The following is a 923,175-nucleotide window of genomic DNA, read 5'->3' on the forward strand; positions in this document are numbered from 1 at the left end:
AGGGCCACAATACATGGACCCCTCTCCAGGCAAACTTAAACTCATACCTTTAAAGCATTGCGGTGAATAACAACAAGCAGAGAACTCTCATAACTGTAACTCATGGCATTTTCGGAAGATTCAGGACCGCTCTTTTGGAGCGCCTAGCGACTCACGGCACATGTTTCGCTCTGTTCATTCACCAGTGGGATGTCCCCCACCGATGGGGACGTGAGCCCGGGATAATTTTGCCCGCTTGCGGGCATTCCAGGTTACAAAGAAAGAAAGGTACATTGTTTTATCATGGGTTCTTGAGACTCTGGTATTTCCACTCTGCGGGGGCTCGCCCCTTCCTAGGTGACATCGGAAAGCTCTTCTGCGACGGGCCCATGATTTTTCTGGATGCTTCCCCTTCTGGGCTCGCCTTGCTCGCTTGTAGGTGTTCTAGGGCCCTTTAAGCTTCATCCTCTTAAGTCATTCTAAAGTTTTCTGTCATATTTAAAGCTCAGCGAAAAAGGTGGCCCCATCGCGACCGGACCCAAGTTCCTGCAGCCGCATCGTTAGGGGACGACAACTTCTTCTCAAGTTTAGTGTGGTGGCAGAGATCTTGGTACAGTTAGACACTCGATCCTTCGAAGTCTATGGGCTTGTGGTTTCTGGAGTTCAGCAGGATCTCTTGCCTCTGTTTGTAATAGTGGCATTTCATCAGAACGGAGCACAGGCCTTTCGACGGTCCCCCGGCCCTGTGGATCCTGTCGAACTCCATAATGGGGGCAATGGGAAACGCCTCGAAGAGGGAGGTTACGAGTGCTTTCACTTTGATCTCTAGACCCGCAGGCATCTCTCCCTGTTTCTCTTCAAGGCCTATAATGCGGATGTTGGTCCGCCTCACCCGGTTTTCCAGGTTGTCGAGTTTGAGATGCACATCACAGTCTTTTTGCTCCAGATCCTGGAATCTAGCCTCTTACGCTATTGTCGTGATGTCTGCGGACTGCTTATAGTGTTCCACGGCTTCCATTCGATCTTCCATCTTGGCCATTCGAGTCTGTAGGTCTGCGACAATCTCCGTTAGGCTAGTTTTAATGGAGCAGATTTCCCCCAACAGCAGGTGAATATCTGATTTTGTGGCGCTGTCGCAGTCATTCCTCAGAATCTCTGTGGAGCTCTGGACCTCTTCTTGTTCCATGGTTTCGGGCGTGTGGCTGAACGACTGCAACCTGCACAGAGTGCGCAGATCAAGGGTCACCTGGCACTGGAGGGAACCAGCTTTGATGCCCGGGTAGTTTCTCTGTAGGGAGCGGTGGCATCTAGGGATGTAGGCCGCTGGGACGCGTCAATGTGTGGTGCACGGTGCCCTGCAGGTTGCTCCGGTGTGGAATGCTGCTCCGGGAGTTTCTCAGACTGAGGGTCGCCCGTCATCCACAGTGCTCCAATTGCCCCTCTTTGCTTCTTGGAGTTAGCTTTTCCCTTTATTGATTTCTTGTGGGCACACTCTTTGTACCTTGCGCTCAGGCCCTCCCTCACTGTGCCTGGTGGAGGCTTATGGTCATACTGTGAGATGTACTGGCGGTTGGTACGAGGTTGGGAGATAGGGCGATGGTCCCTATCCATACTGACGCTGTGCCTGCGTGCAGTGATGAATGCTGTGTCCCCAAATGGTGTCTTGGGGACATTCGTGACTGCGAGAGCACCAGTTCCCGCACTCAGGGAGATCCAGCTACTTAGGTCTCTGGGAGCACGTTTACTTTTGATGACTCCTCTGCTCCACAGAGCGTGTCGGACACAACAGCGATGTCACTTTATTTGTGTGCTTTGCCTAGGAGTGGGGGGCAGAGGTTGGAGAACTGCTGCTCGTGCGGTGGGCTGCCTGTTGGTGGTCCGCCTATTTGGAATGTTGGGGTGAGGGGGAGGCCATGGGCCGGTGGCGATGACGGGGGCCCCTCACCATGATGGCTTGTGCAAACGGGGTGCTCCTTGTGCTCCGGAGGCACCACGGGCCACTGCCATTGTGAAGCAGCCCGTTCCACCCTAGAAGTGTGGGTTAGGTAGGGGAGCAGGCCCGCTCATTAATGGGCAGAGCGCAGGTGCTGTGTGGAGCCCCTGGGGAGTTATAGCCGAGGGACGCAGCCGGCTGCCTTAGGCTCGGTTACTGTCGAGGAGGGGCAACGCTCAGTTTCGTTGTGGACATGGTCAAGGAGGCACCGTGGGGGGACAGCTCAGAGTGCCCCTCGACCCAGCGCACACACCCCCGAGATAACGTCCGAGCCCCGCTCGCCTCAAAGGGCGTCCACTCTCTTTGCTCTCGCCCGCCTCTTACCGGGTGCTCCGCCTGGATCGGGCGATGTGCCATCACTCCTGCTTGATGATCCTTGGAGGGTCCGCTCCTTCTTGTGGGCCTGGAGGGTGTGCCAGAAGGATTTTTTACCTTCGTATCATTTACTGCCGGCAACTGCCATTACAGTCACGCTGTGGCTCCGCAACTCAAATTCCCAAGTCATACTCGGTCTTCCTGTTCTGGGTCGCGGTTTCTCTTGAAACTTCGTTGTAGTGTGCCCTAGGTGTTCGAGAGCAATACCGGGCGGTTATAATGGCATAAAGCATACTTTTTGAAGTAGCAAATCACTGCAATTTTGTGCCTGGAGAGGGAGGCGAAGGCTCAGGCAGCCATTCCGTCTGCGCCCCCTGGTGGTCCGTGTATTGGTTTTTAATCTGTTTTAGATCAACATTTCTCCAGCACTAGGGCACTAGGGTTGTTTTTAATGCATATTCCGTAGTCCTTGAGCTGTGAGGTCCTGTGTGAGGTACAGTACACTGAGAAGTGAGGCTTCTTCCCGTATTGGGCGCTCAGTGAGAATGCAGTGTAAATAAGCAACAGGGGAAGAGCTTGCGCAGCATCCATGCGATTGCATCCAAGAGGAGGGCATGTGAGCAGCACGCTGTGTGCCTTCTTCATGACACTACCCCCAGGCTCGGCTGCTGCAGCTCGTTGGAAACATTCTGTACCCAGATGGGGTTTGTTCTTCCTGTAAACCAGTCTGAGCTTTCCATCCTGTGCCCGCTTCTAGGAAAGGAGTTTACGTTGAATAAATTAACATTTTCGGAAGTTTCAAGCTCGCTCAAGTTATCAAAGAAGCGCAAATACGTTTGTTTGATGATGGGCCAAAAGAGTGAAATTAAAAGTTGTTCCTACTTCTAAACAGTACTTTGTACTCTTCTTGGTTTTCAAATGTACGTTTGGAGTGCTCCACCTTGCGCACTGTGCCTGCGTGGTTAAGTTTGGGACGTAGCTTCCCTTTGAAACATCCAATGATAATTTAACTTCTCTCTCACACAAGCGCACACCTTGCATCCAACATTTTCCATCTAAGGTGACCACTTCACAAAAAGGATTTGCAGGTCGCTTTAGACATAGTAGCGCAGTGCACGCGGTTCCATACGATGGCATTCACGTCCATGCCCCTGCCCACTAGCAATGTTTAGTAACATTAGTAATATATGGCATTTTAGCACATACACAGCACCAATAATAAAACTGTAGGTCCATTATCCATGCTGGATCTGAACTGTTAGAGATCTGTCCAGGCCACATGCAAACCTCCTAATTTGCCTATGTATTCACACCAAAAGAAGTGACTTCACAGGAAAAGGCACTGCAAGGAGCATAATCAATCTTTGATAGTTACTGATAGAGCTGGACGAGCCCGGTGGGGCTTGGCCGGCCTGGGCCTAAACTGGGGCTCTGGCCTGACCCTTCTCTCGGGTCAGTGCCTGCCCATGGCAGGGGCTGATCAAGAGCTTCACCTGCTGCCCAGTAACATGGAAAATAGTTTAAACAAAATGCTCCAGGCGTGCTGGTAGCACGTTCAGGGGCCCATCACCCGACTTCCTGTTCGGGCTGCCAGACTTCCTGTTCCACCTTAGCCACATTATTGGCTGGAATGGGCCAAAGCACTTACTGGAATGATGGGGCAGAGACTGGCGGAGGAATTTAAAGGTAAGTCAAGCATCCGCCTTACCGCTACAGCGTTTTCCCCCTTGCCCATACTCCCCCAGCCTTCTCCTCACTAATAACAAAAAAAATACTGTCCACACCCCGTTCCAAGTGCCATCATCATCTTTTTCCCTGCTCCTCTGCCATCCCCAAAACAGCAGCATTGTCCCTCTCCCCGAGCACCAACATCCCCTTGTTCTCTTTTCCAGCCTGTCGACCCATACAAAAAGACTGACACCGCCACTCTAAATCTACCCTCCACCCCCACTGTGTGCCGCTATCCCCCTTGGCCTCCACCTCTGGTCCAGCCACCATGCGGCTGTGGTTCGGCCTTCGTAGGGCTTCTAGAGCCAGACCCAAAAGCTTGGTCCTGCCTCGGCCCTAACCAGTGTTCCTGCATCTGCCAGCTCTACTTAGTGGCAACATGAGAAGGGACATTACAAAAAAGTTGCAATGAGTAAGTGGAAAAACAAATATCTTTGGTGTGAAATACCTGTAGGGTCACTGCTATGTACTTAATATTTACTTGTGACAATGAACTTAAACAAGGAACTTACATACTTACTTCCTTTCTACTGTATACCAAAAAAGATTGAAAAACCAGGCACTGCCATAGTGGTATTAACTGGACGCTGATAGTAGCAGGTGCAAAGCCCACACTGTTGGCTTTGCCAATGCTGGTTTTTAATTGCGCCATTAGCCCCTGAATGGTCAACATGTGTTTCAAAGCCCCCTTTTCACTTCTCAAACTCCGCTTACTAGGAAGTAAACTCATACACGTATTACTTGTTTCATAACTTTATAAAGCTGTTTGGTCCATATCTTCTTGATGTGCAAAAGGCATGTTCAACCTGTTTCTGTGGAACTAAAAAGGATCTGAACGACATGCAGATCAACAAGATGCAAACAAGTGTCAAATACTCCAAGCAGGTTGAGATCACACCGGCTTTCCTGGGGCTTGTCCAACTCTCCTTAAAAATAATGTAGCCAATAGGACAGTTAGCATAGACCAAAAGTGTCCTATGCCTGGTACTTGTAGACCTGCAGTTATTTGTACAGGAATGCAAAATTAGATGAGCTAAAAATAAAAACATTTTTGAGGGACAAGTAGGCTATAAAGGTGGGCAGGGTTGTGTTGGTCTTACTTACTATGGAATGTTCTTATTCACCAGTGGGTTCATCTCACGTGTCCAGGTACTTACATGTGTAAATCCCTATAGACATTGGTGTAATTCCAGCAGTGATGTCTCTGCCTTTCATTCTTCACCAATCGATAAAATTAGTGCCATTTACATAGGTAATAGTAACATAAGTGTTTGCCTCTCGAATACTAAATCGTTTGACAACATGGATCATTCAAGCGGGTGCCTTTGATCGGGGACAGACTGGCTTCGTAAGAGGAGCGGGATGTGGGCTAAACCTATTAATATTAAACCTACTAAAGATGGAAGCTTTAAGAAAAGGAATAAAAATCTATGCAGCTTTCGTGGATTTAACCCACGCCTTTGACGGGGTAGAAAGATATCTATTGTGGGAGAAGATGACAAAGTTAAAATGTCCTCCAAGTCTGTTGCATCCCATAAAGGGACTACATTCGGAAACAAATGTTAGAATCCACCTTGACCAACGAGAAACCCTAAAGCAAAGGATAGAAACTACGAGAGGTGTAAAGCAAGGGTGCCCGCTGGGATCCACTCTGTTTAAATTACTAATTGCAGATGTGGGTGAAGTGCTGGAGGCAATAACGGCTTTTGCTTCAAAAATAAATGGGAACAATATAAGCTGGTTGATATATGCAGACGACATTGTTTTGCTGGACCTAACCCCAATAGGTCTCCAGAGAGAATTAATTGCGCTTGAAATCTACATACAGAAAAATGGGCTTGAAATTAATGTGAAAAAAACGGAGATCCTACAGCTATCTGACCTGAAAGGTCAAAGAAGATCAAAGAAGTCCAACAGAAATGGATCGTGGGAAATGAGATAATTAGGAGTACGTCCCAAGTGACATATTTGGGAGTCCAAATAAGTGCAGCCCTTACGGATGAACCAATGATAAGAACAATTTAAAAAAAAGTAAAGCACTAGCAGTGCAAGGAGCGGTACTTCACAAAAAATATGGGAAATTTTCATTCCAGCCCATTGTAAATTCTTATAAGGCCAAAGTCATTCCGGCACTAATGCATGGAGCGGAGGCAATGTTCGGATGTCCAGTTAGCCTCCGGTCTCCGCGCGAAAATGTGTTTTGGAAGAGGATCCTCCAAGTGCCCCAAAGTACCCCAAATGGATGTATAAAGTACGAATTGGGACTGTTGTCAATTAATGCAAGAGTACTATGGAATACGCTATCCTTGTACAGAAAGATTATTGAAACAGCAGGCTCTCCGCAGTTTGAAATACTGAAATCAGAGAGAACTATTAACCCAAATGAAATCTTTGAGATCTGAAAAGAAATTGCGAAAAAATCCTGGATCAATTGTCAACAACCAAAGAGACACTGGAGAAAAATCCCAATGCAGTGGAGAAAGGACTGGATCGAAACTATTGAACAGCGGGCAAACTATGTGTGCATGAAAGACTATGCATACGGAAACAAGGCCCTAAATGTAATTCCGAAGTATCAGAAAAAATTCACATGCCCGAGGAGAAGGCATATTTTCCTACAATTCAGACTGAACTTGGATGGAGATCAAAAACAGGAGAAAAAAGAAGGGGGAGACGATGGATCCAAATTGGCGACTGTGTAACACCGAGATAGAGATGCTAAAGCATCTAATGACATCATGCGCCAAACTGAGGGACCTAAGAACTAAGCTGCTGGGAATATAACTTAACAAATTCTCAACATACGGTGTGGAAGGACTTTGGAATAAAATGCAAGAAGGAGAGGACAGGAAACGTAGCTTCGCACTAACCTTCATCCTGGAGGAATTGGACCTCTTATTAAAAGAGCTAGAGAAGTGAAAAGTGTGGAGGTTTGAATGGGATTGTTCTTTTTTTTAAAGTTTGTAATAAACTGAACTAAAATAAAATAAAAAAAAGTAACATTTTATTTACAATGTTGTGTCACCGGAAACTGCAGTAATTGTACTGGCTACCAATCTGTGAGCGTACCACTTTCCAAACACACAAATGGCTTTCGAACTGTGCCCCAAGATACCGATCACAAAAGTTCACTAAAACACAATCTATGAGACCTACCCGTACCGCCTACACCCACTGAATTGCCACCTCAAGATTTAGACTCCAAAGAGCTGGGGAATCAAGTTTCCCGGTAATTGCCGCCAAGAAGTGGAACAATCTGCCTCAGAACTTAAGATCAGCACAATCTCATTGGGCCTTCCGGAAGCACCTACAGACTTTGCTATTCACTGCTAATATGCAACCATAAGGGGTGTCAAATACCTACCGAAGAACCAGTGCTCTTTCCATCTTGCTTGATGTTGTTATGGTTTTAACTGATGCAGCCAGCGCCTTGATGCCTCAGGGTTCACTACGCTATACAAATGAAAAAATAAATAAATCAAATAAATGTAGTGTTTGTGAACTTCAAAGGCCCATCTTATCCTAAAGCACAAACAAACGTAGAAATATACTTTTAAAACACTATCCTGCCTCTACAACCAATAGAGCTATAGCAAAGCACACAAATGAACTGATAAGAGCAAAAAATGGCAGCAGCAGAGCAGGGAAGAGGTTAAAACAGAGCTGTCGTGATGTAGTGGCAGACATGGAGCGACCAAGTTAAAGGTAGCAACAGGGAGAGTGACTAGCCCACGACAGAGGAAGAACAAAGGAAAGCAATGTGAACCAACAGATGTCATTGACAGTACAGTGAAAGATATTGCAACACAGCAACATTAAGAGGGGGCCCTGCATGATATGATATGACATTTATAACGCGCCTATACACAAGTGTTTCAAACGCAGTAAACAAAAAAGCATGTCACCATTTTTTAAAGCGCTCAACTGACTATTCTGACACAAGTGCAGCTCACAAAGTGAAATAGCCATATACATTATCTGTAGTTCTTTTCTTAATTTGCTAATGCACACCGTGCTAAAAGCACATTTGTGGGATTTCGCTTTGACTTGGGGTCAGAAGAAAATCTGACACCCAGGAGCTACTTTTCAGTTCCAGGGAATCCAGAACGTAGTATGCCGGAGGAAAAGAATAAGCAGGGGAAGGATCGAGGATAGGAAAGCAGGGGAAATAATCTTACAAAGCAAAGGGGAAAGAGTCGATGACTGAGCAGGGGGAAATATGTGGAGAGAGGCGTGTGTTGTAGTGAGTGTCTCAGGGGAAGATTTCGATGAATCATCTGTTGGTACGCAGTGTAGTGTCAGATCTGTGAGTGGCTGGTGCAACCCTGCAAGTGTGGCAGCTTAATTGCCCCGGTTTAACCATTCGTTGGTCCCACAGATCAAATTCCAGAAGTCTAATTCTGGACTTCCAAGACTGGGTCAAGCGGGACATGATCCAAGAATGGATTGTGAATACAGGTGAATGTTATTGGTAAACCGTAGGAGTGCAATGGTCAAGACTAATATTACAAAATGTGAAAAGCTTCGCCCCGTGATGTACAAAGAGATGTTATTGAGATCATGGTCATTGTGGTGACCCCCAGATCAAACAGGAGTTGGAACCTTGAATCAGATTCCTCACTTGTGGGTCATTGTGATGAAACACATAACATGTAGTGTAGAAGTGTTTTCTTAGTGGTAATATAATAGATGTATATAAAATTATGACAACAGTTGCTTATATCAGTGTGTGTGTGTGTGTGAAATGAACAGTCCAATGAGGTACGTTATCCTTTTAGCCGATCTCCAAGAGCCAAGCTACCAAGTAGGATTGTGTTGAAAACCTTCACCAGTTCTTCATTTTGAATCCACAAGTCCGATCCACACGAGACCACCAGCCCCTTCAGTGAACAGTAGATTACCAAAAACCTACATAACAATAACATGAGCAGAACCCAGCCCAAGATAAGCAGGGAGCAGGGTCTTTGTGCTACTCCTGTGTAAATAATGGAATTTGACAAGTTACGCGACATCCATGCTCTTTCTACCTACTTACCGCTTTCTACCCGCACAATAAAGCATACTCTCATAGAATGTCTATTGTTCTACGTAAGACCCAATTACTTTAAAAAGGAATGCAACATAACCTTCACAACCAGCTGTAAAGCAAAAACCAGTTTCAATACGACGCTAAACATTGCAAAGATTGCTATTGGGATCATGACTTGGACATACACAGACTTGTGACCACAAACATAAATATGCTGAGATGCATAACAACTTTAAAATAAAACAATAGATTTATTCTAAATAACCCTATATTTTGTGTTTAAAAACATTTATAAGAGTACATATTGCAGTTTCTGGATGTGGGAATGACAAAACAGATCTCAAGCTTGCAAACGTGGCTGTCCTGTTGGCCTCATTTCTGACATCTAATTCGGTATGTCCCATTTCATATTAATACACAGAATCTGTACATTCATGGACTGCAATGCGCTGATTTTTTTTGTTCAGGTAAAGACGAGGAAGAGCAGGGGTTTGCCACAGACAGTTTTAAACAAAAGAAACTACAGCAATACATACATTTGCAATGTCACTGCTGCTCTCTGCTAGCTTACAAATGCAGGTCCAAATCTTTAAAATCTCTCATTAGGCGACAGATACATTCCTAGCTGTGCCCTTGCTTGACAAATGCATTGCTTTGTCTTTGTGGGCATTACAAATTAACAAGATCGATCACAATGTTCCAACTTGATGTTCAATTTGACTGTATCATGTATGTTTTGAATTGGTCCAACAGTCTTATGTTTAAATGCCACAACCTTTTCTTTTGTCCACATCTTAATGTGCCATGGTACAATTACTATACAATCCCCCAAAAAAGACAGCCTGGACATGAAGACCACAAAATATGTCTCAGGGAAAGTAAGTCAGTAAACAAGTTCAATTGCCACGTCTCCTTACAAACCATATACACAAAACAGCAAGCACAGATTTAAATAACTAAATATGTATTTATACATATATCGAATTGAAAAAGAATATATACATTCACCCCTACTGTACGGCGAGCAAGGAGGGGAACAATTAGGTCAAATCCACAGGAAACCATTATTTGTGGAAACCGCTCAGTCCTGTAATTCTTTCAAAACTATACATTTTTTGTAAATCCAGTTTCAGGATTTTGTAGGTGTTGTACAAAATAAATCCAACAAAAACCTTTTTAAGAGGCAAACAAAATTCTACATTTTCCGTCAACATTTAAATCAATATACGCAAGGTTTTTCTTAGCTTTTCCCCATTTAAAAGTGTCAAGATGAATTAGTTAATTTTGATTTCTAAAATTGTTCTTTCTTTGACCGTTGGCATTTCCTGGTTACACTTATCAGTGATGCTAAAAGCCTTCATGAAGTCATGTCAAGGATGCCAGAATTCTGAAGTGATGTCAAATGCATAACATTGTGTCATTGCGCAGGGAGAACAGAGGGGAAATTACATTTGTTTTGCTAAGTACTCCAACGTTGTAAGATAGAGAACTAGCTAGAAAAAAATTATCTTATCTTATTATATAGCATGGGCTATAGTGTCTCTTAATTATCAGACGAACATAGGTAAGCAATGGGAAAAAGCCAAATGATCCTGTCAACTTCATGAATAGTTTACACATCTTACTCATGGACTATCTTTAACCCTATAAACCCCATTTGTTTAACAATAGGTATTTTAACATACCCTGTAAAACGCTTGCAAGAATTTGTGGAAGTTACAGCAACATCACCAATCATTTCCCCGATTCTCAGACCATCAAGAGACCGAGCTAATGATTTTGAGCTGATGTATTCAATATAGAACTCACATAAGAAATAAAATTACAATTCTTTGTTTGAGCTGTACAGTAGGGTGGGGGTCTAAAACTCAAAATATCAAACAGCACTGGTTATTTTAATAGGTTGAGGACTACTTTGATTGTAAATCACAACTCTGTCATAAACTGTTCACAGTGTTTTGATAGGAACAAAATTAATACAGAGAACACATTCTCTGCTATATAATTCAACTGAGCTTCAAGTACGGACAATTCTCGCATTATCGACATTTTTCTCTAAATTGCAGATCTATAAAGGTTTGTGGTAAATATGCACAACAGGAATGACTGAGCATTTCCGCTTCTTCGTCTTCTCACAAATACTGAAGTGTAGGATTGTTCTCGTTTTTTCATCAGATAGTCCTATGTTAAATTCTAAAATGAAAATGCAGACTTCATCTGAATCCAAGCTACTGTAGGGAGGATGTAAAGATAAACAGTAAACAGCTATGTAAAAATAGGAAGAGATTGTGAACCGTCCACCTGAGAATTGGCTCTTCCTGCCCCCTACTCCAAGACAGAGGCTACACTTTTTCAGAATAAGAGCAGCAGGTTAATGTGCAATTAGAGTCAATCACAGTGTATTCATCCCATCGTAACCCAATGTGCATCAGACAGACTCACTGCACACGGATCAGTGAGAATAAATGGCCCCTGCCCAAGACTTCCTGCCTCATGTCTGTACCAGCCAGGCTCTGCATCCGATTCAGAATCTTACAGTAAACTGAACGGCATGCAGGACATTATTCCGTTGCCCTAGAATTGTGTTTTAGGATGGCCAGATAGGAAGCGGATGAGCTTCTGTATTGAACACGTATTTATCCAGGTTCACAAGGTCCATGTCATCAGAGAAGAGAAGAAACATGTATTTCAAGGTCTCCCCCAAAAAAAAGCTTTCCATCTTGTCTTTTGGCTCTGGGTTACTTGGGTTCTGCACATTATTTATGGAGGTAAAGCCACCAGTAGAGACCTGTAAGAAAAACAGAAAAGCATTTAACATGTATACCATGTGTTTCTATAGAAAATTAAACAATGGTACAGAATAAAGTCGCTAGAGCCCCCTTGACCTCAAAGCTCTTGCTACAGATGAAAACAGGGAGAATACCTAGCTAGTCAATGTATGTTGGTAAGTAATTATTATTATCAGGGTACCACAAACATACACCAAGCCATGTTTCATATAATTTTCCAACTTGCAAAGAGTCTCCGGTCAAACATTTAAAAAGTGCGATAATATTACATCACTGAGTATGGACTTCCATGGTCCCATGGAGTTCTTGTTCTTGCTACCCTATCACTTTAGCTTCCAAAGCGAGTAATGTCAAGATATGTTTCGAAATACATGCAGCTTTGGACAGAAGCCAAAATGTTAAAGGCTGGAAGGTTATGGTGCTGAAGTCTCCTATACGAAGTGCATAGCATTTGGTGGCTTGTAAAGGATTTTCGTTGTGAGCAGGTAGAAAATCTCTGACTCAACCTAATCACCATTAAAATCCCATTCTTGGGCGACTGCTCAGCGACCTCGTCAACCCCACAAAACAATTGCTAATGCTCGACTCATGGTACTGTATAGATGGGCGACATACAGCAGGGCTTTTATATTAAGGCAATTCAAAGCAGATGCATCATCAAGTGCCAACACTGGGCCCGCAGATGTTTCGTAGCTTCCCCTAAAGGAGCCATATTGATCTCATCTTACCTTTGGCAGCACAAAATAAACAAACACCTCCTGGAGAGCCAAGAACACCTCTATGCTCTGTTCTAGGCTAAGCAGCTTATGTGGAGCTTGTTAGACTATGTCATTGTTCTAGAGAGTAAAGTTCAAACAAATCACATATAGATCAATGACAGCTATCCAATTAAAAAAAGAACACCAGTAGAGAATAATAATACAAGATGGACAGGTGAGTTCGGCCAGGCTTCAGGAATGTAGTTTCTTTACCTTTGAGAGTATTTGGCACGCTCAGGCACACATCTCTAGTGGCAATCTTGTGATAAAACAGAAACAAAAAGGAATGGGATGGCAGTACAAAATGGCTTATTCCATGAGGCAAGAATTCAAATGTCTGTGTTCTTATTGATTTATAAATTATCAAGGGCGTCCCCCATATCACCACCAGCTAAACCCATCACACCTCATTTCCAATTATCTTTTCCTACCTTTGAAGGGATACTTTACAACCGGGGGGGGCAACTGCCACAAACCCCTGAGCACCATTTCAAAACTCCTCTCCTTACCTTATTTGAACCACTCTGATCCCAGACATGAGTGATTTTTGTTCTGATGAATTTCATGATTTATTAAATTAAAGTAGCTATGTTTTTTGTTTACCAATTTTTAGTAAAAGTTGGTTTCACCTCTTCATTTTCAGTATTCTTCATTTTTCTAAGGTTATTTTTTACAATGTGCTGTCTCAAATAGAACTCATGTTCTACTTGTTTTGGACAGGACTAAGTCTCCCTGAGTATTGGCTCAATTGACCGAAAAAAAAAATAGAGAAGACTCTGAAAAAACAATATGCAGTAAAAGCTCGAGCGCTGTAGCAGAAGGACTCCCAACACTTGAACGTGCGGTAACAATCTGTAGATGCTGCCAGAGGAGGGGCTTCGGTAGAGGGCAGACATTGGCTGGGGGCAGTATGACCCAGAGACCAGTGATTGATTATTAGGAGAAAGACATATCAGAAACGAAACAAACTCATTTTTTCTTTACCAAGGATTCCCAGCCTGACAGGGAATATTCATGAGCATGTGAATCCATGCCAGCCCCCATGCTGGAGAATTAAAAAAGATACAATGAGGAACTTTTGTCCTCAATTTGCAGCCAAGTGTTGAAAACTAGACTAAGAAGGTTTGTGAAAATGCATTGGTCCAGGTGTGCAGAATGAACTGCAACCTGGGAACCAGAATTATGGCAAATTGCACATATTGTGGAAACTAGACCTTAATTGCTGGGATCAAATGAGCGATGGCCAGATGAGAGAAAATGAAAATCAGGTCACATGAGTAATCAAATAAACAAATGTCAGGCAGCCCAGGTAACACCTACTTAAATCACAAGACCACTTCATCTTTCAGCCCATGTATGAAGTCCATAACATATAAGAAACGTTCACCATCTCCTAAGAACTATTGCTCATTAATGTGCTCCATGACAAAAGACAGCTCTCCCTACCTTTGTCCTTTGGATCAGAAGGGAGTGCTTCTGCAGCCCATCAAAATAAGCTTCCCAGGATACTGCCGGAGCCGTGAGCTACCCAGATGCGGTAATAAGGTGGGACCTGCAGATCCCCCTCAAAACACATGGTTATACTCTAACCCAAGTGAGGTTTTCTCCCCACTCTAGTGCAGTATTAAACGCTTTCCTCTACAATAGATGCCCATTGCATATATGGATGTCTGCGGTGGATGGGCGGGTGGTCCGGGGGCGGGGGTCCTTGAGGGCTAAATACCATACAAACTAATACTATAACTCAGACGAACCCCAAAGAACATGGAGAACAAAGTGGCTGGGAGGAATTGGCCAGACTGTCAAAGGGATACTGATGTAAGAGGCACCCTGCTAAAAGGTCCCAAGGGGCAAGGAGAAAGACGGAGTTGAAATGCAGGAAGATAAAAAGGAGGCTAATCAAAATTACGATTTGAGCTTGAGGTGCTAGTGAGGATCCCTGCATTTGTGAACATTTACTTGCATAAAGAGATACAGAAGTGGAACAAAAACCTGCTACCTGGGGTAGCTGGGAGATGTAGAGCCAGAGTTGGGCAGGTCTTCTGTCTGACATCATGACGGCCTGGGGGGCAATTAAATATTCAGAGCAACCCACAATTGGAGGGGAAACAAGGACTGGGACAAACTTAGCCAATTTGGAGGCCCCAGTGAACTATTAGAAAGTGCATATCAATTTAACAAAAGAAGACCAACAGAGCAGGAGAACACACACTTTGAAAGGCAGTACAAGAGCAGGCTGAATCATTTCATGCTGGTGAATGCCAGGAGCAAACTGGGGCATTGCAGACTGGGGAAAGCCAAGAGCAGAACAGGGCATTGCAATTTGGAGAAGTCCAGGAGCATAACAGAGCAACACAGTACAGACAGTGGCGTGAGATGCATTTTCCCAAATGTCAAAAGCACCAATGAGGATGAAATGTTAACAAGCACAGGCCACATCCAAGTGCCCAATACGGTCCATAAGACCAACAAGGAAAAGGTTCTAAGCGGTCCAGAGTTACTTGGGAAGGCAACCCCACTGAATTTGACAGGAACTTTGGCACAGAATGAGAAGGGCATGCTGTTCTTTATGTAGAGATTGAAGGGCACCCACGTAATAGTGAACTCGGGTCAGGGAGAGGTGGATGGTCAGCTGGGCACTATATCCCTGTGACTTACCATCTGAAAGAAGCATGTGGGTGTTACATCCCTGTGGCTAGCTTGAGCAAAGAAGCAGCTAGGCGCCGTATCGTGTGACTGAGTTTTAGCCAAGAAGCGGTTGGGCACTATCCCCGAGACTGGTTAGTTTGGAGAAGCTGGGGGGGAGAACAGTACCTTCACTAGAGACAGGCTGTTGGAACTTTTCAGATTGTCCAACTATAAAATCTTTTTACTTTGGATAATGCCAGAGGAAAACCCTTTGTTGAGTCGGAAAATACAAATTCCTTAGTCCTATAGGCATTTCTCCACATTGCTTCCTTTTTTGCTTGAGAGAGCAAACTGAAGAGCCCTGGCAGAGGTATCCCTCAAGGAGGGAGACACCTCAGTCTGCAAAGGAACCGTAGAATCCATTGTTCCAGGAATCCTGGCACTATTCACACCTGGCGAAGCATGCTTAGCCAATCAGGTGGTTGGGAATGCCGGCGGAATCTGCCAGTGTCCTCACTCGTTTTTCCAGCCACACGAGCGTCTTCTCAGGTCTTGCCATCCTCCCTCAGAGAACCCCTTCCCTTACTGCCTCAGGCCACAACGGCATCCCAAACCTCAACTTTCCTACTGGCATCACGGTCGCCTTAACGCAGCAGCTGTGATTCCTCAGAGATGGCAGTCCCTTTTCTATTTCCTACAGCAGTGGACATCTTTTTTTTTGCAGATGGGAGATTGGGCTTGGGCATGCGCATTACACGTGGAGCCCAGACCACTTGCACTCTAGAGGGTGGCTTGGGGTGTGAACAGTGGTCAGTCACATTCAGAGGTGTACAGAGCGGGTAAGGGCCCTCAGCCCTTGCCAAATCCCTCGCTTCGCTTGGGCTTACCCGGGGCTTGGCATGGCAGGCCATTACAAGCTCTCTATGCCCCCCAAACATGGAGGTGATTGCTATATTTGTTGCATCCTGACAGTATTGGTTTACATGATTCCCAGTTGTGTTAATGTTAAAATTCTAGACAAACCATGTGCATGTAAACGCAATCATCGACACATTTGTGTGTCACGGTTTGCTGATGTGCCACAGCACTAAAGACTTAATTTTATGTGCTATCAAAGTAAACATTGCACAAAAAGCAATGTAAGTAGAGAGCGATAGTTTGAGTCAAGTAGAGAATTCGAGGTAAGGATACAGATATTCTAGTTTTAAAGTCAGCAACTTGTAACTTAATTAAATCTGTCTTTGAACATCAGTATGCAGAGCTATAATGCAATCATTTTTTAAGAATTCCCACACAAGTGTCAGCTAAAGCATATTTGTGTACAAGTCCGGAATCTGGTATTAGAATCATGGGCCTTATTTCATCAAAATCATAAGGGTGGTGGACATGACATCACACACATCACACACTGTACAATTCCTCAATGACATGCAACAAAGTTACTTGTTTGTTTTCCTTGCAGGAGAGTAACAAAGTTACTCACCGTAGTGACTATCTTATTCCTAGTCCATAGTCCCCTTTCCTCCATACTTGTGGGACATTCCGTCCTTTGGGATGAGAGCACTTTTGTAAAAAAAGCATAAAGCATCAAAAATGTTGTTTTTGTCCTTTTATTTTTACGCAGAGCTACCGGACGTGGCTGTAACCCCGCCCTCCTGAGCTCCACCCCACGCATCTCCTTTCAGTCCTTTTCTATCGCCAGGTCTGAGACCATTTAAGCAATAATAGAGGATACTTTTTAGAGGGGATGGCGGGCGGGCGTATGGACTAGGAGTAAGAAAGTCACTACAGTGAGTAACTTTGTTATACTCCTACGTCCCATCCCCTTTCCTCCATACTTGTGGGAGAATCCCAAGCACACACCACAGGTAGTACAGGTGGATGGAAAAAAAAAACCTTTACTGGAATATGTTCTTCAGAACAGTCTGGCCGAATTGGGCATCGGCCTTGGATCTGAGGTCTAAGCAGTAATGCTTACAAAAAGCTGATGGGGAAGCCCACGTAGCCGACTTGGCGATGGTTTCCCAAGGGACATACCAACAACAGCCGCTTTGCCACGTACAAGATGAGCATGGATGCCCTTTGGTGGTTGAAGGCCTTGAGTGCTATAAGCTTCCGAAATACATGAGGCAATCCATCAGGAGATAGTTGCCTTTGAAGCTGGTTTCCCTTTCGGGTCTCCGAATGTGACAAAGAGTTGTGAGGAGCTCCTGAGTTCACTCGTTCTATCGAGATAAAACTTCAGGGTTCGCCTGACGTCCAAGTTGTGTAAAACTCTCTCGGAATCAGGTGCTGGGTTAGGAACAAAGACCGGTAAGGAGATCGATTGGTTCAAATCAAAATCGGTAACAACCTTAGGTAGGAAAGTGAGTAACGGATGTTCCACGGGAAGAGCTTGGAGCTCACTAACTTGCCTCGCTGATGTTACTCCGATCAGAAAGGCAATTTTCCAAGAAAGGTACTTAAGATCGGTAGTGACCGTGGGTTCAAAAGGCTTATGGCATAAGGCAGAGAGGACCACATTCAAATTCCATTTGGGATGAAGGGTGCGCACCAGCAGGAAGAGATGGAAAAGACCCTGCAAAATTTCTTTTAATGACTGGATTAGTCAATGGAAAAAGAACAGCTCTCCGTGGACAGATAGGCCGCAATAGCAGAAAAGTAAGTCCTGCATGACAGAACATGAATGCCAGAAGCTGCTAGATGAGACACAAAGGAGAGAGCAGTGTCGACCGAAGCTTGCCTGAGATCGAGCTGTTTAGCTAAACACCAATGGCAAAAACTGAGCCATGTGCTCCTGTACTGAGCCCTCGTAGAAGGCTTCCTGGCCGCTTGGATAATGCGCATATTGTCTTTGGACAGATTGAACTGTGCTAAGGAACTGAACTCAGGCACCAGGCCACCAAGCTAAAGGATTGTGGGGAGGGTTGCGACAAATCTGTGTTCTGGTGAAGAAGGTTGGGAATCAGCGCCAATCTGATCGGGGGAGTACCGACAGATGCTGTAGTTCTGAAAACCAGAACCTGGCTGGCCACCAAGGAGCCATGAACAGGAGAGTGCAGTTCGATGTGCTCCTGAGCTCACAGTGACCAGTGAATCAGAGGAAATGGAGGAAAAGCATAAGCTTTCATGTTGTCCGACGGAATCTCGAGGGCATCCCCCAGGGTGGACGCTCCAAGACCGTTCCTGGATGCATAGAGAGTTAATTTCTTGTTCAAAGCAGTTGCAAAGAGGTCCACCTTTGGGGTGCCCCATTGGTGGAAAATGTTGGGGAGGACTTTGCTGTTCATCTCCCACTCGTAACTGGCTGCCGACTGAGTGAATCCGCGGCCACATTGATGTGGCCTGGGATGTGCACCGCCTGGAGCCAAACATTGTGCCGGATGGCCCAGTCCCAAATCTGTATAGCCAGATCCACAAGAAGAGGAGACTTTGTGCCGCCCTGCTTGTTGATGTATAACAACATCGCAAAAGAATTGTCCGTGTGGACACGGACTACACTTTTGCTGATAGTTGGTTGAAAAGCTTTGAGCGCTAACAACACTGCCAAGAGTTCCAGGTAATTGATATGGAACTGCCTCTCTTGAGACACCCACACATCAAACACTCCAAGGTGATGTAGCGTCGCTCCCCATCCCAGAAGGGAGGAGTCTGTATTGACTGTTACTTGTGGACAGGGCTCCTGAAAGGAGGTCCCTCCTGAAAGGTTTTTGGCGGAAGACCACCATTGTAGATCTGCCGTCATGCAGGATGGAACTGGAATCATTTTGGAATCCGAGTCCGAAGCCTGGGACCAGCAACTCTGAATAGCTAGCTGAGTGCGTCTCACCTTCAGGCGTGCAAGAGGCAGAGCCAACACGCAAGAAGTCAGGAGACCCAGAAGTCTCTGGAACCACCAAGCCGTCATGTTAGAAGACTGGAGGAAGATTTGGCATGTGGTTGACAGGTCTGCAATCCTGTCCATCGTTAAGAACACTCTGGTACGGACAGTGTCCCAACAGAAACCCAGAAAGATCAGGTCTTGAGAGACCATCATGAATGATTTCTGCCAGTTGACTGACAGCCCAAGATGGAACAGGAGCTGAAGGAGTCATTGGAGATTGGTCCTAGCCGTCCGTGGGCAAGGACTGAGCAGGAGCCAATTGTCCAAGTATGGATATACATGAACCCCCTGCAGTCTGAGAAATGCTGCGATAACCAGCATCTTTGTAAAGACACGCAGTGCTGAGCTGAGACCAAAAAGTAGTACTCGAAAATGGAAGTGTTCCCCTCCCACTGAGAACCGCAGATATTTCCGATGCAGGCTCCAAATCAGAATGGGCATTTACGCATCCTGGAGGTCCACCACACTGAATCAATCGCCCTTCCGAAGAGAGGACTTTATTTGTCAGGGCGTGATAATCTTGAGTTTCTCTTGGGGAAGAAATAAATTGAACTGGGAAAGATCGAGGATAGAGTGCAGGTCAGCCTGGTTGGGTTTGGGTACTGAACAGATGGGAGTAGTGGCACTGCCCTTGCTCCCTGAGGGCAACAGGTTCCAGCGCTCTGATGTCTAGAAGTTTCTGTGCCTCGGCTCCGAGGGAGGGCGACCCAGTCTGCAGCAGAAGCCCGCCTGAGCGATGGACAAAACCCAACCGGTCTTCAGTGATGGTCTGCAATGCCTCCAGATGAGAAGAGATTCATCCTCCCACCAGAGTTTCATGAAACCGACCAGATATATCATTTGGATGACTTGTCGTCGGGGAGACTACCTGTTCCTGGAGAGGAGGCTGCTGGCTGAGAGGAAAAACCGGCCCCCTTGCCGTTGTTGATTATGGCGGGGCCTGCCAACCGGAGCTTCAGATCGGCACACACAGCGATACTGAAAACCCCATAACCCAGAGAACCGATAAAGACTTGGTGGTTTGGGACCTGGTCTTAAGTCTTTGTGAGTTTCTCATCTGTGGAGGAATGGAACAACTCCTTGCCATCAAAAGGAAGGTCCTGCACCTCCTTTGAGAACTTTGCTGCATGGAGCCATGCTTGGAGGGAGATGTCGACCTCGGTCATAACGCCTCAAGAAGAGGTATCTCTGTGGTGTGCCGCAGCCTCCAGCAAATCCTGTGCCAACACTTTGGCGTCCGACAAAGCGGCTTTGAAGTCATCTATCCTATCCACAGTAAAGAAATTCTTGGAAATAGGCTAGCTCTCTCCTCAGCTTAAGATTGGCTGCTGCCAGGATGAGCTCAGTGTTAGCCTGATGAAGTTGGAGCACCAAATTGGAAAAGGCTTCCTTGCCAATGGCGTCAAGAAGTTTATCCTCTTTAGAGAGGATTTGGGCTTCTGCAGTGGAGGATGCAGAGGCCGGCTTGGACTGGAGGGTAACTGCTGCCACCACCATTGACGATGGCAGCGGACAAGCCGACAAGGCTATATCTTCCGAGGCGTGAAGCTTGTATCGATCGTCAATCCTCTTGTTGAGATGCAGCCCGGTATGGGGTTCGTCCCAGACCTTACGGGCCTCAGCCAAGACGTCCTTTTAGAGAACAGGCCGGTGCGATCCTGACGTGATAGAGTGAAGGCTCCAGAAAGCACCCCCTCCTGTGGAGTGGTGGCCTTGGGCACTGGATTATCAAGTAAAGCCATCACATCCAGTACCCGGTCATGCAATGCTCTAATAGAGCAGGGCTGTTCATTGCTGTCCTGGTCCGCTTGGCCCTCGTCCAGTGAAGCGGGAACAGAAGACTGATTTACTACATGTGGCGTCTCGGGGCCTAAAATGTTGTTTGGCCGATCCCCCAACGTCTTTTCTATCGGGGAAAGCGGAGGCAGAGGAGGAAGTGGTGGAGGAGTTACGGCAGGTAGAGGTGGAGGAGGTGGCACCACCGGGACCTGCGTAGGAACAGCCGGGGCCAAAGGCAGTACAGTAGGGCCCGGATACATTTCCCTAAACAGGCCCTTAAAGTATGCCTTCATGGGATCAGAGTGCATGAGCATCTAAAAGGTCCCAAAAAACACATCCTCAGACGAAAGTCTAGACGCTGGAGTTGGTAGAGGCCGCTCTTGAGGGGCATACCCCCATGAACGCAATGCGGATGGTTGCCAGGAAGGTCCACCACCGGCTGGGTCCACATAGATAAGAGGTGCGGAACCAGGGCGGGGGGAGACTGAGGCGGCATTGCCCGAGCACACCAATCGATTGAAGGGCGAAACGGGTTCTTGTTGACCACATGGCGTGGAAAAAACTGCTCAGCCCCAAAAGGAATGCTCCCAGCACCAGCCGCCATGAACGTTGGTGTAAGAGAGGTTTCCAAAATGGCCACCATAGACCGCAGAGGTTGAGCCACCATTTTGTCAAAACCAGAGGTGAACTGCGACACAGGAGAAAGTGAGGCAACTGTCTCGTCATGGGAGTCAGGGGTCTTAAGTGACATTTAAGCCTTGAAGCAAGGATCCTCAGCCGAGCCGGTACTGGCAGATCTAGAATGTTTACCCGACATCTTAGGGACTGCCCCAGAATTAGCCTCCAGCAGAGGAACCTCGGCAGAGCCGGTATCCAAAGGCCTGTGGTGCGTGACCGCCTTTTTTTGCCCCTTGACAGAACCAGTACGACCCTGAGCGTGGGAAGGTTCAGGAATGTACCTCACCATCAGGACCCTCAAAGAGGAAGCCTCAGTTCTGCGGGTACTGGATTTAGCCCCAAGAAGAGGAACCTTGGGTTCTAACCCGGGACGTTTAGCTCCTTCAAAAGTCGCAACTCGGTGTGGAAAGCTCCAGAAACTGAGACCTCAGGGCGAATCCCAGAGTCGTTGTGCAAAGCTCCAGAAATGGAGACCTCAGGGCAAAGCCCGGTATCCAGAGCCACAGATGAACTGGGCAGAACTTTAGTCCCCTCCCGGGGAACCTCAGAAGAATGTCTGGTTTTGGTCGGCCCACTTTGGGGCCCCTCAAAGGACCCTCCTGTGTGCCTATGAGGGTGATTGTGGGACACCTCAGAGATGGCCCTGGTAGTAGAACTACAAGAGCCTTTCCCAGACCTGGAAGACCCCCAGAAGGAGTCCCCTGGCCGGGGCGCCCTAAAAAGTAAAGAACTTTCCGGGCGTTTTCTTCTTCTCGTCAATGAAGAGCTGCAAATGTGGTGGAGGAACGCGTTGAAACACCTCCTCCCACCAAAGAAGACGATGCTGGAGTGCCAGGACGGAGAGGGAGTCACAGAAGAAACAGGAGTCCCACCGATGTTCCGGGCCTAGACACTCTAGGCAAAGAGAATGAGGATCCGCCCTCACGAAACGATGTTCGCAGGAAGAACAGGTCACGAATCCCAGACACTCCAGCATGGACAGAAGAGTAGATGACTGTGGAACCAGAGCAGTAGAGAAGGACAAAGGGAATAAAAAGAAAAAATTCCTGGTGATGCTAATGCGGTCCAGCCCCGACCACGCAGAGAAAAGGACTGAAGGGCGATGCGCGGGGCAGAGCTCAGGAGGGCGGGGTTACAGCCAGGTGTGGTGGCACAGCATAAAAAAAAAGGACAAACAACATTTTTGATGCTTTTACACAAAAGTCCTCTGGTCCCGCCCCGAAGGACGGAATGTCCCACATGTATGGAGGAAAGGGGACTGGACATAGGAGTATTAGAGAACACTTGGTGTGGAGGAGATGGAGAGGGGCACCTACTTCGAGATACAACCCCTGAAGCCGGCATAAGGAGGATTCACCCAGACCTCCCTGAGCCCTTCATCAGTTTAGCCCCAAGGTACAAACAGTACTTAAAATAACGAAAATACGCTAGGTCTGTAAGGGGAAATATACTTAATTGATGTAGTGGACAAGGGAGTATCCCTAATTCCTGATCCATCTCCAGTTCCGCAAAGCAAATTCTATCGTAATATCGATGTTTTTCATACATTGGACAAGGTGATTTTCCTTATTGTTGAGCATGGCCCAGTGGTAATTTGGGGGAGGGGGTTAGGGGAGGAGGGTTTACTGGACAATTTAGACCTCATGAGGTCGGCAGTGTGGAAAGAAAATCATCATGAATGCAGCAGTAAATCCGTTACCGCCACATTCCCGCACCACTGAACTACGAGATTGGCGGTAGGGGGGCAGATTTACCTCCAGTAAAAAGTGTATGCTTTTTGCATGAGTGTGACACAAGTCAAGTGTCAAGGACAGATAATACACGTGAAGGCAAAAAACAAAAAAAATGCCCTGCCACAACACTTAGATGGAACACTACTCTTGGTAACAATCCTTCGCTCACTCTCAAAATTCTTCCTCGCCATGCGCGATTGGAGAGGTCACATTTTGAGGCCTGCACTAGAGCTATGCAGAAATTGCTAGTGAGAAATTGAGAGGTATCCTCATTTAAACAGGAGTTAGTTGAGGGCTTGAATGTAAATAGGCCTTGGATTAACAGTAAATGCCAGAATTGTCAGTACCAGTTGTGGTGGTAACTTACGTACAACCCACTGATCTTGAAACAATCAGAAATATCAGCATCTCACAATCTAAATGTTTCCATGTAAAATGTGAATAAGTAGTAACGCAGACAAAGCACAATTCCAGCAGTAGAAGAAATCCAGAGTCAGGCTAAATTATCAAGTGTTTGTGTTTACCAAAACATAGCTCTGAGCCATGAAGGATGTTGCATAACAGCAGGTGGAATAGGTGTACTGCACCGTTACTGTCATTTTCAGCATACGCTGTCCAACCGATGTCGTCCTGTTCAATTCCAAAGTCTGCCCAAATCAGGACGCCTCTGGTCTTCTCCAGCATCTGCCACCCAAAAGGGGCATTGTAAAGACCCAACCAATTTTAAGAAATAAATGACAGGCGGTACATAGGTCATGTGATTCAAAAAGCTAATGGTTGGCGGAGGATTAGGCCTAGCAATTCCTGACCACCACCTCCACCCACCTTTCTTTCAGGGCTGCCACGGGAGACCCGTTTTTTGTATACCATCACGGAATCAACAGCACACTTACCAGGCACAAAATACTGTGCACGAGCCATAACTACACACTACCAGATAGCTCCAGCGGCACCAGGCTTAGCCCCTATGGCCTGTGCTAACATTGTCACCTGGCCGGTTGTCAGCTTTTGTCCTATTTCATTTAAATTGCATTACATCGTAGTGCCGCACATATTCATTCCTCAGACTATGCGAGATAGTCTATTTAAATCAGGCTTGTGGACATCTAACACCATTTTGTGGCATCATTTCGGTACGAACTCAAATGCACCATAGAAATTCGAAAGCAGGTGTACATTATTTGGGCCTGCAGGAAGAAAACACGATGAGCTGCTGATCTCCCAAATGGTAGCATTTGCTTCTACTGCATAAAAAGTTATTCGATTTATGGCAGAGAACCCTCCCTATGGGCTACTTTTCGAAATGGCGTCAGACTTCGTCCAAATCCCCATGAGAATGTGTGCTATGAAACCTTCAACAGATCGCGAGCTATAGAATTAGCACTTCATAAAAAGTGTATGAAAACCCCCACATATGTTGCCTAAACAAACCTTCCGGACAGAGGCTCCACCAAATGCACATGTTTACGTTAAACTGGTTTTACATGGAAATATCCCAGCTTGCTTGACTCGTCTGCATGCTTCTCTCTAACAAATTGCCAGCACTTTCCTGACCTCTTCAATTCTTTTAACATCACATGTTTTGTAATCCAGACAAGAAAAAACATCAACAGCTTACATTCAAGAGGTTTATATACAAAATACATAAATCTAAATGAAGGTCTGTACACCCCTGGCCCCGCGGGGCCACAGTATGCCAGCTCTATGGGTAAGCCTACGCCCTCTGAATCTGCTATGGTGATTTTGCACAGTAGAAAAGTAGATTAGCATAGCATACACCTACATCTGGAGGAGAATTTAACCCTGCCGCAATTCAAGCCCTTAACTGCCCTCCCGCTTGAGCAGAGACAAAACCAAGCCAGAGCTTCCAGCCACGTGTCGCATGGAGAACATATTTGGTTGCAATGTGCTTAGACAATCGATTGAAGAAGTAGTTTTCTCCCGACTAAGTGTGTGCCCTTGTACCAGTGGTTGGCAACCTGCGGCCCTCCAGATGTTTTGGCCTAAAACACCCGTGCTGCAGTTCTTTCTATAAAACGTGACTGCGTAGTGTTACAATAACAAGCATCACTAACTTGTGAAAGCAGGAAAATGTTTTGTAATGCGAGTAATGTTAAACCGAATTCGAATATCCACTTTAAACACTTATCTTACCATTTTAGTGTTCACCTGAACAAATATGTGCGATACCAGATCATAGGTGTCTACTGCAGGCAAAACTGTCACCGACAACTTGTCTCTGGCGCCCTGGAAACATTGGAGGAATTTAACAGCAGTATTTCCCCTCATACCGGCTCTCTGTCTGCACTAAGAAGAGAGCCCACATCCAAGCCTGCGTCTCTTTGACGTCTAACAACTTGGCCGAACACATTAAAATCTTAAAGGAGCGGGCCAATCCTGCTGCAGTCTCTACTTCTCCTGTCCCCTCCCAGGCCCTCTGGAAGGCCCTGCCTTCTCATTTCAACTCTAAAACCCAGGACATCCTGTCCACCCTCCCCATCTCTCCTACTCTCTCTCCGCTACTTCCAGCCCCCCCTGTAGCCACCTCTCCACCCTCTTTCTCCTCCTCTCCTCTGTTCTTCCCCTGACAAGATTTGCAGGCAAGTCCGATCTATGAAAGACTCATCAAAACAGGTTCTTCCCGGTTTGTCCAAAACCATCAAGACCATATTGACACCCTCGCTCCTGCCCCGGTTGACTTCTGCAACCAATCCAACACTGGAGCCTTCCCCTCCCCTCTGAACTCATTTGTGCACCATCTTCTAAAGAAACCCACTGCTGACCACTATTGCCTGGATAACTATCGCCCAATCTCTATCACTCCTTTCCCGGGAAAACTCCTGGAAAAGCTTAATCTTCACATTCTTTCCGTTGGTTGTCTCCATGACCATGAGTCTGGCTTCAGAGCAGCGAGAAGCATGGACACTGCTCACCTAACATCTGTGAAGACCTGCGCTCCAACCTAGATTCTTATCTCCCCTCTGTCCTCATCCTACTTGATCTCTCTTCTGCCTATTAATACAGTCAACCATGCCATCCTGCTCAATCGTCTCAGTGATAATATGGGTATTAGTGATCAGGCGCTGGCCTGGCTGACCACCTTCCTCTCCAACCGACCCTCCCAGAGCCAACTCGGGTAATTCCTTTCCTCTATCTCACGCTCCACTTGTGGTGTTCTGCAGGGGTTTAACCTCTCTCCCCGGCTCTTCAACCAATATCTGGCACCCCTGGCCCACCGCATTGCTTCTCTGCGCTTCAACTTTCAGTGCTATGCGGATGACACTCAGATCGTTTTCAGGCTCCCCTCTGCCACCTCTTCTCCCTCTCTCATCTCCGACTGTCTGCAATCCAGTAGTGGTGTGCCGCCAATGACCTCTGCTTTAATGCCAGTAAGACAGAGATCCTCCTCATCGGCACTCCTGCACCTTCCTTTCCTGTCACTTTCTGGCCGGCTTGCCTTGGCCCTCTCCCTGTGCCCACCTCTGAGGTTAGGAGCCTCTGGGTCATCTTTGACTCTTTCATTTTCTCCACACATCTCTGATGTCTCTAAGAAGTCAAACTACCAACTGCACCTCCTCCGAGGTATTCTTCCTTTCCTCCCCTTCCCCCAGACACTCACTGTCCCTAGAGCTCTGGTTCTCTCTCGGCTGGATTATTGCAACAGCCTCTTCCTTAATCTGCCTTCTACTACTCTTCACCCTCTGCAACTCAGCCAGAACAGGACTGCAAGACATTCCCTTGGCCTCAAGCCCAGGGATCGTATCTCTCCGGCCCGGAAATCTCTTCACTGGCTCCCAGTGGCTGCAAGGATTAAGTTCAAGACCCTTTGCATTGTCCACAAGGCCTTCTGGGGCCTGGGTGCGCAATACCTTCAACTCTCCCTTTGGAAATACCTTCCTACCCAAGCTCTTCACTCCTCCAACTCCCTCAGGGTCAGTCGCTTCTACAAGCAACGAGTTGGTGTTAGATCTCTTTCTTCAGCTCGGGCCTCCCTCTTGAACAGCCTCCCTGACCCTCTGAAACTTGGAGAAGCATCTTCGGTTCTGGAAGCACCTCAAGACCCTCCTCTTTGCTTCTGCCTTCTCCCTTCCTCTCCCCTGCTGATCTCTGTTTCGGCACCGGGCACCTGACTACCCTCTGATTTCGGGCCCAGATCCCTGCCCACCCAGCCACTCACCCGCACTTCCTCCCGGCAACTCTTGTAGTTGGGTCTGTATCTGCAACCCTACAGCCCTTTCCTACACTTATCAGACACCTGTTGTCTGCGCCCTATTCTTGCCACCTGCTGGCTGCACTACCTGTTTGTTGTTGATCACATGTTCAGCGCTTTCTACTCCTCCTCTGCCCCTTGCACTTTCCCCCTTCCCTCTTCCCTGCACTTGCATGTTCTCAATGTCACTGGGCCTAGTAAGATCGGCGTTTTGCTCCTCCCTCGTCTCATTGTGCCCTGAAACACGTGTGTATGGGCGCGATATAAATAAAATATATGTCGTCATTCCTATAGAAAATGTCACAGGTAAATACTTTCAACCATATCACGTAGTGGGCAGAAAAAAAACAGGTAGCATTTGCGAATACCACTTGTTTTTACTATTCCCACCAAGAGCCTTTGTGGCAAGAAATGCACAGTGAATATAATAGAATTAGAAATCAGTTGCCGTTTGTGACTCCCCAATGTCACGCAGCTAATAAGCAAGAAACATGACGCTGAACATAAAAGGTTTGCTCACTCGTGTGTATTTGTTGAAGCTCTGCAGTATTTCCCAGCCCCAATCCTGGTACTTCACATCGCCAGTAAATCGGTGCATGTAGAGAAGACTTTCCACAGTCTCTGGTCGTAATAAATTATGTCGATCTGCAGGCTGCAAAAAAAAAAAAAAAAAAAAGAATACGAGGTTAAACAAAAGAAAATTCCAATTATATGCATTTTTTTAAAAGCAAAGAGGGTTGCGGGTTTCTCGTTCTGCCAGCAGACAATTTTATTATTTATTAAAATAAAACAAACTAAAGATACCCACTACCTATTGGCACAGGGATACATTGTGTAATATGTTTATAAAAAGAAGTTTAGCAGTAAGTCTCTATAGTCGATAGTTGCCAAACGATTACTACATCTCAAAAGCAATGCAGCCCTGCTGGGGAAGGTTTACTGGAAGATGGCGTGTTTGGTTGAGGTGGTAATAAGACCCCACCATAGCAAGGAAGATTGCGTGAACCCATCAGACATATCCATGGCTATTCCTAGATCCATGGCGTCGGCGTATGTCGGTTGCTAGAGGACAAATGCCACACAGTACGGGAACAGCACAGAGACCATGATGGTTTGTCAGGACTCCAAACACCATTCTTGGGCCCTCAAAACATCCAGAAATTGTTGAATTATGTGTACAAATGTTCATAAATCCAATGGGCGTCAAATGCACCCACTGAAGACCATAGAAATAAACAAATGAGTCAGACGCCTGACCAGTACGCCTTTTTTCTGTAAGCGTGAAATCTATAGATGCCACACTATGTGACAATAGCAAGGAAGATCAGATGAGTTAAAACACTTAAATCCATCCCGAGGTAAACAGTACAGAGCTAGACAACCAGCAAATACTTCAGATTCATTTTTTTCTGAGCAATTTATCAGGCAGGAGAAAATACATATACCATCCCCATAAGTACTCTTAAGTTTTAGTGGTCATCAATAAGTTTCAAACTCTTTCGATAGGGGTGACTTTCAAATTAACAAATCGTAAACTCACAGGTTAGACGTCATCCACAATCGCACAACATTACCAATGGCATATTTAAAAGTAAAGAAATCTAGAGCAACTCTGTCTGGCTATACCCTCTTAGCAATACTATGAACCTTTTTCTTCACAGATGGGCTTGGCAGGGTGATCTGCCATGGTGCTTTTGGTGGGATGTGGTTGCTTGCCAGCAACATTAACGTGACTGCACCTCCTGCCCCATGGCTAGATGTGTGAAACAGTACCCACCAAGATGGTGCCCACTGTAACCTTTGTGTTTAGTGTGCCTGCGCCATGTAGTCATTTTAGTAAATACAACAATTCTCAAGCAGTGTGTGGAAAAGTGTCTACATTGGGGTTTGTGCAAAAAAAAAAAAGAGCGATTGGTTGACAAACCCTAAGCCGCGCTAGTTCCATCTAGGGTAGAAAATGATCTAGTAATAATGTCTATGCAGGTACTTGGTGCCGCAGTTTGCAGGGATGGGTAACACTAAACCTTGTGTTACTGTAGAGATTGTTCGGGTTAGAGGCTGGTACATTCCTATGCAAGGGCTCCAAGTAAAAAAGTGGACACCCAACTATATACACAACCACAACCATATAGTTTATTGAGGTAGCATACAAATTGCTGAATTTCACATAGCCACACATCGTATCCTGTGAGTATTGTGTTAGTCAGTGACAGGTATAATGTACAATTTCAACAAAGTGTTGTTGACTCCAGTTTGAGGCAATGTTATATGAGGATCAATTGCCATAACAAGGGTCCAGTCGCATGCAGACCTCCGTGGAAGTAGAAACACAGCCAGTCTCCCTTTTCAAACTGGGAGTACTGATAACACTGACCTCTGACCAAACACTTCCAGAAGAGAATTTAAAGTGTGGTCCAAGTGTATAGCCAGAGATTTTATACCATGAGGAAATCCAGAGGCCATAGAAACCTACAAACCTCAGAATGTGTGTGTGAAAAACTTAAGAATTTAAGATAATATGTATCCAAGATCCTGGATGACATCACATTTTCAAATTGACCGATATGAAACTATACAAAAGTACGCAAATATAGGAAATTGGGGAAGACCATCAGGAGGTCTATTCATTGCAGTTAAAAATGAACCAGGAATAAAAAATGGTAGAATCTGTGAATATCGCAAATGGAGCTTTGGCAGTAATCCTGGATTTTAAATTAGAACATGATCCATTAAGGGTATTGGTAATAAACATCTATTGGAATCCTCTTGGAGAACTGCTAGAACTCATAACAAAGTAAATGAATGCCTCTTAACAATGATGTTGAAATTTAGAGGGTTAGAAGTCTTTATAGTGGGAGATCTGAATGCCGAGATTAATCATGGCAGTGGACAAGCAAAAAAGCAATTTCACTTCAAAGTAAAATATTAAACCAAAAAATTGAAGGAACCCCATTAAGTAGCACAAGGAAAGAAATCCAGGGATATATCTGGAAGCAATTTTTGGAAAAATGGGGGCTGCATCACATAAATTCCCCGTCTATGAACATCAACATGATGGATACATGGACATCAGGCCTAAAAAGTTCCTGTATAGATCATATGTTTATGTCAACAAATCTGTTTGACCACTGTAAACATTTTGAGGTGGTGGACTCCAACTTAAGGGATCATAAATTCCTGCAAGTGGAGATGGAGGGACATCAATGGAAAGAGGGAATAGGCATTATGGGAAACATACCAACTCTAAATTCCCAAGGAAAACGAATTAGATGGCATGAAGGAAACGTGGAAAAATGTAAATCATTATTTGCTAAAGACCACCAAGAGAATTCATGGGCAAAAAGAAAATTAATATTCTCTGTTGCCACATTTCCAGAGTATCTGTACTCAATGCTATCTAATTCTTTTAATATCTCTCACTATAAAGTAAGCAAACCCCAAAGACATGTGTTTGATCCTCTAGTAAGACAAGGGAAAAATCAACTAAAGAAATATTAGATCAATTCTAAGAAGCGTAGGAAATCAAGAACATAAATTGGAAAATGTTATAAGCTGACAGTGAAGCTATGATTAAAACCTTGAAAGGCACCTTGAATAACAATTTTGGTTATTAAATAATTAGATTAGCTTCTCAACGGGGACATTTCTTATCAAATAGGATTTCAAAGGTGACTTGGACCTCCCATTTCCATTCCCTATATGCAGGGAAATATGCATTCCCGCAAGAACTTTTAGAAATTAGAGATTATCTGTGGGAATGTGACTTTACTATCTCAGAGATAGAAACACAGATAAAAATCTCAAATCCATTTAGGGCTTGTGGACCAAATGGTTTGTCCAATGTAAAGCTTCAGGCTAATCCGGAAACCTGGGCAAAAGCTCTCTACTTGCTTTTTTCAGATAGAACACCAAGAAGACACATACCTACCTCATGGAATATCTCCTACATAGTGCACATCTATAAGAAGGGAGATAGACAATCTCCATTAAACTACAGGCCCATAGCAATTATGGACCCAGAATCTTAAAAACATTGTAGCTTGGGCAGATTCAAATAACATTCTTTCCAAAAAACAATTTGGATTTCGTAAGGAGATGGGTACCCAAATTGGAGGTTTGATCTTCGCCTTTTATTGGAAAAGGCATGTAAAAGAGCAGCCATTCCAACATACATAGCTGCGATAGACCTTTCCCTTGCCTTTGACAAGATTGACAGAATACTGTTATGTACTATGCTTCAATATCTGGGACTACCCTCAGGGATACCGGCAATTTTAATTCATCTGTATGAATGATCAATAGTGCAGGTGAGGTTAAATTCAGAGGGACTGCTATCCTGCCCAATAAAAACCTCTAATGGATTACGTCACGGTTGTCTATTTGGGCCAACACTGTTTAATCTCTACGTATCAGATTCAGGCAGGGTTTTGGACGAAGCATCCCTAATTTTCCACAAGATAGAGGGAATAATGATAAATTGGTGCTCATATGCAGATGACTTTCTACTAATAGAAACTCTCTGCATTTTGAAAAATACACAAAAGAAAATGGATTTACAATAAATGAGAAAAAATAAAAAAAATCAATGTAAAATGGAATATTAAAAAAGAAATGTTAATGCGTACTAGGTTTATGCGTTTTCCTATTTTTGATACAAAAAGTATCTGTCTGTATAGGAATAGCATGCTAGAAAGAGTACTCAATTCTATACCGCAACTGAAAAAGATAGCAAATAAGTACTGCAGGTACTCTTTAAACCCTCTTATAAGAGCTTATATCTTATAAGCTTTAGCTTATATGTATATATCTATCTATTATAGCTATATAGCTTAAGATCTTATAAGCAAAAAATAATTCCAAAAATTGTAGATGGACTAGAACTATTACCAATCTTTTTCTGAGCTTTTTCTTAACAACTTGGAATCCAAAATATGGAGAAAGATTATCTATTTTCTTCCGAAATGTGTACCATGCCCTGCCCGGAGATACGAATTGGGACTCCAATCAATAGGATGTGAGGTACAATGGAGAAGGCTCACATTGTACAGAAATGTGTTGGGCTCCAATTGTAACAGTTTAATGTCAGATATAGGCTTGAAAATGGGGAATGGTACATCGAAATCATTATGGTTAACTACTGCTCATCTCGATTGCCGGCAAATATTGGTAAACATAGGTTCCTCATTTTCTACTTTGATGCTAAATCCTAATAAGGTAAAAATAGCACTTCAAAATACAGACTGTATAAAAACAACAGATAGTGTACGAGCATCAAAGTTGTATCATCATTTAGTCCTACATGGGAAACTTTCAGGAAATCCAGAATTGGATCTTACAAAATTTTCCTGACCCGGGTCTGTGTATTAAGTATATGCGCTTCAGTTTTAATGTTTTAATGACAGGTGAAATCCGTGGAATCAGAGAAGGTCTTGGAAACAAATGTATTCCCTGTCGTTTTTGTAAAAACCATTTAGAAATGGAGATTTTGAGACATCTTTTAATAGATTGTGACGCGATTCGCCCTCAACGTATTGAGACCTTTGTAAAATATGTGTTTAATCCTGAGAATGTTGACCTGAATGCCCTATGGATTGAAATGTTACATGGAAAATCTATAAAGCTAAAATTGGCGATTGTTAAGTTTCTAACCAAAGTGTGTGGCATTATAACATTAAATGAATATTAGATAACTGCTGTAAATGAAATTGAGCTAAACTGATCTTAATCTAAATTGACTTTTAATTTAAATTTTTTTTCAAAGGTAAATAATTGAGTTGTTGGTACATTTTTCATTTGTTTTGTTTTTTCTTTTTCTTTCTCCTTTTTATGAAAATGTATTTTTGTAAAGCTTTTGTTAAACCATATACAAAAAAAAAACCACCACCCATTCCGTAAACCATGCTACTAGGGGGCAGAAATAGAAAATGCTGGGGAATGATGAGGTGCACAAGACCAACTGACCAATGGGACCATAGAGTACAGGTCTTGCGACCGGTGAAGGGCCACTATACATTATTTGTATTTAAAGAACTGGAATGTAAATTTGATCAGAAATGACTTACAATAGCAGTTACAGATGGCCAAGGTCTTTCCCCTGAAGGGTGCCTGTGCAACAAGTCAGATGGGAAGAAGTGGTTACCAAGTAGTAGAAGGGGTCCCCCTTTTGTATTGTGACAACATTTTGACAGGTGGTCATGCCCCTGGCTTCTGGTCTAAGTCCCTCCCCTTTTGATGTGCTTTGATATAAACTTAATATGAAAAGGATATAAAAAAATTCGATACTGATTTTTATATCAACTGTACATTAGCTATAAAGTTTTGTAATGTATATCAGTTTTGATATAAAGTGAACATACCATTTTATATTTAAAAAAATATATAGAGATGGGGCTGCTGGGAGATGCGCTCGCCAATGTTAATCGATCGATCGCTGAGAGCGAAGTGAGCTCTGAAGACAGGGACTGTGAATCTAGGTTTTCGCAAAGTGACACAGTGATGACGTCACAGAGGGGTTCTGCCCCGGGTTGAAAGGAAGCTGCTATGCATTTTATATCAAATTGATAAGCCCTCCCCCAAGGTTTTTCGTTGAACCCCAATCATTTTTATATAAACTTTATAGGAAGTGGAAAATTATATCAAGCAATTTTTATATATTTTTAAATCTAAAAATGTATATACAAATATAACTTTTTTATATATCCATTTATATAAAAATCAATATAAAAAATAATTTGCGATGCAGATTTTGATATAAAAATTGATATAGAATGTTGTACAGAAAAATAAAATAATTTTTCAAAACAAATGTATATAAAACATGTTTTTGGGATATAAAATATTCAAATATTTTAAATAATCTTGCCTGAAATTTGCAAATTGTTTTATATCCATTTTTTATTAAACATCTTTTCATTGGCATTTCATAAATCTTGGTACAATACAAAACATTGGGGTCAGAGATTGCTGCAGCGTGTTGTTCCGTACACTAATTCCTGTATGAGTTGTATGCCCTTATTCGCTATTCAGCATCGGTCCTCTGTCCCCATTCCCTCCTCACCCATTAAAGACATGGTGCGCCTTAACCACCGACAGTAGCTGAACTATAAACAACCTAACGCCACGTTCACCCCTCCCCCACGAACGGTGAGTTGCTCCGAGGTCTTGTAGCCTCTGTGCCTTTGAGCTTGTCTGCTGATGTGCTTGACTTACAATCTGATTGTCCCTAGTAATATTGTGGTTGTCCACCCCGATTGTGTGTTTGTCCCCTTTCCTCTCTCACCTCTTACGTGTACAGGTCTATAAGTGTGCAGAATTGTATCACCCTAGAGTGGTTATAGGTCTGTCTTCTTGCCAGCGCTGCTAGTTCCATTCTGCATGTTTTCGATAGAAGTTCTGTGCGCTCAGTTGGTTGGGGGGGGGGCCTTAGCCTTCCAGTGGGTGATCAATAGCTTCCTAGTCGTGAGAAGTATTATACCTATGAGCCTGCGGGTCAGAGTCCTCATGCCAGTCATCCACCTCTGCCCCCAACAGCATTACCTCGGCTGTGAATGCGACCGTGGCCCTGTTGATGCCCCCCCATCTGCCTATGGACCCCCCGCCAATATTGAGAGAGCTTGGAGTAGTGCCATAGTATGTGGCCCATCGTGCCTATGGATTCTCACTCCCTCCAGCAACTCCCTCCAGCAACCCATCTGGTGAAGTGTTGTAGGGGTGTAGTATAGTTGTTGTAAGATTTTGTATTGTATCTCTCTGTTCTTGAGGTTTGTTGATATTAGGCATATGGCTGCGCAGTATACCAGGATGTCCGATACCTTGATTTTGGTGCCTAGGTCCTCGGACCAAGTGTGCGCTAGTGTTTGGTTCCACCCTAAGTTGGTTGTTATCGCGATTTGATAGAAGGTGTGTAGGTGTGGGAAGGTATCCAAGTGATGCTCCATCTCCGTCTCAGAGGGGGCCGGGGTTGGTGGCTGTGGGATCTATGCGGTGTGATGGCGAATAGTGTTGCAGATTGTGTGGTACGTGAGCCAGTCGACTGTGTTCAATCCCAGGCTAGAGTGTGCGTCTTGAAACGTCTGAAGTCGTCCCTCCTCACTTATGTCCATTAGTCGTATGGTGGCCCATTCTAGGTCTTGTTTGCGTTGGATTTTTTGCGTTAGTCAGTATGATAGTATTGCCTTGATGCTGGACCACGGTGGATCGTGCAGTGTTTGGACCCCTTGTGCCGCCCCGAGTTTGTGCCATTGGGATAAAGTGGGCCCGATAATTGGGTGTTTCTTTAAGTGTGGGGGGAGCTCGCTGGGGGGAGGGGGGTGGCCATGATTTTGATTGGGTTGAGTGGTTTCATCGTCCTGACCTCCATAGCCCTCCAGCTGGACTCGTCTGATGTGTCCAGCCACCGCTTTTTCCAACAAATATGCACTGCTTGATAGTAGTCCCTCAGGGAGGGAGCCGCAAGCCCTTAATTTGGTTTAGCTGCCTGTAGGACCGGTAGGCGAATTCTCGCCTTCTTCCCTCTCCAGATAAACTTAGCGATTGCTCTATCTAACTCTTTCAAGGAGTCAGCACTAGGGCTGACTGGGATCATAGCGATGTATGTAAGCTTGGGGAACAAGTTCATTTTTAGGGCGTTTCTTCACCCAGACAGGGAGAGGATTAGCGTGTGCCATCTTTTTAGGTCTCGGCATATGCCCGATATTTTACTGGGCTAGTTCAGGTCTCTGATTTTGTCAAACAAGGCACTTACATTGATGCTGAGGTACTTAATGTGGTGCATTTCCAAGGAGAAGGGGGCCATTCCCCCCTGGATCTCATGGGATATCTGGGAGTAGTGGCATGACCTCAGATTTGCTCCAGTTGATTGTATAGCCCGCCATTGGGCCTATTTCCTGAAGAAGCGTTCTGATGTATGTGAGGCCTTTACTGACAGAGTAGTATATTGTCTACGTAGAGGGACATGCAGTGTTCCTCCCAGCCCTCTGTGATGCCCACCCATCCCCTGTCTGCCTGGAGTTTGGTCGCTATAGGCTCTATGGATAACGCATATAGCAGTGGCGACAGCGGGCATCCTTGGCGTGTGCCTGATTGCAGATCGAATGCCAGGGAGATTATGCCATTGGTGATGACCGCCACGGTGGGGCCCGAGTATAACAATCTAATCAATTGGACCAAGCGACGGGGAAGCCGCATCGTGGTAGGACTTTGAAGATGAAATCCCACTGCACTTTGTCAAAAGCTTTTTTCCGTGTCTACGGCCAGTATTAGGACTTCTGGCTCTCTGTCTCCCATTACCAAGTGCAGCAGTCTTCTAATGTTGTAGCTCAAATGTCTATTGCGTATAAATCCTGTTTGATCTTTGGGAGGCAACTTTCTATCCATCTGGCTAGGCACTTTGCTGGTATCTTGGCATCTGCGTTAATGAGATATGGGCCTATAGGAGCCGCATAATTCGGGATCCCGCCCCTCCTTGTGAAACACCACTATGTTTGCGACGAGCATGGATTGGGGTAGGCGTCCCCGGGAGATTGCTACATTGAATACTTCCTCTAGTCGGAGTGCAATGTCTCCTCTAGTTCCTTATATAGATCAATTGGGATCCCGTCTGGCCCTGCTGCTTTCCCCGCGGATAATGCAGCTATGGCGCTTGTTATTTCTGCTGCCATGATAAGTGCTTCAAGGGCGGGTATGTGGCCGGGGGATTTTTGGGATCAGAATGGATTTTAGGAAGTGATCAATATCTGGAATCGCGGATGCATCTGGGGCCGTGTATAACTCTATAGAACTCTGCGAACCGAGCATTAATTGGTATGTCCCCCACTAGCGGTTTCCCCCCTTTATCGCGTATTGGGACTATGGCTTACGCGGCTTGTCTCCGTTTTTGGGCCAGGGTCATTGTCCTCAGGGGTTTGTCGCTTTCAAAATAATATGACTGGGACCAGCTGGTGTAAGACTTTTGGGCCCTGTCGGCGTTAACCGGTTTGTTTTTGGCGTAGTTTGTTCAGTTGCGGTTTTAGGTTTGTCTCTAGATCGCTTGTGAGCCCTCTAGGTTTTACTCAGTTCAGCTGCTAGGTGGGCAATTTCCTCCCCCCAGGTCTTACGCTTGTGCGCCCAGCGCAATTCACACTGTCCCCTTGTGTAGACCTTGACGGCGTCCCAGCACTTATGGGTTGTGTAGCCTTGTACAAGGTTGGATTCCCAGAACCGCTCGGAGTCAGCTACGAAGTGCTCCATGAGGTCTGGGTAGTGGAACATGCAGAGGTTTAGTCTCCAGGGGGAAGGCTTGGCGCAGCGTCTGGGAAGGCGATGCGTAGGAGGACCGGGGCATGGTCTGAGAGGACTGTCGGGAGGGTCTTGCGTTCAGCTACTAAGTGGAGTGTATTTGCTGGAGTCAGCCAGTAGTCAAGTCGGGAGTAGGTATCGTGTGGGTGAGAGTAGAACGTGTAGTCTTGAATATGTTTGCGTTTATCTCTCCATAGGTCTATTAGGCGGAGATCATGCATTAGTGACTTGAGAGCTGTGTGTTTCTTCAGTGTGGTGGGGGCTCCGGGGGCTGTGCCGGTCGGTCTAGTATGGGATCCAGGGTAATATTGAGGTCTCCTCCTATGAGCGTGATATTGCCCATGTACTGTGCGCATGTTGCGAACATCTTGGTGAAAAAGGATGGGGTGTCTGAGGTGGGGCATATACATTTAGAAGTTAGATGGGATGCTGGTGCAAGGGTCCCTGAACTAGAATGTATCTGCCTTCTTTGTCTACGACTGTATTTTGTACCCGGAATGGGACCCGCTTATTGAGGAGAATGGACACCCCTCTTTTCCCATGTTGTGGGGAGTAGAACGCTGCACCTACCCACCCCCGTTGCAGTTTCCCTGATTCTATGGCGCCAAGATGGGTCTCTTGGAGGAAAATTATGTCACCCTGGAGATCCTGCATGTTGTTAAGCCATCGACTGCATTTGATAGGGTGGCCCAGGCCTTGAATGTTAAGTGTTACTAGGGCGATGTTCGAGGCCATTGTCTGTATGTGTATGTCTTTGCGTATGTGCAGTTGATGTATTGTACCTGCCTTGGTGTATTCATGCCCATTATGGGAGCATGGTAGGGCCAGCATTGTTCGATGTTAAGAGCATGCAACTCAGATTGGCTCCAACCTGAGCCTTCAACAACCCTTAAATAAACAACTTGATTCTAACATTGGGTGGGCTTAACCTTTCGCCCTGCCCAAACAATGGGCACATGTGCACTTGCGCAAGGTTTGGAGGGGCCATTATTCGTGATGGCCCCTCCCTCTCCCCGTGCCGCACCCAATTTCGAGTGCTTTTCACCGCCATTTGGTCCTGACGAGGTTCTGCCGTGCCTCTTTCGGCCGGAGACAGCTGCTGCAAAGTTTCGAACTAGTTTGCTTGGTGTTCTTTTGGGGATGCGTATGTAGTGTCCAACGCATGGATCCAGGGGTTTTGTGCGTATCAAGCCCAGTTTGGGCCTAGGTGGAGGTTTGGAGTGTGGAGGTGCTGTTTGGCCTTACATTTGCAACGCTTCGGCCCCCATCCTTTGGGTCCGCGGCTGTTTTTTGACACTTCCCCCTTGTCTGTGGTCTTTCTGGATTGGGGGGTGGGGCGGCTGATCTGGTCGCTGGATCATCGGTGGTGTTTGTTCAAAGTCTGTGGTGACTATTTCCCGCTGCTGGAGGAAACGCCATGCTGTTTCCGGGTCTTCAAAAGGTGTGATTTCAACGCACCATGTTGCTGGAAATTTCAGGTAGTGGCGGTAGTCTGAGGCCTTCATAGCTTCAAAGATCGGGCTAAATTCTTTGCGTGTTCTGGAGACCTCCAGCAAGTAGTCGTTAAAAATTCGGATGTTTGCTGTTCCAACTTTAAGTGGGCTTGCCACTCTGTACGCTTTTAGGATCACCATCTTATGCTGGAAGTTGAGCAAGCGCATGGTAATAATTCGGGGGCGCTGATCGGGAGGCGACTTTGGAATTGGTACCCTGCGTACCCTCTCTATTGTGAGTTCCCAAGGGTTTTCGATTTTGAGAGAGTCCCGGAGGCGGTCATACTTGTAGGTTTCAAGGTTCGCTCCCTCAATGTTCTTGGGCAGGCCCATCACCCGTAGGTTGTTATAAAGGGAATGATTTTCTTGATCGTAGATTTTTTTTCGCCCAGCCTTTGGACTTCCCCGATGACCCCGTCTAGGTCATTATCTGTTGTTGATAGGTTGTCTTCTGGTGGGCTAATCCTTTGTTCATTGTCTGTGATGCGCTCTGCTTGGGTGGACAGGCGGGTTGAACGTCCTGGAGGTTGCGCTTAATATCCAGAACTATATTTGTTTCTTGAGTCTGTTGTCCTATGATCCGCATTTCTGCCAGGATGGTTTGGAGTTGTGTTTGGACGTCCATCTCCGCTTTGTTCCTATTGGATCTCTGCTCTGCTGTTGACTGAGTGAGGCGGGGACCGTTGCACCCTCTGACTTGGGGGCGTGACGTTTTTGCATGCCCCTGCGGCCCCTGGTGTCCGACCAGTGACTGGAGGTTGACCGTCTGGTGGGCTGTGGTTTCTGTGGTTTCAGTCAGCGGCAGTACTGCTCGCTATTCTCTGTGGAGCTTTGTTGTGGAATGAGTCAGGCTTCCCTGTCCGGTGTGGGACCTCCCGGGCACCCGGATTGATGGGAGCGCTTGTCGCTTTGCTGCGGTGCTTCTTATGCTGTTGCTGTTTTCTGCCGCTGTTCCATTGAGCTGTAGATGCAGGCGGTCTGGGGGCGTGATGCGGCCTGTGTGCGCTTGCTGGTCAGCGGCTTATCTGGGGTATTGTTTAGTTCCCTGTTGCATCGTTTGTTAGAGTGCGCAGCTGGAGGGGCGGTTGTCCCCCTGTTTGTGTGGGGAAGGGCCGACAAGGGGTCCATTGATTGGCCTTGGGCTGGCTTGCTCCCTATTTGCTGGCGCCACCTGTGTGGGATTTGCGGGTGTATGGAAGTATTCTATCCGCACCAGCAGAAAGCACAGATGGGCTTTATATTTAGAGTGCCGGAATACAGAGTTTATGTGCCAACTGTATAAACAAACCGCCCATGTGAATACACATGAACAATGTTTACCAACTAAAACCAACGGTCGTTAGCAAGGCGACTTTTAATTTATTTATCACTGGAGTCCGTCACAGCAAGCAGCTGCATGCTCTGCTTCTGTTGATAAGAAACCTATTTCTGCAAACTAAACAGAAATACATAAATCTGTGCATTGTTGATAACAGTGAGCTTTCACCCCTTTAAAAGAGGTTCTTTGACTGCAGCAGGGTTAGTGTCAACCCCAGTGTCAGAACGCCTGCCTGATGATCCCCTGCAATGGAAACTAATTGACTTGGAAGAGGTGATTGCAGCTCTATCTGGGGTGCCGTGCTTCTCAGCTAGATTTGAATGTGTCTGTAAACACTGGGAGAACTCCTGCAAAGCTTGCTTGGAATCTGCGCCTGCTGTTTATTCAGCGTTTTATTAGCAAAAAGGTGAGTTTGGAGGGGTATTTCAATACTCTTATTGTTTTTGTGGTTTTTACAATTGAATAATCTGCTGTTAATTGGACTAATACTCTGGAGAGTATGTTACCACTGACATTTATTTCATTTACCATAGTGCTGGTGTTTCTATATTATATAGACCTTATATTTACTTATTGCTTTGCTCTTTTCTAGTTGTGCACCTTTGCCATGCCCACCAGCTCCTCCCAACAACTCGTACTCCAGACCGTCCGCCACTGCGCGTGCGTCTCAAGGATTGCCTCGTGAGTGCCCGTTTGGCCTGTTTGCTGGCTTGCAGCTGGCAGAGTAAAGTTACTCTATATCTGACTTAATATTTTATCTTTTTGTCTGTTGGTTTAACTGACAAATACAGTAGGCGGGATACCACTACATCTGTTATAAAGGGCATTTTACTACATGAAGGCGGCACTCCTCTCTGCTCAATGCAGTCGGCCCTCGTACACCGGAGTTTGAAGCAGCTGGGGGCGCAGATGTATGACTACATACTATCCGCACCCCTAGTTTTCACCCCGGTAAAGAATACGTTGAAGATGACTCTTGCCACTTCCCTCCTCTCTCCTTGACCGTAGCGACTGTGATGCTGGAGCAGGGGGTTGGGGGAGATCGCCTATTCTGATAGAGTCTGGCATCCCGCTGAATGGGCTTGAGGAGTCGCCGCCTGCCTGCCCCCATCTTAGGGGATTTAGTAAATCGACAGGCGCAATCCTGGATCAGTCCTTCCTTGACACTCCGCCGGCCTTCTCGTCGGGGGAGATCTCGTCCTCGCACTGTCCCAGTATCCGCTGGGGCAGGACGGGGCAGCGGAGGACCTTGTCCCGTCTGCTCAGGTGTCGGCTGCCCCGATGGGGGTGGGGGAACGGATTTGCATTTGGACCCTGACAAATCAGGTCTTATACTGGCCGAACTCAAAACACATACTACATGTTTTATGGAAATTAGTATCCTTTTGGAAAGATTATTAGCTGTGGCAAACCACTCTCAGGCCGAGTGCATACCTCTAAGCAATCTGACATCGGTCGATCCCATTGGGGTGGGGTCGGACTCAGGGTGCTCTCATATAGAGGTGGTACCTTCTAGCTCACCACTTAAATCCCCCAATTCTGGAGGGGCGCGTCCTGAAGATAAGGTGACGGTGCTGCCGAAGAGTTCCTCTCCGGCACCACAAAAAAAAGCAATAAACACTCACGTAACCAAAAATCTTTCACAAGCAAATGCGCGAATAAACCTTCTCGTAATTCTTGGCAAACCTTAATAAGGGAGGAAGTTGCGGACAGTGCTGTTCTTGGCCATAGCCTATAGAGCTCGAGGAGGTTTCCTTGATCGATATGGGAGATGGATGCCCCGCGAAAAACACCCTTTCTGAGGAAATGTCACAAAAAAGGGACCTACAACAACAAAAATTAAAATAAAAATTCCCTCAAATTTGCCAATTATATGAGAAGCAATAACCAGTGGACTGCGCCGAAGCAAGATTCGGCGAAACGCACTGAAGCAAGAGGCGTGCATCAGCTTTTCGTTAAGAAACCTATTGACCAAGTTAAATCTCCACCCACCTAAAAGCAGGAAGGTAAACACGCAGACAGAAATTGTACCATCAATTCAAGAAGAAGATTCTTCCATCTCATCTGGCTCAGCTAGGGAACTTCTGCCCCTCCCCCAAACCAGAGTCAGAATGCTGCAATTTTACGGCTTGCAGCCATTGATGCTGCCATGGGTCAGGTAGACAAGCCTCACGTCACTCCGAGAATGTCAGCATCAAGTTTCTCTGAGGTATTACCAACTTTGCTGAATCCCATGAAATCAACTGAAGTGTATGAACTTCAATTAAAAATCCTAATTTGGAGGCCTTTACCAGAACTACGGTAGTGCAGATGATGAACCATTGTCAAAACCCATTGGGTATGCCTTCTTCCACTGAGCCGTTTGAGGAGCATGCTGAGCGCCAAGAGGGCTAGTTGAGAGAGGGGTGGTGGGGGGAGGGTTTGGGGTGGATTTGAGTCCAGGGGTAGACCCACATTCGTCAAACTCTGTTTCGGGTACTGGACTTTCGAAACCCAGGGTACATACTATTGACAACAAATGCCCTGATACCAATCACAACGATGGTATGACAGGAGTGCTAATACTGACAAAGGTGCATGGGAAGGTTCCCAACTCCCTATTCCATAGTGATCTGAAATCAATTCAGTGGAGGCAACCTCGTCACCCTGACAACCCTAGTGTCATCCTACATTATCTGTTTGACTATGGCGGGCCTGCCTCACTAAATAGAGGGCAAGTGTTGGCTCTAATAAATGAGATTCTGTTCCTGAGACTGTTATCCTTGGCCGATTTATCGCTGGTGGGTTTTATTCATCCGGAACGCTACGACCATGTACGTTTAGTATTTCACTCCCGCTCCGTTTACGATGCCATTCTATTAGAAAACCACCAATTTAATCGCCTTGGATATGATATCTTGATTTTTAGCCCGGGTTTGAAGTTGCCCAATCGGGGCATGAAAGCTCGAGGAACTTTTAATGATATACACGGGCAGGGAGGCTCCACACCTAACTCTCATAATGAATTAAAGGTAGAGGAAGATTACAGTTGGAGATGGCTGGCACTGTCATTGCGTGAATCAATCTCACTGCTGAAATCTCTAAAAAAAAAATCTTTAACTATAGCACCAACCTTTTGTTATTATCCTGGAATTCCAAGGGACATGCCCATTTGACCTCCTTTCCTGAATTATGTGCTAGTCTAATGAAATGTAACCTTGTTTGCATCTACGAAACCTGGATGACTTCGCCGTCTCACCTAGATGGGTTTGAATTAGCAAAGAATCTGTCAAGGGCCGTCCTGCGGGCAGCCTTTTAATTGCCATCAAGAACGGTGTGGGTCTACACATATTGGATAGTCTTTCCCTTACCTCTTGTGTTTTGGCAGTTGTTGTGCAAGTCTCGTCCCTCAGCTGCCCCCTTCGTATCCTGAACATCTACTGGAACCCTGCGTTAAATCTGAAGGTTAACATTGAAAAGATTGATGGTCTCATCACGGAATCAATGTTAAAGTATAAAGGGCTCCAGATTGTGGAAATGGGAGATTTAAAGCCGACATTCCATTTGTACCTTCACTGCACCTAAAGCAAGAGCCGGTTCTGGGCCTTTTGACATCGATACAAGAGAGGGAAAAAAAACAGATAACAGGGGGTCCCACAGGAAGCACTAGGAAGAGCCTACAGGGTCAGATTTGGCACACACACTCTTTAAACTGGGGCCTATCTGTAAATTCCATTTTAGGGCCCGATATGGACCCCCACACATGGACAGATGGCAGTCGGGCCGCTATAATCAATCAAATATTTATGTCACAATGACTTTTCGATGTGTGTCACTCAAAGTTGCGATATGGGTTGAACTGGACAATTCATCTTGCAGTTTTTTGCCTGTAAATTTGGAGCTAAATTGCCCTAAAAACAGAATTTCCTGGAACAATGGGAATGTGAATAAACTCAATATGGTATTTGTTTCCGATTTCCATTGCAACACACTTGATTTGAGGCGTTCTATCTTTACGCACCGTAATTCTCTCTGTATTTAGACATCTTGATCTCTAAATCCATCAAAGGTGGGGATAAGCAAACATCTAGAGCCTCACATCTCCACGTTGATGATGATTTGGTTAAGCTACACAAAAACGCATGTACAGGGAGGTGAGAAGGCTTTTAAACAGCAGCCTCTCGTGGGAACGTAAGAAGGCATGTATACGAAAACAGAAACAAAGACTGAAAAATGGGCCATAGGGCACTAATGCTTCAGGCGGATAATTAATCGATGTTAGAAGCATTGAAAGATAGTTTGTCTCGTCAATTTTGGCATTTGATAAATAGCAAAGAGTCCTCCCAAGTTTCAGCCCAAAGCAACAGTATCGCAGAGGAAGCTTGGGTAGGTCACTTTGGCAACTTATACGCCGCCTCTAGTCAGTCGTCCGACATTGGTAATTACGTTAGGAATCATAAATGGAATTGTATTTTTTCAGTTTCAGTGATCACTCATCAAATTTAAAAGTCTAGCTCGTCAAGAGCTGTCGGACCGAACAGTCTGGAAAATCCTGAAATATGGGCTAAAGCTCTAGCATTACTATTCTCCGACATTGTTAAATCTAGACTTATTCCATCTCCCTGGCACTTGTCATTCATTGTGCCAATATACAAAAAAGGGGATAGGAGCCTACCTTTAAATTATCCACCGTTATGTACTTGTCCCTACCTTTTGACCTCGTAGATCGATCTATGGTCCAAATTATTATCTTTATGGATACCTAGTGGAATTCTTGCTCCTTTAATTCATTTGCACGAATGCTCTCTAGTTCAGGTCCGCCTAAACTGTGAAGGCCTATTATCTAAGACCATGAATGGATTACGGCAGGGATGCATCTTCGCCTCAGCACTTTTTAATTTGTATGGTTCTGATGTTGGAGTTAATTTGGATAAAGCTTCCTTCATCTCTCCCAAAATTGAGGGGTTTAAATTCTGTTGGTGTGCCTATGCTGATGATTCTTTGCTCATTGATTGTACACCTATAGGTCTTCAGCATCTAATAACGGCTTTCTACAATTATATTAGCTCAAGGGGTCTAGTTATTAATGCCAAAAAAAACAGTGACCATGCGTTTAAGTAACCGGAAAAAGCCAGCTGCTTATAGTTGGTTTTTGAATAATGACAAGCTGGCATTAAGGGCTTCAATGCGATATTTGGGTTTCCCATTGATTGATAAGCCTAAGAAAGGCCATTATTAGAATCATCTATTGGAGAAAACCGGTTATTTGATAGCTCAAATGAGGAAAGTGGAACGCTAATTTTGTAAATTTTCCATTTCCACTCTTTTAAGCTTCTATAAGCTTAAAGTAATCCCTAAATTGTGCTATGGCCTGGAGTTGCTGCCCGCTAGGCTGAAGTTAGATTTGTCTAAAATTGAGTCTAAAATCTGGCGAGCCATAATGTTCTGTTTACCAAAGTGTATTCCACTACCCGCCCTGAGGTATGAATTGGGCCTCCAATCCTTTGTCAGTCTAATTGAAAGAAGACGCCATTGCCTCTATAGGAAACTTATTATGGAGACAGGCAACAGTCTATACTTTGATTTGGGAACTAAGTTAAGATCTGGGACGCTGGAATCCCATTTTATGTCACACCTGTGTATTGAGTGCCAAAACTCTCTAGAAAAGGTTGGCCTGACTAGGGATACCCTTTTGCATAATCCATTACGAGTTAAACATTCATTGAAATATGCAGATTGGTCTGATACCATGGACAATGTGTCTAACTCCAAACTTTATTATCAACTAGTATCAAACTACAAACGTTTGGGCACACCAGAGTCTTACTTGGTTCGCTTTCCGGATACGTTATGGCGGAATGCTTACATGAGATTTAGATTTAACGTTTTACCAACGGGGGAAATCACTGAGATCAAGTGTCTAGAGGATCAGTACTCTGCAGACTCTGTAAAAGTGAAAATGTACCTGAAACCCTTAGGCATCTTCTTTTAGAATGTGACCCAATTGGTCTGAAGTGCATCTCTAGTTTTGCAAAAATGTGTTACAGATACCGAGAGAGTCAACCTGGACTCAATATGGTGGGATATGTTACATGGAACCTCTGTCCCGCAAGATCGCTGTTGTCAGGTTTCTTTCAGACGTTTGTCGGTTAATCTAACTGAAATCTCAAATTTCCTTGAAGTAACTTCTTGTTTTGAAAATGAACTTAGTTATTTTAATATAGTGGAACTCAGGTTTTAAGAGTGGGCCCGCACATGGAGTTGCATTGCTTTTCTTTAATGCTTGCAGATTTTAATTAGAATTGTATATGTTGAGTTTTATTTCTCTTTGTTTCCTTTATGGAAGTATTCAGCATGTTATTTGAGTTTTTTCTTTCTTTTTTCAGTTCATTGTGAACTGTATTGGAAATTGTGTTTCAAAGTTGTAAAGATTTTTACATTTTGTATAGGTTTTAAAAATAAATAAAAAAAAAGTAAGGGCCATTTATGACCTAGTCACGCCTCCTTTGTAATTCCAGCATCAGCCTTGTGTCAGACATCAAGTCTTCAAAGGTGTGACTTACATCTTCCTATGAAGACATGGGTGATGTCGAGATGTGATTACTTGGAAGAAGGACCAGTTGCAGAGAGCCTTTTTATTGTATATTTAAGAATGTTTAGTCTGGGCTCAGAGACAGATGGAAGTTGTAAATGAGGGGCACTTGTTTTGCTTGCAAGGCCTGAAACCTGACAACCAAAACCAGGCAAAGTCAAGGTTTATGGTTCACTTCAAAGCCTTGAGCTTCATTTCCTTGGAGTAAGCCATCGCCCCATGCCCTGTAGCTTGTTGGGAGAGGTTAGCTATGTTAGCTTCTAAGCCCAAAGCTGTGGTTTGATTCAGAAATGCAGCCTCTCTTTTCTCCCTTGCATTTGCCACCTTAAACAGATCATTATATTATATGTTTTCTCTGCAATCAAACTCCCATCAAAGGTTTATATTTTTAATCTCTGTAGGCTTTATAACAAACCCTGGCAGACCGCAATGAAATGTTTTACTGTCACATAAAATGTTGTGCTTTTCATCCCACATGGGACTGTTCTTCCTTAATAAAAGGTTGCTGGATACTTTCAAGTAACTGAAAAGATTTTTTTGTGCCTGGTCATTCAATTTGGACAAATACTCTTGCCACAGATGGCATGCCGACATACCACATTTCCTTACATGCGTCTTTCCGATGGATGTTGTGCACAGGCTGCAGCTCACATGTAAATTTGTAAATGTAACGTTTTGTTTTGTATAGATTTCCCTACACGCGCATGCTGCAATGTTCGAAAACTGGCATTGTACATCAAGCAGGTGACCAGCTGAACTAGTCTAGCGAGAAATGCACATTGCAGAGGTCTTCTCAGTAGAGTAGAAGATCTAGGTTCCCGGCACAGTGTCATTTGCTGACCCAGTGCTGGTTTTTGCAGCATTCTGCAGTAGTCATCAGCTTCATCTGGTCTGCTTATATCACATAAAATGGGCTTGGGCGACACCTTGCTTCTAATAAGGACTCTGAAATATTCAAACTTGAAGGTGGAAGTCCAATAGTGGACAGCCATCCTTCCAGGAGCAGACAAGCAATATGAAAGTCCCTGGAGTAATGGGGGTTGGGGGCAGACAGCTTCCTGCCAACACACTCACCCACCCTTGCAAGAAGCCTGCCAAGGTGCATGAAGAAAGGGAGACCTCCCCCCACCTCGCAAGGTAGAAGGACGGGCCACAAAGGACAGGCCATCTTAAACTGGTCTTAAAACACAAAGGGGGGCCATTTTCAGTATATGGTCTGCTCTATTGCATTATCGCTGCTGCTAAAGCAGCCCGGGACAATGCAGCCAAAACAATGGGTAAAAAAGTAACCACTGCCATTCAATGTTCCCTCAAATAATTTTTTCCTATGTGCGGAACTGGTTTGCTGTTGTGCGCACATTATTTTCCACGTGCGCAACTGACTAATGAGGTAAGCCACTTTGTGAGCATGCGTATTTAGTGAACTACCGTCGCAGAAGAGAGTTTGGAAAGGAATTTTCTCTTCCCAGCCACTGCAATTCTTGACAAATCTTACACTTTTTCCAAACACATAGGATAAAATAGAATAGGTCATGTGATTAAACAGAAAACTCATCTACCAGTCCAAGACTTCAACATCTGCCACAGTGAAGAGAAAAGGATCAGCCTTAGAAACAGTGTAGGCGCTCCAAGTGGAAAACGTTTTGAAAGTAAGTGATAGTGGCGGTAGAGATGCTGCAACTGAGGGATGCCACAGAGGCTGACCTGGGCCTGGGAAAAAGCCCTCCTGTCGCGCTTCTCAATAAAGGTAGAGGTTGACACAGGTGTGTGAGTTTCTAAAAATATTTAGGTTTTTAATTTCTTATCGTTGGTTTAAATACACATGAGTCAAAACACAGGTTAGTTGGAAACATGAAAATGAATCACATAAGAAATGTCTGTTGTCAAAAAAGTAGAATCCAATCAGTGAAAAAAAGAAAAAGTTATATAGTGTCCTTAGTTACTATCACTAAGTCACAGTATTTGGATCGACGTTTCAAAATAAAGCAGATTGGCTGTGGCCTTAGATTCTAACCGAGATATGCTGAGGAGTGGCTATATCTAGTGCCGAGGGAACCACCCTAGCTGCATCACAACCTTCCAACCTCAAATCTTATGATTCAATTCCCCCTTCGTGCAGCTTGCTTCTGGTTGAACAGGGCAGCACCATAATGCACTCGCAGCTTCAAGAGAAATGGCAAGGTGGGCAGGGGTTGTCCGCTGGGAATTCTATGGTCAATCTAGGCTCTGCAGCCCCCTCTCACTATTCCTTCCACCACGACCGTCTACCCTTGCCCTTTATTAAAGGCCTCCCACCCTTACGCCTACAAAATTCCATGCTATACTTTGGAACATTCCCTCAATTAAAATATCAGACTTTGGGTGAACAGGAACATTAAAGTAACTTGAGGGATCAATATACATGAACATCCACGTCCAAGAGAAGCAAACTAACCAGGCAAGGGTTTCTGAAAGGTTATCACCATGCATTTCCCTACTTTATCCTTTGGACTGGTCCTGACCAGGCACCCTTCGAGACACCAGCAGATCATGAGGGATCATGTTCCTAAACAACCCAAGTGCAGAGCCAGTGTGCAGATTTGTTCATTAAGTTAATTCTAGCCTCCACCTTACCTTTTAATAGTATTGACACACCAGTCATAACCAAACTGGGGGCACAGCAGCGGAGGGGGATTTATTTTTAGGGGAGATGGAATTTCCAAGAGGATGATTAGATCAGCTTTCATCATGACCCCACCTGCCCCCAAAATAGCCATTAAGATCTCAAGCTTGATCACTTTAAGTGACTATTGTCTCACTGTCCCTGCACCGATTACTCAGGGAGGGGAAATGAATGGCAGATATAATTTCAGGGCCATTCTTATTTTTGCCAAAGCGATTGGAGCCTGGGATCAGGAATGGGGACACTCCTCCCTAGAGACAGTTTTTCCGCGTCTAGATCACCCTTTACCCCTTCCCAATCACCATGTTGGAAGCATACCGTGGGCAAATTCTGTTCTCCTTTTCCAGGGAGTGACCCTTCTGCATAAATCCTGCGACCGTACTGATACATTATCCAGCAATGCTTTTATGAGATTGATTACTTTGCTCATAAGCATCAGCTGATTTGTCTACAGCTCACAGATGTCCAGGCACCCCAAATGATGCTCCACTTCCAGTGTCATTGCATGTTCAACATCTTGCATTGTGTCCAGTATATTCCTCCATCTGTCTTCCTCACTAACGTCATTTCCCTCACGATGCATGACTGGCACCCCTATAATGGACTCCAGCAAGTCACTTGGGCTTAAAAGGTCACTAGCCAAACACCCACCCAGATGATCACCACCAATAAGAGCATCAGAACAATTAAATGAAAGATGGTAAGTCCTTGGGTTATACACATTAATTAGTCTAACTAGTCTTAATAGGATGGTAGCTCACTGCCTTTAGAAGTAGATTACATTCAACATCTGAGTCAACCTTCCTTGATCACTCCAAAAAGGTATCCATAAATACATCCACTTTCCCCCAGGTTAAGCTTTTTGAGCCCCTACATCAACCTCTCACGTACTCCTGACGCCCATCGCAAGCACTGGATTTGAGAACCACTATGCACTCTGAACAGCGTACCGATCTCAATGCCTGGCACTATCACCAGCTCCCATTGAGGGATAGAGGAAAGGACCTGCTTGCGAACGAAATGGCTATTTAGACTGGACTGCATTGCCGATCTAGCCACTTCCGAAGTCGAAACAATAGTGCACCTTACAAGTTAGAATTGCACCTTCCAGATAGGAGAGGCGCTGGTTGATTGAGGATCTGGTATACCAATCTTAGTATATTCCAAGTTTGACTAAACAACCTATGCAGCTAGTTTGACAATCCGAGTTTAGTCCTAGTTTGACTAACTTTCAATATTCTGATTGACAAATCCAGTATTATGCCAGTTTAACAAACGCAGTCTTTACCCAGTTTACTCAACTCCATTACTCCCAGAGGAAGTTCCAAAACGGACAACCCCAGTATACAGCCTGGAGGAATCTCAAATCAGCACCAAAAGTTGAGAGCAAACCATCACTTGAGAAACCTTGCCTGTGCAGATCAAACTGAAACACCACAACGTCCCAAAAACGTCATGGCAAGCACTGTAATGAGGCTTGGGACCCATCATGGTACCAAAAACGACACAAGGAGACAATAGCTTTGCTGTTGGCATCTAAAACGAATAGACAGCTTTTCAAACTACTCGGTCCTCAGCATCGCTATCTCTTCAGTTTTACTATGGATGCTTTCAGGTAACCATGGTTAGTATGAGTTATCTTGCAAGTACTTGGGTTATCAAGTTTGAGTTGAGCAGTAAATTGAAACTTTTTTGTAACGCCAACCAAATGTTCTCCCAAAATGAAAACACAGATTTACAAATGAAAATATGTTTAAAATCAGCATTAGATTCTTTACATCACCAAAATGAATTTTGCAAATAGGGAGCAAATCGTGTAATACGTTTCGGAGTGAGATAGGCCCTATATAGAACAAAAAAAGCAGTTTGAGTGAGATTAGCAGCTCTAGAGATTTAAAAAATGTGTAGTCTTATCTTTTCCCACATATTCAAAGTGTATCGACAAGCAAGACTGTTAGAACAACCATTAGCGTTAAGAGTGTCCGGTGTGAGAAGGAGTGCAATTGGAAATAAGTCATAGCAGCCTTAGTGGAAATGTTTGCTAGAAGTTCCTTTAATTCTATAGAAGGGGTTAGTTGGGAGAGGTTCGACAATGATAAAGTAATAGTGTTAGCAATGTCACTGTACACAGTGAGGTCCAAATTATCGCGCTTAAAGATATATGCTAATGTATGAAAGTAAATTACACTATTATAGTACATCACATGGTGTATGAATGAAATCCCCTTATTGTACATTCAACACCCATTTTGAAAAGCCAATTCTTATTAAACCATAAGACAATTTAATCTCGATCTAATTTACCGGAAGCAACGCTAATTAGATCTGGCCAAGCAATTTTAAGAAAACGCAATGTTGAGAAATGTTTTGAGCAAGGCCACAAGGACATGTTAAGGAATTCCGTTAACTGGAAGGGAGCCAGCAGATCCAGTTCAACCTTACACAAAGTAGGGGAGCCATCTGGTAATTCCTTAGAACGTAAGCATAAAATAAGTTGATTCAGTACAAAAACTTTATGGTAGTAGCCAAAGTCAGGGAACTTAACACCCCTGATTTCTTCTGAAGTTTGAGTTGTTGGTTCAGTTTTTGGTGTCTTCTTGTTCCATAAGAATTGAAGAACAGTCTTTGGGAAAATAAATGGGAATAATCGATAAGATGTATAGGATGACCGGAGCAAACATCATTTTTATTGCATCAAGTCTACCCCACCAAGTTAAAAACAACAGAGACCATTTAGTAACCATATTTTCAACAGATCTAATACAATCCATGTTCATTTTTAAAGAGTGAGAAATATCAATTCCAATTATAATTCAAAGGTATTTAATGCTTGTGGAACATAATGTTGATACCTGTTGGATGTCGTTACCTGAAATCAGGGAATGGTCTAACGGAAGAATTTCTTATTTATCAAGATTCAATTTTATTACCCGACACTACGGAGAGTATTTTGATGGTATCAAGTAAGTTGGGGATAGAGGATTTAGAGTTAGAAATATAAAGCAAGATTTAATCCGCATCAGCTGAGAATTTAACAGTTGTAGAAGTAATACTAATACTAACAATGTTATTATTTATTCTTATGCTTTCGAGAAAAGGTTCCAAGGCCAATACATAAAAGAGTGGAGAAAAAGGGCATCCTTGTTGAGTGCCTCTGAGAATAGGAAAGGAAGGGCTTAAGGTTTCATTAATATACATTTTAGATGGTGAAGCATAAAGGATCTTAATTGGGGTAATAAAGTTAGTAGGAAGACTATGCCAAATAAGCGACTTAAGCATGTACTGCAATGTGTGAGGAATCCTGTAGTCATCACTGATCCCCAGCCTAACATCTCCTCCCATGTGGCCAGGGGAAGGCAGTCGCTACCAAATCCAGACTCTGGGGTGGTTACATGAGGGAGGGTCACATGGGAAGAGATAGTTCGATAGTATCTGGGATAAATTAGCACACAAGTGAAGTATTACTGCTGTTTTCTAGCGTGTAACAGCAGTAATACAAACGGCGGCCAGTAGATGGCAGTCTAAGTACAATTTTCAATGCAGGACAGTGCTGCCAGATAAAATACAACTCCATGCCAGTCAGATGGTTAAAATTGTAAAATCGAGCTCAGCAATGTGTTTCTGGGCTTCGAGTTAAGAATGAATAGAAGATATTATGAGGAAATCGCCCCATAACGTATGTAGAAAAGCGGTGCAGCCATTAAAACACGAAGTCCATAGCTGAGGCAAAACTACTTGCTTTCCGCAAACTACTTCTCAAACTCTTCCGGGACAGTTCTTAACATATTGCTGCAATCAATGAGTGACAGGCGATCACTACAGCACACATCAGCAATTACGAAGTCAACATTCCATTAAAGACAGAAACGAAAATTCACTGACGCATTTCAAGTCAACTACTGAGCAAATTAAGTTAAATATGGCAAGGAACGTGTTCCGCTCTTTTGAAGAATTCCATATATGCAATCCGCGTCTGAGAAGAAAGGCGCATCAATTATATTGTGCCTTTGTGGTCATCTCAAAGTATTAATCCAGCGCCGGACTGCAAAGGAGGCTCGCTGAAGCACTGCACCCCGTCATCAATGACAGAAATGCATGTCGAAGAAAAACATCACACTCGTGTTTGCAAGCACACGCGGAATAAGAATAAAAAGGCTTGGAGAAAAAAGAACCCAGAGCGCCGTTAAATTAAAATTAAATAACTGACGTGAAGAGAGCCAATGTTAAGCAGCCATATTGTGGGGTGTCATCCCCCCAGTTCCCAATCTTAATTACAACCTCTTGTGGTTCAGACGCCTGCACGTAGAAGAAAAGCCCCGGAACTTTCACCAGAAGGTTGGAAGATAGAATGTGTCTGGGGGCTTAGTTTCTATCCTCTCGCCAACTCCCTAAATCAGGGTCGTGGCAAAATCCACCAATGTTCTAACTTGTAGCCTCTATTTCCTATCTGATTGCGCGACTCAATAACGTACCTAAGTCAAACTCTCTGATCTCTCCTATTCTTCTCTCCTTAATCTCGGTCTCTCACACACGCCTCCTCGATGCTGTGGCATCTTCTTGTTAGCAGTGTCCCAGAACCACTGCCCCGTGAGCCCCCCACTTCCCAAACACAAGACACTCAGATTCTGTGTTGATAGTGCTGGCTCCCCGGTGGCTCTGAAGCCGCCGGAACGCCCAGTTTATTTATACCCACACGCGACGGAGTGAACGTCAATCCGTCACGTATGCGCTCTTACAGGGCCAGCGCCACACTCCTTTTTCATAACAAACTGAAAAGAGAGGATCTAAACTAGCAAACATTAACAGCACACAAATGGCAAAACCCAACTGCCCCCGTTTATTGGTTCCCACCCTGGATCCCCAGATGGCACCCCACAAACAGCATGAGAGTCTCTATCACACAGCAACGCCGCTTAGTCCATCACATAGTCCGTAAAACAGGCAGGTCTCCCTCCCCCCGCCCTCAGGGGGTACCTCCTGCCTGTCTCTCTAGCCGGTGTTCCTTTGCCTGGCCCCTCCCGGGTCAGAGACTCCACCTGGGCGGGACGACCACCTCCTTCATCCGGTGCTTCCTCTGGGTCCATGTCCCCCATAGTCCCTGCCCTTGGCTCACCCAGCCTCTTAAAGAAGCTGGCGTTTCTGGTGACAGATGCTGTTCCGTCAGACACAGTTACCATAGATCCCTTGACCGACACCACGTCAAGTGGAGCCGGTTCATAGGCGAGAGACAACTTCCCCTGTGGGTGCCGATTCCTCACTAGCACCTCCTCTCCTGGGGCAAGCCTTGGTGGTCTTAGACCTCTCCTGTTTTCCATTTCTGTCCGTGCCCTTCTCTCTTTCTCCACCTGATCATTGTTGAGGACGGCCGGCTCTTGCTCCCCCACCTCCGATATTATGTCCCTCGGGCACCGCTGAAATAGTGCCTCCGCTGGTGCCACTACCGTGCATGAGCGCGTGGTGGCCCTGTATCCTCGTAGGAGCACGTATAGTGCCCTTTGTAGGCATTCACCCTTTCCTTGAGCAATCCTGAACACCTTGTTCAGCGTGCGCATCATGCGCTTCGCCTCACCGTTCGCACAAGGCCACAGCAGAGTGACCTTTCTGTGGTGGATGCCATAGTCCTTCATGAGGTCGGCGAAGCTCTCCCCTTGGAATGGAGCCCCATTGTTCGAGCATAAGACTTTAGGCAGTCCGTGGGTGGCAAAAATCTTCTCCAGTTCTACCACTACTATCAAACGCTATCGACTCCACAATTCAACCACCGGGTATCGGGACCATTCGTCCACCACCATTAGGAAGTGCGTGTCTCTGGTTGTGGATCCAAAGTTTGCGTGGACCACTTCCCACAGCTTCGTCCCTCTGGGCATCATCTCGATGGATGGCTCACATTGTGCTGGGGAGGCTGCCTGGCACCACACAGGAGGTCAAACTCTTCCACTCTCCTTTCTAGTTCAGGGAACCACACTTTCTGCCGGAGGCGAGCCTTGGTTTTGGGGGCTCCTTGGTGCCCCTGGTGTGCCAGAGCGATGACCTGCTGAATCTTGGCCTGAGGAACCACAATCCTGTCACCTCTCAGCAATAGCCCAGAGTCCGAGAATGTTAGTTCTTCACGAACGCGCTCTGTTTCCCTACTTACGGAGCCCTCCAGCTTCTTTTCCTTTGCTTGTTTGTTTGTTTATTTTATTTTATTTATACAGCGCTCTGGACCCAGGAGTAAAAGGGCGCTTAGGACAGGTTACAAGGCTCAGTACATGGTAATTAGCAGTGGTACATTGGCAAAGGTTATACACAGTATATACAGACAGTGGTAGTGAATGCCTACAATAAAGACATAGGTAAGGCATGTACAATATTTACAGATTAAGGTTAGGTCTAGCTTAAGGTTGACTTAAGGTTGACTTTTAGTCAGTAGCCACCCAATGGCGAGTTTCCTGAAAGACTGGAAGGATTTGGACGATTTAATGTTCAGGGGCAGGGTGTTCCAGAGTTGGGAGGCGAGGACTGTAAAGCTCGAGCCTCCGGTTCTTTTAGAGATAAATCTAGGCACTGTGAGGCATAAAGTGTTGGACGATCTAGTGGTTCTGATGGACGGTTTCATGGTGAATTTGTTAGTAAGGTATGGAGGGGCTAGGTGGTTGAGGGCTTTGTAAGTGAGGCAGAGGCTTTAAATCAATTTTTTGTTGAATGGAGAGCCATTTATTTGCGATTCTGGTGGCGGAGATATGCTCCCGCCTAGGAATGTTAAGTGCTGCTCGTAGCGCATTGTTTTGAAGAACCTGGAGTTTATTGATTATGGATTGGTTGGCACCTAGGTAGAGGCTGTTACAATAGTCTAGCTTAGATTGTAAGAGAGCTCTAGCTAGCGTAAGGCAGCTATTAGTGTAAAGAAAGGGTCTACAAGCTCTAATTAGTTTCCCTGTATAGGCGGTGGCTGAGGCAGTAGAGTTGACTTGTTTAGTGAGGTTAATATTGGCATCAAGATAAAAGCAGAGTGTTTTCACTTTTTTGGCAACATGGATGGTGTTGCCATCGATGAGGATATTGGAGTAGTCGGGGCTCAATTTTTTTAAGTTGTTGGGTGAACCGACAAGGAGCAGTTCAGTCTTCTCGTCATTCAGGCAGAGGCCGTGTGTGGCCATCCAGGCCTGAATGACGGCGAAGATTTTATTGATCCTAGTGACATCATCATTGTAATTGCCAGAGATGGTGAGGAGTATCTGGGTGTCATCCGCGTAGTTTGTGTAAGTGACACCCAGACGATCCAGTTTATCAAAGAGAGGCTTTGTAAAGATATTGTAAAGGGTGGGGGAAACACAAGAGCCTTGTGGGACACCACATGTGATGGGGGTGGGGTCTGCTGCTGCCACGGAGGAAAAGACCCTCATGGTTCTGTTGGCCAAGAAGGATTGTATCCACGCGACAGCAGAGGAGGAGAAATGGGCAGCAGAGGAGAGGTGGATACAGAGTATTTTATGGTCGACCAGGTCGAAGGCTGCTGAGACATCTAGGAGGAGTAGGATGGCCGCCTTACCCTTATCTTTAATGTCATCAATCTGACTTGAGATCAACAAGGGCGGTTTCTGTTGCGTGTTGGGGTCGAAAGCCAGACTGACGCAATCCAAGTAGTTGGTTGGACTCTAAGTAATTCTGAATTTGAAGGTAAGCTACTCTGTCAACGATTTTTAACAGGAAGGGAACGGTGGTGATAGGCCTGTAGTTAGTAGGAATGGCTGGATCCAGGGTCTGTTTTTTTTAGAAGAGGGAGGACCCATGACTGTTTCAATTGTTAGGTACTGAGTTAGTGGAGAATGATAGGTTTATTAGCTTGGAGATGAATGGGGAGAGGTCTCTTGCTGCATCTTGTATAATCTGTGCGGGGCAACTGTCCCCTTTGCGGTTTGAGAGAGGTTATGATTTTTTTGCACTTCTAGTATGGTTACCTTTTTGAAGGTGAAGCCGTGGTTAGTGTTAGTGGAGGTGGGTAAGCTAGGGGTAGGGGGGTTGCTACTGGAGAGTTGTAGTCTTTTGTTTACAATTTTCGTTTGCAGGCCAGCGATTTTGTTTGCAAGGGCATCTTGGATGCTCGTGCACCATAGTTGGTCTTTCACGGAGGTGTCCGTCAGTGGATTAGGGTTTTCTAGCTCCTTCAAGATGGTGAAGAGTTCTTAGTACTGGAGCTTGCATTGTTTATTCTTACATTGTAGGCTTCCTTTTTTGTACAGATTATTTCTTTTTTTTATAAAGGGAGGATGCGTTTGTGAAGTTAGTTTTGTGTTCCTCTGATGGATTCATTTTCCATAGGGTTTCCATTTTGGTTTTTTATTTCTTAATATTTTAAGTTCAGGTGTGTACCAAGAGTTAAGATGGGCTCTGGGTTTACCTTTGCGTAATTTTAGTGGGGCAACGGTGTCAATTGCTTTGGCCATGGCGTCATTGTAGGTGTCTACTAGTAGGTTGAGGTCCGATGTGTCAGGGATCGTGTTTAGGATGGGTAGAACCAGTGGAGTGATGGTTTCCATGATAATGTTGCGCTTGTTTCTAGTCAGGCATGCTGGTGCAGGGGGGCACTGTATATGGTGCGGGTTATTGGTGCTAATGTCAAATGATGATAGGAAATAGTCAGTCCATATAAGTGGTTGGGCGTCCTTGCAAATGATATTACAGTTATGGGCAGCGAGCCAGTCTATGGTTCTACCTTTCTGATGGGTAGGTAGGGTGTTGAGTTGAGTGTAGTTGTGTTCGGAGAGGGCGTTAGCAAGGGAGGACGCAGGGATGTCACGAGGATCATTGTATCCCAGGTTGAAGTCTTCTAGAATAATATTTTGTGAGTGAGGTTTGGATTTCTCTGCTATGAGGGAGGTTATATCTTCCTCGAAGGTGCCTGTGGGGCCAGGGGGTCTGTATATTAGTTCCAGGGTGATAGTATTCTTAGGGGTAGTTTGTATTTTAATGGAAAGGTGCTCACACGATTTTAGTGGAGAGGTGGTAACAGATCTAATGTCAAGCGAGGTTTTGAATATGAGTGCTACACCTCCTCCGCGAGCACTGGGTCTGTCGGCTCTGAGGATAGAGTAATTGTTAGGAACCGCAAGAGTTAGATAAGGACCTGCTGCAGCATGGAGCAGGAAGTCGAGGTCTGCTTAGCAGATGTCGGCAATTTCGGTGGGGTGAGCAACGAGGGATCTGACATTAAGTAGGGCTCCTTTTAGTGACACAGTGTTTGCATTGGCGTTGGCAATCTTGTTGGTGGCTTTAGTCGTGGGAGTACTGGGCACTTTGCAGGGTGAGGTGAGAAGTCTGCAGCCTAGTCTGTTGTTACGGGTAGTAATGTTGGGGTTGGCTGTGAGGTGATGTTTTGGTATTTGAGGTGAGTTCTGGTTGATGTCAGTAAAGACCTCTTTGGTGAGGTCGGAAGGGTTGGGTGGAGGGTTGCCTGAAGAGACGCTAATTTTAGCGGTGTGGTAAGTAGGGGCATTGTGGGAAAATGGAGGCAGGGTGGGCAGGAAGAGTGTGGGGCAGGGAATGGGGTGGTGTCTAGGGCAGCCAAGCTTGGCTAGACCATTGCTGAACGGGATGTAGCTGTTTCCACTACATGGTGTGTGATTGGGCATGACACAGAAGGGGAACATGATGAGGATGAGCCAGGCTGGCATAGTTCGGAGGCAGTGTTGGGGCGTGATGCTAAGGGGATACTAGATACTGTTGGCTGGGCTCATACATGTAAGCATAGTAGGCAGTTACAGGTGGTTAGGCGTGTACGAGTGCAGCTTGGCCTATGTAGTTTATAGGGTGGGCGGGTTAAGTTATATAGGTGGTCTAACAAGTAGCTACTTCTGGTGTGCTAGTGGCAACTAAGTGTGAGTTTGCTAGAACAGGCAACCTAAAAGCAAATGTGCTAAAACAGGCAACCTAAAAGAAAATATGCTAAAACAGGCAACCTTAAAGCAAATGTGCTAGAACAGGCAACCTTAAAGCAAATGTGCTAAAACAGGCAAATGTGCTAGAACAGGCAACCTAAAAGCAAATTTGCTAGAATCAACCTAAAAGCAAATGTGCTAGAACAGGCAACCTAAAAGCATGTTTTACTAGAGCAGGAAGGGGTGGGTGGGCTGGTGGCTAGTATATTCATAGCAGGCGACCTGAATACCGGTTCTGAAGACCAAAATAGCTGGGGCAACAGGCAAGGATAGTTGCCTAGTTTGTATGGGTGAATAAAATCAGTTCAACTAGTATTAGTCAGTATAATGACGAGCAATATTGGCAGTATGTCTCAGTGGAGCGCATTTAAAGAAGAACAGTGTAATGCATATAAGCAGGAATAGTGCCAGGCGTAAGCCACTAGAGTACTGTGCAGTACAGTTCAGAGATGGTTGTGCATAGGCGTATGAGGCATTTGCAACTATTGCAGACAATCATAAGGAAAAGTGGCGAGTGCAATCGTGTGTGAACTTGCACAGTTGGGGTTGACTTGAGGGGCACAGAAGAGTATTTGAGGGGGGATCTGGTGCTCTCATGTAGGGTCACGGAGGAAAAAGGGAGTATCAGGCCAATTATAGCATGCCTAGATGTTGGATCATCTAGATTCGATTTAGCTACATTCAGGGCTAAAGTGGAGGCAGCACCAGTTACCCTAAGCATAACATTAAATCAATTAGATTCGTTCTTTCAGCAATCAGATCAAAGCTAGTAAAAATGCAACCAGAAGGTGCAGTGATCAGGCAAGTTACAACAGTCTAGATGCAATAAACGATCAAGGTACAGGTAACTAGGTCAATCAATCAAAGGGCAATTTCCAAAGTAGTTTTAAGATAGTCCAGCAATGAGCGTTTTTTCACACTATATGCAATTTTCTGGTGTGCTGCAAGCGAATGTGGTAATAGTCAGCCGTAGGGGCATGTAGCTGGACAAAGCGCCGCAGTAATTAGGCATGTGAGCGAAAGAGATACCTGGTGTGAGACAGGCAGGGGGTCTGGCAGACGGCAGACTCGGGCACTAAGGCATCGAACAGGTGCTGGCCTTGTAGCAGTGGGCCTTGGTGAATGTGGGCCGGCTTTGCCTGCCGGCAGCCAATGGGGGCTAAAGTAGGCAGGACAGCCTATCGGAGTGGCTTGAAGGAGTGTCCTCAAGCAGGCTGGTCAGGCAATGGAAAAGCGGTCGGCCATTTTAAAACAGAGTACCTCGTGTACTCCAATGGCGATTCCGGTGTGGGAGCACTATTTCAGGCAATTTGGTGGTGTTGAAGCAGCACGTTAGCCCGATTTTGCTTCAGAAATAAGATACTTCAATAAAAAGGTGCGGGTGCAATATTCAGGTTGGGATAATTTTGGTAATGGCGCTGGTGTCTAGCGCTTACCTTAATTGTCCCATTGGTCAGGACAGCTTGTTGTTGCAGATGGGAGCAGGTGCAACTGGATCTAGGTCACCTGGCCTAAGCCCTGCCCACCTGGTACCTTCCTGCCTGCTGCTCATTTTCACCACTTAGCAAGCCCCGCCCACCTGGTGCCTTCCTTCACCATCACTGTCTTGTGGCCAATGCTGGATTTGACTTTTATTGACTTCATTCATTCATAGTACGTCACTCTTTCTCAACTCTCATGCTGGACTTCCTTTGCATCTGGTACTCATGATGGCCCTGAATCATGCTGTTCCCATCTTCATCTTGTATCCTGGCTTGCAACATTATGTGTTACTACTGACTTCTGCAATTGTATTCGCTCTCCACTCTTGCTTCTCCACTCTTGACTGCTTACTCTCTTTTCTCTCCTCCTTTCCCTTCTCCCTTTTCCTATCTCCTCCCCTTACTTTCTTCTATGCACTTACTCTATCAGAATTGTCTCTGGACCTAATATGATAGAAACCTCGTCTGTTTCCTCCACCCGCCCATTACTGTTTTTTTCCTCCCCACCACCCCGCCAGCACTATCTGAAATGTCGTCAGGCCTAGTATGATAGTCGCTTGTTTTGTTCCTCCCCTCCCTTTCTGCACCCATCTCCCTCACCTTTTGTTTTTCTCCGGCTCTACCAGAAATGTCGTCAGGCCTAGTACGGTAGTCGCCTGTGTTTCCATTTTCTTCCCACTCTCCCCCTCCCTTCCTTATCTATGTCTTAGCTCTTGCACTATCTGACATGTCGTCAGGCCGAGTATGATAGTTAATTTCACATCCTTACTGTTCATGGCCTGTAAGAATGTGGTTGTATTTTCCCTTGTTCCCTCCCTTGCCTTCAAGCGCTTTGAAACACATTGTGTATAGGCGCTATATAAATAAATGATCATATCATATCATAACCCTCCAGGGCTGTTCCAGAGCCACCTTTGCCTCATTTATTCTCCGGCCCAGGGATTCCAACACCATTTTCCAGGCTCCCTGTTCCATTGCCAACTTCAGAATCCCAAAACACTTGAGTCTTTGATGCCTGTTCTAGTTCTTCCACCTGCAACGAGTTTGGGGTGGCCGTCCCGATCACCAGCCATACATGCTCATCCGCCTCCTCCACGCACGTGGACGGCTGGATGCCCACTCTCGGGTGTCTGGAGAGGTAGTCAGCAGCGTTATTGCTCCCCGGGCGGTAGATCAGCGACACCCCATATTCTAGGAGTGCCAGCATCCAACGCTCTATCCTCACCGGTGGTTTGGAAGAGGAGCCAGCCATTATGGGAAGTAGAGGCTTGTGGTCCGTGATCACTGGATCACTGTGACTGGCTTTCCCAGGATGTACAGGCGAAAGTGTCTACAGCCCCACAGCACAGCCAATGCCTCCCGCTCAATTTGCGTATATTGCTGCTCGGTCTCGCAGAGCGCCTTGCTGGCGTAGGCTATCGGGCGGACCTCCTGGTCATTCCCCACCTGCATGAGGACCGTCCCCAGGCCGTAGTGGCTGGCATCCACGATGATCTCAGTCTGCAGGACCGGGTCGAAGAACGCCATTGTATCTTCAGCAGCAAGGGCGCCCTTGATGTCATCGAAGGCTGCCTGTTCGAGCGGCCCCCACTGCCAGGTGGTGTCCTTCGTTAGCGGGACACCAGGTTCCGGATAAAACGGCCACGATACGTGACCATACCCAGAAAGCTCCTCACCTCAGCAACATTCTCGGGTGCCCTTGCATCCTTTGTGTCCCTCACCTTGCGCGGATCTGGGGACACGCCATACGCCTTAAAGACAAAGCCGAAAAACTCAATTGTGGTCTCGAGAAATTTGCACTTGTCCCTCTGCAAAGTGAGTCCCAGGGAGCGCAGGCGCTCAAATGTCTTTGCCAGACGTGCCAGGTGTTCAGCTTCCGACCTTGCAAATCATCGCTGATAAGAACTCCTTCCAGGTCCGCAAGGGCCCCTCTGATGAGGTTTTGGAACACCTCTGCCGCTCAGGAGACCCCAAAACGGAGTCTTTTATAGCTGTACAGCCCAGGTGCGTAGTGAAGATTGTGATGTAGCGTGATTCTGGGTGCAGGACCACCTGATGGTACCCAGCTCTGAGGTCCAGCTTGGAAAAGAACCTCGCCCCCTGCAGTTCCGTTATGTCGTCAATGGTGGGGGTTCAATGCCGCTCCCGCTTTATTGCCTTGTTGGGGAGGCGCATGTCCACGCAGATTCTCACTGCATCGGGTTTCTTGGGCTTGCAGGCAATCACTATGGGAGATACCCACAGGGTGGGGCCCTCCACCTTTTCGATGATGTCCAGCCCAACAAGGTTATCCAGTTCCTGATCCACCAGATCACTGAGGTGGAAAGGCACTCGTCGATGTTTGAGTGCCACCTAGAACAGACTCTATATGCAGCCGGACAGGTTCCCCTGCCATCTGTCCTATGCCCTCAAACCGAGGAGAATGCTTGCTCAGTAGCACCTGTATGTCGTCCAGGTACACCGAGTATGCAAATGTCACAATGCCAAAGGCCTCTGCCGCAGCACAGCACAGCAGGGTGTTATTGCTCACCGGTGTGACATAGAATCTGGCCCAGACTGAGGTATCACCATATTTCACGCTTGCCACAAATGCTGTCCAGCGGGATTGGCTGTTCGCCCCCAAATGTAAAGATCCACGCCTTCGGTGCAGCCAGGACCGGTGGGGACTGCATAGTGTCACAGTGTTCCCTGGCCATCACATTGACTGACGCACCAGTGTCCACCAGCATCGGTATGGGGTCCCCATTCACCAGGACCTTGCACCTGGGCTGCCGTTTGGAGATGGATTGCAGGACACCCACACTGGACACGAAGAACACACGGGACCTCTGGGAACAACTGTCGGTGTAACCGCCCTACACATGCGGGCATAGTGGTCAGCCCCTCCACAACGGCCACACGACTTTCCTATGGCCGGGCATTCTGCTGGATGCAGGAGGTCGTACCCGCATTTCAGGCATGAACTGTTCACTGCTTGTCCTCTAGGTCCTTGGCCAACCGCCGGGCGTCTCGACCCTCGGCCTCTGCCAACAGCGCAGAGGTCTTCCATTTTGCTGGGGCGCACTCCAGCCTCCCTTCTGGTCGCCCGCAACTCAGACCTCATGGCACCTCCCCAGTTCTAGGATGCAGGGAAGGGTGATGCCCGGCTCTTGCAGGATCTGACGGCGCAATTTGCCACACACACACCCTTGGATGAGTTGATTTGTTATGTCTAGGTCATTCCATGCACATGGTACGGCCAGTCTGCGCAGCCTCCCATAGAACACATCTAGAGTCATCATCCTTTTGGCGTGCTGCACCCATCAAGAAACATTCATAATCTGCATTTGCCATGGGTAGAAAATGATTGTGGAGTGCCTCCTTGGCCGCTCTATACGACCCATCCGCTGGTTGCAGGGACAGGAATATCTCATGTACCGCAGGGCCTGCACAGTACAGAAGGGTGGCCAACTTACTGTCGTCACTAGTCTCCATGGTGGCCCTTAAGTACATCTCTAACCTGTTCATCCACATTTTCCACCTTGGCCCCAGACTCGAAGGAGTGCCCGAGATATCAAACTCAGGCATTGGCTGCAGGGCGCCAGGTGGTTTGGGTAGAGGTCTTGGCAGCAGAATGGGTGGCTGTTGTTGGCCCACTACAGGAGCAGCCTGCTGTTGACCAGAGAACGCTTGTCCTTGGCTCATGGTGGCAAGCGCACAGGCACCCCACAGATGCAAAAGAAATGGGGCCGCAACTCACCACCACAACTGTAGGTAGTCCTCTGCAGTAGACGGGCCCTGGATTTGGCCACTGGCAACCCCACAGACACAATGTTTCTCCAGTGCAGCAGAGCAGATGCAGTTCCATGACGTCGCAGATCAGATGCCAAGCAATGTAGAGGTCCCAAAAATTTAGCAGGGTGGGCCCAGGGTGTATACACACAGCAGGCCTTCCTTGGTCCCTCACCCAATCATTTGATGAAAAACAGTGAAACTGAAGAAATCACTTCCAAAACGCAGGTGTTGCTTCTAGTGGCTATCCACCACATAACTGTCCAAAAATTAAGCCTGGATGGCTCACCAACGCTTCGTAGGAAGCCCTGACCTCCCAGGGCCTATTGTACAAAATGGCCGCCAATCACGTGGATCAATCCCCTCTCCGCGGCATATTTCGTAACATGTGCCTCACACACGAACATCTGCGCACCTTTTGAAAATCACTGCCGTTCACGGGTAAAGATTTGCAGCTCGTCGTCACTGTTAACGGTGTTCGCGAACCGCCTGCCCGTGGGCCCCCCACTCCCGAAACACAAGACACTCAAGACTCTGTGTTGGTTGTGCGGGCTCCCCGGTGGCTCTGAGGCCGCCGGGAACGCCCCATTTATTTATACCCGCATGCGACGGAGTGAACGTCACTCTGTCGCGTGAGTGCCCTTAAAGGGCCAGCGCCACAATTCTTGTGCCTTCACCTTTTCCTAGGCTCACCCTTTTGGCTGGCCCTCTCTGGATCTTACTTCAACTCAATTTCAGGGGCTCTCTTAACTTATGGATACCGCATTCAACAACCATAGTTTGGAGTTTCCTTCACTCCCCCCCCTTCCAGCCTATCCAGCTTACTTCCTCTCTGATAACTTCTTCACTCTCCACATGAGGTCTTCTAGCCACTTTCCTTTCGCCTCAAACCCTCTTTTCACACCTTCTTCATGCATCCTATTTCAGCCCAATTTCTCCTCTACTCCCCAGTCCCTCTTCTGCTCCACCTCGGTTTTCCCAACTTTCTTGTCCGCTACCGAAATCTTCCCTGTGCCTCCACTTCAGCCACCTTCAAATATGTCCTCCGTGTCTCCACCAAACACTTCCATCGCTCGATATTTGAAACACCCTCACTGTAGCCGATTAGGCCCATATCTTTTACTAACCCGTAGCCTCCCTCCCCCCCGTCCCGCAGGGGTGCCCTCTGTGGGAGTGTTTGCATGATACTCAGTATCGTTCACAGACTAGGGCAGTGGTGATTGAGTGTTCCCAGTTTCCGCATTAGTAGGAAGATTCAATGGGGAAGACGACAGTTGTACATAATTACAGTGACAGTCTCCTATCGTAGACCTGGACAGACATGAGGTGTTCTGTGGGGTTTCCCCATTGTACCTCAGGCCCCACATCTAGTAGCAGTTGGAGGTACTCAGCCACTTCATCCACTAACCCCAGGTACAAGCAGTAGACCAAGTCATACTACCCTCTGCAATACATTTAAATTTGGTGTTTTAAAAATAGGAGGCCTTTAAAATTCCAAATGTTTTTACCCTTTGCACTTTATTCATAATTATGCCCTTAGATATCAACTGGAGGTTCCACAACCGTGAACCACTTACAACTGACATGCTACCACACCTACCTGTCAGTTTATTCTTTGTCTAAATCAACGGTGGGGTGTCCTGATGGAAATTCCATGTGGTTTCTATTGGTTCCAGTTGCTGAACATCTCGTAAACTGCTATGAAGAAAGTTTCGGTGCAGAATGACATGCATTACTTACTGTAATAGCATTTCTGATTATATCTGTTTAGATTCACATGCTGTGCATATAGTCTGACATCTAGTGGTAATCGCAGAGTATTGCACCTTTCCTTCGGGGATCGAACGGGGACGTCGGCATGGGCGTGCCTTTAGCACTATCCCTAACGTGATATGTAGTGTACCCAAAATCCCTCAAGCCTCGAGGTCCCTCTGATTGTGTTTTTTCTGCCATGAGGGAGCTTTATGACCAGCGTGAGTACAGAGAGAAGGTGTAAGATGTCTATGTTCCTTCTACTCCATGAGGGAAGGAAGGGTGGGCACATGTGAATCTAATCAGATACAACCATCAGAAATGCTATTATGGTAAGTAATGCATGTCTTCTTATGCTGGTTAATCTGCTTAGAATCACATCCTATGCATACACTAGCGAGCAGTACCCAGAGATGGTGGTGGGATGTGAGAAGGAACAGTAGCAAAGAGATGTCTTAGCACCGTTGTCCCACCTGAGAGTCAGACCTAGAATGTTTTGTGTAAAGGTGTATACAGAACTCCAGGATGCTGCTTTACAAATGGACTCAAGGGAACATTTGCAATGAATGCTATGGTAGCCCCTGTGCCCCGAGTAGATTGTTTCCTAGGCGTGAAGGGCAGATCTCTCTTGGCAAGAGTGCAGAACAGTGTGATGCAGTTCACTATCCACTTTGAAATAGCTAGACAGGGTCCCCTTCTCTACCAGCTGCTACTGAAACGAAAAACTGCTTTGTCTTTCTTAGTGATCTGGTCTTTTCCAAGTAATAAATCACTGCTCTCCTCACATATAGTGTGTGGAGGCTTCTTTCTGCCACGTTAGTGGGGTTCTGGAAAAAGGTGGGCAGTTCTATAAACTGGTTCACATGGAACTCTAAAATAAATGTAGGCGCAAATGGTGGGTCAGTGCGCAGGACCACTTTATCCTTGTGAATTGTGACAAATGGGTCTTGAACTGAAAGGGCTTGTAGTTCACTAACTCTCCTTATTGATGTGAGTGATTGCCACCAAGAAGGTGGTTCTGTAGGTGAGTGCTTTAAGGTTAGCCTTATGCATAGGTTCAAAGGAAGGCCCCATTAGTCTAGTAAGTACAACGTTTAGGTCCCATCCGGGAGCTGGGTTGGAAATAGGGGTTTGGGGGGAGGGGTGTGGGGGTGAATTCTCTTTACCCCCTCCATAAATGCCTTTATTACTGGTATTTTCCACCACAAGACTTTCTTCTAAGAACGTGGTGTATGCTGAAAGTGCAGGTAGGTGGACTTTTAGGGAATTGAAAACTAGTCCTTAATCTAGCAGGTGTGTCAGGTACAGGACAATATGTGTAGGTGTGCATTCAATCGGATTGATGCCCTTGCTATTGCACCAGATGACAAAACGCTTCCATTTATTGGACTAGCAATTTCTGGTGTTGGGTTTCCGTGCTTCCCCGAGTATGTCCATACATCTTTGAGGGAGTTGGAGGCGCCTGACTTGTATGAGCTCAAGAGCCAGGCAGCTAAGTTGAGAGTTTGAGGGCGTGGATGAAGTGTTTTCCCCCTGTCCTGCAACAGCATGTTGTATGGGCATGGCAGCTTCCTGGGAGGGGAGACTGACATTGCCGTGAGCTGGGAGAACCAAGATTGGCAGGCCCACATTGGGGGCACCAGAATCATTCTGCCTGGTTCCTGGTGCATCTTGTGAACTTTCCTGTTGAGCAGGGGAGTCGGGGAGGGAAAAGCGTAGACACATTTCCCTGACCATATTATCCAGAGACCGTTCCCTTTGGAGCGGTTCTGTGGGTACCTGGAGGTGTAATCTGGGCATTGTGTGTTCTCCAGAGTTGCGAACAAGTTGATCTCTGGGAAACCCCAGACTGCGAAGACGTTGAGAACAATGTCTTTGTGCAATCGCCAATCGTACTCTAGGGGTAGTGGAAAGTCTCTGCTGAGTATGTCCGCTAGAAGAATGAGTTCCCCTGGAACGTGTTGTGACAGGAGGAACATCTTGTGTTTGAGAGCCCATTTCCATATGTTCTGTGACAGTTTGGATTGCCCTGGAGAGTGAGCGCCCCCTTGTTTGTTCAGATAATACATGCCGTAGTACGGTCCGTGAGGACCAAGATTGTCTTCCCTTGGAGATGTGTTTGGAATGCCTTCAGCGCTTTGAACACTGCTAGCAGTTCCAACAGGTTTATGTGGTTGGATGCAACCGCTGGGGACCACACGCCGTGCACCGTCTGATGGAGGTGTGCCCCCACCAACCCATCAGAGAGGAGTCTATGGGGAGAGTGGCTTCTACTGCAGGGGTGGTGAAGGTTTTCCCCTGCACAAGGTTTTCCTTGACCACCACTGTAGTGACTGAAAGAGGGCTGCTGGGACAACCACTAGATCGTCCCATTGTCCGCTGGCCTGACACCACTGGCTCGAGAGCCACTCTTGCATGGGGCTCATGTGCAGACGTGCGAGTGGAACTAGCTGGATGCAGGAGGCCATCATCCCTAACAGTCGCATGGCCTTGCGTACGGTCACCTCGCGATTGGCTACATAGTGAGGGATCTGGAACAGTATGTTTTGAACCCTCTCGTTAGAGGGAAAGACGAGACCTTCCTTGATCCGAATTAGAGCCCCCAGAAACTGTTTGACTTGGCTGGGGTCCAGGCTGGGCTTTTTCTTGTTGATCGAGAACCCTAGACTGAAGAGGAGATCTACTGTGTTTTGGGTATTTGATAGGTATGTTCCGTACGAATCCCCTGTTATTAGCCAGTCGTCGAGGTAAGGTAGAGTCGGATGGACTGACTGAGCAGGAGAGCAGCTACTACTGCCAGTATCTTCGTGAACACCCGTGGGGCTGAGGAAAGGGAAGGACCTTGAACTGATAGTGCTTGTCTGCTATCATGAATCTTAGGTACTTTCTGTGCTCTGGCAACATTGAAATATGAACGTATGCATCTTTCATGTCCAATGTTGCCATGTAGTCCCCCTGCATCAGCAGGGGGATTACTTCCTGCAATATTGTCATTCTAAACTTTTGCGGTTTGACATATTTGGTCGCTGAGCGCAATTCTAACACAGGGCGCATGGTGAGATCCTTTTTGGGTACAAGGAAGTACACTGAATAAATACCCTTGTTTACTTGATGAATGGGGACGACTTCTGAGGCGCCCTGTTCCTGAAGGATCTGCACCTCTTCCAGCAGGATTTGCAGGTATGCTGGTGATGGGTGTCTGCTCTTTGGTGGATGGTGTCGACGTGGCTGGTGGAGCTTGATGCAATATCCATGGATGACGGTCTTGAGCACCCACTGGTCTGATGTGACCCCTCCCATGCGTGAAGGAAGTTTTAACTACTTATCTGTAACTAGTTCTCCAGCATTGGTAACTTTCATAGATTCAGATGCTTGAATATTCGTCGTCAGACTGGGAATCCTCTGATTTAAATAATTATGAACAATTAAATATGTATACATTATTTCCATAGAAACACAATGTAGATTGCCCATTATGGCCTATGAGCCATTCAATAGTGTAGTCCCTCCACCTCACTTTGGTCATGTATGGCCCTAACCAATGAGGTGGCAGGGTTTAAGCTCCACCCCAGACAGCGATCTTCAGATTTTGAGCCGTAGAAGACTACATGAATTTATGGCTGCTGGGAGAGTGGATCGCCTTTAGACTGGTGGCAGTGACTGATACATTGGGAAACCAACTCACCAAACTCTGCTTTGAAATGTGCTGTCCTTTAGTACGGCCAGCAAATACGATGAACCCTAGTTGAGGCATGGAACTCCTTAGTTCTACGTAATTTCTGACAGCACCTTGGGTAAGAATTTCAGATGCGTCATCAGGATGACGCGGCCCTTAAGAAACAAGGTGAATAGAGGTTCTGAATAAAGGGCTTGCAATTCGCTAATCCTCCTGGCTGACGAGATGGCTACTAAGAAAGCTGCTTTCCAGGATAAAAATATTATGTCACACCTATGGATCAGCTCGTATGGTGGCTCCATGAGCGCTGCCAGGACCGCGTTTAGGCTCCATGCAGGGATCGGTGTAGGAGTTGGTGGGAAAGTATGCATGAATCCTTTCAAGAAAACTTTGATAGCCGGTTTGATGAGCAAAGATTGTTGACCTGGGTTAGTTGTGTATGCCGATATGGCGGACAAATGCACCTTGATGGATGAAAGGGAGAGCCCTGCCTTAGCCAGGTGCAACAGGTACGGTAGTATCTGCTCGATGGATGCAGAAAGAGGGTTCACTGATGATGTTTCACACCACTTGGTAAAACGGGTCCATTTTTGAAATATAAGTGATGCGTGTGGAAGGGGCCCTAGAAGCCTTGATTATGTCCCAGCATTCTGCAGGAAGTTTCAGGTTAATTAATTTTCGCTGCTCAGGAACTACGCATGGAGTGATAGGTTCGCTGGGTCGTGGTGGAGCACCTTTTGATTCTGTTGCGTTAAGAGGCTCTGATGAACTTTGAGGCGAATCGGGGGCCATAGGACAGATGATGCAGAGTTGGGTGCCAAACCGGACCAGCCTAATCCGGCTCTATTAGGATCATTGAGCAGGCCTGTTCTTTCAGTCTGCGTAGCACTCTTGCTATGAGTGGGATCGGAGGGAAGGCATAAAGGAACTTGCCTGTCCAGTCCACTCAGAAGGCGTCCCCCATAGAGAGCTGTTTCTGATACCTGGAGGCATTTTTTGTTGGCCTTGGAGGCAAAAAGGTCGATCTGTGGATGTCCCCAAAAGTGAAAAATCCATAGGGCTTCTGCTTCGTCTAGCTCGCATTCGTGGGATGCTGAATAGTCTCCGCTTAACTTGTCTGCCAGGACATTGTCCACTCCCAGTAGGTGCTCTGCCTTGATGTGGACCTTGTGATGTAAAGCCCAGGTTAATAGCTTTTGAGCTTTCTGAGACAACAACTCTGACCTTGTTTCCCCCTTGTTTGTTCATGTAATGCATCGTGGTCACGTTGTCCGTTTGGACGGTCACCACCTGCCCTGCTAGTACCGGTAGGAAGGCTTTCAGCGCCCACTGCATTGCCCTGAGCTTCAGAACATTGATGTGCAGTTGGGATTCTTGGGTGGACCATGTTCCCTTTGCAGATCTGCCATGTGTGCCCCCCAGCCCGATAGTGACGCATCCGTCCTAAGAAGGGTTGAAGTTGGAGCTTGGAAAGGCATTCCCTGTAGCAGGTTTTGAGACTTGCTCCACCATCGGAGGGCCTTGTGAAAGGTTGCCGGTAGTTGTATGGTATCCTCCCATGACCCGATTGCCTGCTTCCATTGGCGGTCCAGGCTCTCCAGAATTAGTTTCATGTGAATCCTGAAATTTGTTATGAGGGATATACATGGGGACAACATGCCCAGAAGGGATTTGAGGGAGTGGACCGTGGTTGTCCCGTTGCTTTGAAACCATGAAGCCAGATGAATTAGCACTGATGGTCTTACTCTAGGTATGTTGGGGTTGAGTCCTGCTCCCAGGAAAAGCACTGTCTTGCTGGGAACGGGGCAGGAGTTTTCCTCGTTTATCGAGAAACCTAACTCTTTCAGGAGTTTTGTTGTTTTCGCCACTGCGATGCTTGCAAGTTTGAATGAGCTCACCTTTATTAGCCAATCGTTAAATATGGTAAGATCTCCGTTCTAGATCTTCTGAGCTTTGCCGCCACCAGTGCAAGGCACTTGGTAAATTCCTGTTGCGCTGATTTTAGACCGAATGGGATGATCTGGAATTGAACATGTGACTCCCCTATTGCGAACCCGAGGAATTGCCTGGGGGCAGGATGAATGGGAATGTGGAAATACGCATCTTCCAAGTCGAGGGTGGCCAGAAGTCGTGTTGGTTGAGCCACGGAAGAACATTCTGAAGGGATGTCATCTTGAATTTTATGCGCTTGATAAATTTGTGGAGAGCTCTCAAATCTAGAATCGATCTCCACCGACAATTGCTCTTTACCAGAAAAACACAGGAGTAGAAGCCTCTTCCAATTTGATGGTGTGGCATCGGTTCTATAGCTGCTTTTAGGAGCAGCTTGTGAACCTCCAACATGACCTGCTTCAAACAATGCACTTTGCATGGAACAGGGGCAAGAAATGGAGGTTGCCCCGGGAATTCGATGGTGTGACCTTCACGAACCACCTGCAGCACCCACTTGTCTGATGTTATTCTTAGCCAACGTTGGTAAAAACGTCTTACTCATCCTCCGACTGGGGTGTGTCGTGGGAGGGGAGGAGAGGGATTGTCAATTTTGCCTGCTCTGGGTCTTGGCCTGGTTACAGCCATGTGTACCTCTCTGGGTGTATCTGCTTGTTGACTGATGGTATCTGTCTTGAAAGGTGTTACTCTGTGTTTTTTGACTGAAGGAGGGGCAGTTGAAACCCCTGTATTTGGAAGGTGAACCTCGAAAGGATCGAAAGGATCTACGATCTTTGTCCTCGTCTTTAATAGAACTGATGGCTCATGCCGTATCGGTGTCCACCTTTATACCCTTGACCATGAGGTGGTCGTCAATCTTTTTTCCAAAGAAGTCTTGCCTATCGAAGGGCATATCTAATATCTGAGCCTGAACCTCTGGTCTAAAGTTTGTAGCCTTCATCCAGGCTTGTCTCCTCAAGACTGTACCATGGGCCATTTGTCTGAAACCTGACTGCTATGTCGACTGCCGCGTCGATCACATGGTCGCAGGTAGCCTCACCATCGATATGATTGCTTTGACTTCCTCTTGCAGTTCCGTAGGCAAGTGCTTGGTCAACTTGGACATGCAGAGCCACAGCTCACAGTCCAGCCTTCCAGTCATGGCAAGAGCGTTTCCAGCTCTAATGGTAAGAGAGGCCGACAATGATACCTTCCTGCCCATGGCTTCCAATTTACACCCATCCTTTTCAGGTGGAGCTGAAACAAAGGATGGATGATGGGTTAGCCAACCTTTTTCTGGCTGCAACTGTTCTGACTGACTCCGGTTTAGCATGCCCTCTTAAGCATAATGGTGCTGTGTCCGGTGCCTTATACTTCTTTCCTGGTCTTGAGATGAGTGGCAGTGTGGACAATGGCGTAGACAAAATCTTCGCTCCAGTGTCCCATATTGTATCCAAAAGAGGAATCGTAGTGACTGTCCTACATTTGTCTCTATGCTCATAGAGGACTGATTTTTCTCCTCTGATGCAACTTGCAAATTAAAGTGGTCTGCCGCCTTACCAATAATGATATGAAAAGACACCAGATCGTCGGGTGGTGAAGTGTCTCCTGGGGAGTCCTTCCTAGGCTTCTCTACAATGTAATCCTCCCACTCGCTTTGCGTGTCTGGCTCATGGGTAATCTCTCCTCCCTCAGGGTCTGAAAATTCCCTGAAAGGATCTTCTTGCCAGTCGTAAATGGATGCAGTGGATGGAACTATTGTGGGTTCCCTTGTGGGTGGTCTTGTGGTGTCCCTTGTTCTTTGCAGAGGTGATGATCTTGGAGGGGAAACCCTTGGTGGCGAAGCACTGAGCGTCCTGCTCCTGGACCTGTGGGGAGGTTCCGGTGAGCATGCTCTCTTATGAGGTCTGCTCCTGTTAGGAGAACTTCTTGGAGAATTATGGGGCGGTGAAACCTGCCTCTGAAGAGATCATTCCATCGGTGTAGAAGATCGGTGCCTTTCTCTCTGACACCTATTAAATTTGTCAATGATCCTCTGCATTGAACGCATGAGTTCTGGATCATATGTATTTGCGGGTTTCCCCATGGTGGGGTGCCAGGAAGGACTATTCTCCTTGGGAGTGAGGATCGGTTGCTCAGAGTTCGGAATCCGAAAAATCCCCCTGTAGAATGACGTCCGGAAGTTCTGCCATCTCTCTTACGGGAGACAGTTGGGCTCCTATTGGCAGACTGAGGGCTTCCGGGGTGTGGAGGTCCGTGTCCATTGGTTTGAATTACTCGCTTTCCTTGGACGGCGTGCCTGAAGTATCCGTTGACGGAGCCTTGGATTTATTGCTCTCCGTCGACGAGGGATTGTCGTCAACAGTGTTTTCGTAGACAGTGGTTTAGTTGGTAGCTTCGTCGACCAGGGTGTCGTTGACGAGGATTTCGTGGACGATGATGGCTTCGTGGATGGGTGATACTCTCTCTGTCTATGAGAGTTTCGTTGACGAGTGGGGAGATTCCTTTGTTGACGATTGCTTATTTGTGGCCGATTTCACCGATGTTGACTTAGTCGTAGACGAGGTTTGGAGCGTCGTCGTTCATGTCTTGAGCTTCGTTGACGGCTTGCTCATCGACGGGCCTTTATCGCTGGTGCCGCTCGTAGACAGCGTTTTCAATGACGATTGCCCCCTCACCCCCCAGAATTTTTGAAAACGGCTCCTTACCTTTGGAGGAGGTTTTCTCGTCAGGGTGCTTTTTATTTTGGTCTCCAGAACCAAGGGAAGATGTCAACTCCACCTTTTTCTTGCTCCTATGTGAAGGTGAAAAACCTCTTTCCACAGAGGAGGTCCTTCTTTTTGAAGTTTGCATCTCTGAAGGTTTCATAGACAGTACAGGGGCTGTCTTAGCCGATTCTTCATCAGACGAGTGTCCTCTTGATTCCAAACGTAGAAGGAGTCTTCTATGTCTGTCCCGGAGAGTTTTGTGAGAAACGGTCTTACAAATATCACATTCGTGAATGTTATGAGGATAGATGCAGTATATGCACTGCTCATGAGGGTCTTCCATGTAGACAAGCTTTTTCTGGCATCTAACAGTCCCTGAAAAGGGAAGGTTTCTTGGCAGTTTGCTCCTCTGACAAGGTGTGAAGAGGAGATTCACGCAATGAATTTCGAGTGAAAAAAGTGTTTTCTGAGCCCAGAAACACTGTGTAGGCAGAGCTTGATGAGGGGATCAAGATGGCTTTAATCAGCGAAGAAAAACGAAAGCTCAGAGAGCTCAGGATTCCCTCTAGTCTGTTAGACTGCAGTGAAAAATCAGAAGATGACTGTCTGGGTAGAGCTTAAATCCTGCCACCTCATTGGTTAGGGCCATTAAGGACCAAAGTGAGGTGGAGGCACTACACAATTGAATGGCTCATAGGCCATAATGGGCAATCTACATTGTGTTTCTATGGAAATAATTATTTAAATCACTGAGGATTCCCAGGCTGATAACGAGGAATATTCAAGCATCTGAATCTATGAAAGATCCAATGCTGGAGAGGATGAATTGTGTCCGTCCCGGTGCACCACCCATTGTCTCCCTGGTCATACATTTGCAGCAAATGCTCTACAAGCTCCATTAGTTTCCTTCATGCACTATTCACTACCCTTCTTTCCCACACTCCTCGTTCTGTATCACAGAAACCTGCTGCTGCCTTGCAGCTTCTACAAAGCCCATGTAAAGGGGCTTTTGCCATGGATCAATGAGTCATTCACAAAGGTGGGGGTTGGGAAGGCAGGCAGGCAGGCGAAGAGGCTCCAAGGGTATTTTGGGGAATGCAACCACCCAAAATGGTCACAAGTTAAAAATCTGCCTAAATAAGGCAACCTTTTTTGGTGCAGTCTTTAACAGTTGGGATGATTACACAGAACCCAATGCAATCTGCGTCAATGTCAACATACAGACATTCAAGATGATAGTGAGCGCATGAAACACACGCACAAATGCAAACAATTTAGTTGGTAGGTCAGTGGGGGATGAGATTTGTTTTTTCTTCTTGCTTACTGTGGCAAAATATATGGCCTCACGGGAAATAACTTCACAATCAGATTTTCAAAGTGTGTTCCATTATAGGTTGCAGTGAAATTCATCAGGCGCAGTTGCTCAGAAAATGGAACTTGCATGACTGACAACTTAAGTATTTCCTGCCCGATGAGGACATATATTTATCTATGTGGACGTTTTATATCACACATTGTTGGGCATCTGAAGTTGCACATGGTACATTGTGTGCATCTGCACCTGTAGGGTTATACATTTATACCGTACCCTATAGGGGCATTTGAGGCTACACTTGTCATATGCTTGGTCAATGCTTGCATTCTATAAAGAGGTTATTAGTGGCACATCCATCCTGGACAGCTTGTATAAGAGGACGTTTAAAAACGTGCAGTATTGAGGATAGTTGGTGTGGTCTGAAAATGAGCTTTGTTTACAGACAAGCAACCAACACTAGCTATCCAAGACCTTAGGTATGGACTTCATTATTATACAAGCTTATCAAGGAGGGTATAACAGAGGACACATTTGTTACATTTTGATGAAGTAAATATGTTGAAATCCCACTGGGATTTTGTGCGTGGAATCAGTCTGCAAAGTAGATTATGCCTGCGGTAGTACAGTTTGTTGGTCAGACATCTTATAACAACTGGTCCTCAAATAGCTTGAAGTGGATGGAGCAGCGGTCCTTGGCTTGCTTTTCAGTAGCAGCGCATGCAGCCCAATTTTTTGCCTGATCACCTTATTTTGGGCATACACTTTCATAAATCCATCAAATGCCTTTTCTTGAATGCCATTAAGAGTTAGACCCAGTTTTGTTCCTTGTATGCAAATGTTTTCTTTTAAAATCATAGTTTCATATTTTTGCTTTTTGTTTGCTTATTTAAGGACTATAGCATTGTTTGATTCACAGATTAATCATTTCCCTAGTTGTGTGTAGCTATTTACCAAACCACAAATAATGAAGTTCATATTTCATTTAAAAATGCCAATCTACAGTCAAACTCCTACTCACGCTCCAGTTTATGCAACTATAGCAGGGATTTGCAACTTGCGTCTCTCAGATGTGTTTGACTACTACTCCAATGATCACTCATCACTGGCTATGTGAGTTAGGACCGATCGAAGTTCTAGTCAAAAATGTCTGGCGAGCCAAAGGTTGCAGACCTCTTAACTAGAGCGTTAGTATTATTGTATTACTTGTGCAAATGCATCTGTACATAAAAGTAATTAAATCGAGGCCACGTTGTAAAATTGATTAGGCCGGGAGTGGTCCACTTGATGCTATTGCATCTCTACAATAAATCAATACCAGTAGCAGTCAACTTCCTCCTTGAGTTGTTAAACTTAATCTGGAGTAATTGTGATTATCAATACTTGCACCCGGTAAAACTTCAATTTTGATACACTGGTGGAAATCTTAAAGACTGATGAGCTAGTAATCAATAATTGAGTAAGAAATTAATTTAGGCCATAATAGATGATTATGCTCTCTCGTTTATCATCCAGTTATACCTACTGCATATTAGCAAATAGCTGTGATGTCTTTGCTCATGTGGAGGGAGCTGGTCATTTATCAGTGCCTGATAAATCTGAAAAATGTGTGAACATAATGTACTGTGTTAGTGGTGCTAAATTGAGGTTTGTACCGGAAAATATGTAAAGCAAAAGGGCATCTCAAAACTAAGATGCTTACTTAGAGATACAAGAATGAGTTAACAGGGGCTTCCGGTGTAATCAAAAGGACAGGACCGACCAAACACCAGCGAGTTGACACTTCACAGAGGATGCACGTACATTGAAGGATTTATCAGCAATGGTTTTAAAAAGTGACCTCTCGAATACTACGCACAGAAGAACATGAAAGCAAAAGTACCTGAAGATGCTTAACCTAAAAGACACGGTCTGAACATATATATTGGTTTCATGACTCACTATCAGCATCTTTGAGCCCAGGTCCAACAAGGCAATTGCACCAACAAAGTCACACCAACTGTTGTTGGACAATACTGTTCACGCCCCCGAATGGGTAAGGGCACAGACCGTCGACAATGGAAATTTTAGGCATCTAAACTCAAATGGCAGGCACACATTAATGAGCATGTGCCATACAGAGATAACAGACATTGCACTGTTAAAGAATGGGTAACGTTTTTTTTACATTTGCCATACTGTATCAAAGGCCACCAACCATTGTGAAGAATGAGGCATACTGCAGCAATATAATCCTAAGGGGCGGGCAAACTCAGCCATTAATGTCCCGCTGCCTAAGTTAAGGGCCAGAGCAAAGTCGCCCTGCCCGAAGGTTTCATATCGCCACTAATCCTGTGTAGCATCTCCAATGCCCATTGTAACTAAGCTTAACATGTAACAGCGCCTTGATGCCCCAGGGCTGCTTATGCGCTGTCTAAACATAAATATAAATAAATGAGCAACCATGTGGTTCCTACACGAGAGCCAAGGGTGTGCTTTTCTTTATAAAAAAATAAATAAATAAAATAAATTAAAAAAGGTTACTCTTCCAGAGTCAGTTTCAGGTTTTGATGACAATTTTCTTTTGGTTTTTAAGTTCTACACACACTTAGCGCCTGCCTGCGTCTTAACTACACAGGTGCCATGCAGAGAAGGGAAGGAGCAGCTGGGAATGGAAGAGGGCGCTGGCCAGCAGAACTCTGACTGCTCGGAAGATTATTTTTCTTAAAAAGCAATTCTAAACTTGAGATGGGGAAAAGAACATCAGTAATTTTATGAAATGACTGGGGCGCATTTTAAGACCGTCTAGCATAACCTTTAAAAACATTACCTTCAACATTTACACGTGAAAAATATTGGTCATCTATAAGTGAAAAGCTAGAAAAGGGGACTGTTTTCGAAACGTTATAAGTTCCATGCTTCCAGTAGTCGTTCTGCTCTTTTAGCTAAGACAGAACTACGAGACCTGCATTCCGTGCAAACTGTTCCTTCAGCCAATTAAGTTTTAAATGCTATTTCTTCCTCTATTCTTTGACAATTAATTGGCTAGCGTTCTTCTCTTTACCAATAATTTCAGTCTTCTCCATTTTATGAAGAAGTGTCTGGGACTTCAAAAGCTAATGCACTGTTCCAGCTCTGGACAGGATTTTCATTTACTCTAATAAAATGCATCAAAACCAGAATCTTGTGAGGTTCACTGAACGGCAAGAGAAAATGAAGACTCCATGACAAAAGAGGAGAATTTCAAAGATGGGTGCAGACTCCAGATAACAGGAGCTGTAATAACACAGCAAACCATTCACACATGTTCCTTCACCCATTCTCGAAAATGGCATGGGCTCCGTTTAATTTGGTTTAGCAGAAACATTGTGTTTCTTATCTACTGTGCATCCCTCAAGTACGACTTAATATTTACCTCTATTTTTGCGCCAGGTGGGTAAAGATAGGCCAGACTGAGCTACATAGCTGTAGTGGCTCTATGTCATTCTATAGATATGTAGAGCCCTGTAAGTATGTTTGAATGAATATGTATATGCTGAGCTCCTGGTAAACATGAAAAAAAGACAACTGCTGTTCCCATTTGATCAACTTATTGATCTTCTGGCGGACTTTTCAACAGATCCTGCTCACTGTGTTCTAGTTCTAAAAACAAAAATCTTTAGTCCGCCAAGGTCGTTTCTTTCATTGCAAATTGGGGACATATTCCATAAAATCTACAATTGCACTATACAAACAAAGAGTAGTGCCAATCTTGACTTATGCCGGTGAAACATTGATCAACCAACAATCAATGAAATGGCATCTCTATGAGGACATTCATTGGAGGAAAACTTTGGCTCTACCTAAAACCTTTCCAATGCCGAGAATTCGATTTGAATTGGCTCTTCAATCACTTCAATCATTAATTCTTTGGAAACAAATGGATCTTTTTAGAAAAATAATTTGTCAAGACCGTATTCCATCTTTAGAAATCCTAAAGGAAAAAACAACGCTTTACATGCGACAGCTATCCATCATTGGTCCAACAAAATAAAGAAAAGAATGAACGAAGAAGAAATTACTGAAGACATGCTAATTAACAGACCGCAATATGCCAAATGCAAAATACAGAGAAACGACTGGATTAAAACGACCAGAGAACAAACAAAATATAAACGTTTCCTGAAATGCACAATTCAGACGAGGGCCCTTCATGAACTTCTGGCCTACTTAGCATGCTTTCCAAACCGACTTATTCAAGATCTCTTTTTACGTTTTCGACTGAATATTCTACCAACTCGTGACTATCTAATTGTGATAAAACATCCAAACACGTTATCTGATTGTCGATTTTGTAAGATCAAGTATACTAAAGAGACTCTCTTCCATGTAATCATGATATGCCCTGCTTTGATGGAGAGAAGAAATCTGTTCAAAGATTTCTTTACAATTTCCCAGAAACAGATGACCACTCAAGAGCGATGGGCCCTTCTTCTAAAAGGCTATGACAAATACTTAATCTTAACAGTAATTACATTTTGGACTGCGATCAACAAGGACACTAATCTGCACGAGTCCGAAACAGTGTAAAGTTTATTTCTTCTTTCTATTGAAACGTTAAGGAAACACTAATGAAAAGTTTGTATAATCAAACATATCATTAAAGAAGAAAAAAATAGTGAACCAGGGGCACTTTCATCACCTACAGAGGCAGCTATGATGTTAGGTGATACATGTGCAGAAATCCCACATTTGGTAGATTAATCACCAACAATGGCCACTTCAAGTGAGGCTGAGGTTATGTTCTCCCCAATCCACACTTTCTGGCCCCTGCCTAAGAAAGTCAGAAAAGCATGATTGTATCTTCTCGTTCCAGAGGTCGGTCTGCCTGTTTCACTGGTATTCAACCCCCCGCTCCCCCCAAGATACAGTGGCATTGATGATCAAATTTTGCAGCAACAAAAGGCAAATATGGAAGCGCAAAGACGTATATTTTACAGCATTTATGCTTAAAATAGTTATAGGTAGGGCCTACATTTACAGAAGTCCATATCCTTATTGTAACCACGAAATAAAAATGCTCACAAAAGGCATTCCTTCATGTCAATGTGTGGGGCTTGCGGCCATTGTTGCTGTGAGCACTCTATATCAGAAATGGACATGGATTTGTTGATCAGACAAATTATATAGCTGGCATATGGATTATAATGCTATGTTTTGCACCTATTAAGTAGCATTTCAAACATTCTGCAGAACTATTAGAATAGACAGATTTGTACTTTTTAGCAGCAAACAAACTCACTTGGACACGCACCCGCCTAACTTCAAGGTGCAGGTCTGCACCTCTTACTTCCTCATTGCCCAAGACAATGCTCACACTAGTGTTGTAAGATGCCCCTCTAAATCTTGCACTTCCGTCACAATGATGGTTGCCAGTACAAATTGTGTTCTACAGATGTACCTCTGGGTGAATTTTGACAATTGCATTGAGAAAATCGATCTCATGCTTGAAGCTGTTCAGATCGTAGCTTCTTGGTGTAGGTTGCTTAAGGTGCAATATTTGAATTACTGGATCTCCGTTTTTCATCTCTTCTGTTTCAAATGCAAATCTGTAAGTAGGATCTTGTTAATGTATTTTTCAAGTTCCTCTATTTTTTTCAGAAGTTGTTTGCTCAGCTTCCTAACTATCAATTATTTGGATCAGCTAGTCCTGCAAACATTTCACTAATCAGCAGATCATAAAAGTGTCATGGTATGTAAAAGAAAACCTGCATTGCTGCGCAGGATGAGAGGGCATTAAAGATACCTGGCACAAACACGAAGGCTTACCAATCTCTGTGTTCTGTTAACAGAATAACATTCTCCAAAGATTGCTTAGAGAAAAACCAACTGCTCGCCTCTCAAACCACACAAAGGGCAACACATAGGAAGCATCCGCTTCCCTGTGGGGGCCCTTGTACCTAAAAGTAATGTTTGGTTTGTCACAACTAAGTCTTGAGTTAGAGTTTTGCGACTCAAGATATGCACGCACCAAAATTCACATCTGTAAATAATTGGCATTTTTTTTATTTGGCTTTTCTTTCTGCTAATAGAGAGAAAGTGGACAAAAGATACTCTACATGTGCCACTGTATAGCAAATACATTTCTTCCTCAATGTATTTTACAAGAGCATAGTTACAAGAGAAGATTACACCCTACCACCCCATCACGCAACCCTTAGGTCAAGCACTGACCTCTTACTAGTGATTCCAACCTCCAATTCAACCAGGATTGGAGGGTCCGCCTACTCAACCATGGCTCCAACTCTGTAGAACTCACTCCCTCCTCACATTCGAAACACCCAAGACTACATGGGCTTTCGTAAAGCTCTAAAAACCTGGCTTTTTCTGTAAACCATGATTTGGACCGTCTAAGGCCACCAAAATCCACCAAAATTCTACAATCGTGAGTTCAATGACATTAAATTGGAAAGTAGTACCTGACCTACAACCAGTATCCTGGCACCTAGACCTACCCTGTAACCATCCATAAACCACATCCAGGGACAAGTAAGACGCGCTCCCCGATACATAGTGCTGTGCCTAAGGAATTATGACGCTCACACCGTACAAATCATAACTTACTCCGGTCCAACCTGTGAATCTACCTCAGAGTACCACTGCCGCAAAACTTGAGGACGATCACTACCTGCTCCTCCAGACCCAAAGTAACCAGGAACTGCATGCTCCTAAGCGTAAATCATCTGTTCCAGACACTCACCTCTCCTACCACTATGCTCACTCTCCACTTTACACCAGCAAATAATAGAGCGCAGCTATACCCCTCTATCAATTTTGGCCTAGCTGCACACATACAAATAATTCTACATGAACACCTCAACAACCCGTTAGAACGCAGCTATACCTCACAAAACAAATCGGCCTAGATGTACAAATAAACGGCCTACACAGGCCTAATGCTGCCAGAATGCAGTCTTGGAGACCAACCACCTGACTGCACACATGCGACTGATCTCTCACTACCACCAAACCTAGTTTTATGATGCAGCAACCATCACACAAATCACACTGGCTGCACGCATATTGAGTGCACCCAAGCACTGTATGCTACACTACTCTCTCGACTGACCTTGACTTTGGTCCCAAAGAGCGTTCAACCCACAAGAGCCTTGAGATCATACCAATAATATATAGGGTGATATATGAATGCCAAACTAACATAACAATAACATATTTGAAATACCTCTAACTTACAAAGACCCAACTACCAGTGATTCAGTCCGATCTATGAGATACAGGATTTCCTGCTATGTTGCCTTCGAGATGCTTAGCTTCACCTCACCGAGGAGGCCCCAACAAGGCCGAAACATATGTATGGTGCTGCTGATGATACTCTTTTTCAGTAGAGAATTGCCTAGCATTTCGGTGCTGGACTGCTCTTGTGGGTGGGACCAGACCGATATGGAAATGCATTTTTCTCCTCTGTGAACGATCAGTGATCTAAAAACATAGTTTTAGGCCCTCCAGACTGGAAGAAATTATACGAACCATGTTCCTTCTCAAAGGAGCTCCCACACAGTTAAATGTTCTGAAAGTGTCAGGCTCTGCTGGCATAGTGGCTCCGCAAGTCGGATTCTGCAACTGCTTGAGGTTGTAATGGCGTCTGGGCCAATGAGGCTGCCGCACACTCCATTTCTCGAAAGGCCGCACGGCAGACCAATGTTTGATGTCATGACATCATTATGTCGCACACAATGCGAAAGAACCGCACCGTACACCATTTCAGACCTGACAGTAGGAGAGGCAGTGAAGTAGCTTTGAGTATTTATGGTCTCCTGCAAAGAGTTTTGACTCGTATTGTTTCATGGACTGCCTCTCCCTTCCATTTCTTTGCTGTTAGCATGATGTCATCACATATTGATGCACCCGGTTTCTCTTTTCTTTCCAGCCTTTGGCGCGATTCCCTGATCGTTAACCTGCCTTTTTACTCGATTTTCCTGCACTTCAGTATCTTTGTCCTTTGAGGCAGCCACATCGAGAGAAAAGTCCTCCACTCGTGGGAGCCCCGAACTAGGGGTGCTTTTAGTATTGGACCCGATATTAACACGGCTTGACAGAAAGTAAACAAAGGAACAACAGTAATCTATAAGGAATCTATCGCGGATTCACTACACCATTATCAATCTTTTTTTCAATTTCAAAAACAAAGGCGTATCCCAGTGGGTTTACTTTTCCAAGCACAGAGTTTGATGGCATGTCTCTAGTCACTAGATTACAGGCCCTTGAGGGAAATTGGCTAACTTGAGGATTCAGGGAAAGCCACCCACTCAGTGACGCGACCCCTGGTGGTCGTACATTCAGGATTCCCCAGAGCTCCTCCACTCTTCACTGGGGGACCCTAGGTTACAGCAGCTACCAAGATTAGGAAGGGAGACCCACAGTAATACAGGGGAAATGTGCATCATGAAGAAAGAAGCTGAGAGCTTAGCCCTGTGTCCAGAAGGTATATAAGCTTCCTGAGGAAGGAAACCTCAAGGGAAACAGTCACAGCAAGTTATTAGACCTTCAGTTCAGACCTGCTTGTGGCTCCATTGAGACCTGCGATCAGCACACTTCTGCTACGCAAGTGATAGCAAGGGGCGCAGACGGGTGTTAAAGGGAAGTATTACAGCAGTTGCAGAAAGACCGATTGCGTATTCATGCCCCACAAAGGACGGATGGAAACAGGGAAAAACAACTTATTTTCAATCAGGGAAAAGGGATCAGCAGACAAAGTTAGAGTGATGGCTGATCCAAATATAGCAGCCAGGTCTTTCATCATCTCCGACCGCGGGACTTCTGGCACAGGCCAATTCCAGTTAGTGAAATACAATCCCTGATAATAAGTAAAAACAGTGATAACACATGGCTTGGAAGAGGAATCATTATGGGAGAAGAACAAGTTACTTACCAAACTGGTAACGTTCTTTCGATGGGATGTTCCTCCGAAGTATTCTTTATCTTTGATAATCCATTCAGCTTGCTGTGGCCTCGGAAATTTTTGCCAGTAGAGGGCACTGCGCGTCGACGTCCCTAGAGTCGGTATCCCTCGACAGCCTCTGTATCGGCGCCGAGGTCATCAAGAGTACAAATAGACTTGCGCAGCGTCCATTGCTCAGTTCCGTTTTGAAGTTTACTTTTGCTTTGCATGAATTTGGTTAATAACCTTGAAGGAGCGTAAGCTACAACTACAAGGGAACATTTTTACTGCGGGGAAGGATGGGAGGGGCGATGAGGAATACGTCGGAGGAACATCCCATCGAAAGAACGTTACCAGTTTGGTAAGTAACTTGTTCTTCGAAGGGATTGTGTCCTCCGACATATTCCTCATCTTTGATAGACTCCCATAGCAGTAGTATATAGAGGAGGTGGGAGTAAAATGAAATATTTCCCTTTAAAGAGGTACAGAATGCAACACAGGTTTTCCAAATTTTGTCTCCTGGCTAGAGGAGGAATCAAGGCTGTAAAATTTGGTAAAAGTGTGTGCGGACGACCATGTGGCAGCCGCACAGATGTCCTTAATTGGAACTCCTCTTTGGGGCGCTGAGGAGGCTGCAATACCCCTGGTTGAATGAGCCCCAAGATGTTGAGGTGGCTCTTTTCCTGCCAATTGATAGCATTCTATGATAGTTAAAATAATCCATCTTGAAATGGTTTGTTTTGTAATTGGCAAACCTAATGTGTGCCCTGCATATCCCACAAATAATTGGTCTGCCTCTTGCAAGTCTGCTAATGTAAAAGCTTAAGGCACGCCTTGGATCCGGCCTGTGTAATCTCTCTTCCTCTTTCCCTGGATGGGGAGGAGGATAGAACGAGAGTAATGTGGAATTCTGAGACCACCTTTGGGAGAAAATTGGGCTTCACTTATAAAACAACCTTATCTTTATGAAAGATATCTTGTTTTCCCTATGACCCTGGATCATTTATTGTCACAATTAGAAGGAATACGAAACAAACAGGAAATTTCCTATGAATTAGGACACTTTTTGCAATTTGGGCGATTTTATAGCCCCTCCTGTTTCTAATTTTTCCTTTGGATTTATTCACAGAATACCCACCCATTTATATTAGCATGTATACTGTCATACAATAATGAGACTATTGAAATCCATCTGTATACTAATCATACAGTTTTCTATTTTCACCCTGTTGTATATAGTACACTTTTCTTTTGTTATTTGATGTCATTATGAATTGTTATTGTTTTTGCATATGTATGTTGCATTCTTCAGCATTGTTTTAAAAATCTATACACTATATGTTTGTTTGTATTAGCAAATAAATTATTGCTTTCCAATTTGTGTATTCTTGAACACAGTGAGCGATTTGTACAATTTATTTTGACCTCTTGCTTGGATCTGCAACTTAGCAGACCAATCCTTCCACTAAACTGTGGACCGGCTTAAACACCTGAACCGGTCCAACTAAACAATTGCCTTGAGTATTGTTCGCTAGCAAAGGCACACTCATTGGTTTTCATGTTATGCTTCACGGCTCAGTACCCTTGCTGAATTGAGCCCAACCCTACTACCCTACGGGGCCTTTCATGTTACTCCACTTATAAAACAACCTTACCTTTATGAAAGATTGTATGAGGAGGTTTGCAAGATAAAGCTTGCAATTCGCTCACTCTTCTGGCAGAAGTTAAAGCCACTAGAAAAACTGTTTAAAGAGTGAGGAACCTTAATGAACAGGAATGAAGGGGTTCGAATGGAGTTCCCATTAGGAATTTCAAGACTAGGTTTAGGTCCCACAATGGAACTTGAAAAGGTGTTGGGGGATAAACATAAGTTAATCCTTTCAGAAATTGAATTACTAAAAGGTAATTTGAAATATGAAGGCTCATCAGCAGTACGCTTAAAGATTGACAGCGCTGCGAGGTAGCCTTTGATCGTACCAACTTGAAGACCTGAATTTGCTAAGTAAAGCAAGAAAGATAACACCATCGGTGTATTACATGAAAAGGGTTCAATATTCTTTTCTCTACACCAGCTGCAAAATTTGTTCCAACAGCAGTGTATTAAAGTCTTTATTGCTGGCCTTCTGGCTGAAAGCAACACCTCCATGACGTCATCCGAGAGATTGCAATCCTTGTATCTCAACCTTTCAGAAACCAGGCGTGAAGGTTGAGGGTTCTGATATCCGGATGGAGAACTTGACCTCCCTTCTGCGAGAGAAGATCCTCTCTTTGCGGAAGACGAATCGGAGAGCAGATGGACATATCTAGAAGATCCGGGTACCACGTTCTCCTGGCCCAATCCGGGGCAATTAGGATCATGGATTTCCGGAATCTTCTGAACCTCCTGATCATTTGAGGAATGACGGGGACTGGCGGAAACGCGTACAGAAGTAGATACGCCCAGTCCACTACGAACGCGTCCCCTAGAGCTCTTCTCGGGGGGAAATTCCCTCAAGCAATACTGATCGCACTTCCTGTTGGTAATGGTGGCAAACAGATCCCTTGAGGGGTTCCTCAAAGGGTGAAGATCTCTTGAAGGACTTCCTGAGCTAGTTGCCACTCGTGGGAGACTGTGTTCTGCCTGCTCAGAGCGTCCGCCGTCAAGTTCTTCTCTCCGGCTAGGTGAACTGCCGATTCCTTCTTGAATTGCCCAAATCCAGAGCTGCATTGCCTTTCTGCACAGTGGCAGTGACCCTACGCCTCCTTTTGTTGAGGTAGTGCATGGCCACTGTGTTGTCCATCATTATCAGGACATTTTTTCCTGTACTGATGGCAGGAAAGCTTTCAGCGCTAGTCTGATCGCTCTCAGCTCCAATAGGTTGATGTGTAGTCTGGACTCCGATGGAGACCAACGACCGCTGATGGTCAAGTCGTTGGCATGGGTTTCCCACCCTGTGAGTGAAGCATCCGTGATTACTGTTATCTCCGGCCATGGTTGCCAAAACTGTTCTCCTTGTAAGATGCTCTCCCGACAGGGCCACCAATTAAGGTCTCAAGCTACTCTGTCCGGAATTAGTAGGAGATCTGACATTCTACCTGAGAATTGTGACCACTGGGTGCTTAGTGCCCACTGGAGGGATCGCATTCTCAGGCGAGCCTCTGGCACTAGGAAAATGCAGGATGCCATGAGGCCGAGCAACCTCAAAAAGTCGAAGGCTGGTAGACGTTGGGCATTTTGAAACCTAGTGACCATCTGTAGAATATCTTGAGCCCTCACCTCTGGTGGTGAGGCTTTTCCCAGGGATTTGTCCAAGACTGCTCCAATGAATTGGAGTCTCTGTGATGGTATCATCTGTGACTTCTTTAAGTTGAGGGAGAAGCCCAGCTTGTGAAGGAAGTGGCAAACATAATCTAGATGGATCTGAGATTGTTCCGGGTTATACTGCTCTGATCAACCAATCGTCCAGGTAGGGGTAGACATGAATACCTTCCCTCCTTAGACTTGCAGCCACAACCGCCATTAGCTTGGTAAAGACCCTTGGGGCAGAGGTCAGCCCAAATGGCAGAACTCGAAATTGATAATGAGAGTTGCCAATTGCGAACCTCAGGTATTTCCTGTGTTTGAGATGGATTGGCACATGGAAATAAGCATCCTGAAGGTCTAGAGATACCAACCAGTCCTGAAGCTGGAGGGCCTGAAGGATCTGAGAAAGGGTTACCATCTTGAACTTGTCTTTCCTGAGGAATTTGTTCAATTCTAGCAAGTCCAAGATGGGTCTCAATCCTCTGTCCTTCTTTGGTACTACAAAGTAAGGGGAATGCCAACCCTTGTTCCTCTCCGCTACAGTTACCGGTTCTAGGGGACCTTTCTCTAGCAGGTCTGAAATCTCCTGCATAAGGAGTGGGTCTGGAAACTTCAAAGAGTTGTTCTCTGGTGTATGACTCTGAGGAGTTTGTAGCAAAGGCAGGCAGTAACCTTGGGCAACTGTCTCCAATGCCCAAGCATCTGACGTAATAGCCTGCCATTCTGCCAGATGTTGAGTTAACCTGCCCCCTACTGGTGTCTTGCGAGGGGAGACCTCAGAGGGGTTTAGAAGCGGCTGACGCAGATGCTGAGGGTAAAGTAGCACCTGCTGACTCATCCACCACGGGTGAATCGTCTCTGGCCCCTTTGAGGTGGCTGTCCGAATGCGGAGTAAAAGCAAAAGGACTTACCCCTCCAGGATGTACCTGTGGGGCGATTTGGAGTTTGCCGGATTGCAGCCCCAAGGGATTTCGATGCTGATTTGGATGTTTGCAATTTCTCCAGGCTGTCATCAGCCTTCTTTCCAAATAGAGAAGTGCCGTCAAAGGGCATATTCAGAAGTCTGGTTTGCACATCTGGAGAAAACCCAGACTTCCAATGACTGTTTGAAGGGACTCACACATTGCATCCTTTCCATCCCTGATGATTTTTAAGAATGCTTCCCGTTCTTCCCCTTCTGAGAGACAGTCAGCCGCAGATGAAGCACACACCCAAAGTGTGTGGCTGAATCTTGCTAGCATGCAAGTGGCGTTGATAGATTTAAGCGTCATACTACATGCCGAAAAGACTTTTTTTGACATGGCGTCAAATCTTTTATCATCTCTGTCTTGTGGAATAGTGGGGTATGCCAACTTAATGTTTGATGAAGTCGCTGCCTGCACAACTAAACTCTCTGGAGTTGGATGTTTGCTTAGATATTCGGGATCTGAAGCTGATACTCTGTATTTAGCAGATAGTTTTTTATTTACTGCAGGGATAATTTCAGGAGTCTCCCAATTTGCAAATATTTTCCATTGCAGAACAGCATGAAAAGGGACAACGGATCCTCTTGGGGTCCTTTATCTAATATATCAGTAAGGTAATTTTGCTGAAAAGAAGGTGCAGGTGTAGTCCACCCCATAAATTCAATTATTCTAGCCATTAGAGCCCTATAAGGCATGTTCTCCAAGTTCTGGTTTAGCAAACTGTACTTCTGGAGATGTATCTATACCACTTGCCTCATGTAGAGGCTCCTGTAGGTATTTTAACCTATTTTCTTCAGAGATGAATTCCTCTGGAATGGGTACTGTAGTCCTTTGTAGACCAAAAGGTCTCATTGTCAGAGTCCTCCCCTTCTTCATATATGGCGGACAAGGCTCTAAAGTAATCAGACCTAGGCTATGGAGTAAAACCCATTTCTAGAGAAGGAGCCACATTTTCTTGTTACTGCCTGAGATAACGTTGTGGTTGTCGACGTGGACTTTGTAGGTGTCGAAAAAGGCCTTGATGAACTCGAGAGGATCGGAATCGTACTCGACGTTGTCGAGATTGTCTATGGCCCTCTCTATGTCATGGTCGGGGCTTTCGACACCTCTAGTGCCTGTGGCGTAGAGGCAGTTCCAGACTTATCCTTCATCGAAGTCGACGGCATCGAAGACAGCTTCGATGAGGCAGATTAATGCGTCAAAGGTCCCTTTGACAATGGCGTCGATGATGCAGATTTGTGTGCCGAAGGAATCTTCGACGACAGCGTTGATGACACAGTCTTATTGCCTTTACTCGAGGGTTCATGACGCTAGAGTATTTTTATTCGCCAGGGTCAACGACTCGCAGCGTTTTGATTTGTCGGGTCTTTCACCCATGGTATCACCTTTAGACGTCTCTGAGGGGATCGAGGCCGCTTTCTTGAAAACGCTAAGCATTTTTTTACGGAATTCCTCCCACTTAGCTGGAGCGCTGTGTTTCGTGGGGCAGGTGACCCTTTCCGGGAAACTAGGGGAAGGGGGAGATCTATGGCGCCTCTTCTTAGAATGTCTCGATCTCGAAGAATGATGGGAACCGCTTCGAGATCTCGATCGGGAATGTTTCTTTTGACGAGGAGACGAATGTCTCAACTCAGCCGAAGAAACTTTTGAAGGGGTAGAAGTTTTAAAAGCCTTACCTCTTTCTAACTTCCCCTTACGCTCCCTCAAGGCTTTCACCGTCATGGACATACAGTCATCACACTTCGAACAGTGATGCTCCGATCCCAGGCACCACAACAGATCCTGTGAGGGTCCGTTAAAGACATTTTCTTTCCACAGTCGTGACATTTTTTTAAACCGGACCGTGGAGTTGATGTTTCGGTTGAAGATGCCATCGTTATAAATTTAGATTTTCGAAGAATAAGAAGATTTTTATGAAGAATGGAACCGAGCATTACGTTTCCAAGGCTCACGAAGCGCGGAAAAACGGAAATGAGCAACGGACGCTGCGCAAGTCTATTTGTACTCTTGATGACATCGGCGCCGGTACGGAGGCTGTCGAGGGACGTCGACACACAGCGCCCTCTAATGGAATACATTTCCGAGGCCATAGCAAGCTGAATGGATTACCAAAGATAAGGAATACGTCGGTGGACACAATCCCTACGAATCTATTATTAGCCAATAGATAAAACGAGGAAACAGAACCACCAACCAGAAACAACAAAATTCGGGTAATTACTACTAAAACACACCTATAAAAAAGAGGCACGAGCCACACAGACAGAGAAGAAAGAGAAGGAGAGTCAGTCTGAACCTACATTGGCCCAGCTAAATAGTTTAACAAAATAGTTAGCACGAGGGCAGGCAGGGCCCACTCTAGAACTGGCCAGGCAGAAAGTTGGAGAGTAGGTACAACAGCCTACTAGGAACCTGGGGCAAAAGGCATTCAGGAGCCAGGTTTTAAAGAAGCCAGTGCACAGCCAGCTGAAGGATCTAGTCCGGATTCTGCTAGTAGTGCCAAAAGCATGAGCAAAATTAAAAACACTTGTAACATTTAATAACCCAGATTGGGGGTGGGGGTGGACTAAATCCTACCATGAAGTAACCATGTAGGGTGAGATTTCCTACCCGAAAGGACAGAGAATCCATTCTCTGGCAAGAGACATAATGTAGGGTTTGCCATGGTAGCAGTTTCCAGTAAACAACCCCAAAATAAAGCAACAAGATTCAAAAGTGTGCTGAGGCATTTCAAACTCCCTGAGAATAAACAATTGGTAAAACAGTTGAGCGGCGGACAACCGGAAATAGAGCTTAAATAGGGATTGGACTCAGGACCTCAGATCCTTTTAGAGTAGGCCCTTCACTGAATTGCTTACCTAAATAGGCGTTACTCCAACCAGATATCCTGCCACTGGAAAAATTAAGGTGTTGACCATTTGTGTCCTGTGTTACCTAGCAGTGATACTCTCAAAAATAACAGATTTACACATTAAGCCTGCATATATCTACACATCTTTGTCATTTTACAATATCACATATAGGCACACGTGTCTCAGTTTCCTTCAACAGGTAATAAGAGGAATTTGCAGAAGACAATATTTTTTAATAATTGCATACTGAGAATTTTATCTTTATACCTGATGGTTTCTACATCATTATATTCTGACATCTTTTGTAATATCTTAAGAGGCCAGAAACAGGTTTATGGATTGTGTAACAAATCACTGGATGTTGCCACTTCTCCCCGATTTTGGAGGGGGAGTCCTTTTCTATGAGGCCAGGGAGGTGATGCAACAACCAGATAGTCTCCCTTTGGGTGGTATAATGTGGGAGGATTCTATGGGGGATCTCCCTCCCAGGAGAAGGACGACTATCCAGGCCCTTATGAGAACATCAGACCCCCCCCACACATCAGCCTCTCCTTCTGCTAACCTCTTTTTAGACAGACCTATGAACTGTTATCAGGCCGTCTCCGTCCTTTGCAGAACATTGAGGTAGACTAACTTCAAGAACATAGGTAATCCAAGTACTGTGACGAGGTTGGACACAGGAATGATGGAAGAGCAATACAAGCAGGAACTGCAGCAGTATAGACTTCTGTAGAGGCGTAGTTCCTCCTACACCATAAAGACCAAAGAAGGACTACCTATCAGTGAGACACAGCCAACCAGGATGAGAGGCCACAACTGCCAGGAAGCATGAAGGATATGCATAGAAGGCCAGGACGGAGCTGAGAGCAGTCCGCTCCCAGAGTCAACAGGACAACGGGACTCGTTTGCCCATCTTCGTCCAGATGGTAATGAGAGGCTGGCAGATGGTGACGTGAACGCAAGAGGCAGCGTCCATAACGTCGGTCCACGAGACGGGCAGCAGATCAGCGAGGTGAAGGCACTAAGCGACAGAGATGCCTGTGCAGCATACGGAGTAGAAGAGGGACCCCAGGAAGAACCAGACCTGCATCCCGGGAACCGGAAAGGTAATGAGTGAGGATTGGGCCCGTTAGGGGCTGCAAGGTACAGAAGGCAAAAACCCAGTAGGGATAGAACAAGCAGGACTATACCCATCGTGTTAGTACTTTGCAAGTGAGGCAGCCAAGATTCCTATTGTTAAAGACCACAACATGAGTCAAGACACATTGCAGGGACGAAGGGGACAGTTTCTTGAGGGATCCTGAGTGCACCACGGGAGTGAGGCTCCCCCTACAGAGTACTACTTGAATAAGACTGTGGGTCAGTGTGCCACGACCTCCGGTTGACGAGGTTGCCTCCTGTGGACGACGAAGGGAGAGGTGGGCCCCAACCTTGGGGCATGTGCCCGCCTCCCTGGCACTGTTCTCTATAGAGCACCAAGTTCAGGTCTCCACACAGGGGCTCACCCGGAAAATAGGAGGCAGCACACTGAAGTCAGGGGTGAGTTGGAGGAGTCGACAGTGGTCTGCGCTGGGTTCTTCACCCGGGGAAGATGGTGACATTAGGGCACAGAGTAAAGGGAAGGAAGGCCCCACAGTCTTGACAGGGCTGGAAGCACACAGGGCTGAGCTGGCGATCGCTCACAACAGTACCCTGGAGATCGTCCATCAGCAGGCGCCCCCCCCCCACTTCCGAGCAGAAACACAGGACTGGAGGAGGGAGGGTCCCCCCTAAGCCGGACTAGGGTGGTGTGGGCCCCCGACTCTGGGGCATGTGCCCGCCACCTGGGTCGCAGTGGGGAGCAACATCCCAGGATGTGCATGTGATCTCAAAGGGAAGACACATAAAAGGCAACAATTACCACCCAGAGAATGTAGAGGGGGACACGCACTGGATAGCGGGAGGCAAAGCAGAAGATGTGTGTGTATGTATATATATATATATATATATATATATACATATATATATATACACATATATATACACATATACAAGCATCTGAAATACGATTACGGTGAGTAATGTAGGTGAGTATTGTGTGTGTGTGTGTATATATATATATATATATATATATATATATATATATATATATATATATACACACACACACACACACACACACACACACACACAATACTCACCTACATTACTCACCGTAATCGTATTTCAGATGCTTGTATCTGCTTAAGATTCACATGCTGTGCATAGGCCGACATCTAGTGGAAGCTGCAGAGTATTACAGTTGTTGTTTTCGAAAGTCGAAAAGGGACGTCGACAGGGCGTGCCAGTAACACTATCCCTAGTGTGACGTCCACTGTACCCATGATCCCTCACTCATGTAGGTCCCTCAGATTGTATTTTTCTGACATGAGGTAGCATGAGATGTAGCACAAGGAACAAGTTACTTACCTGTAACTGTTGTTCTCCAGCATGGGTCTGGCATGGATTCACATGCTCATGAATATTCCCCGTCGTCAGGCTGGGAATCCTCGGTAAAGAAAAAACCAGTATCAGTTTCGTTTCTGATCTGTCTTTCGTAGGAGTAACCAATCACTGATCTCTGCGTCATACTAACCACAGCCAATGACTGCCCTCTACCTAAGCCCCGCCTCTGGCAGCCATATTCAGATTTGGTAGCACGTGAAGTGGCAGTATGACCAAGTGAAGAGCCGCAGAGGGGTAGGCGGGAGGGTTCCCATGTGTCCATGCCAAACCCATGCTGGAGAACAACAGTTACAGGTAAGTAACTTGTTCCTTCTCCAGCATGGGGTCTGGCATGGATTCACATGCTCATGAATAAAGAATACATAGCAGTACACACATGCACAACCACGGGAGGTGGCAAAGGCTCAACATTAAGCATCACATCAAACTCAACATTAAGCAAATCTTACCTCCTCACCAGGCTCACCTTAGGCGAACAGGTCGCGCAGCACTGCTTGGCCGACCGTGGACTCCTCCCTGGAATCCTGATCGACGCAGTAGAATTTCGTGAAGGTGTGCGTCGACCTCCACGTAGCAGCCCTGCAGACGTCCAGCAAGGGCACACCAGATAGGAACGCCGTGGTAGCTGCGATCGCTCTGGTGGAATGGGCTCTCGGACGGCCAGGCAGGGGTCGGTTTGCCAACCGATGACAGTACATGATACAGCAGGAGAGCCATCTGGAAATGGAAGCCTTCGAGAGAGCCTTCCCCTGATTGACAGGTCCAAAGTTCACAAAGAGTTGTGACGTCTTCCGAAGAACCTTCGTGCGGTCCACGTAGAACTTCAGCGCTTTAGCCACATCCAGTGAGTGCAAAGTCCTTCCAGCCGGCGACGAAGGCGACGGGAAGAAAACAGTCAACACCAAGGGTTTTGTTGAGGTGGAAGTCCGACGGCACCTTGGGCATGAAGGAGGGTTGCGTCCTGAGCACTACCCTCGTGTCGTGAAAAGTCAAGTACGGGGCCTTGCAGGAAAGGGCCTGGATCTCTCCCACCCGTCGTGCGGAGGTGATGGCCACAAGAAACGCTCTTTTCCACGACAAGAACTTCAACGGAGCCGAGTGCAGAGGCTCGAACGGAGGTCCCATGAGCTTGGTCAGCACCACGTTGAGCTCCCACGCCGGGGCCGGAGCCTTCACCGGCGGGAACGATCTGAACAGTCCCTTCATGAACTCTTTCACCAGACGATGAGACCACAAAGACGTCCGCCCCGTGGTTCTGGTGTATCGGGAGATCGCAGCAAGATGAATCTTGATGGACGCGTGCGCCAGTCCAGCTTTGGCCAGCGTCAGTAGGTACGGCAGTACTTGGGGAGCCGTAATCCGCAGAGGGTTAATCTTCTGTGCGTGGCACCAGACAGAGAACCTCTTCCATTTGTGTCCGTAGCATTTAAGAGTTGAGGACGCCCTGGCCTTTGCAAGAACCTCTCTGCAGTCGGCCGGTATGTCGTATCCTCCAAACTCTAGCGCTGCAGGAGCCAGGCCTGCAAGTTCAGCGACTTCGGGTCGTGATGGAGGATGGCGCCTCCTTCCCTGGAGAGCAGATCCGCGTCCACTGGCAGCTTGATTGACAGGGACGCTGACAAATCCAGAAGGTCCGTGAACCATATCTGCCTCGGCCACGCAGGTGCGACGAGGATCATTCTGCACCGTGACCTCTTGAGCTGGTTGATGAGCCGGATCAGCAATGGCAATGGCGGGAACGCGTATAGAAACAGGCCCTCCCAGGGGAACGAGAAAGCATCGCCCATGCTCCTCGGCTGGGGAAACCTGCTGGCGAACCTCCGGCACTTGGAGTTCGTCGCCGTCGCGAACAGATCGATCTGGGGTGTGCCCCACCGTCGGAAGAGGCGGTCCACTAGATCCTGTCGTAGTTCCCACTCGTGGCACGAGCGCAGCTCCCTGCTGAGTGAGTCGGCGATGGTGTTTTTTATCCCTGCCAGATGAAACGGCACCAGAAACATCCTTTGGGCGATGGCCCAATGCCACAGATCCTGCGCCTCCCTGGACAGGGCTGGGGACCTGGTTCCGCCCTGTTTCCTGATGTAGAACATGGTGGTGGTGTTGTCGGTGAAGATCCTCACCACCTTGCCCTTGAGGGACGGAAGGAAGGACGTGAGGGCCCAAAACACTGCACGGAGCTCCAGGACGTTGATATGGAGGGACTTCTCCGTCGGGAGCCAAAGGCCTCTCGCGTGCAGATTTTCGGTGTGCGCTCCCCACCCTTCCAGGGAGGCATCCGTGGTCACTGTCTCCTGGTGGCCGGGGGTCTGGAAGTCCATGCCCGCCGTCAGATGTGCGCGGGTGCCCCACCACCGGATCGCTCGTCGGAAACTCTCGTCGAGTGTGATCCTCTCCTCGAAGCTGCCCGTCGTCTGGATCCGGCGTGCGTCCAGGAACTCCTGCAACGGGCACATCCGGAGCCTGTACAGGGGGATGAGGTAAATGCAAGAAGACATCATTCCGAGGAGGGACTTGATGGACCTCACTCTGGCCGCGTCCGCAACCAGCATCCGCTGCACCTTGCCCAGAATGGCCCTCGTCCTTTCCTCAGACGGAGAGGCCAGAAGCGGCACTGTGTCGAGCTTCGCTCCCAGAAACAGTGCGTCTTGCGCGGGCACCAGGTGGGACTTGGCGTAGTTTATGGAGAATCCCAGGTCCGTGAGAAGTTGGACGGTCCTTGCCGTGTGCTCCACGGCAAGCTCCCTCGTCTTGGCTCGGATGAGCCAGTCGTCCAGGTAGGGGTAGACGTGGATCCTCTCTCGGCGCAGCTGCGCCGCCACCGGTGCGAGGCACTTGGTGAACACCCTGGGTGCCGACCTTAGTCCGAAGGGAAGGGCTCTGAACTGATAGTGACGCCCTTGGACCACGAACCTGAGAAACTTTCGGTGTCCCTTTAGGATGGGAATATGGAAGTAGGCATCCTCCAAATCCAACGACGACAGGAAATCGCCCTCCTCCAGCTGACTCAGGATGTGTTGGAGGGTGACCATCCGGAACTTCTGTGCCTTGATGAATTTGTTCAGTCGTCGTAGGTCCAGGATGGGACGCCATCCTCCCGCCTTCTTCTTCACGAGGAAGTATCTTGAGTAAACTGCAGAGCCCCGAAGCCTCTTTGGGACGAGCTCGATGGCGCCCTTCCTGAGCATCGCCTTTACCTCCAAGAGAAGTTGAGGGACGTGATGTTCTTTCCTGGCCACAGGGGGGACGCGCGGGCACCTTTTTTGAAACTCGAGCGCGTGACCCTGGGCTAGGGCGTCCAGCACCCAACGGTCGGTGGAGATGGACTCCCACACGCTGACCAAGCTCGCCAGCCGGCCTCCCACCGGGGTGCTTCAGTGGGGGCCCAACCCCACATCCGGTTCAGTCCTGCTTCGACGAGGCTTTGCCGCCTTGACCTCCTTGGCGACGACGGCGGGGTCCGCCTGACTTGCCTCGTCCCTTGTAAGATCCCTGCGACGACGAACGGGCCGCTTGACGGTAGGTGGAAAATCTGCCGCCGGAACCTTTGGAGGCACCCTGTTTGCCTCCGCCGCTCCGAAAGGGCAGCCGCCGTTGCTGGAGAACCCCAAGAGCCCGGGCCGTCTCCGTGTCTGCTGTGATGGCTTGAAGGGAATCGTCCACTGTTTTCCCAAACAGGTTGTTTCCATCGAACGGCATGTCCAAGACTCTGGTCTGCACGTCTTGACGGAAGTCAGTAGCCTTGAGCCATCCACGCCGCTTAAGGCACACGCCGTTGCCCAACTGGCGAAATCCAGTGTCAACGATGTCCGTCGCAATCGTAATGGCGTGGCCAGACGCCACCTCTCCTTCCTGCAAGATCTCAAGGGCATCCGCCCTCTTGTCGTCCGGTAGGAAGTCCAGCAGGGGGGCCAGTTTGTACCACAGCTCCCTATCGTACCGGGCTACGATAGCCAAGGCGTTGGTCGCCTTAATCGTCGTCGCTGCAGACGAGATGACTCTGCGTCCCATCGTATCCAATTTCTTTCCCTCGCCGTACGGCAGGGAAGTCTATGTAGAGGCAGCACCCCCCCCGCTTTCTTCCTGGCCGCCACGGAGACGACGGAGTCCGGGGTCGGCTGTGCCCGGAGGCACAAGGGGGCCGCGTCTGGGACCCGGTACTTCTTCTCATACCGATCCCTTCTAGCCAGCGTCGTGGATGGGTTCTTGAGGAGGGCACGGAGAGGACCGTCTTCCTCTTGGCCTTGCGCCGTTGATAAAGGAAACCTTCCTTCTCTTCCGGGCAGAGCTGGAAGAGCTCGGATGCCCTGGCGATCATGGAGTGAAACAATCCGATCTTGTCGGACGGGGAAGCTGGGTGGGAGGTGACGACGGCAGATCCTCGTCGTAAACCTCGTCGTCCGTACCCGTCACGGCCGTGTCAGTCCCCGTATCATCCCCACGAGTCGTGGACGGGGAGGAGGGCTGAACAGGGCGCGATGGCTGAAAAGGAGGTGGAGGATGAATCCTTCTTCTCTTAGGGGGAGGGCTCCCAGAAGGGCCTGGCTCCGGGTCCCCCGTCGGGAGCTTCCTCTCCTGGTGGTAACGGCAGTCTCGTCCTTATCTCCGAGCATAAGGACTGTATAGCCAACAAAATGGCCGCCGAGTTGTCTTGCGGCGCTGGTTGAGGGGAGTCCGACGGGCGGTCAGGGGCCCCGTCGGCACCCTCGACGTTATCGGCGTCTCCTACGTCGGGATCCCTCCCGACGGGCTGGTCTTCTTCCACGCCAACGCCGTGGCTTAAGACCTCGATCAGCTCTTCCTCAGAGGTTGAGGCCGAATCCACGACAACCTCCTGCCCCCCCCCCTTTTTCTTCTCCGTCGGAGGTTTCACAGGGGTCCTGTCGATGGGCATAAAAGAGGACTCCCTCCGCGGTGGCAGGGAGACTCTGAGCCCCGAGGTCGCCACCACTGGTGTAGCCTCCACAGGCTGAGCCAGGGCCGCTGCAACTGTCTCGATATAGGCCTTGGCCGGATGGATTAAGGCTTTCACCACCTTGGGTGCGCTCACCGCCTTCTCCTTGGGGGGAGGGACACTGCCTCGCTCTCCCTCCGATGGGGCCTTCGAGCTCGACCGGGGCCTCTCCAGGAGCTTCGCCGGGTGCCCGGCCTTCCTCTTACCCGAACCAGAGCGTTGGCTCGTGGTTGAGTGTGCCGGGGAGGATGCGCCCTGCCTGGCGCCCGTAGAGCCTGACCGTTCGGCGCTCCCGGTGCCAGCGGACTCGCGGTGCTTGGCCTTGTGTTGGACCCCCGTCGCCGGGGCGTCCTCAAAGGTCTTAGAAGACCGCTCGGATTTCTTCTTCTTCTTCTTCTTGCCTGACGGGCTCTTCCCTTCCAGCCAGTTGGCGAGACGTTGATGGCGGTCCTTCATGGTCCGCTCTGACATATTGCCGCAAAACGCACAGTCCTTCTCCACGTGCATCTTGTCCTCATGTAGGCAGTAAAGACAAAAGGAGTGTCCGTCCTCCTTAAAGACATTCTGAAGCTGACATCCAGGGCAGACCCTGAACAGCTTTCCGGGCGTCGAGCTTCCCTTCTCCTGGGCCATGTCCGAGATGGGCCTGAGAAACTTCTGGAGTCCTCCAAAAGCGTGGCTCGACAAAATCTTCACCCTTGAGGGGCGTAGACGAATCCGACACAGGTCCCCGTTGATCGGATGAAGAAACGGTGGAGCTTGAGGCTCTTTTTGACCAAAAAAAAAATCGAAGTTTTTGAGAAAAAACGTGAAAAAATAGCACTAACGCTCGAGAGCAATAGCACGAGGATCCCAACACTTGAACGTGCGGTAAAAATCTGCAGATGGCTGCCAGAGGCGGGGCTTAGGTAGAGGGCAGTGATTGGCTGTGGTCAGTATGACGCAGAGATCAGTGATTGGTTACTACTACGAAAGACAGATCAGAAACGAAACTGATACTGGTTTTTTCTTTACCGAGGATTCCCAGCCTGACGACGGGGAATATTCATGAGCATGTGAATCCATGCCAGACCCCATGCTGGAGAAGTACAGTTGTATCCAAGCAGATACGTATTAGACAAGCTCATAAGCATCCATGCGCCTTCTCTTCGAGGGGAGGAAGGGTGGGTCGCATGTGAATCTAGCAGATACAAGCATCAGAAATACGATTACGGTGAGTAATGTATCCTTTCTGAGGCTTGTGGAATCTGGTGAGATCACATGCTGTGCATAGATTACCAAGAAGTGGAAGAAGGAAGGTTCATGAGCGAATAACTGTCTTAGAACCGCTTGTCCCACTTCTGTATCTGTCTTGGAATGGGTGTCAATGCAGTAGTGCTGAGTGAAAGTATGTACAGAGCTCCATGTAGCTGCCTTGCAAATGCTGTCTAAGGGGGCATTTGCAATAAAAGCCAGAGTGGCTCCAGTACCTCTTGTGGAGTGAGCCCTGGGCGTAAAAGGCAGTGTTTTATCTGATAGGGAATAGCATAGCTGGATACATCTGACTATCCACGTAGAGATGGCATTCTTAGAAATGCAGTCACCTTCTCTCCCTGGTGCTATGGAGACAAACGATTGATCTGTTTTTCCTAGCGGTCTGGTCTTGTCTACGTAGCAGAGGACTGCTTCACATCTAGCGTGTGGAGTTTTACCTCAGATGAGCTGATGGGTTCCTGGAAGAAAGCTAGTATCTCAACTGACTGCTTTACATGAAATTTGGAGATGAATTTAGGTGAGAACCTAGGGTGCGTACGTAAAACCAGCTTGTCTTTGTGTAGAACAAAAAGGATCCTGCGCTGACAATGCTTGGATTTCACTGACTCTTCTTATGGAAGTGATAGTCACCAAGAAGGCAGTTTTATAAGTCAGGTGATTGAGACTAGACTTGTGCATAGGCTCGAAAGGGGGTCCCATGAGTTTAGCGAGTACACATTGAGATCCCAACCTGGTGGCGCGTTAGAAATTGGAGGGTGGAGTCTCTTTATCCCTTCCATAAATGCTTTGATGACTGGTACTTTTCACCATAAGACCTTATTATGAGAGGTCGTGTAGGCTAACAAGGCTGCCAGGTGGACCTTTAGGGAGTTCAATACTAACCCAGCATCTAGCAAATGGAGCATATAAGTTAGAATGTGGGATGGAGTATATTCTATGGGGTTGATCTGTTTAGTCTGGCACCAAATTACAAATCTTCTCCATTTGTCAAAGTAACAGCGCCTAGTGTTTGGTTTTCTTGATTCTTTCAAGATATACATGCATCTCTGTGGCAGGTTAAGATGTCCGAACTCTATGACCTCAGGAGCCATGCTGCCAAGTTCATTGAGTGCGGCTGCGGGTGCACTGTTAGTCCCTCGTGCTGGGTGAGTAGGTTGTACTGGCACGGAAGTTTGATGGGATCGCACATCGCCAGTTTGCACAGATGTGGATACCATGGTTGTCTTGCCCACATAGGAGCAACTAGGATAAGCGTCATCGGTTCCTTGTGTATCTTGTTCGCCACTTTCCTCATGAGAGGGGTTGGTGGAAAAGCATAGGCAAATATTCCTGACCAGTTAATCCATAGGGCGTCCCCCTTGGAGCCTGGCTGGGGGAACCTGGAGGCGAAGTCTGGGTATCGACTGTTTTTGCTTGTGGCGAATAGGTCTATTGTGGGGAAACCACACCGAGAGAAGCAGTATTCTACGACATTTTTGTGTAGTCGCCATTCGTGTTCCTCTGGAAGGGGATACTGCTCAGAGAGTCTGCTAGCGAGTTGAGATAACCCCGGAACATGTTGGGATGACTGGTAAATCTTCTGTTTGAGTGCCCATTTCCAAATTTGTTGGGCAAGCCTGGACAGATTTTGAGAACGAGTGCCCCCCTGTTTGTTTATGTAAAACATTGTAGTTGTGCTGTCTGTAAGGACCTGCACTGACTGGTTTGCTAAGAGGGGTTTGAATGCCCGAAGCGTACTGAATACTGCTAGATGTTCCAGCAGATTGATGTGGTTTTGAGCAACCCTGCAATACCAGAGACCCTGAGCTGTGTGGTGAAGGTAGTGAGTTAAGGAGGCGTCTGTTGTGACGACGGCCTGAACCTCTGGATCGTAGAAGGGTTTCCCTTTCGCTAGATTCTCTCTTTATTAGGGGGGGACTCCCCTGTAATGAGCCAGTAGTCCAGGTAAGGGTACACTGGGATTGCCTCCCTGCGCAGGTGCGCTGCCACCACCACCAGTATTTTGGTGAAAACCCTTGGAGCCGAGGCTATTCCGAAGGGCAGCACCTTGAATTGGTAGTGCTGGTAGTGCTGGTTCGCTATCTTGAAACGCAAGAATCTTCTGTGCGCTGGGAACATTGAAATATGAAAATTGCCATTTTTCATATCCAGTGTTGCCATGTAATCCCCCCCCCCCCTTTTTAGTAGGGGATTACCTCTTGTAGTGTAGTCATGCAGAATTTTTGTGGCTTGACAGGACGCAAATCTAATACTGGGCGCAATGTGAGATCTTTCTTTGGCACAAGGAAGTAGGTTGAATAAATACACGTTTACCTGGCCGGGACGACCTCTATGGCATCCTTTAACAGCAGAGTGGCAATCTCCTCGAGGAGGATCCGCTGGTGTTCCTGAGAATGTACTTTTTACCGTGGAGGGTTGTCATGGGGGCGCTTGAGTAATTTGATGCAGTAGCCGCTGGATACTGTGGACAGCACCCATCTGTCCGAGGGGATTCCCTCCCATGCGTGGGTGAAGTTGGTAATGCGCCCCCCTTACTGGGGAAGCATGGGAGGAGACCTGAAGCGCAACGTCACTGTTTGGAAGGTGCCATACAACCTCTAGCGGGGCTGACTCTTCCCCACCCACGACCCCTGCGCTGCCCTCTTGGGTAGCCCTGGGAAGACTTATTGGTTATTCCCCCATGATGAGCTCTGATTCTGGATACAGCTAGACCCCTCTTTGGGAATTTTGGCCTTGAAAGCGGAGAAAATTACTGCTTCCCCTCTGTCCAGAGGGTTTGTTTGTGAGTTGACCAAGGGATTTTATAGTATCATACTCATCTTCCGCTGTTTTGAGGGCATCTTCGACAGCTTTGCCAAATAATAAGTTAGGCTCGACTGGCATGTCTATCAGTGTTGCCCGAGTTTCAGGCTTAAATCCTGATCGTCTCAGCCATGCATGCCTTTTAATGATCATTCCCTCAGAGATTATTCTACCGGCATCATCAGCCGCGTTGAAGTTAGTCTTAAGGAGGTAGCCAGACACTGCCTTCCCCTCGGCTGACACTTGTGCTAATTGGGATTTTAAAGGTTCTGGTGCAGAGGAGAGTAAAACAGAAACTTCCTCCCACATGTGGAAATGATAGCTCGCCAAGATGGTGGCACTTTTGGCTATCCTAGCCCGATAAGCCGCAGAGGAGGCGACTTTCCTACCTAGGCCATAAATACTCTTGCTCCCTTTATCCGGGGGAGCTTCTGAGGAAGCAAGTGGGGTGCCTGTCTCTTCCTCGCGGTGGTGACAACTAGGGAATCTGGTTTTAGTTGTCCCCTATTATATAAAGGGTCAGAGGGAGCGGCACGAAATAACTTCTCAAAACGCACGCGGATTTACTGCACGTGTGAGGGTTTGTAGAGATGGTTGAACCCAGTGCTGAATAGATTTTAGTAGCGGGATGGACTGAGTTACTGCCTTTTTGTGCCCCAGGATTTGCTCTGCAAAACCCTTGTCCTCTTGAACTTCTTGAGTATCAATTTGGAAGTGTTCAGCAGCCTTGGCCAACACCTTGTTAAGGAGGGGTTGGTTATCGACTGGAGAATCATTTACCAGCGGGTCCTTAGGAATCGGGGAGTCTAAGGTGGAAGCGTCAGCCTTATCTTCAGCCTCCTGTTCCTCATCATCCCCGTAATAAGGGTCTGCATCCTGGTAGTCATCGAATTGAGGGTCAGGGTCTTCATGGTAGGAAGCGGGGTCATAAGGCTCCACAACAAAGGGGTCTATGACTAGGCCCTGAAAGGGGGTCTCAGTGCGAGACCTCTTAGGAGGGGGTTGAGGAAACAGGTGTGGCTTTGGAACCAGATGGAGCTGAGGTGGGAGAGGTGCTCATATAACTTTGAAAATAATTTGGATCCTTTTTCATAAAAGTTGGCCATAAAGGTCATCCTCTTCATTACTCTGTCTATATCTGCAGAGCTCCATTCTTTGAAGCTTGGTATCGTAAAAGTTTGAGGGGTGAGACCCATCTCGACATCTGTGGGAGGTGTTTTTGCAGCCTTGTCATCCCCATGCTTTTCTTTAGGAGTGTGGGGATCTTTAGAGGACTTTTTATGGTGTTTACTCCCTCCCCCATGGCCAGAGGTGGTCTTCCCAGACTTTTTGGGGCCTTTGCCTGGTCCGAGGCAGCGCGTCGTCTTTCGAGGGCGGGATCCAATGCGGAGCATCAAATTTCAGATGTGGGATTATACGCGGAGCGTCTAGTCTCGGAAGTGGGTTGGGACACGGGATTGTCGTCAGACGACCGGGTCTCAACGGCAGTCTGATGGGTGACACCTTTTCTGTCCGAGGACGGCTGGGCCCTGTCGTGAGGCGACCGTGAGCGGGAACGCCCAGAAAACAGGGATTCGGTGGACCGCTCCCTAGGTGTCGACCGTTGCGGACCACTCGACACGCGTGTCGAGTCCCGGCCGGGGCTAATGTGTTTGGTGGTGGATGTACGTGTTGTGCTCTTGCTGTCGGGTCTGATTCCCACAACATGGCTGCTGGCCTGTCCTACGGGGTCGGGGGCCTGCCCCTGGGTAGCCGAAGCTGCCCTGTCGCCCCCGCCGTCCGATTCGGCAGTGTTCCTGCCATCGCTCAAAGCGCTCCCTACGTCCATGGCTTCGAGCTGCCTGGCGTAGTGGGCCCAGTGCTTCGTGGAGCGGTCCTTTAGGGTTTTAGGCTTGAAGAGTCTACAGGCCAGACAAGATGCCTCGATATGGTCTTGAGGGAGCCACAGATTACAGATCTCCCTACTGACTGGGCCGAGGCCCGGCCTTCCAAGGACACGGGTCCGTTGCGGCAGTCTCAGACGAAGGCTCTCCGATCCTCATCGACATCGTTCTTCGGCATTCAGTGGACAAAGGATTGGAAGAAATCTAACTTAGTTGAAAGTAGATAAAGGCTTTATGCCGAAAGGAACTCCGCACACATGCGTCCGACTAGTATAGCAGAAAAAACAATGAGGGACCTACACACGTGAGGCATCATGGGTACAGTAGACGTCACACTAGGGATAGTATTACTGGAACGCCCCGTCGACGTCCGTTTTCGAGTTTCGAAAACAACAAATGTAATACTCTGCAGCTTCCACTAGATGTCGGCCTATGCACAGCATGTGATCTAAGCAGATTCCACAAGCTGCAAAATATCTATATCTATATATATATATCTATATATATATATCTATATCTATATATATATCTATATATATATCTATATATATATCTATATATCTCTATATATATATCTATATATATATATATATATATATATATATATATATATATATATATATATATATATATATACACACCGAGCCGCCCCGGGCCTGGGACCCTAGTGCAGGGCACAATGGCTTTTAAAACGGAGGAATCTGCAGCAAACAAAAAGGACGTGGCAGCACTGTCGGAAGAAATAAGGAGCATGAGGGCAGATATTGGAAGCAGGGTTGACAAGATTACCCAGGGGATAGATAAAATGGAGGAGAGGCTGGAGGAAGTCTAACACAATCAAACCTCCCTTGTTACCCTAGAGGCACAAATGGATCTGCGGATGTTGGAAATGGAGCGCCGGGAGGAAGCATTTAGAATGAAAATGGACGATTTGGGAAACCGCGAAAGGTGGAACAACCTTAGGCTCTTCGGAATCCCAGACAGGGAGGGGGAGTCGGAGCAAGACTTGAAAAGAACACGTCACAAAGTCACGAAGTTGGTTTTCGATGACAGCATTGATGATGCTAAGATCGAGGGGTTACTGGGGGCCCAAAGTCAGTTCTGGCCCGGTTTCATAATTACGTGGACAAAATGAAAATCCTAGAGAAAGTGAAACAGAAAGGCCAGATCATCTACGGTATGTCCAGAGTAACAATTTTTCAAGATTTATCCTCATTGACCCTGGCACGGAGAAGGATGCATTCCCCTGACAAAGTGGCTTCAGGAGAGGGAGTGCGTGTCATGATCCTTGCCCCTGGCCCTCACTGGCAAGTCAGCCTTCCAGTTAGGGCCAGGTCTAAGGCCTTAAAACCTCATCCAAGACTCTCTTGGAGTCAGTCCAAGCTCATAACCATCATGAAGACCAACATTAGAATGAGACTATTTACTTGGGATTATTTAACTTGGGGGGGGGGGGGTTCAGCCAACATGGAGGCACACACATAGCTCAGTTACAAGGAACTGAGCTATGCGGTTTAGTCTTTTGGGTGTGGCAGGCCTGGGACTACTTTACCTGGACTACTTTGGGTGTGGCAGGCCTGGGACTATTTTACCTGGACTAGTTTACCTGAGACTATTTAAACCACACCCAAACAGCAGAACATGCTTTGCGTTATTCTGCTGTGGGCAGCGTAACACTCACAGTGTCCAGTTCTTTGATGCCAGCTTACCTGAAACCACCTGCAGAGCGAGAAAGAACACTACGAAACTTGCCTGGAACAGTATCCTGTCTTCAATCCATCGCTAACTTCATTTCCACTCACCTGAAGGTACGAACTCCATCATCCGGCAGCGCATGCATCTTGGAAGACCATAACCTGGAAAGAGGAGAAAGAAAGACAGCATCAGTAAGCGTTTACTCACGTTTCCTCCCGAATGAAGAAAGCCACACAATTCTTACCTAGGTAGTCATCTCCTGGTCAGTATCATTGCTGGAACATTACGGCGCTTGGCGAGGAACATCGCAACCTGCAAGGAGAGAAAAGACACAGGTTAGCAATATAAAAGGTGAAACAGCGCCGCGCATTACTCACCGGACAGCAACGCGCACACTGCGCTTTCACCTACCGGCCCATGCTCATATTCAAACTGCATGACAACACCAAAATACCTTTCCATACCTAAAAGGAAAGAAGCAAGACATTATTATTCGAACTAAGAGGAACATAAGAACTGCATATCAAGACTGTAAAGCAGCAAACCTACGGAGTTGCAGCAGGCCTGGATTCCCACAGGGGTGCTTGCACCAGTGAAGTAACTTGGTCGCTGCTCACCCCCCCACATCTACGCGCCCCTGCCACGAGGAGCAGGACGGAGAATCCACCTCTTATAATATTAAGGTGAGGAGAAGGCCCAAGAGGGAGGAAGGAGTTGAGGCCAAGGGAGGTGGGAAAACAAAGACAATCTGGTATTGAATCCAGCTCTCCTATATTGCAGACCCATCTTTAACCAGAGGCCTTACCAAGGGACCGATAGAGGGTTCGAGAGTGCAAATCATCCAACCAGGGCTGGGTGGCGTCCCCGTGGATACCAGGTGAGCGTAACAGTGCGGTATAGATGGGTTTCCCGTTCTCCCTCACATTTGAACTGGATGGACGCAAACATAGGCTGATGACAGAAGAAGACAATTGCAGAGACATGAGTGAGTTGCTGGTGGATCTAACACTGAAGAATCAGGGCGAAAGGTTGGATGGTAGACAGAGGCGCATCAAAGGTCCTGGAAGGAGATGTCTACTGGGATCCAGGAAATATAGGAAGCTAACCGCATCGCCCGTGGTGGATACATGAATCACACTGGGGATACAGTAATGGGGGTAATGGCCAAGGATGTGGTCTTAAATGTGGCGAAGGGGACCTAGGTGTACTCCTGTTGGGTTATGTGTGTTGGAGAGGATTTGAGGGACCCGCAGGGGCTGCTGGTAGATCAGAATGTTGCGCCTCAGACTGAGGTGGGAGGGGGAAGGGGGCTCAATGGCAATGAAGAAGGGTAAGTGACGGACCAGGAAGGAATGAGGAATGTAATTTTGAGGAATGGACAAGAGTATGAGATAGAGGGGACAAAGAGAAGATAGAGTGAGGAGGCATCGTGGGACTCTCAATGTTTAAAGGCAGTAGAGGAAAGAGGAAGAAAGGCCAGGGAACTGGGGAATCCAGTTGGGATAACTGCGGGAGGGGAGGTCACAGTAGCTGGTCACCCTCATACTGTGCCTCATTCCACAGGTCCATATCCCGGACTTCAGAAATTGCCCTGACCTCAACCCCCTCATTTCATTTCCCAGGACACAGACATTGCTACTGTGGTTAACCAAGTAAACAGGCACTGGGGATCCAAAATAAGAACAAGGTAAAAAAAAGTGGCAGCATCCACACAGCACAGTACTGGGGACCAACGATCATGATCATGGGACACAGCAAGTCTCAGATACTGGGAACTTGAAGGACTTTTTTTTAATTTTATTGGAAGAACAAGTTACTATCTTACCTGGTAACGTTCTTTCGATGGGATGTTCCGATGACTTATTCAACATCTGTGACAGGTAATCACCACAGCTGTGCTGCTTCGGAAAGTTTTCGGCATCTGCGTCCTGCGTCGATACGCTGTCATTGAGGGTCTCTGTAGAGCCGATGTTATAAGTAGGACGCACGACACCCGTAGCCTCAGTTGTAGTTTTTTCCCCAGAACGTGTGCCACCAATCTTCTGCCATAATGACTACAGAAAGACTTGCGGAAGCGAAAGCTGCAATCGCATAAGAAATTCTGTAGAGGGGCAGGTAGGGAGAGAGCGATGTGGAATACATCGTCAGAACATCCCATCGAAAGAACGTTACCAGGTAAGAAAGTAACTTGTTCTTTGAAGGGATTGATTCCTCCGACGTATTCCACATCTATGACAGACTCCCAAAGCAGTACCAACGTAAGGAGGTGGGAAAGAATTTAGAATTTTAGAATGCCCAATTAAATTGCAGAATAGAGGACCGCCTTGCCAAAGGACAGATCTTGCCCATGGATAGAATCCAAAGAGTAGTGTTTGACAAAAGTATGGACAGAGGCACATGTGGCTGCTTCACAAATGTTACGAATGGGAACACCCCTCTGCAGGGCAGTAGAGGCAGCCACACCCCTAATAGAATGGGCCCGTAAGCCTACCGGAGGGTCCTTACCTGCCAAGTGGTAACATTCAGAAATTGTCAAGATAATCCATCTAGACAAAGTCTGTTTAGTAACCGCTTGTCCCAAACTCCTTCCAGCGTAACCAATAAAGAGCTGATCCTCCACTCTGACCCAGGACATGCGTGAGATTTAGAAACTTAAAGCTCTCCTAGGATTCAACCTATGGAGCCTCTCCTCTTCCCTACCAGGATGCGGAGGAGGATAGAACGCTGGAAGAACGACCTTCTGGCTTAAATGAAATTCCGACAACTTTCAGAAGAAAAGAAGGACGAACTCTAAGGACAACTCTTTCCTTATGGAACACCGTGAAGGGTGGCTTAACGGAAAGTGCCTGCAACTCACTCACTCTGCGAGCGGAAGTGACCGCAACTAAAAATAAAGTTTGAGGTCAACAGTCTCAAAGGGCAAGAATGTAAAGGCTCAAACGGAGCTCCCATGAGGAATTTTAGAACCAGGTTCAAGTCCCAACCGGGCAACTGGAAAGGTGACGGTGGAAACACATTAGTGAGCCCTTTGAGAAACTGAGAAATCAAAGGAATCTTAAAATAAGAACACTCCTCAGACGAGCGCTTAAATATGGACAGTGCTGCCAGGTAACCCTTAATGGTACCCACTTGCAGGCCCTTGTGGGCTAAAGAAAGCAAAAAAGACAGAACCACAGGAATGACGCATGAAAAAGGATCCACATTCTTAACCCTGCACCAGTCGCAGAACTTTCTCAAATGGCAACGGTACAGGGACTTTGTTGTGGGCCTTCTGGCCGAAAGCAACACCTCCATCACATCTTCAGGAAGGTCCCAATCCTTATACCTCAACCTTTCAGAAGCCAAGCATGAAGGTTGAGGGACTTGACCTCTGGATGGAGAACCTGACCCCCCTCCCATGAGAGCAGATTGTCTTGGTAGGGAAGACGGCGTGGAGGGCAGATGGACATGTCGAGAAGGTCCAGTTACCACATTCTCCGAGCCCATGCCGGAGCAATGAGGAACATCGAACCTCAGTAATCTCCGCAGCACTTGCGGAATGACGGGGACTGGAAGAAACGTGTACAGCAGTGGGAAGGACCACTCCACTACGAACGCGTCCCCTAAGGCTCCTCTTGGAGGAAATTCCAGCGAGCAGAATATTTCGCAATTCCGGTTGGCACTGGTGGCAAAGAGATCCACCTGTGGGGTCCCCCAAAGGTCGAAAATCTCAAGGAGAATCTTATGAGCCTGCTCCCACTCGTGAGAGACCGTGCTCTGCCTGCTCAGAGCGTCCGCTGCCACGTTTTCGTCTCCGGCCAGATCAACTGCCGAGATCGTGATTTTCTGCTGGATGGCCCAGAACCAGAGCTGCATCGCCTCTCTGCACAGAGGGAGAGACCCTGCCCCCCCCACCCCTTTTTATTGAGGTAGTGCATGGCCTCTGTGTTGTCCGTCAGAATCAGGACATCCTTCCCCCGCACAGATGGCAGAAAAGCCTTCAGGGCTAGCCTGATGGCTCTCAGCTCCAACAGATTGCTATGGAGTCTGGACTCCGACGGAGACCAACTGTTAGGGAGAATTCTCATTCTATAGCTAATTTCCCTTACCTATAGAGTCCCCCAGCAGCTTTGCTGGATTTAAAGGGTTTGTTTCCTTTTACCTGGTAAGAGTGAGACTCTTTTTACCACTCTTAGGCATTTTTGCTATGTGTGTTCTAGGCTATTTTTGTGTTTAATGCCTATGGAATCTTTCTGAACCCCATAGGAACCATCTTTATTCACATGTGTTACACAGCACCCTCAGTGCAGTGACACAGGGGTGTCGTAGCGACCCCCAAACATAGACTCCATACCCTGGGACTGACTACTGTCTCCCAGGGCATGTAAAGTCCCCATTGACTTTACTAGTCAAATCCTATGAACTAAACGAGCACAATCCATCTTACTATGGAGGTACTGGAAGGGGTTCATAGTTTTTCCCCTATGTTCATTTTCGAGAGGGTACCCTACAGTCCCTCTCTCAAAAGTTTCTGGCTGGTGGCAGTGGTTACTACCATAAATATTCGACCGTGAATATTTCCCTATGGGATTTTCCCATTGTTCGAGGCTACCAGTTTTCCTGACAGCCTCTAACATACCGCTGGTGCATTTTAATATTAACTTTGCTCAGGTAGGTTTTATTTGTCAGAACTTTGATATAACTTCTTTCTCGTGTCTTTCTCTAAACTCCCAACCCAGGTCAGGGATCCTTTGTTCGTCCTTTTGGTGGGCTTCTACCGAGAAGCCCTCCTTTCGGCGCCACTGAGTCTGGGGTGGGTCCATTGTGTGGGAGGGGGAGTAGGACCCCTGGACAGGGTTGCCTCCGCAACCCATGTCGCACTCTATCCCGATAGGCTGGAAGGTCTCCCGCCAAGATGACCACTCCACTGTGTGAGTGAAAGCTAGGCTGTATGAATGGGGATCTTTCTGCATAAAAGCAGGGTCCCGAGGACTGGAAGAGCAAGACGTCGACACTGGAACTAAGAAGCCGAAGAGGAGAGAAGCCAAAGACATCTGCAACGAGTGAACCACCAGTGAAGCCCTGCTGCATCGTCTCACCACTTTTCTCCACACGACGAGAGAAGATCTTCATCTGCAAGAGCCTTCTTCCCTTTAGCTGGTGGGGCCAACCAGTTTGCCAATCGCCTTCCCAGATCTGCCTTGGTCGAATCTCCCGTACCTTGCACTCGGAGGCCGGATAGCCAGGCACCAGTCCACCCAGACCGTGATTTAAAAGGAGCGTACCTTTTATTCGTCGGGCAGCACCACAGCTGGTTTCATTCCTGGCTAGTGCAGTAACTCGAACCTTCCTCCACGACTAGAGCCTCTCTTCCTCTGCTGGATCACCCAAACTGCAGGAACTACCAGGAACAACCGCCACCGCAGAAGCCACTTCTTCATTTAAAGGTACATTGTTCCGCCAGGCCGCCCTTTCTTCGCGGTAGCACTAAAGATGTTTTAAATCCTTTACCTACCTGTTGGGTCAGCTGCCCCTCTCTCTTAACATTGTCTTTTTCAATTTCTGCAACCACCTTTTCAAATTTGTTAACCAAAGACTTTACTGCAGCTACAAGAACATTTTGCTCCTGGGCCCTTGCCCTGTACCACTGACTCTGGCACAGGCCTACTGACTCTGGTCACATTTGTTAGATCTTCTTTCTCTAGATTGATTCTCACTGAGAACTGTGTTGGTGCACCCATTTCTTACAACCACCCCTTCCTTTCCTTTTCTAATCATTGTGAAATGCCATTTTGCTCAGTTTTCATTTTATGTATTGCCTATACTGATGCACTGTCCTGCTGAACTGGTTCACAAACTGATGGGAAGTGTTGCTGGGGTGTATAAGGAACAAGTTACTTACCTGTAACTGTTGTTCTCCAGCATGGGTCTGGCATGGATTCACAAGCTCATGAATATTCCCCGTCGTCAGGCTGGGAATCCTCGGTAAAGAAAAAATCAGTATCAGTTTCGTTTCTGATCTGTCTTTCTTAATAGTAACCAATCACTGATCTCTGGGTCATACTGCCCCCAGCCAATGACTGCCCTCTCCTTAAGCCCCGCCTCTGGCAGCCATACTCAGATTTGGTAGCACGCCAAGTGGCAGTATGACCAAGTGAAGAGCCGCAGAGGGGTAGGTGGGAGGGTTTGCATGTGAATCCATGCCAGACCCATGCTGGAGAACAACAGTTACAGGTAAGTAACTTGTTCCTTCTCCAGCATGGGGTCTGGCATGGGTTCACATGCTCATGAATAGCAGTATACACATGCACAACCACGGGAGGTGGCAACAGGCTCAACATTAAGCAATACAACAACTCAACATTAAGCATCTCTTACCTCCTCACCAGGCTCACCTTAAGCGAACAGGTTGCGCAGCAATGCTTGGCCGACCCTGGACTCCTCCCTGGAGTCCCGATCGACGCAGTAGAATCTTGTGATGGTGTGGGTCGACCTCCACGTAGCAGCCCTGCAGATGTCCAGCAGGGGCACACCAGACAGGAACGCCGTGGTAGCAGCGATTGCTCTGGTCGAATGGGCTCTCGGACGGCCGGGCAGCGGTCGGTTTGCCAACCGGTGACAATCCATGATGCAGCTGGAGAGCCATCTGGAAATGGAAGTCTTCGAGAGAGGCTTCCCTTGATTCACAGACCCAAAGTTCACAAACAGTTGTGACCTCTTCCGAAAACTCTTTGTGCGGTCCACGTAGAACTTCAGCGCTCTAGCTACATCCAGCGAGTGCAAAGTCCTCTCGGCCGGCATCGAAGGGAAGACAACTGGTAACACCAAGGGCTCGTTGAGGTGGAAGTCCGACGGCACCTTGGGCATGAAGGAGGGGTGCGTCCTCAGCACTACCCTCGTGTCATGAAAAGTCAAGTATGGAGGCTTGCAAGATAGTGCCTGGATCTCTCCCACTCGTCGTGCAGAGGTGATGGCCACGAGGAACGCTGTCTTCCATGACAGGAACTTCAAAGGCGCCAAATGCATAGGCTCGAATGGGGCTCCCATGAGCCTGTCAGCACCACATTAAGCTCCCACCCTGGGGCAGGGGCCTTCACCGGCGGGAATGAACGGAATAGTCCCTTCATGAATTCCTTTACCAGGCGATGAGACCACAAGGACGCCCGTCCCGTAGTCCTGGTGTATCGGGAGATCGCAGCCAGATGTATTTTTATGGAGGCATGAGCCAGTCCAGCTTTGGCCAGCGACAGTAGGTACAGCAACACTTGAGGGGCCGTAATCCGCAGAGGGTTAATCTTCTGTTCACGGCACCAGACAGAGAACCTTTTCCACTTGTGACCGTAACACTTGAGAGTCAAGGACGCCCTGGCCTTTGCAAGAACCTCTCTGCAATCAGCCGGGATATCGTACCCTCCAAACTCTAGTGCTGCAGGAGCCAGGCCTGCAAGTTCAGCTACTGAGGGTCGTGATGGAGAATGGCGCCTCCTTCTATGGAGAGAAGATCCGCGTCCGCCGGCAGCTTGACTGGTGGAGACGTTAACAAGTCCAGAAGGTCCGGGAACCAGATCTGCCTCGGCCACGCCGGTGCGACGAGGATGCACCTGGACTTCTTCAGCTGGTTGATGAGGCAGAGCAGCGGCAACGGCGGGAGCGCATATAGAAACAGGCCGTCCCAAGGGAACGAGAAAGCATCGCCCATGCTCCTCGGCTGTGGGAACCTGCTGGCGAACCTCTGGCACTTGGAGTTTGTCGCTGTCGCGAACAGGTCGATCTGGGGTTTGCCCCATCGTTGGAAGAGTCGATCCACTTGGTCCTGGTGCAGTTCACACGCGTGGCACGAGCGCAGCTCCCTGCTGAGTGAGTCCGCACTGGTGCTTTTTATTCCTGCCAGGTGGAAGGGAACCAGAAACATCCCCTGGGCGACGGCCCAGTGCCACAGATCCTGGGCCTCCTTGGATAGGGCTGGGGATCTGGTGCCTCCTTGCTTCCATATATAGAACATCGTGGTGGTGTTGTCGGAGAAGATCCTCACCACTTTGCCCTTGAGGGACGGAAGGAACGACTTGAGAGCCCAGAACACTGCTCGGAGCTCCAGAATGTTGATTTGGAGAGACCTCTCCGGGAGCCAAAGGCCTCTTGCATGGAGGTCTCAGGTGTGGGCCCCCCAACCCTCCAGAGAGGCGTCTGTTGTCACCGTCTCCTGAAACGCCGGGAATTGAAATTCCGTGCCTGTCGTGAGGTAAGCACGGATGCCCTACCATAAGATCGCCCGACGGAACCCCTCGTCGAGAGGGATCCTGTCCTCGAAACAGCCCCTCGCTTGGAGCCAGCGGGCGTCGAGAAACTCCTGTAGCGGACGCATCCGAAGTCTGCAAAGGGGTACAAGATAGATGCATGAGGACATCATCCAGAGGAGGGACTTGATGGACCTCACCCTAGCCACGTCCATGGCTAGCAGGCGCTGCATCTTGCCCAGGATGGTCTTGGTCCTCTCCTCTGAAGGGGAGGCCAATTGTCCCACTGTATCGAGGGTCGCTCTCAGAAACATTGCTATCTACGATGGAACCAGGTGGGATTTGGGGTAGTTGATGGCGAACCCCATCTCCGTGAGCAACCGGATGGTCCTCGCCGTGTGTTCGACGGCGACTTCCCTTGTCCTTGCCCGGATTAGCCAGTCGTCCAGGTAGGGGTAAATGTGGATCCCCTGCAGATGCAGCCGCGCCGCCACTGGTGCCAGGCACTTGGTGAAAACCCCGGGTGCCGACTTTAATCCGAACGGTAGGGCCCTGAATTGGTAGTTGCGTCCCTGAACCACGAACCTGAGGAACTTCCTGTGCCTTTTTAGAATAGGGATGTGGAACTAAGCATCCTCCAGGTCCAAAGACGATAGGAAGTCGCCTTCCTCCAGCTGTCCCAGCACATGCTGGAGGGTGACCATCCTGAATTTCTGCGGCTTGATGTACTTGTTTAAGCGACGCAGGTCCAGGATGGGGCGCCAACCGCCTGTCTTCTTGACGAGGAAGTACACTCCGGAGCCCCGGAGCCCTCTGGGGACGAGCTCGATGGCACCTTTCTCGAGCATCGCCTTTTCCTCCAACAGTAGTTGAGGGACGTGATTCTCCTTCCTGGCCACGGGAGGAATGCGAGGGCACTTCTTTTGGAATTCCAGCGAGTGCCCGTTGGCCAGGGTGTCCAACACCCAACGGTCGGAGATGGACTCCCACACGCTGACGAACTTCGTCAGCCGGCCTCCCACCGGGGTGCTTTGGTGGGGGCCCGACAACCCGGCCGGGCCAGTCTTGCTTGGAGGTGGCCTTGCCGCCTTGGCCTCCTTGGCGACGGCAGCGGGAACCCCCTTGCTTGCCGCGACCTCTGTAGGCCTCCTGGGAAGAGGAGCGGGCTTCCTGGCGTTAAGTGGAGGAGCCACCGCTGGATCCTTTGGAGGCACCCTGTCTGCCTCCGGGGCTCCGAAAGGGCCGCCGCTGTTGAAGCACCCCCAGGGCCCGGACCGTCTCCGAGTCGGTCTTGATGGCCTGTAGGGACTCATCCACCGCCTTACCAAAAAGGTTGTTGCCGTCGAATGGCATGTCCAACACTCTGGTCTGGACGTACTGGTGAAAGTCTGTCATCTTGAGCCATCCTCGTCGTTGGAGGCAAACTCCGTTGCCCAGTTGGTGAAATCCGGTATAGGCAATGTCTGTTGCCACCGTTATGGCGTGATCCGACGCCACCTCGCCTTCCTGCAGAATTTCTAGGGCCTCTGCCCTTTTGTCATCAGGCAGGAAGTCTAGCAGGGGAGCTATCTTGAACCAGAGCTTCCTGTCGTAGCGGGCCACGATCGCTAAGGCATTGGCCGCCTTAATCATCATCGCCGCCGACAAGATGACTCATCGTCCCATAGAGTCCAACTTCTTGCCCTCGCTGTCCGGCAGGGAAGTGGAAGTTGAAGCCGCCGCACCCGTTGCCTTCTTCTTAGCCGCTGCCGAGACGAAAGAGTCTGGCGTGGGCTGGGCCCTGAGGCACAAGGGGGCGGCATCAGGGACTCTGTACTTCTTCTCGTACCTGTCCCTCTTGGCTGGTGTTGTGGAAGGGTTCTTGAGGACAGCAAGCCCCTCCTCCCAGATGTCGTCGAGTAAAGGCACCGCGAGGACAGTCTTCCTCTTGGCCTCTCGTTGTTAGTACAGAAACCCCTCCTTTTTCTGTTCTTCAGGGCAGAGCTGGAAGAGCTCGGATGCCCTGGTTATCATGGCGTGGAAAGAGCCAATTTCGTCGGCTGGAGACGCCCGCGGGGGGAGGGAGAGGAGGGGGTGACAACAGGATGTCTGCTGTGTCATCGCCGCCGTCATCGTCCGTCCCCGTCGTTGTATCCGTCGCCATATCCTCTCTAGGGTCCGGCGAGGGGGATGAGGGGTCACCGGTCTCGCAGGCACGAAGGGCAGAGCGGGGTGGACTCTGCTCCGCTTGTTCGGAGGGCTTCCCGACGGGCCTGGTTCGTTCTGGATCCTCCGTCGGGGTCCGTGGTAATCTCGTCCTTATCTCGGTGCATAAGGATTGGATTGCCAACAAAATGGCTGCCGAGCTATCCTGGGGCTCGGGCAATGGCTGCGACGGACGGGATGGCGTCAGCAGGGACCGCCCCCTGGGATCGAACCTCTCGTTGAGGCCTATGAACCTCTCGTTGAGGCCTAAGGACCTCTCGGTGAGGCCCTTCTCGGTTTCCACCAGTTCCTCCTCAGAGGCTGATTCCGAGTCTGTAATGGCCACCGGTCCCCCCCCCTATTTTTCAGCCGGGGGCTTCACGGGGGTCTTAGCGATGGGTTGGAAAGAGGAATCCCTCCGCGGTGGCAGGGATACTCTGGGCCCAGCGGGCGTTTCCACAGGCGTAGTCTCAGCCGGCTTCGCCAGGGTCGCAGCGCCCACTTCGGTAGAGGCCTTTGCCGGGTGGATCAAAGCCCTCATCACCTTAGGTACGTCCTGGGCCTTAGCCTTGGGGGGAGGGTCAGCACCTCGCTCCCCCTTCGAGATCGACCGGGTCTGCTCCAGCGGCCTACCCGGGTTCTCAGACTTCCGCTTCCCCGAACCAGAGCGCTGGCTTGTGGTCGAACGTGCTGGGGAAGTAGCGCCCTGCTTGGCAACCGAAGAGCCCGACCTTTCGGCGCTCGCGGTGCCCGCAGACTCGCGCTGCTTGGCCTTCTGTTGGGCCCCCGTCGCCGGGGCACCCTCACAGGATTTAGAAGCCCGCTCAGACTTCTTCGCCTTCTCACCCGCTGCGCCCTTCTCCAGCCAGGCGGCGAGGCGGGAACGACGATCTTGTTTGGTCCGTTACGAAAGGTTCTTGTAGAACGCACAGTCTTTCTCCACGTGCGTCTTGTCCTCATGGAGGCAGTAGAGACATCGCAAATGCTCGTCCTCCTTGAAAACGTTCTGTAATCCGCATCCAGGGCAGCATCTGAACAGCTTGGATCCGGGCGTCGAGCTTCCCTTGTCCTGGGCCATGTCCGTTGAGGTAGGCTGTAGATCTTCCGGAATCCTCCAAGAAGTATAAACTCAACGAAAACTTCACCGTTGAGGGGCGTAGAAGAATTCCAAAACGGGTCCCCGTTACCGGAAGTAGACACGGTGGAGCTTGAGGCTCGATTAAACCGAAAAAATGAGAAAATCTCCTGAAAAAGCATGAAAACGCAGTAAAAAAACTTGAGAGATAATTACGAGGACTCCCAACACTTGAGCGTGCGGTAAAAATCTGAGGATGGCTGCCAGAGGCGGGACTTAGGGAGAGGGCAGTCATTGGCTGGGGGCTGTATGACCCAGAGATCAGTGATTGGTTACTATTAAGAAAGACAAATCAGAAACAAAACTGATACTTTCTTTACCGAGGATTCCCAGCCTGACGACGGGGAATATTCATGAGCATGTGAATCCATGCCAGGCCCCATGCTGGAGAAGAACCCATTTCTAGATATCTTGTGCTTTCCCTTCCTTGTGAGGAATTGTTAGAGGATCCCTTGTGTGTAGTTTTCACTGTGCCGTTTTGCTCAGTTTTAACTCTGGTTCACTTGGTCTGCAATTTAACTTGGGAGTGTGTATATTTTTCCTTTGACTTAATTTAACTTGCTTGATAATTGTGATGTATGTGTTTTATAAGAAGTTTTTAAAATAAATATATAACTACTTTTTAAATACAAAGTTTTGGTCAGTGTTTCCTTGTTCCATAGTCTAGTGGGCCTATTGTGTAAACCCTGAATACTGCTCATCTCCCTCTTGAGATAAGTCTGACTGCTCAGCCACAGCTACCAAGTAAATCTTTATGGTACAGACTGATACCAAAGGGGATTTATTGCTCTCACCTGTAGTCCTAATCTTGTGTAGTGCTCCCTAAGGGAACTGCACAGGATTCTGCCTAACACCAACGACCACTGACTGTCAACTCGTTGGCATGAGCTCCCCATCCCTTGAGGGACGCGTCCGTCACGATCGTTACCACCAGCCAGGGTAGCCAAAATGGAGCTCCCGTCATCAGATTACCTTTGACGGCCCATCACAGAAAATCCTGGGCGACCGAGGGCGGCACCTGAACGGGGTCCGACATCCTGCCGGAGGACTGTGACCACTGGAGCTTGAGAGCCCATTGCAGAGATCTCATTCGCAACCTGGCCACTGGCACCAGAAGAATGCAGGATGCCATGAGGCCGAGCAACCGCAAGAACTCGAACGCCGGGAGACTCTGGGCATGTTGAAACTTGTGCACCATCTGCAGAATGTGATGAGCCCTCACCCGGGGAGGCGAACACTGCCCCAGCGATGTGTCGAGCACTGCTCCGATGTACTGGAGCGTCTGGGTAGGTGTCAAGTGGAACTTCTTTAAGGTGAGGGAGAAGCCCAGCTTGTGAAGGAAGTGGCAGGTGACAGACGGACTTGCTCGGGAGAGCACGCCCTGATCAACCAATCGTCCAGGTAGGGGTAGACGTGAATCCTCCTTTCCTGAGATACGCTGCCACCACCACCATGAGCTTGTTGAAGATCCTCGGGGCAGAGGTCAATCCGAACGGCAGGACCCGAAACTGAAAATGCGAGTCGCCAACCGCGAACCTCAGGTACTTCTTGTGCTTGGGATGAATCAGTACATGAAAGTAAGCGTCCTTGAGGCCGAGAGACACCAACCAGTCCTGAAGTTGAAAGGCCTGGAGGACTTGAGAAAGAGAAACCATCTTGAACTTCTCCTTCCTGAGCAGCTTGTTCAAACCACGCAAGTCCATGATGGGTCTCAAGCCCTGTCTTTCTTGGAAATCAAAAAATAAGAGGAATACCATCCCTTGTCCCTCTCCGCTACAGGCACCAGTTCTATGGCGCCTTTCTCCAGCAGGGATTGAATTTCCTGCCCAAGGAGCAGATCCAGACTCTTCAAAGAGAGATTCCCCGGTGGATTGTCTTGAGGCCCCTGCCGGAAAGGAAGAAAGTAGCTGTGGGTTATGATCTCCAGAACCCAGACATCTGAAGTAATGGCGCGCCACTCTGCAAGATGCTGCTCCAGCCTTACCCCAACCGGCAAACCATGGGACATGGCCTCATGACTGAGCTGAAGCGGCTGCGGCGTTGCCTGAGGGCAAATAGGCAACAGCCCGAGCGGCCTTGGCACCTCAAGTACCTCTCAAGGCTATCGTCAGCCTTGCTGCCAAAAAGATGTTCCCCGTCAAAGGGCATGTTGAGGAGACTGGCCTGCACATCAGGAGCAAACCCCGACTTACGCAGATTTGCGTGGTTGCGGATCACGGTGCTCGCCGCCATGGACCGGCTGACGCAATCTGCCATGTCCAAACCCGACTGAACGGCCTCACACATGGCATCCTTGCCATCCTGAACCATGGCAAGGAAACCATCCCGTTCGTCCCCTTCGGGAATATGTTCAGCCGCTAAGGAAATAGTTCCACAGAGTGTGCGTGAAACGTGACAAGGCACAAACTGAGTTGGCCACCTGAAGCGCCATACCCCCCTGAGGAAAACACTTTCTTCGCCCAGCCGTCAAAACGCTTGTCCCCATCAGGAGGGAGGGTAGGATACGACGCCTGCTTTGCCGGGGCCATAGCCGCCTGCACCACCAAACTCTCCGGAGTGGGGTGCTTGGACAAATAGCAGGGGTCGCTACTGGCTTGGCGGTATTTTCGCGGCAAAGACTTGCCCACTGCCGGGAGACTCTCCGAAGCAGTCCAAGCCGCCGCCACTCTCCTCTGTAGAGCCATATGCAACGGCAGTACCAGGTCAGTTGGTGGACCTTGGTCGAGGATATCCGTAAGGTCATCCTGAAGAAAATCCCCTGGGGGAGCAGACCATCCCAAGTACTCTGTGACCCTGGACATAAGGCGCCGGTACGAGGAGTCGGCATGAGTGCCAGGCTCAGGCCTACAAAACTCCACCTCCGGAGAGGTGTCCAGCCCACTGGCATCGTGCAGGGACTGCCACAGGTCCTCAATTTGGCTATAGCCCGAGAGAATCTCGTCCAGCACCGTATCCGGAACCATGCCATCATCAGAGCCCTCATCCACCTCTGAAATAAACTCAAGCTGGTGGTAAGAAGGCACAGAATATGGAACAAAGCCATGCTTGACCTTTGCCAGAGCCTTTCTAGGTGGTTCCACCGAGCCCCGGGGAACACCCATCGAAACAGCCTCGAAAGGCGTCGAATGAATCGGCGTGGACGCCAAACGCAGCATCGACAGCATCGATGGCATGGACACAGTCCTCGAGGCCAGAGCCCCGAGCGTGTCCCTCGACAGCCTGGGCGCTGATGGCATCGATGACTTCTTCGGAGGGGGGGCCTCGAAAGAGTCAGTCGACTACCTCGGCGCCACCGGCGTTGACGTCTTCCTCGAAGACACCACAGGTGCACACGGTCTCGAGCGCGTCGAGGACCGGGACCTGGAACGGGCATGACAAGAACTATTCCCCTTGTCCGAGCCGGACCTCTCCCGCGAATCGTGCCGAACACCCGAGCCCCAAGGCATGCGAGCAGTGTCTCTCGACCCATTACGACCGACCCCACTCGGAGGCGTGGATGGACCAGTGCCCTGCGATTCGAGAATCGCCAACGTTTTCTTCCCGAAGGAAGCCCATTCCTCCGGCGTCGCATGCTTGTTGGGGTAAGCGACCCGCCGAGTCCTCTGAGGAGGACGGGAAAGGTGACCGATGACGGCACTTCCGGGAGTGCCTCGAAGAGGCAGAGGAGTGGCGGGACCCACTCCGGGACCGAGACCCACTGGACTTCCGATGACGACGCGGAGAGTCGCCCCACGAATCGTCCGTCGAAAGCCCTGCAGACCTCGACTTCCGTGGCGCTGACACCTTACCTACCGATAACTTCTTGCGCTCCTGCAAGGCTTTGGATGTGAGCGACTGCCAGTCGACACAGTCCTCCGTGTCATGGGGCTCCCAGAGGCACCAGAGGCAGGCGTCATGCAAGTCCGTTACCGACATCTTGGACCCACAGTCCCCGCACTTCTTAAAGCCCGGACGCGGTGTAAGACGAGGTAGACATCACGAAGAAAGACTTCACAATACGAACAGGGTCGAAGAACCGAGAAAGAACAGAAACTCCAAAGAGTCGAGGCGCGCCGAGATCTCCGAAGCGAACACGTTTGCGGAAAAAATGGAACTGAGGCTACGGGCGTTGTGCGTCCTACTTATAACATCCAGTGACGTCGGCCATCGGAGGAGGTCCTCGAGGGCGGCGTATCGACACAGGACGCCGAAGATTTTCCGAAGTAGCACAGCTGTGGTGATTACTGTCATACATATGGAATACGTCGGAGGACCCAATGCCCTCAAAATATACGTGTTTCAAGAAACAAACATCTGGGATTCCGTTTGCTGTGGGAGACAAAAGAAGTTTGCTCATAGCCACTGTGGGCAATCAGGCCCGGGGGACGTTTGGGTCAAGGCTGGGTATCCAGGAGTTAAGGTTGATGATGATACACATGATGGGGCACCCTTTAAAACAATATCAGAGCACAGGTGTGGGATGCTCTGCGGCGGGCAAATTCTGACACACCGGACTTGCAGTCCATAATGCATTACAAAATGGAGGAAGATGAAGACCCTGCTCAGCACATTTTGAAAGTGCAGGAGTTGTGGACAGCGGAGACGTGAGACCAGTGGAAACGATCAGTTCTTCTTTTCTATTTTGTTATGAAAAGGGGATTTCCCAAACGCTCGAGAAGATAGTGGTATAGAAGTGAAGGGGTGGGCTGAGATACAGACTATAGTTATACACCATTGTAATCGCATTAAAGAGAAAGAAAAGGAAACAACACAGATTGCAGGCTGAGGAAGCAAAACTTGTACGGACAAAACCGGCGAAAATAACAATTGAAGGGGCGGTAACGACTATCACTCAAACAGACCCAGCAGGGCAGGTAGCAGGGCAGGTAGCAGTGTGGCCGGATGCAAGAATAGCAGCGCTTTGGCCAGGCGGAGGACCGGAGCAGTGGAATGGTGGACCGCAGCCGCAGTACTCTGAATGGCATCAAGGAGGTCAGCAATGCTGTGGGGGGGGTTCCAAGGGGAGGGGGGGCAGAGGTGGATTTGGAGGATGGGGCCAAGAGGGGGAACGGGACCAGTTCAGTGTTGGGGATAAGGGAAGTGGGGTCAGTTTGCCAGGGAATGCAGAAGTAGGATGGGAGCAGTATACAATCCATATGCCCCTGCCAGCCCAGTACAACAACAGCAACACTTCCATGTACCTCCGATGGCATACCAATACCAAATCAATACCATACAAAATACACCAGACATACACAGTTACCACCGCGACCCCCATAAATGCAATCACCAGCCCCGTCCGGCACCCCAAACTAGACCGCACCACTGAAACTAATCAGACAGCTCTCCCGTGCCCGGAAGCAATGCGGTCTCAAATGGGACAGTAGCACCTTATTGGGCCATGAGCGTGTTAGGAGGTAATCCTTTCACGTTCGCAGGTACCAACACATATCCTGATTAGGGCAACCTACTGAGAGCTCTTGAATGCCAGGACCTGTCCATGACTACCCACCCTGACAAGGAACACTTGGTGGGTGCCAAGACAGGAAATAATTAATCTTTATGGTTGACAAAGGTGCCACTAAGTCATGCATCAGTGAAGGAAACTTTCTATTATCAGGTGAAACTCTCGACACGCAGGGATTCTCTGGGGCTTTAGCAACGGTTCCACATACAGAAGAGTTAGCTATAATGATAGGAGGAAAAGTTGGTGCGTGCACCATTACTATACTCAGAAAGCTCCTCGGTAAATGTGCTAGGGCGTGACCTCCTCATCAAATTGAATATGACCATTTCTTTCACAGATCGCGGAATAGTGCGTGCTACCTTAGGGATGTGTGCTATGTGGGCGATGGGTATTATACATGCGATGGGAGGAGAGGTGGAGGTTCGCGGCATACCTGTCGACCTGAAATGTTTGTGTACAGGATCACAGTTGTTGTTGATGCAGTGCCCCATCGTTGGTAAGGCGTGCTGGTGTATCCCATCTTATTTATCTTTAGGCCCGTTGTGACTCCAGAGCTTGTGGCAGGGACGATTCTATAATTGGATCTGCAAAGGTTGGTGTCTGCAAAAAGGATTGTTGTAGTGGGAACTTATTCAGATGGGTGTGAGTGGCACGCTGTATTGTGTATTGAGCCAACTGTGCCCCTAAAGGTAGTGACAGATGCAGAATTGTTTGAGGATCGGGTCGATGATTGAAAAATTGTGTTGCCTATTTGCATCCCCTGTGATATAATGGTACAGTATCGTAAAGTGCAATGTTCATTGATAGCCCTTGCCACGACACCCTCCTTCACTGAGAAAGATCAAGAGCAGGTCCCAGAGAGGTGATGGACAACCAGTGCCCACGATGTAGGGCTGTTACAGGGAGTAGCCCCGTACGAATAACACTGAAGCCAGGTGCGGTATTACACCAAACTAAACAATATGCTCTGTCCAAAGAAGCAGAGGAGGGAATCCGAGCCACTATTACTCCACTCCTAAATCAAGGGATCATTATTCTAACCCCTCCCCATGCAACACAGTTATATATCTGATCAAAGGCAAACGGGAGTTGGAGGATGATCCAGATCTCTGCCCCCTAAGTGGCATTGTACAGGCAGAATTTCCTCTAGTCCCTAACCCTGCTACAATTTTGTGCCGCATCCCCAAACAGGCGACACACTTCACTGCTTTAGATTTGAAGAATAGCTTCTTTTCTATACCCCTTTATCCAGACTCTCAATACCTCACGTGTTTACGCATGGCAGAATGCGGTTCGAGCATACAAGATTTCCACAAGGATACTGGGAATAACCTAATATATTTAACAGAATACTACATGCTGATTTGGGAAACATTCACATGCCCAGTACGATCATCCAATATGTGGACTATCTGCTGGTGTGCAGTGACAATGAGCAACAGTGCCGAAGGAAACCTGTCACTCTGTTGCAGTTGTTAGCATATAACGGGTACAAAGTAGACAAAGCAATGCTGCAATATTGCCTTCAGGAAGTTCTCTACTTGGGACAACTGATATATGTCCACGGGAAGAAATCATACCAGAGCGTGCCGCGTCAGTGCGCAGTGGCCCCCAGCCAAAAACAGTCAAGGAAATGCCGAAGTTCCTGGGGTTGTGTGATTACTGCAGAGCATGGATCCTAGGCTATGCTGCTTATATTAGGCCCCTGTTACAAGGCCTCAAAGAGGCGCAAAAGAATGACAACAAAAATGCCTGGAAAGAGAACATGCTCACTAGATTCTATTAATTGAAAGGGGTAATTTCTACCGCTGCAGTTCTAGCAACCCCCGATTACACTAAAGCGGTCCACCTTTGCTCCCATTCAAACGGTCAAATGAGGACTGTGCTATTCACACAGAAAAGCACTATGGGCAACAAGCCATTGGCATATTTCAGTGGAGTGCTAGATTCAGTCATGCAGGGCTAAGTCCCTTGCAAACAGGCTGCTGCATTTGCAATTGAGAAACATTCCACAATTGTAATGGGGTGTTCAGTAACTCTGTAGGTGTAGCACGCAGTACTTGCCATCGTTGAGCGATCCAAATAAACTCTGACCATATAGCAAGCATCTGCACATGAGGTCACCTTGTCTTGCCCACATACACATAGTATGCGGCAAAACTGTAAAACCTGCCACTTTCCTCACCAAACCCTGTACTGACGAAGACCTGTTGATGCATGAGTGACATTTGAGGCGGAGGAGGAGGACATACCAAAAGCAAAAGGCAGTCCGCTTGAACGGGTGGGGGATGGAAGGTCCTCCTCTTTGACGTTTCAGAAACTATTGACCAGGGGACTGGCTTGAGGCATACTGGGGCGTGTAAGGAGGGCATGGTATCTAACAGTTAGACAGGCACAAGTGATCCCAATTCAAGGGTGTTTATTGAACTTAAACTGGGTTTGAAAAATGCATTTCTAATCCTAAATCTAAAGATGGGAGCAAGCTATGACCATCAAATAATAACGCTGTCCTAGTGGTGTTTTGTCAAAATGAAAGGCCCTATAATAATAAACCTATTGCCAATCCTTACTTCTATATACAAAAGTATGGGAAACAATGTTATGCAAAAGAAAAGTGTTCAAGAAATGATATGTTCGGATATTCAAGCCGTTGGCTTCCCTTCCCCACGTTTTCAGCACAGGACGTGGCGGCACACTACCTTGGCACACTCTCTGGCTTCTCTAGCATGAGGATGCAGCTCAAGACTTCAACATCTGGACCTTCTGTGCCTACGTGTCTATCATTCAAAGTATCTTATTTCAGATGGCCTGATGTAACACAACAAAATAGTACATTTCCTTTCTTCTTAGAATATTCACTTATACAACTTCTCAGTGATTTACTGTTCACCCCGGGTCCCCCTCTGCCGGGCACAGACCAAATTCACATACTTTTCCAAACTTTCTATATTTATTCAAAATCAAAGACTTTCGACGGTGGGCAGGATTTTGCTTGACCCGTCGCAAGACCACTTCGATTCACATTTATTCTCTTTCAATTGGCCTCCCCCTGCTGGGCTCGGACCAAATGTATCTGTTATTACTTCTCAGCTGTATATCTTACAGAGACCTTCGATTGAGCACCCACGCAGCGCCGGACCTCTCCAACAAAGGCATTGTAGCTTGCTTTAAAGTGGAATCACTCCTCAGCAGTTTAACTTCACTTGCGTCTCTTATCACACGCGTTGTATCAATGTTTTTTCCGGCGATCGCCATACAATGTTGCCGCTTGTAACCTTGGCTTCAACACAGAACAGTCTTGTATTGGTCTCCCCAACTCACGGCCTGTGTTGCTTTCACTGAAGCTTTGGTCTTGGAGCCAAGGACGGTACCACAGTGGCTGGAGATTCTCTCTGCCTTGATTATTGGCGTGGGAGGGCTGGTTTCCTGGTACTATGCTTTCTCTCAAGGTTTCGGGAAAGTAAAGGTTCCTTGTCGAAAGGGTCAACAGAATTTCCATCCTTGTGATCCCCTTCAGTTTTGCCGCCTTTCCTATCTTGCTCAGCTGCCGTCTCGAAACTGCTGTTTCCTCATGTGCTTTGCCTCGCCCAGAGTGTACTCTCGTGCTCCGTCTTTTATCCATGTGGGGAAGTGTAATGGAAGTCAGGTGCGAGTGATTGTCAAAAAATGCCTGACCTTGCCTCACAATAGTATTGGGACATGTCAGATGTACGGCTCGGTTGTTAGTCTGTTTTCCCTTAGAGTGGGCTGTCCCTGAGAATGTGTTTGTGATGTAAAAGGGGGGGCGTAGAGTTCCAAAATATCCTACCGGGTAGGATGGGGTAAAGGTGTTACAGGGAAGGGGATACTGCGTCTCACCATCCGGTGTCCCACTCCCACAAGACCCCTCACCTAGGTGATCTTCCCGCACGGGTCCACCCCAAGGAACTGGATCCAAAAGCGATGGCCATGTCCTGGCCAGCTAGATGACAGATCCCCGGGGACTAGTGGGTGAGACACCTTCTGGTTTCTCACAGGCAGCAGTTGTCCACCTGGTAGACGGAAGGTATGAAGTGATTCTGCAAAACAGGCTGCCCATGCACTATTCAGCCCAAGCAGCAGAACTCCAAGCGTTTACTGACGCACTTCTAGCATCCCAAGGTCGCCATGTGACAATTTATTTTGAATCAGCCTATGTCACCACAACGGTGCATTCAGGGCTGGCCACGATAGAAGAGCAGGGGGTTTAGAAGGGCTGACAGGTCTCCGGCACAACATTCAGCATTTTTGGATCAACTAAAAGAAGCACTTTCCCAGCCCTCCACGACTGTGGAGGTGAAATACACCGCCCACACGAATGACACTGACGAGGTCTCACCCGGTAACGCGTAACAGTACCTTCACCATTGCCTATGCCACTCACCTAGCAGTTAAGGTTAGGGAGCTGCAGTATTGGATACATATTTCCAACATCCGGAAGGCGCCCCATACCACACCCCGCACAGGTTGAATAAATGTGCAAGAACTGTTACAATGACTGATTCAATTACATATACTGATGTTGATGAGTTTCTCTACATAAGTTGCAACACCTCATTGTTTTGTAATATGTTTTTCCTTTTTGTTTTACTTCTTTCCTGCAACCTTTTTAGGGCTACAAATTATTGTTGCTGCTATGCACGATTTGCACTTTTGTTTCTATCTTCACCTTGACTTTTACAGCTCTCTATCTTTCTGTGTGACTCCTGGTGGCATGTGTTCTATGTCTTCTTTCTGTGGATTACTTCCCTCTACTGAAATAAAGCAGCTGTATACACATTTCTTTGGAAAAAAGCAATATGTACTCTTGTCTAGACACTCTGAGTTACCCATGTTTCTTCACCTATACCAGAGTTATGCATTGTGTTGCTGGACTGTTTGCCTTGTCTATGCTCAGAATGAGGATATATTCAGGATGTAGTTTTACATGGGGAGAGCATATAAAAGGGGGAACAGGGGAATCTGAATATTACCAATGTATTTTTATCACATTAATATTGTTATGTTTCCTCAACATATGAAAATGCCAACAAAGCTGTTAAAAAGCTAACCCATCTATTATAAACACAAACGCTACCCAGGAGCAAATGGGGAAGTTCACTAAACTGGCTATGACGTTGCCATGTCCGAATGTGTTTAACAGTACTGCAAATTTGAATTTTTCACATGGTACCACATCTAAACTTTTCAAAAGACAGTTCAAAAGAGCTAAGTACGATGAGTATAGGGGTTAGGTTTGGATGTGACAGAAGATTTGCAGCACCCAGAATTGAGTAACAGTTGGTACGCAGACATGAGCTTGGTGGGGAAAAAGAGGGTTAATCAGAGCTGTTACATCTATTCATTGATACCACGAGTAATGTCGCAAGAAAGCCCGCTCTTGGAAGCTCGGTGTTGGGTTCATCTGACTTTATGTTTGTTTATTTATTTATTTATATTGCGCGCCAGACCTAAAGGTATTAGGGCGCAGTGGTTACAAGACAGCTCACAGCTTAGGTTGCAAATAAATATACAGGTCAAGAAACGCAGGGATAGTTACATAATATCACATAAGGGAAGTGCAAGAAGGTACAGGTCATGCAGGTCAAGAAACGCAGAGATACAGTTACATAAAATCACATGAGGGAGTGCAAAAAAGGTATGGGCAAAAGAAGAACAAAGAGACTGAACTATTTACAGTGATACAATGGGTAACCAGGGCATTACTGGTAATTGGATTTAAGCCAGTTAGTGCAGTTATGTCTGAAGTTCCTGTATGATTGATTCGCAGGTAAGGATGGGGGCAGAGAGTTCCATAGTTGAGCAGCTTTGACAGGGAAGCTGCTGCCCCCGACCTTGGATAATTAGAAACTTGGGGCCGAGAGGCAGTTAGTATTGGCTAGTTGATGTTTTTCTGTGGAATCTTTCAGCAAGGTAGCAGGGCGCAGCATTATTTAGACATTTTTAGGTAAGCAAGGTGGTTTTTAGCCAGATTTGATCTGTAGATAGCCAATTGTTTTGTCTACTGAAATCGGAGACGTGCCCTCTCCTTTCCACGCCAAGGGCAGCTCTGAGGGCATTGTTTTGGAGTGTTTGAATTCTTATAGTGATATACTTATTGGAGCCAATGTAGAGGGAGTTACAGTAGTCCAATTTGGACAGGATAAAGGCTCTGGCGAGGATGATACAGCTGTTCTCGGATAGAAATGATTTGCCAGCTCTGATGAGTCTGCATGTGTATGCAGTGGCAGACGCCATGGAATTGATTTGTTTGGTGAATGTGAGTGGAATCGAGGTAAAAACCAAGTGTTTTTACTTCTTTGCAACTTTACTAGAGTTGCAGTCGATCATAAAGGAAGGGTATTGGAGGCAAAGTTATTTGTGGTTGGAAGAGGCGCCTAAAATAACCATGTGGATACAACCCTTCAAATCTACTCCACGAGCTAACGACTGGAGTACCATAGGGATCCTCACTGTCACCACTATACTTAACATATAACATGTAAGTTGCAAAGCACTTTCCAGGCACGGAGCATACAACTCATGATGGTGGACCCAGACAAACTGCAGTGTGCCCCCAAACCCAGAAGCACACAGTGTTTACAAAGACCATACCTGAAGCTGGAAGGTGTAAAATGTGTGGCAAACCGATGGCAAGAGACTACAATGAGCTGCATGGCGGGAGGCCTCGTGGGGTTCGGAGACGTAGTAATACAAAAGGTGAATGCAGGAATGAGCATGTGGTGAAACTCACATGGATCGAGTCATTATACATCCCAGACCTCAAAAAAGGGACAGCAGCAGTAATGGACAATTGTTGGGTCGGTGACCAGCAGCCTTTTCTGAACCTCCCGTTAGTATGGAGGGGAACCTGCCCACTGGCCTCATTGCAGTTAGCTCTCCTGGTGGTCCCCGAAGAGGACTTAATAGTGGGACCAGGTAGCTTGTCCGCCCCAACAACAGCACTAGTGTCGGATGTCATCTTTGATGTCCTGGGTGTTAGTTTTAGCAGTGCACTGTGGTGGCGCAAGTTATGGTTATTTAGCTTAACATATCTGGTGCATTTCTGAAGTTTTTTCAGTTTTACTTGTACTCATAACGTCCCTTTAACAACATTTTTCAGTGAATTTTATAGGTTTTTATTAGTGCAACTTAACCATAACGTCTCTTTAACAAAGTGTTTTTCAGAGAACTCCATGGATTTTTACCAGTGCATGCTATTTTCCTGCAACTTACTAATATCATACTTACCCCAATTTAGCAACATTTATGTCCAATTTACAATGTTTCACCTTAAAACTCTGCCGTTTCCCACCTTCTACCATCATTTTTAACACTTCTATACTTTTTCACTGTTTCTGCTTCCGTCGACGTCCGCGAACGTCTGACCTCATTGTGGACCTTCCGAACAGTGCCACGTGACCACGCGCTTGCGCATCGCATGATGACGTGTCCATGAACTTGTTTGCACTTCGCGTTCGGGTCCTTGATTCGAGGACAGTTCAGAACCTCATTTTCTACTGATCTAGGAACTTTCAAACTCAAAATGTACCGTTGCACTGCTCGTACACCTATTCTTACTCATTATCCATTAACAATCTAGTACAAAGCACATGCTTGGAAGAATAGTAGCAAAACTGCTATTATCTTAAAAATGACATCTATTGCCGTCCCTCCTTCCCAAGAGGCGCCACAACCAGCTGGAGGACCCACACAACAAAAAAAGCGCAGTATTTCCAAAGACAATGAAGAGGACCAGGAGGATGAGGTAGAGGAAGTGCCTAACTCCAGCACCCAGCGAGAATCATGGGTGTGGCAGTCCTTTACCACTGTTGGGAATGTACCGAAGGCTAAACCTACTAAAGTGAAATGCAATGAGTGCAACTTTGTACTCAGTCGCGGACTACCTGAACATTACTCCTACGGGACCACATCCATGCGCCGCCACACCAAATCCAACTACTGCAATGCTCTCAGAAATATTGTTCCTTTCTCAGTAAGTAGTAGAATGTCTTCCTCCACATCTTCCTCAAACAACACTGTAACCACACAGCCTACTTCTGTGGGACACAAAATACCACCAGCTACCTTGTAAGCAATAAAAAGAGGCTGTTGATTCAGATCTTTGGAAGGCAACAGTCCTCTGTATATACTGCAACACACAACTCTGCAGGAGGAATCAATTTCGACGTGCATTTGAAGCACACGTACAACATGTTCCCCTGTCCACCTGCCCCTCCATTTTAGTGTTTGGTGCCTCTTCCCTCATTTCCCTCCTCACCTTACATTCTAACCCCGCCCGCAAACATTTATTTTATAAAAAACAACAAAAGAATGGTTCCTTTAGGAACAATCTTTCACAGTTAAAAAATAGAACTAAAAAATAAATCTTGTATAGACTCCATCTACTTTACATTTCTCAGTAAAGTACATACACTCAATACGTGTTTTCAACATTTCCATTAGCATTTTGTGTATGCTAATGGAAATAATGTGACGTTCATCCCCTGTTCCAGGGATCCGAACAGGGGATAAGAGCCCACCAGCCCTAGTTATCGGCCCAAGCAAAGTGTGTGTGCGCGCCTTGATGCCTGCGGGCTTCAGCGCATTATAAATACAGAACGAGGGCTACGGACCATTATCCTCCATTGCAGCCCCTGCAATGGGGGAGGCCATTAGCACGCCTGGAGTGCTAAAAAATAGATTTTCTTCCTACAGCGAAATGCCTCAGCGTCCTGCTGTCGGAAGGAAAATCCTTTTCCAAGATGGCCACCATGGAAAGAGAAGGCGGTGTTGGGGAGAATTCTCTTATAAGGCTAATTTCCCAAACCTAGTGAGTCCCCCAGCAGCTTTGCTGGATTTTTGGGGTTTGTTTTCTTCTCCTGCTAAGAGTGAGACTCTTTTCCTCCCACTCTTAGGCATGATTTGAGGTATATCTGACTTTTTGTGTGCTTATAGGCTATGGGGTTTTATACTCCATAGGGTATCATCTGTTTTTGTGTATGTTACACAGCACCCTCAGTTCAGTAACACAGGGGTGTCATAGTGACCCCCAAACAGACTCCACACCCTGTGACTGACTATCTCCCAGGGCATGTAAAGTCACCATTGATTTTACTAGTCCAAAATTGTGAACAGAACCAGTACAAACCATCATATTGTGGAAGTACTGGAAGGGGTTAATTCGATTAGCCCTGGGTCTGTTTCCAAGGGGGCACTGTCCAGTCCCCCCTTCTCGGTCGAGTTTCTGGCTGGTGGCAGTGGTTACCACGCAAAATATTCCACCGGAATATTTCCTATAGGATTTTCCCATTGAGTTTAAACGCACCACTTTTTGGCGCAATGTTAAAGATACCGCTGGTTTATTTAAAATAAAATCACCGGTTGGGTCTTTTCGCCAGAACTCTTTTCTAAAATGGCGTTCGTGTCCGTCTCTGTAACTCCAACCAAGGTCGGGCCCTTTGTTCCACTTTTTGGCGGGCTTCTCTACAGAAGCCCTCCAACTGGTGCCACTCTGTCTGGGTTCCACAGGATGTGTGGGTGGGGGAATGGGCACCCTGGACTGCATTGCCTTAGCAACTCAAGTTGCACTCTATTCTGATTGGCCCAGTGGTGAGCCGCCCGGCTCACCACTTAGCATGTATGAGTGACAGCTAGGCTGTTGAATGGGGGTTTTTCTGCATAAAAGCAGGACTTTTGGGACTGGAACTTGAGAAGTCGCCACAGGACCTAAGAAATCCAAAGAGGGGAGAAGGTGAGCCATCTGCAACGACGACACCACCGGTGGAGCCCTGCTGCAACGACCTCACCAATTTCCCGACGACAAGAGAAGATCTTCTGCTGAAAGAGTCTTCTTCCTCTGAGCTGGTGGGATCAACCAGTTAGCCATTTTCGCCTTCCAGGACGTCTCTTGGTCGAATCGCCCGTGCCAAGCACCCCGGCGGCCGGATAGCCAAGCTTCACACTGTGACCGCGAATAAAAGGAACGCACCTTTTAACCGACGAACTCCGCGGCTGGTCTCTTCCCTGGGCAGTGCAACGACTCAAGTTTCCCCTTCGACGAGATCCTCTCTTCCCCTGGTCGAAACCACGAACTGCACCCGCTGCCAGGAACAACTGCCACCGCTGGAGCTTCCTCAACTTTAAAGGTACTGTGTTCCACCTGGCCTCCCTTTCTACGGTTTGCTAAAGGTGACCCTTAAATCCTTGGCTTTCCAACTGGGTTGGCCCCCAGACCTTCCAACCTTACCTTCTGAATCGACCCAACCTCTTTTGAACATTTTTACAAAGACTTGAATGCATTTCTAAACTGTGTGATCTTGGGCACATTTCACCTTGCTCCATTTAAAGTGGGCCTTGCCTATGAACTTTGGCTCTACAGTAGACTCTGCCTTCACTAACTTGTTTTGGTCTTATAAAAGTGTTGGGAACTGTTTTATTTTTATGACCTGCCTTTTTCTCTCCCTTTTATTTAATTATTGGAGTGCCATCCAAGTTACGCGCTGACATCTGTTTTGACAAATAGTGATGTTTTGACTTAGACTGGTCTAATAATTCTTAAGGGAGGTGTGTATACTTTTCTGATTGTCTTTGAACTTGCTTTGATTTATAATGCTAGTGTATTTCTTTAAGTTTGGGTTAAATAATTATATACTTTTGATACAAAGCTCTGGTCAGTGTTTGCTTGCTCTACTGTGTTTTTAGCCCTATTGTGTATCCTCTGTATACTGCCCTACTCTTCTTTAGAGAAGTCCGACTGCTCAGCCACAGCTACCAGGTAAATCTGGGTGGTACAGACCGCTACCAATTGGGTTTACTGCTTACTCCTGTAATCTTAATCTTCTTGCAGTGTTCCCCAAGGGAACTGCACAGGATTCTGCCTAACAGGCGGGGCTCCATACAAAGTCAGAACCCTATGACCATATTACCACGAGCACATTTCTTTTCCCTTTCAAACCTATCCTACTTTCGAATAACTTTACCACACAGCCGGTCCCAGGTGGACATGGCCACTTTTAACGCCATTTTTCGTCCCTCGCGGTCATGGCCAGTAGCCAGATTGTCCGGGTCATGACTTATACCATGACCGGGACAATCTGGCCACTGCCCATGGCCACAGGCTATACCTCAGTCACCAAAGGTATATCATTTTTTGTACCTACATTCTGACAATTGTCAAAAAATAAAACACAGGCACATTTGCAAAACCATGCTTTAAGGTCCTTGCCAATGCTCCTTACACAAGTTTGCTTGAAATCTGCCCATGTTTTATTCTTTCAAAAGTGTCAAAATATATGTACATACAATAGTCATATGACTTAGGCCCCACCTGACAAAATCCATTCAGTCTTTACACAAACATTGAAGGTTGGGTCTATAATCTTTCTGAAAACCTTTGTCCACATTCGTCAAACGGCAACAAAGTTATAAACCATCTAAAAATGTTGAGACCCCGCCTCTAATTTAGCCTCCTCTTGAAAAAATTCCACCAAACTTCACACAAACATTTATATCTAGATTTAAAATTGTTTTTCAAACCTTTGTGCAGATTTGTCAAATGGCACACCATTTATAAGCCTTTACAATATCTTGGGAACCCCCCTCTAAATTTGTTCCCTCTTGACAAAACAGCTCCACACTTTCCAAAACCATTCAGAATCCAATCTAGAATACAATTCCAAAATTTCATGCAGTTTATTGAGTGGCGCCAAAGTTATAAGCCATCCAAGAACTGCTTTCCACCAACACTCTAATGCAGAAATCGGCATATATGCCCCCGAACATCTGAAGTGTTCGTGAATATCACAGGACTGCCCGCGGACTTCCAGAGAGAAAAACAGTTTTCTGGCTTTTTACGGCCATATCCGATCCCATCCGCATCACCCCTCACCTCCCCAGAGATTGTTTGATATGTTTGACAAGTGCAATGTTGTGTTTTTTTATATGTTTCTACTGCGGTGTCCGTGGACACTGGCGGATGTCAGCAAATCCAACATGGAGGGCTTTTCCAAAAATCTGATGAACTTGTTTGTTTGTTTAGTATTTATTATATGCACCGGACCCTGGGGTATAAGGGTGCAGAAGGTAAGAAGATGTACAGCTTGGAGCACGGTTACAGGTTACAATGGTCATAGGTTACAGGCGAGTAATACATGTGGCAGGTAACAGGCAGGTGGGAACAAATTCATGCATTGATTTAACATTTGTTTTTGTCAACCAGCTTATCACATTTTGCCTGAATTTGGTAAAAGATTGTTCTAGCCTCGCAGTGATTGGTAGTTAATTCCACAATTGAGCAGCTTTGACTGGGAAGCTAGCTCCGCCTATGGTGGCGAGTTTAAATCAGGGTACTTGGAGGCGATTGGTGTTGGCTAGTCTTGTTCGTCTAGTGGAGTGTGTTCTGGTGAATCTGTCCTTTAAGTATTGTGGGGCTTTATTATAAAGTGATTTGTATGTGAGGGATGCGGTTTTGAGTCTGATTTTCTCGTGGGTGGAAAGCCATTTATGTTTCCTTCTTGTTTCTGAGATGTGTTCTCTCTTGGGAATGTTCAATGCTGCTCGGAGGGCATTGTTTTGCTGTATCTGAATTTTGTTAATGGTGGATTTAGTAGCTTCTATGTACAATGCGTTACCGTAGTCTAGTTTGGAGATGATTAGGGCTCTGGCTAATGTTAGAAAACTGTGCTGAGATTTCCTGCTCTGATTAGTTTACACGTGTAAGCTGTTGATGAGGCTAGGGAATTTACTTGTTTGGAGAATGATAAGGTGGAGTCAAGGTAAATACCTAACGTTTTTACTTCTTTGGCTACTTGCATACAGTTCTCATCGATAATGAAGGAGGAGTAGTTTGTATTTAGTTTATTAATGAGGGAAGGGGTGCCTAGGATAAGTAGCTCGGTTTTATCATAGTTCAGGCATAAGCCATGGGTTGCCATCCATGCCTGAACGATGCTGTAGATTTTGTTCAGTAGTGCCAAGTCCTTTTCGTAGTCCCCTGTGAGTGGGAGGAGGATCTGGGTATCGTCAGCGTAGTTAGTATACGCGATACCTAGGTGGTCCAAGTCATCAAACAGGGGCTTAGTGAAAATGTTATATAACGTTGGTGAAACGCAAGATCCCTGTGGCACGCCGCAGGTGATGGGGATGGGGTCTGCAGCTGCAGTAGGTGAGAAGACCCTCATGGTGCGGTTGCTAAGGAATGATTGGATCCACACTATAGCCTCAGTGGAGAAGTGTGCTGCTGTATCTAAGTGGTTACACAAGACTTTATGATCTACTAAGTCAAATGCGGCAGATAAATCTAATAGGAGAAGTGCTGGTTTTCCAGAATCTCATACTTTATCTATTTGGGCTTTTAGATCAATCAATGCAGTTTGTGCCGTGTAGTGGACGGAAACTGGATTGACGGGAGCCTAGTCGTTGGTTTTGTTCCGGGAAGTTCTGGTTTAGGATATATGCCACCTTGTCCAGAATCTTCAATAGGAACGGTACGGTAGTAATTCGTCTATAATTAGTGGGAATAGCCTGGTCTAAAGTTGCCTTTTTAAGGAGTGGGAGCACCCAGGACTCTTTTAGGTTGCTCGGGATGGTACCCGTGTTAAAGGAGGCATTAATCAACTTTGTGATGAACGGTGCTAGGTCTCGTGCAGCATCTTTGATGAGTTGTGCTGGGCAAAGGTCTCCTTTGCAATTGGACGGTTTTAGACCAAGTATTACCTTTTCCACCTCTAGTATAGAGACTTTGGAGAAGTGGAATTGGGTGGTTGGTTTAGGGTTGGAAAGCGTCTTAGTAGAGGGTAATGTGGCAGATGCTAAGGTCTCTCGTTTTAGTTCTATTTACTTTTGGAGGTTTAGGACTTTATTGGATAAAGCATGCTGGATTTCAGAGCACCATTTTTTATCTTTAAGGCAGTTATCTTGAGGCTTTATGGGATTTTCCAGTTCTCCGAGTATGGAGAACAATTCTTTTGTGCTTGAATTAGTTCGTGTAATTCCGTTGTTGTAAGTCTCTTGTTTAGCTGAGATGATTTCTTTTTTATATTGAGATGAAATGTTAATTAATTTCAGTTTATTTTCCGGAGTGGGGTGAGCTTTCCACGTATTTTCCCATTTCATTTTTTCTAATCGAAGATTTTTTAGGAGCGGGGTGAACCAGTTATTCAGGCGGCTCTGTGGTTTACTGTTTCTAAGCTTAAGTGGAGCGATATCATCAAGGGTTTTGTTCATAATATTATTAAATTCTTCCACTAATTTGTTGGGGTTTAGGTTGTTAGGTAGAGCGTTCAAAGTGGGCATGGTACCGGGGAGTAGTTTGTCTAGTGTCATATATTTTTTTTGTTTCTGGTAAGTGCAGGTGGTGCACATGGTTGTTGCAGTTTAGGAGTTGTAGTGTCCAATGAGAATGAAATTAGATGGTGATCTGTCCATATTTGGGGTGAGATAGTGAGGGTGGAGATTTTGCAGTTATGGTCAGCAATCCAATCTAGGGTTCTCCCTTTGATATGCATAGGCTAAAACACTCTTTGGGTGTAGCCCAGTTCAGTCAGAATATTGGAAGCTGCTATGGCTTGTGGGTCATTGACATCATTGAAGCCAATGTTAAGGTCACCAAGTAATATTGATTTGGGTATGGAGTTTGTTGGTGGGAGTGAGAAGGTTTATTGACGCTGTGGGGGTGAAGCTTTTTTCTCTATTTATTTGAAGGTTGTTATGCCTTTTGTAGTTATGAGAGCTAGGTTTGGAATTGGGTTCAGTGGCCATTTTGGTTTGAAGGTTGTTTGTTTCATATTTGGTAAGAGGATCAAAGATTCTAGGTAGTCGTGCTGGTAATCTTACATTTCTCTCGGCTATATTACATTGTGTCATAGGTTGTTGTATTGTTGTTCCTGTAAAGGGCGACATAATGTGTAGTCCCAGTAGTATGAGTAAGGTGCCCAAGTGTACTAGGTTGGCCGATATAAGGTGCATTATATAATGTGTAGGGTATCCTGTAACTAGGTGAAAGGCTAATTAGTCTAATTTTCTAGGTGGGCAGGCGAAGTAGCAGGTCATAGAAACTAAGTCTGTCGGTAAATCTAGATTTGAGAATCAATATACAGCCAAGATTGAGAATGATCTAGGCAGGCATAGCTATCTAATGCTAGCGAGGCACAAAAATTAGCTAAAAGCAATAGTCAAAAGTGGGGCACATGTGTGCTGAATGCGAGATCAGATAATCTAGATGCAGCTATCACAAGGCAGGGCACTCGTAGTCTAATGTTGCTAACAAAGGCAGGGCACATAGGCTAATGCTGCTATCAAGGCAGGGCTCACAATATCAGGTTGAAGGGTACACATATTCTAGATGCAACTATTACAGGCTATTGCAATACTGCTAACAAAGGGAAGGCCCAAAATGACAAGTTGCAGGATACACATAGTCTAGGTGCAGCTATTGCGAGGCAGGGCGCACATAGGCTAATGTCGCTAGCAGAGGCAGGGCAGGCTAATACTGCTATCAAAGTCAGGGCACTTAGCAACAACCAAAAAGTAAGGAGGCACTAGCCAAACCGGTTAGAAGCAGCGCAGGCAATCAAACACTGAGCAGTCAGCACACGTTAAATGGAACATTAGCCAAGCTTATTCAAAGCAGATTCACAAAGATGGGATGGCAGTCAATAAACGCAGGGTGGGCTAATATGCTGATAGGGCAAGTATGGGTAACCAGTGAGGGCGCAGGTTAACATGATAGCATAGTGAACGTACATTAGGATGCAAAGATCAAATGGGTCGGTTTACAGTATACCTGTGCAGACGTTGTGAGCACAGATGGTTACAATCTAGTATGGCAGGAGACGTGAGGGCATGCGCTGCGAGCTAGGATAGAATAGCAGGCACGTGATCGAGTAGATAATGCTGCAGTATAGTTCACCATATCTTGAGATCATGGGGGGGGGGGGGGTTGAGACATTACCAAAGGCACGGGAAGGCAGGCTACTTTCAGATCAAAGGCACAGCACGAACTTAATGCAGGTTAATATAATGGCATAGTGTGATCAACCACGTAACACTCGAGGAAGGAAGGTTCAGTAGCTCGTACGAGGATTAGAGATGCTCGGGCATTAAGTACTGTTCTTTGATGCAGTAGTAGTTGTGGTGCGGCGGCGAGTGTATGGGCCCGATGACGTGTTGAAATCGTTAGGTGATCGTCATTTAGCGTTGGTGATGCGAAGGTGGTGCAGCTGGGAGCCTTGACTCTAGGTAAAAATGCTGCAGGGTGGCATTGGCGAGCATATGGAGCGTGAGTTACTTAGTGCAGGGCAGTGATGTGGTGGAAGCGGGCGGACAGGGCTGATGAAGGGGGCTCACCTTGGTAGAGGGAAGGTTGGCGCACTCACAGGCGAAGCTCTCCGGAGCACTCGAGCACGGCAAGCTTGGTCAGGATCAGTCAGGAGGAGCCTTTGTCGGTTGCCTTCGACGGGGCCGGCTCTCGCTTGCCGGTGCTCCCCAATTGGCTTATGAAGGCACTGGCAGCCAATCACGGGGCAGCAGGCTTCTGGGGCTTGGTGAGGAAGCAGAATAGGTAGGACAAAGCGGTGGCGGCGGCCATCTTTAAATGGCAAAAACCTCGTGGTTTTCAAATTGCAATTCTAGGTGCAGTGGGCTTCGTTTTAGGATCCAGGATGCATAAAAAGGCTGGAATGATTCTATAGATGCTCAGCCAGAGGGCCTTAATTACAAATTGTATTTGGCGATTTCCAACTGCTGAATGGGAAATTCGTAATTGCATAAGGTGTAGCCTCCAGGCTTACCTCTATTCTATTCAACTTCACGCTTTTCACCATCCAATCAGTGGGCGCGGCCGATATCCGCAGCATGGCAGCCTCTAGGCCAATCTGATGCCTGTTAGCGGACCGAACAGCGAAGTGGGGGTTTGCGGACTGTACCCAGATATCACTAATCTTTTTGGACCTACTTTTTGGTAGTTTAAACAAAAACAAAAAAAACTACTGGGACGGTTTTACACCAAATTTACAAAAGCACACTTTCAGGAACAAGCCGTCGCTCCTGGCGCAAATTTGGTGAAAATCCATCCAGCGGTTTGGGCCGTATCCATGAGCTAAATTTCTTTCCATCATGTCTATGGAGAAAAAAAACTTTGGGGGACCCCCCTTGACGAAACCTCACCAAACGTGCCTTAAGAATTCAGACCGGGACATCTACTTTGTTTGCAAGGTTTGGTAAGAATTCGTCCAGGGGGAGCTAGTTATGTGCCGCCCAAAAAGTGCTCTTCCTACAAGTTGAGCAACTTAACCATAACTACACGGCTACTAACGCAGGCCGTGTAATGTGATATATATATATGGGATACATTACTCACCGTAATCGTATTTCTGATGCTTGTATCTGCTTAGATTCACATGCTGTGCATAGGCCGACATCTAGTGGAAGCTGCGGAGTATTACAGTTTGTTTTTCGAAAGTCGAAAAAGGGCGTCAACACAGGGCGTGCCAGTAATACTATCCCTAGTGTGACGTCCACTGTACCCATGATCCCTCACGCGTCTAGGATCCCCAGATTGTGTTTTTCCTGACATGAGGTAGCATGAGGAGTAGCGCGAGTACAGATAGTCCAAGCAGATAGACAGAAAGGTAAGACTACAAGCAACCATGCGCCTTCTCTCGGAGGGGAGGAAGGGTGGGTCGCATGTGAATCTAAGCAGATACAAGCATCAGAAATACGATTACGGTGAGTAATGTATCCCTTCTGAGGCTTGTGGAATCTGCTTAGATCACATGCTGTGCATAGATTAGCGAGCAGTACCAGAAGAAGGAGGTGGGATGTGAGAAGGGTCATGAGCAAACAGGTGTCTTAGAACCGCTGGTCCCACTTGTGTATCTGTCTTGGAATGAGTGTCAATGCAGTAATGCTGAGTAAAAGTGTGAATAGAGCTCCAAGTAGCTGCTTTGCAAATGGTGTCGAGGGGAACATTTGCAATGAAAGCCAGAGTGGCCCCAATGCCTCTAGTAGAGTGGGCCCTTGGTGTAAACGGCAGAGTCTTTTCAGAAAGAGAGTAACACAGCTGTATACAGTTGATAATCCACTTAGAGATAGCGCCCTTAGAGACGCGATCCCCCTCTCTGCCTGTAGCTACGGAGACAAACAGTTGATCTGTTTTCCTTAGCGGTCTGGTTTTATTTACATAGTATAAGACCGCCCTACGCACATCTAGGGTGTGTAGTTTCACCTCAGCCGAGCTTTGTGGGTTTTGGAAGAAAGCCGGAAGCTCGATGGACTGGTTTACATGGAACTTGGAAATGAATTTAGGTGAGAACCTAGGGTGTGTGCGTAAAACCAGTTTGTCCTTGTGGATAGTAAAGAAAGGATCTTGCACTGACAGAGCCTGAATTTCACTGACCCTTCTTATGGAGGTAATGGCTACTAAGAAGGCCGTTTTATAAGTCAGGTGTTTGAGACTACTTTTATGCATGGGTTCGAAGGGGGGCCCCATGAGCTTAGCTAGCACCACGTTGAGGTCCCATCCTGGCGGTGGGTTCGAAATAGGAGGGTGAAGTCTCTTTACTCCTTCCATGAAGGCTTTAACCACTGGTACTTTCCACCACGAGACCCTGTTATGGGATGTGGTGTAAGCCGAGAGGGCTGCCAGGTGTACTTTCAGAGAGTTAAAAACCAACCCTGCATCCAGCAGGTGGAGCATGTATGTTACAACGTTGGAAGGAGTGCAATCAACCGGGTTGATTTGTTTATTCTGGCACCAGATAACGAATCTTTTCCACTTGTCAAAGTAACAGTGTCTTCTATTTGGTTTCCTGGACTCTTTTAGAATGTCCATACACCTCTGTGGTAATTTGAGATGTCCAAACTCTATGACTTCAGGAGCCATGCTGCTAGGTTCATAGAGTTGGGTTTCTGATGCAGTGTTTGACCTTGTTGCTGGGACAGAAGGTTGTACCAGGCTGGGAGTCTGATGGGGTTGCACACCGCCATCCTGCGTAGGTGTGGAAACCATGGTTGTCTCGCCCACATGGGAGCAACTAGGATGAGCGTCATTGATTCCTTGTTCATCTTGCACACCACCTTCCTGATGAGAGGAGTTGGTGGAAAAGCGTACGCAAACCTCCCTGACCAGTTCATCCACAGGGCATTCCCCTGGGAGTCCGTTTGGGGGAACCTGGATGCAAATCCTGGGCATTGTTTGTTTTCGCTTGTGGCGAATAGGTCTATAGTGGGGAAACCCCACTGAGAGAAGAGATCTTCTACTACGTCTCTGTGAAGGACCCATTCGTGTTCTTCTGGGAGGGGGTCTCTGCTTAGAGCATCCGCTAGGGAATTGAGCTCCCCTGGAACATGTTGCGATGACAGGAAGATGTTCCGTCTGAGTGCCCATATCCATATTTTCTGGGCAAGCTTGGACAGATTTGGCGAACGAGTCCCTCCTTGCTTGTTCAGATAGAACATGGCTGTCGTGCTGTCCGTCCTGATTTGCACCGACAAGTTCAGTAGATGGGGCTCGAACGCCTGCAGCGCTCGGAATACTGCCAGAAGCTCTAGCAGATTGATGTGGTTCTTGGCTACTGAGTGAGACCAGAGACCCTGCGCTGTGTGGTGGAGATGGTGAGCTCCCCAACCAGTCAGGCATGCGTCTGTAGTAACCACTGCCTGTACTTCGGGATCGTAAAAGGGTTTCCCCTTTGCGATATTCTCTCTTGTCCACCAGTGTAGGCTCTGTACGAGTGTTGGCGAAACGACCACTAGATCGTCCCACTGACCACTTGCCTGAGACCACTGTTTCGCCAACCATTCCTGCATGGGACGCATGCGCAGACGCGCGTGGGGGACCAGGTAAATGCATGACGCCATCATGCCCAGTAACCGCATAGCTTTGCGTACTGTTATCTGTTGACCTGACTGATAATGCGGAATTTGCAGAAGTATATTCCGAATTCTTTCTTCCGAAGGGAAGGTCAATTCTCTCTGAGTATCTAGGATCGCTCCTAGAAACTGTTTTGAGGTGCTTGGCACCAGACTTGACTTCTTCTCGTTGATAGAGAAGCCTAATTCGTGGAGGAGGTCGATAGTCCTCTGAATGTTTGATCTGCAGATTCCTGGGGTTTCCCCCGTTATGAGCCAGTCGTCTAGATAAGGGTACACTGGGATCGCCTCCCTGCGTAGGTGTGCAGCTGCCACCGCCAGTACCTTGGTGAATACCCTTGGTGCTGAAGCTATCCCGAAGGGCAGTACCTTGAATTGGTAGTGGCGACTGTCCACCTTGAAGCGCAAGTATTTTCTGTGCGCCGGGAGCATGGAAATATGAAAATAGGCATCTTTCATATCCAAGGTTGCCATGTAATCCCCCTTTTTTAGGAGTGGGATTACCTCTTGTAGCGTGGTCATACGGAATTTTTGGGGCTTGACATACTTGTTGGCAGGCCATAAGTCCAATACTGGGCGCATTGTTAAATCTTTCTTTGGCACAAGGAAGTAAGTTGAATAGATACCCTTGTTTACCTGGTGTCCTGGGACGAGTTCTATCGCGTCCTTTAGGAGCAGATTGTAGACTTCCTCGAGGAGGATCTTTTGATGTTCCAAAGAGTGGACCTTTTGTCTTGGAGGGTGGTTTCGGGGACGTTGCAGTAATTCTATACAGTACCCCTTGGATACTGTCGACAGCACCCATCTGTCGGATGTTATCCCTTCCCATGCCTGGGTGAAGCTGGATATTCGTCCCCCTACTGGGGTTGCATGGGAAGGGACCCTGAAATGAGCGTCACTGCTTCGGTGGAGGCGTGCCGCCTCCTTTACTGGGGCTGCCTCTGCCTCTACCACGTCCTCTTCTACTAGCCCTACCATACCCCTGGGTAGACTGTTGTGAGTTGGTGTTCCACTGTGTACCCTGGGTGTGGGAATAGCTATTACCTCTATTGGAATTTTGGCCGCGGGGGCGACGAAAATTGCCGTTCCCTCTTTGGTTAGGTGGTTTAGTAGTTAACTGGCCAAGGGATTTGAGGGTGTCGAATTCCTCCTTAGCGTTTTTTAGTGCGTCCTCGACTGCCTTTCCAAACAGGAGATCACTTTCCACTGGTTTGTCTAAGAGTGCAGCTTGTGTTTCTGCTCTGAATCCCGACTGCCTCAACCAAGCATGTCTTTTGATGACAGTCCCCTCTGCTATAATTCTACCCGCATTGTCTGCGGCGTCTAAAGTTGCTTTTAAAATGCAGCCTGAGACGTTTCTTCCCTCTGCACAAATGCAAGCTAGCTGGCCTTTAAGGGGTTCGGGAGCGGAATCTATTAGTGCTGCCACTTCTTCCCACTGATGGCAGTTGTAGCTGGCCAACAGTGTGGTGGAATTCGCGATTCTGGTTTGGTAGCTACTTTCCTACCAAAACCATAGAGTTTCTTACTTTCCTTGTCGGGGGGAGCCTCCGAGGAAGATAATGGGGTTCCAGCTCTCTTGCGGGTGTTAGTTACGACTAGAGAGTCTGGCTTAAGTTGGCCTCTAATATATAGAGGGTCCGACTGGGCTGCTTTAAACAGCTTCTCTACTCTCGGGTTTACAGGTCTTGTCAAGTTTGGGTTGACAAGGGATGGTGCTATTCTGCGTTGAATAGATTTCAGGATGGGAATGGTCTGGGCTACTGTCTTCCTTTCCCCTATTAGTTCCTCCGCGAAGTCCCTCTCTTCTTGGACACCTTGTGTGTCTATGTGGAAGTGGTTAGCTGCCCGAGAGAGCAGTTCATTTAGGAGGGGCTGATTATCTATTGGGGAATCAGACACTGGGGCTTCCCTTTCGACTGGTGAGTCCATTCTGAAAATATCTGGGCTATTTTCTGGCTCATCCTCGTCTTCGTCCTCCCCGTAATAGTCTGACACTGCGAGATCTTCTGGTGTCTCAAAATCCTGGCCCTCTATAAGGGAAGAGTCTCCTTGGCCTGTAGGGAAAAGGCAAGAATAGGGTTGGACCTCGAAGGGTTCTGAAGCCTTTACTGGTGTCTCGACCCGGGGCCTTTTATTTGAAGGGATAGGGTCCCTTGAACCTGAGGGAGAAGATTCCTGAGGGTTTAAAGCTATTAGTTGGTCAGGGTGTCTTTCGAAGAAATTTGCTAAGGAGGACATCCTTGACATTACTCTGTCAATGTCCTCGCATGACCAGAGTTTAGAGCTTGGGGTGACCCTGCTGGAACTCTCTAAGGACTGTCCCTGAGGAGACTTGGACGGGGAAGTCAGTTCTATTGTTGTGGGGGATTGCAAGGGTTGTTTCCTTTGTTGCTTACCCCCTTCCCCGTGGGTGGAAGTGTGTTTACCCTTTCCCCTATCTTTCGACGCCTGGCGTCGAGGATCGGATGTGGAATCCCTGTGTTTCGAACTAGGCTTCGAAACTGGGCCCTCCTCACTCCCAAGAGATGTACCCTTTCCCTGGGGTGTGGGCTGGGGATGGAAGCCGTGTTCGTCTCCGGACGAGTGATCTTCCGTGATGTTAATGGGCGAGGCACTCTGTGCAAGTGTGGAGGCTTGCCTGACGTCGTGCGGCGACCTCGACTGGGACCGCCCAGAGGACGTCCTTTCGGACCGCTCCTTTTGTGCCTCTTTCCGAGGTTTCGACGACGTCGAATCTCGGGTGGGTTTTTTGTGTTTAGTGTGTGTATGTGTAACGCTCTTGTCGCCGGGGGACTTCCCCATAGTCGCCGGGACGGACGACCTTCCGAGGCCGGGGACGTGCGTTAGGCTGTCTTTCGACGCCTTGGTGCCCTTGCCGTCCGAAAGTCCGGCGTCGCTGCCGTCGCTGAAGGTACCCTCCGCCTCCATAGCTGCTAGCTTGGCGTGGTGGGCCCAACGCTTGGTGGAGCGGTCCTTAAGAGTTTTTGTCTTAAACCTGCTACAGGCCCTGCAACCCGCCTCGGGGTGGTCTCTGGGCAGGCAAAGGTTGCACGTAGCGTGCTTATCTACCCAAGGGTATTTTTTATTACACTTGGGGCAAAACTGAAAGGGCGTACCCTCCATACGCGCCTGTGGGCAGCGGGCAAGTGTGTGTAGGTAAGAAGGTGTTTCTAACCGAGTGTGGAAGTGTACCACCCCCCACTCTCCCTACTGTAGGGCCGAGGCCAGCGGCCCAGGCCCGAGCCGAGGCGGAAGCCTCAAGGCCCAATCCGTCGGGTTTCGACGTTGATCTCCTCCCCGGTTCGGCGTCGAGATGCTGGTCGACGTAGGGGTGAGAAAATGGGGCAAATTAGAATTAGTTTTAAGTGTAAATATGGCAAAGCCAGGGAACTCCGATGAAGTGCTTCCGACCAGAATGGCGGAAAAAAACAATCTGGGGATCCTAGACGCGTGAGGGATCATGGGTACAGTGGACGTCACACTAGGGATAGTATTACTGGCACGCCCTGTGTCGACGCCCTTTTTCGACTTTCGAAAAACAAACTGTAATACTCCGCAGCTTCCACTAGATGTCGGCCTATGCACAGCATGTGATCTAAGCAGATTCCACAAGCCTCAGAAATATATATATATATGACAATGCATTAGTTACCGTAAAAGCATTTCTGATGGTTGTATCTGCTTAGATTCACATGCTGTGCATAGGTCCGACATCCAGTGGTCACTGCGGAGTATTGCATTTTGTTTTTCGTAGTCGAAAAGGGGATGTCGACAAGGCGTGTCTGTAACACTATCCCTATAGTGACGTGCGTTGTACCCACAATCCCTCACGCATCGAGGTCCCTCTGTTTGCATTTTTTCTGCCCTGAGGGAGCCTTCTATACGTGAGTGAGTACAGAAAAGAGAGAGAGATGTAGAAAGATGTCTATGTTCCTTCCATCCGAGCGGGGAGGAAGGGTGGGCGCATGTGAATCTAAGCAGATACAACCATCAGAAATGCTTTTACGGTAAGTAATGCTAGCAGTGGCGAGTATTAGGTTTTCTGGCTTCCCTGAGGATGTCCATACATCTCTGCGGGAGTTGTAGATGTCCAAATTCTATGATCTCAAGAGCCAGGCTGCTAAGTTCATGGTCTGAGGGCATGGATGCAGTGTCCTGCCCTTGTCCTGTGACAGCATGTTGTACGGGCAGGGAAGTCTCACTGGGGGAGATAGGGACATCTCCATCAAGTGAGCGAACCATGGCTGCCGGGCCCACATTGGGGCCACTAGTATCATGGTAACCTGTTCCTGGTGCATCTTGTGCACCACCTTGTTGAGAAGGGGAGTCGGGGGAAAGGCGTAAACAAATTTCCCTGACCATAGAATCGACAGACCGTTCCCCTTGGACTGGTTTTGGGGGTACCTGGAGGCATAACTTTGGCATTGTGAGTTCTCCAGTGTTGCGAACAGGTCTATTTCCGGGAATCCCCATTGCGTGAAGACGTCCAAGACGATGTCTTCGTGCAATTGCCATTCGTACTCTTCGGGCAGGGGAAAGTCTCTGCTGAGTGTGTCTGCTAGCAGATTGAGTTCCCCTGGTACGTGTTGTGACAGTAGGAACATGTTGTGTTTGAGAGCCGACTTCCATATATTTTGTGACAGCTTGGACAGTCCTGGAGAGTGGGTTCCCCCTGCTTGTTGATGTAGTACATGGCTGTGGTGCTGTCTGTAAGGACCATCACTGTCTTCTCTTGTAGGTGTTCCTGGAAGGCTTTTAGTGCTTTGAACACCGCTAGTAGCTCCAGAAGGTTTATATGCTTGGATGCTACGTTCGGAGTCCAGACTCCGTGAGCAGTTTGATGGGATAGGTGAGCCCCCCATCCTGTGAGGGATGCCTCCGTGGTTAGAGTGGCCTCCACCGCGGGGTGGCAAAGGGTTTCCCTATTATCAGGTTTTCCTTTGTCCACCACCGTAGCGAGAGAACGAAGGCCTGCGAGACCACCACTAGATCGTCCCATTGTCCGCTGGCCTGACACCACTGGCTGTTGAGCCACTCTTGCATTGAGCGCATGCGCAGGCGCGTGTGAGGTACCAAATAAATACACAACGCCATCATACATAGCAAACGCATCGCTTTGCGCACCATCACCTCTCGACCTGCCACATATTGGGGGATCTGAAACAGCATGTTTTGGACCCTCTTGTTGGAGGGGAAGACGAGGCCGTCCTTTGTTCGAATTAAAGCCCCTAGGAATTGTTTGACTTGGCTGGGGTCTAAGCTGGACTTCTTCTCGTTGATGGAGAAGCCCAGTTGGAACAAAAGGTTTACAGTCTTTTGGGTGTTTGAGAAGCATGTCTCGTAAGAATCCCCTGTTATGAGCCAGGTGTGCCGCTGCCACTGCCAGTACCTTCGTGAATACCCTTGGTGCAGATGCTATGCCGAAGGGTAGCACTCTGAACTGGTAGTGTTTGCCCTCTATCATGAACCTGAGGTATTTTCTGTGCGCTGGCAACATTAAAATATGAAAGTGTGCATCTTTCATGTCCAGTGTTGTCATGTAATCTCCCTGTGATAGCAGTGGGATCACTTCCTGTAAGATCACCATACGAAACTTCTGGGGTTTGACAAACTTGTTCGCTGGGCGCAGATCTAATACAGGGCGCATGGTTAGATCCTTTTTGGGTACAAGGAAGTACACTGAATAAATACCTTCCATTACCTGCGATAGAGGCACGACCTCTATGGCTCCTTTTTCCAGCAGTTGGTCCACTTCTTGGAGAAGGATGGCGAGGTGTTCTGGTGTCATGCTGCGTCCCCTCGGGGATCTGTATGTTGGGGAACTGTTGAACTCTATACAGTAGCCGCGGGCTACGGTGGAAAGTACCCAGCGGTCTGATGTTATTCCCTCCCATGCTGGAAGAAAGGATGTTAACCGACCCCCAACCGGCGTTGCATGGGTGGGGACGCGAATCTTCGCGTCACTTGGTGGTGTTGTTGGCTTGGGAGCCTCTGGGGGTGGAACCCCGGCCTCTTCCCTTGCTACGACGTTGACCCCTCTGATTGTACTGGCCGCTATTACTCTGGTAGTTGCTGGCAGAGTACTGTTGTTGTTGGTTTTGTTGCTGGCGTTGCCCACGAAAAAAGCGCTTATTACCAAATCCCAGCCTATTAGGAGGTTTAGAAATTTGGTCTAAGGTCTTTATAGTATCAAATTCTTTTTTCGCGTTCTCCAGCGCGTCATCCACTGCTCTCCCAAAGAGGTTGGATTCCTCTATGGGTTTATTAATAAGGGATGCTTGTGTTTCCGCCTTAAATCCGGAATTGCGAAGCCAGACTTCAGTAAAATTCCTTGTACCAAAGTGCGGCCAGCCGTCTCTGCTGCATCAAGGGTATTCTTGACGATGCTTTGATTGACCAGAGAACCCTCGTTAACTGTAGCCAGTAAACGAGTTCTTAGGGGTTCGGGAGCTTCTTCAATGTCCTGTCTGAGCTTAGCCCATTGAGCATCGGCGTAGCTTGCCAATAGGGTATTATTATTGGCGATTCTGGTAGAGAATGCTGCAGAGGTGGTGATTCTCTTGGCTAGGGCATACAGCTTCTTCCCCTCTTTATCTGGGGGTGCCTCGCTAGTAGATAGTGGGACTCCTGCCCTTTTTCTGGTGTTGGTCACGACCAGGAAGTCCGGGATTGAGTGACCCTTAATATATAATGGGTCTGATTAAGAGGGAGAGAACAGTTTCTCAATCCTCGGATTGACCCCTCTCACCAATGCAGGAGTGGAAAGAGAAGGTGTAATACGTCTCTTAACTGAGGCGAGGATAGGTATAACCTGGCTAGTGGGGGGTTTTTCTTTGATAATCCTCTCCACAAAATCGGTGCCTGGGGTGACGTCTCCAGTTTCGATTTCGAAATGCGCTGCTGCCTTCTTCAGCAGTGCATTGGAGGTGGGTTGATCATCGACAGGCGAAGGGTTCCTGACTGGTGTAGTTTCAGTAGACCTGATGACTATACTGCTACTGCCTGTGTCAGTCGACCTAGCCGGTGACTGCCAGGGATTTCGGTCGCCCTCGCCTGTGTCTTCATGGAATCCTTCCTCACAAAGGTTAGTTTCCTCGTGAAAACCTTCCTCTTCTTGTTGGTCCTCAACATAGGTGAACGCCTCTTCCTCTTGGAAGAAGGTGTCTTCCTCAGTGGGATTGTAAGAGTTTATGTCCTCCTGTATGGGGTTATAAAACTTCTGGTATTTAGCCCTTCGACTCTCAAGGGGTGCCTCCCTTGGTCTCTTGGGCGCCCTCTCTTCTGGGATGGACATGAACCTATCTAGTTTGTCCATACAGGTCTGGAACCTTTCAAAGGTCCATCGAGGTCGGCCAGGACGGTCTGGGAAAGAAAAGGGGGTTTCTTCCTCCTGTAATTGTCTGGCTCTGTCCCATAACGTCGAAGAAAGAGAGCCTTTGCCTTCTGAGTAGCCTTCTTGCTGGCTAGGGCCTTCCGACGGCGTCGGGAACTGACCTGATCTGTTTTCCGGCGCCTTCGGCGTATCTTTAGCCTTGTGCGCGGTTTTCGGCGTTTCACTCGCCGTACGTCTTTGGCCGTCCTTAGATGCTATGCGCGCGAGGCTTTTGGCGATCATTCTCTCTTCCGAGGGATCGGTCACCGTCGCGATATGGAGCGTCGAGCCTTTGCTCTTCGAGTCATTGGTCGTCGAGTCCTTGTTGGCAACGTGAGCGCTCTTGCGATGCGTGTCGCCGGAAATTTTGGTGTTAGCGCCCTTATTTTTAGAGTGCCCAGTCGCCTGTCGCGGAAGCGGTGGCGGGGAGGGCTGACGACCCTTACGGTCGGTGGAAGACGTCGGTGGGCCCGGCGTCCCCGTTGGCGCTATGGCTGTCTTCGTCTTCAACAAATGTGTGCCTGGGGGTATGTGCTTTGGTGTTTTTCTGTGTGCGTCCTTGTCGCCGGGGTGTTCATCCCCATAAGCTGGGCGTGAGCTGGGCTTGTCGGGGCCGGGGACGGACGACGAGGAGCGTGAACGCTCCTTTGAGAGGTCTACAGCCTCCGTTACGGGGGCCGTGTAGTCACTATCCTCGTCACACTCGGCGGCAGCGGGCGAGGAGTCAGGCATAGACATAGCATAGGCCGCCCACCTTTTGACCCTGCGGTCCTTTAGAGTTTTGGGCTTTAGTAATTTGCAGGCCACACAGCCGTCCTCCTGGTGATCGAGGGGTAAGCAACGGTTGCACCGTTTATGCTTATCCTTCCAGGTATATTTACCCTTGCAAAGCGGGCAAAACCTAAATGGCGTCCTCTCCATAGCTGAGGGTAATAGGTGTGACTACGACCTCGAAAGAGAGGGAGGGGGAAGAGAAAGGCATTCTTAAAGAAAAGAAAGACCACAAAGCCCCACTCTCTCTACTGTGTATGGCCGGCGAGGCCAGGCCACGTGTTCGGCAGCGCCGAAGGATCTCCTCCGCTCGTCCTTCCGTCGAAGATCTTGCTCGGCGGAGAAACGGCTCTGCGTCGAGGGAGGGATCTATCGTTATTGGTATTAATAACAAACGACCAAAGGTCGAAGAAACTATTTGGCAATGTCTCTCGAGGAGCTCCGCATAAAGGCGACCAGTAGCTGGGCGGAAAAAAACAATCTGAGGGACCTCGACGCGTGAGGGATTGTGGGTACAACGCACGTCACTATAGGGATAGTGTTACAGACACGCCTTGTCGACGTCCCCTTTTCGACTACGAAAAACAAAATGCAATACTCCGCAGTGACCCCTGGATGTCGGACCTATGCACAGCATGTGATTCTAAGCAGATTAACAAACATCAGAAATATATATATCTCCCAGAACAGTACACGCAAGCAGGAGAGAGTTTGCGTTGTGTGTGCAAAACATGGATTTGGAGGCTGAGAGATTGGACCGGGAAAAGCTTACATGGCAGTTTGTTGGGGATTAACGAAAGGGGGGGCGAGGTGGAGATTTTGGGAAGCAGGGGTCTCTGCCGCATTCAGAACATCTTGGGGGTCTGCACTAAGTGTGCTGTAGATGCTTGGGGAGGTTGTAGGAGGCAGTGGGGCAAATAGAATCTGCATTATGGGTAGGGTATTACGTGACTGGGTGTAGATTGCACTAGAAAATGAAAGACCATCTTAGAAAATAGCAGCCATCTTTAAATCGAGGCCTGGCGCTGCGCTGCAGCCAGGAGAGCAGGCACAGGCACGGAACATAGATATATGTGCGTCAATGTAGGAGCATGGGCAGCAGTGGGAAAGGCAAAATCCGCGGGGACACAAACCTCTCTGTCTCATACTATTAGCACGTGCAACACAGAAAGAATACGCCCTGCAAGGCCATGAGGGGGCCGAGAGCTCCCTGGCCACAGTTATCCCATGAGAAGGAGGGCACAAGCCTCTGACCTAGCCCAACCCAAACCTTAAGTATTAGTGTTCAGATGCCCCTTTCCCAAGACCTCAGCATTCCAGAGTACAAACCGGCCCAAGATCACTGACCATTAAACTGTTATATTACCCATTTCTCAGAAATAGAACAGCAGAATATCCTGGGCCCGTGTGATTTGTGCTGCGAGGTGCCAGGGAGGAAAAACAACAAATATAAGCCTAGGATGGTAAGACTGGAAAAGCGTCTTTGAGTCTTGAATCGAGCTGGGTGTTTGTAAGATAGTGTGACCTCAAAAGTATCCTCTGAGGCCATGTCTGCGGTACCAGGTGCACATTAGGCGACAGATAGGGCATGCTAGGATTTGTGCTTTTAAATGGCAATTAGAGACTGCGAGCCCGATGACGTGCAAGGAAGAACCCCACGTGGAAGAAGACGGACAAGAGAAGCTGAGACCAATGACCTGGCATCCCATATGGAGCAGGCCGCCTATGAATAGGGTCGCACCAACCAGCTATGTGAATCTGTAACCTATGTAATGTAAGTCAGCTGTGAGGCTGTCCACCTTTATAAACAATCACCCTTGTTGATTTTGTCAGAGCATTCCGTGGCAGCAGAGTCCTTTGCTGGCATGTCTGTCTTTTTTTGTGGAAATAAACCCTGTTCTCCTTGCATGAGGTGTGCAGGGCCTTGTATCCTAGTGGGTTGTATTTTTTGTGGTGTGAGCTTTGAGGGGATTCTCTGCAAACCTCAAAGGAAGCGAACTTGAACTTTTACTTATCCTCAATTAACGGTTCTTTCATAGTCCATTAAATGATTCTAACATTCGTGTTGCACATTTATGCCTTTCAGTTTACTATATTTCTGAGTGTGTCTGTTCCTTTGAACCCGATGTGACTGCATCTACTTTAAATTCCTAATAGTTCCACTGTGTGCAGTATCGGGGAACAATTTAATATAGAGAAAACTATTGACATCCAATTCTAAAATGCAGAAAGCCTATCCAGCTATTTTTTCTCAAACCTTTTTCAATAACCAAATTAGAATTCTCATCTATTCTTCCATCTTATTGCTTCCTAATCTTCAGCTACCCACAAGAGGGACCAATCATTAGACGAAAGTAACTATTCCTCCATCATGGGATCCTCACTGACATTCATAAACACTAAACAGAATAGCAGGCCCATCCCTAACCAAGGAAGAAAGGAGAGATCCGTTAGAGTCAGTATAAACATTGAAGTATGGTTAAGTGTTCATTTCATAAACATTGAATAAAATAGCATGCTCATCCTCCACTTCTGGGGGAGCAAAAGTCAGAATCAAGAAGTAAAGAAGGAAAAAAAAATGAATATGAAAAATACTTTTAAACATATTTCTAAAACATACAGGACACAATTTGACATCCCCTTAGCATCTGAACCAAGAGCGTAACAAGCCACAAAGTTATGGACCAACCGTTACATAGCAGGATTACAAATTATAGAAAATAATTATGTTTCTTAGGATGGCTATAGTAGTACACCTTTTCCCCTTGTAGAACGACCCGTATATAGTGTCCAGGAAGATGCCTCTTAACCTTCTACTACAGTAATCCAGGATACTTTCCATCGGCCTAGGAATTACATACATTACTCCATAAAATAGTTGTTTGGATTGATTAATATTCTTACTATGTTCTACTTAAGATCTAGGAAGCCTTCTTCACATCTAGCATATGAAGTGATCTTTTCACAGGTGATGGTAGTTTTGGAAAGAACAAAAAGGTAAAGAAGTATTTTGGTTAATGTGGAAATCTGAACCCCCCACTTTGGAAGGGAGTTCTGAGGGGCATCCTATTATTATTGAACACCATAACATGTGACTTGATACAGAAAGCCTACAGATATCAAGAAGCTTCTGGATAAAGTAATGGATTCTAAAAAGATGACCTTGGGGGAGGCATTAGTTCAGCCACACTAATGATTGACCCCCATTTTAAAGTCCTGAACAAATAGCATCATGCACTTAAAGAGAGCCAATTAGCTAATATCAATACTCTTAAAGCACAAAGGTTTTATTTTTTCCCAGATGTGATGATGCTTTAAGATGAGGTTGACTCTGGTACTTCCCTGCCGGGCCCTTACCTTAACGTCGACATCCTTGCTTTCTTTGTTTGCTGCATGCATGTTGAAGTGCACAATCTCTGGACTAAGGCCAGTCTCTATCTGAGCATACATTTGGTAGCAAGTCTCCATGAGAGCAGTGGCCAGCGTCATATGATCAGTTGTCAACCCATTGTGTGAACCGAGGGCCAGCGTCCCAGGAAGAAAACACACCAGGTGATCCTGCACAACAAACCACACTTTAAAAATTAAAAACAAGTTGCAACAGAAATTGGACATCAGATTAAAAACAAATGAATAAAAGAAAATGCTACCCATCTGCTCAATCTGCACAGTCGTTTTGGTATTCCTTAAACTCACATTGTGGGGGCATAGTGCCACTTAAAGCATGTTACTGAAAACTTGCAATAGATACTTACAGTGGGACAAAAGAAGAATAACGACTGCTGTATTGTGGCCTTCTAGACAACGACAAGTACTCCGAAAACCTGGAAATGCATGTAAACCCAAACGTGAAGCGTAATGGGCGTCAAAATAGCAACAACACTTTCATTGTTGGGTTTTCCAAACAGGAGGAAAATAAACTGATTACTAACAGGTTTTCTCAACATTCTTTCCACCATTTAACAGGGTGCGAGCCCCTTCAACTCTCTGCCAGAATCGGAGGGTGATCTTGCACAGTATTCTGGGTGCAGATATTCTACTCGGGAATATTTGCATGCCGACATTCCCATGTCAATTCACACAAAAAAAGCCTCACAGAAGAGTTACTTACCTTTAACGTAGCCCTCCAAGGCCTACCAAGAAAAATGCTAGAGGTGCAAATAGAATATTCTGGAAAATCACCCTTCTCCCCAAGCATTATATGGTCTGAGACTAGCAGTCAACGAACTGTGAGGACCTACGGCGGGTGACAAATACAGGAGGAAAAGCATAACCAGGATTTGAGATTTCATGTTGGCCAGAACCTTTGAATTTTTATGTCTATAGACTAGGATTATCCTGGGGGCTAACATGACTTCTCAGGAGTAGGATATGGACTTTTGTCAGTCCCTCTTTGGAATGTTTGTGTTTTAGTATAGAGTCCCTGGAACAGGATAGGGGTTTGATAAATTTAGGGAAAAGACCTTCTGCATCCACAACTGGATTACCACACTTTGCATTTGCCCATTCGCAGCACCTTTTACACAGAAACTTCCCTTTTGTTTATAGATTCCTCCACTACTCCCTGATCGACCCTTCTCTGGAAAAGATTACAATACACTTGTTCATCACCCAAAGGAGAATTCTGTCTCTTGTCCTCCTTTCTCAATGCCCTCACCCTAACATCCTAGCACATCTGTATAAATGTCACCTTTCAGCACTTTTCCGTCTTTTCATATTTTTTCCTTTTTTCGAGAGGATCCATTAACACATTTCAATCTTGCTGAGAATGCGATTAAGCAGGGCATGTAGAAGGTTAAAACATTTCTATGAGCCGAATAATTTGAAGCTGATTGAATAAAACCACCTATCACTCACCAAGGTCCAACCAGTAACCAATACTTGGTGTTTACTCCCCCTAAAAGAGTAACCAGGGTGTAACCGCACCCAACATCCCACCTCTGCTCCACAGAAAGGAATGAACCATATGATAATGTAGTTTAATACTTTTCCCTCAAGATCAAAGACATCTCAGATGAAGACCTTGAATAGCGTCATTACCAAATTCTCACCAAAGTCTGTACAAATTGACACAATGCAAATGTCCCCCCTCTCATCTCCAACACTGGGTCCCAAAGTTCCTAGCTATTCCTTTCCCCCAAAATCACCTTCTGTGGGACTCCTAATGTCAGGTGTCCAACTTCAGCATGGATTGCTCGCCTAATCTGTTCCTTACTGAGACAAGGCTCAATGATGCATCAGCAAACGCCATCCTGCTACTCGACAACTACAGAATCATTTTAGAAAACAGGTATGTCCCTTTATTTTTTTGGTTTCGGAGAGTCTGTGGCAGACCTGTGATAAATATTATCAATATACAACAAACACCACACACTATCCCTACTCCTCTCTTTACTGGTTTCAAATTAACATATTGTGAATGAATTAGCAGTCAAACCCTCTAATCACTGCACATGGAACTCCAACTTTTTTATGAAAATAAAAGGAATATACATTTTATTTTCGGGATTCACGCATGTCACCTTTATCAACAAAAATGACTTACAATACATAAATTAAGTTAAAGTGTAAAGGTGTGCACTGGGGTTAGTTAAAGTGCCTTATGTGAAAAATACAGTACATATTAGATTTTTTTGATGCTTGTTTATCTATGCTCACATAGGGAATGTAATAGTTTATTTATTTACTTATATAGCGCACCTAACCCAGAAGTATATGGACGCTTATGTTTAAGAGATTGGTTACAGTGCTTATGGTTACAGGACAGAAAGCGCAGGAAGTGATTACATCATAGAGAATAGTACAGAAGGTAATTACATCACCGGCAATAGTGCAAAAGGAGTTCAGGTGGGCACATTCTTGCAGCCTAACCCCATATTGCAGGGTGGCTGCAACACAAAGATGCAGTAAAGTCAATCAGATGGGCACATTCCTGGAGCCTAACCCCAAACGAATCTGTTCACCTAACCTGTCTATGCTCAAACGGCCTGTATACATACTTCAACCCAATGTTCCTCTGTAACCATGGAACATGCACACCCTGTCTATAATCCTGGTATTGTTGACCAAATGATGTATTAAACTGCAATCTGTAAGCCTTCTGTAACAAGCGCCACGATGCCCCAGGGCCGCTGTGCGCTATATACATTTAAATAAATAAATGAATGAATAAATAAATAAATATATCAGGACAGCTGCAACACAGAGATGCAGTAAAGTCAATCAGATGGGCACATTCAAGGAGCCTAACCCCATATTGCAGGGCGGCTGCGACACAAAGATGCAGTACAGTCAATCAGAGGGGCAGCGTACAGGCACATTCTTCCAATAAGTGGGGGGAGTTACTTCAGGAATGCATCTAAGATGGAATAGGGGTAATATAACATACTGGAAAGCCTTTCTACTTGATGCGTAGAGCTACAATAAGCATATATACAGAATAAGAAGGGCGATACTGTACGAAACCTGTATGTCTTCTACCAGTTACAATGAACTGCACAGGCTTGTAAGCCAAGGACATGGGTAAGGGTGATAGTAGGCAGTGCCTTCTGAAATAGATGTGCGGTCACAGACAATCGCTCATGGGTAAAATAGTATTGCAGCCTCAAAACAGGTGAACTATTGTTACTTAAGTAAATCATTAATCACATTAGTTATCCGATATTGCGCAAGAGGGCGCAGATCACAGTGTCCAGCATGGATGGAGTACAGATATGAATGCGTTTAGATTTGGTTGTTCGCACAGCAGCGAAAGGAAGTTAGTGGCAGATAACGGTACACTTTGCAGGTGGTGTGAAGGATTGTACAGTGAGGATGTTGCTCGGCCGCAGTTTGATCGCCGGCAGGTGGGAACGCTCGGTAAGGAGATTGGGGCCAGAGGACGAAAGCAAACTTTGTAGATGCGTGGCTGAAGTGGCGAACAGTGCCAGGCATGAAAAGAGGGGCTGGGGAGAAGGGCCGTTAGAGGCGCTGACGTATTAAAGATGGACCCCATTGGTGGATCATTGAGGGAAGGTTTTGGTCGCAGGAGAAGTAGAGGTGATTACAATCTTACCTTCTGCGGCTGGTAGTCAGTGGAGCAGTAAAGCGTCGGGTAGCTAGACAAACGCGTAATATTGAGAACCCACACAGGCCAAGACAGGGGTAAAACAAGAGCCTTAGTGAGAGCCTTTGTGTAAGGTCGGCTCTGCCTTTCAGCTCTGGGCCGAGGATGCTATCTGAGGGAAGAAGGCCAATCAGGGTGCTCGGTGGTGGTGGGTGGCAGCGGGGCAGTGAAGCCCAAGTCGTTTGTTGCAGTTAAACAGTAGGCCATGTTTAACAATTCATGATCGCAGTCCGATGAATGCAGGCATGATTCTTATGCTTCAGGAGGTTCGCTGTTCTCGCTCTTACGCAGGTCTCGCTGAAAATAAAAGTTCTTGATATCGTTGACAAACATTCCATGCCAGCCAACATCAATGGAAACAAGACTCGCATATATCTTTACACCCAAGTGATCCTGGAAAGACGTATAATAAATACCCAGTGGTGATTGAATCACACAATGGCATCATGCTATCATGCAATTAAAGTAGGAAATTAAGGTCAATATGTATTAAACCCCTAACCACGGAATAAGATCAAAAAGATGGGGTAATTCACTGACTCGTGCCATATTAGAGGTACAGAAGAGTCACAAATGGTCGACAATCCAGTATGAGACCAATGTAGAAAATATATACACATAAATAACTGCGTGTTCATGTAAATGACATAGAATTCAAATCTAGTGAAGAAAGCACTCATGGCAGTCCACTATAAAAAAAATCAGCCTAGAAGACTGTTTTTATACAACTCCAACATGGCAGCTGATGCCGGTACATCATGATTTGCTGCGCATGTGTGGTTTACTTAAGCCAGCATTGGGTTGTGCGCACTATTAGGAAGTAGATGCAAGGACGCTGTGTCCGAATCAGAGCTAGAGGAACCCGCTAGCAAACATCGATATGTAACGGGTAAGCCGTGTTTCATTAATACAGGGGCAAGAAAGTGTGTGGGACGAGTAGGGTGGCCGTTTCTATGATAGACTACCTCTATGCCACGCATACGTAAAAGCACATTGTAAATAGCATCTAGTAAACATAAGAAGTCTTGCAGCAAGTAAAGAGCCTGCTGGAGGATTAGAACCACTATTAACTATAAGACTGGAAGACTCTTTAGACAATATGGGTTTTACACAGCATATCCTGCTACCCACCCATGAAAAAGAAAATAGCCAAGACTGGATAACATCACATAATACCAATGTATGTATATCACATTGCCCTTGGTCGGACCACTTCTTTATACACTGTACCATAAACAAAGAAAAACCCATCAAATTAAAATTACATAAAAAGTCCTCCATATTGGCTAGAAACTTAAAAAAGCTAACAGCCAAATCACTAGAACCCTGGCTAACCTATCGGGAAAATGTTCAAAGCTCAATATCACAGATCAGATTACAACTACCTATAAGCAGATAATGCAAGAGGCCACTAACTCACTTGCCCCTCTGAAATACAAACAAGTTGTAAAAAGAAAAAATAACCTGTGGTTCTCGGCTGAACTACAAAAGCTAAAAGCTATTAAACAAAAACCTTTCAATACATGGAAACTAACACAAAATGTATCTGATAAAGAAGGTTTTCGAATTGCTACCAAAGAGTTTAGACAAGCTGTGATTGAAGCAAAAAAGAAGGTTTATAATGATAGGATCATCAAGGCACAGTCAAGTTTTAAAGAACTTTTTAAAGTACTAAAAGAGTTGGAAAAGCTGTGAAAAATGAACACAGACACTATTGAAAAGAATGCTGCATGGTGTAACACGATTCAAACAGTGCATATGGGAAAAAATAGATCAATATTCTGTCTTATTGTAAGTAAAAAAAACACCCATCACCAAATAGATAACACACTGATAAATGTGGTCAGCCAACAACCTGAGAGTCTTGAACTCGGGTTTAATTTTAAACCCCATCACAGAAACTGAACTGACGGAAATTATCTCCAATCTGAAACCTACCAACTGTAAGGGTGACTCATGCCATGGTAATTAAGGAATGCACTCCACAGTTGATAGGCGTCCTCTGCAGATTTGTAAACACCTCATTTAAAGAGAACCATGTTCATGAGGACCTAAACAATTCGTAGATCACCCCAATGATCAAAAAGCCTGGTCTTTGTCCACAGACAGACTTAAATTATCGCCCAATTACAAACACACCGTTTCTGTTAACCATCTTAGACCGTGTGGCTATTTACATCTATCTATGTTTCAAAAGGAGAATGATATTCTGAATAAATGGCAATCAAGTTTTAGACAGGGAAATAGTACAGAGTCAGCCTTATTAGATTTAAAATCTCGACTACTACAGCACATGGATAAAGGACAGGTGGTGACACTGATGTTACTGGCTCCATCTGCCGTCTTTGATCTGGTAGACCATGGGAAATTGGTCACCAGATTGAGGGAGGTAGCGAGAATTTCAGATAACGCAGCTGGAGAGTATGGAGTGGGGATGGAGAGGCTACTCCCATAATTCTTAATTGTGGGGTGCCACATGGTGCGTACCTTTCGCCATCATTATATAACATATTCACAGTGCCTTTTTTTCAATCTGCTAGAAAAAAAAGAACATTTCACCAACTTGGCTGATGACACTCAATGTGTAATTGCCATGTCAGGCCAATACAACGAAGATGATAAAAGGTTAAATGAGACCTATGATATCATCCAATGGTGGATGATGGAAAATGGCCTAGCACTAAATAAAGAGAAAACCGAGCTGATGGTAATGGGCACAAGCAACAAAATTAACAAATTTGAAGAGGATTACAAACAATTTAAAATCGCAGGGTGGATCATAGAAAAAAAGTAAAGACCTTGGGGTCTTGGACTGGAAATTAAATATGAAGGCACATGTAGGTAGTTTGATGTCCTCCACAGCCTATCATGTTAAACTGTTGGCCCAACTTAGACCCTTTATTTCCCAAAACTAACTGCAAGACTATTGCTAGGGCCATTGTGGGGCCTAAGATCAATTATTGTAGTAATCTACTGGTGGGAGCAGCAAAGTCTGATATCTCTCGACTACAGACACTGCCTCCAAAACACCATGGTTAGAACCATTGTGGGCCTAAAGAAGACTGACCATGTCTCAGAGGCCAGACAGGGTCTGCACTGTCTTCCTGTTGCTGCCAGGATCCACTTTCGGCTGCTGACAATCACCCATAAATGTTTTAGGGGCTCTGGCCCACGTTATTTAACAGAAGCATTGGTAAAAAAATGTAACATTAGAACATTGAGGTCGAATAATTCTAATCCACTACAAATTCCCAAATGCAATCTTACCCAAGTTATAAAAAGTGGGTTTTTCATGGCAGCTCCTAAGGCATGGAATGATATCCCACCTGAAATTCGAGAAATCAACTCTATAGCATTATTTAGAAAGGCAAACAAGACACAGATATTCAAATAAAATAGTCTTTAGATTGCCGATTCTCTGTTATCCCACTTATGATCTCCATGACAATTTGCCGTGCCCTCACGCCTCCAGGTTTTATGGTTGCGCTATACAAATGAAATAAAGTAAAGTAAAGATGCTTATGGGGCCTCGCAATATCCAAGAAATGCGAATAAATTAGATAAGAAAGCAAAGCTTCCTATCATGCCCTGCATACCATTCACATTCATGGAAGGTGGCATAACGGATTTCCCAACTAGACAGACTTGCATGGTTTCGGGAATAATATGAATCTAGGTCATTTTGGCAGCCTTCTTTTATATGAATAAACCAGAAGTGAGGGTGAACATTGTTGACAGACATTTACCCTTTGTCTTGTAGGTGAACCTGACAAATTGGTGGCTGAAGATGGAAGACGCCCAAGTATATGAATGACAGTATTATAAAAAGGTCAGTAGTTAGAAACTAAAAGGTAGACTACTAAGGTTTAGGACCCCCGAAACAATGTGAATTGTGAATAAATTGTGTCCCACATAACAGACTGCATCATGAAAACTAATTACACAGTTTCAACGAAAAGAACTGTGCTCCCCTGAGATAAAAAGGTCTGTGGTGAACTTGTGAACACGAACACAGGCACCTGAAAGATGCCGTAGTTGGTTCTCTTTCTAATTTTAATCTTTGTATGTTTTTTATAGAATGAATAAAATCACTTTGGGGTAACAGGGAATCGCATCTGGCAAAACATGATCAGCTCCTGTCCGGATGAAGGTCTAGAAGATAATAATGAAGAGACCGCTGTGAATGGGCAAATATCAGGAAATAGCACCAAAACGCTTTGGTGTCTACATTGCTTTAATTCCATCCTGTTTGCTATACAAATGAAATTACATGGGATATTAGGTAATAACCATCCCGAAGGGAAATTGTAGAGATCCTGAGTGTCTGAGAAAAGTGAAGTGATTAGAAAATCAAACTGTCAGTCGAGAAAATACACCTCACTTAATTTGCTCTGAAAATTGAACAATATCAAAACAACTATTCCATTGCCTATGTGAGCATGTATAAAAAGGCATTAAAAAATTTCATATGCACTGTATTTTGCACTTAGGGCACTTTAACCCCATTGCAGACCTTTGTACTTTATATTAATATATGTATTATAAGTCATTTTTTAGATGAGTTGCTAAAGCTGAGATGCGATTCTCAAAAATAAAATGTATATTTTTATGTTTTCATAAAAATGTTGGAGCAACATGTGCAGTGATTAGAGTGTTGGCTGCTACATTATTCGCAAGATGTTCAATTGAAACAAGTAAAGAGGAGGGCGGTAGTGTGCACTGTTTTGTTGTATTTTGAAAACTACAGAATCATCCAAAAACACATAGAAGGGGGTGATGAGACCTGTGGTCCATCATATTACTAAAATACATCTGCCCAACATCCTCTAGTGAGAGTAACCAAGGCTCCCTTCTTGTTCACCCTCACCAATTGCAGAGTGCAGTGCATGGCTGTTGTCCTGCATGTCTTGGTTAAGGGTAAACCCCTGTACAATCAATAAAAAAGAAAGGACATGCCACGTGAACAAGCAAAGATGGACTGACATGGATAAGAGATTCACAAGTTAGGTGCCTTCTCTGTGCTGTCAGGGAGCCAGGGTGAGTCGATTGGTCACAAGCTAGTTTTGGAAGAGCTTGACAGGAAAATACACAATACAACCCATTCTATCAAATGGTGGATGAAAGATGTCAATCAATTTAAAACTTAAAAAGAACATTTGACAATAACTGGAAATTAACCCTTCAAAAAAATGTTTGGTTGGCAGAGGCAGGAAGAGAGTGTTTGAAATTAAAGTCTGATCAAATGAAGGGAAAAGCTGAAACAATGATTGGAAATATTCTGGATACTGAACCCACGCACATCCAAGGTGTCACAGATCGCTGCAGCCTAGCAAGCCCCATGTCTTCTAATTATAAACTATCCAATGTCAACTTCATAATTGCCTTCGTGAGAGGGCTCACAGGAGGGCTGTTTAAACAGATTTACTGTCATGAACATGTCAATTCTTGTGAAATACTTTACAAAACATGCTGGGGATGCCAATTGCTTCCGAAATTAACAATAAAGACATATCCGACACTGACTATTTTTCCGCAGAAAGTACCTACAGTCAGACTCGCTAATGAGATCGGCATTTTGTACAGTATTTTCATTGCCTTTGTTCCCAACTTCTGCAGCTGTTCCTCTGAAATAAAGTGGAAGAAGGCACAGAGTAGAAACGAAAGCGTGTGTTATGTCCGCCACAGCAATAAGAGAAGCAAGTGCAACGGCATGCCCCTGAAGATATGGCAGGTCCCTGTTGGAATATACACAGTTTATGGCCCATCTCCCACCTGACAATACAGTAGGCTTTCCAAAAGTTACAAAAGGGTGGTTCAGTATCAAATAAGTTGATGAGGCAAAACATGTGGCAAAGCATTTAGCTAATAGGTATTGCCACATCTTATTTAGGAGGAGGCCATCAAAGCGAATATTGGCTTAACCTAAACTGCATTCTCAAGCTAACATTTTGGACCTGCTATTTCTATATCTGTATTCGCCATCGTGCCTAGAAACACTCATGCCACACCTAGAAATACTTGTGTACAGGCGTGTTATAAATGCTATATCATATCATCATTCATGTGGATGAAATTTTAAGGAAATACCCTTAGGTGGGTAGGCATTATCCACAAAATGAAGGCTGGAAAATAATCCCTATGCGAATCCTCCAAAGAATATGTACAGCAGCATATTTCAGGCATGGTTCAAGGGGCTTGCAAATTCAGCAATGCCATTGAACCCAGAAAACACGAATCAAGAAGAAAAAATATCTGCCCAACCTAAGGAGGTAAACAACTGTCTGCACGACAGGAAAAAAACCCTGCCTGCACAAAAGACAACTGGGCTGTCCATATTGGAAAACCCAATGATTACATTCAAGTGGCAAACATTCAGCCGCACTAAACATTTAGATGGGCCAGTCCATGACTAGGACCAAAACACACAATGTACTGTCCTGATTTCAACAGGTCAGAGAGATCTACTCACTGTATGTTCTAGAACAAAAGAAAGGAGCAGCTCAGTCATGGCCCATTCTGGACTAGGAAAAGTGTAAACAAATGGATTAAAAGGATAAAATCAGGATATCGCCATTGCAACCAATCAACCCTCAACTGATAAAAGGGGACTGGATGTGCACAATACATCTTTGTGACAATAACATACAAATCCCTATCACTTAGTTACACTGCAAATGCCTGAGAATCATGGTTAAAGGAAATATTCAAGAGCAGAGGATCCTTCCGTTTGGCCTGAAGCCAACTCCATGATTCATTAACAAATGTATGACAGTGGTCGCAGCATTCCTTAGAGGGGCCAATAATTTCTTTTTCACCCATACCAGGAGGACAAGCTCACCAATGCAAGCCCATTTCTGAAAGCTCACCAAGATGTTCAGATGACATTGGAGGTCCTTCAACACCATGGTCTGCAAGTGAAAACTGCCCAGTTGACATGCAACAACATACAGGAAATTCACTACCGGAGGCTGTCTTCAACACAATCCTAAAAAAGTGGATGCTTGGAAAAGAGACTGTTCTTCTAAAAGTGCTCTCTGCTATTGACCAAGCTCCATTCAAAGGGTAGGCAGTTCACATCATTCCTAGACTTGATGGACTCTTGCATTTTCATTCTTCCCCATGCAAAGGCCAAGACAGTAGTTCATTGAGGATCAAAGGTCTCATAAAACAGCATCCTGGAAAGAGGAGCAGAAATTGTAGGAGAAAATGTAGAAGCTGTTGTGCTTGTAATGCAAGGAGAACATGCTGAAGTACTGCTTTACCGTGGTATCTGCCCATTGTGCCACAGCATACGGACCGCATTGGTCAGAGAGAGAACTTATTGCATTTTACTAAGGGAGGTTGTGAGGGTTGAGGGCAAGAGTGGTAATAGGGAGGCAAAACAGTGGGCATGGAGTGCTACCCCCCATAGAGAAAATGCTGCAATAAAATGGAATAAGCTGGCCCATGCAGTCAAATGTATCAGATACCTTTTCCACAAAGAGGTTCGTCATCATTCCAGCAGGCATATGTTCAACCTTCAATTTCACATTTAGGGCTTGTGGAAACAGCACCAATTACAATGCATTCTGTGTTGCAGCCTAACTAACTCCACCATATTCTTGAATGGGAAAAGTTGAGGCAACGTAAGAGGATACGTTCTTTTTCTATTGTTTATAGTACGAACCTCGCTCCAGTGCAGTGGAGCGCTTAACATGTGGAAGCCAGCATCGTGCATGGTGATTTTGGACAGTAGTGCAGTACCGTTGGTGGAAGGGCAAACAAAGATCTAGTCGTACAGGAGGGGTTGATGGAAGAGTCATGTTTTTAGTGTCCTGTGTAACTGATACTGAACCTGGTTTGTTATAAATCTACAGGTTATATTTGCAGTATTGCAGCAAGTTGCATTCTGATTTTATATTGAAAAGTGATTCTAGAGGTCTCTGATTTTGTAGGCTTTACTTAAGAGGTGCATTTTCCAGACGGTATACTTGAAATTAGAATCCACATTTTTTTTTAATCTGCAGGTTTTTTTGCTAAAAGTTTCTTTTTGACTGCATTTTTGAAAATGCAATATAGATGTTTCTGAACCTGTAGGCTTTACTTAAAAGTTGCTTGCTGTCTGCATTTTTGAAAATCGAATCCTTTGCTCTAAATCCTCGGGCTGTGCCAAAATGCTAAGCTTCTTATAGTTAGTTGTGAATATCAAATCGGAGTACCATTCTAAAATACTGCTGTGTCTACTTTTATGCCTTTTTACCTAAACCTCCACTATCATTCTGCATGCTCACTTTACTGGCTATGCCTTCATATTGTGAAACGTCCATTCTCCCCTCTCCTTTTGTAACGTATGCCCTACCCCTGATTACCCTTTGATGTACTTTTCATTTGCTGCATCTGACTCTTCCTCCCCTGACTTGTTGCTAGGCCGCCTGCTGAACTTCTTGTGCAGTAGCCTATGTCAACCCTAAATCTCCCTCCCCCCACTACAGCTCTCTCCATCTCCCTTTCTCAGCTCTCTCTCGAAGCCTGGAAGGAATACATTTAAGAAAGCACATCCTGGTTTCCAACGCAATATTGCCCATTGCTGACACCTATGCCAATGCGTCTTCTAGGCCAATTGATGGTGCAACCAGATGGGACATCCTCTTCGCACACTCCCTCTTCATCTAGGTGCATCATTAATGTGGCCCAATATGGCACTATCATGGCCCATGGCTCTCAATCCAACCACCTCCTTCTTGAGAGGAGTCTTCAGTCTCCCATTAACCTCCTCCAGTCTCCTGCCACTCCACTCGCTGCCACCCCTCTGGCCTCTTCACCCTCACTGACAGGTGTATCCCACCCCTGCATGCTGCCTCAGAAGACCTTTAAAGGTGGCAAACTGCTTCACCTTGCTACCCTCAACTCTCGCTCTGCTGTGAAACATTCTTCTGACATCTGTCACCTCCTTGAAGACTTTGATCTTGACGTCCTCGCTCTCACTGAGATGTTCAATGCCAGCTCTGTCACTGCTTTTGACACTTCTTCCTGAGGGGCCCTTGTCTTCCCTGAATGGGTCCCTGCTTCCATCATATCCACTCAACCCACTCTTCCTTTGAATGTCTTGTTTGCAAGCTTTGAGTCTCGCCTACCCTCTTGCTTGCTCTCACCAACACATACAGGCCCCCTGGGCCGATCTCACTCTTCTTCTCGGAGTGGGCCGAACTCACCTGTTCGCTTCTGGCCTCTAATCTTCTCCTTGTCAGAGACTTCAATATTCATCTGGATTATCCTGATGCAGCCACTTTACTCTTGCAACGTCTCACTCTTTCCCTCACCATTCTTCCTTCTGGCCCAACCCACTCAGATAGGCACACCTTGGATGCGCTCTCACTACAGGGCTGACCATGCTCTACTCTCCTCCCATCTTGAGCTCCTGGGATCCCCGGCTAAGCCTATTCCCGTACTGCCAGTCTCCTTCTCAGTCATTCAACCGACAAAGCGAGTATTCATAGCTGCTTTTGCCGCCTACTTGATTCCCCCACCTCATCCCTGCTATGGACTCTCACACTGACTCAGCCCTTGCTAACCTTCACCTTTTAATCTCCAACACCCTTGAAATCCTTGCCTTGCCATGAGGATTGGCATGAAGCCTTCTTCCAAGTGCAATAGTTGGTAATATTCTGACCTAGCTGCGCTGAACCGCAAGTGCAAAGTCGGAGAACAGCAGTGGTTGGCTTCTAGCATATCCCCTGACAAACTGGCCTGTCACCTGCTTCAAAGGCAATACAGACTCTCCATCAGCTACAAGAAACAGGCCCGTATTCAAGTCTGCATCTCTGGGGCCACAAACAACACGGCTGAACATTTCAAAATTTGTGAGGAACATGCCAATCCTACCGCAGTCTCCACTTCCCAGGCCCTCTGCATGGCTTTGGCCTCCAATTTCACATCCAAAACCTACATCCTGTGTTCTCTCCTCTACCCCCTGCCCACACCTCCCTCCCGCACCCAGGCCTCCCTTGGCCAACCTCGCTCCTTCTCCCATTCCTTCCTCCTCCTCCTCCTCCTCTCCCATATCGCCCAACAAGGTCATCAGGACAGTTTGCTCTAAAAGTCTCCTCCAAATAGGAGCTTCCCTGCTCTGTTAGAACCATCAAGGACAACATTTCCTCTCTTGTTCCCTCCTTGGCTAAGTTCTGTAACCACTCTCTTGCCACTGGCACCTTCCCATTCATTACCCCTCAAGCACTCCCTTGTGCACCACCTATTAAAAAAGTCACCTGCGGACCCTTCCTGCCTGGCTAGCTACTGTCCTATTTATGCTTCCCCCTTCTTGGGCAACCTCTTGGAGAAGTTGGTCATCTACCAACTAATCCACCACACTGAATCGGTTGGTTGTCTCCATGAGCACCATTCTGGCTTCCAAGCAGCCAGAGCCACGGAAACTGCTCGCCTGAACAACCGTGAGGACTTGCTCTCAAACCTGGACTCCAACTCTCCTTCAGTTCTTATACTCCATCTGTCCTCTGCCTTTGACACGGTCAATCACGTCGACCCTCACAAAACGGCGCCGTGATACCCTCGGCATAACAGACCGGGCACTAGATTTGTTGACCTCTTTCCTTTCAAATCGACCCTTCCAAGTTCAATTGGGCCCTTTTCTCTCTCCTCTATCTCACTATCTAATTGTGGCGTCCCTCAGGGTTCTATCAGCTCACCGTGGGTTTTCAATATTTACCTTGCCCACCTGATCTCCACCTTCTCGCCTCATTTCCAGTGTTATGCTGATGACACTCTCCTATAAGTTTCCCTCCTCTTCCTCCTCGCTTTCCTCTCTCATTACCAACTGTCTGTCGGCTATTCAGGCCTGGTGTGCTGCTAATGATCTCTGCCTTAATGCCAGTAAGACTGATCCTTCTTATTGGGACTCCTGCCCGCCTCCTACTCTCGGGCCGCCCTCCCAGGGCCCCCTACCATCACCCTTGTATGAGGCCAAAAACCTGGGTGGCATCTTCGACTCCTCTCCCTCCCCTTCTCTCCTCAAATCTCTGTCTTTGCCAAGAAGGCCCACTTCCAGCATCACCTCCTCAGAGGCATTCTCCCCTTTCTCACCCTCCCCCAGAAACTGAATGTTATCAGAGCTCTGGTTCTCTCCAGACTGGATTACTGCAAACAACTCTTAATCTTCCTCTTTCCTCCCTCTGCCCTCCTCAGCTAATCCAGAATAGGACTGCAATACTTATCCTTAGCCTCAAGTCCAGGGACTGCATCTCTCCAGCCCTAAAATCTCTCCACTGTCTCCCGGTCGTTGCAAGGATCGAATTCAAGACCCTCTGCATCATCCACAAGGCCTTTGACGAGTGGATTAGAGTAGTGATCGTCAAAGCGAGAGAGAGAGAGAGGAACAAGTACCGAAGCAGGGAAAGGCCCCTCATGACTTGAGACCAAGACACAGATGGTGCAAAATCCTGAGTTGCTGGAAGCCAGCAAAGCAAACGCTGGAAATCCAGCACCTGTGAGAGACAGAAAGAAGCGAAGCTGACAGGAGCTGGAGAATTGGTAGTGGTGTAAGCATGGCAGTATCATGGTGGGCAGGTGGCCTTTGCAGCAACGCTGATACTACCGAGGGATGGTTGCAGTCAAGGACTCCCCACTGCGACAGAGAAACTTGGAGAGAGCAAACATAAACCGACAGACGCTGGTAAACACGAGTAGGAAGCGAGATGAAGGGGCAGAGAGAAGCCATGGTCCGTCAGAATCCCAGAGACGTTCCCCAAGAATCAGGAAGGTAACAAGGAACACGGGAGGTCCAAAGAGGATCATTATATGAACCAGGATACTCATCTCAGTAAAAATGGAAAAGGCTTTAAAGTAAACCTGATAAACTTCAACTGTCTTAACAGAAGGGAGAAGGTAATAGCGGTCCTGGAAGAGGAAACAGAGAAGTGGAAAACCATTCAAAGTTGGTAACAGTGATAAGAACTTAGAAAGAAATGACAGATTCTGAACTGTCAATGTAAGAAAGGAACTAAAAAAACTCCCTGAGAAATCAAATAATGAAACGCGGATAACACAATACTGGAAAGAAGGAAAGAACATCTCTTGGCTGAAAGCAGAAAAGTGGGAGATGAGAAAGTATGGTGAACTAAAGGCCACAGAAGTTTTGTGGATAAATATCCTAAAAGAGAAACCAGATCAGAAAAACCTGAAATATAAAGGCCACAAAACCAAAAACGAAACTTTCATCAAATAAAACAAACCCCAAAAACATTGACCTAAGAATCCAAAGAGAGCTAAAGAAATGAAACTCTAGGAAAGAAAGAAAAAGTCACAATCTGATGAGTTGCATTAATACAAAGAGTCAAGAAAGACTATTTAAAGATGGGGTATTAATCTGAAATACCAAGTATAAAACGACATCTGTGGCAAGCGCCCAACAGGTGAAGGGAGTCATTCTCCTGTCCTTGGTTGCTTGCGTTAGTGATAGGGTCAGTTAGTATTAGCTTTTGGACAGTGGACTATCTTTTTTTTTGGACATTCAAAGATGACAGACGAGCACCTTAGTTAATCATAGGCAGGAGATAGTAAGGCCTTCACATTATTATTTAATAAACATACTTGAAGAGCGTCCTCCAAGAGTCTGCATCATCCTTCTGAGTCCCCATAAGCTCCCTAAACTAACATTGGGACTTGCATTAATTGTTCGAACAGAGGCCTGTGATCCTCACCTAAAGTGCAGTTTACCTTTATGGACCTTTCATGATCCGGTGAAATCTCTATGCTGCGTTTTTTCCTATATACTATGAAGTTGTTTGAATTTACTTACCAGCAAGTACTTTGTAGTAATTTCTTTGGCCCAACTTTAATATTAAGAAGACAGTTTAAAGAATATATTGTGTGGATATTCCCTTATTTTGTGTTTAGAAAAAGTGTACCTTTAAAATGACTCTCCCCTTCTGAAGAGTTGCCACGATTTCTCATGCACATTTGCACTTGAAGACTCAGGATAATTGATGAAAATGCCTGCAAGCCAGTTAGGATGAAATACGCGAACTCTTGGCATAAGAAACAAAATCAATAACCGCTGGTCCCTAAGGACCTTAGGTTCGTACGGTGTAGAATACTTAACTTCAAAACTATGAGCCTATGAGCTCCCTTGCAAGATCGAAAACATTGTGGATAACCATTTTACTATTTCAGCTGCAGCATTTTCAACTCTACCTCCTACCTAGTCGACCATCAACACCTGTTTTTCTGCTCCTCAAATCTGACTGACAATTCCACCCGAGGAAGGAAACACTTACTAGCTAGGTGTACTCTTGCCTCAGTGGTCCGACCTTGAAATTTCAGCCAGGAACCATCCAATTACTACAATGGCATGACCTGAATACCCTCTCGGTTTTATTTAGTGTTGGTTTAATTGGTCGACTTAAGCTCTGAATTTGTCATACGCTTCTTTAGAGAGGACCCTGAACGAAGACTGACTAAGAGCATATAGAAAATACCCTCCTTAGGAATGCATCATCTCAGTGATTAAGGATTTTCTGGAGGAGCTACAGAATCCCATGAACCTAAACACAGACTGGGGGTAGCTAATGTGTCCCCATTTTGAACCTATCTACAAATCTGACCTCCAACTCCAGTCCTGGAAAGTAACCTTTCTGGTAGTGAACAGATCGTGAAAAAAGGGGGAGTGCCAAGCAAGCTGTGTGCACTCATTAACTTTACTCCCATTCACCTACTTTTCCCTCAATCCATTCTCTATTGCAGAACAATCTCTGCCCTTCCACCAGGAACACCTGGCCAGACAGCAGAATTTAGTTTTCCTTTTAAACATTAGAACATTTTAATGCTATTTCTTTAGTAAATTAAAACAAATATTGAAACAAAAGAATTAGTATCTACATGTATGAAGGCAAAGGACTTGGTACACTAATGCTTGTTACTTTAAGAACTTTAGCAGTTAACTTTGAGCGAATTTGGCCAACACATGCCTTTGAATGATATTTGGTTTTCAATTGTGTGGCTGTCAAGTGCAGCAAGGTTAGAGTTGGGTCCTAGGACCATGCCTCTATTCCTCGTCTGCATGGTAGGCAACAGCATAATGTAGATTGCCCAGGAAAAAAGAAATCTGTCTGCTCACAAGAGTGCCATCATAACGGGGCACTCCCTTTGAATTTTGATTTATTGAGATGACTGATGGGATTAGATGAAACCAAGACCAAGGACAGACAGGCGAGGGCTGAGGCCGAGGACAGGCAGGCGAGGGCTGAGACAGAGGACAGGCAGGCGAGGGCCGAGACCCAGGACAGGCAGGCGAGGGCCGAGACCCAGGACAGGCAGGCGAGGGCCGAGACCCAAGACAGACAGGCGAGGGCCGAGACCCAAGACAGACAGGCGAGCGCCGAGACCCAGGACAGGCAGGCGAGGGCCGAGACAGAGTAAAAGTAGGGACACAGACTCCGAGATCTCAGCAAGCCTTGCTAAGCTACGCACTATATGCCAATAATTATGCCTGCATGAATTAGTAGGAGTAGAAATGCCTGAAGGGCGAAGTCAGCTGTCTGCTGAAAGCAAAGAACTAAAATACCTACACATTGGTGCGCAGGATCCAGGGAGTGCAAAGAACAAAAATTTCCAGAGGACAGATAAACCCTCTTTGACATATCCCAGTCAACGCAGTCGGTACCAGAAAAAAATCTTGTTTACCCAGTACGTAGCACCATTCGTTTCTGTCCTCCACCATCTCCTCTCGTTGGGTCCGTCTCGTGCTGAGGCAGCGCCATCATTGTGCAAGTAGGAAGCAGTCGGTGCCATTTTCTTCAGTTCTGCCTTTTTCACTCACATACATACATACATAAATATGCATAATAGTTTTATTAGCTTGGTATGTGGAAAGGCAATGAGGAATCTGTGGGCAGGATTTTGTACACCAGAAAGAACATTATCAAAGTTAAGTAATTTGATCTTCTAATGGACACGTTACTCCCACGAAATCCTCCTTTTTTTAAAAGACTCCCAAAGCCATACGATGTCCAAGGTGGAGGGCACAGAATTATCTTTTTAAATTAGCATAGACTGATGAACAGAGAGCTTCCAAATAACATTTGATTGTACTTATATGAAGGTTTTACTTGGGCAGTGAAAACAAGAATTCAAGAACTGTGCCCGTGGAGCATGACAATGGATCCACCCGTTTTCCCTGCACCATATTTCCAGCGACAGGCATATATCGACTTGGTTAATGGGAGTCTTGCTGAGATCATTGTGCCAAGAACCTCCTCTGAAAGATCCCAATCCTTGTAACTCAAACGTTCATTATAGAGCCATGATGATTGAGACTCCTGACAATAGGGTGAAGTACCCTGCAGCATGATTGTGTCTTTAGATCCTCCCTCCAGGGGGACTTCCAGGAAGGACATAGCATTGATTCGAGTAGGACTGTGTACCTGGTCCTCCAAGCCCAATCCTGTGCGACCAAAATCACGGTTGTCCAGCTCCACTTCCTCCGCACCCAATGCATCAATAGAAGGGAGGTAGGAGAGGAGTCAAAACCTGTAAACCAGGTTGAACACTCAGGCCATCACCAGTGCATTGACCCATGAGATCCCTTGTGGAAGCTCCTGAAGCAAAAGATGGTGCATTTCTTGTTCAAGTTGGTCGCAAACAGTTAGATTTGAGCTTTCCCCACATGGAGAAAATTGTTCACACAATCGCCCCTTTCAACTCCCACTAGTCAAAGATTTCCTAAGGTCAACCCAACACTTGGTGTTCAGACTACTGGCGAGGTACAAAGCGGTCACTGACTCTTCATTCTGGATCTTCCCAAGCTACATTAGCCTGGCCTCCCTGCACAGTTCGAGAGCCATATTGTTGATGTAGTGCATGGTGGTGGGGTCCACTGTGAGAACTTGGACAGTGAAACCCCCGATGGACGAAAGGTAGGATTGCAATGCCATATATACTGCCCCATGTTCTTAGTAAGTTGATGTGGAAGGACCTCTCTCCCAGCCGCCCACAGACCGCAGAAAGAAAGATACTGCAGATGAACTCCTCCACCCAAGAGGCATTTGTGGCAACGGTGTAATTGGGCCACATTTGTTGGCATGCCCTCCCCTGCCCCCAATCTCACCGAAAGAGTTTGGTTGTGGATGATCACCAAAGCAGGCCTAGCGGGAATACGAATAACATCTTTCATATCCCCAATTCAACTGGGATCACTGGCTTCTCAGGAAGCACTGTAGAAGCAGTATCCACGGTCTTGATTCCAGTACTATGACGATGCAGGATACCATGAGCACTAACAACCTCCGATAAACCCTTGCTTGGAGTCCCCCTTTCAGGCAGAACAACACTATCGTGGTCTGGAAGCTAGTCACTCTCTATGGTGGAGGGAACGCATCGCCCCTCTCCATATCCAGAACTACCACTATAAACCGTAGGCCCTTTTAGGGGATCAGAACAGATCTATTTAGGCTGATGGAAAAAGCTAATGTGTGCAGACTGAATGTTGCCTCCAAGTCCTGAAAGGCACCCTCTTACGATCTACTTCTCAAAAGCCATTCATGGAGGGTACGAGAAAGGTTTATTCTCCGATTCAGATGAGACACTGGTCCAAGAGTATTCACGAAGACTCTGGCGCTGGTAAAGTAAGGCTGAATGTGAGCAATGCAAACTGGGAATGAGTACCCCAACATAAAACTAAGGTCCTTCCGGAGCTTGGAGTGGATGGAGACATGGAAGCATGCGTTCTGCAAGCCCTGAGACAGCAGGCAGTCTTGATGCTCCAAGGCCTTCAAGATTTCTCCAAGAGTTACTATCTTGAATCAGTCCTCTAGTTGTGGATGGTCTGTCAAACCCCCTTTTTTGGGTGGGTTGCTGCCTCAGAGTCGGCCCTTTACTTCTTAAAGGAAAAGTGTTTGGTCTAAACCTACCGTCCAAAAGTAGTATTGGGTGTAGTTAACGTGAGACCTAACGACTATGCTCCTTGATAAGATCATTTACATTTTTGAAGGTTTTCATAAGCCTTTGTGCCAAAGAGGTCAGATCCATCAAATGGCATATCTAACCATTTAGTCTGCACATCCCTCAGTAAACTAGCTATGCAAATCCATATGTCTGTGCACTATTGTTGCTATGCCCATTGATCGTCCAATGTAGTCTGGGGTGTCTAGCCCCACTTCCAATATTTTCCTGGCAATTCCTGGCATGCACGAATTGTCTGAATGATTCTTGCACCACTTGACCCGAATCTGTAATTTCCCAAAGGGAAATTGGAATACCTGGCTATGGTGCAGGTGAAATTGACAGTTCTGAAACCTAGGCTGCCTGCAGCAAAAACATTTCTACCTCATGCATCTAATTTCTTAGATTCTCTAAACAGCAGTACAATTTGGAACATCATGGTCTTTGAACGTGCTGTTCCTGTTTGTTCACCACACTATCTGCTGAAGGATGAAGGGCCAGAAATTGAGGGGCAATACTCTTTTCCACAATGGATGAAGAAACTCATACCCTAAACTGCTATGTTAACCTCAACAGATTACCACTGAAAAAAAGGAGTGGTACCTTTGGCTCTTTAGGTTTGAGGATATCCGTAATACCATGGGAAATAACCTTCTTTGGGGTTGGAATTAAATCGAGATCAATTGCTCTTGCCACCACAGATACAAGGGAGCCCACATTTTGGCCTCTGGTGAAGTATCAAGTCCACTAACCTCTGGCAAGTGTATAGGAAGTTGCAGTAGGGAGTCTAGGGATTGTGTAACAGTTCTTCAGGCCAAGGCTGGGTTGGTATGTCCCAAGTCAGTTGGAAGCCTGGAAGAGCCTCATCTACTTGTTCCTCAAAAATGATTTCAAAAGTTCCCATCGGAGACATCATGTCTCAGAGCTTATAGAAGGAACCGTCAGGTTCCAACGGCTCAGAGATGGGCTCTTCAATTAGTCTCCTCCAAAGCGACCCCAATTCTGATGACGTTGGCGCAGATGTCGGTGTCATCATTACTATTGTTGATGGTGTTGGAGCCATGGACACAGTCCATGGAATCGGAATCCCTGCTGCATTTGACGACTTTTTAAAAATCTATTTCTTTTTTACCAGTACCTGAACTCTGAGATAGGTAGGAGCTTGTGTCTTCTCTTTTCATTTGCATCTTTATATCTTTTGTACACTTTGTGGAGCTTTTTGGAATATTTTTTTCCGCAGAGGCCTTAGGTGCCTCCCATTCCTCTTTTGAGGATGCCGTGGGAAATTCTAGCTTACTTAGGAGGAGGATGAGCAGGTTTTCCAGGACGATGAGCAGGTTTTTAAAAAGTTGTGCTACTTTTTGTTGAGTGTATTCGTCATCATCTCAACCTTTGATTTTACTGTGGTCAGTTTCAACGAGGCCATGAACAGAGTTGTCATCCGTTATTTTATCGCCTTTGCCGTCATCCGTCTTGACCTACACTCCTCGGTATAGTGACCTTTTCCTTAGGCAGAAAAGACATAAGGAGTGGGGATCAGTTACAGACATCTACCAATGACATGTTTTGCAGTTACGAGATCAGGTCGCAGCGCCGGAATCCTGCATGAGCAGACGAATAGTCCTCCAGACCCCCAAACCAGTTCGCCCAGCAGTCAATTGCAACAACTACTGAGTAACCGGGGAAGGGTCAGGATTCCTACGATACCCTTAAACGCCTGGATCTCGCACAATTCAGGAAAACCTGCAACAAATGAATCTCTGGTTAGCATCAAATAATATGTATTCAAAAACGTCATATTTCCTCTCTTCCCTCAATGTTACCTGACCTCCTCTGCTCCTAGCCTGGAGGCTACTTAGGGAATGAAAGACTTTCTTGTGGGGCTGCAATTCTCCTTGCTGCTGTGGTTTCTATTCTCTGATGCTTGCTTATATCCTTGTGCTTATGGTTGCTTACAAGAAAACCAAATGCAGTCCTGTTCAAGCTACTATGCTCCGGCTCTCCTAGGCGAAGAGATCTTTTAGTTTGACTTCCCAAACGTGTTGCCAGTTAAAGTAAATACACTTATGATTTCATATTTTTGTTTCTCTCCTTTGTTTTCTCTGACTTTTACTGAATTCAGATGTCTCTCATGCTGGGTTCACTACGTGCACTGCTGACACATCCTTGACGGAGTCCTTTTATTAACACCTGCACTCTACTGCCTGTATTCAACACAAGTATCAAATGACATGAACTACAGTCTTTGTCACTGTATGGAGTCCAGCGCTGTGACAGATTACAGAAATTGACGCGTTTAAACGTACTTCATAAAGCCCCTCTGTCGTCTGTGACGGTTATCTGCTAGCCGATCACAGTTCCTTCTGCGCAGCTCTAAGCCGAACAGAACATTAAAATCAGTTTCTCTTCACGACCATTGACTCGCCGACTCGCGACGCTAAGGCCTTTCCTCTAACGTGACTTGACCCCAACAAGTTCGCAAATAAAAAATACACATTGCAATGTTCAAAGCCTATTCGCGCGCAAGGCACAACCACATGTGGAACAACCGTTTTTTTGTGGAGGCAGATGCTTCAGCTATGGCCCTTGGGGTGGTGCTTTCAAAGAGGCATCCGGTTACTGGCCAACTTCCCCCCGTAGCTTTCTATCCTAAGAAGTTTGAGAGCCGAAAAGAAATATACCATCTCAGACAGAGAACTCTTAGCAATAAAAGCGGCCTTTGGTGAGTGGAAACACCATCTACTCAGAGCTTGACACTGTGTGACAGTTCTCTCAGATCATCGAAATGTAACCTTCTTGCATTCAGCGAAGACTTTACGCCACAGCAGCTGAGATGGTCATTATTCTTTGCTGAATATGATTTCGTAATTACGTTTAAGCCTAGGCGTCAAAATGGCAAGGCGGACGCGTTGTCAAGATGCATCACTGGAAGTACCAAAGAAGACCCGTTCACACCTGTGCCAATGTTCCAAGCTAGTAATTTTGTGGTAGCTGAGCTACAAAAGATTGGAAGCTTAGGAGAACAGATTTGGGAGGGAATGTCTGAGGAGCAAATTAGCAAATGAGTGAATGGGTTACAGAGGATCCTGCACGACTTATCAAAGAGGGCTTGCCGTTTCTGGACGCTAGATTATTTCTACCTACGGAAGAACTATGTGAGTAGGCTCTCAGACAGAATCAGGATTCTCAGTTAGCTGGGCAACCAGGTTTCAGAAAAACTTTGAAACTATTACGTAGAGAGTTTTGGTGAGAAGGAATGCATAAGAAAACTTTAAATTATGGGAGAACGTGTGAAATCTGTGCACGAGTGAAATCAGAAAATCAAAGGCCAGCTGGTTTATTGATTTCCTTACCCATAACACCACAGCCATGGCATACTATCTCTCTAGATTATATAGTTGATTTACCTCATGATCGGGCTTGCACTACAATCTTGGTTGTGGTGGATGTTCCTTCTACGGCTAGTCATTTTATCCCTATCAAGAGTGCAGCCACAGCCACCACTTTAGCCAAAGCCTCTTTGCAAAATGTAGTGAGATTACATGGACCTCCTTCTCAGGTGATTTCAGATTGGGGATCTCAATTTGTGTCAACATTTTGGCGGGCTTACTGTGAAGAACTGAAGATAGAGGTTAGCCTGACTAGGAGTTTCCATCCAGAAGCCAATGGTCAAACTGAGAGGGTGATATGGTTTGGCTCTCTATCAAGAATATAGCTCTATAGTTACTTTGAAAACGTTCACAATTCAACTAACTTAAAATATAACTTTAAACAAAGAGTTGCCAAACGATTCAGTTTTTCAGTATCCTCAAACTAACTATATGTTCCAGTACTGTACATATTTCATCCTTTTCTTGTACTTTTTAAAAAGAAGACTTTCTTTGCTAACATTCAACGCCTTTCATTTAAATTCAGTCACTTATCTGAGTCTGATTCTCTGGCACTTTCTGAAGTAGTCTACAAGGCTGGTTTTCTTTGGTTTCTCAATGTATTCTCTGGAGCATCAAAGGCTGAGACCTCTCTTGAGCAAATCTTGAATGAAGGCAGGTTGGAACTGCTCCTGAGGTTCCAAACTGCATCACAATAGTCTCAGAGCCAAGCACTGCTGTGCAGGAAACTCTCCATCTTGCACAGGGACAATAGTTGCTGGCTGATAGTATTATTGCAGAAAATTGCATTCACAGCCAATCCAACCCCTCTAACTACTATAACCACCTAATGCCACCAAGAAGTACCAAGACTAGAACCTCCTGTTACCCTGGGACTTGACATACGAATCCCGATTTCTTTGAAGTAATGATGAAAAGTACATTTTCATGACTAGCGACGTCTCATGTTTCGATGCATTGCTGCAGCAAAAAGGAACTGAAGAAAATTAAATAAAACAAAGTTTAATCCAAAAATTAAACAAACTCCCACAAAGTCAGAAGAAAGCATTTCAGACATCTTACACGAGGGTGGGCATCAGAGGAAAATGTGCAATGAGAGGGCATATTATTTAAAATCTACATGATCCAGTTTTCATCTTTGCAAAATAGGTTTTTCTTTAAAAAATAAAATTAAAATAAAAACACGTAAAACAAGTGTTGCATATCTTTTCAATGATCAGTTAATACATTTAAAAAGGCTGTAAATAACATCGAAAGATAACATATGGGGGAAATGCCACTTCTGTGTAGGACTTTCATTGTGCAGTCTTAGCCCCCAGTGTTTCTATCATCTTCTGAATGAGCAGTATTTATTTTGTCAGCAGGTAATTAGACATGGCAAGCTGAAGAGCCAACTTTATGGCCAACAGAACTGAGGGTTTCTTTCAATATCACTGCCGCTTTAGATACCATCCTGACCAAGAGGAGATAATGCTAGCATATCAATCCAAAAAGTTTGAAGCACTCTGCTGGGTACAAAGGCAATCAAATGATCAGTTTGAGGGGCTTCTGACATTTCATACTGTTATGGACTACATTCATGGTGTTAAAATGCACTTGGTTTCATCTGAAGGAAGCTCAAGGAGGTCAACAATCATGAAATTATATTTTTTTCTGGTTCACGCCATCCACCTCACTGTTGCATTTCTGTACTTCTGCCCCCTATATCGTAGGGTAGGGGCACAAGGCTCTCAATTGGATAGAATGGGCGAGCAGCCAGGCTTATGCTTTTAGGAGGTGATGCAGGCTGGTTCTTAAGTACAGTGAATCTCCAAAGCACCCACAAAGGAATGTCTACACACTACCTTAGGTGATGACACAGCTTCTTTATAAAAAATAAGATTCACGAATGTATACACATTTAAATAATAACACGTTGTACTTGAAATACTTATTCAAAGAATGGCAAATATATACATTTTATGTGGTACCACGCACAACTTAAGTTCAGTAATAGATGCACTAACTGCAGACCGTTTTAAATAAGCATGAACATTCTTAAGTGAGATGTATCAGAATAGAATAGGGAAGAAAGGCAGGCTAGTTGTGAACAGTGACAGAATGCTTTCTTTAGACTAGATCTACAATTCTGTGCGAGGATCCTCCCACCTGGGCAACCTGTAATGGAAAAGATAGGGAGTAACTTATTTTGTCTTTTACAGCCTAGTCCAATAACGTTCAATAACCTTCCGCCTTCTTTTAAAAGGTTCTACCACCCCAAAGTACCTGAAAGGCCACAGGACAACAGGATCCAAGAAGAATATGGGATCCCTGGACGAAACCAGAGACTAGAAGATGCTCTTCCTCGTCACAGTGCGTTTAGTACCTTGGTAGGCGAAGTGGCAGAGTTTTTCGGTTTCACTCGACAATTTCCTCCGAGGATGGACCACCCCCCCCTTGGAAGAAGGTGCCACTGGGATGCTGAGTTCAAAAAGAAAAATGGAACCAAAGTCTTTCTGAAGTGCATCCGTTTTACTCTTCACAGTGCTCTCCTTTGGTGGACGATTTCTCTGACAGTATAAGTCCTGTGAAGATTAAACTTGCTGTGGGCTCCTTAAAAGCTTGGCAGATTAGAGTAAGACCACTTGGTCCCTTTAATGACTTCTGGCGGCGATCGGTGCAAAGGTCACTTTTGGTGTCAGGTTTCAGAAAATAACTGTTTTCCGACATTTGGTTCTGTGGTGCTGCAACTTTAGCCGCAGCACAGACCTCTGCATGGCTTCTACTGACCTGGAATCGACCACTGGAGTGGACCTCAGACCCTCACCAAGACTAGGCCCTCTGGACATCTTCGTTAGCTTGTGGTGGCGGGAAACCCACAGACGGACCTTCCTCTGCACTCAGCGACTCTGGACTCTCTTCGGCAGGAAAAAGTGGTCAGTGATGATGGCAAGGATGTCCAGGAAATTTTCTGAGGCACTTTGGAACTTCGCAGCTCCAGATGTCCAGCAGCACTATGCCAGGGTACCCCCTCTTCTGGGCGGTAAACAGCAACGGCTTCCAAAGGTCACGAAACACACCTCCGGATGCTGGTTGACACCAATGGACTTCGACTCGAGATGTCCCATGCACTCCTCTTCAGGACTCAGGAAGACCCATTCTCTGGATGGCAGGCACACAGGACTGGCTTTCAGGATACTTCGATGAAGAGAAGCACGTTGCTCAATGGTCGCTCGGGGAAGAGATTTCCTTTGCAGATCCTCTCTGGATCAGTCCTTGGAAGAACATGGCTTTTTTTGGATTACACAAAGAAAAAATGCAGCAGCAGCAGACTTCTCCTCCAGCTGGGCTTCAAGGAACACCTTCTTCTTGCTAAACTCGGACTCCAGCTTCTGAACAAATTGTTGGGAGGTCCCCAGATATACACATCTGTTGCCCAGTCACTCTGGCTGAGCCAATCAGCAGAAGGGCATTCAAACCATTCACTCCACCCAGACACCCATAACAATGAGTGTGGGTTGGAGTAAGCAACCAGCCTTTCATCACACTACACTGCATTCATGTCAGTTTCAGTCAGGGCTGTCTCATTCTTTATGTTTCACACACAGAAACTAGACACCCGCACAACAGAGAATGTGAGTGGACTTCCAGATCCATTCACACAGGTCCCATCCTAGAGTGTACCCACAACACAGCCCCTGTGAAGGCTCCAGTCAGTCTGACAGGAGGCAGTCCCAGAGCCATATATGGTATGTCCACTCGACAGCCAGTCAGGAGGAAATGGAACAGAGACAGGGCTTCCCAGGACATTAGGAAAGGTAAAAGGCAATAGAAACCAAGAGGCCACAGGGGCCATCTTGCCTTTGTGTAGGAATCCATTGATTCCTATGGCAGGGCTTGGGTATCCCAAAACAGAGGATACTCAGAGCCACTGCCAAGTCAGCATGTAGCTGCCACCAGCCCATACCCTGCTCTGTAGGCAACACACAGGTGCCCCAAAAACACAAGGGGTACAAGCGTGTACCCCCACCCATAGGTGCCAAAAGGGTATCCCATGGGAGTTGTTCACCAAAAGATACAAATGAAAAGCTGCAATGCCAGAGGTCCGGCTGGACCTCAGTTGCAGAAAAGATAAGGAAAACACACAGAGAAGTGGTAGGACAAGGAGGCCCCGTCCCTCCATAAGGCGTTTCCAGCATCACAAAACCCAAAGACAATGAAGTATTGAAATCTGATTATTACACAGGCATGCATATATATTGCAGATGTACTTCAGTATTGACCAAGTATTCATGACCCAGGCAGTGGATGCAGACTGTAAAAGTACCCACAGGTGTTAAAGTTTAAGTTAACAGCATATGCTGGGCAATAAGCTGTGTGCATACAAGCTAACAACAATACATCCTCCCTATATGTAGGAAACACACAGATTAAGGGAAAAGACAGTGCCCAAAAAGGTAAGGGAGCTGCACCGGTCCTCACGGTCAAGAAACAGAGGTGTTTTGGGTTACTAGCTGAATGAACTAGGAATCACCATTATCGGCATGCATAAAAACAGTTCCAGTTTGAAAACAAGCTGGCTGAATGATTGAATTAGTTGAGATCAGAAGGGGCGAGATCAAATGCCTTTGAAAATTAGAACAATGCCAAATTGATACTCAATCTACCCATACCACAAGTCCTTTAGACAAACTTGTTTATGAGCCACAGCATTGGCAGTGATAGCGCCAGCATGCCCAATACATAGAACATTAATCAGACACACTTGCGAGTATCACCTTCTCAAACCATATTACAATTGGTAAAATGTCACATCATTTCCAACTGCTCACATGGCACAGACTCACATGCAGAAATGGAAATTGCTACCAGTGTGCTAGGCTTGGAGCGTTTAGCCTTGGTGGTTTGGGATAACATCTTATAACAAGTAATTGAAGTGGGAAATCTAGTCTTGTCCCTGAAGAACAACCACCCAAACAAAAGGAATAATTAGTGATAGTTACCATCTTGGGACTGAAATGGCTGTGTGCAAGTTCCCCCACAAAGGTCAGATGGCGCGGCTCTGATTTGCGAAGTAGATGCTTCTCCACCCCTTCTATGGCTTGCATATAATCCTCCAAGAGTCTGTCAATTAATAATGCATGCCATTTATAAGGCTGGTAAATAATAACTTACACGAAGAGCGGATTGCTCCAAACATTTAATGAGCATACAACATAGTCTGTTATGGTTAGCCTAAAAGGCACTGGTGCAGGACTAAACCAGCTTCAGGTATCAGGCATCTGCAGCCAAGTTGTTAAGAACTAGAACAATAAAAAAAGACTGAGCAGAGCAAGTAATTATATTATTGAAACAACCTTCCTAAATGAACGAAAGTGCTGCCAAAACAGAATGAAAGGGACTGGCTTATTAGATCATATATCAACATAAAGTCACAAGTTTCAATTCTGTCATGGCTAGCTCAGTTTTGCATCCTCCCACATTCGGCACATTAACATTTAAATGGACACTACTCACACTTGTTATTGACAGGACAGCATAATGGCAATAAATGTGGTACCAACTTTATTAGTAGACTGAGGTGCAGATAAATAAACCGGTATCTTCAAAGCATGAATCAAAGCATTAAGTGAAGATATGCACTGTCGATAAACTGGTGGGCTCCAGAGTTTTTGGTACACCACATCTTTTTTGTTGCAAGTATGCTTTGTACATCTATCTGTGCACTGCACTCTACAGAGTGAATTTTGCCTACAAGCATTATCAGGAGGAAAATAGATTATAATGAAACAAAAACAAGCACCAGCAATGCCAACAGTTTGGGCTTTTGTGTAGGCATGGGAAAGGCACCTGTCAGACATTGCCGTTTTGGTATTAACTACCCATTTATGGTAGCAACTGCAAAATGGTGCAAGTACATGGGAAACTAATAGCAGTGCCTGACACATGCCTAATACTTATACACAAGCCAAAACTGTTGGCTTTGCCAATGCTTGTTTTTCAACAGGACTTCAGTGAAGGACGTGCATAGTGCTTATAAATCAAGTGGCTTAAGGCAGACCTGGTTTAGAGATGTTATAACACCAGTAGTGTGGCGTTTACAACTCCAATGTAGTCATTAAGTCTCAGACTACTTTGGAGAAAAAAAAACTTGGAGCGCAAAGTTTGATGGTAAGGCGTGAATAAAGCGAGTTCAAAAAGTTCCCATGGGGAGGTGTTTCAGAAGGGAAGGAACTGGGTGGGAAGGCCATAGTGATTAGCCTGGCCAAGGGCAGTACATCGGTGGGCAAACACCACCTACAAGATTTGTGTCTCTCACGATATGCCATGAATGTACTGTAATGCATGGTTTCGGCTTATATGTTGCCTTGCCACCTAACAGCCCACACTAAGAGTTAAACATTAGTTGGGGCCTGTAAAGTCTGGAGGGGGGTCTGTACCTCTGCTCTCTATTTGGTAGAGGAGAGGCACAGAGGACCCCAGCCAAGATTCTCTATTATTGGCAACATAGTCGAGCAATCAAGGCCTAGCTTCTCAGGAGGTGATGCAGGCTGGTTCTTAAGTACAGTGTAGTCCTCAAGCCCCCACACAAAGGAATGTCCACACACTGTATTAGTTAAAACACAGTCTTTATATAATTAATTTATTAGATATACATCTAGCCAAAAGGCTTTGTATAACACATGAACATACAACATTTACATGGTGATCAATACAAAAACTAAAAGTAATTTACAATTCTAAAATATAACATCCAAATACACTTTAAAATACATCATTCAATACATTTTAAAATCGCCATGATCTTTACATAAAAAATTACAAAGTAGTAAATTAGGTTAATATCATGTCCTCTCATAAAATGTATTTGTCATGTCAATTGCATTATTAAAAGGTTTAAAAGATTTAGTTCTAATCTCGGTCAGACTTTCACAATTCATAATAAGGTGGAAAAGTGACAGACATTATTGCCACATAGACGACATTTCCTCATATCATGTTGGGATTCCAATTATATCGCCTTTTGTCTCCAATGCTTCCGCCATGTTAAATTTCATCAAGAGATAAGTACGAAAGGTGCTAGTGCTAGGGTAGGCTACAATATACTTAGGGGGCATAGTTCGATTTAAATACTCTTCAAGGTATGGACAACCATTTGTTTTTGAGGCAACGTTAATTACATTTTGCTCATGCCAAAGGTCATACACTTTCTTTTTTTAACCCCTTTTTAGAACTGTGATCGTTGACAATCCAGGGTCACTCCCAGGTAACCATTTTCTATATAATCTTTGTAAGGTGCCTATAGTGCCAACCAACACATTGCCTTCTAAGCAAAGATACACTTTCACATATGGCCCAATAATCGTGTTGTTGGATAAAGTGACCACCTTTTCATAGGACAACACACATTGGCATGTATAGGCATACCAGATACCTTTAATAGCTAACTCCAAATACAAATATTCCACACTAAGATTATGTGGTAGCCGCAATAACTTCCTCAATAGTTTAGCTTTGAATACCACCATGCGTTTAACAAAAGAATGTCCCCATATCTCTACAGCATAGAGTAACATTGACCTAATTTGTGCCAGATAGATATTTACCACCGCGGTGACTGAGTAGCTGCTGTTTCGGTCAATGAAGGCACTTATATAATTAAGGTTCAAGGTTATATTCACAATCACAATAACTCACTTTGTGCTCAGTAAATCTACAATGGCAAATACATAGCCTTCCATTCAGCAATGGTAGACATTAATTGTATGCAGTTGATCAACAAACCCACCCACTCCAAAGGGAGAACACTGGATTGGCTCCTCACACTTAACTCTCAGGTCACCATCGATTTCATCCTCCCTGTTAAGTGGTCAGAACACTCAATCATCAATTTTACATTGAACTACAAAAACTCAGGCCATTCCATCTTTGAAACCAGAAACATCAAAAAACTCATGGTAGATAAACTGTCCCCGGTCCTGATTGAAGCCCTAGCCAATGTGTCGCCTAAAACAAACAACCCTGATTATTTAGCAGAGCGCTACCAACAGTGCCTCACCCACAACATTGACCTACTTGCTCCCATCGTCACCAAAACTCGAAGGCCAGAGAAACAATCCTGCTTCTGGTTCAACAAAGAACTAGTCATCCTCAGACGCATAAAAAGATCACTAGAATACCTCCATAAGAAAACTAACACCCCTGAATTAGTGAAAGATTTTCATATAGTCAATAAAAAATACAAATCAGCTATAATCACCCAAAAAGCCAATGCCTTTAACGTACGCGTCGCCAATGCCTCCTCAGACAGTAAAGAACTGTTCTCTATCCTCAGAGAGCTAGAAAACCCATGCCCATCTATTGCACCTACCACGGCCAGCAAAGAATGGTGTACCACCAAACAAAACGCCATATCATTTAAAATCCTACTACTACTACTACAAAAAAAAAATAGAATGCAAAATGACACTCCTAGCAGGAAAAACAACACCCTCCATCACTGCCAATTTATCTAACACTGCATCTTGCACCCCCTTCCACTTCAGGACAGTAACAGATAAAGAGGTGCTAGACACCATAGCAAAACTCAAAACTCCCAACTGTAAAGACCACCAATTCCCTTCACACCTAGTCAAGCTCTGTGTCCCAACTCTAACACCCATTATCACTGAATTCGTTAACGCATCCTATCAGACCAATACCAGTATCAAAAAAGCTTGGGTAACCCCACTCTTTAAGAAAAAAAAATAATAAAAAAAAAACAACCCCAGATCCATCAATCCCAACAAATTACCGATCCATCACAACAGTACTGTTCCTACTGAAAATAATAGATAAAATAGCATACTCCCAATTGCAAAACCACCTAGAACACCACCAACTACTGGGGGACCGACAGTCAGGATTCCGCCCCAACCATAGCACTGAGACAACCCTTCTCGATTTGAAAATCCAAATGGATGCCACCAGAGAAGCAGGCAAACTGTCTACTAATGTTGCTGGACCTCTCGGAGGCCTTCGATCTGGTCGACCATGATAAACTCTGCAACACCCTAGCTAACAACTTTAATATGTCCAAGGACGCCACCGAATGGATCAAATCATTCTTAGCTGATAGGACTTCAAGAGTATCCATTGTCAAATCAGCCTACCCCATACCAGTCCCCTTAGTTGTCCCGCAAGGCTCACGTCTATCCCCCACTTTGTACAATGCCTATACAAAGCTACTTTTTGCAGCCCTGGACTCCATGGGTGTCATCTACACCAACTTCGCAGATGACACCCAGATCCTTATTCCACTATCAAGTAATCATGAGAAAGACACTCTTCTCATCAATCAAATCTATTCACTCATACAAAGCCGGATGGCGAATAATAACCTTTGCCTCAATGATGACAAAACGGAGCAACTCATACTAGGCTCACCCTCTAAAATTGACTAATTACAACCGAGCTACTAATCATTCAGCATTGACGGCACCCCAATCCCAGTTCTCAAACAAGTCAAGACACTGGGTGTCTACCTAGACGCCTCCTTAACCATGACAAAACAGGTAACACACTATCTTCCTCCACCACCTACACATCCAAACTCATCTCCATAAGCCACAAATTTCTCTCAAACAACTGCGTTACACTAGCCAGAGCCCTTATATTATCTAAGCTCGACTACTGTAACATCCTCTTCCTTGGCACCTCCAAAACTAATATAGCCAAGCTTCAGCTTTTGCAGAACAAAGCACTCCGAGCCGCCCTAGACATACAGAAATCTGAGCACATTTCCAATATCAGGAGAGATAATCACTGGCTCCCCATACAAGCCAGGATACTATTCAAAACCCTAAGCGTTAGGCACAAATGCATCGCCAACAATGCGCCGAAATACCTCACCAACACAGTCAACAAGAAAGCCCAGACCAGACTCCTCAGATCTAATAACGCCCACCACGAAATGTAATCCTTTTGTATATACTCTGCAATGAATTATACCACTGCTCTTATGGCTATGTTCTTTCTCATAAAGATGTATTTAAACGCTGCCCGTAACTACGCCGTGATACCTCCGGGTCTGGGCGTATGTATTAAGACAATGCATTAGTTACCGTAAAAGCATTTCTGATAGTTGTATCTGCTTAGATTCACATGCTGTGCATAGTCCGACATCCAGTGGTCACTGCGGAGTATTGCATTTTGTTTTTCGTAGTCGAAAAGGGGACGTCGACAAGGCGTGTCTGTAACACTATCCCTATAGTGACGTGCAGTGTACCCACAATCCCTCACACGTCAAGGTCCCTCTGTTTGTATTTTTTCTGCCCTGAGGGAGCCTATTAGACGTGAGTACAGAAAAGAGAGGTATAGAAGAAAGTCCATGTTCCTTCCATCCGAGCGTGGAGGAAGGGTGGGCGCATGTGAACCTAAGCAGATACAACCATCAGAAATGCTTTTACGGTAAGTAATGCATTGTCTTCTGATGTTTGTTAATCTGCTTAGAATCACATGCTGTGCATAGGCTAGCGAGCAGTACCCGGAGTTGGAGGTGGGTTGTGAGAAGGAACAGTAGAGAAAAGATGTCTTAATACTGCTTGTCCCACCTGGGAATCAGATCTAGAGTGGGCATCTAGACAGTAGTGTTTGGTAAAGGTGTGAACAGAACTCCAGGTTGCCGCTTTGCAAATGGACTCAAGAGGGACATTTGCTATGGAAGCCCCGGTGCCTCGAGTGGAGTGTGCTCTTGGCTTGAAGGGTAGTTCTCTCTTAGCAAGAGTGTAACAGAGAGTGATGCATTGTACAATCCATCTAGAAATCGTGGATTTCGAAACTGCATCTCCTTCTCTTCCTGCTGCCACCAAGACAAAGAACTGATTAGTCTTTCTCAATGGTCTAGTTCTTTCCATATAAAACATCACTGCTCTGCGAACATCCAGTGTATGCAGCTCACCTAGGTTTGAAGGATTTTGAAAGAACGTTGGTAGTTCTATTGACTGGTTGACATGGAATTTTTTGGTGCAAACCTAGGATGTGTGCGTAGAACCACCTTATCTTTGTGAACTGTAACAAAGGGGTCTAGTACAGAGAGCGCTTGTAGTTCACTTAATCTCCTAATGGAGGTGATAGCTATTAGAAAAGCAGTCTTAAGAGTGAGGTCTTTAAGTGTTGCTTTGTGCATGGGTTCAAAGGGGGACCCCGTGAGACTGGTTAGTACCACATTTAGGTCCCATCCGGGAGCGGGGTTAGCTATGGTAGGGTGGATCCTCTTCACTCCTTCCATGAAGGCTTTAATAACTGGGACTTTCCACCATGACACTAAGTTGGGAAGTGGTGTATGCGGAAAGTGCAGCTAAATGAACTTTAATAGAGTTAAACACCAAGCCTGAGTCTAGTAGGTGAGTCAGGTACAGAACAATTTGTGTGGGAGAACAGTCAACTGGGTTGATGCTCCTTCCCCTACACCAGATGACAAATCTCTTCCATTTGCTAGAATAACAGTGACGAGTGTTAGGCTTTCTAGCCTCCCTGAGAATGTCCATGCACCTCTGCGGGAGTTGTAAATGTCCAAATTCTATGATCTCAGGAGCCAGGCTGCTAAGTTCATGGTCTGAGGGCATGGATATAGTGGCCTGCCCTTGTCCTGTGACAGAATGTTGTACGGGCAGGGAAGTTTCACTGGAGGAGATAGGGACATCTCCATCAAGTGAGCGAACCAAGGTTGTCTGGCCCACATAGGGGCCACCAGTATCATGGTAACTGTTCCTGGTGCACATTGTGCACTATCTTGTTGAGAAGGGGATTCAGGGGGAAAAGCGTTAACAAATTTCCCTGACCATGGTATCGATAGACCGTTCCCCTTGGATTGGATCTGGGGGTACCTGGAGGCGTATCTTGGCATTGTGAGTTCTCCAGAGTTGCGAACAGATCTATTTCTGGGAATCCCAATTGTGTGAAGACATCGAAGACGATGTCTTCGTCCAACCGCCATTTGTACTCTGAGGGAAGTCTCTGCTGAGTTCGTCTGCTAGCAGATTGAGTTCCCCTGGTACATGTTGTGACAGTAGGAACATGTGTCTGAGAGCCCACTTCCAGATGTTCTGGGACAGCTTGGACAGTCCTGGAGAGTGAGTGCCCCCTGCTTGTTGAGGTAGTACATGGCTGTGGTACTGTCCGTGAGGACCATCACTGTCTTCCCTTGCAGGTGTGCCTGGAAGGCTTTCAGTGCCTTGAACACAGCTAGTAGCTCCAGTAAGTTTATGTGCTTGGATGCTACACTCGGAGTCCAGACTCCGTGAGCAGTCTGATGGGATAGGTGAGCCCCCCCCATTCTGTGAGGGATGTGTCTGTGGTTAGAGTGGCTTCCACTGCGGGGGTGGCGAATGGTTTCCCCATTACCAGGTTTTCCTTCGACCACCACTGTAGCGAGAGAACCAAGGCCTGCGAGACCACCACTAGATCGTCCCATTGTCCGCTGGCCTGACACCACCGGCTGTTGAGCCACTCTTGCATTGGGCGCAGGCGCAGGCACGCGAGGTACCAAATAAATACACAACGCCATCATTCCTAGTAAGCGCATTGCTTTGCGTAACGTCACCTCTCGACCGGCCACATATTGAGGGATTTGAAACAGCATGTTTTGGACCCTTTCGGAGGGCCGCTGCCACTGCCAGTACCTTTGTGAATACTCTCGGCGCTGATGCTATGCCGAAGGGTAGCACTCTGAACTGGTAGGGTTTGCCCTCTATCATGAACCTGAGGTATTTCCTGTGCGACCTCTATAGCTCCTTTTTCTAGTAGTTGGTCCACTTCTTGAAGAAGGATGGCAAGGTGTTCTGGTGACATGCGTCTTCCCCTTGGGGGTCTGTATGTAGGGGAACTGTTGAATTCTATACAGTAGCCGCGGGCTATGGTTGATAGTACCCAGCGGTCTGATGTTATACCCTCCCATGCTGGAAGGACCGGTGAAGCATGGGAGGGGACCCGAATCTTTGAGTCATTTGGTGTTGGTAGCTTGGGAACGTCTATGGGAGGGACCCCGACCTCTTCCCTTGCCACAACATTGTCCTCTTTGGTTATATTGTCAACTGGTGCTTTGGTTAGAGGACTATTTACCTGCAGAGTCTTGCTGCTGCTGTTGTTGCTGCTGGCGTTGGCCTCGAAAAAAACGTTTGTTGCCATAACCATATTTGTTGGGAGGCCTTGAAATGTGATCTAGTGTCTTGATTGTGTCAAATTCCTTCTTTGCGGTCTCTAGTGCCTCATCCACCGCCTTACCAAAGAGGTTTGCATCTTCTATAGGTTTGTTAAGAGATGCTTGTGTTTCAGGTTTAAAGCCTGAATTACGTAGCCATACATGGCGTTTGAGTAGGATTCCTTGGACTAGGGAACGCCCAGCCGTCTCTGCAGCATCCAGAGTATTTTTAATGATGCTTTGGTTGACTAAGTTCCCTTCAGTCACCGTGGCTACAAGGCGAGTACGTAGGGGTTCCGGTACCTCCTCAATGTCCTTACGTAGTTTGCTCCATTGTGCATCTGTGTAACTTGCCAGCAAAGAGTTGTTGGCAATTCTTGCGGAAAAGGCAGCTGAGGCTGTAATCCTCTTTCCTAGGGCATACAATTTTTTACCCTCTATCGGGTGGTGCCTTGCTAGTTGACAGCGGGACCCCTGCTCTCGTCCTGGTATTTGTCACCACTGAGGAGTCTGTTACAGAGTGGCCCATGATGTATAACGGGTCCGATGGAGGAGGACTAAATAGTTTTTCTATCCTCGGATTGACCCCTTTGATCAACGCGGGAGTGGATAGTGAAGGAATAATTTGTCTCTTTACTGAGGCGAGGAGGGGAATGGTTTGGCTGACAGGGGGTTTCTCCTTAATGATCTTTTCTACAAAGTCGATGTCAGGAGAAGTTTCCCTGGTCTCGATCTCGAAATGCGCTGCTGCCTTGCGTAGGAGTACATTAAAGGTAGGATGATCGTCTATAGGAGATGTATTCCTAATAGGTGAGTCTTTGGGTGGGGACAGGTTTATGGCTTCAGGGTCTGAAAACGCTGATGGGGACTGCCAGGGCTGTGAAGCGCCTTCTTCTGGGTCTTCTCCGAAGCCCCCATCGCCCATATCCGGGTTGTCTTCAAAACCTTCCTCTAGGTTTTGTTCCCCTTCATTGCCTAAGCATTCGTCATCCTCCTGAAAGTGGGGGTCCTCTCCAGTGAAGTCATATAGATCTATATCCTCTTGGGGGGGGATCAAACAGCCTGGGGTACTTGACCCTGGGATCCTCCTGTGGTCCCTCTCTGGATCTCTTGGGTGTTGGAAGGTTCTGGGTCTCCATAAACCTCTCCATTTTGTCCATACAGAACTGCAGTCTCTCTAGGGTTTGAAGTACCCCGGAGCGGTCAGGGGGAGAAAAGGGAGGGCCTTCCGTTAGAAAACGCTTTGCCCTATCCCATAACGTCAAAGAGAGGTTCCCCTCGCCTTCTGAAAAGCCTTCTGGTAGGCTAGTAGTCCCTCTCGACGGAGCGGGCGGTTCCTGCCTTCCTTCTGATCTTTTTGGCGTTTCCCAGGCCTTATGAGCGGTAACCGACGTCTCTTTCGCCGTCCGTCTCTGGCTATCGGTGGAAATAATCCTCGCCAGGCTCTCGACAACTAAACTGTCTGTCAAGGGTACCTCCACCGTCGACGTTACAGGCGTTGCTTGCTGTACGCTGACGGGCGCTCTCTGCCGGTTACACTGTTTATGCTAGTCTTTCCAGGTAAATTTGCCTTTGCAACGCGGGCAAAACCTAAAGGGTGTCCTCTCCATAGCGGAGGAACAGATTGCATGTGACAACAACCCCGAAGGAAAGGGAGGGAAAAGGGAAAGGCATTCTCAAAGAGAAACAATAAATGTCCCACGACCCCACTCTCCCTACTGTATTCGGCCGTCGAGGCCAGGCCACGTGTTCGGCGAACGCCGAACAACCTCCTCCGTCGAAGGCACCGCCGTCGGAGATCTTGATCGGCGGTGAACAGCTTTGCAGCTATGCCGCCGAAGGAGGAATGTAAGTAATAATATAAGTTAAGGGCGACCAAAGGTCGAATAAAGTTTCTTGCAATGTCTCTCTAGGAGCTCCGCGTATAGGCGACCAATATCTGGGCGGAAAAAAACAATCTGAGGGACCTCGATGCGTGAGGGATTGTGGGTACACTGCACGTCACTATAGGGATAGTGTTACAGACATGCCTTGTCGACGTCCCATTTTCGACTACAAAAAACTAAATGCAATACTCCGCAGTGACCACTGGATGTCGGACTATGCACAGCATGTGATTCTAAGCAGATTATTAAACATCAGAAATAAATATACAGTTCTAAGTGTAACCACAATTATTATCAGGTTTCATTAAAAGTTCATCAACTGTACTCAGGTCAAAATTCACACAAATCAATTAATAAAGGTAACCAACAATAGATATAGGAGGAAAGCAGTTGGTTAGAACAATTGGCAGAATACTGGCCCCTGCCACTAGACAGTTCTGTGTGGAGATCCCCCCCCCCCACCTGGGCAACCTGCAAAGTAAAGATGCATCACAAGCCCAGTCCATATATTGTTCTATAAGTCTTATTTCCTTCTACAATGTTTCTACCACCCCAATGTACCTGGAAAAGCAGAGTACAACGACAAGTCATCGATGGATCCTTCTTGAGCAGCTCCCTTTAAGGCAGGAGCCACGGATCGTCGAGATCCCTCAAAGAAAGTTAACTCGGCGTCGAGGCGGAAGCTTCGGTCCAAGCGGTGCTCGTCGACGACGACGATTCGAAGACGTCCTGCAAGGAAGAGCCACGCGGGGCACTTCGACGTCGATAGTTCAGGACCGCAAAGAGTTTGCGAAGAAGTGTGGACCAGCAAGGGCGTCGAGTCCTCCGGCGTCTCTATGGTCTTTGAGTGGCGGGAAACCCACCGGCGGATGCTCCTCGGCGCGTCGACGGCCTGGCCTTCTCCGGCGGGATAAGGCGGGCGGTGGTGCAGACGAGCGCGTCCATGAATCAAATCTTAGGCAATGGAGCGCGAGCTCCGGTCGTCGATGGCACGGCGTCAAACGGTCCCCTCTTCTGAGCAACGCGGCTTCGATGGGCCTCCAGCGCTTATGTAAACCTGCGAACCCTGGTCGATGCCTGTGGACGGAATGTCCGGTGTTCATCTTCATTCTCCTCGGTGGTCCCCGTCTCCGGTCGCAGCCTGTCGAGGGTCTAACTTCCAGGGAGCTTTGGCGAAGGTTAGCAGTGCTCGATGGTCCCTCAGAGCACGGGAAGAGGGCGCTTAACCAGGTCCTCTCTTGGATCGGTCTCGACTGCTTTCAGCTTTCGGCGCAGGGAGACAGCAGTCAACCTTCTTCTTCAGGCTCGGCTTCGAGATTCAGCTTCAGTTTCAATGTTAGTTTCAACTCCAGCTTCTGAACGATTTCTAGCAGTGAGAGGCCCCCAGATATAGTAGGTGATCTCCCATTCATTCTGTGTGGTCACACTCAGGCAACCAATCACTAAGAAGGGCATTCAGCAGTCAGTCAGCCAATCGGGCATACGGTGCATTCAGGTCATTCTCCTCCCTCTCAGACACCAAACAAGGAATATGTATTGGGAGAAGTACCCAGCCATTCAACACTACACACTGCATTCAAACCAGTTTCGGGCAGGGCTGCCTCAGTCATTGCGTCAAACACCAGAAACCAGACAACCACAACAAGACATGCATATTGGTCACACGCTCCATTCATCCAGGTCCCACCCAAAGGGTGTACCCACAACATACAGTCACTGGGAAGGCTCCAGCCAGTCCGGCCTGGACATCACAACACCACCATATATGGAACTTCCACCCAACAGCCAGCCAGGGGGAAGGGACAGAGTCAGGGCTTCCCAGGACTTTGGGAAACAAGGTAACAGGCAATAGAAAGCAAGAGGCCACAGGGACCATCTTGTTTCCCATCAGCAATCAACTGATTCCAATGGCAGGGCCTGGGTATCCCAAAATAGAGGATACTCAGAGACAGCACCCGTCAAATTCAGCATGGAGCTGCCACCAGCCCATACCCTGCTCTGTGGGCCACACACAGGTGCCCAAAAACACACTAGGGGCACAGGGTTGTACCCCCACCCATGGGTGCCATAAGCAAGGCATAAAAGAAGCAGTGTCGTATAGCAATTTGCTATGCAATTATGTAGGTTTGCTAATCAATTGAACACTTGTGTAGCAAAGTTAGCTATTTAAGTTGCCCTCTTCAATGAAAGCACAACTTGCCTTGCAGTCCTCTCTTGCCCTCAGTGCTCTCTTGACCCTCTTTTCACTGTTCACTTCAACTGCTAATGGAGGTAAAGTGCAGCAGTAATCATATCCTCCACTCTTAAGTGTCAAAGGCATGTGTAAAACTGCTAGGCAAGAATTTTTGTTTCAAATAATTGCAAACCAGAAGTAATCGGGATGATACTTTTCTTAAGCTTTCTATATCTTGTCTGGCAATGACCAGTATGTCAACTTTATATCTTTTAAAAAGACAGTCATGCAATTCCATTCCTAAAATTAAGTTGTTATATAGTGCATAATTACAGTATTGATATTGTAAAACACTGCATCATCTCCATGCTTTAGAGTAAAGTTTAGGTTAGTCTATCTGAATTTCATTGTGCCACTATTTTTTTGCTGGGGACCATGCATCATCCTGACTAGTGAACTTTTGAAAATATACATGATCACATGATCTGCTTTTGATAGCTAACCTAGTTATGTAACCTGCAGGTTGCATACATCTTGCAACTGGTATTCAACCCATGATTCCTTGAGATTGTACATTATCACCCTATTGCATTATACCAGGTACCTGGAAAGTGAGAGGACGACAAACTACAATATTCCACCTAGTTTGGCAAGTTCTCTGCCAGATATGCAATCCATTCTGCTTAGTCTTTCTTTCCTCTTACATACTGAATACACAAAGCAAAATAAATGCTTCCGCAGAGAAGGGATCAATAGTTCCATCCAGTCTGTACATCCACAGATCTACTGCAATCCCAAACAATGTAGTTAGCCTTTATAGCTCACTTTGCTTTATGATTGTATTATATATTACCACCTGCAGGAGACAGCTGGCTTTACAGACGCTCACCTACGGCTCGCAAAGTCCTTTCGCCCCCTCGCACAGTTGAGTGGATTTTATGAACTTCGAGTAGCATTTACAAGAGATGTTTGAAACTTGTATTTAACATATACTGGACTATATACAGTCCTATTACGCTATCTCAAATTTAAGTGATGCCCTGCTCTGTGTTTTTAGCCCACTATACTGGTAATCTAGGTACTGCATTTTAGCCTACTGTGCTGTCTCAAATCTAGGTGATGCTCTGCCGTGTGCCTTAGCCCACTATACTGCTAATCTAGGTACTGCATTTTAGCCCACTGTGCTGTCTCAAATTTAGGTGATGCTCTGCCGTGTGCCTTAGCCCACGGTACTGCTAATCTAGGTGCCGCATAGATATCTGCCACCCAGGCCCTACCTCCAACCTCCGAACTTAGTGAACCCTGTTTTACATGCACCTTAGCCCTACGTTTGAATCCCTGAATTTAGATGAACCTACTTGCACATGCATTTTAGCCTCACTCCTGATTTCTGAACCTGAGTGAACCCTGTGTACCTAGACTCATTCGCGCAGCCGCTGTGTTGCCTTACCAAGCCATTTTGCAGCCCACATCTAGCCAGTGTACCGCCCATACCTAGCCATTGTGTTACCACTGCCCATACTTAGCCACCTTGTTGACAGCCATTGTACGCTCTATAGGATGATCCCCATCCTCTTCCTCCTGATCACCCTTTGCCCCACAATGACAACAGCAAACCACACACGGCAGCCTATGCCCACTGCAACGTCAAACTCTGATGACGAGCCCCGACTGACCAGCACCCCAGACACTAACCCACTGTAACGCTCACCTGATTCCCGCAGAGGCGCCGGTCTTGACTGGGTGAATGCCGTATCTTCAAAGGTGATGTGTAACACCCGGTTGGCTCTTTGGGCTGGACCTCTGTGCACTGTATGTCTGACTCGAAGAGTAAGATGTCTTAGGTAAGTGAACGCCGAGCTCTCCATCTGCCTCGGGGCAGGGTGCCGTAACCAGTTTCTTCACTGGATAAGGGTGCAGGCCTCTTGACCTCAGAGGACTGCTGTCCGTCGTTAACTGCACGAACGGTAAGTTCTGGGCACTTCAAATGTCTTAAAAGTCTTTTGTAATGATATCTCTTGTTTTGCAGGGTTCCGGCAATGGCGGATGGCGGGCTGATGAGAGTTGAGGATCGAACCCGCGTGAGGAATAGAAGCGCCTGGAAGCACGTAAGTAAGCGCTTGTAGCCTGCTTCACGATGCGCACTAACTGTCCCTTTTATCTTGCAAGTTCGGAGCTTTAGAGAAGCTGAAGGGTGCTGGAATACCCACTGGATTCGGCGTGGGAAGGAGTAATGGCATGTGAGTAATAAAGTTGCCCAATGTCTTTAAAAGCACCTTCTTTTGTCTTTCAGGTGCCGGAATGCAGTGCGAAGACCTCCGGAGCATGCAAAGAGTAGGTAAGCCTTTGTCTTTCAGATGCCGGAATGCAGCGCGAGGCGTTGGTGACAGCCGATGGACCAGGTAAGAGATGCGCTGCCACTGAAGACCGTAGTGCTAACCTGTTCTTTCTTTGTCTTTACAGGTGCTGCTGAAGACTGGATTCCAGGATGGTAAGCCTTTGTTCCCTTAGGCCCAGGATCAGAAGCAGAAGACACGATGAGCGTTCTGCTGCAGAGAATGCAGAATAACGCAAAGCAAGATTCATCCATCGGGTGTGGTTTAAATAGCCTCCTGTAGTGCTTAGGTGTCTCCTTCCATAGCCTCGCCTAGGTGAGAAAAGAGTTCCTGCTTTCCAGAAGAGTTCCAGTGTTCTGAACCTAGGGAGTGGCTCCTGCCCACCCAACAGGAAAAGTAGTCCCAAACAGAAGAGGATCAGGGGCTCAACTGGCAGGTAAGTAAGCAGCATGGTCTGCTGCAGGTAAGTCCACCCAAGCATTATGAGCCCGGCGCTTCCAACGCTGGGACTGGGCATCTTTATGAGCCTGGTGCCACTGGCGCCAGGACAGGGTCCAAAAGGTCCCAATTGGGACTGGCTGGCACTCGGAACCGGGGTTATGGGTCTGCTTCCAAGGGAGTCGGGCAAGTCCTGATCTTTTGGAAGCAGAGATCATGACAGCACCCCCCTCAAGGCCCCTCCCAAACCGGGCTTCCCCGGGGGTTTGGGCTTGTTAGGAAATGTTCGATGAAATCTTTTGATTAGACGAGGGGCGTGGACATATTTTGCAGGTTCCCAGGATCTTTCTTGGGGACCGTAGCCTTTCCAGTCAATCAGGTAAAATAGTTTAGATTTGGAGATCTTGGAATCCAGGATGCTTTTGACTTCAAACTCGAGTTCTCCATCAACTAGAATAGGTTTTGGAGATTTAGTTAGTCGGGTTTGAGGTTGCACGGGTTTTAATAGAGAGACGTGGAAGACCGGATGTATCTTCATGTGAGGGGGCAAGTCCAACTTGACCGCTACTGGATTTACTATGGTAGTGATGGAATAGGGACCAAGGTATCTTGGGTTGAATGTGCGTGGTCCTTTTAGAGGTAGATATTTGGTGGATAACCAGACTTGATCTCCTACTTGATATTGGGGGGCTTCCTTCCGATGTTGGTCTGCTCCTTTCTTGTATTGTTCTTTAGCCCTTTGAAGGTGAGAAACGGCTTCCTTAAAGGCTTCGTTGATTGTAGAATGCAGGTGGTCTACTGCTGGTGTTCCAAGATCTTGGAGTGGATCCAACTCCGAGGTTCGAGGGTGACTACCGTATAAAAGAAAAAACGGGGTCTTCCCAGTTCCCGAGTGGACAGAGTTATTGCAGGCATATTCGGCTATCCAAAGGATATCTTTCCAAGTTTTTTCAGTTTGTTGTAGCATGCAGCGCAAATACTGTTCCAGAGTTTGATTGGTCCTCTCGGTTTGTCCGTCGGTTTGAGGGTGGTGGCTGGTCGAAAGTCTCACATCAATTTGAGCCGACCGACAGCAACTTTGCCAAAAAATGAGAAATAAATTGACTACCTCGATCCGAAATGAGAACTGAAGGAAAACCGTGCAGTCGGACGATGTTTTCGAGAAATTCTCGGGCCAGAGTTGCTGCTGTTGGTAAGCCTTTGAGTGCAATGAAATGCGCCATCTTGGAGAATAGGTCCACGATTACTAGGATCGTATTGTATCGGGAGCATGGAGGTAGATCGGTGATGAAGTCCATAGAAAGCGTATGCCAAGGGCGAGGTGGGATGTCAATAAGGCGTAAGAGGCCGTCTGGTATTTCCTTTTGACTCTTGTTTTGGGCGCATACTCCACAGGACATTATAAAGTCTCTGATATCTTTTTTCCAAGACGGCCACCAGAAGTAGCGCTTGATCTTTTCCGAGGTCTTGGTTATACCAGGATGTCCTTCCATTAAAGAATCGTGATAACAAGAGATTACCTTTTTCTGTAAATCTGTGCTGGGCAGGTATAACCGTTCTTGGAAATATAATAGGTTGTCCTTCACCGTAAAGTCCTTTCCCTGCAGATGCCAATTCTGTATGTCTGCTGGAGTTACCAGTAGCCTGGCTTTATCCTTAACTTCCTCTATGGATTGTGTGGCGATTACACCTAGAATTCTTTGTTCGGGAATGATAGGTACAGGTTTAGGATTGATCGAATGTTCTTCCACTCCCATCCGAGAAAGGGCATCAGCTTTACCGTTTTTTGTACCAGGTCGATAGGTAATTATGAAGTCAAATTCGGCAAAGAATAGTGCCCAACGGAGTTGCCTAGAGGATTGAGCTTTTGCGGTTTTCAAATATTGCAGGTTTCGGTGATCTGTAATCACAGTAACGGTGTGTCGGGCCCCCAGAAGATAATGCCGCCAGGCCTTAAAGGCAGACTTGATAGCTAGAAGTTCCTTATCAGTAATAGTGTAATTGATTTCAGGAGGCGAGAATTTGCGGGACCAAAATGCCACGGGATGCAACTGATTGGTTACTGGGTCCTTTTGTGATAGAACTGCCCCCATGGCAAGGCTCGAAGCATCAGTTTCAACGATGTAGGGGAGTTCTGGGCGAGGATGTTTTAAGATCGGTGCAGAGATAAATCTAGTCTTCAAATTCTGGAAAGCTTGTTCCGCCTCGGTAGACCATTCAAAACGTTTGTTTTTCTTTAACAAGGCGGTGATGGGCTGGACTATTTGAGAGAATTCGGGGATAAACCTGCGGTAAAAGTTAGCGAAGCCTAACATGCTTTGAACACCTTTTACGGAGGATGGCGATGGCCATTTGAGAATTGCATCGACTTTCTTTGAATCCATACGCACTCTGCTAGGTGATAATATGAATCCCAAAAATTCAACTTCAGTCACGTTGAAAACACATTTTTCCAACTTAGCGAAAAGTTTGTGTTGACGCAATCTCTCGAGGACCATTTTCACGTGTTTCCGATGTTCAGTTTCCGATGAAGAATAAACGAGGATGTCGTCAATGTAAACAACAACACACACATCTATGAGCTCTCTGAGGACATCGTTCATAAAATATTGAAAGGCGGCCGGGGCATTGCAAAGTCCGAAGGGCATGACCTGATATTCAAATAGCCCATACTTGGTGCGGAAGGCCGTCTTCCATTCATCGCCCTCTTTTACTCGTACCAAGTGGTAGGCTCCTCTAAGAGCCAGCTTTGTATATATGCATGCTTTTCTGACTTAGTCCAGGAGTTCAGGGATCAAAGGTAACGGATATCTATTCTTAACGGTGATCTGGTTCAGGGCGCGATAATCTATACAAGTTCTAAGGTCCCCTTCTTTTTTTGGAACGAAGAACAAAGCTGAGGAAGCAGGGGACTTGGAAGGACGAATAAACCCATTCGCTAGGTATTGATCCAGGTATTGTCGGAGGTGAAGATTCTCAGGCTCGGTGAGGGCATAAATTCTACTACAAGGAGGAGTAGATCCAGGTGTCAGGTCTATCTGGCAGTCATAAGACCTATGAGGAGGTAGAGAGTTAGCCTGATCCTTCCGGAAAACATCTTGGAATTCTAGGTATTCAGGAGGTAACTGGGGAGCCTCAGAGGAAATTGCTGCCAGTGCAACACCAGGTCGAGGGTGACAAGTAGAGACACATTCTGGAAACTGAACCGTTCTTGCTCGCCAATCGATCTGAGGATTGTGCTTCTCTAACCAAGGAATTCCTAGAATAATCTGGAACTGAGGGGCCTTGATCACATCGAACACGATCTTCTCATGGTGTCCATCTTGACTTACTAGCGTCACTTCTTGGGTGGTATGCTTTACTGGTCCGGAGGCTATCTCCGTACCATCCACCGTAGTAATGACGTCCTTTACAGCCTTTGGACAAAGAGTCAGATTCATCCTCAAAACCATTTCATGATCCACATAGTTGCCGATGGCACCGCTGTCGACGTAAGCTTCAATCGCATGTAATCGATCCGGATGTTCAGGGCTAATGAGGACCATAGGTATCACGAAATGCGAGGTCACGGAACTGGTTTTAACGCTCGGCAAGAGGACCTCTATTCTTGTTGGGCGAGGTTGTTTCCCTGCTCAGAGTTTGTGACCCTGGTAACTGCAGCTCCTACTGCCTTCTTGGCTGGTTTCACCGGACAGTCTCGAAGAAAGTGCCCCGAGTTTCCGCAATAGAGGCATAATTGCATTTGTTTTCTCCTTTCCCGCTCCTTTTGTGTTAGTGGTCCTTTCAGGCCCCCTATTTGCATGGGTTCCCCGGAGTCTACTCCTTTGGTAGGAGTTGGTTGTTTGGAAAATACTCGAGCATCAAACTTGGAACGATCGGCCTTCCTGTTCTGCAGTCTGTGGTCAATTTGAACGACTAAGTCAATATAGTCCGAACAGTCTTGCGGGGGATTCACTACTTGGGCTAACACATCTTTGAGCTCTCCACGTAGACCTCTATAAAACAGCGTAATCCTTTTGTCCTCAGGCCATCGAGTTTCCACTATCAGTCTGTTGAAAGACGCAATATAAGCCAAAAGGTCTTGATTACCCTGTCGCAATGAAAGGAGCTCATTGTCCAAGGCCTGCCCCTGTGAATGTCTTGCAAACAGTTTTTCCATACTGAGCTGAAAAGCTTGAAAATCATGGAGAACCGGATCATCTTGATTAACTAGAGGGATCGACCAGTCTGCCGCATTGCCACTAAGGTACGAAAGCACGAAAGCTACCTTAGCTTGATCAGTTGGAAAGGCTGCTGGCCGGCATAAGAAGTGCAACCGGCACTGATTAATAAATACTGCAAACCTCTTTGGGTCACCAGAAAATCGTTCGGGCGGAGCCAGAGGTACATTCCCAAGTAGGTTGATCTGCACTGGGTTCGTAGAGGATGTTGAAGGAAGATTTGCCCCTGATGCGGGTAACGGAGTTTGTTCTGCTTGTGACTGTAGAAATTGTCTAGCGAGATCGTCTGTTCGCTCCTTGGAAATAATCAGTTCCCTTCTTAGAGCATTCGTTTCCTGACGGGCTGCATGCACTTCTGCTCTTAGTTCCCCAAGTAACTGGGCTAGCTGGTCGGTATCCGAGGTTTCCATAGCGCCTGGGTGGGAGCTTTGCGGTAGGCTTTGCGTTCTGTAACGCTCACCTGATTCCCGCAGAGGCGCCGGTCTTGACTGGGTGAATGCCGTATCTTCAAAGGTGATGTGTAACACCCGGTTGGCTCTTTGGGCTGGACCTCTGTGCACTGTATGTCTGACTCGAAGAGTAAGATGTCTTAGGTAAGTGAACGCTGAGCTCTCCATCTGCCTCGGGGCAGGGTGCCGTAACCAGTTTCTTCACTGGATGAGGGTGCAGGCCTCTTGACCTCAGAGGACTGCTGTCCGTCGTTAACTGCACGAACGGTAAGTTCTGGGCACTTCAAATGTCTTAAAAGTCTTTTGTAATGATATCTCTTGTTTTGCAGGGTTCCGGCAATGGCGGATGGCGGGTTGATGAGAGTTGAGGATCGAACCCGCGTGAGGAATAGAAGCGCCTGGAAGCACGTAAGTAAGCGCTTGTAGCCTGCTTCACGATGCGCACTAACTGTCCCTTTTATCTTGCAGGTACAAGTTCGGAGCTTTAGAGAAGCTGAAGGGTGCTGGAATACCCACTGGATTCGGCATGGGAAGGAGTAATGGCACGTGAGTAATAAAGTTGCCCAATGTCTTTAAACGCACCTTCTTTTGTCTTTCAGGTGCGGGATGCAGCGCCGAAGGCCTCCGGAGCGTGCGAAGAGCTGGTAAGCTTTTGTCTTTCAGATGCCGGAATGCAGTGCGAAGACCTCCGGAGCATGCGAAGAGTAGGTAAGCCTTTGTCTTTCAGATGCCGGAATGCAGCGCGAGGCGTTGGTGACAGCCGATGGACCAGGTAAGAGATGCGCTGCCACTGAAGACCGTAGTGCTAACCTGTTCTTTCTTTGTCTTTACAGGGGCTGCTGAAGACTGGATTCCAGGATGGTAAGCCTTTGTTCCCTTAGGCCCAGGATCAGAAGCAGAAGACACGATGAGCGTTCTGCTGCAGAGAATGCAGAATAACGCAAAGCAAGATTCATCCATCGGGTGTGGTTTAAATAGCCTCCTGTAGTGCTTAGGTGTCTCCTTCCACAGCCTCGCCTAGGTGAGAAAAGAGTTCCTGCTTTCCAGAAGAGTTCCAGTGTTCTGAACCTAGGGAGTGGCTCCTGCCCACCCAACAGGAAAAGTAGTCCCAAACAGAAGAGGATCAGGGGCTCAACTGGCAGGTAAGTAAGCAGCATGGTCTGCTGCAGGTAAGTCCACCCAAGCATTATGAGCCCGGCGCTTCCATCGCTGGGACTGGGCATCTTTATGAGCCTGGTGCCACTGGCGCCAGGACAGGGTCCAAAAGGTCCCAATTGGGACTGGCTGGCACTCGGAACCGGGGTTATGGGTCTGCTTCCAAGGGAGTCGGGCAAGTCCTGATCTTTTGGAAGCAGAGATCATGACACCCACAAACTATAGAGATAAAGATACCTACCAACCACCACCCCATAACAAATATCCCATGCGATACCTTAAGTAGAAATGCAAAACTACGATCTAGACTACCCGAAATCTATGAACCACCAGCCAGACTAGCCACCAAACCTAGCAATACAAGAAACCACCAACGCAATGCCCCCAAACTAGACACCTCCCCCACCAAAAGAGATTCCCACACTGACAGTCCCACTAACAACCACCGCAAATCAAGCAACAGACCCACCAAAAAGAAAGCCATGTCACCCCTGCGACACCCAAACCAAACATACCGCTGAAGGGTGCCCTCATTAATGCTAGATCATTGATAGCACATGCCACCGAAATTGCCGATCTCATCCAAATAGGCGATTATGACCTTCTAGCCATAACGGTAACCTGGCTTCACCAAGCAGCAGGACCCGCTTTGATGCTTGCCCTGCCCCCTAACTACAACATTCTCAGAGAGGACAGAACCAACTCTCGAGGAGGCGGCCTAGCCATCATCGCTAAAAACAACCTCGCCATAATAGAAATGCCTTCAATCACCAAATCTTGTGAATCCTTAACCGCCAAACTCTCAACATCACCCTCCCAATCTATCAATGTACACCTCATCTATAGGCCTCCAGGTCCCATTGGAACCTTTGAGGAGGACATCTCTATGATCCTCTCAAATAATCTAAAAAACTCATTGCAAGCCATCCTCCTAGGAGACATGAACTTAGGTTTCAATGACCACAAAGACTTGCAAGCGACTAACATCGCCAATGTCATCACAGAACTGGGATTTACCCAAAGAATCTCACAACCCACCCACGAAAAATGTCGAACACTCGACTGGGTAGCCAACCACAACTGTAATGTAACAATCACCGATATCTGCCCACAAATCTGGACAGACCATGCACTAATAACCTTTCTGATAAATGAAAACACCACCCAACCCAAGGAAATTGTACTGGCCCCACCAATACCGACCAGAAATTAAAAAAACATAACTACAGACAAACTGCTACCACTTATCCTCCCAACCCTAAATTCCTTATCTGAATCGCTAAACCCAACAGCCCTAGTGAACAAATTCAACTCAACCATGGCTACAGCCTTGGACGCCATCGCCCCGTTGAAAATGAGAAAAAGCAAGCCCGGAGCACACTTAAATACCTGGTTCACCCCTCACCTCAAATCCCTAAGAATTGAAAAACGCAAATGCGAATCCGCCTGGCGACTAACTCCATCAGAGACTAACAAAATAGCTCTCATCAGTGCCTCTAAGATCTACAAAAATGAAATAAGGAAGGCCAAAAAAGAAAACTTCAACAACAGAATACTACAGGCTAAGTCTGGAACCAAAGAACTATTTCTTATACTAAAGGAACTAGAAAACCCTACCCCTGCTCCAGACAACTGCGATAAAAATAAAACGTGGTGTTCCAACATCCAAAAAGCTCTAAACAACAGAATTGCCACACTCCAAACCAAAATTGAGAAAAAGAAACAAGCTATACCCACCTCAACCAATCCAAGTGGTAAACCACCCACCCCCACCAAGCCAGAACACAAATTCAACTTCACCAAAGTAACAATCTTGGAGATTGAAAAAATAATACTCTCGCTCAAACCAACTAACTGTCGAGGCGACATATGCCCAGCCCAACTGATAAAAGACGCGGCCAGAGACCTTTCCCCATTTATCACCAAACTTATTAATGCTTCCTTTGCATCAGGCACTATACCAGACAATCTTAAGCAATCATGGGTCCTCCCCCTCCTTAAAAAGCAAACCCTGGACCCTGCCATCCCGACTAACTACAGGCCAATCACCACGGTACCATTTCTGCTAAAAATCCTAGACAGAGTGGCCTACCTACAGATCCAAAAATATCTGGAAATGCACCAACTATTAGGTACCAGACAGTCAGGCGTCAGGCCTCAACATGGCACCGAAACTGCACTTATCGATCTCAAGACCCCAGTCGATGAGCTGAGAGATCTTGGAAAAACTGCCCTACTCCTCCTACTGGACCTCTCAGCAGCATTTGACCTGGTGGATCATGATGTGCTTTGTACCCACCTGGAAACCGCGGCCCACTTCTCCACACATGCCATTGCATGGATCAGGTCGTTCCTAAGCGGCAGAACCATGAGAGTTTTCTCCACCTCAGCAGCGGCTGACCCAGTACCTATCACATGTGGCGTCCCCCAGGGATCCTGTGTCTCTCCGACCATGTATAGCATCTTCACGAAGCCCCTGTTCGATGATCTGGACCTTCTGGGTGTGACCTACACAAACTATGCAGATGACACTCAGATTCTCATCCCACTTTCGGGGGATTATGAGCAGGATTTGGCCTTGGTGAACAGAATATACCTCACCATTCAGGTATGGATGGCCCATCATGGTCTATGCCTGAATGATGACAAAACGGAACTCATACTGGGGAACACAAAATATAAAAAAACTGAACGAGGACTACTCATCATTTGTCATAGATGGCAACACCATTAAAGTAGCGAAAGAAGTAAAAACACTAGGTTTTTACCTCGACTCTTGCCTCTCCCTAACAAAGCAGGTGAATGCGATGGCCTCTAGCACCGCTTACACCTGTAAGATGATTAGAGCAGCTAAACCATATCTATCCACTGCCAGCTGCCTCACCCTATCAAGAGCCCTGGTATTATCCAAATTGGACTACTGCAATGCACTATACATAGGGTCCAATAAACGCACATTGCAAAAAATCCAAACCCTGCAGAACAACGCCCTTCGAGCCGCCCTAGGAATCCCAAGAAGAGAGCACATCTCAGACGTCAGAAGACAATCTAACTGGCTATCCACAGCTGACCAAATTAAACTCAAAACAGCATCACTGGCTTTCAAAAGTATTAATGACCTAGCCCCCAAATACTTAACAGAAAGATTCAGAAGAAGAACTTCTAACAGACCTACAAGAGAAGCATACACCAACCAACTAGCCGTGTCCCCATTTAAGCTGAGCACAGCCGGAGGAACCAGCTTCCCTGTCAAAGCGGCCCAGCTATGGAACTCCCTCCCATCATCCTTAAGATCTGTCCAATCCTATCCACACTTCAGACTCAATTGCATTAAATGGCTCAAAGAAAATGACCTTTAACCTACTAGCCTAGGACTATTCATGTCTGACGCACCTGTTAATCTGCAGCCGAACGCATACCGCGTTCATCACCCGCTTAACCCACCTTGCTCCCGACACTCAACGCTTACTGTGTACACATCCCTGTGCACACTCATCTGCGCATGTAATCACGCATACTGTCATCACTTACTGTTGACACACCCTGTAACCCACCTGAAATGTTGTAACTGTAACACGTACATTGTCATCATTTACTGCTAATGCACCTTGTAACCCTCCTGAAATGTGTAACTGTAACATGTAAGCTTAAAGTATTCTTGAACACGCGCCCGGATACCGTCGGGTCTGGTGCGCGCTACAAATAAATAAACAAACAAACATTTACTTTGTCTGCAATAAATGTCAAAGGTTTCACTGTGCATGGCTGGCCTCTGGGTGGCAGCAGTGTGCCAAACATTAAGTGGGTTTGTAGTGACATACATCATTTTACAGAAATCCCATTTTAAATTTGTTGTCCTCGTTGCCATGGGTCAAGTGCATTTCTCTTGGGTTGAAAAGGTAAACTAAGTTACCCGACCTGCAGGTCTAGCTGAAGTTTAAATAATTAGCAAGGCCTGACTCCTCTCACTATTGTCTTATTTCAGCGGTACGCAAAACTGCTGGGTACAAATAACTTCTGGTGACATTAACAGTATTAGTACAAAATTGCTAATCAAATGGGTCTGTTTGCTAATCAAAAACATTTTCATTAGCAAATTCTGCTAATCAATTTTTGAAAACTAATTTAAGCCTTGCATAAGGGCACCCCATGGGTCTGTACACCAAACCAGAAACAGGAAGAGCTGCACTGCCAGGGGTCCCACATGGACTCCTGGGCAGAAAACAATACAGAACACAAATGAAAAAGGACTACAGGACAAGGACATGGAGGCCCTGTCCCTCCAATGCATTTCCAGCATCACAGGGCCTTTCTGAATATGAAAGTCATTGGACAACCACTGTAGAGGGAAATATGGTAGAGGGCTGTTTCAGAGGATGAATCCAAGACTGAAAAGTTAAAACTGAAAAGGACTTGCCCATCATGGGTAGAAATATCCACGCAAAAACCAACAGAACGTTTTGCAAGTTGTATATTTGTTATCACTATGAAAATCGATAACAAGAGCACTCAAATGGGTTTATTAGTTTGTGGAAAACAAGGATTTTTACAATTGTTCAATTAATCGAATCAATCTGTTCACATACAACTAATTTGCAAATATTCCTCAGTTCAGTGCCTAAAGATTTCCATCTTTTCAGCAGCCAAATGTGTTATCCCTTTCAGAAATGAACCTTCGAGCATTTCTGTTAAATACATAGTTATTAACTATTAAATTAGAACTTTGACAAAATGTAGACATTTGAGAACTTCTAAATGCACGTGACTCCTGTTCGAAAAGCTTAAAGTCCTCGGTTTATCAATTTATACATTTACTTTGAAATTACCTGCTTAAAGTCTTCTTTAAAAGCGGTTATGTAACCAATAACTCCCAGTTTACAAACTGAAACATTGTATATTTCTTTTAGCAACAATTTCAACTCGTTAAACTTCTGAAACATTTCAACATGTTTACTTCATGGCAATATCCAAAGGAACTTGTCTAATTGGTTAACAGTACTGGCAACTTTTTAGAACATCCCAAACATTTCAGGACCTTTACTAGCATCTTACATCGCTAAATTAATCACAACACTACTGCAATGAGTTTTCATGAGTAGCGCAAAGACGTTTTTTAATGTGGTTTCTTAATGTTAAAAAGTTCTTGCATTTATTAAAACATGAAATTCAAGCAAAACATTATGAACAAATTAGACTATTTTCTGTGGCTAGATTACAATTTGTCAATACGAGGCACACAAGAAAATAAAACCCATAGAAACAACCACTACTAGAGGTCACATTGATGCAGCAGACTCTGCACTAACAAAAGCGCCAGAACATGAATCTAGACTTGGCACATTTGATCAGTATTGGGGAGCGGAGTCTCTCTGCTCAGTTTCTAACACTGATCCAGCTGCTCTGTCTTTGTGAGAAAAAAAGTACAGGATGAGGAAACCAGAAGTAGCAAAGTCAAAGCATATGACATGTGGGAAGCTGCTAGCTTGTAAAAGGGCATATCATTATGCAATTGAATATTTACAGGTCACAAAAACTGACCAGTGGTCACGATGAATGTAGCTCCGCACCAAACGATTCCAGGATGGGGACCGGAGCAAGAGGGACTTTCGGAAAAGGTGGTAATCTAGCATAGTAATGAAATATCTGCACCCCTCTGGACATCTGTAGCAGCCCACAGCCAAGCAGAAGATGCTGGTGGTAAACGTCAGGATGCCATGCTGCGATAAAGCTGACCAGAAACAGTTCTAAAGTGAAGGGTTTCACCTAACATGTGTGAAATCACTTTCAGGAAATCAGGACTGGACTTTTATCAGCCAAAAACCCAAACAAGAAAAGGCCTGAGCCACTGTACTCCCTGTACTCCGCAGGTATTGCCAAATGAGGGTTTTAAAATTGTTGTGAATCAGTGGAAAACTAATTCAGCAAGTTGGCAGGCCCGCCACCTCCAAGTTTAGTTACCAAATAGCAAGAGAGTGGTAGGGGCAGGGCAGAACCTGAAACAGCCCAGTCAAAGGGGGTTGGCCAAAACAGCCAGCCAATCACCAAAAAGGGTCAGGAGGCAGAGGACAAGATGGATGACCAACCACAGTAGTTGTTCACTCGGACTGCCACTCAGCCAAAGCCCCCCCCCCCCACAGGAAGAGAAGACAAGTCCAGGAATCTCACAAAACCCACATGGAAAGGCCATTTTAAGGCCACCTTGTGGTCACTTAGACAAATGGGCATCCTGGAAAACAAAATGTCGGGGAGCAGAATATATTTAAAAAAACAAGCACTGGTACCCCATTGGCTACCAAAAAGGTTAATTGGGCTACCAATGCAGTCAAATTGCTTGCACGCTTGAAGCCAAATTTAAAGAGCATCTACCACCAACCTATTCCCTAAAACATGTTTATCTGACAATCATTCTAGGCCAGAGATGCGTGACGAGACACCACTGGGAGAGGACGACTTAAGGGCAACCCAAAAGTATATACCTTGTGGAAGGTAAGAAGGGATGCAATGGCAAGGGGACTTCAGAAGTCCCTCGGGTCACCTAAACAAGATCAAATAAATAAAAATGTCAGTGAAGAGCGGGGATGTTAATGTTGATCAGAAATGACTTACAGGGGTGTGGCCAACAGACGAGCAATGAGGACGTGAGCCCTCGAGAGCTCCTGTGGCCATCGCCAGATATCCTGTGTAACCATCCTGTCTTGAAAGGTAGAGTGCGGAATAAATACAACCTCCTGGAGCTGAACACCTAGAGACTCACTGGGAGAAACGTGAATTGCTGAACTCACCTCCCGACAGAGGAATCGATGGGGGAACATTGCGGCAGTGAAGCGCGAACGGAGCTCATCAAGATGGCAAGTGCTGTGCCGGCAAGTGCGGCTCAGCCCGCCCGGGCTGTTGCAGGCTGCCGGCAGATGGGATGTACCATCGGTGCACGGTGGTCTGTGGAGGACTAGAGGGAAGAGACAGGAGGCGGGGAGGAGCGGGATCTGCTGTTGGCGCACTGAGACATTGGCGGCTGTGCCCAAAAGCAGCTGGGCGGACCTGGCAGTAGAGACACCGGGCACCGGCAGCATCCAACAATTGTTTAGGGGAAAAACAGCCTGAGCTGTCAGAGGAGCGCGCAAGACCCTCCACTGCCCTCACTGGATAAGAGGTTTGCAAAACATACCAGTGCCACCCAGAGGGGAAAGACTGCCGGCAAGAGCTGGAGGTAACAGTGGAGGGCAAACTGGGAGGCACAGAGGGGGAGGAAGTAGCGGGTGTCCCTGGTCACCCATCTGGGTCTGCAAGATGCTTTTATAGCGGCAATGCCATAATGCAAAGACTGAATAGGGGGAGACAGCAGAGTAACAATGAAACTGTGGCTAGAGAGAAAGCTTACGCAGTGAGGAGCAGAATATGGAAACCCTCCCCTAATACGCTTGGTAATACTTTGCATCTCGCAGTCCATTACATGAGCCATATACCGGCGGATACAGGAACCAGGACACTCCATGCAACGCTGCAGCTGGAACCGTGAGCGCGAATAGAAGTAACTCCACTGACGCACATACTCTGCCCTATCACGCACCTGCAGAGTGATCGGGAGACCCCCGGCAACATCCTCCTGCACACACTGACCCCCCCAGGAAATATAATAGTTGCAGATAGCCCAAAGACGCTGGACTGACAACACAGTGCAATGTTCAAGCCGCTGTTGGCGAAGAGACTACGCTAGACCAGTAAGGATTACCACTGTGCTCCAGTGTGGGGCCTGTTGAGACCGGACAACCCGGGAGTGTTAGAAAGGAATTGGGACTGGGAGGGCGTTGGGGGAAGGAGGGTGCCTTTATATTGGGAACTTCCCAGAATACGTGCAGGAACGCTCCTGAACCTGGTGATTGTGATACAAGGTCGATACACATGCAGTGTGACATGGAGGTAGACAAGGCTGTAAGACTTTTCTGGACTTCACGATACCGGATGGAACTACCTTTGCAGCTATACTTACTGTATCCTATTAGATCGAAATCCCCCCTGTCCTGAGCTCCCAAATGAATTGACACCCCTAGCAAATTTCTCTTGATCAGACAAGAGATAAACGCTGAATAAGTCAAGCCGACCGGCGCCCCTACCATAAAACACATCTCCCAATAACATACCGAACGTACTGCTGGGAGGTCACCGTTTCAACGATTGCTGACATTCTGTCCCTGCTTACGTGAACCGATTAATAATACTCCTTAATAATGCACGCATCATGGGCAAAGACAAACTTTAAAAAGCCTCCACCCAGAGCAAAAAGGAGCAGTATGCAACTACTATGGCGGCTGTTCACACTGATCAAACAATGCCATGTGACACGGTGGTGATGGAAGAAACCATCTCCTTAAAGGATGTGATGAATGCCATAGCTAACTCCTGCACCTCCATGGAAAAGAAAATGGACGGCAACAGTGCGGATCTGTCACTTCTACGCCATGACCTCCAAAAATTGTCCTCTCGTACAGGGGAAGCGGAACGTCGCATCTCTGACACGGAAGATGGACTCCACTCTGTGGAACAACAGATGTCAAGGGTGATGGAGCGTCTGAAGACAATGGAAGAACGTGTGAACGAGGGAGAGAGCAGATCACAGCGCAACAACGTACGCATATTAGGACGGCCGGAGAACACTGAGGGGCCTAACGTGGAGCGGTTTCTTGAACAATGGCTAATGGATATGTTTGCACCCAAAACAGTTTCAAATTTCTTTTCCATTGAAAGGGCTCACTGCATGCCATCGGGATGACCTATTCCAGGCGCACCGCCACGCACGGTCATCGCCAAGTTATTAAACTACACGGATCGCGACACACTGCTCCAAATGGCCCGCGCAAAGGGGTCAATAACCTACAATGGGTCCCAGATTGCTTTCCTCCCGGATTACACAGAGGTGGCACATACTAGGCAATCCTTTGACCAACTTAAGAAACTTTTATACTCCATGAACGTCGAATATGATCTGTTCCTGGCGCAATTAAAAATATATCACGAAGGTACCCCAGTACACTTCACGGATCCTCTGGAAGCTTGAAAATGGGCTGAACAACATCTGCAAGGTGACTGGGGGTCGGACAGAAACGAGGTGAATAATGGACCTCAGGCTCATCCTGAGCGGCCCGCACTGGAACAGCTGCCAAATGCGCAAGAACTGGACCGGCCGTCATGCACAGACATCTAAACGAACAGAACCGCAGAAGACCAAGATAATAATGTCACTGTACGTGGGTGAGCCTGCCTGTGGGCAAACAATCCCCGAGATCTGGAGCGGAAGAGCAATGCGAATGCATTGGATTGAACAACAGCAGTTGGAAATGCGGACACACATTTATGAAACTCGGGAAAAGGCTGGTAAAATATTGGCCTCGCTGGAACGGAGAGACGTAGGACACTGCCATGTCAGGGAGATTAGAACTACACAGATCGGGCTAGCACAATCAGACAGCAAAATTGCTAAAGGCTTTGTGGATTATTATGCCGCACTGTACGAGAGCTCGACGGCATCAATAAATAATCACTTTCCCCTGTCCAACTGTTGTATTTCTGGGTTGAGTCCCAATGTTGAATGAATCTCCACTGGCGGAAGTCAAGGTTAATGGGTGGCCCTCCAAAACCTTCCCGTTGGGGAGAGGGACGCGTCAAGGGAGCCCTTTGTCCCGCTGATATTTGCGATGATTATTGAACCCCTAGTCATACCATTCCGGCCATGCGGACTTGTGGGCGGGACTTCTCTGCCCCAAAGGTGCAGAGGACAAGGTATCATATGCAGACAACCTATTGATATACCTTAAGCAATCCGATCCTGCCCAGTGGTCACAAGACTACTAGAGCAATATGGAGTATTTAGTGGGCTACAAGTTAACTGGAGCAAATCTATCTTTTTCCCAGTTAAAGGAACCGACCACGCACTCCCTCCACACTGCCCGTACTGTATAGAACATGAGCACTTCCACTACTTGGGGATCCAGATAGCGAATGATCTCTCTGAATATTTAACTCACACTTGTCACTGAACGATTCAGCACTGACGCACAGCACTGGACACTGCTTCCACTGACCCTACTGGAGAGAGCAGAACTTTTTAAAATGCTGGCACTGTCACGCTTTTTATAAATCCTGCAGAACGCCCCTCTTCGGATCCCCGACCTGGAGTTTTGTAAAATAGATGGTGCCCTTAGAGGTCTCCTGTAGGGGGACATCCACGAATTGCTTTGCAGACACTACAGCCATCTATCTGGATGTGCGGGGTCGGATTACCACATCTCCAATCGTACTATTGGGTGAGTCCGATGACAGTCGTTAACATCATCGTCCATTGCGATCGGGAACTACCACACATCTGGGCCGAGGTTAGAGGGCTACAGGATACGTCAACACTCATGAATTTATACCAAACCAAGGGTAGACAATTCTCCCCCACTCCCTTCCCCCCGAACAATGGCAAAACATACAGCATTAATATGGAGGGAAGCCCATAAACACATTGTCTGGAACAAAATAGTGACCCCTATGGAAGAATGGTAGCCTGCCAGAAACAAACAGACTGCCAGTTTGGTCGGAGTGGGTGGTGGCTGGGGTTGTGACGATTGGTGACATACTTCCAAGGGGGAAAATAACCCCTTTTGAAGATCTTAAAAATAGATTTGGTAGCCCTAGCACTGAACACTACCATTACCTCCAACTCACCCATGCACTGCACACGCATCTTCCCACACCCTCGGATATGCCGAAATGTACACCACTGTAGTGGAATATTCTCTTGGAACGCATACTCACCAAGGTGACTTCCACAATGTATAATGTTTTAACCGCCTTTGCAACACCAGAATTGTCAAACCTTAAAGCGAAATGGGATGTAGATGAAGGAGACCATAGAACGAGAGGATCGGATAGTGGCATTGATGCATCCACGTGCAATTGCAATATCCTGTAAAATCCGTCTGATACAACTGAAAGTCTTACATAGAGTGTATTATCCCAGAGTCGCGTTGTATCGCTGGAATCGAGCTACTAGCTGCAACTGCCTACGCTGTCACTGAGGGGAGGGTACATTTTTCCATATCCTATGGGGAGGACCTGAGATCCAGCGCTATTGGCGACAATGCTGCAATAAATTAACTGATGTGTTGGGACATGAGGTGCCAATGGACCCCAAGATGTTGCTGTTAGGAATTGGGGAGGAATGGACTATCACGCGCTATGAAAGGCTGTTTCTTTCAACAACGGGACTGATCAAGCGTAATATTACCAAGCTGTGGTTATCCCATGACTGCCCCCTTTTTGTGCATTGGATGGCGGATGTAAACATGTGCCTGGCTATGGAATAACGTATATACACAACAAGAGGCTGCCCCGAAAAGGCGAGGAAGATCTGGCACAAATGGGAAGAGGAGAGTTGAGACCCGTTCCGACACTCTGATATTCTCAACAGTGGGCCGGGAGGTGGGTGATAACTGGAAGTGAGGAACCAGAATGTGGATACTACCGATATGTGATGGTAAAGTGAATGGTTATGTGTTAAACACTAAAATCAATAAAATGTTATATTAAAAAAAGAAAAGACTTACAATATCACATTTACAGGTGGTGGAAGCATTCCGATGAAGAATGCCTGTAGAATAGCATAAATAGGAGAACAGGTGGTGAGCCAGTTTATGAAGGTGTAAACAATTAGGACATATAACGGGGACAAAAAACAAAATGTAAATAGGAACACAGGTGGCTTACAAACATGACATTAACGTAAGGGGCAAGTGCTTCAAACTAATGAGTACTCATTAAATATATAAAATTCTTTTAAGCAACATTAGTGGCAGTGGTGAGGTCAGGTAGGGAATATGGGGGAGAGGGCACAGGGGGCTCCCTCTTTAGCAAGTAAGTGAAGCTTAAGCCAAGCTTTGATGGGATCCACAGCTGGACTGGCTTTGTTTGTTCTGGGTAGTGAGTTACAGTGGAGCTGGGAGAGTAGGAAGAGAGAACGGAAGAAAGGAGGCGGCATAGGGAGGATATGGGACGTTGAGGTTAAGTGCATAAGGGGATCGGAGGGAATAAGATGACTAGTACACTGAGATACAATCAGACAGGTACTGAGGCGCAAGACCATTGATCTATTTGCAGACTAGAAGAAGGAACTTGAAGAGTGGTTGTGCATGAAGAGCCAACCGGCATGCTGTCAGTAGGTAGAAGGGAGAGGGTCTGGGTAGGCTGTGCAGGTATTGTTATCAAGGTATTTACTGAGTGCAGACCTAGCATTGGGAAGCAACAGAGCACTTCACAACCATAGGGGGAAGAACATGGTAAAGGAAGCAGAGAAAGAATTGAGAGGGGAGCTAGCAGGGGGATGGGGGCAGGAGGACTGTTTGGTAGCAAGGGATCTACAAGCAATCAGTTGGAGGAAACAGTGGGGAGCAAATCACACAGTCTGGGGAGGGGTGTAGGCCTAGGTGTTAGGGACGAGCTATTCATTGAAGAGGAAGGTCTTGAGATCCTTCCGGAACTGTAGAAGCGAGGGGTGAGTTTGATGTTGACAGGAAGGAGGTCCAAGAGTCTTGGCCCATAGATGGAGAAGGCCTGCCATCTGGTTCTTTCGTTCCTGCACCGGCAGAGTTCAAGTTTGCACATTTCCTTACTTCTGGTGCAGTCCAAAGTTGAGGACTTTGTATAGAGGGAGGAAGGAGTAGAGAAGCAGGCCAAAGAGTAGCCTTGAGCAGTAAACCAGTTTGTTGAGCAAAAGAGTGGAGATTAGAGTTTAAAAAGATTAGGAGGAGGCAGGGAAGAGTCCAGTGTGGAGAGAGGGGAGCAGAGGGGGGGAGAGAGAGGGGGGGGAGGAGAGAGACAGGTTAAAGAGCTCAGAAAGATAAGGGCAAGGGCCTGTTGACCCCCTACCACCTCATTACGAGGTCCGCATGACCAGACGTCCTTAGCGGGTCCCGCGAGTGGTCCAGCATGCTAACAATGGGCCCGTCATTAACGGGCCTGTTAGCATGCTCCCTATTCCCATTGAGCCCTATGGGGGCTCAAATGGGAATGGGGATGGACTGGGTCCGGGTTCCCTGAATGGGGAAATACCGGGCCCTCCAAGGTCGGAATGGCCCGGTATTTCCCCATTCAGGGGACCCGGTACCCGGAATGGGGGTAGCCAACGGCCCCAAAAGGCGGCATGGCTACCTCCTTCCTCGTAATGAGGCCCTAAGTCTTTAACCATTGGGGGAGTGAAAGGGTTGATCGGAGCGTAAGATGGGGTGGCACTGCGAAGGGTGGGTGCTAATTCAATAGGAGGGGTAGGGGAGAAGTAGTCGAGCAGAGAATAGGTAAGAGGAAGAGGTGGATAGAAGGAGAGTTGGGGAGGGATAGGATGTCTGAAATGTTCACAGGGTTTAGAGGAAAAGTAGAGAGAAAAGTCATTAGCGGAAAGGAAGGAGGCGATGGATATTGGCTTAGTAGGTGAGACCAAAGACAGGAGGGTAGATGAGTTTACAGGGTGATTGTGAAGGGAGGAGATTAGCTTTGTGAAGTAGAAGGACTTGGCAGAGTCTAGCGTAGAGGTTAGGGCAGCAAGTCAATTTTTGCAGGGAAGGGTAGCTGTTCGTGATTTGCGCCAGCGTCTTAGGTCACAGCACATTTTATTTTGAGTATCTGAATTCCAAAGGCAATCCAAGGTTGAGGACGAGGATGGGAAGGTGCGAGTAGGATAGTGTTGGTCAAATGTGTCATAAGTGCATAGTGAAAGTCAGAGAAAGCGCGGCCAATGAAAGAGGCATGAATAGGAGAAAAAGGCCGGAAATAGGTTCTCACATCATCAACTTAAAGGGCAAGAGTCCTGTCTCAATTCCTTCTTGGTGATTCGAGGATGGAGATGAGGAGTAAACGATGAAGGGATACAGATGTTAAAGAGAACAAATGAGTGAACAGAGGGAGAGTGGTCAATTGAGGGATCAGACGAGAGTGAATTTGAGAGAAACATGGTGAAGAGAGTTTCTGCCAGAGTTGGCTATTCACCTAGGGAGTAGATGGAGTGGTCAGATAGGAGTGATTTAAGTACAAGGCAGGTGGCGGCCCCAGGCTTGGGATGGTTAAAGACCCCCATCACGAAGATTGGGATGTGGGCAGGAAGTGACTGAAGGAGAAGGATCAGGTTGGGAAAGAAGGAGTTGAGAGGACCAGGGGGGGGGGTCAATAGAAAGCCAGAACAGTGAGAAGGGTAGGAGGGGGTTGTATACTAATTGACCTTTTCACAATTGACCTTGGGAGAATTTACCTAATTTAGAAGGTCAATTAGGACATATATGCGGGGGGAAACCGTCCGCAATCCCCCACCCAATCCAAAACTCCCCGCAACCCACCACCAAATACCCTTATATTATTTATAATCCAAGACCAACCCAATACGTATATAAAATAACTAAAATAATATAAAGGTCAATTGTGCAGAATGTCAATTAAGACCACTATAATTAGGTCAATTGTGCAGAAGGTCAATTTGGGTAATACCTAGGAGGGAGGAGTTGAATAGTGGTCTATTCAAAAGAGGAAGAGTTGATGTGAGAGGGGGAAGAGGGGCATTATTGATAAGGAACCCCACACCACTGCCCTTTCCAGCAGGAGTGGAAGAAGGTAGTAGAGTCAGCGTGCAGAGCTGTTAATGTAATATAGTCATGAGGGGAGATCCAGGTTTCCGTGATAGCAAGAAGTGAAAGTTGAGGGTGAGAAGAGTAGACGTTGTCAGTGATGTAGGGCTACTACTTGCTGAGGGACTGTGCATTACAGAGACCAACTGAAGGAGTGATAAAAGGTGGGGGGGGGGAGGCGCAGGCATTGTGCAGTAGGTGGGGGGGGATAGATGGGGTTGAGAGATCCTGGAAGTACTGGAGCATCTTATTTGAGGGGTGTGGGTGCAGAAGGGAAGGAGGAACATGGGGCGGCCAAAGACCAATGCATAAATTAGGTCAAGTTGAGGCCGAAGGCTATGAGAGAAGGGAAGGAGAAGAGCGAGTCAAATGAGAACTGGACCGAAATCAAGATGCATAATGCAAAAAATACAATGCAAAAATACAATGAGTACCAAAAATAGGTAAGTGAAGATAATGAAGAAAGAGTGCATCCTAAAAAAAAAAGTGGAGGTAGGTGGGGGAGTAGGAAGAGAAGGGTGGGTGGTTGTCTTAGAAGAAGCAGGTGCAAGTTCTGAATTGGGCTAGAATGGGGATATGGGCAACCAAAAGTCAGTTTACAGACCCAAAACAGCAATGTTCCTTGGTCCTGTGAGGTAACAGAAGCTCTCTGGTGAATGGATAGTCAATGGGTGGAAGGATCCCTATGCATGGAAGTAGTCAGGAAAAGGGTGAGCCCTTCCTGAATTCCTGCTTTAAGCAGGGGTTCTGGCACTAGACCCTTTCTGCTCCAAACAGGCCCAAACAGGGAGATGCCCATTGCTGCTTTTGGCTTTTCCCTTATTCAGACTCCCCCGGGCTTCCTGCCTGGCTGGTGTCTCCAGACTCCCTTTTGAAGACCCTGTCCCTGCAATCAACATATGTATGTGTCCCTTGACCATTGCTCCGGTCCTATCGCGCTCGCCCCATCCTCATCCACCCCCCCCCCCCTCCAATATCAATGGTGGTTCGCATCTGTGAGCATGCGCTCGCAAGGGGGCTGGGTGGAAGGAAAGGGTCAAGGTGCCGAACACCATGCACACCTCAAAGGCATCTTCTGCACTGTGACCATTGTCCACATGACCACTGCAGACCCAGTGTCTCTAGACTCCCCTTTAAAGACCCCGTTCCTGACATCAACCTATGTATGTTTCCCTTGAACATTGCTCCCCCGTGAAACATGCTCTCCCCATCCTCATCCACTTCCCCCTTCTGATCAATGGCAGTTCGCACCTGTGAGCGTGCACTCACAAGGGGCTGTACTGGTGGGATTTATTGAGAAGGTCAAACATTGTGATAGATGTCTGGTGGGTGCGAACGAACACGTCAGACATTCACATACATACCCACTTCAGTAAGCCTTTATAAAGACTTTTGAAGTTACAGAGAAAACATCTTTGAAATCTACAACGGATATCGGCATCTCTCCACTTCTTACCTTGCTCGCTGAATCGGCTCATCTGTTGTTCCAAGTAACGGTTAGTCAACTTTCAGTGTACTTTTCTGTATTGTCAACCATCTCCACTAGGACACTTTCTATTGTTCAAGACTCCAATGTATACCAAATTCTGACTTTATTTTATTGAAAAAAGTCAACACCATTATCGACAGTCCTACACACTATTAAAGATAGATCAGCGGATTGAGCGCTCGCTGCTACAATCTGAGCGTGATCCGCAGGTCGCAGGTTCGAATCCCGGCAAGGCAAACTCAGCCTTTCATCCTTCCGAGATCGATAAATGAGTACCAATTTCGTTTGGGTGATATTGTATGTAAATATGTGCTCTGGATTAAGGCACTATATAAATAGCACATCATTATCATTATCTCTAGCACATAACATATGTTATTGTTTTTAAATGAGTATTGTTTTTAAATGTGATTTCTAGTAGTGCATGTTTTCAATGTGTTTTGGTGCCATTTTCTATAAAGCCAATTTATTTTTTTATTATCAGAGGGATGTGATGTTTGGTTTACTCACTGATACTTTAATACTAATCCTTTTTCAAATTTAACAGATCATAAGGGCAATCGAACAATGCCTTCTTGTATCATTTTCGGTTCCAGTAATACCAGCCATGCTAAAAGTGATAGTACAGTCCTTGAGGATTTCAATTTAATAAGAAAATGGCTCTTGAACTGCAAATTTCCTGTGTCCGAAATTGAAAGCAGAGCCAAGGATGTCTTGGAGGGCATGAGGGGCAATCAATTTTGTATCTGCAATATGCACTTCTAAGAAGATATGTACGAGCAATCACAGTACCACTAAAAGCATCGCCCCAGAGTACTACGAAACTATTGCTCAATGCAGTTCCAACTGAATTTCAGCACACGCTGACACAGGTGAGTAGGGGACGCTACATTTTTAAATGCATTTTACCATTTTCTAGTTTTGCATGTATAGAAGTCTTTGAAGTCAACACTCATATGGAAATAATCTGTGGGTAGGTACCATAATTAAAGATTTTCAGTTTTTGGGGAATCATTCAATTGATATTTCATTGCATGCCTTTCCTTCTTGACACAATCCTCTTTGGTTTATACATTCGTAACTTTAGATTACTTTGTGAGATACTCGATTGCGCTGAGCAATGGAGGCGTCACCAAACACACACTCCCATTGAGTCTTTTAAAAAGGTCATTTTTTTGGGTAAATGACCATGTCTGTTTTTAGGAAGACCGTTCAGATGGAAGTACTTACCATTACCACGGGGGAAACCACAGACACATCCAAGATCCTAATGGTGATGCCAAGCGACTTGCACACAAACCTTTTTTTATGTGGTCTAAGTTATAATACCAATGTACATTTTCTAACTAACAATGTTCTGACTATTTGCATCGATTAATGGACCAAGAGGCTACATCGACCACTATTCCGGAGTCAACAGCGACCTCAATCACCTTTCAAGTACATTTCTTAGATTAATCCTTCAGATGCGACTGCACAAAATATGTATTTGTTCCAAGTTCCACCTAAAACATGTTGATGATGTTATGTATAATGTTAACTTTTAGGCTTCTTTGTCAATACCGACCGTTTTAATGTAATATTTTGGGATTTTGCTTTGACATCTTTCTTATTTCAATTACCATTACATAGGCGGAGCATTGAACTTCAACAACGTACTATTCTACTGCAACCGTTCGAGGATGAGGTCAGAGAAGTGCAAATGTATTGATTTATATTAATGGTTATAGATTAACAATATGTTTTTTACATTTAAGTTGCCATTTTTTGGGATGCTTTGCAATACTGTCAGCAAATTGCAAAGCATTACGTCAACAACCTTGATGTATTTATCGCTGAAACGCATGCAACAATGAAAGTACATCTTCAGAAAAATGTACTTTGTCACTGAATAACATAGACCCTTTAACCATATTGTTTGTTTTAGTTCATAAACTTTAGCTGCTTAGCGAAAAATGGAGTAGGTGAAACAAAAGAACATTAAAACGCATTAAAGAGGATACAATTTAATCAATAGGTTTCCCTGGGTGAACTCGAACTAACTCCATGCAACATCTCTGAAGGTTATCAGGTACAGTTTTCATGTATGGCTTTTTAAAATGTTACATATACACACACATTAGTCGACTATGGTATTATTCATTTAAAAATGTTCATCGAAAGATGAAACTATTTTTCAGATAATTCAACTCAAATTGCCAGGTCGACAATCATTAAAACCACTTTCTCAAGATGCATTATGTGTGAACGAAAGCTTTTAACATTACATTGTTTAAAAATGTATTCAATGTTCTTTGAATTTATTATGTGCAAGGACTGTGCTACTGAAGTGGCCCAATTTGAATAGACACAGACAAGAGGTATATGTGGAATATTGTAAAATATCCATTATCATCTATTTCTTACATTTTGATATAGGTATATATGATTCTTTACGTGGAAGAGCACATTTCAAGGTTTATACAATTTAAAAATGTTGTTTTTCAGCTCGGCCTGGTAGTCAGCAAATTCAATTTGACAGTTTCTAGGTAAATCCGCAAAACAAGGGTACATAAAGTTTATTTTTTTTTTTAAACAAATTAGTTTAGGACTTAGTCAATTGATATTCCATTTTCAAGTTGTAATTGATGTATTCTGTATGTGTGCTAAAAATTAAGAATGTTTTTTCTCTTAAATTAGAAGCCTAGGAAGAAGAGGAGCATAAAGACTCGGACAACTACACTAACCACTGATGTCGGTTGCTAAACAGATGTGACTTGGGGGCAGCTACATGTTTAGACTGAGCATGGTTCACCCAAGAATCAGTGACATCATGCAACAGCACAGTGGCTGGAATTTGAATAAAATGTCAGCAGTGACCCATGGAAAGTACGCATGGACCATTGTTACACCACACAACATTACCCAGAATAGACAGACAATACAGTAGATTTTTCTGAATTGATTGCACATCCCCCCACCCTCTATAATTTGTTTACCAAACCCCTTTTTGACAAACTGGACTCCCTTGGCATAGCATACACAAACTATGCCGACAATACTCAGGCCCTCCTGCCTCTCTCAGGCTTCTACGATCAAGACGCTGAAGCCCTCCATCTAATCTAAAGCACCATACAAGCCTGGATGGCAACAAATGGTCTATGTTTAAATGGAGACAAAACTGAGATCATCATTATCGGTCCCAAAGATACACTAGCCAAATTGGATCAAAAATACTGCAATTTCACCATAGACAATTCGCTCATCCCGGTATTATTAGTTAAGACACAGGGTGTCTACTTAGATTCCACTCTATCCATGACGCAACAGGTCAGTGCTATTGCCTCTGCCCACACCACTAAACTCAACAACAAAGTAAAACCCTTCCTCTCTAAACAAAACCGCCTCTCCATAGCGAGAGCCAAAATTGGAGCCAAATTAGATTACTGCAACGTCCTTCTAGTAGGGACCCCGGCAAATTATCTAAACAAACTTCAGGTCATTCAGAATAATGCCCTCAGAGCAGCCCTTAATATACCTAAAACGGACCTCATCACTCAAGCTAGGCGAGACGCACACTGGCTCCCTGTGAAGGAGCGGATCACATTTAAGACCCTCACACATAAGTGTCTTACACTTGACGCTCCACCATACCTATCAGATACCATTGTCAAAGATACATCCACACGCCAAAAAATTATAAGTTACTCACCGTAGTGACTAACATACTCTTGGTCCATAGTCCCCTTTCCTCCATACAGCATGGTGGCATCCCTCGCGAGGGACAGGAACCGGAACCTCTTTCACCCGAAAAATCATCTTCCCCTCTAAATCTAGAGGCGCACGGAGGCACTGTCCTGGGAGCATGCGCCACCCTGACTCCGCTGCCACACCTCAACCCCCAAAGACGCATCGACAATAGATTTACCATTGCCTAATGACACCAGATTATTAGGGGGGAGGATGGTGAGACGTATGGAGGAAAGGGGACTATGGACTAAGAGTATGTCAGTCACTACAGTGAGTAACTTATAATTACTCTTACGTCCCATCCCATTTCCTCCATACTGCATGGGCGATTACAACTGAATGTAGCCCGAGGGTGGAGAGGAGACCCTCCTTAAGCAAACAGGTTCCGGAGAACCGCCTGTCCGAAGGCCGCATCAGACCTGGAGCCGGCATCCTGACAGCAATGCTTGAAGAAAGCCGATGGAGTGGCCCATGTGGCTGCCCTGCTTATGACCTGAAAGGCAATGGCCGTTGCCTTGATCCTGACCTTGTGGGCATGGATGTTCGCTGGAAAGGGTCTATGCTGGCCCTTGCACGCTTGCTTGATGGCTGAGACCATACAGTGGGAAATGGAGGCCTTGGAGGCCTGATAACCTGGCCTGGTGCCTCCAAAAGTGATGAATAGGGCATCTGACTTGCGGAAGCCCTGGTCCTGTCCAGATAAAATTTCAGGGCACGCCTGACATCTAAGCAGTGCAGAACTCTCTGAGGCTCGTCCTTCGGGTCCGCAAAGAATGTAGGAAAGACAATCTCCTCGTTTAAGTGAAAGGCTGATGGCACTTTAGGTAGAAATGCCGGATGGTCCGCAGGACCACCTTATCCTTGTGAAAGGTGGTGTACGGCTCTGAGGCGACTAGGGCCTGGATCTCGCTGACCCTGCACGCTGATGTTAGGCCTACTAGCAGCGCCGTCTTGATGGTAACCAGCCTGATGTCCGCGGACGCCATGGGCTCAAATGGCTTGTGCGCGAGGGCGCCCAAGACTAGGTTCAGATCCCACACAAGATTTGGTTGCCTGATGGGCGGGCAGAGTCTAGCGAGTCCGGCCAAATGTCTCCTGGTGATCAGGTTGGAGGAGGAGAAGACCCCCTCCACCAAATTCTTTTAGGCCCCTTATGGCTGAGAGGTATGTACGGCAGGTGTCCACCTGCACGCCAGAGTTGGCGAGGTGCGCTGAGAATGACATCATGCCGTCCAATGAACAAGCCAGCGGGTCGATATCCTTGGAGTGCACCCAGTGGCAGAACCTGGTCCATTTACTTTTAAACTGGGCTCTGGTCGCCTTGCTCCTAGCCCCCTGTATGATCTCCAGATTCGCTTGAGATAGTTTGAGGTGGCTGAGCATCACTTGCTCAGGAACCACGCTGTGAGGGCCAGCTTCTATGGGGCAGGGTGGACGACCCTGCCCCCCTGCTGTGTCAGACGATGTGCCGGGCCTGTCGGGAGATGGATTGGAGGGACTGCCAAGAGGCTGAGCAGCTCCGAGAACCACGGCCTGGCTGGCCACCACAGAGCTATCAGAATGAGATTGAGCTGGTGCGACTCCTTGAACTTACAAAGCACCCTGTGAATCAGTGGAGTGTGAGGGAAGGCGTATGCTGACATGCCATTCCGCTGGATCCATAAGGCGTCGCCCAGGGAGTCTAGGCCCTGCCCCTGCCAGGAGGCAAACTGGGAGCACTTCTTGTTGTGCCTGGTGGCGAAGAGATCCACCCGGGGAGGCCCCAAGTAGGGTAGCCTCTGAGGTAGGGTTTGGAAAAAAGACCGGCAGGGAGATCGACTGATTCAGATGGAACTCAGATACCACCTTCAGCAGGAAAGCAGGATTTGTCCGTAGGACTACTTTATCCTTGTGAAAGACCAAAAAGGGGTGCTCCACCGACAAGGCCTGGAGCTCACTCACCCGCCTCGCTGATGTAACGGCAACCAAAAAGGACACTTTCCAGGATAGGTATTGGAGGTCCACTGTGGCCACTGGTTCAAAAGGCTTATGGCACAACGCCGTCAGGACTACATTTAGATCCCACGACGGGTGCGGACTAAGAATTGGGGGATAGAGGCGTGTCAAGCCTGCAAAATGCCTCTTAACCACTGGGTTACACAGAGAGTAAGAGCATTGGTCTGTAGAAAGGTAAGCAGAGACCACTGAAAGGTAAGTTCTGTATGACAGAACATGAACACCCAACTCTGCTAAGGAGGATACGAAGGACAGCACCGTGTCAATCGTAGCCCCCCTCCCCCTTGGGTCCAACTGTTTTTCCAAACACCAATGACCGAACCTGAGCCATTTACTTCTGTATTGGGACGTAGATGAGGATTTCCTGGCTGCCTGGATAATACTCATGTTATCTGCAAACAAGTTAAGATGTTCTAAAGACTTGAACTCGGGCACCATCCCGCCAAGCTGAGCGATTGTGGGGAGGGGTGCCACAGCTGCTGTTCCCCTTGGTGAAGAAGATCGGGAGTCACTGGCAACCTGATCGGGGGAAACACCGACAGGTGTTGAAGTTCTGAGAACCAAAACCTGGCTGGCCACCACGGGGCTATCAGCAGAAGGGAACAGTTCACAGAGTTCTTCAGCTTGCAAATTGCTCGGTGAACTAGAGACAGAGGCGGGAAGGCGTAAGCTCTCATGCTGTGCCATGGGATCTCGAGAGCATCCCCCAGAGAGTAGGCTCCCAGCCCCCCTCTGGAGGCATACCGAGGAAGCTTCTTGTTTACCGCCGTAGCAAAGAGGTCCACCTCCGGTGTACCCCAACGCAAGAAAATCCATGGGAGGACCTCCGCCTTCAACTCCCACTCGTAGCTGACCACTGTCCGCCGGGTGAGGGCATTCGCTGCGACAGTCAGCTGGCCCGGGATGTGCACTGCCAGCAGCCAAACACCATGAAGCACAGCCCACTCCCAAATCTGGATGGACAGATCCACGAGAGTGGGAGACTTGCTTCCCCCGTGCTTGTTGATGTAATACATCGACACCACATTGTCCGTGCGTATGCGGACCACCTTGTTGGCTATGATCGGTCTGAACGCCCTGAGCGCTAGGAAGATCGCCAGAAGCTCTAAATGATTTATGTGGAGGAGCTTGTCCTGAGGCGAACAGAGATCTGAGTCCTGAAGAGGATCTAACGTCGCACCCCACCCAAGGAGGGAGGAGTCTGTCGTGATCGTCACCGTAGGGGCTGGGTCCTGGAACCCTGCACCCACCGACAGGTTGCTGAGAGATGACCACCATTCCAGGTCCACTCTCATGGAAGCCGGAATCATTATCAGCTTGGAGTCCGGGTCCACAGCCTGACGCCAAGAACTCGGAATGGCCATCAGAGACGAGCAAGAGGAAGAGCCAACACGTACAAGGCCGTGAGGCCCAGAAGCCTCTGGAACCACCAGGCCGACATGCTCTCTGACTGCCCAAACATCTGAGACGTGGCTAACAGATCCGCCATTCTGTCCCCGGTCTGGTACACTCTGCAGTTGATCGTGTTCCAGCAAAAACCCAGGAAAATCAAGTGCTGCGAGACCCAATTGGAAGATTTCCGCCAGTTCACCTACAGCCCAAGATGGAACAGGAGCTGAAGGAGAGACTGAAGATTGACTGCTGCTTTCAACGGGCAAGGACTGCGTAAGAGCCAGGCATCCAAATACGGATACACATGGATACCCTGCAGACAAAGATAGGCCGCAATCACCGACATCATCTTCGTGAAGACACGCGGCGCAGAGCTGAGGCCGAAAGGAAGAACTCTAAACTGGAAGTGCTCCTCTCCCAAAGAGAAACTGAGATATCTCCTGTGTGGATTCCAAATCAGAATATGCATGTATGCATCCTGAAGATCCACCACGCTGAGCCAATCGCCCACCTGCAAGGAGGACCGTATCTGGCTGGGCGTGATCATCTTGAATTTCTCTTGGGGTAGGAAAAGATTGAACTGGGAAAGGTCTAGGATGGTGCGAAGGCCAGCCTGTTTGGGTTTGGGCACCGTAAACAGCCGGGAGTAAAAGCCCTCCCCTCGCTCCCCAAAGGGAATGGGTTCCACAGCTCTGAGGTCCAGAAGTTTCTGAACCTCGGCTTTGAGGGAGGGCGAGCCCGACAGCTGAAAAGGAGGGTTGAAGGGTGGGGTAGGTGTTAGGGGTAAGCGGAAGCCTGCCCGAGCGACTGACAAGACCCATCTGTCTTCGGTGATGGTCTGCCACGCCTCCCAGTAAGATGCAATGCGTCCTCCCACCGGGGTCCCGTGCGAGCGCAGAGAACCCTCATTTTGTAGGTTTTTCGGTGATGTTGCCACCTGAACCTGAGGAGGAGGCTGAGGAGCGGGTGAAAAACCGAGTCTGTTGCCTCCGGCGGTTATTCCCCGAAGGGGTATCCACTCTGAGCGATTTCCAGTCTAGGAAGCCCCTAAAGCCAGAGGAGGGTCGGCTTTGCGACAACGGTCTCTGGGTTTTGAAAGTGGGCTTAACAAGGAATGACAAGGACTTAGCTGTCTGAGTGCTATCCTTCGTCTTGGTCAGCTCTACATCTGTTGTAGATTGAAAGAGCTCCTTACCATCAAACAGAAGGTCCAACACCTTGTCCTGCACTTTTTTTGAGAATTTGGTGGCATGCAGCCACGCCTGTCGTGGGGTATCAACCCCCAGCATAAGGCCTCGAGCCGAGGGGTCTACGTGATGAAGCGCAGCCTCCAGGAGATCCTGGGCCAAGACCCTGGCGCCAGATTATCCCGCTTTAAAGTCTTCCAGCTTCCCGACCGGGATGAACTCCTCAAACTCCGACAGACCTTTCCACATCTGCATATTAGCCCCCGCTAACACCAATTCGGCATTGGCCTGCCTGAGCTGCAAGGCCGAGTTGGCGAAAATCTTTCTCCCAAGGGAGTCAAGGAGCTTATCCTCCTTACCCAGAACCTGAGTAGCTGTCGTGGAAGAGGATGCTGCAGGCCTGGACTGCAAAGTGGCCGCAGCCACCACTGTGGAGGAGGGGTGCGGACAAGACGAAAGGACCACCTCTTCCGAAGAATGCAGCCTGTATCGCGCATCAATTTTTTTATTGACGAAAAGTCCAGAATGTGGTTTTTCCCACACCCTGCGGACCTCAGCCAGAACGTCCTTCTGCAAGAACAGGCCGGTACGCTCCAAATGAGACAGGGTGAAGGCCCCAGAAAGCATGCCCTCCTGCGGGGCGGGTGCCTCGGGCACTGGAACATCCAAGAAGCACATCATGTCCAGTATCCGGTCATGAAAAGCTCTGATAGAGCGGGGCAGGTCCTCGTTGTCTTGATCGCCTTGAGCGTCATCCGACAGGTCAGGATCCTGCTGAACCGGGTCAGGCGCTGCTTTGTCCACAGGGGACAATGGGGGAAAAGTCGGAAGAGTCAGGGAAGGCACCGTAGGCAAGGGAGGCGCCGGCAGAACAACCAGAGGAACAGGTGGAGCCGGTTGCGCGGGCGGACATATCTCCCTAAAAAGCCCTTTGAGATATTCCCTCATGGGGACGGTACGCATGAGCGTCTGAAATTTGCCGAAAAAGGCGACCTCCGGGGACTGTTTTGGAACCAGAGGAGGCCTCTCATGAGGAGGATAATTCCAGGGACGTAACGGGGAAGGGTGCCACACCGGCCCCTCCACCGACATATCCACATAAATCAAAGGTGCCGACCCCGCAGGCAACAAAACATTGTGCGGAAGGGGCATCCGCCGTTCTAATCATAAACTGGCCGATAAGGATGCGCACAAGGAACTCTATGTTCACCCACGGAACCAAGCCCTACACCTGAGGCCGATGGCGTAGTTGTAGGGATAGCACCCAAAATGACCACCGCGGTCGTGGCGGGAACGGGCGCCATTTTGTCATCACATGAGGGGAACTGCGGCATGTGAGGAAGTGAGGCAGGGTTCCCCTCGATGGATCAGGGGTCTTAACTTTAGCCTTAACATAAGGAACCGATAAGGCCTTGCCAGGCCTCTCAGAAATATTGGTAGCTTTAGCCTCTGTACGAGGGACCTCAGACCCAGGTCCGGTAACAGCCTTATTTGCGCGGACCTCGAACATCCGTTCGGTGACACCAAGCCCAACCAAGGCCCCGGGGCGCACCCCGGTCTTATTTTTGAGGGAAGCCGATAGAGAGGCCTCAGAGCGAGCTCTGGTACCGCACGACTCAGTAGAACTGGGCCTACAAGCAGCTCCCACAGGAGGGGCCTCGGAGCGTGCTCCGGTATCCACAGGCCCCTTACGGAGTCCCTCGGAGAAAACTCTGGTACAATTATTAGGCCCAACGGGCACCTCAGGGAAATCCCCGGTGACAGAGCGATCAACGCCGCTCCGGGTCCGGGAGGAACCCAGAAAGTTATCCCCCGGCTGGGGTGCTGTGAATAGTAAAGAACTTACCGGGCGTTGTTTCTTTTCGTCGATGAACGCCTGAAAATGCGAAGGAGGAGTTTGTCGGAACATCACCTTCCACCGCTCCAACTGACGTTGAAGTGCCCAGCCCGAAAGGGAGTCGCAGTAAAAACAGGAGTCCCAACAGTGATCCGGACCCAAACACTCTAAACAAAGATGAACAATCTGGAAAGTCTAGTTTGAACGATATAGACAGACTAGTACACGATTGCTAGCGAGATAAAATCTTCCGCGGATGCAAGTGCGTCCAGTCCCGAACGAGCGGAGAAAAGGACTGATGGGTGATGCGAGGGGCGGAGCCAAGGTGGGCAGGGTTACGGCCGCGTGACCGGCCCCGCGCAAGAAAGAGGAAGGACAAATTCCGTCCCAGGGGACGGAGAGATGTCCCATAAGTATGGAGGAAAGGGGTGGGACGTAGGTGTATGAGCGAGAAGCCCAGGTCAAGTAGCGTGTCCATCAGAGCCTGGGAGGAGTGGTGAACTGCTTCTTGAGATGTAGCCCTGACGAGCCAGTCGTCTAGGTAGGGGTATATATGGAGGCCCTGAGCCTGGAGGAGGGCTGCCACTGCATTCATGAGTCTGGTAAAGACCCTGGGGGCCGAGTTGAGGCCAAAAGGGAGGACCTTGTACTGAAAATGGCAGCCCATGATTCTGAACCGGAGGTAAGAACGGTGGGGTTGCCAGATCGGGACGTTCAAATAGGCGTCCTTCAAATCCAGGGAGCACATTCAGTCTCCCCTGCATAATGTCTCTGCAATAAAAGCTGGCGTCACCATCTTGAACCTCTGGAGAGGTAAGGAGAGGCTGAGGGTGAAAAGGTCCAGTACGACTCTCAGGCCAGCCTGGTTCTTTTTCTGAATGGCGAAGATCCTGGAGTAGAAGCCAGAGCCTCACTGGGAGACTGGAACTTCCTCCACGGCCTGGCTCAGGACGAGCGACCAAATCTCCGCCAAAAGAACTTGCGGAAGAGGAGGAGAGGAGCGAGGAGAAGCAGGAATAGGTAGACAGTACCCCGAGGATACTACTGACAGGATCCAGGGGTCCGCAAATTTCTGTCACGAAAAGTGAGCGTGAAGAGCAAGCCTCCCCCCACTGGCGACACGTAGGCCCGAGTGGGTCTGTCATGACTTTTTACCCTCAGAGGCAGAGGAGGGGGACTGGAAAAAGCCCTTGCCCCCCCCCCACACACTTTTTAAGCTTGCGTCAACTAGGGGTCGGCAAGTGCTCCAGCTGTCTAGACCTCCGTTCCTGGTAGACGCGAAAGCCTCCAGATGAGAGATCGTTATCCGAGCGTTGCTGAGACTGAGTAGGCTTTGGGCGTGGTCTCTTTCGGAATGGATAAAGACTTAGCCGTCTGAGAGCTGTTGTTCTTCTTGTCCAGCTCTTCATCTGTGCTGGAGTGAAAGAGGTCACTGCCCTCGAAGGGCAGGTCTAGAATACGTTCCTGGATATCTGGGTTGAACTTAGTTGCCCCGCGCCAGTCCATCCTTCTCAAGTCCGAGGTAATACAGGTCCCGTGGTAACAATGTGTCCCAGGGTGCACTCCATATTATCCTGAGCCACGAGCTTGGCCTCGGCTAGCCCCGCCTTGAAGTGTGATTGGCTGTGGGAGGGGAGTTCCGGGAGGAAGTCAGCAATTTCCCGCCATCGTCTCTGGTTAGCAGCTGCCAGCACGGCATCTGCGTTGGCCTGTCACAGGTGCAAGGCGGCATTGGAATACAGCTTCTTCCCGTATGCCTCCAAGGTTTTCTCCTCCTTGCCCAACAGCGCCGTCGATGATGAAGACTAGGACGACTGAGGCTTGGAGTACAGTGATGCCGAAGCAATCAGCGAGGAGTGCGGCTGAGGATGGGAGGAGAGCAAGAGTGTATCCCCCCTCCATCTGCCTGTACTTGGGGTCCAGGCGGCGGTCGACTGGCTGGACAGAGTGGAGCTTGAGCCAACCCTTCTTGGCGAGGGAGACCACATCGGTTTGCAGTGGAATCCGCGTTCTGGCAGAAAGGTGCCTCGTGAGGACGCCCTCTGCCGGCTGTTTAACCTGGGGCTGGGGGAGGCCCAGGTATTCCGCCAGGCCCGAGATACGTTCGTGGAAGGCCCTGGCTGATGATGGCGTGTCAGGATCCTCCTCTTCACCAGTATCCTGATGGTCTGTGGGATCCTGTGGAGGAGGAGGAGTATCCGGAGCTGAAGGCTGGGGCACAGGGACTGCCGCCGGAGGCTGAGGAAGAGGAGGAGGCTGGTATGGAACTGCCTGCGGAATAGGCTGAGGTGCCGGAGGATGCAGCTCTGCCGGGGCCAAGGGCGTGGGTGGAGGCGTCTGTGGTGCCACTAGCATAGCGGGAAGGACCTCCCTGACTGCGTCCTTGATGATAGCCCCATATCAGGAGACTTCATGAGGCCGAGGAACCTCTCAAAGATCCGGTCCTCGCTGGCCGAGGAAGAGGAGGAGGGCACTGACGTAGTAGCTGAAGGCAGCTGAGGCCGCTGCCGACCCTGTACATACGGACGCAAGGGAAAACAGACTTGCGCATAAGGATAGGTCGTATAACACGTACCTGGTTGATGCCAGTCCCACCTCGATACTCTTTCTTCGCAGAAGTCTTGCAGAGGTGTCGAACGGGTGTCCTTTTCTGGCACGTCAGCCATTTTGTTGAGCTGCCTACCACGTGGCTGCGACGTGTCGCTTGGCTCGTTGATGCGAGCCTCTGCCGAGTCTCTTATGTGAACGGCGTGCCACTTGCTCTGCTCCTCAGGCCCCTGCCTGGTAGGTGTATCCACCTCGACCCGGGGGTTGTTAGAGCTGCGTTCAGGCGCCCCCTCAGACGTGCTGCCAGTAATAGGGCATAGCCCCTCGGCCATGATGCTGGTACAAAGGTGGAGCCCCTCGTACAGCCTCGGTGCGTGCGTTGGTATAAGGACCAGACTGGCCCCTCCCGCGTAGGAGAGTCCCTGGGAAGGAATCTGCCTTGCGAGGTGCGGATGAAAATATAGGCCCTACCTCAGGCCTGGATCGATGTCTCACAAAACTCTAGAGATCCTCAGAAGGAGACCGCTGGAAGAGCTCCCTCCACCTGGCTAGTCTGTTCTTCAGCGCTTTTGAGGACAGCGAGCCGCACGCCGAACAGGCTTGCCAACCGTGGTCTGGGCCAAGGCAACCTAGACAGAGGGTGTGGGGTCTGAAGTTGGGAAGGGCCTGTTGCAGGATGGGCACCTGCTGAACCCTGTCGAAGTCGGCATGCGCCGGGGAGGAGCTGTGTCGTCTGAGGACCGAGTACCTATTGAAAAAAGACAAAAGAAGAAGAAAGAGGAAGAATCCACGCATGGAATTACATGGCCGAAGCCAAACCCAGGAGCGCTGGTGAATTCGGGCTGTTCCCGTCGACGCGGAAAAGGGAACTAAGGTGTGGCACCGGAGGGCAGAGTCAGGGCAGCGCATGCTCCTAGGACCGCGCCTTCATGCGCCTCTAGATTTAGAGGGGAAGAAGATTTTTCTGATGAAAAAGGTTCCGTCTACCGTCCCTCGCGAGGCACGCCCCCATGCAGTATGGAGGAAAGGGGGCGGGACGTAAGAGTAAGAATGTGCCATGCCAACAAACTGCGCATCCCTTCTATCAAAAGGGCCAAAGCAGGGGGTATTGGTTTTCCCCGCTTAGCACCAAAACTTTGGAACGCACTACCTAGTTCACTCAGAACAGAGCCCTCCCCTCTCAGCATTCAGGAAAGCCCTAAAAACTACTCTATTCAACTATACTGCACCCCTATCTCACACCATTTCTTCCTCTACATTGTATGATGCAACTCTGTATGTAATTCTTATCCACCGGGAAGATTGTACTATGTAATCCGGAAGACTGTACTATGTAACTAAGCTTGTTGTCTTGCAACAGCGCCACGATGCCCCAGGGCTGCTGTGCGCTTTATAAATGTGAATAAATAAATTGCAGAACCGTCCACACAATCAACAACCTACAAACAAAGTATTTGTAAGAACCTGAACATTTTCCCCGTTTCTCCAATACATGTAGGCATATCCGAAGTAACACACACAAATAACAGAAGCATCTTCGCCACTAATTGACAATTGTGCTTGTGATGAGGACTTCACTCTTCGTAGTGTTGAGGATTTATCCACCTCTATGGAAACGCAATCCACTGTACCCCTGGACTACTAAAGGAACCAAAATGCATTGTATTTGACTGCTGCCTGATCGAGATTATTAAAATGGTTAAATGTGATCATAATTTGCATGTCAGGATTTGTGGAGGGCCATTGCGGGGGTTTACTCATGTAGTTGAAAGGCATCAATGTGCAGATCAACTCATTTTCATGGTCTGCTCAACCTATGCTTGGAAAAGTGCCTGCAGGAAATTTACTTTGTTCATCTGCATTGTTGTTTAGCGGCTCAAAGTTCAGTACACTTTCAAGTTTCTCTAACTTTGTGGGACTCCAGTTCCTTTCAAAAACCCAATACTACAAATATCAGAAGGATTTCTTGTTCCCCGCTATTAGCCAGGCACGGACACTCAAACAGTTCTCAATGGACAATGCTCTTGCTGGCAAAAGGCTCCTTGTTTTTCTGCTAGATACTGAGCTTACCACTTCCAAAGCATGGAAACAAAAAATAGTGATTTTGGTGGTTGTGCAAGTAACTGAATGTACATCTTCGTTTTACATGGAAAAATATTGTTTAATCAAATCCATTCAACTTCTGCAATCAAGAGGAATGCATATAGACCTGATAGTCACTGACAGGCATGTTTCAATTGCCAAGGCCATGCGAGAGCAGTTCCCAGACAAAGCATCAATATCATGTATGGCATGTCACAAAATCCATTTTGAAAAGAATTACAGCTGCTGGAAACAAAAAAGACCACATAAAAGCTTTTAAATTGGTCACAGTCTGTAAGCAACCCTTTTTGGTGGAGCTCAAAAAGATTATGCTTGAAAAATGGCATTCAGTGATGCACCATTGTTTGAACATACACTCTTGGCAAAAAAACTAACGTTTCCATTAATGTGCACATGAACCATTGAGCAAGGAGCAGGAGCGTAAGCAAAGGAGGTTGGTAACAGGCTCCCCTGCTCACACAGCACTTGAGAAGATTGTTTGACAAAACGGACTCACCAAATTCTGCCACACAGGAGATTTGGAGGTGTTTCACAATATGTGCCTAAAGTACAGGCCTAAAAGGTAACATTTTCGCATAGACGATATGGAGGCCAGAACAAGAATGGCTGTATTTTCACACAAGGTGAAAATTGGAAGGGAACAAGCAAAAACGTCAGGAGTTTTCAGGACGCCTTGTTACAAAAAGTTTACCAAACAGCAGACAGTGGTTGGCAAAGCCATACCAGCAGATAGATTTTGAATTTGTGAAAGATCTGACATTGAATGTGCTGACCAGGCAAACGCATGGAATTGCTCATATTTTGTTTCTAGGGCCCAGACTGTGCTGCAAAACTTTGCAAAAGAGGTTTGCCCTCCCAAACGTTAACTTGTGGAAAGAATGACTGAGATTTAAATGTGTGGCTCTCTTAACAATGTTTAATAAAGGGCGTTTCAAGCTTTCGCACAGTGCCTGCAGGCTGTTTTCATTGAAATATTATGTGATTTGAGATGTAATTGATAAAAAATTAGCTTTTTAATGAATTACTGTTTGTGAAGTAAATCACTAGATAAATTATTTTTGGACAATAAATGCTGGTGTAATTATTTCAAGTATTTCACTCAAACCATCTCCGTCTCAATGCCAGCAAGACTGAGATCCTTTATATTGGGACTGCTGTTCGTTCTTTCCTCAATTCACTCTGGCCATCCTCCCTGGGCTCTCCTCCCTCCCCTTCCTCTCAAGGCAGAAACCTTTGAGTCATCTTCGACTCCTCTCTCTCTTTCCTTCATCACATCCTGGACCTTATCGAAAAGGCAATTTTCCAAACTCACCTCCTTGCACTATCCTACCTTTCCTCACTTTTACCAAGAAGCCCAATCTTTCTAGAGCTCTGGTACTCTCTATGCTGTACTATTGCAACAGCCTCTTCCTTAATCTACCAGCTTCCTCCCTCGGTCTCCTTCTGCTAATCCGAAATACGGCTGCAAGACTTATCCTTGGCCTCAAGACCAGGGACAGTATATCTCACCCTGGCTCTTCAACCTTTACATGGCACTTCTGGCCCACCTCATCTCTGCATTCTCTCCTAACGTTCAGTGTTATGCAGATGATACTCCGCTCTCTTTCAAGCTCAGCGCTGCCTCCTATCCTCTTGTTTATTTTTGTCTATCCGTGATTCAGGAATGTTGACAATCTCTGCTTTAATGCCAGTAAGACAGGGATCCTGCTCATTGGGACCCCTTCTACTGCTTTCCCTCCGGCCGCCCTCCTTGGGCCCTCTACCTGCACCTTCCAGTGAGGCAAACAACCTTGGTGTCATCTTAGACTCCACCCTCTCCTTCTCCCCTCACATTACGGACGTCTCTAAGAAGTCCCACTACCAGTTGCACCTACTCAGAGGTATTCTTCCTTTTCTCACTTTGTCCCAGAAGCTCACTGTCTCAAGAGCTCTAGTTCTTTCGAGGCTGGACTACTGCAACAACACCTTTCTAAATATTCCTGCGTCTACTCTTTGTCCTCTGCAACTTATCCAGAACAGGACTGCAAGACCTGTCCTTGACCTCAAGCCAAGCAATCGTATCTCTCCAGCCCTGAAATCTCTCCACTGGCTCCCGGTGGCTGCAAGGATAACATTCATGACCCTCTGCATTGTTCACAAGGCTTTCTGGGGCCAGGGGCCACACTACATTTAACCCTCTCTTCTTAAGCACGTTCCTTCTTGAGCCCCCTGCTCATATACCTCCAACTCTCTGAGGAACAGACGCTTGTCCAGGCACAGAGTGAGGGGCACAGGGGTGGATCTCTATTCGGCTGGCGCCTCGCTCTGGAGCAGCCTCTCTGCCTCTCTCAAAATTGAGCAGGAACACCTCAGGTTCCGGAAGCAACTGAAGACTTATGCTTCTGCTTTCTCTCGCTCTGTCCCCTGCTGATGTTCTTGTTCTGTTGCGCCAACTGGTTACCTGGTCACCCTCTGAACCTTATGGGAACCAGGCACCCTCATGACCAGTAGCCACATGCACTGCCGCTGGGCCCACTGTGCACTATGGAATGCATCTGCAACCCTAAAGTCCCATGCCTACTTGCACTTATTTAGAGCCGGCCACCTTGGCGGCACTTACTCGAGCTTGCTTATTGTACTCTCCCCTTCCCTCCCCCTGGCACTTCTTCTCCCCTTCCCCTTGCACGATCTGAATGACACAGGCCAAGTAAGATTGTTTGTTCTGTTCCCCTTTGTCTTCCCCTTCCTTGTCCTGTCACACCTAGAAAAAAACTGTGTACAGGTGCGTCATAAATGACTTCTATCATATCATCGTTTTCTTCCCTGGCCCTCCCACCCTTTTTTGGTCTTGTGCGACTTGAAAACCCATTTTTTGGTGGAGATGCTTCACAAATAACCAAACCAAGAAATTAATCTAGTAAAGGTAGTCTGAAAACGCTGGAAAGTAGGAACCATGATAAGTGGCTGCAGATTGCAATAGACCAAAGGTTTATGTGCCACAATGTCAGCCAACATTGAAATAACGGGCGACGCAATATTAATTGCCAATGTGCATTATGAACATGCGCCTGTGGCCTTTGCACATTTACATCTTACTGTGGAGGCCAACCAGGTGCGCCTGACTGCATCAATGCAGAAATCGATATGATTGGGGGAATAGATCTACACAGAAGCTAGTAAGCCTCTACTCCACTGTATGTGCCTCTAGACTCTTCTGTGATCCTTGTAGCTCTCTCTCCCTCACTATTATCCTTTCAGGCCCCAGTCAATATGCTGGACAAACTGATGCCTTTGTGGTTGCTTCAAGCATCAAATTCAAGAGCCTTTGCATCATCCACAAGGTTGTCTGGGGCATGGGAACACACTACCTGCAGCTTTCTCTCACAAACCACTCTTCTTTACGATACCTTCGATCATCTAACTCTGGTGGGCAAACGCTTCTCCAAGCAGAGAGCTGGGGGCAGATAACTACTGACGTATAGGAAAATCCGTGCCCGTGTGCATCATGCCTTAGGTCCCCTTTGAAAAAAAACGTGCATGTAATGGGAACAGGCAAGTTTAATCCGTTAAAATATAAGTAAATATAGTCAAAAGTAGTTTACTTGCAATATTTCGTTTCTTTTCAGTACACTGATCACCACTGATATTGTTAATTTTTGTGGCATATGTTACCAAAAATGAAACTGACGCAGTGAACGCTAGATGAAGGGTCCCAATGTTATGTGTTCTTAAATACACTGCACTAAGAATTTGAAGGACCAAATGTGTCGAAAATCCACAAAGAAATAACATTCACTATGTTGAAAGCTTACACCGGAAAGTAAAGTGTCTATTTCAGAAAACTGTCTTTCAAAGCTGTTGGTCCTCCGACAGATCAGAAGAAAGGATTCTCAAAACACAATGTAAGCAAGATTTTAAATAATATTTATGCAAATGCAGATGGAAATTGTGCGGTGTGCTACATGATGAACGTTGCGACGGATGAATGTTCAATTTGACGCAAAGAATAGACATTGCATGTGTTAATTGTAACTTAAATGTATAGACACCATAAGAATTTACTGTGTATATTAAATTATAAAGTGGGTACTGAAATATGTTTTTGCATTCTCGATTTTACATAGTTAAATAATCCTGATGTGCGCCTGTCATGGGTACAGCCTACCGGCCGACTGCTTCTTCAACAGTATTTGGCCAATAATCATGAGCAACGCATCTGTGAGAACGATCATCTGGGACCATCGCCAGACAACAAGCTGTCCTTTCGCGGTTGCAGTAACAAGCAGCAACATGTTTGTACTTGGTTGAGATTAGTAATCCAAAATGACCCATCTCATTTAGGAGTTAGATAAGACACCTTTTATAAGTTTGCAGTGTCTTTATTGTCAGAGAAATTATTTTGTTTTCATTTTCAAAAGTAAAAAGATGCTCTACACGTGTTACACTGTCATTATTTTGTTGACAGATCTTCAGGAGGGGTAGTCTCTCAATAGACTCCAATTGTATTCAAATAAAAACAAAAAATAAATAAAATATAATGATGGATAGTGATCATGTCAAACAAATAACACTTGTCTTTGTTTTGTCAAACACAGATAAATGCACATCAAAGGGTTCCACTGTTACTTTTCTTCACAGTCTTCAATATTCTGATCATCCTCAGAATTGGAACCTAAGTGCTGCCGCCAACATAACCAAATCAGGTTACTATAATAAAAAAAAAAAAACGTACAAAAAACCCTAAAATACATTTGGAGTTCACCACAAGTTGTTACAGGCTGAAATGTGTTCTTTGCAAATCTAACAAGGAGCAACATGGCAGTCTGTGGGTTCTAGAAACGTGCAGAGGTGAACGTGCTGCATTTATTTCAATTTCAAAGCACTAATTTCTCCTCTGTAATGGAGCGCTCTGTGAGTAGCTTACTCGTCGGTCATGGAAGATAACTTTCTGTGAAGAACGCAAAGACTTGGATTAATCGATCGATGATCGGATTCGGCATTAGAAGATCACCGTTCACAGTTACAACAAAAATTAGAACAATGCGAAGTTCGCCAACTATGAACTATGCTCGAAAAAGTTAAGTTTTCGTGGACTTACTATTTTCATCGTGTCAAATGAAAACTACTTGTTATGCTCCCAACTATTGCAGTTTTCTTCAAAATAAAATGTTTATCACTTTTGTAAAAAATAAAAAAATAAAAAAAAGATCTGCGTTTGTTGTGGATGTGTGCGTTTAAGTTCCTGGTTCTGCATTAGATAACATCATGACGTTGGTGATGACTGGGTACGTTTGGCTACGCTGCCCACTAAAGTCATTGAAATAGGTGGAGCTCATCCTGAGCATCTAGTGATGTCAGCGTTAGGGGCTGGCGAACCTAATCAGTGCCGCGAGGGACTTTGAATTTAGGGTGATAGATCAACCAATAAGAATAGCACAAGATGGCAGTACCCGAGCTTTCGTTTTCGCATGTGTTAAATTGAGAAGAACTCGGGTAAGTTGCATTGGAAATGTATTTAAGAAAGATCAATGTATGCTCTGAAATACATGCCCGATCCATTGGGCCAATAACATTTCTGACCAAGCTACCCCTTTAACACCTGGGAAAAGGCTTACCATGTATGGCATATCTTCCCCTGAAAGGGCAGAAAGAAGGCCAAAGGACAAGGCTAGATCTCATGGTACTGCCAATTTACAGTATATACTACACTAAAAGGCATTATGCAGTAAAATGCAAAAGTGCATGCAAGAAATTAAAAGAACTTGGTAGAAAAATCTCTGCTGGTACCAATCCATCATGGACACGCATGTAAGCAACCACAAAGTTACCAAAAACAAAACAGCAAAGGACACAAAGCAACACTTCTGCACTTCACTGTAAGGTAGTAATGCGTGCATCATAAAAAAATGGAGGACAGAGTGCCCCTGCATTGATAGACATAATACTGATCAGTGCTCCCAAAATCGATTATCTAAGACAAGGGGGGAGGGGGCGGAGGGGTTTAGACAGAGGTAGGACAAGACAAACTATCTTACTAGGCCTGGTGTCATAGCGCAGAAGTGCAGGGGGAAGGGAGAGGGTGAAACTGCCAGGGGGCGGGAAAGGGGAAGTGCAATCAGGGGCAGCAGTACTCTTGAGTGAGTGTAGCCAGGGCAGCACAGCTCTGGGTAAGTGCAAGAAGGTAGGGAGATGTAGAGGTTACAGTTACAGCCCATACGTGTACGGTAGGCCCGGAGGCAGTGCATGGTAGACTGATCATGGAGAAGTGCGGTTTGAGCGCGCCAGGGAGGTTCTTCCAGAGGAAGGCTCTTCCAGAGGAAGGCACCTGCGGAGGAGTGAGATGTAACCCAACCCCCATGCTCTGCCTGGAGAAGCGTCTAACCCTCAAAGGGAAGTATCTGAGCAAAGGGCTCGAGATAGAAGGCATTTTGGAAGAGAGAATTGGATGTAGTGTGGGTCCTGGCCCCGAAAAGTCTTGTGGACGATGCCGAGGGTCTTGAAAATGATCATTGCAGCCACCGGGAGCCAGTGGAGAGATTTCAGGGCTGGAGCGATACAGTCCCTGAGCTTGAGGCAAAGGTCTCGCAGTCCTGTTCTTTATTAGTTGCAGAGGGCAAAGAGTAGAGAAAGCCAGATTGAGGAAAAGGCTGTTGCAGCAGTCCAGCCTAGAGAGAACGAGGGCTCCGGAAACAGTGAGCTCCTGGGGGGAAAATAAGAAAAGGAAGAATGCCTCAGAGGAGGTGCAACTGGTAGTGGGCCTTGTTGGCAAGGTCTGGGAAGTGAGGAGGAGAGAGCTTGAGGCAAAGGTCTCGCAGTCCTGTTCTTTATTAGTTGCAGAGGGCAAAGAGTAGAGAAAGCCAGATTGAGGAAAAGGCTGTTGCAGCAGTCCAGCCTAGAGAGAACGAGGGCTCCGGAAACAGTGAGCTCCTGGGGGGAAAGTAAGAAAAGGAAGAATGCCTCAGAGGAGGTGCAACTGGTAGTGGGCCTTGTTGGCAAGGTCTGGGAAGTGAGGAGGAGAGAGTGGAATCAAAGAAGACATCTAAGTGTTGTGCCTCACAGTAAGGCGAAGGAAGAGGGCCCAAGGAGGGCAGCTAGAGTGAGAGGGGAAAGCGGGAGCAGGGTTCCCAATTAGAAGGATCTCCGTCTTACTGCCAGTAAGGCAGAGATTTTAGTAGGTGCACCAATCCTGAATCGTGGATAGACAGTTGGGAATGATCGAGAGGGATGAGGATGCTGAAGGGAGCCTGAAAGAGGGCCAAGTTCCATCCGCATAGCACTGAAAGTTAGAGCAGAAGGTAGAGATCAGGTGGGCCAAAGGGGCCAAGTAGACATTGAAGAGCCAGGGTGAGAGGAGAGAGCCCTGGGGAACACAACATGTGGAGAGAGAGGTGGTGGAGCGAAAGGACCAAAGTTGTACCTGGGAGGGTCAGTCCAGGAGAAAGGAGGTCGACCACTCCAAGGCCTGACCCGTGATGCCCAGGTTATCGCAGAGTCAATTCATCAGGATGGTGTGATTGACCATGTCAAAAAGCAGAGAAAGGTCAAGGAGGATGAACACAGAAGAAAGGCTGGAATCAAGATTATGGAGCAGATCTTCACAGGTTTTCAGGAGAGCGGTTTCCGTGCCTCTGGCTGCTCTGAAGCCAGAATGATGGTCATGGAGATAACCAATAGATTCAATGTCGAGAGTAAGCTGGGAGATGGCCAGCTTTTCCAGGAGTTTGCTGAGGAAAGGAGTGATAGCGATCAGACGATAGTTTGCCGAACAGGTAGGGTCGACAGAAGGCTTTTTAAGGAGGTGGTGCACAAGGGAGTGCTTTAGGAGAGAGGGAAATGATCCTCTGGCGAAAGAGTGATTGCAGAAATCGGACAAAGGTTGGAGCAAGGGTGTCAATGTGGGAGTACCCTGCCGACTTAACAGAATTAGGGGCATTCCTATACCGGTCCATAACAGTGACCTGGAGAAATGTGTTTACGAACTAACTGGGAACATTCTACTATTTATGGACGAAGCCAAAAAAATAATAATAATAATAATTAGACTGGACACAGTCCCTTTACGGATGTATTTTCCTGCATCCACTTCTACATGGTGAAGGCAAAGATAATGAGCACAGCAAAACATTTCAAAGAAATCCTGTTTCAAGGCACAAAAACCACCTTAGTCAAGGACTCTGCAGAGGCCACATTAGCAAAGTGGGGTGACCGGCTGGCTCCCTGGAAATGGTGTCAAATATATATGGGCCCCCTCAGTGCAAAATCCTCTTGCTGAACAACTGCTTTCCTCGCTGCCTCGCCAAAGCAGCAGTAAACCTTTTGAACACAGAACCAGGAGAGTGAGCCAGAGACATCTACCCCAGCAAGCAGTGAAAGAAGGAAACATTCAGATTGAGGAGTTGGGCGAAGAGGCACACCCCTGACCGCATGAGAAGTGTTTCAAATAGTTACGATAATAGCTGAACAGACACTCCATTGGGTGATCGTTTCAGGGGTAGGCTACTTAGTAAGGTTATGGGGTGTTAACTGAATATCTGTGGTTATGAGAGAGAGAAAGAAGTTTGAAAGTTTTGTGGATGCTAAGGGACATCATTTGGGAGTCACCAGGGGTTGCACCCGCAACCCCGTTGTTTCCCTTGCTACTCCTGCGTTCTCCCTTGCTACCCCTGTAGTAAACAGAAAAAGAAAATATACCAATAATTCTTTTCTTTTTTTAAATAGAAGCTCCTGGGCACTGGAATAGCGGGGACCCCCGCTGTGTGAGGGGAACCTACCACACCAGGCCAGGAGTGGGGGCCTGGGCCTAGTCCTAGCCCATCAGGGTTAAGGCTGGGCCTGGGCTTGCAGCGCAAGAAGGAAGCGCTCACTAGGGGTTGGAGATGACCATGACCTGTTGCTCGCGTCACATGCCACGTTCAGCTCCAACCCTTTTTCCTCTGGCTTCCTCGCAGCTCATATACAGGAACCAGGAAGCTCTGCCATCTTCCTGGTTCCTGTTTGTGAGCAGCACAGAAGAGCCGAGGGTGCCTGGAGTGGCGGACGAAAGCTGGAAAAACAGGTAAGTCTTTTTTTAAAAATAAATGTGTATTTTGCATGTGTGAAGTGCATGTCAGATGAATGTATGTTATGGGTCAGTGAGTGGTGGGTGAATGAGAAGAAATGTGATAGTATGTGTGTTTAAATGTTCTGGGTGGGTGTGTGCCTGTGTCGAGAATGCAGTGTTGATGAATGTGAGAGGAGATGACTGTGGATCACCAGAGTATTTTTGATACATCCTATATTGACTTTGCATGTTTTACTGGTAACTTTGGGCAAAGGCAAGTTCATGTGTGTCATTACCTGGCTAGACTGGCATTTTGGAACAGCCAGTCTAGCAATTGCTTACTATGGCATGACAGGTATCACTCTGCATCTTTGATAAAGCAAGCATGATTAGTATAACCTCACTAGACTGACGTTTTGATGTAGTGGCCTGTATATTTCTGTTAGGTAACATTTTCGTAGCAATGATACATCTTCCTGACCTGCGCCAACCACAGAACCTTTTGCTTTACTGGCGGACTACTGTTCCCTATACCCCAGTGAGTGGGAACCTTTTTCCACACTCACATAGTCTTACTCTTTTTACGCGTTTCATTTTTAAGACTCTCCATAGTGTCTTTAATGTTATCCTCTTTAACAACTTTTGGCACATACTGCCTATTGTTGCTGGGTTACCCTTGGGGCTCCCTTTTAACTTTCGCTGTCTAACCTTGTGAGAACTACAGTTCCCAAGGGTAGAAAGGATCTTTGGATCCATTTTACATTTTATTAGGCAAGACCATCACCCCCACCTTATGTGGAGTGCTGGGGAGATACTGGGTATCCCCTTTCTCATTCTAAATGCAACATTCATGTTACAAGGACAAACTTAATTTTAATGGGTGGGGGCAGTGAACCTTTTTATTAATTTGGTGCACCTTTACTGCAGGCTGTTTTCACACGCCCGGCAAAGGCACCCATGGCCCCTGTCTTCTTTTTCTGCCGTTTCAGAACTCCTCGTCCTTTCTTGTTCCTTCCCCTGACATCCAGGGTGGGAAAATCCTTTGTGTTAACTTTATCTTCGGCAGATAACCCGTGGATACACGCCCAGGCTCCAGAGTGTCTGTGAAGGCAGGAAGCGAGGGAGGAGTCCAAAACTCTGCAGCCCTTTGTCGTCCAGCCTGACTGCGAGAATCCAGTTCAAACTGGGAGGCTGGCTGTCCTAAAAGGACGGCCAACCCCCCTGCACCTCACCCCAAGTTTGAATGTTGCATGGCTGTTTGATTGGCTGGCTTCCTGCATGAAAGTCTGATCCTGGAAGCTGAAGTAGTCGACCACTGGAACCAAAGCCGAAACGGAAGAGGATGAAGAAAACATGGCTAAGACAATTTCCAATGACCAGAGAGCCTGCTGTGTAACCAGCGCCTGCGGTTCCCCTTCTCTCCTATAGACCTGGGGACTCCGAAAACGAGGACCCCAACCCAGAGCCTGGCGAGACCCACTAGACTCAAGAGGACCTGCATTTGTAGCCATCCCACATCGTGCTGCGACCTTGCAGGGCTGCAATACCCCAATACTCCGGGACCTCGAGCCATTGTGCGGTGCACAGCCTTCCGAATTTTGAATCTTCCTGAAACTTTGTGGGCAACCTGCTGGACCTCCAGAGACATTCAAGTCCGAAATGTCCCCTCACCAGAGTGCTGGACCTTGCAAACAACGAGAATCCGACCAGCGATTCTTCTTCTGGCTCCTGAAAAGGGGGCCAATACCACAGAACTGCATCCAGCCGCAAAGAAACTCTTGCCTGGAGCCTTCCCCATTGAGCCTTGCTTCAAATGCTCTTCCAGCATCCTTTCTTCAGTCTTCATGACAAGGAATCCAGTGAGCAGGTTTATTGGCTGCAGATCCTGAAGTCGTCCTGCTGCAAACGTTTCTTCTATGCTCAGATACTGTGTTGGCTTGGGTATTACTTACCTTAAGTCTCTTGTGATGCCTGTGTGGCTTTGGGGTGTTTTCTGTGATTGGGAGTCCTCTCATCCAGTCCACCGAAGCCCCTGCTGGAATCCTGCTAGGGTGTCTTGTCTGAAGTCCCTGGGCCCTCAACTAACATTTTACCTGTTTGAACAGTGTTCCTCAGGAACTCTGACTTTGCCTGTAACTGAGCCCTTTCTCTCCCTGCCTACAGATGGCTCCTAGACCACGACGGTCCCTCTTCTGCCTCCGAGAGAACTCATGTCACAGAATTGGGAAGGGCTGGATACTTTAAGGGGCCTGCCTTGAAAAGTAAAACAAGTGTTGAAAAGAACAAGTTACTTTCTTACCTGGTAACGTTCTTTCGATGGGATGGTCCGACGACCTATTCCATATCTATGACATGTAATCACCACAGCTGTGCTGCTTCGGAAACTTTTCCGGCGTCTGCGTCCTGCGTCGATGACGTCGACGTCGAGGACCTCGTCCGACGTCATCCGATATGATAAGTAGGCCGCACAACGCCCGTAGCCTCAGTTGTAGTTTTTTCCCCCCCAGAACGTGTGACATAAGTCAACTGCCAGTCAGACACAAAGCCTTGCTGAACGTAAGCTGCAATCGCAAAAGAAATTCTGCAGCGGGGAAGGCAGGGCGGGAGCGATATGGAATACGTCGTCGGACCATCCCATCGAAAGAACGTTACCAGGTAAGAAAGTAACTTGTTCTTCGAAGGGATTGGGTCCTCCGACGTATTCCATATCTATGACAGACTCCCAAAGCAGTACCAAAACAAGGAGGAGGGAAAGAATTTAGAAGCAAAATTTAGAATAGCCAATCAAATAGCAGAGCAAAGGACCGCCTTGCCAAAGGCCAGATCCTGCCCTCTGATGGAATCGAGGGAATAATGCCGTACAAATGTATGTACTGAAGCCCAGGTGGCTGCATCACAGATGTTGCGAATAGGAACACCCCTCTGCAGGGCAGTAGATGCAGCCACACCCCTGGTAGAATGGGCCCGCAAGCCAGCCGGTGGGTCCTTACCCGCCAAGCGGTAACACTCGAGATGGCCAAAATAATCCAGCGGGACAAAGTCTGTTTCGTCACAGCTTGCCCCAAACGCTTTCCAGCGTAACCAATAAAGAGTTGATCGTCCACTCTGACCCGGGACATGCGTGAAACATAAAAGCTTAAAGCTCTCCTAGGATCAAGCCTATGGAGCCTCTCCTCTTCCTTACCAGGATGCGGAGGAGGATAGAATGCCGGAAGAACAACCTTCTGGGCTAAATGAAATTCCGTCACTACCTTCGGAAGAAAAGAAGGACGAACTCGAAGGACAACCCTATCCTTGTGAAAAACAGTGAAGGGTGGCTTAACCGAAAGTGCCTGTAACTCACTCACTCTGCGAGCGGAAGTAACCGCAACTAAAAACACAGTTTTCAGAGTTAACAGCCTCAAAGGGCAAGAATGTAAAGGCTCAAACGGAGCACCCATAAGAAACCTAAGAACAAGGTTTAAATCCCAACCGGGCACCAGGAAAGGTGACGGAGGGAACACATTAGTGAGCCCTTTCAGAAACTGTGAAATCAAAGGGATTTTAAAGTAAGAACACTCTTCAGACGAGCGCTTAAAGATGGACAGCGCCGCCAGGTAACCTTTAATGGTACCCACTTGCAAGCCCCTATGGGCCAGAGAAAGCAAAAAGGACAGAACCATGGGGATGTCACATGCAAAAGGATCCACATTCCGAACTCTGCACCAGTCGCAGAACTTACGCCAACGGTACAGAGACTTCGTTGCTGGCCTACGGGCCGAAAGCAACACCTCCATCACGTCTTCAGGGAGGTCCCAATCCATATACCTCAACCGTTCAGAAGCCAAGCGTGAAGGTTGAGGGATCCGACCTCTGGATGGAGAACCTGACCCCCCTCCCGTGAGAGCAGATCGTCTCGGTAGGGAAGACGACGTGGAGGGCAGATGGACAAGTCGAGAAGGTCCGGGTACCACGTCCTCCGAGCCCACGCCGGAGCAATGAGGATCATCCGGGAACCGAACTTCCGTAACCTCCGCAGCACTTGCGGGATGACGGGGACTGGAGGAAACGCGTACAGCAGCGGGAATGACCACTCCACCACGAACGCGTCTCCCAAGGCTCCTTTCGGAGGAAATTCCCGCGAGCAAAACCTTTCGCACTTCCGGTTGACACTGGAGGCGAAGAGATCCACTTGAGGGGTCCCCTAAAGGGCGAAGATCTCCAAGAGAATCTCCTGAGCCAACTCCCACTCGTGAGAGATCGCGCTCTGCCTGCTCAGAGCGTCCGCCGTCACGTTTTAGTCTCCGGCCAGATGAACAGCCGAGATCGAAATTTCCTGCTGGATGGCCCAGAACTCGAGCTGCATCGCCTCCCTGCACAGAGGAAGTGACCCTGCCCCCCCCTTTTTGTTGAGGTAGTGCATGGCCACTGTGTTGTCCGTCAGGATCAGGACATTCTTTCCTCTCACAGTCGGCAGAAAAGCCTTCAGGGCTAGCCTGACGGCCCTCAGCTCCAACAGATTGATATGGAGTCTGGACTCCGACGGAGACCAACGACCGCTGACTGTCAGCCCGTTGGCATGACCTCCCCATCCCGTGAGGGATGCATCCGTCACGATTGTCACCTCCGGCCAGGGAAGCCAAAATGGAGCCCCCTTCATCAAGTTGCCTTCGACGGCCCACCACAGAAGGTCCTGGGCGACCGAGGGCGGCACCTGAACCGGGTCCGACATCCTGCCGGAGGACTGCGACCATTGCGTCTTGAGTGCCCACTGCAAATATCTCATTCGCAGGCGAGCCTCTGGCACCAGAAGAATGCAGGATGCTATGAGGCCGAGCAACCTCAAGAACTCGAACGCTGGGAGCGTCTGGGCATGCTGAAACTTGTGCACCATCTGCTGAATGTGAAGAGCCCTCACCTGGGGAGGAAAACACTGCCCCAGGGAAGTGTCGAGCACTGCTGCGATGTACTGGAGCCTCTGTGTTGGCGTCAAATGGGACTTCTTTAAATTGAGGGAGAAGCCCAGCCTGTGAAGGGAGTGGCAGGTGACGGACAGATGATCCAGGACTTGCTCGGGAGAGCTCCCCCTGATCAACCAATCGTCCAGGTAGGGGTAGACGTGAATCCCCCCTTGCCTGAGATGCGCTGCCACCACCACCATGAGCTTGGTGAAAACCCTCGGGGCGGAGGTCAATCCGAACGGCAGGACCCAAAACAAAGTGCGAGTCGCCAACCGCGAACCTCAGGTACTTCTTGTGCTTGGGATGGATCGGCACATGGAAGTAAGCATCCTTTAGGTCGAGTGACACCAACCAGTCCTGAAGCTGAAGGGCCTGGAGGACTTGAGAGAGAGTAACCATCTTGAACTTGTCCTTCCTGAGGAGTTTGTTCAAACCGCGCAAGTCCATGATGGGTCTCAATCCCCCGTCTTTCTTGGAAATCAAAAAATAAGGGGAATACCATCCCTTGTTCCTCTCCGCTACAGGCACCAGTTCTATAGCGCCCTTCTCCAGCAGGGCTTGAAGTTCCTGCGCAAGGAGCGGATCCGGACACTTCAAAGAGAGGTTCCCCGGTGGATTGTCGCGAGGCCTGTGCCGAAAGGGAAGACAGTAGCCGTGGGTTATGATCTCCAGAACCCACACATCAGAAGTAATGGCTTGCCACTCTACAAGATGCTGCGCCAGCCTTCCCCCAACCGGCGAACCATGGGACCTGGCCTCATGACTGAGTAGGAGCGGCTGCAGCGTTACCTGAGGGCAAAGAGGAAACTGCCCGAGCGGCCTTGGCACCACGGGTACCCTGTCGTCCACCTCTGGTACCCCTGCGTTGGCCTATTTGACTGCCAGCTCCCCTCGCTTTACTGAAGGACGAGTAATAGCGAAAGGAACCACCCCTCCACTGCTGTCCCCTAGGACGAAAAGGCGGAGGTTGGCGAACTGCAGCGCCCAACGACTTTGCAGCAGCTTTTGAGGTCTGCAACCTCTCAAGGCTCTCGTCAGCCTTGCTGCCAAAAAGGTGTTCACCGTCAAAGGGCATGTTGAGGAGCCGGGACTGCACATCAGGAGCAAACCCCGACTTCCGCAACCACGCAAACCTGCGTATCACGGTGCTCGCCGCCATGGACCTACTGACGCATTCAGCCAAGTCCAGACCCGACTGAACGGACTCACACATGGCATCCTTACCATCCTGGACCATAGCAAGGAAACCATCCCGTTCATCCCCTTCGGGAATATGTTCAGCCGCTAACGCAACACAGTTCCACAGAGTGTGCGTGAAACGTGACAAGGCACAAATGGAGTTGGCCGCCTGAAGCGCCATACCACCAGAAGAAAACACTTTCTTCGCCCAGCCATCAAAATGTTTGTCGTCCCTATCAGGAGGGATGGTAGGGTACGACGCCTGCTTTGCCGGGGCCGTGGCCGCCTGCACCACCAAACTTTCCGGAGTGGGGTGCCTGGTCAAGTAGCAGGGGTCGCTACTGGCTGGACGGTATTTACGCGACAAGGATCTGCCCACCGCCGGGAGACTCTCCGGAGCAGTCCAAGCCGCCGCCACCCTTCTCTGTAAAGCCATATGGAACGGCAGTACCGGGTCAGTTGGGGGACCAACATCAAGGATGTCCGTCAGATCATCCTGCACAAACTCCCCTGGGGGAGCAGACCATCCCAGATACTCAGAAACCCTAGCCATAAGGCGCCGGTACGAGGAATCGGCATGGGAGCCAGGCTCAGGCCTGCAAAATTCCACCTCCGGAGAGGTGTCCAGTCCACTGGCATCATGCAGGGACTGCCTCAAATCGTCAAACTGACTATGGCCCGAGACAATTTCATCTGGCACCTGACTAGGAACCAGGCCATCAGAATCCTCATCCGCCTCTGAAATATATTCCAGGTGGCGAAAAGGCACCCGAGAGTGCTCTTAACCAGAGCCTTCCTAGGGGGTACACCCGTGACACGGGGCACCTCCGACACGAAAGGCGTTGATGGCGTCGAGCGAATCGGCGCCGACGTCGAGAAAACCGGCAACGGCGCCGAGAGGATCGGCGTTGACGTCGAGGAAATCGGCGTCGACGTCAGATGCAGCGCCTCCAGTATCGGCGGCGTCGACACAGCCCTCGAAGCCGGAGCCCCGAGCGTGTCCCTCGACGACCTGATCGTCGACGGCCTCGACGACTTCCTCGAAGCCGGAGCCTCGAGAAAGCCTGTCGACGCCCTCGACGCCTCAGACGTCCATGTCTTCCTCGAAGACTTCACAGGAGCACACGGTCTCGAACGCGTCGAGGACCGGGACCTGGAACGGGTACGGCGAGAACGAGCCTCCTTGTCCGAACGGGACCGCTCCCGTGACTCGTGCCGACCACTCTTGCGAGCGGTGTCTCTCGACCTCTCACGGCCGACCCCACTCGGGGGCCCGGACGGCTGAGTACCCTGCGACTCAAGAATCGCCAACATTTTCTTCCCGAAGGAAGCCCATTCCTCCGGCGTCGCACGGCTGGAGGGGTAACCGACGTGCCGTGCAGAATCCTCGGAAGAGGACCTGGAAGGCGACCGGTGACGGCGCTTCCGAGAATTCCTCGAAGAGGCTGAGGAGTGGCGAGACCCACTCCTAGAAGAAGACCGACGAGACTTCCGACGATGACGCGGAGAGTCACCCCTCGAATCATCCGTCGAAAGCCCCGCCGACTTCGACTTCCGGGGCTTGGACACCCGACCTACCGACAACTTCTTCTTACGTTTGCGTAAGGCTTTGGACGTGAGCGACTGGCAGTCGATACAGTCATCCGTGTCGTGGGCCTCCCCGAGGCACCAGAGGCAGGCGTCGTGCGAGTCAGTCACCAACATCTTGGACCCACACTCCCCGCACTTCTTAAAGCCCGGACGCGGGGTTGAAGACGAAGTGGAAGACATCGCCGAAGGAAATTCACAAACGAACAGGTTCGAAGAACCAGAAAGAACAGAACTCCAAAGAGTCGAGGCTTAGAACCGAGAAACACGAAGCAACACGTTCGCGGAAAAAACGGAACTGAGGCTACGGGCGTCGTGCGTCCTACTTAAAACATCGGATGACGTCGGAGGAGGTCCTCTACGTCGGCGCATCGACGTCATCGACGCAGGACGCAGACGCCGGAAAAGTTTCCGAAGCAGCACAGCTGTGGTGATAACATGTCATAGATATGGAATACGTCGGAGGACCCAATCCCCTCGAAGTGTACTTACTTGTAAAAGAGTTAGTGGGTAACTGTAGCTCAGAGTGAACAGTTATAAAAGTTCTTACTTCGAAAGTGTCCATTCACTTGTAAAAGTATATGCAAAGTTATGACTTACCTTAGATATGTTTTGCCATTCTGAAAAAGGTATACATAGGTTTTATCTATCTGGAATAGCAGTGTGCCACTCTGAATAAATGCACTCAAAGTCTTACTTTCCTTAGAAACTGCCTCGCCCTTCTAAAAGATATTAGGTTAAGTTACTCACCTGTGAATTGGGGCCCCCTATTCCCAAAAGTAATGCTGTTGGTTTCACTGTACTGTTCCTGTTAGGGTATAAATGTATGCGTTCCCCCAATTGGGTCTTGCTTCCCTTGATTTGCTGTTAGCCTGTCCAGAATAAGTCTGCCTTAGGTTATAATTACCTCTAAGTTGCTGATAGCTCCTTTAGAAAAGTGTATAGGTTTTACTTACCGTGTGTTAGCTGTGTGCCATCCTAAACCAAGAGTTATTGCTTGCCTTAATCTGTATTGAACTGATCTAAAAAGCAAACTGTAATAGTATATTTCAAAATTAAGTTTTACCTGCCTAGAATAGCTGTGTGCCATTCTTGAAAAGTGTTCTTAGGTATAGCTAACCTTGCTCTGCCTTGAGCCGTCCAGAAATAGTTAAATAAGTCTTACTAATCTTAGACTGTTTCACTGAGCAAAAAAGTAAGTATAATTGTAGATGACCGTATAAGGTCCAACTCCCTTAGTATAATTGTGTGTTATCCTGAATCCGAGTTATAGGATTTTACTATTCCTAGAATAAGTGTTCAACTATTCAGAAACGTATATTTCCCAGTTGGTTTACCAAGTGATTTCTTGCTGAGTGTCATGGTACAACTGATAGGGTCTACTTCCCTGGTATTACTGAAAGTAATCTAAAAGTAACTATTGGTTTGACTTCCCTCGAACTACTGTTAGGTATTCTAAATAAGGTATTATGCTTTGGTATGGGTACGTTCAAGATAGTGTTTTTTTCTTTTTTATAAATGGTTTATGATGCTATGACCAGTACTTACCCCAAGACTTAACTTGGCCTACTTATATTTAAAATAAACCTTTATTTTTTTTTATAATACTTCTGGTTGTAAGTGTTTCTATTTAATCCTTGGTGTACTACATGTTCTATGTACTTTTCTACAGCCCTCTCTCACTCCAAAGCTAAGTCTGGCTGCTCGGTCTTCGCTACCATATACTCGGGTGGTACAGATGGTAAGAGTGGAGTTGTGTACTGAATCAGTTGAATGGTTTTACTAAGCCCTAAATTGGACTCCAGAAAAACTGTCCTAACAATTTCTTACTGCACCATGACACTTTATTAACTAAGCATCTATGAGGAAGCAAGGATAAGTGTTCTTATGGGTCTAGACTGGCTTACATTGGAACCAGTTTGGACAGGTTTTCTTATTGTGACGCGTCACTTTTAATGGCCAAACCAACATGAATATTTTCTTACACAGGAGTACTGCCATATAATGGCTATATTGGCAGAGCCAGCTTTGTGTCTATTGCCAGTAATGACACTAAGAAAAACATCTCAAAGCAAACATGAGAATGTTCGTATATGGGAATACTAGCATATGTTCGTAGAGCCAGCATGGAAATGTATGGCCACAGCCAGCATGAAAATGTTTTTTATACTGGCATATTTTGAAGGGACCGGCATGACAATGCATTGGGAAATACGCTTGCACACTTTTGGTGACTTCATCTATTGTACTTCTTTTCATGAGTTACCCTACAAAACAAATTGCAAACTCTGACCTTTTAGCTACATTTTCACAGAAAGTGTGCTGTGTAATGCACCAATTCAACCCATTATTCGAAACATTTTCTGATGGGAGGCGGATGTATCCCCCCCCCCAAATCCTTCCAAATCTGTTTTCGTTAGTTCGGGCCCGCACGCTAGTATGCTCGTTCGCAAACACAAACTTGCAGCAAATATTTACACGCTCCAATAAAACAACTCACCAGCCACCACTGGTGGCTGGTATATTTGTGCATCAGGCACTGCCCCCTTCTTTCAACGCTAGGTAAAACATTTAAGCTTTGATTAAAAGACATATTTACTTCTTTCACTTGGAGTAGTGAATGCGCCATACTCATCATGGACATTGCGCACACGTGGTGGGGGTTTGGCATGCCCTTTGCTTTGTTAAGGAGCTTAGGCGGGGGCCTCAGCATCGCTGGCAAAGGGGCTTCCACATTTTGTGCTATGCCACTGATTAAGCTCTACTCACCTTGAACGCATTCATGTGTGATGTAAATGGTTGAAGGGCAGCAAACTCGACCAGAACCCAGCTCCGCGGCAACACGGTTTAAGAGAATAAGCACTGGACACAGTCTCAGAAGTGAGAGACCCATACAGTGACCAACCCCTGCCCACTCAAACTCCTTCTTGGAAATGGCTTTGTGCAAGCTTCTTTCATGTGCCGGTCCTGGGAGGCGAGGGGGTCATTGAATAAAGCACCTTGCACAGAGCTCTGATAATCTTAGATGCACTGAGCCCCACTCTTGAGGGAAGTACAGCCCTCTGTACACCTGCATTGACTGTGCAGATTTTAATGCTGTTGAGTTTCATGTAACTTGCTTTTGACATGTGAAAATAAAAATCTTATATCAGAGGGAAGTACAGCACCCCTCCTCATACCTCACCCCGTTAAAAAGATTGAAGAGTCCTTTATCAAAGCCTAGGACATAAGGTGTTATGTTCGGCTCTGGGTTGTGGGGAACAATAACTTAAAGATAAATGGCCTCAGCTTACACCCGGACAACAGGTTTCTTCTATCGTTGTGGTAGCTGACTCATAGAAATATTTATAACCAAGTGATTTTGTTGATACTAAATCCTGGTCAATTATTGAATTTTCAGACCTTGCTCGTGCAACATTTTGCTCCTGGGTAAACAGGCAGCGCATGCCTCCCCAGGTCAGTGCTTTTTTGGCTTGTTTAACACATCCATGCCACAAATAACGAGTACTTCTGTGTCCATTTATCTATAGATGTTTTACACTAGCTGTAGCTTGCGTTCGATATTTCGGTTACCCTGGTACTGCATTATGTACGTTTTACATTAAGGCCCCACGACGAATCTGAAAAATTACATTCTCCAAATGTGTGATTGTGGACAAATCACGCCTCCCTCGGTGCCTTGGTTCTTCTATCTAGCTGAAATGAGAGCGCCTGGAAACAAGGGTGTTAAACTCATCTGAAGGTCCTGTGCCATCACTTCCCATGTCACTTGGGGCAGGGTCAAATTACATCACTTCCTGTGATGTCATCAGAGGTTATGTAATGTCACTTTCGGCTACCTCAGGCATTTTGGTGAAATGGCGTCCCTGTGGACGCTTCTCCACCATAGATAGCTTTATTATTTGGTAGGATTACACAAAGTTACAAGGGAGATGTTCTGTGAGTTGGATGGGTGGGGTTATGGCAGAGACAGCCCTCAAGGATGGACGCACCTCTCTTCCAAACTTGGATGATATGTTAGACAACTTTACACATTTTGATTAAGGTAAGTAATATTCCATTTACCCAATGTTTATTATCACGGGCTCCTTCATGGCCTTGCAGGCATTAAGGTAAGGAGCCAATTTGAATATCACCTGGATGATCGCTGAGCACAGGGAATCCTCCAAACCAAGCAATATTACAAAAGGGATCCAGGGGAACCGCTTCCTAGTCGGCAAGCTACAGAAGTACAGGCTGTGTAACTGCATTCCAAGTCTGCGAGACGAAGAGAGGACCAATTGTTATTGAATCCCATTTTAAAAACAAACCTCATGGGTGCAGAATCTGCATCAACACTTGCCTAACTAAACCAATATCAATAATGCAGAGCAGATGACAAGATTGCCCGCTCTTTACAAGAATTGTGTTACTTTGCGCTTGGAACCCTTCACTCAGCCAATATGGTAATTGAGGCGGTTGACTGTTTTGGCATGGCGCGTTATGCTGATAATGTGATATTTCTCACTGAGGTTGTTTTTAGCCAAATTGATAGCTTAAATGAATCTATTCATGGTTTACAGTTAACAGAACACGATCTCAAATGACAGGATGTAGGGGACCGCTCTTAAATCATTGGGGCAAAGTTTTCAGAAGGATTGGAATCTCCTCTAGTCTGCATTCCTGCTTGCCATATGTTTATGAAAACCTGACTCTTCTCCGGGTTGATCAAAAGACATTGGTCTGTGTGGTAAAGCCAGGCGTCACCCATGTTATGCAACCTTTCACAGCAAAGGTAGATCACCTCCCTTCAAGTAATTGAAATCCAAATATCAGCTGGGTGAGATGGAATGCTTCAGATACATCTAAATGCACCTTTGGACATGCCAAGATAAAGTCTATGCACAGCCTCCTGAGAAGCCTGGAACCATTGTGGGCCATTGATCGTATTTCTTGGCTTTCTAGGCTTCTCAATTATTCAGGCACGTCAGACCTACAGGTCTACAGGGGAGCATGGAATGGGGCTCTCCATCTCAAGGTTTTGATTGGAGGGATGGTCTGCTATTGTCCGACCACCCTTTTGTTTGAATGATACTTGGTGTCTAATTGTGTGCTGTATTCACTCACTGCCTCCACGGGGGAGGGAATAAAAAAACGACCTACTTACTTCGTGTAGTGCCGGAAATCTGAATCTGCACTCCCAGAAATCCTGCTGCTCGTGTACAATCAGTGCTCTGAATCAGCATCCTTTGGCAATCCAATGAATCAGATGGCAAGGAAAAAACTGCTGTGTTCCAGTCCCCGATCCAGTGGGAACTGGATCACAGCATCTGCTTGAAGGCCCCCTCTCCCTGAAGCTCCTGACTATGCCTGCACCCCAGATCCATAAATAGAAGCCCCTTTGCTGCTAGGACACTGAAGACGCATTGCACCATTTGGACCAGAGTTTCTTCATTCTGGCAAGCATCCTGGTTCCATCCTCCCCTTCTGGGATGCTCCAGGGGTTGTGTCATTTGTCCATTAACCCCACTGCTCATCTTGACTTCCATTCCTTCATCTGGGACTGGCTCTTATCCAGTTTGAGACTTTACAAGCAAATCTTGCAAATCTTCATAAATCATTCTTCCCTGAAGTCGTCTCAAGCCGAACCCAACCGTAGCATTCTCACTCCCCTTTCCGCTCCTCTAGCTTAGACCCCCAATGCTGCAGACAATCATTTCCAACAATAGCTCCTCCTTTGGGGTCCCTCCTCCGCTGGTGTGTCATCATGTAACATTGTGGTGACCAGACAATGTGCACAATAACTGCCTCTGGAAACCGCAAAACCGCCTGCTGCAGAACTGCTCTTTGGACACCAGGTAATTCTGCACAGATTCTTTAGCATTGCTGTTGAGTCCCTCACTTGACTCTTTACTTCAGGTTTCCCCCACTGCCCTTCACCCCTTATTCACCAGGAGTCTTCTACGGCCTAAATTTCAACTGAATTCCAAGAATAGCTAGACATATTCGCAAAAAGTAACTTTTGCACAAAAAACATGCCCAAATGTGTATTAATGTTTGCTGTTGGTCGCTCTAAAAACTCTTTATTGCCTTATATAAAGAAAGTATTTTACTTGCCTGTAGCTTTATTTCCTTTCTAGGAGAGACTCGTTGTTGAACTTCGATTAACTCTTTTGAAACTATTAGTACTTACCCATTATAGTGCAATTGTAGATTTGTTTCATATGCCGATATAAAGACTATTTTTATGAAAATATAGTGTGCAGACATTCTCTCATTTTGCATTTGTGCAAGTGTGTACTGTACCTGTGAACCACATCACCCACCTCCTAGGAAATGAGCGTGAGATGTTCTGCCACATTACCACTTAGAAAGCGCAGTGGAACTTGCGAGAAAGGCATGTTATCAAGAGAGACACAAACTCAAAGATGTTAGTTTCAAAACTTTTATTTACTAAGGTTCATGGGTTGATGTAATGCCTAACTGGCCCTAACACAGGGATGGCGGATAGTCCAAAAGTCTTTGTGTCTAAACCTTTGCTTGCCTGCCTTCTTTACAAAAATGTGTAAGGAAATCTTTAAAAAAGGAATAATAGTGGTTCAACAGAAAATAGGAAACCAAGGTTGGTTTTAGGTGGTCTTCTCAGCAGGTGTAGTGTGGTCAATGTCACAAAAAGGGCTGTTTGTAAGCCCTTCTCCACAACTCCCTTGCAAGATTCTCAAATACTTTGTGTCTTTGGCTCCTTGGGGTTCCCTTCCCCAAGCTTCAACTTGTCTAAGTTCCAAACCTCCCAATAGAAATACAACAGTTCCTTTTGAAACTTCAGGGTTCCCTTTCCCAAGCTCAGGAACCTTTCAAATTGTCCATGTTCCAAACACCACAAAAGAAATATAACCGTTCCTTCTGAAGCTTCAAGTCTTTTCAACACAGCAGAACAATAGGTTTCCAACTCGGTTAAGCCTCTCCGGGTTCCCTTGCTCAGGTTCAGACCCCTTTCAGTTTCCAAAACAAAATTCAGTTAAATCAGGATGCAATTTGTTTTTCCTTCAATATCATGAAATAAATGGTATTCCACTTTGATCAGCCTCTCAGGGTTCCCCTTCCCCAAGCGTAGGCCCCTTTTTGGTTTCAAACACAAGTTCAGCTTGGCAGGATGAACCTTTCCTTTTATATACAGTTCTTTCATACACCCTACACTTGTTTGAAACTGCCTGGTTCTTTGCTCCTCCTAGGCGTGACCACTCTGATCTGTAACCCCTCTCTTTATTCCTTGCTCTTTCTTTTAAAACGTTCACCTTCAGATGCTTCCTGCACCCCTTCTTGTTCTCCTTTACTTCTTCCATGTACACACTTGCACCTTCCCTTTCCTGTTCCTTTTTTCCATTGTGCACTCTTGCACCTTCCTTTGTTTTCTTATCGTGCCTCTTGCGCACCTGACATGCTTTTTTTCCCCCTTAACGTGCACCCTTGTACCTGTCCGTTTCTTTCTCGAGCTTCCTGCACAATTGGCACACTGTTCACTCTTTACCGTGCACGCTCTGCACTCTTTATTCTTTGCACTCTTCAAAAATGCTTTACTTCTACTTTTCTTCAGCAACTTCCTTCTTTCTATTTCTCTAATTCCAATTTTCTTACACTATGTCCTTCGTAAGCTTTATCTCAGTGCCGCTTTAAAACTGTCTTTATCCTGCTCTGCTTCAGTCAAACACACTCCAGAGTTTCTCTCTCTCACTCACCGTGCAGTGTCGCGTTGACAAGCGGTCTCTCTGGATAGACCGGCTTGAGGTCAGCGTCTCATCACCTGCCCCTCAGACACCTTTGGGATCTGCACATGTCCCAAGGGAACGGGCATTTTACCAAACACCACCAGCCGGATACAGGTTGCCTTACTCCAGCTCCTTGGAGGCATGGCTCCCTAGCCACGCTGCAGCCCCTCACAAACACTGGCCCAGTGTCTCGGCACGCCTTTCTCCCCCAGGCTTCAACTCCTGCTGCTCTCTGCTTCTTGGCTTCTCTGGTCCGGACAGCATCCCCAGCTCACTCTCCTGCCTTGCTGTGAAAAACCACACCTTCTATAGTTGAAAAAACAGTCAAGTGGAGACAGGTGTGAGTGGACCCTGTCCGGCCAATAATGGGACAACTTGAGTTCTTTTTATAGTAGGTTTCCCTTACTTTCCCCATGTTATTTCTAGGAGTAGTCTTCACTGCTCCTAGTTGAATCTTCCATGTCTCAGTGTTTCTTGTAAATGGGGAGGGGGGGGATGGAGTGAGACTGAAGATACCACATGAAGGCTGAGGGAGAGTAGGATGGGGTATTATTGGGGATGGGGGGAATACCATGTCTCACCCTTGGGTATCCTCCCCCCAATCCCTTGTGATCCTCCACTCAGGTGATTTCCCCCCCCCCCCACTCCTCCCTCGCTTGCGTTAGGGAGAATTCTCCAGAAAGGCTAATTTCCCTTACCTACTGAGTCCCGCAGCAGCTTTGCTGGATTTCTAGGATTTAATTTTTTCACATGGTAAGAGTGTGAGCCTTTTTTCCCACTCTTACATGTGTTTTGCTGTGTGTGTTTAACATTTTTGTGTTCATAGACTGGAGACTCACCTACTCCATAGGCATCATCTTTTTACTGTGTGTTACACAGCACCTTTAGTGCAGTAACACAGGGTTATCTTTTTCAGACTTCCCACTTTTAACTCCATTTTCTGGGACGGACTACTGTCTCCCAGAACATGTAAAGTTGCCATTGACTTTATTAGTCTTTTTAAATTCACAGACCCAGTACAAACTATCTTATATAGAGTTCTGGAAAGGGTTAATAGTTATCCCTTTTTGTCTGTTTCTCATGGAACATTATTTCGTTCCCCTTTCTTTAAGATTTGGCTGGTGGCACTGGTATCTACCCTATTTTTTCTACCGCTGTCTATTTAAATAGCCTTGGTACTGTTTTAGGCTAAGTTAGTAGCCTTGAACTTAAATCCGCTGGACCACATTTACTTTTATTTGGTTCCGGATGGGTTTATTCGCCATTTCTTTTTGTAAAGGTCTTTCTCGTGTTTTACTCTGTGCGCCAAACCGGGTTTTGGTTCCTTTGTTCGCCTTCCTTTGGCAGGCTTCTGCACAGAAGCCCTCCTTCGGCGCCTGAATGTCTGAGGGGGACAGGATGTGAGGGAGGTGGTTGAGACTCCCTGCACAGGGTCTCCTTGGAGACCCATGTCGCACTCTGTATGATTGGCTGCGGTGACTGTCCCGCCGGGACAGCCACCCTGCTGTGTGATTGACAGCCAGGCTGTGTGAATGGGGGAAAACTGCATAAAAAGCAGGTCTCTGGGACTGAGAAGGCAGAGTCTCCACTGGATCGAGAGAACAGAAGAGAAGCTGACAGAAGAGGACCTCTACCACGGCTGAACCTCCCAGTGAAGCCCTGCTGCGGGTCCGAATCTCCAAACTTCGATGACAGGGAAGATCTGCAAGGAATCTTCTCCCCTTGAGCTAGTGGGACCAACCAGTTCGCCAAACTGCAAGCCAGGCCTCCCTCCTCTGGTTGAATTTGCTGTGCACAGCTACAGTGAACAGGATAGCCAGAAGGACCGGACCCTGTTTGGCTTTTAAGGAGTCCACCTTTTATTCGTTGCTTTGCTCTGCTGCTGGCTTCATCCCTGGGCAATGCAGGACCCTCCAGTCTTCCTACTTCGTGTCAGACCGACAGTCGCTTCAGGAACCGTGAGCCTGCAGGACCTGCCAGGAACGTCTGCCTCAGCTACAGCCTTCTTTTTCATTTAAGGTACTGTTCAAACCTGGTTGTTTGTTCCGTCCGACCGCGGTGAAAGTGTTTGAAATCTTTTGCCAATCCGAGGGCTTGTCCTGCCCTATTCTTTAAAGTAACTTTTCTTCCAACCAACTTCGTTCGGAAATCTTGGCAAAGACTTAACCGCGAACTACTCGGAACTGTGTGATCCTCTGCAAAGACTTTGGTCCATTGACTTTGGCCCAGGCCTCATTATTTGATTTCCTCACCATAGTTGCCTTTGCTAGATTGCCCTGCTTACTTACTTGTTGGTGCTGCTCAACTTAACCTTGTCTTTCCCTCCCTTTTAAATTGCTGGAGTGCCATTTTGCTCACACTTCATTTTGAGCTTAACTTGTCCAGAATCTATTGGGTGATGTGTAGTGTATTAAGATTTTTCTACTGCATTACTTTACTAAATTGTTCTACAACTGATGTGTAAATAAATGTATATTCTTTTACTCAGAAACCTTGAGTCAGTGTTTGTTTGAACCATAGTAATTACTGTCCTTTGTGTAACTATTGATACTGCTCATTTTACTCTTGAGATCAGTCTGGCTGCTCAGCCATTGCTATCACTTTACTGTGTAGTACAGGCTTGTACCAAAGGTGAATGTGTACTGTCACTTGTCATCTCAATTGTGTGTGGTGTTCCCAAAGGGTACCGCATATGATTCTGCCTAGCAGCTTGTCCACCCCCAGGGTCAGGATCCAAAAGCGATGGTCCTTCCCTGGCCACCTGAATGGAAGATGCTGAGGCAGTAGGTGGGGCAATAGCGTCAGGTTTCTCACAAACCTTAAGGGAAAATGTATACCAAATTAAGGAAAATATAACTAAAGACCATGACCATAGGGATTAATGAACATCCCCCTAAAACCCAGAAAATGAAGGGGCTTTCTAACCACCAGTCATCCAACAGTAAACTAAATAAACATGCAAGTTATAAAAGTGGAATTCTGTAATGAAAGATGTGATTCGCACACTAACTGGGGTAGACAGTAACATAGGTTGCAGTGAAGTGTACAGCAGGGTGCAAAATGTGCATTTGCCACTAACCATTGGCTAATTCCATTTGACTCTTGGTGAGTAAGACATGGTGTACTGTATCTATGTATAGAATTGAGGTGGCGAGTGATTTATGACCAGCTAGTAGCTTGCAATTTGAATTTCTTGCCCCATGTGAACTGTATTAAAATGGCATTGTCGGTTTAGTGGACAACTTAAGAGGACAACATAACCATCTCTTCATTAAAGTGTCATCATTTGTACTGCACAGCGATTAAAATTAGAGGGTTTTCAGTGATGGTCCAGAGGAAGAAATAGTGAATGAAAAGGGATACCGATGAGGATAGTTTGGCGTCTGGAAACCCTTCAAACCCAGGCAAAGTAAATGAACATCTGTGCCATAACATCCATGGTTAACTGCACTCTACTGCTAGCTGTTCACTTGAAAACCAATTAGAAAAACAATGATAAGAATAGACACCATCGACATGGCTAGGATGTACGAATAGCCAAAGAAAAGACTGACTTAAGACGTTAAGTGTCTTCACTTAAAAGGTTGGAAAGTAATTACGCCACAGACAGGCTAAAGTCCACTTACAAACAATGGGTGAGAGGACACAAGAAAGATGGTCAGGAGGGACGCCCAAATAATGCTGAGAACTTTGAAGAAAAAGAAAAACACACAGGAAATATGGTCAATTATCAACTCCACAGGCCCAAACCAAAATTTACCTCTGATAAATGGGGTATCAGAAGGAAAATGGATAACCTTCGAGACCCTATATGTAGACTCTCAAACAAATGAAACCCTGTCTGACAACTAACAACCGTGGTCCCTGACATATGACTGTGATGCGCTACTTTCCTTGATTCCACAAGCCAAGCCCTTGCAAGCCCCAGGACCAGACGGCCTTTCAAATGTGATGCTGAAGGAAAACCCGGAGGAATGGGTACTGGTGCTGGACTCAATCCTGAAGATTTTGGCAACTACCACCATCCCTCCGTCATGGAAGGGTGCGATTGCAGTCCCAATTTTGAAAAGTGGGGACACAGATGATCCTGGTAATTACTGACAAATCGCACTGCTCAATGTTCTGGGGAAACTGTAAGCAACCCTTCTTCTACAGAGACTGAAAGAGTGGGCATCGGAAAACAAGCATCAAGACCACCTGCAGCTTGGATTTGCTAAGGGCCTGGGCACGTCACCACTTATATTTTTGCTTTCGCTGCTGAAAAGTGAAATGCTAAATACAACTCAGAAATTCTCTCTCACATTTGTTGACTTCCCCAAAGCTTTCAAAAGCATCAGACATTTGCTTTGGGAAAAACAGAGAAGGAACTGGCCAGCCAACCTGATAACCCAGATAAAGGCGCTCTACACTGACACCTTTTTCAGAGTGCGGCTTAACACATCAGGAGGACTCCTAAGTGACTGGATCAAAATGAAGCGCGCTGTTAAACATGGGTGTCTACTGGCTTCTTTTATTTTTAACTTCTACATCTCCGATTTGGCTACATTCATGGAGTCATGTAGGAGTTTCCACCCTAAAATTGGAGGAGTGGAGATCACCCACCTTCGGTATGCGGATGACTTAGTCTTGTAAGGCAAGACTCCCATAGATCTTCAGAGACAACTGAGGCAAACGGAGGAGTAGACTATTCAAAACAACCGGTAGATCAATACAGAACAGATTAAGATCATCCAATTCCAGAAGCGAAGAAAGAAACCTGAATTTGAGGACACTTGACGGAGTCATTTAAATATCTGGGTATTCAGATATGCACTTGCCAGGCGGAAAGGGAGAACTTGTGCTCACTCAAAGCAAAAGTAAGAGCACTGACTAACCAGGCTCTAATTTTAAAAAGAAGAATGTGGTTTCTCCTTACAACCGGTGATGGAATTTTACAGAGCAAAAGTTGTGCCTATGGTAACGTATGGCTCTGAGGCGATAACTATTCCCAGAAAATTGTGGTCAGTGCTAGAAGGGAAATACTGGAAGCAGGTCCTTAGTTTACCAAGGTCCATACCTATTCAAATCATAAGAGAACTGGGTTTAATCTCACTTAAGGCATCCGTTGAATGGAAGTCACTTGTTCAGGAAATGCATCAAATCTGACCTAACTCCAAGTTTTGCTATCATCAAATCTGAGATACTAAACTGAGCTAATGCAGCCGGTCTAGCATGGGATAAAACCTGTAAAAGCCTTTTAGAAGATGTAGGCTTTTCATATGAAGAGCTTCCGACAAATCCTGACAGAATAAAGAAGCTGGTCTGGTCTTTTACAGAACACGGTTTAGGAGGATCAGGTTTAACCTTTTTCCTACAATCGAGATACTACCGGTCAGGTCCAAAGGTAATTTTCAGCAACTCACATGTAGGTTGTGTAGAATGGCAGACTTGCTAGAAAACCTACATCTCTTCACCGATGCCCCGGTTTAACTGAAATGAGATCCAAGTTCTTTGTACGGTTTGTAGAGTCCACCGCGTCACTGTCAGCAGACGAATGGTGGTTGATGGTCCCGAGAGGTGAACAGATGGGCCTTACCATCGCTACTGTACATTTCTTAAAAGAATGTTTGGACCTGAAAGGACCCCCCAGCCTAACTACGAAATTTCAGACTTTCCTGCTCCCCTTGGGACAAATAATTCTTCTTTTGACTCTGGACAAACACAGTGCACAAATGGATGACTTGTGTTCTGTTTTCACCTTCATTCCCCTTTTTGCTAAATGTTTTTGGATTAACCCCTTAAGTGCCAAGGACAAGATATCTCGTCCTTGACATTACCTCCGTAGTGCCAAGGACAAAATTTGCAAAGCAGAGATCACTCAAAACAGTAATCCAACCCCCGGGCTATGTGAGGGGGAGGTCCACCCTCACTGCCAGGGGGTTGGATTACCTTCAGTTTCACGTCGGTGTGCGTAATGTACATCAACTTGAAACTGAAAGTAATCTTACTGCGGCAGCCATTTTCAGCTGCCGCAGTGAAAACACAAGGTGAGTCTCCACCTTGCTCTGCCTTCATCTCCGGCTGTATTTCAAGCCGGAGATCGAGGCAGGTGTCATTGGAAAGGGGAGATACTCCCCTTTCCAACAACACCATTTCTGTAAGCATTGCTGCACACGGATCGGGCGCAGAGCGCTCGATCCGTGGGCAGCAAGCCACTAGACACCAGGGATGTCTTTACAGTGCGCGGGGAGGGGGAGCTGCTTACTAGGTAAGCGGACCCCTCTCCCCCCTGAGGCCCCAAAGCATGGGGCCACATGTATGAAGACCCCTGGGGGCAGATGGGTGACCATCTGCCCCCAGGGGTTGGGGCATAAAAAAAATGGAAGAATCAAAACACAATGGGAAGGGGGGAGGGGGTTGGGGACCCTAGGCACCAGGGATATTTTATTTGATGGTGTCGTTGGAAAGGGGAGAATCTCCCCTTTCCAACAACACCTTGTGTAAAGCATTGCTGGCCTCGGATCTGGCGCAGGGTGCTCGATCTGTGGCTAGCAATGGCCACTAGACCACCAGGATCCCATTTAAAAAGGGGGAGGAGGGTGGCAAAGAAAATAAATAAAAATTCATGGCTGGTGTCGGGAGGGGAGTGAACCTCCACCCCCCACTGGACCACCAGGGATTTTTCTTTATGGAAAGGGGTTGTCCCACCCCACCCAAAATGGACTTGGGGTCATGTCATGAAGCCCTCCTGGGGGCACTTATCTGCTTTTAGGAAGGGGCATGTAACCCCAGGGAGGGCTGAATGAGATGCCCCCCCCCTGCATTTGGTTGGGGGGGTGGGGGAGGAGAGGGTCGGCCCCATTACATTAGAAAATTACCTGGCGGTTTAGGGTGCCCCTCACCCCCCCTTAAGGGCAGCCTGCCATGTTCAATTTTTCTCTTTGTTTACCAAATTTGCCTTAGCGCAGAGGGGCACATTGGTGTGCCAATCTGGGCCCAGGGTGCCAAAACCTTATTGCCCCACCCACCGGGGGGTCTGTCCCACAAGTTTTTGTGCTCTCCCACCCCAAATGGATGGGGGGGTGTACCTCACGCAGCCGTTTGTAGGAGGCCCAGGGAGGCCGGCATGATGTGCCCCACCACACATTTGGGGTGAGGTGGGAGAGGGCCACCAAAAATTGTGGGGCAGGCCCCCCAGTGGGTGGGGCAGTAAGGTTTGGGCACCCTGGGGTCAGATTGGCACACCAATGTGCCCCTCTGTGCCAAGGGGAGTTGGGTTACCAAAGGAAAAAAGTGAAAATGGTGGATCGCATTTTAGGGGGGGGGGCTGTGGGGCACCCCAAACCGACGGGGAATTTTCTAATGGGACGGGGTGGTGACCCATCTCCCCCCCACCCACAATGGAGTGGGGGCCATGTCATGCAGCCCTCCCTGCGGGCAGATATCTGCTCCTCGGAAGGGACACCTGAGCCCAGGGAGGGGTGCAGGACAGCCCCCCCTTATCTGCCCCCAGGGAGGGCTACATGAGATGCGCCGCCCCTTCAATTGGGGTGGGGGTGTAGAGGTGCACCCCCTTCACATTACAAAATTCCCCGGCGGTGTAGGGTGCCCCTCAGCCCCCCCCCTAAAGTGCAGCCTGCCATTTTACATTTTTTTCTTTGTTTACCAAACTTGCCTTGGCACAGAGGGGCACATTGTGTGCCAATCTGGCCTCAGGGTTCCCAAACCCTACTTCCCTTTCCATTGGGGGGGGCCTGTCTGACGTTTTGGGGTGGGCTTCTCCCCCACCCCAAATGGAGTGTGGGGGGCACCTCATGCAGCCCTCCCTGGGGGCAGATATCTGCCGTAGGAAGGGGCAAATGGGTTTTCACGTGGGGTGAGGTTCAGTAGACCACCAGGGATGGCTTGCAAGCGGGGGTATGCTTGTAAAGTATTGATTTGTTTTTGCTGGTGTGACTGTAGGTTACACATGTTTTTTGTTTTGTTTACAGCTTTTTCTACGCGAGTAGCTGCAACGTTATGCGAGTACTGTTTTAATTAGTCTATGGTTATGGTCCACTGTCAGTGGGGTGGGTGAGACTGGTGCTGGATTGTTGGTGGTGTGGGTGGGAATGGGCCGTCTGGGCAGATATTTTGGTGGGCTGGGACACAATTGCAGGGGCAGGCCACAAATTGGCCCCCATGCCAGCAGAACATTGGTGTTTCCCTGGGGACAGATGCCTCCCATGTGGGTTGTCCGTCTGCAAGCCCAGGCTGCAGCTCTGGCTGTGCTACGTTACAGGTGCCACCTCCGGGGAGGAATGGTAATCCTGCCGGGGATCCCTGGAGCTGCCGCTGTGCTTAGGGGACGGTACACCCACATGGTGCATGGATGTCCAAGGCCGGGGACATCACATCCAACCATCCTGGAGTTGCGGCTGGGCTGCATTACAGCTTTTCCCTTCGGGGAGGTATTGGCACACTGCCGGGACTCCCTGGTGGGGAGAAGCTGTAACGCAGGCCAGCCAGAGCTCCAGCACAGTCGGCGGTAATATCCCTGGCCTTGGGCACCCTTCTCCAATTTGAGTCTTTGGCAGGGCTTGTGGGTAATACATTCTGGGGAGATTTGCGCAAGTCAGACATGTTTGGATTCCCACGGGTGTCTTCTTTTCAGAAATGCATGGGGTTCCCCGTTTTCCTTGCTGGCTTCGACACCCTAGGCCCAAATCTGTAGGTTGCCCACACAAACAAAATGTGCTGTGCCGAAAGGCATGGGGTTACCAAAGGGTTACCCTTTTCCTTTTGCGCCCCCGGTAGGTGCACCCACACATGTGAGGTACTGTTTTCGTCAGGGCACCTTTGGGAACGCGGGAAGGTAGGACATCTGTTAGCAACATATTCTGGTGAGCGGACAGAGGGAAATGCATCTGCAATTGGCTGGAAATAAAGGCAATTCTCAGACATTTTGCTCTGGCCACCCACCGAAACACACCGCCAGCAACACATGGGCCTACCTTCCCGCGTCCCCCACACGTGTCCCGATGAAAACTGCACATGTGTGGGTGCACCTACCTGGGGCGCAAAAGGAAAAGGGTAACCCACTGGTAACCCCAAGCCTTTCGACACAGCACATTTTGGTTATGTGGGCAATCCACAGATTTGGGCCTAGGGTGTCGAAGCCAGCAAGGAAAACAGGGAACCCCATGTATTTCCGAAAGGAGGACACCCCTGGGAATCCACAGAGGTCTGACTTGCGCAAATTGGCCCAGAATCTATTACCCAGAACCCCTGGAAAAGTCCAAATTTGGGGGTAAAAAACACAATTTTTCAGAGATTTAACTCTGTTCACCCACCGAAACACGCTGCCAACAACCGATATCATACCTTCCCGCGTTCCCACAGGTGTCCCGACGAAAACGGTACCTCACATGTGTGGGTGCACCTACTGGGTGTCATGAACCATCGGACGCGTCCTTTCTGGACTTCCTGGTCCCTGACCCACAGGGGCTTGCACTCAGCAGTACTCCCAACATGGCCGCCGAATGCGGAATACTGTTTACCAGTTTCCGCGCCTAACACATTATGTTCTATAAAGCGGACACGGCCCTGCGAGTCTCAACTCTACCGCTTGCCGTGGCTAGACGTTTGCTGCCGTAGTTCGCTTGTGTTTTTCCTTGGATTCTTGGTTCCCGGTACCCCTAAATTCCTCCTCCTTCATTCCCCCTCCTTTTTGTCCTCCTTGCATCCCGGATCTCCGTGCACTCGTCTTCCGTGTGCGCTCTTCGCTGTTTCCTGGATTTCCTCGGACTTCCCGGACATCTGAACCTTCCCAGGACTCGAACGCTGAACGCACGCTGGAACCCGAGGACCTGCACGCTGGGTTATACAAGAGCGAACTCTACGGAAGAAGACTCCAAGGAAGAACTCCAACAAACAACAAAGACAGGTGAGAAGGGGAGAAACCTGTGACAGATTGACACGCCAACAAACTGATACAGATGCAGACATGGAGGCTGCAGTTCAAGAACTCATGCGCGGCATGCAAGAGTTTACCACAGAAGTTCAGAATCTCAAAGCTGAGAATGCCGCATTAAAACAACTAGTCCTGTCACGTGATTCTGCGACCAAGGAAAGTGTATTGCTGTGCGGAGTAGTGGATAAATATGGTGGCTCCTCAAAGAACCTTCGTGGCTTCCTTGATTCATGTTTAGTCCACTTTACCTTTAAGCCCTACTACTTTTCCACCCCCAGGGCAAAGGTGGGCTTTATGATTTCGCATCTCTCCGGGAATGCGTTAACCTGGGCTACGCCATTAGTTAATTCTGGAGATGCCCTCCTGGATGATTATGATGGGTTCGTACGGGCTCTAAAGACTATGTTTGACCGTCCAGAACAGGTTTACAGTGCCCAAGAACGTCTATTGGATTTCCAACAAGGGTCCCAGGACATGCTTACCTACATAACACGCTTTAAGCAACTGGCCAAGGAAGCAGATTGGTCCCCCTAGGCCTGTTTTACTCTATTCCGGAGTGGACTAAACGAAGAAATAAAAGACGAGCTAGCCAGGGTAGCTTGCCCAGGTTCCTTCCAGGCCCTTATGGACCTCTCTTTACAAATAGACTTTCGAATGCAGGAAAGGAAGGCAGAAAAGAAGAAAACAAAGATGACTTACCAAAAGACCTCTATAGAATCTCCCTCTAAACCCGAGTCCACTCCTGCCCCAACCACAGACCCTGAACCCATGCAACTGGGGGCCTCCCGCGGAACCATATCCGCCAAGAAAGATTGTGACGGATCCACACCGGGCTGTGTATGTACTGTGCCTCAGATAAACATCTTGAGGGAGAATGTCCTTTGGCCCCTCCACGGCGTTCGGGAAATGCCAGCTTCCGATCCTAGATGGAGCACAGCTTCGGGAGAGAGATGTTTGCTCCACATCTTTTCCATCCTTGAATTCTCCTGCACAAAACAACCTTGTGATCTTGCAGGCCTTTCTATCACCGTCCAAGAAAGAAACTTACCCCATTCTGGCATTAATGGATTGTGGAGCCATGGGGATTTTTATAGATCAGGATTGGGTCACTACCCACCACATTCCCTATGAAACATGTAGAGGCCATCGATGGACGACCTCTCTCTTCAGGACCAATCACCCTGCAAACCAAAGAGATCCAGCTCTCGATAAACCATCATCAAGAGATGACCAAGTTTGACATCATAAAGTCTGCCCATTATCCAATGGTACTGGGCATGCCCTGGTTACAGAAGCACAACCCATACATCAACTGGGCAGCAAGATCCTGGTTTCTTGGCTCCGAACATTGCATGTCTCACTGCCTATCCTTGGATTCCTCGTCAAGATCCCCTGAAGGTACTCTGACAGACCAGCAAGGGCCACTCACGATCTCAAATATTATCCAGGTCCCCAAAGCCTATCACGACTACACTGATGTGTTTTCAACTGCCATAGTTTAAGCCCTACCCCCTCACCGACCTGAAGACTGTGCTATCGATACTGAACCCTCGGCAGGGATTCCCTTAGGAAGGATGTTCATCCTATCAGAACCAGAGAAAAGGGCCCTCCGAGAATACTTGGATACCAACCTAGAAAATTGCACCATACGCCCATCCAAATCCCCAGCGGGAGCTTCGTTGTTTTTCGTTCCCAAGAAAGATAGTAAGGAGCTTAGGCCTTGTCTTGATTATCGTGGTCTTAATCAATGCACCCTCAAGGACCGCTACCCATTGCCCTTAATCTCAGATATCCTGGAAGCGGTGAGAGGAGCCGTAATCTTCACGAAATTGGATCTCGGAGGTGCCTACCATCTGATCCGTATAAAGGAAGGTGACGAATGGGACACGGCCCTTAGAACACCCTTTGGTCACTTTGAATACCTGGTCATGCCCTTCGGACTCGCCAATGCCCCAGCAGTCTTCCAACGTTTTATGGATCGGGTGTTCTCCGATATGCTGTTCCTCTTCGTCATAGTTTACCTGGACGACATACTGATATACTCCAAGGATCATCTTAAGCATGAAGAGCATGTGAAGGCAGTCTTACAACGGCTATGTGAACATAAACTTCTGGCTAAACCTGAGAAATGCCTTTTTCATGTCTCTACTGTTCACCATCTCGGATTTGTCCTTAGTCCAGAAGAAATTGGAATGGACCACTGAAAAGTAAATTCCATACTATCCTGGCCTGTTCCAACTACTGTGAAACAGATTCAATCCTTCCTGGGGCTTGCCAACTGCTACCGGAAATTCATACCTTCCTTTTCGGAGATAGGTCAACCGATCATTACATTGTTGAAGGATACTCCCTTCCTCTGGACCGCAGCCCAAGATGAAGCGTTCCAACGTTTGAAGTCGGAGTTTACACAAGCCCCCATCTTGGTACAACCTGACATTGATCGACCTTTCCTAGTGGAGACTGATGCCTCTAACTACGCCATCAGAGCAGTCTTAAAGCAGGAATTCAAGGACAAGTTAGAACACCCCATCGCTTATCTCTCGCGAACCCTAACTCCTAGCGAGACCCATTACTCTGTTCTGGAAAAGGAACTGTTGGCCATCCGTCAAGCCTTCACAGAGTGGCGTCATCTACTCCTGGGAGCTAAACATCCTGTTCCGGTCCGTACGGATCATCGGAATCTCCAAGTCCTACAATCCATGGAATGTAGGAACAGTCGTCAAGCCCATTGCGCCTTCTTCTTTGCCCAGTACCAGTTCCAAATCCATTACGTACCTGGAACACACAAAATAATTGCTGACGCCTTATCCCGACGTCCCGACTACGAAACTCTTGAAGATCGATCCTTCCCAAAGATGTTTCCCCATACAATTTTCGTAGCTCAAGCAATCACTCTCCTGGAAGACATTCGGATCCAAACCCAGTCCTCTGAGATCTGGAAGGAATTTACTGGGAAGAATCGATGGAATCTTAAAGCAAGGACGGGTATTTGTTCAAGGACAATGGCCTGGTCATTCCCACACAGAGAATGCGACCAAGGATTACAAGCCTCTCTCATGATACCCTTCATTCAGGACATCGTGGCATTACCAACACTCTCCGTTGTGGCCAAAAATGAAACATGACGTCCAGCAGTACATCCAAGCCTGTGAAGTTTGCAATCAAAACAAGCATGATAACAAGAGGCCGGCGGGTCTCCTACTCCAACCAACACTACCAACAAGGCCCTGGGAATTTATTGCTACATACTTTATTGTGGAACTACCACCTTCCAGGGGATACACAACTATCATGGTTACCATTGATTTATTCACTACATGGCTCATTTTACAACCTTGTATAAATTACCATCTTCCTCAGAACTTGCTGGAATCTTCCTGGAACACATTCCGACTTCATGGACTCCCTTCCAAGATCATATCAGACAGAGGTCCTCCATACATATCTCAATTCTGGAAACACTTATGCTGTATACTAGGAATCCAACGTACCCTCTCCTCCAGTTATCATCCACAGACCAACAGAGCTACAGAACGTGTGAACCAAACCCTGGAGCAGTATCTTTGTTGTTTCACCACCAAGGTCCAGGACGATTGGTCTCTTAATACCTGTGGCTGAATTTGCCTACAACAATTCTGATCACTCGGCTGACAAGACCAGCCCCTTCTTCTGCAGCCAAGGATTCCACCCTTCGGTTCTACCATCCCTTCTCCCACATCCTACACCAGTTCCTACAGTCGACTCCTGGATTGAAACCCTCATCAACGTACACAAGGAAGTCAAAGAACACCTCGAAAGGGCCCGAGCTAACACCAAGCACTATGCGCACTGCAAAAGAAGACCAGGACCTTCCTATGCATTGGGTGATAAAGTCTGGCTATCCTCGAAACTACTGCCTCGACACTTACATTAAGTTGGCTCCTCGGTACTATTGCCCTTTTTCCATAAAGGAAATCATTAACCCAGTGGCCTTCCGAATCAAATTACCAGACTCCTGGAAGAGGATCCACCCAGTGTTTAACACATCTCTAATGAAACCATACGTCCAGACCTCCCGGTCTGCTCCAAGATCTACCCCTGTGGTTGTCGACAACCAGCTAGAATACGAAGTGTCCCGAATATGTGACTCAAGGTACAGACGTGGTCAGCTATCAGCTACAGTATCTGGTGGAGTGGAAAGGCTATCCACCCAGTGAACGCACCTGGGAACTGGTCTCAAACCTAAACGCCCCCAGGCTACTTCAAAAGGTACCACCTTATACACCCGGGCAAACCCAGAGGAACAGGCCTTTGGAGGAGGCATGCTGTCATGAACCATCAGACGCATCCTTTCTGGACTTCCTGGTCCCTGACCCATAGGGGCTTGCACTCAGCAGTACTCCCAACATGGCCGCCGAACGCGGAATACTGTTTACCAGTTTCTGCGCCGTATGCATTACGTTCTATAAAGTGGACACGCCCCCGCGGCCCTGCGCGTCTCAACGCTACCGCTTGCCATGGCTAGACGTGTGCTGCCGTAGTTCGCTAGTGTTCTTCCTTTGATTCTTGGTTCCCGGTACCACTAAATTCCTCCTCCTTCATTCCCACTCTTTTTTGTTCTCCTTGCATCCTGGATCTCCGTGCACTCGTCTTCCGTGTGCACTCTTCGCTGTTTCCTGGATATCCTCGGACTTCCCGGACATCTGAACGTTCCCAGGACTCGGAACGCTGAACGCACGCTGGAACCAGAGGACCTGCACGCTGGGTTATATACAAGACCCGAACTCTACGAAAGAAGACTCCATCGAAGAACTCCAACAAACAACAAAGACAGATGAGAAGGGGGGAAACCTGTGACACCGGGGCACAAAAGGAAAAGGGATTGTGGGTAATAAATTCTGGCCCGCTTCACGCAAGTCAGACCTCTGCATTCCCACGGGTGTCCTCTTTTCAGAAATGGATGGTGTTCCGAGTTTTCCTTGGTGGCTTGGACACTCTAGGCCCAAATCTGTATGGTGTGCACATGAGTCAAAATCATGCAATCCTGCTGTGCGAAAAGAGTTGGGGTTACCTGTGTTTTCATATTCGCCCTTTGTGCCCCGGTAGGTGCACCCACACATGTGAGGTACCTTTTTCGTCCGGACACCTGTGGGAACGCAGGACCGTAGGCCATGTGTTGTTGGCTACTTGTTTCGGTGGGTGAGCCGAGTGAAATGTGCGGAAATTGGGGTTTTTTCAATCACATTTCGGACTTTGCCAGGGTTTCTGGGTAATAAATTCTGGGCCGATTTGCGCAAGTCCGACCTCTGCGGATTCCCACGGATGTCCTCTTTTCGGAAATGCATGGGGTTCCCTGTTTTCCTTGGTGGCTTGAACACCCTAGGCCCATATCTGTATGGTGTGCCCGTCTGCAAAAATCATGAAGTTCAGCTGTCGGAAAAGACTTGGGGTTAGGGGTGTTTTAGGCTTTCCCCTTGGCGCCCAGGTAGGTGCACCCACACATGTGAGGTACCGTTTTCATCGGAACACGTGTGGGAACGCGGGAAGGTATGACATTTGTTGTGTTTGTGTGGTTTTCATAACTTTTCGACCCATTTGCTGGGGCCCTTTGTGCCCTACATTAAGTCGCTGCTTTAGGCACCATACACTTTTATAAACTGCGCAAGTCACCTACATTGAAAAGGTCTGCCTGTGGTCTTTCAAAATATGCATGCTTTCCCATCCTCACCACATTGGTTTTCCTGATTTACACATGCTAAGTACGTCTGTTCAGGCCGTAAGCATAAAACTCCTGCGTACCATGGCTCAGATTCTTGGCTTGTGCTATTGCTTGTTTTGTGAAACATTACAAAAACTGTTATTTCCTTACTGCAAGAGTCAGGGAATGTAGCGGAGCATTGTTTTTCTCAAAATCCATAGAAGCCATTGCCATACCAGGCCAACCATGTCCGCCACATACCTTTTTATTTCCGGTCATTTTCCTGCTTTTTACCCAAATTATGGAATTTTCCCCTACCTAGTTTTGTTTTATTTGTTTTATTACTTATATTGCGCACCAGACCCAAGGGTATTAGGGAGCATTGCATAAGAGCTTACAGCTTGGTTACAACAATGTGACTAGATGGTTAGATGGTAATGGTAATAGGTGCTGGAGGGGGTACTCGCGGCCTTGCAAAGGCTAAGGGGTTGGGGGGAGAGGAAGACCGGAAGGGCAGGCATTACTTGTCAGAGTCTTTGAACCTTCTTATGAGGTTCTGGCAAAATTTTAGGTAAGATGGATTCTCTCGCAGGGGAGTAGGTAGTGAAAGATTAAATCTGGGGACTGATAGGTGGTTAGTGCTGGATACTCTAGTGAGTCTGGTGGGGATTTGCCTTGTAAGTCTCTCAGAGAGATAACAAGGGGCGGCGTTATTCAGGCATTTGTAAGTGAGTGAGGCAACTTTAAGCTGTATTATGTGGTATGTTGACAGCCAATTGTTAGACTTTCTAATTTCTGAGATGTGATCTCTTCTGGCAATCCCAAGAGCAGCTCCGAGAGCGTTATTTTGTAGAGATTGGATTTTTTTGATCGTTTCCCTGTTGGTTCCAATGTATAGAGCATTACAATAATCCAACTTTGACAAAACAAGTGCTCTGGCCAAGGTGAGGCAACTTTTGTTCGACAGAAAGGGTTTGCATTCTCTAATCAGTTTACACGTATAAGCAGTGGTGGATGCGATTGCTTTAACCTGTTTCTTGAAGGAGAGGGTGGAATCTAGGTAAAAGCCCAGGGTTTTCACCTCAGTCGCAACTGTGATGGGGTTATTGTCAATGTTAAATGAAACGTAGTTGGGTCCTAGTTTTTTAAGGATTGCGGTGGTCCCCAAGATGATGATCTCAGTCTTGTCATCATTCAAGCATAGTCCGTGGGTGGCCATCTATGCTTGGATGAGATAAACATTATTCACCAAGGCCAAATCCTTTTCGTAATCCCCAATAAGTGGTATGAGAATCTGCGTATCATCCACATAGTTAGTGTAGGTGATACCCAGACTATCCAGATCATCGAAAAGGGGCTTCGTGAAAATGCCCTCATGGTTCCAATATTTAGAAACAATTGGGTCCATGTTATGGCTTCCTTGGAGAAGTGTGCGGCCGAGTCCAAGTGACTGCAGAGGACCGTGCAGCCGATAGGTCCAGAAAGAGGAGCAGGGCTGTTTTGCCTTTGTCCCTAAAATCATCAATCTGGGCCTTTAGATCTATGAGGGCTGTTTCAGTTCCGTGTTGAGGTCGAAAGCCAGATTGTCGTGCTCCCAGCAGGGCGTTAGATACCAGATATTTCTGAATTTGAAGGTATGCCATTTTATCTAGAATTTTTTGAAATGGCACTGTTGTAATTGGTCGGTAATTAGTGGGTATGGCTGGATCTAATGCCTGCTTTTTAATTAGGGGGAGCACCCAAGATTCTTTAAGGTTACTAGGTATGGTGCCTGAGGAGAAAGAGGCGTTAATGAGTTTGGATATGAACAGGGACAGGTTTGAGCAAGAGTATGCTTTTTTCTGTCTCAATGATTGAGACTCTAGAGAATTTGAAGCGGGGTGGACATGCAGTTTTAGTGGGTAGTGAATATGGTTTGTTTGGGGTCATAGTTGTGCTAAGTGATGCTTTTTTCTTGGCAATTTTCACTTGTAAGTTAGTAACTTTATTGGCAACTGCTTGCTGAATGTTGGAGCACCATAGTTTATCTTTCACACAGTTATCCACTACTGGGATGGGGGGCTTCCAGTTCTTTCAAGATAACAGAGTTCCTTTGTACTTGAGTTAGCTAGTGCTATTCTAGTGTTTGAGGTTTTGCGTTTGGCCAGGAGTATTTCACGCTTGTAGAGTGCCGTCATAGCACTAAGGTTAATTTTGTTCTCCTCAGAAGGAAATAGTCTCCAGGATACCTCGCATTGTCTTTTTTTAGTACGTAAAGTCTTTAGGTATAGTGTGTACCAGGAATGAAGATGGGCTTTGGGCGTACTTTTTCGCATTTTGTAAGGTGCCATTGAGTCAAGAGATTTGGAGATTATCTTATTATATTCAGTCACTAGCGTCTTGGGACTAAGGCTTTCAGGCCGAGGCTTTCAAGGCTTTCAGGCAGGGCGTTAAGTGTAGGGAGAAGGTTATCCAGAGTAATATTCTTTTTATTTCTTGTTGGATAGGTGGAGCCCGTTGGGTAAGATCGGCAGTGGGTCTCTTAGTATCTAAAGAGAAAGTCACGAGGTTGTGGTCTATCCAGATCTGTGGACAAACTCTCGAAATAGAGGCATTGCAGTTATAATCTGCCGCCCAGTCCAATATTCTTCCTTTGATGTGGGTTGGGTGGAGTACTCTGTGGGTAAAACAAAGTTCGGTTAGGATATTAGCTGCATGTGAGTCTTTGAGATCATTAATGCCAAGGTTAACATAACATCCCCTAATAGAAGGACTTGGGAGGAGCTTAGTTGTTGCCTGACATGCACAAAATCACCCCATCCTAAACTTGTAATTTTGTCTACTTTTCAGAAATGTATGCCTTTCAGTCCTCCAATTCGGCTTTCCTACCCTTTTCTTCCATTCCGTCCACGCATGTCCAATTGGCAAAAACAGCCAAAATCTCCTGCCTCTCACAAAATGGTTGAAAACCACATCAGAATAATGTTTTTTCGTTTCCACTCAACCTGTTATTGAAAGCCAGGAAATTGGGGAATTCAGCACAGCAAACCATGTGTTCCTAGCTTTTACAAGGAAAAAACCACAGGCTTCTTTGTACATTATTTTATTGCCCTTTCTTTAAAAAAAAAAAAACATATGTTCGCCCTTTTTGCTTATGTTCCATCACCCCCTACAGCAACCTAGGATTCCTGGGTGGCGTTCCAACCGCCTACATGTGGGGAAAAAAGGGGCCGGATTTGGCCGAGATATCTCATGTAACAAAAAAGTTACAAGGCATTGAATGGTGACAAGCCGAAATCACCAAAAAAGGCCTTGGCAATGGGGGGAAAAATCCATGGCACTTAAAGGGTTAAACAACGTGTGCAAATAGGAAAAATTAAAACAAAAAATAAAAACAATTTAATGGCTCGTTATCAGAGTAAGGCTTCCCTTCCCACAACTACCCACCTTGTTGGTAGTAAAAACTCTTGTGATCAACATGGGAATAATATGTATGGGAATCAGAGTAGCAATACTCTGTCTGGCTTCTGGGTTAATACGATTCTCCCTCAAGTCTGACCCAACCATTATAATCCCTCTAAAATACTTCCATAAAGGCGTGTTCAATAAAAAAAAAAAGACAAAATAAAATAAAGGTGAAGGCTCGATTCGTGATACAAAAAGGAATGAGAACATTGGGGACTTCAATGCCCCAAGTACTGGGGCGAGAAGAACAAGTTACTTACCAACTGGTAACGTTCTTTCGACTGGATGGTCCTCCAACGTATTCCTCATATTTGATATCTCTTTGAGCTTCGGCTGGATTCAGAAAAAAAATCTTCAGCAGAGGGTGCCGTGCATCGATGGCGTCTAGTTGATGTCCCTCGAAGGACTCCGTCGAGGGTGACCTCATTGGGTGTATGAGCGGCACCTGTTGGCCTCAGTTCGGTTTTTCCCTCCTGTTTGTTTTGTGCTGTAAGCTTAGGCAAGCAGTAGTTAGCCCTGCGAGAACAGAAGCTGCAATACCATAGGAAATTTTATAGTGAGGTAGGCTGGGAGGGCGATGAGGAATACGTTGGAGGAACATACAGTCGAAAGAACGTTACCGGTTGGTAAGTAACTTGTTATTCGAATAGATTGTGTCCTCCAACGTGTTCCTCATCTTTGACAGACTCCCAAAGCAGTATACAGAATTTGGTTGAGGAAGTAGAATTTGAAATTGTCTGCATTTTATAAGACCGAATACAGTACCGCCTTATCAAAGGCAACATACTGAGAGCGGGAAGCATCTAAACAGTACTGCTTTGTGAATGTATGCAGCGATGATCAAGTTGCTGCATCACATATGCATTTAATAGGTACGCCCCTTTGAAGGGCTGCAGAAGAGGCTATACCTCTGGTAGAATGAGCTCTCAAGCCTTCTGGCGGATCCTTGCCTGCCAATTTGTAACATTCTGAGAAGCCAAGAAGAATCCACCTTGATAATATCCGTTTTGAAACAGCTTGACCCAATTTCCTTCTGGTGTATCCAATAAAGCGTTGGTCATCCACTCTGAGTTTGGAGAGCCTAGAAATATAAAAGCTTATAGCTCTTCTAGGGTCCAACCTATGGTGCCTTTCTTTCTCTTTACCGGGATGCGGCGGGGAGGTAGAACGCTGGCAGAACAATCTTCTGATTTAGATGGCAATCAGGTACAACCTTAGGAAGGAAGGAGGGTTTTACCCTTAACACAACCCTGTCCTTCTGGAATACAGTATAGGGTGGCCTAGAGGAAAGTGTCTGCAACTTGCTCACTCTATGTCACGCCCCGATGTATTTTGAACACACCTCACAAAACACACTCTCCCCTGAAGACTTGCCAGCAAGGATTGGGACAAGGTCAACGACGCAGAGTTTTGCCATCTCAACACTGGTTTCCATTCAATCGATGGCAGTTGCCATGGAGACGCGCTACGAGCATTCTACAGCGTCTCCGTTGCCGGCAACTAAAAGCTCCTCCTCAACGTGCTCGATCACGTGACGGTTGACGGAGTCATGTGATCACCAGTCAGCGTTTAAAAGGGACGCGCTGACTACCTTCGACGCTTCACAGCTGATCCTGTTGGGCGTACTACGGATTTCGAACTAGTTGTGCTACTGGACCTCGGATTGAACTTTGGACTCTGATTTGGCTTTTTCCCTCTCGGTATAGTTGTTTTGGAACTTTGCCTCTACTGGATTTGACCATTGTTCTGTCCCCGGATTGCTATCGGATTATCCCTTGTCATGAACTATGTTCTTGGACCACTCTGATTGATCTACGTTCCTGTCTTCCACGTCAGGTGGTGATTTAATCCATCCCGTCATCCTTGCTGGCTGCTTCTGACACATTTCCTTTATTAAGTCCTGACCAACTTCGCAGGGTAAGCCTTGTTCCAGATTTATTATAGTCACCTGCAAACTTGGGGTTCTTTGTTTTGACCTAATCACGTGTTTTCCTTACAGCGGTCATCAGGGGCACCTTCCGGCATCTACAGGCATTCCTTGTTGCGACTGACGAAGATCACCACCTGTGGCCTCAAAGATCGCTCGGCGCAGTAACTTTCCTCTCTGCCCGAGTGGTACTTGGGGACAGAGGTTCCATCGGCTACACGACCAGCAAGTCTTGACAGACTGTGAAGCCATTTTTTTGGTCGTTCAGACGATGGAACCTACTGCCGGGGACCCTGTGGCTGCTTTAATGCAAGCTGTTGCATCCCTTAGAACCGAAGTAGCGGCTGCTACTACCGCGATACATCATCGTTTAGACAATATCCAAAGTACCCGCAACCCTCTACCGGCAGATGCTGAATTCGGGGATTTGGCAACACCCCCACCAGTTCCCACTATACCTGCTACCCCACCTACTCCTGTGGTGTTACCTACACAGTTTCCATTGGCACCTCCAGAGAAATTTCAGGGTGATCCTAGAAAATATCGCACTTTCATTAATCAGTGCAAACTTCATTTTCTTTGCCGACCACTAGTGTTCCATGATTCCACTACAAAGGCAGCCTTTTTGTTATCCCATTTGACCGGGGTTGCAGCTACCTGGGCTAATCCTTTTCTTGAGAATAACCATCCAGCCCTTTATGATTTTGATCTTTTGGTAAGTGAATTGGCCAAAGTTTTTGACACCAGGTACAAAGCCCAGTCTCGGGATCTGGAGCTCTTGGAATTATCTCAGGGCAGACAAACCTTAATAGAATACATCACACGCTTTAATCAATTATCAGCTGAGACTTCATGGCCCGAAAATAAGAAAGCTGTAGTATTTTACAAAGGTTTGTGTAACACTATGAAGGACGCCCTTTCTGTAATACCTTCCCTTCCTGATGCATATCCTGAACTAGTAGATTTAGTTCTTCAAGTAGACGCTCGAAAGACTGAACGTCGGGCGGAATCTGGCTTCTCAGGCAAATCCTTACCTTCTCCACCGGATAGTACAAGTGAACCCATGCAAATAGGTGATCTACGAAGTCCCATCACTCAGACCGAAAGGGAGCGTCGGAGAACCGACAATGCATGCTTCTACTGTGGACTCAGTGGTCATTTTGTCAAAGAATGCCCAAGACGCCCAAAAAACAAATCCTCGGGTTTTCAGAAAGCTCGTCCTTGAATATGGGGGACAAGACGAGCTTGATTCATAACCCCAGAGTTCCTACTTTTGGCCCAATAAGACCAGTGGTCGTTCAGGCAGTTCTTCAGCCTGATAGGGATTGTTCACACACAGTACATATAGTAATTGATTCAGGGGCCACTGGTTGTTTTATTGATATACCTTTGGCCAAAACATTGAACCTTCCTTTAATAACCAAGGCACATCCCGAACCAGTTCAAACAGTGGACGGTTCCTCTCTCGCTTCTGGTCCAATTAAACAACAAACTGCCCAGATGGACGTAGTAATTCAGGGAAACCATAAAGAACAATTGTCTTTTGATTTGATATCCACACCACAGTTTGGCATAATCCTAGGTCTTCCCTGGTTGAAAAAACATAATCCCCTCATAGACTGGGGTACAGGACAAGTTTCGTTTGAATCGGATATTTGCCAACATTTTTGTCTATCGGAAGGTGAAGCAAACAATCCTGCAAGAGCACTTGGGGCCCTACATTTAGCTCCTGATGAGGAGAACGGTACATTTGAAACAGCTCATACAGTGGGCGCCACATTGTCAGGGGTACCCCCAGAATATCATGACTTTCATTCGGTATTTGATAAAACATCAGCGGAGATACTGCCTCCTCACAGACCGTATGATTGTTCTATTGAACTAATCGATGGGGCATCGCTCCCCAAGGGACGCATATATTCATTATCACCATCTGAAGAAACGTCCCTTAAAGAATATATACATCATGCACTACAGTTAGGAAATATCAGGCCTTCCTCATCACCCGTTGCCAGTCCCATTTTCTTTGTTCCTAAAAAAGAAGGCGATCTCCGTCCCTGTATAGACTATAGACGCCTGAATGCAATCACCATTAAGAATCGTTATCCTATTCCACTCATCTCTACCTTGTTGGACAAGTTAACCAAGGCCTCCATCTATACCAAGTTGGACCTCAGGGGAGCATATAATTTGGTTCGTATGCGACCAGGAGATGAGTGGAAGACTGCATTCTGTTCTCGCCAAGGACTATATGAATACTTGGTGATGCCTTTTGGCCTTTGTAATGCCCCAGCCATTTTCCAACGACTGGTAAATGATATATTCAGTGATATTCTGGATGTTTATGTCGTAGCGTATTTGGACGACATATTGATATTCTCTCAAACATTAGCTGAACATGTCATTCATGTTAGAGAAGTACTCACAAGACTTAAGAAGAATTCCCTTTACGCTAAACCCGAGAAATGTCTGTTTCATACAGCCGAAGTCGAGTTTCTGGGTTTTCATATTTCACCGGGGGGATTAACAATGAATCAATCCAAAGTTCGAGCCATCACAAATTGGCCAGTACCTGTTAATCTGAAACAACTGCAATCTTTCCTAGGGTTCGCAAACTTTTATCGAAGATTCATTGCGAATTTTTCCTCCATGGTCGCACCATTAACTGCACTGACCAGTCCGTCAGTACCGTTTCTCTGGACTGATGCACATCAAACAGCTTTTGACTCCCTTAAAACCTCGTTCACCACGGCCCCAGTTCTGCAGCACCCAGACCCAGAGCTTCCGTATATAGTAGAAGCAGATGCTTCTTCCTTTGCTTTAGGGGCCGTTCTATCCCAGCCTTGTCCTACTACCGGAGCATTACACCCGGTGGCCTATCATTCCAGGAAGTTCACACCTACTGAAATTCATTATACGGTCACTGAAAAGGAACTATTGGCCATTAGAGACGCATTGTTGGTATGGAGACACCATCTTTTGGGAGCAAGACATCAGGCTATCGTTTACACAGACCATAAAAATTTACAAGATCTAGCATCCCTGAAATGTGTCAATAGTAGGCAAGTTCGTTGGCACCTCTTTTTTTCTGCATATGATTTCATCGTCAAACACAGACCTGGTTTGTCTCATGGTAAAGCTGATGCTTTGTCCCGTTCACCTGGGGGGATACCTCTCCCTTCATATCCTGATACTCTGCTAGGGAAAGGCCATATTGTTTGTACCTGTACTCCATCTCCTCCTATGTTAAAGGTCATACGCCAATGGGTTATACAACATCCTCAAGTATTGGATGTTTGGGATACCGTTATGCAGGATGGATTGCCTTTCGTTCAAGGAAAATTGTTTCTCCCTACCAGTGACTCTCGTAACCAAGCCTTAGAATGGTCACATAATGCTCCAATCAATGGTCATCCAGGTCAGCGACGTACTCTAGACTTGTTGAAACGCTGGTGTTGGTGGCCATCGATGCGACGAGATGTGGAGGCATACGTCAACACCTGTTCTATATGTGCACAGTGCAAGACCCGGAAAGGTCGTCCATTAGGGTTGTTACATCCTTTGCCCATACCCCCGAAACCATGGCATACAGTATCCATGGACCTGATAACTGATCTACCGCGAGTACGAGGCTATGACACAATTTGGGTGGTTGTTGATTCATACACAAAAATGGCCCGTTTCCTACCATGTAAAGGCATTCCTACTGCTCCCTCATTAGCCCGTATGTTTTTTGAATCAGTTTTTTGTCTGTTCGGGTTACCGAATGTCATTGTATCAGACAGGGGATCCCAATTCACCTCACGCTTCTGGTTGGCCCTTACCAAACTGCTAGGTATAGATGCTCGTTTTTCATCGGCATATCATCCCGAAAGCGATGGGCAAACTGAGAGAGTTAACCAGGTCCTGGAGCAGTTTTTGAGGTGTCTAACTTTGCAATTCCAGAACACCTGGTTAGACTCTCTTCACTTTGCAGAATTTGCCTACAACAACGCCCTGCATTCGGCCACTGGTTTTTCTCCGTTTTTTTCACTCTATGGCCAACATCCTCGTACTTTGCCCTTTCCTGACTTGAATCCTGTCAATGTCCCTGTATCAAGTATCAGTACCCCTGCGGCAAATGATTGTGTCAGAGATCTCGCATCCGTTCATGCACAAACCCTTGTCCATCTCCAAGAGGCCCAGGCGTCTATGAGTGCTGCCGCTAACAAAAAAAGAAAAGAGGCCCCGTCATATAAACCAGGCGAACGGGTTTGGTTGTCTACACGGCATCTCCACATACCGGGGTGTCGTAAACTGCTGCCCCGTTTCGTCGGCCCGTATAAAGTTTCTAAAGTTCTGAACCCGGTGGTCTATAGACTAGCCGTCCCCACTTCTTGGAAGTTACACCCCGTTTTTCACACTTCTCTCCTTAAACCTTGTACTGTTGATACACGCATTTCTTCTGCCCCTGGCCCTGTTCCTGTGGTTTCTCAGGAGGATTATGAAGTGAGCTCTATTCTGGGATCCCGGATAGTCAGGGGAAAGTTACAGTATTTGGTAGACTGGTTGGGTTACGGTCCTGAGGAGAGGTCCTGGGTCCGGTCCTCTGATGTCCATGCCCCGTTATTGGTGTCTAGGTTCCATCGGGAAAACCCTTCCAGCCCACGGGGTCGTGGGCCTTTGAGGGGGGGCTCTGTCACGCCCCGATGTATTTTGAACACACCTCACAAAACACACTCTCCCCTGAAGACTTGCCAGCAAGGATTGGGACAAGGTCAACGACGCAGAGTTTTGCCATCTCAACACTGGTTTCCATTCAATCGATGGCAGTTGCCATGGAGACGCGCTACGAGCATTCTACAGCGTCTCCGTTGCCGGCAACTAAAAGCTCCTCCTCAACGTGCTCGATCACGTGACGGTTGACGGAGTCATGTGATCACCAGTCAGCGTTTAAAAGGGACGCGCTGACTACCTTCGACGCTTCACAGCTGATCCTGTTGGGCGTACTACGGATTTCGAACTAGTTGTGCTACTGGACCTCGGATTGAACTTTAGACTCTGATTTGGCTTTTTCCCTCTCGGTATAGTTGTTTTGGAACTTTGCCTCTACTGGATTTGACCATTGTTCTGTCCCCGGATTGCTATCGGATTATCCCTTGTCATGAACTATGTTCTTGGACCACTCTGATTGATCTACGTTCCTGTCTTCCACGTCAGGTGGTGATTTAATCCATCCCGTCATCCTTGCTGGCTGCTTCTGACACATTTCCTTTATTAAGTCCTGACCAACTTCGCAGGGTAAGCCTTGTTCCAGATTTATTATAGTCACCTGCAAACTTGGGGTTCTTTGTTTTGACCTAATCACGTGTTTTCCTTACAGCGGTCATCAGGGGCACCTTCCGGCATCTACAGGCATTCCTTGTTGCGACTGACGAAGATCACCACCTGTGGCCTCAAAGATCGCTCGGCGCAGTAACTTTCCTATCTGCCCGAGTGGTACTTGGGGACAGAGGTTCCATCGGCTACACGACCAGCAAGTCTTGACACTCTACGTGCAGATGTCAATGCAATCAACAATATGGTTTTGAAGGTCAACAACCTCAATGGACATGTGTGCAAGGGTTGAAATGGGGCACACATTAAAAACTTTAAAGCCAGATTAAGATCCCAAACTAAGACTTGAAAAGAAGAAGGTGGGAATACGTCTGTGAGCCCTTTCAGAAATTGAATCACCAAGGGAATTTTAAGGTAGGAGCATTCCACTTGAAAATGGAGAGCACTACCAGGTAACCTTTAATGGTACCAACACTGAGACCTTTGTGTGCCAATGATAAGAGGAAAGCTAACACTTCTGGAGTTGAACATAGAAAAAGCTCAACATTCGTTTCCCTGCACCAGTCGCAAAACTTGTTCCAACGGCAACGGTACAGAGATTTCTTTGCTGGCCTTCTTGCCGAAAGCAACACCTCCATGACGTCATCCGGGAGGTCCCAATCCTTGTATCTCAGCCTTTTAGAAACCAAGCGTGAAGGTTGAGAGAGTTGACCGCTGGATGGAGAACCTGTCCCTCCCTTTGTGAGAGAAGATCCTCTCTCTGCTGAAGACGAATCGGAGGACAGATGGACATATCTAGAAGGTCCGGGTACCACGTTCTCCAGGCCCAATCCGGGGCAATTAGGATCATGCGGCTTCCAAGCGGTCTCAACCTACTGATTACTTGAGGAATGACGGGGATTGGTGGAAACGCGTCAAGTAGTGGGAATTCCCAATCCACCACGAACGCGTCTCCTAGAGCTCCTCTCAGAGGAAATTCCCTTTAGCAATACCTTTCACACTTCCGGTTGACTCCGGTCGCAAACAGTTCTACTTGAGGGGTTCCCCAAAGGGCAAAGATCTCTTGAAGGACTCCTGAGCTAATTCCCACTTGTGGGAGACTGTGCCATGCCTGCTCAGAGCGTCCGCCGTCGTGTTTTCCTCCCCGGCTAGGTAAACTGCTGATAAGGAGATTCCTTCTTGAATTGCCCAGTACCAGAGCTGCATTGCCCCTCTGCACAGCGGTAGTGACCCTATATCCCCTCTCTTGTTGAGGTAATGCATGGCCACTGTGTTGTCTGTCATTATCAGGACATTCTTTCCCCTGACCGAGGGCAGGAAGGCCTTCAGCGCTAGTCTGATTGCCCTCAGCTCCAAAAGGTTGATGTGTAGTTTGGACTCCGATAGAGACCAACGACCGCTGATTGTCAGAACGTAGGCATGGGCTCCCCACCCCGTGAGTGAGGCGTCCGTCAATACTGTAATCTCCAGCCATGGCTGCCAAAGATGCTCTCCCTTCAGAATATTGTCCTCGCAGGCCCACCACGGAAGATCCTCTGTGACCCTGCTTGGAACCTGCAGTAAGTCCGACATTTTTCCTGAGAATTAGGACCATTGTGTTCTTAGAGCCCATTGAAGAGAGTTCTTGTCATGCCTGTGCCATGGGCGCACACATTGGCAACCATCATGGACTATTTGTTATTAATTTATCTTCAGAATACTCTTGGAACAACCCCTATTCACACGTTGGTACTTAGTTCCCATTTGCGTGACTTTGGTGCCTTCTTATATAACTCAACTAACTACATGTACCACAATGCACCTTGCTACAGCTATCAATTCCTGGCCATTCCCATTCGTCAGCATTGGAACCACAATCCCCAGAAGCCCTAGGGATCAGTGCTGCTTCCACCATCTCAGGACCAGAGAGGGAGGAGGCAGATTGTATTCAGGTGTGCTACTCCAGGTGCTGCCAATTAGCCTGCCTCAGAACAGGGCAGGGCAGTATTTAAGCAGCTGCCTGCAGGAGCTCAGTCTCTTGCATTAAGAGTCCTCCCAGTCCCTTTTTGCCTTTTGCCTCGAAGTTGTATGCTGTTCCTGCAGCTGCATTTCCCTGCTTTTGTTCCAGTGCTCTTTCTGGGCTCCCTGCCTTGCAGCCTGCTACACCCTGCTGCCTACAGCCCTAGCCTTTTGGGCTCCCTGCCTCACAGCCCTGCTCCTCCGGGCTCCCTGCCTTGCAGCCTGCTACACCCTGCTGCCTACAGCCCTAGCCTTTTGGGCTCCCTGCCTCATAGCCCTGCTCCTCTGGGATTCCTGCCTTGCAGCTTGCTACACCCTGCTGCCTACAGCCCTAGCCTTTTGGGCTCCCTGCCTCACAGCCCTGCTCCTCTGGGCTTCCTGCCTTGCAGCTTGCTACACCCCGCTGCCTACCACCATAGCCTTCCGGGCACCCTGCCTCGCTGCTCTGCTCATCTGAGCTTGCTCCTTGCTGCTCTGCTCCACTGAGCTCCCTGCCTTGCAGCCTGCTACTCTCTTCTGCTTTCAGCCCTGACCCTCTGGTCTCTCTGCCTCTAAGCCCTGTTCCTTTGGGTTTGCTCCTTGCTGCCCTACTCCTCTGGGCTCTCTGTCTGCCGCCTACTACAGTCCTCTGCAATCCACTACAGTTTTTCTGTACCTTGTACCATTTGGTACTGCAGCCCTGCTTCCTTGTTTGCAGACCCCCTCTTTCCAGGCTGCTGCTCCCTTGCTCTCTTCCTTGTTGGCAACCCCTTGTTCTTGATCCCTGTCCTTCTCTTCCTTGACTCCTCTGTCCTCCCCTTTACTTTACCCATTTCTATTGTACTGTTTCTTCCTTCATTCCCTTCTGCTAGATTTCTCTTAGACTTCCTTGTCCCTGGTTATTTCTGTTCTTGTCTCTCTTGTGTCTTATTTTGATCCTTTGCACAGCGCTTGACTGTTGGTTTCTGGCAGGCAACCTCTGCCCCTTCCCCTGTCGCGTTTTCTGTTTAACAGACACCCACAGCTGTTGTTCCCAGCCATGAGCAGACAGAGTGGGCCTCTGTAATAGTAATCCGTGCAGAAGGCTGGAGTTTCCAAAAGGTCCGTGGAACACTTTTTCCATATCTGCATACACCCCAAGAGGGAATCCAGTTTGTTTGTATCTTTGTATTTCCTGCCCCTTTCTGTTCACAACTACAGTTGCTTACTTTTCTTTCTTGATGAGTTTTCTGCTGTGTGTGTACTTATCTGTCACCTTACATCAGCACAGCCACCCAAACCCTACCTGGGGGCCCTGTGCCACTCTTGACAGAGTGCATCCTTGACAGTTCTTTCCCAAGGATGTGTCTAGTACAGCTCTGATGTACTGGAGCTGCTGGCAAGGTGTCATCTGTGACTTATTGTAATTGAGGGAGAAGCCCAGTCTGTGAAGGGAGTGGCAGGTGACTTTAAGATGATCCAGAGCTTGCTCAGGAGAATGTGCCCTGATCAGCCAACCGTCCAGGTAGGGGTAGACATGAATCCCCCCTCTCCCGAGATGCGCTGCCACCACCACCATCAGTTTGGTGAAGACCCTTGGGGCGGAGATCAACCCGAATGGTAGGACTCGAAACTGATAGTACGAGCCTCCAATGGCGAACCTCAGGTATTTTCTGTGCTTGAAATGGATTGGCACATGAAAATAAGCACCCTCCAGCTCCATTGGTTCTATAGCACCTTTCTCTAGCAGGGTCATTATTTCCTGCACAAGGAGCGGATCTGGAATCCTCAAAGAGTGTTTCCCCAGTGGATTGTTCTGAGACTGTTATAAATGGAAGGCAGTAGCCTTGGGCTGTTGTCTCCGAAGCCCAAGCATCTGAAGTAATGGCTCTCCATTCTTCAAGATGCTGAGACAGTCTGCCTCCCCACCAGTGTTTTGGGGCGCAAGCTCGCAAAGTGGTTTTGAAGCGGTTGCTGCAGCTGGAGCTGGCTTTGCACTTTTTTCTCGTCCACCACGAGGGTTTCTTCTTTGGCCGCTTTGACTGGCCATTCCTCTCGCCTTTCCAAATGAGGAGTAGTAACGATAGGCAACCTCTGCCTTTTCGTTCTTCAGGACAACCATGGAGGGGGCAATCCTAACAGCGGCCCCTAAAGATTTGGCAGCTGCCTTTGAGGTCTGTAACCTCTCAAGGCTCTGGTCAGCCTTTTGCCAAAAAGGTGAGACCCGTCAAATGGCATGTTTAGAAGACGGGCCTGCACATCTGGTGCAAAACCCGGCTTCCGCAACCACGCAAACCTGCACATAACCGTGCTTGTAGCCATGGACCTGCTGACGCGGTCTGCAGTGTCCACTCCAGATTGAAGGGATTCCTGCATGGCTTCTTTGCCATCCTTAACGATAGCTAGGAAACCTTCCCTTTCCTCCCCTTCTGGTATGTGCTCAACCGCCATTGATAATGCACTCCCATAGAGTGTATGAAAATTTGGCTAAGGCAGATGTGGAGTTGGCCGATATAAGGGCCATACTTCCAGCTGAAAATACTTTGCGTGCCAATCCATCCACACGCTTGTCGTCCCTATCCAGAGGGATGGGAGGGTACGCCGCTTTATTAGATGTAGCTGTGGCTGCCTGCAACACCAGACTCTCAAGAGTGGGGTGCTTGGACAGATAGCCGGTGTTGCTACTGGAAGGGCAGTATTTTCTCGTAAGGGCTTTACTTACCGCAGAAATAGAATCCCAATTTTTGGCCACCCTATTTTGTAAGGCCACATGAAAGGATAAGATTGGGTCTGTAGGTGGACCTTGGTCCAGAATATCAGTAAGGTCATCCTGGATGAATTGAGCTGGTGGTTTAACCCCAACCTAGTTATTCAACTACCTTTTACATCAGGTGCTGATAGGAGGAATCAGCGTGCTCCCCGGCTCCGGTCTCCCAAACTCAGTTTCAGGTGATGCGTCCACACCACTAGCATTGTGCAGTGTGTCAACCAGATCTCTGATTTTACTCTCCTCTGAGATTAAACAATCTGGGATAGTTGGAGTTCCATACTCAAGGCCAAAAGGAACCTCCTCATCCCCAGACCTCTCTTCCTCCTCAAAAATTGGAGAGGTATTTAAAGTACTCCTTTCTAGGCAAAGGAGTGTACATTTTGTCAGGAACCACCAAAGGTGTAGGCTTTGGGGGCTGCTTTGGTTTTGCCTCTTGCCAGTTTTAATTTGCTCAGAATGCTGAGTCAGAACCACAGTCATTTTTGTCACCGATGATTTTGGTGTTGACGTAGACAAGGGCGTCGATGGAAATGGCGCTGAGTGAGTCGAGGATCATCTTCGAAGATTTTCTTCTTCGAAGTATTTGGAGTCTTCGATGGAGTCGATGACCTCGAACGCCGTCTCGACTCGTGTGACTTTCTTTCATCTGAGACCTAGAAGGTTCTCGATGGATCTGCCTTCGATCACCCGGGTTCGAGGGTGCACGAGTATCAGAACGGGACCGCTCTCGTCCAGCTTCTGTAGAAGGCACGGATGGAGGCTTACTCTTCTCGAAAATTTCTAGCATTTTCATACAAAATACTTCCCACTGTGCAGATGAAAGAATATTTTGTGGGGCACTTACATTTTCTGGGGGATTCGTCCAACAATGATGAAGAGGATGGCGACCGATGGTGCCGTCTCTTCGAACATTTCGTCGAGAACGACGAGTGGAGTGGCAGGAGTCACTATGGGATCTTGATCTCTTTTTGTCCTTTTCACATCGAGGAGAATGATCTCCAGACACGACGGTTGAGGAACGATCAGTTTTAGTTTTACGGCCTACCAGCAATTTTCCCTTCCTTTCTCACTGGGCTTTACTAATCATTGCTTGACATTTCGAGCAAGAATCCGTTTGGGGGCCTCCCCAAACACCAAAGGCACGAGTGATGCAGATCCATGATGGACATTTTCGAATCACATTCTCTGCACTTTTTGAAACCCGAACAAGGTGTAGTCTGGGTTGATGACGAAGACATGTTGTCGATGTTTTTCTTAATTTTTGAAGAACTACGTACACATACTAACGAGACGCGCCGAGGCCAACGGAACTGAGGCCAACAGACGCTGTGCATGCTACTTGTAAACCCGATGACGTCACCCTCGACGCACGGCACCATCTGCCGAGAAATCTTTTTCCGAAAGCAGCCAAAACTGGACGAGATATCAAAGATGAGGAATGCGTTGGCGGACACAATCCATTCGAAAGAGGGGATCAGAGGCACAAAACTGCATTATGCAGTCAAGTGGTTCTAATGACCCACACCTGAGCGTGACGTTTGAATATTTAAGGCCCCCTCAGGTGCAGGCCATTAGAACAAGAAGGTGGAGCAGGAGTTGCCAGTCACAGAAGCAGAGAAACGAAGACGCTGGAGTCGCCGCTATCTTTGAAGCAGATTTCGGTCCTCAGGAGGTCTTCGGAGTTGAAAACCTGATGTGCAGAGTTCGCGCAGCGGGAAGCAGTGTTTTGAGAGGCCGTCCCGTGGCAGAGAGAAGCTCTGCTTATTTCGTGCCTGGTCCCGGTGGCTAGCGAGCATCTGCGTGCGGGAGGAGCAAGGCAGGCTCCTTTCCTGAGCAGTGCAGGGCATGGGAACGAACACAAGTGAAGCTGTCAGATGTTCAGGACTCAACAGAAGCAGCAACAGCAAACGCATGTAGAGAGACCCTTGAGTTGGCCTGCATTAGGTAACCGTGGAGCGCTCTGTAGTCGAACGTAGAGCGCTAACATTTTGAATACTGAACTAATGGAAGCAAGTCTTATTGCCATTATACTCATTTTGAAGAAAGGCCAGTAAGGAAAGGTTACAACCATTATTGACCAAACAGAGGGAGCCATATTGAAGCAAGATAAAAACCTGAATTGCCAAAGTAAAGAGGGGGCAATCCTACAGAAAGCATAAAGTCTGCATTGGCAAAGTAACAAGAGAATAATACTGCAGAAAAATTGTAACCATTATTCTCAGAGAAAGGAAGAGGCAATAGTTAAGCAATACACCAACAAGCATTGCCCAAACCAAAGCAAGGCAAGTGTAATAAAGAGAGACTGTCAGCAGTTTGATGTGAAATTAAGAAAATCAAGAGTGGAAGGAGAGAAGCCCTTCTTGTAAGAGGTATCATGGAGGAGAGGAACATAACCTGCATTGCATGTGGCAAATAAAGCAGCGGTGCAAACCGCAACAATTTTTATTGTGTCCCCACAGATGAAGTTGTTAATATCAATGTTGAAAGTGAAAGAAGTTTCTAAAAGTGTAAAGCAAGCAACACAACAGAGTACTTGGAGTGTTAGGGGTTTGTATCATGGCAGGATAGTATAGCCTGAAAGGGGTTGTTAGTGTTAGTGCTGGCAGGTTAGTGGACCAGGAAGAAGATAGTGAAGTAATGCATTGTGGTTGAATGTTGTGAAGGAAAGAAAGTGGCAAGGCCACTATTGTGTTTGATGAACTATGGTAAAAACCATACTCAGAATAACATCGTTGTGAATCAACAAGAATTGTGGAAGTGTTTGATTTCCAGGAAGTTGAAGTGATGTTGAGATTTTGACTATCAGTTGGAGACAAAGATTTCTCCTTTTTGCTTTGTGGAAAATGTGACAAATGCCAAAGGATAGACCCCTGGAGTAAAAAGAATGTTGTAATCAGAACTTGGTCACAAAAAAAGAACTTTCTCATTTTGAACTTTGACTGGAAATCCTGCTTTGAACCTGGGGAAGGGTATCCGACCCAGATTACAAGGAAACATAGTTACCAGGTACATATTGAGTAGAATAGTTTTTTTTGTTAAATCTGAATTGACATATCCTACCTTTATGAGTTTCATGTATGTACAAGTGTGAGGAACAGATTCCTTTTAGAGTGTTTTCCTTTAGTTTTGTTTAAACAGGCAGGGAAATCCTCTTTGGGTTAGGGATAATGAGGAGTTTGTCACACCCTTATGAGTTAATAAAATGGCTACTTGTGAAAAACCTTTACCAAGTTGTTTGCCTCGCATGTCTGACTCCTCACACAATATGCTGATGAGCCTTACGCTACTTTCAGTTTCAAGTAAGATAATACTGGCCACCACCAACTTACAGAAGATATTATGTTAAAGGAGTTTTATACCGTGCACCATCACCACCTGCGTGGTACCTTGGCGCTCTGGCGAGGCTGTAAAGTAAGAGGGTAAGGTGTGCAGGTTTAGGTTAGTAGGACTGAGCGGGAAAAAAGAGCAAGAGAGCTGTGATGTGCTGTTGGCAGCTTCAGTTCAGTTTACACCGTTCACTGAGCGTAGGTGTGAATTCTGAGTCGGTAGCAGTTATCAGCTGTTGTGCAGGGCTATGTGTGGTTTGTTTCGTTGTTACAGTGTAGTGAAGTGTGTGCAGTTTGTTGTGCTGTAGAGGTATGGTTATGTTTAGGTTAGAGTTTGAGGTGTATGCAGAGGGATGAGTTTTAGTGGGGTTGGTTAGTAACGCTACTTTATCGTACCCCTTCAGATTCGGCCGCCTGTGGCACATAACCCTGCCAATGTCATACATTGTGGTGTGCTACTATTCCCACTCCTATTTTCTGTGCAGAGGTGGGAGTCGTTAACAGGGCTATTAAGTGGTGATATCTTCTCCATCCCCTGTGTTCAGACTAATGGATGTCTACATCGCTTTACCCTCTGGCATCCTGGTGTGCAGCAGCCATCGCATCTACGGGCCCTTTGAGGAGTGGGTGCCTCTTCCCTGTGCCCTTGAGCTCCTTGGGACCGTGCTCTCTGTTGGGTCGCCACTCCTTCCCCTTTGAATCCAATGCCCTCTGCCTGTATTTCAATTTGGTCGGTCCCATCTCTCTCCTTTGTTTCCGGTAGGGCCCCCTATGGGAACTGTGCAGTAGCACCTGGAGCGTTCCAAGTGCCAGATGGAATGCCCAATAAACAATCTCAGACCCAAATAACCGGACAGACTCAAAGAATATGGCAAAGTACTATTTTATTATCAGCTCAAATAAAGTAGGGAAAGCGGTGAACAAACAGATTGCAGCTCACACACACTCATCTCCATTTCGATTACACAAAGGGTTTATATCGCGATGTACGTCAGCTATGACATCACCCTACGTGGCAAACAGGAAAAACCTATTGAAAGGAGCGATTGGTTAAGGAAACAAATACTTCTATTTTACTTAGGTGTTAGTAACATAATTGGCTGCTCTATTAGGTAGGCACGCCTTGAACTCCCTCTAACTACCATTAACACAGATTAATAGCAGAATACCAGCAACGGATTGGCTTCTGCAACAATGTATGGCGCACTGCTTCATAAGCCCTCATGATTGGTTGGCATTCCCTCCCAACCTTGGACATTCGGCTCTTTAGCAGCATGTGAGCAAAACGCAAAACCAGGTGTGGGGAAAGTCTGACCACTGCCCACTTTGGTTAGTTAGCCTACCATCTCTTATCAGTTGGGCCCTAACGAAGGCTTCTTGCTGACAGTTCTCTTCCTTTGGACTTTCAAGGGAGTGTAGGTACATTGCTATCTTCAATTGGAGCTAAATGAATAGGTCTCGTTTTTGGGTCTTGCACCACATGTGTGCAGACAATGATTTTGTCCATTTCTACCTTTAATTTATTGCCATTTAATTCAATTAAGCTGGATGCTATTACTCCTCTTGGCCTCTGGAGACTTGGTTGTTGTCTTGCATATGCTTTCTGCATTTTTAATTGTCCAATACTTGGCTCTTGCAAATGTTTTCTCCTTCCCTTAATCTAAGAGAAATATGTCCCGAGTATGTAGCTTATCATCTGACTCCCCTTGTGCCTTGTAGTTGCCTCTTGATGTGGCATCCTTGATCCCAAGACAAACAGATACTCTGTTACTCGCATGAAGCTTTTTTCCAGCGCCTGTCAGCACTGCAGTTCTGGTCTCTCCTTTCAAGGCTTCTTAGCCCACTATTATACAAAACCGTCAATCATGGCCGCTTTACCTGTGTTATATTTTCTCCTGGAGCAAGCTTCTATATATCTCATCTACCTTGCATTTCTGCGTATACGGATTTGCTCATTCTCTTCTTACTTATCTACTTAGTGTATATGGATTTCTTAATTTCTGCATAGATGTTTCTCTTGTTACTTCAGTTACATCTTTCTTTAAGTAGTTGCATATCGTTTCAGTGCTTCTCATTGCCTTCTCTTTATGACATCACTTTACTCGGTCTGATTTCACTTCCAGCTCTTCTATGTTCAGTGCTGTATGCAGGCTTCGTTCCACCACATCAGTGCATGGGTACATTTGATACGGTTGTCTGAGTGCATAACATCTCTCATATCTTCAATGCAGTATTGGGACGATACCTGGTGTCACATAGTGCTTTCTTGCTGTTCTTCCAGTAGGACTTAGGCGATGGGACGGGCACTAGAGAGGACGTGCACATCTGCCTCTCTACAGAACTGGTGCACCTGGACCTTACTCCCATTCGGAGGCTTCTCTACCTCCCTGCACTTCGCTCTGGTCTGGCCTAGTACCCTGTCTTTCCATTTGTGTGTTCATTTCATAGGGTATGGGTGCTCATTCATTTTTGTCCTGTTCTGAGTTGAAGAGCTGGATTTTAGATGTTTTCAGAATTTTAGATGGTCCTTCATGGTTCATTTTCTCTGTGGAGGGAGTTCCAAAGTTTAACGGCTAAGCAAGAGAAGGCTGATCCACCACGTTTTTCCACATGTACGGTTTAGGTTCCAGGCAGATGTCGGTGCTGGGTCTGCGTGTTTTGGTGGGCTGGTAAATGTTTATTTTCTCTTGTATGAATTCTGCTCTCTGGCTGTGGATTGCTCTGTGCGTTATGCACATTGATTTGAATGTAATTCGTTTTTTTACTGGCAGCCAATGTAGCATCTTTAGCGCTGGAGTGATGTGGTCCCTTCGTTAGAGTGAGAAGTCTGGCAGCTGTGTTCTGTATACGATGCAGTTTTTTTCTGTAAATAATCCGGCATTCCAAGGTATAGACTGTTGGCGTAGTCTATACTGGACATGCTGACGGAGATGGCCAGTGTTTTGGGCATGAAGGAGAGGAATGGTAGAATCTTTTTTTATCGTGTGTAGGTGGAAGAAGCATTTCTTGATTATCGTGTTTACTTGTGGTTCTAAAGTTAGCTCGTTGTCCATTAGGATTCCAAGGTTTTTGACAATTTTGGATGGTGTGGCTGCTGTTCCTAGTTTTGTAGGCCATGGGATGTACTAGTTGCTTCCTTGGTTTTTGGATATAATCAAGATTTGCGTCTGGGCTGTGTTGACATTGAAGCTGTTAGTTTTCATCCATTCGTAGAGTTCTTTGAGTCTATTAGCGTTGTGTTCCCCTCTTGTACATCTTCAATTTTGTAGATGATTTGGGTGTCATATGCGTAGTTGTAGCAAGTGAAGCCATGTCTTCTGATGAGGTTGATTAGTGGAGTCATGTATATGCTGAAGAGGAGTGGGGATAGGGAGGATCCATGTGGTACACCACAGGTGGCGTTCTGCGGTGCAGGTTAGAATAGTTTCATCCATACCGTTTCTGTTCTTCAGACAAGAAAGATTTAATCCAGAGCAGCGCTTCTCGGTGATCCCCCATTTCTTCCAGTCTCTTGATGAGGATGTTGTGGCTGACTGTGTCGATCACTGTGGAGAGGTCGGGTAATATCAGTGCAGAGTTTGTATTGGAGTCTGCTTTGGTCTTTAAGTCGTGCTAGATTGAGAGAAGTGCTATCTCTGTCCCTTTCATGGGGCTGAAGCAGACTTCTGCCTGGTATTATTGTTGGTGTTTTTCTATGTTTTCCAGCGTTTGTTCATTGACATAGGTCTCTATTTTAGATGCACTAGCACTTGACACCTGATGTCTGCACTTACCCTTGCACTTGCCACCAGCTGTTTGCACTTTTATTTATTGTCTTTATTTATTTTACTGTTATCCTATGTACTGCACTGCCCCCTCCCCTTTCCCCATGCAATTTTCCCCTTCACCTCCCACCCCTACACTTGCGCGATCTCAATGTCACCTGGCCTAGTAGGATCATTGGCTCCGTCTTCCCTCTGTTTCCCCTCCAATGCCTCGTCGCGCCTTGAAACACTTATAGGCGCGTTATAAATGCCATATCATATTAGTTTTGGCCTATAGGAACTGTTGGATGTTGGTCTGTAGTTAGAGAGGTCTTCCACATCGCCCGTTGTGTCCTTGAGGAGTAGTTTGATGTGCACAGATTTGAAGGCCCGCAGTACTCTCCCCGTTGAGAGCAATAGGTTGCCATTCCAATGGTGTGACCTGTGTAAGGATTGGTTTACAGATGTCAGGTGGGCAGGGGTCCATTGGGGAGCTTGCTTTGTTTCAGCAGCTTGAGGCATTTCTCTTGACATTTGCGCGAAGATTTGCAGCTTGTTTGGTGGTTCCAGTGTAGGTAGGGCAGAGCACGGTCTGGTTGATTGGGCTGCTTTTTATGATCCGATGTAGGTCAGTGATTTTATTAATAACGTGGTCTGCGAGATCATCGAAACGTTTTTGTGAAAGTGCCGGTGCTAAACTCGGGTAGTTTCAGATCGCCAAACATCCATCTAATCTGCGAATGGGAATGCCTGAAGGTTTCTGCCAGTAGACCAGACTGCATAGACTGTTTATATTATGTGCACGGCAATTGGAATTGTTCAATCCAGTGACTTCAGGAAAATTTGGTTTGGGATTATCTGGCTGAAGATCATGAAAGAAATTATTCATTAACCACCAAGTCATCCAAGGCTGTTAACACGTGACTGATCATTTAGAAAATACTGTATATAAATGGTGTATACAACTTGGCAATTTTATTAAATTAACTACAAGGGACATAAATGCACTATCAGAAATAATTTGATTACATTTTGGGTATTTAGCTATACCATTGAATTAGAAGTACAGGGAATACGCATTTTCAAAATGTCAAGCCAAAGTTTATGTTTTGAATGGTATGGATGTTAGTGAATAGAATCAGTAAGTGAAGTTTTGTTACAGATCTGCACATCTTTATCTGAAGTGCTTAAAGAGTCAAAACAATTTCTTTCCACCTCACAAATTCACACTGGAAGGTTGCCAGCGATTGCTGTGACCACTGATAAAATAGGATAACATGCATATTTGGTGGGGCATGGCCAACAGCCATGCAGTGAGGCAGCAGGAACGAGAGCTCCCGCTAAATCCGCCTGTAAGATCCTGCAACCGGTCTGTTTTTTCCAAATAACTGCTAGATCTTGCATCAGAGAACCTAAGGAACCGTCAAACCCGAAACCGATGTGTCCCGACGCGGCATTTGGGTGTACAGAGGAGGTGCAGTGCTCGTAATATTGAGAGTGCAAAAAGCAAGATGGCGACGGTGAGACCGACTAGCTTAAAGTGAAGAGGGATAGCCGTGCGGCGACACTGGGGCCCCCCAGAAGACGAGAGGACTGCGGACGGGGTCGCGCTAAAGAGTGTGCTGGCAGGTGTGGAAGCGTGGAGACCAGTGAAGCGCAGTGCCCGCGGGCTGCGACAGCAGCGCGGCCCGCCCGGCGGCAGAGTGACCCTGATCAGCAGTGCTAGTGCACTGAGGTGCGCCCGCAACTTGTGTTGTACAGCCCCAGGCCCCACATAGGGTCACACATTGCACCGGAGACCGCAACGGCAGCGTGCACAGCAAATGCGCCCCACAGGCTACAGCCCGTCTCAGAAAGCAACAAAAACGGAAGCACCCCCTGGTGGCGAGCTTGCTCTGTCCACTCCATGCCCTCTGGGCAGAAACATCGGCGCTTGGCCGGAGCATCAACAGCCATCAGGGGAACCTGCCCTCATGGCCCAGGCTGCATGATAGAGTACTCTTTGCTGCCATAACTCAGACTGCAGCGCAGCCTAAGTATATTGGCCCCAAGCGATAAGAAGCATACCGAACACACTTGAACTCAGGCCAGCCCCAAAACGCCTGCGTTACACACTGGGCCAGAGAAGCCAGCAGATCCCTGACAGCCCCAAGCACAGACAGCACCTCGCATACCTAAAATCTTCGCTGGCAACATCGCTGAAAGGCCCAGCAAGACACAAGCCGAAATGCCAGATAAACAGGAGCGGCAAAGCCAAAAAAACGGTAATAGACTCCTATGCTCATAAGAGCGAAAATGGCCTGCATCCCCCCGCAGACACTAATACAACTTGGCCGGACCAGCAAGCGTTGCCCTCGGTCCTATCCTGGAGGCGATTGCAGCACTAAAGTCTGCACTAGAGCAAAAAAATGGACGCAGTAATAGTAGACATGGGCCTACTACACCAAGCCGTACGGGCGCTGGCAGACAGAATGGGCACCGCAGAACGCCAGGTACAAGAGAATGCCACTAATATCTCCGGCACCAAAACCCAAATAATCATGAACTTTAAAGACCGGGAGAAGATCCTCGCCTTTTCAAGAGAAGAACAAGTTACTTCTTACCTTGTAACGTTCTTTCGATGGGATGTTCCTCCGACGTATTCCTTATCTTAGATATCTCTTTCCAGCTTTGCTGGCCTCGGAAATTTTTTCTCTCTAGAGGGCGCTGCGCGTCGACGTCCGCCGAGGCGATGTCCCTCGACACCCGCCGTATCGACGTCGACGTCATCCTGCCTATAAAGGCCGCGCGCAGCGTCCGTTGCTCAGTTCCGTTTTGTAGCCCACAATAATTCTTTCTGGACTAGACTAATCACCCTGAAGGAGCGTAAACTGCAACAACAAGGGAAGTAGTACTGCGGGGATGGATGGGAGGGTCGATAAGGAATACGTCGGAGGAACATCCCATCGAAAGAACGTTACAAGGTAAGAAGTAACTTGTTCTTCGAAGGGATTGTGTCCTCCGACGTATTCCTTATCTTAGATAGGCTCCCATAGCAGTATTCTGTTATTGGAGGTGGGAGTACTGACTTCATGCTTCCTCTTATTGATGAATAGAGTGCAATACTGCCCTTCCAAACCTAGATTCCTGACTGGAGGAGGAATCCAAGTTGTAAAACCGTGTAAAGGTATGGACGGATGACCATGTGGCAGCCGCACATATGTCTCTAACCGGCACACCTCTTTCGAGGGCCGATGAAGCTGCGATACCTCTGGTCGAATGAGCACTAAGATTTTGAGGGGGCTCTTTTCCTGCCAGTTTATAACATTCCAAAATGGCTAAAATGATACATCTGGAAATGGTCTGCTTAGTTATCGGTAGCCCCAGCTTGTGACCTGCGTAGCCTACAAACAGCTGGTCTGCTTGTCTTATCCTAGCCAGTCTACTAATGTAAAAACTTAAAGCCCTTCTTGGGTCCAGCCTGTGTAACCTCTCTTCCTCTTTCCCCGGATGGGGAGGAGGATAGAAAGATGGAAGGGTAATCTTCTGTGATATGAAATTCAGAAACCACCTTTGGGAGGAAATTAGGCTTCACTTGCAGAACAACTTTGTCTTTGTGAAAGATTGTATGAGGGGGTTTACAAGAAAGAGCTTGTAACTCGCTCACCCTTCTAGCAGATGTTAGTGCTACTAATAAAACAGTCTTAAGGGTAAGAAATCTTAACGAACAAGAGTGGAGTGGTTCGAAAGGTGTGCCCATCAGGAAAGTTGGGACTAAATTTAAATCCCATAGGGGAACCTGGAATGATAAACTTAGTTAACCCCTTTAGAAACTGTATTACCAAGGGTAACTTGAAATAGGATGGTTCTTCCGCAGTGCGCTTAAAGATGGATAGCGCTGCGAGATAGCCCTTGATGGTGCCAACTTGAAGGCCTGAATTAGCTAAATAAAGTAGGAAGGACAAAACCATTGGTGTACCACATGAAAAGGGATCGATATTCTTTTCCCTACACAAGCTGCAAAATCTGTTCCAACGGCAGCGGTATAAAGATTTTGTTGCTGGCCTTCTTGCCGAAAGCAACACCTCCATAACGTCATCAGGGAGGTCCCAATCCTTGTACCTCAGCCTTTCAGAAGCCAAGCGTAAAGGTTGAGGGTTTTGATGTCTGGATGGAGAACCTGACCTCCCTTCTGTGAGAGCAGATTCTCTCTGAGTGGAAGTCGAATTGGAGGGCAGATGGACAAGTCTAGAAGGTCCGGGTACCACGGACCACCACCCAATCCGGGGCAATTAGGATCATGGTTTTCCGGAATCTTCTCAACCTCCTGATCATTTGAGGAATGACAGGGACCGGTGGAAACGCGTACAGGAGTGGAAACTCCCAGTCCACTATGAACGCGTCTCCCAGAGCTCCTCTCGGGGGAAATTCCCTTGAACAGAACAGATTGCACTTCCTGTTGACACTGGTGGCGAACAGATCCACCTGAGGGGTTCCCCAAAGGGCGAAGATCTCTTGAAGGACTTCCTGAGCTAGTTCCCACTCGTGGGAGACTGCTCTGCCTGCTCAGAGCGTCCGCTGTCAAGTTCTTCTCTCAGGCTAGGTGAACTGCTGATAGAGAGATTCCTTCTTGGATTGCCCAAAACCAGAGCTGCATCGCCTCTCTGCACAGAGGTAGTGATCCTACGCCTCGTCTTTTGTTGAGTTAATGCATGGCCACTGTGTTGTCCGTCATTATCAGGACATTCTTTCCTTGTACAGATGGCCGAAAAGCCTTCAGCGCAAGTCTGATGGCCCTCAGCTCTAACAGGTTGATATGTAGTCTGGACTCCGATGGAGACCAATGACCGCTGATGGTCAAGTCGTTGGCGTGGGCTCCCCACCCCGTGAGTGAGGCATCCGTGACTACTGTTATCTCCGGCCAGGGTTGCCAAAACTGCTCTCCTTTCAGAATGTTCTCCTGACAGGCCCACCACTGAAGGTCTCGAGCCACCCTGTCGGGAACCTGAAGAAGATCTGTCATTCTCCCTGAGAGCTGTGACCACTGAGTTCTCAGTGCCCACTGGAGAGATCTCATTCTCAGGCGAGCCTCTGGCACTAGGAAAATGCAGGATGCCATGAGGCCTAGCAACCTCAAAAAGTCGAAGGCTGGGAGACGTTGGGCATTTTGAAACTTGGTGACCATCTGTAGAATATCTTGAGCCCTCACCTCTGGTGGCGAGGCTTTTCCCAGGGAAGTGTCTAGGATCGCTCCGATGAACTGGAGTCTCAGCGATGGTATCATCTGTGACTTCTTTAAATTGAGGGAGAAGCCCAGTCTGTGAAGGGAGTGGCAAACATGATCTAGCTGGATCTGAGCTTGTTCCGAAGATACAGCTCTGATCAACCAATCGTCCAGGTAGGGGTAGACGTGAATCCCTTCCCTCCTTAGACTTGCAGCCACTACCGACATTAACTTGGTGAAGACCCTCGGGGCGGAGGTCAGCCCAAATGGCAGCACTCGAAATTGATAATGAGAGTTGCCAATTGCGAACCTCAGGTATTTCCTGTGTTTGAGATGGATTGGCACATGGAAATAAGCGTCCTGAAGGTCCAGAGATACCAACCAGTCCTGGAACTGAAGGGCCTGAAGGATCTGAAAAAGAGTTACCATCTTGAATTTGTCTTTCCTGAGGAATTTGTTCAATTCTCGCAAGTCCAAGATGGGTCTCAGTCCTCCGTCTTTCTTTGGTATGAAAAAGTAAGGGGAGTACCAGCCCTTGTTCCTCTCCGCTACAGGTACCGGTTCTATGGCACCTTTTTCTAGCAGGTCTAAAATTTCCTGCGAGAGGAGCGGATCTGGAGCTTTTTGAGAGCTGATCCCCGGTGGATGACTCTGAGGTATGCGTAGGAGTGGCAGGCAGTAATTTTGTGCAACTGTCTCCAATGCCTAAGCATCTGACGTGATAGGCTGCCATTCCGCCAGATGTTGAGTTAACCTGCCTCCTACAAGTGTCTTGTGAGGGAAGTCCTCAGAGTGGTTTTGGGGCGGCTGATGCAGATGCCGATGGTTAAGAGGCACCTGCTGTTGCTGCGGCTTTTGAATATCTACCCCTTCCACCTCGCGTAGTTCTTCTTTGTCCCCTTTGAGCCGGTCATCCTCTACCTCTTCCGAATGTGGAGTAGAAGCGAAAAGACTTGCCTCTCGCAGAGGTTCCTGTGGGACGAAAAGGTGTCTGACGGATTGCAGCGCCTAGGGATTTTGCTGCTGCCTTTGATGTTTGCAGTTTTTCTAAACTGTCATCCGCCTTTTTCCCAAACAAAGAAGAGCCATCAAATGGCATGTTCAAGAGCCTGGCTTGCACATCTGGGGCAAAACCAGACTTTCTCAACCAAGCAAATCTCCTGGTTGTTGTACTTGCCGCCATTGCTCTGCTGATACTGTCAGCCGAATCAATGCCCGTCTGGAGGGATTCGCACATAGCGTCTTTACCGTCCTTTGTGATATTTAGGAACGCCTCCCTTTCTTCTCCCTCCGGGATGCAGTCATCCGCTGTAGAAGCACACTCCCAAAGTGTATGGCTGAATCTAGCAAAGGTGCAAGTAGCATTAATAGATTTTAACGCCATGCTACATGCCGAAAAGACTTTCTTAGCCATAGCATCGTATTTTTTATCGTCCCTGTCCTGTGGGACGGTAGGGTAAGCAGTCTTGATGTCAGTAGAAGATGCTGCCTGCACCACCAGACTTTCTGGGGATGGGTTTTGGACAAAAACTCTGGGTCTGCAGAAGATAACCTGTATTTAGTAGACAGTTTTTTATTTACTGCCGGGACGACATCTGGGGTTTCCCAGTTCGTCATGATTTTTCTTTGTAGAGCTTTATGAAAAGGTACTACAGGATCCTCCTGTGGACCTTTATCAAGAATATCCGTGAGGTCATCCTGTTGGAAAGCCTGTGAAGGTGTTGACCACCCCATAAATTCTGTGATCCTGGCCATTAAGGCTCTATAAGGGGTTTCAGCATGCTCCCCCGGGTCTGGCCTAGCGAACTCCACCTCTGGGGAAGTGTCTAAACCACTTGCCTCATGTAAGGAATCATGGAGTTCCTTTAATCTGCGTTCCTCTGAGGATAACTCCTCTTGAACTGGGGTTGCAGATCCCTGCAACTCAAATGTCTCTTCTTGGTCAGCCAGTTCTCCCTCTTCCATAATTGAGGACATTGTTCTCAATTGGTCTGAACTCACAAAAGGTGTGAAACCCATCTCCAAGGCAGAGGATGCCAAACTTGTTGTAATCGGCCTCGAAAACGTCGATGTCGTTGAAGGCTTCGAACGTGGCGTCGAAAACAAAGGTGGAGGCCTCGAGGTCCTCGATAGAATCGGAATTCTGCTTGAGGATGTCGACAATCTCGACGACATCGTCATCGAAGACCTGGGAATAGCCACAGGGTGCGCCGCAACCGTGACTTTCCTTGGCGTCGACGCCGGTGTTGAGGATGGCGTCGAGTCAACAGACCCGTGTGTCGAAGGTCCCTTCGACAACGGCGTCGAAGACACCGACCTCGACGGAACCCTCGTAGACGGCGTCGACGGAACCTTCGAAGAAGGATTCGAGGTCTTTGCTTTACTCAAGGGTTTGTGACGCGCTCAAGAAGCTTCCTTCGCCGGGTGCTGCGACTCGCAGCGTTTTGGACCTTCGGGTCTTTCGACCAGAGCATCACTCTCAGCAGTCTTCGAGGGGGTCAAGGCCGCTTTCTCGAAGACGCTCATATTTTTTCGGAATTCCTCCCATTCAGCCCGGGAACTTTGTTTCATGGGGCAAGGGATTCTCTTAGGTGAAACAGAGGAAGAGGAGGACGAAGAAGGGGATCTTCGGCGTCTCCTTTTCGAGTGCTTTGATCTCGAGGAGTGATGGGACCCGCTTCGAGACCTGGAGTGCGAATGGTGACGAGGAGACGAATGTCTCGACTTCGTCGAGGAAGAAGAAGCTTTAGAAGTCTTACCTTTTTCCAGCTTCCCCCTACGCTCCTCCAGGGCTTTAGCTGTCATGGACATACAGTCCTCGCACTCCGAACAATGGTGTTCAGCTCCCAAACACCACAGACAGACCCTGTGAGGGTCCGTCAGCGACATCTTTTTTCCACAGGACATCTTTTTTCCACAGTCTCAGCATTTTTTAAAGCCGGACCGAGGGGTCGTCGGTTCAGACGAGGAAGCAATCGAGTATGGATCGAATATCTCAAGGAAAATGGAATAATTCTCTACGAAACTGAGCAACGATATTCCGAGGAACTGAGTAAGCGCGGAAAAACGGAACTGAGCAACGGACGCTGCGCACGGCCTTTATAGGCAGGATGACGTTGATACAGCGGCTGTCGAGGGACATCGTCTCGGCGGACGTCGACGCGCAGCGCCCTCTAGAGAGAAAATATTTCCGAGGCCAGCAAAGCTGGAAAGAGATATCTAAGATAAGGAATACGTCGGAGGACACAATCCCTTCGAAGGTGGCATTATCACTAGAAACTCCTTGAGGCTGGCTATCTTCCTAGACTATACGGCGCTAGTGCAGAAGAGGAGGGCGATGTTCACTCTGACAAAAGAATGCCTCAGAAAAGCAAACTTGCAACATATGCTCCTATACCCGGCCAAATTAAAGGTGCTACATAATGGAAGATCCTATTTCTTCGAGACCACCACCGAAGTACACACTTGGATGGACGAACAGAGCATACCAGATCTAGCAGCCAGACACAATAATGACAATGCACCCGAGTGACCACCAACGGCAAGGGCCATGCTGGAGCCCTGGGCTGTAAAGGGACCCTCACTACGGTCAAGACAACGAGGACCGACATATTCAAGCAGCGGGAGGGAGTTGAAGAACCTCTCACACAAGAACCAACTGCCTGAATGTTGCTGCAAAAATCTACCCCTATAACGTTTACCAAACTTTAGATGCCAGTTGTAAGGCATCGCGCTGATGCACGCGGCTTCCTGCGATGTGGGATTGCGCCAGAAAGGCAGCTATGCCTCAGCGAGGGAAGGGTGGCTGGACATTTGTTCAAAGTTAAAGTTGAAGTTTGTTTGTTGAAAGTTGAAGTTAGGGCAAGTGAACATATTCTTTATAAACGAGCAGACATGAGTCTATCTACTGGCCACAGCACACAAAAAGGACGCGGGGGGCTCTTGGGAGGACAGAAGAGCACCATGCAAGAAGGCCCATGGGAAAGCATAGGCCCACATATAAACTACAGTGACACGCCTTGAAGGCACAGTCACGTGGAACGTAATGAGTCTAAATTACTATGTGAAACAATTAAGGGTGTACGCATGCTAAACAAAATGAGGGTCAAAATAGCGTTCCTATAGTCACACCTGTCAAATGATAAACCGTACATGACTGCGAGGAAATGGGGGGGTAAAGTATATGGCTCTACATATTCTACCTATGCTACCGTCGCCTTCCAACTCCGAGGTGTAAATAGGGATAGTGAAGGAAGGCTGGTGATCGTACACAGCCCACTGGAGAATAGAGAAGTGTGCCTAGTAAACACGTACACCCCCAACCAAGACACCACCATGTTTTTCAGATCATTGGGTGCCCTAATATCACCGTACAGAGCAGCCACGTACATTGGGGGGCGGGGGAGGAATTTCAATGGCACACTTAACCCGCTACTAGATAGATCGGAAACCAAATTTAAGAGACTAGCCCCACCAGCAAAAACCTTAAAAGCTCTCCTGGACCACCTCTGTCCAGCAGATGTTTGAAGGGATAAACACGGCGAAGATAGAGTACGTGTTCACTGGAACAAAGACCCTAAGTGAATTCACAGAAATAGAATTTAAAGCAAGAACTCGCTCAGAAAATGCCCCACTAGCGGCGACATGGCTGCACACTACCACGGGAACCCCCATACCAACATTGCGACTGCGCGCAGAAGCCCTCTTGAAGGAGGAATTCCAAAGCCACATGTCCGACGTGATAGTGGAATATTTTCAGCTTAATACAGGAAGCATAGAAAGGACAGGCACTCTATTGGATGCCATTAAAGTGCTGATACAGGGCGCTGCAATTGGAAAGATGGGATGCCTCAGAAAGGATGTGATAAAAGAACTATCTGACATAGAAGATGAAATAGCGAGGTAGGAAAAAGGAGCGGGACTAACAGGGGTGTAATCAGGGGAGCTAATGGCATGGAGACTAAAATGTATCACCATCTGGGAAAAGCAAGGGAAACTAGACTATACGAAACACATACAGAAATTGCATGCCGAAGGCAATAAACCTGGCAGGCTACTCGCCTGGCTCACCAAACGAGAGGCGCAAAGAGACACAGTCAGTGCAATACGAAGTCAAGGAGGAGAGATGATCAGATCCCAGAAGGGCATCAATGAGAAAATTTACGAAGGACTGTACTTGCCAGCTCAGAGGACAGAAGTAAGACATGCCAGAGGCCTCAGCTCAAATCGAACTACCAAAACTGGCAGAAGAGCAGGCAATAGTCCTGAACGCTGTGCTGACGCTAGAAGAACTAGAAGTAGTAATCGTGGACCTCCTGACGGCCTAAACCCTGGGTCCTGACGGACTTCGGGGGGAGTTTTACAAATAATATAAAGCGATATTAGCACCCGAACTCCTGGAGGTTTTTCGAAGAAGCTTAAGAATACTTTATGCTACCAAATACCATGAGAGAATCATCAATCATACAGTCCTAGAACCAGGGAAGCAGCCACTGGATTGTGCATCGTATAGGCCCCTTTCATGACCAACCAAGATAATAAGATACGAACAGCGGCCCTCGCCAATAGATAAACAGGTTATAACAACCCTTGTACATACAGACCAAATGGGATATGTTCCAGGCCGCAATACAACGTGGAACGCGAGGAGACTTCACCAGGTCATCGATCAAACTCACCACATGCCAGGAGATATTGCAGAAGATTCCCTAGACACAGTAAAAGCTTTCGATTCAGTGCGCTGGGACTGGTTGCTAGACGTGTTAGCACATTTTGGAATAGGCCCAAGGTTCCTAAGATGGAACAAGCTGATCTATACGAAGCTCAAAGCCAGTGTCAAAACAGGCAGACAAGTCTCAGAGAAATGTGAAATTCATATAGTCACGAAGCAGGGCTGCCCACTGTCACCAATGCTCTACATAAAGCCCTAGAGCCCCTGGCAGCCTTCCCCAGGAAGGAATATGCCGATGCAGGGATAAGAATAGACAGCATCACCACCCACCTGATTTCCCTCTATGCAGACGACATACTCCTATACGTTAACCAGCCGAAAGAGAATCTGCTTCAACTGCTAGACATTATGGCAGAATTTGCAGAAATGTTGGGCATAAGTGTCAATAAAGACAAGTCCAGTTTGTTCCCCCTAGCGACAATCAGAGAGTTGAGAGCAGAACAGCTACCCGTACTGGGTCTGAAATGGACATGCGACTCCTTTCGCTACCTGGGAATTAACATACACGACGACCCAGCGACATCGCACCGAAATAACACAAGGTGGCGCTCAAGAAGGTCACGACTTCCATGACATTCTGGGAGAAGTTGCCCCTGGGGCTACTGGGAAGGGCTGCATTGCTGAAAATGATAGTGCTCCACCGCCTATTATATCATTTCACCAACATACCCTATTATATACCCAGAGCATTTTTCCAAACAACTGAACATGACCAGCAGAGATGTTCTGAGGGGAGGGTGCAGGAATAAAATAGCTCTGAGCACACTACAAAAATATTACGATCCGGGTGGGATAAAACTACCAAACTAATTACAGGTCGTCGCAAACTGGTTAGAAGTGTATTAATGCAGTAATGCTTAGTAAAGGTATGTATGGAACTCATGTAGCTGCTTTGCAAATGGCGTCTAGAGGGACGTTTGTAATTAATGCCAAAGTAGCTCCTGTACCTCTGGTAGAGTGAGCTCTTGATGTGAAAGGCAGCGTTTTCTTTGAGGGGGAATAGCAGCGCTGTATGCATTTCACTATCAATCTGGAGATAGCATTCCTTGAAATGTGATCACCCTCCCAGCCAGGTGCTATGGGGACATACTGTTAATCTGTTTTTCTTAACAGTTTTGTTATCATAGAACAAAACCGCCCTCCTTACATCCAGTTATGGAGGTTTGTCTCAGCTGAGTTGGATGTATTTTGAAAGAAAGCAGGTAGTTAAATGGATTGGTTAACATTGAACTTGGAAATGAATTTAGGTGAAAACATACGGTGTGTTGTCCTTGTGGATAACAAAGAAAGGCTCTTGCACTGACAATGCTTCTAGCTCACTAGCCCGTCTTTTTGAGGTGATGGCTACTAGGAAAGTTGTCTTGTATGTTAGGTGTTTGAGGCTGGATTTGTGCATAGGCTCGAAGGGTGGACCCATGAGCTTTGAGCGTACAACATTAAGATTCCAAACTGGAGGCGAGTTGGAAATGGGGGGAAGGGGGAAGTCTCTTTACTCCCACCATGAAAGCATTAACAGGGACATTTCATCAGGACACCTTGTTCTGTGAAGTGGTGTACGCTGACAGTGTCGCTAGGTGAACCTTGAGGAGTTAAATACCAGGCCAGAGTCTAGTAAGTGGAGCATGTAGTGAGGACTGGGTGATGGGGTACATTCAATAGGATTTCAATCCTTTGATCAGCATCATATTACAAATCTGTCCTATTTGTTGAAGTAGCAGCGATTGGCGTAAGGTTTGTGTGCCTCCTTGAGGATATCCATACACCATTAAGGTAATTTTAAGTGTGCAAACTCTATGGTTTCAGGAGCTAGGCTGCCAAGTTCATAGACTGAGGCTGTGGGTGGAACTTTGTCCCCCCCCCGTGCTGTGTGAGCATGTTGTAGGGGCACGGGAGTTTGATTGGATCGCTCATCACCAGTTTGCGCAGATGTGGAAACCAAGGTTGTCTCGCCCACATAGGAGCAACTAGGATTAGTGTCACTTGTTCCTGGTGCATCTTGTTCACTAACCTGCTCAATAGCGGTGTTAATGGAAAAGTGTAGGCACATTTCCTTGACCAGTTCATCGACAGGGCATTCCCTTTGGATCCGTATTGGGGAAACTTGAATGCGAAGTCTGGGCATTTTGTGTTTTGGATTGTGGCGAACAAGTCTAAAGAGGGGTGGGAGGTAAACCCAGAGGGAGAAGCTATCGTATAAGATGATTCTGTCAAGCTGCCACTCGTGCTCTTAGGGTAGAGGGTCTCTGCTTAATGAGTCTGCCAGAGAATTGAGTTCCCCTGGAACATGTAGCGACGTTAAGAACATGTCATGCTTGAGTGCCCACTGCCAAATTTGCTGTGCGAGTCTAGTCAAATTTGGAGTGTGTGTGCCCGCCCTGCTTGTTTATGTAAAACATGGCAGTGGTGCTGTACGTGAGGACTTGTACTGTCTGACCTGACAGGTGCACTTGGAAAGCCTGCAGGGCCTTAAGCACTGCTAGCAGCTCCAACAGGTTTATGTGACTTTGGGCTGTGATCTGTGTCCACGGGCCATGCACTGTGTGGTGAAGATAATGGGCTCCCCATCCGGTGATGCGTCTGTTGTGACAATTTCTCACACTGCAGGGTTCTGAACAGGTTTTCCTTTGTCCACCAGTGTAGCGCTTGAACAAGGGTTAGTGAAACAACCACTAGATCGTCCCACTAACCGCCTGCCTGAGACCACTGTTTCGCTAACCACTCGCGCATGTGCAGCCATGCATGCAGAAACAGGTAAATGCATGATGCCATCATCTCGAGCAAGCGCATTGCTTTGCATATGGTGATTTGGCAACCGGTTAGATACTGAGGTATGCAGAAGTATGTTTTGCACTCTTTCATTTGATGGAAAGACTATACCCTCTTCTGTCTTCAAGACAGCTCCTAAGAACTGTTTTGTCTTGCTTGGAACAAGACTATTTTTTCTCGTTGATTGAGAATCCCAATTGGAACAGGAGATTGTATTTTGCTTGTAAATGTGCAGGGATTCCTCGGTTATTAGCCAGTTGCCCAGATAAGGGTACACTGGGATTTATTTTCTGCGTAGGTGCACTGCCACTACCGCTAGTACCTTGGTGAATACCCTTGGAGCGGAGGCTATGCCAAAGGGTAGCACCTTGAATTGGTAGTGTTGTTTACTATTTTGAAGCGCAGCAATTGTCTGTGCGCCGGGAACACTTGCATGTCCAAGGTTGTCATGTAGTCCCCTTGTTTTAGCAGTAGGATTACTTCCGGTAGCCTTGTCATGCAGAATTCTTGTGGCTTGACATAGGTGTTCGCAGGGCGCAAGTCTAGGACAGGGCGCAACATTAGGTCTTTTTTTTGGCACAAGGACGTACATTGAATAAATACCCTTGTTTACCTGATTTGCCGGGACGATTTCTATGGCAGCGCTTTGACCCCTTCCAACAGGATGCGTGTGTCTGCCTTCCTGTGAAGTCTGTCTTTGTCTTGGCAGGTGATTGGATGGGAGTTGAGTGAGCTCTATACAATTCCGACCCACCACAGTGGAAAGTACCCACTTGTCCGACGTGATCCCCTGCCATGCGTGTGCAAAGTGTGTAATACGACCACCTACTGGAGTGGCATGGAAGGGAACCTGTAGCGGGTGGTCATTGTTTATTAGGGGTTGAGCCCCCTATTGACGAGGAGGATCTGCCCCTGCTTCTAGATCTTCTTTGGCCTCTTTATAAACCTTGTTGGGAGGACTGTCCTTTTGAAGAACCCGAGGATGTACTTTGCCCACCCTGGTTGTACTTAGAGGACCGCTGGAAGTTTTGTCCTCTAGACCGGCCCGAGTTAGATCCTCCTCTCTGCCCAAAGGGTTTGTTAGTGAACTAACCCAGGGATTGAAGGGCATCATATTCCTCCTTTGCGCTTTTAAGTGCATCCTCAACTGCCTTGCCAAATAAAGCGTTGGGCTCAATGGGCATGGTTAAGAGGGAAGCCTGGATTTCCAGTTTGAATCCCGATTGATGGAGCCATGTGTGGCGTTTGATCAGTGTGCCTTCTGCCACGATTCTTCCTGCGTTGTCTGCTGCGTCCAGGTTATTCCTAAGGATGCAGCTTGCTACCTGCTTCCCCTCAGCGATGGTGGGAGGGAGCTGTGTGTTTAGGGGCTCTGGGACTGAGTCCATTTGTTGTGCGATCTTGTCCCACTTGTGGCAATTATAACTGGCTAGCAGCGTGGTATTATTAGCTATCCTTGTTTGAGAGGCAGCCAAGGGATCTACTTTCCTGTCGAGGGTGTAGATCTTTTTACTCTTCTTGTCAGGAGGAGCTTCGGCAGAGGACAGGGGTTCCCGCTCTTTCTCGTGGTGGTAACTACCAGAGAGTCGGGCTTTAGCTGCCCCCTAATGTATAAGGGGTCTGAGCGGGGTGGCCTAAACATCTTCTCGATGCGCGGGTTGACTGCCGTGTTAGATTGGGGGTAAGCAGAGTGGGCTAAATAAGTTTCTGAAGCAAGGGGATAAACTGTGCTGCAGATTATTTATCCAAGGATGTCCTCCACAAAGTCTTTATCGACTTGGGCTTCCTGGGTATCTATTTTGAAGTGATCTGCTACCTTTAGGAGCGCCCATTATATTGTAGTTGGTGGTCTACCAGGGACTAAGCCACTGGTGTGTCGGTGTGGTGTGGGGATTGGATGATGTAAACATCATTGTCATCATCATAATATTGATCCAAGTCTCCTGTGTCCCCTTGGTCCTCTGGGTCTGTAAACGAGCCAGGGTCCTGTGAGCCTTGAGTGTTATAATAATAAGTGTTCTGACCTAGGTCCTGATATGATGAGGTGGTAGCCTGTGTGGTGTCCAGCTATGTTTTTTTGGCTGCGGGTTGTGTGCCTGCTGCCCTGCTTTGCGGGGCCCCCTGAAGGTTTTGGTACTTTTCGGGGTGTTCGTCAAAGAAGTTTATAAAACTGGACATTCTCCTCATGATCCTATCAAACTGTTCAGGTGTCCATTGGGAGGAGCTTGGCAACATAGAGGGAGGAGTAGTAGGTTGGGCAGGTGTAGGTGGGGGTTCTCAGACAAGAGTCTGCTGATGATGCATCGCCCCTGAAAGAGTGCCTTCAGGCGTAGTGTAATCCCTAATTTTAGAAGCCTGCCCCTTTCACCTGGGGCATCTAAGACTGTGGTTTTTTGACGTTCTGGCCTTTAGTAGGGTGTTGGGAACATGTTTTTTTATTACTCGCTTAGCTTCGAGCTTTTGCCCAAGGCTGTTGACGTGCCTTTCGACACCCGTTCGCCGGGAACCCGAGGACTTCCCAGATTTAGACATGGTGTCAGAAACGGACTTTAACGTCTGTTTTGGGGGCCTGTTGTGTGGTGAGCGTGACTACGATGGCCCAGAGGCCAGAGTGTGTTCAGACCTTCCCCTCCACACTGCGTGTGGCTCATCAGTCAATGAACTGCCCGACTTTTGGCCATGGGGGATGTGCTTGATGTGGTGTAACTTGGTAGTGCTTGATTTTGCCGGGTGTCGTCCCCGTAGCAGAACCACCGCCTGCCTGTTGCGGTTGGGGGCTTGCACGTAGGAATCCAAAGGATCCCGATCATCCTCTGTGTGACACTGATGCTGCCATCGCTGGAGGCTCCCTCGACGTCCATGGCGGCCTCTGCCTGCATGGCGTGATGGGCCCAATGCTTTGTTTTTCGGTCCTTTAAAGTTTTTGGCCTAGACAGTTTGCAGGGTTTACACTATTTTTCAAAATGGGCCCTTGGAAAGCAAAGGCCCTAGGAAAGCAAAGGTTACACACTCAGTGTGAATCCTTCCAGGGAAATCTGTGTAAAAAATAAAGATGGCAGCCTGCCGGAATACAAGTATATGTGGAATATGCGTTCTTCAAGTGGAATGGAATATGAAGCCCCTACCCCCATTTTCCCTACTGTACAGGGACAACGCCCATTGGGGCCTAGGTAGGACGCAGGTAAAGTTTGTCAAGATGGGAATCATTGTCGTCGATGAGTGGTCTTGTCCTCAAAAGCCGTCGCCAGAGATCTTACGGTGTACGGTCATCGAAACGACAGAAAGAAAGTCTAAGTGTAAACTCTTTATAAGTAATGGCATCAGCCATCTGCGATACGCGTTCGACTATAATGGAGGAAAAAAACAATCTGAGGGACCTCAACGCGTGAAGGACCATGGGTACAGTGGATGTCACACTAGGGATAGTATTACTGGCACACTGTGTCGACGTCCCTTTGAGTTTCAAAAACCAAAAATGTAATACTCTAAGGCTACCACTAGATGTCGGCCTATGCATAGCAGGTGATCTAAGCAGATCCACAAGCCTCAGAAATATATATATTACACGGCCCTCAGTAGCAGCAGTGTAGTTATGGTCAAATTGCTAAACTCGTAGGAAGAACACTTTTTTGGTGGCTTATAACTTTGCTCCCCCATGAATCCTCACCAAACTTTGCAAAGTATATGGCCGGCTCAGAATTGTATCGCCAAGTTGGGGGAGGTTTCGTACAGGGGGGGAAGTTATGGGGGGGGGTGCCAACATTTTTTTCCCCCCATAGACTGAATGGGGAAAAACTACAGCTACAGGTCGAACGGCTGGATGGATTTTCACCAAATTTGCGGCAGGAGCGGGGGCTTTGGTCAGAAAGCATGCTTTTGTGTGTTTGGTGGAAATCTGAGCAGTACATTTGTTGCAAAGAACTGAAATGTACGTCTCATAAAATGTGGGATATCTGGGTCCGCTCCGCAGACTCATTTCCCTGTTCGCTCTGTGGACCGAAGACTCATTGGCCTACGGTATGCCGTGATGTCGGCGAACATTGATCGCGGCCGGTGGTTGGCTGTAGGGAAGCGTGCTGTGCGTCAATATTTTGTAGCAATCGCAGCCATGGTGTATTGGAGGACAGTGCGCAGGCGGAAGGGTCTGGACAATATACTGTACGGCATGTGTTGGTGGCAAGAAGGGAGGGAAAATGTGGGTGAGTGAGAAATGGTTCATGTGACATATGTAAATAGGTGGAAGTAGACGGAGGAGTGCCTGCAGTATTCGTGCCTATTGTGCCGATTCGCGGGTACCTAGACCGGCGGCTACCTTGTGTGGTGATTGGAGGCAGCTGTCGTAACGGCCGATAGCTTCTGCCGCAACCGGTTTGCGGCGATCTCTTTCCGTGGTGGCAGGTGAATTTCAGAAGGGGAGTGAATTGCACATGACATAGGTTGGATGGGAGCGCGGGTGGCTGTGCTATGCAGATGGATAGCGGTAGTTGGGTACATGGTGGCATGCATGGGTGCATGAAGTTGCGGTGGGTCTGTTGAAGGATTAGACTAGTGGGTGCATGGCGATAGGCCATGCACTCAAGAGCCTAGGGCTTGAGCACACCCACCGCAACAATGCATGGCTGGCTCTGCATTCGGTAGAGGGTGGTGCTTACATAGTGTGGTGTATGCAGACTGGTTGGAGTAGGGCCAATGTTCCGAACAGTATGCTGGCGGTGCGCAGGTTGGGTAGGAGTGCTGGTGGCAGTGGAGTGTATGTGGATTGTCGTAGTTGGTGACATGCATGGTGGCATTACGTTGCAGTGGGTGTGTTCAAGGCCTAGACTATGTGGTGCGTGGCCAGAGGCTGTAGGCCATGCACTCAAGAGCCTAGGACTTGAGCACACCCACGGCAGTAATGCATTTTTGAGTCTGCATCTGTTAGAAGGTGGTGACCTGTAAAGAATGGTTGTGGAGCACATTTCAGACGCAATAGAGCAGCGGACGTGAGCCGCCATGCGTGTATGCTTTGTTTCGCAGGTGAGGTCACTCTTAGAACATGGTAAAGTTTTTGATGTGTGGTTGGAGATGGTGCAGTGAAAAGTCACGCAGTGTGGGAACTGGGTGCAGTGTTTGCATACTGTCAGTATGGAAGAGGGTATGGTTGAAGTGCAGCTTATATGTCCTTGGATAGTGTGCTGTGTGCAGATTGTTTGGAGTAGGGGCAATGTTGTAAACATTTTGTGTTTAGGTTGGCAGTGACAATACTTTGTGAATCGAAGTCGGTAAGACCATAGTATGTGAATGAAAGTGCATAGGTGTGACGGAGACAGTGTTATGTTTGCAGATTATTGTAACTGTTGCATTTTACGCTGTACAGTTCCATTGAGGTGCAGAAGTTGGGTAGGAGTGCTGGTGCCAGTGGTGCATATGTGCATTGTGGTAGTTGGTGACATGCTCACATGCATGGTTGCATTATGTTGAATGTGTCCAAGGAGCACACCCACTGCAGCAATGCAGGTTTGACAGTGCATCAGGCACAGGGTGGTGTTCTTTGGAGAATGGGTGTGGAGCACATTGTAGAGATGCTATAGCAGCACAAGTGAGTTAAAAAAAAACGTGTATTGTGCGTTCCATGGTTGCTGTGATAGTTGGAACATGCTACACTGTTTGGTGTACGGCAGGAGATGGTGCAGTGAGAAATTGTGCAATTTGGCCACAGGGTGCAGTGTTTCTATACTGGGAGTATGGAAGAGGGTATGGTTAAAGTGCAGCTTATATGTGCTTGGTTACTCTGCTGTGTGCAGATTTGTTGAAGTAGGCCCAATGTTGTGAAAATGTTGTGGTGAGGTTGGCAGTGACGCAATACTTTGTGAATAGCAGTGGGTATGGGTGGTGAAGGCTGTGGAATGTTTGTGGATTGTGCTAATTGTGACCTGTTTTCGTGATTGGGTGTTTTATGGTGTGGGGGAGTTGGGTAGAAGTGCTGCTACGTAGGTTACGTTTGTGCATAATGGTAGCTGGCCACATGGTCGCATGCATGGATCCATAGTGTTGTGCTGGGTGTGGGCATGGGCTGGACTGTTGTGTGCATGGCCAAAAATGTGCTGGGTGCAACACTGGATCTTTGTGGATGGCGAAATAGTGCATCCTTTAGCAGAAGAGTCTGGTGGAGGGGCTTTGGAAGCAAACGGAACGTGCACTGAGAGTGTTTAACAGTAAATATGGAGTGGTGTACAGAAATGATAGTGTGCAATGCAGAGGTTTAGTATGTGATTGGTGCATGCGTGTTTGAAAGTTTCACAGCAGCCAATGAGGGAGTGTTGGAAAAAATGCCAGTGCAAAAGGGAAGAAGTATTGGGTCTGATTTACTGGAGCGTGGTCCTCGCTGTAGCTGGGAAAGCACATGTGCCACATCCTGCCCTTCTGAGCATGGTGCCTTTGCAAATGGAAATGTGGGGATTATACAATGAGGTGTCGAGAGTATGGTTCACAGGCAGGGGCAGTGACATATTTACCCAAACTTCGATGCAGTGAGGTTGGCAGAGATGGACAGACGCCGAGTGCTGATAGTGGGTGATCGCTTTGTGCAAGATCCGCACATGTATGCCGTGGAAAGAGGTTTTTATACTAACTTTAAGTTGGATGGAGTGGAGGCTTTTTGGGGCACAGTCTACGAGTGGGGTTTCGGTGGCATGGTTCTCCTTTGTACATGTGTTGCCTCTGTCGGTACTGTGGATGTTCCGGTCGTGCATCATGGAGGACTACATTTGGGGTACATGTCGTGCTCACGTTTGCTCCGTCATCTCAAGAAGTTGATGACGACAGTGATGCAGTTTTTTCCCACTGCCAAGGTCATTTTATCATCCATACCACCAAGAGGTGCTTGGGACCATGCCAGTGTAATTTGTCCACAGCCAGAGGTCGGGAGGTGTTTCATAAACAGAAGCATGTGTGGCTTTATGTGCAGTGCTGGGATGTTCTGCACCGACTATGACAGTATTAACGAGCAAGATTTGCAGTTGTTTCAAGGAAATGGCATTTTTTTAACCTCCATTGGCAATGCTGTTTTGTTTGCCACCGTTAGGCATAATTGCAGGCAGTAAGTACCCTTTGCGGCCACTACCCACAATTAGGACTGCAGGTGTTAGCCAAACCAACCTTTGGTAAAAGTCTGTACCACGCAGTTTTTGGTAGCAAGCTGAGCAGCCAGGCTTATCTCAAGAGTGAATGTGAGCAGTACAAGTAGTTAGACAGAGGACTTTCAATCACAGTGGTTCAAGTACACACTTCTACTCAAGGTCTCTTGGTAAAAATACTTAGTAATTTATTACACAATCATTTCGAAAACAATTCACTAGAAGAAGACAACTTAATATTATATACTCATACAATTCAATACAAAACTAAGCTTCTGAGACAGTTTGAGCTCCCCTGAAATAGGAGACAAATGGAGTTCAATTCAAGTCAATAGGCCAGGCCAAAGTCAATGGGCTAGTGTTCTGGATAAGAAAGAGCAGTTCTGGTATCAAACGGTAAAGTCTTTCCAAAAGTTCTCAGAAGTAGTTTAGACGAAAAAAGGATCACTTGTTGGGTCACAAGCTGATTAGGCCTGCAAGTTGGGAACGTTTCACGAACTTTTACTGCAACAGTGGCGTTCTCTCAATCGGGTTGGCACAGTACCTTTGTATGAAGAAAACAAATGTTGCTGAAGTCGTGGTTCCTGGCAGGTCCTGCAGATCTCGCTGTTTCTGAGTCTCAATCGTGGGGACATCAGTGGACTCCTCCACTGCACGGGATCGTTGAAGAAGACAAACAAGATGGAGTCACTTCAGTTCAAGTAGCTGTAGATTCAAGAGCACAAACTGGTGTCCCTCTCCCTGGTTAATCCTAACAAGCCTTGAGAATGGTATCCAGGTGTCTTATGAGTTGATTGGTCCCACCAACTCAAAAGGAAGAAGCCGTCCTTGAAGGAGCTTCTCTGTCGAATGGAGTTTGGCAATTCGGACCTGCAGCAGGGCTTTGTCGGGCAAACCAACGGTCCAGGAGTTGCAGCAGCCGTCCTCTTCCAGCTCGTCCTCGGTTCTTTCGTTCCAGTGGTCGACTCTGCTTTCCAGTCCAAGAGACTTGCCTTTTAAACAGTTTTCTCCCTTTCATTCCAGCCTAGCTGTCACTCACCCAGCAGGGTGGCTGTCCTTGCTGGACAGTCAGCCAGCCAATCACACCAGAGTGCCTTTGGGTCTCCTAGGAGACCAAGCACAGGGAGTTTCAGGCACCTCCCTCACTGCCTGCCCACCCCAGACACTCAGACGTTAGAGGCGGTCTTCAGTCCTGAAGCCCACCAAAGGCACTCGAACAAAGGGACCAGACCTGGTTTGGCGCGCAGAGAAACACTAGAAGGACCTTTCCAAAGAAGAAGACTGGGACCCGTTTAAACAAAGGGGCTTAAGGCGCCATCTTGAAAAACATGGCTCCCATGAATTTTAGCTACCGGTGTTTGCGGTCGGGAAAAATGACGGTAGTTTGTTGTAAAACCACTGCCACTAGCCTTTTCAATAGGAAAGGGTAGCATTTGCCTGCAACATGAGTATTCAGACACGGGGAATACCATGTACCCTCTCCAGCACTCCATTGTAAAATGGTGTGTGCTGGGACTATGAATTTGGAAAGACTAGTAAAGTCAATTTCACTTTACATTCTCTGGGAAACAGTAGTTTATGCCAGAGAAGGTATTTAAACCTTTGGGAAGTCTAAAAAGACATCCCTGTGTCACTGCACTGAATGTGCTGTGTAACACACGAAAAGATGATGCCTATAGAGTTATCTAAAACTCCATAATCAAAGAACACAGATGTAAAACACACATCAAAATACATGAAAGAGTGGGAAAAAAGGCTCACTCTCTTTCCAAGTTTAAAAAAAAAGAAAAAAAAAATGAGTCCTCAAAATCCAGCAAAGTTGCTGGGGGTCTCTAAGGTGAAGGAAATTAGCACTTTTATGAGCATATTCCCCAACAGCCACTCTGCACGAAGCATTGGAGACAGTGCGTACAAATGTCAGGAGGATAAGCAAACAAAGTGATGGAAAGACAAAAAAAATATGTAAAATTGTATGCAAGCACGTACATAACAAAAACAGGACAATAAATTCCAAAAACATATTTTGTGAGACATTACTACAGAACCAAACCCTTACACCCCCCCCTTCAACCACACCCCTAAACCCCCAACTCCCACACCCTCCCTCCTTAGCACGAAAACTCAGCGGATTACGCTGTACTTTCACGCTTACACATGCAACATCCTGCCATTTTCAGGATGGGAGCCATGGAAATCAAACAGTGGAGCGAAAGACAGTGCTCTAGGTGGTTTGTGGTTCAGGTGTGTACGCAAACACTATGGCAAAAGGTCACTTTGTACAAAGAAGTGCAGGAGGCTACGGTGGAAGTGTGCAAGGTAAGGGGCAGGTATCCTGGGTGTATGCATGAACTGTATGCATTTCTTTGAAATTTATAACATGCATGCAGTGCTCCTTTTAAGCAATGTTTTTTTAGAAGTGTGAAGTAAGTGGGGTACTGGGGAAAACAAAAAGAAAATGCGCAGTGTTCACTGTAAGTGGCAGGCATCCTACTGTTATGAATGCATTGTGTGTATGATATCATATGATGTGGATTTGTATGCTATGACATTCGTAGTGTGCCAACGCACACGTTCAGCAAAGCGCAGCGGAGCAAGGGAGGGGGAACAGAGTGGACACAGAGACAACAACCCTACTAGGCCAGGTGTTACTTAGATTGGGAAAGTGTATGGGTGGAGGAAGGGGAAGGTACAGTACATGGTAGGAAGAACATTATGCCAAGTGCACGGATAAGTGCACACATCAGGTGGTGGAGGAACTCTTATGGATACAGAAAGCCATCACCAAGTGCAGGGTTTGCTAGAAAGGCTGTGCAGGGGTTCGCCTGGTGGGGGGAGGTGACATGGGCCCGACGTCACAGAGGTGCCAGGTAACTTGTGCACATTAAGTTTACGCAAGGCAGTCAGGCGGGGAGAGGAGCAGAAACAGCAGACGCTAAGAGAAAAGCTTTGAGGTGCTTGCGGAACCAACAATGGTTCTCACGTTTCAGGGAGGCACCAGGCGAAAAAAAAGCATCTACCACCAGCTGTTTTCTTGCAGAAGCACTGTCCCTGAGGGAGTTTGAGGTGGATGAGGGAGCTATTCGAGACATTTCAGTGCAGGAGAGACCTTCCCAAGTCGCGCACTCCTCTTCTGGATGTGTTCCAAAGGGCGGAGAGTCGAAGCGGGCAGATTTACAAAGAGCCTGTTGCAATAGTGCAGTTTGGACAGAAGTACAGCTGTGCAGAAAGTGAGCTTTTGGAAAGTTGCTTTCAGTTGGTACGATACAATCAATGCTGCCTTTGGTGGCATATTTTTACGATTTGTCTAGTAGGTGGGTTAGTAGGGAAGATTTCGTAGCATTGTCGGAAGGAAAGCAGAGAGTTCCCATTTTGATATTACAATTTATGATATGGGTAAATGAGAACGTTGCAAACACATATCAATGCAGTGCCACTTGATGTTAGGGGATGAGGAAAAAAAAAACAGTATGCTTCTAAAGAACGTAATGGCCGCTCAGTGGCACATACCGTCCGCTGAGGTTCTTATAACTCAGTTATAAACAAACTGTCCAAAAAGTTTTCGTACCTCCACTTTGTGGGGATGGGTGCTCATGTACATGAATGTGCCTGCAGAAATCTTGCAATCATTTAGGAAACTTTGCACTGGACGTCCTTTTGAGTGATAGGACACTTGTACGCTGAATTTGTTACGGTACCTATGAAGTGTTCTGCAGAACTGGTAGTGTTAAATATTAACAGCTTGCCTGGCATTGGTGTAATTGTGCGTGCCTATTTATCCATAACCCAATGAGATAGTGGTGGAGAAAAGATAGTGGAAAGGGAAAGACTGCTCCAGCTTTACAGGGGTGCGGCCTTCGCGGTACTTTGGGAAGCGCACATGCCCCAATCTGTGCATCTCACCATGCTGCTCAATTGACATGGCACTGTGGGGATTATACAATTAGCTACTGTGGGTGTGGTTCACAGGAAGCGCCGGTCAAACTGTTGTACATTACACTCTGCAAAGTGAGGGTGGCCGACATGGCGAAACGCATTGTGTTCACTGTAGGTGATCCCTTTGTCACAGATCTGCACAAGTATGCCCTGGAAAGACAGTTTGCCGGCAATTTCGGTTTGGAAGGAGTGGATGCATTGTGGAACGCTGTGTATGAGTGCAGTTCCGCCGATATGCATGACCTTTGCAAAGAGCTGCCCACTTTTGCTACTGTCGATGTCATCGTTCTTTACTACGGCGCCATGCATATGTGTTACAGGCCCTGCTTACATTTATTCCGTCGACTGCGGAGATTGCTGGATGCAGTGAAGATGCTTTTTCCCACTGCCAAGGTGCTTTTCTCATCCACAATACCACGAAGAGTATAGGGCACTACTCATGGATGTTCTGAGCCAGACGTAGGTAGATGTCTCATCAACAGAAACTTGTACACTTTTTTGTCCGCTCGTAGGATGTTCTTTTGCAACAATGACCTCATTAGTTGTGGAAATGCAGAGTTCTTCCAAGAAAATGGCATTTTGTTGTCACCCATTGGTAATGCAGTTTTGTTAGCCCGTCTACAGATTTGTTCGCAGGGAGCCGATCTGTACTGGGCACATAAGGTCTTTTTTTGGCACAAGGAAGTATGTTGAATAAATACCCTTGTTTACCTGGCATGCTGGGACGATATTCTATTGCATCCTTCTCGAGCAGCGCCTTCATTTCCTCCAGCAGTATGGCTCTTTCTTCTGCTGTCAGTTTCTTTTGTCTTGGCGGGCGGTATGGTGGTTTCTGAAACAACTCTATGCAGTACCCGCCTCACACGGAGGACAACACCCACTTGTTCGATGTTATCCCCTCCCATGCATGGGTGAATTGATTGAGTCGGCCTCCTACTGGAGTGGCATGGTAGGGGACCTGAAACTGTGTGTCATTGCTTGGGAGGGGCTGTGCCTCTCCCAGGTGAGGTTCTGCCTCTACACCTGCCTCTTTTATTCCCTCTTTGAAAGCTGGACAAGGAACCTTGGCGTTGTGACTGGTCCCATGACAAGGACTGTCCCCTTTCAGAATAGCCCGAGGAACGTTGTGCACCCTGGCCCCGAAATCTCTTAAGAGTTTGGGGAACCCTACTGGGACTAAGGTCTGTTCACTGCCCAAGGGATTTGAGGCTGTCATACTCATCCTTGGCACTCTTAAGGGTGTCCTCCACAGCCTTCCCAAAGAAAATGTTTGGCTCTACTGGCATTAAGAGGGTTGCTTGAGTCTCTAGCTTAAACCCTGACTGCCTAAACCAGGCCTGCCGCTTACTAAGCGTACCCCGCTATGATGCGTCCTGTATTATCCGACGCATCCAGATTGTGTTTCAGAATGCAGTTGGAGATTTGTTTGCCTTCTGAGATGGTTTTAAGGCATTGAGTCTCTAGTGGCTCTGGGGCGGATTTCTCGTTGTTTCAGCACAGCCTGTTTAAGGCAGCCGTAACTAGCTAACAGTGTCATATTGTTAGCAATTCTGGTCTGGTCTGGTATGCTGCAGAGGAAGCAACCTTTCTCCCAAAAGTTTACATCTTTTTACTCTCCTGGTCTGGCGGGGCTTCTGCCGATGCCAAGGGAGTGCCTGCCCTTTTTCTGGGGGCAGTAACCACTAGAGAATCTGGTCCGAGCTGGCCCCTGATAAAGGGTCAGTGGGCACGGGTCTGAATAGCTTTTCTATTCTTGGATTGACCGCCCTTGTAAGATTAGGTGTTAGTAGGGACGGTTCGATAGGCCTCTGGACTGAATGCAGGAGAGGTATTAATTGGGTGGCAGACTTCTTGTCCCCCAGGATATCCTCCACAAAGTCTTTGTCGACCTGTGTCTCCTGAGTGCCGATGTTGAACTACTTTTCCGCTTTTATTAGCAGTTTGTTGTACTGGAGTTGGTTGTCAACTGGCGAATCTGCTACCGGATGGGTCTGGCGACTACACTATGTAAATGTCGTCATCATCGTCGTCATAGAACTGGTCTTGATATTGGCCATAGAGGTCCTACTGAGACCCTGCTTGGTCATCATAATATGAGTCCTGAGATGGGTCTTGGTATTGAGTTGTGTCTTGGAATGCCGGGGCTGAAGTGCCTAGAGCATAGGTGCTCGGCGGTGGCTCAAGGTGAGACTTTTTTGCAAAGGGCAACTCTGCAGTTGCCCCTAGCTATGAGGCATCTCCAAGAACAGTCAATTGGTTGTGGTGTTTGTCCATGAAGTCCATGAAACAGGACATTCTCCCTAAAATGTTATTACATTTTTCTGGTGTAAAATGACATGAGGGTGGGAAGCCTGTGATGACGGGGCCCTGGGAGGGAGTGATATCTTTAGCAGGAGGGAATGGTATCTTTATGGCCCCAGAGAGTGCGTTTGTGATGTCAGAAATCTGTCTGGTTGTCTTTTTGGGGCAAAGGCGTCGACATTTTGCGTTTTTTCAGCAACCTTGCCTTGAGTAGTGAAGCACTGACGCATTCCTTGATTAGTGCTTGTATTTTTGGCGCTTTTTTAGGAGACACCGAAATGCCTTTCGCCGTCTGTTCTTCAGTGCGCGTAACGAGGGCTTATTTCTATATGCGGTGTCCAAACCGACCTTCGCTTTCGGTTTTTGGGAACTGCCATGAGGTGAAAGTGTGCGCGATGGCCCAGAGGACAGTGAGGAACTTGAGGCTTTATCCCTAGTCACTGCATGGGCCTTGACGCTCGACGGAGTCGTCGAGAGTCGGGCGTGGGGTATCTCCTTAGTGTATTTGTGTGTGCCTTGGCCGCCGGGGGTCTTCTCCATCACAGGACCATAGGCCTGCTTCTCCCAGTCAGGGGCCTGCACTTGGGGTTCCGACAGATCCCGATCACTCATGACCCCGTAACTGCCCGCGCTGGAATCTTCCGTCACGTCTATGGAGGCCTGGGCCTGCATGGCGTGAGCAGCCCACTGTTTTGTCTGCCGATCCTTTAGGGTTTTCGGCCAAAAAAGCTAACGGGATTTACAGTGCTTTTCGGCGTGATCCCTCAGGAGACAGTGATCGCACTGTATAGGGGGTTTGAACCCCTGCCCTCTCAAGTGAATATAGATAACATGATAGGCAGATCAAATAGTTCCAGTTTTGAAGAAATCAGGATTAAATCGCCTTTAGAAAAAGGTAAAAGGTGCCCATGACACTGCGCATATTTGGGTTAGCATTACACAGGAAATGAAGGGTGCTTTAAATATCATACACATACCATGAGTGTATAAAGATATATTATGAATAAAGGATACAAAGTGAGAGGTGTTTAATTAAATTAATAATAGCTCCCTGAAGAATAAATGGTGTCAGACAAAAATATATTTGAAAATGGATACTCAAGTACAAAATGGTTTTCAGGCCTAAGCCAAGTGTGAGGTACTATGAACGATGCCAAGAGTTTTCAGACAACCAACAGAGGCTGATACATTGCATCTCGCAGTGGGTAATTCGGTTTGTTAGGTTAAAAATGAAAATTGGCAGGAAAGCCAAGCAGGATTGTGATGAGGCCAGATAAGTAAGGAAGCTTCGATACATGCATCTACATTCTTATTGAAGAGGGCACAAGGTGCGTCATGCAGACTATTTGGGGAGACCAGTTTATTATTTTAGCAGCCATAAAATCTGCTTCAAGGGAACAAGGTAGTAATTTGCGTAAACATGTTGCATCATCCAAAAAGATTATAAAAGCAGGTTAGGGAAAAATATCTTTGAGTGTGTCTTGTTATTCCAACAAATGGAGGCTCTTATGAAATGCTCCCAGGCGTCCGATTTTCTCTCGTCTCTCCTTGAGGAGTGTTCATAGATGACTGGTGCTTGATGGAAGATGGGGAGTAGGGCCCTCACTTCATTTGATGCCCCAAAGGTGGGGCCTCAAGTCTTTCATAAGATTCAGGGACAAGGACCCAAGCTTGATGGTGATGTGCTGGCGGACAGGAGTAGATGCCTGAAAAGATGATGGGTGAGTGACAAACTGCAGAATGATCTCATTTCTGTCAAGAGCATATCCTCTTGACCGCCAGCATAGCACACCTGGCATCTATAAATTATGGTATGTATTATGAAAGACAGAGGCAGGAGAAAATGAATAAACATGATTATGTACAAATAAAGGGGAATTGTGATAATTTTAAGTAACAAGAAATATTGTAAGAATTAAGATTCTAGGGAATTAGAAGACGCCGTTTCAAACTCCAGCAGGAGTAGGGTGAAATATAAAACGTGTGGTCAGGACCGCGCAAGGTGATGTCTTAAACACTGTACAAGGTAAAAAGTAAAAGCGAGGGAAGAGGTGTCACAGTGTTTTATAATATGTAAATGTCCAACTAGTCTAAATGTTTGTTGAATAAAATAAATCGAGGAGCAATAGAATTGTGAAGAGCTGAGAAGGTAACCGTGATTAAAGATAAAGTAGCAAAACAATAGGCGCCAATCGAAGAATAGATAGGTCATTGAAATAAGAGGATTGAGCAGCAATTGATGGTGCTTGCTCATATTGGTTTTCTTAAAATGTTAAAAGTAGTGATTTACGTGCAAGTACTTATGCAAAACACCATTTGTGTTACACGTTTTAAACAAAGGATTGGCATCAAGTAAGGGGTTAAAAATAAATAAAATCAATATGCAAAGAGATAACACTCTAGACAGATTGGAAACCCAAGAACGATATAAATCCAACTAACAGAATATGTAAATGAAGGAAGAAGACAGGACAGGAGTGAAACAAAAAAATAATCTGCAAGCATTTCTCTGGCTAGTGTGCAGTTAAAAGCATTCCCCAGGCTGGGGTGTGAGCTAAAACAACAGTTTTATTTTTCTTTGAACAAATGAAGACAGTTTGAACAATGGCATGCCCTAGGAGTGAAAAGAAGATAGAAATGTATTTATTTTAAAGTATGATGTGTGCATAGTTGATACCACGCATATTTGTGCAATGCGAGATTTTTGTTTCAAACAGATACAGCATTCTGTTGCTTTGAAACAGACTAGGGAGTTTCAAATACTTTTTTTTTTAAAGCTGAGATAAGAGCTGACAGGAAGCAAGGAAGTGATAGATAGTTGCAGAACAACAGAGCTGCTTGCATTCCTTGTGAAAGGCAAGACAACAGGGAAAACATGAGATAGCACTGGTGTTGAAGCAACTGTGGATCAGTTCTGCATGAGAAATGAGGAATATGCTGTTTTTTAATAAAATGACATACTTTTATAAGACCAGCAAAAATAAGCTTGGTGTAGATGTATATATGTGTATTAGCATTGAGACAGAAAAATAAATACAAATTCATAAAAATGCGATTAAAATGAATAGGAATGAGCGGGGCTAGAGCTGATGTATTTATGACCATGCATTGAATAAATTGAGAATAAAAACAACAATTTTAAAAAGAAAATTGTAACTTATAGTTTTTTTTAGAACAAATAATATATTTTGTATAGTAGAGTGAATTTGGATCAACATTATTAATAAGAGCATTATAATGACTGACTTGAGTATTTTGAAAATATTCATATTTTATGTACAAGGTTTTTAAGTGAGCCTGGGCTGACACACCCTTATGAAAATGTAGCCTTGAACCAGAACTCATTGAACAGACGTATTTATTTTATTTTTTTTAAACACACACATGTAATGCTTGTGTTGCTAGGGAAGCTCAGCTTTAGGTCCATATGACAAACACCAGTTGAAGAAATTGAAAATTGAGTAGGTTTTGAGAACAGCATTTTTCGTGGCATTTGTGCATGTTATGTTGAAGCGAGGGGATAGAGGCGTACTTGATTGAACTATTCGAGATTGTGGGGTGGTTAAGCCTTTTTGTTTAGTTAAGTAAAGGTATATATTTTGAAACATTGATACATTGTTTTTTGCCAAGAAAGCTATATGTGACTAAAAATATTGTGAGCCTACTGTTTTACAATAGAAATTGTCCCCCGATAGTACACATATGTGAACTAGATCGGTCCCATTAGGACATTTTTTTTTATTACACACGCCACTTCCCATTTTAAAGGTTTTGTTATTTATTTTGGAATTATTGCCAGATACTTTTACTGTTAGTACCCCGATTTGTTAATCTCATTTTAAGCAGACATAGGCATTTTTTTTTATTAATAATAAATGGGACATTTTGAAAGAGCATATTATAAGCATGCATGGGCCAATTACACAGATGAGAAAAAGGCAAATGAAAGAAACCATTTAAAAACAAATGTAGACACACTGCAATGGAAATATGTTTCGTTAAAGAGTTTCACTGCGCTACGAAAAAGCAGATGCAAAGTTTATTTTCATAGAATTTATAACAAAAGGCAAGGAAGTAGGTCAGCAGAAGGAAATGGGAAAGTGATTGCAGAGGGAGAGAATGAGAATGGGCACAATGTAGGGAGTGTAAAAGTAAAGCTGAGATTGTAAATGAAAGCACACGAGAGTGCGATAAGTAACCAGAACAGTGAGAATATTGGCTATTAAGGACAGAGAGAGGAGGAATGAGATATGCACCCTATTACAATACAGAGTCATAAGGATACTATACATGCAGACTCAAGCATATGCACTAAAGCCACAGCAAATTAGGCCAGCTTCAAGAGGGGGGGGGGCAGCATCTCACCATTGCACAACAGAGGCATTAAAAAAAGGGAAAAGAAAAAAAACAAAATATGCCCAACATCACACAATTTGTGAGACATCCGCCGAGAATAATTTCATTATGAATGGAAATTACAGTAAAAAGTAGGTTAACACAATAGCAAATGATACTAGATTAAGCATGGTAAATAATTATGGGGAATAGCAAGTATTAATAAGATAAAACACCTTTTTCAGCAACAATGTTAAGTCCATACATAGATGCAAACATTTGTATTTAGAATGGGGAAGCTACAAGTAATGAGAGGAAGGGCTCTCAAACGCACAAGGCTAAGGTTGCCAACACTACAGATAAAAAAGCATGATATATTTTATAACAAATTAACAGTTGTATTGAGGAAAGATCTCAGTAAGTAACTAGGAGATAACATGCACTAGTTTTAGGGATTAGTTATGTATACCCACAAGAAATTACACTAGTATTTTTAAGGCCTGAACATGTAAAGGAGTTTGTCATTAGGCCAAAGGGGTATTTTTTATAGAGCGCACACCCCAATCAGTATGATTTTCACGAATAAAGAGTGCATTATTAAGATTTCTTGCAGGGTTTGTTTAGATGAAACATATTCATGAATAAGTGCAAGCAGGCTGGGAGCCGACAAGGAGAAACAAGGAAGCTTTGCACAATTATTGAGCACGATATGGATTACTACTATGCATGATGAATTGATTTATTAGAAAGAGTTGGAAAAAGTGGAATTTGGAGATGAAACGAGAAGACATTTTTCACGCGATTGGGACTAAATAGAGATAATTAGGTTAGAGTCCCTGTCATGATGTGCTTATAAGGAGAGGGGAAGTGATGCACGCACACGCACATACACAAGAGGAGACAGGAAGGGTGCACACTATAAAACTTCATACAAGAGTGGTAAGGATTCCTACGTGCAGGGCCAGGTGAAGAGTGCACATCAAACTCCCGGAAGGGGTAACAAAAAGAGAAGACAATACATCCCCTAAGACCGTGGAGGAAAAATGTACATAGGGGGACAAAATAAAAGTATACATATGTAAGGGATTATATTACGTCAAATATAAGCGTGTATGCTGTGTTTAGACTAGTTAATATAAGATAATAATGAACTGTTAAAACTAAAGCATTTAAGTAAGAAGTTCCTAAACAAAAGATTGACGTCAATCCAGGGGGTGAAATAAAGAAAGAAAAGCAAATTAATGAATATTAAAGCAACAAAAAATACAAGTTGATAGACGGTGTAAATAAAATGAACAAAAAAAACATTGGGACACAAGCTTGATGGAGGAAGGTATGGATAAAATATTCTGATTTTCAAACAATGAGCAGCAATGGATGGTGCCTGTTTAAATTGATCAGTGTAGTATATTTGATAAAGTAAATGCGATTAATGAAAGGCCAAGAAGGTATGGACAGCCAAGATTGACTTAACAGTATGAGAGAACTTCTAGCAGAATTGCAAAATAGAACATATGAGTGTAAGTAACAAGAACGATGTTCATGTTTATATGGAAATGTTTTATCTATTGCAGAAGAAAAAAAATTGTCATTGTTGGAATGCAGGAGGAATGTCTATTGCCTTAACGGAATATAGCGATATAATGGGAAGAAACATTATGATAACGTTAAGTACTACTGGACAAGAAGAAAAAGAAAAGTTAAGTAGCAGTGGACACCGTAAGTGTGTGAATAACCTCATTGATAATTATTAGGAGAAGGAGGACCCAAGTGAGTACAGAAAAAGATAGTAAGGGATGCAGTCTTTTTAAATTGATAGCATTTTTCCCAACAAAGGTGTAAACAGGTGTGAGCACAGAATAGTACATGCACGCGAGTATTGCCATAGCTAACGGAGAACGAAGAAGACCTTTGGATAAAAGGCGAGTAACCTTTTTGTAAGCCTGACGATAAGGAATGTCAAATATGTACATTTGGCAAATGCACGAAACTTTAGGGATAGGCAAAACCGTGTATAGCTATATGCCACATTTGCATGCACTTAATAGGATCAATGCATATTTCCAAATACCACGGGTAGGTAAGATTAGTGTAGGAAGGGCAACATTTTTTTAATTATGTCTCAACAGAACAAATTCAGCAAAGAAAGAAGGGACCGCAGTTCCACGCTATCAGGAGGAGGGCTACAAAAATACAGAGAACATTTTCAGCATAGCAGAAAAGATTACAAACAGGCCTATCACTACACTTAGAATAATTAAAAAGATGAGACTAAAGTGCACCATTGTTTCTATTTTTCAGGAAAGCAACCTTTCATTTTATTGAGCTGAGGATACAAAGAAATGACTCCAACAACATATTGAAGGAAAAAATGAATAAGCAATGCCTATTTTAAGGCGATAACTGATCGCTTTGCTAGCTTATCATGACTTTGCCTCTATTTTGGTTTCTACAGGGAGCAAGAAACCATATTAGCTATGGATACAACAAGAAGAAAGAAGGGGAGCGGCTGAACAAAACAACATCCTTTTTTGAATCAATGTTTTGAATTTGTTATGTTGTTTGTTTTGTCTTTCATTATTTTATCATAAAGAAGGAAACAAAGCAACACTGGTGGTGTGAAGAATGACAACCACAGAGAAAATGTTTCCTTTGCCACTTAGAAAATAAACACACTATAAGAAGAAAAAAAAACTCTGAGCCCATGAAAAAAAAACAAGTATGTCTGTGCTTTATGGTCTCATGTCATACCCCGGTAACAACCAATATGCATATAGCATAGGTGACACTGAGCTATGCAGGAAAGGGAGAAAGAAGCAGCCATTCTATTATATTAGAAAAAGAGAAAATTCAGTAGCAATTGTTTTTCGGAGATATGAGTGCTTTAAGGAAAGGGACACGGTTATTAAAGGTTTAGGTTTGAGGAGAAAGTACTGATGATAAAAATGTACTTATTCTTCAAGAAACTCACCCAGTTTTTATATTACAGATGGGACAGGCAGCACCTGCACTCCCTGTGATTAAAGGCAACTGATCCCGCGAGCAGGGTTGTTGAGGGGCCCAGCCAGATGCCCAGTTGCAACCTAAACTGAAGACTCTTTACGAAACTCCCCCATCCTTATGTTCCCCAGAAAAAATGTGAATGCCCCCCAAATTACTATTTTATTCGAATCAGAAGATTGAGGGTTCGAGTCCTCAGTGGTCACAAAACAGTGGATCTTAAAAAGACTGGCCTATGAATTAAGGGCCCCTTGAACCTGCAGCAAAGCAGCCCTAAGCTGTCTTCTACCGGGCAAGACTGTTCTCCAGTGTGTGGGTGCGGATGCGGCACATAAAAAACGGAGGAATAGCGACACATGTTTTCAAATCAACAGCCGAAGCTCGGCATTGAGCTGGGCCGGTCAAGAGTTTATGGCATACACGCTTCGGTACCAAAATTGATATTTGGAATTCTGACACTCAACTTTTGAGCATTACCATTATACAACTAAAAGAGGGAACTGTGGAGCCACTTAAATAGAATAAAGACCCATCAGTTACAGCACAACATGTGCAACTGACAAATAAAGACATCTACTCTGTCCGATAGATGGATGCCCTAAAATGAGTACTGTCAAGAAAGCCATTTAGTTTTGGACCATGCAAGATACAGACAAGACAGACCTACCATCTGCCAAATAGATTCAACACCTACTATTGTGATCCAAATGAAGATACTCGTTTATATCCCGATGAGGGGACGAGTAGAGAAAGTACGCATAATACCATGCCCGAAACTCGAGTAGACATCACAACAACACAAGCTCCATTTTTTAGGATCTCGATTGTTCTTTTTTGGTTACAAAAATAACTGTGGCAATTCAGTCTATCAAAATAAAATTGATAATATATGCCAGATATATTAGAATATTGATGCATTGACAGATAACAAAATATCACGCTGCATCATAGCTCTATTGGTTGGACTGGTTGGTTTTTAGACATTGTTATTATTACATGTTTTTTGCACAGGTATGATTGGTTTGTGAATGTTTATGTATGCAATTGATTTGGATGAGTCGGTATGTTTAATTACAATACGGTGCTAGGTCAATACGGGGAAATTGCTCAAACAGAGTTTATGGTATGTCTTTCATTAATGTTTTAATGATTGTCATGTTTATACACTGTCTTTTTATGATGATGATTTCAAAAGAAAGAAAACAATAAGAATAAAATAAGATGCAATTGCAAAAATGTCTTTTTTGAATTAATTCTTAAGAGAAGGTATTGTGACAAACATCTAGGAATAATTTGAATGCAGTACATGTTTTGTATACCTGTACTTGTTGTGATGCAAAGCAGCCCAAAGGACAAATAAAAATAAAGTATGGACTAAATTGAGAAAGTCCTTGTACTTAGAATAAAGGATCGGGTGGAAGATGTGCAGATGGAAGACGAATAAGATGAAGACAAAATTGAACGTGCATGGGGAGAGGGCAGGGACCAAGGAAGTGTCGCGGGGTGAGGGGGGAGAAGAAAACACGAATCAAAGAAAAGAAACAAAAGACAGATAACCAAAGATGACATGAAACTTGTAAAAAAGGCAAAGAACAGTTAAACCAAGAATAAATAAAAAAAATAATAATAAATGAATAAAAGTGTTGCAAGTGGAAGAAACAGTAAAAAATGGGCTGGTGGGTTCCCTCAAGGAATGAGCAAATGTTCTGATATCTCCCGATTCTCGTGGTGGCCGAAATAACTTGCTGTGCATGTTATTTTAACATATTAATTGGGTAACAGGGGTGGGAATCAGATAGGAGCAAACAAAGTTACTGTTTGGGGATACGTACATACAAGGATTAAAAGAGGGCTAAACATATACCATTATCTTTTGGCAGAAAAGAGATACATATACATCTTAGATTAGGAGAATACAATATGGTTCAAGACACTATTGATCCTTTAGAAGTGTCTTTTATGATACCTCCCATGTTGAGATAGAGCATTGCATTGAGGGGGGTGACTGAGATAGGGATGCATAGGTGCACCTCATATGAGGGAGGGTGGACACTGGGTGCAGCCGTCGAATATTGAACACTGGTCCAATATCGGCCAGAGGGGGGAAATGTATAGGGGGTGCCAACCCCTCCCCCCTCAACTGAATATAGATAACATGATAGGCAGATCAAATAGTCCAATTATTGAAGAAATCAGGATTAAAATGTCTTTATTAAAAAGGTAAAAAGTGTACATGGCACTGAGCATATTTGGGTTAGAATGACCCAGGAAATGAAGGGTGCTTTAAAGATCATACACATACCATAAGTATATAAAGATATATTATGAATAAAGTATACAAAGTGAGAAATGTTTAATTAAATAAATAAATAAGAGCTCCCTGAACAATAAATTCAGTGTCAGACAAAAACATATTTCAAAATGAATACTCAAGTACAAAATGGTTTTCAGGCCTAAACCAGGAATGAGGGACTATGAACGATGCCAAGAGTTTTCAGACAAGCAACAGAGGCTGCTGATACATTGGAGATATTCTTTGGCAGCATCTCGCAGTGAGGTAATTAGGTTTGTTAGGTTAAAAATTAAAATTGGCAGGAAACCCAAACAAGATTGTGATGAGGCGAGATCAGTAAAGAAGCATAGATACATTTATCTATGTTCTTATTGAAGAGGGCACAACGTGTTTCATGCAGACTATTTTGAGAACCCAGCTGTCATGTTTTAGCAGCCATAAAATCTGCTCTAAGGGAACAAGCTAGTCATTTGCATAAACATGTTGCATCATCCAAAAAGAGTATAAAAGCAGGTTATGGAAAACATATCTGAGTGTGTCTTGTTATTCCAACAAATAAAGGCTATGATGAAATGCTCCAAGCACCCGATTTTATCTTGTCTCTCTCTCTGAGGAGTGTTCATAGATCTCTGGTGCTTGATGGAAGATGGGGAGCAGGGCCCTCAGTTCAGCACACTCTGTGCATGTCCTTCCACAGGAATTTACAGTGGCAGAAGGGACATTTAAATTGAGTTTTGTCCATTATGTTTTAAAAGGTCAATTGGGCAAAAATAGAAGAAAGGGGATTATGGGATAAACATTTTCTAAAAGAAGTCGGTATAGAAAATCTCCCCCACACCACCTCTCCCTACTGTAATGGGCCAAAGCCCAAAGAGGCCTGTAAGGCCGCATCTGGTCGTCAATCGATCAGTCGTTGACAGGATGAGTGTTCGTCAGGAGCTGTCGAGTGGTTGAACAGTCGTGCGGCGTAGCGAACAACAAAGGAAAGGAAGAAAGTCTACAATTAAACTGTAGTAAATCAAAAGGCATCAGCGTGGAAGAGAACTCCGCATTTGCAACAGACTTCAATGGCGGGAAAAAACAATCTGAGGGACCTAGACGCATGAAGGAACATGGGTCCAGTACACGTCACACAAGGGATAGTATTACTAATCACACCCTGTCGAGGTCCGTTTGAGTTTCGAAAACAAATCTCATAATACTCTGCAACTTCCACTAGATGTCGGACTATGCAGAGCATGTGATCTAAGCAGATCCACAAGCCTCAGAAGAATTGCATTATTTAACGTAATCGTATTTCTGATGGTTGTATCTGCTTAGATTCACATGCGCCCACCCTTCGTCCCCTCTTGGAGTCAATTTTCTGTAGTCTCAGATCAGCGAGTAGTACCAGGAGATGGTGGCAGGTTGTTAGAAGGCACAGCGGCAAAAGAGGTCTTAACACTGTCTTACTGTGATGCTGGAAATGCATTGGAGGGACAGGGCCTCTATATCCTTGTCCTTTATTGCTTTATCATGTACGTACTGTCCTGTTTTCCGCGCAGGTGTTCATGTGGGACTCCTGGCGGTGGGCCTCTTCCTCTTTTTTGTCATGGTGAACAGACCCTTGGGATACCCTTATGGCACCCATGGGTAGGGGTACTACTAGTGTATGTTTTTGGGCACCTGTGTGTGGCCCACAGAGCAGGGTATGGGCTGGTGGCAGCTCCATGCTGAATTTGACAGGTGCTCAGAGTATCCTCCATTTTGGGATACCCAGGCCCTGTCATTGAATCAGTTGATTCCTGATGGGAAACGAGATGGCCCCTGTGGCTTCTTGCTTTCTATCGTCTGTTTCCGTGTTTTCCCGAAGTCCCGGGAAGCCCCGACTCAGTCCCTTCTCTTGATTGGTTGTTGGGTGGAAGTTCCATATATGGTATTGTGGGGAAGTCCAGGCAAGACCGGCTAGAGCTTCCCAATGAGTGCATGTTGTGGGTATGTCCGTGGGGTGGGACCTGGGTGAATGGAGTGTGTGACGAATACGCATTTCAGTTATGGGTGTCTAGTATCTGGTGGATGACACAATGACTGAGACAGCTCTGCCCGAAACTGGTATGAATGCAGTGTGGAGTGCTGAATAGCAGAGTGCTTGTCTGAATCCACATTCCGTGTTGTGAGTGTCTGGATGGAGAAGAAAGGCCTGGATGCACTGTGAGCCCGATTGGCTGCATGCCTGCCTGAATCCCCTTCTGAATGGTTGGTTGCCCGGGTGTGACCCAGCAGAGTGAATGGGAGATCAACAGTATATCTGGGGTCCTCTCACTGATGGAAATCATTCAGAAGCTGAAGTTGATACTTGAAGCATAACCTTGAAGCCCGATGGAAGAAGAATCGCTAATCTGAAAGCTGCGCGACTGTCAAGGTACTGATCCAAGAGAGGACCTGCCTAGGAGACCTCTTCCCGAGCTACCAGGGAATCTTCGTGCACCAGCTGATCTTTGCCAAAGCTCCTTGGACGTCAGAGCCTTGAAAGGCTGCCGACCGGAAACGGGGACCGGCGCGGAATCACAAAGTGAAGTGCCCGGACATTGAAGTCCATCACCATCGACGACCGGAGCCGCAGTGCTCCTTTGCCTAAGAACATTGAAACAAGGACTCCCCTGCTCATTATCGTCAACTGCTTTCGCCTTGCCGGAGAAAGGCAAGGCCGCCGACGACCGAGGGGAATCCGCCGGTGGGTTTCCCGCCACCCGAAGATCTCAGAGATGCCGACGAAGGTACTAAAACCAGCTGTGGTTATGTCCCGTCCGCTGACGACCCAATGCCCTTGCTGGGCCAAAGTTTTTCATTGACTCTTTGCAGCAACAACACTCAGCTAGCAGGATGTTTTTGACCGATCGTCAACGAGCACTGCAAGAACCGAAGCAGCTGCTGCAATGACAGCAGCTGCAATTCCCTTTTCTTCACCGACTCTCGACGACCCGTGGTTCCTACTTTAAAGGGAGTGCACTCAAGAAGGGCCAGTCGACGACTCATCGAAGAACTCTACGAAACCAGGTACTTTGGGGTCGTAGAACCTTTTAGAAAGGACTCAAGACTATATTGAGCATAATTGGACTGGGCTTGTCAAATACGCTTTATTTACAGGTTGCCCAGGTGAGGGGATCCTCGCACAGAACCGTCTCATGGTAGTGGGATAGACTGTTCTGCCATTGCTTGATTTAACTTGCTTTCTTTCTGTGGTCTATCGTTGATTCATCTAACAATCTGATTATTATGCTATTTTGGGGCTGTTAGCCGTGGGCGCATTTCAAAGGAATCGATAGTTAAGAGTGGTACCATGTAGACCTGTATATATTAGTGATTATAGTATTGCCAATAGTATTGCCAGAGTACAAAGTGTGTTATTGTGATTGTGTACATAACGTGAAACTTATTTACATAAAGACTGTGTTTTCACTAACCTAGTGTGTGGACATTCCTTTGTGGGTGCTTAGGGACTACACTATACTTGAGAACCATCCCGCATCACCTCCCGAGAGCTTAAGCCTTGACTGCTCGACCAACATTACCAAATAGAGAATCTTGGCTGGAGTGCTCTGTGCTTCGACTCTGCCATATAGAGAGCATGAGTACAGACGCCCGCCTCCGGTGCTTTACACTTCCCCACCTGTAAATCATTTTTAGAATGTGTATCTAAACAATAGTGCTGTGTACAGGTATGCGCAAAACCACTTTTCCTTATGAATGGTAACAAAAGGATCTTGAACTAAAAGGGCTTTCAGTTCACTTACCCTCCTGATAGAAGTAATAGACACTTGAAAAGCAGTCCTAAGAGTGTGGCATTTAAGACTTGCATAAGCATTGGCTCGAATGGAGGACCCATACGCTTAGTAAGGACCATATTCAAGTCCCATCCGGGAGTTGGATTAGATATTGGTGGGTGAATTCTTATGACACCCTCCATGAAGGGTTTAATTACAGGGGCTTTCCACCGAAATGCTGTTGGGAGGTTTGATATGTGTCAAAAGACCCTTCAGCCGAATACCAGGGGCTGCTATTAAAACCAGATTGTGAATACCTGGAGAAGAATTGGGACCGAAAAGACTGCCGGGTGTTGAAGACACTGCGCTGAACAAACTGTTTATTGGTGATTTGGTTTAAGGTTTTAAGAGTTTTGTGCTCGTTTTCTTCCGTTTCCAGTGCTTCAATTAACTGCTTTGCCAAATAAAACACTCTTCCAACGGTTTATTGACGAGTTGCCCGAGTTTCTGGCTTGAAACCCAAGTTATGTAGCCATGAGTGACATTTTAGTAAAGTGCTGTGGGGGTCAGAAATGTGAGGTAGATATCTTTGTGAAGGTTTTTCAAAAGATGCCATTTTATTGTTAGACAAATGCCTCACTAACCCTACCCTGATAGTATTTCCCTGCCTCAAACTAAAGAAAACACTAACAAAAGGCTTCTGTGCCTCACACTTACATATGCAGCTTAAGAAGTGAATATCGCAGTTCAATCGTAACCGATGCAATAGTTATATTCAGACCACAGGCAATATGTTCTCCTTCCACTCTGGGTGAATCCCCCTTCTCCAGATGTAAGCAGGATTCTGTTGAAATGTTCCAAACAAAGGTTCAGGGAATCTGGTCTATGCTCAAAGTTCTAGTTCAAGTTTCTTTGTTGCACTGTGATAATTAACGTTTCAAGATAGTATCCAACCAACAGTTCACAAGTGTCCAACACAGTTTCCCTCTTCTAGCTTTGTGGCAAATAACTTTTACCAACTTCTTCTCTTCAGCCTAGAATACTTCCTTACTTCATTGGTTTCAACAAGAAAAAAAGTCTTCGTTATAATATTCCAGCCATTGTATGCAAAACCACTTGGTTGTCAATGTTAAACGCTTCTGCAACAGTTAACATAGATTTTTTTTCCAATGTTATCAACTTGTCAGGATGTTTCTTCTTTTATTCAGCAAAATGCTAGTGATTCTTTTAACCGCTTCAGTAATGTTTACCACACTACAGTACTTCAATGCCTTCTGCCTGGTCCACTCATTTGCCAGGCTTACTACAACATGCTCTGTACTGGTATACTGTCCTGACAGCACAGATCAAAGTACTAAGACACTCTCTGACCTAGTGTACTCTCCTGCCAGGCCAGAACTAACTACTAGGTACTTCAGTGGTTAAGGTTAAACAGGTTAGGAATTTGTGTTTCACAATTTTAGGTACATACAATGTAGAAGGGAAACAAGAATCACATTGGTGCTGTTTTATCACACCTGTGTATCTGCCACACTCTGCTCATCTCCCTCTGGATATTTGAGTTTCAGAAGGGCAGCTGGCCTGCCATCCTTGTTTCTTTCCTTTTCTGTCAACCAACTGCTGATAGGAATTCTGCTTCACTTGCACACTTCTTTGACAAGGTGGGCTTAAACCATTCTCCTTTGAGACCACTTTTCTAGAGAGGCAACAGTCGATCATAGTTCAAGATTTTAACCACCTTCTTTTGGCTTTGGCAATTGTGGTTCTTTGGTAATTGCTTTGGTTTATTTCTCCATTGGTTTTGGTAATGATGGTTTCTCTTTTCTTCTAGGTTTATTGATCGCTGTGAGGTCTAATGAGACCCAACAGCACCAATGTAATTTGTTCAACATTCAAATATTGCCCTCTCTGTCTGTTGGCTCTCACTCTGTCCCACAATCACACTTCTCTGGTATGATTTTCCAATTTTTAATTCACCCTCTGGGCCTTCTTAAATCAGCATGCTTCACATTAGAAGTATAAATCTGCTTTGTGTTAGTTTGATATCAAAAATTTAACTTCTCTGCTTTAATGCTACTTTGTTAATCTCAATTGTGAGATTCAATTGCCTGGTCTTGTCAAGTGGGCTGTTACGGAGCGCTCCGGGGTGACTATTTAACAGTGAACTCACTGGGTCTGGCGTGCGCATCTGTTTGCCGTGCTGTCTCCAGGTCTTCTGCTTCATTTTCACTGCACGGCCCGGCAATCTCCTCTGATCGGCTTCCTGTGGCTCAAGAATGTCAGTTTCAAAGCTCTCCCGGCTCCTACAGCAACACGGAACTCCTCAGACTCCTGTGCTCGTCTGACAGTGGGAAAAGTTGCAAAATGACACGCCTTTCGCTGCACAACCTCTCCAACTGCAAACCTGAGCCTCTGAGACCTGCTCTGGACCGGCATCACAATTACACACTGCTGAGGTCCCGGTATCTCTGCTCACGTTTGCTTTCGGCTTCTGCTGCCACATGGAGAGTACAAAACGGCTCCCCTTGCTACTACTGCCGTATCTGTCCTGTTCACTTCCTCCTTCTCCCTCTCTAAAGGCCTGCACCTAAGTAGGCTTTTCATGCCTTCCAGTACCCCTTGGTGTGGGCCATTCCTCCCGATTGACTGCAACTGCAGTCTTGTGCTTCTGCAGTACTCTTCCTCGTCCCACTACTGCGGATACAAAGTAGCATTTCAAAGGAGCATGTTTTTCCTACAACTAAACAAATTATTTGCTTAGCCTTGACGTTTCCCCTCAGTCAATTTGTTGGACTTTGGGGGTGGACTGTCCCATATAACCAATTCAAGCTATTGTTCCCATCAGCAATATATCATAATATGTTTTTGTGTAAAGGCCTGTACATTCCTGCTCTTTCGTTGTTGTGGGTCTTTGAAAGTACGCTTTGTGGTTGTAGACAAAAATCAAATTCATTGGATTCTACTTTTGTGATTGGTTAAAATAGAAAGCCATGTTTAGATTAACTCAACCTGTGCTACAATTCCTAACTAAATTAACTTTTGTTAACTTGAAATCATGTTCTTCTATACCTTATTTTACTACACTCTCCAGTTGATAGTGTTCATATGAAAGTAGCAATGGGAAAATGGTAAGGATTAAGAGAATCTATTTTGTCAGACAGAGAAATGGTCTTCTAATATTGTATAATGCACAAAGACAAATGTGAATAAGACATCTTACTCGGTCTCCTTCTTTCCACTCTGAATCCACTGCTTGAGCAAATATTCATAGTAGCTGTCTGCACGGGCTCCTAGAGTGTAGACGCCAAGATGGGTAAACTGACCACTGTTCGTATTAATGAACATGGGTACAAGGCCATCACGTTTCCCAGAAAGGTTGTGCACATGTTTGGTCACAAGGTCCACAGCTTTCTGAAACAGAAAACAAAACCCATCAATACAATGTTGACATAATGGTTACTTCAATGAAAACAAAGCACACCTCAAAACAAAGAAATGTAGTCACAAAGAAGATGAGAGTGGATATACTGTTTGATACCTTGTGTTAGCCAAGAAAAGTAGCAGACGCCCATGGAGTATCATATTTCAATATACATCTTGGGTGAAAATAAGAATCACAATTGTTCAGCGAGTTATGAACCTTATATTTTGTGCAAACCTCTTGAAAGAGTACCTGCATAAGTGACTTGACGGCAAACAAAGCAACAAGCTTTCTTTAAGCTTTCCCTTTCAACATGTCAAACGGTGATGGGCAGGCAATTGTCATTTATGATTCGGAATTTGGCCAAAGCCATTTACAATTCTTTCACCCGCATGACACAACCAAATAACGAATTATTATGCCATTAAAGTTTAAAACATGTAATATTTGTTTTTATGCCTATCTCTAGTCTTTAAGAAACACCATTACAATCAAAGAAGAAACCTGCATGGTCTTGTAGAAAATGATTTTAATGAGCTACAATTTTGTCTATATGAAATGTCATGTTAAAAAACAACACTGGTGGCTATGTTCAAATACACCGTCCTTGGGGGTGGCGCTGTGGAGCAGCCCAAGATGGTTGCCTAGCCTTTCAGCTCTGTGCGGCCTCGGCATTCATCTGCTCCCATCTGCGGTTACCGACATTGTGAAGGACTATCGGCTGGCCGAGCTGTTTCTGCCACTGCACTGGACATTTTGTGCGATTTTGGTCTTGATCGGCCCACCTGGGACCTGACTGACGGCCCTGTCGGATTTGGGCCTAGTACACCACCCGGCCCCGGCGGTTGCCTAACGTCTGGCCCTCCCGCCTGGCCTGCCCGACTCCCAGGTCCCCTCCCCGCCGCTCTGTGAAAATCGCGGCAGGTGCCTGGGGGTCCTGCTGCGGATGCCGCCACACTGTGGATGCCACCTGCTGCGTCAGTGATCATCGCGTCCTCCCCGGCGCCGACAACACGGAGGATCTCATCGCCCCGCTGCCGCGGCGGACCAGGTGAGTGGGGGCTGGAGCGGTGGGCTGTCTGCGATATTACGGGTCTGTACTGTCATAAGGAAGCAGCCCTCACCATACTGTCTGCCCACTTTCCCGCTGGCAGTGTCGCCGCCTCTGCCCGCGGCCCTCCTAAGAAAGATCCCGCTGGCCCCCCCACGCAACCTGTACACATAAGGAGGCCGCGATCGCTCGCCATCACAGCCTTGCCGCTCCACCGCTGACTCTCTGCTATCAACGGTGGTCCCCCACCTGCCCTCAACCGCCTACCGCCACCGAAGGACGCTGCGTTTGAGCCTGCCGGCCCCGGCCCTTCTCAGCTCTCCCTCCTACCCATAAGTGGGCCCTCACTGCAACCGGGCCCACCACAACGACAATGCCTAGCAGAAATAAGGCGGGGGCCCAAGGAGGTACAATGGACAAGTACACTAAAGCGGTCCCTTGAGATGAGTCAGCTAGCACATCATCGCCACAGGACGAGCCAGACTTAACCCTGCACCGAGCGGTCGAGGCCCCTGACCTCACCCTACTAATGGAATCCATGGCTAAAAACTTTGCCTCCTTCCATGAAAAATTAGACGACATCAATGCCAATGTCGCCTCGCTTAAGGCTCGAGTGGACCAGGCGGGATCGAGGATCACCGAGGCTGAAAATAGCATCTCAGTGAACGAAGATGGCATCACCGCGCTCCAGGACACTGTGGCCTCCCTAACGCGCGACATGAAAGGTGTCAAGGCGAAGTGTGACAATCTGGAGTCACGCTCCCGTAGGAACAACTTGCGCATCATCGGTGTCCCTGAAAATGTCCTCAAGGGGCGGATGGAGGACCCAGTGGAGAAACTCCTCAAGGACCAACTAGACGACCCTGCCCTCTCTCAGTATTTCACGGTCGAGCGGGCTCATCTGGCCCTGTCTCCGCGCCCCAGACCCAGCGACATCCCCAGACCCATTATCACCAAGATTCTCAACTACAGCGACAGAGATCTCATCCTCTGCCTGTCGTGGGAAAAGGGAGACCTGCGATTTGAAGTCCATACCGTTAGAATCTTCCCAGACTTCTCGCTGGCGGTGCAGCAGGAAAGGCGCCAGTTCTTAGGCGTCAAAACGCTGCTCAGGGAGCGCAACGTCCCCTACGCCATCCTGTTCCCAGCACGACTAAAGATTACCCATGATGGCAAGATCTTCTTCACTGTCCCTGACGAAGCAGTGAAGTTCATTGAATTACATATACCTCTTCCCGGGCCGCGAGCCGACCACACACCATAGACTACACAGCCTACGATGTTGTAAAAATGTCTACGGATTCATGACTTTTGATGTGTTGATGGCAACCCCACCGTGTCCACTCAATAACTGCGGCCTCTTGCCATGTGTATGCGGGCCACAGGCTAGCTCCTAAACTGCTTCTTTGCCTTCTCCCCCACTTGGCCCCTGGAGCTATCCCTGTGCCCTGCTCTCTCTTGCGATGTCATCTTGCTAGAGGGTCCTCTCTGGTCTCGGAGGCTGTCTGTGATACCTGTTTTACCGCAACAACACACTCGGGACAGCATCTGCTGCCCCACATCAAGCCACAAATGCCGGCCGCACGGCACCAGCGCCCCCGTTGCAGTTGCAATGTTTGCTTTCGCTTTTATTTTGTTCTTTCTACTGACTGGCCCCTGTTGGGCTAGGATGTGGCCCTATCCACGTTGGATCTGGTCCTCTGACCTTTGGTTTCCGGTTGGAGCAGGCCCAAGGGGCTTCGGGTGTGTTTTGGGGTGGGAGATCTGCATGTTGGGGTTGGGCAGTGAGGGTGGGGGGTGGAATAATTGGGGTTATGTTAACAGTTAAAAACATGGCTGAGAGACGCATGACTTCAACTCAACACTACTGTGCACACTGCAAGTGCATAGGGAAAAATCCTAACGAATACTACCACTGGGATGTTCCATAATATATTGCTATGGCTCTGAACATTGTCACATGGAATATTCGTGGCCTAAGCAATTTCACTAAGGCCCGCAGGATAACTGCCTATGCCCAGCGACATGGCGCCAAAATCCTCTTTCTCCAAGAAACCGACGCTCTCGGGCGCCTAGCAGCATGTCTCGCCCCCACGGGGGGCAACAACAGATTCTATACGAAGTACTCCACCCAATCCAGGGGGGTCCTTACTCTAATCCATAAGTCAGTCCAGTTTTCCCTGCGCTCCAGCCATATCGACCCAGAGGGTAGATACGTGATCCTCCATTGCTCACTCGGTAATATGGAATGCCTCCTAGTGAACACATATGCCCCGAACTTTGATGCCCCTGAGTTCTTTGATGCCATTACCACCACGCTTCTGAAATATATTGGGATTCCCATCATTCGGGGCAGGGACATGAATTTGATCCTAGACAAAGACCTGGATAGGTCCGGGACGGCCAGCAGAGCCCCATCACGCGCAGCCCATAGGTTACACGCCCATATTGACACACTAGATCTCAGAGATGCATGAAGAGCTCTCAACCCACAGGTTAGAGAGTACACTTTTTACTCATTGGTACACGACAGCCTCTCCAGGATCGACCTTTTCCTCATATCGAGCTGCATGATGGGCAGGGTCATAGAGACCAGGATATTACCGCGCACACTATCGGACCATTCACCGGTAACACTCCAGATAACACTGGGACATGACCAGCCCCCCCGCTCCTCTTGGAGATTTAAGTCGGAGGCCCTGCTAGACATAGTCTTTAAAGCCGATATCTTAGCTGACATCAACACCTTCTTCGAGTGCAACAACAGGCATGACACCTCCGATGGAGGGCGCTGGGAGGCATTCAAGGTCTTCATCAGAGGGATGTGCATATCTAGAGAGGCTGGGGTCCTCAAGGCCATAAAAAATAGCTTGCAACAGTCAGAAGCGAAATTAAAAGAGCTTGAGAGGGCATATGCCACTTCCCCTTCCCCGACCGCACTGGCACAGATTAGAGCGGAATTAGAAACGTTCGAGTCTCACGCCCTAAGAGAGGTTCGGTACTTCGCCCGCCCTGTGGCAGCCAGGAAGTATGGTGAGGGGGATAGGCCGGTTAGGACACTGTCCAGACTGGTCCGAACTGAGGGGGGGCAGGAATCGCATTGATTGCGTCAAGGACACATGAGGCACCATGTGCTGGTCCGACCAGGATATCCTTGGGACATTCACCACATTCTATACTACCCTGTATGGCCCCCAGCAAGAACACAGACGCCCTGTTAGATCAGATCCCCATGACCCTCCTCTGCCGCGCGACCAGCAACCTCCTTGAAGCCCCTATCACCCTCGATGAGATAACCACGGTCATCTCGAACTGCCCTAGGGGCAAAGCGCAAAGGCCCGGACAGCCTCACCTCGGAGTTTTATCGGGAGCATGTAGCCATTCTGGCACCCAGACTCCTGGAGGTGTGGAACGAATCCCTAGTGTCAAACATCCTACCCCAATCCATGAGTGAGGCGCTTATAACTGTATTACTCAAGCCAGGTAAACCATTGGACGAATGGGGGTCTTATAGGCCCCTGTCTCTGATCAACACTGACACCAAAATATTTGCCAAGATCATTGCCAATAGGTTTCTCCCCATTATGCCCCACTTAGTCCACCCCGACCAGAGTGGCTTTGTGCCCGGCAGATCCACCGCCCTTAATATCTGTCGCCTGTTGAATGTTCTGGCTAGAATTGACCCCAATGCACAGGCCGTGGCGGTCACCCTCGATGCCCAGAAGGCGTTTGATATGGTGTCCTGGCAATACATGTGGGCGGTGCTCCACAAAATGGGAATTGGCCAGCGCATGAGGTCGTACATCAAACTCCTCTACACAAGCCCCGCAGCCAGAGTCCTGGTCAACTCCAGGGCCTCGGCCCCCTTTGCTCTCCACAGAGGTACCCGCCAGGGCTGCTCGTTTTCTCCCGATACTCTTTGCGCTCGCTATAGAGCCCATGGCTGATAACGTTAGGGACAAACATACACGTAAAGGTATACGTCTCCGTGATACTCCCGAGATTATTTCTCTATATGCCGACGACGTGCTCCTCTATATTAGAGACCCGGCTGCCCACCTAGACCCGATATTGAGAGACATAACCAAAATTGGCACTTTCTCGGGCTTCACCATAAATTATTCCAAATCTGAAATCTTCCCGCTCACCCCGTCCACTACACAACCGTCCTGCGAATTCCCCCTCCGATGGTCACCGAGAGGCATCAGGTACCTTGGAATGCAGGTGTCCCTCACCAAAGATTCACTGTTGGCTGACAACTATGCGGCTGTGGCGCAGCTTGCTGAGGCTCAAATGTTGAAATGGCGCAGTCTCCCCCTCTCTTTGTCGGGTAGACTATCTCTAATCAAAATGATTATGGTCCCTAAATTCCTCTACGTCTTCACAAATGTGCAGATCTGGCCCAGAAAGCGATATTTCAGGAACTTACACTCTGCGTGTGCCCAATTTATGTGGCACTCGGGCGCGGTTCGTAAGAAATGGCAACACCTGACTCTTCCCTATTGTAACGGGGGTTTCACCGCCCCTGATTTTGCCAAATATTGGACAGCTGCGCAGGCCCAACACGCCACATCCTGGTACACGTTCTCCGACCCCCCCCCCGCATGTGAAGCTCAAGAAACTAGCGAGTGAGAGCGTTAACACCCTCTCCCTCATTCTCCATCACACATACCACGCCAACGCCCCAGCAGACCCTGTAGCGGCCACTGTCAGGGCCTGGAAATATATCTTGCAGATACAACCCGACCACCACCCATACTACAAATGGCTGCCCATCTGGCAGTTCCCGGGCCTCAGCCCTACACAAGCTTTTTATGAAACACTGGCATGATCTGGGCTATCGGGCCCTGACCGATTTTTACCCTGACGGGAAGTTTGTCACTCCGCAGACGTGGCGCCCCGGACACCAAGGTACTGCATTGGAACTGCTACAATACTACAGGCTGAGGGCAACGTTCCGCGCCTGGTGGCCCTCATACCCAGATGAGCCCCCAGACTCACCTGAGATCCAGTATATATCCAACTCGGCTGGTGCTAGGGGGATAGTGTCCGCGCTGTACAAATTGTTGATGGCTGACCCTACAGACGTGCCAGTCAAGCCGCGAGATACGTGGAGTGAGGAGCTGGGCCTCCCCATCACGGACGCAATATGGGGCAAAATGTGCACACACACTCGAACCACCTCTCTGAATGCCAGGCATAGGTGCATGCAATACAAGCTCCTTAACAGACTATATTACACACCTCAAAGACTGGACAGGTTTGCACACACCCAGGCCCGCACCTGCCCTAAGTGCGGTTCTCCTGCTGCAGATCATACTCATATGTTCTGGTCCTGTGACGTGCTGGGCCCATACTGGAAGGCCATAATTGAAGTTCTCTCAGACATCACAGCGTCCCGTATCCCTGCAGAACCCCTAGCTGTACTTTTCCGCCTGTGGGATAGCCCGGAGTCGAGGAAAATGTCTAGGTTTCTCAATGTTGCCACCATAATAGCCAAAAAATGCATATTACAATGTTGGAAGCGTCGATTCCCCCCCCCCCTCGTTTGAGATGTGGATGAGGGCCCTCAGCTGGACTCAAACGTGCGGGGAGGACTACATCAATACCCTCCCGCTGGCCTCCCGTCCCAGGAATGTGTGGACGGAATTTTGTACATATTTAAATAACAAAGACGACTTAGAACTATTGTCCTCCCCTCCTCCTGGTGATGTAAACTAATCCACTGCTGTGCCGCTTGGACCCGGGCAATGGCCCCACCGGTACCTGCCTAACATTCCCATGTATTGCACTACTATGTATGTATCTGTTACTCTTGCTATGCTGTACAATGTGTTGATTGTCTGTTCTCTCACCATGCCAATAAAGAAAAGTTTAAAAAAAATACACCGTCCTTAAGCAGCAGGGTCGCAAAGCTCTATGACTGGTTGGCACTTAGAACTGGAAAAGCCCATAACGTTGTGCGATTAGAAAGCAGAAGGCCTCGAGGGCAAAGATCTGGTTCTCAAAGCAAGACAAAAATGTAGCACATGATCTACAAATATGCCAGTATGCAGATGTTTGCAGTATGAATCATGTGACTCGCTGAAGGAGGGAATGCCGGGATCTTAGGCCATGGAAAGAATGTCAAGTGACTACATTAAATAGAAAGATACACGCAAGAGACAGGACTCTCATAACATGTGCAACACTCCCAAATGTTATTACTAGTTACCTTGCAGGTGGAAGAACCTACAAATGTGTGTTGAAGTCTGGTCATGGAGCATCTTTTGTCAGATGTCGGATTTATTTCTTGCATCACAATTAGATAAAACTGACTGTTACTGCTGTCCTAAAGTGCTTTTTTCTACAATTGTGCTGCCGTGACATTGGATGACGCAAAGATGTGACAACTGCTCTCGAGTGCTCACCTTCACCCTCTGTTGCCGTTTGAGATGTAAGAGATCTTTCTTTTGAAATCTCTGTGGGGTCTCAGAGGAAGGCTACCCGAAACGTGCGTTTCTTTTCTTGGGCTTTCGACAATTTTATTTTTGACAGCAGCTCGGGTCATAAATGTGTATTGTTGGGTCTGTAAACTATTTAAAAATGCACACACTTACAGAAACAGTATATAATGCATAACACATTCTAAAGCAACTGGGAAAAGCAAAGGAAATGGAACCTGCTAGAGTAGAGCCTTCAGTTAAAGGAGCAGGATAAATAGATAGAGTATGAACTAGGCAAAACAACAATTGTACAGTGGCTTGTGTGATAACTTTCCTATATTAGGTTGCAATCTGACACATGTACGATTGTGATCCCACGGACTGCACAGATGAGCAGAGTGTGCCTCGTTTTAACAGTGACAATGAGGCAGGTCAAGGAAATATTTAGCCCCAGACAAATGCAGCTCTTTTCACGTTTAAACATTATAGCCCATTAGAGCACTAATACTAGCAAGTATTTACACAAATTGAACTTCATGATGCAGGGGAAAGGTTTAAGCGTTGCCTGGTGGAAAGTTCCCTTGAAAATAAATATGCATTTACAAAGTGCCCAAATTCAAAAAGTGGAAGATGTGTCCATAACAGTGGAAACTTTATCTTGCTTGCTTAGTACGGGGAAGCCTCCAAGTGACTTGGTGAGTCACAAGTTAGGGGTGTGAAAGATGCCAATGAGAAATTGACAAATTAAGTTCAAACATTGAAAAATAGACATAAAAACAACTTGTCCACTATAATGAAGCCACTGGATACTCCAAGTATGTAAACACGATTTATTATGTTAACAGCTTCAAAGGGCTGCAGTCTTCCCCATAACTTGGCAAGCCTCTAACTGGCCTTCAACCCATAACATTCTAATTCTAACATCATATGGTTCCTTGACGTCACAGCCTGTGCTGTCAGGGTTCTATCAAAGTAACCAAAAGAAACGACTTCCACTATATAACACCTCCTTCCCTTTAAATCGAACAACATTCTGGGGAGGAGATGAAGGCCCGGGTGAGAGAATGCAACAACAGAAACACCATAATAAACAGGAGCGAGGTTGAGGTGGGCGATTAACTGGTTTTGACAACTCGCTCCTTGTTCCACACCTCCCTCCAAACACAACTTGAAACACCTTTGCTCTATAGGCGCATTCTAAATACTGAATACATGAATAAAACACACAGCATTCCCATAATCCTTCCACACAGTCTTGAATCCAGAATATTTGGAATCAACTTTCCTTCTCCATCTAAGAAGCTTTATCTTGACACCATCACCTCTCCTCAAATCTCGGAGCTTGCACCCATGCTCATCATACCACACTTAGACGCTGCTCCACTCACCCTCATCCTGTCACAAACCAATGTGACATCAACATCTACCATCTTGAAGTCTCATATCCAACCTGGCGCCAACAACATGTTCGGTTTGCGTCCTTATTAGCTCAAATGGTGTAGCTCCACTAACTGGATAGGGTGTAATCCTGTACTGAAACACTACACATCAACTCCTCCTGCCATTCTTCACCACTCTGTACTAAAACATATTCCATCCATGAATGTTCTATTAAAACGCTCAACACATCCATTACTCTGGGGATGGTAGGGAGCAGTCCTCTTGTGCCTAATCCCATTCTCCTCCATCCAAGATTGAAATTCCCTGCACACAAACTGTGGACCGTTGGCGCTGACCAAAACAGATGGCCAACCTTCCCTCCAAAATATACTTTCAAGAAATCCAATCACATTTCTACATGCAATATCTTTGATCGCGCCCACCTCCAGACACTTCGTGAGCAAATCCATGACAACAACTACATAGCTGTCCCTAGCACCTCAGAAATTCAACTGCCCTAAAACATGGCAATGGTCTCCCATGGGACCCTGGGAGCCTCTGGTACCACCATGCTTGGAACTCTCGCTTCCACCACATTGTCACTGGTCTTACACTTTACACTCCTTGACCTTTATTTCAATTAATTCATCCATCCGGACACCAGAAGTCCATCCCAATGAGCGACTTGGTCCTGCATATGCCCATGTGTAGCTTATGTCCCAAATGAACCACTGCATCCCGCATACCTAGCGGAACCAGAAGCCTCGAAGAGCTGCACACAAACCATCTACTACACACAATTCCACCTTGATCCTCCTGTACTATTTGCGTCGTTCACTCAATGCCTGATCATTATTCCCACTGCATCTCCTTTGTACCAGTCGTTTTACCGGTTGATACTCATCCTGACAGGTCGCCAAACACTCTCTCCTGGAGACACTCCTCAGCCACAAACATGTCTCCGACTCATCTGCCAATCTGTCCGTATCCTCATCCTCCACAAGCGGACGCATCAGCTACCACATTATCTTTACTGTGCGCATGTTCCACTATAAATTCCATACCGTATTGCCTGGTAATCGAAATAGAAATTCTCCAAGACACGCCACCCAACCTTTTTTTTTTTTTTTAAATGTCACCAAAGGTTTGTGATCAAAATGAATAACATCAGAATAGGATGAGATGAAAAAGAAAAAAAGGGCGCTAGAACTCATTTGAATTAAAACACTCCTCCGATACCACCCGGCAGGAATGAAAGAAATGGGACAAATCTTACAGGGGATTAATTGTGGACACTAAGAAACATTTCTATAATCCACAGATAGAGCAATCCTCTAGTTCTGCTAGAAAACTCTTCATTATTTTAAAAACGCTAGAAAATCCCAAATCTGAGCTCCCAGTCTCAATCACGGATCAAGATTGCATTCGAATAGCCTTTGAAGGGAAAATCACAAAGGCAAGGGACAAAATCTTAGCAACACAGAGCCCAGCCATCGCACTAGGGCCCCCCTCCCCTGAACAGTCGGACAGAGGAACAGAGGACACTATTTCCTATCAGGGTTTCGCGTTTTAACCATTTTCCCAGACCGAGATGACCTCATTGTTTGTCTTCTATGAACCCCCACCTCTTGTCCTTTAAATCGCCTACCCTCCAAACTCATATTGCAACACAGAAATGTGTTCGTACCCTTCCTAACACCGTTTGTTAATGCCTCTTCCAGAGATCAACAGGTCCCTTTAGACATTAAGAAAGTGTCCATCACGCCAATTGCCAAGAAATTAGATTTGGACCACACTGACCCTAGCAACCTTGGGCCAATAACTAACAGCCAGTTCTTCCTAAAAACCTTGGACAAGGCTGACACCTTCCAGCTACAGCCCTTCATAGAAAAAAAAACTATTTACACAGCCGCCAATCCATTTTTCGCCCCGTCTATAGCACTGAGACCGCACTAGTGGATCTCCAAACCCACATGCTCAATATGCCACGATCCTATCAAGGTTAGACTATTGCAACATATTGTTGTGCCACGCATCAAAGTCTAATCTTCGGATTTGCCAGACCATTCAGAACGACACAGTCTGCATAGCAATAACCATTCCTAGAAGAGCTCATATATCCAACACCAGGAGAGAGCTGCACTGGTTACCAGTGCAGCAACGTATTAAGTTCAAAACGGGCTTAGTAATTCATTGATGCCTTTCTGGAAAAGCTCTAGATTACCTCAAAACAATGATCATGCCCTACAAGCCAGTTAGAGACTTGCGATCATCCGCTCTCACTCTACTGCAGGGAATCGGAATCAAAAGATCCAGAGGCCTAGGCAGATGTTTCCGGACCTTCGCTCCCTCCTTCTGGAATTCCCTACCACTATCAGAGGGACTTCCAGCTTCAGTCATTTCAGAAACTCCTTGAAGACGCACCTCTTCAGGTAAATCTCTTGGAGTTGTGGCCTAATGCCTTTTCATCTAGAGCATACTAGTTTGCCTGTTGTCTTGTTACCACGTTTCTTTCCTTTGTGTTTATGTCAGCACCCCGATGCCTGCAGGTTTTCAGTGCTATAAAACTAAATAAATAAAAATAAATAAAATAAATATAAATGCACCTTGAATTTAGTGATGACCCACAATACTGCCAAGGATTCTTGCTCAATTACTGAATAACGGCTCCCCACATCCTTGAACGCCCTTGAGGCCAAGGCTATTGTATCCAATCCTGTGCCATCTCTTGAATGAGAACCGCTCCCAGGCCATGTTCCGACGCATAACTGTGCAAACTCCCTTTCTGAACCCCTGCAAGACAGGCATCAATGTGTTGTCCTTTTTCACCTTCACAAACTCCTCCTCACACATCTCATTCCAATCAAACATAACTCCCTTCCTGGCAAATTGTTTCCTCATATTCACGTCTTACTTGCCAACCCCTTTACAAATTCGGCATAATACTCCATCCCCGGAAACGAGAAAATCTGCCTTGTTCCCAGGAGCTAACATTTCTAAGATGGCCTCAACCATGCTCAGTTTGGGTTGCACACCTTTGGACAAACTGTAGCCTCAATAATCTATCTGTGCCTTACCAAATGTACACTTCTCCAAGGTCAACGTCGAAACCAGCATCTTTCAACTTTTTAAGAACGTCTTTCAATCTCTCATCATGTTCTCTATTTTTGCCCCACACCAATACATCATCTTGGTAGAATTTCACACCACTTGCAACACCTAATATGCTGTGCATCACTATTTGAAACACACGGGCAGCCGAGATGATTCCAAAAGGCAACCGGACACATTTGAAGAGACTCACACGAGTGTTCAACGTAAGTATATCATATGACGCAGGGTGCATACGGATTTGGTGGTACGCAGACTTAAGATCCAACAATGAATGCACCTTCAAACCACTTAACTCCATTATCAGTTTGTCAATCTTAGGTACGGGAAACCTCTCAGTGAATGGTTTTGTTCACCTCTCTGAGGTCTACGCATAATCTGATTGACTCCTTGGCCTTTTTCACAACTAAGATGGAGCTAACCCATTCTGATGTCTCAGATCGCTCAATGATCCCTTCTTTCAACATCCTATCAAGTTCAACTTAAAACATCCTTCCTTCAAGCTAAAGGAACTGGCCTGAGCTTGGCAACATATGGCACAGACGTATTAAGTTTGATTTTGTGTATAAAACCATTGAGGCACCCAACTTCATTCCTGAAAACCTTGGGAGCACACCTTGCCACTCCACTCTCTTCCAAATCTCTAGACTCTTTCACAACCAAATTACAACCATTGTGTACTTGCTCTTTACCTTTGGGATCTACTTCATCCCAAGGGCGGCTTGACAACTCCAAGACAATAAATTGCCTCCAACATTCAAAACATATATTTTACTGACCGTACTCCTAACCCTAAATGATAATTTGGCATTTAATTCACCTATCATTATAGTGTTCTCAGCATAGGCATGCGCCCTCACACTCTCCTCTTTCAAACACAGTTATTTTTCCCCATGACGTCTTGCTGATCAACATATAGTATGCCCCACTGTCAACCAACATTTCAATCGCTACTCCATTTAACCTCCATCATGGTCTTGGGCTTTTTAATTCTGACTTCACATATGGCATCTGCAACTTGCACTATGTCCAACCACTCACATACCTTTTCAAAATCATACACATCCTTGTCTACAGCTCCTACATTGCCACCCCAGAAGCAACAACACTTAGACAGGTGTCCCTTTCTGCCACAGTATCTACATTCTACAAACAAAGCTGTGCACACTCTCTGTCCCCTTGCAAAATGTTTAGTGCTACCACATTTGTAAACTCTTGATTGGCCGAGTGCCACCACGAAAGCCAGTCTCTCTTCGATTGTTTAGGGTTCTCTGCTCTCCAGACAACTTCTTTATCCCTGGCACTGGCACTTTCCCCCTTGAACAAGGGCTTGCTAGTTGTCCTGTCCTTTGCACCAAACTGGTCTCCGTCGGCTCCACTACTTTCCTCAAGTTTTCCACTGCTACCCTTATTTCTCCTTGGCCAACTCCTTGATGCACAATGTGATATGTTCCACCTACTTGGCTATCTCCAATGCTCTCTCAAGATAAGGGTCTTTCTCCCTCCATAGTTCTTCACATACTTTATCCTCGGCACACTATCATTAGCTGGTCTTGCAAATGTTCTTCTTGACAGCATGGTTTAAATTGGCACTGAACGGCCAATCCTCTAAAAGCTGTGAAAAATTGTTCAACACTTTCACATTTTCTCTGGTCCCTGGTGGCAAAGCGATATCTAGGAAGAATCTTGTTTTCCTTGACTTCATAGTGCTTATCAAGTTTCAAGATGCTGATCTCAAATGAGTTCAAAACTAAAGCAACTTCCACTGTAGGTTCTGGAAGCCTCCTCAAAACAGGAAAAGCAAATAATCCTTTTGCTCATTGGAATAATTTGGAACATATACAGCAAAGACACATTCCAAGAAGTACTCCTTTTAGTCCTTCCACCGAACAGGCTCTCCCCCACTCTGGGTAGAATCAGTGTAGGGCCAGATATGTTTGTCATGTCAATGTTCTATTTCAATACACCTTGTTAGATATCAAGCCACCTTTCTATGCATTCCAAAGCCAACATACATCTCCTCCTTATATCTTTTTCTCTGCCACTTTATTCTCAGGTAGACTGTGTACACACCGTCTGACGAGGAGGAGAGTCACGGATGAATGCTGACTACCGTTATGCCGGTATCTCTGTGCGATGACTACGACTTGGTGACCATGGAGACCACAAGCATCTATATAGATCCCATGTGGATGAATGCACTGTGGTCCTTTACACTTACGTCGTGCATGTGATCGCGCGCGCACAAACACTGGAAGGAGTAACAGAAGCGCTGCATCCACTGCGCTCAGCGCTAACATCCACCCACCGATGCCCGCTCCGACACTCGGCACGGCTCCCAATTCTCTTGCGCTAGGGCCCGCGCGGATCGTGCTGATCCCGAGTCTCAGGACTCTCCAAAGAGCCCTTGCCGAAACCTGAAGAGGCCAGCGACGGCACTCATGAGGTGAACATATACTGTCGGGAACAGCGCAATATGCCACAGGTGAAGCTAGTTCACGCCACCTTACCAAACAAATAGGCAGTCCACTGTTAGTTCACCAAACTTCACTGCAACCACGGCAGACTCCACCTTCACTCTGGATCCCTCCTGGGATCTAGTTACACCCTGAAGTTGAAATGATATTGCTCTGGTTATTTATTCATTGTTTAAGCAAGGTTTAATGGTAAAAAAACATTAGTTCCTGTAACACCCCTATCCTTCCTGCGAATAAAGCAAGTAAAGTCCCTCAATGATTTATTCAGGATCTCTGAGTCATGGGTCTTAGTGTTGCCTAGTGTTCTCTAATCCTGCAGCTATGTGTTTCACTATTGTTCGCCTCAGCTCCACTTTCTTTTCTATCCCTATACATACTGAACGGCAGTATTTTTTCACTTTACCAATCTTGGATTACAGTACAAATGGACAAGTCTGCCACAAGACTACACTGAAAGAACTACACTATTTTCCCAGATTGTATAGAAATAGTTAGATGATCGTGTGCTCTGGAAATTTAACATTAGTACAATCGGCTTATCACCTTTTCGTGTAACTCTTATGGAGCATGTGAATAAGTACTGGTACTTATAACCGCATTAGCCAATTCTAACTGCATTAGCCAATAGCAGGCACAAAGCCTCCAAGTAAAAATTACAATTATGCAAAGAAAAGAACAAGTTACGCCTTACCTGGTAACGTTCTTTCGATGGGATGTTCCTCCAACGTATTCCTTATCTATGATATGTGTATCTCCAGCTTGCTGGCCTCGGAAAACATTTTTTCCCAGTAGAGGGCGCTGTGCGTCGACGTCCGTCGAGTAGGTGTTCCTCGACAGCCACCGTATCGACGCCGACGTCATCATGCCTATAAATGGCCACGCGCAGCGTCCGTTGCTCAGTTCTGTTTTGTAGAGTAAGGTAGTTATTGCATGAATGGTTACTACCCTTGAAGGAGCGTAAGCTGCAACCACAAGGGAAATGTTACTGCGGGGATGGATGGGAGGGGCGATAAGGAATACGTCGGAGGAACATCCCATCGAAGGTAAGGAGTAACTTGTTCTTCGAAGGGATTGTGTCCTCCAACGTATTCCTTATCTATGACAGACTCCCATAGCAGTGGTATGTGATTGGAGGCGGGAGTAAGAGATGCCATATTACTCTTTAAGAATGAACAGAGTGTAACACAGCTTTGCCAAATCTAGTCTCTTGACTAGAAGAGGAATCTAAGCTCGGTGAGCAGTGGTGCTTGAAGGGTACGGTGCGGAGCTGAACAAGGACAGTCTGCTTTCGGCAGACACGGAGAGAACAGCTCCGCATCGTATCCTTCAAGCGCCACTGCTCACCGAGCTTGGTGCTGCTGTCTGCTTTTTGAAGCTTAGAAAACGCCACCATTCACCTACTTAAGATTAGACTTGCCCTGATGAAGGAATTGTTCTATTCCGAAATGCATTGGCACAATATAAGTCTACAGATAGAGTGACTTGTGGCAAATCCTTCCTCACTAAGAACAATATTAGTGATTATTCATGATTTCTTTCCTAAAAAAACTTTGGTTTGATGGATAAAACTGACCTTGAAAACTACGACTTTGAATTTTTTCATGAGTCAGCTGTAATGGTCACACTAACTGCATTTAGTAAAATTTCAACTAACATAAAACCCAGATTGGGATTTCAGTGAGCGGCTGTATGATTGGGTATTTCACCTAATCTTTTGCTTCTACTGTTTTTGGGCTTGGGTGTCTCCAAACCTTTTTCAGCCGGCTCCTGCACACTGAACCATATTTATAAAAAAGTAGTCATCACATTAGAGACTTTCAAGGATAGTAAACCGACTCATACTCCCGTGGTTCCCACTCATTTTGCTTCCTACATGGAAATAAGCATGCTGAAGGTCCAGAGATACCAACCAGTCCTGAAGCTGGAGGGCCTGAAGGATCTGAGAGAGTTACCATCTTGAACTTGTCCTTCCTGAGGAACTTGTTCAACTCTCGTAAGTCCAGGATGGGTCTCAGTCCTCCGTCTTTCTTTGGTATGTGAAAGTAGGGGAGAGTACCAGCCCTTGTTCCTGTCCGCTACAGGTACCTGTTCTATGGCACCTTTCTATGGCAGGTCTACAATTTCCTGCAAAAGGAGCGGATCTGGCACTTTCAGAGAGCTGTTCCCCGGTGTATGGCTCCGAGGGATGCGTAGAAAAGGCAGGCAGTAACCTTGGGCAACTGTCTCCAATGCCCAAGCATCTGACGTAATAGCCTGCCATTCCGTCAGATGGTGAGTTAACCTGCCCCCTTACAGGTTTCTTGTGATGGGAGACCTCAGAGTGGTTTGGGAGAGGCTGATACAGTTGCCGAAGGTAAAGCGGCTCCTGCTCCTGCGGCTTTCTTTCCTCTACCACGTCCACCACGGGTACATTTTCCTTGGCCTCTTTGAGCCGGCCGTCCTCTGCCTCTTCCATATGAGGAATAATAGCGAAAGGACCTTCCTCTCCAAGAGGATCCTGAGGGACGAAAATTTGTGTGGCGGATTGCAGCTCCTAGTGACTTGACTGCTGCTTTAGAGGTTTGCAGTTTTTCCAAACTGTCATCCGCCTTTTTACCAAACAGGGAAGAGCCGTCAAAGGGCATATTTAAAAGTCTGGCCTGTACGTCAGAAGCAAAGCTGGACTTTCTCAACCACGCATGCCTGTGGATTGTGGTACTTGCCGCCATACTGTCAGCAGAATTAATGCCAGTTTGACGGGACTCACACATTGCATCTTTACCATCTCTGATGATATTTAAAAATGCGTCCCTTTCTTCTCCTTCCTGGAGGCAGTCAGCCGCTAATGAAGCACACTCCCAAAGAGTGTGGCTGAACCTAGCGAGCGTACAAGTCGCATTAATAGATTTTAAAGCCATGCTACAGGCAGAGAAGACTTTCTTAGCCATGGCATCATATTTTTTATCATCCCTATCCTGTGGAGCAGTGGGGTATGCAGATGTACTGCCTGATGAAGTTGCAGCCTGGACCACCAGACTCTCTGGAGTAGGGTATTTAGATAGGTATTCAGGGTCAGAAGCAGATACCCTATATTTCGCTGACAACTTCTTGTTAACCGCAGGGATAAGTTCAGGAGTTTCCCAGTTAGTTAAAATCTTTCTCTGTAAGGCAGAGTGAAATGGAACCACAGGAACCTCCTGTGGACCTTTATCCAAAATGTCAGTGAGGTCATCCTGCTGAAAAACAGGTGAAGGTGCAGACCAACCCATGAATTCTATGATTCTTGACATTAGGGTTCTATAAGGGGTTTCAGCATGTTCCCCTGGGTCTAATTTGACAAATTCCACTTCGGGGGAAGTGTCTAAACCACTTGCTTCCTTGAATACATCCTGAAGGTCTTTCAACCTTCTTTCCTCAGGGTCAAAAGGCCTTTCTTGAACTGAGTCTTCCCTTTCCTCATAAATTGAGGTTAAAGGGGGGTGTTCTGAGTGAAAAGGGCCAAACTCATTTCTAAAGCAGAAGGAGCCATCATCACTGGCCTTGAAAAGGTCGATGTCGTCGACACCGATGTAAAAATCCTCGAAGGCGCCGTCAAAGGCGTCGAGAAAACTGGAAGAGTCCCTGTAGAACTCGAAAGGATTGGAACCCTGCTCGAGGATGTCAACGACGCTCTCAGCGTCGTGTCAGAGGCTCTTGGCCTAACCATTGGCTCTGGAGTAGCTGTGGTTTTTTCTTTTATCGTTGTCGGCGCCGGTGTCGACTCAATCGACGGATGCGTCGAAGAACCCCTCGATAACGGCGTTGATGGTGCCGATCTATGCTTCGAAGGGGCTTTCGACGATGGCGTCGAAGATGCTTTACTTCCCGATGGCTCATGGCGCTTTCGGGTCGACTCTTTCGCCGGGTGCTTCAACTCGCGGCGTTTAGATTTTTTGGTCTTTTCACCCGGGGTATCACCCTCAGCTGACTTCGAGGGGGTCGAGGCTGCTTTCTCGAAGACTCTTAGCATCTTTTTTCTGAATTCCTCCCACTCAGCCTGAGAGCTGTGTTTTGTGGGGCAATGTACTCTTTCAGGGGAACTAGAAGACGACGACGAAGGAGATCTTCTATGTCTAATTTTCGAGTGTCTAGACCTCGACGAGTGGTGGGAGCCACTTCGAGACCTAGGCCGAATGTCTCGACTCTACCGCGGAAACGTTCGAGGAAGTTAAAACTGACTTACCTCTCTTGAGCTTCCCCTTACGCTCCTTCAAGGCTTTCGCCGTCATGGATAGGCATTCCTCACACTCCGAACACTGGTGTTCGATTCCCAGACACCACAAACAGATCCTGTGAGGATCCGTCAACGACATTTTCTTCCCACAGTCTCGGCATTTTTTGAAACCGGACCGAGGAGTCGTCGGGTCGGAGGAGGAAGCCATCGAGTACGAGTCGGTTTTCTCGAGGAAATATGAATATATTTCGACTGACAAACTGAGCAACGGTATTCCGAGGCACACGAAGCGCGGAAAAACGGAACTGAGCAACGGACGCTGCGCGTGGCCATTTATAGGCATGATGACGTCGGCGTCGATACGGTGGCTGTCGAGGAACACCTACTCGACGGACGTCGACACACAGCGCCCTCTACTGGTAATTTTTTTTTTCCGAGGCCAGCAAGCTGGAGATACAAATATCATAGATAAGGAATACGTCGGAGGACACAATCCTTTCGAAAGTAGGTTATTTGGGTCATTATATTTCTTCAGGTGCTCGCCATTTAACAGACATTGTGTTGCTGCCATTCAGAAAATGCTGGACCCTACATCTGTTGTATAGATGCAATATATTCCTGGGTATTGGGGAAATTGTCTCCAGTGAATCCTCCGATAGGCTGCCCTGGTTACGTCTTTGCAGAATAAACCAGCTTAGACAAACCTGAGCCCCTGCAATGGTCATCTGAAGCAGAACAAGCATTTAAAAAGGTATGAAACATGGACACTCCAGCACTAGTTCTTCCAGAAAACTAGAAACTATCTACCCTCTATTGTCATGAACGAGATTGAGTTTCTCTAGGTATGAACACAAACACATTGACACGCACTGTTAGCTTATTATATAACTGCATTGAATACTGTCGCTCCTGGAATATCTTACTTCAGTCTGCAGCTCTTTTAGCAGTTCAGTTGTCCAAGTGTTTGGTTCTATTCAGGGTCCCCTGTTATTCTTGCAGTCCCTTATGTAGTATCGGCTTTATTATTGAAAAGAAAAACTCACTTACTAACCTCTCTTCCCTAGGTCCTACACCGGCAACCTCCACCTTGGGAAAAACCTTGGAGGCACACTGGACACAGATGTATCCCTCTCCCAACACATCAACTCTGTATCAAGAACATGTTTCTTCCATCTACGCATCCTCAGGCGTATCTCCCCATACCTCAGCTATCCACACTGTTTCTCTGCTATCATCTCCATCATCCTCTCCTGCTTAGACGACTCAAACTGCCTCTACTGAGGCGTTTTAGCTAAGGAAACTGCAAAGATTCCAAAACGCTGTGGTCCACCTGCTCATTAACCTGTCTCTCAGAGAAAACATAAGCCCTACACTAAGAGTCCACCATTGGCTCCCTATTGGTCAACGCACTAACAATGGCCCGGAATTCCTCCAAGAAAAAGTCACTTGCTACCACACCTCAAGGACGCTTCGATCTGGCACAGAATCTCTCCTAGTTGTCCAACATTACAACTCCACCAGCCGGGGCAGCTCCTCCTCCTCCGTCCAAGCACTGATCATCTGGAACTCCTTACCTGTTGAAAGGAACTCATGATGGCAACAGTAAAGACAGACACAAGTGATCACAGTTCAAGGGTGTTTATTTAACTGTATAAATGGGTTGTTTAAATGCCTAATCTAAATCTAAAGATGGGAGAAAGCTACGATCATCAACTATTAATAAGGCAGTCCTAGTGGCGTCTTGTCTAATAAAAGGGCCTATACTAAAAAGCCTATTGTCAATCCTTACATCTAATTTCAAAAAGAGTGTGGGATAATGTTTACAAGAAAAGAAAGAAGTGTTCAAAAATGATAAATCAGGATGTTCTAGCCGGGGGGGGGGGTCCTCCCTTCCCCACGTTTTTAGCACAGGACAAGGTAGGGCCATTGGGCACAGCACACTCCTGGGCCTCGCCAGCACAAGGGTACACATCATTTCAACAATGGCAGGACCTTCTGGAGCCAAGACTCTTTCCTTAGAAGGCCTGCTAAACCATAAACAATAAACAAAACAAAAGTTCCTTTGGTAATCTTTCACGTTGGGCAATTGCTCTTCGGCCCTTGGACCCCCCCTCAGCTGGGCTCCAATCCTAAACTTTCACATTGGGCGATTGCTCTTCGACCCTTGGATCCCCCTCAGCTGGGCTCTGATCCTTCTTGCAACATTAGCCTCCCTCAATCGGGTTCACTACTGGCCTTTCACTCAAAAACGTATCATTCAACAGTCCCACTGTCTTTTTAAGCAACTATCCATTGGGGACATCTTTCTGCCGGGTTCACACGCGTTGTCACACTGTTCCCGGATAGATCAGTGTTTTACCCTCAACTCACAGGCATCCCTGTCGGGCTCACATTTGCCAGTTTCCCAGTTCAATCAGTTTTCTCCAATGTGTCAAAGACATTCGAGTGTACAAGGGTTTTTTCTTGACCCTCGTAGGACCACTGACACTTCACAATAGCCTCTCCTAAGGCCTCTTGGTTTTCATAGTTTCAACAAAACACAACCCAAAAAAAGCTTCAGAGTCCTTCCAATGAGCGTCCCCGCCTGACCACTCTGCTTCTGAACCTTTTACAAGGGTTCCTTTAAAGTTCAATTACACACGTTTTTCGTTCAACAAGGTTGCCATTTGTAACCTTGAGCGCAGCAAAGTTCGGTTTTACTATCGGTCTTCTCCGACTCACTGGCTGTGCTGAACTGCTAGAGTTTCTCGTCTTAGGAGTCAAGGACGGCACCACAGCAGCAATTGCCTCTCGCTGCTTTGACCATTAGCGCGGGAGGGCCCCATGTGCCGCTGACACCAGTCTCACCACACGCCAGCTACACTTCCTGGTCTTATGCTTTCCCTTTCAGAGGCTTTACGGATCTGAGTTGTAAAGGGCAAGGGCAATTCCCTCTTTGCCATCTCTCCAGGTCTCTCTGCCTTTCTCCTCAGCTTGGACTGCCGGTCCGGACTAGCTACTTCCTCGTGCGTCTGCTCGAAGTGTGCTTTCGTACTCCGTCTTTTATCCCTGTGGGGAGGGGCGGGGAAGGGCCGTCAGGTGTGCATAGTTACTGTTAATTGCCTGACCCTTGTGTTGGGACATGTCAGGTAAACGGCCCTAGTGTTGGTCCGTTGTCTGTCTCAGTGTAGGAAAGTGTTTGTGTTGGAAAAGGGGGGTGGGGGGAGAACTCCGAGTATCCTAGGAGGTATGATAGGGAAAAGATGTTATAAGAAAGGGGGTACTGCGTCTCACTGTGACAAACTTCCTCCCCCCACAACCCCTCACTGACAATCTTACATCAACCCCCTCCAACCGCCTCCAACCCCCCGCGTCCCTCTGGGCCCCTCTCCCACTGCTCAGACTTTCATTCCAGGGAGACCACAACCAGCGAGGCCAGCCATTCGCATTGGACCAATAACACTGAATTCCAATTCCATCCAAGCTAATGGTATGTATTCCTTGCACCACGTCTGTGGACACAGGCCACCCTTCCATGCACCCTAGAATTCAGCTATCGCTATGCTATTCCATGCTAGCAGCTCACATAGCCGCTGTCCACACAAACCCCCAACATACCTCTTTTCTCTTTTTCCCCACTTAGCAAGCCCAGCCCACCTGGTGCCTTCCAGATTGCTGCTCTTTTTTCCCCACTTAACAAGCTCCACCCACCTGGTGCCTTACAGGTTGCTGTTCTTTTTCCCCTAATCAAGGAGCCCTCCAGCCTCTCTTCCTTTGCAGATGGGGAGCAGGTGCAAGTGGATCTAGGTCACCTGGCCTAAGCCCTGCCCACCTTGTGCCTTCCAGGTTGCGCTCTTTTTCCCTACTTAAGGAGCCCTCCAGTCTCTCTTCCTTTGCAGATGTGGAGCAGGTGCAAGTGGATCTAGGCCACCTGGCCTAAGCACCACCCACTTTCTTAGCCCTGCCTCTTCCTTCCTGCTGTTAACTCTTAGATCAAGGGTGTCTCTCGCCCAGGCGTCCGAAGCAAAGGGCTGACGAAGCAAAGGGCAATTCCTGTTTGGACCTGTTCAGACCAGAAGGACCCAGGGCCTGACCCCCTGCTCAGACAGCAGGTAAGCATGCACCACCATGTGTTTACTCCCTCTGTCCCCACAGGCCATCCCCACCACTGTACTCCCCCTGTGCTGTTCCCTTGTGCTACCCCCCCCCTCGCACACAGGTGTTGCCTGTTTTGCTTGATTCGTCTACCCTGCTCCCCCCTCACTCTCTCCGGCCTACTTCTGCAGGAGTCTGTAGCCAATGCTGGATTAGACTTTTATGGACTTCATTGATTCACTGTGCGTCACCCTTTCTCAACTTTCATGCTGGACTTACTTTGCATCTTGTATTCATGGTGGCCCTGAATCATGCTGTTCCCATCTTCATCTTGTATCCTGGCTTGCAACATTGTGTTACTACTGGCTTCTGCAATTGTATTCGCTCAACCCTCTTGCTTCTCCACTCTTTTTGACTGCTTACTCTCTGTTCTCTTATCCTCTCCCTTTCTCCCTTTTCCTATCTCCTCCCCTTACTTTCTTCTATGCACTTTATCAGAATTGTCCCTGGACCTAGTAGGATAGCAACCTCGTCTGTCTCCTCCCCACTCCCCTTACTTGTTCACCCCAACACCCCTCCTCCAGCACTAACTGAAATGTCGTCAGGCCTAGTACGATAATCGCGTGTCTGTTTTCACTTCCTTCCCACTCTCCCCCTCCCTTCCTTATCTATGTCTTAGCCCTGGCACTATCTGAAATGTCATCAGGCAGAGTACGATAGTTAATTTCACATCCTTACTGAATATGGCCTGTAAGAATGTCACTGTATTTCCCCCTGTTCCCTCCCTTGCCTTGAAGCGCTTTGAAACACATTGTGTATAGGTCCTATATAAATAAACTAACACCTCTGCCATTAGTGTACAGCGACAACCTATGAAATATTTCAGTCTAGCTGAGCACACATCGAATCTCCGTCACTAGCACTCTACCCTAAACCACCAACAGCACCCACCCACGTGCCTGACCTCCGGGCTATTTACTGGAGCCTAGACAGTCAACCTATGTCCTAGCCTGACAAAATGCACACGTCATCTTTAATTTAACTCTGAGATCGTCCCACAAATGGACTGCGGTCACTGAGGGTGTTCCAACCACAAAACGCATTGAGGCAATACAAATGGGGAAAGGGCGCTATATAAATGACCAATACAATATATAGTAGGAACTGATTTTGTTGAATGATACAAACATTGAAACTTACAGGGTGCCCTGTTGCAAATCTTGCATCATTTCTGCTGAGTTCAGCAAAAGGTAAACTGCACAATTGCATTGCTACACGAGGTTTGCTCTTACTTCTCCTAGAAAAGACCTTCTTGTGATTCCTTTGCAAAAATCTTATTTAAAAATGATGAAACACCTGGACATGCAGTGCGTTTTCCCCAAGATTGAAAGTGCACAACTTCCCTATGTACATTCGGTATAAATTGCTGTACTAGCCACCCTCACAACTGCCTTTTTACAAAGAATGGCTGGTTAAATAATCGATTATCTCACGCATAGTCTAACACAGGACCCCAAACACTGACTTCCTGTACCCTTAAAGAGCATGAACCAATCTGGTTAAATCCAGACAGTTAGAAACTTAGCCAATCAAATGTTAGGCCCTATGCTTTCCCTTTGTCCATTGAATAGGATTAGGGCAGAAAATGTACATTCAAATCTATCCATTGGCTAGAGATATTTTACTCTTGGAAAGTAAGAAATGGTGTGCTGTGTTGTGTTTATGTAGATCATTGAGGGTGTGAGTGACTTTATGGCTGGATAGTAGCTTGCAACTTGCATGTTTGCATCCCGATAGTGTAGAGGAGGTCCCAGATACGGCCTGCACCCCAGCCCCCCATTTTGAGGTGCCCGAAGCATACTCGCCAAGTTATGTGACGTATAAGTGTTAGGCAGAATCCTGTGCAGTTCCCTTGGGGAACACTGCAAAAAGATTATGACTACAGGAGTAAGCAGTAAACCCAATTGGTAGCAGTCTGCACCAACCAGATTTACCTGGTAGCTGTGGCTGAGCAGTCAGACCTCTCTCAAGAAGAGTAGGGCAGTATGCAGAGTATACACAATAGGGCCAAAACACAGTAGAGCAAACTAACACTGACCAGAGCTTTGTATAAAAAGTATATAATTATTTATTTAGAACACATTTTATGGCATATACTAGCACTATCAATCAAAAGCAAGCTAAAACAGTCAGGTAAAGTATACACACCTCCCTTAATAGTTATCAGACAAGTCAGGGTTAAAACACTACTATTTATTAGAACAGATGTGAGCGCTTAACCAAGATGGCACTCTGATAATGTAGTTAAAGGGAGAGAAAAAGGCAGAGCATAAGAATAAAACAGTTCCCAACACTTAATAGTTCAGAGCAAGGGGAGAAAGGCAGGTTATACTGTAGAGAAAAAGTTCATAGGCCAGGCCCACTTTAAATGGAGCAAAGCGAAATGTGCCCAGGATCACACGGTTTAAAGTGCACTGAAAGTCTTTGCAGAATGTTCAAAAGAGGTTGGGGAGATTCAAAAGATATAGTTAGAAGGCCTGGGGCCAACCCAGTTTAGAAGCCAAGGATTTAAGGGTCACCTTTAGCAATCTGCAGAAAGGGAGGCCAGGCAGGACACAGTACCTTAAAGAAGGAAGCTCCAGCGGGGGCAGTTGTTCCCGGCAGTGGTTGAAGTTCGTGGTTCCGACCAGGGGAAGAGAAGATCTCGTCGAGGAGGGAATGTGGAGTCGTTGCACTGCACAGGGATGAAACCAGTCGCAGAGTTCCCGATTAAAAGGTGCGGTCCTTTTATTCGCGGTCAAAAGTGGTGAGCTTGGCTATCCGGCCGCAGGGGTGCTTGGCACGGGCGATTCGACCAAGAGATGTCTTTGGAAGGGGAAAAGGGCGAACTGGTTGATCCCACCAGCTCAGGGGAAGAAGACTTGTCCAGTAGAAGATCTTCTCTTGTCGTCGGGAAAGTGGTGAGGTAGTTGCAGCAGGGCTTTAACGGTGGTGTCGTCGTTGCAGATGGCTCAGCTTCTTCCCTCTTTGGATTCTTAGGTCCTGTGGCGACTTCTGAAGTTCCAGTCCCAAAGGCCCTGCTTTTATGCAGAAAAACCCCCATTCATCAGCCTAGCTGTCAATCACACATGCTAAGTGGTGAACCGGGTGGCTCACCACTGGGCCAATCAGAGTAGAGTGCGACTTGGGTTGCTAAGGCAACGCAGTCCAGAGTGCCAATTCCCCCCCTCCACCCTTCCTGTGGAACCCAGACAGAGTGGCACCATTTGGAGGGCTTCTCTGGAGAAGCCTGCCAAAATAGTGGAACAAAGGGCTCGACCTTGGTCAGAGTTACAGAGACGGACATAAACGCCATTTTAGAAAAGAGTTCTGGCAAAAAGATCCAACCGGTGATTTAATATTAAATAAATAAACCGGCGGTATCTTTAACATTGCACCAAGAAGTGGTGCATTTAAAATCAATGGGAAAATCCCATAGAGAATATTCCGGTGGAATATTTCACGTGGTAACCACTGCCACCAGCCAGAAACTCGACGAGTGGGGACGGGATAGTGCCCCCTCCAAAACAGACCCAGGGGAAATCGAATTACCCCTTACCAGTACTTCCACAATATGTTTGTACTGGTTCTGTTTGCAATTTTGGACTAGTAAAGCCAATGGTGACTTTACATGCCCTGGGAGACAGTCAGTCCCAGGGTCTGGAGGCTATGTTTGGGGGTCACTGTGACACCCCTGTGGTACTGCACTGAGGGTGCTGTGTACCACACATACAGACAAAAAGATGATACTCTAGGGAGTAAAAATAAACCCCATAGCCCATAAGCACATAAGTCAAAGACATACCTCAAATCATGCCTAAGAGTGGGAGTAAAAGAGTCTCACTCTTAGCAGGAGAAAAAAAACAAACCCCAAAAATCCAGCAAAGCTGCTGGGGGACTCACTAGGTTTGGGAAATTAGCCTTATAAGAGAATTCTCCCTAACAATAAGGAGCAAATAAATCAACAGAGAGCCACAGTGGGGCTCTGTCCAGTACCCATCAGAAGGACCTGTATACCTATTGAAGCACCAATCACCAGACAACCGAGGGCGGCACAATATCCATTGAGACAACCATACCGGCAGCTGACACGAAATGAAGACTATTTACAGACGGTCCCCGAAGAGGCACACAGAGCCTTAATGGAAGGCAATTGGTGATGACATAAGAGCCACACAGACGTACAGATAAACATAAATGACGATCAAAAGATGACACAAGGGCGAAAACGCAAAGAATGATGATGTAATAGACTTATAAGAAGATACAATGTTGCAGCATGAAGAACGTAACCATGATCGAATTATGCAACTGGCTGAATGCATGTAAATCGGCTCGGAACGCAAGATGCCAAGTAAACGGTACTGCTTGCAACACTTGGTAGAAGAATAGAGCATCAACCACCAAGTATATATCTACCTCAACGAAGCACAATATACAAGTGCGACTCCATTTTGTAAAAGCAGAATTAAGCCCAGGATGCAAGGAACCAACAAAGCCAAGATTCATGTTCCAGCCGAAGAAAGGAGCGGAATGGAAACTTAGTAAGAAGCAGCTCAATGCCTGGGAATTCAAGGTCAACCTAAGGAAGGGAGGAGAGCAGCAACTTCCAAGAATTGAAACTTCGGAGCATACGAGCCAGCCAGTGAAGGTCGTGATAAAGAGGCCCCAGGCAGGTGGCGAGGCTATGGAAGAATCAAATACACGAATAACAGGAAAATGAAGCAGATTCACGGTGAACAGACACTTGACCAGCCAAGGGCAAAGTAGTACCAACATCTGATGTCACCCAGAACCCGAGGATGCCATAACATTTCCTGATAAGAAGCTACAGTTTCGAGGCCATCCTTAGCCAACTAATTGACACATAGCCCTAAAGGCACTGATTGATGGAAGGGAGGCAGGGTGAATCTTGGGGCACTCCGCATCTGGGTGTCCATTCTGCATGCTGCTAATTAAAGTGGAGATTTATGCCTAGGGGTGTAACCCACCCAATCACAATGGACCCAATAATGTAGGGTCCTATAGCTTGTAGTAATTAGACGGCGTGCATGTAGTGTCTATCACGAGTGATGTAGTAGGATGGGCGTAGACGCCCACCCAATGAGAGTTATCCAATCCCTACGCTCAGTTACCATTTACAGATATAGCACCTATACTTAAGTTACCTTTTCCAACCAACAGAATTGCATGTCAAACTTTTGATTTATACACGTCAATGTTGACGAGAATTTACTATAAACGTTACTGTTTGCATGAAGAATTTGGAAGTTGAAGCGAGACAGGCGATCGCAACACTGCCGATTTCCATTTGCTTCCCCGTTTTTGTACTTGTCATTAAATGGACTTCCCTTTGCCAAACCATTGAGTTGTCCTTATTGATTGGTGTTGAGTAAGAGAATCCTGCACCCCATCCTCCTCAAGGTGCAGCTATCTTATTTTAAGGTGCCGGAGGGCGAGCTCTGAATCTCAATGGGCCCGTTCAGAGGTCGCTTTGCCCTCCAGCACACTATGATAATCGCCTTTTAGTCTCCTATCAATAGTAATTTACTATAAATACCTTACCAATGGCTAGGACCTACCATAATGAGCCAATACGTGGAACAAATGAACAAGTAACTTACCAAACTGGTAACGTTCTTTCGATTGGATGTTCCTCCAACGTATTCCACATCTTTGACATGTAATGTCCACAGCTGTGTACTTTGGAAACTTTTTCGGCAGAGGGTGTCCTGTGTCAATGGCGTTGGGTCGCTGTCCCTCGAAGGCCTCCGTCGAGGGCAACGTCACCGGATGTTATAAATAGGACACACAGCGCCCGTAGCCTCAGTTTATGTTTTTTCCTCCATAACGTCTGGCATGCACATATCCAATACCTGCTTGACGGCACATAGCCTTGCTGCAGTCGCATACGAAATTCTGCAGAGGGACAGGCTGTGAGGGCGATGTGGACTACGTTGGAGGAACACCCAATCGAAAGAACGTTACCAGTTTGGTAAGTAACTTGTTCTTAGAATGGATTGTGTCCTCCAACGTATTCCATATCTTTGACAGACTCCCAAAGCAGTACCAGAAAATGGAGGAGGGAAAAGAATTTAGAGTACCCAATCAGATGGCAGAACAAAGAACTGCCTTACGAAAGGTCATATCATGACCATGGATTGTATCCAGGGAGTAATGTTTAACAAAGGTGTGGATAGAAGCTCATGTGGCTGCATCACAAATATTCCCAATAGGAACTCCCCTCTGCAGGGCTGTGGAAGTAGCCACGCCTCTAGTGGAATGAGCTCGAAACCCTTCCTGAGGGTCCTTGCCCGCCAATCGGTAACATTCCGTAATGGTGAGTATAATCCACCTGGACAAGGTCTGTTTGAGAACAGCCTGGTCCAACAGGTGTCCAGCATACCTCAAAGAGTTGATCATCCACTCTGACCCTGGACATCCTAGAAATATAAAAGCTCAGAGCTCTCCTAGGGTCCAACCTATGTAGAGACTCCTCTTCCTTACCAGGATGAGGATGAGGATAGAAAGAAGGAAGAACCACTTTCTGGCTCAAATGAAATTCAGACACAACCTTAGGTAGAAAGGAAGGACGTACCCTCAGTACAACCCTATCCTTGTGAAACACAGTAAAGGGAGGCTTAGAAGAAAGTGCCTGCAATTCACTCACTCTGCGAGTGGAAGTAACTACAACCAAGAACACTGTCTTGAAAGACAACAGTCTCAAAGGACAAGAGTGCAAAGGTTCAAACCGGAGCACCCATCAGGAATTTCAAGACCAAATTCAAATCCCAACCGGCACCTGGAACGGGGACGGTGGAACACATTAGTGAGTCCTTAAAGAAATTGGGTAATCAAAGGAATCTTAAAATAAGAACATTCTTGAGACGAGCGCTTGAAGATAGATAGCACCGCCAGGTAACCTACAGTGGTACCTACTTGAAGGCCTCTGTGCGCCAAAGAAAGCAAGAAAGATAGAAACATGGGAATGGAACACTGAAAAGGATCAACATTTTGTCCTCTGCACCAGTCGCAAAACCTACGCCAACGGTACAGGGATTTTGTTGCTAGCCGCCTGGCCGAAAGCAACACCTCCATTCCGTCATCCGGGAGGTCCCAATCCTTATACCTCAACCTTTCAGATACCAAGTGTGAAGGTTGAGAGTCCTGACCTCTGGATGGAGAACCTCACGCCAGAGCAGATCCTCTCGGCAGAGAAGATGGGGTGGCGGGCCGATGGACATTTCCAGACGGTCTGGGTAACACACTCTCCTGGCCCAATCTGGAGCAATGAGGATCATGTGGGATCCGAACCTCTGCAACCTCCTTAACACTTGAGGAATGACGGGGACCAGAGGAAACGCATACAGAAGTGGGAATGACCAATCCACAACAAAGGCGTCTCCTAAGGCTAAAATTCCCTTTAGCAGAATCTCTCACACTTCCGGTTGGCACTGGTCGCAAAGAGAGCCATTTGTGGGGTTGCCCAAAGGACGAGGATCTCCAGAAGGACTTCCTGAGCCAACTCCCACTCGTGAGAGACTGTGCTCTGCCTGCTCAGAGCGTCCACCGACACATTCTCCTCTCCGGCCAGATGAACTGCAGAGAGTGAAATTCCCTGCTGGATTGCCCAGAACCAGAGCTGCATCGCCTCTGCACAACAGGATTGACCCTAACTCCCCTTTTTTGTTGAGGTAATGCATGGCCACTGTATTGTCCGCCATGAACAGGACACACTTCCCCCACACAGACGGCAGAAAAGCCTTCAGGGCCAGCCTGATGGCCCTCAGCTCTAACAGGTTGATGTGGAGTTTGGACTCCGAGAGAGACCAACGACCGATGGCGGTCAAATCTCCGGCATGAGCTCCCCATCCTGTGAGGGAAGCGTCTGTTACTACAGTCACCTCCAGCCACGGTTGCCAAACGGCTCCCCCTTCATCAGGTTCCCCTCGTTGGCCCACCACAGCAGATCCTGTGAGACAGAGTGGAATCTGAACTGGATCCGACATCTTGCCTGAGAATTGTGACCACTGCATATTGAGGACCCATTGCAGGGATCTCACCCTCAGTCTGGCTAAATGCAGGATGCCATGAGGCCGAGCAACCTTAAGAATTCGAAAGCCGGGAAACTCTGGTCATGTTGAAACTTGTCCACCATCTGAACAATGTGATGAGCCCTCACCATGGGAGGCGAGCATCCAAGGACGTGTCCAACACAGCCCGATGTACTGGAGCTGTTGGGAAGGTGTCAGATGCAACTTCTTGAAATTGAGGGAGAAGCCCAGCTTGTGGAGGGAGCGGCAGGTGAGACCGAGATGATCTGTCGCTTGCTCGGGAGAACATGCCCGGATCAGCCAGTCGTCCAGGTAGGGGTAGACGTGAACCCCCCCCCCTCGCCTGAGATAAGCTGCCACCACCACCACCATTAGCTTGGTGAAGACCCTCGGGCGGAGGTCAATCCGAATGGCAGGACCCAAAACTGAAAGTGCGAGTCGCCAGCCGCAAACCTCCGGTACTTTCTGTGCTTCGGATGAATCAGCACATGAAAGTAAGTATCCTGTAGGTCCAGAGACACCAACCAATCCTGAAGTTGGAGGGCCTGGAGGACCTGAGAAAGAGTGGCCATCTCTGACTTGTCCTTCCTGAGAAGTTTGTTCAACCAATGCAAGTCCAAGATGGGTCTCAATCCTCGGTCTATTTTTGGAATAAAAAAATATGGGGAATACCACCCCTTGTTCCTCTCCGCTACAGGCACCAGTTCTTTAGTGCCTTTCTCTAGCAGCGTCAACATTCCCTGCACAAGGAGTGGATCTGGAAGCCTCAAAGAGAGATTCCCACGGTGGATTGTTGTGAGGCCGCTGTAGGAAGGGAAGGCAGTAGCCGTGGGCTATTGTATCCAAAACCAACGCATCCAAAGTAACAGCTCGCCATTCTTTGCGATGCTGAGACAGTCTGCCCTCAACCTTACAAACAATGGGACATGGCTTCACGACTGTTTGAGCGGCTGCGTCAGCGGCTGAAGGCAAAGAGGCAGCTGCCTGAGCAGCTTTGGCACCTGTATTTCCCCGACCACCACAGGTACTTTTACGCTGACCCCTTTGACTGGCGGATCCTCTTGTTCTACTAAAGGAGGAGTAGTAATGAAAAGAACCTCCCCTCCACTGCTGTCCGCTAGGACGAAAAGGCAGAGGTTGACACACAGCTGCGCTCAAAGGTTTTGCCGCAGCTTTTGAGGTCTGCAACCTCTCAAGGCTATCGTCAGCCTTGCTGCCAAACAAATGCGCGCCATCAAAGGGCATGTTCAAAAGACTGGCTTGCACATCCAGAGCAAAACCCGACTTCGGCAACCATGCAAATCTGCGTATAACGGTGTTCGCAGCCATGGACCGGCTAACACTGTCGGCAGTGTCCAAACCCAAATGAAGGGATTCACACATGGCATCCTTGCCATTCTGCACGAAAGAAAGGAGCCCATCCCTTTCTTCCCCTTCGGGAATATGCTCAGCCGCAAGAGAAACAATTACAGAGTGTGTCAAAATCTTGCCAAGGCACAAATAGAGTTAGCTGATTTCAGCGCCATACTCCCCGCAGAAAACACCTTGCGTGCCCAACCGTCGAAACGTTGGTCGTCCCTATCAGGAGGGATGATGGGATGCGCCGCCTGCCTCGAGGTGGACGTAGCCGCCTGAACCACCAAACTCTTGGGAGTGGGGTGAGATGAAAGGTAGCTGGGGTCGCTACCGGAAGGGCAGTATTTTTTAGTTAAGCTTTGTAACTGCCGTAAGAGATTCCGGGGTCTGCCAAGCAGCCGACACACTTTTCTGCAATGTCAAATGAAATGGTAAAACCGGGTCAGACGGCGGACCTTGATCCAATATATCTGTTAAGTCATCCTGAATAAAAGCTTCAGGAGGACTGGACCAACCAAGATATTCAGTTACTCTAGCCATCAGTCTCCTGTAGGACGACTCAGCATGAGCCCCAGGCTTAGGCTGCCAAACTCCACCACAGGAGAAGTGTCCAAGCCACTAGCATCATGAAGAGATTGCCTTAATTCATCCAATTGGCTATCCCCTGAAAAGACAGGAGCCACATCAGGCTCAACAGGGTCAAAATCTAAATCTGCCATCTCCTCCTCCTCATAGGGTCACATCCAGAGGAAGGTAAAATTCCTGTCTCGGGACAGCAGAGGGTCTGGAATTTCATAACAGGCCTCACAGATTTCGAAGTAGCCTTCCTTCGGAGATCGACAGTAGCAGGGATCTCGGACGGCAAATTCCGGCCAAAAGGCCCCGAAGGCGTCGAGGGCGCTGATTGCTTCGGCATCGAGAGCGCCAACGGCTTCGGCGTCGACGCCGACCTTGAGCCCTTACCAGGTTTCTGCGGTCTAGCTGGTGACGAGGACCGAGACCTGGAAGCACGTCTCTTGCAACCATCCTGAGCCTTGTCCGAACGGGACCTCGAAGGTTTCCGATGAGTATCGCGCCGAGACCCTGAGCCCGAAGATGCACGAGCCACAGATCAAGACCGTTCCTTGCCAGTTTCATAAGAAGGCGCGGACAGAACTGTGCCCTGGGATTGGAAAATCGCAAGCATCTGCTCCCTGAAGGAAGCCCATTCCTCCACAGTCGAGGACTTAGTTGTACAAGCCACTTTCCTCACGGCTCCATCCTCTGAGGAGGACAGGGAAGGCGACCGGTGACGGCGCTTCCTGGAATGCCGAGACGAGGACGACGAATGGCGGGAACCACTTCGGGACCGAGATCCCCGGGACTCCTTCCGACACAGAGAGTCGCCCCTCGAATCGTTGGTGGACATCCCCTTAGGACAGGGGTGCACAACTGATTTTGACAGAGGGCCGAAAGTACCTTACATGAGGGCTATAGTGGCCCGAAAAGTAAATGTGGGCGGGGCGGTAGGCGGGGCAGGAGGCTTTTTAAACCCACAATTTGTACTAAACACATGGAAATAGAATGTTTTTGAGGGGAAACGATTTTTATTTGCATTTCAAACTTACATTTTGTACTACACATAATTTATTTCTATTTAGTTATTGTATCTCGCCTGTTTAATATATTTTATTGACCCTAGATTGGACATGCCATTATTTTGGACTGCTACAGTTTGCTATTTGGGTTGCCCAAGAGGAGTATGGCCTTCGTTGAGTCAGGTTTCCTCAAAAAGCCAAAGATGAACATCTCCTAACTAACTGTGCCTCTTGGAGTGCAACACTATGCCCCATGGCCCCCTCACCCCCAACCAAACACTATGCCCCATGGCCCCCTTACACCCAACCAAACATAATGCCCCATGGCCCCCTCACACCCAACCAAACACAATGCCCTATGGCCCCCTCACCCCCAACCAAACATTATGCCCCATGTCCCTCACCCCCAACCAAACACTATGCCCCAGGGCCCACTTACCCCCAACCAAACACTATGCCCCATGGCCCCCTCACCCCCAACCAAACACTATGCCCCATGTCCCTCACCCCCAACCAAACATTATGCCCCATGTCCCTCACCCCCAACCAAACATTATGCCCCATGTCCCTCACCCCCAACCAAACACTATGCCCCATGGACCCCTCACCCCCAACCAAACACTATGCCCCATGGACCCCTCACCCCCAACCAAACATTATGCCCCATGTCCCTCACCCCCAACCAAACACTATGCCCCATGGACCCCTCACCCCCAACCAAACACTATGCCCCATGGACCCCTCACCCCCAACCAAACACTATGCCCCATGGCCCCCTCACCCCCAACCAAACCCACCACCCCCCAAATCAGCACACACAAACCAGCACCAATACAGACCCGAACCCCCACCCCCCAACTCAGCACACACACAAACATGCACCCATAAAGACCCGAACCTCCCCACACCCCCAACACCAAACCCCCTACCCCCCAACTCAGCACACACACAAACAAGCACCTATACAGACCCGAACCCCCAACTCAGCACACACACAAACATGCATCCATACAGACCCGAACCCCCACCCCCCAACTCAGCACACAAAAAACATTCAAATCAAAACATTCATATACATCCGACAACCCCCCACCCCCGCATCTCAACATGCACACAAAATACATTCAAATCCAAACATTCATACACATCCGACACCCCCTCCACCCCCGCATCTCAACATACATTCAAATCCAAACATTCATACACATCCGACACACCCCCTCCCACCCCTGCATCTCATACACACAAAATACATTCAAATTCAAACATTCATACACATCCGACACACCCCCCACCCCCGCATCTCAACATACACACAAAATACATTAAAATCCAAACATTCATACACATCCGACACCCCCCCAGCCCCGCATCTCAACATACACACAAAATACATTCAAATCCAAACATTCATACACATCCGACACCCCCCCCATCGCAACATACACACACAAACATAAAGCAAAACAAACCCGACACACAAACACAAACAGACCACTTACCGGAGACGTGCTGGAAGGCAGGTAAACGGCAGGTAAGCAGGAACGCTGGAATAGTACTACGGCTGGCGTGGTCCAAGGCTGAAATGCCTTCCGGCATCAAGCCTTATGTACCAGGCCAGCCGTAGACCACGTCTCCATTGGTGCAGCACACACGCATTACGTGGCTCGTAGAGAGCGACGTGGTGCGTGTGTGTGCTGAGCCAATGAGGGCCAGTGTTTTGTCCGGCCCTTAAGACAACCGGGCCGCCCTCCATTAGGAAAGTCTTTGTGCCTCGTGGGCCGGACAAAAGAGCATGGCGGGCCGTATGTTGTGCACCCATGCCTTAAGAGATTTATGGGACTTAGTGGGTTTAGCACCCCTACCCACCTGAAGCTTCCCCTTACGCTCCCGCAAGGCCTTAGCAGTCAGCGACTGGCATTTGGAACAGTCGTCTGTGTCGTGACTCTCGACCAAGCACCACAAACAAATGCGATGTGGGTCGGTAATCGACATCTTAGACTTGCAGTCCCGGCAAGTCTTGAAGCCAGATCGCGGAGTCGGAGGGGTCGAAGAAGAAGACATATTCATGAGGAACACACAAGGCGTGCTGAGTCTCCATAGCAAACATGTCTGCGGAAAAAACGGAACCGAGGCTACGGCTGCTGTGCATCCTATTTAGAACATCCGGTGACGAAAAAGTTTCCGAAGTACACAGCTGTGGACATTACATGTCAAAGATGTGGAATACATTGGAGGACACAATCCATTCGAACTACAATATCTCACTTAATAAGAAAGACATAACATTTAAACTGACTAATTTCTTTCTTATATAAACCCAGTTTATAGTCCTATGAAGATGCAAAGACTTACAACATAACAGGAATTGAGCTCACGCAAGAGGAGTTCCCTCTTAAAGTAGCACTAGGCCTGCAACATCTAATTTAACTAGTTTTAAGGAGAATTCTAATTTCTGTGCCATTTCCCTTTAACCTTATAGACCCCCAGCTCTTTTGCTGGACTCAGGGCTTTTTAATTTTTACTCCTGAGTGAGTGGGACCTTTTTCCGTCTATGATTTTCTATGTTCCTAACTGTTTTATGGAGTCTGGTAAACTCCAGGGGCATCTGCTTGTGGACTGTGACATAGCACTTTTTGTGCAGTGCCACTAAGAAGTCCCTTGGACTTCTCTTAATGTTTATGTTTAACTACATTTTCTTGGGTGAACTACTGTTTGCAAGAATAGTAAGATGACCCCCGTCTTACTTCTCTTTACTTTATGGGTAGGCACACACCACCCTATGTGGAGTGCTGGGGGAGGTGGGGTTACATAGCTATACCTTTGAACCCATTCCTCATGTAACATTTTGTTACACAAACTCACTTGGCAGTGGTTTCGTTTTTACTACCTAGTGACATGTATCTGCAGGCTGACATCTGATTTTCTCAAAATGGCCCGGTCTTCTTTTTTCGCCATTTCTAGTTAGTTTCTTATGGGCTTTTACTCTGTTTGCATCAGGTTGGAGTCCTTTGTGTATTTTGCCTTTGGCGGGCTTAATCCCTGAAGCCTGCCCAGGCTCCAGTGTGTCTGTTAAGGCTGGTAGGGAGAGAAGGTCCCGAAACTTCCCTGTCTTGTCTCTAGGTGTGCCTGAGTGAAACCAGTTGCAATTGGCCGGCTGGTTGTTTGATTTGACAGCCTAGGGCTAGGGCTGTGAATGAATGGGAACTTGCATAAAACGCAAGGTTTTTGGGACTAAAAGCATAGTCGACCACTGGAGGACAACATCCGAAGCAGAAGACGAGAGAAGACGCCAGCAGCACCCTCCTGGACCGCGAAGTGCCCGGTGAAGACCTGCAGCTGTGCTGACGCCATTTTCGCATCGACAGGGAAGAGCCGTAAAGGACAACTTCCTCCCTTAGGCTGGTGGGACCAACTAGCCTCGAGAAAAACTGAATTGATGGAAATCCATTGCTGCCAAGTTCCTCTCTCGAGTGTTGCTGCAGGAGCCCGCCAGCCGTCTTCCCTTTCATCACCACGACCAAGCACCAGGAACAAGGGTCTACTGCATTGCACCCTGAAGGCAACCAGCTGGAGCAACTTCTTTATTTCAAAGGTACTGTGGGGCTATCCATTTGCCATGGGGGTTGCTGCGCATCTTTGGGAGTGCGATTTAACCCTACACTAAGTTGACCTCAACTTACCTGCATTGGCCTTACAGCTTGTGCTTTCTAAAGGAAACTCCTCTTGAGTTGCTGTGATTTCTCTTTTTTACCCTGACTATTTAAGAACATATTTCTAAGAAGAAGAGCATCAGAACGTTGACCTTGCCAATTGACTATCTTGGCTCCCTAAAGGCCTCCTTCTGAGCCTATTGGCTTTGGCAGTGCATGTTCCCTTACAGGTCTTAAATGTTGAACACTTTAATGCTGGGCGAACATCAGAAGCAGCCCTAGGAGCAGGAGCTCCTTACCGACTGCCGCAGCAGTGCTCACACCCTTGCAGGTTCCTCTTCAAGTCTAGGCAAGCCCATGGGCTTTCACGAAACGCCCAGCTCGAGCAGCTGGCCTTTATTGAAAAATCAGAGAATTGTGTGGGATCACACAGCTATTTTGCTTCAACTGCTATTAACTTATCAAAAGCCATGCCAAGTGTAAAGCGACTGAAGCGTTCCACATCCATAATTTGTTTTGCTTTGTAAACCACGATGGAAACTGCATGTAAAGATGTACGCTGCGTGAATTTCGGCGACTACATACACAGCATTGTGCTGTCATCACGGTGCCTGTACGTGGATTGGCTGAAGCCATCCACTTTAAGCAATCCGAATCGCCGACAGGCGAAAAGCCGGCCCAACATCTAAGGCTCCTGTCCCGAGCCTGTCGGTGCAGGGAGCAGCCACAGCCCTGTCCGGCAACCACCCTATCCATGGTATACTTCGATCTGCCGAGTCATCGGGTAAGCGCCCATGTTCTACCGTCATCTATAAACCCCGGCAAACCCCTTTCAGGGCACCGCTGCCCTCTTCCTTCGCCTGAAAACAATGTTATCAAAGCTGTTAAAATCGTACGACCACTAACTATTTTCACACGGTCAGAAACTATCCCAAGTTCTCCAAAGCCACGTATTGTCTATTGAATGTATTAATGCTTGCCACTCATGTCGTTGAACCCGTCCCCCTGCGGTCCATTGCTGCCCGCCTGATTTAAGATCCCCCAAGGGGCCCACTGCCATTGCTGACCTTGCTACTTGTTTAAAATATACAGTGCAACCTACATACCTGCTATTAACGTGTACTTAACCACTCATGATTAGGCCAATAGCTGCTCTCATTAGTATTACTGTATACTTAGCCACGCTTGTTCGCTCCGTTAATTGTTACTTGGTATGGATCGCCGTTTATTTTTGACTCTCACGTTTGCATCAACTAATGTTCTGCAGATCTACTGTGTTAGCCCACCTAGTCATTATTGCAATGTTACAATTTATAATTTTGACCAGCCTACTCTACAACACAGCCCTGCATACCAGAGACGTTACAAACCCCACCCCTCCATTCCTTTTGATCATGACCCCCCCCCCCACAGTACAGCAGTCTGACCTGCACCAGAATCTGCTCAAAAGGCGCGTACATCCACCAAGGCACAGGCCTGGCCCGCATCTGTTGCCCCAGACATCTGCTCCCTTGCCCCACACCATTTTTGCCCAAAACAGCAGCCTCCCCCCCACAGTAAAACAACCCACCACCGATCTACAATCTCTCTCCAAAGGTACAGTAGCTACAGAACTCGCTCTCCCATCCATCCATCCATCCATCCATCCATCCATCCATCCCATCTTAGCAAGTCCTGCCAGCCCCCTGCTATTATTAATCTAACTACTCCATGCCTAGGATCCACACGTCGGACGAGCCTAAGCACAAGAACCCAGGCTCACACCCTCTCACTCACTAGTCCCATACTGGGGGGCACCAGGAGACTTCCTCTCTGAGCTATCTCAGGGGGATAGCTCAGGGGCAACGTGCTCGCCTTGGAAGCAAGACAACACGGAGAACAGAGGTTCGATCCCGGGTCCGGGCTTAGGTTATTTATAACGTGCCCAGAAGTTTCTATCATATCAGATCACGCACTTACCAGCACCCTCCCTCGAGCTGGAAACAGAGTAGCTCACCATCCAGTCATCACTGCACCTCTAACGACAGCTCATACCGGATACTCAAATCTCCGACCCACAAGCTAACCACCCTAGCTACCACATATCAACCCAAACTCCAGCACTCCCAATCCAAAGCTCAGCCTGCTAATACAGTCCACACAGATCTACCCTCTGCACCCATTCTGCAAAATTCTCCTCCTAACATGCTCCTGAAAGATGCGCTACTAAATGTGTGGTCCCTAGGTGCACATGCCATCGACACAAACAACCTTATCCTGGAAAATCAACTAGACTTTTTAGTAACTACTGAATCTTCGCTCCACCCAGACTCAGGTCCCCTACTGACTCTAGCCATCCCACTGGACTATACCATTCTAAGAAGTGACCGCCCAGATGCTACGGGAGGAGGAGTAGCCATTATTGCTAAAACCTCATTACACTTCAGAGCCTGCAAAACAGACCTAATAGACTGTTTCGGGTTTCTAGCCCTTAAACTCTCCACTGACCCCAAAACAACCATTAACTTCCTCATAGTCTATAGAGCACCTAATACCTTTAATCACCTGGATATAGATATCCCTTTACTTATTACTCCTCTTCTTAAACCTAAGACTAATTTCATCCTATTAGGAGACTTCAACTTGGGTTTTAATGACGCTCGTGACCACAAAGTCACAGCCTTCCACACTGCACTACAAGAAAGTTCTCCCAAATTGTCAAAGCACCCACACATACAAAAGGCAGAATCCTAGATTGTATTCTAACCTTTAATATGAAATTATCTCTTAAAGACATCTCAAAATTCTCCTGGTCAGATCACTTTCTAGTTTGCTTTAATGTATTAACTACAAAAGCCCAAGCTTCACCCTCCCCCCACCTATTCCAATTCTGGTGAGAAATACACGTAGGCTTACACCTGAAAACCTGACCCCAGTCCTCTCTAAACTACTCTAAGCACAGCCTATAATGAATACTAATCCTGTCAGCATCTCCCTTCTCTACCACACCCGTTTGAAAACTGCTATTGACAAAGTAGCTCCACGCAAGTCTAAATTACCCAGATATAAACGTAGCAACTCCTGGTTTAATGATTGAACTCAGAAGAAACAAAAGAGCACTAGAACATCTAACTAGAAAAAAAACTTCCACCGAGTCTACAAAAGAGCTCCAGGTAATCACACAAAAATCCAAACTCACAGTTATTACCCATAAAGCCAACACCGTGAATTCACGCATTACCAACGCCTCCAACGGTAAAGCACTGGAAACACCTATACCACCTCCTAGCCTAGCTATCGCCAGTAAAGCATGGTATACCACCATACAGCATGCTAGTTCAACTTCACCCTGGTTACCCAAGACCAAGTACTTAAGACGGCCGCCTCCCTCAAACCATCTAATTGCAAAGGAGACAGCTTTCCCGCTAAACTAGTTATGACCTGTGCTCCCACTCTAGCACCTATTATCAAATTCATAAACTCTTCCTTCAGTACCAATTACATCCCTTCAGATATCAAAGCAGCCTGGGTCAGTCGCCAACTGAAAAAACCCACAATGGATCCCACTATTGCCACCAACTACAGACCCATAACCACAGACCCATACCTTCTTAAAATAACCGATAAAATTGCTTGCACCCAAGTACAAACACACCTACAAAACAATCACCTGTTAGGCGATAGACAATCTGGCTTTCGACCTAAACACAGCATAGAGACAGCATTACTTGAACTAGAAAATCAGCTGAGCGCTATCAGACTCAGAGAACCTATGCATTCTTCTACTACTTGATCTGTCTGCTGCGTTCGATCTGGTGAACCATGACAAATTATGCCTAGCATTATCAAAAGAATTTCATTTCTCAAACGAAGAAACCACATGGGTTAAATCATTTTTATCAGAACGTACGTCCAGAGTAGCCATTGGCCAGGAGGCGGCTGACCCTATACCAGTACCTCTGGGCGTACCCCAAGGATCGTGCCTTTCTCCCACGCTATACAATGCTTACATGAAACTTCTTTTTGCAGCATAAAATGCCATGGGAGTAGTCTATACTAACTTTGCAGATGATACACAGATACTCATCCCAATCACTGGCAACCAAGAACAGGACTCTCCTCATAAATACAATGTACGCTCTCATTCAAAATGTAATGGCAACAAACAGTCTATGCCTTAATGGCATAAAGACCAAGATCCACATTGTAGGTTCTCCAGCCCGATTGAAAAGGTTACACCAGGACTACACATCTATTGTCATAGATGGTACTCCTATTCCCATCTCAAACCAAGTTAAAACACTAGGTGTGTATCTAGACTCAAATCTCACCATGAGTAAACATGTCAACTTGCTAGCCTCATCCTCCGCCTACACGGCTAAACTCATTGCCCTTAGTTGACAATTTCTCAGTATACAGAATTGCATCACCCTAGCAAGAGCCCTTATTCTATCTAAGTTATACAATTGCAATATACTCTTGCTAGGTACCATTAAGAAAAATCTAGCCAAATTGCAATTATTGCAAAATAAAGCACCAAGAGCAGCGCTTGGAATTAAAAAAAAGGGACCACATCTCACAGACTAGGAGAGAGGTACACTGGCTACCTATACAAGCTAGAATACTACATAAAACACTTACCACCACACACAATTGCATCACCCAAAACGCCCCTACCTATCTTAATCAATGTCTCACTCGTAAAACGTCAACTAGATCTCTCAGATCAAGCTCTAGCTCTCACTTACTCATTCCCCGTTTAAAGAACTCAAGGACAGGAGGTTCCAGCTTCCCTGTAGCAGCTTCCAGAATCCGCAACTCCCTCCCACTGAACATAAGCAACAAGCTTTCCCACACTTAAGAAACTGCTAAAAACCTGGCTTTTTAAGTCCCTGTTTACAATCATATGTTGAATTATTGTAAGCTCACACTGCTGTCAATCTTTTTGCCTGCTCTGTAACTGTCATTTTCTTTATTATCACCTGACATATTTTTCCCTTGTAACCAGAAAGCTTTACTGTAATCTTGTAACCTACGTCGTGAAACCTCCGGGTTTGGGCGTATAATCAAATGCAATAAATAAATAAAAATAATAGACTGCCTACATCCCTTTGGGAGAATCTAACTGTCTTATAACCTATCAGTCAGTCGGTTCTGAACTAACCCTAACCTTTCCTTCCTTGAAAACACAATATTGCAAAGGTGATACTATATAAATGCTATACTGACCTCAAATGTCACCTCAGTGTGCTGGAGCATGTGTAACATATGAATGAATTACTCAACTGCTTTATTGTTCCCTGTTTGAATTGAATCCTACCGTGGGATTTTTGCAGCTAAATTACTGTTATTTAAAGAATGCTTTAAATATCTTTGTGTATAAATAAATGATGTATTATATAACTAAGCGTGTAAATGTTAAATTGGATACTTGTATTTACTGGTTTCATTGTACAGCTCACATTACCCCACTTAATACAAGCCTGGCTGCTCAGTCATACTACCAAAATGTGTAGTATAGGCCTATATTAAAAGGTGGGTTACCTAATACTAAGAGAGAAGTCTTTTGTACTCCCACACCAGTTGGACAACACTAATTATTACCTAACAACTAGCAACATCCAAGCAGTTCTACTGCAATTACCATTCCAGATTTGACAAACTGTTACTAATAAAACAGCAAACAGTTCAAAAGGCCTCAACCAGTCTTACTGCGCATTGAAGCACTTCTTGAGCCCATCACGCAACCGAAAGACAAGTTAATCCTACAAATGTTATGCTTTGAAATGGCCTCCGAGACAAAATGCTTGTATGTTTATTGATCTTTTTTATAGATCGAATTGCTTTTCTCAATTTATTTCGCTTGAAATTGTTTTGATAGAAAGCGAGGGGGGGCGACCACCGGTCCCCAACCACTACTCCGCCCCCAGACTAACTGCATCAATATTGCCGAATCCCAATTCGCCATTTACACTTTGTGGGGGAAAGTTGAGCAGAAAAATTTGAGAAAAAATGATTCAAGCTAAAATAACACAATCAATAGACCTACTTCCAATAGAATTAGCCACAAATAAAACCTACATCTTATCTTCTTCATACTTAACATATGATCCACTGAAAGGTTCTACATGCACCCCTAATACCAGCAACGTTTTCCCCCGTGCTGCATTCTCCCACATTGTTAGTCATCCTTTCACCCACTCATCTTTCACAGTTTACTCCTTTTCTCCTCTGCAGACTACAAACCTTAGAACTCTTGCAAGCGCACAATACGACACCTCCTCCTGGACTCGCCACGCGCTCCGAGACTGTGATGATGGAAATTTAGTGCAGTATAAAAGCTCTGTAACAAAGCTAGAGCATGTGTATTGTTCAAAGATAACATTTACAGAACTTAACTGGCTGGTAAACAACCACCCTATTCAGATGCGAACAACTCCGTGAACACAAAAAACATGCCTCTAGCGGCACAAGTAATCTGGGTGCATTCCGCAGCCACCAAATTGATAGGATGGATGGGGAGGGCCTCTCGGAATGCTCCCTGTGGTGCAACAGAAATCTACGAGAAACCCAGAAGCTGGAATTTTCAAAACTATGATAGAGGAAAGATAGATGTGTGGTTGGTGATGTGCTTTACTGGGGTGCGGGGGACGGGGGCGGATGCTGAGATTTGTAGGGATGCAGTGTGAGTTTGGGTTGGCCCCATTGGATGAATTTCAATGTGCAGGTTTAGAAACACGTCATGCAGGTGCGATTTGATGGTAATTATGAATGCCCTGAACATAATCCACCAGAGGCAAACCGGAATCCAGACTTTATCCTGGAGAGGGCGATTCCAACACATGGAGAAGTAGCAACGTGCCGTTGCTATGGAAACCACACTCCTAAAATAGTGTTCTGTGATCCTCAACCAATGCAGCAGGGTAGATGTTTGTGACAAGGCACGCTAAACGTTCAACAGTTAGACCGTAACATGGAGCAACCAGCGCCATATTGGGAGGACTCGTCTTGAAGCAATGAATACCTTTTCATCATCGCCAGAATGAACAGCGTTTGTAACGTGACATAACATCAGTAATGCTCAGAATGGGAAGTTCATCTAGCAGGTCTGCGAATTGTGGTTCAACTCGATCCGCAGATGCTCCGTTTAGCCTTACGTAATCTGCAAAAGCCTCACATATTTTGCCATCCTCCATTATCTCCCCATCCACTTCCATCATGACACAACATAAATGCCTGGAGGCTTCCCTTCTTTCTAACCAGGCCAGTAGTTTTCCTGCCTGGTCTCCCGTTTCGTACACTCTGGCACGAGACGCTAGATATGCCTGCCAAGCTGTGTCTGTCGCATAGTTGTGGCATGCATCCCAGGTAAGCAGTTGTCGTATCTGTGTCTCCAGATAGCAATTTGAGATCAATTCCCTTTCCTGCCACTCAAGATCTGCCTCTATATGACTATAGCTTTGCCCCAGAGCACTGCTTTATACCTCTTCCAAAGTGCACTGACAGTTCAACTCGAAGTATTCCTCAGTCTTATCTTTGAGTTTCTACATCATCTCTGGTGCCACCAAGTTGTGCTCTAGCACCTTGAAATGTCTCTTGTGCTAGATGGGATTACCAATAAAGATTTCAGACCAAATAACCAGACAGACTCAAAGAACATGGCAAAATACTACTTTAGTCACAATTCAATAAAGCAGGGCAAACTCTCAGACATCAGACTGATGCTTGCACACTCGCACAAACTTGATTATACAGATGCTTTATACCCCAATATGCATCATCTATAAGATTATATGAGGCAGACAGTAAAACCTATTGAAGGGAGGCATTGGTTAGGGGAACATATGTACCTATGGTATGCACAGGGGTTAGTACATCATTGGCTGCCCCTTATCTGTAAGGCGTGCCCCAAGCTATCTCTATGTACATATAATATTGATTCTAGCAGAGCAAATGGCAGCAGATTGGTCTATGCAACATTGTATAGCATAGACCATCGATTGGTTGGCCTTCTCACCCAACCTTGGACTTTTGGCTCGTTAGCAGCATGTAAGTGAAAGGAAACCAAGGTGCTTGAGTCACGTCGGATTACTCCCCACTTTCCCAATTAATCCATCATCTCATCAGCCCGGACATAAACCAACATTTCCCATCTGTAATTGACCTTGTAGCCTGCTCTCTGTTATGGGACATTTAAGGGAGTGCAAGCACATCACTATCTTCACCTGAGGCTTAATGAATAGCCCTTGTTTTCGACTTCTGAATGACGTGTGAGGATACCGAAAGAATGGTGTCCATTTCAACCTCTTTTTACTGCCATTTGATTTAATTATACTGAGTGTTCTCGCTCCTCTTGGCCTCTAGAGACTTGCTCACTCCATCATATAGACTTTATACACTTTTAATTGTCCAATACTTGGCTCTTGCAGATGTGTTGTTCTTTAATCTAAGAGAGATATGTCTTACGAACATAGCTTATCAGTCTGCCTCCCTTTGTGCCTTGCAATTATTCCTTAAAATAGCATCTTCGATCCCAGGCCACCATAGACTCATCTATTTTGCACACAAAATTGTTTCTCCAACCTCTCCCGAATCTGCAACCTTGGAATGTCTCTGATGTAGCAAGATTGAATCGGAACACAAGCCGGAGTTCTTCTTCCCATTATGGCCGTCCTAGTCACGTTATATTTTCCTCAATAACAAGCTTCTATATTTCCCCATCTATCTTGTGCTACTGCGTATTTACACTTATTGGTCAGCAAGTTACTTTGTCGTCTTTGCAAATATGATTACTTTATAATTTTGTATGTTTCTCTTGTTGCTTCAGTTACATTGTCACTCTTAAGTATTCTCATATCGTTTCAGTATGTCTTTGTAGATCTGCTTCATGACATCACTCTGCCCTCATCAGATTTCACTCAGCGCTCCATGACGTCCACTGGTGTGTGCTGACATCCTTCCACTGTTTCAATGTGAGGGTACATTCAGTATGGTTGTCCGAATGCATACCATCTCTCGTACACCCAAAGTGGTATATGGATCAACACATAGGGTACCATTTAGTGCTCTTCTCCTGCTGTTCCAATAGGACTGCTGTGAGGAGGCGGGAGCTAGGGAAAACACGTCCACCCGCTCCTCTACATTCCCCTCTCTGGTCGAGTCCTCAACCAAATTTTCCTCTTCAATCTCCTTCATCTTCTCTTCATACTGCCGTGTCTTTGGGATCCATATATTTGCCCCCCCCCTTGAGGTCTTACATATTTTTTATGAACCTTAGCGTAGTTCAACTCCATTCCTGGAGGTGCCAGGGTGCTTTTCCTTATATTCTGACGGGTACTTTCTTCATTTTGCATGTCACCACCAGTTCCAGCCTGTATATCAATAATGTTCATCCCAATGGCATTCGTGGCTGTCTTCTGGCACTGACCCAGGATGATCCTAGCAATACCAACATTGGTATTGCACCAAGTATTTTGAAGGCATCGCCAGCCAGGTTGGAATCCAATGCAATAGAAATGAAAACCAGTCATCTCCTGCTGTCTCATCAGCTTCATCTTCAATCTCCGTTTGCAGTGTTGTTTAAGGAAGGCATGGTATCAACAGTAAGACAGACAAGTGACCACAGATCAAGGGTGTTTATTGAACTTTCACAAGGGTGAGATAAACGCCTATCTAAACCTAAATCTACAGATGGGAGCAAGCTACGATCATCAAATAATAATAATGCAGTCCTAGTGGAGTCTTGTCAAATTAAAAGGGCCTATACTAAAAAACCTATTCCCAATCCTTAATACTAATTTACAAATAATGTGGGGTGATGTTCATGAAAAAGAAAGACGTGTTTACAAAATGGATCAATTGTGATGTACTTTAAACTATCGAATACTTTTGAATGTACACGGGTTTAGCTTAACCCGTTGCATGAGCACTTCGATCTCAATATTCCTTTTCATCCCACTTAGCATCACTCGGATACCTAACAGACTTTCGAATGAGCACCCACATGGCGCCGAATGACTTGGTGCATGGTATATTTTCTTGGCCTCCCAAAGTTAAATTATAAAGTTGAATGACTCCTTTTGGTTTCCACGTATATCCGTGTCGCTCTTTGCAAGCGCCTCACACACTGTTCTCTTTGTACAATGTTGCGGCTTGTAAAGTTGGTTCAAAACACAAACTGGTTTGGGATCAGTCTCTCTGACTCACCGGCTGTGCTGTCTTGTCTGACGCCACTTTTCTTTTGGAGCCAAGGACAGTACCAATCGCTCCTCCCCGCCTTGGTTATCGAGGCAGGAGAGCCCTGGGTACCTCTGACACACTGTACAGGTTTGATCACCCTGAGTTCCTGGTCTTCGGTTTCTTACTTTCCATGGCTTACAAAAGTAACTGTCTTTAGAGGTCACAGGTACTTCCTTCCTTGCGACTCTCTCTGGTCTCTGTGCTTTTCTCCTTGTATTAAACTGCCATCTTGGAACTGCAGTTTCCTTGTGTTGTTTGCTTCGCTCAGTGTGCTTTCATGCACCACCTTTTATCTGTGTGAAGGAAGTCAGGTGTGTGTAATACTCTGTAATGCCTGACCTTGCCTGTCAATGGTGTTGGGACATGTCAGGTATATGGCAGTGGAGTTAGTCCGTTGTCACCCACGGTGAACTGTCTGTGAGAAAGTGTTTGTTTCGGAAAAAGGGATGCAGGGGTTGAATTCCTAGGTATCCTACCTGGTAGGATGGGGAAAAGGTGTTATTGGGAAGGGGCTACCACACCTACCCCTACGGTGTCCCACTTCCACTCCCCGAGGACCCCTCATCCAGGTGATCCTCCTGCACTGGTCCACCCCCAGGAGCTGGATCCAAAAACGATGGCCGTGTCCTGGCCACCTGGATGACAGATCCAGGGGACTAGCGGGTGAGACACTTTCAGGTGTCTCCGTTGTCAGCACAGTTGTGTCTTCTGTCAGGTTTCCATTTTCTCCATCATGAGATGTTATGAATGTACAGCAAGATGCCCAGACCTTGGCGCATACGCCTCCTTCAATTGCTGAAATTAGGTGCAGGACATAGATGTCCTGGAAAGTCATCGGCGTGACGGCTCTGATTGCATTGAATCCTTTTATTGTTGCACTGATCTTCTGTAACAGCTCCCATCTTGTAATCTGCAGCCACTTGGCGTTTACTGCAGTCTGGAGTCCTGGCATAAATATAGAGTCATTATCATTGCTGCGTTGCTGAACATTTTATGCTCATCTGGAATATCTTGATAGGCCTTTATTGATTTTGATGAGAAATAGTTCTCTCTCTTCAGCCGGCAGAGGTTGAACAACCTTCTCCTCTGGTGTTCATTCATTTTTGGAAATTCATCAATATTGAGATAACTTTGGGGATTCATTAATGCTGGAACATGTTTTACTACAATAGAGCATACTCCTCATTTTTTTTTGGCAACTGCATGTAAGCTCTGGATCCACAAGCCCAATATCGGGGCATTAATACTGCAGTTCCTCCATTCATTCCTGGGACCTCGATTTTTCTGCCCACATCCTTTGTTTTCTCCAACCAGAACCAGGACTTCATTCTTGAAACATGTTGCATTCTTTAGTGGTATTATAGATACTGGTCCTGCTTCATTGTTGACCCATGTTCATAACTTAGAGTACTTGGCCCATAATTCTAGGCATCTGTCATTCACTATTTGCACTATGCCTACTGGTTGTTTCTTTAATAGTTGTGCAGGGCAAGATAATAGTCTGTATTCCCATCCGGTACTGGTGGCAACACACCCATATACCAATAGCTGAGGTCTCTCCCAGCATCCTGGTTCTCCTGATCTTTCAGTCATATCTGGCCACAGTCCATCCTCCTCATCTCAACAATTCTTATTTGTTCTCCAATCTGGGATTGAAACATACGTTTTTTTGCTTGTCCAACCCATTCCACTTTCCATCCTTCCTGTTTTCACATACGTGTCTTCATATGGAAAAGTCCATCTTAATCGCCAACGTAAAGTTGCCCATTTTCCTCTGAATTACCCTCTGGTTGTACACACTGCTAGATGACAAACATTTTACATCCTAGGCAGGCCTTTCTTTAGTAATAAATGCCCTTGCTGCGTTCATGGCATACAGTATCAAGGAACAGACATGGCAGCTTTCATCTGACTTTCTCTTTCCCACCGCCTTCATGTGCTGAGACTATAGATTATTTAAATGTGCCAAATTATCAAGATATGCATTTATAGCTGTCTGATCTACCTCAACAGCCCTTTTAAATCGAAATAGGTGCCTAGTAAGATTATAAAGGATGCTATTTGTGCCTTGATTGGCGACAATAGTACATTTTTCATTGTCACACACCTTGTCTGTATTGTTTCTTTTAACATGTCTAAACACTAATCAGCGGGAGGAAAAAACAAATCATAATACAGAATATCACAATTATTATTACACAAAAACTCAATTTTCTTGAGGGCAATGAGCCTCCTACATTCTGAAACCTCCTCATCTTTGCTTGGCCTTTTAATAAATAACTCTGTAATTCCCTATGGAGCACACCATTATATCAAGAAATGCAAGATAATTGCTAGAATTATCCTGAAAATAAAGTGATTGTTCTTAGGATTGCTGCCAAGAAATGTTACAATGTTCACGTGTCTTCTTACTAAAGCAGGAGAAGACCAATATATAGGTAAAAACACCATAAAAGAATGTGTGTATTGTTATTACAATGGGTCACATGAGAAATTAAGTGTGCGTCTCTTATTTTGGCTGTGGTATTTAAAAAAATGGTCTCTAAAAATGGTCTCTTTAACCTATCTAAAAAGATTCCAGGATAACTGCAAGTTTACGTATTCCTTATACATTTTGAAAGATGTTGGTCTTAAATTCAAAGTGTTTCTGTCCTCTTAATGTTCCTTATCTTTACTCTTGTCAATCGAAAGAGTCTGGATGCACAGAACTTCTCTTGCTTCGTCGTCGGTAGCTGCAGGAGGGGATGGGTTTCTCCTTTAAATGGTTTGATATCTTGCAAATGCAGCAAAGCTCGCCTTCCTTTCAATTTGGCAGCTGTAGGGGGGACTTCTTCCACCTTGTAGGTAACTTGAAACTGGGGCTTACTCCAAGTGCATACAAATACCTGGTACCCTGGATATAGAATGGGTTGCTTTAATAAATCTTCTAAATCAATGGGTTGATTATCTTTGTCACTTCTCTTTGACCCCTCCCTCCGGTGCTTGACGCGTTGAGACATGAAATAAATACTTGCCGTCATTGTTGTTAGGTAATCATGCATCTCGTCATCTAGTACCTTCACTACACTATTGGCATCAGTTTGTAACTTAGTTGGAGGAGCAAGGTAGGGTTCTCATGCGGCATCCAGTCACAAACTCATGTGGAGTTAGATAGGGATCTGAGTCAGGCTGGTTTCTTAGAGCATATATGGCAAGGGTAGGCAATGTAGCCATCCCTTCTTAAGTCAGTTATTTTTTGCAATCCTTTCTTTTAACAATCCATTTAATGTCTCACAGATGCCATTTGCCCATTGAGGAAAACGTATGCTTGATGCTTAATAGAACTATTTGTTCAAACAATTCATTTGCAAAATTCAGTCCATTGTCATGCTGCAAAACCTCACACACACCCCGTCTTGGAAACACCTCACGCACAAGGAACTTGGCAGCGCATGTAGTATCAGGGTGCACACGTGGACCTGCTTGATCCATCTAGAAAAAGGACATGCCACGACCAACATATATCTGTAGCCATTGCATGTCTATCATATCCACCTTATCTATATGCAGGTCCTGAAATGGGCCATTGGTTCTAGAAATTGCTCCTCTCACTGTTTGAAATGTGTGCTCTGGCACACAATGCAATTTGCAATAAACTGTGCCACATGCTCTAGTAAATTTGGTGAAAACCAATCTTCTGTAATTGTAGCAGCAACACTCTCACGGGTCGTATGCACGGGGCAATGAAGCTGCTCCAGCACTACCCTCAATGATAGAAGCATAACTGGTTTCCTAGTGCCATCCTTCCTCCAAATTGCCTCTGTGGGAGAGGATAAACCTGTTTTCTCCATAAATCCTGCTCTTCTTGTGATGCTTAAACTTGTATCTCAATTAACTGGACAATAGACCGCATGTTAAAGCCCTCCTTTACCAACAGGCATCGTCCTGTCATTTGTTTAACACCTTCTATTTAAAAATTAGAAAAGGTTGAGAAATAGGCTGCTCTTTTGGCTTCTAAATCTGCGGCTTCGTTGCAGCGAGAAATTATGTCTTCCCTTTTAAAATGCGCTGCACATTTTACAACTGCAAGCATTAATGGGAGTCCTAATGCTTTAATAAGCTTATCCAATAGGGCCACATGTTGGACTGGAGTACCATCTGCGCAGAGGAAGCCCCTCCTTTTCCAACGTGACAGAACTGTGTGTACTGTTGAGGTCACATAAGCGGAGTCAGAGTACGCCGTCACTTCCTCATCTTCAAATCTCTGAAGTGCAGCGATAAGCGCCAGTAGTTCTGCAGCCTGTGATGAGTATGCAAAGGCAAACTCGCGCTTGTCACTACCGCAAATTCGCCCTCTCAGTTCAGCTTTACTACCGCTGATCCAGTATACCTTTCGCCAGTTGTTTGTCAATCTTTGAAGAACAGTCAATAAAGAGAACTTCCCCCTACCAAGAGCATTTCCTCTAGCTTGGGGAATATCATCATAGTGTTCAGTATATATTGTGCAATCATGTACATAATCAGCCACCCCTACTGGTTCTGCTATGAACGTTGCTGGGTACACGGTCTTACATCTAACAATTTTTAGATGTTCGAAATAATTACCTTGTATCCTTATGCTTTTTGTGTGGTTAACATACTTTTGGGTTTCTCTAAAATTGCAAATAGTGTGCGCTCAATGAATGATGTTACTGAACACCCCATTGTTATACTTGAAGCTTTTTCAATCGTGAATGCAGCAGCAGCTAAAGATTGCTCACAAGGGTAATGCCCTTTCATAACTGGATCTAAAATCCCACTATAGTAAGCCAATGTTTTATGTCCATGTCCTAATGTCGTTTTCTGTCTGAGGATGGCTGTCATGACTTCTCCATTTGAATCATAAAATAAGTAAAATTCTTAATCATATTCTGGAATTCCTAACGCAGGGGCTGTGCCGATTGCCTTCAGTCATCTCATCCATCCATGTTATTTTACTCTTGCCCACCTGTGCTTCTTTAAGTCCATTTAAAAGTGGTCAAATATATATAAGTACTGTAATCGAAAACCCAGGCCCTACAATAGTTAGAGGCCTAAAAAATCCTCAATTTCTCTCACCGTTTTAGATTCTGAAGTGCTCAAAATTGCTTCTGCTCTCTCAGGTGTCACTCGTTCCTTTGTGAGAAATCAACTGTCCTATATACAAGACCCCTTCTTGACAGTATTGTAACTTGTCTTTGTCCACCTTGTACCCCTTCTCTGAGAGGATAGTGACACAATTAACTGAATCTGCTCTGCATTCTTCGTCTCACTGCACACCAAAATATTATCCACTTATTGGATTATTGCACTTCCGATCTGAATATTACCTAAGCCCATCTGGAGGACTCTAGTAAAGATTGAAGGGGACTCACAGTACTCCTCGGACAAATGAGTATGTTTCAGGCAGATATTTCTATACAAAAAGGAAGCCAAATCTTGTAAGTCTTCATGAAGGGGAATTGAGACGAACGCATTTTTTAAATCGATAACTGAAATATTTTGCCTCAGCTGGGATGTTGCACAATACTGTTGCAGGATTTGTAACTAAAGGAAACTCAGCTTCAACTATATTGTTTAGGGGGCGGAGGTCCTGTATGAATCACCAGGGCCCCCTCGTTGATTTTTTCACTGGGTACACAGCCGTGTTACATGAAGAATCTGATGGTACCAATATTTCTTGAATCATTAAAGTGGAAATGTTCTCAAATATACCTTTACCCAATAGACATGGGGTATTGCTTTGCTGTGGCAAAAGGGTTCCGGGTTTAAGCTTGATTTTAACTGCTCTTACTCCTTTCAATAAATCCACATCATATGGACTTGTGGTCCATAAAATGTTACTGCATGGCCAAAATAAAAATGAATGCTAGAAAGTTTAATTGGTGTATGGGATCTGAATCGCCCGAGAGAGAGTGGACAGCTTTATTTAATTGGGTTTTCCCCATTTACAAAGAGAAAAAGGTCTCATTAAAGAGTGGCTCATGTCTCGAGGGTTCAGCATGTCCAATCAACTCCAACGGATAGACACAAAGTATGACAAATTCTCCCTTCTGCCCTGTATTACATTTTACAAGCAGAAAATCATACCAAAACTTCTATATGGTATTGAGGTTCTTGAGTTTATCTGCATTATTGAGGGGAAACTATGGAGGAGAATCTTCCATGTTCCAAATTGTGTTCCGCAAATTGCTATGAGATACGAACTACTGAATTTCTCCCTAAAGAGCCACGCACAATGATAATATTTGTCATTAGATTACAAAATACTGAGTTCAATCACAGTCCCCTCTTTAAACACCAATCTGAAAAAGATCATTGCGGACCAGGGGGAAACCTTTCTATGTGCATTTTCAGCTGTTTGTTTGGTCATCTTGGCTGGTCAGGGTTTCTCTGCCAATGTTTTAATCGGAAATCCAGTCCATGTAAAGAAGAACTTACTTAGGCAGGATTGGGCATCCATGCTTGATTCCCTTCACTCATACAACTCTTTAGCCCATCTGAGATTTGAATTCAAAGCTGCCGACATAAATGTGCCCTATTTTACCATCTATCCACATCCCACAGCCCGAAGATTTATCAGATTTAGCTGGAACCTCATTCCAACTGGGGAGATACAGACCCGCTATAATTTGGCACCCCCTACATACTACAAACTTGGTGTATCCATCGGACTGCCTGTATTAATGGCAGTTACCAGATTTGGTGAGATTATTTTAAAGTACAAAGCCATTATATCTGGCACAGAGATTAAGGAACAGACACTCTGGAGAACTTGAGAAAGCTGACATGGTTAATACAGAGCAAGTCATGCAGCCGCTATGGTTTAGACAATGCTCCGTGTGATCTGGAGAGGAGGTACATGAGGATCAGCCTCCTGGGAATGTGGAGCAAACATATTTCAGTTTTAACCCTGGAGCAGCCATTTTCACATTCAGACAGGTGCCCTCTGGGCATTGTGCAATTTTAAACTGACTTCCTAAAAAAAAGAAGAACAGAAAGCTTTTTCTAAAAGAATGCCAAAAACAACTAGCCAGGTTTTATTTACAATTCTTAGTACTAACCACCCTAGCTAGATAGTTACGCCTCATGTACAGGATCATAGCTACAGGGAGGTCCCATAGGGGCTCAGTGAGCCATGGTTGTGTGTGGCCTCCCCAAATGAATTAGTCTGCCAGTGCTTCATTTGTGGAAGAGACTTTACTACATTACAGAGATGCTCATTTTTTTTAAAGAAAATGTTTGTGTAAGGAATGAGAAGACCACAGAAATATGGAGCCTAGAGAAAGACAAGGCAGGAAAGAATAACAGACAAAGAGACCATAAAGACACAGGGCCTCATTACAACAATGGAGGTAGCCATGCCGCTACTTGTGGCTTGCCTACCCCCATACCGGGTACTGGGTCCGGGTTCCCTGAATGGGGAAATAACGGGCCATTCCGACCTTGGAGGGCCCGGTATTTCCCCATTCAGGGAACCCGGACCTGGTACATCCCCATTTGAGCCCCCATAGGGCTCAATGGGAATGGGGAGGATGCAAACAACGGGCCCGTTAATGACGGGCCTGTTGTTTGCATCCTGGTCTGCTCGTGGAAACCGCTAAGGACGCCTGGTCCCGCGAGGAGACCTCGTAATGAGGCGGTAGGGGGTTAACGGGGCCGGCAGCTATACCGGCACTGTTAACCCCCGACCGCCTAACGTGTAATGAGGCCCACAATCTGATGGATCATGTTATTTTAAGTTGACTTCAACCACGCACTGATTCAATTTCCAAGGTCTCCAAGCGCCCTCGTGGCTCTGTAAGGTAAAGGGGGTAGATTGATTAGGGTGGAAAAGAGGGAGAAGACAGAGGAGGGGGGTGGGGGGGGGGGGGGGGGGGGGGGGGGGGGGGGGGTGTGTGTGTGTGTGTGTGTGTGTGTGTGTGTGTGTGTGTGTGTGTGTGTGTGTGTGTGTGTGTGTGTGTGTGTGTGTGTGTGTGTGTGTGTGTGTGTGTGTGTGTGTGTGTGTGTGTGTGTGTGTGTGTGTGTGTGTGTGTGTGTGTGTGTGTGTGTGTGTGTGTGTGTGTGTGTGTGTGTGTGTGTGTGTGTGTGTGTGTGTGTGTGTGTGTGTGTGTGTGTGTGTGTGTGTGTGTGTGTGTGTGTGTGTGTGTGTGTGTGTGTGTGTGTGTGTGTGTGTGTGTGTGTGTGTGTGTGTTTTTTTCTGGAAGTGCTTTGTTTTATACACTGGAGGCTTATTCTTTCTGGATGGGCGATGTCCAGTGTTTGTGTTGTTGGGTGTTAGAGGCTGTCAGGGGATTTGTGAGTTGGTTCAAGAGTGCTGTGCGGTTTGGGGTGTTTAGCTGTTGGGTTCACTAGTCACCTGGGAGTTTGTGGAGAGTGAGGGTGGTTGGGAAAAGGAAATCTTTAATAGGTTTTGGGTATCAGGTTGTGGGTAGTCTCTGGGTATTTTGCAGTTATGCTTTCATTTTGGTCGAAGATGAGGCAGAGAGTGAAAGATGAGGTAGAAAGATATACAGGAGGCAGAGATGTGATGAGACACCGGAGACCAGAAATGGAGCACAGGGTGAGACGGAGTACAGAGTGAGAGGGGACACAGAGGTGGGTGACAGAGAAACAAAAAAACAGGAGGGCAAAATAGACTGAATGCAGATCAAGGAGATGGAGGGGTTAACAGCTATTGGGGGAGAGGAAGGGAAAAAGAGAGGGACAAGCAACAACAAGGAGGGAAGCAACAGAATAATGGACAGAAGAGATGGCAAGACAGAAGAAGACCAGGAGAGTGAAATGGAGGGTGGGACGAGCTGTAAATAGAAGTGAAATGTAGACCGAGAGGGAGAGGTTGAGGGAAACCAAGAGAATGAAAGGAGGATAATAGATATGGGCAGGAGGCTCAATATGAATGAAAGAGGGCAAAGACTAGGAGAGGGAGATGGAGAAGGTACACAGGGAAGATGAGCAGGCATTCAGTGGCATGGAACAACCACCGGCAAAGTCAAAAAAATGTTGCTTTTATTTTAGTGAATGGCTTTTGTTGTGGGTTGACCGGATGAGCCTGTATTGGGTCCATAGTTCAACATTTTGTATTAAGTGAGTTTTTTTTACTTGATGGCTTTTAGCAGACAGGCAAAAGAAATGACTGGGTATGAAGTTTATAATGCACACTTGCTAGAAGTGGGAAAACTACAGTTACTTTTTAGTAGAACTGTGACATCAGTAGTGGGAGAGTACCAGCACTAGCCTCGGTGCTAGAGCAGGGCAATACTACAGTTTGCAACAAAAATGCCACATTTTTCATTGAATAATACTGGCCCTTCTTATCGAAGTTGGTATACTGTGAAAATGCTGGCCATTCTCAGCAGGAATTATAAACATTAGGGCAGTCCTAACATTTCTCAACACGCTTGCTGCACTTTTGAAAGCACAGTTGAGCCTGCTAAATAGGGCTGCTAAACATTCATGAGAGCTACTTAAACTTCAAATTTAATGCATCAATCTTGACACTTCTCAGGAGAAATTAAGTGTTTTTGATGCAATCCTGGCCCTTCTCGGCAGTGTTGGTAAAGTACAGTACACCAGATCGCAGAGCATCTGTACATTTCAGCAGCAGGGATGATGTATGGGTTAACATCAGAATTCATCAACGGTTTATCAAGTGCTTTTTTAACACTAACTTGTCTTGGATCACGCAAAGAGTAGACCTTACTACATCGAGTTGGTAACATCCAGGTCATAAGCCACCTGTGGAATATCAGATGAGTTTCAAGAAGTTGGAAGACACAGATACTGGAGTTGCAAGCTTTGGGTCAATGTGTATCAAGGTTTTGACTTTGGATGGCAGGGTTAGCTTGTCCTTGGAAACTGTCCACACATTGCACAGTGAGAAGCCATAATGCAAACGTTGTCTGAAACAATGGACAATGGGTTGTAGTGCGCTCACCTTTCAGACATGTTAGTCTGTGGCTGAGTCTGCAGTCAGTGTAGTCCGGGGTGGGAAGCGGACCAGGGGATTCTGATCTACATCATCATCATCCAGCATCTAAACACAGTATTCACGGCACTGATTTATTTCTCAATGCAAGCGCGGGCTCACAATACATTGTATATCAGCCCCCGTTTGGTATTGTGAGTAAATGGGATTGTGAAACACTTGTGTACGAGCGCGGTAGAAATTAAATATCAATTGCCACAATTCACAAGAGATACCATCGCACGTTGCGCTTTCGTATGCCTGTGGAGAAAAGTGAAACGGGAGGCACGGTTACCGTTTATTCTGTACGAGCCAATTCTCCCGAACTTGCCGTAATTAAGCAATTGTCTGCCTGGCAGGACTGATTGCAGCAATTCGTTTTTCACTCATTACGATTTTATTTTTCACTCTCCATTTAATTGGCAGCAGCAGGTTAGCGGTGCCTTCGGGGCTTGACCTTTGAGCAGCTTTGCTGTCGGAGCTGCCTGTCATTTGTAGTTTGTTGAAACTCAGCTGACGATGTGTATGGACTTTTCGTTGATCTCTTGAATGGTTTTAAATAAGTTTCAGCATCTGGTTGCAGCTGAGAGGCCGTGGGGAGAGTGAGAGATCTCCTTCACACTGCCTTGTACATTTTCTGATGACTCTGCAGGCTATCGCAGTGGCAGATGCTCGTATTGCTAAGCGCGTAGCAGTTGCCTAACAAAGACTTATGGAGTCAGGCTTGGTAACGTTGGCACCGATATGCGAGGAAGATGATTACACTGGTGGTATGTTCCACAATCCGAGTGCTTAGGGAAGGTGACCCGGTATTGGCAGAAAAGTAAGCTGGCTGTCTCAGAAGAGAATAATCAACCTCCCCGCTCACTAAGACCGTGCCAGCAAAAAAACTTAGATTTGGGGATGCGCGTAAGGGAAATGCGAAGGAAACTCAAACGCTGCAAAGATTACTATTTGACACGCGAAGTCAAATCCTCAATGCAAGATACCGAGGTAACAACTGAAGAAATTGAAACCGCTTTTTGCACTGAACTTGCGGCAGAAATGACGGTTTCCCTGCCACGGTTAGGGTCAAAGACAATTGAGACGGTGGTTATTGCCCTGCTGCCTGGCCATTCGGACCCGGGGCGGGGGTCTACGCCGGGCCCAGTGGATGTGGTGACCATGCCTCTGACCTGTTCGAGTCCGGTGGTGGCTGCAGCGAAGTTGGGTCGGGTTGAACACACGCAGTACACCTGTCAGTTAGGGAACCACCTGCCTCTAACATAGCAAACACAGTTAAGACTCGTGTAGAGCTTCATGCACCACTTTATCACAGAACCATACTTTAGCCTTGGCCAATATATACGTTCACCTACTGATTTATGACGAGTCCTTGCTGGGCCGCTCTGCCAGCTGCGCGTCAGTAGCTAGGTTAAGTGTTCTGGAAAATCAGTTGTCCCAACTTATTGTTGAAAGTGGCGCTCTAGCAACTAGACTAGAGAGTGAGGACATGATTTTGAGGGGTGTCATTGGTTTACTAACCCAAATCACTGGCACTTCCAAGTTGCAAGCTGTTAGTATGGTAAAAATTCAAGAACACATTAGAGCAATTAAATCTATTAAAAATCTAGCCAATGGAGCCGGGGTACCATCTCAAACAAATGGGGGTGAGGGGACCTGAACACTACTTCATGGTACAAACGCAAAGGCCAGTCTCGTAAAGTAATTAGACAAGCTGTTATGTATGAAGATCTGTGTGAGGACAAGAAGGCTTTACGATCTGTCTTAAAAACTACCCCATCACATATCTCGCTAAGCAAAAGTCAGGACTAATGAGGGTTGCATTTCAAACGTTTTTTCCTTTAGAAACGGGGTACTCCTCCAGGAAAAAGGACCCTGACTTCAAGGCTGCCTACTTATCTCCTTGTGTGGTTGATACCTCTTAATGTAGAAGATGGGAGTAGGCTTAACCTGAATCAATTCATCATTACAGGTATCCCATCAGGAGGTTGCCGCAGCAAGGGCATGCCTTGGAAATGGACGGGGGAGCTCAAGAAGACAAAACAGAGGGAGCTTTCGGGGCAAACGGTGCATAATCTAGAGGGGTTGCCTACCCCAACATAGAAGCAAAGGTGGTGTGTTCTGCAAAAAATGTATTGACACAGACTGACCCCTGTTGGACTGAGCTAAACATGAAGAACCTACCCAATGTCTTGGCACAGAATCGAAAAGCAGGGGTGCTTAGAGTCTGTGTTATTTTGTGATGGGAAAAACAATCATCTGAATAGATCCAGACTGTTGGAGTTATTCCATACGATTATCACCTTCCGTTTTATTAGAAGCGATGACATTAGAAGAACAAGTTACTCTCTTACCTGGTAACATTCTTTCGATGGGATGGTCCGACAACGTATTCCATATCTATGACAGTAATCACCACAGCTGTGCTGCTTCTGAAAATCTTTTGGCGTCTGCGTCCTGCGTTGTTAGGCAGAAACCTGTGCAGTTCCCTCTGGGACCACTGCAAAAGATTTAGGACTACAGGTGTTTGGCAGTAAACCCACTTGGTAGCAGTCTGTACCACACAGATTCACTTGGTAGCTGTGGCTGAGCAGTCAGACTTCCCTCAAGAAGAGTTAGGCAGTATACAGAGTATTCACAATAGGTCAAGAGCACACAATAGAACAAGTAAACACTGACCAGGGCTTGGTGTAAAAGAGATATCAATATTTATTTAAAACCACATCTAGAAAAACACACAGGCACTAATAGTAAGCAATTCAAAAACACGGTCACTAAAAGATATACACTCCCTTAAAAGAATATTAGACAAGTCTTAAGTAAAGCCCAACTTCTTTTCAGACAGCGGTGAGCGCTTAAAGTAGATTGCACTCTAATAGTTTGTTTTAAAAAGGGAGAGAAAAGCAGAGAACAAATTGAAACAGATCCCAACACTTTTTCCAAGAACACAACAAGGGAGGAAGGCAAAGTAAAACCGTGAAGTTAGAGTTCAAGAGGCCGGATCCACTTTCAGAGGATCCAAACGAAATGTGTCCAAGGTCACACGGTTGCAGTGCACAAAGGTCTTGTAAAGGTTCAAAAAGGAGTTGGACCACAGAAAGGGACCAGTTAGAGGGTCAAGGCGGCCAGCCCAGTCCAGAAGGTTAAGGAGTTATTATTACCTTGTAGCAATCTTTAGAAAGGGAGGCCTGGCGGACACGGTACCTTAAAGTGGTGAGAGCGCTCCAGCGGGGGCAGTTGTTCCTGGCAGCGGGTGCAAGTCGGTGCTTTGTCCGGGGGAAGAGAGGATCTCGTCGTGGAGGAAGACAGGAGCCCGTTGCACTGCCAGGGAAGAAACCAGCCGCTGAGTTTCTCAGGTACAAGGAGCGGTCCGGTGATTCGCGGTTCAGTGGCGAGTGGCTATCCGGCTGCCGGGGTGCTTGGCTATGGGCAGTTTGCCCACAAACCGGGCTGGAGTGCGAAGAAAGAAAGGAAAACTGGTTGTGCCCACCAGTCAGGGGAAGAAGCCTCTCCAGCCTGGAGATTTTCTCTGTCGTCGGGAAGTGGTGAGTCGGTTCTGCAGAGCTCCACCGGTGGTGACGTCGTGGTAGGTCGGCTCAGCTTCTCCCTCGTCGGATTCTCAGGTACTGTGGCGACTTCTGAAGTTCCAGTCCCCAAAGCCCTGCTTTTATGCAGAAAAACCCCACTCAGCCTAGCTGTCACTCAAACATGCTAAGAGGTGAGCCGGCCGGCTCAACACTTGGGCCAATCACACAAGAGTGCGACCTGAGTTACCAAGGTAACTCAGTCCAGGGTGCCTAAACCCCCCTCCCACGCCCCCTGTGGTACCCAGACAGAGTGGCACCACTTTTGGAGGCTTCTGTGGAGAAGCCCGCCAAAAAAGTGGAACAAAGGGCTTGACTTGGGTTGGAGTCACAGAAGAGAACACAAACGCCATTTTAGAATCGAGTCCTGGCAAAAAATACCAACCGGAGAATTAATATTAATTAAATAAACCGGCGGTATGTTCGAGGCTATGAGAATTAAATAATTAAAGTTGGTAGCCTCGAACAATGGGAAAATCCCATAGGAAAATGTTCGCGGTCGAATATAAAAAGTAGTTTCCACTGCCACCAGCCAAAACTCGATCAGGGGGGACGGAGACGTGCCCCCTCGACTAACAGACCCCGGGTCAATCTCATTGCCCCGACCAGTATGTCCACAATATGATGGTTTGTACTGGTTTCTGTTAATAATTTGGGACTAGTAAAGCCAATGGTGTCTTTACATGCCCTGGGAGACAGTAGTCAGTCCCAGGGTATGGAGTCTATGGTGGGGTGTCACAATGACACCCCTGTGTTACTGCACGGAGGGTGCTGTGTAACACACATAGGAAAAACATATGCGACCCTATGGAGTAAAGGATCCCATAGCCCATAAAACACATTGCCAGTCAAAGGAATACCATTAATCATGTCCAAGAGTGGGAGGAAAAGAGTCTCACTCTTGGCAGGAGGAAAAAAAACTAACTCCAGAAATCCAGCAAAGCTGCTGGGGGACTCACTAGGTTAGGAAATTCAGCCCTTAGAGAGAATTCTCCCTAACTTGCGTCAATGACGTCGATACGCCACCCACGAGGACCTCCTCCAACGGCACTGGATGTTATAAGTAGGACGCACGACGCCCGTAGCCTCAGTTGTAGTTTTTTCCCAGAACGTGTGGCACCAGTCTTCTGCCAGTCTGACCACACAAAGCCTTGCGGAAAAGTAAGCTGCAATCGCATAAGAAATTCTGTAGCGGGGAAGGCAGGGAGGGAGCGATATGGAATACGTCGTCGGACTATCCCATCGAAAGAAAGTTACCACGTAAGAGAGTAACTTGTTCAAGGGGATTGGGTCCTCCGACGTATTCTAGAACTATGACAGACTCCCAAAGCAGTACCAACGTAAGGAGGTGGGAAAAAGAATTTAGAAGATAGAAATTTAGAATGCCCAATTAAATTGCAGGGTAAAGGACCGCCTTGCCAAAGGCCAGATCCTGCCCACGGATACAATCGAGGGAGTAGGGACGTACAAAAGTATGAACCGAAGCCCAGGTAGCTGCATCACAGATGTTACGAATAGGAACACCCCTTTGCAGGGCAGAGAGGCAGCCATACCCCTTGTAGAATGGGCCTGCAAGCATATCAGAGGGTCCTTACCCACCAAGCGGTAACATTCAGAAATTGCCAGGATAATCCATCGAGACAAAGTCTGCTTAGTAACAGCTTGTCCCAAACGCCTTCCAGCGTAACCAATAAAGAGTTGATCGTCCACTCTGACCCGGGACATGCGTGAAATATGAAAGCTTAAAGCTCTCCTAGGATCCAGCCTATGGAGCCTCTCCTCTTTCCTACCAGGAAGCGGAGGAGGATAAAATGCCGGAAGAATAACTTTCTGGCTTAAATGAAATTCCGACACCACCTTCGGAAGAAAGGAAGGACGAACTCCAAGGACAACCCTGTCCTTGTGAAACACAGTGAAGGGTGGCTTAACTGAAAGTGCCTGTAACTCACTCACTCTGCGAGCGGAAGTGACTGCAACAAAAAATACAGTTTTAAGGGTTAACAGTCTCAAAGGGCAGGAATGCAAAGGCTCAAACGGAGCACCCATTAGAAAGTTGAGAACAAGGTTCAAATCCCAACCGGGCACCTGGAAAGGAGAAGGAAGGAACACATTAGTGAGCCCTTTTAGAAACTGAAAAATTAAAGGAATTTTAAAATAAGAACACTCTTCAGATGAGCACTTAAATATGGACAGCGCCGCCAGGTAACCTTTAACGGTACCCAACTTGGAGGCCCTTGAGGGCCGACGAAAGCAAAAAAGACAGAACCACAGGAATGTCACATAAAAAAGGATCCACATTCTTAACCCTGCACCAGTCGCAGAACTTTGTCCAACGGCAACAGTACAGAGACTTTGTTGCTGGCCGTCTGGCTGAAAGCAACACCTCCATCACGTCTGCAGGGAGGCCCCAATCCTTATACCTCAACCTTTCAGAAGCCAAGCGTGAAGGTTGAGGGATCCGACCTCTGGATGGAGAACCTGACCCCCCCCCTCCCGTGAGAGCAGATCGTCTCGGTAGGGAAGACAGCGTGGAGGGCAGATGGACAAGTCGAGAAGGTCCAGGTAACACGTCCTCCTGGCCCATACCAGAGCAATGAGGATCATCCAGGAACCGAACCTCCGTAACCTCCGCAGCACTTGCAGAATGACGGGGACTGGAGGAAACACGTACAGTAGTGGGAATGACTACTCCACCACGAACGCGTCTCCTAAGGCTCCTCTTGGAGGAAATTCCCGTGAGCAGAACCTTTCGCACTTACGGTTGACACTGGAGGCGAAGAGATCCACTTGAGGGGTCCCCCAAAGGGCGAAGATCTTCAGGAGAATCCCTTGAGCCAACTCCCACTCGTGAGAGATCGCGCTCTGCCTGCTCAGAGCGTCCGCCGTCTCGTTTTCTTCTCCAGCCAGATGAACTGCCGAGACCGACATTTCCTGCTGGATTGCCCAGAACCAGAGCTGCATCGCCTCCCTGCACAGAGGAAGTGACCCTGCACCCCCCTTTTTGTTGAGGTAGTGCATGGCCACTGTGTTGTCCTTCAGAATCAGGACATTCTTTCCTCGCACAGTCGTCAGAAAAGCCTTCAGGGCAAGCCTGACGGCCCTGAGGTCCAACAGATTGATATGGAGTCTGGACTCCAACGGAGACCAACAACCGCTCACTCAACTCGTTGGCATGAGCTCCCCCATCCCGTGAGGGATGCGTCCGTCACGATCGTCACCTGCAGCCAGGGTAGCCAAAATGGAGCACCCTTCATCCGATTGCCTTTGACGGCCCACCACAGAAGGTCCTGGGCGACCGAGGGCGGCACCAGAACGTGGTTCGACATCTTGGCGGAGGAATGAGACCACTGGAGCTTGAGTGCCGATTGCAAAGATCGCATCCGCAACCAGGCCTCTGGCACCAGAAGAATGCAGGATGCCATCAGGCCGAGCAATCTCAAGAACTTGAACGCAGGGGGACTCTGGGCATGTTAGAACTTTTGCACCATCTGCTGAATGTGATGAGCCCTCACCTGGGGAGGAAAACACTGCCCCAGGGACGTGTCGAGCACTGCTCTGATGTACTGGAGCCTCTGAGTTGACGTCAAGTGCGACTTCTTTAAGTTGAGGCAGAAGCCCAGCTTGTGGAGGGAGTGGCAGGTGACGGACAGATGATCCAGGACTTGCTCGGGAGAGCGCGCCCTGATCAACCAATCGTCCAGGTAGGGGTAGACGTGAATACCCCCTTTCCTGAAATGCGCTGCCACCACTTCCATGAGCTTGGTGAAGACCCTCGGGCAGAGGCCGATCCGAACGGCAGGACCCGAAACTGAAAGTGCGAGTCGCCAACCGTGAACCTCAGGCATTTCTTGTGTTTTGGATGGATCGGCACATGAAAATAAGCGTCCTTGAGGTCGAGAGACACCAACCAGTCCTGAAGTTGAAGGGCCTGGAGGACTCTAGAAAGAGTAAGCATCTTGAACTTGTCCTTCTTGAGGAGTTTGTTCAAACCGCGCAAGTCCATGATGGGTCTCAATCCCCAGTCTTTCTTTGAAATCAAAAAATAAGGGAAATACCATCCATTGTTCCTCTCCGCTACAGGCACCAGTTCTATGGCACCTTTCTCCAGCAGGGAGTGAATTTCCTGCGCAAGGAGTGGATCCGGACCCTTCAAAGAGAGGTTCCCTGGTGGATTGTCGTGAGGCCTCTGCCGGAAAGGAAGACAGTAGCCGTGTGCTATGATCTCCAGAACCCACACATCTGAAGTAATGGCATACTATTCGACAAGATGCTGCGCCAGCCTTCCCCCAACCAGCGAACCATGGGACATGGCCTCATGACTGAGCTTAAGCGGCCTTGCCTGAGGGCAAAAAGGCAACAGCCCGAGCAGGCTTGGCACCTCGAGTACCTCGTTTTCCACCTCTGGCACTCGGTGGACCCTTTGACTAGCAGCTCCTTTCACTTTACCAAAGGATGAGTAATGACGAAAGGAACCTCCCCTCCATTGCTGTCCCCTAGGACGAAAAAGGCGGAGGTTGGCGAACTGCAGCGCCCAACGACTTTGCTGCAGCTTTTAAGGTCTGCAACCTCTCAAGGCTCTCGTCAGTCTTGCTGCCAAAAAGATGGACACCATCAAAGGGCATGTTAAGGAGCCAGGCTTGCACATCAGGAGCAAACCCCCAACTTCCGCAACCACGCAAACCTGTGTATTCCAGTGCTCGCCGCCATGAACTGGCTGACGCAATCTGCCATGTCCAAACCCGACTGAACGGCCTCACACATGGCATCCTTGCCATCCTGGACCATAGCAAGAAAACCATACCGTTCGTCCCCTTCGGGAATATGTTCAGCCGCTAAGGAAACAGTTCCACAGAGTGTGCGTGAAACGTGACAAGGCACATACGGAGTTGGCCGCCTGAAGAGCCATACCCCCTGAAGAAAACTTTCTTCGCCCAACCATCAAAACTCTTGTCGTCCCTATCAGGAGGGATGGTAGGATATGACACCTGCTGTGCTGGGGCCGTAGCCGCCTGCACCACCAAACTCTCCAGAGTGGGGTGCTTGGTCAAGAAGCAGGGGCCGCTACTGGCTGGGCGGTATTTTCACGGCTAAGACTTGCCCACTGCCGGGAGACTCTCCGGAGCAGTCCAAGCCGCCGCCGCCGCCGCCACCCTCCTCTGTAGAGCCATATGGAACGGTAGTACCGGGTCAGTTGGTGGACCTTGGTCGAGGATATCCGCAAGGTCATCCTGAAGAAAATCCACCCCAAGTACTCGGTGACCCTTGACATAAGGGGCCGGTACGAGGAGTCGGCATGGGTGCCAGGCTCAGGCCTACAAAACTCCACCTCCGGAGAGGTGTCCAGACCACTGGCGTTGTGCAGTGACTGACGCAGGTCCTCAATCTGACTATGTCCCGAGAGTATCTCATCTGGCACTGTATCAGGAACCATGCCATCATCAGAGCCCTCATTCACCTCTGAAATGTAATCAAGATGGTGGAAAGTGGGCACAGAATGGGGAACAAAGCCATGCTTGGCCTTGGCCAGAGCCTTTCTAGGGGGTTCCACCTTTCCCCGGGGTACCCCCGTCGAAACAGCCTCGAAAGGCGTCGAGTAACGCGGCGCCAACAGCATCGACGGCGTCAACACAGGCCTCGAGGGCGGAGCCCCGAGCGTGTCCTTCGACAGCCCGGGTGCCGATGGCATCGACGACTTCCTCGGAGGCGGAGCCTCGAGATGGTCCCTGGACGACCTCTGTGCCACAGGTGTCGACGTCTTCTTCGAAGACATCACAGGTGCACACAGTCTCGAGCGAGCTGAACCTTTACCACGAATCGTGCCGACCACCTGAGCCCGAAGGCGTACTAGCGGTGTCTCTAGTACGGTCACGCCCGACCCCACTCGGAGGCGTGGACGGACCGGTGCCCTGCGATTCAAGTATCGCCAGCATTTTCTTACCGAAGGAAGCCCATTCCTCCGGAGTCGCATGGTGGGTGGGATAAACCACCCATCGACGGGCGGAGTCCTCGGACGAGGACGGGGAAGGCGACCGATGACGGCGCTTCCGGGAGTGCCTCGAAGAGTCAGAGGAGTGGCGGGACCCACTCCGGGACCGAGACCCCCTAGACTTACAACGACAATGCAGAGAGTTGCCCCTCGAATCGTCTGTCGAAAGCCCAGTGGACCTCGACTTCCGGGGCTTGGACACCTTACCGACCGACAGTTTCTCCTTGCGGTCCCGCAAGGCTTTGGACCTAAGCGACTGGCAGTCGACACAATCATCCGTGTCGTGGGCCTCCCCGAGGCACCAGAGGCAGGCGTCGTGCGAGTCCGTCACCAACATCTTGGACCCGCAGTCACTGCATTTCTTGAAGCCCAGACGCGGGGTGGAAGAAGAGGAAGACATCTCGAAAACCTCTTACAACCGAACAGGTTCGAAGAACCGAAAGAACAGAAACTCCGGTGCGCCGAGATCTCCGAAGTGAACACGTTCGCAGGCTACGGGCGTCGTGCGTCCTACTTTTAACATCCAGCGACGTCGGCGGAGGTCCTCAAGGGCGGTGTATCGACGTCATCGACGCAGGACGCAGAAAGATTTTCCAAAGCAGCACAGCTGTGGTGATTACTGTCATATGGAATACGTCGGAGGACCCAATCCCCTCGAATTGTGGATATTAGTGAACATTTTATGAATGCAACTTCTATTGTCCACTTTCAGGTAGAAAATACCCTTGACTATATTATTGCACCCTGCCCAGCTTTATTAAAGATGGGGTATGAATGTTGGGTTATAGACATTGACGAGGAGGGGGAAAGCCGTCGTAATGTTCACTCTTGTGAAAATCATACGGCCACCATGGCCTTCTTCTCCAACAGGACCGACTATGATGCCCCCACAGCTTAATGGTAAGAATCCCAGTAGCGCTAAATCTATTTTGAATACTGGAGAGGGTACTGCTGATAGGGATAGACTGTTCCAGTCAACAACGGAACAGTTCCTCCCAGGCCACGGGGGAGGGGGATTGTATTAGGTGGCCCAAACGGTGGGGTTTCAGCAGAGTGCCATAGGGACTGTCTTACTAACATGGTAGACCAGCACAGAAAGCAGTGCACCTAGCCTTCCATTTCTGATGATTAGCTGAATACTAGGGGTCACCTGCACCTATTTGAGCACGATGTATTATTAGAGAACATTGATTATTTTACTGTAATGGCCTTACAGGAATCTTGTCACACTGATCCACTTGCGATTGATGGCTGGAACATCATTTCCAAATAAGCTAAACAGGGTACTAGGGGTTGCCCAAAAGATAGTCTGATCCTGGGAGTTAGGAAACCCTTCATATTGATAGAAATCTTAAGTGCATCATCGAATGTACTGATGGGTACGATTATGTTACCTGGAACACCAAATAAGTGTAAGACGAAAGATATTATTAATATCTATGATCCTCCATATCGAGATCTGCATGTAACATTACTTAAGGAATTGGAGGAAATAGTCACTTCCCTTGCTGGTAATGTTCCTATAGTTTTGTGTGGTGACCTAAACTCTAGAATTTCTAGAGACACTCCTTGGAGGGAATGGGACTGAGGCGTGGCAACTCTCCGAAAGTAGACCGGACAAGGTTTACCCTCAGGGAGCTAGCTGGACTACTACGATTTATTATGCAGGTTTCAGTATGATCAATGGAGCCCATGTGGCCGATTGTCCCCCTCTAGATTATGCAACAAGAGCTCCAGTATCATTAATTACATCTCTATTGCTAATGCTCCTTTATTGGTTGTAGATCTGTGTGTATTCCAGAGACAGGAGAGTGACCATAAACACCTTGCGATTAGTTTTAACATTGAGTTTGACCACATCAGCAAGGTTTTGGCTGGGACACTCCATTCTAATCTTAACCGAATTTCATGGAGCACGAATAAAATATTATGAGTTACTCACCGTAGTGACCAACGTACTCAGTCCCCTTTCCTCCATACCGCATAGGCGTCCCTTCCAAGGGACGGGAGACAGAACCTTTTTCACCAGAAAAAACCTTCCCCTTTAAATTTAGAGGCACGCAGGGGTGCGGCCCTGGGAGCACGCGCTGCCCCGACTCTGCCCTCCGGCGCCACACCTCAGTCCCCATAGACGCGTCGACAATAGATTCACATTGCCTAATGGCACCAGTTTTATTAGGGGGGAGGATGGTGGGATGTATGGAGGAAAGGGGACTAACGACTAAGAGTATGTTAGTCACTACGGTGAGTAACTTATAATTACTCTTACGTCCTGTCCCCTTTCCTCTATAGTGCATGGGCGATTACAACTGAGTGTAGCCCCAGAGTGGAGAGGAGACCCTCCATAAGCAAACAGGTTTCTAAGAACCGCCTGCCCGAAGGCCGCGTCTGATCTAGAACCGGCAACCCAACAGTAGTGCTTGCAGAAAGCCAAAGGGGTGGCCCATGTGGCTGCCCGGCTTATCACTTGCCAGGGGACATGCCGCTGGAAAGCGATGGCCGTTGTCTTGGCTCTGACCGCGTGGGCGTGCATGTTGGCCGGCAGTGGCTTATGCTGTCACTCGTAGGCTTCTTTGATGGCCGAGACCATTGAATGGGCTATGGAGGCCCGATACCCCGGTCTTGATCCTCCAATGGTGACAAAAAGAGCGTCCGACTTGCGGAAGCCCTTGGTCCTGTCCAGGTAGAATTTCAGGGCAGCCTGACATCAAGGCAGTGCAGAACTCTCTGCGCCTCGTCTTTGGGCTCAGCAAAAAACGTGGGCAGCACAATTTCTTCATTCAGATGGAATGCGGAAGGCACCGTTGGTAGGAATGCTGGGTGCGTCCGTAGGACTACCTTGTCCTTGTGAAACGTAGTGTATGGGTCTGAGGCAACCAGCGCCTGGATTTAGCTGATTCTGCAAGCCGAGGTGACCAGCCTGATGTCCGCGGACACCATTGGTTAGAATGGTTTGTACGCCAGGGCACCCAAGACTATGTTGAGGTCCCACACGGGGTGCGGCCTCTTGATGGGAGGGTAGAGCCTGGTGAAACCAGTCAAATGTCTCTTTACAATCGGGTTGGAGGAGGAAAAGGTTGCCTCCTCCGAGTTTCTGTAAGGCCAAATGACTTCCAGGTAGGTGCAGCAAGTGTCCGCCTGCACACCTGAATGGGCGAGATGCACCGAAAAGGAGAGCACGTCGCCAGGGAACATGCCAGAGGGTTGATGCCCTTAGAGTCTGCCAAGTGGCAGAACCTGGTCCACTTGCTCTTATACTGGGCCCTGGTAGATTTGCTCCTGGCGCCCTGTATGATCTCTAGATTAGCCTGAGAGAGGCCGAGACGTCCCAACGTGACCTGTTCAGGAACGACGCAGTGAGGGCTAGTTTCTCTGGTGCAGGGTGGATGACTCTGCCCCCCTGTTGCGCCAGAAGATGTGCTGGGCGTGTCGGAAGGCGAATGGGAGGCCTCTCCGAGAGGCAGAGCAGCTCCAAGAACCATGGCCTGGCTGGCCACCATGAAGCTATTAGAATGATGCTGAGGCGGCGAGACTCTTTGATCTTGCATATCACCCTGTGAATCAGCGGAGTGGGCGGAAAGGCGTATGCTATCATTCCGTCCCAACAGATTTGGAATGCATTGCCCAGGGAGCCCAGGCCCTGACCCTGCCAGGAGGCAAACCGTTGACACTTCCTGTTACCCAAGGAGGCAAAGAGGTCCACCTGAGGGTGACCCCATTTGTAAAAGATCTCCTGCAGCACTAGGTCGTTCAACTGCCACTCATAGTTGTCCACTCCCAGTCTGCTGAGCCTGTCTGCCTCCAGGTTGGATTCTCCCGGCAGGTGGACTGCCGTGAGGTAGATCTTGTTCTCCAGGGCCCACTCAGACATGCTGACAATCATCCTGCACAGTGGGGAAAGGGGAGATCTGGTACCTCCACGCTTGTTGACATACAATATGCTGGTACAGTTGTCTGTCTGAATGAGAATGACCTTGCCTTCGATAATCCGAAGGAAGGCCCTGAGCGCCGGCCAGATAGCCTTCAATTCCAGCCAATTGATGTGGTACTCCTGCCCCTGCCAGGTCCAGGTGCCATGGATGCAGTGGTTGTCCAGAGTGGCCCCCCCAACCCTCGAGAGAGAAGTCCATGGTGATGGTGACGTGTGCGGTAGGTTGCCGGAAAGGCTTGCCCGTCCGCAGGTTGCAGTCCCTGGACCACCAAGTGAGGTCTGGGTGAAGCGACAGAGGAACGTTGATCATCTCTGACTGATGGCCCCGTTCCTGCTTCCAAGATGCGGCAAAGTGCAGCTGTATCCTCCTCATCTTGAGTCTCATATGGGGGACGGCCATGAGGACTGCTGCCATGAGACCCAGCAGGTGTTGGTACCACCAGGCCGAGGTCACTTCTCTGCTGAGGAAGTGCGCCATAGCCCTCTTGATGGCCGTGATCTTGTCCTCCGAGGGAAAAACTCTTCGTAGCACGTGTCCCAAATGAGGCCCAAGAAGGTCAGTGTCTGCGTGGGCTGCAGCTGCGACTTCTTGAGGTGGAGTAACCCAGCTTGTGCAGCGTGTTCTTAAGAGCGTGGGATGTATGGTGCACTGCTTCCGGAGATGTTGCCCTGACGAGCCAGTCGTCGAGGTACGGGTAGATGTGGTGGCCCTGCAACCCAAGGAGGGCCGCCACTGTGTTCATCAGCCTGATAAAGACCCTGGGGGCCGAGTTGAAGCCGAAAGGAAGCACCTTGTATTGGAAATAGTAGCCCATGATCCTGAATCGTAGAAAGGAACGATGAGGCTGCCAGATCGGTACGTGTAGGTATGCATCCTTCAGATCCATGAAGCACATCCAGTTTCCCTTGCACAATGTCTCTGCTATAAAGGCTGGTGTAACCATCTTGAATTTTTGTAGCAGTAGGGAGAGGTTGAGGGTGGAACGGTCCAGCACAACTCTCAGGCCCTTTGAATGTTTTTTTTTTGAATGGCGAAGTAAAAGCCCAAGCCCCGCTGGGAGGCTGGGACTTCCTCCACTGCATGGCTCTCGACGAGCGACCGGATCTCTGCTAAAAGAGGTGCTGTCCCAACCTGTGGGAGTGGAGGGGAACAGGGAGGAGAGGCTGTGATAGGGAGGCGATACCCTGTGGAGACTACAGAGAGGATCCAGGGGTCCGCAAAATTCTGGCACCAGAAATTTGCATTGAGAGCAAGTCTGCCCCCCACTCGAGATGTGTGGACCCGGAGGGTTGTGTCAGGCCTTCTTTCCCTCTGAGGCTGTTGCGCAGGAGGGGGACTGGAAAAAGCCCTGTGCCCCCCAACCGCCTTTTTTTTTGTTTGCACCAATGTTGGGACAGCGAACAGTCAGGCTGCCTGGACCTCTGTCTTGAAAGCCGCAGAACCCTCTGCACTTAAGCCCCTTCTCTGAGCGATGCTGTGACTGGGTGTACAGTTTGGGTGTGGTCTTCGTAAGGATGGATAAAGACTTGGCCGTTTGAGAGCTGTTTTTCTTTTTATCCAGCTCCTCGTACATTGTGGAGTGGAAGAGGTCACCCCCTTCGAACGGAAGATCCAATATGCATTCCTGGACCTCTGGGTTAAATTTCGTAGCACGGAGGCAGGCCGCTCTTCTCATGTCCGTGGCAATACAGATGGCACGGCCAGAGGTGTCAATGTGTGCCATGGAGGATTCCATGATGTCCTGAGCCACAATCTTGGCCTCACAATTCAAGGCGGGATTGGCTCTGTGCCTGAAGCTCTGGGAGTAAATCTGCAATTTCCCACCAGAGCCGCTGGTTAGCGGCTGCCAGCATGGCATCCGCTTTGGCTTGACGGAGGTGCAAGGACACGTTGGAATACAGCTTCTTCTCGTACGCCTCCAAGATCTTCTCCTCCTTGCCTAGCAGCACCGCAGAGGAGGAGGCTGAGGATAACTGAGGCTTGGAGTACAGTAATGCGGCAGAGATCACAGAGGAGTGTGGCTGAGGATGGGCCGATAGCAAGAGTGTAACCCCCTCCATCTGCCTGTACTTGGCGTCCAGATGTTTATTTAATGGCTGGGCTGAGTGGGGCTTGAGCCAACCCTTCTTGGCCAAGGCAACTACGTCCTTCTGCATCGAGATCCCCGTTCTGGCAACGAGACGTAGCGTGAGGACTTCTGCGAGTGCCCCCTCTGTGTAACGCTCACCTGGCTCCCACAGGGGCGTCGATCGGAACTGGACAGCTACGGTTTCCACCCACGTGACGCGTAGTGCAGAGATGACAGACTGGACTGGCCCACCTAATCTCGTCTGCTTGACCCGAAGAAGTATTCTCCTTAGATTTTTAAAGGATGAGCTCTCCATCCTGCGTAGAATGCAGGGGCGCGTGGATAACCAGTTACTTCACTGGTCCGAAGGAATTGGAGAGTTCCAGAACAATATTGACTCTGAGGTTCCTGGCGAGGAGCCGTAAGTATATAGTTCGTAAGAGTTCAAAATGTCTGACTTTCACTCTTGTCCGATTCCTTGCAGCTTGCAGCTTGACCCTGGAAAAGATTGCCTTGTGTGGCTGGTAAAGTTCAGGTAAGAGTCTGTTTTATCCAACACTGTCCGGTAAATGACACCTGTAATCTGCTGCTTTCTCCCTTATTACAGGTGCAGAGTGAGAAATTATGGCGTTTTGAGGAATAATACCTCCTGCAGTAAAATCAGGTAAGTCTATTATGGTGAAAGATATTCCCTTGGTTTGTTCTTTCGGCTCACCTGGCTGTCCTTTTGTTCCCCTTAGATGCCGGAGTTCGGCGAAGATGAATGGAGGCTGTGCCGGCCCGTGGAGATGAAGAATGCCTCCCGCGGTAAAATCAGCTAAGTCTATTGTGGTGACTAATATTGCCTTATTATTCTCTCGGCTCACCTTGCTGTTCTTTATTCCTCTAAGGTTCCGGAGTTTGGTGAAGAAATGTTGTGAAGACAGAGGTGGATCATGGAGGTGCTGCGAAGGCTGGTGAGTATAGCGTGGCGCAGGCGATGCGACGCGCATCAAATAATGTCTTTCTTCTTATTCGAAGGGACGATGGATCCAGAATCAGGTGAGGAAATAAGTATTGTTCTTGTTCTAACCTTTTTCCTTCTTTCTCCCTTTTTTCTAGGAGCTCCAGACTCAAGGCGGGCGTGGCAGAAGACTGGATGCTGGCTTGCAGGCACGGTGAGCGTTACGCTGCAGGATGCAGAATAACGCGAAGCGTGAGCTGCTCTTCGGGCGTGGTTTAAATAGCCTTCAAAGTAGTCCCTGGTAAGGTGTTCCCAAGACCACACCCGAGTAAGAAAATAGTCCTTGAAATAAAGTAGTCCCTGTGATGCTGGAAATGCATCGGAGGGACAGGGCCTCCGTATCCTTGTCCTTTACTGCTTTTTATCGTATGTTCTGTCGTGTTTTCCACGCAAGAGTTCATGTGGGACTCCTGGCGGTGCAGCTCTCTCTTTTGGTTTGGTGAACGGACCCGTGGGATACCCTTATGGCACCCATGGGTGGGGTACAACCCTGTGCCCCTAGTGTATGTTTTTGGGCACCTGTGGGTGGCCCGCAGAGCAGGGTATGGGCTGGTGGCAGCTCCATGCTGAATTTGACAGGTGCACGGAGTATCCTCCATTTTGGGGATACCCCGGCCCTGCCATTGGGATCAGTTGATGCCTGATGGAAAACAAGATGGCCCCTGTGGCCTCTTGCTTTCTATTACCTATTACCTTGTTTTCCCAAAGTCCTGGGAAGCCCTGACTCTGTCCCTTCCCCCTGACTGGATGTTGGGTGGAAATGCCATACATGGTGTTGTTGTGAAGGCCCGGCCAGACTAGCTGGAGCCTTCCCAGTGATGTATGTTGTGGGTACCTCCTGTGGGCGGGACCCGGGTGAATAGAGTGTGTGACGAATATGCATTCTGTGTTGTGGATGTCTAGTATCTGGTGGTTGACAAATGACAGACAGCCCTGCCCGAAACCGGTATGAATGCAGTTTGGAGTGTTGAATGGCTCGGTACTTGTCCCAATACACATAACTTGTTGTGAGTGTCTGAAGAGAAGTGAATGGCCTAAATACCTTGTGTGCCTGATTGGCTGCCTGCCTGCATGAATGCCCTTAGTCGTGATTGGATGCTTGAGTGTGACCCAGCGGAATGAATGGGAGATCAACAGTATATCTGGGGACCTCTCACTGCTAGGAATCATGTTCAGAAGCTGAAGTCCACCACGACGAGTAACTGAAGCTTGACCTTGAAGCCCCGCTGGACGAGAAGAAGTGCTGTTGCTCTCCTTCACAATCTGAAAGCTGCTGTGCCTCCAAGGACTGACACAGAGAGGACCTGGTAAGGCGCCCTCTTCCCGAGCTACGAGGGACCATCGTGCACAGCTGATCTTTGCCAAAGCTCCCTGGTAGACAGACCTTCGACAGGCTGCCGACCCGAGACGGGGACTGCCGCGGAATCCCAAAGAGAAGCACCCGGACTGTTGTCCGCCCCAGTCGACGACCGCCATCGCCGACCGGAGCCGCGGTGCTCCCGTTTGCCTAGGAACTTCATTTGATCATCGGACGCTCTCGTCTGCATCGTCGCCCGCTTTATCCCACTGGAGAAGGCCCGACCGTCGACGCGCCAAGGAGCATCCGCTGGTGGGTTTCCCGCCACCTAAGGACCACAGAGATGCCGACGACTGGATGCCCTTGCTGGGCCCCAGTTCTTCATCATCTCTTTGCGGTCCAGAACTATCGTCACCGAGGTGCCTCGCATGCCTCTTCCTTGCAGGACGCCAACGCTCTGTCGTCGACAAGCACCGCTAGGAATGAAGCTGCCACTTCACTGCCGTAGTTCAACCTGTTCGCCGTCGGACGTTCGACGACCCGTGACTTCTGCCTTAAAGGGAGGGCACTCAAGAAGGGCCGTCGATTCCCCGACACCGAACGCCGAGTTCCTCGATGCCTCTCGACGATCTGTGGCTCCTGCTTTAAAGGAGACAATCAAGAAGGATCGGTCGACGCATATTCGGAGAACTCTACTCCACCAGGTACATTGGGGGGGTAAAACCTTAATAGGAGGAAATAAGACTACCGTTTAAACTATCTTAATGTTCCTGGCTACCTCTATTGCTGGTTTCCTCGTTATTGATCTGTGTGACATTTTAACCATACAGTTGATGCACTTTAATGAGATTCGATAATGGTGGTACCACTTTAGAATTGTATATATTTATCATTTTTGACTTCCGAGTACAAAGTGCGTTATTGTGATTGTGTACATACCTTTGAATATTAATTATATAAAGACTGTTTTCAGTAATACAATGTGTGGACATTCCTTTGTGGGGGTTCGGGGACTACACTGTACTTAAGAACCAGCCCGCATCACCTCCTGAGAAGCTAGGTTTTGATTGCTCGTCCATTGCTACCAAATGGAGAATCTTGGCTGGGATCCTCTGTGCCTCTCCTCTACCATATAGAGAGCGGAAGTGCAGACAACCCCTACCAGTCTTTACAGTCCCCCTTCAGACCTCACATTGGCTTGAATGCTGAGCAGCATGGTCTGCATGAGGTAAGTGAAAGCAAATGAGCCTGGCACCAGGACTGTACCCAGATAGCCCCTAGCCGGGGCTGCTGGGTTTTTCCCAAGTATCTGGATGCCTGCTCCCGGGACAGATGGACCTGGTCCGGATGCCCGGGGTTAGGAATCATGACACTCTGCTGGTTGCTCGACCTCGGTTTGAGGAAGGCCAAAGTACTCTGCCAGCCCTGCAAGACGTTTGTGGAAGGCCTTGGCTGAAGACGGTGTGTCAGGGTCCTCCTCATCTGTGTCCACCTGCCGGTCCCGTTGGTCCGGCACCGGACGGGGGGGAGAGGGGGCGGTTGCTAGGAACCAAGAGCTGAAGTGCGGAGACCGGAGCCGGAGGCTGGTACAGAGCCGCCTACACAATCATTTGGGGGGCCGGAGCGGGCTGCTTAGGCTGAACAGAGACCGGGGCCGCCTGTACTGGGGCCTGCTGCGCTTGGGCCATTGTAGGGAGCAAGTAGTTGATGGCGTCCCTGAGGATGACTCATCTGGGGAGATCTCATGAGCCCAAGGAACCTTTCCTTGCAGGCTGGATTGGTGGTAGGCGATATTGACGGGGTAGCGGGCGGTTGCTGGAGCCATTGCGTGCCCTGTGCATATGGATGCAGTGGGAACCTGCATTACGCGAAGGAAGGGTAAGCACTAGGCCACATACCTGGTTCACACCAGTCCCACCTCGACACACGGTCCTCCATCTGCTGCATTCCCTGGAGCGGCGTTGGCCGGATGTCTGGACTTTCTGACGCTGCGCCCATTTTGTCGAGCTGCCTTCCACATGCCTGCGTCGTGTTGCTCGGCTCACTTGGCCGCGCCTCATCCAGGACTCCCGAGTGTGGATCATGGGGCCTATCCTGTTGCTCAGGCTGAGGCCCGGTAGGCGTTTTGCCCTTGGCGGAACTGCCGTTAGAACTGCGTAAAGGCATCCCCTCTGACATGTAGCCGGTATTAGGGCATAGCCCCTCGGGTAAAGACCCGGTAAAAGAACCTTCCGTTTCCTCAGCACTGACATCGGGAGGATCTACTGATCCCTCGGCCTGTCGGCCAGTAGCTGATTCAGCCTCAGTACTTGTGCTGGTACCAGAACCTGGATGGACCCTCCCACACGGGGGAGTCCTTGGGAAGGAGTATACCTTGCGGGGTGCACTGGAAAAGAGCGACACTACCTTGGAATTGGATCAATGATAGACAAAGTCCTATAGGTCCTCTGGAGGCGATCTCTGAAAGAGCTCACTCCACCTGGCTAGTCTGTTCTTCAGAGACCTCGAGGAAAGCACGTTGGACAAGGTACAAGCTTGCCAGCCGTGGTCTGGGCCAAGGCACTGCAGGCAGAGGGCGTGGGGGTCTTTAGTCGGGAAGAGCCCGTCGCAGGATGGACACCTGCTGAACCCTGTAGATGTCGACATGCGCCGGGGAGGAGCGTGAGGCCTGAGGACTGAGTACCTGAATGATAAAAAGAAGAAGTATTTGCGCGTGGAATTACATGGCCGAAACGCTGGTGAAAAAGGTTCAGTCACCCGTCCCTTGGAAGGGACGCCCATGCAGTATGGAGGAAAGGGGACGAGACGTAAAAGTATGAGGTGGTGTCAATGGTGGCCCAAGGCCTCCTTAACTATATTGAAGAGAGGGAGAGCATGGAGTCTCACATTTCCTTTGAAAATGCTTGTTTGGCAATGGTGAATTACGAGGCTTGCACAGAGAAAATTAAATCGAGTATTTTTCCAAACGTTGGTGGACGTGCTAGAGTAGGAACCGACCCTAGGAATGTGCATCGCTACGCTTTTGATAAGCATGTTAAGGAAACGAAAAGGCCAGTCCGCAGAGTTACGTGGAATAATAAAACTAGAGCTTACAGAAGAGGTTCAGGTAAAGGAAAAGCAAATATCTCAAATGGTTAAATGGGCACAAATTCAATGTTGCCTGTCTAACTGGCGTAACCTGATGTATTCATCCATTACCAATAACACCAAGGAGTTTTGGAGTAGTGTTATGGGAAATAATTCACATGGTACAGATGTTAATGGTGTCCCTGAGCAAGACTGGGATCAAACGTTTGGGACGAATGCTTCTGAAAGTCATGGGTAAAATTTGATACGTGGGAATTAGGTAAGGGCCCAACTGATATTGCCAACCTAATTTTGGGTAGGAAGTCCTCCAGAGCTCTTGGGCTTGATGGCCTCTGCAACCATTTCATTAAGACAGATCGCAACATATGGGCACTTTACTGGTATTATCGTTGGATCAGTGTGACGCAGTGTATTCCATCAACTTGGAGAGAAAACATTATCGTCCCTGTATTTAAAAAAGGTGCCGCACTGATCCACAAAATTACAGGTTTCTGGCGGAGTTGAAAAAAATGGACAGAGGCCAATAATATAATTCCATTAAATCAAACAGGGTTTAGTAAGGGTCATAAGACTACTATCCGCCTTGCAATGGTTACAACTGTTCAGCAGACGTGGTTGATCCAAAAAACTCCAGTGTGTGTGGCCTTTATAGATGTTAGTGCAGTGTTCGACACAGTTGGCAGAGAAAGACTGTGGATGTAGCTGCACTACTGTTGGATTGCTATCGTGATGGATGAAGTTCACCATCTGCCAAAAATGTTACCAGTCAAGTCAATTCATTCCGCAGCATTAGCTCGGTCAATGGCCAGACCTAATCATTGGTGGGCTTCCTATGCACAGTAACTGAAAGGGGGGCATTACGTGCACAGAAAATGACAAGGAGGCATTTTATTCCATAATAACTCTTGAGCATGCATTCAATGCGCATTCATGGATGCCCATACCTTTTATACCATGTTAACTGTCAGACTGACATTTTATGGATAGTAACTGATGGGCGGGCATGCAGTGCAAAGAAAGAGGAACAGGCATGCAGTGGCACAGTAACAAACGACCAAGTACTTTGCGGCCAACTGACCTATGGTTAAGCAAGCATTCACTCCAACTGATGGGCATGCATATGTACCTTTCAGTATATTCATGCACAGTAACAAGTGGACACGCATTTTGTACAAGTAAATAATGGGCAGGCGCTCCATGACAAAAAGACAGTCATGATCTGCGGCAGAACAATTTAAAAAACAGTCTTCTGTGACACAGTAACTAGTGGGCAGGTATAAAGTACATATCTAGTTCATCAAATTATGCACTCGCCTCCATCATCTCTGTTCGTTCTGAAGGACGCCAACATTAACTCCAACAGGGCCAAACTAGACATGCAAAGCTCATCAAGGTGCTGAGGCAAGAAGAGATTTTGGATGTCAGCTATGGATATGGAGGGAGAGGGGAGAGTAATCTGGGCACAAGGGACTGAACATAGCACAGGAGGAGAGGCGCAAGTGGGTTCAGGTTGAGACTGCAAAAGGAACCAGAGAGACACTGAGAAAATTGAGCAGGTCAGCATATGAGTAGATTTTGAGGTGATAAGAGATTCACGGGTCTCCCTGCATCAGCCTTCAAAGAGAGGTAGGAGGGGGAAAAAAGGTTAATGCAGGAGGAAAAACACCTCCTGCACAATTGCAGCAAACAATGGAAAGTAAATGACATTTTAGAGAACGGAGCACAGAAGGAGTAAAAGTTAGCATTATACAGACTTTTCAAACGGGGCACACAATGAACAACAAATCAAGGAAGAATAGGGAGTGCACAAAGCACGTAGGCAGCAGGTTTCAGGATCAGGAAATTGCAATACATTTTTCACAATGAACAACTGATCAAATTAGCACAACGGACCAAATACAAAGGATTTAGCTGTCAACAGGAAGCATATGCAAGGAAGGGGTAGGGTGGATGCAGTGCTAGAGACATATATACAAGCCAGGAAACTCAGGGCAGCAGTAGTAATAGGAAGCACAGATTCTGAAAGCTCAGGAAGAATAGTACTGCTGCATAAAGAAGCAACTATCCAAAGCTATCAAGACATCAGGAGAGGGGATACCGTGGATAAAAGGCAAGGAAGCTGACAATTCTGTCAGTGGTTCCCATTTACCTGGTACTTATCATCCCCCGTGAGGCGCGAGAGCTCCCTGAACTCCAGCTGAATACTTGTCACTTCAGCCACAGTGCTGTCCGAAGTCCAGCGTGGAGGATGGGCAGTGCCACGCCCAATGTTCACATCCGAGTAGGGGATTTTTGATGGGGTGTTAAAGGCAGGCATCAGTCTGTTCCCAATATCTTTCTAAGGAAAGAAGCATCAAAACGAAGTTAGATCAGAAAAAGAAAGTAATATCGAAGACTGCATATCCAAAATGTAACTGTAAGCCATCAGCCGATATATATACCCTATCCAGGAGCTGGAGCAAACCCATACCAAAATACACAGAGGGTCCTGGAATTTTTTCTTGCTTCCCCAAAACCATGGGCAAATTGCCCATTCACCACTCCTGCTGCCAGCCATGCCCCCTCCCTGAATGTACCATCATAATCAGTCGACCAGGAGCTGCTCCCATCACAAAGAAAAAGGTCATACCACAGAAAATACTATGCCAATATCCACCACCATGCCTACACTCACAAGACAGGTGGTGACTTGGCCATATAGTCCGTAAATCCACATTAACATACTAAACATACATACCTACTGGTGGCCAGGGATGTGAAGAGAAATGGAGGAATTGGTGAAGAACTGTACGGCATGTGCGGTAAGTGACAAGGGTAAGAAAATGATTGTCACACCGCTACAGCCGGTTGAGATTCCACACTTAGTATAGAATAAATTGGCCATTGATATCACAGTACCTTTTGAAACACTAGATGGTCAGAAGATATACATTGTGGTATTATATACATCGAAATTAGTTGAATCGGGTATTATGAAAGGCACAGTTGCCACAAAGAAAATTGTGAGATTTTTGGAGGATGTGTTTAATAGAGAAGGAGATTCACAAGGCATATCGGGCAATGAGGTTCATTTCATGGCAGAAGAGATGCAAGCTTTTATGAAAGACATAGTAATTGAACATAAGGTCATGTCATTATACAATCCAATGGCTAACGGATTGGTGGACAGAATGAATGGTTTCATAAAAAGTATTATACAATTGGCCATAGCCATTTCATTACCTTGGAAGGATATGTTAAAAGAAGCTTTAAATGCATACTGAATGACCCCACATTCAGCTATAGAGGAAGAACCTTTCACGATGAGGGAGAACAGCATTAAATAGGCTGAGACCAGCGTGGTTAAGGTCAAAGAGTCACAAGAGAATAGACATGGAGGACGTTGTAAGGAAGGTGAAAGACAGAGGAAGTATAAAAAATACTTATGATATCAACAAACATGTGAAGAAAAGTAATATTAAGGAAGATGATTGGATTTGTGTGAGAGAACCCAAGAGTGTGTTGAAAGGATTATCCAGATTCAGAGAACCGCAAAGAGTATCGAGAGCGTACGAGAAACCGGATGTATTGGAAGATGGAAAGAGATGGTCATGTGATGTGATGTTGTCAGAGAAGAATAAGGACAATAATGTGCTACAGCCACCATTGGGTTATGATGAAGATCTAGTAAGAAATGAAAATCAAAGACTAAGCACAGAGGAGACTAAAGATGATAATTGTGGAAGAGAGGTCATCCAGGAAAAGAAGAATTTTGCAGAATTTCAAGAAAGACTATGTGTATTATTAATATCTAGAATTTTCCCCAGCTACCATAGAACCTTCCTAAAAAAGGGACTAGAATCAGATCAATTGAAGACCGTGGTCAATACAGATTGCATCCTTTTGTTGTTAACATACAATATATTTTCTCTTATTTTCCTTTCTTTATCCCCTCTGTTTCTCCCAGCCCCCATTCTGTTTATTCTGCTTTATATTGGTTTACTCTTTATATTTCTTGTTCAACTATGTAGGGGAGATGTTTGATGATGTAATGTTGATGTAATGTTACATTCTGGTAGCGAACCTGAATGCTGTTGTCAAGTTCTATGGAGTTCGAGACCAGTGTGTTAAGTTGATTGTTTATTGTTAAGGAGAGTGCACCCACCTGGGGGCTCTCTATAATAAAACTAAGTCTCGATAATTTATTGCTGAAGGAAAGAACAACAGCAATCACTCCCACGTTCCATCCACTATCATCAAAAATATGAGTACCACCACAAACAGCACTTCCAATTGCCCCGCACCCACTTAACACAGGGCCAATAGCACACGTTCCAAACCCACACACTACTTTCTTCACTCCATCATCTACTTTACAACCATGCTCAAGGACATTTACATATTTTATTTCAGCATTTGTGACTTATACGGCACACATTGTGATGCAAGCTGCTTAAGAGTATCATAAGAAGAATGGAGAGGGGATGGGACAAAGGTCATCTTAACTATTTAGGCTGCAGCGGCACAAGTCAGGAAATACAGTGGTACGATAAACCATGAAAAGAAAGGGGTACAATAACTATTCACAAAACAACTACACATTCCAGGTTATCCGAATGTTGTAGACAGACTAGAAGTCACCAAATGAGCACTCTGCACTAAATGCATAAGTGTAAGTGCCGGAGCACTCACTAGTTGGGCCTCGGAAGAAGTCTGGTACACAGGGGTTGTTAAGTGTTGCAAGGGCTACCACACAGAAGGAGGAACAGAACAACAAGACACTGGGATTAGGAGTTTAACACACACGCACTTAAAGGTTGTACACCTTGAGGAATGATTATAATAGCAAACCCTTAGGGCAACACTGAAGTAAACTATAACATAAAAGGCTCCATCCACCCCACAGGCAACCTGCCAAGATTTCATCAGCTTACACCCTGCACGCACAGACAACCATATAGTAGGGATAACAAGGACATGTTTGGGGGAAAACTCCATAGGAGTTCCTTTAAACAAGGGAGATTTTCTACAATCAAAACAAGGTATCAGGATGGGTCACATAGCAGGATATTCCTTACTCTATGAGGGCTACAGGTTCTGCTTGCAGGAGCCCAGGCCCTGTTCTGTAAAGGAAGGTCGCCGAGTGTCCAACTAAGTCACCCACTGTCTGAGGGGAATAAAGGGTTTGTGGGTACTTCATCTGTAGTGATGGCATCTGGTCCATCGAGACCTGCTTTTAGTAAGCCTGCTTTACCTTTGCTGCATCGCTTCCTAGATGACCAATAGAATCTGATAGTTGTTAGACCCCTCATGTCCTGAGGGTTCCAGAATGGTCACGTGTACAGCGTAGGGGTCTCCTTTAGATGGCCCTCCTTGAAAGTCTCTGGAGGCCATCCCCCACTCCATCTGCATTGGTACTGGCAGAATTTCTTCACCACTACCTCGGTACATTTTCTAGAGTTCTCACGATCTACCTAGGTGATTGCCGACTCCTGCCACCCTAGGCTGAATCTCCACACTGTCTTTCTGCAATCACTATGGTATGTCATCACTATGGTATGTAATGCCCAACTCGCTCAGCAACCTTAAAGTGATGTAGCACACCCGACGTGCTTCAGAAATGTTCATAGTAGTCCTGGTCTGTCCCCTGGTAGTTTGTTCAACAGGTCCTCAAAAGGGCTTCTAGCTTGGCTTGGATTCTCTCCCTGAGCAATGGGTCCCTGTGATCCCTGTAGAGGACTCCTCTTGGGCCCTGGAATGCCCCAGGTGACTCTCCAGCTCCTGCCCTTCCTTGTTGTGACGCCACATCTCCTTAAGCTTTTATTCCTCCTCCACCACCTACTACAACATTCTCACTCCAGCTCTCCCATCTCCTCGTTTTTCTACAGCTCTTCTCTATAAAATCAGCTATCCGGAATGCCTTCCTCTCGCCTATACAGCTAGTGGAAAACGGTTGTATTTTAAACTGTGGGTAAAAAAGTGATTGGGCTCAGAAGGGCCCCGATTGGCTTGTGTGTGTGGGAGTGTAGGGAGAGGGTTGCTGCTAAATGTAGGGGTGGGAGTGGGCCCTCCCATGCCCCCAGCAGCCCCCAACTGATGGGGCTCTATCCAATGGGGGCTGCTGAGGGCATGCCATTCTTCTTTTGCTTTAGCCTTAATGCACAGTAAAGATACTTTACTGAGTTAGCAGGCTTGCCGCCTTCTCAGCCCTCAGCTTTTCAGAAAGACCCTGGGTGGGATTAAGTGGGCAGGAGGGCAACCAACAAGAATTGCCTTTAAAAAGCTGTCAGTATTGTAGAGAATCCTGTTGATCCCCCACTGAAACCCTGCCTAAAGTCTCTTCCCAGGTGGCCAGGTGAGGGCAGACGCTTCTGGATCCCAATCCTGAGGGTGATGTACTGCAGGAGGATCACCTGGGTGGAGACAAGGCCCAGGGCAGGGAGGTGATTTCACAGGAGACAATATTTTTCCCTGGAGAGAGAGACATTTGTTGTGGGTTTAAAGGAGGAATCAGTATACTGTCAATTTAAAATATCTCAACCACCTTATTAAGATGGGGATTCAAGGGGATAAACTCCAAGGTTATTACCCAGCACAGTGCCATATTGGAAGAACCAGTCTTTTTCAGCCCTAAAACTATCTATCCTCCCTGAGACCAAAGATATGCCAAAAGGGGCAATGGAAATGTGGCCATTCCTATTCCAAGTCCTACAGTTCCCTTTCTAAAAACATTGGAGAGAAGTGAAATTTTTGCTAACCCCATCAAGGCAGTGGGAAAACCAAAATTCCTTGAAAGGGACTACATGTCCCAGAACCCTTCAGAAACTGGCAAAAAGAAGGCGGCTAAAGAGGCCGCAGGAGTAGAGAAAAGGTATGCAAGTCTAATAGCCTAAAATAAGGTCAGGCAATCAAGTGCGAGGGTGTGCACCTAAAAAAAGGCTGCTGCAGGAGGGAGTCACAGAGAGAAGCAGGAGCTGGAAGGTCGGCAGCAGTAGGAGAAGAAACCAAACTGAAGGCTAGCAGTTCAAAAGGAAGTGTGACCACGAAGGGACGCCGGAGCAGTGAACAAGTATATTTCACCTGCAGTCTCCGAGTTGGTCCTGTGATCACAAACCCTGTCTGGCTGTGGCTGCATTGGAAGAGACTGGAGAAAGCTAGCAGTCTTTCCAGGTGCACCGAATCGTCATGAATGAAGAGCTGAAGTCCCGTGTTTTACCAGAGGCCTGTGCGCAGATGCAAGCCGAGGGAAGCTGGAGAGAGGAAGACTCCTTTAATGAGGCCCGATCCAAAACACCCGTGCTGAAGAGAGGTGGGGGATCCAAAGAGTGCCGTGTTAGCAGTAGCAGAGGAAAAGAAGTTGGGAAGCAGAAGGAGCCCGCAGCAGTAGTAATACTGGAGCCGACGAATGAAGGACTGTACTCCAGAGCAGCAGAAACTCCTTGCCGCTAACTGTAACCAGCTGAAAGTCCTTCGCGTAGAAGGTAATTCAAATTAACTTTTTTGTAGTGGTAGGAGGTCGTATACAACAAAGGGAAATTTATCACAAGCTTATCCGGCGAGGTGCTCCCATGTAAAGAAAGTCTTTCTTATGCCATTGTTAATATAAAATCATTGACAGAAAAAAAGTCACGTGTCTCCTATTAACAGGGAGAACTGTTGCAGTAATGATCGCATAAGCAGTAGCAGACTTTCCCACTCAGTTACAAGGAAACATTTCAGAAAGGCTGCATATGAAATGTTTTGTTTCCCGATCATTGTTAAAGACGAATGCTGTCTTCGTAAAAGGGAATGCAAATAGCACGTTGAAGTTTACCATCAAAGAGCAATCTTGTGTGCCTAAATTTGCGTTTGAAGTGATTCTTCACTCTAGTAACATCCTACATTCAAGTGTTGCAGAAGCGGTTGAATCAGAAGTAGAGCAAGCTATGCCAGAGCCAGTAAGCAGAACCTTCCAAAGAGGAAACCAGCCAAAGTAAGAACTGAAAAACATTGTCTTGAAGTTGTGGCTGAAACCATCCCAGGGTCCTCTGATACAAGGGTCACAAAGTCATAACACTGGGAGAGTGGCATTACAACTTTGGGGTAAGCCATGAAGATGCATATGAAGCTGGGTGCTTGTAATAATTCCTTCGACAATACCACCTACCTGCAAACGAAGGGCACCGCAATGGGTGCGGCCTTTGCGCCTAGTTTGGCCATTTTGTTTATGGCCAAATTTGAGAGGGACTTTGTATTCTCAGACATCAACAACTGCCAAACTCACATTAGCCACTGGCACCGCTACATCGATGATGTGATCTTCATCTGGACCGATAGCCCACCAACTTTTGGACCTGGCTCAACACCTGCAACCCCGATATCCAGTTTACCATCGAACAAAGCAACTCTGAAATAAAATTCCTGGACCTAACAATTCGCTCCAAAAATTGGAAGACTAACATGTGACCTATATCGAAAAACTACAGCTCGCAACACTATACTACATTATACCAGCAACCACCCGGTCCAAACTAAAACAACTTACCATATGGACAATTTTTACGTATACGTCGGAACTGCTCCTCCCCCGAGGACTACAAGCAACATGCACAGCATTTGCCCATGCGCTTAATAGCACGAGGCTACCCTAAGAAACAGCTAGACCAAGCTAACAACCGTGCCCAGAGCTCAAACCGAGACACATTTCTTCAATTACATCGAGAGAACACAGGTCCTCCAGATGAATGCCTAACCTGTGTAGTCACTTTTGGAGCTCACACTTTGAGAATCAAACAGATTATCAATAAGCATTGGCACATAGCCCGTCTGAATTTACCTGAAGAGACTGCACCCAGATTCGCCTACAAACGATACAAAAACTTAAGAGAACACCTTGTCCACTTATTGTTTCAACCAGTTCCAAATGTCAATCGCACTGTTCAACCTCTACATGGCCATCACTCTTGTGGGAATTGCGTTGCCTGCAAATTTACTAAGAAAATGAGTTTCTTCTTAATTGGCAGACGCAAATGGACACTTAGGGACCTGACTAATTGCAAAAGTCAAAATGTAATCTACTGCATAGAGCACCCCTGCGGTTTCAGATATATTGGTCAAACCACATGAGCAAACAACACCAGAATATCGGAACATAGGTCGAAAATCCGCTGTAAAAACCTAAAACCTATCAGCGCCATTGGTCGAACATTTCTTGTACGTCAACCACACTCCCAACAGCATTTTGTGGTGGGTGGTAGAGAAAGTCAAGGGAGGACCTGACATGCACCTGTTACACCTCGCCCTCGGCCGCACCACTTTCCCCGGGTTCTGCCTCGTTGCTCTCGTATACGCAAGAACAATTGGGGAATTCCAGGTAACGCCAGAATAAGGGACAGGAAAGTGATCGCCCTTCATAAAGGGTTACGGCACCGGCATGCGCCCTTCTTATCGCGCTGGCAGCTGCCGTGGAAAATTTCTACACGAACTACAGGATCCAGAAAACCTGTGAAGTTGTAGTTCTCGGCGTTGAGATGGGAGCCTCATTTTCAAACGGTACGCCTCTTTGTTGTTTACTTATTCCACAGCGGCATACAGAACGCTGCTTCTGTTTAAAGTTACAACCGGCATACTTTCCGAAGTGCTCTCCTTGTACCTTGAATTGTGAAGTCCTTGTTTTCCCGTGTACCGACCCTGCCTGCACACAGACTCCTTCTTCTGAATCCTCGATTGAACTGTTTTCTGACCACCCGTGTACCAGACCCTTGCCTGCTTCCTGAACTCTTGGACACTGATTCTGCTGTGTTTCTTGACCGCCCGTGTACCAGACCCCTTGCCTGCTTCCTGGACTCTGGGATAGTAACTACTCCGGTAAGAAAGACTAATTGGAATTCCATCTTCTGTGGAGTTTGGCTTCTTTCCTAAGTGCATCTTTTTGAACGCTTTGCTGTGGTGCACCATCCCGAAACCAGTGCGACCCTCGTTCCGCTCGGGGATAGCTGCCTTACTAACCTCCCCTTTTTTTATTTTATACTTTCGTTGTTTCCCAGGACGCTTTACATCAATCCTATTTCCATCAGGGGTAAAGTATAGTTTTCTTGGTTTTCCATACTGAAGAGTTATACCTTTAGCCATATACTAAAGCCTCTCTACTTTATAGGTTGCTCCGGTTGTTTTGGCTTAAGGGGAGATTAAACCAGGTACTACTAAAGGGGAATAGTCTTGGGAAAACCAGATTCATTATTGGCAGATTGTTTAACTTGTTATCCTTTCCTTTACAGCCTGGGTTTGAGACGGTCTGTTCTCCCCGCTCTTTTGATCGATCGGTCCCCTTGTCTGTACAGTTAAGCAGGTGGTCATATCGGTTTAAAGAGTTTATTCCCTCACAGAGAGGAGGCTTGGGTGGAGGCTCCAACCCTTGCTCCTTCAAGCAAATTCCCAGCAGTAGAGGTCCGGCCTGTTTACGTACTCTCCATTCCGGTGAGTAACAGCACCACAGCCTCCTGAAGAAAGAAGCACGATGGATCCATAGGCTGGATACATATCATGGTGGTCTTAATGAGATTTTCCAACCTTTGCTGTAAGGTTTATAATGCTGGCTGTATAGACTCTCTCCCCAACCATTTGCCATCGCAACAACCTCTGAACAACCTCATTATCTCCAAGGTTGGGATTTAGCAAGTCAACTCACACCATTACTCATCTCACCTACACTCCGGGGCCATAGTTATAGAAAGCCTCCCTGCCCCACCCTTTCACTGACATGTTTAATTCCAGATAATCAGGTTATTAAAAGTTAACTCAAACACCAAATTTGTGTTTGGTTCATAATTCATAACTCTTTTCATACCGCTTACAGCACTTGCCAGACATCTTTGAACGCTGTACACCTTACCGATCACTCGCATTCATCATCTATCGTATACACAACACAATTGAAGAATTTCGGCGGGGAGCATGCGCGGCTACCATGACAACGAGTGTACACACACTACTCAGGCTAGCGCGCATGCATGGTTACCTAAGTTACTAGCATAACACTAGTTCTACGCGGCGCGCTGCCCCACACTTCCGCATTCCTGGAGGCGCGTCAGTGCGATCCAGTCACACTCGGGCAGAGCAGACTTAAGCGGCTGCCGTCTCTCATGCCGCACTGGAATAACAAGGTGACGCGGGGGTCGCCTGGTCGTGCGTGCACACGTGTTACTCTGGTCCTTCAGATCAGATTACGTGTGCGTGCCGGGCCGAGTTTCCCTCGCTTCAAGTTGCTAACTTGCCACTCTCGCGGCACCCAACCTCAGTCCGTATGCAGCATGAAAACCATTAGCATGCGGGCAAGTCATAGATCCGCAATTCACATTTTCACAAACACAACACTGGGTGTTTGCTCCCTCGGCTTCTACATGATGTTATCCTAGCTTTAGCACCTGGTACCAGCATTCTCGACCTCTGAACACTGTCAGTCACTGGTGTGGGCTCCTCACGTTGGTTCTGCTCACTACTTTTCCATGTACCAGCTCACAGGGAAGTATCAGAAAACCTCACCCATGTAAATTTGTAAAATTTTAAATGTACGATCTCCCCCTGGACCATTTTCCTTTTTCCTTTTTCTAATCCAATTCTTCTACGCACGTACTCAAATGTGGCTGGGGCATCTGTGCACCATTTACCCTAGGATCTTTATGCCATGATAGCTATGATGGCTTACCATCACCAATGGCTGTCCTCTATGACTTATCACTTCACAGCATCGAGATTACCTGTGAAACTTCTGCATTTACTGTGAAGCCTTTCGCTCGGCCCGGCACCTGCGCAACTGGTCCTGGCATCTGGCGTCCTATCCAATGCGTGGGCGCACCAATGCGCTTGAGATAATACGCACCGGCAAGTAAGTCTCCTAAACGGTTGCCATGAGAACTAACTCAGTATTACCATATGCCCCACTAATTAGGGCATCCGCAACTCCCAACCCACATTACATTAATGTTATCCTATACAGGATCCCTGATTTGGAGCCCTGATGAAGGCGGCCTGTATATCCACTTATGACCGCCGAAACGTGATGACTACAGGGAACAGTGGTCTACCTGTACTTCAGCCTGTTGGAATCTCCGTTACCAACTAGCATTCTACCACGTTGGCAATTGATCAGATATCTTGCATCGAAAGACCCTGCATAACTCATTGACTTTCTCATCAAAAAACTTTAGCCCCACTAACGAGGAACTATTGTACCAAATAAGGGGGACTCATGATGCAATTAATTTTTCACTAAATTGCACATGCATTTATACTTTGTTTCTGTTATTGAACTGAATCTGAAGCATCATTCGTTTTGAGTTGTTTTATTAGGTTTTGAATAGATGAAACCTGTCCGTACTATTTGTTTATAACCGGTTTTAAAATTTGTCGATGTTTTTTTCAAATACATTTCTTATCAATTTTTGGTTTAAATGTTGTATTGTTTCTTTGAAGATGTTTAGAATTAACCTCCCGAGTGGGTGGTAAATATTCATTGAGCGGCTGATTCATTCTGGGATTGCTAGAATTTAGCAACTCACTTCTTTTCTCAACAGCCTGGGATATCGTGCCAAACAACTGTTTCGACCTGCTCTTCCTAAACCTCTGTGGTTTTAGCTACAACAGTAAGGGTACCTTTCTAGTTTTATAGTCTCCCTTGTAATAAATTATGCATCTGTAAAGCTGACACTGAGGCCGTTAAAGGTTGAGGCAGATTCTGAGGTAGCTATAAGACTCAGGAGAGGTCAGAGTGTTGTTTAAGTTTCCTAAAAACATTTGCACAATATCAAGTTGTAGCAGGAGTTGAACTGTGGTTGTCTAGATTTTTGTCAGAGCAGTCGCAAGTTGAAGAAGTTGAAGTAGAAGCAGTCGGTGAGGCAAAGAATCCTGCTCTCACAGTAAGATGGAGGAAGGGAAGTTGTCACAGTGAAAGCAACTTCCTTAAAAGAAGCATCCTAACAAATTGCATACAAGATGCTGCAGAAAGTAAAGTTGTTATTAAAGTGGAAGTGGCATTTATTTCTTTTAACATTATCCATGATTACCATTGGTGCGGTTTTCTTTGTGCAACTTTGAAAAGGGAGCTTTTTCATCCACAGGAGTGAAACTGTTATCCGTGGATATTTGTTTGAGTAACTTTATTTCTTTGGAACTTTTCAAGAACTCATATGAGACTGTTTTTCTTTGGAAGAAATTGACTTTGGACATTTCTGGGGGAGCAGAATCTACTTAGAACCAGGAAAAGTCAACCAAGAGCTTACTTGTTTTGTAATCTTTTATTTATGTTACTGTCGCTTTAATTTGATTGGTTGGTTGGTTAGTGTGAGGGTTAGTTTTGTATACGCTAGGTGGTGTTCACTTATATCTTAGAATAGGTAGGAAATGCCCTGGTAGAGTAAGTTTAGTTGGGGTTAATTTATCGTTTCTTTTCAAAATAAAATGTCAAACCTTGAGAAAACCAAACTATGTTTCGAGCCTCATATTACTGACCCCTCACAATATGTACATCATGGAAACAGGGCTTCCCTCAACAGCACCCTGGAATGAGTGCCCCCTTGTTTCCGGAGATAAAACATTGTGGTGGTATTGTCTGTCAACACCCTCACCACCGAACCTCGTATGCGTGGCAGAAACGACTTGAGGACCCAGTGTACTGCTCTCAATTCGAGCACATTGATGTGGAATCAAGATTCCTCCCGAGACCACAGGCCTTGAACTTGCGAATCGCCGAGATGCACCCCCCATCCCGTCTGAGAGGCATCTGCCACAATCGTAAATTGGAACTCCGGCTCCAGCAGCAGCATGCCCCGAACTAGATTGTCCGAGCACTTCCACCAGCGAAGAGCATCTGCCAGAGTGCCGGTGATCACCAACTTGTTGGACCAAGATCTGCGACTCTGTGCCCACCGGTCCGCAAAGAACTCTTGCACCAGTCTCATGAAGAGACAACAGTTTGGCAGAAGTGGAATGCATGACGCCATGCCTCCCAGCAGTGGCACGTAGGTCCGGACCGACACTCTTGTGCCCGTCTTCCACTCGGCCGCCCTTTGCAGAAGTTTCAGGACCTGCCTTAGGGCTTCACCAGACCCAGTCGAGTCAGAAACTCTGCCCCCAGAAACAACGATTCCTTGGAAGGATTCAGAAATTATGTCTCGAACATGATGGTGAATCCCAATTGTTACAACAGCTGCATGGTAGCTCCAAGATTTTCCTGCGTCTCCCCTGGAGATGAACCTCTCACCAGCCAGTCCATGTACGGGTATACGTGATGACCCTCCTGTCTGAGAAACGCTGCCACTGCTGCCAAACTCTTTGTAAACGTCCTGGGGGATGACTTCAAACCAACTGGGAGTACCCAAGACTGGTAATGTCCTCTCCTACAACAAACCGCAGAAACCTGCAGTGCCGTCGACGCATGGGAATGTGAAAGTATGCGTCCTGCAAATCCAACAATGCCAGAAAGTCGTCCGGCTGTACCGACTGCATGACCTCCTGAAGAGTGAGCCTCTTGAACTGAAAGGCGTTGCAGAGTCTTCTTCAACGCCCGAAGATCCAGAATCGGTCGCCACTTGCCGTTGGGTTTCTTCATCACGAAGTAGCAGGAATAAACCCCTTGGCCTCTCTCTGCCACCGGAACTGGTTCTATAGCCCCTTTCCCTAGCATAAGAACCACCTCCTACCGCAGGATGTGAAGATGCGGCTGCAAGGCAAACACCGGTGGAATGGAAATCGGGGGACACTTGAAATCCAAAGAGTGGCCCAGACACACCGTGTCCAACACCCAACAATCCATTGTTATCTCTTTCCACTCGTCCACGTGCTGCCACCCTGCCCCCCAGTAGATTGTCCTGAAGGCAGTTATTGGTGTGGTTTACCTTGCCTCCGTTTCAAGGTGGAGGACTGCAAACCCCTTTTCTGCTGAGCCTGAAAGTCCCGACTCTTCTGCACCGACCGCCGATACCCCTTGGAGGAATAACTTGATCGACCGTAACCCCGGTCCCTGGTGGAAGCAAACCGTGCATTCACCAAAGCACCCCTGAACAGGCGAAAAGAGCGCCTACTCTGAAAAGCCAGTCTCTGTGTCCTCCTTCATCCCTTTGAGGGCCTGATCGATTTTTCCCCAAATAAATGCTCCCCCTCACAGGGCATTTCGATAACTTTATAATGCACCTCTGGTCGGATGTCCGTGCACTTCAGCCAGGCTTGGCGACGAAGCACTACCTCATTGTTAATTTGCTTAAAGCCAGAGTCCGCCAGGTCTACGGTAATATTTACTGTGATTGGAAGCCTCCTCACCTTTACGCACCAATAGCATGGCGTCCTTGCGGTGTTGCTCCGGCAGATGTTCCAAAATAGGCGTCAGCCTATGCCATATCCCAGGATCATAGCATGCCATGATCGCTAAGGAATTTGCTGCCTTCACCGTCGCCCCAACAGTCAAAACCTTCTTCCCAAAGGTGTCCTGCCTCCTTGACACACTTGTGCTGACTGCAGGACTTATGGCTGGCCGCTGCTAACACCTCAGACTCAGGCGTGGGCTGCGACACTAAGCACTTTGGGGTAGATTCTGGAGCCTTGAACTTTCTCATGCCGACCTTTGACAGCCAACTCCAAAAACGGATGGCACATCGTGCGCAGGCCCTCCTGCCACACATGGTCCAGAATAGGCACGGAGAAGACAGCTTTCCTTCTCTTGTCCATGTGATCGAACAGGAAACAATTCTTCCGCTCTTCCTCTGGTGTCAACCCAAACTCCACACACGCCTTAGCCATCATGGCATGGAATGCCCCAACATCATCAGGGGGTAGGAGGGTCAGTGCCATTCTCCGAGGCTGTTCCACCTCCTCGTCCGTGTCCCACATGTCATCCCTCGTCTGTGATGACGAACCAGTATACATAGTACCCAGCGGAACACTGTCGGTCTCCGACTCTGGCAGTTCGCCCTCCTCAGGGTACGATCGTGGATGGTCCTCTCTCATCGGCAACGGTACAGGCAACCCTGCCGGAGGATATGTACGTGGAGGCACACCAGGAACCTCCATCACAGGCCCCACATTCAGAGGAGGCAACCTCACATCCAGCTGGCCCAACAACCATTGCAGCATGGACAGAACTTGGAGCGACAACCTAGACTGTGGGTTAACCAGTGGATAACTAGCAGGACCAGCTCCACCCGATGTCGAAGGCCCAACACTTTGCAGTCCCAAAGCCGACGGCCCCAATACAGGCTCCTGGTCATCGTCCACTTCCGAAGACACTGAAAAAGCCGCTGTATCTTGATGCAGAATAGTCTCAGGCAGAAGCGAGTCAAAAGCGGAAGACTGCCACACCCCACTTGTCGGCAACAATCCTTTTGTATCCATTTTCGTGGACAAGAAAAGCATCAGTCTCTTATCAAACCCTGTCGTCGCCGGAGTCAACAACACCATCGTCAAAGACGGAACTGGAGATTGGAGAGCATCCATCGACGACGGGGCCACTGTCGATGGGGTAGTCGTCAACACCGCCACCTGCGGCGTAGATTTCACCGGATACCTGGCCTGTTTGGCAGCGCTGGAACGGTGTTTAGAGGACTCGGTTGTGGGACGACCTGTGATGGTCCCCGGAAGACTAGCGCTTCGATGAGGAGTCCTTCGGCTTGGCCAAGCCCTTCTCCTGCGCCGTCGACTTTTTGGGCCTACTACGAGAACCCCAGGAATGGTCCGACCGATCATGCTTAGACGAAGAAGTACCCTTCGACAGCTTCTTACTCGAAGAAGATCTACCGCTCTTCCCCACCTCTGACGCTGGTACAGCAGGACAATGTTTCTTAGCCGGAGGCTCGGCCGACACCGCACAGCGATGTTCCACAGACTGCACAGACCGACCCCAGCTCCGAGGCCAGGTATATGCCCTCATTAAGCCAACAGACCAGCCACTGATTGCGGTCCTTTAGAGTCTTATGCGAGAACCCACGACAAATCTCAAGTGTCTGCCGAGTGATGGGGGTAAAGGCAGTAGAGGCAATCAATATGGCCGATGCATTCATACATCATACACCTTCAACTCACAAGTCGCACAGGGCCGGAAAAGAGACTTCTTCGGAGCCCCAGAAGCCATCTCAATACTAGAGTAGCAAAAAGCATGTGCAAAAACACAAAGAACACAAGGTGATCCCAACAGTATGGAGACCATTGAAATCTGAAGGGTTGCTGCCGGGGCGGGGCTATTTATACCCTACATCCTATTGCAGTGGACTAAAACACCCAAAAAGGACGCTGATAGGACACTAAAGTGTCAAATTCTTCCATAGGAAAACGCTAGGTTAAAGTCACCGAGGTTCCCAGCCTGACTATGGGGAATATTCACAGCATGTCAATCCATGAGAGATCAAATGCTGGAGAAGAACAAGTTACTTACCAACTGTAACATTCTTTCAATTGGATGTTCCTCCCACGTATTCCTCTTCTTAGATATATCCTTACCTTCAGCTTTGCTGCTTTGGAAATGTTCTCTCTCCACCAGAGGGCACGCCACTCGAGACGGCGGCATCAATGTCCCTCGGCCGCACCCGTCGAGCACCGACGTCATCTGCTGTATAAATGCCTCGAGCACGCCCGTTGGCCTCAGTTCTGTTTTTCGTGTATTAAAGCCCATGGATTGTAGTTAAAGGTGTGCCTCTTTTGACCCAAGTCTTAAAAGAATTTAGAGTGTAAAGCACAAACTGTACTGCGGGGTAGGCTGGGAGGGTCGATGAGGAATACGTGGGAGGAACATCCAATCGCAAGAACGTTACAGTTGGTAAGTAACTTGTTCTTCGAATGGATTGTGTCCTCCCACGTATTCCTCATCTTAGATAGACTCCCAAGGCAGTTTTGTATTGGAGGTGGGAGTACATATAATCTTTAATCATGTGCAGAATGAAGTACTGATTTAGCAAATAGACCTCCTTGAGAGGTAGTTGAGTCCAGAGCATAATGTTTTATGAAAGTGTGCATGGATGACCATGTGGCTGCTGCACAAATATCTTGTACAGGGACACCCCTTTTAAGTGCTGTTGAAGTTGCCATGCCCCTAGTCGAATGAGCTCTCAACCCATTGGGGGATCTTTCCCAGCCAATCTATAACACTCAGTTATAGCGAAGATCATCCATCTGGATAATGTTTCCTTAGTTACAGCTAGTCCTAATTTACGGCCAGTGTATCCCACAAACAGTTGGTCACACTGACATATTTTAGCCAATCTTGAAAGATAAAAGCTAAGAGCCCTTCAAGGATCTAATCTATGTAGTCGTTCCTCTTCCTTACTTGTGTGAGGAGGAGGGTAGAAAGTAGGTTGTATTTTTTGTGACAGGTGAAAATCTGAGACGATTTTTGCCAAAAAAGAAGGTTTGACCCCAAGGACAACTTTATCTTTATAAAAGATGGTGTGAGGAGGACCACTAGAAAGTGCCTGCAACTCACTTACCCTGCGGGCTGATGTCAATGGAATTAGAAGTTTTGTTTTCAGAGTAAGAAGCATTAATGGACAAGAATCTAAAGGCTCAAATGGAGCACATGTGAGGAACTTTAGTACCAAGTTCAAATCCCACACAAGAACTTGAAAGGGAATTGGAGGAAACACATTATTTAGACCTTTTAAAAATTGGGTTATTACAAGGTATTTTAAAGTAAGATTCCTCCTGTGACGAGCGCTTGAAAATAGATAGCGCTGCTAAGTATCCTTTTATCGTACTAACCTGGAGCCCCAGATTAGCCAAATTTAACAGAAAAGATAATACTGTAGGAATATTACATTGAAAAGGGTCCACATTCTTATCCCTGCACCAGTTACTGAACTTGTTCCAACGACACCGGTACAGAGATTTAGTTGCTGGTCTTCTGGCCGAAAGCAAAATCTCCATAACGTTATCCGGAAGGTCCCAATACCTTGTATCTCAACCTCTCAGAAGTCATGCGTGAAGGTTGAGTATGTTGACCTCTGGATGGAGAACGTGACCTCCCTCTTGCGAGAGAAGATTTTCTCTTTTTGGAAGACGTATTGGAGGGCAGATGGACATGTCCAGAAGGTCTGGGTACCACATTCTCCTGGCCCAATACGGGGCAATTAGGATCATGGTTTTCCTGAACTTTCACAACCTCCTGATTACCTGAGGGATCACATGGACTAGAGAGAACCCATACAGAAGAGGAAACTCCACTCCACTACGAATGCGTCTCCTAGACCTCCTCTCGGGGAAATTCCTTGAGCATTACAGTCCACACTTCCTGTTGACAATGGTCGGAAACAGATCCACTTGTGGGGTTCCCCAAAGGGCGAAGATCTCTTGAAGGACTTCCTGAGCTAGTTCCCACTCGTGGGAGACTGTGCTCTGCCTGCTCAGAGTCTCTGCCGCTGTGTTTTGCTCTCCTGCTAGGTGAATGGCAGACAGAGATCCCTTCTTGTATTGCCCAGAACCAGAGCTGCACTGCTTCTCTGCACAGTGATAGTGACCCTACTGCTCCTCTCTTGTTGAGGTAGTACATGGCCACTGTTGTCCGTCATTATCAGGACACTATTTCCCCGTACAGAGGGCAGGAAGGCCTTCAGCGCTAGTCCGATTGCCCTCAGCTCTAACAGGTTGATGTGTAGTTTGGACTCCGATGGAGACCAACGACCGCTGATTGTCAACTCGTAGGTGTGAGCGTCCCACCCCGTGAGTGAGGCGTCCGTTACTACTGTTATTTCCGGCCATGGTTGCTAAAAAGATTCTGCCCTGAGGATATGTTCCTTGCAAGCCCACCATTGTAGATCTTGTACTACCCTGGTTGGAACTTGTAAAAGATCTGACATTTCCCCTGAAAATTGGGACCATTGAGTCCCGAGGGCCCATTGAAGGGATCTCATCCTCAATATGGCTTCTGGAACCTGAGCAACATGAGAAAAATCGAAGGCCGGTAGATACTGGGCATTCTGGAATTTTATTACCATCTGCAGAATGTGGTGAGCTCTCTTCGGGAGGCGAGGCTTTGCCCGAACAAGTATCCAAGACTGCTCCGATAAACTGGAGCTTCTGTGACGGTATCATGTTTGACTTTTTTAAATTCAGAGAAAACCCTAGCTTGTGAAGGAAGTGGCAAGTCTTGGATAGATGATCCTGGGCTTGTTCTGGAGAACGTGCCCTGATCATCCAATCGTCCAAATAGAGGTAGATGTGAATCCCCCCTCTTCTGAGACTCGCTGCCACTACCACCATCAACTTGGTGAAAACTCTCGGGCGGAGGTCAACCCGAATGGCAGAACTCGAAACTGATAGTGGGAATTGCCAATCGTGAACCTCAGGTACTTTCTGTGCTTGAGATGTATTGGCACATGAAAGTAAGCATCCTGAAGGTCCAATGACACCAACCAGTCTTGGAGTTGGAGAGCCTGAAGGATCTGAGAAAGAGTAACCATCTTGAACTTGTCCTTCCTGAGGAACTTGTTCAAGTCTCTCAAGTCCAAGATGGGTCTCAATCCTCTGTCTTTCTTTGGTATGAGGAAATATGGGGATACCAACCCTTGTTCCTCTCCACTACAGGTATATGTTCTATTGCACCCTTCTGTAGCAGGGTTAAAACTTCCTGCAACAGGAGCAGGTCTGGATTTTTGGCAGAGTTGTATCCCGGTGGGTGATTCTGAGGTTTCTTTTGAAAAGGAAGGCCGTAACCTTGGGATACTGTTTCCAGAGCCCAAGCATCTGAGGTAATGCCCCGCCATTCCTGCAGATGCTGTGAGATGCTGCCTCCCACTGGGGTCTTGTGGATCAAAACCTCAGAGTGGTTTTGCGGAAGCTGCAGCAGCGGCTGAAGGGACAGATGCCGCTGCTGGGGCAGATCTAGCACCTCTTCCTCGCCCCCTAGGAAATCTCTTTTGTCCTGACTGGCCTGTCCTCTTCCTCTCCCAAATGAGGAGTAAAAACGAAAGGGACGACCCCTCCAGGAAGATGAGCCTGTGTAGGGGCGTTGTTGAGGTTGTCTTATAGCGGCACTGAGTGATTTTGACGCTGCCTTGGAGGTCTGCAGCTTTTCCAAACTTTCATCCGCCTTGCTGCCAAAAAACCTCAAGCCGTCAAATGGCATATTAAGAAGTCTGGATTGTACATCCGGTGCAAAACCTGACTTTCGTAGACATGCAAATCTGCGTAGCACTGCGCTAGATGCCATGGATCTACTGATACTGTCAGCTGCGTCCAAACCTGCTTGAAGTCATTCTCCCGAAGCCTCCTTTCCATCCTTTACTATGGATAGGAAGCCATCCCGTTCCTCACCTTCTGGGATGTGTTGAGCTGCCGCTGACATGCAGTCCCACAGGGTATATGTAAATCTCGCCAGGGTGCAAGATACTTTTGTAGATTTTAGAGCCATGCTCCCTGATGTAAAAAGCTTTCTAGACCATGCATTCATCATTTTTTATCATCCCTATCAGGGGGAATTGTTGGGTATGCAGCATTCCTAGTTGATGTAGCTGCTTGAACTATCAGACTTTCTAGAGATGGGTGTTTACGTAAGTATTCTGGGTCAGAATTACAGGGCCTATACTTTGCCACATATTTTTTATTTATTGCTGGAATAGTTTCAGGTTCCTCCCAAGCAGTATTAACCCTCCTTTGTAAAGCTATATGAAAAGGAAGTATGGGGTCTGGCTGAGGTCCTCCTGACAGTATATCAGTCATGTCATCATCCTGATAGACAGGTGAGTTTCTAACCCAACCGATGAATTCCGTAACTCTGTTCATTAATTTTCTATAACCTAAATCAGCATGTTCTGCTGGGTCAGGCTTTTCAAATTCGTATTCGGAGAAGAATCCAGTCCACTTGCTGATTGCAAGCACTCAGATCTTGCATCTTAGATTGAGGATCAACTAATTCCTCAGGGACTTGTCTCGTACCAAATTTAACACATGCAGATGAAACCTCTTCTTCATCTTCTTCACCTTCTCCTGACGACATTCCTTCATATATAGATGACATGGTCTGAAAAAAATCTTGTCTACTTTCTGGGTGAAACACCTTTTCAGGTATGGGTTTTAACATTGGTGTTGATTTCACCATTGTAATGGGTGTCGACGTCGACAGAAGCAATGTTGTAGCTACTATCTTCAATGGTGTCGAGGAGTCTTCGATGAAGCAATCATCGATGTCGTCGAAGGAGTTGTCGAGACCATTGATGCCGTCGAAGGAGTCTTCGATATCATTGATTGTGTACTCGACGTAACCTTTATCGGTTGGGTCATCGACCCTTTGTGCTCGACAGCTTTCGATGGAGGCTTCGAATGTGTTTTGGACGAGGACTTTGATGACGTGTGAAAATCTAATGTCTTTTTCTTATGTTCTACCTCCGATTTATGCACCGGAAGGTTTTTCTTTTGAGGTGTTTGGGAAGATTCCCTGGAAGACGCCCTCGACAATTTTTTGTCGGATTTCCTCTACTCAGACCTTCCCATGTCACTTTTCTTGTGCGTAGGGGCATGGTCTTCATGAGACGATTTTGAGGGGGTCTGGGTCGCGTTCTCAAACATTTTCAACATAGATGCTCTGAAAGCTTCCCACTTTTTAGGGGAGCCATGCCTTGTCGAGGAAGAGGGAGACCGGTGTTGTCTTTTCTTCGCTTTTTCAGATGAAGAAGATGATTTCCTGCATCTACTCCTCGACCTAGATTTTTTATAACTTTTTGTCGAAGACTCAGCCGAGTCTTTGCTCCCTCTCGAAGATTCCTCCCCCACCACCAGTTTACCTCTTCGTTCTTTTAAGGCCTTATGGGCCATTGACTGACAAGAACCGCAGTCATCAATTCGATGGTCGGAACCGAGGCACCAGAGGCAATTTCGATGAGTCGGTCAACGACATCTTTCTCCCACATTTCTGGCATTTCTTAAGACCAGTTTTCAGTGTGGAAGTGTTTGATGAAGACGACATAATCGTATGAACTGAAGCGCCGTTTATCTCGATCCGAAGCAAAGCTAACGGAAAAACAGAACTGAGGCCAACGGGCGCGCTTGAGGCATTTATACAGCGGATGCCACAGAGGGACATCAACGCCGTTGAGTGGAGAGCCCTCTGGTGGAGAGAGAAAACATTTCTGAAGCATCAAAGCTGAAGGTAACGATATATCTAAGATGAGGAATATGTGGGAGGACACAATCCATTCGAAGTAGCGATCCTAGTAGGCCTTACGACATTCAGATCGTACAAGTGCAGTAACAATTAATGCAAAAGGGTGAGTGGGGTGGGGAAGTCGAGTGAAGGAGAGGGAGGCTGGCAGGGCTGGCAGAGGCTTAGCCAGGGGACGAAGGATGTACAAGTGAGAGGAAAGGAGGGCATTATCAGTCCAGCAGAGGGGAGTAACTAGAGGGTTGGAAATGGGAAGGTCAGAGGAGTTGAGAGCATCCAAGGTATGTCCGGCAAAGTGTCCAGCAGGCTCTTCCCCCACCCTGTATCAACAAGGTATTGAGAACAAGGGTCGGGTCATTATTGATACATTCTTTGGAAATTCTGGTATTAATTCTATGTGTTGCAGATCGGAAAATGATTAAAATGGTTATTTTTTTTTTAATTGTGAAAGTGGTGTACATAAAACCTTAGACAAAATCCAAAGTGAAAGTAAAACAAAATACATATAAGATAAAAAAAAATATAAAAGAAAAATAATGTGGTTATTTTAAACTTATTAAATTAATTGTACAAATTTCATGACATCATTTAAAAAGGAACCCCAAGGCAATGATTAAGGAGACACCCCCCCCTCACCCCACATTAATCTAGATCATATTAGTTCCTTAGAAAAGCAGGTATTGACATTAATCGGATGGTAATTTTCTGAGTAGTCCCGGTCCAGGTTGTGAGTCATTCTATGACTAATTGAGGCCACTCCAGCCGTCATAGGAGGTTCCCTGTCATTTGGGAAACCTCCATATCCCTGCACAATCTTAAAACGGATTTGTCCAGGATAACAGAGTCCTCTAGACACAGGGAAGGACAACTCCCCCCCCCCTGTCAGACAACTAATCTGAGTCAACCTGGGTGGAGTAAATTGCAACATCAAAAAGGTACTCAGAACAGAGAACCTGAGGATAGCTGGTAGTTTTTGTTCTGTGACCACCCCCACAGTCCAATAGTGCGTCCGGTACCCCTGTTTTAGCCAATGTAAGTACAGGGAGATGTACAGACGACTGTGGTGGAACTGCGTTTGTCTGGGAAAAAATCTGCTTTTGTCTCTGGGCAGATGGAGCATGCGTGTCCAACGGGACTGTCAAGCGGGGAGATTGAGCATTCTAAGTTGTGAGCGTTAGGCCCACCCACACCCAGAGTCTTTCTACGAAGTGCAGCTGCCAAAGGCGGGCTAAAGTTCACCTCCCAAACCACTGGGTTAATCCAACTGTAGATATATGCAAGAAAAATGTACAGAAGAGAATCCAATCCAGAAGTGGAGATCACCAAGAGAAGGGAAGGAAACCTGTGCCAGATCAAATCACTAACTCTCAGCATCCCAGTCTGCTCGACTGTCTGTGCCACTTAACAGCCACTTCCCAGTCGCACACGCATTTGCACTGTTTTTCGGGTTTGGAGGAGGAACTAGGACTAATCAACCGAGCGCCGAGCTCCCATGCCTGAATAGTCAATGAAAGTCTGCAAATCGCCCAAAACCAGACTCCAGTGCCACAAAAATCTACTGCCTGTCTCTGTCACTTAACATTACAATGTCAATCCCTTGTGAAATATAGAATAGAGTGTTCTGGCCTTTGCAATCTGAGTCGAGCAATTCAATCTAGCCCCTGATGAATGTTCTGCATTTAGAGCACCAGGAACAACATGCTATGTCGGGCCATGATGCAAACAAGTTACGTGGCTTGTATTTACCACAATTAGGATGTGTGCATGTTATTATTTATGCTAATATTAACATCTAACATGCTTATAGGAAAACCCTCATTGGGTTGTTTTCATTGCTTTGTATTTGAGTGCGAGTATGGAATGTCTGAAGGTGTGCCTGTGGTATGTTTTTTGATTTATTACTTTCTATCATCAGTTTTAGAGATTGTTGTAGAGGTTTTAAAAGATTTAATAAAGATATTTATATACTGCGAGCTGAGTAGAAGTGTTCCCACAGCACAGATTTACACCGATCCAGTTCTGTTGATTGGGCAGACCAATCAAACACCAGTTACTGCTGGAAAAGAAGACTCTTTTTTGCAACGTTCAAGCGACAAACAATAACAGACTTCTTCACTTCAGCAAATCAGGTGGCTAGTGCCACTGAGTTAGATGCCCGTGTCATTTAGTGAAGATTTGTTCAGTTCTGTGTACAGCAACTAATATCATTTACAAGATGCTAAAGCGGCGCTATTACAAATCCACCCTCTACCCAGATATTCAGGGATCAGAGCATGCGCCTGTCATGTTCTCCAACTACGATTTGCGCAACACCCGTTTCAACTGTCAACTTGTCTGAATCTATGGATTCCCTCTGCAACATGCTTGAATCAGAGACTCGATTCAGTCCAACTCAGTGACGGCCCTGCACTTTGTTTTAAACTCATTGATAAAGCTATGTGAGTAATATTTCTGCAACTAACAATCCACACTTCTTAAGCCCAAGCAAAAATGAAACGTGCACCGACGACCTGGTTGGGCAGATGCCAACTTTCACTTTTGTGCCAAACAACAACTAGGTCAGCGCGCAGACACACATCAGAAGTCTCTGACGAATTAGATGAACTGAGTCGCGCCCGATTCTCTGAGGTAACTATGGAATGCTTTAGTGATAGCAGGCACTCATCTCAATCCCTCTAGTAGGCATGACGCTGTGGACTTGCTCCCGGACGATTCCAACTACCTCCTTGAGGTTCTCTTCGATGACAGTCCATCCTCAAGTTTGATAGAGGAATCAGTCCCTCCCGCAGTGCAGGATTGTCAGAACTTTCATCAAACACAAACTTCAAAAAACGCTAAAAACACAACCTGCTGAGTGAAGGAAATCGGAGGAACTTTCTGAGACTTATGCAGTCCAAACTGGCTCACTCCATAACTCAACAAGGATGGGCATCACCCAACGCTTGGTCCCTCCTTCATCCTGGACGTTCACTCACCTGATCAATGCCAACTAGAAGGGAAAGGCAAGGAGGGGGAGAAAAGACAGGTTCTGTGGACAAATTACTCAAATCTGCAAAAAGAAATGCATCACAGATTACTTCACAAAAGACCGGAATGGCTTGAATCAGGAGGCGAGTGACTGTGTGGAAGATCCTGCCGAGATCTATGAGAGAGACAACGTGATGTGAGATGAGGAGGAACAATCATCCATTACTTCAGTAAAGACAGGACCTTCTCCATGCCCTCGAACCAAATACAGAGGGGTCCAGAAGCAAGGACACCATTAACATCTCCCCTCCTGGTACCCAGAAGAACTTGAAAGGCATCACTGGTCCTGCGAATGGAACCAATTATTCAGAAATCAGCAAATCTAACTTTGACTAGGAAGACTACTCTTGCCCTTTTCCATGAAGTACCCAGGCTACAAAACAGTGTCAAGAAACAAATTAGGTTGACCGGACTGCTAGGGGGCGCAGCGCAAGATGGCCGCAAGCTAGAGGAGCTCCCGATCGTACGGGTACGGAATCGCAGCAAAATGCCGGTTCCAACGCTCATACGGATTCAAAAATGACGGACTCGTAACAAAAACCCAACAGGATCCAGTAGAACTTTGCCGCAACTGAATCGGTGCGGGAATACCCAAGAGACGGAACGGCTTCCGCTCCAATTCTGCAGACCCACCAAATGCCTGCCAAAAGCAGTGCGCTTTCCCATCAGACGCCCTGCCAGCGGGGAGTGACACAACTCAGTGGGGATCTGGGCAGCCTTGTTCAGCCGCCGAACAGAACTCAGACCCACGGTGCCCATAGAGCGTGCCTGATCACCCCAACAGCACGCCACCATGAAGGGTGTGCCCCCCACTCGCCTGCGGACATCTAGACTGCGTGTGGGTGTGGGTGCACACCAAATCTTGCAGCCGGAGGCTGGGAGACGCAGGGGTGCAGACAGAGGGGCCGCAGGGAGATCGGCAACCACAGACAGCCAGCGCAACCGAGGCGGTCAACACGCAGCTGCCTCCCAGCAGCCCGGTCGAGCGTGGCGGTGGAACCCTGGCCGCCTGCCACAGTGTCGGGAACTCAGCGCAGAGAGGAGACATGACAGCACTAAACAATACAAATAAGAGGGGCTGGGGGGCAGTGGGGGTTGGATTGAGACCCGGTGCGCGGAGGCCGCCCTGGCCCATTTCAGCAAAAGGCACTGCACAAACACCAGGGTGCCTTCCGGACGGTTGGGCACCCCCCCCCGCTACCCCAGCGCCGGAACACAAGGGCCCAACCCCCCCCACCATTCGGGCACATAGTGCGGTGCAACTGTGAACCGCCGGTAGCTTGTGAAATCAGAGGTTGACGGGGGAGCTCCGCCTGAGTGGGGGGCCGCAATCAGCGAACTCCATCAAGGGGCCCAGAACAAACAGCACAGCAGCCAGTGGCGGGGCAAAGGAACACGTAAGACACCCCCAATTCCCCCCCGGCTGGGGGTCCCACACAGCAGGTGGGTGAAGGTCTATTCGGCACATGGCATAGAGGGAAAGACAAGACTCCCCATATCCCGCAACCCCCATGTCTTAGCACTTGCACTATCTGAAATGTCGTCAGGCCGAGTACTGTTCATGGCCTGTAAGAATGTCATTGTATTTTCCCTTGTTCCCTCCCTTGCCTTGAAGCGCTTTGAAACACATTGTGTATAGGCGCAATATAAAACTATCATATCATATCATAACCCCAAGGAGTGGCGCTTCGCTTCCACAGCCTCCCCTCATAACACAAGGGGCACCAACAAAAGCAGTGCAGACCGTCACCCAGGACAGCCAGCTCACCGTACGCGACCTCATGTCACACGAAGAGCCGGGCACCAAACACTGCTGGGCCAATCAGCCCCAACCAATCCCTTCCGCACTCCTTCAGATGTGCCGTTACTGCTCTGGCTCCTGGGCACCCCCCCCATCTTGTCCAATTGATTAAGCCGCTATATACGGGCCCTACCGCTATTGCAGTAACCAATGGCATTACCTCCCTAGCTTTTGTACTACAGTCGGGTATGCACCAAGGGTGCCCGCTGTCCCCACTCCTCTATGCCCTCTCCATAGAACCAATTGCAAACAAGCTCCGAGCAGACAAAGGATGGGCGGGCATCATACAAGGCAGCGAGGAACACTGCGTGTACCTCTATGCATAGGACATGCTACTCTACATTAGCAACGGCCCCACAACCCTCCCATACATTTGATCACTCCTAATATAGATATGCTCAATGGCAGGATATAAAATGTAACTGGAGCAAGTCAGAGGTCATGCCACACCAGCCAGATATCCCATGGCACCCGGTGGGTTGGGGGGGGGAGGGGTTATCCCTGTTCTCTCGTCAAATGCACCATATGAAATACCTTGGTATACTTATCAGCGCCTCATTGGCCGACCTCAGGGATCTAAACTATCGCCAGAAAAAAATTGGGCATTTGCCAGGAGCTAAAGAGCTGGGACATTTTAAACCTCTCTCTGACAGGGCGGATCAACACACTTAAAATGAACTCTTTCCCCAAGCTCACGTACATCTCAATGATGATCCCGGTCAGCCAGACAGCCTCCTCCTTAAAGGAATTGGCCAAATCAATCTCCAAGTTCATTTGGAGAGGGAAGAAGGGGAGGATCCGACTCCCAGCCCCACAAGCCGCTAAGGCGAATGGGGGACTTGCAGCCCCGTCCCTTAAGGCATATTACCAGGCAGCGCAAGTGTGCTGGGCGAAGCGCTGGCTCGATGCTTCAGACAACTCCAGTTGGAGGGCAATGAGGTCGAGCTGATGAAGCCTCTGACCCCTATAGAAATAATGGCAACACCTCCAAAAAAGCTCCCGCCCAACATAAGGAACCACCCCATACTCGGGCCCACACTCACCCAGTGGCATAGGCTCAGGGTAGCACAAGAGATCCAGACTAAGCACGCACCACCATGGTCCAGCATTTGGGAGGTTTTAGCCTACAAACTTACAGGTAGAACACACCCCAGGCAGGACCTTGAGTGGGCCACTGTTAAGATAATGGACATAATGGAGGGTGCAACAATGCAGACGTTCCAAGACGCTCAAACGAAACTCGGCCTGGGGCCAGGCGACTGCCTCTCATACCACACTATCTGCCATACAATACAGCACCTTATTTAGGGTTTCCTGTTTTATGTTTTTTTTTTTTTTTTTTTACTTCCGGGTGTGTTTTTCCAGTGTTTTCAAAAAATTCGGAATCTGTGTTTATTAGTGTTTTCCCATTTGCCCCTTTCAAAAAATCACGGACAACTGTTTTTCCAGGTGTAAACACAGACATTTTATTTTATTGCTTGCAAATGTAGTGTAATCTCTCAATGTGAGATGTTCTAAGGTCCTGCCCCGTTCTGCTCCTCTGCCACGGCCTTGTTTTTTTTATTTATTTAGACAATGTTTTTCGGGTCAACATTGCGGAAATAAATAATCGGGTCCACGGACCCGAAGAACATTGTCCAAATAAATTTTAAAAAAACAAGGCCGTGGCTGAGGCCTGTAACTGCCGCTGGGCACCAGTGGCAGTAACCGCCCCCCCCACATCCCGCTCCTCTGCTGGTGGGGGAGCTATCGGGGGCCAAGGGCATGACTTGCCTCTGGCCACGGCATGGTTTATTTATTAATTTGGACAACATTTGTCGGGTCCACAGACCCGTCCAAATAAATAAATAAACCAGGCTGTGGCGAAGGCCTGTAACTTAGGGTGACCAGATTTCCAAAACGAAAACCGGGATAACCAACAACATAAAAGAGGGACTACCACATCGCAGCCCATCAATGACCACCCCTCCCCCAATACGTCCTCACAACCACCACCCAATCATATTTCCAGCTCTTCTCCTTTTTATAAACTGTATATGATCTCATTAGTGCAGTTTTGTCTCTGAATCTTGGCATGTTAATTCAAAACAAGCGTTTGCTGTAACTGATATTACATGGCCTGCTGTACAATTATTTCCAAGCCAGTCTCTGTAGCACAGTTAGTAAGTGTTGCGACTTGCACCTGAAAGTTTGGGGGTTCGAGCCAATCCTCCAACTCCAACATTGTGAAAAATTACAATTTTAATTACCATAGTCACCAACCATGCAAACCCCGGACGGGGTTTCTAAAATGAAAAAAAACTCCCGGGTCGCGGGACAGAGGGCGATTTCCCCGGGAAAACCGGGACACGTGGTCACCCTACTGTAACTGCCTCTGGTGCCCTCTTGCAGGGGGCACCAGAGGCAGTAACAGTCCTGCTCTCGTCCTGCTTCTCGGCCACAGCCGTGTTTATTTATTTGGACAACGTTTTTCGGGTCTGTGGACCCGATTAATTTATTTATTTCTGCAGTGTTGGTCCCCAACATTGCGGAAATAAATATATTAATCGGGTCCACGGACCCGAAGAACATTGTCCAAATAAATTTAAAAAACAAGGCCGTGGCTGAGGCCTGTAGCTGCCTCTGGCAGAGGCAGTAACCGCCGTCCCCACGTCTGGCTCCTCTGCTGGTGGGGGAGCTACTTGGGAGCCAAGGGCATAACTTCCCTAGATACTGAAGGCAGGTTGCAAAATGCAATTCACCATTCAGCCACAAGGTGGCAATGGTGCATAATCATTTAAGGCACTAAATCCAAGTCTTTCATAGTGCTGCCATAATAGCTCACTGGCAATGCTTCTGTCTTGAATACAAGACATCACAGCTTCAAATCCCTCCCTGCATATGATTCACCGGGGTTTATCGGAGTCCCCCAAGTAATAAATAAATAACGGGGTCTAGATATCGGGGAAAATCGGTAATCACCGAAAACCGGCTCCCTAACCATATTGCACAACCCCCCCAACCTGGGGGCCCCGCGCCCTGCAAGATGGATCGACACCTCAGGTTCTCTCTGCACAATCTACCAAATGGCAATCCCAAACAACCAGGCACAGAACTACACACTCACACGTAACTGGTCTGAGGACCTGGGGGTCCAAATAGAGATTTTGGACATCCTAGATTACTACGCCACCATACCATTGGCCTCCACCAACCTCAGAAATAGAGAGATCCACTTTAAAATTGTGCAGCGGCTATACTTAACCCCCTCTTCCTTGCATCGGATGGGGATCTCCCAAACAAACAAGTGCTGGAGGAATTGCGGCGCCCTAGGCACGATGGGTCACATGCTCTGGCATTGCCCAAAGATCTCACATTATTGGAGGGACGTGCAAAAGCAGAAAGACGAAATAGTAGGGGCTACTGTTACATTCACTCCCGAGGTAATGCTCCGATAATAGGGGGGGGGACTAGGAGGGGGGGGGGGGCGTAGACGCCTGGCATGAGGATGAGCTCACCCGTAAACACATAGGCCTACTACTGTTCTCGTCTAGGAAAATCCTCATAACCCACTGGAAAGCCAAAGACCCCCCCCCAACCGCCGCCGAGCAAACCTCACTCCTTGCAAAAATCTGCAAGTTGGAAGGCACGCTCTTGCACGACTACAGCCTCAAAATCCCTTCAGAGCACTTAGAGCATCAACATTCAAGGAACCGATAGACCCATAAATATAGGCAGTGGGAAGGTGGGAGTAACCATGGAGGCTAGACCCGCACTGTAACACTGTTCAAAACGATTTTTGGTTAGGATTCGTGACATCTTCCCACATGTTGTCTGAACTGCTATCACCTCAAGGTCGCAACGCATGGTTAAGGGGGGGGGGGGGGGCATGTGGAGGGGTTGTTGTTGCTGTGGTTGGGTTTTTGATGGGGCACGGTACAGGCCAGGGAGGGAGTGTGGGGGACTCCTGGGGGGCAGCTAACGAGGTGACGCACTAAAGGCTTTCTCGCCTCTCCTCAAGATGCAGAGACTCCGGGTAATGTGGTTATTTTGCTATATTTGATTTAAGTATGTGCCCATCTTAATCTGCATATTTAATCAAACTGTTTGTAACCCGACTCATAAATGCCAATAAAAACAGATTGGTTTGAATTTCTGAATGACTCCAGAAGTAATTTTGTTTAGATTCACTTTAAATCACCACATGTAGTCACTGTGATGTTGGAAGAAGTTCAAAATCTACTTTTGCTGGGTTATGATTTATTTTATACAGTAGTCCCAGCAGAAAGCAAGAGGATTCCTTCAATATAAAATCTAAGTACGGTACCCAAAAGATTATCTCAGTTCCTTGCAAATATATTGTAATCTAGCCTCGAAAGAACCGTCAGTTCACTTTTTGGAGGACTCTGTGGAAATAGTTAATGAACAACCTGATTGGTCTTGGCTACCATCCGCTCTGAACAGCAGATCATTATCAGGGATTCCAAGCTCAACACCTTTAATGTATCTCAACTCAATATTCTATTCTGGAATTCACAAGGCCTGTCATTTTACATCTGAGCAAGAGGCCCAGGCTTGAAATCACAAAGACTGATATGCAAATGGATATTTCCCATCTGTGAAAGGCACAGTGAGTAAAAGCAGTGGCTGCGAACTCTCAAGTGGTTAATAACCACTGAACAGGTTATCATGTCTGTTCTTGCGAGAGAGGGGCGCCCGCTACCTTTGTAAAACTATTTGTTAAGGAACCTGGGATTGGTAACCCTAGGTCTCCTGGGGGCAACCAGACGTGGTCTCCCTCTCACTGTGCTTAGAGAGGCATCAGCTTCACCTCACTGATGATCCCCAACAAGGGTGAAACACGTGTATGGGGTTGCTGGTGGTACTCTCGTTCAGATTGGAATTGCCATTGTATTTCGGTGCTGGACTGCCCCTGGGCAGGACAAAGACTGATATGCAAATGGATATTTCCCATCTGTGAAAGGCACAGTGAGTAAAAGCAGTGGCTGCGAACTCTCAAGTGGTTAATAACCACTGAACAGGTTATCATGTCTGTTCTTGCGAGAGAGGGGCGCCCGCTACCTTTGTAAAACTATTTGAAATCATAGTATCATACTCCTGCAGTAGGTGTGGTTATAAGACATCCTGCGGCTCGATGGTTACACAACGTTATTGCAAAAAGTATCCTGTCCGATAAGCGAAGGCCCATAGGAGGCCTTCTGATAGCAATTGACAATACAATTATCGCTAGTGCTGGGATCTGGTCAGATATGGGATTGTTTGCTGTGAAGTTGGTACTTCAGCTCTTATTTGCTCCCATGACTTTACTAGTAATTAACATTGGATCTGGATAGCGTTATGCATGCCTTGCCACAGAAATATTGTATTCTGCTTGCTGGAGACCTAAACTGCTCTTGTCCCGATTCTGAAAATAACCAAGCTATGCCCGAACCATCTTTTGTTGATAGGGGATTCAGGAGGTTCTGTTTGATGCCACTTTTTGACATCAGGGACCGTAGCAAAATAAAAGGCGTTACACCTCCAGCTCCTATGTGGCCCAGAGGCTTTAGCAGAACTAATATAGATTGCATCTTCTTCCCTTTATCTAGCGCCTAGAAACACTTTGTTGTACAGTACGCCTTATAAATGGTCAATAAATAAATAAAATGCTGCTCTGACTTTAAGGTCAAATATTCTGACCTGAGCGAACACAATTGACTAAAAGCAGGGTTTAGCATTAACAGGGTTCAGCAAAGGAATTAATATGACAGACACTCTTCCTCACTTGAATTATCTCATTGTAACTGGGAGGTAATCGCATTTTCTGGAACCCTTTATCAATAGCAAATTTAAATTCAGGAGTACAATTTGCTGGATTAAGCTGATCATCTTCGCCTATATAATGTTAATGGGTTCATTAGCGCCAAGTCTACAAGTGCCAATACATGTTACAAAAAACAACCATCAGGAAAAGATCCCTATAAAATACGTCATGATCCCCTGGTAGCGAAGGAAAAAAAAAAGGCAAGCTCACAGCAGAAATACAGAAACTAAAAAAAGAATTAGTAAAGCAGCCGATGATTATATCCGTTGTGCTGCTAAACTAAAACGTTACAAGAAGCCAGTGCATGTTGTAGACTCTCCTTCTGAGACGGTACTGGGAATTCTGGCTAATACTATATAAGGGTTGTGTCAATAAAGCTCACTTGCAATGTCATTCTATATTGGAAGAAACTGAAAGATGCATTTTGCACAATTATATATAATAAAAAAAAAAAAATCGAAGGTGATCATTTTTGCCCTCAACGAGATAAGGTGGGCGCAATGGCAGTTAAGGATAGACTAGGTCGGAGTAAAGGACCTGATCGTGAAAGACAAACTCACAGGCCACCGGCCTGGATGGGTTATCAAACCTGGTTCTGAAATTTTCTCCCACGTCGAGGGCTGCAATCTTGACAGGGTTATTTCAACAAATTATTCATAATCGAGCGTTTCTTCAGTCATGATCTGAAGCAATAGTCTTACCTATATTTAAAAAGGGGTGATGCCATTTCACATTACATTATCGCCCAATAACCCTGCTGGATGTTTCCAGCAAGATATTGTGATCACTGGTCTTGAGAGATATATTTAATTGGGCAATTGCATCAGGCGGTTCAGTTCTTCAACAGACAAGGTTAAAAAAAAGGAGTGGGTTGCCAATTTAATGTAGTGGTGGCATATTTACAGAAACAAGCAAGGACCAAGGCCCAACCTGACAACTATGCTGCCAGTACTGATCTCACTGCGGCCATCAACTATGTGGACAGGTCTCGCCTCTGGGCAAAGTTAGCTGCCTGGGGATTGGATCCCTCCCTTTCGAGTATAATCATTAGATTACACACTTCTACTGGTGTCAGAGTTAAACTATCAATACTTGGAAATGGCTCTAGCCCAATTATGACTCACAGAGGATTGAGGCAGGGGTGTGTGTTGGCTCCATGCCTCTTTAATGTCTATCTATCTGATCTGGGCACTGCATTGGTAGACTGCAATTTGAATCCCCCTCACATTGGCCAATCATACACCCAGTACGTAGCCTACGCGAATGATATTCTTTTATTTTAACACACCCTCATAGGATTACAAAAGGCACTACCTGCTCTTAATTTACATCTTAAAGATTAACAAGCTGGAACTCAATGAAGGCAAGACAAAGATAATTTGCTTCTCAAGGGGTGTGAAAATAATACATACATTTAATTGGAATGTAGATGGCTTTAAATAAGAAACCACAGCTGGTGTTTGTGATCTCATATTCCAGATATAAGATCCAATTGCTCAATGTTTGCATTTTTTCTAAAAAAGAAGATTGTTCTTCGTGCAGCCAAAAAGAAGCTAAGAAAGTTAAAATTCTGTTGCTTCGCTCTAACACCTTTGGTACGATTTTACAAGACCAAGGGAATTCTGGCAATGATCTATGGACTGGAATGTTTGCATCTTGACAATTGGGATTTGGATACCTATCTGGAAAGACTCCTCAGGGTATTATCTATGCCAAAATGTGTACTGAGGCTGGGGGCATGGGTGGTGCCGACCAAGATGGCCGCTTTCTGAATCCCTCTGGCTGCACCGGTCGTGGCCTTGCCCTGCTCCATCTAATGCAGAACACCAATACTGGGTCTGAGCACCATCCTGTTGGGCACGGGCAAGAGCTGAAGCCGCCAAGCGGGAGGCCATGTCATGGTGAACGGCAGAGGACCGCACGTGAGACTCAGTGTGGACAGTGAAGCAAGTGATCTTGGGGGCAATGGAGGGCATAAGGAATTCACTGTCCGATCTCTGCAGAGATTTAAAGCAAATTAACACCAGAATAGGGGACATTGAAGAAGCCGTATAATCTCTGCAAAAAGATATTCTACACTTGCAGGGGGAGCTGGCTGGCACAAGACAATGTATGATGGAGGAGCTGGTCACCACAATAGAGGATCTAGAGAACAGGCATAGGAGAGAAAATCTTAGCATCAGAGGCCTTGGAGAAAACATCAAGAGGACTGACCCGAGTGCATGGGTGATCCCGTTTTTCGAAGAAACTTTCCCAGAAGTAGCCACTGAGGGCATTATCCTCGACTGAATTCACAGGGGTGGTCCAGTGCATGGGGGGCCCGTTGCTCAACCAAGAGACATACTTATGAAATTCCATTCATATATCGTTAAGGAGATCCTTAGAGCATAAACAGTGAAGGGGGAGCTCTCCTATGGAAAACAGAAGCTCATCTACCAAGATTTGGCAGCACTTGCTCTACAGAAATAGCTGGCGTTCCGCCATATCCCAGGGAGGCAACAGGATCATGTTATATGTAGGTAGACTTTTCCATTTGGCCTGCTGTTCTCCTGGGAGGGGAAGCAAGGGGAAGTACAACCCCGGAAGAAGCAGATAAGGTCCTGGGCATTGTGCTGGTTCAGTCCCAGGAGTATGGCAGCGAAAGGCGCTGGAGGCTGGTGCAAGGAAAGGGGAGAAGGCCGGGGGTGGGGGCCCCAGCAGACTGAAAGTGGAATCAGGTAGTTGGCTGGGGGGGGGGGGTCTCTTTCTGTAATACATGCTACATCTCTCAGGGGCGCATGAGGACTATGTTAGAGGGCGCTGTTGCTGACATAGTCAAACTTGTCCAGGAGACTACCCAGAAGGCAGTTGATTCCTTAGCGCCACTCAGAACCAAATTGGCACCAATTAGAAATGTGAACTTGTGGTTCACACAAGACCTGCAAAAGCTAAAAGTTCAAAAAAACAAATGCTTCTTTGCCTGGAAATCGTCTAGCGATGAAAAGGATAGGGAGGATTATAATAATGCTCTAAAGTATTTAAACTTGCCATTATTGAAGCTAAGAAAACCATGTTTCATCTTAGAATTCGAGAGGCTCAGCATGAGTCTAAAGAACTCTAAGGTCCTGAAGGAACTGGAAGACCCATGTCCAGTTGTTCGAGATGGGCTCATAAAAAAATGCAGAGTGTTGTGAATCTATTCAAGAGGCCATGATGAGCAAGCTCAATAGGATAAAAAATAAAACCTTGAGGTCAAGAAGAAAATGGTGCATTGTGCAGAGCCAGTGGCTATAAAGCACTATAAGAAGAACATCAGAGTCTCAATTCAACTTTCGCTCAGTCACGGAGACAGAATTGTTGGGCATCATTGATAAACTGAAGCCCACAAACTGCAAAGGGGACTCATGTCCAGCTGACACTATTAAAGCATTTACCCCTATGTTGATTGGAAACCAAACTAAATGTGTTAATGATTCTTTTGCAGAAATTCATGTTCCTGATTAGATAAAAAAGTGCATGGATTACTCCACTGCTGAAAAGTACAGGACTTTGTCCTTTTGAACTGACCAACTACATGCCTATTACAAATGCTCCTTTTTTTATATAAAAAAAAAAATGTTACAGTGTGGCATCTCTTCAGATTTTAGAATATTTTAACAATTACATGTCTTGCATAAAAGGCAATCTGGTTTTAGACAGGGACATGGCATGGAAACAGCATTGTTGGATTTATAAAGTCCAGCCTTTTACGTGTCATGGACATGGGACAGGCAGCACTTTTGATGCTATTATACCTTTCTGAAACCTTCGATCTGGTGGATCACGCTTTGCTTATCACCAGGTTAAAGGAAGTAGCTGATTTTTCAGATGTGGCCGCAGCTTGGGTGGGATATTTAAAAAAAATATACAAGTTACTCACCGTAGTGACTAATGTACTCTTAGTCCATAGTCCTCTTTCCTCCATACTGTATGGCGTCCCTTCCAAGGGACGGGCGACGGAACCTTTTTCACCAGAAAAAAATCTTCTTCCCTTTTAAATTTAGGAGGCGCGCAGGGGCGTGGGCCAAGGAGCATGCGCTGCCCTGACTCCGCCCTCCAGCGCCACACCTCAGTCCCCATTGACGCATTGACAATAGATTTAACATTGCCTAATGATACCAGTATTATTAGGGGGGAGGTTGGTGGGACGTATGGAGCAAAGGGGACTATGGACTAAGAGTAAGGTAGTCACTACGGTGAGTAACTTATAAATACCCTTATGTCCTGTCCCCTTTCCTCCATAATGTATGGGCGATTACAACTGATTGTAGGGCCAGGGTGGAGAGGAGACCCTCCTTAAGCAAATAGGTTCCTGAGAACCACCTGTCCGAAAGTCGCATGAAATCTATTGCCGGCATCCAAACAGTAATGCTTGCAGAAAGCCGAGGGAGGGGTCCAGGTGGCCGCCTTGCATATGACTTGCCAAGGGACATGGCCCTGGAATGCGATGGCTGTTGCCTTGGCCCGGACCGCGTGGGCATGCATGTTGGCCGGGAGCGGCTTGTGCTGGCCCTTGTACGCTTCTTTGATGGCAGAGACCCTCCAGCGGGATATGGAAGCCTTAGAGGCCCGATAGCCGGGCCTAGAGCCGCCGAAAGTGACAAACGGGGCATCCGACTTGCGGAACCCCTTGGTCCTGTCCAAGTAGAATTTTAGGGCACGCCTGACATCCAGGCAGTGCAGCACTCTGTGCTTCGTCTTTCGGATCGGGAAAGAACGTAGGGAGGACTATCTCCTCATTCAAGTGAAATGCAGATGGAACCTTGGGCAGAAATGCCTGGTGCGTCCGTATGACTACCCTGTCCCTGTGAAAGGTGGTATATGGTTCAGAGGCGACCAGCGCCTGAATCTCGCTGACTCTGCGAGCCGAGGTAAGACCAACTAGTAAGGCCGTCTTGATGGTGACCAGCCTAATATCCACGGATGCCATTGGCTCGAATGGCTTGTGAGCCAGGGTGCCCAAGACTATATTAAGGTCGCACACCGGTTGCAGTCTCTTGACGGGCGGGTACAGCCTGGCGAGACCAGTCAGGTGTTTGACGATAGGGTTGTAGGAGGAAATGATGCCTTCCTCCGAGTTCCTGTAAGCCCCAATGGCTGCGAGGTATGTATGGCAGGTGTCGCCCTGTACGCCCGAGTGAGCGAGGTGTGCCGAAAAGGAGAGCACGTCGTCTAAATTGCAGGCCAAGGGGTCAATTCCCTTGGAGTCTGACCAGTGGCAGAATCTGGTCCATTTTCTGTTGTACTGTGCCCTGGTGGCTTTGCTCCTGGCGCCCTGTATGATTTCCAGATTTGCCTGTGAGAGGCTAGGGTGCCAAAGCGTTACCTGCTCAGGTACCATGCTGTGAGGGCTAGTTTCCCTGGTGCGGGGTGGATGATCCTGCTGTGCCAGAGGTGTGCTGGGCCCGTCGGGAGGTGTATCGGAGGCTGAGGAGCTCCAAAAACCATGGTCTAGCCGGCCACCATGGAGCAATCAGAATGATGAGTCGGTGCTACTCCTTGATCTTGCAAATTACCCTGTGGATCAGGGGGTGGGCGGAAAGACTTAGGCCTTCATGCTGGTCCACTGGAGGTGAAATGCGTCGCCCAGAAAGCCGGGGCCCTGACCCTGGCAGGATGCGAACTGGGGGCACTTCTTGTTGTGCCAGGTGGCAAAGAGATCCACTTGGGGATGACCCCACTTGTTGAAAATCTCCTGAGTAACGAGGTTGTTTAGCTGCCACTCGTAATTGTCAGCTCCCAGCCTGCTGAGCCTGTCTGCTTCCAGGTTGGATTCCCCCGGGAGGGGGACTGCCGAGAGGAAAATATAGTTTTCCTAGGCCCATTCCCACATGCTGATCGCCAGTCTGCACAGAGGAGGGGATCTGGTGCCTCTCTGCTTGTTAACGTATTACATGCTGGTCGAGTTGTCTGTCTGGATGAGGGCAACCTTGCCCTTGAGAAGTGGTAGGAATGCTCTGATCGCTAGCCAGATGGTGTTCAGCTGCAACCAATTGATGTGGTAATTCCTGCTCCGGTCAAGTCCAGGTGCCGTGGACCGAGAGATCGTCCAGGGTGGCTACCCAGCCCTCGACTGAGGAGTCTGTGGTGATGGTGGCCTGCGGAGAAGGCAGCCGGAAAGGCTTGCCCGTCCATAGGTATCAGACCCTGGACCACCAAGTTAGGTCCGGGTGGAGAGATGGAGGAGCATTGATTCTTTTGGATTGAGAGCCCCGCTCCTGACTCCATGAGGCTACGAAGTGCATCTGAATCCTTCTCATCCTTAGTCTTGTGTGCGGGACGGCTAGGAGCACCACCGCTAGTAGACCCAGGAGATGTTGATACCACCAAGCCGAGGTCCCTTCTCTGCTGAGGAAGTGGAGGGTGGCCCTCTTGATGGCCGAGAACTGGTCTTCCTTTGGGAAGACCTTCTCGGAGCACGTGTCCCAAATGAGGCCCAGGAACGACAGAGTCTGCATAGGGAGCAGCAGTGACTTCTTGAGGTTGAGCAAGAAGCCCAAGTCATGCAGTGTGTTCATAAGGGCATGGGAGGAGTGGTGGACCGCCTCCAGAGATGTAGCCCTGACGAGCCAGTCATCGAGGTATGGATAGATGTGGAGGCCCGGCTCTCTGAGGAGGGCCGCTACCGCGTTCATGAGCCTGGTAAAGACCCTGGGGGCCGAGTTGAGGCCAAACAGGAGGACCTTGTATTGGCAATGGAAGCCCATGATCTTGAACCATAGGAAAGAACGATGGGGCTGCCAAATCGGGAAGTGTAGGTACGCATCCTTCAGGTCTAGGAAGCACATCCAGTCTCCCTTGTCCAATGTCTTCACTATAAAAGCTGGCATAACCATCTTGAACTTTTGCAGGGGTAAGGAGAGGTTGAGGGTGGAAAGGTCGAGCACAACTGTCAGGCCCGCCTGGTTCTTCGTCAGAATGGCGAAAATCCTGCAGTAGAAGCCAAAGCCTCGCTGGGAGGCTGCAACTTCCTCCACTGCCTGACTTTCTATGAGCGACCGGATCTCCGTCAAAAGAGTTGCTGACCCAACCTTTGGGAGTGGTGGGGAGGGAGGGAGGAGAGGCTGGGATGGGTAGGCGGTACTCCATGTGTACTGGGGAGACCTCCGGCCGGCCCAAAGAGTCGGGGTTTGCTCTGAAGTACTTTAAGACGAGATAGCTGCACCCTGAGATGGATGGGGGTGCAGGTTTATTACTCCTACACCAATCAGTAAGGACAACTCAATGGTTTCGCAAAGGGGAGTCAGTTTAATGACAAGTACAAAAAACAGGGAAACATGGAAATCAGTCATGCGATAGCCCGTCTCGCTTCAACTCCCTCAAACTTCACACAAACCGTAACATTTATACCCAAAACCCGTCATAATCTGACGTGTAACGCTCAATAGTTAACATGCAATTCTATTGGTTGGGAAAAGGTAACTTTACTATAGGTATTATATCTGTATATGGTAACGGAGTGAGAGAATTGGATAAACACCATCAGGTGGGCGTCTATGCCCTTCCTTCTAACATTACTCTTGTAGACGTCACTAAGAGTACAACGTCCCATTGGTTCTACTATCTATAGGACCCTAGATTATCTGGTCAATTGTGACTGGGTTGGCTTCAACCCCAGGCATAAATCTCCACTTTACTTAGCAGCACGCAGAATGGTCAGCCAGGTGCAGGGTGCCCCAAGATTCACCTGGCCTTCCTTCAATCCATCATTACTTTAGTCGCTATGTGTCAACTAGGTGGCTATGGTCGACCTCAAAACTGTATCTTCTTGTCAGGAACAGTTATGATAACTCTGTCTGGGCGACAGCCAGGCGTAGGTGTAAACCTGTGCTCCTTCTCGCTCGGATGGTCACGTGCTACTCACACTGTGAATATGCCTAGTTTTTCAATTTGTGCATTTAGTTCTTGTTCGGCTTGCCACTTGCCTACGCCTCATTACTTCAGCCTTCCTGAGATAGGCTATTCTGTTCTTAAGTTTTGATTCCGCAAAGCTACTGTTCGCTCCTTCCATTCGTCTGACCTTGGCTCTTCCTGGCTCACGTTGCCTCTGCTGAGTTTCGATTCAGCCATCTCTTCTCATTTTAGCTGGAATACGAATCCTGTCCTGTTTGACCTCTAGTAACCTGAGTTAATTCTGCTTTTGTGTAAAGTGGACTCACACTTGTATAATGTGCTTCGTTGAGGTAGATATGTATAGGTGGCGCTTGCTGCGGTCTATCTCCTACTAAGCATAGCAAGCCGCACTGTTTTCTTAGCTTTCTTGCGGTTTCAAGCATATGTACAGGTGTTAGCTGGTTGAATCACTTCTCCTGCTTTACAGCTTAAGTTTTTTTATATTTCAACATTGTTTCTCCTAGGTTCACGATACCCTTGTTCATGGCGTTTCATTTCTGTGTGTCATTCTTGGGTAATCATAGCTTCTACTTGCGAGTCTGTTCGGGCCTTCGTGACGTCACCATTAATCTTCCATTAAGGCCTTTTGGGTTTCTTCCAGGACAGTCCTTAAACAATCTTCTTTTTGTTTCATTTGCTGGTAGGGTTTTCTCAATGGGTACCTTACTGTCCATGGTTGTCTGGTTATTGGTACTTCAATAGGTATTGTTCTTCTGATAGGTACTGGGCAGAGCCCTACTGCGGCTCTCTGCCGGTTTATTTGCTCATCAAACGTCACATCTCGGTGTGAACGTTCCTGGTACTTCAAAATGGGCGACTGGAGTGCAGGTTTTATTTGGGACCTCCTCTACACTCCCCCCCCCCCCCCCTCTGGTCGACCACTTCCGCTTCCTCTTTTGGATTCATCGTACTTGGTTCCTCGGTCTTCATTTTTACTTGATTGTCTGGGTTCATTCCTTCTTCATCTTCTGGGTTTGTACATGATGGTTTGAAGAATTGTCTCTTTCGAGTCCATATTTTTATCACTCCTCTCAGGCTTCCTGCTGTCCATACATTTTTGCCTTTGTTCCACGTCATCAGCTGACATTGTCCATTTGGGCTGCAGTAAATCCATTTTCCTTCATAATTTTTGAGTTTTCTGGGATAAAGAAACTTTTAACCTTCTTGTGCATGCTTGCTAGCTTCACAAAATCTCTTATTTCTTCATCAGTGAGACCTCTGGGCTTCCATCCTGGTTTGACATCAATCATGATCTTCAACTCTATGGCTTTCTTCGCAGTTTTCTGGCATTGCGAGATTATTATCTTGATGACACAAAATCCTAGTAATATCACTAGCAGGGCTCCCAAGAATTTAAATGCATCCGCCATCCATTGTTGAACCCATGAAAACAGTGATCCAAACCAGTTATCAACTTCGTCGGTTTCATTGATCATCTGGTTCTGCAGGTTTGCCAGCATACTTATAGCTTCTGTTAAAGTTACATTTTCCTCGTCGTGAGAAGGTATAAACATGCAACATGATTCTCCTATTTTTGCATAAACTCCTCGATCCATAGCTGTGATCATGTCACATCTGTTCTGGAGAGTCAGTCGGATGGCTCTTAACTCTTCCTTGATTGCATTGAATCCTTTTATTGTCGTGTTGATGGTTTGCAGTAACTCCCATCTGGTTATCTGCACCCATTTAGTATTTCCTCCAACTTGGATTCGTGGCATGAAAATCGTTGTGAACACTGATGAGGTGAGGCTGAACAGCCTGTGTTCATATGGGATTGCATGAAATGCTTCTTCTGATTTAGCAGAGAAGTAATTCTCTCTCTTCATTCAGGTTATCAGTTCCACAGATCTCTTCTTTCTCAGGTGAGCATCTGCTTTCGGAAAACTGTCAATATTCAGGTCATTTTTCGGGATTACTAATGCTGGAACGTGGACGTTCACTATTGTGCAAATACCTCCCCAGTTTTTCAGCAGTCTGATGTATGCTTTGGGTCCACATGCCCAATAATGATGCATGATCACTGCAGTCCCACGAGTCATTCCTGGAGCCTCAAAAATTCATCCGCAGTTTTGATTCTCCCCCATTTTTCTTGTGCCATTGTTCCTGAAGCACAATTTCGAATTTTTTAGTGGCACTATTTGCAAGGGTCCTCCTCTGTCTTTGACCCATGTTAGTAATTTTGTAAGTTTAGGCCATAGTGGTTTGCACAGTCTTTGTGAGGTTTCAATTGCCTCCTTGCAGGCTCCGAGGACCATCCATGCTCGGCATATCACTACTCCTTGCTCCCATCCATCTGGTGAAAGCACTGTTCCCCAAATCTGCATTTGGCCTCTGTTTTTTCCAAATGTGAGCCTCTTCTGGAGTTTTTCCTTGGACATTTAGTCTTGGGTTCACTACCCATCTTATTCCTGCACCTTTAACTCCAGGCTTCTCGTACCTGATCACATGATTCCTAGTGTGAGCTCTGTTTCTCGTCTGAATGTCCTGAACATAATCATCTTCATCAGGATAAGCTGTTTCAGTTGCCCATATCAATGAGGCATCACTTCCCATGAACTGGCCTCTGGTATTGCACATTGCTATGTGTGAGAGACAGTGTGCTGTCGGGACACTGATTTCTACAGCCACGAAGATCTTGGACTTCCCCATGCTGTACGGTAGAAGTGCACAAGCAAAGCATTCTCCTTCTGAAATTCGTCTTCCAACTTCTTTCATGTGCTGGTACGAAATGTTGTTACCTAAGCGTGTTGTGCTGTCCAGGCAGTCGTTTAGTTCATTGTCATCCTCATGCATGCTTCTCTTGATTCTTAAGGTTTTCCTGTAGTTTGCTACAACTACATCTCTGAATGCCTCTGTATGGTTTTTTTCTTGCTGGAGGTTCCTCATGTATCCTGGTCCATGGTGCAGGTCTCCATCTGCGACATTTGAGTGGACAGGAGTCTGGCAGCTCTTTCCTGGTCCTCATGCATCTTTTCTCTGCTGCGTGCAAATGCCCATGCCAACCAGCCTGACACTGGTCCGGTATATGGCTGTATTGTAGACCTGGTACCTTGTCCCTCGTGTTAGGATTGCTTGGCAATACAGTCTCTGCTGTTTTGTTCTTCATTTCCTCTTGTAGTTTCCTCGCTCTGGCTATGTGCAGGAATAGTAAGTCTACTAACATTTGCGTCCTTGCGGAGAGTTTTTCTGTGCTGGCCCTTGTTTTCTCAAGAGTTTCTGATAGGACTGCTTCTGTTGGTCTTTCTCTTAACTCTTCTTGTTTTCTCATGACAGTTTCTGTAAAGTTTCTTGTGGCAGGCAGTCGCTTCCTTTCAGCTGCTTTGGTTTGTGGTTCTACAGTCCTTGATGCTAGGCCTGTTTCGTGTACATTCAGTGTTTGCATGCGTGTAGTTGTCAGTGATTTTACTTAATTAATTTCATGCCAACACTGTCCCCGGCTTTACTGCTAATTTGTTACCATAATTGTGTGTGCATCATTCCTAATTACATTCATTTCTAGTTCACCACTCCACCATCAGATCTTCTAGGAATGGAATGACTATATAAGGTCTGGGTGCTTTTGTGGGTTTCATGCGTGTATCATCAGGTGGGTGCACTGAAATTGGAACGCTTCGGGCACCAACAAAGAATGCTGTTCTGATAGTTAATGACAGTAAAATAATGATAAATACGATACATAGGTATATGATAGTTTTGTATGTTAGGCAGCAGCATTTTCTTCCAGAGAAGCGGGGGTGCCTCTCTGCTTTTGGGAAGATCAGGTTACTGCTTTGGATCCCCATCTCGATCATTCAACAAATGTCACTCTTATTATTCCCCCACCCAATATCGTTCTTCGAGTTCTGTGTCAAAAGTGTCAGTTGCTTCACAAGTGCCCCCCCTCTTGTGAGTGACAAATTGTCTTTTGGTGCAGGATACAGTTCCTTTGCTAGACTATGTGAAAATATATAATTAAGTAATACTTCAGTGAGTCACTTTACTGTGCATGTTCAAAGTAGGTAAGCTTCCAGTCCACCCCTCGAATCTGCATCAGTCCTGAGGACATGTTGGACACTGATCAGTATGAGAAGAATAGGAAGGAAAAGATGACAACAAATATAACAAATGGAGTTCTTGACTCTGCTCCCTCGATCTGTCCCTCGGCGGAAGGCTTTCTTAAAATCTCCTCAGATAATCTCTCGGATGGTTGGAAAGTTCCACTTGGAGCATGATTCCATGCAGGAGCATTCCCATCTGTGCAACCTTAGCTGGATCTCTGATAAAGGTGAGGACGTCAACATCGATAGGTCTTCCCACTAGCTCTGGAAAGTCAGTGACTAGGCGAAAAAGGACATTGTGTGCCAATCTGCTGTCTTTTGGTGACAGGGAGATCTGTCCTGTCTTGCTGGTTTCAGGATCATAAGTTTTTTCCTTGATGTAAACAATGTCTGCACTGTCCGGTCGAGTGGAGTGCGACCAAAATGACGATCTTATTTAAAAGATGGCTTAAATGTTCAGTGTTTGCTGGGTCTCGAAGAAACGTGAGTGTATCTGTCCTTCTTCCAATAAGAGTTGGACAGTCTTCGATTATGCGAAAGAACAGTGTGTTGACAAGGAACAAGTTACTTACCTGTAACTGTTGTTCTCCAGCATGGGTCTGGCATGGATTCACATGCTCAGGAATATTCCCCGTCGTCAGGCTGGGAATCCTCGGTAAAGAAAAATCAGTATCAGCTTCGTTTCTGATCTGTCTTTCGTAGTAGTAACCGATCACTGATCTCTGCGTCATACTGACCACAGCCAATGACTGCCATCTCCCTAAGCCCCGCCTCTGGCAGCCATCTTCAGATTTGGTAGCACGTGAAGTGGCAGTATGACCAAGTGAAGAGCCGCAGAGGGGTAGGCGGGAGGGTTCGCATGTGAATCCATGCCAGACACATGCTGGAGAACAACAGTTACAGGTAAGTAACTTGTTCCTTCTCCAGCATGGGGTCTGGCATGGATTCACATGCTCATGAATATAAGAATTCGTAGCAGTACACACATGCACAACCACGGGAGGTGGCAAAAGGCTCAACATTAAGCAATACAACAACTCAACAATAAGCATCTCTTACCTCCTCACCAAGCTCACCTCAAGCGAACAGGTTGCGCAGCACTGCTTGACCGACCCTGGACTCCTCCCTGGAATCCCGGTCGACGCAGTATAATCTCGTGAAGGTGTGCGTCGACCTCCACGTAGCAGCCCTGCAGATGTCCAGCAGGGGCACACCAGATAGGAACGCCATAGTAGCAGCGATCGTTCTGGTCGAATGGGCTCTCGGACGGCCTGGCAGCGGTCGGTTAGCCAACCGGTGGCAGTGCATGATGCAGCCGGAGAGCCATCTGGAAATAGAAGACTTCGAGAGAGCCTTCCCTTGTTTCACAGGTCCAAAGTTCACAAACAGCTGTGATGTCCTCCGAAAACTCTTCGTGCGGTCCACGTAGAACTTCAGCGCTCTAGCCACATCCAGCGAGTGCAAAGTCCTCTCGGCCGGCGACGAAGGAGACGGGAAGAAAACAGGAAGCACCAGGGGCTCGTTAAGATGGAAGTCCGACGGCACCTTGGGCATAAAGGAGGGGTGCGTCCTAAACACCACCCTCGAGGCATGGAAAGTCAAGTACTGTGCTTTGCAGGATAGAGCCTGGATCTCTCCCACTCGTCGTGCGGAGGTAATGGCCACCAGGAATGCAGTCTTCCACGACAAAAACTTCATCGGTGCGGATTGCATCGGCTCGAATGGGGGCCCCATGATCCTAGTCAGCACCACATTAAGTTCCCACGCCGGGGCTGGGGCCTTCACCGGCGGGAACAACCGGAACAGTCCTTTCATAAACTCTTACCAGTCGATGGGACCACAGGGACGTCCGTCCTGTGGTTCTGGTATATCTGGAGATCGCCGCCAGATGAATCTTAATGGAGGCATGGGCTAGCCCAGCCTTTGCCAGCGATAGCAGGTACGGCAGCACTTGAGGGGCCGTAATCCGTAGGGGGTTGATCTGTGCTCGGCACCAGATAGAGAACCTCTTCCACTTGTGACCGTAGCATTTGAGTCTCGAGGACGCCCTGGCCTTTGCAAGGACCTCTCTGCAGTCGGCCGGTATATCGTACCCTCCAAACTCTAGCGCTGCAGGAGCCAAGCCTGCAGGTTCAGCGACGCCGGGTCGTGGTGGAAGATGGCGCCTCCTTCTCTGGAGAGAAGATCCGCGTCCGCCGACAGCTTGATGGATGGGGACGTTGACAAGTCCAGAAGGTCCGGGAACCAGATCTGCCTCGGCCACGCCGTTGCGACGAGGATCATCCTGCACGAGGACCTCTTGAGCTGGTTGATGAGTCGAAGCAGCAACGGCAACGGAGGGAACGCATACAGGTATAGGCCGTCCCAGGGGAACGAGAACGCATCGCCCATGCTTCTCGGCTGGGGAAACCTGCTGGTGAACCTCTGGCACTTCGAGTTTGTCGCTGTTGCGAACAAGTCGATTTGGGGTTTGCCCCATCGTCTGAAGAGTTGATCCACCTGATCCTGGCGCAGCTCCCACTCGTGACACGCGCGTAGCTCCCTGCTGAGCGAGTCGGCGATGGTGTTTCCTTCTCCTGCCAGGTGGAAGGGAACCAGGAACATCCCCTGGGCGACCGCCCAGTGCCACAGCTCCTGTGCCTCCTTGGATAGGGCTGGGGATCTGGTGCCTCCCTGCTTCCGTATGTAAAACATTGTCGTGGTGTTGTCCGTGAAGATCCACACCACCTTGCCCTTGAGCGACGGGAGGAACGATTTGAGAGCCCAGAACACGGCTCGGAGTTCCAGGATGTTGATGTGCAGGAGCTTCTCCTACGGGAGCCAGAGGCCTCTTGCGTGGAGATCTCCGGTGTGGGCGCCCCAACCTTCCAGGGAAGCGTCCGTCATCACCGTCTCCTGGTACGCCGGCGTCTGAAAGTCCTTGCCCGCCCTGAGGTGCGCTCGAACGCCCCACCACTGAATCGCCCGCCGGAACACCTCGTTGAGGGGGACCCTGTCTTCGAAGGAGCCCGTCGCCTGCATCCAACGGGCGTCGAGAAATTCTTCAAGAGGGCGCATCCGTAGTCTGCATAGGCGCACCAGGTAGATGCAAGAGGACAACATCCCCAGGAGGGACTTGATGGACCTCACCCTGGCCACGTCCGTGGCTAGCAGGCGCTGCACTTTGCCCAGAAGTCAGTTCTTCCGACGGTGCCGCCAGGCGCCTCACTGTATCGAGCTTCGCGCCCAGAAACACGGCCACCTGCGACGGCACCAGGTGGGACTTTGGGTAATTTATGGCGAATCCCAGGTCTGTGAGTAGCTGGACGGTCCTCGCAGTGTGTTCGACGGCGAGTTCCCTCGTCCTTGCGCGGATGAGCCGGTCGTCCAGGTAGGGGTAGATGTGAATCCCCTGCAGGCGCAGCCGCGCCGCCACAGGTGCTAGGCACTTGGTAAAGACCCTGGGGGCCAACTTCAATCCGAACGGCAGTGCTCTGAATTGGTAGTGGCGTCCCTGGACGACGAACCTGAGGAACTTTCGGTGACTTCTGAGGATGGGAACGTGGAAGTATGCATCCTCCAGGTCCAGCGACGATAGAAAGTCGCCTTCCTCCAGCTGTCCCAGCACGTGCTGGAGGGTGACCATCCTGAACTTTTGTGACCTGATGTATTTGTTCAAACGACGAAGGTCCAGGATGGGGCGCCAGCCACCCGTCTTCTTCCTGACGAGGAAGTACCTTGAGTACACCCCGGAGCCCCTGAGCCTCTTCGGGACGGGCTCGATGGCGCCTTTCCTGAGCATCGCCCGTACTTCCAACAGCAGTTGCGGGACGTGATTTTCCTTCTTGGCCACAGGTGGAACGTGAGGGCACTTCTTCAGGAATTCGATAGTGTGTCCTCTTGCCAGGGTATACAGCACCCAACGATCGGTGGAGATGGACTTCCACACGCCGACGAACTTCGTCAGCCGGCCTCCCACCGGGGTGCTTCGGTGGGGGCCCGAGGCCACGGCCGGTTCAGTCCTGCTTGGAGGTGGTGGCCTTGCCGCCCTGGCCACCTTGCCGACGGCGGCGAGGCGCTCCCTGCTTGCCGCGACCCCTGTAGGCCTCCTGAGACGAGGAGCGTGCCGCCTGGCGGTAGGATGACGAGCCACCGCTGGATCCCTTGGAGGCCCCCTGTCTGCTTCCGGAGCTCCGAAAGGGCCGTCGTTGCTGAAGGGCTCCTAGGGCGCGGGCCGTCTCCGTGTCCGTCTTCATGGCTTGGAGGGATTCGTCCACCGCCTTCCCGAACAAGTTGCTGCCGTCGAACGGCATGTCCAACACCCTGGTCTGGACGTCCTGACGGAAGTCGGTCGCCCGGAGCCAACCCTGTCGTCATAGGCAAACTCTGTTGCCCAGCTGGCGGAACCCGGTATCGACAATATCGGTTGCCACCGTTATGGCGTGGTCCGACGCCACCTCAACTTCTTGAAGTATTTCCAGGGCCTCGGACCTCTTGTCGTCCGGTAGGAAGTCCAATATGGGGGCCAGCTTAAACCAGAGCTCCCTGTCGTAACGGGCCACGATCGCCAGGGCGTTGTCCGCTTTGATCGTCGTCGCCGCCGACGAAATGACCCGTCGCCCCATGACGTCCAACTTCTTTCCCTCGCCGTCCGGAGGGGAATTCGACGTTGAGGCTCCTGACCCCGCCGCTTTCTTCTTCGCCGCCGCCGAGACGACCGAGTCTGGCGTTGGCTGGGCACTGAGGTACAGGGGAGCGGTCTCGTGGACCCGGTACTTCTTCTCGTACCGGTCCCGTTTGGCTGGTTCCGTGGAGGGGTTCTTGAGTACCGACAGGCCCTCCTCCCAGATGTCATCGATTAGAGGCACCGTGATGACAGTCTTCCTCTTGGCCTCCCGGCGCTGATAGAGGAAACCTTCCTTTTTCTGCTCCTCCGGGCAGAGCTGGAACAATTCGGACGCCCTGGCGATCATGACGTGGAATGAGCCAATCTCGTCGGGCGGAGATGCCCGTGCGACGGGAGACCCGTTCTGTCGCCGTCGCCCTCAGAACCCGTCGTCGAGCCCGCCGCACGGTCATCTCCCGACTCGTGGGAGGATGAGGAGGGAACTGCAGGCCTTACGGGGCGAGCGGAGGAGAGGGTTGGGTCCTCCGTCGCTTGTTCTGAGGACTTCCCGACGGGCCAGGTTGCGGATCCTCCGGCATGGGCCGTGGTAATCTCGTCCTTATCTCAGAGGACTGGATCGCAAACAAAATGGCAGCCGAGCTATCCTGAGGCCTAGGTTCCGGCTGCGCCGGAAGGGAAGGCTGCTCTTCCTCGCCATCGTCCTCGGTTATCTCCTGAGGATCTTCCTTGCGGGTCCGAACCTTCTCGAATTGGACTTCGAGATTCCTCGAGACCTCGGTCAGTTCCCCCTCTGAGGCTGACTCCGAGCTCGAGGAGGCTACTGTGCCCCCCACCCCTTTTTCCATCACGGGGGTCATGACGATGGGCTGAAAAGAGGATTCCCTCCTTGGTGGCAGGGAAACTCTAGTCCCAGAGGCAGTCTCCGCTGGCGGGGCCTCTGCCGGCTTGGCCAGAGTCGCCGCGATCGCCTCGATAGAGGCCTTTGCCTGCTGGGTAGGGGCCTTCACCACCTTAGGTGCGTCCTGGGCCTTCTCTTTAGGGGGAGGGGCGACGCCTCGCTCCCCCTCTCCCGAGATCAGACGGCGGTTCTCCCAAAGCTTTCCCGGGGTCTCGGACATCCACTTCCCCGAACCGGAGCGCTGGCTCGTGGTTGACGGTGCCGGGGAAGGTGCGCCCTGCCTGGCGACCGAAGAGCCTGACCTTTTGGCGCTCCCGGAGCCATCGGACTCGCAGCGCTTGGCCTGGTGTTGGGCCCCCGTCGCCGGGGCGCCCGCACAGGACTTAGAAGCCCGCTCGGACCCTTTCTTCTTCTTCTCACCCATTGAGCCCTTCTCCAAACAGCTGGCGAGACGGGATCAACGGTCCCTCATGGTCCGCTCCGACAAGTTCTTGCAGAACTGGCAGTCCTTCTCTACATGAGTCTTGTCCCCATGAAGACAGAGGCACATCACATTCTGCAGCCGCATCCAGGGCAGCTGCGAAACAGCTTGGGTCCGGGTGACGAACTTGCGTCCTGGGCCATCTCGAAGTAGGCCGCGAATCTTCTGGAATCCTCCAAGAGGTTGATTCGACGAAATCTTCACCCTTGAGGGGCGTAGGAAAATCCCGCAACGGGTATGTACCCGTTAACGGAAGTAGAAACGGTGGAGCTTGAGGCTCGATTAACCGAAAAAATGTGAAAATTCACCTGAAAAAGCGCGAAACACGCAGCAAAAGCTCGAGAGTTAAGCACGAGGACTCCCAACACTTGAACGTGCAGTAAAAATCTGAAGATGGCAGCCAGAGGCGGGGCTTAGGGAGATGGCAGTCATTGGCTGTGGTCAGTATGACGCAGAGATCAGTGATTGGTTACTACTACGAAAGACAGATCAGAAACGAAACTGATACTGATTTTTCTTTACCGAGGATTCCCAGCCTGACGACGGGGAATATTCCTGAGCATGTGAATCCATGCCAGACCCCATGCTGGAGAAGCTCATTTATTTCCGCCTGTGTTGGGGACATTTGATTCCTTCTCACCGTACTTAGGGAGTAGGCTAGGTTGTGCAGCAATGACAGTGAGGAGTTGTCTTATTGTCTTTTCATTTTGAGGATCTTGTAAAAAGTCTGACACTGGTGAGCCTCCCTACCAGTGACGGGTATGATCTTAGCACTAGGTTGAAATAGGTGACCACGTCCTTGTGATGTCTCTACTGTGGGACACCATAAAGGATTCCAAATAGGGTCTCAGTGTGGGAAGAATCTGGGTACTGTATTTTCTTCCAATTTATGTGTCCTCAATCAAAATTTGGCATATCCTTTCTAATCAAGGCTTCAGCATGCCTCAGTCCAAAGTTCAAAGTCAACAGACTATGTTGTGGCTTACACGTGCAATTTTCTTCTTCACCCTGCAACTAGGATGCACAGTGTCCGTATTTATGTCCTTATCCCCTTTTTTGCTTAGAGGAATGTCCAAAATGAAGCCACAACTTTTTGCACAAATTTTCTGTGTCTAGCTGGTCATGCGTCCTCCTTCCTCGTCATGGATCTCGTCTGCACATGCTATGGTTCTTCCCCGTTGCTAGTCGATTCCTCTCTTTGGGGTGCAGGCAGGGGGCCTTCTCCGATGTAGGGTTTGATATCACCGAGAAAAATCCATGCTCTCCTGCCCTGTAGCTTCACAGCGGAAGGAGTGCAGTCCTCCACGGTAAAAGGACAGTTGAATCTTGGCTTGTCCCACCTTTTCCTTGTATGGTTTCTCACAAGGACAGCGTCTCCAGGGAAGACAAGTGGAACACGTAGACCTTGAACTGGGTCTGTTGCAGTGTCTCCTTCTGTGTTCTGTGCTGCGCTGCACTCTTTTCGTCGTCGCTGCAGCTGGTCTGAAATTACAGTAAGGAAAGAGGTCATACAGTTCAGATAGTTTTGCATTTCAGACCCTAAAACCTCTCCTGTTGAACTGGCATCACATCTAGTTCTATCTCAGGTGTTAGGGGGGTTCTCATTCTTCTTCCTGTGGCTATCTCGTGTGGCGTAAAATGATGGTCGGAGCCTGGTTGGTTCCTAAGAGCATACAGTGCCAGTGGAAGGCAGTGCAACTATCCCTTCTTTAGAGTAAGCTTCAACTTGGCTATCCATACCTTTAACAAGCCGTTGAGCTTCTCACAGATCCCAAGCAGCAAGCTAAGCTGCTCAAATATTGAATTAAAGTGAGGGCCATTATCTGATCTCATGACTTTGCATACCCCCCCACCTTGGGAACACTTCCATCACTAAGAATGGACACACCACTACAATTAAGTATCTGTACCCGTTGCATACTTGAATCATGTCGATGTAATTGACGTGCAAGTGCTGAAAAGGCCCATTTGGCCTGGGGATGACTCCTCTCATTACCTTTAATGTGTGCCCAGCGGTGAATTGCTGGCAGATCATGCAGTTCACCATAAAAAATGCAACATGCTCTGCCAAATTCGGTATGAACCAGTCTTCCGCGAGCATTGCTGCTAGATTCTCCTTTGTCATATGGGCTGGGTAATGTAGCTGCTCCAGCGCTATTTTTAATAGGGCTACAGGCATTACTGGTTTACCAGTGCCGGCTTGTCGTCACAAGCTGTCAGAGGGGTTTAAAGAACACCCTCGATGTTTCCACAGGTTTTTATCTTCCTGTGGTGCCTCCCCTTGGAGTTCCATTAACTGTGTTTGCCCCAAATTGCTGTAACCCTCAGGTGTGGTTCGTGTAAGCATCCTTAGTCCATTGGTACGGATAGCTTCCACTGCCATAATAGTCTCACTTTTGGATGCCATACGCTTGGCTTCCGTGTTTGCTGCTTGGTTTCCGCATGAGATAAAATCTATCCCTTTCGTGTGGGCGGCGCATTTCACAACCGCTATGCCCACTGGGAGCTGTAGTGCCTTAATCAGCCTGTCGAATAAGGCTGCGTGCTGTACTGGCGGGCCGTCTGCTCGGAGGTAACCCCTTTTCCAGCACGCTAAGCCTGCGTGCACTGTTGACGTCACATGGGCGGAGTGACTGTACACTGTTACTTCCTGGTCTGCATGATTCTCAATGGCGAGTATCAACGCCAATCATTCTGCAGGCTGTGCTGAATAATGAGATGGTATTTGTGGACTAAGAAGCACTTGAAACTCCATTCGCTCTGTGCTTTATCACAGCAACGCCTGTGTATCTTTGCCCATCACTTTGGTCGATTCTAGAAGACCCGTCAAAGGCGATCTCTCCTCCTGTGAAGGCATTTTCTTTCACCCTAGGGATTTCATCATAGAATTCTTCATAATTTGCACAGTCATGTATGGGTTCTCCTTCAGTGACTGGCTCTGCTATGAACATAGCTGGGTTCACTATTTTACATCGAACTATTTTTAATCGAGGGATTCGATATGATCACTTCTTAAGCAGAAGCTCTCTGAGATGTCAATGTGCCTTTTGGTTTCACTAGAATAGCAAATGAGTGCTCGGCGTACAATGCCATTGAGCATACTATCACAGTGGTTGTCGCCTTCTCTATGGCGAACGCTACAGCAGCTAAACTTTGTCCGCATGGGAAGTGGCCTCTCATTACTGGGTCCAGATTCCCGCTGTAATAAGCCAGGGGCTTGTGCCACAACGAGGTTCTTTGAACGAGCACTGCCGTCATGACGCTGCCATTTGTGTGTGAAAACAGGTAAAATTCCTCTGCATAATTGGGGATCCCTAGAACTGGTGTTGTGCAAATAGCTCTTTTGAGTTCGGCAAACCCTTTCGCCATGGCCTCAGACCATTCGATCTTTTCTTTCGTCACTTGGGCCTTCTTTAGGGCCTGGAGTAACAGCTTTGTGTAAGAGCGATAGTCGAAGACCCATGCCCTGACATAGTTGCATAGGCCTAGAAAGCTCTGCATCTGCTTTATCGTGTGTGGTTAGCCGTGTTCAATATGGCTTCAGCCCTTTCTGGGGTCACTCTCTTTCCTTCATGTGAGATTAGCTGGCCTATGTACAGCACTTCCTGTTGACAATATTGTAACTTTTCCTTGCCAACCTTATATCCTTTCTCAGCCAGTATAGTCAGTAGCTGAACAGAATCGTGCCTGCATTGCTCTTCTGTTGTACTGCAGATTAAGATGTCGTCCACATACTGCAGGACAACACTTTTTAATGCAATATTGCTTCAGTCCACCTGCAGGACTCTGTTGAAAATGGAAGGGGACTCACAGTACCCCTGTGGCAGCCTCGTGCTTTTCAGACGCATTTGTCTGAACGTGAATGACGCCAGATCTTGTGAGTCACGGTGCAACAGGATTGAGGAAAAATGCATTTTTTTTGCGTGAAATATTTTGCCTCAACAGGTATATTACTTAGAATTGTAGCCTGGTTATGGACTAAAGGGAACTCAGCCTCAACAATATCATTTATTGGCCGTAAATCCTGAATTCAACACCAAGACCCTCCCTTTGTTTTTTTGGCAGGATACACCGACGTATTACATAGTGACTCTTGACGTCACTAAGATGCCCTGGTCCATCATGGCGGAAATTGTCTTGAAAATCCCCTCATCTGCCTCTCTGGACATGGGATATTGTCGGGCTCTAGGTAGAATTGCTCCTGGTTTCAGTTTAATCCTTACTTCTCCAACCTCCTTCAAGAGACCCACGTCATAGGGTCCTGTAGTCCACACTGAGAAAGGACCTTGGCTATGTCGTCATCAAAATATTCAGGATGTTTTAGTGCCAACATCATTCTCTGAGGTACTTCTCTTTTAATCATCTTTACCAAAAAGGTGAGACTCACTTCCACCATCGTCTCTCCCATTTTTGCTTGTTCTTCAAACAGATCGTCATCAGTGATGTCAGTCACTCAATATCCTTCTTCAATGGCAATTATCGCACACCACTGTCTGCCGTCGTCATCGTAACTGTCAACCAAGACCACTTTCCCTCGCACTGCAGTTGTGTGCATCATCAAAGGAAATACTTGTCCTTCCTCCTCATGCATAGGTATTCTTGGTCTGAATTAAAACTCATCAGGGGTTCTCATGATCCTGGCTGTAAGGTCTGGCAATCCCGCCATAAGCACACGCATGCCATATGTGAAAATGTCTGGCTCTAATGGTAAGGCCCTCATGGCTATGTGTCCTGAGTATGCTCTAATCATTTCACATACATTTGAGTAGTGCATTCCTGGAGCAGAGCATACTATGCCCTCCTCTGTGAATGAGATCGTCATGTTTAACTTCATCATTAAGTCTTGAACCCAAAATGTTTACTGGGGTCTGACGTGAATATAATAAAAGGTACATTAATTTCGCACTCTCCTATGGAGACTGGGAGTTTGTTTGTAAAGGGAACTCGACTGTGAGCTCCTGTAAAACTGACTATCTATGGCCTCGCCGGTCAAGGAAAACTTGCCTTCACGTATGCACGAGCGTGTTGCACCCGTGTCCACTAGGAAGGAATATTCTTTACCCCCTATAACGACATCCACCCTAGGTTCCCTATGAGTGTCTGGTATCACCGATAGGATAGAACACATCAGGGTTCCCAGTGAGCTGTCCTAGTTCATATGCAAGTTTGGCCCACTGTGCACTTGTGGATTTTCCCCATTCCCATTGTTACTTCCCCTTCCAGGGTTTGCTGTATGCCCTGTGCTCATTGCATGTGACACTTGCAACGGTGCCTGTTGGGTTTGTCCTTGTGGAAAATTGCCCATGCTCTGAGGTTGCACTCCTTGTTGCGCTCCTAGCGCTTGTTGTTGCACCGTGTGATTCTGTGCAACGCCATGTTGTAAAACTGCAGGTGGATTCGGCATGCCTGCTCCCATTGCTTGGCCGTTCTGTATCATGCCTTGATTTCTGCATGTGCGCGCCAAGTGCCCTGTCATTCCACACAGCCAACATACTGTCGGTGGTCGGATTATTTGCCCATTTGACAACCAGGTTTCCATTTTGCATGTTTTGGAAGCCCCCTTGATTATTTTGGAAACCTGCCCGATTGCTCTGCCATCCTCTTCCCCTAAATCCTCTTCCCCATGGGTAGAATCCTACGTTACCCTGATTATTCTGTTGTGGACTAGCCACCTGCTGCATGCTTGATTCAGCTATGCTAGTTATCATGGCTCCTTCAAGAGCATACTTTGATCATTTCTTCTGCACCAATTTCGCTTCTCACCCTTTCGAGTTGCTTCCTTTTTGCGATTCTTTTCCTGCAACAGTCTACAATAATGTGCAATAGTTAACTGTATTTCAGCCCAAGGTTTAGCCTCAACTCCAACCAATTTCTTGAGTTGTTTCTGCACCGGTTCTGGCAACCCTTGGCACAATATATGGTAAAACACAGGTATTGATTTTGTCCACGATTCATAAGTTTCGAGTACCCATGCGTCTTGGAAATTCTGTATATAAATTAATGGATCCTCAGAATCCTTCATTTTTCGAGTCATTATAGCCCCCATATCGGAAGTGTCTGGATACAGCACTCATAGCGCTTTCCATACTGCGGTTCTACAATTGTTAAATGGAGCTCTGTCATGCGAGGTATTAATCGTGGTTACACCAGGGTAGCCTGCTCGTGCCCACACATCGTCTGCTCTCTCACCAAGTATGGCGATTAGGAGACCTTTAATGTCCCCTATAGCTAGCGTGTTGCCTCCTGTCATTTTTTCTAACTCAAGTATCCATTTTCTGGCTCCCGATGTCCGTATTGGTCTTACTCCCCCACACAGACTTCTCTACATCTATTTTTTTTCCTCCTCCCTCCGTTACCTTTTCCCTTTACTTGTTCTAAGGCATGCACCATTTGCCAAAGCATTCAATTTTTTATTTTTTTGCTTCACTCATCGTTCGCATGGTTCGTCTCGGGATCACCGCCTTTGTTACCACCTTCTTCAGCTTTTTGCCCACTCAGTTGCCCGTAGGAATGGGAAGGGAAGTGTGGGGAACACGAGACCATTCAGGCTCTGACTGCAGTCTCTTCTTTATCTACCAGTGTCTACTGAGAGCTTCACGGTCTACTCAGCCAAATGGCAAAGGACTCGTGATATTGCTGAGGACCTAGAGTTACTTTATGTTGAAGGTCAATAGGTGTCTTATTTTAATCAATAGTCAATAAACAATCCGATCTTGCTACCAAGTGTACTGGGGAGACCCACGGCCGGCCCATATATTCAGGGTTTTCTTCCGAAGTACTTTAAGACGAGATAGCTGCACCTTGAGATGGATGGGGGTGCAGATTTATAACTCCTACACAAATCAATAAGGACAACTCAATGGTTTGGCAAAGGGGAGTCAGTTTAATGACAAGTACAAAAAACAGGGAAACATGGAAATCAACAGTGATGCGATAGTCTGTCTCGCTTCAACTCCCTCGAACTTCATACAAACAGTAACATTTATACCAAAAACCCGTCATAATCTGACAAGTAACGCTCAAAAGTTAACATGCAATACTATTGGTTAGGAAAAGGTAACTTTACTATAGGTATTATATTGGTATATGGTAACGGAGTGAGAGGATTGGATAAACACCATCAGGTGGGCGTCTAAGCCCTTCCTTCTAACATTACTCTTGTAGACGTCACTAAGAGTATGACGTTCCATTGGTTCTACTATATATAGGACCCTAGATTATTTGGTCCATTGTGATTGGGTTGGCTTCAACCCCATGCATAAATCTCCACTTTACTTAGCAGCATGCAGAATGGTGAGCCAGGTGCAGGGTGCCCCAAGATTCACCCGGCCTTCCTTCAATCCATCATTACTTTAGTGGCTATGTGTCAATTATTTGGCTGTGGTCGGCCTCGAAACTGTATCTTCTTGTCAGGAAAAGTTATGATATCTCTGTCTAGGCGACAGCCAGGCGTAGGTGTGAACCCGTGCTCCTTCTCGCTCGGATGGTCATGTGCTACTCACACTGTGAATCTGCCTAGTTTCCTTCAATTTGTGCATTTAGTTCTTTTCTTCGGCTTGCCACCTGCCTAAGCCTTCTTACCTCAGCCTTCCTGAGATAGGCTATTCTGTTCTTAAGTTTCGATTTCGCAAAGCTACTGTTTGCTCCTTCTATTGGTCTGACCTTGGCTCTTCCTGGCTCACGTTGCCTCTGCAGAGTTTAGATTCAGCCATCTCTTCTCGTTTTCGCTGGAATACGAATCCTGTCCTGTTTGACCTCTAGTAACCTGAGTTAACTCTGCTTTTGTGTAAAGTGGACTCACACTTGTATAATGTGCTTCGTTGAGGTAGATATGTATAGGCGGCGCTTGTCGCGGTCTATCTTCTACTAAGCAGAACATGCTGCACTGTTTTCTTAGCTTTCTTGCGGTTTCAAGCATATGTACAGGCGTTAGCTGGTTGAATGACTTCATCCTGCTTTACAGCTTACGTTTCTTTATATTTCAACACCGTCTCTCCTTCTAGGTTCACAATATCCTTATTCATGGCTTTTCGTCTGTGTGTGTCATTCTTGGGTCGTCATATCTTCTACTTGCGAGTCCGTTCGGGCCTTCGTGACGTCACCATTCGTCTTCCATTAAGGCCTTTTGGATTTCTTCCGGGACAGTACTTAAGCAATCTTCATTTCATTTCATTTCCTTTTCAATGGGTACCTTACTGTCCATGGTTGTCTGGTTATTGGTACTTTAATAGTTATTGTGCTTCTGAGGTACTGGGCAGAGCCCTACTGCAACTCTCTGCTGGTTTATTTGCTCATCATACGTCACATCTCGGTGTGACCGTTCCTGGTACTTCAAAATGGGCGACTGGAGTGCAGGTTTTATTTGGGACCTCCTCTACACGTGGGTAATACGGAGACGATCCAGGGGTCCGCGAAATTCCGGTGCCAGAAATTTGCATGGAGAGCAAGCCTGCCCCCCCCTCCGGAGACACCTGGACCTTAAGGGGCATGTCATGCCTGCTTTCCTTCAGAGGCTGAGGCTGAGGAGGGGGACTGAAAAAAGCCCTTACTCCCACACCCCCTTTTTGTTGTTTGCACCGGCTCTGAGACGGCGAGCGGACCCGCTGCCTAGATCTACGTTCCTGGAAGCCCCGGAACCCTCCATATGTAGGACCCTTCTCTGTGCGCTGCTGAGATTGGGTCCAAGATTGGGACGTGGTCTTTGTAAGAATGGACAAAGATTTTGCAATTTGTGAGCTGTTCTTGTCCAGCTCTTCATCCGTAGAGGAGTGGAAGAGGGCCCCCCCCCCCCTTGAAGGGCAGATCTAGAATACGCTCCTGGACGTCCGGGTTGAATTTCGTTGCCCGGAGCAAGGCTGTGCGCCTCATGTCAGTGGCCATGCAGATGGCTCGGCCCGAGGTATCTATATGCGCCAAAGTGGATTCCATGAGCTTGTGCGCCACAAGCTTGGCCTCCGCTAGCCCCGCCTTGAAGCGTGATTGGCATTGGGAGGGGAGTTCTGGGAGGAAGTCTGCAATTTCCCGCCATAACGTTGGTTGGCAGCAGCCAGCATGGCATCTGCGTTGGCCTGACGCAGGTGCAGGGAGGCTTTGGAGTAGATCTTCTTGCCGTAAGCCTGCAAGATCTTCCTCCTTGCCTGCGGCTTGGAGTAAAGTGATGCCGAGGCGATCACCAAGGAGTGTGGCTTAGGATGGGTTGAGAGCAAGAGTGTGTCCCCTTCCATCTGCCTGTACGTGGCGTCCAGGCGTCGGTTGATCGGCTAGACCGAGTGGGGCTTGAGCCAACCCTTCTTGGCCAGGGAGACTACATCGGTTTACAGTGGAATCCCCATGTTGGAAGTGAGGACTTCAGCCAGAACCCCCTCTGCCGGCTGTTCGACCTCGGGCTGAGGGAGGCCTAGGTACTCCGCCACGCCAGCAAGCCGTTTGTGGAAGGCCCTGGCTGAGGATGGTGTGCCCAGATCCTCCTCCTCGTCCGTGTCCTGCGGATCCGGAGGATCTTGTGGAGGAGGGGTAGATGGCGCCGGAGGCTGGGGTACAGAGACCGCAGCCGGAGGCTGAGGAGGGGGAGGGGGCAGAGGTTGCGGAGTTGGATGTGGAGCCAGAGGAGACAGCTGCACCGGGGTCAGGAAGCCAGATGGAGGCGTTTGTGGTGCCGGTAGCATGGCGGGGAGGACTTCCCCGACTGCGTCCTTGATGATAACCCCCATCTGAGGTGACCTCATGAGGCGGAGGAATTTATCGAAGAGCAGCTCCTCGTTGGCCGAATAGGTGGCAGGGGACTGCTGGAGCCGCTGTGTACCCAGTCCGTATGGACACATGGGAAAGCTGCCCTGCGCATATGAAGGGTAGACTGTAGGCCACGTACCTGGTTGCGACCAGTCCCACCTTGACACTCGTTTTTTGCCGAATATGTGGAATGATGTCAGACGGGTGCCTCGGTCTGGCGCAGCAGCAATTTTGTTGAGCTGCCTGCCACATACCTGCAACGTGTTGTCCAGCCTCATCGAAGACTCTCGCGTGTGGATCATGAGACCTACCCTGCTCTTCGGGTCTCGGCCCGGTGGGTTTAATAACCTCGACCCAGGGGTGGGGGGGGGGGGTCGGTAGAGCTGCATATTGGCGCCCCCTCAGACGTATATTGCCAGTATTAGGGCGAAGCCCCTCAGACTTCTTGCCGGTGTCAGGGCTTAGCCCCTGGGCCATTGTGCTGGTAAATGGGCATAGCCCCTCGGGTGTAGACCCGGTACAAGAACCTTCCTGTCCCTCAACACTGCGTCCGGAAGGATCCCTCGACCCCGAAGGCCAGCAGCTGAAATAGCCTCAGTGCACGTGCCGGTGGCAGGACCTGGGAAGGAGTCTCCCTTGCGGGGTGCGCTGGAAAATATCGGCCCTACCTTGGACCGGGGACGATGTTTCACAAAGTTCTTGAGATCCTCTGGAGGCGACTTCTGGAAGAGCTCCCTCCGCCTGTCTAGTCTGTTCTTCAGCGCCTTCGAGGACAGCGAGTCACACGCCGAACATGATTGCCAAACATGGTCTGGGCCAAAGCAACGTAGGCAGAGGGCATGGGGGTCTGAAGTTGGAAATAGCCTGTTGCAGGATGGACACCTGCTGAACCCTGTAGAAGTCGACATGCGCCGGGGAGGAGTGTGACGCCTGAGGACCGAGTACCCGAATGACAAAAAAGACAAAGAGAAGAAGTATCCGCGCATGGAATTACATGGCCGAAGCCAAACCCAGGAGCGCTGGTGTATTCGGCCCGTTCCCATGACGCGGAAAAGTGCACTGAGGTCTGGCGCCGGAGGGCGGTGTCAGGGCAGCGCATGCTCCCTGGGTCGCACCCCCACGCGCCTCTAAATTTAAAGGAGAAGAAAAGGTTCCATCTCCCAACCCTTGGAAGGGATGCCATAAAGTATGGGGGAATGGGGACAGGGCGTAAGAGTAACAGACTGTGCAGGGACTGTAGTGATACAGCTGAAGCAGCACCAATAGTGCTGCAGTTTGGAGTCCCACAAGGAGCGTTCTTATCGCCCTCCCTTTGCAATGTTTAGGCGCATTATAAATGCCAGATCATATCAATGTTCTCTGTCCGCTTATTAATTTGCTGGAGGAAAATGGTATAGCATTCACACATTATGCGAATGACTCAATGTGTCATCCCACTTTACAGTGATCAGTGAGCAGGACTCGAAAATGCTGAATGAGGTTTATGATATTATTCATGTCTGGATGGTGGAAAATGGTCTTGCCCTGAATAAGGAAAAGACTGAATTGACGGTGGTAGGAACAGCGCAAAATAGGCCATAACTTGGATCGGACTATAGGATGTTTCAGGTGGCAAAAACATTGGGAATTCACTTGTATCAACATTTAAATATGAATGCTCAAGTTAACAGTTTGGTTTATATTTCAGCATATTATATCAAGCTGTTAGCCCAAATTCGCCCCTACACCTTGAAGTGAAGCTGTGAACACTAGCAAGAGCTATTATAGGATCTAAGATGGACTACTTGTTAAGATGGTTCAATAATACACTTCTGAGACTTCACTTGAGCTGGGAGGTTTATTCAGGAAAAGATACACCCAGGAGAACGGCCCCCAGCAGTGGACCACTTCTCTCCTTCAGCTCTCAACCCCCTTGGAATCTGGAACCCCTGCTGAGTAAACACAGCCAGGGTTCCCTTGTAGCTAAGATACACAATGTCATGAGTGACAACAATATTGCACAGGAATGAGATCTCAAGTTGGCACAAAGCACCTCCTAACACTACTGCAGTAGCCTATTATGGGGTATCAAGAAAGCAGAGTGTGCTAGACTCCAGGTAATAAAAGATAGTGCTGAGAGAGCGATTGCTGGCCTTGGATGGGGAGATCACGTAACCAAAGCTAGAAGAGAATTACATTGGTAACCAATTGAGGCAAGGATTGTGTTCCGTCTCCTTGTAATCTCGCACAAATGCCTAATGGGCTCAAGTCCTGCCTATCTGAGTGAGGCATTGTTAACTAAAGCGAATGCCAGAACTCTTAGATCTAATAACACATCAGCTGAAGGAGCCTAGATGTACGCTCTCACAAGTCAAAAAGTGTGTCTTCTTTGCTGCAGCTCCTAAAGCTTGGAATGCTATCCCCCAGACCTTAGAGAAGTAAAAGTCACTGAAATCTTTAGAAGATACTGATGACTCTGCCCTTTAGATAGTTTGGAATCCTTCAGACTTTGTAGTCATGACCTATTGTCCTCTTGCTTGTTTGTTTGTGCCCATAAGCCTCTGGGTCCATAATCACACAATATAAATGTATAAGGTACAAGTAAAGGGCAGGAGTGGGGTTAGGTACCACAAGGGTGGGGTGACAGATAGGTACGTGGGAGTATAGCCTTTTCCGGGGATGGACGAACTGGACATCACCACTGTTGCACGCTTACATTTTTCAGTTACATGTTTCACTGTTAATATTGTTTTTTTTTCTTTTTAAATTGTGCAGTTTATTAAATTATTTGCACATTACAAATGAAATATCACTTTACAATATAAAATTACATATCAATATACCATTATAACAACAAAATACAAATAAAGAAAGATAAATTAAGTCATTAGCAAATTAAAATAATGTGTGTACTCTTTTTAGATTTATTTCATTCCAAGGACATATAATCCCTGTATTAGCAACAGAAGGCTCTGCTACATCCCTCATAGCTCGCTTCCAAATATAAAAAGCTGCTGCATTCATAACAGAGGATTCTGCCCCCATCAGGCTAGCCCAAAATTGCTCCCCACTTATATTTTCGATGGAACTGACAAACCCTCCATACTCTCTTCTGTAGCGGTCTGTCAACGCTCTACATGAGGTCAATATATGCCTGCCTGCCTCAATTTCACGTGAACAATGCCTACAAATCCTAACCTGTATTTCTGCATGCCACCATCTGCTAGTGAATTACTTAGTTTGCAATATGTTCAAACGAAATTGCATTGTAAATCTTCTGAGCTTTGGGTTCGACCATTTAATTGGATAACTGCGCAGTTGACCACTCTTGAAGCCCTGAGAAGCAAATTCCCTGTATCTCTTGAGGGCGTATAGTTTATTGATTCACGTGACCAGATCCAATTCTCGTGCCTTTCTCATTAAGATTTTTTTCCAAATCAGGGCAACCCTCCATCATTTCCAGACTGAGACCCAATTCGGTCAAGTATTGTTTTGTAAACAAATGAAGGTCCTTAACAGCATGGTTCTGAGGGACTGTCTGCAGTTCTTTATCGAGTAATTGTATTAAGTTATTAGAGCTACAGCTTGTTTTGCCCAATTTGAAATACAACAGCACATTCCTTACCGACCACACTGAGGACAGAGATTGCAAGCCTCAGGGCTTCAACTGGGACACCCTGAGGCAAGTTAATAAAGGAACGTAGTGACTATGCTGGCTTTATAAATTTGGATGAATCCTTCAGTATTTCGTCCTCCACAATGTTCTTTGTAGGCTTTTTTGGCTAACCATCTCTTCCAAATTTGTGTATGTATAAATGACTCATAGTGGGATGCCGAAGGTTTTACCCATATAGGAAAGGCCCAGTACACCACTTATTTGACATTCTCTATGGCAATATTTTCCATGCAACACTGAGGTTTTCTAGCCCCAACTTGTGAACCAGCCCCCAAGCACATGGTTTTTGTTTTGATTATATTTATAACCATCACATTTCCTTTCACATAGATGGTTAATGCAGCCAATGTACGTTGTAGACCAATTTCTGTCTAAACAAATATAATGATGTCATCAGCATATGTCATGCATATCATTTTGACCATTAATGCTGGGGGGGGGGGACATTTCTCATGGACTTAAAAGCATATTCCATATCTGCTGTGTTTAGTTCAGTTTAGTTTCTTTATTTGTACCACGCACCGACCCCTCAGGTAACTGCGCTTAAAGCTTATACAAGAGTTACAGACAATAACAGCAAAGAAAAACAGGAGAAATTAGTTTGGGTCGACCATGATTACATGGGGGTCGAGAGATGAGAGAATCAGTTACAATACCAAGCAGCTAGTGTTACAATAGGCATAAGAGAGAATAATCAGCAAAGGTATAAACGGGTGAGGTAGCTGATCACAACTGTTTCTTGCAGAAAGAGCCAACCCTTAAAGTTTGTATAAGACTGGGCCTAAAACACAGCCCTGTTTTAATCCCTGATGAGTCGGGGTATATTCTGAGAGACAACCTTCTGAATTTAGACGTACAGCAATGGAGGGGGCGTGGCCTGAGCTCAGCTGATGGCGTGAGACCGCGTTGGAGTGGAGCTCCTGCCGAGATTCTACATGATCCTGGAAAAGTACATTTGAGAACAAGACATTAAGCACCCGCGAGCGTACCCTTGGAAGCTATAACCGTGTCCCCGACACCCGACTGTAGCCCGACCAGAAATCGGAAGAAAACTGTGGAGAGAATTGACGGAGAAAAGAGGCCCCTGCAGCTCCAAGATGGCGGACACAAAGCGTTGGTGACGAAGAGGGGGAGCGGAGAGAGCCACCAGCGGAAGCAAAGGAGAGAAGCAAGGAGGAGGTCAGGCACCGCGACCTGTCTGGGACAAGGGGCGTGACTCTGCACACCGACAGAAAGACAAGCTGCACTGCACCGGAACTGAGGATTAGCAGATGCGACACACCATACTCGGCGCCGCAGCAGAACCGTCACAGAAGACATTGGGCGGGGAAGAGGAGCACGCCTTTGAGAACCGGACAACCTTTGCACGGGAGGTGTGTGCGCAGCAGTAACCAGCAGCCCCGGAGTGAGGCAGTGCAAAGGAGATGTCCGCAGGCCGAACTGGGGGAGATCCGGCCACAGAAGGATGAGACAGCTACTCACCCGGAGGTGAGGCGAACACCCGGCGTTGCGGGGGCCCGAGGGAAACCGCCCAACACGCACCAAGTAGGGCGGGGTAAAGGCAAACCTGGAGCCACTCCTATGCCCCCTGAAGAAGCACAGGAGGGGTCCCGACCCAGGCAGACCACAGTGACGGACCGAAGCGAGTGCTTTCCCACGCATCATACCGGTGGGGGCCCGAGGGCACAGGACCGGATCACGTCACTGGGCACCAGCACGTCGGCCAGCTGATCCCCCTGCAACTGAGGCAGGCAGCAGGCAACAGAAGCATCAAGCCGGGGACGGAGCAAGCGAGAGGTGAAGATGGGGGCCGGGTGAGCTCACAGCCAGCAGCAGACACAAGCGGTAGCTAGAGCAACACTCGGCTGACAAGGGGGGGCAAGGGATATACAGATCAAGCTTAGGAGGAAAGCACTGCGAGCCCCAGCCCCAAACGCACGCAAAGAGACAATCTCGAGTAAGCCCTACTTCAGAACACTTGGGCTAAAAACCCTCAGTGAGACCCATGACACGAGGAAGCAACAATAGGGAAAAGTGGCAGCCCAGTGAATGGGCATTGAATAACCCAGAGGGATCCTTATACGGGAGGGACGCTGCTAACGCGGCACGCCGCCCAGTCGGCACCCACTGTTAACAGTGTGGGCACTGGTGGCAACAAGCCCTCATCAACATAAGGGGCAACACACACGAGACGCACACAAAGGCTGCGCAGAGAGCTGCGACCCAACACAAAGGAGCTACGCCACCACAAACCTGCGGCTAGTAACACACTTTAACTGACCCCTCATAGAACAGGACCCGAGACACAACAAGGCAAACTGGCAACCCACAGACTGGACACTGAACATCGCTAAAGGACCCCCACATGGGAGAGACGCTGCATATCCAACGAGTGGCACGCCACACCGGACCACACTGGACGCGCATAGAGCCACGCCGAGTGCTGTGAACCCACACAACAAAGCCACGCCACAGCAGTCTGTGGCCAGCAATACACCCACACTGAACCCTCACAAAGTGAGATTTGTGATACGGGGAAGCAACAAAAGGGTAGAGTGGCAGCACGGTGGCTGAACATCAAACATTTCTGAGGGATCCCTACACGGGAGGGACGCAGCACGCCACCCGGACTGCGCCCACTGTGAATTACGTGTGGGCACTGGGGCAGTAAGCCCACAATAACGCAAGGGGCAAAAATCCTATCGGGATGCACACAAGCCAGGCAGAGTGCTGAGACCCCGCACAACAGAGCCGTGCCACCACATCCTGCGACCATTAAAGTGGGTGCTTGGACCTAAGAATGCCCCAAGCAAGCAACTGGGCGCCAGGGGCCCATCACAACATGGCACCTGCGCTGCAACAACAACACAGAGCGACATGAGGTGCATACAACACAGATAAGACAAGCAACGACACTGCACAGCAGGCCAGAGACCCAAGGGCCTGCGACCAAGACCCAAGAACAAAGCATAAGAACACACAACCGGCATACCCCATAGGCGCTAGATGGATCTAGGGGAACCTGCAAGGAAGTGAGGGCGGCGCGACCTGGAAAAGCGCGCACTACTGACACTGTACTCTAAACACACCCAGGTGATAGCAAACCATGCCTCCAACGAATAATAAGAAAGACGCCACGATCATGGATTCCTTTAACGCAGTTAAGCAGAAAGGGCAACCAGACAGCAATCAAGAACCGCCAACAACGCAGCCGGGGATTTGAAACAGCCGCCAACGACAGACAAGTGCTGGAAGCAACTGCAGCATTCAGAGTCTTCATAGAGACCAAGATAGAGGAGGTTAAATCTGATGTACAGCTGATGAGGCAAGATGTCCGCAACCTCACTGAAAGGGTCACAACAGCTGAAACGGACCTGAAGGAGATGACAGAAACCACCAAAGAACTAGAAAAGCAGCTGACCGAACTGGAGAGGAAAAATGCGGTAGTAGAAACCCGGGCGGAGGACGCGGAAGGGCGCGCCCGGCGCACCAACATACGCCTACTGGGGATCCTGGAAGGAATGGAAGGATCCAACCCGACGGACTTTGTGGAAAACATGATCCTACAGGAAATTGGGGCAGAATCCCTGTCACAGGGATTCGTGGTAGAAAGGGCGCACAGATCCCTGCAAAAGAGGCCGCCACCGGGATCACACCCATGCCCCATGATAGCAAAGATACTGAACCTTCGTGACAGAGATTATCCTGAAATTCTCCAGAGAAGGAGGGGAGATCCGCCGAGACAACGCCAGCGTAGCCATATACCCGGACTATACACCCGCAGTGCAAAGGGCAAGGAACTCATTTGTGCCATTCAAGTTTAAACTCAGAAAACTGAACCTCAAGTACATGTTAATGTATCCGGCCAGGCTTAAGGTGCTCTACAAAGGACGGGCCGTTTTCCTGGAAATGCCGGCAGCGGCCACAATGTGGTTGTAACACAACAACCAGGATGATGGTCAAGAGGCGAATGCATGAACAGCAGTTGGCCCAAAGGACAAAAGGGATGCAGGGGGAACTCGCCAGCAACAAATCTGAGGGTGAGCAACGCAGAACAATGAGACACTTTGTAGCACCAAACAGTGGGAGCAAGACCGAACTCTCGAACAGAGCGAACAGTCCCACCCCACGAACTGGTAAGCGCCAGCCAGTTGCTGATGCGCCACAGCCCGCACGCTGAAGCCCGGATGGGCCAAGTAGATGCAGGGGCGCTCGAGCGCCACGGTTAGAAAGTGGCAGCTGAGTGCTGTTTGTTAGTTTTCGTTTGGTTTAGAAGTTGTGAAGGTTGGAACCCTACACGGAGCGAGGTATGCGTCAAAAAATGTGTGAATGTGTTTTTACACAGGGGGGGCAGGGGTTGGGGACACCCGGGCAATGAAGCAATTGGTGAAGTTTGGGGGAGCAACTAGAGACCAAAGGGGAGAGAGGGCAGGAGGGGGAAACCACATACTGAAATGGCCACGACATCAGATTAATAACATGGAATGTCCGAGGTCTGGGAACATACATGAGAAGAAATCGGGTGAAATCCTTCATTAACAGAAAGAGGGTGGGCAAGGAAACTATGGCCGCAGTAACAAAACATTGGGATGGGCAGTGCTACGGTGCCCCCTATTCCAAGTATGCCAGAGGGGTGCTCATTTGGATAAACCCGGCAATTCCATTTAAACTACTGAGTTGGGAGGCAGACCCAGAAGGCAGGTACCTAATAGTGAGAGGACACATTGAGATGGTGGAGGTCTGTATAATAAACTCATACTTCCCCAACCGTGGGATCCAAAACACTTAGACGCGCTGGGGGCCAAATTAGCCCAATGCAGAGAGAGCTTCTTCATATGGGGAGGGGACCTCAATTGTGTCAGGCATTGGGAGCTGGACAGGTCGAAACCAACGGCAATTAAAAACGACGCCGCAACAGGGGCGCTGAATACATTAGTAGAAGCCCTAGATTTGGTAGATGTGTGGAGGGAGTTCCATCCCGCAGACAAAGGCTACTCTTACTATTCATCGCCACACTCCCTACACACGAGAATCGACTACATATTTGTGGCCAAGGGCACCAAGCACAAATTGAGTCGGCATAGTACTTAGGTAGGTCAATATCAGACCACTCACCACTGCTGATTAATTGGAAAACACGGGGGCCTAGACTGCCCATATCGCAATGGCACATGACACCAGACGCCCTAACAGACCTGGCCTTCACGGAAGAGCTGCAAGGTAAAATAGAGGAATATGTGGAAAAGAACGTGGGTAGCGTTGAAAGATGGGAAGCAATGAAGGTAGTGGTGAGGGGTGAGGCCATTGCGGGTGCGGGGGGTATACGGAGAACGCTAAGAGCCGAACTGGGGAAACTCGAGGCGGTGATAAAACACAAAGAGCCAAACACAAAGGGGACAAGAGAGGATGAGGTGCAACTAGCGAAGATGTGGGGGACTGCCAGGACGCAGGGGGAGGCTTGCTAAATTCGATTACTCAGTGAAAACTGCGAAAGCGCACCCTGAGGACGACAAACCAGGCAGACTGTTGGCATGGCTGTGTAGAAGAGAGCACCCACGATCTCAGATCACGGAGATCAAAGACGCAACGGGCACAACACGCAGAATGCAGCAGGAAATTAATTACATCTTCCAAGAATTCTACTCCCTCCTGAATGACCACGACCACCAGGTGCTGCAAACTGACATACTAAACACGCTAGACGAAATAGGCCTTCCCACCATGGATCAGACACAAAAGGAATCCTTAGAGGCCGAAATAACAGGGGAAGATATCGCGTAGGCAATACGATCACTCGCCTCCAGAAAAACACCAGGAAGCGACGGACCCCCTCCACCACCCTCCCCAAGAGTTCTACAAAACATACGAAGTAACCTTCACACCGGTGCTGCTTGAGGTTTTTAGGGAGGCATACACCAATGGGGAATTGCCGGAATCCATGGGGGAGACCCTAGTCATACCTATACCCAAACCCGGGAAACCAATGGACAAATGTGATTCGTACTGCCCACTAGCGATGCTGAATTATGACGTCAAAATCTTAACCACCATACTAGCAAAGCGTGTGAACAAGATAATGGGGGGCTTGATACACAGTGACCAAAACAGCTTTATACCAGGGCGCAGCACAGCGCTGAACCTACGCAGATTGCAACACATAGTTGAGCAAACAGCGGCATCCCAGGAGCACTACGCCATACTCTCCCTAGACGCCACATAGGCGTTCGATTCGATATTCTGGGAATGGCTGATGGCGACACTGAGGGAGTTTGGATTTGTGGAAGGATTCATCAGATTGGTGCAAAATCTAAAGGCTAGGGTCAAAACAAGGTGGTGTGTGTCAGCAATTTGGGACATCAAGAGAGGGACGAGACAGGGGTGCCCACTATCCCCAAGGTTATACGTGCTGGGACTCGAGCCCATAGTAATAAACCTCAGGAAGCAACACCTGGATGCTGGCATCTGGGTTGGGGGAAGGTGACACCTGCTGTCGCTCTACGCGGACGACGTGCTGCTGTATGTGAGATCCGCATCTGAACATACCAGTGATCCTTGACATACTTGATAACTATGCGAAAGTGTCAGGGATCCACTTCAGCTACGCGAAAGTGTCAGGGATCCACTTCAGCAAAACCAAATCCTGCATATTTCCGTTGGCTGGGCTGAAGGGGAAGGGAATTGATGAACTACCTGTGGTGGGACTCAAATGGGAGGTGGACACGTTCAAGTACCTGGGGGTGAATATTAGACACACACCGGAGCAAATGCACGAACATAACACAGCAAAGGTGTTGCAGGGTCTGAAGTCGTCCATGAAGTTCTGGTCGCAACTGCCACTATCACGGTTAGGAAGGGTAGCCATCCCCAAAATGATCTTTCTCCCAAGGTTCCTGTACTTCTTCAACAATGTGCACTGCTTTATTTTTTTTTAATTTTATTTTACATTTATAAAGCGCTCACACAGCCCGCAGGCATCAAGGCGCTGTTACAGGAATTGTTTGTTTTTCTTAGTTGCGTATTTTTTTTTGTCTTAGTTACGTATTTATAACGCGCTTAAACACCCAGAGGTTTCTAAGCGCGGAGCCGGGGATCGAACCTGTTGTTGCTTCGTGTCGTCTTGCTTCCAAGACGCGCACGCTGCCGCTGAGCTATCCTCCCGGGACGCCCTTACGGAATTACCGGGGCATTACAATCCCTACGTAAGGGCATCCTTTTTCCATTCCTTGGAAGGCCTGCTCCGAGACTTCTTGTGGGGCACGGCTTGCCACAGACTTCCACTAGCAATTCTATACCTACCATATGACAAGGGTAGGGTGAAACTGCCAGATCTTGAAAGATACTATCTGGCAGCACAGCCCAGCCATGTAGTTAAATGGCTAGCAGACGAGTCTACCTCTGAAACAGACCTACTACAACAATTAGTGGCCCCCATCCAACTGAAAGAAATGCTGTGGGTAAAACAGGAGGGCCTGAAACACACTCCACTAATGATAACACTGGGCAGGAAGGTCTGGAGGAGAGTGCATAACCTACTGAAACTGGTAAACCCCCTACTCACCGGAGATGCTGATAGCGGCTGACGTATGCACAGATAGCACACACATGGGAGTAGTAAGAAAAAATGGGAAGAGATGGGGATAAGCACATGGGGTGATGTATACAAAGACAGTGGGCCTCATTACGACCCAGGCGGTCCGGAAATAACGGTGGCGGTAAACCCGCCGCCACCGTTGTTTCCGGACCGCCTGAGTCCGACCCCTGCAGGTGGGAGGTGATGTTCCCGCCAGGTCTGACCTGGCGGGTTTAACACCTCCCGCATGCAGGCAGACGAGGAAACACCGGCAGCATTACGAGATGCTGCTGGTGTTTCCATGATCCCCATTTCCATCGAGTCCCAGAGGACTCGATGGGAATGGGGATTTACACCATTCCGCCTCCGTGATTCCCGGAAAACCGGGATTGTAATGCCCCGGTAATTCCGGGAATCACGGAGGCGGAATGGTAATACGAGTCCGGCGTTAACCAGGCGGTTTTACCGCCTCGGTTAACGCTGGACTCGTAATGAGGCCCAGTGTCTTTTGGGAATTCGATTAATTACAAGAAAGAGAAGGTATGCCGAGAGGGCAATTCCTCTGGTCCCGCAGAATTCGGGAAATAGCCAGAGAAAGATGGGAGGGTTAGCCAGAGGAACCACAGGCAAACCCATTACTGACCCTGATGTACAATTTGAATGATGGCTGGAGGCTGACTTGTAGGCTATATTGCATGCTGATAGACACACCCAACCCCAAGGGCACAATGCTGAAAGAGCAATGAGAGAGAGATCTAGGCACAACCATAACAGAAAAAGAATGGGAGGGAATACTGGGCTTCCCCAAGGCTGTATCAAGGAATCAGTGCTTCAAATTAATACAACTGAATGTGTTATATCGCACATACATGACCCCGAACAGAATAGCTATGTTCAAAAAGGAAACAAGCTCCCAATGCCCGTGGTGCAGGGGTGAGAAAGCCGACATGCTACACATGTTCTGGGGGTGTGTGCGCGTATGCAAAGGTACTGGGCACGCATAGAGCGAGCATGTAGGGAGGCTGGAATACAAATGTATTGAGTGGTCGCTGAAAGAATGTTTGCTGGGGGCCTACCCCTGGATCAGTAAATACAAGCATGTGGCTAGGTTCATGGACCTAGCATGCTTATTAGCCAAAAGAACCATCGCCATGTCTTGGAAAACAGCTGTCGGGCCGCAATACGAAAAGCGGCGCAAGGTATTGCAGAGGTGGGCTGAGACAGAAACCAAGGCATGGGAGGAGGGAGAGGACAGGGCAGAAGCAGATGTTACGGACAAATGTGGGGCATGGACGTGTGGAACATGTCCCAGAGCAGCGCTTTCCAAAGATAAGCCCCCATGATTGCACCTAGCAGGAGAAGGAAACACCCGAAGTGTGCCCAATTAAACGCTCCCCGACAACAATTGACAATCTCCTACTGAGATATGAATAACGGAACTATAGCCCCGAACATTGAAGCGATTGCCCCGACAGAGATCACACATAGTGCAAGCATGTGTAGGAAGTTGCTGTTAATGGTTGTTTGTTGTTGTTGATTAAATTCAGGCATGTGATATGGTAATTGAAGCACGATTGTAACTAAACAAATGCCAATAAAAACAATTTAAAAATAAATAGACGTATATCAATGGATGTATTAGTGTACAAAGATTGAATGTAATACAGGAGATCAGGATCGATGCCCATTTTTCCAGTTTCACCCAAAACCTTACTCTGGAAACAAGGTCAAAGGCTTTGGAAACGTCAACATAACAGTATAATCTATTTTTCGCTTTAGGTCTTAAGTCCCTCAAAAACTGTACCATCATAATATTGTATGTGGTGTTGCATTTCTTTCAAAAAGCCTGTTTGGAAAATGCTTAAGAAATGTTTCCCTTCCAAACAGGTATTTATACCTTCCAATAATATATTGGCGAACAGTTTCTGGCTCTAATCCATCATCGCCAATAGACAGTTATTTGATGGTGCTAATCTATCTCCCTTTTAAAAAAAAATAAATCGGGACTAGTATGGATTGATGCCAGCTATCTGCTATTTTGTCCATCTTAATTATGTGACCAAAGTAAATTTCTAGCAACCTTGCCCACAAAGTCGGGTTGTCCTTAAATAACAGGTTGGGGATGCTGTCGGTCCTGGGTGCCCGTGATGCTTTAGATTGCATTATTAATTGTTCCAGATTTATCTCGTCTGACTCCGTCTCTAATGCACCCACCCAAGGCGTCCCCTCCGAATCCCGCACCGCAAGCTCAGATCATGCTGCGGTGTTGGATTTATTGGGGGAGAAAACATGCGTTGGATATGTAATATCTAACTCACCTGTGAGACTGGATTAATTTCTGTCAGGAGAAAAGATTTACGAAAACTAAGTTGCGCCAAAACCTAGCCGCATTATTCATTTTTAGCCACATGAATAGGTTCCGCCAAGCAATGCTTCTCATAGATGACTTATGCATTTTTTGCCAGTTCCTATACCTTGTAGCCAAATTAGTTATACTTTTCTGGCTGGTACATGGAGATAGCTTTACGTTCTTATTGCCATCCTGTCCCTACGATATTGCTTCTTTTTTCCATGATAATGTAATCGAAAGATTTGGAGCAATTGCTAGAACTATTCTATACATGCCCTTTCTTTAGAATTATGAAAGAAGGAATCAGGGCTTTTATCATTTTGATCGAATCCCAATCGACCGCCCTTAAGAAGTGCTCTAAATCGTGGAAGTTGAGATTTAAAAAGCCATTCAAAATTTTAGTGTTCCCGTTTTCCCGTCGGATTCTATTTCCAGCAAAGCTCATCAATATTTTAGAAGAGCATTTCTCTACAGCTTTGCTCATATTTTTTACCTCCATAAACCAACATAATGTGCCATGGTTACTCATCTTATTGTGCACAATAGGGATTGGACTACAGTCAGCGCTCAATTCCCCATCAGCTATAACAATCAAACAATGTTACGATTCCATGAGACCAGTGTATTGAGATTTGATATAGCTCCTTGGTGCAGTTTTAAGGAATTCTAGGTCATAAAAATCAATTGATTTTAACCAAGAACTATTTCTCCCTGCCGTACTGGCTTGAAGCAGATGTAATCTCCTATTGAGATCACCAGCCAACAGGCCAGGACCATGTGGCGATTAGTGTGTTCTGTATTGTCAAGGTCCAAGTGCCTCCCGGTGGTAGGTCATAAATGTTAATAAGGATTTCCTCTGAAGGGGACAAGAAAGGCTGTATTATTCCCATTAGAACATTTGGTGTCTTCTTCGAATTTGGGAATAAGGTCAGTGCCAGGTGTGCCTTTACTCCTATTGCAAGACCACCACTCACCCTCCCCTTCTTTGCCTGGGTAGCGGAATTGGACAAGATTTGAGAGCCGCCCATTGAAATAGGCTTGGTACGCCAGGTCTCTTCGAGTAAAAATATATCAGCCTCCTTCAATAGGTCCTGGCCTTTAGAAAAAACTAAAAGAGGTGGCCTTGTGTATTCCACGAGACCCTGCCAAAGTTGAACTGTTTTTCCCTTGTCAATTTGCACCATTTTAAGAGCATAGTGGTATCCAGGGGTCAGTATCTGATGTCTTTTCCGGTGCTTGTGTGCTCTGGCTTTCTAAGGCTCTTAACGCAGCTCTCTCTGATGTTTGAGTGAGGGTTGATAGACCTATTGCTGGTGCGCGTTTGTTTTCTTCTTGCTTCTGCTCAGTAATTTTCCGGCAAGCAATTAACATATATCCAGCCTGCAATAGGATCTCTGCATGGGTTTTTTTAACATTGCCACAATCAGCGGTGATGCAAACTCTACAAGAGCCCAATTCATGTTGCTGTTCCATAGAGGTAGCACATTTTTCAAGATATGTGTTGTCTGAATAACTTCCAAATAAGGAGGTTGTTTGAAAATAGATCAAAGCACTTTTCTATTTAAGAATGGGCTGAAAGGTGTAGCTTTGTTCTCTTCCAAAATTACCCAGGTGCCCCTATCTTTTAGGGCTCTAGAGTGTATAATAGGCAGTACAACCTTTGGTTCAAGAGGCTGTGGAGGAATGTGGTCTATGTTTTCCTTTCTCTGAGCCCTCTCCTCCAACCTAGTTACTGTGGAGGGCAGAATAGTTGGCGGAGCTACTGTAGCCTTGCATAGAGGTCCTTTGCTTCCATCAGTTTTACTTATTTTCTGGTTTATTGACAGTTTGCTGACACCTCTTCCCATGGGGCCCTGCAAGTATGCCTGCTGTGTGGATCCATCCGAAGCACAGTTTTGAAACCAAGAGCCTTTGCATACGCACCGACTCTCGCCTTTTTCTTTTTAATTTGTTGGGGCCATGACAGGATTAATCAACACAGGTGGTGTATATGGGTTCAGTGGTGAGCGTTTATTTTTAAGCACTTTTTTAGTTCAGTTGGAGGAGGAATGTACACTTCTTCAAAGTCCCAACAGGAAGTAGACTCTTTAATGTGCCTTCCCGTTGGTGTTGCCTGTTTCGCAGCCAATTTTCCTTTTTTACCGGGAGCCTTAAACAGAGCTTGGTCTAATCCTTTATTATAATATAAGACCCGTGGCCCACTTGTTGATACTTTCTGTCAGGAAGCACACAAAGTCTAACAGTTTCTGGGTGAGTGCTTTACTGACAATGAGATTCTCAACAATGATAGCAAGCTTAATAGCTTGAGCATCAATCTGGCTCTCCATTGCAGTCAAATAAGCCTTTATCCCAGCCTGATCCCCCCCCTCTGTCGCCTTGCAAGATGTATATGCCTCATTTTCCCCATCCGACTGCGTTGTATTTGAAGAGTCTGAATGTGAAGCGAAAACAGTCATGTCCGGTGTATAGGATAGATTCATTATCGCAATGTCTTCCGGGCATGTTGTTTCAAGCAGTAAATGCTCACCCACCCCCCACCCACCCATAAAGGCCCTTTTCAAGTTGGTGACCAAATTTAACAATGAGTTGTCTGTGCCAGAATTGACGCATTCATCTCGTCATGGGTTATTGATGAGTGTCGGGCCCCTCACCGTCTTTGGCCCCAAAGAATGCTGTGATTTGTGCTTGTGATGGTAGGGCGCGTTTTAAACTTTTACCGAGGTCATGTTTGGTTAGAGACCGCAAATTGTTGCATTTATGTTGAGCGCCTGCACTGCGCAAAGTAGCTGTGCGTGTCATGTCACTGTATCACGAAATTGAAGATGGTAAGTTAGCTTACCTTACGAAGAGGCAACGTGAAGCACCAAAGTTCATGCGATGAAATGGAGCGCCACAACCCACGCCCCCAGGCCACCAGACACGAGAAACACTGCACCCACTCGACCCGCGCGCTGACGCGCTCGAGTCAGGTTTTTGAAGCGTAGGCTCGTGTCAGCCCCTGGGGAGATCAGGCTCAGCAGATGGATAGCGGAAAGTTCGATTGCCTCCAGGCAAGAGCAGTAGAAGGCAGCTCAATAGGAACAACTAGGCAAACTGTAACGTTGTTTCAAAGCAAAGTTACTCGCTGCAATTAAATGCCCAACAGAGACAGATAGTGCCCGAGCACACGAGACACTCAGCATCCACTCGACTGGTTTAGTTTCTATATAGGTTTAAGCACAGGTTAGCAACATTTCCTATTAGCGGTAATGACAAAAGAGAGTGAGGCTCCATTGGTGGCATAGGGGGAGCCTGGCGGCGCGAGAGCTGAGCGGCTGCTGTGGAAGGGGGGCCTGTTGCAACTAATGAGGGTGGAATGAAGGTAGTATGCAGGACAAACAACAAAAGGGGCCTAAAATCTCCCAAAAATAGGACCATTCTTTTCCAGAGATTGAAGCAGCAGCAAATAGGTGTTGCCTTCCTACAAGAAACACACTAGAAGAAAAGCAACTCTAACAGGCTTTAAGTGCGCCTAGATCTGCAGTTTTTCTCCTCTTGTAGTGAAAAGAAAAGGTGAGTGGGTATTTTGGTGAGCGGAAGGGTCCACCTTCAGGTAGATAAGATCAAGTCTGATAGGGAAGGAAGGTACCTATTTGTCACGGGGAAGCTGGTAGGTGTGCAGGTAAAATTGGCAACAATATATTTCCCAAACACGGAACAAAACAACTATTTCTGTGCTGCACTGGGGGAGCTGCCTGCATTTGCTGATGGGGACATAATACTTGGAGGGTGCAGTATTGGGGAGCCAGAAGGCCATCCAGGCATCTTCTTCAGCAGTTTGCAGACTCTCATCTGGTGGACGCATGGTGGCAGGCAAACCCCACTAGTAGAGACTGCACGTTCTTTTCCCGTTCACATCACATGTATTCGAGGATTGACTATTTCTGGATACATTGGCCAGGGGAACTAGGCAGGTAAACCCCCCTTTCCCCGCTGCTGTTCACTTTGGCAGTAGAGCCTCTGGCAGTGTGGATCAGAACATATGAGGGCATCAAGGGCATTCCTTACCAGGATGGAGCCCATAAGATTGCCCTGTTTGCGGCAATATTATCCCATCACGGACCAGGATAGACACTTCAAGAACGCAAAGGAGTGAAGGGTGATTGAAGAGTTCCTTGTAACATCGGGCTTCAAGGTGAACGTAGATAAGATTGAAGCACAATGTCAGCAAACTGCCCCCTTCCAGCGGGCCAATGAATCCTTGAAATACTTGGGCGTGATGGTGACACCACACAACTCGGGCTGTATTAGGCCAGCTATCCAGGGATGTTTTTAGGGCGCTAAGATCTGACCTATGGTCCTGGGGAACATGAGCGATATCTTGGTTTGGGAAGATTGCCACAGTGACAATAAATATGCTGCCAGGGCTGTTTTACAACTTTCAAGCCCTATGAGTAGCAATCCCCTCTCAGGCACTCAAGAGGATGCAACAGGACATTTTGCTTTACATCTGGAAAAAATGGGAGGTTCAGAATAATGAGGGAAAAACTCTACATAACTGGGGATATGGGTGGCTTGGCACTGTCAAACATGAAACTTTAATCAGGGTGCCCAGCTATGTGCCATCTACGAATGGGTCAACCCGAACACTACTGAAGAGTGGGCCCGCCTCGGGGAGCTAAGATCTCTCAGATAGATGCCATGGCTACCGAGAGACCACCCGAGCATTTAAGAGTTCCCAACTACAAAAACAACCATGCAGATGTCGGATGGAACAGTGGTCAGACAGTGGCTCTCGACGTCCCCCTCACCCCTGCCCTCCCGTGACCCCAAACCATTTTAGCACAGACTTCAGTCCAGCATGTTCTTAGGATTTTTTTTTGAAGGGGGCCAGATCTGCTCCTTTGAATCCTGTAAGCATACATACGGTGTGGGGAGCAGGAGAGATAAACATAGGGCCACTAAAGCAAGGCAGGTGGCACCAGGGCGCTCAGTGAATTTGAAAGGATCACATTCTCCGTTGACAACTCTGATGGGCTAACCCCGCTGTATGCGTGTCTAGGTACCAAATATTGTGAATCCGCTTCCTTGTATGCCCTAGCCTGGAGCAAGGATCTGGGGGTGGAAATACCAGAGGATACATGGGAGATATGGAGAGGGTGGCGCATATCCAGTCAGTGCACAAGTTGCGGAGAAGGGTTTTAATTTCCTGGTGAGGGACTACTTAACCACAAATAGATTGAAGCTCGTGAAGCAGGGGAGTGCGGGCGGCTTATGTTGGCAGGGGAAGGCACATATGTGCCTATCTGCTGGCAGTGTCCCGCGCATACACAATACTGGACAGAGGTGTTAGCCACACTCAATCAAGATCGCATAATAGTCACTTCCATTGGACCCAGTTGTAGGTTCCCTGGGCGCACTACGGGGATACATTGTGACTGCCTAACACGAGCGGTCACATCTTACACACTATGCTAAAGTCGAAATCGCAGCCTGTTGGAGGAAGGAGAGGCCTCCCATGGTGGATAACTGGTGGAAACGTACATGGTCCCTACTGCTGGCCGAGAAAGTGACCTCCTCTGTGCAGTACCGAGTGCAATATTGCTTCACAAAGGCGGAGGGGCTTTTGGAGATATGCCAGGGTGCACAACAGATAGTCTATCTGCCTGATGAGGCTGAGGGCTCTAGGCCTGATTGAAGGTTCCTAGTGGCACCCCTGGCCATGCATCGCGCTTACATAGTTCACTTAGTTAGCCACTTAGTAGAGCAAATTGGCAAACTTTCATAGCTTTGCTGACCATTATGTGCTTATGTGTTTATTATTGGTTATCCTTTCAATCTAAGCATATTTACCATAGGTTGCTACAATATACTTACTGAAGATGAAACAGGTTGCATAATTTCTGTTTTGTTGTAAAAGATCCAAAAAAAGATTTAAATACAAAATGTGCACCGAAACCCTTGTTAAGATTCAAGCTATGTCTTATCTCCATAAAAGCTTGGATGAAATGGAATAAGCTTCCCTTGAATACAAAATATTGTGTTGTCATCAGAATCCCACGTTTGATTTTTGTCCACATGTTCGTCCGCTAAATCCTGTGATCACTTAAATGAACTAATGTCCAAGTGCAATGCTAGCCTGCGTGATATTGGGATTCCACTAGAAGAATTTCAAAACAATAGATTTTTCACAAAAGAGTCGTGGAAGGCAGACTCACTGTTCGAAATTGAGGGCACCCATTTAGCTCCTGCTTGTAGCCTAGAAGAGCCTGGTCAGCTTGACACCAAAAGCTACCAGGAGCTTCTTTTGGCCCCACAGGCAAAATCTGTATTTGGGACAATCCATAAGTACACATCAAGACACGTCTTTACAACATTTAAAGCACAAGAAGCCATAAATACATGGCCAAAATTATAGGTTTCCATCTTATGTGGGAGTTAGAGTTGCGGGACCCTATGTAATAGCTCTTCGCACTCCCCAATGGTAGCTCCTGGTCACTGATAGATGCCCAGGAGCTGCTTTTAGCTCTTGCTTATCCAACCATAATTTCGAGCCCTGCTTACTGGATATGCACAACTGACTCTTTCCAAAAATAAGCAGTATTAGCAAGCATCCATACATTTAAGTAGGGTCACTCGCAGCTTATTGAAACCGTTTCCCCGCTAAATGTTTTGCAAGCACTTTGAAAGATTCTGTCTAAACATATTGGAAAATTGAGAAATTAGGGATATTCGTTCAGGAATCCTATTGAAGCCATGATCATGTTGTTTTTATAATCAAACTGGTCAGCCTGTATCACGATACCACCTTTTAAGGGATTGCAAAGGTACTATTCAAATAGGGATACTTTATTTGGAAACATTTGTTCATAATTCAAGGTTTTTGCTAACAAAGCACTTTTGGTTGAGGCTACTCAAAGGTTCAACCTCCCCAACAATTGCTGTGATAAGAACCATTAGGAAAATTCTGTCAATGAATGCATTCAGACAATCTTTAATTCCATGCTCTTTTGCAATTTGCACTTCATATGTGCCCTTTTGAGTTATTACACTGCATTTAAATAAGAAGACCGAGCCGAATAGCAAGACATTATTTGTCTGGAGCTGAAGAACTTTTAGCCAGAATCAGCCGAATAGTTACTTGAAGCTGAAGTTATTGCACTATACAATATATGTGTGTGGGAACTTTCTTAACCAGCTTTGGAGTCTGCACCGGCCTGAAATGGATGGTGCCCTGCCAACTATCCACTTCATTAAAGAAAACCCAGCAAAATCCCAAAGAAGCATTGTCTCCATCTCGCTCTGTCATTACTTCACACTCTGTCCAGTCACTCCATTTTGTTCCGTCTCATTCCCTCACAGTCTCCACTTCTCTTTTTGCATGTCTCCAAGTCCCAACATCTCCTTCCACATCTCTCCCAGGCTCCTCGTCTCCCTCCCTCATCTCTCCCAGCGTCCCACCCATCTCTCCCTTTTTCCAAGTCTGCTTCTGCATCTTTCCGGGTCTGGTTCCTTCTCCATCACTCCCAGTCTGGTCCCTTCTCGGTCTCTCCCACCCATCTGGTCCCTTCCAAATGTGGTCCCTTCTCCATCTGGTCCAGTCTCTCCGTCTTGTTCCTCCTCAGTATCCCCGTCTGGCTCCTCCGTGCCTCCATCCACCTCTGCCTGGTTCCTGCTCCATCTCTCTATGGTTACTTCTCTGCCTAGTTCCTCAGTCAATTCGTCTCATTCTGGCCCTTCATTTCATCTCACCATTTCATCCTTGCTTGCCCGTTTCATACTGGTTCTCCCAGTTACGCTTTGGCGAACTCCATCTCATTCTGTCTCATTGCGGCTTGCTCCTTCTCTCCATTTCACAATGGCTCACCCAATTTATTTCCACCTTGTTCCAACTCCATCTTGTTCCTTCTCGTTCCGGCTCCATTGTATGCAGTCTTGCCCCACCCCGCTCTGTCTTGCCCCACCTCCTTCTGTGTAATGTTGATTGAGAATCGAGGGAATAAAAGCCAACCGTTGTATCTTAAGATGTGCTCAAAGATGACCCAGCAAGGTGGAGGCTTTTTTTGCAAGCTAAGTTTTGTTCAAAGTTGCTTCCAATAACCTGGGAGTACCAAGCCAACTGACAGAACCAAGAGTTGGCCATGTAAAGATGAATGCGGGAAAGAAGGTAAGGTACAATCTTGATCCTCCAAAATGCATAAATCGTTGCCCACTTAATAGGGGATGCAACTGATCAATGTTGGGCGCTATGTGTAAAATGTAGTGTAAAAGGCTATCAAATACTAGAAAATAGAAAATCCTAATTATAAAGTTTTAGACATCGAAGACCTATTGTCATAGTGTCTTATAAGACAAGCAGTCGGGGCATTTGCCAACAGTCGACTATCAGGATTGGCTTGTTCAGTTTGTTCTGGAATTGTAGAGTCTCTCATTATACAGAGTATTTTCCTTCCATTTGGTCTAGGAATTTGAACTCAATTTCCACTAAAGCAACAAGTTCTCCGGACTAGTTCTCAGCCTGCTTCTCTTCCAAAGTGCTTCTTCATGTCCCACGGTTCAGCTTTAAATCATGGGATTCCACATAGGATGGAGTGCCACAATTTTCACTGGGAACTCCCTAATACAGTCTGCTTTCTCTGTCTGGGATTCAGGATTCAAACCCCCAGCATGCAGCATTTTGGTCAAGGATTTTTAGAATGATCTCTTGCTCCACTTTCTCTCTCCTCCGAGTTCCCTCTCTGCCAAGGTCATTCAGGCAGCCAACTCCAGGGTAGTTTTACTTCTCTAGGTCATAGCACTGCTCCCTCTGGTTTCAACTGCATGTATTGTTTTGATTTATAGCATGCCACAGAGAGAATTTACTTGATCACATCTGAACTCTCCCTCTCGCTTCTCCTTGAACTTTGGTTTTCACTCTGGTTTTGCAATGCTTCACAGGCGCATATTTTATTAGTCTTCATAGGTCACATTTGTGATGCTGGAAATGCATTGGAGGGACAGGGCCTCCGTGTCCTTGTCCTTTACTGCTTTTTATCGTGTGTTCTGTCGTGTTTTCCGGGCAGGAGTTCATGTGGGACTCCTGGCGGTGCAGCTCTCTCTTTTGAACAGACCCAAGGGATACCCTTATGGCACCCATGGGTAGGGGTACAAACCTGTGACCCTAGTGTATGTTTTGGGCACCTGTGTGTGACCCACAGAGCAGGGTACGGGCTGGTGGCAGCTCCGTGCTGAAATGACTGCTGCCCTGAGCGTCCTCCATTTTGGGATGCCCAGGCCCAGTCATTGGAATCGGTAGATCTTGCCTTCCATCACCTGTTACCTTGATCTTCCCGAAGTCCCGGGAAGCCCCGCCTCAGTCCCTTCCCCCTGACTGGCTGTTGGGTGGAAGTTCCGTATATGGTAGTGTGGGGAAGTGCCGACCAGACAGGCTGGAGCCTTCTCAACGACCGTGTGTTGTCGGTACGCCTGTGGGTGGGCCCTGGGTGAAGGGAGTGTGTGATGAATATACATTCTATGTTGTGGCTGTCTAGCATCTGGTGGTTGACACTTGAGACAGCCCTGCCCGAAACCGGTATGAATGCAGCTTGGAGTGTTGAATGGCTCGGTACTTGTCCCAATACACATAACTTGTTGTGAGTGTCTGGAGGGAAGTGAATGGCCTGAATACCTTGTGTGCCTGACTGGCTGCCTGCCTGCACGAATGCCCGTAGTCGTGATTGGATGCTTGAGTATGACCCAGCGGAATGAATGGGAGATCAACAGTATATCTGGGGACCTCTCACTGCTACGAATCGGGTTCAGAAGCTGAAGTCCACTACGACAAGTAACTGGAGTAACTGAAGCTTGATCCTGAAGCCCTGCTGGACGAGAAGAATTGCTGTTGCTCTCCTTTGCAATCTGAAAGCTGCTGTGCTTCAATAACTGACCCAGAGAGGACCTGGTAAGGCGCCCTCTTCCCAAGCTATGAAGGACCATCGTGCACAGCTGACCTTTGCTTAAGCTCCCTGGTAGACAGACCTTCGACAGGCTGCCGACCCGATACGGGGACTGCTGCGGAACTCCAAGGAGAAGCGCCCGGACTGTTGTCCGCCACTGTCGACGACCGCCGTCGCAGACCGGAGCCGCCGTGCTCCCGTTGCCCAAGAACTTCATTGATCCAAGGACGCTCTCGTCTGCACCGTCGCTGCTGTATCCTGCTGGAGAAGGCCTGACCGTCGACGTGCCGAGGAGCATCCACCAGTGGGTTTCCCGCCACCCAAAGACCAAAGAGACGGCGACGACTCAACGCCCTTGCTGGGCCACAGTTCTTCAACTCTTTGCGGTCCAGAACTAGCTACACCGAGGTGCCCCGCACGCCTCTTCCTGGCAGGATGTTTACGCTTCCCCGTGAACGAGCACCGCTAGGAACGACGCAGTTACTTCACCGTCGTAGCTCGACCTGTTCTCCGTCGGACGTTCGACGACCAGTGACTCCTGCCTGAAAGGGAGGACACTCGGGTTGTCGATTTCCCTGACGAAGAACGCTACAACGCCAGGTACTATAGGGTTGCAGAACTATTGGAAAGTCTAGTGGGAACAATATATGGACTGGGCTTGTATCTTTCTCCTACAGGTTGCCCAGGAAGGGGGGGGGGTCTCTACACAGAACTGTGTTTAACAGTAGTTACCAGTATTCTGCCTATTGCTCAACCATCTTGCTTTCCCTACTCTCTCTACTGCTGGTTTCCTCTTTATTTTTATCTGTGTGTCATCTGACTGTATGCACTTTAAGGAGATCTAATAACGTTAGTGGTAACACTTTAGAATTTTATACATTTACCATTGTTGATTTTCGAAGTACAAAGTGAGTTATCGTGATTGTGTATATGACCTTGAATATTGATTCTATAAAGGCTGTTTAACCGATACAGTGTGGACATTCCTTCATGGGTGCATCACCTCCTGAGAAGCTAGGCCTTGATTGCTCGACTACGTTACCATAATAGAGAATCTTGGCAGGGGTCTCTGTGCCTCCGCTCTACCATATAGAGCAGAAGTGCAGACCCCTCCTCCGGTCTTTACAACATTACTCTTCCCTGTTCCGCTCAGGTTAGCAGACAGCATTTCCTGTTTAGAAAGGGTTACACTACCTCAGTGTAAACCAGGTAACTTGAGGACAACAGGCGGAATCCAGGTATCAGCCTTGGTCCTCTAGTCTTTCCAGATTCTGTAAACAGGACAGAATTCCTTCTCATTACCCTGTTCTTCCCAAACTGCCCCTGAGGTTTCTGCAGAGCACACATTCTCCAAAGCAGAGTGATGACTTCAGACACTTTAGTTGTCTTGGTACAACAGCCCATGTGGTATTGAAAAAAGAATAATAAAATCAGCATGTGGGCATGTTCAAGGGGAAGAACAGCAGCTCAAAGCAAGGTGATTTTTGTCGTTGCTTTGATCATCCCCCACTATTTTTCATCAAGTGGCATCCTCATGGAAAATCAAGCAGTGCTTATAACTCACACCAGGAGACTTGAACACATCTCTCCAATCCATAAGTGACTACAGTGGCTCCCTATAGATTAGATAATCTCCAAGTCAGTGGTATACTGTGGAGATGGCCCCCCTAGGAGGGGGGCAGTGAGTCTCTTCAAAAAGGGAGTATGGTAACGGTTTCAATAGAAAATATAAGCAGATTTGGTATCTGGGGGAGCCAGCAACACTTTTTACTCAAGGGAAGGGGCTAAACATCAACATTTGTAATAAAGAGGGGGGCTCAGCATCAAAAGGTTTCAATGCCACATAGAGCAGTCTGGGGCATTGCACATAAATACTTGGCCATCATTGTCACTCAGTATCTCCCTTCTAGAAGCAGACTCATTATACAGACTGACACACATAGGCAAATGCAAGACTTGATACTTCAGTGCAAAACACCTATCACTATGACTTCAACATGGTGAAACAAGCATCCGGTGGATCTCAGATAGCAAAATGAACATTTGATGTTTATTTTCTTTCAGAAAATCTTTTTGTTAGGCCGGGCATACTTCTTCACATTGGATTGGTGTGCTACTCCTGCAGATTGACGGTAGTTATTGAGGCAGCATGGCAGCACAAAACAGAAGGTAAATAGTCTTTGGTGAATATGCCTTGCTGATGCAGCACTTATCAAAAAAAGCGTTTGAAATGCTTATGCTATAGGCCTGCACCAATCTAAGGGGCATCTCCTCCTCTCCCCCCCCACCTTCCAACCTCCTTTACTTTCCCAACTTATTTCCGCCTTGCACTCTAAAGCAGCCTTGTGTGACACGTATTATAAACCCTTGGTAAATAAACCTAAAACCACTGTTTAAGACTACAGTAAAAGCAGACATCTCTTGTGAAGATAAAAGGCAAATTGAATTCCTGACTGAAATGCAATTCCGATAGCACCTTAAGAGGGCATTTGGAGATTGCTGCAGCTGTATATTTTTATAATGAAATTAACAGTTCTGTAGCTGAGAAGAGTTGGATGTCACTGCCCCTACTCGCTCATGTCATGACCACTAGAAAAGTCTTCTTCGAGGAAACATATTTAAACCAAACTAAGACCTGCAGCAGGCACTGGCACAAATGGAGACTATATTAATCTTGTCAAAATGACAGTCACCATGCCAGTAAATTAATATGAGAAAGCTTGTGAGGGGGGCGTGGCTTGGCGCCGATGGCAAGCGGTAGCTGATCTGCCGAGCTCCGGCCGAGACGCCGTTTCCTGATCCTTTCTCTCCGGCTCATGTGCGGCCCCAGCCCTTGCAGAGGAATGTGCGGTTGGGCGAGGCGGTTCTGCATCCGAATATCCATTGGGCCCGCCGGATTGGGCCCCCCAGACGCTGCTGCGGTCCTAAAACGGCTCTCCCCCTCCCGCTCTGATCGGATCCAAGATGGCGCCTCGCATCGCACAGCGGGGCCTACGAGGGGTATGCCTCCCCTGACGGACTCCCAGGCCTGGTGGGGAGAAGCGGAAGCACGAGAAAGGGAAACAACCCCCCCAGCCGCCACCTGTCTGACGGAGGACTAGCCTGGCTCGGGTCACTATATCGATCCAGCCCCACAGAATAAGTTGCGCGAGATCCTGCCTCGCTCGCGGGGGGGGCCTCCCTCCTACCCTTACTCTTCTGAAACTCGCCTCTGTGGGCCGCACAACCAGACACGGGGGCAAACATAGCTTACGGCCTGAAATTCGGCTGGGAGGTGGGCCTCGCTAGCAACCCCGCAAGCGAACTACCCTTTGAGGCCTGGGACATCCGCAATCATCACCTCAAGATGGCCGCCAAGAATAAGACCAGAGCCACCACCATGGACTCCTTTGTTTCCACCAAGGTGAAGACCTCCACTCTAGCCAGGGACGGCTCCTCTGAAGTCGCCCGGACGAGCGAAGGGGTGGCCGCTGATAACCACTCTCAGATACTCGATGCCATAGCCTCACTAAAAACGCATATAGACTCTAAGATCGACGAATTCAAAGTTGATATTCAACTGATCCGCCAAGACGCTCGCAACTTGGCGGAGAGGGTCACGACCGTCGAACAGTCGACGGAGGAAACATCCACGGCCACCACAGCCATGAAGTCAGAAGTTGCCCTCCTGAAGAGGAAAGTCGCCTTCCTAGAGGAAAGGGCGGAGGAGGCCGAAGGTCGGGCCAGACGGAGCAACATCAGGATCCTGGGTGTCCCGGAGGGGAACGAGGGGGCAAATACCACATCCTTCGTTGAAACCCTTCTGCTGCAAGAAATAGGGGCCGGCAAACTGACCCAAGCATTCTCAGTCGAGAGGGCCCACAGATCCCTCCAGAGGCGACCTCCCCCTGGATCGCACCCCAGACCTATAATCGCTAAGATATTGAACTTTCAAGACAGAGAAACTATTTTACGGCGGTCCAGGGAGTGGGGCTCCATCGAAAGAGGGGACTCCAAAATCTCCATCTATCCGGACTATACGCAGAAGGTTCAGAGAGAGCGGAATTTATTTGTCCCGATAAAAGCTAGGCTCCGACAACTGAACCTAAAATACAGATTGCTATATCCGTCACGCCTCAGGGTCGTCTATAAAGAGAGAGTGGTATTCCTCGATAATCCAGAGGCAGCCAACATGTGGCTAGAAGACAATAACCTGGCGGATGGCAAGGACAACTCACGGAATGAGGCCTAACCCCCCCTGATTCCACAAGCGACCCCCGAGTAACAGTAAGAACTATCGTACATGACGCCGGAATACAGAAGGTAATCCAACTTCAGTTTTTCACTCGGAAACGGCCTCGCTCGGCTCCGCCGCCAGGCCCTCGCCCCACCCCCAGCGTAGAATTCACCCGGTCTAGGCTCCTGCCTGAACCAGCTCGCGCCCGACTCCCGGATGGGCTCCGACGGCTTGAGAGCGCCTGAGCACCGCGACATGGTTGTAGTCGCTGGGCGCACCAGTTTGAGTTTTGTTATTAGTATTAGTTTTGTTAGTTGTACAGTCTTCATGCTTCCTTCGCCAACAAAGACCGAGATGGGTCCAGGGCGCGACCCCGACGACCGGAATTCAGTGACATTCCCCCCGCAGCTCACCTACAGAGGTCTAAAGCAGTGCCGGACTCCGGAGACCGAGTCCCGCATCAAATCCGAAACTCAGACCCGATGGCGGCACAGTTCACCGTGATGACATGGAATGTGAGGGGTATGGGCTCATACCTCAGACGCAATCGTAAACAATCCTATCTCAAAAGGAAGAAAGTTTCGTTTGCTCTCCTTCAAGAGACTCACCTCACGACGGAGGCCATGTCCAAGATTGCAGACCGATGGGCTGGGACTGTGAGAGGGTCCCCCTACTCTAAATACGCTAGAGGGGTACTAATATGGATAAGCCCGGACGTGCCCTTCCAGCTGGAGGGGAGTGAACAAGATAAGGAAGGGAGATACGTAGTGATTTGGGGTACAATGGAACAGACTCCAGTCTGCTTGGTCAACTCCACATCACGGAATACCGGCGTACCTCGCCACATTGATTGCTAAGCTGATCCGGCACCGGGACCGCACTTTCATATGGGGAGGGGACTTTAATTGTGTTGTTGACGCAAGCGCGGACAGATCGCTGCCCCCCCACACCCGAGCAACCTTGCATCCCGTGCCCTGAGGGAAACTCTGGAGCAGCTCAATCTAGTGGACATCTGGAGGGAACATCATCCGGCCGAAAGGATTTACTCCCACTACTCAGCCCCACACGGAGTCCATACAAGAATTGACTACCTGTTTATCAACAAGGAGCTCGCCCCACGTGCTGTAGCTACAGAGTACCTGGGGCGTACGATTTCCGACCACTCCCCACTGACCATGCTATGGCAGTTGAGGGGCCCCAGACCCCCGATCCCCATGTGGAGGATGCCGACTGCAGCACTTGATGATCTCGAGTTCAGGGAGGGCCTTGCCGAAAAACTGGAGGATTATCTGGAAATCAACGTGGGGTCTGTATCCTCCTGGGGCACACTATGGGAAGCTATGAAGGTGGTGACCAGAGGCGAAATTATATCGAGAGCCGGTGGTACTCGCAGGCAACTGCAGAGAACGCTCGAAGCATGAGAAGCTGAGATCTCCCGACTAGAGTCTGCTCACGACAACTCCACAGAGGCCGAGAATAAATTGAAGGAAGCCCGCGTAGAATGTCAACAAGCATGGGAAAGACTGGAGAAATTCGATTTCGCCACGCATACCACCCGATCCCACAAGGAATCGGATAAACCAGGGAGATTACTGGCCTGGCTCTGCAAGCGGGAACACCCCAAACACCTCCCTGTGGAGATACGGGACGCCGATGTGACATCCCAGACGACCCAGCTGGGGATCAATGAAGCCTTTGCCAAATTCTACACCGAACTGTATGCTCACAAGAAGCTAATTCCTACTGAAGACATTATAGACACACTTGAGGAGATAGAACTTCCCCGCATCTCACTCGAGCAGAGAGAGGAACTGGAGATGGAGATCACTCTTGAGGATGTGCAAGTGGCGATCAGGTCCCTCTCTAACAAAGCCCCTGGCAGCGACGGCCTCCCACCTGAGTTTTACAAGATGTATGAGTCCATCCTCACTCCAGTTCTCCACGAGGTCTACCAGGAGGCATACACGAATGGGATTCTCCCCAACACCATGAAAGAAACCATAATCGTCCCTATGCTCAAGCCACACAAATCGCCCACCGACTGAGTCCTACCGCCCTCTGGCCATGCTAAACTACGATGCCAAGATCCTCACATCCATATTAGCCCGCAAGCTGGCCAGAGTGGTGGGATCCATCGTCCATGAAGACCAGAACGGATTTGTACCTGGGCGCAACACCACTGCTAACCTCAGGAGGCTACAGCATGTAATGGCCGAAACACACGAGAGGGACGAGGACCTGGCGGTGTTGTCACTCGATGCTATCAAGGCCTTTGACTCCATATACTGGGAATGGATCAAGGAGGTCCTGAGAAGATTTGGCTTCGGAGGGGGCTTCATTAGGTGGATTGAGGTCCTCTATAATTCCCCAATGGCGAGCGTGAAAACGGGAAGAATGGTATCAGCAGCCTGGGAAATACAAAGGGGAACGAGACAGGGGTGTCCGCTATCACCCATGCTGTACATACTGGGCCTGGAGCCGATTGCACTGTACTTTAGGCAGCAGCTTTTCGACGCTGGTATCAAGGTGGGCACTGTACACCACATAATATCTCTATACGCAGACGATGTCCTCCTTTACCTAAGCACTCCCGAAGTTAACGCACCGATAGCATTGGAGGTACTAGAAAATTACGCGAAGTACTCGGGGATCCGATTCAGCAGGAGCAAGTCCTCCGCCTTCCCCCTGGCGGGCCTACGCAACATTCCAGAACGCAATCTCCCAGTGATAGGAATAGGTTGGCAACTGGTCAAGTTCCGTTATCTGGGGATCAACGTAAGCCATAACCCGCTACTCACGCACGAACAGAACACTGAGCCCGCCGTCATGAGTCTTCGACGCTCCATAAAATTCTGGTCCAGGCTCCCATTGGCCATGGTGGGCAGGGCAGCGATAGTCAGGATGATCGTACTCCCCCGATTCCTATATTTCTTCGTGAACATTTGTCATTATGCTCGACCGCCCTTCTTCAAGAAGCTGGAGGCTATTATCAGGGACTTCCTTTGGGGCCCCCACAGGCACAAACTGTCGTTATCTGTTCTCTCCCTGCCATACAAGGAGGGTGGAATAAAGCTGCCGGATCTCCAGTTATACTATCTGGCTGCCCAGCTGAGCCACATAACGAAATGGCTCTCGGACGAACCTTCGGCTGAGACGGAAATACTGAGGCAATCCTCGAACAATGTGATCCCTAAGGAAACCCTGTGGCACCCCACACGGCAGTCCCTGGTCACCTCACAAGTGATTGACTTGGGAAGGAAGATATGGGCCAGGTCCCGCTACATCAGGCGAGTACAACACCCATATTCTCCGGATAACCCCATCTTGGCAGACACCTGCCGAACGGATGCAGACCTCTCCACGGCAAGGAGGTGGGAAGAAGCAGGCATATACACATGGGGCGACATGTACGAGGAAGGGGAATTCAGGGACTTTGAATCTCTCAAGGCCGTCGAAGGAATACCCCCGGGCCAGTTCCTCTGGTACCACCGCCTTAAACAGACTGTCAAGAAACATTGGACTGGCTGGCCGGAGGAACCCTCCCCTGACCCTCTACTTCAAGAAATGCATGACCTCTCGGATGGCTGGAGACCAGTCTCCAGGCTCTACAGCAGACTATGCGACAAACCTAACCCTAAAGGCGAAGATCTGAGGGCGAAATGGGAAGCGGACCATGGGACCCCGATCACGGATAAAGAATGGGAGAGATCGCTAATATTTCCCAAAAAAGTGTCTAGGAATTCCAGATTCGGCCAGATTCAACTGAACGTCCTGTATAGGACATACATGACCCCACATAGGGTCGCCTCCTTCAATAAGACATCCTCCCCTGCATGCCCATGGTGTGGGAATGATAAAGCGGACATGACCCACATGTTCTGGACTTGCACTAAGGCGATGACACTATGGTCCAGAGCCAAACAGACTTGCATGGACGCCGGAATGACGAGGTACGAATGGACCCCCGGCGAGTGCCTCCTGGGGAATTACCCCAGACCCAGCAAGTCCAAGCATGCTGTCAGACTAATGGACATCTCATGCATCCTGGCTAAGAGAACAATTGCAATGGCCTGGAAGACACCGTCGGGCCCCAGGCATGAACGATGGCTCAAAGAACTCGAGAGATGGACAGTAGCTGAAACCAGGGCCTGGCAGGAAGGAATCACGTCAAGCGGCGAAACCGAGTGCGGCACCCTGGAATCATGGAAGGCCCTCCTCAGAGACATACGCTTCAGCGCCGACCACAAACCCCCCTGAAATCTCGTAGCATCACACTGGTGCTATCCCCTTACGCCAGCACTGGAAGGCCGGCCCTCGTGTGCGGCCCCTCCCGCTTTCTGAAACTTTGGGTCGCAGGCCCTAACCCATCCGTCCACTGTAAGTTTGCTGCAACATGAAGACTGTTGTTGATTTGTTTGTTCCCTCCCCTTCCCCTGTCCCCCTTGCACCGTCCCCTCCCTTGTTTGAACCACTGCTTGATTTCTTGTTGTATTGCACGTTCTTTTTTTCCCACCAAAATCAATAAAATACGTTTTAAAAAAAAATGAGAAAGCTTGTGAAGTGAGAGCCTCATGAATAATTGTTCCACCACCAGATAGTGAATCTTGGTCAAACCACTTATCATATCTGAATTAGAGTCGCAAAATGAACTCTGATGCATGCACGCTGAAGGCAGGACTGACAAATGGAGGAGGTACAGAAGGGACTTGTGGGAAAGGTAGGAAACTGGACTGAAATTTGGAGTTTGACCTTTGGCAGAGCCAGTTCCACTTTCTAAAATAGGTCTTAGTTGAACCTTCTCTTACGTTAAACTAGACATCCATGCGTTCCTAGGCAAGTGTAGGTGACCGATACTAACATCAGGAATGGCATAGCCGGACAGAGGGTAGCTGGATTGCGTTGCAGAATTGCACGCTCTTGCAACAAAAAAAAAACAACAAAAAAAAAAGAGCTGGAGCACCTTGAGTCAAACAATTATAGCTCTGTCTGGCCCACATTGGAACAACCAGGACGATAGTGCATTTAAGCATACTTCTTAACCTTCTCAGTTGCCATTGAAGGTGAAATCAGATTTTTTTTATTTTTTGTGGTTGACAGCCCATTTAAATCTATGGAGCGGTATGGGGCTCGCCATTTACATGTGTCAACTGGCACCTACCAAAAGCACAAGTTCAGAACCATGATGCTGATCTCTTCAAGTTCAATACCAGGCGAACAATCAACAGCATACATAAACTTTGATCCAATTCAGTGAAAACAGGTACCCTCTACTCCTCTAAAAATCAACCAACTGACACTGTTCTTCCCGTTTCCAAACACATCTTTGAATGTGTTCCACCTATGTGAAACAGCTAGTGCACAGTATTGCACTCTAGCTCCACTTGTGGGTCTTCAACAATGCTATTCTGAGGGAGTCAGGCAGAGTGTTCTTTATTCCTGGCAAACTCTCTGCCACCACCAATGTGGGAGGTCTGCCAACTGTGACGAATCACAGGTATTCATCCCTTCTCAATAAGGAGGAGACAGCCACTGTGAGTCTAGGGAGGTGAGCCCGCTCTGCAAGAACCTCCCTAGGGAGGGGTTCGAGGCAAGTGGGACCTCACCGGAGGAGACTCACCCTTTGGAGACCAGGACTCCCATTCCTGTGTATGTCTACCTTAGCCACATATATGGGATTATCTTTTATGAAGAGTAGTGTGGCAATGTTATGTTTGGCTGAAGTCAATGTGAAAAGAAACATGTGGGAAAGGAAAGGAAGATGTCTCTTTAACCAGAGATGTGTATTTGACTGGGATGAGTGGGAGCAGAACGAGAGTGCTAGGTGCAGGGGAAGCCCCCTGACATCATGCCGTGTGAAGGTGGCGACACTGCAGGTCACAGAGCCCACGACTTTCGAAGAGCTAGTGAGTGAAAGACAGTGATAGACGCGGGAGCCCCAGTGTATGCCACCGCAAAGGACGTGGTACAAGAAGGAACAGAAGGAGGAAATACCTGGTAGTGGCATGACCACGCTTGCGGAGTGGTGGGCAGGATGCCCGAGGAACAGCACCGAGACTACAGTGACAGGAAGTCTGAACAATGAGAAAGGTAATCCAGGCAGCGAGAAGAATCACCCGGGCGAGAGCCGTGCCCTGCAACCTTTCCCTGTATGATGAGAGGTACCGGGTGGAAATCGAGAGTAGCGAGGGCTGCCAGGTAATCATATGCGTGAAGAAACTCGTACCAGTCCTAAGGACGAGAAAGAAAACATAAAAATTGAACGATTGGAACTGTAAAAACCCAGAGAAAGCAGATAGCAAACATCCCGGCCGGGGAAGACCGGTGTCACTTGGAGAGAAGTTTGATCCCAATAACGAGGACAAAATAGCATTGAAGAAAGCAGTTTTCAAGCAAAGTGAGCAATATATAAAAAAGACATTTAAACAATCCAGGTGCAGAACCAACAGAGATTGGGAAATAAAAGCCTGCAAGGAAGAGCAACCAAACTATCTGCTGAGTTGAAGGCTGAATAATGTACAACCCAGAAACATAGCAAGAAAGGCGAGCTAAAGCTTGCCAGCGAACAAGGTAAAAGAGCAGACAGCAACAGATAGAGAATCCTTGGCAAAGAAAGCCTAAAAGGGAATCAAGGCAAACATAATTCAGGAAAGCCTGAACAAACAGACTGGGAAGAACCATATATGTGTGTAAGGAACTACTGGAAGGAAATGTACTCCAAAGATAGGGCCACAGAAAGCATGAGACCCAACTGTTTTTTAGAAGAACTACAAGAGTTGACAAGAGAGACTATCAAAGGAGATTACGCTAAGAATATGAGCCAAAAAGAAACCTGTATATAAAAAAGACTAACCAAGAAGAGAGGACCAGGGTAAGAACAGACATTCTCTTGGCCTATTTACTTTAGTTATATTTGGTGGTAGGGTCAGATAGAGTAAGTTTGAACAGAGGACATATTTACTTTGGACATCCCGATATCGGACAAGCACCTTTAGTTCCTTTAGATAGGAAGGGTATTCCCTTTAGCAATAGAGAGGGATGGACATTATTCTTATAATTTTTATTAAAGAGAGTACAGAATGTCTTCAACATGTCCGACTCCTTCCGACCCAACAAACAGCCCACAGCAACAGCTCCCGCACTTCCTTTGAGAGAGGCAATAAACTTGAGCCGACTTGCCCGTTGACGCAGCACATAGTCATAGTAGTGTCAATTTGGACCTGAACAGTTTTCTTTTCCAAGCGTTTTGACCATTGAAGGGATAATCTCACTGCCCATAACTCTAGCACATTTAGGCACATCATTTTCTACCCTATATTGTTTTATCAAATTTGAGATGTTGCAAAAATTGAGATGGATCAAACGTTGCTGGTGAGAGGGATGGAGACTGATCAGGGCCAGGTTCCAGGGCCAGAGTCCAAGGCTGCCATGCAGGCAGAAAGATGAGACCCTGCCCCTCAACTGTATGGAGGAAGCCCATGGTTGACCAAGGTTTGCTGGCTTAAGCCTTGTTGAGTTGTCAAACCTGCCCCTTGGCTGTGATCTTGCTTAAAGCCTCGTAAGATGCAATTTCTTTTGCCTTTTGAGGAATTGGGTGTGGGTTTGGTTATGACCAACAAATACTTGCCTGTGAAATGGTTTGCTTGCCCTGTTAACAGGTCCTCATCCATACTAGAAAGGAACAGTTATCCACAGAAAGAAAAGCCCCCCTTCTTCATCCTGGGACTCTTAGGTCATATTAGTACCTATGCAGCAAGCTTTTCCCCATCCAAGCCCAAGAACACTTCGAATGCAGCAATAGCAACATGCCTTGCAGTTGCATCAAGCAGGTAATTCACAATCTTTCTTACTTCAACCACACAAAACTCTTTGCACGTGAGGCAAATAAAAAAAAAAAAAAAAAAAAAAGGACGGTAGGGGAAAGACAGCGGATGAGCAAAAATAATCCAGCACAAAGGGCTGGTGAACATTTAGCATATTAACCAGACATTTAAAGGGCTACATTGCTTTAGCCTATTGCTGTCTACAAAGAGTGAGATATCTAAACGACAGTCTTCAGTGCAACTTCTAGGGCCATGCGAGTCCTCAGGTTTCATGCATGGTTAGGGGGGGGGGGAAGGCATTTTTGAAGAGAAGTGTTTTCAAGTGCTCTCCTGAATCTAAAATGGCTGAGATCTTCACTGTCCGGGTTCCAGGGAGAGTGGGATCCAAAAACTGGGTTCTGCTAATGCCAGGCTTCTTTCCACTTTATGGTAGTATCTCTGCTTCTCTATAGTTCTACTTGTCTGCATGGCTGGCGTTGATTTACTCAGCACCCATTTACAAATTTCCCTGACCATGTTATCCAGAGACCGTTCCCCTTGGAACGCTTCCAAGGGTACCTGGAGGCATAATCTGGGCATTGTGCTTTCTTCAGAGTTGCAAAAAAGTCGATCTCAGGGAAGCCCAGCCTGCGAAGACATTGAGAACAATGTCTTTGTGTAATTGCCACTCGTAGTCTACGGGTAGTGGGAAGTCTCTACGGAGTACGTCCACAAGAACATTGAGTTCCCCTGGAACATGTTGTGACAGGAGGAACATCTTGTGTCTGACAGCCCATTTTCATATGTTCTTTGACAGTTTGGATAGCCCTGGAGAGGGAGTGCCCCCTGGTTTGTTTAGGTAATACATGGCCATAGTACTGTCCATGAGGACTAGAACTGTCTTCCCCTGGAGGTGTGTTTGGAATGCCTTCAGGGCCTTTAACACTGCTAGCAGTTCCAATAGGTTTATGTGGTTGGTTAATACCGCTGGGGACCACACGCCAAGTGCCGTCTGGTGAAGGAGGTGGGACACCCCCCTACCCCCACATCCTGGCAGAGATGAGTCTGTGGTGAGAGTGGCTTCTACTGCGGAGGTGGTAAAGGTTTACCCCTGCAGAAGGTTTTCCCTTGACCACCACTGCAGAGACTGAACGAGGGCTGCCGAGACAACCACTAGATCGTTCCATTGTCCGCTGGGCTGCCACCTTTGGCTCGAGAGCTACTCTTGCATGGGGCACATGCACAGACGTGCATGTGGAATTAGGTAAATGCAGGAGGCCATCATCCCTAACAGTCGCATGGCCTTGCGTATGGTCACCTCGTGACTGGCTACATAGTGAGGGATCTGGAACAGCATGATTTGAACCCTCTCGCTGGAGGGAAAGACGAGGCCGTCTTTGGTCCAAATTAGAGCTCCCAGAAACTGTTTGACTTGGCTGGGGTCAGATCTACTGTCTTTTGGGTATTTGTTAGGCATGTTCCCCTGTTATTAGCCAGTCGTCGGGGTAAGGGTAGACTGGGATGGATTTCCTGTGCAGGTGAGCAGCTACTACTGTCAGTACCTTCATAAACACCCATGGAGCTGAGCCAATGCCAAAGTGAAGAACCTTCAACTGATAGTACGTGTCCTCTATCATGAATCTTAGGTACTTTCTGTGCACCGGCAACATTGAAATATGACAGTATGCACCCTTCATATCCAATGCTGCCATGTAATCCCCCTGCACCAGCAGTGGGATTACATCCTGCAATGTTGTCATTCTGAACTTTTGCGGTTTGACATATTTGATCGCTGGGCACAAGTCTAACACAGGGCGTATGGTGAGATCTTTTTGGCTACAAGAAAGTACACTGAATAATAGCCTTATTTACCTGGTGAATGGGGATGACTTCAATGGCGCCCTTTTCCTGAAGGATCTGCACCTCTTCCAGCAGGATTTGCAGGTGTGCTGGTGATCGGTGTCTGCTCTTTGGTGGATGGTATCGAGGTGGTCGGTGGAATTTGATGCAATAACCCTGGGTGACTGTCTTGAGCACCCACTGGTCTGATGGGATCCCCTGCCCTCCCATCCATGAATGAATGATGACAACCGTCCCTGGCTCGGGGAGGCATGGGAGGGGATCCGGACTGGCGAGTCATTTTGATGTGGAGGCCGGGGAGCCTCTTGGGGTGGATTTTCTGCCTCTACCCTTGCCTCTGCGGTGCCCTCTTTGCTGATATTGGCTGTTGCCGGATGAACCTTGTCCGGAGGACCATGGGGTACCTCCAGCGCCATATTGCCGATGGGAGATCGGGAGAAGGACAGACGCTGAAAGGAACGACGAGAGTTTGAACCTCCCTGCTGTTTGAAAGGCTTGGCTGTCATCTACAGTCCTACCAAATAAGTTTAACTTTTCTACAGGCTCATTTGTCAGGGCGGCCCGAGTCTCAAACTTGAAGCCCGAATTTTTCAGCCATACTTGTCTCTTGAGGAGAGTTCCCTGTGCCAGAGTGCGTCCCGCAGTTTCAGCCGCATCTAGTGTGTTCTTGAGAATATTATGGGTCACCTGCCTACCCTCAGAGAAGACCTCCAGTAGGGGTGATCACGTCGGTTCAGGGACCTCTTGGAGGCCTTCTTGGAACAGGCCCCATTGCACGTCACTGTAACTAGCGAGAAGGGTCTTATTTGCAATTCTGGTTGAACAGGCTGGAGATGTGGTCATTCGTTTGCCAAGGGCATAGAGTTTTTTGCAGTCTTATCCGGGGAGCCTCTACCGTAGACAGTGGCACCCCTGCCTTTTTCCTGGTGGTTGTAACCACCAGCGGGTCCGGTGTGGCATGACCTTGAGTATACATAAAAGTAAGATTGAGAGGCGCGAAACAGTTTCTCAAACCGAGGGTTGACAGCCCTTGTGAGGGAAGGAGACAAAGAAGGAGCAAGGCGTTTATGGAATTGAGCAGAGGAATCGCCCGACTAGTGGGAGGCTTTTCTTTGAGAAGGTCCTCAACGAAGTCATAGTCCTGGACAGTCTCCTGCGTAGCAATCTGAAAGTGATCTGCGGCTCTCTTTAGGATGGCATTAAATACCATCTGGTCATCTATTGGCGAAGACTGCCTTTGTTGAGGTGGAGAAAGAGGATCCAGACAAATAATGTCTGAGTCTGGGATATGAGGGCCCTTGATCTGTTGGCTGATCTGGTTTCCAGTCTGGGCACTGGTCAGTGGTGTCCTGACCAAAAGGATTGTCCTCCTATGCTTCCTCTGGTTATGAATACTCAAAAAATCTCCCCCTGATGGGTTTGTGATTGACTTGGAAGCTTTTGCAGCTTTGGTGGAATGGGACATGAGTCCTTCTCCTCCCTTGGTCTCTTGGGAGTGATACATTTCTCTGTGTAGTCTATGAATTGAGACATCTTATCCATATAATTCTCAAACCTCCGACTGGTCAAGAGGGATGAGAAGCAGAGGGATCCAGAGAACAGAAAGGCTGCTCAAAAGGGGGAGGTGTTCCTGATAAAGCCCTAGAGAGGGGCTGGCGGCCTTCAGAGTAATCCTCTGAACGAGAGGGGGTGCTCCTGGGCTATTCCGCTGCCGAAATAATAGCCGCAAGACTCGCATATTTTCAGCGACTGAATACTGTGTTTTGACACGCCTGAAGGCGTCGTCACGGTTGCCGACTCTGGCGAAGCCTTAGGTACGAGCACGCCCTTGGACGACGTGTCAGTAGCTGTGTGCTTTTTTATGGAAACGCGCGTGTGAGAGGGAAGCCTAGTCGCATTCCGAGAAGGCGGTTGCAGGGATGGCGCTGGACTGCAAGGTTCGACAAGAACTGAAGTTTTCGGCTGCCCTGTTGTCGTTTGGTGCTTCTTCGACGTGTCCATCGAGGAGGCCTTGGGCATTCTGTGATTATCCTTGGGTGGCGTGTGTGAGCCCCTGTCGCCAGGGTGTGAACTCCCCATAACAGAACCGGTGGTCTGCCTGTCGGCGCTGGGGACAGGCATCTGGGAACCGGAGGGTTCCACCGAAAGATCTATGGCTTCCAGATCGGAGCCATGGCTGTCGCTGGAGTCCTCGTCATCTCAGGCGACTGCGCCAATGGGGGAACATCCCTCGGCCTGCATTGCCTAGGCTGCTCACCGCTTTGTCCACCTATCTTAACGTCTTGGGATGAAAGAGTTTGCAGGACTTACAGGAATGCTCGTCGTGGTCACGAGGTAAGCACCTATTGCATTTGCATTGGGTGTCTTTCCAGGGGTATTTTCCATTGCACGATGGACAACATTTAAATGGAGTCCTCTCCATAGCAGAGGTAAATGGCAGCCAGAGAAGGGAAAGGAAATGCATACTCAAAAAGAATCATCCAAGGGCTCCACTGTCCCTAATGTAAGGGCCTGGCTGGAAGGCCGAGGCCACGCATTCGACAGACGTCGATCAATGCACCAGTCGCCGAACAGCAGTCGATATCTTTCAGGGTAGGAGTCCACAAAGTAGTCAAAGAGAAGAAGTCGAATACTAGACGACCATCGGTCGTGGGACAAAGTAACAATTGAGCAATATCAACTCTTGCGAGCGTCGCATAAGGTGACCAACTAGTTGGGCGGAAAAAAACAATCTGAGGGACCTCGACGCAGGATGGATTTTGAGTACACTACACGTCAAGTTAGGGATTGTTTTACAGTCACGCCCATGTCGATATCCCCATGTGATTCTAAGAAGATTAACAAGTATCAGAACTACAGTTTTTGCGTCATCGCGGAAGAGGGTATGCCGAATGATGGGAAACTCTTAGTAGATTGTGGTGTTAGGGGAACAGTTATGCGTTATGGTAATAATGAGTGTTGCAAAGATTGTGCAGCGTGTGATGACATGCTTACCGTTGAGAGACCAACACATAGTGGTGCATGCCAAGTGGCGGTGTGTTAGGTTGGGAAGACTCGAACAAGTGGAAGGCAAGAGTATCAAAAACATGTATCCTTTTGTTTGTGTGGCTGAGGTTGTCCCGTGCAGAAGGTTCAACAGATGTGTCTGGTTGTCAGGGCAGTATCACCTTCTCTGTGACTGATTGAGGGCATTTGCCTACATGGGTGGTGTTTATTTACTCCACTCCTGTTTGCAGATTTTGCCATCTTCCCAAGAGGATGCTCCAAGAAAGATTTGCATTTTTTTGTGTTTGGTTAAAAAAAAAAATTATAATAAATTAAAAAAAGGTTTGTAGTACTGGCTTCCCTTTCCCCTGCCTGTATGGTCTGTGAAGGTACATGTGTGGAATGTGAGACAATGTAGAAAACAAGTGGAATACCCTACTGCTGGTGTTACACAAGAGTCAGTTCTAAGATGTAGCCTGGATGGTGGGCACCAGTGGGTCCTTCTCCGATATAAACTTGCCTGAAGATGTAAATGGAATAAAGGAACTTAATCGAAGAAGTACCCAAGATTCAGTTTGACTGCTTCACAGCATTTACTCTGCTCTTCAGTGATAAAGGGATTCATCCACTATGGTTAGCTTATTGAGAATTTGCAACATTTGGAACTGAATGAGGCAATCAAAATCAGTTTTAGTGGACACAGTATTAGTTGGGAAAAGAAATGTGGATAAACTCAGATTCTTTACTGAGTTATGGCAGGACTTAACCCAGGGCTCAAAGTATCTGTACGACCGTGCTACTTGAAAGGATGAATAAAGTATTTAGCGATAGAACTGTGACTTCTGCATTCAGCCTGTTCGCACCCACCATTCTGAAGTTCAGGGACATGAAGGGCAAACTGGTCACTTACTGCTTTTTCCAAGAAGAGATCATCTCCAGTGAGATGGTAGGTGCTCAGTAGTCCTCCAAGAATACGGATGGTGCTTTCAAAAAGATTAACATCAACATTCTTTTCGAATGAAAGCTCATTCAGTACCCACTTCTTTGCTTCATCAAATTCTATGTAGGAAAAATAGCAATGCAAACAATATTTACAAACCTCAAAAAACAAACCAGAAAATTTAGTATTAAGAAATTTATGGGACTAAGAAATATGAATGCAGTACTACATTGATTAAAACATGTGAAATAAATCATTTGAATATAAAGCACAGTTTTAGAGTAGTACAGGATGAACAAATTACCAAAACCGATCAATTTCAACAAGTGGTGCTAGATTAAAAAGACCTAAAACAGTCTTGCTGTATCACAAAACCAAGAACTAAACAAAGTATCAATGCTGGCTGGCATTGAAATAAACACTTAAAACTTTAATCTGTCCAGTCTGCTTATGGCGACTAATAGGTTTGGACCAAGGAGGATTACCTTCTCAAAGTTAAATCAATCTTTAAATTATTCACATCAAACATCAACTGATGGCAGTTCTCGGACACCCTGGCTACATTGCATTCTAAGCTTCAAGATACTCCTGTTACTATAGGAGTCAACCATCTTCCAACAGGTCAAGATACAGACAGTCTTCCCATCACCCCTTTACTGACCCCCATATGTAAACACTCAACCATGCCCTGGGCTCCACAAAGAGCCCTGTGCCCACTTTGTGTGGCGTTTGGCTTGCCCCAAGGGCTCTAAAAGCAGGGCATGGCTGCCTTTGGCTCATCCAAACCACCCATTATGACCAAGGGGCATGCCTTAGGTTCCTCCATGAACCCCAGTGGGCATGGGCTGAACCATGCACTTACGAACCACCTACTGAGTCCACAGAGTATGGTCTGTAGTCATGTCAAGAGGGCACACACATCAAATGTGAGGAAGCCCAGCCTTCAGGCTGAGTTTTGGACTACATTGGGTATACCCAATGTGCCCAGTGTCATGGCCATAGCACCTTGCATGGAGCATGGCCTTGAAAAATGCCCACCACATACAGTATTCCTGTAAACCATGCACCTGGGTGCTCCAAGACCCAACCAAAAATATAGCCAAGCGACATAGCCTGAGGCACTTTTGCTAAGGCAATGCATTTGTCCATGCCCAGCACATACTGACCGAGCTTGTTTTGTGTGAGCCCAGAGCTGGTTCCAGAGGACCCAACAGACCAAGCTCGGGGACCAAAGCCAGGTAGGCAGGCTACCTTCAACCCAGCTAAGGCCCAGGTTTTGCAGAGCAGGAAAAACACCAATACCATTCCATAAATGTGCCAGTTATGGTTCCTAAAGTAACCATAAATTGGACACCATCATGCACTGCTCAGGAGGCCAATCAGAAATTATATATTTCACAACATCACCAACGTGTACACACTCTTCATGATTCATTCAAGATGCTCTGTGCACTCTGGACATATTAAATTGGTACAGGGGTGAATTAATAAAATTGTGCAGTACAGATAACAACTCTGAGGTAGTATTGAAGGTGCTAGTCTTCTATTCATGGTGAAATACTACTGCAAAGTGGTGTAATGGAATGAATACTGAGTTTTGTGAATGTACTGGGTAGTTCACAGATGACCTCAGATAAGCTCCCAGAGAAGGTTTAAGGTCTGTCCTGGCGCCTCTAGTCTCCCATGGGCTTTTCCCTACTTAAGCCCTGGTGTAACAAGGCCACAAAATTGCCACTAAAGATTGGTAGTCCCTAGTATCTAAAGGTTGGGATGGCCTAAAGGCAACCGCCTTCTCCATCTGACTCGCTTTGGGAATTCCTAGGTGGATCCTATCCAAGGGTTCCACAAATATCACAACAATCTTTATAAATTGGTTAAGTACCTTCCAAATACCCAGGTTCCCCTTGCCCTTCTACTCCTTTCCCTGAGCTTCTCCGTCTCCTTTCCCTTCCCTTCCTCCAGATCGCCTCACTGCTATTCCTCCAACTGTCTCGACCCCTCTCTTCCTCACACTACCGCTAATGTCCCTCCAATGTTCCTCTCTCTTTCTACCCCTTACTTCCACTCATCGGTCTTATTCTCTACTACACACTCCTGCCACTGCTTTCCAAGACGCACTCTCCTCCCACTACTCCCTTCTACACTCCTCCCACTACTCTCTTCTACACACTCTCCTCCCACTACTCTCTTCTGCACACTCCTCCCACTACTCTCTTCTACACACTCTCGTCCCACTACTCTCTTCTACAATCTCCTCCCACTATTCTCTTCTACACTCTCCTCGCACTACTCTCCACCCCTACCCCACTGCACTCTACTCCCAGAGTCAGCTTCCTTTCACTCTCAGAAACCCTTTCTCCACAACCCTCAATAAACCCCCCACATTCTCGCTTAACCACTCACTCACCTTACATGAATTTACACCAAAGCAGCACCTCCTTCCCTCCCCTACGCCCCCACTAGATATCCTGGCACACATGGCCCTATAAAAGATTAAGAACACTGGTGAGCATCAAATGAAACATGTATTGGGCAAGAGTCAGTACTACTTCACATATTCAGGCAGACATATAGAAGGGACAGAGACGAGAGCCCTCCCAACTACCACTACCCACCTCTGGTGCAGTACTGGCTCCAGGAAACCCTGTGGTAGGCCTCTTGTCCCAGCTTGAGAAGGTCCCCAATCCTCTCTTGACTCGGTTAGGTCCCTGACCACATCACAGTAGACTTGTGGTACCAAGTCAATTCAAAGTATATTCCTAGACAAATCCCAGTCACAGCCCTGAAACGCACACGTACTTCAAGCATCAGTACTCCATGTAGACATTGCAAAAAGTGTAGGTTCAAAGACACTATAATCCCATTTGAAACAGGAGCACTCCACCAGTACATTAAGCAGGGATAAAGAACAAGAAGCCAGTGTTCAAATTCTATTCTGCGAGCCATTTGCTTGGGCACTGTCTTTGGGGGTACCTATATGTCACTTTCTAATGCAGTTCATACACACCATGATGTATGGCTATGGAAACTATATTACAAAAGTTGTATATGGTATGGCTGTATCAAGTGTTGTACAGCACGAGGAGGGTGCTGGGGACAGTATTCAGAAATAAGTGATAATTGTTTAGATCTATTGACTAAATCAAACTCTCAGGGTTTTCTGTTTAGTATGACTTCTGTTAAATGTGGAGTGTTTACACATTGATGATATTCATAACATAATTGATAGAGGTTCTCTCAAAAATGCTATCACTTTCTAGACACCCCGCTTCCAGACTGGGTATGGCTTTCTTGATATGGGTGTCTAGAAAGTGATTGTGAGATAATCAAATATATATATTACACCTCCAGTTCCAAGCCACATAAGCAAGGCATTGTGGGTTTTTTAACTATCCTCCAGATGGCGTCACTTCTCCCCAGAGGGGAGCCCCTTTCCATGAGGCTAGGGAGGTTCAGTAGCTAACCAATAGTCCCTGGGGATAAGCATGAGAGTCTGGGACACAGCCCCTTCAACTCCCGACCCCACAGAGTAATAAACACCCAAACATTCTCTATCTACGACACAGTCTTAAACCATGCGTTACTGTAAACTGTCAGACAATCTTTTCTGTAATGAGTACAGGGACGAAGAAGAGCCCAAGCAAGGTACAATCAAGCTGCCATTACGCTGGGTCAGTCCCTGCTATTTAAACCAAACAGCAAAGATATACTGGAAGCTGTTCGGAATCCAATTGAGAGGACGAGAGAGTCCAGAGAAGATGACGGACTTCAAGAGCGCATAGAACACAAGGGCGCATTGGGGAGGTCAGCAGTAGCAGTAGTAGAAAGCGGACAGTGTCTTGCAAGTCGGCAGGGTGTTTATAGCAGTAGTAGTAGAAGCAGGTTAAAACTGGAGGGCCAGCAAGAGATGAGGAAAGGAGAGACCAGTCCAACGCCCTACCAGGCCGGTAGAGGGAGAACGGGCGATACAAAGGTGAGCCTATCGAGAAAACCTTAAGTGGAAAAAAACTGAGTATGGGACACCCAGAAAGTATCTTGATAGTCGACAAAGAGCCAGCATAATTGGAACCAAGAGTAAGTGTGGTGGTGGCATGACCGGTGTGGGCTGGACCGTGCGGTCCAGGAACACTGAAACCTCCAGCACTGCCTACCGCGGAGCCGTGTAGGCGATTACACGAGAAACAGCTAGAAGCGTGAACAATACACTACTTGGAAAGGCTGGGTAGTCCGGTCTAAACTGCCTATATCTACGGGCTGCGAAACCAAGCCCCAGGCAGAACCGGTAAAACGTGCCCCGCCAGAGCAGGTAATGGGAGAAAGTTCAGGGGGGAGATGCAGGATATTCAAGTGAAAGTCGAAACACATACAAAAGAGACCCAATTGAACCCTGCGCTGGTGTTAAAACATTTGCCTCTAAACATCAAACAGACTGATCCTTTGGAAGTTGTCCTTGAGAAGATTAACTCCCAGATCCAGGGGTCTCCTCCTGGTGTACAGCATGGAAAATGCAAGCATCTGGGGCACGTGCCTGTGAGCCAGAGGATACCTTTTGCGACAATACGCAAGAGGTTGTCTTCCCCACTTCCTCCCTTTTCGTCAACAATGGATCCTGCCAAGAGTCAGTGCCCCTTTGAAACTAACAGGACACACATCTTTCCTAAAAGGGAAGGAACAAAAGTCTTTGTTTTGGTTGTGAACCTTGGAACCTCTCCTTTGTTTGTGAACCATGGAACATTTCCTGAAGTGGAGAACGCTGCATCTTGGGAGACTCATACCCAGGAGAAGGGAGAAAGTCTCCTGGGTTGTAGAAAGAACAATTGTTCTTAGATTAGCATTTGTGTTTAAGTGGCAGGGATAGAATACGAGTTTGGACTAAGACTGAACTTTTGATTTGAACAACAGACTTCTTGACTGGACGAGTTTTAGTTTGTTTGAAGGAGGAAAACCACTTCTACTTAGGGACAGGTAGGTTTGATTATTACTTTAATAAAGGTTTATAGCAACCACTATGGCAACATTTAGTCAGATTGCACATTCCATGCTGCCACAGTATGCAAATCAGCCCAAATTCAAACCTAGTCTGTCTTTGAGGGCAGTGCTACTTTGCACATAGCTTAATCAACCCAAGATAGACATTTTGCAAGGCTGTCAGAACAACCATATACCTAGTTTCACATATGAGGGACCATCAGTACAGTATATTCCCGACAGCCTTGTGGTTCCAGCTAAGCTTTTGGGAAGGTTATGTATTTTAGGTTGATGGATTGGTTGGATGAGCACAATATGTTACGTTATCCGGTTTTATAAAGGACACGTACGCCAGAGGCATCTTGGCACCAAGGGATACCACAAGGGAAAGCAAGGCAGCCGAGAAGAGGTTTGATTTTAGAGCCCGGCGAAAGGCCAAATGATTTTTCATAGCTCGAAGAATGAGAGGAAGAGTTACAAAGTTTAGTGCCTGCGACTGAGAAGGAGCGGCCGACAACCCTTTACAGACGGTAACGAGGTACAGGGAGAAGACCAGAATCTTGAGAGTGGAGCGGTTGTGTCAGCAGGTAGCAGCGAAACGTTTCTTGCAGATACTCTGCCCCTTGGCCATACAATGCAGAGACTTAAACCAGACCCGTTTTTTGGACCATTAACCAGTTAAGAAAGCGGAGAACTGGCAAAATGTGAGAACCATAGGAGATATCTGTGGCAATATTAGCCGCTGCGTTCTGAAGTAGCTTTCAGCGGCGAAAGAGAGGCAGGGCAAGAAACTTTAAGTTACAATAGTCCAGCCGACTAAGAATAAGAGAAGCCACCACCAGCCAGAGGACGTCAGTGGCCAGGGAGAAAGGGCAAGACCGTGCGAAGGACCCTAAGCTGTAAGAATCCGATCTTGCAGATGGTACTAAACTGTGCTGACATGGATAGGGATGACAAAAATCTAAACCCTAAATTCTTTACCTCAGACACAGGCAATGGACAGGCTGAAGACAAGGCTGGAGCATAAACAGACAAGATTGCAAAATGTGAGGTGCCCACACGAGAACCTCTGTCTTTTCTCCATTTAACTTCAACCGGTTGCAGCCCATCCAATTGCTCACTTCCGCTAAGCAACCCATTAGCTGAGATGCTGTGTCTGGCTGGGCAGAGTCCAGCCGGACAATGATTTGGGCATCATCAGCATAGAAGTAGCAGCGGAAGCAGTGGGGACGGATGAGCAAAAGAAGAGGCTGAATATAGATGTTCAACAACACAGGAGACAAGGCAGGGCCCTCGGGCAACCCACAAGAGAGGGGAGAAGAAGCCGAAGAAAAAGAGGAAAGTGTCAGTATCTGGCTCCAGTCAGTCAGGACAGATGTAAACCAGGAGAGGCCTTATCCCAAAAAGCCTGCCAGGGCGAGGCAGCTCAGCAACACCGAATGGTCCACTGTATCAAAGGCCGCTGACAGATCTAAAAGGATCAGTGCCCCAACCCCTCTCTGGTCGACTAGGCAAGTCAGGTCATTAAAGACCGAGACAAGTACACTCTGTGTACCTCGACCAAGCCAGAAACCAGACTGAAAAGGATTTAAGAAGTTAAGAGTGCTAGAAGTGAGCAGAGGAGAAACAAGTGACTCAAGCATTTTCATGAAGTGAAGAAGAGAATTAGGACGAAAATTAGGATGAAAATTAGCAAGTACACAAGGGTCAGATTGCTTTAGTTCCAGTGGAATCAGACCTGAGGAACAGGAAGAATTGACTGCTTGTGTGATACACATGGAGATACCAGACATGATTTCCTTGAGTATCCCCAGGGGAATTGTGTCAGAGCGGGATGCAGACTTGAGCCACATAGCGGCTGCCAAAATATAATTAGCCGAAAAAGTTGGAAAGACAGACCAGAGAACAGCAGAGGTTGATGGAGGACGCAACAGATTGTCAGTGCCAGTCCCTTGGCCAGACAGCCTAATCTGATTGTGTATGCTACTGACCTTTTCATCAAAGAAGTCAGATAGAGCGTCACAGAGGGCCCGAGTATGAATAGTGCCCCTGTGTTATTGTCACGAGATGATAAAGCCCGTACCACCTAGAAAGGCTCTTTCGGCTGGTTCAAAGCGCTTTCCACCCGCTGTGTGCAGAAGGCGGTTTTCGCTAAACAAATAGCCCAGTAATAGAGTTTTGAAGCATGCATAAACCTTGTCCTAGATGCCTGGGAATAGGAAGCGCGCCATTTGTGTTCTGCTGAATGCTTTGTTTGGTGTCAGGTTTTTAGCTCATCGTTAAACCAAAGCTGAGAAGGTCGACCAGTGACTTTTCTTCGTTTTAACGGGGCCACAGAATTAGCAACGAGACAAAAACCTGCCTTAAACATGAAAAATCCATGGTGCTTAAACAATTGCATTTCACCTGCATTTCAGATGTTCTCTCCCTTAGGTACCCTATTCCAACAGCGCTTCAATAGCTTCTTGGAGTCCTGAGTTGTACAGGAAGTTTTAGTACCAAGTAGAAAAGGAACAGCTAAATGGTTGGACCATAAAACCGGGAACGGAGAAAACGTAGTGACCAAGGATTTAGTAGCAAAGACCAGGTTAAGTGCGTTGCTGAGTGAATGTGTGGGGCCATAGATAAGTTGCTCAAAGCCTAAGTAACACATGGTTTCAAAGAACTGAGTAGATGGAGATGAGACCAGGGGATTTAATCGGAGATTAAAATCACTAAATTAGCAAACTTTAAATATAAACTGGGTGTTAACGCCAGAAACTGATTACAAACAGACGAGTGCTCCTGGAGGTCGATAGACTATTAAGAGATGAAGACTAGAAGATGTCGATAAAGAGATTCTGGCTAAAAGAGCCTCGATTTTATTGCGTGAGTAAAAGACAATAAGGCCACAGGGAAAACAGTTGTAAAAATTACAGCAAACACCTGGTCGGCACAAAGAATATCATAATTATCCAGGCATTTGAACCAAAGAGGGGCCAGACGACTCAGTCAAACAGGTTTCTGTGACACATACAAAGTCGCGGTTTAGATCAGCAAGTAGATCACAGCAGGAAGCAGCATGTGCCAAAAGTGAATGTGCATTAACCAGCAGCTCTGTATGGATATCAGTAGTAGTTGGCAAAGTAGGACAGGGCATACAATCCATAGCAGGCAAGGCAATGCACAGAGGAGCCAATGACAGGAGCTCAATGCCGAAATACTTAACGGATTGCTCATGTAGATAATGGGGAGCCCATTGTCCGTCCTGCACACGTACGAGCACAGACAGGCTAAACTTAGGCACCATATGTACTTTTGGACACCCAATAGGGTCTTTAGGTATGACCTGGGGATGGAACTGAGGAGCTCAGTTTGTATCTACTTTGTGGTAGGTGTATGGGTTGTAATCTCCATCTTTATACGGCATACATTGATTTGACATCTGCATTCCATAGTGTGGCGGGAGAAATCCGATGGACAACTGACAAATTCATCCCTTTTTCCGAAGAGGGAGCCACCCTCACTGCCCCCCATTGAGGCTAGGCCCGCTCTGCAAGACGCTCCCCTAGGTGTTTGGGCAAGCAGGACCTCACTGGGAGGGACTTCCTCCTTAGGGGATGAGAGCTCTCAAGCTAGAGTGAGATCACCCATAAAGATTGTACTCTCTGTCTGTATGAAGGCCCAAGAAGTTGTTTGTCAGACACAGCTGCTGAACCCTCCGCAGACTATCAAATAATTAGCAAGACATTGCCTCTCGTTGCAGAGGTGCATATAAAACCTACAAAGCACTCACCTGGAGGCGATTGCCTGATGCCAATCCAAACGGCAGGGGAGGAGACATGCAGAGCAGACGCTGCAGCACACAACGCAGACAGTCTGATGGCGGGACCACTAAGAGGACGCATTTGGCCAGGAGCCTGAGAAATGCTGCTGTATCCAGGAACGGCAGCTGCGAAAGCTCTACAACCCCCTCACCGAGAGTGTTGCAGAAGGGAAGAGAGCTCAGAGAACCAACGAGGCCCTGGGAAGGACGCCGAGACAAGAAGCCCTAGCACAGCACGTGGAGACAAATGTCATTATCTGAAGCAAAAACCCTCCTTGGCGGAAGCACCACGATAGAACAGGTACGTGGACTTGACTGGAAGAAGGAAGGCAGGCGGTTGAATGCTACATGGAAGATGAAACCCATAGTAATTCACCTGCTAGCGAGGCCGTGGACAATCTGAGCAGGGACGAAAGTGTCACAGTAAAACGTGAACGGCTAAGAGCATTAAAAGCCAGATTGACCCATCCCATAAGGAGGAAGGGACGCAAACACCCAACTGAGATAAACAAGACAAACCCATGGATTATAGTACTCGTGAATTGCCTGCACAAGGGCTCAGTGTCATGGTGCGTGCCTCAAAAACCCTGGATCGGACGGGCCCACCCCAGTCACTGGCACCCATAAGGGCTTATCAAGCCACAAAGGAGTGTCCTAGGACCTCCTGGACTCAGTCCTGGCGCTGTTGGCGCCAGGCTTATAATGTGTTGAACTGCATGGGACTACTTACTCAGCCTAGTGAGGCTGAACCTTTCTGTAAACCCTGGGTGTGGCTGAGGGACTACTTTACCTGAAAGGCAGGGTGTGGTAAAGGCACTACTTTACCTGGAACTACTTGCAAGGCTATTTAAGCCACACCCTGCAGGCAGATCACGCTTCGTGTTATTCTGCACTCCTGCAGCATAACGCTCACTGTGTCCGCTCAGTCCTCGAACTTCTACAACCACGCCAGTTCTGAGATTCCAATCCATCGTTACCTGAGGGAATAAGAAGAGAAAAGGAGTTAGTACAGCAACGAAGGCCTTACCTGCAGTATTACATCCAATTGGTCGCGCCTTCAGCTGATCTCCGGACCGCCGCACTTACAGAGAAGAAGGTCCGTACAGGCATCCAATACTCACCCGGGGTCTGCACTCTTCCGGAATACGCTGGAGCGTTTCTTCCCATCGCCGTCCTGGAGCCACGCCGCACCTGCAAAGAAGGAAAAGAAACAGCAGGTTAGTCGCGCACGAAAAGGAACAGTTATTCAGACATTCAGCGCCACTCACTCGCGCTTATACTCACGTGAAGGAAATCTGCTCAGCATCTTGGGGAGAGTCAATCCTTCATCCGAAATCTGCACGAGTACACGCCTGAAAGAAAAGACAAAATACAGGTTTAAAACTTGGGCAATACGGACCTTAAGCACCTATACCAAAAATCCATTGGCAAAGAGACTTACCTGCTTAATCCAGCAAGCCCAGACTCAGCAACAGCGCCACTGGATCAGTGAAGTAACTAGGTCTGGGGAAAGACTGTGCCTACTGCGCCCCTGCTAGAGATTGCAGGACGGAGAGCCTACCTCACAAAACTCCAAGGTGAGACAGAAGAGGAGCAGGGCATCAGGAGGCTAAAGGAGGTGGGACCAATCTAGCCCCACTCAGTAGCTAATATCTTGTTTCAACCTTGCAGATAAACGCCTCCTGGGGTGATAACAAGGGAGAAGACGCGGGCAAGCATCATCTTTCAAGCAGTGCCACGCCAGTGCAGACATCATTTGTGTGGCTACGTGCTACGCCCCCGTGGAGATCAGGTGAGCGTGACAGAACGTAAAGCCTTATACAAATTCTCTACCTGGGCGTCATGGAAACCTCTGAGACACACCAGCTAGCCCAGCTTTTGGGGGTACTCAGGGTCGAGGCACATTCAGCTCGGCAGGAAACCAATGCTTTGAGGAGAGAACTGATCGTGGCCAAGGATCGTACCGATGAGCTCGCTAGACAACTGCTTCAATCACAGGCGGGGCAAACACCGTTACCAGGATTGAGGTCAACGGTTCCGACTACACCAAGCAATCCAGTTCAGGTGGTTCTTCAAGCCGTACCTTTGGCAACTCCAGAACGCTTTGCAGGAGACCCAAAAAGGTATGCGGTTTTTATAAATCAGTGCCGACTACATTTCCTATGTAGACCAGGAGCTTTTCCAAATGACCAATCTAAGGTGGCCTTTGTGCTTTCATATCTCAGTGGCAGTGCTGCGGACTGGTCGGTACCACTAGTCAATCGGGACGTTCTCATCTTGCGAGACTTCCAGAGGTTCCAATTGGACATGGAGAAGTTGTTTATCCAATGCCTGGCCCTGACAGTGGCGGGCAATTAACTCTTGTCTCTGCGTCAAGGCAACCAAGATCTATTAACTTACATCGCAACCTTTAATATACTGGTAGTGGAAACCGAGTGGCCGAACGACAAAAGAACAACGCTGTTTTATCGTGCTTTGAGAGCAGAGTTAAAGGATGTTTTAGCGCAAGTGGTCAACCCTGCCAGAGATTGTGCGGAATACATAGACTTGGTGGTTCAGCTTGATCATAGACTACAGAACCGTAAGGCAGATCGAGCTAGAATTGACACTCGAGTATTTGTGCGCCCAAAGGAAAATGCATCCAAGACCACCAACTTGACCGAGCCCACGCAGATTGGAGGAGTGCGAGGGCCGTTATCCAAGGCTGAACGAGATAGGAGAAGACAACAACAGTTGTGTTTGTATTGTGGGTCAGCCGGCCATTTCCTCCGTGAGTGCCCAGTAAAACCACCCAAGAAAGCAGTTGGGTTGCCAGCAAAGCTGAAGCCGAGCAAAGAGTCGGAAAACTTCCCCGCCCGACAAGAGGTCTGCTTGCCGAGTGAAAAGAAGGACTCCAAGACCTCGCACCTAGCCTTGCCAACGATCCTCATAAGTCACCAACAGCCGCCTCGAATGCATGCAGTCAGAGCATACATCGATAGCGGAGCCATTGGAAATTATATAGATCAAGAATTGGCTACAAGGATGAATCTTCCTCTTTGCGAAAAGGCAACAACAGATTTAGTCACCACTGTCGACGGAACGGAGATCGTTTCGGGTCCGGTAACACACTCAACGACAGAGATGACACTTTTGTGCCAAGACGGACATCGGGAAGCCATTGTGTTCGATATAATCACCCTTATTCTTTGTGCCTAAGAGGGAGAGAGACCTTAGGACTTGCATCGATTACCGCACATTGAACCAAGTCACTGTTAAAAACAGTTACCCCTTGCCGCTAATTCCTGAACTATTGGATCAAGTTAAAGATGCCCGAATTTATACCAAGTTAGATCTCCGAGGAACATACCACCTGGTACGAATTAAGAAACGGGACGAATGGAAGACCGCCTTGCGCACCAAATACGGGCTATTTGAATACCAAGTGATGCCCTTTGGCCTTTGTAACGCCCCAGCGGCATTCCAGTATTTCATGAATGACGTCCTGCGAGAATTGATGGATGTGTGTGTCGTGGTATACATTGACGACATTCTGGTATATTCCCCATCTGAACAAGAACATGTGAAACATGTCCGTGCTGTTCTGGATAAACTTCGACAACAGACTATTTGCAAAACTGGAAAAATGTTTCTTCCATGTTACGGAGGTCGAGTTCCTTGGATTTGTCCTAACCCCTCATGGTGTATGCATGGATTAAAGGAGTTCAGCGTATGCTCGGATTTGCGAACTTCTATCGTCGCTTCATTCCAGGCTTTTCGCAGCTAGTACATCCCATCACCTCTCTACTTTGAAAGAACAAACGTTTTCAATGGTCAGAGGAGGGAGAGAAAGCTTTCCAGGACTTAAAACAAAAATTCATCTCAGCTCCAATCCTGAAACACCCTCGTCCAGATCTACCGTACGTGGTGGAGACAGACGCTTCCAGCTTGGCAATGGGAGCGGTCCTCTCGCAAAAGGATCCTGATACAGGTCAACTTCACCCGGTTGCCTTTTGGTGATGGAAATTCATGGCACCAGAACTGAATTATGCCATTTCGGACAAGAACTTTTGTCCATCAAGGTGGCCTTCAAGGCTTGGCAGCATTATCTTTTAGGAGCAAGGCATACGATCACAGTAATCACTGATCACCACAATCTACAGTACCTGAAGGTGGCGAAGGCTCAATCATCTCGCCAACTCCGATGGGCATTATTTTTTGCTGAATTCCACTTTGTAATTACTTACTGACCTGGTTGTCAAAATGGCAAGGCGGATGCCCTATCTCGTATAGGGGTAGACGAGGAATCCACCAACCCCGACCCAGTGCCCATCATTCCCAGAGAAAATATATTAGGAATTACAACGTCTCTAACCTTAGATGACATCCACGAGGAAATCACACATCTCATGGATACCAACACTCTGAGGGATTGGTCAACCAAAAGTGCTCACCACTCAGTCTCAAACCAATTACCATATTTTCAGGGACATCTCTACCTGCCCAGCAAACAACTTCAGGAAAAGGTCATCTCAAATTACCACAAATCACTGGTAGAAGGTCATCCTGGGAATCGCTAAGAACGAAGCCAAGATCCAGCGACAATTTTGGTGGCCAACATGGCGTAAGGACATCAAGCAGTTTGTGCTGTCCTGTGGAGTTTGTGCGCAAAACAAGGCCCAAAAGAAGAGATCACCAGGTCAACTGCAACCACTGGATATTCCTCCTACGCCGTGGCATACATTATCTCTTGATTTTATAACTGACCTTCCTCCTTGTAATGGGTTCAACACAATTTTGGTGGTGGTGGACTTGTTTTCCAAAATGGCCCATTTCATCCCACTGAAGGGCTTACCCTCAGCTTCAATCCTGGCTATAGAATTCCTAGAACAGATAGTGCGAATACACGGATTCCCTTCCATCCTGATTTCAGATCGTGGCAGCCAATTTATCTCACATTTTTTGAAAAAGTGTTGAGTTAGCTCAAATCGATGTAAGACTTTCCACCAGCCACCATCACCAAGCTGATGGTCAGACAGAGGACCAACCAGACTTTGGAGCAATACCTCAGATGTATGTTACAACAAATGGAAAGCAGCTGGAAAGATATTTTATGGATAACTGAGTACGCCTATAAAAATTCCCTACACTCTAGCATTGGACAGAGCCCTTTCTATACCATTTATGGGATGCCTCCACGAACCTCTAATCTTGTCCCGCCTCAACTTCTGGAAATGCCAGCAGTAAGAGGTTTGCACACTACTATTACTCAAGACTTTAAACAAGCAGCATACCATCTGAGACAAGCTAAAGAAAGATACAAGAAATAGCCAGACATGCATAGAAGTGAAGCTCCAAGGTATCAAGTTGGAGATGAAGTCTGGCTGGCATCGAAGCACATACCAATGAAAGGAACCTGTACCTTCAATCCCAGATATGTAGGTCCATACACCATTAAAGCCATCATCAATCCAGTAGCTGTGAAAGTGGACTTACCTCCGCAGATGAGGATTCATCCCGTGGCCATGTCTCATTTTTGAAACCAGTGCAACCTGGGACCAGAGTACAGAAACCACTGAAACCGATCAAGGTCGACGGGGAACCTGAATCTGAAGTTAAGTATATCCTGGACTCAAAAATCATCAAATCAAAACTATTTTATCTAATAGACTGGAAAGGATATGGACCACATGAAAGATCGTGGGAACCTAGTGAACACATTCATGCTCCACGCCTGTTAAAAAGATTTCATCATAATCACCCGAACAAACCGGATCAATAGGAGAACCCACCGTTAGGGGAGCCTTTTTTGGGGTGAAGTGGGGGGGGGGGGGGGGTTGGGGAGTGCCATCACGGTGCGTGCCTCAAAAACACTGGAACTGACGGTCCCACACCAGTCACTGGCACCCATAAGGATTTATCAAGCCCCAAAGGAGTGTCCTAGGTCCTCCTGGACTCAGTCCTGGCGCTGTTGGCGCCAGGCTCATAATATGTGTTGAACTGCATGGGACTACTTACTCAGCCTAGTGAGGCTGAACCTTTCTGCATACCCAGGGTGTGGCTGAGGGACTACTTTACCTGAAAGGCAGGGTGTGGTAAAGGGACTTCTTTACCTGGAACTACTTGCAAGGCTATTTAAGCCACACCCTGCAGGCAGAACACGCTTCGTGTTATTCTGCACTCCTGCAGCGTAACGCTCACCGTGTCTGCTCAGTCCTCGAACTTCTACAGCCACGCCCGTTCTGAGATTCCAATCCATCGGTACCTGAGGGAAGAAGAGAAGAGAACAGGAGTTAGTACAGCAACGAAGGCCTTAGCTGCAGTATTCCATCCAATCGGTCGCGTCTTCAGCTGATCTCTGGACCGCCGAACGTCCGTACAGCCATCCAATACTCACCCGAGGTCTGCACTCTTCCGGACTACGCTGGAGCGTTTCTTCCCATCGCCGTCCTGGAGCCGCGCGGCGCCTGCAAAGAAGGAAAAGAAACAGCAGGTTAGTCACGCACGAAAAGGAACAGTTTTCAGACATTCAGCGCCACTCACTCGCGCTAATACTCACCTGAAGGAAATCTGCTCAGCATCTTAGGCAGAGTCAATCCTTCATCCGAAATCCGTGCAAGTCCACGCCTGAAAGAAAAGACAAAATACAGGTTTAAAACTTGGGCAATACAGACTTAAAGCACCTATACCAAGCATCCATTGGCATAGAGACTTACCTGCTTAATCCAGCAATCCCAGACTCCGCAACAGCGCCACTGGATCAGTGAAGTATCTAGGTCTGGGGAAAGACTGTGCCTACTGCGCCCCTGCTAGAGATTGCAGGACGGAGAGCCTACCTCACAAAACTCCAAGGTGAGACAGAAGCGGAACAGGGCATCAGGAGGCGGGACCAATCTAGCCCCACTCAGTAGCTAATATCTTGTTTCGACCTTGCAGATAATCGCCTCCTGGGGTTATAACAAGGGAGAAGACGCGGGCAAGCATCATCTTTCAAGCAGTGCCATACCAGTGCAGACATCAGTCATGCGGCTACGTGCTACGCCCCCGTGGATACCAGGTGAGCGTGACACTCCGGTATCCTGGGACACACAAGGAAAGATACCAATACTTACTGTAGGCCAAGAGAGCCATAAAATAGAACTGAAAAGTTTAACACCCACACTACCATGGTGGTTGAAGGCTCGAGTGAGCAAGTTGGGTATAAAGCTACAACATTGTTGGAAGGGGGGGGTGTCGGAGTACCCCATCGGATCGAAGCATTGAAACCTCTTGAATTGAATTATTCTTGTGAGCACTTGAAAACCTTTCATGAACTGAGTGACTTTTTAACTGGGGAAGCCGAGATCGCTTTGGATTTTGAAGTTTATATTTGGAACTTTTGATTTCTTCTTTTGAAAGACACTGTGGTTACCAATGCTAGGAACTGTCCCGAGAAAAACATTGTTTGAGAGGGGGTCAGCTATGAGGCATTGACAACCTCCAGTGTGAAAACGCTTTCTCTCATTTGGTTTCCTTTTTGTCTAGTGGTAGAGCCAGTTAAATGGACAGGTTAGGACAGAGGACTGACTATTACTCAACATCCTGATGAGGACCTTAGTTTTACGTTGTAGGAAGCGAACCCCCTTTTAGTAAAAAATGTCTGATTATTTTGATTCCGAAAAATTAAAAATTTTCAAAATGGCAATAATCGCGAACATCACCCCCGACCACTATGCCACCTCCCTAACACTAATTCTTATCTCTGCCGCCAAACATACCTGTTGTCCTTCACTGCAGCACTCGCCCTGCGATGCAAGTTCCTCCTCCCCATCTAGAGGTGGACTCGCTGCTGGGTGCTTTTCTTTGTTTTTGTCTTTATTATACTCTTTGTCTACGCTTTCCTTTTTATGGAAAAGGGGCACTCCCACAACCCCCACTCCCGTTCGCTATAATGCACCGTATGGTGTATTTGTTCGAAATGTTCAGCTGTATGTAATTTTCGTAAAGCCGAAATTCGAACAAATATTCCATACAGTCATTTCTACCGATACCACTTAGTAATGGGGCTAGTGAGGCATTTTCTTTAAATAAAAGTTGATCATTGAACCATGTTCTCTGGTCCGAATCGTACTACTGGTTTGCCACCACAACACTGCATGATCGATGGATACAGAAAGACCTGATCGATAGTGTGATTGATTTTGCACTTTGATACGAAAGCAAGGGTGACACATGGTAGAAATTATGAGCTCTCAGAATGTGTGAAGATCACCTCTACCCTTCTTTCGTGATTCCCTCTGTCAAACAGCAGAAAGATTACATTGGTGAATGCGTCTAGCTGTACATATGCTATGTTGATTCACTAGGTTTGCGTCTGTATTCACCTACTTGTATATATGTATTTGTAAAATATTACAGCTGAATACGTGTTTGCATTGGGAAGAAAAAGATGTGAAGATAACCAAAGTACACAAACTGCACTGCAACAACTAATGTCAGCTTAGACTGACAAAATGAGCAGTCAATGGCAAGTAATTGTTCATAATAGTGTTTTCTAAGAGGAGCAAAATATACAAAACTGTTTTTTATAAAGGGTTAAAATAAGTCCAGATTATCATACTGATCACAGACAACTACAGCCACCCAAGATATTGTAGCAAGAAATTGAACATCTGTGTGGTGCAAAATAGCATTTTCTGCAGCTTTTTGCTGCACTGTTTAATTGCCTGGAGGCTACGTGAGAGCCAGGGTGTAACAGAGCCAGGGGTGAGAAACAGGTGCGATCTGTGTGAGGCTGTAGGAGAAAACACAATGTTAACGCAGTGCACTTCCAACGTAAAAGTAGGTAGAGCAATTTAGTCTTAATGTCAAGAACAACGATTTAGATGGAACTCCACGTGTGGGGGAGAAAGGATTGGTCCTGGCACATGGACCAAATATACATAATCTAACAAATAAAAGTTTGCAACAAATAAAAGTTCCCAAAAGTTAGGGGAACTCCCGTCCCTGCCCTCGGTTACTAACTTATCAAAAAGCCAAACAATTAAGGATAACTTTGTACCAAATATATGAACTTTTGAAACTGTTGGGTCACCATCTACTAACGAAATAAATGATTTTATACTAAAGGAATTGTGTAACTCATGTCTGATATATGTATACAAAGCAGTTTTCGCTTGAAATAATTTAAGAGGTTCACATATATTTGGTACAAAGTTATCCTTAGTAGTTTGGCTTTTTGACAGTTCAGGGGACAGGAGTTCCCTAACTTGTGGGAACTTTATTTGTTTCATGAGGCTGTAGGAGAACGAGGTAGCAATTATTTGCACCTTTTATAGGTTTCTGTTATTATGCTTTGCTGTAAGATGAACATTCTGTGTGCCCCTTTTGCTTCAACATGCTGCCTCCGCTATTAATTTAATGGAAAGGGTCAGATGTGCCAGGCTTCACAGAACAGGGTTTTGTTCCAATCTGAATTTCTTTGAAGTGTGTGCCTATTTTAGATTAACTTTAATGATCCTGATCTTGTAATGTGCGAATATTCCTTCCATGTTGCTTAATCTCCCAGTCACCAAAACCCTCAAATTACTGAATGCCCAATCACAATTTATGCTACCAAACCACCCATTATCCTAGTGTTGGGAAGGAACCAGGGTCCTCCTTAACCCCCAAGCGCTTTAGAGCTAGGCAAGACCTCTTTAAAGACACTATAATGGACTAGGCGGGAGGTCGGGCACTGGGAAGGATCTCTCATACAAACAATCAGATACACAGGCATAGGTAAGCATTGAAGAAAGTAGTTGTCTAAATATAAGGCGCAATTAACTATTAGTTGGATAGATTTGTTATGTCTGATCCCAGGCATTTTAAAAGCTTATCTAGTGCTCTAGATGAGTCAAACGCCCCCTAATACCCAGAAGGAATGTGGCCTGTGGGATTCAAAATAGACCGCAGGCTTAGTGTGCGGTGCCCGTCACCATGGCCAGCACAAACTGACTCACCAGGTGTCCACTGTCCATCAAGAGTCCATGCACATTAAAAATAGGGCTCATTATGCAAAGGAAGGGATTCGGGGAAACTTTTCTGGGTTGGGTCTAATTGCTGTAGGGATTCAGGGTCAATGGGTGGCCCACCAATACCTTCCAGTTGGGAAGAGGTCAAGGGAGCCCCCTGTCCCCACTGTTATTTGCAAATGCTATTGAACCTCTTGCAGCACTGCTCCGTCAAACGGAATCATGGGCAGAATTTCTATGGCCTGCGGGTGGAGATGACAAGGTATCACTATACGCGGACGATCTTTTGATATATTTAAGCAATCCGGCCTGCTCCTGTCCAATCGTCACCCGAACACTAGAGCAATATGGTGCATTTAGTGGACGAGTTAACTGGACCAAATCGATAATCTTCCAGATTAAAGGGAGTGGAGCACACAGCCACCCCCCACACCTCCAAACCCCTGCCCAGGCTGCTAATACCGTATTGAATATGATCATTTCCACTACTTGGGGATTCAGATAACAACGGACCTCTCTGAATATCTTGCCCACAACCTATACCCAGTCATTGAGTGATTTGCTACCTATGTCCGGCACTGGACATTGCTTCCACTGACCCTACTGGGTAGAGTAAGCCTTTCCAAAATGCTTGCATTGCCACAAATTCTTATACGTCATGCAAAATGCCACTCTGCGAATCCCCGAACTGGAATTTCGCAAAATAGAGGGTATTCTGCAAGGTTTCCTGTGGGGAGGGGGGACATCCACAAATTGCTCTTCATACACTACAACGCTCTACCTGGCGGGCGGGGTAGGACTACCACATCTTCAATCATATTATTGGGCTACCCAGATGATGGTAGTCAACGACATACTCCATGGCGACCAGGAACTACCACACGTTTGGGCTGAGGTTATGGGGTTACAGGGCATGTCACCACTCATGAACCGCCTTCGCAACACCAGAGTTGTCTAACCTCAGAGCGAAATGGGAAGCGGATGTGGGGACTATTGAACCAGAGGACTGAATACTGGCACTGATGCATCCACGTGAGATTGCAATCTCCTCTAGACTCCTTCTGATGCAACTTAAGATCTTACATTCTGCGTATTATCCCAGAGTTGCGTTGTATCAATGGTATCGAGATACTATCCCAAATTGCCTACACTGTGATGGGGGGGGGGTTAGTTTAGTTTATTTTCTTATATAGCGTGCCGAACCCAAGGGTATCTGGGCGTTTAAATACTTAGTTGTGTATGGAGCGTTACAGATCACCATACAAACAGTTACACAATATAATTACAGGTTACAGATTGTCATCAAGCATTTAAAAGTTGGGCAGTCGTGAGCAACCGGGAAATGCCTGGCTACAAGTGATACAACATTTACAAATTTACATTAGCTTTACATATTTACAATAGATTTACTGTTAGTACCCAGATCCAACGCAGGATGAGCACCTAACTAATACAGTGGCGAGTCCTGAGAACTGTGGGGAGAAGGCGTTGTTAGGACGTAGAGTGAGCAAGAAGCCATGATTTGGTTTTGGCGCTAAAGGTCCAGAAAGCAGGTTCTGCTCGAATGTCTGGGGGCAAGGAGTTCCAGGATTTGGCCGCTAGCACGGGGAAGCTAGATCCTCCTGCAGTTTTTAGGATGTATTTGGGGATGGTGAGTTGGTTGAGGTAGTTGGATCTAGTCTGTCTGTTTGAGTGATATCTACAGAATTTGCCGGTCAGGTATTTCGGTGCCATTTTATATAGGCATTTGTGTGCGACGACTAGCGATTTAAGGCTGTTCCATCACGTACTGGTAGCCAGAGTACCTCCTTTCTGAGGTTTAAGATATGGCTGTGGCGTGGGATATTTAAAGCTGATTTTAGGGCATTATTCTGAAGAACTTGGAGCTTATTTAAATTCTGCGTGGAAAATCCGAGGAATAGGGTGTCACATAATCCACTTTGAAAGGATCAGAGCTCTGGCAAGAGTAATGCAGCTGTTAGTGGACAATGGTTTACATGCATTTATGAGTTGATTGGTGTGGGCCGTGGATGAGGCTGGAGAGTGGACTGGTTTATTTAGTGATAAAATGGAGTCAAGGTAAACCGCAAGCGTTTTGACTTCTCTAGAGACTTTTACGGTATTCCTATCGATGAGGCTGAGTAACGACTATCTAATTTGTTGAGGGGGGCTTGGGAGCCAATGATCAGAAGTTCCGTCTTGTCATCATTTAGAAACAGACTGTGGGTGGTCATCCATGCTTGGATCTCAAGATAGATGTCGTTGATCAACTTACTGTCTTTAGCGTAGCATCCAGTAAGCGTGATGAGGCTCTGGGTATCATCCGCGTAAATGGTGTAGGTGACACCCAGATTGTCAAGACGGTCAAAGAGAAGCTTCGTAAATATATTGTAAAGCATAGGCGAGACCCAGGAACATTGCGGCACTTCACATTGGGTGGGAGTAGGTGGTGGTGGTGGTGCCGATGCTGCTGGTGCGAAGACCCTGGTGGTTCTGTTAGTGAGGAAGGATTGGATCCAACTAGCAGCATTTGGGGTGAAGGCTGCAGCTGAGGTGAGGTATTTAGTCAGGATTGAGTGATCGACCAGGTCAAAGGCTGCTGAGAGGTCTAAAAGAAGGAGCATTTCCAGTTTACTTTTGTCTTTTACATCATCCATCTGAATTTTTAGGTCTAAGAGCGCTGTCTCAGTACCATGTCTGGGTCTAAAGCCGGACTGGCATAGACCCAATTGCTCATTGTCTTCCAGGTGTTTTTGAATTTGGAAATAGGCGCGCGGTCAACAATTTTTAAGAGAAAGGGGATTGTTGTCATGGCCTATAATTGGTAGGTACGTTAGGGTTGTGGCTGGGGTTTTTCAGGAGTGGCATTACCCATGCTTCTTTGAGGTTATCCGGAACTGAGCAGTTTTTGAAGTAGGAATTTCTCAGGGTTGTTATGAAAGGTGCTAGTTCTTTTACTCCATCCTTGATGACCGAGGCATGACAGGAGTCCCCTTGGAGGTTGGGCGGTTTTATCCCACGGATGATATTTTCCACATCTTCAATGGTAACAGGAGAGAAGTGGAAAGGTGGGCACGATAGGGGTTGGGGAGGGTTGGTTTCCGTAGTGTTAGAGTTGAGGGGTAGGTTATTTTTTTGTTTGACAAAATAAAAGCTTCTTCAAACCAAAATTGAGAGTGCCTTCTGGATATTAGCACACCAAGCGTTGTCTTTCAGGCATGTTTCAGTGGGAGGGGCTGGAGACTCCAATTCCCTTAAAATGGGTGAAGAGTTCTTTAGTAGTCGATTTGGCATTTTGTATTCTATCATTGTATATTTCTCTTTTAGATCTAAGAATGGCTGCTTTATAGATGGCGGCTGCTGTGACAAACGTCTCTTTGTTCAGGGCGGATAGAGACTTTCTCCATATGGATTAAGCTGATTTTTTTTCATCGCACAGCAATTTTAAGTCCGCAGTGAACCACTTCTTTAGGTGGGCATTTGGTTTGGACTTCAGAAGTTTTAACAGAGCGATTTTGTTGATGGCTAGTTCCATGGTGCTATTATATGTTTTAACTAGGTACGCAGGGTCCTTTTCCTCAGATAAATTGGCAATGGGCTGTAGTAGGGGCCATAGATCTAGGGTTAAGTTATGCTTGTTCCTGGAAAGGGTGGGAGGGGCAAAAATTGATCCTGCGTTAGAGTTGTTTCTCTCAGGTATGGAGAAGGTGATGCAGTGGTAGTCGATCCATGGACAGGGTTCATTATTGAGGATAGTGGTGTGGCAATTAAGATCTGCCAGCCAATCCAGTGTTCTACCTTTGCAGTGGGTGGGTTCTGTGATGCGCAGGTTGAATCCTAGTTGGATGAGGGAGTTTTCAAGGGAGGAGGCAGTCATGTCTTTGGGGTCATGGAAGCCCAAATTCAGATCCCCTAGCAAGATGGTTTGAGAGCCAGGTTTGCTATTTTGTGTGAGGAGGGTAGAGATGTCATCCTCGAAAGAGGCGAGAGGGCTGGGAGGCCGGTAGATGAGATGTAGGAGTATGATCTGGTTGGAGGTCAGGGGTAATTTGAATGAGAGAAACTCTGCTGAGGGTAATCGGGTGCTGGAAAATTCTCAGAGGCGGAGGTGTGATTTAGCAATTAATGCAACACCAACCCCCTTTGCCAGCGGTTCTATCAGCTCTAATGATAGTAAGTTATCTGGGAGTGCAAGCGCTAGAGAGGGACCAGACGCAGGGTTCAACCAAGTTTCTGTAATGACCACAAAGTCAAGTTGATTGGCGATGATGAAATCAGCAAAGTCGAGAGCGTGGGCTGCTAGGGAGCGAGCATTGATAAGGGCACCCTTGATGTCAGGTGGAGAGGGTGTGAGTGGGAATGGAAGTGGCGCAGGACTGAACTTCCAGTCTTTGGATAATGCAGATGAACCATGGTGGGTGGCTGACTGGACTGGGTAGACGTGGGTCTGGTAAAGGCTTGGGGCGGAGCAGACTTGGGTCTGAGTGCGTTTTGACAAAAGCAGGACCCTAATCTTGCATTCCTCCGAGTGATGGAGCAGTCTGTGGGCGACCAGAGTATTCCAGCTCGCTGGCAAGAGATTACATGGGTGGGAGGGTGGAGGAGGAGGAGTGCATGAGGTGGTGGCAGTTCTTGGCAGGATAGTGGCCATTATTAAGGTAAGGCTGGAGAGATAGGCCATTAGGAGACGTGGTGGACGATGGAGCTGTGTGCGTATGTAATTGCGGGGTTCTTAGGAAAGAGGATGCTGTGTTGGACAGTAGAGCTTACCTGTGAAGGATATAGGTAGCAGTGAGTCAGGTGGTGATTTCAGGTTGGCCAAGCTAGGCAATGTTTTTGCAGGTCAGGAACCCTCACAACAAGATCCACATGGCAGAGGGCTAGTCGTCAGAGTGGTGATGGCCTCAACAACAGTAGTGATGCACGAGCCGTGTGACAGCTGACAGAACAAGTATGGTTGCTCTGTTCTATGAGAATAAGGCAGATGCAGCGGAGCGTCCTAACAGGGTAATGGCAATAGCATAGATACTACATAGAAACGACCAATACATAAAGACTACAAGTACAATGTAAATGACGTAAGGCAGGTCTAATAGGTAAACACATCTAGCAGTGATGCAGGTATAGAACAAATGCAGTGTGATGGGCTGCGTCAAGACGGGTAAGAGGTTCACTATGCAGTGGGGCAATCTACAAACAAACCAAATACAGTGCTAGGACTAGCGTTGAATAGGCATGCACACAACTAATACCAAATGCAGTCATATGCCGAGTGGTTGTTTGCTAGTAGTGAGGATGTGGACGGGTGAAACCGATGCACTATGCGGATGGGGCAGAAGCCGACTAGGGACTAGCATGGATATATTTTGTCAAACAAGTCAAGTAATGCAATACAGTTCCGCATGACAATAGTGTGATATTGGTCTAACACAATGGTCAATTATGAATAATGCGGTCAACGCAAATAATACCGTAAGTGAACAGAGAAGGCAATCGTGGTGCACATGATCAGGAGCAATGTCAAACGGTGATTAATCGAGGCAGAGCAGTGTATTTGAGGATATGGCAGGGCAACAAAACAGTGCTATACACCATGCGTAGAAATGACGATTGGCACGATGAGAGGCGGGCAGTTGGTTACAGGGCACCAAAGGTGAGGAATCAAGGAAGTGATAGCATGGTGATGACAGTGATACATTTAATAAATTAAGTAGGTCACTGAAGTGTTTAGGGCTCTTGGCCGGAGCGATCAGTGGCGCGGAGCACATTGGGTTGAAACAGATGGGATCTATCTCTTATCCCCAGTTATAGTTGTGATGCTTCGAGTAAGGGCGGCGTACTTCGGTGACGAGCCTCGGATGGGGTGTGGCACAATCGTGGGGGCAGGGGAGACCAGGCCTCCAGCCCTCCCGGTTCTGACAGGCTCAGGACAGGGGGTTAGCCTTGCTTCCTGTGCCTTCCTTCGAGGGCCGGCTTTCGCCTGCCGGTGTTACGTGATTGGTTGAAGTCATCCTATTCAACCAATCCGCATTCGGTGGATGGGGTTCCAGGGATTAGGCGAAGGCCATTTTTGGCTTAATAGGCGCTCGTGGGTCTTATTGGCGATTTCAGAAGTCAGCACCTAAATCAGGTGCAGGATAGACCTTAGCAGGTTTCTGGCCACTGTTTCAATGAAAGGGGCAATTTTGAAGAAATGCTGGGCACAGAAACGTGGCGTTACTCAACATGCCGAGAATGGCACTCAATGCTTTTATGGCCCTGTCCAATACCTGTTGGTTGTCAGGTGGGCTGCTGGATCTGTGTACACTGCTCCAGCAGTGTATGGTGAGCTCCTGCTCCGACGGAGGGCACGTTCATCCATATTCTATGGGAATGCCCCCTCCGGCGCTTCTGGCAGCAATTCAGTGATAAATTGGCATGAGTGTTGGGACTAGAGGTGCCAATGGACCCCAAGATGCTATTGTTAGGAATAGATGAGGAAGGACTCACTTCTCGCTATGAGAAACTTTCTATCCACAACGACGGGACTGATCAAGCGTAATATTGCTAAGCTGTGGGGATCCCATGAGTGCCCTCTTTTTGCACAATGGTTGCTGATGTAGACATATGCATGGCTATGGAACAACGTATATATACGGCAAGAGGGTGTCCCCAAAAAGACGAGAGAGATTTGGCACAAATGGGAAGAGGGGAGTTGAGAACTATACAGTGCTTGAGATCTTGAATAAAGGGCCAGGAGGTGGTTGATTAATGAAGGGTTCGGGAGGCAGAAGTGATGACGATAAGTGATGTCAAAATGAATGCATGTTATGGTTTATGACTACAAAATCAATAAAATGTTACATTAAAAAACAATAGGACTCATGTTTTTGTGCGGCTAAATGCAGAATGGGAAACATAAGTATTAAGTGTGGAGGAAACTACAGGACCCAGATAACGTTAGCAGGAGGAGTGAAATATAGATACAATGAATAAAAATTGTTTGCACATGGGCTAGGCCTCAAGGCTTGTATAGGTCTGCAGAGCTGCAGTGTGTTTTTGCATAGCTAGCAAAACGTAGAACAGCATGCCCGGACAAAACCACTGACAAAGAAGAAAGAAGGCTTTGGAGCATCCCTATTATGGAAGAAGGATGGATTTGGCTGAAGTCATGATCCAGCTAGAAGTGACATCACTATGGCAAGCCAGGCCTATATAAACCCCTGCTGGAGACTACTTTGGAAGGAAGTAATGGGGAGAGGGACAGGAGAAGACCATTCAGGCAGCAGAGTCCTTAGCTACCATCCTTCATTTGCAAAGATTAAACGGGTTATCCTTATAAGATCGCCTTTTTGCCTTTATTTCCCTAAGAGGGGTATATGGATTCTGGTGTGAGCGTAATTGGGTACACCCTTACACTAGTCATGTGCTTACTCACTAGCCCGGTAACACTTGCAAGCTAGAACTCTCATACCCAATCCCTGCCACTAGCCCAACTCAACTCTTACACTCTCCAGTTCCTCTTTTACAGTCCTATTCAGTCTCACTTTGCCACAGTTTCACTTTCTTATCCCTAATACCTTGCTCCTGCACCTTAGATACTTTCTCTGAATCACCTGCTCTTTGGCAAATTCCCATTCTACTGCTCTTTCCTTTCCCTCATACCACTCCATCTGCCCTTCTTCCAGTCTCTCCCTATATGGTCCATGGCTCACTCTCCCACCGTCTCTCACTAGCTAGCCAATTTCTCTCCATCACTATCTGGCCCATCACTACCTCTCCCAAGGGTCTCTCTACACAACAAGGGATCTCGGCCCGTTGCCAAAATATTGTGCACACTCCATATGTTTTAGCAGGACATTTAAAATTAAAAGGACATATGTATTTTTTTTAAACTACAGTTTGTTTAAAAAAAAAAAAGAAAAGCAGATTTTGTATTTGTTATTGCGATCACGAAATCGCTATTAGCCTGGGGGCCTGTCTAAAGTTCACACCTTCACAAACAAGCCGCAAGGATGGCACAAGCAAATTGCTGAAAAGCTACGTTTTTCCTCAGTGAAACAACTACTTAGGTTATATAATGCAAAATCATTAGCACGAAACAGATTTGGGGTGGGTTTTTGGGGCTTCTGTAGTTATGAGAATCTGAAAGCTGTACAATTTTTTATTGAGTTCTTGGTTTACTCAGTTCAACCTCTATGTATAACAAGCATGTCGAATTGGGATTAACAGTTCTTTCTGGCCACAATGATCGTCACCAGTACTGCTATGGATTACGATACAGAAAAATGCTAGGGTGGTGCTGACAAAGACAATGGTAAACAATATGGTGTCAGGTTGTTTTATTAGCAACCGTGGTTTATCATTTTGGAATTGACAAGGTTAGGCTTCGAGTGTTGATTCAAACATCTTGGAAAAACTTCGGATAAGTGATCAATCGGAGGGCGAGAAACTACAGTGCTTAGTCGTAGGTTAACTTTTTACCATCTCCCTATAGCACCATTGTAGGAGAGTGCAGATTACTTGGGGGGTGGGAGGAAGACATTCTAGAAACATGCATAAGATTTCGATCATTCCCACTATTTACTATTGTTGAGAAATGGGCAGAAAAGAAGGTTTCTAAAATGTGATGCCTATGCAGCTCAGGCAAAATAGAATCTCCATTGCATTTCTTAATATGTTGTGCCTTATACAATAAGCCTCAACTTTTTCATCTTTTCTCAGTGACCTCTGATGGAATTGTTCTGAAATAGTTTGATTTGATGTTTTCATAACATGGGCTTAGCTGGAGAGCAACAGGGAGGTGCACAAAAGTAAGAAGGGTGTCACAAGAGGTGGATCCGGGGAGAGGAAAACGGAATGAGGATTGTAATAGCAAAAATATCCTGAAAATAGATAATGGGAAAAACAGATAAAATATTGATGCACAAAACGTGCACACACTGAAAAATAATTGTAATGGCAAAAGGGAATTCAGCAGAGGCATTGCAATCATGAGAATTCAGGGCTTCAAAAGGCATTATACACAATGCCAAGTAGGACCACGATTGTATTTCACTGTTTTGCCAATGTTATTGTTGCCTCCCCACTTAGCCTTGTGGTGCCTTGAAACACAATTCTGTTGTATAGGCGCCCAACAAATTCACAGTAAATACATAAATAAAAATAAATGATTGTATCAAGCAAGAGTAGTGTTGGGAAGGGCAGACGTTTGTCCCTAACCCCCAAGCGCATTCGGATGCGGCAGAGGCCCGGAACACCTTAGAAACCTCTGGGTATTAAGCACGTTATAAATAAATAACCTGATCACATCATATCAAGTGTGCAGTAAGGCTTTGGGAAGGTTACGGGGAAGGAGGGTATCACCAGGGGTTACAGTGTGGGAGGGTGGTGTATGCTTTAAAATTCATTGGGACTTAAACGCCATCCTGCATATTAGCAGCCATATTAAAATTGAGGCCTAGTTTCGCACTGCAGCCAGAGTCGCAGCCTGAGACACACATGGGAATAAGTGCATGCATGCGGGAATAGGTTGTAACATGGGAACAGGTGAGAAAGGCCAGAGCTGCAGAGATTCATAGAGCTTTAATTGTCTCATCTTGCTAGCATGCGTATCCCAGAAGGAATGCACCCTGCAAGACCACAAGGGGTTTCAGGGCTCTTTGCGAAAAGCAATTGCATGAGAAGGAGGGCACAAGCCTCTGACCTTCCCTGTCCCAGCTCTAAGTAATAGCACCCAGATGCCCCCATCACAAGACCCCCAGCATTCCAAGGTACCAGTCAGTCCCCAGACCACCACCCATAAAACTGTTGGACCACAAATCAATCACTAAGATCAGAAAGCAGGGACCAGTTACCTTCACCATAGGGCACGTGATTTGTGCTGCGAGGTGTCGGGAGTGGTAAAACAACATAGCCAAAACGAGAGTGGGGAGCTTTGGACCAGCGCTGATGTGATGGAGCTGTAGTCTGTTAGATGCAATAACCTCGAAGTATCCTGTTAGCCCTTGTCTGCAGTACTAGGTGCACATCAGGTTAGAGAGAGTCTGCACTGTTTTTCTTCGCATATTCACTAATTAATTGTAGCTTCATGCCTTATGACGCGCAAGGAGGAGCCCACGTGAGAGAAGATGGACAGAAGGAGCCGGGACGAATGGCCTGCCAACTTTATGAAGCAGGTAGCCTATGTATATGGTCTCAACCAACCAGCCATTTTGATTTGCACATTACGTAATTTACATCACCGATGATGCTGTGTGCCTTCATAAAGTGCTGCTCATACTGATTTTGCCGAAACGTTCCATGGCAGCAGAGTTCTTTCCTGGGCACTTCTATTTTTGTTGAAATAAAGAAAATTCTCTTTGCAAGGGATGTGCTAGGCCTTTTTCCCTAGTGGGTTTCATTTTTTCTGGTGCGAGCATTGAGGGGTTTTTCTACAGTAGGCATCCTGTGGGTTGTCAGCATAAAACTGCAGGGTATAAACAATAAATGTTGACCGGGAGCACGAGGATAGCAAGATAGTGACTCAGTAATTATTTCTCAAAAATATATTTATTTCTGAATTTTTTCACTTAATGGTGCTAAAACAACATAGGTTTACACAAAGAATAACAGCTCCATTTAGTTCACTCCATCAAGCATACTCACTCATTCATACATCAGCATCTAACACTTAACCACATAATATCTAGGTCTTCCACTTTGTGAGACCAATTAAAACAGTTCATTTAAAAGGAATTTTCCTGCACCCCTTTCGTCTATCGGTGTGTCCATCTGTTCTGTAACAGATGTATTTAGTCGACACGTGTTTCAGTTGGTTTGTTATGGGCTTAACACATGTCCCTTGGTTTCCTCAACCTTCTTCAGGAGGGAAGCGGAGCACTAATTATGTCTCACTTCTGTGCACATGGAATGGGAGACATCACCAACTCATATCTAGGAGATGGTTCAAAACAGTGGAGTTGATCCTAAATTCTCTGGCACCCTGAATAAATCCTGGCCGAGCTTATCTTGTGGTGCTGTGTCATACAGCGTCCACTTGCTTCTATGGTTTTATTCTTTTCAATACACCGGAGTCGACATACTTCCAGTCACCACAGGAATCCAACACAATGGGGGGGGGATGCCTCTGTCCCAGGATCCCCTCAGGAAAAAGCCGGTCACCCCCTAGATGACACTCTTACTTGTTGCTCTTATGCACTTTCTTCACTGTGTGCTCTACGGTAGGCCTCGTTAATGAGCCGGGTGTCTAGTCTACTGCCTTTAGTGCTCAGCTTCGGTCCTGAAGAAGGTTGGGGAAACCAATGGGCAGTGTTAAGCCCATAACAAAACAACTGAAACATGTGTCGATTGAATATATCTGTTGCAGAACAGATACACACCGGTAGACGAAAGGGGTGCAAGAAAATTCCTTTTAGACAAACTATGTTAATTGGTCTCACAAAGTGGAAGACCTATATATTATGTTGTTGAGTGTTAGATGCTGATGTCTGAATGAGGATGCTTGATGGAATTAACTAAAATGGAGCTGTTATTTGTATGGTTCATGTATATATTCTTTGTGTAAACCTATTCAGAAATAAATATATCTTTGAGAATTACTGAGTAACTATCTTGCTATCCTCCTGCTCCTGGCCCACATTTTTTGTGTATACCCTACTCTTAGCTGGAGGACCGTGGTTTGACTAGGTTACCCTTTATTTTTGAGAGCATAAAACTGCAGGCACAGTCAATGGGCAAAAGCATAGGAGTACGTTGATTTATGGCATAGTCATTACATCCTATTATTTGATTTGCCATTGGTTCGCTTATTCTATTACCAGCTAACTTGGCCGACCCATCTTATTGATACTCTATGGTTTCCTAGTCATGATGTGAATGCACCCATCTTTATTTCAATCTTTTACAGAAGACTTGTACATTAACGTCAGGTGCCTACAATAAACTCTTACTCAGCTGGCACTGCACTGGTCACTAGGCATGACTCAAAGCATAGAACAAGTATGCAAGGCACATTTTGACCACCCAAACCATACGCAAACTGAGATTTAGTGAAGCCTAGGTAACTTCAACGCTCACACCTCCGCACAGGCTAAACTCTGTAGAACAAGTATTGCCCGCACATAGAGGAAGACGTGAGAACTCCAGTACCGCGGCCTGCACTGCCACCATGGCCTCACTCACAACTCATTTTACAGCATACCTCAGCAAAATGTAGCCACCACAACAAGCTTGCAGTGCTAGATAGGAACATCTCTATGACACCAACCTTACACCTGCAAGTCGGTATATACGGGCAGCCCAAGCTACAGAAGTTAGTCATCCAGAATTTGGTTTGATGGATAGCAGAGCTGTTGTAGCTCAAGAACAATGAAGCTCCGTGAAGCTATGTCAATTATAACACTGCTTTACAAAAAAACTTTATTGACACTTTCTTGACTCGTTACAGGCATTCTGCTAAAGCCAAAGAGATGCTTTGTTTTTCTTTTCTAGATACAGCTACTGGATTGCAGAACTATGCAAGGTAATACAATCATTACGTCCAGCAAAATGTGGATACATCATCACCTACTTATTACTTGATTCCGAACTTAAAAAGTGATAGGCTATGCACAGGGTATGATTGATTATGGGGGAGGCTTCTTTTCTACTATGTGATATTTGTTTTAAACGCAAAATTCAGTTTACCTTCTTTTAAGCCCAAAATCCACATGGTGTCTAAGGCATCGATGAGTGTAAGTCCAAGCCCAAACCACTCATTGTACGACTTGGAGACAGGCTTCAGTTCATCATGACCCCAGGCAAACTCTTTGTAACCTTTCCAAGCATGGCGGAATGCTTTAATAACAGCCTCCTGTCGCTCGTTAATAGGGACTGAAAAGAGAAGAAATCATAAAAAGGGATTTTATGGCTTTGCTCAATGCCTTTCAGCTGGTAGGGGGCACTTCAACAAGGAATGCGTTCCTCTTCCTTGTTGCAGCACCTGCACCATTCCCCTGTGCGCAAGGCACTCAAAGGGACTACAGAAGATGCCCTCACTCTTCTCCAGCCACTGTGACACAGCACATGCATTTCATAGGCCTCTGTCCATTTTCTGTAATAAATCAATGTATGCATATTGTATGATCATCAGCAATCAGACACCAGGATCAAGTGATCACCATGGCAGCTTAATCGTTTATCGTACAATAGCAACTGGGCCTTTATATTGACAAATAGAACATAATAGTTCCGAAGTGAACTACAGTGGTCTTTTCTTGCATTAACAATAGATGAATAGTTGAAGTAGCAACAGATCTAAACCTAGAAAGGTAAGACACTGAACATGTAGGAGCATTCACAAATATTTTGACAACAGTCTGTATAAATGTCAAGACAATAACATGCACGACCACATTCTTCTGAAGTCACTGGTGCTCACTTGTTGGTACAAAGTGCAAAGGGCCCCCATTTAATTGTATAAGCAGCTTATTACACATCAATAAGAGGAAATGAATATTATACCACATGGCACGAAGCACAAAGATTAAATGTTAAGCAGAACAAATATGTGAAAAAGACTGCCATACCGTTTTTTTTTTTGTTCCCATTGTCCACAGGAGGAAGGGGGCGCTTGCTGGGCTCTTGTATGTTACTGGATGGGGGCTCGGAGCTCTGTTCTGGTTCAATGACTGCTCCACGCCAGCTAAAAACGCAAACCATTCCCAAAATTGGGCATCACAACAAGTTTTAAAGATCATACATCAAGGGAAAAGGGCTCGTTCAAATGCTTACTTTCAATTTTTTCTAATCTAGCAGAAGTTTATTTTGCAGAACGCCACTACACTACATTTATGTCATTTTTTAAAGAAACATTGCTGTCATGTATGAAATACACCCATGTTGAACCAACATCACTACCATCGTATTAACGGTCTATTGACAGCTCATACTGTTCTACAATCATAAAAAAAGCCTAGGAGCCAAAAGTGACCACATTAAAACACATCTGCTCAAATCCACAGAATGTAGTGTGGTAATCTGAGATTGTCCCAATTATGCATAGATGACCGTAAAAATAATAAGCAGCAGTAATCATCAGTCTCATGAAATGACTATAGGTTTAGTAGACCAAACTGTACAAATGACCAACTAGGCATAACATTAATAGGTGTCCAGTCATACACTAAGTCGGTGTTGTCCAATACAGTATTCAAAGTGACAAAGTACAAAAGCAATGCAGAGATGCACAATGAGAAGTTTAAAATAGGAAGGAACACGTTTCTCTGCATTAAAAAAAGAAAAGCAACTCATTAAAATTTACATTTCTCACCTGATAACAGGATGGACAGACTCGGAGGGCTTTGCTACTGATTTTTTCATATCTTGTTTCACTTTATTCTGCGCTGGAATTTGGAGGTTCACATTGGGGGGGCGACGTTTGTTGGGAAAAGGCTTTCTAGGTCTCTGGGTATAGATGTAACCAGTACATGGAAGAAAAACAAATTGGACTTGAGTGTGACACAAGGCCAGAACAAGTTGACTAATCAAATCAATATGAATTGTATGTAACAATGATAAAGGCAATTAATAATTACTAAGTAAGATTGATACAGGACTCCAGATAGTTGCATATCCTCCCCCACCAGGATATGCAATTATGTATTACGCAATCAGCCAAAGAAGCCACCTACCTGCTAATCCAATGCACCTGGAAATGTAAGGGCAGAACTAGGTGCCGGCTACCAATTATTTTGCTAATCACACCTACCATTGTGTGAATATAGTAGAACCACCCACCGGTAATCTATCTAGCACAACCAACAACCCTGACCCACCACCGCCACCGTCCCCCCCGCCACTCCACCAATTCCCCTCACCAACACCCCTAAACCCTCCAGGACAACCCCCCCTATTCCGAAGTAAGATGCATCATTTTTAAAGCCCGCTCTGTAGCAAAAAACCGACAGCATCTTGGACCTCCTCGCCTCTGACAATCCTGACCTAGTCTATCACGGAAAGCTGGTTCTCTGACGACTCAGCCCCTGTTGCTCACAAAACCTTCCCCTGACCCCACGGACTACTCCCTCATCCCACTCAACAGACCGTCTAGAGGAGGTGGAGTAGCAGTTGTTTACAAATCACTTCTCCGTCTCACTCGTCGACTCCCAGGCATCCACTCCTAGGGAATACCTCTCGTCAAACTATCACTTCCCCCAACTTTCTCCCACAGTTGCCTAATCATCTACAGACCGCTCGGCTATGACAGACATTTCACAACCAACCTCTGTGACACTATAGCCACCATCCAAGTAAACCACCCCTCTCTGACACTACTAGGGGACTTCCATATCTGGGCAGAAATTCCCACCAACCCGTTGACCCACTCACTGGTCGACTGCCTTGATGCGCTTAACCTCCGCCTTCCCATGAACGGCCCAACACATTCTAAAGGACACACCCTTGATGCCATCTTTAGCACCCACGACCAGATACATCTAACCCCCCCTGTACCTCTCATCTGGTACGATCAGTTCACTGTACCTTTCACCATCCGCTCGCCTGCCCTCCACGCCCACCCTTGAGCCATCAGCCCCCCTCCGCCGCAAATGCTGGATGAAACTAAAGATCCTCCCTGACCTAGCCGATGCCCTGCTTCAAAGACCTTCCACAACCATCCCACGTAATGAACCCTTAACCATCGACTCCTTCGACTCATGGCTCAATAACTCACTAATCCCGCCCACCCCCACTTGCCAATCCTCTTCTCATCAGGGTCCTTATCCCAAATGGTTTACACAGAATTGAAGATTGCGAAACAACTGAAGAAATCCCTCAAACGCAAGTGGCGAAAAAGTAAAACCATTCTGAGTAGATCCACCTTAGCCCTGCACCTTCGCCACTATAAAGCCGAAATCCGAAAAGTCAAAAGTCCACTACAACACCAGAATTCTCAACTGTGGAAACTGCATCAAGGAACTCCGCATAAGTCCATCTAGTTCTTTGATAGTATCTTCCGCAACATCAACATGGTCTTTCGAAGATGTTGAATCAGCAATAATGACTCTAAACTACTCAAAAGCCCCGAGTCCGGACTGTATACCGCCTTGTGTGTTGAAACGTAATCCACAGTTTTAGCAAAGATTTTAAAATTTCAGTTTGATGATATCTTACATCGAGGGTGCCGCAATCATTGTTACATTCTATAGTTGTGCTGATATTTAAAAAAGGTAATTCAGCCGAGCATCACAACTTTCGGCCGATTGCACTATTAGATGCATCAGCCAAAATGTTTACCATCTTGCTTCTTGGAGACATACAACAGCACATAAACCATAATAACATACTATCATGATTTCAGATCGGATTTTGCTCACAGATGGGCAGTTCATTTAATGCTATCATCTTGGCCCATCTGCTTGCAAAGACGAACGTTTGTAATGCCGACCCATTGTATAAGGCATCAATTGATCTTACTGCAGTGTTTGACTGAGTAATCTGCAAATTGTTGTGGGACAAAATGTTCAGGATAGGTATTCCATCATATTTGATTACATCTATTGCCAAATTGCATCAGAATACTGCGTACCTAGTACGGGTTAACCAGTCCGGTGCAACAACGCACCCAATACCAACGTTTGTGGGTGTTAAACAAGGTTGCAATCTGGCAGCAACCCTGTTTAACTTATAACTGTGTGATATTGATAACAGCTGGCTACCTGATGTCAGTTTTCCTGCATAGCCTGGTCATTTGCAGTTGCATTGGCTCGCCTTTGCAGATGATATTCTTATATTTGACCGTGCCCCCTTTAGCCTTCAAGGCAAGTTAAATTTATTTGCTCAATACTCACAGGTGCATAATCTACAATTTAATGTCAAAAAGTCTAGAGTTATTAGATTTCAAGAAAAAAACATGCATTTATTTGGTCCATTAATGAAATGTGTGTAGCACATGCAGCCTCCATTAAATGACTGGGTTATGACTTGGTGGACACCAATTACGCAAAGATGTGGAAACTGGCATTAAATAATAAGTTAAATCCACTTATTGCACACATGCGTATTGTAAGTACTCGATGCTACCCTTGATTGAGTTTTATATTCTCAAGGTAGAGGCCACTATACTTTACGGCCTAGACATGTGCCTGACGCAAATTGATACTATTCTTGACCAAATACAAGGTGTGTTATGGAAGAAAACCTTGAGATTAGCGAACTCACTTCCGAATGTTATTCTTGGACACAAGCAAGGTCTTTTGTGCTTGTCCGCAAGATATCATTGGCGGTTACTTTTGAACCTTGCAAAGATGAGGTTGCCTCCATCCAATTCATTGCATGAGAACTTAGGGGTCATGATCAACGAGCAAAATCCACTTTCGGTAGTGAAATATTTTGACAGAATGGTAGCTCTATTAGGGGAAATGGGGCTTAAGACAGATGACATCGAATATAGGCAAACATGTTAAAAAAAAAAAAAGAAAAAATAAACTTTATGAGCTGGTCTGGTGCCACATGATGAATCGTATTTCCTTATTACGATCATATAATGAAACCTCAATATTTACCACGAAACATTTACCCCGGTAGTTATATCTGCTGCAATTTCCTTGAAACAAATTGCGTGACACTTATCTAAGGTTCAAAGTGAATCAGATTCCAACATAAGAGAAAATTAAGTACTGGTACCCTCAAATTAGAAAGGATGCCAATGAAAATTGTAGATTCTGCAATAGGTCATCCCAAAAAGAAACAATCAAACATTTGGTTATTTGCTGTCATTTTTTTGAAGAGCTACAAATTCAAATATTTGGAATCGAGAAAATTGGTAATAGTGATTTATCCAGGGAATGGTTTTGGGCCACATGTATGTGGGGGACTCGTATTAATCTGATTCTCTCATTGACAAGATTTCTTTCAAAGATTAATGAAGAGCTAGCGAGTAAGCTTCAGCTCTTGCTTAACAGCTGTCTGACAAAAATTTACTAAAAGAGATAGTCTTGTATGGGGAGACGTATACACATAATATGGCGAGAACATCTATTGGATTCCTCAAACTGATGCAGGAAGAAGACTGAGTATTTGTTATTTTGCATTCTGAAAAGAAATTGATGTTATGCCATTGATATTTTATGTTGTGGTTAGGGTCGTTTGGTTTAATCTAATATCTACGTGCAAGAACATTTTGCCTATAATCAGTGGTGACTCATCTGCAGGCATACGAGGACTCTAAGGGAATTTGGATATGTTATTGTGTTTTTATTAACATTGTGCAATTGTGAATGTATATTTAAAAATGGAAAATTGGTAACATGCATGTTGTAAAAGTTTGTCGACAAACTAAACACAATAAAAAAAGCGAGAAGAAAAATAAAGAAAAGAAAAAACATGGGAAGAGCAAAAACGTGACATCGGAAACATAGGTTAGGCAACTTTTGCATTGTTGCACCACTAGCAGAAACAAAGTCGCCAATGCCATCCAAAGTTTACCTTTTTACTGTTAATTCTAAACCCTGGAAAATATGGATTTCAAAGAGTGTACGTTAAATTGTTTTCTATGTGCTGTATTGTTATACTCAGGGGTACTTTCACGCTGGTTTTCCAGTAGGGGTTTCAAGAATAATAAATTATCTCTTCTGTACACAAAAAACAACCTGTACTTCTGTACAACCGCATCTTTATATAAAAGGTATTCACCATTAATTTGGAGAAGCCTTCTTGTAATATTGCCACTAGGCCGATATCAATGTTTTAATGGCAGTCAGCTGAGCACAGTAGCAACAAACAGCAACAGGGATCTATTGGCATCTCTCACTGCTCCCTTACTTGACCACCTATCTTGCTGCCCGATGCTACAGTATTTGATCAGGCCCCGGGGCATTACCCGACACGATAATGCCCCCACCACGAGGGGCATATTGCTATTAGTACCCCGGCCCGCAAGATCTGTGTGGGGTTGGGAGGGCAAAAATAAAAATAAAATGGATGTACCTGAATCCCCGGCGGGGGACGAAAGCAGCCTCCAGCCGTGTGGAGGCTCTGAGCGTGGATGGCCCCGCTCAGAGCCTCTACACGGCTGGAGGCTGCCACGCCGCCCACCGTGGACAAAGGAGGCAGAAGGTAAGTGGGATGAGGAGGACGGGGAGGTGGGAGGAAAGGGGGAAATAAAAACATACCCTAGTCCCCGGCGGGGGGCGAACGCAGCTTCTCAGCCGTGTGGAGGTTCGGAGCAGGGATAGCACTGCTTCAAGCCTTCTCATTGGCTGAGGGGCTGCCACGCCCCCGCCGGGTACAATGGCCATGGAATGCCGGCCGAGGGATTCCAGGCGAGGGACAATCAGAATGCTTGTTTCATTCTGATTGAGCCCTCGCCGGGTACTAATTTTTTTTAAGAACTCACAACATTGGGCAGGTGTAGACAACGAGGCCAAATTGCAGGACAAAGGATGTGAATGTGAATAAAGCTTGTGTGAGGGGTAGGGGGGCATCTCCAAGGACGCCTGAATCATGGGCGTCAACAGTGAAAGATGCAGAAACTACTATGTTGGCTAATTTCTGCAGATATATACAGCTTTCATCAACAAGGTGACACAGAAGGCACCTCCAGTGTGCTGCACCCCTTCACCTTGTTGCATGCTAGTATGACAGAGTCTAGGACCTCAACCTGTTAAGAAGAGAAGAGGGGGGGAGTGGGGTAGGGTTTCCTCTCAGCCTGGGGTGGGAGAACTACTAGGGGGATTTACCCGAACGAGTCCTGGCGCAGAGACGGAGTGTAGGATTTGGGAGGGGCCCCAGTCCCCTTACCTTCTACGTGTGCCTGCATGTTTAACATGAGTACCAACTTTTCTTGCTCTATACCGGTTGTGCCAATTACTAGCTAAGCGGTTTGTGTTCCCTAGGAAACTACAGCTCCCAGGAGACCCGGTGAAGGAAGAGCAAACGAGCAGTCCAGCTGGGAGGGAAGGAGACTGACTATACTCTGATTCGGCAATACCAGCACGCCAAGCAACCTAGACTCAAACAATGAGGCCACTGACTGCAAGACTGTGGAACACTCCAGTCAGCTTTTCAACGTACTCTACCACAAGGCAATATGCTTACCTGCGACTAGACCAGAGTGGTCCGACCGTCAAACCGGCAGCCCACAAACGTTGGAAAGCCTCACACGAACTGGGACATTGAAAGTGATTCACAATGCAGCGTGCCGGATTGGACTAGAGACGGCGGACCCACATACAAGAAAGGGGAGGGGCTCAGGACACTTTTCATGCTTTTGCCTACCAGTAACCCTTCCCTGGGGAAAGGGAAGCCAGCAGTTGGTCCAGGCAACCAGGTGAGGCAGAGAGCCAATGGAGAGGGAAGGAGGAGGATATGAAGAGGGACATGAAACAGGAAGGTATGAGTTGTTCGGATGAGGTCAAGGGAAAAGGGGGGATCAAGAGACCAGGCAGAGGAAGGACGGTGCAGAGGAGAATTTCTGAAGGAGTTTGCAAGGTGAGGTATTGGTTGGTGGGGGAAAGCAGTACTTTAAGAGTGCATGTAAGGTGTGTGAGGGAACCTAAAGGTGTGGGGAGTGAAACGGTGACAGAGAAGGTGTTGGTCGAGAGTAGTAGTGGTGTTGAGAAAGGAGAGCAGGAGTATTGTGGAGAGGGGTAGTGTAGAGGGCAGTAGTAGTACTGTGGCGAGGGGGGTGAGTAATAGTGGAGAGGGAGTAGTAGAAAGCAAGATAGGGGCGTCAAGGTAGACAGAGAGGTATATAGGAGAGAGTGTGAGGGAGAGACAGTGGGAAGGAGAGTAGCAGAGAGAAAGGCAGAACAGGACATCAGGTAAAAGGAGTACAACAGTGGGTAAGGAAAGGACCAAGTGGGTCCTGAACATCTGAAAGGCACCCGTCCATATATTGTACTCTATTGGGGAAAGTTAGGTCACGGACCACCTAGATTGTTCCCAACGGTAGCTGGGGAGAGAAGGAATTTTCCTTTATGCCATCACCAACAGACAGCACTTTAGATAGCAGGCATTACCTTCCCCCTCTATAGAGACCATCACAGGGTTGGGCCCTCTGGGACAGGCCCACACTAGACTAGTGAGAGCGGGACAACCCTTAGTGAGTCCAAATCTTCAAATAAAAACCCTTTAACTGTCTTCGAGAGTTGGCGTGTTCTTGAGTCCATCTGCTACACTAAAATGTGATTATACTCTGGGATATATTGACCCACTCAACAGCATTGCCTCACATCACTAAGCTGCAGTTGCGCAAGAAAAAGCAACCTGGCTGCGCTGGCTCCTGTGCGCACCAGGACTTCAAAACTGCATTTTGGCAGCAACAAAAGATGGCTGCACCATCCTGCCTAGTATACCTCAGGCAAGATGGAACAAGGGGACACACTGAAAAAGTATGCCAGTGTGTTCTGAGACAAATATATGGAATCAGGTGAACTGGCAGCACTGCATTGCTGCAAAAGTCAAAGATTGCCCTTCAAAATGAAACCCCTTTTCACCCTATCAAAATGCTGTGTTATGCTATTTCCATCAGTGCATTCTGAAACCACTGTGATGGAAACGGCCCTGCCAGGCCCAGGATAATTCATCGTGCCTCAGGAAAAAACAGGCATTATTCCTGAATGACAGGTCCTGTCAAAGTAGATTTGAAAGAAATCAACAAGCAACTTTCTTTTCACTCGCATGGGAACACACGTTTATTTTTTGCCAAAATGTATCTAGGCGCAGCAGTTCAAAGAGACTTTTTACTCTCTGAGCCAGGTCAAGGATAAATGTATCTATACTTTAGATAAAACTCCAGCATCCAAGGAAATGACTACACCTGCAAAGACCATGGCAATCTGAGGAGCTGCAAACCAAATTAAAGAAAGAAATGCTAGCAGTTCTTAACACATGTGGAAAAACAGGCTTTGCAGACTGAAGAGAAAAAAAATTGCCTGTATAAAACTAAATAGTTAATGAAAGCCTGTTTACTTAGCAGTATAAAGGGTTTATGTTAGTGGTGATAATACACACATAGGCTATCTTCTGTCACAGGTTTGTTTAATTCAAGACCCAAAGTAAGAAATTAAACAGTTTAAAACACATAGGATGGATTTGCAAACTCCCAGAAAAACCTGTTACTCCAGTAGCCAGCTATGAAACTCCTCCAAGGAAGGGAGATACACCATAAATCCAGGACAGGTAGGTGCATAGTGCCAGCTTGGAAAACTGTGTATGGGACAGGACAATGAAAGTTCACAAGCTCGTCAGACATTCGTCAGTGCTCCAGGCTGGGACAATAGCAGTCCTGGGACACTCACCTGTTAAGTGTGAAGGGGCAATAAAACCTTCAATTAAGACTGGAAACCCCCTTGCCCGGAAGGAAATGGCAGCTGCTTGCAGTTGGAGGAAGAAAAAAAAAAACAGGATCTAGTAACAAAAGGACAGCCTTTTGGTTACAGCGACTATGTTATAAAGAAACTTTAAAGACTTATTTTTGTAGCAAGAATTAGAAAAGTTCAGTTTTAAATCTAATGTTGTGGGCTATATTTTAAAACTTGGTAGAACTCATTGCCACATCGGGGAACAGAAGTTACAAAATATGACAGATTCCAAGAGAAGTATTGATGTGGCAAACATACAATTTTGTACATTCATCGCTGGGGGCAATTCACATTTGTGTATAGAATTGTGGAATTTTAGGACAAATCTTGAATGTGTAAAATTACCAAAATGTGTCAGAAAGGCGAAACAAGGTCGCAAAGACCTGAGGATTGGACTGAAATCTGGTGCACATAATATGCAACCTGTGTGTATAATTTGCCAAGACATTACAAGTGAAGAAACGTATGTTTTTGGCAAAATCAGATTTTAAGTAAAGTAAATGTGGGAGTGTTTGCACATTGTAAACTTCAACTCATAAAACGACATCCTTACTTTAGAAATCCAACCAACTGAGAGCAAGACGGAGACTAGCTCCCCTGCCCAATCCAAGTAGTTTAGGGGCGTGCGTAGTTAACCCTGCCCAGCCTCTACGTTGATGATGTCATTTTGAATTATAAAAAGGGCTCCCTGACAAGACTCTGGGGACACACAGTCAGACTCTTCCTGATTTCCTGCGCTGTGTCCCTGTTCCTGTTTCATCTTCAAGACTCCAGGCTCCAACAACGAGGCCAAGCATTGCTGATCCTATTACAGGGCCCATTGCAAAACCCAAGCATTGATGATTCTGCTCCAGCAAGGCCTACCCTACAATATTAAAACCCACTAATCTCCCAGTAACCAGGAGAAACTGTGGTACTTTTGGCATCCTAATCCAGCGTGACTTGCCGCCGCCCACTGCATGCTGCTGCCATCCTGCTACCCTGATGACCTATAGTATCCAGTAACCAGAATTGCCAGTCCAGAAGAACTATCCTTTGGTATCCAGACCCTGCCCAGCTGATCCGGTCCCGCTGATTTTGTCTGGCTGTCCTTTGTTAGACCAGACCCATGTGGTGACCAGAACCGCTGACTGTCTAAAATCCCAAAAAACTAAAAAGTGGACTGAGCATCAATAGGAACCATTGTGATTCATAGTATAGCTTGCCTTGCGCTTTGTTCCATCCCAATCTCTAAGCTATCCTATACTTCTCCTGATAACCAGGTCAAGTGGCACAGCGAGTAGAGCGCCCGCTTTGACACCCGTGCAGAGCCTGTTAACGTAGGTTCGAATCCCGGCGGGGCCAAACTCAGCCTTTCATCCTTCCGAGGTCGATAAATGAGCACCACACACCGTGGGTAATAATAAGCAGCGCTCAGATACCTGAGGGTTTGTAGCGCTATATAAAAGCCTAATTATTATTATTATTATTATTATTATTATTATTATTATTATAACTAATAATATTGTCACAATCATTCTTGCCACCCTGCTTTGATTTTTGTGCTAGCCCGAACTTCAATAATTTTGTCTTGTGAAATCCTAAACCCTTAATCCTCTTTCGGGTGATCGGACTGGTTCCGCCAGGGCTGACGCGGAGGTTGTAGTGTGGAACTCGCCAGTCAACCCTGGGGCTTACTGTGTCTCAATCTGGTAGCCTAGCCTGAAGGCTCTAGTGTAGAGTAAAACTGTTCTTGTCAAAACTGATTTCTTTGCCTTTTTCGCGCCTTCATTTTCTCAAAATGCACCTCACTAGATCTTGCACAACTCACTCAATTTACCATCTAGAGACCTCATTTCACTTCCATATTGTACGTATGATCCTTAACTACACCCCCAACACAAAAACCGATTTACAATATTTCACCCGTTTTTATTAAAAACCGCTTTGGTAAATTCAGGCGGGATTTGCAAAAGTTTGCTAAATTTACAACGTGTCATTTGAATATAAACCGTTTCAAATCTTCCATTCAATTTCGAATTGTATGCTTTTGCTCAATCCATTGTTGCGATTGCTAGTATCTTTCCAGTGTTGCTCCAGTAAAGAAATGTTTTTGTATCAAGAGTTTTGCACACATTCATTTATTTATTCATCCCTTTCCGAGTATCATTTTTAGCATTGCCAGGGTTTACTGATTACCTGCTGCTTCCGTTTATCCACTTAGAATTGATTATTTGTGGGTTGAGGGACCATTGCAGGGGGAAATTCCAACTCAAGTGCTATCTTACCTAAAACCAAAAAGTGCTCCTATTCCCTGGTGTTTTGTAGTTGCGTCAATAAAAGGTTAAACTAAGTGCATTGCTTACAGCCATATTGTTCTCATCACCCCATTGGCGATTTCTGCCCCATATTAAAAATGGTATGATCTCTTTTGAATTTCAAAATAAATATGTTACCTTTTATCAACCAGCCTGGTTCATTGTCCATTGTGACCTGGGATATTTGAAAAGAGGGTGTGATATGAGTGGTGTATCATCTCAATATTGAATCTAACGTAAAACATAAGCATAAGCATTTCAATTGCGTGCTGCATACTGGGCCGAGACTAAGGTGTGCGTCACCTGATTGAAATCCTTAACAAATTGGGCAACAAGGAAGGAGAAGAAAAGCCCAGCCCCAATGCCTCACAAGCAGCTGCTGCCCATCCCAGAAATGCTAATAATGACAGCTCATTTTAGGTGTTTTAACAAACAAATGTTAAGAGACTCAAAGTAGGGAAGGAGAGCTTTTGCATACTTTAGTAATTTTAGAGCATAAACTCATTGGCAGTTAACCATTTTCCAAAGATTCTAAGACCGTTGCGAGTAGTGCTAGATCACTAACCTGGCCACCTCATTCCGTAAAAGAGCTATAGTTGTCATAAAAAGCTAGACTTTGTTAAATCTAAATCTGCCTGGCATACATTTAATTATATTCATGTCTTTAGCCATGATCTCCTTGAGTTACTTTAGTGTTGGCACCATCCTTGCTACCAACAAAAGCTAGTCCCTTGGAAATATAAGGAAGTAAACCGTAACACCTGCTAGGGAGCTTCGATCTCAGTCATAGCTCGATCCTGTTCAGTTGTGGTCTAGTTCTGCTCTCATGCTATGGGCGTTTTTATGGAGTGCCAAATCTTCACTAAGAGGGTGAGTGTAACAGGCTTTCGGAGGGATGGTGTTTTCACCCACTTGCAGTCTAGCCTAACAATCAAAATAAGCAGTTTCCTCGATATAAATGCCATATATACAACGCTCATCAGGACAATCTATTGCTGGTTTATAGTTCTATACAGAAGAAATGAAGGCAAAAACGCAATGACATTCAGATTTATTTTGATGAAATTGAACGCAATGACCCTAACATGTAATAGAAATCGCAGGTATTGGTGGAAAACCCGAAGGTTTTAATGTGTCAACTGTATCCATCATGAAATTATTCCATTACGTGTTCAAAAGTAAACGATATACATGAGTGTTCTAGCAACATATGCTATAGAAGGAACTTCGGCCATCTCTTCCAGCAGCACCAGAGGGATGGACAAGATTCCCATTTAATTATTATTTTCCTTCTTGTTCATTTGAAATAGAGTTGCATGTCTACATACCTGAGGTGGGGACTCGGGCAGGTCGCCAGGTAATGCATCTTCAGCTTTCCTAGGTTCTGGAAGGACTGCTGGGTTTGCAGGTTTAATTCCTGGAGCTTCCATCCCATGGTCTTCTGCTGAATGATTAGTCAGAGCTAGTAATAATTAAAGTAAGAAGCTTGTTCAGAAAGTTATTCTTAAAAAAAAGCATAGAATGCAAAAAATAAATCATTCCAAAAGGTTTCCAACAGTGCAATAATTATCTAAAAAAAGACAACAGCCACACAATTAATCAACGCTTTTACTGAAGTCGCCTCTCCCTCCCCTCCTGTAAATTACTTGCACGTCCTCTAAGAAGCCTTGCCCCCGACCCTCCCATCACTGCTAATTATCGGCTTATTGCTATTCTTCCCCAGGTCTCAAAGTTTTTTGAGTGGATCGCCCCATCACTGTTCGAAAACTTCACCAGTAAAGGGCATCATCCTCAATCAATGCCAATCAGCTACTTGACATGGGGGACCACAAGAAGGTACTCACCCATGCGATTAAGAAAATCCACGATTCCCCCATAGTCAGCTGTTGGATCTCCTCCTTTCAAGCCCAGAGATTTCAAAAGTTAGCAGGCTTCCAGTTTCATGTGGGGTCCCCAGGGCTCCTCTCAGTATCACCTTTTTAATCTGTACATTTCCCCCCCCCCCATCTTCAAAATCATTCAGGATCCTCACTTCGCTTACCATTATATGCTTCTGAAACTCTGCTCTATATTCGGTTTTCCAATCCCCAGGAAAAACTGATTCCGCTGGGTCTTGCCTCCATGCCATAAAAACCTCAATGGCTGAACATTGAACCAAGCTAAAACGTAATAAATGTTTCTAGGCCCAAACAGGATTACTCGCAACTGCCCTTCTCTCAAACCCCCACCCTTCTCTTTAATTGGTCTCTTATATAACATGCTTTCGATATAACTTTCTCAATGCAACCCAGGTATTTTGATGGACACCGCCATGTCACTTGTACCACCAAAAGATTCAATGAAGACTTGCTTTGTTCAGCTTACACTGCTCACATTGATGCTACCTTTTATATCCAAAAAGATGATAGTGATTTTCCTGGGCACTCCTATAGTTTCTTGCATGAAGGGATCAGGACAACACAAAATGCTGCCAAAAGATGTTCATGTAGCCTTCATAAACAGGATCACGTTCCTACTACCCATGTTTCCTGGCCAATTTCTCAGCATGGAACACTTTTCAAAGTAAAACATATTCAGAAACTCCTTGTGGGGACCGCCCCTCTTCATCATGATCAAATCCAGAAATACCAGCTTTCCAGATCCCCAACGGTCTGTCGACACTGGACTCCTTATTATTGCCAGGTTTAGATGCTCCACTCGAGACAGTTCTCCATCTGGAACCACAAACCTTGAAAGTCTCTATCATTAAACCACCTGCGGTTCAAAAAGCTTCAAACCCATCTATTTTGTATCTACTACTAACTGTCCTTGCTCCTCTGCAGTAGCGATTACCAGCGCTAAAAGTCAACTTGCACAGCAGTATGCGCTATTCAAGTGATGGCATTCACTCACACACTTAAAAAAAAGTTATGCAAAAATGGCTCCTTAATGTGGAGCTAAATGCTGATGCAAAGTACTCTTTCCTGGATCTTATTCAATGCCCCATAAAACGGCAAATGAGTTGTAATAAAATATTTATGCAAAGCATAATACCAACTGCAGTGTGTCTCACTGAAATAACAAATGTTATCACCCAATTAAATGAAATTTTGGCTTTGCTTAAGGGCAATAATATAAGAGCCAGTTGTGCTGGAATTCTAACCTATGACCTGCAGATTACAGACTGATCTCAGGGCTGTTAGCATTTAATGAAATTATATAATTTCCCTGGCTTCAACATGAACACCTGCTAGACACAGCAAAATAATTTCCTTTTTACGCCCATTACCTTTGAAAAGTCTTAAGGACCTGTTCACAAAACTGCCCAGTCGCAATCCGGAATGTGCACTGTGAGAATTGCTGCCCACCACCGGGTGTGCCAAGCGCACAGAACTGATTCATACATGGAATGTGTACAATGTGCCAACACCATTTTGGTGGCCTCAATGCAGTTGTGCTGTGAGAAAGAGGGGTGAGCTCGTTCGTGAAATAGACGGAGTAGGAGATGCAAAACATGTGGTATTGATGGGTGCAGGACGGAAGTAACCAAATTCTGAGAGCTACTCTGGTTCTATGAGTTTTGGTGGCGATATGGTAATGTGCTTATCCGCAGGCAAGAGCACGAAATCGGATTAATTACAATACTCTGGCTCTGTTATCTGCTGGTGTGGGGACTAATGCGTTCGTTCTAAGGAGGGATTTGTGCACAATGTAGGGTGGTAGATTTTAGAGGTAAGTGGCAGGGTTGTGGAAAATGGGGGTAGGGAGTACACAAACAAGTGGTATATGAAGTGAGAAGAATGACTATGTTGCACACCATCCACGATCGAGGGAATTGGGCACCATCCGGGGATATTATTTGGGAGGTCTATAAAATGTTTGTGGTAGGGTTTGTGAAGTCCGACCCAAATGATCGGGTGGTTTCTGCTTGGTTTTGTCAATCGTGTTGCGTTCATTCAATGAAGGTCCCCTCAAGCCTAACCAAGTGTTTGTTCACCAATAATCTTGCTAGTGAGATGTGGGATGGGTGGCGTCCCTTGGGTTGAAGTTGCCAAAAATCTCTATGGTCTCTGCTCCTACAACCCCCCCACACACACTTACCTATTCCTCTGGCGGCGCATCTCAGGCTGCCATGGAAATGAAAGAGGCTCTCTGCAGGGAGGCCCACCTTCCATTTCTATAGTGGCCATCTTAGGTGAGTATTTGTTTGAATGAACAGGACCTTGCAAGCATGTCCCGTTCATTCAACAGACTGCCATCAGCACCCTGTGTTTCTGATAAAAAACCAGGGTGCCAATAGCCATAACCTGGCTAGATCGGGTGGTAGCTGCACAAGGCCCAAGTGAACCACTCGGGTGTTATTGCTATATTAAACACCTGCCCTCAATGCTTTTAGACTTGGGCACCACAATTATAATTTTTTTTATTATTATTTTGTTTAGTTGCATGACAACTTTTCAAATTTATATAAACATACATGCATTTATTAACTTCATTTCATGTTAGTTTAACGCATATTTTGGAAGATCATTATTCACTTTCCCCCATCTTCATTTTATATGCTCCGGAACTGTGCTTTCTAAAATAAAAAATGTACAATTGCTACTTTTACTGGTAGTCTAGAACATGAGAAAATGAATTGCCATAATTCTTGTACGTTTAAATGCATAGTAAAATCAAATACTTTGTTGAACAATTGTTTGCGAATGCTGATTAGAGCCGGGCACTGAACCAATAGGATGTCTCAAGGTTTCCGGAGCATGCTCATTTAAACAATGACGACAATATATCAACTCTTCTGAAATTATCTTTCGCCGCACCAGTATTTCACGCGTGTGCCACAAATTGAGCCTAAAGCGCATATACTGAGTTCGAATATTGGGAGATGGGCATTTAATCAAATATTCTGCCATCTGCTTATACCTTTTTACCCCAAATAGAGATATATCAAAATCTTTATATTGTGCACAGGCCTGCATATTCTGAATCCATGCAAATTGGAAGAGCTTGATTTTTGCTCGCCCAGGGTTATTCATCAATAATTCTAATTCAATAGATGCTTCTGCCATGGCATCGAATGTTATTTTGCACCAATTTCTTGACAGTGATTTGCAATTTGACAAAAGATGATTAGCTACTATATTCAAAACATTGTTCAATTGGGCACCCAATAAGCATTTGCGTAATAAAGAACACATTTTCCATAGCAGCTGACAATATAAGGAAAGAGATCCTAGTTCGTATCGGATCAAAGCTAAAGGAGTGCATTTGGGTAAGTTTAATACTTTCTTCCAGAACTTGGCTTCAAACTTATTCCACTCCTCTTTTTTCACTTCACAAAAGGCCTCCATGCCATATATTAGGATTGTTCTTACTTTCATCTGATAGAATGCTAGAACTTGCTTGAGGGAGAATTTACCAAACCTGTGCACCAATATTTTAGCTTGAGATGTTAACACTCGTAATTTGGAATCTAACTCAAGTTTATGATAAATTTGATTAGTTGTGTTGGAAAACACTATGCCTAAATATTTATAGTGGTCAGTGACAGCTAGATTTGTCTTTTGGATGTTCCACGAGCCTTCATACTTTTTCTTTCCCAGCTGATCTTGACTTGCATATTACCACCTGTGATTTTTTAATGTTTATGATCATGTTATTCTTTATGGTATATTCCTCAAGAGCTCGTAGCATGTTTTGGAGCCCACTGGGAGTTTGAGGCAACAATACCAGATCATCGCCATAGAGTAAATATTTCACTCTTTGATTACCAAACTTAGGTGCATCACAGATGACATCACCGAATATGGCACCCATGTCCAGTATGAAAAAATTGAAGAAGAATGAAGCAAGCGCACATCCTTGTTTCAAACCCCGCTTTGTTTCTATCATTGCAGATAGGTGGCCTCCATATGTTAAACGTACCTGCATTGAGGTGTTTGTGTGCAGCAACTTAATCAAGGATAATATTGAATTCGGGCAATTATGTTTTTTAAATTTTTTAAATGATATAAATCGAGTCAAACGCTGCCTGGAAATTCACAAATGCCAAATATATCGCGTGGCCCCTTTCTGCATAATGATGCTTTATCAGATTAAGGCACAGGATATTTGGCACTGTGCCTAACCCTGGGACAAAGCCTGCTTGAAAAGGATCAATTAGATTTTGGGCAGAGGTCCATTGCATTAGTTTCTTCAATAACAGCCTTCCATAGATTTTGCCCGGAACATCAAGTAATGAAATCGGTCGATAACTTGCCGGCAATAGGCAATCCCCCTTTTTAAATAGGGGCACAGTAATGGCATGGCTCCAACTGCTTGGGATCCTTTGTTACCGATTTATGGATGTAAATATTTCCTATAATATGGATGTCCAAAGTTACAGGTTCATTTTTAATTGGTAGTTGGACAACCCATCTGGTCCAGACGCCTTGGAATTGCTCACAGATTTAATCAAAAGCCGTAGATCATCCTGATTGAATTGCAGAATGCATTTTTGCATAACCATACTATCCTCAAGGTGTGCACTACTCTGTGGCTCAGCATAAAGATTCGTAAAGTGCTGTACCCATTTCTGTTCACTGTTGGCTTGGATTGCAATCTGTGAGCCAACTGTTACTTGATTAATAATTGACCACATTTTAGCTGTATTTTTAGAAGCTAATATACTCAACATTTTTGCACCATCATTTTGATACCATTGGGCCCGATGCTGTTTTACCCAGTTCCTATATTGATTTTTAGCCTTCTTGAGTTTAATTATCTTCAGGTCTGAAGAGGTTTTAGCTATGTGCCTCACTTCAGCTCGATATGCTTTTTTCCTGAATTTCAATTATGCATCAAATGAATGTGGGTGAAATTTTACTGTTGTTTTGGGGTGTAATGATTTTGGTTGCCAGAAGAGTTGCATTACATTACTATATTCGATCCCAAATTGGCTCCTATTCTCCACTTCTGTGGCAGGCAATTTTATTTAAAATTCCTGGAAGTTCTGTAAATCCTTTTCAGACCATTTTAAACGATTCATCCCATGATTTACACATAGATAATTTGCACCTGTGGAAGTGTTACCAACTGATTTTTGTTGCTCAATCCCCCAAGTCATTAACAGAATGTTATGATCACTTTTCTCAGATTGCCGCACCTCAAATCCTATCACAGCTGGGAATAGCTTTTCATTTACAAAAATGTAATCAATACTAGAGTGCCTATTCCCTTGTCTCCACGTCGCATGGGGTGGTGTATCCGTGATAAATGCTCCATTAAGCATATGGAGGTTTCGATGTTTCATGGACAATTTCCATCTATATGTTTTAAGTTCATCACTTTGCAATTTCCCCTCCCAACAATTAATGTTAAAGTCTCCACCTAGAATTACCTGCGTTACCATAGAATCGGTTTCAATCAAGTCCAGAAGTATAGATAGATCACAATAAAATTTGGTCTCAGTTATGGCCAAGCTATTCCAATATATATTTAAGATTGCATACCCAATGCCTCCAATTACCACCTTCACCAAAAGCATATGTTGATTAGGCATTGACCATAATTCCGATGATGTGGTCTTTGTCATTTCAATAGCCGTCAAGAGGCCAGAAGACGGTCTTCCTGCGGCTTGCTTAAATGCCGGATTTAAATGGACATCAAAGTTATCCCATGCTGGTACTGACATCAACCATGTCTCTTGCAATAATATGTCGTCCATGGCCCCTATATTACCGTCATCGTTATTAAGCAAATGGGTGAATCCTCTTGTATTCCAATTTAAGAGTGTGATAAGATTTTGTTGTGTTAGTCTATTCAGCTATCCCAATTTTTGACTGCATTTACATTGACAGGACTGCGGGATTTGGTGTTTTGTGATTTCCACCTTCTCTTGGACTGTGTTACATCTCTGCTCCATCACTCGCTCGATGTTGACACTTTGCTCTGAGTCAATCGTTGTTTCAGGGCTTAGTTCAAAGCCCAGGTTGAATAAGGCTTTTTTTGAAGCCCATATGTTTTGGACCACTCGGGAGTTTATCCAAAGACGAACCGAGTTCAACCTTTTCTCATTGGTAAATTCCACACATCGGATATCTGAAGAGGCTATATCCTCTAGATCTGTTATAGCCGAGAAAATAGCCAATACTGATCTTCTATTTAGGTCGTATTGAGCTCTTGGTGGTGGTCGACATGCAAGTGTCAAGGAGTAAGTAGCCAGTCGCTTCGATCCTGGTTTGATGGAGGGATGGAACAAGTTACTTACCTGTAACTGTTGTTCTCCAGCATGGGTCTGGCATGGATTCACATGCTCATGAATATTCCCCGTCGTTAGGCTGGGAATCCTCGGTAAAGAAAAAAACAGTATCAGTTTCGTTTCTGATCTGTCTTTCGTAGTAGTAACCAATCACTGGTCTCTGCGTCATACTGACCACAGCCAATGACTGCCCTCTACCTAAGCACCGCCTCTGGCAGCCATCTTCAGATTTGGAAGCACGTGAAGTGGCAGTATGACCAAGTGAAGAGCCGCCGAGGGGTAGGCGGGAGGGTTCGCATGTGAATCCATGCCAGACCCATGCTGGAGAACAACAGTTACAGGTAAGTAACTTGTTCCTTCTCCAGCATGGGGTCTGGCATGGATTCACATGCTCATGAATAAAGAATACATAGCAGTACACACATGCACAACCACGGGAGGTGGCAAAGGCTCAACATTAAGCATCACATCAAACTCAACATTAAGCATCTTACCTCCTCACCAGGCTCACCTCAGGCGAACAGGTTGCGCAACACTGCTTGGCCGACCCTGGACTCCTCCCTGGAATCCCGATCGACACAGTAGAATTTTGTGAAGGTGTGCGTCGACCTCCACGTAGCAGCCCTACATATGTCCAGCAGGGGCACACCAGAAAGGAACGCCGTGGTAGCTGCGATCGCTCTGGTGGAATGGGCTCTCGGACGGCCAGGCAGCGGTCGGTTTGCCAACCGATGACAGTACATGATACAGCCGGAGAGCCATCTGGAAATGGAAGCCTTCGAGAGAGCCTTCCCCTGATTAACAGGTCCAAAGTTCACAAAGAGTTGTGACGTCTTCCGAAAACACTTCGTGCGGTCCACGTAGAACTTCAGCGCTCTAGCCACATCCAGCGAGTGCAAAGTCCTCTCAGCCGGCGACGAAGGCGACGGGAAGAACACAGGCAACACCAAGGGTTCGTTGAGATGGAAGTCCGACGGTACCTTGGGCATGAAGGAGGGGTGCGTCCTGAGCACTACCCTCGTGTCGTGAAAAGTCAAGTACGGGGCCTTGCAGGAAAGGGCCTGGATCTCTCCCACCCGTCGTGCGGAGGTGATGGCCACAAGAAATGCTGTTTTCCACGACAGAAACTTCAACGGGGCCGAGTGCAGAGGCTCGAACGGAGGTCCCATGAGCTTGGTCAGCACCACATTGAGCTCCCACGCCGGGGCCGGAGCCTTCACCGGCGGGAACGATCTGAACAGTCCCTTCATGAACTCTTTCACCAGACGATGAGACCACAAGGACGTCCGCCCCGTGGTTCTGGTGTATCGGGAGATCGCAGCAAGATGAATCTTGATGGACGCGTGTGCCAGTCCAGCTTTGGCCAGCGTCAGCAGGTACGGCAGTACCTGGGGAGCCGTAATCCGTAGAGGGTTAATCTTCTGTGCGTGGCACCAGACAGAGAACCTCTTCCATTTGTGTCCGTAGCATTTAAGAGTCGAGGACGCCCTGGCCTTTGCAAGAACCTCTCTGCAGTCGACCGGTATGTCGTATCCTCCAAACTCTAGCGCTGCAGGAGCCAGGCCTGCAAGTTCAGCGATTTCGGGTCGTGGTGGAGGATGGCGCCTCCTTCCCTGGAGAGTAGATCCGCGTCCACCGGCAGCTTGATTGGCGGGGACGTTGACAAGTCCAGAAGGTCCGGGAACCATATCTGCCTCGGCCATGCAGGTGCGACGAGGATCATCCTGCACCGTGACCTCTTGAGCTGGTTGACGAGCCGGATTAGCAGTGGCAAAGGAGGGAACGCGTAGAGGAACAGGCCCTCCCAGGGGAACGAGAAAGCATCGCCCATGCTCCTCGCCTGGGGAAACCTGCTGGCGAACCTCCGGCACTTGGAGTTCGTCGCCGTCGCGAACAGGTCGATCTGGGGTGTGCCCCACCGTCGGAAGAGGCGATCCACTAGATCCTGCCGTAGTTCCCACTCGTGGCACGAGCGCAGCTCCCTGCTGAGTGAGTCGGCGATGGTGTTTTTTATCCCTGCCAGATGAAACGGCACCAGAAACATCCTTTGGGCGACGGCCCAATGCCACAGGTCCTGCGCCTCCTTGGACAGTGCTGGGGACCTGGTTCTGCCCTGTTTCCTGATGTAAAACATGGTGGTGGTGTTGTCGGTGAAGATCCTCACCACCTTGCCCTTGAGGGACGGAAGGAAGGACCTGAGGGCCCAGAACACTGCACGGAGCTCTAGGACGTTGATATGGAGGGACTTCTCCGTCGGGAGCCAAAGGCCTCTCGCGTGCAGATTTTCGGTGTGCGCTCCCCACCCTTCCAGGGGGGCATCCGTGGTCACTGTCCCCTGGTGGTCTGGGGTCTGGAAGTCCATGCCCGCCGTCAGATGCGCGCGGGTGCCCCACCACCGGACCGCTCGGCGGAAACTCTCGTCGAGTGTGATCCTCTCCTCGAAGCCGCCCGTCGTTTGGATCCAGCGCGCGTCCAGGAACTCCTGCAACGGGCGCATCCGGAGTCTGCACATGGGAATGAGGTAGATGCAAGAAGACATCATTCCGAGGAGGGACTTGATGGACCTCACCTTGGCCGCGTCGGAAGCCAACATCCGCTGTACCTTGCCCAGGATGGACCTGGTCCTTTCCTCCGACGGGGAGGCCAGAAGGGACACTGTGTCGAGCTTCGCTCCCAGAAACAGTGCGTTTTGCGCGGGTACCAGGTGGGACTTGGCGTAGTTCACGGAGAATCCCAGGTCCGTGAGAAGTTGGACGGTCCTTGCCGTGTGCTCCACGGCGAGCTCCCTCGTCTTGGCTCGGATGAGCCAGTCGTCCAGGTAGGGGTAGACGTGGATCCCCTCGCGGCGCAGCTGCGCCGCCACCGGTGCAAGGCACTTGGTGAATACCCTGGGTGCCGACCGTAGTCCGAAGGGGAGGGCTTTGAACTGGTAGTGACGCCCTTGGACCACAAACCTGAGGAATTTTCGGTGCCCCTTTAGGATGGGAATATGGAAGTAGGCATCCTCCAAATCCAAAGACGACAGGAAGTCTCCTTCCTCCAACTGACCCAGGACGTGCTGGAGGGTGACCATCCGGAACTTCTGCGCCTTGATGAATTTGTTCAGACGTCGCAGGTCTAGGATGGGGCGCCATCCTCCCGTCTTCTTCTTCACGAGGAAGTATCTCGAGTAAACTCCGGAGCCCCGAAGCCTCTTTGGGACGAGTTTGATGGCGCCCTTCCTGAGCATCGCCCTTACCTCCAGGAGAAGCTGAGGGACGTGAAGCTCTTTCCTGGCCACGGGGGGGACGCGGGGGCACCTTCTTTGAAACTCGAGCCCGTGGCCCCGGGCTAAGGCGTCCAGCACCCAACGGTCGGTGGAGATGGACTCCCACACGCTGACGAAGCTCGCCAGCCGGCCTCCCACTGGGGTGCATTGGTGGGGGCCCGACCCCACGGTCGGTTCAATCCTGTTTCGACGAGGCTTTGCCGCCTTGACCTCCTTGGCGACAACGGCGGGGTCCGCCAGACTTGCCTCGTCCTCTGTAGGCCTCCTGAGACGACGAGCGGGCCGCTTGACGGTAGGTGGAGAAACCGCCGCCGGAACCTTTGGAGGTGCCCTTGCCTCCGCTGCTCCGAAAGGGTGTCCGTTGTTGCTGCAGAACCCCAAGGGCCCGGGCCGTCTCAGTGTCCGCTTTAATGGCCTGAAGGGAATCGTCCACTGTTTTCCCAAACAGGTTGTTCCCATCGAACGGCATGTCCAGGGCTCTGGTCTGTACGTCTTGACGGAAGTCCGTAGCCTTGAGCCATCCACGCCGCCTAAGGCACACGCCGTTGCCCAACTGGCGAAACCCAGTGTCGGCGATGTCCGTCGCAATAGTGATGGCGTGGTCCAACGCCACCTCACCTTCCTGTAGGATCTCCAGGGCATCCGCCCTCTTGTCGTCCGGTAGGAAGTCCAGCAGGGGAGCCAGTTTGTACCATAGCTCCCTGTCGTAGCGGGCCACGATAGCCAAGGCGTTGGCCGCTTTAATCGTCGTCGCTGCAGACGAGATGACCCTGCGTCCCATAGTGTCCAATTTCTTTCCCTCGCAGTCCGGTGGGGTAGTCGATGTGGAGGCCGCACCCCCCCCGCTTTCTTCCTGGCTGCCGCGGAGACGACGGAGTCCGGGGTAGGCTGCGCCCGGAGGCACAGGGGGGCCGCGTCCGGGACCCGGTACTTCTTCTCGTACCGGTCTCTTCTAGCTGGCGTAGTGGAAGGGTTCTTGAGGAGGGCGAGGCCCTCATCCCAAATGTCGTCCAGTAGAGGCACCGCGAGGACCGTCTTCCTCTTGGCCTCGCGCCGTTGATAAAGGAATCCTTCCTTTTTCTTCTCCTCAGGGCAGAGTTAGAAAAGCTCGGATGCCCTGGCGATCATGGAGTGGAACGAACCAATCTCGTCGGGCGGAGAAGCCCTGGTGGGAGGTGACGACGGTAGATCCTCGTCGTATACCTCGTTGTCCGTACCCGTCGCTGCCGTGTCAGTCCCCGTATCATCCCCTCGGGTGGACGGGGAGGAGGGCTGGACAGTGCGCGACGGCTGAAAAGGAGGTGGAGGGTGAATCCTTTTCTTGGGCGGGGGAACGCCAGAAGGTCCCGGTTCAGGATCCCCCGACGGGAGAGGTTCCTCCGTCGGCAACGGTAGTCTCGTCCTTATCTCTGAGCATAAGGACTGTATAGCCAACAAAATGGCCGCCGAGTTGTCTTGCGGCGCTGGCAGAGGGGAATCCGACGGGCGATCAGGGTCCCCGTCAGCACCCTCGACGTCGTCGTCACCTGCGTCGGGATCCATCCCGACGGGCCGGTCTTCTTCCACGCCAAGGCCGTGGCTTAAGACCTCGATCAGCTCTTCCTCCGAGGTTGAAGCCGAATCTACGACGACGCCCTGCCCCCCCTTTTTCTTCCCCGCCGGGGATTTCACGGGGTCCTATCGATGGGCACAAAAGAGGATTCCCTCCGAGGTGGCAGGGAGACTCTGAGCCCCGAGGTCGCCAACACTGGTGTAGCCTCCACAGGCTGAGCCAGGGTCGCCGCGACAGTATCGATAGAGGGCTTGGCCGGATGGATTAAGGCCTTCACCACCTTAGGTGCGCTCACCGCCTTATCCTTGAGGGGGGGGGGGGGACACTGCCTCGCTCCCCCTCCGATGGGGCCTTCGAGCTCGACCGGGGCCTCTCCAGGAGCTTTGCCGGGTGCTCGCCCTTCCTCTTACCCGACCCAGAGCGTTGGCTCGTGGTTGATGGTGCCGGGGAGGGTGCGCCCTGCCTGGCGCCCGTAGAGCCCGACCGTTCGGCGCTCCCGGTGCCAGCGGACTCGCGGTGCTTGGCCTTGTGTTGGACCCCCGTCGCCGAGGCGTCCTCAAAGGTCTTAGAAGACCGCTCGGATTTCTTCCTCTTCTTCTCGCCTGACGGGCTCTTCCCTTCCAGCCAGTTGGCGAGACGTTGATGGCGGTCCTTCATGGTCCGCTCCGACATATTGCCGCAAAACGCACAGTCCTTCTCCACGTGCGTCTTGTCCTCATGTAAGCAGTAGAGACAAAAGGAGTGCTCGTCCTCCTTAAAGACGTTCTGCAGCTGGCATCCAGGGCAGACCCTGAACAGCTTTCCGGGCGTCGAGTTTCCCTTCTCCTGGGCCATGCCGGGCCTGAGAAGCTTCTGGAGTCCTCCAAAGCGTAGCTCGACGAAATCTTCACCCTTGAGGGGCGCAGACGAATCCAACACGGGTCCCCGTTGATCGGATGGAGAGTCGGTGGAGCTTGAGGCTCTTTTGACCGAAAAAACGAAGTTTTTGAGCAAAAAATGTGAAAAAATAGCACCAACGCTCGAGAGCAATAGCACAAGGATCCCAACACATGAACGTGTGGTAACAATCTGAAGATGGCTGCCAGAGGCGGTGCTTAGGTAGAGGGCAGTCATTGGCTGTGGTCAGTATGACGCAGAGACCAGTGATTGGTTACTACTACGAAAGACAGATCAGAAACGAAACTGATACTGGTTTTTTCTTTACCGAGGATTCCCAGCCTGACGACGGGGAATATTCATGAGCATGTGAATCCATGCCAGACCCCATGCTGGAGAATAGCTTCTACACTATTTACATCTAACTTTCCCCCGCAAATGGGGTCTTGGTAACAATCTCAATGTATTATTTGGTTCCATAAGATGTAACGCTGCTTCCAGTCTATGCATAACTTCAGCTATCATGTAAGGACTGCTAAATGCTTGATTATTATTTTCTGCATTCACTGTTTGTTGGCTGTGTGATGATGTTGCCAGGGCTGGGGATGAGTCACAAGAGTTCAAAGCATCCACGCCATCAAGTCTATCACAATTAAGCTCTCCATAGCACTTGTGGGACTTGACTTCCGATCGTCTCAAACCTGGTTTCTCTTTATCAAAGGTTTAAGGGTATTTTTCTCCACACTTTGTTGATTTGCTTCAGGTGCTTTATGACATGCCATATAGGCGTCCACCGCTTTTCTTATTTCCAATCTATGGTGAATCTTTGCATCTTCATCTCGAGTTAACGCTAAGTCAATTGTTCCCTGTTTGAGACCTTTAAATGACACTTTTTTCTTTTCAACTTGGTCAGTCAGCTTATTACAGGGATTTAAATCACTAGACTCAATTTGTTGCAATAGATTATCAAGGGGGGCATAGGCCATCTGTCTATCTAGATCCATGTTCGAGTTCTTGTTTGCCTTTGCTTGCGCTTGTTGCTTGTATTTTTTCTTTATCGCCTGCGAGGCTGAAGTTGAACTTGTAGGCGGTAAATTAAAAGCCTTAAAAAATTGTTTTGTACTTGTGGCCACTTCCCTCTTTTCTTTCTTTGCGTTTTTCTTACCACTTATATTTGTACCATTAGCCGAGGAGGAGCCCCTTTTGGCTTGCTTAAAAATGGTATACTGTTTTTTCAAAATCACTCCTTGATTGCTGTCAGCTACTACTTGTATTTCATCATTCTTATTTTGTAAAATTTGACTCTGTTCTGTGACCTCCACAATAACTTCCTCAAAATTAGGTAAGGCAGTTATTCGCTCTTTGGATTTGCCAGTCAGAGAATTCACTAGTGTTTAAAGTTTGACAAGCAATCGCTATTCGTGGCACTTTCGGTTTTCTATGATGTTTGCCAGAGGTCGGCTACCTAGTAATTGTTGTTCAAATGTGATTTGCCATAAGCGTATATCTTCCATATTTGTAGATTGTTTTTCAAGTCTTAAATCAATGGACTCAGAGTTTCCCTAAAGCCTGGATCGCCATATTCATGGATTGTAAAGTTACTTCCAGTAGCCTTCCATTTGAGAATCCACAGAATGTGCCATGTCTGGTAGGCAGAGTTTTTCTTGCTTTCTTGGTGTGGGTTGCAAAAAAGAGATGCTTGACACAGAGCTTCTGTTCTCCTCAACTGAAGAGGTAAACACAGGTGATTTAGAAAGAGTATCTTGAAGAACATGTGTTGAGAAAGCAGAATCCTCAGGATCCAAATCGATGACAGCTACATCGACACGCAAACTCGTTACTGACTTTGCAGATGCAATGGGAACTATCTGAGGTAATGCCTTTAAAAGTGCAGTATCTGAAATTGAAATATCCAATGGGGGAAGGGGTTGAGCAGCTAAAAGTTCAGAGTTATGTAAAGGTACACAATTAAAAACCTGCGGATTTTGTCGGCATGATTTAGTTGCTGAACTTAAACATACAGACTCGGGTAAAACAATCGCCTCTATTTTCGCGCCTTGCAATTCCTCCCCTCCCTTGCATAATTTGGTAATAGCTCTGTCTCTAGCTTCTTTCCATAGTGTTTGAATATCTTTGCAATGCCCCACAATCTCAAGATCCATACCTCTTTCAGTCAATTTCTTTGAACGAGGAGTGGAGCATGCCGCGCTTATTGCGCGAGGACAAAGCACCGGGCCGATGTTGATTTTTCTCTTCCCATGGCCAGGGAGTTAACCGATTGAGGCATTCCAGTTTTCAATGTACGTGGCTGCATCCTGTACCAAAATGGTGGATGCCTTTGGTTTATGAGTATCTAGGCTGTCTAAATGTCTAGATCTGTAAACAAAAAAAATCAATACAGCGTAGACCACCCTCGCTACCAGCGCAAAACAGCCGGCGCCCTTTGCTCCTATCGGGCTTGGCACCGCAAGGGTGATGGCCTCGGTGTTTTAAAGGCCCACCAAAATCACGTGCTGGTCACGTGTCCAACCCAGATCCGCCTCCTCCAGGAAGTATGCAGCTACCGACAAGAGCCCTCAGGCGGCTCGCAATGTCGGATTTTCACTTGCAGAAGGATCACTTCGTTACACCAAGTCACTCCGATAAAAACACATACCACAATTTAAAAATTAAAATGAAAAGCCGCACATCGGTTCAACTTCTCTGGGAGCAGAAAATACACAAATGCAACACCAAAAGGTTCATCTACATCACAACCACACCAACACTCATTTTTTGCTTTCGACATATTTTGGTGAAATGCATCACAATATGTGCGAAATCCAGGCTACAGAGAATAGAGAAACAGGGTGATGGAATCAAAATAATAGTTGGCATGGCAATTGGCAACACTTGCGGCATGAATTTGCCTTCACATCGATTGTTATTTCTTGTCTACATCTGTATCCACTAATCAAGAGTTCTTTGCCAATATTTGATCAAATTAGATGTTGTGTTGCATGAAAATGCGTACCACAGCCTTAACGTCCAAAGTAGCACAGTGATTGTTGCTCCCTGACTAACGAGGAGCCTCATGACTGAAGGCAACCAAACGTGAGTGGGCAAGGCATACACTTGGCAACGTGGACGTACGCACGATGTGGGAATAAGTGTCTGTGCCGTTTGGGAAACAGTGCTTTGCTGTTAACTATGAAGCAGTTTACCTTTATCCGCGTGCAGAGGACGACTGGGGCTCCAAGCAATCCATACTGGGCTGGCCCAGTGCCTGTGAGGTGGGTGCCTGCCCTGGACATCCGGCAGGCCCCATGGTGCTATACGATTCCAGCACCATCGGGGGTGGGGGCACAGCCAGCCATGACCATGCAGACTCTGCCACGAGCGTCCCACGACATCAGGGCATGCTGGCCTGTGCCTCCACGTGTAGGCCTGGAGGCCTACATAAATGAGACACAGACTCGGTCGTTCCTCTTGAGAGTCTGCAGCCGTTCTGTTGGGCGTGTCTGCAGAGGCTCATTTTATTATCTTGGGCCATGACAAAGTCATGGCCCATGTTAAAAGGGCAATACCCCAGGGGAGGGACACATTCCCTTAAAGGGGCAACACACTGGGGAGGGTCCCACACCACACTCCTTTTTCATAACAAACCAACACAAGTTGCTAAAACCATAACTAATCCCGTCTCCCCCCATTACAGAACGACATTACTTGGACTACTTCAAAATTCTAAACTCGATAGCAAACGCGATATGCCACCGCTACATACACGGACTCACCTAATCATAAACATACTACACACATTAACACACTATACATAACGCGCGGGTGACAGTCGCGGTTAGCGAACCGCCGGTGGAATATTGGCAGTTCGATCATCTTTTACAAAAACCCTTTATTAACCTGGGGCCAGTGGAACTTTCACCCCCGAATGGTACCATTGCCAACGGCTGCACCATTTGGAGCAAGACTCCGACCATCTGGGAATACAGCTTCACATCCATTTAACTGGGACCACTTTAAGCACACAGTGTGCATGCAGGCTTCCAGCATCTAAAACACATGACCACCGAGTCTCTTCTGCGCAATTTCTGGATTGCAAAAACCCAGTTCACTTGGCTCCAGCGTCCTTTGATGTTCCAGTTCTGAGGCCAGTAAAGCCGCACCTGGGGGCACCAGGGGCCACATCGGCTTAGTCCTTTGATGTTGGGGCAGGCAGCAAGACGCAGATAGCAGGGCGTCCAAGCTGCGCCACAGGATGTCAACAGGGCAGTGGTGTCAGCATGTTACTCACCCCCCCACCGGTCCCCTCTCCTTGGCTACCTGCCGCAAGCCAGGAGTATCTCTTCACTGTCGTGGGACAGGAGGGCGCACAAGCACTCGTACAGATCTGCAACCCTCCATTGCCTCATAGCACTTCTTCTCGGTGTGAGTGTTGCGAGACATTGGTTTGCCCGACATCGATGGCAGGATGTCTGGGCCATTTCTATCCCTGCCCCAGACCGCAGTAGGCGGCATCGCACTGCCTGCACAAGGGAGTGCACACCAGTGGCAGGGCGACATTATTGGCAAGCCGCCACGTCCAACGTTACGGCGCCGCCAACTTGTGTATTTGCATAGTACGCTGTGCAGGCGTGAGGCACACCAGGCTGTGTGAGGGATCTCGGCACTTAGTCCGCACTGAGCGCTCTCGAGGCAGTACATCTCCTTGCAGACTTGCACTTGTTGCCGTGCCGAGTGTGGGAGGACCACCTATGATTTTGTGCAGTGTCATTATTCCTTTTCTGCAGTCTCAGCCCGTGACCACCCAGCCTTCATCACTATAGGCATCTTTGATTACTGTCCACGCTCCTACATGGAACCGCTGGGCACGTCACTGCCAATGTTTCATCGGACCTGGATAGGCCCTTTTGTCCGTTTAATGTGCTGGTCTAGAGCTCGCATGTTCTCACTGCCGGTGGGCCCCAGGATCATTGTGGGGTCATGGGCTGCCATTGTGTTTCATGTTAAAAGGGCAATACCCCAGGGGAAGGACACATTCCTTTAAATGGGCAACACACTGGGGAGGGTCCCACGCCACACTTGGTGGATATGAAAATGAAATTTACTTGAGCAGCCCATCTGATTTCGCTACGAGTGGACAGTGGTTGAATTAGCTCAGTGAAGCATTTAGGGAAATCGGACGACATCCCCTGTTCAAACGTAATGGCCAAAGCCTTATATCTAACAGTCCAAACTATCCAAAATAGTACACCTGCATTGTGATTTTCAGACATATTACTGATAGAAGGGAGTTGTATGACAAATTAAATGAGTACAGAGCCCAATGCGCATTAAATGCGCAGGAGGGTTTCACACTTGAATCACTATCACAGACGTATTTTCAAACATAAAATACTCTGGTCATTCTTATTTTGCCAAAATGCTCCGATTTATGCAAAACGCTACTAAAGCACGTTGTGCTATTTGATCCCACTTTTTTATAAACTATTTATTTACAGAATAAGGGCAATTTATTTACTCACCAACTGCATTTTTTAAAAACCGACTATTGTACCGGTCTTAGATGTATATTAAGCTCACTTTTACCACACAAACCGTGCAGTGAGCCTCTACAGATCACAAAAGAATACGGGCAGCTAAAAGACCAGTTACCCAGTAGCACTTCACGCACCATAGTTTAAATCCGGGAAATACAATTTACCCAATATAAGTTTATGCACTTTGCCCCCCCCACTCTACCAGCCAACCCAACCTTGTCCCCACTCTAATACCATTCCTTCCTCAAACCTTCCCACCCACCCTCACGCTAGGTGACCTGCCTATCCCCAACAACCCACCCATCCTTACTTCTGCCTACCCCCACCGACCATAGCTAATCCACATACTACCCCATTATACTATACCCCACACCTTCCCTATACCATCTGTCCACCCACCCATACCCACCTTACACCCACCCATCCTTCCCCACGCCTCTATTTTTCCACCAACTCACACTCTAGCTCCCCTCTGTCTACTCTCACTACTCCTAGCTCATCCATGCCTACTACCACCACCACAGCTCAATGTTTCTAACTTGCACCTCATCTCACAAATAAACCGTGACATTTGCCGATAGTAACATTAATAACATACATCTATCTGTATTTATTCTGTAGCGCCACTAACCCTTGGGCCTCAGGGCGCTACATAGACATACTTCTGCACATTGCAGTGAAGCAACGTGTTTCTAATAGGTCTACTGCTAATGTTATTTTTCTGTGACCAGTAATTTGCAGACATGTTTGGAATTACTAGCTAAGGAGAGCCCAGGTATTTACTGCATTCTTACCAAGAAAGGTAAATGACTGAAAAACGCCCAAACTATTAGATTTTCCAATGCTGGTCTCATGTTGCTTTTGCTCATGTCAATCCTTTTTTCTATAAAGTTCCCAGCAGGTGAACACGAATGTGATGCATACAAAAGAATACCCCTTAGGCCGGGCCTGACCCAACAAAACTATGCATGCTGCCCTTTTTCAATTATGTATTCTACAAGCTACCAAGTGCACGCCCCTGCACGATCAGCCATGAAAACTTGTTTTTCTCCTCTATTTAGTGAGCCACTAACCTAGAATCAAGGGTCTCTCTTTTGGGCATTTTGCATGTTTACTTTATTAAACAATTTTATAATGCACCGAACTAGATTAACAAGGAGCACCGGAAAACGACAAGTGCATTTCAATTATGCCATACAGACGATTCAATAGTAAAAACATGATTCAAATTAAAAAAATACAAATCGTCCTTGACAAACAGCAAATCATGCTGTAATCCCCGACAGAAAATATTACATATCAATCCATTTCCTACCTATTTTGTAAACTGAATGAAAGGACAACCCTAAATATTGTCTAAACAATGGTGTCTTCTGTTATTTATGAAAAATGACTGCAGGAGAGACTCAAACGCAGAGAAGGAACGACCTGTAGTTGGAGAAAGATGCCAAGATGGCCGCTAGGTCGGTTGATCCCTACAGACACTGCAAAGTCTGAGGTAACAGCTTTTATCAGTGTACTGTCAGATCATTCTCATTCAGAAGTGGCAGCCATTTTATCCGAGGGGCACATTCTTCGATTTGCTTTTTTGGTGGAAGCCTGGGAGATTTCCTTACATCATTTCGTATATTTTGGATTTGGCTTGAATGCCAATCATGCATCTGTGCTTTTGCTCAATTTTAGGGGGTAGCGACTCTGTCCTGCACCCTCCCACCTGTTGCATTCCCTCATCCACCTTAAATCACTTCCTCACACTGGAGCTTGAAAAGAAATGTTGGGTCACCTGCCACAATGAGCGTTTACCTTTGCTGCAAAGGAGGGGAGTGCGGTGAGTCACGGGATCACTTCTGACTGTTTGGCGAGCAAGACTGAAGAGCTGAATGCTAGCCATACATGCTTCGGAGGACCTTTCTGCCTCATCCCCTGCGCACCTGGTGCTTGATTTGAGGGTCGTGTGTGAAAAGTGGTTTCAACGGGAGCTGAAGCAGAATGGCAGAAAGCAACACTCGGGTGCTTTGTTGGGCAAAGAAGACAATAGGGGGTAAACGCTTGACAGTAGTTACAGGGGGTTATACCCAAGCACTATTTTGTAACGCGAAAGAAGGGGGCAGTCAAACCCAAACATTAGGCTCAGCCGAGCAGGGTGATACTTGTAAGCAGTCATGTGTTGTATGATGGCTCAAGAGGTAAAAGAGGCTTCGGCTTACGAGTAGCACTCCTGGGCTGAGTCTTTGTTGGGCAGACTGGGTGACTTTGCAGTGTCTGCCACTCTTTCCCAATAAAGACCAGAGGGGCTTTAATGGGGGTGGCAGCACAGATTCTGTGGTGCAGAATTTGGTGTTAGTGCAGGGTCCCGGGCCACAGTACATGCCATAATGTAGCTAACAACAGCGATTAGGGGTTACTGAAGAGGCGAGTGGCAGCAATAGCTCTGCACAGTGGACAGGCGCATAACAATGGATTGGAAGCGTGACTGCATGGGCCCTTCAGGGTCAAATAAGTGTGGTTGCATTAGTAGAGGCTGAAAGGCCTAACTGGCTAATTCATCACCCTTGTTTAGGTTTAGTGGTGGCAGCCAGACTACCTTGAAAAATGTTGTCGAGCATGTTGGGAGGCAGAAGGTGGAAATCGGGATGAGCTCAGTTTTCATTAATTGGATCCTGGTGGGACTGCCCCCTACAGAAATATATAATTGGGAAAAGATGGAAATGGTTATAGTGTAGAAAGAGGAATATAGAGCTGTATGCCCAAAATTGCTCTTACGAAATTATAATGGAATGGTTCCAGCCACTGCAGGGGCAATCATTCACATAATGGGATAAGAGCTGCAACACAAGCCCTCCAAACTTCTAACAGACAGAATTATCGTACTGAATAGTCTTATAATTGGGAAGGGCACCAGAACCAGCACATGCAAAACCTTTCCTACCTCCTCGCTTGTTTCAGACATTATCTCACCATAGGTTACAGATCATTTGATCCCCTTACTGTCCTATAACCAGGAGCCTCTCGGGGCAGCACCACATGCACAAGGATCAGGTTAAGGGAAATAAACCAATGTAGTAAGTCCCATACAATGATTTTGCTCCTTGTAGGCACAATGTAGTTCATGGGCTATTGTGATGTGGCTCATCGTTTCCTAGGGGACAATGTAATGAGGGCCCTACAGTTATTTTGCTCCTGGGTGTCCCATCATAATTTCATGCAACTGATGCTGCTCCTTGGGGTCCCAGTGGAATTCATGCCTTACGGCGATGTTGCTCATAGGTATCGCAATGTAAGTAATGCACTACTGTGATTTTACTCCTGTGTCCGAATGTAATTTGTGTCCCACTGTGAGGTTACCCTCGCCTCACCCCACCTACTGGGTCCCACTGTATGTAATACATGCCTTACTGCGATGTTGATCCGAGGGATCTGTGATGAATCCTGCAGTGTTATCACCAATAAAGTCTCCTCCCATGTGGCCAGCGGAAAGCAGCCACTAACTGATCTTAACCCTGGGGGTGTTTTCAGGGGACAGGATCACATGGGAGGAAATGGCTATCAGGGGGAAGTGGTGACTCTGCTAGGGGAAACGTAGTATTCGTCTTCCTCAGAGGATGAAAGTGAAATCATTCCTAAATACCTAATGGCATGTTATAAATGGACACGTCCCTCCCATAAAACTACTCAAAGGGCATGCCGTGAGAAATGGTCTAGACAGAATAATGTAAGTGCCTCAGGGGTTCAAGAACTAAAAGTGAAACACTTGAATTATTCTAATTCCACCTTAAATAGAAATCCTCACACGAATGAGGAATCAAACTCTTGTCATAACCTCTCCATAACCTCTCCTGTCTCTAATAATTCTCATTACTTAAAACAGTCTAAATTAACTAAAGGTTTTAATAACACACGATTTCATATGGACTCCATTAACCATAATGCCTATGGCACTGGGACAAGGAAGAAGAGTCCAGAGGCAATGAGGATTCAAAGTGCTGTTTGTCAAAGAATGCTGTCTAGTTGCTATAGACCAAGGCAACCGATCAGGACATTTAAACCCCAAAATTAGACCCACCTGGAGAGAGGGCAGGAAGAAGATGAAGGTGATGTTGAAGGCTCTGCAGGAGGTGTAGCTGCTGAAGCAGAAGTCATCCGTGGTGCAGGAGCAGCCATGGAAAGAAGAACGCCAGTGAAAGCCATCACAAAGGGTGAAAGCGAGCAGAAGTGCAGAATACTCCCAACGAAAAGCAGCGTGTCAAGAAAAGGCCCAGCTGAGGAGATGTGCTCCCAGCTCATGTGATGTGGTGGTGAGAAAGAAGTTGTTCAAGATCAACAGAGCTGCCAGAGATCCTGGAGAACAACCTGCAGCTCACCGAAGGTAAGTGGAGGCAGGAGAGAGGGCGGACGGGAGGCTGAAGACCCGCCACAGCACCTGCCCGTGAGAGAGCTGCAGAAGAAAGCCAGTGATTTGGCTAGATGTCAATGCTGACCCCGGGGCGCTTCACATAAGAAAGTCATTTTAGTTTAATGATTTTGAATACCGAACAGTTAAAGAAAGAAAGCAAAAGCTACAGAATTTTGAATACCAAATAATTAATGAAAGAAAGCAGAAACTTCATAATTGTAAAAACCAAACAATTAAAGAAGCAGAGCAGAAGTGGCAAGAACGTCAGTTCCCTCAGGGGACAACTGGGGAAAGCTAACTGGGGAAAGCTTACAACCAGCACTGCCAACAGCCAAGAGGCTGTGAGAATACTACAATGTACCAACAAAGGAATAAACCCCCTTTTAGGAGACATATTGGGGAAAGCTTATTTCTCGCATCGCCAAGAGACTGAAACCATGCAGAGGAGACAGGGCCGCAACTCTCCCTTTTTCAGATATTAACTGGGGGAAACTTGTAACCCAAACTGCCAACTGTCACAAGGTTGTCAATAAGCATTTAAGAGACACTTTAAAAATGACTCGTCTATATTAGGTTATCAGTTTGGGGAAAACTGGAATACATATTACCAAGAGTCAAGATATTCTAAGAAAAGCCAGTTATTGTGCAGCCCTCCTTCCAAAGAGAGATTGGTGTGCAGAATCTTGGAATCAATATTGCCATCAAAGTTGAAAGTAGTTGTAGGAGTTTTCTTCCTGCCAGGGGAGTATACCAAGAAACAAGAAGATGGTTTGATGAAATATATCTGTGGTAAAAAGATATGGTGCAAAGACCTTTGTTGAAGCAAATAACTATTAACAGTTTGACTAACTGTGCTATCCTGACAAAAGTAGTTTATTTGAAGGTGTGCCAAGAGAAGAGGTTCTGTTATCCTGACAAAAGTGATTCATTTGAAGAAGATGGAATCAGCTAATGCTTGAACAGTTTGAAAAGAACAATTGCTTTGGTTCTGATGTGTTATGGAAGAAAGGCATTTACCTTTCAGAGAAGGATAGCGTGGAAAACATCAGTTGGTTTGAATTCTGAACGGATTAAACAAAGGGGGTTTAATTTTGCTTAGTTATTAATGTGGGTTATGCACAAGCACTATTTTGTAACACGAAAAGAAACGGGGCAGACAAACCCTAAAACAATATACTCAAATGAACAATGATGTGCTCATGAGTCAACCATGATCTCAAGAGTTGAGAGAGAGAGAAGAAAAAAGGAAACTGGTTTCGTACTGTTGTATGTCAAGAGGGGAATCAATAGCTTTCTAAATTATCCGTTGCAGATTTGCCTGGGCTTGTCCTATGCATAAAGACAGAAAGGACAGAGAAAGCCCGACGAGCTGCACAACTAATACAGGACATCTACATTCCATTACAAGTCAATGGTGTTCTCTACACAGTTATTTGTATGACTCACTACATCCAACCAAAAGGTTAATCTGAACTCCAGTCACAGAAATGACCTAGCCAGACCAAATGTGTCCTCCAATTACTTGGAGGTGAGATTGTTCCATCCATATTACTAAGTTGTGGAAACACACGAGTAGTGGCTAAATGAGTTGGTCATTTTTAGAAGCACAAAAGTCCTGCAACCGATTACGGAGACGGTCCGGAAGAAGGTAGCTCTCATCACTGACATGACCGTAACTGGTTGAAATACACATGGAAACGGCAGGAGGATTCCTGCTGCACACCTTGTTACAGCCACATGGAGAATTAGGAATCATGTTGTCTATCCCACTGGCATTGTCTTCATATTACCTTGATTTTAGCCCTGAAATTAACCTTTTTATTCTGGGTATATTGACCCTCAGTGTCAGCTATTAAAGTCACTGTTGCCTGTATACTGATTGGGAAATAGCCCCACATGCAAAACATTTATTTACACTGCAAAGAAGGGAGGCTAGAGATACTGGTAATCCTGTCTAGACCAGCATTGATCATGAGCAATAGATTGACTGGGCTGAAATATAACCAAATATTACCTGATGAACAAATAAAAAGATTGTATAGCCAGTAATTTACACCTTTTTTATTCTGTCCACTGTTACACATGCAGCACATTGGCACCGATTAGGGTAGGTTCCCAGGTTAGGAAGGGATAGATGGAACTTTCTCTGTCCTTTTCTGTCCTATGTGTAGGAGAAGCCCAGGCAAATAAATCTGAAACAGACAATTTAGAAAGCTATGGATTCCCCTCCTGACATACGACAGGACGAAACCAGTTTCCGTTTTTCTTCTTTTGTCTCTCACCTCTTGAGACATTAGAGATCACAGTTGACTGACGAGCACATCATTGGTCGATTGAGTATCTTGAATTGTGAACAAACAATTGTGGAAAAGGCATTTGCTGTATCCCAGGGAAAGACACAACAGTTGGAAGACAATGTTTTGTGTTACCTTAAACAGAACTGTGCTCAAAGTATTCCTGAATTGATCCAGAGGAAGGAAGTGTTTGTATTGATCAATTGTTTTGTTGAACTAAAGTTAGCCATACTTTCCTTGTATCATTTTGTTGTGTGTGTTAGTGTGAGGGTCAAAGACGTTTTGGACAATAGGTCATTATTCTTAATTCTTAGTTTGTTAGGCAGGGCCTCCTTTTTGGGTTAGGAAAAGATAGGTGTTTATTTCACTCCCTTTTATTAAATAAAAATAGCAACTTTTGAGAAATACCTTTGTGTCAGTCTCACCTTTCTGACCCCTCACAGGTCCCAATGTAATTCATACACTATGATTTTCCTTATAGGGCTGCCAATGTCCCAATCTAATTTGTGCCTTTCTGTAATGATGCCCCAGTGAGATTCATGTTGTAATGTGATTTTGCTTCCAATGTAATTTGTGCCCTACAATGGTGCTTAGTATTTATTTTAGTTTCTTCCTAATTCCGTGTTTACTCCTTCCCAGATTAGGTTTGCATATTGCAGGTTTTCAGTTGATGTTATGTAACTGTACAGGAAATACGCACAATTAACTAAAACCATATGCTTGGTGACCAAAGATTATGTCAATCATCCGGATCCCTACTTCATGAATTTAGAGGAATTTGAAATGGGTCAAAAATATCTGAATTTAAAAATGTAGCTGCGAAAAGTCTTCATTTCACTGGGTTGTCACAGAGGAGGTTTCACTACTGCGGCATCAGAACTAGCGGAATTCTGTCTAGATCAGGGCTGATTTACTACCATGGTGCAAGTATCTTTATAATAGGTAGCTTTTGTCAATTTAATTTCCAACTTTTGTTTATCCTTGCTGTTTGTAAGTGCAAATTGACTTCCATTTGACCACATTTCGTGTAGTGGATTTCTCTAGTTTTTGGGGCTTATTCTAGGAAAATCGGGTGTGGCGAGCAAGGACTGTGTACCTCCCAAGATAGTGAATGATGACCATGGATTGTTATAGGAAGAGGATTTCCTTGTCACCCTTTAGCCCTAGCCAGGGAGTAGACTGGACACAGGATTGATTGTTTTATTTTAAGTACGAGTGGGTTCTGTTTGACCTGACTCTTGTTCCATGCGATGTTTTTCAAATATATTAAAGGCTGCATGCAAAAAAAAGACTATTTTGTCCAGCAGATTTGGTGCGGCTATATTCGAAAATATCACCTCCATCCTAGAAACTAATCTCCCCACCCCTGCCCAGCCCGGCATCTTTAAAATCGTGGCGTTGCCCCCACCCCCACCCCTGGACCCTTTGCTCCCCCTCCCAACTGTAAATATTCCTAACCCGAACCCCCCCCTCACAGACGCTGACGAAGCGAGGGAATTCGCCACTTCTCTGCAAGGGGAAGCCCTTCCCTCCCACGTGAGGCAGGAAGGTGAGCCCACTCTACAACACCATCCCTAGGGGTCGAGGCAAGTGGGACTTCATCAGGAGAGACTCCCCATTTGGGGACGAGGTCTCCTATTCCTGTGAGGAACTTCCTAGAAACAGCCACATCATCGCGTTTACGATGTGTTCCACAACCACAGAAACTCCTAACAACTGAGACAAAAACACTGAATAGATGCCGGAATCTTACAGGAAAGAAACATGTCGCTTTAAATACCCTGGGACAAGTAGGTTAAATAATGGACACCCGACGTCAGATTAGATTTTGAGGTGGGGGTATTTTACTCCCGATTTTTCAAATTTGAGAGTACAAATGAGCTTTCTCCTGTGCAACAGAGTAAAACTTATCCAACATACATGCATGTAAAATGAGACCTGTAGACCAAACTAATTGTAGATCAAAGTTGTCTGGCTTGTCTTTAACCATTATATTACACTTGTGGAAAAAGTTCTAGCTGTATAAGTGTATTGTTTCACCCACTGCTAACATTAAAAATAAGCATTGTGGCAATGCGGATTTAAATAATGGAATAAATTGCTACCCAAGTTATGGACACATGCTGAATTATATACCATGGAAGGACGAGAGGATGCGTCAGTCCTGTCCTGATTCAATTGTAGCCTATTGGCGAAGCAGGGGACAGTCTATAGCAGCAAGCACGTAGCTTATTGAGCTACACTATTCTACCAGCAGTGGTGACATGTTGACAGATTGGGTTACAACTAAGAAACAAAGAGAGCAACTTGGTGAGTGTTCCAAAGCGGGTGAATAGTGATATGGAATGCAGTGGTTGATAAAGCAGGCAACAAGTAGGGCACAAGGTGACACTGAGCTGAAATGCAAGTTTGAAAAGTAGCGGTTGTGGTCTGTGGCAGAGCAAGAGCCTTTATAATGCTGCACTTTGCAGGTGAGCCAGAGGAGGGAAGTTTGGAAAAGGTTTGTCTGCATATGTGAGCTTCCCAAATTGTGTCCATTTTATCTAAATTTTCAAAACTGGAATGATTTTGCTGCGCTACATTTATTCAACAGCGCATGCACTGCCTGAAGGGAAGCACAGTACTGTGCACAGTTATAATGACGAAGCTAGTGAAATTCACTATTAAGAAGAAGCTGTATTGACAACGAAGGTAACTGAGCACAATGCAGACGGCCAGTATCGGATGTGCTACAAGCTACTACTGTTTAACTTGGTTGGCAGTGCGAGCGGCAGTGGCGTTACTAGGGGCGGGGGCTGAGTGGGGCAGGGCGCCCTTCTGAAATCCTGGGGCCCCACCTTGTCCCCCCCCACCCACCTCAGCTGGGATGCTCTCTCTGCACTGTCAACGCAACAAAACACAGGAGCTGAACAACAGGATAGTCTATCGTTGTGCAGAAATAGTGAACAGCGGCTGTCATAAGTCTTCATAAGCACTCGGCTTGACTCATAAGCACAATCAATCAAAACAGTTCAGTTCCCTCTGCAGCAAAGACCAGCCCCTCCAAATCAGAATGTAGCGCACAAAAATGCTAATGATGGGTCATTAGTCACTGAATGGTTTTGTGCCTGCATTCAGATGGGAGGGGAGGTGCACTGGGATGTGGGTAGTTGGTGTGCACAAACGCCTCTCTGCAGGAGTGCTTGTGACGTCACATTCCCTTTCATAGGCGTCCCCCCTATTTGTCTGTGGCCCCCCTACTTTTGTCTTTGGCCCCCTCTGTGCCCCTCCTAAATTTGATTCCTGGCGATGCCACTGGTGAGCAGTAGTTGCTTAAAAGTACACAGACTTCGAGCTAGCCCATCATTTTCCCAGTATAGAGTGGGTGAGTTGAATACACATATTTTCCTTTGCCTATATTTGTGAGAACACTTAAAAAATAATTGCAGGGTGGGGGCGTACATTGAACTTTAGATAAAGCATATATTGTATAATATGTGTAACATATGATACCCATCAATATGTCAGAAAGAAAATATTTCAAACAGTTGTGCGGACAGAGTGAAGAAAAGATTGACTGCATCGCTAATTTCTAGGTACTTTGACATATGCTCAATACCAAACTGAAATATTAAAAAATAACTGGACAGTGACCATAGGTTACACTCTAGTGAACAGCCTCTGCAGAATCAGTTACATATCTGCAAGCTGAATGCAGCTGTATCAGGCTGGATGTAAATGTCATGGAACAGGCCGGCCCGAAGCTGCCAAGGGAGACGCCATACTGGAAGAAGAATGGCGGGCTTTTGCCCAGCGGCGGCACACATGGTTGTATTGTTTTTTACTGCAGCAGTCCATAGATTGTACCGCACAGACACCCTCCCCTAGATCTCTGCATAGCCGGAAATCATATTGGCCCGGATTTCAGCAAGTGAGATGGTAGCGGAATGGCTGCTGCTGTAGAGCGTGCATTCAAGCCTCAATCTGGCTGACGTTGCCTGACGCATGGCTGACAAAATGACAGTTTGCTACGGCACGTACTTCAAGAGAACGTTGTTTTCCTGGACTTATTTTGAGAAGAAACCATTCCAGAGCGGTTTATTTTTAAATGAAAGAATAGGAACTATGAAACTTAAAAAATAAAGAAATGTAGAGGAGAAGCGCTCACGCTCACTTGACCACTGCCTGGCAGCCACAGCCTTCTCTTACTGATGCCCGTTGATGTCTGTATTCCAAAATAGAGGAAACATGCGCATCTTCATGTTCTCAGCAGGGAACTTTGAACATTACTGACAGTATTCATGCATTCTTCAAACATGGATTAATCCAAATAATAAACTGTACCCCATGATGCAGCCTCCAGTGCCATCTAGTGGAGGAAAGAGTACGCTTTTTTAATTAACAAAAACAGTGAAAACATTGCGTACGGTACGCAGTGGAAAGTGAAATGTTCCGTATTTGCCATCATTACATGCGTAAAAAGATACGATACGCACCTTCTCTGGAGGGCTGCCTGATGTACAGAAACGAGAGAGGCAGAGTCAGCATAAGCTCGCAGGCCTGCGAGTTTGAAATTACTTTAAGCGGGAGAAAGGAACGCTGAGAAGGAACCCAATGAGAGACGTTGGGACGCCAGAGCCAGGGTACCACCCGAGCATGTGCAACCTAGAGAGGAGAAACCTAGAGAGGAGAAACCTAGAGAGAAGAAACGCAGAGAGACACGCTGGGACGCCAGCAGAGCATGAAAAATCTGTGGTGCAAGTGCCCGAACAGGCGTGGTGGCGAGACCAAAGGAACTCTGTGGTGAACAGACGATTTCTCCAACGTCACCGATACCGCCGTGCATAAAAGGACAGGGAGTGTCTGATGCCTTGTCAACAGACAAGAGTACCGCAGAGAGGAGAGAAAACCGAAGGAGAAGCACAATGCTGAAATACAGGCTATGATGGCAGGATACCGGAGAAGAGGTCCCAAAGGAACAATGCTCCCGGAAGTGTTTCCCCGTATTATAGAAGGTAACGGGGAGAACGAGTAGAACGGGCTGCCAAAAAGCAATCAGTATGTCAAGCAAATAACTCGTCTCAGTAGAAGTCACGAGATAAAATTCCCCTTTGAGGAAATGACTTAACAATGGTAATATAAGAGAAAATAATAATATAAGCGAAAAGATTAATACACAGAGAAATCAATTGGGGATAAAAATACCATGGGAAACGGGGAGAGTCACAAGCCAATTTATACAAAGGAGACATTAAGTGAATCTGAGTTTAGAGAAATCAGACAAGTGAAGCTAAACAAGAGGTCAATAGACTAAAGTAAACCAAACCACAATAGACCAAGAAAGAAAAGCTGCTCTGACATAGGGAACTCAAAAGGGCGTTCTGAAGATAAGGGAGAAGGACACGTTACTTACCAACTGGTTACAATCTTTCGACTGGATGTTCCTCCAACGTATGCCACATCTTTGACATGTAATGTCCACAGCTGAGCACTTAGGAAACTTTTTCAGCAGAGGGCGTCCTGCGTCAATGACATTGTGTCGATGTCCCTCGAAGGCCTCCGTTGAGGGAGACATCACCGGATTTTATAAGTAGGAAGCACGGCACCCGCAGCCTCAGTTTAAGTTTTTTCCCTCAGAACGTGTGGCACCAGTTCCATGCCTGCTTGACTGCACATAGCCTTGCGGAAACGTAAGCTGCAATCGCATAGGAAATTTTCCAGAGGGGCAGGCTAAGAGGGCGATGTGGAATACGTTGGGAGGAACATCCAGTCGAAAGAACGTTACCAGTTGGTAAGTAACTTGTTCTTCGAATGGATTGTGTCCTCCAACGTATTCCACCTCTTTGACAAGACTCCCAAAGCAGTACCAGTAGATTGCGTACTCTAAATTATTTTCCCTCAATCAGATTGCAGAATAAAGAACCACCTTCCCAACGGCCATATCCTGACAATGGATTGTATCCAGGGAGTAATGTTTAACAAAGGTGTGGACTGAAGCCCATGTGGCTGGTTCACAAATATTTCTAATAGGAACCCCTCTCCCCCCGCTGGAGGGCTTTGGAAGTAACCACACCCCTAGTAGAATGAGCTCGTAACCCTTCAGGAGGGTCCTAACCCACCAATCAGTAACAATCCGTAATGGTGAGGGTAATCCACCTGGACAAGGTCTGGTTGGTAACAGCCTGGCCCAATCGGTGTCTAGCATATCTCACAAAGAGTTGATCGTCCACTCTGACCCTGGACATCCTAGAAATGTAGAAGCTCAGAGCTCTCCTAGGATCCAACCGATAAAGTCGCTCCTCTTCCTTACCAGGAGGAGGGTAGAAAGATGGAAGAACCACCTTTTGACTCAAATGATATTCAGATACTACCGTAGGTAGACAGGAGGGACATACCCGCAGTACTATCCTGTCCTTGTGAAACACAGTAAAGGGTGGCTTAGATGAAAGTGCCTGCAATTCACTCACTCTGCGAGTAGATTTAACCGCAACCAAGAACACAGACTTGAAGGAACGTAATCTCAAAGGACAGGAGTGCAAAGGTTCAAACGGAGCACCCATGAGAAATTTCAAAACCAAATTCAAGTCCCAAACCGGCACCTGGAAAGGGGGCGGCGGAAATACCTTAGTCAGTCCTTTAAGAAACTGAGAAATCAAATATATATTAAAGTAAGAACATTCTTCAGACGAGCGCTTAAAGATAGACAGCGCCGCCAGGTACCCTTAATGGTACCCACTTGAAGGCTCCTGTGGGCCAAATAAAGTAAGAAAGACAAAACCATAGGAATGGAGCACTGAAAAGGATCAACATTGTGACCTCTGCACCTGTCGCAGAATTTACGCCAACGGTACAGGGATTTTGTTGCCGGCCGCCTGGCCGAAAGCAACACCTCCATCACGTCATCCGGGAGGTCCTAATCCTTTTACCTCAACCTTTCAGATACCAAGCGTGAAGGTTGAGAGTCTTGCCCTCTGGATGGAGAACCTGACCCCCCCCCCCCGGATTCACCCAAGTGCGCGTGAGAGAAAGAGAGCAGATCCTCTCGATAGGGAAGACAGCGTGGAGGGCAGATGGACATTTCTAGAAGGTCCGAGTACCACACTCTCCTGGCCCAATCCAGAGCAATGAGGATCATGCGGGAACCGAACCTCTGTAACCTCTGCAACACTTGAGGAATGACGGGGACTGGAGGAAACATGTACAGCAGCAGGGATGACCAATCCACCACGAACGCATCTCCTAAGGCTCCTCTTGGAGGGAATTCCCTTGAGCAGAATCTCTCGCACTTCCGGTTGACACTGGTGGTGAAGAGATCAACTTGCGTGGGTCCCCAAAGGGCGAAGATCTCCTGAAGGACTTCCTGAGCCAACTCCCACTCGTGAGAGATCGTGCTCTGCCTGCTCAGAGCGTCCGCCGCCGCATTTTCGTCTCTGGCCAGATGAACTGCTGAGATCGAAATTCCCTGCTGGTGGCCCAGAAACAGAGTTGCATTGCCTCTCTGCACAACAGGAGTGACCCTACCCCCCCCTATTTTGTTGAGGTAATGCATGGCCACTGGGTTGTCCATCATGACCAGGACACACTTTCCCCGTACAGAAGGCAGAAAAGCCTGCGGGGCTAGCCTGATGGCCCTCAGCTCTAACAGATTGAAGTGGAGTTTGGACTCCGACGGAGACCAACGACCGCTGACTGTCAAATCGTTGGCATGAGCGCCCCATCCTGTGAGGGAAGCATCCGTCACTACAGTCACTGCCGGCCATGATTGCCAAAATTGTTCCCCCCTCATAAGGTTCCCTTCGTTGGTCCACCACAGAAGATCCTGGGAGACCGAGAGTGGAATCTGAACGGGATCCGACATCTTGTCTGAGAACTGTGACCACTGCATCTTGAGAACCCATTGCAGGGATCTCAGCCGCAGCCTGGCTTCTGTCACCAGAAAAATGCAGGATGCCTTGAGGCCGAGCAACCTTAAGAATTCGAAAGCCGGGAGAGTCTGGGCATGTTGAAACTTCTCCACCACCTGCACAACGTGATGAGCCCTCACCTTGGGAGGCGAGTACTTCCAAGGACGTGTCTAACACAGCCCTGATGTACTGGAGCTGTTGGGAAGGTGTCAGATGCAACTTCTTGAAATTCAGAGAGAAGCCCAGCCTGTGGAGGGTGCGACAGGTGAGACTGAGGTGATCCAACGCTTGCTCAGGAGAGTGCGCCCGGATCAGCCTGTCGTCCAGGTAGGGGTAGACGTTAATTCCTCCTCGCCTGAGGTACACTGCCACCACAACCATTAGCTTGGTGAAGACCCTCAGGGCGGAGGTCAATCCGAATGGCAGGACCAGAAACTGAAAGTGCGAGTCGCCAACCACAAACTTCAGGTACTTTCTGTGCTTGGGATGAATCGGCACATGAAAGTAAGCATCCTGTAGGTCCAGAGACACCAACCAATCCTGAAGTTGAAGGGCCTGGAGGACTTGAGAAAGAGTAACCACCTTGAACGTGTCCTTCCTGAGAAGTTTGTTCAACCAACGCAAGTACAGGATGGGTCTCAATCCCCAGTCTTTCTTCGGAATAAAAAAATAAGGGGAATACAATCCCTTGTTCCACTCAGCTACAGGCACCAGTTGTATAGCGCCTTTCTCCAGCAGGGCTAGGATTTCCTGCGCAAGGAGCGGATCCGGAAGCTTCAAAGAGAGTTTCCCAGGTGGATTGTCGTGAGGCCGCTAAAAGAAGGGAAGGCAGTAGCCGTGGGCCATTGTCTCCAGAACCAACGCATCCGAAGTAATAGCTCACCATTCTTCTAGATGCTGAGACAGTCTGCCCCCAACCGGCAAACCATGGGACATGGCCTCATGACTGTTTAGAAGTGGCTGTGGCAGTGCCTGAAGGTAAAGAGGCAGCTGTCTGAGCGGCTTTTGCACCACGATTTCCTGACCACCATAGGTACTTTTTCGCTGGCCCCTTTGACTGGCGGACCCTCTCTTTCTACCAAAGGAGGAGTAGTAACAAAAAGAATCTTCCCTCCATTGCTGTCCCCTAGGATGAACAGGCAGAGGTTGACGCACAGCTGCGCTTAAAGATTTAGCTGCAGCTTTCGAGGTCTGCAACCTCTCAAGGCTCTCGTCAGCCTTGCTGCCAAACAAATGTGCGCCATCAAAGGGCATGTTGAGAAGATGGGCCTGCACATCCGGAGCGAAACCTGACTTCCGCAACCACGCAAATCTGTGTATAACCGTGCTTGCAGCCATGGAGCGGCTAACACTGTTGGCCGTATCCAAACCCGACTGAAGGGATTTGCACATGGCATCCTTGCCGTCTTGCATGAGAGCAAGGAACCCATCCCTTTGTTCCCCCTTTGGAATAAGCTCAGCCGCTAAAGAAACAGTTCCACAGAGTGTGTGAAAACCTTGCCAAGGCACACGTGAAGTTGGCCGATTTCAAGGCCATGCTCCCAGCAGAAAATACGTTCCGGGCCCAATCGTCGAAGCGCTTGTCGTCCCTATCCGGAGGGATGGTAGGGTGCGCCGCCTGCCTCGAGGAGGCCGTAGCCGCCTGAACCACCAAACTCTCAGGATTGGGGTGAGTAGATAAATAGCTGGGGTCACTAACGGAAGGGCGGTATTTCTTAGTCAAAGATTTATTAACAGCCGGAAGAGATTCCGGGGACTGCCACGCAGCTGCCACCCTTTTCTGCAAGGTGAGATGAAACAGTAAAACTGGGTCAGATGATGGATCTTGATCTAAGATGTCCGTTAGATCATCCTGCACAAAGTCTTCAGGAGGACTGGACCAGCCCAGATACTCTGAGACCCTAACCATGAGCCTCCGGTATGAAGACTCTGCATGAGCCCCAGACACAGGCCGACCAAATTCCACTTCCGGAGAAGTGTCCAACCCACTGGCATCATGGAGGGTCTGCCTCAACTCCTCCAACTGACTGTCTACAGAAAACATCGTAGCTTCCTCAAGTTCACCAGGGCCCTCAAAATTCAGACCTTTCTTCCTCTTCATATATGTCAGCTAGAGGGAGTTGAAACCCGGGCCTGGTGACAGAAGAGGGCCTAGAGTCCAAAACTGGCCTCACACACTTCACCGTAGCCTTCCTAGGAGGTTTCACCATATATGGATACTCCAAAGGCAAATTTCGAGAAAAAAAATCCCCGAATTCGAATCCACTTCCTTAGTGGAAAATGGAAACCTTCAATACCAACTGCTTTAATTTCTTTTTGGGGGGGATATACTCGACAAGGCTGAAACTAAATCGAAGGTCTGCCTAGTGAAACATCTTCACCGGACACTGTGGGAGTAAAAAGAGGGAACAGCGAGCGAGAATAAAAGCAATCCAGAGCAACCCGAGTTATGACCTAATTAATCAGGTGAATGAGGTTAAAAGGGTAAAACAGTCCTATTGTACTTGCGAAGCTGGTATAAGGGACAACTCCTCCAGCATGATTTAGAATGTATGATGGACTCATTATGTAAAACTACCAACAGCACATTCTGGTGTCTTATTAACCACATGGGTAGTAGTCAGGCTGATGTTCAGCTAAACCCCTTAAGGGAATAGCAGTGGGTGTCCTATTATGAGGCTAAATTCAGGCAGACTTCAATGCTTGAAGTTCCTCCCCTTATAGTTAAGAACCCCGATGTAGATAATTGGAATAGGACTATAGAATTTGAAGTGTTCAGTACTACAAAAACTATTAGCACTTCGAGGCCGCCAGGGCCTGATAGGCTCTCCAATAGGTTTTTCAAGAATGATCCGGCCTCTTGGTAAATAATATTGACCCTTTATTTTCGTCAAATACTAAAAGATCAAACTCTTCCTGGCAAACAGCTTTTTTGATTCCGATTTACAAGAGAGGGGATCGGAATAATCCTTGTAATTACAGGGCAATATCAGTTCTTGATGCAGACAGCGAAGGTTTCACATCTATTCTCTTGAGACACCTGGAGGCTTGGTCAGTCCAAACAGGGTACATTAAAAAAATGGCAGACCAGTTTTAGGAAAAAATATAGTACTAACCTAAACAGTATGCTGTTAAAATATGTTCAAAATGTAGCCCTAAAAAGGAAATTGTATTGATCGGACGTCAGCCTTTGATAAAGTGAACAGGGCACTCCTATGGCAAAAGCTGGAAAGTTGGAATATACCATCCGGGCTCTTAAGACTTTTGATAGCACTTCATGTAAATACTAAAATTAAGTCAGACTAAAGGGAGGGGTGAAACAACAGGCCCCATTCAGACAATTTCCGGTGTTAGGATGCATTTTAGCCCGTCGCTGTTTTAATTTATACTTGTCTGATGTGGGAGAGACCCTGGATAGAAGTGCATCAAGTCTTGAGCATAAGAAGCAGGGGGTGGTGGTTCCTTTCTGGAATGTCTACCCTGGTATAAACGGCTAGAAATGATTTCCTTAGGTTTCGTTGGAACCTTTCTGCGACAAAGGAGATATTTTCAGGTACAATATGATCGAACAAATAGATCTGAAATCAGTGAAATTTAAAGTTTTGTGGGGAGGAGAAGATTGAAACATTAGACACATCGTTTTGGAGTGTTCCTCTTCGAAATCATTGAGTAAAAGTTACTTTGGTAGGTACCTGGGTTCAGGGGACAATAGACGGGGAAGCCCTTTGGACGAGATGTTTAGGGGGTTTTGTAACCTCAGATTTGAAAGCAGTAGTAGGTTTCCTAAGGTCGATGGAGTTGAGCTATATTTTTAGATTTCGTTATTGTTCTACCTTTTTCTAAAAAATGTGTATTCTATTTTATTGCAAACATCAATTGATTTTATTATTGTTTAATTTGGTTTTACTTTGAAAGGAATTTTGACAAATTTTACGTTGGCCGTGTGCCATTTTGTTTGATCATTTTTTTTCCCTTTTTTTATGTAATGTTGATTGATGAATTGTATTGTTAAAGGCTGCTTGTCAACCGAATAATTAATAAAAAAAACAAAAACAAAAATGCGTTGCTTTAATATTTTTGTTTTTTGGTGGGGAAACCCTGCCTATGGCTTGACCAATGGTTACATTATAAATATTCACCAACACATCAACAGAATCATTTGGGGTAGTTAACTCTGCTAAATTATGTATAGATGAGGGATTAAATAACTGGCTGACTGCTCCCACCAGTCTATACAAAATGACCAACTCTTCGTTAGGCAGAAACATTTTATGCAACAGGTTAGGCAAGACATGCAAGCGCCCCTCAAATTTGACCAATAAACAAAATATGCAGTATCATAGTGGGCCACCACTCCCCCACCTAGGATTTGCCTTATCCTAGCTTATTTTCTTTTCAGCCAGATCTAAAAAAAAAATGATTTTGTACACTTCTACCGCACCCCCAAACCTAATTAATTTCCGAATGTTTATGGTTTATGGTGAATTTGAATTTTTTGTTTTTCCTGCACAATATAAAGTGAAACCATCCTTTTAAATTGGCACATTCACCAGAAATGTTAAGCAAGAGATCAAAACTCCAAATAACTAAAGCAGTATCGAAGTTAGGGTAACAGCATAAAGGAGTATACAAAATACAGTAAATGAAACTGGTTTGAGCAAGCAGAGAAGGAGATAAGATTAAAGGAGCCTACGGAGTAAGAAAAGGTTTTTCGATGCACATGGAAAGGCAAAACAAAGGGATTAGTCTTCCACCAGGAGTGAACGGGGCCAAGTCAATTGTAGAATTTACAACAGTATGAGACAGCGGACAAAGGGTAAGCTGCAGACCAAGGACAATCTATAGTAAGATAGCTTGCCGAGTTAAGTGCTTGATTTAGTGTCCAAATTACAGTCGCAGGTTCAAATTGTAAATCCACAATATGTGGCGAGTGGAAAGGTTATCAATAAGTCTTAACCAAGATATTGCTCTGGCAAACCTAGACACCACCTTTGTTAGTCTGTCTCTGCCACTGGGGGAGAGGACCAGCCATATGCAAATCAGTTTTGATATGGACACCAATGGAAGCAGTACAGCCCAAATGACTAGGCCATGTCCCCTCTGCACGGAAAGACAAGCAACCCCAGACATGTTTCTGCCTTTTTGGGACGTACAAAGCTTGGCTCCCAGTGGCATAGCGAGCAAAGGACCATGTTTAGCCATACTCTCTCACATCTTGAGACAAACTGGCAAAAAAAGTTAAAATCGTGGAAAGGCCCACTCATTCATACCCACGTCTTGGGTAATAAGAACATTATGAAACCACAGGAGAGTTACAGTAACAACCACATGGCACAAAATAACTTCTATGCCCCAGGATCAATACTACTATGTCAACCATCCAACAAAATAAAGACTCTAGTATTGGTCCTGTCTTCTACAAAGTTATCATTCAGCATCTGCCTGTGATATGATGCCTTTCAATTAATTGCATCTTTCAAAGAAAACCATTGAAGCTGAAATGTGTACTTCCTTAAAACAGAGATGAGATCGGTTTAGCAGTTCTTATCCGCCATTATCATCGAAAGATCACCGTGACTGCACATCCTGACTGCAGAGGACACTCTGGCCCACGTGTTTGCTACTCAGCCGAGTTAAAATCTAGAAGCATCGACCCGGCACACCAGACTTGAACTACTTAATAAACAACTTGATAAAGACCCCTGTTGGGTCCAAACACGTGTCGGCATCTCAGATGTTAATAAAATAAGCACTAAAAATAATTTGAGTCAAAGACTTATCATTTCTCTGGGTTAAACCAATCTGGTTTAACCAGAAGCACAACCACCCAGTGCCCTGGTGTTTGGTTCCCACAAACCACTTTACTTATCTGCCATTAGTCTGCAATCTAGAGACTATACAAATATGCAAATACAATTTATGCACAGAAAATACACAATATTACTGTATTCTGACATTTTTAAATGTTCTTTTTAAAAATCTGGTCAAATGTAATATTCAGGATCCTTTAAAATTGCAGACAAAGCTTTTGTTACAAATCCACAGATTACTTAACTAATTCTCAAAAGAGCACATGCATTTATGGGTTTTCCTCAGCACCGACGAGTCTTCAGCCTTGCAGGCATTTTGCATCGCTAATACAATGGAAATAAATCTTTCAGTACAAGTACACCTGCCCTGCCTTCAAGGGTAACACATTCCTATGCCACTCCTTAAAAACAAGAATAGGTTAGCCTGTTGTAAGAATGTTCCCTCTGTGTTTAGACCACACCCAGCATAACGATCATAGGTAAAAAAAAAAAGCCACAAGGCAAATGAAACAGTGAACAACGTCAAACTCAATCAGCTAAAGTACTGAAAGGTATAAAACAATCCATTGTATCCGATACAATTTTGAGTAGATCAATGTGCCCATTTATATTAAATAGTACAAAATACATATTTTTTTAAATAAACAAATTAAGGTTATACGACGGCCCAAACATATTGCTAAATTAATTACTAACCACCGAAAATGATGGCAAGCTGGCTGGTGTTGTTAGTGAAATTTATGTCCCTGTGAAGTGGTGCTTTGTTTTTGTTCAATTATACACTAAAATAGACAGTTTATTGGGTTATCAGATATTCACTGAATAAATGTTCTCTTTTGGGAGTGTGGGAGGAGGGGGTAAGCTGACAAGCTATATTGTTTTTTCAAGCCACAGGAACACGTTTGGTGTGACATTCTTCCCACAGTTGCATTAAAACAGTAGGTGTCAAACTAGTCCCTTAGGGGTTTGTATGCATTTCTAACAAACACACAAATAAGCAATGACGTTGGTAAAAATAATTGAAATACAAGAGCCTTAAAATCAAGTCTGCAAATCAATGTAGTCTGCCAACAGAACTAGCACTGAAGTGTGCTTCAAACACATTTATTTTCCATTACTGAACACGTGTTTGTTAAATGAAACTTTAAAAAGGCACCTTCATAATACATTTCTGTTAAGGATGATAGTAAATTATTTGGCAATAGTCCAGGTTTTGTTCGCACTCCACCTCAGCGGCTTTTGTTGTTGCCATATCGTTCTGACCCTTACTTTTATTATCTTCTTGGGACCCATAAAGAAACAGAGTCCTACTGTGAGGAAATTAGATCCACTTGTTACATGTCCTTACTCTAAAGAGGTTAATTTGACGCAGGTCCTAGAGGACAGTCCACTAAATCATACATTTTGAGCCCTCCCTGAAGGAACCAGGAGTCCAGAGAAGGAAGCACTGGAGAGAAAGCAGACATGGACACTGCAAAGAGATCATGCCATCACACGGAGGGGCCAGTGTGAAAGGACCACTCCACAAAGGAATAAGAAGCAGCTCCTTGGGACGGCAAACTTGCAGAGCAGGGAGTGCAATCGCAAGAAGGAAATGTCCCTGACAAAGCTACCGCAAGCAACAGGGAACCGCAGACCGGCAAGGAAACACTGAGGCAGGCCAGAAGCATCACAAAAGCCCTAAGATCACTGCGGACCACAGAGACAGGTACGCGAGCGTGAAGGGAGGTGAAAGGGGACCTAGGCAGTGGGGTAGAAGCTGGGAACCGGGAGTGAAACAAGAGTCACGGGTCTGGGACCCCGAGAATATAAAATTGTGAACGCATCCAAGTTAATCCTCAGTCTCAATACCTGGCAGGCTAGAACCAAGGGGGCTGAACGTGGAAAGAAGAAAGTGCAAGTCTGGGACAAACCCCTATAAAGGAAATCAAGGCCTCAAGTTAATCATCACAGTCACATCACCTGACAGGGTAGTATACCAGGTGGATTATGATACGATATTTTATTCACATCGCGCTCATACACAAGTGTTTCATGCGTTGATTGTACATGAGAGTCTGGCACCTGCACCCATGAAGTGCAGGTGAGTGTCTAATCCATGCCATGGGTCCAATGTTAGCATTCGTTTGCTTTTAGTGCATTTTCTTTCTTGATTTCCCCCTGTCCTCGTTCCCCAGCCCCTACTTCCTAATTGGTGTCCCTTTCCAGCCCACACCCCAGGCCCTCTCGCCCCATTGGCTGCCGGCATTCTCTTAGTAGCTTTCCTGCCCGGGCCGGCCCTTTGGCTAAGGGCCCCAAAGCAAAGGCCAGCTCCCGAAGAAGCAGCTCCAGTCCGTGTTTGCCCATGAAGTGCGACACGTTCAGCCGTAAACTAGCAATGATGGACAAGGTAAGTTTGGCTTGGGCAGAGGGCACAGCCATTACTACACCCCACTAAACTGACCCATCACTATCGTTTTATCTTTTTACCCATTATCTAATAACTTATAGCGCGATATCTATCTCGCATATAATATATACCTAAGATGGACGTGAGGTTGAGGTGTAACACACTTAGATGGATTCCTGGGGTAGGAAATGTGAAGCACTTCGATGGATTTCATGACTTTCACCAAATATCCATACTAAAAATGCACTCTTCTGCATACACTTCTCGAACCTTGGACTTCACACAACCAGACCTCTACAGCACCACAATCCGCAACTTCACAACACTGCAACAATAAAACAAACCAGACAATCTCCCAACAGCACATGGCGTCCAACTTCTGCAAATCGCATTTCTGCTCAGTGAACTGTGTTTCTCAACTGAAGCTGGCAACAGCACATCACAGCTCTCTTGCTCTTTTCCCACTCAACCCCACTAACCACTCGCCCTCCCTCCTTGCATTGCAGATCCCCCTGAGCGCCCAGAGGCCATGCAGGTGGAAGTGGAGCATGGTATAAAAGCCTTTAACATTAACATCAATCTTAATAGTCACAGTGCCTGACATGGAAGGGAGTCAGGTTGACAGAGTCCAAAGCAAATGAAAGGAAGAGTTACCTGTGACACAGTTTGGGAGCATTGTAATAGTAATACCTGGCCAAGTGAAACCCCAAGTTGGTGGTGAAACAAAGCCTGAGTTCAGGGCAAGGAATTAATGCGCCCTGCTGTTATGTGAACATTGTGCAACAGCCAAGAGAGGAGAGCCATTCTCTTGGCACCAAAAGATGTCGGAGACTAGGGGAAGGGAGTCATACACCCTGGTGTTTTATGAACATTCTGTTACAGCCAAGAGAGAGTCAGTCCAAGAAACCATTTTGAGACTTTGTTTTGATGCTCGGCCCTAGACGAAGAACATTTAATTTTCCCTATATCTGAAGGGGGGGGGGGGAATAATCCAGGGAGAGAGCATGTCTACTGAACCAAGAAGATCATCCTTTTTCTTTAGTTGATTTAGAATATAAGGGAAGGAAATCGGTTTCTGCCACGATGGTGGACCATTTACTTTTGACAAGACGACTTGAAACAATCCTTAGTTTTTCTTGAGGCAGCAAAACCCCTCTTAGAAATCGGGATATTTATGGTTTTCCTTTTATTTTGGGATTTAATAAAAGTCTCTAACCAAAACATACCACCAGTGTGTCAATTTCCTTCTTCTGCACCCTTTACCTATATAAAGGATTATGGCCAAAATGCAGATTTTTTCATGAAATACGTGTTATAAAGTTAAGTAACTAGTCTCTATGAGTATGCTGTTCGGTTTGTCATCCCTCATTTCGATATTCAGCTCAGAGAACTAGTCTCTACTGCACTTCTCAAAATGCCTCCTCACTGATACTTTTGCAGATGAATAGTGCAGTGAGGACTTGGGGTTTCGTTGTAATCATTTTATCTATAACTGATAGGCTTTTCTGGCCTCACCTTGTTGACAGCTCCCCGGTGAGCATCTCAATGACTGATATGAAGCTCATGCAGTTCTATATTTCTCTAGCCAGGTGTTCATACTTTATATTTCACACTCTCAAAGAATGCAGTGACCCATCAAGTCTTTGAAAGCCTAAGGGTCTGTATGTGTGCCCTTTCTCCTCCAGTGTTCTCATAAAAATTGTTTGCCTGCGACCTCAATATGAGGAATATCCCATATTGCTGTGTCTTCTGTTTAGTCTGATGACAGCGATTGCTGTTTGCCAGCCAACTGCAGGTTCAAGTTTAGAGGGGGGCTAGCCGCTCAGTGTAGCAAGACCACGTATCTTGCGGAAATGGGGAAAAGAGAAGGCTGCTTATTTGTAGGAATGGTCAGAACCAGGCCTGTCAAAGGGTTCTTAGAGGCCAACCCAGGTAATGAGCAAGGCCTTTTCACACATGGTCTTACCAAACTCTCACACAGTAGCAAGGGCTGAGCAGTGAAGCAGGCTTAGGAGATATGGGGCTGCTGTGAAGTACAGTTAACAGCACCTCGAGATAGCCAAGTAACAGTTACATGCAGAAGTATACAAATATACTATTTATCATGTCTTGACACACATGCATGTAAACCTGAACTTAAAAATACTGTACACTACAAAAACACTTAGATGATAAACCTTTGTGAGACATTCTCTCGCGACTGATCCTGATGCACCAATATGCCTATGCCAATTGCATTTGAAGGCGTCATCGGTTGATATCTGCAGTTTAAGCGCCTGTTTGATATTGACAACTGGACAGCTTTTGCCAAACTGAAATTTAATACTTTAAAGACTGAATTTTTTTCATTTGACCGGACAAGTCGAAAAGAGCACATTGAATCCTAGCTTGCATTTTTCCTACACTTGCAGCTGTTGCTATTGGCTTCTGGTTGGACCACAAGTATCCTAGAAACAAGTTGAGGAAAAAGCTCAAGCCACCAACTGTCAACTTGATCTTCGTCACAAGATTAAATTATTTATACCGGCTGAGCGTTTTCCACAGTGTTACAATCTCTAGTTCTCTTCCATGTAGACAGCAGTACTACTATATTGCGCCCGCTGGCCTCTTAGGTCGGGTATTCACTCTGCTGCTCACCAATCTATTGGAGAGAAGAAGTCAGGTCATACTTCTTCAATACTGGCCAAGCTTCATTGGCTTCCTCTTGAGACACTCATTTCATTTATATTAGCCTAATTTGCCAATAAAGCTGTGGTTTTGCATTGATTTCTCTATCAAGCTACCAGATCAACAATTTCTTGTGCCTTTAGACCTCGCTCACTTAAGCATACCGAAAGTATCCAAATCTCAACTGCTAAGCAGGCTTTTCAGGTTGACCAACCTACAACTAGAATTCTTTTCATCTTCCTTATTAAAAATACTGTTCTGCTCGCTGATGCCCCCAGGTTGGGTTTGCACCACCTTATGTAAAATTAGAAGAGATTAAACTTTTTAAGAAGAGTTAAGTTTACACTAACAAAAAGTAATGTGTACAAACAGTAAACATAATATAAACAAGTATATACCGCTATAAAATGTCATCATGTAACTCCATGTATAAGCACACACTCATTCCATATTAATACAAATCCAACCTAAAAACACTTACTTAAACTATGGTATGGCTGTAACCGGTCTAATATGTAAAGTGAGTGTTAAAGCTGGATTTGCACTGGATATGCAGCGATTGTAACTTAAGGTTGCGAACAAAGCAAAGCAAATATTTTTGGGGGGGTTGGTGTAAGCCCGTCCAGCCATTTTTCAAAAATTCGGTGATGGGGGGTCCTGGGGGGGTCCCTTGGCCTAAAGAATATTCATATATCTCCCATTGTGTATTGCAGCAATGGGGCTTTTCAGAAATAAGGAGACACCATTTTATTTATCGCTCAATGCAAGCGATTCCCTTGGTAGTCCCAAAAGGTAAAGGGTTCAAACTAATATTAGGAGGAGGAAAAGTGGTGGCTTCACATCGGTGTACGCATCAGTATACGCATGGGACAGTGAAAGAGGACCAAACGGTTAGCTGAGCACTGTAGGGGAAGGGCAGAGAATCTGTTTCGATTCACAGGAATCCTGTGGAAAAACTGTACCATGTGCTTGGTTGGGGAAACAAGTGTCTCAAGGGAATGACTGGGGAAAGGGGGATAATAGGAAGGTCAGGAGGGATTGACAAACTGGGGGCTACCTAAAGTGGAGAAGAGGCACACAAGTGGAGTGACAGTGTGACTAGAGAAGACACTTTAATTTTCGATTGCTTTTAGCCCCATGTTGCACCAACAACATGACAATGTGGACAGTGCCAAAGGCTATGGCTTGTGGTACTGTGTTACTTACTAAATGGGCCACAGTCTTCCAGCCTAATTATTGCAACATTGTGCCAAAGGTCATAGTCCTTTAGCTCAATTGCTGCAATGTGGACAGACCGCCCATGACCTGCGGGATCAAGCCCAATATGCATATGGTATTTCCGGAATCACCCAAAGAGACCAATAAAGAATAGCCTGAATGAGTGACTTGGCCGAAATGTTTGACCAAATCACACATTTACAATGTATCACTCAGCCTCACCTTAACATCCGTGTAACTAAAGTGTTTCCTTGAAAATATATATATGCTTGCTTTTGTAAATTTGGTGTAAATCCGTCCAGTAGTTTCTTTTTTTAAATGGGCAAAAAGGAGGTCAAAATCATTTGTGATGTCTGCTTCCTGATTTGGTGTCTGTAGATGCCTCTGGACCAATCAGAGAGCCACGCAGGAAACCCCATAACAGCAAAGAGATCCTCTTAAACATCCCTGCAGTAACATCGCCCGCGAGAGTGGGCCTTACTCCAGACGTTGAGAAGGTGGGCGAGTCTCGCACCACACATGGGGGAGAAGAATGCCAGACAAATCAAAAGGCGGAAAGGGTAAACGGACCAGCATGGAATAACTTGCCAAAAAGCACAACAAAAGCCAACCTACCACATCAGAGGCAAGCACGACTGCGATCGGCCCAGAACAGCAGGAAGGAGGACAAGGCGAGGGTCCCATATTAGAGGCTATAGCGGCCCCGACGGCATCCCTGGAACATAAACTAGATGCAGTCATGGTGGATGTGGGACTCCGTCGGCAGGATGTACGGACCCTGGCGGACCGAGCACACAGCGGAAGATGCAGAGGGGAGGGTTCAAAGAAATAATGTTCGGATTGTTGGACTGCCAGAGGAAGAGGAAGGCAGAGACCCCACGAATTATGTGGAAAACCTGCTGCAAGAGAGATTGGGGCAGGGGTGCTGTCCCAGGGCTTCGGAGTGGAGAGAGCCCACAGGGGCCGGACCAAGAAACCTTAACCGGGAGTGCCCTCCAGACCGATGATAGCCAAGATCATGAACTCTAAAGATCAGGAGAAAACACTGAAATGTTCAAGGGAAGGGGGGAGCGATAACCTGGGTACTCCTCCATGGTAGCAATTTACCCAGACTACACAGCTCTGGTCCAGAGACAACGGGCGCGTTTTGGACCGACTAAGGAACGCCTTAGGGTACCAAACATAACAAACCTGCTACTGCACCCCACCAAATTAAAAGTGATACGTGAAGGCAGAGAGTACTTCTTCAAAACGACGGAGGAGCCCCATGCATGGATGGATCAACAGGGCATCCCCCAACAGAGAGCCAGAAATGAGAACAATAACTGGAAACTACCCCAGTGACAACACGTGCAGAATTAACAGTGAATATGGACACCGAAGACACCATTGATATGATGCAGGCCAGATGTAGTATAAATAAAGGAGCAATGAATCTTGGTCCTGCTGCAGGTAGACGCCGGGACACACAACCCCACAGATTTCTACAAGTTCAGAGGCCAGTTCTAAGGCATCACGCTGCGGCGGGCCTGCCCCAACTAGGGAGGGCAGTGCAAGAGAAGCAGCGGTGCCTGTGCAGGGGGAGGGATGCTGGGGGTTTGTTCACAGTTAATGTTCGTTGCTTGGAAGAAGGCACAGGAAGGGGGGAATTTCACATGAAGACGACGATATGAAGGTGCAGGAAACAAAATTATCAAATGTGGCGAAAAGAGGAAGGATGTGCTTTACACCACCAAGCTGTAGGAACTTTGCAAAAGCCACATGGCACAGGGATGGCATAGCCACTTGGGGATTCACCACGACAGCAGGAACTGCATTCTACAACACACACAACTCAGGGAGATTGAACGAGAAATAGAGAGGATGGAACCGCAGGCGGGCTTGCTGGAGGAAGAACCACTTGAACTTGTGTCCCTTAGGATACAGTGCAACACTGGGAGAAATTGGGGAATCTAAACTACAGGAAATACACACAAAGACTTCATGCCGAGGGGGATAAGCCAGGGAGGCTCTTGGCCTGGCTAACCAAGCAGGAAGTTAGGAAAGTCCCAACCAACGTGGTTAGAGACAACACAGGTGATGAGGTGAGGACCCTGGAGGAGATTAACCAGGTTTTTTCACAATTTTATGAGGCCTTATCCTCGAGCACACAGGAAGCAGACAGCTTGGCTATTGCTGACGCCCTAGACCAGATTGAACTCCCAAAATTGGATGCTCAGATACTCGAAGCCCTCTTAACAGTTGAGGAACTGGAAGCGGTAATAGACAGCCTCCCGACATATAAGACCCCGGGACCCAACGGGCTACCCGGAGAGTTCTACAAAAAATACAAGACCTGCCAAATTATTACTATCATTGTAATGGCCAAAACTGACCAAATGATGTATCGAAATGGAATTATTTGTTATTTATCTATGGACTGTCTGTATAACTTTGTGTTTATTTAAGACATTGCCCTGATTTGATGAAGGCAGAGTTTATGCCGAAACACGTGTTATCACAGAGGGCTAACTGAATCATATGACCACTACTCAAACTTTGAGCAAGTTTCAACCATTTCTCAGCATTTAAGAGCTTTTTTTGTGGCAAGTGTATACGTGTGAAGCAAAGCCATACTAAATTCTGTTATACGGAATAGAGGAACTCACGTCTCCGTTCATGTCTTCACACTCATGCGACACCTCCAAGAGATTAGAATAGGTTGCAGAGGTAAAGAAGTTGGTATCCCCAAATACGTTCCTCACACTTCTTTATACTATCTAGCAGGGCAGCTGCAATTTGTGGTCCGATAACTGGGGAATGAAGCATCCATAGACTCATTACTATTTCAACCAGCACTACTGCACTGCTATTTACGAGAACTCATCTGGATGGAAAAGCCCTGGACCGAGATCCTGCCTACCCTGATCAGATTGGGGCAACGCTATGGAAGAAAGCATGGAATATCCAAGGAATTCAGGACCCATGCTCCTTGAAGATTCCCCTGGCGGGATTGGCAGGCACCCGGTCAGAAGCCCTGGCTGCATATAGGACACATTGGGAAGCCAAAGGAGTGGCACAGGTGGGTGACCTGTGGAAAGAGGGAAAATGGGTGGACTTTGACAACCTTAGAGAAGAAAACGAAATACACAAAAGGCCAGTTCAAGCTGCACAACAGCATGGCCAAAACAAATAATAAAATAAATAAATAAATCAGGAAAAGGTGGCCGGACCTCACTGGAGAGGGCAAAATAAAGGAAGACCTACACACATGGTACAACGTCTCCGAAGGAGGGCACAAGACGTCCAGGCTCTACGAACAGCTTATGAAAAGCAACAACACAAGGGAACTGCATCTACGAGACCAATGGGAGACAGAACTCCGAAGGCCCTTCACAGATCAGGAATGGATAAGGGTTCTACGATACACGAGAAAGGTCTCTAGAAATGCAAGATTCAGGCAGACACAGCTATATGTCAGACACAGAACGTACCTCACCCTAAAAAGACTATCCAACAAGGGGAATAAAGACACTTGAACTTGCCACAGATGCACAGCAGAAAATACAGACATGCTCCACATGTTCTGGGGGTGCCCAGTAATACAGAAATTGTGGATAGGCATCAAGACAAGAGCGACAGCGGGTGGATTACAAATGCAGGAACGGACGCCAGAATCCTACTTGTTAGGTCTGTTCCCAAGGCGAGGTAAACAAAAGACACAGTAGCCAAGATAAAAGACTTGATGTGCATCCTGGCAAAGCGCTGGAACGTAATGGCTGGCATGGAAGGCCGACACAGGCCCCAGCATAGAAGCATGGTGGGCTGGCTGTCATGGTCAGGAAGTCAGGGGGCGCATGCACAGGAGACCTGGGTGGACGCTGTCCTGGCGCCTTCGGCGCCAGGCTTATGAACAAAAGTAAACAAGAACATCCATTTAAACACCAAAAAGCTTTTATTATGGACATAGCACTTCAGATGCATTAACCTTGAACATTCCATCCATTAAGCAGCCCCAAGTGTTTTCTTGGGTGTGGCTGCTAATGGATTGCCTTCGCACATGCTCACTCTCTAGGAGTGGCAGGGTGTGGCTGGGAAGCCGGCCCTAATGGCCATGCCCATGATCTCAGCTAAATACGCCGCCCCGATCCTCAAGACCGATGCTTCGCGTTATTCTGCACTTGCAAGCAGCGCAATGCTCACCGTCGCCTAAGGTCAGACTTACCTTTGAAGATCCTGCTTCCTGGACATCCTGCTTCCTGCCACCATACTTACCAACTGGGGGAAGCTGTTCTTACCTGTACATCTCTTCAGCGAACCAAGTATTCATCTTTACACTTTCCGGAACGCCGAAATCTTCATCGTGGCACTGCAGCATGACACACTCCATTGTCGACAGCAGCTCCTGCAAGCAAAAACAGAAGACAAGGTTAGACATCGAAAAAACAGTCCATTTTAGGTTGCACTTCACCATACTTCATGCTTTTCCTTAAACCATCACTTACCTGCTGTCGAACATTGCAGTAGCATCCATCTTCCATCCGGACGCGTCTCGCGTCTTGCGTCTCACAGCTGCATTGAGGCCGCATTTCCATCTAAGGGAAGAAAACAGAAGAGAGACATTATCGCGGGCATAAATAGGAGCAACATATAAGACATTAAACAGAACGAACAGCATCACAAGAGCTCAAGAAAGACTTACCAATCATATGGAGAAGCATAGTCGCAGCTGGACTGGACTAATCTTGATCAGGGATCAGTGAAAGAACTAGATCCCATTCGAAGCGCCCCTGCCAGAAGTAGCTGGACGGAGAACTTATCTTCCATAATTCACAGGTGAGCTTTATGGGCCGGCGTATGCTCACAGAAACCGTACTTTGGGGGTGAAGGGTTTGAGAGGTACCACAATCACAGATTGGCGCACTCACACACTCTGTATCTCCACGCAGGAGCAGTATCACCACGTACCACCGCTCACAGCTTTTCTACAGAGGGAGAGGCCTGAAGGGGGGTGATTCAAGTTCAGAGAGGGCTGCAACCGTGCCCCAATGCCTCTGCAGAGACTAGGTGATCATAACAGAACGCGAAGCCTCTCATACTCTCTGCCTGGGCGTTATGGAAACTTCAGAAACAGATCAGTTAGCCCTCTTACTAGGGGAATTACGGGCTGAAGTACATGCTTCAAGACAGGAAACCAATGCATTACGGAGGGATCTTATTGTAACTCGAGAAAGAACGGACAAATTGGCAAGACAAATGCTACAAGCACAAGCAGGACAGGGTCCACTGCCTGGAGGGACCCATTCTTCTCATTCTTCCACACCACAACAATCAACACTAATTCAGGTGGTTCTTCCAGGAGCAGTGCCTCTAGCCCCTCCCGAACGCTTCATCGGCGACCCAAACAAGTTTGCTGTATTTATGAACCAATGTCGCCTTCATTTATTGCGCAGACCAGGAGCCTTTCCTAATGACCAAGCCAAAGTGGCGTTTGTACTCTCGTATTTAGGAAGTAGTGCGGCAGACCGGTCTATACCTTTGGTAAATCAAGAAGACCGTTTACTCCAGAACTATGGGAATTTCAAATAGGAGATGGAGAAATTGTTTGCCCGTCATACTCAAGGACAAGCTCTGGACAACGAGTTGTTGTCACTCAGACAAGGGAGTCAAGATCTATTAACCTATATTGCAACCTTCAATCGTCTCATAGCCCAGACCAACTAGCCAGAAGAGAAGACTACACTTTTACCAAGGGTTGCGTGGAGAACTTAAGGATGTGTTAGAGCAAGTGGCGAATCCCCCCCGAGAGGTGTGCGGACTACATAGACCTGACGCTGCAACTCGATCATAGGTTGCAGAATCGGAAAATGGATCGAGCTAGATCAGAGCGACGGTCAGTTTACGTACGACCTCGTGAGAATCAGACTAAACCACATGAACAGTCTGAGCCAATGCAAATTGGTGGATTACGAAGTCCCCTTAACAAAGCAGCAAGGGAAAAGAAAAAGACAACAACAACTTTGCTTATATTGTGGACAAGCAGGTCACTTCCTCCGTGACTGCCCGGTAAAACCACCCAAGAAAACGGTTGGGGCAACAGACAAAACTGATGAAGAAGAACATAACTCGGGTAACGCCAATGCCGGCAAGTGTAGGGGTCCGCTTGTCAAGCATGAAAAAGGAATCCGTACAGACTTCACATCTAGTCCTTCCAGTGCTTTTAGTGAATCACAAGCAACCCTCAAAAATACATGCCTTGGAGGCATGTATTGATTGTGGAGCTGTGGGTAACTACATTGACCAAGATTTGGCTCTCCGAATAGGCCTTCCTCTCCGACAGAAGCAGAAATCGGAAAACGTCACTGCTGCGGATGGTTCTCAGCTATCATCCGGCCCGGTGACAATACACTGAGAAAGTCGAGCTACTGTGTCAGGACGGGCATCAAGAGGACATTACTTTCGATCTCATCGGTGTCCCTCAGTTCCAGATGATATTGTGAATGCCCTGACTGGAGACCCACAATCCTAGGATCGACAGGCGAAAACGAGTTCTGACATTTCCTCATGATTGTGCCAACACAGGATACAAAAAAGATGACACCATTCTGAAACCGAAGAAAGGAATTGTGTTGGGCCTCATCAGCTCCTTACCGCTTGAATACCAAGATTAGCAGGATGTCTTCAAAAAAAGAGCAAGCCAACGTTCTGCCCCCGCACAGACCCTATGATTGTCAAATAGATCTTGTACCCAGAGCCCAGATCCCTTGCAGCCGAATTTACGCTCTGACAGAACAGGAAAATCAGCAACTTAGAACTTACCTGGATCAGTACCTGGTGAATGGTTTCATTCACCGGTCCAAGTCACCTGCCTCCTCGCCCTTATTCTTCGTGCCTAAAAAGGAGGGGGACTTAAGAACTTTCATCGACTATAGAGCCATCAATCAGATCACAGTAAAGAATAAATAAATATTAAAAAAATCGATATACTTTACCACTTATATCAGAGCTCCTGGACCAAGTGAAACATGCTCAAATCTACACAAAACTGGATTTAAGAGGAGCATACCATCTTGAAAAAGTAAAAGAGGGAGACAAGTGGAAAATGGCCTTCCGCACGAAGTACGGCCTCTTTGAATACCCCTTCGGGCTATGCAATGCCCCTGCAGCGTTCCAATTCTTTATGAATGATGTACTCCGTGAACTACTGGACGTTTGCGCACTTGTTTATATTGACGACATGCTTATCTACTCAAATTCCATGGAAGAACATGTAGTCCATATTCGGGCAGTCTTAGAGAAGCTTCGACAACACCAATTTTATGCCAAGTTGGAAAACATTTTTTTCCATGTTACCGAGGTCGGGTTTCTCGGTTTCATGGTCACACCACAAGGCATACATATGGATACACGAAAGGTGGATGCACTCCTCCAATGGCCCTCACCAGCATCCACGAAAGGTGTGCAAAGCGTGCTCGGATTCGCCAACTTTTACCGTTGGTTTATACCTGGGTTTTCACACATTGTACATTCAATTACCTCCTTGTTAAAGACAAATCAAACGTTCCATTGGTCGACAGAAGCTGAAGAAGCCTTCCAGAAGTTGAAACTAGCATTCACTACAGCACCAGTCCTTCAACACCCACGACCAGACCTACCTTACATAGTTGAGACAGATGCTTCAAAAATAGCCATGGGAGCAGTACGGTCACAACGAGACCCTGAAACAGGACAACTACACCCCGTCGCATTCTGATCCCGCAAATTTTCAGCACCCGAGTTGAACTACGCAATCAGAGATAAGGAATTACTGGTGATTAACGCAGCATTCAAGGCCTGGAGACATTACCTTCTTGGGGCGATACATACAGTCACTGTCATCCCGGACCACCGTAACTTGCAACACTTGAAAACCGCCAAAGCACAATCCTCGCGTCAACTTCGTTGGGCTCTCTTTTTCACGGAATACGATTTTATTATCACTTATTGACCTGGAGTACGCAATGGGAAAACAGACGCTCTATCACGCATGAGTGAAGAAAAGAAAAAAAAAAAAAAAAAAAAAAAAAAAAAAGGAGGCTTTTACAGCATCCAACCCCGTGGCCAGAATTCCTGAGGAAAGGATTCAAACCAGAATAACTGCCACCACATGTGTGGATGACTAAAGAACCAGTTTGCAATCCCTGATGGAAGAATCAACACAACAGGAATGGCTGTTAAAAGGTGACCATTACACCATCAAAGACAATCTACCATATTTCCAAGGAAGATTATATGTCCAAGACCAAGAACTGCAAAAGCAAATCATCACAAATTACCACGATTCATTAGTGGAAGGACACCCAGGAATAGCCAAAACTCAGGCTAAGGTAAAACAAAACTACTGGTGGCCAACCTGGCGAAAAGACATTGCCCAATTTATTGAAACCTGCGGTGTCTGTACACAACACAAGTCTCAGAAACAGAAGCCTGCTGGCTTACTACATCCCCTAACAGTACCGCCAGCACCTTGGCATACCCTGTCGATGGACTTCATCATGGATCTTCCACCCTGCAATGGATAGAACACCATATTAGTCGTCATGGATTTATTCTCCACAATGGCCCATTTCATCCCTCTGAAAGGACTCCCAACTGCGTCAACTCTCGCTTCTGTGTTCCTAGAGCAAATTGTTCGATTGCATGGATTTCCATCAATATTAGTATCTGATTGCGGAACTCAATTGGTTTCTGCCTTTTGGAGAAAGTGTTGTACGATTGCCAAAATCGATCTCCGGTTGTCCATAAGCCATCACCCTCAAACTGATGGGCAAACTGAACGAACCAAACAAACTTTAGAGCAATATCTCAGGTGTATGTTGCAACAGTCGGAGGATTCTTGGGAAAATATACTCTGGATAGCTAAGTATGCATACAACAACTCAGTTCACACAAGCACAGGGCAAACACCATTCTACACTGTGCACAGAAGACATCAGTATTTAATCCACCCGATACACTGGAAATGCCAGACATAAAAGAACTTGCATAAAACCATCACTAAGGTTCTTAAGGAGGCGACAGAGCATCTGACCAAGGCTAAGGAAAGACAAAAACTGTTTCCTGATTGACATCGGAAGGAAGCTCCCGCCTACCAGATTGGAGAAAAGTTGTGGTTACCATCCAAATATATTCCCCTGAAGGGGCCAAGAGCTTTCTGCCCAAGATACCTGGGCCCCTATACTATAAAGACCATAATCAATCCTGGCGCCATGAAATTGGAGTTACCATCTCACATGAAAATTCACCCCGCATTTCATGTCTCTCTCCTCAAACCCATGAAATCCAATACACGGATTAGTTCTCCGCCAGAGCCCGAAGTAATAGGTGGAGAAACAGAATATGACGGCAAATCCATCCTGGACTCCAAGGTGGTTCGATCAAAATTGTATTACCTAATTGACTGGAAAGGTTACGGACCTCAAGAACGAACTTGGGAACCCAGAGAACAAATCCATGCTCCGCGTTTAAATCAGACAGTTCCATCGCAATAATCCCACCAAACCAGGACCGGCAGGAGAACCAACCTTGAGAGGGGCCTTGAGGGGGAGTGCTGTCATGGTCATGAAGTCTGGGGCACAGGCATGTAGGGGGTCGCATGCACAGGAGACCTGGGTGGACAATGAACAAAAAGTAAACAAGAACATCCATTTAACACCAAAAAGCTTTTTATTATGGACATAGCACTTCAGATGCATTAACCTTGAACATTCCATCCATTAAGCAGCCCCAAGTGTATTCTTGGGTGTCGCTGCTAATGGATTGCCTTCGCACGTGCTCACTCTCTAGGATTGGCAGGGTGTGGCTGGTAAGCCGGCCCTAATGGGCGTGCCAAAAATCTCAGCTATATAAGCTGCCCCGATCCTCAAGACAGACGCTTCGTGTTATTCTGCGCTTGCAAGCAGCGCGACGCTCACCGTCGCCTGAGGTCAGACTTACCTTTGAAGATCCTGCTTCCTGGACAACCTGCTTCCTGCCAGCATACTTAAGCTATTCTTAACGGTACATCTCTTTACGGCGAACCAAGTATTCATCTTTACACTTTCCGGAACGCTAAAATCTTCATCTTGGCACCGCAGCACGACACGCTCCATCGTCGACCGCAGCACCTCCAAGGAAAAACAGAAGACCAGGTTAGACATTGAAAAAACAGTCAGTTTAAGGTTGTGCTTCGCCATACTTTGCGCTTTTCCTTAAACCATCACTTACCTGCTGTCGAACATTGCGGTAGCATCCATTTTCCATCCGGCCGCGTCTCGCGTCTCACAGCTGCATTGAGGCCGCCTTTCCATCTAAGGGAAGAAAACAGAAGAGACATTATTGCAGACATAAATAGGAGCAACATATAAAGACATTAAACAGAATGAACAGCATCACAAGAGCTCATGAAAGACTTACCAATCATAAGGAGAAGCTGGACTGGACTAATCCTTATCAGGGATCAGTGAAGGAACTAGATCCCATTCGACGCGCCCCTGCCAGAAGTAGCAGGACGGACAGCTTATCTTCCATAATTCACAGGTGAGCTTTATGGGCCGGCGTATGCTCACAGAAACCGTACTTTGGGGTGAAGTGTTCGAGAGCTACAACAGTCACAGATTGGCGCACTCACACACATCTCCACGCAGGAGCAGTATCACCATGTACCACCGCTCACAGCTTTTCTACTGAGGGAGAGGCCTGAAGGGGGTGATTCAAGTTCAGAGAGTGCTGCAACCGTGCCCCAACGCCTCCGCAGAGACTAGGTGAGCGTAACACCAACCTGAATCATTGGGCACTGGCAGAGACAACAGTATGGACCAGCGCAGTACAGAGAAGGGTCAAGGGAAAGTAGCGACAAGATAATAGCCTGGAACACACTCCTACAGGATGTGCTGTGATCCAGAGATGACAGGGATAACTAGGACCCTGATGAGACCAAAAGCTTGGTTAGGATAAGAACCCAATGAACCAAGAGGAAAGCCCTAACGAAGGTGTCTTACCAACTGTGGGTGCTATTTGAACATCAGTTCACTGGGTTTGGGAAAAAGACAAGCCACTGGCAAGAGGTAACCGGAGAACTGTGCATATAGACATGAGAAAGTGCCAAGACAATCCCAATTGTGAGAGACTGCCCACAAGCAGTGCCATTCTGTATGTTGTGTTATGTTGTTTGTGTTTTAAACAAAGAGTTTAAAAAGAAATAAAAGAAAAAAAAAGAAAAAGGACAAGCTGCCATCTTGGCACAGCGCTCGAGCACCCCCCGGCAAGAGGGTTTCTGGGTTAGCCTTCTTAAAAGGGAAAGTTCACTCAAAAATGTTATTGTCTCGATCGTTCAGGCAAGTATTTTTATTTAAGCATACTGTAATCTATCTTAAATTTCTTCCTATGCATCTTACCTTAGCTTTCCTCACTTTTACACATGCAAAAACAACGGGTCAGGAGCTGCCATCTTGTGCTAATCTTATCAGTTGATGCATCGCCCACAAGTTCAAGTGGCCTCGCGGCAAGAATACAGATTGCCAGCCCCTCTAACTGACATTACTAGATGCTTATGCCCCTTTTCACAATGCCAATGCACATCTACTGTCAACGTTCTCTGTGTGGAAGCTATTGACGGGTCTTCATGGAAATGCCAGGACGGCTCTTTCCTCAAGTATAAACAGACCCTTGCTGAGCAGACAACATTGCAGTTGCTTTTTCAATCGTCTCACTATTTCTAGTTTCTATCGCCCATGACTCGGTTCTGCTCTGTTCAGCTATCTTCCTAGTACGATGCCCCGTGAACAGGTATTTATACTAGCAGAACTGATTTAACTTGGTACGTTTTTATTTTTCTGACTGTGGATTTTGTACTTATTCAATTTTCAGGAACTATGGCAACAATACAGCCCTATCAGTACAAGCCAGAATATTCAGAAGAGGAACTAACTGAAAGAGAAAGCGGAAACGATGGGGAAATCGGACGATAGTTGGGAACATGAATCACCGGAGCCTGAACCTAATCACATGGAAGTTGTTTCCACCTGGTGTACCTGCAATCGTTGCAAGGTCATGCCAACAGAGGTGGAGAACTGCTGCTGCCAAAGAAAACTCTGGATACTTGTCCTACATAGCCAAAGAAGACACAGCATCACTATGCGTTACCGAACTGCATGACTTCAGGGCAGTTTGCCACACAAGGTCCGTGTTGAGGATTATGATGGTGCTTATGCACGAACTTCGCACACCAGTTCGCCCTCGCAATCCAAGTAACGAGTAAGTATACTCTAAATGTGATGTATTTGAGCACTGAGACGACTAACATTTCATGTTGTTCTCCTACATTGTCGTAACTTTGATCGATCACTGATGAATGAATTTAGTCTGTAAATTGATTACATTTCACGCACTTATTGCAAATCAGAGTGTTCATCACTAGCATGTCTTTCACTTTCGACTAAAAAACAATATTTCTCTATGACCTAAACCGTTCACTTGAATGGGCGTTTACTTTGTAATGTGTCGATACTGCAAAGCCCAAGTACATGTTTCCAGAAATTTACTTTTCTAAGGGCAACTATGCCATCGAATTTAGGATGCATTTTCAAGTTAGGTGGTATACTTATCTGGTTCATTAAAATATACATTTTTCTCTTTCACAGGTGGTACAGGCAGGTGGCCTACCGTTCATTTACATGGTGGCTTCATGGGAGGCTTGGATTCCGCGTTCAACAAGTAATACCTGCCTGTGTTGCTCGAGCCTTTCGCACCAAATTCCCCAGTGACAGCAGACAGTACAGGGGATTTTCACACACTGGCCTGCAACCTCAAGTAGACAATTAGTAGTTTGTGCCATCCATCAACTTCGCCAAACTAAATAAAATACAAATGATCAAATACGAATAATTCTTTTGACTTTTTCAGCGAGTCAAGAACACACTCTATCTATGAGGGTCATGAAAGAATGGTTGGTGCCATTTTGCGCTCACCTTGTACCCCATCCATCCCCCGTCCAGTAGTGGGTGGGTGGGAATAGTCAAGGTGTACAACTCAAAAGGGATCCTGCAGACTCCCCTCTTCAAAACCCGCCCCTACAATCAACATGTGTGTGTCCCTTCAGCAGTGTTCTGCCCTTTTTGCACTCACCTCATGCCCACCCATTCCCCCTCCAGTATCAATGGCAGTTCACGCCTATGACTGTGCGCTCCCAAGGTGGCTAGGGTGGTGGGAACGCTCAAGTTGCCAAACACCATGTATACTTCAATGGGATCTTTCGCAGAGGGACCATTGTTCACATGGCCTCCCCAGACACACTGTCTCCAGACTCCCCTCTTCAACTCCATCCATCCCCCTCCCTCCCCAGTATCGATGGCAGTTGGCACCCAAGACCATGCACTCGAAAGGCAGCTGGGTGGGTGTGGATGCTCAAGGTGCCACAAGCTGTTGAATAGCTAGCCTCTGTGAGGCATTGACAATATACATTAGGAATCATACAAAATTATGCAGAACCTTTGATTTTTTTTTGTGTTGGCAATATAAGTCTGTAGCTTTTATTTTACATAATAATAAACCAAACAGGATTGTTGTGTTTATTTCACAAATCAACAGGTGTGCCACATTATCATAGTTCTGTACTTTTTGTGCACTTGGACCGGGAAACAGGAACACCTTAGTTCACAGAGTGCCCCCATAGTGGGCTCTCATGTCCTTGTGTTGGGGACCTGGTGAGCACTCTTGAGCTTGCTGGCAGATTCCTTCCAGGCCCATGCCGCCACACCCAAGTGGGTCCAGGGTCAGTCGGGTTCACCGAAAAGGCCCTTGCTCCCCTACAGCTCGATTCACAACCCCCTTGTTGCTAGTAGGTTTAAAATCCCTGTATGGAATAATTCCATCCCATTTACTGATCAGTGTGTTCCATTTTTGTGGAAACGCTCTGGGTCAGAATAGACTATGCTCCCACGAGGATGTGATCGTAGTTTGCTTCTTGTCTGTTTGGTCCACTTTCCAGTCTTACCCACAAAGCAATGGCCCACGGTACATGCAGATTTGTAGCGTTTCTCTTATCTGTTAAAAGATATTGCTTATGTTAGCTCTGGTCTTCTATATCTTGTAAAGCAATGTGATTTCCAACCTCCTATCTTGTGCCCCCATGCTTCCACACCAAGCTAATGTGGCTGCGACTATCCTCACATAATCGGTACCATATTCATTAATACCCGTTTTCCACATGGCCAGGCCCTAGTATCTCCAGACTCCCCTCTTCAAGATCCAGGCCCCGCAATCAACATATGTTTGTTTATGTCCGTCGAGCAGTGTTCCGGGACTTTTGCGCTCACATCGTCCCTATCCTCCCTAGTATCAAAGGCAGTTGGCACCTGTGAAAAGGGTCATACTGGGCCATAGGATTGTCTCGGGCAGCAATGAAAATGTTGCCCATAATTCGAAGTCGCTATTCATTCCTTTTCAGACATTGTTTGAATATTACCCAAAGGTGAGTATTTTGCCAAAAAGGTGATGCAAATTGTGCTTTAAAAAATATATATATTCACCAACAGTGTTCACTACTACTATCCACATATTGAAGTAACTCAAACTGGTCCACATTGTCCACTTTGAAATTTAAAAAAAAGTGGCTCACACAAGCATTTTACGTTTGGATTCAACCATGGCACTATTGCCCTATAGGAAGTAAGAACAGGCCTATACGTGTGCACGTGCAATGGGGGCTGGGTGGATGCGTACGGCAGATGTGAAACATTGGTATCGAGGCTGAGTGGGTGTCAACGAACACATCACACACACACACACACACACACACACACTTTTCTAAGCCTTTATAAACACCTAGACATTTATGAGGAGAACATCCACAAGGTATATAGTCATTGAGCTACCTGTTCCTCGGATACCTGTTATATGGCTACTTGTTCCCTGGCTTGCTGAAACAGCTCATTTATTCATCAGAGTATGGGTAGGGTAACTATTTGGTTCTGTATGTTTATAGATCGCTTCTAAAGTGCATACATTTTTACCTAATGTACACAGTATTCTAATTTTCATTTAGCTCAAAGACTTCTCCATTAATAGCACATTGCATCACTGTGCATTGTAAGCAAGGCATAAAATGAGCAGTGTCACATAGCAATTTGCTACACATATCTGTCAGTTTGCTAATCAAATGGACACTTGTGTAGCAAATATAGCTATTTAAGTTGCCCTCTTCAATAAAAGCACAGCTTGCCCCTGCATTCCTCTCTTAACCTTTGTGCTCTCTTCCCCCTCTTTTTTTCTGTTCACTTCATGTCCTAATGGAGAGAAAGTGCAGCATTAATGGTCTCCACCATTCGCATGTGCCAAAGGCATGTGCGGGAGTGCTAGGCAAGAATATATTTTTCAAATAATTGCAAACCACAAATAATCGGTATGCTACTTTTATTAAGCCTTCTATATCCTGTCTGTCAAAGACCAGTATGTGTCAACTTTATATATTTTTTTTAAAAGACAGTCATTCCTAAAATGTAGGTTGTTACATAATGCATAATTAGAGTATTGATACTGTAAAACACTGCATCATTTCCATGCTTTACAGTAAAGTTTAGCTTAGTGGATCTAAATGTCATTGTGTCAACTGGATTTCATTTTGTTGAAGAAGATGCATCATATTGAAGAGTGAACACTTTTGAAAATGTACATGATCGCATGATCAAATGCTTTTGATGCCAAACCTAGTTCTGTAACCTGCAGGTTGTTCATCTTGCATATGGTGCTCAACCCATGAGCGACCCCATACTCCTTGACATTCTATATCATCAACCAGTTGCTCTATACCCGATACCCTGAAAGTGAGATGACCACAAACTACAATATTCCATCTAGTTTGCCCAGTTCTCCGCAATCCCCTCAGTGTAGTCTTTATTTCCTCTTACATGATGAACACACAAAGCAAACTAGATTCTTACGCACAGTAGTGATCAATATAGTTCCATCCAATCTGTACATCTACAGATCTACTGCAATTCCAAACACTGTAGTTAGCCTCCAGAGCTCGCTTTGCTTTATGATTGCATTATATATTGCCACCTGCAGGAACAAGCTGGCCAAACTGTTTTTAGAGCCTTTTCATCATATCTATTTATTTGGTGTGCATTCATGCAGCCAACCTTTTAAATTTTACAGACACTCAGCTGTGGCTCGCAAAGTCACATAGTCGAGTACATTTTATGAAGGGCGGGTAGCATTTGTAAGAGATGTTTAAAAGTTTATTGTAACATTTACTTTGTATGCAGTAAATGTCAAACAAATGTTTCACTGTGCATGGCTGGCCTCTGGTTGGCAGCAGTGGGCCAAACAAAGTGGGTTCGTAGTGACATGCACCATTGTATACAAATAGCATTTTGAATGTGTTCACCTCCATTGCTATGGGTTCTTTCTCTTAGGTTGAATTAGGAAACTAGGCTACCCGACCTGCAGGTCTAGCTGAATTTTCAAGAATTTGCAAGGTCTGACTCCTAATGTCTTATTTCAGAGGTACGCAAAACTACTGTGTTGTTGCTCATTTCATGTCTTGGATACAAAAACTTCTGGTGACATTAACAATATTAGTACATAATTGCTAATCAAATGGGTCCGTTTGCTAATCAAAACATTTTTTTGAAAACTAATGTATGCCTTGGTAAGAGAATGGAATGTTTTGTGTTCCATGTTTGAAAGCATTTTTTCTTTTGTGCTTGAAAGTTCATTCAATGGACGAGTAACACGTTACAATTTGTGGTATAACAATCAATTCTGTAAAAAAGTGATTGCTGTGTTACTTCGACTAGGTTACACAGATTTTCTCTATTTCTTTAAAACAAAATTAACAGACAAAGCTGTGCAATACTTGCTTTATTCACATTCCAACATTGTTATTTGTAATAATTATATTTTTTTGTACATATCTTAACCATTCATGAAGGCATTCGTGAAATGTCTATCAGTTGCCCTTCTGTGAGCCATGTCAAAAATCTGGGCACAGTCCTGTACATATTCCCAAAGGATACTGATTTAATAAGAAGATGGATTACAGATTGCGGTTTTCCAGTGGACGAGATTGAAAGTAGAGCCCAGGATGTCTTGGGAGACCTGAGGGTCAACAGATTCCGCGTCTGCAGCCTGCACTTTACCGACAATATGTACGAACAATCAAAGTACACCAAAAAGAGTCAACCCAGAATTCTTCGTGAACTGCTTCCAAATGCAATTCAAACTCCATTTCGGCACACGCTGGCTCAGGTGAGTAGTGGACGATTAATTTTTGTTTGTTGGCATGTAGGACAGTGGCCTGTATAAATAGGTCTTCTCAATGATCTCTCGATTAATTTAAAATAGTGTATTGAAAAGGCAACTTCATGAACGGTTTAGAGTTTTCTGTGTTTATTTCCATCAATGTTGTATTATTCAAGTTTCCCTAGTTAGCAAAACCACCCACATTTGAAAATGTTTCACTTCAGACTACTTTCTCTATCCCCGATTTCGGTACACTGTAATAAAATCAGTGAAATGTGATCCTAAGTAAAAACTTCCAAAGTGCCCTTTGAAAGTCGCCTAGTGTTTTCGAAATTTGTTGGTTGACATGTCCTTCTTTACATCGAACTCACTGATGGAAGTACGGACCCTCACCAGGGACGAAACCACCAACACGTCTAGTATCCCAATGGTGAGCCCTACTGACATGATATTGTAGAGCTTTGGATGTGGTCACATTTCTAACACTAATGTACCTTTTTCTATTGTACTCTTTTCCGACTATGTACTGAAAATAAAGGAGCAAGTTTCTTCATCAATTGCTTTTCCGGAGTCAGTATCAACCTCAGTCGCTCATCAAGTAATTATATTGTACTAGTCCTTTAGATGCGAATGAACAGTATATGCATGTGTTATGCTTGGAATTTAAACATATTGAAAATGATTCTGTATAGTATTGGTTATTTACACAAAGTGGCATCTATGGGTGTCTCTCAGTACGTACCATCGTCTGCATCTCTTGTTTTCAGTTTAATTTTCCTTTTTCATCCGTATTAAAACAAGTACCATTTTATAGGGGGCAGCTGCAACTTCGACTACAATCACTTCCTCCTTTGCAACAGGTCCAGAGTGTGAGGTATGCGTACTTGCAGGTTTGTTGCTAGAATTAAAGTAAATCCTACAAAGGATATACTTTGAGACTGAAATGCATCTAACCTTGCACGGTTTCAAGCTTTGCTGATTTTAACACCTACTCCCTAATGCAGAATAGATTTGAAAGGAAACATTACAAAGCAAAATACTTTTGAAGGCCACAATTCCAATCATTGTTTTGCAGGGTGATCTCAGATCAAGTCCATGTGTCATCTCGGAAGGTTATCTGAAATGTATATTATGACCAAATCACGTACACAGTTTGAGGGTATGTTCATACGAATGTTCTATTTGTGTTGCAACTACAAACCTTGCAGTATAAAGTTCGCAATCATTTTAAACTACTTTGTGAGGAAGTGCTCTCTGCGATGAAGGTCTTTACATTTAAATTTGAATGACATTTCATTTTTTTATGATTCTTCTCTCCAAGGAATGTACTGAAAATGTTGAATTTGAAGAGGCACATGGACCAGATGTATACATAACCTAATATGAAATATAATTGAGCATCACATTGGATTGGGATTACATTTGTAGAATGTTCTAATGTTTTGAAGTCTGTGAAGTTGGTTCTGTTTGTAGATATGTACATATGTTTGAGTCAAAAAGAAATGTGCTTGATTTAAACGATATAAAAACTTTCTTTTTTCAGCTTGATGTTGCGGTCGGCAAAGCAAGTCAACCGTTTCAAAGCAAATTAGGAAACAAGGGTAAAGAACATACCAGTTTGCTTTGGAGAAGTTTTTAAGCGGATGTTTAAGTCATATTATGTTTTTAGTTGGAAAATCGTATCTTCTGTATGCGTGCTACACATCAAGTATGTTTTTCTATAAATCTGTTAAAGGCCAAGAAGGAAGAGGAGTAAAAAGGTTCAAACAACACTTGAAACCAAGGTTGTTGCTTACCAAACGCATTTCACAATGGAGAAACTACTATTTGAGGCACAGTGTGGTGCAGTCAATATCCAAACTCAAGAAGCATACGTCCAGTGACTAGAAAATGAATAGAATCTCACCTGCGAACCATACAAAGTAACGATGGACCTTTTGTTCAAAATCGCCCAGATGAAACTGAAGACAATGAAGATGCATTGAAATTGCTTGCAGACCCTTTGACACAAATTACAACCCTCTAAAAATGTTCAAGCCAGCAAACATTCAATGTTACCTGTTTCTACAACTCATGCGGAAATATCACAGCCTGAACTAACAGAAGCTAGAGCTTCAACGCAATTGACTGAAGAATTGGCTCAAGATCTCAACTTCAGTATGCCTAGTTTGGGGGAATTGTCACCCACTTTCGAATCGCAAAACTCAGTACTGCAGGACAATTGACTAATAAAGGAGCAAAAATACACTGTATTCAACTGCTGCCTGCTAGAGATTGTACAAATGATTAAATGTGATCATAAATTAAGAGGGAGCATATCCAGGGAGTCATTGGTGAATTTCTCTCATGTATTACAAGGCACCAACCTGAAAATCCAAGCCAGCTGTGTCCACCTCCATAACTTATTTTCATGGTCTGCTCAACCGATGCTCGGCAAAGGGCCTGCTGGAAATGTCCTTTGTTCAGCAGCTTTACTGTTCAGCGGATCGACTTTCAGTAAGATTTCCAGTTTCTGTCAATTTGTGAGACTTGAGTTCATTGTTAAAACCCAGTACTGCAAATATCAGAGGGAATTCCCCCCCTTTTAGTCATGCCTAGAAACTCGAACAGACGTCAATGGACGGTGCCTACTCTGGCAAAAGTGTCAGGCTAGCTGGCAATGGACAGTCCAGGATTTTCCACTAAGTAATGCACTTACCACTTTCAAGACATCGAAAGTAAAAGAAAATGGTGAGTCCGGTCATCGTGTAGGTGTCTGAATGTACATAGTCTGTGGCCATGGAGAAACATGGTTTCATTAAATCCAATCAATCATCTGGAATCCAGGGGAATGCAAATAGACCCGATAGCCACTGACAGGCACGTTTCAATAGCCAAGGCCAATCGAGAGCAGTTTCCACACATTCGGCATCAATTTGATCTATGGCACGTTGCCAAATCAATCAATAAAAAAATTATAGCTGCTGGTAAAAAAAAAAAGTTCAGAAAACCTTTTAAAGTGGTCTCAGTCTATCAGCAACCATCTTTGGTGGACCTCCAAAACTTGTGATGGATCTTTAGAAATTCTACTTGAAAAAAGGTGTTCATTGATGCACCATTGTTCCAACATACACTAATGGACAGAAAACCAACATTTGCACGAATGTGCACATGGACCTTTATCGAAGGAGTAGGAACGCAAGAAGAAGTGGTTGGTGCCATGTTCCCCTCAACATAAAGCACTTGAGAAGATTGTGTACGATAAAACGCTTTCAAGAGACCTGAAGGGACTCACTGAATTCTGTCGTACTGGAGATTTGGAGGTGTTCCATAACATGTGCCTAAAGTACTATTCCAAAAGGTTGCATTTCGCCATAGATTGTATCGAGGCCAGAACAAGACTAGCTGTACTTGCGCACAACGAGAACATTGGAAGGGAACAAGCGAAAACTGCAGAAACATTTCGGGATGCTTCGTTCCCTCATGGCCTTTACAAAAAGAAGCAAACAATGGGTGGCAAAGCCAATCTACCAGGAAATGGAGACCGAATTTGTGAAAGATCTGACCTTGACTGTGTTGGCCATGGCTCCCGATTTTGTTCCCAGGACACACACAATGCCATTGCAAACGAGTCTGGTCCTCCAAAATTGAAACTTGTTGAAAGGTTGACTTCCAGATTTAAATGATTTGTAGCTCTCTTCAAAATCTGCTCACAATCCAATTTTCCATATGTTCCCCAATGTTTAGACATTACACAGAAGCAATCTAAATGGTATTATACCTGCAATTTCAATGCTAGATAATGCATTCCAAAATATTAATTTATGCCTATATAATCAGGTTTATGATGCATTAATGTAGATATTTTACCTTTCCATCATTTATATTGCTTACCCTCTCTACAAGACACGTGTCTGGGGGTGCAATCGGTACTCTTGTTCAAAACAAAATTGCCAGAGCATTTCGGTGCCCGACTGTCCATTTGGGTGGGAGAAAGACTGAAATGCAAATTAATATTTCCCATCTGTGAAAGGTACACTGAGGCTTGCTGTGCGTCAATCCCTCCGATAGACCCAAACCCCATGCACACATGCAATCCATAGCACTTGCGCTGATGGCCTCCCCATAGCAGACGCAATAAGTCGTTCCAATAAGGGATATGTTTTTTATATGGACGAAATGGAGGTGCGTCCTGTCACCACTATAGGTTTGCTGAAAGGGTAACGGAAAGGGGTAAAAAGCAGGTCATTGTTCTTAGTACTGAGACCACGTAATCTACTTTCCTTCCCTAAATAGTACCCTCATATAGCCGTACGCTCCTCTAATTCCAAGTCCATGACAGTCAAATACTTCTCCAATCTTAGAGTGGATGGCAGGTCTCTCCCCCAGAGGTGCCTGTCTTCCGAAAAGTCTCCATGCCCCTTGTCAGACTTCTGGAGCACCCTCTACAGTTTGCAAAATGGTAAAAACAGTACCCTCTACACCACGTTCCCTTCACTTGAAATGACCCAACTGCTGCAGTTACCGCTGGTCAGATCCTCACAGGTACCGTGGCCAATACTATTAAAACCTTGCATCGCTTGCCGGTTTCCCCCCTGGCACAACCGCTCCCTTTTACACACAAATGTCCCATAAAGGTGTTTGATCTTGGCTGGGTCAACCTGCACTCCCTAGCTATTCTCACCTTTTGAAAACTGTTCTGCCGCCAAGGGCACATCCTACTCAAATACTGGGAACCAATTCTCCATGGCCTCAAGCCCCTTCCGGACTTGCTACCGCCTTCCCAAGAAGACACGCTTTTTGCTTCACCTGCTCGATTGTGCGCTTTTATGCACAACTGTACTGTTAAGCACAAGGCTCCCCATGTCTTAGGGCTGCACTAGAAAGTTAGGGAAAGACTCTGAAGAATTCTCCAATGCTCGTAGTGTGTTACCCAACCCTTATCTTTATAGTTTGCTGCTGAGATTTCCTCATTTGTCACATTAGGAAACATTTTCTATATGCTATATAGTAGAGTATTGGGTGCGGTGCGATCACCGTTTTCACATCACGAAAGTTTACTTGCGTCGATTGGTCCGGTTGACAATAAATGTATAGATACCTTTCATATACACTTGTATAATAGTAATTTGTGGTTTGTTGCCGTGTGTGGTAATTGTGGGCTTCCGATCACTCTCACTTCGTCTTGACTGCCTGCCAAGCTTCCTACATTGTTCTGTCTTGTCCAGAAAGTTCCCCCGTTTCACTAAACCGAGGCTGGCCTTCTAAACGTCTGCCATCAGGTCAGAGATTAGAAATCCATCTTAACACCCTCCACCAGCAATTGTAGACCCATAAGGCTCCTCCTTCCATCCCCATATGCAATACCATGGCCGATTGATGCGGAGAGACATTGAACGCAGATGCTGAAGTCTCCGGAGTCGGAGCATAAAAGCATAACATTACATTTCAAGAATCAAGCAGAGGCAACTGTGAGGAAACAGGAACACAGGGGAGGCAGCGCCAGGATCGGAAGGGGACTGTCATGATACAGTGTGCCGAATGAGGATGCAGCACAAGTTTAGTATGCTAAGGGACAGGTTATTAGCAGCCACTCCGCCCGTGTCGTTCTACCTGCATCAGGCGTGACAACACAGCCCTCCTGGCAGCCAGGAAAAAAGGGTGTGGGCAGACATTCACATTTTGGTCTGTCTGCCCACATTAGTGATTCCCTATGATGACGGATGATTGCTTTTTGACTAGTGACGCTCCTTTAACACCACAGAGCCACACCAACTCAAAGGATTCCTCTACAGTGACCTTCAATACACCATCCCTTAGAAGCATATTGCACTATTCTTCTCCAATGGCGGTCCGGTTTCTGATTATGTGGAAGGCCAGCAGAAGCACAGTAGCTATCTACAGCGAGATTGGAAGATTCTCAAATATAAGGGCTGCTCCAAAATGATCTCTCATATTTAGTCTCCATCGCTGCGAGAGAACCAAAGACAAGAAAGCGAAGGTGGGAAGACGGGACAGTAAGGAAGAAGGAAGACAGTAAGAGCAAAGAGTACATCATCTTATGTCATTTAGGTTTGCTTGTACGGTGTCCTGCACCAAACCTTAGTTTGCCCTCGGGTAAAGGACTAACCATCCAATGGAGGACCCAGCCTATTCCAACCCTCTGCTTGTCTTCTGTTACGTACCCTCGTCCTCCAAATGCCAGTCTTTCCCACCATAACCACTTGCACATGGTATCCTTCATCAGAGCAGGGACCACCAGTTGGAAGATGCTTGAAGGAAAACCTTTGTGGCCAGGACCGTGACTAGGAAGCTGGCTTTCAGCTCCATTTCAGAAGGCCTCAGAACACTCTATAATCCTAGAGGTCTTTATACCCATCTCTTGTTTGCATAAGAGACACTCATTTTGCAAAAACGGGATATGTAGGCTTTGAAATTTTGTATCCAGCATTTGCCACTACCATCAGTGCCAGAAAAGGATTACAGAATCCTCTTAGATTACACACGAGATGATAATTATTGAGCTTTACTGAAGCAGCAAGTCTGACAAATACACACTCAATCTCCTCTTTGATATTCCAGGCCTTGCACTCTGAAATACCATTCTAATTCACAAAGGGTCTGTGATAATCCTCCAGGACATAGCTCATTGCTTCATCACTACTAAATACAACAAATGTAAAGTTATTGTAGAAGCAAGCCATGCCAAACTTTCTGCCCTAGGCCACGAATCTGAATCTGTTAAAAAGGACATGCAAGTAAGGTCTCCAGCATCAGTGTTTACTGACCAATTCGCCTTACCTAGCCTCCACCCCAACAAGGTTCTAATGCCAGTTATCCACAACCATGATTGTAAAGACTGAAGGGGGTCCGGGGGCATCTGTATTTCTGCCCCCATATGGTAGGCTAGAGACACAGAGCACCCCAGCCAAGGTTCTCTATATAGCAGCTATGGCCAATTGGCAGAAGGCCTAGTCGGAGCATGAATGCAACTTACCGTTTTGGAATTATTTTTCACCAACCTGCGATGCCATTTCGGCTTGTGCCGCTTTGAAATAGAATTTTATTGTATAACGTGCGGTACAAATGTTCACCTTGTGCGTCAACTTGACACGATAATAAACACACTGGCGACCTATTCAGTATGAGCAAGCAATATCATCCTGTCTCGCATGATGGTAGAGAGGGCTGCTTCAGGTGCGCAAAGGCCCATGAACGGACATGCATGAATTATAGTAAGGCCTGTGCAATATATGCCAGAAGTGTAAGTAGCAAACATGGTTCAAGAGCGGAACAGGGACATAGTAATGATGGGTGGTTGGTGTATATATATAGCATACTAGGAGTAGGGGTATGCTTTGTGCCATGAAACAGTGCTGGTTGAGGGAAGGGTGGGGTTTCGATTTGATATTCTTACAGAGATGATATATCCCCAGAAGTAACAGCAACACAGAATATTCTGGATTGTTCTTAAATTCTGTCGGGAAAAATGTTACATAGCTGTTTGTAACGTTCCTTGGATTTCTGAACCACTAGCCCGAAGCAGCGTCTTGTCCTGTTATTTTTTTATGGCATTCTTTCATAAAATCGAAACCTAACGGTATCTGGCTTCAATCACTGAAAACATGCTGCTATTGTTATTTGGCCTTGCGCGAAACTCAGCAACTGTTCGAATGACACAATGTGTCGAATACCCGCAACAAATTATAACATTTACTATATTGAAAATGGACATACGAAAATGTAGTTTCCATTTCAGCCATCTGTTTGGAGCATAACAACGAGAGAATGGAACTTCCTGAAATTATGCAAGCTCAACTAAACAATATTTGTGCAATTAAAAACGTCATGTGTGCTGTATGCATAATGACTAATTCAGCGACGTGTGAATGTGCGATTTGACCAAAAGAATTGACAGTACTTTATGTTATGGTGAATGGAATATATACCACGCACCATCAAAAAAACGAGTAGCTTGCGGTTTATCTGTTTAGTAAGGATTGTTATTGTGTGTATAGTTTAAAGCGTGATTAGAGGGAAGATATTTTTGGACGTATTGCTTACTGGCCTTGCACACCAATATATTCAGTGCAGAGTTATGGGTTGTTAAATGGACCATATTGTGCTGATTATTCCTCGAAGACCCGCAACCACAACCTGTGTGCAGGCTAAGGATATCTACACCGCTTTGTCCCATGGGATATCCTGCTGTCACCATTGCATCCTTGTGCACCATAAAGTGAGGGTTGGGTTGATGGGCCCGGATGAACCTTTTCCGTGGGCAATTGGTTCTCTTATCGAACACTTACCTTACAATTACATTCTAATACCATCCGTCTGTGGTACAACATAAAAGGTTACTATCTCCGTCCTTATTTTCTGGTAGTGCCCGCTAAGTGAAGCGGGTGTATCTGGTTCTCCATCCCATTGGGAGCTATAACTATTCACAGTGCTAACCTTTCATGCACGTCGTGGTTTCAACTACTGCCGCATTTTGTCATGTCTGTGTTCTTTTTGAGTGGTTTGGGTTTAGGATTAGGTTTCATCCGGTTCTGAATTATATGGTAACTTGTTATATTCGATTACAGAACAGCTACTGAAATATATTATTTTATTCTGTTATATACACTGCTATATTTTACCGTTCTGCGCATGCCATAGTTTCCAGCTACCGTCGGATGGATTCTTCAATCAACATTGGTGCTTGTACAGTGCTTATTGTATAACAGTTATGTGGGATGACCAACAGGGACCAATCTGCCCTTTGGCAGTACCAGCAATAAAGGAGCAACCGTGAGGTGCTGAAGTGAAAGCGTTGCACTTGAAAGAGTAAAGAATCCATATCTTCTCACGAACGGAACACCATGTGCATCACTGGAAAGTTTTGCTGTTGTAACATAAGGACACAAAAGAATTGGAGTACAGGGATTGATTTGATCATGAGGAAGTTATAAAGAACATTCGAAGCATGCAATGTTCCCTACTATAACTTGTATTGAAAAAAGATATTGTTCATTTTGTGGAGTTAATTTTCTTTTGTGAGCATTCTTTGCCAAATAAAAGCATCTCTTCCTGGTTCTGCGTTAAGTAACGTTATGGCGTGGGTGATGACTGGGCACGTTTGGCTACACTGGTCATGAAAATAGGTAGATCATATCGTTTGGACTAGTGAATGGTGCCACTGAACGTCCACTCCAAAGAATAGGAAATAAAGTAAAGAGATCGTTTTGCAAGGATAACAAAGTTCATATATATCCCGCTCCATAGGGGATGCCAGGCGCCAATTGGCTGCTGCTTCCCAGTCGATCTTGGTGCACATGGGTCAGCTGGGCTCATCCTCGCGGTGAAGGTCAGGCTACACATTAGAAACATTCTATCTAATCTAAGCTAAACAGGAACCAATTACTCATTGGTCATTGCAGGCAGCTGAACATCATATTAAAGGGGTGCCCAAGAGAAAAGAGAATATATAGGCATGCTGACCCCCACATTCAGGTCTTCTTTGATACGGCAGTTCCCGCACCCAGGTTTCTCCCCCGGGGGTTTGATCTACGGTCTACCTTCCCTGGTGCCTCATGATACGAATAGACGCGCTTTGCTATTGGAAAGATATAGAGCCGTGTAGGCTTCACATCTGCAGTGGGTAATCTGAAATGGTCAAGATCAGAGGGCCGGAGAGTTATTGGTATGTGAAGAGATGGGAGGTTAGGAGGGTTGGGGAAAGGAGTATGGTGGGCTCCGGCCTGGCAGGTGGGGTGGAGGTCAGGGGTGCGATGGCAGCTTAGTTGAGATGGATGGACACTGTGCTGGGGCCTGGTACTGGCTCACGCTCTTTGCAGAGCGCATTCTTGAAAATGATACTAGATTTTTGCAACATCGAGAGGACAGGGAAAGGATGCACTTCTGTGGGAACAAGGCTCGTGCGGAGCTGGCCTGGTGTGCCGACGACTTGGCACCTCTGTGTGAACTGGAGATGAGTGATGCAGCCCTCAGAGTGGCGGTTTTGGGCTTAGCAAAAAACAGTGTCGGGGCCTAATACAAAATGGAGTTGTGCGGCTGAGGCATGGCTAGTGTTATTCACCCAATTATATGCGCTATAGGGCTCATACATGTGCCCTGAAGGTGGGGGCTGCTTTCCTCTTAGCTTCGGATGGAGTTTAATCACTTTGGCTGTGACTTGGGGGGTGAGATAGGATAATTTCCTTCCCAACACTAGTGATGTCAGTTTGAGGGGCGGGTATCTGTATTCTTGCCGCAAGGGCACTTTAACTTAGGGCGATGCATCAACTGATAAGATTAGATTAGATTAGCACAAAATGGCGGTGTTTGTTCGCATGTGTACAAGTGAGGAAATGCATAGGAAAAATGTTTAAAATAGATTACAGTATGCTTAAAAAAAAAAACACGCCCAAACGATCAGGAAAATAAAAAATTTGAGCGACCTTTCCCTTTAATGTGGTTTCGGAATTTGGATTCCTATAGCATGGAAAGTTGGTCTTAACTTTGCTTTACCAATGTGCTTTATGAGCTCTATTTTTCAACATGTAAGGTTTGCCTTTAGGTTCACTTTTTCAATATGTTTTTAAGTTTACTTTCTCAAGGTGCTTTGAGGCCTTTAACCTCACAATCCAACCAAAACCTTTAATATGGGAGTTCTTAACCCACTCCATGGGCCATACCACTGGTAATGGCCGGCAGCCCGAGTTAACGGCACAAGCGAAATGGGGGTGGGAGGGAGGTTAGCGTGGCCACCGGGACGTTACCCCAAGTATGTCCCGTGGAACGGGTTAACGCCATTAGCACCCTAGGCTACCAAAGCGGTAACCCATGGTCTCTAATAAAAAAAAAACAAAAACAAAAAAAAAAAAAGCGCATTTTCATTCATTGAAAGGGACGCTGCTCGCGTCTCGTTCAATGAATGAAAATGTTTTATCAAGCTGGACACCATGGTAGTAGAAGGCAGGGCGCAATACACAGCCCCTCATCTATTACCATAGCGGCCAGAAAAGGAAGAGGCAGGGGAGCTGCTGTTGCGGCGGCGGCACCACCACAATCCGGTAAGTGGGGTGGCGGGGAGGGGGTTGGGAATCATAAAAAGAAAGAAGAAAAATAAATAAGGGAACGTATGGTGGGGGTTGAGGGGGATTTGGTGAGCTGCGGAGCCAGCCATCAGGTGACTTGGAACGCAGGCTAGATCGGGAGCATCAGCTGGCGTTTCCAGCTACTTCCCATCCGCAGAGTACTAATTGTTTGGATGCGCATTCTAATTTCCTCAACTTCAATTCCATGTTGCAGCATACAGCAGTCCTCTCGTATCCACTTCCTTTATGCATTTCTCCATTGGGGTTTGTAGCCAGGCATTGCTCCGCCATATCAGGGTTTTCGCGGCAGCCTCCTTTTCTGGCTTTTGGCACCCAAACAAAAATCCTCACGCCTCTGCTCTGGGAATCGGTTCTCTTAGTCTCTCGGTTGGCTTTCCTCCACATCCACTCATCAGGACACCGTTTAGCGACTCTAGTCAGCCCCATTGGCTGTGGTTACTCTTCCACTCCTCACTCTTCACGCTCACCTCTTCTTGTGATCTGGGCTTCTGTGGTATAGCAGGAGTTCTGGTCCTGTCCTTGTTGCTGCTGCGCTTTGTGCCTAGCATCCACTGACAACAGCACGGCCTGTGCGCTTATATTCTCCATGACAGTTTTCCTCAGGCTCCAGCACCACTCGCCCACAAGAAGTTGGTGGACGACCATTTCGTGTGAGATCAATCTGTTTCTCGGGCCTGGTCACCCAAGGCCACTTATGAACGTAATTTCATAACATATAGAGCCCTTAACTTTACAATCTCAGGAGTATTCAGCAGTAGTCTGGAAGTAAAACAGTGAGGGATGACCTCTACCTCTTTTGGTGGCGTTTAGATATCTGGTCAACAGGTCTTGGATATCTCTGACTGTACCCATTGGTACCGCCACTCCTTTTTACTACCACTGGTGGTCGCACTATGCACTTTTGAAACACCTACAGCTGTGACACGTTCTTGCTGATTTTTCTGAGAAAGCCAAGAATGCATCTGCCATTGTAGGACAACACCTTATTCCGAATTTTCTTTTCTATGTCTGCATTTTAATGCACCAATAAGCTTCATAAAAACAAACTTTTAAAGATTCCGTGTTTGGGACCAAGACACCTGCCAAAAGGCCACTTTTAGTGTTTTCAGCTGTCATGCCATAAAATATTTTAAAGAAAATAAGATTGTAGATGTCCAGATCGATCGCTGGAAACTTGCTTGCTCCTGCTTGCCTACTAGAAAAGCCTGGTCACCATGACTACAACGGCTACCAGGGGCTTCTTTTGGCTCTCCAAGTCAACTGGTACCGTACACACCTGCCAATGCAACATTAACTATGTGTTTGGAAAGGTGTATAAACAGGTGCATTAGTAAACATCTAGAAGACATTTAAAGCTTAACAGGGCCATAAGGGATAATATCATAGTTTGCATTTCACGTGTATATTAGATCTACAGTAGCATGCTATGTATTAATCTTAATAGGGGATGCCCGGTATTCAGGAGCAAGCCGTCTTTGGTGCCCGCTCAAATCTTTTTTGGATTGCAGGAGTTCTAATGAAAGTGAACAGTGATTAATTTCATACGGTGCTCACACCTAGTCATTATAAGGAATGATACAACTTCCCATCCTTCCACTCTAGGCCTCGGCTGAAGAGAAAATGTCTAAGTGAGAAGGGTTCTTCACTCCATTTTCGTAAGTGGTCAAGCCAAGACAGATTCTTCTATGGTTTCCGAAAAATCTGATGCAAGAAACTCTAACCAGGTAATCCACTGCAAGGTGGATGCTGCGTGGTCTTCTGTTAGGAAAAGGTTGGAGGGATCACTGCACAAGATCTAACAAAATGTAATCTACGTGCTGACATGCTTTCCAAAATATTTCTTCTAGGGAAAATGAAGCTGAAGAGACCATATCTCCCGTGCATGAATTGCTACAGGAGTTGATACATCAAAAGAGAATACAGGAGGCCACCAGGGGGCGCACAGGCAATGGCTGCCTGAGTGCACAGCTCCCGCCATAACCGGGCATTTATAGGGGATTGAGCCCCCCCCCAAACCCCCCCCCGGCAGGCCCAACTTGGCGAATTCGCTTGGTGTCCCCCCTGGGGACCCCCCCCCCCGAGCGAAAGAGCAACGTCCGGGGTCCCTGGGGATCCGGAGATCAGGACCCGGCCGGAAAGCAGAGCGCGGCCTGGGCGGCCGCAGAGCCGGAGGAGAGGCGAGCCCCTCCCGCATCCACACGGACGCGCAGCCCAGCCCGCCCCTTCCCCGCGACTAGCCCTCCTTCTCCGGCCTGGGGTAACGGCCTGGACGGGGATAGAAGACGCTGCCGAGGACCTGGAGACGGGCTCCCTCCGCCCTTCGTCCCTCCTCCCGGTCCGGAGGACAGCACGCCGGGATCCCCTGCGCAGCCGACAGCAGGGACACACTCGGCAGCCGGGGGCCCGAGACGGAGACTCCGGAGCCCGGTCCACACCCCCCCCAGGTCCACATAGACAGAGCGGATCCAACGGTGCGGGCCGGGAGAGCAGAGAAACCCCCCCCACCCACCCAGGAAATTCTAACGCGGGCTGGAACGGCCCTCTGGAGGACGGGGCGGCGGGATCACAGGAGGTCCAGGATCCACTCCCCGCGGGAGAGCGGGTTGAGGTAAGGGACCCTCCTCTCACCTATCCGAGGTGGGTGGGGGCCCCTGGAACACGCCGGTGGAAGCCGAGAGGCGCCAGTGGAACGCGCCACACTCCCCGCCCCCACTTGCCCCCCCAGACACAGATAGCGCCACTGGACTGGGAGATTGCTCGGGTGCGAGGCCCCCACCTGTCGAAGGTGGGGCGTGTGCCCGCCCGGAGGTGGCTCCCCCACCTCTTGGGGAACAAGGTATGGACAAACTGTCAAGCTTCCACAGGTCGGGTGCAGGAGCGGTGGCACCCTTCCCCCCTGTAAACTCAGAAAGACCCACGGGCCTGGCCATACATGCTCCCGAATTCCCAGCGTCCCTCCAAGGGGTGTCCAGAGAAGGCCCCGGTCTCCCGCGACGAGTTCGGACAGGGTGCGAGGCCCCCGCCAGGTGACGGTGGGGCGTGTGCCCACCCCCCCCGCGAAATACAACAACCCCTGTTGGAGGCTGCCCGGGGTCAGTCCGCTCCAGTAAGAAGTCCCTTAGCTTCGACCCCCTCCCCAGACACCCCACCCCAAGACAGACATACTCCGAGCCGAGGGGGCTTCCCCTCCCCCCACCAGGGACACTGAGGTCTGGACCGCGGGGAGGCACCTGATGAGCTGGAGGGAGTCCTTGCAGGGATATCGCTTCCAGGACGGCAAAAGGGGCAACAAAGGTACGAGTCTGAAAAGAACCATGGCCCAGTCAGAAGACGCGGCTCCTTCCTCTTCGGCTATGGAAAGGGGCTTTGCCTCGATTTTACAGGAAATCAGGGACATGCGTTCCGACATTGCACAGAAGTTTGAAAAAATGGACCAAAGGGTAGACAAGATTGAAGACAGACTGCTCCAGGTCGAAACTAATCAATCGGCTTCGGCACCTCAAGATATACAATTAAACATGAGGCTAGAGGCCCAGGAAAAGAGGGACGAGGAGAGAGCCCGCCAGATGGACGATTTTGAAAACAGGGAGGGGAGAAACAACCTCAGAATCTTTGGGGTGCCCGGAATGGAGGGGGAAACGGAGAGGGACGTCACTAGAGCGGTGCGGGACCACATTACCCTCCTGTTTGCAGAGGAGAGGACTACGGAGCTCACATTCAACAGAGTGCACAGGGTGGGGGGCAGAGTGGGGGGCCCCTGGTCGATCTTGGTCCAGTTCCACTACTACTCTGAAAAGACAAAAGTGCTGGAGGAAGCCAGGAAGGCCCGAGAAATCACCTACAACAATGCCCAGGTCTCAATATACCAGGACCTCTCCGCCTACACGCTGGCCAAGCGGAGAATGTGCCGTCCCCTCACGCAGTTGTTAAAGGAAAAAGGGGTACGCTATAAATGGGGCTACCCCTTCTCCTTGACCTTTGAATACATGGGCCAACGGTCGACCCTGATCACGGAAGAGGACATACGTGGTGCGATTCAGGAGTACGTGGTGGACACAAACCCCCAGAGGGGTCCTTCGGGGCCGGAGAGGGACTGACCCGGTGGTCCCGGCCCGTCAGGAGACAGGAGAAGGAGAACCGGTGCGCGGAAATTCAGGAAAATGAACACTCCATCACCAGTGAAGGAAGGCGAACGGAACGACTCCGAGGACTGAGAACGGGGTCGACCCGTCAAGACCTAAATGGCCTTATGTGGACTCGGAGGCTCTACCATTATCAGCGTTCCCACAAACAGCAAGTACACAGGGTTCAAAGATGGAACACAGCTGTGGGAGGGTATGGGGGGCTCAAGATGAACAGATTCTAATGTGATTAGCCTGGCCGCGGGGGGCAGGCTGGTGGTTTGGCCAAAAGCCAGTGTTGGCGGAACTAATTGGCTGGACGCCGGGGAGGGGGTGGGGGGTGAACACGAAAGTTGGGTTTGTTCAGTTTGGACTTGGGAAAGGGGGGCAGTTGGGGTTTTGTTTCATGCCCACCCGGGGGGGGAGGGGTGGGGGGAGAAGGGGAGTACAAAGCAAAACTAAAGGAGCACGCAGGGAAGAGCAATGTGAAGTCTGACCGTGAGGGAGGGATGCCTGGATTATGGCTGAGAGTCTGCCTGCCCTGGGTGTGGGTTCCCTCAATGTACGGGGCTTAAACTCCCCCACGAAAAAATCCCTGGTTAGTAGGGATTTTAGAAGGGCCAATCTCGACCTTCTCTTCTTGCAGGAGACCCACTGGCCTCGGGGGGAGGAACCCAAATTGCGGGGTGGAGGGATTGGGGAGGTCTTCAGTGCTTCCCACAAGGGAAAGAAACGAGGGGAGGCTATCTTGTTAGCGAGGAACGTTAACTTCGAAAAAGAAGCCATATTGAAGGACCCGGGGGGACGCTCTTTGCTAGTTCGGGGATCCCTGCAGGGGGCCCCACTCACCCTGGCCGCCATCTACGGCCCAAAAGAAAGCCAAGCTCAGTTCTGGGAGGAGAGGAGGGATAAACTCAAGTTCTTTGTTCACGGCACGGTGGTGGTGGGCGGGGATTTTAATATGGTACTGGACCCAACCCGGGACAGGAAATGAGCAGGCCCCCAGACCCCCAGGGCAGCAGATGAGATCATGGCTCGGACCTTCCAAAGGGTCAACTCAGAACTGGGCCTGGTGGACACGGTCCCTACCCCCAGAACCGATGCCCCCTCTTTCACATATTACTCAGCGATCCACATGTCGTTTTCCAGAATAGACTACATCTTGGTGGACGAGTCCCTGTACCCATTCATAACTGGTCACAGGGTTGCCCCAGTCCCCTGGTCCGACCACGATCTGGTCAGAGTTACTATAGCTAGGGAAGGTCTAAGCGACCGCAGGGGGAGATGGAAGGGAGTAGTTTCTTACCTGTAACTCCATTTCTCCAGCATTGGTATCTTTCATGGATTCACATGCTTAGAATATTCCCCGTCGTCAGACTGGGAACCCTCGGTACACATATATATAGTCATTTCCAATAGGAAAAACTTCTGCCCTATCCCCGTCTGCGTCCTCTACGGGGCCGCCCACGTACGCCCCGTTGGACGTGATGGTATATAAGCCCCGCCCCCGCGGGTCCCTTCAGATTTCGACCCCTCCAAGATAACGGGGGGAAAAAACTTGCTTACATCTCAATCTTCCACATTGCAGTCCGGGGAGGCCGGAGGGCGCATGTGAATCCATGAAAGATACCAATGCTGGAGAAATGGAGTTACAGGTAAGAAACTACTCCCTTCTCCAGCATTGGATCTTTCATGGATTCACATGCTTAGAATAGATTATAAAGCAGTAACATCAAGAAGGAGGTGAGAGTGCAATGTAACTTACATGCGTAGAGACACCCCCCAAACGCTACCGTTTGCACCATGTAAGCAACCAACTTATTATACTGATACGAAACGGATTTACGCCATACAATGCTATGTCATATGATTCAGTATGCACCCCTTGTGTACATATCTACCCAACCACTCATGTTTAGGTCAATAAACTATGCACATTCCTGTATACGCTCTGAAAAAACCAGCTGAGGCCGAATAACAATAATAATAGGCAGCATGTTCTTGAAACTTTGGCTTACCTCATTGAAAAAGGTGGCGAAGCACTGCCCTTCCCACTTGTACCTCATCCGCGTGCTGCTTTTCTAGGCAGTAGTGGCGCGTAAACGTGTGCGGAACAGACCATGCCGCCGCCTGGCAGATGTCCGTCAGCGGAATTCCTGCCCATAGAGCCACGGAGGAAGATGTCGATCTCGTGGAATGGGCTCTGGGACGATGTAGTAGAGGTTTCCCAGCCTTGGCATGACACAGGGTAATCGCCGAGGAGACCCAACGAGCCAGACCTTGTTTGGAGATGGCCTTACCCCTAGCCGAGGGGCCGTAGGCGACGAATAGCTGTCTGGTGGCCCTGATATCTTGTGTCTTTTGCAGGTAAAATTTTAGCGCCCTTTTGACGTCCAGAGTGTGAAGAGCCTTCTCCGCCGTCGACGAAGGAGATGCAAAGAACGTAGGGAGTACCAGGGTCGAGTGTTTATGATAGACCGACGGTACTTTAGGGATGAATGAAGGGTTAGTAGATAAAATAACTTTGTCCTTAAAGAACCTCAGATATGGAGGGTCGATGACCAGTGCCTGAAGTTCCGACATTCTTCTAGCCGAAGTGATGGCAACTAGGAATGCGAGTTTCCAAGATAGAAATTGTAGAGATGACGAGGACATTGGCTCAAAGGGAGGCTTCATTAAGGCAGCTAGAACCGTGTTCAGACTCCACGACGGTGGGAACCGTTTTTCCGGAGGGAAGGTTCTAAACAAACCCTTCATGAAATGCTTCACTAGCCTGTCACTGAATAGTGGAGGGGACTGACGTCTTCTGGTAAATCTCGAAACAGCCGCCAGATGTACTTTGATTGACGATGATGACAGTCCGCTCTCTGCCAGATGAAGAAGATACGGGAGGATTTGCTCCGGAGTTACTTCCAAAGGTTGTATAGTTTGTTGTGTTTGACACCATATACAGAACCTTTTCCATTTGCTTACATATGATTTGTTAGTGGACGGGGCTCTGGCCGCCTGCAGAATCCTACGGCAATCAGTCGAGACTTTTAGGTTTCCGAACTCCGAGAAGTCAGGAGCCATGCAGTTAAGTTCAGGCTGTCCGGGTTGTGGTGCCACACGGACCCCTCGTCCCTGGACAGGAGGTTCGGTGCTTTCCTGAATGGTATCGGCTGATCCAGCGACAGATGAAGGAGGTCTGAGAACCATGGTTGCCTCGGCCAGCGCGGGGCCACAAGGATGACCCGGCAGTTGTACCTGTGGATCCCCTGGATCGTCCTCCGTATGAGGGGGAATGGAGGGAAGGCGTAGAGGAACTTGCCCGTCCACGGAAACGAGAACGCTTCCCCCAGGGAGCCTGTTTGGGGCCATCTGCTTGCGAACTGGACACATTTTCGGTTTCTTTCCGTGGCGAAGAGATCGATCGACGGGGTCCCCCATCTTACGAAGATTTCCCCGAGTTGAGCGGAGTCCAGCTCCCACTCGTGTATTTGTGACATAGTCCTGCTCAGGGAATCCGCCTGTACATTCCTCGTTCCCGGTAGGTGGTATGCCACCAGGGAGATGTGGTGTTTTAGAGCCCAATGCCAGATCTTTTGAGCTTCCTTCGAGAGGGTCCTGGATCTGGTGCCACCCTGTTTTATCAGGTAGAACATAGCTGTCGTATTGTCCGTGAGCACTCTTACTTTTGACCCCTTGATGTGTGGGAGGAAAGATTTCAGGGCCCATCTCACCGCCCGTAGCTCCAGGACGTTGATATGTAGGCGAGATTCGGTCAACGACCACCTGCCTTGGGTTTGGTGACGTGACATGTGTGCTCCCCAGCCCAACAGAGAGGCGTCTGTAATGATGGTGTACTGAAATTCCAGCTCCTGCAGGGGGACCCCTCTGTCCAGGTTGTGTGTCACTCTCCACCATTGGAGAGCTTTGATAATTCGCTCGTCGTCGATTATTATCTTGTCCGACCAGCGGCCTGTGGCTTGCTTCCATCTGTCTGATAGGAACTCCTGTAGAGGTCTCATGAACAACCGGCAGTTCGCGACAAGGTGGATGCATGACGCCATGGAGCCGAGGAGAGCCGCATATTTTCTTACTGACAACCTGCTCTGTAAACGAAGTTGGCTTGTCCGGTGTTTGATCTTCAACAACCTTTCCGGGGAGGGTTTCACTAGTCCCATGTGGGTGTCGAATTGAGCACCTAGGAACTTCAAGCTCTTCGAGGGCTTTAGTGAGGACTTTTCGTAGTTCACTGCAAATCCCAGACGCTGTAGCAGTCGCAAGGTGGTCACCAGGCTGTCGTTGGTCGACGCTGGGGAGGATCCCCTCACGAGCCAGTCGTCTAGGTACGGGTAAACGTGATGCCCTTCCTTCCGCAGCCAGGCCGCTACGGGAGCTAGGCACTTTGTAAAGGTTCTTGGGGAGGACTTCAGGCCGAAAGGGAGCACAGTAAACTGGTAGTGTGTTTGGCCGACTAGGAACCTCAGGAACCTCCTGTGGTGAGTGCGCACCGGAATGTGAAAATACGCATCTTGGAGGTCCAGAGACGCCAGGAAATCGTTCTTTTGGACCGATCTGATTACCTCCTGTAGGGTAAGCATCTTGAACTTTTGACTCAGCAGGGTTTTGTTGAGGTCCCGTAGATCGAGGATGGGGCGCCACTTCCCGTTTGGTTTCTTTACTACGAAGCAGCGTGAGTAAACTCCTAAGCCTCTCTGCGAAGCAGGGACTAGCTCGATGGCGCCTTTTTTTAACATGAGCGCAACCTCTCGACGCAAGACGCTTAAGTGTGGTTGAGACAGGCGTATCGGTGGACGACTTGGAGGCCTGGATTTGAATCTTAGGGAATGTCCCAGTCTCACCGTGTCCAGAACCCACCGATCCGTTGTAATTGACTCCCATTCCTCGACACAACTTGACACTCTCCCTCCTAGAACGTCATTGTTGATCTTTTTGTTTTCCCGTCGACGACGAGTAAGTGGGACGTCTCTTAGAGGCCTGGAAATTTCTGCGTCGGGTCGAGGACTGTGAGGCGCGCCTATAGCCTTGGGACGGATATGAAGACCTCCCAAATGCTCTATCCCTGGATCCCGCAAATCGTGCGTTTCCCGTAGCTCCTCGAAAGGGGCGAAAGGAGCGAAAGGGCTTACCGCTTTGGAGAGAGCCCAGCGAGCGCGCCGTCTCAGAGTCCTCCTTCATTCCTTTCAAGGCCTCGTCCACCTTTTCGCCAAACAGGTGGTCACCCTCGAAAGGCATGTCGACGACTTTATATTGCACCTCGGGTCTAAAGTTGGTGCATTTGAGCCAGGCCTGGCGTCGTAGAACCACCCCGTTGTTAATTTGTTTGAACCCTGAGTCTGCCAGGTCCACCGCTATATTGATAGCGTGGTTCGAGGCTTCTTCTCCTTCACGAACCAGGGACATAGCTGATTTTCTGTGTTCTTCTGGAAGGTGGTCCAAAATGGGTGCCAGCCTGTGCCACATCTCCCTGTCATACCTGGCCATGATTGCCAGGGAGTTCGCTGCTTTCACTGTTGACGCTCCCACTGACAGGATCCTTTTACCGAAAGCGTCTTGGCGTCTAGCTTCGGAATCCGGGGGTGTAGAGCACTTATGCTGGGACTTTGCCTTTCTCGTCGCCGCCGCCGACACCACCGAGTCAGGCGTGGGTTGCGCAGATAGGCATTTTGGCGTCGAATCTGGCACTTTAAATTTTTTCTCTACGCGGCCCTTGACTGCAGGTTCTGAGAATGGATGCCGCATGGTTTGGACGCCCTCTTTTCATACGTGGTCCAGTATCGGTATCGAAAAAACGGAACGCCTACTCTTGCCCATGTGGTCAAAGAGGAAGCAGTCCTTCTTTTCCTCTTGTTGGGTCAAACCGAACTCCTTGCAGGCCTTTTCCATCATGGAATGGAAGGCCCCTATGTCATCCGGTGGAGATGGGTGAATGGGACTTTTCGGTGGATCCACCTCCACATCCGAAACCCATGACGGGTCTCTCGACGGCGAGAGGGAGATATCAGAAGCTGACCCCTGTTCAGAGAGGGAGTCCGAGAGCTCACCTTCTTCCTGGACTGTTGGAGCAGTTGGGCCCACGACCGATCTAGTCGGGCGGTGTGAAGGTCCGGGCTCGTCGCCGAGGGGAGTCGTCGGAGCAGGTGGGAGCCTTTCGTCCAGGGACTTCAAGAGCGAGTGTAATGAGGAAAGTACTTCCATGGAGAGAGTGGCCTGGGCGTCTGGAGGTTGGGTGAAAACCTGAGAGCAGGTTGCACCAGAAGGAAATCTGGGCCGTAGCCCCAGGTCTTCCGGGCTCACTATTCTGAAGCCGTCGTCTTCTTTGGAGGCGACCGAAGCTGCCTGTTCTTGTAGCAGTGTGTCGGGTAGCCCCATGTCGAACACCTCTGGCCTCCAGGCCTGGAACTCCGTCGACGAGGGAATCGTCGTCGACGATGAGCCTGTTTGAAAGGCGGGGGACTGTGACGGAGTGGGCGCTTGGATCGTCGCCGTCGTCGTCGTCGACGGAGGGCCTACAGGTGGCTTAGGCGGTCCCGCCTTCGCTGAGCTCTCCCTGTGTTTATCCGCCTCTCTACTCGTAGCTGATCTTTTCTGATCGCTCGAGGAGGGTTTTGGCCTGTCTTTATCTTTCTTCGACGAAGAAGAAGAGGAAGACGATTTCTTCGTCGATTCTTTCGATGAGGCCTTAGAAGAATGACTTCGAGGCACGTCCTTCTCCGTAGGTCGCGATTTTTTGGCCGGAGGTTCCGACGGATGTGAGCGTCTTTTCGCTGAGGAGGTACTGCGCACCGATCCTACCTCCGACTGAGGGTACGCTCCAGCGCCGTCGTTCAGCCACGAGACCAGCCGCCGATTGCGGTCCTTCAGGGTTTTTTGGGAAAAACCCTTGCAAATATCACATTGGTCCGCCGAGTGGTGGGGGTGAAGGCAGTAGATGCAATCAAGATGGCCATCCCCTTCATAAACCTTCTTTAGACCGCATGTGGCGCACGGGCGGAAAAGAGGCTTACCAGACATTATTGCCAGACAACCCACAAAAACTCGTAGGAGTTAGCAGCGGACCAAACAGACACACTCGCAGGAGTTAGAAAAACAATCGATAAGTCTTTGAAGAAGACACGAGGAGATCCCACTATCCTTGGAGACGGTTGAAATCTGAAGGGACCCGCGGGGGCGGGGCTTATATACCATCACGTCCAACGGGGCGTACGTGGGCGGCCCCGTAGAGGACGCAGACGGGGATAGGGCAGAAGTTTTTCCTATTGGAAATGACTATATATATGTGTACCGAGGGTTCCCAGTCTGACGACGGGGAATATTCTAAGCATGTGAATCCATGAAAGATCCAATGCTGGAGAAGTGTAATGACTTTCTGCTGAAGGACGAGGTCCTCGCACAGGAGGTGCTCGAAGCCATCACTGAATTCTTTGAGCTCAAGGACAATGGGGAGGTGGGTTTGCACACCCTTTGGGACGCCTTCAAGGCCACCCTGCGGGGAGTCCTGATCAAAAAGGAAGCCTGGGAAAAAAGGGAAAGGGCAGCCCAGGAAAGGTACCTGAGGGAGAAAATCGCCCCAACTCCAGCTGGGGGGGCCCCCCCTACGGAGCCCTTAGACCGCGACCAGGTAGCCGCCCTGGGCGATTATAGGCTCCGGTTGAAGGATCTCCTCCTTCACAAAACTGAGAGAAGTCTCCAACTGGTTAAGCAGAGGTATTATGAGAAGGGGGACAGGGCGGACAGGATTCTGGCCTGGAAACTGAGGGAGGTACAGAGAAGTAAAATGGTGAGAGCAGTAAAGGACGAGGTGGGGGAGTTGGACCATGACAAATCCCATATAGGGGAGTCTTTCCGCCGATACTACGAAAAGTTATATTCATCTAAATATAACGGGGAGGAGGCGATCGAGGGGTTCCTGGACTCTATACAGATCCCAGCCCTGACCAGGGAGGGGGCGGCAGGGGGGGGGGATTGGAGGGCCCGGTGACCGAGGATGAGGTGGTGCGAGTGATCAGCGGAATGAAGGTGGCCACTTCCCCGGGAGAGGGCGGCTACACAGTCTTCTTCTATAAAAGGTTTCGTTCTACCCTGGCTCCACATTTGGTTAAGGTGTTCAACGCGGTGTTGGAGGGGGGGCTCTCTCCCGGACTCCATGATGGAGGCAATTATAGTGGTGCTCCCCAAGGACGGTAGGGACCCCTCGGAGTGTGCCTCCTACCGCCCAATAGCTTTGTTGAATATTGATGTAAAGATCCTGGCTAAGGTGATTGGGAGGCGGATGGAGGGTATCCTGCCGAAACTGGTCCACGGAGACCAGGTGGGGTTCATAGGGGGTCGACAGGGCTCGGATAACATCCGAAAAAACCATATATTTGTTCCACCATGCCCAGGTGTCAGAACTTGACGCGAGTGTCCTGTCCCTGGACTCGGAAAAGGCGTTCGACAGGGTCGAATGGAGATTCATGGAACTCACCCTCCAGAGAATGGGCTTTGGGACACATCCGGGACTGGGTGGCTGCGCTATACAGGGCCCCGAGGGCCAGGGTTCAAGTGAACGGCAGGCTATCTGATCAGTTCTCCCTCTCGCGGGGAACCAGGCAGGGATGTCCACTTTCCCCCCTAATTTACGTCCTTACAATCGAACCCCTGGCCATCGCAGTCAGAGCTCAGAGACATCAAGGGGATTAGGAGAAGTGATGTGGAATTTAAGCTATCTCGGTTTGCGGGTGATATCCTGGCCTACCTGGTGGACCCGCGGTCCTCGCTTCCCCCCCTCCTGTCCCTGATGGCCACATTCGGGCGCTTCTCAGGGCTTAAGATTAACGCATCTAAATCAGTCCTGCTCCCCATGAGAATACGTGACCCCGGCTTAGACTCCCTAGACAAGCTGGAAGGGATAACAGCGGGGAAGGTCTCTATCCGATAGCTGGGTGTCCTCCCCCCAGGGACCCATCCAACCTCGCCCTCATGAATTACGACCCCGTTATGGCAGGGATCACAGCAGACCTAAGGAGATGGGGCTCAATGATTCTGTCCTGGTATGGCCGCATGACGGCAGTAAAGATGAACATACTCCTGCGGTTATTGTACCTCTTTACCTCTCTCCCCACTATCGTCCCCGACCAAACCTTCAGGGTCCTTCAAAACACGCTCCGGGAGTTTATTTGGCAGGGTAGGACCCTGAGGACCGCAAAGGCTGTCCTGACTTTACCTAGGGAGGAGGGAGGGTTCGGGCTGCCAGACTTTCAACTTTATTACCGCGCTGCCCAGTTGCGCATTCTCCTGGAGCACATGAAAGAGGGGTTGGGCACATACTGGTCATAACTAGAAGACATGGATGCCCACCCACTAAAAGTTTGAGACCTCCTACGGGCCCCACGCAAGTTCATTCCGAATAGATTAAAGTCCCACCCTACACTGGGAGTTCTCTGGGCGATTTGGCGGGAGGGCCCCCAGACGGCTTACTTAAAGTCATGGCCGTCCCCAATGTCCTCACTATGGGGCCACCCCTCAAACTGGGAAGTAGGGGATTCCGTTGCACACAGTCTTGGTCCGACTCGGGGATGGAGTGGGCGGGGCAGATGTTTAAGGAAGGGGAATTCCTACCATACGAAGAATTGAGGAAAGCTCTCGGACAGGGGTGTCACTCCATATTTGAATACCTCCGTTTGAAGGGTATCCTATGTGACCAGGCATGGGGCCAAGATTTGAGGAGTCAGCTGACCCCCTTTGAGAAGCTACTTGACACAGCGTCCTCTAGGAAGGGGGCGGTATCAGGGATGTATAAAATCCTGAACACTTAACTTGGGGGAGAGGAGGCGTTTCCGCTCTTTTTGGAACGATTTGGCAGTGGAAGAGATTTCGGAGGACGCATGGTCCAGGATATTCAAAATAGCTTGCCATGGGAACTTATTTACTGCGGACATGGAACACAACTTCAAGATCCTTCAGGGATGGCACAGAGACCCCGTGAGGTTGTCGAAAATGTTCCCGGGAGTGTCTCCCGCATGCCCAAGGGGTTGTGACCAGGCTGGATTGAGGGCACACATGTGGTGGCACTGCCCAAAAGTACAGGCATATTGGGAGAAGGTAAGGGGCTGGATCGCTGAAGTCTGAGGAATTACTCCCCCTGAATCCTCTGACTATGTTGTTGGGCCTCCCCCCAGAGGACACAGACATACTGAGGTACCCTAGAATGTGGGAAACAATGTTGTGGGCAGGGAGGGTTGCCCTGGCCCAGACGTGGAAGAGCCCAGAGACCCCCTCGAAGGAGGACTGGTTACAGAAGGTTAAAAATATGTTTTTGATGTACAAATTAACAGCAATGGTGAACAATGACTTTGCCTCATTTCAAGCGAATTGGTACGGGGTGCAACAGACTTGGGGATGGGATGTCCACTGATCCTCTGGGTGGAGACAGGGATGGATTGGGCGCCCGAGGCCCAGGAAACGGCAGACGAAATATAGCCATACAGGAAGTCAATGCTCACGCTCATTCCCAAGCTCCGGACTAACAGAGCTTGCAACGCAACTCCCCAATAAGGGGGAATCGATGGAGTCTAAGAAGTTGGGGGGGAAAGGGTCGTGTTGGGGTGGTGCGAGGGGCAGGGGCCCGTCATCTGTACAATCCTTTGAATATGCATAGTGCCCTACTGTTTGTTTGAGAAAATGTCAATAAAACCAAAGTTTACAAAATAAAAAAAAAGAATACATCATATAACCATTAGAAAGAACAAGTTACTTTTATGTGTGGATTCCTGAAACTACTGATTTTCATTTTCCAAATCAGCTTTGCAACACCTTGCAGAAATCATGGGTGTTTGGGATTTGGAAAGCAGGGGCTGGGAGGAAGGGGTAAAATATGCCATAGTGTTGCAGAGCATAAGTAGTAAAGCGTTACATACAATGGCAATATGTGTAGATTTGCTTGTCCTTAAAGTGGTATTAAGGTACACTATGTTTTTTTTAAAGGTTTCCTTTTTTTGGAGAGTCCAACCTTTACATTTGTGTTTCAAGGAGCTGCAATACCACATTTGTAAACGAGAGGACTGTAGTATGAGGAAGAGAAAACAAGGTCGTGTGATTAAGCTGGGCAGAGACAGACTAGTAGCCATTTTAACACAAGTGTGTAGGCATGAGATCGGAACGTACCAGGCACTGCTATAATGCTACTACATGGCAATAGGATGGCTACAGTTGACAAATGGTGCAGGTACCTGGGCACTTGGTGGTAGTGCATGTAAAATGGCCGTATGTTGCTTATACAATACCCTTAACTATTGGTTTTGCTGCTTAACAGGCATTCCGTGCAAGGAATTGGGGAGAGGGCCTGCACATCACAGCACCAACAAAGTATTTTAATGCAACCTAAAATGAGGCTACCTGCACGCATTGCATTTCCACGTGGCTTGTAATTGTATGTAACACAGTTGTACATGACACTATTATTCAAGCCTCTAGTCACTGTATCCATCGGTGGCATGCTTGAGATACAAACAACGGCCTGCCCTTTGGGTGTACACAGAGCCCTACAGTAGATGCCATTACTCAGTGTAGGTACACTACAAGTCCCAGAATACAGAGAGGTGTTGGCTGAACAGCCAGAACTGGATCATAGTTGCCCAATTTGTAGCTTTGTCACTTAACATACATTTCCTCCACAAAATTAGGTGATTTGTCAGGGTGACCAAATAGCGTACCTACATCTGCAAAAAGTCAAAAAGAAACGGAGAAAGCTGTATAGGTTTCATTCTCACTTTTTACCTAAACCTTTAATACAGCGTCTATGTATTGCACAAACATCAAGTACACAAATTTAGCATGGACCTACAAGAACGAATATGAAGCATATACGATGAAAGTTTTGAGCAGTTAACAATGATGTTTGTAGTTGCTGCTTACATCACAGAATGAACTCTGGGAATACATTTCTTATAAACTGAAACAGTCTATAGGCATGTAAGTTGCACACAATCAACAATCAGTTGAGCTATCTGGTCTGTCAGTGGTTGGCGCATAAAACCAAAAGCTCGCTTTGACTCTGGAGACATGTGAGGTCATTTTAAATGAGTCAGAAACTGCACTGAAAAGGGACGTTAACAGTTTGCTCTGTGACCCCCCCTCCCCCCGCTAATGGAAAACATGGGGAAATGTGTACGAAAATAATGAAAACCTTGCATCAATGGGCATGCCAGAGTCTCTTACTACAGTCATGCTACCCCAACCCACATTTTTTTGAGGAGCCTTGCATCAGTAGACATTTACAAGTGTTAAAGCCTATAAAGTGAAAGCGGTGTTAAATACCAGAATGAACTAAAAAAAAAAACTTCATGGAACCAATCACAGTGCTAAATTGGTATGAAATAATGTTTTGTTTAAAAAAAATGTTTTCATGTGTAGCAGCAGCACTATATTATCAAAACAAAAGTTTCCATATTGTTGATGGCGGACAAGCGGACTCATGTGCTGTGACTCTCGGAACCAGTCCTAGCTTTTTGCCAACAATGCTTTACATACTAGGAATAGGCACATACTTATGAGCACAACCACATGAAACCTATAAAGCATGGGGGTGCTGGTTGAAAAGCACAGACTGGCAAGGGTGGGTGCTTTGAGGCTTGAATTGTCACTTGCCAATTATGTCTTCTCTACACAATTCAGTGATTTGGTGCTGTGGAAAAATGAGACACCTATATGCATCTAGAACTCTGAAAACAAGGAAACAGTGAAATCTCTGTGCTATGGCTCCTCTTAATCACAATACCTTAAACATGGCGTTTATGTGTGTAAAGCAATCACACAAATGAAGCTAGAAGCTACAGGTATACGTGTGGATGATGAACATTTGACGAAAAGGTAACACTGATGTTCTTAAGCTGGTGCTTATTAAAGGACCAAGTCATACAGTGAAATGTGCTGGATAAATTGCACTGACATTTGGAAAATAAAACTGCTATGTGTTGGAAAATCATATCAACATGGTTTTCACAGCTGTCCGGTCAATACTGTAGTTTTTTTTTTTTTTTTAAGTTTTAACTGGTTATACGAAGATATTGCTTATAAATCAAGTGACAGAAGACACACTTGCCAAAACATTTTTATTACAGCAGGAGCTGATTTACAGGTGCAAACAAGCCATTACTTTTTAGGAAACTGCCTAAAAATAACAAGGTCAGCCACATAACGCCACATTTGGATGTTACAGTAAGATACAACTATCTCAACGAGAACCCTAGGGATGCATTTTGGGTAGTCACGGATGGGAAAGACGTAAGGGATTAGCATGGTCATGGGTGTTCAATGGGTGGGGTTAAAAAAATCCCATTCCACGCCTATCTGTACTCCAATACCAATATGTTCTGCTTATAGGCGATGTTAGAGTGCCATTAAAAAGTCAAAAATAAAAATATTAGTGAAGAAGGCATGAGGTGGGAGTTTAAAAACACATGACTGAATACAGAACATGCAGAAAGGCAACAGCTTCAGATTGTTGTGAACCCAGCAACATGTTTTAACTATCATAGCACAGGGTGACTGCTGCTGGAGATTAGATGCATTCCTAGTGAATACATTTTTTGTGTCTGTGCTGAATGCAGGCATAGGATGGAGAAATGAACAAGAGCGGTAGGATGTTGGCACATTCACACACAAACACGTATGCCGGCGGTGGGGAAAATTAATGGAGCCATTGGAGTATTCAATCAAAAGATGGCCAATATGCACAGACATAAAAGATATCAATTTAGTAGAAAATGCAATATCAGTTCTAAGACAATGTCAGAACTTGAGGGTGGCACTGGGCAATGGAAGAGAAACAAAACGATGTGATGATTTACCTGACGGAGGATACAGGTGTAGAGCCTCAGGCCAATCACTAGTCACATGACCAGCGGGAGGTAAGACGGTTGATAGCAACAAGTGTGTGAACATTGATGAGTTTGCAGTTTTGCACAAGGGCAAAAAAAGGACCACAAGTTAACAATTTCGTGTGCTATTTTGTCTAAAAACCGCACGCAAAAGCAAACTCGTGAAAGCATCATTCTATTTTCTTACAGGATAACTGATTTTATTCCATCAAATAACTCTTCTTGGACACATTCCAACTAGTGTAGAACTCCATGTTTTTCCGGGTCTCGAAACGAACATTGAATGAGCAGAGCTAAGAACAGGTCCTGGATATCAGACATCACCCAAGGAACAGGAGCCCCCTCTTGAGAATGAGGAGCCAATACAGAGGGTATCCCAAAATAAAATGTTCACATGTGATGCAAACTGACTTTGTGCACGCTTCACAAGACCCATAAAATGAGTCTTTTAAAACAAATTCTAGATGTGTCCTTATCCTCATTTATAGGCGGTCCCAAACAGAGTTAATGTCATATCATTATTTTTGTATGGCACTAGGTGGTCGGAAGAGCCACAAAAGTAATCTCCTGGTAAGCAGTTGGTGTTAAGTTAACCAAGCTCTTCTAAGCTACAAGCAAAGGTTAAACAGCTGCCACCAATTTGAAATCTGGTTGTTGCTTCCAGGCATGAAAGCTGTACTGCTCTTCAAAAAGTCTTACATAGGAAGCTTTGAAACTAACTTCAATGCATCCAAAACTCCATTGCCATTGTGATCACAAACAAACGGTGAACCCACAAGGTGTTTGCTGAAGCTTCACTTCCACCCATAATCACGAGAGTAGACTGCAAGATCACTATCATGATCGTCCTGTGTTTAAAGGCATCAATAGGGAACAATGTACACAATATTATACAGATGTGTAGTTATGATGGGGTTATTCCACCAATGGGTACCGAATGACAGAGTTGTCTATTTTCGTCGCTCGGAACTCCAAGGAAAAGGACACCACAGTTGAAAGCTCTCTTTTTGGCAAGAATGTTATCTCACCTATATGTATGTGCCCGTTCAAAGAGCTTTCTGAATAGATTCTCGACTTTCTGTGTTAGTTTAAGCGCCGAAGAAGAGCCAAGCTGCACAACGTTGCATCTCTATTTATACCAAATCAAGACGTTCCTCCCATCTGAGCCATTTTGCTTGGTTGTACATTCCTTGGTGCTCTGCTGCAAGAAATGTTCTCCTGCTGGGTATCCAAAATACTGTTCTTTGGCCCTTTAAACTGCATTTTATTTTTTATTTCGGCACTTGGTTTATCTCAAACCTTTGCCAAACAACCGTACAAAATGCGAACATGAAAAACCATAGAATTAACAAATCACTTAAAAACATTCTTTGAACAAAGCAAGGCATAAAAACATACATTTCAAAAGAACCTAAATCGGTTCCAAGCGGGCGAGTCCGGAAAGGATTAACCAAACAACTAAAGAAATTCAAAAAGTCTCCTCCAATCAAACAAGTGTGGGGCCATTATAGAGCAATCGTTCTGCGAGCAACCCCTAGGAGATTTCTCCTTTTCGAGTTCTGTTTAAACTTGAGCCTACTGGGGAAAGGTGAACATTTCCCCCAAAAATTATGTTAGGGCAAATATCAAGCAGAGCTTTTCACCCTGGCACAGTTCTAACCACCAATCATCAGCATTTCTTGTTTGCAATTCACCCACGAAGTTGCCCAAATAGTAAGTTCTCAGATCTTTTACAAAAGGGCAAACAAGTGTCACGCGTTTCAGCGTTTCTATTGGCCCCCTACACAAACGACATGCCATGTTATCATCCGCAACCTGTTTTCTGACATTAAGGACTTCCTTAGTTTGAAGCAAGTTGAGTCTAAATCTCAAAGCGGTTGCGATGTGTTGAGCTTGAAGATTTGGTCAAATAGTTCGGGACACTGTTTAGCACTTTAGTTTCTGCTATTAAACAGGAATATAAGCCAAACTTTGCTTTTTTTGATTGGGTCGTAATCCAATCTCCAAGAGAAATCTTTTTTTTAGCTGCCTCAGGGTTTGCTTTTAAAAAAGGTCCTCCGAGATCCCTGCATTTATAAGGAGATCGGTACACCGCCTAGACCACAAATCCAGCGTCCAGTCGACCCAAACACCTTCCTTCCCCAAGTATGTCAAACTGAGGAGGGGAGTTTCCCAATATTAATTTCTGAAACAGGTATTAAGAATTCCAGACAACAACTCCGTACAAGGACAGGAGATCCAATTCATGCCTTATAATACACATCGCACTGAAGGAGATGTAAACTTTTTCTCCAAAAGGAGTCCTCTAGGTGCGTCCAGATTTCCCAAGGCAAACACAGCGAAGCTTCTGCACCATATGTATTGGAGAGACCTTCTGCTTGTAAAAATTAAGAATTAGTATAAGGGAAAATTTGCCAAATTTGTTGTGGATCACCCTGCCCTGAGTTGCCAAGTACTCCACCTTTGACTTCAACTAAGTCACTCTTTGGGTGTCACTGATACTCAGATTGATGTTGATACCCAAGTATCTAACATTAGTTACCTGGCAAATCTCTTCATTCACCAAGTGCCAGGTAAAATTATTTTTCTTTTTTTCCCCCTTTAAACTCTGAAGGACTAGAATAGCTAATTTTGAGTCATTAATCTTTAGGCCATTTGTCTGTACAGAATTACATAGTGAATTGACTTTGCATTGTTGACCAATCTGAGTCTGATCCAACACAATCAAATCATCTGCATACAGCAGCCACTCTAACGGCTCGCCGTTTATCTTCAGTGGGAACGACCTTTCCTCTCTCGGTGCAGCTTTTATGTCAGAGATAAAACAGATTAAAAGTGTTCTGGTGCCAGCCAGAGGGTAGCCTTGCTTTAGGCCTCATATTGTATGTATTTGTATTTTCTTAGAAACAAGCCCCTCACAATTTAATTTTACCTGAATTGAGGTGTCCGTGTACAAGGCAGTGATGGGTGATAAGATGTCCAGGGGACAGTTGCATTGAGCCAGTTTGGTCCACAGGAAGGTACAAGCTATACTGTCAAACACCTGGGCAAAATTGACAAAGGCAATGTAAATTTTCTTACCCTTGCGCAAAGCTCTTACTTTAAGGATGTTCAATAGCAGCAAATTTCAGCTGCAACCAACCACCTTAACGAAACCAGATTGTCTCGTATTGAAATGTCCCGAATCAGCCACCCATCTCTTCAATCGGGACAGAAGCAAAGATGCAAATATCTTGCCCAAGACATCGAGAAGGGCAATCGAGCGATAGTTCTTGAAATTGGCCCGAGTGCCCTTCTTAAAGATCGGGCTCACCACTTACTTTCTCCAAGAATCCTGGATTTCTTCTCGAGCCGTGATCACTGTAAAGAGATTCTTATAAAACTCCCCCCATTCTTCAGGGGCCTGCTTGAGCATAATGTTCGATAGGCCACCAAGGCCCTGGGCCCTAGAGTTACTGGCCTTTTTAATCAGATCAATAATCTCCTCCTTTGATAAGCTCAAGTACTAAGCTCCCTTTATTTGTGGGGGCGTGATGGTAAATTCTCATCCAGAGCCCCCAAAAAAGGACACCCAAGCCTCCTTGTTTACAGCGCTAAACAAGAGCATCTTCTGGGGGCCTCCCATTTCATTTAGGAGCAGCCACAAACTCAGTCTTTGTTTGAAAGAACTCACAGCATTCCTTCTGCATCTACTTGCACCATTACTGCTTTATGCAATATCAACCAATTCTTATATTTTTATCTTCGTTTCCTTATTAGGGTGACACTTTCTGACTTTCCTTCACAATATAACTGGTAAATGTCCCTTCTTAACTCATGGTTGTTTGTGACTATTTCCTCGTCATGTTTGTGTTAAGGTTTAACCTGGGGTTTTCCTCCTTCCCCCTTAGATTCCCAATAGTCACTCAAGAGGGGTACATTGTTATAGCCCATGGACTTCTAATTCAAAGCGGAGACAGAACGGTCACACAATAAAGCCACATCATCATGTTTCAAGCGCAGAGGATTTCTTCCCGGGACTATTTCAATGTCAATTTGCCACTGGGGTTTCATCTTACAAATCACAAAGGACAATTACATTTCAATTAAATTATGATCACTATGTCGCATATTAACCACCTCCAATTTTTCAACCAGGGGGATGACGTCCGAAACAAAAAAGTAGTCAAGGGTTGAAAGCTCACTGCCTCTGCTCCATGCTGGACCTCCCGGGACATCCCCGGAGTATGTCCATTTAGCATATGGAAGTTCCTTTCAGCCATTTCCTTCATCCAAACCTCGGCTCTTGATTTCTTCCCCTGCCCCAGAGAAAATCTAAAGTTTGAAGTTACAACATTCTTCTCGATCTTCAAGCAGTTCATATTGAAATCCCCACAAATAATGATCATTGGGTCTCCAAACTATCTATCTCCTTGGTGACCATGTCCACAAAACAATGGTCTTTCCACATTAACGGATTCCAGGAGATATTTATGAGGATCAGGATTCTGGAGGTAGTCGCCCGCCCCTTGGTCCAATCCACTGTTGTCAATTGTATAAACAGGTTTGGGTTGGATGAGGCCATGATTTTAATTCCCAAATCCTTTTTAATAAGTGTCAAGAGGCCTGTTGCGGGTCTCCCTTTCTCCCCCTTTGGAGCTGGATTTATTAACAAATAAAAATTCTCAATGCTTGGGGCATCCCAAAACCAGGTCTCCTGAAGGCATTAATTTCTCTCAGGTCTGTTGCAAGTTAAATGCGATTCGGAAAGGACTTTTTCCCAGTTGAGCAGGATCCTTACAACGTGAAACTTCTGGCCTCGCCAAAGCCCCTCCCACTCCCCACACTCGCTTGCTTCACCCAAGATCTTCCCCATTATCTTTCATGCCTGCGCTGATTGGTTGGTTTCTGGCCCTAGACCACTTACGTGAGCTATCATAGGGTACTTATATAAAAGCCCAAAGGCCACAGTTCAGCTGAATTGAGTAGTAGATTGCAGATCAATTAATTTTGAGTCCATTTGTAGACAAAGAAAGTCAAATTTTCAGTGGGATAGGAAATTCTACTACTCTAATGTCGCTTGATTCGATTGTCCTAAATGATGGGATGGGATGTAAAAGTTATAGAATGTTGGTGCAATTCATCCTCAGATCATAGTTAACCGGTAGCATTCTTTCCAGATATAACTTTTGTGGCTCCTTGCCATTGCCACAAGAAGCTCAACTGTTTATTAAGTTGTGGTTCCCATGATATTTTAGCAACTTACTCGTAGGCTGTTTTTCTAATACCAAGGCTACACTCAGGAAGATTTCCCCGAGTTCTTTGATTTGGGCCTTCTGGAGTTACCATATTCATGGTTAATCTCTTCTCTTGGCCCTGTTCTTGGTGGAGTATTCTCTAATCCCTTAATCCACCCGATTTCTCTTTTGTAGGTCTCCCAGGTAATCGTCCTGATGGAAAATTGGTTGCGTACCTTTCCAGGTAAGGATGGCAATACCGGAACATCCATAGCCGCTGCTCTGTCCAGTAATGGAATGGCTGGGGGGGGGGGGGGGGAGGGCATATGGTCATTTTCTTCTGAGTCGTAAACTGACAGATTCAAGAGGTCCTGGTTAATTTCAGCATCTTCTCTGCCCTGGTTGGAGTCAAGTAAATTTCCACTCGTCTCTTTGCATGGAGGTAATATTTGTGGCATTAGGTCACTCCCACTGCTGAGTTGATCAGTTGTTTTTTTTAAATCTCGTCATTACCTTGGTGTCATCTTCAATCTCCACCCCAGGATTTCTCAGATGTGTGAAACCCTTGCGCACCGTTAGATTTTTTAGATAGTATATGCTTTGATTTTTTCTGTTGCACTTGGGCAGAGATTACTTTGGCCTTAGCTTTTCTCTTGACTTAAAGATGTCGTAGTGGTTACCTTCTCCCTGCTCCTCTTTGGTCGATACCAAGTCCAGCACCTCAATCTCTTCCACCTGTCACCACAGCGACCACATTTCCCCCCTTCCGGTGCTTGGTTTGCTATGATGATAGACCCGATCGGATCAATGGGGGCGCAGGTATCCAAAAGAGTACTCTCCGTCGACACGTGGGTATGTATATTGCTGGTACTTACTTTCAAAGTCCCTGTGTGTTCCGCTGCAGTGTCTTAAGCAGCTTGGTTTGGCTCACAAGTTGATGTTTGTGTTTCTATTGAAAGCCCTTTCATTTTTTTTAGATGGTTCTTTGCCCCACTTCAAGATCTCTCTTGCTGCTTCTAATAGCAATTGTTTGTTTGCCCCCACTTCTGCCAAGTGGTCGCACAGCAATTTTTTTGCGGTGCGTTCTGAGATGTGCCCTCTCTATCCAGACGCCTTTCCAGAGTGTTAGCAAAGGTTTCAATATGGATCAGCCTGGAATGCGTCATGGCCTGCAAGGTAGCTTGGTCTTTATAGCTGTCGTTAATTGCCTCATAAAAGGGCAAGTGTAATAGTCCGTGCCGACATCAAGCTGCATTCAGTTTGTAAGTAGTTCTGTTCCTCTCTATTATTGACTCCCAGTTTCTTTTTTTGGCCCGATTTGTTAGCATTCATCGCAATGCTGGGGCACTGCAGTTGTTCCGAAAACGAAGAAGAGCCAGAATCAGAATCCCTTGTCACATTCAGGGCTCTGCAAGAGTGAGTGTTCCCACTATTAACTGCAGCTCTTGGGACCCGTAGTGGCGCCTTCACATTGGGGCTAGTCCTTCGGCCTGAGTGTTGGTGGCAGCTGCACTAGCTAGAGTTTGCCACACTTTGGTTTTTTTCGCAATGAGAATAAAGGATATCACCTCAGACGTACATTCTCTGAGTTCAGCTCTGACCCTGACATAGTCGAGGCATTAGGGTAGTGGCTATCCACCATGCTTTGTGGTCTAGTTAAGTCTCAGATATCCTCTCCCACCTTTTTTGTGCCAAATTGGAAATAGGCAGTATAATCACATCCTACCCATATGTCTCCCCCCCCCTTGCAAATGTCTGGTCTCGGCTCATGAGGTGATAACTCCACCAACTGGTTCCTCGGTTGAGGCAGCAGGCGCTTTTAAATAGGGTTTCATTTTCTATAAGGATATGATCGGGGAGATCATTAAAGAAGAGATCAGATGCCATCTCCTTATCCTCCATTAATCTCAATTTGTTTGATTTGGTCAGTAAGATCTTGGGCACCTGCACCAAAGCAGATGAATTGGGGTAGAACCTTGTGGAGTCCCTTGGGGAGTTTAATGTGGCACTAGTCGGTGGGGGAGGGTGTGGAGGGGAGGACAGAGTTTTTCCCCATCCAAGTTTGGACAACATGGTTTCATTGGCCTCTCCATGTGCTCCTAATTCTCCTCCCTGTGCCAGGTCTTTAACTTCACAGTGAGGCAAAACAGGTTTTTGAATGAGAAGCTCTAAGCCGGAATGGTGCACAGTGGCTGTGGTCAAAAACTGTGTGGTTAATGGTAGTGCCAACTAGACAAGCTTCGGCAACCAGCATGGATTTGCTAACCGATACCACTGATGAGGAACACCGGTCTTGAGGTACACACGTCGAGGGAGAATCCAATAAATGTTTCCTATTTATAAGGTCATTTGTGCATTTTACGCCACTGGTGTTGTGGGTAGAAAGGGGTGTGGGGGCAGCTGCGATGAGGGGGACTCTGGCGCTGAAGGTGTCACGTGCACAAAACCACCCCCAGTTTCCCAGGTAGAAGTATTAGTTACGCTCTCGTTTGTTATTCCCGCTCCCTCCACCACAATGTCTTGTTCAGAGTGTGTGCTTAGCCGCTCCGCCTCCCCCATTGTTTATTCCCTCGTAACCAGGCAGACTTGCCTTCTTGTCCTCTGTCCGGTTGCCAGGCCATGCACTGCCACAATGTGTTCCATCTGCAGATGAGTAAAAGTGTTTGTATGGCACGGAGAGGAGCTCATCCGTGCTCGGACAGCCGCAGGCAGCCCACTCCCTCACCGCTCCGCAGCAATCTAGGGTTTTTGAAGGTAGCTCTGCCTCAAGCAGTAAAAGGTAGGAAACAGACTCCAGCAACTTTTCACAAGCAGAGTGACAGTTGCAGACATCCCACTCTCTCACCACTGCCCATTTCATAAAGCAACTGGACTTCTTGACAGTGCACAAAAATGTTATCCGATTTCCCTCCCTATTTCAAAATCCCTTGACTGTCTACCTTTAGAAAGCCAAGATTCAATTTAAGGTTTGCTGTCTTGCTTTCAAAGCAATTCGTCTTCAGAATGCTTCGTACCCATCTCAGAAACTGATTAGACATTGAACCACAAGAAGCAAAGCTTGTTTTCACCTTGAACATCCAAATGTTAAGAGAGCCAGCACTGTGATTCAAGCCTTCTCTGAGGCCATTACTGGTATTTGGAATGCATTGCCAGATTCTCCTCACCTTGAACCAGCTCTTCTACCCTTTCATATGAAGTTTTAAAAACATTTTTTTTAAGTGCCAAGGAGAGAAAAAAAAGTATTTTTACATATTGTATGTAATGTGTTCATATGAGTTAGCTTTTTGTAATGTGTCATCTTTTTAAATTGTACAGCGCTCCAACTGCCTTTGGCAAAGTTTAGGCTTCATTAGAAGTTGCGTGTGCTTTGCCAGTGCTTTCCCTTATGGACCAGTGTAAAGACTGGAGGGGGGTATCTGTATTCCTGCTCTCTATATGGCAGGGTAGAGGCACAGAGCACCCCAGCCAAGATTCTCTATTTGGTAATGTGGACTAGCAATCAGGGCTTAAGCTCTCAGGAGGTGATGCAGGCTCGTTCCTAAGTACAGTGTAGTCCCCAAGCACCCACAAAGGAATGTCCACACACTATGTTAGTGAAAACACAGTCTTTATAAATAAGGTTCACGTTATGTACACAATCACAATAACACACTGTGTGCTCAAGATAATCTAAAATGGTAAATATATACAGTCTCCAAGTGGTACGACAATTACTCTTTGATTCCATTAAAATGCATTAACTGTACTCAGTTCAAATGACATACAAAACAGTTAATACAGTGAACCAACAATACACATAGGAGGAAAGCAGGTTGGTTCAAACAATAGGCAGAATACTTGGCCCCTGCCACTAGGCACAGTTCGTATGATGATCCCCCCCCCCACCTGGGCAACCTGTAAATAAAGATATAACACAAGCCCAGTCCATATATAGTTTATGAGTCTTATTTCCCTCTAAAAAAGTTCTACCGCCCCAATGTACCTGGAATAGCAGAGTTAAACGTTGGGTCGTCGCCGGATCCTTCTTGAGCGGCTGGCTCCCTTTAAAAAGGCAGGAGCCACGGATCGTCGAGATCCCACGAGGAAATGGCGAACAAAAGGCATCGAGGCAGCAGCTTCGGTCCTGGCGGCGTTCGTCGCCGATCGGTCGTGGACGTCCTGCGAATATGAGGCTTGCGGTGCACCCAGACGACGATAGTTTGTTGCCGCAAAGAGTTACTGAAGAACTTTGGCCCAGCAAGGCCGTCGAGTCGTCGTCTTTGTGGTCTTTGGGTGATGGTGGATGCTCCTCGGCGGCCTTGACTTTCTCCGGCAGGACAAACAGTTGGTGGTTCTGGCAAGAGCGTCCTTGAATTCAAAGGGCCTTAATCAATGGAGCGTTGCGGCTCCAGTCGACTATGATCGTCGTCGATGGTGATGGACTTCAATGTCCGGGCACTTTGCTTCGGGCGCTTTGCTTCGTGATTCTGCGGCGGTCCCAGTCGCGGTCGGCAGCCTTTTGAGGACGGAATTCCAGGGCGTTCGGCAAATGTTGGCTGGTGCGCGATGGTCCCTCGTAGCTCGGGGAGAGGTCCCCTAACCAGGTTCTCTTGGATCAGTTCCTTGAAGGCACAGCAGCTTTCCGATTGACGAAGGACAGCAGCAGCAATTCTTCTTCCAGTGGGCTTCAAGGTTAAGCATCAAGTATCAACTTCTGAACAATTTCCATCAGTGAGAGGTCCCCAGATATATCGTTTGGTTGCTCATTCACTGTGCTGGGTCACACTCCGGCAACCAATCATTCAGAAAGGCATTCGTGCAGACAGGCAGCCAATCAGTCTCACAGTGCATTCAGGCCATTCTCCTCCCTCCAGACACTCGCAACAAGGAATGTGTATTGGGACAAGTACCCAGTCATTCAGCACTCCACACTAGTTTCAGGCAGGTTGTCTCAGTCTTTGTGTCACATACCAGAAACCAAACACCCATAACAAAAAGTGCATATTGGTCACACACTCCATTCACCCAGGTCCCACCCCAATGCCGTACCCACAGCATACAGTCACTGGGAAGGCTCCAGCCAGTCTGGCCTGGACTTCCCCCACAATACCATATATGGAACTTCCACCCAACAGCCAGTCAGTGGGAAGAGACAGTCAGGGCTTCCCAAGGCTTTGGGAAAAACAAGGTAACAGGCAATAGAAATCAAGAGGCCACAGGGGCCATCTTGTCTCCTATCAGGAATCAACTGATTCCAATGTCAGTACCTGGGTATCCCAAAATGGAGGATACTCAAAGCACCTGTCAAATTCAGCGTGGAGCTGCCACCAGCCCATACCCTGCTCTGTGGGCCACACACAGGTCTCCCAAAACATACACTCCCACCCATGGGTGCCATAAGGGTATCCCAAGGGTCTGTACACCAAACCAAAAAGAGGAAGAGATGCACTGCCAGGGGTCCCACCTGGACTCCTGGGCAGAAAACAACACAGAACATATACGAAAAAGGACTACAGAACAAGGACAGGGAGGCCCTGTCCCTCCAATGCATTTCCAGCATCACAACCAGCATTGAACAGGACGTAGAGTGGAGGAATAAGGGTGCGTATACAAAATATAAAATAAATTGCAGGCTTCCTCTGCCCACAAACCACAAGAACCAAAAAAGAAAATAAATCTGTCTAGAGAAAATGCTATATTCCCCTGCCATGATGTCAAAGAAGTTGATTATGAATTTCATAATATTCTGCCAGGATGTCCTAACAGAATACAGCATTCAGTGAGGGAAATAGTTTGTAAGCCATACACAACAAAGCAAAAGCTGCCTCTCATCAACTTTTTACAACACTACATCCAGCTTCTCTCTCAAACGAGTCTCACATGTTTAGCTGCACATTTGTATGCAGCATAGATGCCAACCCATGGAATTTTTAGCACGTGTCGATCCAACATTTGATCTGTACTCCCATTTCAGAAGCAACAAGACTTTCTTGCTTGACAAACAAAAAGGATTAGCATGTGGCTACCTACGATTTATTGACAAATGTTTTCCGCACTAATAACTTTGAAGCATTGTGACAGAAATGCTGTACAAGAGACCAGTTTCTTGTGCCATGTGGGACAGACACGTGGGGCTATTTTTAGAAGGAGAGCAAACACTGCGCTGGAAACCAGTTAGACATCAATCCATGAGCGTACGGCAGCTAAGGCAACGGGCAAATCTGAAAGGCGTGGAGGACATCATCTTCGAAACCGATGTCTCAATAAGTCAGAGGAGGCATAGGGGTAAAGCCAGACCAGATGGAGCACATGTATGTGGCCCTCATCGCTAATTAGAGGTGTACATACATGGACCTTGGCCACCCACTGTACGAGCTACTTTATGAGCAAATTGGACATGTCTGGCAAGATGTACACAAAGTCATTTTCACACTCGGCACAAATGGAACCTATTGCCCTACTCGTCCGTGCTAAACAGGAAAAACGTGTGCCATTCTGGCCACAAGAAAACTGCTTACTTTCAACTGCAAAGCAATACAAAGTAGAAGGAAAAATGACACATTTGCATAAATAAAAAATAAATAAAAAAATAATAAAGTACACCAGAGCGGAGTTGAGGGTCATTGATCTAGAAACATTACCTGCCTTTACAATCCTAAACGAAAGCAAACAAAGCATTGGTACAAAAAGGTAGCACACGGGCACACATGGCCCAGAAACAGAAGTAGGCCAGGCAATGCGATTACTTACATTTCCAGTGTTCCCCCAGGTTGGAATATGAAACTAGGCCACAGACTGCCAGGAAGACAAACAGGAAGAGGATCACACTCCGCTGTAAGCGCGACAGTTGTTTCCATTTCTTAAAGAAGAGACAAGTGAGAGATTTTATTGACATGAATCAGGCACACGCTGTAAAGCCCATTACTCTCACCATGAAGGCTGAAAACACACAATTTGCACCAATCTCTTCAGCACAATAAGCATTGTGAAATCAGCCACACTGATCATGTTGCTGGACAAGGTCAGATTGCAAATCACGGTAGCTGACTTTCAGAAAGTAAGCGGACAATAGCGGTTAACAAAAGAGCTGAGGCTGGTCGAAGATTCTAGAACACCACGTCATCACTGGTGGCATGGGCTAACAGCGCGCTGGTATGGGTGGAGATCCAGTTAGATGGGTTACAGAGGGCTTGATTAACAGGCAGGGGATTCTTGTCGCAGAAGACAATAGGAACCCAGGCGACAATTATGAGTACGCGTGATGGTGACGTACAACACAGGTGCGGCTTTCCACTCGAAATGCACTGAGAAAACACGCAGACAACCCACACACAATATGATTCCCGCTAGCCATCGTTGATGTCGATAAAGTATCAGAAAAATAAGTCCGTTTGATTCTACCACATCAAAAAGCGAACTCGGGGACTAAACCCTTTATCTGTCTTTTTACATCGAGTTATGATCACGGGTTCGGCTGCAAATCTAAGGCTATATTGTCGGATTTGCTGACTTGGGTTCTTGTTTAATCTGGCCTTTGGTAATCAAACACTGGTAGATTCGGAACTAATCACAAATTTCACTGTGTGGCAAAATGTAAATATTTGCTAAATGAATAAAGACAAGATGTATAATTTACTGTTCCAAACGTCCCATCACATGCTAGGGTCTCGTGTAATTTCATTTTGCAGCACGTCATGATCCAGAAATCCAAGATTTAGATGCAAAAGTTGCTTTCCGTGAAGTGCTCTCCCAGGCTTTCGAGCTAGGGACACCCTATCAAAATTACCCATAAAAAAAATCTCAACTTAGTCTTAATAAGCTAAGACACGTTTAACATGACTTCTACTATACCACCAAACAGATACATGCCACGCATGGCCTTTATGTGGGGATGCCTGCATATCAGATTCGCTGTCTGCAGGAAACCCAAAATGCGTCAGAATCCTTGGTTTTGTAAAAAAAAAAAAAAAAAGAAGAAATTGGGAGAATAGACGTTCCAACTACTGGCACAGATCCATTAGCCACTGGTGTTGAGCCACGAAGTTGAAAGTTTTGCATTATCAAATTCTTCTCACAAACCGGACCGGTTTTGAGCTCTACGTGGCATGACAGTACCCAAAACGTGCACTCACCATTAGCGAGTGAGAAATCGTGGCCACGTGGAGAGCTGACAACCTATCTCTGATCAGCCTTGTGAGGACCTCGTAATCCAGTGTAGAGAGCAAATTGTGGAGCCAGGCCCAGAATAAAATTGGCAAACAGTAGCTCCCTCAGTCTATGCTCTTGTATGAACTTGAGTTACTGGAACTACCTAAAGGCACCAGAATGTCTATGTAAGAAAAAGGAATGGCAGGCTGTCATTAAAGTGCTGAAATGTTAACCAATACAACCTCCAATGGTTAAGGAAGCACGTGGATGGACTTGCAGGCATGTTATCACGAGAGCATGCTGTTTGAGGAGCAGAGGCGCCTTTGCAGGCAAAGCCCACCCAAAATCTCTAAATTCTCACTCAGCATCGCTGTGTGGGCATTTGCAGATGTTATGCCACTGCAGTGGACCCAACTACATTAGCTTCGGGGCCCACTTGTTAAACAATCCTTGCAACGCCTTTGATGAGGAGTGGACAGTTGAGTCCTTGCTCTGGGATTCTGAGACCAAGTGCCACTACTACCGTGAGAAGGTAATTTGCCCAGGATAACATGACTGGTGATGAGAGGAACCAGGGATTGAAACCCATGTCTCCTTGTTACAGATCCTTCCTCCTCTAATATCAGTAGAACACAACAAAAGAATTGCTAGAGTAAGAAAAAACAAGCCCGCCCCCTCAAACACATATCCTGCATTAGGTCTTGGCTGATTCTAGAGCTACACCTGCACAATATATTAATGTTTTGGTGCAAATACACCCCCACCCATGCACTGCCATTCATTCACAGATGGGGAGAGCAAGTTATACGCATCGAGTAGCTTACAACTTGACATAGTGCAGCCTTACCCCTTACTAAGACTCATGTCATTTCAGAAAAAACTAGTAGGGCTGGGCGACGATATATCGAGTTTTGATGATATATCAATACATTTCGATATAGGATGAAACAATAACGTAAAAATTAATTATATACATGTGAACAAGCGCCGAGTGGTGCGCGAAACGCATCTTGTCTAGCAGGATGTACTCTATGGCGTCTTGCCTCTTGATTTTTGTCACAGACCTATTGCTTGACATTATGCCTTTTTTTAAATAATAAACAGCACGTTATTTAACATGAGCTGAGTTGTATTTTCCATCTTTTTGACCCTTAATTGTGGAGACCATTGTGTTCGCCTGGAGTGCAGTTTTTTTTCCTTCTTTTTTTGTATGTATATATATATATATATATATATATATATATATATATATATATATATATATATATATATATAATACATTACTCACCGTAATCGTATTTCTGATGCTTGTATCTGCTTAGATTCACATGCTGTGCACAGGCCGACATCTAGTGCAACCTGCGGAGTATTACAGTTTTTTTTTTGAAACTCGAAAATGGGCGTCGACAGAGGGCGTGCCAGTAAAACTATCCCTAGTGTGACGTCCACTGTACCCATGATCCTTAACGCGTCTAGGACCCTCACATTGTATTTTTTCTGACATGAGGTAGCATGAGGAGTAGCGCGAGTACAGATAATCCAAGCAGATAGATAGATAGATAGATAGATAGATAAAGACTACAAGCAACCATGCGCCTTCTCTCAGAGGGGAGGAAGGGTAGGTCGCATGTGAATCTAAGCAGATACAAGCATCAGAAATACGATTACGGTGAGTAATGTATCCCTTCTGAGGCTTGTGGAATCTGCTTAGATCACATGCTGTGCATAGATTAGCGAGCAGTGTTGGAAGAAGGAGGTGGGATGAGAGAAGGGTCATGAGCAAATAAATGTCTTAGAACCGCTTGTCCCACTTGAGTATCTGTCTTGGAATGGGCGTCAATGCAGTAGTGCTGAGTAAAGGTGTGAATAGAGCTCCAAGTAGCTGCTTTGCAAATGGTGTCAAGGGGTACATTTGCAATGAAAGCTAGAGTGGTCCCAAAGCCTCTTGTAGAGTGGGCTCTTGGCGTGAAAGGCAAAGTTCTTTCAGAAAGGGAGTAACACAGCTGGATACAGTTAAAAATCCACTTAGAGATGGCACCTTTAGAGACGCAATCTCCCTCTTTGCCTGTAGCTACGGAGACAAACAGTTGGTCTGTTTTTCTTAGCGGTCTGGTTTTGTTTACATAGTATAGGAGCGCCCTACGCACATCAAGGGTGTGTAGTTTCACCTCAAAGCCGGAAGCTCGATGGACTGGTTCACCTGGAATTTAGAAATAAACTTAGGTGAGATCCTAGGATGTGTGCGTAAAACCAGTTTATCTTTATGAACTGTGAAGAAAGGATCCTGCACTGACAGAGCCTGAATTTCACTGACCCTTCTTATAGATGTAATTGCTACTAAGAAGGCTGTCTTATAAGTCAGGTGTTTGAGACTGCCTTTATGCATGGGCTCGAATGGGGGGCCCCATGAGTTTAGCTAGCACAACGTTAAGGTCCCATCCTGGTGATGGGTTAGAAATTGGAGGATGAAGTCTCTTTACTCCTTCCATGAAGGCTTTAACCACTGGTACTTTCCACCACAACATTTTGGTAAGGGAGGTGGTGTATGCTGACAGAGCTGCCAGGTGTACCTTTAGTGAGTTAAAAACCAACCCTGCGTCCTGTAGGTGGAGCATGTACGTGACAATAGTGGAAGGAGTGCAATCAACAGGGTTGATATGCTTATTCTGGCACCAGATAACGAATCTTCTCCATTTGTCAAAGTAGCAGTGCCTTGCGTTTAGCTTCCTAGACTCTCTTAGGATGTCCATACATCTCTGTGGCAAAATTGAGATGTCCAAACTCTATGACCTCAGGAGCCATGCTGCCAGGTTCATTGAGTTGGGTTGAGGATGCACATTCTGACCTTCGTGCTGGGACAGTAGGTTGTACCAGCCCAAGAGTTTGATGGGTTCGCACATCGCTAGTCTGCGTAAGTGTGGGAACCACGGTTGTCTCGCCCACATGGGAGCAACCAGGACGAGCGTCATCGATTCTCTGTTCATCTTGTTGACCACCTTCCTGATGAGGTGTTGGTGGAAAAGCGTACGCAAACATCCCTGAACAGTTCATCCATAGGGCGTTCCCCTGGGAATCTGGTTGGGGGAACCTGGATACGAATCCTGGGCACTGTCTGTTTTCGCTTGTGGGGAATAGGTCTATAGTGGGGAAACCCCACTGAAAGAAGATATCTTCTACGATTTCTCTGTGTAGACACCATTCGTGTTCCTCTGGGAGGGGATCTCTGCTCAAAGCGTCCGCCAGAGAATTGAGATCCCCAGGAACATGTTGAGATGACAGGAAGATGTTCCGTCTGAGTGATCCAAATTTTCTGGGCAAGCTTGAACAGATTTGGCGAACAAGTCCCTCCTTGTTTGTTCAGGTAAAACATGGCTGTAGTGCTGTCCGTCCGGATCTGCACTGACAGGTTCAACAGGTAGGGTTTGAACGCTTGAAGCACTCTGAATACTGCCAGAAGCTCTAGCAGGTTGATATGATTCTTGGCCACTGAGTGAGACCAGAGACCCTGAGCTGTGCGGTGGAGATAGTGAGCTCCCCACCCTGACAGGCATGCATCCGTTGTGACTACCGCCTGTATTTCGGGATCGTAAAAGGGTTTCCCCTTGGACAGATTTTCTCTTGTCCACCAGTGAAGACTTTGTTGACGAAGCGACCACTAGATCGTCCCACTGACCACTTGCATGAGACCACTGCTTCGCCAACCATTCTTGCATGGGACGCATGCGCAGGCGCGCGTGGGGGACCAGGTAAATACATGACGCCATCATGCCCAGCAAACGCATTGCTTTGCGTACCGTTATCTGCCGACCGGTTTGATATTGCGGAATTTGCAACAGTATATTACAAATTCTTTCCTCTGATGGAAAGGCCAACCCCTCTTGTGTGTTTAGGACAGCTCCTAGGAACCGTTTGGAAGTGCTTGGTACCAGACTTGACTTCTTCTCGTTTATGGAGAAACCTAATTCGAAGAGGAGGTTGATCGTTCTTTGAATGTTTGTTCTGCAAATTACTGGGGTCTCCCCTGTGATGAGCCAGTCGTCCAGATGAGGGTACACTGTGATTGCCTCCCTGCGTAGGTGTGCCGCCGCCACTGCCAGTACCTTGGTGAATACCCTTGGAGCCGAGGCTATCCCGAAGGACAGTACCTTGAACTGGTTGTGCCGACTGTCCACCTTGAAGCGCAAGTATCTTCTGTGCGCTGGGAACATGGAAATATGAAAATAAGCATCTTTCATGTCCAATGTTGCCATGTAATCCCCCTTTTTTAGGAGGGGGATTACCTCTTGTAGAGTAGTCATGCGAAACTTTTGGGGCTTGACATACTTGTTTGCAGGCCTCAAGTCCAATACTGGGCGCATTGTCAAATTTTTTTTGGCACAAGGAAGTTTGTTGAATAAATACCCTTGTTTACCTGGTGTCCCAGGACGAGTTCTATCGCGTCCTTTGCTAGAAGATTGGCGATCTCTTCGAGGAGGATCTTCTGGTGGTCTAATGAGTGTACTCTTTGACGTGGCGGGTGGTTTCGGGGACGCTCTAACAGTTCTATGCAGTATCCCATCTGTCTGATGTGATCCCTTCCCAAGCTTGGGTGAAGTTGGAAATGCATCCCCCTATTGGGGATGCATGAGAAGGGACACTGAACGGAACGTCACTGTTTTGGTGGAGGCGTGCGGCCGCCTCTACTGGGGCTGCCTCTACCTTTACCACGTCCTCTCTTATTACCCCTGCCATAAAATAATAAATAAATATAATAATAACTCTGGGTAGACTGCTGGTTGTTGTTCCATGGTGTACCCTGCCCCTGGGAATAGTTTGTTCCTCTCTGGGAATTTTGTCCGCGTGGGCGATGAAAATTGCCATTCCCTCTTTGATTTGGGGGTTTGTTGGTTAATTGGCCTAGGGATTTGGGAGTCTTGTACTCATCCTTTGCATTTTTCAGGGCGTGCTCTACCGCTTTTCCAAACAGTAGATCTGTCTCCACCGGTTTGTCTATTAATAATGCTTGTGTTTCGGGTTTGAACCCAGATTGGCGTAACCAAGCATGTCTTTTGATAACAGTGATTTCTGCTATCAATCTGCCGGCATTATCCGCGGCATCAAAGGTTGCTTTTAAGATGCAACCGGACACGGCTCTTCCATCCGGCGCAACACATGCCAAATTGGGCTTTTAAGGGTTCTGGGGCGGAGTCTATGAGTGCCATGACTTCCTCCCACTGGTGGCAGTTGTAACTCGCCAGTAGGGTGGTGGAGTTGGCGATCCTTGCCTGGTAGGCGGAAGTGGAGGCTACTCACCTACCCAAGCCATAAATCTTCTTGCTCTCTTTGTCGGGAGGAGCTTTGGATGATGACAGGGGTGTTCCCGCCCTCTTTTGTGCGTTTGTAACTACCAGGGAGTCCGGTTTCAGATGCCCCCTTATGTACAGCGGGTCTGATTGGGCTGCCCTGAAAAGTTTCTCTATCCTGGGGTTTACCGGCCTGGTGAGGTTGGGATTTACAAGGGAAGGGTCTATCCTCCTTTGTATCGATTTAAGGATAGGGATGGCCTGGGCAACAGGTCTCCTTTCTCCCACTAATTCTTCGTCAAAGTCCCTCTCTTCCTGTGCTCCCTAGGTGTTAATGTGGAAGCGTTCTGCCGCTCTGGACAGAACTTCATTCAGGAGAGGTTGGTTGTCGACCGGGGAGTCGGTAACCGGGGGATCTTTGTCTACTGGGGATTCTACCCTGTAGGTTTCTGGGTCGTCCTCTTCCTCCTCTTGGTCCTCATCATCCCCATAGTAGCCAGTCCCAGATTGGTCTCCCAACATGCCGAAATCAGGATCCTCATTAAAGGATGGATCCTCATGATATTTAGAGTAGGGCTGTATACAGAAAGGGTCCGAAGACCGTGTTGGTGCTTCAACCCGGGACTTCTTACTTGGGGGTATCGGGTCCCTAGAACCTGAGGGTGAAGCCCCGTCAGGGGTATATGAGAGTGTTCAGGATTTTTGGCATAGAGGTTTGCCAAAGACGACATCCTAGACATAACTGTCTATGTCGTCACTAGACCATTCCTTTGAGCTGGGAATGACTCTTTCCTGGGAGAGTTTCCCTGTCTTGTCCTGACTGGACCTATGTGTTAGTGCAGGGGTCTTTAAAATGACAGAAGACTGAGACTTGTCCGTCTGTTTTTGCCTGTCTGACTGCTTCTGAGGTGTGGAAGAAGATAGAGAAAGCTTCTTTTGTTGTTTTCCCTCCTCCCCATGGGTGGAAGAGTGTTTTCCCTGTTTATTCGCCCCTACGGAGCCTCTTTGACGTCTGGCGTCTAGGTTCGGGGCTAGTGTCCCTATCTCTAGAGTGTGGCGGTTGGGACTTGGGAACAGCCGTTAAGCGGTCCAATGACGCAGACTCTTGGAGTGCGGCCTGGGGATAGAGGTCGGCTTAGTCTTCTGACAATCAAACCTCCGTTACCTTAGGGAGCGAGGCACTCTTGGCAACAGTGGATGGCTGCCTGGAGTCATTCGGCGATCTAGATCGAGAACACCGATTCGGTGGACCGTTCACTGTGTGCCTCTTTCTGAGAACTCGACGTGCGCGTCGAGTCTTGTTAGGACTTATGTTTGGTGGAAGTGGTGTGGGTAGCACTTGTGTCGCCGGGTGTTTTCCCCATAGCCGCCCTGCCGGATGACCTTCTGAGGTCGGGGACTTGCGCTTGGCTGTCTCTCAACTCCACGTTGCCCTCGCCGTGCAAAAGCACGGCGTCGCTGCCATCGCTGAAGGCACCCTCCGCTGCCATGGTCGCTTGACGCCTGGAGTGGTGGGCCCAACGCTTGATCGAACGGTCCTTTAGTGTTTTCGGTTTAAACCTACTACACGCTCTGCAGATCGCCTCGGGGTGGTCCCTCGGCAAGCAGAGGTTGCACGTGGCGTGTGTCAACCCAAGGGTACTTGCGGTTGCACTTGGGGCAAAATTGGAAAGGGGTTCCCTCCATACGCACCTTGTGGCAGCGGGCTAATGACTGTAGGAATATATAGAAGATGTACCTATATATAAAAGAGTGTAGAGTATGTGCCACCCCCACTCTCCCTACTTGCAGGGCCGAGGCCAGAGGCCTTCCGAGGCCCGGGCCGAGGCCAGAGGCCTTCCGAGGCCCAAGTCCGTCGTGCAGCTGTCGACGGTTGATTCCTTCTCCGGGCCGACGTCGAGTGTCGAACTTCGGTGGCTCGACGTTGGGGTGGAGAAATGGGGAAAATATTAAGATATTTTTGCAAAATTGTGGCTAAGGCCAGGATCTCCGCGGGATGCTTCCGACCAGCATGGCGGAAAAAACAGTGTCCTAGACGCGTGAGGGATCATGGGTACAGTGGACTTCACACTAGGGATAGTATTACTGGCACGCCCTGTGTCGACGCCCATTTTCGAGTTTCGAAAAACAAACTAATACTCCACAGCTTCCACTAGATGTCGGCCTACGCACAGCACGTGATCTAAGCAGATTCCACAAGCCTCAGAAATATATATATATATATTCAGTAAAGAAAACGTTAAAAAGGGACGTTATGGGTAAGTCGCCCTAATAAAAACCTGTGAAATTCAGTAAAAACTTGGTTAACGGACGTTATGGTTCCAAGTAAAACCGAAAAACCCCTGAAATTCGCCAGTTATGGTAAGCTAAGCCACCATAACTCGCACCACAGTTAAGTTATGCTAAGACTAACACCCAGGACATCAAAGATGACATCACAAATGTCATTGATGACATCACTGATGATATCATATGTCTAGGTCCCTCTTTTTTTGTTCACTGACATATCTAAACCAGGTGGCTTTCTTCACTGTCAGTCAGGAATTAAAAAAATAAAAAGTACTATATTTGCAGACCTTACCCTTCTCATATATTCTTACAATACTTCCTTCTCATATATTCTTACAATACTTCCTTAAGGTACAGTTACATCATGTGATACATATACATAGGAGAAGAAGGAATCGTGAAATAGTTGAATATTTTGTGAGCATTCAGTTAAATAGTTTGGGTACGGACACTTTCTAGTAAAACTGCAGTGTTTTTTGCTTACTTTACGGTCCCTGTATATGCTTCTATTTGTATGCATTGTGGCCTCTATGTTTTGTGTGTAAAAGTACAATTATGCAGTGAAGGATGCAATCGTAGGAACTTATGTTTCACAGTATGCAAAAAGCTATAATGGAAGCATTTATTTTTTCACTATTCAACATGGGAAGATTTTCTATATGGCACCTCTGTGCCGCATGCAGCAGACAATGCCTACGTTTCTTCATGAGTTCGTTCATTTACTGAAAGAACTCAGTAATGCAATACTATTTCTAGCAATGCATTGCTTATGGAACTATTTGGCATACACTTTTCTGCCAATATTATAATGACAATCCCTTCTGGAGGCTGTCCATGAAAAGTAAATGCACGTGGGATGTCATCAGTGATGTCATCAATGACATTTGTGATGCCATCTGTGATGTCCTGGGTGTTAGTCTTAGCAGTGCACAGTTGTGGTGCAAGTTATTGTGGCTTAGTTTACCATAACTGGCGAATTTCAGGGGTTTTTTGGTTTTACTTGGAACCATAACGTCCCGTTAACCAAGTTTCTTTTACTGAATTTCACAGGTTTTTAATAGGCCAACTTAACCATAACGTCCCTTTAACAAAGTTTTTTTTTTTTTACTGAATTTCATAGGTTTTTAGTAGCGCCCCTTAACCATAACGTCCCTTCAACAACATTTTTTACTGAATTTCATTGGTTTCTAGTAGTGCTATGTAACCATTATGTAAACGAACATCTGACTGCATTGCACACCTTGTGGAGAATGCCACATGACCATATGCTGGTGCACAGCATGGTGATGTGTGTGAAAATCTGTACACACTTACCAATAAGATGTATGCTTCGTGGACAGTGTGAAAATACATTTTTTACTGATGTAGGAACTTTCAACTTCAACATTTCCCTTGCAGAGCTCCAACACCAATTTGTGTGCCGGCATTATCAATGCAGTACACAGTGCATATTTTTAGAAAAAAATACTATTTATCTGAAAATGACATGAGCTACGACCATCCCTCCTCCCCAAGAAACAGCATCACCGCTGTAATGAAGGAGCATGAGAAACAGTGCCCCAAGCTTATAAAGTAACACACGCACAACATTTTGGCCCGTCCACCTAACCCCCCATATTACTGTTTGATGCGTCTTTGCTCATTTCCGTCCGCACCTTTCCTTCGGAGCTGTGTTTAAAAAAAAAATAAAAAGCCATCCGTACACAAAGTAAAGGTTCCTTTAAGAACCACCTTTCACGTTTTTAAAAGGTAAAAAAAAAAAAAAAACCCATAGACTCCATCTACTTTATATTTCTCAGTAAAGGAGTAAAGGATACTTCCTCCCCTAAAATAGGGCATGAATGCCATTAACAATGTAGATTTCCTAAGCAGTAACGCGCGGTACTGAAAAAGGAGGATTTTTGCATGCAGGCGTCCCAGATTAAAAGCAAAATTGCTTTCCAAGAGGGCCACCATAGAAAGGGAAAGCGGTTGTTCCATTCAGGGCCCCTCTTCGCTTTCCATGGCAGCCTACAAAAAGCAAAAAGGAAACCCTGTTAACATATTAGCATGAGCACTTTTTTCTTCCCTTTCAAAGTTATCGTAATGTGGAACAACTTTATCACAAAGCCAGTCCTGGGTGGACATGGCCACTGTAATCCTATCTCATCTCCCTTCTGGTCACGGTCAGTAGCCACACGGTGTGGATCATGAGCTTATACCATGAACCTGACATTCTGCCCACTCCCCCTAGCTGCAGCCAACCCTTCAGTCAAATGTATACCGCTAGGTTTTTTGAACGACATCACGACACTTGTGCAATACGAAAACACTCCCACATCTCGTCACATAACCAACCCTAATGATATTGTACACCTTTTTTGGATGACGTTCCTCTCCACCGTAGCCAAATGTACCCATAAGCACCTACGATGCAGAACCTGAAAATTAACATACAACGTAGCACGATACATTTTGAAATAATAAACTGGTTTTTAAAAGAAAACATTAACATTTTAGAATTTGTAAAGTAGTTTTATTTGACAATAAACTGTCCGAGACGATGGGACTATTCCCCTTTTCAAACAAATTGTAACATTGTTTCTATGGGCGTCATCGAAAATGTTAATGGTGAGACAAACGTTCTTTTCCCCACACACAAAGAATGCGTTTTCGTTAAAGCAACCACTTTGCTCGCACATTGATTTCCAAGACGTCGCCACGACCTTTGGCCTACACCACCGTAAAAGAAGTTATGTTACTCCGAATGGCCACTTCAGCGTATGGACAAAGGGGGCCAGCGCGATCATCCCACAACATTGTGACTAACAGGCAGCCGGTCATAAGCAGTTGCATCTGGCGTGGAAAAAAGCCATCACTCAGCATTTGGAATCCATGGCAAGCACAGTACGGCAGGATGTAGCTGGTCGGAAAACGTTAATGAAAAACACGTATCAATACCCAATCTTTACCAAACAATTTAAATTTTAAAAAAAAAAGAACGTGGTAACTAATAGACAGATCCAAGTGGTCATACATGACATTTGAATGAAATATTAGCGTAGAACATGGGTAAATATAGTTATAGCCAGCAAACGCTGAGAATCTGCACTCTCCGTAAGTGAGAAAAAAATAACTGCACAGAAATTTACTGCTTCATTTATATTGTCAAAATTGTGTCTGTATTAAAAAATTAAAACTCGGCCCGGTGTACAGTCGTCAAAATGAAACTTACATGATATGTGCCGCTTCCATTGTTTTCGGTAAAGTCAGACAGCAATGCATTTGCACCAAACATTCTTCGTGAAGTGATATTTCATGTGCCTTACAAACATTTTTGAAAGATAACCTTATCAAATGGTATGTTTTGCAAACTTTCACTCCCTGAATTCTTACTAAATTTTCCCTTTAGCTCAAGGTCAAAAAACAATTGACCCTTATGGTTCAGTTGGATGCGTGGGCCTACTGAGCTCGCAATCAAAAAAGGAAAGCAATTGACCTTCACTCAGAATGCAAATACATTCTCACTTTGCAACAACATATGAGAATCCATTCATGAGAAACGCTACTCCCATACACTTGTAGAACCGCTGTTTCCATCAAACAGTACAGGTGGCTGGCTCAGATTTGAAACTCTAGGACGCCAGTCTGACTGCAATATTACTGTAAATGCATTAGACGCAGTAATTCTTCGCCGTACATGGAGCACCAACTTCCAATTTACCATATGATTTTGGTGACAAGAAAACACCACTTTTTGACTTCCTGCTTCCACATCCCATTCTAGCCTCATTAACGCTCACCTTCCAAAACAGTATTTCATAAGGGAAACAAGTGAAGTGGTATCTTGTTTTATATGTGTTACCGGCGATGTCCGCGTACACCAAAACACGAACGAAACATGGCGGGCGCAGCGAAAGAATCTGACGCACTTCACGCTGTTCAACAACCAATCAGGGAAGGCGCTACATGACCGCAGACATGACGCTACGGATTAGCCAATCAATTTCTTGTCCGCGGAGCGAACAGGGAAGTGTGACCACGGAGTGGACATAGATATCACTAATTTTTAGAGACATACTTTTTGGTCGGTTTAAAAAAAAAACTACTGGACGTATTGTCACCAAATTTACAAAAACATGCTTTTGGGACCAACCTCCTGCCCCTGCTGCAAATTTGGTAAAAATCCGTCCAGCGGCTTGCCCTGTAGGCGTGCGCAAAGTTTTTCCCCCATTCAGTCTATGGGGTAAAAAAAAAGACATTTTGGGACCCGCCCTATAACTTTTCCCCCCCTGGACCAAACATCACCAAACTTTGCGAAAACAATCAGAGTGCCCCATATACTTTTTCTGCAATGTTTGATGAGGATTCGTCCAGGGGGAGCAAAGTTATAAGCCGCCCAAAAAGAGCTCTTCCTATGGAAACAGCAATTTAACCATAACTACACAGCCACTAAAGTGGCTGTGTAATTATACTACCGTTTTTTTATTTATACTTTAATATTTAAACAGCTGTCTGTATTCTCAAAAAGGAAGATGAACCCTGTATTTGCCCTTTATTTTGATCAATGTCTTATAAAAAGGTGTTTGTGACATTTCACATGTAGTTGGGGAGCTTACAACTGAGCATTTAACCCACAAACAATATTGAGATATATATTGTAGATCGCCATTCAGCCCAAAAATATCAAGATGTGACTTTTGGTCCATATCGCCCAGCCCTAAAAACAAGTAATTCAATGATGCAAGAAAACCACAACAGATTGATGAGCCTTTACCAGATATATACTAAAACACAGAAACTCCCTTCCTTTGGCAATGTAAACCACAGAGAATGGTAGGGCTTTCTTATCAAGCCATGGCTGCCCTATCAAGAGAAAGGTTTATGGTGGTGTTTTGGACCCAATATCTTTTCTTAATACAGAGAACTGATTCAAGGTAAGTCAAACCCTTTATAAGCTTTTTCAGCTTACCATTTCATGTAGGGGTGTCCCCTTTTCACGTGTAAGGTTTTCCACCATGAAGATGTGCCCCAGAGAGGATAGTAGTGTACCAGGTCTATAACCCGTTTCAATACATTAACTTGAGAACTGCAAGCAAGATCTACATTACTGTGACAAGGCCACAAATGAGATTCCAACCACTTACTAATTTGTAACATTTTTAATCCGGATAATTCCGAGGTCCTCAATTGGTGTGATTAAATTCTTCCCACAAACCAAATTCAGGCCCCCCTCTTTTGAAAGATCCCATAAGCGCCCAGAGATGAGGTAAATGGCAGCAGAATGTGGTATAAAGATAACTACATGTCAGTGAAGCCTCACTCAATTTGAAAAGAACCATTTTAATAATGGCTATTCTCACTTGAAGTTGGTGCTGCAATGTGCAGTGTTTACAGCAAATACAAAAAGGAGCATCTGCTCTTTTGTTCCAGGTAAAGTCACCTTATCACTTAATCTCCTTGGGAGCTGCTATGTTACCGACATTTATCTAGCAGAAAATGCTTGCGATATGCCAGCCTGTTTGCGGCTAAAACACCCAAACAGTTTGGTTCATATCTTATGCAGTGTTAGAAAGTCCTAGGACCTACAAGAGCCATACCATACACAAATATGACGGTACGTGAAATATCTTTAAGGTTGTTGTGTAGTTTGTGTCGGCAATGTGACTGACAATGTTAGTTAACGTGCAACGTAGATATGGTTTCAGACCTGTAGGAGTGTTTGTGAAAATGAGAGTATGGACAAAGGTTAGACATGTGTTTAGGTCTGGCGTCACCTAAAATGGCAGACAAACAAAATCAGTGTATTGCTTGTGTGACGAGGCATCAGGGATAGTCACAATTCAGCATGGTTTATAAACGGTCAGGTGTTGCACAAAGAACCGTTTGCTCTGGGACTTGTATTCAATAAATATTGGGTAGGAACCTAAAAAGAAACAGAATTAAGATTGATTGTTCCTTTCCTTTCTTCTTTTTCTGGTTCTCTGTTACTCCACCTCCCCTGGAATGCAGGTGCAGATAACACAGAAATGAGCACCCGCTAAAAACACAAAAGGACAAGGGGATTGAAAGCAGGAAGAGATGGATGCCAGTGAAAGGAAACTTGGGTCGAAGAAAGCCCTAGCAGTGCAGTGAAATACACAGGAGTGCCGTTTAGAGTGGACACCTATAACAGGTGAGAAGAGCATAGTTGTAAAGTCCGAAATGCCACATTCTTTAGGAAACTGAATTCTGAGCTGCACAAACTAAATGTGGGCACTAAAATACTGAAATTAAGATACGGTTATAAGAACGGTGAATTAAAACTGCTTCTTTCTTTGTGTTGATCCTTTGAGGGGAGTGATGGACGACCGAGTACTCCAGATACAGTGCAAGAGTGCCACTGATGATATACATTTTCTTTGGGACAAAGAACCGGAAGCATGTTGTAAACAATATATTAATGCAAGAAATTGAAATGTTGAACTTGTAAACAAACGTGGATGTGTTAATTAGTATTCCCCTGATGAAATTCCTGAGAAATTGTTCTTCGAGTGAAAGAGGAATGAAACATGTTGGAGTAAATGTTGAATGGATGTGAGAGATTGATTGCAATGTTAGACAAATGAGAAGAGTTCAAATTTTATCTTAAGGATGATGATATTCTAGAGAGAAATCACCACTAGACACGAATGTTAAATCCACAAGATTAAATGTACAGTTTACAAATATATATAATATTGTAATTAATAACATGATTCATTTAAATAATTGAATTCTATAGTGTCCCCGAGTTGGGTCAGAAAGAATTGAATGTTTGTTTTAAAAAACATTTCTTGCAAAAGGTTCTCTCAAAAGTATGAGGTTGCGAAACTAAGCAATAAGAATGATGTATATGATAAGTCACAGTTGATAAGGATCCACAACACAAGACTGGTGGAACATTTTACAATAAGTATTGCTCTGGTACTTGCAACATTCTCACCATTTGGAAAGCTTTACAATATTGGATCATTACGGATTCCAGAATACTGGCTGAGCAGGTAGCAGCTTGGTACTCAAGAGTTCCTGTCTCCATGATCGCTGATATTTAAAAGATGCAATGAAAACTTGGCCAACAGAATCCTGCTCCCAATAAAAACCAAAGCTGACATGGAGGAAACACCCAGCACCCAAAATATTTGTTTTCTGCTTCTGAAGGTGGCCCAAAATGTAGGTGAGATGAAATTCTCTTATGCTGACTTGAATGTAAAAGTATCTGAATGTGGGAAGAGTTGGCCAAGTAGAAGAGTCTGCTGGCCCATCAGAGATTGCTGGCAGCTCTAGAGCTTATGATGATTTAAGAAAAGACCTAGCCGATATGAAAGCTAGGAACCTGGCTCTGGATTTACAAATCAAGGATGCAAAATCTCAGACTCAAGGGTCTAGCTGAAGGTGTAACTGGGAATGGTCAACTGGAAGATATTTTACATTAAGTCCTATCTGGGATTTAGAGTCAGGATGTCCTGCACCCAGGAGATTTAGACTATGCTTTTTAGAGTTGGAAAACATGACAGCACTAAACAAAGACAAATGTTAATGGTTTTCACAAAAATAAGTGCAAAGGAAAGAGTATTGAAGGCTGCCCGGGAGAAGGGTCGTGCTTTTTATAAGTGCTTTTTATAATAATGCGCAAATCGCAAATTCCCAGAGGCAAAGAAACTAGCAAAAGGAAAAGACATCATAACCGGCAATTCTAAAGCTTTTTTTTCCAAATGGGGTTAAGACCACAGAGGATACAGAGGAGGCAAAGAAAAGGGTTAACAATTACGGGGCGCAAGTAAATAAGACACAAAGATTTTAGGCAATTAGCTTAATGTAAGTGGAGGAGCACAATTGTTTTTGTGACTGAAGGTTGTAAGATAAGTGTAATCAAGGGATGACTGTGGGGTTAGCTATAAATATACAACATTACACAGGTTAATTGAGGGTTGTCGATATACATGAAATGTTTTTATTTAGCAATAATAATTAGCTGGCATTCATTACAGTGAGGCAAAATGGCGCTGAGCAACTAAATGAATCAGCGTATAGATTTTATTCAAACTTATCTTGGAGTTTGTTCTCCATGACACGCACCTTCTATGACGAGGGATCAAACAGAAGGAGAGCACGCACTACGCTTTTAAGGTGCATTACTCTAAAGTGGCATCCGATTCATAGGAATGGAGATGGCCTTCCCTCAGAGGGGGTTTGCAGGGAGATTGCGATTGAAATGGAGATGAGACCTTGTGGACATAGCGGAATTAACAGTGTATGCTGACTGTTTCTGTTTACATGATACTGCAAAAGAAACCAAGCTCATGGTGCATCCTAGCACCTATCCCCCCGAGCGGCGGCTTAGACGGATTCAATTTTTTATTTGCGTGTAACCCTTCTAGCAGTAGCAGGGCCTGGAATGCTCCAGAAACATGATGCAAGTGTGGGAGGTGGCGACCACGCCCAGATGACAGCCCCAGACCATAGAGCCTGCCACCGCTGCTCCACCCCCCCCATCAGTCTCTGTCACTCATACGTAGGTTTTCATTTCCGCGTATAAAACATAGAACCTGGCAGCATGTATATGACGAAACAAGTGTTAGACAGGACGAGAAGGAGTCAGGATCAAGTTCTGGAAGGAAGGGTGCCCCACAGTGCCCTCTGCCAGCACCAGACCACCCCACTATCCTCACTGGTGTGCCAAGCTGCACTGGCGCATTACCCACCGAGTGCCAATTATCTTGACATAATTCATACTAGCTCATAACACCCACGCACTACCCAGCACATAACCACCAGCAAACAAGAACACCCACATAAGAGCATGCCACTCTCGAGGCAGGTCCATATGCCACAAGATAACACTCTTGAGCAAAACTCATTCACTGCCATCACATGGGATTCATAGTTCACCCCTGACCTGGGTGTGTCTAGGCTGACTGTGTATGAAGTAGCCTCGCAAGGGATGTCCTTAATAAACATATCCCATAGTCTCTCTTCTGCAGCTAAAGAAAATAACAGGTGTTATTGCACTGAAAGATAAACACATGTTTATATGACTTTGGAACTAAAAATAGATGCCATTTTTGTGGTGCAGGTGGGAAAGCTTGCTCCACAGAATGGGTCTAGAAAAGTAAATGTTTGAATCCCATAAATTTGATAAATAAAAGAAGTTGGATACATTTGTATATTGGATATTGGCACCCTGTTCTATGCTCTTCACTGCCCTCTTCCCGCTCTGCTTCCATGCCCTTGCTGCCTCATTTGCTCCCTGTTAAGGATCTCGGGCGGGGGATGAGGGCGGTGCGGGTTACTGCATATCCTCCCGTCAACATCTTTCTTCTCAACAATGGTCAACTCCCATGGGCAATTAATTTCATCTGTGTAGCTAGCTGCAGCACACATGCTTTTTTCCTTTTCCGTTAACCGGTTACACTACTGCCGGGTGCGAATTCCAATAATGAGCCGTGAGGGGCTGTGCTGGGCTGCTAATGTCCCTTAGACCTCATTGAAGGTCCGAGCAGATGCATTTACACCAATAAAATTCTTTCAACAGCATAGAGTGAGTGGTCACGGTTTATCACACGGCACACACAAGCCAGGGAACTCCTTCCCCTGCAAAGAATGTGGAGCACAATACGATTTCTTTAGTATACTACGGATTCTTTTTGAGTAGGCCTCCAATCCGTCTCGCACCCAACCTCCAAACACCCCCATGTCACGATGGACAAGGAACCAGGCCGGCGTATGTCAATAAGATATTTATGAATTATTTAATGTTAAAAAGAAAATCAACCAATTACAACAGCCACCAATGTTGTGGCAACACAAAATGCAATAATCTCTACAAAACAACCAGGTTAAGATATACAGTCACAGTAACTTCCTTTATTTTTTTAAAAAGGCAGAACAGAAAAAGAAAAATTCAACACAATGATAGCACTTATTGTTAAGCACTCCCCCCTGCGACACTCAACCCCAAAAAAATCAATGGGACTTTATTTCTTTGAATGGAAGGCAGTGGCAGGGAGAAAGAATGCAGGCGGTGGGGAGAAAAATCGGCTTTGGTGTGGGACCCACAGAAACAAGATGGGGAGCCAGCAAGGCAGGGGAAAATCCGTTTTTTGGAGCACCACTGGTTTTATTTTTTTATTATTTCTCACAACTACTATGGTGAACAGATGGAAACATTGGGAATTTGCTTGCTTATGTTTAGGAAGACAGGCAGAGCTTTTAGGGAATACTAATCAGCACATACATTTTTAGAATATACAACACATGAGCAATGGAAAGGGAGTACAAATGAAAAATCATTTTGACCACACAATAGGGAAATGGGAACAGAAGCGAAAAAAAAACCGAAAAAAATTAAAATAAATAAATCAATCAAAAAAAATAATCGTTTTTTGGGATGTTAAGCTTCATTTCAAAAGAAAATGCAAATGGAATTTGTTTTTTTTTACTGAGGCTGCAAACAACAGGTAGGCTCTGGGAAAGGGATTATCTCACAAAAAGAAAATCAGTTTTGTTTCAGCATGACAGATGCAAGGGGGAAATTATAGTGGCAAATGGAAATTCGTTTAGCAGTGCACAATTTAAACATAGGGACACATTTGTTTCTCAGATCACAATAGGATTAATTCTTTGGGCAAAACGTTATAACAATTAACAAAAACACTGGGAAAAAGATTGCTGGTTTTGAATTCCACCAATCCTGAGCCGATGAATTTCAATGGGGGAATTAATTGATTTACTTACAAAAATACTAAGGATTTACAGACAAATAAGGTTTTTTCAATGGGGATATGCTAACAAACGGGCAAACAAGAGATTCAAGGGTGATATGACTGAAATGCACTGGCAATTGGGGTTTTCAATGGGGAGTTCTCAATGGGGAAATATTGGATGCACTGCTACAAGAATGAAGGGCTTATGCAATTTAGGGCTGGGGTTATTGCTACTTACATAGCAAGCCTTTGTTTAAGATTCAGGAAAGTGAGCTGAGCGGGTTATTATATGTGAGATGCGACATTCAGCTGAAGTGGGGCTTTCCTTTGTGACATTTTGCCCTCAGCCAGAACTGGTTTTTCCTGAAGACTAAAGTGTCTCTTCACACGTCATGAAATTTGGTGGGTGAAACATAATATACATTGCTTTCGTCAGCCCACACATCATGTTTTGCTTTCCTGATATTTTTCTGTGAGCAGTGATATCGATTCCTATTTTGGCTTGTTAAAGCCGTTTTTATTTGCAAACACATGAGCAGGCCACTTTTGCTTTCAGTGTTGAAAAATCCTGTTTTCCATGTTAGAGGATTCTTTGATTCCTCCTTTTGTAAAACTGCTGCTTGCCCATTGATAATGATAGGTAGGCCCCTTTTCACATGGTTCTTTAACTTTACATGAAACAAAAGCAAAAGCCCGGCCATTTTGTTGCAGGGTTTAAATGCATGCCATTCAGGTGAAAGACTTCTGTTTGGGGCCTGTAAATGGACCCCACGTGCCCCTCCCTGTTCTTCCATGACTCTTTGTTGGGGAAGAGCAGGGCAGAGTGGGATTTCCTTGGTGTAATTTTCCTTCCTCAGGAAGTGGGCACTCCAGTGTCCCCTTCGGTCTCTTGGTTGGGAGTATGGCATGGAACCCCCTTTTCTTCCTTCTTTTGGGAGTGGGCATTCCAGCTTCCCCTTCCCTCTTTGGGTTGGAGGGTGTGGCACGGCACCCACTTTCCTCTTTCCCTTCCAGGTCCCCGGGGTTCTCATCGGGCTCTGCTCTCAACTCCAGGCTGGAATTTAAGGAGTTTAGTTCTCTAGTCGTTCCCGGAAGATTTACAAAGAATTTACAACAACAACCTATCCTTACAGCACAAAGAAAGGTCACAACACAAATCCAGACAACATAATATTCTTTATTTTAAATGTTCCTTGGAAAAAAGAAACCAGTAGAAGTAGGACGCGTTTCGCGGTTCACACACCGCTTGATCACGTGGGGAATATTGACACAGATAATGGACTATGTTATATTTTATTTATTTATATTTATATAGCGCGCAAGCAGCCCAGGGGCATTGAGGCGCTGTTACTTGCAATAACGTAGTTACATGGTACACATTATAGCGATTGTTGACACATTATGAATAGTACAAGAAATCATACTGTTGTTACAAATATTGCATTGGGTCGTATATTACAACATATATGATAAAGTATTCGTGCTGATGTGTCGGTCCTTATGTGAAGAGGGTAGTTTTCAGTGTTTTGCGGAAGGTGGTGAGGGAGTCCTCACCACGGATAGTGGGAGGTAGGGCATTCCAGTGAGTGGGCGCGAGATAGGGGAAGCTGGATCCACCCGCTTTTACTCTTTTTACTAGTGGCACAGAGAGCATGTTGATGTACGGTGATCTTGTTGGCCTGGTAGTGGAGACAGGGTGGATCCTTTGAGAGAGGTATGCTGGAGCAATGAAGTGAATGCACTTGTGGGTCAGTGTTAGGGCTTTGAATACGATCCTTTCCTTTATTGGGAGCCAGTGGGCTAGTTTTCTGGCTTCAGAGATGTGTTCTCTTTTAGCAATGCCTTGGGCTGCCCGGAGAGCATTGTTCTGTATTACTTGTAGTCTCTCTAAGTTTTTGTTGGAGGTTCCTAGGAAGAGTACGTTGCAGTAGTCTAGCCTGGAGCCGGAGATGGCTCTGGCTATGTTGGTGCAGTTCTCTTTGGAGAGAAAGGGCCTGATTGCGTTGATAAGTTTGGCATGATATGCAGCTGTGGATGCTATTGCGTTGACCTGTCTATCCATGGATAGGCTGGAGTCCAGGTGGACTCCCAGAGTTTTGACAGAATCGGAGACTGGGATTTTAATGGAGTCAATGATGAAGTGGCTGAATTGGGCATCTAGATTTTTTAGCGTGTCGGGGGAACCTACCAGGAGGAGTTCCGTCTTGTCAGAGTTGAGGCATAGTCCGTTGTCTGCCATCCAGGCTTGGATGGTGTTGTAGAGGTTGTTGAGGGTCAGGGAGTCGGTGTCATAGTTATCTGTGAGAGTGAGGAGGATCTGGGTGTCGTCGGCGTAGTTGGTGTATGAGATGCCCATAGCGTCGAGGATGAGGAAGAGGGGTCGTGTGAAGATGTTGTGCAGGGTGGGGGAGAGACAGGAACCTTGGGGTACACCACAAAGTATAATAGTTGGTGATGCGGCGGCTAGGTCAGAGAATACTTGCATGTTTCTGTCTTGTAAGAAGGAGGTGATCCATGCTGTGGCCTCTGGGGAGAATTTGGCAGTGGAGGAAAGGTGGCGGCATAGGGCGCCATGATCCACGAAGTCGAATGCCGTGGATAGGTCAAGGAGTAGGAGAAGTGCTGGTTTACCCATGTCTCTAGCATCGTCCATTTGGTTTTTCAGGTCAAGTAGGGCGGTTTCGGTCCCATGTCTGGGGCGGAAGCCAGATTGGCGGAGTCCAAGGAGTTTGTTCTCTTCAATGAAGTGCTGGACCTGCAAGTAGGCTGCTTTGTCCAATATTTTGAGGAGGAATGGGACAGTGGTGATGGGTCTGTAGTTGTTGGGGGAGGTGGGATCGAGAGTTGTTTTTTTCAAAAGAGGGCGGACCCAAGCTTCCTTGAGGGAGGCGGGGACTTTCCCTGTGGTAAAGGAGGCATTCACAAAGGCTGTTGGGAAGGGAGCTCGCGCTTCCGTGAAGTCTTTGATAATGGAGGCTGGGCATGCATCACCTTTGCAGTTAGAGGGCTTGATGTTCCTCATAATGTTGATGATGTCTTTTTCTTGAATGGGTTTGAAGGAGAAGGGTAGGGGGGGATCCGGGGCAGGTGATGGGATAGGGATATGCATACTGGGTAGGGCTTGTTTAGTGGCTAGTATTTTGCTTTTGAGGAGGCTTAATTTGGTGTGCTTGGCCATTTGTATTTTGTCACACCAGTCTTGGTCTTTGGTGAAATTCTGGGGGGGCGGGAGTGGGTGTCTCGAGCTCTCTGAAAATGGCAAAGATTTCTTTTGTGCTAGATTGGGCTTCCTAGATTCTGGATTCAAAGGATTTGGCCTTTGCTTGGGTGATTGCCTTTTTGTATTTGGTGGATAGGGCTTTAAAGATCATCTTGTCTTTTTCAGAGTGGGACGATTGCCACTGTGTGAGTGCGGCTTTTTTCTCGTTGCAGAGTGTGAGGAGCTCAGGGGTGAACCAAGAGTTGGAATGGGTAGTGGGTTTAGATTTGCGAGGTTTGAGAGGGGCAATGGAGTTTATAGCTGCTTTGATGGCAGTATCATAGGTTGTTGCGAGTGTTTCTGGGTCTGATGAAAAAGGTGGTCTGAAGGCTGGGCCTTGGAGGAAGGGCAGTAGCCTTTCCTTAGTGAGCTGGCGGGAGCTTCTGGCGAGGCAAGGTGGGAGCGGTTGAGGTAAGGGGGCAGCAGGGGAGCTAGTGGTGAGGATGCTAAAGGTGATGATGTGGTGGTCAGACCACGGGGTGGGATTGTTACCTGTGATGATGAGTGGGCAGTTGTGCTGTGCTATCCAGTCGAGCGTTCTGCCCTGAGTGTGAGTTGGGCTAAGGATGGTGTTCTTGTAGCCTAGAGCATTGAGGGCAGAGTCAAGGGATTTGGCTGCTACGTCCTTACTATCCCGGAGCCCTAGGTTGACATCCCCGAGGAGAATGGCTTTAGACTGTTTTTTGAGGTTGTCAGAGAGGAGGTGGATGAGAGAGGCTTGGAAGTCTCCTGTTGGGCCTGGAGGGCGGTAGATAGTGTGCACAGTAATGGGGCAGTGGGGAGAGAGGGTTTTTTTGACTTGGAGGTAGTCGCTGTTGTTGTTGGTCAGGGATTTCTCTACCTTTCTGATAGAGAGCGAGTCTCTGGCAAGAATTGCTACACCTCCACCTTTGGAGAGGCGATCTTGTCTAGTTATGGAATAGCCAGGGGGTAGGGTGAGGGATAGCGCCGGGCCGGAGGCCTCATGTATCCATGTTTCTGAGATCATGAGTAGTATATGACAATTCTATGGTCGTGTAATGCTGAAGAGTGTCTCCATCTAGATGAAAATCGACTGCATGGTAATACGGTCAGACATCTTGTAGTATTTCTAATGCATACTTGTTTCAACTTTAGACTAACGCATTTAAGTCCTATTGGCCATATGATAGGTCTTGCTGTGAATTACGTGTTACGCAATAGGAGGTCGTTGGCAATGTAGCATTTTAGTGTTAAATCTCCAAACCTTATAGGATGACAACATCCGCCATAAAATGGAAACGTGGTCCACTAACCACCCTCTCTATGTAAAACAATGCAGCGTCTAGCACTAGTGGCCATAAACAGAGAAGGGAGGAGAAAGGAATGAAATAACCTAGACATGTAGGTATTATTGTTCACTAAGGGGAATATCAACAATAACCATTGCCAACTGGAACCTCCTTATTGAGACACACAGCAATAATATACACGTGGACATATTGTATTACATCTCTCCGAATACGGCTTTGTATTTGGTAAATCCAATGTATAGTCTAACAGTAATGTCAGTTTGTAAGGGATTATTTGAAATGTGCAAATAAGCAAAGCAGCAATTATACAAATGTGCAATAATAAGCAAAGTGTAACGCTCACCTGATTCCCACGGAGGCGCAGGTCGTGGCAGGAAGGTGTCTGTGACTGGAAAGGTGATGTGCAGGACTCGATGGGCTTCTGGGGTCAAACCTCTTTGCACTGTGTGATGAACTCGTAGGGTGAGGTTTCTGCAGGTGAAAGAATATAGGGGTTAATGGTCTGGGTTGTTTAATGTCTCTCTTCCCCTCTCTCCCAAGCTTCTCCGTAGGGCCCCCAGGTCAACGTGCTCACCTTAGATAGGTGAATGCTGGACTCTCCATCTGCGTCTGATGCAGGGCGCTATTGCCAGTTCCTTCACTGGTGAAACATAGGCCTCTTGGACTCAGAGGACCTTTACCGTCGTTAATCGCACGAGCGGTGAGTTTCCAGACACCTTTTTAGTCTTTATAGTCTTTAGAGTCTTTAGGTGCAAGGCACGTTAACATTGAACAGGACTTCGTATGATGCTTTTCTCCCCTTTTGCTTGAAGGACTCTTGAGGAAGATGAAATAAAGCGCCTGGAAATGCGTGAGTAAATGCAAGCGCTCTAGCTGTTTTTTCCCTTGCAGCGTAGTTCGTGCTGAAGAGGCACCGGAGTATTTGCAGGCGTTCTATTGTGAAGAGCGCGATGGCCGTAAGTAAATACCTGTCTAATGTCTCTTCTTTTGTCTTTCAGAAGCTTGTTTGCAGCGCCGGAGTCCGCGGAAGGCCCGTAAGTAAATACGATGCTTTTATCTCCGCAGGTGACGATGCAGCGTGAAGAATTCCAGAGTTCACGGAGTGCCGGTAAGTAATGACAATGCTTTTGTCTTCACAGGCGAAAGTTCAGCGTGCCGAAATGACCGCAGCCGATGGATCAGGTGAGTAAGCACTGCGAGTTAAGACTGCCTTGCTAACCTGCTGTTTCTTGTCTCTGCCGATGCTGCTGTCGACTGGATACAGGAATGGTGAGTATGATTCTTGCAGATTGCGGAAGAAAGGCTGGAACAGACTCGGTGAGCGTTCTGCTGCAGATGCAGAATAACGCGAAGCACGTTTCATCAATCGGGTGTGGTTCAAATAGCCTTGGAGTGATGAGGCATCTTCCTCCACGGCCCCGCCTAGGTAAGAAAAGAGTTACAGTTCCAGAAGCTTTCCCCATGCTGAATCCAGGGAATGGAGCTGCCCCACCCAGGTAAGAAAGTAGTTCCTGTTTACAGAGGACTTCTAAGTGGCTGGTAAGTAAGCAGCATGGTCTGCTGCAGGTAAGTCCACCCAAACATCTGCACACATATTATGAGCCTGGCGCTTCCAGTGCCGGGACCGATGATTCTGATGAGCCTGGTGCCACCGGCGCCAGGACAAGGTCCAAAAGGTCCCTGTGGGGACCGGCTGGTGCCTAGGATTAGGGTTAGGGGCCTGCTTCCAAGGACGTTGGGCTGGTCCTGGCTCCTTGGAAGCAGTGATCATGACACAAAGTAGCAATGAATGTAAAGTGCATAGTGCTCTACGTCCATGAATACACCTCATACAAGAAATCTTGTGTCAATATTAGCTGTATAGAATAACAAATACACAATCCATGATTGCGTTGAGTTTCAATAGGTCTAAAAATTCAAGGACAGAAACAGGTCCTATTGCAATCATAAAACCTCAAGATATTGCTATGTAGCAATAATACACCTGACAGCTACTGAGGTGTATGCATGGGCTGCCATACAATAAAGTGCTATATAATAAAGTGCATAGTGTGTGCAAATATTGCCTACATAAAGTGCCTTGCCCTTAATTTTAATCCCATCATCCTTCCATTTCATTCTTCAGATGGTTCCTCTGCTCCACTTTCATTTGGCTCATCAATCAGTCGCAAAGCGTGTCTGGGATGACAGCTTTTCAACTGATTGATGTGGACCCATTTTTCTTCTGTCAGTTCGCCTTTTAGGATGTAGAGCTTATAGGCGACAGGTGAGATTTTATTTACAATTTCAAAGGCATTGCGCCAGGATGAGAGGAACTTCCTCTCTTTGGTCTGGTTCCTTTGAAAATTGTACAAGTAGACCCTGTCTCTTACTTGGTACTCTTTCTTAGTGGTCTTTAAATCATAGTGGGTTTTCATCCCCTCTACCGACTTTTCCAGATTTCGCAGAGGGTATGCAAAAGCATGCTGAAGGTAGTTTTCCAAATTCTCAATATATTCATGTGTCGTGGACGTGTTGATCAGGGGTCTGCTCTTGAGTTCTGTAGAGCAGATGCTGAGGTAGCACCATTTTACGTCCAGTCATTAGCTCGAATGGAGACATTTGTCGTCGCAGGATATGGAGTAGACCTGATGGCCATCAGGACAAGCGGTAGTCAGATGTCCCAACTAGGCCCAGAGTCTGCCACAAACTTCTTTAGGATGCTAACAATCGTTTATTGTACCTCTCAACTCCCCCACTAGAGGCTAGGCGGTATGCAATGTGGAGTTTTCTCTTTACCCCTAGTATCTCCCACATCTTTGTCATCACCTCACTGGTAAAGTGACTTCCTTGGTTCAACTCAATCCTTTGGGGAAGGCCGAAACACGAGAAGATGTGATTGATCATCAGGGCAGCTGCTGTTTCTGCCTTGCAATTCGGGGCCGGGAGACATTCCACCCACTTGGTAAACAAGCATGTCACGGTTAACATGTAATTGTTTCCTCTAGAGGAGCGAATCACAGGCCCGATGAAATCTACTTGCAAATCTTACCAAGGCATTGTCATCCCCCTTTTCTGGAGGGGAACTCTGTGTGTGAGGGAACGTGGCTGAAATTGCGCACATACAAGATAGCCCTTCAAGTATTGGTTGAGGTCCTGGCCCATGTGTGACCAGTATGCAACCTCTCGCAAGATTTACAAAGTGGTATGAAACCCCCTATGACCGGCCGTGGCCGTGTCATGGGCGTGACTTCCATCAGGCTTCGGAATGAGGTAGGTACCACCCACTGGTCACATCCAGAGATGGATCTCCGTACCAACAAACGGTCTTGGATTCGAAACATTTTGGGAAACTTCAACACTCGGAGATCCTCTTTCCCTGATGTAATCGGATTCAGTCAGAGGAAAGTTCACGGGGTCTTCAATGTGTTAATAACATTTCCCAATAATCGAGGGAGCGTGGCCAGCCGCCATGTAAGGAAGCCGTGTTCGTGAACAGCTCTGTTGATGCGTCCAACATTCTGCCGCCAAACAGCACTTTCGCCGTGGTTAAACCTTTGCATTAACCCGCGAATCGAGAGATGAGAGCCCCAAGACCCATCAACTGAAAGCCCTCCTGCGAGCCGTAACAGCCGAGATATACCGTGTGAAAGGAGAAGAGGCGAGCCCGAAAATGATGCCGAGCCACGCATCCGACACTGCGGCGTTCGAGAACAAAGGGGGCTCACCGAGGCCACAGACGGGTTGGCCAAGACAACGTGTGCCGGGCTGCTGGTCGATGTGAGGGCAGCGCTGAGGCCGACCAACCTGTGCCAGGACCTGCGCCCGAGACCCTTCCAGCCGGCCGGCGGCAGCGGCGGGGAGTGTGTGGCGGATCCAGCAGCAACGTGTCCGGCAGCACCGGGATCCAGCGACCGGAGCTGCCTGTAAACTGCGCCGGAGCCAGAGGTGAGGAGCGGGAGCTGGGGGAGGAGAGGATAGCCCGGTACCGCATAATCAACGTAGCCCCCAGCCGGCTCCTCAGCGCGGGACCCGTTGGTGGCCCCGCGCAAACAATACAGCTCAGGCGGCAGGCGGAAGCCACACAACCCAGTACGTGCGATCAATAAGTGGCCGGCAAGCGGCTGGGGCGTTAGAACTGCATAGGCCAGCGACAGTGCGGAGCCCCTGGCCAGGCCTCCCGGAGACTCCCCTAAAATAGCATTAGCTACCCAAAGGGAATTGCCCGAATGCAAGTTAGGCTGAGCATAGCAGCCCTCACTGGCCAGCAGACATCCACGTAACCAGGGGCAAAGGCGCAGACACCAGGAATCACCGGGGGCCAAGTGCACTGTGTGTGCAGGTGCCACCCTGGTGGCTCCTGACAGCAGCTTGAGCCCAGGCTGCAGGCAGTCAACACAAGCCCAGCCAGCCCAGCAACCATCAAGACCCCCTGAGAGCATCAACAGACCTGTGCCTAACTAGGGACAGATTGAGACCATACCACTGTACCCCGGAGGGTAGATCCCGGCACGCTGCTCTGCTTGAGCTGGACACACTTGAACCGCGGAACCAGCGGCTGGGCCAGAGTAGCGCTGATACAAGCAAACCAAGGACACCACTGGCACAGCCGGAGAGCGAACACAGCAAGCCTGCCTGCACACAAGGGAATGTCCGTGAAAGGGACCAGGGGCAAGCACAGGCAAACAACTATGGAAACCTTTGCCGCCACATGCGCAGGTAAACCAGTTGCCTCAACCACCTCCTTACCCACTACTGGAGACGGGCCCCCCGAACCGGCCAACTCACAGCTCCTAGAAGCCATCATGGCACTACAAAAAACAATGGAGAGCAAAATAGACGCTGTGGCCATCGACTTGAGTTTACTTAGACAAGACGTGCGTTCCATTGCGGGCAGAACAGAGGCACTAGAGTCCCAGGTTAAGGAGATTACCGAAGCCAAGACCCAACTCTTGAGAGAAGTGGACGCCTTAGCCCAAAAAGTAAAGAACCTGGAAGACAAGGCAGATGAGGCAGAGGGGCGCGCACGCCATCACAACATTAGAATCATCGGACTGCCAGAGGGCACCGAAGGAAAGGACCCCACTAATTATGTGGAGAACCTGTTACTACAAGAGGTCAGAGCCGGGAAACTCTCTCAAGCTTTCACTATCGAAAGGGCGCATCGATCCCTCACCAAACGATCACCACCAGGAAACCCGCCAAGGCCAATAATTGGCAAAGTTCTCAATTATAAAGACAGAGAGACGATTTTAGCCCACTCCAGATTAAGTGGCCGCATAGAAAGACTCTGCAAAAATTGCCATTTATATGGATTATATCCTCCAGGTCCAAAGAAACGGAGCCCAATACTCCCACATCAAGGCCAGACTGAAGAATGCGGGCTTGCGATACATGCTACTATACCCAGCGAGATTGAAAGTCATCCTAAACAAGAAGACTCATCTATTCGACATGCCCTCTGAAGTGAACAAATGGATGGACAGGGAGCAGATCCCAGACATTGAAGGGAGACAACGCAAAGTATGGTAAAATGGCACCCAATAATCCAAGCAATACCACCCTTTGATATAGTAGCGGAAGCAACCACACTTGAAAGAAGGCGGCAGCATTGAGCTACCCAGAGCTTGCCGAACATGTCCTACCCGGTAGCAGACGTTACTGAGGCAGTTTTTCCTGTACCTCCATAATCTTTTTAGGGTAGTTACCCATCTGTAGGGCACCAAGAGACCAAAGGTCGAATGGAGCGGAAACGGGATAGTCAGAGGGGAGGAGGGGCGGGGGGGGGGAGAAATCCCGCTGGACTTGTTTTGTTAGTTAAAAATTTAAAGTTTTGTGTTCAACGGGAAGGGAACCCGCAAGTTGAAACCCTGATTAGAGTTGTTTATGGGGAAGGTCAAGACCACCAAATGCACCACACAACATTAGATCAAGCAAGAGACGCTGGAGGAGTTTGCCATGTCCACTCACCACATCGCAGACTGATAGGCCAGGAGTTGGGGCCACCATGTAGCCCACCCAGGGACCCATACCACCGCCACATTCATGGATAATAAGGTTAAGGTCATGTCATGTAATGTCAGAGGCTTGAACAGCTATATCAAGCAACACAGAGTCCACACCTTTCTCAAACGCCACAAACTAGGAATCGCTGTACTACAGGAGACCCACCTGAATGCACAAAAGCTAGCAGCAATGGCTAGGGTCTGGAGAGGAACCCTGATAGGCACAACATACTCTATGCTAGGAGAGTGCTAATATGGATAGCCCCCTCCATTCCCATTAAGGTAATTAACACCAACATCGACAACAAAGGCAGGATTGTCCTGATTGGAGGTACTATCGAAGTAAGAGAACTCTGCCTAGTTAATACATATGCCCCCAAGCACAACGCCACAGTCTTCTTTTGCTCGTACACCCGGCTGAGCCCGCGTAGGAATGGCACGTTAATATGGGGGGAGAGGGAGGACCACAATTGCACCCTAGATCCATGTTTGGACAGATCGGATAGCAAACACTCCCGTCCTTCCCCTCCTGCAAAAATACTAAAAGCCCTCTCACGACAATATGCCTTGCAAGACCTTTGAGTGCCCAGCACCCCAAAGGTAGAGCTTACTCCTTTTACTCACCACCACATGCAGTTCACACCATAATTGATAGTATACTGGTGAGCGAGGAACACTTAAGACACATTTGAGGACACACAATACTTGGCTAGAGTGCTATCAGACCATTCCCCCTTGATATCCACATGGACTATAATGGCGCCCAGACCCCCTATACCCACATGGAGACTCAGAAGCGAAGCGCTATTAGACAAGGCATTTTGCGAGCAAATAAGGCAATGTACAACTAACTACTGGCAGATAAATATAGATAGTGTCCAGCACATCAGCACGGCATGGGAGGCATATAAAGTAGTGATTAGAGGGGAAATGAAAGCCGCCACTGGGGGGGCCCAAAAATTCATCACGTCAAAGTTGACGCGTGCTGAGGAGGAGCTGAAACATTTAGAAACTATAGCCTCATCGGACCCTGCCCACATACGCAGAACGGTCAAACTAAATCAGGCTTGCTTGCAACATTGGGAGGCACTCGGGAAGACAATGCATTACTTACCGTAAAAGCATTTCTGATGGTTGTATTTGCTTAGATTCACATGCTGTGCATAGGTCCGACATCCAGTGGTCACTGCGGAGTATTGCATTTTGTTTTTCGTAGTCGAAAAGGGGACGTCGACAAGGCGTGTCTGTAACACTATCCCTATAGTGACGTGCGTTGTACCCATAATCCCTCACGCGTCGAGGTCCCTCTGTTTGTATTTTTCTGCCCTGAGGGAGCCTCCTAGACGTGAGTGAATACAGAAAAGAGAGATATAGAAAAGGATGTCTATGTTCCTTCCATCCGAGCAGGGAGGAAGGGTGGGCGCATGTGAATCTAAGCAGATACAACCATCAGAAATGCTTTTACGGTAAGTAATGCATTGTCTTCTGATGTTTGTTAATCTGCTTAGAATCACATGCTGTGCATAGACTAGCGAGCAGTACCCGGAGTTGGAGGTGGCTTGTGAGAAGGAACAGTAGAGAAAAGATGTCTTAATACTGCTTGTCCCTCCTGGGAATCAGATCTAGAGTGGGCATCTAGACAGTAGTGTTTTGTAAAGGTGTGTACAGAACTCCAGGTTGCCGCTTTGCAGATGGACTCAAGGGGAACATTTGCAATGAATGCTATGGATGCCCCAGTGCCTCGAGTAGAGTGTGCTCTTGGCTTGAAGGGTAGTTCTCTCTTAGCAAGAGAGAAACAGAGAGTGATGCATTGTACAATCCATCTAGATATAGTGGATTTTGAAACTGCATCTCCTTCTCTTCCTGCTGCCACCGAGACAAAGAACTGATTAGTCTTTCTCAGTGGACTAGTTCTTTCCATGTAAAACATGACAGCTCTGCGCACATCAAGTGTATGCAGGCTTTTTTCTCCTAGATTTGAAGGATTTTGAAAGAACGTTGGTAGTTCTATAGACTGGTTGACATGGAATTTGGGGATGAATTTCGGTGCGAACCTTGGGTGTGTGCGTAGAACCACTTTATCCTTGTGAACTGTTACAAAGGGGTCTAAAACCGAAAGGGCCTGTAGTTCACTTACTCTCCTAATGGAGGTAATAGCTATTAGGAAAGCAGTCTTAAGAGTGAGATCTTTAAGAGTTGCCTTGTGCATGGGTTCAAAGGGTGACCCCATGAGCCTGGTGAGTACCACATTTAGATCCCAGCCGGGAGCTGGGTTTGCTATTGGAGGGTGTATTCTCTTTACCCCTTCCATGAAGGCTTTGATTACTGGGATCTTCCACCACGATACTTTGAGTTGTGAAGTGGTGTAAGCAGAAAGCGCTGCCAGGTGTACTTTAATAGAATTGAATACTAGACCAGAGTCCAGTAAATGGGTCAGGTACAGAATAATTTGTGTGGGAGAGCAGTCAACGGGGTTGATACTCTTCCCTCTACACCAGATGACAAATCTTTTCCATTTGCTAGAATAGCAGTGACGAGTGTTAGGCTTTCTGGCCTCTCTGAGGATGTCCATGCACCTCTGTGGAAGTTGTAAATGTCTGAATTCTATGACCTCAGGAGCCAGGCTGCTAAGTTCATGGTCTGAGGGCATGGGTGCAGTGTCCTGCCCCTGTCTTGTGACAACATGTTGTATGGGCAGGGCAGTTTCACTGGAGGAGATAGAGACATCTTCAACAAGTGAGCGAACCATGGCTGTCGGGCCCACATAGGGGCCACCAGTATCATGGTAACTTGTTCCGGGTGCATCTTGTGCACTATCTTGTCGAGAAGGGGAGTCGGGGGGAAAAGCGTAAACAAATTTCCCTGACCATGGAATCGATAGACCGTTCCCCTTGGACTGGTTCTGGGGGTACCTGGAGGTGTAATCTTGGCATTGAGAGTTTTCCAGAGTTGCGAACAGGTATATTTCTGGGAAACCCCACTGTGTGAAGACGTCGAAGACGATGTCTTCTTGTAACCGCCATTCGTACTCTACGGGCAGGGGGGAAGTCTCTGCTGAGTTCGTCTGCTAGCAGATGGAGTTCCCCTGGTACATGTTGTGATAGTAGGAACATGTTGTGTTTGAGAGCCCACTTCCAGATGTTCTGGGACAGCTTGGACAGTCCTGGAGATTGAGTGCCCCCTTGCTTGTTGAGGTAGTACATGGCTGTGGTGCTGTCTGTGAGGACCATCACTGTCTTTCCTTGTAGGTGTTCCTGAAAGGCTTTCAGTGCTTTGAACACCGCTAGTAGTTCCAGCAGGTTTATATGCTTGGATGCTAAGCTCGGAGTCCACGCTCCGTGAACAGTGTGATGGGATAGGTGAGCCCCCCATCCTGTAAGGGATGCGTCTGTGGTTAGAGTGGCTTCCACTGCGGGTGTGGCAAAAGTTTTCCCTAATAACAGGTTTTCTTTTGTCCACCACCGTAGCGAGAGAACCAAGGCCTGCGAGACCACCACTAGATCGTCCCATTGTCCGCTGGCCTGACACCACTGGCTGTTGAGCCACTCTTGCATTGGGTGCATGCACAGGCGCGCGTGAGGTACCATATAAATACATGACGCCATCATTCCTAGCAAGCGCATTGCTTTGCGTACCGTCACCTCTCGACCTGCCACATAATGGGGGATTTGAAACAGCATGTTTTGGACCCTCTCGTTGGAGGGGAAGACGAGGCCGTCCTTTGTTCGAATTAGAGCCCCTAGGAATTGTTCGATTTGGCTGGGGTCTAAGCTGGACTTCTTTTCGTTGATGGAGAAGCCCAGTTGGAACAAAAGGTCTACAGTCTTTTGGGTATTGGAGAAGCATGTTTCGTAAGAATCCCGTTATGAGCCAGTCGTCGAGGTAAGGGTGTACCGGGATGGATAACCTGCGCAGGTGGGCCGCTGCCACTGCCAGTACTTTTGTGAATACCCTTGGTGCAGATGCTATCCCGAAGGGTAGTACTTTGAACTGGCAGTGCTTGTTCTCTATCTTGAACCTGAGGTATTTTCTGTGCGCTGGCAACATTAAAATATGAAAGTATGCATCTTACATGTCCAGTGTTGTCATGTAATCCCCCTGTGATAACAGTGGGATTACTTCCTGCAAGGTCACCATACGAAACTTTTGGGGTTTGGCAAACTTGTTAGCTGGGCGCAGATCTAATACAGGGCGCATGGTTAAGTCCTTTTTGGGTACAAGGAAGTACACTGAATAAATACCTTCTGTTACCTGAGATAGGGGGACAGCCTCTATAGCTTCTTTTTTCAGTAGCTCTTCTACTTCTTGAATGGTGAGGTGTTCCGGTGTCATGCGTCAGTTCCGTGGGGGTCTGTACTTCGGGGAACCGTTGAATTCGATGCAGTATCCGTGGGCTATGGTGGATAATACCCAGCGGTCTGACGATATTCCCTCCCATGCTGAAAGGAACAATGTTAGCCGGCCCCCGACCGGTGATGCATGGGAGGGGACCCGAATCTTCGGGTCATTTGTTGGTATTGGGCGTGGAACCTTTGGGGCTGGAGCCGCGACCTCTTCCCCTGCCACGGCGTTGGCCTCTTTGACTGAACTGGGTGTTGTTACCCTGGTTAGAGGGCCAGTTGGTAGCAGAGTAAAATTGCTGTTGGTTTTGCTGCTGGCGTTGGCCACGAAAGGAGCGTCTATTGCCATAGCCGCGTCCGTTAGGGGGCCTAGAAATTTGGTCAAGAGTTTTGATGGTATCAAACTCTTTCTTCGCATGTTCTAGGGCCTCATCAACTGCTTTCCCAAACAGATATGTTTCTTCTATGGGCTTATTTATCAGGGAAGCCTGGGTTTCCGGCTTAAATCCCGAATTGCGCAGCCAGACATGGCGTTTGAGAAGTGTTCCCTGAACCAGGGAACGGCCAGCCGTCTCTGCGGCATCTAAGGAGTTCTTTACGATGCCCTGGTTTACAAGAGTTCCCTCTGAGATTGTAGCTAACAGGCGTGAACGCAGGGGTTCTGGTGCGTCCTCTGCTTCGCTGCGCAGCTTGCTCCACTGTGCATCTGCGTAGCTAGCTAGTAGGGAATGGTTATTTGCAATCCTAGTTGAAAAGGCGGCGGACGTCGTGATTCTCTTCCCAAGTGCGTAGAGCTTTTTGCCCTCTTTGTCAGGTGGTGCCTCACTAGTGGATAGTGGTACCCCTGCTCTTTTCCTTGTATTAGTAACTACGAGGGAGTCCGGAATAGAATGGCCTCTGATGTACAACGGGTCAGAGGGCGAAGGGCTGAAGAGCTTTTCTATCCGAGGGTTGACCCCTCTGACTAAGGCAGGACTGGAAAGGGAAGGAGTTATTCTTCTCTTTATAGAAGCCAGGAGCGGAATAGACTAACAGGGGCTTTTTCTTTAATAACTTTCTCTACAAAGTCTGTGTCAGGAAGAGTCTCCCCTGTGTCTATTTCAAAATGCGCTGCTGCCTTGCGCAATAGTGCATTAAGTGAAGGTTGGTCATCTATGGGAGAGGCGTTTCCAATAGGTAAATCCTTGGGAGGAGAAGGGTGAAAGACATCAGGGTTTGAGTGCACTGATGGGGATTGCCAAGGCTGCGAGGTAGCTGTATCTTCTTCGAAAGCTCCTGCACTAATGTAAGGATCTTCTTAAAACCCCTCTTCCTCATGTTCTTCCTCTCCACCCAAACACTCATCTTCCTGGAGGTATTGCTCCTCTTCCGTGAGGTCATATACGTCTGTAGAAGGGGGAAACAGCCTAGGAATTCTCTTAGTCTTTTGGGTGTGGGTGGGTTTTGGTTTCCCAAAAACCTTTCCATTTTCTCCATACAAGAATGGAGTCTTTCAAGGGTCTCATGGGGGACCCCTGAATAGTCTAGAGGGGGGAAATCAGTGTTTTCACCTTCAAAACGCTAAGAACGCTCCCACAACGTCGAAGAAAGGTTTCCGTCGCCATCTGAAAAGCCCTCCGGTAGTTCCGAAGTGCCCTTAGATGAAAGAGGCAGTTCCTGGCTACTCTTATGCTTTTTCGGCGTTTCTATAGCTTCTTGTGCGGTATTCGACGTTTGTTTTGTCGTCCGCTTATGTGTGTCTTTGGAAACAATTCTCGCCAGGCTCTCGACAACGAGTTTGTCAGTAGAGGACTCTAGTGTCGATGTTGCCTGCGTTACGCGTTGTTCCTCGACGGCCGCTCTATGGAGCGTTACGTCGGATGATGTTGGGGTAGCGCCCGTGTTTGATGAAAGCCCAATCGCTGGTCGCGACTGCGTTTGCAGGTGGGGCTTGAGACCCTTACGGTCTGAGGTAGACGCCGGAGTGCCATGCGTCCCCTTCGGCGCTGATGGATCCTTCGTCTTCGACGAAGAAGAGCCGTGGGTTGTGTGCTTAGGCCTATGGGGTCTGTGTGCGTCCCTGTCGCCGGGGTGTTCATCCCCATGAGCAGGGCGTGAGCCGAGCCCGTCGCGGCCGGGGACGGACGTCAAGGAGCGCGAGCGCTCCTTCTGGGGGTTAATGACTTCCGTAACGGACGTCGAGTTATCACCCTCCCGTCACTTTCTGTAACACCGGCGGCGGGTGAGGAAACTGACTTCGACATAGCGTAGTCCGCCCACCTCTTAACTTTGCGTTCTTTAAGAGTTCGGGTCCAGACGTGGGTAAGCCTGAGATCCAGGGATGGAGCTGGGCTATTGTTGGGGGTTGGCGGGGGGGGGGGGGGGGGGGGAGTTATGTGCAGTGGTGTGAGGTTGGGGAAGGGGGAGGGGGGCACTGTTCGTGAATAGAAGGGAAAGAGCCTGGAAACGACCCTACGTGGGGAACATTATGGGAAGGGGCGGGATGGAGATAGACTGACCGGATGGCATCGGGTAATCTCAGAATCGTGACCTGGAATGTACGGGGCCTCAACAGCTACCTTAAACGTAACAAAGTGATGATGTATTTAAAGAGGATGCGCGTAGACATAGCCCTGCTGCAAGAGACCCACCTCACTAGGGAAAGGCTTGAGGTGGTCAGGAGGAAATGGAAGGGCACTATTGTGGGGGCGGCGTACTCGGCGTATGCCAGAGGGGTTGTCACCTGGGTGGCGCCCCACATGCCGTTTCGGGTGCTTGATTCTACGGTGGACCCAGAGGGTAGAATGGTGGTGGTAACGGGTCTCTTGGTGCACATCATAAATTTGTATGCCCCCAATAACGATACAGCGGCTTACTTTAGGACCCTCTACGGTAAACTTGGATCCCTGGCAGGGGGTACGGTAGTTTGGGGGGGGGGGGGAGACTTTAACTGTACTGTAGACCCCAGAATGGACAGGTCCAAGGATAGGGCAGGAAAAACGTCACCGGCGGCTAAAGCGCTGAGTACCTTACTGAAAGACCTAGGCCGAGAGGATGCGTGGAGAAGGCTACATCACACGGATAGACAGTACTCACACTACACAGCGCCACATGATTTGTACACAAGGTTAGACTACGTGTTTGTATAAGCCGAGATAGTGAGAGATCTAGAAGGAGCGGAATACAAGGCCCGAGTGCTGTCGGACCACTCGCCCTTGGTGGTAGACTGAAGACACCAGCCCCCACGACCGCGGATCCCTACATGAAGACTTAGGACCGAGGCTCTGCAGGATGAGGGGTTTCGGGAGGGCCTGAGGGATGCCATTGAAGAATACTTTGATACAAATACGGGGAGCGTAGGCTCTGTGGGCACACTGTGGGAAGCGTTGAAGGTGGTGGTGCGTGGGGTAGCCATTTCCCAAGCTAAGGGGCTACAGGGGGGGTCCAAAGGGAGCTCTGGGAGGTGGAAAGGGAGCTAGAGGAGCTCACACGTTGCGAGAGCACCGCTTATGATAACAGAACCAAAGTAGAGGAGCTACAGTTGTCCTGCAGCGCACTCTGGGATAGACTGTGCAGACTCAGCTACAGGAAATATACGGAGAGGATACATGCAGGGGGCGACAAGCCGGGCAGACTGCTGGCTTGGCTGTATAAGAGTGAGACCCCCCGCTCGGTGATTAGTGAGATTCAGGGCGAGGGAGGTTGTATATGCAACACCCAGAAAGAGGTAAATGAGGAATTCCTTAAGTTTTACAGACACTTGTATGAGGACACAGGGGGAGGATATGGGTCAAGACATACTGGGCACATTGGGGGGGGACATTGAGCTGCCCACCTTAGATGATCTAGAACGTTCTGAGTTAGACGCACCCGTCACCTCGGACGAGCTGGAGGCAGTGATTCGGAACTTGCCCACTTGCAAGGCGCCGGGTTCGGATGGGCTGCCCAGCGAGTTCTACAAAACATACCAGAAAGCGTTGCTTCTGCCACCGCTTGCTACTTTCAGTGAGGCCTATGAGCAGGGAGAACTCCCGTTGTCCCTCCGTGAGGCTGTATTCATCCCACTCCTGAAACCAGGCAAACCGGCCGTGGAGCGCGGGTCTTACAGACCGTTGTCCATGCTTAACCAGGACAGCAAAATACTCACGGCGGTGCTGGCTAATAGACTGAAGAGGGTGATTAAGAAACTGATACACCCAGATCAGACGGGATATGTTCCAGGTAGGAACATCACCGATAACCACAGGAGGCTACACCATGTCATAGACCAAACTGAGGAAGACACGGGCGAGCTGGCTATAGTGTCGTTAGACGTGGTCAAGGCCTTTGACTCGGTACGATGGCCCTGGCTGAAAGCGGTCCTGAAAGGGTACGGAATGGGACCTGGATACCTCAGATGGGTCCAGTTGTTTTATAGCACCCCGATGGCGAGGGTCAAGGCAGGGTCCATAGTCTCAGATTCTTGGCAACTAGGCAGGGGGACCAGACAGGGATGCCCCTGGTCACCCATGCTATATATACTGGCATTGGAGCCGCTGGAAATATGCCTGCGACAACAATATGGGGAGGTGGGCATAAACACTGCCAGTGGAGAGCATCTGATATCATATGCGGATGATACGCTCCTTTATTTGCGCTACCCAGAGGAAAACCTACAGTACGTGCTAGAGTTAATAGAACGGTACGCCATCCTCTCGGGAATATCAGTGAACCCTGGAAAGTCCAGTCTGTTCCCCTTGGGCAGATATAGGAATGTCCCGGTGCAGAGGCTGCCTGTCCTGCCAATACCATGGCAGCCCGTGACATTTAAGTATTTGGGAATAAATATTTACCACAAGGTCGAGGCAGAACACAAGCACAACACGGAAACGGCGATTGAGGGGATCAAGAACAGCATGGTATTCTGGTCCAGATTGCCCCTGACCATGATGGGGAGGGCAGCCTTGCTCAAGATGGTGGTCCTGCCTAGACTTTTGCACTTCTTCGTAAACGTCCCGTTTCTGATACCCAGGAGCCTATTCGCGAAACTTCACAGCCTGTAGGGGTTTCGTGTGGGGCAGCTTTAGGAATAGGGTGGCTCTGTGGAAGCTCCAGAACCCGTGTGACAGGGGGGGGGATAGGCCTGCCTAATTTCGAACTCTATTACCTGGCGGGGCAGCTGCAGTACGTGGCCAGGTGGCTCTCGGCTGAAGACTCGGCGGAAGCCAGGCTCCTGCGTGGAGATACAGCCCCATACTTTCTGATGTAAGTGGTGTGGTTGGGCAGAGACAAACTGGTGGGCAAGGGGCGGCTACTGAGGCTGGGCTGGGAGATCTGGCACAGGACATGGAAGATTGGGGGGGATTTGGAGCCGTACTCCCAGCAGGCCCCTTTGGCGGCGCTGTGCGGGAGCGACCCCCAACTACTTGAATCGGTCCGCAGATACTGGGAACAGGTAGGCCTAGCCACCCTCAGGGACATATAGCAGGAAGGGGAGGCAGTGGACTTTCAGAGGTTGCAGGAAGAGACGGGAGTACATGGTGGCCAATATATAACCTACACTAGGCTTGTGAAAAAGACTAGAGAAAGATGGCCTGAGACAGTGCTAGCGGAAGACCCAGATGCCTCCCTGGAAACCATGTATGATGTATCGGAGGGCGGGCACGAAATATCGAGGATATATGAGCTCCTGCGAGTAAGGGAAGGGAAGGAGTTGCTCCAATTGAGACAAGATTGGGAGGACCCATGACGGATGGGCAGTGGGAACGGGCTCAGAGGTACCACAAAAAGGTGTCCCGGAACGCGAGATTCCAACAGCTTCAACTGTATGTTACCCACAGGGCTTATTTAACCCCCGGGAAGATTGCAAAGTTTGGGGGATCAGCTATGCAGCAATGCCCCAGGTGTGGGGAGGTGAATGCGGGATTGCTACACATGTTCTGGGCTTGCCCGGAGGTGCATAGATTTTGGGACGAGGTCAAGATGAAACTGGCCGGCGGGGGGGTGGTGCTGGATATGGAATCGGCCTGGTCATGCATGGGCTTTTCCCTAGACCACGGCATTTGAAACACATAAGCAAGATAAAGGACCTGGCTTTTGTCTTGGCCAAACGTAGGATTGCCATGGTCTGGAAGGCGGCCCACAGACCTAGAGTGGAGTTATGGTGGACGGATCTCTTGAGGTGGGCGGAAGCTGAATCTGTAGACTGGTTTGAAGCGGTCACTAGGCGGGGCGAGGAGAGGAGAGGAGGAAGTAGGGCCCTTGCTGGCCTGGCGGCAATTGGTGGCCTCGTTGGCAAACCCTCACCAGGGTGACAACGAAACAGAGGACCTGGATGATGGCTGCCTAAGTATTGTGCCACCCAATGATGTTCCCATAAACGACATGTGAGAACCCATAAACGACATGTGAGAACCGGCTCTAGTTTAAGGGGGGAGGGAGGAGTGTGAAAATGTGTTGGAATATAATGCTTTCTATGTTTTGAAACAGTTGTAGTGTGTTTGTTTGATTTTATAAAATAAAAATATATTTAAAAAAAAAAAAAAAACTATGGACACTTTTTTTGCAACAGGCTCCGAGTAGCAAACACTTAGAGGTGATTTCAGTGCGCGTAGCGAAAAATGACAATGATTGAAGCAAAGATAGGCACCTTGCAAGTCAAGGGCCTTAACTCCCAAAACAAGAGATCTCTCACGAGTAACATGTTCCGTAAGCAACACCTAACGGTTCTCTTCCTACAGGAGACACATTACAGGCAAGGCAGGGAATCGAAGATCAAGGGGAAAGACATAGGGTGCAATTACTGGGCCTCACATAGAAGTTCTAAGAAGGAAGGGGTGGGAATCCTCCCGAGCAGGGCGTTCCTTCTCACAGATATAGAAACCAAGAGGGGTTTCGGTGGTCGTTTCCTGGGCATTAAGGGAACCTGTGAGGGAGAGCGCATTACCCTGGCCAATCTATACGCGCCCAACTCAAAACAAATACACTTCCTGGGCAGAGGGAGCCATGATACTGGGGGGGGGGGGGGGGGGTCGGGACTTCAACCTTATAATGGACCCGAGGCTCGACTGGTGGTCCGTGAGAGGGGGGACACCCAGGGGAGTCTCCAAGGACAATCTGGCCCTGTAGGCCCTCTTGAGAGAGCATTATTGGGTGGACGTTTGGCGAAAAGCAAACCCGAGCCAGGGTGGGTACACCTTTTTTTCACCCCCTCATTGCACCTACACCAGAAGTGACCTTTTGTTAATCTCGGCAGAAGGGAACGGGGTGGCACAACAGCCGAAGGTGGAAGCCATAACTTGGTCGGACCACAAACTGCTCATAGCAAATTGGTCACTACCCATCTCCCCAAGATCCTCCCGATGGCGTTGTAATGATACACTTCTCAGGGACCCAGTATTTCGTGATTTCATGAGACAGGAAATGCTGGCCTACTTTGAGACAAACGACACCGGTGAGACGGATATGTCCATGGTGTGGGATACCGCAAAAGCCACTTTCAGGGGCCTTCTCATAGCGGAGGGTTCGAGACATAAACGGGAGAGGGGCCTAATCAAGGGTAAACTCCGTGCAGAGCTGGGACTCTGCGAGCCAGACTGGGCCTCCTGGGGGGTTGATCGAGGGGCTCTCCTGGAGGAGATGCAGGGTAAAAGACAGGCACTCCATACGGTCCTCATAGGGGAAGTTATCAAGAAAATGAGATACACTAAGCAGAGGTACTACGAACGGGGAGATAAGGTGGGGACCCTACTGGCGCAGAGGGCTCGGGGCTGCAGGGTTGAGAGAGGAGTCACTCGTCTCAGGGATGGAGTGGACGGGACGCGAGGAAATAGTGGAGTGTTTCGCTGACTATTACAGCAAACTCTATTCCAAAAAGGCAGGCGAATCACTGGAGGACATCCGCGCCTACCTGGAAGAACACCCTCTGCCTAGGCCGTCCGACATGGAGCTAGAGGTTCTTGTGAGAGAGATATCGGAGGTGGAGGGCGTCATCAAAAGATTGAAGGTGGGAAAGGCACCGGGAGAAGACGGCTATACAGCCGATTTTTACAAGCAGACCCAACCCGTCCTGCTGAAGCCCCTGGCCAAATTGTTTAACCAGATCAGGAACCGGGAGTCCCTCCCACCGACATTTTTGCAGGCCCTCATCACCGTTATACCTAAACCCGGCAAGGACCAGACGGAATGCGTGTCTTATAGACCCATTTCACTCCTCAACCTGGACGCTAAGATCTTTGCCAGAATACTGGCCACCAGACTTGAGGGCTGCCTCCCGCGCCTGGTACACCCCGACCAAGCGGGATTTGTCTTGAACATGCAGGGCTCTGATAAAATGCGGAAGACACTCCATGTGCTTGCCTCGAGAGGGGTCCGCGACGAAGGCGTGCTTCTACTGGCTCTTGACGCGGAGAAGGCCTTTGACAGGGTCAGCTGGGCCTTTATGAGGGAGGTATTCACGACCCTGGGTATGGGCCTGAGGTGGCTGGGTTGGATTTCCGCGCTCTACTCCTCCCCCTCCGCTAGAGTGGAGGCAAATGGGACCGAGTCGAGGACATTCCCCCTCGAACATGATACACAGCAGGGATGCCTTTTGTCCCCACTAATCTACGCACTCGTGATGGAACCATGGGCAATCTCGATCCGTAACGATGCAGCAATCAGGGAAGTACAGGTCGGAGAGATGCAGTGCAAAGTCTGCCTTTTTGCAGACGATGCACTGCTCTATATCACAAACCCATCCCAAACAGTTCCCCGAATGCTGCAGGGCCTCTCACGCTATGGGGACCTATCGGGCTACAAAGTTAATTTGGAGAAATCGGTGGCATTCGTAGGGGGTAATTTACCAGTCTCAGATTACTTTTGTCAACTGGCTCCCCTTTAGGCTGAGAGACGACAGATTCCGGTACCTTGGAGTCCAGGTCACCCGTGACCCTGAGGGCCTATACCTGGCCAATTTCCCCCCCCTCTGGTCAGCAATCTGGAAAGACAGAGCGATGGTCAGGGTCGGGGGCTCTCTTGGACGGCACGTCTCAACCTCATAAAAATGGTAATCCTTCCCAAGTTTTTATTTCTCTTTCAAATGCTCCCGGTGCTGATCCCCAAAACATTTTTCAAGGAAACGAAGCGAGTCCTCCTTAACTTTCTCTGGTCAGGCAAGAAACATAAAATCTCCTATGGGGTGCTGACCAGACCGAAGGAGGATGGAGGGGTGGGATACCCTGACCTTGAAACATACCATAGCGCCTCCCAACTGAGGGTCCTGGTCGACCCCTTTGCCCCGGGTACGAAAAACAATGGGTAGCCATGGACAACGGGCCACTCGCGCCCGTCACCATAGAGGAATGGCTCTGGGTCCCGAGGAAGAAGATCCCTAGAAGTGTCTTTCTATCACCCAGTCCTAAAAGTGCTGTGGTCCCTATGGAAGGAGGGAGGGGGTTACTACCGCTGGCTCACAACCTGGCCCTCCACATTGAGCTGCATTTGGGCCCCCCCTTCCTGGCCAAGATAGCAGAGCCAGCGGCCTACCAGACGTGGTTCGAGGCAGGACTGGTCACCTTTGGGTGGGGGGCTCTTTCTTACCCCTGAAAGATCTGAAAGAGGCCCTGGGGATAGGCACCCTGTCCCCCTTTCGCTATCTCCAGCTTAAGGGAGTCCTAACCGAACCATCCTGGAGGGACACCCTTAGGAGAGACCTTACAGACTTTGAAAAACTTCTCCTTTCGGCGAGGGGCTCCAAGGGAATAATATCCCACCTCTACAAGCTCTTCCTCTTTTCTGTCCCACGAGACCCCCCACCTGCACGCACACAATGGGGAAAGGACCTGGGTAAGGAGATAGACGAGAGGTGGGGGGGGGGGAGATGTGTAGGCAGGTCAATCGCTCCACGGCCTCACTCCAGTATCGCCACCAGGCCCTCAAGGTATTGCATCGCTGGCACTACCCCCCGCAGAGGATTGCTAGAATGAGGCCAGGGTACGACCCACATTGCTGGAAGTATAAGACCGAAAGGGGAGATTATATTCACATGTGGTGGAGGTGCCCGGTGGTCCAGAAGTACTGGGAGGAGGTATTGACATGGATTAAGGGGTGGAGCGGCCTTCCTGCCCCTGACTTCTCCTTTTCGGAATTGACATTGGGGACGATCATGAAAATACCCATGACCACATGCTGCAAGTTATGTTGGTGGCGGCCAGGTGCTGCCTGGCACAAAAATGGAAGAACCCCGGAATGACCGGGGAAAAAGTAACCAAGGTACGGGCCATTTACGGCATGGAATTCCTCACGCATTTACTTGACGAATCTAGATCCAACCTCAAGGAAATATGGCTCCCCTTCTTCGAAAAATACAGCCGCTCAATATAATCTTAAGCACCGGACCTGGAGAACTCCCCCCTAGGGGCCTCGGGCCATCGTTCACTGGTCCAACTTCGAGTCCTTCAAAGCTCGGCTCATGACTGGCGTGCCAAGTGCACATCATGTAGACATTGCTACGCTCTTTTCGGAACCCGCAAAATATGCAATTACTGAGAAGGAACAAGTTACTTACCTGTAACTGTTGTTCTCCAGCATGGGTCTGGCATGGATTCACATGCTCATGAATATTCCCCGTCGTCAGGCTGGGAATCCTCGGTAAAGAAAAAACCAGTATCAGTTTCGTTTCTGATCTGTCTTTCGTAGTAGTAACCAATCACTGGTCTCTGCGTCATACTGACCACAGCCAATGACTGCCCTCTACCTAAGCACCGCCTCTGGCAGCCATCTTCAGATTTGGAAGCACGTGAAGTGGCAGTATGACCAAGTGAAGAGCCGCAGAGGGGTAGGCGGGAGGGTTCGCATGTGAATCCATGCCAGACCCATGCTGGAGAACAACAGTTACAGGTAAGTAACTTGTTCCTTCTCCAGCATGGGGTCTGGCATGGATTCACATGCTCATGAATAAAGAATACATAGCAGTACACACATGCACAACCACGGGAGGTGGCAAAGGCTCAACATTAAGCATTACATCAAACTCAACATTAAGCATCTTACCTCCTCACCAGGCTCACCTCAGGCGAACAGGTTGCGCAGCACTGCTTGGCCGACCCTGGACTCCTCCCTGGAATCCCGATCGACGCAGTAGAATTTCGTGAAGCTGTGCGTCGACCTCCACGTAGCAGCCCTGCATATGTCCAGCAGGGGCACACCAGAAAGGAACGCTGTGGTAGCTGCGATCGCTCTGGTGGAATGGGCTCTCGGACGGCCAGGCAGCGGTCGGTTTGCCAACCGATGACAGTACATGATACAGCCGGAGAGCCATCTGGAAATGGAAGCCTTCGAGAGAGCCTTCCCCTGATTAACAGGTCCAAAGTTCACAAAGAGTTGTGACGTCTTCCGAAAACACTTTGTGCGGTCCACGTAGAACTTCAGCGCTCTAGCCACATCCAGCGAGTGCAAAGTCCTCTCAGCCGGCGACGAAGGCGACGGGAAGAACACAGGCAACACCAAGGGTTCGTTGAGATGGAAGTCCGACGGTTCCTTGGGCATGAAGGAGGTGTGCGTCCTGAGCACTACCCTCGTGTCCTGAAAAGTCAAGTACGGGGCCTTGCAGGAAAGGGCCTGGCTCTCTCCCACCCGTCGTGCGGAGGTGATGGCCACAAGAACGATCTGAACAGTCCCTTCATGAACTCTTTCACCAGACGATGAGACCACAGGGACGTCCGGCCCGTGGTTCTGGTGTATCGGGAGATCGCAGCAAGATGAATCTTGATGGACGCGTGTGCCAGTCCAGCTTTGGCCAGCGTCAGCAGGTACGGCAGCACCTGGGGAGCCGTAATCCGTAGAGGGTTAATCTTCTGTGCGTGGCACCAGACAGAGAACCTCTTCCATTTGTGTCCGTAGCATTTAAGAGTCGAGGACGCCCTGGCCTTTGCAAGAACCTCTCTGCAGTCGGCCGGTAAGTCGTATCCTCCAAACTCTAGCGCTGCAGGAGCCAGGCCTGCAAGTTCAGCGATTTCGGGTCGTGGTGGAGGATGGCGCCTCCTTCCCTGGAGAGTAGATCCGCGTCCACCGGCAGCTTGATTGGAGGGGACGCTGACAAGTCCAGAAGGTCCGGGAACCATATCTGCCTCGGCCACGCAGGTGCGACGAGGATCATCCTGCACCGTGACCTCTTGAGCCGGTTGACGAGCCGGATTAGCAGTGGCAAAGGAGGGAACGCGTAGAGGAACAGGCCCTCCCAGGGGAACGAGAAAGCATCGCCCATGCTCCTCGCCTGGGGAAACCTGCTGGCGAACCTCCGGCACTTGGAGTTCGTTGCCGTCGCGAACAAGTCGATCTGGGGTGTGCCCCACCGTCGGAAGAGGCGATCCACTAGATCCTGCCGTAGTTCCCACTCGTGGGACGAGCGCAGCTCCCTGCTGAGTGAGTCGGCGAAGGTGTTTTTTATCCCTGCCAGATGAAACGGCACCAGAAACATCCTTTGGGCGATTGCCCAATGCCACAGGTCCTGCGCATCCTTGGACAGTGCTGGGGACCTGGTTCCGCCCTGTTTCCTGATGTAAAACATGGTGGTGGTGTTGTCGGTGAAGATCCTCACCACCTTGCCCTTGAGGGACGGAAGGAAGGACCTGAGGGCCCGGAACACTGCACGGAGCTCCAGGACGTTGATATGGAGGGACTTCTCCGTCGGGATCCATAGGCCTCTCGCGTGCAGATTTGCGGTGTGCGCTCCCCACCCTTCCAGGGAGGCATCCGCGGTCACTGTCTCCTGGTGGTCTGGGGTCTGGAAGTCCATGCCCGCCGTCAAATGCGCGCGGGTGCCCCACCACCGGACCGCTCGGCGGAAACTCCCGTCGAGTGTGATCCTCTCCTCGAAGCCGCCCGTCGTTTGGATCCAGCGCGCGTCCAGGAACTCCTGCAACGGGCGCATCCGGAGCCTGCACATGGGAATGAGGTAGATGCAAGAAGACATCATTCCGAGGAGGGACTTGATGGACCTCACCTTGGCCGCGTCGGAAACCAACATCCGCTGTACCTTGCCCAGGATGGACCTGGTCCTTTCCTCCGACGGGGAGGCCAGAAGGGACACTGTCTAGCTTCGCTCCCAGAAACAGTGCGTTTTGTGCGGGTACCAGGTGGGACTTGGCGTAGTTCACGGAGAATCCCAGGTCCGTGAGAAGTTGGACGGTCCTTGCCGTGTGCTCCACGGCAAGCTCCCTCGTCTTGGCTCGGATGAGCCAGTCGTCCAGGTAGGGGTAGACGTGGATCCCCTCGCGGCGCAGCTGCGCCGCCACCGGTGCAAGGCACTTGGTGAATACCCTGGGTGCCGACCGTAGTCCGAAGGGGAGGGCTTTGAACTGGTAGTGACGCCCTAGGACCACAAACCTGAGGAATTTTCGGTGCCCCGTTAGGATGGGAATGTGGAAGTAGGCATCCTCCAAATCCAACGACGACAGGAAGTCTCCTTCCTCCAGCTGCCCCAGGACGTGCTGGAGGGTGACCATCCGAAACTTCTGCGCCTTGATGAACTTGTTCAGACGTCGCAGGTCTAGGATGGGGCGCCATCCTCCCGTCTTCTTCTTCACGAGGAAGTATCTTGAGTAAACTCCGGAGCCCCGAAGCCTCTTTGGGACGAGTTCGATGACGCCCTTCCTGAGCATCGCCTTTACCTCCAGGAGAAGCTGAGGGACGTGAAGCTCTTTCCTGGCCACGGGGGGGACGCGCGGGCACCTTCTTTGAAACTCGAGCGCGTGGCCCCGGGCTAAGGCGTCCAGCACCCAACGGTCGGTGGAGATAGACTCCCACACGCTGACGAAGCTCGCCAGCCGGCCTCCCACCGGGGTGCTTCGGTGGGGGCCCGACCCCACGGTCGGTTCAATCCTGTTTTGACGAGGCTTTGCCGCCTTGACCTCCTTGGCGACGACGGCGGGGTCCGCCAGACTTGCCTCGTCCTCTGTAGGCCTCCTGAGACGACGAGCGGGCCGCTTGACGGTAGGTGGAGAAACCACCGCCTGAACCTTTGGAGGCGCCCTTGCCTCCGCTGCTCCGAAAGGGCGTCCGTCGTTGCTGCAGAACCCCAAGGGCCCGGGCCGTCTCAGTGTCCGTTTTAATGGCCTGAAGGGAATCGTCCACTGTTTTCCCAAACAGGTTGTTCCCATCGAACGGCATGTCCAGGACTCTGGTCTGTACGTCTTGACGGAAGTCCGTAGCCTTGAGCCATCCACGCCGCCTAAGGCACACGCCGTTGCCCAACTGGCGAAACCCAGTGTCGGCGATGTCCGTCGCAATAGTGATGGTGTGGTCCGACGCCACCTCGCCTTCCTGGAGGATCTCCAGGGCATCCGCCCTCTTGTCGTCCGGTAGGAAGTCCAGCAGGGGGGCCAGTTTGTACCAAAGCTCCCTGTCGTAGCGGGCCACGATAGCCAAGGCGTTGGCCGCTTTAATCGTCGTCGCTGCAGACGAGATGACCCTGCGTCCCATAGCGTCCAATTTCTTTCCCTCGCCGTCCGGTGGGGAAGTCGATGTGGAGGCCGCACCCCCCCCGCGCTTTCTTCCTGGCCGCCGCGGAGACGACGGAGTCCGGGGTAGGCTGCATCCGGAGGCACAGGGGGGCCGCGTCTGGGACCCGGTACTTCTTCTCGAACCGGTCTCTTCTAGCCGGCGTCGTGGAAGGGTTCTTGAGGAGGGCGAGGCCCTCATCCCAAATGTCGTCCAGTAGAGGCACCGCGAGGACCGTCTTCCTCTTGGCCTCGCGCCGTTGATAAAGGAATCCTTCCTTTTTCTTCTCCTCAGGGCAGAGTTGGAAAAGCTCGGATGCCCTGGCGATCATGGAGTGGAACGATCCAATCTCGTCGGGAGGAGAAACCCTGGTGGGAGGCGACGACGGTAGAGCCTCGTCGTATACCTCGTCGTCCGTACCCGTCGCTGCCATGTCAGTCCCCGTATCATCCCCTCGGGAGGACGGGGAGGGGGGCTGGACGGGGCGCGACGGCTGAAAAGGATGTGGAGGGTGAATCCTTCTTTTCTTGGGCGGGGGAGCACCAGAAGGTCCCGGTTCCGGATCCCCCGACGGGAGAGGTTCCTCCGTCGGCAACGGTAGTCTCGTCCTTATCTCTGAGCATAAGGACTGTATAGCCAACAAAATGGCCGCCGAGTTGTCTTGCGGCACTGGCAGAGGGGAATCCGACGGGCGATCAGGAGCCCCGTCGGCACCCTCGACGATGTCATCGTCACCTGCGTCGGGATCCATCCCGACGGGCCGGTCTTCCTCCACGCCAAGGCCGTGGCTTAAGACCTCAATCAGCTCTTCCTCTGAAGCTGAGGCCGAGTCTACGACGACGCCCTGCCCCCCCCTTTGTCTTCCCCGCCGGGGGTTTCACGGGGGTCCTATCGATGGGCACAAAAGAGGACTCCCTCCGAGGTGGCAGGGAGACTGAGCCCCGAGGTCGCCACCACTGGTGTAGCCTCCACAGGCTGAGCCAGGGCCGCCGCGACAGTATCGATAGAGGGCTTGGCCGGATGGATTAAGGCCTTCACCACCTTAGGTGCGCTCACCGCCTTATCCTTGAGGGGGGGGACATTGCCTCGCTCCCCCTCCGATGGGGCCTTCGAGCTCGACCGGGGCCTCTCCAGGAGCTTCGCCGGGTGCTCGCCCTTCCTCTTACCCGACCCAGAGCGTTGGCTCGTTGCTGAAGGTGCAGGGGAGGGTGCGCCCTGCCTAGCGCCCGTAGAGCCCGACCGTTCGGCGCTCCCGGTGCCAGCCGACTCGCGGTGCTTGGCCTTGTGTTGGACCCCCGTCGCCGGGGCGTCCTCAAAGGTCTTAGAAGACCGCTCGGATTTCTTCCTCTTCTTCTCGCCTGACGGGCTCTTCCCTTCCAGCCAGTTGGCGAGACGTTGATGGCGGTCCTTCATGGTCCGCTCCGACATATTGCTGCAAAACGCACAATCCTTCTCCACGTGCGTTCTGTCCTCATGTAGGCAGTAGAGACAAAAGGAGTGTTCGTCCTCCTTAAAGACGTTCTGAAGCTGGCATCCAGGGCAGATCCTGAACAGCTTTCCGGGCGTCGAGCTTCCCTTCTCCTGGGCCATGTCCGGGCCTGAGAAACTTCTGGAATCCTCCAAAAGCGTAGCTCGACGAGATCTTCACCCTTGAGGGGCACAGACGAATCCGACACGGGTCCCCGTTGATCGGATGGAAAGTCGGTGGAGCTTGAGGCTCTTTTTGACCGAAAAAACGAAGTTTTTTAGAGAAAATGTGAAAAAATAGCACTAACGCTCGAGAGCAATAGCACGAGGATCCCAACACATGAACGTGCGGTAAAAATCTGAAGATGGCTGCCAGAGGCGGTGCTTAGGTAGAGGGCAGTCATTGGCTGTGGTCAGTATGACGCAGAGACCAGTGATTGGTTACTACTACGAAAGACAGATCAGAAACGAAACTGATACTGGTTTTTTCTTTACCGAGGATTCCCAGCCTGACGACGGGGAATATTCATGAGCATGTGAATCCATGCCAGACCCCATGCTGGAGAACATATGTTCTGCGTTGTTGTAACACATGTGCGAAACCTAATAAAATTTGATTTTCAAAAAAAAAAAAAACATCAACGACAGCACAGAATGCAGCTCATATAGACCCCTGTCCTTACTAAATGCGGATAACAAGATTCTGAATGCAATATTGGCTATGAGGCTGCGTAGGGCCATCCCGATCCTAATCCACCAAGACCAAACAGGGTATATGTGCCTGGTAGAACCATCCCCGAAAATGTACGTAAACTGCATCATGTCATTTACAGTACTGAAGGTAGACGGGAGAAAGGGGCCGTGGCGTCCCTCGACGCCTCTAAAGCATTTGACTCGGTCCGCTGGAAATGGCTTCTAGCTACCCTGTCCAAGATGGGAATGGGGCCTAGCTTCATCAAATGGGTCACACTCATTTACACCAATCCTGCGGGCAGAGTATGCACCAATAATACCTTCTCTGACAAATGGAGGCTATCCTGGGGCACTAGGCAAGGATGCCCCTATCCCCTATGTTATACATCATTGCTATTGAACCTGTTGCGGCATATCTTAGACAGGAATACGGAGACATCGAGATAGACGGGGGGACCCATCTACTCTCTATGTATGCAGATGACATGCTCCTCTACCTGAAGAACCCCAAACGCATACTGCCTTACATATTAGAGACTTTAGAAGGATTTCACAGATATACTGGGATCCAAATTAACCTTAGTAAATTCTGCCTGTTCCCCCTGGAGACCCTGAGTGGGCTTGAGGCTGACGCACTCCCTACACTAGCCTTAAAATGGGAACCCACCTTTAAATATCTGGGCATCAAGATTCACCGAGACCCTAAGACCGAACACGATCAGGGCAAAGGAAGGCCTAGCGAAATCAATGGACTTTTGGAGCAAGCTGCCACCGGTGGCGGGCAGAGTGGGGCTGCTCAAAATGGTAGCATCGCCCAGATTGCTCTATTTTTTCACCAATGTGCCATACAATATACCACAACCATTTTATAACGTCTTACACAAGTTCTGTAGAAAATTCCTGTGGCAGGAGGGGAGGTGCAGAGTCGCCTTGGAGACAATGCAAATACCCTATGACAGAGGAGGCCTAAAGGTCCCCAATTTTGAACTTTACTATTTGGCTGGACAATTGAAGCATGTGATCCAATGGATGGCTGATGACGCCTCAACAGACACCCGCCTGCTGCAGCCAGGGATCACCCAATTGCTACTTAGGGATCTTCTGTGGGCCGCGCCAAGCAAAAAACACCAATATCCACACTTGATCCTACTTGGAACTCAGATATGGAAAAGAGTCTGCAAGGCTACTAAAATAACGGACCTCTACTCCGCACAGATCCTGATCGTGGCAATCATGGCAAATAGACTGGGGAGCCACAAAACAATAAGAGACATATGGGAACCATGTGGCGTCACCACCCTAGGAGGATCTGGTGGGCGATCAGGGTATCTTAACTTTCGCTGAGCTGCAAGAGGCCTCTAGGATACATACGGGACAGTTCCTACTACACAATGCGGTAGTGAAAAGACTAGCAGCCCGCTGGCCCTCAATGGAAAACCTAGACACCGGCCACGAGAGTATCGAGAGCCCGCTGGGAGCAGCGGAGGGGGGCCATGAGACCTCCAGAATCTATGAAACACTGCCAGACGGCACTACCCAACACAGCCTCAAGTGCAAGGCGAAGTGGGAAACGGAATTTGATCTACAGTTCGAAGACGCAGAATGGGAGACTATAACATGATATCACAAAAAAGTATCTAGAAACACCAGGTTTCAGCTCATACAATTCTATATTATTAACAGAGCATACCTCACCCCAGACATCATCTCCAGATTCAGCAGAGCCAATACCACGGGATGCCCCAAATGTAACAAACCCCAAGACATCACCCTGGAAGTGCACACGCCTATAGCATGCATCCTGGGAAGACACCCCAGGAACAAAAAGAATAAGCCACTGAACAGGCTCAAAGACCTAATGTACATACTTGCAAAAAGACGCATCGCCACGTGCTGGAAGCGCTCCCAGGCCCCGAGCTTATCAACGTAGTGGGAAGACCTTCGAAGATGGACGAAGGCCGAGACAGGCGCCTGGGAGACTGCCCAATGCCAACAAAAACTGGACACCTCTAATGACCTACTCCAATGGATGGCGCTCACAGTGACGCTGTTTAGCCCTAAGGCGGTAGACTCCTCAAGCGAAGACATTAATGACCCATAATAACTATAAGTGCACGGACCTTGGGGTGCAGATTGTGATGGTCTTGATAGTTGGGAGGGAGGGGAGGGAGTTATAAGGTTGTTGTATGCGGATAGGCTACGGCCATGTTTGTTGAATTGTTGATGGAAAATAATAAACAAATTAAAAAAAAAAAAAAAATTCCCACTAATCGGATCCCCTTTTTGTGCCGTAATCAAAATCATCATCTGGGGTTTCCTTACTCCACTGGGCAGTTAAAAGTTTATTTTGGGCAAGTGTTTGGGACCTGTGGTGATGGCAGCGACCTGAATTTCCCCCAACAGGGACTCTATCTCTAAGAGATCCCTGTGGATGGCTCTGGTTTTGGCCAACTGGTCAGCCAGGACATTTCCGGTTTTGTATGGTCCCTCTATCCTGGAGTGACCCTTGATCATTTTCCAGTAGATGGTCATGTCTTTAGAGGTGAACAGATCATCAATGGCTTGTATTAATTTTCCATGCTTGAGTGGATTATTTGCACACAGCATGCCTCCGCTTTTCCAATTTTATCATCAGGTGCTCCATGAACCCATTCCGGACATAACTCAAAAATGAAAAAGGAGGATTAAATATCTAGCATTTTGAAAAATATCATCAGGTTTTCACAACAATACACTTCCTACCATTCATATCAGAATTCGGATGACTTAGACAAGCATGGTGGGTCCACTGAATCCTGCGGCAATCCTATCAACCACAAACAAAGATTGGGTGAGAGCTCTACATTGACCAAGTTTCTATCACCAACCTGGAGGGTGATGGCCACAACCTTAGATATGGTCCCGGGCCTAATGAGTTCTTCCTCAATATGGCTGAATCCCACAGTCAAAATTGAGAATAAAACAATTTCTGGGTCAGATTGGTTTCTGGCAGGGGAAAAGAAGATTGATGACCTATTTGAAGGAGGAAAGTTGCTATCTTTTCGAGATCAGAGGAAATAATGTGGTCTTGATGAATGCACTTATGGGGAATATCGAAAACTAAGAGGTGCAGTGAATTTGTCAGCACTTGAATCATCAGATTTAATGGTTACTGTTAAGAACATAGGAGGACAAGACCATATAGCATCAAAGATGTGTAATCTCCTGAGCAGAAATTCAGGAGGGAATGACAAGCTCTTGACCTCCTGGTCGCATTGTCTACAAGGCGAAATGACACAGCAGCGTTGGGAGGCACTGTGTAAAAACATTTAAATAATGTGCTTAAATATTGGTGAAAGAGAGCGACAAGTGAAACTAATGAATAAAGTATTTTGGACTCCAGAGCGTATGCACAAGCAAGGTTTGAGCTCAACAAATGCATGCTGGGGATGTGGACTTTCGCGAGGCTCTCTTGAACATATGGTTTGGGACTGCTACAGAGTGAGAGCATTTCCGAAAGTGATTACCGATGTGATGAATACAGTTTTGAGTGAAGAGAGGGAGTTTAACTTTGAAACTTTGATTCTGGGTGAAGACACTGATCTAGAGGACCTACAGTATCACCATGTAACATGGACCTTGAAAGGTTCTTTGGCTGCGAAAAGGATAATTCTACGTAATTGGAAATCATCTGTATTCCCATCATCAGAATCATGGATGGGGGAAATGTACTCAATATGTAATATTGAAAGAGTTGTAATGCCCTTGTGTCAAGCTGATTGGCCCGAGAGGATTGTAGGCTCAGATGGATGGAACCATAGTCCAGGTGGAGCTTGTTGTCAAGACCATGAATCTTCCAAGAACCTCAGTGCAGCGACAGTTGGTAGATAGACCAGTGTAGCAGAAAAGGTATTCGCAGTAGGCAAAAGGAGCTTGGCTGGTGCAGATGGTTCCAAAGGTACACAGGATGAGGTTCGGAGTCAGGCAAGACAGGAAAGAGTCAGTTGGAGCTAGCTGTCTGGCCAAATAGAGAACTGTAGGAACGTGCCCAAGATGGAACAGGGGAATGCAGGCTAGTGTAGGATAAGTCCCATCTACACAATGATGACTCAGGACAGAACTCCGGAACGGGCTGAGGGAAGGCTGACCCAGGGCAGAACCCAGGTAGTAGCTGGAGGCTGGCTGGCCCAGGGCCGGACCCAGGTGAGGATTGGAGGCAGGCAGGCCCAGGACAGGACCCGGGTAAGGACTGGAGTCAGGCTGGCCCAGGGCAGGCCACAGGTAAGGACTGGAGGCAGGCAGGCCCAGGACAGGCCTCAGGTAGGACTGGAGGCAGGCAGGCCCAGGACAGGCCACAGGTAAGGACTGGATGCAGGCAGGCCCAGGACAGGCCACAGGTAAGGACTGGATGCAGGCAGGCCCAGGACAGGCCACAGGTAAGGACTGGATGCAGGCAGGCCCAGGACAGGCCACAGGTAAGGACTGGATGCAGGCAGGCCCAGGACAGGCCACAGGTAAGGGCAGGGCAGGAACAACGAGGTGAGCAAAGCGAACCGCGTTGAGACGCGACCCGCTTTGACTCGCGGCCTCTTTTATGGGCCGCCGGCGCCCGAGAGGCCTGGAACGCAAACCGTTCCGTTTCCGGGCGCCGGCGAACCCATAACGAGGCTTGGGAGGCAAGCCCCCACGGCGCATGCGCGGAACCGAGAGAGAGGGCCTCCGCGCATGCGCCGAAGGCCGCCGGCCCCGTAACCCGTCGCTCCCCTCCCGGCGAGTCCCCAGACGCGAACGCGCGGGTAGACTCGCCAGGAGGAAATGGGAGCGGCAGACCCCAGTCTCCCGCGTGACATGACACTATGCCCCCTCCCAGGAAGACCCGGGGCCCCAGGTTTCCAGGGAAACCGTACGTAGAACTCACGTATCAGCCGGGGAGCATGCACGTGCTGGCGCGGTTCCCATGTACGATCACAGGCTGGGTACCCCTTCCAGTCAACCAAATAGTGGAGCACCCCTCTACGGTAACGGGCATCACAGATCTCGTGTACCTCAAACTCAGGGACGCCCTGTACCAAAACAGAGGCCGGACGAGGAGAGGTGCGGCCGTAATCATCGACCACATAGGGCTTTAACAGGGACACGTGAAAAACGGGATGTACACGCCAGGAAGAGGGTAGGCGAAGACGGAAGGCTACAGAGGACAACCGTTTGGTGATAACAAAGGGTCCCAAATATCGAGGGGCCAGTTTGACGGGCAGATTGCGGAGAGGCAGGTTCTTTGGAGGACAACCACACCTTGTCGCCCTCCTGGAAATTAGGTTCTGCACTCCTCTTCCTGTCTGCCTGTCTCTTCATCCGATCCTTGGCTTCACTTAAGATCTTGCGTGCAAGTTCTTGCTGTTCCCGGATGTGTAAGACCAGACCATCAGCAGAGGGAACAGTACTAGATGGAACTGGTTGAAAAGGCATTAACCGAGGATGTAGACCAGTGGAACAGAAGAATGGGCTGACTCCAATGGAAGCATGAACGGTGTTGTTGTAGGATACTTCGGCCAGATCTAACCCATCTTTCCAATTAGACTGTGTGGCATTGGCAAAACAGCGGAGGTACCCCTCCAAAGTCTGATTGGTCCTTTCGGTTAGCCCATTTGTCTGTGGGTGGTAGCTTGAGCTTAGAGCTCTATGTATTCCCAGATGACCACACACCTGTCTCCAAAATGATGAAAGGAACTGGGTACCTCTATCCGATATGATTTTCTCCGGTAGGCCGTGCAACCGGTAGATGTCGTGCAGAAACGCCGAAGCCATTTGAGTAGCTGTAGGGATTTTCTGGAATGGGATGAAATGGGCCAGTTTGGTGAAGCTGTCCACAACCACCATTATACAGGTGTACCCTTCAGATGGAGGCAAATCCACAATGAAATCGGTGGCGATGGTATGCCATGGATAGGGAGCCACTTTGGTGGGCATTAACAAACCCAATGGTCGTCTTCTGGGAACCTTGCACTGGGCACAAATTGGACAGCTGTCGATGTACTTCTGGACCTCGGTCGCCCAACCAGGCCACCAGAACTGTCGGGATATCAAGTCTCGAGTGGCTCTGACCCCGCGATGTCCTCCTATGGGTGAATCATGGAATCCATGTAGAATGCCCCTTCTAACGGCTCCTCTAGGTATGTAGAGCCTTCTCTGAAAAAACAACAGTCCATCTCGTTCTGAAACCAATTGCCGACTAAGAAGGGTCGTTCTTTCTGGATCCGACCGAGTGGCTTCCGCGATGGACTTAAGGTGAGAGGACAAGGCCAGCAGAAAATGGCGAGGAGAAATCAGTGGCAGTTCTGGACAAGGCGTCCCATCTATGTTTTCCAGGGACCTGGAAAGTGCATCCGCCTTTGTATTGGAGGTTCCCGGGATATAAGTAACATGGAACTCAAACGGAGAGAAGAAGAAGGCCCACCGGGCTTGACGAGGAGTCCGACATTGCAGAGAGCGAAGATATTGCAGATTGCGATGGTCTGTCCGCACCTCCACAGAAAAGCGTGCTCCGAGGAGAAAATGTCTCCATTCCTCGAATGCGGTCTTGATGGCCAACAGTTCCCTTTCAATCACCGCGTAGTTCCGTTCGCTGGGACTCAACTTGCGAGAATAATAGGCCACTGGATGTTCCACTAACGTCGTTGGATCTTTCTGAAGAAGGACTGCTCCTACAGCGAAGCTGGAAGCATCGGCCTCCACTATGTAAGGCAACTCTTCCTGGGGATGGCGCAGGATCGGGGCAGCCATAAAGGCCGACTTCAATACGTCGAAAGCCTGAGAAGCCACGAGATCCCATTCGAACGTGATCTTGCTGCTGGTTAGCCTGGTGAGGGGCGCCGAGATCTGTGAGAACTGTGGGATAAAGCGCCTGTAAAAGTTTGCGAATCCCAGAAAGCGTTGGAGAGCCTTGATATCGTGTGGATGTTTCCATTCTTGTATGGCTCGCACCTTCTTGGGATCCATCCCAATACCTTCTTGATTGATAACAAATCCCAAGAACTCAATGCTGGGTTGGTGAAAGCTACATTTCTCCGCTTTGGCGAACAGGTTATTGACGGACAGCCGATGAAGGACCTCACGAACGTGTTCCACATGCTTGTCTAAGGATTTAGAGAATATCAATATGTCGTCCAGATAAACCCAGACGGATAATCCTAACAGGTCACCAAAGATGTAGTCCATGAATCGTTGAAAAACAGCAGGGGCATTACATAAGCCGAAAGGCATAACCCTGTATTCAAAATGCCCAAAAGATGTCTTGAAAGCTGTCTTCCACTCGTCCCCACTCCTGATGCGCACCAAATGATAAGCTCCGCGGAGGTCCAATTTGGAGAAGATTCGCGCAGTATGCAGGGTTTCAAGGATACTGCGAATTAAGGGTAAAGGATACCGGTCCTTGGCTGTTATGTCATTCAACTGCCGGTAGTCGACACAGGGTCTCAATGTACCTTCTTTTTTCTTTACAAAAAACAGGGGAAATCCTGCAGGTGATTTTGACGGCACAATGTACCCCTTTTCTAGACTCTCTGACAAATACTCCTGAAGAACTAGCTTCTCGTCACGTGTCAAAGCATATAATTTCCCATGGGGAATAACGTGGTCCGGTAGCAGGTCAATGGAGCAATCAAAGGAACGGTGTGGAGGAAGGGGTATGTTGCCGGGTTCAGAAAACACCTGTTTGAATTCGGAATATTCCTGTGGGACCAGAGACGTGGAACATAGATGAACCCCATTGCTGTCCGTTACTAGAGAAGTCGAAACGGTCCTGGTGGGAACCGGTAGCTTGCATTCCTGAGCACACCTTTCGGATGAAAAGGTCAAGGTCTGGGTTCTCCAGTCTATCAAAGGATTGTGGTGTTGCAACCAAGGTAATCCCAAGACCATCTTGTAGTTCGGTGACTTAATAACATCAAAGGCTAGTTCCTCGTAATGATCAGCAATCAGAAGAGCCAGTCCAACTGTGAACTGACTAACGGGTCCAGAAGACAAGGGAGTACCATCAATAAGCTCCACCGACAGAGGCGTGTGTCTAGAAACGAGTGGTATCTTATGTCTGGTGACGAACGTTTCGTCGATGTAATTGCCGGAAGCCCCACAGTCCAGAAGACCGGATACTTCCAGGTTCTTGTCTGGTAATTTAATTCGGACCTTCAGGGTCTGTAGCACCGCTGGTTGCATGGGCAGATGAATAGAACAAATAACAGAAGGGTCTGAGGAAGGAATGGGACCTGTCGTTGCCCTTCCTGTATACGACAGGTCTCCTAGTTTCCCGACTTCTTCTTCTGCGGACGCAAAGGACACGTACCCAAATAATGTCCAGCTGCTCCACAGTAAAGACACAAACGCAAAGACCTCCTTCGTTTCTTTTCTTCTTCCGTCAAAGGTCCCCTCATGGCTCCTACTTGCATGGGCTCAGGTCCGAACTCGGTCGACCCAAACGAACCAGCGGGTGAGTTGGTCGTCCGGGGACCGCTTCTGTCAAGCCGACGTCTCTCAGCCTTTCGTTCGGCTAGCCTTTGGTCAATACGGAGTACTTGATCAATCAAGAGTTGAAGGCTCTCTGGTTCAGGGATGTGAAGTAACTCATCCTTGTACTCCTCTCTCAGGCCTCGACGAAACAGTGTCTTCTGTGTAATTTCGGGCCACTGGGAGTCGGTAGCCAAAAGTCGGAAACGGCTGATGTAGGTGATGACGTCATTGCTTCCCTGTTTGTAGTCCATCAATTGATTCTGTGCAACGGAGGCCAGGTTCGGCGTCTGGAATACCTCAAGAAAGGCCTTTTCAAAGGCAGCAAAGTCATTCAAAATAGGACTGTTCGTAACCACAAACGGAGTTGCCCAAGCTAATGCGTTCCCAGTTAGGTTCCCCAAGATGTAACCAATCTTGGCCCTATCGTTGTTGAAGTAGGTAGACCTGAAGAGAAAGTGTATCCTGCAGTGGTTACAAAACTCTGCCACCCGTCTAGGGTCTCCGTCGAATTTGATGGGTGTTGTATGAGCCAATGATCCCTCTACCTGAGAGGTACTGGGTGCTCCTTGCGTTATCATTTGTCGTAATGTTTGATTCTCCTGACGCAGGGCGGTCATCTCGGCCCTGAGCGCTAGCAACTCGTTCCTCATGTCCTGCGATTCATCCATCTCTGAATCAGAAGGAAGGCGTCTCAATCTGTCAAGCTGATTGGCCCGAGAGGATTGTAGGCTCAGATGGATGGAACCATAGTCCAGGTGGAGCTTGTTGTCAAGACCATGAATCTTCCAAGAACCTCAGTGCAGCGACAGTTGGTAGATAGACCAGTGTAGCAGAAAAGCTATTCGCAGTAGGCAAAAGGAGCTTGGCTGGTGCAGATGGTTCCAATGGTACACAGGATGAGGTTCGGAGTCAGGCAAGACAGGAAAGAGTCAGTTGGAGCTAGCTGTCTGGCCAAATAGAGAACTGTAGGAACGTGCCCAAGATGGAACAGGGGAATGCAGGCTAGTGTAGGATAAGTCCCATCTACACAATGATGACTCAGGACAGAACTCCGGAATGGGCTGAGGGAAGGCTGACCCAGGGCAGAACCCAGGTAGTAGCTGGAGGCTGGCTGGCCCAGGGCCGGACCCAGGTGAGGATTGGAGGCAGGCAGGCCCAGGACAGGACCCGGGTAAGGACTGGAGTCAGGCAGGCCCAGGGCAGGCCACAGGTAAGGACTGGAGGCAGGCAGGCCCAGGACAGGCCACAGGTAAGGACTGGAGGCAGGCAGGCCCAGGACAGGCCACAGGTAAGGACTGGAGGCAGGCAGGCCCAGGACAGGCCACAGGTAAGGGCAGGGCAGGAACAACGAGGTGAGCAAAGCGAACCGCGTTGAGACGCGACCCGCTTTGACTCGCGGCCTCTTTTATGGGCCGCCGGCGCCCGAGAGGCCTGGAACGCAAACCGTTCCGTTTCCGGGCGCCGGCGAACCCATAATGAGGCTTGGGAGGCAAGCCCCCACGGCGCATGCGCGGAACCGAGAGAGAGGGCCTCCGCGCATGCGCCGAAGGCCGCCGGCCCCGTAACCCGTCGCTCCCCTCCCGGCGAGTCCCCAGACGCGAACGCGCGGGTAGACTTGCCAGGAGGAAATGGGAGCGGCAGACCCCAGTCTCCCGCGTGACATGACACCTTGCAGAAGAAGGAGAGGCTATTTGATAATGGATGGAGTGGTTTTCTGAGTTTGTAATTTGATTAGCTGTCAAAGATAAAGAGTTGGCGATCTGACAAAATATGGATATTAAGATAAATCTATTTTTAATAATGTTATGAACTTGAGCTAATATTCATAGATTGAAATATGTATCTGACAAAATTTGTCGATTGATTTGTCCTTCTTGGTGTGGGTTTGTTTGCGTTTTTTCCGCTTGTTCTTCTTTTCCCCACTCCTTCATTTAACCTTCTATGTTTCTGATCATAAAGGAAGGGAGAAGCTTGCAGTTTTTTCTTTAATATATAGTTTTTGTTCAAGGTAGGATGTATTAACTGAAAGGTATTCCGATATCTATTTCTATTGTTGAAAATTGAATAAACTAGTAAAAAAAAAGTCTCCATTCCTGCACCACTAAATCATGTATGTGTGTACTAATGGGTACTGCCACAAATCAAATACTTTCACTACAGTACATAACACTCCAAAGAGTAACACGTCTGCACGTCTTATGAGGATTTTAGATTATTCCCTCAGCCCCATCCATAAAATGAGTTATAGCAAAGCCAGTACCATGTTTTCAACCAGGCTGACTATTCAGCATCAAAATGGAGAATTGCTTGGCTTAAGGGAGGATAGTATGTGTTGGAGTTGTTCTACGGAGGAAGGCACTTTGCTTCACGTTATGGAATTGTTCGAGGGTTAAAGGTTTTTGGAGTGAGGTTTTGGATAGAGTTGATTTGGTGGGGAACATCTCTTTTCCAAGGACACCATCATCAGTTCTTTTGAAATCACCAGTGGGCACTCGTCACTTTAGCTATGCGACTCTGTGTTGGGCTAATAAGGTGTTTTTGGTGGCGACTCGTCAAATTTTACGCCTCTGGAAGACGAGAAAGAAACCAAGTATTGATGAATGTTATTGTAGGTGCAGTTGCTCTCAAGATTTGAGAGGATTAAGCATTATGCTTTACATAAAGAAGAATTTTATAAGGAACAGTGGGAGGCTTTTAATGAACTCTATGTGTGAATTAAGTGCTGATGGGCGATGGTTTTTGTTTCAGAGTGGTTAATTTACTATTGTGTTATTTTTATTGTGTTTGTGTTGTGTGGTTGTGTGTTTGTGTGCTTTTTTTTATTTTCTCTTGTTTTCCTCTGATTTTTGGCTAGTTATTTCAAATTAGGTTTGTTGCGATTAGTAGAGATAATTGATAGGCTTTTCTTAATTATTCTGTACTATTTGTATCAACTTGTATAATGCTTTTTTTGTTTTATTTGTCGTTTTCTTGTTATCATAATTGTTGTTTTGGAATGATATGTATTTCTTTTGATAAATCTTTAAATAAAGTTGTCAACAAAAAAAAAAAATGGAGAATTGCAAAGCTGCTTGCCCACTTGTGAGCGTTAACAGGGCACGCTTAATACAAACTGCCTGGTCTGTGTGTAATAATAAAGTCACAAGTAGACTTGTTTAAACCTCCTTTCTTCCTGGCAGGGAACAGCCATTGCATGTCCTCATTTTAATTCACACCTGCATCTACGGCTGAGAATTACACCACAGTGGTCCCTCTCCTCCTTCCGTTTAATGTTTTGATGCAGGCTTTGTTACTCTGTTGCATAAAGAGCAAACATGCATAATTGGCAAAGTGGAGAAATCTCCTAGCTGCCCAAAAGACCACCTCACCAGCCTAATGAAAAAGAAACCTCTGAGCCACGTTCCAGTGAACATTCTAAGCAGCCAAGAATGAGAATTTACCTACATGTAAGGTTTTCTTTTGCTTGGTTCACACTTTATAAACCCTTTCCATACATGTTGCCAAAGGTACCCTCACACTAGTCAAGGGAAGTGTCTCGTTGCTTTCTGTAATCACCACACAAAAGTAAGCAAAGAGTAATTCGCAATGCGTCAGCCACCATCAGCGTCCTCCTAGGGCCGAGGCTTGAATCGAGTGCATAATAGGACCACCCCGAGATAAATTCAACTGTTAAAAAGATAATTTACAATGCTAAATCCTGAAAATATCTTACCACAAAAGAACAGAAAAAAAACAGAATTGCATCTCCCCAGCCCAAAATAAAACTACTATACTACTTTCAATTTTACTCTCAATTTAGCAGTCATCACCAATCAAACATTAACCTGGGTTATTGTACAATGTTGGTCAACTGCCATACTACATACATCCTTCCTGGAGAAGGGAACAATAATCCAGAACAATGTAAAACATCAATCTCAATCCCTATTGTCCTCTTCACCCCCAATAAATCCATGGATTGCAAATGTTACCACAGTGGCAAACGAAAACATCTATACTCAAGAAAAATTAAGGCTTCCGGTGAACAAGGTCATCCTTGCAAGGCAACTCCAACGAATTTTTTTAAGCACTACCTTGCTGAACTGACTACTAATATAGGCAACACATCTCAAGAGTGGCAGCAATCCCTCCTCACTCAAAATAGCTTCAATTACACAACCCCCAAAAAAGTCAAACCAATAACGAATCTGCCCTGCTGAGTCCCCATAAGCCTCAATAGTATCCAAATAGCTCTTCAACGTTCACATCAAACCAATACCTAAGCCCTCGCGAAATGCCTGGCTCTTAGGTTTATTTGATGGGGCAAAACATTTAAAAAAAATATGAACACATTTCAATTTCGAATTACTGGCCACAAAACAACTGTGTTAGAAGAAAGCTATCTAGGTTTTAGGAATTAAAATGTGTGCCTACTTGCCTAAGAACAGCACAGTCGACAACGAGAGATACCTTTCTTTTCTCCAGAAAAAACGTTCTATTTCACATTTCCAAATGTAGGGGATGTATTGCACCCACCACACATTCTCATCTGAATCCCTGAGTAGTGATGGCATTCACGTAGATCAGGAATAAGCGGCAAGAACATGGATTGCGCAGGGAAAAAAAACGCAGCCAAATAGGAGTCCCCGATCTCTGATGCACACACAGCTCAAGATACGTTGACATTACCTCCCGCCCAACACGGAGTAATACTCACGCACCCACTACCCATATGGGACACAATCACCCCTCCCCAAGAGAAATCATTGTGTACCTGGCAGTTCAGGGGGAAGATGAAAGCACTGCCACACACTGCCCAAAAGGTTTTCCGTAAGGTGGAACTTGGTCTCTCAGCATATGCATCACCTGAACTCTAGCCCCATCAACTGAGTTTTCACAACTTCACTGGCGCATTTGCAACCCGACGTGAATCTACTGTGCATACGCATTTCCCTCCTTCTAAAGGCAACAGAACAGTCCCCAGCTCTCAACCTACCCACCATCGTTTCTTTACCCAACGATGTTTGTTTTCTGCAGTGAATTCGCTGACCAACCCAGCAAGCACCCCCGCCCGTTGCATCCCCGGTTCTCCACTCTCCTCATCACGCGTGTCCACTACGTCCAATCTCACCCTCCAGCAGCTCCTCCTGCGTGGGCCCTTGCTGTTGTTGTAGCCAGCAGCGCCCCGCTGGCCCAGGGTGACGGAGATGAAGTCTCTCCTCTGCGGGGAGTACATGGTTGCGGGCGTGGAGTGCAGCAGCCGCCCCGCACCCCTGTCTGTCCATTATACCAATGCCATGGAAGCAGCCGGTGGCACCCCTCTCATCTCTGGCACCAGAGAGTTTAGCCCGCCGTAGCTCTGACAGCTGACAACGAATCACTACTTCGCAGCGCGCATGCGTTCGCTTCAATCTAGGTCGGCGAAGAACAGAAACTAAACCAAGAGATCTTCGGCTACGAAACTCCACCTGTCACCACACCAGAGAAAGACCCCAAACACTGAACCGCGTATCACGGAACTGCCCATAGTGCGCCAGAGTTGAACAGCGGCCATCTTAGGTATACCTAACCTGAGTATTGACCTAATGATACATGTGAATAGAGATTAACATACTCCCCTTACTCCTCTGACAGAACAACACTTAGATACAGCTAAAATGCACCATGTTTGCACTGGTTTGGGCTTGTTCACGCGATTTAGATGTTAATATTACGTTTGACATTACTCTGAGATAGTAGGTTGGCACACTGCAACATACAGAGAAACTAACCCCGTTTCGGCCATTTTGAAATTCAAACCTTGCCTGGATACAACAAGAAAGGGAATATTGTAAGTGGATGAAGATAAATAGCTGCAGCTTTAATAGCCTTGAACCACTCAGGTGTGTTTTATTATCATGCATCTATTTTATGTTAACAGACGACCAGACTCAAGAAGGTTTAAGATCCAATGGGCTTGACAAGAATGCCTTCTCACTGATTGACAGGGTAAGTAGCCGTATATGCGCACATGCCATGCAGTGTCAAGAAACAGGAGCCATTATGAGGGACAACTTTCTTTATTTCCCTCTGCGCAAACAGCCCGCTGCCTGGGCTGTCTAGTGCGCATGCATGCACTAGCTCGCATTCCGTTGGTTGGCAGACCTTCCTAGCTCCTTTAACCGTGTCCTCTCCGGGACACTACATCTCCCCCTTCGGACCAAAGAACAAAGTCCCTTTACATCTCCTCAATTAGACGTGTTGGTCTCCTGGTGCATCGAGTTAGCCGGGCCACTCGCTGCTCTTGCTCTCCCCCTGACTCTTCTTTCGGGGGCTCACCGGACATCACAGCAGCATCATTTTCTTCCCTTTCTTCCTGGTCTTCCTCTCTGTGAGAGACATTTCGCGTGACCACTCTTCTGGGAGAGCGAGCAGTCACCATTGTCCCATTCACATGGGACATCGTCAAATGTTCAGGATCAAACTGATTCTGATTTCTTGTCTTGTCTTCTGCATACAAGTACCATGTCCCTCACTTGCAGGTCAGAAATCTTGGCCCGCCTCCTGTTGTCGGCGTAATCCTGCATGCCCTGCTTCCTGCGGGCATCATACGTACATGCCAACATTCTGAGGCAACTCGGAGGGAGATTTCACGAGAGAATTCAGGAGAAATTAATTTCCCCACAGGCATGCATTGTGGCTAGACTAATTTTAGGCGGGAGAATGTGAAAAATAGCACTATTTTGCAATATTTATCAGTTCAAAATCGGGAGTCTCCCACCTAACTCGGGAGGGTTGTCATGTCTGATCATAGTCTCTGATCCGTTCTGTGTCCTGTGTCCGAGTCTGGTCCTTGTCCGTCTGCCAAACAGTAATTCCGAGGGACATTTCCCGGTCATGCCGTGCAGTGAGTTTCTGTAGTCCCTCAGCATGTTGCACACCGCCTGGTTGAGAGATATTGGCTGCAGCTCATTTTGTTGGAGAACCCTCTTGAGGCTGCTCATGAATTTCTCCACCATGTCATTGGCCTGGGGTCATAGCATATATGCCAACCCTCCCGATTTAGGCAGGAGACTCCCGATTTTGCTGTGAAAAATGTTGCTATTTTTCACACTCTCCCGCCTAAAATAATCCCAGCCCCAATTAATTCCAATGGGAAACTTTATGTCTCCCGATTTTGCAGACAAAATCTCTGCAAAGACTGGAGGGGGGTGTCTGTCCTTCTGCTCTCTATATGGTAGAGGAGAGGCACAAAGGACACCAGCCAAGATTCTCTATTTGGTAGCTATGGTCGAGCAATCAAGGCCTAGCTTCTCAGGAGGTGATGCAGGCTGGTTCTTAAGTACAGTGTAGTCCCCAAGCCCCCACAAAGGCATGTCCACACCCTGTATTAGTTAAAACACAGTCTTTATATAATGAGTATTCTAGGTTATGTACACTATCACAATAACTCACTTTGTGCTCAGAAAATCAACAATGGTAAATATACACAGTTCTAAGTGGTACCACAATTATTAGCAGATCTCATTAAAGTGCATCAACTGTACTCTGGACAAATGTCACACAGATCAAATTAATAAAGGAAACCAACAATAGAAAATAGGAGGAAAGCAGTTGGTTGGAACAATTGGCAGAATACTGGCCCCTACCCCATGACACAGTTCTGTGTGGAGATCCCCCCACCTGGGCAACCGGTGAAGCAAATATGTATCACAAGCCCAGTCCATATATTGTTCTATTAGTCTTAATTCCTTCTACAATAGTTCTACAAACCCAATGTACCTGGAATTTAGCGTTCATGGTTGGGGAATTAAGGCAGGAGTCACGGTTCGTTGAATGTCCGACGGAGAACAGGGTGAACTATGGCGGTGAAGTGGCAGCTTCTTTCCTAGCGGTGCTCTTCGACGACGGAACGTTGGCGTCCTGCAAGGAAGAGGCGTGCGGGGCACCTCGGTGCCGATAGTTCTGGACCGCAAAGAGATGATGAAGAACTGTGGCCCAGCAAGGGCGTTGAGTCGTCGGCGTCTCTGTGGTCTTTAGATGCCGGGAAACCCACCGGCGGATGCTCCTCAGCACGTCGATGGTCGGGCCTTCTCCAGCGGGATAAAGCGGGCGGCGATGCAGACGAGAGCGTCCTTGGATCAAATGAAGTTCTTAAGCAAACAGGAGCACGGCGGCTACAGTCGTCGACGGCGGTCATCGACAGTGGCGGACAACAGTCCGGGCACCTCTCCTTGGGATTCCTCGGCAGTCTCTGGCTCCGGTCGGCAGCCTGTCGTAGGTCTGTCTATCAGGGAGCTTTGGCAAAGATCAGCTGGTGCACGATGGTCCCTCGTAGCTCGGGAAGAGGGCGCCTTACCAGGTCCTATCTGGGTCAGTCCTTGGAGACACAGCAGCTTTCAGATTGTGAAGGAGAGCCACAGCAATTCTTCTCGTCCAGCAGGGCTTCAAGGTTAAGCTTCGGTTTTACTCCAGTTACTCTTCATAGTGGACTTCAGCTTCTGAACACGAATTCTAGCAGTAAGAGGCCCCCAGATATACTAGTTGATCTCCCATTCATTCTGCTGGGTCACACTCAGGCAACCAATCGGTCAGAATGGCATTCATGCAGGCAGGCATCCAATCAGGTGCATAATGCATTCAGGCCATTCACTCCTCTCCAGACACTCACAACAAGTTATGTGTATTGGGACAAGTACCCAGCCATTCAGCACTCCACACTGCCTTCATGCCATTTCGGGCAGGGCTGTCTCAGTCATTGTGTCAAACACCAGATACTAGAACCCACAACACAGAATGCGTATTCGTCACACACTCCATTCACCCAGGTACCACCCACAGGCGTACCCACAACATACAGTCATTGGGAAGGCTCCTCCAGTCTGGCTAGGACTTCACAACAACACCATATATGGAACTTCCACCCAACAACCGGTCAGGGGGAAGGGACAGAGTCAGGGCTTCCCGGGACTTTGGGAAAACAGGGTAATAGGCAATAGAAAGCAAGAGGCCACAGGGGCCATCTTGTTTCCTTTCAGGAATCAACTGATTCCAATGGCAGGGCCTGGGTATCCCAAAATGGAGGATACTCAGGGCACCTGTCAAATTCAGCATGGAGCTGCCACCAGCCCACACCCTGCTCTGTGGGCCACACACAGGTGCCCAAAAACATACACTAGGGGCACAGGGTTGTACCCCCACCAATGGGTGCCATAAGGGTATCCCATGGGTTTGTACACCAAACCAAAGGAGAGAGCTGCACAGCCAGGAGTCCCACATGAACTCCTGTGCAGAAAACACAACAGAACACACGATAAAAAGCAGTAAAGGACAAGGATACGGAGGCCCTGTCCCTCTGATGCAGTTCCAGCATCAAAGTCGCCCCCCCAGACTGAGGTTAGGGTGCCTAATCTCACACGAGATAGACACCCTCATCCAGACGGTCAACATACCTTCTGGAAAGGCCATCTGCGTTATCATGACTCTTCCCTGGTCTATGCTCTATGGTGAAGTCTAGCCCTTAAAGGCTAATGGACCACCTAAGAAGTTTCGGTTTTCACCCTTCATCTGCATAAGCCACTTCAGGGGCTTCTGATCTGTTTGAACCTTGAAGGTAGAACCTGTAAGGTAGGGCCTAAAACGCCTAAGGCTCCAAACTATGCTAAAACATTCCTTTTCGACAGTAGCCCACCTAAGTTCTCTACCCTTGAGTTGTCTACTGATGAATATGATAGGATGTTCCCTTCCTTTGTCATCTAACTGGGACAAGACAGCTCCAATTCCGGTGTCGCAGGCATCCGTCTGGACGATAAAATGTCGGCTGTAGTCAGGCACACACAACACAGATGCCCTGCACAGACTTTCTTTCAAGCCATCAAAGGCCCTCTGACAGTCTTCAGTCCAATTAACCTTCCTAGGTTGTTTGGGTGAAGTCAGAGCTGTCAGGGGTGCAGCTATGGTTCCATAGTCTGCCACGAAATTGCGATAGTACCCAGTGAGGCCCAAAAAGGCTCTCACCTGGGTTTGAGTAGTGGGAGTCTCCCAGTCATGTACATCCTGTACTTTACTGGGGAGAGGTTGGATTTGACCCCCTCCTACCTCATGACCAAGATACGTGACTTTCCCCTGAGCTATCTGGCACTTGATGGCCTTGATAGTGAGGTTAGTCCTTTTCAAGGCCTGCAACACCTTATCCAGGTGTGTCAAATGCTCTTCCCAGGTGGAACTGTAGACGGCTATGCCATCTAGGTAGGCCACACAAAAGGCCTCGAGCCCACTGAGCGCATGATTGACCAATCTCTGGAAGGTGGCAGGGGCATTCTTCAACCCAAAAGGCATGACCCTAAACTGGTAGAGTCCCTCTGGTGTTGAGAACGCTGTCTTTTCCTTGGCATGGTCCGTCAGAGCTAATTGCCAATAGCCTGAGGTAAGGTCGAAGGTGCTCACAAATTTGGCAGCACCTATGGTGTCCACAAGCTCATCAGCCCTGGGAAATGGGTGCGCGTCAGTTTTGGTGACGGCATCAACTCCTCGGTAGTCCACACAGAACCTCCAATCCTTGGTACCTGCCTGGGAACTTGCCTTGGGGACAAGGACCACTGGACTGGAAGGACCACTGGACTAGACCAGGGACTGGTTGAGGGTTCAATAACACCCAGATCCAACATCTTGGCAACCTCAGCCTGGATGTGGTTCTTAACTGTATCTGAGATACGGTAGCACCTGCTTTTGAAAGGCACACTGTCACCAGTGTCAATTCCGTGCCTACACCACAGTGTAAGGCCTGGTGTCAGTGAAAACAGAGATGCATACTGCTGGAGCAAAGCCCTGCAGGCCCTCTGCTGCTCTGTCGTCAGATCTGGAGAGAGATGTACTCCCTCCATTGAGCCATCCTGAGGGTTGCAATGCAGCAAATCAGGAAGGGGCTCACTCTCATCCTCTTCTTGCTCTGAATCTAGCAAGAGACATGAGACTTCTGCTCGCCCGTGGAAAGGATTGAGCCTGTTAACATGGAATACCTGAGGGGCTACCCCTGGAATTCCCATGTCAACCAGATAATTGATTTCGCCCATCTTGGAGATGATCCTGAAGGGTCCAGTCCACTTGTCTGCCAAAGCTCTGGGCTTGGTAGGCTCCATCACAAGGATTTCCTGTCCCGGAGTCCAATCCACTTGCAAGCCTTTAAGGTCATGCCAGTATTTATTTAATTCCACGAGAGAATTCAGGAGAAATTAATTTCCCCACAGCTGTCAGGGGTGCAGCTATGGTTCCATAGTCTGCCACGAAATTGCGATAGTACCCAGTGAGGCCCAAAAAGGCTCCCACCTGGGTTTGAGTAGTGGGAGTCTCCCAGTCATGTACATCCTGTACTTTACTGGGGAGAGGTTGGATTTGACCCCCTCCTACCTCATGACCAAGATACGTGACTTTCCCCTGAGCTATCTGGCACTTGATGGCCTTGATAGTGAGGTTAGTCCTTTTCAAGGCCTGCAACACCTTATCCAGGTGTGTCAAATGCTCTTCCCAGGTGGAACTGTAGACGGCTATGCCATCTAGGTAGGCCACACAAAAGGCCTCGAGCCCACTGAGCGCATGATTGACCAATCTCTGGAAGGTGGCAGGGGCATTCTTCAACCCAAAAGGCATGACCCTAAACTGGTAGAGTCCCTCTGGTGTTGAGAACGCTGTCTTTTCCTTGGCATGGTCCGTCAGAGCTAATTGCCAATAGCCTGAGGTAAGGTCGAAGGTGCTCACAAATTTGGCAGCACCTATGGTGTCCACGAGCTCATCAGCCCTGGGAAATGGGTGCGCGTCAGTTTTGGTGACGGCATCGACTCCTCGGTAGTCCACACAGAACCTCCAATCCTTGGTACCTGCCTGGGAACTTGCCTTGGGGACAAGGACCACTGGACTGGAAGGACCACTGGACTGGACCAGGGACTGGTTGAGGGTTCAATAACACCCAGATCCAACATCTTGGCAACCTCAGCCTGGATGTGGTTCTTAACTGTATCTGAGATACGGTAGCACCTGCTTTTGAAAGGCACACTGTCACCAGTGTCAATTCCGTGCCTACACCACAGTGTAAGGCCTGGTGTCAGTGAAAACAGAGATGCATACTGCTGGAGCAAAGCCCTGCAGGCCCTCTGCTGCTCTGTCGTCAGATCTGGAGAGAGATGTACTCCCTCCATTGAGCCATCCTGAGGGTTGCTATGCAGCAAATCAGGAAGGGGCTCACTCTCATCCTCTTCTTGCTCTGAATCTAGCAAGAGACATGAGACTTCTGCTCGCCCGTGGAAAGGCTTGAGCCTGTTAACATGGAATACCTGAGGGGCTACCCCTGGAATTCCCATGTCAACCAGATAATTGATTTCGCCCATCTTGGAGATGATCCTGAAGGGTCCAGTCCACTTGTCTGCCAAAGCTCTGGGCTTGGTAGGCTCCATCACAAGGATTTCCTGTCCCGGAGTCCAATCCACTTGCAAGCCTTTAAGGTCATGCCAGTATTTATTTAATTCCTGGCTGGCCTTGAGATTTGCTGTTGCTTGACCCATCATCTGTGGCATCCTCCGTCTGAGGCCTAACACATAGTCCCCCACTTGCTTGGCGGGACCTGGAGGTGTGGCCTCCCAACCTCTCTGATCAAGGCAAGGGGCCCCCTCACAGGATGTCCAAAGAGTAACTCAAAGGGGCTAAAATCAACACCCTCTTGAGGTACCTCTCTGTAAGCAAACAGCAGGCATGGCAGGAGGAGATCCCATTTCCTCCTTAGGGGCTCTTCCAAAGCACCTAGCATGCCCTTGAGAGTTTTATTAAATCTCTCAACCAATCCATTTGTCTGAGGGTGGTAAGAGGTGGAGAACTTGTAAGTTACCCCGCACTCTTTCCACATGGTGTTCATGTAACTAGACATGAAGTTCAATCCTCTGTCAGAGACAACCTCCTTCGGGAATCCAACACGGGTGGAAATGCCCAGGAGAGCTCTGGCAACCACCTTGGCAGTTACAGTCCAAAGGGGTATAGCCTCAGGGTACCTGGTGGCATGATCTACCAAGACCAGGATGAACCGATGTCCACCTGAAGTGGGAGGGTCAAGGGGACCGATAATATCGATTTCCACCCTCTCAAATGGTGTGCCAACCACTGACAATGGTTGCAGTGGGGCAATGACACTGCCTCCAGTCTTGCCAGACAACTGACAAGTTGGGCAGGTCCTGCAGTGGGACTCCAACTCTACTCCCATCCGTGGCCAGTAGAAAAGGGCAGAGAGCCTCTGCTTAGTCTTCTTAGTCCCAAGGTGACCAGCCAAAGGCACGTCATGCTCCAACTGCAGCAGGAAGGGCCTGTAAACCTGGGGTACCACCAACCTCTTGAGGGAACCAGGTTCAGGCTTAGTGGGCTCACTAACAAGGAGCTCACCCTCCCAATAGATTCGGAATGTCCTAGGCACCTCTACTTGTGCCTGGGACAGGGCCTGTCTCCTCGGACCCTCGAGAGAGTGGCACTCTCTCTGTCCCTTACAGAAGTCTGCCCGGGATAGTCCCCCTTAAGCCAACAAGCATTGAAGGTTGGGATGATCCTCCAGGTCCAGAACCTCTCCCACAGGAGAGTCTTCTGTCTCTTCTCCCTCCAGAGTTAAGTTTGGGTTTTCCACTTGACCCAGCCCGTCCAGAGCATGGATCCCAATGGGTGCTGTAGGAACAGTTGGAAGAGAAAGAGCCCCCTGCACAGAGGTGGTGTTCTTGTTCTTGTTCTTCCTTCTTCTTGCCTTAGGCCTCGCCTTTGGCTCGGGTACCTGACGCACAGCCAGACCCTGTGTCACCTGTGACCTAGTGACTGCAGCAGTCAGGGGAAGACCATCCAAGATCAACCCCAACTCTACTAGATCATTGCCTAACAGAATGTTAGAAGGGATATTGTCCTGAACCAGGACAGGAAGCTTTGCTGTCTTGTCTCCAATCATGAGTGCGACTAAGGCTACATGCGATAATTTGGGAGGCCCACCAGCTAACCAGCTAAGGTGCTCAGAGGAGCACCTACATAGCGCTCTGGCTTGAGCAGGGTCCTGTCCACCACTGTCATGCTTGCCCCAGTGTCTCTCAAACCAGTAGAAGGCTGGCCATTCAAGAGGGCACGCCTCAAAAACCTACGGGTGTTTTGTGGAATAGTCGCCAGTACTTCTGCGTACTGGTCCCAGACCCCAAGGGACACTAAGGAAATCTCTACAGGAGCACCAAATGTGATTCCTGTAGAGGAGGGGAGGACAGTGGCCTCCACCTCAGACATGGGCTAAGGGTAGCTCAGGCTGACAGCCTGTACTCCAAGTGCCTACCATTTACACTTGGAGTTGCCCCTTCTGTGATCGAGAGCCCCCCAATCCGAACAAGTGCGGGGTACGGTACTGGAACCACTGGGACCCTGCATTGCAGCAGGTGGACCACTACTCTTATTCCCACCCACAGATGACTTATCCCCACTAGATTTTTGGGTTTTAGGCGAGGAAGGTTTTGGTTTACCCGACTGTGACTGCTTTTGGGATTCCTCAGCTTTCTGAGAGGTCCCCTTTTCTTTGTCCTTGTCCTTCCCACTGGAGTCCTTAGGGGACACCCGGTGGGAGACCCACTTGTCAGCCAACCTAGCCAGCTTAAAGGGATCCAAAATGTTCTGGTCAGCATCATACTGACGCAGCACTGGTGAACAGGCTTCAGAAAAATGCTCAAAAATCAAAAGGTGAGACAATTCAACAAACATTTTCACTTTGTAACCAGCAATCCACCCCATCATGTTCATGTGTGCAGCACTCACCCAGTCAACCCAAGACACATTCTCTCTTTTCTTAAAATCCCTGAACCTTTTAAGGTATTGGGTAGGTGTCTTGCCAAACTTGGCAATCAAAGCAGACTTCATGCACTCATACTGACCCCTTTCTTCCACACTCAGTTTCAGAATACAGTCATATCCAGTCTGAGGCACTCTGCTTAACAAACGCTTAGCCCAATCTCTCTTATCAACATCATGAATTGCACAAGCCATTTCAAATGCTTCAATCCATTGGAGGATATCAGAACCCTCCACAAACATACCAACCAAATCTTTCATAAACTTGGTGGCTGCGGACCTGACACTCTCAACTGATTTTGCTGAAGTCTCCACTCTAGCTTTCTCTAGCTGGATTCACTGACATTCAGTGTCCTTGCCTTTGAGTTCAAGATCCCTATTCTTGAGTTCCACTTGCTTTGCCAGCTCCTCTTTCTTAAGATCAGCATCTATCTCCAACTTGCAGTATTCAAAGGCCAATTTCATCCTTAATAACTCAAGCTGCAAGGAACTGCTAGGGTTTGGAACAGAGGCAGCAGGAATGGTGGCATTCCCAGAAACAGATTCAGCAAAAACCCCAGGGGCACAGTCCTCTTTGGTTGAATCCCCCCTTCAAGAGTTTCACAATCAGTCTGGTAGTCCACCAGGGCAGCTATCAGCTCAGCCCTAGACTTATCCACAAATTCTAACTCCCTGGCTTCACAAGCACTCTGGAGAGCCTCAAAGCCCAACCTAGTCAATTGCTTGTAATGCAGTTATTTTGTACACAACTAAACCTTAATTTAATAAAGTGCAGATATTTTGTAAGTGGCACGGTTATACACTGATTCTTAAAACCATAAGTATCCCACCATTGCCACCAGTGTAAAGACTGGAGGGGGGTGTCTGTACTTCTGCTCTCTTTATGGTAGAGGAGAGGCACAGAGGACCCCAGCCAAGATTCTCTATTTGGTAGCTATGGTCGAGCAATTAAGGCCTAGCTTCTCAGGAGGTGATGCAGGCTGGTTCTTGAGCACAGTGTAGTCCCCAAGCCCCCACAAAGGAATGTCCGCACACTGTATTGGTTAAAACACAGTCTTTATATAATTAGTATTCTAGGTTATATACACTATCACAATAACTCAATTTGTGCTCAGAAAATCAACAATGGTAAATATACACAGTTCTAAGTGGTACCACAATTATTAGCAGATCTCATTAAAGTGCATCAACTGTACTCTAGTCAAATGTCACTCAGATCAAATTAATAAAGGAAACCAATGTCATGATGCCTACCCCCGGAGCACCAGGCCAGGCCCAGCACCCCCGGGAGCAGGCATCATGCCCCCGGGTAAAAGACCAGCGGCCCCTTATAGGGGTTCTTTGGACTCTGTCCTGGCGACGTTGGCGCCAGGCTCATGTTGGACATCAGTCCTGGCGCCATATGAGCCAGGCTCATAAAGGAAGGTGTTTTGTGCACTTACCTGATGCAGACCATGCTGCAAGATTCAGGCCTCCCTGAGACCTGAAAGGGACTATTTTTTCATTGGGACTATTTTGCCACTCGGGCGTGGCCAGGGAAGGATACTTACCTGGAACTACTTTGGGGGCTATTTAAGCCACGGCCAGACAGTAGCTCACGCTTTGCGTTGTTCTGCATCCAAGCAGCTGAACGCTCACCGTGTCTGCTCCTGCATCTGGTCTCCAGCCACGCCCGCCTCGATCCTGGAACACCTGTAAGGAAAGAAGAGAAGAGAAAGGTGAAAACCAAGAATTTTATCAAACTTCTTACCTGCATCCGGAACCTTCACGCCAGCGTTCCTGAGAAAAGACTTTCATTTAAAAACACTGCGTTGCTCGCTGCAGCGCCGCGCTTCACTCACCTGTCCTCGGGAGTTCTTCTGGCTCCACCGCGACTGTCTGCTCCGGTCGCCACATCTCTGCACCTAGGGGAGAGAAGAAGAGACAAAAGGTGAGCAGAAGGAACATATGAGGAAAGCCTAATTTTCCGCCATAACACTTACCGGTCTTCTGTTGGTGGACCATTCCTCATTTCGGGTCGGCGCAGCTTCGTTGGCAGGTACCGCACCCCGGCCCCTATGGGGAAAGGACAAAAGACATTACTGGAGGAATATTAAGACATTAAGAGGGGTCGCCCCCATCGCTAACTCACCTGAGTTTACCATCGGCAATTCAATCCCTCAACGCATCGCCTTCATTCTGCACCTGAAATAAAGGACAGATCACAGGTTAGGAAGGCAACAGAAAAGGAGGCTCAACACTTGAACTTTTGTAATCTTCATACTTACGGAGTTCCGCTCGGAAAAGTCAAGTGGATTTTGCCAGCGCCATTCTGAAAACGAGTGAAGTAACTGGACAAACACGCGCCCCTGCACCAGAAGCAGGATGGAGAGTTCATCTTTTCAAATCATAAGGTGAGCTTCAACCGGGGATTTCAGAGGAAGTAAGAGAAGAACGAAGGGGGGAAGGAGGGAGCAAGCACACTTTTCTGCAGACTGTTAATCCCCTTTCTCATCTGCAGAAGGATATTCCTACGGGCCAGACAAGCAAGATTTGAGGGTCCTGTTCAGTCGGTGTTCCGAGTTCTGCGCATCACGCTCGAAGAGGCCACAGCAACCCAGACTAGACCAGTGCCTCCGTGGGAGTCAGGTGAGCGTTACAGAATGCGAAGCCTTCCTACAAATTCCCACCCAGGCGCTATGGAAACTTCTGAGACTGATCAGTTGGCCCAACTACTGGGGGAATTACGGGCCGAAGTACACGCCGCTCGTCAAGAGACTAATGCTCTCAGGAGGGAAGTGATTGTATCAAAGGAAAGAACTGATGACCTGGCTAGACAGTTTTTGCAAGGTCAAGCTGGACACACTCCTCTACCCGGTTCCGGGGGGAACCCCGCTCCTGTGGTTCCCAGTAACCCTGTGCAGATTAATCTACCTGGAGACATGACGCTGGCCCCACCCGAACGATTTGCTGGGGACCCCAAACGATTCGCCGTATTAAGGAATCAGTGTCATTTGCACTTCCTATGCAGACCTGGGGCCTTCCCTAATGACCAGACCAAGGTAGCCTTTGTATTGTCATATCTCAGCGGCTGTGCTGCCGATTGGTCAGTTCCACTGGTTACTCAAGATGACCCGATTCTCTGTGATTTTCAAGGATTTCAAACAATCATGGAAAGGTTATTTGCTCGACACTCTCAGGGGCAGGCTCTGGATGACGAACTCCTATCCCTGCGACAGGGAAATCAGGACCTCCTATCCTATATTGCAACCTTTAATAGAATAATTGTGGAAACTGGGTGGCCAGAGGATAAAAGAATCACGTTATTTTATCGAGGTCTACGCGGAGAACTTAAAGATGTCCTGGCCCAAGTTGTAAATCCGCCCCAAGAATGCACAGAATATATAGACTTAGTGGTCCAATTGGATCACAGACTTCAAAACAGAAAAGCAGATCGGTTCAAGTTTGAGACCCGGGTGTTGGTCAAGACCCACGCTAACCCCAAGGGTGCTGATGTCTCTGAGCCTATGCAAATTGGAGGGTTTAAAGGACCTTTAACTCAAAAAGAATGTGAAAGAAGACGGCAGATGCAATTTTGTCTTTATTGTGGGTCCTCTGGACACTTTCTACGAGATTGCCCGGCAAAACCGCCCAAGAAGGTGGTAGGAGCCGCTGATAAAAACCATGAAGACTCTGTTTCGGGAAACGACCACGCCCGACAAGCATAGGGGTCCGCTTGCCGAGCTTGAAAGCTAACTCTCAGACCTCGCATTTCATTGTGCCAATGGTCCTCGTAGATCCGGAACAGCCTAAGCGGTTGCATGCAATAAAGGCATACATCGATAGTGGGGCTATAGGAAATTATGTGGATCGTGAATTGGTCTCTACGATTAACCTCCCTCTGCGTCCTAAAACCAGTAAAGATGTCATCACCACAGTCGATGGAACCGAAATTGCCTCTGGACCGGTAACACATTCCACTGCTGAGGTGACACTTATAGGTCCGGACGGCCATCGGGAGGCAGTTGTGTTTGATGTAATCAAGGCTCCACAGTTTCAGGTTATTCTCGGAATCCCTTGGTTAGAGACACATAATCCTCGAATTGATTGGCGAGCGAAGAGAATAACCTTCCCGGATTGTGCACAAACCTGCTACCCAGAAAATCTGAAGATTAGTCTAGCGTCTGTAACCTCTGTCTCCATGCAACTACCTCTGGAATACCAAGACTTTCAGGACGTCTTCCAAAAGGAACAGGCCAACACGTTACCTCCCCACAGATCGTACGATTGCCAAATCGATCTGGTGCCCGGTGCACAACCCCCTTGTAGCAGGATTTATGCCCTTACTGAACCTGACAATCTGCATTTGAGACAATATTTAGATCAATACCTAGCCAATGGTTTTATTCGCCCGTCAAAGTCTCCGGCATCCTCGGCTTTGTTCTTCATGCCCAAAAAAGAAAGCGACCTTAGAACTTGTATCGACTACCGCGCATTGAACCAGATAACTGTTAAAAACCGTTACCCTCTGCCTCTGATCCCTGAACTCCTTGACCAGGTGAAGGACGCTTGCGTATACACCAAGTTAGATCTCCGGGGGGGCTTATCATCTGGTGCGAGTAAAAGAAGGCGACGAATGGAAAACGGCCTTCCGTACAAAATATGGATTATTCGAATACCAGGTGATACCTTTCGGGTTGTGCAACGCGCCTGCTGCCTTCCAATTCTTCATGAACGATGTCCTTCGGGAACTCATCGATGTTTGTGTTGTCGTATATATCGATGACATTCTTGTGTACTCCTCTTCGGAATCTGATCACAGAAAGCATGTCAGGGCCGTCCTTGAGAAATTGCGCCAGCACAAACTGTTTGCAAAGCTGGAAAAGTGCGTTTTCCATACCACCGAGGTTGAGTTTCTTGGATTCATCCTGACACCTAAAGGGGTCCGAATGGACTCATGAAAAGTGGATGCCATCCTCAAATGGCCATCACCTAGTTCGGTGAAAGGTGTCCAAAGCATGCTTGGTTTTGCTAATTGTTATCGCAGATTTATCCCGGAATTTTCACGTGTGGTACAACTCATCACTGCACTCTTGCGAAAAAATAAATGCTTCGAATGGACCGAGGAAGCCGAACAGGCCTTTCAGGAATTGAAAGCTAAATTCACGTCCGCACCTATTTTGAAGCACCTGCGTCCCGATCTGCCTTATATAGTCGAAACCGACGCGTCCAGCTTAGCCATGGGAGCTGTCCTGTCTCAGAGAGACCCTGAAACCAACAAACTGCACCACGTAGCATTTTGGTCCAGAAAGTTCTCGCCGCTTGAGGTAAATTATGCAATCACAGACAAGGAATTATTAGCCATTAAGTTCGCCTTTAAGGCTTGGCGGCATTATCTTCTTGGCGCCAGGCATACCATCACCGTGATCACTGATCACCGAAACTTACAATATTTAAAAACTGCCAAGGCTCAATCGTCACGTCAGCTCCGATGGGCTTTGTTCTTTGCTGAGTTCGATTTTGTAATCACTTACCGCCCCGGCTGTAAGAATGGCAAAGCGGACGCGCTATCTCGAATAGGAATGGGAGAAATAGACACAAACTCAGAACCTGTGCCGATAATTCCCGAACAAAGAATTTTGGGGATAACCTCGTTACAAACCCTTGAAGACATCCAAGCACGGGTAAAACAACACCTGGACTCTACAGCCTTGCAGGATTGGATCCAAAGGGGGTCTTACTTTTCGGTCAACGATGGCCTACCTTACTTCCAAGGACGCTTATTTCTGCCACAAAAGGAATTGCAAGAACTGGTTATTTCCCGTCATCATGATACCCTGATGGAAGGACATCCTGGCATTGCCAAAAATGAGGAAAAAATTAAACGACAATGCTGGTGGCCTTCCTGGCGAAAGGATATTAAATCTTTTGTGATGTCCTGTGGAGTTTGCGCCCAAAACAAAAGCCAAAAGACAAAACCTGCCGGTCTTCTTCAGCCTTTAGACATTCCACCAGCACCTTGGCACACCTTGTCACTAGATTTTATCACGGACCTGCCCCCTTGTAATGGATACAATACTATTCTGGTTGTGGTGGATTTATTTTCCAAGATGGCCCATTTTATTCCGTTGAAAGGATTACCTTCAGCTTCTGTCCTAGCCAAGGAATTCCTCGAAAATATCATCCGTTTGCATGGATTCCTGTCCATACTAGTCTCCGACCGAGGAAGCCAGTTTATTTCTCATTTTTGGAGAAAGTGTTGTCAACTGGCACAAATCGACGTAAGACTCTCAACCAGCCACCACCCACAGAGAGACGGTCAGACAGAGAGAACGAACCAGACCCTTGAACAATACCTACGATGTATGTTGCACCAATCGGAGGGTAATTGGAAGGATATTTTATGGGTGGCCGAATATGCATACAATAACTCGGTACACTCTGGAACTGGACAAAGCCCCTTTTATACCCTATATGGACATCACCCTCGTACTTCAGACCTGGACTCACCTCTGAGCCTTGAAATGCCCGCAGTGGACCATTTGCATTCCACGATAACTCAAGCCTTCAAGGATGCAACTGCACATTTGCAACAAGCGAAAGGGAAATACAAAAAGAATGCGGATCTGCATCGGAGTGAGGCGCCTCCATACCAAATAGGGGATCAAGTATGGTTGGCTACCAAACACTAATTGCTCAAGGGACCTCGAACTTTTAATCCAAGGTATTTGGGCCCTTACTCGATCAAAGTTATAATTAACCCAGCGGCAGTCAAGCTCGATCTACCAGCTAACATGCAGATTCACCCCGTTTTTCATGTGTCACTTTTGAAACCAGTGCAACCAGGAACCAGATTAATAAAGCCACCAGAACCAATCCAGATAGATGGGGAGCCTGAATTCGAGGTGAAGAACATTTTGGATTCTAAGATCTCAAAATCAAAACTTTTCTATCTAATTGATTGGAAAGGGTACGGGCCTCAGGAAAGGTCTTGGGAACCCAGCGACCACGTACATGCACCTCGGCTGGTAAAAAGGTTCCATCGGAATTTCCCAAACAAACCGAAACCTCCAGAGGGAACGACCTTGGGAGGGGCCTTGGGGGTGAGTGCTGTCATGATGCCTACCCCTGGAGCACCAGGCCAGGCCCAGCACCCCCGGGAGCAGGCATCATGCCCCCGGGTAAAAGCCCAGCGGCCCCTTATAGGGGCTCTTTGGACTCTGTCCTGGCGCCGTTGGCGCCAGGCTCATGTTGGACATCAGTCCTGGCGCCATAGGCGCCAGGCTCATAAAGGAAGGTGTTTTGTGCACTTACCTGATGCAGACCATGCTGCAAGATTCAGGCCTGCCTGAGACATTAAAGGGATTATTTTTTCATTAGCACTATTTTGCCACTCGGGCGTGGCCAGGGAAGGATACTTACTTGGAATTACTTTGGGGGCTATTTAAGCCACGCCCAGACAGTAGCTCACGCTTCGCGTTGTTCTGCATCCAAGCAGCTGAACGCTCACCGTGTCTGCTCCTGCATCTGGTCTCCAGCCACGCCCGCCTCGATCCTGGAACACCTGTAAGGAAAGAAGAGAAGAGAAAGGTGAAAACCAAGAATTTTATCAAACTTCTTACCTGCATCCGGAACCTTCACGCCAGCGTTCCTGAGAAAAGACTTTCATTTAAAAACACTGTGTTGCTCGCTGCAGCGCCGCGCTTCACTCACCTGTCCTCGGGAGTTCTTCTGGCTCCACCGCGACTGTCTGCTCCGGTCGCCACATCTCTGCGCCTAGGGGAGAGAAGGCGAGACAAAAGGTGAGCAGATGGAACATATGAGGAAAGCCTAATTTTCCGCCATAACACTTACCGGTCTTCTGTTGGTGGACCATTCCTCATTTCGGGTCGGCACCGCTTCGTTGGCAGGTACCGCACCCCGGCCCCTATGGGGAAAGGACAAAAGACGTTACTGGAGGAATATTAAGACATTAAGAGGGGTCGCCCCCATTGCTAACTCACCTGAGTTTACCATCGGCAATTCAATCCCTCAACGCACCGCCTTCATTCTGCACCTGAAATAAAGGACATATCACAGGTTAGGAAGGCAACAGAAAAGGAGGCTCAACACTTGAACTTTTGTAATCTTCATACTTACGGCGTTCCGCTCGGAAAAGTCAAGTGGATTTTGCCAGCGCCATTCTGAAAACCAGTGAAGTAACTGGACAAACACGCGCCCCTGCACCAGAAGCAGGATGGAGAGTTCATCCTTTCAAACCATAAGGTGAGCTTCAACTGGGGATTTCGGAGGAAGTTAGAGAAGAACGAAGGGGGTAAGGGGGGAGCAAGCACACTATTCTGCAGACTGTTAATCCCCTTTCTCATCTGCAGAAGGATATTCCTACGGGTCAGACAAGCAAGATTTGAGGGTCCTGTTCAGTCGGTGTTCCGAGTTCTGCGCATCACGCTCGAAGAGGCCACAGCAACCCAGACTAGTCCAGCGCCTCCGTGGGAGTCAGGTGAGCGTTACAACCAACAATAGAAAATAGGAGGAAAGCAGTTGGTTGGAACAATTGGCAGAATACTGTCCCATATCCCTACCCTAGACACAGTTCTGTGTGGAGATCCCCCCACCTGGGCAACCTGTAAAGCAAAGATGTATCACAAGCCCAGTCCATATATTGTTCTATGAGTCTTAATTCCTTCTACAATAGTTCTACAAACCCAATGTACCTGGAATGTAGCGTTCCTCGTCTGGGAAATCAACGGCCCTTCTTGAGTGCCCTCCCTTTAAGGCAGGAGTCACGGGTCGTTGAACGTCCGACGGAGAACAAGGTGAACTACGGCGGTGAAGTGGCAGCTTCTTTCCTAGCGGTGCTCGTCGATGTCTGAGCATTGGCGTGCTGCAAGGAAGAGGCATGCGGGGCACCTCGGTGACGATAGTTCTGGACCGCAAAGAGATGATGAAGAACTGTGGCCCAGCAAGGGCGTCAAGTCGTCGGCGTCTCTGTGGTCTTTAGGTGGCGTGAAACCCCCTCAGCGCGTCAACGGTCAGGCCTTCTCCAGCGGGATAAAGCGGGCAGCGATGCAGACGAGAGCGTCCTTGGATCAAATGAAGTTCTTAGGCAAACGGGAGCCCGGCGGCTCCAGTCGGTGACAGCGGTCGTCGACAGTGGCGAACAACAGTCCGGGCACTTCTCCTTGGGATTCCGCGGCAGTCCCCGTCTACGGTCGGCAGCCTGTCGTAGGTCTGTCTACCAGGGAGCTTTGGCAAAGATCAGCTGGTGCACGATGGCCCCTCGTAGCTCGAGAAGAGGGCGCCTTACCAGGTCCTCTCTGGGTCAGTCCTTGGAGACACAGCAGCTTTCAGATTGTGAAGGAGAGCCACAGCAATTCTTCTCGTCCAGCAGGGCTTCAAGGTTAAGCTTTGGTTTTACTCCAGTTACCCACAGGCGTACCCACAACATACAGTCATTGGGAAGGCTCCAGCCAGTCTGGCCTGGACTTCACAACAACACCATATATGGAACTTCCACCCAACAACCGGTCAGGTGGAAGGGACAGAGTCAGGGCTTCCCAGGACTTTGAGAAAACAAGGTAATAGGCAATAGAAAGCAAGAGGCCACAGGGGCCATCTTGTTTCCTATCAGAAATCAACTGATTCCAATGGCAGGGCCTTGGTATCCCAAAATGGAGGCTACTCAGGGAACCTGTCAAATTCAGAATGGGGCTGCCACCAGCCCATACCCTGCTCCTTGGGCCACACACAGGTGCCCAAAAACATACACTAGGGGCACAGGGTTGTACCCCCACCCATGGGTGCCATAAGGGTATCTCATGGGTCTGTACACCAAACCAAAGGAGAGAGCTTTCCCTAGCCAGGAGTCCCACATGAACTCCTCCGTGGAAAACTTGACAGAACACACGATAAAAAGCAGTAAAGGACAAGGATACGGAGGCCCTGTCCCTCCGATGCATTTCCAGCATCACAATCTCCCTCCCAGGTGCCTTGGAATGTTGGCATGTATGTCATAGTGAAGTGACTTTTCTGTGATGAATGCCCATGTTCTGCTTGAACCTTTGCGAACTCCAGGCTGCTAAAGGGTGGACCCTTGTCTGACTTTAGGACCTCTGGGATTCCCCATGCTGAGAATATGCTGTCCAGCACTATCTATCTATCTATACTGGTTTTTGTATAGCGCAATATAGCCCAAGGGCCTCAGAGCGCTCACAAGGACAAGAACAGACAAAAAAACATGAAGGGCAGACAGCTGGAGAATCGGAAGACCAGAGCATGAGACTAGAAGGAAACAGGAAGAATAGTGTACTCAATGCCATCATCAAATAACCAGGTCTTGGGCTGCTTTTTGAAGAAATTCATGGATCCACAGTTCTTTAAGGACAGAGGCAGTGAATTCCAAACCTTGGGAGCCCAGAAGCTAAAATTAATGCTACCAACTCTTTTAAGGAGTTGGCGACGTTGAATCAGCTCTTGATTATCTGGTATCACAGTGCTGGCTGCGGTGGACGAGTGCATGTGCACCAATGGGAAACAAGAATGTTCGTCCATGATGACGAGCCAGTATTTGTTGTCGCGGAAAGGGCCAAAGAAGTCGATTGCGAGGTGTGTCCATGGGTGCTCTGGCATTTCAGACAATTGTAAGGGTTCCGGATTGTTGGGTCTGGAGGTGCTCTGGCATAGGCGGCATGTGTTGACTGTGCTCCCTACCATCTGGTCTATTTCTGGGAACCACATGGTGTCCCTTACGTGTCTCTTTGTGGATACCACCCCTTGATGACCTTCGTGAGCTAGATCCACAGCTTGTTGTTGCAGGTCAGTGGGGATTACTATTCGCTGTCCCCGCATGACGAGTCCTTCTGCTGATACTGCCAATTCCTCTCTTATGTTCTTAAACGCGTGCAGCTCAGCTGTGTAGGAGCCTTCCCCTCGTGTGCTTGTGAGATCAGTGTCCCTCCATCTTCCAGATTTGATGAGTTCTTGCACTCTCATTAGCATGTTGTTGTGCCTGTTGTGTTCCAAGATAATCTCTTGTGTGATTTCCCTTGGGGGGTCCTGATGGGTGAGAAAGTTAACATACTCCTCCGCAGTGGATTCATTGGAGGATGGGTCTGGCAAGGGGTGTCGCAACATCAAGTCTGCAGGTTTATACTCCTTCCCAGGCTTGTGACCAATGGTAAAGTTGAAGTCCTGCAGGTGCAGGCCCCATCGCTCTATTCTAGGGGGGCATCTTGCAGTTGCAACTCCCATAAATGGTTACCAGGGCCTGATGGTCTGTTACAATTGTAATTGGTGCCCCTAGAAGGACCATCTGAAAGTGTTCACAGCCCCATACGACAGCAAGCCTTTCCTTCTCGGGCTGCAAATACCTTGATTCCACCTCAGACAGGCTCTTGCTGACGTACGCTGTCACAGTCCTGGGGGATTCCGCCCTGGTTAATGCTGCTCTAGAATTGCCCCTAGGCTAACAAGGCTGGCATCCACCGTTACTTCCGTGCACATGTTCAGAGCAAAGTCTGCCATGCGTTCTGCTGAGGCAATGTTTGATTTGTTTTGCGTGAATGCTTCTTCATATTGTTGCGGCCATTGAAACACTCTGCCTTGCTTGGTGAGTTCTCTAAGGGGAGCGCTGGTGGTACCGCAATCACAGAGATACTGGGCACAGTAGCTGGCCATCCCTAACAACGATCTGACTTTGCTGACGTCTTTGGGAGCTGAGATTTTTGAGATGGCAGAAACCTTGCTCGGGTCAGGACTCATGCCCTCATGTGAGAAGATGTGACCGTAAAACTTGAGGCGAGACTTATGAAATATGCATTTCCTGCTATTCAGAGTCAGACCAGCCTCTACTACGGCCGTGCATACTTGTTGGAGAGCTTGATCATGTTGTGCTGTGGTCGCCCCGAAGACCAGAATGTCGTCACTGTAGTTGAAACAGTTATTCACATGGTGGATTACTCTTCTCACGCTCACCTGCAATATTTCAGCTTCTGGACAGATGCCAAAGCTAAGTCTCTTACATCAAAAGAGTCCAATTGGTGTGGGGAAAGTGGTGGTATATCTAGGCTGCTGGTCTATTTGGATCTGGTGATATCCTTTATTCAGATCGAGTTTTGAGTAGACTCTTGCTCCGTTGAGTAGGCTCATCATATCGTCCAGATGCATCCCCTGGTGTCTTTCGCGTCCAATTGCCTTGTTGGCTTGGTGCATATCCAAGCAAATGCGTATCTTTTCCAGCGACCCTCTTTTCGGCACTGCCACACTGGGGGATTACCACAGAGTGGGACATCGGCAGGTTCTATTATGTCTTCAGGCAGTAGGTTTAGTATCTCCTTCTCTACACACGGCTGCAGATGAATTGGTATCCTTCTCGGGTGCTGAGCTACCGGTGGTATAGATTTGCCGATGTGGAGTGTAACAGGGTCTCTTTTCCCTTGAATAAACTTGATAACATTTGCATGACTGAGATCCGGTGTTTTTTGGTGTAAGTTACTGCAGCAATGCTCATTTCAAGGGCAGTGTGGCGGCCCAGTAAGTTGTTTCCAGGGACTTCTCCTTGTAGTACATGAAACACAGGCCTGTGCATGCTTTCCATTGTATTGTAGAGCTGTGAAGAATGTTCTGTGGTTTTGCATTGGGTCCTCTCGCAGCTCACTGAAAGACATTCAAATCAGATGGCTGTAGTGGGGGAGATGCCATTTTGCGGTACTCCGACACACACACATGATGTTTAGGGTGGCACCTGTGTCAATGATTAATTTGGCTGGATGATTTCCCACTAGCAAACTGATATCACCCTCCGGCAGAGTTGTGGTTCCTTTCCTCATGTACACGTAGTCGTGCTGGTTAGCCTCCCGAGAGGGTGACGGCGACGGGGAGCTTCCGGTAACTTGCTTGACATGTCTGACAAGGTCCCGCCTTGCACCGGCATCTCTTCTTGGGCCGAACCCTTTTGGGCCCGATTTTGGTTTGGAGAATGAGGGAACATATCCTGGTGACCGTCCTGGAGGGGAGTTGCACACGACCGCTAGGTGGTTTTCTCTGCCACACTTGGTGCACAATTGTCAGAATGCAGGACATCTGCCGCCTTCCACGTGAGGAAAGGGAAGGCCACATCGGTAACATCTCCTGGGCGATTTAGGTCCCTTGGGCAGCTGTTCACTCATTTGATGCCCTCGAGTTGCTGCTGCAACTTAGCATTTTTGTTCTCTTCCAAGGGTCTTGGCAGTTTCGATTTGAGAGGCTTGGTTATCCGCTCTGGACTCCTTCATGGCCATTTGCAGTATAGTGGTGAGCAGTAGCGGCTCCCGGAGCAGCTTCTTCCTGAATGCTGAGGAGAGGCATTACCTCCACATCCACTCTTCCTCGTCCGAGTACTTACTTCATGAGGTCCCTGCCTCCAACACAGGACCTTCTTCGATTTCTTTTATTTTGTATAACTCCGCCCCTCAACCCTCAGCATCCAGTTTGAGTTTTTCCTGCCTCTAGCAGGTTGTCTGATCCTGTTGCAGGGCACCGGGGAGCTACGTTTGCTGGCCCCCTGATGGGGCTGAGTGGTGGTGCCTCAGTTCTCCTACAGGTGCGGCATGCTCCCGGTTCCCCTGCAGGACTTGGGCTCTGGTTGAGTGTGGAGTCTCTCCCGTTTTTTTTGCGAGGCATCGTGGCTGGGTTGTGAGGCATCGCCGCCTGGGGTCCTACATGCCCGGGCTAAGGTAAGGGGCTGCTGTGGCGCTCTGCCCTGGTATTGTGTGGTGGTCGGGTGTATTCCCCAGAGCTGTCCTGTGTGAGGCTTCCTGGTTGTGCGCATGGGACAGGAGATGATTGTGGCTTCCGGAGGCGGGTTGGCCCCGCCTCCGGGGGTTTATTAATGATTGTGAGGGGAGCTGCAATAGCGGCCCATTGCCATGGGGAATACGTGGATTTTCTCCCCCATTGGTGGATTTCACCCGGTCCTGGTGTTAAGAATCATGGCTCAACAGGTGTTTTCTGGTGTTCCTGTTTTGCTGTGATTGTACTCATGACTACACCATGGGAAAGCACACTGCAAAGCTCAGGCACCTTGCTCTTTCCTCTCCCTCGTCTTCCTCTTCCTCTGGGCATCGCAGGAGGAAGGAGAAGAAGTCGAGGCATTTTTTCTTGTCCAGGAAGACATTAAAAAGTTGCTCCTTGGGCATGGTGGCCACACGCATGGGAACAAGTGCCGGCATTGGTCATCTTCATCGTCCCCTTGTAATGAAGAAGGGAAATATCTGGACTGGGAAGAGGTGGAGGAAGTTCTTACACAAGTGTGGAACTGTATGGTGTTTTCGGAGCCCTTGGTGCAGGAGGTTGGAGTTGACCGCACTATTAGATAGTATAAGCATACCCCGAGAATGGGGTTGTCGTTGGTCTCTGTCATCCGTGCAAAGATCCCTTGTGAGTGGCGTGATCTGGAAAAGATTGCCATGGCCCGCTTTATGGCCAAGCTCTACCCATTGAAGGGGGGGGGTGAGAAGTTGCTCTCTGACACTGTTGAAGTTGATGATATCCTCGCTAGTCTTGTGGGTTGCTCCTCTATGTCAGCTGAAGAGGCGGCTGTCCGGGAACCGGTGGACTATAGCATGAATTCCAGCCTTAAGAAGGTTCATGCTGATGTGCATCTGGTCCTCAGGGCAAATGTCTATGGCTCCTACACTGCGGAGGCAGTGCTGGGTGGTTTCAGGAAGTTGAGAAAGGCAGTGGAATGGGGCTCTGACTGTGCCCCGCTACAGGCAGACATGCAACGGCAGGTTGAGCCCTTGTCCGATCTGACATTTGATGGAGTGCCTGGCTCGTCCATGAATATGGGTACTGGTGTGTCGGCACGAAGGCCTGTTCACGTGCGAGATTGGAAAATGGAGGGGTCGCAGAAAGTGGCTGCCCTGAAGCTTCCTTTTGACAGATCCAAACTGTTTGGTGATTTGCTTGAAGATAAGGTGCATAAAGTGTTTCGTGCTGACAAACAAGCTGATAAGTTACGACGGAAGTCTTCCGCTACATTCAAGAAATCCTCTTCTGGTACAGGTGCAAGTACCGTGCTCTTCTCGTCCAGACCCGGCTTAGAGGTCCTGCGGTTTGGGCGGGCCGGTGGTCGGACATCTCTGGCAGTTTTTTCCGATATGGGACCGGTGGTGCTCAGATTCTTGGGCTCTGGACACTGTCCGGAGGGGTTATAGTGTGAATTTCCTGTCTACCCCTGTCCAAGTTTGCATGGTTCGGACTGCTGTTGCTCGGTCTCTGGCCAAGAGATTGGCTATGTCGACGGCTCTGTCTGAGTTATTGCAGAAGGCGGCTATCATGAGTCTGGGATTTTACTCTAGGGTGTTTCTGGTTCCCAAACCTTTGGGAAAGTTTCGCCTCATATGGGACCTCAAGGCTCTGAACTGCTTCCTCCAGAAGGAATGGTTCAAGATGGAGACTGTGCAGAACATTATCCCGATGTTGCGCAAGGGGGGACTGGCTGGCGTCCCTGGATCTCCAAGATGCACATTACCACCTGTCTCTCCACCCCTGCCAGATGAAGTTCTTCTGTTCTGCCGTGGGGTTTCTGCATTTTCAGTTCCGAGTGCTCCCATTTGGGTTGCGTTCAGCCCCCAGGGTGTTCACCAAACTGGTGGCTACCCTGGTGGCACATCTCCACCTGGGGGGCATTCAGATTTATCACTACCTGGACGACTGGTTGGTCAATGTGCAGACGGTCCTTGCACATCTCTGACTGGTTTGCCATGCGTTGCGGTACTGGGGGTTTCTGGTGAACTGGCAGAAGTCTCAACTTGAGCCCTCTCAGGATCTGGTATTCATCGGGGCTCAGGGCCACCATGATGGGGAGGGTGTTTGTGTCCCGGGAGATAGTCCAGCGCCTGCTATCCGTCCAGGGTTCTCAGGCAGCAGAGTGTCACGGCTCACCAGCAGCTCGTGCTTCAGGGACACATGGCCTCTTGGTTCTTCCTGGTCCCTTGGGCTCGTCTTCATCTAGGTCCTCTGGTCTCTTATCTGCTCGCCCAGTGGCTCAGGGTTACAAGCCCTTGATCCCGGTGTCGTCTGCTCTGAGGGCCGATTTGCTGTGGTGGTTGTGGGTTCAAAATCTCTGGGCATGGGAGGCCATGTTTCAGCCCCCTTGGACCACTCTTACTACAGACGCTAGCGGCGGGGGTTGGGGTGCCACGTTGGGCGTCCTCTCGGCCCAGGGGTTATGGGCTCCGCAGGAGGTTCGTCCCTTATCCAATTGGAGAGGGTTGTGTGCCATTCTCTGGGCCCTGTTATTCTTCAGGGTGTCTCTGGAAGGCCGGGCGGTGTTGGTCCGGACGGACAATACCACAGTTTGGCATATGTCAACCGCTAGAGGGGTCCGCTGCTCCTTGAATGGTCTGGCGGCTCAGATAGGTTCCTGGGGGAGTCACTGAAATCCATAAAACATAGGTGTACCCTACCCTCTTAGTGCAGTCTCATTAGAAATAAGTTCTAGGAGAGCAAACAAACAACCATTTCTTTTCGAGAGTGCTATAAATTGTCTCAATTCACTAATACTGGCATTTGTCCTTGTTTTAGTGAAATTGAGCCAGTTGGAGGGAAAATAACAACAGTCATATGTTGACCTATAGTCATTAAGCAATTCAAAATCATAGAAGAAATACTCATTCGAAAAAGTTATTTCCTCCAAAACATTTGTGCATTTTTTTAAAAAAAATGTTATATTGATTTCTTCAAAGTATAGTACATGAATACACATAACATGCATCATTCAGTTTCATGGTGCATTGTGCGAAATTATAAAAGAGAACATATGTAAATTGTTTTGAAACATAAAGACAACTTGACAAACATGAGTTTGAATTACAACAGGTGTGCTACTAAGTGCAATCCAACGAAAATTACAGAGGAAAGAAAAACATACAACAAACAAGCTTTGGGGAAACTCAAATGAAGTAGTTGCCCCCGAGTATGTAAGGAGTTCTTTACTAATTAGATTCCCTTAATTCCCTATATGGATAGGTATGAATAAACTAATGCTTTGTCCATAGGGTTTGGTTAAATTTATTTTCTATGGGCTTCAATTTTGCCCAACCTGTGGGTCTTGGTACTGTAAAAGAATTCTTTGCCAACGTGGTTCTGAGTATAAATATCCCAGCTATTCACGTTTCGGCGGTCTTGTGGCTCTCGCATGCATCCGCCTTCATCAGGGCATTTTATTTCGGGACCCTGTTTAGGTGTGGAAAACCAAACCTGCAGTTGAGCTTATCCCGAGTTCTGGGTTGTGGAGTGGGCTGGAAAAACAAGGCGCCCCTTATCTTCCTGTGGGGTGGCCGCTGTACCTAATGCAGATGCTAGCTGTGTGGACTGAGGTGTCCGTACTTCTTTCTTTGATCCCGTTTGAGAGTGTAATAGATCCGTTCCCAGGTAAACCAAGGTGCCCTTATGTAGGGGTTGAACAGGTATGCCGGCCTCAAGGTCCACAGAATGGCAGCGGTGCGTCTTGCCGTGGCGGTCTTGATATTATCAAACTCTATCCTTCCATCTGCCGAGGCTTGTTCCCCAGTGGCAGTAGCTTCTGCGTAAGGTGGACGAGGGCTGTCCGCGTCTCTGTGTGCAGCCGCCAGGGGAGTCACACCTGTTGTCCCGGTGGCCTCTCATGTCAGGGGGGTGGACAATGCTCAGGCGGATCTACTCAGCCGCCAGTTCCCCTCCTCTTCGGAACTGATTGTGTCAGACAGGGTGTTTGTGGAAATCTGTTTCAGGTTCGGGCTCCCGGTTCTGGATCTCTTTGCCTCTCCGGCCTCTGCGAAGGTTCCTTTCTTCTGCTCCTGGTTCCCAGCCGAACAGGCTTGGGGTGGATGCCCTTGATGTGGAGTGGCCTTGGGGTCTCGTTTATGCGTTCCCTCCTCTCCCCCTTCTTCCCCGGGTGGTTCAGCGCATCAGGAAAAACAGGGCAACTGTGCTGTTGATTGCTCCGTTGTGGCCCCATCTGAGCTGTTTTCCCTCCCTGTTGGAACTTAAGTCCCAGGAGCCTTGGTTGATTCCGAGGTGGCCTTGTCCCCTGCAGGTGGGTCTGGGGTTCAAGGTCGGACAGATTCAAAGGGCAATTGGCTATTGCACAGTCTTGGTTAGTCTCCCATGGTTTTTCAGGTCCTGTGATCGAGTCTGTCCTAAATGCTTGTAGGCCTTCTACTCTGAAGGTGTATTGTAGGCACTGGGGCCACTTTCGGGCTTGGTGTGGGCGGTCTGGGATTCCCCCTATGATCCAGTCTGTCCACTATTCTCCAGTTCCTCCAGGAGGGTTTTGACAAGGGCCTGGCAATCTCCATGCTTTGCTCCTAGTGGGCCTGCATTAAAATCCTCTTGGGGCACTCTGGTAGCCACCTGGATGGGAAGGTCTTAGAGGCGAAGTTTCTTCAGGGTCTCTCTGATTCCCGTCCTTGTACCTATAAGGGCCTTCCCCCTTGGAATCTCCCTCTAGTCTTAAGGTACCTTCAGGGGCCTCCCTTTGAGCCCCTGTCAGAAATTGATACCAAACACCTTACTCTGAGGACTGAATTCCTGATTGCTATCACATCTGCCCGTAGGCTGGGGGAGGTTAGGGCTCTGTTGTGTCAACTCCCATTCTTGAGAGTTCTGCCGGACTCTGTGGTTTTGTGGTGTGATCCAAAGTTTCTGCCTAAGGTTGTGCCTCGGTTTCACACTTCTCAGGATGTGGTTCTCCCTGCATTTTTCCAGGATCCGCAGATGCCTGACGAGGTGGCTTGGCATGCCATTAATGTGCGGCGGGCGGTTCTGGAATATTTGGCTCGGCCTGCCCCTTTCCGGTAGTCTGAGAATCTCTTGGTTACATATGGCCCCGCTAATGCTGGGCGGAAGGCCTCTGTGCTTTCCATTAGCAGTGAATCCGTACTGTTGTCTCCATGACTTATGTGGCTTCTGGCCTGCCTGTTCCTGACCAAGTCCAGGGTCACTCTACCAGGGGTTTGGCTGCATCCTGGGCGGATGCTCGGGGGGTTTCTCGTCAGGATATTTGTAGAGCTGCGACCTGGGCAGATCAGAGCACTTTTGTCAACCACTATCGGTTGAATGTCTCCCACTCCGGGGATGGTTCTTTCTGGGTTGGTGTTTTGTCTGTCGGGATGTAATTTTGGTGTAATTAAAGGTGTGCTTTTGTGTTGCTGCACTTTCTGTCTCTTTGTTTCATTGGGACCTCTCCCTGTTGCTGCTATGGTATGCCTCATGAAGTAAGTACTGGGACGAGGAAGAGTAGACAATGAGGTAATGCTCTGATTACTTACCAGTAATCTTCATTACTCCTAGTCCTACTCTTCCTTGTCACAGTACTGAAGACCCTCCTCTCCCTCCCTGCAGGGGGGGTCCCATGCTCCAGCTTTGATATGTTAAACTGGATGCTGAGGGTTAAGGGGAGGAGTTATACAAAACAAAAGAAATAGAAGAAGGTCCTGTGTCGGAGGCAGGGGCCTTATGAAGTAAGTACTGTGACGAGGAAGAGTAGTACTAGGAGTAATGAAGTTTTCAGTAAGTAATCAGAGCATCCTCCTATTATTCTTAACCCAATGGCCTCTTCATTCGTTAACTTGTGAAATTCACAGTCGCCACCAACTTGCGAAGGCGGGTGGCAAAGGCATCCATGGACCAGCCAGCCATGTTGAAGGTGTGCCTCTCATGTTCGATGTTGTGTTGGGGGTCGAAGTATGCGCTTAGCGCTTCCTTGAGAAATGTATATGTTTTGATGTCATCTGGCGGGAATGTGGGAATGAGATCTTCGACTTTGCCTCCCACTAGGTTCACTAGCAGCCTTCTGGCAAATTTGTCAGGTGCGTGTTCATCGTGGGCATGTAGGTAGCTCTCAAACCTTCGTATCCTCCTTCCCAGCGTGGCCCTAGGGCTTGCTGATGACCCATGTCAAATGTTCCTGGCGGTGAAATGATGCTGCGCTGCGCACATCTTCCTCTGCAGGCTCCCCTTCTGACATCTCATTGGCAGGTGTATTTTGTCGCTCTCGTGGCAGTGGTATGCTGTGGGCTCTTGTCACTCCCTCAGCTTGAAAGGGAGCTGCTTGTAGAAATGGTAATCCTTATTGGGAGACATATCCCACCCTTGTCAACATTGTCTGCTTCTCAGGGGCTTCAAATGAGGGAAACACTGATTGACAGGGTAAGCAGCGTATATGCACACATGCCACACAGTGGCAAGAAACACAGGAGCCGTTATGAGAGACAACCTTCTTAATTTCGCTCTGCAGCGAACTGCCCGCTGCGCAGGCTCACTAGTGCGCATGCATGCACTGCCTAGAATTCCATTGGTCAATGGAGGTTCCTGGCTCTGTTAACTGTGTCCTCTTTGGGACACTACAAAGAACATCTCACTCTTACAGAAACTAAATGGAACAGACAGTGCAAAATCACGTGATTAAAAATGTGGGACCGTAGACACTGCACGGAACAGAAATCAGCATGTCCCAATATAAAATCTTCTAAAGTCCCTAAACATAGCTTTCATATTCCCTATGTCATGTGTGGGACGGTCATTCAGTGCTGGATCGAAGCGTTCCTTTTAGGAAGATTAAAATTAAGATTTTCAACACACTTGTTCCAGAAAGTCATAATTCTATTAAAGACACAGAAGCAAAGGATTATGCTTTCTCTTTCATTTTACTACTTGAGCAGCATAAACACAACCAATAATATAACAATAAGAAAGATCAAGCTACAAATCCCAGTTTAGGTAGAATCTTTGGTAGTCCAAGATATTATTGGTCTCTGAAATGACCACGTGACAAACATAACCAATCCTTCACTGTCCATGTCCATAAACACACTGTAAATCCTCCATTCTTCCTCTTTCTTTGCTTGATCGAAACTGCATCCAAACTGGTAACCACAAGCCCGATGCATGATCAGCACTGTTCCTCAACTCCCAGACGTCTTGGAATCTACCACGGTACCTAGTATGACAATATATACTTGGTGAAATGGAAGCCAAAGGGGTGGGACAATCGTACTAACACGGCAATTCAAAATCATACAAGTATATCAGTACAATGTAACATGAGTAACATTGCATCAATGAACATACGATTGTAAGGGTGGGAGAATCCTTCACCTCTGTGTCTTTAATAGAATTATGACTTTCTGGAACGAATGTGTTGAAAATCTGAAGTCTATCAAGACCGCAGGCTCGGATTGTGCTTGTTCAAAGCTTACTCACCACCAACAATGCCATACTCTCTATTGGTTTAAAATAGAAGGTCTTAAAGGTAGATTCATTTGACCAATCTGCTGATCTCATGATGTCATCCAGCCTAGCTCCTATATTAAAAGCCTTGGTGGCCATCGCTGCCCTCACAGAGGGGGCGCCGTAACTGGGTATGTCAATGCCTGCTTTTACCATCACCCATCTTAACCATCTGGCTATTGTCGCCAGTGTCACAGCTTTATAGGGCTTGCATAATACTATGAATAACTTAGATATCCCTGGGGGTCTCACTTCCCTCGTAATATCTTTGAATGCCGTCAAACATCTGACCGGGCATAGTTAGGGCTGATTGGGAAAGGAATCATATGATATAGACTTCAATCCTGTCTTAGTTCTTCTCAAAATAAAGAATGTCACCCCATTCATTCGGTGATATATTTTTCTTGTTGATCTCCATGATAACAGACATAGCAGCATATAGAGTTTGGCCGATATGGCCTTCCTGGATAAGTCATGGTTGTCCGGCCATGACAAGAACAATATCAATACTGTGTCTACGTACCACATTTGAGAATACTCCTCTCTGGGAGGCCTGGGCATTCTCACTCCTCTTAGAAGCCTGCAAATCAAAGGGTGTTTGCCTATAGTGACCCCCTCAATCCTGGGATGGCCCGCCGATATCACAGACCGGACATTATTGATGGTCCTATAGGCCCTCCCCTGAGCTGCCATCTGGGCTAAGAAATTGGCTACGTGGACCACATCTGATCCATTGGGATGAATATCCCTCTCCATGCTCCAGCTACTCCAGTTATCCCATGCAGATTTGTAAGCCCTGTGGGTTCCTGGTGCCCAGGATTCGTTAATGATGAGCTCAGCTCCATTCGATAGGCCTGGCCTAACAGAAGCTCGCCTGAAATCGCCCACACAATCCGGTTGAGTTTGCCTGTCTGCACTAGTGGATGGCTGATTCCCCTGGGATACTGTACAATAAGCTTGTGTTTGGGTAGAGCCACTGAATTGTGATATGATAGTTCTAGGAGACTGGGGAACCACTCCTGTCCCCTCCAGTCTGGAGTAATCAGTATTATGGATGCTTTCTGCCTCCTCACTTGGGCTAGCATCCTCGCACTCATCGAGAAGGGGGGAGAAGCATAGCGTATTCCCTGACCTCATGCCTGGATAAATGCGTCTGTTGATTCCAGATCCAGCCTCCAGCTGAAGAAGCGAGGTAGTTGGTTGTTCAATCTCGATGAGAAAAGATCGATTTGGCATGGTCCCCACCGAACCATCAGGTCTCCAAATACGTCCTCATCCAGCTTCCAATCGCTGTGTGAAGAAAAGGGGTTGGGGGCTGGCCATGACGCTGCAGGAGCATGGAGGCTCCATTTGCAGGCTGCAGGGACCAGGAAACTACATTTCCCATGAACATCATGGGTGTCTGTGCGCGCGCGTGCGCACACATGACTTGCTATAAAGCCCATCCCCGGCCTGTGCTGCTTTCTGGCGATTTTGGCATCTGCAGGCAGGGGCTGGAGGAGAGCGGAGTGAGGACTCGGCAGAGGTCAGACGTGGTGTCGCTGCACATAATGAGGGACAGGAGGAGGAGGCACCAGCAAACTTTCCTCGCGGCGTGAGAGTTGAGCGCCGTACAGACTGCAGGTTCTTCCCGCTTCACAGGATGTTCTACATTGCCTGGGGAGGAGGCAGTCACCCCCACCAGGCCTCAGATAAGTGCTCCCTTGTGTGTGTGACCGTCAACTGGTGAACGAGGGGGAAACAAGGGCAGTTGGAGTGCTGGGAGGCATACTATGCTGCTGTTAAGGAACGTTTCTCCTGGCATTCAAAACATTCCTAAGCCTACACAGTTAACAGCATACGAACGCTCTTGGTGGAGTGGTGCTAGCGGACATGTGTCATGAGGCACACAATGTTTGTTTGTTGCAGCTTGCCAAGGCACGCCTACATGTAACAGTCAGGCAAGAGGCCGAATTGCTAGAGGGGCATTGAACTTTGGAATAACTCCCCAGGCAAACGCAATTGCCCTGTCATGTGTTAATGTGTTCTGCAAGCACCCACATCCTCAAGGAACTAGAGTCGCTAGTCGCCCCTCTTGATACGTGCACCCCTGATGCTGAATGGTGCTCCAATATACAAAAAGCACTATTAAACTAAATTGCCTTGCTCCAAGCCAAAATTAACACCAAAAAAAGCCAGCTCTCTGACTCAGCGGGTAACCCCCAGTCCTACAACACCCCCTCTCCTAAGCACTCCTTCAAACCTTTCAGCTTCTCACCTCTTACCATTAAGGAAGTGGAAAACGTCATCATGAAGCTAAAGCCTTCCAACTGCCAAGGTGACGCCTGCCCTGCGCCGTTCATAAAGGAAGCAGCGCATGATCTCGCCCCATTCATCACCTCTTTTATCAATTCCTCATTTAAATCGGGTACAGTACCCGACAACCTCAAGGATGCGTGGGTCATCCCTCTAATTAAAAAAACAAATCTAGACCCCAGCAATCCCACCAACTACAGGCCCACCACCACAGTGCCCTACCTACTCAAAATTCTGGATTGTGCAGCTTATCTCCAAATCCAAGATTACCTTGATACTAACAACCTATTAGGGCTCAGACAATCTGGCTTCCGTCCGAGACATGGCACGGAGAGAGCCCTGATCGATTTTAAAACCCAAATCGAGGATCTGAAAGACAAGGGCAAACAAGCGCTCCTACTCTCCTCGACCTCTCTGCTGCTTTCGATTTTGTCGATCACCCAATCCTCTGCCAGCACCTTAAGATTGCTGCTTACTTTTCTGATGCAGCAACTTCATGGATCAGCTCCTTCCTGGCAAATAGATCCATGAGGGTCTTCTCTCCCTTAGCCGCCGCTGACCCAGCTCATGTCCCCTGCGGAGTCCCACAAGGCTCTTGTGTATCACCCACGCTTTACAACATGTTTACTAAACCGCTCTTTGATATTCTTGACCATCTGGGTGTCACCTACACTAATTATGTGGACGACACCCAGATACTCATCCCTACAACTGGCGATTATGTAACCGATGTCAAAGCACTCAATGCAGTCTACACTGTCATCCAGGCCTGGATGGCACACCACAGGCTCTGCCTTAATGATGAGAAAACTGAGTTACTCATCCTAAGCTCTCAGTCCAAACTCACCAAACTTGACCCCAAATACGATTCCTTCATTATTGATGGCAATGTTATCATGGTCACTAACGTCACCAAAACTCTTGGAATTTACCTAAACTCCACTCTCTCTCTCAATAGACAAACCAATTCAGTAGTCTCAGCATCTTCGTATACGTGTAAACTCATCACAGCTTGTCGCCCCTTCTTGACAATGGACAACTGCCTGATCCTCGCCAGAACCCTCATCATGTCCAAAATTGACTATTGCAACGCCCTTTACCTAGGGACGAGTCAAAGAAACCTTGATAAACTTCAGGTCACCCAGAATAATGCCATTAGGGCTGCTCTTAACATACCCAGGCGCTCCCACATCTCATCTACCAGGCGCAACTTACATTGGCTTCCCATTACACTGCACATCTCCCTCAAAGCACTTGTTCTAACCCACAAGGCACAGAACAATGCTGCACCTGCTTACTTGTCCACACGCTTCACTCAACACACAGCGTCCAGGCCCCTGAGATCTGCACAGGCGCACAAACTAATCATTCCCAGTTTCAAGCTTCAGACAGCCAGAGGCTCGAGCTTCCCAGTCCTTGCGGCTAAGCTTTGGAACTCCCTAACCAATGATCTCAGGAATGTTCCATCCCCCCAATCCTTCAAAAATAGAACTAAATGGTGGCTTCACGAACAGGATGCCCTGGCCTCCTCTATGTAACTCTTGCTGCTCCTATTGGATAAGTGGCTACTCTATAATCTATACTGTATTTGTAAGCTGCTTGGACATCCCGTGTATTGTTCTACTTCATGTTCCATTCTTACTGTAAATATATATATATATATATATATATATATATATATATATATATATATATATATATATATATATATATATATAGTAACTTGTACCTCACTATGTAACACTTACCTGTAACTACCTTTCCAAACATGCGCCCTGATGCCCTTGGGCAGGTTGCGCAATACAAATAAACAAATACAAATAAAAGGTTATGCTCATGTGTCTTGTACCTGTGTTCATAGTTTTGCTTGTCCAGGTGTTTCAGGGTGCCATGTGCTTTTGTTAGTTGCTTACCAGCCATGATATGATTTACTAAATGTTTTCCTATTAATGAGAGCATAGTCCTAACCAAGAAGGAGTGTGTTCAGTTTAGTAGGAGAGTGTGCCTAGGAGTTAGGAGGTCAGGGAACCAGGAGGCTACTAGTGTTCTCATGATAAATGTTGTATGTGCCTTTCCTTACTCCCCACTACCCATCAATTTTCGCAAGACCCTCACCCTCAATCCGGTTAGCCTAATACCACCTTCCCTATCTACAACTTCTCCCTAACCCTCTTCCCCCCCATTGGCTGCCTCTAGGTTACCTGTTAACTAGAATCAGGAACCCGTGCCAACCAATTTGGGAGGGATCAACTACATTTGGCTTCCGTGGTCAGGAAGGAGTTGTGAGCTACTCCAGGGGTGTGACAGCTGGCGTGCCCTGAGATATTTGGAGTTCCAGTCGGCCACCTGGTTCTGGCGTCCCGATAGGTACTTTTGCTGTCACTGAGACCTGTCTCTGAAGGCAAAGATTCCAGAATTCCTTTGCCATCTCTGCCAACATCTTGCACCTTGTGCTTCCCACCCTGTTTATATATCTGACTGCTGACACATTGTCGATCTGGAGTAGAACACAACATTGTGCTCTCTCTTGAGTCTAGGATCTCATTGCTAAAAGTTCCAGAAACTTGATGTGTAGGGATGTCTCTTGCTTCGACCACCTGCCCCCTGTCGACAGGCTCCCCAGCCCCATCTGCTGGCGTCGGATTCTATGATCAGGTCCGGAGATGAGCCAAATATAGCTATGCCATTACATGCATCCAAGTGATGAAGCCACCATTTCAACTCATCTCTTACTTCCTGGGAAATTGGGACGCTTGATTCGTAAGATGCGCCCCTTCTGATGTGTTGGATTTTCTTTTTTTAATAAAACATTTTATTAGTTTTAAACATAGGTAGTGCAGTTTACACATTGAACACTTCTTGGTAACCAAACAGACAAAACAAGTCCAATCCATCCGTTAATACAGTAGATTTCACCCACAAAATATTCAGACTCATCGTTCAGTACTTTTTCCAAAGCTGATTTTAGTTTGCGTCTTCCCATTTTTGCCAGATCTTTTTCGCTTTCCCAGGGCACCCTCTAGCTGTATATATACATTGCTCCATCAACATACAGATGTTCACATCTGCTACCCATTGTGAAAAAAACAGGACAACACGGATCCCTACAGCTTTGCTATGTTGCGCTTAATCAGTCCCGTGGTAGTGGAGAGAAATAGTTTCTCAAAGCGTGTTGTTTGCCCTTCCTCTTCAATGCCCAGCAGCATCATCTTAGGATCTCTGGGGATGATGTGGGCCAAGACCGCAGTCAGTTTGTTGCAGCATTGTTGCCAGTGATCTTTAATCCAAGGGCAGTCCCACAAAATATGGAAGAAGGTGCCCTCTTCCTGCTGACAGCGCAAGCAATTGGGATCGGTGGCACGGTTCCATCGGTATAATGCAACTCGCGGGTAGTACACCCTATGTAGGATTTTTAGCTGTACCAGTGGGATTCTAGCAGAGATTGCGGTTTCCCATGGGTACATCAATGCTGTCAACCAGTCCTTGGGTTGTATATGTCCATCATCTCCCTCCCATTTAAGTTTCAGGTTACAAAGTTCCGGTGTAGCAAAGGAGGATATGGCATTGTACATGACAGATTCTATTGGATATATGTTCTGTTAATATTTGTTTCTAGCGGTGTGCAGTCCAGCATGTTGGATAGCTTGGGGAGGTGTGTATGTATTGCATGCATCAGTCCGAGGTAGCAATAGTGTTCTGTAGCGGGAAGACCAAATCGTTCGGATAGGTCCTCAAAGGAGGTTATTTTAACATCTATAATTACATCTCCGACTTTAATTATTCCCGCTGCTATCCACCCACGGCCATATTGGCAGCTTGCCTAGTTCTAGCAGATTGCTGTTCCCCCATAGTGCTTGCATCGGGGTAACCTTCTTATGCTAGCCAATATGCTTGTGAGTGTCTCTCCATGATAATGTAATGTGAGCGGTCATTGTGCAGTGGGGGTCTCACTAGCTTCTGATACAGACATATGAGTGGGGGCACATCCTGCATCGTTCGGTTCTCTGCTCGAATATGTGGCAACTCTCTATTCCCATGGAAGATATCATTGACCACCGCCATTTGGCTAGCCCAATAATAGGATTGCAGGTGTGGTGCCCAATCCGCCATCCCAGATGGAGCTTTGTAGTGTTCGCAATGCGATTCGTGCATGTCCCCCACCCCATAGCAGTGTTCAAAGGATGCTATACATTTTGTGAAATTCAAAGTCTGGTATGCGGAGTGGGGCATTCTGCAGGATGTATAGAAAGCGTGGTAGAGCTAACATTTTGAAGAGTGCTGCTCTTCCCATTATTGTCAGTGGGAGTAGCATCCAGTGTCTGACATCTGCACTTAGTTTTTCTGTAATCGAGCGTAGGTTCCCGGTCACATACTCTTTGAGGTCTGCCGTAATTTGAATACCCAAATATCGGAAATGTTCTAACTCAATTCAGTATGGGCAGTGTGGAGGGATTGCTTGTGGCGCCCCTTTGAATGGAAAGAGAGCGGATTTGTTCCCGTTCACTCTTAGTCCGCTAAAGGACTCATAGTGTTCTACTATTTTCGTGACTTCCGGGCAAGATCGAACCGGATCCCCTAAGTAAATCAGAAGGCCATTTACTCTAACTTCTGCCACCGGGGATTTGTATAGAAGTATGATCCATCCCATAAAGGATTCCCCAAATCCCATTTGCAGCATGATTTCCCAAAGAGCCTCCCAGAAAACAGAGTCAAAGGCCTTCTCAAAATCAATATCTAGTAATGCCAAAGGGTCTGCTTTTTCCAGCGCCAGGTAGAGCCTGCGGATATTCATGCGTGTGGATCTTTGTGGCATGAATCCACACTGGTCCGCATGGACCAGTGTGGTTATTACTCTCTGCAGCCTGTTTGCAAGCACTTTTGCCAAGACCTTTGTTTAGCTGTTAATTAAAGAGATCGGGCTGTATGAGCTGCACTGTTCCGGGGGTTTATCCAGTTTTGGGATGACAATTATATTGGCTTTGCAGAGATCATGAGATAAGATCTCTTGTTCTTTGCAGTGCAGGAACATCGAAAGTAAGTGTAGGGCCATCTCGTTCCCTCCCAGTTTTTTCCATATATCAATCGGGAACTCGTTGGGTCCCGGAGTTTTCCCAGATTGCAATTGTGACATGGCCGTCACGATTTCCTCCTCTGTAATATAATTTTCCAGGAGTAGTTTTTGTGTTGGGTCTAGAGAGGAGAGAGTAATATCATCGAGCACAGTGGTGTTGATGGGCTCGCCCGGGGGTTTGTATAGGTTAGAATAATAGTCTGCGAAACCTTCCGCAATATCACAGTCAGATAGTAATGGCTCCAGTCGTGTTGTTCTGATTTCTCCGACATGTCGGAGGCCAGCTTCGCTACGTTCCAGCCAAGCAAGGATCTTGCCAACCTTATCCCCAGTTTTGTAAATCTTGTACTCATCTCCGAATGTGCTTGCTTAGCATTGTCTAGAGCAACATTGCAGAGGCGTTCCCTGGCCACTAAGAGGGAGCTGTGCGTGTCTGGTGACCTGCTGGCTATGTGCTCTGCTTCTTTTTGCAGAACTTCCTGCTCCACCTCCACCACCATTTGCTGGCGAGCTTTCCTGTGAGCCGATGTCCAGGAGAGAATCTCACTCCGGATGACTGGCTTATATGCCTCCCATAGCGTTGCTGGGTTGTCCACCGTCCCAGTGTTCAGCTCAAAGTATGTGGTCGTAGCCACCTGGATATGCTCGACAAGTTCTGGGAAGCCCAGATAATAGCTATTTAGACGCCATGAGGGGGGAGGGAGCAGCCTATTCATAGTTAGTTCCATCATCAGGGGTGAATGGTTGGATATACCTCATGGAAGCAGGGTTGCACTAGTTGCTCTATGTGCTTTTGTCATTCGGAGGAAAAAATAGTCCAGCCTTGCGAGAGAGGCATGGACACCAGAGTGATAAGAGTACCCACGTTCTGCCGGGTGCAGGTCTCGCCATATATCTTTCAGCCCAAGCGCTGAGGCAAAAGTGGCGACTTTGGTTTTTGCTTTAGGATTCCTACCTCGCAGATGTGTGTGGTCCAGTGTAGTATCTATAACATCATTGAAGTCCCCTCCTATCACCCAGATATCAGATGTGTGGGCTGCAATTATGGGTGTGATGTCTCGGATCAGTTCTGTGATTAGTGACGGCGGGGCATATATTGCTAGAACTGCAAGAGTTTTGTTCCATAGCGTGCCCTGCAGTAATACAAATCTACCTCTGGTGTCCTGTACCAATTTAGACAATATAAAGGGGAGTCTCTTATGCAGCAGTTTTAGAACCCCCCCTGAGCCCATGGAGAAACCAGCATGCAGTGCTGTGTGATAGTTTGTGCGTCGAAATAGGTTGCAGGTTGTGCCGGCCAGATGTGTTTCTGTGAGGAGAACAAGGTCTGGGGTGTGCCTATTAAGGAACTGTGTAACTAACTACTTTTAATCCTACTGCCAAGGCCATTGACGTTCCATGTCAGAAAGTTTAGGGTCTTAATACTGTTCCCAGCCATTGCTACTCCGGTTGATCCATGTGTGTCTATACATAGGGCAGTAGAGGGGAAGCTGTTCGCATGTGGAAATCGAATCGGTGGTTTGAGGACACAAGATGCGTATACATTTCAATCGGTGGATTGGAGAACACAAACACATTTCCCAGACTTCCCATCCCCTGCCCTATACTCCATCCCAACCTGAAGCATCTGTCACCCAAACCTATTGATAGACGAAACGGTCAGCTACCAAACTGTGAAACCTGAACCATACAAACAAGCTGCGTCAACGGTCCCCAGAGACTTGATGGGTCCAGCAGCGCAGGTACAACGAAATTGGGGGGGGGGGGTGCGCCGGGCAGCACAGCTTAGAATCCTAATGTGGCTAATGTGGGTGCTTTTTGGTACACCATGTGGAAGTCTTGCATTCCGTAGGTGTACATCTGTTTAGTGAGTTCAGCATCCCATTCCTGAAGGTTCGTATTCTAATCGTTCACCATGGGTAACAGTGGGTCAGGCTCTTGCTCATGTGGTGGCTGAATGGGCGAGATTCGATCGGGCGGAGCCCAGGGATTTTTATATTTGCTGGCCTTTGTGGGTCTCCAGTCCCCTTCGATGTGGTGTTCCGCCCATCTCCACGCGTCTTTTGGGTCAGTGAAGTGTATTGTTGTACCTTTGTGTTATATCTTAAGTTGTGCTGGGAACAAAATACCATATTTGACATTCAGGGATTGTAGTTGCCTTTTGAGCTGGTCGAAGGATTTCCTGGCCTGCTGTACATCTCTTGTGTAGTTTGGGAAGAAGGCGATCCGGGATCCGTTGTATGTTATCCTGCCTTTAACGTGAGCCATCTGAAACAGTGCATCACGGCCACTATAGTTCAGTAGTTTTGCGAACACTGTACGTGGTGGTGCGCCCGGTGTCGATTGTCCAGTTGACATTCGGTGGGCACGTTCGATTGAGAAGAATTCGGAGAATGTTTTTGGCTCAAACATATCTGCCAGCCATTGTTCCAGAAACAGTTCCATGCTTGGCCCTTCCGATTTCTCTGGCAGGCCCAGGATGCGGACGTTGTTGTGTCACGATCTTCCTTCCCCCTCATCCACTCTTTCTTCCATCATTTTCTGTCGTGCCATGACTCTGGATATCTGTTGTTCCATGCTACGGATTCCATCCTCTGCCCCAGATATACGCTTTTCTGCTTATCCTGTGCAGGATGTTAGTTTTTGCAGGTCCATTTTGCTTTGGGTGGACATCTTCTTAAGTTTGGCTTTAACCATGATGATGTGTGGTCCCAGGTGGGTCGTTGCTGGTTTAGTTCAGTTTTTAGGCACAGTGTGTATTACGAGGCCGTAACTTGTCAGTCTCCGTAGCGATTGGTAATTTCCGGGTTCCAAATTACCCTTGGTTGCCCGCCTGCCATGCCAGATCAGTCAGTGGATCATCCGAGGAAGGCCATCTGTGGACGCACGGTAGGGATGTCTTTTCAGTGGTGGGCACTGTTACCTGCCAACCTATGGTTGTCCGATCAGTTCTTTGCAGTATTGGGCATTGTGCTGTCTGCGTGAGGCCTGTCTGTTTCGGGGAGGTGTATGTTCGACTATGTCTTGGGCAATCCGGCCTCAGGAGCCTTTCCCCAGATACAAGGCTCCCCAGGCCAACCTGATCTCAGCTAGGTCGCACCACTCCTTGGGGCAGCACCAGAGTCACTGTCTCATCCAAGAGTCCCCCAATTATCCTCTAGGTTGTGTTTCTTGGCTGAGTCACGTAGTGTGCTCCTCTTGGCACAGTGTTGTCTATTCCAAGGGAGGTTGTTTTGTATCGCTGCAGCCCCATCGTTGCTCCGCTACGTGGATGTCACCCAGTATAGGGCTTGAGGTTGTACCATCACCTCCTGCCGTTGGCTGCCTCTATCGTCGTCACTGCACCGCTACGGATGTAGTTGTGGTCCAGCACAGACTAGATTCCCTTTGTGGATCAATGCAACTCCTCAGGACTGTGCTGGGTGTCTGGCCTTGCAGCAGGAAGACAGGACAGAAGAAGGAGCCCAGTTGCGGGAATGTTTGTTGCGAGGTGGTATGTCCTTGACCAGTGTCAGCACTTCCCAAATGCTACAGTGCGAGCTGGAAGGGCGTATGGTGCAGCACACTGTGTCAAGTTGAGATCATGGGTTGCGGCGAATGCCGGTGCAGGCGTGGCGTGACAGCGTTTCAAGCCGTGCATGGCTTGCCAGCCTCTAACTGCTCGGAGCAGTGGTGTTCCACAAGCCAAGACCTGTTATGACGCAGGCTTAAGGTGTTCTCGTAGTATAGCTAATAGCGTGTGCACTGCTGTGCCTCACCTGGATGGATTAGCTGGGGCTTGCATGCCGGCAACCATTAGGCTATGTCTTCTTAGCAGCCTGTGGTGATATTCGCTCAATCAGCTTTTTTTTTTGTTTTTTATTCTTTTTTTTTATTAACTTGACAGCACAACAAAGAAAACAGAGGGAGCCACATGGCACCAGCGCTAAGGACAAGCAATGCGAATATTAGGCAGTACATAATGAATAGAATATGACATATTGGTAAAAGGCAGAATACAAGTTATTTATACATACACCTTAACAGGTGAACAACTAAGGGGAACCACCTGGGGAAGTAGAGGGGGAAGTTGATGGAGAGGCCAAGGCAGAGATATAGTCTCGGAATCTCGGCCAGACATCCCTCGGCCTGGAGCGCGAACACTGCATCGCACTCCAGGACTGTTCAGTGTTGTGTGCCCATGTGACTGATCTGAGCCATTGTGTATAGGTAGGCGCTCTAGGGCGGAGCCAACATAGTAATATACATCGGACTGCCAGCAGCATGCAGAGACCTGTCAGTTTCTTGGAATCACGGGGTAACTGAGGGAAGTCATGGAAAAAGCAGTGCAGTGGGGTAGGGGTTATCAGGTGTTTCAAGATATCAGACAATGTAGAGCAAATATCTAGCCAGAATTGGGATAGCCGGGGACAGAGCCACAACATGTGAATTTAGGTTGCCTGATCTGCGCCACATCTGGGACAGGAAGGGGGTTAGCATCAAACATACGATGGAGTCTCATAGGTGTATAATGATACCTGTGCAAGATTTTGAACTGGATGAGTTTAAATTTAGCAGCTTTTAACATTTTATGTGCTCCCATTTATCATGTTCCAGTTGCCTGCAAATATGCTGCGTTTCTGATATAGTACGCAGTCGTGGTGTAGTGATACGTTGTCGGAACATGCTGCACGCCGTTCCTGAATCCCCAGCCATATGCACCGGAGTGTGGCATGCCGTCCTGTCACTCCGGTTCTTGGCTGCGTTGCAGCATAGTGGATGAAGGCGGTGTTGCGACTATGCCGGGGGGTTGCTGGTGTTGTCCGGGGTTTCCAGCTTTCTTCCGTATGAGAGAAGAAGTGCCGGAGGCGTCTGCTGGCATATGTATCCCAGGGTGTTGCCGGTGGGGAGCAATACAGTGATGGTATTGCTACTAGGGGATTCAAGCCGTCCGGTCTTGCCTCTCGGTCCGTTCCCTCTTGAAGAAGCTCTGAGCAGGACCTTCTTTGATCTTCGATGGTATGAGGGCTGTGTTGTCCCCAGCTCCGGTGGTGTCTATGGACCGCAACGGCAACGTCGCGCAGCCAGGCTTGACCGTTGGGTCGGGTCGGGCTTCTCACTTTGCGGACCTGTGTGTGTCCCAGGCGGATTTTCTGCTCCGGTCTGTTGGGCATTCCAGTCCGCCCGCTCAGTGTTGCGGTAGCTACTATGGCATATCTCCTGCTGTAGTCCAGGCTTCGAACTGGCTTGATGGGGTCCCGGCAGCTATTTTGGCTGCAGTTGTACGCGGCCGTATTACACACCATCTTGGGTCAGATATCTTCATTTTCATGCCTATTTGGCTGCTCATAGTGTTTCAGTTTGTTCCTCACATCACTCCGGTTAGCTGGATGCCTTCTTTTCTTTTCTTTTGTTTTTTCAGGATGTTTCTGGCAGCCTCAGGAGCTCCTAGGGACTCCCCTCCACATAGCTTGCTGGCTAGCCATGGTCCCCTGATGTGTTGAATTTTTAACCTCTGGGGGGCCCTGTAATGTAGAGACCCCGGGAATATGGCTTGAATTGATAACGCCAGGCGTCCTATCAGTCTTGGAATGTCCCTCAACAACATCTTTCTCCTTGAAAAAGTATGTCTGATTTATTTTTTGATGTCGTTCACCTTCGTAATTGGTAGGCTGAGAGATCCCGGATTGTGTCCACTACAAAGCCCAAGAATTAAATGGCCTGCTCTGGTTGGACCCTGGATTTATCCCAATTTATCAGAAAACCCAGTTTCTGAAGTAATTCTACTGACGTCTTCACTTGTATTTGGAGCATCTCCCTGTCCTGGGATATTATGCAGATATTGTCTAGGTAGATTATGAAGTGGATGCCCTGCCCCCTCAGATGAGTTACCACCGGTTTCATTAATTTGGTAAAACACCAGGGTCCAAAAAGTAGGCAACGGAATTCCCATGTTGTCTCTCCCCAGACAAATCTCAGAAACCTCTGGTGCTCTGCTATTATGGGCACCATCAGATATGCGTCTTTCAGGTCTATTCTGGCAAGCCAGTCGTCCTGCAATAATATATCCCTTAGAAGGTGAATCCCTTCCATTTTGAAATGTCTGTATACCACAAATGTGTTCAACCCCTTCAGATTGATGATCAGTCTTATTTTGTGTTTCCCTCTCGCTAGGAACATGTTGCTTATAAACCCAACTGCGGAGTCCCTCACCTATATTATAGCCTCTTTGTGCCACCTACATTATAGCCTCTTTGTGCTCTAGCCCCTTCAGCTCTTCCTCTAAACTGTAAATCCTCTAAGTTTAGACATATGTGCTTTGGGAGGTTGCTTGCCATGGTGTCGTGTGAAAATCTATGTGGAAGCCCTGTACTGCCTCCAGGACCCAATTATCTTTGGATATGTCCCGCCAGCATTCTATATGCTCTGCCAATCTCCCCCCTTCTGGCGGGGTAATTATTCCTAAGGTGCGCTGGAACTCGCTTGCCCTCACATGTGGAATTCTGTTGACGATCTCCTTGCTGTGCAAAAATAGGCACCCCGTACTAGACGGGATACAAATAGGGGCACACACAATAACTCACAAGTAAAAGACATCAATTAAGACAATTCTTCTGAACACAGTATCACATATATATATTTCTTTATATGATTTTTTGTTTCAAATTTTGTGACGATCTCGTTGTCGCCAGCCTCTGCCCCTTCTTCTACCCCTGGAGGGGAGAAAGCTGTTCTTTCTTTGATCTTATTCTTCTCTCCAGTGTGATCTATCACTGTAGGGCCTGTTGTATGGGAAACCGCTGGAAGAGCGACCCCTTCCGCTACCAGCTTTCACAAAAATGTGTCTCCCGAACACTCTCTTGAACGAAGCTTGTGCTTTATCAAGTTCTGCATTTGAATTCGCAAATTTAGTTAATTCCTTGAGGACTGAGTCCCAAAAGAGTTTCCCCTTTGTTGTTGTCACTGTCTCTGAAGAGGCTAACTCACTCAGTTTGGGGTCTATTTTGATTAGTAGTGACTATTTCTGTGGTAATAGTGCAATTGCCATTACCCAACAAACTAATGGACCTTTGGGCCCACCCGTTAAGTACCTCTTCGCCCATTTGTAAGATCTGTGTGAGTGGGCCTACTGTATCTAACAACTTGTCCTGGCAGGAGTGCCAGGACCTATCCAGGCCCTTCCTCACGTCCTTCACATATTTCCCCATAAATGTGACAACGTGTTTGTCTATTTCGGGAGTATCGGCAGCTCCTTCAGGGAGGGGTAGTCTCTGGCATTCCGCCCTCAATTTGCTTCTGACCTCTTTTGCCAGAGATGCCCATAGGCATTTTTTAAGAAAGGCTGTACTCTTTTTTGGTGGTTCCCATTCGGAAGACCGGTGGTGGATCAATGCCCCAGGGTCAAAATCATCACCCCCACCGTCCTCCTCGTTATCCACTTTCTTTTTCTTTGGCGCTTTTCGGCCTTCCTGTTCTGAGGATGATATTGAGAATATCTCCTCCTCAGAATATTCATTCTCCCAACCATCATCCTCCTCGTCTGAGCTGTCAGATGATCCATCTTGCCACCTGCTAGAGCTTGCTCTGGCTCTCATCTTCCTTCTATTACCATAGAATCACTAATGCGCTGGGTATTTACAGTGTCGCTGTTCCTATCCACATTGGGAAATCCTGTCACGACCCTCGCCCAAAACCCCCTCTGGCAAACCCATTGGCCAGGTGGAGTCAGGACTCGGGCCTCTAGAGCCTGGCATCCTCTTCAAAAGCCCTCATGGGACCAGTCCTGGCGTCTATGGCGCCAGGCTCATACACCATGAAAAACAATGTGCTTGGGAACTACTTTATGGTATTGTCAGCCAACATGGAGGCATCCACATAGCTTGGTTCCTAAGAACCAAGCTATGCGGTCTAGTGTTTTGGGTGTGGTAGCCCAGGGACTACTTTACCTGGACTATTTTGTTGGGGCTATTTAAACCACACCCGAGCAAGACAACACGCTTTGCGTTACTTTGCAGCTTGCAACGTGACGCTCACTATGTCCAGCTATTCCCTCGAACCTCGGAGAAGCAGAACCTGCAAGGAGACAAAAGGAACATCATTAGCAGTAGCATCTTACCTGCAGTCTTCATCTTTAAACACTCGCAGCTACTGAGGACAGCTTCCTCGAATCTGCACGCCTCCCGGACAGAACGACCTGAAAGAGGAAGACAGAGGCAATATTAAAGAAAGCAGTAGAGATATTTACAAATTACGAACTGCTCAAAAGGCTTACCTGGCTGGTTGCCTCTCGGCTGGCACCACACCGGACATTCCACTCGCGCTGAAGAACACTGTGACCTACAAGGAAGGAAAACACAGGTTAGCAAAGGCAAGGATTTGCAGCGCTGCGCATAGCGCTTACTTATCGCATCATAGCGCTCTTAATGCGCCATCATTTACCAGCGGGGCTCAACCAAGTCAGTTCGCCGCGCTGAAGCTCCGCATACTAAAGGGAGAAAAAAGAGACATTTTAAACAAAGAAAGGCATGCAGGATAACAACAAAACTAAAGAACAATATCAAACGGGCCAGCGTCAGTGAAGTAACTGGACCGCACTCGCCCATGAAAGACAACGCACCCCTGCAAAGAAGGCAGGACGGAGACCACGCCTAATTCTACCACAAGGTGAGGAGAGGGCGCCAGAGGGACTGAAATCATACGGGGGTGGAGGGAGGATACTTACCCCAGTTGGTCAGTCTTGAACACAGTCCTCCTGTATTTTGAGGCAGAACCTTCCCTGCAGACCACATCAGGGCAAAGCTGAGAAGCATACCAGCGAGTAACCCGGCTGGGTGGCGTCCCTGTGGATACCAGGTGAGCGTAACAGAACGCGAAGCCTACCATAACAAATCCACCTGGGTGCCATGTAGACATCAGAAATGGACCAATTGGCCCAATTACTAGGAGAGCTTCGTGCTGAGGTTCATTCTGCCCGACAAGAGACTAATGCCCTCCGGAGAGATCTAATAGTGACCAAAGAACGCACTGAAGAGATTAGCAGGCAATACTTGCAATCACAGGCCGGACAGACACCTCTACCTGGAAGCAATCCAACGATGCAAAACCCGCCATACCACCCACTCCAGTACAGATCATGTTACCTGGAACAGTGTCCCTGGCACCACCAGAAAGGTTCTCAGGTGACCCACAGAAGTATGCGGCATTCATCAATCAGTGCCGCCTTCATTTTCTTTGTAGGCCTGGAGCATTTCCAAACGACCAAGCTCGGTTAGCTTTTGTCTTATCATACCTGAGTGGTAGTGCAGCAGATTAGTCGGTGCCGTTGGTAACCCATGACGATCCTCTATTACATGACTTTGGGGGGTTCCAGAGAGAAATGGAAAAACATTTTGCTCGCCATACCCAGGAACAAGCAGTAGACAATGAACACTTGTCCCTCCGACAGGGGAATCAGGACTTGTTAACGTACATTGCTACCTTCAACAGACTGGTTGCCGAAGATAGGTGGCCAGAAAACAAAAGAACCACGTTATTCCATCGAGGCTTATTAAAGGCGAATTAAAGGTCGTCTTAGTTCAGGTGGTTGATCCACCCAGAGACTGTGCAGAATTCATAAATCTGGTCGTGCAGCTAGATCACCGGTTGCAGGACCAAAAGGCAGACCGGTCTAAGATGGACCCTCGGACCGTGTATGTTCGACCAAGGGGAAACACACCCCGTGTACCTGAAAATGCTGTAGAACCCATGCAGATTGGAGGGATACGGCCTCCATTAACAAAACAAGAGTGGGACAAAAGAAGACAACAACAGCTTTGTTTGTATTGTGGGAAACCACGACATTTCCTGAAGGACTGTCCAGTAAAATCCCAAGAAGAACAGTCGGGGCCACAGAGAAGGATGAAGCTAAGGAATCGGAAAACTACCAAGCTTGACAAACGTAGAGGTCAGTTTGTCGAGTGAGAAGAAAGAGTTGCTGACCTCGCACTTTTCAATACCAGTGATCTTAATTAACCACCAACAGTCGTCAAGAATGTATGCCGTTGAAGCATACATCGATAGCAGAGCAGTTGGAAATTATATTGATCAAGAACTGGCAGCAGAGATGGGGCTTCCTTTGTGTTCTAAGCCAACTATGGAAAAGGTAACCACCGTGGATGGGACATAAATCGCTTCCGGACCAGTAACCCAGTGCACAGCCAGGGTAACCTTGCTGTGCCAGGATGGACATCGGGAGTCTATTTCATTCGATCTCATCAAGGCACCTCATTTTAGGCTAATACTAGGGATGCCATGGTTGGTTGCTCACAACCCTTTGATAGACTGGCTGGCACGAAAATTAACCTTCCCCAGTGACTGCTCCCCTGCCTGCTATTACCAAGAGGAGAAACCCAACGTCTGTATCCCCATGACTCCCGGAGCAACAGTATCAACCCTGGTAGCAACTAATACCTTGCCAAGTGAATACCATGATTTTCAGGATGTTTTCCGAAAGGAGCAAGCCAATACATTGCCGCCGCAGAGGCCCTATGACTGTCAGATCGACCTTGTTCCTGGTGCACAAATCCCTTGGGGCAGGATCTACGCTCTCACAGAACCAGAAAACCTTCATTTGAAATCCTATTTAGACCAGTACCTTGCAAACGGATTTATCCTTCCTTCGAAGTCCCCCGCAGCCAGTCCTTTGTTCTTCGCACCAAAAAAGGAAGGAGAGTTGAGAACCTGTATTGACTACCGCGCATTGAACCAGATCACCGTGCAGAACCGCTACCCCTTGCCACTTATCCCTGAGATGCTAGACCAAGATAAAGATGCCCAGATTTATACCAAATTGGACCTTCGAGGAGCGTACCGCCTGGCCCGAGTCAGAAAAGGAGATGAATGGAAAACCGCCTTCCGTACTAAGTACGGCTTGTTTGACTATCAAGTCATGCCCTTAGGGTTATGCAATGCTCCTGCGGCATTCCAGTATTTCATGAATGACGTCTTAAGGGAGTTAACTGATATGTGCGCCTTAGTGTACATAGACGACATCTTAGTATACTCAGCCTCGGAACAAGATCATGTCAGGCACGTTCGTTCAGTCCTCACCAAGCTCTGTCAACATCGCTTGTTTGCAAAGCTTGAAAAATGCCTTTTTCACGTCACCGAAGTAGAATTTCTTGGTTTTATCCTTACTCCAGGAGGCATCAGAATGGACATGCACAAGGTAGATGCCATTTTGAAATGGCCTTCACCGACATCTCTGAAAGGGGTACAAAGCATGCTGGGCTTTGCGAACTTCTACCGCCGGTTCATCCCAGACCTCTCTCACTCAATCACAGTACTATTACGAAAAAACAATAAAAAGTTTGCTTGGACCGAAGAAGCAGAAGAAGCCTTTAAGGAACTTAAACAAAGGTTTACCTCCGCTCCAATCCTGCGACATCCTCGTCCAGACCTCCCTTATGTCGTTGAAACTGATGCGTCCAGTCTCGCAATGGGGGCTGTCCTTTCACAGAGAGACTCGGAAACCGGCCAGCTACATCCTGTGGCCTTCTGGTCGAAAAAGATCCCACCTCCAGAGATTAATTATGCCATCACAGACAAGGAACTCCTGGCTATCAAATCCGCCTTTAAAGCATGGAGGCACTACCTTCTGGGGGCCAGACACACCATTACAGTCATCACAGACCACCGAAACCTGCAATATCTCAAAACAGCCAAGGCCCAGTCCTCGCGCCAATTACGGTGGGCCCTTTTCTTCGCCGAATAGGATTATGTAATCACATTTCGACCAGGAGTCAGAAACGGAAAGGCGGATGCCTTATCTCACATGGACATAGATGAAATAGTATATACAATTCCAGACCCAGTACCTATTATACCTGAAGACAAACTCTTGGGTATCATGACAGCCTTAACACAAGCAGAACTACGAAAAGAAATCCAACGGACAATGAATCCTGATGCCTACCTCGCATGGCAAACTCAAGGAGAACAATATACCATCAAGGACCATATACCCTTTTTTAGGGATCGCCTATATGTACCCAAGAAGGAATTACAACAGCATATTATTTCAAACTATCACGATTCACTGATCGAAGGGCATCCTGGGATCACCAAAACCCTAGCTAAGGTGAAAGAGAACTTTTGGTGGCCTACCTGGTGTAAGGACATCATTCAGTATATTCAGTCGTGCGGTGTCTGCGCACAAAATAAATCACAGAAACAAAAACCATCTGGTCTCCTACAACCATTGGACATTCCTCCAGTTCCATGGCACACTCTTTCCCTTGACTTCATCACTGATCTACCTCCAAGCCAAGGGTTCAACACCATCCTTGTAGTTGTGGACTTATTCACGAAGATGGCCCATTTTATTCATCTCAAAGGCCTCCCAGAAGCAGCCACTTTAGCAAAAGTGTTCGTGGAGGGCGTGCTTAAGCTACATGGCTTCCCTTCGGTTCTGGTCTCTGATTGAGGCAGCCAGTTTCTTTCCAACTTCTGGAAAAAATGTTGCGCAATGGCACAGATCGATGTTCGGCTATCTACCAGTCACCATCCCCAAACAGACGGCCTAACCGAGAGAACCAATCAGACACTCAAGCAATATTTACGGTGCATGCTGCACCACGGACAAAGGAATTGGAAAGACCTACTATGGATAGCCGAATATGCATATAACAATTCTTTGCATTCAAGCACGGGACAAACGCCCTTCTATACCCTTTATGGCATACATTCACGTAACTCTGAACTAGACCTTCCAGCTAGCTTGGAAATGCCAGCCGTAAAGACTACACACAACCATTACTCAGGCTTTCAAAAGAGCAAAGGAACACCTTATTCATGCCAAAGAAAAAAAAAAGAGATTCGCCGACCAACACCGGAAAAAGTCCCCTGATTATCAGGTAGCAGACAAAGTTTGGTTAGCCGCTAAATTCATACCCATCAAGGGAACCCGGACCTTTCATCCCAGATTCTTAGGACCCTATACCATTAAGGCAATTATCAACCCAGCAGCCGTGAAACTGGATTTACCACCTAATCTACACATCCACCCGGTATTCCATGTGTCCCTCCTGAAACCAATGCAACCCGGCACACGGATTGGGACACCACCTAAGCCCATACTTGTTGACGGAGAACCAGAATTCGAAGTCAAAGATATCTTGGACTCTAAATACTCTAGGACCAAGCTATATTATCTCGTCGATTGGAAAGGATTTGGACCACAAGATAGATCCTGGGAGCCCAGTGAGAATATCCACGCACCACGTCTAATCAGGAAATTCCATCGGAACTTCCCAACCAAACCTGGGCCCGACAGAAGGAACACCATGGGAGGGCCCTTAGGGGGGAGTGCTGTCATGATCCTCGCCCAAAACCCCCTCTGGCAAACCCATTGGCCAGGTGGAGTCAGGACTCGGGCCTCTAGAGCCTGGCATCCTCTTCAAAAGCCCTCATGGGGCCAGGCTCATACACCATGAAAAACAATGTGCTTGGGAACTACTTTATTGTATTGTCAGCCAACATGGAGGCATCCACTTAGCTTGGTTCCTAAGAACCAAGCTATGCGGTCTAGTGTTTTGGGTGTGGTAGCCTAGGGACTACTTTACCTGGACTATTTTGTGGGGGCTATTTAAACCACACCTGAGCAAGACAACAAGCTTTGCGTTACTTTGCAGCTTGCAACGTGACGCTCACCATGTCCAGCTATTCCCTCGAACCTCGGAGAAGCAGAACCTGCAAGGTGACAAAAGGAACATCATTAGCAGCAGCATCTTGCCTGCAGTCTTCATCTTTAAACACTCGCAGCTACTGAGAAAAGCTTCCTCGAATCTGCACGCCTCCCGGACAGAACGGCCTGAAAGAGGAAGACAGAGGCAACATTAAAGAAAGCAGTAGAGATATTTACAAATTACAAACTGCTCAAAAGGCTTACCTGGCTGGTCGCCTCTCGGCTGGCACCACTCCGGACATTCCACTCGCGCTGAAGAACACCGCGACCTACAAGGAAGGAAAACACAGGTTAGCAAAGGCAAGGCTTCGCAGCGCTGCACATAGCGCTTACTTACCGCATCATAGCGCTCTTAATGCGCCATCATTTACCAGCGGGGCTCAACCAAGCCAGTTCGCCGCGCTGAAGCTCTGCATACCTAAGGGAGTAAAAAGAGACATTTTAAACAAAGAAAGACATGCAGGATAGCAACAAAACTAAAGAACAGCAATAAGACCTACCTGAACAATATCAAACGGGCCGGCGTCAGTGATGTAACTGGACCGTACTCGCCCATGAAAGACATTGCGCCCCTGCAAAGAAGGCAGGACGGAGGGCACACCTAATTCTACCACAAGGTGAGGAGAGGGCGCCAGAGGGACTAAAATCATACGGGGGTGGAGGGAGGATACTTACCCCAGTCGGTCAGTCTTGAACACAGTCCTCCTGTATTTTCAGGCAGAACCTTCCCCGCAGACCACATCAGGGCAAAGCTGAGAAGCATACCAGCGAGTAACCCTGCTGGGTGGCGTCCCTGTGGATACCAGGTGAGCGTAACAAATCCTTCCTCATATGCCTTACAAATTGTACACCGAAAAATAAAACTTTTTGTGAGTATGCATGCTGTACAAGTCCTATGTAATAAATGTCCTCTGAAATGAGCAATTAAGCACATATACATAAGAAGAGAGAGGTCATTCTTATTTAGTGAGCATTCATTATCGATAAAGTTACGCCTGGCACATTGTATCACACAATAACACTTCTGTGAAATAATTCAGATTTTCTATATTAACTAGCAGCAAATATAGACAATAAGTGTAAATCTCCAAAATACACATAGGGCCTCATTAAACAGTAGACGGTGGACCAAGGTGCTAGGTGGACCAAGGTGCTAATAGCACCTTGGTCCATGCCGGTAAAATACCGGTACCGCCTTGGTGGAAAGGGGAATTACCGCCCTATTCCAAGGTTGGCAGGGTGGTAATTCCCCCTTCCACCATTGCCCTTCCCCATTCCCATTTTTGCCCCATAGGGCATAATGGGAATGGGGAAGGTGCTAATTACGGTACCGCAAATTTGCGGTGCCGTAATTAGCACCAAGGTCCCTTAGCGGGTTGGTTTTTAACACCTGCTAAAAGCAGGCGTTAAAGTACCAACCCGCTAAGGGACCTCGTATTAAGGCGGTAAGGGTTAACGGTCACCGGTACCATTACCGGTGACCGTTAACCCTTACCGCCTACCGTGTAATGAGGCCCATAGAACTACAAATACCTTGAAACTGATAGTCTCTTGTAGTTTACAACTTGACTGCTCCTTCCAATCACATGATGCCCCCCACCAATCCCAGGGGCTGTATCCCTATAACCCTCTCAGTCTTTCCTCCACCTTCCTCTTTCGCTGCTCATCCTGCAGTCTTCTGTGAACCTTCCAACCAAATGCTAAACAATGTTAGAACAGGAACGTAACCGGAACAACTGATGCCTCAGTGACACTCCTGAGCTATCGCTGCTTCACTTCAGCACCTGCTGCTGACTCGCCTTGCGGTGCTTCTTCAGCCTGCGGGTTTAGTCCTCCATACCTGGAGAAACAGACAATAAACCAATCTTGTTAACCTTCAGGGTGGACAATCGCTATCATGCCATAGCAATCTATCCCCTTGTGCCGCACTAGCCTAAACAGCACGCACACTGTATCATTTTCTAGCGATTGCACGGGCAGGATAATACTTTGCCCCCATGTCTTTAATAGAATCATGACTTTTGTAAAGACTGGAGGGGGTATCTGTACTTCTGCCCACTAGATGATTGGTGTAGGGGCATAGAGCACCCCAGCCAAGGATCCCTACTGCTAGCTATGGATGAGCAACCAAGGCTGATACTCAAGGGAGGTGATGCAGGCTGGTTCTTAGGTAGAGTGAACCCCAAAATCCCCAAAATGGAATGTCCACCCACTATGTTAGCGGATAATATAATGCTTGTATTGAAGGGTTAAAAGTCAGGTAGATATATACAAATAAATAAGACTCACTTTGTACTAGAAATTCAATCAGACAACTTAACTTAATATATACAGTTCTATGTGGTACAACGGTTACCTTTAAATTCAGTTATAATGCACCAAATGCTGACAGTTATTAAATAGAAGAATGGCAGGTAATACTTAGAACACAGGCAGAATGCTTTCTTTAGTGTAAGAATGCAATACTTTGTGAGAATTCCCCGACCTGGGAAACCTGTAAGGAAAAGTTAAGGTATACTATATGTTGTATATTACATCTCAGTCCAAATATGTGAATTAATAGTCTGCATCTGTTTCTACAGATCCCACCACCCCCAAAGTACCCGGGAAGCCACAGGAGAACAGGACCCAAGACGAATCTGGGACCCCTGTATGAATCCTGAGGATGGAAGATGCTCTTCCTCATCACAGTACCATGGGTGCTTTGGAATTGGAAGAAGAAGTGGCAGAGTTTCTTTGCTTTACTTGATGATACCCCTTGAGGATGGAACCCCCCCTTGGAAGACAGGGTCACTGGGATGTCAGTTTCGAGCAGGAGAAGGCAACCAAGCAGTGTTGGAAAGGCAGCAATGCAGGTCTGTCGCAGTGGCTTCTGTTGTCAGTTTGCTACTCCGGCTGTGGATTTCTCACAAAGATGAAACTTGCTTTGGACTTTAACAAGACATGTATGATGAAGATAAGAACCGTGGTTGTCATCTGTGACTTTCGCTGGCGATGGGTTCGGTGCCAGTGGTCAGTGTCAGGTTTGAGTATTTCACGGTTGGCCACCTTTCCGTTCTTTGGTGCTGCAGCTGCAACACAGATGACAGGATGGCTTCTGGTGACTTGGATACGAGCACTGGACTGCACTTTGGGGCCCCTAACCAAGTCCGGACCTTTGGGATGCTTTCATCGGAGATTGGTGGTGGAAAACCCACTGACTGGCACTCCTCTGCAGGCAGTGACTCTGGATCTTCTCTGCCAAAGAAAATTGGAAAGATGTAATGGCTGCAGTGCCACTTGAAATTATCTTACATTATTTGGAACTTTGACAGCTTTGGGCGTCGAGCTGCACTATGCCAGGGTACCCCTTTGTCTGGGTGATACATGACAAGTTGGCTTCCAGTGGTCACACACATTCCTCTGGACCCTGGACGACACAGATGGGCCTCTTGGGCTCAAGATGTGCAGGCACTCCTCTTCTAGACCCATGAAAGCACCTCTTCACCAGCCACACAGGACTGGCTTCCAGGCCACGTCGGGTAAAGAGCAGCAGTTGCACGATGTCCCCTTGTAGCTACGGGAAGAGGTTTCCTATCCGGGTCCTCTCTTGTTCAGTCCTCAAATCAGCAAAGCAGCTTTTGGATTTGATGAAGAGTTGCAGCTGCAGACTTCTTCCTCCAGCTGGATACAAGCTTCTTGAGACTTCAGTTTCTGCTTCGGTCTTGACTTTCAGCTACTGACAAGGAGTTACGTGATGAGTCCCTAGTTATACACAGATGTTCCCCATTCACTCAGGCTGAGCAAGGCTCAGCCAGCCAATCACACAAAGTACATGCTTGCAGCTACCAATCATGCTCACAGGCATTCAGGCCATTCACCTAAAACCAGACACCCTTAAGACAGGAGGGCAGGCTCAGGCAGGACCACATGCATTGTGACACACAACCAAAACCAGACACCCACTAAACAGGATGGGATTTCTCTCCTCTCACCATTCAGGCAGGTCCCACCCATGGGGTTTACCCACAACAGCAATCCCTGGGAAGGCTCCTGCTAGTCTAGCAGGGGCAGCCCTAGTTCCATATATGGTCCTTCCACCCAACATCCAGTCAGGGGAAGGGAACAGAGACAGGGTTTCTGAGCACTTTGGGAAACAAGGGGGAAAGGCAAAGGAAACGAAGAGGCCACCAGTGGCCATCTTGCCTTTGTCCAGGAATCCATTGATTCCTATGGCAGTGCCTGCGTGTCCCAAAAAGGGAGGACACCCAGAGCCACTGTTAAATCAGCATGTAGCTGCCACCAGTCCATACTTTGCTCTGCTGGCAACACACATGTGCCCAGAAACACATACTAGGGGTACAAGGGTGTACCTCTACCCCTAGGTTCCCTAATGGTATCCCAGGCGTCTTTGTCCACCAAGAACAAAAATGAAGAGCTGCACTGCCAGGTGTCCCAACTGGACTCCTGTGCAGAAAATAAACAGGAAAAGACAGTCTAAGGAGGTAGTGTGACAAGGACGAGTAAACCCTCTCCCTCCAAAGTATTCCTAGCATCATAGTCACTCCCTAGCCCTTGTAGGCATCGGTCTTGGTGACTGCATTGACTCCCCGGTAGTCCACACAGAACCTGCAATAGGTGGTACCTGCCAGGGAACTGGCCTTAGGAACAAGGACCACAGGGCTGAACCATGGACTTGTTAAGGGTTCAATTACACCCAAATCCAACGTCTTGGCAACCTCTGCCTGGATGTGGTTCTTTACAGTGTCTGACATCCTGTAGCATCTGTTTGCATCTGTTTTTTTAATACTTTATTTTAGTTTTTTACCTATCAACAGAGTGAGAAGAAGAAGGGGAAAAAAGGAAAATAAACATACATACATGGAGTCTGATTTCACCCCCGCCCACCCTGCATAAATGAACACATTTGCAACACATGATACATTGATTTTATCATCGGTCCTTCCTGCATTGTCAGTCTGCCATTGCCATCAAATATTGGATGTATGGGCACCAAGCCTTGGGCGGGCGGGCATGCAATGGTAAAGTCCGAATAAAGGCGGTCTCCACATCATAAGAAAAGAGACAAGGATCCAAGATTGGAATCCTCCTGTCCCCTGCACACTATATGCTACAGCCTATAAAACTAGTAATTCTGTTTGAACAAAAAGTCCTTCGATTTTTGGTCATGTATGGTTCCAATAGCCAAGTTAAAGAATAATTAATTCAGCTAAATGTTTTGCAACAAAGCAGACAATTTAATGGTGAGGAATATGCAAGCAGAATATGTCCAATAGTCCAATATAATCAGCGGACGCGTTTCGAGGGTATTCCTGGTAGTTAAAAGCCTAATTGGACTGTTGGGAGAATATCACATAAAGAAAAACACACAATAAGTGTGTTGTCACACATGTCTATACTGTCAAATCATTATATACAGAACAAGCATATCCAGAATATGGGAATCTACCAGATAGTTCTTATGTAGAGAGAATTGTCATCAATCAATATAGAACTTCATTACATGTGGGGAAACAGATACCCGGGCAAAATTAGTAGATAACTAACTATAGCCATAGCAGGCCACGAATGGTCTAAAATTAATAGGGTGCATAATAACATGAGGAGGACCAAATGTACAGGAACAATGTTGGTATAGCTGGGTTTACATAATGCATTGCACTTGTAGTTAAATTGGATACAAACTGCAGCTGGGTGCAACTGGCTACACATTGTTAACCATTAAATCTTAAAAAAGAAATCTAGTCTGGATGGGATAGAAATCGTTTGAGGGAATTTAGCCAATATTTCAAACTCATTCTATCCTGTCCAGTCAATGTATACATGGGATGAAGCCCTATGGGATGCGAGGCATCGTGTATATAACACTATTTCAAGCAGGTTCCAACCTGTTCAGTCTACCTATACAGGGGATGCAGCCCCATAGTATGCAAGGTATTGTGTATGCGACAATGTTCTCAAAATATGTGAATGAATCTATCCACATAAGTGCCTGGGTAATACAAAAGAAGAAAACTTCAAGAGATATAAAGCATGTCTGTGGACCACTCACCGCTAGGTACAGCGTCTCTGTACATCTGCCTCGAAAGGGTATTCCTTAAACCAAGAGGGTAAGAGTGCTCCATATTATACATACTCGTGCAGCGAATCCGTGGCGCTGCAGGGATTTACAAAATTCTGGTCAGTCTATTGTAAGACAGATCCAGCGGTCATTAATTGACTGATAAGAAATATGTGTAAAGAGTGTGGCTCACCCTTGATTTCACACGCGACAGGCAGTGATGTTCCAAACGGCTGGGTGCGAACTGCCCAGCGGTTCAATGTGATGTCAAAAAAGTGTTACACGACTGGACCTTGTCTCCTAGATTAGAGGCATGGACCCGGTCAGGATTGGGGGAATCTGGTTTCAATGGAGCAATAGAAAGTTTGATCGTAAACAATCAGCGAAAGCTATGCGGTATGACTGGAGAGCGGGTGAAGTGCTCATTCCAGTGGTTCTGATGCACGCGCGGCGTCTGTAACCAGGGGAACAATATTGAGTGTAGATTGCCATCTTGTGTAAGTCGTGGAGGATACTTTGAGTGTAGAAAGAAAAAACGGACCAATCCCATCTGTGGTGAATGTGGCGTCCATCTTGGAGTGTACTGCAGCGTGGATAAACACTAAAGTATCCCGCGCAGATGTTTCAACTCCACTGGCTAGATTGGAGGAAAAAGAACAAAATGATGGACGTATAGTGACAGGCTTATATGTGGCATAGTGCTGGAGCCACATCATGACAGTAAGCAACATCCTTAAACCATCCCTGTACAGTGGGGGAGTGGCCCCTCCCCAAGCCATAGCCACCCTCGTACGAGCTACCACAATCAACAGGCCCGCCAAGCACCTCATCCCTGGCCGCAGGGCCCTGGTACATCCCTATAGAGCCAGGACAGGGTCCGGTTCCAGTGGTTCCCCTATAATCGAGGCGATTTTAGTCAATACCTCTACCCAGAATTCAGAGACACGCAGGCTCTCCCAGGCCAAATGGAGAAATCCTGCAAAGTCACACCTGGCACAGGCAGCTGGAGTGGTAGGGAAATGTCTATGGAGCCTGGCCGGAGTGTGACAGATCTGGTGTAGGAAGTTCAAATGTATTGGCTTAAATTTGGAGTTTAATGATACTGTCTGGGTTTGTCTCAGCACATATGCCCAGTCTTCTTCTTCTATAGTTTTCCCCAGGGCTGCCTCACACCGTCTCCTCGGGGGCTCACCCTCCCACGGTGTATCTGACATAATGTTGCTATAGATCCGCGAGACCAAGCCTCCCTCACCCTGGGATTGGATCACCCCTTGTAATAGTGGCCACACGGGGGGTTGCATGGGAAGCGAGGTGATCAGCGCTGGGAGCGCGTGTCTTAAGCGAAAGTAAAGAAAAACCAGTGGTCGAAGTGTACAAAAAGAAGTAGTGGAGCTAAGTTCCCTGCATGGCCTGCACCCACTACACACAAACCACATTAGAACTCGCCCTCCCACACACAATCCAAATCCCCAAACTCTTGCACCTGCTGTTTAAGGGAACGTTCAGTGCAGTGCACTGAAAGTGCAAGCTGCAACGACTTCCTACACTTTTTATTTTAAAACGAAACCATTACGGTTTCTTTTTAAAATAAAAGTATAGGAGCTGTAAAACATAATTTAAAAAAGTAGAGGAGCACTGCTCCCGACCGCTCCTGCTCACTTCAACCACTGAGAAAAACTTCCAGCGCTGAGTCACTGCCACGCTTCATTGCCTCTTGAATCGAGAGAAATACACCACCAACAAACAGATCCCCAAAGGTTACGATACTGAGTTTGTTTGCCCACTGTAGATAGGCGCGCTCACTTGTTATGGCTAGCCCGGGTACATGCCATGCTGGGAGGAGAGGTGAATACAAAGCGGAGATACCCAATATCCCTGCCATTTTGTCCAAACCTCACAGGTAATCTTGACAATATTCAGGTTATTGGGTTGCACCCGGGGCGCTCCGCGAATCAACGCCTGCAGCAGGTCCAGTGCGACAAGTGCCCTCTCCACCTGCACATGTGGTCCTGTAGCATGTACTTTTGACAGGTACACTGTCACCAGTGTCAATTTCATGCATGCACCAATGGGTGAGGCCTGGTGTCAATGAAAACAAAAGGGAATACTGCTGGAATACTGCTGGAGCGAAGCCATGCAGGCCCTCTGCTGCTCTGATGTCAGATCAAGAGAGAGATGCACTCCCTCCACTGAGCCATCCTGAGGGTAGCTATGCAGCAAGTTAGGAAGGGGCTCACTCTCGTTCTCCTCTTGCCCTAAAGCTAGCAAGAGACAAGAGACTTCCTCTTTTCGATGGTAGGGTTTGAGTCTGTTAACATGGAAGACCTGAGGGGCTACCCCAGGGGGTACCCATGTCAACCAGATAGAAACGGTGGACTACACACTGACTGTCAAAAAATAACACAGGCAGTCAATTCCCCACACCTTAGGAAGCGACGGACTACACCTTATAACAAGAATGATGGGGATCTTTGGCAACAAAGCCCTCTGACATCAGCATAAGGATGACCTAATGCTACTAAGTGGACTGAGGCAGGACACTTCACATACCTGCATAGAGTGTGCACCGTGTCCCTATAAGCCTGATACTAGAGCACCTGAATGCACCCATAATTTATCTGACTGGGCCATTCCTCCACACAGGATACATTTGTAAAGTTGATCAGCCAATGCCCTATCTTGCTATTACGCAGAGCCAGCCCCCACACTTATTCTACACAGTGGGGGTTATCCAAAACTTGTTTTTTGGTCCTGAGGAAGGCGGATTCATTCTGATCACTACCGCCAAAACATATCTTGCCTTTCGTGGACAGCTGACACACGCAATTATAAGGCTATTGGTCTCCAACATTCAGCATTTGAGACTTACGTAGACCTCTGAGCCCATACATTGACTAATGGGAAGGATTTTTTAGTCATTATCTATTAGCTAGAAAGAGAAGCATCTTGACAGTTAAGTATATTGTATTCTTGCTTGATTGCTCCTTCTGTTTTTGCCAATTTTTATGTATTTTCAAATTGTATAACCTTTGTATTCCTTAACAGATTTTGAACTTTTGTAATTATTGTTCTTTTCTCCTGGCTGAATATAATTAAAATGCACGCCTAACAAAATGAATAATAAAATTTGAGATTGGTGAAAAAAGCTAAAAGGTTCATAAATCTTTATATTCGCATTTATAGATTACCGGGTCTTGCTAAATAGGAATCAAATAGAAAAGACGCCCAATACTACCATGCCTTTTATTAAAAACAACAGTGATTCATTTTCAGGTGCAAGTAACTTTCTTGCTGGGACAACGGTTTGTGTTAGAAGCAAGTCAGGAAGGGGCTCACTCTCGTCCTCCTCTTGCCCTGAAGCTAGCAATAGACATGAGACTTCCTCTTTTCGATGGTACAGTTTGAGTCTGTTAACATGGAAGACCTGAGGGGCTACCCCAGGGGTACCCATGTCAACCAGATACTTGACTTTGCCCATCTTGGAGATTATCTTGAAGTGTCCAGTCCACTCCTCTGCCAAAGCCCTAGGCTTGGTTGGCTCCATAACAAGGATCTCCTGGCCAGGAGTCTAGTCCATCTGTGAGACCTTAACGTCATGCCAGTATTTATTCAGCTCTTGGCTGGCCTTGAAGTTTGCTGATACCTAGCCCATCATCTGTGCCATCCTCCTTCTGAGATCTAACACACAGTCCCCCACATGCTCGACAGGAAGGGGTATAGCCTCAGGGTGCCTGGTGGCATAATCTACCAGAAACAGGGTGAACCTGTGTCCACCTGATGTGGGATGGACTAAGGGACCGACAATGTTGATGCCTACACTGTGAAATGGTGTGCCTACTACTGGCAAAGGCTGCAGTGGGTCAATGGCACTGCCGCAAGTCTTACCAGACAATTGGGAAGTGGGGCAGGTCTTGCAGAAGGCTTCCACTTCTCGCCCCATCCTGAGCCAGTAAAAGTGGGCTGAGAGCCTTTGCTTGGTCTTCTTAGTGCCAAGATGACCAGCCAAGGGTATCTCATGTGCCAAATGCAGAAGGAAGGGCCCGTAGACCTTGGGTACAAACAAACCTTTATCTATACCAGGTACTGGCTCAGTGGGCTCACTATAAAAGAGCTTGGAGTTCAGTATGCAGTCGTGGAGTGAGGAGCTGCAGCTACGTTTACTTCCTGAACTTGTACTTCGATTCAAGTGTTGTGGCCCTTTAAATCCAAAGGCTCCACCTTCCTACATAAACCGTTGGCGTGCGCGGAGTTCGGCTGAGTTCAGTCTGCAGTCGTGGAGTGTGGAGTGAGGAGCTGCAGCTACGTTTACTTCCTGAACTTGTACTTCGATTCAAGTGTTGTGGCCCTTTAAATCCAAAGGCTCCACCTTCCTACATAAACCCTTGGCGTGCGCGGAGCACGCGTGGAGTTCGGCAGAGTTCAGTCTGCAGGACGCAGGCGCGGAGAGGTGAGTCTGTGATGTATGACATTGGGCCACAAACCTCCCTCCCTGCCCCTTGCGCCACTGGCTAGGCAAATGCAAAATGAATGTTGGGACGCTATGAAACTGCCTTCCCCCTTGGCGGATCAAGCAAGCAGGGGAGATATTGTCACCGAATGTAAGATCCAGCGTCTTTCTGTACTAGTGATTACTAGCATGAACAACTGGGCGATTTCGAAATCAGCAAACGTATCCAATGCCCCAATCCTGCACGCGACTGCTAATACACTGAGTTGTGCCAACCCGACGCAGTTGCCGGCGGAACTACTGTTGGAACCAGAGAAGACAAAAGACTGCAATGGTCGTGTATCATATGCGACGGCTCCCGTGCTTCCGGCAAATCAAGTGACGCCCGAAACAGAGGAGAGAGATTTTTCGCTTCATCCACTATCGGACGACACCGACAAGGACTTTTTGGAAGTCTCAGCAGCGCTGTCCCCTTCGAGGCAACTAAACGTTTGTGCCTCGACTATCACAACAACATCAGAGTGCGGCCCGACGGAACTCGATGTGACCTTTAAATCTCGGCAAAAGTGGCAGGAAGAACGTCCTTCTGACACGGCAGACCTGGCTTCATTAAGTGCAGCAAACAGAGGACATAATGTCCCCCGAGGAACACAGACGGTGCTGACCAAACTGGCACTCACCACATCTACCACAGAACGACTGGCCAAGATGACGGCTGCAAAGACAAAATGGAGGCTGGACTATGATGAGAAACTTGCTTTGTTGCCTGCAAACATAACATACGTTAATGCCAATGACTCATTCGAACAGGAGCCCAGTCCCCTGCTAAAAACATTCTCAAGTCCCACAGTAGCGGAGGATATTGCCCTCTGCCCACTGGGGCCGGGCACAAAAATTCCAACACAATTTGCCTTTGAATCCAGACAAGACGCAGCAACATGGGAAGCGCGTCTAAAGCAGAGGCTAAAAGGAGACTTTGAACTCATGAAGGCGAAACTAATTGAAGCCCACCAAAAGTTTAAAAAAAAGAACAGATGTGCCAGCCTCGACGATGTAGAGAGGCACACCCCCCTTAGACTCCAAAACAATGCTTCTATATATCCCACCAGATTGAGCTATCCACTAGCAAAACTGTTAAGGGGGGGAGAGTCAACCTATATCACTAACACCATCCCAAAAATAGATCTAAACTTAATTTCTATGGAGAAAACTCCTGGGGCGGCACTGCAGGAAAACAAGCAGAGGGAGCCAAGTGGAACCAATCCACAAGATGCATAAACAAAGGAAGGACAAACTAAACCCAATTTATCAAAAGCAGCAGTAATACAAATTCACAACAATGTACTTGCTGCCACTACACTCGCCCTCATTCCATTCACTAAGCTATATGAAACACTCAGTGGTGGCATAACTACAGAGGGCGCAATTCTAAACAATGTTAATGAAACACTAATCAGAATGGAAACTATAAACATAAAATTGCAAACACGTTTAGAAAAGGAAGCAGAAATATCAGCTGCTTGGCAACTAAGGCTAAGCGACTTCCCTATGCGTGAAAACCACGTCAAGACAGCCTTAATGGAGGCTGTGATGGAATGTATGAAATGGATCCGCCATAGTGATCGGCGAGATAATCCAGCCACTGAGGCAACTAATCGATCTCAAGCCTTGACCATTCCTGCGCCCTTGACAACAACATCATGTAATCACAAAAAATGCACAAAGGATGTTCATACCCAAGTAACAATGGAAACTCAAGAGTCACCTGAACGGCACGAAAGAGCACAATGTGCCAAAGATAAAACCCTCAAAGGAATCTCTGAGGAGATATCTGTACAGACCTGCCAACAAGTCCAGCCCGGCAATAAAGCCACACTGCCGGCACGACTGACTGCTCTGTTACCACTCCAACAAAAGCCTGCACACTCCAACACAGTGGAGCAAGGCGCAAGCTCGAATAAACTCCTGGCCCAAAACGCCCCACTTACGTTCGACATATTCAAAGGGTCGGCTAAGACAACTCAAATCATCCCGAGCCAAGAAGTAAAAGAAAAGCCTGCAACAACTGGAAAGAGGAAAACAAACAACAAAAATATCAACGCGAAGAAACACACCTCTGGCTCTAGAAAATTCATAAGAAACATAACAACGCCAACAAGGCCTGGTCTATTTGTGCAGGGGCCACTGAATACCATGGTGCAGGCGAAGAAAAACAAAAAATGTCCAATGACACTAATGAGGCCCCCGCACCCTGCAAAGAAAATCCCAAAAAGCGTGCATGTCGAGATTCTGGAGAAAGCTCAACACACTCCACAGTCTTCTCTATCGATCTCGCAGACTTTTCAACATATTCAGTGAGCTCGGTTGATGAACTCAGTCAAACTACGTTGCCCAGCACCAACCACAATACAAGAGAAGGAGCAGTAGACACGTCCCATCGATCTGACGTTCAACCTCGGAGTGCTCCAAAAAGGAAACACGATGACGGTCCTAATTTTACCCAGACCCAGATTGACCGCTCCTGATGCACCAAGGCCATCAAACTTGGCAAAGTCTGAAAGTGCTGCTAATAATGACGATTGGAATGACCACAAATCAAGGGCCGATGCTGCCCCTGTTTCTGACAAAATGGGTTATAACCCAAACCCAAAATTTGCAGCAGCACAAAGATCATGAATAAATAAACGAGGACCTACAGAACCATCAGAGGTGGCTCACGATTCTCTGGGCAAACTGCGAGTAGAGAATGTGCTCGCCGACGAAGACTCAATGAACTGAAACCGCCAGGGGTGGACTGGGAACCAAAAGGGGCCCTGGAAATAATTTTCAAAGTGGCCCCATGTTACACATTTTGAGCAAGCCCAACCCTTTTCCTATGATAACATTTGAAGATTAAATACTGAAGAGGCACACAGTGAAGAGGCCCACCAGGAAATCTTCAGAGTTCCCTGTATGCCAGTCCAGCCCTGATTGACAGGGGGACATGAGATCCACTGTGATTTAGCCAAGCTGCGTGCATAGACAAATGAAATCAAAAGCACTCCTTGATTTAACCTTTGACTTACTCTTGGTTCCACACTGCCAGCGGATTAGCTGTGCACAAATCATCAAACGTGACTGCAATTCATCCAAAAGAAAAAAGAGAATAATTTCGAAGCAGTGTCTGTAATCTATTATACATTACTTATCTAAGTACCTCTTAGAGATTTCGATGAGAAAGTGAGTTACAAAGGAAAAAGTAGTCTAAAGTATTGTTACTTCTAACCTGCGGGGGAGGATGTGAATGTGGGGGCAGGTGGGCAGAAGCTTTTCATTGCTTGTATCGGTCTGGGGGACATAAGCCGGTTTGAGGTTGTGTGGCCTGCATGGCTTCATGCAGAGGTTTAGCATTGTCAATAAATGTTGCTTTTGGTTGGGCGCTATTGGAGCAAGTAATCAGTTGTCCCTGAGTGAGTAAGTGAGTGAGTGACTGGTGTTGGGGCCCAGGTAGATATGCTGCAGACCCCCTTCCCTGTCTGTGTCACCAGCGGCCAGGAGCCCTGAACATGTGTACAGCTGCAGGGCCAAGTAGGCAGCTGCATGTATGTACATCTTGTGATCACGGCCGGTGCACTCAGTTCATGTACAGGAATATGGCTATTTAGGGGGCAATGCGTCTTATGTCTAGACATGAAATTAATTTTATATTATCATGGGGACGCTCTGTATATGTTTTGTAACGCTTTATTAAATATGCAATATAAAGAAGGAAAGCACGCACACAAACACACCCACCCATCCAAGACATAGGCGAAACGCTGCTGCAAGCCTGGTCATTGTGATGTGGTGATATGAAAGAGATTTTACACCGGTCATGGGTTGGGACCTAAAAGTGCAGCAGAGTTCCATGCTCTAACACGCGATTGGCATATAATTACGAATGAAAATGGCGGAAACATCTGTGAGCAATGGAGACTGGGCAGAAACATACATAATACACATGTGTTTTTGCACGTGATACGCGTGTTCTCTATTTATGACATTTAACAGGTAACATATTGATAATGTTCGCATTGAACCGGAATGAATATTGACATTGTCGTACACACACATGTCGGCATGGCCGGCGTGTACATTATACCTAGTTGCCCATTACGCACAAGTATTATACGTCAACTCAACTGCATTGGCACCAAGGCACTGCATCCTATCACGATGCGATGGCCATGGCACCTTCTAAATTCATCAGCTAATGGCAAGCTCACGCCTATACACATTTCTGTGCATCTCCGTGCATGTATAGCATCTCGTGAGGTGGAAGGAACGTGTGCTTCAGGCTTATAAGCGCATTTGTTTTGGAAAGCTGTACCCTCGGTACAGTCTTTAAGGAGACTGACTTTGTACATTTATGCAATACAGTATTTAAAGGGATATCATAGCGTCTGCTTTCAGCGCCATTCCGTAGGCTTTTTCAGTGCATTCAGACATCAGAATATATGAAGCCAACATTGCAAATTCATTGAATATTTTGTACCACCATTCGAAATATGCTTCATTATGAGTAGCTGCCAAATTTAAAAGCCAATAAAAAGCTTCTTTGTACATTTAAAAAGGGCCTACTGGAACATGGCTGTACAGTATGTTCACTAACGGAAAAGAAAATCAGTACTGTTTTAAAAGGGAATGGAGTTTAACATATCTATAAAGTTGACACGCAAATTCAGTAACATGATTGCACCCTTAGGTAGCCCACAGGACCTGTGTATTTCGTGGCACACTGCACTGCTTTCATTGACCACCTCAACGCATCCATACCATCAAAGTCGCACATTTCATATCAGCAAATATGTTGCCAAAAGGTGCCATTTGCAGGATGTATATTCTGGCATGCAGAATGGCATTTTTATTTGGGGAATAAATAAAAGCATCTGCTTCTGCTTACCTTCGAGTTGACATCCAGCCGAAGGCCTCACGCACTTAGCTGCTGCCCGGCTGCTGCCTGCAGCCTGCCCAGCACCTGACCTGCGCAACGTTGTGTGCAGGGCACGTGCGTTCCCCGGGGCCCATGTCCTCAGGCGCAAGCCCAGCTGCCCATGCCCAGGCCTGCTTGGAAGAAAAAAAAGTGCAGCGCCTGCCTTGGTCGGTGGTGGCAGCCAGCAGGCAGCCAATTCAAAGAAAACCACCCAGGCGGAATCACGGGACATGTCATGTGTATCCTTCCGCCAAAAGAGGCCCTATGCGGCCAGAGGCCCACCGGGGGATGTCCCGGTGTCCCGGTGGGCCAGTCCAGGCTTGGAAACCGCAGTAACATCATGAAATTACTCCAGAGTGTCCCGTCCCTTCGGACAATAACTACAGAAGACATCGAGATTGTCGAATATGTTACAGAGACCAGTACCGACATAGTACTGCTGCATATTAAGTCCCATGTGGTACAAAGGGCAATACTTGCTGCCACGGAGGAATTGTTATTCTTTGGCTTTGAAGTCAAAATGGAAGTGTCCTCATCTAACTTCCACCATGATCATGACCACACATATTCACCCAAAGAAAAAGCCAAAGAACTAAACAGACTGAACCTCAGGAAAACGATGCAAATATCGGTCAAACCTTCCAACACTAGCGGCAAAATTGAAACAATGAAAAAAGTGAGCATATCTGATCGAAGATCTGGAAGAAATCCTACCTAGCAATGAAATGATGACAAGGAGGACCGGTTGTCTGCTTTATCTTGGAACACAAGGGGCTTCCTACACCTTTTCAACAAATTCTCTATTGACCTTGAGACGAACTTGATAATATGCCTGCAAGAGACGTGGCTACGCGAGACACCCATAAGAGATGGTTATCTCATCTTGCTAAACCACGCTGTCAAAAACAGATTAGGAAGACCTTTCTCTGGACTAATCACAATGATTAAACAAGGAAAAGGTTGGGATGTGATTGATACATCTAACCCAAACCCCTTTCTACAATGCACACTGCTACACTGCAAGTCTCATGGAGCTGCAAAACTTAAACACATGCTCGTGATTAATATGTATTGGAATCCGGCGAAGTTCTCCACAAATCATTTAATTAAGTCAATAACATCCATAATAGATCAAGGCCAATTAGAACATACATATCTAAAGATCATACTATGTGGTGACTTAAATCTTGCAGAACTAATTGATACAAATCAGCAAATTAATACAACTTCTGGTACAAGCTCAATTCCATCATCCAGATGTAACAGCTGGACCCAAGCAATGGAAATGCGCAATTGTGTCATGACAAACGGAAATGTAACTGGTGACTCTCCACCTCACCCAACGTGGCACAACGAGGGATCCCACAAAACACTTGATTATATCTGGGTATCCACAAATTTATGGTCCCAAGTGGTGGAGCTAATAGTAAACGCAATGACAAGGAGTGACCATGATGCCCTAGTACTTCTCTGGTCAATCGAACAAAACAAAGAGGCAAGAATGCCTGGAGGCCAAATGGAGATTAATCAAGCAGGCAATCAGCTAAGATTAAACAGGAAACAGATTGCAAACATGACTAACTTATTACGAGCAAAAGACGCTGCGGCAGAGGCCCAGATAAATTACACCCCACTGCTGATGCAATTCGTACTCCACAGGGTACCTCACCAGGCAATATTTTCCAACATAAACATATTTGGAGTAAAATGATACACAATGAAAAAAGCATTTAAGGAAAGATGTAAGGCAAATGAAGAAAAATCCTGGTGCAGCGACACCAATAATGATCAAAAAAAGGAAACAAAAATATCGAAACTGGCTGAAAACCTTTGCATCAATGAGAGACCAAGATCGGGGAGCACTGATGCTAAAATTAATTGTGACCCATAACTCGAGAGAAACCTGGTCCGTTTTGAACAACGAGGCGATAGCTCAGAGCGCAATGCTATCAAACGGCATAGCAGAGGCCACCTGGACAAAACACTTTGCCAAGATATTCTTTGCCATGGATGGCAGTGCATCTGATCCTGACAATGTTCCCCAAAAGGAGTGGGACATGATTGAATCTCTTGATGACATAAGCACCAAAATCTCAAAATTAAAAAGTTCCCGAGCAGCAGGCCCAGATGGCATCAGTAACATAATGCTAAAAAGAAACAGAATAGAATGGTCACTGTTCATCGAAACCCTTTTCAGGCATATTGCAAAGGCAAAAATATTGCCTCGATGATGGACTACGGGAATAAATGTACCGATTTACAAAAAAGGTAAACGTGAAGACCCGAAAAACTACCAGCCAATCGTGTTGTTAGACACGATTGGAAAGATAAGGGCCTCCTTTCTGCAGCAGAAATTGGCAATCTGGGCCTCAAAGACAAACCGATTGGATCACCGACAAACAGGGTTCACTAAAGGAGTGGGGACTGAAGTAAACCTCGTGACCCTGAATTTACTAAAGCTCGAAGCATTGAAACAAAAAGAAATCTTTACTTGGCTTTCATAAATATGCGTCAAGCATTTGATTCAATCAATCAGGAGCTATTATGCCAGAAATTAAGGAGCTGGGCTTGTTTGGAAGAAATTCTGCCGCCAATAATTGCTCTACATGTAAACACATCGATTAGAGTACGCCTAAATAAGCAGGGCGATCTGACAAACCCTATTGACACAAATACAGGCGTAAAACAAGGCTGTCCGCTAGCTGACATCCCAGCTTCACTAAATCATATCAAATGCTTTCCACCAAAGATAAACGGTCAACAAGTAAGAGGAATCACGTATGCTGATGACATGGTGCTTATTGATTTAACTCGGATAGGCCTTCAAAGGCTCCTAGTTGCCTTAGATAAAAACATGGCTGCAAACAAGCTACTCATCAATGTAGCAAAGATGACAGCAATGACAATTGGGACCTTTACAGGCAAAAGGAATAAAAACTTTAAGTGGTCAATTGCATCCGAAACTATAGAAAACACAATTGAAATACGCTACTTAGGCATCCTTTTCAATACCTCTATAAGAGAATGGGGGTGGTCACAGGACCTAATACATCGGACATTGACATTTGCACTTCAAGCTGCAAAATTGCATAGCCTTTACGGCAAGATCACGATACAACCTGTACGAGAGTTCTTTCAACTGAAAGTAACCCCAGCATTAACCTATGGCGCAGAAGCAGCCTGGAACTTAAACCACAGAATTTGGCCTTATTTAGAAGGCCAATTTTGGAGAAAAGTATTAAGAGTCCCCAAGTACATTTCAGTTATTAAGATCCAAAACAAACTCGCTTTGGACTCACTTCAAGGAACAGTTCTATGGAAGTCAATGTCACTCCTAAGAAAGATGAGCCTAAGTACTCCTGAACCAGCGTATGAAATCTTTAGAAACTCTGGTAACGAGCATCAGAGTTCCTTGCTTAAAGGCTGGGAAGCAAAATTTAAAGCCACATTGACCTATGCCAACATCAACATGGATACCCTACTAAGCTGTCCACAAATCGCAAAGAAAAAAATAAAACAATGGCAATGGATCTTGAACCAAGAACGATACAATAACCTAGCTTCTGCTGTTTATATGGGTCGGGTCGCGAACAGTCTAGATTCGCCACCTTCCTATTTGGAACAATTTCCTTCTAGATACCATCGAGACAGGTTTTTGAAACTGCGGTTGAATGCTTTGAAGACCAAGGATTTACTCTACATGATACATGACAAAGATACGGACGATAATCAATGCAGATTCTGCAATGCTGAAGTAGAGTCCAGCAAACATCTACTAATTGAGTGCGCAGGACTAAAAATTCAACGAACATTTCATCTTGGAAAATTTGCTCCAGCAAATCTGAATATGGAAGATTGGTGGTTTGTAATTCTTGGGGGGAAAAATGTGATGCTGACTTGTCGATCAATTTACTTTTTGGACTCAATCTTGATCGACCAAATTCACATGGAATCTAGTGGAAACTGTTAAGAAGGACTTCTAGCTCTCTTTTCTCTTACTACCCTGTTTAACTCCTTTCCATCTTATAATCTGGAAAACGGAAAGAATGCAGGGACGAAACACATCATTATGTGATTTTTAGAAAACTGAAACAGAGAAAATATTGTAATAAAAGTTTGTATGATCAAACTATAAAACTTACAGTAAAAAAAAAGAGCTCACCCTCTCAATAAATCTTGAAGGACCTAGGCACTTCACCTTGTGCTTGGGCCTGTCTTCTCAGACCGTCAAGAGAGCGGCACTCGTTTTGACCCTTTCAAAAATCTGCCCTAGAGCACCCCTTCAGCCAAAAGGCACTGAAGGTCAGGGTGATGCTCTGGCATGAGTGTCTCTCCCTTAGGATGGTCCCCTGGCTCTTCCCCCCCAGGAGTTGAGTCTAGGGTCACCACTGGGCCCAGCCCCTCAGGACAAATAGCTCCTTTGAAGCTGTCACAACTGCATAGATTACTCTCTCATCCTTGGTTCTCTGACCGACTTAAAGCAGCCAGACTGAAAGTTAGACAGACAGAACACAAGTGGAGTAGATTCTACGATCCTCTTCTTAGAGACATATATAAATCATGCCTTGCTACTTACCTGGCAGACATTAAAGCTGCTAAAACATTGTATTTTTCTCTTAAGATCCAAGTAGCTTTATGTCAACCTAAAGACTTGTTCTCTATTGTTAAATCACTGTCATATTCGGACGAACATCGACAAATCTGTAGCCACTTCTAGTAAAATGAAGTCTACTTCTCATTTTACATGCCAAGTAAGCTCTACAAAATGGTCCACCTTTCCGATGTTCACAGAAGAAGTAGTCTTAGCAGCCTTTCAAAGGATTAAATCCTGCTCCCCATCGGATGCTATTCCGGTAGATATTATGAAACAAATCACCCCTGAGCTCTTAGTGGCACTCACAACAGCTGTGAATGACTCATGTCAATCCGGATTTGTCCCTCCCGAGCTAAAGTCTGCTAGGGTCGTCCCCCTTCTCAAGAAGCCTTCACTCGACTCTACCATTTTAGCTAATTTTCATCCCATTTCTCTGCTTCCTTTTCTGACTAAACTGCTCCAACCTCTGGTCTCACCCCTACTTTCATCTTTTCTTGAAACCTCCCACGTTCTTGACACCGCGCAGGCTGGCTTCAGACCTGGCAGAGGCACTGAGAGTGTGCTGGTCTCCATCCAGGATGACATGGCCAGGCTGGTGGACTCAGGTGGGGTGGGTGCCCTGATTTTGTTAGATCTATCAGCGGCATTCGACACGGTCGACCACTCCATCCTGTTGTCTCGTCTTGCCCAGATAGGAATATCTGTTCAGGTACTAGCCTGGTTCACCTCGTTCCTGGCGGATCGCACGCAGACTCTCTCTATGCCACTTTTTTTATCTGCCCCCCTGTCGTTTTAGCTGTGTTGTCCGGCAGGGTTCGTCTTTGTCTCCAAATCTATTCAACATCTACATTTGGGCCCTAGTGTGTCTCATCCGCTCCCATAGCCTCAAGTGCTACTCCTATGCTGACGACCCTCAGATCCTGATCCGTTTAGATCAGGATCAGGCTGAGGTGCCATCGTGCCTATGGAGATACCTGGCCGACATTGGAGAGTGGATGAACCACAATTGGCTCAAATTGAACAGAGACAAGATGGAGGACCTGGTGGTGGGGTGCCCCCCCGATACTTCACTTTAGGTTTCCTCTTTCTGGCCCTCCACTCTTGGCTCCCTCCCGCCCCTGGTCAGTAAAGTGAAAAACCTAGGGGTAATTCTTTCAGCCTCACTGTCTATGGCCAACCAAGTTGCGGCTGTTTGCCATGCAGGCCACTACCAGTTGAAGGTTCTGAAGAAGGTGCTCCCTATGATTCCTGGGCACCTCTGTCCCCCGGTAATTGCAGCTTTGCTACTATCCCATTTGGATTATTGAAACTCGCTGTATTTGTCCCAGCCCAAGGGTCTCACTCAGCGACTGCAATGTCTGCATAACCTTGCAGCCCGAATGGCAACTGGTACCCCCTATGGAGCTCACATATCTCCGGTCTTGCGATCTCTGCACTGGCTACCTGTTAGCCAGCGCATTAGTTTCAAAACTCTCTGCATAGTTCATCGGGCCCCTCATGATCAGGGTGCCAAATTTCTTCATGCTAAACTCGTACGTTACCATCCCAAGTGCCAGTTGCGTTCTCCCTCTGCTGATTTGCTTACTGTACCCATGTATCGATGCATAAGGATTGGAGGCCAGGCTTTCTCCATTGCAGCAGCTAATTTGTGGAATGAGCTGCCGTCCTCAATAAAGAAACTGTCGAACCATTTGGCTTTTAGAAAAGGGTTAAAAACAGTACTCTTCTAGGCAATGGTAGCTCTTCCTTTCTGGCTTTCCTGTTTGAATGTTGCCCGTCTCTCTAGCGCCAAGATTCCTTAGGGTGGCCGTGCGCTCAGGAAATTTGCCTAACGTAACCTTGCTCCACAGTGGGCACTGCGGATGCAATAGGTAAAGAAGGGGCCCCCTTCACAGAGGTGGCCTTCTTGCTCTTCCTTTGGGTTTGGGTAACTGACTACCAGTCAGACCCCGTTTGGTCTGCGACCTAGTGGCTGCAGCAGCAGTCAGGGGTGGCCCATCAGAAACAAACCTCAGCTCATCTAGGTCATTTCCCAGAAGAACCTGGGCAGGCCATAAACCTGTACAATCACTGGAATTTTGGCTGTCCTGTCATCCGCCTTGATGGTGACTAAGGCTACAGGAGCAAGTCTAGGAGGCCCACCAGCTAACCTAGTGGTTCTCAGAGGAGCACCTATATAGTCCTCTGGCGTGAGCAGGGTCTTGTCCACCACTGTCATGCTAGTCCCAGTGTCTCTCAAACCAGTGGAAGGCTGGCCATTTATGATGACACTTCTTAAAAATATCTTGGTATTCAGTGGGATAGTATTTAGCACTTCAAAGTAGTGATCCTAGGCCCCAAGGGAAACACGGGAGATCTCTGCAGGAGCACCAAAAGTGATTCATGTAGAGGAGGTGAGGACAGTGGCCTCCACATCAGGTATAGAGCAAGGGTAGGTCAGGCTGACAGCCTGGACACCAAGTGCCTTACCTTTATATTGTGGGCCACCCTTCCTGTGGTGCTGGGCCCCACAGTCCCAACATGTACCAGATGTGCGAGAAATTGGACTAGGACCACTGGGAGGAACTGTCCACTAAATAAGAAGCTCATATGATTTAACCCTCTAAAACTAAAATAATCTTGAGAAAACCAAGAATTGCAATTCAAGTGGAATGAACCAATCCACTACAACAGCCACATGATAATATGACCACCTCCATTGTGAGAGGACTATTACAAAAACAGTAAGCACAACCTCAATTAATCTCTTTTTACCAATAATGGCATTTAGCTGTGTAGCCCACATTTTTCCTATTCAGATAATTTTCAAAGCATCCAGTTTCCAATGTTTTTTCTCAATTTAAAGTCTCATTATTTTTCTTTTTCTAAAGAAAAATGTGTTTTGGTATAAAATGCAACCATACTTCTAATGCAGCATTCTCATAGATGTAAAAATTTCTGTTTATTAGATACAATTTTTGAAAATACTTAAGTACAAATATCAGAATTTTCTTTCTTCTTCACTCCTTTACTTTTCAGCAATTGCACAGATTCACTTACCCTCCTGATGAACCACTAATGACAAGTGGGGAAACACGTGTTGAGGGCAGTTATGCATGATTAAAGAAGTTGAGAAATAAATGCAACTAATCTGTGAAGATAACAGAAATTGCTAATGTCTGGAGCGCCTGTCAACAATGTTTGTATCTTTCATTGAGTACATTTATGAGCTCTGTGCAGCCTTTAGAGCAACAAATCACAAATGTAAGCAGCACCAACAAATTAAAGAAAAACTAATATCATCTCTGAAATCCATTTACTCGCCTTTGTTTGCCACACAAAGGCTGCTATTTTCTTGCTAATTTAGGACCACTGGGAGTCTGCTTTACAGCAGGAGGACCACTACTCTTACTACCACCCTAATAGGATTTATACCCACTACAGGAGGGAGGTTTGGGTTTATTCGACTTTCGATGCTTTTTAGACACCTCAGGTTTCTGAGAGGTCCCTTTTTCTTTGTCCTTGTCCTTCCCACTGGGATCCGTAGGGGACGCCCTGTGGGAGACCCACTTGCCAGCCAGTTTAGTCAACTTAAAGGGGGTCTGAAATGTTCAGGTCAGCAATGCACTGACGGAGCTCTCGTGTCCACGTTTCAGAAAAATGCTAAAAAAACAAGAGGTGAGAGCATTCAACAAAAGCTTTCATGTTGTATCCATCAATCCACCCCATCATGTTCATATGGGCAGCACTCACCCAGTAAATCCAAGACACACTCTCTTCTTATGGTCCGTGAACCGCTTAAGGTACTGGGTAGGAGTGTTGCCAAACTTGGCAATCAAATCAGCTTTCATACACTCATACTGGCCTCTCTCTTCCACACTAAGATTCAGAAAGCAGTCATAACTAGTCTGAGGTACTCAACTAAACAAACACTTAGCCCAGTCCCTTTGGTCAAAATCATGGATCTCACAAGCCATTTCAAATCCATTAGAAAAGGGAGCAGTCAAGCTACACCTAAGAATAGGGGGTCATGGACATTTCTTAGAAATATCCTGAACTCATCTAACGTAATAGATACCCTCTCACAATTGGTTGACGTACATCTGATGCCCGAAACAATCATCATCAAGGACACACCTGTACAAATTATAGCAGATAGCAGGAACGGAGTGCTTAATGGTAATGAAAAGCTCATGTGTGGCAGTGAAATGACGTCAGATCTATTAATTACTGATGATGGACTGAAAGCTGGTATTTTTTCAAATTGAAAATCCAGACAAAAAGGAATGGTCTTAGACGATAGTTCTGCACTACATTAAATAAGGTTCATGACAATAGTAAAGATAAAGTAATTGAAAAGGTACTTAATGTGTTGAATGTCAACACACTTTGTTTAGTAGATGTTCCTAGTATTGATGATAACTATATAAGGCAGTCAGGGGAGTGGCTTAAAAGCCATGTAGCAAGACGTGTTCCTCAAGAGCTCCTGTTCATTCGGTATTCATCCTGACGGAAAACGTGATCCGAGTGATCCAGGGCGAGAAATAAAGGACAGCATTCATAGCTGAAGAGATGGTGCACAACTGGAAGCACTCGCAACCAGATTGGTGAGGTGGTTCAGGCAATTCGAACTACGAGACGATTGTGCCAGCAGACGAATGACAGCCCCAAAATGGCGGCCACAATAGAACAAAGAACAATAGTCGAGAAGACGGGATTCAGCAAAGTGGTGGTGAACAAACAGCCAAAAACTGTATGGGTGATTGAGAGACCTCTGAGGCAGCGACATAACCCAGAGAGGTACTCCTCAGCGAAAAGGCTGGAAAAGCTGTGCAAAGCCCCTGAGGAATGGACTTTGGGAGCCACGGAATTGAGGAGGAGCGCGAGCGGCAGGAAGTGGCAACATTGTAGCTTTGGGGAATAAACCCGCGAAAGAGTGCGGCTGATAGGCAAACTGAGCCCTTTATATATAGTGGCACTGTATGGCGGCGACATGCTGGACAGTAGGTTGCAGAAATAAACTACACAGAGTTTGCAGCCGATGCAACGAGAACCCAGCGTAATATCAAAAAGAAACAGCAGCAAGCCGCAGAACGAAGAGAGGGAGCTACAGTGGGACGTTGCATTAGCCGGGCTGAGTAGGAAGATAGAGCCCAGACAGTCCCTATTGCGGTAAGGAAGATAGACGGTGGGGATGATACCTCACGGACGCCAATAGGGATACTAAAGAAAGAGATGTAATGCAGCGTGGGGGATATAAAGAGCCGGCGGAGAGCTGAGGAACGAGCAGTAAACCCTTTCGCTACAATGAAGGGAAGCGGGAAGCGAGAAGGACGGGGAGTGTAGCCAAAATATTCAGTGGCACCCGCAAACTGAAACACAGCTGATGACAAGACCTGATCACGAACCCATGAAGAGGATGCGACCCTAACGGTACATAAGACAGTAATTCGGTGGTACTGCACCCGGAACGCAATGAGGTTGCATTGTAGAAACAGCACAGTGATCAGCCTGTGGACAAGCCCATAAAACGAGATACGTGCCCAGTGGTGCAGCGGATTGGCCTCTGGTGCTGTGCCCATGGATCTATACTTCACCGCCGGAAGACACCAGCCTGAGGGGCACCACACGGGCGTACTGTGTGGAGCCTATGGGTCACCTGTATCCTGCGCACACACGAAGGCAAGAAGGAATGAAGCGTGACGAGCGCAAGTTAATAAAGCAAACCGCTTGCAGCAATACTGCGCAGATTGCACACACCTAGGCCCGCGAGACAGCTGCCTGCAAATGACAATATTAAAACATATGCATAGCAAAGCAAACACTCGGGGTGGACGCTACCAGGTCAGAATAGGGGCAAGACTGCTCGCACCAAACAAAACCCCAAGTAGCCCCCAAGTGCCCTATACTCAAGAATTACGGAGCTACCCCTGAGGTAGACTAAAGGAAGCAAGTGATCCCTTGCTCCCCGGAAAGGGGCCCAGACGTGCCACAGGTCAAGAAGGGGAGAGACATGGCTTAATCACAACATCAGAGCGCCCACAAAATGGAGAAGTACATCCTAACCCTCCCGGTCTGAGTCTATAGTTCATGAGACCGGCAGGGCTCCACTGTGAACTTGACAGAAATTGGACCCCAGCCATCTAGAACTGTAACAAACTGAGGTAATGGGATGGCATCTAAACTTCCCAAGACCAAAGGGAAGCAATCCACACTGGAGGAATTTACAAAGACCCCACAGCCAACGGCGGGGGCCAGGAATAAAGACAGGAACCCACAAATAGACACAACCCAATGCGCAATGATCAGCAGATCCTGGATGCGATCGCAGACCTGAAGGCGACATGGGAAACCAAACTGGAGGCAGCCACAGCTGAACTCAAGGCAGCGCTGGAGCTTAAAATGGGCGCAGTGCAGGAGGAGGTCAACCTACTCAGACAAGACGTACGAACAACAGCGGAGCGCACAGACGAGCTGGAGAAAGAAGTGACCACAAATACGGCAGCTCGCGCATCCCATGCCTCAGAGATTCACGTACTGAAACAGCAAGTAAAAAACCTGGAAAACAGAGCAGTGGAAGCCGAAGGGCGTGCCCGGAGGAACAATATATGCATAGTGGGTCTTGCGGAGGGCAAGGAAGGCCCTAACCCAACGGACTACGTTGAGACCATGCTGCTTCAGGAAATAGGAGGAGGGGCGCTCACCCAAGAGTTCGCGGTGGAGAGACCACACAGAGCCCTCAAATGGAGACCCCCCCTCTGATCCCCCCTGAGGCCAATTATTGCCAAGATACTGAATTACAGAGACAGAGAGAAGATCCTGGAACACTTCCGGAAAGGAGGCACAATACAAAGAGCATCCGCGTCCATCATGGCACATCCAGACTACACACTTCTGGTGCAGGGACGGCGATTGAACTATGGGACCGTGAAGATGAGACTGCGTGAAGCAGGTTACAGATATATGTTGCTGTACCCGGCGAAACTGAAAGTGTTTCATAAAAACAAGGCCCTGTTTTTGAGACCCCGGAAGATGCGACAGAGTGGTTGGATGCCCAAAATTGCCCTTCGGCAGCAGACAGCCAGAAAGAGGATGGAACGGATAAGTGAGCTGTGATCCCGAAGCCGAGGTGCTGTATAAACTGTGGCATTGGGACTTGAATATAAGATAGGGCAGGGTAGACTTGGAAGTAATGGGCTACGAGCAGAGCATGCAGTATTGAATGAGCATAACATAATGTGGCATGATAACAGGAGACACGATGGACTCACTCTTATACCCCTATAGATAGGATAGTTGGGTTGCCGGTAATGTGGTAACCCCCTGCTGTCTCCCTAGTATTGGCACCGCCAAATAGGTACTAAATGCGGGTAGGCCTGAGATCCAGGGATGGAGCTGGGCAACAGTTGGGAACAGGAAGGGTGGGGGGTGGGAAGGGAGTTGGAGGGCGTGCTGTGGTTTTAACAAAAGAACAAGCTTACATCCATGCGCCGAAGCACAAGATACAGAGGATGAAAAGGGAGAAGCGCGGAACTGGGTACGGATAATGATGGGGGCCCTCAAGATACTTAGCTGGAATGTCAGGGAGCTAAATAGTTATCTCAAGAGAAACAAAATTATGATGTACCTGAGGAGGCAGAAAATAGATATTGCTTTACTATAAGAAACCCATTTTACAAAAGAGAAACAGGAGGTGATAGGGAAGAAATGGAAAGGGACCACAGTGGGGCAACATACTCTGCATATGCCAGAGGGGTAATCACCTGGGTGGCACCGCATGTCCCTTTTCAGCTGCTACAATCTGCGGTAGAGCCGGATGGGAGGATGGTGACGGTACGGGGACTAATCGAAAACAGAGAGGTGTGCATTATTAACACATACGCCCTGAACCAAGATACCATGGCCTACTCCAAGACCCTATACAGTAAAATAACCCCATATTTGGGGGGCGCGGTTATATGGGGAGGTGATTTCAACTGTACGCTAAATCCCAAGTTGGACAGGTCAGATGGGAAATTGGACAAACCCACCCCGGCAACCAAAACCTTGTAGACCTTGTTGAAAGACTTTAAGCTAGAAGACATGTGGAGGTTACACCACCCAGTTGATAGGCACTACTCAGCCCCACATAATTTGTATACACGGTTAGATTACATGTTTGCCTCCCCGGAAATGATAGGAGAGATAGTGCAGACCGAATATAGAGCGAGAATCCTTTCAGGCCACTCACCACTGGTCTTAAAGGGATGGTCTAGTAAAAATGTTTATTTAAAAAATAGATAGGCAACATAAAAAAAAAATACTAGCATTCTCCGTTTTAAAACTTGCTATGTAAAATTTTGAGCTATTCAAGCTCAAAATTTGCAAAAGCAAGCACATGGGCGCATCCATTTTGTGAAATGGATGCCCCGCCTGTGCTGGCTTTTGCTTTTGCAGCACTAATGAAGGAAAAGCCAGCCAGCTGTAGTAAACAAAAGCTACCGCTGAGTGGCTTTCCCTTCATTAGTGCTGTAGGCGGAGGACGGGGACCGGAGACCAGAGCAGGAAAGCTGCAGCTGAATCTCGGTAAGTGCTATTTATTTATTTCTTAAAATAAGCACTAGCTGCGTTTTTTTTCTAAGTTTTCCGGGCTGGAGGAGCCCAGAAAACTTAGAAATAAAACTGCAGCTTTAAAAACATTGTATTTATGTTTGCGGTCGCTTTTGAAGCGACCGCAAACATAAATACAACGTTATTGTGTTGGAAAACGCTGCGGTTTTTCTTTCCAAGTTTCTCAGGCTCCTCCGGCTCGGAGGAGCCTGAGAAACTCGGAAAGAAAAACCGCAGCGTTTTCAAACAGAACCGCGTGTGTTTCTGCCTGCTGTGGCTATCACTTTGGGTCTCCGGTGCTACCAGGGGAGCACCGGAGACCCAAAGTGAAAGCCACAGCAGGCAGAAACACAATGTGGTTATGTTTACATGCCGCGTAGTGTTTCTACCTGCAGCTGATTTCCCATTTGGGGCTCTCGGGCTCCCCGTGGGGAGCCCAAGAGACCCAAATGGGAAATGCTAAATGCTGCGTTGTGTCTGCCTAAATCTGCTTTCCCATTTGGGGCTCTCGGGCTCCCCGTGGGGAGCCCGAGAACCCCAAATGGGAAAGCAGATTCAGGCAGAAACAACGCGGTTGTTTTCTGCAATGCCGCGTTGTTTCTGCCTGAATCTGCTTTCCCATTTGGGGCTCTCGGGCTCCCCGCCCGAGAGCCCCAAATGGGAAAGCAGATTCAGGCAGAAACAACTCGGTTGTGTTGGAAAACGCTGTGGTTTTTCTTTCCGAGTTTCTCAGGCTCCTCCGAGCCGGAGGAGCCTGAGAAACTTGGAAAGAAAAACCGCAGCGTTTTCCAACACAATAACGTTGTATTTATGTTTGCGGTCGCTTCAAAAGCGACCGCAAACATAAATACATTTTTAAAGCTGCGGTTTTATTTCTGAGTTTTCTGGGCTCCTTTTTAAAAAAAAATAAATAGCACTTACCGAGATTCAGCTGCAGCTTTCTTGCTCTGGTCTCCGGTCCCCGTCCTCCGCCTACAGCACTAATGAAGGGAAAGCCACCCAGCGGTAGCTTTTGTTTACTACAGCTGGCTGGCTTTTCCTTCATTAGTGCCGCAAAAGCAAAAGCCAGCACAGGAGGGCCTCCATTTCACAAAATGGATGCGCCCATGTGCTTGCTTTTGCGAATTTTGAGCTTGAATAGCTCAAAATTTTACATAGGAAGTTTTAAAACGGAGAATGCTAGTATTTTCTTTTTTATGTTGCCTATCTATTTTTTAAGTAAAAATTTTACTAGACCATGGGCCTCATTACACGGATGGCGGTAGGGATTTACCGGTACCGGTAAAGTACCGGTACCGGTAAATCCTTACCGCCTTACTACGAGGTCCCTTTGCGGGTTGGGGGATTTAACGCCTGCTTTTTGCAGGCGTTAAAATCCAACCCGCTAAGGGACCTCGGAGCTAATTACGGCACCACAAAATTGCGGTGCCGTAATTACCGCCTTCCACATTCCCATAGAGCCCTATGGGGCAGGAATGGGAATGAGGAAGGGCAATGGTGGAAGGGGGATTTACCGCCCCTCCAACCTTGGAATGGGGCGGTAAATCCCCTTTCCGCCAAGGCGGTGCCGGTATTTTACCGGCATGAGCCATGGCGCTAATAGCGCCATGGCTCACCGCCTACCGTGTAATGAGGCCCCATCCCTTTAACATGGCAGTATCAAGCCCCCAGAGCTAGAATTCCTACGTGGCGGCTGAGAGCCGAAGCATTAATAGACACAGGGCCTCATCACGAGTTTGGCGGTAATGCAGCGGTTTTCCCGTTGAGCGTTGTTAGCGCTAATGCCAAGCCCCCTGGCAGATAGGCCGCCAGATCACGAGTTTGCGTGCATGCGCACATGGACATGGCAGTAGCGCAAATAGCGCTCGATGGGAAAAAGGCCCAAGAACCCGTAAATCCAGCGCACCGTGCGCTACCGCCATACTGCGCTAATAGCGCACGCCACAAGCGCATGCTATGAGCGCACGGTATGAGCGCGTGGGATACGTGTCACCCCCGGAACGGGAAATAAAGCAGCAGCCATTTTGGAAATCACAATCCGTCAGATATCGCAGCCCCGGCAAGCCATCCACCCCTGGGAAGAGTGAATTATGTGACATGAGCGCACTAGGGGCAAGTCAGCCCTGGACAGGGTCAGGAAACCAAAATTCAGTGACCAGGAGCTGGCCGTACTGGTGGAGGCAGAGATCCACCATGATGAACTGCAGCAGCGCAAGACAAGTGGGCAGCGTCGTGCACAGATCTGGCGGAACATCAGCCAGAGGGTGTCTGCAGGGGGGCGCGTGCACCGGGAAGGCGAGGACTGTCGCAAGCGCCTCAATGACTTGCGTGTCAGAGTACGCAGCATACTCTCACAGCACAGGAGTGCAAGCAGGGGCTCTGGAGGAGGCCCACCACCCAAACTCACACCCTGGGAGGAGAAGATGACTGCCCTAATCGACATGGGCACCATAGAGGGAATAGGTGGAGCGGAGGCAGGCACTGGTATCCAGCCGACTGCATGTGAGTCCCGCCCCAAATGCATGCATCTGAAAGGACCACACATGCAGACCCTGAGTGAATGAATGTGATGAAATGTGTGTGAGGCTCTGCAGACACCCATAACTGAGCCCTTGAACCACTGAACCGTAGTGCCACCCATGCAGACTTCCGAAGCAGAGGGAGTCACCTATGGTTCAGAGCCCGATGTGGGACAGACACCTCCAGCTGTGCCTCAGGCAGGACATTTGCATTCCCCCGGAAGCAGCGACGGCGAAGGGATGGGCACACCACAGGGGACCCCATGGCCAGTCACACAGGGAGCACAAACCCCACATGTGCATGTGTGTCGTGTCCACACGCCAGAGCCAGATTTAGACACACCATCATATGGCAGCCCAGAAGACCGGCACTCAGAGCCCGGCAGCCCCATCCAAGCTGCCAACATGTCCCCATGCACCCCCCAACAGCGCACAACTGGCAGGCCGTTACCTGCCACAGCAGGGGTGCCTTTTGTCACGGGAGCAGCTGTGATGGGACATCTGAACATAATTGAGGCCAAACAGGCAAAAGTTGAGTCCATGGCCAAAGTGCACAGCCGGCACATCAAGGCCATCAGCGGGTCCATACGGCATGGCTGTAAGTACATTTCCCGAGACAACGCCCGCACACGGAGAGTGGTGGAGCAATGCACCTCAGCCCTGATAGGTTTTGGCCAAAGGGTACGTGAGTTGTGCGAAGCAGTATCTGCACTAGCTGAGGAGACAAGGGAATCGAACAACCTTCTCCGTCAGCATCTGCAGGCAACCGGGTCAGTCCCATCAACCTCCACTACACCCACGGAGGGATCCCTTGAGCCTTCACCTAGGTGCCGTTCATTGCGCCACCTGAGATCCCACACACCAGAGAGGCCAGGACATGGAAAGCGCCCGCGACCTTCATAGATGGACATGGCATTGTTGTGGGTGCCCTGAGAACATGCACCTACCTGCACTGTTGTGGGGAGTTAACTGGGGGAGGGGGGATTGTGTGCTGAGCGTTCACTGGGGGGAGGAGGGATTGTGTGCTGGGTGTTCACTGGGGGGAGGGGGGATTGTGTGCTGGGTGTTCACTGGGGAGAGGGGGGATTGACAATCTTTGAATAAATCACGTTTATAAATCATACAAAACATGGACAGTTGTGATTGTGATTAAGTGCCCTATTTAATGTTCAAGTGACATGTGCAAAATGTAGCCATTACCCGTATCAAAAAAAATTATCAATCAAGCCCTGTCTGGCCAACCTCCCCTCCCTCAGCCCATTCCTGTGTACACGTGCAACACCTCTTGGCACATCATCATCTTCACTCCCATCCTCAGGTGGCTGCACATGAGCATCGGGGGGGCAGTGGCACATTCCTGCGACAGCAAATGTTGTGCAGCATGGCACATGTTAGTACAATTTTTCCAGCTTTTTCAGGTGCATACATCAATGCCCCTCCTGTACCGTCTAGGCACCGGAAGCGTGCCTTCAGCAGTCCAAATGCCCTCTCCACGCAGATGCGTGTACATCCATGGGCAATGGTGTATGCCCGCTCAACTGCAGTGTCTGGATGACGCACAGGGGTCATGATCCATGTGTACTGGGGATATCCAGAATCACCTGCAGGGGAGAGAAAGCAGGTATGGGGACAAGGTAGGTTCAGTGGGTGCACAAGGCTCAGTCATCAGTGACATTGTCAGCAGGATCAAGTTTGTGTCGAAGAGGTCATGCTATCTCATTGCAATGTTGGCATCCACCCTTTGACTTCCAGGACATGCATGGTGTGAGGTTGCCATACAGCTGTGTATCTATGTATTTGTGAGTTGTTATGTGATTCACACTCATGTAACACATGTGGCCTACTTATCATTTGGTCACTTACATTGTGGAGTGTGCTGTGCTAGGAGCAGCATTGAATCAATGGAGTACTTACAACTTGCAACGCCTCTGTTTCTAAATATGACAGTATTCTGTCCCTTGTCACTAGAGGAGGGGACCCTTTCATCTGCTTGTGCATGCGACATGTGGTTAGCCCATGTGTCATTGGCATTCCCTTTGGCTGCTGTTGCATTTGCTGGTTGGCACTATTATGTACAGTTCTCCAGGCATGTGATTGGCCAATCAGGGGTCAGCGTTTCAGGGATGTACATTGTCGTTAATCAGACTACTTTTGTGTAGTGCTTTTGTGGATGTGCCGACTATCGTGTAACATTGGCATGACTGTCAGGTGGCCAGGATGGGATGTCTGTGCTGTGTCAGGGTGGGAAGCTATACTGCAACACACACAGAAGGCTTTGTGGTAGTAGGCCTTCCATATGTGACTGTGCTGCCACATGTCTTTGACATCCAGACTGGGTGTGTTCTGCTGTGTTGGACATGTCCAAGGGTTCTCGTGCAAGGTACATGCATGGGAATGCTGCAGTGCTGGTGCTGCCTATTGGCATGCACGGATTTCACTGTGTATGACCAGCCCCATTAGATGTAATTCAACATGCATTACGGACTACATTTGTACTCACCCAGCATCCATGTGTTTTGGCCTCGGTGCCTTTCCATGTACGCTGGCAGGGTACTGTTGCGCAGGACCATGGAGTTGTGGGTGGATCCTGCATAGCGGGCACAGCAGTGGCTGAAGGTGAGGTCAGGGCTACATGTCATCTGCACATTCAGGGAATGGTAATTGTTCCGGTTTCTGTAGGCTGCCTCATGTGCCTGGGGTGGTACGGGTGCTACATGTGTGCAGTCCAGGGCTGCTATAACATTCGGAACTTGGGCAACCTTAAACTGGTTCACCTGTGCCTGTGTGGCTGGCAATGCAATGTGCTCATTCACATGGATCAACAGTGCATCCAGCACCTGTCCCAGCATGGCACTGAAGGTGGACTGGGCCATGCCGTGCATCATGGCAACGGTGTGTTGGTAGCTGCCAGTCCTGAGGAATTGTAGCACGGACACAAGCTTCACAAAGGGGAGTACTGCTGTGCTGATGGCTATACGGCTGCCGATGACAGCCTGGATTGTTTCCAGCAACTGGGTGATGGTTGTCCTGTCCAGCCTATATTCGGTCACCAACTGGCCATCAGTCAGGTCCAGGGTGTTGGCCTGGCCCTGGGGATGGCTGGCCGCCTTGCTGGTGCTGCCCTCCTCCTCCTTCTCCTCATCCCCACCACCCCCTGTGCTCCCAGGGCCCTGGCCTGGTTGGCTGGCCTCTGTAGCTCCAGGTGCAGCAGGTAGATGTCCATATCAAGGCTCCCGGCTCCAAATGGCAGCATGGTGTTTGGAAGTGTGTGTTGTGCATGGTTGGGTCCTTTGTAGGCCTCTGATTTGCATTGGTTTCACCTGGGCCCTTATTGCTGTGCCCTGTGTTCTTTTACCTCCAGCATTTTGCTGGCTGTATTTTCAGCGGATTATCCACCGCTTTTCTGGCGCTAATAGCGCCTACGCCAGACTCGTGATTGCTATGTTTTAAAGCGAATGGATACTGGCGCTTTTACAGCCAACGCTTTTACAGCCAGCTGTACTTGCGCTGGCTGTAATGGCGCCGGCGGTATTTGTACTCGTGATCCGACGGACCCTTAAATCCGGCGCTGATAGCGTTACCGCTGAATTTAAGGGTTACCACCAAACTCGTGATGTGGCCCACAGTGTTTAGATTGTTGAATATTTTGAAAACAATACTGGAAGCGTAAAATCCGTAGGCACCCTATGGGAGGCATTCAAAGTGGTGGTAAGGGGATCAGCGATAGCTAAATCCAAAGGACTGCAGGGGGGGCATATTGCAAGAACTACAGAAGGCAGAGGAAGAGCTTGAGGCAGCTACGCGCAGGGGAGTTGACTCCATAGACAAGGCGAATATTATAAACCATTTACAGCAATCATGCGAAAGACACTGGGAAAGGCTATGCAACCTAAATTATAAGAAATACATAGAGAGGCAGCACGCAGCGGAGATAAACTGGGGCGGCTCTTAGCATGGTTGTACAAAAGCGAAAAACCGAGACCGACGGTTAGAGCAATACATGGGGAAGGAGGACAGATTCTTGATACCCAGGAGGGAGTGAATGAAGGGTTCTTTGAGTTTTATAAATTATTGTATGGAGATACAGATGAAGGGAAAGACAGTGAGATAGTGGAAATACTGGAAGACATCGGCCTACGAAAAGTGTGTGCTGATGAGAGAGAGAACTTAGACGCCCCTGTCACACTAGAGGAACTAGAAGCAGTGATCAAAGAATTGCCCACTTGCAAAGCCCCGGGCATGGATGGACTTCCTAGCGAGTTCTATAAAACATATAAGACAGAAGTGCTTCCCCCACTAATAGCCATGTTAAATGAAGCTCTCGAAATCGTAACACTGGCAGAATCCCTAAGGGGGGGCGATAATCATCCCAATTCTTAAACCTGACAAGCCCTGCATGGAGCGTGGATCGTACAGACCGCTATCCATGCTGAACCAGGACAGTAAAATACTCACGGCTGTGTTGGCCGGGAGGCTGAGACGGGTTATAAGCAAACTTATACATCCTGATCAAACTGGATACGTCCCACATAGAAATATATCAGACAATCTTAGAAAGCTTCATTGGGTCATAGAGCAGACAGAAGGGGAAGCACAAGAGATCGCAATAGTCTCATTGGACGTGGTGAAGGCCTTCCATTCTGTGAAATGGCCATGGTTGATAGCAGCTTTACAGAAATATGGTATAGGGCCTGAGTATCTAAAATGCGTTAAAATATTATATAGCTCACCACTAGCCAGAGTAAAGACTGGAGCAGTTATTTCCGAGAGGTGGCAACTTAGTAGAGGTACCAGACAGGGGTGCCCTTGGTCCCCGATGTTATATATCCTTTCATTAGAGTCCCTAGCGATACAGTGCGAAGAGATGGAGATTCACACGAAAGGAGGGCCACATCTAATATTGTTGTATGCCGATGATATGTTGTTATATTTAAGATACCCGGAGGAAAACTTGCAATACATCCTAGAAGTAATAGAGCGATTCACGTTGCTCTTGGGCATTGCAGTCAACCCTAAAAAATTGTGCATATTCCCCCTGGGAAGATATAAAGGGATCCTGCGGGAGCAATTACCCATCCTACAACCTTTAGATACCTGGGGATAGATATCTATCACACAGTGGAGGATGAACACAAACACAACACAGAGAAGGCTATAACAAATATCGAGAACAGTATGAGATTCTGGTCTAAGCTCCCTCTGGCCATGGTGGGGAGGGTGGCCCTGTTGAAAATGGTTGTATTACCAAGGCTGATACACTTTTTTGGAAACATACCATACATGATACCTAAACAATTTTTTGCCAAACTCCAGAGCATATGTAGAGGCTTCATCTGGCACAACACTAGGAATAGGATAGCCCTGTGGAAACTACAAAACACATATGACAAAGGAGGTATAAAACTTCCCAATTTTGAGATTTATCACCGGGCCAGTTGGTAGGGAGAATTCTCATTCTATGGCTAATTTCCCTTACCTATAGAGTCCCCCAGCAGCTTTGCGGGATTTGAAGTTTTTTTTTTTCTCCTGCTAAGAGTGAGACTCTTTTTCCCACTCTTAGGCATTTTTGCTATGTGTGTTCCAGGCTATTTTTGTGTTTAATGTCTATAGGGTTTTTCTCACCTCCATAGGAACCATCTTTATTCACATGTGTTACACAGCACCCTCCGTGCAGTGACACAGGGGTGTCGTAGCGACCCCCAAAACATAGACTCCATACCCTGGGACTAACTACTGTCTCCCAGGGCATATAAAGTCCCAATTGACTTTAGTAGTCAATATTTATGAATTAAACCAGTACAACCCATCTTACTATGGAGGTACTGGAAAGGGTTAATAGTTTTTCCCTTATGTTCATTTTCAAGAGGGTACCGTACAGTCCCTCTCTCAAAAGTTTCTGGCTGGTGGCAGTGGTTACTACCGTAAATATTCGGCCGCAAATATTTTCCTATGGGATTTTCCCATTGTTCGAGGCTACAACATTTTCTGACAGCCTCTAACATACCGCCGGTGTATTTTAATAATAACTTTACTCCGGTAGGTTTTATTTGCCAGAACTTTAATATAACTTCTTTCTCGTGTCTTCCTCTAAACTCCTAACCCAGGTCGGGGATCCTTTGTTCGTCCTTTTGGCGGGCTTCTGCCAAGAAGCCCTCCTTTCGGTGCCACTGAGTCTGGGGTGGGTCCATTCTGTGGGAGGGGGAGTAAGACCACTGGACAGGATTGCCTCAGCAACCCATATCGCACTCTAGCATGATAGGCGGGAGGGTCTCCCGCCAAGATGACCACTCCACTGTGTGAGTGACAGCTAGGCTGTATGAATGGGGATCTTTTTGCATAAAAGCAGGGTCCTGAGGACTGGAAGAGCAAGACGTCGCCACTGGAACTAAGAAGCCGAAGAGGAGAGAAGCCAAAGACATCTGCAACGACTGAACCATCGGTGAAGCCCTGCTGCAGCGTCTCACCACTTTTCTCCACACGACTAGAGAAGATCTTCATCTGAAAGAGCCTTCTTCCCTTGAGCTGGTGGAGCCAACCAGTTTGCTAATCACCCTCCCGGACCTGCCTTGGTCGAATCGCCAGTACCCTGTACTCGGAGGCCGGATAGCCAGGCACCAGTCCACCCGGACCGCGATTTAAAGGCGCATACCTTTTATTCATCGGGCAGCGCCGCGGCTGGTTTCATACCTGGCTAGTGCAGTAACTCGAACCTTCCTCCAAGACGAGAGCCTCTCTTCCTCTGCTGGATCCCCGAACTGCAGGAACTACCAGGAACAACTGCCACCGTAGGAGCCACTTCTTCATTTTAAAGGTACATTGTTCCGCTAGGTCGCCCTTTCTGTGTAGTAGAGCTAACAGTGCTTTAAATCCTTTACCTACCTGTTGGGTTGGCCGCCCCTCTCTCTTAACATTGTCTTTCACCTTCTGCATACACCTTTTCAAAATTGTTAACCAAAGACTTGACTGCAGCTACAAGAACATTTTGCTCCTGGGCCCTTGCCCTGTACCACCGACTCTGGCACAGGCCTACTAACTCTGGCTAAATTTGTTAGAACTGCCTTATCTAGATTGCTTCTCAACTAGAACTGTGTTGGTGCACTTACTGTTACGCTCACCTGGTTCCCACAGGGGCGTCGGTCGGACCCAGACAGCTGCGGTCTCCACCCACGTGATGCGTAGTGCAGCGATGACGGACTGGATCTGCCCTCCTAATCTTGTCTGCTTAACCCGTAGAAATATTCTCCTGCAAGTGGAGAGATGGATTTAGCCACTTGTGGATTCAAGTGATGGCACCCCCACAGTCCTCCCCAACTAATCACCTCCGAAATGCCCTCACAGCAATCTCACCTTATATTCTTGAAAGATGAGCTCGCCATCCTGCGTGGATTTGCAGGGGCGCGTCGATTCCAGTTACTTCACTGGTTTGAAGGCTCGGGAGAGTTCCGGAGAATATTGACTCTGAGGTTCCAGGTGAGGACCAGTAAGTATTAAGTTCATAGAGTTCAATATGTCCGATGTTCACTCTTGTTCCTCCCTTCCTTTCTTGTCTTGCAGCTGGCTCGTGAAAAGATGCTCTTGTGGCAGCTGGTGGTGCTCAGGTAAGAGTCTGTATTACCCGGCGCTGTCCGGTAAATGTTGCACGTGGAAAACGTGTTGTTTTGTCTCTCTTTACAGATGCGGCACTTGAAAATATGGAGAGTCACAAAAGGATGCCTCCGGTGGTAAATCAGGTAAGTCTATGGTGGTAAGAATTATATTTGTTGGTTCCCTCGGCTCACCTTGTGGTTTTCTTTTGTCTCCTAGGTGCCGAAGTTCGGCGAAGAAATGATGGATGCAGCGCCGACCCGAAGGATGCTGTGAAGACTGGTGAGTATGGCGCGGCGCTGCAGCTGGAGGTGCGGCGCGTGCTGAAATGATGTTCTTTACAGGTCCGGAGACGAGATGGATCCAGAATCAGGTGTGAAATAGAAATACATTCGTTTTCTAACCTTGTCCCTTTCTTTCCTCTTTGTTTTAGGAGCTCCGGATTCGAGGCGGGCGTGGCAGAAGACTGGATGCAGGCTGCAGGCACGGTGAGCGTTACGCTGCTGGATGCAGAATAACACGAAGCGTGTGTTGCTGGTCGGGCGTGGTTTAAATAGCCTCAAAAGTAGTCCCAGGTAAGAAGTCCCTAGAACCACACCCGAGTAAAAAATAGTCCCTGTAGAAAAATAGTCCCTTTCAGACTTCATGTTGGATTGGAGTCATTTGCAGCATGGTCTGCCTGAGGTAAGTAATGACTATGAGCCTGGCGCCTTAGGCGCCAGGACTGATTTCTACTATGAGCCTGGCGCCTAAGGCGCCAGGACTGAACCCGGATAGCCCCTAGCCGGGGCTGCTGAGGTTTTACTAAATGTCTAGATGCCTGCTCCCAGGGCTGATGGGCTTTGTCTGGATGCCTGGGGGTAGGCATCATGACACCTACTTCTTATAACCACCCTTTTCTCCCCACTTTTAAACCTTGTGAAGTGCCATTTTGCTCAGTTTTCATTTAAGTATTTTCTATACTGATATACTGCCTTGCTTAAACTGGTTCACAAACTAATGGGAAGTGTTGCTAGGGTGTGTAAGAAGATATTTCTGTATAACTTGTGCTTTCCCTCCCTTGTGAGAAATTGCTAGAGTGCCATTTGTGTTTGGTTTTCACTGTGCCGTTTTGCTCAGTTTTCACTCTTGCTCAAACTTGTCTACAATTTAACTAGGGAGTTGTGTATACTTTCTTTGACCGAATTTAACTTGCTTAAGAACTGTGATAGATGTGTTTAACTAGAAGTGTGTAAAATAAATATATATATTATTTTTACTACAAAGCTTTGATCAGTGTTTCCTTGTTCCACAGTACTGAAGGCCTATTGTGTAAACCTTGAATCCTGCTGATCTCCCTCTTGAGATAAGTCTGACTGCTCAGCCACAGCTACCAACTAAATCTTTATGGTACAGACTGATACCAAAGGGGATTTATTGCTCTCACCTGTAGTCTTAATGTTCTGTAGTGCTCCCTAAGGGAACTGCACAGAATTCTGCCTAACACTGGTGTACAGCGGTGAGGATAAAAGTATTGGATTTACATTTTGGAGTTCTGCTAGTACCTTGTCAAGAAATCAGCATCTGCTCCCTGTTCCGTCAAGCGTTATGTTAAAACTACAAATTCCACAATTCCAACACACACGGAGCCAAAGCGTTTCGAGAGTGTCAGACAACGCTGGGGGTTGCCCTGGAAACGTTGGTTGCCTGAGCACGTACGTGCACGATTACGGCATTGCAACGTTCCCCGCACGGTCACGTGATTTGTTTAAATCTCTGCCCGGCATTCGAAACGCTGCTTCTGAATTTTCGGCTTTTGGAGCTCTCTACTGTGTTCTTGTCTGGCCTTGAATCTTTGACCCTGCTTTCGCCTCACGGACTGATCTTGAACAACCCTTGACCTCGTATTGGATTCCACCTGTTACTCGACCTCGGAACGAACAACCATAGTTTTGCCTGTCATTTTCCTGCATTTGGCGTCTCGGATCTTTTCTCCTGCATTTTCCTATCATTTGCTTGCTAACATTTATCACGGAACTCACTTGCTTCGGAAATCCTGTCACTCGGAACACTGTTCTTTGTACCTTCCACACGGAGCACATTTCTTTTGGAACTCATCACAAGGAACTGGGATTATTCACAGACATTTTTCATTAGGCGTCCGCGTGCCGGCGGGTATAGGTTTAGGTTGGATTGTCCTTGTTTTGGAACCAGACTCGTCAGACGGACTTCCTTTCATCTTCCCTTCCATTGCTAGAACATTATACGGACAAGCACCTAATCTGATCTCCTGGTTATCCTGGCCCTCCGCTCTGCCTGGCTTACTATCCTTGCCCAGAGGTATTCACTACGTGAGTACGTTGTTTGTTCTACATTTATTTTGCTTTGCTTGTGTCTATTTCATGAACTCAACTCCTGACATTGTGTTCTTTGTCTAGGTAGCTGTGTTCCGAATCATTATAATCTTCTGGGCAATTCCCCTTCCAAAATAGTTCTTTTGTACTATTGGGAGTTGCATTGTCTGGAAGGTTTCTACGGCTACACTACGCGCTCAACCGAATTCTGGTATTACCAAGTTTGCGTGGGTGGTTTCTCACATATTCAGAAGCCGTATATCCTATTATGATGGAAGCTGTCGACGATCCGTTGGCAGCTTTGGTTCAGTTGGTTGCTGGTTTACGCGCAGATATGACTGCGACTCATGATGCCACCCAGCGTCGGATCGACGCCCTTCAGGCCGGTTTGCAGGCAGGTGGTGGTGCTAGCACCCCTCCTTCTGGTTCTGCCCTTGGAGCAGGCGCTCCTCGACAAGAGAACGCGCCTGTTTACATGACGGCCCAGTTTCCCTTGGCCCCTCCGGAACATTTCATGGGGGATCCTAAGACCTTCCGCACTTTCATTAACCAATGTAGGCTGCATTTTCTGTGCCGTCCTACGTCTTTCCCTGATGCCACCACCAAGGCGGCTTTTGTGTTATCCTACCTTGGGGGTACAGCAGCGGTCTGGGCAAATCCATTATTGGAACAAGGGAGCCATCTTTTGTACGATTGTGATGCTCTCATCTCCGCTATGTCCCGTGTCTTTGACACACGGTACAAATCCCAAGCCTCGGATTTGGAACTACTCTCTTTACAACAAAAGGATTTGCCTTTGTTGTCCTACCTAGCCAAGTTTAACCAACTGGTGGCGGAGACGGATTGGCCTGAGGCAAAGAAAGGGGCTCTATTTTACAAAGGTCTTTCAGATTCTCTCAAGGATGTTTTGTCCACTCTCCCAGTGATTCCTACTGGTTTTTCGGAGTTGGTAGATCTAGTCCTTCAAGTCGATGCACGGAGGGCAGAACGCAAAGGGGAAAAGAGTCTGGTTCCCTATCCTACGCCAGTAGCTGCTGATCAGAGCCATGCTACGCCTGAACCTATGCAGATAGGTACCCTCAGGGCTCCGCTCTCGTCTGAAGAAAGAGAGAATCGTAGGAAGAACAACTTATGCTATTACTGTGGCTCCTCGGAACATTTCCTGAGACAGTGCCCTAAGAAACCACGAAAACAGGGAAACTCCAAAGCTCGGCAATAGAGAGAGCCCCTTTGTCGAGTCCCTCGAATACGGCCTCTGATACCATGGTTTTGTTTCCCATTACTGTTGATGTTTTCACTCCTTCCATGGTTTCTTGTACAGTGGATGCTATATTGGATTCAAGGGCCACTGGGAATTATGCTGACAGCCAGTTTGTTAAGAATCATGGTATTCCTCTGATTCCCAAGCCTTCTCCTGAACTTGTCAACGCCGTTGACGGCACGACTCTGTTATCTGGTCTGGTTACCGAACAAACGGTAGATCTTTTTATGACTACGTCCTCTGGTCATACCGAAACCATAGCCTTTGACCGTCATTACAGCACCCCAGTTCAAGTTAATCCTTGGGTTGCCCTGGCTAAGGAAGCACAATTCGTTAGTGGATTGGGCCAAAGGGACAGTTTCTTTTCATTCTGAATACTGTGCTACGTCTTGTGGGACATCAGGATCCTCGTCTTTGGGACCCAGTACTCATCTCTTGGATTCCGCTCTGGTCATTGGAGCAGTCATGAACCCGGTATTACCTCGGGAGTACCGAGACTTTAAGGACGTATTTGACAAGAGAGGGGCTGAGATCCTACCACCACATCGACAGTATGACTGTCCTATTGATTTGGTTCCTAATGCTGTTGTACCCTTCGGTCGTGTCTATTCCTTGACCCGCAAGGAGGACTTGCGAGTGCTCAAGGAGTATCTGGACAGGTCTTTGGCTTCTGGCTTTATCAGGCCATCACGTTCTCCGGCGGCATCGCCCCTTTTCTTTGTTCCAAAGACAGAAGGCGATTTGCGCCCTTGCATCGACTACCGTGCATTGAATGCTGTCACCATCCGTAACCAATACCCAATTCCGCTTATCTCGGTTCTTCTAGACCAATTGGGTTCTTCTACCATCTTCACTAAGTTGGATTTGCGGGGCGCTTATAATCTGGTCAGAATGCGGAATGGTGACGAGTGGAAGACGGCGTTTAAAACCAAGTACGGTCTGTATGAGTATTTATTCATGCCTTTTGGATTGAGCAATGCCCCGGCTATGTTTCAGTATTTTATTAATGATGTTTTCAGTGATTTACTCGACCACTATGTCATTGTATATCTTGACGATATTCTGATCTACTCCCCGGACTATGATACTCATGTACAACACGTCTCCACGGTGCTACAAAGGCTCCGAGAAAACCATCTCTATGCTAAACTAGAGAAGTGTATCTTTCACGCCCAGCATGTGGAATTCCTGGGATACGATATCACGAACCAGGGAGTCGGTATGAGTGATTCCAAAGTAAGGGCTGTACTGGACTGGCCTGCTCCTACGTCTATCAAATCCTTGCAGTCCTTTTTAGGGTTTGCGAACTTTTATAGACCCTTTATACGCTCCTTCTCTGCCATTGTTGCCCCTTTGACTACCCTTACCAGCCCTAAGAATGGGTTCAAGTGGACAGAGGAAGCACAAAAAGCTTTTGACAATCTCAAAACAGCGTTCACCTCCGCACCAGTCCTCCAGCATCCCAAGTCTATGCAACCATTCTACGTGGAGGCCGATGCTTCGGATCAAGCGGTTGGGGCGGTGTTGTCTCAGTATTGCAAAGACACAGGTTTCCTTCATCCTGTGGCGTTTCATTCCAGGAAGCTTACCAAATATGAAGCTAACTACACTGTCACCGAACGTGAACTATTGTCTGTGCGTGATGCTTTCAAGGTATGGCGACATCATCTTCTGGGTACTGCTGTTCCAGTACAAGTTTACACTGACCATCGCAATCTTCTTGCCATGCAGTCAGTGAAATGCACCACTGCCAGGCATGCCAGGTGGCACGAATTCTTTTCACAATTCAATTTCCAGATTACGTATCATCCCGGGGCTCTACATTCCAAGGCAGACGCACTTTGAAGGAGGTATGGGGATGACTCCTCTCCCAAGGAATTTGGTGGAAAGTTGTTACCTAATCAGGTTATATGCTCCTGTACTTTGAAGCCTTCATTAAAGGAATCCATTAGAGAATGGGTTTCGGGGAATCCTCCGGAGATTGAGAGTTTGAATATGACCATAATTGACTCCATGCCTTATGTCAAAGGTCGTCTGTATCTCCCAGATGTCGACTCCAGACAAACAGCGTTACTTGGGGTCATGATTCTTTGGTTTCAGCCCATTCTGGTTTGCGCAAGACTCTGGAACAGCTCAAGAGATGGTGCTGGTGGCCTTCAATGCAGAAAGATGTCTCGGAGTACATCTCTACCTGCGCCATTTGTGCCCAGTGTAAGTCCACAACCATGAAACCCATGAGTTTATTGTGTCCCCTTCCGGTCCCAAGCAAACCATGGACCATGATATCTATGGATTTCATCACAGAACTCCCTCCCGTTCAGGGTTTTGACGCCATATGGGTGGTGATCGATTCTTTTTCCAAACTGGCCGTGTTTGTTCCTTGCCAAGGTTTGCCTACGGCGCCGGTTCTGGCGGACTTGTTTCTTCGCCATGTTTTCCGCTGTTTCGGCCTTCCAGATATCATAATATCCGATAGAGGCTCGCAGTTCACCTCGCGTTTCTGGAAGCATCTTACTACGTCCCTGGGTGTTGATGCGAGGTACTCCACTGCGTATCATCCGGAAACGGACGGTCAGACGGAACGTTTAAACGCCACACTTGAGCAGTATTTACGTTGTCTACTAACCATGCAGCATCAAGAGTCCTGGTTGTCGGTATTAGTGACAGCCGAATTTGCGTACAACAATTCAGTTCACACTTCCACAGGTACTTCTCCTTTCTTTGCCTTGTATGGTTCCCATCCACGTTCTTTGCCATTGGATCTTTTGTCAGACAATCCCGCGGTCCAAGACAGTCTCAGGGATATTGCTTCTCTAAATCAACAGGTGCATTCCCGTCTGAAGGAAGCCCAGGACCGTTCTAAGGAGTACGCCGACCGACATAGGTCTCCTGCGCCCGATTACCACCCGGGTATGTTGGTCTGGCTTTCCACCAAACACCTCCGTATTCCCATGAGGAGTTGTTTGAAACCCAAATATGTCGGTCCTTATCGTGTCAAGGATATAATAAATCAGTCTGCAGTGAGACTTGAACTACCGGATAACTGGAAGATCCATCCGGTTTTTCATGTATCTCTTTTGAAGCCCTGTTCGGAGGGGACCAGGCTCCCCGTTCGTCTGCCTCCAGTCAAAGTACAGGGTGAGGAGGAGTATGAGGTGAATGCTATTCTTGCTTCTAAGGTTTGCCGAGGTGTTCGGTATTTCCTTATTGACTGGAAGGGTTATGGTCCCGAGGATCGTACTTGGGAGCCTGAATCCAATTTACATGCTCCGGTTCTTTTGGCTCGGTTCTTGGCCTCTCGGGGGGTGAGGGCATCTTTGGGGGAGGATACTGTCAAGAAATCAGCGTCTGCTCCCCTTTCCGTCAAGCGTTATGTTAAAACTACAAGTTCCACAATTCCAACACACATGGAGCCGAAGCGTTTCCAGAGTGTCAGACAACGCTGGGGGTTGCCCTGGAAACGTTGGTTGCCTGAGCACATACGTGCACGATTACGGCATTGCAACGTTCCCCGCACGGTCACGTGATTTGTTTAAATCTCCGCCCGGCATTCGGAACGCTGCTTCTGAATTTTCGGCTTTTGGAGCTCTCTACTGTGTTCTTGTCTGGCCTTGAATCTTTGACCCTGCTTTCGTCTCACGGACTGATCTTGAACAACCCTTGACCTCATATTGGATTCCACCTGTTACTCGACCTCGGAACGAACGACCATAGTTTTGCCTGTCATTTTCCTGCATTTGGCGTCTCAGATCTTTTCTCCTGCATTTTTCTATCATTTGCTTGCTAACATTTATCACGGAACTCAATTGCTTCGGAAATCCTGTCACTCGGAACACTGTTCTTTGGACCTTCCACACGGAGCACATTTCTTTTGGAACTCATCACAAGGAACTGGGATTATTCACGGACATTTTTCATTAGACATCCGCATGCCGGCGGGTATAGGTTTAGGTTGGATTGTCCGTGTTTTGGAACCAGACTCGTCGGACGGACTTCCTTTCATCTTCCCTTCCATTGCTAGAACATTATACGGACAAGCACCTAATCTGATCTCCTGGTTATCCTGGCCCTCCGCTCTGCCTGGCTTACTATCCTTGCCCAGAGGTATTCACTGCGTGAGTACGTTGTTTGTTCTACATTTATTTTGCTTTGCTTGTGTCTATTTCATGAACTCAACTCCTGACATTGTGTTCTTTGTCTAGGTAGCTGTGTTCCGAATCATTATAATCTTCTGGGCAATTCCCCTTCCAAAATAGTTCCTTTGTACTATTGGGAGTTGCATTGTCTGGAAGGTTTCTACGGCTACACTACGCGCTCAACCGAATTCTGGTATTACCAAGTTTGCGTGGGTGGTTTCTCACATACTTTGGTTCAAATAACCACAAGGCTAACTATCACACAACGTTTATTTTAAACAAAGTCAAAAATATGGAAAGTTACAGCCAGGAGACCCTCCTTACTAATACTGCTGATTATTTAAGGGATCTGTGTCGACAGAAAGGTCTTCCTGTCAAAGGCAAGAAATTAGAAATGATTGATAGACTGTTAGAGAAACAGTGGGGAGGATAATGTTGAAAATGTTATTGTTGAAACAGATAAGGAAGAGGAGGATAACAATGTCACCCCCTCTGGCCCTCTGCCTGCTCAAAGGCCTCAACCTGTGGCTACTGGACCTTTACCAGGTCCCGCATTAAGTCCTGAATTTATTTCTCTAGACAAATGAGACTTGAACTAGAATTCAAAAGAATTAGTGCCCACACTGAACAGAGACATCAAGAACTAAGGCTCAAAGAAATGGAGCTTAATCATGAGCTTGAGATGAAGAAATTGTCTTTGGAAAATGCTTCTCTCCCCGAATCCTCTAGATCTTCTAGTCCAAAAAGACCCTGGATGCCTAAAGAGATTGTGGGTATGTATGAACCTAAGTTGGATGTATTAGATTGGCTTGCTATGTTTGAATACAATCATGGGCTCCAGGATATCACAGGGAATCAATTGATCCCCTGGTTATTCTCTAGGCTCCCCCTGTTGCATCTGATGTGGTAATGGAGTTGGGGGAGGTGGATAGGATGGATTATGAATGTGTAAAGCTAGCTTTGATAGCTAGATTTGGGAAGACTCCTCCCCAGTACCTTAAGAGGTTTAGGACCCTCAAAAAGCAGTATAGTACCCCTTGGGCTACTTGGGTGAATGAGTGTTTGAAGAACTTAGAGGGATGGATTAAGGGTTATAGAGTTAACACTTATGAAGGAATGAGAAATCTTGTAATGATGGAGTCTATCTATGATGCCTGCTCTCCTGAGCTCAGACAGCACTTAGCTGATTCAAAAGAACTAGATTCTAAGAAGCTAGCTAAGGCTGCTGACTTGTGGGTTGCCAAAAGGGCTACTCACAAGGATTCAGGGGTAACTCAGAATAAGGATGAGGGAAAGCAGCCCAAGAAAGACAACAAAGAGAATTCAAATAATTCCAATTCCAAAGAGGCCCCTAAACAAAATTCTAAGGCTAAGCCACAAGGGAAGCCTAATCAGGCTAGTGCACCTTCTGGTCCCAGACCAGAAGGAGGTCAGAACAAGCCACCATTCATAAAGACATTTGGAAAATGTTACAAATGTTATGTTTGTGGCTCTACTGATCATGTGAAAGGGGATCCCAAATGTAAGGGTAAACATTCAGGGGTCCACACTGTCTCCTTAGCCTTCGCTCCAGAGGAGGAAGTACATATGACCAGTGGAAACTTTCAACTACTAACTGAAGACCCCATTGGAGTCTCAGCTAGTTTATCTTTAGTATCGCTAGGGTTGTGGGAACAACAGAATTTAGATGTGTCTAATTCTATCGCTCCTAATAATAAAGAGTATTATAAAGACAGTGTCCTAGTCAATGGTCAGGAGACTCCTGCCATTAGAGACACTAGGGCCAGCATAACTGTGGTGGACGATTCTTTTTTCAAGGTGGAGGATGTTGCTAAGGCACCCAAATGCCTCACCAAGTTAGCTGAGGGCCTGTGCGGATGCATCCCCAATTACCAGCTCTCATCCAGTGCAATGAAATGACTGTCAGGATACCTGTGAGTGTACAATCTGAAGTACCAGGAAGGGTGCTGTTGGGCAATGATCTGAAAGACCTGGGAGTAGTGTCAAGTACTCCCAGACCTCCTAGTAAGAGATTATATGATCTTACCAGACCTGCAAGGGAGAGGACCTTGAGGGGCTCTCCTGAGGAGATGATAGAAAAAGAAATCACTCCTACTCCACTGGAGCTACTAACTGCTATTTCAAAGTAACCAGAAGCAAAGGGGAAACCCAAGACTTCAAAGAAGAAACCAGCAGAAAGCCCTACAGTGATGCCAACCAGGAAATCTCCTAGGTTGTCAAAAATCACACCTGTGATTCCTCCTCCAGCTGAGGCTGAGAGTGAGGTACAACCTTGTGTGGTTCAACTAGAGCCTGAAGATTCAGATCTAGCAGGAGGCCAGGAACTCATTGGAGATCTTGACCCTGTGGACCATCCTGAGCTACAGTCTTTACTTGCAGAAGGTGGCCCCAACAGGGCAGACTTCAGTAGGGGACAAAGAGAATGTCCAACTCTGGAAGGGCTTCGCCACCCGGCAGCTTCTCAGCTTGAAGGTCAAGAGCCTGAGAAGTATAGGTTACACTGGGAAGATGGCCTCTTCTATAGTGAACCGACAGAGTCAATCCCTGGAGACTACAAAAGACTTATAGTGCCCCAAGAAAACAGACTCCAATTCTTGCAACTAGCCCATGAGATACCTTTGGCTGGTCACTTGAATTTCAAGAAGACCAAGGAAAGGCTCTCTCTCTACTTTTATTGGCCTAAAATGGGGTTGGGGTAGATAAGTATGCAAGAGTTGTCACACTTGCCAAACTTCTGGTAAAAGTGGTTCCAAGAACGTGGCACCTTTAGTGCCTCTCCCTGTGGTGGGCGTACCATTTGAGAGGGTAGGAATTGACATTGTTAGTCCCCTTGATCCTCCAACCTCTTCAGGCAACAGGTTTATACTTGTTGTAGTAGACCATGCTACTAGGTACCCTGAAGCAATTCCTATGTGGACTGTTACAGCTCAGGCTGTAGCTAAAGCCCTGCTTGGTATTTTTACTAGGGTTGGGTTTCCTAAGGAGGTAATATCCGACAGGGGGTCACATTTTATGTCCCACTACATGAAGGCCATGTGGAAAAACTGTGGAGTTACCTACAAGTTCTCAATGGCATACCACCCTCAGACAAATGGGTTGGTAAAAAGGTTTAACAGAATCATGAAGAGCATGATAGGAGCTTTAGAGGATCCCCTTAAGAAAAAGTGGGATCTCCTACTGCCATGCCTTCTCTTTGCATATAGAGAAGTCCCTCAGGAGGGAGTGGGTTACAGTCCCTTTGAACTTCTCTATGGCCATCTGGTCAGAGGTCCATTGGCCCTGATCAAGGAGGGGTTGGAGAGTGCTCCTTCCTCCACACCAGTCAGAGTCACTGACTATGTGATAGGACTCCGGAGGAGAATGTCACACATGATGGCTGAGGCAAGTGATAACTTGAAAGCAGGTCAGGCTCTGGTTAAGCATTAGCATGACCAGAAGGCCAACATGGTTGAGTTCGCTCAAGACCAGCTAGTTCTTGTTATGGTCCCAACAAGGCAGAGGGCATTGCAGGACAAATTGATGGCACCCTTCAAGGTTGTGGGAAAACTTGGAGAGGTGATCTATCTGGTGGACTTAGGCAATCCTAAGGAGGCTCCTAGAGTCTTTCACACCAACCGTCTAAAAGCTTATGCCTCGAGACCAGAACTGGGAGCTTTGGTTTTAGCTTCAGCTCAGGAAGAGGAGAAGGAGAGTGAACCTCTACCTGACCTCCTCAGAGGCAAACCTTTAGATGAGAAAATAGAAGGAGTTAATCTCTCTTCTAATCTGACCCCTGAGCAACAGGAGGAGTGCAAAGTTTTGTTAAATCAATTTGCCCCTCTGTTTTCTCTAGCACCAGGCTTGACCCCTTGGGGCCAGCATGATATCCACACTGGTGACTGTTTACCTGTCAAAAGCAGGGGTTACAGGATGTCAGAAAATGTAAGAACCCACATCAAAGGAGAGGTCAACAAGATGCTTGATCCCGGGGTAATAGAGCCCTCTACTAGTCCATGGTCTAGCCCAGTTCTGTTCGTACCAAAGGCAGGATCTAAGGAGTTGAGATTCTGTGTGGACTAGAGAGCTCTAAATGCAGTCCCTAAGACTAATGCCCATCCTTTGCCAAGGACAGATGAGCTGGTGGATAGACTTGGTTCAGCCAAGTTCCTTAGCACATTTGACCTCACGTCAGGCTATTGGCAAATAGCCCTGACTGACCATGCCAAGGAGAAAACTGCATTCTCCACCCCAGTTGGCTTATACCAGTTTAAGGTTATGCCTTTTAGATTAAAGAATGCACCTGCTACATTCCAAAGGATGGTTAATCAGGTTCTGAATGGGATGGAGGACTTCTGCATGGCATACTTGGATGACATTGCAGTGTTCAGCCCTACTTGAAAAGAACATGTTGACCACCTAGGATATGTTTTGCAGGCTCTTGAACAGGCCCATCTGACCATAAAGGCAAGTAAATGCCAAATTGGTCAGAATAAAGTGGTCTACCTTGGGCATGAGGTAGGAGGTGGTGAAATAAGGCCTTTGCTCAGCAAGATTGAAGCTGTGCAAAATTGGACAACCCCTTCTACTGAAACCCAGGTGAGAACCTTCCTGGGCCTCACTGGGTATTACAGGAATTTCATTGAGAACTATGGATCCATAGCTTCTCCACTGAATGTAATCTCTTCTCCTACGTTCCCTAAAAAGATCAAATGGAATGAGGGGTGCAATCAGGCCTTTGAAAGCCTGAAGAAAGCCCCTTTTCAAGCTCCAGTTCTCAAAGCTCCTGACTACCACCAACCCTTCATTGTACAAACAGATGCTTCCAATATAGGTATAGGTGCAGTACTCAGTCAACTGGATGAGAAAGGTAGGGAGCACCCCATTTGCTTCATCAGTAGGAAACTGAAGGAACCTGAAACAAGGTGAGCAACTATTGAGAGATAACGTTTGCCATTGTGTGGGCTTTGAAGAAGTTTAGACCATACTTGTATGGATCTACTTTCATCATTCAAACAGACCACCAACCCTTGAGATGGTTGATGCAAATGAAAGGGGAAACCCCAAAACTGCTAAGATGGTCAATCTGCCTCCAAGTGTTTGATTTTACCATTGAGCACAGGTCAGGATGTCACCACCAAAATGCTGATGGTCTCTCTAGGATGTGTATAACCGACTAGAGGTAAGTGACACATCCAGGAGTGGATTAGATCCTCCTGTCCCTTAGTCTGGGGGAGAGGGGGGCGAGTGTTAGGAAGAATTCTCATTTCATGGATATTGTCCCTTACCTATAGAGTCCCCCAGCAGCTTTGCTGGATTTGAAGGGTTTGTTTTTTTCTCCTGCTAAGAGTGAGACTCTTTTTCCCACTCTTAGGCATTTTTGCTATGTGTGTTCTAGGCTATTTTTGTGTTTAATGTCTATGGGGTTTTTCTCACCTCCATAGGAACCATCTTTATTCACATGTGTTACACGGCACCCTCCGTGCAGTGACACAGGGGTGTCGTAGCGACCCCCAAACATAGACTCCATACCCTGGGACTGACTACTGTCTCCCAGGGCATGTAAAGTTCCAATTGACTTTACTAGTCAATTTTTATGAACTAAACCAATACAACCCATCTTACTATGGAGGTATTGGAAAGGGTTAATAGTTTTTCCCTTATGTTCATTTTCGAGAGGGTACCGTACAGTCCCTCTCTCAAAAGTTTCTGGCTGGTGGCACTGGTTACTACCGTAAATATTCGACCGCAAATATTTTCCTATGGGATTTTCCCATTGTTCGAGGCTACCACATTTTCTGACAGCCCCTAACATACCGCCGGTGTATTTTAATAATAACTCTAGTCCGGTAGGTTTTATTTTCCAGAACTTTAATACAACTTCTTTCTCGTGTCTTCCTCTAAACTCCTAACCCAGGTCGGGGATCCTTTGTTCGTCCTTTTGGCGGGCTTCTGCCAAGAAGCCCTCCTTTCGGCGCCACTAAGTCTGGCGTAGGTACATTGTGTGGGGGGGGGGGTAGGACCCCTGGACAGGGTTGCCTCAGCAACCCATGACGCACTCTATCCTGATAGACTGGAGGGTCTCCAGCCAAGATGACCACTCCACTGTGTGAGTGACTGCTAGGCTGTATGAATGGGGATCTTTTTTGCATAAAAGCAGGGTCCTGAGGACTGGAAAAGCAAGACATCGCCACTGGAACTAAGAAGCCGAACAGGAGAGAAGCCAAAGATATCTACAACAACTGAACCACCAGTGAAGCCCTGCTGCAGCGTCTCACCACTTTTCTCCACACGACGAGAGAAGATCTTCATCTGAAAGAGCCTTCTTCCCTTGAGCTGGTGGGGCCAAACAGTTTGCCAATCACCCTCCCGGACCTGCCTTGGTCTAATCGCCAGTACCCTGTACTCGGAGGCCGGATAGCCAGGCACCAGACCATCCGGATCGCGATTTAAAGGAGCGTACCTTTTATCCGTCGGGCAGCACCGCGGCTGGTTTCATCCCTGGCTAGTGCAGTAATTCGAACCTTCCTCCACGACGAGAGCCTCTCTTCCTCTGCTGCATCCCCCGAACTGCAGGAACTACCAGGAACAACCGCCACCGTAGGATCCACTTCTTAATTTAAAGGTACATTGTTCCGCCAGGCCGCCCTTTCTGCGTGGTAGAGCTAAAGGTGTTTTAAATCCTTTACCTACCGGTTGGGTTGGCCGCCCCTCTCTCTTAACATTGTCTTTCACCTTCTGCATCCACCTTTTCAAAATCGTTAACAAAAGACTTGACTGCAGCTCCAAGAACATTTTGCTCCTGGGCCCTTGCCCTGTACCACTGACTCTGGCACAGGCCTACTGACTCTGGCTAAGTTTGTTAGAACTGCCTTCTCTAGATTGCTTCTCAACTAGAATTGTGTTGGTGCACCTACTTCTTATAACCACCCTTTTCTCCCCACTTTTAAACCTTGTGAAGTGCCATTTTGCTCAGTTTTCATTTAAGTATTTTCTATACTGATGTACTGCCTTGCTTAAACTGGTTCACAAACTTATGGGAAGTGTTGCTAGGGTGTGTAAGAAGATATTTCTGTATAACTTGTGCTTTCCCTCCCTTGTGAGAAATTGCTAGAGTGCCATTTGTGTTTGGTTTTCACTGTGCCGTTTTGCTCAGTTTTCACTCTTGCTCAAACTTGTCTACAATTTAACTAGGGAGTTGTGTATACTTTCTTTGACCGAATTTAACTTGCTTAAGAACTGTGATAGATGTGTTTAACTAGACGTGTATAAAATAAATATATATATTATTTTTACTACAAAGCTTTGGTCAGTGTTTCCTTGTTCCATAGTACTGAAGGCCTATTGTGTAAACCTTGAATACTGCTCATCTCCCTCTTGAGATAAGTCTCACTGCTCAGCCACAGATACCAACTAAATCTTTGTGGTACAGACTGATACCAAAGGGGATTTATTGCTATCACCTGTAGTCTTAATCTTCTGTAGTGCTCCCTAAGGGAACTGCACAGGATTCTGCCTAACACCAGTCAGCTACAATATGTGGCCAAATGGCTATCGGTCAGAGTGTTCCCCATTCTTCTTGAAAGAATGGATATGGTTGCCCAAATTGGAGATAAAGGGGGGTCTGAGAATGTTGGAATTGGGATGGAAAATGTGGCGGAAAGCTTGCCAGGCTATGGAGAACCCGACCCTGTGCTCCCCGCAGATACCACTAGTAGCACTAACCAAAGGGGACGTGCAACTGAGGAAAACAATACGAATGCACTGGGAATCGGTGGGCATTGCAACAATGGGAGACATATGGCAAGATGGGAAGATGTTGAAGTTTAACGCATTGGTAGAGGAAACGGGCCTACATCAAGGGCAACATATCACATATACCAGACTGGTGCGACGAGTGAAAGAAACATGGTCTGAAATAGTGCTGGAAGACCAGCCGGATACAATCATTGAAACAATCTATGACATCACAGAGGGAGGGCACAAGGTGTCCTGCATTTATGAACTATTGATGAGCATGGTGGGGAAAGAGGTAACCCAGCTAAGACGGGAGTGGTAAGAGGAAGTGGGGGAATGTATGAATGACGGGCTGTGGGAGAGAGCTCAACAGTTTCATAAGAAGGTGTCCAGAAATGCAAGGCTGCAACAAATCCAGTTATACGTAACTCATAGAGCATACATGACCCCCCATAGGATAGCCCGATTTAAAAACGCAGAAATACAATCATGTCCCAAATGTGGAGAAGTGAATGCGGAAATGACCCATATGTTCTGGGCATGCCCGGAAATTAGTAAATTCTGGAAAGAAGTGGCCCACCGCCTGACAGAAAAGGAGATCACACTAGATGTGGAATCGGTGTGGGTGTGTATTTTGGGGGGGTTCCCCAGACCACGCAAGCTAAAGCATGTGAGCAAACTTAAAGACCTGGCTTACATATTGGCCAAGCGCAGGATTGGCATGGGCTGGAAAGCATGTAACAGGCCAAAGGTAGAGGTGTGGTGGCATGACCTCAAGAGGTGGGCTGAAACCGAAACAGTGCTATGGACTGAAGCAGGCAGTAGAGGGGGGAGGAAGAGGCAGATACACTGACGGCCTGGAGGCATTTAGTGGCTACATTGGTTGGGTCCACCCAGGTATATTTAAGCAAAGATGATACCTCCCAGAAGACAGAAGAGGGAACCTCCCAAGAGGATATAACGACGGAAGGCGAAATGGAGTAGGCTCAAGTTAAGGGGGAGGGTAAAGGGTAGGTAGCGGTTATAGTTTAACAAGATAGGCAATATTCAATAATGTATAACATGCACCGCTAAGTTTTGTTTTTTGTATTTTAAAAAAAAATGTTTTTATTAATTTTATTCAAACCAACCAACAATACAAACCAAACACGCAGTGCAATTTACAACCATTACATTAACATCATTTAGTTTTTGACCACTGCTCCCCTCGTCCCACCCCCCTTTAAGAGCCTATTTGTTCGTCACATTCAGTATCTGCTACGTGTGGCAGAGTCTCACTTTCCTCAGATTCCGCTGGATCCGATATTGTACCGAACAGTTCTGCTATTAATAATTTCCATGCCATCAGGGTACCCACTTCTTCTTCCCCATTCATGCTACTCGCCTCTTGCCATACCACCGTTTCAGCCTCTGCCCATTTCTGCAACTCCTTCCACCACACCTCCACCCGTGGCTTGTGACACTTTTTCCATCCCATCCATCCGCTTTGCGAGCACATATGCCAAGTCTTTCAGTTTCCCCACATGTTTAAGTTTCCGTGATCTGGGGAACCCTCCTAGCAAGCAGGCCCAGGCCGTGTCTATGATGAGCGTGACCCCCTTCTCTGCTAGTTTTTGTGCCACTTCTCCCCAGAAACACTCAATTCCTGGGCATGACCAAAACATATGTGTCATGTCAGCGTTTTCCTTGTCGCACTTAGGGCACGCCTGTCGCCCAGCATTTCCAAACTTGGATATCCTCAGTGGGGTCATATATGCTATATGCTTTATATACAGCTGTATTTGTTTTAGTCTGGCATTCTTTGCTACCTTCTTGTGGTTGTCCCAGGGCACGTTCCCACATTCCATCCTCCATCTGGGCTCCCACCTCTGATTCCCATTCTAATCCCAGATGTGTCAGTTCCTTCCCAACCCTAGTCATTACCATCTCATACAATCTCGAAATCTCATGCCCCCCTTCCGATATGTCATATATTGTCCCCATAATGGCGTCTGGTTCCTCTGCCAACACCGTCTCAGGCCACGTTTTCCGAATTTTCCGCACCAACCTATGATACGTAACATATTGGCCCATATGCAATCCCGCCTCCTCCCCAAGTCCTTCAAAATCCCTGATGGTCCCCTCTTGCCAAATGTCCCCTAACGTTACCAGCCCGACCGATTCCCACCCTCAGTTGCTTATCTCCCCCTGCCAAGGCAACCAGCGGTACCTGCGGGGAGCACGGGAATGGGTCCTACATCATCCGGCATGCTCAACGCCACATTTTCCACCCAAGCATCATCATCCCAGGGCGCTCCTTCATTTCTGACTCAGGCAACCAGATAATTTCCCTTAAGTAAAACGGGGTACAGTCCTGCCCAAACAACCTAAATTCAGGGGTCGCTTCATTGGAGAGCCACTTGGCCACATATTGTAGTTGACTCGCTACATAATAAACCTCAAAATTAGGCAGTTTAATAACCCCCCTTCTCATAGAAATTCTGTAACTTCCATAGCGCCACTCTATTCCGAGTACCATGCCACAGGAAGTCCCTACACATACTGTTCAGTTTAGCAAAAAACTTCTTGGGTATCATATGTGGGATGTTACTAAAATAATGTAGAAGCCTAGGCAGGACCACCATCTTAAGCATCGCCCCTCGTCCCATCATTGCTAAGGGCAACTTCTCCCAGAACTTCATACATGTACGGATTTTTCCAATAGCTATCTCGGTATTATGCCTATGTTCCTCTTCTGTCGTGTGATACACATCTATTCCAAGGTAACGGAAGGAACTGACCGCCCATGGTATTGGCAACACTGGTAACCTTTCTACCGGGGTACCCTAATAACTACCTAGTGGGAATATGCTAGATTTTTGGGGATTCACCGCTATGCCGGACAACCCCGCATACCTCTCCATCACCTCCAGAATATATTGGAGATTTTCTTCCGGGTATCTCAAGTATAATAATAAATCATCCGCATATAGGGATATTAGGTGTCTTTCCCCCCCTACCTCAATACCTATCGTATCATATTGTTGCCTGAGGTATATTGCCAGGGGCTCCAGAGCCAGAATATACAACATCGGGGACCAGGGGCACCCCTGTCTGGTTCCCCTGCTAAGTTGCCATCTCTCAGATATCACCGATCCTGTTCGAACTCTGGCTAGCGGCTCACTGCACAACATCTTCGCCCACCTGATGTAACCTGGCCCCATCCCGTACTTCCCCAGGGCCGCCAACAGCCACAGCCACCTAACCGAGTCGAAAGCTTTTACTGCGTCTAAAGACACAATCGCCATTTCGCCTTCATTGTTACCCCCCCATTTGACCACCCGGTGAAGTCGCCTGTGGTTGTGGGTTATATTCCTATTCGGGACATAGCCTGTTTGGTCTGGATGTATTAATTTGCTAATTACTTTCTGCAGTCTATTTGCCAGGACAGCCGTCAATATCTTGCTGTCCTGGTTCAGCATTGACAACAGCCTGTATGAGCCAGAGCTATGCCGTGGTTTGTTTGGTTTGGGGAGCAGTATTATGATCGCTTCTCTGAGCGACTCCGGCAACCGTCCCACCTCAAACGCTTCATTAAGCATGTCTAGCATTGGGGGGAGTACTCCCTCTCTATATACTTTATAAAATTCACTAGGGAACCCATCCGCTCCTGGGGTCTTACTGGTAGGCAACTGCCTCACAACCTGCTCCAACTCCTCCAAGGTAATTGGTGCATCAAGCTCTTCTCTTTCTTCTGCAGAGATCTTGGGCAATCCTATATCCTCTAATGTTTCAATTATCTCTTCTTGACTACCCCCCCTTGTCCTCGTATACTGTCCTGTAATAATCCACAAACACTCCATTGACTCCCTCTTGGGTGTCCGCTACCTCTCCATCTTCTCTGGTTATTGTCCTAATCGGGGGCCTAGGGGTTTCGCTATTGTATAACCGCGCTAAGAGGCGGCCCGTTTTATCCCCACCCGCATGCTGTCTCTCAACATACTTTTTATAATTGAGGTTGCAGAGCCTTTCCCAATGTTCCGCACACTGCTGCTGTAATTTGAGCACTAGCTCCATGTCCGTACCACCATCTTCTAATGCTCTCTCTAGTTCATCTTCTGCTCTTCGTAAGTCAGCCAGGACCCCGCCCTGCAGGCCTTTCGACTTAGCGATGGCAACACCCTGCATCACCACCTTAGAGGCTTCCCATAGCGTACCCGCCGAGTCAACGCTGCCAGTGTTCACCTCAAAATAGTTGATAATCTCGTCTCCAATATCCTCTCTAAAAACTGGATCTTTGAGCGCCTCTGCTCGGAGGCGCCACGTCAGAATCCGTGCCCTAGGGTGGCAATATTGCCACCCCAGGACCAGGGGTGAGTGATCCGACAGGACCCTCGCCTTATATTCTATTTGAGTAGTCTCTATCACTACATCTGGCGTGGCAAAAACATAATCAAGTCTTGTGTGCAGCTGCTGCAGGGCTGAGTAGTGCGAATATTGCTTCCCATTAGGATGTTTCGTTCTCCACACGTCTACCAACCCGAAATCATCTAGTAGCGTCTGCAACGCTTTAGCTGCTGGGGTGGGCCTATCAATCTTGTCATCAGATCTGTCTACCTTGGGGTTCAGTACACAATTGAAATCCCCTCCCCAGATCACTGCACTACCCACACACATACCAAGGTTGGTGCACAGCGTCCTGAAGTATGCCGCCGTGTTCTGATTTGGGGCGTACGTATTTACAATGCACACCTCTTTATTCTCTACCAGCCCTCTCACTATAACCATCCTCCCCTCAGTTTCCAACACTTTATGTATTAGCTGGAACGGGACGTGCGGCGCCACCCAGACCAGCACTCCCCTAGCATAGGCAGAGTACGAGGAACCCACTCCAATACCTTTCCATTTTTTCCCAACCAGCTCCATCTTTTCCCGCGTCAGATGCGTCTCCTGCAACAATGCAATATCTATCTTTAGTTTTTTCAAGTACAGCATGACCTTATTCCTCTTTAAATAACTGTTAAGTCCCCTGACATTCCACATTACTATCTTAAGATCTCCCATAGCTCGTTAATGCCCGCCTCCCTTCCTTCCAGCCAATCCCACTTGCCCACGCAATACAGATACAACCCTCTAGCTCTTCCATGTAGGCTCCCCAACTTCAAAACCCCTTTAACCAAAAACATACCCAACTCCCCGCTCCTTTTCCCTCCCCCCTCCCATCCCATCCCCTCCCTTTCCTCAACCATACCACACCACTGCACACAACCCCTACCCTCCCCCCTTCCCACCTTACCCCAAAAAATGCCCTGCTCCATCCCTGGATTCAGGCTCCCCTGCATTTGGACCTCCCCTGGAACCCCAGATCAAGACCCCAGTAGGGTGTCACCACACTATTGGTGACCTAACTAATCTCTAAGTGGGGGTGTTCAGACTAGCTCTGCAAGGCTCCTTAATAGTGCAATAATCACAGTGCTCGTGTCTTCCAACCTGATTTTATCGGCCGATGGGCCGCATCACTGACTATAATCTAGTCCCATAGTTCCGTGCCGCACCCATTTCGGGTGCCCCCGCTATACATCACTTATCTCCTCCATCTCCTCCTGTCGTCTGGATGTCCGGCTCCTGTGGGCAACCCTGCATATCGAGCCATCTCATGGCCTCCTCCGGGGTATCAAAAAATAAAGTTCTATTTTTGTAGAAGACATTCAGTTTCGCCGGGTAGAGCAACATGTATTTATAGCCCGCTTCTCTCAGTCTCCTCTTAACCACCCCAAAGGTCATCCCACTCCGCTGCACCATCAGGGTATAGTCCGGGTAGGCTGTTATATTTGCTGCTCCCCTCTGGATTGTACCACCTTTGCGAAAGTGCTCCAATATCCTTTCACGGTCCCGGTAATTGAGTATCTTGGCAATTACTGGTCTAGGCGGGTTACCCGGCGGTGGCTTCCTCGTCAGGGCCCTGTGCGCCCTCTCCACCGCAAACCCCTGAAACAGCGCCCCTCCAGGTATCTCCTGCAGCAACATGGATTCAACAAACTCCGTGGGGTTGTGACCCTCTGCTCCCTCTGGTAAGCCCACAATGCGGATGTTATTTCTCCAGGCGCATCCTTCCGCTTCCTCCGCACTGCTCTCCAAATTGCCCACTCGCTGCACTAGGGCGTGTAGGTCGGACTTATGTAAAGCACAGTCTGCCGTGTTCGGGTTCAACTCTTTCTCAAGGTTGTCAGTGCGCTCTGCTAGGGACCTGACATCCTGCCGGAGAAGGTTCACCTCTTCCTGCACCTCTTCAACTTTACGGTCCAATACTGTTTTCAGTTCAGTCACAGCCAGTTCAAGCTTGGCTTCCCAGGCCAACTTCAAGTCTGCGATTGCAGCGAACACCTCCTGATTTGTGCCCGTGGCAGCCATGCTACTCGCAGGGGGCCTGTCCTTGCTTCTGGCGCCTCCCGGGTCAGGCGAGGTTCTGGCACATTTGTCCAGCGTAAGCTGCTTCCCCTTGAGTCTCGGAGGCTTATTGGACATGGTACCACCACTATAGGTCGTGGGCAGCCCAGCTACTTGTAGTCTGCAGTTCCGCCGGGGGCAACCCGCTACGGTCTCTCGTGTTCAAGGACGCCGCCTCAGAGGTGATCTAGGCCCAGCTCCTATTTGCCTCAATGGATTGTGCTCTCCCACGTAATCATATGAGCCTTCTCTTCGATTCCTTGACACTTCCATGGAGATGCCCCTCGATTCGTATCATCAGTAGATAACTACTACAATTACCGGCCCCAGTTAGTTATCAGGCCCCACACATGGGCCTTGCAGCCTCTATTAGCACCCTAAATCCACCATACACCAAGCTCGCTGGCCGACTAGCTCGCGGCCTTTTGACCATGGGCCCCGTTGTCTGTTGTGATTTACTTGGGCTCCGCACCCATTGGGAACATTGTATCCTCAATGGCCAGCCAGTCTTCTTCTCCCATCCATCTTTGCTGTTGGGGCTTCGTCAGGATATTAGCAATGCTCATGTGTCGGCCCTTAGGGTTTGCGCCATTAAGTGTGTTGGGCTTGTGCCAGGAGGTATTGTTGTGCAGAGCAGACTGCTATAGTCAGCTCAGGTCTTCTGAATGCTGCTCGAACAAGTTAGTGCATGCAGGCGTGCATTTATTTATTCAGTGCCCAGGTACTGTCATGTACACATTTGCCTTTGTTGCTTTGTCTGGCCGGATTCCCTCTCCCTGTCCGTGTGGGGCGCTACAACTGCTCGTTTCGTGCTTCGCCCGTAGGCTCCGCACCTTCCAACTGGTGCCTATGCCTGTTCCCCGCCCACTCCGAACCCCCCACGCGGGCTGGAAAGAGCCCGCGAGCGGGCGTCTCAGGCTCATCGCTGAGGTGTCGGCTCCCGGCGGACTGCTCAGGGATGACCGCCTCTCCTCTTCGTTCTTCCTGACGTTTCGGGGCAATCTCCTCGTTCGGGCCGCGGGATCCGCTTTGTCTTCCCCGACTCCTGCGCGGTCCTAGCGCCGACGACCCCTCCGTCACGGGCTTTCCACAGGGTTTTTTCCCCATATACCAGCAGCCCGCAGCCTTCGAGCACACCGGTGGCACGCTTCAGGATATGCTTCTTCACAGCTCCGCCTGCCCCTGTGTCCATATCCCAGTAATCGCCGCCATCGATCTGGTGATTTCCTCTTCTTTACCACGGAGGGTCGCCATCTTTTGTTTTCAGGTTCTCAACTCGTTCAGACTTTGCGCGCCTCCATCAGCTGTTTAAAGTGTCATGCGGACTCCAGACTAACACTGAGTGTTCCCTACGTGTTCATAAGCTGATGCTTATGATTTCACGCCCGCCAGTCCAGTGCAACTGCACTTTATCGAAGGATGATTATAGGATCACCAGGAGCCCAACAAAAAGCATTTCAGCTCACATGGCCTTGTAGCCATACCCCCCTAAATTTTGTTTTTTGTATGTTGTTTGGTTGTTATTAAAATTTTTAAAAAATAAAAAATAAATAACTATGTAAGGCAGTCGAACTCGAGTAACCATGGAGTAAATCTTAAGCATGACAGAGGGTAATTTCTCCCGACATGCAAAATAAGAAGGGTCTATCAGACAACTGTTCATCAAACCCACAATCGCTGCTGATCATTTTCAAATCTGTTGTTCACACTGGGAAGAAATTGCCATTGACTAGGGCAAACATATTATCACTTTTATTTTTAATACCTGAACTGTCCGAGATTTACTCCACGGATATAAAATGTTTCCATTTGTTTGATCGGCAACTGTTGGAAAATGTGTAGTACATTTTTATTCTCAGTTAGTGAAGAATATAGTTCTGAATGGTCAGAATGAGTTCTTGAAAAGGGGTTATGGCTGCTATGAGGGGAATGTCTCTAAGAGTGAAGATGGCAGTGTGGAAAATACAACTGAGGTGTCGACTGACAAATTGAACATAAAGTGTACAGAGATGGATGGTGTTGGTAGGTAAGTCACTATTGAGTTGGAACAAGCGAGTGCTTGTATCGTTACTTTAAAGTATCTCATCCAAGTAAATCTGCTGAGGTAAAAAGTGAATTGAAGTTGTTATCATGGAATAGACGTGGTCACAGCAGTCTTTGAATGGGAGGATGTCTGAAGTTTTTCAAAATTTGATATAGGGTTCTTGCAGGAGACATGGTTGCGTTCCACTCCTATTTTGGACGGGTTTGTGGTTTTAGACAAAAGTGCAAAAAAGGCCCTTGTGGTCACCAATAAAGGAGAATTTTAACGGCAGTGAAGAAATTTACAGGTCGTACTATTAAGAAAATGTCTACAACTTCGGAGGAATTTATAGCAACGCTAATAGAGGATCATATTGCAGGTGTCGTTCAAAGTGTGTTGTTGATAAATGTGTATTATAACCCCATTCGAGTTAAGTTGGAGGACACCATTAACAAAATAGATAATTTGTTGATAGATTGGGCGTTTAAAGGTGGCAATCAATTAATAATAATTGCGGGAGATTTTAATTGCGTATGTCCCGTAATTGATTTTGAGCATGTGGATCTTAACGAGACTTCCAGCATGGTTAATACTCTTCATAATTTTGGACAATGGAAAAAAAGGAAGCAATGGATTTGAGTAGACTTATTTCTTAGCAAGGTAGTGATTTTGTCAAGTCAACTCTCACTTTAGTCAAGGTAATAAACCCCTATCCACTTGGTTTGGTTTGTTGTCGAAGTGGACTCTGGACTACATTTTCATTGCTAATATGGATGTAGTGAATATTAAAGCGTCCAACTTAAGAAAAACAGGTAGGAGCGATCATGCCATATTAAGTACATCCATTCTACAAACACAAGTAGTGTCTGGCTTGGGGTCCTCTAAGTGTGTTGACCTGATTAACAATGCCAGTGGTAATAGAGTTTCACAATTTAGCAAGAACAACGGCAAAGTTAACAAAGTCTTGGAAAAATGGTGGGAGGCATGGATGATGATGCTAGAAAGTTTTCGTTTTCTCCGGTAGAGTTTACCAACACACTCACCTCGTTGAAATTACAAACACAAACGTTATCTCTGTGGAAGAAGCAGATATTCTTTGATGATAAGAATTATGTGTATCACAGGGAAAACAGTCTAAAAAAACACACACTTAGAGCAATGGTGAAACAAGTGATGAAATTGGTAGGAAACAGAGTTATGTAACATAGACATTCACTCCCTGAAGTTTTTTTAATGTACTATATTCGTTTTTTAAAATCAATCTGAATATTGAAATATAAAATGTCAGGTGGAAAATATTTCACTAAATTATATAACATACATGTTTTGACCAGGCAGCAAGAAAAAGCAGACCTAATTCTGACAAAATTCGATCCAGTGACTGTCCAGCTGCTCAGACTTTAATAACATGTGAATTAACCAACGTGGCCCATCTTGCTAGATGAATAAAGGACACTGATCATTTAATTTCGGAACAAGTTATTAGTTTTAAAAACAGCTGTAAAACTCTTCTTATAAGCTTTATTTTAAGCTTCAAACACTATTGAATCCTTTGAAAGCTCAGTGAGTTAAGAACCTGCAGCACAGATCTAGCTTCAGGTTTCACATAAATCATCGCACCAGGCATATTAACCCACCATGCAAACATTCCAAAATAAACACAAATAGCTAAAAGGTGAGTGTGCTTCGCTGACCATTTTATAAAGCGCACACCAATAACAGAATGGTCTGTTGCAATTTCTGGAGCCATTGCCGGTTACAATAACTTGTGACTGATTTGATCCCATTCCTCCCAGCCTTTTGCAGAAACTGGCCTGTTATTAAATATCCCCATTTTATCTTTGTTGTTGTACTTGGTAGGCACATCATAGTGCAATATTATATAAACCTCACCCATTTGCACCACAGTGGTGTTTAAGTTTCCCAGTGAAATGCAGATCCACAAGTAGCAGGCTTGAAGTTTGATACAGGTATAAAAGCCATGAATGCCAGTAAGATAGCTCAGCAGGTTGAGCGCTCGCTACTACGATCTGTATGTGGTCTGCAGGTAAATTATATTGATAGGAGCACACATATTTATATCTTAATGTGTAAAGTAATTTCAAAGACACTTACAATAATTCCGGGTGCTGGGGAGGAATACAAGCCCTGGTTCTGGAGCCTGTGCTGAACATGAACTAAGAAAAAGTGTCTAAATTTGAAGACACTCCCGTCCCCTGCACACCTTTAAAGCTGAAATGAATCAGTCAATATACTCTTAAAGTTTTCACAAATATATAATTAGGTAGAGAAAATAGAACATAAATTACAGCATAAATTGCTTTGATTTAACAATTGAATGTAAACAGATTGTCACGCCTCTTAGGAAGCGCTGGTCCCTCTGGCATTGGTGGACTCGACGTTATGCAGCTTCCATGTTTTCTCCCAAGATGGCGGCTCGGTCCGCGTGCAGAGGTCTAGATGTTCGACTCACGAAATGCAGTGGGTCTCCGCCCCCTACTCCACGAACAGCTTATCTGGCATCCTCTCGAGCAAGCCGATGCGTTGCTACTCTCCTACGACAACGTTTCGTAAGTACGGACATAGGCTTGTCTCGCTGTCCTTTCTTACGTACTCTGAGCTACTAATTCTGTTTCTTTTCCAACTGTTAGAAAAGAGCGACTAGTACCCCCAGACCAGAAGCCTCTACACTTTATCTTGGGAACAAATGCGTCCACATACACACAAACCTCATTTGCGTGCCCATTCCAATTCCTACCCGGCTTCCTCTGAGGTAAAGATACCCTTCTACCAGTACATGCTACCGATATATGCCCAGTCACTATCATTTCTCCCTGTCTAGATCTAACTTTGTTTCTTAAATAGTGGAACTACCTTCGCATCCGGATCTTCAGTCCCAGCATCCGTTTCCCACTAATCTACACTTTAAGGGCATCTAGTCCAGTCATACCTTTCACTTACCTCACTTACCCTTTGCTTTACAACTACTTACCATTTCTATTTCTCGTCTTTCCCTGGATAGACATCTCCGTCTGGAACCAGTCTTCTGCCTAGAAGAAATCCGTGAAGCAGACGATTCCCAGACGTGCAGGGTTTTATTCCCCCGGAGGGTTTCCCTGGGGTTCTTCTCTCCGACTGAGACTTTATGTCGCGGCCTGGGAGAGGAGTTCCAGGGGGATTCCTATAGCATCGGTTCTCCGACAACTCTGACACAGACGCCTCTCCGAATCCACTCCGAAGGTGAGTTCTTGAAAAAAGGTCCAATCCCTGCCATATCTTTATATTGTTAAGAGGTAAAACTATCGAATTTATTACAGTTGGCAACACCCAAAATAAATAAAGATTCGAATAGACAGGATTGGACCCCTAGTAGAGAACTCCGGCGTACTGTCGATTCACAGGGATGGACCCAGCTCAGCAACAACAATTGCTAGCTGCTGTTCAAACTTTGACCACAGAAGTTCAGGCTCTAAAGCAAGAAAATGCTATGCTTCGCCAACATATGGGAAGAGCTCCTAGTTGTTCTGAATTGCCCCCCGGTCCCATTCCTGGGGGTTTATACGATGGAGACCCCCATAAATTAAAAGCTTTTATAGACGCTTGTACTGTCCAGTTTTCATTCAAATCCGCATTCTTTCATAATGATCGAGACAAGGTAGGGCATATAATTTCAAATTTAACCGGACCCGCCTTAGCCTGGGCGACTCCTCTGGTAACCACCAACAATGCCGTGTTAGAGTCCTACCCAGCCTTTTTGAATAGCCTCCGGGCTATGTTCGGGAGGCAAGAAATCACTATTTCAGCCCAAGAACAGCTTTTAGATTTCAGACATGGGTCACAAGACCTGCTATCATACATTACCAGGTTCAAACAATTGGCGGCAGGCACATCCTGGGCGGACGATGCCCTAATCACCATATTTAGAAGAGGATTGAATGAGGAATTAAAAGACGAGTTATCGAGAGTGCCTCATTCCCCGAATCTCGCAGAACTAATTTCCCTGGTGATGGAAATGGATTACCGCTTACAAGAAAGGCATAGGGAACGTCTTAAGTCTAAGAATCCGCGAAACTCTTCTGAATTTCCCTTTTCCACTGCCGCCAAGGCTCATACAGACTAGCCCATGCAGATTGGGACGACACGTGGTCGCTTGACTCCTGATGAACGCAATCAACGTCGTCAACTCAAGCTATGCATGTATTGCGGGGCAAAGGATCATGCGGTACAAAACTGTCCCATTGCTCCTGTAAGAGGACAGGGAAACGCACGCACCCTACCGTCAGGGGAACTACGGATAGGGAATTAATGAAGAGTTCCTCACCAACACCAGTGCACTCACAAAGTACAGAAGTCCCTGAAACTCACATGGTGGTTTTAAGCATTACTCTTCAATGGAATTCTACACAGCCTTTGGAAGTGTCAGCCTTAGTGGACTGTGGGGCTGCGGGTAACTTCATTGATTCTTTTTGGGCAAGGCAGATGGGAGTACCAAGTATATTGAAATCCCTAGCTATCCCAGTGGAATCAGTAGACGGAAGTCCGCTAATTTCAGGACCCATTACCAAACAGACACAACCTCTTGCAATGAAGATAAATTCACATAGTGAGATCATCACATTGGATATTATTCGCACCGCTCATTATCCCATCATACTTGGATTAACCTGGCTCCGGGTTCAATGCCCTTATATAAACTGGACAGCTGGGACCCTTTTCTTAGGGTCAGATTATTGTTTAGGAAACTGTCTCTCTAGCAGTGCATTGGGCTTTCATCCCGTATTGTCCTCCCAAAAAAGCAAGTCGAATACCACTGTTCTTAATCACATACAAGGGGTTCCTGACGTCTACCAAGCCTTCCATTCGGTGTTCTTGAATTCCGAATATGCTGAACTTCCACCTCATCGGAGAGACGACTGTGCTCTCGAACTAAAACCCGATGCCCCTATTCCTTTCGGACGGATGTACGTTTTATCATCAAGGGAGAAGGAAGTTCTGAAAGACTACCTACAAAAGAACTTACGTAATGGTCTCATTGCAGAATCCACATCGCCTACCGGGGCGTTCTTGTTTTTTGTCCTAAAGAAAGACACAACTGAACTCAGGCCATGTATTGACTCTCGTGGGCTAAATAGGATCACTGTTCCCGATCGTTATCCCATGCCGCTCATCCCTGACATTGTTGAGGCAGTGAAAGGGGCTGTAGTCTTTATAAAATTGGATCTTCGTGGGGCTTACCATCTTATCCGAATTCGAGCGGGCGACAAATGGAAGACGGCCTTTCGTACACCTTTTGGACATTATGAGTATCGAGTTATGCCTTTCGGCCTCTCTAATGCTCCTGCTGTCTTCCAGCGCTTCATGGATCAGATCTTCTCTGATCTCCTCCGAACACTCAGTAGTTGTATATCTGGACGATATTCTGGTCTTCTCATCTTCCACGACTGCATACATACAACACATTACGGAGGTACTCCAACGTCTCTCTGATAACCACCTATTTTGTAAGTTGGACAAATGCATGTTTCACAAGGAAAGGGTGGCATACCTAGGATACATTTTATCAGCCAGCAGAGTTTCCATGGACCCGCAAAAGATTTCTGCCATTACCGAATGGTCTGCTCCTAGCAGTGTAAAAGAACTACAGAGGTTCCTCGGTTTTTATCGGCGATTCATCCCTAATTATTCAGAAAAGATCTTACCGATGACCGCCCTTCTCAAGAAGGGGGTGAGTTTCGGCTGGTCAGAGGCCGCTCAATCATCGTTCGAAAAACTCAAGAAAAGTTTTGTATCCGGACCAATTCTCATAATGCCTGATCAAACTAAAAGGTTCATTGTTGAGTCGGATGCATCACACCACGCTTTAGGAGCAGTTCTTTTACAAGAGAATGCCGAGGGGGTGGAGTGTCCTGTGGCCTACATGTCCAAGACTCTTTCCCCTTCTGAACGGAATTACACGGTTCTCGAGAAGGAATTGCTTGCTATGAAACGGGCCTTTGAAGAATGGAGACATCTTTTGTTGGGAGCCAGCCATGCTATTGAAGTACGAACCGATCATAGTAATCTACGTGCCCTACAATATGCCCAGACTCGAAACAGTACACAAGCCCGCTGGGCTCATTTCTTTTCTCCTTACGATATTGTCTTCACCTTCATACCTGGTAGAATCAATCTCAGAGCTGACACCTTGTCAAGAAAGGATAACACCCTTTCTAATCCTTTTCGATCAGAGCCTCTCTTTCCCCGAGCTATATTCCTCCAGGTAGTCACCACTTTTTTGCAATCCGTCGTGGAATCTACAAAACTCCTGTTGGATTCTAAACCCGATGTGCTGGATAACCTGAAGCTGGTCCTGTTCCAAGGTTGTGCCTATCGTGAGAAACGTTTGTTCATTCCATCTGAAGATCTCAGAAGAACTGTGATGCACCTATGCGAGCAACTGCATGGCAGGCCTTGGCCAATTCATCAGCAGCCTACTGAATGCTGTCTGCTTGGAGCCCTTAAGTTGCTGCCTGGAGGGTGCAAAAACTGGTGGTGGGTTGAGCAACTGAGTCACAGGGCCTGGTCATGTGACCATCAGCCAACTGAAGGCTGTCTGCCTGGAGCTGCCCAGGAGTCCTTAAGTAGCTGCCTGGTAAAAACTGGTGGTGTCCGAGGCAGCTGAGTGGCAGGGCCTAGTCACGTGAGCATTAGTCTCTGCAATACTATCTGCCTGGAGATGGCCTGGAGTCCTTTAACAGCTGCCTGGAAGGCGCATAAATTGGTAGTGCACAGAGCAGTCGCGTGGCAGGGCCTGGTCAAGTGACCAGCAGGATGCTCAACGCTGTCTGCTTGAGCCTTTAAATTGCTGCATGGAAGGTGCAGACACTGGTGGGTGGAGCAACTGAGTGGCAGGGACTGGTCATGTGACCAGCAGCCTACAGAATGCTATCTGTCTGGAGCTGGCCTGGAGTCCTTAAGTAGCTGTCTGGAAGGCATGAAAATGGGCGGTGGGCTGAGTAACTGAGTAGCAGGGCCTGGTCACATGTCCAGTAGCCTCATCAATGCTGTCTGCTTGGAACCCTTAACTTGCTGCCTGCAAGGTGCAAAAACTGGTGGTGGGTTGAGCACCTTAGTCACAGGGCCTGGTCATGTGACCATCAGCCAACTGAATGCTGTCTGCCTGGAACTGGCCAGGAGTCCTTAAGTAGCTGCCTCGAAGGAATGAATACTGGAGGTGTGCAAAGCAGCTGAGTGGCAGGGCGTAGTCACGTGAGCAGCAGTCTCCGCAATGCTGTCTGCCTGGAGATGGCCTGGAAACCTTAAACAGCTGCCTGGAAGGCACGTAAATTGGTAGTGTACGGAGCAGTCGAGTGGCAGGGCCTGGTCACGTGACCAGCAGCCTGCTCAACACTGTCTGCTTGGAGTCCTTAAGTTGCTGCCTGGAAGGTGCGAACACTGGTGGTGGGTGGAGCAGCTGAGTGGCAGAGCCTGGTCACATGACCATCAGCCTCCTCAAAGCTGCCTGATTGGAGCCCCTAAACTGCTGCCTGGAATTTGCGAACACTGGTGGTGGGCAGAGCAGCTGAGTGGCAGGGCTTGGTCACGTGACCAGCAGCCTACTCAATGGTGTGCGCCTGGAGCTGGCCAGATGTCCTGAAGAAGCTGCCTGGAAGACGTAAAAACTGGTGGTAGAAGGAGATGGTGAAGTAGCCAGAGAGGATGAGGATGGTGCCAGAGAGGTGGCGGAAGAAGGAGGTGGTGGAGGAGCCAGAGAGGAGCTGGTAGGAGTAGCAGGAGAAGAAAGGAAGTTGATAAAATGCGGGAGATGCCTATCAAAAAGCAGGAGATTGGACTGAGGTCCCTGCACCAAGACAGTGCCATTAAGATACACATTAATGATGGTCTTGGAGGAGTGGAAGGAGGCCAAGAGGACCTCCCACTACGTGCCACCATTAATTGGAGAGGAGGAAAAAGGAGAGAGAACAGAGACCATATGAGGGGTCCATAGGTCTGGAGAGGTAACAAAAAAGAGGATGTCAGTAAGAAACTGTCTGGAGGAAGCACTGATGTAGGCATCAGCGATATGGAGGCCTGGGTTAGAGACCAGGATGTCCCTCTTGAACCTCTTCCTTTCTGACTTAGTGAGAGTGATAGGATAGGATAGGATAGGATAGAAGCGGTTTGTTTCTTCCTGGGTTGCTCTGGGACCCTGTCCAGGTCTCAGAGGGTAATGTAAGTTCTCCTTCTGCCCTTCCCAGCTCAGCAGGTTGCCAGAGAGCACTTTTATGGATGCCACTTCCAGCAAATAGGGCCCAAGTTACTACTGCCTCAACAGGAGGCATGCCTATTCCACCAGCAGGTCATTTCAAATGTTCCTCTATGGTGGTTGAGGGAGGGCTAGCACCCTCCCTGGGGAGCCGTTCTTTCACCGCAATGGCTGAGGCCTTTATGCAGACTGTTCCCCAATAAAGTTTTAGTAAAAATACTTATCTTTCTGGAGTCCAAAGATTAATTCAATTTAGGGGGTTCTCATCCACAGTAATTCTGTCGCTGCAGATTGGTCCATTTCAAGAGTTCTGCAACGGTCCAGTAATCGCTGCTGTGAACAAGTGTCTGTGCTTGGTGATGTCTGTTCAAGAGAGCTTTGTCTACAGGAAGCTGGAAGGGGGCACAGAATGGGTGGGTGATCTAGGAAATTCTTAAGTAATGGAACCCCTTACCCAGGGACAGCCCCTCTCCTCAGCTACCTAAACCTCGACCTCTCCTGTCTGCCCGACATCAAAGAGACCCCAGTCATTATCGCCTGGTAAGATATTCCTGTTGTGCTGGCAGAGGTTTTTGAAGCAATGGTCCCATATCTGCCCACCTGAGGGCAAAGCCAGTTCTCTGGGAAGGTGTTGGGGCTATCCAGCAAAAAACAAAGGTAGCCTATAAGACTGACCCCAACATCCTGTGGTCAGGTCAACCTGTCCAGATAGTGATACACACAACTCTACAAGTTGCAGGGGTCACTGGAAAGGCAGTTGAATACAAAGAAATAAAATGGATTTTGGCGATTTATAGGCCACTATATCAAACCAGACATAGCATAAATGTATTAATCAATCTGCCACTGGGCCTTGGGGATGTACAGTTACAAATCATTTGGATCACTGGTGCCCATTGTTAAGAGCAGCCCGTGGATGGAATTAATTTGGATTTCAACAGACTGCTTGTCAGGAATATAAATAGGACTCTCTGGCTGCCATGTTACCAAATTATATGTCAGTTTCTGCGATGTCCATGAGCAGGGTTCACAAAAGAGAACACATGTGCAATATACTTTTCAGCATGGAGCATTTAAGAAATGGAGGGCTGTGTAGCTGAGCCCACTTTCTGAGAAAAAATTACCAGCGTTATTTTGTGTTACAAAAATCAGAAAATCTCAGAATTGCCCCAGTCACAGATGGCACAAAAACATAATTTGAGACAGTTCAGGGGATTCTATTTTCTTTGTGAATCTTAGGGCCATCCCTCTCTCTCCCATGTACCCATGACCCTCTTTCCCAAAACAGGCATCTGTAACCCATAGTTAGTGCTATCGAATTGTTGACCCCTACTGTCTAAAAAAAATCTGTCTTCTTCCATAGGTAGCTTGTTAAACTCCGTCAAAGTCTTCCTCGTCCCACTAGTCCTCCGTCCCTCAGATGTTTCACTCCTACTTCTCCCCTTCACTCTTTGATGTCATCACTCTTCCCACTCCACTTCACTACTCCTCTCTCTTCTACTATTCTCCTCTTCCCACTACCACTCTCCTCCTCCCACTACCACTCTCCATGGGGATTTACTATGTAGTATGGATAGCGACCCAGGAAGGCTAGTACTCTTGTTCGTGTTCCAGATTTGGTTTCACCCGGTTTCCCCAGTAAATTTACTGGAAAGTGTTGGGGTTTTCTCCCCATTTAGGTCCCTGTTGATGAAGGGCCTCAGTTCTGTTGCATAGGCTCGCCATGTGGGTTCAGCAGCCCAGCAAAGTCTCTGGTGCTGCTGGACATGTGTTCTGTTCTCGGTCTTGGTCGTGGTGTATCTCTGTGTCCAGTGTCGGCTTCCGTGAGTTGAGCTTTTTCTCTCGTTTGTGGTGTGCTGTGATCTCCTACAGCAGTCCGGGTGCATGGCTCTCTTTCTCTGTCTACTGGTGCCGGGATGCCTTCCTTTCCCAGAGCAGTCTGGCAATGCAGTTTTCTCTCGGCTCGCACCTCATCCCCCACATCAATCTGACGATGTGGTTCTTCTGAGGTGCTGTAAACAACGGAAAAACAATGGAACATTTCTGTTTGCTGGAGCAAGGATGAAGATAACATTGGTCTGCACAGGAGCATAATGCCACAAGAGCAGGGAAACAAGAACTGGGTCCCACTCTGCTGCAACCATCCACCTCAGGGTTAGGACTGGCTCTGTATGCCACCCTTGTAGGCCTCCCACTCCCAGTTGAGAGAGGTTCCCGTCCCCCTTGACAAGGCCAGATTACTTGTCACACCACTCAGATGGGATTCTGTCCCAACAATATCTGAGAGGAAATGGCAAAATGGCATTGGAATATTAATGATATTTTCTTGATTTGGTCACGGAATATCAATGATTTGTATGATTTCAAGACTTGGCTGGAAGGCCAGAATGATGATATTAAATTGTCTATGCAGGGGAGTCGTACTGAGATAGGGTTCTTGGATTTATTAATAAAGAACACTAAAGAGATTTTAACAACTGACTTTTTTTTATTAAATCCACGGATTGAAACACATTCCTGCATTATGAAAGTAACCATCCAATAATCGGGGCATGGCTAAGCAGCCATGAGACAGGACGTATCTCGGATGGTCTCCTGTTGATCCTTTCAAGATCCTGTGGCGCAAGGATGTCTACACTGAAGCACGAGCCATTGAAATAATAACCAAGCTGTATGAACACATACTGCGTAGAAAGAACGCTTCCCGGAAGAAATCCGAGCTGTACCAAGCAAACTACGGAAGAAAATGCAGCAGAGGCAGACGCCGGAGATCCGGGGGGAAAATGGCAGCCGGCCCCGAAAATAGAACAAAGGAAGGAGAAGCCCGGCGAGAAGGCAGGCCAGCTGGATACCCGCACTGAAAACGCCTGTCATTAAACAGAAATGCAACGTATACTGGAGAGCTAAATTAGATGTGAACCCCCCCCAGAACCAGAGTAGAAAGTGCAGCCACATGGGGACGCCGGCGCCGTAATCAGAGCCCCCGCAGTGAGAGGTGAGGCAGCGCGGTGCGTGCCCGGCTCGCTGAAGCAGAGCACCCGAAATAGGGGCGCGAGCGAGAGTCCCCGCTTAACACGCACACCCGCTGCGGAGTGCAGAGAGCGGCTGGTGCACGTGCAGACGGCGATACACGAAGGGGAAGAAGATATGCAGATGAGGCCGGAACGGGCTGGCAGCTGACAAGCGTGGGCTGCAGTGAACACGTATTAACACTGCCTCAGACAGAGGCATGGAGAGCCTCGAGCTGCATCAGTGACACACAGACTGGCGCGTTGCCATGACCCGTGTGTCAGAACTCCAAACTTGAGCGAGCGAGTGATGCAGGCGGGGATACATTGTATCTGAAGTGGGACCTCTGCCTACAGTTAAACGCTCTGCAATACCCAGCGCACCAGAGATGAACTAGAACATATACAGTGACGGGCGCACGCTCTCATTTACTAGTGCCCATAAAAGTTGTGGGGCCAAACGACACGGCTGAAGAATACGACAAACTCAGGGAGGAGAAGCCCCACCCAGAGGACAATGCGGGCAATGCATGGAGGGGGCCGCACCTAATAAGCAGGCCCAGAAGGGTCCAAAGTGCATGGAACTTGGTTTGGAGTGCCAAAGTGGGGGGGGGCACGGGCTACGCTGCAAGCGGTGATAAACTGGATACAGACAGCTAAATTAGTGAACATTGCACCCTGTACCTCGAGGACATAATCATAACTTGGACCCCGGCACACAACAAAGCCGAAGTAACACCGGGCTATACCCAGGACCACAGCCCAATGCTAGAAGGGCCACGTTGCAGAAGGACCTCCCTGCGTGGGGATCAAGAATCACTGCTCTGCACTGCTGAAAAAGGGGATAGGCATGACAGCGGGGGGGGAGCACTATTAAGTGACTGTGTCTGCCACATTCCACAGCATAATAGCCTATCCTGGCTCATACACAGATAAAACGGACAGTCGTGCTGGAATAGGACACAAACAGGTGAGCGGAAAAGGGTCGGGGGCCCCACGAGAAAAATCCGAGGCACGCTGGGCAGAAAGGCCAGCTGAAGAGATCTGCAGACCCTGCAATGTCCGCACACTAAGAACAAATGTAAACAAGAGGCGGCACCGTAAGCAGGCCTGCACATGTAAAAGTGGGGCAGGAAGCTGGCACGGGAACGGCACAGCACTGATAAGTCACACCTGTATGCAGCAGACGAGCAGGACAGGGAGTGTCAAAAGCAATGGGGGCCAAAGGGAAGTCCCCAAGCATGACGGCACAAACTGTAGCCACCACACGGGATGGGGGGATCTCGCCAAGGGAAGACCACCTGATCCTTGCAGCCATTACTGAACTAAAATCCTTGTGGGGGACAGCAATGGCAGACCTGAAAGCGTCACTGGAATTCAAGATCGGCGCAATAGGAATAGAGGTCAACCTGTTGAGACAAGACGTGAGAGCACTGGTGGAACAGACGAGTGGCCTGGAGAGCGTGGTGAAAACCAACACGGATGCGAGCGCCACCCATACTAAGGAGGTCCACATATTAAAATAACAGGTGTCCAACCTGGAAGAACGGGCAGAGGAAGCGGAAGGGCGAGCAAGACGCAACACCATATACGCGTGGTGGGCCTGCCTGAAGGGGAAGAAGGCTCGGACCCAATGGATTATGTGGAAAATATGATAATCCAAGAAATGGGGGCCAGCCGGCTCTCCCAGGGATTTGCAATTGATCGAGCACACAGGACCCTGACAAGGAGGCCCCAGCCCAGGGCTCCCCCTCGAGCAATCATAGCAAAGATCTTGAACTACAGAGACAGGGAAAAGATCCTGGAATTTTTCTGGAAAGGCAGAACTATAACGCGGGCATCGGCGACCATCACTGCATACCCAGACTACATCATGCTGGTGCAGAGGCAACGCTATAGCTACGTGGCAGTGAAAAGAAGACTACGGAAGGCCGGATACACATATATGCTTTTGTACTCCGCTAAACTCAAGATCCTACACAGAGGCAAAGCCCTTTTTTTTAAACCCCAGATGAAGCAGAACAATGGCTGGACGCCCAGGGATGCTCAGAGTTCGGAGAAGGGCAGGAGCGAGATGGACAGGATAAGTGATCCGACGCCATGTTTGTTAATATTGGGGGGAGGAGATATTACAAGTGATTATGCCTGAGGGGGACGCAAAGGCATAACAGGGCAGAGGCTCAGTAATTGGCACACTTAATATGTAGATTTGTTGGACTGGAATATAGAAGTGTGCATGCCAGATTAAAACTAGAAGTGTGCAGTGATTTGGAATCAATACAGGAGACATAGGAGGTAGGCAACCTATCCCCAGTAGGTAGCGTAGCAGAAACGCCAATAGGGCGATATCTCCGTGCTGTGTCCTGAGCACTGGCAATAGCCGGAAGGAGGACTAGATGCGGGGATGCCGAGATCCAAGGATGGAGCTGGGCATCAGTTGGGATTGGGCGGGCGGTGGATAGTGGGTGTTCGAGTTGGGGCTGGGAAGGGTGGGGGGAGGGAGGGAAGTTGGGGAAGTAGCTAGGTTAAAGGGGAGGGACAGTTTGAAGTTGGGGAACAAGCTTACAGACATGAGCGATGGCCTCCAAGCAAGACCTGGAGACCTGCAAAGGGAGGAGCAGGATGTTATTGGATCATGGGGGACCTTAAGGTAATCACTTGGAATGTTAGGGGGCTCAATAGCTACCTAAAAAGGAATAAGGTTATGATGTATCTGCGTAGACAGAAAATAGATATAGCCCTAATACAAGAGACTCACCCCACAAAAGAAAGATTAGAGGTGATCTGGAAGAAGTGGAAGGGGACAGTTGTCGGCGCAACATATTAAGCTTACGCTAGAGGGGTGATCACCTGGGTAGCACTGCATGTCCCATTCCAGTTACTACAGTCCACAGTGGAGGCAGATGGGAGGATGGTTGCAATAAGGGGGCTGGCGGAAAATAAAGAAATATGCATCATAAATACATATGCCCCAAACCAGGACACTGTGGCATATTTCAAGACCCTGTATGCCAAAATGAGCATGTATTTGGGGGCGGCAGTGGTCTGGGGAGGTGACTTTAACTGCACACTAAACCCGAAAGTAGGCAGATCGGATAACAAAATAGACAGACCCACCCCGGCTGCCAGGGCGTTGCAGTAATTGTTGACGGACTTCAGGTTCGAAGATGCATGGAGGGCGCGTCACCCGCTGGACAGACAGTATTCACATCACTCGGCCCCACAAAATGTACACACTAGGCTATATTATATGTTTGCCACACAGGAACTAATGGCAGAAATAGTACAAACAGAATACAAAGCGAAGGTCCTATCAGATCACTCGAACGTGGCACCTCAGAGCCGAGGCACTAAAAGATACAATGATTAGGGAGGATTTGAGAGAAGAAATAACAAGTTACTTTGAGACCAACACTGGCAGTGTGGAGTCAGCTGCCACGCTGTGGGAAGCCTTTAAAGTGGTAGTGAGGGGGATAGCCATAGCTAAGTCCAAGGGACTACAAGAAGGGATATTAATAGAACTACAGGAAGCGGAAAAAGAGCTAGAAACAGCGTTGAGCAGAGAGGGTAACACCAAGGAAAATACTGAAACCATACTCAGGCTGCAACAGAAATGTGCGGGACACTGGGAGAGATTGTGCAATCTAAACTATAAAAAGTATGTAGAGAGACAACATGCCGGAGGAGATAAACGAGGGAGGGTACTGGCATGGTTATATAAAAGCGAGACCCCCAGACCTACAATCAGAGCAATAACGAAGGAGGATGGGCGTATAGTGGACACCCAAGAGGGGGTGAATCGTGAATTTCTAAAGTACTATCAACAATTGTATGGGGATGAAGGGGGAAGCGAACGCAGGGAAATAAGGGAAACACTGGAAGACATAGGCATGCCACAAATTAGCGCAGAGGAGCGAGAGGAGTTAGATGCCCCGATCACCCTGGGGGAATTAGAAGAGGTGGTAGTGCAGCTACCCACCAGCAAGACTCCGGGGGCCGACAGACTCCCTAGTGAATTCTATAAAATGTATAGAAATGAGGTGCTTCTATCGATGCTAAATGAGGCATATGAAACAGGAAGGTTGCCAGAGTCCCTGAGAGAGGCGATTATCATACCGCTCCCTAAACCCAATAAGCCTGGCAAAGATTGCCGATCATTCAGACCGCTGTCAATGCTTAATCAAGATAACAAAATGCTCACAGCGGTTCTGGCAGATAGAATGAGACGGATCATTAATAAACGAATACATCCTGATCAGACTGGATATGTGCCGGAAAGGAATATATCCAATAACCTTAGACGACTTCACCGAGTTATAGAACATACAAAAGGGGATGCGGGCGAAATTGCAATTGTATCGTTGGACGCAATAAAAGCCTTTGATTCAGTCAAATGGCCTTTGCTGATTGCAGCCCTGTCCAATTATGGGATAGGGCCTCAGTATCTGAAATGGGTCAAACTGTTATATAGCGCACCGCTGGCCAGGGTTAAAATGGGAGCAATAATATCGGAGAGGTGGCAACTTAGTAGGGGTACTAGCCAGGGATGCCCGTGGTCTCCTATGCTGTATATCCTAGCGCTAAAGCCCCTGGCGATATATATCTAAGGCAACAGTATGACATAATAGGGATTAACATAAAAGGGGAGTCACACTTGGTCTCCTTGTACGCTGACGATATGCTGTTGTATTTACGATACCCTGAAGAAAACCTCCAATATATCTTGGAAGTGATGGAGCGATTTGCGTCACTATCTGGCATAGCGGTGAACCCCAAAAAATCATGTATATTTCCACTGGGTAGGTATGTAGGGATCCCGCGAGATCAATTACAGACTACAAATACCATGGGAGGTCAACACATTCAGATACCTTGGGATAGACATTTACCATACGGTGGAGGCAGAGCACAAACACAATACTGAGAAAGCGGTCAAGAGCATCGAAAATAGTGTGAAGATTTGGGCAAAGCTCCCATTGGCGAAGATGGGAAGAGCGGCAATGCTGAAAATGGTAGTTCTGCCGAGATTATTCCATTATTTCGGGAACATACCATATATGATACCAAGGCGATTTTTCGCTAGGATACATAGCATATTTAGGGAATTTATCTGGCATGGGTCGAGGAACATAATTGCCCTTTGGAAGTTACAAAATTCGTATGATAAAGGGGGTATAAAATTGCCAAACTACCAGATATACTATCTAGCGAGCCAACTACAAAATGTGGCAAAGTGGTTATCAGAAGATCCAACCTCAGAATCTAGGTTGTTTACACTGGAATGTGCCCCATTCTTCCTGAAAGAAATGATATGGCTGCCCAAATTAGATATGAAAGAGCGCCCAGAGATGACGGCACTGGGATGGAAAATATGGCATAAGGCCTGTCAGGCCTGTCAGGTAATGGAGAACCCATCCCCCTGTTCCCCGCAAGTGCCACTTGTCACATTGACGGGAAAAGAAGGCCAATTAATGAAGATGACCAAGAAGCACTGGGAACCAGTAGGGATAGCAACAATGGGAGACATATGGCAAGAGGGGAGGATAAAATAATTTGGGACAATATATTACATATCATAGGATGGTGCGGCGAATCAAAGAGACATGGTCCGAAATAGTACTAGAGGAGCAACCAGACGCCGCCATAGAAACGATATATCGATATAGCAGGAGGAGGGCACGAGATATCCAAGATATATGAGCTGGTGATGTCCAAAGTGGGGAAGGAAGTGGTACAACTGAGACAGGACTGGGAGGAAGAAGTGGGTGTCCCTGTGAGTGATGGGATGTGGGAGCGGGCCCAAGGGTACCACAAGAAAGTGTCAAAGAATGCGAGGCTACAGCAAATACAACTGTATATAACCCACAGGGCTTATATGACAACCCAGAGGATAGCTAAATTTAAAAACGCAGAAAGACAAACATGCCCCAAATGCGGCGAAGAAAACGCCGGGATGACGCATATGTTCTGGGCATGCCCAGCAATCGAGAACTTTTGGGGAGAAATAGCCTACAGATTAGAAGAAAAAGGGATTAAGATAAGTGTTGAAACAGCATGGGCATGTCTGGTGGTAGGGGGGTTTCCCAGACCACGTAAACTTAAACATGTAAGTAAATGAAAGGATTTGGCATATATACTTGCGAAGCGTAGAATTGCCATGGGATGGAAGGCATGCCATAGACCAAGGCTAGAAATATGGTGGAAAGACCTTCAGAAATAGGCAGAATCTGAAACTGCAGTGTTTGTTTGTTTGTTTATTATTTGTAATGCGCCAAAATACCCTAAGGTAACAGGGCGCAGCAGTTACAGGAATTTGCAAAACTTAGTTACAGCAGTAGTGAAATATGCATTTACAAAATCAACATAAAATGCAAGAATTATATACATATATACATGTTAACACAGGTAAGTACAGTATGTGCAACTGAGAATAGGCAGGGTTTATGGGCTCAGAGTACTGGAGAGCTTAATTCTTCAGCCAAAGGATGATCTTGGAACGGAAGTTTTGGTAAGGTAGGTCCATTCTGAGAGTAGGTGGGAGAGAGTTCCACAGTTTAGCTGCTTTGACTGGGAAGCTGTTTCCTCCAATGGTGGAGCGTTTGTAATTGGGGACAAGGAGGCAGTCTCTGTATGCTACTCTTGTGGGTCTCAGGGAGGTTTGTCTCTGAAATCAATCAATCAGGTAAATAGGAGCAGCATTGTTAAGGGCCTTATGGGTAAGTGAAGCAGTTTTTTAAAGAATTTTGTCAGTAACAGGGAGCCAATTGTTCTGTTTGCTGTATACTGAAATATGATCTCTTCTAGGTATGCCCAGGGCCGCTCTGAGAGCATTATTCTGGAGAATTTGTAATTTGCAAGTGATGGCTTTAGATGATTCAAGATAGGGTGCGTTGCAGTAATCCAGTCGAGACAGAATGAGGGCTCTGACAAGGGTTAAGCAGCTAGTGTCGGATAGAAAGGGTTTGGCTGTACGGATCAATTTACACGTGTAGGCCGTGGAGGACGCCAACGAATTCACCTGTTTATTGAGTGAAAAGTTGGAATCCAAGAAGAATCCCAGTGTTTTGACTTCATGATCCACCCTGATGCTGTTGCCATCAATCATGAACGATGAATAAGCAGGGCTTAATTTCTTCAGACTAGCAGTAGTACCCAAGGTGATAAATTCAGTTTTATCATCATTCAGGCATAGACCATGTGTAGCCATCCATGCCTGGATGATGATGTACACCCTATTCACCAAGGACAAATCCTTTTCATAATCTCCTGAAAGCGGAAGGAGTATCTGGGTATCATCTGCATAGTTGGTGTAGGTGATACTGAGATGATCCAAATCATCGAAAAGGGGCTTAGTAAATATATTGTACAGTGTGGGAGATACAGGATCCCTGTGGAACGCCACAGTGATAGGTATAGGGTCTGCTGCATCTGTAGGTGAGAAGACCCTCATGGTTCTGCTGTTGAGGAATGATCTAATTCAAGTAATGGCCTCAGCGGAAAAGTGGGCTGATGTGTGTAAATGTGTGCATAATACAGAGTGATTGACCAAGTCGAATGCTGCAGAGAGGTCGAGGAGGAGAACTAAGGCGGCTTGGCCGTTATCTCTGAGTGTGTCGATCTGTGTTTTAAGGTCAATAAGAGCCGTCTTGGTCCCATGTTGGGGACGGAAGCCTGACTGTCTAGCTCCTAGTAATTGATGTTCTTCTAGGTGCTTCTGGATTTGTACATAGGCAACCTTGTCCAGGATTTTTAGAAGGAATGGTACAGTCGTTATGGGTCTATAGTTTGTGGGAATGGCTGGGTCGAGTGTAGGTTTCTTTAGAAGAGGTAAAACCCGATTGTTTTAGGTTGGTGGGGATGGAACTGGTCGAAAAGGAGGCATTGATTAACCTTGAAATGAAGGGGGAGAGGTCGCGGGCAGCATACTTGATGAGTTGTGCCGGGCACAGTTCTCCCTGACAGTTAGATGGTTTCAGAGACAGGATCATTTTTTCAACTTCACGTATGGTCACTTTGGAAAAATTGAAGGGGGTGGTTTCACTCAGGGTCGATTTTCCAGGTAGTTTGGGCAGGTGGGGGTTGTTCAAAGGAGCTTTTCTTTACAAGAGATTTTGATTTGTAATGTAGCAATCTTATTAGCTAAGGCATTTTGGATTTCAGAACACCAGGTCTTATCTTTAATGCAGGTATCTAGTGGTGCTATGGGGGTTTCTACTTCTTTAAGGATAGTGAATAGTTCCTTCATGTTTGAATTGGCCTGGGTAATATGAGAGTCGAAGGAGGTGCGTTTTGCTAAGAAGATTTCTTTTTTGTACAGGGCCGCAAGTTTGAGTTTGATTTTATTGGCTGCTGATGGTGCTTTTTTCCAGGTAGCCTCACAGTTTCTTTTCTGCGGTCTTAAATTTTTAAGGAATGGAGTATACTATTTGTTCAGATGCATTTTGGGCTTGCTTGGTCTGAGTTTGAGAGGGGCAATTAGATCCAGTGAGGTGGACATAATTGTGTTATATTCCTCAACCAACGTCTCAGGGTCCAAGTTGTCAGGGAGTGTGTTAAGTGTGGGGAGTAAGTTTGGGATGAGTCGCTCCACAGTAATACTCATTTTGTTTCTCGTGAGAGTGGGTGGTGCCCTGCTAGTCGGCACGGGTGGAGGTCTAGTAGTGGAGAGCGAGAACGATACCAAGTGGTGATCAGTCCAGGCAAGTGGGGAAATCTCGGTAATATTGGCTTGACAGTTGTACTCAGCTACCCAGTCAAGTATTCTACCTTTGGCGTGTGTGGGTTCCGTACATCTCTGTGTGAACCCTAGTTCTGTGAGAGTGTTGAGCGTGGTAAAGGCCGCTTGGTCATTCGGGTCATTGAAGCCCATGTTGAAATCTCCAAGGGTGAGTACCTGGGTGGAATTTTTAAGGTTGGTTGATAGGATAGTGTTAATATCCTCATCCAAGGGTCCTAATGGGCCTGGAGGGCGATAGACCACATGGATATTGAGAGTTTGGGCATTATTGAGGGGAACTTTAGCTGAGAGTAGTTCGCATGAGGGGACATTGATGGAGGTAACTAATCTCATAGTGAGGCTGCATTTGTGGATAATGGCCACACCTCCTCCTCTAGAGTTGGGTCAGTCTTGTCTCAGGATAGTATATTCTTCTGGGACTGCAAGCATGAGCATACGGCCTGCTGCTGGATGAAGCCATGTCTCCATAATGGCCAGGAGGTCAAGGTCTTCTTTGAGAATCAGATCTGCAATTTCAGTTGCATGGGCTACTAGCGATCTTGCGTTAATCAAGGCTCCCTTGATTTGGGGGCATAATGTGGTTGTAGCAGTTGTAATGGGAGGGGATTTCTGAGTTATTTTGGTACTGTTCTGCCTAGAGAGATTGTGTGGTAGTTTAGGGTGGGAGTTAATATGTAAGCTAAGTTTCGGGGTATTTGGATTGGCATTATGGATCTTAGTCTTTGTGCAGTCGGCAGGGAGCGGGCGAGTGGCTCGTAGCTTTTAGCTAGTTTTGCTCTAAGTCTAAGGTTCCTGTCTATGGTGGAGCAGGGGGAACTAGAGGGTAGCTCTAGGTGTGAGTCTAAGAGTAAGCTGGTAGTAGATTTGATCGCATTCATGGTAATCGAGTGGTGAGGTGGTGTGCTAGACAATACTATATTATTCATAAGGAGCAGAAGGCAGGCAGGAAGGCTGTTACACAGGGGAACATGCTAAATAGTTGTGCGAAGTGTATTCAATGGAAATATAATCTAGTACTTAGGAGAGCTGCTTAGGTTGAACAGTTGCAAATTAAGCTCTCAGACTGTAATGGCGAGGCAGAGGCCGTAGCGCAGGGAGAGATACTAGTCTCAGTCAGGTAAATGGGGGAGTAAAGGTTCTAACTTAGTACCCTTATGGCATATGCTAATATAATGTCAGGACGTCTGTATGCACAGTAATGAGTGAGCCTTTATGTCTGGGTGGTACAAGGAGGTAGTCTAGGCACATATACTAGCAGGCAATAACCTCTGGACCTCTGGATAGGAAAGGCATGCATCATGAACAATCAGGAAGAATAGAGAAGCATTAGGGCGTCATGCAGCGCACATTGTCTAGAATCTGGGCTAGAATGAGGTGGGTTAATAGCAGCTAGGTACTGGGTAGGTACAAATGGCGTGGAAATAGTGGAAGTCAGCACAGTTGACGAGTATAGTTGCGCATCCAGGTAAGAAGTGCAAGGAGTTAAGATTAATGTAGCAGATCGTACAGGTACGCAACAGATAGGACACAGGTAATGACTTAAAGAGTGGGCATCAACAAGTAGTATACATTAGCAGCAGCACTTGCATTAGTAATCATTAGGATTGCAGGCATAGGCAGTGTTTAGCGGCTTGGGCTATACAGACATGCATGTCAGAATGCGTGGAATATAAGGTTGACTGATAATGAGGATAACGTTCTGTGCCGTGGGCACGCTCAAGCAGGCGGCAGTATGTAGGCGGTTTAATCACCAAAGATACCAAAGTCAAGTTAGTACGGGTAACGCTACAATAAGGACATAGTTCATGAATCTCAGCGCTATATGCTGGGACAGGATGCCAGGCGCACTCGAGCACGGCCAAGCTCGGTCAGCTCAGTCAGTGACCAGCCTTGTCGGGTGCCTTTGCGAGGGCTGGCGTTCGCCAGCCGGCAAATCCTAGAGGAAGATGAAGAAGGGGCCAGCCAATCCGGGTGTCTCCCAGTGAAGCAGCCTACAGGCAGATGCTGGTCGGAGGGAGCCCTGTTGCGGCGGCCATCTTGGAGGGAGCACAACAAAGGGCTTACGGATGTATTCAGCCGAAATAAGGTCAAAATCAGGGTTTTTCAATGAAGTCGAATCTAGTAAGCATCACGATAGAATCATTAGCATATGGCAATGCTATGGAGCCTATTTAGGTGTCTAGTGCAGCGCTTCAGTCGGAGGCTGCGAGGCGCTATGATAATGCCATGCAGGCTTACCTCAGCCTCCAGGCCGGGTAGGGAGAGCAGTTGCAGCTCCAGGCAAACGGCGAGCGCACCCAAGAGCTCCTGCTCTGGTGCTGGCTGACTGAAGTGGGGAGGCTCAGTCAGTGACCAGCCTTGTCGAGTGTGGCAGGAAGCTAGTAATACTGGAGGGGATGAAGAAGCAGAAACCCCGACAGCTTGGAAACATTTAATAGCCACACTGTTTGGGCCCACTCAGGACTGGTCGAGCGACCAGGACCCAGTAGATAACACAGAAGAGGGAACCCCTCTGCAAGATGAAGAAGCAGATCGTTAAGTAGAGTAGGCCCGGATGGGGGAGGAGGGAACGGGAGACGCAGTAGACATTGTTTGAATTGCACAAAACTTGAAATGCTGTAATATGTACTGCAAGTTTAGAGGGTTGTTTGGTTCAAATAAAATCAATAAAAAAGTGTTTAAAAAAATAATCATTAGAACAAACTTACCGGTTCGCCAATTTTTGCATATTCACAGACATTGATCACATGTAACAGATTTCAAGAGACATGCAAATAATTTGAACTCTTGGTTAAAGGATTGAGGATACCCAAGAAAGTAATCAAACATAGAGAGGAGCTCTTTACAGTAATAGAGAGGTATTTTTGAACAAACATACGTATTATGAGGAGTGTGGTAATACTGTGTGTAATCATCTCACAAGTAAGTATTAAAATAAGTCGGTTATTAAAAAATAATTGGCATCTGATGAAAGTAAGGGCAAAGTTCCATTAAACCTTTATTTGAATTTAAAAGATGCAGAAACATTAAACAAAGGTTAATAAGAACAATCCGTCCACTGCCAGATGCACAATGTTCTTTGACTGCACACTGTGGGGGCTGCCACAAACAGAACGACACTACCCTTGTGGACATTGTGTCAACTGTACATTTATGAAAGCCTGTGCGTCCCTTGAACATAATAATAGAACCTTGAAATTAGTTGAACATAATAATTCTCGTGTTGTTTGTTGTTTAATCATGACTTCCATGTTAAAAACTGCTTACAATGATTACTGTAAAACCGCTCTGCATAAAAGGGTGGCCCAAAACCTGACAGAATGGGTACATCAGCTGCAATGATCACACAACAGAGACAGCAGTGAAGAGCAGTGCAAGGCCCATATTGTTTTATATTTTAATGACAGCATTGGGTTTCACTGCTCAACCTTTACATAAAAGGTTCAGTCCCTGCGGCTGTGGTGCAGAAACCTTACAGCATAAGTACACCACATAATGTCCTACAAAGAAGCAATACCTTTGTCGTGTGATTCCTCCCACTCTTAAATCAATTTAATTCAGAATCATATACCAACATTATTTACCCAATCCTGTATTGCCCAGCTTCGCTACTTTCCAGAAATGTACAGTTGTTTCTCTGCTTCCTTCAATATGTTGTTCCCCCTATGATTGTATAGCACTCTGGTGCTTCCCTTTGCTATGCACAATAAAAACCCTAATAACAACAATAATATAGCTTTGAAAGGATTCACGAAGAGCAGGGATTGCTAGGTGGGAATTCGAAGTTCATTTCAAGAAGGTGGATTCAGTATTTTTGGATCTATGAAAATTGTATGCAAACCCCTTTTGCCAATACATGGTTTCCAACGCCTCATTTTGGCACTGCAAGCAGATTTCTTCAATGCCCTTTGTGAGGGGTCAGTAATGTGAGGCTCACAGCTGTGTTTAGTTTTCTCAAGGTTTGAAATTTTATTTTAAACAAAACAGAAAATAAACCCTAGGTAAACCTACTCGACTAGGACCTGAGGGAAAACCTCCTAGCATACACAAACTGTGCACTCCGTTTCCATCACGGAGTGCAGGTAAATGGGTAGCCCTTCTCGCTTTTTCCCCCGACCTGCACCCTTTCAGGCCATTTGTACTTCTGTGTTTCTTCCTTTCTTGCGTTCAGGCCACTTGTCCTTCAATGTTTCTTCCTTTCTTCCTTTTCTGTGCTCCTTGCGCTCGTGTCCAGCTCCTCTGCCTGCTTCTCAGTTGGTGTTTTCCCCCTCATCATGACCTTCTCCCCACACCCCATTGGCCGCCGACCTCGCTCTGCAAGTTTTTTTCCTTTCTGCAGGTCACCCTGCAATCGATTTCTATCACGGAGTGCAGGTGAGTGGGTAGTCGTTCTACCTTTTTCTCCTGAGCCCCCCCTTTCAGGCCAGTTGTCCTTCTGTGTTTCTTCCTTTTACACGCTCCTTGCTCTCGTGTCCCCCTCCACTGCCTCCATCGCCGTTGGTGTTTTTCCCCTCCCCATGGCCCTCCTCCCAGCCCCCATTGGCTGCCGACCACCTCATTAGTACAGCCCCCAGGACAGCCCCTGCGGCTAAGGGCCCAAGGCAAAGAGAAGCTCCTTCAGTAGCAGCTCCTGACTGTGTTTGCCAGTGGAGTATGCAGCACAGCCATCAACCAGTGGTGACTGACAAGATAAGGAACGTGTGGTTAGGGGGAACAGCCATTACAGCACCATATTGAACTGTCTAACCTCTCTTATTGCTCCTTTTACCAATACTTTAGTCTACTGTATGTCGCCCACAATTATATGCTGTCCATCCCGGGCACTTGGCCCTTCCAGGCAATTCATATCTAGGTGTTTTTGCTTTTTTGTCTGCTATTTGTTTGAAACCTAGGCCTTTTCTCCCTTTCAGGTATTTCATATCTAGGTGTTTTGCGTTTCCTGCTGTATGTTGCAACCTAGGTCTTTCCCCCCCTTTCCAGGAAATTCGTATTTAGGGTTTTTTGCTTTTTTTCTGCTGTTTGAAAGCTAGGCCTTTTCCCCCTTTCAGGTATTTCGTATCTAGGTGTTTGGCTTTTTCCTGCTGTATGTTGAAGCCTAGGTCTCCCCACCACACCCCTTTCCGGGAAATCTGTATCTAGGCGTTTTGCTTTTTCCGGTATCAGGTAATACTATCCCCACAAATAATGTTGCCATATATATGGTTGCCGGGAAAGGCCATAGGCGACATTATTTGTGGGGATAATTTATGGGGTAAATGGGAGGGGGGGTTGCAGGGGTGTCCCCCGCTCCAACTGGTTAAAATAGCCGCAAAAAACAGTGCCATTCTTGTATGGCAATATTTTTTTCAGGGATATTAACACATGGAACCACTTTTTCTGCTTTATGTTGAAACTTAGGCTTTTTCCTTTATCCTGGGCACTTGATTCTTGCATTGCTGTTGTGTTGAAGTTGCTTCATACTTCTCCCTTACCTGCTCCCAGGCCTCCATTGGGCACCTACCTCTTCCCTCCTACTCTCCTCTCTCTCCCCTACATCACCTGGCGAGGTGTCTGGATGGCCTCTCTGTGAGAATCTCACCCAACAGGTGTTCTCCTGCTCCTCCTGAACTTCAAGGACAACATTTCCTCTGTTGTTCCAGCCTTGGAGGACTCTGTGGTCATCCATTGTGCTCCTTCCCACTTCTCCTCAAGCACTCCCTTGTGCACCCTCTCCTCAATAGTGCAAGTGAACCTGTTCACTTACACTTTATGTTCCCTTCTCCTGCCTCCCGCCTTAGCTTTACCCTTCCTCGCCATCCTGTACTTCTCCTCTCCTCTCCCCTCATTTCTGTTACTGCACTTGCATGCTCTGAATTGTCCCACGACCTGGTATGAACGTAATTGTTTGACTTTTTCCCTGCTCATCCCATTCTACACTTCCCCTCCACCCACTCTTTGTCTCCTCCCCCCTCTTTTCTGATACTGCACTTGCACGCTCCAAATCGTCTCACAACCTAGTAGGAACATTATTGTTCATCTTCTTCCCTGTTTATCCCTACCTACGGTCCCCCTCCTTCCCTCTCCCTGCTTCTCCGTTAACGCACTTGCATGCTCCGAATTGTCTCATGACCTAGTAGGAACGTTATTGAAATCTTCTTCCCTGTTTATCCCTACCTACGCTTCCCCTCCTCCCCCCTCTCCCCTCTTCTGATACTGCACTTGCACGCTCCAAATTGTCTCACAATCTAGTAGGAACGTTATCGTTCTTCTTCCATGTTCCCCACCCTACCCTCTCCTAACCTACTCCCCTCCCTTCCCCTGCATTCTTGTTATGGCACTTGCACGTTCTGAATGTTTCAAGACCTAGTAGGAGTGTTTTTGCTTGTTTTCTCCCTGTACCTCCCCCCTCCCTTGTCTTGATGTGCCTTGAAACACCATTTGGCTGTATAAGCGCATTATAAATACCCAATAAATTAATACAATACATAAAATTGGCCCTCACACTAAACAACAGAACAATCAAAACACAAATAAAAGATGACCAAGAATTTCTTCCAAGGAAATAAAAGTCTCAAATCAGTTCTTGAAAAGTTCCAAAGAAACAGAAGTTCACTCAAGCAAAATACACTGGTAACAGTTCCTTCTTCGTTTGAAAAGATTCCCTTTCCAAGTTCCATAAAGAAAACAACAGCACCAATGGTATTCCTGGATAGCCTCCTTCCAGTAAAGAATGAATAGAGTTTAGAACAAAAGTACCACTTCTGCTTAATAACAACTCTTCTGCTTGTAACTTCTGCAGTGTCTTGAATACAATTTGTCAGGACGCTTCCTCTTTTGGGTTGCACTCTCCTTTGAAATTCCCTTATGCCAATGATACTGTGAGAGCAGGCTCCTTTTGCCTCACAGTCTACTACTGCTGCTTCTCCTACATTTGAATAATAATGTTCTGAAAACATTTTAGACAACCACAGTTCTACTACTTCTGCTGCAACTTGAAAATTATAAAGTATTTTAGGCAACTTCAGCAATACTCTTCGACCTCTACAGGTTGGCAAGGCCCTTTTCTTTCTTGAATGGTAAGAAAGGGCAGCCTCTCTGCTTTTCCTTTCTGTCTTGCAGCTACCACACAATCTGTCTTAGCTTCCAGACTGTTTCTCTCTCTTAACTTGAGCAGTCTCAGCTCTACAGAGTAAATAGTTGTTTTAACAAGCACCCGGCTCCCTTCCCCAGCTTCATGTACACATTCTAGTCTATAGTAGTTACCCCAAAGCTGTATTGCCACTCTTCCAGCCTTGGATTACCTTGTCACCCTTATATCAGAGGACGCTTGCTTTGCAACAGCTTCAACAACCTTCAAACAACGGTGTTCAATTCTTAATTGGGCTGGTTTCACCTGGAAAGGGTGTTGTCTACTGGCTTGGGTAATGATTGCTCTTCTTGTGACTTCAACAACTTCTTACGACTGCTAAATAAGTGTTCAATATGTTACAAGACGTAAGTTTCTTTGTAGAAACTAATTTAGGTACATGCAATTTTATTTTGAAGACAAACTTCGACATAAAGGTTTGTGTTCCCTCTTATTCAGGCAGTGTTTTGCTTTTATAGAAATCGGGAAACAGTTTCATAATCACAACCTCTCTTTGATGTTAGATAGGCTTGTAACATTGCGGGAAAGTTAGCTTCTACTTCATAAAGGTTTATCGGTAACGTTATCCTCCTTTCTTAATAAGAAACGTGCGACAATTCGGCAACAATTCAAATCTAACAATGGGAAAAACATCTCTCTCTTCACGCAGGCACTTTAACTTTGGTGAAACAAGCATGTGACACAATTCCCTTGTTAGAGTGACTTCCCACGACTGTGAACAACTTTTACTCGCTTTTACTTACATGGGAGCATCAATTAAGCTGGTTACAGTGACTGGCAAGGTTTTCATCGGCTTCACAATCACAGCGGTTGCAGACTGCTTCTACTTCCCAACTATTTCTTCTTCTACTATCGCGACAGGCACTCTTGGGACCCACACCCCTTTGCAGCACGGGTGTCTCAGATCCAGCATCGATAATGGAAAGTCTTCCTTTCTCCAGCTTCCCTCTCCTTGCTTCTGTACACGGGCCTCGGGTGGATGCACGACTTCAGCTCTGCATTCACAGCAATTAGGCACACCTGGAAAGACTGCCAGTTCCTCCCAATCTCTTCCAATGCAGCCACAGCCAAACAGAGTTTGTGTGCACAGGATCAACTCAGAGCCTGCAGGTACAATCTGCTCGCAGTTACCTGTTTTACCCTGCCTGCCCATTTATTTGTGTTCTTAAAACATGCATTGTCTTACAACGGTTGCCCTTAAACGTGCGTCTGGGGCTTCAGCTCTCCCCATTGCTCACATTTGCAACTTCTGGAAACTCTAATAAAGTTGGTACTCTCTGCCTAAATCAGACAAAGCAGATTCATTCAGACCAATCGAGCAACGCACTCCCTCAAAATTGCTACCCGCATGATGAGGTTATCCAGGTTCCCATGCTCTCTGATACAACCATGCAAGAATGCGCCGCAGAGTCTGCGCTAAATCCTGATGGCAAATCTTTTCATAAACCAAGTTTTCTTCCTGATTACCTCATCGAGGCTCATTGTTCGGGATCACCTCATCCAAATTTTCCTTTCAGTACCTTTTTATCATACTCTCAAGTCCTAAAAGGACCTCCTAATATAAAGGAAGCTGAAGCTTATGCGAGCAATCTAGACGCTTGAATGCGCAGCTGGACTCCTAATTTGCCACCCCCAGCTGCGCACTCTACTCAAAACCCTTCTACTTCTAACATTACAAACAGCAACAATGCAGTCGCAGGGAAAGTGACACAATATAGACTGTCTAATTCTCCTGAACTCTATCCTACTGATTGTGCTAATGACATAATTCCCCCTTCTGACTCAAACGCATCTGCTGCCTCCTTTGCAAAACCAATACAACGTCCCTCTTTTGGTTTGCCTTCTATAGCTAACCCAGCATTAGATTCCGCTCTCACTGCCATCAATTCAACTATTTTCACTCTAAGTTATTTGAAATTCTGGCTCAAAGATCTGCAACTCAAGATTTGATGTTAAAATCCCTTACTAACAAATTAGATTGGCTTTTGTGGAATCTCCCAAATATGCTAAAAAGTGTTACAGCCAATGATGAGTATCAATCCGTAATTCTTGCTCTGTTATTTCTTTACCTATGGAGATGGCATGGACTGAGAGGGTGATGTCTGTCAGCGATTTAGCCCCTGATCCTTTACCTGCACAGGTGACTATTCATACACTCTCTAGCACTTCCTCCCCTACGGGAGAAGTGCACAGTCATGCGGATTACCCAGAACAGCCTAATTAGGAATTACCCTTGTTTGATGTTTTCCGTTGCCCTTCCCAGAACAAGAGAAGGAAAAGAAAGAGAAACAGAAAACGTACTTCGGAAATTGGGTCTGATCATAACACTACGGTGGAACAAAAAAAAAAATAAAAAATAAACTTAAGTGTAACAATGAAAAATAAAAAAACAAAGTCTAAGACCAAAGCATTTGTGGCAAACATCTCAATTGAACAGCCCCATGAACAACCCGCATATTAATCAAGAAAAGGAAACAGCTGTCTCTGTGGAAAACTCCCGCCCTCTTAGTGTCGCTTTGGCATCATCCAAAGGAAGACATCTATTAAATCTACTATGTCCAATCCTCAGAATGTTGATGGTTGCATTTCTGATGCTAATTCTGGAAATAAGACTATTACTACTGAGGAACTTTTGAATCTTTCAGTCTATTCAAACAACAGTGCTTCCATTGTTGAAACTATCCATCACAGTTTACATGAAGATATTTCAGCCCAGCCTATTCAAAGTCCTAATTTCTGTGTCAATATAAACTATGATCCAAATACTTTTAGAACTCTTGAGCAAAAACCTAATGATCTACTTCTTCAAGTACCCTTTGGTAAGGATCACCTCCCAAACAGGAAACCCTCTCCACAGCTAATGCCCTGGAATCTAATTTCAATATTGGCAAACTTGATAATTCCGATAACATCCTTGCAAAAGGATCTATTAGTAAGGAACTTGCTCTATCTCTCCCTAACTTAGAGGAGGTATCTGAAGAAGCATATCATTCAAATCTAATTCATTGCTATAATTATACCCATGTACCAGAACATTTACAGGATGAAATCCTGCGAATTACAATGACAGATAGGATATACTCTGACCCATATCCGAATCGATCTACTTTGCTGACAGTTTTTCATGCCATAGCTCCATTAAAACATATAAATTCTGCTGACATTATTGCTGTAAGATATCGTAAACCTGCTCATCAAGACATTGTTGAAATAATCATACCATCGCTAATTGTCAAGAAACTTGTTTGGCAACATATACACTTGTTACAGCAGAAAGGTCTAAGACTTTATGCCATCTCGCTACCAGGCCCTACTGAGTATGACCCATCACTAAATTGTCATCAGTGTCATTGGGACTCTAATCCTGGAAACAATCCAAATGCAGCCCCCCATGTCTGCTGTAAATACAAAACCACCTCTTTTAAATCTGTGCAGGCACCAGAGTCAAAATGGACTTGGGTCACTCACGCCAGAGATAAGGGACTTCGCAAACAATAGCACAACTGTTCTATACTTTTCCATTTTTCTCCCATTTACTATCAACCAAAATGACATTACTAAATAACTTTGATCAGGTTTTACTCCAAGAAACCTGTATGATGTTCCCACCTGTTTGGTCCGATCATCAGGTTGTAGCAATAGCTGCCTCTAAAGCAGCGAGGGGACAACCGGCTGCAGGCTTACTAGTAGCTGTTAGAAACGACTCTGAATGAACTCTTGAACCTTGGCTGTCACCCAACTCTGGCATTCAGGCAGTCAAAATACGTACCCTTAACAGAAATCATCCTCTTTATCCAACTACGGTATTAATAAACATATATTGGAATCCAGCTTCCCCTTCTGAAGCCCAATTAATGGATAACATTGAACTAATACTCGACCAAACATTAATGGATTCCAACATAATGACTACGATCATTGCCTGTGATTTTAATATGAACCTCTTCTCACCATCTCAAGTGGGCAACAACTCTAGGGTTTCAAAGTGGCTTGCTTTAATGAAGCTAAGACATTTTTCCATGCTAAATGGATCATCTACCAACGATTGCCCCCCATGTCCGACATGGTCTAGAGGCTCCAGCCGTTCTATTTTAGCTAGGGGCCTCATTATGAGTATGGAGGCAGCCATGCCCTTAATGTTACGCTCACCTGATATCCCCGGGGACGTCTGGAAAGCTCTGAGGTCTGGAACGCTGGATAAGTAGTTGCCCAACGTGGAAATAATGAATCTGCAATACAGGAGGGAGGATTTGTAATGACTGTCTTTAGTGGGTGAATCTCCCACCTCCCTCAAACCGATCCCCCTCCCACCGAGTCTTTCTCACCTTATTTTCTGGTATGGTGAGCTATCCGTCCTGCGTTACGTGTGCAGGGGCGCTTAGCGGTTGCTGGCGCTCCGACCAAGTTGCTTCACTGGTACACTGCGCCTTCCTTTGGGTCCAGGCCTGCTGTGACCCCAAGTCTGCTGGTAGACAGGTAGGTTTGATGTTTTATCAGTCTTTGTCTGCTCTTATATCGTGGTTTGCAGAAGTTTCATTAATGTCTTTATTTCCTTCTTTACAGGTGTGAAAGTCTTTTGGTGCTGCCGTGCCGGGTGGAGATGCACGTTTTAGGTAAGAGAAAGCGCGAAGCACAGCGTTCTTTTATTGTCTATTTAAAGCTAACCTGTGTTCTCTTCTTCTCCTCCTCACAGGCCACTGTGGTGCTACAAGTGGACGAGAGAACGATGAAACCTGGCCCCAGGAATCTGTTAAGGTAAGTAAAGCATAGAGCGCAGCGCGTTTGTTAAATGTTGAAAGGGAACCTGAATATTTCTCCCTTTCCCTTGCAGGATGCTGCTGTGGTGTTCTGTATGGAAGCGTAGCGTGACGAAATTCAGGTAAGAATGATGAAATTCGATGTTCTGAAACTGCGCACGTTTTAATATTATTCCCTTTCTTGTTATTTCAGGTAGCAATGTTCGAGCGGAGGCTGCGACAGCGGATTGCAGGAATTCCTCAAGCTTGTACTCACAGGTGTGTGATGTTGATGTATTTCTTCTCTTTTTATTTCCACAGTTTGTGGTCTTGCAGCAAGGGATGGTTGAGATGCTGAATGCTGGATCGCGTACTCACAGGTAAGGCAGAGTAATCTTGTTCTTGTTCTTGCAGGACTGCAGGGAGCTGCTGAAGACCAGGAGCTGAACACGGTGAGCGTCATGCTGCTAGACGCAGAATAACGCAGAGCGTGTTCTGCTGTTTGGGTGTGGTTTAAATAGCCCAGGTAAAGTAGTTCCAGGCCCAGCCACATCCAAAGCACTAGACCGCATGGCTTGGTTCTTAAGAACTGAGCTATGCGGTGGCCTCCATGTTGGATCTAAAGTTCCCATGTTTATAATTGAAAGCAAACCTGCTTTGTGTCTTCCTTACAGCATATGGGCCTGACACCAGAGGTCATAACAGCACTCCACCACTCCCCCCCCCCCCCCCCCCCCCCCCAAGTCCCCTCCCAGGGTATTCTTCCTAACCGGTCCTGGTTTGGTGGGTGATTCTGCTGAAATCGCTTAATCAAACGCAGTGCATGGATATGTTCACTTGGTTCCCATGTTCTGTCTTGAGGCCTGTACCCTTTCCAATCCACTAAATAGTATAATTTGGATCCGGTACGTTTTGAGTCCAGGATGTCTTTAACTTCAAATTCAGGCTCTCCATCGACCAGCACTGGTTTTGGTGGTGTTTTGACTCGGGTCCCGGGTTGAACAGGTTTTATAAGTGATATGTGGAACACTGGATGAATTTGCATGCCTTGTGGTAAGTCCAATTTGACGGCCACTGGATTAATCACTGATTTGATGGTGTAGGGTCCTAGATATCTTGGACGAAAGGTCTGGGTTCCTTTTATGGGCACATGTTTTGATGCTAACCAGACTTCGTCCCCAAATTGGTAATCGGGAGCTTTCCTTCGATGTTGGTCAGAACATTTCTTTGGTCTTTCTTTGGCTTGCTGTAATTGTTCGGTTGCCTTTCTGAAGGCCTGAATTATACTTGTGTGCAAGATCTTGACCGCTGGCATTTCCAAGGCCGTGGGGGAATCTAGTTAAGAGGTATGTGGGTGTCTCCCATATATAGTGTAGAAAGGGCTTTGTCCTGTGCTGGTATGTATGGAGTTGTTCTATGCATATTCTGCTATCCATAATAAATCCTTCCAACTCTCTTCCTCTTGATGCAGCATGCAACGTAGATATTGTTCTAAATTCTGGTTTGTTCTTTCTGTTTGTCAATCCATTTGAGGGTGATGGCTAGTAGACATTGCTTAATTCATTCTATTTTGTGGGGTATGCGCCATTGTACAACATTTCTTCCAGAAATTATACACAAATTGACTTCCTTGATCCGACATCAGGATTGATGGGAAACCATGCAATTTTATAATCTGTTCAAGAAATACCTTAGCCAAACCGGTAGCATTAGGAAATCCTTTGAATGAAATGAAACGTGCCATTTTGGAGAACAGGTCTACCACCACTAGGATGGTGTCAAATCCTTGACTGGGGGGTAGGTCTGTAATAAAATCAAGGGAGAGAGTATGCCAGGGAGCTGGTGGAATATCCAGTGGTTGTAGAAGGCCAGCTGGTTGCTTTTGAGATTTATTCTGTGCGCATACCCCACAAGATAGAATGAATTAAGCAATGTCTTTACGCCAGGTTGGCCACCAATAATTTTGCTTAACCTTGGCTAGTGTCTTACCAATTCCAGGATGGCCCTCAATCAGGGAATTGTGATAACCAGATATGACTAACTCTTGCAGTTCTTTATTTGGTAGATCTAGTCGCCCTCTGAAGTAGGGTAATCCATCCAGCACTGTATGATGTTCACTTCGGGTGTTCCATTTTTGTAAGGCCTCTGGGTTCATTAAGAGTTGAATCTTATCTTGAAGTTCACTTAGTGTCAATGTGGCAGTAAGTCCCAATAATTTGTCACTTGGAATGATGACAATAGGGTCCGGGGCAATGTTCCCCTAAATCTTTTGGGCTGTGTGCGCCAAAGAATAGTTGTGTGCGGGCTGTTTTTCAGTCATGTGCGCAACTGAGTGATGCGCTGCCAGACCGGGGTGGTTGGCGGCTGCGCGGCGGCAGCGCAGCGCCCCACCAGTGAGCAAGGCTTAGTGATCAGATTCCACAGTGTGCAAGCGAGGAATGCATATTTGCGGCACAACAAGCTCTACTTCAAGGGACATTTGGGTGCTCTATTCTCCTCCCAAGACTTTAGCTCATCTAAAATTGTGTCCTTTTACATCTCTAAACATTAGCAAGATCTTTTGTTTTTGATAGGTTGGTACAAGAACAGAGGGGTTCTTGTAGTGGAACACAGGTTCTGCCTCACAAATTAATATTAGCACAGCATTAGCTTCTCCATTCTCAGTTCACTAAATGTATGGAATATAAAGGAAATGCTTTCTATTGGTTTAATGAAATAAACAGTACATGAACATGATTAATGACAAAGACAGTTAATAGAAGGCGGGGTATGAATGGACATTGGACTCTGACAGTTAAATAAAAAGCACTGAATCATGTACTCATGTAATCTCCGATGATTGTCCTGGAAGTTAACCTGACAGTCTCAGAAAGTCTGCCAAGAAAAGGGTGACTATAAGACTACTAGTACAGCATCAAGAGGACTGCAATCAAATCAGAGGTCCAGCAAGAGGCAACACTCTAACAAGGAAGGGTTTGGTATATTATGTTTACTATTTTATTCAACATGAACAATACAACTAAGATGAAGGAACTGGGGGATCGGATTCATGGGGGACTCTGGGACTAGTACAGTGCAATAGCAGCCAGGTAGCACAAATCACAAAATAAATTGTTTTACAATCAATTAAGAAAATAAATTAAACTATTATATAAATAATACAGAAAACAAACGTCATCACACCACAGGACAGAGAGCACCACCAGTTTTGCCATATATTGTAAGCGGACGACATGTTAATACAAGAAAAAATACAAATCTAAACATTTTCATTTAAATGAAGGGATATGTGAATGGAATACATACCAATTGCTGTTTGTTAAAGTTGGAACATTTCAACAGCATAAACAAGTTTCCATTGAAAGCTTCTTTCTAATATGCTTTTGTTTTAAACATTTTTTAAAAGTCAAAGTTCTCTCTGGTGAAAAAAGCATCAATAAGCTCTAAAAGCCACAAAGTGAGAAGTCAGGCCAAACAAAGTGTCAGCAATGGAATTTATGAGAAGTTGACAGTGTCTGTCTGTGGTTATCTACACTTCAGTGATGCTACCACTCACCAATGGCAGTGCACTGCCCGCCGTAGCAGCACTACTGAAACTTGAGTCTTTTGGGCTACTGTCAGACTCCCCCTGATTCACATGCTTCTCTCGCCTGTCTTTGCCGCTCTTCCAGTGCTGATACACATCAAGATTTACTTCATTGTGTAATAATAATAATAATAATAATAATAATAATTAGGCTTTTATATAGCGCTACAAACCCTCAGGTATCTGAGCGCTGCTTATTATTACCCACGGTGTGTGGTGCTCATTTATCGACCTCGGAAGGATGAAAGGCTGAGTTTGGCCCCGCCGGGATTCGAACCTGCGTTAACAGGCTCTGCACGGGTGTCAAAGCGGGCGCTCTACTCGCTGTGCCACTTGACCGGTCCTAATAGGTACACCTTCGTTCGCATGAGCATGTCAAGGTGACTTTTTTCCAGTCGATTCCTTGATTTGGTTTTAATGCTGTTCATGAGACTGAACCCTCGCTCACACTCTGCGCTTGAGGCTTGAAATGTGGCGCAGATGTCCATGAGCTGTGCCACTACATTGCACTCCATGGCATGGTGAAGTGTGAAATTCACTATGTCTTGAAAACATTTTAAAGAACCACACTTGTTCCTCTCTGCTACCACGTACTTTAAGGCATTATACTGCGTAACAATGGAATCCACCGCAAGCATGGTAGAGTCTGATTCTAAACAGTCCACCTCCTTACAATCTAAAATGTCTTTGTATTTTTCAACAAGATGCTTAACATTTTCTATTCCACAGTCAAAGCTGCATTGTTGAGTGGCTAGTGAATCAAAATCAAAACTGGCCCTGTCCTTCAGTTCGTTTTATGGAAACCTTTTCTCCATATGCTCACACACTAAGCCAATAAAACTCAGAATAGATGCAGTACTCAAGTCCTTCTCATTGTCAGAGTATGTTGAGATCGGATCTCTAACTGTGCTGCTCCAGAACACTTCCTGACCAAGGTACTGTCCCCTGATCTGGTTGATCTTGCCGCATGCAAACTGCATGGCTTCAATTGGGGTAAGACTGCTTTTTTGGAGTAACTTGGACAAGTCCGCTAGATCGTGAAGAATATCATTTAACACTGCCAAAGAAATGTGATAAGTGGGGTCAGACAGTTTCTTGAAACAGTATTTCGCTATAGGATCATTTTCCTCCTTTATTTCCTGATCAAAGTATTTTAGCAACACCTCATAACTGCGCATTAATGCATTCACGGCAAAATGCCTTGATAACCACCTCACTTCATTGAGGGGTTGAAATGAAAAAGCATCACATTCAACGACGGATGCCATTTCTTCAAATTTAGATTTTTTCAATGGCGATCTGCAAAACACAGAATAAACAGTTCTTAGCAAGGTTTCTACTTCCCTAATCATTAGCACCTTCTTCCAAGCTTCCCCGATGCCCAATTCTTCACGGTGAGCTACACAGTGTTGCTCAATTAAATGTGGAACAGATTGTTTAAGCCTTGTAGCAACACGTTTTTTTTTGCCAAGCGTAATGGATGCACCATCTGATGTGAACATCACCATGTTCTGCAGATTCAGACCATTGGCTGAGTAAAATTCAGTAATTGCTGAAGTGACAGCTTCTGCATTGCAAGACGTTAACTTGACAATCACACCGAACACAGTTTTGTACATTGAATGTGGTGGTGTTGGTGCAAGAGATCTGATTTTAAAGTAAATAACTAGCATTTTGCTGACTGAAATGTCAGTGCTTTCATCAACAATCAGAGTGTGAAATGGAGCATTGCGAACTCCTGCCAAGATTTCTGATCTTATTACGCTGATGATGGACTCCAGGAATTCAAACGCATAATTTTTACTTCTCCAGCTATCTGGTATTTTGGTGAACTGCGCTATGTGATTGTGGATTTCTTGCACTGATAGCATGGAAGTGTTCAATTTTACAGCTAGCAAAACATTGTACAGTAGAACTTTCACCTCTTCAGGCTTGGACAGCTGTCGCTCAACCATGGCCAATCTATTACTGCTCTCAGTTGACGTTTGTGCCAGCATACTACGCAATCCAAACCCCAGTTTCTCTGCTGAATTCTTGTGCCTGAGAGCCTGTACAGCACAGGCATGAACCTTTCCAACTAAATGGTGTTTCATGTAGTCCAATTTCCACCCATCGGACCATTTCTTTCCTGTAGAAATTTCTCCAGTAACTTTAGCTTCCGCACATACTAAGCAAATCAGGCCCACATCAGCATTGTACTGAAAAATCTCGCCAAGTCGCACATGTACCTTATTTTAGGATTTCTGGGACTCTGTTTCGACTATTTCCTTCAACCAATCCTCTTTGAAAGCAGAGCAATATTTCTTCTTAGGTGGTGCTAGTGCAGCAGCTGCTGCAGCACTCCCTTGCCCTTCCTTTGATGAAGAAGACTTGGATCTTCTGAAGTTGAAGAGCTTATCCATTATCTGGTTAAAAAAGAAATAGCATTTATTTGCATAAACAAAGTGCTGTGCTTCTGCTGTCTATGTGCAAGTGGAGAACTTGTATTCATCACACCCCAGGCCAAGGGCAGATGCCTTTTATTCCTGGCTATTAGCTTACATCTTGAATTGTTTACCCACAGGCAGCCACACAAGTACAAGTAGCCAAATGCTTATCTAATATGAGCTACAGAACACTTGATGACTAAATGAGCAGCTTACACCTCCGAGTTGGACTTGACTGACTGCCCATAACAAGCTGGTCTAGGGAAGAACTGTGTGTGTTCCAAGGCTGGCTAGAACTGCAGTACCACTACCTGTTGCACTTGAAAATGTCTAATGTCGGTTATCCTTCCAGACCACCACCAGTCCACCAAACACCACCATGTCATTTTTCAGTGCCGTGCCCAAGTGAGGGACTGTTAGTAGCCCCACTCCCCCCAACGCCCTGCAGGCCGGCTCTCAAAGTTTGGAGGATATATTCCACAGTCGTTAAACATCCTGCCCTGCCCAGCCAGTATAAAATGTCAGTAAGTATATCTTCTGGCGTTTCTCCAAGGACAACTTAAAATAATAATTATTTTATACAAATCATTTCTATCGCTGCTGCAACTTTGGGGATGACATCATGGGCCGTAGCTAGATGGCGCATTGTACAAGTGGGCAGGTTGAGATTCAGCCCTCTCCCTCCCTCACCCCCGTAATGTTGGGTTAGGTTGATGACATTACCTGCCTGACATACACTACAGGCCCTTCGGCAGGCAGGGCACAGACGAAAAACGGTGCTCGCCGCAGCTGCACAGTTAACAAAGGCTCTGCAATTACTAATGTAAAGGGTTTCATTGTTAATTTAGCAACCCCATTCATATGCATATGTTTCTAGGCAATTGATGAGGTTAGTACTTGCGTGTCAGGGCGGGGACTGGGAGTGATTAGAAGGGTACTAAGGGGCAGGAGACAGCTCATTCTCACAGCACTCCTTTACTGTGTGGTTTCAGATGTGAAGGAGAGAGTTAACTGCTAGTAACATTGAAGCTGCACTACAATAGTCTCTCTCATTAGAATGTGTGAAGAAGTTAGAGGACCCCAAGTAAGTTTGCTCTCTGACCCCACAATCTATGAAGTTGGCACCTGACCTCTCCCACATTTAAAGGGTTAGACCTCCTCCCCCCAACATTTTGACTTAGGTGCACCCCTGCCTCCTTGTAGATCGCTATATGCAATAACAGCAGGTCCAGATCCATATTGTCAAATAACTGAAGGCAAGCAGACGTCCAAGGCCAAATAATATGTTATTGTATAGTACTTACGATTAAGCTCTTTTTTATAGAACAAATATGCATACAATATCACCCAACCTGTGTTGGTAATCATTTATCGACCTCAGAAGGATGAAAGGCTGAGATGGCCTTACTGGGATTCGAACCTGCAGATCACACACACATCACAGCAGCGAGCGCTCAACCCACTGAGTGATCATATCGGCTATAGTAAAATGAGCAATTAGAAGACTGGATACCATTAAACGGGTAACTGCGATTTAACAGCAGACCAGTTAAGTTAATCTGGGCTTAGTGCGCTTTACAAATGTCACACTCACAATAAATAAATAAACCCTGTAATGGACACTAGGTTGCACTAGTTGCAAGTCAGCCCGCCACCAGCAGGCCAATCCTATGCACCACCTCAGGGGGTTAATTTGGGCCACGCGGGGGGATCCGACGTGGGTCCACACACCTGGACCGGCAAAAGGAATGATATCAAAAACATGGAAGAAGGCTGCACCACTCTATGTAGAACACTGCGGGCTGCACAATGTATGAAGTTCCTTGACTTTATAGTCAGTACAAGCGATATGGTTGCACTGTCAAGGAGTCGGTTATTCCCACCAGCACAGTACTGGGTAGAGCCCAGAGTCACTCATAAATGCCTTGTCTTGGAAACTGTCATACAAAACAGGCAACAGTGTCCTGCCTATGAATGCGGATGAGATTTATAACCAGAGTAAAATGTCAATGATTTCGCTCGACATTCTGTGTAAATGTTGCAGGCAGGCAGCAATCATCTCTCTTATCCAGTACTACATACAAGCATCAAACCGAGGGGAACGCTCTGAGGAAAGGCCACTGTGCTGATGCCGTGTCATTTCCCTCAAAAGCGTTCCGGACTGCACATTTCTCGTAGAGGCATTATTGAGTCGGCGGCGCGCCGATATTATTATCCCAGAGCTGTGGAGGAGGTGTTAAAGGATAGTTCCGGGACTTTTTTTTTATTGTTCCTATGGTTCGGCCATGTGTTTTTAAGCATAAATCGGTAGATCGTAGAAAACTTTCCTATGGACCTTACCCGACTTTTCGTCCATTAACGCACTCGAAATCAGCCGCCATTTTCTGATAATCCTATCATTTCCCCCCCATCGCCCTGGCTCACCTGCTTTTGCGGCACTAAATCAAATCCCCCGCCCCTGAGCCTGACATCAGCAGACGCGTACCGCCCATTTCCCAACGCCAAAGCACGTTTCGTGTCAACAAACGCTGCGCCTCAGCTAATGAAGTGTCGCCATGGAAATGGCAGGACGCCTCTTTCCTCAATAAGTATAAACACACCGTTTCACAACACACAGCAGCAGATTTTCGATTCCATTCCTCTCTCTGTGTTACTTTGAGTATTCTGTGACTCGTTTCTGTGCTCTGGTCAGCTACCTTTGCCGCTTCTAGGCCTTGTGAACACCTGTACCATCTCTGTAAATTATTTTACTTTCTTTACCACACAATGGCTACAATAATGCCGTATATGTACGAGCCCGAGTACACCGAGGAGGAAATACTGGAAAGGCAAGCACGCGATAACGATGGGGATTCGGACGGCAGTTGGGAGGACCAGTCAACGGATGAAGAGCCTGGACCATGTCGCATGGACGGCGTCTCCACCTGGTGCACGTGCAATCGGTGCGAGCTAATGCCAACTGAGGAGGAGAACTGCTGCTGCCGTGAAAATTCCGGGTCCTTGGCCTACATTTCGGAAGGCGAGCCAAGTCCGCAATGCATCACCGAGCTGCCAGAGTTCAGGGAAGCCTGCCTCTCACGGACCGTGTTGAGGATGATGATGGTGCTTATGCACGAACTTCACGGCACTGTTCGTCCGCGTAATCCGAGTAACGAGTAAGTATACTCTGGTTGTGATGTCAGTGATGCCACTACTATGTCATGGTCGTCTCCCACATATAAAATTACATCTACATATCATTCGAATGCATGTAAATTGGTTCCATATTGTGCATTTTCTAGATAGAATTTTTTTCAAAGCAGAATGACATTTTTTACCTGAATCGACAGTGATACGAAAGTTTTGTCATTTTAATACAGTTTGCATCTTTCATTTTCACAGGTGGTACAGGCTGGTGGCCTATCGTTGCTTCACTTGGTGGCTTCACGGGAGGCTCGTACACCGCGTTCGGAGAGTAATACCTGCCTGTGCGGTACTTGCCATTAGACAACATTTCCCCAGCGACAGTGGACAATACCGCGGATTTTCCCTGGATGTGCTGCAACCGGAACTTTATAATGTGTAATGTTTATTATTTATGTTCAATTGAAATTAAGATCTAAAATAAAACCCAACATATATTTTAACAATGGTTGTTTTGATTTTTTAAATGAATCTAGTGTGTCTCCATTGAATAGTCTTCCTGTGCCTTGTCTTGTCACACCACATGTCTCCGGCCAGCATCCTCCCTCACGCAGGCCGCCCACCTTCAATCCACATAACCGTTGAATCCATATGCAGCAGACATACATATGTTATTTTGCGGGTTGGCATCAAGCCTCCCGGCCTTGCCTCCTCCCCCAAAAATACTTACCACACCACTTTGTTCAACCGTTGGCAATAAAAGGAAGGCCGTTGGATTTTATTGACACAAAACATGGTTATAGGTAAATAATCAATATGGTTGATCATAATAAATCATCCTTTTGGGCACCGGGTACAGAGATGACCCCCTCTGGCCCGTGCCGCCTTGCCACCACAGGCCAGCCTGCTGCTGACTAACTGCCTAGGCATCCAGGGTCTCCAGGGTGAACTGCACCCATATATTCTCCTGGGAGGGTGAGGTATTTATAAACTCACCCCCTGCCTTCCATGTACTAGATCCTGCAGCCTGCCTCTTACATGCAGTTAGATGGCCTCTCCTTGGTGAGGCCCTGCGGCAAACGAGTCTTGTCTGCACGACCACCGCCCCAATCCACACCCCCCCCGCCCTATCAAAGGCAGTTCGCACCGGGGTACTTGCGCTGGCAAGTGGAGCTGTCAGGGAGCGATAAAGGCCAAGAGGTGCCAAAGACCATGTACACTTCAAAGTGGTCTATAGAGCATGGGTTGTTGTTCCCATGTCTACCTCCAGACCCCGTGTCTCCTGCCAAGCATCCCCCTCACGCTGGACGCCCCCCTGCAATCCACATAAGTGTGTCTCCATTCACGAGTCTTCCTGTGTCTTGTCTGCACGACCACCGCCCCAATCCACACCCCCCCGCCCTATCAAAGGCAGTTCGCACCGGGGTACTTGTGCTGGCAAGTGGAGCTGTCAGGGAGCGATAAAGGCCAAGAGGTGCCAAAGACCATGTACACTTCAAAGTGGTCTATAGAGCATGGGTTGTTGTTCCCATGTCTACCTCCAGACCCCGTGTCTCCTGCCAAGCATCCCCCCTCACGCTGGACGCCCCCTGCAAACCGCATAATGCCACAACATATACACGTCATTCATTCACAAACACACCCCTGTTTCGAATCCTTTATAACCCACTTCATATTTCTAATGAGCACTTCTTTGCGCTTTGCTAGTCAACCCGTGAAGGTGCTGGTTATCTGCTCTTCGTCTCTGTGAACTTCCGTGACCACTTCGAGGAAACTCCTCAGTTTGCAACCTGTGAACTGCTCCCTGTTCTACGACAAGAAACTACTCTGATCCCTGCATCTAACTGTTTGTTCGTCAAGGTAAGGCCATGTACCATAATCATTTTGCGTCCAATTTCTTTTCGTTCAAGACAGTACATGCAAGGAACTAGTCACATGTTCTGAGTTTACATTGGTATTCATAGAGAATTGTTGATCTTTACTTTTCAGAACTTTCCACAATGCCTGCCTGTTCCATTGGCGGTTGCCCTTCGAAGACCCATAATAAATCTGAAGGTACTATAATGCATGTTTTCCCTAAGACAATAGATCAGATAAGAGAATGGGTCCGATATTGCGGATATCCACCGTCTGAGCTTGAAAGTAGAGTCCTAGAAGTCTTTGCGGACAAGAGGGGTGATCGATACCGCATCTGCAGCAGGCACTTTACCTCTGACATGTACTCCACATCATTGCTAATAAAGAAGAACACACCGCGAGCGAGGCGAAAATTGCTCTCAACCGCTATTCCCACTCTATTCGTCCACATCCCTCCACTGGTGAGTCAAGTTTACGTATTTATCTCTCGGCCTTGCGGTAGTGTGTAGCATTAGCTAACAATAATTTCCCCATTTATGTATCCACTCAATATGAAGGCGGAAGATTCTCCATCCGTGTCGTTATTGCAGTCAACAGCCACTTCAAGCGCCTATCGGGTAATCTTACTTGGCTATTCTGCCACTGACTTGTTTTAGGCATGTAAATCAATAGTTTTAATATATCGTGTAATTATTTTACCTAATGGTACACCCTTGTACTCGTCCTCTAGTCTTTGTTTTCAGTTATAATTATTGTTATCCAAAATAATGCAAGTACTGTCTTTCAGGGAGATGCTGAGGAGTCCAACGTATTGACGACTACCGTTGATGTCACTCAGATGCTCGAGGTACGTTTCCGGACAGTTCCATCGATGGAGATCATCAGATCTTGCATTCTTGTAGCGTGATTGTTACACACAATGTTTCTTTCGTTTTTAGCCATTGATATGTCCTTCTGTCGTCGCCCTCCTATGTGTCTTCTTTTTTCAATATTGTGTTCATTACTAATGAAAGTCCTATGTTTCAGGGAGTCGATGGAGCATTAGTCCAAGAAGAAGGGGGAGCATGCAGTTACGGGTCGGCGCAACGGCTTGCAGAAGTGTGCACCGCAGTTACATCGTCCCTTGATGTTCTTATGCATTTCGAGGTATGGATACTGACAGTTCGATCAAGCGAAATCATATGACGTGATTACATCCGCTATACTTCCTTCTTTATTAACGCAAGTACTATGTTTCAGGGAGATGACGGACCTTCTTCTACAAGAACATCACCCCTAGTAGTTGATGCAGATCTCTGGGTGGTGACACTTCCAACGATCGAGCAAATTGAATCATATTTACATATCCATTATTTATTTTAGACAACTGATCATTTGTGCAGGTCTATTTAGATGAGCCGTTGACGCCTGCACAAAGTTTCTGTTCTTTTTATCAAAATAGAAAACCATACTAATGAAAGTTCTATGTTTCAGGGAGTCGATGGAGCGTCAGTGCGTGATGGATGTGCTTATCATGAAAATATAGTCGTTGTAGCGCAAGAGGAAGTGGAGACATGCACAAATGAGTCGGAGCAACAGCGTCCTGATGTTGAAGTTTGAGGCAAGAAAGTTTCAAAGAAAAGAAAGCAAAAGAAGGTTAGTGTCCTGGTCACTATATTATGTTGTTTTTCACTGTTAATAGTTCAATACTGTAAGTTGTGTTTAAACTGAACATCCCTTTTCCAATCTGTCCTCTAGTTGCGAGTGGGTGTACGAACTAGATCTACACAGACAGTGAAGCGAACGAGAGATGTTGCTTGTCAAACCTTTTGGCAGGGACTTGAGACTGGAGATGCATCGTGCCAATGGGAAGAATATGAAGTGATTGACAACAGAGCTATACCACCACCAGCCATTGATAGTGAATGTCCTCCTGGTAGTTCGGATGCAGTCGGAGATCAATTCACAGAATCCACACCCGCAAAAACTAAGACCGCGAGAAAGTTGAAGAAATTGTCTTATTCACCCATCGCCGGAGAAGGAACAGATGTTGCAATGGAAGAGAATGAAGTGGACTACAATGAAACACCATCAATATCACTGATCATAGCGGAAGACGATATCAGAGATTCTACCTTTCATGTGAGTGACATGTCCTCAACGTTACAGGCCGAACCAGCTGGGATGCAGAGTGACAGTATAAGGAAAGAGGCCAAAATGCGAAAACTCAGTTCTACAAATACCAAACCGATTATCTATTTCCAGCCATTAGCGAAGCTTGGAAAAAATGTCTATTGATAGTACATTCGCGGGCAAACGGTTCAGGCTAGCCGGTGATGGACAGTGCGACAGCCCAGGATTTTCAGCCAAGTACTGCACCTACCACTTTAAGGACATGGAAAGTAAGAAAATTGTGAGTTCGGTGGTCGTGCAGGTGTCACAAAGTACATCCTCAGTGGCCATGGAGAAAGTTGGCTTTGTAGCATCATTGCAAGAACTACAATCGCGGGGAATGGTGATCGACCTGATAGCCACGGACAGACACGTTTCAATTGCCAAGACAATGAGAGAAGAGTACAGAAATATAAATCACCAATTTGACATTTGGCATCTTGCAAAAACAATCAATAAAAAAATGTCGGCTGCAGGTAAAAAAAAAAGAAATGCAAGGTATTTCACAGTGGTCCAAGTCAATCAGCAACCATCTTTGGTGGAGCTCAAAAACATGTGGAGGGTCGTTGGAAATTCTACTGGAAAAATGGCGGTCAGTAATGCTACACTGTACCAACGTTCACCGTTGGAACACAAACCAACATTTCCACAATTGTGAACATGGCCATTTGGCCACAGAGCAGGCACGGAAGAAGAAGTGGTTGATTCCTTCATCACCCATTCACAAAGCCATTGAAAAGATTGTATTTGATAAAACTATAACAAGAGATTTGAGGGGACTCACGGAATTCTGCCAAACAGGAGATTTGGAGGTGTTCCACAATATGTGCCTAAAGTACAGGCCAAAACGATTGCATTTTGGCATGGAGGGCATGATAAATCGGACTCTTCTAGCGGTCTTGGCACATAACCATAATGTTGGCCGTCAACAAAGTAGGACGACCGGAACTTTAGGGACGCTTCGCTACAATAAGGCCTTCACTAAAAGAAGTAAACAATGGGTGATCAAACCAGTGTTTGAGGATATGCAATATGAGTTTATTGAGAGACTTATTGTTGACGTCCTAGATAGGCACATAAATGGAGTTGTGAACGAACCTGTGCAGGGGACAACTGCATTGCCACCCAACATTGCCTCTGTTCCATGTCCACCTAAAGAAGAGCTCATTGAGAAATACACATCACGGTTTAAATGATTGTAATTTGATTGTCTGTTCTCTCGAGTCTCCTCATGTCGCAGGCCCATTGAATATGTGTATCTATGTAATGTGTAAATAAAAGTGATTGCTCAGTGTACATGCAATGTGTCTATCCAACCTTGTTCATTTGCGCATTAAATTAAACCAAACAGTAATATAAATCATTTTTCAAAAAATATAGAATGTCTCCGTATTTATGGTTCTCTGGGGCTGCAAAGCACGCAGACAAAATGCAAAGATGGAGTGTAAATTTCAAGTCCTGTGAGATGGCCTTACACTGAATGTAGCTAACTAGGAATGTGTGCTCGTTGAAAGTGAAGGTCAGCTGCTTTGATTTTTTGCTCGGGTGCCGGAATGGCCCACGACTCAGTATAAGGTTCTATTGTTATTTGACCTTGACAGGCCGGGACCATCCCGAAAGACTTCTTTTTGGGGGTGTGGGGCAATAACGTAAAAAAAAACGATAATGAATATAATTTCAGAAACGAAAGCCATTTCATGTTCGTTCATTAGAAGAAATAACGTCGGCATAGAAGGAGTGGTATTTAGGGGCTGCCCTACGCACAGACACAATGGAAAATGCAAATATAATGTAAGTAACTCTTTAGATGAGTTTATACCGCAATTTAATTACTATACAGTAGCTTTAAAGACGGGTTAAGTTGTACTTGTTCATTCTATGTGGCATATTGTTTTGTACCGCGCACTATCTTGAGGAGAACCATCTCCTTTTACGGAAGCACCTCAAAACCTTCCTCTTTGCTTCTGCTTTCTCTCTCCCTCTCCCCTGCTACAACTGGTCCACTGTCTGCGACCTCGGTCCTGGGCCCTTCCACTCTCCACCTGCACTGCCTCCCTGTCAACCCCTGCACTGGGGGACTGTCTCAGTATCCTACAGCCCCCCCTTGACGTATAATACCCAGTTGCACTGTCCTAGCTATGAAATAATTTCCCGACCTAATATATAAAATGAATAATTTTAATAAAGATCTGATGGTGAGACTAATTTCATTTTTTATGTTTGCCAAACAGGTACATCATACATTATTGTCTGTGTCACGAGTACCAGACACCGGCGGATGGGTTTTTCAACCGCCAGTTGCTTCTCCGCGTGAACAACGTTACCACCCTGACCATTTTATGGGACGATCGCCAAGTACAAGTATGCCCTTACGCGGTACTAACGGCTAGATGCAACATACAGACCGTTGTGGTGGCCTAGTGCCTCGTTGTTGGAACAGCCATGCGATTATCAGTGCGACCGCTGAATATTCAAATCGCTGAATATTCTCAAAACATTTGATGTCAAATAAATGTACTTTGCCAAATGTACAATCTTGCCGTTTGCTTTTAAACCACAGTTTCATATTCCGAATTGTGGCGCTGTATTGTGAGATGATCTAAGACCCTGTGTACAGCAAAGGAACATCGTGTGCCTCAAAACGAACTTTTTGGAACGTGAGCAAATAAAAATGCAAATCGCTGAATATTCTCAAAACATTTGATGTCAAATAAATGTACTTTACCAAATTTACAATCTTGCGGTTTAATTTAAAAGTACAGTTTCATATTCCCAATTGTGGCGCGCTGTGTTGTGTGAGCTCATCTGTGTTGATTTCCTGGTTCTGTGTGGAGTCGCGTAGAAGACGCCTGGGCGCGTTTGCCTACGCAGCTCAGTCACGTCACGGATAGAGGCGGGGAATATGAATGTTTTGATCAAGTCTGTTTTAGGGGCGGGGGATTTGATTTAGTGCCGCAAAAGCAGGTGAGCCAGGGCGATGGGGGGAAATTATAGGATTATCAGAAAATGGCAGCTGATTTCGAGTGCGTTAATGGACGAAAAGTCGGGTTAGGTCCATAGGAAAGTTTTCTATGATCTACCGATTTATGCTTAAAAACACATGGCCGAACCATAGGAACAATAAAAAAAAGTCCCGGAACTATCCTTTAATGCTTTTTGACTTGTAGAAGTGCCCGATCCACTACCCTGCACAGACGATCCCAAAGTGGCACAGTGAAGGATATTTTAATATCAGGATGTCACCTCACCAATACCATTTGTGAATGTCATGTGACTTCCAGTGTTTAAGCATAAGGTCTGTTGTAACTTTTAGATCATGTGATCTCCATATGTGTAGCAGTGGAGAAAAGAGGTGTTCATTCTACAGTACTCTGCCCATACCTTGCCAGGCCCACTGTGTATTTATTTGCAACTGGATTTAATTCTACAGGGTTTTTACTTGTCGCACCACTGGAGTACTGACCTTCCACACACCAGGTCGGGTGGAGAACAATCGTGTGGCAAGCACGGGATGGCTCTATCTCTTCAACACATATCCCCAAAATATTAACGCAAATGCACCCCCAAGTTCGCCCAACCAAAAGGAGAGCTGGTGTTTTGCCTTCTTCCTCAGGTGGTTGCACAGATGTGATGGCAAGAGACTCTGTCATTGGGTTAGAGTCTTGGCATAGTGTGTGCTGGGCGGTGGCAGCCGGAAATGGGGCCAGGTGCATAGCTGCAATGCTGCAGGAGGCCTCGATGTGGGAGTTTACAAGGGGCTGTGAAATCCTCAGCCAATGGAAGGGTTTTACCGTCCAGTGATGGCTGATGACACCGCCACATTGAAGGGGCACGAGAGCCATTATATGTTCATAAGGCCTCGACTCCAAGCAAACATGCAATGGAAATGGCTGACCATTTAGACTGGAAGTGGAACATACATTCAAGAAGCGCCCTTTGATCACCCGTGAACGATGTAATGCTCTGGTGATTGTGGTAAAAGGGAACGTAGACATGTGGAGAATTGACGAGGCCCATTTTCTAAATCTGAAATCGAAACTCAAGTGCACGGCATTTCTCGCATGGGCCCCATTATCCCGCCTCAGCTATTTGCTCTTGGTACTCCATGACAACAGCCTATGCAACTTTGCAATCACATGGCAGCTGTAGGCAGCACTTTTGGTAAGTCGTACGGTACAACCATGAAGATTTTAATTAAAACCACCTGCTTTTAGGCAGTATTTGAGACTAATACCATATCTCCCAGTCCCAACCTTTTGTGTCACATCACCAGCCACAGAGACGTTTGACAGAGGGGCCAGGTCACGTGATGAATACACCAAAAAAGGAAAAAAGCAAATAACAAGGGACCTTCCCCGTAGCGCACGAGGGAGTAACACTAAAAGGGCAGAGAAGAGAACAGATGTGGGAAATCTGCACAGTCCAAAATAAGATTTTTTTAAAAAAAATAATTCAGGAGACCTAAGTTCGAAAAGTCTCTCTCAAATACACCCAATGGGACAAGTTAGGAGAGACGCGTCACACGAGAGAGGGAAAGCACACGCGAGAGAGAAATACAAGCGAAAGAAAGGGAGAGGGACAGCTAAAACTAGCCAGGAAGAAAGGATAACAGAAAGGGAAATGAAAAAGACAGACCAAACGTCAAGGAAAACAAGCATTGGCAGTCACACCGGTACCCGGAGCTCACACTCAGACCTCCATTCTTGTTGCTTAGCAGCACCCCCAGCCCCAGGCCCCCCATACTCCCACTCCAGGAACTTACAAATCCAAACTTAGGCCGCCCGCCGCGCCACCTATATAACTATTTTTACCTACCCTAGGCTAGGTGGCACGTGGCGGTGCACAGTCCTAGGATCCCAGCTCTCTTCAGAGGGGTGGGGTGACGGCTGGGGGGTCACACAAGCTGCAGCAGGTGGTGTGGCGTCGCCCATCGTGGCAGCTCGAGTTCCTCAGCCTCAGTCAGTGTCTGCATGCAGGCACGGGGTCTCTCGCACTTGCTACTGGCAGGGACTACTGCGCAAGGCAAGGAGAGACCCAGCAGCAGGGCACGTGCATTCGTGTGACAGGGCGGTGGCTAGGCTCCCTACACAAGCGCAGAGTGCAGCCCTGAGCCAAGGCCAGTCAGCAGCACGAGTAGCAGCCCAGGAGGCCGCAGCAAAGTTTGTGTCACCGCACGACGGTGTGTTTTCTAGTAATCACGAACGTTGCTGCTGCCTCCTGACCTGCATCTAGGCTGGCCGCCAACCCGCCGTATTTATATTTGGTGGCTAGCCTTAAATGATGTTTTATTTAAAAAGAAAATGTAAAAAGAAAAAATTAAAAGAATTCCCAAAATGATGATTGGAGCAAGTGCGTGGCAAAATAAGCACTATGCACAGCTCACAATCCTGTGCGGCCGCGCACCTTACAGGGAACATTGGTTCGGAGTAATGTTTGTTTTTTCTTCAACCCCCATGCGAGATAAGGCATCGGCCTTACCTTTCCGAACTCCCGGTCGGTATGTGATTACGTAATCATATTCTGCGAAGAATAAAGCCCATCGCAGTTGTCGTGAAGATTGAGCTTTTGCTGACTTTAGGTATTGAAGGTTCCGGTGATCTGTGATTACTGTGATGGTATGTCTGGCACCTAATAGATCCTGCCGCCAGGCTTTGAAGGCTGATTTTATTGCTAACAGTTCTTTGTCTGTGATGGCATAGTTAAGTTCTGGTGGTGAGAATTTACGTGACCAAAAGGACACAGGCTGCAATTGGCACATTTCTGGATCTCTGAGCGAGAACGGCTCCCATAGCCACGCTGGAGGCATCTGTTTCCACTACATAGGGGAGGTCTGGGCGAGGATGTCGTAATATTGGCGCAGAGGTGAATCTTCTCTCGAGTTCCTGAAAGGCCTGTTCTACTTCTTCGGTCTATTGGAATTTCTTGTTGTTTTTTCGTAGTTACAAAGTGATTGGATGCACTATCTGTGAGAAACCTGGGATGAATCGGTGATAAAAATTCGCAAAGCCGAGCATGCTTTGGATTCCTTTGAGCGATGAAGGTGACGGCCAATTAAGGATGGCATCTACTTTGTGCATATCCATCCTGACTCCTTTTGGCTTGAGGACAAAACCGAGGAACTCAACCTCAGTGACGTGGAAGGAACATTTTTCGAGTTTTGCATACAGCTTGTGCTGGCGAAGTTTTGCAAGGGCTGAGCGAACACTTGTTCAGAGGATGAGTACACCAGGATGTCCTCAATATAGACCAGGGCACAGACGTCAATTAATTCGCTTAATACGTCATTCATGAAATACTGGAATGCTGCGGGAGCGTTGCAAAGCCCGAAAGGCATTACCTGATATTCAAACAGGCCATACTTGGTGCAAAATGCGGTTTTCCATTCATCCCCTTTTTTCACACGTATGAGGTGAAATGCTCCCCTTAAGTCTAATTTGGTGTAGATTTGGGCATCCTTGACTTTGTCCAGAAGTTCTGGGATAAGAGGCGGATGATATCGTTTTTTTACCGGGATTTCATTAAGTGCACAGTAGTCGATACAAGTTCTCAAATCTCCTTCCTTCTTTGGTACGAAGAATAACAGGGAGGCTGCCGGTGACTTAGATGGGCGGATAAAGCCATTTGCCAGGTATTGGTCCAAGTAGGACTTCAAGTGGAGATTTTCGGTTTCAGTGAGTGCATAAATTCGACCACACAGAACTTGTGCGCCAGGTATAAGGTCGATCTGACAGTCATAGGGTCTATGTGGTGGTAAAATGTTAGCCTGTTCCTTCTGAAAAACATCCAGAAAATCTTGATATTCTCTTGGTAAGGTATCCGTTGCTCCCACAACCACCAACGCTATTGCTTGAACAGATATTTTTGGATTTGATTGTGGTATAGTTTTTGGATATCAAGTGCTAGCACATTCGTCAGAAAAGGCCAATCTCTTTGCACGCCAATTTATGTAAGGATTGTGAGTTACTAACCATGGCATCCCTAAAATCAACCGGAACTGAGGAGCTTTAATGAGGTCAAACGCGATAGCTTCTTGATGTCCATCCTGACAGAGAAGGGTTCATTCTGTTGTGCATTGGGTTACTGGACCAGAGGCTATTTCTGTACCATCAACAGTAGTTACCTTTTCAGTTGTTGATTTTGTGCATAGGGGAAGCCCCATTTCAACTGGCAGATCTTGGTCTATGTAATTTCCAACTGCTCCGCTGTCTTTATATGCTTCTATGGCATGCATCCGCGACGGCCGTTGATGATTAATCAAGATTACTGGTAGAGCAAAATGTGAGGTCTGTGACACATCCTTCGCTCTAGACAAACGGACCTCCACGCTTGCCGGGTCAGGTAGTTTTCCGACTCCTTCCCATCATCTTCTTTCTCTGTAGCGCCTACTACCTTCCTTGGAGGTTTCACTGGACATTCTTTGTGGAAGTGTAGCTGCCTTCTCTTGTCTCTTTCAATCTTGGTTAAAGGGGGGGTCGAACTCCCCTGATCTGCATGGGTTCTGTAGTATTGTCTGGTGAACGTTGAACACTATCTTTTGAGCGTACGTACACGGCACGGTTTTCAAATCTATTTCGATCTGTTCTTCGATCCTGCAATCTATGATCCAACTGCTAAAGCTTGCCCATGCAAGTGTCGAGCAATAGTTTTTCCATCTCCTGTTGAAAACCCCTGAAGTCCTGCAGTAATGGGTCATCCTGGCTCACTAAAGGTACCGACCAGTCCGCAGCACTGCCACTCAAATATGATAAAACGAAGGCCACCCTTGATTGGTCGTTTGGGAAGGCCCCAGGTCTACAAAGAAAATGAAGACGGCACTGGTTCATGAATGTTGCGTATTTTTTGGGGTCTCCATTAAATCGCCCGAGTGCCAGAGGTACTGCTCCCGGCAGCGTGATCTGTACTGGGTTGACTGATGGTGTTGCAACTGGTGGGGCAAATCCGGGCAATGGAGCCTGCCCAGACTGTGATTGTAGTAGCTGTTTGCTCAGCTCATCAGTACGGTCTTTCGTGACTATCAATTCCCTTCTCAAAGCATTGGTTTCTTGTCGGGCTGAATGTACCTCGGCGCGTAATTGTCCCAAAAGCTGAGCTAACTGGTCAGTTTCAGATGTCTATGACGCCCAGGTGGATAAGGTGTAAGGCTTTGCGTTCTGTTAAGCTCACCTGATATCTCGGGGACGTCTGGAAAGCTCTGAGATCTGGAGCCCTGGATAAGTAGTTGCCCAACGTGGAAATATGAATCTGTAATATAGGAGGGAGGATTTGTAATAACCGTCTTTAGTGGGTGAATCTCCCACCTCCCACAAACCGATCCCCCTCCCACCGAGTCTTTCTCACCTTATTTTCTGGTATGGCGAGCTATCCGTCCTGCGTTTCATATGCAGGGGCGCTTAGCGGTTGCTGGCGCTCCAACCGAGTTGCTTCACTGGTGCACTGCGCCTTCCTCCGGGTCCAAGCCTGCTGTGACCCCAAGTCTGCTGGTAGACAGGTAGGATTAATGTTTTATCAGTCTTTGTCTGCTCTTATATGGTGGTTTGCAGAAGTTTCATTAATGTCTTTATTTCTTTCTTTACAGGTGTGTAAGTCTTTTGGTGCTGCCGTGCCGGGTGGAGATGCACGCTTTAGGTAAGAGAAAGCACGAAGCGTGGCATTCTTTTATTGTCTATTTAAAGCTAACCTGTGCTCTCTTCTTCTTCTCCTCCTCACAGGCCACTCTGGTGCTACGAGTGGACAAGAGAACGATGAAACCTGGCCCCAGGAATCCGTTAAGGATAATGCATAGAGCGCAGCACGTTTGTTAAATGTTGAAACCGAACCTGAATAGTTCTCCCTTTCCCGTTGCAGGATGCTGCTGTGGTGTTCTGGATGGAAGCGCAGCATAGCCCGACGGAATTCAGGTAAGAATGATGAAATCGATGTTCTGAAACCGCGCGCGTTTTAATATTATTCTCTTTCTTGTTATTTCATGTTGCAATGTTCGAGCGGAGGCTGCAACAGCGGATTGCAGGAATTCCTCAAGCTTGTACTCGCAGGCGAGTGATGTTGATGCTTTTCTTCTCTCTTTATTTCCACAGGTTGTGGTCCTCCAGCGAGGGATGATTGAGATGCTAGATCGTGTACTCACAGGTAAGGCAGGGTAATCTTGTTCTTGCAGGACTGCAGGGAGATGCTGAAGACCAGGAGCTGAACACGGTGAGCGTCACGCTGCTAGACGCAGAATAACGCAAAGCGTGTTCTGCTGTTTGGGTGTGGTTTAAATAGCCCAGGTAAAGTAGTTCCAGGCCCAGCCACACTCAAAGCACTAGACCGCATGGCTTGGTTCTTGAGAACTGAGCTATGCGGTGGCCTCCATGTTGGATCTAAAGTTCCCGTGTTTATAATTGAAAGCAAACCTGCTGTCTTCCTTACAGCATATGAGCCTGGCGCCAGGACTGGCTCCAGGAGCCCTTTTGCAGACGTTTTAGGGCCCTTAGGGCTATTGTGGGTGCTTGCTTGTGGCACAACTTGTGGCCCTTAACAGTGGTCCTGACAACTCATCATTTCCAAAAGTTACTTATGAAAACTGACATCCCTTCAAATAGTGAAATCAGTGCGATATCTGATCAAAGTATTTTCAAATTTGACGCCATTGACATACTAATAATAATTAAAAAACGAAGTTCATCCAGAGCACCTGGCCCAGACAAACTAACTAATGCAACTATTAAAGCAAATCCTGAGGCCCCGGCTGATCTTAATATAATATTTAAAAAGATCATGAGAACAAAAAAAAAACACTGCCATCCTGGCAGGAAGCTATATTAATACCAATTTTTAAAAAGGGTGATAGATCCAACCCAGTCAACTATCACCCTATTGCTCTTTTAGATGCTCCAGGAAACATTTTAGCTAGACCTTTAGTACGCGATTTTACTAAATGACCCATTGCCAAAGAATTGATGGATAGCCATCAATCTGGATTCGTTCCTGGAATTGGCATGACTTTAAATCTCTTAATATTATCTGCTATTAAAACACAAGCAATCCAGACTAAACAACCAGTCTATCTTGATCTAATAGACTTTAAGCAGGCATTTGATTCTGTACCGCGGCATTTCCTGTGGAATAAACTCATTAGCGCAAACTGTCCATCCTATATTAGTTATTTAATATATTAGTTTTATTCAAGTACTACGATCAAAATAAAACTTACGCCTGACGGCCTTCTGTCTAAACCAATTCCAACAAATTCGGGACTGAAGCAAGGCTGCCCGTTTGCATCAATACTTTTTAACTTTTATATTAATGATATTTATAATGCGGTTTAATACGGTTCGCTCCTTTCCACCTCGCCTAGGTAATCACCAAATATTGTACTTACTATATGCTTTTGGTTTGCAGAGAAAGCTCACAGCCTTAACTCTCTATGCTGAGACTAATAAACTTGAGATAAATACAAATAAATCCAGCATTTTAGTATTTCATCATAATACTCAGAAAGCAGGATACAAATTCAATTGGATTTTAGCTAAGAACTCTCTAACTCAACTATTCCATTACAAATACCTTGGAGTAAATATCAATTTGCATCCTTCAGATCAACCTTATAAAGATGAGCTTACTGTAAGATTGAGACTACTAGCCACTCAAGGAAAATCCGTACACAAGAACTATGGAAGATTTTCGTTATTACCAGCTCGAATGTTTTTACAAAAAGTCATTCCGATTATTACACATGGTAGTCAAACCAAAATTCTCTTTAAACCCATTAGATGGGATATATTTGAAGGTATATACGGGAAATCAATCTTACTGGTACCTTCTAACACACCAATAGTCCTAATTCGTTTTGAGTTTGGCCTGACATCTCTTGCAAATGCAGTATCTTGGCTAATGGTATCCTCGTTTAGGAAATGTTTGCTTTCTACAATCTCCTCAAGAAATTTATTTCCAGCCCTCAAAAACCTGTTAGAAAGGTCCCCTTCAGGTCCGCTTGAAAAGTGGAAACAAGCCTGTAAGCTAATGCTCCAATCATCGGATATTTCTATGGATCTGTTACTACAGTTTACCGATATAGACCGGACTGGATCGCTACATGTGATACGTGCACTCAATACTCTATATTTAAAGTTGGAGCATTTTTAATTAAAGCACTAAATGACTTCCCCTCTTATATTAAGATATTTCCAGATCGTTCATTCGCTGATCTACTCTTGCGGTTTCACTTAAATCTGTTAGTAACTAAATCGAAAATCGCAACATACTTAAAGGAAAGTAAAACTTGTAGATACTGTAGCTTAGTTGATAAAGAGACTACCGAGCATCTACTCACCGAATGCAAATCACTCGCAGATCTGAGGAAAACGCATTTCTATAATCACTTTAAACAGAGAGACCTCCTAACAAACGAACAAATGTGGAATGAAGTGACATGCCACACAAAATATTCTATGGTAACTAAAATCACAAAAGGATACGTGTAGGATAAGAAAAGGATACACAAAGGATCCGGGTCTTTTCTTCTCAACCTTCAGTGAAGAATCCTCAAGGAATAATCCTTTCCACTGATTCCACTCTCTGCCTGAAGTAATATACAGCCAGAGTGAAGAATTGTCATAAATCACCAAAGTATCTTATAAAAAGGATACGGTAACCAAAAAGGATTCAATTGGTGGGGCTCTTCCGGATCCTTGATAATTCACACGGCTTGACAGTAGTGAAGTCAAATTAGACCTTCAAAATGATACAACTCTCTGACTAGTAAAACAGGCAGAGAGAGGGAGCACTGGAAAGGGCGTGGGAGCATCATAGGAAGTCAGCCTAGGGTAAAATAAAGTATCATGAGAAAGTGTCCCAACTAAACTTTCACTAATAGTACAGCAATAGCACTAGTACAACACTAACCTGTAGGCTTAGAACTGGAATCTCCACCAACAAGTCTCTGAAGAAATCCAGGAATTGAAACAACGACAAAGGAGGGAAGGTTAATAAGGGAGACTTATCCCGAACGGCACGAGGCTCACGCTAGATACCGGGTTGGTGCACCACAGGATAGCGTCCAAAGTACTGTGCACAATCGCCTTCAAATAAACAGTTGTTGGTAATACTTCCTTTCCCACGTAGAACAGAAAATTGATGAAATGAGTCCACCTCTTATCTCATCACAGGTGCCAGGGATTCAATCCAAAACGAAGCACAATTTGCATGTGAAATTACACGTTTCAAAGAGTTCCAAAACCACGTGCAGTTTTACACGCGACAAAAGTTCACGCAGCCTGGACAGCCGCGCTTGAAAGTACAGTAGACAGCGTGGTGTTTTACACACAACAAAAGTACACGCAACCAGGACCGCAGCGTGTAAAGAGTATAGTAGTCCGCGTGTGATTTTACACGCGATAGAAGTACATGCAGCCAGGACAGCCGCACTTGGAGAGTACAGTAGACCGCGTGTGATTTTACACGCGATAGAAGTACATGCAGCTAGGACAGCCGCACTTTAAGAGTTCAAGAAACCATGTGGGCTTTTACACGTGACAAACTTACACGCAGTCAGAAAAGCAGCATGCAAAGATATCAGGAACCCGCGTGTGTGGATACACGTGACTGAAGAGCACGCAAACAGTGCTGCCAAAACTCGCGTGTGACAGAAATCCGTCTGTTGGTCTTCTAATGGACGACTGCCAAAAATAGCATGTAGAATTTCACGTGAACAGGAAAAACTGCCGAACATCTAGAATACGGCTCCAGGAATTCGCGTGTGGAAGAAACACGCCGAAGAAAGCCAAAGTAGTAACGGAAGAGATGAGAGGACACAGGTCAAGGTTTTAGCTACCAAACGCCATGTTGGTTCAATCAGAAGCAGCGAGCAACGTCTCCACGCTGCTTATGAACGTAATGCAGTAACACACGTGACTACCCTGAATCACGTGGATTCAACGTGAATAATGCAAACGTCATTTTCCCAGCAGGACATCAAACAACCTGCATTTAGAATAGAAAGGTCTAGCAGTTCTGAGCATAACCCGTTCTGCGTGAAGACGGTGTTCCAGGTCCAGAGGTAATATGTCAACCATGCATGACAAGAATCAATTGAAAGGATGAATAACTATGCACAGCCTCCAATCTGTTACAAGAAAACAATTGGTAAATAACTTCCACTGGGTTATTCTAAATTGCCACTAAGTTCTCCACTAACCTTAAATGATTAGAGGACTTGATGAATGTGAAGAACCGTGATGCGCCAGATGAATCCAAATAACAGGAAAACAACGACAGGGAAGGTTAGTAGGCAGCTAATCCCGAACGGAACTAGGGACGAACTAGAGTCGGGAAGGTGCAGTCTGGATAGCGTTCATTGTTCATTGCACAAAACATAATCCTGAATTCTCCACGTGGTGTGCTGTTAAGGTTCTCACTGAATTACAGTACTTTATTCACCCTGGAGGACTTAATGAGTCCAAACTAATATTCTCCAATGATGAATGTATCATAAAAAAGGAACTCAAAAACCTCACTGGAATGTAGGGCAATTTCACCCAATGGAGCAAACTATAATAAATAGCACTTCCGTAAGTAACTTGGAGGATCCTATAAGGATATTATGAAGTCCTTTACCTTTAATAAACAGAAACCGTCTCTGCGGTTGGGACAGCCCCTGGCAAAGCCGCTGTGTAGAATGACCTGCAGCTGGTAGTTCAAGGAGGGACGCTGGAGTCGTTCCACGTAGAAGGCCACCGACAGGGAAAAGCTGGCAAAGGAAGCTGAAGACAACAAGGCCAGCAGGGAAGCCGTCGCAACAAATGAACCTGCTCTGGAAATGCACGCAGCTGGTAGAAACCTTTGCGTGGGATGGCGAACACGAGGAGTTGCAGATGGAAGCCGACGTGGCCGGCAGGGAAGCCGCCGCATAAAATGAACGTGCTCTGGAAATGCACGCAGCCGGTAGAAACATTCGCGTGGAATGGTGAACAAGAGGAGTTGCAGATGGAAGCTGCCGGAACAAAACATCCGAGATGGCTGTAACAGGATACTCCGGAAAGGTGAAGGAAAGCAGTTTGGGAGTGACCGAATGGTTCGCGAGGAAAACTTCAATCAGAAGCGCGGAGCATTCTGAGGAAAGGACCTAAATACGTGCCCTAGACACGTGACTGATCCTGTGATCCAACGCAGATATTCAATATCGTTTGCCAGGAAGTTTGGAGAACAGTCTCCATTTAGTATAAAACGGTTTGGCTGCCGTTCTAAAGGTGTAAGGATTCCTGCTACCATGCCTCATAGATGAGTGCATGACATGAAGTGTTTAATGCTTCTAACACTTCCCTGATTATTGACACAGTTATGTTTTTCATGCACTTGAGTCTCTAATGTCTAAGCTATTATAGAGTTCTAACTAGGAGGGTACACCTATAATAATATAGTGATGATGACCGTCTGTTTTATTTGTTGCTGATGGGTTTTTTAATGAATGCTCTTAACTTATGGTTTATATAAATATATTTCTTTTCTTATCTTTAAAATTGTTTAATCCAAATTTGATTTATGTGCTGCTGTTGAGTACTTAATGAGTCATTTTAGCTGAACGTTACAGACCCTTTTATTTTTTAAGGTTTTAAGAATGAATCTTAATATCGTATGCATTATTCATCAATTGGCATGATTATTTAAACAATTATGCGATTTATCTTAACAACTTATACCCTTTGAATCCGATAGTTGTTAACATGAATGTTACTTATTCCGTTTATCCAAAATGTATGATCCGATCAAGCAAGATTGTATTCAAAAATGTAATTTATCCTAATTATGATCTGATCAAGTAAGAATGTAATCAAAAAGTAATTTTAATATCTGAATATGAGTCTTATAATTGAAAAAGTTGATGTATCAACAAACAATTTTTCATAAAAAAAAAAAGAATTACTCTTCCTCTGCTTCGGCGTCCCTTCTGCGGTCTCACTTCCTAGTGAACTGCCAGCCTCATTGCTCTGCTTCTTCTGCCGCTACTGCTGCCAACCTTCCAGTTCATGCTCCAGCTTCTCTCTCATGCTCCTTCCTGCTGCAGCCTTTTGTGCCCCGCAGGTGGGTTAATTGGCTTCAGGTACAGGCCTTTAGAGCTAATTGCCTCACCCTGCCAAAAGATATTAGGCCTGCCTGCCTGTCCTTGGCTCCTACATGCCTCTCCAGCCCTCTTTGTCACAGACCCGGAGGGACACTGCGACACGTAGTCAATTTTAGAGAAATGTTGTTTTCTTCTTTAAAATGGCAAAAGGCCATCAGAAGGGCAGGGTTATTGGGAAAGTTAAAAAGGGGTTCCTCCCAGTCTTCCTGGTCTAAACCCCCACGTGATCTTCCCGCAGTACACCATCCCCAAGGTCAGGATCAGAGAGACAGGTCACGGCCATCGCCTTTTGATCCAGACCCTGGGGGTGGACCGGTGTGGGAGGATCAACTGGGTGAGGGGTCTTCGGTGAGTGGGAGTGCGACACCCGATGGCAAGATGCACTATCCCCACCCCTGTAACACCTTTACCCCATCCTAGCCGATAGGATATTTAGACACTCTACCCCCCCTGCACCTCCACACACACTTTCACACAGACAGCCCACTCTGGGAGAAAACAGACTCACACCCGAGCATTGTACCCGACATGTCCCACTACAATGGTCAGGCTATTACTGGTAATCACTCGCACCTGACTTGCATTAAACTTCCCACCACACAGATAAAAGGTGGAACACGAGAGCACACTCTGAGCGAGGCAAAGCACACAAAGGAACAGTACTTTCCATACAGCAGCTGAACAAAGGAAGGAAGATGACAAACCAAGAAGGGTACACAAAGAGGGAGATACCCTTGACCTTTTCGGTGAGAAGCCGTTACTTTCCAGAACCCTTCAGATTAGAAAGCGTAAGGCCAGGAAACCAGACTGAAGAATCCTGTATTGTGTTTCGGAGATATCCGGGCCCTCCGGCACGGCTAACCGAGTCGGGGAGGAACAGAAGCAGCTGTGGTACCATCCTTGGCTCCAAGAGCAAAGCAGCACCAGAGAGATCAACACAGCCAGTGAGTTGTGGGGACCGATGCAAAACCGGTCTGTGTTGAAGTCAAGGTTGCAAGCGGCAACATTGTATAAAGAGCACAAGAACGAAGATTGAAACGTGTGTGATGAAAGACACGAGGAAAGCTTAATTGCTGATGATTGTTTGAACATTAAAGGAGAAAGATAGAATACCAGTGACAGAGTGGTCCGGCACCACAAGGGTGCTCAATCGAAGGTCTCTAAGGTATCCAGCCAAGAAGTGGCAGAAACTAAAGTAGAAGATTGGCAAGAACATTGTGTGAAGTGAATCGAAGTGGTCCTGCGATAGCAAAACCCATTGCACATTCGTAGGTCTTCGATTTTTGATAGCAAGAGGAAAAACGTAGAAAGTGAGATTACATGATCCGAGCCCGAACGAAGGAGACCAAGTGGGAATATTGTGCTAAAGGGGTCCGAGCCCAAATGAGGGAGATCCATGGTCCGAGTCAGAATGAGGGAGACCAATTGTGAACATTGTGGGAAAAAGGGGTCCGACCCTGAAGGAGGGAGATCCATGATGAACACTGGAAGCGAGAACTTGTGAACGTGAAAATCCTGATAAGAAAGGAAATTTGGTGCAAGTTTGTTACGACAGGCCCTCTACAGTAAGAGACTGTTATTGGGAAAGAGGCTTTGGCAGAAGGCCCCGATACCTATGCTTTGAACTGTATCCTCATGGCAGAGAAGCCAGAGTGTGTGCACAGCTCGAACGTGCCGCCTTGCCCCGTGCTGAAAACATGGGGAAGGGAAACAAACTGCTCAACTATGCTGACATATTATTTCTAGAACACTTTTCTTTTTGCATACACTATTGTCCCACACCATTTTGTATTTAGAAATACTAATAAACCTATTGCCAATCTTTAGATTGGCAATAGGTTTATTAGTATAGGCCCTTTTATTTTGACAGAGACTCGACTAGGACTGCGTTATTATTTGATGGATGTAACTTGCTCCAATCCTTAGATTTAGGTTTAGATGGGCGTTTAACCAACCCATTGAAGTTCAATAAACACCCTTGAATGGTCATCACTTATGTCTGTCTTCACGGTCTGATACCATGCTTTCCTTACAGCAGTTACTGATACCATTCCTGTGCTACTCACGTCTGTTACCACAAAAAAAGAAGGGAGAGGTTACTGAACAGAAGATGATTACAACTTTTCTTCTCCCAATCAGCAACCCAGATTTAGGACGGAGATTGGCCGTAGGCGTACAGGTTGATAATCCTCTGGTGGTGCCTGATACTGATGTGTTCGTACCCAAACCAATGCTTGTCGCCTCTCTTACAACAGGCGAGAATGAGGGGCTTCCTGCTAGGGGAAGTGATACGAGGGGCATACCCGTGGTTCGGCAGGTAAAACTAAACCCACAGCCTCTGTTGTTGGTACGCTCTTGTGCCTATGATGAAAGAATTATTGTCCTAGAAAATATTCCAAACCGGATTGTTCCTAGCTGGCTGCAGCGATAAATATGTTTAGCAAGAAAAGAAAGAAAATTCATCCACTCTTCAGCCAATTTAACTTTTGTTTTTTCGTGGAACGTCTGCGGTTTTGGACATATTCTCAAGACTTTCAAGGATCACCACATATTGCTTTTTCAAGATACAATGGCTCTGGAACATTTTGTTCTTATCGGTTTTCTAAACTATTGTAAAGCAGCCAACATGGGTCTTTCCGGTCGGCCCTCGGGCGGGGGCGAAGGGGTCCTGGATGTTGCTATCGGCTTAAACCTAAAGGCCCACTCCTATGAAAGTGTTGCACTAATAAGGGATTTCTAGCAGTGGGTTTATGTTTGGTAAGCCCGTATACAGAATTTCTAATTATAAATCTGCACTAGAACCCGGCCAAGATGAATTACAACTCCCATCAATCCGCTATTGATGTGATCATCAGTGATTGGTTAGCGCACAGGCATCCCAATAATATAACTATTGGGGGGGGGCTTCAACGCGGAATGTGTAGAGAGGACCAGGGTAAATGTTCACTCTTATGATATGGTTAGGGATGACGTGTCCTCTGACAACAAAATTAATTATTTGGGACCTATACCTGCATCTGGCCTTATGTCTTCCAGAGAGGAGGGGGGAGGGGGTTTGGATGCTTGAATGTATAGTTGGCAATGGGGCGCCCAATCCTCTTGGATTGATCACGTGTATGTATCTAGGGATATCAAATTGAGTTGTACCCAATTTGTCCCTGAAGAACATAGGCTTAAGCGATCATCTAATATTGTCCTTTTCCTTGAATCGCCCGGTTGCCTTATGATTTGCATCTTACCTCGACTCTGGTTACCGTTGACAGAGGGGGTTTAGATGTTAAATAAACTTCAGCCTTATGTAGGAAATTCACGGTTGCGATCAAACTTGCTGAGGTGGCCGATGTTTGTGGTGACATTTATTTGGTTCAGCGTTTTAATGCAATCAGTTTTATCTTGTTTAAAGAAATTGATGGGTAGAGGTCAGCTCGTTGGCCTCAAAAAGCGTTCCCATCAATTTGATAACAGGATAGTTTGTGCTCAAAAACGTAAAAGCAGGCTACCTAGGGAATTGATTGTGATCATAGCCTTACCTTTGAAGTCATATAGAAGAAGGGGAAAATCTTTCAAGGTTTTAAGAACCATCTAAATTGTTATATATAATTCATTTGCATAACAGAGATAACCAATACATGCTTGATACTCTAAAATGTGTGAATTCTGTAAAATGTTGAGCTCTAACAAATAGAACTATTGGCTGTGACGTTCCATCCTTGAAATTTCCGATACAAGAGCCGACTTGGGTAGAATATTATTCTGCCTTATGTGCTAAACCTGTAAATAATTCATCTGTTTACTTTCAGGGTGGACATTGTACAGACAGTGCAGACATGTTTTGGATGCATGAGGATATCCTATGGGAAATGCTGAAATGAAAGTCTTCTAGGGCTCCCGGCCCAGACCAGCCAACATTAAAACTGATCCCGTGTTATGGGCGGGTATTCTTGAGGAGTTCGAGAAATATCGGCAACTTCCCTTGTTCCATCGTCTTAGTTGGAGGCTATCATAACTTCAATTTACAAAAAAAGGGAAGTTATTAATCCATCCAATTAGAGGCCTATAGCCCTCCTAGACACTACTACTAAGATCTGTGCGTCATTATATTATAGTAAGTGAATAATGCAGTCCGGGACCCTCGTGGGCCTGGTTTTACCATATTTTGGGCCTGTATGTTGCCCTTGTCCCAGCCCTGCGACCGTGTGCTTCCCCACAGCTCTTCTTACCTCTCCCTTCCTCCACCCGCCCTACGATCCTGATTGGCCCCCTGCCCCATCCATGCTCGTAATTCACTGCGTTTCACCCCCTGGCTGCTCTTTTCCATCGAGCACCATGTAAGTGAATAATGCAGTCTGGGACCCTCCTCGGCCTGGTTATACCATAATTTGGGCCTGTATGTTGCTCTTGTCCCAGCCCCACACCCGCTTGCTTCCCTGCAGCTCTTCTTCCCTCTCCCTCCCTCCGCCCGCCTCCCAGCCCGCCCACAATACTGATTGGCCCCCTGCCCCGACCATGCTCGGTGTAATCACCAGACTTAATTGGTCAGACAGTTACTGAAAACCCATCCACCCTGGGCAGCCCTCTGCCCGGCAGCCCCTGCGGCTAAGGGCCCCAAGGCAAAGGGCGGCTCCAACAGAGGCAGATCCATATTGTGTCTGCAGGTGAAGCCAGCGGCCAGCCGTCAACCAGCAGCTACCACCAAAGAAAGTGTGGCAAGGGGCGGGGAGTAGAGCAATTACTCTACTCCAGAAAACCCCTGCCACTCTACATTACCCTACCTCAGAACTGTGAATGTTGACATGTGCCACATTTAGATAGAATTGTGAACCTTGGCCCATATTGCATCTAGATAAGACTGACAGTCAGCAAAAGCCACACTTAGATGGAATTGTGAATGTTAGCAAGTCCCACTCCTAGAAATGTGAATTTTAGCACATGTCATTCTTGGATAGGACTCAACATAAGCCCATATCGCATCTCGATAAGACTATGAAGGTCAGCAAAAGCCACACGTTGATGGAATTGTGAATGTTAGCAAGTCTCACACCTAGAAATGTGAATTTTAGCATGTGCCACTTAGATAGTATTGGGAACATTAGCCTGCGTCGCATCTAGATAGAATTGTGAATGTTGGCAAGTCCCACACTTAGAACTGTGAATATTAGCATGTGTCACACTTAGTCAGCTTTGAGACATATAACCCACTAACCAAAAAAAAGAAAGCTTAAACTCTGCATACCTAACTCTTACAGAAATCAACACAACCACCTCTAGCACAGCAAGACGCACATACTTCACCACACTGCAACGAACAGCACATAAACCGCACCAACAGCACACGAGGCCTGACTTCGATCCGATACGCTCATCTAAGCTCAGCGCACAGTGTATACCGAACTGAAGCCGCCAACAGAACACCACTTCTCTCACTATCCTACTCCCTCTTCACCTTACTAACCCAACCCGCCTTCTCATTTGCAGATCTGCCTGAGCGCCTGGGGACAAATTCCGTTGGTGACGGTGCGCTATACAAATACCTTTAACATTTAACATTATTACTTAAGAGACCTAAATAAATGGGTAACTCTTCTTGGTATTCTTTCTACCTACCAGGTTGGTTTTAGGCCTGGTTTGGGCCACTCTGTTAATGGTACCATCATGTCCAACATCCTGGCAGAAGTTAAAAAGAGAAACATGGGAATATCTTATATGGCTTCCATGGACATGAGTAGTGCTTTCGACAGAGTTAATTAATCGTAACATCTTGTGGAAGAAACCTTTGTCGAGGGGAATCCCCTCTCCCTTGGTTAAAATCCTCTCTGTACTGCATGATGGTACTACGATAACGATCAGGCTTACTAAAGAGGGATACTTGTGCAAATCTATGGAGACTTGTATCGGCTTGAAGCAGGGCTGTGATGTGTCCCCAACCCTCTTCAATTCATACATCGCTGACATTAACAGTTTGTGGTCTCGGGTCACTACTTTTTGCATCAAATTAGGCCATCTCAAACTAAATTGGTTGGCTTTGCAGATGACCTGATCGTTTTTGATAAGACACCCATTGGTCTTCAGAGGAAACTGATAATCTTGTCAGACTATCCCATCAGAAATAACCTCTTAAGTGAATGGTGCGAAATCGAAATGTATACAACTAAGAGCAAACCTATAACCATGGGCTGGACGGTTGGTGATCAAAAACTGAAAGGGGTTTCCTCCATTAAATACTTGGGGTTTAATTTGTCAAATGCTATGTCTATAGCCACAACTAAGTAGGGCTTGGGCGTCAAGTCCAAGTTGATAATAGCCCAATTAAAAAAGATCAACTTCAAGCTGTGTAAATACTCAGTTCTCCCTCTACAGCAGTACTATGTGGTCAAAGTGGAACCAGTGATTTTGTATGGCCTGGATATTACTTTGTTGGCCATAGGCCCGTATTTATAGTTTTCAAGGTACCATCTGGAAGGAAACCTTGATTCTGTCTTCATCACTCATCACTCCCAAATTCAGTATTACGCCGAACGGACTGACCTCATTTTAGTATAAGGTTTTATGGAGGTAATTATCTATCTACACCAATATGATTTGTCCTCCGACAAACTTAACCTGGGAGAAATAGTACATGCACCGTCTGTACTTTAATTGTTACAGAGCGCGAATGTCCAGGCTCCTTTACAGAATCCAATCACAAGGGACTTATTTGCAATCCAACTAAGGTAAAGCACAAGTTGTATGCAACCGATTAGTCTGAAAAAGTGGATTTATTAAACTCATATAGAACGTACACCGAATATGCCCAGTATGGCAGAAGAGAGGTTCTACCTAAATATATCCTCAGTTTTCCTAGTACCAACACAAGAAATGTGTATTTGTGCTTTAGGCTTAACCAATGGCCAACTCTTGAGCATATTAGTGTGCACAGTTCTTGGGTGGGCCAGTCTCTCTTGTAGATTGTGTAAAAAAGATTGGGAATTAGAAACAAAAAACTCTTACCATCTATTGTACTGCAATTAACAACTTGAGACTCTTACATTTCGAGTTCAGTTTACACAGATGGGTGAATTTTTATGGTCCAGGCTTATGCAGGGAAATGGTATTTGTTTCATCTTAGCACTTGCAGATTTTTGACCAATGTTTTCTCCCTTTTAAATTTGCATATTTAACTTGTTTTGGATTGTTTGAAGCCTGTTTATATTGACTTCCAATTCTTATTTATGATTTCCTTTTAGGTGCTTTTTATGATCTTGCTTTTAGATTTTCTTCTGGCAAATCTTTTCTTTATTTTTGAAAGGTTTTCTTATTTCAAAACCAAATCCCAATAAAAAAAATAAAAAAAAAATAGTGCTTCATGACATATTCCTCTTGTTTTTAAGAGCAGTTATTGCCCAATTGGATGCTACTCAAGGTATAGTTTTTGGGACGTTTGAAGGGCTGAGGGGCCCTGCTGGAATATTTTTTTTTAATAAACAAGTTTTATTGTTTTTCATTATTAGCATCACAACCATCAAAACAAACATATGCAAAATATCTCTCAGTACGACACCCTAAGTAAACCCTCCTCCCAAACCCATGCCTCTTCAATATGGAATCCCCTCCTGCCCCTTACTCAAGACCACCCTCCTTATAACCCAGTTGCCACTCCTCAATGGGCCGATACTCCCCCCCACCCCCCACTCCCAGTTGGTCTCCCTCAAGCCACAGCTCAACCCTTATCCATCCATCAGACCCATATATTTTCAAACGTTGGGGGCCATCCCCTATCTTTGTATACTCTCTAATTCCGCACAGTAATCCATCCCCTCGACGCGTCTATGTATATTTGGTGGTGTTGCGTTACCCCAGTCCATTGCCAAGACTTTCATACCCGTCATCATGGCAGTTCTAATGAGGTATTTTTCCCAGCTGTTGAACCCCAAAACCCCCCCACAAATGTAAAAGCATCACCTTGGGGCAGGCTGGTATTGGTACGCTAATCACCCTGGATATTTTGCCTCTTACATGATCCCAAAAAGGATTTCACCTTGGGACACTCCCACAACATGTGGAAGAAAGAGCCCACTCCCACCCCACATTTCAGACACAGGGATCAGCCCCCCAATCATCTGATGACAGCAATCCCTGCTATAGTATACTCTATGTAATATATTGTACTGTATTAAACACAATCACATGGTTATGCTTGCACAGCGCTTCGAGCCAGTCTTCGTCTTCCAGAGTTCCCAGGTTCTACCCTAATTTCTCTCTAAGCTTCAGCAGAGGCTTCGATGTGAAACCTTTGAGCATCTGATATAATTGCGTTATCGCCTTCCCCTTGATGGTTGGCCTCAATAGGGGATCTCTTGGGTATATCCCATGTATTCTGTTGTTCCTGGACCAAGGCATGTTGCAGCCCAGTGCAAGTATAGCAATCCCCACCCTTTAAGCCAAACTCATCTTGCAGTAGCTGAAATGAGGCAAGGTGATTTCGCACCAGGATCTCTTAATTTTCTTAATACCTCTGTCCTGCCATCTTTTCTGTGTACCCAATTTAAATATCTCTGGCAAATCTGCATTCCTATAACGGGTGCTTCCTTGGTCACGACTCCCCTCCTATCCCATCGCTCTAAGAGCTGCTTTACGAGATTCCAGCATGCAAGCCCTTGGTTGAGTCAACCCCTGTGATGTCTTACCCCCATCCTGCAAGGGTGGCCGAGATCCCATCCTCCTCATTTCCAGCTCAATATGTGGCAGTCCCCTCCTACTTCTGTCTGGAGGATCCGTTGATGTTCCAGAGAAATGTACTTGTGTCTTGGAGGATGATCTTGTGGTATTTATTGAAACCATATGCAATATTTGTCTCTGTCAGTTGCCAACACTCAGTTGTATGTTGTAATCCCCTCCCATGAGTAGGCGAAAATGAGAAATGCAACATCTTACTGATGAGAAATGCTAACCCGTACAGGGGTGACATGGGAGGAGAAGTAGAACTTAGAGTCATTGCTTGGAGGGGGTAGCCGAACCTCTAGTGGTTTGGCCTCTACCCCTAATACGCCGTTGCCTGAGCTGCATCTGGAAGGATGATTGAGAGGTTGGAAGCTGTCCTCGATTGGCATACCATGAGCTGCTGCTGATGAATAGCTGGATTTGGCTGATGTCCTCGTATATCCTCGATCACGAAAAGTGCGTTGATTTCCATAGGCTCCCATCTGCATGAGGTTTGTTAGTTATTTGACCCAAGGTCTTTACGGTCTCATGCTTCTTCTTTGCTGTCTGTAGAACTTAGTATACTGCTTTGCCCAATTGGACGTCATGGGCATGTTGATAAGTATGGCCTGAGTTTCGAGTTTCAACCCAGAATTCCTAAACCGAGCATGGCATTTGAGGAGAGTTCTGTCGGCCACTACCCTTCTTGCTGTACCTGCAGCATCAAGTGAGTTTTTATGAATGGCATCAGCAGTTTGTTTGCCCTCAGCTAGTCTCAAGGATTTGAGAGGACAAGGATTCTGGCACCCCACTAACTTTTTCTTCCACCTGATCCCATCGAACCCTATTGAAGCTAGTCATAAGGGTTGTGGTGTTGGCAATAGGCATTTGGAACGCTGCAGACTTTGCAACCTGCTTTCCAAGAGCATATATCCTCTTGCTTTGCTTATCTGGTGGCGCTTTGGAAGTGGGTAACGGTGTGCCAGCTCTTTTGCGGGTGGTCGTCACCACTAGGGAATCAGGTTTCAAGTGACCCTTAGAGCGGGTCTGTCGTTGCAGGTTTAAAGTGCTTTTCTGTGCACAGGTTACTGCTCTAGTTAGAGCAGGGCTAGAAAGTGAGGGTAGGAGACGTATCTTGATGGACTGTAGTAATGGGATGCATTGACCCATCTGCTTCTTCCCATTGAAGATGTCATCAACAAAGTTAGTGTTCCCCTCTGATTCTGTGTGTATTTTGAAAAAATCTGCTGCCTTTTTAAGGTGGTCGCTATAGAGTAGCTAGTTGCCATTAGGAGAGGTTAACACAGGGTTGTGGGTCACATTTGGGGATGGTACAGTATAATCATCTGGATAATAAGGGTCTGTGCCAGGGTTGTCATCTATCTCAGTTACAGATTCCTCATAGAGGTCAATTTGTTGTATCCTAGGAACCTTGGAAAGAGGTTCCCCTTCTCCCTGTGAGATATGCACTTGTTTAATAGGATGTTTGTTTAAAAATTCTACAAATGAAGCCAATTTATGCATGGTACTTTCAAATCCATCTTTAGATGGGGTATCCTGGAAAGGGCAGAATATTATTTCCTACTTCTGTGTGTAAGACATTCTCTCCCTCTCTCTCTCTCTCTCTCTCTCTCTCTCTGAAGCACCTCTGACAATGGCGAGGTGGGTCCTGTGTATCCTGACCTTGGGGTGTCAATAGGCATCGAAAACAGACTGTTTTGGCGGCTGTGGTAGCTGTACAGGTGTTTGTAAGGGAATGTTAAGCGCGGAACCGCTCTTGCTCAGCGTATGTTTGTGTTTTGAAACATGCGCCAAAGAATGAGCACCGTGCACAAAGGTTTTGTGAGGTGCCGAGGCACCTGCTGAAGGGCTAGGTACTGCGACCAATTTGTGACCTTTTGACCGGTGCACAGACATGTGGCGAGGGTGTATGCAGTTTATGTTTGTGCTCCTGTGTCAGCACCTTGTGGCCTGCTATCCCCCTCTGTGTGTGTAATATGGGTGCACCTGTCACCAGAGTAACCCTCCATAGCAGTGTGGGAAGCCTACCTTCCGGAGCTGTGGAGGGGCACACAGGAATCTTCTGTCTCCCCGACGTCACTTATGGCACTGGGACTGTCTTGCTCTGCCTTAGATTCCTCCATGCTGGCGAGGTATCCCGACAATCAGTGCAGGAAATGGGCCAGAACGAGAGGAAGCGGTGCTCCGGCAAAATATTTCTTGCAAGAGCCCCTGTCTGTCCTCCAGAGCAAGGGGGTCCCAGACACGACTCTCGCAAATCCTGTCCCTCATCAAGCAGTTCGCTTTCAGAAGACTCAGTGTTCGTGCAGATTCTTCTGAAAGCAGTCTGCTGGTTGTAGCGCAGGCTGCTCCCACTGCACCATTCTTTAGAGTGTTCAGAACACACAGTACTGTACTGGAGCCTGCACATAAACTGCTGAAGCCTCACATACAGTGTTTCAGCTGCTCAAACTAGTATATATGTCTTGCATTTTACAGACATCTCTTGATTAGGGTGAATATTGTGACCAATCAAAACAGAAGTCCATTATTCGGTTAAAAGGTTTTCTTAATGAATCACTATAAGACATGTTTAACATTTAAAATTGTGGACATTATGTTTTTCCCATAATGCTCTTTGCTTTTATGCAAATCGCCAGGGTTGGGTTCTATGTAGAGATCCTGTGTTGCGCAACATGGCTGGGCCCACACCCACTGGCCCCGCCCCCTCCTTCCCAAAGCCCCGTCCCTCCCAAGAAGGGACTGTTCACCCAATAAATGTTTTCCATTTCCAGCACTGCCGACAATGCTTCAGCCTGCATCGCGTAGGCTGCTCAGTGCATCGACCGTCTGTCTTTAAGGGTTTTCGGACCAATGAGATTACATGTTTTGCACCTCATTTCCTGGTGGTCACAAGGGAGACAATGGTAACACGTCCTGTGTATCTTTCCAGGAAAACTTTCAGTTGCAAGATTGGCAAAATTCAAATGGAGTCTTCTACATTGTAAGTGCCGGAAGACAGCAAGACGTAAGAGAGAATGCCTCTATTCATATTTCCCTTTTTTTGAGAAATGTCATCACCCAAATTCTCCCAACTGTGTAGGCCGAAGCCTGAAGGTAGGCAATCATGAACATTTGTGGATGT

General features: G+C 47.1%; 1 protein-coding gene across 2 annotated transcripts; it reads right to left on the reverse strand.

Annotated features, from left to right (window-relative positions):
* Window positions 1-9,272: 9,272 nt before the first annotated feature.
* MAN1B1 (mannosidase alpha class 1B member 1) lies at window positions 9,273-737,000 on the reverse strand. 2 transcript variants are annotated; one of them, XM_069609733.1, is made up of 13 exons: window positions 736,641-737,000; window positions 671,928-672,036; window positions 568,901-569,034; window positions 557,244-557,377; window positions 556,501-556,616; window positions 555,620-555,805; window positions 524,180-524,328; window positions 423,691-423,879; window positions 342,810-343,000; window positions 184,852-184,972; window positions 155,804-156,004; window positions 28,023-28,154; window positions 9,273-11,832 (listed from the first exon to the last, which is right to left on the reverse strand). In XM_069609733.1, exons 1-13 carry the CDS (start codon window positions 736,743-736,745, stop codon window positions 11,632-11,634), a joined length of 1,968 nt encoding a protein of 655 aa, XP_069465834.1. In that variant the 5' UTR covers window positions 736,746-737,000; the 3' UTR covers window positions 9,273-11,631. The 2 variants fall into 2 exon arrangements, with proteins under 2 accessions (XP_069465834.1, XP_069465835.1); XM_069609734.1 differs by lacking the exon at window positions 671,928-672,036 and having other exon boundaries at window positions 736,641-736,971.
* Between the last annotated feature and the right edge of the window lie 186,175 nt (window positions 737,001-923,175).

The sequence above is a fragment of the Ambystoma mexicanum genome, chromosome 8 (genome assembly GCF_040938575.1).
Source record: "Ambystoma mexicanum isolate Mex_15411 chromosome 8, UKY_AmexF1_1, whole genome shotgun sequence".
In the NCBI taxonomy this organism is placed as follows: domain Eukaryota; kingdom Metazoa; phylum Chordata; class Amphibia; order Caudata; family Ambystomatidae; genus Ambystoma; species Ambystoma mexicanum.

Bases quoted from the DNA above. Each gene is read 5' to 3' on its own strand.
- MAN1B1 (XM_069609733.1), bottom strand. From the start codon at position 736,745: ATGTACTCCCCGCAGAGGAGAGACTTCATCTCCGTCACCCTGGGCCAG. The intron at 569,035-671,927 runs GTAAGTAATCGC...AATTATTACTAG, and splicing joins CCTGGGGGAACACTGGAAAT to CTCTGACTAATCATTCAGCA. The intron at 184,973-342,809 runs GTAAGATGTCTT...ATTAATTGACAG, and splicing joins AGTGGAAAGAAGGAGACCGA to ACTCTTGGAGGATTATATGC.